Here is a 1,153,433-nt window from a genome sequence, read left to right as displayed (position 1 = left end):
ATATGGAGTTGGTCACTTTATACAAGCTGATATACAAGCATTTGAGCAACAGTGATGTTAACTGAACACTGCTAGTGTGATTGAAGTCATGTTTGGCTACCATCTTTGAAAGTTGAATGATCTGCTGCTTTATTTACTTATATCTGGACATAATAATGTAGAGGCAAAGCTTGAGGCATTAACCTCATGCAAACTGCATCCTGGCAGCTGTTACTTATGAGTAGGGCATGTGAAAATAGGGAAAAATTGCATTTGCAGATGTGAAATACAGTAATGCTTTACTGGGGGACACCTAAAATCTTGTTAGGGCCTGTAGCATATATTTATTGCTTTTTCATCTGGATGCATTGAACTACTACATTTTTTAATTTATTCTTATGTGCAAAGCCTTAGACTACCACCAACTGTAAGTACTACCTGTGAAAGGATAAAAAAGAAAAATCTCCAGAATTGTCAGCCTTTAAAATTTAAAGGAGTAAAATGAAATTTAACAGAGTGCAGTCTTATTCTTGCATCTAAATTTTCTAAGTGCCTCCTATGTGTATCCCTTCCTGAACCAAGATTTTGGTATCTCTCGTGTTAATGATATTCAGAATTTATAGCAATTTTTCTTCTGCTTGAACTCTACCATTTGTTGTGAGTTTACTTTTTCTCTCAAGGAGCTACTATCTCGCTGTTCTATGGTGTCATAACACTGCACCGTGCTGTTCTGCAGGAAACAAGCCAGGAGAGTGTCATGCACATAGAGGTATCCTACCTACAAACTTTCATATTTGCATTGCTTCTGTTCACAACAGTCAAATTAGTTCTGATACTTCCTGTAAAATAATAGCTTGTATCTAATCAGAAACTTCAGAGGATATTTCAAAGTCAACTTCCCTACCTGCGTACCTGTCTTTATAATGCATGAAAACAGAGACAGAGGAGCACTGCTGCACAGTCACATTTTATTATAATGGCGGTTTGCAGGGTACCATGCTGATGAAGTTGGAATTAGCAACTACTTATCATGTTGCATAGTAGCTACAGGAGGATTTGCTTTTGGAGATGTTTGTAAAGAAAAATGCTTTGCTGAGACAGCAGGTTTGCTGTCGTCTTGGTTTTCTTATATGGGATCACGTACAGGCCTCGAAGCCTTTATGATAATTTATCATTAGACATATTACAAATCCATTCATCCACATATTTTGTTAGTTCAAAAAGAAAAAAATGTAAGTGAAGACAAATATCTGTCTGTGGATACTGGGTTATTGGTTATTAGAACTCAGTTTTAATATTTTTTTCATCCATTATGAACAACTGAACTAGTAGTTGCTCTAATAGTCCTGATCTTATACTCATAAGCATGAATACAGATGCATGGAATTAGAAGCAACACTCTTTTTAAAGGATTTTAAATAATTTTTAAATTGTGGCTTCAGCCTTTGTCCCAAAAACTCCTTGGAGTAACAGTGGTTTTGGTTGATACTGGAGCAAATGTGTTGGGTATTGTGGGTTTTTTTTAAATAACTATTTCAGCCCTTTAGCCATTTTGAAACTTATTTCAAAATATATTTTCAAAAATGTACTTTTGAGAACTGTAGTTTCATATTATTTAATCCTTGTAACCATAATTTTCATGATACAGCTTGAGTTACTTCAATATAGTTGTGTATAGAACCAATTGTTAAAATAGCAGCCAGTTTTATAACCAAATGTTATAATCTCAGCTGTGCTTTTCTCCCTTTCATCACTTTCCTGTCTCCTTGGATCTGTTCTGCCCAGGCTGTGCCCCACTGGCTGTACCTCTTCTACCAGTTTGTCTACCTTTTTTTCTTGTCAACAATTCCACGTATTTTTCCTACCTAGTTTTAGTTCCTACTTTTTGGCAGATCACTTTGGTAGTAATTATCTCTAACTGTGTCTTCATTAGTGTTTTAGTTCAGAATGATAGCAGGTTTGGAGTGTGTGCCCTGATTGCTCTCACTCGTGCCATGTTGTCCCCGCTTACCATTCTACATCCATAAAGCATTTAGAAGTGTAAAGTTCATTCCTTTCAAAAGAAAGAAGTTTTGAAACTTCTTTCCATGGGTGCATAAAATGCACTCCAGCCCATAAAAGAAATGTCCAAACAAATAACTGCCGCCTTCACAGTAGTTTATTTAGGGCTGGGAGCAGGGTACAAGGCTGAATGTATTCCAGAATAGGGCATGTGAAGCCCATACAGTGCACATGTAGGAACCTCAGCTACTAGCTGGTACAATACATTGATTGCACCAAATGACTTGCTATTATACATTAAAGCCTTAGTTGCTCACAACCGTAGATATTTAAAAATCCATCATGCCAAATCACATTGATGGCTAAGTAATTGCAGCAGTAGAGAAGGTAGAGTCTGGCTATTCTATAATGGATTTTCACTGTTATGTTGTAGAACAAGTCATGGCTTCCTTGGACAAAAGATATCCTCTTCTGCTCTTTTATATTGAATAATTACAATAATTCTAAACTGGAAGCAGAAATTATTAGTTTTCTTACTTATATTATTTTATAATATCAGAGAATCACAGAAGGGTAGGGGTTGGAAGGGACCTCTGGAGATCATCTTGTCCAACCATCCTGCTCGAGCAGACAGACCTAGAGCAGGGGGCACAGGAACACATCCAGGTGGGTTTTTGAATATCTCCCAGGAAGGAGACTCCACAACCTCCCAGTGCTCTGTCACCCTCACAGGAAAGAAGTTTTTTTCTCATATTGAGGTGGAACTTCCTATGTTCCAACTTGTGCCCTTCTCCTGTCATTGGACACTATTGAAAAGAGCCTAGTCCCATCATCCTGACACGTACCCTTTAGATATTTATAGGTATTTATGAAATCCCCCCTCAGTCTTCTCCAGGCTAAACAAACCCAGGTTTCTCAGCCTTTCCTCATCAGGGAGATGCTCCAGTCCCCTGATCATCTTGGTAGCTCTCCACTGGACTTGCTCAAGGAGTTCCACATCCTTCTTAAAGTAGGAGGCCCAAAACTGGACACAGTACTCCAAATGCGGTCTCACTAGGGCTGAGCAGAGGGGGAGGATAACACCTCTCCACCTGCTGGCCTTTTAATGCAGTCCAGGATACTGTTAGCCTTGGCCACAAGGGCACATTGCTGGCTCATGGTCAGCTTGCTGCCCACCAGCACTCCCAGGTCCTCCTCAACAGAGCCGCATTCCAGTAGTTCAGCCCCCAGCCTGTACTGGTGCATGGGGGTGTTCATCCCCAGGTGCAGGACCTTGTACTTGCAAGGCATAGAGGACTTCCCTCGTCCTCATTCAAAATCTGTTGTGCTAATATGTAAGAAGATGACAGTTCTTCTCCCCCAGAGATTAAAGACTCTGTCCCCATTTTCTGATTCCTCAGTCCATCCTTGTAACCTTGTGACAACTGGACAGAGTAAGTAGTTTAACCTTAGTAGCATGAATCTGGAGACTTGCTGGACAGCAGCGAAGGTTTGCCAGCATCTACAGACCATTAGCATCAGTTCCAGAAAATAGCTCAGTTCGAAGTCTGAGTCTCAGAAATTTCATGTACATGAATCCAAATAGTATTTTCACCCGTAAATAAAAATTCTGAATATGCATGATAGAGAGGGAGAGAGAGAAAGACTGTACTCATTTCAGAAATCTGGCTAAGACATTATTCCACCAGGACATATGAACATTGAAAGAAAATGGAAAAGCATGGAAGAAACAGCTGTTTGTGAATGAATCAGATTTGGCCTGGTTAACATCAGAGATGAATCAAATATGGTTTAGTTAGGGTGATAAAGACTGATGAATTGAAGAATGTTTAGAAACCCTCTCAGGATTCCTCTGAAGACTGTCTGGCTAGTAAAAATACCTATGCTGTTAAATAAATATGAAATCATTATTGGGTTATTTACTCCGTCACCTTCAAGTTAAAGACTCCTTATCAGTTTCCTGCTGGCATCATCCTACAGTATCCTAACAAAATCAAATACCCTTAAGCTTCCCTATTTCAGAAAAGAAGGTGCAAGTCTGTGCGTCAACATGAGCCCATATGCAATGCCTGTAGATAGTGTAGACTGCATTTACTGAAGTAGCTTTTCTGCAGGTCTGTTCACCTTCGTTTTTAAGATAAATTTGCATATCTTAAGTATAAGATGTGTTATATAAACACAGAAATATTTTGTGTAGGAGAAGGGTTCTTCAGTGACATGAGAGCTGCTGTGTGGATTGTGTGGAAGTTAATTTGGCTGAATTTTCCAAGTAAATATTTATGACCTGTTTTAAAATGGAGGAGCAGAATGTCCAGGTGTAGGTTAATAAATCCAGTGCTACTGTACAATGCTGTTTGTAGCATTTTATACACAGCAGCACATGATAGCTGATGAGAAAACTCGGTGCAATATTCTGTGTTTGTGCGGTCACTTGCAGAACGTTAAAGTGAAGAAGAAAAGTCCTGCAATGAGTGACTCCTAAAGTTTACAAATACATGAAAAAAAATGTGTTTCATAAATCTGAAAAATTTTATCAAGTATAAAAAGAATGGTTTAGGGTATTCTTGACCCAGACACATTCTTAATTTATATGGATGCATACTAGAAATTTCAGACATGCATCTATGCACATATTTAAGAAAACAGTGGGGGTATGACATGCTTTGCGGTACCACCAACACTTAGCATTTGTCACGGATGATGTTTTTGGCAGGAGTACTTCTAGTGTTCCAAATATTTGGAAGAATTCTGGCAGTGGGTAAATGCTGTTGCTCTCAGTTATTTTAATATGTCATATATTCAAAAAAGAATAACCCAAAAACTCAAAAGCAGAAACTTACAGTTAACCAAAACCAGCCTAATATGAAACTTTTAAAGAGGCATTCTGAGGGCATCCACTCCACATTATACCTCTAGCTCAAAGTAAAATTACACTTGGTTTGACTTTGTGCAAATCAAAGATGCCTTCTATTTAATTTCATTCAAATGTTTAGCTATGCTTCATTGTTACCACATTAGATAGCAAGCACAAATCCAATAAAATGTAAACCTTGCTTTCATTTAGTTGAAAGCAACTTGCTTGTTCAAAGTCTTTGAGATCGTCTCTTTTAGAAAATAGTTTCTTCTCAAAGGTAAGCAACCTTGGTCAACTTGAAGCACTACTTAATCCCGTGAGAGTGATTGATTTTTTTTCGCTTACTCCACTGTCACGCAAATCCTGAATTTCCTTCATTCTGCTTTTATTTATTTAGATAAGAGTAAGAAAAAACAGGTTGTTCCTAACAATCCTTTGTTTTCAAGGAAAAAAAAAAACACTGTAGCATCTAATATTGCAATGTTATTCTTCTTATGTTAATTGATGCTTTTAGATAACAGTGATTGATAGATTGTGTTCTTCTAGGTATATACTCACTCTGAAAACTGCCAATGTCATTTGATAAGTAAGACAGTGTAGATGATTTAGCTCAAAATGTCTAACACCAGTACATTTAGGTAAATCTAGGGTAAAAGCTCTTTCAAAATATTAAGGACAAAGTTGAGAGTGACAGTAACTGTAATGCAGATCTGGAAGAGTTGATTGATTTTTGTTATCAGAATTCTTTCCAGACACAAAATACTGTGATTTTATTTAGTGAGAGAGGCTGTTAGAATAATGGGACTTTTGCATCTGTCTACAGTCATCTAAGTAGCAGTCCTCTGGTCCTAAGTCACTCCAAAAATCTGTTGGCTTTGATGAAATAAACCAGTCAAGGAATGCTTCTGGACTTGTCAGGTGTTAATAATTGCGCAGGTCTAAAACCTTACTTCTGCTGTGTAGCACTGAAGGGCCGAATGACCAAAGCATATTAGTTGTGGGTGTGGATATGCTGAGGATAGCCATTGCAGTCGAATATTTACAGGCCATCTTGGTTTTTGAATGTAACCTACTGCTTATATCTTATAATTTAGAGGTTCGGGCAGTCTAGGATTTTAAGGATCTTACCTGTTTAGTCTGCAGAGCTGTGCTTAACATTTAACTTTATTTTACCCTCACGTGGTCTCAGTGTAGAGTATACAGTGAAGTCCCCTCCTCAGTCTTATGGAATTTTCCATTTAAAGTCTGATCAGAATGGTAGATCTGGTACTGCCATGACTTAGACAGTCCAATGAATTTTAAAGTCTGTTTTACTGGTAACGATAAGAATTTAGTTTCCACAGTCCTTCATATACACGTTTAACTTTGCTTTTACAAAGAAAGTTCAATAGTTTTATTTGCATTTAGTAGACAAAATGAAGCAAGACATAAACTGCTGTGCTATATTGACCTAGGGGAGCCTTGTGACCTTCTCCTGGGAAATTTACAGAAAGTGATTGAGAAAGGCAAACCATTTACATCTGTAACCTCCCTTCCTCCACCACCCCGCACCTATGCTGAAAAATTCTAGTCTCCATAAAATGAAAAGACGGACTCATTCTGGCCAAAAATTTCATACCTCTTACAGATTGCACATGCATAAACCACACAAGAATTGGTCCTGAGTAAAAACTTTGTGGTATTTCCTCTACATCACTTTGGAGGAACAAGGAATGGGAAAAAGCTGAAACATATACGTATGTGGTGGGTGGGTGTGTGGGTGTGTGTGTGTGTGGGTGTGTGGGTGTGTGTGTGCATAAACCAAAATGAAATGGGCAAAATGTTTTAGTCAAGTGGGCTTTGTCTGATTTTTTTATAATGATGCTGTGAATATGGCCAGATTTTGCTTGTCCTGTGCAGAAGAAAGAGTTTACCTCCAAGATGTCCCCAAAGACCCCCTTCTTTTCGTAGGGTTCAGAAATAACAGAAAAATTAGGAACTAAAATAATTTATTATCAGGTTAAACATGCTTTTTGATTGTAGCATTAAAACCAAGGTCTTTGGTCTATCAGTCATTCATAATAACCTTTTATTAGATTCACTAGAAGTGTTCTACCATTTTCTTCTGAAAAATGGGTATCTGCTCCAGTATAAATCAAAATCTTTTTTGGTACTGTTTTCCAAATGCATTATTGCAAATGCTCTTTCTTGATTTAATACAAAGCATTTTAGAAAATATGAATCATGTTATTTAAAATGGTAAGCACGAGAAAATAAAAGGCTGATATCAACTGATAGGTTTTTATTGCCAATTTTTATTAGGTTTTTGAGTTTTTAATGGAAATTATGGTTACTGATTAGTGTTTTATAATAAATGTTTAATGGTTGATTCATTTTAATGAAAGAATGCATAGGTCTGTATAGCAATACGGAAAATGCACATAGTAATGTTTGAATTCGAACAATTGGGTTTTTTTTGTGAAAGCCCCAGAGGCGTATCATTTTTAGGTTGGCTGAAATATTTTGTTAACTGGTATGAACTGGCTTGAGCCTTCTCAAACAATAATAAATTACATTGCTAGAAGGCAACCATGGTAAATTGTTTACTGCACTGCTGTGCAGGTTACTGTTCTTTTTTTCCCCCATGATCTCAATACTAATGACAGTAAGGGAATAAATGAAACAATTTCTCCAGAGTATGCCTAATTATGTTGGATTTTGTGTCCAGGAAAATTAAGATATAATAGTACGTCAGCAGGACTGAACCTGATACCACAAAGACAGTTTTGTTAGTATTGATCTCAGACTTGTTTTCAGTGGATTGGGGTGATGGGAGAAATTGAATGAGTAAGTCCAGATTAGCACTGCTTAGCACTTTGTATTTATTAGAGTGGTAAACCACCGGAGTTGTAATTACTGGTCTGCATTACAAATTACATCATTTTTACTGCTTGGAACTTGCACATTCCAGTGAGAGGGCAGGGAAATTAGTTTTTTAATATGCTTGTTAGCATAGCTGTCTGAATCCTTAGCTTACGTTAATGGTGATATTCATGATGCTGTGGTCTTATACAGTAGTAGTATTTTGGTGGTGTATTTACAAGAGCTAAATTCCATTCTCTTGACAACTCAGTGGATATCTTTGAGAACACATCTGTATTTCACTTGCTTCTTCTTTCCTTGCCTCCTACAATTCTAGGACTGCTCCAAATTTATTTTTAACCAGTCTTGTACTTCCAAGTAACCAGAAGTCAGTGGCATTCAGTGTCTTTCATGCACTGGTAACTTCTATTTTAAAAGCATTTATGTAAAACCGGTAGAGATAAATTTGAGAACCCAGAACCCAACATGCTGCATCAAAAGCAGAATGATAACTGACAGCTTTAAAAGTTGTCTAGATTTAGACCTCTGAAAACTGTGACATACTGTTTTCTTCTTCCCCTATGGCAACCCAGTAATAAAGTGCTTAAACTTGCCAGCCCCACCTACCAGGCAGATCTCACCTCCAGCAGGCCTCCTGCAAACAGTCCTCTGGCATGCATATTTTTTAACTACTTTTTTTTTTTTTTTAGCAAATGATTAATCAGCTATTTTTAAAGGATGCAATGGATAGTTTCTTCATGCATTTCTATATTTTCTTGTTTTCTTCTTCCTTATGCTACTGCTCTATAATAAATTTTTCACAGAGGATTTGTTTGTAGTAAAAATACTAAATTTCTTCCACTGTATGTTTCACTTCAGTCTATGAATGAGTTTATATATGAGGTTATATTCTGTGGCTCTGAAGAACAGAAGATGTTTACTAAAATAGTACTCTTTTGATGAAGTAGCAGAATCTGTGACTCTAGCACCATATTACTTGTATTTCTTTAACTATTATTTAAAGAATAGTACACTCATGACTGCAGATTCACACACCTCACCAACATTCGTAGTTTTGATTCCTTTTATTTGAGTTAATGTGGCCTGGGATATCACAGAAGCCCCGCTCTCTTATCACTTTATAATGCAGGACGCCTGTTAGTTTCCTTCAGTGTAAGAGCAATTGACTTCCTTCGCATGTTTGGCTTGCAAGATCTTTGGGACCATATTTTATTATATGTGTGGGCATGACAATAAAGTGGGAAGTTTTTTCTTATAAATGAACAGGGCTTAAACAGGAAGAAAAGGGGAATGGTCTGTTTCTGTGTACTGTCCCCTTAATTAGGTCTTCAACCAAAAGTTGAAGTCAGCAGAGGTCATTCCATTAGTTTCACTTTCCTAAGTTATTTTTCATGCAATTAGATGTGTTTCTTAACAAAAAAAAGGAAATCCAAGGTGCTGAAAGACTACGGGGTAGCTTCTGATAACAGTCAGTTAGGCAAGCTACTCCATTCAAATCCAGTTTTAAGCCTTGCCTCCTTCAAAATTCACAATATTTCAAAATATCTGTAGAAACTTTTAAAAAGTCTGAGTAATGCCAACTATTTCTTATTCGGGACAAAGTGACTGTATTTTTGATAAATGAAGAAGCAAACCAAAAATTCTGCCTTAATTTTTTGTTTTTATGAGGTACTGAGAAGATAGATTGTTTCCTATTATGCCAGTACTCATAGAATCATGGATCTGTTCAGGCTGGAAAGACCTCTTGGAGCGTAGTCCAGTGTTCTTCTCAAAGCAATGTCAGCACTAAATTCAGACCAGGTTGCCCAGGACTCTGTCAAATTCACAATTCCTCCAGGGATGGTGATTCCACAACCTTGCCATTAACCCTGTTCCAGTGCTTAATTAGCCCCATAGTGAATTTTTTTATTATGTCCTGTTGGAACCTCCCCTGACTCAGGTCATGGCTGTTGTCCCTTATTTCACACCATGCAGCTCAGTAAAGAGCCAGGCTTGGTTTTCACTGTGCCCTCCCTGCGGCGGCTGGTGACTGCACTTTGGACTTCCTGAAGCCTTCTCTTCTCCCGGCTAAACCAGCCTCCTTCCCTCAGCCTCTCTCTCTTGGTCATGTGGTCCTACTCTCTCCAAAAAATTGAGTTGTTTTTTTTTTTAAGTCATAAAAGTTTCTAAACTAAAAACTCAATCAGCCCTATTTTCAGAAGGCTTACAATCAGTGAGTTCGAAAAGAAACTACACAAAATAAGATGATCTTTTGCTGGTAAGTTGCTTGAAATCTTCCAGCTGGGTCACCTTGCTGGAGTGTGATGATAAGTTGTGGTATTAGAACAGCAGAAATAGAACAGAAAGCTTAGGCTCTACAGCTGGCTTTTCCCTGTCATGCTTCTGTGGAAGTGCACTGCCAGCTATCTAGGGCTGACTGAGTACTATGATTTTTTAAAAATATTTTTCTTTTACCATTCAACAATGAGAATAAAAAAAGAAAACAGAGAATTCTGGAAAAAGAGAAAACCCATTTCCCATAAGGGAACAGTGCAGTTATTTGGTATGATTGCTTCCAAAAATAAAGAAAGGAAATGCTTCAAGTACCAGTAAGAGTAGTCCTCCAGAGTTTACCTAAGTAACTAGAACCATGACTGGGAAAAGACATTATAACTCCTGAAAAATTTTTAAAGAAGTAAGTTTCTCAGGAGAAAATGGAAATTTGTTAGAAGAGGTGCTTTGCTTGAGAGTATTTTCCTTTTCATTTTAGACTCTAAAGTTTTCATAAATATATGAGGCTTTCACAGAAAAAGAAAAAAGAAAAAAGGAAAGACAAGAAAAGTTTTCAAGAGGGGTTTTTGCTGACAGATAGAGTTCTCGGCAGTTCATGAGCAACAGCAGAAGTGTTTGAACCAGCAGAGCCAGGTGGATACTCTGCTCAGTCATTTGCTTGGAAGGTTTGAAGCAGGCCCTGGAGCTTGGAGCCTCTTACATATTCCGAGGGTACTGTTGCTGGTGCTCCTGAGTGTCAGTGTCTCTCCTCCTGGCTGCGTAGAAACTGTGAATCAAGATTTCAGTTTAATCTAAATATATGAACTAGGGAAGGGAGAAGTGTAGGACAGGAAAGGTGTTTCTTCTTGTCTTGTGGAAGACATGTTGTACTCCACTAAAGTTTTTAATAGAGGTTGCTTCACAGCAAATCATAGTAATCGTCTCTGAAGCACCAGCTGTGACTCCCATCTCTAGCATCTCTTCCTAACATACCCTCTTTTAGCCTCTCTCCATGGAGGCAAGTAAAAAATATACAGCCTATAGTGTTAAATATTTATCATTTCAGAAGTTATGGTTATATGTAATTTCAGAAGCAGTAATTGAGATAGTCATATCTATTAAGTGTTGATATAATACATTATTTTTATCTATTTTTTCAGAAACTCTACTGCACCTTGCTTTGGGGAATAGATACAGTAGTGTATTGTGGTAAGACGATATGATGTTAGGAAAATTTATCCCTACTCAGTGATGGTTGTGTAGAAAATTGTAAAATTAAGAGCTTTAGACAGGAAGACAACAAAATGTTCCAAGTAGTGTGTATATACTGAGCATTCTCATAAAATCTCAAATTTAATGTCAATAAAGAGTTAGACACTTATATTGTGTGCAGTCATTTAGGTTTCGTGCTGAAGCAATAAATTATTCCTACACTTTGTTGCAGTTCTAAAATTTTCATCTGCTCTGGTTTTAATTCTTTTTGAACGATTCTAGTTCAATCTTCCATATATTGTTTAAGCAATTATGCTTACATTTTTTTTTTTTTTTTTAAAGAAGAGTTGTAGGTAGACAAAAGTAAAAGCTAGGGTGCAGCTGTGCAGCTGTAAGTGGGACTCCAGACTTCTTGATCCATGGAAAATCCCCACACAGGATATCTTAACAGCAATATGGGACTGAAGTGAATTCTGGGTATTTTTACTGTGGACATGTCATTCATACACAGTTGTTTGACAACATCTGCAACAAAACATAATTAAGCTCTCTTCACTGTAGCTGGGTTTTTTTCTTCTTCTTTATTTTTTTAATATTGAGTAGTCCATTCTTCTCACTTTTACATATTTAGTACTGCCAAACACTTTGACCTCTGGTGAAAATATTTATTCCAATTATGTGAAAAAAACAATGTTTATAATTTTTTTAATGCTAATTTGAAAAAAGTCAAATATTTAAGAATATTTCAAATTTTTAAACCAATTTATTGGGGGGAGGTATTGTTCAGATTTAGGTCCTTTTTTCTGTAAAAAAGAATTCTGCCCTTCCTATCTAAATTTTACTTTATCTATAATGTATATATAGTATAAAATAATTGAATAATAGTTGCATTGGAAATTAAAAAAAACTTCAGTGTTGTTTAAGGCATGGAAAGATTATATACGTCATATATATATGGACATATATATGGACATACGTAAGACATGGAAATAGACTATTTCCATGTCAATTATGATGAAATGGAAATGATCGCACAATATGTCTTTATTTTGATGGAACCAGTTTTTTCAGTGAAAAATGTTGACATTTTCTGACAGGCTTTATTCAGGAGAACAATTAAAATACAAATCCATTGTTTTATTTGTTATTCATACAGAATTTCTAATAGTTCAACAGACCATTGCAAATATTTTCCTGTGTAATCTCTGAAGGAATCCGGCAAGTAATATTCCTCCAGGTACAGCACTTTATAGGCAGGTTGTCAACTGCTGAAAAATAACAAGTTGACAACAGTTTGAAAAAGCATGCCAAGCTAATGGAGCAGTGGCAAAAAACTTGTGTTGTTAAAAGCATGATATATGAGAGAAGGAAAAAATGGGCAGAACGGTGTAACATGAAAAATGAATGGGCATTTCATTATAAAGGACTTCCCTCTTGTTTTCAAACACATTGCTGCTTGCAAAATCCTGTGTGAATACTGGAAGCGGTTTGTTGGCAGCAGACAGCAATGTCAGATGCTTATACCATTTCTTAGCAAGAAATTTGTTTTGATGTGTCTTCAGTAAATTTTCAAATTTGCAGAGCTATGGTAAATAAAATGTCATTTTCTGAATAAATTAGGATTTTATGCTATCATCTGAATTACTAATGTCATCATGTGTAATATAATGTTCATGCTTCTCCTGAGGCAGCCTCTTCAATTTTGCTTACACCTGTGGCTTAATATAGGACAGAAGATCTTCTGAAGACTGATGTTCCCAATAGAACACTGCTGATTTTCAAGAAAAGGCTTGAAAATTATTTCAGTGTTTCTAGGTAAACCTCCAGGTCTTGTAGTTTTTAATTTGAGCAGGCTTTTTCATGTGCAGGTAACAGCTACCACTGGGAGCAGCTTTTGTTTTATAGCTCATACTCTTCACTTTGTAACCTTGTACAAGACAACTAAAATTGGTTTAATTTTGTTTGGTTGGTTTATGTAATTGCTCCAGTTTTCAGAACTGATTTGGTGTATAGTTATCTATTCCCTCTGTTGATAGAATGAAAAAGGTTCAATATCCCGTAGTGATCAATGGAATGTAGAAATATTATAATGGATTATTTGGTAAAATGGTTGCAAGAGAGCTTTTTAAGGGTTGAAGATGTATTTTTCATCATGTTTTGTCTCCCCCAAGTTAGTATGTTTATATGGAGTTTGTTCAGAATTATTCAGAATTTACTTTTTTTTCCTTTTTATTAAATCATCAGTCTCCACCTTTTTGTTCCCACATAACAGTAAATGAAGGGATAATGAATATATGGTGTAATGTCATAAATCAGGTCAATCTATAGTTGAAGCACCACTAAGGATATGCAGAGGGTAATCTTTCACTGTAGCAGTTTTTGAATTTGAGCACTTCTGCGCTCCTTTCAAGATAAACAAGAAGGGAGCAATCCCTTCTCCATGGGGCATTTATGACTAACAAATGGGCAAAGGTTACAAGGGGGAGCAGACTCTTTTGCTGAGCATTTTCTAACTTGCTGGCTCCACACTGACGGTGTACACAAGGTGCATTATACTTCATTAGCAAGAGCTATTGGCAATCCACCTATCCTAGGGCCATACGAATATTTTCTGTTCACCACCATTTCTTCACCTTTCTCTATAAATGGCAAACATATTTACCTTCAAACAGCAGCTGGTTATGTTCTAATGCTTTGGCTTCCAAAAGAGATTCTTGCAGTGTTGAAAATGGTAGTCTTCTCTTTTGCATGGACATCTTGAGTAAGGCTGACAGATGCAGCTTAAGTGCTGTCACCTTACAAGCATGTTGCGAGAAATGTTCATGCAGTTTCTGAGCACGGATTTGAGAAAACATCATCACACTTTTCATACAAAACTCTCAAGTTAGAAATCCTTCCCTTCCCCAGATGGAAGCTTTGTGAAATCTTTAATTCTTAATTGCAGATTAACATCATTAATAATTTGAAAGGATATTTATAAAGACAGGTACCTAACTGCTAAGAGAATGGATATTCCCTGGGGTCCTAGTTCTCTGTTTATGTCTAAAAATATATAAAATACACCAGTCAACTGGTGTGTAAAACAATTAGTTTAAGTAAATGGCTAATAATTATTCATTAGGCTTCAATGCTTAGAATTAAACTTCACTTAAACCCTCTGCAGTTCTATTTTAAACTGCGTAAAGTTGAACAGGGACGTAGAAGAATGGAAGACATTGACTTCACACTTCCTTTGAATGTGTGCTTAAAAATGCAGCTTTTCACAGAAACACCATTCATCTCTCATTAAGTTATGAAATATGCTTAATATTAATACAGAGTATTCATGCTGGACATAAGAGCCTCACATTTTATGGACTGAATTTAAAAGTAGAAGTTTCTCTGAGAAAAGTAGTGGAAATAACATCCTGAGTAATTCTTTGTATCTAAAAAGAATATTAATTAAATCTAGGTTAAATTCTTCACAGCATATTCTACTTGCCCAAAAGGTGAAGGTATTCAAGTATCCATGACTATAGAGTATGGGTTTTATATACTGTACTATATTGTTTTGTCTGAAAAAATGAAAGACAAAACTCTGGAAAAGTGAAAGACTGAATTTGAACATTTTCTAGGTTGAAATTTCTGGGGCTTTATTGCCAGTATTTTCTTGTTTTGGCCTTCACACACACACACCACCCTCAAAAAGAGGAAAACTTTGAAAATGAAAGCATTTCCTCTGGAATTAAATTAGCCACTTCTTTTCCAGGCAAAATACTTCCATGTTAATTTTGCTGAGCAGAAGTGTGGGGAAAATAATTTCAGTTTTATTCAGGACTTGATGAAAAAAACAAACCAAACCAAAAAGCCCCCTAATTCTTATGGAACCCTGAAAAAGTCCTATTTGCAGAGTTTTTGAGGTGATCAGAAATCTTGGCATTTTAGAGGCAGTCAGTGTAATGCAGTGGAGCTGGGCAGGCAATCACTCTGAGAGCAGGTTGGATTTCAAAGCACACAGAGTTAATGCCTACAGACCAGTGTAAATCCTGTTTATCCTCTCAGGTGACGAGCTGGATCAGAAAGATTGTACATAGAGATCTTTCCTGAGTCCTGTGTTTAACTAGTTGGCAAAAATTGCCTTCTTTGAAAGACTCATGGTAATTGTAGGAGTTATAAAACAAAGGAAAATGAAGTGATTAGAAAAACATTTAAGAATGAGATGATGATCGAAATTAAGTTCAGTCACAAAAATCTTCAGAGTGACTTAGTTGTGTATTTTGAATTGTCATTTACTCAAATATAATCCAGTTAATATTTTTATTGCAAAATTTGTACTCTATTGGTAAAGTGTCTGTAGTTATCAGCTGGTTTGTTTTTGGATTTTGTTTTCGGTTTGGTTTTGGTTTTTTGGTTTTTTTTAAATATACAAATATTGTCATGCTCACACACTTTTGAAGAAATGCTGTTGTTTGCAGTGGCCTTTTAAAAGTATGAGGATTTATAAACTCATGTATTCCAAGAAACCCACGTACTGCTTTAAGTACAGGGAGAGCACTTCTAGTTTTATTTGATATGTCGGTATTGCATGCAGTGTAAACTGTACCATTCTAGTCCTTGCATAGCTCCCCTTTGCTGAAAATACTGTTGAGTGAGTCAAATTGCAGTTCAAAGGTGTCTGTGGCGTGTATCATTAGGAAATGGGCTATACTGAATAAAATGCAGTTCAGCATTTAGATACTTTTGGTTTATTTCCTAGCTGTGTTATCTGGGCACATCTCTTCGCCTGAGTTTCCATATTCTACAATAGGAATGTTCATGCTGATATTTGTAAAGTGCTTTGAGATTTAGAGCTAGAACATGCTACCCAAGAGGCAGGTAATGTTCAAAGACTGACAGATTTGATATTTTTAGTTTCCGCTGCATGGTTGGACACCGATAGTGGTGTTAGAGAAATGAAGTCAGAGTACAAATAATATTTGTACCAATATTCTGCTTAGTGCAACGTTGCATTGATTTCTAAGTTTACAATGTGTGTATTTCTAAAAGATTTTCACAAAATGAAATGTTTATCTACTTGCATCTTTTTTAGCCACATCTCAGGCCAACTTGAATATCAGGCAAAAAAATGAGTTAAAATATTATGTGCTGGAGTTTCCATTCACATAATTTTAAGATCTTAAGAAATTAACTCCAAAGAGCAGCTTGAATTAGAAAAGTGGCGTGTGAGCAATCATTTCCCCACTTTTTTTGGAGTGAGTTCTGAAAATTTAGATACATGGATGAGTTGTTGTCTGTTGAAAAAAACAATTACATGTGAGAAAGGATCACTGCTTATGGTTGTCGTAAGCCACAGGGTGGCTATTTTGTTCATCAGAGTGCAGACTATGTATGAAAGCTGTAGAAAAAGTCCATATTGTCTTTATGAGTGTTTGCCCATTCTTTTTGCTCTCACCTGAAGACTCTCTTTTCTTTGATTTTTCCCATTTAGTTACTGCAAGCATTAAAAAAAGAAAAAAAAAAGGAAAAAGAAAGTCACCACAGAAATTACGGCTCTTAAGGACCTTTTTACAGAGTTTCATCTCTTGGAGATTTTTGAATGACCATCCTTCTCTAGACCTTTACTCTTGCAAATTAAACCTTGAAAACTTGCTAAGGACTTTGAGTCATTTGATAGGATTGCTCCACTGGGCTGAAAAGCTGAAAGTATCATTGTTGTTAGACTCATTATCCAAAAGAAGAAAACTTTCTCATGACCATCAAAATGAAGACTTCCTTTTAAACTGCAGGGGAGGGAATAGCTTTGTTACCTTTTTTGTCATTTGTTTTTTACCAGAATTAGACCCTATTAGACCCTAACTTCTTGGTCTCAGAAGCTAATGCTAATGGTATTTGCTTAAATATTATAAAAATCTAATCTCTTCACACTTGCAATGTAATTGACATCCTGTTTTTTCACTAAGAATTGCTAGAAGTCTTCATAAGATGCTTAATTAGTCAATCAGTAATTTCCAATTCTGTACATTTTGTTTTCTCTCACAGTTCTTTTATTTCTAGCAGTACAGCTCTAAGGACTTTTGATTATAAGATCTTCTGACTACAACTTATGAGCTTAATAGCCATCATGCTGTATTTATGATCCTATATCACACTTCAGGGAAAGCTTCTGTAGCTTGCTTGCTGCCTTTGTTTGCAGTAGTTAAAGCCCTGGAGACGTCAGCATTTAACTGTGCTTTAGAATTGCTGAAGTGTGTTGTTCCACCAGATTGGGTGGCCTACACAGCAACTCTAATAACAAATGGCTCAGGGTTTTTCTGTGGGGAAGTAACCGCACATGCATTGTGTTAAGGTTGCCTTCTGACTACTAGGCAGTAATTTCTGGAGAAAAGAGCCTGCTGTTCTCTCACTACTGAAATGAAACATGAGTATAACCTGGAATGAACCCATGTCTTATGTTTTTATTCATTGTTTGTTGACCCTGTGGTCAACCCTCTGTCACTATGATTAATCATTCAGACTCCAGTTGTCCAAAAAGACAATTTAAGCCTTTTCTGCAAGAGAAAATGGGGGGTAGAAGGAAATAAAACAAAGTATTAATGAAACAAAATGGGTTAATCTTTGACATGATAATTTATACCCGGGCTAGCAAACCAACAGGAGCGCTCTTTTATGTGAATGATTAATAGCTGCTATGGTTGCATCTGTGACAAGTGATTAATAAAGTTTGTGATTAAAAAAAAAACTTCCTTTTCTTTTCCTGAAGTGTGCAAATCTTGGAACTCCACTTCTGTCTGCACAGTGGTTCAATTACAACACAGACCTATTTGTAATTCAGATGTCACTCACCATTACTCATGCAAACGTCTTCGAAATGGAGTTCATTTGATCTGTTAAGTACTAACGAATGGGGAAATCTAGCATATCCCCAAAAGACTTTGTAGCCTATGGGGAAAAAAATGTCTGAGATGCAGCTGTTCCTTCAGAAACACGTAAGCTATCAACATGGAATTTGTTACACATAAAAATAGTATTCACAGACTGTACAAACTAGTTACCAGACACAAATTGAAGATGTAAAGTCCATCTGTACTGCATAGTTAAAGCAATGACTTGCATTAAATTTCAAGCCTATCTAGACAGAGTTGTGCTTTTATTTTCTTTTCCAGAAGTTAGACCATGCCATGTCAAGCTATGTAACCTGAATGGAAATCATTCACAGAGCTGTAACATGACAGCTTCAACCAAGTACTGCTTTTTAAATCTATACATTCCTTTCTGCAAAAGTTAACAGTATTAGATGAAAATTGGCAAAAATTTGTTTACAACACCCCCTGCAAAATCAAGTCTTTCAGAGTTCATTTGCAAACGCATCATTTACCAAGCCCTAGACTGTTCAAATTGTTATAGAATAATTAAATGGGTGCATTGAAATGGAATTATAAAGGAAGGTAGGAATGGCAGCAGTGATTCAGACTAAAGGTTCAGTTAACGCTGTATCCACTCTCCCAACAGTGAGAGTGAACACAGAGTTATAGCAGAGGGGTAGCATATGCCTATGGAAACAAAAGTGGGGAGGGAATGGTGTTTTCTTAGTTATACTTCACCAGTTGCTAGTAATCTGTAGCCTCCTGAGGTGGAAATTGAATTCAGACTGTCATGTTTAATAGCTGTCAATATATCATAACCACTTTTTTAACCCATTTGTATTTTGGGCCCCATGGCATTCTGTGGCCATTACCTTCAGTTTCAAATATTAATTGCATGTTTTACCATTTTAAACTTTCTGTGTGAGCATTTCTTTGCCTTTCCTTCTAGTTCCTATTTCATGCTTTATGTTCTGTTTCCTGTTCATGATTGTTAGACCTGTTTCATATCTCCTTTAAGTCACCTCTTTCAAGACAAAAGCTTCTAGTAAGCTCATCTTCTGTCCCATGAAACCTGTGGCACACATTCTAATTTTCTTTTTTAAGATGGGGGATTAATATCTGAGATAGAGCCATCGTGGATTTACACAGCACTGTAATGATGTATTTAGGGTTTGTTCCCTAGGGTTAATAATTCTAGACATTTTAACCCTAGGGTTCTAGGGTTAATAATTCTAGACATTCTTTTTTGGCTGCCTCCCAGCCCAGAAATGGAATTTTCAAAGCAGCATCTACAATGACTACAGATTACTTTCTTTAGCTAGTATACATAATCTGAGAGGATTGGCTTATTGCTTTTTGGTTGTTATTTTTAATGCTTTGTACTTTATTTAATAATTTTCAACATTAATTTTAATCTTCTGATATTTTACTCAAATATCAGTAAAATGGTGTTTAATAATTTTATGTTTCCCCATTTATGGGTAGCATACTTATCTTTTTCCTCTAAATATATACACTGCTTATCATGAAAAAGAAAATTTAATATAAAGCTCCTCACAGCACCCTCTTTGGCTTGTGTAATCTGCAATTTAAGGCTGTAGATCTACAGCCTTTACACTTTTCTGGAAGTCTAATAGGGTTGGACTGATGGATTGGCACAGAAAAAATATTAAAGACCCTTTTCTGGAAATACCACTTCAGCCGATCATAATTCGTTGCAATAACATGAAGTGAGATTTGTCTTTCATGCACTTAAAGATTAAAGTGCATAGAGAAAGCGACACTTACTCTAAAGTGACAAAGTAAGTGTCATCAAGAAATTATGAAAGCTAACAAATTATTTCTTACTTTGTAGGCATTAATCTAATATATAAGAAGAGAGCATTGTCTCCCTGATTTATGGTAATGTAATTGCTACCTTCAGGTAGAGGTTTTTTAACAATATTTGGTTTATTTGTTTGTAAATGTTCTGGTTGTCCTGAAACATTTTTTCAAATTATTTTTGACCAGCCAGCAAAAATTACCTTTGGTAAAACACGACACTTAAGTTGATATGAAACACAACATTTGTTTTAATTTTAATAATTTCAGAAGTAGGAATTTGGAAATTATTACACTGAGAAAGGGAGAGCTAAGAAACAGAAGTTTGGATCGTTCTCAGTGTATCTGGTGGTCCAGTTGTGAAGGCATCCATGTTGCCTTTGAGATCCAAGTTCTAATCCTCCTACTGAAACTATCACTTTTACAAATAATGATGTTTTCATGATCTCTCTAGAGAAGTGAATAACAGTCTCTAATTTGAAACACTCATCAGAAAATAAGGAAGGACCCAGGTTTGAGTCAGTATTCCAATATGTAACTTTCTAATTAAATATAAAAGCTCCATCAAAGGCATATGAGAGAAGCACATGTTAAAACAATTGAGTAGTGTGTGCTCACTTGGTATTTCATCAATAAATTAACCTTCTAATATTGGGCTGTGCTTTCCTTTTCTTGTCCAGACCAGTTCCCTTCCTAAAACAACATGACTTCCAAAACATAACCTCATTTACTTTGCAGAATGAAGTAGAAGTTTTTGATGCCTTCACCATTTAAATATTATTTGATCTTGCTTGTTCATTATTCTGCTAAGCTGGGGAGAAAAAGTTCTGTACTCAAGCCAAAGAAAATGCAGACTCAAACGAGCCTTTAGTTTGCATGTTGAAAATTCCACAAAAGTTTATAACACCACGTCTCATTCAGACTTTACTTCTGCCAGAAGCAGCCTGCCTCATTACTTTTTCAGTAAGGTGTCTTCAAACAAACTGTGAGGTGGTATGAAACCCTCTATGGGTCTGTAAGTCTCTGGGCTCTTTAAGGTTTGTAACCACTGTTTCTTTATTACTGGAGAAACAAAGAGAGAAGAAGGGTGCCTTCATTTCCCTCTGGTAGTTCCGTTATTTGATTTACAGCATTTCTTTAAAGCAGAAAACTGCCAGGAGTGTTTCTTTCTTTCTAAATAAACATGTGTCACTGTACTTGCAAAGACCATAGTATTTAAATTTAGCCGTTGATATTTTAATTAACAATTTAAGTGTGTTGTTTGCCCCATGAGTTCAATGGGAAAAACTCTACAAATAAACAGCAGTTCCCTCTTGGACAATCACTCTGTAAATTAGCTTACTTTGTCAATAAAGCGCATGCCTATCAGCCCCTTCAAGGCAGCAGGGGGCAAGGATGTTCATTTACTTAAGCAGTAGGTTATACTATTAGCGTGTGTGATTGCTGTTAATTAGGATATGTGTAGATGTCTCTGTGCTGTACAGTTTGTAATATAAAACCTTTAAGCATTTAGGCTATTAATGAAGTCAATAAATGGTTCTATTAGGATACTTTTTTTTAATTTTAGTGCTTCCTCTCTGTTTTGCTATTATTTATTATAATAGTGCAGTAGTCAAAATACAACCAAGGGCTATACAGAAAGAGTAATGCAGAATTTTTGCCTTGAAGAGTCACCAGGAGAAGGGACTGTAGGTACCAATGTTTGTCCTATAAGTCTGAAACACGACTGCGTGTATAGTCCAGCTATAAATGATAAGTGACTTCCATCAATTTGATATTCAGTTCAGTGCTTAAATATGCTTTTCATATCCTTTTGACTTGATATAATTTAAGCTTTTGATTCGTTTTCTAAATCCATCATAAATGGTCTCACTTGTGTTTTCTTGTAAACAAGGTATGTGAGTATATATTTGAAAGACCAGACTGTATGAATATGCATTTCTAATTTAAATTTTAAAGCCAAATGTCTATAACAAATCCTGAATTAATAATGTCTTCTGTGCTGTGCTATTAGCTACATATAACCTCTCTCTGACATCAGTAGCAGGGTCAATTCAAACTCTTGTCACAGTGAGCATGTCTTTCAAATATGTAATTTAAAGGCATGTTTCTGTTTACATGGAAAATATCATTTGAAGGGAAATATTATTTTACAAAGATAAATAATAGAGTATTATATGAAAATTCATCCATTACTTGAAAACAAAGTCACAGCATTAGAAGTCTTGAATCCTAATCATGATACCATAATATAAGCACCTCAATGTAAGTTAGTGTTTCATCTGTCTGAGCATCACAGAGAAGGAAAGGAAGATAGTGTGACTGGGATTTGGTCTAGCACAAAGGGAGGCACTTTTCTGAGCTTGTGGTGGTCAGAATGTCTAAAGGGGCTTGAAAATATTTGCTCACATGCTCTACCTTACTGCATCCCAAGGGAGAATATAACATGCTTACCTTTAAACTATACGAATGCAACCATAGAAAAGAATATGGAGAAGTGTTTATTACTATTACTTGGTAAAATTCAATTCTCCTTCTTTGGGCTGAGATCGAACCTTAAAGTTTTAATTCTGCTCTTACCAAATGCGCCCAGCAATACCATCCTCAGTTTCACTGGATATGGTGTGAAACAGTAAAGGCCAGAGCACATAGATGTTAACAGAAGTGGATCTTCATCACTTTAAGCCATGTTTTTATAGGAATTTTGAGCATGGAGTTGAACTTACATCAGGATTTCTATACTGCCACAAATGCACCATGAACAATGAAAATGCAGTAAGGACGGAGTCAGTTTCCTTAACGTAAGAAGTAACAATATTTTGGCAAATTCTGTCTTGTTCTGTGGAAAAACCATTTCTCAGATTAACAAATCATATTTTCTCAGATTGCCAGTAGTAAAAACACAAAACCAAGCAAAAAACCAAACACACAGAGAGATTTTTGGTTTTAATCATAATATTGCAAGAATCCAACACAGCCCCCTCACCCCCCAAACAAACAAACAAAAAAACCCGAAGTGCAACCTTTTGTGCTATAAATGTAAGTATAAATTAGGAAGTGCGGGAGTGATTCCATGTTTGAGACCCTGACTCAAAGAAATACCAGGGTTTCTGGGTTCGTATATGTAAGCTGGTATACAGGGAAGAAAACAGTGGGAAAATTTTGTTAATTGTAGCAACCACCTTCCAGTTGCTACATCAGGACACTGGCGCCCTTTATTGCTCAGTGCATCCTCTGTCAGGGTGGGTTTGAGATGTCACAGTAAACCAAATTTCTCCTAGAAGTTTCCAGGCATCAGTCCTACCAGAACTCTTTTGAAATTTTCAGCCAGTGCCAGGCGCGGCAGCAGATGTGTTTGTAGAGGAAGTTTTCCAGCCATCAACAGCTTTGCTAAGCTTGTATTTCAGCTCAGCTGCTGAAAAAATGCTGGGCAGAACTTCAAAGCCATATTGTGGAATTCAGAAGATAAACAGGGTCTTTTTGAGTTCAGCAAGGATGACTGCATTTCAGAAGACAACGAAGATCATTAAATATTCCTACTATGAGAGTTAAAACTCATTCCCTCAGACCCTGTGCCGAGACACAGTTCCCAGAAATTGAAGAACATGACCAGTGTGAGACAGAGAAAATAGATAGAAATACTGTAAACCATCAGTACACTTGAATGACTTTTTATTTAATCTATACTGATGGCCATTTCATTTCGACAAAAACAAAATGGTGTTTTTTCAGACCTGTATTCTGAAACAATAGTCACTCACCTTTTCATAGACTCTTTTAAGCCATAGAGTTAATTTACTTACAAATTTCACACCAAATTGAACTCAACTGCTAGTGAAATGCAGAGTGGCAAAATTCAGGTAGTTTCTGAAAATACTTTTCTGTATACATATTTTGCCTAATAACTCTGTCTGAGGTTCCATAAACAAATTCTGTAGTATTGAGTCAGTATGATTTACAAAGAAGTCTTGTGCATTGTAGCTAGACCAGCCATATCTGTACACATATTATTATGGTATTGATCATACTCTCTTAAGAAGAGATGGGTTTATACTTTCTAGGATGAGTGGAGAAATTATTTTTGCATGGATCAGTGAAGATCTCAATAACTGCCACAAGGCTTTCTCTACTTTATGCAGAAGATGCAGGGACTCTTCTGACAATATAAGAAGAGAACAGATTATTGGAAACTGTTCTAGCATACCTTCTAAGAACAAATTTCTGAGTACATTTTCTTTGTTAAGAAATCTGAACGCATGGAAAATAATATGGAGACTGCAGAAATTTTTCCCAAAAGCATACTGTAGTCTTATCTGTTAGAAGAAATACAGATTGCTTGATTACAACAGTAAGCTAAATAGTATTTTGTGTTTTTCAGGATATTATTGACGGTTAAAAATCATTAACTTGAAAGGAAAACCAGCTTGGTGTATTCACACAATATATTAACTGCTTTAAACTTGAGATGAGAACGACATCCTGTATGACAAGTAATTTCTTTTTTTTTGTGTAGTTTCACAATGACCATAATGTTTCAGTCAGCACTGTTTCAACAGAAACACTGATGCTCATTGAGAAACCACCCAAAAAAATGAGTGCCCAGGCTGTGCAATACTATTCCTGACACTTGTACAGCACTACTAAATGGATGAGAAATGGTCCGTTGTCTCCTTCACTATTTTCAGTACAGCAGTGTGACTCTATTAGAAATGTTTGGACTAAACATAAATTGTTTGAACTTTGACAGTGTTTTAGCAGCTTGTAATTTTATCTTTGAAAAACTGCCATCTGTAGGCAAATATAAGGAAAATGAGAACCCTTGCTCCTTCCAGTGTTGTAATTTAGTTCATGCATTTTCCAAGGAAGTATGCTATAGATGAGATAGCTTTCAAGAGCAAATTGTCTCTAGCCAAGTTTCCAGTCACTTTCCTGACAAAACAGTTTCAGAACTGCAGAAGGCCCTTCATTTTATCAACCCTGAATATGTAGGAACATTGAAGCAAGTCCTCACAAAATAGATACATGTATATTCTTCAGCAGAAATGATCTTAATATGTTTTCCTAATACAATAAAATAACTTTTTGACAACTGACCTATTGCATATCTATTGTATTTCCACATGGAGCTTTTTTATTTTCCTTTTTATTTATTTAGTCTTTTCTCCTTGCTGACTCCCCATCCTTTGGGTAATGTGTAATGCTTTCACTTCTTGGAATTCAGAAGAAATATAAAGATAGAACTGATATAAAAGACTGTGAGAGTAAGACAACTGAAAGTTGTTGGAGTTGACTCAGCTGATACAGACTAGTAGACAGATGAATATATAGGCAGGTGGATGCCGTTGAATAGTCTTGTAGAACTTCAAGGGCAAAATTTTTCTTTCATGAAACACTGGGAAGTTGAGCAATAGGTGACTGTGGTGTAGAAACTCCCTCAGAAAGGGCAAAAGGAGCTTTGGAAGAATTATACAGATGAAAACATAGAACGGTTCTGTTTTCTCATTATTCAGAAGCAGAAGCAACCTTACAGTTCTCAGGCACTCTATTTATAAGTTTTGAGCTCATAAACTTCTTGATTTCATATCCAAATTGTGCAGGTACACCTGAGATACAGAAGCAAACTCTGTTCTTGGAAATGATGATCAAACCCATACCAACCAATAAAACCCATACCATACCAATAAAACAAGAAAAACTTATTTTAGGATTCTGCTGTATCAGTTGGATCCTACTTCCTCCTATGTGGCTCCTGTGAACACTTGTAATATTTAAGCTTCTTCCAGATGCATCCATGACTTTGGTTTCCAGAGTAGTTTTTCCTTTACTACTGCATGATATCAAAGCAGAGAAAGTTAACATTACATTATCTGAAACAGATGATCTGCCAAGCCAGACCAAGCCATGAAATCCATTGACTTCTGTTTCATTTTTAACTGACCAGACCCTGATGGTTCAGAGGCGTATGAAATATCTGTGATGTTTGTTTAGGCCTTAGGTCAGCAACTTACCTTCAGTCAGCATCCGATTTTAAAAGTCTTTGAGCATCCTGTGCTTTATATGACCCTGGCTAGCTGTTCGTATTGATATTTTACTCTAAAACTGAGGCATACTTTAGAGCGGTTTTGATTTGCTGTTCCATAATTTGCACCATAGTAATGGTTAATCATAAAGTTAAGAATAAGAAATTAAAAAGCAAGAGAAAGAAGTCACCTAATGCTCTGTACATTGACAAAAACTTTTTACAGATCTGTTATTACTACAGAGGATTACCATTTACTAGCAGCAGATGTTTGAAATCAGTCAGTAAATGGAAATACTTTACAGCTAACTTCATATGAAAAGCACCTGCTAATTGTATATTACATCTTTAAATGAAAAATCACATTTTTCATGTCTTCTCTAATGTATGTGGTATTGAAATACTGACTTTATTTTCTGACCTTAAATATGACGTGCTGACACTTGGTCAGCTTGTGACAGTGATTAATTAGTATTAATGTACTTGTTCGGTGTTCTGTAAAGGGTGACTGGGTATGGGATTTTAAACTTGTGATCTCCCGCTTTCACACTTGTGATCTCCCGCTTTCACACAGACCAGCACTCAGAGGGCAAATAAAACACAGGGAGGAGGATTTGTAGGTTTGCTTTGTTATATCTCAACTGAGCAACTGCATAAGGGGTGTCACAATTTTTCTAGTTCCATTCAAGTCTTTTTAGTTCAGTTCCAGGTCTTCATAGACTATAAATCTTATTAGTTCTGCTTTGTCAGTACAGTTACCTCATTGTAGAATCACAGGATCACAGAATCCCAGGTTGGAGGGGACATCAGGGATCATCTAGTCCAACCTTTCTAGGAAGAGCACACTCTAGACAAGATGACCCAGCACCCTGTCCAGACGACTCTTGAAGGTGTCCAACATGGGCGAGCCAACCACTTCCCTGGGGAGATTATTCCAATAGTGACTGTCCTCACTGTGAAAAATTTCCCTCTCATGTCCATTGGGAATCTCCCCAAGAGCAACCTGTGTCCATTCCCCCTTGTCGTCTCCATGTGACTCCTTGTAAAAAGGGAGGCTCCATCTTCTTTGTAGCTACCCCTTAAGTACTGGTACATGGGGATGAGATCCCCTCTAAGCCTCCTTTTCTCAAGGATGAACAAACCCAGCTCTCCCAGCCTATCCTCATATGGCAGCTTCCCAGTCCTTTGATCGTCTTGGTGGCCCTTCTCTGGACCCCTTCCAGCCTGTCCACATCCTTTTTGTATAGCGGGGACCAGAACTGTACACAGTACCCCAGGTGTGGCCTGACAAGCGCCGAGTAGAGTGGGATAATGACTTCTTTATCTCTGCTGGCGATGCCCTTTTTGATGCAACCCAGCATCCTGTTGGCCTTCTTGGCTGCAGCAGCACACTGTTCGCTCATGTTGAGCTTAGAAGTTGAAGTCCAGTCCATAATCATCAGTAATTCTAAATTAGACATATTTGTTGCTTTTTTCTATCAACACTCTTCCAAAGTTAAATGTTCTGATTTCACTCCTCAGGGTTAGTTTCTGGTTTGTGGGGTTTTTTTGTTTGTTTTTGTTGGTGGATTTTTTTTTAAATAAGATCAGACGAATAGGACTTGGAGGATCTGTAGTTTATTTCTGGCTTCTTCATAAACATTTTGCAGGAATTTGCATCAATTATTTTTACCTTATAGTAAAGAAATGCTGATGAAAATGGGCTTACAGTCCCAGATATTATTATTATTATTATTTACTTTTACATTATATTTTTTCTAAATTAGTTCAGTGGGTCTATCCCTATTGTGACTGTACATTCCTGTATATAAGCCCTAAGGAGCCTGTTGTCATCCTGAGGCATGTAAGCATACAACATGGATTTAATTTCAACATATTTTGTTAACAAATGTAAGCAAAGTACATAAAAGTCCTTGGAAAATAATGTTTCACCGAATCAACAAAAGCATGTAATCTGTGTAGTATATGGCACTATCAATATAACACAATTTTGTGTAATATGAAAGTATGTTTTCCTTTTCCTTCACTTTGTCACCAAAACCCATGTTGGATGGTTATCAGCTTTCTATATGTTTACTATTCTGCAGTGTTAAGTAAACTGAAAATGGATAAAATCAGTTTTGAAAGACCCACTTTCAGATGAAACCATTAAGTTACGCTGATAGTGACCACCACACCCTTTTCTCTTCTAATGTAAAAGTCTCTTTGGTCTTGCAATGTTAAAAGTATCTTCAATTCCCTTTGCCTTAAAAGAGGGCAGTGGGGGGGAGGGAGGACAAAACCTTCCCATCAAATTCCACTACTATCTGCATCAAAAGTATAATCAAACTCCTGAAATAGCATTATCATGGCTAAATTACAGACTGGGTAAATAAAGTATACATCTCATAGCAAAGAGAACCTAGACATTTGGGGTTGACAATCAAAATAATGTAATGAAGCTCACATTCATGAAGTGCTGAGTAACTTTTCACTGTAAAACGTGAAAGTTCAAAATTGGTACCCAAATCCTAAAGCAATGTCACTACTGAAATTTCTGTCCATGACATACGAAAATAGCAGTGATGCTGTTCAACCCTGTTTCAGAAGGACACAACAACCCTGAGACAAGTTTTTTTGTGAGTCTTACTAGTACTAAGTTTTAGTGAGTGGGTTACTCACCAGATAAACTTCCATCTGTCTGTAGCCTTCAACTTAGTAGCTTAACGCTGTTCATTTGTGATAGTCACAGGAAAATTGTACGTAGAAAATTCTTGTTCGTTGTAAGCAGCTGCCTTTGGGTGTGATGGAATGAGTCATACTAATCACGACTGCTGCAGTGTAACACCAGGGCCCGTTGTCTGATCCTAATGCACCCAGCAGATCTAAACCCCTGTATTTCAGTCTATTAAAAGCACTTACTTTTGGCATCACCAAATCAGAAAATGATTAAAAAAGGTACAACATGCAATTCTTAGTTGGTTTTGATAGTTTTTTATGTAGAGAAGGTAACAGATACTTCAGAATTGTCAGTACTATCAGACTAGGGAGAAATTAATTCTGGAGAAAAGGTTTCTTAAAAGCGTGAAGCAACTTATACATGGAGATGGGTTTGTAGAGCTTGCAGGCCTGCTTTACTTCAGCTCCACTGAGCTATCTCCAGGTATGACACTTTACTGTTCTTTACAGAAATGAGTGCTGATGGAAATGTAAATGTCTTGAAAGAAATAGAAGTTGTAACAATTAGTTTGACAGAGTAGGCTGTGGAAGTGTCTTCTGTGTTTAGACAGGAAACCATGCTGCAGAGGGGGAGTGCTCCAGGATTTCTGTTTTCCTGGTGCCTTCCTCATGTCACTAAAACATGTAAATGAGAAAGAGTAGGTAAGACTTAGTGTCAGCATCTTAACGCTTAGTTATGAGCAGTTACCTCATCATGAAAAATGTCTGTTTAGATTTCAGAAATTGTCTTGATACTGTTTAACATTTTTTCACTGCACACTATGTCATCCAGCTTTTTATTGTTCTGATTTCAATCATGTGGAAATCCTAAAGTTAAAAACAGAGTACAGCCACAAATATTAGTTACTTTTCCATCCCCTATTAAGAATTATGCTTAAAGTGGTCTATTTCCAAGCATATATGTACAACTAAATGCTGACATGAATAAAATTTTAAGAGTAACTGAATTCTTCTTGTGGACTACTAATGAAAAATGATGTATAAATATGATTTGTCATTGGAAATGACAGTTGGAGAAATTGGGTCATTTGTTAAGCTAGATCTAGTAACCAGACCCAGACTTATTTTTCAGATGATATAGAGGATTATTGTGTATCAGAAGAAAAATCATGAAAAAGAGGCAGTGATGGCAGGGGTGACTGTTACAGAAGTTATCATCTTCTGACTTAGAAGGTTGATTTTATTTTTATCTTATTGTGCAGTCTCCTCTATCTGGTCTGTAACATCAGTAGAGAAGTTTTTCTCTTCTTCCTCATTGATCATCCCTGATACATGGTTGAACACCTTATTCGTGTAAATCCTTCTGAAGTGTTCCACATTGGCCTCACCCCATTGTTAGAAAGCTGGCGTGGTGCCTTTGAGTTGGGATCTGAAATTTATCAAGAATGTGCTCCCCTCGGATTCTTTAATGTACATTGTGAGGGGCCCTTTTTATAGTATCTAATGAGCTGTCCCACAAATGTACCGAACGTTGTCATCAATCACTTCAAGGTGCTCCTTATTCACTTTTCCTCCAAGAGACAGTTACATGAGAACATTTGAGTCCAGAGAGAAAAGTGCTTTCCTATGTCAGCTGCCTTTTTAAAAGCTAGAAGGATGCGTATGATTTCTCTAAGACACCAGTGAGCAGGTCCTGCTTATACAAAGTGTAGTGCTTCATGGTCACCTTCCCCTTACTGAGGAATTTTTATCTTTGAAATTATCAGGCACTCCAGCCCCAAGAACACAGAATTTCATTTCTTCTTGTGTCCCCAAACGTTGTACCTATGTTATAACCAGTCAAGATGATACTAGCATTTCATAGATGTCACAGGCTGTAGGAGGTCATAGATAAATAATTATTTTTACTCTTGCAGTTGTATAAAATGTTTGACGTGTTAAATATTAGCAGTAAGTAAAACATAAAAACTCAAATGTGCACTGCATCATTACTGCAACAATCCCATTGTCCTCCCAAATTTAAAGATGATTCAGCTAAGTATTTCTAGTTAATGCACAGAGAGTTAAAAAATTCAGTCCTAGTTCTGCCATCAAGATTTTGTTGTTTGGACCAAAAGATGCCATTTTTTTAGTTTTAGTTTCTTTCTTTAAAGGGAGGGTAATACTTGCCCTGTAGAGGATTAAAGGAATGTTTTCTTCTGTAAAGATTTAAGTAGTTGTAGCAAGAACAGTAGAAGGACTTGCAGGCAGCAGCTGCTGTTTGCATAGTTTCCTCTACCTCTTGATTAGGGTAGTCAAAAGAGTGATGCTCAATAACCAGACTAGGGGAAAGTTTGTAAATTGGTACAATTATTTCTTCAAATGAAACCTCGCTTTGCAAACTGGGTAGTGAACAACCATCTAACTAAGAGGCATGGGTAAACAAAATTGACCAATACAATTAGGGAACTAAAATGAAAAATGTCCTTTCTGTGCAAGAATTGTTGGTTTAACTGATAGTCTGCATAACAGTGACATATCTTAGACACTGAATGAAGAAACATTTGTCCTACAACAAAGCCCCAGAGCTCATAATTCATATGTTTTGTACTGTACCAAATAATTTCAAATTTGGGAATGGAAGAATGCAGTCTTGCTGTTCCTGCATGTTCCCTGGCTTGCCACTATTGGTAGCCTTCTCAAAGATAAAGGGTTGCAAGTCTTAGATTTAAAGGAGGTTATTTAAAGGAGGCTAGATTCTTTTAATTGCTAAATATCTATGCCCATATATGACCACGTAAATTACTTTTAAAATCTAATCCATTACCTTTTTCTAATCACTGCACACTACTAGTGATAAAAGTTGACATCTATATATTGCTTTATGTCAAGATCTCTTTTTTTAAAATAGTCGATCTTAAAAGACTGATGGAGTTCAATGGATTTCAGATTATAAAGGTAAAGATTTCATTTAGGTGGTAGGTGATCATTTCATTGAGGTTTTATATAAGCAATTAAAACAATTACCATTTTTCTTTGATCTTTTTAGATCAACACCCTCCATCCAGTTTTGTCTTCAGTGGATAGAATTTCACAATGCCGGCCTTCTATTGAACCATCAGTAATAGGTATTTTCAGAAGTAGCTGAATGACTGCTAATTTTTTTTTATATTTTAATTTGATCTTGTTAAGGTTTGGCATTTCATTTTAGACATTACCATTCTGCATGTCTCCAAAATGGTGAAATTCTGTGTGCTAGAAGGCGATTTGGAAAACTTCCAAGCATTGCATAAAGGGGCTGTGTTTTATGAATGTTATAGTCAGGCTTTGTGACATAAATATGTCCTGTATGTTCCTCAGTAGACCTTTAAGTGTTAGTTTTGTCTAATAAAGTCCTACAGGTTTGAATAGTTACTTGTTAGATTTGTTTTTGTCTCCTGGTGTAGCAGAAATCAAGCTGACATAGGAGGAGCACAGCTTCCTAGGGCCATTGCAGAGATAGTGGACCAGTGTTACCTGGAGATGAGGAGATACTTTGATATGTAACAGGTTGGTCCTTGCACTTGATTTTTTATCACTGTATCTTTTGCAGTTGAAATTAAAGCACCTGCAAGCAGCCTTCATGTAGCATAGGTAGGAAACAATCATACAGAAAGGAGTTACAGAATATGACAGTGGCAGCTGGAACACTGTGGCACTGCTAGCTGACCTACACTCCATTGGCAAGGCGCCTTGCAGGGTCAGTCATTGGTATTTTCCCTGATTACAAATGAGTTGTTGGTGGGTTTCACCTCTTTATCATTTAAATGCTTTTGAAGTTGCTAATGCAAATTATTTGGATAGGTGATACTACATTCTCATTCAAGCATGGATTAAGTTACGTTTAAATTGGTAAGGGCACAAAACTTCTAATAGCAAAAATAATCTACAGATGTTTACCTGTTTCATATTGCTGCAAGGGAGTATTTTATTTCACCTTAAAAGTGGTAACAGTTGAAGGCAGTGAGATTAGATGTGAGAAGAATATACCAGCATTATAAATGCTGTTCCTTTTTTCTTTTTAAGTGTTAGGTACATAAATGCATTAGCTAACAAAGGTGATTGGAGTGTGGTTTTGGATGTCAGCCTACATATTGTGATACAGAGCTTTGCCAACAACAGCAAAAAAAATAATAAAAAAGAGGCTTTAGCCCCTTAGGCAAAGCTAATGTTGATGCTAATTAATTCAATGGACCTTGGATTAGGCCCACTTTCCTCAGGGAGTTATTTGTCCTCACTCTTCGCTCGTGCAGTTTGTATTCAAACTACTGTATCTTTCTGTCACTATGAACAAAGTTACCTTTAAAAAGTCATCTATGAATATCATCATGGAGACTGACTTTTATCTTAACCCTGTAGGTCAACAGTATGAAAAATAAGAGCATTCAGAATCCGATCTCTCTGACCTTTTCAGACTACATGAATCTGCTTAATTTTTTTTACAGCTGAAAATCATTTTACAGGAGAAAAAAACAATTATTGCAGAATAGACCTAAGTAATAGAATGTAATTGTTGAAAATGGGAATATCACCCTTTAATTACCATTGTCAAAAGAAGATTATTTAACTACATTTCATTATCTACATGCACTTTTTCCACAACATTATTAACACTATCTGATCTGTTAACAAAATATTATGGGGCAACTAACCTGATAGGAGGTGTGCTGGGGGATTATGTGTGTTGCCTGCTGCGGTTGGTTTTTACTGCCTAGACACTACTGCAATAAATGATCAGCTCTAACTATCTTTTTCCCTGCCTTCCCCGGTGCACTTTGAATTGTGCTGTAGCTCAAAGCTATTTCCTGTTCATTTGTATTCCACCAGATTATACAATTAGCTGGTTGGTGCACCATTGTTAGCCAGATAGATTATTTCCATTTGGATCCCATCATTTTACTGAAAACTCATGAAAATGCAGGCTGAGAAGCTTAGCAGGTGAAATAAATAAATAGAAGTAAGGATGCATATCGTATCCATTGCTCACCTCAGACTAGCCATGCAGCTCCTTCAGAGAACACTGTCCCAGCCTGAGGAAACTCTCAGTCAGTTTTAGTTACATCTTGTCACAGGCACAATAAATCCGTGGGCAGTCCAGTTCCACGTAGTGCTTCATAGTCAGAAAAAAGCCCTAGTGTACCAAAGGAACTACATACACTGGTAGTGGTTGGTATTGTATCTCTAAATGCTAAAGCATTTACTGCCCAACAGTGTAATTAGCTAGCCAGGTATATTTGACAGTATAATCCAACGTTTTCTTAAGGCTCTCATAAAAGATTTTGTTGTTAGCTCATTTACTGTGCACATTCATACCACGATTTTCACAGAAGTAGCTAGTACACATCTCCCACATTTTAACAGATTGTGGAAGGCTCATTTATTTTACAATCAAAGCCCCAAAAGATAAGTGTCTAAAGCCATTTTACTAAGTAAATTTGTGTCTCTGAGTGTTGTGTCCATTCCTTTTTCTGTCCCTTGATTTCTCTACAGGGCATTAATACAGAGGATTAATGAAATAATATTCATTGGGAACTTAGAAGTAAGAAGCTTTGAAAAATATTATTTAGTAAATAGGAGTAAGCAAAGACTGCCAAATTTGGTGCTTCTGTTTGTTGTTGTTCCCTAACTTCAGCACATGGAAGAAAGAGCAGAGTAGGGAATGTAGCACTACAGGATCCATTTCTCACTGTAAATTTACTTGTACGTTGCTGGGTGATGCACAAGAGTGTCTCCAGTGAAAGCTACTGAGCTTGGCATCTTCACTGACCCTAATGATGCATGCTGTAGTTGCACACTGCTCTTTGGTCTCTCCTGTGGGCAGCCAGCTCATAACATGTACTGCTTATAATCAAAGAGAGGCAAAGAAAGGAAAGAGAAGTAACAGAATTAAGGTAAAACAGAGGCATTTCTGGATTGCTTTCTCAGTTCCTTCTCTGTGTTGTGGCATGTCCTGAGGCCGCTCTCAGGTGTGTCTGCCCTGCAGCAGGTACCTGCCCCACAGTCAGTTGTGGCTCAGCAGTGACTGTTGTAGCACAGAGATGCCCAAATTATCACAGTCTTTTTGGGAGCCAGGGGCCATCTAGGCATAAAAGCTATTAAAAATCCATATGTGTACAGATTTGTCCTTTGACTAATCCTGTCATTTAGGCTTGGTCTCTGGAGCTGTTCTAAAGATTGAAACTTAAGACATTAGTGCATAGTGATGATAATACTGTGACTAAATTAATTTGTGAATTTATGTTAATTAAATAAATAATAATCTTACCAAAGGAAAAAAACATAATAAAACAAATGCCTTCCAATGTATAGGGACTCCTGGTTTAGCCACTCTTCTTCATAATGTTTTTTTCAGGTATGAAGGGGAGGATGATCCAACTGACTGGATTAATAGTAATGTTCCTTGGTACATTTATGGAAGGGGAAGGTACACACTAGGAGCAGGCTGAGAAAAATTTCAATATGCTTATTAATTCTGCTAAAGATCAGTTCTAAGATAGAATACTAAATAATTGTTTTATACTTAAGAAAATGATCATATTTATGTATTTTAGTAGAATTCAGAATATACAATTCCATGTTTACTTTAAACATGTATGATTGATATTGGAGTAGGGAATGTCATTGCATTAGTCTGACTACTTTAGGAAAGGCAAATATTTTTAGCTAATGAAATACGTGTATTTTCTTTCAAGCACCTTAATCAGAAATTGCAATAAAAATAGTATTGCACTTATAAACCTTGTAGTCATGGTTTACCTTAAAACAAACAGAAGACCAAGAAAATTTGGCCTCTATCACTTTCTAAGCCTTTTTACATCTTTTTTTTTTTTTTAAAAAAAAAGCAAGCCATGTAATCACATAATCTGACTTAAAGGTACAGGAATGAAACCAGCAGTCTTTCACCTGCGGGTTGCTTAGTCAAATTCCGTCCAGGCTAGGAGATTCATAAAGTGATGCCAAGGTGCAGGGGTTTGTGGTAGGTGCACAAGGTGGCTCTGAGTCCCCGCTGGCTCCCATAGGTGCTCATGCGCCTTTGCAGGGCCCCCACTGCCATACCCTCCTCTTCAGTCTGGCCATTTTCAGAGACAAAACCCAAAAATTATTAGTTTTGGTGGCATGAATCATCGTTGCAGATTTAGAGAACAGCCTGTCACAGAGAGGAATTGCAAAGATACTTTCACTCTTATTACATGTTTTTACTGAACTTACAAAGCTGCCATTTCAACTACTTTGCTGAGCCCTGAAACTGTGTGTGAGCGCGTGTGCACATATGTGCGCATATAGCTTTTTTCCTTACAGATGCTGTTTTTCTCATGCTAGAAAGACTTGGTACAGCTGCTGTGTTGTCATTTCTTTATCACATCAGACTATACTTTGACTGCATCTTCTTCAAGTGTCTCCTCCTAAGCACAGGAAAAAAGACATTTCCAAATACATTCAGTTAAGGAATTATTTTTGAGTCAAATAGCTATTTATATCCCTTCCATAAAGATGCTATTGATGTAAGTCAAAATACCCAAAGTGATGAAGATGGATATTGATTATCAACCCCAAAAAGAGCTGGAAGAAAACAGCAGAAGCTGACAGGCTGAAATCATACCATATCAACTCCTGCAGGGTATTTTCATTTTCATCGCTGCTGTTGTTCTTTCCTTTGCCTTTTTCTTTTTTTTTAATTTGTGTCTTGCACAGGATAGAGTAATGATGTTTGGGAATTAATCTCTGATATGTTTTGCAAGCTGTAAATAGTAGCCTCTTCATAGTGACATTGTACCTGTTGTCTCAAAATGGAGGTGGAGCTGGAAGAATGGGGTTTGAGATCTTAATCATTCTCATTTTGCTCTTGTATTATAACACCTTTTAAAACCTTACTTTGGTTTAAGATAGTCTGCTATGCTGTCACAGGATAGAAAAAGGGGAGGAAGTTAACTTAGTCATTGTAAGATGGAATAAAAATACAGTAATGTTTAAATATACAATGACTTAATGGGCACCTTTTCATTAAAACTGTTCAGCAGGAACGAATGTCTTACCTAGAGTACAGTTTTTCAGTCCTTTCGTACTCACACAGTATCATATTTAGAAAAAGCAGAGGGAATTCTCTTCATCTCGGCATTAGAAGAACCACTGCCACAAAGGTTGCAGGGCTGGCCACAGGTTTCTTGCTGTAATAGGTACAGCAGTCCACCTTCCAATTGCTTTTTGTCTTCCCTTCTCTCTCTTTCCTTCAGTTCCTTGTGGTCCTTTGGAGGTTAGGTATGGCCCTTTTAGCCAAGTGTCCACACTTGTATCAGTGCACAAGGATGGACAAACATAATATGAGTGGGTTAAGAGCTATTAGTACAGATTAGGATTATTTTGGTGTGAGGAGTAGTAAAAGGCAATTAGGCATACGTTTTTGGCTGCAACAAAGACAATGCAATGCTCTCCTGGAATGTGAATGTCAGGGATTTCCAGAGGGTTATATGGGATGTATGTACATGTGGGTGGGTGGCTGGTAGCTAAAGTGGTAAAACAATAGATAGAGAAGGAAGCTGTAAGAGCCTGAGCATCTGAGAGAAGTTCCTGTGAGACCCAGAGCTACGGTTTTATGTGTCGGTTCTGCCGGGTAGTTCCTTGTTAGCTTCTGAGAAAAAAAAAAAAAAAAAAAAAACTAATCAAAAACAAAACCACCACCAAAGCATTTCTGCTAGTGCTCTCTTGCTAACTGGATTAGTCAAAAAACTGAGTTCTGTCTAGTTGCTACTCAAAATATGTAGCTGTAGCATTGACACCTGCTATTTTTGTTACAAGGTTTCCAAATGACAGATAAAGCAACAGTAAGGGAAAAAGCAGGTTGCCTGTATGCTATACTTCATCAGCTTTATAACCCTGTCATATCTAGAAACCTGGTATTTTACACTATTTGTCCTAATGGAGAGATGGGATCGACAATTGTTATCAACAAATGGCATGGGAAGTCATTGCCATTGCAATTACATAGATGTCCAAGAACCGCTCATCTCCAGCATTGCTTTAGAAATATCCAGTCCTGTCCAACAGTGATGTGGAGCTGCAGGCATATTGTGTTCCATCCTCTCAGATATCAGCATAGGATGCAGCTAAGGAGGGCCACAGTCCTCCTGACAACACTTGCCAATGTGCTCCCACTGCTATCACAGTTTCAGATATGGGGTTAAAATAACCTGTTGTATTCCAGCAACTTGGATGTGGAGCAGTAATTGAGTTATATTGATGCTATGGTAGTTGTGGTTCCTTTTTTATTCCTTTGTAATAATTGTTATGATTTTGTATTATGTTATACCTGGCACAGACTCCAAGAGTTGGTAATTCCACTTCCCTAGTTATAGTCTCATCAATTGAATGTGTTTTGATTGCTATCTTTGGAACAAAGGGATTAATTTCATAGTGTGATTGTTTTATTTCCACTTCATCTTGTTAGAGTCGCTGAACATAGAAGGTGTAGAACAAATCAACAGGAAAGGTTGAGCTTTAAAATTTATGGCTGTGTTGCTAGAAAAAATTGAATGGGAGGAAAAATTCTAGAGCCTGCTACAAGTGTAAACAGTCTCTTGCCTTTTCACAGAAAACCATGGCATTACTGTCTGTTTACATTTTTATAACAAATACCTAAAATTGGCTGAGGCTTTTGGGAGAGCCTGGTTTTCTCAATTCCAGTCTGTTTCCTGCTCTTCCCATTTGCGGGTTGTACCAATAGCAAGGCTGTGTATGTATTCAAAATAGATGCACACATGCATGTACACCACCACCCCACCCCATTCACATGCTTGGGTATGTAGATCCACACAGAGCATTGCCGTTATTGGCACCCTCAGCATTTACATGAACATGAACAACACAGCTCACTCCTGCTCCTCCTCTCCAAATCATTAGGAAGTTGAGTATTTAGTGTGTGTATGCATACAAATATATATTTATAAACTCTCTCTGTCTTGATTCACAGTCACTCTCATATTTGCAGAGCCCTCAGACCCTAGGCTATAAAACCATGCAGAATTTGATTACTTGATTCTTGGCCCCTCCATCTCCAGCCTGGGATTTTTCCAGTTTCTAGTGTCCTCCTGCTGGCCAGCTACTGCAGCTTGATTCAAATTCTCACTTCCTTGGGTGTCTTGAGCCCTACACTGGTCTGTAAGTCCACAAAGAATCCAAGCCCAGAACCTAAGCCCAGTTTATCCTGTCTCCATCTCCAGCCTCACAACTTTCCAGGACTTACTGGCTAGTTAAGCCTGAATTTTGCCAGCAAATCACACACACACAAACACACTGGATAGCAAAGTTATACAGAAAATAGGTGGATGGAGTTTCATAAGACTGCAATTATCAGGCACAGGGCTTGCCCAGACAAGTATACTGAACAGCAGCTTAGTTGCATGCAACCAGCTGTTTTTTGTGGGTTTTTTCTTTCTTTTTATATTAACCCTCCTCTCCATCTTCTCATGCTGGCTTCTTCCCAGTCCATCTTGATATTAAGCATTCCTTTGCATGTTCCCATAAGCTGCTTAAAACATCCCATAAATTTTGCACAGTCCCACAAGCCCCCTGCAATAAAATCAGTCATTCCTATAAGACTCAGTAATCTTGTTTCCACTCCTTCTCATCAGGTTTTGAATGTTACGTGAGCGGCAAGATGGAAGAAATGGTGCAAGTGGCCGAAGTGCAATAGGAAGCTTTTCAGTTCAAGGTCATAAATATGAAACTTTCCCAGGCTGGCAGCAACCAAAAGCCCTAAGCATCTGAAAGCAACATCACCCAGTAATGACAGAGATTGGAAGCAGGAATGTAGAAAGATGTGAAAAGCTTTCGAAAGTGCCCTTGCAGGCTAATACTGTTACTCCAGTGAATAAGTCTCTTGAAGGCTGTGAGTCTGTGGCCATTTATCTGGTAGGCTTGCTATTCATCTCCTTTGAGTGTAGTGTAAATGCACTGTATTAGGGTCATGATGAGAGCAAACCTAAAACGTTTAAATATTAGAAATGAGTTAGCCAGCTATCCAGCAGGAAAGTACAGACTATTGCAAGCACAAACACAAAGAAAACAGGGAAACAAAAGATAACATTTGGAAAGAGGTGGCTGCACTGGGACTTGTGATCTTACAAACAAGTCTGTTAAGGAGGAGGGATTGTTTGATGGTATATAAGACAGCTTTTCTCTTGCAAAAAGAGAGAAAATATTGAGTATTATTTTAAAATTACTTCTCCCTGCTTCCAAAATATTTTAAAGACACAAAAAGCAAGAAATGCAGAGAAACAAAATCACAACTATATTGCTCAAAAATTAAAAATGTTGTTAAATAAGAAATTGTGATAGAACAGACTGAGGAAAAGTCATGCTGCTTCTCTTTCTGAAGGCTTAAGACAGAAACACCGAGAGAACAGGCAGTAGAGAAGAAAGAGTTGGAATATAACACTTGGAGTATATTTTAGTACTGAGAGAGATAAAATTATCCAGATTATCTTGCCTTAATGTCTCTACATAAAAATGAGATAAGGCAGAAGATCTTGCAAACAGTATTAGCAAAACCCAGACATTTGTTCCTATTTCATGAAACAACACCTCTCATCTCTGCCTGTGACAGGGTCTAAAATCTGAGTCCAAATCCAGATATCAATTTGACATTTAGAGTTTCTTTCTTTAGCAGAAACCAGAACCTCAAATCTACACACAGCTTTTGGAAGTATGACATCCATATATAAAATAAGAGATAGGCTTCTTTTCCTGCCTTCTTTTTACCAGAAAGGGAGAGGCAGTAGTTGAAAAGCTTTCATTAAGAAACAGAGTTTTAATTAAAACCTGGAAAAAAAAAATCACATTAGTGAGACTTGTATGAAAGAGGAGATGGTGCTCCAGAATGTATTGGGTGAAGGTGTTACTGTCTTGTTCCTTTCTGCTATGTTAAGGAAAGGAATCCTAGTTTACTTCTGGAAAGATAGAATACTTCATGTTGGAAGGTGCCTCTGATGGTTGTCTGGTCCATCTTGCTCCTTGGAGTAGGGCTGAGGTAGCTAAGGTTTTCAGTGTCTTGCCCAGTCCAGTTCTGAATATCGCCAAGGAAGGAGATACCACAGTCACTCTAGGCAAATTATCCCAATGTTTGAATGATGATGCCAAAGAGGAGCTAGTTGTAATTTTAACTGCAAATCAAAACTAATCTGGATAAGGAGCTTAACAATCTTTGAGGTCAGAGCCTTCCTCCATTTGCAGATGATCTAGATTTGCAACAAAATATATTAAATATTCCTAGTCACTTCTTGGTTTGAAGGCACTAGTTTAACTGTGTCAGTGTAAAATTCTTCTTTACAGAGGATGCAAATTACTCTTGTTTCTAAGCTGGAGTAAGATGTAGTGGTGTGTATCATCTCTAATTTGAGGATTTTTATTGCTACGGCCACAGAGTACGTCTGGTTGTTACCTTTCACTTACAAAGTTTTCTCCTGGAACATGAGCGTAACTTAGAAAGAAACATCTTTCTTCAGAATCAGTAAGACTTTTCTATTCTTTTCCCCCACAAAGTATTTCAATATCCTTCATTTAAATTTTTGCTGAAAAAATTACAAAATTCTTGTTCAAAGAATATTGGAATTTTTCACTTCTGAAAAATAACCTGTAACTAAGCAGTTTAAGAGACTTGAATATTTGAAGACAGTTGTAAAGAACCTTATATTCAAAATTAACAGTTTTACATATAATTATTAAGAATCTTTCCTGAAATGTGTTATTTTTTATCACATTCAACAAATCGTATTAAAAAGTTTTGGTGATGTGACAGGACTTTTATTTTTTAACTATTAAAATGCTTATATATAGAAATCTTACTCCTTATTTTGTCAATTACATAGTGAAAGATATTTCTGTTTGAAAAACTGAGAATACTTTTATGTACCATCACCAACATCTGAATGAATAAGGCAAATGCCTGCCAATTTTCAGTGAACTGCCAATGCTTATGGCAAGTAAAGTTTTTCAGAGTCCTTGCTTGTGGGAGATATCAAGGGAATGTCAGATACCAGTATTCAAGCTGTGTGAATAAGGTAATTATATATTAAAGCTGTTCAAGTAAATTCATTTAAGTATCAGAAATAGTGCTGTAAAGTTATATCAGCTTCTCATTTAAATAGTCAAGGCAGATTGAGGCACTAACACAGTGATTTGCTTTTCAGTTACCTGGACACAGCACACCGTTGCACCACATAGATACCTTTGCAGTTGCAGAAAGAAGGATTGAAAGTGTGAACACCAGAGGCCTTAATCTCACAAAGCAAACAAGAAGATCCCTGAATATTCTATATTTTAAATGTTCCAACTTTAAAGCCATGGCTGCATTGTATATGACTTTCTATTTTTGTAGGTCCTCACAGGGTGGCACCTGTCTGTCTTCTATCTAGCAACAGATAGACCTGCTCTTAAGAAGAACATTTTATGGGGTATTTATGAATGTGAACAGAGGAACTGATCTCTGTAAGCTTCCAATGTAGAGAAAAGAGAAACACAGATTTTATTCAGAGCCAAAGCCAAAATCACTCTCTTGAGAACTCTTTGCCTTGATTCAATATAGAAAGGGGCAGGAGACACATGGGTTAAAGTTAATATTTATAGAAATCCTCTTGTTCCATTTTACAGTCATATATTAAACCATGTAAAATGAGAAGAGGAAAGCCATTCCCAAACTACTAGCATCATAATAATGCATGAGTTTTGCCAAGAAAAAAGGGATAGGGATCTGTAAAGATGTAGCTCAACTTGAAAGAAAATGCAAAGCATGCTGAAGAAGAGCACTACTGTTGGGTTTATTCCCCACACTTTAAAATGTTCCTGCCTTGGGTTCTGACTTTGCAATCCTTTGATTTTGCCAGAATGTTATTTAGCCAGGAGGCTTCATGGTCAACTAATAAACTGTCTTAATTAGTACAGCTTTTAATTTAATAAAAGCAGTTTTTTCACAAATGATTTTTTTCAGCGGGCCACATGCCCGCGTTTGGTAAAACATTATTAGGTGAAACAGCACTCTCAGGTTCAATGCTTTAAAACCTCAAAACAAAAAATACCACTTGTCTGGGGTGTAACCAAGCTGAAGATGTTCTGACTTACTCTGACATGATCCTTTTGCACGTTTTTCACATGTACAGTGATCACAAGTCTCTTGGCTCACCTGTGCTGGGCCTCTCATCACAGAGTTATTCCAATTAAATTAAACGGTCAATTGGTCAATGGTCAAATGACCAATTAAATTAAATGGTCATTGGGTCAGAAAGGGAACCCCTCCATAGCACAATCCTACCAGTTATGGGTGCAGAGTGGTAAGGAATGTCCTTAAAAGCCCACATGACAGCAGATAGCCCCATTCCTTCTTGTTTCCTGTCTGCTTCAGAGACAAAAACACACCTTAAATAGAAAGTTTAAAAAAAAATCTCATTTATAGACAGAGTTGAACAGGAATATTCTTGAAAGCTTGATAAGGATGGGAGAACTTCTCACTTATGAGGCTGTGATCATAACAAATTGGTAAATCTTAGCTGTAACCCAACAGCATATAGCTTGATTAAAACCCATTTAAATAAGCAGTGTAGATCACCACTGACTGGAAAAGGTATGAGACATTCCCCTCCTAGTTGCACATTTCAGTATCTTTCAACAACTTCAAAACAATCCTGAACATTTTGTTTTGTGGATTCCTTACGGTATTCCTTAGGGTATATCTTCTTTGGAGATGTGCACATCCTGTATTTGCTATTCTGTTTTCTGGACAGAAGCTTTGCTAAGCTTTGAAAAGAAGATGTTAGCATTTTTAAAGCCTTTTTTCCCCTTTTTATTATATGAATCAGTGTTCTTGAAGGAGTCAAAGTTCAATCCTCCTGCTGCATTACAATGCCTTTCAGTCTAATATTAGAGAGTGAGTCCCATTTTACTTTGTAATACGAGGCTTCACTTCGGCATTAATTTCATTCGGAAAGCAGCTGCACTTATAATAGATCCCTTTTAAGCAAAATGGAAAATACACATTTATCAAATGACTTTCTTCCAGTAATGCTGCAGCAGTCTTTATTGCATCAAAGTTGTCAGCAATCAGCCCATCTTTCTGAATAAAGATGTGCCAAATCATAGAAGCAGGCTTTATATTGAATAAGCAATAAGTGAATTCTATGGTAGGTGGACAGACAGACGCTATCTCAGCTTTAACAATATGATGTATTTATTTATGCCCACATCACATAGCTTTAGCAAATGACTAGTGGGGAATATTTCCTACATGGACATAGCAAGTGACGTTATCAAAACAAAAATCTTTTCAATGCTTATAAATGCTTTTCAAAGTGTTTTGCCTGGGAGACTAATAACATCTTATTACAAACAGAAGATTTTTAAAATCAGCCTCAACAGCTTTATCTTTCTCTGCTGAGACTTACTTTCTTTTTTCCTTCCAATGTGGTTATTTAATGACTTACATTCTCAGCAGCACATCAGTTTCATACTCTGGTTCAGCTCAGTTTTGTTCTGTTTGTCTTTGTAACTAAAGCAACATTTAGATTCCATTTTTATTCTGTGGGTTTGTTTTTACTACTTGGGAAAATAGTAGGCCCAAGTGAAATGTTAATTCACTTATAAATTTTTAAGTTTAATTCTGAATATTCTGTGATCAGAATGGGGTATTGGTTTGTTTACAGTTTTGCTATATAGTTTTACTAGTTCATTTACAATGGGGGACAGAAACGACCATGACAGAGCCTTCCATGTGAAAGGGTAAGAAAAGTCAGGACCCGGCTGAAGGGACTAAACAAGGAAATGTGCTGTGTCCCTGTTCTTTGTATCCACCCCTTCCCCATTCCATGGGAAGAAGAGATGAAGTAAAACAGCATGACTGTGCAGGGCTTTTATTTGGTGTTTCCACACACAAAATTATGGGTTTAAGACAGTACAACTTCATGAAGAGGATTTTAAATCCTCACTCTGCCAGTGATGAGTTGTGTAACCTTCAACTAGTTCCCTAAGACTTCCTTTAGACTACAATTTATGTGGGGGACTTTTTGACCAGTTTATAACTCTGCTATTTTTTTAAATTAACATGCTGAGCTTAACAGTTCCCATTGATGTAAGCTCAAATGTCAATCTGTTAGCAGATCTGAAATTTACAAGAATAGAAAATAAAATTCAACTGGCCTCCAGATTCACTGTAAGCATTGAAAATATTTGCCATCTCTTTGCCTCAGATTTTCTATTTTTCCAATAGGATATGCCTGTTTTGTAGGCAATGCTGGAGGCAAAGATGAAAATGAAGTATGAATGATGTTTGTCTGTAGGATGATGCAAACATTTCTGGAGTGTGAAAGATGAAAGATTTAAGTTTTAAAAATACTAAAAAATAAGTTACTGTTTATTTGCAGTACAATTAAAGAGATTTAACTCTTTTGCGCAAGAAGGTTAAGTAATAGGAAATAAGAAAGTCTTTTTTAAAATTCTGTAATTCTGCATGGTCAGGCAGATGAAAATTATTTTTCTTTCCAGTGTGTAAATTGCTGGTATTCTTCTTTCCTTCATTTGTCTGAGGTCTATCCATTAGATGGATTAATTTAGATTTTCTCTTTGTTGAAAAAAAACACAGAGGAATTAAGAGAGAGTGCATTTACTTGATAGGCCTGAACCAGCATGTCATCTACTTTTTTAAAACTACATATTTCACCTTCTCCACAGTAGAACAACTTTGGCAAAGTGCCAGATTCTTGGAATATAACTAAAAGGTGCTTTTTTTCATTTCCTTATTTATTCAGTTCTGACAAGAAAAGAGAAAGAGCTAGGAAGCTTTCCTGTATTTGCAATAGATCTGTTTTCAAGCAGAGGAATACAACTGTATACAAATCATTCCCAAGTGCAGTTGAAGTTTCAATCCAGGATGATACAGACACTGAATCAAGTTACTGAGGCTAGGCCCCTTCCAGGAAATATTTACATAAATTCTATGGGAAATATTTGCCTTCATGATGTGTGCACGTGTGCGTGTCTGGCAGGGGGACCTAACTGAGCATTTGTTTTCTGTCTTGTTGAAGTTACTATATGTTTCATAAGACAAATGTACTGCATTCTTACCTGATGTACTCGGTACTGAATTTCAGCTTCAGACTTCTAGAGTTTACCTCTAGGGTGTAGTCATGTGGTTTGGTATTCCAAAGTTGTTAAGAGATACAAATCCTGCTGACCTAACTGGGCATGATATATTTTTGTGTCTGAAAATAAACCTTTTCTGTAGATTCCTCTTGGCCTCAACTTACAGGTGTGTGTGTATGGACAAGGGTTTCTTCCTCCCACAATGCGCTACAGATTACATTGAGGGACTGTCTATGCATTTAATATGGTTTCTGTACAGTTATATAAGTACTTCTATGAATCTTTGTTCAAATTAAAGACTGAGTGTGAATTTAGATATTAAATCTTATATTCAGCATTTTTAAGTACTTCTAGAGATAGGTTATTCAAGGCTTTTTACAGTAGTTCCGAGCAAATAGCTCCATGAATTAATAATAATCACCCTCATATTTTCAACTTGGAAGTACTGATAATAGTTTGGTTTACTACTATATGTTAGAGAGCAAATACTTTTAAAATAATGTATTAAAAAATGGTGTGCATGATCCTACTGTGAACGAGTAAAGAAAACCAGCTAGCTTTTCACACACATTGAAGTAACAAATACACCTCAGTAAAAAGAATTATAGAATACACTGCTGCAGAGAAAAAGTGACTTTGGTATTTAAGGATATTTGACTTAGTGTGTATGTATTGATTTTTTTTCTTTTTTTTTAATGTCTCAAAGTTTTTCAGGTGAATTTTATGTATATACCAATGCATCTTTTAAAGATATTCTTCTGAAGAGTATATCGCTTTTCTATTTCCATGTTGTTAATACTGGTTTAGAAGGTATGAATAGGACCTAGCAATAGTATCTGCTTGAAAGGGATAGCTTCTAGACTATAGTATATCTATATGTAAGTGAAATCCTGGGCATTTGCTTTCACCATCAAATTAGTTAAAGAATTTTGTACGGCTCAGGGATACAAGACTGGTCTCTCAGTTTATTTCACAAAGAATAACTATAGGGTATTGAATCACCACTGGTGGTACACAGCACAGCGGAGCAGGCTTCAGTCAGGTACAATCAGACTGAAACGCAAATTATCTTGGCATCAAAGAGTGCGTTTGCATTTCCTATTGATGCACATTCACATCATTAAAGTAGCCAAACAACGTAGACATCTGCATCATTCGTCCCTGCATCATGTCTGTAAATAAATAGGGAGATTCAGTCACTGGTTGTTAGCTAGATGATTAAAGAGAGAGAAATGGAAATTAAATATCCAGTGAATTTGGGTGCCTTCGAAATACAGGTGAATTAAGATCACATTTGCCTCCTGTTTGAAAAGATGTAGATCTTCCACCCTTAAAGCTTCCTAGGGCATGATTATATTCATATAAACATATTTCTGATTCCTAAAGAGAACTTCTATCAGCAATGGCCAGGACAGCTGAAACTTTCACAATACAACCCTCGCTCCAACAAACAACGAATCCAAAAAAAGCAGGATAGTGTTAGACAAGGAATTAATGAGATTTGAGATATCTTTCAGGTTTTTATGTCTTCCTTCAGTGTTTCCCCAGTCCCACTCTTGCTGTGATCTCACTGGGGACCTAAGCACACAGGGATTACACTTTGTGATGAAGATTGCAGTGTCGCTTGGAGCTGGGACTCCCACCCTTTTTGGATAATGTGGGTGGATTCCCTTCATCCTTCATGGGGGAAGATTCCTTAGCAAAGTGTAACAATCTCCCTAACTCCATCTCTCCAGGGCCTCACAGACTCCCTTTGACTGCACACTGACAGCAAATCTATTCCAGTACTTTGGGGAGAATAAGAATTAACATTAGCCCAGGGAAAGAGATAATGTGACATCCTTTTAGTCCAATTCCTTCCGCACTTCTAGTGCTGCGATATTTTTATTAGTGCTGAGAAACTGAGAAGGTAGGGAATGGAGACAATAGAGACAAAAAGGCTGATCTGAGGGTGGTACTGAGCAGCGGGTTTAAGGCAAGTGTCTGAGCTGTTATGGTAGTACTGGCATTGCCTGGAGTTGTATATATTGAAAATCTTTACATTTTCCCCATGTAATACCTTTATAACATTCCAACATTTTTTTTTCCCCACAGTGGGTTTGAGGGAATAGATGTGTATCGATATGTAGCTGCTTGAAGTGGTTTTGGACTCTGTGTTTTGGCAGGGTCCAAGCTGACCTTCTGCTTTTTAGACGTTCCCAAAATTACCTACATTTTGTCCTGTTAGTATATTTTGTGCCATTCTTTACCATTGTGTCTGGGAACTTTGATAACATGGGGTTTTTCTATCGGTTACTTTCTTTACTGTAACCTAGATGACAAAAAAGCCATGTCACTATTTAGACATTAAGGATGACTCTTAAAGAAACCTTACCTGTACCACATAAACTTAAAAACACAGTTCTTAATGTTCAAGATTTGAGGACCTGTATTCAAATCCAAAGTTACATCATCAGTTTTAGGGGATTTAGCTGTTTTTGTTACATGTTATACTGTCATGCAATAATTATATAACAGAAGACATTTAGACAGACCAAACTCAATTTTTACCAGCAGGGCTCCAGCAGCTTTTACTTCACATGCTGTAAACAGCTGGTTCATGCTAACTGATCTTGTCAGTGTTGTTGAACCTCCACAGCCATTGCTGTATGGTGGCTTCAAAAGAATAGCACTACATATATTATAATGCTGTCTTTTAGTCTAGCAAAGGGATAAGGCAGGCCAGAGTTGATCTGACCTAGCAGACATTTATGAGAAATTTTACATCACCTCACTGAATTTCTCTGGATTGTTAGTCCTGTAGTCTCCTTACTGTGCACAAAACACTGCATGTTTGCATTGACTTAGTTTTGTAAATACTAACACTGGTTTTATACCTACCTCTAGATTACAGATGATTTAATAATAATTGTTTTACAACTGTACAACTGTACTGAATATTACTGCTTTCTGAAGGACATGGAATATGCTCTCACTGAGTGTGATCTGGTTTCATCCCAGCGACAGTACAACTCTTCACTTGTTTTTGTGGTACGTGTTTGTGGCATGTAGGCAGAGCTACTAGTTGTGGCATGGGAGACAGTCTCAGAGGCAGTTGTGTGCCTTTATACATAAGTCTTACTTTTATGAATAGCTTCGAAGACTTAAAAGATTTTCATGATAGTTAAAGGGTTATTGAATTAAGCCTTGTGACATCTTGGTGGGGGTTAACCCCAGTAGGCAGCTAAGTCAAGTCCCACACAGCTGCTCACTCACTCCCTGCAAGCAGGATGGGGGATTGTGGGTTCAGATAAAGACAGTTTAATACAAAGCAAAGCTGCATGTGCAGGCAAAGCAAAATAAGGAATTCATTCAATCCTTCCTATTGGCAGGCAGCTCTTTAGCCATTTCCTCTTCATCATGCATAATGGTTACTTGGGAAGACAAATGCCATAATATCCCCCTCTTCCTCCTCCTTCCCCCAGCTCTATATGCTGAGCATGACGCCATATGGTGTGGGACATCCCTTGGGTCAGTTGGGGTCAGCTGTCCGGGCTGTGTCCCCTCCCAGCCCCTTGTGCCCCCCCAGCCCCTCACTGGCCAGACAAGGTGGAGCAGTGCTATTGCGATGTTCAGCAAAAGCTAAAACCTTCTTGTGTTATCAACGTTGTTTAGGCCACAGATCTAAAACACAACACTGTATGAGCTGTTATGAAGAAAATTAACTCCATCTCAGCCAAAACCAGTACACATCTTTATCTGTTATTTTATTCCATATAAAGAATAACTTCAATCAAATAAATGTTTTAGCTGTGCTTTATTCTGGAACATAACTCAGACTTCCCACTTGCACTTAAATGTTAGACCAGCTTTCAGGTGCCCCCTTTCTCTTCCAGTGCTATTAGTAGAAAAGCATAATAGAATTCCAAGATACCTAGTGGCATCAGGTTTTATATTTTCTGTTTTAAGGGGAAGCTCTGAGGCTTGTTTTACATTCCTGAGAAGTAAAAGTAGCTTTTACATGAAGAAATAAAAATAATCAAATAAAGAAGTTATGGAAACTTTGAATTCACCCCTGCAGAATTTCAGAAAACTAATGTTTAGGTTTTATTTTTTGCGTACCCCATTGTCTTAGCAATTCTATGCAAGTTTTGAGCTCTGTGTGGAATTGGTAGCACTTTGCTGTCTTAAGTGCCAGATCTGTAGGTTGCTAGATGCAGCTGAGTGCTGTTAATTGTTCTAGAATTGGGCACAGCAAAATCATGCTTATTAAGTTAGAGACTAAAAGAAAAAAATCAAGCATTGATTGTGCCAGCTGATTATTGTGTGTTAGAAGAACAATCTATGTTCGTTAAGTGATTATTCCATAACATGATGATAACTGAAAGAAAATATGGATAATCTTATTTATCTTTTCATTTGACTGTCTCTCTCTGAAAAAAAAAAAATATAGAGGTCAAAGATTCTGAATCAAATTTCTAATAAGCCATGACTGCTACTCACAGTGGCATTTTTTTCCCCTACTGGAAATACTGTTATGCATCTTTCTTTTTTCAAAGAAAGGAGTGGAAGGGTACAACAACTCCTTATGATTTTCTGCAAGTTACTATGCATTTATTATGATTGTGACATTGAAGTCTATATTCTTCTTTGACACAAGAAAGGAAAAAGTGCAAGTAACGTGTTGGTTTAAAAAGTATTAAACCCAGAATTCTGACAGCATTGCACAATTAGTTCTTACATAAAGCATTTATGGCAGCTACAAATTCACAGCATGGTTTTTGAGGCAGTAACAAATGGGGGGAGAACCAAAACCAGAATGAGTGTAATTGACATTTTACAGTCAGAACAAAGGGTTGAAAGCGTATGGCGTGTATACAACTAATATGTATTACATATTAGCCCCTTAAACTAGAACTAAACTCAATATCACCCCTTAAAGAGGCTTCATGCAGTTTATTATTATTAAAATAAGTCCTTCAATCATTCTGAAGGTTGAAGAACATTAAATTATATAGTGCTTACCAAATGATAGCCAAAATCTGAATTAATTTATGCTCTGGAGTCAATGGTGTTGGAGAGGTTGTGAATCAGGGCAGAGTCTGGCCCTTTTAATTAAAGTAGAACAAAAACAAAGAGCTCATTCAGAATGTCACTGTGAATCTGCAAAGCCTTATGGTATAGAACCATACACCTCCAGGAACACAGTGCTATGTAACAGTATGACAGAAAGGAGAGGAAAACTAATTCCACTTCAGGAGCTTTCTTGAACAGAAATTATTTGTATGGATGTTCTGCAGTTTTGCTGTGAGCCTTGGGGAATGCCTTTGATGCACTTGATTAGGGAACAAGATCTCAACATTGTAGACTCAGTAAGATCTTCACATGTTTAAATACAGATAATTAGTCTTAGTTCTCTTTTTCTTTCTTTTTTTTTTTATTTAAACTTACACCCTCATGAGGTTTGGGTGGGGGGCGGGTTGCCTTTCTTGTACTATTCAATGATTCTAAAAGTTTGTTGAATTGCAGGTGCAACACCCTGTCCTCAATTTTTATCTAATTTCATCTAATTTTTATTTTGGAATATAAGATGAAATATATTTTAAAGCAAATTTTAAAAGGGAGTAGGAAATTCCTTCACATCTATCTATGTTGTGTAATGGAGTGAAGTACAGAGATTCCTAACCTAGCTCCAAGCATGCTGACGCGTGCAGTATCATGGCAAGATACTAGCTCAGGAGCGGCCTAGCCAAGTTGGGAAGCAGGTGTGTCCTCACATAACCTGTAAAAAGTATAAGCTTCTGCTGGGGTCCCCATTTGATACATCTTCTCTAATATGAGCTTTTCAGCATGATAAATTTATCTGCAGAAGGCTGTATTCAGTTCCAGTGGCAGAGTTCACATGTATGCACTGTATGCAGGGATGGGGAAAAGATTGGTGTGAGTAGTTACCCTGAGCATAGCCAACAAGATGGATGTCATTATATACAATGTCTGAAAACTGTATGGTGAGCCCTGGGATTCAGTATGTGGTCATCCATCATGAGAGTGCTCTGGCCTACAAGCTAATTTTAGTCCATGATTCTTTGCTGTCCTGAAAGATGGTGTATTCTGCCAAATACTCACATGATTTCAGCTCTGTAGCTGGGTAAATATATGTGGCTAAGCCAGTTTTTTCTACCGTTATGGATGAAAGCTTGATTTTTAGCCTTGCTAGGCACAGTTTTGCTCTGATTACTCAGGTCTAAAGAGTCTTTGGTCCAAGGTAATTTTCGGGCAAAGCATATTCCACCATATCTGGAAAATATTCCGATAGTTTTAATTCTCTCTCTGTTGGTAGACTTGGTACAGAGTGGTTCAAATTATTTAACGATGGAGTTACACATTTTCTATATTTGTAAATAAATCCCTTTTCTCAGAGAGATGTTGAAAAGACAATTCACTTGCTTATTGCATGGACTTCAGATCTAATGAGAAATATACAGAGTATACTAGTCTGATTCCTGTTTTTCATTATGTGCCCATCTTGTGTATGGAAGGAAGAGGACTGCAGAAAGGTTCAGAAGTCTGGCGTGCTACTACCTGAGGGATTTTTTTAATGAAGCCATTTCAAAGTGGTTTTGAAGACAATGTACAGTATGTTAGTTCTATGTCAGAGCATTATACAGAGAATATAATGGGAGGTTACTGTGCATATTTATGTGCCAGGTTGTATTCTAGTGTTGAGGCATCAAATCCACAGATGTGAGTCTTACCTTTAATCAGTCTACTCTGACACAGGTTAAAATAAAACAACAGACCCCTTCTCCCAAAACACTGCAATGAAAACTGCTGGTTGTGTTCCACTCTGATGTGCCAGTTCAAAATGGCTTTCCGTCTCACTCCACTGGTTTCTTGGAGATGGGATTGATCTGTGAATCTCTTGCATGATATGTTTGAAATATTTATCTGAGGTCGACCTGCCAGGTGTTGTCCAATTCACTCATTACTAGGCAGCAGAGGGAGGCCGGGCTGTCAGGAAGTTATCATTTTCATAAGATATGGCTCTGTGTTGATATTTATGGACAGCAGGTTCTATGCTTTGTTAAACTTTGCAGTTCGAAGAGCTAGTTGCAAGGTATTTGATTTAAATGCTGAAAATGGTAAACTGAATGTAATAGTAAATTATATCCAAATAATGTTAGCCTTGTAGTTATCTGTAACATTAATGGCCTGTTTTTTCTTATTCCTCTTTGCACCCTTACTCTTAGAAATTTTTTTTGTTTGTTTCCCTTTTCCTCATTTGCTTTTGCTGTAAGTTTTTCTTTTCTAAACATGTCAGTGACTGGCTTGCAACCCAGAGTAATTGGCACCTAGTAGATGACCTGTGTTTTGTTTCTTGATCTGAATACTCCTGATCTACCCAAACTGAGTGAAACATGCCTTCAGGGTGCTTCAAATTTTGCCATGATCAAAGAATCAAGGACTTTTCTCATGGTGCAACCAGGCACCAATAAACACTTGTCTTACCTCCTATGAATTGTAGCTGTCATGGTTCAGCCTCAGTTGGCAACTAAACACCACGCAGCCACTCGCTCACTCCCCCCACCCCTGCAGGATGGGGAAGAGAATTGGAAGAACAAAAGAACTTGTGGGTTGAGATAAGCACAGTTTAATAATTACAATAACATAATTATAATAATGATTATGATAATAATGACAATAAGGATAATATAATAAAATGGAAAAGGGAAAAAAAAAAAAACAGAAACACAAATGATACAGCTGCTCACCACCCGCCAACCAATGCTGCCCGTCCCCTAGCCACAATTGCTTCCCCCTCCCCTGGCCAGCTCCTCCCAGTTAACATACTGGGCATGACGTTACATGATATGGAATATCCCTTTGGTCAGTTTAAATCTGCTCTCCTAGCTGTGCCCCCTCCCCTCCCAGCTTCTTGTGCACCCGGCAGAGCATGGGAAGCTGGAAAAGTCCTTGACTAGCACAAGCACTACCCAGCAACAGCCAAAACATCTGTGTGTTATCTCAACATTGTTTTCCTGGTAAGTTCAAAACACAGCACTATGCCAGCTAGGGTGAAGAAAATTAACTCTGTCCCAGCTAAAACCATGACAGTAGTTCAGTTTTGCTGCAAAATATTAATAAGAAATAAACCATGAGATGAAACCAGACATGTCATTTTTCCTGTTGTGTGCTCTCTGTTGCACCAACTTAATGCCATGATACAATACTTATGTCTGTTCTGTGGGAACACACTGCTGCATACAGCCAAGACTGAAAGTTTTCATTACATTTTGGATTCCAGGAGTGTGACAGACATTTTTACATTATACAAACTACCTAAAATTGTAGTTCTTAAATGTTTTCATTGTCTGAAAGGCACATCTTATAACTGTGGGATAGGAATGTTATCTTTAGGTCAAATTACTGTGTGCTGAAACATGACCCAATTTAATGTGAATCCTATTTTTGGTTTTGCAAAAAAAAAAATGTAAGAAATGCCTATTGACTGTGAGGTGCTTGTTTCAGTTTTATTAAAGAGCTGCTGATTGCAAGTTATGGGATGCTATAAAATTGAAACTGCCTTATTTAAAAACATTCATGTGTGTGCGATGGTATAAAGGTTGATTTTGTAGCTGTGTAGATATTGTGTGAGGTTATTTAGCTAGCGGTTCTTCATCTGCAGATATTTTCAGTTCATCCTCTCAAAAAAAAAAAGGCTTGATACTTTTACATTTTGACAGTTAATCTTTAATTTTTCACCATACCAATTAACTGTGAACTATTAGAGAAACAATAAGCCATGAATCATCAGCTACAAGTAGGCAGAGAGTTTAGTAGTCAAGGAATTGAGCATTTCTTAATCTTGTATACACTCACCATCAAAGTGAATAAATCCAAGGTTAAAAAGAAAGGCTATCACATTCCCCACTGGTTTTGAAGACAACTTATTTCTTTCTCTCTTGTTCATCTGCTAATACGATACAAAAGGAAGGACCTGATTCTGCAATCCTTGATTTGTACAAGAATCTCTTATTTCTGTATCAGTCACACTAAGCAGAGTATATTATTAATAGACATTATTCACAGTATACAAATAAAATTCATGAGAACAAACAGCCTACTTCTTTAAGCTTTTCATTCTGTGGAGAGTCCTCATGAAAATGAATATTCCCATTTCAAGGGTACTGTGTGTGGCAGTACACCTATTCAATTAAAAGCTTTTGAAACCTTTAAAAGCTTGTACTCTGCCTAACTATGAACATATAGTCTTTGGTTTTCATAGAGTTACTCATCTATCAGCAATTAAGCTGGAGTTTGTGTTTATTGCTGGATCAGTGCCAGACTCTCCTGCATCTTGCAAAATGGTTACTAGATAAAAAAGGCTGAAGACATTTCTGTGGTCAGAACAGTACAGGAATTGGGCTGTCTTGCCTTAAAGATTTTGAAAATGAATGGCTAGTGCAGGACTTCCTAAATACAGTTAACAACTACAGAAGGTTATATAGAAAGAATAGTTCAGATTATATTTATAATTAAAATGGTTGCCACATGTTAAACAGAATTGGATGCTATGTATTTATAGAAAGCTAACTGTCTTTAGAGCAAGCAGCTACGTTTCAGACAGGGCAAATGCAATTGGAAGAGTTTCACAAATGCGGTGTCTGTAAGTCAGGTTTTTATACACAGCTGTAGAGCATTTCACTCTAATAGAGCTCCTGCAATAGACCTGACTTTCAGATCAGTGGGTGTGCTCTGCCTGGTTGGAACTTTTTTAAAATTCCAAGTGAAGCAGGCTCAGATTTGGATTTCTGCACCTTCTCAGGAGATTGGTAAGCAGAGGTAGGCTGGTATATTCTGGAGAATATTTTTCTGTAGGAAAATACTTACTCATCAAAAGTGACAGTCTGAAAGAGAAAGGAGTAAATGAAAAAGACTGTTTCAAACCTAAATTTGGAAATGTTTTCAGTTGCTAGAAGATACTGTACAAATGGTTCAAAGAAGCCCCGTATCTGTCAAAATGACCTGTTTTGGTGGTCTTCGAATATATGATGGAAGGTGGCTTAGTTCAGAGTAATTTCTTATTTCATAATCCGTATTTAATTTGCCAAAATAGCGTGTTTTACAGATGTCTGTGCAAACACTGACAAAATATTCAGTCCAATATTGAAATAGGAGGAAGATTGAATTTAGCAGTTGCCATATAGAATCATAGAATTAGTTAGGTTGGAAAACACCTTTAAGATCATTGAGTCCAACCGTTAACCAAGCATTGCCAAGTCCACCACTAATCCATGTCCCTAAGCACCACATCTACACATCTTTTAAATACCTCCAGGGATGGTGACCCAACCACTTCCGTAGGCAGCCTGTTTCAATTTTCGGCAATCCTTTCAGTGAATAAATTTTTCCTAATATCCAATCTAAAACCTCCCCTGGCACAACTTGAGGCAATTTCCTCTTGTCTTATCACTTGCTGCTTGTGAGAAGAGATGGACACCCACCTTGCTACAATCTCCTTTCAGGTAGTTGTAGAGAGTGATAAGGTCTCCCCTCAGCCTCCTCTTCTCCACACTAAACAGCCCCCATTCCCTCAGCCACTTCTCATAAGACTTGTGCTCCAGACCCTTCACCAGCTTTGTTGCCCTTCTTTCAGTATGCTCCAGGAATATCATTAAGTAGTATCCATCTAGATACTTTACAAAGAAATGGTAAGACTTTTAATTTTAGGTGATTTCGATATTTTTAGTTTTGATAGTAAATGTTTCTGACAAGTCTAGCGTTAATGCAGCCAAGGCCAGCGATGCTTCCTTACCATTATCTTTCCTCACTCAGCCATTTTTAGAATAATTGTAGGAAATTCTGGTAGTGTTTCCTTGCTCAGGTTTTCCAATAAAAAAAATTTAATCCAAAAAAACCACAGGAATCAATAACATTCTGCTATTGCTCTTTTTCCAAGGCAGTTTGTTGCCAACAAAATTTCCTCAATACCACTAAAGGTTCTAATGTGTTTAAAGAAATTGAACGGAGAATTAATCAAATTCTACTCTGTATCATTAGGTGTAATGAGTAGCTAAAAATCCTACTCTGTTGGAAATGTAGACTTCCTTAATTCAAATTTCAGTGCCAATAACACTGATATAGGGGAAACAAATAAAATGTGTTACGGGGCCTGTTAAGAATCATTATGTGATCTAGTTCCACAAAGATAAAAGCAAATGTTGAGATAGAATTTTATCTGCATTAAGTTAGTCATTTACTATGACATTAGTTATGAACCAGAAAGGAAACATCAGGATTACAGTAATCAGAGCACAGTTTTGGAAGGGACCTGAAAATTTTTTCTGGACTCTTCACAGTCTCAGGGCAGAATGTTCCAGCCTGGTATTTCTTTGCAGTAAACTTCCTTCCAATTGATACATGTTCAAGAAGTCTATCAATTTAAAAGAACAAAGGCTTTTTTCTTAAAAATCGCCGGCTGTTTCTCCAACAGTCTGTGAAAATATTTGTAATCACTCCTACTTAAAAACTAACCAATTCTCCAAAAGTATTTCATTTATACTGACCTTCCTTTAGCCTGCAGTCTATCAAGATTTATTCTGAATTACCAGTTTACTGTTAGGTATTGAGAGGGAGTTTCCATGTATTTAAAGTAATAGGAGCTTTGGAAGAAGAAGCTGAAAGGAGTGACAAGGTGGCGTGCAGTGTTTGAAGTAAACAGTGTATTTACATGAATTCTTCTCTTTGTGATCCAAATCCAGTGGGGAGAAAGCAGGTGTTATTTTCATGTTTAGGGCACACATTCTTCTAGGTTGGTGATTTCTATAGTAAAGTGCGATCCAAGAAACTTCTACTGTTTTCCATCTCTACTACAGTTTCTCAGGGGCAGTATGCTGAGAACCTTGTTGACACAGAAGCCTACAGTATTCCGTGACTATCAGTTTCAAACCCAGGGTGAGCATGACATAAAGTAGGGCACTATTTCTTTTCTTTTACTGTCTGAACAGAAATTAGTAGCCTATGTTTGGTATTATGAGATTAAGAGGTAAGAATAAATCATATAAAAGGATACAGAAATACTCAGGATGTCTATCAATGTGCTTCAATACTCTGCAAGGATGATTTTCATAAAACACTGGTGAAAAGAGAGGATGAGGTAGAGGACTGAAGCACTAAGTACCCTCTGGAAAACACACTGAGAACTGACCCAGAAACCTTCAGACCTAGATAAGATGGTGATAGTGGTAGCAGTCTTTTAACGGGAATTTTAAACAAATAGAAGTGCACATAAAAGAATGCTACAGACTAATTTGGAGCTACCAGCTATTTTTAAAAGGTTCATTCCTTTCCAAGCAATGGGCTTATTCTCTGTTGAGCTGTGAAACTGAAGTATTTATACAAAAGTCAGGTTAATATTTTATCTATCTGTGGTGTTACTTTTGTGTGGGGAAGTCATAGAACAAACTCAAGTGAAATATTTTTCCCCTCCTTAAAATATATCATTATAGTAACTTTGTATTTCATTTCTTTGAAAGTTGAATAGCAACAACACTCCTGTAAAAGAATTTGCATTTGAAAGAACAGTTTTGAAATTTTGATGCACATTTGATACACCTTTATCTCTCAAAGTATACTGAAGTTAAACTTAAAAGTGAATTTTAATTTTAATTTCTTCCTTGGTTATTGTTATTTTTATTTTTTTTATATTTTAGGGTAGCTATATATCTACATACTATTCTTATCTGCATATATAAAATAATTGAAACCTAGATATCTTCTTCAATGTTTTCTTTTTCCTGAATAACTCAGTTTTAAAAAGTCATACCAGATGTTTTCAACTCTCCAGTGCTGAAAACTGTCTGGACTATATCTTCAATCTTTTTAAGGGCCAGAAAAAGTATTCAGCCAGAGAATTATGCTGTGGCTTAGCAATGGAGGATCAATTATTATTTTATTGTCTGACTATCTCTTACTGTTTGCTACTTATTAAAAAGTTTTTTACAGTTGCATGGATTTTTTGGCTATTATTTTTTGCATGGAAAGTCCAGCAGTTTACATTCTCTAACTCATCTTGCAGTTTGGACCTTAAACTCATGCCCTTTGTGTGTGGTGAGCACCTTCATCTTACTCCCCAACTAATGTAATAATTCCATTCTTTTTTTAAACAGTTATTGCATTGTATTGACAGAAAAAGTTACTATAATGCTGAAGTACTGGATGTTTGTTTCAGGTGTTGCTTTTGTCACAGAAAGGTTTTCTGTTCTTATTCTGACAGATTTACTGTCTTGTGATGTTACAGTAAGAAACTGTATTTTTAAAATCAGATGCAATTACACTTCTCGTCAACATTCATATTATAGTTTTTAGCAGTTTCTGAAGACTGGTGATAGATAGTTGGACTGAGATGTAGAGCTACGTGCTGCTATTCAAGGATCAAAGATAAAAACCTTTTGCCCATGTATTTCCGAAATATACTTTCCTGTTTTAATAACAAGCTGATACAGTGATGCTCTGTCAGTTCTAAAAAAATCTTTGTCATTCTTCCTTCCCTTTTCTCCTGCGGTGATGTTACACAAAGTGTTTAAATTGTAATAGAATTTGTAATGGGATAGTGTGTGTCATTGTATAAGCACTGTACGTATTTTCTATCTTCCAGACTACCAGAAAAATTATAGTAATGTCATAGTAAATAGAGAAAGCTCATACAAAAATTTTCAAGTCCCTGAAGCCTCATGTTTTTCTGATCCAGATGACCAATCTAGACCTTCAACACCTGCAATGTCACATGTAGATGAAACATCAGATTTAAAAAAAAATAAATTAAAACATCAAAACACAAAAAACTGAACAACCAAATGTAATGAACATGGTTGTTGTAGTTTTTGTGGCAGCTGCTACAATGAGCAATTTAGTAAGGCCTATAAGATTAGAAATTAGAAGTATAGTTTGGCAAGTACAATATAATGCCAATTAAAACTCTGCCATGTCTCCCCAGAATTGTCATGTTATAAAACAACACCATGCATGGCATTACACACTAAATATCTCCACATTCCATCATCAGCTCACCAAGTCTATGCTCCAGCATATTAACATAGCTGAAAATAAAAAAAAAATTGCTGTCAGTTCTGTTTAAAAAAACAAACAAACAAACAAAGCCAAAAAAAACCCAGAAAAATATGTAAAAGGGCAGTCAGTAGGAATTCTGCTGTTATCATCAGTGGAACCAGCTGACTCCCACTGACTCCCAGCATATATAAAGTACTCTTCTTGTTGCCTTTTCATTAAGTTGGGTCTAGTACCTTTGTTTTTTCTTTTCTTCTGTCTTTTTTAATATTTTCTATACTAATTTCAGTGATGCAGTTTCTAGAACAGCCCCTCAGATAGCTGAAGACCAGCAAATTGGCCTAGGCATGAGAAAATGTTGTTGAAAAGCAGGAGGATGGAAATTTTTCTTGTTGGTTTTCCCAAAAGAAAACAAACGTATCATGTTAGTGCTCCCAGAGGGTATCATTACATTATTGTCATATGAATTAGCACCTATTCTTCTCAGTAGGGAATTCACATCTCCGGACTCCTTCTGTGCGTTCTTTACCAACATAAACAGGCATTGGTTACACAGGTAACTTTTGAGTATTTTGATTATCTTCTGTGCAACCATAATGTCTACAAATTACCTATACAGTTTTTAAAAGTAAAGCTGAGATTGAAAAGCAGTACAATATCCCAACCTGCTCTTGCTATTGGTAAAGGGGACATTTCTTACTCTTTGGGAAATGCTGCTGAGAGAGAAGAGGGCAGCACGCATTCTAGTGAATGCTGTTAGTATTTCCTAACCTTTGTTGCTGGCTAACACTTTGAATAGCAAAAGTAGTAAGGAAAAAGCACTTCTTTTCATTTTTATATATGCATAATTGTGAGTTTACAGAAGGGATTAAGAATTTAACCACATGCCTGAATATGAGAACTCAATGCCAAAGTCTACCCTTCAGCTTATACAGTTGCAGACTCCAAAATACCTTCCCTGCAACTGCTTTGTGCTCATATGCCAAAGCCTGAAAACACAATGAAGCACTTGAATTTTGTCCCTCAGGGAGCACTGCCCTGTCATCTTGGGTCCTGCAACTCTTTCCAGTGTTGCCTCATTAGCGTGGAACTGTTTACAAGTAGTGATTCACTGTGGAGAGGAAGGAGTGGCAGTGGGCTGTGAACACCGTAAGGGCTAGAATACATTGACATAGGAGTTGACATACTGGTGTTTCGTCTCAGGGCTCGAGCTCAGTCATTCAGTGAATACGGCTGTAAAGACATGGCTGTTAGAGTTTTATTTAGTCTATAAATGTCACTTCAGAGAAGACTGATTTTAGCTCAAGAGGTACAGCCTGGTCTAAACTCATCTGAAGATTTGACATAGATCTTACCACACCTTCTCCTTTCAAAGCAAGTGTCCCCAAAAGGACCTCAAACCACAGAGGCAAAGTTCTACTAAAACATCTGCTAGAATCATGAAATTGAAACCAGCTTGGTAAGACAACAATCAAAGGATTGTACCTTGCAGGGGCAGGTATTTCCTCCACTCTTTCAGTCCAGCAACTCATTGGCGACAAGTTCATTACCTCTGTTCAGGTTCTTTGGAAAAGTCCCTTTATCTTTATTACTTCTGATAGCTAGTTTTGTTCCTTGTTTTATTTAGCAATTTCCTCCTCTCTGCTTGAACTATAGATTCTACCAGGCTGAATGTCTCACTTGCCCCAGTGCAAAAATGGTCACCCATCCACCCCCAATCACAGCTGCACACAGAGGAAGACCCACCCAATCCCCTCTTCCTCTCAGTGAGCTACACCTGCCCCAGCAACAGCATAACATGGTCCCCTGCTTTACCACCCATTCATTCACACTTTAAGGGACAATAACATAGGATGCACAGCTGATTATAAATAAGCAATAAGCTCATGTCACCTACCAAGGGACGGAACATTTAAAGTATTGCTAGTTGAGAATAAATAATAATGTTTATATCCTCTCTCTATCAAAGGACTGATCTACAAAGAGGGTAATGGTGAATTTTTGTAACTGTTTGCTTTTTTGATTCAAATACAAAGCACACATTATGAATCTGAGCAATGACGACTATTCCTTTGGTGGGAAAAATATGACCATATAAAGTCAAGTCTACCACAGTTCTTGCAGGTAAAACCAGCTTCATTCACAAGCCTGTGTTCTTATCAGCATCAAAGATAAATAATGATTTCTAAAGCTGAATCATACAGTCAAATGGAAGTTAAGTAGCTTCCATGTTACTTTGCTCACAATACATCACAGTTATGAATCTTGATCCATATTGTTAGTGATATAAATCAGTATAGATCTGCCAAGGTCAGCAGAAGGTCTAGGTTCTCATCAGCTTACCAGCATATTGGAACTGGATATATAGTAGTGGACTCCCAGACTTTTGAGGGCAATAGAGTTTGCAGTAGGACAAGTGAACCCAAAATATACATCATATTAAGTTTTAACCTGTGCTCTTTCTTCTTTTTAAAGTAGCTCACTCAGTCTCCTAATCCCAGTGTATTATGCTGCTGCTTCACAATCACACTCCAAATGCAAATCACTTCATTGGTTTCTTAGTGACAGCAAGCCCTGTCAGCAGTAGGTACTTTGAATATGCCAATATGATTTTAACTGCTTTGAAAGGGTTGCAAGGGACAGTTTCTGGAGATTACAATCAGGGCATTCCGTCAGAGGGCTGCTAAAATAGCAGTGCTTTATTTCCACCAGCCTATATGCAGTGAGCTAATACGTGATTACTGTCTTTGTATCTTTATGTTTGAGGACTAGGCAGAGCGTTTCCTTCAGTGAGCAATGACTGTGTCTTCTCAAGGCATATGCAGTTTCATTAATATTAATGAAGCTTGCATGCATGCATCAGAAAGGGCTTATACCCTATATAACCACTATTTATCTAGGCAAGTTTAGCTTCATCATTGTCTATTTACTAAAAATAAGCTTTGTGCTGTTGATTTATAACTTCTACCTGCTTTGTGTTGTGAACAGTTGTCATTGTCTTGATCTCTGAGACTATGAAAACACCTTCTGCTCATTTAAGAGAAGGAGGCTAATGTCCATTTGGCAGCTGTCCATCTGTCATTTGGAGAATCTGTGGACAGAGAAGGTGAAAGCTTAGAAATTAAAACAGAAGTTCAGCACATTTTGTTATTGTTCTCCTGTGATTCTAGTTCTACATTTTAAGTGTCGTGTAACATGCCATGTGTGAAGTTGCAGTGGAGATCAGAAGAGCAAATGCTATTCAGAGCACTTTCCACACTGCTAGTGCTTCTGAAAAGCCCATTCCTTTCATTCAGTTTGAACTGTTGGCTCAACAGGCTGAGTTTTTATTTAAGCATTTAGAAATTGCAATTTTAAAGAAGAGATAAGAAAGGGGAATCTACCTTTAAAGTACTGAAAAGTGTTCATTGACAGCACAAATTCTTAATATGTGTCTTCACATGTAATTTTGATGGGTATATACACACAAAATCATTTTGTAACTTCTTTTCACCAGATTAATTACAAAAAATAATCTGTACACTTAATAAACTACCTTATTTTAAACGAGGTTGAACATCAGCCAAGATTCAGAGGTACCTGTAATATAAAATGAAGTGATGGAAATTTCTGAAATTTAGTCAGATGGCCATGTATGTAGCCATTAGCTCACCTACAGTAAGCCATCCCATCAAGACAGAGAATTATAATAAATAGAAACTGTATAATATTTGGGAATGAATAGCTGAATCTCAGCTGCCATTGCAATATCCTGGAAAAAAGGACATATGTAATTCTTGGGTATATAAATAAAGGAAAACTAGGTAGCAGAGGAATAATACATTGATTCTGCATATGTTGCTTATAGGCCTACTAATATTCTCCAGATTTTAAATAAATAGGAGAATAATTATGAGGACGATCTGGTACTGAAAATCATGCCTTATGGTGAAAGATTCCAGAAATTCAGTCTGGTGAACAGCACTTTTTAAAACAGCTCCATATTTTTGAAATCTCCAAGATCCACATTACTCTAATATTGCTACAAGGTATAAATCCAGTCACATTTTCTGATGAAGGCCTATTTTTCTAAAAAAAAAAAAAAAGGTAGGCACATTCAGTATTTTTATTCTGAAAAAGAGAGATGTAGGGTACCTGCTTTTGACTGTCTAAATAAATCCCATGCAAATATGCCTGCATGCAGTACATGGAAGAAGCTCAAGTTCAAGTCTGGCAAGGTATACGCATGGGGTTGCCTTTAACTCCATTTTAACAACAGAAAAGCTCTTTGGATTTGTCCTTTTCTGATTCTGAATAAATTTCTTCATTATTCTGTGCCTCAGTTGCCAATATTTAAAAGGGACATAATATATTGAAACTAATCTGTCCGGTTTCTTGAAGTTCTGGAGTTTCTGGGTGTCATGGTTTAACCCCAGCCAGCAACTCAGACCCACCCAGCTGCTCTCTCACTCACCCCTGGTGGGATGGGTGAGAGAATCAAAAGTGAGAAAACTCATGGGCTGAGATAAAGACAGTTTAGTAGGTAAAGCAAAAGCTGCACACAGCAGCAAAGAAAACAAAGAATTCATTCACTCCTTCTCATGGGCAGCAGGTGTTCAGCGTCTCCAGGAAAGCAGGGCTCCATCATGTGTAACAGTGACTTGGGAAGACAAGCACCATCACTCCCAATGTCCCCCCATTTCCTCCTCCTTCCCCCAGCTCTATATGCTGAGCGTGACGTTATATGGTGTGGGACATCCCTTGGGTCAGTTGGGGTCGGCTGTCCCGGCTGTGTCCCCTCCCAGCCCCTTGTGCCCCCCCAGCCCCTCGCTGGTGGGGTGAGGTGAGGGGCAGGAAAGGTCTTGGCGCTGTGTAAGCCCTGCCCAGCGGGAACAAAAACATCCCTGGGTTATCAACCCTGTTTCCAGCACAAATTCAAAACACAGCCCCGCACTAGCTACTGTGCAGAAAATTAACTCTTTCCCAGCCAAACCAGCACACTGGGAGTACAGCTCTGGGAGACTCTCCCTTTTCTTAATAAATCCTTTTTAAGCAGGTGGTAAAGGTAGTATAGCCCCTAAGCATGAGAGACTGAAGACAGAATTAATCCTTCAAATTTAAAGGAAGACCTCTGTGATCATCTGCTATTATTTTATTCTTCAAATAAATTTCTTTTATTCCTCACTTATGTAATCACTTATGTAATCCTTTGTTACACTATGAATAGAGTCTGACAAAATTGCGTGGTCTCTTGGATGAGTTGCTTTGCCTCTGGGTCAGTCAACTTCCAAGACTTCCAGGTTTCCGTATCATAGGCTAATTTATACCAATCCTAATTGTCCCAACCTGAAGCTATTATTTCAGGGACAAAGGCTTTCCCCAGCAGCATATTTAGCATAATTTTAAATGCCTTCTAGTCTCTTGGAGCACTCTGCTCTTCATAGGCCATTTGATTGAATTCCAGATATCTTTTAAGTAAGTCCAACTACTTGTTTTAGCTGTCTTTCACAGAGAGACATTTCTCAGTTCATACTGTTCTAACTTCAGCTTTTCATTTAGGTAACAGTCCTTTACTGTGCCAAATCTTCCCTATTCAGCAGTTTCCTTCAGCAAATTCTATCTCTTTAGACCAATGGCCCTTGTATTAGTGTTCTTGTGGATAAACCATTCTTTGTTACATGCATAACAGCGAAAAATGGTGTCTTGCCCCCAAATGCCCTTGGTGTTCAAATGTTCTCTGCAGTATCCTGCTATGAAGAAAGCTTTCCTGTGATACAGCTTGACAGCTGGAGACAATTCCCTCTTTCTTGATCTTTGTCTTAGCCTGCTCTTTAGGATGCTTCTGTAAATTTTATTGTCTAATCTCCATTAGGCATCTCAGAGAGCACTTTTTGATACTTGGGAAACCAGGCTAGGAACCCCAGCACCCGGCTGCTTGATGTTGGGTTGACCCACTGCTGCTCAGTCTGTACATCTACACACCGTAAGGGGAGGAACACCTCAATTCTTACCTAAAAGTCAAGTGCAAAGAAAACAAGGTTTTTACAGTATCCAAAAACCCCCAAATGTTTGTAAAGGATGTAAGTGAAAAATGAAAACAAGCAAAGCAATAATCCATTTTGCTTAAAAAGACACTTAAAATTACATCAGAAAGTTTTCTCTGTCTTCATCCAAGAGCTTTCTTTACAATACTCTGTCAGAGAGAAATTCTTTTTACATTCTTTCTGTCTTATATTGGGGTAAAGATTAATTGCACCTTAAGCTAACCTAAGTCCAGGCTGCTGTGATTTTGCTCTCACTTCCGGTCATGTTTGTGTTTTGTTCTGGTACTCGTGTTTGTGCATCCCAGCAGGTAGGCCCAGACAGGGAGCCAATGCAAATAAGAACAACCTTATTAAAAAAAGTATATCAGAGGGACCAGAGTCCTGTAATTAAAGGACTTCCTTTAGAGTTTTTACTGTGGAGACATAGTGAACAAAGATTAATAGTCATAATTAATATAGCATTTCAGATTTGCAAAAGCAAGACAAAAATAATATTGTTCTCATGAACCATGAGAGGGTAACACCTGCTATTGTATTTCGCAACGGTTACAATATTATTGTACCTAATGCTTACCTTTTTCCATGTTTTCCCCCCATCTTCTCCATTCAGTTATTTCTTTACTTTCAGTCAGAGAAACTGGAATTTTAGATTTAGATCCAGATTTTTGGTGAATCTACTTAAATTTCCTTTCATTTTACAATAATTGTGAATCCAGTAGACTGGTTAAAATTTAAATATCTCAGATATAATCAATACAGACAGAGCTGCATGTGTGAAGCTAACAATAATGTGAAAATATGTATTATATTCTTTACATGATCAAGAACAAACTAGGAGCTCCAAAGGTCTAGAAATTTTCCAAAAAATAGATGTAAGCAGATACTGCTTTGACTTACGGGCTTTGATTTAATTAATTTAACTAGAATGAGGTCACATTCCAAACCAAACTAGGTGGGTTCATTGTGGGTAAGCACTGCATGCTGTGCCTGCATCCACACAATCACTTTCCAGCTCTGAAAATAAATTCACCCATGCGGGTAAGCTTGGAGCCATTATTCATCATTATTATTACTTTTAATAGTACACAAAAAGAGAACTGAGGCTTTTCATGAATGAAGGGAAACACATTCTTCTCAGGATTATTTACGGTCTAACATACAGTATACATTTAGAAAGGAGTGGCAGAAAAATGAAATAAAATAAATCTCTGACCTTTTCTGTCTGCCTTACTTTTTAAAAATTCTTTGCCTGTTTTCTGTTACCACTTCTACTGGGTCCAGAGCTTCCAAAAAGATCTTTCCCCCATACAAAGGGCACCTACTGCTAATCACTGCACACAAAATCTTGCATGTCCCCTGTTTCTTCTGTCCTTTATTTTACTTTGAGTATTTGTACAGTGTCCTCTTGTCATTCCACTCTTTTGGAGACTGGAACTCTGACCCTTTCTTTTCCAGAGCTGGTGAGTGTTCACAGTTCTGTCTGGGTTTTGTATCCATCCCTTTCTCTTACAATAGATGAAGGAGAACTCTGCCCATATTGGCAAGTCCTCTGTGTAGGAAAGAGACTAAATTGCAGTGGTTCACTAAATGAATTTGAGACTAATAACACTTCTCGCATGTTACTTGAGGATATGCTTGGAAAAGAGAAAGTTTAGTAGTCCAACCTATTTTTTTTGTGGCAGTGAAGAAGACATGGTCCTGATAATTAAGCTGATGCCCTAAAACATACTAATTTAGGAGGAGTGCAGGGGTGTGCCTGTATTTAATGGGCCTACCCAAAGCTACTGTCTCTTAATATGCTAAAAGGCCTTGGTAGAGGGTTAATTCATCAGACCTAATATTGAAACTTTCTACATAGTACTGTCTTCTCGGTGTTTTTGGGAGGAGCTTACCCTTCTTCCCCCTTTCTAAGCTCTAGCTGTAAAGCACGCTGCAGTTTTTATCAAGACAGCACAAGTTCATTCTAAAATCGATACTGGATATGAAATGCCTTTCTAGCCACCTACCAGTGATTATAGATCTCACTACTTTTGACAATCTGCTTGACTATGGAGACTAATGGTGCTTGAAAGAATTTTAAAATTTAGGCAGGAAAACTCATTGTACCACTGATGATATAAAACAGGATCCTTAGATATTGACATAATCTTTTTGAATCTATAAATTCTCAGTACTGTAACAAATAAGTGGAGCATATTTTTACTATCAGCATGGGTTAGCTACTGATATTATTTCTGTAATCATATGGTAGAAATAAATCTCTACTATACTATGATATACAATTACAAGTGAAATTACTAGTGAAAATTTTCTAGGAACTGAAGTCCTAATTGGGTAAGGAAATAAGAGGATTCATCATCTGAAGTATTCAGAGCATTCCATTTCACATACGCTTGAGGGAGGCTAAGCAAAGTGCAAAGCAGTGAAGAAACAGACCTCACTCAGGCAGCTGGAGTAGTGCTTGAAGCTCTGAGAATGAAAGCAGTTGGTTTACATGTGCTGGTTTCAAAGTTCTTCCAAAATGGAAACTGTGGACCACCTTCTTTGAATCAGGGAAGCCAAACTTCAGCCACAAGCAAGGTCTTTCTGTTCAGTGCCACTGGTGCTGGGAAATGTGGTGAAAAGGAGGGGTCTAGAGAACCTTTTGGAGGAGAGTACCTCCTAGTGAGATGAGTCCTCTTGCCTTGGGCATTCATTTTGCAGTCGCGAAAAGAGAATTCAGTCTCTGCTGAGTTACTCGAGCCCCAGCACAGAAAATCTCATGTTTTCCTTCAATGGTTCAAACTTACTTATGGATTTCTTTCTATATTATTCCCAGCAGTCACAAGCGTTGTCTTACTGATATATTTATCCCATTGTATTTATTGCAGTGGTATGGACTATGACACTCAACTCTTGGCTAAACCTTCCTGTAGAATTTTTTTCTTAACTAAATGTTAAAAGAAATTGATCAAGGATGATTTTTAATTATAAAAGTGCTTTGAAAAGATTTTTTTTCACCTGTATAATTAGAAGACATTTTTAAAGAAAATTTTCCAGTCAATTAGTCCCTAATGAAGCTCAATTTGTTTTACAAATTAACCTTTTCTTAAAATAACAGGATGATTTAATGCAAGAGTTATTCTGCTTATTTCAGTCTGTACTACAAGTCCTCTCTTCCACAAATATACATCCCTCCTAAGTCAATAGGAGATAGGATTTAAGTTAATAGGTTTTTGTTCCCTAAAGCTTAACTTACAAGGTTATATGTTGACTATCTAACACTGGCTTACTAAGGCTGTTCCCAGAACTTTGGTTTGAGCTCTGGCTTCATTCTTGCTCCAAACTTTGTTGCACTGAGGTCCTGAAATCAGTGTATTCACTCTCCATGAAATTAAGGGTACCATATAATATCTGGTTACCAGTTTTTCAGGCTCTTCATGATGTTGCTTTCTGTTTATTGGAGTCAGCCCCGCTGCCTTGCTTAGTGGCCAAGCCACTGTGTTTACGCATCTCTGCTCCTGACTGTGTCTGATTCTGTCCTTTCTCTGGTGTAAAAAAGCTGAAATTTCCATGGAGTCAGTGGAGTTAGACAAGCGTAAGAGGATTTTGTGTTTAGGAAGGTAGGACTGTACGTGGATGTTGGTTATACAGATTTAAGCCCATAGACCCCATAGCCTTCTCTTGCATACACTGCAGTTGCAGAGTGAGTCTTCCCAGGGATGTCTGGTGTCCGTGCTGCCTGTGTGCTCTGCCTCATCACAGACGGTTCTTTGTTATTTCAACTGAGATCTTAGTACAGCTGTCTGTTCTAAAGAAGTGGGGAAGTGAAATGTTAATTGGTATAAATGGCTTTTTTATTGCATGGATTTTAATTTGAAATAATCATAGTTCATATTTTAGGGTACTATGTAAAAATATTTTGTTTATTATGACAGTGTTCAATAGTACATTGCACTAATCATTGACTGAATGAAGTACTACCATTAGAGTCTGCCTGTATTTAGAACTATACATTTTTACTGCATTTAGGTTAATGTATATGACTTGTGACTAATGAGATGGAAAATAATAAAAAATGATAATGGCAACTGAAATATTTGCCCTTCTCAGCCAAGTTTCATCACTGAGAAGGGGATTTTTAGAGACAGTAGGGTGGTTAAGCATCCAGTTCCTGTTGAAAGTGCGTAGAAGTTGAGTTCCTTAGCTTTCACTTACTGGTGCCTCTAAGATGTTTCTGTTTAATATTGTTGCTGAACACTGCCCATGCATATTAGCAGCCATAACAGCTTTGAGGCCAGGTTCCTTTCCTGTAGGTGAACGCAGGATGCTCATTCTGCCTCCCACTGTGGTTGTGTGTTGACATGGGAGAGGGTAATGGGGATGGGCAGTGGTACCCCACGTCTGCTCTGCCAAGCTGGCGTTCTGGTTTACTTCAGTTGCTTTTAATGCTGGAATACTGCCAGGAACTGTGTCTGGAAGAAAATCCTGGGGGAATACTGATTCTGTTCTGTATTTGAGAAAACCTGCCACGTATAAAAACGTCCTAGGACTCTGACTGATTTGTTCATCTCTCCTATCCTTAAGAAATGCAGTTTCATTTGAGTGTATTTGGACAAACAGGTCTTTCCTAAATGGGTATTAGGCTATCTGCTATGGAGAGATGATGGCTGTAGGCAACCTGAATTCTGCTGGAGTTCAGCTTCCTTCAGGGAAAATGCTGACTGAGATGGATATTGAAGGCACCTCAGGAAACTCAGGTAAGAGAGCAGGTCTGCATATTACTCCAAGTTATTCTGAAAAGAAAACCACAGCCAATATTTCTCTTTAAATTATTCTTCTGCAGCCAGTGACAATTTTGAAGTGGCTTAGAACAGGATGTGGCCTTTTATTCATTTACTTCTTTGATTTGTAATGGTAAGACAGATTTAGACATAACTATAAGCAAGTTGTATCAAAAATAAGAAGTCTAGGGCTGGCTGGTAGTTAAGTGGACTTATTCATATTTACAGATTCCTGGACAGAATTAATGGTTGGAGCATTTGTTTCTCTTCATCCTGTCTCCTACAGGCATTAGCTCATACTACAGAAAGAAACAAAATGCAAGTTAACAAGATTCTTGTTTAAGAGGTGGTTAAGACTGAAAACAGCAGCAGTGTTACAAAACTGACTGATTACAATTTAAAATATTTACTTGATGAGTATTGTAATGCCTGTTGTCTTAGAGATATACACTCTTCTACCTTGTTTTTCCCACCATATTCATTCAGGGTAAGATTTTGTCTGGCACCCATGCCTGTTTATTTACCAAAATATTCACATGATGTGCCTGTCTTTTTCCCCAACACTTTCACATTAGGAAAATTGCTGTATGTCTCTGCCTGTATACTGTTCTGTTCTCAGCTCTGTCTGCAGGAAGATCTGGATAGGCTGGAAGAGTGGGCTAACAAGAACCTTATGAAGTTCAACAAGGAGAAGTGTAAGGTCATGCACCTGGGAAAAAATAATCCGGGAGTGCAGCACAGACTGGGATCCACCTGGCTGGAGAGCAGCTCTGTGGAAAGGGACCTGGGGGTCCTGGTGGACAGAAAGCTCAACATGAGCGAACAGTGTGCTGCTGCAGCCAAGAAGACCAACAGGATGCTGGGTTGCATCGAAAAGGGCATCGCCAGCAGAGAGAAAGAAGTCATCATCCCACTCTACTCAGCGCTTGTCAGGCCACACCTGGGGTACTGCGTACAATTCTGGTCCCCGCTATACAAAAAGGATGTGGACAGGCTGGAAGGGTCCAGAGAAGGGCCACCAAGACGATCAAAGGACTGGGAAGCTGCCATATGAGGATAGGCTGGGAGAGCTGGGTTTGTTCATCCTTGAGAAAAGGAGGCTTAGAGGGGATCTCATCCCCATGTACCAGTACTTAAGGGGTAGCTGCAAAGCAGATGGAGCCTCCCTTTTTACACAGAGTCACATGGAGAGGATAAAGGGGCATGGATACACGTTGCTCTTGGGAAGATTCCCAATGGACATGAGAGGGAAATTTTTCACAGTGAGGACAGTCACCATTGGAATAATCTCCCCAGGGAAGTGGTTGGCTCGCCCATGTTGGACACCTTCAAGAGTCATCTGGACAGGGTGCTGGACGATCTTGTCTAGACTGCGCTCTTCCTAGAAAGGTTGGACTAGATGATCCCTGATGTCCCTTCCAACCTGGGATTCTGTGAATGCTCAGCAGCGTGTGGATTGCATTTGAGCAGAACCTGAACAGTGTGGCCCTTGCAGGCTTGGGTGGTTAGGCATTAGCATCATACCAAGTAAAAGATGGTGGCAACATATCACTGAAAAGAGTTTCAAATCTATGCAATATATCTGTTTAATGATCTTATCTTGCCTTTCAGGTCCTTTCCAATATCTTTTTAAGAGTTAAATCTTTCACAGTCAAGGAAGAAAAGAGAGGAACAAATACAGTGTGTCTCCCTGTTAAGGACCCAAGCTTCTGCAGCTTCTGGTTTCCATTAGAAACTCCAGTCTTTCAGTACTGTGTACATTTTATTTAGGAATAAGTGCACTTTTCAGATTTTCTGCTCAGGGCAAAATAAGCTCTTCTGTTAAAGAACTAGAGTAAGAGTGGTACTCTCTTGTTTCCACCCTTTTGGACTGAAGTGACTTTATACAGCACACACTGAGCTGTTATAGTTGGGTCAGGGCAAGGTTAGATATCTCACCGTGATTACCAACAGTGATTTTTCAAAAAGTGAATTTAACGTGGCAGTCAAGCATAAAACAACATGAAAGATTGTAATTTGTCTCACCAAAACATGCAGTTAAGTGAAAGAGAAATATATGTCATTAATTAAGTATAGTTGATTTAGCTGACAGAGGTAGAATTTTGAGAATACTTTTATTATGCTCTAATTCTTCTATGTTCGTTCTTCAATGCAAGTACTGTACTTGGAACTAATTTTCATCTATTACACATTTCATAATACTATTAGTCTGATTAATTAATGCATAATACATCCTGGAGACTAATTTGTTTACTCCTAGCGGGCTCATTAGGACTTGCTATATGAATGTGAGATTAGATTTTAAAGTGAGCCACCTTCTGAAGATTGAATCATATGTCTGCAGTAAACTGGCAAATGAAATCTGGTAATCTATATTCCTCGTTGATATGTAGAAGCGTGTTAAAAGTTTACTGAAGCTAGACGCATAACTAGACGCTTCTCACAACTAAAAAAAATGCATTTCCTTAAGATTTCCTTAAAATCGCTGTGGCTTTATATATCTCAAACTGAAACAGTGATTTTTTAGGACAATTTGCCGCTACTGTGAATCTGAATGGAGTAGTACATGCATTTTTATTTTGCGTTCAGATGCATGATGTATTCTCATAGGTTTTCATCTTTGTTATTTCACTTTCTAATAATATTGTCTAACCAGAATGAATGGATAACTCTGCACTGAAGCTAAACATTCACCAAATACAGTAAAATTTGGGAGAGTTCCCTTGAGTGCTGTGAGTCAGTCTAGATTTTGTTGCCTGCTGCTGTATAGTAGTGCCACAATGTTATAACTTTTTGCACAACACCTAAGCAGGACTTTAATTTTGTAAGTCCTGTTTTTTGTACTAGCATGAACTCTAAATGTTTGGTAATACTGGTGCAAGCAGTATTAAAGAATTGAGTATCATTACAGAAGGAGCCAGAGTAGTGGCTCCTCTAGGAGTACGTATACTTATGTAATTATATATAAGCTCCCATGTATATATATGTGTGTGTACCTAGATAGTGTATACGAATTTATAAAAACACCTTACTCATTACTACCATCCTAGTTCTGAACCAGTCATAAATCTGATTTGTATTCTTTCTGTTTTCTATGTTAACCTTTCCAGTAGAAGAGGTAGCAGGACAATGCTTTGCCACAAGGTGTGTTTTAGGCCAGTTTTCTCTGCAGACTGGTGACTTAGAAACATTCTTAAGTCAGTTATGGTCAGTTAACCACAAGTTCTGAAATAAATCATTATGAACATGTCTTTCATTTCCAAAACTTGGAGTGGAAAACTTCCCAGAACAGGCTGTGTAATAAGACTTCCTGCTTTCTGTCAACTATACCTCTCATACTGTGAAAATACTCTTCTTTTCATGGTATTGGAACCTCATGTTTGAGCTCTGCCTTGATTAGGAATGTGTGAATCCACAAAATGAAGAGAATGAGTTAACCGAGTTTTTCTTTCATCCCCCTTCACAAAGAGTTCAAGTTAAAATAACAGTAACTTAGAGGGCTTTGAGATGTGCCGTTGTGCAGCTGATTTAGCTGTCTCTATTTTTCTTTCAGGTGGAATATTTGCATTCCTCTTCATGCTACTGTGAAATCACAGATGACCTTAAAGATTTTAGGTGGTGTCCCATCCTTTCTTTTCATCTTTTTATCCTTCTCACACAACCTTTTATCTCACTGAAAAGAGATGATATACAAATTAGTCTTTAGACCAAAATCTTAGCCCTGCCAAAGGAATTAGGAGGTTTGTTATTTATTTTAGAGTCTGGGTTTTGAGTCTTAGCCTTTTGTTGATCATAAAATTTGTCATGTATTTGTGCCTTTCGTTAATATTGTGGGTGCTTACCAGAAAAATCTATTGTTTATGAACAATAAAGGAAGTCCCTCATCCTGGTAAGATCAGCATATTGCTTCACACATGTACATTATATATTTCAGTAAATATGTTAAGTTCAGATTTGAAAGAGCTTCGTCTTGTTATTGTGTAGCATATGCTTTGGCAGGCGCATGCACAAAACATAGTTTCTCCATCTTTTGCTAGTTACTTGATTTTGTATTAATTAGATACACTGTCTAAATCTTTGGCACGGGTGCTTTGTCGTTGTACTTGAAACAAAACTGGTCTTGGAGAAAACTGAAGTATTTCTTGAATTATGGAAAATGGAATTGCCCTCTAATAGCTCTCAGTCTTACTAAGATGGAGATTAATATAGAGACTCCTGTCTTTCAGGGATAATAGCATGAATGCTTTTGATTTGCAGAATTTCTAAGTTTTGGAACAGAGAAGGCTTGACAAACTATCTCTCTAAATTATCTCCATCCTTTGTGAGCTAGATGTTCTTCTCCAGCAGATATTCTGGAATAGGCAATAAACAAGCAGTTCTGAATGAGATTGTCATGATTATATGCATAACCTGTAAATATGATCTTGTCAACATTATTTTTAGTCAATTATTATATAATTCAACTAAAATAATTTGGTGTTTTATTTTAAAACCCTATTTTTTAAAATGAAAAGTATTTACTTTTTATAAACCCTGAGTTACACATTCCTTATAGAACTACATCACTGATAATCAGCTAGCCAATAACCGATGTTTCTGGAATGTCACTATACTCAAATTGATGGTCAGTTTGTTAAAAAAAAAAAAAAGTAGTTCTTGAGAATTGTCCTGTCTTTGTTCCTTTGGGCTATTATCCTTTTGGGTCATCCTAGAAGCATTCCAAGAGGTACCTGCACTGGCGATAGTACTGTTGTGCTAAGGAAATGTAAGGAAGAAGCCAACGGCCTAATTACTCAGTATGGGTCAGAATCCTGTGTTCACAAAACTCCCTTGTTTCTCACTACCTCCAAACTCTAGCTTCAGTGACAGAGAAATAAAAACCCACCTCTGCTCTAAAGTTTGAATTTCTACTTCTTAACTGCTGTAGTAGACAAACAATCTCGATTTATGTTAAGAATGAAGTTTGGGACCAAGTTTATGCACCTCTGATACATTGGCAGCTGCCCAGCAAACACATCAAGAGGTGTGTTGGCTCTTTGAGATGTTAGAGTAGGCGTTGTGGAGTGAAACACTTTCCTCAGATTCTTCTCCTTGACAACACTGTCGGAAACACTTAGAGTTAAATCTTGATCCCTGGCATGCAACAGAGTTTTGTTTTTGACTTCAGTGGGAAGAGACTGTGCCCCTGAAAGCAGTTAGTGGAGTCTGCAGGACAAGCTAATTTGTTTTGCTAACACAGTTCAGCTATGTTAGAAAACACTTTTCAAAAAGTATTAAACTTTCCTCTGGTATGGACAGGACTAATGAAACTTCCTTCAGAGCCCATCAGTACCATTCATTTATAATCAACCAGAGGGACTGCTGTCTAGTGACAGGAGACACCGTCCCATCCTAATGGAAACCAGTAGCATCCACTGTGTGAGTGGATAAGAAAAACAGACAAGTAAGATGTGTGGAGAACTCTTTTGCAGCAGCAGGTATTTTATGTGATTCAAAACAGGGTAGGCAAAGCTTCCCTTGATGAGTCTTTACTGTCTGTCCTTATCTGTAACTCCATGGGGCTGAGTAAAGTCCTTTACCTCAGCAATACTGCTGCCTGTAAGTTCAAGTAATAAGATTCTGGGAATATCTCTAGCGTGAAAGTTTTAAAGAAATGAATTGTTTAATATTAAGCACTTGTTTCCAAACTGCCTGATACGATGTAGAGGATAAGCAAAGCATATAACTGTCCTTCAGCACTGTTGATTAAAGGTTAGATTATTTCAGCTGGTTAAAACAATTTGTCTTGCCATTGATATTGCCATGGCAGAGACCAGAGCTCATGTGCAGAAAGCAAGTCTACATCATCCAGAAGGTTATGTGTTCAGTACTTAGTACTCTGACCTCCCCACAAACCATCAAGACAGTACAGGAAATTCGGTACTCTTCCTTCTATTTTACCAGTTTGCAATCTTTTATTAAATTACATTGTCTGTAATTAAATTACATTGTATATAATTATTGAGCAAGGAATGTTCTTGTTAAGTGTCTTTGGGAAGTAGATATTTATGTCACCTGCAAACATGTTTTAGCCAGCTGCAGGTTTCTGCAGAGATATATGCCTTAATTGCTAGCCTATGAATGGAATATTTAGCACCAGCTAGAGTGAATAGTGCAAAGAGGCTGTAGATGTGTAGTCACTTCAGAATATATAATACTTAGAATAAGTATAATTTACAGGGTCCTGGGAGTCTTTGACCTGCAGAATTGAAGGATCCATAAGCAAGTGAGTATACTGGGACATAAAACACTTCTGGAAGCTCCTAACCCATTGTGTTGCTCAGTGCCATATTGTTTCTTTTTCTCATTTTGTGTTGCATAGGTTTACCTCGGAGACATATAGTAAGAATAATTACTAATCATCTGGTTTTTCTTCTCACTTGTAATTGACATGAAAACACTCACCACAAACTTTTCAACTTTTTCCACCATTACAGCTAATATAATGGTGGAAATGTACATAAAGGCTAGCATTGCAGGTTTTTGGTTTTTTTTTTTCTCATCAATGTTGCTGATGGAAAAAGAAAGTTCACTCCCCAGCTAATTACTTAGAAGCTTGTCCAGTATTATTTCCAGGCTAGCAGACACTGGGAAGTTATATTCATCCTTTGAGAAGAAGTATGCAATAATTGAATGGGATGAGAAAGTGTTTGAATAATTTTTAAAGAAGCATATTTAACAAACCTTGGGTTTGGTTTTGGGTTTGCTATTATGGCAAGGCACGTGTATTATACTGATGGAGGTGAAAAGCTATCTGTCTCTCAGGGGACGGAGGTGCAGAGGTGTATATCAGAGAAAAGGGAGTGTGCGTTACAACAAATGTAGTCGTGACCCATGCGATTAATTGAAGGGCACTGATATATGTTCTTGGATTCTAAATTACACAACTGACTTAGAAAACCATAGTCAATAATCTGCGAAAATTTCCTTTATTCTGAAGATCACCTGTGCAGCTGATGAAAGCATGTGTTTCCAAAGGAAAATTATTCTTTTTGGATTTTAAACAGAGTGCAGTAAATTGTAATGAATGTGTGGACACTAAACAATTAATTTCATTAAGCTTCCATAAACATCATGCAGGATAAATTCAAGGATAGTCAGCATTACCTCTGGCTAATTTCAGATATGTTGCACAAGATTAAAAGGACTTGATATTTTCAATAGTAAGATGTCTTAGGCCACAGTTTCAGCACTGCTACTGAAAAAAGTAGCATCTGTCCTCTTCCCTCTGTTTTCTAATCTGGCCTTTCATTTCAGTCTTTTTCTCTCTGCTACTACAAGCATTTGTGCGGCTGTGTCATGAAAGGGATAAGGGAGTTAATCTAGATAAAAAATAATCTGGCATCATCTGATTTCATAAAGGTATCTGTTATACATTTATCTTTTTTAATGATAGCAAGATCTTAAAAAGGCATTGTCAAATGCAAGAAGGCTCTTCCCCTAAGTTTAGACATAAATGCTGCCTCTTACACCAAGGGCATTGGATTTTGGCTGCTCTGAAAGCAAAGCAGCTTCCTTTCAATATTCTAGGGCATTTACAGGATACTGTATTAGAAAACCTATTGTTTAAATAATCAGTTGTCTTCCCATCCTAGTTTACTTCATATTATGTTAATTTGTCAGCAGTTGACTTTTTCTCCTAGCACAGTTTCTAAAAGTTTCAACATATCAACACTGCAAACTGCTCCAAATTACATTTCATAGTACGCAGCTTGGTTTCCTTTGATACAGAACAACAGTGCACTGCCGTGCGCATCTGCGCTGGATTCCTTCCAGACGGAATTGTGCTGTGTTGGTGTGTGGTGGCCATGGTGCTCTGTATGATGTGCGCTTCACAGCAGTAGCACTGTAGTTTACCATTGGCCTGAGATCTGAGAATCTCATGAGATTTTTCTATAGAATGTCTGGTTTTAATTCATATAATATTCTAAATTCTCTCAACTGCCTTATACTAATTTCATCCCAAACCCAAGGTAACACAACATGAATCCACCCAATATTGTACCCACAGGGAGACGTTTATAGTTGAAAGCAGCATTACAAAAAGACTAAGTTCAGGCACATTTTGGACAACCTTCCTGATAATGCCAGTGCCTAGTATGGATATGGATCAGACCTGCTGCCATGCAGATCACTGCTCCCACTCCCCATTCATGCAGTGCTTCAAAAGTCACTGCATTTTTTGGCTGGTCGATAGTGTCATGGTTCATCTAATAGGTATTTCAGAAATGTTGAATACCATCACTGAGCTCTGGGGCAATCAAGTGGATGTTGGAGTAGTTGCCTTCTCTGAAACTGTAGAACCTGTAACAGGTGAATTGCTATGTCAATGAAGAAAAAATTTTCAGTCTGATGTTAAGTAAATCATTGGAGACAGGTATAACCCCGTCTGACTAAAGCCACAGCGAACATGGCTGGTTACAGCAATAAAGACAAGACTTTTCCTCTAATCTTGCAGTCTATGTACTAAATTAAGATGGACTTTAAATGGGGTAGCTAACAAGAAATATGACTTACGTGTTTCTTTTAATTTTAATAGAACAGTCGGTTGAATCTGCTTTATTGCTTGATTTGCATCCTTTAATGTGTACTGTAAATTAAAAACTATGGGTTTTTTTTTTAATCTATTGAAATCCTTTTTCACTCCCCGTACTTAGTACTCTCACCTCCCTCCCATGCCACCTTCTGTTTGTCATTGTGTGCATTGCACAAGGACAGCTTCAGACAAGCAATTTTCCCAGCTTTAAACAAGAATCTCCTTCAAAATTCTCTTTGAGGAAAAAATATACATAGAACATCATCTTTCCTAATCACATCAGTAGGAAACTGAAGTAATTTCTTATCGCCTTTGCAAATTAGGATTCCGTTAGCATGTTTTTTATTTCTTCCAAAGTTTGTCTTAATGAATACACCAGTCTTGATTAGTTAGAGAAAATGGTAAAAATGCTATTGGAAGAATTTAATTACACTCAGCAGTAAGTACGCCTGTTGACAATAATACTTTTTTTTTTTTAACAGATAAACACTAAATGTTGAGGTCACAAGGAAATTAAAAAATAAAAAAGTGATTCTGTTAAGAATTATTTTTCTAAAGATTTTTGCATTTAAGAAATGTGAAAGTAGGCTGTAATTTTGCTTACCAACTGGATCAATAATCAGTTCTGACATTATTTCCAATTTCCTTTACTGTGATGTTGATTTGGGGGGAAGATGGCAGGAGTAAGGAGAAGGAAAAGGAACAGAAAAAATTAATTTTTTCTGTCTGCTGATAGACTAGTGATCCCTACATCTTCAATAAAATTGGAAAGCTGGAAACATAACAGAGAATGTTCATGTTTATTCATTTTCTCAAGTACATGATTTATATAAAATTGTTACAATTTTTTTTTTCATTACAATACTAGGCTTATTTGTATTACTCAAAGAAAGAAAACAAAGTCATTTCAGAGGGAGAAAAACTGAGTCTGTATTTTTTTAAAAGGGGTTATCATTTTTAAAGAAAACTTCCACCCCTGAGCTATGGTCCCTGTGTGTGCCAGGAATGCCCCAGTAGGACATTTGAACTTAGCCAAGATTTTCAGAAGTAATTAATAACTTTGTATTCTTCATTCTTCAGGTGCTGGAAATTTGGTGCAAAAATATCTTGAGGCCTCAAAATGCATATTTTTAGGTTCTTTTTCCTTCTTCTCCCTCCAATATGAAAGTTTCTCAGATATGGTCTGTTAGTTTGCATAGCCAGATCTACTTTCTTTTACTAGGTAAGACAGTTTATGAGCTGATAGATTTGCACATTGGTATAATTCTCCAGAACAATAGCTTTCTTCACTTTGTGAGGATCAAAGTTGGCAAGACTAGATTGTAACACAACACAGGTGTTTTTCAACTACAATGTTCGCAGTGAAAGGAGTGAAAATGGAACGTGTGTCCAGCTTCCCCAGGCTTCTCATAAATTTGCTTTGGGTTAAGCCCTTTTCCTTCTAACTTCCTGCATCTGGGGTGCTTGCAGGTTTAACAGTGATTCTCAGACAGTACTTCTTCCCAAATCCCCTGTATTCCTACCTGCATTGTAACTCGTGGAGCTATGTGGAGAGAGCATCCTGTTACTCTCTAAATACTTTGGTAATGCTGAGTTTCCCCAAATACTCCTCTGAAGCGTTTGGGTATGCAGGTCTTAAGGATTGCTGCTTATGCAGGAATAGTATGTTTCATTTTCTGTTGTTTTCACTTCTACTGATAAATCATTCTTATAGACTGAGATAAATATATTTCTTTATAAAATTTGAAACTCTAAATCTTTGAAAAGGCTGTTGGGTAGGACTTGCAAGATATGCAGTTAAACTATGCTTATCCAAAGTTCCAGTTTGGAACTTGCAAACACTTAACCTGTATGGTCAGACTCCGTCATGGTACACGTATACTATATATCCACTAGTTGTGTTCAAAGGAGAAAATTACAGATTAGTCAAGCTATGTTAACCTTTTCATCCTCTTAATTTCTTAGTGACTTTGTTATGTTTCACTCTGCTGATAAATCTTTTCTCCTTCCTCCCATTTTTTAATCCTTCAAAGATTTTCTGAATTTTTATCTCAGCAAAAGAATTTGTTGCTTTTTCTTCTGTTTGTCCCCTGCTGGGAGTGTTAATACCCTGTGAGCATGTCCAGTTGCAATATTGCATATCTAGTCAGATGTGAAACAGGATCAGTGATTAATTGCTGATGAGCTAATGGCTTTGCAGGGGTTTAACCAGCTGTGCAGCATAGTGCCCTCTACACAGGGATGGGGAGTGATGAACTGAGTCAAGTCCTTTTGCATTCCATTTGTGCCAATAATTTCCTTATTGTCTTATACATTAATATCTGGAATTAATAGTAAATTCAGATCTACTCACACACATGCCGTGTAGATACAGACATACAGATATCTACACAATGTGATAATCCAGAAGGGTCGCTGGGAGGAACAGTAGTCTCATAAGAGCTTGTCTGGACACTACAGCTGGTAACGACGCTTAGTTTTCACAAAGGGAAAATAGAAATCAGAAGTAAATACTCCCTTAGTATGAGCATTTTATCTGGAGCTTACCTCAGAGAAATATGGAAAATCAAAATACAGACACTGCAAAAATAATGAAAAAAAAAAATTATAAATCAGGTTCTACAGCAGCGTTCTGTTGAACACAACCCTCCCTTTCCAAAATGGGAGCTTTGCTGAAAATCCCACATACAAGGTGAAGGACAGACCGAAGCATGCAGCCTGCTGATCCAATGCTTCAGTGAGAACAGATGGTATTCTGAAACAGTCCATTTGTGATCATTCCATGATAAAGATTAGAGTTGCATATTCCCCAACAGAGGTGCTTCAGGCAGACTGCCAATTCATGAGCAAGTTCTTGGCCTTCCTCTTCCAGCATTTGACTCCTTTTTGTTTTTTACAAATTATCTGAATCATATAATTTTTCCAATGAGGAATCCTTCTATAAAATCTCAAGATAAAGAAAAGGTTTTATATTGCCATTGTTTTCCCATTATAATAGGCTATTAACTACAGTAGGAAATCGTTTTATTGTTCCAGACCATAATCTTATGGTAACGTTTTTAGTCATACACATGTTGGAGCTGTACTCCATTTCCAAGATGTGTGAGGTTGATAATTACACAATGAATGCAGGGCATTCTCACATTGAATTTGTCCTTGTGAGCTAAGAAGTGTTGAGGTGTTATAACAAGGCAGCAGCTGTAACTGACATTCTAATCACAGTTGGGAGTCGGATATAATAAATTAATTTCTTTTTTCCTTTTTTTTTTTTTTTTTTTTTGTAAATTGGCTACAAACTGTTATTTTAATGGTTATAGTACAGCTCATACCCTGACAGGTTGGAGAGTAGCAGGCAACCATCTGATAACCTGGGACAGAAACACTGAAAAAATAATAAGACGCTTATAAATGCAATGTATACAGGTATTACATCACATTTTTAAGCTTAACGTGATCTGAATTTTGATGTATTTCCTGTAAAATTGATAACTCTATTTTCAGAGGTCCATTCTCTTCTGTTTTATTTTTATATGTCATGTCTGTTTTAGAACATTGTCCGTGTATCATCTTATTGGTATTACATGTGAAATAATGTCTGCCTATACATATGCTGAAAAAGAAGTCTTTAAAGCAACACTTGAACTATGAATGCACACATCAGTGTATTATAATAATGCAGGGTCAAATGTATTAGTTGTATTGTGTTACTGGAGACAATTTTGTAGCTTCTGCCTTCCACTATTATTTTAGAAACCATTAGAGGAACCTGTTTAACATTTAATACTTGGTAGCATTGCTGTGTCAGTTGCAGAGATTGCCTCACCTTTGAGGCTGGTGGCTTTGATGTCAAAAATAGGAAATGTGAATGGTAGGACTTTTGTAAATAACACTGAATACTTTTTGAGAACATGGCCCAGCACAGAAAAAAAATGCCAAATGAATATTCCTGAAGCTCTGAAATAATAAGTAATGAAGAATTCTGGGTACTGTCTTTACTGAAAGAGATAAAAGGAAAGTTAAAAGTGCTTGGCGGCTTCTATAAAGATTCTTGACTACTATAGCTAAAATAATGCAGTTTGCTTATAGCACAATGGTGTGAAGGGTCAAATGTATTAGTTGTAATGTGCTATTGGAGGCAATTTCGTAGCTTGAATATACCATGGTATGTTCATATCTTCTCTGGGCAGGCAAAGAAATAATTCCAAGTAGGCCACAGCCATAGAAAAGCAAGTTCCCTGTATAAAATTAAAAGATTTTTGAAGAGAGGGCTTGAGTGACAATTGTATTTCTTTGTGCTGTTGAAGTAAATTCTGTTCAGTGTAGAATTAGTAAATTCTAATCAGTGGGAATTGTGACCATGTTAATAAAAAGAGAATATGATATTATATTAAGTTTCTGTCTGGGTGCTGTCTTTTTCTTGCCTAGAAGAAATAACTATTACTTTAGATTAAATGTTTGAAACTGCTCACAACAGTCACATTTCTTTGTTCTTTGACTGTCACAGTCCAGAGGTCCTTCATAGAATTATTCCATATCCAGCTCACCATTTACCTTCAGACATCATGTGAAGAGGTGCAAAAGTGCACCCCTACAGGCCTGGGGAAGAGTGGCTGGAAACATACCCAGTGGAGAAGGACCTGGGGGTGCTGGCTGACAGCCGGCTGAACATGAGCCAGCAGCGTGCCCAGGTGGCCAAGAAGGCCAACAGCATCCTGGCTTGTATCAGGAATAGTGTGGCCAGCAGGAGCAGGGAAGTGATCATGCTCCTGTACGCAGCCCTGGTGAGGCCGCACCTTGAATATTGTGTTCAGTTTTGGGCCCCTCAGTACAAGAAGGACATCGAGGTGCTGGAGCATGTCCAGAGAAGGGCAACGAAGCTGGTGAAGGGTCTTATGATGAGAGGTGGAGGGACCTGGGGTTGTTTAGCCTGGAGAAGAGGAGGCTGAGGGGACACCTTATCGCTCTCTACAACTACCTGACAAGAGGTTGTAGTGAGGGGGGGTTGGTCTCTTCTCCCAAGTTATTAGTGATACAGTGAAAGGAAACAGCTTCAAGCTGCATCAGGGGAGGTTTAGATTGGATATTAGGAAAGATTTCTTTACTGAGAGAGTAGTCAGACATTGGAACAGGCTGCCCAGAGAGGTGATGGAGTCACCATCCCTGGAGGTATTTAGAAGACGTGTAGACGTGACACTTCAGGGCATGGGTTTAGGAGACATGGTGGTGTTGGGCTGATGGTTGGACTTAATGATCCTGGAGGTCTTTTCCAGCCTTAATGATTCTATGATTCTTTGATCATATTAGACCAGACTACACATAAACGATGCTGTTATCTGAAATTAGACTTTGATTTATGATGTCAAGAGTCTTGCTGTAAAGTGCAGCATCCATTACCAGTACTTCATTTCATTTTTTCAAAGAGCTGAGTCCCTAGTAAAATTGCAATGGTCCACATCATAAGAGGATTCCATATGATCTTTCTAACAGTAAAAGCATTTATAAATCTCTTTGTTTTTTCATAACACAGGTATTTCCACACTGTAGTTGGGAAAGACCTGAACTTTAGGCGCTTTGATGAGCTTGTGGCATCACCACAGAACTGGAATGTCCTTTATCTGATGTAGTTTGTAAAAGTTGCTGACTTTGACTGACTTTGCAGCGGCTCAAGTATCAGTAATGATCTTCATGCTACAGCTAACACAAGCAATACTCTCCCAAGTGGAGCACAGTAAAGGTAGGATGCTTATTTACTTTTTCCTCTTAACTATCTGGTGAAGTCAAAATCCCACAGACTAGCACAGGCTGACTGCTTTCTAAAGGCACACGGGCTACTCTGGCTGGTTGCTACAAGTAGGTAAGTACTGCACTTTTCCCACCTCTTTGACAATGGCAGAATCATTTTCTTGTAACCTTGCCCAGAGGGTGGTAACAGAAGAAAAGCTGGTGGTGTCTCTCCACCAGTGCAACCTCTTCTGTTCTCTTTTATAATGCTTCCTTGCAGAGCTCCTTCCTAAAAACATGTCCCTATCCCTCTCTCACTTTAAATGAGCACATGTGTTTTATTATGTGTCCCTAAAGCACATCATGATCATAAAAAGGAATGAGAATATAGGTGTCCTACCATGGCAACTGTATCCTGCCATAGCTTAATCTGTCTGTATGGCACAGAATAGTCTGGTCTACAGGTTGAAACACTTAAATTTCTCATACTTAAAGCCTAGGAGAAGCTCTGAAAGTACCTGGCACCTCTGTTTGGCTGTACTTCTGGAGCAGTTAGCAAAAGTGTCACATGAAGTTAGCACATGAGCTCTATTAGAGAAACAGGATGTACATACATATATGCAACGTGTACCTGTGTGCACATTCATTTTTATTCTTAGGTGTGAAACTTGACTTTTTCTATTCTAATGCAAACTTTGGCCCTTTTTATGTTTCCTTTCTGCTTTTCTTTTTTGTATTTTTAAACAACTGTTAAATTATAGAAATATATAAAGCAGTACTGCAGGATCTGTAGTATTACACCAGCAGTAGCATCGTTCCCAGTTTCTGGATTTGGCATTCTACTTTTTTTTTTCTATATTTCTTTAGCTGAAAACATTTACTTTTGGAGACAAATGTAGTCACATTGGTATCACACAAAATTTTAAGCATGGCAATATTGTTAGTGTAATTCCCAAAGGTGTGTGCTATGTCTAAAGCCAGCAGTGATCTAAACATCTGAAAACTGGGTAAAAGCTTGTCTTTGAAAATAAAGTGTAAAGATAAATAGTTTGACACAGGCTCTTTGGTGAATTTAAAATCAGGTAAAGAGCAGGAGCAGATGTCTAGCAGAAGCAAGTCTGTTGAAATGGTTTATATCTTCTGAGATTTTTAGTCATGTGTGTTGGTTTGGAGCTGGGGCAGGGAGGGAGTCTCTGAAGGCAGCAAAATAAACTGACTCTCCACATCTTCACCTGCTGTTACTCAGAGGGAAGGGGATTCTATTACATCTTCCATACCTCTGCTTTCAAATTCATCTAAGATTACTCAGAGGAGAGACTACTTGAGTATCTGCACCTAAATCTGGGGAATGAACGGTTGTCCTCTTTTGGGGGCAGGGCAGAAGGAAGATTCACTATTAGAAATAACTTTTTCACAGCCATGCAAAGCAATTGCATCTGTTCTCACACTCAGGCAGAATTAGGGGAAGGATATGAGACCATCAGGATAAAAAAAGTGTCAAGACTAAAGTGCCAAGAAAAGCGTTAGAGAAATACTTACTATATGTTTGGTTTATTTATTTAATCTTCTTTTACTCCCTTATTTAATACATAAGTTCTTTCTCTCTCCTTTTTTGACTAATTCATAATTGGTGTAGTTTATATCCCAGTTTACCTCACATTTTGAATTTTTCTTAATGTATACTTTTCTGTTGCTTAATAGAAGTAGATGTAAAATTGATACAAATAAGGGAAAGAGACACTTCTCACTATGTTTAGCAATCACTTAGGCAAATGTTTATATACAGAGTGTCTGTATTCCTTCTGAGGTTTGGATATCTACATAAAATCAAGACTGGAATTTCTCTGTACCTTGAAGTAGACACTGTTTAGCTACATTAAACAAAGTATTTGTAAGGAACACAAGGTGAAGCTTTCCCATGTGTGCCTCTGTTCTTCATACAACAGGTATGTAACTAATTTTAAAGCAAAGTGATCTCACTGGAAAGGGCAGACCTAAGCCGGTAGTGGCAGATGTCCTTTGGGCAGTCACCAAGAGCACTGAAGAGTAACTAAAAATAGACAGATTTTGTTGCCTTCATGTTTTACACTGTCTGAGTGTTAGTTATTGCAAGATGGACTGCAGTAGAGGCAAGACATTCCCCATTGTCTCTTTCTTGTGAAAGCTGTTAAACAGCTTTTGGATGTGCCTGCATCATTCTTGGTCTGTTTTCTTTTAACTTCGGCTCGTTTCTCTAATCTCTGTGAATTCATTAGTACTGTGAGATCACTCTGTGCAAAGACTGATTGAATACATGGAGGTAGATCTTCAGCTGGTGTAAATCAGCCTTCAATGTTCTTGGAGCTTGACTGATTTACATCACATTATGATTCAGTCTTTACTGCGAGGCTTAAAATTTATAAGCCAAACAATTTATATTGCAACCATTTCACACTCTTTTACATAACAGATATTTTTTATCCACTGTCTCCTTGGATCCTAATTTTTGGGTAAAGTTTTTAGTTATATAGGGGGCAAATGACTACAGTGTTATTGATTGTGTGGTTTTCCAGACAGATTTTACTTCATGAAGTTCCTTTAAACTAAAGAAGCATCATGTTTGCTGCTGCATGCCTGTGTCCACCGCAGGTAATTACCAAGATGTGTGCATAACAAAAAGCATTTCTGTTCTCATCATCCTTCTCTGGCTGTGATTCATTCCAGGTTGCCACAATCAAGTATCTGTAGCATCACAGTTCATTACTGCATAAGTAAGCTTGATGTCACAGAATCATTGATTTCCTCCCTGTGCCTCTAGCTGAGAAGAGGAACAGACTGTAATTACGAGGGAAGTCACTTCTGCGGTACATGTGCACATGCACGGTCTTGGAAATCAGCAGTAATAAAGATGAGAATACAAAAAAAATAAATAATTTTAAATAGAATTATTAAATTATATTATCTGAGGTGATGACTGAAAATATGATTTGAAGATGATGCTATATGAAAGATAAAAGGCAGTTCAAGAACCTAAGGTTAATTTTGTCCTGAAGGGACAAAAGTAGGATTAAGAGTATTTTTATCCAACTTGAATTAGCTGACAACTTGATTACAGAATATTTTGTTGACTGATAGATACCTTCAAAAAGACTGAATTCCAGTGCTGAGGAAGAGCAACTCCAAATCCAAGAGTAAGAAATAGTAGCATGAGTCTCAAAATCATGTGGTCATTTCAGGTACGGTTCTATTTCAGGGGTCACTGCTAATCTGTTCACCCTGCTCCCCACTGGGTTGGTGCAAGTGTTTATGGAGTTGCATCATAACCAGAATGACTGAAATTATTACAGTTAGAAACAAAATAACTGTCTTTGGTGGCAAAAAGGAGTGTCTGGATTTTTTAAATGCAGATTGTTTCCCAATATGGCCCCACAACAGCTGTGCAGGCACCAGTGAGCAGCCCTTCAAAGAGCTGCAACCTGCCTGTTGCCTGACCTGTGCTGGAATGGCTGTTTGTGTGGCCCTGCAGCGAACTGCTGTGAGACCTCGAACTGATTGCTACTGAGACGTTTCTGGTTTGGGTATTGGTTTGATGTGCAGATTTCACTTAGCAGTCCACAGAAAGAAGTCCACACAGAAGTGTGGCCCTGTGATGGGAGCTGCCCAAAGAGGGTGATTGTGCCGGCCCTGCCCTGCGGTGCAGGGGGCTGGCGCCCAGCAGGCTGCTTTCCCCTTCCCCCTCTTAACCTCTCTTTTGCCTCAGTTTTAAGGTTGTATTAAACAGTTGAGTGTAATCTGTGTTTTACATAAACTATACTTCTACTTATCAGAGTGGATGAAGGAACTGCAGGCCTGAAAATCAGTCAGCTTTTCCCATGTCTAATCAAAGTGTTAGATTACTAAATATACAGTATGAGGTTTTGAACATCAGTGCTCCTTACTCTTGTTTACTGCTGCTGTGCTATCGTGGAGTTCCCGTTACCAGTAATACAAGTAGATATGTTGCGTAATCAGTAGAGATATTTCAGATATTTTTTTAAAACACAAAATCAAGGAAATTAAACCCCAACATTACTGTAGCATCAAAGTTTTAATAGTCCAAAGTCATTACAAAGAATATTTCATGTACCTAACAGCATTTCACCAATTTTCTTAATGGTATTCCATGCTTAGTTACAACATGATTACTAATGCAAATACTATTTTTGCAAAACCCTGTGAGGATTATATTATTCTTATCAGTGTTAGATGTCCAAATATTAACATTCAAAATGTCAGAAGATACACACAGTGAATATGATTTCATGATACTGAGAAGCCATAATTTGTATAATGCCTGATTTTGAAGGTTTAATTTTGTCTTTGTTAATGCCAAATCTTATTTAATTGACACTGTTTTTTTAACAGCATTGCCAGCAATTTTGCCAGTATTTTTGGCAAATTACTGCGTCATTTAATTTTAGAAAGTTTTGTGCATGCGCTATTTTACTTTTCCTTTCAAGAGATATGTTTTCCTTGGAAAACAAAACAAAACAAAACAACAAAAAAATAACCCACAAAAAAAACCAACTAAATGGAATCATGCTAAGCCTTTTTTGACGTTCATAGGGTCACTGCTACCACTAATAAATAATATGAATAAATTCTCCAATATTTTGCACACTAGCTGAAGGTTCCTCAATCTGTTTTCTTTTGATTCTCCAACAGTAAGGAGACACGCACTGATTCTTGCAATCAGTTCATTGGGCTGGTGACATCACGTTGAGGCCTTATCAGCACATTGAGACCAGTCTCTCAAAATGGAGTTTAGGCTAGATTCTAGACTCAATAGTTTTTGTTAAGGTAATCAGATAATGTGGACTGAGACTCAAACATTTGATCTCACCAATAGAAAGGCCGTGGCTCAATGGGCCTTTCTGTAGCTTGTGTTACTGCTGTGACTCTGTGAGTCTTCATTTCTTGTTTTGATTTAAAGTTCTGGCTCTTGTGACAAAGTGATGATGAGCTGTACCATAGGTAGCTGGTTGTCTGTTCAGACTAACATCTGTTAGACCCAAAATTCTGTTGAAGCCCACAAGTAACAAATGAGAAAATCCCAGTGTCCAATTATGTGTATGGTACGAGTGTATTATAGTATACAAAATTTAAAAAATAAAAAACAGCAACAAAAATTATGATAATCAGTTTCCCCAGCTGTGCAGGAGAATTAGGCATTTGTTGAGGCATTAGAAAGCAGAGGAACATAGACCGGTCAGTCAAAATACGCTGTTGATCAGTGTCTTTAGGATGTGAATTTTTACTACTGGATTCAGTCCCAGAATTATTTGGCTCTGTTTTGTATAACATAGAGAACTTCAGCTCTCTTGTCCTTGATATAATAGAGCCTTACAGCATCACAGTTGTAGCTGGTTCACCAGTATACAAAAGGAAGGCACATGTTTCATGAGTATCCGATTGTAGACGACCTGGTGCAAATCAGTAAAATGCAGCCTGCAAATTAAGCCATCAGTACTCTTTCTTGTATACTACTGTTAATTTTTTAAGCATGCAAGAGGAGATGATGAAATGAGTCCTGTCTTTAGTTCCTAGCAGCTAACTGGAGTTTTTCCAGTAAGTTCTAACTTAGAGCGGGATGTAAGATGGGAGCCTGCAGCAGGGGAAAGGTAGGAAAAAGGAGGGTGCAGCAGGTATTGAACAGCAATACAGACTGACATGAATTCAAATTAGCTCAAAGTTAGATCTGGGTAGGATCTTAAAGGTGATGTGGGTGAACTCCATAAAAATTCACTATATGTTTCAGTAAGGTTCTTTGAAAATCATTCTGGCATAGATTATATATTTTTAACACTTCACAGTAAGAGCAAAAGCAGAAGTATACAGATTTTTAAATAATTCTTCTAAGGTCAGACTAAAAGATTTCTCAGTCTCTTCAACTAATCACACATTTATTAAAAATCTATTTAAAGCATTCCATTGTTCTCCATAAATATTCATGTTTATTTTAATAAGTGCTTTACAGATTTATTTTAATTCCACCTAAAACCCTCCAGTGCCTGGGAAACTTCATATTCAAGTCCAGGTGTACAGACAAATCTGGAATGTATTTCCAAGATGCTGTAGTATAGTTATTAAGAGTATTATTAATGACAGCTATTTTTGTTGTTGTTTTTGACTGCCACAAGAGAACACAGAAGCTTGCAGCTGGGATTCTTTGAAGCAACATTCTATTCTTTAGGGAGCTGTTATTTCAATAAAAACAATGAAATCAGTTAGCATAGGTAATAAAATAATTACAGTAATTTATTTTGGCTATTAAGTGTTGAATCCCCTTAGCTAATCATCCACTTAAAGCTGTTACTCAAAGTGCCCTGGTTGCTTTTGCCTTAAAGTTAAACATCATGAATTCTTATTCACTGAGAAATTCATTTTTAATGTATTCCTGCTGTGCTTTTCTACTAGTGTTAATCTGAGCACTATCAATAATGTAATGTATTGTTACCCAAAACTAGCAAATGGTATTTCCCTTTGTCCCATCAATAAGAACAGTCATTCCGTGACTTCTTCATACCTGGCTACAACTGTACTTGAATCTCGCTTGCAGTTAGAAAAAGCTCATTGCTTACAAACAAGAGCAATATGACAGGAGAATTTGTTCATGGGGTGTTCAGAAAACCATGTATGTGAGCTGGCTGGACATACTTCCTTCCAGCATATGCATCAACAGAAGTGGCCATCTTCCAGTACAGGGGAAGCACAACAATTACTGCTCAGAAAATAGCATTAGTCTCACTTAAGAGAACAACTCTGGTTCTCATAGAGCAAGAGACCAGGGAGTTGGTAAAAAGTCTGATTCTAACTCCTCTTTACAGAATGACCATGTTTATTTACAGAGATCAGAATTTTATCCTTCAAAGTGTTATTGCTAAAGTACTACTGAATAAATTAATCATAGAATAACTGACAATGGTCAAACTTTCTCATCTTTAGAGAAAACATAATACTTTGTATTTTAACATCATTTCCCTTGAACTCACTACTCCTTTGCTCAGATATAGGACAGTAGAAAGCTATTCAGTGTAAGCTTGTACGACACAGATGAACACACATTTATGGAGTATAGAATTAAGATACTATGAACTTGTCTATAAATGTATGGTCTAAAGTAAATGGAAATCAGCAAAAAATGTTCCAAAGACTTCAGGAGAATTACAGTCAGATTTCATGGGCCATGTCCAGCAAGAGGTATAAACACAAATAAATCCAAGTATGTGAAATGTTCCAGTGAGGTTTGCCCTTGCTTAAAGCAGTCTCATTCCTCTTCTCTAAGTCAGAACGTTACAAGCATATGACAAAAGGCAAAAACCCTAGGTGGAAAACTGTGTTACAATACTAACAATCTATATTGAAGTTGGTACTGCAGTGGCAATTTTAGCTACTTTAATACTGTATTTTATATCTCAAGCCACAAAAAGCAGGAGCTTCTAAAGTAGTACATCCAGTCGAGGAAGAAAGTTGAATTTTGAAATAGGTGGAAAAGAGATTCCAAGATTTGGGCAATACAGAATATGGTTTCTTAGATGTATGGGCTTCATGATGATCATAAGGCTTTGGAAAGGTTGACAACTTGTAGAGGATGTTTGAGATGGTAGCTATTGGGTTTTTCTGTTTGTATGTTTGTTTGTATTTTGCCTTATAATGCTTAATAGCTAAGTGCAGGGACAATCTTTTTTTCAACAGTCTGCTGAAACTGAGAACAAAACAATGGCTTAGCCTGAATGTTTTAAGGAAAAAAACCCAGTTGTCTTCTTATTACGTATATCGACTTTTGCACCCCAATTTTAAATAATGCTCAGAAGTTGAGCAAATTCTGTGTTAAGCTATGATAGAATTGATACATCATTGAAACTGATTCCTAGATCTCTGCTTTTAAATACTGACTGACTTAAAGCTCAGGATGTTGGGAGGACTACTATTAAGGGATTTTGATATCCACATTTCTCTCTTTTTTAAGGTGTGGGTTTTGTTTTCTTTTGGGAGGGATATAAATTAACATCTTTTGGGAGTTTCAGTCAAGGAGTGAATAGGAATGTAAACTCTGCACTGCAACGTTTTATTCCTTTAGGAATCACATATTGCTCACAGTGAAGAACCAGAGATTGCCGTCTTTCATGAAAAAGATTAAATTAAGCTATACTGCGTAAGATACTTTGAAAATTCCTATAGAATATAATGATGAGTGTTTTGATAAAAATGATCTTTTTAAGGAAAGCCTTTAAAATACATTTTTTCTGTTTCTGCAAGGTTTTAATGGATAAAATATACTTGATTTTTTTTTTTCATTTCTGACTGTTAATACCTCATGTGGAGGTTTCTTTTTCTGTATTGTGCCTCTAAATTCGCTTACATGTCTTGGTAGAGGTAATGTCAAGGTCTCCTTCAACCTGAAAGTGAGGCAGTGGTGAGATTAAATGGTTATTGCCCCCCATGAATGAATTCTGCAATGCACAGTTTGAGATCACCTATAACAGTAAAAGCAAAATAAATGCATTCTTCTGCTCAATTTTATAAAGAACCTGGAATGTTGTTCTTCCACTCAAAGTCACTGTAAATAGTCTACTAATTGTTTGTTTATAATGAATTTAATTTAAATAAGGAAGAGTTAAGATTTCTTGGAAATGTAAAAAACTCTTCCAATAATTATTCTGCTTCAAAATTGGAAATTTAAAGACTAATCTGATAAACACAGGTATGATTAAATTAAAGTAACATTAGTAACTTAATTGTCTTCATTGGTAATAATGAAAAATTAAATACATATACAATTGTTCATGACTTTAAACTATAATCTGGTTATTTTAATAGTTCACAGAATGCCTTTCATATTCTTTTATTTAATTTGAAATTCTGCTGGATAGAAAACTGCAAATTTTTATTTACTTTGCAGTAACAATACAACTGGCAAGAGAAAAGTTAATCACACATCATGCCATATTTTACTTAAAGCCTCTGCTCTAGAGATCATTTGATTACCGAGCATCACAGCTTTCATGTGTATAAAGAAAAAAGCTTGAAAATGTACCAAAAAATTTTATAGAGGGGAAGATTCAAAAAAAGTACTGGTTTAGAAGTTGGACTTTGTAAAGGCAGTATCATATTGTGAAACAGCTTGCTAATTGGTTTTGACTGCTTTTGTTCATCAGTGTTTAATTCAAGTTTTCCTTTAAATCTTAGATCTTCTTTATTTGCTCTTTTGATAAATGTTGGAAATATGAAAGGCGGTAGTACAAGAAATACAAATTTGCGGCCAGAGTGTGTTACTATGGTGGTCAGTTTAGGGATATCCCTGTATAAAAACTCACATTACCAAAAATTAAAAAAAAAAAGGAAAATAATGCACTCTAAGCTCATTGTCAAACAGTACAGTACCCACAGGCTTTTTCAGTCACCATGAAGCTTTTCCTCTCTTAAAACAGAGCAAAATCTGTTCACTTAGAAGCAAGAAAAAAAAAATCTGTAAGTGATGGATTTAACACACTGGATAACCTTTTCATTAGACAATTATGTGTTTCAGTCCAAGGGATATGAAGTGTATATTTTTTGTAGTACGTTTTCAGATATCAATGACCCTATTTCATGGAATATAAGTCACACTGTGAATTTAAAGATCTGAAGAAAATCAATAGATGAAACATTGAAGACTCTTATATCAACTGAAAATATTTTTTTTCTTTTTTTTTCTTCTCTCTTTTTTAATCTTCTTCCTGAAAGCTCAACCCAAACATCAAAAAATCATTGAAAGACTTGGATAATAATTACTAGAGTCTTGGATTTTGCTGTAAAGAGTTTCATATCCTAATAGTATTTGAAGTCCTAATCCACTAGGTACAATACCTCTGGGTAAGACACCAGTAACGTAGGAGAGATTTAATCCATTGAGCAATAAAAAGTACTGCTCTACATCAGTTTTGAAAATCTTCCCTTACCTTCACAATAAATAAAACTCAAATTGTACAGACACAATTCATGTTAAACTAATTAGAGCAATTAACATAATTACATTTATAATTACATATGCATTAATTTGGTGTTAATAGTAGGGGAGACATTTTCACAAACATTCCTTTCACTGGTGCCTTAATCAAAGTTAAAGAAGTTAGACTATCCTTTAATATGTTTCCCCCCTATAATTCCCATATATGTGTGCAAAACCTTGTTCCTGGCTATTTCTCACCTCACTGATCTGAAAGTTCAGTTTTGGACACTTGAAGTTTTAAGAGCAAACCCCATTCTCAGAAGTGCATGTTTAGAAATACAAAACATGCATTTCTCAGAAAAAAAGACTGGATCACAATATGCACTGATTATATGTAATCCAACAGGCTTTATCCTGAAAAAGATGCTGTTTATGAATACTTTAGTGATTTTAGGGGTACAATTTTATATTCTCTTATTAAAGCTGTTTAGGATTTGCAAACAGGGAGAGCTTTGGAGTTTTCTACTTAAATCTTTTGTATGCGTGGATACAAACTACAAAAATCACTTTAATAGTGAAGCATGAGAGGAAATGAAGAATACAACAAAGTGGAACAACAGCCCCAATCAAACTATCACAAATTTCAAGAACACTTATCCGGCCACTTAGTCAGAGTTAATAATCATTTAACCTTTTTGAGTGAATAAAATACTATCAAAAATGGCAATTCTTAATGCAATACAAATTTAAACAGAAAACACAAAAAAAAGAGTCAGTGCAGGTATGCAGAGTAAATATTTATCAAATATTATTAATTCAGTTGATTTCTACTCAGAAAACAGGGATTGCTGGAAGGACTCAAAGACAGGTGTGGATTTGTCTCAGGGAAATAATCATATTTATCTACGATGAAGCAAGCCCCCAGTTTATGTATGGTATTATTAATAACCATCACATTTATGTAATAACAACTCAGAAGTTGGTATTTTTCATAATTTTAATTTCTTATTTTATGCTTTTATGTTAATTTCTAGCTAAAAATATAAATAATAAACAGTCAGGAGAACATCTGCAGTTTGCAGAAAGTCTGTGTTACTGGAGATATGTTTGTGTTTCAATTAGCATATTTTTATTTTAGTTGGTTGATACTGTATTTCTCAAATAACATTGTGCACATACATTGATAAAAATTAATCTTAAGGCTATGTTCAGCTTAATGATACATAGGAGAATCATTATGCATCTGAAAAATTGCTAAGCAGGTAATTAAAAAGTTAAAGCATTCTTAAAAATCAACAGTAAGTCTCAGATTGAGTCAGCAAGCATTTTGGCTCAAAAAATTTGTCCATGTTTTACTTCTAACAATGGTGAGTTTTAAGAAACTATTCATATTTAATTTTCAGACTAATGTGGTATTGTAACAATTTCATTCATTTTATAATGTGTCATTCTGCTTTCAGGTACTTCAGACAATATCTTAGAGGCTGTGTTTTTCTAATGAAAGGCCATTAGAGATACAGGCTGCCTAACAGGTCATGGTGGGAAATTTGTGGATAATGTAGATTGCTATAAAACTGTTGCAAGATACACATAGCTTAGTGCTGCAGATTCTTCCAGCCGAGAATTTATAATGCAAAACTTCACTTGAGAGTCAAACTGTATAACATGTAATAGAATTGCCCTAGATTTGTAAATGCCATAAGAAACAGTGTAAGCACAGGACAAAAGTGGATAACATTAAGGGACACTATCTCAAACATCTATGTGGATGTGAAAACTGTGACCATGGAAAGTGAAGTAACTTTCTTAAGGTCAGAGTAGTACTTGGATCTCTTGTGAATCATCACTGCACTATAACTCTCATGCAACATTTCCTAAATCTTATATGCCCAAGTTACCCACTTTTGCTCAATCAGTTGATCTAATAAACTCTGGATACTTTCCAGCATTGATTGGTGTAAGTGTGGCTTAATGGCAGAATCATTACTTTTTTAATGTTGGAACTGCCAGCCCTTACTATTCTCAACTGAAATTCAGTTTCTTTGATTAAGGACTGCCATTACTGATTGTTTTTAAATGTTGCTTGGATGGTTCTAGTTCAAAAAGTTTAACTCTTCAGCAGTATCTTATAGTTCTACACTCTTAGTACTTTATTAAAACTTCATGTTCTGTGGCATGAACAAAGCCAGAAAAGAGAACCTGATAGAAAATCCTGGAACGAAAGCTAGAACTTAAATTAGAACTTTCAGAAAATAGTGGCTTAGTGGCTTTCTGCACTGTATATGAGCTGCATCTTTATGCCCATTCATTCTTTGCATTAAACTGCTGCATGTCTGATGGCAACCATAACTGAGTTTGCCTACCTATCTCACATCTATTCATGCAGTTCTGAAGGAAAGGTCAGATAAGGATAATATGTCAAAAGGGTATAATTAAGATTCAGAAAGATTAATACCTGTGGTATTTAGTGAAATTGCCTTCTAGTGGAATGCTCATCTATTACTTTGATATTTAACATTTCTGCTGTTAAAATGTTAGTGCTTGTAAAAGTACAAAATCAGTGGCAGACATTTGGTTTATATACTCTTTTTATACTAAAAAAGAACCCCATAGAAGAAGCAATCAGGTCAGGTTTTTAACCTTAAATTCTTACATTTAAGTCTCTCAGTATTTCCACTATAAACTTGTATTTGGTAAGGTTATTTAAGTTATGCCAATCAGTTTGAAAAGTGGTGTCAGTTTGAGAGTGTGGAGAAGAACATACCAGTAACAGTATTTCAAATATGTGTAACCGTCTGTAGTGAAATGAAAATGATGCATCTGTAAGATAAAGAGGAATAAATGTTATTTAATTCAACATGAAGAAAAAGATCTTTTTAACATGATTCAGCACATACTTAATATATAATTGAAAGCAGGTGCTTAGCCTCACTGGAGTTTGTGGTACATAGGAGCTACAGTTCCTCCAACTATTCCAGCTACTGTACAAACGCAGAAGAGATGGCACACTTCCCAAACCATTCAGTTAAGATGAGAAGACTAGTGCAAGCTGACACCCCAAAGTAGGTAAAGTTCAAATAGTAACTAGACAGCTATGAACATAATGAAGTCATAATGGTTTTTTTCTTACTCATCATGAATGTTGCAAATATTTTTTCTTATACACATTCCCTTCAAGTCCAAAAAAAAAATGCACAGTACACCACTGAAAATTATAGTGAAACAATCAAATTTGAATTAAAATCGACATAGTTTCCTTGAATTCTTGTCCATCTTTTTACCTTTAGTTTCTAAAGTAAATTAAAGATCCTGCAAGACTTTTACATGAATCATCCTTCTACAAATGGAGCTGATAATTAAGTGAGTCATAGGTAGAGAACTTCTAGATTTACTCAGTAAAACTTCTACATGGCTTTGCTACAGGTTTAACAAGTATCAAGTTTTTGAGTACTGCCAGTACTAAATATTCCATATCAAATGTTGTATTACACAACACGTGCTACCATTAAATTAAAAAAATCTTATTAGTGTAACTATAGGATCTTAAACTGCATTCAAAGGAAGGAAATTCAGAGCTGTCGCTGACATCGCCACTAGAATAAGTCACGTAAGAGTGTACAAGAAGACACCCCAAAATTTCTGTGGTTCTGAAAAGAGTATAATTACTGTGAGTGTCATATCACTACTTTATTGATTTAGTTGTGGGTGCAATTTATTTACAAAATTGCAAATACCTTTAGTTAATGTAATTAACAGTGTGCGTCTGTCTGTCTTGGCCTGGGCCTGACTGTACTTCCAGCTGAGCACAATTTGGAAGGTTCAGGATACTGCTGTTTTAAGACAGCTTTTACTGGCTGCCTTCCAAAGCTTTGGGAATGTCTTTGTACTCAGTTATCATATAGGAAAATAATTTCTTTATCTGTTGGTAGAGTTTTAATTATTTTCTTCTACTGAAATACAACTTTTTATTTCACTTCCAATTCTGAACATTTTGTAAAGGTACCTCACATAATGACATCATAAGCCACAACAATCCACTTAGTAAACAGCTAAGGTGGATATGGACTAGAAAAGGTGCTGTAGGGGTTTGGAAGAGAGTACCTCTAGGAATTTTTAAACAAGTATATGATGTAGCTGGTGTAAACCTGATGGTTGAATGTTATGTGATAGTAAGTTCTTTTTCTCATTCTAATCATAGAAAACAGATGTGAGATCAGGAGCGAAAACAATTACTCTGATGTTAAGACTCTGACAAAGCTAACAACTTTGTATTCACATAAAAGACAAGTTTATCCCTCAGGCTATTGTGAGAAGAATATGCTGGTTTTGTTTGCAGGTGTGCTATAAAGACTCAGGGTCCAGAAATATGGGGTGTCAGTTTTTCCATAGTTAAGTACAAATTCCTACTGAGTCTACTAAAATTATTTGCATAAGAGTTTGTGGGATCACCCCCAAAGATGTTCTGTGTAATTACTATGTATGTTACATTCTAGACTACATTTTATTTTTCTAGATACACAGATAGATCTTGCTGTGATCTGCAAGTCTCCTCTACACAGTAGGAACTGCAATTTAACCTAAAAAGTGCACTCACTGTTACTGAGTATGTGACTGCACTTCTAAAAGTAGAATATATTTAGGGTTGCCTTCAGACCCACAGCTGCCACTTCTGCAGGAGTCTTATTGAGCCCACAATTTAATTGACACATCTCATGTAAAATTTCCCATTAAGCAACAGTATGTTGTTTTGTAACTACTAGACATTGCTTTGTTTAAAATGCATGGTAATTACTTATTCATTTTTTATGGCTTACTGGAAGAAAGTAACAGGAAGGGAATGAGCATTAAGGACTAAGAGAAGACTGAAAGGAGAGTGTAAGCTGAGAAACGGGAGAGATGGAAATTTGTTTGGAAGGAATGCAGGTGTATTCAGTATTCTTGCAGCTGGGTGTAATGGAGTATTGTGACTACAGAGACTTAAATGGAGATCACAGCTGAGTGGGGAGGAAAAGTAGGAAAATATAGGTTTTATTTATTTTTTCAGGATTTGATAAGCAAGTAAAAATGTTCAGTGTCATAAACAGCTCATTTTTAAAAGTAAAATAGACTGGACAAAACAATTGAGAAAAAAAGTTTTAAAGTTCTTTCATTCAGTCTTTATTCATGCAGAATATCCAATGAAGTGGGCAATTCAATAAGGGCTGAGAGAAACGTATAAAATTTCTTTATTTTAGCAAATTTGGTCTCTCTGAAAAGTAGCTAAAATAGAAGTTCAAACAGAGTTTTTAGTTGACAGATATTTGCAGAATGACAATAACTTCTAGAAGTACACCTGCTCAGATAATAGATTTTTTTACCACTCCCTTTTAAGCAGAAACACGAAACAGAAATACTATCCCATGCATCTTATCCATTTAGAATCATATATGCTTTACCTGCATATACCTAGGTTTTCTGAGTACGCAGCAATTGCTCTTTGAATTACTTGAGTACTTGCTGATTTCCCTTTGCCTGTATTATCTACTTAATTAACTAGTTGTGACTCTTAACTTGTTATCAAATATTATTTTTGGTGGCAACAAAGGCAATTGCACTGAAGACTTACGAAGCATGTAGAGGATTTTTGTCACTCATGAAGGCATAATTTGCCTTTGTAAACTGCAGGTATCAAAGCAGCTTTTCTATGCTGTTTGGACACACCGCGTAGTAACAGGGGGATGAGAGGCAGCTGTGCTTCAGACCACATGAGGTAATTTGCAGACACATTTTAATTGCCTTTTAGAGAGCATGAAGGAGTTCCAAATAGTCTAATGAGTTCCAGCAAACACCTGTGAAATGCTTTTAGACCACCATGTAAAACCAAAATAAAGAAAGAAATAAAGCATAAATCTAGCATGTATGTTCTAATGGAGGTTAGAGAGGAAAAATATATTTTCTTAAGTACTCACTGCATTCTCTAAGACAAAAATAAAGACAACAACAAGCCATTCTATATTTTCATACCAACATAAAGAGACAAATTTCAGCAAATGGTCTTTGTGGAACAGTTAATGTAGGTTCCTTAGGAGCAGAGGCTTGTTTGAGGTGCATTATAAATAGTTTCAATATGTAAATGTATTTTTAATCATTACATTTTAACTCAGCAAAGTAATTATGGTCAGTCTTAACATCAAGTGTATGGAACTGTACCCATTTAAATCAGAGGTGTTCTCCCTTGGGGTTTAAAAATAACAGCAGAATCTCATTGCATAGATCCTGCAAATGCTTTAACATTAATTAAATTTATGCCTATGTCGTGTTTTGTATAAATGTATTTTTGTTGGAATTGTGGGATGAAATCCTCTGATGATAGAGGCTTTCTTGTTTATGTTTAATATTTAACAGTTTAATGGAAATAGTACATGGCATCCATAGTGAACCTGATTCTTGAGGTGGAGCCTTGGGTAACATGGGTTATTTACCCACATTATGTCTCAGGTCTATAAAATGCAACCTATCACCCCTATCAGGAATGTCTTGTGATTTTGAATCTGCAAAGACAAGAGCATTTTCAAAGTAGTTTGCTCAGAGAAAATGTTCAGAAATTTTTAAAATTACTCCCAAACCAATACAATTGTAAGCGCTTTAGAAGGTAGATGTTATGGACATTGTTGTGTGGTGGCTTGTTTTTCAAAATCTAAACTGGAAGGATTTGCAGAAGGAGCTATTTCTAAAATTTCTTTCTTTGGCCTTTAAAAAATGCCTAACAGTAACTGCCTTTTTGCCTTCAAGAAATCCAACAAGTTGATGGAAGTTATATAAGTTGGACATTAAATATACAGTAGAAGAATATCAACTTGACAAGAAAAAGTGTATGTTTGACATTTTGCATTTCATCATTTGAACTTGCAAGACTGATTTGTGGCATGCAATAATGTTGTCTTAGGCCTCTTTGGAAATGTTATAGTTCTCAAATGATGAGAACACCAAATGTTTGGCTTTATAGAGAAAGGAAGGAAAGTTTGCTGTTTGAATGACATGAATGAAATGACAGCTCATCTCTAGAATAAGACATTGTGCTGTGAGGCTGCTGTGTCATTGCTTCCATAGCAATGAAAAATTCCATTAAAAATAATTTCTATCGCACACTTTGTCATAATGGATATTCTCCCTCACTGGCAAGGACAAAACTGTTTAGAGTACATGAGTGGAAGGAAAGACTTTACATGTACGATGCATGCTGTTGCTTAGAAGAGATACTAAACCAAGGGAGAAAGAGTAGAATATCCATTCCTCTCCTCTGATTAACCCTTCAGGATTAAGAATGTCCTCTTTTTTTCAGATGAAGTTCAGACATGAGTAGAAGATAAATTAATCGATTTTTCATTTCTGACACAATAGAGGCAGACTTGAGAAAAAAAAAATAATCCCTATCATGTACAAATTGTACAATGTCCTAGATGTGGATTTTTTTTTCTGGAACGGTGTTAAGTTTTATCCTGTTGTGCAGGGACTAAAGGGAAGCAGTCAAGGAAGCAATAAGGTAGGGTTGAAGTGGCATTATGACAGTCAGCATGTTACAGAATTGCCAGAACAGTGAAAATAGCTGCCAAATAAAGTTGCAGGGTAATCCAAAAGTCTTGGGATGGCATGGCAGCATGTGGTGACATGAGGGCTGAATTAAGGACATAACATATTAACTACTGAGCAGTCATAGAATCATAGAATGTCCTGAGTTGGAAGGGACCAACAAGGATCATCAAGTCCAACTCCACATTCAAACCACATCTCTGAGGGCGTTGTCCAAGTACTTCTTGAATACCATCAGGCTTGGTGCCATGACTGCCTCCCTGGGGAGCCTGTTCCAGTGCTCCGCCACCATCTGGGTGAAAAACCTTTTCCTAATCTCTAACCTAAACATCCCCTGGCACATTTTTGGGTCCTATCATAGGTCACTAGAGGGAAGGGATCTGTGCCTGCCCCTCCTCCTCCCTTTTGAGGAAGCTGTGGACCGCAGTGAGGTCTCCCCTCAGTCTCCCCTTCTCCAGGCTGAACAAACCAAGTGACTTTAGCTGCTCCTTGCATGGTTTCTCCTCTAAACCCATCACCAGCTTTGTGTCCCTTCTCTGCACACTCTCTAATAGCTTTATATCCTTAATGTACTGTGGCGCCCAAACCTGCACACAGCACTCGAGGTGAGGCCGCACCAGCTCAGAGCAAAGCGGGACAATCCCCTCCCTCAACCGGCTACAATGCAGCACTTGATGCACACAGGACACAGTTGGCCCTCTTGGATGCCAGGGCACGCTGTTGGCTCCTGTTCAACTTGCCGTTGACCAGAACTGCCAGGTCCCTCTCTGCAGAGCTGCTCTCCAGACTCTCATTCCCCAGTCTGTCTGTACATCCAGGATTGCTGTGCCCCAGGTGTAAAATCTGGTACTTGCTCTTGTTAAACTTCATACAGTTGGTGATTGCCCAGCTCTCCAGCCTGTCCAGATCCCTCTGCAGGGCCTCTCTGCCCTCCAGAGTGTCAACAGCTCCTCCCAGTTTTGCGTCACCTGCAAAATTTATCAGTATTCCTTCAAGTCCTGCATCCAAGTCATTTACAAAGAAATTAAAGAGTACCAGCCCCAAGACGGGTCTGTGGGGAACCCCACTAGTGACTGGCTGCCAGCGTGATGTAACCCCATTTACTATGACCCTTTGAGCCAGACCCATCAGCCAGTTGCTCACCCACCACATTACATGTTTAACCAGCTGTATGCTGGACGTTTTGTCCAGGAGGGTACTGTGAGAGACAGTATCAAAAGCTTTACTGAAATCCAAAAAGATCACATCGGCTGGCTTTCCTTGGTAATTCTCATTAAAATCACTATTATACAGCAACAAACACTTCAATATTGGGAATAATCCCTTATGAAACCACAGAAACTAAAGGTGAGCCTCAACACAGCAGGTGTCAGTACTAATACTAAAACTCAGAAGAGACTAGCAAGAACATCTATTTCTTTCAGAAGTAAAATGCCACATCCTCTTTTGCATAAAAAAGGTCTGTAAATTTAAGAATGAGCAATTATTTTATTTTTGCGGAAATAGAAAAAGTTCTATATTTACCATTGGAGATGATAAGGGTGTAGAAGCTCTGTGTTTATACAGAGGTATTTAAGAACAATATATTTTTCAATTCTTTTAAAATGCTGTTTTACTGAAAACTCAATGTTTTATACTGAGGAATTATTTTGTGAAATTTTGAAAGGGAACAATTTTAATCTGAATCACTTAAATTCCATTTAATTTCAGTTTTAAAACATCTTATTTTACTTGTAGTATTTTAATATATTTTGTTTTATTTTTAATATAATTCTTTAATATTATGTATCCTGTTTTATATTACAATACTTCTAATTTATTTCTGCTCAGTATTTGAGTCCTTTGATAAAGTTGCTTTAAACCTGATTTTTTAAGGCATTTGCAAAAATACTGTCAATGATTTAATCATAAAATCCACACTGAGCGGTATAGAAGTTGCAAGTAATAAAGTAACATAGTAATAAAGACCTGCCTGAGAACATTGAGAGTCCTTTTAAGTTAAGGCTTTGTAAGGTATGTTCCAGGTACTTTAAAAACACTGATAGAAATAAATAACAGCCAGGGTTAACATTTTTATACTCGTTCTGTCCATGTCCCCCTCAGTTTCATTTTCCTTTCATTTTTATCTACTTATTTTGTCTGTTCTTTTTTCCTCTCCTTCCTTCCTTCTCTGTGCTTTGAAAAGATTCTAGCATATGAAGACTGTTCTCTCTGTTCTTGTTTAAGAATTGAGAACCTGTTATGAAAGATTCCTCTCTTTAATCCATACATTTCTTTTGTTTACCCTGTCCTTCTTCTCTGGCATGTCTGAACATCTTTTGCTGCCTGTCCTCTAGATTTTGTAAAGCATCAGAGCACACTTTGCTCCAGTCATTTCTCTTTATATCTTCAAGAATTTTCACCCTCTTGCTCTTTTATACTTTTAAAAGGTCTAAGCACTGTGCAAACATTATAGTTCAATAGAACCATTTTTCAAAATTTCATTAGAACATTATTCTAATTCCAAAGATAAAGAAACCCTAGTTATTCTTTATCTGGACCTAGGGGTCCAGAGAAGGGCCACCAAGATGATCAGAGGACTGGGAAGGACTGGGAGGACTGGGACTGGGAAGCCTGCCATATGAGGATAGGCTGGGAGGGCTGCATTTATTCATCCTTGAGAAAAGGAGGCTTAGAGGGGATCTCATCCCCATGTTCCAGTACTTAAGGGGCAGCTACAAAGAAGATGGAGCCTCCCTTTTTACAAGGAGTCACACGGAGAGGACAAGGGGGAATGGACACAAGTTGCTCTTGGGGAGATTCCCAATGGACATGAGAGGGAAATTTTTCACAGTGAGGACAGTCAACCACTGGAATAATCTCCCCAGGGAAGTGGTTGACTCGACCACGTTGGACACCTTCAAGAGTCATCTGGACAGGGTGCTGGGCCATCTTGTCTAGACTACGCTCTTCCTAGAAAGGTTGGACTAGATGATCCCTGATGTCCCTTCCAACCTCTGATTCTGTGATTCTGTGATTCTGTGATTCTGTGATTCTGTGATTCTGTGATTCTGTGAATGAGATTAAATTTGTTTTAAAATTGCTATCACTTGGACATAGCCCATGTAAGACATTTTTAGTATGACTTTTACAAGTATTTAAAACTTACTCACCCTGTTGATCTGTGTTAGAGGTGCGCCTAATCATCAACTCTGGGAACTATGCTTTCACTCGTCGTCTCCCACAATCAAAACATGTTTTTGAAGAATGGGTCTGAAATAGCATAACCCTTGTGAATAAAAACTATTCCATGTGTGCCAAGGTAAATGTCTTCTGATAGGTTTTATTTCCATTATGCACTTCTGGATGATACTTGAAGAGAAGAATGTGTCTTGCTTGCATAGGCTTGCTCACCATCACATGAAGATGAGGTGTCTAGGCTCCAGGGTAATCCTAAGATTCTGCAGACACTCAAGAACTACAGGATATTTTGGGGGCATGGGAAATCTGTAGGGATAAGGTGGTTAACTTAAACAATAGTGGTAAGTATTTTCAAGCGCAAAAAGGCTAAATTTTACAGTACATTAATTATAAACCCAGATTTTGCTTGCTCTGGCTTCACAAGGGACAGTTTGGGCTATGCTACTGAAAAAAAACCAAAACCAAACCAACGTGATTTAGGGTTTCCTTAATGACACTGAGGATATTGTGAGTGTCTTGGGTAAGTCGTTGTATAAATCATCTCTACATTAATTACTACTCTGTAATAATGGAAGGATATTCCTACTTTCCAAAGGAGGTGTGCATTGATGGCTCTCTAGAGTCTGGGGACTGTGAAATTCAGTCTGGAAAAAAATTCAAGCACACTAATAGGTGTTGTCCACATTCTTCACAGTTAAGCACTGAAGAATTGCTATCTTGTATTGGAAGTTTGGTTTAGCAGATCTCTCTCTGTACCTGTACTAATTCTTGGAACTCATGAAAAGTAGAGATGATCTGAGAGGAGGGAATAATTTTCTGTTAAAGGAGCTGAAAAAAGGAAAATCCACCATTCAGATAGCCTAGTAATGCCTTAAGTAAGGAAAATAATCAAAGACTAAGCAAAAAGCTCCAAGATATTATATACTACTTTACCAAAATATGTAGCAGTAAAGGATTTGTAGCATGAAGATCTTACGAGTATTCATCTCATAGTGGGATGTAGAAAGTAGGCAAATAGATGGAAAAACATAAGGAAAAGTAATAGCCTGTTTTTATTCTAGGTATTAACCTATATAGTTGCTAGTGAAGGGGTGGGTGGAGAGGGAGGAGGTGTTAAACCATGTAACAGTGAAGTTTAGGATGATCTAGACACAGAATACCCTATATATGCATCCTTAGATAGGGTAGAAATACTTTATATTTAACAGTCCGTAATTCTAAATCATTACAGCAGAGTACAGAGGTTTGTACATCTCCAAAGAGAATACAGCAAAAAGCATCTGTTAGAATCAACATTTTATCATTATTTACAAATTGTTTGGTAGGGATGAAATTTGTGATTGTGGTAAACTGGGAAGAATCTGCATTACTTATGAACACACCTTGCTTTTCTATTTGCTTCTTTATTGTGGTCTACCTACTATGGAGTTGCCCAAAAAGAAATCTTAAAGCAATGTAGTAGGGAAGAGAAAAAGATGATTTGTCCTGCTTTGTTAAGGCATGTTCTCTGTTTGGCTTCCCTCCAGCTAGAATGGATTATTCATTCCAAGGTTAAAGCCTGGCATCAAAGAAGATCCCATGTCCATAGTAAAGATAGGGGAACTGAGTAAATGACTGCCCAGGGTGCCACTGAAAAGCTGACAATTTGGCAAAGGCTTATAGAGGGAGAAAGGTAAAAAATGAAGCAGAAGCCATCTGCTTCTCTTTACCATGGATGAAACAAACTGCTATAAGTGATAACTGTGTTTGCTGGGCTTTGTCTGTTCATACATTTTGTCTCCCTACTTTATATTTTTGAGTAATGAGTAAATGATGCTTTTCCCTGAAGATCCACATCACTGCAAACTTGTCACAGATTCCTAGGAGGAAATCCTTGTGGATGCCAAACCCCAACCGGAACTTTTGTCACAGACACCATAGGGAAGTTCCTATGAATGCCAAAAACCCAACTGAGACACTGTCATTAGCATGACTGGGAACCAGACAGGTGTATTCCCGCTTTGGAGAGTACTTGGATTACACAGACCTCTGCTGAGTGCAGTACGTGAAGCAAAGTGTCAGTCTTGCACTAAAATGGAACCAGAGAGAGATGTGTGGTTTAGAGAGAAGCTGCTGTTATACAGTCAGTCTAAATTAGGGAAAAAGACAGAAATATGCATTAGTAATCATTCATCATCTTTAGGAAAGAGTTCAGTCACCTGACTTCTGAAAAGAAGTAACATATTTTTCTCTTAAAAGGCACTTCTATCACAAACATACATAATGTTTATAAAAATATTTTATGATATGAACCCACTTCCTCTACATGGGTTGTTTTTTGTTTGGTGGTTTTTTTTGGAAAACATACTGTCATTCAGAAGAACAAAGTAAATGTTACTAAATGCTTTTAGTGAGAGCAGAGTAAATGTGGAGCAAATGCTGAGATATGTTTCCCATTTTTCTTGCAAGGACTGCTTTCTACCTCTGTGTGAAATGTTAAAAGCTGTAGTACAAGTACAGCTGAACTACAAAGCAAGATAAATTTTATTTTAATCAAGGCAGAAAACCTGAGCTTTCTAAAGTCACAGGTAATATTGTAAAAAGTTTGTGAAAATAGGTCACTGTAGTGTTTGAATTGGACTCAGAACTCTGCCGCTGGCCTGCCACCCTCAGACTTTTGGAATGTGTAATCAAGGATTTACAAATAATTTTGCAAAATGAAAATAGAGTCTTACATTGTCCAGAACACAAGCCTCGTACCCGTGTAGTTTTTATTTGTATAAAATAAGCTGTCCACATATAGTCCTCTACTCACCATTGATTACCTAATTACACAATCACTCTATCAGTAAATCAGCACATCATCTGTGACCCTACATGTCACTGCAGTAGCCCCCTCTGATTCCCCAGGAGCTTTGCCGAGGCGGTTCTGCTGACATAATATATTCATTATCCATTAGATCTGGCACACGCTCTGCAGTGCTCAATTACAATACAATCGAGCGGAGGGCCTGGTGTCAGCCGATGTAATGACTTTCTGATTATCTGTCTTTAAATGATGAATGAAATTAAAATGTACTATTCAAACCAAATTAAGATTGCTAAAGATGCTAAATGAAAATTTTACGTATACACTTTATGGAAAGAGGGATGAGGTTAGAGGGTAAGGGTTTGCCTCACATTCAAAAATAAAAAGGTAGAAATCTTATCTTAAACCACTGTAAAACCACCTGGAGGAATTCTGCCTTCAAAGTTGTGGTCTTGTGCCCATGCATTTTCTGACCATCTCAGAGGTTTCAGTCTCCCAGTAATTCATTTGGAGGATTTAAATTTCAATGATTTTTTTTTCAATTAATTTCATCTTTTCCTTTTTTGTCAGACTTAGTTGCTTGAGTTAACTTTGTGTGTAATAACACTTCTTTAGACTAAAGTTGATTATAATAGAGAGCTGTAATAATGAGTCACTTCCAACTTCATGTATTTTTTTAATTTTATGAAGTAGGGAGGGGAAATGCTCTACATGGTTTCACTTTAAAATACATTTCTATGTGGAACTCTCTATTTTATAGCTTACTGTTAGAGAGTTGTTTGGGAACAACAGTCCTGGCCTCCATTTCATCTTCAGTTAAGAAGATAAAACATGTTAATGTTGTGCAATACCAACCTGTAAAACCTTAGATAACGAATGATGTAGATCACTGCCAGATGTGGTTTCTTAAATCATTTCTTAAGATCACAGTTTTAAACAGCTTGTAACCAAGTCTCAGAGAGTAAGGTGTTATCTCATAGAGTAAACACATCACTATGGGGAATAATATTTTAACTGAACAGTATCCTTCTAAGTAGACTAAAACAAAATGAGAGATTTCAGTATATGCCAGGATTATAAATAGATGGGAGATTCATAAGCGTTCTGCTGTTCAAATAATTATGAAGCAGATGTTTGATGGTACAGTCATTTCTGTCTCTGTTTACGTCTTCAGTTATTTTAGTTATAACTGAAAATCCCATAAAGCGGCATGTTGGAGCGCTCTTTGAATCTTACTTAAATAATATCTTCCCATTTTACACCCTTAAGTTGAATATTTCAAGCTTTTGAGTGGTGTGCAGCTTTTCTGGGAAATGTAGCTCAATCTTTTCAACCACGCTGTGACCAGTTGCAGGGGTAATTTTTTGCCAGAATACCATCATGGATCTTATTTAGACTTTTGCAGTGCTTCCAGGTATGTTTATCAGCATCCTGGTATTTCCATTCTAGTACTACTTCTTTTAATAGAAATTTATTTTGACCTGACACACACTGTGGATGAATGAATTTTGTTGCTTGTAAACCTTGTGTGCATATTCTAAGTATACATTACATGAGTTATAAATACAATTCCAATACAGAAGTCTATACTGAATGAAATGAAGAAAGGCAGCGGCAACCCTCTGGAAATTGCATGGATGTCCAGTTCAGTTATAAAACTTGATGCTGCACAACAGCTGAAATAAATTTGTTTTCACAAATATTCTCCTGTTTGGGGGGCTTGAGGGAAGGAATGAAAAGAAATGTGGGTACCTCACTGATGCTTCATGATTTATGACAAATTTAGCATTAAACTTTATACAGAAATTAATCTGAGTTAAAAGTCTCATCTCTAAATGAAAGACTACCCAGAGATTTTGTTGCACTCGGATGTGTATTTGGGGCTGAGTCAGCCCTTTCTAGAAGCAAGGCCATTGAAAAGATCTGTAGCCCCTTAAAGACTTTGGAAACTTTTCTATTCCCCAGGATCTCATTTTGAGTAGATATTTAATAATAAGCTTTCTGATCAAAAACAGAGAAATATGCCCAAAAAAACCAACCATGAGATAGAAAGCTGTCAACAGAAAGAGGGGCATTCTGCCCTTACAAATACATTAGTTTAATCTAAACCAAGGGGCAAAGTTGCTCTGGACTGGTCTCAGGAATCCAGCTGGATCATAAAACCTCATGAAAGGAAATTGTGGAATCTATCAAATAAGAGGAGACTTGCTGGTGAAATAATTTTAACAAATACATTACTATTGTTCATGCTGTTAACAATATTTTAATTATCATCATAGGACCATTCTATGCCCCTTTTATTTTAGCTTTTAAAAAATCAAGGACTGATTATTTTTTTTTAGGAGTCAGTAAACTCTTTCAGCTGAATTCTTTTGTCAGACTGCAAAAGAAACGTCTGTGTGCAAACATTTACTACCTTTGAATGATAAAGATATTTCCATCAAATTTAATTACAGTACAATTCCACTTTAAAAAATAAAATAAAATAAAAAATTCCCTTCATTGAATATTTTCGCTTGGCTGTAGAACCCAAAACATATAAAAAGTTGAAATGTCTCACAAGTAATTCTTTTCTTCGTTTCATTTTCTCCACTCTTTCCTCATTGAATATAATCCTCAGCAGCTCTGAAGATTTGTAGTATCAGGTAACAAAGCTGGGATAATGCAGCAGACTACAAACTCTAGGCTGTTCCTCAAATAGAGGAGAGAGATGACCTCTGGAAGAATAATGCAATTTAGTGCTGCTCCACTGGATTTACTCCCGTTTGTTCTTGTTAGTGTTAGAAAGCAAAAAGCCAGACAGCAAGGAGAAAAAAAAAGTGTGAGGAATTCAAATAGTGGTAAATACTTGGAAAGACTGTAGTAATTTTATAACTTACATATTACGTTAGAAAATTTGCAAGTTTACAGGTTATAGATATGCATACTAAAATAATTATAAATTTATATTGAAGCTGAATATAGTATTTTACTCTTTCTTCTGTAAATCAGGTGCTCATCTTCTGTCAAATAACTCTAGAGAATCTCCTGAACAACATATAGTTAGTATTTGTTAATATTTTAATGTTAGAGCATTAGAGAGAATACATGTGAGAATTTTGTCATTCCAAATAATTTATTTTCTCATGTTTCCTTTCTTTCTTCCTTTTCACACTAGAACTTTTCCTCACTGCGACAAGGTGCTCTCCCACGTTACCAGCCCCCCTGATGCACACCTTTTGTGCCAACATACAGCCAGTGATACATTTGACAGATAAATACCATGGAGTGAAATTTTGCAATTTAGTATATGTGCTAATTTCACTGTAAACTCCAAGGAGTTTGGCAGCTGCAGGGAATTAAGGGAGTACAGCCTGAAGCCATACTTTTCTGCCCTCCAGGTCCTGACACTATACCCACAAAAGAGCTCAAGATGTCGCTTTTGTTTTAAAGGGAGGCATCTAATGCCCGCATTTATCCTAGCCTGGGATACAACTCCCTTTGGGTTTTGAATTACGTCAAGTGATTTACAGCTTGTGCTGAAAGGCTCCATTATATCCCCAGGTTTTGTTAGTGGCATAGGCTGAATGATTTAAGATGGTGGTTATCAGAGGTTATTGTATTGTCTGGATAACACAAGGAGCTTCCTGCTTGTGTTTCCCACTCAGGTAGTTTTCTCAACCTTTTATATGCAGGGGATATACACTTAGCTTTCTGGGAAACAACAACAAAAAAAAGAAAACCATTGTGGCAACCATGTAGAAATTAGACTAATCTTTCAGAAGCCAGTTGTTATTTCCCTCCATTTTGTTTAACCATACACACATAGAAATGTACTGCATATATTTCACTTTTATAACCTCATGATCACCTTCCAACATCTGACATGCGATGCTGTGCAGACAGTTAGGCTGAGAAGAACAGTCTTCATGGACAGCCTGGAAAGCTTAAGACATCTGCTTTCCCTGATATCAGTTACAGCTGCTTAAAGATGCTGGGGTCCAAAAAGTGTTTTTAGTGTCCCACGAGTAGCTGGAACAGACACTTATGCATTTCAGTGATGTTAGACGTCATCTGCTAGCCCTATTATTCTTCTTGCTAGTGATACAAGAATATTTATGCAAGTAAAAGCAACAACTCTAAGGCCTTTCCCTGATCTTTGGTAGAATAGTGACACGCACATTACTGATCTACGTGTGTGGGCATATTTTAGATACCCAGAAAAATGCACAGGTGCTTACCAAAGGAGTTGTAAGTTTCTACTGAAATATATACCAATAATGTTGGGAAACAAACAGTCTTTTACTTAGAAAACTTATATTGCTACTAACTGGAAATACAGTTTCAAGTCTCCTAATAAAAATAACATTTTAATCTCAAGCCTGTTACAATACTGGTCAGTAATTTAAATGCACAGCAACTGGAAGGCCAATTTTTTTCAAGCTATGTGTGGGGGTTTTGTATGTGTGTGCATTGTTAATAGCTGTTCTCAGGAATCAGCACATTTCAAAGCCAGGTTTAAAACATCATGTTTGTGAGTCTAACCTTTCCTCTCATTTTCATGTTTGATCACTGGTTTGCCTCAGATAAATGACAGAGACAAGTGGGCCAAATGAAGTCTTCTGCTTTCAGTTATAACCTTTAATAACAATGCCTTATAATTTGATAAACACAGAAAGCACAGCATGTCTCAGTACCTTACCAAATAAAGTTGGCTCTCTGCTTTCAAAGTAGCAGAGATTCCAGCCTCTCTCACTTGGTTGTCAGGTTTTGATTGACAATGATTTTCCTAGTTTTCCCCTGCTTCAAAATATCATGGGAAGGATATTATGCATTCCCAACCTGTCAGCTTTGGCTGCCTTACAGAGTGTTCAGATACACTTTAATCGAATAGCTGCCCAATGTAGGCCACATAATGGCTTCCTGATTATCTGACTTCAAATGATAAATGAAATGAATCTGTAACATTCTTTTCAAATACAGGATAGTCGCTGAGCCAAATGAAAACTGATTTTGTGCCCTTTTGCCTGAAAAAATAAATACATTTTATTGTAATTCCATTCAACAGTTTTTCTGTTGCTTGATTTGCCTTCATTAAGATAAACACAGAATGAGTTATCTAGGAAAACATTAGTCTTCATTTTTGTTTTCAAACAGATGCTGAAGGTGTTAAACACTGTTTAGATTGTTCTCCTTCCTCTCTTTACATCGACTTGTTATAAAAAGCAAGTTCAGCTTTATATGATCAGCTTCTATTGGGAATATTTCAATACATGCTGGAACTGCAACAAGTCTATTCTGAGTAATACATTATGCAGAAAACATTAAGGTCTGAATAAATTATTTAGTGGCAATAGTGCTAGATGTTTTTCATTTTCATTCTGTGGCATTAGTATGAAGCAACCAACACAGCATTTGAAATCAAATAAACCTCTACCACCTCACTGGGGTAGCATACATTTATTACGCCAAAGTCAGAGCAGTGTCTCATAATGATCTTTCAAAGGCTTGTTGGGGAGATTCTCCAGCCTCTTTACCCAACAGCCTGTGATGGCAATTTTTCTGAAGCACTTCTACTTAATTTTAGATAGGACTTTTTGTGCCAAAGCGATTTGCAAAAAGTTGCAGTGATCTAAAGACTTAAAATAAAGCTGCTCCTGATTTTTTGATGCATTAGCCTGATAATTGTGGCTTCTAAACCGCTGGGAATATCACATGATGTCACAGATAAAAAGAGTACTTGTGGTGAAGTTCAGCGCATTTTGAACTTTGTTAATTGGCTAAAGCAGTGGCAGTGCAGGACCAGCTCCTAGATGAAAGATGTACTTTGGCCGCATTCTGAGCAATCCATCCCTGAACTCAGTTAGCTCCTGAACCACATTCTTTCCAATTTTCAGCCTAATGTGAAGATACAATAGCCATATAAAATTTTCCTTCTCAGCTGCAGCAGAACTGTCTTTCCATTATGTTCTTGTTGCCATTATCATTCTTATTAGGCAGATCATGGCTGGGAGTAGGATCTCAAGGCTCATTTAATTATTTCTTGAAAATGCTCTAGCGATTGAAATATTTGAGAAGAACATCTCCTCTTCACAGGGCAGAATTTTGAGAAAGACTCCCTCCCCTCAGGACTAAATCCCTTTCATGAAAGAAGTTGATGAAAATCATGAATGGGCAGTTTGCTGATGATCCAGTGTGTGGAGACACATCACATCCCCATATGTCAGATCAGGTGACAGAGGAAGGCTGCGCACACATACAGACACCCCACCCCCTGTTTCAATTCCAAGTGCCAATCATGAAAAATCAGGTTGACCTGATCAGCAGATCATTTCTGCAAAACAGGTCTACTTTGAAATCTCTCCTATATGTTTATGTTGTCATCCCAAGACTCATCACCCCAGGTTTGCATTTCAGTAATTAATGGATGCATTTTGCATGCTTTAAAATATTATCACATAGTTCTAGCACTACAGCATCTTTATATCAAGAAAGGATCTCTAACTTGAGGAGGAACGCATTCTGAGAGGGAAGAGGTTAGTGACCATTTCTATGATGCTTTTGAGAGGAGGTAAGAAGGGAGTGTGCCAGAAGAATCTGGTCAGCAGACAAAATAGCATTTTGCAACAGCAAAAGGAGACATTTCAGAAAGCAGGCAGAGAGTCTACAGATGTTGGCAACAACTTCATCCAGTCAACAACCTCCCGTCAGGAGATGACAGCTTAGCTCAGCTTACTTGAAGTAGCAGAAGTGCCTTCCTGTGTTGTACAGCCCTGTCAGTGTGCTTAAACTTGACCCAGCTTTAGACTCAGCTGTATTCCCATAATTTTTACCCATTTATTGTCCCTGTTCCACTTCTAGTGGCTGGTAATATGTTTTACCAAAATTGAATTACCTAAAGAAAACTATTTAAGGTTTGAAAACAAGGTTTAGTAGATTGTGATTCAGGAGATCAAAATTCTTTGTTGTAATTTTTTCTCCTGTGTCATAGAGCGCCTTGAAAGGAACTAAGGTGACTTTTTAGGTATTAAATAACAAAAATTTTGAAATAAAATATTCCCAGATTCTGGAAACACATGGGATTTCTAATTAAGCATCTTGGGGCTACATTGTAACAGTCTTTCTAACTACTATCTCACAGCTGGAACACACAGCAGAAGTAGAACTAAAGGTACCTGAGCTCTTGCACAGTTAAAATACTTTCAGTTGCCTAAGTTCTCCTGATTTCATACTGCTGTGCTTGTGATTATTTAAATTAGATACAGCTGAGCTGGCTGCAGCTAATGGATAGTTGCTGTGAGCTGGCTATTTCTGTAGTAGATCTGAAGTGAGATGGAGGATCTTTCTATTTTCTGATTAGGTAAGGTAGTATTTTTACATAGAACAAATTTAATTAATTAATTAAAAGTGTTTTCTTTTTTCCTATTTTCCTCTTCCCCTTTCTCTTCCCCCCCCCCCACACTAATTGTTGTTGTGCCAAACTGAGGTAATTATAGCATATGTCTATACTGCTGCAATGACAGTTCTCACAGTTATTATGCAGGCTGGCTAGGTCACTGTTCCTAACCCTCTGCACTTCAGTACAATCAACTACCTGAGTATTTGCCCTGGGGTTTTTTTGTGTTTCGTTTGTTGGTTTGTTTTTTGGATTGTTTGGGGTTTTTTTTAACAGATAAAGTGTATTTCTGTGTAGCTGCTGTGTTCATTTTAGCAATGTTTGAGCTGCCTACTTAGAAGTAATGTCTGTATGTCTCTTTGGAATTCAGTAAAGAAGAAAGAAATGTTTTCTCTTGGTTTAAAAGGTATTTTGAAAAACCTAAATAATGCAAAATCAAGAAGAGAGAAAGCTAGTTCAGTTGGTTCTTAGTTCACCTCTTGTAAACACCTCTTCACTGAGAGCATTTTCAAAGCAATAAAGACTATAAATAAAATTCTGAGAAATATGTTTTTTAAACAGATGAGGGGAAGAGGAAATCAATCCAAAATGCAGTATGAAAACCTGTAGATAGTCCAGGAGGGTATTACCCTGCCTAATTCTGTAATGTTTTATTGGGCCTTAGAAAGACTAAGTGAAGATGGTATACAAACTGTTCGTTAAGCCTGGTATGAACAAAAAAGCACAAGGAAATTTTTCTGAACCTGTACTGAGAATGACATGTGTGATTGGTATGTGCTCTAATGATGTTAATTGGCTGGGCAATTTGAGATATATTTTTCTTTTTTTTTTTTAACTTGTTTGTGCAAGAAGCATAGTTTGTGCAGACAGAACAGAATGGAAATATCTGTAAAGGGAAAGATGGCCTAGTATTGGTTCTATACTAATATTGGTTAATATGTAACAACATGAAACTAATGGTTAGTGTTTGTGTGGTTGGTACACGAAGTCCTGTGCATTTTGGGGAATGTCAATATTCTTGGCAGGTTTTGGATACTCAGCAGGAATCATGCGTTTGTAAGTGGGAGGCAATGCAGCACACAAAATAATGGTCTTGGATCCTCTTTTAGAAGTTTTTGAGGAATTTACTTTTGAGAAAGGAAAAAGAAGAATCATGGGTGCCACTGAGTCTTTTGATGCACATGGTAGTTCTGTGTGGTTTGGTGTTTTTTTTTTTTAAAAACAAGTGTTAATAAATAATAATGAAGATGTTTCTAACTTTGCAACTGAGCACTGCTTTTTGGGGAACAATACTGATGATGTTGCTATCATCGTAACCAATAACGGTATTAAGTAAAGTATTTATCCCTGCAAACATAGAAGCGTATGTGGAATTGTGAAGCTGAACTTGACTGAAAACCTCTAGGGTTTTAAAATAGAGGAGGCCTCAAAATTTGTTTATGTATTTATCAAATTAGCAACAACTACCTGAAAACTGTATGTGCGGTGTGAAAGACAAAAGGCACAATCCACAGAGAAATGATCCAGTGGTAACTGAATGCAAACTCAGTTTTCTCGCCCCAGCACGAGTCTGGGCTACAGGGAGATGTCGGCCCCTGGGGCGGCTCTGCCCCGCGGCGCCGGAGGGTCCCTGCTGCAGCCCCTGCAGCGCCTCCTGCCCTCCCTCTGCACCGGCCTCACCATTGGCAGGTCTATTTCTAATGCTTTTTTCCTTGCTGCCAGGTAGCCTTTTGCCCTTTCTCGAACACGTTTTTACAGAGGCCCTGCCAGCCCAGCTGGTAGGCTCAGCTGTGTCCTGTGGTGGGGCCAGCTGGAGGCGGCCTGTCCCCACAGAGGCCCTGGGCATGGATGTCCTGCATGTCTTGTGTGAGGCGCAGAGTAGGGTGTCACCAGGGATCAGGCTGAGGAGGTCAAATCCTGGCACAAGAAGTGTAAACTGAGGTAATAGTTGGCTAGAGGACAGAAAATGAAAATTATGCTGGAAGGAGTAGGATCAAGTTACTTGAGAATATGTTCTGCTTCAGTACTTCTGTAACTGGTGCAAAACATAGCAGAGTGGGTGACAGTTGCCGGTATAAAAAATAAGAAGACATTGTCATTCCAGCATACAGGAAAGCTGGATGACTTTGAGGGCAGCAGTAAAAGATACGGAATTTAAATGCAGTAGTATGGAATATGGGCTATGTAATCAAGGAATCAGAAGACTTCTGCTGTGCGTTCAAAGTTTATCAGCTGGACACACAAATGAGCCCTGGGTGTACAGGCTGGCCCAAGGATGACTGCTAGGCATGAGTGCCGCTTTCCTGTAGAGTGCAGTTGGTAAAATATTTGCTATAGAGAGAGAAGTGTTAAAATGACCTTGCATTGGAGTACAGTGTTTAAAATCTGGTTTTCCATGTTACATAAATGGGGGGGTGGGGGGTGCGGGGCGAGGAAGGATAGGTCAGATACTGTACAATGACAATTAGGATAATGGGTAACCTGTCATGCAAATAAGTCTAAAAGGCCTTTAATCATTGGGCCTGCATGAGAAAGGATCTGAATTTATAACTACTTGTTATAAATGCATTAAGAATAAATATTGGGAAAGGGATAAGAAGTATTTACCCTAAAGGAAAGTGTTGGTACAAGAACCAAAATGTACCATCTGGCCATGATTAAACTGGGTTCTGTCCTACCTCCTGGAGGATCTAGAGTCACCTTTGAATAGTTTAATGGAGTCAGCAGAATTGACTTATTTTAAGGCAGCATGGTGTCAGTTTACAAAGAATATAACAATGGGGGCAGTTGCAATAGCAAAGGATTGTCTCAGTTATCCAGAATTTCTTTTCCAGACCTGAAATTGTTTTTTCAAATCTTGAGGTGTCTTTTCCTTTATGAGAGGCTACACCTAAGTCAAGATGTTCCACCTCCTTTTACAAAACAGAAGCGTAGCCTTGCAGTATTAAATGTGTTCGAAGATTAGTGGCTAGCATCTCTGGGAAGAGAGAGGGGCCATAAATAATCATTACTCCCATGTGAAGCACAAAGAACTTAAGAAGAGCAAGCTTCAACCCTGTCAATGTTGATATTTGACATAAGATAGGAGAAGGGCTGTGGGCAAAATGTAATGATTATAAGCAACAGCAAAATATATTTCATTGTAGAATAATGTTGCATGTGGATTGTCTGATAGTGATTATCAGTAGTTAGATTACCATAAACACATTAAGACTGTCACTGGACATTACTCTCAAAGAGGAAAGTATAGCTTAACGAACTTTTGCAGTTCGATTGTTGCAGAAAACGTACATGTTGTTCTTTTCTGACAGTAAGTAGTGCCAGCCAGTATTGCACTTAGCTTCTAATAAAGCACAGGTACACATCTTACCACCTTTGCACTGTAATACATCAGTTATCTGTATTGATGTACTGAAGTCACGTTGTGCTCCATGTAGAGAGCCTCTTTCGGAATAAATATCTTTTTCTTTTTTTTTTTTTTCTTTTCTCCCATGGTTATTTGAAAAAAGTGTATCCAGCAATAAGTTGTTAATCAAAATGTTGCATGTAATTATGATACTTGGAAGTATTTGTCCATAAAAACACGCAAGCTATGAAGTAGTTGCATGTATACAGGTTGACATTCTTCCAATGTTTTGTGCTTCAAATCATTCATGACAAATACTTAAAATTGAAAGAGAAGGAATGGGTGTTCTGATCTGGGATATGAAAATATCTGAGTAAGGTTAAGTTAGTACAAACATTTTTTTAGCAAATTCTGAAAATTTTCGACCATTTATGCCTTTGTATCCTGTCTGACTTAGCAAAGTTAAAGTGGTCTCTATTTCATTAGAAACTTCCATTTTGATTATTGGGAATGAAAATTAATTATGGGAGGAAATGCAGCTGGGATATACATGTTGAAGACTTTCTAGCCAACCAAAAGTAAATCTGCCAAAGCTAAATATATATACTCTGCCTTGAGGACATTTCTTCAGAGAATGGCATGTTATCTTTTGCAATATATATTCCGAGAAAAACCCAAAGCATGCAGACCCATATAAAAGAATCCTGCAAATGACTGATTTCAGATTTTCAAATTAGGAAGAAGGGGTAAGTCAACAAAACCATTTGGTATTTGTTTCCTGAAGAAAGTGGTAGCAAAGCACAGGCGATTTGTACCAAGGAAGTTTGAGCTTTGCGCTGTTCAAATCTGTGCCTTGGCTTTGCTCCTGGGCTCTACCTGAGAGTCAGCTTCATCCGCTGACTCTCAGTATCTGCCTCTGAGTTTGCCCCTGGATAAAGTCAACATTCAAAACAGCATACCTTATGTGGTTATGAGGGCTCAGAAATGAATTCTTAAAACATCTCTACAGACTTTAGAACAGGAAGCATGATTTAACACTGAAACATTTACATACCTGCTCCTTTTTATTCCGCCCACCCCCCACCCCCCCTTCTGGATGTGATAAATGACAGATTCTCTCAGATAATATTAATGTGGTACTCCAAAATAATTCTGCAGACATGGTAAAAGCTTTTAGAGACGGTAAAACTGATTATCTCTTCTGTAGCTCTTTTCATCTTCAAAGCACTTGCCAGCATTAACTAATTAATCCTCACAGCGTCCCTCTGAGTTAGATATCATTGCCATTATACAGATGAAGGAATTGAAGCAAACACTTTGTGACTAGCTCATGATCACCAAGACAGTTGGTGACAGAGGTGGAATTAGAATGCACAAACCTGTACTTCCAGGTTCTCTGCTCGAATTACCACGCCATTCCTCTCTTGATGAACGTATGTACCCTCACTATAGCTGAGGGCTGAGTTTCTGTAAATGAATCCTGTTGGTTGCTTTAATGGGAAAAATGTTTATAACCAGGCAGAATATGACTTTTTTTAAAACACTCTCCTGCAACTTTTTCCTGAGTGGTCCAGAGTGCAAGCACGAATAGCTTGCCCAAGAAACAATTTACTTTGGATAAAATGCTTCAGATATTTACAAAAATGTTAAACCCTTCAGAAAATAAAACTTGCATTTCTTGCTGGTGCACTGAAAAATTTAAGTCAGAAATAATACTTATGATCTGCATCCATTCTGCTCTCTATGGGATAAATTCCTTAGTGGGCTAACGTGTCAGGTATCCTGGGCCTGCACTCTTGCTGACTTCAGATGTATTAGATGAGCTCCTGACTGCACTCTGTTAAAAAGAAGCCTGATGAGGAAAGACGAGAACAGGGGCACCCAAACTGTAGTGAAGTGCACAACAATATTTTCAAACCAGATTATATAAATTTTGCAGATCTGCATGTTCTGTGCAGCTTTTTTCCCAGTAAAATAGATGCTTCCATGAAAAAATTTGTTATGCTGAAAATTCTCTTCTCCAATCCCTAAAAGTTCTGTCAAAACTCCAATTTTATGGAGCCTTGAGGAAAGACCCACTAGATGTAACAGCTGGATTATACATCTAGGGAGCCACATCTTTTATAATAAGGCTTGGGTGTATAGGCAATAGGGGACAACAGGGGAGGTTTTCATCTGTGATTTTTTTCACAGGTTTTTATGAGTGATGATACCAGCCATACTTAAACTGAACTAGGAGGATCACAAGATGAACTTTAAAGCAAGTAGTGAATGCAATGCTGAGCAGAGGTCAATTGAAAACGAACACAAACATCAAACTACTACAGAAAGCATAATTAAAGCATACAGTAGTGATGACTGCCCAGATCTGCCTGGAAAATCCACACACTGCTGCTGCCCAGAGTAAAAATATATTCTCTTAAGCAGAAACTACCATTTGATGTAAAATTTACTCTGTTGAGTAGAGGATGTTCAATGAGACTGTGAGCCTATTTTCTTTAAGATCTGGATTTCCCGCTCGGCAAATCTCTGTTCCACAGTGTGAAGGAGCATTAAGGAGATTTAAACTAGTGCAGCAGCACAGGCTGTGTGACCTAAAGTATGTGGAAAGATCTGGAAAACTGAATGACAGACTGCCGTACAGGCCTTAGTATGACTGATTCTTTTTTTTTTTTTGCCTTTTTTTTTTGCCTCCTTTAAATGATCAATCAAAACACAAGTTCTTTAGACCTCCAGATCCATCTTTTAGAATATAAAATTATAAACTAAAATCCTCAAATTTTGAACAATGTTAGGTGTCAGAAAAGACTTTAAAATGTTTCTGCTCCTTCCTCACATGTCTGTACAGGATTAGTTTCCTCTACTAAATTGAAAATATAGTCTCTTGCTTGCATATTTTGTAACAATGGACAAAAGATAAAGCAAATATAAATATCACAGATTTTAACTCTATTAGAGCAGGAAAGCAATAAAAACTAGAAGACTTTTTTTTATTTTTGATTAGTGGTCTAAAAATTATTATGAAAGGGTAGATTTGGAAGTTAGGGCATAACTAAGTTTGGTAAAAGACAAATCTTTTTTTGTAGAATCACCGTTTACTGTCTGTGAACCTCATAATTAAAGAGCAAGCAATCATGATGTTTGGGCAAGAAGCAGAAATTGAAAAACGAGCCTCATTCCTCTAGTCTGAATGCAGTGGTCAATTTATCAAAATAATTAGTATCATAAAATTGAACTTAACCTGCAAATTTACCCTGTTGCTGTAATGAAACAAACTATGCACTAGAAGGCTTAAGTTTTAAAAGTCCAGAGGACAGAAGTTTCAAGTGTGGTTGAAGACTCTCCCGTCGTCTTTAGGGATGTGATTTTTAACCATCTCTGGGGCTGATGAGCACTTGCCTTGCATTTCTTTGGTGTGCATGGGATTATTTCCCAGCTGAGGAACTGTTTGCCATAAGAACAGCTACTTAGCTGTCTGTGAGGATCAAGTACAAGGACTGATGAGCAGATGCTGGAATTGTTGGTGCCACGAGTTTAGCTCCTCCTGGTTGCCAGCTTTTGAGGGCAATGGCTTGGGCCGTAGGTGGTCCCCACCAGTGTAAGTGGGATCGCTTTGCTTTCCTGTGAGTATAGAAAGCTGCTCTGAGAAGGAGGGTAGGGTGGGGGCTCTGGTGCTGTCACTAAATCGTGCTTAAAGTTCAGCAGACATGTTTTTAAAAAAATTAGGAAGTATAAAATTAATATTTAACCAGATTACTACATTTTGTCTGCTTCACTCATTTTTTATTAATTTATGAAAATGCTGTTGATGGAAATAATATTGACAGGGTGTGTTGTTTTGGTTTGGTTGTGGGTTATTTTTTTTTAATATCTTCTGGTAAATGGAAATTTATCTTCCTTATGAACGCAAACCATCTAACAAGCCAATTTGGGCAAATGTTCTAATAAGATAATAATTATTAGGGCATGATGCATCAATGTTTTATATTGTTCATAATTCAGCTTTAAGAGATTAATAATGGAGATGCGAGGGCAATGCTGTCTTAAGTGTTTATGATTATGTTAATATTAAGACATACTGTAGGAAAGGAAATTACTTTCAGGTTGTTACCCTTTTTGTTTATAGAGAGAATATTCTCCAGAAAATGTTGTTTCCATTTTTTTCCAATAATTCTGAAGCAGTTCTGCTAAAGTGAAGTGATAGAAGCAATGCCCCACTACTACAAATTCACAAGACCCTATTATCACTGTTCATAAAAAAATTTATGATTCCAAAGTTGCTTGAGCTGCAGCTTTTTGACCCCAAATTATTGGGGAGCAAGAATTCCAGAACCTTAATTAATTTTGGAAATTTCACGGTTGTTCCTTCTATGTCTGAGACAAATCTTAATGCTTCAGAACTCTGATATGATTTGGCCTGTGCATTTGGATTTGACCTGTACATCTGATTGGCAAAGGCACTTCTAAATAAGAAGTTGTCCTTTCACAAGGGAGAGAAGAATGCTTGGGAAATTTGGAGGTAGTATTTAATCACAATGACAGCCTGAACAAATGTAGTAAGGAGAAATAAAAGCAATAATTTACTGTGGAAATGAGAGGAACATACAGGATGGTGGAGTTTTGTAAATCTCTTTAACTAGTTGTAAACCTCTTGAACTATTTGTGGGCATAGAAAAACCATTATGGTTGCAGATACTGTTTCCTATCTCTTTTTTCAATCTTAAGCAATTGCTGAGTATTCTCTCTTCAAGAAGTCACTGAAACTAAAGCTCCTTTTTTAGGAGATGAGAATTATTTGCTGTGTAGTAGAAACAAGAACATCTCTTAAAAGTGGTGGTGTGTCATTCTGATGCTGTAGGTAGAATGAAAATGTATTCATAAATTTATAGAGTATTTCTGTCTGGTCCTCTTTTGTCACAGAGTATGTGTATCTATGTGGCCTTCACTTGGCTCCATGCTTCTGTGTTGAATTTTTGCTCTCTGCCCCTTCTTTTCATATCTTTATCATATTTTCTAATCAGAACCTGAACCCAGTAACAGTTGAGTTGAGCTTTTACGATCATAAAGAGAGATAAAAGCAATGCAAGTTCACCTATGCAGAATTGCTCCTGCTACCAGTATACCACAAGTTTGATCAAACTTGCGAATTTATTTGTTTTACTCCTGCTTTTAAGTGCCTGCACACATACTGTTAATACTCATACCTAATGTGTGAACCACACAACTGTTTATCGCAGCCTAGCAGGCAGGATACAGATATTTTCAAACAGCACTACTGTATCCTTATCTCAATAGTACTAATATTATCCCCTGCCAAAACAGACATGATAGATTTAAGTATCTGTAACCGTTACAGGATCTCTGCATATTCCTTGAATTTAGCCTGCAGCAAGTCTGTCATCCATGGTGATCCTGATGCTGCAGCTGATGTTGCAAGAAGCAGCTTTAAAATATTGTTGAAGCATTGGTGCTGACTTAAAACTAGTATAGCCTCTACTGACCTGTGAATTGAGACGTGTCCGTTAAGCAAGACTGCCTGCTTTTCCACCTTCCTTACTGCTTCTTTATATTCTGATAGTAATCCCCTTTCATGTTTGTAACCTTGTCAGATAGAGGTGGGGTTCAGAGCATAGCCAAAAGCTAGATAGAATCATAGTTAGGGGCCAAACTTATCTAATTTTAAAGCTTAACAGTAGTTAATGAAATAGGTTCCAATCCACCAAGGTCACAGAATCACAGAATGGTAGGGGTCTGGAAGGGACCTCTGGAGATCATCCTGTTCAACCCCCCTGCTTGAGCAGGCACACCTAGAGCAGGGGCCACAGGAACATGTCCAGGCGGGTTTTGAATGTCTCCAGGGAAGGGACCCCACAACCTCTCTGGGCACCCTGTGCCACTGCTCTGTCATCCTCACAGGAAAGAAGTATTTTCCTCATATTTAAGTGGAACTTGCAGTGTTCCAACATGTGCCCATTGCCTCTTGGCCTGTCATTGGGCACCACTGAAGAGAGTCCACTCCCATCCTCTTGACACCCACCCTTCAGATATTTATAGGTATTGATGAGATCCCCCCTCAGCCTTCTCTTCTCCAGGCTGAACAAACCCAAGTCTCTCAGCCTTTCCTCATAAGGGAGATGCTCCAGTCCCCTGATCATCTTCGTAGCTCTGTGCTGGATTTGCTCAAGCATTACTGCATCCTTCTTAAACTGGGGGGCTCAAAACTGGACACAGTACTCCAGGTGTGGTCTGTTTAGAGTTTTGGGAAAACTTTCTTTTCTTTATTTTTCCTGACTGGATTAAACATGACACCAGAATGCAGGAAAAGGACAAGACCAATGCTACAAACTGTATTTTGTTTTATTATCTACAATATTTGCATACTGCAGTGCTCAGTTACACCACAATTGTGCAGAGATTCAATCTTTGCAATGTAATGACTTCCTGATGATCTGCCTTTAAATGATAAATGAAAAGAATATGCCGCCTTCCAGCTGCATATACGACAAAGTTTATTGCCACCCGAATATACTTTGTATTCCTTGGATGGGTAGGGAAATATAGAAGAAAGGTCAAAAATGTCTGTGTTACACTCTTTTCTAACCTGTCCTTGTATGGTGAAGTTATTTGGGTATATTTCCAACATTGTTCAACCTCCCTGAAATAAATCTTCCTGAAATTCAAAGGGGAAAAGCGGCTGTATGGGGTTAATCTCAGGATTTTGCAACAGAGTTTAGATCAAATCAAAACCCTTGGCTATTGGTGAACCACAGGTTCTTCTTGATCGTGTAAGTCCTTCCATCACCCACTCCAGTGTGGCACTTTTGAAATGCAGATTTCTGTCACTTCTGAGATAAACCCACTAATCCACCTCTCTCCTTGGCACATTCTCTGTTCAGTGGGCAGATTTCTTATGTGGATATTTTCTATCACTTTTGCCAGTGTCATAAGCTGATGGCTTTAACTAGTGATTTTCTGTTTTTCAGATTTGACAGAGAAATCCAAACGCCTCTCTGTGAAGTGTTTTTGGAGTTTATCCCCTGCTGAAAGTCTCCTCTAAGGTAATGGTTACAAATGACAGCAGTCGTATTGTAAACAAAATTTCTGAAAAATGTTTCTTGTTCATCCAAATAGCTAGTGAATTTTATAGTCTGCATTATTCCTCTCAGCACCAGCAGCAACCTTTGTCAGTCTTGCTGGTTAAATATCTGTTCAAAACTTTGTTCTGGTTATTTTTAGTTAATTTTTTAATCATATTTCCACGCTGTTGTCCAACTTTTGCAGTTTCATATCTCTCTTTGTGCAATCTCTTCCTTTTTTGCAGTCATCTGATCTCACTATCCTGCTTGAATTTTTCTGTGTCCACTCTGAGAAGTCAACTTGATTAGTGCCTTGAGATGTTCTTACTTTTTCACCACATCTACTCAACTATTTAGTTTACTTCTCTATTAATATTTTTGGTGTTCATTCTGCATATGGTCATGCTAATGAGCTTGTGCACTTTATTTCTCAAATAACTCTCAATCTAGTTCCCGTGTGGTTTGTATATAAGCTCATTGTCTGTGTGAGTTTTAAAAGATTTTCCTGTGTAATGGTTACTTTGGGGATCTCTGGTGCAATGTTTGTATGTTCAAATCCTCAAGATAGTGTCTATGATGCATATAAATGCATCTGAATACACACTTATATATGTGCATATAAAATATATATGTATGGGTATGTATATACACCTGCAGCTTTTCTAACTACACTTAAAACTGCCCAGAGAGGTTGTGGTGTCTTCTTCCCTGGCGACATTCAAACCCTGCCTGGATGCGTCCCTGTGCCCCCTGCTCTGGGTGTGCCTGCTCAAGCAGGGGGGTTGGACAAGATGATCTCCAGAGGTCCCTTCTAACCCCTGCATTCTGTGATTCTGTGATTATATATATATATGTAAAGGACTAAACAAGATTCTTTTTTGAGAAGAGGGGACATTGTGATGACTATAAGGTCCTTATAATCTGCTTCCTGAGCTATGTTGATAGTTTTGTGCTTTGCAGAGTAAACATCTATTGTATTAGAGCACAGGCTGTAGCCATGGGGTTTTTTTAGATTCCTGCTTCCTTCTTCTTGGGCTTCTTTTATGAGGAAGTCTTATTATTTGGGAAAATAAAAATGGGTATGGTATTCACAGTGCTTTGGCTCCTTGCTGCAAATTAAAGATGTAGGACACAATCATTAGTTTATTCAAGTAGTTGTATTGATTACTATTCCTGTATTGTTTAGATTAGGATGCAGTAAAATGGTAAATTGCTAACCATGTATTACTGTTTTGTAATTCACTGTTGTAAGGAATTACTGAGGAGGGTTTTTCTCTGTTCCTGTGTGCTACCTTAGCACTTTTTTTTTTATTATTTCTCTAGGTGTTTAGTGGTGTGGTTTACAATCTGGTTCTTTTTCACAGAAAAAAAACCTCTCTTGTCAGAAGAAGATTATGGCACATATAAATTGGTGACGTGAGGGGTTGTATCTGTCTATAGCTTCCTTTTCCCTGTCCAGTCACATATGTACTGAAAGACCTGTTTCTGAGGTTTGAGTTTGAACACAGTAACGCTTATGACTGCCACTTCTGTGATTTCACCTTTTGTTTTGAGAAGAAAAGTTTGAAAGTTAGAGTTGATCACAAGATTGCTCACACATGCAGGTTACATAGAACAGCCAGATATAAAATCTGCAGCCTATATATGATAGAGCCAGCCAAAATGTTCTGTTAGAGGACTGAAAAATTTAGACAGTGACTATTCTGGAAAACTTACTGGTAATCATCTTAGAGGAAATTAACTCACTTGTCAGGGGGAAGATACAGTCAGAAACCTAGAGAAGCATAAGGTTACACTAATTAACAGCGGAAAATCACAACCCACTTCTATTATATTACTTTTTTCATTTTGCCATCCTATGTCCCCCTGTTGCCTTTCCCAATGACTGCTAGCCTCTGTGGTCCCAAAGACTCTAAAATTTGTTATGCTAATACATCAGAAACCATGAGCAAGTTGTGGATCTGATCTTTCACTTTCTTAGCAGCAACACCTAAAAGGTCATCAGTCTCTAAGCAGGTTTCAAATATTCAAGTGCAGTTTTCAGCTATGAACTCAGGTTTTGTATATATGTTAATTATCCAGCACTGATAACTAGGGGAGAAAAACAATTTGAAATTTCACATTTTGTGTCATAGGCCATCCCTTACATTTTATTAAGCATATTAATTCCTTCAAATCCTTAAATTAATTGGTCTGATTGCTCAAGAGGGCAACAATTGGGAATAAATAGTTCTACTAGTAGTTTTTAAACAATAAATGTGTTAAAAGGAAGAGAATGCAATCCAGAGGATATGTCCCAAACAACTGGATTATCTGCACAGGGGATATTTTTGCACACTGCATATTGACTAGGTGCATTAATACAGTTTCTCATGAGATGGCAATTACGCTTAAGGAAAATGTAAGGTAAATTTTGGCAATGCAAAGCCACATTCTCTATGTTTCTTTCCTGAGATTCAGGTAATTGAAGAGCTCACGGTTTATGCAAAACAAAAGTAACTTCATACCTACCTTCTGCATGAGGGTTCTTTGTTTGCATCTCTAATAACCCTAAATGTGATCAACTCATTTTCGAAGTGGTGCCTTAGTTTCAGTCCCAGAGTTATTTAGGTCCACAAGCAACCTTGGAGGGCAGCTGAGGAAGGGAGTGGGGTAGAGAGTTTCTTTTGTCTCTGAAAGTTTCCACTGCTTCTGTCTCACTTTTCTGCCTTGTATAAGGCGTAAAAGAACACTTCAAAAAGTTGCATATTTATGGAACTGCTTTAAAAAATTGAAGTATATTGTTTTGGAAACTACTGTACAAAAGAAAAAAATGATTTACATATGAATACAAATACTGACATCAGTACATGGAGGGATTATAAACCAGGACTTTTCCAGTCATGAAGGAAAATCAAAGCTGCTGTAATGGCTGGTCTCCTGTGAAAAGAATGGATGGAAAGAATTAAGAATTACTGAAGTAATTCTGACTTCTTAATGGCAATTTATATTTACTCATTCGTGGTGTTGGGCTTCTTGTTTTGGTTTTGTGGGTTTTTTTCCAGCTACGTCAAACAAGCCATTTTATAGTAATCTTCAGCTAACAGCACTTAGATTCTGTGGTAAAGCATTTCGGTTCCCCCCCCTTTCAAAGTTTTGGAGTTTGTTGGTTTTTTTTCTTTCTTTTAATTTTTTCCTGTATACAAGTCTCTGAGAAATTATCTTTTTTCTGTTTGGCTCCTGGATGTGTACTAACATCAGAGCAGAGCATCCACTTTCAAGAAAGTTTGATGAGAATACTTCACAGCCAGCTACAAATATTTATAACCTTGAGGTTGTCTTTGATGCTAAATCAGCTTTCAATTACCATTTTAGTTACACTGGAAAAAAAAAAAATCATTTCCAGAATACAGCAAGTATCCAGGATGCAGTTATTTTAAGGCTTCTGTTACTAATTATAGCTAACTTATTACCATATATTGTAGTTAGCCTTCCAGAATACTTGTTTATTTAGAATTCATTAGCTAAATGGATTAATTTCCTGAAGTTTTACATGGAGCATTGCATAAGTGTTCGGAAAATCATAGTATTATTTATGAGGAAACTTTGGACTACTTTTTAAATTCTATTCCTTTCTTATGCGAGAGAAAGAGTGAGAAAACACCATGAATCCTGAGCTATTTGTTTAATATTGTAATGAATGTTAGATCAAATTTTGGATTTGTTCTTTTCCTTTCAGGATTGTGATATGCCTTGAAATTCTCAATGTGCTGGATGTGATTTTAGCAGGAATGTTTGGAATATGTAGAGTTAGTGTCATATTTTACAACCTCTGTAACCTCACTTGCACTGTGATGCTAAATACATCAAACAACTCTGGTTGAATTAAGAAGGAAAGTTATAAAAGGGTATCAGAGTGAAACTGTCATATAAAAGACCTCCATCCAACTCACTTTCTAGACACATATTTTGCTATTGTAATCTTCCAGAAAATCTTTGATGCATTAAAAATAATGTATATCTTTTATTTGACAGAAATTTTTGTCAGTATGATTCAGTCTTTATCAAAATGTGCATATTTATTAAAAACTTAAGAAATATAAATTGAAATTGAAGAATCAAGTGATCAGTGCCATCTATTTCTTATGTAATTCTTTTTTTCTTTTTATTTTTTGCCTTTTTTCTTTTTTTTCTTCTTTTTTCTTTTGTTCCCCCCAAGTGTCTTCTGTGCTCTGATTTTTACAGTATGTTCGGATGAATATTTGAGATCAGAAGAAATTCAAGTGCAATTTACCCCCAAGCTTCTCTTATTTACATTTCTGTTAAAAATTAAAAAAAAAAAATAAGAAACTAGATAAATTTCTTTCTTCTACACAAACTGTTTGCCTCATTTCTGGGACTGTGATGTGAAAAATGTGAGGAATAGATAAGAAAGTTGGGATTATGCACACACTTGTACGTTAATAGCAGGTTTCTCATTGAGGATAGAAAGGCATAGAAGAAAAGACTGATATCTAGCATAGTGGCCAAGAGACCTGAGACGAGTATAAAACTGTACTATGTCATTTAGTTACAGCTCACCAGAAGGAAGCAAACTAGCAGCCAGAATAGAATGTTCTCCTTTTTGAGAAGTTTAAAATAATTTTTTAATCTCTATTTTTGGATTAGACGGCTAGTGCTTTACTTGTTTTGCCATTTAGCATGTTCTAGCATTGGTTATTTCTTTAGTAATGTGTGACTTGATTACGTATTTGTGTCACGCTTTTTAATAATTCCTAAAGTTTGGCTATTGAATACTGTCAGATTTTCCTTTTTGTAAATGTTAATTGGGCGGGAACATTGGGCGTTATTTTATTTAGCCACCTTATGTTCCTGTTGCTCTGTGAGTAAACAATAAAAAATCCAACTCGATATTTTAACTTCCCCATACAATTAACCTTTTCATCAGATGAGTGTAGTGAAAATCTAAATGAAATACTTGTTCTTCTCTCCAGGATAATGTCCTGTATTTAATGCCAAATCCATCCTTGTGCAAACATCTTAACAAAACAGAAAGGGGGGCTGCCAGCATAGTTATGCATTGGGTACTAATAATAGTTTTTGCCATTTTGCCAGTGGACTACTTCAAAAAGTTTCTTGAGAAACAGAATCTCTCTGTGACTCCTGTACCAAAGTCTGCAACAATTATTATAACAAGTTCTCTGTTAAGAGATGTTGCTATGGCATTAATGTGGAGGCTCCAAACTGTTTACTTTTCTCCCTACAATGTTTTCTCATGCAATAGTGACGTATATTTTCATGTCAGCAATATGGGAACTTTATGGATAGATCAAAGGTTGCATTCCCTTAATACTAGTCTCTGTTTTAAGTATGAAGAGATGAGGCCTGAAGTAGAATATGAAAGCACTATGATGGTACTGTAATCCAAGGTGTTAATCAGAAAATGCCACCAGAAATCTTGAAAGAGCAAACACAAATAAAGAAAATGGGGAGATAGAGTTGTGTAGAAGTGCCAGAGGATTGTGGGATATTTTATTTTTGTTTTTTAATTCCAAGGGAAGTGCAGAGGTGTGTTTCGGAAGATAACCTGCTCGTTTGTAATGAAATATCAAGTTAGAAGTAAAGATGGACAGGGAATATTTTGACGAAAGGTCTTGTAACAACATTGTTTTGTCTGTTATGTTGGATTAGTAGCTGTACATCATCTGCATTTTGACTGCAAATTACTGAAGGTACCCATTCTTCACCTACCATTTTAGCAAAAGTCTGTGATAGTGAGACTGAGTGATGAGCAAACCATGAATAAAAATGATGCTTAGTTGCACAGCATGCATGTGTATGGAAGGGCATGGACATACGCATTTTTAAATCCAGCTGTCAGCTTTCTGGTACTAGGAATGCACACATGCGTTAAATAAGAAGGAAAAGTGTTACATGTTTATGTATTATATAAGATTATTTGCATCTTAGTTCTTCCTTTTTACAAAGCTGAAAGTTTTCCCTAGTGACATTTAAGTATTTGGATATAATTCTCTTCATATGTAAAAACCTCATCACTTTCTATGAAGTGAAGAGTAAACTCCATGTTAATTTTTTGCTCCAAAATCTCCTACCTATAGCATGGCTGCAAGGTTGGTAATACCTCATGTTCTGTAGGGATTGTTTACACACATCATTTGCTCACTTACCTATTTATAAATATGATTTGTGCAAAAGATGAAATAAATATTTGTTCCTTTACAGTACTACTATTTCTGTTTGTATTAGTAAAAGAATAATTCATGTGTAAATATCCTTTAGATAATACAGAATAAACTTCATACCTGCAAAATTTCAGTTTCAGATTAATACTCTACAGTCAGTACAAGGTGATGTTTATTTTAGATGTCTAAAAACTGTAGATTATTGCTGCTAGGTAGTTATACCTTTGCCAAAAATGAATGAAACGGTAACCTATGACTGATGGTCCTGTGTGCAAGTTAGCTTATTGTCCATGAAAGAAGCTATTACAAACAAGGAAATACACTCCAGAGTTGTAGAAAAGTCATTTTTTTGGGGGAGCATCTTGTGATTTATCCAAGCAACATTGTACTGCAGTGCACTGGGGCTTTGAGAGACAGCTCATCATAATCTCTGGGGCCATGACCTCACAGATTAAATAGAATGATGAGTTTTTATTGTCGGAGCAATTCTGTCTAGAGGACAAAACATTTTATTTAGTGGTAGATTGATGGGATTAAAGCTTTGAACTGATTTACTTTACACACACAAATTCACTGTAAGTTGTTTTTTATTAGACCAGCCACTAGATTGTTAAAGGAATTATTTTAGGACAGATTAGTTCATTTAAATGAAGAGTGAAGGATCAAAACCCTCAGAATTTATTAGTAAACTCAGTCCCTGCATTCATTTACTCAAAAGCAACATAATCTTTTCTTATTTTATGTTTATTTTAACTTGCAGGCTATTTGGAAGAACTGGAGGCATATAATCGTGTCTCTTTATCCCTTTTCAGCACTAAATAAACTTGGAATGCCAGAAGGTATCCAAATCATCAGAAAACCAAATAATTCTTAAGGTGGAGAGGGATGCTGTCTGTTTTCTTTGAACACTTTTGAAAAATGGCACAAATAAATAGCATCTATTATTTGAGGTCCCTTGATTTGTTGTAGCTGGACAACTCTTCCTAATTAACAGAGAAATAAGCTATGAAAGCATATATCCTTTTCACAAATTAAATTCTTCACTCTGAGAAAATTAGCTACATGTTTAAGTAAACAGTTTACAGTGAAAGCCTTTTCATTGTCTTTCCCTTTCCCTGTAATGCTCAGCAGGTGTTTAAACATTTTATTTTTTCGCTTCCAACTATTGGTGTGAAGGAATACCAATAAATGTGTTAGTTTTAGATAATCCAAAATTCCCTTTGCTCAGAGTCTTATAGTTATCTGTGTGAGTTAGAAATCTATTACCATGTGTTCATCTTCCACCCAAATCTATTCACAAAGAATCAAAACTCATCAGTGAGATGGAATAATGCCATTTAATTAGTCTTTGATATACAGTTAAATTAGGTCTTAATAAGGGGTAGTGCATCCTAAAATCAATTATCTCGCTCTTCTTAATAAGAGCAACTAATTAGTAGGTAAATCGCCACAGTTCCCCTTTTATCCTACAATTTTTACAGCCTTGTGGAGATTAGGCTGAGGAAATTACTCCCCAATAGCTCAGAGAAATTTTCAGGCATACTTCAGAAAATGCTTTGCTAAGCAAGCTGCGGTACAGAAAAGAAACAAAAAAGAAAGGGGTGGGGGGTGGCAGGAAGTCTCATCAAAAATGCTTAATTTCTTTATAATTTTGCCTGAATTCCTTGTGTCAGCTCACCTACCTGACAAAAACAAAGCAAACAAAATCTAGGTGTTGCCCTGCCTGCAGCAATCTATCAATGTACAGTGAGTGTCTGTCCTGGGCTTCATTTCAGTGCAGTCATCAGTTAACCAAAATATCTATGTGTTCATGGAAAATTGTGCAGCTGCAAACAAAGGATACCTTATGGGCTTTCCAGTCCTTCCAAAATATGGCTTTATGTGGAGAACTGTTTGGGTTTGGTTTTGCTTTTTTAGAAGGAGAATCGGAATACCAAAAAGAAAACTAAATGCCATGCCACATGAAAGAAGAGCACAGTGGTCAAGGAGAAAGTCAATATTTATCCATAGCTACAAAATATTTTTACATATTTTAAGCACACAAATATTCCATTTGAGATCTTATTTTTTTAGGAAAGACTTCCAGCTTCTTCAAATGGAAGTTTCTTCCATTTTTTTAAATCTATATTCCCAATTACAACAAACTGTTGGAAAAAAAAAATCGTGGCTACATGGAGAGCATTGCAAAGAGTGCTCAGGATGTCTTCACAAGTTCCATCTGTCTCAAAATGTTACTGAACATCCAATGACTTTGCCAGACCCTGATTTCATCCAGTAGTGTAGGCTAGTATACAGTATATAGCCATGGACTTGTCAAATATGATAGTGCCTTGTTGAGGTTCTGCTTTCAAAGATGGTTTAATTTTTTTATTGGATAGTCGTCATCTTTTTTTTCTTTTTATCACAGTCAAACATTTGAAGGGAAATCAAGGACACGCTTGGGATTACTCTACCACCTCTCTGGGCAGCCTGTTCCAATGTCTGACTACTCTCTCAGTAAAGAAATTCTTCCTAATATCCAATGTAAACCTCCCCTGATACAGCTTGAAGATATTTTGTCTCATTCTATCGCTAGTGACCTTGGAGAAGAGACCAACACCCACCTCACTACAACCTCTTGTCAGGTAGTTGTAGAGAGCGATAAGGTCTCCACTCAGCCTTCTCTTCTCCAAACTAAACAAACCCAGTTGCCTCAACCTCTCATCATAAGATTTGCTCTCCAGACCCTTCACCAGCTTCATTGCCCTTCTCTGGACACGCTCCAGCACCTCGATGTCCCTCTTGTAGCGAGGGGCCCAAAACTTAACACAATATTCAAGGTGCGGCCTCACCAGTGCTGAGTACAGGGGCATGATCACTGCCCTGCTCCTGCTGCCCACACTATTCCTGACAAAAGTCAGGATGCTGTTGGCCACCTGGGCACGCTGCTGGCTCATGTTCAGCCAGCACCCGCAGGTCCTACTCTGCCAGGCAGCTCCCCAGCCACTCTTCCCCAAGCCTGTAGCGTTGTATGGGGTTGTTGTGACCAAAGTGCAGGACCTGGCACTTGGCCTTGTTAAACCTCATACAGTTCACCTCAACCCATCCCTGGAGGTATTTAAAAGATGTGTAGACGTGGCACTTCAGAGCATGATTAGCAGACATGGTAGTGTTGGGTTGACAGTTGGACTTGACCCTAGAGGTCTTTTCCAACCTCAATGATTCTACGATTCTATGATTAATCAACAAATGGAGAGGCTTTTTTTCATTCTTTTTTTTGCTGCTACTACATCCTGCATATACTAGTCCCTTTGCACTAAACTTCCTTGCCAAGCATGTCAGAGAGATTTTTATAACTGTGAAAGTGTGATGTTATTGCTTCGGTTTCCCTTATGCTTATTGTTGCAGTTTTTCTAGACACTTTCTGGTGTTAGTCATTAATGACAACACAGTGCCCGCGTTTAGAGAGTCTGAGGTTGCCGTCTGTTCTTTGTTTTTCCTCCCTGCTGCATTACTCATGCTTTTTGTGGAAGGAAATGTTCTGAAGGCAGCCATTCCTCCCTGTGAGCCTTGATTAAATGATACATTTTTTGTTACCTATTCCTGATTCGAATGCTTGTCCCAGTAATTCATTTTGTGATCTTAACAGTATCAGAAGCAGTCATCCTATCTGACTTTTAAGTGGCCGGGGACAGGCAGTTGTAATAGTGAATATCTGAATCTCCAGACAGTAACATTCACATTCTCATCTCTGATATTAAGTCAGTGATCTTTTTGTTGGTGGTCGGCTTAAGCAGCAGAGAAAACCAAACATGCCATCCATTTCCCTTGCATGTTCTCTGTCTGTATATAACCAATACAGAATCCGTGAACAAAAGGTTAACATGCCTTAATATAGTGCATGTACCAATGTCAGTGCTCTTGTATACACACTAATAAAATGAGTCACAAACTTGCTGAGCACTGACAGTGAATGCATGGGATGGGGGGAACACCCAACAAAAAAACCCTAGTTAACACTGTAATTTGGGCTTGCCTTTGGTGCCTCAGATGAATTCTCAAGCCTCTTTAGCTTTTCTGACCCTCCCCTCACTAGTAGAGAGTTAAGATGGGGTGGAGATCTTAGTAGTCCACAATCCAACCTAGGTGCAGTTTAAGCATCTATGTTAAGCCTGCTTCTGCTCATAGCCTCACATTTAACAGGACTGAAGGAAGTAAAATGAACTAATAGTATGACTTCATGACCGAGTTTTCTGTAGATGTGGGTAACAACTTTCTGGATAGAGAGTTGCAAGTTTTAAGCTACTTTTAAAGCATACACTTTAATTATTTTTTTCTTTTAATCCAAGTTGGAATGGTGAATTAGACTAACTTGTAATTGGTGATGAAACACCATGGGCAGTTGGGAAAAAGCCATTAAGTGTGTTCCTAACATTCTTTTTTGTATGTTCAATTTCACATGTATGTAATTTCATTTAAAAAATTAGAAAAAGTCAATAAGCTTAGAAACACAGCTGGAGAATATAAAACATCAGGAATCCTTCCGTTGACCTCTGCAGATTTTAGATCTGGTTCATAATGAGGACTAAAAGGTCATCATCTCCCACTGTTCCTTTTCCCCAGCTGTACATCTTATGTGAAGGCCAAGTTGGAACCCAAATGGGTCACAACAGCTTAGCTGGGTTTCAGAAACAGCTGTGGCCCCATGCCCCCAAAGCAACTTGTTATTGTAATTTTTTTACTTGCAACAATAGGTTTGGATCAAGCTGTTGCCATAATAAGTACTAACAAACTGTTTGAGGGGTATCAGAAGGTCATTTTACTGAGTGAAGATGAATGTTCATTGCTGTTTCCAATTTATTACATAATCCTGACAAAATTATCATGACAGTTTTACATTCTCTTCTGTGCGTCTCTCTACTTTTCCCATTTTGCAGGGGACCTGGTTCAGGTAGCAGTCTTCGTTCTTGCAAAATACTGAAGGGTTCATGGCATGCGAGTTTGAGAAAATACGTAAGTCAATATGGTTGCAGTTAAATGTTCATCTTTCCTTCATGAAGAATAGACTAAGAGAAATAAAAGATACCTTTGTCTTCTTGTCTACTCCCTATTGCAATAGTAATGTATCTTATCTCCTCCAAAGGGCATGGTGGACTCAGGTGAAATCACCAGATAGGACACAATTTCATCTCTAAGTGTCCTCTTACGTTACCCCGCCTTTGACAGTTTTTGTTGTGTGACCCACAACTCTGTGAAGTGAGATGGGTTCTCCTCAGCAATATCCATCAGTTACATTTATGGATCAATGATGTCTATTTTATTTAAAACTGCAAAAGTATTGGCTAAGATTGGCAACCTGTATTTGGTGTCAGAGAATTCACAATTGAGCAGGTCTGTTCTATTCCCTGTCATCTTGTCTCCTCAAAGGAGCTTGGACACTTAATTGCTGTCACCTTGCTATGGTTATGTCATGATTTACATCTGCAGTTTGTAAACAACAGTATGGCGAGCAGTTTGACAAGTGGCACTTTTGATAGTAAGCAAATCAGTGATGCACTTAAAGCGATTAACAGGGATTGCCAGCGTTTGAGATGGAATTGATGCCTGAAACAGTTTGCCCTAAGCAATGTTTTAGGATGTCCCATTGAGGTGAGGAAGATAAAATTACCTTCTGGCTTCAGATGTAATACCTGTGTAAGAGTCATGCTTTAATCAGTAGTTTGCATGAAACCTTTGGTGTTGTCTGCACTTCTTGCATTCTGTGGGTATTATTCCAAAGACTGATTCCAAAACTGAAGACCAAGGATCTCTATTGAACAAGATCTTTGTGAGGCAGTTAGTTGTTCATTTCAGTAAGTAAAAGAAATAAAATATCAGCACGGAATAAAGCCTTGACTCCAGTTCCAGCTATGACTTGGCGCAGAAGATAAAAGAACAGGCAACTTTCAAATCCTGTGACAAACTTGCCCACATGTACCTATTTTTATTCTGTATTCGATTATTTGTCAAATGGCTTTTTTTTCATACATTCAAAAGGTAATACTTCAGGCTTGTGTATGTGTTGTCTGCTGTTATCCTGAGGTAACCTTTCAGAGCTTCACCCCAGGTGTCAGAGGTATATTTAAGAGCAGTTTTTTGACTTAAAGAAATGCACAGATGCTAAAGCAAAATGAAATTTGAATTATTAGAACAAAATCTCCCTGACCTTAAGTTCAAATTATCATAGATGTAATGGCCTATGGAGTTGCTTATCATGAACTTCTCAGAATCCCACTCAACATTTAAATTTGAATAAAACACTACCAAAGAAGGAGGACTGTTCAAGTATTTAAAATGAACTTTCTGTTGTTATAAAGGCCTACACAGAGGAACTGGTGATAGAAATCAGCTGTAGGGTGGCCACATCCTGGTCTTTAATATCAACAGTGTTGTTCATCTTGAAGTCTAGTTTGATGAATTTGCTACTTCCCCATACATACCTGTGTGATTTGTCTCCCCATTCCACATCTTCTCCTCATTGACAATGAGCTGTGCTGATTTAAAGGCTAAGATCGAGATCAGAACCATGAGATACTACAGGTTGAACATTTGGGGTTTTTTTTACATATACATCTTTTCGGGAGGAATTTGATTCCTGTCCTCCCTCTCTTCTTTGAGATAAAGCCTTCTAGCCTCTCCAAGAGTCTGGGGAAAAACAAAAATGTCAGCAGCTGTACAACAACTTATAAATTTCACCTGCATTTAAAATTTAATTTTAAATAATCTAACCTTGTCTTATTTTAAATGCCAGCAAGTTTGATATTTCTTTTTACATGAACTTGAATTTACTTCCTGCGATGATAGATGGTTATAAATATTCCTTACTCCATCGGCTGTTAATCATTTTGTTTCATCTCTGTGCTTTGGGTAAACAGAATCCTATAAAACAGTAACTGAAGAGTAACTTTCTTAGCCTGTTGCTTCCTTGCTACTGCAAGTATTTAACTCCCTGGGGATTTTTCCTATCACTTCCCACGCGTCTCTGCATTTTGTCTTTTCCTTTCCCCCTTCGCTTCATTTTCTGCTTTTACCTCTCAGTTTCTCTTTGATTTTACAGCCTTCCCCTCAAAACATACCCCAATACTAGGAGCAAAAAGAAGCAATGTCCTTCCTTCTTCCTTTTCCCCTTTCCTGCCCCAAGCATGGGGATTTGCCCTTCTCCAAAGGCAAAGCTCATTGCAACCCTAGATGAGGGCAGCATGTTACAGTAAATTCCATACCCTTCTCAACCTTTGTGGCTCTAGCTCTGGGGAGATTAAGCTCAGCAGCACATTGTTTTATTCAGTGCAATTACAACAATCTGCCACACTTGATAAACCTCCTTTACACTCAGGAGGAGGCTGGGGGACCAGGAAGGAGAATGGCACAGAGCAAAGCTGGGAATGGAGGCAGCTGTGGCAAATCTCGGATTAGTTTTCCACTCTCAGCAACCTTCTTCCCTTATGCAAGTGTGTGCTTTACCTATGACTACTGCTGTCATACAGCTGGATAAATGTGTAAATAGTAATTGACTCATCTTGACCCCTTGTTCCATTTCAGAAACAGGGTATTTAACAAATGAATGTCAAATGCATTCCCCAAATTTATTAATTGTACTGCTACTGCATGGGAAGTGTTATGACTTTGGAGTTAGTTTACTAACAAAGGCATTGTGGTTTTGTTACCATCCTCCATTGCCATGATTAAACCTGGCATATACTATGCTGCCACACAGGAATCTTAGATTATGCAACTGGACTTTTTTTTCTTTTGGAAATAATATTAACAGCATGTTGTGCATTGTCCAGTCCTGCTGGACGTCATGAGGTCAGCGAGAATACTCTGTATAATTACCTTTCCTATTTTAGCTTGAAAGTTTCCCCTAGCATTGGGGTGCCTTTAGGCTTTTATTTGCACTGAAACACAGTATAAGCGATTTATTCAGCATTTATCACTTCACGTTACAATTATGTTATCTGAAGGCAGGATTACATAATGCACTACCAGATAAGAATATGGATTGCTTTGCCACAACAGGGCGGCTTGCATGTTCGCATATGCTTTCTTCCATCAGATACAGGAAATGCAAAAACAAATGTAGAAGGGCAAAAGTCTCAGACGTGTAGCTTTTATCTTGCTAAGGAGTTCAGGAAAAAAAATATTTTTATTACTGTGATTAGTGTCCTTAGTTTGATATATTTCCATTTCTGTCAGTAGCCAATTTTATCATCCGAGTGCTGAGACCCATATGTGTATACTTTTCTAAATAACATACTTTTAAAGATTGATGGTAATCTTTCCTTTCTTGAAGAACCCAACAATGTTCCAAAGGAACAAGGGGTTCAGGTCTGTTTTCATAGGATGAAGTCTTACATCAAAAGGCTCTTCTTTTTCTCAGCCTGTGGTTGCCTCTTACTGAGCTGGGCTCATGCGTCACTGGAAGCTCTAATATTTTGCTGCTATTGATTTCACATTAACTGCATGACAGTGCTGCTTTAAGCTTTCTAGGCCTCTATTTTATTTTTTTTAATATCTTTTGAGTACAGATGCAGATGACACATCTTTCCCTCCTCTGTGCAAGCCACCATTTGTGCTGGGCAGCATGCCGCAGAGAAGGGGGTACACACCTCAACTCATCACAGGCTAAAAGCTTCTGTCACAGCAAAGAACTTTTTAACTTGTCTGTACGTATCCAAACTCGGAAAAGAATTCCTTTAGTCTTCTGATTCTGATGACTTTGGATCCTTTTTTGTTGAAGCTATTTCTTTTCTGCCTTGCACTGGCTGTGTCATTTTGTGGGCATTCTGGTAATGAGGAATCTTTTATAACTGTGAGTTGTCTGCGGTGCAATTCCTCTGTGTGACCAAGTGATAATGTTTATTCTCTTCCAGTAATCTTTAGGCTATCATTGTGTTTACAGGAGGTTTTTACCCAAAGGGGAATTAGAGTCTCATATTATGAGGCTCGTTTAGGTCCTGATCCAAGGGAGATTATTATTCAGAGGCTCTGAAGAAATGACAGATGTGACAGTATTGCTGTCCTCACTCGTACAAAGTAATTTTCATATATTTGCCCCCTGACCTTTGTCTTTATCATTGATAGTGTCTGGAGTTTTCAGCTTCCTTTAAATTTTGCTAGATACTTTGTCCATTCTTTAACCAAGTCTGAAAGGTCAGGGACTACTAATACATTTAAAACAATATTCTCCATATATTTTAGGTCAGTATCTTTCCTTCTTTTCTCTGTTGTTAGTACAGGGTTTAGTGAGACAAAATCAGATATTGTCTTAGCACAGATAATCCTATTTAGTCAAATAGGAAACAAACCTGTCGGAGCTATAACAGTCTTGAAATTAAGATTCAAATATTATGGATTTATTTCCCTATTGTTGACTGAGACTTAGGTGTTCACAGTTCCAAATTTGTTTTCACAACCATGAAAACAAAAATTCTTTAAGTTTCTAGCTTGCACAGCTGATGTGTAGAAATAAGACTAAGAAATAAAAATATCTATTTTGTGAACTTGCAATATTGTTATGGGGGATGTGAAGTAGATTCTGTCCTGCTCTTTGTGTTGTGGTTTTTGTTTGTTTGTTTTAAAAAATTAACAACATAAATAGGGAGGTCTCTTTCTTTCCTGAGTACATTTTTACATCCTTTCTATACCTTTCTTACCTCTCCTTTAGGTCAACACCTCATGACAGTTTTCTGATTTTTGGGTGTTGGTTGGTTCGTTGTTTTTTTACTCACAAATTAAGAACAAGAATAATTCTTTTATTACCTATGGTTTTTATATCCAGTTCAGAGATACAAATATAATTATGAATGAAATTAAGATAAATTATCTTTGCAATAAAGTCTAAAAACACAGCAGTATTCTTATGATTTATGAAACACATTTATTCAAAACCTGAATATTTAAAATAATTTAGACCTATTTCTTCTGTTTGTTGGTCTAGAAAGAAATAAGCCATAACTAAGTAGGACATTTAACCTATCTCACCTATAAAAATCAATTTAAAATCAGTACTATTGTTTGGTATGGGTTTCTTTTTTTATTACTGATTGGTTGGATTTTAGCACACTTGGTAACTATTCAAAATAACCACACAAGAAGTCTGCCTGTTGTAAGCTCCTCAGTTTTATGCACAGGACTACATAGATACTGTTTTCTGTGTATTGCTTTGTGGAATATAGCAACAAACCACTGAAAGAGAAGTTGCTTTTGTCCAAAAATTTTAACTACATGTGTTGTGGTTTAGCCGGCAACTCAGCCCCACGCAGTCGCTCGCTCGCTCTCCCACTAGTGGGATGGGGGAGAGAATCAGAAGGGTAACACTCGTGGGTTGAGATAAAAACAGTTTAATAATTAAAATAGAACAATAACAACAACAATACAATGGAAAGGAAAACAATGAGAGGCACGAAACCTGGGGGGGGAAGGGGAATGAACCACGAAAACAAACTGCACGTGACACAGCCACACACCAACCCAACACCGCCCCTACCCAAGACGCAACTGCCCCCATTAATGTACCGGTCATGGCATCACATGGTATGGAATGAACCTGCCATTGGCCAGTCGGGGCCGCTGCCCTGGGCGTGGCCCCGCCCCTCCCAGCCTCCTGCCACGCGCGGCAGAGCGTGGGAAGCTAGAAAAGTCCCTGACCACCACAGGCACTATAGTAAAGACAATTAACCCCTTCTCAGCCAAAACCAGCACAACATGGTAGGTTTCCTCCACAGTTTTCCTGTAAATGGTCATAATAAGTAAAGTCTGTGAATGGTACTTCAGTAGATGGTGCCTTCTTTGAAGGCCTTCACTGGCATAAAATAGTCCCTTCATGTGCAAGGATTGCAGTTTGAGATTATAGACAATCAAATCAAGGATATGAGGGACTAAATGTTCTCAGTGTGATCATTGACCATGAGATAGGGGAAGATTTCATCATTCATTAGTCAGTAAACAATTTGTAGGAAATAGGTGAATTAATGTTCATTAGCAAGTAACTTATAAATAAATATCATATAGATATGACACTTGCTGAAGAGATTGAGCATACAGGTACATATGTGTCTCAATTTACAAGCTTTGTGTGTGTGTATACATATAAAATAACACATTAATTATGACTGAAAACCAGATACTCTTTATCTGAACCAAAGGACCAGCCCAAAAAACATCATGATTACTGGTGTTTTCCAAAGTAACTTTATATTTGAGTAACTTTGCCTTAGCGAGGTGTAATTAACTTAATTTCTCTGGTGATTTCTGAATCTTTAGATATATTCATCAGATATATCTAGCCTTTTCATCAGTATTATGAAGAACCAGGTACATAGTATCACAAATTCAATAGTAATCATACTGACAATTAGTTTAATTGATTCTTTCAAATTTTTCTTTTTTTCATAGATTAATTTGGCTTAAGGTTTTCTTATGAGGTAGGAAGATTCTACAGCATAAAGCTAAATATGGAGACAGAATGGTGTTGACCAATGAAGGAACAGTATCTCTCATGTCACTATAATAAAAACAAAAATAAATTCTACTTGCGCCTCCCAACAGACAGTAATTATAGAATTGGCTGCAATTCATTTGGAGAAATTTAATTTTCAAGTGATTTACCAATATAAATTATGACAAAAATATTTATGAAATTACTTAAGCAGCTTGGCAAACATGTGCCTCCTCTGACAAAGAGAAAGAAACATTATTACAGAGGAGTTTGTGTGATGATTTTTGCAGTGTTCTTTTTCAGCAGCATTGTTCAGGAATCTTTTTAAAAAAGAAAAGAATATTTGTTGCCTTGTCTATCTCGTTGATAGATTATCTTAGTAAAATTTCATAATGAACATGAGAAAGTTCATCGGGGAAAATGAAAACTCATACAACTTAGAGGAAATGACTGAAGAAATAGCACTGAGAGATCTTGGGGCGATAGTGAGAAAACAAATTAGATGTTAATCTGCACAGTGAGATAGCTGCAAAAGTGGCCAGTACTACCATAAGCAGCATATACAAAGTCATCTCAGTTTTGGACAGGGGAAGAACAGACCCTTTCAATAAAGCTTATGAAAATATAAACTCAAGATACCATGTTACCAATAAGTCTGATCAATTATAGTCTGCTTAGAGAAAAGCAAGATAGATAGGGGAGCTAGAGTCAGATTTAAAGAACCAGTAATGCATGAGAAATGCTTGGGAAGTAGTAGTTTGAGTTGACATTTTAAGGGATATGGTGTTCACCTACTCAACTACATTGCAAGAAAACTTCAAGTTTTGTTATTACAGGTTGAAGATGCTGAAGGCCACATTTTTAAAGCTTTACAGGGCTCAAATACTTTAGGCAGATAGTAAATTTCTCAGATATTGGTGACAAGGATAGGTTTCCAGTAGCACAAACAACACAGGAAGTGGACAGGACTTGATCAGTGGAGTGTACAGCTGCACCAAGGATATGCTGTCCTGTGTATGGGGGGGCAAGGAGCCCTCAGCCTTTGGAGTTTTGACTCCCCATGATAGAGGTGCCATGTTTGTGTGTCCTTTGTGTCAGCGTTATGATATTTTTGTTAGTGCTCAGTGTTTTTGGTGTGGCTGTAAGCTTATTCCAGCTGATTTATCTTTATGCTATAGTTTAGTGTTCTGGTGTGTGCGGTGTTGCAGGCCGACCCCATAAAGGGTGAGCCTTGCACCTTGGGACAACTGACGTTATCCACAGCCAACATTACGTTAGCCATATGGTTGCGACAAAACTGGTCTCATCACTGAACCACCCGTAACATCCGTGCATTTTCTCCCAGCTGTAAGGAGATGGTGGAAATCTGGGACCTGGCAAAAACCATTGCTGCATCTTTTTAGCCCCTGGTGTGGCCAGTGTGCAAGCCCTGACAACACTAAACCACCTTGGATGCTGGTTAGCAAAATTTAGTAATGCTACCAGTAGAGTTCTTTCTGATCTGTTACTTGATGTAGATAGCATATGCCATGCTACATTTCAAAATTGCACTGCTATTGACTCTTTACTCTTAGCTCATGGACATGGACGTGAGGACTTTGACGATTTATGTTGCATGAAGTTAAGTGAAGTCCATCCATGCACAATTGCAAGAGATACACCAATTGAACCAGCAATTAGTGGAAGCAACTGGATGGAACCCATTCCCTGGATGGACATGGGGGTGGGGTTGGTTAAAACAGTTATTATTGATCTTGTGTGTAGGTGGCATTTCTTTGCTATGCCTGGTTTGCTGTATACCATGTCTAGTCAGTATCATTTGGACTATCGTTGATACAGTTTACACAGCACAATGGTACGGGTTGTCGAATACCATCATGTCCCAACTATTGACCATGCAGTGGCATGTGTGAGGGATTTTTAGATGATGGTTTGTGTATGGCCACTACAGAAGAATTACAAGCAGAACACAGCTGTGAGAATGTGACCCTGAAGAAGGGAACTGGGAGGATTATTATTGATCGATATGTTGTTGTAATCCCAGAACCGCTGTTAGCCAGCAGAGCATGTACTTGACAGGCCTGTTGCATGCGCTGGCCATGCATGCAGCACTTCCTAGTCAGTACTTTTGCATTGAATCTGCTGAGGGTATAAAAAGGGGTGGCTCAAAGCAGAGAGAGGAGAGGGGACACAGAGCACACTCTACAAACCACAAGGGATGCCCTGAAGGTGCCGTGCCTACCTCTCTTCTGCACAATCACTCCACTAATGGTCACTGTCCTGCTCAGCAGTGTCTCGGGCATAGTCGGGTTGGTAAGGCTATCATATAGGAAAAACAATATGCTAGTATCTGCTTATGCAAGGCTATAACAGAGCAATAAATACTGTTGTGCTTTTTAAATATCATGTGTTGGGTGAATTTTGTGCATAGGAATCCCACAAACCTGCTACAGACATGTATAAGATGTGGTGCATGATGCATACTATTTTCATACGGTGCCCTCAGAGTGCAGTTACATACACAAGTACCTTCACAGTTTTCCTTTCATGTTTTAAAAGGGACAAAACATAGGTTTAATGTTGACTATCGGGGTCACTTTCTTCTGAACAAAACTAGGTAAGTTAAAACCACAACGAAGGCAACGTAGATTATACACACACACGTGCTTTACACACCTTTGTACAAATTAAACTTGTGATCCCTTTTCCTATATGCAATATGTATCTTGTGCCTTTGTTGGAAATCAAATTCTTTGGAGCACCAGGGAAAAATATTCCCCAAGGGAATGGAAACAAACAAGCTCTTAATCTTGAATCCATAAAAATCCAAAAATTTACAATAAGTATGTCACCAGGAGTATTTTGAATCTCTTAATAAAGAAGTTATAAGGACAACAGGGGCAGTTGTTACCTATAAGAGACAAAATATTTTTATAATCTTTTATCAGCAATCTCTTGAAAGTAACATTGATTTTTCTATGCTATTAATAAGACTTAATCTCTTGGCACCATCTTTGGTAACTTGCGAGGCATTTCATCAAGCCTTCAATAGAAATAAAACTGGATCTGTTTCACTCAATTTGTCATATTCCATGTTTGAGATGCCTAGTGTTGTGTTATTAATTATGTTCATTGTAATCTAGCAATAGTAAACAGAAAGTGTATTCACAGGGGATTCAGAGTATCATAAGCTGTTAGGTAAATGAAAACAACAGAGATGTTCTGGAAACATTAGATGTGTAGCCACCAGTTCAAGTTCTGTTCATCATCGAAAGATGCAGAGTAATAAAACTGAGAGAAGTGATGACGAATATGACCATATCCATTTTAGCAGCCATCCAAAAAAGCTCCACTCTGTAATTTCAGGACTGATTGAAAAAATTATGTATACTTCAGCAGAAATGAGGTAGTGTTAGCATTGCTTGGCTAATTGACTATGTCAGATATGAAGGGACCATATCTAAGATGTTGTAAACATGAACTAGACTTTAACATTTGAAAGAGCATTAATCTGAACAGGAGGTGTTTCTCCCATTGTGTTTGGCTGCAGCAAGAGAGAAAAAAAAAAATCTATATAAACTTAAAAATACCTACAGCGGCGAACAGGCTTGCTGTGTTTTTCCATTTGAAAATTGAAGAGATTGCAGCATTTTCTCAATCAATGCTTCTGAAAAATAAAAAGAAACAAAAATCTTAAGAAAAAGAAAGTATGAAAAGCCCAATTATGTGAAAACATATTCTTGTATAAAAAAGTGCCATACAAGAAGCAAATGGGCACAGGTTTCCCTTCTCTCTTTGTTGAAGTGATGTGTAAAGCTGTTAGATTAAACAGTAAGTAGAACATCATATAGAAATCATTTCAGTCATAGCTGTTGCTTACCAAAATACTTGTTCAAAACAAGCTTATGTTATATAAAACAGACCTGTAAAGAACAGGGCACTGTTTGTCAGGCTTTATCAGAAAGGGACCCAAGGGAGAAAATAAGGGTTGTGTTCATGCCGTACTTATATGAACATGCTTTGTCTAGACTTTTAATTTACATTTTTCTGAAAAGTGGGTTATGATACTATAGAAGAAAACATGGTAGCAAACACTGGAAATAAAGGTCCAAATGGTATCTTATAGTTTTATATTATATCTTTCAAATTTAAACGTGTTGAATAGGTTGCAAAATTTACACTCCCATTCTGACCTTTCTTCATTCACCTAGTGTTTTTCTATCTCTCTGGCAAGTTCCACTGACATTTTTTTTTGCAATATTAATCTTATCCAAAATGAATGAGTCATTTAATCTCTCAGCACTCCTCCACCTTCTTCCTCACCACTGTCAAAAAGACAATTCTTGTTCAGATTTGCAAGGTAGCAGCTATTTTGGACTTTTCCTTTTTGCCCATTATGTCAAAATCTCACAGTATCTCTCTCAATGAAATGTCTGCTATTAGATTTACTTTCTTCATCCTCATTGTCAACTTTCCTGATACCGCATTCTTTGCTCTGGCTCCTCTTCAATCCCTAATAAATACACCAAATTATTTCTCTGACCTGGTAGTTTGTTAACGTTATCTCAATTCTGCAGATCTTAAGCTGTACGATAGCAAACTCAGCCTTCTCAACTCTACGTTGCTCTTCAGCTCTTTTATTTTTCTTTGAATCTGCCCCACTTTCCCTCACGGCACTTTCTTTTTGTTAGGTTTTTTTGCTCCTGAAACTTTGCCTATTATGTTCACTTTTTGGACCTTCAGTACAAAGGACCACTTCTTTTCGACTCTTTGGAAAATGTCGGTCACACCACACAGATTTAACATAGACAAACAGCCTAGTCTCACCAACTCTTTCTGCTGCCTTTGCCAGTTTAAGATAGAAAAGCAAAGTAAGTTGTTGTCTGGCTATACAAAGCTACCATATATTGTAACTAGAAGTATTTAATGATAGCAAATCATATCCTGAGCATGAACTTTTCATGTCTCATTTCTATGCCAATGCAGTTGAATTATAATTTTTTCAGTATAGTTATTAAGCCCCTGAAAAAAGAAAATAGATCAACCCAAATTGATTATTTGCTCATTTATTAAAATGAAAGACTTAAATTGCTGCAGATTGAAATTAGATAAATCAGTTTCAGAATTTTTCAGTGAAAACAACGGAACGGAAACAGACGGCATTAAAGTATCATTCAGAAAAACTGCTTTTATCTAACAGTTTGAAGGATGGTGAAAGAAAAAACTTCAGAACCAACACCCTTCTATCCCATTGCAGGGATCCAGAGGTCCTCTAATAGTAATTTAAAAACAAAACAAAACAAAAACAAACCTCATGTTTCAGCAACTGAGTTAAACACCCTTTATTTCGTTCTAATTATCAGATACTATATCCATTTTTATTACTTTTTTGAGAGAGATAAGATGGGTTGGGCTGAAACAAGTAAGGTTTGGGTAATAGCTGTGAAGGAAGCAGAGACAATTTGAATGTGTGATCAACAATCCTATTTCACTCTAGTTTCTTTGAGTTTTTGGATCGCATATATACATACTCCCTGTCATATTCCACATCAAGCCCAAGGGGTCTTAAACAATATTTTAGGTAACGTACTAGGCATTTCATTTTCTTTAGAAGAACCCAATTATGCTAGAAATTAATAATTCAAATTATAAATAGAATAAAGAAGAAAACATGAATATTATATCCTACGGCTACATTTTTCAGCATGGTGTGCAGGGAATTAGGTGCAAAAATCCCATTTATGTTAATGGATCTTGTGTGTCTAATTCCTCATATGCTACAGTGCAAATTTACCCCCTGGTGTCTTTGACAGTACAGAGGACCAGCACAGAGGGGGAGAAGAGCAAGTGATTTATTTGATGACCTGTCAATCATAATGACAACCAGAGAAAATTGTAAAGCTGATTTTAACCTCTGTAGAAACAGCTAGTTAGATCATATGCTTTTTTTCTCTTGCCAGATGTCATCATTCATCAATTTCTCATTAAAGAAAATGGCACTCTTTAAAAAAACATAAGTGAAGTCTTTTTTTTAGAGTCCAGATAATCAAACTGTAAAAATCAAACTGTAAAAAAAAAGATAAAGTAGCCCTTTTCATAAAGACAGCTACTGTATGCTCTTTAAGTTTTGCAACTACAGGTTCAGACTGGAGAGCTTAAACTTCTCACTATCTAGTTTTCTAAAAGGATTTTACTTATTTACAATATTTTCAAACTTGGAGACCATAAAAAAAATTTATCCATTTATTCTGATGATCCTTAATCCTGCAGAGTAATCTAGATTTTCAGTGTACCATCTGAAGATTTATTTTCTTTTTGTGTCTTAGAGCTGGCGGTCACACATATGTGCTTAAGCTCATTCAACTTATAGGGATAATAAGGGTCTTCTGGATGCTGTCATGTGTTTGGTATTTAAAAACAAGCCAACCAACCAACAAAAATCACTGGCATGTAACACAAATGTTAACATCAGAATAAGGCATTATTTGTTCTTATTTTCTTGAAGGCTGTCAAGAGTCGGTGTACAAAGAAAGCTTTTTAGCTAAGCTGTCATTTTTGTTACTACACTGGTTAAATTTAAATAGCTTTTTTTATTTTTCTTTCTTTTCTAATATTAGCTTAAAGCGTCCTAGAGAACCACAGGACATCATTTTCCAAATGTGACATACCCCCTCTTCTTGTATAAACAACAGCAACACGTTTAAGTGTTTGGTAGGCTGCCATTAAACAGCTGTTTTGTTATTAATATTTTATTGCCCTACGTTTTCCAAGATATTTTGACACTTGCTATTATTTCAAATGCAGCTTTTCTTGGAGTTTTTAATGGTTTGTGTATACCTCTAGACAGTTTCAAGATCTTGAAGCTGTCACAACATGTTAAGTAGGCAAATCAGCTAACACAGTAGTTTCAAGAAAGATAATTTTCTTTGCATAACTTCAATCTGCATCATTTTGCATGACTTATTAACAGGAACTGACTCATTGACAAACAAGGCGTATAGTTTATAGAATAGAGAATGTTTCAGAGCAAATGTCATCAAAAAGCTAAGCACTGATCAAAATTCTGAACTTCCTGTTGCTGATAGTTCAAAATTTGCAGAGGCTACTAATGGTTACGTTAATTTTAAGGTTAAGCTTAAGTTAATTTTAAGGTTAATTTCATTGGAAAGATTTATACAGGTATATTACAGTTTTGATACATTAAAAATGTTTAACTTTACAGCTGTCAGACCTTTATGTATTCAGCCTCACTGAGTAGTTCAAATCTAAATTTCTAAAGGTCATATATGGGACTGTAATTGTTTTAACATTTTAATTTTCTTTTTTCATTTACTCCTCCTAATCCTGGAGTGAGTGGGACAGTGAAGGTCAGAGTAATGGTGAAAACTGAGAGTTCTGACTTTTAATTCATATAACCAAATACTGTGCATCTGGTAAAAAAATGCATGCTGTCATTACACTGCATTGCTATTGACCTCCGCCCTTTTCTCCCAATTACACCCTTCCTGGGATAAGAAATTATTCACAGCCTGTGATAGCTTAATGCTGAGTGTCTCTGCCAAAGACTGCTGATCACTCTGAATCATGTGTGGTGGTCAGTTTTCTGATATGAACTACTATTGCAAATCAGAACATCAAATGATGTTTGTTAAGGAAATTGCGTTAGACCAAACAGCTGTCCTAGAGGTGAAAGGATTAGTGTTTTATCTACTAAAGCAGGCCTCAGTTCTACCTTTTTCTAAAGTGAATTATAAAGCTAGTAAAGACTGAATAGCATTTTTACTTCTTATGTTTTACACCAAAACAAAAGTTTGAAAGAACTGTCGCTGTTCTTTTCTGTCTGGGTTGTTTGTCATGTGCTGTGAGAGTGACAGCAGAAGAGAAACTGGCTCTTTTCTCCACTTCTTAGCAGATGGTGGCTGTTTTGAACACTCATATGAAGCTTTAGTAGCAACTGTCCTAAGTCTGTGTTTGAGAGTTTTCATGAAAAGCAAAGAAAAATCTGCCTGCATGCTTTAAAAGCAATTAAGAAGCTAGAAGTCAATGCTAAACCTTTGTCCTTTTTCAGGTAAAACTCCGTATTAACTTCAAAAGCGGTGTGCCAGAGTAAAGTCTTTAGGATCGAACTTTTAGCAAATCAAGATTTTTATATTTAAGTCTCTTTCTGTAACTGTTATTTCGCTTAGTAGGAAGGAGGTAGCTCTTCTCACAAAATAAGATTTATCAGAAGGACTTTGAAGTTTAAAAAATACAAATGAATATATTTTACTTTCTAAATATTTGAATAGTTATCATGACATAAGCTGCCTACGTGATGACACTTTGACTAAAGAGAGGTTATCTTTTTCATGTGTATGCGTTATAAGAACACACATGGACTACAATTTTTTTTGCTGTCTGGGTACAGTGACCTGCCTCACTGACACAAAATAGCGCTTTGGATGTTGAGCAATTGAAGGTTTTTTTTGCTTTATAAAACTTCTCTGCAAGCCCCAGAGCAGAAAACATTCTTCAAAGAGTGATTAAGGTACTACACCATTTGATAATCCCCGATGCCAGAATGGTCCCTTGCAGCTGTCAGTAGTTGTATACCAGGTATAGCAGCGTGGGCTGGACTAGTCTTCAGTCCTCTTCAGGATCATACACAGCGCACCGTCCAGCGTTTCCTCTGTCATCCCTGATTTCTGCCCTGAAGCCCAGCAAAGCTGAGGACTCAGCTGTGTGCTCATGAAGATGTGTGGAAGAGAAGAGCACCAAGGAAGTTGGTTGCAAATGACTTACAGGGTTCCATCAGCTGAAAGTATGTAATCTCTTGTAGTTACTGAAAATGAGAATTATAAAACTCAGGAAACTGCGATGTAGAAGAGTAGCTCGCAAAAGTTTGTGGGACATTTCCTTCCATCAAGTACTTGCCTAGAGTTCATAGCAAATCTGAATACACAGTAGTATTGTCAGGCTTAGCAATCTACTTTCTTGGAAGATTTTTAAAAAGCATGAAGTATTGCTGAGCACCCAAATTCCTGTTAATTTAGGAGTGGAGCCCTGTCTTACCACATTTTATTCCCAGGAATGTGGCCTCTTGGGATTAACACTGTTGTTCAGTAATATTTGTGCTTACTCATCATGAACATTAGAGTTTTTCATCCTTTCTTTTATGGTTATGTGACAAGCAAGTAATTCAGTGTATTATTATGTGTAATAGTATTATTTTTCCTGCCTGATTTAAAGGGACCACTCAAGTACAGAGTCCTGTGTCTGTCATCATCCCTGTTATGTATGTTTGATATTTCTCACCAAATGGGTACAGTCCTGAAAAGGCTAATGTCTGGTCTAGCCCAGGTAGCTGAAATCTAGGCCAGGTCCCTGTTTATAAGTGCAGATTAGAATAGGTGGAAATCGTCATCCTTTAAAAAAGAGGTGTGTTTAGCACAGGATTTCACAGATTAAAAGATTAACGTGTTCACCAAGTAAAATTTTTTTCTATCACTGAAGATGCACACCAACTAAGCACTCTTTGCTAGACTTGTGTCTAGACACACCATTACAAGGAAAACCTTTTTAAATAAGCCAAGTAAATACTTAGCTGTATTCTTCTCCCAGGAGAGTAGAGAGCAGTGGTAGTTACTGCTATGAACCTTGCAGGAATTTTACTCCTCTTTGGATCACTCATCTCTTTATCTTCCTCCAGCTTCTGTTTCTTTGGAGGCCTATCTGTATCCAAAATGTTTGCAGCAAATAATGCTAGTCAGCTGCTCTCAAAACACATTACAAAGGAGGAATTACTGAAAATATCTTTGCCTGTACGTAGACAGAGCGCTTCATCTAGCCAAGAAAGCATGCTTTGAATTGGATGATGGAGGTAATCACAAAGTCCTGTGACTTCCACTGAGCACCTGCCTCCTCTTACCAGGGTGCATAGGTGAGGGCTTGGTAGACCCTGGTAGCAGGAGGTGTTCCCTCCTGCATTGCCTGAGAAAGCTCCACTACTGGGTAAGAGAAAAACAATGCTGGGTAGCCCGAGTGAGAAGTAGGCAAACAGCTTCTGTCTATGCTTCCTGTCTGTATAATTCTAGAGGGCTATAGGAAGAAAGGCTTTATCTGTAGCACGGTGAAGACCAGAATGGTGTGAGTAGAAGTATGTGCTGCAGAATAGCTAGACTGGACACTGGTCTTGTTGCTTTCAATAAGCTGAATCATCATTATCATCAAGCCCACAGTTCTTCTAGTCCAAACCCAGCAAGTTACGCTGAACATTGATTCCATTAAATTATGTTATGGGGTCTATGTGTAGAAAGTATTTCTGTTCATTATGAGTAAAGATCTTTTATCTTTTCTCAAAAGTACTTTTTGTGGTGAAAATGTTGCTGCAAGTAGTATGATCTCTTTTTTTAACATTTCTCTTACATTTTAGTAGAATTCCATGTTGTCTTGAATCTCTCCTGTAAAATATTTACCAAGAAATCCATTTTGTTGCTATAAAATCACTTCTGTTACTTTTAAACTATTTTGATAGTGGTCTAAACAGCAGTAAAAGACATTGTGAAAACCTTTTTCAGAACTAGAAACTGGTCCAGATACATCCTATGAACTAGAAGAAAATATTAATGTGTTTTACAAAACAATTTTTCTGTGTCCTAACCAGTTAAAATAATTTCTTATTGGGGTTCTGGTTTATCCTAGCTGTATTAAGGGGTCCTGTCCAGCAGGGTGCTGAGCTTTCTGTCTTTAACTGCAAAAAAAACATTTAAACAAGTTCTTAGCTGACTAAATAATCTTGTTGATATGAGCCTATGGATGTGCTTAAAGTTGAATACAGATATTTTGCTGGATGAACACTGACATAATTTGATCAAATGGAGTCTTAAGTATGTAAGAGGGAAAAAAATATGAAGGAAAATGTCATTCCACAAAATTTAAAAATGTAAATTGTTTTTAAGCATCTTAAATGCATTTCCCTAGAAACAGCTACCTTTGGTATTGCTAAAAGATGATGGCCCCCAAGGGCTCACTGTTTCTGTTTTTCCTTGGATCCTCTTGTGAACAGACCATGTAGCAAAACACTTAGGTATGTAAACTTCTGCTGTATTGCCCCACACAATGATGTCATCAATATATTGTAGGTGTTCGGGAGCTCCACCTTTTTCCAAAGCATTATGGATCAGTCCACAGCAAATGGTAGGCTGTGTTTCCACCCCTGGGGCAGTCGATTCCAGGTGTACTGGACCCCCCTCCAAGTAAAAGCAAACTGTGGCCTGCACTCTGCTGCCAGAGGGATTGAGAAGAATGCATTAGCAATATCAATTGTGGCATAACACTTGGCCGCCTTTGACTCCAGTTCATATTGAAGTTCTAGGATGTCTGATAGAGCAGCACTCAGTGGTGGTGTGACTTCGTTCATGCCACGATAGTCTACTGTTACCCTCCACTCTCCATTAGACTTCTGTACTGGCCATATGGGACTGTTAAAGGGTGAGTGGGTTTTACTGATGACTCCTTGGCTCTCTAGTCGATGAATGAGCTCATGGATGGGGATCAGAGAGTCTCTGTTGGTGCGATATTGCCGCTGGTGCACTGTTGTGGTGGCGATTGGCACCTGTTGTTCTTTGACCTTCAGCAATCCCACAACAGAAGGGTCCTTCGAGAGACCAGGCAAGGTAGACAGCTGTTTAATTTCCTTCGTCTCCAAGGCAGCTACACCAAAAGCCCACTTGTAACCTTTTGGGTCCTTGAAATACCGTCTCCTGAGGTAGTCTATGCCAAGGATGCACGGAGCCTCGGGGCCAGTCACAATGGGGTGCTTCTGACACTCATTCCTGGTTAGGCTCACTTCGGCCTCCAATACAGTTAGCTCTTGGGATCCCCCTGTCACTCCAGCAATGCTGATGGGTTCTGCCCCTATATAGTTTGATGGCATTAGGGTGCACTGTGCGCCGGTGTCCACTAAAGCTTTATACTCCTGTGGGTCGGACATGCCAGGCCATCGGATCCACACAGTCCAGTACACCCGGTTATCCCTTTCCTACACCTGGCTGGAGGCAGGGCCCCCCTAGTCCTGATCATAGTATTCATCACTCACTTCCTGTAAACATGAATCATGAGTGTCTCTATTAAGATCAGACAGAAAATCAGCATTTCTGCTCCTCTGTCTGGAGAATTGTTTACTGAAAACTGGAGCAGCAGCTTTCCTGGACAAACCCCCCTGAGTGATTGTTCTCCCTTGCAGCTCACATACCCGTGCCTCTAGGGCTGAGGTAGGTTTTCCATCCCACTTCTTCATATCCTCTCCGTGATCACGCAGGTAAAACCATAGGGTGCCCGTCATGTGTATCCCTTCTCTTGAGCAAAAGGACTCTTACTCCTAATGGCTGAGATACTGGTCCGTACTGGTGGGGAGTAGGACATATCTTCTTTGAGTTGCTGGAACTCTCGGGACAGTTTCTCAACAGCAGAGACGAGTGAGGAAGAAAGATTCGTTTCATATTCCCAGAGTTTATCAATCAACTCTACCACTGTTGGTGTCTCGTCATCTTTCCAGGACATCACTGCCAATGAGTTTGCATACGAGGATAGTGCGCTCCGTACAAACTTCCGCCACATGGGTCGTGGCACTCGGCTTCATCTGGATCTTTGGAGGACCGTTGATCGTCCAGGTCACCATAAATCACCTCAAGCACAGCTAATTCCCTTAGATGCTGAATGCCTTTCTCCATGGTCATCCATTTTCCTAGGAGAAATACAATATCTTCTTTGAAGGGATACCTCTCTCTCACTGCGGACAGGAGACGCCTCCAGAGGCTGAGGGCTTGTGTTCCTTTTCCAATTGCTTTATCAATGCCCTCTTCCCTAGAGAGGGATCCCAGTTGTTTGGCTTCCTTCCCCTCTAATTCCAGACTACTGGCCCCATTATCCCAGCATCGGAGCAGGCAAGTGATAACGTGTTCACCTGAATGACGCCCGAAATCTTTCCGTATATCCCGCAACTCGCTCATGGATAGGGATCAGGTAGTTTCCGTTTCTTGTACACATTCTTCCTCTTCCTCCTCCTCTTCTCATGATGGCCCTGTTTCCTCATAATCTCTTCCTAAACGAGTTGACCTTCTCTTCCATGATTTCTTCTTGTGTATAGGGGCGACTGATACTGGCACAGGTTGGTCCTCTTGTTTAGCTGCAATGCTTGGCACTGGGGTTTGAGTAGCTGCAGTGTCTGTCGTGGGGGTTTGAGTGGCCACAGCGCTCGTCACTGGGGTTGGAGTAGTTGCAGTGTCTGTTGTGGGGGTTTGAGTGGCTGCAGTACTCGTTGCTTTCCTTGTCTTTGTCTTTTTAGATCCAGCGACCTTCTCTTTCCCTTGGGGGTACTGAATAGTGTTAAATAGGGCTCGATAGGCATGAGCCAGGCCCCAGCACATTGCAGTGATTTGTATCTCTCTGGAATTGCCAGGGTGACAACATACTTCCTCCAAATGTTCTACTACTTTTTCAGGATTCTGCACTTGTTCAGGGGTGAAGTCCCACATCACGGGGGGTGTCCACCATCTTAGGCATTTGCCCATACTATCCCACATACCCTGCCACGCATAGCTATCAAGCCTTGGGACAGATCTCTGGATTATATTCTTAACTTGCTTATTAACCTTAGACAGAACTGACACTGTCTGCCAAAGCAATATCAACAGATGTATCTTGACTACCCAAGGATGTTCAAGATACTGAAAAGTTGTAATGAAGGAAGAGACATTATATAAGATAGTAGCTACGGTGCCATTCTGTATTTCCTCCATAAAAACTCCTCAGAGGAGGAGGTATAATTGCTAATTGCCTCCATGAGGTGGTAGCTGAAGCACAGTAACAGCTTCCATGCAAGACCTAAATAACAGATAACAGTCAAGGCCAGTGTTTTAATAACAGATCTCCTAGGCAAAACATCTCTAATCACTGCAGAGCACAGCAAACTGAAAAAAACAACAACAAGTTTTAACATGTACTTTACAATCGGCATGGTAAAGACTGGACAAACTAATACTGAGAGCATCAGTGCGGTGACCAGCAACTGTTATTATCTCAAACCCTTCGGGCCCCACGTTGGGCACCAAAAATGGACTGTCGTGGTTCAGCCTCAGCTGGCAAATGAACACCCCGCAGCCGCTCGCTCACCCCTCACCCCTGTGGGATGGGGAAGAGAATTGGATGAGCAAAAGAACTTTGGGTTGAGATAAGCACAGTTTAATGATTACAATAAAATAATAATAATAATAATTATGATAATAATGACAATAATGTTAATATAATAAAATGGAGAAGGAAGGGAAAGGGAAAAAAAAGGAAAAAAAACACAGAAACACGAACGATACAACTGCTCACCACCTGCCGACTGACGCTGCCCCTTCCTGAGCCACGATTGCTTCCTCCCTCCCCCGGCCAGCTCCTCCCAGTTAACATACTGGGCATGGCATTACATGATATGGAGTATCCCTTTGGTCAGTTTGAATACGCTCTCTTAGCTGTGCCCCCTCCCCTCCCGGCTTCTTGTGCACCCGGCAGAGCATGGGAAGCTAGAAATGTCCTTGACTAGCACAAGCACTACCCAGCAACAGCCCAAAACATCTGTGTGTTATCTCAACATTTTTTTTTCCATGCTAAGTTCAAAGCACAGCACTATACCAGCTAGAGTGAAGAAAATTAACTCTATCCCAGCTAAAACCATGACATCGTTACATAGCTTGCTGCTCTAATTCAAGAGCAGAGATTACTTCACTTAATCAAGTTTTTTCTCTGTTATATATTTATATGAATAGAAGATTCATATATCTGAATCTGAATTTGATTTTGTGACATTTATAAATAAATTTCCTCACTAAAAGAATTTCCAAAAATTGGAAGAAAAAAAAAAGAAAAACAACAAACAAACAAAGAGTAACAGCAGCAGTATTCTCTTTTCTTTTCCTGGGTTAGATGTGCAGAGCATATAACCATCTCATACATGTATATACACAACAGTCTATATAACAAAGAACAGTAGACTTTACTGTTATGTCATTTTGATGTCCCATTTACTCCACTTACTTGTCATGTTCCACACCTAGAAATATCCAGTCTTTACACAGAGATTAAAGCAGAATCAATACAAGGCAAATAGAATAGCCATTTTCATCTTTGATCCCAACTCTTTTTTTCTACATTATTTTCATTGGCTCATTTCTCAGATTATATTCTTGAAAGCAAGTGAGATTTTTCCTCTTATATTATTTTCTAAGTTAATTGTTCTTAGGAGGAGGAAGATTCAGAATGCTATCAAGGAAAATATCACACCATAAGTTGTAGATAGGGATAATAAACTTGATTTTTTTTCCCCTTTAATCCATTTTAGCTAGAGATACTGGGAGCTGGAGCATAATATTTACTTGATTTTCCATCATCAATGACTTTTGAGCAACTTTGAAGAAATGTGTATGTTCTTGCCATCTATTAAGACTAGTTTGTGATACAAATTATTTTTGACTGGAGTTTTGTGTTTTAAAAAGTCATTTGAGGTGAGAAACCCAGATACCAAGGATGATGAAGAATTCTGTCCCAATAAATAATAATTTTTTGTGGCTTGTACATGGGGTAGTAGATGCTCATTCACTCTGGACACTGTATCTCAAACTGAGGGTCGTGATCACCACAAGAGCTCAAAGGAGTTATGAAGTGTTAGCTGCAGTCAAGAGCAATTAATTTCCTCCTGTGTCACCAGTGGTTTAATTCCTTTAAGGAGAGACTAAAGACACTAGAAATGTTTACTGTTTTTAATTGCTCTCTGCAGTTGAATTTCTTCTAAATGGAAAAGTAAGTTTAAATACTAGCCAGCTGACCTTTTTCAGCCTTTAAGCTGACTTTTCCCCTTTTTTGTATAGTGACAATCTAGTGACTGGGTGCGGAGAGAATTTAGGGTATGGGTATAACCAAAACGTTACTGGGGGAAGAGGCTGGGTGATAGGGAGGATGAACTGAATCACTATGTGTTTGTAAAAGCACAGTATTAGCCCAAGGGAAGGATACAAAAAGTCAGGGCAGGGTTGTCCAGTGGAATTTTTGCTTAAATTGACCAAAACCGCTATGCAATCTCATGCTCAGCATGTCAGTCCTCATATGCATCAGCTCAGTTTTTTCTTGGAGACTCAAGGGTAATGCAAGGACAGAACTGAGGTTTGCCCCTTGAAGAGGTGAATATCATTCCACACTATACAATGTTTAATTGTCACCTACAGAATAACTCTTTTCAGTAAAGAACACAGAAATTAACTCCTACAGTCCCAGTCCTGTACATAGGCAGTGCATTGCTTAAAGAAGCAATGCTGTTACAAACAGAAAACAGGAATCCCCCAAGAAAATTAATCTCAGGCTAAATTGTAAGCTACAAGAATAAAACAGCAAAGCTGATTTGGATGACTGTTATAAATAAATCTTCATTTCTAATTTGCATGAGGGATTAATGAAAAACAAACAACTAACTTTAAAAAGATGAGGCATAGATGCAATTTTATATCTTGGGATTATAAAATAGAATACACAATGGAAATTCATCTACAATTTTGCTTACATAAGGTGATTCAGTACTGTGTAATCCTTTCCAACCCGTGTAATTGTAACTTTGGAAATATAATACTCACAAGGATAAGATATTCAAGTTAATATTCAGAGCTTTTATATATGTTCCAAAAATGCATTTGATTGAGAATACTGTTGAGGTTTGTTTTTTGTTTGGGTTTTTTTTTTTTTGAACAAAAGCAGGAGAACAGTCCTTGCAGCACTCTTGGGATATGTGATAAGAATGAAAAGTGGAGATTTAAATGGACCTACACTGAAACAGACATACTGTTCTTTTCAAGTCTCTGTTTGGACAATATGAAAACTCTTATTTTTAAATGTTTTATTTTCATTGTAAATCAACTTCTTTTTCTATAACTCATCTTGACTGTTGAGTGAACCCAAGGGTAAAATGCAGATTCTGTTTTAATGTTATTTTGCATAATACATTTGCACATTGTGAGTAATGGTACCCAGAAGGAAAGAAGTGTTTAATTATATAATTCTACAGTTCTTTGTTAGTTTTCCTATTTTGAGTCTATTAATTTCTAACATGTTAACAACCAAGCCATGTTTTGAAATGTATTTGGGCTAATAGACACTTCTACATTTCAGGCATACTGGTGTTAAGTGTTCGTAGTCTTTCAAAAATGCTATGCAATTTTTGTTTATTTTCATTGCAGCCAGACAACATGAATGACTACAAATATATCTGTGTATATCTTAAACTAGTGAATGCATGCATATACATATTTGTTATGCATGAGATTTCTGTGGCAGGTGTGATTTCTTGATACAGCTAGAGTAGCTGGTTCTTTCGATTGGTTAATCAGGTTTTGAACGAGCACAAGAAAGTGTGAATCTGTGTAAGTGCTCCTCTTTAAAGCTTTCCATATTTCAGAATAGCCAGTGCTGGTTATGTGCTTTTGCTGGAATATTTCACTGCACGAGGTACAGTTTGTTTTCTCAAACTGTGCTGGAAGCTGAGGATGTCTGGCACCTCATGTGCTCCTTCTTTGGTAGCATACATGCAAAGACTGATGTGACCGATGGGATATGAGGCTGTTGAGTCCAGTGGGGCTTCAGTACAATATACACTGCATGTTAAAAAGCTGACTCAGTAAAAAGGTAAGAATTTGCTTAGTATGATTAGGGTTATTCATACACGTATGCGCCTGAACTTAAACATGTTTCTTACAAAGATTGAGGCTGAAAATACCTAAATTTTGTTCTGTTTGTGAATTTGGTGAGTGCTTTATATATGATTTAAGGTTACATGTAATTTTGAATAAATTTAACTAATGCAAGCTCTGAAACACTTCGCTGAATGGAAGCCATTATGTCTAGGGTTCTCACACACACAGAGACATGTGCGTGTGTATAAAATTAAAAAGAAAGTTATTTAGCATAGTATGCCGTATTTCAATTTAGGAAGGATCTAGAGAGCTACTGCAGTCTGATTTATTGTAGAGCTCTGAAAAGCAAGGTTTATATTGTCTTGAGCTATTTCAATGGTGTTGCTGGCGTGACACTATAATCCAAAGGACAGAATATCAATAAAGCTAGGATGTACAGGAATGTAAACAAGCTTTAGAAAAAAAATCCAACAGTTTGTTAAATAGACCACAACAAAACAAGTCCATTATCATTGCAAAAATAGCTCTTAACTTAGTATGTCTAATTATCTGAATAGCTTAGAAAAACATAATTAATCTGTTAGTAATATCCAGTATTCTAATTCTGATACTGGATGGTGAGTTTTATGTTTATTCATATCTCTGTCAATATATTGGCATCTAAAGATGAATAAACATAAGGCTGGTTTGGTTTTATTTCCTCCTTATATGATTCTTAGTCTGGCTGAGTTTGGAAATGTAGTCAAAATCCCAATATCTTTTTTTCTTTTTAAATATAGGATGTTCTTTTTGTTTAATATTGAAGAAAGAGACTTTTGCATTAATCTCTAATATTGTTACCATTTCGGCAAGCCTTCTCAGCAAATGTTTTGCTGCCTCTCCAAACATGGTAATGTACCTTTGTGTGTTGGATGTCTCAAAGTAATTTACTTTATTCAAATTTCAAACATGTTAATGTAATGCAAGCCCATAGATGCTTGAGTGACTTGTACAGGGCTTCACAGAATGCTGTTGATTTCTGTGAAATTGGGATCGTGTCCTAAGGAGTTGATTCAGCTAGTGGCCGAGAACAGGAGTGCTCCTTTTCAAAATCAGGTGTGAATGTAAACAGCATTGAAACAGCATTGATTGCGTTCCAAGTCCTCTGTATATATGCAGGCAGAGTAGGAGTTTAAGTTCTTGAGTTACTGCGGTATCTGCAGCTGGAGCCCCCAGGGGTCAGTTTGCAGCTCTCCTCCAGGGCAGCACACGGTGGGATAGCCCTGCCACCGTCATGCAGCCTTCCTGAAGCCCAGCAGAGGAGCACCCGAGCGTAGAAACCCAGTTGTCTTCTCATCCAGAACTTTTACTTTGGTCTTTTAGATGGTGTTGGCATATGACAGGGTGAAGAAAGGGGAAGGTGAGGTATCTTTTCTGAGACTATATATGGTTTCCAGGACAATGAATTTTTCACTAGCATTATATATACCTATTGAGCCACTTTATAAGTCCTTTTAAATCTAGTTTGTATTCTAGGTGGTACATTTTTTACCATTTGCTCCTTCTGTTTGCTGTCTTTTCATACTGATAGTATTGAAATACACTGATCTCTTAAAACACAAACAATGTCTTTGGAGTTTGCGAATCAAATCATATTTGGGAAGAAATCAATATTTATGTTTCGGCAAGTTACAAAAGACGCCAATCACATCGATGCTCCTCAGACATGTTAAAAAATAGTTTTGGGTGCTTTCCTCTATTTTCATTTTATACCACATGCTTTGCCTCTACCGTACATGTTATTGAAACCCATTGTGCTAATGACAGTAAATAAGCACAAATAGAAGTATTACAGAAGTTTACTGTGTGACTAGATTATCATTCACTTCACATTCAGTATTGATTACTTCAGTTTGTCTTACCACCTATGTATACTTCCATCTTCTAATATGATTGGCTCTGTTCTGTTTTCCCTGAGATGTGCAGGTTTCATAGCCCCCAGCACTGTATGGCATATAATAGATAGACAGTTCAGAAGAGTAGCAGCTCAACAAGATTCAGCCTCTCCAAAATCAGCCAGCCATGGAGCTGTGTGTGGTGATGACACTTCGTCTTAGCAAAGTGTTTTCCTAGTGGTTTACAACTCTCGTATCTGTAGGAGCCTTATCTAATTGCTCTCCACAGAGTGTCTGCGTGTGTATCTATTTCTTTCACCCCAAATATCTTCACTAATGGCTGGTCCCTTTGTTTCTCAGTAGTAGAGACAACAGCATACTTGTGATCTTTGCTGATTGTATGATGATTTGTTTTCCTGTGAGCTTTCTGGCTCTTGCATATATGATATCTTTAAATCACAAACCTCTGAGAGGACTGTGAAATTGTTGAAGACATCCAACATTAAAACCAGCCTTTGTGATTTTATGATACCAGGGTCTCTCCCTCTTTTTTTTCTTTTCTTTTTTCCTTTTCCCTTTCCCTATTCCCTTTTCCCTTTTTACTTTCCCTTGGGTTTTTTTTCCCCTATTCTTTTTCCTTTTCCTATTCTGTTTTTGCCAGAAACCATATCTCTCTTTGATTTTCTGTCACATCTGTCCTTTTTGGCATTGTCAATATGACGAGTGTGATCATGGAACAGGAATCTCTACCATGAACTGATCGGAAAAAATAAGCAACTTTATAATGGAGAGAACCTTGCCATTTTTTTAACCTACAGTACTCTGTTAGTAACTGACTTGAAGTTAGCCTGAATTTCACTGAGGGTATTCCTGAAGGGTTTGAGTCTGTTCACCATTGCTGATACTCTCAATGCATTACCTGACTCTTGTTTCAACCTGTGGGTGACATACTGGCCCCAAAGCAATTAATTCAGGCACACAGCATTATGATTGCTGTTCTGCAAAATATATGTTTTCTGTTCATAACCTGCTCTATCGAACTCCTTCCAAATGCTAAAGTCTGTATTTTGTCCTGCATGGATATCCCAATAACAGAGATTTCTCTTGCTGCATTTCTGGTATTCGTTTCCTATAACCTTAAGGAACTTTCTACAGCTTTGGATGTTTCTTTTTAGACTTTGGATTTGCCAGGTGTAGCTGCATGGTTTTGAGAGTGCCTAGCATAGGGGTTTTTTTCATTTCTTACTTAGGTTTTGTTGAGACAGTGACATCCCATCTAAAAAGTACCGTAAGTACAAACTCCATGTGCCAAGTTGTTACAGCCTAAGACAAACAGGAGATTTGTACAGCAAAAATCACATGGCTCCATGACTTCTTTCATGGCAGAGTGGTTTTTTGCTCTTGTCTTAAATATAAGACAACCTTGAGTCAGCTAAATATGCTTTTTAGTTTGTGAACACACTGTCATATGTCAGATGCCCTGCTTTGCCAGCCCCCCCATTTACAGTCTGCATCTTGTCCACAGAAAAACTTGTGTAGTATGCACCACTCCCCACCCATTCATGATAATAAATATTGAATAGCTTAGCCATGAAGGCCTTTTTATGATCCTTGCATTTCTGTTACAAGTTTAAACAGTATCTCATTAATTTCACTCTCTTGATCATCTGTTCAGCCTCTGAATTAATTTTGTTGAATTGCCTCTTCCATCTCAGGAAGCACATGGACAGAGACAGTGTCAGGCCCCGTCCACATGTGATGGGGTCCTGCTCCGACTCTCTCACTAGAAATCAGTAGTACTAACTGTGTGTATAAAACTTGACAGGTATAAAATATTGACTTGTAGATGCTTTTGTTGAAAATGTTAAAAGCACAGAACTCTTTTCCTCTGAATGAATGTTGTACTATGTAACTTGTGCCCAAATAGGTGACAAAGCTTTTTGAAGAGGCAGATTTATCAATTATGGAAACTGTAGTGGTGTCTAAACGTGAGGAGGAGGATCTGAAGTATTGTGGGGCTACTGTAAAATGGAAAAAAAAAATTGGCAAACTTCTTAAAACTAACAGTGTGCACTGGAAAGAAAAACATCTGTGTGTTTCACAGTAATCTAGTCCCTGGCAGTAATTTAAGGTCGTGGAAGTGAATCTGTTAATCTAGATGGTATATGAATGATGAAAATATGATCCAGTTGAATTTTATTTAAAACAATAAGTCAGTGGGCCAACTTTAAAAGATCCTCAGGAGTTATTATGAAACATGATCTATATAATTTGTAAATACATAATTTTTATCTGGCAGTTTGACATGAGAAATAGATATGCTAAAATGTTACCATTGAGAGACCCACAGATAATGAGCAGAAAGTCTACGGGGGTGTGGTCTCAGCTGGTGTTTATATTCTTCACTTTCTATTCAGTGAAGTTCCTTTATCCTCTGTTTGGCTAGTAATGGAACATAAATTTTAAGTGAGAAGAAGGCAAAGCAAGTTGTGTTTTTAACTATTTGAAATAGAATTGGTGTTATTTTAAGTTATTCCTGCAATTTGTGTAGACATGGTTTGGCAGGTCTTTTTTGTATGTCAGATACTGTAGAACTGCTGGAAAATTATTATTCCAGGCTTTGGAGAGGTTTGTTCCTGGAATGACAGGGGCAGGATTTCAGCTTGTAGTGAAAAGAGAAAGTAATGGTTACAGGAATGTTTATACTTCCATGTATTTTAAGGGAAATCTGAAATTCTGCAAGATCTTTTTAAAACAAAAAAGTCTTAGAAGTATTTTTTTCTTTAACTGGTAACTTGGCAAATGTGTTGATGATACTAATTTTCAAATAAGTTTTCAGGTAGCTTTCTGTATTGTTTACATTACAAGAATTTTGTAAATTGAGTTTTCATACGATGACTGCTTTGTGGTCAGGCAAAAAATAGTATAAAAGCATTGAGAAAAGCTCTAGTCCTTTAGTAGGTCAAATCAGACTCCCATTAACACTGAGTTTAGAGTTAAACCTTGGGACATTATTAATATTTTAATTAATTTCCTGCTAAAATAATACTAATAATATTCATAAGACAGCATGTGCAGGAAACACAAGCTTTTTCTTAACTTTCAAAACCAAAATAACAATGAATAGGCAATATAGTAAGGGTTATTTTTGAATTTTGACAAAGGAATGAAACAATCTACTACCTTATGTGTATAATATATACTATTAATATTTACTGTTGCAGTTTTTGTTTTAACAGTGTTTGTATTGATGTCACATGCAAGGTGAAGTTATATTGTTGGACTGGACTCTTTTCAGTGGTGCCCAGTGACAGGCCAAGGGGCAATGGGCACAAGTTGGAACACTGCAAGTTCCAGCTAAACATGAGAAAAATACTTCTTTCCTGTGAGGGTGACAGAGCAGTGGCACAGGCTGCCCAGGGAGGCTGTGGAGTCTCCTTCCCTAGAGACATTCAGACCCCACCTGGACACATCCCTGTGTGCCTGCTCAAGCAGGGGGGCTGGACAAGGTGATCTCCAGAGGTCCCTCCAAACCCTACCATTCTGTGATTCTGTGATATTGTCCTCAAGGATAACAATAGACTCCTCTTATTTCAGTGTTTGTGTAAGCTTCCACAAGAGCAAGTTTTAGATTTTGCTTTTCTTTTTGCTGATAACAAACAAAATTAAATTCATGAAATGTCATTGAAAAAAGTATAATGCTAACGCACCCGAGCTGTGGATTGTAGAGTTCAGTGTTTGGTGAGTTTAAAGTGAATTGTTCAAACCTGTTGTCTCCAGGACTGGGAAGGAGTACTCATCGATAGGATTTTGCATCTCTAGAGAATATTGATAGCAGAGCTTTAGTTTTTTCTTCTCAGTTTAAATAAAACATATCAAAAAAAGCAAAGAAAGCCAAATTGAGTTGAAGGAAGAAAAATACAGTGAAAAGAGTGGACCATAGGTTCTGTTATGATTAATGATCTGGGGCATCTTTCCCAAATAACTGTCTGCAAGTTAATATTATACAATAATGGAAAGAACCAGTTATTTACAGTCTGTGCTGTCTATTAGGTTTTCGTGTAACCAGTTGCACAGATGAATTGAAGTGTGTTTGGAATTTTCTAGTTCTTTTTCTCCACAGTAGAGCTATGAAGTACAACTATAGATAGAAGAAGATCATAAATCAATATATTATTATTCCATGTATCAACTGGTTTCCTTTCTGCTGATCTGTGAATACAAACATTTTAGGATTATACCTATTTGGTAAGAATGCATTGAAATGATTAGCAGCATGATACTTGACTTTATATTTAATAGAGTTGCTTATAAGACTCTTCTTGCCATACTGTTGCGCAAAGAGAAATCACACGAGCATGGTGTTGGGATCTTTTTTTCACAAAAGCATATTTTGTTATTTGGTATGAGGATTTTTTATACCAAGTAATTACGTACAAACCATTCATTCAGTGTTATCCAGATTTTCAGAGCTGCTGAACACATTAGTTTTTCAGTGAAACTGAAGAGAATGCTCTGTTTTAGTTATTTTTGAACGTATAGCACAGTGGAATGATATTGCTGTACAATACTGCACTTTTTACTCAGCTTTTGCTTTTTGCAGTTCAGAAGTGGCTCTTGCTGGCTTATATCAGTTGTCCTGCAAGAGGATTTGAGCAGTCATCTGTTTCATAATTGCCATTCTTTCCTAAATCATTTGCATCTGGGCTGAAGAAATTCTTCTTTTTAAATGTTCTGCAAGACATGGGGTTTAAAATCAGATATTGTCATGTTAAAGTGTAAATACCCACAGGTGAATAAGAGCATCAATTCGCTCTCCAGTTTATGTCCAATCACATAGCATTTACTTTGCAAAAAGGAAAAAAGCCCAAAGGCCCAAAATAATAAAAAAATAAAGGTATCCACCAGAAAAACAAAACCACTGTCTGTATTACCCCTAATTACATACCACGTGCTTTGAAAACCACCCACAAAAATATTACACTGGAATTACAAAGAAACCTGTCCTCTTTATCTCTCTTACGGAATTAAAGGAATAGCAGTTTGCACAAAACCATACAAATTTAAGTAGCATTTTAAACACATCAAAAAGGGAAAAACTAACAAACTTCTTTCATATTGTGATATTCAGAAAATGACAAAAGTTGCAAAACACTTACTTCCTTCTGTGAACCTATGTTTCGTTTTCAAAAGTGACTTGTATAAAAAAAAATTTACGGTGTGTAAAGGATTGGTTAGTGGATTCTCAAAAGTGCTTATATACTAACTTCCTTTGAAACAAATGTAGTTTGGAACTGCTGAACATCACTGTCATTGCCTGTCTGCTTCTTCAGAACTATCTTTAAAAATATCTGGTCAGTGGATATTTAGAAGACTACTGCTTAAATCATTTGGGACGGTAGGAGGGGAAGACTTTTTCTTCTCAGTCAAGTGAATGCTTTTGATTTCTTTCTCTGTGCCAATAAGTACAGTCCTCAGATGTCTGTCTGCGATAGAGTTTTTTTCTGATTTTTTCCCTGTTATTTTGAGTCTTGTTCTTAAAAATTAGCAGACTGGGATGTGTCTGCTCCGAAACTGTGGTTAGATTGCACAGCAAACTTCACCATGTAAGCCTAGATGGGAGTTGGGGAAGTTTGATAGCTAGGAGTAGAGCTGCTAATTTTTATGTTCCCAGCTGTTAAAGAATTCATAGCCACAAGGTGTGTGGGAAAGTTCTCCAGTCAGCACCTGGAGGGTCAAGCAACTTGGGAAGGGGGTCAGTGGGAATTTCTGCAGCAGCAGAAAGATGAAGATGACAACAAGAGCATATCTTGAACTTTTCTTCATGTGGAATAGAATTCTTCAGTTGAAGGATGAATTTATAACAGCTTTGTCACATGAGAATGGACAAGGGCATGTGTGTGAGGATCAGCTCCCATGTCCTCTCAGAGGGGTGGTATTTGGAAAGGATAGTGCAGTAGCTGCCTGGTTTGGCATCGAGCCTGGGCCAATGAACTTCACACTTCTGATCCAACAAAATGCCGTCTTCCTCTTTTCCTGCTTATGTTTTACACTTAGAGATTTTATGTTTGCCTGATCTGGGGCTCACGTGTAGCAGGGAGAATTAATGAAATAAAACTACTTTACTGACTGCTATTTAAAGACAATTTAATGATTAAATTAATGACATTTTCTCTGAAGCCTTCCCCCATTACTTCTTCCAAGTATTTGTGATTTTCTTTACCACGACCTAATTCTCAAAAAAGAATCATTGTAAACTGTACTATATTTTTTTGGCACAAGAAATATGCTTACATTTGTTTCTTCAAAGATGTAGTTGCTGATTTTGGGCTCTTTATATTAAATACCATAAGGTTTTCAGATTTTAAAATAATAGGCACGTTCAAAATTCGAGCGACTACTCCTCCCATGTGTTGTTGTTTAGCCCCAGTCAGCAACTAAGCACAACCCAGCCACTTGCTCACTGCCCCCACCCCAGTGGGGTGAGGGAGACAATCAAAAGAGCAAAAGCAAGAAAACTTGTGGGTTGAGATAAGAACAATTAAATTAAATTAATTAAAACAAAATAGTAATAATGGTAATGATAATAATAATGATTATGATAATAATAATAATAATATAATGAAAAGGAAAATAATGAGAGAGAGAAATTAAACCTGGGGGAAGAGGAAAAAAAAAATGCAACAAGTGATGCAACTGCTCATCACCTGCCAGTCGACACCACCAGTCCCTGAGCCGTGATTGTTGCTTCCCGTGACCAGCTCCCCCCAGTCAATATACTGGGCATGATGTCATATGATATGGAACATCCCTTTGGCCAGTTTGGATCAGCTCTCTTGGCTGTGCCCCCTCCCTCCTGGTTTCTTGTGCACTTGGCAGAGCATGGGAAGCTGGAAAAGTCCCTGACAAGATAGGCACTACTTAGCAACAACTAAAACATCAGTGTGTTATCAATATTATTTTCATACTAAGTCCAAAGCACAGCACTGTACCAGCTACAGTGAAGAAAATTAACTCTATCCCAGCTAAAACCATGACACAATGTAATAAAGGATGTGCAAATAATTCAAAGGTAGTTCAATATATATTTGTCTCTCACAGTGATGCTGAAGACTTTCTCCAGTCAGCATGGCTTCAAGCATGTACATCTGAGATTCTTAAGTTTTCATCTTACTTTTTCCGTTCAATTTTTATCCACTTCTTTCTCTCCCTTCTTTCTTTCCATTAACAAATAAGATAATATAGAAAAGTCACCTTTCCTGTGGGTTCTCTGGGATTATTTGGTTCTAACAGCAAGATTGAAATTTCTGTTGAGGCTTTTTAGAACTAATGAAAATTATCAACATGTCACACAGCTGCATTTCAGTTTTGTTTGTCAGAGCCCAGAACATAACTGATTTTATAAATAGATTCTAAATGTGAGCATGGAATATGCATACTGATGAGTTCATTATAAGATTTTGTTTAGAAATACTTTTACAATTTACCCAGGAAGATGAAAAAGAATTATATGTCAAACAGAACAATGTAAAGCAGTTTTTTCCTAAGTCATTTATGCAACTCCATATCCTTCACAAAATATCCTACATAAGTGGTTTTTGCTTTATGCTCATTGATGAGATAGAAGAAGGTTTCACGTGTGTTAGAAAGAAATCAAATGCTCTGGAAAATGTAACATCTTGTTTTGCTGTAACACAGATTCAATGAGTCTGACAGGGCTTTTTTAGATAAAGTTAATTAAAATCAAATTGATCTGGGCTCCTTTTGCCTACTTGAAGTTTTTTATGATCATATTAATGATGGTGAATGAGAAAAGAGGGAAAAAAGAATAGCTGTAGCGGCAGGTCAGAGGTTTTCTACATCTTCTCTAAGAACAGCTCCTTTTCTGCCATTGACTTTCCTCAGCACAGAGGTGTGGTAGCGGCTCGTTCTGATGTCTGAGGAGCACTCGCTTTTTAGTGATTTGGGGGGCTCAGCTAGTCAGGTAGCTAATAAAATGTTACGGTGGTACCCTTATGTAAGCCTTTTTATCTCCATTTGCAAACTAGTTTGAGCGCTGATTGTTTTTCCCATTAAACTGAACTGTGCAGGTTCATAACTGACAAGCCTTTCATCCTGCCAAGCTCCAGCAGAGCTTGCATATGCAATACACAGTTCTGCAGAGTCTGAATAGGGGGTGGCAATACAGTTCTTAAGGTCATGTGAAGACCCTGCTCTTCGTATTAAAATATTCATCCCGCGACAGCATCACTATATGCAGGAGTCACATTAATCTACAGCTGTAAGGAATTTGCTACATTTATATACCCAGCCTGAAGGAGAAAGTAAGAAAAAACTAAAGATTCTTCAGCAAACAGATTTCGTTTAGACACCCACAGGAAGGTGAAGAGATTTGTCTGTCGTTGTGTCTGTTGCAACCCAACCAGGGTCCCAAGCTTGTTCTGGTGTATCTCCTTAGGAAATGAGCCTTTCCCTACAGGTGGACTGTAGCATTCCCGTGCATAGGATGGCCACCCTAGTTCACAAGTTTGTTCTGGTATTTAAACCATGTATACCTCATGGTTCCAGTCTTCACATACCCACACTTTTTTGTTTAGTTTTGGGTTGGTTTTTTGTTTGTTTGGTGGTTTTTTGTTTGTGGGGTTTTTTTATTGTTGCTTTTTAACATCTTGAGCAGTTCTCCTCTTGACAGTTTCATTGCATTTTTCAGAATTGGAATCCAGCTCTTTTTTTCTGATATTGTGGAGCCTGACACAGGCTGTGGAGCCATGTTGTAGTCCACAGAGAAAAGTTCAGAACTTCCAGGTTTGGGGGGTTATGCTGTGCTTTTACCAGAGGTGGGGGTACTTGTAAACTAGTTTGCCAGCTGGAGTTATGCCCTCTGCAGTACTTTATATTAGATTTTGGCCAGCTGGTCTACCTTCTTTAAGGAGCAGATCGCTCCATCCCGCTCAGCTTGGATCCAATTTTGAAGAGGTTAGACTAGATGACCTCCTTTGGTCTTTTCCAACTTAAATTATTACATGACTGGATGATTCCTACTGCTCATAGTATGATTTAATTTCTAATAAGCAACAGAGGAGGGTGAGTACTGTTCTTTCAAAGCCTGGATGATGCTGGTTTCCAGCATTCTCTTCATAATGTTAATACACAGATTGCTGTATCTGTTTGGTACAACTTTCAGGGGTGTCTTTAGGATTATCCAAATTCATGGTCTGCAGTGACCTGGAAATCGTTTCTTTCTAGTTTTCTTATAATAATCATATTATATAAGCCATTTGTATTGAAGGAAAAGAAGCAAAAATTAGATATATAGCACACTTTCCATCAAAGCTGAAATGTGCTTTGCTGTTTTGAATTATAGAGCAGGTGTACCCCCACTATGTGTCATCCAATTGCCAAGGTATGGCCTCACTGAATACGTAAAACATGACTTTAGAGAAACTGTGCACATGATCCACCTATGAAATAGCATGGTAGCACAGCTTAAATCAGTGGTATCACTCTGAAGAGCGTGTACAATCTACCTAATGCTGAGTGGCTTCTACAGCTTGGCTGACATGAAAGTATTATTCTCTAAATCAGTGATTGTAATAACCATTTTGGTTTGCAATGTTCAGAAAATAATATTTGTGCCATAGAACGGTTGTGGATATATTTGAAAAATCAGCATCTGATCACTGATGGGAAAGTAAAATTACCTGTTTAGATTCCTAGGTATTGATATTTGTATTGAACACAACCAGTATGGCTGACGTCGCTAGTAGTAACATAAGGAGCAAAAAACAGACACATAAAACATTGGATCAGAGCTGAAATGATGTTTGTAGCACGTGTACATGTTGTATTAAAGCTAAAATAATTTTCTTGGGGTTTTTTTGTTTGTTTTAAAAATTCATGCTGCCTTAATCTATTTTCCCATTAGTTTCCATATTATCCTAGCAAGAACAGTCAGTCATTCATTTTTCTTTAAGTTATAATTTGTCAACTACATTTCTCTACCAGATTATTTTGTCACTGTTGTGCTATGTAGTCCTCTTAAAGTGATTTACCTTTCTAGTAAGCACTCAAAAAGAAAATGCATTGCAGAAAATTTTGATTCAGCCACCCTGCAGAAGTGAGCATTGTCCATGGCTTTGATTTTGACAGATTAATACTTCTGCCTTCATCTCTCTAAATATAGTGTTGACACCATAGCTGAGAGATTAGTCCTCTTCTTAATTCTGTTCCGAAAACATCATTGCTAGCTATGAATTTATATGTTGTACAAAATTAATATATAGAACAAAGGTTATCAGATCGTCAAAGACTAATTTGGGTCCTTTTACTTCAGTTTCTTTGAGAGATAAAATGCATTTTGTGTTTTTGAAGGAAAATTATTTTTAAGTGCATTCTCTTATTTTAAAGATCTCATTCTTAGTAGTTTAGGCCTGGGTGGGTAAGGGTAAATAGATGCACTGATGCAAATCCATGGTTTGATTTCGAGTTGGATCAGTCCTTGTAATTCTGTGCCACAGATTTAACAGAAGGTGCCTTATACAAATTACAGCTTGTTCAAAATGTAGCTGCCAGAATATTAATTTGAACAAAATATTCACAACCCACATTTTTTCCAACTTCTGGATCTTTTGCTGAGTTTTCCAATCTGTTGATTTTGTGCTTCTGTGTATTTCTTGATTAACTGGCAAGTTCTTGAAAAAAGCCATTTTAGGGATTCCTTGTGTTCCTCTGAACCCAGGCTGATTCCTGGCTTTTTGGTCATGCTCTTTTGAACGTCTGCTTGTTCGTCCAGCACATAGAAATGAATGGCTTGTATGACTGTGTTTATTTGTGAGTTATTTTATTTTGATACAGACTGAATCGATTCATTCTGGCTAATCTACAAGAGATCATTCCAGTCTCACTTAACTAGACCTGCTGGCCTGACTTAAATTTTCCATGGGATTGAAGTGTTTTTAAGTGGCAGATCATGGAAGCAGATGTGACTTTCATATCTGAGCTGGACACATCCCCCCCTTCCACATTTTCAGAAATATGCTCTCCTGGAGAATGGCTCTGAGTACAGACCAGGAGCCTCATCCTGCCTTCCTGTCTGTCCAGGCTTTCAGGTGAGATTCCTAATTTGCAGAGGGCTCACAGAAAGGCTGTTTGAAAGTAAACAGAAAGAATAAAGAAGAGGTTAAAGCTGAAGAATAATGTCTAAGCACGTGTCATAGGCTGGCTGGCAGAGAGATACCTCTGCCTTCTGCAGCAAAGTAATACAAGGTATAACAAAGCTGTCATAGCAGTGCATGGTCCGTGCAGGGGGATGTGATGTATGGCTGCTGCCTCATGTCTGTGTCCAGTTTATTATAGTCTCTCACAAAATGGAGTTCTAAAACAGTTACAAAGTTGAAGATTACCTTAACGGATATTAATATACTGGTTTGATTGTATTTGGATTGCTTCCTAAGGAGAAAGTGTTATTTATATTATAACTGTCAGAGAATGGAAGAAGAATTGCATTAACAAATGCATTACATCCATGCGTTTATAGATCCAGACTCCTTTAGGGAATGCTGCCAAACATGATATTCCTCACACTTGGTTTGTAAGTTGCATCTTACAGTAGAAAAATATATGCTGTAAATGGATTTTTATCCTCACATCTGTGGCCTTGATTAAATAGAAAATTTAAATGCACCCTTAAATCTCACTGAGGCTGGGTGGGGCATAAAAATAAGCTGAATACTAAGTGTACGTTCAATGTTTTTAATGGCTTGGCTATTTTATATTGCTGGGCCCAGAATTTTAAGAAATGTATTTTGAAATTATTCTGATGTGGTGCAGTGTATTTATAAAGTAAACATCCTTTTTCTGCTTTTTTTTTTGTCTCAGATATACTCATTTCACAGGTCTGATTTACTCTTTCCTATTGCTAAGTCTTTTGATTGCAGTTTGTGTCCTGTATTTGAATAATAGGAAATAAATGTATAGGAGTGCTATCTTTAGGCCAGAATCTGACATGTCAACATTTCAAAAGGTGACCTACTCTTAAGAGTACCTTATTAAATTTATCTTATTCTCAGGATAAGAAATTTCTCAGTATGATCAAGAACAGCAAAATCCGATATATACATTTGTTGTACCTTAGAAACATAGGCTCGTCCAAGTGGTCATCTCAAGACAAGGCTTGTAGCTCTTAGTGTTGCAGAGGCCAGTGTCAAGGGTCCTGGTTTTAGTTTTGCTTTTCTTATAGTTGCCCTTTGAAAGTTAATTTCTGTGAAGGACATTTCTGTAAAGACATTTGGGGAATGGCAGTGGCTATTAAAGTTAAAGCTTCATGTTGTCAACATGAGACTTAGTCTCATGAAATTGTGATGCTATTTTCCAGGGTGCTCTAAAATCCAATATCCAACTGAAGCAACTTTTGACTGTGAGGTGAGTACTAAGTTAAGGAAATACACATAAAGCAATCTTTTTATAACATATAATTGAGAAACGTTCCTTACATAATTGATCTTTCCACATAGTTTAAATAAGATTTCCATATGCTTAATTAAAATAAAATCAACTGTGGAGAAAAAAAAATTAAAAACATGGAACATGTGAGTTCAACACTAGCTTGAGTGAGAGAAAATCACATTTAAACTGAAAATATAAACCCACTCTGACATAAACTTACATTGTACCAGAAATAATAGTCCATGCTTTACAGAAATTGTGGATGTCTGCTGATTTTCAGTCTTGCAAAACATGTGCAGTAATTTAAAAGAATTAGGTGTTAATCTGTGCTCTGCATATCTGGCGTACAAATAATTGTTTTAACCACTGTCAGGTGCTGCATCTCTGGAGGGTAAGATGTTTCTAAAAAAGAGTCCTGATCACTTGCAAACAGGTTGCCCCAAGAGCAATGACGCAGTGAAACAGGATTGCTGCTGTGTTTCTGCTCTGGGTCCCCACAGCCTCCATCACAGTAACTGTTGTCACCTCATTTGTCCCCATGTGAGCATACTACTCCCCACTAGACACATAGTGTATCCTTGGGATGTCTGTCCTGCTTGGCCACCAGTAACGGGCATGCCTACTGGAGTGCAAACATCTGCTCACAATGGCACTGATTTAAAATTTTCTTGGCTACTAGATGAAATATTATAAAACTTACAAATATATCATTATAAATGAAGCCTCACATTTAACCAAACTTGATTTTAGAAACAGAGATTTTTGAGGAGGAGCAAAGGTGGCTGACAGCTTTCTGCAGCTCAGTGCCTGTGCATTATTGCTTCAGCAACTGAGAGTAAAGCAGCATTTTCCCACCCTCTAATTAGGAAGTTATTATCTATAGGTGCTTAAAAAGGAAGCAGCTCTAAAACTTCAGGGGCATCTTCTGCATTCATCTTTTCAAGTGTTCTTTTCCCTGTTTCATCAAGGAGGGTATCATCGTAAATATCAATACAAGTTACATGAAAATGCCTCTTAGGACAGCAGTAATGTATTAATGGAGTCAACAGGTGAATTTTCATGCAGTGCTGGGTAGTTTAAGGTTGAAGGAAACTTATCATGAAGACCTGCAAGAAAAAAACAGAGGCTTAAGGCAACTCTTAACTTTAGGTGTGGAAGGTGTTGTTAGGAACTCTAGTCTTTAGCAATAAGGCAGATGTCTATTTTTGGTTTCTGGTATGAAGTGTGTTTCAAATCATTTGGAAAGCATTAACTGATGAATAAGCAGCTTTTACCGGAAGCTTTTAATGTGGATTTTTTGATCGTGTATTACAAGCAGTGAAAATCTCATAACACTGGAATGCAAAAAGCAATGTACCTTATCAGCTTTTGTGAAAAATAAACCATATTACATGTATTTACACTAATTGTATAATTAGACATTCAAATTACAGTATGTAAATACTTAGTAATCAGCTGAAATTTGCTTTGAAAAACAAGATAATTCCCTCAACACAGGTTACCTTAAAAGAATGTTAAGTTGGGAGAAACCCCATGAAAGTACAATGAGAAAATTAGCCTGCAGTAATGAAAGCCTCAATAACTGGGGAGCCATGTGTAATTCCATCATTTCCTTTTGTGCACAGCTATATTTAACGATTCAAAGCCTAATCAGGTGATGTGTTGAGCACAGTGAAATAAATAGTTCTCAAGAGCCTGTATTGTTAGAGCCTAGCTCACTTTAAGGGTTTGCCTTATTTCCCCCAAAAAAGGGGAAATCTCTCTTTTCTCTTTAGAAGACCTCTTGCTCTTTAGAAGATCTCTTGGAAGGTACATGGAGTGAAGAGCTGAATGTATCAGTGAGCCACATAGTGAAACTACTGCCAAACATACTTAAAAAGGCAGTACTAGGCCTGGGGAGTTTTGCTAAGTTAACAAAACCCTTAATATTTGTTATGGTTATTCCATCTCAGCCTGTACCTGTTCTAGCTACAGCGTGTAAATAAAAACATTTCTCCCCATGGAACCTTACTCTTCCAGTGTTAAATAATCGAGCATCATTTTTGTAAATTGCTGGTTGTTGTCCTTGACTGACATGTTTACTCAGATAATGTAACAGTTTTTCTCAAAGAAATCTACTTAGTGTCTAGATGACATAAACATGGAGGGTTTTGTGTAAGAAATAATTCCCAAGTGTTCTTTACAGTTCTGCCTAATTCTCTTTCAGGCTTACAGCCTCATTTAATATTTTCCTTTCCTTAATACTGGTTCAATTACAGTCTATATTTGCCTATATCTGTGAAATGGTTTTGGTGAGACTAGGGATGGTGTCTGCTTAAACACCTTCCTCATGGGTAGACTGAACCTCATGAATCAATTATAGCTTGTGCTGCTGCTGCCGCTACTGGTTTTGCTGGCTGGCACGAGGGCATGTGATAAGCCACACACTTTGCTTGACACTGATCTTACCTAACGCTAGCTTGCTTTACTTTTGTAAATGTGGACCTTGCGGCAGTGAAATGAGAGGCAAGGGACTACAGTCGAATGACACAAATCAGCATGGCTTTCATATGGGAAAGTGTTCTTCAGGTTTAGTGACTCAGAAAATGATGGTTAAATCCTGACCTGTGTGCTGACACTTCTTCACTTCTGGTATAACAGTAAATGCTAGGAGTGAGAGGCTGGGATAATTTGGAGATGTTGAGAATTTTGGGAAAAAGAGAAGTACAGGAGAGTGTCATGAGATGTACCCCCATGTCAGGTTTTCTTAGCAGATGGAAAGCTTTGAAATTTAGTGCTGTATTAGAATTAAATTTGGAGCAGCAGTAAAACTGAGCCAGTACAATAACAAAGAGCAGTAATACTTTACTAAAATGTTTAAGCCATCATATAACTACTATTATTAATTTATACTAACATAAAATAATATATAACCCGTTACTATTATAATTGTTGATACTTAAAACCTTTGTCTGGTTGGTCCCCAAGACCTAAGTGGAGAGGTTTTGCTTTTTGTGACAAAAATGGTTGATCTCAGACTATTTAACAAAGAGGGAACAACTGTATGTTCCTTCCTGGCTATCCACAGTAGGGAAAAAGAACAAGTAAATAGGGCCATCAGGTCTATCATCTCATTGCCTGAATTGCTGAGGAACTCCTGGCAGGTACTGCAGCAAAATTGGGTTTTCAGCCACTGAAGGGCAGTGTGCTGGATCATAGGTTTCTTTCCCAAACATAAAGTGTGCTGGTAAAGAAATTTAGCATGCGGTGAGAAACGCTGCTTTACACAGAATTAGGATGGTAAGTGGATCAGCATTGTCCCCAGCCCAGCTGAGTCTGGACTGCAGCAGGAGCCAGGAGCTGAGAGCAGCTGCTCGGCCCCAGCTCCAACCCCACCAGGAGCCTCGGCTATGCCTTTGCTCTGGCACCTGGGTTTCAGGGTGCTGAGCATCTGGTTATAATAGAGCATAAGATTATGTGCAGTAACAACTTGAAAATGTTGAATAATGGTCATCTTGACCAGCTACAGCCAGCCTGCTCTTGCAGCTTATGATTATATACTTACAGGTTATATGTTCAAAAGCTTGAATTAGGTAAATCTACTGGTAAATTGAAGTAATCCAAGCATGGCAAGGGCGCATCCTTTGTAATCCAAACACATGATTGGGATAACCATGAATATGTTTTGCACTGAATACATAATGAAAGAGCTTAGAACATAGACTTACTGCGAAGATAGCCATGATGAGCAAATTATTGACTACAGCTGATGGACACTTGGAATTCAATGGTTACTGAGGGGGTAGTGATAATACTGTATTGTATTGCAAAGTTATTTTGCTTTACTACTTCAGTGAAGACAACCTTATTGAAAACCAGCAAATTACCTCTGTAGCCATAAATTGACCCAAGTTTCCAAATTGATTCACAGGAAGACATTTTTGGAAAAGCGATTGCTGGTGTAGGAGACATGACAAGGATAGTGATGACAGAGATGGGAAAGACTATCAGTGCTGTGATCTCAAGACAACTCACAGAGGCTGACAAGACTGAGTCATTCCAATTAAAAACAGTGTAGTCATTACTACTGATAAAGATACTAAAAAGATTCCTTTGACGTTCCCAATATTTGAAATTTCCTAACCATCCACTTTTAAAGAAGGTCCCTAACTTTATAAAACCAATAGGCTTCTGTGTTCCATACATTCCCCAGTTCTACTAGGAAAAAACTGAATTGTCACTCACTAGAAGAAAGAACTACAGTAAAGTATTGTAATATCCAAATGAATCCCTAGGGATTTCCAGGAAACAAAAATTAAACCCAACAGTCAAGATGGCAGTGCCATTAAAAGAACTGTCTTTCGTTACAAGATGGGAAAAATTCCCAAGATGACAGTGACAGTTTCTCCAGTAACTCACTTGAAGGCAATTTAGATCATTTGATCTGAGACAAAAGAGCATATTTGAGCATACCATAGTCACAGATCCAGGTACAAAGCAAAAGATGTATCAGCTCTAAAATCCAGTGTAGTTTTTCAAGTCTATGCTCTTAGAGGGTCTCTTGCATACAATATTTTTCTTCTTATATCACCAGCCATCAAGTACCTAAACTGTAGTCTCCTTAGTTTGTCACATACTGGAAATACACACAGCAAAATACTCCAGTACTTATCAAAGATTTATTTAAAATTAATAGCAGTTCAACACTACAAAAGCCAAAATTTGCCATAGTATTTTATTTCTGTATATGAAACAGGACTTTCTGGAAGTGTTCATTTCTGACCAATATATATTGTCTTATCATGACCATCAGGGTAATGGTTCTGTGTTGCTTTCCCTCATCTGAGGGCATATATTTGATCAAAAAATCTCTTTAAGCATTCTTATGTTAATGCTTTCTGTCTAAAGGAAAACTGATAGCTTAGTTTTCAAGGAGAGCTTTTTATTAACCCCAATATATGGACATTTATTAATGGGTTTCCCTTGAGCTTTGCTTTTTTTTAACAGAACAAAATGCTTCAAATGATAGCAATTTGAAAAATCTGATTCTCCTTCTTGTAATTTAAGGTGCCTTTTTGTCATATATGTATTTGGACAAATACTGTTTAGAATTTGGATTCAGATCAGTTCTATGAAAAGCGGTGTCTTTAATATTTCTTCCAACAATGTTGCTCCATTACCTATTGTTGCTTTTTCATGTACATAGCTGTCAATGTTACTGCTGGCATGTTTCTTTAGGGAGACTTGATTAAAATCAATAAGTTATTGGGAAGTGCTCAATTAGCAGTCTTTCACTTCTGGTGGTGATGCCTGCTAAGCCTCCTGTGCTTTTAGCACAATATTTCTGCATGACTTTTCAGTCCAGATGTACACATTAATTGAATGAAGAGTAAAACAAGAAACCCTGAGTGTACTACTGTGTCTTTGATTAGGACACCCGACTGGACGATGGTAGGCACAGGTGTACACGGAAGTGGCAGGCTGAAATCTTGTTAGTATAAGATAACAATCACTCCAGTGGATCAGTAAGACAATAATTAGGTCCCCACAGTAAAATAAAAGAGAATGAAAGGGAATCAAGTTTTTTTTTTCCTTCACTTTCAGTTCAGTCTTTTGGATTTCCCCATCCCATTTGTCTTCTATGCTTGCCCTGATAATACTACAAAGACAAAAGACACACACAGAATACACACAGAATCGTTTAACTTGGAAAAGACCTTCAAGGTCACTGCATCCAACCATAAACCTAACACTGCCAGTTCACCACTAAACCGTGTCCCTAAGCACCGCATCTACACATCTTTTAAATGCCTCCAGGGATGGTGATTCAACCACTTCCTTGGGCAGCCTGTTCCAATGCCTGACAACCCTTTCAGTGAAGTAATATTTCTTAACATCCAGTCTAAACCTCCCCTGGCACAACTTGAGGCTGTTTCATCTTTTCCTATCAACTGGAACTTGGGAAAGGAGACTGACCCCCACCTCACTACAACCTCCATTCAGGTAGTTGCAGAGAGCGATAAGGTCTCCCCTCAGACTCCTCTTCTCCAGACTAAACAAACCCAGTTCTCAGCCACTCCTCATAAGACTTGCTCTCCAGACCCTTCACCAGTTTCATTGCCCTTCTCTGGACACGCTCCAGCATCTCAAGGCCCTCCTTGTAGAGGGGGGCCCAAAACTGAACACAATATTCAAGGTGTGGCCTCACCAGTGCTGAGTACAGGGGCACGATCACTGCCCTGCTCCTGCTGCCCACGCTATTCCTGATACAAGCCAGGATGCCATTGGCCTTCCTGGCCACCTGGGCACGCTGCTGGCTCATGTTCAGCCAGCTGCCAACAAGTCCTTTGCCACTGGGCAGTTCTCCAGCCGTTCATCCCCAAGATAGTGGTGTAGATTTAAATCTTTTTTTCTTCCACTAGGTTCAAGTCCACTGTGAAATCCAGGTTCTTCTTCTGTGAGATTAAATTTTAGGAATTCATTTTCATAGGCAGAACCATAAGGTGCTGCCACTAAGAATTCATGCCAGTTATTTGTACCAACTAATAATCCTCTTCTGTGTCACTGTGCTTCTGTGTTCCAATGCAAAATTTTTCTTCCAAATTTCCCTTTTTTAACCACACCCTAAACCTCATTCTAACTAAGCAAAAAGGACAAATTACTCAGAAATGCAGTCTCTGTCAAACTGTCAAGCGGTTATGGGAAGATAGCAATTAAGAAAAGCTAGAAGCAGTTTGAAGGCAGAGTTTCAGATCGATAGGCAAATGAGCAATCAGCTTTCACAGACCTTTGGCTGGCCATGAGATGTTAACACTGTGCAAGGCAAGTGCCTGCTTTATGTTTTTGAGCATGCGTATTCTTTCCATGCTTCTTGGAGGTGTCCATCACCTGGTATCAATTCCTCCATCTCAGGAGATGCTTGGTTGACACATTGTTATTTTTTCCAAATTCTAGATTATATAGTACATGTACATAGCTTGCCATACTTGGATGGGGAAACGAGAGTATTCAGAATGAGTAATTCACAGTTCCAGCTGTTTTTCACAGCACTGACTACATTTTTTTTTCTTGTAAATATCTATTACCCTGGACCTGGAAAGAGCCACTAACTACTTATTTGTGGGTGTGGTACAGACTCACTTCAGTAGCATTTGTTACTAGAAAGTACATGGACCTTGAATTAAAGTAACTTTTTTGTGCACTATTAAAAAATAAATTAATAAAGGCTTTCAAGCATCTACATGTACTTCTTTAGCTTGTCAAAATATTAGCATTGCCCTGTTTTTGGCAATTTCCAAATACATTACTGTGCAATGTGTGCCATCTGCTCACTGTTTTGTAGAGCATTGCAGTGAAACATTGAGATTGGTATGAAAGGTCTCAGCTGAGCTTCTTCACCAGTGCCATTGGCACCCCAGCACAGTCCTCTGAGCACTTCCCCAGGCCTCCTTCATGGCCTGGAGGCTTTCTGAGGCCATCAGCCCTCCTGCCCTGCTACTTCTTGAGTGCTGCCATGGAGCTGAATGACTGCATTTGTGGGTTTGGGTGAGTTGGGGATTGAGTGAAAAGAAGAGTCATGATGCCAGACTGAGGAAGAGCACGTGTCCATTATACCTCCTCTGACCCATTGTGGTGAAAGGCAGTAAAGGCAGGGACAATGCATGTATCTTCTTCCTGGGGTCCCACCCCAAGGGTCTGAAGAGCAGCTGTTTCAGGATGTGTTCCTGATGGCACAGTCTTGTCACAACCCAGCTCTGAAAGCCAAAGAGATCACACATTTCAGAGTTGTTGTTGCAGCATTAAAATCATGTAGATATGTCTTGGAAGGCTCAGGGATATCCCACAGGTTTTCTTATGGATGTGGTGAAGGGAGGGAAAGTCACAGTGTTTTCTATGATGAATTACATTTACACTTCTCCTCTAATTGAAAAAAGTAGCGATTACATGTAGAAAGAAATCTTCTAAGAATTTATGCTCAGTGGAAATGAAAAACGTTGTTTTAGTTCAGATTAGGTACCACTGTAATTTTTCTTGGCCACTCCATTTCCCTTTGTCTTTCTCACTCCTATGTTGAACTTCCCTGTTTAAAATTTTAGGCTTCATTCTCTGTTCTACAATAATCCCTCCTCCAATAATCGACCATTTTCCAAATTGGTTTTACTTTCTTCTTCTTTCAGTACAATGCAATGCTGTTTCTTTGTTGACCTTATTTTTTGGTTTCTCACCGTTCTTTTTTCCTTCACTTGCCATGTCTGCCAAATGTTCTGTAAGATACTCGTGGTCACAAACACTCCCTCTCTCCTCTTGTTTAACTGCTATTCCTTCTGAATTCTTCCAGTTCTCACCTCCCTATTCTGAGCCCCATATTTCATCTGTTCCAGGTTTTATTACTGCCAGTGTTTATTACTGCCACTTTTATCTGTGCCTCCTTCAAGCTTCCATCACCCTTTGTGTTACAGCAAACTAATGATAAAGTGGGAAATATATCTGCTTTTTTATTCTTTCAACACCGGTGTGAATAATCCTAGACTTTCTGATTGGCCCATGCAATGATGATTGAGCTGTCGCTCACACTTTCACCCTGTCTTACCATTGGTATGAAATTGAACTTCAAACCATGAAGAGCATTTAGCGCTGTCAGGAAAACGTGAGACATTAATTTACAAAGTGGTTCTGCATTTCATGCAATATCTCACCTTAGGGATGCAGAAAATACTCTGTAGGACTTCTTAATGAATCAGGATGCAGCAATGCCACTACATTACGTAATCTTGCATCCCTCAAGATGAATGAATTATGGATACAAAACCATTATCACTCCTTTTTGGCAATATTTTCACTTTCTTTCATACTCTATACCTGTGACTTGTTGGCAATGCTTCATTTCCTCCTTCCCCCAGTATATTGCAAAAGTCCTGGAAGCTTTGAATTTTTATTATTTTGTAGAAGTGCTTTCATTGTTTTTTCCACTGAATTTCCTTTCCTTTTACTATTATGTCATTAACCTCTTAAAGCTTACATTTATTGCTTTATTCATTTAATAAATTTAATTTGATGAATGAGAAACATCATATAATGCAAAGCATTCTCAAAATCACTGACAAATACAATTGATACCATTAAGGTTTTTCTGTGTTTATACTGGAACTTCTAATGCAGAAAATTCAGAAATCTGGGAAGACCACAAGGAAAACTGTCTTTGTCAAAAGTATGGGTACCTAAATATGAACATGCGGTCCAGGCTCCCTTTAAAATTCTGCTCACGATGCTGGAAGAAGAATCTTATGGAAATGAAACTTCTCGTATTAATAAGTGAACTAAATTTTTTTACATCTGCAACTCAGATTTGAGACATTTTTTCTTTTAATGCAAATGTCCTCTTTTTCTGATCAAAAAGCCCATACGTGAGGTTCCTTCAATGGCATCTTTTCAAATGTATCATCGTGCATATTCAGTATAATTTATAAATAATGTGGTGTGTTAGGTCAAATCATCTTATAATGTTACATCAAGAAATGGGGACGTGGCAACTTTCAAGGCAGAGCTTCTGTAGAGGCAAGGCAGTGTATTAATCTCTTCTCCTTTTTGATTCCACTCTTCCCTCTCAGGCTTTATAATCCACTTTCACAAATGGAGTCAGTAAAATGAACAGAAAATGGGAATATACCTTTAAAAAGCACAGTGAATCGGTTTCTATTAAACCTCACTGTGTAAGAATGGGCCAGTGAAACTGGCACAAAGTTGGATGAGCGAGAGAGATTAATTCATCTTCTGTCACTTCTGAAAGCAGAGTTCAAACCAATCTAAGGAGACAAAAAAGACTTTTTGCATGTGTGCTTAATGTGTATAGTTGTCAGCAGTGAGGTACTTCAAACAGCTCTGCCCTAGTTTCCAGTTTATAGAAGTATCACAACCCCAACTGCAAGGTCTTGGTTTTGGAAACAGCCCAGGAGCTCAACTCAACAATCTGTTACTTTGTTAGCAGCACATGGGTAAGTTAAGGTGCTGCTGGAAGGGCCTGATTAAGGGATGCTATGCCAGCAGACAAGCTTATTCTTTCAAAGACTCTAAAATTACTGTTTAAGAGAGGCATTTGGATGCTGTGTGCTAGGAGGATGTCTTTTTTAAAGAAAGTAAACTCAGAATAAGAAGTGAAAATAATGTCAGTCATTTGATAATTAATTGTCTACTTGTTGACCATTCTAACACAATCAATAACACATAATGCAAATCTGGCCATGGACCATTTATAGTTTCTGAACAACATGATCTCAGCTGTGACTCTGACCTGTGGCCCTGGGAGAGCTTAAGCAGAGACCAGAGAGGTCCCCTGTGGCACAGGGTGCCTGAGGCAGCTTCAGTGAGCCTCAAAGCGGAGCAGGAGGGAGCGTGACTCCTGCTACATCTTTTAAAAGTGTACATATTATGCTCCTTTACATGTGAGACCAGGCTGGGGAAGTCAGTGCTATTATCAGTGCAAGGCTAATCCAGGCTTGCACGCAGATATTATTTCCGTTCCCCGAAAAAAGTACTTGAATGTGTGTATACACAGAAAAGGTTACATGTGTCCTCCAGCTTCCCTCTCTGCCAGCCACAATCAGGTACTGTCAGTACATGCAGGAACTGCCTCATAAATTTGGTTTATGGCAATTTTGTGATACAATCCTACAGAATTTGATACTTCTAAATCAAATAGCTTTTGATAAAATGCATTTGATAGAGTTTTCAATAAATGTTTCTAACACTTATATAAAGCAATAAAAATATTATTTTAAACTTTTTAAACTACAAGAAACATTTCTGTAATAATTTCTATAGGTTTAATATTTTATTTTTGTCCATTGTCTTCCATAGAATACTGAAATGAAGGCCGTAATACGGCAGTTTCGAAGCAAAAATAATGTGGAGGATATGTCAGTAGAATTTAACTGGATGCCATGAGTAGCAGGCTAGCTTTCTGCAGCAAAACAAAGGACATGAGGCTGAATTTTTTTGTTATGGCAATGTTAACATTGCCACTTTTTACAACCCCTAAACAAGATGTAATCTCTAATGACAAATCTCTCTAATAGTGTGTTAGGACATTAGATCGGTGTTATTTCCAAGAGAAATATACTGTTCACTGAATTTCTGTAGCAACTTCTGATAACAGTTATTTTGGTTAAAGCAAAAACTGAGGCAAAAAAATTCAGATTTTTATTGCAAGCCAGCCAGTAACTCACTCTGTACAGCTCAGGAGCTGGACTGACACAAAGCACCGATGCAGCTTTCACTAGTGGTATGTGGGAAGATTGAATGATTAGTCTCCATATTTCAAGTCCAAAGATTCTAGTTCTTTAACAGCCTTGTAAGTGTAAACAGTTACCTTTTATTGTTGTTTTACATGTTGCAGACATGAAAGCACAAAAAAAAAGATATATCTTGCACTTCTATTCTTGCAAAAAATGTGCAGGTTTTAATCTGCTGACGGGATTATGTACAATGCATCTCGTGTGCCCAGCTGTACTTTACTTGAGCTTGGCTAAGGAGGCTGTGACTAGGCTATGGACCCCACAAAGCTCCAAGAATAAGGAAAAGGCACATGATTTAGTCATAAGGCATATCTTGGACCCATTCTTGCTTTGTTCTAAGAGCATCTACCTCCATTGTTTTTCTCTTCTTTTTGATATATTCTTGAATGAATTAACTTTGCCTGAATTCATAGAAGTAGCCTCACCAAGTCTGTCTGGATTTACTTTGTTCTTTTACCAAGAATTGTCAGATTGTGTCAAACAAGTTCAGCAGTGAGTCTGCATATGTATTTCTGCTCAGCATTTTGCCTGTAATTTTTCTTCTCTCCATCTGTTAATTATATGTAGTGGCTTATGAAGGATTACATTAAAACACTTTAAATAATTGATATGATAGGGGATAATATTAGTCACCATTATCACCAATAGGTGATAATTTTCTGCTCTGCCCCTTCTGTTTGGGGAAAATGTAGGGCAAGTCTGCTAACAGGGAAAAGAAATGCTGGGTAGATTAAAGAAATGTTGTACTGGATTCATTTCTCACACGCACTGTATCTCCACTGATTTCACAGAATTGCTCCTGATTTATATCTCTGTAATGTAGAGGAAAATCAGTCCCTTAAACTACACTACTGTATGTGATTCGTTTTGTGTTTTGTCATCCTATAACATATATTTTGTATTTTTGATATTACACTACAGTCTTTCGATCAAAATCAAGTTATATGTAAAGTCCTAACTACAGTACTATCTATCAAAATACAGTGGTGTTTCTTAATATTTTAGACTCCTGTATGATATGATTTTAAATATGGTGGTCTTCATCTTTTCTGTAAGATGTGAGATTTTACATATATATGTTTAATATTCCTTGAGCAAAGTATTTAATTCTCAGTATCCATTAGGCATTCTGACTGATGAGAGCAGAGTTTTGGACTTTAAAATATGTCCTCTAGTATACTTGAAAATATAGTATGTAATACAAATATTGTTAAATAAAAGTAGAACTGCACTGTTCAGAAACAGAAAGATTTCTAAACAAGAACAGATTATAAAGAGAGCTCTATGGAGTTTTATTAAGATTCTCTAATTGGTGGGAAAAGTGAAAATTGCAATTGTGGATGAATAAATAAACAACTATTGCACACTTTTCCTTAAAAGAACAAGACACCTCCCCCTTAGGTTTTTCTCTAAAAACTTTTCTCGTTAGAGGAGTGGGTGTGATCTTAAGCTATTGCAGAAAGCCTCAGAGATAGGCACATGGAAAGTGTGTTGGAAAATTCACCTTCTGAAGCCATGGTATATCGGTCTAGAAAAAAAACCCTAAAGCAATTGCATAGCCATTAATAGCTGTCCAATACATCAAAGAGCTTAAAGAGTGGAAATAGGTTCGTGATGTCTTAGACATCACCAGTTATTTCTTTATTCAGCTCACATTTTTCAATAGCATAGCAGGGTTTGCATAGATGTTTCATTCACATATAACCTTGAAGTCCTGAAGGATCAGGCTACCTTGTATTGTATTTAACCTTGAGGCTAGCCCTGCTTTCAGTGAGGGGCTGGATCGGATGATTTCCAGAGGTTCTTTCCAGTCTGAATTATTCTGTATGATAATATGATGCAGAGACTTGTTAATCAGCTTCTGTTGCCCAATTCTACAGGCAACATAATTATTAAGGTGCAACATCCCACTGAAGAGCTGAGTACATAATGAGAAACTAATGATTAATAAACAAGTTCTGTCTGAAATACAAATTGCAAAATATCACTGTGTGGATGTTAATGTACAGATGTTCCAGAACACTTTTCACATTTGATGAAAAAGTCTCCTGATCCTAAAAGAACCCTAACTTTTAGCATAGTTACTAAAGTGAAAGTGTACAGCAGCTTTGAACTTAGATTATTTATTATTCGATCACGTGATTATCAAAGAAATAATAATGTGGAGTGACTGGCTATTGAAATAGCAAGCATCCTATAGTTTGGAAAAGCATAAGCAGTTTATGAGAGAGTGACAGAAGAGGGATATATTTGTAGTTAATGCTGTTCACCACAAAGAGCTTTGACAGATCCAGTTAAAAAAAGGAAAGAAGCTATGTTTAGGATAAGGATTATGCAGAACCAGTATACTGCACTTAAATATTCCTAATCTCCCTTCCCTATTCTTCTCTCAATAAAAAAAAAAAAAAAAAACCAAACCACCAACAAATGCACAAAAAACCAAAAAGCCCCAATGAAATTCTGCAGCATCTGTGGAAACCGGCATCAGAAGAGAGTAAAATTACAGGAGGAGGTACTGGGTGGAGGGTATGAATCTGAACAAAGAGTCAGAAAGGTAAAGGCTCCAAATGAGGTACCATTAGCAAACTATGTAAAAGGCAGAAAGAGCATGCTTTTAACATGCATAAGAAGCCAGGGAATAACAAAAGGAATTATCGGGTCCTCTGCTTAAGAGGGTGGAAGAAAAAAAAAGGTATGTAGAAAGCTGAAAAGCTTAATAGCTACTTTGTGTTAGCCCTCCACTAAAAAGATAATAGTTACAGGCTTAATGTACTAATAGTAGTGAAGTAAAGGTGAGATGGAATCAGGAAGGAACAGGTTAAAAAGTGCCTACCGATTTAAGATGGAACACATTAAAATAATCTCTGGAGAGCCAGGCAAAATTCTCCCTGGAGTGATGCAGCATTAGTATCAGAGCCATTGGCAATTTAATTAGTGAATTCATGGAGAGGAGGGAATTTCACTGGGGCTGGAAATGAATGGCATAGGATGAAGTCAAGCAGGTGTAAGATTCTCATACTCAAATTCTGCTTTTTCAGTTCAGATCGTTAGACCCAAGGGAATATTCTGTTGCTCTGAAAATCTATTGTTCAATACGGGATATGGCCCTGACTGAACAGCCTGCGAACCTGTCTCGCTAATTAGTACTTATTTTGGCAGTGGTCATTACATGGCCAACAGCCGGTCTTACAGGATGCAGGGACACATTCTGCAAAGACATGGGCTTTGAGTGGCAAATATTACATGATATCACTTCCTACAATAGTAAGTCAACCTCTCAGTCTGCAATGGTACTAACTGATTGATAACTCTCATTATTTTTCAAAGCTGAGGGACTCAACAACATTGTGCTAAACACACATGAAGAGGCAGCATGAAATCACTGGTTGCTGTCCAATCTTTTCTTTATAATTGTTTCGTAAGCTGCCATATATAAAGTTTAAACTGCCAGTGGTTCCATAGCATAGTGGTGTCATTGATAATAATGTACACAATTAAATAATCCTTTCTATTGGTAAACATCAAAAAATCATGGCTGGGAATATATAATGCTTTTTTCAAACAAGAGTGCAGATAAAAAAGACATTTCAATGGAGTCTTATACACCCATATTCTTAACTGTTGTCATCCTTCCTTTTTTCTTTTTAATCTCTGCAAACAGGATATTTTTGGATCTAGAATATGTCTACATTTTGTTTGTTAAACAATCATCCTCAGTTAAGTTCAGGTTCCGATTTCAGAATGCAAAGCAAACAGCAGCAGAGTTCAGGTAGGATTCGCCTTTCAGAATATTGCATGTGTCATTTGCTCTTTGAAAATTCCTCCAGATAGTCAAGTCTCCTACTTACACCTTTTCCGGTTTTCCTATGTTGAGGAGGTATTAAAATCTGTCCCTCCTTTGGGGAAAGCTTATGCAACCAAGCATGCAATTCTTACGACCCCTTAGGCTGTCTCTATTAAAATGTTCCATCAAAACCTAAAGCAGCTGTGTACCAAGCAATGGTAGAAGCATAGATGGAGCTCAGAAATGTTGCTGAATAAGACAGCATGTTCAGTAACAGGAGAATGACTAATTTCTCCAGGCACCCCTTGCCCATGGGGTCCCTGGGGCAAGTCTGCCATGCAGGAGTGGTTCTTACTCTGTGGGTGAATCCTCCCATTGATCAGCAGAGCACAGGAGCAGTGAAGTGTAACTTGCTTCACCCAATGTCTATAAAAGATGATGTAAAAATCCTGGGTTTATAGTCTATACATAACAGGCACCATAATCATCTATTTATATATGGTGTATATATGGGTATATATTTACCCGTATATTTGTACACTATCGATGACTGCAGTCTCTTATAGTTTCTATTGAAACACCTATACCACACACATGATCCTTCCTCCTCCTTCCCACCCTCAAAATCTCTGGCTAAGACTATTTGTATTCATCTTATCCAACTTTAGAGGCCACATATTGTCATACCCCATAGTCGTGATTCTCCTTGTAGATGGGACAGTTTATGCTCCCTGTCCAAATAAGAGGAGAAAAAAAAGCCCTTCCAGGATGTCTCTAGTGACATCTCAGTCTTGTGCCCTCTTCTCAGCAATCATTTCTGTCTGCCTCTCATTCTGTTTGTGAACCCATCTGGGATTATGTGTTATGTTAACATAGCACACAGTTATATGTGTGCCAAATCCTTTCTAATATTTCTGTAAGTGATTCAACAGATCTTCAGCTGTACAGCAGCAGCTTGGGACCAGATGGGATGTAGTCAAAGGTGTGGAGGGAGTAGGCCCATGTCATTGTGAGGCTGTTGTTTACTGTCCTTGAAAGGTTGTGGTGAATGGGGAAGGTTCCTCGTTGTAGGAAGAAGCAAATGTTACACCCAGCTAGGTAGAAGAAAGGAGGAGGATCCCCCAAGAAGGATCTGGGGGTCCTAGTGGAAATGAAATTAATTATGAGACAACTTAGCTCTTCTTTTAAAAGGAGATTTTAGTGGATGGTGGCAAGGCAACCTTTTAACCTTAATTCTTCTATGACTTTTTGCATTTCTCTGACTTTGGTATATATAGGATTCCCAGCTCTGGCCTTGTATGACTTCATGGGTTCATCCATCCTTACACCCTTTTCCGATAGCTCCCACATTGGCCATTAGAAATCCCAGAGCTCTATGTGCTCCGCAGCAAGCACGGGGGAACCCTGTGGAGGGTCACTTTGTTTGTTCCTTGCTGCCCGGGGGGCTGCGGGGTCCCCAGAGATGGCATCAGGAAGACGCCTGCTATCTTGCTTCTTTGTATGGTTCTGATGAAGGTGCTGAAAAAGTCTATCAGCTGTGCACGGAGAAAGTGTCATCCCCTGCAAGCGGTCTCCAAAATATGGGGGCGGGGGAACGTTCAGTCATTTGTTCCAATTGGATTCATCTGTTATTCATGTTTGCCGATACCATAAATCCTGGCTGTAGACATTTGGCTCTTTTATTGCTACTTGGACGGGCACCTGTGTTGCATAATGGGAGTTGGATTGCAGAACAAGAAGTTTTTGAGTGTGGTCTGTTTAATGTTTGTCGATTTTTTTAAAATATTTTTTTTCTTCTGCCAGCAATGTACCATTTTCTGACTACTGTTACGGAATGTTTGGGGAGTGGCTGTAGTAACACTTTTTCTAAAGAGGTAAAAGCAAGGGGTCTCATATATCTGCAATATAAATGTGATAGTAGATATGTGAGTTATATGTTGCAGTGTAGATAGCAGTTTCCCTGGAGACAGCATGGGTGACTGTGAGGGCAGGGTGGCCTAAAGATAAGGGCTATCTGCTATCTTGGCATGAAATATTAGTAGTGAGCATTTAATGTGGTTTTGTTTTCCCACTTTTTTTCAAAGCAGAATTAAAAGGCTTTTGTTGCATTAAAACAAAACCTTTTGCAAATTAATATCCCTGTCAATGCTTGCATTTCATATAACTTTCCCAGTCTGACAGTGAACAACGACAGTGAGGGCAGATCATTTTTAGGAAGTTGCTTTAAAGAAAAAGCAGAGAGAGAGACCTTTGTAATTATAAACCCTGATTATGTAAAGTAGTCAGATATGTGCTTTTTCACTTGGGTTGTGTGTTTCTCTTTTAAGATGTCTTGTTTAGAAATCCAAGTGCTGAAATGGAGGATTTTCATTTAACATTTAAAATGAAAATAAATATCTGCTTCCTTATTGTGTAGCGCTCTGCTTATAACCTTTAGAGTTAGCTTATTTAGCTTTGTAGCAGCATTCCTGTATGCTGTTTGGGTCTTTGAACCTCGTTGCTCTCCGTCCTCATTTTATTATCATAAAATTCAAAATACTTGACAAGGGAAAGGACTTCACAGACTACAGCACAATCATACTTCCCCAAGATCAAAGTGAGAAAAGACTGTGAGACGAGCCATCTTGACCAACATGAAACAGGACTTTGACATTGTAATGCACTGACATCACTCTTGTTTAACCTTTTCTTTTTCCTTGTTTTTTAATTTTATTTTTTTATTTAGGACAGTAAAAAGGGGATATCCTAAGGACACTTATGACTTATGCAACCCATAAGCAAGCAGAGGTGTAAAAAGCTTCTGTAACCCCACTTTGCTTTGAAAAGAGAATCAAATCTGCCAAATAATATAGGGATTGCCTGGCTGAATGTCATATACAGTGCTTAATGCTCTGATATTTCCTTCCTGGCCACTAAAATATAAAATAAGAAATTGATTTATTATACCATCTTAGCAGCGAATAAATAGCACTTGATGCTGATAATACACTGGAACCTAAAAACACACAAGCCTTATGGTATGCCAGATAAATGTGACTCTTCTTTTTAATTATTTTTAATAATGGGAAAACATGAAAATCCTATTCTTTGGTATCCTAAATTCAACCCCAATAAGCTAATGCTATTATTACTGAAAAATAGTTCCTTAGATATAAGTTGGAAAAGAGTTACAAGAATCATATTGTCATTATAAGAAAATGTAGTTCTTTAGAACCTGGGAAATATATGTGCTTGAAATGCAGTTCATTGAAGGCATACAATTACACACTCAGGAAAACTCTGTTTGTAAATCAGTTAAGTGCTTTATACAGTACATCTTATAGTTTCACAGCTACTGGAAGATTATTGCACTTTTGTGTTACCTTGCCTGAGGACAAGGGCTCTTTGCTAAATTCTAAATTATTTGACTTATTGTGCTTAAATATATTTTGTTGGGATTATTCAATAGATGAATATGCAAAATTGTTTTTTATCCTCAGTGTGACACTGATAAGCAAAGTCTATGTGCTATATTTTGAAAGTGTCAAAGTATTAAGAGTAAAATCTTGAAATAACAAGAAAAAAATTAATTTAAAACATGAAAAAAGAAAACAAAAAGCCTATTGGGGTATTTTCTGATACTGTCTGCAGCACATCATGATGTTATGCTGTTACTCTAGGTAGAATGTGAGCAGAGCTGTAAGCAAAAATGAAATAAGTGCATTTGAGGAAAAAAAATAGAATTTTAGAATTATTGTAGTTTTAACACTTAAGAAATAAGTTTAATAAAAATATACGTCACTGACAGCATGCCTTTGAGCTACAGTATATATTTATGGACACAATTGTATTTACTAAACATTGGATAGAATATATTAATGGACATAGTATGACTGGTGCTATAATTACATTATTATATTTTATTTTTCTTAGGTTCCTGATGTTTCTTATTAAATAAACATTTCTTGATTAATTAAATAGAAATTTCTTTTAAATAGAATATGGTTTGCTGTATATTGAATATGAAGTCACAGTAACATATGAATCCTTTAAATAAGAGTGCAAATATCCAGCATAAGTCAGCTTTGAATGTGCAACCTTTATATCAATAAATTAGGTATTTTTTTTTCTCGACTGCTTTGCTTCTGATTGCATCTCTCTAGCACCATTATGATAAGTAATTATCTATTGAATCATTTGGAGCTAGTGCAGTGAAAGTAGCACATAGTGTACTTACCTGGCTAAACTGATAGGGAGTGCTTTATAAAAGTAAGGCATTGCAGAAAAGTAATGATATTTGTGCTCTGGTTTTTTATGAGAAGTAGCTGTCTTTATCTCATCATCTCATCAGAATGTTTATTTTATATTATCCTATGCCATAAATCAGACACAATGCTGTGCGTTATGACAGGCTGAAAAAAGATGTTAAAAGGGTAGGAAATTAAGACAAAAAAAATATTTGAATTGTCAGTGATTACTGAAAAGGATATTACACCTGTTCTCTCTGGTGTAGTCAGGAATAAGCAAGTTCTGCTGTATTTCTGAAATAGGCTGCTGGTGTGCATGGAGAGAAGACAAGGACACTGATGTATAGACAAGTGGTCGCTGATTTTTCTCTAAAAGGGACTTAGAGCAAGCACAGGAGGAAAGTCTTTTCCTGCAGTAATGCAGTGAAGTCTGTTGTTGCTATGGTCTCAATTGGGTGCCTGGAAGCACTGATGTATGTGTGAAATGTTTTCATATCACAAACATATTAGCAACTTACTTGATAACAAGCACAGAAAAAGAAACCCATACTGTTCATGCATACCCTTGTTTTCCTCTTTTTTGTATGATAGTAAAGTGAGGGTGGTTTTGGCAGCCAATTTGATGTCAGGTCTTTCTGTGATTCTTTCTTAGTGCTCATCAGGGTGCCGATAGACTAAAGCCATCCAGCATGAAGAGATTTTTCACATCACAGTAGCAGAAGCAAACTACTTCTTGCCAAGCACAGAAAATACCAATAAACATTACATATTCACATTTCCCTTTTGTTGTTTAATAAGGGAAAGGTGTCCTGGTGATTGCTCAGCCATCAAGCAGGAAAAATTACAACTTCTTTTCTTCTCTTTTTGCTCTTTTGTCAACAGAGTCTCCTTTCCTCAGCCTTCTGATGTAAACTATAGAGTGCATATAGAGAGTCTCAATAGGAAACATAATGGGAAAATATGAAATTGCACAGCTCGGTTGCCAATCGCAAATGAAGGAGCCTCTCTTCTTGGCTGTTCCTGGGTTTCTTTGTTAGCCAGAATTGTTTCCCTGATTTTCAGAGGCCTGTTTATATATTTGGGATATGTCTGCTTTCTCCGAACACTCTACTGTAAGATTTATTATTGAGAGTTGTAAGCGTGCAACCTAGATTTCCCCCTTTGTCTTTTTAGTAGGTGGGGGGTTTTTTTGGTGGGGTTTTATTTTTTTGGTTGTTATTTTCTTTCCCCTCTGTAACAGCTACCTCTTCTGTTGTGTCAGGTATTATACAGCACTGCTCTGCAAAGCACTGCCCAAATACAGAATAGTCTGAGGAGCTGCCAATTTATTGTATTAACCAATTAATAAAGTGTGTGTGTGTAAACAAAATTATTTGCTTTAAAGTCCCATTTGCTTAATTTTAGTGCCATCACTGACAACTGTCATCCTCTCCTCACTACTTACACTGTAAGTTTCTGCTCAGGGTGAGAAAGAAAATTTGCCCAAGATTTTTTGGTCCCACCCCTTTTTCTGTTTTCCCCCAAAGATGACAGAATCCAGATCCTTCTGCAAAATAGCTATGGAAATTCCTTCTTCCTTAGGCTTGAAATATCTTTACTAATCTTCAAGTCTGCTAATTTACTCTGTCTGCCAAAAAGAATTTGGCTCAGTTCCTTACATGACACTAAACCACTACTAAACTACTGTTACTATCTTAATCTATTTTGTATACCAGTAGTCATAATAAACCAGCAATAATAAATACCATCAGTAGACATAAATACTAATATTCCAGCATGATATTATCTTTTTTTGTTTTGGTTCACTCATAGTAACAAAGAAAGAAAATTGAAAAAAACATGAACCCTTCCCATTATTCAGAAAAGGTAAAGGTTTGCTATTAGCCTTTGTGGCCATTCAGTAACTTCTGTGGTAGGCAGTACTTCTGTTGTACATGAACTGAAGGGTGCAGCAAATGCATATACTTTTGTCTTTCATTTAAATGGTGACTCCGGCTTAAAATCATCTGGTCCTTTCAGGCACTTGTTTTTTTTCCTAGTATTTTGGGCTTAATTTATGTCTTACAGGTAACAAAATGTGTATATGTTGAAAATAAGACAGAGTTCCCACAGTGCTGTTCATGAACAGTAGTCCAGTGTTTTACTTAATGTCTGCTTCTATGTCTCCTTAAATATGCAAGTCAGGCCTGACCTCCATAGCTGGCAAACCCTTTAGAAAGTAATACATCTCAATGCTTGTAAAAGTACTGATGTAATTTTACTTCTGTAGCAAATGTAATACCTATTATATAGTACATATAAAATTTAACATTTGTTTTGTAACACCTGTACCAAAAGTATCTTGGAAATACATAAGAAACATACAGATCAACTCTCAGGCAGTCATCTAGTGTGCTGTATTTTTCTCAAATTCCAGTCATTTTCCCAATAATTTCTGATAGCAATTTTGGTTTAGTATGCTAATTTAGAAAGTAATCATACAAAAATTATATACTCTAGTATATAATATTTAGAATACTAGGAAGCATCCTTATGTAGCTTCATATTAGAATACAGACTGATTGCTCTTAATTCTGAGATTCTAATTTATATGACTGGCTGCTCCGGGAAGTTCTGGTAAGAGTTTTCTAATATATTGCTTGGTAAAATAATCATACTGTATTGAATGAATTCATACATTAGCATGACTCACATATAAGGCTGAGCAGTTGTACAGTTAAGCCAGCCACTTTCAATAAATAGAATCAAAAATCTCATGTTTATTTTAATTTACTGTATTGAATATGCATTATTTCCATGTTATTCCAAGAAAACGTGATTGCTCGCCCCACCCCACTCTCTAATTGGCAGGTAGGAGTGACACCTTCTCAGGTGGCTAAAAAAAAAACCAACCAACTTTCACATGTGGAGTCATATTTTTATGAAACTACATATCTTTTAGAAAACAGGCCCCTGGATGCAAATCAGTATGGAAAGACTAGTATGGACTTGATGAGCTTAGAGGCCTTTTCCAACCTTAATGATTCTATGATTCTATGACAATGCCGAAAACCTGCCTGGTAGAAAACAGTTAAAGCTGTTTGACCAGGAGGTCTCGTCAAACTACAATTGTTTGGTTGTAGGTTAGTACCTTAAAAAATAAAATTTAAAAAAAAAAAAAGGTAACAAAAAAAAAGGAAATATTAAGAGAGAGAAAACTGAGCAAATGACACCAACACAATTAGAGCCTCTGAAAGTGTCCTATTCTCTTTAGGAAATAATGTAAGTCTTGTTGAAAGAAGTGCTTTTCATATCACTGTATACAAAGAGGTTTCAGATTTCAGATACTGAAGTCAACTCTAAATGTTTTTCAAGATGCAGAGGTACCCTGAATCTCTTTAAACTAATCTTTAATATCTTAAAAATTCTGATTTAGAAAGTTATTTTAGAATGTGGCTTAAGCTTTTTACTTTGGACATTTATCTTTCCACTGAATTGGGCACAAAGAGTTCTCATGCATCTTCAATTATCTAGTTGTTTTCAGCCCATTATCTTGTACAGGGTGGGATATTTTGTTTTGTCATCATTCACTCTTACCATCCGCCCTGCCTGAAGGGGAGTTACAGGCCAGTATCTGGCAATTCACTGGATAAAGATTTGGATTGTAAAATTACATTCAGTATAGGTAAGCATAGCTAATGTGAGGGTGAGTTAGGGTGAGATGTAAGTATAGCACACCTGATTTACTTCTCTGCATTACAGCCATGCAGGTTTATGTTTAGCTTTTTGTTTTCAACAGTTAAAGCAAAGAGCAGTAAGGAGGTGACTTTTTACCTTCTGTGAAGTCTTTCATTATACTCCAGTGGAATTCCATTCATATTATTCTTCTAATGGACTTTTCCTGCTGTGCTGAAAAGCAAGCTTGTTAAATAAGATCATATAGAAATACAGGACAAGTGGAAATTATTCTGTAATTTTTTTAATTGATGTGTAGGGAGAATCTTTTACTGTAGTGCACATTGTGGAGTTTATGACACAACTCCTAACTGATGGGGAGGTGCAAAATAGCATTGGAGTAGGGGAAACTGTAGGTTTCAGGGAAGGGAAGGTTCTCCTGGTATAATTGTATCATTGCTGGGGATTAGAAACTTGCATTTTAGTCTCCAATCAGAACACTGTTTTCAGTTCATCTGCAGGTAAAGTTAATTTGGGGCAGTAAGTGCTATCAAAAACATGGATTTCTTAAATTTGCTTCTTCTTCATTTACCTTTTGCCATAATATCTTGCATCTCACAGAGTCTTTTTTGTGCCCATTTTCACATCATCAGATAATAGCATCACAGGATATTTTAGGCCAGAAGGGACCTCAGAAGGTTGCAAGTCCAAACCTCCTGGTTAGAGCAGGGACAGCTCTAAGGTCAGCCCAGGCTGCTCAGGGCTTTCTCCAGTTCAGTCTTGAAAACCTCCAAGGACAGGGACTGCACTACCTCTCTGGGCAACCTGTTCAATGCCTGAACATCCTGTGACCCTGAGGTTCTGCTGTCCCTATTGAATAAGTGGGAATAGAAAAATTCAAACTTTCTTTGCTGAAGGTAACTCAAGTTACAGTGTCGTCTCTGACAGCTTCTCTGCAAGTAAAAATCGCATTTAAGAAAGCTGTTGTATCAGGAAATAGAAGACACAGATCAAATTAACGGAGTCCAATAATAACATACCATACAGTAATCAAGTCAATTCGTGTACGGTATTAGTTTGCAGTGTGGTTGTTTCACTTGAACTTGACTCTACTGAAGTTATTCAGATTGACTCTGTAATGAAGTTGTAGCCCAAATTACTAGTCGTGGATGACCTAAAAAGCCTGGGATGGAAGGGAAGACATCCTCTGGTTAAGAGTCTGAATTTAGGAGCATCTTAACCAGTGAATTGGCATACTCCTTCATAGCAGGAACTGTGGTGAGACTTCTTGGTGGGTTTTGGCTGTCTGACAACTTTCCAGCCTTCTCTTATCAGGAAAATTAGGAAACAATTCAGTAGTCCCTAAAGGTATTTGTCCTGAGAACTGATAACTATCATAAAGCATTAGCACTATAGAAGAAGAGGAATAACAAGTAGCCTGAGAAGTATGCAAACAAAATGTATATGTGAGAAGTGGTTTCCATGCTAAATACATTAAAATGTTTTAGGATACGCTTATAACCTCATCCTTAGATTTGTGTGTGTGCGTGCGTGTTTTTTCATGCCAGAAACTCAAAATGGATGGACCACTTTCTTACAGCAGGGCGCACATCACAGCGTGCATTAGAAATGGTTTGAACTAATTGGAGGCATCAGTCCTTAACTCCAAGTCCCCAAAATTCACCCAAGGTGATTTATGAGCAGCCAGTTGATGCACACCCTTCCTTAGGTGCATTGCTGCTGTAGCACTGGTGCGTGGATTATCTGCCAAGGTAGTTGTCCGCACTTCACCTGTCGGTAGCCAATGCTTCTGTATTTCACTTTCATTTTCAGACATATTAAAAATTTATCACAAACATTTAAAGAAGAAAATGCATTGACTTTTCTGAAAGCAATTTGTTAATTAACATCAAAGGGATGAAATTTGCCTTACATTGCCTGGTGAGTGGCATTCTTCCATCGTCTTGGTTGCTATGGAGATGAAGGAAACTCGTTTGTTCCGGGTCACTCCTAAATTTGCACATGAAAGCATTAGAGATTACTGCTGTCTAATCAAGTTATATGGAAAAGTTTAAAGGGAGGTACAATGTTTTACAGCCAGCAACCCTCAACAGAATAAAACACAATAGCTGAGAAAAAGGATTATTTCGTGCTTTTAAAAACATACTAGGAAAGTTCAAAATGGTATGAAAGCTTTTTTAGCCAAACATCTCGATTTTTTTTTTAAATGCTATTTTCTAAATGAGGAATGCAGAATCAGATTTCTAATAGAGAATTAGTGTATGCATTGCCCAACTCCAGGGCTGGATTCAGCATAATGAATAAGGCATGTGCTATGCATACATTAAATGATTTTAATTTTGAACTCCAGAATCTTCTGTGTCACAGTCCTTGGTATCGTTGCATCACTACTGAAGTACAAAAAAAATATTGTTACTCTGAGTATGAATTGAAGTCAGGACTGACACTGAACTTCCAAGAGGAAGCCTCAGGAGAAGCCCACATCTTGCTGCAGACACTTATTGGCAGCAGAGCCTGCGTGCAGCACATGTGGACTGTATTGTGATGGCATGTTCGAAGATGTTCTGCAATGCTTTAGGAAATACCAGGTGCATACCATGGTAGGGATTGCATTTTTGAATGAGCTTGTATTTTCTTGTATGCATTAGGTTTTTTCTCCATTTTTTAGCCATTTTAAAATTTAGTTTTGTTGATTATTAGATCATGTGTCAGTCATATTAAATGCTGTTTAAACAGAAAAAAGTAGACCTTTAACAGCAGTTTGAAAACAGGTCCATTACAGAACAGAACATTAAGTTCCCTTAATTCTTAATATTTATGATTTAGCAGTACTGTTGAGAGTCCACAACTGAAAAAAACCATAATGGGTTCTTCAAGCTGTCTTTTAAATTCAATATAAACAGACATATAGCATCCTGTATCTTAATTATATATGAGGATATTTTTGCTATAAAATAGCATTGTTGTCATGGAAGCAATCAAGACTCAGCAACAAGGAAACTATGTTTGATTGACCAAGGCTGTTTTTAACAATACAAAGTAAAAAAAAAAAAAATCTGTTTTAAAGTAACTGCTGAAGAAATGTATCTGCTTAAATGTTGGCTTATTTTTCAGTACTAAACTGGGATTTTTTACTAGTGAGACAAAGTATAAGATATGTTTTATGATGGTACAAATTAGTAGCACAAAAATGTAGAAGGAGATTTTGTGTACACATATGTCCTTACTAAGGAGGCATTAACTATAGTAAAAGAACATTGAGGTATGCATCCATGTTTGCCTATATATGAGGAAAGATCAGTTAAGAATGATATATCAGTTACATACATCTATTAATCTGTAACTTTGTCACATCCCATACTGCTAGGAAACTCACATCTAGGACGCTCTTGATTCTACTTCTGATGTTTTGTTCTCAATTTGAGATTTTTCTGTGTGATTTCACCCCTAGCATTTTCCTATGGAGCAGAAACATGCTTATGTTGTGTATTAATCTGTCTGATCTATTTGTTTTATAACCTAGGTCCAGATACCTGTCAGTGTTTGAGGAGCACGCTCTATAAATATGATGGAGAGAGTTAGTATGTATGGGAGTCTGAGATTGATAAATTTTTCCATGGCTCAGGTGAAATCCAAAATTACAAAGACTTATTAACATACTTTGTAGCCAATTTATTATTTTTTGATCTGCTGTCTTCTGCTTTCTAGCAAAAGACTTATCACTTCCTAAGTTTCTAGGTTTTAAGGTATAAGAAGCGCATGTATCCCCTCTTATGCACGAGGTATATAAATTCATCCAGGATTGCATGTGCAACATAGAAGTCCATATAGATACCTAATTTCCTTATACTTGCCTACCGAAGAAACCTGCTGTGTGCCAATATTGACAACTGTTCTGCTCTGCGGCCTCTCACAAGGAAACACCTGGTAGCTCTTACCCTCTGCCCCACAGCAGAGGCCCACCACACAGCGGCGAGGTAGTTGAACATTGGAGCTCTCCATTACTTTCCAGTTTGTCTAACCATCACTTCAAGATTATTAGGTTCCAATATATGGCAAAAAGAGCATTTTACTGAAGCCAATAGTAATCTTTTCAGCAAAGTGATTAAGTGTGTGTTTAAGTGCCTCACTAGACCAGTATCTTCAATATCACTGCTGACTCTAGTGGAGCTGTGGTTAATTCTCATATGCTAATATTTATGTGGAAGGGCACTTCTGACTCATAGTTCTAAAAAATCAAACTCAAGTTAATAAAAAAGAACAAAATGAATGTAAAAAGGAAGGTTAGCTATATAAATTTTTCTCTCAAGGCTTAGTGGTGACATTATCCATCCGTCAAAAAACCTAACTGACACACATGATGTCACCCATTTTTTAGGACTCATTATTTGTAATTACATATAAAATTGTAAACATGGATTATCAAATAGTAAAAAAAAAAATCACAAACATTACTTGAATTTGAGAGGGCTTTTCTATTCTTATTGTATTGGCTATTTTTAAAGAGGGTTTGTTGGTGGAATGACTGTTCTTTGTATAAAAATGGCCCCAACCACTTACAAGCAAAGATATTCACACACGAGTAGGCATATTTTCTATTCTCCAGTTTAAAAGTGTTTCATCTACACCAGGAACAAAAGCGATACTGTGATTTTAGCTGACCAATTGCACATCATGAATAATGCAGAGTAAAATGAATAACTCATCAGCAACTCTGATGCTGAGATATGTTCTCACCCAGGGTCCACTAATTGTGATCAGATTCATATAAAATAGCCTGCTTATAAATGCATTGTGAACAGATAAAGGAATATATTCTCAACAAACAGTATTTTCAATAATTCTACCAGCTTCAGTCACAACTTTTCATTTCAATTCAAAATCTAGCTCCTTATGCAGTACCCTATTTTGATTTGAAACCATAGAATTAATTTATTTCCTTATTCAGCATTTTAAAAGCATCCATTTCCTAACTCAGCTTCACAGCAAATCTCTCTGTTGGTTACTTTTTAAGCATACAAGAAAAAGAGTACTTTATGAAAATGAAGAAAGTATCAGAAGGACCCCATATTTACTGTGATTGTGCTCCCTTTCTCTGACTGACTTAAGGGAGAAAAAGAGAAAAGTATGCTACGTTCTCTTTAGCCCTTTTCACATCCTTTAAATATACAGTCTTATATAATAAGCAATTGGCAATTTTAAGAAAATATTGCAGTTAGGAATTATAAGTATCCATTGCATCATCTTGCATTTTCATTTTTATTTTGGAATTGTGATTCTACACTCAAAACTGACTCAAAACTGGACGTATCAATAATTTAATAGGAGATGGAAATAGTATTGCTTTTCTCCTAAATCAGTGCAAGTAAGAAAGATTCATTACTTAATGAATGACTTTTAGAAGATGCATTGTGAAGGAATGGAGCCTGAGCAGCTGCCTAAACAAATAGAGAGCAAAAGAGATGAAAAAGTTATTGAGAAGAAAGGTGGGGGTTGAAATATAAGGAACAGAAAGCTGACAGCTGAGGGCCCAGGTTTTCCTTCGAGGAGCCTTCCAGATATGGCTTTTTGAATACTCGCATGGGAGAACGAGCCATCTCTCTTCTCTCTCCCTGTGCTATCTTCCATAGTAGCAGGGCATGGGGAGATTTTCAAGAGGTGGGTACCATTCACAGCATCCAATGGTAAGGGACTTAGCTGGTGAGTCTTCAGAGGCTGCTCAAGGACCAGTAGAATGACATAGTTTGCTCCAGAGGTCACGCGGCTCCTCTTGCACTGAAGTCGGGTGATCAAAATATATATCTCCGCAGAAATTACAAGATTTTAAGCATCTTTCATCCCCCTTTATCCATATTCAGGGCAGTTTTCACAATGTCAGTGTGGATATATCATCTGAAAAAAGAATGAGAGAATGTGGAGACCTTGTTTCTGTGCTGAATGACACCAGCCTCTGCTGTCCTGCCTTCACACCCCCCTTGTGGGTGCTCCAGCTGGAGCAGCTCAGAGTGTTTCATCTTTCCCATACAGATGGTAATGGTCCCACACTGATCCTATTCTGAAAATAAAATTAAGTAAGAGTAGTAATGTTTAGAGACCTTGGTGACAAGTGACAGGTAGAAATGTGAGGATTTCTACTTCTTCATCATTGTTTTAAAGCTGGTACAGGTTTGCAGCAGTGTGAAAGTTCATTCCTAATAGGCAAGTGCTCACATCCCAAGCCTCAGGCTACAGTCAGATATAATTAACACCCTTTGACAGTTGCAGAAGGGAGTACAAAGACCATCTGAGCTGGGGAGGCTGAAAAACCCTGTTTCCATTGCAGCTGAGATATTCAAGGCAGAGGCACTTTGCTGAGAGAAGTGTGGAGAAGTCAGCATTGCTGCTGTCTGAGCTTTAGCTCTTCTGCTGATAATCTGGGTATTGTGGACTGTGACTGTGGAATATTTCAGTAGCCTAAAAAGAAAACCTTTTCCCTAATGTTAAGTGAAGTATTAGAAGAATAAAAACGTGGCATATAAGTATCAAATGCATGAGAACATTTCACAGTTCTTATTTAAATTAGTTTTGATTCTCTTAAAAAAAAAAGGCAGAAAAAATAGAAGCAGCACTGTCTTACAGTATGAAATCTTTCTGGCGTTGGTGGAGCGGTCTGTTTTCTAGCTCTTCCAGTACTCATTGTTTGTTCCAGATTTGTTACAGTAATATTGCTTTTTCTAGTGCTATATTGTTGTGATAAATGCATGTGTATTTTCTTCAGCCCTGAACTCTGGCTTCAAGGAATCAATTCAGACTAGTATTTTTCACAAATAAGCTATTATAAGAACTTCAGAGAGAAAAAATAATTTTAGCTTTCAAAATGAATTGGTTGCTGATATCAGGAGCTGGAAATGTCAGGTGTGGCAGCTGTAGTTACCCTGGACTTTTGGGGTCATGTGGAGGTGTGGAAGTGAGGAGGGGCCTGACTTCCAAAGATGCTGGAGTTCCTGAGAGTTGTTAGCATTTCTGATAATTATGCATATTTTATTTCTAGTTATTTCTTTAGGACCGAATTTTTAGCTTTTTAAAATATTTTATATTAAATTTTATTATTGAAAATAAAGCATAACTTAGTTTTTCGATTTCATCTAAATGTTAATAAATTTTGAGAGGCATACTAATATTTCTGAAATGTTCAGAAAGCCAAAATAGTCTCTAGGAGCAGTTTACCTTCTGAAACGGTTATTTACCTGCTAAAAATCAGGTGGAATGTCCAGATTTCTAAAGGTTTAATGGAATATAATCACTAATGATTTGGTAAATTTTCTCTTAAGCATTTGGTTATACTTCAGGCCATGAGACAGAAATCAAATGGAAACAAAAATATAAGGGAGTGCAGTGAAATGACAACTGTTGCTATACTGTACTATGCATATGCATACTGCACATATTGAGTTTTCTGTCTATGAATTTCCTGACTTGGGTTACATATTTCAGTTATTTTGGTTTCCTCAGTTCATTGGTCTGAAAAGTCGAAATAAAGCATCCAGCTTTGCATAGTAGGAGCAAGAATCATAAGTTGCCAAATGCTGCACCAACTTTTGAGTTACTTCCAGCTATCACAGCTACATGTATCATTTCAGAGGCATCCTCCCCTTTTTTAGCTCTGAACTCCTCTCAACTCATTCCTAATGAAAATTACTAGAAGCACACTTGTGAATGTTAATAAAATACAATACAGTGTTAAGAGCTAATCCAGTTAAATCTCCATTAGACTCTGTAATTCTATCTGTCATTCATGCAAAAGCAGATTTTACCGGCGTATCTTTTACAATGCTTCAGGTTCATTTTGTGCCCTTCCTTAGCTCATGGCCTCAGAATAAAGAAGGAAAAGTGTTGGTAATATAGACTGAAATGAAATATGTTTGTTTCCCTCTGCTTTTTTTTTTTCTATACTGCGTGGCTCACAAACTGCTGTGTACTTGGCACTAAATCCACATGAGAAAGTAGAGTTATATTGTGAAATGGCAGCAGTTACTGCAGCATGGTTTCAGGACAAACTCACAGCTGTCAGCTTTTGGATCAGTCAAGTGTGGAGTTAGTGCAGGGAAAATGTTTAGCCTCAAGGGGGAGAAAGCCAGCTGCCATGTCCATTAGCACCCTTTGTTGACCATCCAAGAACACCGGCGGCATCCAAGGCAGCTTTGTCCCAGCTCTCTTTGCTGGAGGAAATTATTGGAAGATGCCCAGTATGGGGGCAGAAAATGGCATAGGTAAAAATAAGGGAGGGGTAGAAATGCATTTAGATTTTGAGGTATAGGTTGTTTGATCCTTTGGGTATCCTCAAGCAGTGACATAATTTGCACCTGTCCTTTCAAAAAGAAAGGGATTAATGAAACACAACAGAAGAAAAGACCATTAGCCCTTTTGCCTTGCATGGTGGGTACAGAAAAAACAGGGCCCTCAAAAGGATAATCAACAGAATGTGCTAATATTTGAGCCAGCACTTTCAAAATCCTCAATTAATTTTGGGGCTGAGGATATTGGGTGCTCAATCTGAGCACTCCAGCTGCACTTGAATTATCTGAGAGTGTAGATGCTTGGGATCTCCTGAAATGAGATCCCAGCTGTTTCTGGTTGATAAGTCTAAAATTAGTAATCACTTCTGACAATTTTATTTTAAATTAAAAATTAAGTCCTTTCATTCATTATTTGTATTACATCATAGCACTTGGGAGCCCAGTCACAAATCAGGACCCTACATTATTCAGTACATGCAAAGAACCAAAAGATTATCCTTGTCCCAGAGACCTTATAGGTTAAATATAAGACCATGTATAAGAAACAAAACAAAGAGTACAAGGATACTATGAGATATAATTCATCAGCATTGTCTCAACGTAATCAGGAGCCTAAACAGTGGCAACTGGTTGCTTTTTTTGTGAAAATAAATATTTAAAAAAACAAGGAGCAAAGATTTAAGTGAAGATTGAAAAGAAAGGAAAGCAGCAGCTCTTTTAAATTAACCATCAAGCTATACTTCACAGTCACTGTGTATATGGTGCTGCAGTTGGTATGGAAAGTTTTTCTTATACTTGCAATGGATGGATGTCTCTGTGTTAGTATTTCAATACGCTACCATTTGTTCTTGTTCTAAAATTATTGTTTCCTCTTTTTTTTTTTTTTTGTGGCTATTCTTCCTGGGACTATAATCAACAGATAAAGCATTATTTCTGTATAGATTATTTCTGAATAACTACGTAACATAAGGCAGGACAGAGAAATTACCATTGATGTCCAGATAAATATCACCCAATGAACTTTCTCAACTTTAAGAGTTAAGAGAAGTACCAATCAGAAAAAGGTACAGTTGACACTGATGAAAACTCACACAATAATGCAGTGTGTTTATACTTTATAGTAATTTCCTCATAAAAGCTTTAATATTTGTGTGTACGTTGAGTTGTGTGTTTTCCTGTATTGCATGGATGGATGAAAATAAAACATACAGGAAAATATTGGAGTACTTTGTTCTCCTTTTGTATGTGCACTGCTATTATTCCCTAACTAATTCTTATTATAAGACTGAAGCACTGCATTTCAATCTGTGAAAAATATGCCATTGTTTAAATAAACAATGTAGAGGCAAGAATTTGTTTGAGTCATTACAGAACGATGTATACGCAAAGAACAAAATCCTTAGCACGTAGCTTGAGAGTAGTTATGTCAAGTCTGCCTAGCACGGATGGTGAATCCACAGTAGATAAAGAGTATTTATATGTGTACTTACTGATGGCAGAAGGAGAAACCGTATTGACAATGCAGACAAAGAATTTTTGAAGAATTGTTTAGTTTGCTGGAAGAAAGGAATAGTACAAAGCCAAAGGATAGTAAACCTATACACTCATCATTTCTGTCCACATTTTTACTTTTTAATTCATTTTTATATATGAGACTGAGCCAAAATACTGAATCTGATCATCCTATTTGGAGAAGACTACAAAACAGATGTGGATTTTAGCATCCAGGTATATCCTAGCTATCTGACTGGCTGTCTGCTGGTTATTTTTTATCATTTTAATCACTTCCTCAACTACATCACATATGTTTGATCTGGGCCACCAACGTTCTTCCATCTTGGCGTTAAGTGATAAGGAAGTATTTCTCTGCATAGATGCAGGTGCAATGAAGAATTATCCTGACTGCTTATGGCTTTCTAATTCAAATGAGATAATCATAGAAGGTTGTGGAAATCTAGTAACAGCTGAGAATACGCCCAAAAATATCCATGCAAACATCTTACAGGAAATGTTCTCTCATGGACCCCAAAAGTGAATTTTTTAAAATCTGGAAGTTTCTTGCAAAGCTCCATTTAAACTATTATATTTACCTCAGACTTTCTTGTCTTCTGCAGGACCCTCTAGCCCTGAAAACCTTTCTTATCCTCCTACACTCCACATTCAGCTTGTTCTTGATTACAGTTATTTTACCACTGTAAGAATTCTACTTCCAAAAATACATAAAAAAGCTTTTTTTTTCCTGTGCTATTCAGCAGAAAATAACCACAGCATGAAGGCCACAGAAAACTGTGGATCTTTTTCCTGCCTACTTGCATTAAGCAGTAAAGAACTGAGGCCACCAAACCATTTCCATCCACCTGTGTGTGTATCTCCTCTGGAGACCTGATATTGAGCTTTCTGTCTCTAATAAGCCCTTCCACATGATATACTGGTCATCTCCACACTCCAAAACAGTATTTTGCTTGATTACTTAGGCAAAGATAGGCTGAATGTCTTCCAGTGAGGGCTTGTCCTGTTGCAGGGTGGGGTGGGGAGGGTGCAGCGGTGCCAAAAAGCAGGAAAAGCCATTTTGGCTTTAGATTCCCGGCTTTCACAATCAGGATGGTCACAATAATTTTAAAATAATTCTATTCCAGATTATCAAAGGTTTGTTTGCAGTCATGGGTAGTGAACCTTGAGCCAGTCTTAAAACATTTCTAGGAACATTTACCAATATCATTTGATTTGGTCATTTCCCCAGAATTTCCGGAGAAGATACTAATCCTGACTGTTTTCCATTAATGGACAAGGGGATGAAGATTAGGTACAATATTAAACTGCCAAAAGGGCAGGTTCATTGATTTGATTTTTTTTCCTTCATGAATTAGTATTTCTAGAATTATATTTAGCTGGTGAATCGAGGAGGGGTACTGTTACAGAGTCTCTCAGTAGGGATAAGGAGACATTCTGTATCCTTGATTTCCAGGGAGTGGTTGTTATTAGCTCAAAATAAAACCAGTGTTAACAACAGGACAATGTGTCTGTAGTTAGATATAACTTTAGTGAAAATTATTTTCAGTTAGGTGATCAGACTGTTTATATTTGGGTACACTTTAATGGAATTAGATTTAAATATTTATTGTGAAGGTGCTGTTAATAGAACAAATGAAAAGAGAATAAAACTGCATGAAAATCTTGCCATGCTTATAATAATTAATGTTTTTATAAATTAGAAATGTAGTAAGTGTTTTTGGGTTGGGGTTTTGGGCGGGTTTTTTTGGCCATTCAACCAACCCTAACAGCAAACCTCTCTCTTTTAAAAAACTACTTAAAATATCAACATTTTGCAGCAGTAAAATGAAATGGTGTTTTTCTCTATGGAGTTTAATATTCAGCAATTTCATAATAATGGATTAAAGTTTTCCCTCAGGATGGATCTTAAGCATCACTGAAGCCCAGTTTTAAGAGTACAAGCTTGATTTGTGACATTCACATCTCTTAATATACAAAGAAATTTTGTGAAAGATCATTTGTTTTTTTCTACTTGCATCATTTTGAAATGTTCACAATTAGTCACCTTGGGAGCATGTTAAAGACTTCCCCTTGTTCCACAGCTGTTTACCAGCATTTCTAGAAAGTTAATCTACTTGCCTGCCTTACTCCAGTTCAGCGACGCTTCCCCAGCCATCACAGACCTTTCACAACACACTCAGTGGTCTGTGTTTCACAAAGTAACATAGGTGCCACAACAATGCAGAGGGTATGATGAATGAGGCTCTCTGTGGACTTCGCGTTTCTGCATGCTTAGTTCATCATTTTGATAGAGTCGGATACATGAATTTATGTCAGAAAGGTCATGTAATCTGATTTCTAGGTCTGTGCACAGAGCTAGGTCTTTATCTAAATTACTCCTGTATAAGAGGAATTACTTATTTTTATGAATAGTATACTTTGGAAATCCATTCAGTCTGGGTTTAAAGATTTTAGGAAATGAGAATATACAAATTCACTTGGTAGTTCTTTCCAATGATTAATTGATGTTAATGTAACGTCTTTGGAATTAGAAAAGGAAAAAAGATTCTGACATGATTATAATAGGAAAATTCTCAGCTTCAGAAATGACAGATATTTCATTGTGTTTAATTTTCCTTTCATGTATGAGTTTCTGCAAATTTGCTGATAAACTGAATAGAAATTGGAATAGGTCCTAGTAGCTCAAGTATTTAACGAATAATAAAGTCTGTTAACTATTCTGTTTACTATAGAAATAACATTAGAACAAGGTGGCTGTGTGTTCTTTTTTTTGTTGTTATTTTATTTCTGGGTTTAGAGTTTGCGGGTTTTCACTTTTGTTTTCTGTAATAGGAGTGACAGAATTAAGTGATATCTGTGGGGGTTTTTTTTGTATTTTTTACTATCTTGTACGCATGTTTTCAATACAAGGATGCAAATATACACCAACACTAGGAAACTGCAGTTTCTGCAGAGCAGAGTCCTCTGAGATTTCAAAATCTAAGTGGAATGTTTAGGTTTTGAACTAAGTCTTTGCATGGAATAAATTTCTCTGCCAGAGATGTGGAGCTCCAGGTGGAATCCAGTGTACAACTAGGAGTGTTTAATAAATAAAATAAAAAATGTTTAGTGTGTCATTCTTAATTTGAAAAAAAACCCCACCACAGTGTCAGAAGAGTTTATTGCCTTAAATTTGATGATGCCTTCCTTCCAGACTTAATTTTTTCCATTTGAATGAAAAAATATCATGTATTCCCCCAATTCAAAACTTGTGAGACCAAACAATTTTGTGGATTTTCTTCATCTTCTCATCTTTTAATAATTTTCTTGCTGCTGTAGAGAAGATGGTAATATAATGGGCAAAACATTACGGGCAAAGCATATAAAATTTCAAATAGCGATAGAAAACCCCTGAGGAAAAATATTTCCATCACAAAGTGTTCTCTTTTCAAGGGATCTTTGAAGTCTGTCATACGACTCCACATTCAAAAATATTCCTGCTTTGTTTCTTTTTTAAATTAATCATTTGAACATTTTTGGGGGCTTCAAATGTTTACTGGGTGATTATTAAGACACTAAAGTACTGAAGAAGACTCATGAGGCTACATATTCACCCTCATAGCCTTTTTATATTTTATTTTGACAAACCATCAATTGGAATTTTTAATTCAAACTATTCTCAAATGTTACAGCATTTTTACACAGTATTTTATCAAAGTATCAAGTCCTTTGATAAGGGTAATTAAACACGCCAAGTTTGTTTCCATAGCCCTAAGTCTGCAGTTGCTTAATCTTTCATTATATTACACGACTTCAGCTCAGTCTATTTACAGCAAAGCCAATGGTAATGCTGCATCCAGTTCTAAATGGTGGTATATTTATCATCAGAGTTAATTATAAAGAATCATTTTGGAATGGAGAATAAAACAATAGATGTTAGAAAAGTTCATTCACAGAGAAATAAATGTCAGTTTTACACTGATTATTGATAAGAGTTGTCTGGCTAGAACAGGAGTTTTATCTTTGGGAAGACAGAAGAAGAAATAAAACAGACATCCTTATTTCTCAGTAAAAAAATGTAATGGGTTATATGAAGGAATAATATTTTTTTTGTTAAACATATTTTTAGATTTAATTAAATCCACAAAGTCTGTAGATTGTGTGGATCTTAATGTAGTTTAAACATAGGTCTTGTGAGGTTTTACAAACCCATACCTGCCACATAGTAAGTGTCATGAGCTTCATCTCCTAACCGGACCTGAAAATGCCAACCCAAGGAAATATTTGCTTTTGCATGGTCTCCACTGTTGAAGCTGGAAACCTACTGTAAGGTGTGGCCATTCTGCAGACAGCTTCTGCACTTAGTATGAACGTTTGGCTATGTGAGAAAAAGCACATTTCAAGTATTCTTCACCACTGGTAATAAGAGTATATCTGTGTTTTTTAAAAAAAAAAACAAAACACTTTGTATTAGAACCCAAATGTTATTATAGTGGGATTGTTTTCCCTGTCCTCAAGTTGGCACTGAGTGAGGCTGTTTTCTTCTTTTTTCTAGCCAGGTAATGAAGAAGAAATCTCTAATGGTCTCTGATTGCCTTGTTTTCACAACATAGTATCTGCTTTGTGACACATATGCTGGCTGATCCTTTTTATTTTCCTTCTCCTTGTCTGAGAGTGATGGAATTTCCCACTGTTGTGCCCCTGTTTTTGTCATTGGAATACATCCTAGCAGAAATTTCAATTCATGGAGCAAGGTCCTCTTTATTTTAGACTTGTGTAAAAGTTAACAAATTACAAGTGTTTTAATAAAGGCAGTGGTGATAGCTCAGGAATAAGGTTTAGACTTAATGTCTGTGCCAGGGAGTACATTAAGTCTAGTCAAAAATAAAGGCATGTGAAATGGCATACTACTGGCATGAGCTGATTATGATAATGCCTTAGTACAAATTTTTGAAAATCAGATACTATAAAAATATACCATTAACTTTATGTTAATAAAATATTTTGCTTAATGCCTTTTAAATTATTCATTTGGAGTAGTCTAAAAATATAAAAGAACTCTTATTATCATTCAATTTACATGATTACTTTAAGTTCACTTTTTTGGTTTAACATAAACAGAGTATAAAATTCCCATCAAGCTTTTGGATATTTAAAATGTATCATTTTTATGCAAAAATTGGAGCCTGCTAGGATGTTAAGGTTGTCATTAGTATAAATATAACTTCAATTTCTGATTTGAAACTATTTTACACATAGAAATTACTGCGTTTGCTGATTTGACTCATTATTTCTGCTTTGATTATTCATGTGCTCTTTTGAAAAACACAGTTTTAAAAAATGAAAGCTAAAAAGCTGTATCAATTGACTGAAAATATTATTATGAGAATTTCTTCTAAGTAACGCAGGAATCAAGGTAGCCATGGAAAGAGACATTTGGCTTATTAAATATGTGAGTTGTTATTTTTTAAGTAAGCTGAGCTTTGTATGAACAGCGGCATTAATCCAAGTATTAGTAAAGCGCTTTCGGACTCTCCAAAGCAATTAAAGTGAAGCAGGTGTCTTTTCTTGAGATGGAAGCCTCCATCAGCCCTTGCAGGGAGGCTGAGCAACCTCTCTGCTTTATTTGCCAGTGGCTGAAATCTGGAGGTGTTACCTGATTCTCCGCTGTCTCTGGTTATGTGAGATGAGGGAGTCGTACAACCTGCTGACTTTTATGATCACTGTTGTTTCCCAGACATAGTGGCAACTTCTAGAGCCTCAGCTAATTTTTTTGTTTTCCCTTATCTATTTCTATTTGACTCTAAAGTCTATTTCCTTTGACTGTAAATGCAATTTTAACAGTGCAGACTTGTCGTCAGACTTTTGAGTCTGGTTCAGCCATCTTCATGAACACTCAGTGACTTTAATACCATGACCCACCCGGAGTCTCCATCTCAGCACTGCATTTAAACGTATACCTGAAGCAAGCCACCCTGAGTGAGCTATTCCCCAGTGCCACAAGTACACTTTGTCATGTGAACACAAAACTGTGGAAAAGGGTTGATGGTTGCAAAAGTCAGCTCTCAGCACTTAGTTTTATGGTGATGAAGGGAATTTTATTTGGGACTTCCTATGGAGAGCTGTGTGCACAAAGGATTGCAAGACTGGGGAGATAAACCTTGACAACTGGAATAAGGCCACAAAATTAATAAGCCAGCTTTTCAGTCATTCACAAGGGATACGGCTTGAAATCAAGTCAGTCCTGGATTGCCATCAGCCAGCATATGCAGGGGATTCTCACAGCTGCTGTCAAGCCTTGTTTGTTGTAGGAGGTCACAGAAAATAGATGGTTTCATTTCTTATTTCTAAGAGTCACCTCCATTTTCTGTGCTATAGACCTAATCCACACCAAAGCCGCTCTGGCTGGGAAACACTAGACAATGTTATTTCCTTCTGATTCTTTTTCCCAAATGGTTGTTTAATCTCCATATCTAGGTTAATCTGAAATAGCAACTGAGAACACAGAGACATCCAAGAAGGAAGGAAATATATTGCAGTGCTTTGCTGAAAAATTATCTTGACAAAGTAAAGGCATTTGGATGTGGTGTTTGCTATTAAAAGGCACTTTCCATCATTGATACCGTTTGCATGAGTGAGGGACTGTCTGAGGCTTTCTTTCTAGAGTGCCTGTGGAAACTGAAGTTAATGTGATGGGAGTTTTGCAGGTAGCCATAGAGTCTAATTTGAGGAATTCAACTGATCTTCCCAAGACAGGCAGCTTGTGTCATTGGCTATCTGGATACTTAAGGGTGGGAGAGGAAGATAATCTTTGAAGCAATCCAGGGAAGTCTAAGTCAAGACTTCTCTAAGTCAAGGCTCTTTCACCCTTTTTTATTGCTATAGAGAGGACCCAATGGTTAATTTAGGGGTTTCTACTGGATATAAGACTAAGTAGTATAAATATTCCTCCCTCCCCTTGTTGTAGTTTAGCCATGAAGCATGATTAAAACAGCTGATTTTTGGGTTGTCTTTGACTGATGCCCCTAGAGGTTTGTTAGTGAAAGAGAACTTCCAAACAAAGTTTGACAGAAAATTCATTGCATGAAAACACTTAAATCCCAAAGATCTCATGAACGGGGGTTCCGTAATGTAATAATCCATGTCTTTAAATCTTTTGTTACCTTCAGGAGCTTGCAGAGCCAATAAGCACTGCATATTATCCCAGATATTTTCTTTGTAATTATATCATTGTGTTTCTCTGGTTTAAGCTGGTAAATGGCTGCTGGGTTTGATGACAGCCTGTACCTCAAAGGTGTCAGCTACTAAAACACAACTTAATTTAGAACTGCAAGGTTTAGAGAAAGGTTTTCCCCTAACTTGTAAATACAGAAACAGTAGTAAAGGTTTTGGGTTTTTTTCCTAGGTACCATTATGTAGGCATCCAAGTAAGGAACTGTCAGTCAAGTGCTTGGTAGATGCTTTTGTTTTTCTCATTCCCCCAAATTATGTAGCCCAAACTACAGAATATAAAAATTATCTTCATTGGCATTCTAACCAACAAATGTATTGCATTACATAGAAATACAACTAAAACTTGTTATCTGGTTGCATTTTTTAAGATTTAATATAACCAAAGCATCAGGGATTTGAAAAGATTTGATGGAGGCATAACAGTTAATAATTTTTCACTAGTATGCAGTTTGGCACGACTATGTTAATGACATTCCTGAGATCCATAGCTTCATATGAAGTGTGGACATTAATGTGTCACAGAAGCGAGAAGGCAAGGTATGTTTGGAACCTGGGGCAGTAATTACTCACAAGAAGTTACAGACAGAGAAAATGTAGCCTAAAACCTCTTCCAGGTAGTAATTCCTAACAGAAGGGTTAGAAGCAAGTTTGTGTAATATATGAGGCTCTGAAACTGAGAAAGCCTGTTGGGGATGTTTTCTTTCTTTAAGTTGGTAAGTCATCTTGTGATGCATAGTATTAGGTCATGTCAAACAGACAGGTGAAGTGACAAAATGACCATCAGTTCAGCAGTGTAAAACAAAGTGGTTTTCTTAAATTGTCTTTTGTTTAACCTTGTTAAAAGCAGTGATATAGAGAAAAAGTGCCTCCATTATTCAGTCTTTTCTATAGAATCAGACTAATTTTTTGTGTAATGAAATTCAGGATAGAGCTATTAGCTCCTTCCATAATTGTAAAAATTGCTTGAAATGTGACTGTGCTACTTGGAACCATAAAATCAACTTAGAGATGATTGATCAATAGATATGTAACGGATGTCTGTTGAACCAGCTGAAGAGAAGTGTTGTGACCTACCAAGCATACATCAGTATAGCTCTCCTTTCTCACAAAAAAGACCATACCCCTTTCAATACGTACACTTCAGGAAGAGATAGGGAGTACAACTCTTTTGTCTCCTAAATAAATCTGTACTCTTAATTTACAAATGTCAGGTTTTGGTGAAAGGTGTGCCACAAAACTCTCTTCCCTCTGAGTTCATCAGTGTCTGTTGTTGAGCCAGTGTGTGCCCCTGGGACCTCCTGGGTAGACTGTATCACTAAATTGACTGAGGTGAGAATTTGCCAAAATTACTTAACTTTTCTGAAGAACTAATTATGATGGGTCTTCAGGGGTTCCAGGGCAGGTGCAGTCTGTGGAGTCAGAAATGTGATGCGGAGGTCAATGATAAACCTGTCTTCTCCCAGCAGTGAAGTGAAGCGCTTCCCTGCTTGGAGTGAAGCGCTATCTGGACTCCCTCCTCACCAAAAGCCAGGGAAACTTGTGAGCCTTTCACAGTTCTGACTCTTACATGTTCATTATGAGGAGCAGCTTATGAGCACAAGTCATACGAGGAGCGGCTGAGAACTGGGGTTGTTTAGCCTGGAGAAAAGGAGGCTGAGGGGAGATCGTATTGCTTTCTACAGCTACGTGAAAGGAGGTTGTAGCAATGTGGGGGTCAGTCTCCTCTCCCAAGTAACAAGTAATAGGACGAGAGGAAATGGCCTCATGTTGTGCCAGGGGAGGTTTAGATTGGATGTTGAGAAAAAATTCTTCATCAAAAGGGCTGTCATGCTTTGGAACAGGCTGCCCAGGGAAGTGGTTGAGTCAGCATCCCTTGATGTATTCAGAAGACGTGTAGATGTGGTGCTTAAGGACATGGATTACTGGTAGACTTGGCAGTGCTGGACTTGATCTTAAAGGTCTTTTCCAACCTAAATGATTCTATGATTATTCCCTGTGATACAAGTTTGGACCCATCAGCAATTCTAAAAAACTTTGACATCACTAGAAAAGTTAAAAAAGCAAAGGGATTTCATACCAATTTCCACATTCCATTTTTATCTTGCATTGTCCAAATGTCTTAGCTGAAAGTACAAAATGTTAAATTTGGCACTCGTGTACTTACAGAACTGTCTTGTACAATATGTAGCCTTACTAGCTGGAGACAAAGCAGGACGTTATGCAATGAAAGTGTTTTTACTTTGTGCATTAGTTTCTAGCTTGAGGGGTTTTTTAAAGTTTAGTTTAGTTTCCATTTTCTTTGTTACTTTATCCTCCCCTTTTGGTCAGCTCTCACAAGACTCGTGCCAAGGTGTGAAACATTCTGCATTGTTTTGCAGCAGCATTTGTCTCTCTGGGAGGAATCAGAGTTTGTTTCACTGGCAACTATGAAATCACCACTGGGTCTGTCATATGGTTAAGCTGCAGATGGTTTGCATGAGTTGCTTGTTTCAACTGTACAAAATGTCCCTCTGGACTCTGCTGTGATTCTGAGGAATATATGCACTATCAGCCACATGAAAACAAAATAATGTTTTACTTTCCTGTGACGTTAATCCTCACTAGCTGTAGGTTTAGTTGTACAGTTCAGCTGCTTCTTCAGGTGAGGGAAGGAAGATGCACCAGTGGGATGCAATAGTAAGCTATAACGAACCTTTCACAGGCATCACACAGCCTGGTTTAACCTCAGGAGATACCATTGCTGATAGTCAGGGATGGATGGGAAGGAAAATCCTCACATAGAAGTTTATATCGAATATCATATCAGAAAGGAAAGGGTTTTTTTCCCTCAATGCATGGCGAATACAAAAAGGTTTCAAGTAAATCTAATAAACAGTTTTCTCCTTTACAGTAATTTCTAAAGGACACATTCTCTTTTTCAGAAGAGAATATAGAAAACAGAGGCAGTGGCGGACAAGCTACTTTCCTCAATAATGTAACATTTTTATATGCAGCCATGCTTCATGTGAAAGCCACAGGCAGTGCTGCAGCTTGTTGTTGATGGTTTGTCACTCATCTAGTTTCCCTGGCACAATTTATGTATATGCAAATACAAATTCTTGTCATGCTGCTAGATATTTTAAATGTCAAAAAACTCTGGTTACCCTGTACAAGAGCAGAGGCTTACAGTGCTTGCATGTGCGTCATGGTTCAGGAGATTACAGGTCAGCTGAAATTATAGTAATATTTCACATAGTAAATACTGAATATATTGAGGAGGAGATGTTATTGTCTTTATGAATTTAAGGCTCATGAAAGGTGTTCAGTTCTCACACCTGAAGTTTCATATCTAATTATTGTTAACCTAAGACACCAGCACATTGTGGTTAGAGACAGCAGGGCAATGTTTTCAAAAAGTTTGTTCATCATTTAGATACTGAAAGAAATGGCCACACTTTCAAATATTCTCCTGATGTGAGATACTGACTGGGTAGAAGTAGCAGGAGGGGAAATTTGAATGTTGAATCTTTCTGAAAATCTCCCATTTATTCTTATCAAACTTTACAGATCCCCAAATATATTATTTTGTTACTCATATGCATTATTTAGCTGGCTCATAAAATTTAAATGAATGTATTTCATACTATTTTTAAAATGCTGAATAATATTTTAGATTCCAGAGATGGACACTCTAACTGAATATTTGGATCTCATTAAAATGAGATGTTTAATTTGACAACATGCAGAGATGGTCTGAACAGAAAGGCAGAAGACTAGCCTGGTCAGCCTCTAGGTAAATAAGATGATAAAGAAACTACAAATGTATCTCAGGTGAACAGGATTTTGATATGTCAAAGCTGTAGATGGGATGCAGAAGTCTATTACTGAAGAGTTGTTTTCATTAAAAAGAAACAGCTTGTGGGTGAAAAACCTTAAAAAAATTTTACTTTCATCTTGTGGCACGACACTCAATTTGTAAGACAGAGAGTCACATTTGCTCCTCAGATTCTCATGCAAGACCCAACCTGATGCTTTGAGCATTAGGTATCAGTCGTCTGCGTCAGAGGCAAACTGTGGTCAGTTGTCAGACTTCTGTGATGTTTTGGTGAGAGGATATGAAACCATAGGCTGTAACAAAATACAAGATATGAATGTTGCATCTTACCTATTTCCTTTTTCTCTACTTGAAAGACAAAGTTACAAACTAAATAGGAAAAAGAGAACCTCTGCATTTTCTTGTTAAGTAGAAGTTCCTGCCTTGAACCCTTTAGTTTGTGAAAGGGGTACGGGGTGTGGAAGACACTTTGAAGTGTTAAGCTTTGTCTTCCTGGGGAGTAACTACATGTAAAGGCAGAGCTGCGATATTGGCTTGCCGAGTGTTGTGCCACCTGCTCTCTGTGTAAGTGACCTTGGGATTGTAACACAGTCACACAGCAGTAGTCTGACGCTTCATGTCTGAAACTGTTTGCTGATGGCAGCTTTATTTTATTTGTGTGGAAATTGCTCAGCTCTGACATTTATAGCATGATTGTTGCTCTGCTCAGAGCCTTCTCTGATCTATTGATCTGTGCTTTCTTTTCTAGTGACAAAGTATTCCATACTCATTTATAAATCCTTGAAATTAGCAAAAGTCATCACCAGAATGTGTTATATAAATTGAGCATTCACAAACTGCTGAAAGGTCATGCTGCAGGTAGGAAAAAATGTGACCCAACCCCCAACCTTAGCAGCAATTGTATAGAAGCTTACAGTATACACTCACATTCTCAATTTTTGTTTTCCCCTTCCATTAGTACGATTGGAAAAGTAGCCAGATTTGGGAAAAAGCTGTCTTGCACAGTGCTGGAGAGTGCAGCTTTTGATTCCATCCCACACCCTTCTGGGTGTGAAATATGAGAGGCTGAAACTATCCCACGTTAGCTGTGTTCAGCTGATGAGTGTCCTGTGCTGCACTACCACTAAGCTCAGCATGGGTAGGTCTGTCTTGAGGAAGAGTCCCTGTACATTCCTCTTCTGCACCAGAAAGAAATGTGGAAAAGCAGATAACGGAGGAATGATACCAGCAGTTTGTATGTCTAAAACAGTTATACTGTTAAATATAACAGTAAATAATTTTTAATTGCTAAAAGAATTGATCAATAATTGCTTGCAGATGTTGTGTCAAATGCAGACCAAGTTGGCAGTGGCTAAAATTTTCTAATTTGAGCACTTGAGATGTTTAGTGGCAACTTGAAATTGTTTTGAGAGCTATAGCCCATCTCCCTGTTGATACATGTCTACATTACTAATCATAATTACATGTATTTTTTCATATTAGCCAAAAATAGAACCGGAAAAGCGCTCAACAGTGAGATAATGATTTCCATTCCAGTTCACATACATTATCCTTTCACTTCATTTGGAGAAGTGAAATTTCTCACTCATAAGAGACCAGGCTGTTGGGACTTACAAAATCTGTGCTGATCATGATGATAACGTACTGTTCAATACACAGAAAAATATTTTGCCAAAAGCTTCACTAGCAAAAAGAGATTTGCTTTATTTATAAAGTTTCAGGCCTAGGACATGACTAACACTCTCTTAAGAAAAGAGAAGAGATCCTGTTTGAAATACAACATGGATTTCTTCAAACAACATAGAGAGTTAAGATGGTAGGAGCAAAGAGAAGTTTTACAGGAACTGTTTACTTATTAACCAAGGCACATAGCCTGACTCATGTACTTTGGAAATAGATCAGACACGCTGGCAAAAGATCAAGGATCATATAGAAGCTGAATGTGATTTGTCATTTTTACATAGGATTCTGTCTCATAACTATTGAGAAGTAGTCATTGATTGCTGCCATAAAGGAAAAGAACAGCCACTCCCCATGAAGCACAAATTAACAGTCATATGCAGAAAATATTGGAATTCATGTTGGATGCCAGCAAGTAAGAATAACAAAAAAGCATGACTGCATGAATAAGAACTTCTTATTGCTCTTTAAATAACACTTCTAGAGCAATTTGGAACTGCATTAGTGTACTGACAAATGCTTCCTGGAAAGAGTAAAAATTGTAAAGGTTTTTGTGGCATTGTTTAAACATGTCTGAGTTTTAAGGATAGAATGTATATATGAAGAGAAGAATAATTCAAGAATTCATGTACAGGAAAAAGAAAAAAACCCAAGAAACTGGTGCTAAAGAGAAAAACTCATGAGAATTAGATTGAAAATTATCTTTAGCATTTGCCATTTCTCCTATGAACTTACCATTCTTTCCAGCTGGTGTTTTTATTAAAGGCTTTGAACAATGCAAAACATTGGGAAAACTTGCGACATATTTTCCCACTGTTTGTTCCTCCTAATGTAGTTGTTCAGTCATAAACAGAAAAGGATGCATAACATTAGCTCAAACTTTAGATACAAGCAAAAATTGATGATTGGGAAAATTCTCATAGAATTTCTATACACCATCCTTATTTCCAGAGGATCAATAAAACTAAGGAAATAAAGGAATCCAGTGGCTACTATAATTGGTAATAAAAAGGCTTTTGTGACTCTCAGTGACTTATTCATTGCATCAGTGACTGTCAAGTGTCAGGTGCACAACAATTTCTCTCTTCCTCAGACTAATACATTCACAATCAATAGTTGGTGTTTGTGGAAGGATTATAGAGTTTGCAGATCAGGCAAAACATGAGAGTAGGCATTCCTAACCTGGCTTGACAAATGCCATTATATCTTAAAAAATCAAGTCCGGGATGAGCATTACCTGGTGCACCTTGGTCTGGGGCATGATCAGAGACCCCAGTTGTCTGCAGTCAGTAATAACATAAACTTTTCCTCTGTTACATTTTCATGTCATCTTTCTATACATAAGTTGTCATGAATGAGGTGGATGGATTTCACAGGAGTGATGGATGTTATCCATCCTTTTGGATAATCCAAGTTATCCTGCTACCTTTATTGTCTTGGATACTTTTGCCTGCAGTCCATTCTCCTGGCGTTGGAATAGATGTTTTGTCTGGATGTAGAATATTCTTAAAGGTATTTTCATCCCCCTGGTGTCAATGTGGTGGATCCATCCCTTGTTGGAGAAGGAAGGCCTTTTATAAGTAACAATAGAAGACATTAACTGTCATTTGAACAAATTCCTAAATAGAAACATTTGAAATTACACTTTGTGTTAGCTACAAAATACTTCCTCAGCTCTTAATGTTGAAGTTCAGCTATGTATGGCCTTGTCATTTTTTTCAGAGAAGATTCCCATTCTTCCAGAAAGACTAGGTATTAATTTTTAAAGTCATATTTACAAGTAACCTACATCAAACCTACTGATATCTTGAATTTTCATAAGGCATTCTGTTATGAATTACAGATTCATAAAATGACTCAGTAACTGTAGCTTGGGAATTTGAATGTGTCATGGCTACTCCTGGTGCAATGCATTTTCCATTATAAATAAGATTCTGCTTATAAGGCCTGTCCCCCAGTAAACTGCAGTAAACAAGATATTGTCTCCATTTGAAAGACATTCAGCTGCAAAACAAAATGGATGATAGAGGCCTGCTTGCTTTTCCTTTTTTTTTCCCTTTTTTTTTTTTAACTGTGACAAAATTTATTCTGGTTCATTCTTCATCCACTCCTAATGCACTTTAATATTTTAATATATTTAAGGCCCCTAAAAATACCGAACTGCACAATATTCAGAAATTTTAGCTGAATACAGTGAGCAGAAGTCTCAACTTGAATATATAACTGAATAGAAAGTATTAAAACAGTAGCACTCAGATGAGTGTTAGAGTCAGAAATGACTTATGCTGTTAGGGTTCATAAAGTCTTGGCCATCTGATGAGGAGCCCTTCACCATAAATGTAACACAAATAGGATCTAAGCTATTTAACGTTACCAGTCCCTTAAATGCACTTTAAAGAAGCATCTGCTTCTTAACTGTTTTATAACCTGTATCAGAATTGAATAGCCACACTCATGTATGTTCAGTTTCTGCTTAGTATTTTCACTCAGTATATTTGAATGTGGTTTATATACGTAGTAAAAAAACTGTTTATCATTTATACTCCTTTTGAAGATTTGGTTTTTTTACAATTTAGAACTCATTCTTAAGTATGTTGAGGAAGAAAACTTATGTAATATGAACACAATTACTTCAGTAGCATATGCCATTGTCATCTACTTGCATGCAAGTTAATTTGCAAGAGTAGTTTAACTGATAATTGAACTTTTTTAAACAGATGTACATATGCTGTGTGTATGTCACAAAAGAATGAAAGTCCTCATCCCAGTTCTTGGAGAACTGAATGTGTAAATCTTCTGTCTGATTCAGATGGCTCAATTTTTCACATGCAAGGATTCATCAGAAACCTCATGAAATCCTTAAGTTCCTCTGTAAAATGTCACAAATAAATTTTATTGCAAAAATGGCTGATCCAAATCAAAATCTCAGATGTTTATCCTTAATAAAAGGACCCTAAAAAATTCAGGTTGTTAAAATGTTGTGACTTTGAGGGGGAGAGGGTGATTATCTTTGTGAGAAAAAGCAGAAACACTCCGCTGCCTCCATATTTAGTTTATATACTTTCTTTCCTAAGATGAAGTATCCTTCTCTGTTAAGAAAAAATATTTGTCTAGAAAATTTAGAAAAGAAAGAAAACGATCAAACCCCCAGCAACTCTTATATGGGTAGCTACAGAGAAGGGATCAAATTCCTATGAGTTCCAGAATATTTATTAAATCTGCTAATGTCTTCTCTATTTAGAATCATATAAAATAAACAACACACCAAATTTAATATATATGTGCAATCGATGATCTGATAAAAACTGTAGCCCTTATGCCAAATTTGTATGCATTATCCCCCCTTTTGCAATTATACCGATATTCTCCGTTGTGAAACACAATAGAAACTCTCATATTATTAAAAGAAAAACAAACCTATCAAATTTGTAGAACAATTATTCACTGTAGTTGCCTGTAATCTTCCAGAATCTTTTCTTTGTGTGTAGATACTTTCTTATAAGTACATTAATAAAAAATAAATCTAAACAAGATAAGAAGAGAAAATTGGAAGCATTCTCAATACATTTTCTTCCCCACAGCAGGAATTACAAAATAATTTTGTTTCTTTTTTCCAGTTCTTTGTTGTTGCCCGGCCAACACCTGAGGGATCACGAACAAACCTGGGAGGAAGTAATTAAAATTCAAAGCTTCAGCATTCAGATGCTTTTTACACTTTTTTTTGCTTCCAACTAGCAAGGAATTTTCCAGACAAGCTTTTAATTAACAGGTGAGTTTAACTGATATGTGAGTTTTCTGTAAATGGAAAGGATATCAGTGAGAAGTATGGGAGGACTCTTTCATACTCACAGTTTAAGACCATTAGTTTATTTGCACATTGATGTTTTTGATGCATCAATTTTCTTTTGTGAATGAAGAAAACAGAAGATATGAATATTGGAAAGAGCTGAGGAATAGTTAACTGGAATGATGGCTAACTTTCATAGCACCTCCAAACATGAAACTCTACCTGAACTCTACCTGACAGAGATTAGACTGCTGTCTCTATTAAAAAATAAGTGATGGAAATTCATAGGCACCATCAGTAATCTTATGCTTAAATAAGCTTTATGTGATTTCATTAAGTTGGGACTAATTTCACCTAACTTTGCCATCTAAAATACAGGTGTCAACTGGACTTGTATTCCAGTGAGTGAAGAGTGGGAAGTATTGTTGAACCCACACTAAAATGAGGAGAGTCACCTTCTGTAGGTGACTAAAACCCTTGCTTCAAAATGCCTTGATTTAGACAACAGAAATTAATTCCTTAAAGTTAACATGAATCTTCAACGCTGCAATTTAAAACTGTTGGAAACTGTTGGGTTGTTTGGTAGTTTGATTTTTGGTTGGTGGTTTTTTGTTGTTGGTTGGTTGTGGGGTTTTTTTTGTTTTGGTTTGTTTGGTGGGTTTTGGTTTTTTGGGTGTGTTTTTTTTTTTTTGCTTACCAGGGGTATGGAATTGTAAGCCTGTGTTGGGCTTTTTGCCGCTTTTTAAATGGTTGCTTTCTGAAAGATCCATATGAGTCTGGTTGGGGAGAAAACAATGGTATAGGGTAGTTAACATGCTCTTGACGCTGAGTTCCATATTTTCATCCTACTGTCACACTTTTTGAGTATTTGTTGCCATATTTATTTGACTCAATATACTTACGTGTATAAGCGTTTTCTACCTTGAGCAAGAGTGACCTAATGGAGCATTTGATATAAAATTGTCTTGTAATTGGATTGTGCAAGCTCCTACAAGAATGTTTATAAATTCTTGTGTTCGTATGAAGACAGCCTAGCTTTTCTCTGAGAGTATTTGATCTGTCGTTGTGAAATATGATCTTTCAAGGAAGAAAAATGTGGAGATTATTGTTTTAAAAAAAGTTTTTCAGTGAGGTACATTTTTCATAATAAACATTAAAGTGACTCCAGCCTTTCAAATAATTTTTACAATTTCCCACCTTATGAGCATTTTATAACACCTTTCAGGTGAAACTGAGGGTATGGTTAAATACAACATTTATTGTATTTGTAAGGAGTGACCAAGCAGTTTTCTGCTGCAGAAAATACCAGGTGTATGTTATAGGAAAAAATGCCAAGTTGTCTTTCCAAAGGTATGGGTATCCCTTACAAACTCCTTTCTACACAGGCACTGAAAATGAATAGGCTTTCTGATGTGATGGAAAGAGGAGACAACTTTTCTCTGTGTGTGTTAATCAGTAAAGGACTACATCTCATATACAGTTCACTTAAGCTCTCCTGGTATCACCTTGCTCTCACTGTAGGGTAGACTGTGTTGGTTGCACTGGTTGCACTTGGCATACTGTAGCTTTGCTGGTTATGTTTGACAGTGAGGCACAGTTTTTGGTTCATTTAGTTGGCTTGGGTTTGGTTTTTTTTTTAGTGTACAATTGTGTCTATGGATTAATTGGAGTAAGCAAAGGTGAGAATTATGTTAATTTGCATTTATGACTTCTGAAATAGGTTTAGGATGTTGCCTTTCTGTCTTGATGGCTTTCTTTTGTTTGGCATCAATTACTTTTTTTTTCTCCTGTTCAACATGTATAACACGCTGCTCAGACAGATTATTTATTAAAAAAAAAAAAAGCCAAGTGGGAATAAAATGGTATGCAATATAATATGCTGATGCTACTTAACTCCATTTCTCAATATATGAAAATGTGCCTGCTTCATGAACAGAACAACTTGTTTAATTAGGCCCTCATTTCCATGAATACCATAGTCCAAATGTATCCTCCTGTCAAATGGGCTTGCCTTTATAACCTCGCAATGCATCATGGCCATGTTAGAGGAAGGGAAGTTCTAGCTAGAGAAGCATTTTGTTCTCCAATTCCTAATGTCTACTAAACCAACTTCCATCTTTTTAATTTGCTATGTGTACTTATTTCTTTAGAATTAAACGTGAGCAATGATCCCTACAACAAAGCTGTACATGTATAATTAATCTTCTATTTCAGTACATAAACTTAAAAATGTGAGGTTTCGATAGGAACTGGAGAGCTCAACTACCAGGCTAATTACCAAAATGCTTGTCTCCATGCACTGACCAGCTAGAGAACATGGTTCTTTTTTCTTCTAAAACAGATGGTGCTTTCAGCGTACTGTAAGGTCACCAAATTCAAGCTGTTACAAACCAAAAACCAATTCCAAAGTTTTGCAGCTCTCACAGAGATGGCTTTGCCAAGCAACCCACTCTGTTATAATGTGGGGGAACGAGTGTACTAGGCGCACTAGTGGCAGAATGTCACTGAGCATCTGGGAGGCTGATCTAAGTCACTCTTTGGGACTGATCCAAGGATCAGAGAGTAAAGGCTTAAAGCCACCTTTAACTTCCCAGGAGCTGAATTGGGCGTCATAACACTAACCCAAAGAACTGGCTCAAAGCTTTATGAAATTGTAGAATATGTGAAAGCAAGCTGTGAAGGCTTAATCCAGATAATATCACAGTGGTATAACGATGGGCTGGGGCAGCAACTGGGAGATTTGGCAGGGGCTGTGCCACAAAATGGCCAGCATTTTTTTCTTCACGGTTCTTACTTCTTTGTTAAAATAAAAGATAGGTTGTTAAAACGAATATTTTGAAAGTATTTCACCGTACAGTGAACAGTGAGCACTGCTGTACACTGAGAAACAAATTAATGAATCAAACATTGTGGCACTATCCACAGGGGCTCGTTTAAAACCAAATGCATGACAGAGCTGGAAACCAGCTTAAATGCAAATGAGCCAATATGACGAAATCTGTAATGTTTGATTCATTAATTTGCCTCTCATTGTACAGCAGTGATCATTGTTTAGTGTGTGCTACTAATGAAAGACCCTTAAAGACAAGGACTTCCAACTTTCTAGGTGAGTCGTACTTTAACAGAGAAGTTCTGTTACAAAACCTGTTATGATCATGTGAGATTCTTTCAGCATCTGTACTAACTGGTTTCATATAAAAGTAGTATTTAATATATATTTTAGTTTCTTATGATGCAGGCTAGCAGATGGAAAGAAGGAGAGCCAGCGTCACATGATCTGCTAGTTTTCCAAAGGCCACCAGCAGCTAATATGTTATAGTTTAAAGGAGGAAAATACTGGAAAAATAAAATCTTGGCTATGTGATAAAACAAAAGAGCCACCCTTCCCCACCAATCTTTAGATGCACTTACTTTTCAGAAGGTTTTAATCCACTGTAAAAACATGATTGAATAGCCAAAAAGGGAGGGTGGTGATGGTGGCAGTGGTCAACTTTATTGTTTACCTTTTATAGGATTTAAATGTCAGTTTTGATAGATATTCTGGTACTGGGTATTCAGTTTTGTATAACAGTGACATCAGCCTCTATTTGTTAGCTCTTTAACTCTCAGCCTATGGTCCTGTTTCTGTTCTCAGTTGTTCACGTGACTATAAGATTGGGGAAGGCAGAATAGAAAAGGATTATCAAATTCAGTGGCCGCTGTAAAGCATATCATAAAATGTAGCAATCTGGGCTCCAATGACAAAAAAAAATTCTACCTGGGTCAGTCTCAGCATTTACAGCCATAAATACAGGAATTTGTAGAGGTTTGCTTTTGTTAGGATTCATCAGTATGATGATGGCTTTGATTAGTAAGGATCTCCACATATAATTTTTGAGAGATGGGTGGCACTAGCTTCACAGTGTACCAGGAAAAAAAAAAGAAAGAGAGAAGCCTTTTGCAGCTTATCAGCAGCACATAATAAAAAATTGGCTGGGTTAGGATTCATATTTTTCAGATTCTTGTTCCAAATCCAAACAACATGCACTAGGCCAATCTGTCTATTTATTTCCATTCTGTATTTACAATGCGGTGACATTTAGGCAAGTGCAGCGTTAACTGCCTTGCAGGTACCTCTAGGTATTGAAATCTACAATTAATCATAAAGTGGGTACACTCATGATTCAAACATACCGATTTTTATCACATCACCATAGAAATGTGGTTTATTTACCAGATTCTGAAGCCAGTTTTTTTCTGATAGGACAGTTTCTGTTCTCTTGGCTTTTTTCTGAAATGGATGTCAGATATTGTCTGCTACAGAACAGCTAGGTCTTGAGGGCAACTAGAGAAGGTTGTCATGTCACAGATCTTTTCTGTGGAAATGACTGTCTGAAATCAAATCATAGAAAACCTGGCCCTGCTGTAAACAGAATTTGGTTTTCATGACATACTTTATGCTGACCGAAACAATACACCCTTTTTTAATGGCTACCAAAATCATGGGAAAAAGGGGATTGAAATAGTTGTTTAGGAGTGTATGAATCATGATCAAGATTTTATCAGTGAAAAGTTTCTGGAGTCTTCTGTCCTTAGATGTCCTTAGATGTAAAGTAAGCTGTCATGGTGAAGTTTTGGAAAACTAGCCAACCAACAAAAAGAAACCCATGTGCAAAGACAGTGGAAGTAAATTCCATGAAAATTTCATTTCTGTTTTCATGTAGCATTAAACATGTGTTCCACTTTGATATTTTGCTTAAATCTCTTTTTCTATGCATAGTTTTCTGTGTGGTAGCCACTTAGTTTTCAGCTTCCCCAGCACCATTTAAACTCCATTTCTGCCTACCATCCTATCTTACTGTAGATTAATTGTCTTATATATCTTCTCTGGATTAAAAATTATTTTGAAATTTCTGGGAAGCAGATAGCTAATTTTTTAGTCCACTAGTTCTGTCCTGCTAAAGCCAGTGGCAAAAATCCTCCTTGTGTCAATCACTCAGAACCAAGACCAAAGAATGCTGCAGTGCACTTTGCATAAACCATAGCTTTACTTGCCTGTTTCCTTTAATCCAGTTAAAAATAATTTTTGTGGGTGTTTTTGAATTTAGCAAATCATTATTTCCTGTAATAGCAGCAGCATCTACCCTAGAACTGGGGTGACATTTAATTATCTATGTCCCTCTTTTGCATGCATTGTCTTCTATTCTCTCTGATTAGAAATACAATATCTAGTGGGCTTTCCACCCAGGGCACAATGATTTGTGTGGCTTCTTTCTGAAAAGGCAATTGTGCATTCTGTGGGTAGGCATGGGAGCAGCGTGATAAAGAGCTGGGCAAGGTAGCTGTTGTGCCTTCCAGCCAAGAAGCAAACTGCAGGTGTGCTGCTAGAGATATATAGTGGGGTGAAACACAGGATGGAGGGTTGAAGAGGCAGGCTCAGGAGAACAACTGTGGAGCTGACTGAAGACAGCTGACTGCTGTGTTGTTGAAATATCTATTCTCTTTAATCACTAAACTGGTTCCACAGTGTCGGCACCAAAGGGTTAACAGACTAATACCAGGGACATAGATTAAGTCAGTCTTGTGCTTAGTATAACTTTTTTGGTCTCTCTTCTTTTGTAATTTTTGTATTACTAATTTGTGTCTGCTAGGACTTTTCCAGTCTTTGAAGTCCTACCTAGCATGCTGGGTTTTCTTCTTCAAAAAAATTTTTTGCTTGTCTTGAGATTCACAGCTTTGTTGTGACTCTTATGTTGATGAAACATTTTCTTATGGCTATGTTTATTTCGATTCACAAACTATTGTGGGTCTATTGCTTCACTTCTGAATATTGTTCCATTTCCTAACAGCCTCTTTCACCATCTCTTTTAGCATGTCCAATCCTTTACATCAGCCTTTCAGATAGTTTTAATGCCTCGATTCTTCAAGTGATGGTATCAGACCTGTTTATGTTACTAGGCACAGCCAATGAGTTATAACTTGTATGCACCGTTCCGCTTCATGTACGTGTTTATTAGTAAGCTAGTAATGTTATAAGAAGTTGCGCTAGCCATTGCCTGATGTAGTGTACAAAAGTTACAGTACAATAATTAAAAAATGTGTTACCTCAGAAAAAGTTTGCGCTTATGAACTTTTACTTTCTAGTCAAGCTACAGCAGGTGGTTTTAGTTAGTTAAAACTTTAAAAACTTTTTTTTAAGGTTACTTTAAGATATTGTAAAAGCTTCACAAATCTAAAGATGTTGTTGCTAAACAACTGAATACTTCACAAGCCACTAGAGATTTTATTTCAGCATTTTCCAAAGTGTTTCTATTGAACAACAAAATGTTGCGCCTTTCTCTTTACTCACATTCTATTTTAATGTTATGTAAAGCAGCTGTCAAAAGTGACAGTCACTGCTCCTAGTTCACAGTCTATATCCAAGAACATTTTTAGTTTTTCCCTTAAGTGTTTAGGAAATAACTTTGTAGTTTAAGTAAAGGCATGAGAAAACAAAGAAACTGGAGATAACAGAGGAGATTTAATAACAATTAAAAAGTTGCAGCTGCTTAAAACTATTTCCAAGGTCACTGACCCTTATGTTTAAGATCTTGAAATAACAAGCATTGGCATGGTGTGAAGGCTCAGATGTGGTCTGAGCAGTGCCCTGGTCACTACACCACACTGCAGACATGGTCAGTCAGAGGAGCGCAGTGCAGAGGGAGTTTCTGAGATAACTGAGTGGGTGCCGCTGAGCATATGAGACAGGGCGGGATTCCTGGCAAGGCTACAGCTGCCTCTGTACAGCGCTGTCTGAGTGCCACTGTGCCCTGAGTGATGTAAAAGAGATTCTGTAAGCTAATTCTGTTGCACTGAGTCCCAAATGGCAGAGCCATGTATTAGTTTTATTCTTGTCAGACTTTTTAAGGATTCTGCACTAAACAGACTGACAAGTATATGACAGAAAGGTTGACTGAGTAGTTTGCTTTGAGTGTAAATGAAAATAGAACAATCTTGAATTTAAGAAGATTTTTTTAATTGGAGCTGAGCTGTAAAAGAAGATGATGAGTAACATCTAAACCCTACTGAGAAATTCTGCTGTCATGGCCGCCTTCTCCACAGCCATAGCCATTCCTTTACACAGAGAAAAAATCCTCATGCTGAAGAACAGTCCAGCACCGGAGCAGGTTGCCCGGAGAGGTTGTGGAGTCTCTATCCTTAAGTTTTTCAAGTCTGGAACAACCCCTGTGTTGAGCTCAGGGTTGGGACAGACTTCCTGAGGTCCCATCCAACCTCAGTTGTTGTCCTCTTCTCTGATTGTAAACCCCGTACATTGACCATACTGCCTTTTCCAGTTAGTGGACTATTCAGAAATAATAATACTGGTTAACTCGCAGTTAGCACCTTTCCACGAACGAATCTCAAAGTACATCTAAAAAGGGATACAGGTGTTTTGGGGGATTACTGGGACAGAGTGAGCTGAAGCAACTTGTTAAAGGTTACCCAGCTGGCAGTTCTAGAGCTGCTGACAGCCAACAAATCTCCTGCTTTCCAGTGCTGTTCCCTTTGCACATTGCACACACTTGCACAATTGTAGGGATGCACCAACTGGCTGAAGGCATGTTCCTGAACTACATGGCATTGTAATGCAGAACTAAGAAGAGAGCAGCTGCCAAAGCATGGTCTTGCGTCCATGTTCACACATACCACTCACGATCAGGGCTGATTAGTCTGGAGGCAGCATCAGGCTGACACAGGCAGACTGGGTCTGGTTCTGGGGCTGGCTACCTTGGGCCGGGGTAACACGGGTCCACCACACCATACTCAGTTGTGAGTCCTGGACTTGCCCACTGCTTTTCCACGACAGGGGTAATGTTGGTTTGCAACCATATCATACAGATGTTATTAGAGGTTTTTTTATTATATTTTACAGAGTGTTTCTGAGAAAACATGGAAACCTGATCAGTATTAAAAAGAAAATCTCCTGTCTGTCAGAGAGAGCATGGGAGCCAGTCCTGGCCTCTGAACCAGTCAGCTGAGAAGCTTAAACTGCATAAAGGAAACACTTATAAAGTGAAGTCCCCCATGAAGTTTTTAAAATTAGATGAGCCGTAGCACCCTTTGACATTATTCTTAGTGCCTTCTAGATATTTCAGGAGAGCACACAGGAGCTATCCTGTCACTGTTATAAAACCAAGTGCTCACAGCATGCGAGGCTGTGTTAGGATGAGGTACATTTGGTGCATGGCACTTCTTAAAGGTTGGTTCGACCCTTTGTGTAAGTTATGTGTGTTATTAGCAATAGAAATTGATCCCATGAAAGCAGCATAACATAAATAGATCAGTTCTGAAGACTCATTACCAGGATAAGCGAATATCATTTATTATGTTTTGTAATGTATTCTTTTATTTCATTTTTAAGTACCACATAGCTGATTAATCAAAAAGCAGTAGTACTGTCCATTTTCCTCTTGTGTAAAATTTAATTTCATTCTTGTGGAGAATCTTTAAGAAATAACATCAGGAATTGCAGTACATGTCAAAAGACATTGTACAGAAAAACCTCACTGACTTCCTAGTTAGTTAACTGGTCTTTCTTTAGACCTGAGTTTCCCCTCTTTGTGTTGTACAACATATGACTAAACCAATTTGGTCTTTAATCCATAGAACATGCTGTCAACCTCGCCTGTCTGTTTTTGTGTCATTGCTTACTTGACTATGACTACAGATGTGAAAAATTGAATAGTAATAAGCCTCTTGCTTATATTTGATATGCAATTTTTTGATGTTTTATGCTATTTCCATATATACATTTGTTGCAAACTAGTCTTTAAAATTACTTTTTACTTATCTTCATGACTCTAGACTTTGAAGTAATACTTCAATGACAGCTGAACTAAGACATTTTAACAGTTTCTGAACAGGGTCTGAACAGACCTCTCGGTATTCTGTACCATGCTAAAGAACTCCTTCCCTCTTGAAAGTTTTATCATGTAGGAGGCTATTAAAGTTATGAGTTCAGGCTGAGGCATGAATAAATCCTGAGTCTTACTGATGATGTCATTATAGGGGTCAATAAAATACATAGAAGCAAACGCTTTTCATCCTACTAAGATCAGCTAACCAAATCAGGATACACGAGCAATTAACTCTTTAATTAAGATGAATGGATGACATTAGCCCTCCTTAAACCCTGCTCGTCAGCATTTACAAATAGAAAAAGATGGATGTCTCCTTCCCAAGAAATCTAGCTTTTATTTTTCATTCTTTGACAGCATCTCATTCTTTCCACTTTGTAAACAAATTCACTGATGAACACTGCCAACCGCAGAGATTTAAACAGCCCTGTTCAATCAGTGCTATTTTGCATTGCTCAGGGGTAATGTATATGAATTTAATTTATTTTCAAGGCAAGGTGCATTGAATCTGTGTTTCTAATTAAGAAAAATAAAGGGCTTTTGATGCCCAAATATATAAGATCATATTAATTCAATCAGCATGACGTGTTAGAGGCCACATAATTAAGTACTATGAAACTTCTTGCATTTGAACTGGGTTATTACTTCTCACAAAGGTGTGCATAAATTGTAGGAATAAAGTCTCCCAGTTCTCTGTCCTTGCAAATCAGAATAATCTGTCTGGAACCGGAGAGATTATCTCACCCTACATTTAATACGCATATTGCAGTGTATTTTCAGAAACATTCAAATTTCCCAGTGATTGAGGTATTTTCTTTTGTAATCCTACAAAATTGTAGGTTTCCTACTAATAAAGTCAACTTATTGCTACTTTCTGTTTTTAATGATATTCATATGCAAATTCTGGAAAGGAGTAGTCTGTTCTCCTACTACGTATATTCAAATACCATACCCCACATGTGTAGGACACAGATTGGAATCAACATAACTGTGGGAAATGGGAAGTTGGTATTGTTTTCACTAATAATTCTCCATGTGTGTAATGTTTTGGGTACAGCTTTTATCTGTATTGATGTTGCTGTTGGTAATTTCTGTGTAGCAGAATTTTGTGAGGCAATATTAGGATATTGCTTTCTACTCCTGTAACAAGTTCTTTTTTCAGAGTCAGAAATGCTGAACATTTATTTAAACCCAGCCTCTGAAGAATGGAAATGTATGATCTTTCCTCCCACAGTTGCACCATCAACTGGAAAAAAAGGGTTCACTGCATTTATTATGTTTCTGGTACAGCAGTATAGGGTTGCATCAAAGAAACAGAAAAGTTCTTCTTTGAACGCAGACAGGTTTTTGCATAGTCATTGGTTTAACGGCAGTTAAGAGTAATGCATTTTCAGATTTCATGTACACTTAGCCACACATTAAAAGTAGTAGTCCAAACATTTTCCTGAAATATGTTAGCCCTCTGGCCTGACCTAATGCATCTATATCCTGCTGCTGGTGTCAGGTGCATGAAATTATTCAGGTCATTTTCTCATCCCTATTGTCTGATGTTCTGTTAACCACAAGCCCCATCCACAAGATGATTCTTATGATATGCTCTGCCAAGATTATTTTGGTTTCTTTTTATTTAGGGAAAAAAAAAGTTCAAGAAGGTGTAGACATGTATATATAGGAACTAAGTGGGAAGTACAAGAATTAAAACCAAAGCTAAGATTAAATATATGATTACACAACATGTGTCTATACCAGGGTGTGGAGAAGTTGACAGGAGTCGATGTCCTCGTGACTTTGTACCAGAGGTGTGACAGAGGGCTTTTCCATTCAGGAAGTCCTTAATGGTTCGGACGCATCCACAGAACTGGCTTTAACTTTGCTTAGCTAGGTCCAGTGAAGGTGAATTGACATTTTGTCCCAATTTAAATAGCTGAAACAGAATGGCATGGTAGCAGAAGAGTATTTTTTATTTCCTTTTCTAGGTTCACAGGCTATGGAGCCTTTTATGAAATCATGTTGCTTTTTGATCTCTGCGCCATGGTTACATGGAGTGTGGCTAGGTGGGACTTAGGGTAAGGAAGGACAAGGAAAGGTGAGCAAGGGTGTCATTTGCCAAGTGCAAACAGAAGTTCCTGTGTCTTTCAGGGTTATGATTTCCCCAGCTGTCTGCAGGGGAAAGATCCCTCTTTTCTTGCACAGGCAAGCTCTGGCTCCAGTATTTTTCCTGCTCTGTGGCTGCCACCATGCAAGGCTGGAACATGAGGACATAATCCCTACAAGCTATTTTTGTCATGCTGTACTCATGGCAGAAGGCCTGGTGGTACCTGTGATATATATGACATTGTTACTTGCAATACCCGGAGCCTGAGGCAGTCACCTAGTGTGTTATCCAGCAGTGTGGTTTTCAGTAAGACATTCTCATATACAATCAAAACATCCTCACTTAGCAGTTTGTAGCTCTCTTCTCTTAAAGAGGAAGGTGCAAAAGCTTCCATACTCAGGGAAAACTGTTATGGAGAATGAGGTTGAAATGGTGAGGAGATGAGCTGAGGAGCTACATGATGACAGGGAAATAGCCATCTGCGTTTCAAGCAGATTTTTTGGCTTCCTGACAGAAAATTGAAATAATGCAGCTATTTGAACTGCCCCACGATTGCCTTACCCACAGGTCTGGTCAGGTAAGATATTCTTTCAAAAGCTTCAGATGATACAAATCTACATGTACAGAGAAAGATACAGGGATGTAATTGTAAAGGGCACAAGCCCAAACAACACAGATTTTATAAGTGAACTCTTGCAGTTATTAAAATGTTTTGGCTTCGTAACAGAATACAAATCTGCAGTTTTGCCAAAACCTAGACGTGAGGCCTCTGCGGAGGTGACACTGTCACTTTTTACAACTTCGGGAGCAGTTTGGCTTACAGGGTGCTGCCTGCCTGGCACCCAGCTGGCCAGGCCACAGCCACCCATGTGTGGCTTCCTTTGCAATGGCAGGGTATGGTGAGGAAGGGTACCTGGGGGCTCTGGTCACCGCACATGCTTCTGTGTTTCCTTTTTTCGTGCCATTGCACTAGACTACTGAAATTTCTAGCAAACTATTTAAAACGAGGAATGAAAACAATGCTTTATGAGTATTAGTCACACAGGTATCAAAGAAAGAACATAAGAAAGGAGTCAGACACGAGGCGGTTTGAAAGCATGCAGCTATGCTGCAGCAGCAAGGCTGCTACATGTAGTAAATCAGTACATGCTGCTCTTCCTGTTGCTCTGGCTGGTGCTGCTACTTGTACCCAAGCAAGCTAGTTTAAAGTTTAGCTTTGCATCTCTGTGTTACACTGCCGCCTACTCTTTGATGCACCCTGAGAGCTTGAGCCAAGTCCCACAGACTTCAGTGCAAGCTGGATTGCTGGCTGCACAGGGATGGGAAAACGTTACATGAAAACATCTCCAGCGGAGAGGTGAGGGGGCAAGGGCCCAGGGACTGTGGAGGCTGTATCACCACCAATGCACGCGAGGCCAGACGCTGGGTGGGCATCAGCCTGCATGACTGCACTGCTGCCAGCTGAGCTGCACTGTATCAAACCCGAGGTGGGAAGGGCTGGGAGCCTCACACCTGCTCCTCAGCCCAGCCATGCAAGCTGAGTTGGTGCAAGGTGAACTCCTGCACTCACCTCCACGCCAGCAGAGAGGGGCTGTTTCCGTTTCCATAGTAATGGGCCCCTCACATGGCCATTGGCTCCTGGGAAAACTTCCTACCCACTGCACAGGACAGTTCGTGGCAAGCCTTTCACTTCGATCATTGCTTCTGGTGTGGATGTAACTTTACAGCATGTCGGTATGATGGCTTTTGATACTTCTGGTGCTTATTTATCATTAAACTGACCATCATGTTCCCACATTTTGATTATAATTTTAGTCATTTCGGTTTTAGAACGCTTAAGGGGATTGCACTGGGATGTGAGGATGCTTTTATCCTCCACGTCAGCCTTCTAGGGCTGACACAAATTGCTTGTGTTATTGCTTGGTACGTGATCAGTTCTGCTGAAATGATAGGCTGACCACTTGCCACAGAGCTGTGGTTATCTGCATTGATATATTAGCTTTATTACTGATAGCTCAGATATAAATAACAGTGAAGACACAGCAGCATAGGTGGGTGTAGAGCACAGGCTGGCTCCCCCAGCATGCAGCAAGGAGCCCAGCTGTGCTGGCAGGGCCTGCACTGCCGCCTGGGCAGGAAGACTGCTGCCAGCTCTGGGTGCCTCCGGGTGCACCGCTTGTGCTGCCTGCTTCCAGCATGAACACGGGCAAAGGACCGATTTGGTAAAATAATTCTCTGTAGTTGTAACTTTGCTTTGAATATTAAGTGCCAATCACTGCTTCTAATAAGGACCATACCTTCAAGATTAGTTTGAAATGTTAGGCCTCTACATCCATGTAGGCATGTATGTAAAGTGATCAGATTGCTAACTTCTAGGCATCAGTCTCAATTTGAAGTTATTCTGCTTCTTGAAGTCTTAATAAGAAAACTGTTGGAAACTTTACACACAAGTCTTCTTTAACAGGGTCTTTAACATTGCTGACAATGAAAGGAGATAGGACTGTCAAAGCCCAAGCAACTTAGGTAAGAAAACCTGTTCAGAGACGAATGTAACTTATGCATCTGTATCTTAAACAATTTTTGACTATTCCATTACATTTTAAAGCAGGAATTAAAATGATTTTCATATATACCTAAGCATATGTTGAAATATAGAGATGTGCATACAAAATTATTTTCAAATACATATATATGTCTCTGTAGTTATGGGGGAAAGAAACTCAACTCTTCAAATTTTGCATCCAGTTGGTTGAGATATTAGTGCTTATGAAAAGGCAGCATTCAACGCTTATATGTTTGTAAAAAAAATAAAGTAGTGCTATGTAAAATGTTAGAGGACATTAAGAGGGAAGACATGAAATAAATAAAAAGTCCATAGTGGATATGGAGAATAATCAGAAATAAAGTTGATTACTTCATTTTGCAACTGACAGTTCAGTGAAGTTTCTGTTTTAATATTATGTGCAAGCCAAACTGCCAGGTTTTATTTATCATCTGATATAACTCTAGCTCTAGTCCAGGATACTGGAAAACCTCTCTTGTAGAGTTTTACCTCTTTAACCTCAAATGAAAACTGGCATTCCATCTGGATAGTGTCCAATGTGTCACATTTTGGTAGTCATCAACTAGCTCGCCTTATAAATCAAGAGCACTGATTAAATAATCAAGATTTTTGAAATGCCTTGAGGGAGCTGCACGTTTTTTGCATCAGTGATTAGTATGCAGTGGTAATACTGAAATCTATTTGAGCTGCAGATATAAAACTGCTTTTTGCATACTAGGCATAATCAGAGAGATTATATTCAGAATGTGTGCTTCCCATAAGACAGCAGAAGGTTATGACTTTTGCCATGGCTCCATTGTTAGTTTAAGTGAGCTTTGTCCTTGCTGTTGTACAGCCCTTCATTCACCAGAATAAAATCTTTTCTGCAGCTGTGTACTGGGAAAATGAAAACTCTAGGTAATAACTTTCATAGGGCAGCTGGTTAAATAAAACTCTAGCCCCTGAATGGGAAGCAATTTTAATTAAAGATCTTCTCAGTTATTAAAACTTAGCTTATATTGTATCATTTCTTTTGTTGTTACAAGTAAGCATTTTGCGATTTAAATAATTCCCCCAAAACACATATTACTGGCAATGAGGGGGACTGCAGTTTACAAAAGAGACAATAGTTATTCATTGCAAAAGAGACTGGTTAAGAAATAAATAGTTGTTCATAAAAAGACCTAGAACCTAAGCCCTAAATCCAATAATGAAATTAAAAGAAGTATAAGGAGTATAAATTGAAAAATGCTTTCCTGAAAACCCACATGCAGGTTGTGCAAATCTTTGCAGCTTGTGTCCATTGTTTTTACCCCCTTCCTCCTTTCTAATGTGTCAGCCCTGCATGTCTGGATACCCACTCAGATCTGAGTGATGAGAGCAAACTCTGCACAAAATGTAGTAGTGACTGAGAGCTAAGCTGCCCAGAGCCTGTGAGTTCAGGTGTATTCCCCACAGTCCTGCTGCCAGCTACAGGGTTTTCCTGGGCAACACTAAGCAGTGGGAGATTCTCCCACTTTGCAGACTCATCTTCCCAACTCCCAGACTAACCAGTTGTAGCTAAATGGAAGTGTATTGTGTTACCCTTTAGATAGGTTGGAGAAACTGTCTGGAGAGCGCTACATTTCCCCAGGTTTAAGACCACTTCTTTTGTTAGGATAGCATGCCCTGATGTTAAGCAATTATATTTAAATTACCTTTACCTCAAAAATTTAAACAGTAAAAAAAAATCCTTGCAACTGTCAAAAGAATGTTTGAGCCACGATACATTGATCCATAAACTTCCTATAACCTTGCAGTGTAATGTGTAATCATACTTAATACAGTCTGCATAAGTGGCCTTAATGCATGCTCATCACTGGCCTGGAGGTGATTAGAGATGATGATGTATAATCATTTGGAAGGGGGGAAGGAATGATGATTTGGGGCCAATCTGTCCTGCTTCCTAGCCCTGTCCTTGATGGCTCTGACAGCCTTCCGTATTCATTCATAGCCCACTGAAAGATAACGGTAGTAGTACCAGTGCTCGTCCTGCCTACCAGCAACCCTCTAGACCTGAAAAAAAGGTGGGTTTTTTTGTTTCACTGCATCAGTTAGCCTTAGAAACACAATAACTTTTCCTTCAAACTTTGCTTGCTTTATCTGCTATAAAAGAGGGCTCTCTCCCAGGAAATGGAGGGCCTGAGTTCACAGTCTTTTTTGATGGGGAATTTTCCCCTCTTACATTTTTTTCACACTCCAGTTGAAATTCTGCTATGATGCAGAAGGGAATTCAAGCCTTATCCCACTCATGAGTACGGGCACAAGAAGTAGCACGGACTCTGGCGCAGGAAGCCCTTCCATTCAGCTTTCATATCTCTGCGCTGGTTTTGTATTTTATGTTAAACAGTTATTGGGTAAAAATGCGTTACATGACAATAGGGTTCTGTCTAGTAAAGAAAATGGGGCAGAATCTGGCATGACATTGTGCTCGTGCATACAGCTAGATTTTTGTATATCCAAAACAGGCAGGGTGGGAGTCGTCTTTGGCCAATGCTATCACCTCAACTGCATGCAAGAGTCATCTGGGAGAGTGCTGGCTGACTTACGCCAAAAATACATTGAGGATCACACTCCTGCCTGTGCCTGGCCCAAGTGTAACCTCTAGCTTCCTGTCTAGTGAAATCCTTACAAATTAGGCATGTAACTACTTTACTGAATCTAGCCTTAAGTCAGAAAGCACTACTGTGCACACTTCTGTAGATGTGAGACTAAATTAAAGCATGGGAAATATTTTCAGATTCCTGGATGACAGAAACTGTGTAGCTGAAAGGTGTTATTGCTGCATTGTTTTGGTAGGTATAAATACATAAAAATATTGACAAAGACACACACAAAATACTGACTAAAACCAGAAAAAGGCTTAAGATAAAAGAGTGGCTGTTAATAGCCCTACCTTCTCTTGGTCTTGTGCTAGGAGTGGCATTGCTTAATAATCCCTGTTGTGGTAAAAATTTTATAGTCATTAAGATCCAGTATCTGCAGAACTTAAGCAAAGTTAGATGTTAGGTGGGAATGAAAAAAAGAAAGGATTTGGGTGTAAATGTAGACACTCTGTAATTTTAAGCACATACTATTTTTTTCTAGGTCAGGTTCATAGCTAATTCCACCGACATTTCATACGCTAGAGTATGTGGACTGTGATCTCTGCATGTTCCATCTGAATGCTTCTTTATTTCATACAGTAAATTGGAGATTAAAGATGTTTGACCCTACCATACCATACTAGTTTTGGTGTTTGATTAATATACTGTCCTTCAGTTGCTGTGTCAGTCAGTTATCTGTTATTGGTGAAGGCTTTGCTTGTCTTACTTTCAAAGACAGCTACATTTTAACCCCCATTTCTCACTGATTTTTAATAATAAATAGCATACCCTGTGAGAAGTTCAGCTGCTTATTTTTTAAGTATACTATTATCCAGCCCTGGTAACTTCTAAGCTACTGCAATTACCTATTTATTGTCAATCAGTTCAGTATCTTCTGGTATGGCTAAAACTTCATCATCTTTATTTTCATGAAAATAATATAAAAAAATAATTTGTTGTTGACCCTGGCTTCATAGTATTGCAGGTCCTTTTCCTTTAGTTGATTTCAACCTAATTCCTACTGTTGGCATTAAAAAAAAGTTTGGGACCATTAGCTCTTGAGGTATGTATTTTTTTTCAACTATTTTTGGGGCAGACCTCTATAGAATTGTCATTTCGCTACTCTGCGATGCCACTTTTCTACGTAGTAGGTTCCTTTCCGTTCCTGTTGGTCTCCCTTACAGGCTTGTTGCTTGGTAGCCTGGAAGCATTGTTTACTAGTAGTCTGATGGCTGTGACTCCAAATTTCAGTCTTCTATTTCACCTAAAATATAAGCACTTCTCTTTGGTTTTATTTAAGTCTCTTTTTTAAAGATGAAATTTTTGCTTTGCATTAAACTCTAATATTTTCATTCTTCAGGTTTAATAGCTGGAGTTACATCTTGGCATATACAGAGAGACACAGAACATGGGCAGAGAGGATTCTTAACAGAAGAAGGAGAGAAAGACAGTTTTGTGGTTTGGTAGACAAAAATCAACTTTAGAGATTTAAGGGCTCATTTGCAGGGTACAATGCATTATTAGCTGATCTTCTCAGGAAAATTCCCTGCTGAGGTTTGTGAATGTTTTGGTGGGAGTGAGTAGGGAATACTGAACAGAGCCCATTGATATGGGTATTTTAATCCATGTGCCTCTTAGCTTAATACAGAACATTAAATTACTCTGCTGAATAATTAGGCATTTATCAAAGAAAATAGATACTTATTAATGGATGATTTGCCATGTTTCATCCTCTCCACAGAAGACATGCTTACTATTCTATTCGTTAGAGAGTGCAAAAAGTTCTCTGTATTCATCTACTCAGTTATGAACCTGAAATCTCATTCCTTTCATTCAGTGATGTTTGTATTTAGAAACTTCTGACTCCACTTCTCTTAATTTTTTTCAAACTGTAAGTTCTCATAGTTCTTTTACATTATGCTTTAGTTTATGTATTTTTGTGAATAAATGTTTCTCAGACTTGATCTCTGCACTGTGCACTGGAGCACTGTGTCCAGTTCTGGCTCCCCAGTACAAAAGAGATCTGGAGCTACTAGACAGAATCCATCAAAGGGCTGCTAAGACAATGAAGGGTCTGGAACATCTCACGTATGAGGAAAGGCTGAGAGAGCTGGGACTGTTCAGCCTATTCAGCCTAGAGAAAAGAATGCTCAGGGAGGGATCTCATCAATGTGTACAAATCCCTGAAGGGAGGGTGTAAAGAAGATGGACCCAGGCTGTTTTCAGTGGTGTCCAGTGACAGGACCAGAGGCAATGGGCACACACTGAAACACAGCAGGCTCTGTCAAAACATCAGGAAATGAGTTACTGCGAGGGTGACCGAGCACTGGAGCAGGTTGCCCAGAGAGGCTGTGGAGTCTCTGCCTTTGGAGATATTCAAAAGCCATCTGGGCATGGTTCTGGGCAACCAGCTCTAGGTGGCCTTGCTTGAGCAGGGGAGTAGGACCAGATGACGTCCAGAGGTCCCTGCTTACCTCAGCCATTCTGTGATTCTGTGTGATTGTGTACGATGATCTTGAGTGAGCTCACCAGGCCAAGTGCAGGAGAACCAGGGGATCAGGCCCAGCCAGCACAGCTTCATGAAAGGCAGGTCATGCCTGACCAACCTGATCTCCTTCTCTGACCAGGTGACCCACCTAGTGGATGAGGGAAAGTCTGTGGATGTTGCCTACCTGGACTTCATTAAAGCCTTTGACAATGTCTCTGACAGCATCCTCCTAGAGAGCTGGCAGCTCATGGCTTGGATGGGTGTACTCTTCACTGGATAAAAAACTGGCTGGATGGCTGAGCCCAGAGAGTTGTGGTGAACGGAGCTAAACCAGCTGGCGGTTGGCGGCTGGTCACTAGCGGGGTTCCCCAGGGCTCAGCGTTGGGACCAGTCTTGTTTAATATCTTTATCAATGATCTGGATGAGGTGATTGAGTGCACCCTCAGTAAGTTTGCAGATGACACCAAGCTGGGTGGAAGTGTTGATCTTCTCAAGGGTAGGAAGGCTCTGCAGAGGGACATGGACAGGCTGGATTGATGGGCCGAGGTCAGTATGAGGTTTAACAAGGCCAAGTGCCAGGTCCTGCACTTGGGTCACAACAACCCCATGCAACACTACAGGCTTGGGGAGGAGTGGCTGGGGAGCTGCCTGTGGGGAGCAGGACCTGGGGATGCTGTCTGACAGCCAGCTGAACATGAGCCAGCAGTGAGCCCAGGTGGCCAAGAAGGCCAACAGTGTCCTGGTTTGTATCAGGAATAGTGTGGCCAGCAGGAGTAGGGCAGCGATCGTGCCTCTGTACTCGGCACTGGTGAGGCCTCACTTGGCCGAATACTGTGTTCAGTTTTGGGCCCCTCACTACAAGAGGGACATCGAGGTGCTGGAGCATGTCCAGAGAAGGGCAGTGAAGCTGGTGAAGGGTCTGGAGAGTAAGTCTTATGATGAGAGGTTGAGGGAACTGGGTTTGTTTAGTCTGGAGAAGAGGAGTCTGAGGGGAGACCTTATCACTCTCTACAACTACCTGAAAGGAGGTGTAGTGACATGGGTGTTGCTCTCTTCTCCCAGGTCACTAGTGACAATGACAGGAAATGGCACCAGGGGAGGTTTAGATTGGGTATTAGGAAAAAATTCTTTACTGAAAGAGTGTTCAGGCATTGGAACAGGCTGCCCAGAGAGGTGGTGGAGTCACCATCCCTGGAGGTATTTAAAAGACGTGTAGACGTGGCACTTCAGGGCATGGTTAAGGAGGCCTGGTGGTGTTGGGTTGATGGTTGGACTTGGTCATCCTCGAGGTCTTTTCCAACCTTAATGATTCTATGGTTCTGTGAAGGTCAAATTCACCATGCCTGGACAAATGTAGTTTAAAAAAGCTGATGCCACCTTCATGTGGACATGCATGAATATATTGTGTACCTGTATTTCAGAGTAAAATATGGCCATGCTGCAGCAGTTAATAAAATAGCAGTTGCTAAAATATCATTTTCTGAAATGAACAGATGTGGTATACTGTAACTAAAAGTGCGTGAAAGTCTTTCACAATGATATAAGTATTTCTTGTTATAGGAGAAGCACTATTTTCTGCTGATACTAGTGAGAGCAGAAGCAGGAGGCAGTAATAAATAGGATTTGAAAGAGTTTAAAAGCAAAACAACAAAAATAACTAGTCTGATATTTTTGGCTGCTCTACCTATTAGTGGCTACATGTAAAGAATTATCTAAGAAATAATATATTCAGAAAGTGACATAAGTAATTGAATTATAGAAGGGTAAAGTGCTCAGTTTCATCAGGGGTTGAATTCCATGCCCACTGAATGCAGTTGCCAAACTCTCATGGGCTTTAGATCAAAACTCAAATAAAACAGTTTGATTAGTGCTGTTTGACGAGTATAACAGCAAATCTGTGTGAACTTAGTCTCATGCTGTGTTTTTAGCATATTCAAACTGATTCTAACATAATGACCAACGTGCTGTATGCCTTCAGTCTAATAAACCCAGTGTATGCAATTTTCATTAATAAAAAGGCTCTCTTGCACTTATTTTAGTTATTGATGGATGTTTGGATCTCCTTTTTTAATTCATGCAATACTAGTTTTTATTGCCTCGCAAACTAATGTTCTCCAGGATAACCTGACAAGGTAAATTGTAAATGGGATGTGATGGGAAGTTTCTCATCACAAATGTAGCTGCTCAGGACACATAAAATTCCCAGCCATTCAATTCCCTATCAGAACTAGGAGAAAATTCTGCAGTTTATACCCAGACAGTACACTGACCACACAGCTGTAACGGGCACTCATAACGGGGATAAAAAAAACCCCAACAACTGATAATGTTTATAAAAAGCTTGCAGTGATAGAAGACTACACTTTATCAGCATGCTCCAGACTGGCCAGTCACTTCTCTGGCAACACTGCCATAAAGTGGTCTGACATGCTTCTGTCTCTGAGATTCATTCCAGTAATAAAATCCCATACCATTTTGTGCATTTATGCTCACTTAGCTGCGTTGTTTCTCCACGCAGAGAGGAGGGATATCTCACCTCCCTCTCAGAACAACTGCACTCCAGCTGGCAAACACTGTTCTAGCTGAACAATTCTGATAAGTATTTATAATAAGCTATTGCAGCTGCTCCAACTCATTCTTTGCTTTTCTATATCAGATTTTGCATTTCATATTTTCTTTTATGATTTCATATTATACTAGCTAGATTCCTCACAGATTCACTCCAAATAGTAACAACAAATTATACTACCATTAACAGAATTGTGTTACGTTTCTAGTAATAACGGAATATTTTCCACAATTTAGGCTACATAAAGTGGAATAAACAGATAATCTGCTATTCCTTAGTGGCCTTGTTTCTTCTCTATAGGAGGCAGCAAGTCTTTCATTTCAGCATGCTGTCCTCAAAGTTCATGCCATTTGGAGGCTAAGCTGCGGATGACAAACTGCAAAGCTGACAGGAAAACATGCAAAGTTGATATATAAAACAAGTTACGCTGCTCGTGCTTTGACTGTCATCAGTGCTTTCAGGAAAATAAATAATACTGCCTTGGCCTGTGCAACACTCTTCAACAGTTTCTTCAGCTTACGGGGGCAGTACTGCAAATTTCTGTGGTGTAAATTTGGAATCTAAGAGCTGTAGTTTTCTAAATCAAATTCAGAAGGAGAAATATTTTTCCCCCCAAACAAATTCAGAAAAGAAAAAAAGCTTGAATAACTTGTTCCCAAATTGAGCAAAGCTAACGGAAAAGTGATGGTCCCTTTCATGAACTGTGAGAAGTGCTGTAGATATTTCTCTGGCTTATCAACCAAACAAAACCACTCTCTATTCACCACTAGCTCTGCAAATTTTGCTGCAAGCACCAACAGCTTTACACCACAAAGACCCAAAGGAATTTTCCATCAAAGCAGAAGTGTGCACCACATGAGCAGGTGAAAATGTGATGGAGAAAGGCGTGATGTCTCTGTGTTTGCTGTGAGCTTAACCCATGCCAGCCTTCATCTAATATACAATATTTTGTTTTATTTCCAAATTCTTGTGGATTTAGGAGATGAATATTATTTTTGTGAGAAATTTATTATTTGGCATTGATGGACATAATGATATGTTAATATATCCTTAAAAACTCTGAATTCATCTTGTCTGTTAACATGCTGCAAACTGTACATGTAATAGAAAGGGATATTTAATACATCTTTATTTCATTATCTCATTTATTATGTTGTAGGTTGGCAACTAATTAATATAGATATTTGAAGTTACAGATTGAGAGAAACTAAATTACTGCGCTATAGTATAATTAATCACAGAAAACTTTTGTTCAGCAGCTAATCTTCTATTAGCTACTTCTTCGCTTCTTGTTGATACTCATAACTTTGATTAAGATTTTTGGTGCTTTATTTCACGTCATAGCTTATAAATATGAGATTCAGTGTAGTATCTACCACCTCTGGAATAACATTCCCAGAAATATTTGGAATGAAAATCCTCCTGGTGCTAGAATTCAACAGGAAATAGCACACACAAACCACCAAGGCTTAATGTACGCTAACAGTCCATTGGAGAAGAATGCCTCAGGGTATCAGACATTCTTTCTGTTCATGCCCCTCCCTCCAGTTACTCTCCTGTGCTTTCAGATGTTTGGCCTACTAAGTATACAGCCACAGCTAAAAGTGATGGAAGAAAGTAGTAACCCAAACCAAGACCAAGATTCTTGGTGTAGCCCCTTTAGCACCCTGTAGCAGAGATACTGCAAGGGCAGAACTCGGTGGCATTTTGTCAGTTATCATTGAACCGTTCACATGTACATGACAGAGTGGGACAGGGTCTGCGTCTTGTATCTGATTCGGCCTGATTTAAATACCTCATCTTACTTTAGTCCTTGAGATGGTATGCTGTTCAGCACTATTTCCTATCCTTTCATTTACCTAGACAAATTATCTCTGAGAAGCAGAAATATCTGGTAATATTTCAGAAGTGGAAATAAATTATCCCATAATAAAGTTCAGTAACATTGTATTGTTGTTATGATTTTCTTTTTGGCTGAAAAAGTGACAGGATACATTGGTCTACGTTATTTCACGACATAACCTATCCTTGAAAAAAATATAAAGCCACTTTCAAGAAGTACTTGCACATACTTCAGTCTGTGCCTGTATTCTGGCTCAGATCATTTCAACAGGAATGCAGGAAGCTCTAAGAAACTTCAGATTTACAGTCCCTGCTTCCTAAAACCTTCCTGATTGCAGCCCCTCTACTGCTAAGAGATCATGAAGGACTTTCCTCCTCATTACAGTTACAGGTTGTGTTGGCCAGTTTTTGCTTTACAGTCTCCAACACAACTGCAGGTTTTTCACACATCTGTATGCAGGTCTGTCTTTCTAAAATGATCTGCTCATAAATTCCTTTGGAAATATGTGGCAAGCATAGACTATAGACTCTCATGGTGTGGAAGAAGAGATAATATCATTTATTAGGCCAACTAGCAATGTTAGCTTTTTGTGGTTTGGAATCTGAAAAAAAACACACTTGTGTGTCCGCATGCTTGTCAAGTTTTTCAAATAATGTTTTCTGGTCTAATTGAAAATACTGTTTCCAAAACAGGCCTTGCCATTACTTTCATTGCCAGTGAAATTATAAAGAGGTATTAAATTATGAAAGTAAACATGTAAATGCTTAATCTGTAAGTTTCTTAACCTAAAGGAACTTATCTAGTCAAATGGTTACTAATGGCACTTGACATATGAATAAAATATATGAGCAATCCTTTAGAAATGCCAACTGAACCGGATGACAAGCCATTGACCAGTCATTTGGGAGACACACTTTAGTCATTTTACTAAATGTCAGACTATTTAAAAAAAAAATTGTTTTTACTGTAACAAGGCATTACGTAGAATACACCAACAGAAGATAACTGGTTTTAAAATAATACCTTTTGTTGGGGTAATGTATTGGTAAACATTTTAAAATTGCTAGTTTTTAATTGATTTCACTGTGCGTATGAGTCTTTTGGTGTAATTTGACACAAGTGTAACCTATATTCTTGCGCTAACCATGTATTAATATTCAGTAGTTACTTGCAGTTCATGCTTTAGTGGCCATTTATATAGTTTTACTTATCATGTCAGCCAGCTCTGACATTATCACATTATTCCTATTTGTTATATGCTTTAAATAATGAATAGCAAATAGACAACGACTAAGCAAAGCAAACACCATTTTAAGAAAAACCATAAACTGATACAGTAGTAATAATGTATGTATAGCAAACACTTTCTTTTAACCAAAATCCACTTCATGGCATGTTTGCAAATAGGAGGACAGAAAAGGTATTGGACAGATGGTCTGCTAAAATAATATTTATGGCTCAAATAATTATATTAATACCATTGAACGTGGAAGTTTGTTATAGGAGATAAAAATATACTTAGAAGGTAAACACAGTTTTCCTCATTTTATTGTAGTAAGTGGATAAGTTTTCTGGTATATACCCTAAGGGTTTTTTTCCCCAAATATCATTATACTGGGATTAATTATAGTAAAAAGTAGGAAATGTCATATGAATAACAATTGTGTATGGCTGAACAGCTTCCGGTACCTTTCAGGATTTTATTTTGAAAAATTTGATAATGAGAAAAAGCTGTTAGAGCTCAACTCCCCAAATATTTGTAAGAGCAGAAGGATATACATATATAAATGCAAGACACTCCCTTTTTTATATTCTGATGGATTTTTAATTGCATTTTGTTCTTATCCAAAATTAAGATTTTATATTACAAGTTTAAGTGACACATTTCTTTAGACACCAGTTTTATATATGTACATATAAAAAGAAACGCACAAATGTAGAGCACTGGGCTCTACTAGGCTATAATACTTTATGGTTAGTGCTCCATTGTATTTATGTAGTAATTTACTACTTTTCTTATTTTCTTAATGATGCTTGAAAACAAAAAGCCAGCTGCATCATTCTATGAAGTACAAAATAAATGCCCATTTTACAGAATCAGGAGTCAGAATCAGAGACGTGTGATTGTGGTCACACTGTATTACACCGCTTGATTGCTTTTTAAGAATTTGTTTGATTTGCATGGAGATAACCTGTAAATTGCTATGAGACAACACATTAATGGACTTTTTCTTATCAAAATCCCCAGTGATATCACCAGTCCATATCTAGTGAGAGTGATGATGTGAATGTTAACACTCAGAGAAGTGCCAGTATTTGGTGCAAGTCTCTGGAAAAAACATGTTTTGGATGTTACTGTGACAGCATCTGAGACTCTTTCTGTTCCAGCTCTCTTTGTTGCTACAGAGAAGCTGTGTTGGTACTAACAACAGTGGGAAACGGTGAACGCAAAAATTCACTTTGTGCTTTCCCTTTAGGAAATTAATATGCCTGTTCTCCTCCTTAGGCCTTGATCTCACCATGAAATTAAAACCATGCAAGTCATAATTCTACTTAAACACATTTTTGCTGGCATAATTCATGGACAAATACTATGAATAATCATACACAGGTATTATTACTGTGTATGGTCTCTTATAAATAAATCAATAGTAGTGCATGAATTACAGACTTCCAGCAGGAGTAGGGTTTCACACAACCACAGGCTTTAAGGCCAAAGGGGATCATTAGATTGTGTAACCTGACCTTCTCTATAGCATATCACATAATTTCATCCATTTACTCTGTACTGAGTCCAATAACTTATGTTTGACTAACACATCTCTTCTATATTTGCCTTTATATTGAGTTTCTTGACCAAAAATCCATTACCATTTTTGTCAGTTCTACCATCACCTGAAAGAACTTTTGAGGATTTCTTTTACAGTACTAGAAACCTGTTGTTGAGAACGTGGTGCTAAGCTCCTTTAAATGGCAGCGATTATCCCAGAGTCTACAGTTTTGCATGATGAGTAGTGTTTGAGTTGGGCTTCTGAGTGAAATATGCATCAAAAGTATACTACCACCTGCTCTATTTTCTTATTTATAGTTTTAACAATTTTTAAGAAGGTTGGTACATTAGTAAAAAGACAACGTTTCTGCCATTTTCAAAAGAAACATTGGATACTAAAAATGCATTCTACCACCATCCAGACCCTTCCCCTCAATCTTTTTTTATCCTATATAATTCCTAACAACATCTGATCTGTTCTTGCTAGCATTGTAGCACAGATGATTAGAGAAGGATTTTTAAACAGGAAAGGGAGATTTGGGAAAACATACATTTGAACTGTGTGGCTGTTGCTCCCAAGGTGGGCATTGCCAGCATTCTTCAGCCTCCCAGATGTAAACTGGCATGCAGAAATAACGGTATTGTATTTAAATCATCCATCTCCTCTAGGCTGTTAGAGATTTGCATTCCCAGAATTTGTCTGTTTGTACTCAGCTATATTTTGAAGAGATGTTTAAAGACATGGTTTTACTTTACGTCAGGGATTGTTCATCAAGTCTTTTTTTCAGGGGAATTTTTAGGCTAAACAAAAATTATTTTGGATCATCAACATATAAAACTACTCTAAAGTATTTCTATAAATTTGATTCCTGTAACATGTTCCTTAAGGTATTACTTATCCTCTTTGTAAAAAACAAATAAACAAAACCCCAAAGGAAAAAAAAAAAAACAAAAAAACCTCCCTCAAAACAAAAAATGAAGAGTGGGTATTCCTCCTGTAGATCTCCTTGGAACTGAATAGAGGAGGCTTTTTGCTTGCTGGCTATCTTAGAGCTTTAAGAGGACTCCCAGTAAAGCTAATGAAGACTCAAAAATTCAGTCGGATCTTTTGATTTAGGAGCCTTATTCTATTCCTCACAATATCACTTATGTTCCTACAGATACTTTAGTGTCAAGTCCGATGGTGTGAATACCTGTGTGTGGGCTGTGTTCCTGAATGCATTCTGATGGTACCCAGACCCAGTTGTACTAAATGCACTGAAAGCATGAAATGAAGTCCATGAACTTAAATTCTTTATAACTTGGTTCAACAACTGTATGATATTTTCAACAGCAATAAGGAAAACAACAGTAACTTCATGCACCGACTGGAAGGATTTATCTTCATAGATTAGCATATAAGGTTTAAGCATCTTGTAAAATTAATTGGAGGGGAGCTAGCGGTTCCTGAAGATGTCTCATGCCTGCCATTACTTCTAAGATTTTGTTTTGTTACTTATCTAAAGGTGATCATACGTTTTTGGCAAACCCAGTGCTTTCAGATTCTTTTAACTAATTCACAGTACAAAGTATCTGAAGTACAGAGATTTTATAATGAGCAGCAAAAATGAGAGATATTTTATTAGGCTGTGTAACTACTGCTTGCCGATTACTTTTAATTGGTGAAATAACAAATTGCCGCTTTATCTCTTTAAGCTTTTGACCTAATAACTGCACTGTTTTTCATTAAACATCTCCTTTGGATGTGGCTAGAGGCTTTCTCAGTGTTTTCATTCATAAACATATAAATTACTCTCTGGTAACAGTTATTAGCTAATATACTTTTCTAACACTGTACTTACGATTCTCTAGTAACATGCTACGGTTCTCTTACAGCTTTTTGTGTGACTTTTCAAATGAAAAGATCATTGTCAACCAACTCCTAGGCACCACGTCACACACAAAGACTTGCATTGGCTGTACTATGAATTGCATAGCAGCGTTGGTCCTGTATGTCCCCTCTCCTTCCCCCCCGTCCTTGCAACCCGGTCTTTGCCACGTCCAAACATACAATTCAGTTTAAAAAGAGAAAGAGAGAAAGAGAGAAAGAAAGAGAGAAAGAAAGAGAGAAAGAAAGAAAGAAAGAAAGACAGACAGACAGACAGACAGACAATCTCGGCACCATATCGCAATGTATTAATACTACTGATATTCTCTTATTAGAAGAGAAATATTAGTATAAAACTACAGGAATAGCCAAAAAAAATATGTAATCGTGTCATTAACTCTTTCACTTGTAAACAATAAAAGAACAAAAAGGAATAGATACCCAGATATTTTGTTACTATTTATTACGCAGCCGCGATACCTTTGCAATTTTTACTGAAGTAACCATTGAGTATGGATTTCTGGTTTAATAAATGTAAGTGATTTGATAATTTTTTTGGCTACCCCTTTTTTTGAGGATTTTTTTAAACAGGGATAGGTTTGCTGCTTTGTCAGTGTTCATCGCTTCTGATTGGTTATTCCCTGCATGGCCAAATGCAGCCCTTGGGTAAGCGATATGGATTCTTCCAAATGAAGTGATTGCTCACTGATTTGTAGCTGCTGTGAGCTACACTGACCTGTTTCCAGCTACATGTGATGTTAAAGCTGGAGGTTAAAACAACTTATTGGACAGGAAGACAGACAGAATGACTCACAAGAAAAATTCTATTATCAGATAAATATTTTTAGTAATGAGAGAGCAGGATATAGTCATGCTAGATGCTTAATCTGAATGCCAACAACTCTTCAGATCACAATACCTTTGTAACATTTTCTATTTCCAAACAATAAGCAATCAAATATTAGCTAATTAAAATGCCTCCATTGTCAAAGAAAATACAAAAACACATGAAATTATCCAATAAAAAAAAACAAACAAGAGACTGATTTGTCAGCCTCACCACCACTTTACAAGTAGCAGGAGCCAAGTTATCCCTACATTGCATATCAATCCATTTTACTTTTTACAGTGGATAAGATATTCTCTAATTAAATTATGCTTTAATTGCCTTTGACTTTTAATGCAAGGAAAATGGCAATATGCTTTCCATTAAAACACTCCTTACTCATTTCTGTATACTGTGATTGTCATTATGCAGTTAAACAGTTGTTCCACAATTATATCAAGACTCCACATTTTCTCCTTACACAAGGATCCTGAAATAAATGCAGGGTTATTTTCTATGTCCTAATATAATTCTTTTAAATTGTTGGCAATATTGAGTAATGCCCACTTATACTCCGTTGTCATTTTCAGAGTTACTCAAATAGCATCTTCAAAAGCATTTGATTCCATGTGTGACTGCATTTACAATTAGAGTGCCGGTCCTGGAAAACACATTCTCCCTATTTCTCGCACTGAGTTACTAATTACCTTTCAAAATATTTGGGTTTTATAAGACTGTCATGAAGCACATAGATAGAAGTCATATTCCTGCTTTATGCTCTGAGAATCAAAGTTAATTATAGTACAAAAATGTGTGTCAGTAAGAACATGCCAGAATTAAGACTGTAGATCCAGTTCAGCCTCTCAGCACCAGTGTGGCTGTACCGATGAATAGAACAGATCCAAGATGTAAAGTTTAAAGAGGACTCTTCTCCAAGTATCTCTTCTGCATCTGCAAAGCAAAGAGTGGGAAAGAAGCAGGCAATTTCTTGACAGTTCCTATTCTTCAATTCAGAAAATACAGGAGTGTTTGGGGGGCTGGTATTTTGGACGATTCAAACCATAACTTCATTTTAATTCAGCTCAGAAGTGAAGAAAGGTAAGCAAGCTATGAACAGGCACTGCTGCGAGATATGAAAGCAAACCCAGAAAAAACAACAAAAAAGAGACAACTTGTTTCTCTGAGCTTTGAGATAACCAGACTGGAAGAAGTGTGGCCATACTGCATCTAGTTTACTGTCTGACCTGAAAGTTAATTTCTACAGCAGTTGCAAAGAAAACATCACCTCACTTGTACGTGAAGGCTTCTGTCACACAATTACTTGACATTCAGCATTCACTCAGTGCCATGCGGACCTAATGCTATGCCCCTTGCACCTGGTTTACAAACAAAGTAAGAAGTACTGTGGTTATATTTTCCAGCCATTTGTTCGGTGAACAGGTGAAGTTATAGCCAATGCTGAGACATCTGATGCGAGTAGTGGACATTTTAGTCCCTGCACGAGTCCTTAATCTCCCTAGGATCCACAGGAAGAAAATAATTTGATATGAGAACCTTTGATATTACAAGTTGTATTTAACATTTCAAGGCTCATTTGAACCAGCTCAGCTCACTGAACTGCGAAAGCACACAGGACAACACATCCTGCAGAGAGGAGAAATCTATAGATCTGTGTTGTAGTCGAAAGGTATATTACAGAAAAATGAGTTGCTAAAGATAAGGCCCAAATTTTTATAGGTACCATTCATATGTGAAGTAATCTGACAGCCCAGGCCTTGTGCATTACAGAGCAGAAGGGTAGGTGGATCAGGAACAAAAAGTAGTACTGAGATTTCCATGACACACTGGGGAACTTCTTAAGACAGAAATTCTGTTATGACCCATGAATACCTGTAGAGCATGAGTTAATGAAATTTCGTTTTGATGCAAAAAGTACTATAGCATAAAACTGTCATGATTCCTTTCCCCTGTTGTAATCTATTAAGTTGCTAGAAAATTGGATTTTTCAGTAGAGATGGGCAGGCAGTAACATCTACCTACAGTGCCTTGACAATGTGCAAATGGCTACTGCCAAACACCGACTGCAAGCGTTCAACCAGGTTTGTACCCACAGCAGAAATAAAGGAATAAATATGCTTTTACCCATTTGTGCTACTCGTGTTAACACATTGTTTTATAACCTCAGTATAAAATAGAATAAAAAACAAATCATGTCAGGGGTTATGTATTTTGTGGTACATTGAAGATGGAATCCTAAACAGAAGGTTTTATGCCTTTAGAAAAGTGTGTCTTTGTACTACTCAAAGTGCTTGGCTTCTAAGTCTAGCACTATAAAAAGAGTGCTTTCTGCAGGTCTGTCTTTTTAACGAAATATGTATGCTGATAATGTTGAATTGATTCTGAGGCCTTTACTCAGGTGGCATTCTCAGTGATCCAGTGGGACAGATTTGGCGGGGGGGGGGCATTTCTGTTAACAGGCCTGAAGGATTAAACTTCCATTTAATTTCTAAGAGCAGCACAGTTTTTGACAAGACACTTATACTTCTAGGATGGCATAAAGTTATTGCAAAGAAAAGGCATGATATAATGTGCACATTTTCTTCTCGCTGTGTTTATTGGAGACAACGCGAGTCAGTGGTCAAAGAATGAAAAAGTCAGAAAAGTCAGTGAAAAAAGATGTAATTTAGAGGAAATCAAACTGCCTGCTATCTAAGCTTGGAGGTGTAGTAATAATAATCATATACCACTAAAGTGGTACCTCCTAGGAAGCACAAAAGGACGCAGCGATACATTGCCCAGCTACTGTAGGGGAAGGTCTGGTGTAGGCTCTCAAAAGTCAGTGCAATTCTCTGTGTTCATTCCAGTTGATTGTGGGTCATGTCCTAGTTTTATAGCAATTACATTAAAAGTATTGTGATTAAAAACAAACCCTAGATTTTTCAATATATATAAATACATCAGGAATTAACATATGCCTTACAAGATCTTTCACAAGTGCAGTTAATTTCCATGTTGTTTTTTTTTTTTTTTTAATATACTAAGCAATACTCAAAATCCAGAGGAAGAGGTTGCAATCTGCGGGAAGCTGGGAGGTCAAATTTTAAAATTATATAAACTTTAGTACAATCAGGCTGACAAAAAAGATATAAGCGGTAAGGTAATGAAACTTGCACTTAACGGGTATTCAAAGAATATGCAAAATCATTTAAATTCACATACTGAGGGGGAGACAATGTGGTTTAGCAGAGGCAATTAACATGAGAAAGTAAGACAGATGCTGTGCAAATAATTCATAATGAATAATTTCTTTGCTCCATTTTGTGTTTGCAAGTTTTCCAAACAAACTAGTTTTTCTGATGTATATGCTCAAACTGCTTGCTGAATAATATCTATGCATAATTTTTTGCCTGTAATTCATTCATAAGCACAGCTCTTTGAATATTCAAGCATTTTTTGAATGGGTATGTAGACTGTACAACGCATTTCTCTTTTCCAATTGAAGAAACATAACTTATAGGTTCTGCTATGAATAATCACAATATTTAACAATATTTGCTTCATTATTTTACCAAACATTCCTGCTAGTAAACTCATTTGTTAAAATAAGCACCGAAAAAGAGATGCAAACAAAAGCAAATAAATTAGCTTGGCATCCCCTCTTTTGTTACTCATTTGAGAAAAAATAATTGCACTGTCCATAATTCCATTTGTCTTTAATTAAAATATATGAGGAAGCTGAAAATACAAAATCATAGTCTTAAAGATACTCAGATGCTGTATCTCTGTGCTGTAGCACAGAGTTAGACTTAAACACATGGAGTTCCTTCCCCAAATGGGTGTGCTCTAATTTACTCCCTATGTTCCTGGTGGCTGCGTTTCTGCCAGTCGTGCAGATCCACTACATGACAAAGTGGTGTTTCAGAACTGCGGCCTCCTCTGCCAGCTCCCTCGCTGGGCAGCCGACGGGATGGGCAGCTTGCGCCTCCACTTACGTTACGGCTGCATTTTTGTCCGTTCTGTAGCCCAACACGGTATCAGCTTCTGCTGTACAGCATGAAGGAAAGATTCATGTGTAGGAAGATAATGAAGATAAATATACTATTTGTTGGCAGTCAAGGTGATTAATTGCGAGAGAGGCAAGCTTAATTATGCCAGTAGTAATCATTGGTGTCATGGACAGACAGCAAGTTTTTTATGGCCCATTTTTAGAAATGTGTTGAAGTTTGAATCTGAACGCATTGATGAATTAGTACAAATTGTGTCTTCTTACACAACAGGCATATATTCTTAATTACATTTAGAGTCATATTTATTTGGAATGCTGGGAAAGTCAGTTTTTACTCTTTCTGTAAGAGAAGCAGGTCATGAGACCTGAGAGACTGCAGCATTCTTATGATAGCTTGTGTAAGATGAACTCAATGATGAATGAATTTCATTTGCAGAATCTTATTTTACATTAAAAAATGTATTTGATTTTATATATTTATTTCATAGACGTCTTTATATTTAATACATTTATATTGCAGAGTTTCAATTTTAGTTTACTATTTCAATAGTGGTAATAAAAAAATCTGTAATCTTGGTATTAATAAGCTGTTTCACATTCCTAAGGAAACAGTAGGAGCATTTAAAGTTCTCTTTTTGAGGTACTTTTATACCCCATTTGTGCACTGGCACTGAGGATCTGACAGTCTCAGCTTACACCTTTTTTCCGTGAGATCAGAAGTTAGCCTGGGAATAGCTTATGACATGAGAGGCACAGAGGATCCCCCAAACCTTTCTAACACTAATAGGACAGGAGAATGCAGAGACCATATATATATGGTTTCACAAATGTCAATTCTGCAAACATGTAGCAGCGTGAAAGTTCTGCCATTCTCATATTTTACACTGAATAATGTGAGACCACCCAGACAATTATGATAAGTAGCTGACGTATACCTATATGTCTTGGGCAGAGAATGGAAGTGATAGAATAACCGCCTCACCGAGTCCTGGTGCAGCAGTGCATTAACCAGCAATTACAAGTTCCTTTGGGTACAAAGAAATGATGTCTTTATGAGCATAGCAAACTAAACAATTGTTTGAAAATGCAGAAAAATAACAGTGAAGTGACACTAAAACTAGAAGGAAATCATACTTCACTAATGTGGCAGTTTTTATATAACAAACGTGACTTCATTTTTTTAAATGAGGTACATAAATTAATGTAAGAAAACATCAGAAAAGAGAACATCCATTAAACTGATCCGGTTGAGTATATATTCTCATTGTTCCTTGGCTTTATTTGCCTTCTCTTCTCTTACCTTTTTCAACACTTGAAATTTCAACTTCATAAAACAGCTAGACATAGTAAACCTTACAATGATTATGTTTTATTGTCTTTTTTCCTATCTATCTACAGTTTAAAAGAACATGTTTTGGAACCTAGGTATTTTGTTAGCAATTGCTGTAATACTTTATTTTTGTAATCTTAAAACACAGTCTAGATTACACATCTCTGCAAATATAATTCCTGCTCTAACTTCCTGTTCTTCTAAGGCTGCTTTCATTTCTTTGTGCACTGCAGGAGTTCTTACTGGTAGGAGTGATAAATGAACATGTTTCTTTGCATTATACACATTTACAGCAAATAAACTGTGTATACCATATCACTTTATAAATCTATTGCCTGGTGCTGTTATAGCCAATGCATTAAATATCGGGCTTCTTGTGGACAGCTCGCTGCAGTTTAACACAACAGATAATGAAAGGAGATCAGGCATGAAAACTTCCTCTTTATCTTGCACCTTTTGTCACACAAAGTAACTGATAACAGCTAAGTTCATCATCCTTCTTTCATACAATATTCAGGAAATTAGGCACTTAAACCATGACCTTCACAGAGAAAGGACTGTGTCATCTTGTTTAGTCAGTAGCAAAAACAGGGCCCTGATCCCGAATGGGGTTGTTGGATTTTGTCAGAAGATAAATAAAGCAAGTGAGTACTTTTGTGTGATTGTGTGGAACTTCTGTTGAAGGAAAATATTTTGCATTAAAAGAGGGTAGAAGGCGGCACAGACTATAACAATTACTCATGAAAGATGGGGCTAAATTAAGGTTAAGGAAATAAAAGTAAAGTTGTTTAACAAATAGCTTACTAAATAATTTGTTACATAGTCTCTATTATTTCATTATTTTATTAAAAATGCTATGCAATAACACAGAATTTATTCTATCTGTTGGAAAAGTTATTCTAATCCTCAGAATTTTATGTGCTTTATTATTATGTAGTGTTTCTCATTGTCTTGGTAATTCTTGCATACTAAGAAAATGAAAAAATATTGTTGTTTTCTAATGAATTCGAATTCTTAGAATTCTAGGAATTTCTAACTCTTTTTTTTTTGTTCTCCTCCATCTTTCCCCAGTCATTCTTTGCATTTTTATGTGCACCTTTCAGAGATGATTTGTCTGCACCTTTTACCTGCTTACTGCTGAAGCAGGCTGCTAACTTCATACTGCTTTTGAGCCAGACTTTAAGTCTTGTACTGACTGAATTAATGTCAATATTATGCAAAATAGCTACTGTATCCTCTATAACTTGCTAGTTTCTTTTTCTCTGCTCTTTCTCTATGTGTTGTTCCAGATCCATTATTCTACCACTTTTTGTGCCTATAACAGTTTAACTGATCTTTCACCTAGACTAGATACTAGACCTGTCTGTGTGTGTTGCCATCTACCTAAACTTAGTTTCATTTACTGTCTTGTGCAGAGTATGTATGTGTGGTGTACCTCATCCACAGCAATACCACTTCACGCAGAGCTGAGAAAAAAATACTTCTGTTATCAGAAATGGTTGGTTTTATCCCCAGTTCACTTTGTCAATGAACTCATTGTTACTAACCAGAACGCTCCCTGACACTCGTGGTTTTCTTCCTAATCACCTCGTAGTATTTTCTCCCAGACCAAAAATGCAAAGGCATTTCCATATACAGACAACTACATAAAGCACATACTACTTCTTTAATGTAATGGTTACAACCTCTCAGCAATTACTGCAGGAAGGCAAGTGAAAGTGTTCATCCTCTGTGGTGTCAGAGACATTAAAATAGCAAAGAGAATTAACATTGTAATAGCTTGCAGTTACACTCAGTAGCAGCCAGTAGCTTGCAAAACCAAACTAAGGAGTAGTTAACAACTGGATCTTCCATTTATGTTACAACAGCAATACAAATAGAGGTTTCAGTATTCAGGAACTGGAATCTAAAATGTGTATCAGAAACCAGTATGACTCCAGTAACTGGATGCGCCAGAAGAAGGTAAGAGACCTGGGTCCTGATTCACATGAGTAAGAATTGCGCCGATACTCGAGTATTTAGTTTAACATCTGTATTAGAGGTTTAGGATTATCACATAAGCATTTTTAGCACAGTAGCTCCGTGGAAAGAGTGTGTTCCACCAACTCTTCAGCAGTGACACCCAATTGCAGCACCCGCAAGGTGATGTTCCCTGGGAGCTGGACAATCAGGACACAAAATTTCTTCTCAGAGCCCAGTGAATTCTCCTCTTGATCTGCCAGATGAGGAAAGGTTCATCGTTTGCTTAGAGATGGCACTAGTCCACTTCAGCAACATGTTGGCAGCCATATTCTTCAGCATGCATTTGAAATATTTGTTGTCAGCAAAGATAATATAGGGGAGAAGGGGTTTAGGCATGTGAGTCTGGAGTTTCGTGTATGTAGAACATGCTGTTGACATGCACTGGGACAGACAGGTGGTATTCTACTGAATTTTGGGTGGGGATGGGGGTTTCATTAGGGATGGCTGTGCATGCTGAATGTGCTCATTTGCAAACAGCAATTTCTCTAAAGAAAAATGATCCCTCTTTCAGTACAACGGTGTTCTGTGCCTATAAAAGTGCACATTTTCTTTACTTTCCACTAGGCAGGTATTACCTACAAAGACTTTCCATCTTTTTTTCCTCCTCTTCTTCTTCCAGAACTGCAAGCTTGTTGATGGCTTTGAATTGTTCAGAGCCGTTCAAGCATATAGCAAGTAGCTTTCTACCTGCTCGGTACTTCCATTTGAGCCATTTCAAAGACAGGCTATAATTCTTACAAGGTAGATGGGCTGGCTGTGGAAGAGAAAAAAAACCAAAAAGGCTAAAGGGACTGGAAACTACCTGAAAATACTAGTACAATTTCAACACCTTTCTCTTCTTTTGGTTTGACAAATTATGGACAGCTTCTGGCAATATTTAAAAGGTGACACAAGCTCCCTTATTTTAATGTCAAACATGTACCGCATCTGCTGTATTACCAAAAATGGTAATTCCAGTGAGTTAAAATTCTGTATCTTGCTGCTGCTCCTCCTCTGTTGGTAGCTCACTGCAAAATACTTGGATATTTCTCCCCTACGTCTGTGCGGTTACTTCCTCAGAACAGATACTCCCATGCCTATTTTTCTTATTATTTTAAAAAAAAATAATTAATAATTCAGACAGCTGTTTGGAGGATGTATTTCTTAGTATGCAACTGTAGGCATAGGATTAGGAATGAAAAGAGGCCATCTAAATCAGGTGCAAGTAATGATATTCCAGTATATATAATAAATGTGGGAAACTGTACCAATTAAAATAATCCTCTTTACAACGTGTTAAAGCATTTGAGAGGCATTGTTCACTAAGATAAGCTCTCTGGTCTGAAGAGTCGAGTTCTGTGTTGCTATGGTGGATCATTGCATATCATGATTTATAACTTACAGGTTGAAAAAACCTATGGTTATCAGCTGGTGTGACCTCCTGTGTAAGGCCAGAAAGTGAACTTCACCCAAGTAACCACTCCATCAATCCTATAACTAACATCTGAGATGCAACATGTCTTTCAGAGATATTTTTGGTTCTATTTAAAGACTCCAAACAACAGGGAATTCACTTTCCATAGGTAAAATGTTCCAGTCATTAATTAGATGCAGTATTAAAATTTCACCTTCATTGTACAATGCATTTACATAGCATCAGCTTCCAGAAACTGTCTTTAATTATGGCTGTTTTGATCAAGCTATAGCAATGTGTGTGGTGGAGCAGCTACAGAGTAACAGAGGAATAATGATATATAGGGGCACACTGGAAAAACAGCACTTCCAGTTTAGAAAATTCAAACACATGCTTAAAAGGCAAGGGGACAAGTATCCAGCATTTATCTCCAGTAAACTGCAAATCATTTTTGTTGTCTCCTTTTTCCTTTCCCTTCAAATCACACCAAAGGTCAATTTTCCAAAGAACTGTGAGAAAGAGAGGCATGGCCTTTCTGAAAGTGGACAAGGTGTTCCCATGTCAGCAGGTTCTGTAAGTGACCAGGTAATACCAAGAGAGACTCTAAAGGTATGAGGGACTGAAGCTAATAAGGTGCACAGGTTCTGGGCTGTGCATCACATGCCTGCATTTTCAGCATCTCAGGCATGGAGCAGTCACTAATAGAGCCAACGGGAAATGCTTGTAGCCCGACTCCTCAGGCACCTGCCTAAAGGCTGATGAAATATGCTTAAGTTCACCTGGGAGTCGTTGCTTGGAACTTGTTCTTGAAGGGAGGCACTAACATTCTTTCCTCTAAAGAGCTAAACAGAGCTAAAGGATTTAAAACATGCTACAGGAGGAGTAGCAGACTGTGGTCACCATGTATTTACTAATCCAGTAGTTAAAGAGTTCTAACCCAAGAAATGAGGTATTTGGTTTATTTTCCTCAGCCTCATGCATATTCAGTCCCATGTCTCCCATTCCCAAGAGAATACCCTTACCACCAGATTAAAGAGATGGGAGCAAACCTCCCTTCCGTCAAAGTAGAATCACCACATGTAAAAGAATCCAAGATCAATTTAAATAGAGATGAGGAGGAAGAGAGAGCATGGCTCCCTGCCTTCTATTTAGGACTCTCGCTTTAGGGAGAAGGCATGGTTACCCTTCTAAAACATACATTAATTGTCTCTTAGATGTTCTAATTTTTGAATGGTTATTGTTTATCCTAAGCATGGACACAAAGCAAGTATTCCCACATTGGTCTTACTAATAATGCCTAGGCACATAACTTTTGTTTATTTTTGCTTTGATACTCTCTCTGCTACCCAGCCACCCACGGCCGTCACCTTTATGAGCCTGTAACAGTGGGAGCATGCATTCATTTATTCACCTGGACTAACTAATGCTGTTCACTGTGAACTGCCTTCCAGAAAACAATCCCCCAACCTGAAATGTAGCCCGCCACCTTTTTCACTAGACATCTGACCTTGGCTTCAACACTTCTGTTGAACAAATGAGGCCACCTTGTCACGGCACCTGGATTGGTCTGTGCCACTAACCCATATCCATCATAATTGACCATCAACAAATCTTTGTTGTGTGGCATTTAATCAGCCATTTGTTTGTTCTCCCTCAAATCATCGGTATATTAAGTAGCTTTGGAATATTCTATACAGCACTACTAGGAATACTTCAATGAGATGATGATTTACAAATACGTTTAGATTGTATGGGCTAAATGTATTTTATTTTTTGCTAATTTCTGTTTAATCATCATAAGGATCAAGTCACGTGCTTTATGGACTATTACAGACATTCCATTACCTTTTCCACTGAAACTTGGCGTTGTATCAAAATGTAGGTTGATAGGATTTGTTTCCCATCTGGGTGCAATTCTCATGCTTTCTGCCTGATAGGGACAAGTCATTACTTAACTGCAACAATCTTTTTAATACATCTCTAACATTCGTTTTTGCAATCTAGTTTATTTTCAGGCAGAGAGATTATTGCCAGTAAAATGACTATCACGGTATCTCTGTACAGACGTCTCTCTGCAGGATCAAGACACCACCACGCACATTACATTAAAATTTAGACCACAGCATTTGAGACAAGGACACATCTTGAAATCTGTGAAACGCCACAAAGATGAGGCCAGGGAAAAGTTGTGGCTACATGGATCTTCTTCACCCCTGTGAATAGATGCAGTCCTCAAGCTACAGCATTGTATATAATTTACCAAGTGCTACTAGTATGCTTGGCTCTCCCCTCTTCTCAATTAACCTTGAAAAGCTGAGAGATACACCCCTGCTGATTTCTGGATTGCCCCTTAAAACTCCTGCTCTTTGTTGACAGTTACAATAGTTGCGGTTGGAAAATTAACTCTGCTGTAGCTTCTCTCTAATCAGACATTTACAGTACACTCTTCTCTGCTACCGGTATTCCAATGTGCTCTAGTTTACTTCATTTCTCCACACAGATCTTCTATTTTATGGAATATAAAGATTGTTGTGTTTTAGCAGCACTGTTAGCCCCGCTGCTGTGCGTTACCCGTGCCTAAGGCTCGCCGTTGCTGTTTCTGTACATCCCGGATAATTTAAGTTGCTGCTTTCCCCTAGCTTTGCCAAGAATCTGCGCAAACTTCTGTAGGTAGACATCAGCTTGTGTCTAGCAGTTCACCATCCTCTCGTTTCCTGATCTACTTTTGTTCAGCTCTCCTTTCTTTGGTGCCATTTTCACAGATGTGTAGCAAGGGGGAGGGGGAATTTAAAGTTAAATCACAATGAACACTTAATTACACTGTACAGAAAAGGTAAGTATTCCGTACGCGGTATTTGGAACACGGTGTCTGAGGCTCACCCGCTGCCACGTCATTGAGAAGGGGAAGGTTATAGCTAAAGTGATTTTTTTCTGAGAAGCGCAGAACTGTTTGTCGAAACGCTTCTAACTCGCGGCAAAAAGACGGAAGCAATTTTTTAACCCTTTGTTCCCGTGAGGAGGTTCCGTCGTTGCCGCCGTCGCCGCTCCCTGCCGGGCCCGGCCAGCCGGCAGGGTCACCCCGCCGCGGGGGCAGCCCGACCTCCTCTGGGCTGGCGGTGCGGGGGGCGGCAGCGGGGCCGCACCGGCCCTCGCCTCAGTGCCGCCGCATTCCCGCGGCTCCGGCGGGGAGGGGCCGGGCCGGGCCGGGCCGGCGGGGGCCGCGGCCCTCCGCAGGGGCGGCCTCCGTGCTTCCATCCCCGTCCGCGCCCTCTGGCCGGGGCGGCGGGACGGGCATCCCGACGCTGGCCTAGCCCCCCCGCGGCCGTCAGCCCGGCGGGAGGCGAGGGGGCCTTCGCCCGCTCCCACACCTGGGCGGCAGCGCTCGGGCCAGGGCAGCGCGGCCGCTCCGCCGAGGGACGGCCGCGGCGGGAAGCGCTGCCGCCCGCTTGGCGCAGTGACGCTGGGGACGCCCGGACACTGGCGGCGGGGGCCGAGGGCGGGCTGACGGCGGGGCGCTGCCCACCCGTCCCCGTCCCCGCGCGGCAGCCCTCAGCGCCGCCCGCCACCAGCAGCGCGCGGGGGGACCGGCGGCGCGAGCACGGGCGGGCGCGCGCGGACGAGCGCGGGGATTGGCTGCCGGCCCCGGCCGCGGCGCGTGCAGCCGGGTGCCGGCGGGGCTGCAGCCAGAGCGCGGCTGGCGCGCGCGCGGGCGGGCGGGCGCGGGGCCCGCGCTCCCTCCGCCCGGCCTGCCCGTCCTCCTGCCTGCCTGTCCGTTCGTCCGTCCATCCGTCCTTCTGCCCGCCCGCCCACCGCCTCGGCGGCTTCTCTGCGCCCCGCCGCTCCGCACCGCTCCCTTCCCCGGGGGCGGTGGGAGGCTGCTGCTCCCTCTGCTCCGCTCCTCCCGGGAGGGACGGGACGGGAAGGGAAGGGAGAGGAAAGGAGAGCAGAGCAAGGGAAGGGAAAGGGAAGGGAAGGGGTGCCCCTCGTCAGTGAAGGAATCCGCACCGGTGCTAAGTTATCTCCCAGAGACGGTGTGAGGCATTCGGGCTGCTCAACCTGCTGCTGCTGCTGCTGGTAAATGCTCTTCACTTCTTACTTGCCTACGTGCTCAGGGCTCTCCTTGCCGCTTTTCGTTCGGCAACAGCGCCTAAAGCTGCAGCGTTTCTGTCTCTGTCGCTCCTTTCCTTCCTACCTTCCCCCCCCCCCCCCCCCTTCCCTTAGCGGAGTTGACAACTTCTGATATCTGTCTTAAAACCAGGCAGTAAGTGTTTTGTTTCCTGGAGCCGTTTAATTCAGCAGTTGGAGAGGTCATTAGTTGCGTGAGTTCCAGGAAAAGAGGGTTCTCTGCGCCTCTGCAATAAGTGCTGCTGCTGCCTTTCTGCCCGTTAATTTTCATCCTTGATCGCTGGTATTTCTTTTATTTTCACGGTGTTTTAATGATGCCTTTGTTCTTTAAGCTGCTTCTTTTTATGTTTTTTCCTTTTCCCTTTCTTCTGGGATTGAAGTACAATATATTTTTTTCAGCTTTTGCCAACAGTCTGGAAAGGTATCGCCGATTCAGAAACTATTGTCCACAGCGTGTCTTGGTTAGGAACAGGCAGAAATAAGAGAAGGCAGGCATTGGTATTCCGAAAGGGAATTAAAAAAAAAAAAATGCTGCTTTGCATCATTGCTGCAGATTTGCAGGAAGCAGTAAGGGACAATAATACTATGTTGTTTGCAAAAATAATAAACACAGAAGCGCTTTGGTGTTTCACGTATAACCCTGCGTTTGAGCTGTTTCGACATTGCACTTAATAATAAATTCATTGCTGTGGAGGAAGAGATTGCTGGCATGTATTGCATACATTGCTGAGACAATGTACCGACGTATGCTAAACACCAGACCAAGTCCCTGTGCTAGACCTTACGTGGAGTGGCAGTTTGACAAGATGCTATTTTGTTTCTTGCATACTCCCAAACGGAAATTAAAATAAGGTGGCTTAATGGATGCAAATTGAGCTCTTAACTCTTTATCTCCGAACCAGACTCCTTTTTCAACAGTTCTTGCTAGGGTGCTTGTAAATGCTAGTTTGAACGTTTATCTGTAGCAATTTCAGGCGTTTTAGTACTGCTGATGTCTTAATGTGTGCCTTTTACGTTGTTTTTTTGTTGTTGTTTTTTTTCTTCCATATTTAAGTGTTCTGTCTTTTTAAAAGGCTCAAAATGTAATGGCAAGTATTGTCGCTGTGTGTAAATGTATGTATGTAAATATTTATGTATATAGATTTTGGCTCGTACTTGTTTAAATTTACCAAACCACGTATTACATGGAGAAAACAGGCATTATACCAGAATTGAGATGTAGGAACACAGAATTAAAGGAGACCGTGTTTATAATATTGAGTTCTATAGTTAAAACATAAGATCAAAGAAATTCAAAATGCATGCGTTCTAAAGAGGTAAAGCCTAGAAGTAGTGGTATTGTAGCAATTTAAGAAAATACACCTTGACTGAAACAATACGGAATGCAAGCTGTCCCTAAATATGTGTAGTTATCTGACATCCTCATAGAGTGCTTTATGGAATGCTGTTTAAAATCTGATATATTTAAGAGTGTAGTCTTTGTTAAGTGCAGGGTTAATGAAAAAAGTAATATCACCTGTTAATGTGGTTACTTTATGCAAGTTTAATAGTTAATCCTGCTTGTACAGTCTCAAAAGTTTTTCTTCAAACTTCAGAAGAACTGAGAGAGGGGTGATTCTTTCTTCAAGACATTTGTATTATCATTCACATTGTACTGGGATGAGAAACCTGTGAATCTCCACCGTGTAGAACGATGACAGGTATTTTTCTAAGGGGCTTGTGTAAGTGCTAGGTAAAGTGGATTTTTACAAGGGCCTGACAGCCTAAAGATTGGTGGCATTTCTTGCATTGTCAAGGTTTAAAAGATATACAAACAATGTATTTGGGCATCATTTTCCTGTTCATTGGCAAATCGGTAACTAGGTTGACGATTAATTTAGTTTGGCCCATGTGCTGAGGTTTCTAGTTGCTGAGTAATAAATAAAAACTGTTCGTATATTACGCTGATATAGATTGTGTCGTATTCAAAAAGCCAGCTGTGAGGTCTGAGCTTTAATTCATTTCAAGAGGAAAACTTTTTTAGCTGTGGTTTCTTAGTGTTCTGGCAATGTCGAAGAACTCACAGAATTAAATTCTTCCATTTGTTAACACACTTTCAGCATTAAAAAGTTTGATCCAGAAAATCTGTTTGAATTTTTATTTTACTTACTTTTAAACACTTCCTACTAAGACCGTGCTTATATGAAAACAATAATCTTTTAATACTCGTGCTTATTTTTCATGTGGATAATGGAAATAAAGTAATCGTGTTTCTGTGTCATTAGGTTTCACCTATTTCTGTAGCTTGGGGAAAATTAACACATGAGCATCACTAGTGATGTTTTCCTCTAATTAAATTGAACTGTATTTTCGTTTTTAATATTTTGTACGAAAAGTCAAAGAGCTGCATGAGAAAATAGAGGAGGCAGTTACTCTTGTTAGGTCATGGAGATTAACAGTCATAGGAGCATTGATTTGGGAGGGCTAATAGTTTAATTTCTTTGCCTTTCTAAAGAACATTTTTATTTCTGGGAGAAAGATAGAGAGATATCAACTTGTGATATATTACAGTCATGGCTTTGGCATCTTCCTGTCAAATACTGTCATTTTTGTTTCTGCAGTCAAAGAATATTTGTTGTGAAACAGTATTACTGTTAGAGGAAGTAATGGTGTAAGCTTTATTAGTGATCTTGTGCTTAAAATTATTTAGAACAACATAGAAAAGGCAAATTGTTTCTTCAGTTCAATCAAGGTCAATGTCTAGACTTTCTTGCCTGAGAGGTCAAACTAAACTGAAGGTCAAATTAGATGGAGACAAAGCTTAAGCCACTGCTAGACCACTCAAGTCAATATACTGATGTTTGAAAAGCTGTTTTGTGTTTGTTTGCAGTTTCCTGTGAATTTAATCCCTCAGTCTTTAACGTTTTTGGCAAAAGGCATGCATAGGAGCAGCACCTCTGAAGTCCGTGCTTATAGATAAGACCAAAAAAATTTTAGACTGATCCTTTAAATAATAGAAGTATCCATTTATACGAAAGAATAAGAAGTCTGCCCTCCCCTGCCCTGGATCTGTGAAAGGAAATACCACTTTAGAATATAAATTTAATTTATTTCTACTAAACTGTTGATAAGAGATGTCTTAGTCCTGACTTGTTTTTTTTTTCAGAAGATTAGTATTTAACGGAAATGGCAAGTTTTTTCCAGGCTTTTTTTCTTTTTAACTGTTCTTTACTTAAAACTACACAAGATCTTTATCAGGAAGAATAGTTTTGTATAATACTTACTGTGCTACAATAGAAAAGGTAGTTTTGCTGATACTAAACATGTGCAGAACTGGTCCTTACTTCCTGACCTGAGGTGTCCCATCCCAGAGCCTTCATACCAACTGATAGTGACTCATCTTTCTAATTTCTTACTGCACAAACCAGCTTCTGTACCATGTACTTTTAGTTTATGTAGGAGATAGAGTGTGAAATGACTCCACCTCAGACTGTTCCAACCACAGACCAGACCAAATTTGTGTCCCGGTTGTCCTGTCGCTTCAGAGAGCGCCTTGTTCTGATTCTTATTCAGTCACTTAGCTGAGCAGCTACAGCGATGTGTAAAATGTTTCCTGCAATATAGTTTCACCTAATCCACATACAGATTTAAAAGATACTTTGGGGCATTGTCTGTTAACTGGATTTTTGTTTCACAGTTATTGGTCTGCGTTTGGATCTCATAATGCTCTTGAAGTTCAAGTACATTGTTTTAAATCCACCTTGCCGATTAACTCAATATTATCAGGAAGACTTTTCAGATAAGCAGCAAGCATGCTAAGATTAGGTATTACTCATTTTTTATTATTTTTTAAAATAGATTCCTTTTGGTTGCATTGGTTGACATTCAGTGCCAAATAGTAATAAATTATCTACTTTTATGTTTATTGCTGAACATTAATAGCCTAGTAGTCATCCAAATAGGGATGTAATTATAAGATTTTTAGCAACAGGCTGCACAACACTGAATTCTAATCTTATGTTTAGCTGAGCAGATTGTGAATGGATACATGATGCATATACTGCCGTACCTATTCAGACACATTCAGGGGTAGTGGTTAAGGAAACAACTCACGCTTCTTTCACGCTTAACTCACACTTCTTTAAGTCAGGAACAGGTTTTGTAGAGGCTATGTTTTATTGTCTGATGGATAGAAAGCAAAGTTGCACTGAATAAGAGGTTTGGCTTTGGAGTTTGTGGATTTTTTTTGTTGTTTTGTGTTTGTTTTGGTGTTTGTGTTTTGGTGGTGTGTTTGTTTTGTTTTGTTTTTTAAACTGTACTGCCAGTCAAGCAGTATGGGGAAATGAACGACAAGGTATCACCCTTTTTGGTTTTGGATAATAGTGTCTTCATTCTAGTTTTGTTCTAAAGGGACTTTTTTGGTATGTAAATGTCTAAATTTAGCCAAAACACTAACTATAACCCTTCAGAATTACAAATTGTGTTAAAACTGTGTAAAATAGGTGAGTAGCTGCTCTTGAAGGATCTTCGCGATAGTTTGGGGTACATGGTAGCTGCCCTTGTGTCTTTAGTAGAAGCATTTAAAGCTTTCAGTCAGTCTCAATTCTCCAGATTTATCTGTTGTTTTTCAGCCCACATAGACACAGAAAGCACCAGGGATCAGTCAGAGGGGTATGCGAGCCTATCAAAATCATTAAGGAACATATCAGTGAAATGCTTTAAGAGTGTGGAAATGACTTCTCTATAAAGTCCTTGTGGAAGATACTGTGTGAAGTATGTGGAGAGGCAGCAACTGAAGCCCAGAGCTGTACCTGCACTGTAGCTGTGCATGCAGAGTAAGCACAGCAGGCAAGAGCAGCGTATAGTTTTATGCTGATGTGCTGTGTGGGGGAAGCAGTGTAAGTGGTAGGAACAACACTGTCTTCTCTTGCTTATCCTTGTTCATGTATGGCTTTTGTGGGCACAGGGATATCAGCTAGTGTAAATTTTTTAAACCACAGTCTGAGAGATCCAGAGAAGCTGTTAGTGCAGATGTGTGTGCAGGTCTGCCGAATTCTAGCATAGCACCTTAACATTGCGAGTCATCTTTTTATATTAGTGTGGATATGTACAAGAGCAAACAGAGCCCGTTTTCCCCATGTGTGTGCTTCTGTGGTTAGCTATGTAATAATCTAGATGCCTCCTGGGAAGTTTTATGCATGTTCCCTTAACTCTGAACACAAAAATCTGGTTTTTTGAATTATTTTTTTAGAGGAGGAAAATGAGAATGTTTAGGAAAGTCACTTTGCCTAAACTAATGAAGTTAGGAGTGTCGGTTCTGTTGTATTTTTGAATGGCTCGGTACACTGCTCCAAGTAAACTATACTGTGGAAAATAGAAGTTTAAAGAGGTGTGGATGAACAGATGTAAGTGGAAATGATACAATTCTGTTCTGAAGTAGTTCTTACATAGTAGCGTAGGGCTTACGTGTAAACACATGTAAAAACAGTGAAATATAGAAAGTTCTATTAAATGTAAACAACAGATTTTTCCAAAGCTTTTTGCGAGTGTAGATTTCCTAGTGACTTTTCTAATCTCTCTTTCATCTATGGTGAAATAAGTTGTCATGATAGTGTGCTCCAACATTGTACTGCATACTGAAAATAAATAATGCTAAGCACCCTTTTCAACCGAACAAATATAGTTGAGTATTTATAAAGGCAGAATACTTGATGTTGAAATGTAACAGTGACACTAGAGACAAGATTTTTGATCTTGAAAATAAAGTTCACTTTACTTCCTACACTTATCTTGCCAATGTTGTAGGAAGTACTGTGTTTGAATCAGATTCTGGGGGGAAAATTAGGTGTTGGCTTTAGAGCGATTGAAATAAAGTACAAAGGTAAATATTAATTGCATCATAGTATATAAAAATGTATTCTCTAGGAAGGAATGTTACACAGTTCAGACTTGCAACATTGAGTTTTCTGAACCAAATTACAAGTGATATGCAGCTTAATACACTTAAAGAAAATTTAAAAAATCAAATTTCATTAAAAATGCCTATCAGTGTTGCTGTGTAGATACCTACATTAAGCATTACTGAAGAATTAGGCATTTAAAGAAAATAACTTCTTATCTCAGTTCACATTTACATAGAGCACAGGTTTGGATGTGCACATGTGCAGGATCTTGGTGCATTTGGTTTTGGTTTTGTACCTAGGGATGTTCAGAAAGCCATGCTCCACTGGGAGTTGGCGAGAGTATGGTCTGGAACACAGAACTTTCTCCTAAGGCATGCTTTCTTGCCTAGGCATTTCTTCGAACTTTTTGCTACATAGCTGTGACACAGAGAAAATGTTTTTATTGTTGACTGGTTTTTAAGAGAGTGAGCTATAGCTGCTATACTAGTTTTGCGTAAGAACGTACAAACATGAACATCCATAAAAACATTAGCTCGTAAAAGGGTAGGGAAATAGTTTCCTCTTCCACTTTGGCACAGCTGACTGGGCACTAAAATCAAAAGGATTATTAATGAATCTCATAGAAAAAATAATTGTTTCAGCAGATCCCTTACAATCAAGGGGAAGTTTTAGAGAAATCTTAGATTAGAGAAGAATATTTGAATGAGTTGAAACTTTATACTTGTAACTGTAGCTGTAAGCAAACACAACAGTACCATGAAAGTGGATCTGTAATTTTAATAATCTTATAATAGTTTGATTTGTCTGAGTGTTTATATTACATGTATACAGTTACCTAAAACATGATAGAGTTTATGTAAACATTCATGTGACACATGAAGATCTGCTAGCAATGAAGATACAGAAGATTTCCACGGTGAATGGCTTCAGTGAGTTCCTTCTGTTTTGGGAACATGTGGCCTAAATATCAGCTAAAGAACACCGACAAACACTGTTGAGGGAAACTGTAAATGTGCAGATTGCTATTGGAAGTGAAGCAATAGAGAACAGATTTTTAAAGGTTGACTGTTTAGAGATGAGTGGGTGCCTATAAGATGATCAGAACTTCCTATTAGCTTTATTCGCTTTCAGATCAATTCTTAATGTCCCTCTGGACTTCATTCTGCATCTGTACCTGCAGAAAATCCTTGAGGAAAAAAACCTGCATCTCGGTATTTCAGTTGAGGCACCAGAAATAAATGCGTGGTTTTGGATGTTAAGACTTTTCAGGAAAGATATATGAGAAGTAGACTGCCAGGTAGATTACTAATAATCTAAAAAGCAAGGTATGGTAGTGAAGACTTGTATATAGAGTTGGTCACAAAAGGAACTAAACCTGATTTTTTTGCTGAGAAGTGAGCTAGCTTTAGTTGTCTCCCTGCATAGAGACTAACCTAAATCTTCTCCTTTTCCCTTTCTCTCCAGCTGCTTGTTGTGGGCACAGAGCAGTCTTAGGAAAAGTCTTTTAGTGCAATGCTAAATTTGGAGGTTGCAGCTTTATTAACCAATACTGAAGTACATGGTATTCCAGTGCAAATCTTAGCTGACACGAGTGGCCCCAGCTACAGAATAAAGAATGAGCTGCATGGCTGTCTTTCTTCCAGCTTTCCTGCCTGCCAAGGGATGCTGACTGAAATCCAGAACACTGTCACCTTCTTTCTTCTGTGGAACCTACTTGAGGTTGAGAGATGACACGAGAGTGAAGCAGTACAGGACATACCTTTTCAGAAAATCATGTCAGTGGTCAGGACCAATGCCTGACTGACTCACTGTGTAGCAGAACTTGCTGCAGCATTTTTCTAGGGAATCAAAGTCACAATTATTTCAGTAATCCTTCTAAAACAGGCCCTCTGGAAGGTGGAAATATCTTCGTGGTGCTTTGACTGTTTCATCCTTGCAGGGCAAAGGAGAGAAGTAGTCTCTTTCAGATCACAATGCTGATAACCGACATGCCTCCCCTTGGTAACTGATCTTACCGTCACAGAAAAAAGGCAGAAATAGTGAATCCTCAGTGGATCACTGTCATTGCTCTCTTCCTCCTGCTCATTTAGGATCATTCCCTTGCAAGGCGCTACCTCCTGCTTCAGGACCCTGGCTACAAACAGCAGCCTCTTTCCCTCTGGGGCATGAAGAGTGGAGAGCAGGAGAGTAATGCAGGAAAACAGTGACCTGAATATTGCCTTGCCTGCCCTGGGGTGTGTCTTTTCCCTTTCAAAAGTGTATTCATGGCCTTTAGCTCCACCACTGCTTCACTGTTGCTACAGTGAGTGCCTACAAGACCTCAAGCCCTGCATTCTGCCTCGGAGCAGTGGAGGGAAGGGCTGGCAGCTCCTCCTGGTATTGTGCTCCTTGTTTTATTACTAGTGAGGATTACTAACTAATGAGTTGAATGAGAGAGACCTTTACCTTTGCTTTCACAAGCAGCTGTCACTGCTGGAGAGAAGAAGTGGTGAGAGGTGAGAAGAACCTGTGGATTGCCTGTGGTGTATTTATTCTTTTATTGAAGCTCTAATTACCTAACTGAAACTCTTCTTCCATCTCTCCAGCAATCCCAGGGGCCTCCATAGGTTCCTCTAGTTTAGCCGGTGTTCTGTATCAGCTACCTCCTGGCTTAAATTGTCTTTCTTTTTCCTGCATTGTTCCTTTAAAGGAGCAGTAATCACTTCCCCCTGTGTTACTCAAACCATCCAAAATATAAGCCCTTAAGAGTGCTTTTTTACAGAGCAGCTTATGCATCTCCTCAATGCCTGTCACTCTTTGCCCATAACCTTAACTGACTGCAAGTATTGGAGTTTATACATTGTCAGTTCTGTAGGTCTTGAGTTTAGTGTGTGTTACAGGATTAAGATTTACAATTATACCCCAGTTAGTTTACCCTATGCACAAGGGTACTGGGATAGGGAGAGCTGTGTCATTCTGTTTGCCTCAGCAGTTGTCTTGGGGAAAGTCAGAATTCTGATTCTGTAGATACTCGCAACACAGATGGTCATTTCCTTCTTCCCTGGTGATGCCATGCAAAGGAGACAGCCGCAATACTTTTTAATTCCCTTGCTCCTATAGAAAAGAAGCAGTATGAGGTGTGGGGTTTTGATCTTTTGAAAAGCAGCTCTGATTGCTGCATTGTACTACCTCCATTTGCCAAAGGTTTTCCATGTAGCCCTGGATACCAAAGAGTCTGATTACTGAAAATTTCCTGGCCCCTAGAATGAAGAGTTAGAAGCCCTACGTATAGTCAGGTTGGGTTAGTCCTGGGAAGGCTGAAACCTGGTGGGTATTCCAAAAATCTCTAAGCAGTTTCCATGAAAACAAATAATTTGTCCCTAAGAATTGTAATGTAGGAGGGTCTTAAAATTTGCAACAATACAATGCTTAGCTACAATGACAGGTAAGCCTGACTTAGCTATGTTTGAATATTAGGGTCTGATCCTGTGAATAGTCATTATTGTCCTGCTGTTGAAATGACTGTGTGTGAGAAAGGATCACCTACTTAAGGCAAGCTCTGCTAGAACTTTTTTCCCACTGTCATCCATTTGCAGTTTAGTTTAATTGATGTATTTGAAAGACAGACACTTAAAAGATGTCACTTTTAAATTTTGTTAGTGAAATGCTGTTTAGTACTTAGTAGGCCATAATAATGGCACAGCAGAACCTATAATTTATAGCTTGCAATTTTTATTTATAAAATAAGCAGCAACAAACATATATATGAGCTTGAATTTGTGACAGTTGAAGTTAAAGGTGGGGTACCACACATTACATGAACAATTGCAGAGGTTAAATTAGAAATACCCAATCCTTGGTTTAAGATTCAGGCAGTGCAGACAGAAGAAAGACCAGGGAGTCTCCTGGTAGTTCAAGAGCAACTCCAGTAGTTCAAGACATTCCATCTGTGTCTTGCCTTGTTTGCAAAAAAGAATATTGGCAGGCATGGCAGGCTGGAAGGACTATGGCCGGTGTGCTGTTTCCTGGGTCCAGGTAGTGAGCTAGCAAAAACGTGGATGAAAATCTTTCTTGTTGCCTTCCTTCTCATTTCACTTATCTGCTCTAAACTTAACTCTGGTACAGCTGTATTTCAGGGTACAAGACATAAGCTCCATGACCAAGGGTTATTTGACTTGGTTTGGTCAGTTAATGAATATTTTAGAGTCTAGTTTCCCAGATTTATTATGAAAAGTCTGCCTGTGTCAGAAGTCAGGGTATGCATATCACTGTGTATTTTTAAAAAATGCTTTCTGTTTCAGGTGGTTGGGTGGTGAATTTGCCCACAACCCTAAAAGGGATCTCTTTGGTTGGATGGTGGTACTTTTTCTCCCTTCCACCTTCCTTCCTTCCCCTTCCCTACCTTGCTCCCTTCAGCCATGCCATTGATGGGTAAGGTTTTACAGGTATAGTTTAGTATTTGTAGTTGACTAATTATCTTACTGCCCGAAGTTGTATGAATACTTGGTGCCATCTCTTCTGTTGTGTACAAAATCTTATTTGTGTCCATTACCAGTAGATTATAGCTAAACGTTGAATGTTATAAATGAATGTTTATTTCCACTTTGATTACTTTGGAAGTCCATAGAGCTATTATTCATCTTCCCTACTTAGCAGTTATTCAACATATCAGTTTGCTCACATAGTGAATCTGTAATAGCTTTTTGTATTATGGAAAACAATCCTTCCTTTAGTAGGAAGCAGTGGTGCAGGATAAGCTAATGCACTGAAAAATAGGTTTATTCTTCACTTAGGAAAAGAGCTGTTGCAGTCCCACAGATAAGGGTCTGGATCCATTGCCTCTGAAGAGAAGACAGAATTCTGCTGCTCGCTGTACCCGCTCAGCTTACAGACTGCACCTTCCTGCCAGACCTGCTGTAGTAGATCCATTTGGGAACTGGATTTACTGCCTGAAATATATCAGCCTGGTGGAAAGATGCATGTCCTTAGGTCTGCTAATTGCACACCTTTTGCCCATGTTATTTCTTTTTTATCACAAATGTTTCAATTAAAGTGTTTTGGAAGATGACCAAAGTTGGATGAGGTTCCAGTAGTGTAGGAGGGAAAGAAAAACTAATCCTATTTTTAATTTCAGACAAACAGCTTTATTGTAGAGGCTACCTTCTCCCTTTGTGATTAGTCTGAACATGTACAAGAGTCTTTTGAAATAACTAAAATAGCTATATTTGAAATATATGGTAGCTAGCAGACCTCTTCACTGGTTGCTTTTAGCACATTATGGGACCATATTCTTCTTTCAGCTACTGAGGCTCAGGTTCAGTAGAATGAGTGCCCTGTTTAGCCCTTCTCTTTAAACTTCTGGAAGACTGAAGTCCTCTGAGCCGGGCAGAACTACCTCACTGGTGACCATGACTATGTGATATAGAGCAGAAGTACCTGTGCCTCTCCTGAACGAAAACTGCATGGCAGCACTAAAATCCTGCTGTCGTCTTGTTTCCCCTTTTCTTGGGATCTTTGAAGATTTATGTTGAAAGCTGAATTTCTGGAATGCAAGAGCTGAGCTCCTCTTACTCCAGGGACACACCTGGCAAGGACTATTTCAGTCTTCTCATGTGACTTGATCCATTATCCCTGTGAGTAATGGAATACAGAGGCTCACAGTGGAATACAGTGGCTCAACGGGAAGCATGTTTTTGGGAAAACTGAGTCGGTTATACCTTGGAGCTACCTGCTTTTCTTTGGTGGTTTATTTGTAGATGCCTCCAAGTCTGGTGTATATGAGTTATTCAAGACTTTGCAAGATGAATTTGCACAGTTTTATTAGCAGAGTAGCTTCTTTCACCATTAGATTTCCCCTCCCACCCCCCCATCGTGTGCGTGTGTTACAGTTTAAGCTTGTTTCCAGGGCACTGTTGTCTTCTGAGTGCCGTGACTTATAATGGCAAAGACTTTATACCTACATACAAAACTGAGCCACAAAGGAACTCTTAACCTGGCTCCCCAGTTCCTAGCTACCACTTCAACAACCTCTGAGTTATGTTCATCTTAGTTTTGAGGTCCACAGGACTTCTCCTCAGACCTTCTCATCTGTGTTCCCATGTCCTGGCAGAAAGGAGACTTCAGGCCCAGAAAGAGTATTTGTTCTTTCCCACAGTTGCCACAGTGCTTCACTTCACGTACCCTTTGCACAACCCTGCTTTCACTTAGGACTTCCTTAAAGCTTGAATTGTTTTCACCAAGAGAGATTAGTTAGAGAAAACAAACAAAACCAAACCCCCAAATCTTCTTTCAAATGATAAAAATAGTGAAGCGTTGGAATAGTATTCTGCAGAGGCCATGAAATCCTCACCATTACGGGTATTACAGTACAAACCAGATGAGCATCCATCTAGGGTGATAGCATTACCATTGATACTGTCTTGCATTTAGGGAACAGATTAGACAACTTTGCAGTGGCCTTCTCTGCCAGCTGTTTTTCTACAATATACTGGACTAGCACTTTGTAATAGAAATAGGTGGATCTAAACAGATGTTTACCAAAAACGCTCCAACTTATTTCCAAGTATGTATCTTAGAAATTTAATGTATTTTCCAAGGTACTGAACTGGAATTTTGATTTAGGACAACTGCAAATTTAGGTAATTTGAGAATGGTAAGAATGGATCATAGCAGTTAGTGCTATTTGAGATTAAATAGGTATATTATATGTATCTATGCATGCATGCACGTGTAAGGGTGATTACAAGGTGGGGATATTGTGTTGTTAGTGTTTTTCCCGTTTAAGGCTTCCTATCTAAGCAAGCCCTTAATGTATGGAAAGAGGCTAAGATCATGAATAAGGTAGCTGTTTTGCTGAGCTGTTCTGTAAGTGCTGTAGCAAACTTCTAATTCCATAGTTGAAATTTTGCACTGAAAAGTATTTGTATATTCCAGGCAATTCATTTGGCATCATGTATTCTAAGAATTGCACCCAAATAGCTAATGAGACTTCATCAAATAACATGTAAAGAAAATGAAAGTGTCCTTATTTGGGAAATGAACCTGACATGAGAAAAATAAAAGCAGAGGAAAATAGATCATGCTTTAGATCATACAGAAATGCTGTGAGGAGAGGATAACAGGAACAAAGTCTTCATGGTAGTCCCTAGAATGCACATGAAATAGAGTAAGATGAAAGATTTAAGCTATAATAGATTTGTGAGGGAATGCCCTGCCTCTCTCCTTGTTTCCCTGTATTGCATCAGTACTGATCTCTTTAAATGTGGAAATAGGTGCCCTCTGCGACTACCACTATCAGTACTACAGAACAGCCCCTTGAACTCTGAATTCCACTGAGGTATCCCAGATGCCCTAGATACTGTTGAAGCTTTCCCTAGGAAACAAAATGGTTCAGAAAAAATGACTGATCATTCAGGCTGGCATAACCCTCCTGCATGCTTTTATAATATAAATTGCAGTGGAATTAGAGAGTAAAATATTAAATATTGTCTCTTTTAATGCTATCCTTTGAAATTAATGGTAATGATTCCTGAATTTGGGGAACACGGTAGTGGCTTTCTAGTGACTAATAGCTTCAGTCAGTAATGTAATAGATTTTTGCAACAATAATGAAAAAAAATTCTAATGAAGGTCAGATAGCAAATGGCTACTAAATTGTCAGTTTTAAAAATCTGTCAAACTTTGCAATAATTTTTTCAGGTTTTGTTAAACAGGCTTTTTCACCCCTAATGACGGAGCTGTGATCATTACAGATACTTCAGTGAATTTGTTGGAAGAACAGACCTAGTCTACTAGGCTCTTGAAGATAATTGGTGCTGCTTAGCTTGATGCATGATGTCAAAGCCCAGTTCAGTTTGCAGACTTGTTAGGTGAGATGGCATTGTTGAGTCTGACAGTTAAAACAAGAGAGTGCAAAGTCTCATTTTGCCTATTTACTTGCTGGTTGGATAGCCGTCCTAGATAACCCGATGGCATGATGCGCCGTGAATATATTGCTGTGGAACTAGTAGATGCTTTCCGCTATATGTCTCTACTGTAGATGACTAAATCAGTTACTCAGTGATGCAAGAATATCTAACTTTTAGACAGAGGTTGTAGCTTTGTAAGTTCGCAGGTTTTTGTTTGTAGTGGTAGTGTTGTTGATTTGGGTTAGTGGGTGAGGCTTTTTGTGTTAGGTAGAGGACTGTTACAAGGGCATTGGAAGGGTTGTGTCTCGTCTTAGAGCATCTTGTAAACGCATTTCTATATTGTGGCTAAAATCAAGTGTGTTTTCTTTTTTCTATAATTTTTTTTCTCATTTGCATTTGTGAATCATTCATCTGTGTGTCATCAGCCAGTGATCTTTCTAAAGTAAGTGAATGTCTTTTAGCTACCTACAAAGTAATTTTTTTCTCCAGCATACTGATTCCTATTATGGCCTAGTTATGTTAGCTACATAACATTTATCCATGAAGCATTAGGTAATTGTGATTATTTCCTTCAGTGACAGAAAGCAAATGCAGAATATAAGTTTAAAGAAATAGTCTCAAATCTTTGAGTATGAACAAAAAATGATGGAACTGCCTTCTCCTGTAAATCAGTAGTTTAAAGTGAGGGTAATACTACAAAAGTATAGTTCAAGTTAAGACTTGGCAGACAATAAAATCTTTGCTGCTCAGAATCTATTTTGGAGAAAGCACAACACCATACAGGCTGTTATTTTGTTCCTGTGTTGAGATAAATTTGTTTAACTTTTGGAAGGATATGCATGTATACATACGATTTCCTTCAGAAAAGTAAGTGTGGGAAGCTAAATTTCTGATTACTGGTTATGTGAAGATGGAAGGGAAAGTCTGAAACGAGTTCTTCTTAAGGGGAGGTATTTGACTATAGAATTATTATTGAATTAAATTATTCTGATAATGTCTGACCTTTTTAATACCCAAATATTAATTGTTTCCCAGTTTAAGATCTGTATGTGAAAACTGGAAAGGAATACAGATACTGACATTTTAAAAAACCCTAAAGCTTCATAAGATATTAAAAGGCTTCTGATGACTGATCTGAAAAAAAATTTTTTCCATTCAGTATATTGGAGAAGGGGCTTATATATTATTTCAGAATTTAAAAGCAAAACACAGTATAGTACTTGATTGTACTAAACATGCATAATATTGTCCTAATATTAAATTTTTTAAAATTAAAAAGAAAACAAGTTAGAACTGCTGTGGAAAAAGAAAGCATCAGTGTGTCCCTCGTTAGGCTGCATTTAACTGCTATAACAAAACCAGACAAATACAAACAGTCTGCATCTCTTACTGTGTCAGAGAAATAAAAAAATACTCTTAAAGCTTTATTAAATTATTTTGTCATTTTCAAAAACATTTGTCTCTTCAATTTGCATCTCTGTTACCCTTTCACAATATGCATTTTTGGGGCAAAACCTATCCAAACAGGTTTCTCATACATCTTCAGTGTAGCGATTATTTTTGCGCGATGACTGTTAAATCCTTGATTATGTTGTGGGAGAAATGTAATGAAGTTATCTAGCACCTTGTCTGAGAAGGAATAGCTGTTGTGGTGTTAATATGTTCAGCTTGGTGCTTATGGAGCTTTCTGCAGTAAGATTTTTAAGAGGAAATTTGTACGTTGTTCAGCTGCTGCACTGAAGATTATAAATTCATAGCTGATGCTAGGTGCATTTGGTTCTTTGGCCGTGCAGGATGACAGAAATGCAGGCTAGAGGGCAGAGTTAGTGGTCTTGCTGGCTCTGAATTCATTATGGTCCTAATCTCTGTGATTTTTCTTCTGTGTAATGCAGAAAACTGCAGAACTTGTTTTGCCTGAGCAGTTCACACTGCTTCCTAATGACCAAGGCACATCAAAACCAATTGCATAACATGGTGTCATCACCTAATATTTACCTTTTGCTGGTACAGCATGAGCCAGGCATGGATATTGGCAGAACTGCTTGGGTCAGTCCTGTGTGACAGCAGGATTCACTTTATTTTGCCTTTGCAATATGTGCCCTTTGTAAGAGAAATGGCTGCCATGCTGCAGCTGGGGTCTAGCCCTCTAATGGATCTATGACGTGAAGTACTAAGTGAATGAATTATGCTGATTCAGAAGGGTAGGAATTCTTAGATTTGTTACCAGGGTGAGTTGTTTTCTCCTCTTGCTTGATGCAGTAGTGCTGTCCATCATCATTTTATCGGTGTGGTACCCTGCATGAGAAATTAAAGAGTGGATGCTTAATACCTACAAACAGATTTTTCATTTTGTAACCTGTGACAAACTGACAGAACATGAGAAAATGTGATGGCCTTTCTGCTTCAGACATATGTATCTGTCTAGGTTGCGAGTACCTTGTCTGTGACAGCAGCCAGTGCAGAGAAAGTACCTGTGATGGTTAGATATGCATGGATATGCCTGTGCATCTCCAAATTAGATGCAGAAGGTATTGTGGATGAACTTTTTAAACCAAAGTGTGTTGTAACAGGCCTTTCCTGAACAGTTTATGAACTTTCATACTTGATCTCAATCTACTGGCACTTTGAATTCTGGGCTTTTCCAAGCTGTATGGAATGGTGAAGCAAGGTTTATTCCGTTATTCTCATTGCCCTATCCTCTGGGAGTGGGCCATTTGTTTATTATGTGTTATTAGAAGTGAAATATTGAAGCCCAGGTAAGTGGTACTCTGATACCCTTCCACAATCGAAAATGCAAGCTTCCTGTTAGCCATGATTTCTCTCCCACAAAGGATGTGGTAAGTGGAGCAAATACCATGAATGGACTTAAAATTCTAATCTCACCTGCAGCCAACTCTTTTGGTAGGTCTGAAGAAAATGAGGTGTTTCTTTATCCTGGCCGCTTGCAAGTATCATCTCAATCTTGCATAGTAAGCACATCATTTCAGAGGAGCTTGGTGATAAAAGGTGGGTGGTTTATCACCTTGGTTAAAGGTGAGGAAATTCAGAAACAAGAAGTTACAAGAAATATGAATTCTGTGTGTGACTCAGACTGCGAGTGCTACGTATTTCTTTCATTCTTTCACAGTTCTCAGAAAATATATTCTAAAAGGGACTGTATTTCATAATACTTAAAAATCCAATATAGCTATCATAGCTTTTTCTTCTTTTTCTTCTTTTTTTTTTAAAGTCAGCTTTGATTCCTGCCCTGCTGAACAGAAATGAGCAGCCTAATGTGGAGTTTTCAGAGTGCTTACCAAGTGGTGTTCAAACACCTGGTGTTACATCTAAATAGATGGAAATAGCTCTGCCTCAGACTCAATGAAAATGGATTAAATCCAGTATTAAATAAACCACTACAGGATCAGACTTCCCTGTCTTTCATGTATGAACAGTAAAGACTGGGTCTACTCCCTTCTTGTAAGTTCTCTATTGTTTTCTTCTACGTCATTATTTTTTTTAACAACGTTACCAGTGTATTATACTTTTAACCAGTCTATTGGTGAAAATGAAGTCAGGCTATATCTGGACCAGTTTTGGCAACTTGCATCCCTTTGATAGCTAGGAGTTGTGAATACTGTGTTAAAGTGTTCTTTTCCACCCTGTGCTTTGTGAAGATCCATTAGTAACCCTCCATTTGGGATGTCCTGCTTCTGACTTTATCCACCGACTTCTCCATTAATTGGAAGATATCTTTGCTTATGTGACTTGAACTCATACAGTATAAATGCCTTAGTGTTTCAAGTCAATTCACTATGTATGATAGCATTTTATTTCTCTCTAATGGTAACACTTTATTCTCTTCAGCTCTTTAACAGCACACAGAGATGATGACGAGAACTTGCCATTCTGTAGTCCTGTACGCTCATGACTCTTCTCCAAACTTCTCCCATTTAGTTCTGTGGATGAGCTAATCTCCCGGTAGAACTTGGGAGGAACAGCTCAGATTTAGTGTGTTAAGTTACCACTTTGAAAATTAGTTAATATCACAGAATGGTAGGGGTTGGAAGGGACCTCTGGAGATCATCCTGTCCAACCCCCCTGCTTGAGCAGGCACACCTAGAGCAGGGGGCACAGGGATGTGTCCAGGCAGGTTTGAACGTCTCCAGGGAAGGAGACTCCACAGCCTCCCTGGGCAGCCTGTGCCACTGCTCTGTCACCCTCACAGGAAAGAAGTTTTTTCTCATGTTTAGCTGGAACTTGCAGTGTTCCAACTTGTGCCCATTGCCCCTTGGCCTGTCATTGGGCACCATTGAAGAGAGCCCACTCCCATCCTCTTGACACCCACCCTTCAGATATTTATAAGCACTGATGAGATCCCCCCTCAGGCTTCTCTTTTCCAGGCTGAACAAACCCAGGTCTCTCAGCCTTTCCTCATACGGGAAATGCTCCAGTCCCTGATTGTCCTGGTAGCTCTCCGCTGGACTTGCTTGAGCAGTTCCCTGACCTTAAACCGGGGGGCCCAAAACTGGACACAGTACTCCAGATGTGGTCTCACTAAGGCAGACTAGAGGGGGAGGATAACCTCTCTCAATCTGCTGGCCACACTCCTTTCTATGCAGCCCAGGATACTGTTGGCCTTCTTGGCCACAAGGGCACATTGCTGGGTCATGGCCAACCTGCTGTCCACCTGAACTCCCACGTCTTCCTCGGCAGAGCTGCTTTCCAGCAGGTCAGCCCCCAGCCTCTGCTGGTGTATGGGGTTGTTCTTCCCCAGGTGCCGGACCTTACACTTGCTTTTATTGAATTTCATGAGGTTCCCCTCGGCCCAGCTCTCCAGCCTGTCCAGGTCTCGCTGGATGGCAGCACAGCCTTCTGGTGTATCAGCCACTCCTCCCAGCTTGGTTTCATCAGCAAACTTGCTGAGGTTACACTCTGTCCCTTCATCCAGGTCACTGATGAATATGTTGAACAGGATTGGACCCGGTACAGACCCCTGGGGAACACCACTAGTGACAGGCCTCCATCCAGAGTCTGTACTGTTGATAACAACCCTCTGAGCTCTGTTGTTCAGGCAGTTAAATCGCATATCTTGACTATAGTTTTCATATTATATGGGTTAAACTGATTTTTAAAACCTCAAAATGTTTCTTGACCTGCAGATGTCAACAGACAATTGCATTGTCTTCAGCAAGACAAATGTGTATGCTCTCACCATACACAGGAAACTTTACAGTTTAATTTTAGCAAAGTAAATATAAAATTATTTGAGTCACCAAAGAGAAAACAAACAAGTACTCCTTATTTGACCAAAGAGGATATGTTTTGGTATGCATAATTTTTGAGAAACGTGAGAAAAAGTTTCTCTTTCAGATTCCTTTCCCAATATTTGAGACAGATGATAGAGAAGCTAACATTTCATGATCTCACTACAGTTATTGTTGTAAAAGATTTGAAAGGATTGCATGCACATCTGGTTATTTGATGGAAACTTTTTGACAGTCAGTTTAGGTTCTATAACGCATCAGCTTTGAGGGATCTTCCCCAGCATTATTGTGCTATCTGATTGAGTCTGCATTTACTAGAGATTACAGCTGTAATTATATAACCAAGAGATATGGGCAGATAGATAAGGATGAAAATCCTTTGTATTTGGCTTTGATTTTGTTTTGTTGTGGGTTATTTTGCTTTGGGTTTCCCTCCCAGATTTGAGTTGAACATAGAAACTTTAGAGAACGTAGAACACCACAGATTTGGGAAAAGAGGGCAGTGCATTGCAGTTAGAAACTCTATAAATCAGGGTTCTTGAGAAGATGTGTCACCTTTATTATACATATATTTTGTGTATGTGTCTATACATATGTATGTGGAAAGGCTTACAGTGCAGATGCCCTTGCTATGAACTCAATAACAACAGTATTTTTTTTCCGATGAAATGTAAGTGGTTCTTTGTTAGTTCTTAATTTTTATCTGACCATTTTTTATTTGGGTGAAGGTGATAGCGCTAAGTAGTTGTTTTGCAGTAGAAGAATTCAAACTTCATTAGCAAGATGCAGAGCTATCTTCTTTGCCATCTCACTCTTTATGGAAGTAGGATTTTACACACAGCAACGTTAACTACAATTAACTATAGCATTCTAATTTGTTGACTTTATTTATTCAGAACACTGTTAGCATTAAACAATTAATGTAAGTTGAACTTTAAAGTGGATAAGAATGTCATTCTAAGCTGTAATATCTTAGTGGATGAGCGTATTGTCCTAAATTGGCTTAGCTACATCATTAAATGGTTGCTGTATACAGTGCATGTAATTATACGATGACTGAATGCTGTTAAACGAATCGCTTTTTTAGGTACACGTCACAATATTGTAGCAAATATTTCTAAAAGTTCCAGTTACAAAAATTTGTTGTTTTAAGCACTGTCCTTAAGTGTTCACTGGATGAATTCTAGATCAATTTACAAAAATATACAGGTCAGAGGATTTGATTTATTACCTAAATGTGGTTTTGCAGGTATTTTTACTTTTTTGGCAACATTACTTTTCATTTGTGCTGGTAGAAAAACTGTTTTAGACTTTGCTCAATAGGTTAATTCTGTTTCCATACACTTTCATTTATAGAGGATTTGCATTCATAACACATTTTTCCATTTAACATGCTTTATATTATAGTAGGAAATGGAGACGAGAAGTTGCCAGGCTGTTTAAAAATTCAAATAAATACAGGTTTGTCCTGTGACTTACATCTGAATTCATACTTTTGGGCATTTTTTTGAATTGCTAAGTTCAGTAAGAATACAATCCAATGACAAAGTAACCAGTTTTCTAAAATAAAAATATGCTAGCACACATACTTTAAAATAAATATACGTAGGAAGGATATTTTCTCCTTACTTTTGCATTATAACCAGATGCACACAGACATATCGATTTATCTCTCTATATTTATAAATCTAGGCTATTCCTTTCAGGCTGTAGTAAGGCAGTGTATGAAGTGGGAGCAGTCCAAGGCAGAAATAGTGTGACTGAAAACAGCTGTTGCATCCTGGTTCTCCCACTTGCTCCCTGGAGAAGTAATATGTTGCTTATCTCCAGACAGTAGTTGATTATTTTCTCCTATGCATTCCTTGGCTGTTAGTGGGCTCATGGATGAGACGAGGCAGAATCACAGCACCACGTGACTCTACGTAACTCTGAGAGAAGAAATAGTGTCCTTTGTCCTCTGTTCTTCGCCATCAGAGAGCCAGCAGTGGCCTACACAGGAGAGTAACTGATTCATGCTCTCTGACCTTCTGCATGTAAAACAAGAAATGTTATCATCCTCGTTTGCCCTTCTGTATTATTTACTATAGTGATAAAAATCAGAGGACCACAGACAGGTTTGCAGTGCTGTTGTCATGGGTTCTGCATATGTAGAAACTGGTAGCAGTTACCAGGAGGATGAGGTTTCAGCACTGATAACGACAAAGTCCGAGGGACTTTGGGGCTCAGGTGTGCTCCTGCTACCTTGCTTGATGCCCCAGTGCTGTGGTGCTTCTCCCCTGCTCTCCAGAATGCACTGGCTGCTCTCCTGTTCCCTGGTATGCCAGTTCCCCTCCAGACCTGCAGGCCTCCTGCACAGGCATTCTTAGCCTCTAGTTTCATGGATTAGCGTGTGGAATATTGTGTTCTTGGGAGTTAAGAGGTGTCTTAGCTCCTGTCTCATTTCATCAACTGCCACAGCCTTGAGAGGGGATTATTTTGTGTTTAACCTGCTGTCTTGAAGCCACCCTTAGCTCCGGTCAGGCAAAAGACAAAAAGCCAACTGAAAGTAGTTACAGCATCCAAATGAAACAACATAAATATTGCTGCAAACAGTGTAAGTGAGGAATAAAATTCTTAATTCTTACAAAAAATAAGTCAGTAATTTCTTCCTCACCTTCCTACTGTCAACTGACCTGTAGGTTTTCCTGGCAGTCTCTCCTTTTGCATCCAGTATGTCTTAAACGCCTGTTGCAGAGAACAACTTCTTAGTGAAATGTAGCATTTACTGCCAATACTGTTGTGAAGTCCTTGGCCTTAAAGGAAAAAGCTGTTTTCTTTCTTTCCAAAATGACCTTATTTTCTTATACCAGAAAATAGTGCAGCTGTTCCTATAAATTATTGGGTGTTGTCACTTTCTTGAGGATCCCTGTCTGTGACTCCATGTTTTGTTCCCTGTACTTACCTGGCTGTTGGTCACTCCTCCCCTTCCCCTTTTGGTGATTCAGTTGTTTGTTTCCCAGCATGAACTCTGGTGGGTTTTCTTCTGTACTTAATACTTCTGTATCTATTCATCCTTAAACAAGCATAGTTGACACAAATGTCAAAAGTGGGCGAGGATAGGTGGCTCACTACTGACTCCTCCAGCTTGAGACTGAGCACCATGGTAATCACCATTTTGTGAACACTAGGGTCTTGGAGCAATTGACCTCCATCATCTGGCTTTCAGTGGTACAGAAACACAGGGTTCTAGAGGCAAGCCAGAAGCACAGACCAACGGGTCTGAATTAATTGGCATTTTAAATGATACCTTTCCAAATTTTATTTTGATTCTGACCCTCCCTGGACTTTGTTAAGCAGCTATCAAGAGCGCTCTATCAGTGTGACTAATGATGTTGAACATCATCTTTACTACTTTACTAAAGTGGTTGTAATGAACCTGTTTGAACAGATTACCCTAAACTATGAAGGCAGTTACACTCCATTTTCAGTGGTCTGTCAAGACCACCTTCAGTAAGCAAACATTTTTTTGTCAGGGTTTAAGTGTGGTTTTTTGTTTGTCTATTTAGAAGCGGCACAACAGCTCTGCTTTTTACTTTGGACACATATAGCATATTATAAAAAAAGTTACTCTTGAGGCTGAAGATTGAGCTGATTTTGCCCCACCACAAGTATTTTGTGGTCTAAAATCAGTCTGTGTTGATCCACAGCCAGTCTGCGGGTTCTCTCTGTGGATTCAGTTTTGGAGGAAAAGGCAGGCTAGATGTGGCATTATGACCCCGCACTCCTTTATTGCATAAGAGAGGGACTAAGCATGTGTGCTCTGAGGGAACAGATGTGGACAGTTAATTCTCTTGCCCTGACCAAGTGATTAAGGGAATTAAACCTGGCCCATTCCATTATGCTGAGTGTCCTTACACCCACTCCTGTTTAGAAGCAAAATACTGCTTAAAGTGAAGAGTTATTGAAAAGCAGAGCACAAAACAAACATTATCAATCACAGATGTGACATCTAACCTCTGTGCCTAAACACATGCCATCATGAATATGAGATTCCATTGCTGTGACCAATTGAATTAGACTACTCAAAAAAAGAATACTGTGAGACACCCATTTGAGTTGTGCATTGTGATTAGATTTCATGAAAATTGCACCTATTAAAAAGGGCTAGGGTAGTATATGCACACAGAAAAATTACAGTGTGTTTTCTCTATAGTGTTGGGATATATTTTGTTACTGGTTTTAAACAATATTGCTCTACACTTCTCTATCAAGCTTTGCCCTAGGGTGACAGTTTAGAATTTTTAATTTAACTTTGTCTGTTATGACAAATGTAGAGAACTAGGCAGCTGGGAAATCGTGAAAGTTGGTTTAAAAGGGAATTATCAAGTCCTTCCACTCCAGTGAATTTAGCAAACCAAATTTTACAAGAACACTATTGATTATGCTTGCAGAAGTAAGAGCACAATCTTATTCTTAAAATATGGCCATGCTAATCATTACTAATTTTTCCTAACTAAAGGACTGTAGTGTTCTAGAACTGGAAGATTAAACATGGGCTGCAACCTTGAACTTGAAGCTTCATCTTCAATGTTTTGAACTTTGTATAATGTGGTAAATAGAAAAGGAAAGGTTACCAAGAGCTTGACTGGGTTTTCAAGACCTGAAATAATATTAGTTAAACCCTGAATTCCAATAACTGCATAATTTATGAGGTACTCTTATTTATTGGTATAGAAAATTGACATACTTGGCCAAAAATAGATGAAAGGGAAGAAAAGGGTGAAAGTGGATGGCAAGTAAGTTCAGAAGCAGTACTGTATAAAGAATTTTACCTCTCACAGCATGCTCTCTTCTGATGGGGTGTTTCTACTGTACCACACCCTTGGACATGTCTTGTGCTGTCTGTGAAGACAAGAGTTCAACCTTTATAGCCACTTCAGGCAGGAAGGTATTCAAGAAATGTGATGATTCAAGAAAAGCACAATGGCCTCTCCTACTTCAACTCCAAATCTGTAAGGATGCAAAACTACTCCTATGTCTTTACCCTCTCCTTCAAAGCTTCCTGTCTATAGGTGAGGGGAAGAAAAGATAGATATGCTATTCTTTCTGTTCCTCATACTCTCTGCTTCTCTCAAGGAAAAGTTTGAGTCCAGCCCTATGACTTTCTGAAGCAGTAGCTGCAGCATAAAAAATAAACTGCAGAACTTCCTGCGTGTTTCCGAACAAGAGCTATGAAGCTAGTCTTTGCCAGTTGTTTGATTCTAATGTTCATCAGTATCCTGAGCTAGGGGAGAAGTGCTGAAATAGCCTATAGATTGAGGAAGGCAATGTTGTAGCTGTTAACTTCCTGAGCTGTTAGAACTAAGTCCTGTCATTGAAACTCTGTGCATAGAGGTGTCGGTGTTTGAATTTTACAGAAGCTGATAGCTTAGACCACTGCTCACTAGGGAAGTATGTTCAAGTGTATTTTTCAAGTGTTGATACATTAGGCTTCTTAATTTTATGGTCCTGTGACTGAATGTAATTAATATTTTTAAATTAATTTCAAGCAACCTACTTAGCATTCTGTAGTAGTAGGAATTAATGCTAGTACCTATTTTGTTTTCTTACGCAGTTATTTTGCAAATATTTGCTTTTGTCACTGCTGTTTGAAAACAAAATGAAAGCTTTTTATTTTAATTGAAAACAAAATGTGTCTTTTCAAAACTAAAATAAATTTTATGAAAGTTTTTGAACTGCATTTCAGCTTTAAGAAACTTAAGAAAATTACTCTTTTCCCCCTTGTTTATGATATGTTGCAGAGTATTTAATGTCAACTATATTTTCTTCAAGACCTTCAACCATTTTGGTTCTCTTTTAGTATGGCATGCCTACAGCCTCAGTCTTTTGGGCATATCTTAGACTTCTTGTTATCATCATGTTAGATGGAGCTGGGGTTTTTGCCTTTTGAGCACTTGAAGGTGCAATGTTATTTGTGAATCTTTGAATAAAAAACTTTTCTAAACAAAATTGTAACTATATATCAAGTGCAATTGTACTCTAACATAGTTGGGTTCTTGCTGATTTTGGGGCTCATCTGTTTTAGTTCTGGCTATCCTTTATTTCTGCAAGTTTTGCAGCAGCACATATGTTCTTGCATGACCTCTGAGCCTACTGCTTGCAGAAAAACTGGTAGAGGGAAGATTGCATTAAATAATGATGAATGGAAGTGCAATGGGCTGTTCCTCTCTGTTCTTAAATGGAGGATTTGTGAGACTGAATCAGCTCCTCCATACTCTTCCCCTTCTTTCCCTTGCTGTACCCATGGCTGGAACAAACTAGAGAACCCCTTGACTTTCTTCCAGTAGGCCTCGAAGAATGGGCCGTGACTACCCCTGGTTTCTGACACTGAAGAGGTCTAAAAGCTCTCCCTGTCCTTGCATTTGTTACTACTTCCAAGTCAGCAGAGTTTGCTGCAGCCAGTAGTCTGTGGCTGCAGTGTTAATGAAAAGACCTGGAATGGCACACAAATTCTGTCCATTCTGCCATTTATGTGAGGGCTGAAGAGCAAGCAGAAGAGTTGTACAGGGAATTGATCAGAATAGGAAAAAACTGAAGTGAGATTAGGAAGTATGATTTTTGGGGGGGTTTAACCTGTGAAACAGTATGGAGTTATTTGTCTTTCTTCTGGGGCAGACTTTTAGATGATATTCCTGGATGTTTTCTAACAGAGTAGAATGACCCAGTAAGCCTGACAGCGGCCCAGCAGGCACATGCCTTCCAGTTTCTGCGTTCCCTGGGAAGGCGGGAGTATTAGTGAAGCTGTACGTAATGATTAGTATAGAAAGATGGAAATATTAGGAGGGCACATTTGTGTGTACATGTATTTACTTTTGATAACGTGAGTTGTCATGTAAAAGGTTAAAATTCTTTAGTATAAATTCTAGGGGTTTTTGGTTTAATTACCAACTTTTTCCGATGTCGTACAATTTCACTTTGAATTAAGTGTCCAGCTGATTTTACACAAGGATGGTCTTTCCTAACTTTAGTTGCTGTCTTTTGCCATACGATTGTTGATGTGTTCTATTAATCTTGCAGTCATTGCCCTTCTGGTGGTATGCTGTTTGATTTGTATCCTGCAGTATCTTGGAAAGAATGATAGAAGGAAAGACAAAATGCAAAGTTATAAGAACAAGATGAAAGCAGAATTCGGGATCAAATGCTGCAATAGCAAGCAGCATTTCTTTTTATGTCATCCTGAGTCAAACACAAGATAGAAATACCTGGGATACTTCTTGTCTAATAAACTAAACCATGAAACTAGTGTGGATCCATTCATCAGCTGCAAAGAACCCTCTCTGCTGGTTATTGTTACTATACTGGGAAAAGGAAGGAAAAAGAAAAGAGAAAATGCTTCATTTTTTTCACTGCTGTCATCACTCATCCTAATGAGGACAAAAAAGGTTACCTCTATGAGGAGCATGATGCTTTCATGTACTCTGAAACCCACCTGCTCACTTCTTAATGAGAATGTAAGGTTTGGAGGTGCTGTGATCGTGTTAGGTTATTTCTGAAATACATTACACAAGAAATAACTGTCAGCTGTCTATTTGGTAACCATGACTTTTTAAATTCAGACATCTTATGAAATGCTCCTGAAATGAATTTTGGAATCCTTTATTCTGACTGTTTTAGACCTTGTCAAGTGTCAGACATCAGCAGTAACTGTGTCTTGGGGGTTTTTAGGTTGCATTTTACACAAACATATTTCAGCATCTGCACATATAATATGCAATATATATGTATGTATATCTAAATATCCAGATCAGCACTGTGGTTTGAATATAGAAAATATCTGACAACGCCTATGAGCTTTCAGAGACTGTTAGTAAGAGGAAATGATTTTTCATAAGGTATTTTTGACATATCTGACCCACAAATTTCATCTAGTGTTCTGCTTCAGAGTTTGTGTGTGTACCTTGAAGTGCCATCACCATCCTGTGCTTTACAGCTGGGGTGTAAAGGGGAGTCTAAAATTATGAAGATCAGAAGGAGATGGTTTTATTTTGAGATTGAAAGCTGCAGGTGAATTTAGAGCTGTGTGGGGTTTTTTTGTGTGGTGGTTCTCCCCCCCCCCTTTGGAAGTCAGGGCATAATGCATATCATATTTCATATACCACAAGGCATACAGCTTGAGTTTTTTCCTGTACCTATTTGTTAGGTATATAAAACAGAAGTAGTATATCTGTAAACTTCAGTGGTTAAAACCTACTTGAAACTGATAGGAACAAGGTGTTACCACCTTATTTGTGGTCACTTGAACAAAACAACCAAGAGAAAATACCAGCTTTGGAGCTTTGCGAGTGATCATAAAATTAACCAGCTTTCTCAAGTGCTGACTGAATATAGAATCATAGAATGTGCTGAGTTGGAAGGGACCCACAAGGATCAAGTCCAACTCCTGTCCCTGCACAGACAACCCCAAATTCACACCATATCTCTGAGGGCACTGTCCAAGTGCTTCTTGAATAGCGTCAGGCTTGGTGCCGTAATGCCTCCCTGGGGAGCCTGTTCCAGTGCTCCACCACCTGCTGGGTGAAGAACCTTTTCCTAATATTCAACCTAAACCTCCCCTGGCACATCTTCCTGCCATTCCAATATAGTCAAGCACAGAAAGTTTTGCTCCAGTCTCTCCATTTTGTTCATTTGAGTATTGCTATTGTTAAAAGCTGTGCACGGAGGGAGAAATAGATCCTCTATGGCCAGCTGCCAAATCATTTCAACACTGCTGGGGAAAAAGCAACACTTGGACTTACATATGCGTTTTTACTTACTGTACATTTGGATTGGGACTGGTTAGTATCTTTACTTCTCAGCGTAATTTAGATTAGGTAGTTCAGAGTTGCTTTTAGTATTTATATTTTTCCTTGATTTAATTAATCTGCTTTATAATCTAACCTTGTGACTTTCAGTAAAATATAATATTTTATTTTTTGCTTGCTTGATAACAGATAGATCTGGTTATCCAGAACCAGCATGTGGGGTTTTTGTTTGTTTGCTTTTTCATTACTTAAATTGTGCATGAAAAGAAATCAGCTTGCCTAGGAGGTGCAGGTTTACAGTAGCAATCAATTGCTTCCTCTAACACAATATGGTTAAACTTGATGGAAGGATTGCTTAAGTTGATTTGTGCTGAATAGTTGTCCGTTGTCAAAAATTCATTATGGTCATTGGTCTGCTAATAAAAGTAGCTCATAGAGCAAAGTAATTTTGAGTTAGAGGAACAGATGTAGGCTCATTAGTGTCAAGGAGTTCACCATCAGGAGTTCAAGCTGAGTAATGATTAGCCAGTGGAAAGTATGACTTAAAATTCTTTTAACCCTTGCAAATACATATCTTTTGAGGGCTAAATTGGCGTGATAATTTACAGTGCAGTCGGGGTATATCAGACTGTAAAAGCTACATGAGAGCTGACAGGTGGGGTGAACTGATCCTTGAAAAGGGCAGGTTGATGCTCAGTGAGGGGGAAAACAAGAGGGGCACATGGTCATGTCTGTTCTTCCCCCTCCCCCCCCCCCATTTTATCAAGAATTGGGAGGGGGATTTCTGTTCTTTATCCCTTTAATTCTCCAAATGTCCTTAAGCAGCAGCCATGGGCTTCACCCTAACTCTGAAAGTGGAGTAATCTGTCTTCATGCTTTGGGATTGTTTGTTTCATTTGAAGGGAGTAGAAGGAAGAAGTGCTTACATGGCAAGAATTATGTGTTACAGGGTTGAAAATCTGTCCTTGCTATGGTTGCTATTATTTAACAGATTTTTAGCCTGATTCCAGATCCTTGACCTGGTATTTCTAGTACAAGAGCTCTTCTCTTGCCTCTTGAGTCTTTTACTAGCTGCCCAGCATTTAGAAAGAAGCATGCCCTCAGTGCTGGAGCTCCTACTGACTTAACGCTCGATGATGCAACAACTTTGCTGTGACCTTAGGATGACAGGTGAATGGTTGCAATACTGTTATAGTTTCTTTCAGAGGGTATTAGTTTCCTCCAGTAAGTGAGTGGTGCTGTTGGTCTGTGTAGGGGAAGTTAAAAGGGCATGGCATAATGCCCATATAAGTATAATTTTTTAAGTCATTTAATTCTGTTTAAACCAGGACATCATCTTTGAATCACTGAATGAAGAAACAAATGAAGATTTCTAATATTATTACAGTATATTCCCTCAGGTCATAAAAGAAAGATTAGTGTTACATAAAGACTTTCATCATAAAAATTCATATTCGGATGAAAAAGAGATTGTGTTAGTGACATGAAACTACTGCAAGATAGTGCTACACAATCATATGTTACAGAAATCTAACATTTTGTCCTTCAACTTGTTTACCTTCCTGTTGCATATTGTTAATATTTCCTGTATCTGAAAAGTGAACTAAATAAGATGTTTGATAGCTATTCACTGGACAAAAATGGTTGAATTTTTGTAACATAAGCATAACTATATCTTCTCATCTGCCTTTTAACTGTGATTTAGCTGAGAGTTGAAGCATGGTTGGTCAATCAACATTGAATCAAGTCTGTAAGATTTATACTAAGATGTAAGTGTAAAAACCTTTATTTTAAAGCTTGCCAATCTCCACCCCGAATTTTGTTACTCTTGTAGGAGCTGATAACATCGCTAACACGTCAGTAGAATTGGAACAGTATTTCTTGTGGTGATTTAAGTGATAGTGATAATCTCTTCTCTTGCTAGAGAGACAATGCTCTAAGCTTAGGTCTGCACATGAAAACAAAAAATGAATGTTTCTAATACATTGTTTGGAAATATATAGGGTTTGTTTTAAATTTTCTTCTATAAGGTTTTAGTATAGTTTTTCTAGAAATAGAAAGTTATTTTGGGTTATACAAGCTATGAACCAATGATGAAGAGTGACACAGCAATGGGAGGTTTATTTGGTACTTGCTGAAAATGGAAATTATTACAATTCCCATTATTAGAAAACTGCAAAAGGAAACAATAAGTACATAGCAAAATACGTTTGCCAAAAAAAATGCTGTGGACTGCAAAGTAGATAAATATTCAGGATGGTTGTAGATAGAGTTGGAGTTCGTTTTTTTGAGGAAAAGGTTGTCTTAGAGCACAGAGATGTGACAAATGACATTATGATTTCCTCCCCTCCACTGAACTGGTAGGTCTGTATTTCTCTCTGTGAATGTATGTGCAAATATCTTCCTTTTTTAAAAATTATTTTTCTGGTAGAAAATACACAATGCTTTATCCACACTTGTGTCCATATGCGGTCATCTGCCTGTCTTTTTGTAAGTGCTTGATGTTTCACTTCTGTGACAACCGTCTATATTGATTTATTATACAAAAAGAATACTTACTGTAAGATGATGGTTTTGTAAGAAATGTCTGTTCTTCAGTCTACTTTGTAAACACAGTGCAAATTAATTTTACATTTCAAGAAAGGCCATTTGTTGGCCCAGAATAAAACTGTCATGAGTACAGGTGGTGAAATGCATCTTTGAAAAAATAAGGCAGATCTTGATCTTTTTCCACCTAGCTAGTAAAAACATCACTCCATTCCATTCTGCTGGTCTCCAAGTCTTCCCCTCTGGTCTCTGCTGTAAGGGTATAACAGGATGGAAGTTTTATAGGACAGAGAGACCCCGTTTTTTATTTTTTCCCATTTTAACTTCTAGAGGGGCAATGTGGGAAATGTTACGGAGGAGAAATTATGGGGGCACTGGAGAAATTCCTGTAACAAGATTTTCTGATGTAAGTATAAACCCATCATCTTCCAGGCATAACAAAAATCAAACAATAAAATTAATGAGTAAGAAATTGCTTTACTCTCTCCTGTCTTTTTAATAATTTCTCAATTTTCATCCCGGGCTCCTCTAGCTTATACATCGTTAACTGTTAAATAAAATGAAGAATAGCATTAATGTACAGTACTGTTATAATGTTAAATAATATTTCGCTCAATAAATGAACTGTCATCTATTACAGTATCTGTTGAAGGTAGGGTTGAATGTGTTTCACCTACTGGTTTGTGTGTGGTGCTCCAAAGAGTATTCCAAACGTGCATGTGCTCAAACTTATAATTCTCTTTTAGATGTCTGAATTTGTTCGGTTAGTTTTTTTAAACTAACAAAAAAGTGTGAGTACATTAGTATTTTAATGATATTTTTATAGACTAAGTTTTCAACATACAGTCAGGCTAAAATTCTGTATTCACTTTTCTATTTTTATTAAAGCAGAGAGAACTGTGTAAACCACAGGTAGATGCTCAGTTTACCCCTGTAAGATCAACGCATCACACTAAAGTGCACCTGAAATCCATATGCTCTACGTTTACTTGCTGAACCTGTACTGCTTTATGTAGTGTCTGTCTTGCCTGTGACAATTTATTTAGTTCTTATACCTGCTATGTTCACCTTGGGGCTGCTGGGCAGGTGGGAACAGACTCAGTTTGCAAGGGCACACAGATACAAGGTGCCAGTCCTGCTTCCAGTTCTGTTTTTTGTGTGGAGGCCCATCTTTTAAGGATCCTGCGCTTTACAGAACAGCCAGACTGCTCAGTGACTAAAAGGGCAGGCTGTGTTACCTTTGGAAAGTTGGAGTTTTCTTCTGTGAAAAAGGCTTTTTGTGATGATTGGCAGATCTGGTGAATAAGATGGTGTCAGGAATATGCTTCTGGTCGTCTAAAATCCAGCTGGTGTTTGCTGGAATATTAATAAGCTTTTTGGAAAAGTACACTGTGGAAGTACAAGCTTGATATGTAAAATTGTCAAGGATTTGACAATCATTCCCACTTGACTTTTTTAGTCTTGGTAGGCCTGTGCATGTGCCACCTTCCTTGGGCTTGGGGCAATGGCTACTCTCTGAGGTGGCTACTTCCAAATGCTCTAGGCTGGTATAGCCAGAGCAAAATTAGGCTTACTTGTGCCACTGTAGATGTCGGATTTATCTGTGACTGCTGGCTGCAGTCAGGGAAGCAGTGGTCTGGCAGTACAGAGCTCCTTAAGGTTTAGTTTCTATGAATTCTTTGCAGAGCATGCTGTGTTGCTGTGCTCCGAAGCAACTAATACTGGAATTAGATAATTTAAAGTTTGTACTAGCTACACTCAACTGTAGGTAGATGCTGATGAAATTATTTCCTGCATTCCTGGTCCCAGACAAACGTCCATTACAAATATCTAGCCATCCACCCTGAAAAAAGGACAGATTCTGAGATACGTTGGGGCTGGAAGCCATTTACAGACTGTATCGTTCTAAATGGTGGACTTGTTTAGGGTAATACATAGAGCTTTATTTTTCTCAGTCTTCCTTCTTGAGTCTCGGCAATACTTTTCTGCATAATTTCATGCTTGTTGATTGTACTGTGCTGCTGTTTCATTAATAAAGAAATGGATATTATTCGTGGTACAAAGAGAGCTGAAGTCTTCTATGGGTTATAAATCCTATTGCTGTTTCTAGAATTCAAACCTAGTTGTCAGATCAAAGCATTTAAATCCTGCCAAGGTACTCCTCACCTCCTTAACTTTGACTTCCTTGTTTCTGCAAAGGCTGCATATATAGTATCACAGAATCACAGAATGGCAGGGGTTGGAAGTCAATTCACTATGTATGATAGCATTTTATTTCTCTCTAATGGTAACACTTTATTCTCTTCAGCTCTTTAACAGCACACAGAGATGATGACGAGAACTTGCCATTCTGTAGTCCTGTACGCTCATGACTCTTCTCCAAACTTCTCCCATTTAGTTCTGTGGATGAGCTAATCTCCTGGTAGAACTTGGGAGGAACAGCTCAGATTTAGTGTGTTAAGTTACCACTTTGAAAATTAGTTAATATCACAGAATGGTAGGGGTTGGAAGGGACCTCTGGAGATCATCCTGTCCAACCCCCCTGCTTGAGCAGGCACACCTAGAGCAGGGGGCACAGGGATGTGTCCAGGCAGGTTTGAACGTCTCCAGGGAAGGAGACTCCACAGCCTCCCTGGGCAGCCTGTGCCACTGCTCTGTCACCCTCACAGGAAAGAAGTTTTTTCTCATGTTTAGCTGGAACTTGCAGTGTTCCAACTTGTGCCCATTGCCCCTTGGCCTGTCATTGGGCACCACTGAAGAGAGCCCACTCCCATCCTCTTGACACCCACCCTTCAGATATTTATAAGCACTGATGAGATCCCCCCTCAGGCTTCTCTTCTCCAGGCTGAACAAACCCAGGTCTCTCAGCCTTTCCTCATATGGGAGATGCTCCAGTCCCCTGATTGTCCTGGTAGCTCTCCGCTGGACTTGCTTGAGCAGTTCCCTGACCTTAAACCGGGGGGCCCAAAACTGGACACAGCACTCCAGATGTGGTCTCACTAGGGCATCATGCTAAACTATTTGGATATTTTTTCACTAAATGTTGATAGTGATCCATATTAGCTGATATTTACATATTTGTATTTAAATTTTGTTAATATCTTGCTCTGTTAATCTACCTACCAACTCAACTGAGAAGTTTCTGTATTCCTGCTGCTTTATTTTACACCTTATTCAGCTTTTAATTTTTATTTCAAACAAATCCTTTCTTTGTTTAAGCAGTACTGTAACAGTATGTAGAACACAATATAAATGTACAGCTAGTTAAGTTAGCCCAGTGCAGTAAGACCTGAAAATATAAGTTCCCATTTTGTTTTTCAACACACTTCTAGTTGTTAATAAACATAAATAGTATGTTGTGTTCAGTAGCATCACAGATTTGCTGGCAGTATTCAAAATCCTTCATGAGATGAATAAGAATACACACATAGGAAATACGAAACCTTGTTGATGGCTACCCATATAAAAAATGTGTAGCTGTAGTAGGAGTTTTTACCCATATTCTTAACTACTGTTTTTCGGAGAGGTCGTTTTTGTAGAAGAATAGACCTTTATCATACCAACTTGATGGTGTAATGTCCTGCTTCCTGTGTGTGCTTTTTAAAATGTTAGCTTAATCCTGCAAGCAGTGGTTTGCATCTGATGGTGTGTTACCATCTGAGGTGAGCTGCCCCTGCTGCTTTCTAGGACAGCTCATGATAGAAGGGTTTGGCTTGGTATGTGGGTGGGTTTCAAGTTCAGTACTTGTCGTGGTTTAGCAGCAGCTCAGCCCCGCACAGTCGCTCGCTCACTCCCCCACCGGTAGATGGGGGAGAGAATCAGAAGGGTAACGCTCGTGGGTTGGGATAAGAACAGTTTAATAATTAAAATTAAAAGAAACAACAGTAGAAATGCAATGTAAAGGAGAACAATGAGAGGCGCAAAGCCCCGGGGGAGGGGGGAAGGGAGGGGAGAGGGGGAACGAACCACTGAAACAAACCGCACGCGCCGCAGCCGCCCGCCAACCCGACGCCGCGCCGCCCCCGCGCTGCCACTGCCCCCCCTCAATATACTGGTCATGGTGTCACATGGCATGTAATGAACCTGCCATTGGCCAGTCGGGGTCAGCCGCCCCCGCCACGGCCCTGCCCCTCCCAGCCCCCCACCACGCGGCAGAGCGCGGGAAGCTGGGAAGGTAGCCGACCCCCACAGTGAGGAGAATTAACCCCTTCTCAGCCAAAACCAGCACAGTACTCCTGCCTCATTCCGTGGTCCTGATGTCTTTGTGTATAACCAAAACTGTAATTTGGCAGTCCAGCAACATTCACAGAGATCCTCGCTAATTGATTATTAACATTGTATGCCAAAGACTTGTGGAACTTAATTCTCACCACTGAAACGAAAGGTGCCTCTAGGACAGTTTTTAAGACAAGTATATTTGCACTTTTCCTTCCTCCATTCAGATATCTTTCTGAATTAGTTTGGATAGTGGTTTCTGAGGAAAAAAATGGGATTTTTAGTGTTATTTCTATGGTTAATAGAAAATAATTGTTTCATCATTAAAATTTTTTACTCCTTGATTTCAAATGCTTTTTTCCTGGTAATATTAAAAGTGATGAGGTGATGTTCAAATGAAGCAAAAAATGTAATTTGAAGTTGAGATTCGATTCACTTCACACTGCCATGAATCCTTACTTTTTCCTTTTGTGCAAAAAATACAGCTAGTATCAACATAAACCTCTCCCCCCATGAGTCAGACACTGACCCCCTTCATACCTCCCAGCCCCCCATGAAAGTGTTTTTCTTACAGACCTACTCAAGAGGCTTTAGCCACTGTATGGTGCTCAGAGAGCAGAGCAATGATATCAGTTTCTGAGCAAGAGCTCAGGTAGTTCTGGTTGTCAAGATACTGTTTGTTGTTTGCAGCTGCCAAGAAAGTTTGATTTTTAATTAAAAATAAAAAATTCTTTCTTGGTTGGACATTCTGCACTTCCATTACAGGCAGCAACTAATGGAGGGTATTTTTCTAAGACATTACATTTTAGAATATCTAGAAGAATAAGATCTTCGAGTAGCTCTGGCTTTAATGTAAACAGTTAGGATCTCAGCTACCTCATATCTTTGAGTGTTTCTCCAGCGGTGGAGGTGTTATTCTTAATAAAACTTCCAACTGGTGGCAACTGAATGCCTTTATCTCTCCTGTTTAAACTCGTTTTACTTCTTTGAAAGTCCTTTGATGAAGAGGGCATAAAGTGCTAGCTCTTTCTTTCCCCTTACTGAGGGGGCTGGCTGTCCTTTGGGGAGGAGAATGGAACTTGGTCACATTTTGGAGACCTGGTGTAAAATGTTTTCTGGCTCTGGGATGACTCTGAGCTACTCGTCTCTTAAACTTAATGTAACACTGTATTTGCACAAATATATTGAAGGTAGCAGAAAAAAAAGTTTTAAAAGGAAATGTAGATTATTTATGATTAATAATTCTGCACTTTAATAGTAGAAGACTATTGTCTATTAATGAGGTAGCAAAGCAGAAAATCATATAAATAAGCATAAAATGATTGATAGAGATGTTTATCTGAAAGCTGTGGTAACATATGCGTGCTTTTTTCAGAATGAAATTTTCTTCCTGATGAGTTGAGATGAATAACCAGATTTCTTTGGGATTGTAAATTAAGTATCTTACTACTTCTTTTAACACAATGTGCCAAACTCTGCTCTGGCAGTTTATCGTATGCTTCTGTGGTGCTGAATATTTTTCTCTAAGGTTCAGTATTGTAACATGGGTTATGCTGGTATAATTTTCATTAAATGATTGTGTAGCGATTTCAGATATTCAATAATGAAAAATCAAGTTCTTGAATCTCCTCAACAGTAGGTTTAATTTACACATGTATTTTATATATTTCTGTCAAATGAATACCTACGCATTAATGTGCTCATTAATGACATTATAAAGAAATTATATATTTGTATATTTTACATTCCTAGAGTTTTACTTTACATTGTTCTCTGCATTAACCATGTTAAAAGCGATGAAGTTGTGCATAATAGTTCTATTGTTGTAATGCATTATGTTAAGTAATAAGTATCTGTTTGTTTTAGAGGAATTGAACTACTAACTGTAGGTAGCTTTTCAGGCTGAAGTTTCTTGAGTACCTATGTATATGGCAGTGCACCAATGTGCAGTCCTCAGCCTTGTAATTTTAGAATTCATCGTAATTTTAGAAGGTGTCTTAATAGGATCAAATGGGTAATTATGTACAGCTCAGTCTGCTGCCTTCACTCACGTTGAGTTGCAGTCTACTCTAGGATTGATTGTAGGGGAGGAAGATGCAGTGCGGCATTAAGAGGGATGGCATGTTTTGGGGTCTTTGTTTAAAAATTCAGCGGCACTGGGTAAAGAGAACTTGATTGTAGCTGTTAAAATCAATCAAATTAATGAAATACGGATAGCTTCATGGTATTTTTTCTTTTCATACTTACTGATGTTTTCAAAGAAAACTCTTTGTGCTGTTCTTTTATTAAACTGGAAGCGTGTATAGCCCTCTGGGAGAGGTGGGAAGACAACAGCCGTAGCTCTGTCACAAAGATGTTTGGTTTGTAGATGGAGGGTGTGACTAGCCAAGTGCTATCATCAGGATCACTACTACTAACCTTGGCTATTACCTACAGTTAGATAGGGAGCAGGGCTAAATGGGCTGCCATGTCTGGGGTTTTTTTTAGGTAGAACGTTACTTGAGCTATGTTGCTGGCGTTTTGGCGTATGCATGACCCTTTGGGTGGTCAGTACCCATAGGCAGTGTGTTTAATCTACAGCCTTTCTCTGAACAATGTTTTTCTGCCTTATATCAGTCCTTGACTTCAGCACAATGTAAGGAGTTTACTCCAGCAGTTCTCTTCCCTGGGATCATCACAGCAGTACAGAATGGAATACAATGGTGAGAAATGAATGAATGGGAAGTGGTACTAAAAGGCAGTGTTTGGATATTATTTGGTATCTGAAGCTCAGAAAAGTGAGGAGCATTCAGATCTTACAGTATTTGTTGCTGAGTTACCACAGTCTCCTTTCTAAAGACAAACTAAAGATGTTAAAATCCTATAGTTTCCTCTGTATAGGGCTCAAAAAGTTTGGTCAGAAGGAGAAGGGGAACTTGCTTTGTCTACAGCAGACATAAATTTGAAAGGCATTTTTCTGTATCCTAAGACTTAACCAAAACAATCATGTCATTAACTGTGTTAATGCATCAGCACTTGCACCATGAACTGTTCTTACCATGTCTGTTTCTGGTCAGGAGATGACATGGTAAGAACAGTTAATGGGAAGAACATGGTTAAATCAGTTATTCAATCTGTACTTATTCCAAGTCTCTCTGTGTCTGTTTCTGCTCAGAAACCTTCTGTTCCGGAGTCAGATATGGAGAGACTTGGAATAACTACAGATAGAACATCCAGACATCAGTCCTGGGAAGGATATTGGGAATCTTTCTAAAGACTGATTTACAAAGAAATCAGCAATAGGGATGTAATTCTGGGTATGCGTAGCTTTACAGGAAATGAATCTTGAGTAAGCTCTATTTTAGTATTTAAAGATGTTCAGAAGTTTGGCTGATAAAGGTGAAGATGTAGCTGTAACAGCCCTTTTAGAAAGACAGTTCTTCACATTGCATGACATGGCAGTTTGAAAAATAGCACTGCCCTGTATCAGTGAAGCACAAGTTAAAGGGATTAAGGACTGGCTAACTGACAAACCTAAAAAATTAGTCATAATAATAGAGTGCAGCTCCATAGGGATCAGCACTGTGCTTGACACCATTTAACAGTTTCATCATTGATCTGAAGTACATGGAACTGTGATAAAATTTGCAGGTGACACAAAGATTACCAAAGCAGTAAATAATGAGGGCAGGGAATAATACAGAACTATCTATACTGATCTTGCCTGTATTCAAACATAATGTATTCTGATTCAGTCAGCTGCTAAGCTTTACAGCTAAGATGTAAAAGCTTATTAAGAGAAGCTAATAAGAAATGGAAGAAATGAGAAACCTCAGGACTCAGAAACTGACAAATAAGGACTACTTTTACAAATCCAAGGAAGAGCCCAATCCTCACCTACGTAGACAGAGAAATAGTGAGTAATAGACTGATCTGCAAGCATTAGGATAAAGTACCAAAGGAAGTAGTGAATTATCTGCCTCTCTGAACCTTTACATAAAGACTAGGAGTTCTGCCACAGTTTAACATGGTTTATTGGGCTCAAACCAAGAGTAATCAATCGTAGTGTCACAGCATTTTGATGTACAAGAGGTCGGGCTGTATGAACTAGGATTGCCCCTTGGCTGAAGTGTATCTATAAAAAGTACTAAGTTGACTTGCAAAACTGTTTGAAAAACGTTTCTGGAGAAGCTGTTGCACTTCTTATAGGAAATTACTTGTCCTTTTAATTAAGGGTTGAAGCTGTATTTTTAGGCTGCACTAAAATGTGCTGTTTCCCACATGCTAAATCTAGATAAATTAAATTGTCGATTTTTCTGGCACAATAACATGCTAGTCTGGAATGTTGGGGATTTTTTAATTTGTTTTTCCTTTTAAGTTTGAGGCAAAATGTCTATAGAAATTAAAGGCTTCCCAGAATGAGATACATTTTTCATACTGCTTTTGTGACTTGTGATAAGAAGCCATTCTGGCCTAAAAAGTTTATTTTTGACATAGGGAGGGAACTTCTTTCTAGATGTGGAAAGTAGGAATACTTATTTCAAAAGGTTTTAAGAGCGGATTTGGAGTTGAAACCTGGACACCTGTTGTCAAGCTTAAACTAATCACCTGTGAACTTGTAAGTAGGGTGACACAGTGCTGTGTTGTGATGTTCATGTTTCTTAAAGAACTGGTTAATGTTCATAGGGACTGAAATTCTGTTGTGGCAGCACTGGAAACGTGGAGGCTCTTTCCACTCTTCTCTAAGATATTTTGAAGCAGCAGATATGCTCCACAGTCCCTGCTGTTTCAGTATTTTATCTTTACCTTGCACTTCCTGTGTGTCAGTACCTATATGGAGCCGTCACAGTACTTGGGACGCAGGAGCGTTGCTGAAGGATTGACAAGTCCCAGACAAGTCTCAGCCTCAGCAGCACTCACTGTCTGTGCAAATGTAGAAGTACCTTCTGAGGAGCAGAGAGGGAGGATCTGCGTTCTTTCCCCTCTTTTCCCATTACTTTTCCCACTTCCCTTTGGGCTTGTGATCCCTCGTCTTGCTCAGTAATTCCTAGTATTGAGAGGCATTCATGTCCACTAACAAGAAGCTGCCAACTTCAGTGCCCTTGCTAAAAGGTTACATTTTCTTCTGTAGTCAGTCAAATATGTCAAGAATGATTCAGACTTGGATGTAGGTTAAGGAAATACTTGTTAGCAATTTTACAGGGAGTTTAAGTGCCTATGTCTTGTCTTTCTTTAAACTCCTAACACTTGCGTTACCATTACATCCAGTATAAAAAGTTTTCTGTTAAAGTAGGGGTTATATTTTTAGATACAAAGATAAAATGATTTCATCTCAGACTTGAAAATTTTTTGTACTCCTTGAAGAAAGCAAAAATAAAGACTGCTGTATTCACCTTTCTGCGTGTTTTGCTTTGTTGTGGGTTTTTTTGAAGTGTGGCCTGGATTTGTGTTTTCCAGCCCTGCCAAAATTTTAATTTCCTTTTTAAGTTAAATTGCAATGCTGTTTCAAATCACCTTCCAAAAAAAGGTGATAGCAGCTCTTCAGAGAGATTCTGTGTGTGACAGTGGTGTTGGTGGAAGAAGGGAGTGATGTGTTCTCTTTTTCTTGTGAGTTAATTTTAGTCCTTGGTATAAGTAAATTTCTATTAAAAGTGATGAATTGAGCTGCTATGCAAAACAAAATGGTGTCCAAGTATTGCAGGACTATTAGAACGATGGTGTCCTGCTGTTGAAACCCAGAGGTGGGATGTTGCGGAGGTCATTAACTTAGCATCCTTTAAGTGAAGTATATGGTAATGACGCATGGTTTGTCTTCTATAGAATGCATAGATGCACAAAGAAGTATTCGAAGCCATAAAAGTGAGATGACAAATACATGAGGAGATTAGTATTATGTTCAGAAATACAGAAAAAAAAAACAAACCAACTTCCTCAGGAAAATTGGGGTTGCGTAGTGTGAGATTGTAATACAGCCATGAAAAAGCAGAGCCAAGTAGGAATTTTCTGCTCTCATTGAATAAGGCTCTACACATCTTTTATCTGGATTCAGGCTCAGGCATATTATTATTATGCTGACTCACTTGGTGGTCATATCATGTGAGGCCTGTTAATATTAATCCAGACATGTAAATGCATTTGAGTTTTTCTTAAATGTAGGGGGAACTTGGGACATAAAAGTCGGTAACAACAAAGCACCGACTTTAGGATGAAGGTGTAGAATTGGGTGGGAGAGGCCAGGAGAATGTTCTTGGTTCTTTTGTATGAATTAAGGCAAAAAGAGAGAAAAATCTTGGAAATGGGACACTGAAAACTATGTCTTTGAGAAGAAGTTTTTCAAAGTATTCCAGTAAAGAGCATAAAATAAATCTTGCTTGGAGTGCTTGTGTCTAACATAGCAGCATGGAGGTGTCTGGAGTGTAGTCTGAGAAATTTGTGACATTCACGCCCAGACTAGGGGTTTGAAGGTCAACTACACCTGAACATTTGAAAATAAAGAGACAGCATGAGTAGTAAGAGGAAGTTATTTTACATGTGGAGACCCCGGATGAAGAAAGCATATGAGCTTGCGCAGAAGAGCCATACTGCTGCTGCACGTGTTCCAAGTTGCAGTCCTAACCAGTGAACTGTCTCTTACTGCGGAGTCCATATAATGCTTGAAAGGCAGAGCACAGTATTGCGCTCATGACTACCTGAAAATCAGAAATAAACCAGAAACAAACAAAGCAGTGATTCACACCCAATGCTCCAATGCTGTTATACTTACTGTTGCAAAAAATACGTGGTTGAATGCTGAATATAGCTCTCTGTGGGCGCGCAGCTGCCTTCATGTTCACATGAAGCAAATGTGGGACACCCAGGGGATCGGGCTCAGCCAGCATGGGTTTATGAAAGGGAGGTAGGTCCTGCCTCACTAATCTGGTCTCCTTCTATGATAAGGTGACCCACTTAGTGGATGAGGGGAAGGCTGTGGTTGTTGTCTACTTGGACTTTAGTAAGGCCTTTGACACTGTCTCCCACAGCATTCTCCTGGAGAAGCTGGCTGCTCACGGTTTGGACAAGTGCACTCTGCATTGGATTAAAAACTGGCTGGATGGCCGAGCCCAGAATGTGGTGGTGAATGGAGTCACATCTAGCTGGTGGCCAGTCACAAGTGGTGTTCCCCAGGGCTCAGTGTTGGGGCCGGTCCTGTTCAATATCTTCATCGATGATCTGGATGAGGGGATTGAGTGCACCCTCAGTAAGTTTGCAGATGACACCAAGCTGGGTGGAAGTATTGATATGATGGAGGGCAGGAAGGCCCTACAGAGGGACCTGGACAGGCTGGATCCATGGGCTGAGGTCAATTGTATGAGGTTTAACCAAGGCCAAGTGCTGGGTCCTGTACTTGGGCCACAACAACCCCATGCAACGCTACAGGCTTGGGGAGGAGTGGCTGGAAAGCTGCCTGAAGGGAAAGGACCTGGGGGTGTTGGTTGACAGCTGGCTGAACATGAGCCAGCAGTGAGCCCAGGTGGCCAAGAAGGCCAATGGCATCCTGGCTTGTATCAGGAATAGCGTGGCCAGCAGGAGCAGGGAGGTGATCGTGCCCCTGTACTGGGCACTGGTGAGGCCGCATCTTGAATATTGTGTTCAGTTTTGGGCCCCTCAGTACAAGAAGGACATTGAGGTGCTGGAGCGTGTCCAGAGAAGGGCAACAAAGTTGGTGAAGGGTCTGGAGAACAAGTCTTATGAGGAGCAGCTGAGAGAACTGGGTTTGTTTAGTCTGGTGAAGAGGAGGCTGAGAGGAGACCTTATCGCTCTCTACAACTATCTGAAAGGAGGTTGTGTTGAGGCAGGGGTTGGTCTCTTCTCCCAAGTAACAAGTGGTAGGATGAGAGGAAATGGCCTCAAGCTGCGCCAGGGGAAGTTTAGGAAGGATATTAGGAAAAACTTCTTCACCGAAAGGGCTGTCAGGCATTGGCACAGGCTGCCCAGGGACGTGGTGGAGTCTCCATCCCTGGAGGTATTTAAAAGAAGGGTAGATGTGGTGCTTGAGGATATGGTTTAGTGGTGGACTTGGCAGTGATAGGTTAGCGGCTATACTCAGTGATCTTAAGGGTCTCTTGCAACCTTAACAATACTATGATTCTATGTGCCTCGGTTCCCACATCCAGGGTGTGGGGAGGGTAACTCGAATCTTTGAATCACTGCCATTGAGTTAAAGTTATAATGGTTTTGAAAAGAAGTAATAAATCATACTTTTTTCCACTGATTAAAGCTAAATACTTAATTAGTGTCAGTGGGAAACAATATGTAAATTTTATTGATATCGTAACTTTTTTTAACCTAAGGACTTCATAATGGAATAATACGATTTCTGTGCAATACCAGACCGTACGTGAGGTGGTCTGATGCTTTGGAGCAGACCGAATCCTTTACCAGGTGTGCTTACAACTGAACTGGTTTGAGATTAATGTTGTCAGAACCAAAACCCCCACCATTTTAATGCAAATCGTTGCAGGAATTAAGGGGAAAAGGAGAATATTCTGATTTTCTTAAATATTTTTATAAAGACTATAAAAGATTCAGTCTCTGCATGATTCCCTTTATAACTGAGAGATAAGTGTGATAGACCTTCCAATCCCCTGCCACATGTACACCTGTACAACACTCTGAGATGGTATAAAATCCTCATGCTGAACTCGGGCATTTGGCTATTCTGCAGACCAGGGCTGATCCAAAAATGCACAATCGTGTGTTTTACCAGCCAGCACCATTCTCCGAGTTTTAGGATGTGGCTTCAGTGGGCTTTACGTTGGACATCACCTGTTAACCTCTCTCTACATGAGGACTGCTGCTGGTTTATTGGGATTCAGAGCATGCTTGAATGACATCGAAGGCAGGAAGACCCTCTGTTGGAGGTAAGGATTTTAAGGGCAGTGAGTTGCAAGCAAAACCAAATAATGTTTGTGGGTATGAGAGTCATACAATGTTAGATAACACTGCTCCAGCCAAGCAGAAATGATAGGATCATATAAAAATAGGGCTGGAGATGACTTTAAGAGGGACGCTGGTTCACTTCTTGCCTGAGGACAGGATACAGTCTCCTTAGTGTCATTCTTATCAGGTACTTGGTGAAGCCATTTTTAAAGGCTTCCAATGGTTAATCTGTGAAACCTCTATCCCACCTACCCAAGTCATTCTCTACCTCTATCATTAAAAAATATTTCTTGGTCTCAACCTTTGCTTCAGTTTGTGCTGTTAGATTTCTTACTGTTGATAACTTAGTAATTACATGAATATGAATAAAACTCTTCCTTTTCGTTTTACTTTTGCATTATATTCAGTTGAAAGTGTATTATCTTGTCCTATCCCCTTCCTCTATTGTGTCAACTCTTCTTTAGAGTAAACAATCGAGATTTCTTTCAGTCTGGTTTTATGTAGGCCATGTTTTCTCTGATTATCCTTGTAGCTGTCTTCCGGACCCTGTCTGTCCTTCCTCATTCTTGAAGTGCAATGCTGCAGACTATGTGCGGAACTGAGACTGAGCAGAGTTGGAAGGATTATTTGAGAGTCTGTTTTGTTTATACAGGCCTATATAAATATAAACATATATTTAGAGAGTGAGGAACATTATAATATTGTTGATGCATGTGCAGCTTGTGATCTGCCACAGCCAACAGCTTTTTTTTTTTAGCGCAGAATTGCTTGTTTCTCATCTGTTGGTGTGCAGTGGAGTATTTTTGCATAAAGGAAAAATCTTGCCCTTTTTCTCACTGTCATGGATTCTTTTTTTCAGAAATATTTTGCCCATATATCAAGCTGAATTTTCATTTGAACCCCGTCAGGTAGTGCACTACTTCCTCATCTTTATTTTGTTTCTAGATTTAGATATTCTAGATCTTAGTCTGTAAGATAGAATAATTTCATTTGGAAGGGACCTTGGGAGGTCATTTGGTCCAACCCCTTGCTGCAGCTTCTCAATCAAGGTGTTTGTTGCACTACAGCCAGCATATGTCCCTACAGATCTCGCCACAATGCATTCTTGTATTTTGACTGTGATCCCTTAGAGTATTCTGGGATAGAGTATTCTGGAAATAGCTTTCTCCCTTTACCCCTTACGTGTATAACTAGGCTGTGCTTCACTAACTTGGTCAGATTGTCCCTTCTGTTGTCAGATAGACGGTCAAATTGTGAGATTTTTAGAAGAAAATACTCTTTAATTTCTCACTACTACTTTACTTCAGGGTTAAACAAAAGCTTTAGGTGGTCTGTGTAAGCATTAACTGGTTCATAAGTGAGGTTACTAATTTGGCTTTTCCTTGAAGCAGTACCTGGTTGTTAGTTGCATATTCTCAGGGCATGGTCTTATTATTTTGAGAAATAAAGCAATTTTAGCTGCATCCTGCACTAAGATGGGAGAAGCCAGCCCCTTTCAGAATGCCAGGTTTTGACATTATGAGACGAAAGGCCATTTGGAAAAACGTGTATTATTGGTAGTAGTTGTTGCTATATATCCCTATCTGTGGTGAGCTGATTTTGGGAAAAGATGCAAATCCTTGTTTTGATCAAGTGCCTGTTAGAGATAAATTGAGAGCTGCCTGATGACTTTGGCATGAATTTACCTGTAAGAGGTTGGTGCTATGTTCTGCGGGAGCTATGTCAAAAAATGGTAGAGAGAAGCAGAGCTGTGATTAGATTTGTCGCAGCTTGGGCTTACGCTGCAAGGAGAGGTGAGGTTATGCAGCTTTAACTGCAGGAATAATTATCAAAAACCATTAATGACTTGAGAAAAGATTTGGCCACATGTGCTATGATTGACTGAGTTAGGGCCTGTAGGGTTAGGATTTGGTCCTGAGGCTGTAGGGGACAGTGGGACAGGTTTTGATGGTGGTATTGGGCTAGATAAGCAAATTAATTTAAAATCAAGATTTCAAATTTCTTTAACATAGACCAAGTGGTTTAGAGCTACTTAATGGATTAAACCAATGTCTACTGCTGTGTTTTTCTTTTTGTGCAAGATATTCTGTGTTCTAAGCATGCAAAAGGAGCTTAATGGCAAGGTTCAATTTAAAAAAAAACCTTTTTTTAATAAGGTGTGAATCATCTTTGCTATTCTGTAGTCCAATTAAAGCTAAAAATCTGCAACAGAATACAAAATTGTAACATCATCCTACAATTGCATAATTCCGTAGCAGCTTAAAAAGCATCGTTACCAGTTCTTACCCTGAAGGTAAGGTATTTGGATGAGTATGATCATCCTGTACTGCTCCACAGTATGGCCAGCGGTGCTCATGCTTTTCTCAGGTCAAGTTCCCTGGTAACATTGCTGCCTTAGTCTTATGTGTAAGTCCAGTGGACTTGTGGAAAGGCCTTTAAGTACCTTAGGAAGTTTTGGGTCAGGTTCAAAAAGCACAAGCCTTAATCATGTGTGTACCTGTGTGTACAGAACAAATGGCTGCTTTGAATTTCTAGAAACTTGGCAAATTCTTGCCAATGCAAGGTGGTAAATGCTGTCTCTGAATAACTGTGAGGTTACTAGGTGATCTCACAGCGAAACAGGGGTGTGACCTTTAAAAGTAATACCTGCAGATTTAGCAAACTCAGTATTGATGTGTTTTAGGGCTGGGGAGGAATGCTCAAAAGAGAAAAGCTAAGTGTTCTAGTGAAATGATTAGTCTTTGCAGCCTGTATCTTTCTTTGAAAGACTGTTCTGAGAAACTTAGTTGTGTTGTATATGCCGTGCTCTATTCTAGCACGGTCTTGTAAGGAGATCCTTTTTTGCTAAATCTGAAATACTAAATTTTGCAGAGGAGGTCATCAGTCCTTGTAAATGAAAAGTTTTTCTAATGGCTGAGTGGGCAAAAGAGCTGGAATATATATATTTTTTAAAAAACATTATAGATAGTAATGTGTATCATTCAGCCAGCCAGAGAGCCTTTCTACAGACATCATAACAAAAAGCCCCAATAATATTTTTAAAGCAGATTAGAAATAATCTTTCTGCATGACCTTGCCCAGGTGACCTCCAGGTTGGTTGCTTTTTACTTAGTTGGGCACTGCATCATCAAAGCAACATTTTGCTGTTTAAGGTGCTGTACATGAAGTGGCATTGTACCTTTACCTATACTTCATCACTGGAGAGAGGAGTAAGGCAGTACAGTACATTGTACAAAGTCTGCCTGCTTTGTGTAAAACACATTCAGAGAGCAATGTCACTCGGATAATGATATGCTCAATGACACTGCAGCAGACACGAGCAAAAGAGGAAAATACAATACAGAGAATCTTGAAAACTTCTTTTAGTTTAATTTAATATGAACTCTATGTATAATTATTTAGTATGATTCCCTTGTTTACCAAGTAATTATAGCTTTAAAATCTGTTTGGGTTAGCATTTAGCTTCTCTCCATCCAAGGGGATCATAATATTGATGGAATATGTATTAGCCTGTTCTTGTGAGCAAAAGTAATTAAAAATATATCTTTATTATTCTCGGTATGATAGTAACCTATAATAAATTTTGAAATGAGCTGTTCAAACAAAATATCCAAGTAATGTACTTCTCTTCCTTTGCATATAGAAAATGAAGTCAAACCTGCTTCATTTTACAAGGTTTTAATTAAATTAAGGGCTTCTAAAATGACACAAATTATGAAAGTGAAGCATGAGTGGTTTAGTATTGGGGAAAAAAAAAGACTTGACACCAAAATTTAAACAGTGTAACACAAACATTAAAGTGGCCTTCAACAATGACTTGAGGATTAGAACAGTGGATATCAAGAATTAAAGGATTTCAAAGGAATAATCTTTCTGTTTTGATTGTTACAAGCTACTACTAATATATTTGACCTAAAGGAAAAGCTTTTTCCTTTAGCGATGTACCATCTAATAGCTTTTATTGTTTATTGTTGTTCTCATTATAAAGAGCATATCTGTAAATGAGTGCTTGAATGTTAGCTTTTTTCTTACTTGGCTGTAGTAACATTGGGAGACAAATATAGAAAAGTATTTATTTTTCCAGCTTAATAGTACCATCTTGTTTTTAATGTACATACTTTCTAGATTCCAGTAGATGAAGACTTATATTCTAAAATACTGATTGAAGTAAATAGTCTTTTGAGGCTTCAAACACGGTATGAAATGTAGACAATCCAGAAAACCACCTGATTTTGTTCTAACTTACATTGTAAGTAGCTGAAGTGATAAGGTAGATTCATAGATATTCTTATCTTCTAAGCTCCTGTAATATATGGAATCTTAACGTTCTTAAACTGATAGTAATCGTTTTACAAGAGTGTGTATATTAGGCTTTCTGAAGTGTTTTAATACACCACATCTGCATATTCAGAAATAGAAGCATGCCGTAGGAGAAAATACTAAATATAAATCTTAATGAAATGTTTTTATAGATGGAAAAAATACATAAGGTCAGTTTCTGGCCATTAAAGCTGAACAAGAATTTGGGACTTGAGATACAATTCTGAACATTCTGAGGAAGGAGAGTGTACAGTGTCCCAGAAGTCATGATAAATTGCCAAATATTTTTACAAGTTCTATAGTACTCATAGGTTTTGTGTTTTAGATTTTTTCTTTAAAAAATCACTAATAATGTTACTACCTTTATGAAAGTGTCATCTATAAAATATACATATACACAGAAATATTTAAAGGGATGATGTTTTGTTGTCAGAAGAGCATACTGAGTTACATATATTCCAAAAGCACTTTGTTCAATCCTAATGTTTAAAAAACATGAAGTATCGACAAATCATTTTAGTATCTTGTATTTCAGCAGATAGGTTAATCTGTAAAGTGCTTAAAAGAAGAAAAAAATTAGGAAGTGACACTGTACAGGCACTCTCTCTCTCGTATTGTTGGTGCCTCCTTTCTATACTCGGCCTTCCAAGGAAACCTGACTTGAAGGTCAGATATTTTCTGCATTTTCCCTAATGGTCAGGAGGTATACATGCAAATGAAAGCATTTTTGAATGTTATTTAAGAGTAAGGATAATATCGGTATAAAGCTGACCCAGTGTCATCTTTATTAGTTTAAAGTATTGATCGAGATAAAACCAGCTTGATCTTTCTGAAGGTTATTTTTGACTGGTTGTTACCAAAAATGAATTAATCTTGTTTGGTCATTCCTCAGATACTATGTTTCAAGTTTCCTGTAGCTTTATGTGGTGTCAAACTCATGCATCTATAAACATTCAAGCAGGTCACAGCTGTGACCACAAGATACGCAGGTCAGGAAGTTTGTATTACATATAGAAAGTTGGCCATTTTGGTTCAGCACCCAGCATCTTGCTCTAGGGACAAATGGCCTGATGCAAAAGTACATTCAGTGATACCTTCAGACATGGGCACATGCTGGCCAGGGCAATCATCTGGTGTTAAATAAATACATGCATCAGCCCGATCTCTGCTCAAGGACATGGAGGGCTGCAGAGACGAGGCTCTCTGAATGCACCAAGAACAGATGAGGATCTTCATGGAGCAGCCAATGTCCTCCACAGTAGTTGGATTGAGGAGGTGATAGAAATTGCTCCCATTGGTGATGTGCAGCCAGTATTGTACTGCACTCTTAGTAGCCAGTCCATGCTCTTGCAAACCATGACCAAGTGCTGTAGACTTTGGGTACAAAATCAAGCCTTTGTGTTGCTTTGTTATTTTTGAAAGAGGTTTATTGTTTTGTTTTTGTTTCCCATGAAGAGGGCTGCTGTTAATGGAAAAAAATAACTTCCATGTGAATGTCATAAGAAAAAATAATCATTATTTCTAGTGAGGCAGTGGTTAGAAAGTATTAGCTTTTCTGTTGTTTTTTAATTTTCTTTTGTCTCTTGAGGGAGGTGGCAGAGACATGGTCATTTAAGTGTTATCTTTACTGATTATGCAGTAGCCAGAGGAGTGCTCAGCAACTCTGTTTTGCTTATTCTGTGGCTTCCCCCCACTCTGCCCCCCATAATGATATTCAGGCTGTGAAGGGGTTGAAATATCAACCTCATATCTGAAGACAAATTTACATTTCACTCCAAACACCATAATTTAATGAAGGTTTTGTGCTGTTGTGGGTACTTAATTATGCTAGAGGCAGAGCTGAAATTTAATATTGTTCCACACACAGGGAAGATTTCCTAGTAGCTTATTTTCAAAAGTTCTCTAAAAGGCTATTGTTTATGCAGTCTACTCTTGTTGTGTTTTAAAGCAGATTGGAATAACCCAAACTTTCGTCAATAAAATTTCATTTTAATTGCTCAATGAAGGTAATGTATGTCTTTTTAGTTTACAGGGTTTTGAGAAAGAGATATCTGGATTAGCTGGCTTTGCAGCAGTGATAAATGCAACGTTTACTGCCCTTAGCAGCTCAGCCTTGATCATCTACATGTAATCATTCAAGACATGTAATGCTGTACATGCTCACGTATAAATCAAGATGACAATTTAAAAGTTGTTAAACAGCATACCTGTTGGTATCTCCTGTAACAGTTCTTCTCTTGCACAACAGAAACCTGCCTTTTCAATCTTAACCTACTGTGTTCCTCATAATAAATGAGAGTATGCTTCTCTGAGACATTCCTTTCTCAGTTTTGAGTCACGACATCATCTAACTTTGTACAGCGCTATGAGTCAGTGGGGTAGAAGATGTGGTAGCTGTTGTTATTAGGGGACTCGGGGTCACTGTGATGGGAGCTTTCTGAGAGACCTAGACACCAGGGAAATTTCCAGGCCTCAGACAAGTGTGTGTTTATGTACAACTACTAGGAAATCTGTCTGACAGCAATAAAAAGCAATCAGTAATTACATATATTAGTTCAGCGAGTGTGAGCTGTATTATACCATGTTGGTGATTTGATACCATGTTGCTGAACTTGAAATGTCCAGGTTCAAGAGCTCTTGGAGGGAGCTGGAGCCAAAGTGGGTGTCATTGCTCTACCACAGGCTTTACTGGTTGGCACACACATCTTCTGCAGATCAAGACCAGCCTTTCTCTTTTCATGGATCTGTTCTGGCATTGGGATGGATGGTACCTCCTGACTGTTGGTCAGTTCCACCTGCTGCAGATGTGCATTACCGACTTGCAGCCTGAGTGCCAGTCATCTGAGTGCTTTAAGTAGTCGCAGACTGGATACTGTTGTCATAGGTTTCCTGTGTTTATACACCTATGCCAAGTTTACTCTACTTCTGGCACTAACTGAAGCTGTCTTGAAGTATGTCTGGGACCAGGGCAATCAGAATGTGTTAGATTATGGTACAAAGACACAGCTGAAACATATACAGGACTGTATTGTGACAATATAAATTGGAACTCTAGTGGTAAATGTATTAGTAGGATTTATTGCTGACATACGGGCAATGTAACTGAGAACTCAATGAAATGAAAATTGTTGTGATTAATGTCAGGTATTAGTAAATTTATCTTAATTAAAAATAACAGTTTCTGCCCAGTGCATGAAGATACTATATGGGGTTGTTGGGTTTTTTCCTGTACACGTTGGCTGCTGATACTCTGTTAGCCAGACAGCAAGATGTCTTGACTGTTTGTTTTCCTTTGTTCAACTGGTGTTGAAAGAACTGAGCATTTCTGCAGTTCAGACTTTTTCTAATGAAGCCTTTAAAACAAAATCTGCTGCCCTTTTTGGGGGAACATTTTTCATTCAAAGCTATCATCTCATTTAAATGTGTAACATTTTCATGCCTGATAATTTTTCTAGTAGTAATTCTGTGTCACTGAGAACCTAAATATGACGTTCTTGAGTCTTAGATGTCCTGTTTCTTGTCACTGAGTAAGAGAATTAGACTGAGTGACTTCAGCTGGGGAAACATCTGCTGTAGTTATGAGCTGATTGCTGGCTTTTGGCTAAGCTCAACTCTAAATCATTCTGTAGTTAAAATAATCCATTCTGGTTATTTAGAATTGAAATCATTAAATGAGTACCAAGTCATAAAGCAAGCTTGTTTTTTCTTAAAGGTGAGAAAACTCTCTAGCAATTTCGTGTATGTTTTATTATTATTGAAGCTGTTTATATTTGGAGGATTTCTTGGCAGAAGGCATCTTTCAGCACAGCAGAGCTTGGAGTCAGTGTTTCTTAGATCACAGTGAGAATCCCCAAGTTTTGTACAACAAGGGAGGTGCTATTATATTTGGGTTGCATCCCCTCTGCTTAAAACTTATTTACTTTTTGCCTTCTGCCAGTTGGGGAAGCAAAGAAGTTCTACTAAATGTTTGGCTGTTGCTCCAAAAGAGAAAGTATATGCTATGTGCTTCAATTAAAAGAAGCCCTGTAGCAAAATGTGTTAGTCACAGGCAGAGGCCAAGTGTATCATTATTCTGTAGGAACAGCAGTCAAGGTAATGAACGGCTAAGGACAGCGGACAATGGAAAGTGAAGCATGTTGTGTCAGTGCACTGTCAGCGGAGTCTGGGCATGCTTTGCATTAGAAAGTGCTGTGAAATTGCAGGGATGTGGCTGATCTTTGGAGAAGGAGTAGAAGGTTGCTTAACGGCATGTAGTAGTTTTAAGACTGATTTAATACTTTTGCCATAATAACGAGAAGACTTAAGAAAATAACTTTGGTGTTTAATTCTTTCCTTGCTTTGAGACAAACAGAAGCTGTTTCTTGCTTCCAGTGTGTTTTACTTTGAAACAGTAGACATTAAAATCCAAGAGAGTCTGGTATACTTTCCTGTCCTAGGAAGTATATCCCATACGTAAACAGCTTAGGTGAGAAGCATGTTATATTGTTGTCGGGACTTCAACAATTACACTGGAGAAGTGGCAAATCTCAAAACCAATGTTACGTACATGATCAGTCTAGTAAATACCGACCTCAGGATTCTGACTCTGTGTTGCAGCTGTTAAGCATCTTTCCAGAATCAGGACTGCATACCACTAGTGGAAGAGATAGCAGCATGTAGAGTGAATGTTACACAGAGAAGGAAACTGGTGAGTTTGGAAGAAAGAAGAAAGAGAAAGGTGGTCAACAAGTTGAAGGAGGAGAGTAGCAAAGTGCCTGTTTCGCAAGATAAGAGGATGTGTTGTTTGCCAACCCTGCATATTATATACAAATCTGGGGAAATATGGAAAATGAAGGAAAAAATAGTAATATTATGTATTTTAACAGGTCAGAAAAAGGTAGCTGCAAGTGCTGAAAGAATACCTATTTTAAAACTGTGTTTTGTTTTGGTGGTTTTTTTTTAGATGTTAATATTATCGTACAGGTTGCTGGAGCATGTAGCATGTTTATCTGCTTGCCACTTGTGGCAAATAACATACTCTTCAAAACAATAACAACATATTTCTCAGGAGTTTCTAACTGTTATAAAAATGCATTTGAGCATTATTATGGTTTAAAACAGAAAACAAAGCAACTGCAAGATGTGATTTATGTTCTGTTTAGGGGAAACAGAAAGGAAAATAATTTTAGCCACATTGCTCTGCAGATGTTCCACTTGAATATAGAACATGGTGCACGATAGCTATTTAAGTGGTATTTGATAGTGCCACCTATTGCTAGAAAAGCAGAACTGAAATTAGTGGGTTTTCTTACACGTATGTCAAAGTTGAGCAGAAAAATGAATGGTAACTGTTCATCGTCTAACTATTTCAGGGTCATTTTAGCTATGAGGATATAAGTTTGACCTTGTTTTTTTGGCTATGAAATGGACTATACTTTTAGAAAATGAATTTATCGTACAGTACGATAAGAGGAGGTGTGGTAAGTTTCTGTTCCAGAAAGCTTGCAACTGTTGGCACATGGTGCGGTGCCAGTGTCTGTATTTGGGCTAAACCTATTACTCCTGATTATTCCCCCCTTCCCGCTTTAATTGATGACATTAAAGTTCATGTAATGCACTAGAAGATTGAGCCTAATAATCCTAAAATGGCTTTAGATTTAGCAAAACACTGAAAGTTAGTTTTCTCTAGTGCTTAAGTTTTAGTTTTATGTTAAATCTGAAGAGAATAAAATGTTTTTTAACATGCATCCAAAAATTCTCTGAAAGGGACCTGGCTAATGATGAGAATTTTTTGAAGACAGAGACTCAATGATCTAGATGCACCTTAATACTTAGTACCCTTTATCAGGTCTTTCAATTAATAAGCATGAAAGCTGATTTCTCCACCTGCCCTTTGAAGGATGATATGTGTGTTGTTACAGAAGTCTAACTAATGCTAAGAATAATGAAAGATTTACAAGGGCAGCCTGAAATAAATTTTAAGTTTTAATTGTGGTTCTTAGCATTACTGATCCTTCTTACTGCCTCAGCCCTGTTGTTCGTCTCTACTAGTGAAACACTGTACCCTAAAAAAGCACATATTTCTGGCTTGTAATCTTTAAGGGAAAGAAAACATGTCTGCTCTGCATTGTTCTCCTCATGAAGGATCTAGATGGCAAGGTAAGAGCAGGAAAGGGTGGAGGAGCTTGGGAACAATTTGTTCTTTCTTAGGTCCAGGCAGCTATCTCTCAGGAGTTTATTGCTGCTTCATATAACTGATATTCTTTGGCTGAAGCTGTTCTCCTTCAAAGATAGGCAAGTCTGTTACCCTTCCTGAGCTTCTGAAGAACTAGGTTACTGCAAAGCTTGAGGGAATCAAAGGAAGCAGCTCTTGAGTATATAGACATCTGTAGATTTAGAGAAGTTTCAGAAGGAGAAATAAAGGATGACCTACCCATCTCCTGACCAGAGAAATCTGACTTCATCATCCTAGTTAAGTTCAGGGCTGAAATCTAATTTAGCCAAGTCTTTATTGATCTTTTTTTTTTTTTTTTAATTATTTTTTATAACTTCCTTTTCTCCTAGTTGCGTCTTGGACCTGAATTTGGGGTCACTTGTATACTTTGTCCCTTTCTCTACTGATACAGGATATACTTTCTCTTTCAAAACCTGTTATAATGTCTTTTTCCCTGTGTGTTTGTGTTTAGTGCCTCCCTCTTTCTCATTCTGAATGCTCTAACAGCCAAAAGAAGCATAAAGCCTTTAGCAACCACACTGTGCGGTATGGAGAAAGATGTAGCTGCCTAACAGTTTACTTCATGGATGGATGTTGTATGCTTTCTCTTCTTGAAACTCCATGCTGTATAAGTTCCTATACATTTAATCTTCTATGTTGTGTTTGTAGCTACCTGCTCTCTTGGTGTTCCTTAGCATTGGTCCACCTATTTAGTTCTTTTCCTGTCCATTCACCTGCCTGCCATCTATCCACAGAACTAGAGCATCTGGGCAAAGCCAACAAAGGTTAAATTGGTGGTGCAAAATTATAATTCTCCCTAATGCAGATCCTGTTGATGTAGAAAGGAAAATAATTTTCAACAGTTGAATTGTATGTCTCTGTAGTAGTCTGTATGCCCTCTTCTGATGAAGTTCCATATTTTAAAAAAGTTGCATACGAAATGTATGAGAAGGCATCTGGAATCGCATCTGTATGGGGGAGCCGTGGGGCACTTCAGCTTGAAAATGAGAATAGTGCTGAAAGCTGTACCTTTAAATTGGATGTCTTTGTTTAAAAATGGAATGTATTTAAAAACTCTTAATGAGAATCATTTAGGAAAGGGGCATTTACATTGTGATTGCTGCTTTGTTGGTGCTGTCTTCTACAAACTATGTATCTGTGGCCAAACACCATTGTACCATAGAAGAATTTGGGAACTGAAGGAGAAAAAATGCTCTCCATAGAGTTTAAGGTGTGACTTTACTGAAAGAAATTATATGCTTGTTGTGACCTTGTGTCATCTAAACTGGAATATAATAGTGTATGTTAAAGCCATCCTTTAAAAACTTTTTTCCCCAAAGTGGGTACTTCTGATTTCTTTTTAGTTGTGATTTGATTTATTCTTTTAATTAAAAAGCAACTGAAATAGGAGAATACTGCAAGTTATTAATTGATTTTTGTGAATGATGGTGTAAATTATTTAACAGCAAATAGTAATCTATTTCCCCTTTCAATCCAGTGCCGGTATTGTTATCTTGTAATACAATACTAACATATGATTATATCTGCCATTAATGCATTTAACAGTAGATGACAAATTTTATTAAGATAAGAGGGGCCTGATGCTCTCCCACTCACCCTGGTGTAAATTAGGAGTTACTGCCTGGAATTGAGAAGATTTATTCTTGTGTAAGCATTTACGGGTGTAAATTGGGAAAGTCAAGCCTGACATGCGGTGATGTACCAAATTATATTACAGGATATTTAAATTCTGTCTCCCACTGTGAACAGCAGGATACCGTTTTTATCCTTCCTGTTGAATGCAGAATCACTTTTCCATTTATAAATTGGGCCTGAACAGAGTGCTCTCAGTATTGGCTGTTCCTCAGTTACTCCACATACAGAATGTATTAAGACACCTGTTCATCCTTGTAAGGCAAGCAACAAACAAACCAAAATACTTTCCTGTAAACAAATTGTACTGTGATTAGTGGAACTAATGAATCTTCACTGCCTGCAGATTTCTGTCCTTCATCCCTGATCCCCTCAGCAACCCTCCCACCAGAAGGATTACCAGTTTCTCTCTGCTCATGTTCTCTATGATCTTCCCCTTGTCCTTTTTCCCCTACAGTAATGCCAGTTCCTGTTTTCCTCCATCCTTTAAACCTTCCTACAAAACCTTCTGCAGGTTCCTCCTGCCCCCTGTAACCATCAACAGCACTTTTGCCTGGCCCTGGGTGATGCGGGTGCTGAGTGGCAGCTGGTCCACTTGCAAACAGTTGTTAGCCTCAGATTTCTCTTCTCAGAGGTGATGCTAATTTGAGTCTCTTGTTTTACTCTCTGACAGATTTTGCTGGAGCTCAGGGGAATTTAATATCTTCAAGACAACTGCCCTCTGATAAATTTCATAGAAATGCATCAATAGATATTAAAAGCATGTCTTTATTCCCTCTTCCTTGTTCCAGTGATTGGTCTGTCTTAGACTAATTTTGATTTGTTTTTGCTAAACTGCTGCTCTTTCTCCTCTCTTGTTCTCTCTTGTTTCACAAATCAAGTGCAGTGGTTACCACCCTTGTAATGAAATTATTAACTGGATAGAAAGCAAGCACAGATCAGGAAAGGAATGCTGAGCCGTTTTTAAGGGCATGGATGCAACTTCTATTAGTAAACTTCTAGATCTTGCACTTGAGGACAGTATGAAATGACAGCCTTTAAGCATACCAAGAAGAAAAGAGGAAGATGAATACTGAAAAACTACCTTCAAAAAAGAAAAAATAGCAGATCACACATTTACATCATATAAGTGATATAAATGATGTAAATAATGATGGAATGTATCAGGCTGGAAGGAAATTCTGAAGTCCTACCAGTTCCTCTTGCTTCCAGAGTCCCTCTGAAGTTCTTGTCTGGCTCCCTGCTCAAACGGGGGCAACCAGAGCAGGTTGCTCAGGACTGTGTCCACTTGGGTTTTGAGTATCTCCACAGATGGAGACACCACCACCTCTCTGGGCAACCCGTTCCGGTGCTGGAAAGCAGCATTTAACCGCAATGTCCTGTGTCTCAGTTTGTGCTCATTGCTTCTTGTCCTGCCAGTGGGCTCTTTTCAGTTACACCCTCCCTTTGGGTACACGTGCACATGGGCGAGATCTCCCCTGAGCCCTCTCTTCTTCAAGCTGAACGGTCCCAGCTCTCTCAGCCTGTCATATGCTGTATTACACAGAAGTGTGTGCAATGTACAAATGAATATAATTTGACCACCATAGTATTAAGGGGTAAATATCACAGATTAAAGATTCTTACCTGAGAAGGAACAGTTCTGAATAATAGCCTAGAGGTGAACATTTACTTTTCTGGTGAAAGCAGAAAAAGATGTAAAAGTCTGAGAGCTGAGCATCACTATGTGAGAATAAAAGTTGGATGACAGATTCTCCTCAAGATGGTTTCTTGAGGATTCTTTGCAAGTAGCATGATAATGTAGAAATTATTTAAAAAAACTTAAACCCAGCAGACATTCAGACAGAATTTGTTAGCCATAGCTACAGAAGGTACAATTCTGGTATATATATATTTTTTTTTCCCATCGTGGGATGAATGGTTAGCCATTATGTTTATAAACACTTTGTATATAATACTTTTTTATATCAGCAATATTTGCTTTGGATTACTGAACACCTAGGTGCAACTTGAGTATTCTTTTATAAACCAAGTATTTTTTCAAAAGGTTGTTTGAAATTCTGTACTCTGAAACGTAGATACTGTTATGTTTTCCAGAGGTTTACTGCCTAAAAGTTGACCTGCCTGTGTAGGTATAGATATTTGAGGTTACCATTTTCATTGTAAAGGGGAAACTGTTCAAACTTCTTGCCTGTTATTGTTTCAAGTTAGCAAAGCCAGGAGCTATCATTGTCTTTTTAGGCTCTGCTTTTATCAGTGGCTATGTATAGATTCCTTGTCTTAGCTTTTAATGCTTGAAAATCCTATCTAAGTGTATTTATGCTCACTTAGGTGCTATCCAGTATTTGGTATCCGAATGTCAATATTCTCAATCGAGGCCTTTAAGCTCGTTTGTTGCGTTGAGTCTTTTCTGTGTTTTGTAAAAATGAAAGCTTGCATCGTATTTTTTATCAATATATATTTAATGAAACCATGTGTGAGTTTTAAAGTTGTCCTGTTTGCTCAGTGCAGAGCACTGGCAATAGAAATAGCTGGGAGCAGAAGAATTACACTGTGCTTGGCAAGATGACTTTTTGCTTACTCTCACAGCACCAAATCTCCTGGTGAATATAAAGTTGTTTTCTCCATGCATTACTTTCCCAAAGGTGTCTTTAAAAAAGAAAAAAATACTTTTTTTTTCCTCAGTAAATATATTTTTTAAAAAATCTGAGATTTTTAGACTGTAATGGTTACCATGTAAATGTACCGAGCAGAAATTTTTTGCGGACGAATAAACCAGAGACAGTGAATCCTGCACAGGCAAAAAATGTACACGTGGCTCTTTAGGGACTAATGAAAAAAATGAAATTTTTTCCATTAACGAGGGACTACTGATAAGCCATGAGCATTTACACATATGCATGTTTTATTGCTGTGTTGTATCAAGGTCCTGCCTTGAGCCGTAAGCTAAGAAGTTGACAGGTATTGTAAGAGGTAAGGACCAGAAAAAATAAACAGAACCTACACAAAAAAAGGCAAATCTGCCTTTTAAACTACGGTCTGTAAAAGTAAGTTGGCTTCAGTCTTATGATAAATATTACCCTTACCTAAAAGGCAACTGGCAACTCGATTCTATTTGGTACTGCTTACTTTGAAATTATTTTGGAAGCAACATCCAATATATATGCCAGATTTTTTTAATCATTGTTGTGTTGTTTGGTTTTTAAATGAACTGTGAAGGCTCTTGCCTTTTCCACTTTCATAGCCAAGAGATGATAGGACTTGAAAATATGTAATATTAAAATATTTTATGATTTAGAAGTGCTGTATTTTTGTTTATGTATTTATGTACAGCATTCTGCAAAGGTAACTAGGTAAAAAAACCCCACACAATAAAAAGATCTATGAATTTCTCTAAACTGCTTAATGAAGCCTAATATAAAATCTGAATTTCAAATCACATTAGGGTTGTTGTATGCCCTAATTTCAGATGACAGTTCTGGCTTGCCACTCAGTTGGCCTTTTATTTTGTGTCACAAATTAACCAACCATGTAGTTTTATGTCACTGTTTTATTAGAGCAGCGCTATACTTAGAGATGGGGAAATTTCATTACAGTAGTTTTGTTAGAACACAATTCACATTCTGTGAGGAGGGGGAAATACAGGCAGTTTCAGGCCATAGTTAGGTATTTTTAATGTGGATAAACATAGAGGAGTGAAAAATTTCTTCCAGTTTCCACGCTTCCTAAGAATATGGTTTAGTGCAAAGTGCAGTTTATGCTCATTAGCAGCAATGTATCAGCATCAAGGTGCTACATTGCTTTTCAGCAGCGTTGCTGTTAATGGATGACTAATACTGTAGACAGTAGAGAACATATTTACAGGTGAAACAGTTCTTGAAAATATATGGTGTTTGTTACACTTTGTGAAATGGTGTCTGGTGTCTGTAATTGAAGAAAGATGATCTACTAAAATTGTGAAAGGACAGAAAGCAACTGTGAACTGTGTGGGGTTTTTCTGAATCTGCTGTTTGCTGAAGGGGGTTAGCACTTCATAATGCTTTTTTTTTGTTGTTCTGTGGCTTAATTCTGTGCCTCTAAGTCATACTATCCTGTGGTGCTGGGTAAATAAGGTAATGCATAGAGTTTGATGCACTGAATTAATGTTCTGGGATTGGATTAATAATCTGGGGAAAATGTACCTTCTTGTCATTTGCCTGTGCAAAAGGCATTAGCAAGATGAACTGGTAGGTATCAAGCCAAATAATTCTTTTCTGTCTCTGTCTAGAGGTAGAGAGACACTAGAAGGAATAATAAATAGAGTGTAGGCCATACTGGTTCACATCAATGGCCGTAAGTGGATACCTGGGGACAGTAAACGAGGCAGTCATAATTGAAATGCCACTTACTCTTTCCCAGGCTTTCAGCCCTTTTGGTCCTGGGACTTCCTGAGCTGGATGTAGTCTTGGCTTCTTGGGAAACCTCAGTGGGGTTCTCTTCTGTGGATCTTTCTTGCTTTGCTTAAATCCTTGTAAACCTGTGGCCTCACCAGCATCCTCCAGCAAATGCGCATTTGCTGTGTAACAAACCACCCTTTTTTAAGGAGGGGGGAAGTAAGAGAAATAAAAAAGAAAAAACCAAAACAAACTGTTCTGAACCAGACTACTGCTAGTTCTATTTGATGTCCCCTGGTTCTTGTACGGAAAGAGTCAGGAAGGTCGGGATAACATACCTTGCAGCTTTCACTGTGGTGCCTTTTCCTCTGAGTGGTATGATTTTGTCAAAGGGGAATATGTTAAGTGCATTCCACGCTGTTTGCTGTATTGCTGTTTTCAGTGCTGTTCACAGCGTGGGATGAGGAGGCTCTGCCCTGTGGCTTTGGGAGGGGAAGCATTCCCCCTAGCTGCCTAGGCAGGGGAAGGGAAGGTGATCGCTGCTGTGTTGCTCGTTCTATTCACATCCGATGAAAGCACACTGGGATTTTGACCACTTCATGTAAAGAGCTGTGAATCATGGCGTTCTGTTGTTGTGGTCTAGATGGTTTATAGGAATGCATACCTGTGCAGGATCAGGTAAATGACAGAGGCAGTTTTCAGGCTTTCATATGCATGTGCCTCCAGAAACTCAGTTTAGCTGCTTTTCGTATATAGAGTGTGATGTGTGTGTAACCCTTTGAAAAAAAATTATATATATGTTTATACACACACGCACTTATGTCTCTGAATGAGAGACAGACTCTCCTGGAGTAACTTTATTCATCCCTTTTAAAGAGACAATCTACTGGTTGTCGCAGTGTGCATGTAAATGATAACTCTTAGCCGAAGGCAGTGTTTGGGATTGCAGTTACTACTGATTTTTCATAAAATACTGTTGGAATAGTTCTTCGTTTATTGCAATGTTAAATTTGCTTATATCCACACCAATTTCACTTGTAGTTCTAGTGGTGCCTGATGATGGTGCTGTGAATGGTTGCAGAGCTTCCTTCATCCCACCAAAAGAATGTTTCTCCATGCGTGAAGCTCCTTCGGGCATAATGTGAAGAAGAAAAGACAAGGACTTGATTTGCAGGGTGTGTTATGATTCAAGGCTGCAGATCCATTTAGGTGTTGACCAGCCATCACCGTGTGCCAGCTGCTAGTAGCAGCACTAAATGGCTGATAGAGACAGGGCTTCTGCCTCCCCTGCTGAGGTTCCCTTCACTTTCGGATAGCCTTAGTTCCTTTCATCCTCAGGTGAGTTGTGCTTGGACTATAGGATTATCCACCTCTTCTGTTCCCTCTCCCCCTACCCTGATGGTTGCAGTTTCACCTAAGTAATTGTTGCTGTTTGAATCCAGTTACTGTGATGACCATCTTTGATGCTTTGTTGCAGATTTGAGTGTTAATTATATTCTGGCGTTTCCACTGTATGTTTTATTCTTTTCTCCATTTTATTTTATCCTTTGTAATTGGAAACTCTCAGTGTAAAGTAATGGTAAATACAGTCTTATATTTATTTTTACGCTTATAAGTGAAACCCCTGATTCATTTGCTCTGGTCATTATCTACTTGGCTGTTTATATCTGAATTGATATAATCCATTGGACTCAGCTGAGTCAGACTGCTAGTTGTTGTGGTTCTGTGTGCACATATATACATTAACACTTTGCACCCTTTAGTAATTGCTTAGGTTTATTCTGTCATCTGTACTCTGCAGTGACATTGATTAATGCTTTGCTTAGTTGAGCTACTTAAAAAGCAGAACTAAACCAAAACTAAATATCAAGAGGATAGTGGTTTTCTCGTTGGTTGGACAGATACAGGCTTTACTGAGCCACAGGCTGTGGTGGGCACAGCCCGGAATCTGTTTCTTGCTGGTCTGCACAGCACCAGAGTGCCTTTCATGAATCTTACTCAGACACTTTGCTTTCTCCTTCCAACTCTTTTTTCTTCCTCTTGAGAAACTAGTGAATTCTTCACAAGTGGTCTTTTCTTCACTCTCCAAATTATTGATAGATGTTTTGTGTTTACCTGATGCTTTTTTCAGTCCTTTGCTTTGTTTTATTTGCTAGCAAGAAGTATTACTTGTAGGTGTTAAGTACACACTGTACCTGTTCTTGAAAAATTGAATAAGCTTTCCTTTCAGATTTATCTTTTTAAATTCCCAGGAAAATGTTTGGTTTAGTTCTTTCTCCCCTAGAGTTTTTTGGGTCTTTTTCTTTCAGGTTCTTCTCATTGCAGTTTTAGGAACTTGTGATACCCTGGAACAGGACAGAATCTTTGAAGTTTGTTATGCAGGGGTTTGTAGTCTATCTAAAGCACTGTTTGTAACTAGATATAGACCATGGATAAATCACCCAGCAGTGGTGGTGAATGATTTTTTTCACTGAGCATAATTTTGTTTTATTAGTGTCAGTTCTCCTGATTTGTATGCTAGAAGAGGCTTCTTCCTGCAGGGATGGTACTACAGCTGTTGCTTGTTAAGCACCAATTTTTAGTGTTACTCCATTGTAGCATTTTTAATTTATCTGTGGAATCATGGCCTCTTTCGTGTTTTGGATGACCAGATTGTTTCACTTCAGCTTCTGCATTCTTTCTCCCTGCTCCTCTTGATACATATTTCAGTAGATATGTCACAAAGGCTGGTATATTTTTCATTTTTACTGCTTTTCTTTTTATTTGGATTAAGGTTGCTGTGTCTCTGAAGATGTGAGCAAAGTTACTTCTCTGGTGTATTGTGTTTTGTATTCTGCTATGATTCAGCTGCGATTTTCATTCTCTGCCTCTTGCAAGCAGTGCTGTTAGATTTCTGCCATGATCTTTTCTCTTACCGTCAAGGACTGCATTCCTGTTCTTGTTGACTTTGGTCAGTATTTCTCTTGAAAATTTAAACTCTTATCTTCAACTATTACTAATATTAATTAGAAAAACAGATTTTTTTTTTTAAGCCAGAGGTTTGTAAAGATGTCAGTTATGAAGTGGTACAGAACTTACTTGAGAAATCTGTAATTTCTTCTTTTTTGTAATTTCTTTTTTCTTTTTTGTTCTACAGCTGTAATATATTGAAAAAAATTTGTGTTTATAAATTCGTGGCTGTGAAGCTGCTATTATGATTATTATAATTATTATAATTATTAGTAGTATTATTTACAAAAAATTCAGTTAATTTCTATTTACTAATCTACCACTGTCATATCTGTTGCTGGCTAATAGGATGAAAAAATCACGTTTTTTCTTTCCAGTTTTGCCTAAAGCTCATAAACATAATTTTCATTATAGGTAGTGATGTTGGGAGGAGGAAGAAGGTATCTTGAAAGTTTTACTATCATTTGTCAAAGGTGTTAGGTTTTGATCAATATCACTTTCAGTAATTGGCATCCATGTTAAATAAAAAATTTTAAGTATTCCTTGATTTGTTGGAATGTTTGGTATTTTATAAAGTGTTGATTTCTTGAGGATGATAGTGCTATACATTGAATATAAAGTTTGCACTGTACATTCAAAGTAAGCTGACATAAAAGTACTAGATTTCTTAATTTTTTAAATGCTGTGTACTGTTTTTACTTAAAAGTAGGCTTTCTGAAAGCATCTATTGTCTTTATTGAAACATGGGCTATATTAGAGTACAATTATTCAAGCTGCCAAGAAAAAAAGGGGAGGGGGCGGAAAGTAGAGGATTCAAAGAATAGCAAAACTAAAATCTTTAGCTTGAATTTGTCCTGGCCTTTGGGTGAAGTTGCCTGATGATCTTTTCCTCAGGACACTTCCTTTATGCAGTACTTTGATCAGATGCTATGAACATATTAGTCTTGTGAACACAAGTATAGTGTCATTTTTAAGGTCACTGGTTTGGGGATTTTTTGCTGCTAGGGTGAAGTCAATAGAACAAAGAGCTCAGGAGGAGGGTCATAATCTTGTAATGTAAATTGTGTGTGTTCTCTTACGCTACAATTCCACCATCAGTCATCAGCACCTGATCAGGACATCCCTGTGTGCTCATTCCTGCCCCATGCACTCCCTACAGCCCCATGTGCTGGCATTATGTACTTACATGGCAAGGCACTGATCCAGGTTAAAGAACTGATGGAAACTATTTTAGTAAAGTGCCCCATCAGGTTCATTGAGTAACAGCATCAGCTCCTGTCCTGGCTCCGAGGAGGGGAGATGTTCCAAAACTAGAAGCCACTTGCTGAGGGAAGGAAGTAATTGCCTCTGGTAGCAGTATGGCCTCTTTTAGCCTGCACACAAAGATGATGACTGCTACTAATGTATTCACGTGGCTGCAGTGTTGAGGAGAGATGCAAGCTGGAATCTGTGTCCCGTAGCCTTCTGTATGGCGATAGATACCTGTATTAAACAGACCATGGCATAGCCAGTAAATGCTTACTTGTTCCTTATTTACTGGATACCTTCATTTATAAAAATGGTTATCATTCTCATCTTACAGCTGAAGTCGTTCTGAGCTGTCCTATAGCACACAAAGTGCTGTATAATGCTAAGTGCTATGAAAATTGGACACATGGTGTTAGTGGATGCTTCAAGTCTTCCTGTGCCAAGATCCCAGCCAATTAAATGGGAATAGTGACCTCTCAGGTGTGGTGAATGTCGAGTGGTTGGTGCTGCGTGACGCTGGGCGCTGTGGTGATGAGTTAGGGAGGCTGCCTGGCCTGGGGCTGCAGTTTCAAAAAGGAGCAGGAAATCTTTTAGTGATGCTCCGTGGGTACGTACCTTGCATGAAATGATCTAGTGACTTAAAAAAAAAAATAAATTAATACTAGACTACAATATAAAGTAGGTACTGACCAGGATGAAATATAAATTGGCTGTGTTAGGTAGATTTTGCAGTTCCTGGTCTTCTATACGCTTGCACCTGTGATGCTCCATTCTTATCATTACTCTGTGTGTAATCTGTAAGGTTCATCTAAGAAACAAGACTAATTAATCTTTAACAAGGGTGAGACATGCAACAGCATGAAGTGCGCTAATTCCTCTCTCAAAGTTTAAGTGCCTGACTGCAAGTAGATACCATCTCAGTAGTACTGGCAGGTTACTCTATAAGGATCAGATCTTGCAGTATATAGTAAATTTATGGATTTTTTTGTATCAATTACTCCAGTGGCACTTGAAGTAATTTTCAACCTTTCTTTACATTGAATTAACCCTCTTTGTACTGTTATTAGGTGCACTGTTACTGTAGTTACTAGCACTGTTGGTATTAGCTGAAATCTAAATGGCAGCATAGACAGTGGCCTAAGCATGCTAAGTGTTTGTACACGTGGGCACCCACTGGAATTTTTACATCTTTACACATGCCTCATTCTCACTGACATAGAGAAGGATTATGGAAGTGTGCAAACCCCACTGCAGTGGCGTGTCCTCACAGAGGCCCCTGCAGCCCCACTGCCAGCGCCTGGGTGTGGGCACCCCCATATAATTAACAGAACATAACTGGCAAAATTACCCTTTTTTACTTTTTTCAGTACATACTTAATTCTCATTTCTCTTCCTCACTGATTAATTGACTGTTTGATGACATTTCTGTCATAAAGTTGCAGTATGGCTGTGAAGCAAATAGGTACTGGGAAGGTATTCCCCTGTTCCTCCTGCTGCTTAGAAAATAATCATCTCTCATCATTAGATGCTGATCAATTAGGAGATAGAGTCAGACTCCAGAAATGCTTGGTGTCAGTGACAGGCTGTTCCATGGGACATGCCTTCTCTTTTGAGAAATAGTGTACTCTATTTTTATGTTGGTTGTGTAGTATTTGCAAAAATTATTTTTAAAGAAACTGGTATTATTTGTTGTTGTAAGAGGAGCCTGAAAGGAGCAACTCTATCCTGTCTATTTTTGCTTCTTTTCTTGCTTGGTTTCTGTTATTTGTAAATGCTGGTAGATGTATACAAATATTTCTCGCCTGTCCTCTTAGAGAAAGGCACGTGAAGGTAAAAAATTATATGTTAGGATTTAGAGAGACATTTCAGCTTGTCAGAATTCATTTTTAACCAGTCTTGGTAACAAGTAGCTTACTAAAAAACCCTGTAATGAAACATGGAACTTGTTTTTATTTTTGTTAGTTAATTAATTTACTACATGGATTTAGGGTGTTTTTTTGTGTTTTTTTTTTTTTTTTTTTTCCAGTTATGGCTAGACTGTTTTGTTTTTTGTTTTTGTTTTTCTTTGGACCTCTCGCATGTAAAACAGGCCAAAGGAGAAGCTGAAAACAGTAATTGGGGCTCTACTGCAGTTTTTTACAGTGTGAGAGGACAAAGAAAATCAAATGCTTTTAAATCTCCTGTGAGTTTGAAAAACTCTGTACTTACTTTAGGCTTCTTTCAAAGTCATTTTTGCATAATTTCTTGTCTCTTCCCTACAAATTGCTGCATGAGAAGCCATGATGCCAGCAGCGCAGTGGGAGTCAAATCAGAGCCAGTGTGTGCAGCTGGGTTCCAGGGAGTCCCTCCCTTGGCGGAGCGGTGGGTGGGGGGCCGGTGGGCTGCAGGGCACCTCCTGGTGAAGGGCTCGGCCGCGGCTCAGGCCTGAGCAGGGGTGCTGGGGGCTCCCATTATATTGGCTTTCAAAGTCAAAATACTGCTCAACTTTAGCTAGGAGTGGCCACGCGTGTCTTTCTGTTAAGCGATGGCTCCCCATAGTCAGGTTTAAAAGCCAGTATAAGATGGTCGGTCTTGAGGATTAAAATGCGATCCCACATGTCCAGTTGCCAGTTTTTGTGTGAGTCTGACTTGAGGCGGATTTTAGGTCTCCCAAATTACTTGCTGTTCTTTTTCTTGGTAGATTGTCAGTGTTTGTATCTCGGTGTAATCTGATGCTGCCCTTCTGAATGTTTCTGTTCCAAATTCAGCAGTTCCTGAAATAGTGGTATACAAATAGGGAGGGTATGAAAGAATTAGTAATTTTAAGCAAATAGAATTACCAAAGCGGGAGGTATGTAATAGAAGTGTAATTTGCATTGAGACATAGGTTGGTAGGACTGCATAAAAGAAAGTAAGCATAATAGTGAAAATAAGGAGATTATGAAAGTAAAGACTGCATTCCAACCCCTAATTAGTGAGGTTATCTGTATTTCAGCTTTCATACTTGTGAATTAAAAGCACTGACGGTTTTTTTTCACATTGATTCATATTCTTAGAAGATCTTATGCCATGATTCTGGCCTTAAAGATTTTACATGATACTAATGTACAATGTCTATCGAATTCTTTGTCTTATTTAAATAATTGATGCTTTATGGAAAGCTCTTGGCCTGAAATACAATTATGCCTATTCATTTCCAGGGAGATAGACCTCAGCAGTTAAGTAGTGCTAGTACATCAAGCTTCTTTTTTAACCAAAAATAAGTACCATTAATTTAAATTCAGTGAAAGCAATAGATAAAGCTGGCAGTGTTAAATACTCTCAACGTTAACAGAAAATTGCTTAAAAGTTGCATGTGTAACAGTGGAAAGCATTAGCTTGTCTTTATAGGTTTTTGTAGGTATTTATGAAATATTTGGCTCTACTGTTGATGGTTTGCTTGCCTGTGGTGATTTTGTATTTTTTTGAGCGGGTGGGTGTCAGCTGTTCGAATGTCTTCTGCAGCATGATCAATCACTTCTTTGCTCTTGTTTCTTATTGTTCAGTTTCATAATGCAAGGTGAAACCTATGTTTCTTCCAGGTCCTATGTTTTCTCCAAATAGCTATGGCTCTACCTGGATCATTTCACTGACCAGGTGAAAAATAAATCAATTGCTGAGGCTGTGGACATGTTAGGCAATTTCTCTTGTCCAAAAATACTTTTAAGGATAATGAAAATTCTGAAGAAAATGTGGGAACCAACAGGTAGTATAAAGCATTGCATACTGAGGGGAAAAAAATTGACAGAGGAAGCAAGAAGTGATCTGTGAAGTGGTGACATCTAGGAATACTTTAATTTAAACTTTCTGCAGTGAAGATTCCTGGAGGAGAAAATGTCTTGAACCAAAAGCTTTGAGTACTCTCTGAGGTTAACATGTCTTCTTTCTGTGGGAATTTTGTAGGGAGAACATGGTCCATTCCTATCTGTTAGTTTAGCAGTGTAGAAATTAAATGACTAAGCAATTTCATTGCTTGGGTGTCTGCATTTGGGGCAGAAAGGAGGGAAAATGAGAGGCATGAGGAAAGATGCATCTAGAAGATTATTTTTTACATCCTGGAATAGGTAGATTATGTTGCCCTTTTGGTAGGTAAAAACAGTGAGATAAGTACCAAAGTACTTTTAAAGTCTCTGCTTATTACTAGTATTTTACAGTTCATTTTTGTTGAAGGTTATACTTTTTCTTTCTTCCTGACAGATCCTTCTTGCTTTTCATTGCCCAGCACATTAAGAATTCTCTCTCACCTGATGCGCTAAAGACTCGACCCATAACGACTGCAAAAGAGAGCATTGCCGACCTCCCCTTTCAGTGAGTAGTCACAACTTCAGTTTTGTATGTTGTTTTGCTCTGAGATGTGTTTATATTCGGCCAAAGTGCTTCCATCTATGCTTGAAAAATGCCTAGAAAGATCTCTGCGGGAAAGTGTTTTTGTAGAAGAAAGCAATTTGTCTCAGCACTTTCCTTTACAGAATCTACTTCAGTCTTTTCCAGCCCAACTGAATTACTTCAGAATGCTTCACTAAAAGAAATACGCCTTTTTCCTACCTACCTGCATTTTCATTTGCTGGAGTTGCCCATCCTGACAAATTCAGGATTAAATGAGGATCTTAGGAATTTATTGCTTCTGTCATCAAAAAAAATTTTTCTTCACTCAAGTGGGACTTTTATTCAGATTCTTAACACAAAAACTGTTTGGTCTTTCTGAATGGCTGCGCACCATAAAGTTGTAAATCTGCGTGTCCTAGAATATACGCTGTGCAAAGAAAAGATAAACACAGAAAAGAACCTTTCAAATTATCTGTTGTCTTGTTGTGTCTCTAACTGCTGGACAGAATGCTCATGAGATACCCTATAATTTAATGTTGTACATACGCCCTGGGAATTCACGTAATTACATACAGTAACACACTTACCCCAATGTGTCAAGCAGAGGAAGTAGGCTATCCTGCCTAGGAGTAGCTCAGGAGTACAGGAAGTATAACCTTCAGTTCATCAATCCTGGTAAAATTTTAAAGCTTTGATTATTTTTTTTTTAAATCTAGAGTGTTTTATTTTCATGTGGATTTTAATTTTACCAAATACAGTTTTTGTGATACACCTGAGAATTCTTACTCAAGCCATTTAATTCAGTGGCAGTATTTCTTAAAAACTACTTCTAGATTATGCCCCTTGTAAAAATAAATAGTTTAATTGCAGTTGTTTTAATATAACATTTTTAATTGTATCACATCTCTTCCAAAGCATGGCAAAATTGTGGGTTTTTTAGATATGGAAGGCACCAAATTCCAGGTGAATTCTTTCACTTGCACTGAAAAAATCAGCACATCCTTCTGCATTCTTTGCAGAAGGTTATTTTCTGACTCCATGACTCTGTATTTCTTCCGTTATTAGACCATTAAAATCTGTGCTCCCTACTTATAAAGTTATTCTAAGTGCCTGAATCTTTGAATTTTCAAAATTTATGTAGTATAGGAAAATTAAAATGAGAAAAACAGAAATGCTACAGTATAAGTAAGTCTTTATATTGGGAAGGAAAATCTGATGGGATCGTGGAGGGGTTTTTTAATTTCTTACACGTCTGAGTTTTCTGCCAGTTCTGTATAATTAGAAAAATGAAATAGGGATTCCTGAAAATTGTTTTTACCTATTACAAATGTATCCATATACTCTATGTAAAAGTTCATATATTGGTTTTAAGGGATCTTCGTAGCACATCTTCAAATAGTCAAAAAACAGATTGACAAGTACTTCTCATATCAAAATCTTGGGGAACAAACATTAAGTGATAAAAGATATTGGTCTAGAAGCTCTTGCTTTTGCTCTGTATCTCAGCTGCAGTTTGTCAGAAAAAGGTTGCAGAAGTAGGTCCTTAGTGCAAATTTCAAAACACCTGATAGCTCAATCTCAAAATCCCCTGCTGTAGTCTTGGTTTGTTTGGTTTTGCTGCCAGGTTTTTTGTTGGGTTTTTTTTGAGGGAACCTGAATAGCACCGAGTGATCTCCCCAGGTCAGACAGCAGGTCAGGAGCAAAGCTGAATGTGAAATCGCATTCATAATTTGCTTCAGTAATTGAGGTTGAGAATGTGTCCATTTAAACCTTTTTTACATTGCTCTGGAAAATACAGAGGCCAGGAAGGATTTACAGATACAGAGGGGAAAAAAAAACCTTCTTACTGACAATGAAATCGGGAATAAACCTTGTAACACCAATGTAGTGTTAAAAGGCAGGCATTCTTTATTTACAGTGCCAGATGCATGGAGGATCGCTCCACCTAACGTGCATACCTTACACACCTTTCCTATGTGATTTATATAGACCAAAAATATACATATTCATTTTAGGCATACATATTCAATATTATTCTCTTTGGTGATTGGTACAAACTTGCTCGCTTCACCTGTAAGTTATTGCGCAGACTCAGTTGTCCTTTCCCATTGTTCTCTTTTGAGTAGGTGGCATTACTTGGGTAGGTGGTCCGTGAGTCGGTGGTCGCGATCTCCCCCTGCCAGAATTACCTTCTACCTACTTAGTTCTTAATCTTGGCAGTCCTGGCCAGTTTTTTCATTCCACTACATGAAACCATATGTTGTCATCCTCTTCTGACAGAAACACATTCTCTATTGTTTGGTTCACATTAATGATTACCTAGAGACTAAAATACAGATCAAGGAATCCACTGATTTTTATACTCCATGTCCCCAGACTTAATGTCCAGTTGGATAGGGCTGTACAAGGAGTATAGCAACATCCATGGTTGGTTAAATCCATCACCCTGGTGACACTACTGCTTCTCATTGTATGGCTGCGGGAGTTTGCTAGACACATGCTAGGACAAGAGAGCTTAGTGCTGTTTGTGCAGAGCAGAGCCTTCGTTTGGTAGCAGAGAGGTCATTGCTTAAGAGGATTTCAACCAATTCCTTCAGCTTAGAGAGGAGTCCTCACAGACCCCCAGGACAGGGGGAGAATATAAGTACCACAGGAAGATCACACACAGTGTATTACTTCAGCTGATTTGGGGTTTTACTTTGTGGGCTTTGTGGTTTTGGGAGATGTTCTGTCTTTACACACCACAGTGAATTTTCCTTAGCTGCGGGTCTGGGGTTGGGAATTTGTCCTGGGTTTTGTCCTGGGTGCTGGTGATGTCTCTTGTTTTCAGCCTGTCGTAGGCTCTGCTGTTGACTTCGCGGTGTTGAACCAGTACCTTCACTTCTTTATTTCCCTCATTAAATTTGTGTTCTTGTGGAGTTGCTTGTGTGATGAAGTGCTGCTAACTTCTCAGTGACTTCCCTTTTGTGTTGTTTGCCCACCCTCTGAGCACTGCCTGTTTCTGTCTTTTCATTTGTTCCTCTTTATACAACTGACAAAGACTTGCCGTCAGTTCCCAAGAAAATAACGAGACTCATTTCCCTCCATTGTGTCCTTCTCCAACATCTTCTGTGGTGTTCAGCGGCAGTTGCTGTGACATCAGTGTTTCAGCATATTTGTTAGGTTTCCTTTTTGTTTTGGGTTTTATTTGTTTTCTTTTCAACAAAGGCTGCTATCATCCCTTCATCGTGGATCAAAGCCTTTAGAAAGTCACTACCTTAAAGAAAAAACAAGTTTAACTTCTTGAAAAAACCCTCCTGGCCTTATCCTCAGGGGAGGATTCAGTTTCTTAGCTTTATGCATCTTGACTGTAAATTCCCTTCTTCTGTGGGAGTGGGAAGAAAACAGCCTCTGGATCACTCCCATTTTCAGTTCTCTTCTTAGTCCTAGGTCTGGAGGATGCAGAATTTTTTGCATCTTTATGGGTGCCACTCTGTATAAAAGAGCATATTCCGTATGGTTGGAAACTTTCTGTAAACTCACATTGGTACGAATAATCAAAACTACAGAAAATTGCTGAAGTAGCCGTCTTTTTACTATCAGGCTTACATGCCTCTCTGCTGTGTTTGATTTGTTAGTTTTCAATGATTTTTAAGGGAACAGAAGTATACAAAATAATGTGAAAAATTCATGGATCTTCTAGAGTGACAGCGTCCATCACCAACAGTAATGCTCTGGTTTTGAGCATATAGATCAAAGATTTATTTGTGTGGTTTATACCAAATTCCAGGGCTACTTCTGCCCTTCACGCATACCTTTGTATCCTGTTATGTTTTGGCCAGCTCTTGAGGGGTACCTCCAGTGAGAGTTAACAGTGATTTCTAGTGTGCTTGTGCTTAATGCTTTTCATAATTGTTTGATTTTCTGTGTCCTTTCCCTTTTCTAGTGTAGTTCTGTGCTCACAGCTGCACTGTCCCCACCACTCCCCACTCCTGCAAAAAAAAAAAGCAAACCCCCAAACCCCAAATGAAAACACAACCACCAAAAAACAGCCCTCCTGCAAAAATCCAAATGCCACATCCATTGAACAGATTCACTTCCATGAGATTGCATAAATGCATTTCTTTGTACCTTTTAAAGATACAAGATATCGTTGTGCTGAAATAGTAGTCAATAGATGTGAGGAAGAAGTCTATATTTTCTAAATAAGTAGTCTTGTAAACAATTTTATTTTTAAGTATGCTCTTATCCATCCCTAAAGCAAATTATTTCCTTTCCATTGATTTTTTTTAAAATTCATTGTGTTTTTGAATAGTTGTGTCTTTTATTTCCTAAGCAGCAAACTCACAATCAGAACTTGATAAATAAAATATTTGCACTCAGAAATGGAACCACAAAACCAGTGTAACTTCTGCTATTGATTTTTCTCCTACTTAACTGTTTTGGCAGCAAAGGCAGAATACCATCCCGTGTAAGCATAAAACTTATTTAGAGTAAATTACTCTAAATTATAAACTAACCCATAAATCAGTCGTGCTACATTGTTCTCCCTTTCTCCACCCGTCACCTAAAAGCTGTATCCCAAATAAGAAACAATGCATTGCAAAATTTTTTAAAATTAATTCAGTAAAATGGACGCTTCCTAGATTATCAGCAGTAGTTCAGCATGATGACTGAGCAAGGATAGGGATTGTAGTAGTATCGTTGATGGTTACGGAAGTAGAATTAATGTTACCCATACTTTTGTATATTACACCATATCACCAATTACTTGTTTCATATGTTAAGTAAGAAGAAACACTATTTCTTTACATTTCTATCTTTGTTATGGAGTTTAGTAGAATATTAATGGGGCTTAACCTACTTAGTTTTATGAGCAGCTTTAAATTTATCAGGACATATGCCCACACATTGGCCTTAGCACTGCGAAAAATACTTGATGGGAGAGAAATTTATTTAGCCGCATTTCTTAAGACCCAATATTTGATTTGAGGAAATAAATGAGACACTGTCATTTCCCAAGTCCTGCATGAAAAGATGAGAAATTGAATCTTATTTTGGATAAATTCAGGGCTCTGTCAGATGTATGGAAGATGGGAATAATTCAAGCAGAACAGCAAGTCTAGGATTACTTCAAAAAAAGGATTGCTGTATCTCAAAATATTTTTAGTGGACTCTAGCTATGAGTATTCAGACTGAGAGGCAGTAATGAGAAAAACTAACTATATAAACCCCCAAAATTATCATTAAATGTCAAGTAAGAATGTACTGGCAAAGATAACTAGATGCTTGAAGTCCTGGATTTTTGAGTAATTACTATGTAGCATAAAAAGTTGAGTGTAGATAAATAAATGCTGCTAGTATTTGGTATTTTATAAGGATTCTCTTGGAGTTAGGTACAGATTTTACTAACAATAATCTGCATTCTGTGCCATGAAGTTGTATAATTCATATACTTTTTCATATACTTCAGTATAATTTTGTGAAAAAAAGGCTCTGTGGGGGAAAAAAACCAAAACAACACATTTGAGCTTGGACCTTTGATTTTTCTAACTAAGGGCAGGTTTTAATAATGTTGTAATTTTAAAAAGAAAACTAATCTTTTTGTTTCTATGGGAATATGGGACTGTGGGTGAAAGGGTGGGGGGAAAATGCTGTACACATTCAGGCTGACCTACAATGCAAGCTTGAGGGAAATGTTAGGATAACTACCTGACTAAAGCAAGGCTGGAATGGACAGATCTTGACTAGAAACTGAAATGGCATTCTGTGTCTGTTCTTGGAGAGCCCAAAGAAGAGTTACAGCTCATCACAGATGATACTCTCTGAAATACTTCCATGTAACCTGCTACAAGTGCTGAATAAGGTATCTGACATGAAGGAAAATGTAAAATCCAGTCTGTGGTGCTCTTGGTAACCTCTCTTTTATCTATGGTTTTATCCATTCTTTCCTGTACTGAAAACTCAGTGCTGGCAATTCTAGTTTTTTGTGGAACCAATTCTGAAGTCTTACTGGAAACTTGGTGTGATTTCGAAAGAAATTCTTTGTGCTTGAGAATGATGTAGCCCTTCATGTTTGATGATGAATGCTGAGCTGAACTGTTTCAGAGCTACCTCGTGAAAAAGAAAAGGTTTGGAGTCAGCATCCTTCATGGAAGCAACCCTCTGTAATTACTTTGTGACTGGGGTTTGAGGTAGTGTGACTAGGTAGGTGTCTGAATAAATGGCTTTGGTAGAATGGAGCACACATGTGAGGAACGAGTGGATAAAGCTGCATTTCAGTTCGGTTCATTCCGGTCCAGGCTGGTGCCTTTGCCCTCATGAACAGCTTATTTTTATGTGTTAAGGAAAATCTTTAAGATAAGGGAATCTTGTATAAATAGACAATTTCTTCCAGGTTTTTCCTTTGCTTTTCCTTGCACCCTGTGTGTTTATAGATGTAGGAGGTGTAAACTGGTTTGTTAGAGTTTGAATGCCTGTTATAAAATACAGTCCAGTTCTGAATCTGTCTGAAATCAAATCACAAGTTAACTTATAGTCGGCAAGCTATGTCTGCTTGGATAGTACCTTCAAAAATCAGGTTTTAGAGAAAGAAAAAAGAAGTAGATAGAGGTAAACTGCCATCACAGTGAGAAATCAAAATGTTCAGCGCTTACAGACATTTTGGTATCAGGAAGAACTACCACCATCAGTACTCCATCTGACAGCTATATATATTTGCCACTGAAGATGGGACATGAATCAGTTACAATAAGCCTGAAAACAGGCTCAGATGTCATCCTGGAGATGGCTGCTATTGACTCCAGGAAAGGAGATATTAGAGTGAGCAAGATACCTTGCAAGAATAAATCAGTTTTGAGTAATAGGGAAGTCCTCCAAGGGTGCTAATAGTGCAGTAGAAAAACATGTCAGTAGGGCATTGGAGAGTGACAAGATTACGCTGTGCCGTAGCAGTGTTGCAATTCCAGTAGGTATATGAGGCAAGATGATTCATAGCACAAATAATTTTTGTTCTACACTTTATTCTTCTTTTAAATTTGAAGTTGTATGCAGGGAAGGTTGTAGTTTGCTAGTTGTTGTCAAGCTATTATTTATTCTCAGTTTCACTGTGCCTTATACAAGTTTGTCTTTTACATAAACATTTCTCATAATGTTAGTATGTTTACAGTGTCTTGAAGTGGAAAACAGTAGGACTAGCATTGTCTTACATGATCTCCTATAGAAAACCAAAATATACCTCACTTTCAGCAGAAAAATTTAAAAATTATAATTTTGATAAAATAAACTGAATAAACTGGGTTTTTATTTTATTTTTTTTAACCTAGCACTGCTCACCTGTTTTACTGGCAGATGGGTATAATCTTGCCTTTTGAGCATGAACAGTAGAAGCAGCTTTGCTTCATACAGGTCTTTACTGACCTAGCTTTTTATAGCCCCTGGCAATCTGGTCTGTGCTTGTACAACATGAGGTTAATTACACTAATGTGAGCATGTACATTAAAACAGCCTACTTACTGGTAGAGACATTTTTTTGTTCTACAAGATTGCGTCTTTCTTCTTATTTTTTAATATTAGCTTTGTCATAACTGTAATGTGGCACATTTCACGGATAGTTGAAGTTTCCCTCACTTTAGTAGAATTCGAGCTTATTATGCAGATATCTGCTTTTGACAATGAGCATCTGCAGCTACTCAAGACATAGAGTTGCTGGTGTATGTGTCTAGGCATCTTCATTTGTTATGCTATGTTGTCCCAGAATAAATATGCAGAATATATTGCAGTAGAACAATCACAATGCAAAAAAAGAAACACACTGGTGTTTTGTTATGTGATAGCTGGCAGTGCTGCTGGTTATAAAGCAAGTAGTTTAATCCAAGTGGAAGGAATTTTCCTTTTCAAAAAAATATTCTAAATATTTGCTTTATCTCATTTTTTCTTATTCAATCTCCTTAGCAACAGAAACATCTGTTTCTTTTCTCTTAGTCATTACATTCAAAGAAAGTAGCTGTTTCAAAAATAATGAAAGCAATTTCTGTGAATTGGGTAGCTATTAATTGTTGCCAAGATGCTTTAGTATGATAATAAGACATGCAACAACTGGCGCTTTTCTGTAATTGAAATATAGCTACCTAGTTAACCTGTGCTGGTTATGTTAGCTATAACCTATCAGCTCTTACAGTGCATTTATTGTGTGATTTTTTTTCTGTGTGACAGAGACAAGAGTGAGCTTGACTATTTCAGGTTTATTTAGGATTAGGAGATACTTAATATCAATGTGTGTATCGTTGCTGCACCTAATGTTTTATTAATTTGTAACTTCAAAGCATGTTGGTGAAGAGTTTGCCTTGAAGTCAGAGATATAAATAAATATGCATGGCCTTACAAATATATGTTTTTGTACGTCAATCTACAATATGAAACAGTATAATTAATTCAAAATACAAGAATTGTTTTATAGCAATGCTCTTTTCAAATTACTGTATATTTTCCTGTAGATTTTATAACCTAATTTAAAGCAGTTATTTGGTTTCAAAAAGGCTTACTGATCCATAATCTGTGTCTGTACGGCCAAGAGTGCATTCCTAAATCACAAGAAATTGGCATGTGGAAGTGAGGTTTAGAAATAAATGAGTTAGGACTGCAGGATCAGGATATGAACTGGTCTCTCCAAGCCAAAAGAAACAGACTTACCTTTACAGTGTTGAGAGGGAAGGCCCTTTGCTACTACCATAGTCTTGAGTGACTGTTTTTTAGAGCTAACTGCACATGGACAGACCTGCACACATGCTTGAGAAGTAGTGCAAAAAAAGGAATTTATTTCTTGCTAGCGTGAACTTACTTAGCTTCTCACATGGAGATTAGTAACAGTGTTGGGTTGGGGGGGAATGTTTAGATGGGTGAAATTGGAAAGGCTTAAGTTCAACTGGAGCTAAACTAGCAAAAGCTAGCAAGAATAACAAGGAGGGGCCTTGCAGGAGAAGACTTAATGATGGACACTATGGAAAAAATGTAAATACCTGATGCCAGTTTTGCCTTGTTTGTCACAAACAAAGTCTAACTCCAGACCTGTGTGTGCCATCTTGGTTTGAGGAGAGAGGTGCAGCCAGGCTGATAAAAGGGTATTTTTATGCCTGTTATACACGATGACCAGTCTAACCTCAGTCCTGGGAAAGATCATGATTGAAGATTGGAAAGCCAGTTGCAAAGATGTCAAGAATCTATCTTCTGTGCAGTCGGTAATAGTATGGATTTACTAAAGGGCTACTAGCATTTTACCAATTTGTTTACCTTCTGCAATGAAGTTAATAGCAATGCCAGTCATTTTACACATTAGTACCAAGTTCTTCTTTCAGTGCACTTGCACACTGAAGCCACACAATAGATTTTCTCGGATACTTCTGCAGCATATGTATCTTGTGGTTTCTCTTCTGTGGTTTTTTTGTGTGTGGTTTTTTTTTTTGTTTATGTTTGGGTTTTGTTTGTTTGGGGTGGTTTTTTGTGTTTTGTTTTGTTTTTTTGGCAGGGTGGGGTCATATTCTCTTATTTCTTGTAGTGCTCGCTGACTATAGCATGTGTACAGTATGAGAAAGCCAATAAAGCCTTTGACCTGAATTTTCCTCAAAGGACTAGCCAAACTTCAAATTAGAGAGGGAAAAACTAAAGAAAATGACTGTTATGCTACAACCTTCTATCATGTTTGTACTCTCCCAGATGCTTTCTTTTTCTTTGTCTCTCTCCAACCCTGAAAATTCTGCATGAGACTACTTCTGGCACATGTAGGTGGCAAAAATGGTTTTGAGAAGCTTTACCGAAGAACCATCTGGTGCCTGTATGAGGGCCAAGAACACTGACAACTTCGTCTGTGGAAGAACTGATGAGCTGGGTGGAGTAGTGAGCAGTAAACTATGGCTGTAACCCTTTTAACTGGCCAGCACACCAGACAGATGGGCAGGCTGCCCAAATGCCATTTCCCTGGGAGTTTTAGATACCAGGCCATGCTCTGATTCACCCCTTAGGTTGTGCTAAAGCAATAATGGAAGCCATCTGCATTCACATTAGATGTGCAGAGTGGTCCAAAACACAAACACTAAAACATTCCTGATTCCTCAGTAAGTGCGTGGTCTTTGTATCCATTGTACGCTGAGAGTAGAGCTGGTTATCAGAGCTCCTCAGGGATGAGGTTGCTGTAGACAGGTAAAGAGAGATGGTTTTGGAAAGGCTGGGAGGGGAGAGGCTAAATTTTAGTGAAGATGGGCACCATTGTTTATTCATTCTACTGTAACTTCTGTGGATGGAAGAGGAGGAGGAAAGGTATGTGCAGGAGGACCTCAGAAGGGAAGACTTTAATCAGCTGTGGTCAGGGACAGCATTACAAAAATGACAGGTATTGTTGTTGCAGGGCAGAGCCTTACAAAAGTACCAAACCCTGGGGTCCTGCTATGTAGGCAGGGACACATGACAGGCTGCCACAATAGATATCTGCTTCTCTGTAGGCAGTGTCTTCTGCCTGATCCAGGCTGTTAAAGTGGGTGGTTATTCCTGCTGGGTGTGGATTTTATTCAAAGTGAAACAAATATTAATGCTATAAAATAAGAGTAGCTAAATAATTGAAATCTTACTGCCAGTATCAACTTCTATAAATATAAGTAGAACAGGTATATTAAATCGGTGGTCATGTATTTCCTGTGAACTTGCATGTGCAGTTCTTTAGGTTAGCTTCCGAATCTCTTCTAGTTGAATTGTTGGAATAGGAGGCCTTTTCTTGGAAGTAGATGGTGTGATCTCTTTTGTGATCTCTGTAAATCAGGCAGCGAGGAAACACGTTGTCACTTGGAGAAATAATACAGTCCTCAGTACGGTTCTTTGCAAGATGCCATAGTTCTGTAGGAGTGCCTGGAAGTTTATGACTGCGAGGTGGGAAAAGAAGAAGTTGGTCTGAGATAAGAAAGGCAGAAGCTTCAGTTACCTGATGTCTCCTCAGGTGACCATCCAGCCATTTCAAATATGAAAGTTTTTTTTGTCGTCGTTGTTGCTTCTTCCTGCTTTATCCTTCACTAAAAAGCAAAACTTCCCATGGCACCAGCTGTCTCGGTGTTTCCTGGATTTTGGAAAATCATTGCTTACATATTGATGCTCTTTGTAAATAAATGTAGATTATTCCTACAGAGTATTTTGGAGTAAACTCTGCATTTTCTTTCATGCTTTGTATGTTTAGGTTTCATGTGCACACTATCTGTTACTGCCATGGGTTTGCTTACTTGGTTACGATGGGATTTATTTAGGTGAAAATGACTAATTCTTTTTTTCATTCAAGTGAAGTAAAAAAGTAACACTGGGTGAAAAAGAAATAGCAAACAGGGTGCTTGACAAAGATAGCATTCTGGGTGGCAGTGCTTCCATGTATGTTTAATGGATATAACTTTTCAAATGCTTCTGATAGCAAAGAGGTGTCTTTTTAACCTTCTCAGTAAATTACTACTAAGGGTAATAGCTGATAATTCTGCAGCTCTTTGTGATGTCTGTCCAGAGTTATTTTTAAAGGCAGACTTCTCATGAAGAATAATTCTTTGATATTCAGAGAAAGAATCCCAGTCTGCTTAACGCTAATGTGAATAAGGCATGGTTTTTCATGTTTCAAGTTTAATTCTGATTTAACTTCAAATTACTACAGTTGGTAACAGAGAGGAGAAAATATACATATAAAGGTAATCTTTTTGAAGTAGGTGTTAGAATATAGGTATTAAAATGCGTACTTTAACTGGATTGAATATTCAGAATTGGTAGTTTGGGTTTTTTTCCCCCTGAACTGTTGTCACAACTGCATGCAAAATATGTGAACACAAATTATTTAATCAGTATTCTTGCAAGGACTGTTTCATCTGTGGTTTCTGTGTGGTTTGGGGAGGGCCAGGTGGGTTGGTTTGGATTTCTGTGGGGTTTTTTTGTTTGTTAAAACTAGCCTAAGAACAGTCTGAAGTAATCACCTTAAGTTGGATCTAGGTTCTGTCACAATGTTAGAACAGGTTCTTTGTCTGATAAAGTGACACTGTACTTCTGTAATAAAAGAAAATATTTCAGAAAGCAAGCAATGAAAAGTAATTGTTTTCAAATGTTTGGCAGTTACTGCTCTAAGACCTCATACTTATTTTGACTTGAGGGTAAATTTTCAGTAAAACTACCGCATAAGTTAGAATTACACAACCCAAAAGTACTTAGCTATTGATTTTTTTTTTTTACCTTACTGTAATGGTTATTCAGTACTGTGAGAGATCACAGTCACACACATATCAATACTGAAAGCCGTTTTTTATATTATATATTCCAGGTATTCTTTTAAAGAATCATACTATTTTTAACAAATTTATATTATAAGCACCTTCTCTGTAGAACCTACTGTTGTGTGGAATCCATTGTGCTCTCCAGAGAAGTTTAGAATCTGTGGAAAAATACTTTTCATCCACCAAAGGAAACAGGGTATTTGACAACATGCATTTGTCTACAAAATGTGAAGCAATATCTGATGAAATACACTTTGTCAATAAAATAAATCGCCAAACAAAATGTAATCCTTCCTCTAAATACGTTTAGCCTACACAGTGAAATAAGCTACTTCCACAAAGTGCATTTTGTTGCTTGAATTATTTTGATTTGCTGTCGCTCAGAATCTGTAGATAAAGTGGTTTTTTGTCAGACACTGTATATCAACCTTATTTTATTATATATAGATAAAACACATTTAATTTGAAGGTAGACATTTGATAGGACACCTTAAACTGGTATTGGTTTAGTTGAAATGATAAACCGCAGACATGCACTGTTTGTGGTGTGAGATGCTTGCTTCTCTTCCTAACTCTGCATATAAAATAATGCCTCTGTAGTTTGTAATTCAGCTACTGTTGCTGTGACTTAGGTGCATTTAGCTTTCCTGTGGTGAATAGTTTCCATGAATTGCTCACGTACTAAAGCAAAGTATGTAACTGTTTGGCTGATTGACGCAAATGTTGGTACTTGTTCACATTTTCATGCTCTGTCAGTCATATAGCTTGCATTACCTATGCCAACACGTGAGCCTCGGGTCCTCAGCTAAGCCTTTCCCTGACTTTTACAGAGATTCTTATCTAAGGATTTGCAGGATGGGAAGAGGGAATGTCTGAGCTGAGGAATAGCTCCTCAATTTTAAATTAATGAAAAGTTTTTGCATTATTATAATTCTGTTAGAAGATACAATAAATTTTTCTTTTTCAGTGAGAATTTCTTACTGATTTCAAAAATTTAAAAAGATCTTCATTGTGTATAGGCAAAGCTGCTTTAGCTCTTATGTAGCTGTGAAGAAAGACATAATTCTTCTTGGAAAAGGTTGCCAAAAAGTTAAATATCTCTAGAGAAATACAAGGCTCCTGTTGAGTTTTTGAACACTAATGTATGTTGAAGTTTGTACTATGGGGTCTAGAGTTCAGCTTTGTAACATAATGTTCGGAAAAAGGATTACAGGGCTTCCTATTCATAGTTTTTGTTAAAGTTAAAATCACATATGAGGACTCTGAATTTTCATATAAAGCAATAAAAGTTAAGTTACTTTGAGGCTATCTTTGTATCAGTCAAAGAAGCACTAGTTGTTGTCATAAGTAGATGTTCAAATTTTTAACTTTTAGTTTGGAGGTACAGAACTGAAGGTGAAAGCAAAGGAAAAGTCTCCAACCCAGCTGAAGTATCTCCTGAATAGAGCTACTGAACCTCTACTCAAGTTAGGAAAATCATTGCTTGCTTTGCTGATTGCAAGAGGAATAAAAGAAAACGTCTGGAGAGTGCAAAGGCTTTAGTTCAGCTAAATAAGTGTCTACTTAAAAGTTAAGTTTGCGCTACAATGTTTTGAATGAGAAAGGAATTACTTATAAATGTAAAGAAAAGTTGAGGTCTGTTTAAAAATAAATGTATTTGGCTAAATAGAAATTAACGCTAAGCTTTTGCATCTTGTGGAAACAAGAATACACAGTGCTACAAGTGAAAACACATCACAGGTCTGGTTCCTTCACCTTCCATACAGGTAATTTTCCAGTTGTTTCAGGAAGAGCTGCAGGGATAGAATCGTGTTTATTTTTGTGTGTAACACAGTAGAAATTACATTTTTTGAAAATGTTATTTCATGTACAAGAAAATAGAAGCTTTCTAACTATGAAAATACATGTGTATGTAGAAATGGGAAAACTGGACTATTAATATTATCTGAACATTGTTAGGAAGTGCATGCCTTCTTCCTTTCCCCTTCAAACAGTGTGCTTCTTTTGTTAACATTATTTGAGTGAAGTGTGCCTACCTGAATGAAATTATTAATGCGATATTTGTTCTGATATTTTCACCTTAATTTGGAGGATATTATTTCCTTTTCCCTTTCAATGCCATGTTTCTCAGCTAACACAATAATCAGACATTATAAAATACACATTAGCTTGGGACATGAGAAAGATTTGACAGAGGGCTCGCTTGGCAAGAAGCAGACTAATCTATAAATGGCATGTAGGAGCTGTTTTTCTCTGAACAACTTCATCGCTAAAATGAGAGATGAGCCCAAGTACCTGAGGATAACTCAGGTACTTGGGTAAATGTCAGAGCTGTTGCATTTCTATTTTAATGTAAATCAGGATTGCTCCCTCTTTCCTTGTGTGATTTAATGCAGTAAATCTTTATAGGAGCTGTCTGAAGATTAATAGCTGTTGTAGAAGAAACTCTGTAATAGATTTTTAAATTACGTGTTTGAATTATGTATCATTTCATATTTTATTACATAATTGTATATAGCACAACTAATGAAATACCAATTAAGAAAAATACAGTTGGTTTTTGAATATGTAGCGCTCAAACATCAATCCATTCTTTTTGCTTCAGCTCGTTAGTGCACCAGGTGTTGCAGAGCTGAAGTGTAAAAGTGGTCTATTATGGTTTCTTTTCATTGCTTAAATTCATGGTTGGTCTTGTCATGTTGCTGCTTTCATTGAAGATACTTCTTTAGACATAGGCCGAAGATCTGTCTCTGTTATTGCATGTGTCCGTGTGGACTTTGAAGACAAACTTCTTACAATTGCCCTCATGCAACCTTATGCTGCATTTTCACATATACATCTTGCCATAGGTCTGAATCCAAGTTATTCATTTAGAGTTTTATGTTCCTGGAAACGAAGGGTCCTTTGAGTCAGTCATACATATTATTTCTGGCTTGTTTCTGTTTAGGGCCATAGACAAAGGAAGATAGATGTTTAAGGACTGAAAATCAGGCATATGGGAAGGTAAAGAGCCACTTCATTGGCAGAACTCAGAGCCTATTATGCACGTAGGGGAATGCTACTGGAAGAATGAGGACCGTCTGTATGTACAAATGTGAGAAATAAGCAGGTACTGTAAAAATGAGTAACTAATGTTTAATATGGAGATAATACTTTTACTGCATAGAATGCTAGCCTGGTTGCAGATAGGAGTAAGTGAAATGCCCAGAAAATAGTTAAGTCTTTTTAAGTTGCTGGAAAAGATTCCTTCCGTGCTATAAAAAAAGGAAGTAAAACTGGGTGAAACAGTATAATAGTAGAAATAATCTGTTAGCTTTAATGCTAGACCTTCATACTGACATGAGAAGCCAACCATTAGACTTTTACTTTGGAAAGTTCTCATTAAAGAATGTGCAAAGTAGTCTCACTCTTGCTCATTAAGCTGCTAGAAGTATGTGTACAACTCATAGTTATGCTCCTTTTTATTCTGTTGAGTGTGCAATTTGCATTCAGTTTGGGGAAAAAAGGTAATTTCAGAAAGCTGCTTCTTGTGTGGTTAGATTACAATTATGCTTCCCACTTAATGTATTTTACAGTTTAAATAACCTGATCCACGTTATTCCATGTGAAATTGGAGGATGGGGTGCTATCAGAGATCAGGACTGCAAAGTTGTTCTTGAGGCATTTTTAGCTGCTGCATATGATAACAAGGCTTATGAGACCATGTTTTCTGCATCTCTTGTCAACTTGTTCAACCTGAATTTTGACCTTGTTCACCATGTCCACTGACTTTGATTAACAGCTAAGAGATCTCAGAGATAACTAATCTCCTGCAAAATGACACAGAACTTTTACATGCTTGTATTACAGGGAGCCCTCTGAAGAGAGAATTCATTTCAAAATGCCTCAGCTATAGAAAAGTGTCCATCAGTGAATGTACCTTGTAAGGCACCAAAGTTGATCAACACCCCCTCTCCCCCCCATCCCCAGTTATCTTATGTATCTTATCAGCAACAGAATTTCATTAGTTCCATTGCTCATGGAATTAATAGTTTTTATTGAGAAATCAACAATGCAAGGTTTCATCATCAGGGATTTAAAAATAGTTTGGGTTTGGGGTTTTTTTTGTAGTTTACACATCTTATTTTCTATTATTGTTTCTAGCAATATCTCTTTTCAAATGGGTATGTTGAGTTTTCATGCAAAATTAATTAAAATACTGGGAAAAAATACGTGAATATGTGTATGGACCCGATAAAATTTGGTGAGGTTGTAGTGTAAATGTAGATAATTCTATATCCAGTCTCTGAAGTGGCTTCTTGTCCTATATATTTGCACTTAGATGAAGATATATAGTATCAAATTCTTTCCCAATATACTGATATTGATTAGAGATAAACAATATTTGAGTTTAATTACTTTTGAAGAGGCCTCATAGTTGGAAGCCAAAAATGAGTATTTCAGTCCCAATGTTCAGAGTACATAGACAGTGCTGGAGTTTTCTTCAGGTTACATTGCATACTTATGATTTAAGCACTCTAATAGTTTTAAAAAGAGGAAAGGAAATGCGCATGTTCATTTGGATACATTTATAAGGTGGCATTACATACAGAAAAATGAAAACACTTCAGGAGAAAAATGCCCTGCATCAATTTTTAGAATAAGTTTCTAAAATCTTGAAATGGCAATTATTAAAACAGGCTTATACATGCTGCTTTAGTGGTTTTTAAAAGCTGGCTGAAGCGATATAAACCAATTTTGCGTGTGTGTGTGTCTCTTGTCATTCTGTGTTAGTGTGTGGTTTCGAGGCTTTCACTGTCAATTGATTCCCTCTAACAACAGTTCCTTACACTTGGGTTATTTTTTTTGAAGGAAATGAAGCAGTTTCTCACTGATAACTAGCTATATCTCTTGTTGATCATGAATATCAACTCCATGAATTATATTAACAATTGTTGGTCCTGAGTGTCATTGCTCAGGGTGAGCAAAAAGTGAGGGGCAGTCGGTGGTGTTAGTTTTGGCCTCCTGCATCACATCATGAGCTCTCATAGTCCATCCTCAGCCAGTCCAAAACCTTGAGCTAATGAGAGGACAAACTGACTTGTAAATCTTGGTTGCCAGGAGAACCAGGATCTTCCATTTGTTTGAGGGATAGAAACCACTTTAGTTATTCAATTTCGGTTCAAATGCACTGTTGCCGTTCCCTTTGCAGTTCAGGTTTTCCATGTCCTTTTGCATTTGTTGTTGACCTGTCATCTTAAAAGACTGTTTAGGATGTGGTAAGCCAGTAATGCAGCTGAGATTCAGATGAGCACTAGTGCGATGGAATTAGACATCCGTGTTTGGGTTACATTTCTCTTGTGTGCAAACACTGTGTTAAATTTGCACAAGTCAATTTTACGGGTAAAGATATTCCCGTGAGTTCCTCACCGCACCTCTCTATATAGGAATTGTTGGAAGTAAATATTATTTTGTTCATGTTCATAGATTTGTAATGTAAAATATTTGCTTCAGTATCTGTCTCTTGCCATTTCTTTCACTTTACATAGATTAACTGATGGGAACAGAATGAGATATGAACATTCCTAGTTACCAGCAAAGCGTGTAACAGTGTTGCGTGGATAAAACATAACTTGGATTTTTCTGGTATTTCATAGAAAAGCCAGTGTTGTTGAGCAAGCAGAGGTATTTCTTGGAGCTGCCACTTAAAGATTAGCAACAGTTTCTTATTTTCAATTAATAATTAGTCAGTTACTGAGTTTGTTTGTATTACTGTAAGAGTAATAACATTTCTAGATGGATTTGTATCAGACTTTGCAGTTGACATAAAGAAAGTCTGTCCTCGAACACTTGGATAGGATCCTGCAAGGATTTTGGCATTGAAAAATACTGTGGACATATTTCTGTCTGGGTTTTAGTGCATTTTTCATTACCTTAAGTGCTAGAGTCACTTCTGTCAGTTAAACAATTCTGTCAGGTATTTCTGAGTAGTGTTTCTCTGTGCTTTATTACACTGCATCTTCCTGAAGCCTTTAGTCAGCTCTTTTAATCAGAGCTTTTCACTATGATGGTCTTGCAGCTTCTTCGGACGTGAACTGTGTTGACATGGACAACTTGCTTTTGCAGTACAAGCCCATATTTGCTCCACAGTAGCGAGCAAATTATTGCATGATGTGGAAAGTGCCTTATACTGTAATTTTCGGTGTGAACTTAAGATTTTCTTCTTTCCTGTGACTGTGGCATTTTTTGTCACAAAAGTTGTCAGGGACCAGTGGTCCTCAAAGTGATGGAGCTTAGTGCTTTGGTTTGCTCCTCTGACTGAACAGGCTTCCAATATCCGTTGTGGATACAGGAATTATATGCCATCAAACTGGCACAATGATAATACATGCCTTTCGAAATTCTCTCTTTCCGTATTGTACATGTCATGCTTCAGTTGCTGCAGTTCTTAAAAAATTGTTCTGAAGTGTACTTTACGTGGCTGCTTTTTTTTTCAAATGGCTTTTTTTTTTTAAATTTCTCATTTCTGTGTGACTGTGTATATGTAGGAAGGAGGCCTAAAGAGCTGTGCCTCGTAACATAATGTATGTGATGTCCCCTGACTTTATTTCTCATTATTAGTTGACAGAGTTTGTTTGGAAAGAGCTACCAAAACCAGGAATTACAGATAGCACAACTGAGATTGAAAATGAAACTTTTTTTTGTCAGTCATGGGCCTCTGACTACACTGGAGTAAAATTTACATGATAGTTTTCTTAATATAAACCTTTGCATATGTTTTGGTAGACATTACGTTAGTGCTGAAATTCTGAGGCAATTGGATTTGTCCTTTATATAAACATCCTTAATGCAAAATAGTTGGTTAAAAGTTGAGAAAATGTAAAATATTTGTGGAATTCAAATGGTCCTTGATAGAGTTGGGAGGATTCAGTTCTTGGGAAGGGCAACTGCAGTCTCAATCTGTAACATAAAAAGAAGAATAATTTTCAAGAGAAGGTCATAATAAGCGTTCATTTAATTAGTTTTGCAGAGGAACAAAATATAAGAAAAAAAACCCACTGACATTAAGAAAAGTATGATTTTAACAGAATGATTTTAAATTAAGCTGTAAATGAGAATTGCAGTATTGGTAAGTTGAACAAAATCAAATGTCTAAGGAGGATTAAAAAAGCAACGTGTAAATTTTACCAGTAAAATAGCTTTATGCAAACATGTGTTTTGACAAATTGTTGTGAAGTATTATGAATGTTTTTTGAATTGAGTAATATGCAAGCCTTCATCCAGGGGTGAATATATCACCTGGAAAAAGGACCACATAATCTCCATGCAATTTTTGACTATATGAATATAATTGCAAAATGACTAAAACATAACCTTAAAATTAAGTCAGGGAACTTACAAGAAAAATTAAACAACCAGAAGATAAACGGATTAACAGAAGGGAAGAACTTAAATGCATAGGAATGGAAATGATTAATTCAGCTAACATGAGATTGCTCATTATATTAGTTTTATACTAATATGAGATTATTATATACTGATTAGTACATATGCTTATTTGTTTTTCTAAAAAAGAAATCTGATCTGAAGGAGTTCTATTGACCTTATGTCCTGAATTATAGCGTGTTGTATTCCTTTAACTGTGAGAATGTACGAGCAGTCTGATGCAAGCCTTCAGTTAAGTTCTCGAGAAAGCACTTTGTTAAACTAAGCAAGAATTTCTAGTGGTTTGTTTTTTAAAATACAGGGCCAAGATAGCACATGGTACCAGTTTATTCTTAAGCCAGTGAAACTTTGAATTTATCTTCCTAGCCTGAATGTTTCAATGCAGAGTGTACAGCAGAGTTCTGTTCTATGTGCAAGAGTTATTAAAAGTATACTCAGGATTTAGGATAAATTTAGAGCGAAGTCATGGCTAATTCATGCGCGTCAATGAGGTCAGATTTTATCCATGATATCAAAATCTGGATTCTCTGGATCACGAAGGGCAAAAGATTTCTTAATTTATGTGATGGCCTTAAAAGTTCTTGTGAGGTTTTTCCGCTTCAGAAGAGGGGAGCAGGAGGGTAAAAGCTGTCAACCGATGCAATATTGCAGTGTGATTATTCAAGAAGGAATTTCTTTTGTTAGGGAGTTGCAATATTTTTTTTTATTTCTATAAAGTAGATACAATTCGTATTTCTCAAATGTATTATAATCAGCGCATCAAAATATACCAAAGAACATAAATATTTACCAAGACTTGCTGTTCTGGTCCATATGGTTTTGGTCCATTTTTTAAAGAAATAAACCGTGTCAATATTTACATGTAAGGAGAACCCAGGTGTGTCTCCTGCACAGTCCAGTAAATGACATGTTCAGGTGAAGCATCTCAGTTTGCATCCCTAATTTAAAAAAAAATTTTGTCAACTCAAAGTCAAATTCCTTATAATATGGCTAATTAAGTTCATGGCTGCAGATGACAAATACTCAACTAAAACAAGACATTTGTGAACATAGGGTATCTGAAATTCTGCCAAAGTAAAAGGAAGCAATGAAATAACAGCTGCCCTGTGTAATAGAAGAGAAGGAAGCTTGAACTCTTAAAAGCAGGAGATATGTGAAATAGTTATTGATGTGAATGAATAATTGATTGATCAGGTAATAACTATCCTAATTTAAACCTGACAAGGAAATTGATAGTTGATATTGTTACATATCCTCTAATGAGGCAGAAAGGGGACAAAAGAAATCCTAGAGTTGTATGAGTATGGCATGAGCGTTGCTTTGATAAACAAATGCAATATGGAATGACTGGGAAACAATAAGAGATGATAAAAGGTACAATTTTCTAGTCGTTTTTCAGACTATAAGCATTATGTCTAGCATGTACAATGGAGGAAAATGAGGGAAATTACTGAAGCTAGGGAAACATGGCATTATCCTTTGTTTACAGTGAGTTTGCATGTGCCCTACGTTGTTATTACATCCTAATTATTTTAAATGAGCTCTATAGAAGCATTATGTCATTCCTAAATTTCCTGGGAAGCTTAAGCATCTGAGTTCTGTGAATTTTTTGTTGTGTTTTTGTCCTGTGTTTTTGTTTGTTTTTCTCACATCAGATATGTGGGATTTGCAAATAATTAATAGATTTAACACATTTAACAATGTCAGTATGTAATTTCCACTTCTAGGTAAATTCTCGCAGAGACCCCACTGTGCGTGTGAAAGAGGTCATAAAAAACCCCACAACAAACTAAATTCACAGGTGATTTACTTTCACTTACATTATTGTTCGTGTACTTTTAAAACACCTAATTGAAGGCAGAAAAAAAGAAGACACAAGTTATTGCTTTTCGCAATTGTCTAACATACGCGTGTAATTTGGTAATCTGCTCTCCTGGGCAGTTAAAAATATACTTTATCCCCAGAATTCTAAGGGAGAACATCAGAAAAATTTCAGTGAAGGACCAGACTATATGGATTAGCCCTTAAGTATGGGGAAATAAATTTATGGCTTGTGACATATTGTGACAATTGTGACAATTGTTGCACTCGAGTAGCTAAGGAACCCTTTATTGACCATGTCAATTATTAACAGCTATTGAAAATGCATTCTGAAAATGTGCACAAAGTTAGTCTCATATCAGGTTTCAGTCTTCTGGATTTTTTAAATGAAAATAATTTCAAGGAATGTTCAAGGTAAAACCAAATATCGTTTGAATTACCCTAAAACCAAAGTATTCTATTGCATAAATTAAGGACTAAAGAGCCTGTGCTACGTGAGAATTGGTGCATAGGTGGCAAAATGAAAGCGAACAGCAGTCCTAATTAAGATGATCCTTTCTCCCATGTGATTAGAAATTTTTCTTTTTTGTGCCTAATGTAAATTCTTCTTGCTTGAAATTGAAGGGGTTTTTTTTTGTTTCCAAAATGAACCAAAGCTAAACTGTGTTTTTCTAAGACAGAACACTTAGCGAGTTATCACACTATAATTTTTTGTAACTATTGCTTTGGAAAAATGAGAATTTTGAGGGGTTCTTTTGGAAGTATTCCACCGGGGCTTAATGTAATTAAGAAACATCACTGTGATGCACATGCCGCTCTGTTACAATAGTGACCAATATGGAGGTAGAGTATGCTAAAAATAAAGTAGTTAAGCTCCGTCCTTATGTTCATAGCAGAAAGAATAAATAGCATGGAGGTAGTATGTACACATACTATTTTGAAATATTATTTGATAATAATTGAAATATGCTCTGGCAAAGTTACTGAAGATTTTCATGTGTGTCACAGAACTTTATAATTTGGATTAAGAAAGTCTTAGTATTTTGGGGGTTTTATATAGAAATTTGTGTGCAACAAGTATGAGAGGTTACTGATATGTTTAGCAGGCCTCTTCCTTCAACGTTTCTAACTCTTATCCATAAAGCAGTGACTTTCTACTGTGCTAACTTGCAGATGTCTTGTGAATATTCAGAAGTAAATGGAGTAATCACAGTGTGTTGGAAATCTTTGTAGAATTTGAACCTGAAGTGTTTTCTTAGGTCAGTAAAAACACCTGGCAAATGAAGTACCATTAAGACACTGTTGAAGACTTATGAAGTGGGCTCTTTATACTTCACTTTAGATTCCTAGGATTTTTGTACGGATTAAGTGATACTGAGTACCTCTAGGGGCTGTCAGTGCTGAGCATAAAGCCAGCTGATGGCTCTCCCTCCAGCTGCCATTTTCAGAGCTTCTGGGCAGACGAATATCCTTCGACTCTTGCCCCATTTCAGGATACACATGGCTGAATAAAAGGTCCAGGGTGCCTCTGCCAACTTAAAAAACCAAGAGTATAGTCCTTTGATAAGGTTACCTATTACTGTGTGAAACATCAGTGTTACTGTCACTATTGTTTTCTCCTTCCCTCTGTCTTACTTTTTAAGGAGAATTAATGACAGGTACCTGGTTTGTGCTGTATTTGTTGCTGCACAGAGGTGCGGCACGTGTTCTGGGTGGAGGCAGCAGCGCTATTGCCCCATTCCTTAGTCGCCGTGAACCTGAGGTGTAAACAAACGCTGGGGCAGAAGGGCAGAATAGGAAAAGGCTAGTTAGTGAATTTTATTTTCTCCTACGTTGAGCACTATGGAGCATGGGGTTTGGTATCGCTTCTTTAACTGAGCTCTGTAAGTGCAAGAAAAGGGTATTACTGTAAAATGAATTGTGCTTACTTGAGCAGTATACCAGATATGTGAACTTTAATAGAAATACTCATGAAAGAGAAAAAGGATGTTCTTGTAAAAGTGAAGCCACTCAAGTGACGAAACACACGCTCAAATATGTGCATCATTGGGAATTAGATGAATGAGGAAAAATTTATGGTGATATATCAGTTACTTCCGTCAGCTCTTGGTCTGAAATGATTCTCTTTTGTCAATACATTTATTCAGAGATAATGACATCACTTGAACCAATCAGCTCCTATTGCCAGTAGCACTTAGCTCCTGTTAGCTCTCTGTGGAACCATCAGATCAAGTGAATTAATCTGACATGCACAGTAAAGAACAGCAGCATTTATCATCTCTAAGGTCATCCCTCACAGCAGCAGTCCCTTCTCATAGCAGGACTTTTCACTAAATAAGTGACCTTGATAGCCCATATGTTCCTGCTTTATTTGTTTCAGATGTATAGCTTTCAAAGCACATGATAATGAGGATTGTACAGAAGCGGCATGGAAAAATATTATGGTAGTGATGGTATAGCAGACCAGACTGCTATGAATAGATGGGGAGGCAGGTGGGGTTTGGTGGTTTTTGTTTTTTTTTTTCTGTTGTTCTGATTATGTTTGGTTTTTACTTTTGGAATGGAATGTCCGGTTGGAACATGAAATTTTGGAACTGGAAGTCAGAAAATTCAGGCGATAGATAAAATGACATATCTTCCAGAACTGCGGCAGTAGGAATGGAAAAAAAACCCCAAAACCAAATCAAACCCAAATGAACAAACAAAAAAAACCCAACAAAAATTTCTGAATATGGTAGAAAACACCATGGGTAGGTTAGCTGACTTTGAAAGAAGCTAGTATACTAGAATTCATGACAATAATAACTACTTAAATAGGCAGAATTGACATTGACTTGAAAAGACCATGAGTTTGCCATCTACTCGCTAGGAAAATCTTGTATTTCATTTGCTCAACCTTGTAGCTGGGGAGCTTTTGACAGCAGAGGGGAGGGATGTTTGTTTTATGAGGGATGTTTGTTTCATTAAGAATGTTTATCCTTTGGTCTTAATGTGATGATGCTGTCAGTCCATCCCTGTTTTCCCTGCTTCTGCCTCTTCCTTTCTGTCCTCACTCACTTTTAAACTTTAGACCGACTTCTTCCAAATTTGACAAAAAAGTGAATGTCTTAAAGATAGATAGATTCTGCCAGGCTATAGGATAGACAATCCTATAAGCTTGAGGGAGGACTGGAATTGTTTTGCCCATTGCTGGAAAACGGAAAATTTATCATAAGTTTCCTGGACATTCTCTCTTTCTCTTCACAAGGATTTTGTTTGGGTGGGTCTTTTAAGGCATCCTTTCTATGGCGGAGGTTTCAGACACCTGGCAGCACTGTGTCTGAGGTTGTGGTTGCCCAAGGTCAGCAGCTGCAGCCTGCAGGCATGCACAGCAGCTTTGGAACCTGCACCAAGGGACTTGCAGACCAAGATCAAGTCTAATGTGTTGGAAGTATGCATACCAACAGTTTAAAACAGAAAGAGTATTGAGACTGTGCTACATTTTATATGTGCAATGTGTATTTCCTTTGGAGATGCTGTGGTAGAAAGGCTCCCAGCTCCCTTATCCACAGGAACCCTGGACTGAAGCCTTTTTTCCTGGATTACTAGCTCTCTGGATTTTATTTTATTTATTTTTCCCCCCTTTTTCTTTTTTCCCGTGTGGTTGGAGCATTTATATGGCTTCCTTCTCAAAGGACGTGCCTGATTCTTCTTAACAGGACAAGAAGAATCAAGTCTAACGTGATTATCATCATGGGAAAATCTGTGATTAGAAAAGTGTTTGTACCATTTGTACTTAATGGTCTGCTTCTCCTAATTATTTCTTTTACAAAAAAAAGATAAGAACAACAAAAAAAGGCACCTGTATGGGTGTGCATAAGTTTCAAAGACAGAAATCAAACTACACTGTAATTTATTTGTGTCTCCTATATTACAGAGAGTTCAGTTGTAATGTAGCTGTCTTGTTAAAACTATGCTTTTTGGTAGAAATTTTAGCATTTGAAATATACTGTCAGAAGATAAAAGATGAGAAAAGCTGAGGTAAAGTTACTGTTTTCCTTGACATTCTTTTTATGGTTTTGTCTTGTTACAGCAGGACTTTGGGACAGTGAGAGAGAGCAATGGACTTCTTCAGCATCTGTTATACCTGTGCTTTTTCCTTACAGATCCCACGTACGGTGCCAGTATCTGTCTTTTGTTTTTATATGTTCCTTAACTTGTATACTTTATTTCAGTCTGGTGGCTAAAATAGGTGTTTGGTCTTTGTATTTATTTAGTCCTCCTTACACAGCAGAAGTTTTATTGTTAGTATAGTTGCTCTTTTTAGATGAAAGACGACTGCAGTCTGCAGCTGTTCCAGAGCACTCTTGTATCTCATTGAATAATGTACATCGGTGAATATAGGTGAGACTCACAGAGCTGACGACTATCTTCACCAGTAATGATATCTCATATGATTGTTTTTTACAGGAATACCTATCTATATAATGATTTAATTATATTTTTGTTCAAGGTCTGTCAGTCGAGTGATTTGCCACTCTAATGTCAAATATTTGAATACTAGTTCAGTATCTCCTAAGTAGATAATGTCAAAGTAGCAGACTTGTAATCAAGCTGAACTGAACAAATGACGAAAATCAAAATGCCTTTAACTCTGTCAAGGGACACTTACAAGTCAATATAAAAAAAATTAGGCTGGGTCAATTTTTATGGTATAGTCTTTAAAGGATACAGTCTATTTTTACGTGCTTCGTTTTCTTCCTGTGTTTGGGTGGGGTGTGGGTTTGGTTTTTGTTGTTTGTTTTTTTAAAAGACCGTCTCTTTGACATTTATAAGCTTATTAGCAGGGCTCTTAAGAGGTTGATGGTAGTTTGACTGTTACCTTTGCAGGCCTGTGTTTTCACCCTCAGCTGCCAAGTGCACAGAAATTAGAAAGAATATAAAATAAATGGTTCTTTTGTTTGTAATTATCTTTGGCTCTCATACTTCAATGACGTGTGAAACACTGTAGCCTTTGGTATAGCTGTAGCCTGAATTTAACATAGTATTCAAGTAGGTGATTTAAAGCTGGTGGAGATGCCTGTATTCTGCAAAACCCTGAAATATGGTGTTAAGTTTGTTTTCAGCAGGATGTTACTCTGTTCATGAGTTAAAACTGTTGTTCGTATTCTGAATAGAGTTTGGTGTAAAGACTGGCAGTAATTACAGTTGTAACAAATGGATATATGATTTTCAGTGGGCTTGTGTGGTAGGGCCAAATAATAATGAAAGCAGAGAAACAATAGTGCCTCAACTTCAATGGATGCAGTCACTGTCACAATAAAAGGAACTAAATGGAGCTCATTTATTTCGAGAGAACTTGAGAAGGGATATTGCTGGCAGAGTATTGCCTTTTCCTACACTGATAATGGCAGTTGAAAAACCTTGCATTGAGGTGCCTACATCTGAGTCCTTCGTTGGCTGAAATACAAACAGTACAGATATTTTAGTAAAACTGAAACTAACTTGATTTTTTTTTTGTTCATGAGCATCTTACACCTTTATTATATGTAATTGTGGACTTTCTTCAGTAGTGCAGATAGCTTGGATTAGGCTCTCTGCCATGATATTGAGGGGCATTCATTTTGTGTGTAACATTTTGCATGTTCATAGTGTCTTAAATGGTTTATCAGGTTTGAAATTAAATATTTGGTGTTTTTAAATATTTTTTTATTTGAGTCAAGACATTTAATACTCTCTTATTTTTCCTAATCCTTCTCGCTAGGGCTAAGCAGGCAGAGAATGAAGGCTGTAAATATCCATCTGTATTCACAGCAAGATTTGCTTGGCCATAGTGTAGGGTTCTAGGCCAAATGGCCAACAGCAGTTTAAAGGAAGCTATATACATCAAAGAATTTGCATGTATAAAGGCAGGTCACAATTTTTTTAAAAATGTATTTTGGGGTACAAATTACGTTCCATTTCTGAGTTTGACATTTCACCCATGTGATCCATGTCTTGGGCAGTGCCAAAATCACTCAGTGCAAGTTGAATAGAAGGAAGGAAGGAGGGAAATTGTGCCTAAAGTCTATGCTCTTCTGTTTACCAAACCCTGTGTTGATGGGTAGTTACTCCCATGGGTTGGTATTTTTCCCTGTATCAAGCTTGCCCAGTCTGCCTAACATCCCTTCTTACTGAGCCCTGGGCACAGAGGTAATTGATTGTGCTCAGCCTTTTGCAATTAAATGTCGGATGTCACGAAGTATGACATGTCCAAGAGGCAGTATGCAGTCAGTACCTGCTCTTGAATCCAGCCACATAATGAATCTTTTACTTCATTAATGGATACCAAAACAGCTGTGAATTAATGTATTGTTCAATAGTGGTGTTTAAATACCATACTGCGGACATACAGAACAACTCTTATGAATTTATAATTGTGTGATTTTGCTTTGATATGACCAGGTTAGTATAGAGCCATTTCATCAGGCAAAGAAAGGATATGTTTGGCCACGTGAACCTTAGCCTTTTATAGAAAAAAATTTTAAAACTAGGTAAGAGTTGACCTGTAAGTAGTCCTTAGGTTGTCTTCTCCCACTTAAGGAGTAACAATAGCAAGTGATTCCTAGCTCCTTGTTTCTTTATAGAGATAAAATCCGCAGTATGCACTGTTTCCAAACACCTCTGCCTTTGCTGAGCTGCTACAGTATACCTTAACACCATTGATAAAGCTAGGTATAATTGGCTCTGTCTTCTTTCTGCTATTTTGTGAGTTTGATTTAGCAAGTGTTCATATATCCTCACTATTGATTTCTCATAGGTGAAGGTCTGCAACAAAGAAGGCACGAGTGCATGGTCAAATGGAAAGGATAGTTAAATAAAGGGAACAGCATCTAGGTAGCAGGTGTGAATCAAGTGGTAGTTGCTCATTTTTTTGAAGGGTCTGATCAACAGAATCTGATTTTTGACCCATCTCTGCTGAGGAAGGCAAACAGAAACCCTCATGATGCAAGAGTCAAGTAGTGATGACACTGAAACTAACAACTATCTGAAAAACTTACTCTCTTGCTGTCGACTAGAAACCGGTTAGTGAGTTAAGTGAACAAAATTTTAATTTCTGTTAAATTTCACAAACTGGCCAATCTATGTATCTTGCTGAACTTATTTTAAAAACATGTTGAGACAAATGCACTTGCCTGGAAAGGTTTGAGAAGGAAGTCAGGAAGACTGCATGAAATAAAATAGTTTGTTATCTATATCTAATCTAATCTAATATCTATTATGTATAAAGAGCAACATATAAAAGAATTCACCCTCACCCTTCTCATCAGGCATTTGTGTCATTTACACATGCAAATCAACTATGTGAATTACTAAGCAATATGACATGAAAGCCTGCATTTGGAGTAATATTTCTTTTTTTGATGGAAACCTTCTACCTTACAGAAAGACATTCGTTTCCCAGTTTCCAATGCTGGGCATGAATGGTCATGGACTCCCAGGAACCATTGAGTGCCAGATTTCTAACTCTGTTCTCTGAAAGAAGGACAGATAATCTGCTCAGCTGTTTTTCAGGAGCAGCATATGCACAGCACAAAAACCAGAATGTTATATCATGGCCAGGGAAGCAGAGTCTTCACTGACCATATGGCCCTCTGGGGACTTGACTGTTTGCCTTTTGATTATGTATACTACTACACTGCTTGCCACACCATAAATTAACCTACCTTTTCTGAAAGTCTTCCAACTATATTTGTTCGTAGATTGGAGAAGAATTCTGATAAGGATATGTATTTTTTAATGCCTGCTTCCTTCCACGATTCTGAGCTTGTTGGCATTTCTTTAAAAGAAAGATCAAGTAGAAGCCCTCGGGCACATCCTGCCAAGCCTTTAGTGCTCCTGTCTGTCACAATCTGAAGAGCATACTGACATCCCTTTAAAGTGGTCCTTTCTTCCGGTGCTAGTGGTTCTCATAGAGTGACATGCTTCCTCCCTGGCAATGGTGGCTCCTGTTAGCAAAAATTTACCTGGGGCAGTTGCTCTGAATATCTGTGCTTGTTCGAATGTGATTTTGAAGCTTCTTTTACCTCGTGACTCAAGGACCAAAGAACATCTCTGTTATCCTGAGAGAAAGCAAAAGGTACTTAGTCTGGTGTTTAGCTTGAGTCTGAAGTCAGTCAATGTATAGGCTCTTCTGGGTATTTTTATTAATGAACCTTTTGTTGCATCTCTTCCAATCTTGAAGGCAGATGAGAGACTGTCACGTTGCCAGTTCGCTTGCCTGCAAACAGAATATTGCTGGGTAATGAGCTACCTGCTGTAATCTCACTCTCTGAGTGCCACTACTGTTGTTTTGTGTAATAAAACACAGTATAGACGTGTGTAACCCAGAGCTACAGCCTGGGAATGTCTGGGTGGCAAGAGGGGCCAAAGTCATTGAAGTTTACTCAGCACTGTGTTATCTTGTAGTCTGGGTTGGGTGATACCTTGTGCCTCAGTTTCTGTGTTGATTTAGATGAAAAAATAACTCTAACATATGACTGTGGATTTCAGAATGGCCTGAAAGAATCTGTACTTTTTAAATATGAAGGTCTACCAAAAAAATCAAAGTGTTTTTTGAGATTTAGTCTCTGAATTGCCAGTCTTCATTTATGTCTCTCTCTCTCTTATTTGCTTTCCCTGGAGGCACTCCTGAAACCCACTTGCCATTCTCACTTCTCTCTCTGGGCCGTTGGTGCCCCAAGCTCCGACACCCTGCGACAGGAATGCCTCACCGCTTCTCCTCTGGGTCCTGGGGTGTGGCGGAGCGAATGAAGCTCTCTGGCTCAGCCAGCTGTTCCTGCTCTCCCTGCCATTCCCCCACTTGCCAAACTTGCACTAGGCAACGAATGGCCTTTTGAGATCTGCAGCCATTCGCTGCATAGGCGGCTATGTTTATCAGTGCTTATAGACAATGCTGCATCTTCAAAGAAAAATGGGAATTGTTTCTAAAGCACTATTAACTAGGCGATACCCGTTCTCTAAAACACCACTCACTCAGGGACATCCTTAGCCTTTTTCCTTGCCATTCCTGTGTGAATTTGCAGAGGACATAAGGTAAGGCAGTGTTGATTGCTCGTGCTCTGGGAAACATGTTAGATATTAAAACTGAGGATAGTATTCTTGCCTAAACTTCCATTTGGATAGACCAACTTATCCTCTCCAAGTACTTCAATGAAATATGCATTGGGTTTGTTTGGGTGGCTCTTTTTGGTGTTTTTCTTTTGTTGTTGCTGTTAAATGTTAGAAAAGTGAAGGAATAACCTCTGTGGCATAATTAGAAATAGTTATACTTCTTATTGCGACGTTGGAAGGAGAAGTGTAAGTATTGCTTGTCTAATAAAAATTGGCAGCCCCTCTGGTGCTGTATTTTAAGTCTGTTTTACTTTAAGTCAGACTGAGAATAAAACTAAGGGATATTCCAACAAATATCCACAAATACCAAAATTTCCTACAAATATGAAGAAAAAACTTCAACAGAATTTCAGTGCCCTCACATTTTAAATTTTTTTTCTTTGAAAGGGAGAGGGGTCCATTCTGTATAATTAAATGTATTTTAATTAAAATTACTTTTAAAAAAAGAAAAAGTGAAAAAAAGAGCCTGCTTTAAAAGATTAGGTTTCTGGGAAGAACATAGGCTAACATCTTATATTCAGGTAAACTGATTTTATGAGGGCAATGAGCTTTCTCATTAAGAATTAAATTAATTTATCACTTATGTTTCATCAGTCGCTATTCTGTTGTGTCTAAAATTCTCATTTTGTTAAAGAAATACCTGTGTGTATATGAAGGTTTGCATGCATAGCCACCTAATTCTGTTAGTAATAACTTTACATAGAAATGTTCAAGAGAAATTTCTTTGTTCTTTCTGGAGTGTTACAATCAAATGTGCTCAGGTAATATTTGTGTATCATGGAATTTCTCATACTTGCAAAGATTATTTCTACTTCTTTTTTTTTTTTTTTTTCCCCAAAAAAAACTTATTTCAGGGAACCTGGGTTCTCTTGGTAGACAGAATTACCTTATTTTGGAGCCTTCCAAATATACAAATAAAAAAAGAAAATAGCAGGTATTGTAGACACAACATAAAGTCATTTTGAGTCCTAAAAAAAACTTACTCTGTATGCTGAATGAAGATTGACTAGTATGGTAGTGTCTCTTTAAGATTATTGTTAAGAGTAAGAATGTATGAAAATGATTCACCAGGGCTGCCGCTTGTCTCCAGGTTCCTGTAACAGGGAGATGATCTCAATCTGCCTTCATGCTGTTAAAATGATGCATAAGCCCTCCAGCATCCTCAAATGATGGAGTATTATTGCAGCCTCTTAAAAGTTGGGCACTGAGATAATTTGGCTGATGTTGGAGAAAGAATGTACCATAACCCCTGTGGCTCAACTTTCATTGAATAAATATGGCATGCTGCTGCTTTTGTTCTCCTTGTGTATGGAAGAACAATTAACATGTCAAAAAAGAAGAATCACGGATTTTTCTGGCTCCTTCCTGTAAAAGCGCAATTCCACACTGAGCTGTGTTTTTGAAGTTATTGCACAAAATTCAAGATTTTATCTCCAAAATATCAGAGGTAGTCAGTCTTATGCTTCTTATGGAAAGATATGTTACTGAAGTTGGAAGAACTAATGAATACCATATTACATTAGTACATCTCATATGTTTTAAGAATAGGGTGTATTTTTATTGTGAGATGTAAACAGGATCTGCAATATGACTACAGCACTAGAGTTGTAAAAAGATGGGTTTTATGTAGAGGTAGAAGATGCCTATGATCATAGTTGCCTTTTGTTTTAATTAAATAAAAATAAGCTTCATCGGTTGTCCACAATACCTTGTTGTGGGAATTTGTTGAGCTGAGGGTTTCCATTCTTCTCTTTGGCTGTAGGAGAGATACTGTAAGAGATACTAAAACCTTTTTAAGCCTTCATTACAGATTTACATATTTTTCAGGCTTTTGGCAGTTATGACCTTAACTTACTTTTAAAAGTAGAAAATTATGCCTTCTTTCTGTGTTTTCTTTTTTTTGGCCTTTTTTTTTTGTTATTGTTTTGTTAGCCCCTTACCCCTTATTATTGATGAAACTTTGCTTATTTGTCCAGCAGTTTAAAAAAGCTTTGGTGAAATATAACTATTTAGAGTTTCTAGAGAAATTTGATCTTTCTAGTTTATAGTCTGAAATTTGCATGAGAAAAGCTGTGAAGAGCAGATTCATTAGCTGTTTTTATTGAAAAATTTGTTAATTTTTGGGTACATATTTCTGAATGTGGAAAACTGCATTTCTGAGAACAATATGGAAACTTAAATTCAGTAGAACACAAAATAAATGGAAAGCAACTTTTATAATTTCTAATTCTCTATGTGAGAATAAACACCGATTAGTTCTTCTTAGGGTTGTTTGGATTTTATTCTGTCTAAACCAGATACAGCTTGCCAATACCAAAATAATGATTGGAAGATAAGTGGTAACAGTTGAGAAGCAAGCATAGTTTCCTATTAGTATATGTTTTGCAGAAGGCAAGTGCAATAGCCTGCTTTTCGTGATTAGAGCTTCTTTAAAGCAATTTGCAAATCAAACGGTTGCATAATGCCCTATTTTGTAAAATATAGGAAACTAAAAATCTTAGAATTTGCAAACAGGCAACAGTACTACTAAATATTTGTTACATCTTTAAATAATCTGTGCAGAATGATAAGTATCTAATATAGCAGAACAGCAATCTTTTCAGACAGTATTTCAGGGCAGGTTTGTGTAACTTTGCAGCATACTCTTCTTTGGTAACACCTCTGTATTGAAGCATACTTTCTAAATCATTTAGGAGTTCACATTTTTCTTCTGAAATACATTATAAGATACTTTTTAACCGTTATTTATACTTGTGTTTAACGGGGAACCCTGAGAATCATAATTTCAATAAACCAGGACATAAATTTTAACACTAACATGATTGCACCTACCTTGAGAACGATTTGTTACCTCTTAAGGGTTTTCTTAGTGCGAGTGCAGCATATAGGTGACTGCAAATTGCCTTTGCGGCTGTATGTTGTATCTTTCTACTGGTGAAGCTGAAGTGCTCAGTGCCATGAAAAGAGAGAGAGATAGGCATGACCTTAGTTTATATTGTTCTGTCACTGAAAAAAACGCAAGATAAATATGTGCCTCTGTACTGATAAGAACACATCTATAACAGATACTCAGTCTTTAACTTGACTGCTGTGACGTATCCTGCTTATTAGGTCTTACCCTTTCTCTGGCCTCAGTGCAATTCTGAAATCCAATAGTTTTGCCTAAGATGAATTGGGTGATTCTGAATTCCTGTGGCGATGCCATAACTTCTGGTTTGTGAGGAAGTATTTCCCATTGTACCATGTTTCAGTCTGAGGAAGAACATGAGATGATATAATCATGCTGGATAAAAATATCCTTCATCTTCTTTTAGTAACATCCCTTTCTGCATCCTATGCATGGTAAAACTTAGGTTCTAGAGTCTTGAAAATACAAAGTGTTTGGAGATACTGTGATCAAACGCTGTAGATCCAGTGCTGCCGCATCAACCACCTTGTATCCAGATGGGTATACTTTAAGACTGCAATACACTGCTTCAGAAGAGCTTCATGTCTCCCCTGTGTCCTGCTGTACTGATTGTTTCTGCACTTCGTAGTGATCATGTACTTTTTTATCTGCTTAGTAGTTTTTGGCAGTCCTCATAGGTTCATGCCACTCACACAAACTGTTGTTCTGAAATGTAGCCTGAAAACTCCCAACCTCAGAACTGTGCCGCAGAGTGTTGTGCTTTACAAGAGTCAAGGATTTGCCTCTTCATTTCTAGAGGAATGTAGATTCCTAAGAGTTTCCTCTACAGCCTGATCACAAATTTCTCCCTCACTGGATTTCTTGACTTATGTATTTCCGACCCTTGCTTGCTTGGAGGGCAAATGTTGCAGCCGCTGGCACTGATTGGTTTTTAAATATAGGGAAATCTTGCTACAGGATCTTTTGAGACAGATCTGATAGAAGAAAAGGTGAAAAACTCCTCTCTGTTATCAGAAAGTGGTAGTTCGAGATAAATTTTATGTGGGCCTCTGTAATTTATCTCGCTGCTACAACCTAGATGAAAGATGAAATTTACCGTTTTCTGTGTAGGTCTCAAGTACTCAGTCTTTGGGTGAGGAATTAGACTAGATTTGTAGCGTTAGTGTTTATCTTTTCACCTTTCATTAAGGTGGACTGCTAAGTAGCATTGTAATTCCTCTGTGATTCAAACCGTGAGTAACACTAGTGATGATGCTTTTCCATTTTCCCCATGAGATCTCACAGGGTTGTAGGTCACCTAGTGTTGACTTTTAGGGTGGACCCTGCATCATCTGTTCTTGTTCTCCACAAAGCTTTAACTCTGCACGAGTTAAATTTGCAATGATTTATAACTTTTTCCTCAGTGTGCTTTTTTCCCCTCAGCTGAAGTCACTGCCCTTGCAGCAAATGTCTGTGGGGCTAACATTGCAGAAATGTCTAGTTAAGTGTGAAATCATTACCCCAATGTGATAATTTGACAATCTGTTGTGGCAGGAGAAAATCTTATGCGCTAGCCCCAGTGGCTATGTTACATCATGTGAAACATGCCCTTCATACTGAGGCTGCTCCTCCATGTTTCAGAGGTCTTGTTTTGCAGGTGAGAGAGGTGCCATTTATTCACAAAGAATAGATGAGAATTAAATTCACATGGTTTATATACAGAAAACCACAACAATGATGTGTTACTTTAGCCATGTCACAGCTTGGAAGCTTGATTGCAATTATTCTGTACTTAACTATGAAATGTCATCCCATTATTTATCTTGTATGATGGAAACATAAAAATAAATATATGAGCACCTAAATATGCAAGGAGAGAAAAATATTCAAAAATAAGCCTATTGCATGAGGACTAGAACCCTCTCATTCCTTCTCATTTTGGCTTTTCATGGCTTCACTGGGCACAGGAACTGTGAAAGCAGTCTTTTCTTCTGTTCTGTAATTTAAGGGACACTTGGAACAGTTCACATCCAGACTTTCAAACACAGAGACTTTTGAATTAGGAGCTTTGAAGGAGCTCACCATAGTGGATCAGTGCAAATTAACCGCTTTCTGGGAAATACATCATAAAGCTTCCTTTAAGGGTTTAGAATGTAATGTAGTCTGGTGCTCAGGACAGTTTTGATGTGTGTGGCCTTATGAAAGGTAGCCTTAATCAGAAAGAGGTGTCAACTCTGGAAGATGACTAGGATGAGAACTAGAAGATAAGGATTATTTTAAGTGCTGAGGAGTTGCTATTGTTATAAAAGTAGAAAACCCAGGCACAGGGTTGGTTTTTATCTTGAATGTTAAAGCTTGAAATTTGCTATAATTTGATTAGAAGTGAGCTTTAAAAACTCTAAATGAGGTGGACACAACAGATACCTGTGATCTATGTGTTGCTACTGAGGAAGAGTAAAGCCAAGTTTAAAAAAAACATTGGAATGTTTTCTGAAACTGTTGGAGAATATTTAAATATGGTCCTTCGCTAAATTGTTTGTTTCCTGGCTTTTAAATGTGATTTTCTTTTTGAAAGATAGAGCAAGCTATTTCATGTTGTAACTTAAATGTTAATTCTTGATTATATTTTTTTTCTTTATTGTTCAGTTATGTGCCTTTTTAAGGTATATTATGCTTTCAGTCCCTAGTGCTGTTTCGTTTGTTGGGGACTAAGGTACATTCTGTCAAAAAAGACGTATAACACCCTCATAATTGAAGTAATAACACAGACTAGAGGAGCAAGATTGATGGAAATGGTGTTATCCAGGGTGTTTTCTGCCACAAATTTCTGTATTTGTCAATTCATATTTTTATTTAGAGAAATAAAAGGCTTCACACATTTGCAGGGAAAAAGAGGAAAAAGATGGGTCTGTATGACCATAAATACATATGAATTAAAGACTGAGATAAACAAGTGACAAGCATTGTGAATAAACTTCTAAGTAAAGCTTAAAAACACAGAGTCATGAGTGCCACCGTTATTCCCTTCACATTGCTTTTTATCTTCCTTTTTTTGTCCTCTGCCAGAAATGTTTGGTACCTAACACCAGATCTTAATGATTTATTTTAGATAAGACTCTTTAATGTCAATAATGTTTGACAGTTTGTCATGGCTGCAAAAGGAATGTAAACATCTTTGATTTAGTCACAGTTTTGATCTGCTTCCTTTTTTGTAAATTTTCCCTAAAACACCATGCAGTCCTTTCTGTGTATTTTTTCACCCCCAGGAGCAAATGTTTCAGTGTTCCTTTTTCTGTTATAAAGATCAATGCCAGAAGCCTGATGCTCATGAGCAATCCTATTATAGTAAACCAGTATTCACATACACTGCAAGAGAACAGTTTAGTAAAGAAAAAGATTTAAGTTTAAAGCTTGCAAAGGATTACAACAAACAGCATAGAAAAAGAATTTTTTGGAAAATAATTACAAGTATCATAAAATTATCCCTTTAATGTGATTTAAACATGCCTTTGTGTAATAAGTATACATTTACTTTTGATGAGCTACTTGCAAATAAATTTACGAATGCTAGAAATGAGGATGCTTTTTTCAGTCACTTGTGTCAATTGCAGGGTAATTGGCTGGTTTTTCAGAGGACTTGTGGGAAAAGCATTGGAGTACTGTCAGCATTTGACTACGCTTTTTTATTTCCTTACTATAAAGTACCCATAATTCAGCATAAGTTGCAGGCTCTAACCACAAAGATTACTGTATGCTAAAGAGCCTCTAAAAGGAAGATCAAAATGCTGCTATGTGGACTAGGTGGAAATGTCAGCTACAACCTGTGTAAAAGCTGAAGAGGAGAGTGAAATTAAATGTATGCTAAATAGATCCTCTTATTGTATGTAGCGTGCTCACATTGATAGAATGAATGCATTAATCAGTGTCATGGTCTAACCCTAGCCAGCAACTCAGCCGCTCACTCGCTCCCCGGTGGGGTTGGGGAGAAAATCAGAAGAGTAAAAGTGAGAAAAATCATGGGCTGAGATAAAGACAGTTTAGTGAGTAAAGCAAAAGCCACACACGCCAGCAAAGAAAACAAGGAATTCGTTCACTCCTTCCCATGGGCAGCAGGTGTTCAGCCGTCTCCAGGAAAGCAGGGCTCCATCATGTGTAATGGTGACTTGGGAAGACAAACGCCATCAATCCCAACGTCCCTCCATTTCCTCCTCCTTTCCCCAGCCCTATATGCTGAGCGTGACGTTATATGGTGTGGGACATCCCTTGGGTCAGTTGGGGTCGGCTGTCCCGGCTGTGTCCCCTCCCAGCCCCTTGTGCCCCCCCAGCCCCTCGCTGGTGGGGTGGGGTGAGGGGCAGGAAAGGTCTTGGCGCTGTGTAAGCCCTGCTCAGCAGGAACAAAAACATTCCTGGGTTATCAACACTGTTTCCAGCACAAATCCAAAACACAGCCCCGCACTAGCTACTGTGGAGAAAATAAACTCTACCCCAGCCCAAACCAGCACAATGAGACTATATGTATCTCTCTCTCTCTGAACTAACATGTGGTGGGGTTTTTGTGTGTGTTTGTTTTAAACTAGCTGTTGTGCTTCTATGTGAAAGTGATGGTTAATACAGCTAAAAAGTGAAAATTATGCATCTCATCTTTAAATCCAGACCTGCTCCTTGAAGACAGACAGGCATCTACAGAAAATGTTAAGGTGAAGGTGTTAGGTGCTTGTGTACATGTGGTACAGCAAGAGCATTTTGGGTAAAGGTTACAAGTTCAGACAGATACTCTTGTTTTAATCTAAGCTATTGTGTCTGGTAGAGGCAGGGGTGTGTATGTTGCATGGCAGAAGATGACCATAATAAAGTGTCAGCATGTGGTTTTTTTTTGTCTCTACTTTTATCTGGCTTAGAGTTAAAGGCAGACCATTAATGTTATTCTAATATAGTGTTCTGTGTTTGCATGTTCTGTTACAAATGCAAGTTGAAATACACTGTGATATAGTGTACTCTGTAAGAATTTGAAATGGATGGATAAGCTTGGCTACTCAGAAATAATTTTTCTTCCATTCTGAATTTGAGAAGAATACTGCTAAATAAGGCCTTCATTAGCTGTTAGTTAATTTGTGACAAAATACTGCACTTAATATTTAGTAAATGGAAATGAAGGTGTCTCATGCTGATTGATTTTTATTTCCCTCATACATTTTGCCCATTGCTCAAGCCGTGGCATTTTTGATACCAGCTAATTAGGTTCATTTGGTGTAGATGGACAGCCAAAGTGACTCAGCAGGGCAGAGTTAAATTACTTCTGTCCATCCTGCTATGCTTGTTAGCAAGTCATGAATATCCTGAAACTGGTTTTTTATTATTGGTTGGTAAGTTTCAGTATTTTCTTCAGAGAAATTGTGAATCATGGGTTAAGAATTACTGTACAAGAAGATTTTAGATATGTTGAAGGTGATTATCTTTTTCCTCATAAATATCCTATAACCTAGTTTTGCCTAAAAAGTTTTGATGTTCTAATAACTGTACTGACTCTTTGAAGTACGGCAGCTTTGCACAAAAACTCTTTGCAAACATTTGCCCTATGAAGACCAGTAACATAATTGATTTGCCTTAGTATAAATTCTATATTTCCGAACTGTGTAATGAGATGAACTGTTGCAGAGTTGTTAATACTGGAAAAATCTTTGAGACCTAGAATCCTTCGGAACGAAGAAAAGGTACAAAGGCAGAGGATTACACGTCATTCTTGTCTACATTAGTGACTCCAGGAAAAGAACAGGTTTTATTAGGAACGTAACTAAATAGATGCATCTCAGGGACAAAACTGGTATAATGTTTTTATATTTAGCATAAACATAGTTGACATAGACAGACTGGTCTGACAAAGCATGCCATGATGTTAATTTTTTTTTCATGAGAGGCTTTTATCTTTTTACATTGTGTTTGGTTTTAGCATTCATCTAAGACACTTCCAGCATCTTGGACACTAATTGTTCAATAAGCAGCAGCTGTTCCAAATGAATACTGATCCAAAAACATTAATTTATATTTACCATTTCTTCCTGGATCTTGATAGCTAACTGGTTATGCTGTTTGCTGAGCAGTCTTCTTGATTCCTCCATGTATTACCTTAAACATCATTTGGGTAAGGAAAGCTGTAATGGTGCCTCAGATGTTCCTCTCTACTGAGATATAAGATTGTTTGTGGACCGTGGAATCAACTGTAGATGTGTCTCTGACTGAATTTCCTGTTCGCTTTAATTAGGCAGAGACGTGAGGTTAGCTGGTGCTAAATGAGTAAGCACTGGTCTTCAGCATACAGCTCCCTGTGAAAAATCCCATTCTGCTGATGGGAACTTAGTAAACTAAAGGATTTTTCTTCTGAGTGGAAATTTTTCTGCTTTTTCAAGTGTGACTCAGTAAACTTCCAAAGCAGCTGCGTGTAAGGCTCACCCATATATGCACACAGGCCTATCTGTTAAACAGCATTTGCATAATGTCTGTATGTTCAAAGCCTACTTCATGATCTTTTAAGATGATGAGGGGTTTTATTTTAAACTAAATATAAAGCCACCTTAAACTACAAACATAAAATATTTAATCAAACTGTAATGCCTGGTATGATAGATTCTGCAGGCATAAAGCACGTTTGCCTGGATGCTAGTTTATGTTCACGGGTAGAAATTTCTTTTAAAACAGTGTTGTTTTCTTGAAAATATGGTTGGTTTTTTTTCAGCAACCTTTCCCAAATACATAATCTTTGAGAGTTTCAGTGAAATGTTAACTATTTCCAGAATCCTAACTTAAAGAAATCCTAGCTTAAAGAATCTTCAGTGAAAGTACTTTTTTTAAACATCTCTAGCACACTGGTAGGTGCTGCGGGTGCACATCTGTTTTGGAAACCTCTGATTACATGAAACAGACTGGCTTGCTACAAACTGCTCAACTAATGGGTCTTAATATTATTAATCCCAGGGTGTTAAACATCTTGCTTACTCCGGGGTAGATCTTTCTCCTGCTTTTAAGATGAGACTGGCAAGAGCGAGAGATGTGCACACAGTCAGAATGCATGTAAAGCTTTGGATAACATAATTGAACTGCAAATACAGACATAGAAATGGCTACACTGCTATGTATGTTTCAGTGGTTTGAAGATATTATCTCTAGTATACATTGAGCAATGTATTTAGGAATTACAAAGAAAGATAACTGAGATAATTTCATGTTTTCTTCAGTTTATCTTTATTTATCTCAGCTACATAACCAACACTGAGTGGGTTTTTTCCCCCACAATTTTCTTTGTTGCAGTAGGATTGAAGAAATCCGATGAAATATTACTCAGCCCAATTTCAATAATGAGCCTCTGATAATTGCTTTGGTTACTAAATAAGTGACATGAACTTTTTGTTTCCCAAATGGATTCCCTCTGGGCATTGAATTTTTCAGCTGATTTCCATCTTGATTTTAATGCTTTTGTAACAATGAATAAAGTTGGTTGAGCTTAAAACGATTGATATGACCAGAAGAACGTCTGAACGTTGGAGGTGGGTTGGTTGGTTTGTTTGTTCTGGGGTTTTGGTGGGGGTTTTTTTGTGTGTGTGGTTGTTGTTTTTTTTTTAAGCTTCTTACTTGGCTATATCAGAAATATCTGCTAGAGTTAATGAAGGAAAAGTGAAGCTCTAAAGCTTATCATATTAATACTGCTTTGGGTTTCCCAAGAGAGAATTTCTCATTTGTCTCAAGGTGATTTTTTTTCTGTTGTACTTAAGTTGTCTGAATGATAAATAGTGCCCTAGGTAAGTTGCAGGCTGTATATGTAACGAAAAATAATATTGCATTTAAAAGTTTTCTGATAAAGTGGAATCCAATTTTTCATTGAAAAGCTACGATGAATTTTAACCACTAGTAGGCTGAAATTTCATCAGTCAGTCTGGGCTTATTAGGAAATGAGCAATTATTCATTTACATTTTTAGTAATGAAGGACTAGCAAGATAATTTTATTAAAATCATGTTTTTCAAGTAAAGTTATAAATTATTCTAATTTATTTACCTTGCTTTAGAGGCATCTATATTTACATAAATATCTATTACATATAGTTATATTTTATATACATAAAATATAAATGCATACACAGCAATATATATAGCTTTATATATATTTCTGCGTTGTTTAGCGTAAGAAAAACTGCAGAATAACTCTGAAGTTTAATTGTGTGGGTGTTAACATTAATATGAAGTTATTTCAGTCATCAACACATTTACAGATAACTTCCTTATTTTAATGGGTTCCACTTTGTATCAAGATGCAGTGAATAGAGCTTTACTAGTACTTCTGGCTTAGTTTTGTAGTTCATTTTCAGCAAGACCATGGCACTCAATTCCATACATAAACTGTATCATACATACAATTTTGCAATAGCTCCAAAGAAAGCTGCTTATCCCACCTGCACTTAGCTGGGTGGGAAGTTTAACAGTTGGCTGATAAACTGAGAGTTCTGCATCTCAGTAAATGACAAATTATTCTCTAGCAATCTGACAGCACAAGTAAGAAGTCATAGGGCAGGTTAAAAAGGACAAAACTGTTTCATGTGTGCAGTATCTAAATATAATTCCCACAGCTAAAGCCAGCAAGAGGAGGAGTATAGTAGCTGTTGTACAACACTTAGCAAAACACCTGGGTTCATAAATAACTTCCACTTTCCGTTGTTTCAAAGGGGTGTGTGTACTGAACATGAGTAAATGTGATGTATATATTAAAAATACTTACTTTGAGCATGAACAAAATTCGTCATCTTACCCTATTTTTATTACCCCTGTGTAATAAAAGCACTTACATATATCATTAGATAGGCAATATTTTTACATGTAATTACACTTATTTTTCCAGATTACTTTATTCGCCAATTGCTTTGGGTAACTAGCTCAAATTTGTATTCGTAAGTCTGTTCTGAATATGTTTAGAGCAGAAACACCTGTTAATGAAGATGTCTTACAGGATTGTTGAGTATAAAACAAGGTGGTTTGGTTTTTTTTATTATATTTGTGGAAGGTTTTGCTTATGGGGTGACAAAGTTGTTGGCAGGAGCACTGGGTACTGTGGGAGAACTGAGGTTTGGAAAGTCTTCAGTTCACTGGGAGCCATTCGGTATTGTACCCTGGCTGGCTGACTTACCCCTGGGACTGGATGAATTTCTTCTCCTACCGCTAAACCCTGGGGGCTGATTCACAGCCTGTTGGTGCCAATGGAAAGACTCCTGTCGAGTTTTGGATCAAGCCTGAGATCTTACCGGGTGGTTAGTCAAAGGGGCAGGGTTGTGCTCAAATATCACCCACCCTCGGGAGCAGTGGGGCCTCTTGGCCTCCTGAGTATTTAAACATCTCACCATCTGTTTTGTTGTCTGGAGATAAAAGGTTGTCTGTTTTGTGGCCTGAGGGGAAGAAGTTGTTACAGGGTGAGCACTCCAGTTGTTGGTTCCATGCGGTACCTGCACGGACCTCTGGTAAACGACACTGCCCGTTTCACTAACGATGGAAACAAATGAAATGCGTTTCCTTAATAAACACTTATTTGGATTTATTTGAAATACTAAAAGCAATACATTCAAACTAATATTTCAGAAAATTTCAAAAGTCATGTACATTATCTCTGTATCATGAACAAATATGTCGTGTCTGCATCATATGAGGTTCTTTCAGAAGGGTTTCTATCCACTTAATAATTTATAAGGCTTTTCCCTGCCAAGAAAGAACATGCTTGGTTTGTCTTCCGTGTTACTCAGACTCATAGCTAATTGCTGTTTAAAAGGAAAAAAAGCAACCAACAAACAATTCAAAACAAAAGTCTGCTCCCAAACAAAGTAAAACAGCACACAGAAAGGTTACAATTCTGAAGTCCAGACAGGCAGTGTACTTATATCAGGTAGGCTTTCACATCCTGTAGCTTGACTGGAAGTTTATCTTATGAAGTTGTTAACGTGTACATACTTTAAAATTGTGCAGTTCGGGAAACATCCTTCTAACACAATTAGTTGTTCTTGAGAGTTTATTTGAAAAAAATTTTTTAAAATCCCTTTTTTTATTTCATTATAATGACTAGTTTAGACTTTGTGGGAGAGGTGTGGCAGTTTATGTTCCTCCGTTGGGCTGTTCATATTGCACCAGTTGCACACTGTCACGCTGACATTTTATAAATTCCCTTTAGGAGGCAGAGTATTGTCATTCTGCTGTTAGGAAATGTAGAGGCATCAAAATAGACCACTGGAAAAAAAAATCAGACCTGTATAGTCTTTCTCCACACATGCTTCCCTTTCTCCCCCCAATGCTCATGTTTGACTGCTGTAGTTGTCCACAGATCACTGCTTTGAGGTACATACCCATTGTGCCCAGACACACCTTCAGGTATAACCTCTTGGGATTTAGTTGGTTGCAAGTAAAGGTGGAAGAGGGAAGGGTGAAGAGATGCAAGTAGTTGATTTGCTGATGTGGGAGGAAAAAAGAAGAGGGGAAACAACAATTTCCTACAATTGGTGAAAGCAGAGAGGCATACTTACATGATAGCTTTCCGATCAAATTCAGTAGCTTTAGGGCCTCTTCAGTTAATCAGTGTTATTTCCATGCCTCCTTTGACTCAAACAGCTTTGGGATTTGTCTGTCTGTGTCTCCAAATGGGTCATTTACTTTTTCCACGTGCTGCTATCACCTGTTTTTTAACTCTTCTGCTTGTGATTTCATGCCTACCTCGCTGCTACATTTCATTCTTTATTAGTTTTCACTGTTTGAGAAACGCAAAGGAAGTTTCTTATCTCAAGCTCCAAATAGTCTGAGCAAGAATAGCAGACATATATTATGCGCCCCTTTTCAAGGACTCGCTGTACGAGTGGCTCACTGTAATCGGTTCTAGAATGCTTTAATGTTTTAAAGGACGCAGAGATTTTGATAGTTGATTTTGTTTCTATATGTGTGTATTTATATTTCTAGCACATTTGATAAAATACTGTTACACAACTGCCTCTTGGCTCCAGTGTTAGTCTTTGTACCAATGTTTTTTTTTTAATGCTTTGCAATGTGATTCTGTAGCAATCTGTGTGCGTATTAAAAGAAGGTTCTCTTTCTGGTATACTATCTATGTCATCTCCACTTTTGTATCCTCTACCTGTCAGACCCTTCATGTCTGACTCAAGTTTAAAACACTTGTCCTAATTTCTGAAACTTTTATTCTAAACTCTATTTAAAACTTCATATGTTTTAGCATCCCCCTCTTTTCTTCTCTGCTGGTTTTGTGCCAGTCTTCATCTTATGGCTGACCCACTTAAGTACCTGTGAATTTTTCCATGCTAGTACTTACAACTGAAGCTGTTTACTTTGCTTTGTGCTCAAAATACATGTCTCTCCAGATCTTTTTTCAGAGATCAAGAACCCTCTTTACTTATAAGTCAGATTCTCCTATAGAGAACTTGTCATCAATATAGCCTACTGGCCTCACTAAAATGACCCGCACATGATTTCTCAAAGTCCAATTTGTACTGAAGCAGAAGCTCTCTCATGTTATATGCTTCTATAATACCAAAGCAAGTTGCCATTTGGTAAAATTCACAGTGATAATATATAGCTCTCTGGCACCATTTTTTTCTCTTTAATTGTACTGCTAAGAGTATATTTTTGTCTTAATAAACAAACCCTGTAAATTAACAGAATATTTTTTATTTTATGGCTCTTACAGAAAGGTAGCAACCGTAGGGCAGGAACAAGAGGGGAATTTTTACACACCTCCTCTTGTCTTGTTACTCCATTACTATGTTTTAGCCCATTCTCCCAGTGGGAAAGTGTGAAGCGTAAGTGCAGGCAACAGAGTTAAGCTGGAATGTCCTGCAGAGATTCACTATCACAAAGGGTAATACTGCTTTATCGATCCTTTCCATACTGTCTCCCACAGTTGTGTTAAGCCTGTAGCAAGTACAACCTTTACAAAACAAGATCAAGAGATATGCTTTACCATTTAAGTTGAATACTGGCTTTAAAATAGGATAAAAGGATGTTTCCTAGGCATGACATATTGTTGGCATTTTAGTATACACATGATAAAAAATCCACAGAGTGGAAGTTCACATTTATTGGAATAATTATTTATTTTTGAGCCCTATATCTGTGGATGCAAGTGATAGGGCCAACTTCACTTTATATAAAGCATAACAAAAAACCAAACCAAAACCAAAAACCAATGGATTTTCAACTTCGACCAGACAGCTTTTCTAGAGAACTCAATTCCCCATTCCTCCCCATATTCTGGGATATATTACTTAGTCATTATTTTGTTATTTGTACTGTAGGAGAGAAAAAGATTGTCTAAGTTTTAACAAAAAGCATCAGACATCTTTTCATAAATATTTGTGTTATTCCCACTTCTCTATTACACACGGTTCCATTGCTGCAGCACTTGCAAAAGACGCTTATAAAATTTTTCACTAATATTTGCTTACTAAAGCACTAGTACCCCAGGCTTTCAAAAGAAAGCTGAAGGTCTTCCAGTTCAGTAGTGCAGATCCTTGCTTCAAATGGTGGCCTGTACTTATCGAGAAATATATTAATATGATAGATCTTAATTTCTATTTTGAAAATCACCAGAAAAGCGTTGAGTGCTGTAGATCTGACTGGATGCTGAGATCTGTTATTCTGTGCCCTACTGGATGGCACATTATCTTCAGATGATTGAGGCAGAGCTGGGATCAGAAAAAAACCAAATGAAATTGGAAGGCTGTTCTGTTCAGGCAGGCACTAGTAGTGGTGTTTTGTCATGTCCTCTGCCCCATAGCCGAAGTGCCTCATCTCTAGAACCCAAGGTCATTTGTCCTTGAATGCGATGCACAGGCTTTGCTTTGCAGCTTTTGCTTGTATGCAGCTTTGCAGGCCTTTATGGAAGGAGTTCTTCCACAGCTTTGCCTTGATGGTTCAGCCAAGCCTAAGTGCCTTGTGCTAAACTTCAATTTATCTTCAAGTTATTTCTGTGACCCACTTGAAGAGAATACTCTTTAAAAAAAGAAACAAATCCAAACCCATACCAAAACTAACAGCAGCAACATAAAAAATGACAAAAACACAACCTGAAACAAAAAGCCACCTCAAAACCATGAAAAATCCCACCAAATCCCATGTCCTCCATTTTCTTTACTAGAATAATGTTACCACTTGTACTCTCAGTGTGGTAACAACTATTACGTGACCTGTATTTTGAGGAAGTTACGGATTTTCTGTTTTGGTGATGTGGAAGCAAGAATACAAAGACTTCCGGAAAATAGCAGAGTTGCAAATAAAACCCTGCTCATCTCAGTCAGTCCTGTGTCTTGTGATAAAGACTGCTTGCCCCATAGATGATTTGTCCAGATGAGAAGCTCAGCAATTAATTGGGAAGAAGCCAGTAGCTGCCAGTAGCTACCTTTAGACAGGAGTAATAGAAAATAACTCCAAGGAAACAGTGCCTCAGATAACCCCCTACTGCTCTGCTTTTCAGGATGGTTCAGCCTTAGACTCTTCTGCTTGTACGTTGTTATAATGAATAACATAAATAAACTTTTAAATCCCTTATATTCAATTTTAGATGTAATAAAAATAGTTAAGTACATTGACTATATTGCAGTGATCCACTGAATGTATTGTTTACATAGATTACTATTCACCAGCAAAGCAATAGGACTGCAAGCGTGTAGTTGATTGTCACTGAAGCCAGACCTAACGCTGTACTCTGTTCTTTTTGTTTCATGTAGTATAGGTATATTTTTAGAAAAAAAAGTATTCAAGACAAAATGAGTTGTTATAAAAATCAATTTTGAGGGCAAAAACCAGGTAATTGTAATTTTTTCCATTATTTTGATAGCGAATAGATTAAAAAATATCTCTGGTATGCACAGGCCACATGAATGGAATTCACAGAGCTTAGAAAGTACAATATATGCCATGAAGTATCTGATAAATAAAAGCAGAATTCTTTATTTCCTTAAGTAATTTTAACACTGTAGAGAAGTGCTTCATTGTTTTGAAGATCCTGATTCTCTGGTGCTAATGACATACTTCAGTACTGATTTAATGATTATCTAGCTAACTTTTATTATTGTTGTATAGTATGAAACTAATAATGTTAAAATACTTCATTTCTATGTTTAAGTAAAGAAAATATGCACCTTGATAAAGCACTGTTTTTTCATGATCTAGATTGCAGGTCTGATAAATTCCAGTATAATTAATTAAAGTCTGAGGATGAACCCAGGCCCGGAAGGGTGGACTGGAGAGGTATTGGCTTAAAATACAACATGTAGTTGGAAGATAAATTCCTTGCTAATTTAGATAGTTGAAACACTTTAGGGGGTGGTTGATAGCAAAAATGAAAATCTGCTTATAAACAGACTACTAGCAAGCATGGGTACTTACGTAAAAAATATTTCTGAGGATGTACTCATTTTTACCACCGTTTATAAATGATGAATGTCTGTTATCTCTTTCGAAGTTCATTTATCTACCTGTGAGATGTAATCAAGAATATTTATAGAGGGAAAAAAAGGTGGTAGGATGTTTGGGTTGGTAAACTGCAACTGGAACAGTTGTTGCTTTTGCTACTGATATATCAAAAAGTTATGGGTAAGCCAGTTAATAGGACTGTGCCTGAAAAGTAAAAATAAATATATGAAAAGCCCATATACTTTTCACTCTAAACTATATTGACACTCTGGATAAAAAATCTTTATGTGGTAATTTTAACAAAAGTCATTACACTGGTGTCACTGCATTAAACACAGTCATACAGTCCAGCATAGTCACAATAGAGTAGTTGCTCAAATACAGGAATTCAGGTTTTAGGGGAAAAAAAATTTACTGTGTTGTTATGTATGCATTTGGTAATGCACAGTAATGTGCTGTACTTTCTTCATCACCTTGAGCACCACCCTGTGCCCCCAGAGTATAGAGCTACCAAGATGATCAGGGGACTGGAGCATCTCCCATATGAGGAAAGGCTGAGACCTGGGTTTGTTCAGCTTGGAGAAGAGAATCCTGAGGGGGGATCTTATCAATACCTATAAATATCTGAAGGGTGGGTGTCAAGAGGATGGGACTGGACTCTTTTCAGTGGTGCCCAATGACAGGAGAAGGGGCAATGGGCACAAGTTGGAACACTGCAAGAGAGAATGCTTCTTTCCTGTGAGGGTGACAGAGCAGTGGCACAGGCTGCCCAGGGAGGCTGTGGAGTCTTTTTCCCTGGAGACATTCAAAACCCGCCTGGATGCGTTCCTGTGCCCCCTGCTCTAGGTGTGCCTGCTCAAGCAGGGGGGTTGGACAAGACACTCTCCAGAGGTCCCTTCCAACCCCTACCATTCTGTGATGTCTTAGAAGCTTTGTATTGAGCCATTGTTTTTTTATTGCATTATAGGAGAGCCACACACACGAGTTGTTTTGCTAATCCATAGCTGGAAAATATTGTACCTTAAAGTACTTGGTGTATTGCCCATGTGCACATAGAATATACTGCACATTTTGTGTACTTCAGTTGCTTTGTGAAAGACAGTAGCTGGGAGTAAGTAGGTGACACCAGGAACTTTATCCATCCTATTTCCCGGCATGTTGTTTCCCAGAGGCTCATTGCCATCCCCTCCCAGATTTGTAAGGGAGACGCTGCAGTGAAAGATGTCCTTTGTGAATGGGCAGATACTGGTGCTGGTCCATTAATCTGTACTTCTGACCTTCCCTGTCCTGAAAAAAATAAGCTTCCCAAGTGAAGATCACAGGCTGAGATTAATAATTCTAGCAGACTGAAGGCAGCACATGTTCTACAAGTTAAGCACTTCTCTACAAGGGTTGTTCCATAGCCACTGGCAGTGCTTCAGGTGTGTATTTAGGAAGTGATGTGGTTTATGTGGGGCTACGTTGAGGGTTTGGGCCTTTATTTTTGATTGATAGCCATAACATTAAAAAGTATTAATGATTCTTTGGTAAACTGAGAGGTGGTAATCATTGGGTAAATGGTATACTTGTGTGCCAGAGATGCATTCTGAATAATTATTCAGTTCTGATACTCTGGTTAATTCCAGTTTGGGTTTTTTCCATCTGAATTATTTATAGCTAGCACGAGGCACATCCTTTTAGACATTTCAGTCTATTGTGTATGTATTACGCTTTTATGTATGAAAGGCATAGATATAGTAATAATCCTCTAAATTTGTGTAAATTTGTCTATAGTCATGATGTTGAAAGCATGTTTGGGGTTTTGTGATGGTGGTGGCTTTCAGAGAGCTATGTGTACATGTTTGTATGTCAAGGATTGCAAAAAAATATATAAGGCAGAAGAACTGATGCATGCGTACCCTTAAAGCTCATCCTGACCTATGAGTCAACTGCTTTTGAGATTTGGAGGGGAAAAGAAAGTTCTGTATTGCCATTTTTGCACAGCTTTGCTATTTGGTTCCATTAGGGATAGGGAACGTGGAAATATTATGGAATAGTGTCTGTCAATCTGAGCAAAACCTAGTAGTAGTGGAAATCTCATTAGCCTGTCTGTCAGGTGAGATCTGAAACTGAGGTCTTGACCACTTGTGGTCATTAAAGAATTCGCTCACTGTTCACAGGAGTAAAGGTGTTAAATGCAGTGTCTTGGATAAATTCCAACTTGTGAAATTAGATTTGTTCTGAATTTCCTACCAGTTTAATTCTTTGCAGCTTGTTCTTAACTACAGTATAATAATGCATTGAGTTATTAAACAGCTGCTCACTTGTATCCTAAGCATGTCTGCTTTGCATTGAGAGAAGTTTTATAACTGTGTATGTTATACCTTAATGAAGTAACGTAGAAAAAAGTTACAAGCAATCTCAAGTGGAAACTACAGTGTTACAACTTTAACATGTAACAGCTTGCTCATATATTGCCAAAAATATATATGCTGTGCTTATTACTGGCTCTTAATTTTGAAGCCAGACCCCACGGGTTAGTAGCAAGCCATCTGAACACTGTGGTAGGATTGATGCAGAACCAATCTGTGGCATATAGTGCAATCTTACTCTCAAAACACACCCTTCTGACACATAGCATGTAAAAATGTATAATGGAAAGATCCATGTAACTGTAGAATACATCCATTTTCTGATCAGGTTCACTTCCATGTTCTGCATTGCTTTCTAGGTCTGCCTGTAGAGCTGAACTGTTGGCTGCTAAAGCCATGTCCAGCTTGTAGGCATCTATAATTCCTGCTTAGGGGTGTGTATTTAAACACTGCATCTGTAGTGATTAAAGATATATTTGTTCATATACATATTTGTCCCTACATACTAACATTAATTTGTTCTCTCAGTCAATTTTCCTTCTCTGTGTTTGTTCTCATTTAGCACACTGTGGGGCTCAGATACCCAGCAATACCTACAGAAGACACAGGCATTCTCCCTGTGGCGGAGAATGGGGACAGCACAGCAGGCCTCGGTGTCTTCCAGTAACCTCACAGATTACAGTAGCACTGAAGAATCTTTCCAGTCTGCAGAATAAGGCAGTCATAAATTATCTTTTCCCCTCCTTTCAACTCCTTGGCCGATGGCAGTTAGCCGTATATGCAAAGTCCTAGTTCTCAGAGTGCAGTCTGCACTCATTCATTCAGATTTCATCAAATATCTAAGGACTTCATCAGGTTTCGTTTTGTAAATGTTCTCTCCACAGATTGATAACACTGTCTTATTTAAGACATAGACACTTTCCCTCTCATCTGCCAGGGACTAGGGGAATAAAAGTACCTTGATTTCAGTTTATTCTTTTTTTCTGAACTTCAGTTAAGTTAGACCTATAGGAAGTGCCAGAAGCAACATATAGTGAAGTGATAGTTTACAAGTGGATGAGCAGAATTATTGCATTCGGGATCGAGGGAGTGGCATGACTGCATCCCCTTATGTATGCAGTGAAAGGAAAGAGCTATCTCATTTCAAGTATTTAGAAATGTATGAAACCTGTGTGTTTAAGCATCTCCTTATATTTCCTCTCCACAGGTCGCATTTCAGACATGGGCACGTTTTCAGGTTATTGCAGAGTAAGTCAGGCTGTTTTCACAAGTCATCTGCTCTGCGGTGACTGACTAATCGTGTTCTTAGACTACATCAGATGGTTCTGTCACTTACACGCAAACTACCTTATATTCATGGAGTACAAGGAGTCACACAGTCATATTGGCATGTTGATGCAGCATGTTTACAACAGACTTTACTTTCCTTAGTTTGAGTGTCCCTTTCCATTAGTTGTATAAGACGTGTTTTTTTCCTGTTATTTTGTTAAAAAAAGTGCATATCCTCATTTTTCATATGCTGCCTATTTCCTATATTCATCCAAGTACTCTTTAGTTTAGACTAGTACTAGCCTCTGAATTATGCATACTCAGCTTGTCATTCAGTGCAGCACCTACAACATTTCTGTGGAAATTACATTTCGAAGTCCTTTCCTCAAAGACATATTTCTGGAACATTAGTGTGCTTTGAAATCCAGTGAGAATACACTCTAGAACCAGGAGGGAAACACATAGATAAGTAAAAAAATTATGTATGAGTATTTGTTGTTAATAGTAGTCATTCTGCAATGCTCATAGGAATCCAAACTGTTGTTTCTCACACATGTGCAAAATGTCACGTATTTCCTTTTTAATCTTTATTCTTTAATCTTAAAAAGTGTGCTTACAAACATATATAATACGGACATTTAGTTTATTCAATATGTTACTGTTCTCCTCATCTCTTTGTACTTTAATAACAAGGTAAAGCAGGTGAAAAATAAATAGATATTATTAGGAGGGCTATAAAGTATTATTTATTTAATGAAGTTTTCAGGTTTGTTTGCAATTAATCAAATACTACAGTAATCAAGGGGAACAAATCTTCACATTTGTTGTGGTTCAGCCTCAGTTGGCATCTAAACACCACGCAGCCGCTCACTCCCTCCCTCCCTCCCCCCGTGGGATGGGGAAGAGAATCAGAAGAGCAAAAGGAAAAAAACTTGTGGGTTAAGATAAGAACAGTTTAAAATAATTAAAATAAGATAATAATGGTGGTTATTATAGTAATAACAATAATGATAATATAATAAAAAGGAAAAGGGAAAGAGGGGAAAAAAACAGAAACACAAACGATAAAACCGCTCACCACCTGCCGACTGATGCTGTCGGTCCCTGAGCCGTGATTGCTGCCTCCCTCCCCCAGCCAGCTCCTCCCAGTTACATACTGGGCATGACGTTACACGATATGGAATATCCCTTTGGTCAGTTTGAATCTTCTGTCTTAGCTGTGCCCCCTCCCCTCTCGGCTTCTTGTGCACCCGGCAGAGCATGGGAGGCTGGAAAAGTCCTTGACTAGCACAAGCCCTACCCAGCAACAACCAAAACATCTGTGTGTTATCTCAACATTGTTTTCCTGCTAAGTTCAAAGCACAGCACTATGGCAGCTGCAGTGAAGAAAATTACCTCTACCCCAGCTAAAACCATGACAACACTGATGATGTATAGTTTATAAAACTACACATATTTTATGTCCTCCACTGATCAAGGTACAAGGGCTTTGCATTGTGAATTATGAGGAATACCATTTAAGACAGGAACTATGTGTCAGTAGAGTTTTGTCTGTGTTTAAGTGTTTGCAGGGTCAGCACTTACATATGCTTCTCTGTTACTCGGGTAGATAACAGTATGAAAGCAACTTCTTCAACTCTTAAAGGATTTTGTAATCCAACCAGGGAATACAAAAAACATGTCTTTATTTCAGTACTTTGCTTTTTTGTGGCAACTCAAATATTAGCCTATTTTGCATATGTATCTTGGCATGTGAGTAACTTTATTAATATTTTGTCTTGTTAATGCATTGTCCAGTAATACCTACCTCATGTTGACATATCTCAGTAGAATGGTAACCAGTTCCTTTTAAAAGAAAGCCACGTGGAATAAGAGCCTGTTTCCTTTTATTGAGTTTGTGGATGTGTCACCAGTTTAGTTCAAGCCTGTACAGGTGATGGGAATCAAACAGAAAGGAATCTAGCAAATGTCTTTTTATTAAAATTATTGCAAGTGGAGTGAATTCTGTAAAGGATCTACATGCTTTTATATGGATGCCAGCTTGCTTTCTTCTTTCTGCTTTCTTGCAGTTTGAGTTATCTTTTAATTTTACTCTTAACTTAATGTTTCAAACAAACGGGAGAATGAAGTGGTTGCGGGGTTTGGGGATGGGAAGGAAAAATTTCAGTGGCTCCTTTTTTCCCTGGCATGGGTGAACACTGAATGTCATGGTAGGTCCTGGGCTGGTTCACTTGCAAAAGTGAGAATTACTGTACTTTTATTGTACAGCCACCCAGCTACTTAGTAAGCATCTCAAAGATACAGAGTAAAAACTAGGGAAACCATCAGTCAGGTCTCCCTAAATGCAGTGAGAATTTTACTATTCTGAGGGATGGAAAATATGCCCCTGAACCTCTGCCCAGGTAGGAATTAATGATGATAGATCTCCAAGGAGAATTGCAACCTCCCCTCATAGGATCAACTCAGACATTATGCCCATATTTTGTTGGATTTAAAGCTGGTCTGTTGCTAGAAGAAAACATTTTCTTAGTACTTCCTTTTCCTGTTCGATAAGCAGAATAGCAAATATAGTGTAGGATTTAGGAAGCTTTGGATATTTAAATTGATGAAAATTTGTCTTGCTCAGGCATCTGTTAATTCACAACAACTACGTCTGACTGTGCTGGGTTTCAGTCTGCAACTCAAAAAGCTTCAACTTTACCAAGGGAGGTTTAGTTCTGTGCTTCCAGGAACTGTTGTGTTACTGCCGATATAAATCATGTTGTCTACAGCCAGGCAAATGAAAATGCTTGCGCATAATTTTCCAGGTACTCTGTTGGAAACTAGACTCTTTTTTTTCCCCCAATATATTATTGATTGATTTTTTTAAAATAGCTCTCTCCTGATATATTTTTGTCTGATTATCTGTTGCAAGAAGATTCTTTTTTTTTTTTTCCCATTTAAAATTCTAAACTATATCCAGGGCTTTTTTGTTTAGGAAAACAATCTTATTTAAGCTACAGTCTATATAATTGACCCACTACAAGTTGAAGTCATACTGCCTTCCCTAAATTTATGAATAAAATCCTGCTATAGACAGATTTTCACTTATGAATTGCCAGCACCTGTAAAAGCAGGGAGATATGTTGGATGTTCAAGGTAAGCTGGGTTTAAATTGAAAATATCTTCCAAAACATAATCATAAAGTCTTTGCTATTTTTTATCCTGTAAATGGATGAAGATGGTAAATGGCAGTGTTACATCGTAGGAATTGTATTTCTGGTATTTCTTATCAAAAATGATGGAAAGACATTTTTGTTAATTTAAATAAATTTAATTTAATGTTGAATTCAGGAAATAATTGATCACATGCTTAAGACGGTGAGTAGTCCTGCTAGCTTACCTGGGCCTATTAATTGATTTAAATTTCAAGAAATATGTAAATGTTTATGTGATCGCATCCCTAGGCAGAAATAAAATAATTTGGCAATAAATTTTCCCGTTAAAATAATGTAGGCATTGAATAGCTAAACAAATTTGTGTTGATCTTGGAACTAACTCATTAAGACCAGGGATAGGTCTTCCTAAGGCTATTCATATGAGTGTATAGCTGGCAGAATTGGTGGGCTAGAAAACAAAATAGACAAGAAGTTTTCTACACACCAGCAACAGAGAGTACTGTGAAACACATCAGTGAAATTACGTTCTCCTGCCTTTAATTCTGGTTTGAGTGACCAGGTACCATGTGTTGATGCTTCCTCATTTATTCCTCACACATCTTATGTGACATGTTATGATACCTTCTGTTTAAGTACATCAAATATTAAAGGAAAAATATTAGGATGTAATTTTTGAGACTGCATTCTTTTTGGGTGAGGAATATATTGGGTATAAACAGCTTGGAAGAACTCTTATGTAAATCTTCAAGGCAGGAATTGGTTACTCAGTAAGCTTGTACTCTAAACCTGCTCATGGTTCTGCTGTATAACAAATTAAACATAATTGGTGTTCAGTGCTTAGGCAGGCCTTTGGTTAAATGTGTGAGAAAATGGAAGTGTTTATTATCTATAAACAGGTAATCTCATTAGATTAATTATATTCTTTGCTGATGATGTTAGTATTTCTGTAAAGCGTGCGTTACTTCAAGATACATGCTTTGCTGTGAATGTGTGTTCTGTGGTAACAATTTCTGCTCTTAATGTTCTTTTTGTAAAAAGCATCAGACAGGTAGTACAGGCCAAATAAGTCTAAACTCAGACCTTCTTATCTGTTCGTAAATGAAACTAGTTCAGTCCCTAAACCTGTGGTCTTGTTTGTCCTGTGTAGGAGGTCGTACTGACTATATTGCTGAAGTTTTGTGTTAAAGATTTTGACTGTAGAACTGTGCAGTCTCGAATCTTCTGACATAAAAGCACAGAATCATAGAATAGAATCATTGTATAATTTAGTTTGGAAAAGACCTTTAAGATGATTGAGTCCCACTGTTAACATAGCACTGCCAGGCCCAGCACTAAACTGTGTCCCTAAGCTCCACGTCTACATGTCTTTTGAATACCTCCAGGGGTGGTGTCTCAATCACTTCCCTGGGCAGCCTGTTCCAGTGCTTGACAGCTCTTTTGGTGAAGAATTTTTTCCTTACATCCAATCTAAATCTCCCCTAGTGTAACTTGAGGCCGTTTCCTCTTGTCTTACCGCGTTTTACTTGGAAGAAGAGACCAATACCCACCCATGTCATAGTTTTTCCATGCAGAAAAATTCTCATCGAGGCAGAGATCCCTAAGTTAAGTAACTAAAGTAACTAGAAAGTTTGGCTAGATTGCTCCCCTTGCCTCCCCCCTCCCCCCCCCAAGTTTTTATGTGTATACAGTGAATTATGAAGGTGTTACTTTATTTCACCTTTGGAAATAGTGGAAGCTGAAGGACAAAGGTTATGTCTTCGGTTTGATATAATATCTGCTGACTAGGATACCTGATGTTATTTGGTTAGTCACTGAGATTCCTTGACTGATTTGGGAAACATGGCTCAAAAATTAGATTATGTGGAATAACTTGTCAGCATCAGAGTACTGAATCCCAAGTCTCTTCATTTCTTGACTGCACAGATTAGACATGGATACAGCAGGCCGATAGAATGATTTTAGCACAGAAGTGGCAATAATGATAGGTTAATTTAAAATGTATTAAATAATCATTAAAATCTGGGAATTTCATTATGCTTGCAATCAATATTTTCTCATCAAAACCTGAAATGGAAATTACATGGGATAGCGTGTTGTCATCCTTGATTGCCAGCCTGCAGGACAGTAGCTAAGTTTGTGGACTGTGAATGGATGGACCAAGATGGGTTTGAATATGGTTGAGTTACAAAACCCTACTTCAAGGACCATGTGTGGCTTTAAAGGTTACTGTAGTGCAGTAGCATGGAGCTGCACACCATCCCTGTCTTTCTGCTTCTCCTCCTGGTTACTAAAGCTTTCCTGCTTCCATATTTCATACTTCCTTTCTACCCTCTTTAGGATTCTGCCTCTGTTCTCTAGTGATAGTGACTGATAGCAAAGAGGATACGTGGCTGCTCTCCACAGCAAACCGGCCACAAGTTTTTTTTCCCCAAGTCTGTGATGCTTTTTGACCATGTCCTAAAATGGTGGCATTATTCCATTTGATGAGTAATTACTCTTATGTTGTGTTTGGTTAAAAAAGTATGGGTGGACAGCAGGAGGCTGTATCTTTACATTTTTCTGGGTGCTGGGTACTAAGAGGGAGGAGAAGATATGGCTCCAGAGGAGGGAATGCCTTTTTCCTTTGGTGAAACCGAGCATGCTTGGTAACAGGAGCTTATAGATCAGAGTGTGCACCTGGTGTATATTTTCTGTATTCAGAAACCCAAAAAACCATACCCTGTTCCTTGTCATAATACACAGTCTTTCTAGTGTGCTCACATAAGCTGGCGAAGGTACATTTCACAATGCAAACCAGCTTCTATCAGGCTTTTAGAGTCTAAGCTGGGGATACGTCTCTTCTGGCTGAAAACAACCAGTCAGCACATACACTTTCTGCTCATCTGTTGATCGTAGAGATGCCTGATTTTTTTTTTTTTTTTAATTATTGCTTAAATGCTCAAAGGGTAGTTCATAAGCCCCAGGACAAACTAAGCATACACAATCTGCCTTCTTTGCTGGCAAGATGATCAAATAGCTGTTGTGGTTGGTTAGTTAGGTTGCAATCACTGAAGGTCTCTACTGCACACTACTAACAGGTCATGTGTTCATTCAAGCTTGATGCAGGGGCCTGATTTATCTTCAACTTTATGTAGTCACACTTGGAATTAATAAGAGCTTAAATTCAATAATGACTGATAGCTACCCACAAAGGAGTGTCTGATTTTGCAGTCTGGAAGGTGATAGCTGAGCCTTTGCTGTTTGTCAGGCTGGGTTGTATCTGCCTACCTTTAAAATCCTTTTCTGTCTATAAAATACTTAATGCTTATTATAAAGCTTGTGAAGGGAGGCAAGCAGAAAGAAGGATTTACTTGGTGATTTTTCTCTTTTACTACAGTTTTTTTAATGCTCTTCTGTGAAACATACAGGAAACAATTAGCAACACCCTCAAACAAGTAATTGTTAGTTTTTAAGTTCCATTCCACCCCATCTTCTTTCCTCCTCCCATTTAGTATTTGGCTTAATGTAAAATCTAAGAGGATGTACATACAACTAGCGAGTCTCTTGTCATTCTACCTGCATGCTTTGGTTTTTGTACATTTGACTGGCAGCATCTTTCTGACTTGTTCTGGGGCCTATTCAACATCAGGCTAAACGCCAAATATTCAGGATCTGCTTGTACTCCCCAAAAGAAGGGAAAGTAAATTTCTTACCTTTACTATTTATATTGAATACCCACCTTGTTTATATAAAGATGAAAATCACAGAATAACAGAATGGTAGGGGTTGGAAAGGACCTCTGGAAAGCATCTTGTCCAACCCCCCTGCTTGAGCAGGCACACCTAGAGCAGGGGGCACAGGAACGCATCCAGGCGGGTTTGAATGTCTCCAGTGAAAAAGACCGCACAGCCTCCCTGGGCAGCCTGTGCCACTGCTCTGTCACCCTCACAGGAAAGAAGTCTTTTCTCATGTTTAGCTGGAACTTGCAGTGTTCCAACTTGTGCCCATTGCCCCTTCTCCTGTCATTGGGCACCACTGAAAAGAGTCCAGTCCCATCCTCTTGACACCCACCCTTCAGATATTTATAGGTATTGATAAGATCCCCCCTCAGGATTCTCTTCTCCAGGCTGAACAAACCCAGGTCTCTCAGCCTTTCCTCATATGGGAGATGCTCCAGTCCCCTGATCATCTTGGTAGCTCTCTGCTGGACTTACTTGAGCACTCCGCTGTCCTTCTTAAACCGGGGGCCACAAAACTGGACACAGCACTCCAAATATGGTCTCACTAGGGCAGAGTAGATGGGTGCCTGGTTTGTGCAGCAGAAATAAAATCCTAGTTCAGAATGTGTAGTCAGCAACAGTGTGCTGCTGTGGCCGAGAAGGCCAACAGGATGCTGGGTTGCATCAAAAAGGGCATCGCCAGCAGAGAGAAAGAAGTCATCATCCCACTCTACTCAGCACTTGTCAGGCCACACCTGGGGTACTGTGTACAGTTCTGGTCCCCGCTATACAAAAAGGATGCAGACAGGCTGGAAGGGTCCAGAGAAGGGCCACCAGGATGATCAGAGGACTGGGAAGCTGCCATACAAGGATAGGCTGGGAGGGCTGCATTTATTCATCCTTGAGAAAAGGAGGCTCAGAGGGGATCTCATCCCCATGTACCAGTACTTAAGGGGTAGCTGCAAAGAAGATGGAGACTCCCTTTTTACAAGGAGTCACATGGAGAGGACAAGGGGGTATGGACACAAGTTGCTCTTGGGGAGATTCACAATGGACATGAGAGGGAAATTTTTCACAGTGAGGACAGTCAACGATTGGAATAATCTCCCCAGGGAAGTGGTTGACTCGGCCACGTTGGACACCTTCAAGAGTTGTCTGGACAGGGTGCTGGGCATATTGTCTAGAGTGTGCTTTTCCCAGGAAGCTTGGCCTAGCTGATCCCTGAGGTCCCTTCCAACCTGTGATTCTGTGATTCTGTAATAGAAAGTTGGTTTTATTTTAACTGGAGTTTTGATGCCTGCGGAATAAAAATAAGTCTGTAGTGTTTCTGTGATTTTGGGGGAGTACTGGGGGGAGATTTTTAGACAGTAGTAGTTTTTCAGTAATTATGCAAGGAGTGGGATAATTTATGGAAAATAATCATTTGGTGTTTTGAAGAATAATAGAATCTGCTGTTAAACTGCTGCTCTACAATGGATTACTTTTTAAAATAAGACAGTTTACCACATTTAAAAATTGTAGGAGAAGCATCTTGAAAGCAAACATATAAGTTGGTATTTAAAAAGTAATAGCTTTGTATTTTCCCAAATGTAATAATTTTTTTGATTTTTCCTTTTGCTCCCCAAAATATAGCATACATTCTGATGGATTTCTAGGGACTGTATTTGACTTCAGAAATGTAATATTACAGAATAAAAACCAACAAGCATGTTTGAATAAGGATACGTCAATATGCATAAATTGGACAGTGGCTTGGGGACTAAATTAGCCTAATAATTTTCAGGAAGTCTTAAATACTAAATAATTCTGTTCATTTGTGGTCTTTACAACATGTGTAGCATCTTTGGCAAAGTTTTACAACAAAGAACTTGCTTTGGCTACAGTGGCAATTCAGAAGGAAACGGGAATGATCTGAAGCTCCTGAAAGGTTTGCAAGGGGTATTGTAGCTTTACAATTTCTACCAGATGCAGCGTTGTCGTCAGCTTATTTGTATGAGAGGTTTGGTTGGTTTGTTCTTCTAGTGTGTCCTTTTTTTTTTTTTTTTTTTTTTTTTTTTGTGAGTGTGTAAATGTTAGTGCATCATTTATATATATATGCCTGTAACACCTAAGTGGTCCCTGTTTTATCCTCTTTTCCTGTTAAGTTCCACTGACTCATTTTTAAATATTGACTAAATTTCAAATATTGCTGGATCATAGTTTTTGAGACACATAATTTATTTTGTGATTAGAAGGTCAATTATAGCTGATGCTTTACTGCCAGGCCTTATTGGGCTTTGTGTCTTTTCATTGTTATCATGCTTATGAAATAAAACTAAATGTTCAGAAACTTGTAATTAGTCTTTCTCCCCTGTATCAAACAAGTGTTGCTGTTGCATTCTAAGGGAGGGTGGCATAATGCTGCCTTGGAGACACAGTGGAACAATGGATGGAGTTAGTGGTCAGGAAAAGGATGATCATCAATTGATATCAGATATCATAGGGAAGATACCTTTGAAAGACTGGGACTGGTGAACTGCTTCAGAAAGGCTTAAAAGTACCAGCAACTGGAAACTGTAAGCTCTCGATATGCATGCAATGAGGTGCATAAAACATAAAGCAGTATTACTTTGTATCGTCACTCTTCTACAAACTACTTTGTCATACCCACCCCGAGCTCCAAGGGAAAGCTTGTGGTCCCAGCTGTCTCATTGATCATATGCCACTAGTCGTTGCAGCACACACAATTGAATTGCTTTTCCCTCAGGGAAACAATGTCTCCAGGTGTGCTAATAATAAAATTAATAGCTTAGAGAAACTGCTTGCCACAGCAGCCGTGGCTCTACAATGAGAGGATCGATTCTAGTGTTTAACTGTCCTAATTCCATAGTGGATACCCGACTCAGCCACCGCTGAGATACGTTCAGCCTCACAGTTAATCAATACATCCCTGATTTAAAACAAAGAACCAAGATTCGGGATTAGAAGTCTTTCTGAATAAAAGGATGTAGGTTAAAACTGTCAACACCCTTCAACTATCATCCTAACATAAAAGTTAGGAGTGCTTTAGCTAGTGCCTCCACAGGCAGTAAGTGTGATGCTACTGAATATATCCTTCTCATTTTGTGAAACATTAGCTTGTAAATATTAGAATATAAAATGGCACTTAAATCATACTGAGCTGGCATTTTGTAGAGCTTCATGAATTTTGATTGTAATTGATAACATTACTTTAGTGTGGATAGTGTATGTAGTCGTACACTGTAGTTATTACTCTGTCACATAGTGCTGCTCTCAGTAGCCACAGATTTGATTGCCAGGAATGTGTCTTGAGGGGCACACGTACTTTTCATATTGGATTTTGAGAAGATCTCAATTCTGAATGCTTATAAATGTCAAGGTTTGACCTGTATATGAAAGAAAATATGCATTTTTATAAGTTGATAGTGGGAAGTGAAAGAGCATTACACAGTACTGTGTGGGACAGGGGTCTGAAATTTCAGTGACAGCTTTTCAGTTGTAAGAGGAATGAGAAATTTCTGAAAAATTGCAACTTGTTTGCCAGACTTTTTTTTTTACCTATAATTTGGTCTAATGACAGCCATTATTGTTACTTGTCTTGCTTATATCCTTAGATGATTACAGCTCCACCGTAGCTACCTACCACAACTTAGTAGTTAGGGAGGGAGGCAGCTGAAGAGGTCTGAGACATTTCTGTTAGCCATTAAGCATGGCAGTTCCCTGCAGAGGGAAAATAAATTCTCCTTTCCTCTCCATCAGATTTCAGTGAAAGGAATCGAAATCAGCTCTCCCTATTGCATTCAATACCACCAGAGGAGTGTGGTTTCATTTTATTCTTTAGAGTTTAAGAAATCTAACGCTAACCATTAGCAGAAGTTTGAGAGTGCTGCCCTAATCTGGTGGAGGCTTTGTAGGTAATGGGCAATTAGAGATGGTACCAGACCTGAAAAAAAGAAATGAGTTATGGACAGAAAGGCTGCTAAACAAACCTAAGTATTAAAATGCTTTTCATAACCTAGAAAAGATTGATGTATGTGATATGAAACGTGCAGAGGTATTGCTGTTACTTGCTTTATGTCACATGGCAGAGAGGATAGGGAAAAAACTCTCCTGTAACAGAAGTATAACTGAGCTCTGAGCTATACCATGACATCATCTCCTAGAAGATCTCACCACCACACTCATACCTCAGCCACTGTACTTGGCAGTAATGTGGCTTGGCAGGGAAAGATGAGAGAAATGAGAAAATCCCTTAGAAAAGCATGTTTAAAAGAGGACTTCAGCCACCTCCTATTTACACTGGCAGGTAAAATATCGCTTGTATAGCTGGGAAGCATCAGCACTGAAGAAGTGCTGGCGGGATTTGCAGGCCTGAGGCGCACGCTGCGCTTTGTTTCAGACCTGTTGCTTTTTGTCTCAACTGTCCTTCTTTTGCATTAGTTATTATGACAGATGTGGGAGAGGCCTGTGCTTCTGTTTTGATCAAGTGTGTTTCAGTGATTTTGCTTCATAATAAATTGCTGTAGTTTTTTAGTCTCTTAATGAATGAAACAATGTCCAGAGATAAAATGTCTCAAGATAAATAGTTTCAAGAGAGTATCTAGGGCCACGACTGGATCGCTAATTAGTTGTTTCTTCTTTTCTCCTCTGTGTCCCAGTGTCATACACTTTGTACACAAAGGTTAAGGGCAAGAGATAAAGATAAATTTGTTAAGTAGCAACAAACTTTTTCCTAACTGGGGAGCATGGCCTAGTTATGAGGGCAGGGAGAGTCTGAGAATGAGGCTATATGGCATATTTCAGAGGCAGTTAACTTTAAATGATTGTGGGGAGCAATTGGTAGGAATGAAAGCAATCCTTTGTGGTTTTGATTGTTTGAATAAATAAATTTGTTAGGAAAACTGTGCTTTGAGTTATTCAGATACGCTGCTGGACACAGGCTTCCAATGGGGAAGCTCTTAAAGGTGTAAATTAGAGTTTGGTCTGTTGTTTCAATGCATTTGCAAATAGTGGGGCTGAGACTCTGAGTAACATTAGGAGATCTGTAGGATTATGTTCTGGAAGAAGTCCAATGAATTGGTTTTATCTGAAGAACAGAGTTCAGATGGGAGATTAAAGAAATCATGCTTCTCCTACCATATGAGGGTGTTGGTCTAAATAAGCCTGCATTAGGTGAGAAACTTAGAGGTCCTACTCACAGAGACAATTCTTGTTTTTTAGTGGGTGTCATTACAGGTGAAGTTTTTCATGGATCTATGAAAAATCTGGATTGTACTTTCAGTCTTTCCCTAACAGCTGCAAGCATTCAGCTCTTTATTAAAAACTGTCATTTTCAAGAACTGAGTGTATGCTGCAGTAGCATACCTAAATTGTCTATTGTTCTGTCTTCTGAACTCGTGCGCTAGGCAGGAGTCCTACTGACCAAAGGGGTACATGATTGGACATTTAGCAGTGTAATGTAAGAAAAAAAATTCCTCATGCAGTATCACAACAGCTATTTTGTCCTTGGTTATTTCCATTTTCATTAGTTCTTTTCAGAACATGCATATTAAGTGAAATGTTCTCTAAAACTGTCAGGTAAAGCATATCCTTCCAATGTATGACTACAAGTTGATTGCTCGCTCCAAGATATGTTGATTTTTATTAAGATTAATATACCTGTTAAGCATCCTAGTTATGTGAGTATAGTTTTTGCATCTGAATTTTTTGTATAAGATAAGGCGGATGTTCCAGAAGCGGTGTGTAAGTCACAGAGCAGTAGAGCCTGTGGATGGTATTGGCCTAACCATTTTGTGTTGTATTAGAAAATGAGAGGGTTTTGTTGTTTTAAAGTATATTCAGCTTTAAGAGAACTAGTTCCATAAGCTGCAGTGGAGCATCAGCAACTGAATAATAAAGCGACGCCATTTAGTTTTCATGAATATTAGACTTACTGGATTAAAACAATGAATTTTTATTAAATAGGCTTGTATAAGAAGTCATTTCGATTAAGATGCCATCTTTTCATATAACGGATGTTGGTTCCATACAGAGTAACAGATGAAAATTGCCTCTAGAAAAAAATAAAAAGTATGGAGAGAGAGAGGGAAGCAAACGTTTTTCTTCATGGCTTGCCAATATTCACAAACATGATTTAACAATTATTTTGTCTGCTTTTAATTTTACAGACTTAATAGTTGGGTTAGGGTCATGATATATATTTATCTTGTTAAAGCACTTCTTTTGATGTTCTGCTTTATACTTAATCATTTTTCTTACATTTTTGAAAATAAATTTCAACTAACTAGAGAGTTTTAATATTGTGGTGTAGACTTGAAAGATGCTACCAGTATGTTTAAAAGCACAACAAAGAAACTAATGAGTTGCATTGGTACATCGGGATTGAATATGTCTAGCTGTAAATAAGAATCAGTGTGTGGATGTGCTTTTAAGTTGGTTTCAAAGAAATTCCAAAAAGCATAGCATGTTGTATCATACATATCTGTAGTAAACCCTATCAAGATTCTCATCATAAATTGAAACTTGAATTTTCTTTGCAGTTGAGCTGGAGTTAGGCTAGCTGGCATGGAAGGAAGGTGTGTGAGCTGGGCAGCAAGCGGAGTGCAGATGCCAAGTTCACGGGGTATCTGCAGTCCAGAAAGTGCACTGCTTTGTATGTTGGATGGAGCGGGAAGAGGAAGAACAGGTGGTGCAGCTGCTGGTGCAGAGCTGTGAGTTCAGTTCTTACATTTTCAATATAGAGAAGGCTGCAGCTCTGTGGGAAGCTTTTCCCTACTATCTTCCTCTATCTCTTTGTACCCCTTCTGCATTCACAGGGCCTCAGTTAGGGCAGCAAAGAGGGGACCTGTCTCGAGAAAGTTCATCCTAAGTTGTCACTATTGCTACTGTACTGACATCTGTGCACAGCCAAGAGAAGGGGGTGGCGAGGGGGAAACAAAATTCTGTGCTAAAGCTCTGCTCAAACTAAATAAACTCTCATAACGGGAAAAGGCATGTTTTCTTTAACCCTTAGGCTATCTCCTTCATAAATTTCAAAGGTTTACTGTGAGCAACAGAGGTTTTAGTACTTCCTAAGTAGCTTGTAAAATGTGAAGCTAAGCCTTGAATTAAGATGTTAAGCTTTGTACAAGTTGTCTTATCAGTCCCTCCTGTAACTTCCCAGTATAACTTCCCAAAATGGGAAGTTTTGATTTGTGATGGCATTAAGAAGATAGTGCCACACAAGTGCAGATCCGTGTCTTCATTTTTTTTTTTTTAATAATTTATTTAACAATAATGTAAGTGCATTTTCTGGTGTGAGAGAACAAGTGTGTTGTATAAAAAAGAACATTTCCTTTCATTCCTAGGCTTGGGCTCTAGTAAGGAAAAGGTGTTGTCAGGGATTAATTGAAATCATATTCAGATTCTCATCTCTTAAGAATTAATTCAACAAATTAATCCGGGACAGGCAATATATTCAGTCATTCCTATAAAATGTAGCTTTGTGTTACCATTCGAAGTATAAATATCTACAAGCTACAGTTCTAGAACACAGGCATGGAAAAGAAATATAAATGCATAATAATTCAAAGGCCATGGTATTTATTATCCTTTTAATGAATAGCTGAATTACACTGCAAGGTTATAAGCCTTCTGTGAATATTTTGCTTTCTTGCACAATGACTGTTTAGTCTCACTTGACCTCAATGAAATTATATGAGAGGTGAATCTGATTATTAGTTACAATCTGAAATACTCTTTGATTAATTTTGTCAGCTTTACTTTTTCCTGTGGGACAGAACCGTGTTCCTGAAAATGGCTATAATACTTTTATAGGTTTTCCTTTTCCTTTTTTTTTTCCTCTCCCAGATTCAGAATTTAGGAGAAGGAGGATCTTCTCTCCATCCCTAATTTCTTTGCCAATGTTTTATTTTTATTCTGTGATAGCCAAATGCTATTGTTTGAGAGCATATTTGAGCTTTTGTCCATCAAAATTAAAGGATGTGTAATACATACTGTGCCGGAATACTTACAGGAAAAACAACATTACAAACATGGGTGCCCAAAAGGCAGAGATCCGAGCTGCTAAGCGTTGCTGCATTCAGTTACTAGGACGAGTCTTTTTTAGACAGTTACAGAAAGAGAAGACTGTAAAAGTAATTTTGAAAGAATAGTAATATTTATTCCATACTGAATGTACACAAGATAAGGCTGGCATTTCATTTTGTAGATGCTTTCCTAAGACTGTAGAACATCAACATCTTAGGAAGGGAAAATCATTTATGTAAGTTTTAGGTCATGAATGTGAAAAAAACCCCTCTATCATTAATACCAGGTGATGTCAATCACTTCTCTCATGCAAATAATCACTATAAATAGAGCAATTACTACATAAGCAGTCAATTATAAACTGTTGCATTGTAGAAAAAAACACAGTACATTGGTTTGCTGTCATTTCCAGAAAGGGTTTAACCTTTTACTAAAAAATAAGTGATTATGATTCAGTGGGAAAGATCTAGAAAAGCTGCTAAAAAGGAAGAAGAAAGTGGTGTTGCTTTCACTTGCACAGGAGTTAGAAATTTCAGTGTTCCTTAGCTGAGTTCCTTTTCTTTCTGAGATTATTTAGTTTGAGATGCTAGATTGAAATGAAGATCCTTTGTCTTTGCAGGGCACAGGGGCCACAGTTACTATTTGACTAGTGAGAAGGAAAGAGTTTTTTGAGAAGAATGTTCACAGCTGCAGTTTAGTTCTTCAAGCATTCCTTCAGCAGGGTGGCACAACACCAGGCATTACAGGACTGACTCAGCTCTTCAGCAGATGTGGATTGTTTACAAACCTCTTTTCTTTTGTTCCTGAGTAACTTTCCCTGTGTGCCTTAGAAGAATTCAGGCAGGCATTAGAATTACTGAGTGATGGGCCACAGTTACAGAAATTAGCATTCTTAAATGTAAATGGTAATATGATACACCAAAATAGAACCGCCCTCTCTATTATTTAACATTTCTGCAGATTATAATTTTGTTACGGATAGGTAGTGTCATGGTAAGTCTTACTCTGTTCCAGTGACACAATTAGTTTCTTCATTCTGTTGGAGTTAGAAAAAACCCGACGTGTATTTGAAACATTCAGACTCTGTGATTGTAGAGGATTTGTTAGATATGTTTGGACACCAAAGTGTCCACATTCTGCACCAGAAAACCCCAAAGTAAACAGAATTTTTGATTAATGTAATGTGGAGTGATGGTCAAAACTGGAAAGAAAGAGAAATGTGATATGAGTACTGGAACATTAAGTTCCTAGAAATAAGTGGTAAGGTCAATTGGACAAGAAGAGAGTTTACATGGGCGGGCAATGGAAGCAATGACATCAGATGTGTTTGCAACTAGACCAAGAACTTTTGGGCAAGTTTACCTCTGATAGCGAGGGAGCAACCGTGTGTCCTCTACTTTCATCTCTAAGCCTCAGTGCTGTAATTTTGAGGGCTGTTAATTGACTACTCTGCTTTTTTTATTGAGTTGGGACTCTGTACATCTCAGTTAATACTCTGTAATGAATACAGTAAATGTATGTGCATCATTAGTAAAATCTGGGAAGAGAGATTTGATACCTCTTCATACATAATCAGTGATTCTCAGGTCCTTAGCAGTCTGTTTCACAGTAAAAACAAATATGTTGTTCTTGTATTAATATTATAGTAAGAGCTCCTATGTATCCCCATTTGGTTATGTGTTTAAATGAAGAAGAAATCCTCACTGTATTATTTACATACACTGCATAATATATAAGCAGTACTCGCTGTTGAATAAGCTGAATTTAACTGACATTGTATGTTATTGTAATTACTGTAGTCATAACAATACTGAAACTTTTCCTCACAGCTTTCTGTCACTGATGGTTTTTGAATAGGCTGACTTACCTTGGGAAAGCTTTTCTGAATTGTCATTGAAGTGACTGTGTGAACTGCACAAGTTTTTCTCTGGAAATAAACATTGAACAAAGTGAGACACATTCCCAAAATTCTGTGTAGGAAACTATGTGTAACCCTTGATCATCTGTGGTAGCTACAAATAATTACAGCTACTCTGTGGTGAACATGAAACTTGTTAAAAGCAGTAGCATTTAAAGGGATCAAATGATTAGAAGTGAGCTCTTCAATCAAATACATCTTGAGACTAAAACAGGCTTTAAAAGTACATACCTCAAACACTAGCTAATTCTGTTTCTGCGATGAAGAGAAAAGCGAGGTCAGAACCTACATGGAAGTTAGAAATTGTGTGATATCAAAGAATAGGGGTGTAATACTGCAGGATGGAAACAAAGTCTGGCTTGTATTTTGTGAGCTGTTTCATATAATGCTGCTGTGCTAGAACACAGGTTTATGGATAAGAAATTTAATTTTGAGACCTTTTATATATAAAGAATATAATTCTCAGGAGGTGAAACTAAAGGAAAAAAGAGATCTGTTTGTCATTTAAATTATTATTCAAAATGTTCAAGTTGGTTGTTTTGAAAAATGCCTGAAGTGAATCAGATACAGTGAAGAAATCTTCGGTGTTTAATTACACAGTACTGCCACCTAGCATCAACTCACAGATTTGTGTGTGTGTTTGTGGATTTACAACTGTATCACTGTCAGGCTTTTACTTAAATTTATTTTTCTGTTGAACCTTGTTATGACCTTTAAGAGTATAAGCATCTGTGCTGAAAAAGACATTTCTTCAAGCCTCGAATATTAATGTGAAAAGCTTTTTAATTCAGACAAATGGACATGGGGTAGTAAAAGCTTTTTTTATTAAATAGATAAAATAATATTGTAGCTAATATTAATGGTTTCCAAGTTTTTCTTGGTAAATGCCATGTTAACAAATGTTACTGTTTTAGCAGCTCTCAAAATAAAATGTTGCATTTTCAGTTAGTGATGTCCTTCTAAGATCAAGTAGAAAATGGAAAAATGAAGAAATCTCCTCATGTTTTTAGTGTATGTAGATTTACATGTTCCTAAAAGGAAAAATGTCTGTGGGGTGGTAATAAACAGGGTCACAGTAATCAAGACAAGACTGATTCTGTATGTGGCAGCAACTAGATACTTTGTTTCTGGAAGATTGTGAGATTTGTTGAGATATTTCATGCTGACTTAGAAAGGAAGTACCAGCTTTCTTAGTCATATATCCTTTTAGTATAGCACAGTGTGAAGTCTTCCATCGTATTACTCTCAAGTGTAGTGAGAAGTTAACACATCCAAACAAAAAACTGCTTTACCTTAATAGTCTTTTAGTGCTTTGTTCTATTTTATTTCACTTTATAATAAATTAAAAAAAAATCAAATACCAAAATATTACATTTAAATTGATGCTGTATTTAATGAGTCCTTTATAGGTTGTAATACCAAGTATTAATCAACAGACATGCTAGAATAACTTCCAATACAACCTTGTAGAGTTTTTAAAATTAATTCTTGGTAAAATTATTGACTTGTTGTGACTTACTGGGGTTGCAACTGGAGCAGTTTTTCATCCTAATTAGGAGGTTAGGTTCCACTGCTCAAACTGCAGATAATAGTGTAATGATTGTCATCCTGAAACATAAAAATCAATGTGCGATACTATCAAAATCTGCTGACTGTCACAGATTGTGGGTATTATTCAGGGTTTTAAAAATACTGCTAAATAGTGTTCCCTTTAATTCTTTATAACATATTCAAGCACAACTACTCAAGACAAGGTCTATTAATATAAAGCAAATATCAAGTGGTGCTCAGATAGTTAGGTCCACCTCTTAATCTGTGATGTAATTGACAAATATTTTAGGAGAGGAATGGAATAGTCGTGTTTTTAGTACTATTAAAAAATAAAATATCTTACTACAAATTATCTAGCAGGAGATTATATTGTAATTAACACTGTGCTCTGTTTTCTGGTCAATTTTATTTGTTTATGCAAAAAAGAAACTGGAATGTGAAGGTAATGACCGCATACATGCCTGTACATTTCCTTCTCTGCTAACATAATGAGAATTAGAAAATTTTAGGTCATTCAATAGATATATATTCCATCTTTTACTGTTTTCACACTGCTATGTCGAGGGGCAAAAATGAGAGAAAAAGGAAAAAAAAAAGGTTAGTTGTCACTGGAGCTGTGCTTCAGTTACAGGTTATTTATAGTGAGTTTGTTTTTAATATTTGATGTACACAGACCTTTCCATCTCAGTCAGGTGTAAATCTGAAAAACTCCTTTGCTATAATTGCCTTTGGAGGTCTATGGGAGGTTTTAAAGCCTCCCATAGATTCTGAAAATAATCTGAAGATAATATTTTCTACCTATTCAGATTAAAAAACCATCAAGTAATAACAAACTGGAAGGTTTTTTACTAAAACTACCCAGAATATTTGCTTGTAGAAATAAACATCCAAACACATGAAATGCACAGAATTTATTCTCATATCTTCTAATGTTCCATAATGCAAAAGTGTTCTACACGTTTTAAATGTTTGTGTATGTTATGTGTAAGGGGAAATGAGGAGCAAAACCTTTGGTTCCAGAAGAAAACTACGGTAAAGCTTGCATGTGAAATTCACCAAGTTGCCTTCGTGTTGGTCCTTGCCTTCTTGGGAAGTACCTTAAAGCAACTAATTTCAAGTTTTGTAATGACAGAATCACGGGTTGGAAGGGACCTCAGGGATCATTTAGTTCAACTTTATGAAGCATTTACAAGTTCTGGGTCCAAATCTTACATCTTATTTTGTGGTTTTTTCTCCATCATCTATATATACAGGGAATTGCTGACAATTCTTCATAATGGTCCTTTAAAAAAAGTTATTATTTTAGAGATAAAAAAGCACAGAATCACAGAGTAGTTGAGGTTGGAAGGGATCTCTGGAGGTCACCTTGCCCACCCCCTAGATTATGTAAGATATCTCAGTTTTCTTCTTTTCTTTTTGAAGACTTTTTATTAAAAAAATAAAGCCCATGCCATTTTCAAGCATGTTCAGTCCCCACACGGCCAAGTATGGGTTCCAGCTGGAGTTAAAATGAACAAATGAAAACGGTTCTTCATACAGCAGATGTGGAGGCTCACAAGCCCAGGCTGCCAACGCATACTGTGGCTGCAAAAAATTGATGTAGGCTCCAGAGGAGACTTTCAACTTGAGTTACCTCACATCAGTTTGAGTAAATCCTGACTCTGAGTTTGGACGCATGAGACCTACATCATCTCTACTTCCTTTTCGCTGGAGTTCTACTTACTGTTACTGCTGTAAACAGGGTACTGGGTGGGATGGACCCATTGTCAGAAACCCTTCGTCCTCCTGGGAAGCAGTAAGTGTGGGGCAGAAGGGGAGGAGGCCCCAGGCGTGACAACTGCAGCTTTGAGAATTTTTTTGAGAATTTGAGAATTACCAGCTGCCTTAATTTTACATTTCAATTGTCTATGATCTAACAGTGTCCTGTAGAGAGAGAATTTGGGAAACTTTCTGTTGCTAATGGTAGGATATCAGCATTGTTTTGCTGTGGTTTAAGTATGTTTGAAGTTTAAGAAACAGAAGGGCCTTTTACAGAATTGTAGACTGGGATGTGATACAGATCTCTTTCCTGAGAAGTATACCTCTTCTTAGATGATCATACACCCGAGATGTGCATACACCCGAGACTGGAGATACAGTGTGAACGTGGCATACATGTCCAACACCATTTTATTGTTCACTCTTGCTCAGACATTTAGAATCAGCTGGTATGTAACTCTGTTCTGTGTTGAACTGACTGAAAGTCTAAATGGTGTATTTAAATTTTAATGCAAACATATTTTTGACAAAACCAAAACTTTTACTGGTATGCAACTTTGCATTTTCACTGAAAAAGAGCTTTCAAAATGGTGATGCTAACCCTGCTTGGGAGCAGAGACTGGCAGAATTCTCAGCTGATGCAAATCAACATATCTCCATCAACTCAGTGGAGGTGAAGTGATTTATAGGAGCTACAGAGCTGATAATCATAGTGATCTTTGTGTGAAGATGATAAAATAGGCACTGAAGATGTACCCAGTAGATAATGACATTATTTGAAAAGTGTTTATTAACCTTGCGCTGTTAACTAGAAAGTATCTTCTGGTGTGTCTTACAAGAAAATGCAAGATTTATAAGACTTGAAAATGAAACAATAACTTTGGCCTTCTCATTAACATTACTTATAGCTCAAAACAGCTATGCCTATGGTTTTGTAGGCTTTTGAAAACATGCAGTTGTGTCCATATCTGGATTTAAACCTGCACACTGCTCGCACTAACTCACCTCTCAATAATTCTTTGAATTACTTGGATGATGAAACAGAATTTGTTGGAAGAAAGCCTGTTCTATCAGCATTAATGCCCTATTCCAAAATTTAGGTCTTATTAAATTCTTTCTAACACAAAACAAGGAGAATTGTGACTACAGTAATTAAAATCATATTAACTAGCACAGGCTGCTTTTCTCTATTATAGTGTCAAATTCAATCCTCAGTGTGAAAACAAAGCAAAACATAATTTTAGTTAAATGTTTGTTGAATAAGAAAAGAAATATTTTCCTTTGTAGACTCTTTAGAAACAATTAAGCATTAGCTCTGTCAAATACTGAATTATAAGTGAATTCAGTTTAAAGTATGTGAACCATACATTCTTTGAAATTTGCCTGAAAAGACTCATTATAAAAGTAATGCGTGAAAAAGCACTCGTTTTCAAACTGGGTAAAGTACCTGAATAGTTTTTATGAGTGGCTGCACATGTTTTGAAAGCATTCTTGTAATGCCTAAAGACCTTCCAAAGTACCTTTCAACCAGTAAATTTCATATTCAGCTATTCAGCACATCTGTGTTCCTACAAGACTTGTAGTAGTAATCAGATTGGTTAACTATGCTTTTTTTTTTTAAGATTGATTTTAATGCTTTTATCGATTTGAGGCAGATAAACTCAATTGTGCATGAAATCTTATTTATTTTAGGACAAAATGGAATTGTGTCTTGGTAGAAAAGAACCTTACTTTCCAGGGAGGAAAAGTCTTCAGACTTGACTTTTTAACCCATGTTCAGCATACTTAAAAATTCATAATTTTGTCAGTATTACTTGTTGGATATAGAGTTTAGTCTGTCGGTGCATTTTGGAACAAGGGCAAGTTACAAGTATTAATGAATTGTACTGCAGATACTGGGATAGCGGATTAGCTATTTTTCTTTTATCAACCCATTCCTCCAAGTGACTTTTACTGGCGAGTAATGATTACTTCAAAGAGTTGCATATAAATATACACAGTAGAAACTGATTAATTTTCAGTAATTTTGGAAATGCACATGAGGAATAGCTGCATTTTGCAAATCTGTGCTGTTGCCCCGTGCTGGATTCATTTATAAAGAGAACTGTAGATTGTTTCAAGTGCAACTCCACCTAGAATTTGTGAAATGAAGAGAAATGAAGGAGTAGGATTTCCAGAAATGCAGATGGGTTTAGGGAACAGTCAAAATTAAGAAGCTTATAAAAGCTGAGAGGCAAAAATGGGTCAAAATCAAGTAGCTGAAACCCAAGGAATGTTAATGAAGTTCTGATTATAAATGGAAAAGAGAAAAGTCTTACAGTATTGGCAGTATAGTCTCTGAAATGTGTGCACTGTACTCTGACCTTTATTGGTTTCCTTTTATTTCTTTTTATCTTTTAGTATTGCTTACTGCTCTACAAATTTCATACTTAGTTGTCCATTAAATCTGTTTTGGGCACTTTCAGTGTGACTTGTTTTGCTTTTTGTCGCGCTGTGATCTAGAGCAAAGTTCTCTGCTGCCCTGAATTCTTTTCCATTGTTGTTACTCTGGCTTTTATTACTGTACAGGGCTCTAACATGAGTCGGAGAGGTTTGGTTTAGCTGTGGAGCTTGAACACAGCGCTTATGATTTAATGCCTGTACAGTTTAGTAGAAATTGTGGGTGGTTTTCATGATATGACACCTTGCTTTTCCATAGTTAAGTTGTTCCTGGGAATGATAAGGAAACATGCTTTTGGTCCTTCTGGTAAATTACGTTACTTAGTAAAATGAGGATTAGCCTGGTGCTGCATAGATAAGTAGAGTTATCCTTAGACTTATCTGATTTCTGGAATTCTTATGAAGTATGGATAAGTCTCTACATATGAAGAAATTACTTTTAAAAGCATTTTTATTCTTCATTTAATAAATCTAATTAACTCATGTCATAATTTCATGTTGAATTACAATTTTTAAATCATACCAATTTGAAGCACTGATCTGACCGTCTATCCGGTGATGCGCTTGCACTGCATCAGAACTAATATTATTGCAGTCTAAATGGAGTCGTGGAACTACAGACCAATTTGTATTTCATTCTTATCACCTAAAACTCAATTTCTAAATGGGACATTTCCTAATTCAGTAGTTTTGATTATTGGAAAATATTCCAGTAGCCTCATGGAAGTTGGTGGGGTTTTTGTTTTGTTTTGTTTTTTTAAATACTGACTATAAAAACATTTCAGATGGCTAAATGACTTCAAGAAAGGCAGATATCTATCAGTTTTCACCTCTGCAAAACAGAGAGGAAAGATTGCTTGTTCAGGCTACAATTTCTGAGAACTAATATTAGTTCTGAAAACTTAAGCCAATCCAACAAGAAAACTGAGGGTTCCATCAATATATTCTGTGAGTACCTAGATTTCCTTTGAAGATATTTACAGGAAATGAGATAATTAGTTTTATTTTATGCTTAAGAATCACTATTTTCAAATAAAGGTTATTCTACCTACATAAATTGTGTTGCAATTTAGGTTACTACAGGTGTGTCTTCTGGGGAGTTGCCCGAGTCTTAGGCATTGAGATTTGTGTGTTATAGAACCTCTCCTCTGCAGATCTTGTAATATATAAATGTAACCCGCAAATATAAATTGCATAGAGATAAACCCGATCTGAAAGCTACACTTGAGGAATCATATTTATTTCTTGTGCTCTTTTTATACATGTTATTATTTTAGTGTGTGACCATGTTATTACACTATTTAAAATAAAAAGTTGAAAGTTGACTTAAAAATAACATTAAATGATTCTTTTAAAAAAATTAAAGGAATAAGGGTTCATGCAAACTGTTTTGTCCTTGAGAATATATCAATGAGAATGAGGAATGGGACTTACAACCAAAGTAAATAAATAACTTGTTTGTTTATTTGGAGGAATACCCTATGCAAAAATTGAAGCAGGGAATTTGTAAGTTGCATATGTATATCAGATCTTGACTAAATCTTAATTTTCAATCACAGTTGTGGAGCTGGACTGTCCTGTTAAATTGCTGAAGCTTGATTTCTGTTGCTTCTGTTCTCAGTTGTTGACTCGTAGTGTGCTCACTCAGGCTGGAGGTTGTCATTCTTTTAGCTTGCCTCTCAGGAAATGGGAAATAAACAGGGGATGCTCGGTGATCTACATGGAAAATCCTTTGTTCTTATGGTAGCCGAAATTTTAAAAAAATTGATCATGGAACCTTTAATGGTGTTAGAATTGAAAGTGGCTTAGTGGTTTATTCACAAATTCTCGGTTTGTTTTTTAGTCTAATTGCATATGATTGAACAAACACTTGTTTCCTTTTTCTGGTTTACATTCTAGCTGCTTGCATAAGCACAAAACTCTTGTCTGTAGAAAGTTGGCTGTATGGTTCAGGTAGCACCTTTTTCTAGAATAAAGCCAGGGTCAATTACTAATAAAGGAGGTATTCTTGCTGCCTAACGCACTGCATTTGGATACAGTCTTAATGTCACCTGTTATTCTGTGTTACTGGAAAGACAGAAATAAAGTTGTCCAGAGTCCTTCAATAATTTCTGTCTTGCAGTAAATCTTTACAGTAGTGCTATAAGAGAAGTTGCTTTAAGTGGCTTTGGCTATGCCACTTATGGAATACTCAAATGTACACTTTTCAGTCCTGCTCTTTTTTTGGGTAGGAGGCTCTGTTTTGGGGGAATATGAGAGGTCTAAGGTTTGTAAGAAGCTCTTTAATTCTACGGTACCTGGAGTTCTCTTGTCAGTACCTGAGGACCACCGCCTTACCTGGTCACAGGCTGAGCTCGCGGATCTGGCACCTCTGGGAGTTGGTAGTCACAGTCGCAACACCTGCTTGTGCAGAATTTACTTTCAAAGAGCAACATAAACATACCACCAAAATCAGCATCAAGATAGATAATTCTTTTATCTCCTTTACTTTTTGCTTTTTATTTTTGATTTTAATACTTCGTAGAAGATTTCATGCAAGTCAGAAATTACTGAGGTCATTTGGACACCTGAGTGAAGTGGTAATGGTGTGTGGATCATTGTACCTGTAGGTCATTGTGTGTCCAGGTATTGACCTAAATGTACAATCTGATGGCTCTTAATGCATATGCTTTGTCAGTTACCTTTCCTATCCTGTTTCCTAGCAAATTAGGTTAAAATTGTTCATAGCTTATTGATTTCTATTTAGGATAATAAAGCACTTATAGTGTTTATTTCCAGTTTGCTTCCTGCTCTCAGAGGTACAGAGATAGGAGACTCTTTTTCCCACTGCATGTAAGGCAGAACAACCTACTGAAGCTTAAGGGAGGCTTTAAATAGCAGGGTTGCCCTGCAACTTCGCTCTTCTCTTTGCCGCAGTAACTTTATGTATTAAGATAAGGGATTGCAGTGCTTTTCTTTGTGAAGAGGAGAAAAGCTTTAAAGGTGGAGCATTAGTAAAATCATTTGTGAAAGATGTAGTAGGATGTTACTTAGTATTTGTCTGGGGGATTGAGGTGTTCCATGAACATAGGAAAATATAGCTTGAAATCCTAGACCTACCCACATCGATGGCAACTTGTGTCAGACTTAAGTGCAAAAAAGGCAAGTTACAAAGGAGATGGTTAATTAGGACACTTTATTGACTCTGCATATCTCAAGAACTACCAACAGCAGTTCATGTAACGTGCAGAAGTATTCCTTCCTTCACAATTTCTACTGGTAGAAATTGTCCCTCATCCTGCAGATGGTCTGCAGCTCTTTGAAGAACTTGTAGGAAAGTGAAGATGCTGGGATAAAAGTTGAGTATTTAGTTAGTTTGTTTGCTTTTTACAGTAAAGCAATCTCAACTTTTTGATGCAGTTACTGTAGGTGATGCTCTCTCTAGAGATCAGCTCCAATTCTGTTGTGTTTCCTCCAGAACAAGACTGTGTGGTGTGTAAAAACTGGAAAATAGAATAAAAAAGCCCAGATAATTTTAATGGGTTTTCTGACCTACTCAGAAGACAACAACTCTTCCTCTGACAATAACTAAAAACTACCACTGTTAGCAATGGACAAACTTCCTCCTGGTTCACCAGGACACCTGGGTGGTCCTGGGAGACCAAACCTTTCCTATGCTAATTCCAGGAATGCAGTTATGTGACTGTGCCATCTGTATATGCAGGCCTAGTAGCTTGTGTTGTCCACATACAGAGAATAACTTACGCTTTGAATTAAATACAGCAGAGAGGAAATGTTAGGCTCCCATTAGGGGGGCTAAAATTATATATTGGCTAAAATTAACAAGCCTTTTGCAGTTGGGCAGACAGGGTTCCACAGGAAGAGGAACCACCACTGACTTTTGTGGGGTCATGGGTTCATACCTGCTATCTGTGCTATATTCTGCAGTGGAAATAGAAATGGAAGAATTTGGTAGGTAAATCTCTATAACAACTTCAGCTTTTGATATTTTTTTTTGTTTGTTTTATGACAATATATAGCTTTCCAGACAGAATAATATACCATATATCAGGGTATCATGCACACACATCTAAAGTCGGTCATTGGCCACATATCTGTAGCATAGGCACAGATGAGTACCATGCTTGCTGGGCTGCCAAACAAAAGACAAAATCCTCAGTGGAAAAAGAACATGTCTGCATTGATTTACATGACATGGGAACGTGGCTGTGACTGGTGGAGAGGTGGACTCTCGGGTGTTAGAGGTTACAGTTCCTTTTCATGCTTTTTTTCTCATTAGATTTATGGGATGGTAGTGTCATAACATATGGCAGAGTTGTTTTCTTTTGGATTTATCTTCATTTTTTTAAGTGACTGTTTCAAAGTCAGCACTGTCAAATGAAATGTTTGGAAACGTATGAGCTTGCAGAAATGTATTGGGAGTTTCGATAAAGCTTCTGCTTGTTACTTTTGTTAAACTCTGCTTGTAGTCCCTGTAGATTTTCTTCACTCTAGAACTGCATTTCGGGCATTTTCTGTTCCCTCGCGTGGTCTGTATTGTGAAACTGGAGAAACAACAAAGCCCATTCTGCTTTCTGTGCCATACCATTTCCGTGTGGCTTCCTTTTCTGTCATCAGCATGACTGTGTAGCAAGGACCCTGCTGCAGTGATGTTACTGGTCCTCTGCAATCTGCCCGTGTGTGCAGACATAATGTAGCCTCTGCCTTATTGTGCTGTTGAAGCTTTGAACTCAGCTTTAAACCTGCCAGCTGAGATGAATTTTCAAAGTTAAAAAGCTCTGACTTTTTAACCTGCGTGCTCAGCTTACAAACTTCCATCATGTGTTCGCTTTATGGTCTTGTTGCCTAAATAAATAAGTTTTTTTGATTTTTCTTTGTTTTATAATTATGGAACTTTTCCTAAATTAAGCCTATCACAAAGTCGCAGTCCATCGAGGCTGGAAGGGGCCTCTGGAGCTCACCTAATCCAAGCTTCAAAGCTGAACTGAGGCCAGGTTGCTAAGGGCTTTGTGCATTTGTCTTGAAAAGCGTGCAAAATCCCCCAGCCTCTGCAGCAGACCTCTTCGAGTGCATATTTGTCCTCACAGTGTTTTTTACACACCTCATTTCTGATTGGAACTAACTTCCTGTACTTCAGTTTGCACCTGTTTTCTCCCTTGCCTGTGGTTCCCTTCACTAAAGACCCTGGCACCCTTTTCTCCATAGCCGCCTAGGTACAGGAAGGCCACTGCTAGGTCCCACTTAGCCATCTGTTCAGCAGGTTAAACAAGCCCCCTTCCTTCATTTCTCCGTGCAGATCATGTGCATCAGTCCCTTGAGACACTGGCATCCTTCCCTGGACTTGTTCTAGTTCATGGACAACACTTTTGTTTTGTGGAGGAGCAGAACTCAATGCAATATTGTTACCATCTGTAAAGTACTGCTAAGAATACTATTAAGAAATCATTGAACTAGGTAGATAATACAGCATTGGAACAAAGACAGCATTTTAAGACTTGTGTTTAACTTTTAACGAGTTGGTTATGACTGTAGAAAATTCTAGTTTCATGATGTAGTTTTTGTTAAAGTGTATTGTTTATTTTTGTTCTCTGTACATATCATCTAATCCTTAGTAGAATCAGCTAAATTTTGGACCTCTAGTTATTTTTCTGTTTTGAAAAACAAAGCTATAAACTTTATCAATTCCAAAACCTTTAGAGAATAAGTAATTTTAATAGCAATTTAAAAATATTTAATATTTCATATGCTGTAGATGTAGAACAGGTGTCTGTATAGCTGTACAGATACAATAGATAGCTAAAACCAAGTGTCTTCATTGACATTATAAATTTTATAGTGCAGGAGTCAGTGATACAGCTGAATAGTAGGTGAACTAACATTGGTTTGAAATTAGTTTTCAATCTTTTTTGCCAGGTTCCCTTAGGTTTTATCTCTATGCTTGTCATAAAATGCTGATACTTTTGCCTGGAAGGTTTGTCCATGGCAGTCGAAGAATGTAGGCATGTCTGTTCTGGATACATGGCAGTCTAGGTACCAGATGGCAAAATTGTGGGGGCTGGCTTTAACGCAGTGAGCTTAGTCTTGAGAAGAAATTAGACATTGCAGCTTTGTTATTGTTCTTTCTGTGAAATAGCAGTGAAGAAAAGGGCAAAATGGATTTTGTAAAGATTCCTTGCAATTTTGAGAGTGTTTTTTAACTGGTTAATTCCTTGTGGCTGTTCTTACTTTCTTAAATTCAGCCATCCATGGTGAATAGGAGATGGTTGTTTGCATTTCTCATGCGATAACTTATCTGAGAATATCCCCATGTGAGCTCCCGTGTTCTGTGCTGGTACAGCTTAAGACCTTGCTGTCTCCAGGTGCCCTCAGGCACCTCCTGCTTAGGTGTTGGATGAAGATCACATACAGGGTTGAGAATTGTGGCAGCTGAGGAGCCAGGATGGGCTTGCTTCTGACAACTCAGTCACGTGAGCAGTGACTGCTGACAAAGCGACACAGAGGAAACCTCTTCTCTAGCAGCAAATGCCAGGCTTTCTTTGGAGATACCCACAGATAGAGGATACTAAGCAAAATGATGGTCCTATCCAAAAAGTCTGCAGAAGGAAGTTGCAGTATGAGACTGCGTGTTAGGTTACACATACTGTCCTAAAAAACCTGTTGCTAACATGTCTTGAGGCATGTGGTTTTTCTTCTAGAGTGATTTTCCTCCAGTGTGATATGGCCTTTTTCTTGGTGATTCGGAGATGGAACAGAGTATGTAGTAATGTCTGCACAGTGACTATGCAGTATTGTGAGGTATTTGCTGCTTCTTGTGTCTTGGACTGGTTGATCTTCTAGACGTGTTTTTTTCTTAAGTTATTAAAAAGATTTCCATTAAGCAAGATAACCCTTTCTGTCCTCTTCTGCTATGATAATATGCAAGCAAACCTTGCACTGCAGGTTTGGGTGGACCAGCTTTCAGGGTGACATGACCTCAATTCTGTTCCTGCCAACCCCTTGCTGTGTGGATACTGGAAATTTACATCAGAGATTTTGAGTTACAGTTGGCCATTTTATACAGTAGTTGTATTCGTCTTATCCTTTGCTGTGAGGTTTAATTAATTTTTATAAAGCAATTACTTTTCCTTCATTGAAAGATGCAACAACACTTGAGGTGTAGTTGTAGCTGAGAAACTCGGTGCAGCCTTCTTACTTTGTTATGCCAAGTTTCATGGCTGGCTGAGGCAATCTAGAATTTAAAATGCCTCGGAAAATTCTTTTATGGAAGCCATTGAGATAGTGTGTCATCTATTTCCTGTGCGTTAACATGATGTTCCATTGTCTTCCATTCGTATTTCTTTGTTCCCTTTAACTTTCTCTTAGCTCACTTTGAACATTTAAAACAAAGGATTGCTTTGAGAAGTTATTTCTGATAATACCTATGTGTTTACAAAGACAGAGAGGTCCCAAGGAGTAAGGCTAATAGTTTACACACCAAAAAAGGACTCTTTTTTTTTCCTTTTTTTTTTCTTTTTTTTTTTTCCCCCCTCTTTCCTTTTTTCTGCCCAATACAGAGGAGTATCAGAGCTTATCTGAGTGGGTTATTTACTTGTGTAGCTGGGAGTAGTTGTCTTTACTGAAATTCTACAAAATACTATTATGCATTTAAAAATATTGTTGCATTTTATTACCATGATAAGCTTATACAGCCTTAATAATGGTCTCTAGTAAAGCCTTCCTCAAAGAATACTTTCCTACTTTGACACTGCTAGCAGGGAGAAAGCACATTAAAGCATCTTGTTAATGAACATATGAAAATTGTTAGTATCGAATTGAGGCAGGAAAGATCCTATGGAAGTTTTAAAGAAAGAAGGGGAGTATTTCTTACACAGAATGAGGGAGAATGAGGTAAGTTTCGAGTCAAAAGCAGGTGGTCTCAACTGAAATGACCAGTAAAGTACATAAACTCATAACTGCTGGCATGTTTACTACATTTGATGAGTTCTGAGAATACTCTTGTAAAGGCTTGAAAATAGCTGAGAAACCTCTTCAGCAACATCATCTTATAATAACATCCTCTGAAGAGATGTACATGGGAACTTTGCTTGATCTCACGTTCTGGAAAAGTTCCCCTTTAACAGTGTGTTCATCTGTTAATAGTAAGCAAGAAATGAAAGGTGCGTTCTTAATGGTTTTATTTTGGCTGATCTTTTACCCAGAGATACAGCTTCTGCTATTGCCAGCAGCAATGAAGGTGCTCAACAGGTGTAGAATTAAAGAATGGTCTTTTATATGGAAGTGGAGAAGAATTAGGAGGGAACTGTCTTTAAATTCTTGGCATTGGACCTGCTTGGTGCAGGAAAAGTCCTTTCCTGTCAGTTACATTTCTCCAACTGTATAGCACAGTCATATGTTTAAAATCAAAACCAGTGAGTCTAATGTGGAAGCACAGTGACCAGGAGTTCTCAGAGACCGCAGATGGATTAGCCTGGGTGGAAAGGAAGAGCATTCAAATCAGTAACTGAAACTATGGGAATAAATAAGATTTTTGAGAAAATTGAAAGGCAGAGGAGCCTGACAAGAGGACAGAGTAGTGGAAAACGTGTGTAAAAAATTAAACAAACTAATGACTAAGCGTTGGTGAGAGCAAAAGAGAGAGGGAATGGCTGGAGCGCAGCTTGTGCTCCAACCAGCTTGGTGTCTTGGCTCTATTGCTAGTAAGGTGAAAAATCGCATTAACTTAATTAAAGATAGCATTCTACCCTATGATTAGAGGGGGAAAAAGAACATCACCAATGGACAATTAGATAAAGTAAGTTGTCATTCATTGCATTTAGATCTATCTCACTTATATAAATGTTGATCAGTTTGATCAAAGACTTAATAAAAAATTATTTAGACAATTATTTCCTGATTCAAAAGTATTCTCTAGTGATAGGAAACTATTATACAGAATCGTTAAATCATGCTTAACTGCATTGTGTTAATTATGCAATGATAAATTATTCTACCTTTCTTTATTCACAGCATTTTAGCAGTAGATTATAGTACTATTTGTCCTTTCTAGGCAATAGAAGAGTAATGATATTCTTTAGGTAGTTATTTTTAGCAAACAGTCTTTTGAAGTGGACAGTTGATATTTGATCTTCAAATCTATTTTGTGAACTTGCTTAGCTATACTAATTTTAAGTAATTATATTAAGAAGTTGACTTTTATTTTTTATCTGACTGTGTAGAGTGATGCAACTATGTAGATAAGAATTATACTGTGAGCAGGAAACCAGAAACTGGGTCTCGTGACTCCCAGTGTGCAGCAAACTCGTTGTATGACCTCAGCTTGGACACTTATCTTTCCAGTGTTTAACTTCTGTAGAGTAAGAATAATACAGATTTATCTCTCATGGCTGTCCTAAAGCCTAATCACAGAATCACAGGTTGGAAGGGACCTCAGGGATCAGCTAGTCCAAGCTTCCTGGGAAAAGCACACTCTAGACAATATGCCCAGCACCCTGTCCAGACAACTCTTGAAGGTGTCCAACGTGGCCGAGTCAACCACTTCCCTGGGGAGATTATTCCAATCGTTGACTGTCCTCACTGTGAAAAATTTCCCTCTCATGTCCATTGGGAATCTCCCCAAGAGCAACTTGTGTCCATTCCCCCTTGTCCTCTCCATGTGACTCCTTGTAAAAAGGGAGTCTCCATCTTCTTTGTAGGTGCCCCTTAAGTACTGGTACATGGGGATGAGATCCCCTCTGAGCCTCCTTTTCTCAAGGATGAATAAATGCAGCCCTCCCAGCCTATCCTTGTATGGCAGCTTCCCAGTCCTCTGATCATCCTGGTGGCCCTTCTCTGGACCCTTCCAGCCTGTCCGCATCCTTTTTGTATAGCGGGGACCAGAACTGTACACAGTACCCCAGGTGTGGCCTGACAAGCGCCGAGTAGAGTGGGATGATGACTTCTTTCTCTCTGCTGGCGATGCCCTTTTTGATGCAACCCAGCGTCCTGGTGGCCTTCTTGGCTGCAGCAGCACACTGTTCGCTCATGTTGAGCTTTCTGTCCACAAGGACCCCCAGGTCCCTTTCCACAGAGCTGCTCTCCAGCCAGGTGGATCCCAGTCTGTGCTGCACTCCCGGATTATGTTTTCCCAGGTGCATGACCTTACACTTCTCCTTGTTGAACTAATTAATATTTGTAAATAGAATCACAGAATTCCAGGCTGGAAGGGACCTCAAGGATTATCTGTTCCAACCTTTCTTAGCAAAAGTACCATCTAGACAGCCCAGCACCCTGTCCAGCCAAGTCTTAAAAGTGTCCAATGTTGGGGAATCCACCAGTTCCCTGGGGAGATTATTCCAATGGCTGACTGTTCTCACTGTGAAAAATTTTCCTCTTCTGTCCAGTCGGAATCTCTCCAGGAGTAACTCATAGCCGTTACCCCTCATCATTTCCCTGTGAATCCTTGTAAAAAGGGAGTCTCCGTCATCTTTGTAGCCACCTTTTAAATAGGTTTGAGTTAGGAGTGGACCTATGTTATCCCAGGGTAAAACATCTACTTTTTTTATTTGGATGGTGTTTGGAATAGGGGGGGATATTAATGCCTCATTCAGAAGAGAAGGAAACGCTCTCTGAAAGGAAAAACTTGAAAAAATCACACGGCTGAGAAACTCCAGGACACAAAAAAGTTTTTACTGTCACTTTCTGTTCTTTATTTCTCCTTCAACTCTTTCTACTGTTTTACCCCTGTGCATCTAGGACGTAGCTGTCATTTCATCCTCATTTATATGACTAATAATGTTCTAATAAGTACTAATTTGAGTGAGTTTATAAGCCCTTATAAGGCAAAATGAGTTAAACTTTTTGCTATTTGTAGATGTCTGTACTTTTTTGATTGTTTGTGTCACATGTTTTTAAAAAACATGGCCACCTTTCTGAATCAGTATGATGCAATCTACTTCTAAGGCTGGTGTAACATCTAGGACAGGAATCAACATGATAGTTGCCATACTCTTTTGATGACCAGCTACTGAAATATATAGAATGCAAATAATATTTTAGTGAGTATAAAATAACTTTTCAGGAAAAATCATGTAAATACACTGTGTGGGCTAATAGAGGCACTAAATTAGTTTTGTGTGATGGAGGCTTAAAGGCTGATGTTTTTCTTCCTTCTCTGGAACCTATCACATGTGTTTGTGAAGCTTGCTATTTCTCGTGTCGTTCTCAGGCGGGGAAGCTCACAGTTCATAGCAGATAAAATGAAAATGAAGAATTGGTTAATTCGTTTGTGCCACATTCTACCTCAGACCTTGAACACTGGCAGATGCTTAGCTAATAGTGAGATTTTACAGGTACAGTTTCTGAATCTCTGGTGATCCCCAACTTATGAGGTTCATAAATCAGAAGCCACATTTAATAATATTTAGGAATTTGTATCCAAGTGTGTTGAGCTGCTTTTTCAACTGACAAAGTATTGTTAAGAAAGAAACTCCCCATTTTTCTTCACTGTCAAGTGGTTAACTGTGATTCTGAAGCCACTCGGTGTGGAGAAGAGGATGTGCTCACAAGTATCAACCATGACTGCCCAACACTCAGTGGAAAATAAGGGGTTAATCCTTCACAGTCAGTGATTGATGTGAGACTAAGATTGTTAGCTGTCTCATAGCTCTTGGGCTTTTCATCAGTTCTTGATGGCATGTTATTTTCTTAATGGGATGTTATTTTCATTATAGTTTTAAACAGTTCTGGGATTTATAAGAAGTTCCTGGAGTACAGAAATACCAGAAGATAGTCTGGAAATAAAAATATGTATATTTAAGTAGATAAAAATACATATATAATCTAAATATTTGGCACAGTGTTTGATTTGGTTGTTGTGTTTACAATTTTGACTGCCCTTAGTCTGAAAATACTTTCTATAGCTTTTATTTACTAAGGAAAAAAAAAAAGGGAAAAAAGCTGGTTTTCTCTGCAGTAAAACAACACAGAATGCCTATAAGCACTGTATGTATTCTATTGCTTAAACTTGAATCATTCATCAAAACTGTTCTGAAATAGCTATTTCACATGTCATACTAAATACATCTAATTTGCAACACAGTACATAGCGTAGTTACACTAAAAGGAAAATTCAGTATTTGGAGAGGGGGAAAGAATGCAAAAACTCAGAAGAAAGACTTATCAGTTGAAAATGAGATTACATTATTACACTAGATGGACTGTCCAAGTATACTTCGACTTTTGGCCTGAATCAAAACCACCATACTTGTTCACCAACATTATTTCATCTAACAAAGTATACATACTATACCAGTATTTCATTTTAAAATTAATTTTTATTTATTGCCTTTTTTAAAAAAGTAGAAGTGATCCAGATGTAGAGATGTACTTTTTCACTAATACTAAAATCAGCAAAAAATACAGCTGTTAAATAACCCTTTTATTTATTCCCTGAAAACTTGTACTGTGCCAAAGCTGAATTATTGAATTTTCTCATTTCAAAAATAGTCTTTGCATAAAATAATGAGAACAGCATTTGAATCTCTAAATCACAAGCCTATTTCCAATTGTTGATGATGAAAAGAAGTACAGGCTTTGAGAGACCTGTTTTTTAATGAACAGATTGGTACATGGTGTACTACTTCTTTTAAAAGAAAAAAAAAGAAAAAAAGACTGTTTCTAATATCGTATGCACTATTGTAATGTTTTGATCTAGTTGTGCTAGGTTATTTAGGGGCACAAAGTAAATGTGAAGTGCTTTGTTTTCTCTTGAACTTCCAAGTGATTACTGCATTCTGTCTATTGTGAGTGGCAGTTCTAATGGCCATGTATGCTTTAATAGTATAAAGGATCATTAGAAAATGCAAGAAACACACATAACTTAACTAAGATCAGTGTACAAATCAACTTCAGATTTAAAAGGAGTTTTAGCGTAGGCTTTGCTAAGCCATTAAAATTCTTTTTGAGTCCTCCCTCCATGCCTCCTATTGATTTGACTTTGCTAACACAAAAAGAAGTGGTCAATTTTTTAAAAAAACCCTAAACAAAAAATTGTTTTTCCTGCCTCTCCCTCTTTTCCCTCTCGCCTCTCCCTCTTTTCTCCTCTCCTCATACAACTTTTTAATGACCTTGGAGTACCCCGTGGTTACCCCTTATGCTGTTGTTATCACTGCTGTAGTTGTGTCCAGGTAAAGAGTTACTGCACATGAACACAAGAAAACTTGTATTTGGTGAATAGTGAGCCCAAAGTTTATTAGACACATGTAACTTGCACCACATGCGACATATGTCTGTGCACCAGCAGCAAATATGGCATGTCCCATTTATTGCTTTAGGTTTACTATCCTTGGAAGGTCTAGATCAACTGAGACTGCACACCTTGGAAACTTGTCCAACCCTTTTGCAATCCATAAATACCTTATTCAGAAAGTTAGATGGGGGTCCTGTTAGTGCTTCATACATAACTAAAACAATGACAGATGAGAAAAACAGTTGTCAGTTGTTAGTGGTTGTACTACTCTGTAGTGTAAGTGGGTGAATTTAAACAGCTGTACTGGAATCCTTTGAAACAAAAGAAATTATTAAATCAGTTACTCTTTAGGTCAATTACTCAAAATAAGCCATTCACAGAGTGCCCTTGAGACAGGCAAGTCAAAGAGTACTAGGAATTTTAAACTCAAATTGAATATCACCATTATTTTCGCTTAACCAAAGCTATCGCGTTTTACCTTTCCAGGAATACATTACATAAAGGTTTGACTGTCTAACAGGGAAGGTGTTTAACGTTGAATTGAAACAGTATTTCATCTAGTTAAGATAAGTATGAGCAAAATGTGAAACAAATTTTCTAGGAGTGTTACAACTTCATTTCATCATATTTTAAGCCACAGATGGTGACATTCTTGTCTGATTTTTAAGAGTGGTTTGTTGACAATGTTATGGAACTGTTTTTTGCTGGACTGTTTTGTTCATACAAATCCCCAAATCAAAGATGAGGAGGAGAGAAGAATCTATGAGAATACTTTGTTACGTTTAGGTAAATGTATTAACTCTCGGGTGCTTGGGATTTGTCCTGAAGTAATAGAAAAATCAGAAAAAAACATAGAGGTACTGTAATAAATATGAACATGTCATTGGATAAAAACCCCAATAAAAATGTTTTTCAAATTATCTATATTATTTTTAAGCATCTTTTAAAATTTAGTAAAGTTCAAGATATTTTTAATAGTATAGCATTATAAAGATCAAGTTATTCACCAAATTATTACTATGACTGATTCTTGTAACAAGATTTTCCTTAAGAAAGGTCAAAGTAAAGCTGTATTTTTCATATTTCTAGATTGGTTTTCTTGTGTTAACCTGTTGGACTTGTCACGGTAATGACAGTGCAGACATTGTGCCTTGCATTCTGCATGAGGGTGGCTGAGGGATAGTTCTTGGCATTATCAACAGTTAGAGCATTGTCTTACTATTTCCTTTTATTTTTATATTTGTAGGGTAATTGCACAAAACTCTACGAAAGAATGTTTATTGAGGGAACAATTTTGAAGAAATCTTGTCTGCCTGAGAAGATGCTTTAATAAGCTAATATCATGGAAATACTCAGAAGTTCTGTCTTGGTCACAGTAAATCCTTCTTTTAACTATAGTAACAAGTAATTAAATGTTCTTTCAAAAAACATAGAAATCAGGCCAGACAGCTTGAATTTAGCGATCATAAAAACAAAAAGCTGTTTGTTTTTCTGAACTGATAGACAATACCTTCATATGGAATAATAGGCTTTTGTATTGAACAGTAGAGTGAAGACATCCAGACAGTAATTGGCAGGTTTTGCTCAATACTGTACTGTATATTATCTGTTTATGTGTTTTATGATTGTGATGTATTGATATCTGAATTTGATGAGATAATATTGAACAGGGATCAAAGAGCCAGGTGTTGTTAATCTAAACCATCATACATCTCCTCAAATGTCAGTCAAGTGTTTGTGCCACCACTGTTAACATGCTTGACAGTTAACATACTTTACAGTTTAATAAATATTACAGGACCAAAGAATTGAACTGAATAATTCAGATATAGAGAAGTCAGCTTAGCCACTAGACGTTCAGAGAGGTGAGAAATGGGAGTGTATACGGAGGCTGCCTTTCCCTTTAATCTAAAATTCAAAACTAACCCTCCCAGTTTTAAGTGCTGAACGTTTTCGGGTTTTGTTTTGGCTTTTCTGTGTGTGGTGTTTTTGGGGTGTTTTTTTCTCCCCCTCTGAAATGTACCATCGTAGTTAAAAATAAGAGAAAAAGGAGGGAAAAGTAAGCATGTTTACACTTTTTATTGCTCACAGATTGCAGAATACCAGTGGGTGTCTTAAAGCAGCTGTTTCTCCTGGTTACCTAACTTTCTTCTTTAAAATAAAGAAAATAAATTAAAAAAAAAACCAACAAACCACAACAAGTCTAAATGTCAGAGTCTAAATGAAGCCAAGAAGCCTCTTCTCAAGTTCACTAGCTCCTCTGGCTAAGTACATTTATTCTAACTCAGGGGCATAATCTGTTCCACCCAAAAAGCAATGATTTAGCCAATACTTACACCAGTGTTATGACCTCCTCTCCTATGGGTGCAAACAACTACAGCAGCGAAAGACATGACTGCCTTCTGGGTTTTTTATCATCTTTTGCTGGAGTTTGTTACCTTGGTTGCAGAAGTGGCAGAAGAAATTGTGAAATTGTACTGTTGCAGTGCTTTGGGTAGTGTAAGACTGGCCTGGGACTGGGTATAGCTGGCTTGCAGGACCTGCTCCTGTTCTGCTGGGTGGGCTTTCGTGTAGGCACGTGAACTGAGAGGGGACAATGAGAAAGAAAATGTCTTCAACTGTCACAGCTACATTTGCCAAAACCATTTTTTCACCTGTTTAGCCATGCATGTATAGAAAAGCAGAGGTTTTGTTCCAAGTTGTGCTTGTTAGCAAATCTGGGTGGTTTTTGCATGGGAAGATTTCATTTCCAGCAAAAAGTTTTGTCACAAGGATTCCTCAGGACTCATAAAGACCTGGGCATAGGATGCCATGAGAGAAAGATATACATACAAATACCAACTCAAAATAATTAGTACCCCAGTGGTTAGGGTGCTCATGCTTAGTGTATTTCTTGCTTTCCACACTTTCTTTCATTTTGCAGTTTATGCATGCTAACTGTGCATATATTAAAGCATATATGCCACAGTAAGGGCATCCTAATTAAGCAGACTGTTAAGAATCTATCTCTTTCTGGTCCAGTGAGCAAGAAGATATTTGCACAATTTTGAAGAACTCCAACTGCTGAGATGGATAAACTGGTCATCTTAAGGGACTGTGAAGAAGGGCATCTAGTCGTGTTCTGTGGTGCCCAAGAGCAGCCCATTCCCAAAGCATGTTCAGATAATCATAAAAATGCAGGAGTGTCAAGGCTGGAAAGGACCTCTGGAGATACCTTGTTCAACCTTTTGTTCAGAACAGGGCCTTGGATTATGTTATCCATATTTTATGAATAAAATCAGTTGCTGCTTCTTGTGAACGCATTTTTAAAGGATAATGTACGCCTTTGTAGTGCATTAATGCTGAATAGGTATAATGTCCTCTATGCAACAATCCTGCATGCTTCATTCTTAATTGCAAGTCTGCCTGCAGGAAGAACGGAAATAATTAAAGCTGGTTTTCTTTGTACTATTGCAAAGCAGGAACAAATGTTATTCTGTCAGTTCCATGTTGTTATCACTTCTCATTCAAAAATCAAAAGATAACAGTGTTTTTGTTTTAACATTATTTTTTAAACTCTTCAATGAGATGATAATTTAGATAGAATGCAATTCTTTTATAGCATTTGATTTTCTTCCCCCTTCCCACTGAGGTCAATTATGTCAATTTCTAAGGATGCATCATGTGGGTCTTCTCTTTCTTCTTGATCTGTGCTGCATTTTTCTTCAAGGATAAGTCAGGGAAAGTAGATTTAAAAAAATATATAGTAGCAACACTGCTCACTCTTTTGTTATCCTTTCCTGGTTTTAGGTGGCAGTGACTTACCCCAAATACAAGAGTGGCTTTTTTGAAAACGTCCTACCTGACTCAGAATAATGGATATAAAAGATAGAAGACACCGTTCTCTGACGAGGGGCCGATGCGGAAAGGAATGTCGCTATACAAGTTCTTCACTGGACAGTGAAGACTGCAGAGTACCAACTCAGAAGTCTTACAGCTCAAGTGAGACACTGAAGGCGTATGATCACGACACCAGGATGCACTACGGAAATCGAGTTTCTGACCTGGTTCACAGGGAGTCAGATGAGTTTCCAAGGCAAGGTATGTTTGAAGTCAGAACTGGTTTCTTTTACAGTAATTCTGTTATAAGGAGCTTGAATGAAAGAACTGTAGGAGAATGGATGCCATTTGACCATTATTTCAACTGTTTTGTGTTAAATTAGGAAGCTATTTCTCTTCTCAGATTTCTGATGCTGTCGGAATTCACTGTTTGTAAATGGGTCAAACCAGGATACACCGTTCAGAATATCTGAGAAACACAAATGCTGGTGACCCTTAACCAGATGTTATATTTGTCATGGATCTTAGGGTTGGCCAACATGCTACCTCCGTATTCTGTTTCCTAGGTTCATTTTAGAAGTAATAACGGCATTTTCACCTCAACTTGCCTGTCTTAAACAGAGTACCTGTACTGAAAAGATAACTAAAACACTGTTATGGTAAAACCCCATATGGCTAACACATATTCATTTTTAATCAGGTGCCTCAGAATTCCTTTGCTGTTCTTATTTGCTCTGTACTCGAAATGGGGGGATGGGAATTGTGTTTGCTCTGACTTCATTTTGTCACCGCTTACCCTTACTGCTTACCCTTCACCTCATAAAAACCGGAAGGAGGAAACCCATCTAATTACTTTTATAATTGGCTATAATACGTTATTGCAGCATCGAGATCTTAGAAATAATATTGGAAGTAAACTGCCTGTGTGAACTTGTAAGAGAGGTGAAGTAATCTCTTAGTTTATAAGATGTTCCTCTCTTTAAATACCTGTTATATCCAATAAATTAATGAATTAACAACCTAAATGGTTTTAGTTGAAAAAAACTGTGATTATGCCTTTGCACTGTAACACACATTCTTACTCTCATTTCGGTATTTACTTGTTTGAATAAATCATAAGTCTGTGCCTTGAAACCATTAGTGAACATTGCTTCATAGGAACCATGTTTAATCATCTGGTTAACTTGACCAAATAGCCTGGTTAAATTGTCACTCAGTCGACAACTAGATATGTTTTTTAAAATAAATTACTTGGTTTAGTTTCAGTTGAAGAGTCAGATGTGGTTTGTATCAAGCAAGATATAGGCAGTTTTGAGGCATAAACGTATAGCCCTTTGTGCCCCTTTCAATGGAAGGTAAATTATCTAGTACATCTTTAATTGCTGAAACTACATTTTTATGTATGTGCTTGTTAATGGCGTATATTAGTTCTCTACTACACATTTCTAATATTGTGACTCAGGCTATTCTAAGTTATCAGCTCTTTGGAGATCATTCAATGAAAGGTCATTTTTTATACTTCATACCATGTCATGCAACTTGTTCAAAGCATTCTGCCAGCAGTCAGTGTCTGTCTTCACCTTTAAAGCAAAATATCTATTAATTAGCATCACTAATTAAACCCTTTTCTAATCCCTTGTTTCTCTAACATTTGTGTACTGACATTTGGAAGTGTTTGCGTTGTGCTTGGTCCCTCAAACACCCAGCTCTATTTTCTGAGATAATCTCTGTTCTTGTTAGGGTCTGTCTTTGGTCATAGGGATTTATCTACAGATAATGCATCAAACTGCAACTAGATCATATGAGCTACTGGAGCCATTTGCACTGTGGTTTGTTCAGCCTTTGTGTACAGGAGTCATCTAAATATTACTTTTCCATATCTGGATGATTGATGCTTCAGCTCAAGTGCCTCATTTTATTTTCCAGGTCATTATTCGGCATTTCATGAGGGTGTTCTTTTTCTCTTGATTACTGATTTGACAACTGTTCATCCTCCTCCTGCTCTTAATGTGTTCTTATCTGCCCTCTTTATGAAGGGGAGTGCAGATTGTTGGTGACTGAATTGAAATGCTCTGAAGATTTTATTTTCCCCCACCCCCGCCTTCTAGTCTGTGTTGTTATGTCTAGATGAATAAAGTTTATTTTAGAGAGCTAAAGTAGGTTTTGTGTTAAATAATATGAGCAGTAACTCCTTATTTTCCTGCTTTTAGTTAAGTTCGGAAAGCAAATTTCTTTAGAAAATAAGTCTGTATGATGATTCTTCACATTTGAAAACTTGGTATCTTTCTGATTGTAAAGTTCCTCTACTGACATGAAATTTGAGGTAATGGGGAAAGTAGATCTAGATTAAGACTTGGTACACGTTCTCACTTTCTACATTAATATTATATGGATAAAAATGTGGTTAATATAGTAGGAAATACTGTTCATTACATCTTATGCATGCAGTTTCCATCTGCAGACATCTAGGAATTTATGCATGCAAATTTATTCTAAATTTGAGTGGGTGTTTTGATGGGATTAAATTCTGTAGGAAATAAACATGCTTAAAATAAATAGTCTTTAGAGAATTTTGTATTCTTCTATTATAAAAAAAACCTTGACATATTTTTTTAAGCAATCATAGATATTTTCTTATATTTTCTTCAATATTTTGTCTCTTCTGTTAGTAAAACTATATGCAGTTGACTTATTGAAAAGGATCTGGTTTAACCATGGCACTGGAACTGCCCAAAGCAGTTGGTTTTAGCTGCTGCCTGCTCATATGTTACTTGGTTTTGAAAATCTGTTAAGTGCAAGACCGAGTTGTACTACTTCCATTTTTTGTTTATGATGGTTCAACAGTGAAATGCTAATAACAAAAACTGTATTCAGAGCTCAGAAGTCTGAAACAGATCTTCTTGGTTCACTTTAGTATTTTATTGTCCTTCTGTTCTGACTTGTTTGTCTCATTCTTCACGAAAAAGCAGATCTACAAAGCATAAATAACTCTTTGAGCTAGTGTGAATAAAGCATTGGATAGGAAAATTGAATAGTGGTAGAAGTTTAGCTCTGAATATACAATTTAAAAATGTTGTCATTGTTTGCATGTTTTGAAATAAGATTTTCGTGCTAATCATTGACAAATGTGCCCACCCAAGAAAGTTCCTCTTGGATGTAGATGCCACTTCCTGGTGTGGCATTTGGAAGTTTTGGTATAAAGGCATGAAGGATGACATGAATATATATTACATGAAGCAGTTTAGTCTGGCATTACATCTGCTGTGCTTTTCCTAAGATGTTTACCTGTAATTTTTCTAAGTAATAAAATTCCCCTTTTAAAGTCTGTTTCTAATGAACCCATAATAGTATTTGTACAAAGTCATTCAGAATAGGTGCAGTATTTTTGTGTCAAGCTTATTTTCTGATCGTCTTTAAAACAGGTTTTCAGATTCTTGGCTAAAATGACAGGTCCAGTGCATGCTCGACCTACTAATTTGTCTTACATTCTACCTAATATAGATGGAAATGTATTTGTAATTCAATACCTGCACTGGATATTCATTAGTCACTTGATCTGAAAAATAGTCCTTTGGTGGATCTGAGAGAGCATTCAAACATTACAAGTTTTATTGAAAGCTGAGGAGTCCTTTTTGAATATTGTATTTTAAGATTAATAGAAGCTTTCTTACTTTTGGCTAGGCTATGTCAAAAGCTTGACAATAGTTCTGACACCTCTGAATATTTGCAATATTTTACAGTCATCTGGTAATATGTGAATTTCTCTGTAGGCCATGTATTTTTCCACCAAAGAGAATCAATTATCAGACTTTATAATTTTTTTTATTTTTTAAAGAAAATACCTTCTTTCTGACTTTGTCTGCTGATGCAGCATGATAAAGGTAGATGTCCTTTAAGGCAAAAAAAGGATTTTGGAAAACCATTTTTTAAAGAGGTTGCTTTGAAAGGTGACGTTTCTTCAAATATACTTTGTAACCAAATTGTGCTTAAAAGAACACTCTACTGAGTTACCAAGAGTTTTAAAGCCGGTTTCAAAGGGGCGATTCCAGAGTTCCTCACTTGGCGTTCATAGCTCATGGATTTTGTATTTCTGCCTGAGCCAAATGCCAGGCTTCAGCTAATGCAAAATTTATTTGCCAATAGTTATACTGAATTGACTGCTTTCTCATTCTCAGGTCAGATCTAGTTTAGCAGTAAATCTCTTCTGTGATATGGTATAAAAACTAGAGTATATGATTGAAGTTATTAATAATAAGTCAAAAAAATGCAATCATATTTAACTGGACCCAACAGTATTCTGAAATATTTTGAATTTTTTTTACCACAGTTGAATTGCTTTGTGTATGTCACAGCATCTCTTTTGTATGGCAAGATAATTTCAGTAAAGAACAACAGCCAAAACCTCTCTGTATATCAGCTCAAATTCAATTTTCTTATTGTTTTATACCTAAAAATGAGTGCTTTTTATATCCTGTTTAACACTATAGGTATGCTAACAGGAGTTAGAATTGGTGAGAATTATGATTATAATAAATCCCTTATAACGTCCCTTAAGGTTGTCCAGTATTTTTATTAACATCAAATAGAAAATTAAGCTATCACAGTACAATCCTCAGAGAGGGGCCCTTGGGAAGGCAGTGCACTCAGTTTTCTTCCACATGAAGTTGTGTTACTATGCCTTACTACTCATCACCTCTTAGGAATTTCATACTGCATCTTTTCTATGTATATATATGTTGAAGAGGTTTCTTGGAAAAAGAAGAAAAATAGCAACACCCCTGGCCATGCTCCAAACCCAAAGCAACCTAAACCAGTTTGATGAATCTAGGGCAGCTCTGATAGCTGAGACGAACAAATACTGTTTTCTCTTCTTGTTCTTCACATCATAAATCTGTCACCAAAGAATTTACTGGGACTCATTCGAAGAACCACACTGCAGTAAGAACATTTCATGAGTGTGATTAAGCTTGTTCAAATTTAAAGTTATTGTGGTCAGGTATGCTGTGTTCAGCAACGACTAATGGGCTGCTGTATAGAGGAGATAGTTGCTGTTAAAAGTTCTTAGGCTAACTAGACTTTGTCTCGCTGCTTGTATTCTCAATAACACCAAGATGAAGTTTTCGTCACCTTGTCATCAAACATGAGTCATATTCAACTTTTAAGCTCAAATTAGTGTATCCCTTCCAACTCCAACTGAGTTTTACTACCTTTAGTTTTAATGTTTCTTTCCAGAACCTGTGACCTTTTGAAAATTAAATAGTGTATATATAGATTTGGATTAAAGTCGTCAGAGAAAAGTTTTCCATGTACTCTGGTTAGAGTGGGAGCACATTCTTAGTTTTCCTTTGTCACATTAGGTTTTGAGTGGCATTCTGCAATATGTTTCTTTTCAGTACATCCGTGCACTTACATAATCAAACAAAATCCAAGGTTAGAGGCAGGTGGCAGAATCTTAAGGAGGAAGCCCTTGATGTGGAATCAGATGTAGGGTAGCTTGTGTGGGGAAAAAGACCTCAAGGCAAATTTCCTGTTATAATCGGTACACATATGTAACTTGCACTGCTGTTGAATCAAGATTTACTTTGGTTTTAATGGTTACCTAAGAGATCCGCAATCCAGTGTAAAGTATTTATTAAGGTGAGACAACTGCATTCAGTTTCTCTTCTCTAGAAAGCACGGTATTAATGAGAAATAAAAATTTATCTTTTAATACATATACTTTATTTGCTAAAGCAAAGATGTTGAATAAAAACTCCCTCCCCTACCTTCTCCCTCCCCAGTTCATAAAAGATTATATGGTTCTTATTGTTACATGGTTTAAAAACATGAAAGCACTTTTCATCTGTGATTTAATCTGTGTTGATTTTGTTAATAAGGGAGCTATGTGGCAGCATTACTAGACTGGCAAATAAATAAAAGTACAAACCTTTATTGCATGCTTCCCCCAGTGTGCTTTTAGGAAGGGAAAACATAAGAAAGTCTAACCCAAAAATCTAACGTGCCTCCTTTCATTTATACTCTAGATTCAGTCAAGTGGCCTTTTAAGCTGTAGTATTAAAATCTGCTGATAAATAGGAATTAAGCTAAAACTGTGTATATTAGAGTCACAGGAAATCTCTTTAGAAGTGGCTTTTTAGGGAAACATCATGGAATAGACTCTAAGTCTTTGGGGTACTTCCAAGTACATATGCATAAATAATTTCCTCTTGCTCTTTGGTGGGTTTTGTGGTGGTTTCGTTAGGGTTTTTTTTGTTTGGTTGGTTAGTTTTGGGTTTTTTTATTGTTGTTGTTGGTTTTGGTTTTTTGTTTCGCCCCTCCCCTTGAGCAGCAAGCTCCCTGATTTGTAAATGGTAGTTTAAATCGGTTGTTCTGATAATCTCTTGCTTTCCATTTACCTTTCAATCCCCTCTAATCCTCCTTTCTTGGTGTTTCACCATTTTATATCTTCATACATTGGGACTTAATTTGCCTCCTGTGGTTGGTTGCTCAGATCTGCTGGAACTAACCATTGGGAAGTCAGACTGCCTGACCCGGCCTTGTTGAATGAAGATGTAACTCTTGCTCTGTTAGCTGTTTGCCTAGTTGAGCCAGCTTCTAGATCAGCATCTTGGCCATCGGTCCAAGGTATTCCAACCTAGCAATTCAGAGGTGGCCATTGCAATGCAACATGTTGAAGTATTTCAGATGTCATTGCTATGGAAAGAATGTAATCAACTAGGAAGCTAAATACACAATGTAATAAATTAAAGTATTACTGGCAATCTGGTTCTAGGTGACCATAATAAAGATGCGCTTGGAATTTAATAAAACACTGTCTTCTGAAACTTTATATAGAGAAGCTATGATGCTGACAGAGGACTCTAGTAATAATTAATATGGCCAGTGCTGAAAAGCGCAGTGCTACTCTAATATTAATATGTATTTGTAGAATAAACAACAAACAGCTAGACATAATATGCGAATTCTGTGTACACACACAGTTTCAGGAAATAATTTTTATTCTTGGCAGTTTCTCTCTAGTGATCATTATTAAAAATCAGTATTTGCTTACAGTTTAAATTAGAGAATCAGAATGCAGGGATTTCTGATGCAAATATATAGGTATGTATAGATTTATGCTCCTTTTCTTCTAAACAGTTAACTTCCAAAAAGAGCTTTGGTTTGTTTTTTTTTTACTGCTGCTCTACTGGACTCCTCATTAGTTGATGATTAAGTTAAACTAGATTCTATTTTTTTTAACCATTTACAAAGTTAAATGAACATTATATGAACTAGATATAAAAGGGCAACTTCTAAAAAGTAGATGTTACCAACTCAGGTAGTTAGTGCACACTAAATTTTTTTTAAAACTGCAGTTCTACTCTAGAATAGGCTTAGTAACCATTTTAATGGAAATACCTTTTCAAAAGCACTTCAAAATTAAGAAGAATTGTACTTTCTATACTTTTTAATTACAAATTTGTATCAAGCAAGATCTTGAGCTTCAAAATAGTGTTTGCTCTCCTTATAATGCTAGGGCCTATGTGAATGTTGAAGAAATCCTGTTCTTCATATACTTTTTTCCTCCTCATCCCTTGGCTCTGCTATATAATAGAAGTCTAAGACTTTGGATATTGAAAATAGTAATTTCTGATCCTATAAAACCTTCCCCATTTTCTCAGACACACATGTGCACACTCTTCTAAGAAGTTTGTAATATTTAGGCACATCCATGTGGATGCTCTTTCTCATATTAAAATCCATCATAAAGCGAAATAAGGTACTCCAAGAAGCTGAAATAATATTTTTCTTTTTAAAATAACATCCTCTAAATGAAAATACTTGATTAATCCTACTAACAAAAATGGCTAACTTGCACAAATTCTGCAAATATTCCACCTTCTCTGGATTCCTGTCTTCATAAGGATCTGCAGTTTAACATAGATATTTTTAGGGTATATTTTTCAGCAAGAAGAGTTTGGAAGGGAGGCTGATTACTTGTAAGTGTTCTCAAACTGATGAAAGGAAGAGACTCAGATGCTTTTCTAGTACACCTGTTACTCTGGAAATCTCAGATTTAAAAAGATTTAACACTTAATCTGGGCTTGAATTGGGCGTCTTTGCCCTTGCATTCTAGGCATGTACCAGAAAATTAGTCTTCAGAAGTCATGAGGTCCAGAATTTGCATTAGTGAGTATCACTTTGTTACTGCTGTGAACATGGGAACCCCTCCAAAGCTTGTTTTCTGGTAAAAAGAAATTAGGCCATTTGCTTCTCCTCTTCCTTTCTCATAACAGAGGAAAAAAAAATATTTAAAATTGAAATCTGAAAATTTTTTTTTGTCAATTTAAAATGTAAAATTATTTTTTGGATACATTGTTGAACTCTTCAATACCAGATGTTTTTGAGGTCCACATCTTCAGGAAAATAAGGAAAGGATTAGACATTTGTATATTTTTGGAGTGTGTGGAAGATGGCTTAAGCACCAGAGTGCTCTGCACTGCTTCAGTGTGCAAGTCAGTTTTCAGCTCAAATGCACTGGGAACAGGTTTTTAGGTGTTTGTTGTGTTTATTCTGTAATTGTCTTTTACACCTTATTTTTTTCCCCAGGTTCTTTTGAAATATCTTACTATTGTTGGGAACTAAAGTCTAGGCTCAGTTGGATAACTGTTTGGTCTGTGGTGATGATTACTATGTTTATATTTGTTTTCTTGTCCCTGTTTGTTCTCCTAATACCTCAATGGATTATGTGATTTTCAGAAGCTTTTCAAATACTGTGACTGGACCCAAATACACACAGTTTACTTAGTAAGAAAAACATAAGGAAATGTTCAAACAAACCAACAAACCACACCCAAAACTCATTTTCTTCCTTAGAGAACCATGGGTGTTTTGGAATTGCGTCAAAGTGCTGATGACCAATTAATTAAAAACCTATAAATAGGGATCAAAATTAGTAGAAAAGAAAATGAGCCACAAGTATAATTGGGTAAGCAGGACGCAGCATTTTTTATTTGTTCTTTTTGTTTTATATTGTCTCTGGATTCAGAGTTTAAGGTCAAAAGCTTTACCAGTTATCTTGTTTGGCCTCCTATTCAGTGGCTCATTAACTTTAATCAGATTATTTCCACATTAATCCCAGTAATCTCTCCTTGAATGAAGCACATTCTGGAGTCTTAAAAACATCAACAGGCAGAAAGTCCGTGATTTCCACTGGTGAGCAGTGTCTGTGGGGAGTTCACCTCCACATTAAAAGTAGATACCAGCTTCTTTTTGGATTTTGGAAACTCGCTTTAATTGCAAGCCATTTGCTCTGGTGATGTCCTTTTCTGTTTTATTGGAACACCCATAAACCCACTGTTTTTTCTTCACAGATTTGATTAGATGCTGCAGTTAAGACAGTCATCTTTCCTATGAGCTCTACCTGTCTATCGAGGTAGAGCTCTTCAAGCCTCTGCCTGTATAGTGTCATCGTCTGTCCTGAATTCAGATTTGTTGCTCATTTCTAAGCACTTTCCTAACTTGTTTTTCTCGGAAGGAAGCAAAATGTACCATAGCAATGCCATATATTTCTCAGTGACATGGATAAAGACATGTTGAAGAGACAGTGACATGTATAAAGATAGCCCTTTCATGCTACTTTCATGTTAGCTTTTTCTGGTAGCAGTCAGGTCCTGTTGAGCAAGGTTCCTAACTTTTTTCAGTCTAGATAGCTGACTAGACAAAACAGCATGCAGATATATTTTATATATAGCTATTTTTTTTATATGAGCGCTTAGCTGGAAGTGTCTTACAGTCAATGCCAAAGTACATGTCTGTGAATGTAGACCATATTGGAAACAGAGATTTACTGTCCCAAAGTGTAATGCTTACTCAGCCATCTGATTAGATTTGAGCACTAAACAGTTTGAGAAGGATGCATAAAGCTGTTTTATTACAAGATGCTGTTATGAATTGTAGCAGCTTTCCTTATGGTATACTGCTGTTGCCAAACAAGTTGCATGCATGTAAGCAGTTTTATTTGTAATTACTTGCTTACACTTCCTTAGAATATTTGGGTTATAGCTGTTTGTGACTCCTACTTCTCTGCTGGTGGCAATCCCTACATCCGGTTTAATTCAGAATCCAAAGATATCTTTTAAAACTGTTTGGAGAAAAGCCTCTCTGAGGAATGCCATTTCTTTTACATGATATAGAATGGGTCTCAGATGTTTGTATGTGTGTGTGAATAGAACCTTGTTAAAATGGATGCAGAAAGCTTATGCATTAAAACTCAAAAAGAGAGTTCTCTGTTTCCTCTTAAAGCACTGAAAAGGAAAGTAAGAGATTTAATTTTAGCTGAATTTGAGCAAGTCCAGGAAATTGAGAGAGGAATTATCCACCTAAGGAAATGTTATGGAAAACACAGTAAAGAACTAGGCTATTTTCTGAACTTTAGTCAAAAACTGGTTGTTACAAACTGAATTTGACACTTGAAAATGTTCTTGACATAATACTAAAAACAGTGCCTGTTGTCTTGCTTACGATTTTCTAATCTGAGCTCTGTGTAACTACCGTCAGGTTCAATGGTGCTAGTTAGCTCTGTTTTCCTTACAACAGTCAAATGTTTTCACAGTCGTTACTTTCAAAGTAAGATACTTGCTTGAAGTAGATCACAAGAGCAGAACAGTTTGATCATCAGTGCTGAAATGTCTCTTCACTGCAGTTTGCCCGGTGTAATTTTGAAAGTCAAACTTTGGTCTTCTGTTGATTACCATGCAAGATGCTTCTTCAGCTTAATAAACATTTTGCTTGGAAGATCTTGCCAATATCCATCCTGTTCTACTCCTTGCATCCTTCATTTATCCACGTTATCAGCCCAGGTATGCCTTGCCACTCCTAGTGTTGTAAACATCTTTTAGCTGCATGCCTGTCACTGTCCTATTCCTTCTTTCCTTATCAGCTCATTTATCCACTCTTAAATTCTGAATCTTTATACTTACTGTCACTGTGTTTCCTCTCTTAGCACCTTTTGAATGTATTCATGTGTGACCTAAACTTCATTGGAAGTTTCACGTATGATGGGATTACACAAAGAGCTATAGCTAAGGTTTTTTTAGTTTGGCAGTTCTACCAGGTGTTGTAAAATGTAAAGAAATATCTGATGTTAAGAAAATTTAAACAACTATCCAACATCAGTAGTATTTTTTCCAGTATTGCATGTGAAAAGGTAGAATAGCAATTGATCAGTTTTAGCTAGAAATTAGCAAGTTGTTTGCTGACTGCTGGCTAGAAAGAAGTTTAAATTTTCATTATATGAAATAGTAATTGCTCAGTTGTAGGATGATTCAGTTTGGTACAACTTTGTCTTCTGAAATACACTAATCACTCCAGTTTGTATAAATAGTGAAGTCAAAAATACCAATATTTTAGGTTTTGCTACTTAAGCCAGAGACAATGTCTCTGATAACTAAGTCTCTGATTATCAAGTGTGATAATCTTAAAAAAACAAAACAAAACAAAAAAAACAACACAAAGAGAAACAGACAAAAAAAAAAAAACAACACAAAAAAAACCCCCAAACAACCATCAGGTTGCAAATGTGGTAACTGGTCTAGCACAGTATTCTAGCTTTTTTTGACTGACTTCTAGTAGAATACGGTTTTAAAGATGGCAGTTTAAGATGATGTATTAAATATTATAAACATATTAATATTTCAAATTATGTAGTTACAGGAACAAAAAGCTTTTTTATAAGTAATATTCCATTTGATTTCTTAGCAATATCCAATTGTATCTTGGATTTTTTTTGATGCCTAAGGCATTTGAACAGTATTGAAGCAAAGCTAAAATGGTGCTTAATCTTTGTGGGAAACTATTACCTTTGAAAATTATTCACAATATGCTAAAAGTTGATGACACAAACAGTGATAATCTGGACATCATTCTCGCTTAAGTGATCCTACCAAAGAGTTGGAGAGGTGGGGAGGGTTGTAATAGTCAGATAGTTTCTTGGTTTGGGTTTTAGTTTCTAACGAGTCTGCTAAATTTGGTGCAATTATATTTTGGCACTAATTTTAAAATCATGACAGTGAACAAAAATTTGTGTATGGATAGCCAACTAAGTGTGTGTGCTCCTATTAATTTCTTTTCTGAATTCTTACAAACACAAAGAGAAAGCTTGTAAGACGTTATTACCCACATCTGCTTCAAACACTGAGTTTATAAAGTAGGTTGTTAATAATGTGAGGAATGATACATCATAGCTGTAATGCTGTGTCTTCCAAAGTTAATGAACATTATAATTTTCATAATGAAAAGTTAAAATAAGGTTAAGGTGGTTTATAAGACTGGCTACAGATCTAGAAGCAGCCTAATTAGAAAAAATAACCTTGGACTTGGAAATATATGTTATCTTGGAAATATACATCAAAAATCTTGTACTTGTGTTTAGGATTGTTGGAATGTGGACGATTCAACCAGAACACAGCACAGAAAAATGAAATGTTATTTGCTCTCTGAAATCACTGTGTACACAACAGATTGTGGCTTTAGATGTCTTCAGTACTTCAGTTACGTGATTCTCTCTTGTTGACTGAGTGCAACAATCTCTCATCTGTGTTTGCCCATTTCTCTACCGTTTCTTAAGTGAAATGAACCTTTGTGCTTGCTTTTACTATTAAAAAACTGTAATGAGGCTTTTGTTACTGTGCATTGGCTATTCTGGGGTAATTGCAACAAAGCAACACAGATGAGGTGCTGGATTAATATATTAAGGTCTTCTCAAAAAAGTCCACTACCCACAAGTATTTGCCTTTGAGAGACAGTATTGCACAGGTAAGACTTAGCTTGATTTTTAGAATTGACCCTTTAAGAAGACATCTAACTTCCATGATGACATTCAGCTTCAAACCACAAGAAGCTGTTGTGACATGTTTTCTGTGTTCTTGCATTGCCCCAGGTATCAGTGCAGGGGTGGGATATGTGCTGCGTGATTGGAAGCTGTGAAACTGCCTCTCTTACCACAAGTGTTTGCCCAGGCGAGAGACTGGGGAGAGTCCACTGCATGTAGGGATGCTCTGAGACGTTGACAGGATAGAAACGGAGACAAGCGTTGTAATACTGCGCTTTCCTAAACTTGTTTTTTTCATTTTGTGTAATCCAGAATGACTGTAATTGAGAGTATATTTGGAATAAGCAGGCTTTGTGGTAATCAAGTATGTCAGCTTTGCTTTTTATGTTTATATGTCGGTTTTCTAATTCGTATAAGCTGTTATTGCATGACAGACTCCTCCATCTTAAATTCAGTCTCTTGAATTCATCTTCATCCTTCTTTTTTTTTTGACGGCATAACAATGTTATACCTGATCCAAGTGTATCTGTCCCACACGGGGTTTTCTGTTTGGTGGGGTTTTTTTTGTGGGCATCACTATACTAGGCAGAGCAGTCATTGTTAATAAAATTCCTCTGAAGTATTGTTTGAGTGAATTTTCTCTTGATCTGTGTGTTTTCTCATTATTTCTACAGCTTGCAAAAACATAATGGGATAGGATTTATCCAATTTTTGTCCCCTATCTCTTTTACTGCTGAGGATCTTAGTTTCCAGTTTAAGAAAAAGTATACAAAAAAACCCCCACAAAACCAAAAAACCCAAATCAGAAGTGTGGCAACGTATCCTCTAACCATACAGATGTGATATTTCTATAACAGAAACTGTGGCATTCTGAAATGTGATGATTACCTGTCGAACAAGATGAGGTATATGTGCACAGGAACAACTTAGAATAAATAGAATGACTTGGCAGATTAAAGAACCCCAAAATTAAGAGGTGATTTTCACAGTTGTAATATTCTGTTGTTAAATATACAAATATTGTTTAATAGTACTGATTCAGTTACTGAATCTAAAGTATCAATTTGTTCAGCTGTGGAGTAATGGATTGGGAGAATACAAATTTAATTTAGGTTCAAATTTGTCTTCCTGAAAATTATGCTTTTCCTAACATATAGCGGTTTTGAAGGCTGTTCTAAGAATATTTTCATTATTTAAGCTATACTTGGAGAGGGAGAAGTTGATGCTCTTTCTCTGTTGCTTTCAGTTTCTTCCAGATAACAGAGGCATTATAGTAGTTAGTGTATTTGTCAGGCTTGGGAAAGACAAATATACTTGCATTCGCACCATGAATGTGCAAACATTAAACAAATGGCTCAAATTGATAGAGATTTACTTTAGATCCTCTTCATGTGACTTAAATAATGTTCTACAAGAGAAAAGATATGGTAGCATATTGAAAAATGCTGTTACCAAAATGCACAGTAAATTTCCACAAAATGATTGAATAAATTAAGGCCCTGGACATGTTTACGGTACTGTTGTTTCTGAATAGGAATTAAAATCTATGTCTCTGGAGGTCATATGACTATTTAGTAAGGAAACAGACTCGTGGCTATTGGTAGCATCAGTGAATATCAAGTAAGCTTTTCAAAATAAGAAGTATTGTACCTAAAGTGTTTAAAGCCTACATTAAGTCCAGCAGTATAATTTACTTAGAGCTATGCTTATACAATATGCCTGAAAAAAAATTGTGAAATTGTTGTTTACATTAATCTCATTCATGTCTAAAGAGATGTTTAAAAGAAGAACATACATTGTTTGCTCGTGTAAGAGAAATTCTGCCCTACAGAGATGACATATCTAAACGGCCTTTATCACTATAGCTTTCAAGAGAGAAGGTGAAGTTGAGCTAAATCTCTGTACAAACTTTACCTTCCTACAGCCTTTTTATTAAAATATAATTTTCTGTTGTCAGCAGCTCTGAGAAGAGAGTATTGTGGTTTAATTCTGCGTATGATCTTTGACAGCCACAAACCTCCCCCCCCAAAAAAAACCCAAAGGAAATCTGTTAGCAGTTTGAGCAGCTGAAGTAGTAAGTAGACCCCGTTGTGTTGGAGGGCAAACTGTGTATCCTTATCATTTAACTCCCTCCCGTTCCACTTAAAAACATCTTTGTATGGACTATCTTAAATTTCTGATGACTCGAGGTTGTAAATTAACATACAGCATAATCTGAAATGCAGATGAGGGGAGAGAGGGCACTTGTGGAAAGTGGCTTCTTGTCTTACTGTCAAGGAGACTGTTTTGCTTGAAGTTTTATATTTCTGCTGAAATCTGTAGATATTTTTGGACATGCAGGTGGTAGAGTGAGTGTGTCAGATTTTCTAGTTCTTTTTCCTGTCAAGGAATTCTTTGCAAGAATATTTAGATTCTTGGCAAATGCATTTGTGGTTTCTTTTTTTTCTCTGCACTTACCAACCAATTACATGATTTTCTTATGTTGGTTGTCCTTTCGTAAGGACTCCTAACCTCTGCAGACTGATACTGGTAAACAAAGGCTTTTAAAATCCCAGAAAAAAGTTTTCTAGTGAAGCTAAATGAAGTGGCAGTATCTTCAGTGTTGAAAAGGCAAGGTAAATTTTGAGGTATGAGGATTGATAAAGAGAGTTGCCAAGTTAAAGAGAAAGTGAATAAGGCTAGTCAGGAGCAATGTTGAAAGAGGGATGAAGAAAGAAAGGTATCAGTACGGGCTTTAGGGTCCTAACTCTGGACAGAAGCACCAAGAAGAGAAGGCATTAGCAGAATTTTTGGAACTAGCTCTTATCTGGAAAGTCTTATCAATACAATGGCCATCCCAACCATGGAGAGAACTGGAAGAATGGCTTTGCAAAACAGCCTAGAAGGAGATAAAAGGAACAGCATGTGCCAAATCTATCAGTTGGCATTGCTCTGTACACCTTGGGAATATCAGCTGGTGGTGGTGATACAAGATTGGGTTTTGCTTCTTGCCTACATAGTAGAATTACTATGGACAGCATTGACTTCTTGTGGGGGACTTCAACCACCCTGATGTTTGCTGGAAAAGCCACACGGCGAGCCATCCATGATCCAGGAGGTTCCTGCAGACCATCAAGGATAACTTCTTGATGCAGGTCGTAGAGGAGCCAACAAAGCACGATGTGCTGCTTGACCTTACACTAACGAACAAGGAAGGGCTGGTTGAAGATGTGAGAGTTGGGGGTAGCCTTGGCTGCAGTGATCACGAGATTGTAGAGTTCAGGATCCTGCATGGTTGCAGGGCAGGGCAACAAGTACGATTACAGCCTTGGACTTCAGGAGAGCCAACTGTAGCCTCTTCAAACACCTGCTTGAAGGAATCCCATGGGTGAGGGCTCTAGAAGGCAGGAGAGTCCAAGAGAGCTGGGCAGTGTTCAAGAACCACTTCCTCCGAGCTCAAGATCAGTGCATCCCCAGGAGGAAGAAGTCGGGCAGAAGAGCCAGGAGACCCGCATGGATGAGCAAAGAGCTTCTAGAGAAACTCAAATCGAAGAGGGAGGCCCACAGTATGTGGAAAAAGGGACTGACTACTTGGGAGGAATACAGGAATGTCAGGGTATGCAGAGATGCGACGAGGAAGGCCAAGACCCACTTGGAACTAAATCTGGCAAGGGATTTCAAAGATAACAAGAATGGCTTCTTTAAATATATCAGCAGTAAAAGGAAGGCTGGGGACGCAGTGGGCCCACTGCTGAACAAGGAAGGGGCCCTTGGTGACACAGGATGCAGAGAAGGCAGAGTTACTGAATGCGTTCTTTTCTTCAGTCTTTACTGGTAAGGCTGGCCCTCAGGCATGCCAGCTGCCAGAGGAGAGAGAAAATCTGGAGAAAGGAGGAATTCCTCTTCATTGAGAAGGATTGAGTCAGAGATCACCTAGGCAAACTGGATCCTCACAAATCCATGGGCCCCGGTGGGATGCACTCACAAGTGCTGAAGGAGCTGGTGGATGTTCTTGCTGAGCCACCCTCCAACATCTTTGAAAGGTCAGGGAGGACAGGAGAGGTGCCCAAGGACTGGAGGAAAGCAAATGTCACTCCAGTCCTCAAAAAGGGCAAGAAGGAGGACCTGGGAAACTATACGCCAGTCAGCCTTACCTCCATCTCCTGGAAAGGTGATGGAGCAGATCACCCCGGAGGTCATCTCCAGGCGTGTGGAGGAAAAGGAGGTTATCAGAAATAGTCAGCATGGATTCACCAAGGGAAGATCGTGCTTGACCAACGTGATAGCCTTCTATGATGGCGTGACTGGCTGGGTTGACGAAGGGAGAGCAGTGGATGTTGTCTATCTTGACTTCAGTAAGGCATTTGACATTGTCTCCCATAACATCCTAATAGAAAAGCTAAGGAAGTGTGGGTTAGATGAGAGGACAGTGAGGAGGACAGAGAACTGGCTGAACAACAGAACTCAGAGGGTCGTGATGTCCCTGTCTCTGAACACAGAGTCTGGATGGAGGCCTGTCACTAGTGGTGTTCCCAAGGGGTCTGTACTGGGTCCATTCCTGTTCAATATATTCATCAATGACCTGGATGAAGGCATAGAGTGTAACCTCAGCACGTTTGCTGATGATACCAAGCTGGGAAGAATGGCTCGTACGCCAGAAGGCTGTGCTGCCATCCAACGAGACCTGGACAGGCTGGAGAGCTGGGCCGAGGGGAACCTCATGAAATTCAACAAAGGCAAGTATAAGGTCCAGCACCTGGGGAAGAACAACCCCATGCACCAGTACATGTTGTGGGTGACCTGCTGGAAAGCAGCTCGGCTGAGGAGGACCTGGGAGCACCGGTGGGCAGCAAGTTGAGCATGAGCCAGTACTGTGCCCTTGTGGCCAAGAAGGCCAATGGTATCCTGGGGTGCATTAAAAGGAGTGTGGCCAGCAGGTGGAGGGAGGTTATCCTCCCCCTCTAGTCTGCCCTAGTAAGACCACATTTGGAGCGCTGTGTCCAGTTTTGGGCTCCCCGGTTTAAGAAGGACGTGGAACTGCTGGAGCAAGTCCAGCGGAGAGCTGCCAAGATGATCAGGGGACTGGAGCACCTCCCTTATGAGGAAAGGCTGAGAGACCTGGGTTTGTTCAGCCTGGAGAAGAGAAGCCTGAGGGGGGATCTCATCAGTGCTTATAAATATCTAAAGGGCGGGCGTCAAGAGGATGGGAGTGGGCTCTCTTCAGTGGTGCCCAATGACAGGCCAAGGGGCAATGGGCACAAGTTGGAACACTGCAAGTTCCACTTAAATATGAGGAAAAACCTTCTTTCCTGTGAGGGTGACAGAGCAGTGGCACAGGCTGCCCAGGGAGGTTGTGCGGTCTTTTTCCCTGGAGACATTCAAAACCTGCCTGGATGTGTTCCTGTGCCCCCTGCTCTAGGTGTCCTCGCTCAAGCAGGGGGGTTGGACAAGGTGATCTCCAGAGGTCCCTTCCAACCCCTACCATTTTGTGGTTCTGTGGATCTGCAGCCCACGTGGTGGTGTGTTGAGACCCTTTTTGCTCATGTGAAAGGTAGGGTACCTTGGTAGGGTATCAGTACAGGGGAGTCGTTGCTGGCATCTTGGGAAACAGTTCCACCTAACTAAGTAGAGTTAAAAAAAAAATGCTTTCCTTGTTAACTGTGATCTTTAAGTATTACACTGGGTCATTAAAGAAGAATTTAGTAGGAATGTTGAACTGTTGAATGGAATCCAATGTTTTCCTAGCAGTATAGGTTCTTCCAATTTTTTTGTCAAGCAACAATGCATTAATATTATAGAAAACCAAGGAATTAAAATAACAAAATATTATGAAGTAGGTATGATGATTCCACCTTCCAGGTAATTTTGTGTTCATTTTGTAGGATAGATACAGCTAAGAGTGCTACGCTTGTAAGTGGCATGTTAAAATGTTGATATATTAAAATGCTCTGTACGTACAAGTTGATCTGCTAAAGTTGCTCATTGGGTGAACGCGAAGTTGAAGGTAAATGGGGTTTTTTTTGTAGCTAGATGAAGTTTCAGTACATCTTGCTGACAGGTGAAAAGACAATGATGTTTATATTATATGGAGATTATTTTTTTGTTTGTTTGTTTTCCAGAACAAATCATAGTAAGACTTTCAAAAGCAATTCAGACAAAAAAGTAAATTGGAGACTGGAAAAGGAAAAATTGTGGAAATAAAGCAAAAGATCAGAAAGCAATGATGTTCTATGTGTGAACACAACAATTGAAATGCTGTATATATTTTTACATCAGTGTTTTATCATTGTGTTTTATCAACCGCAAAGGTTCGGTCTGTTTTTAAAAGACTTTATGATCTGAGAACACATTGTTCTTTAAGCAGGATAAGGATTTCTGTGGTCACCTGACACCCTTTACAGAGTTTAGGGATTTTTATTTGATGTTTAAATTTTCAAGTGCATTTAAAAATACAGTATGAAATCACATACAGTGATAAGCAACATAAAAATTATTTTTGAGAGTGCTGTTGTAGTAGATGGTGGACAAATATATTTCTTTTACACACACACCACTGCCCACCCCCACCCCCACCCCCCAAAAAAAAGAAAAGTAAATTGAAGAATATGTTTAAAGATGTTTCTTAAAGAACTTCAGTGGAGATCTAAATTAATAGTACTGAGAAAAAAAATTTTAAAAATCCCGAGGTACCTGAGTTTGGGGGCAGAGTTAGTGTGTGGTGCATTATTAGGTGCTCTTCTGAAGCTCAGGCAATGCTGAACTCAACAGGCAGCATTTGCATAGACTTCCATGGATTTTGAATTACTCTTGTCGTATCATCTTGCCTCACCTCAGTTTTTTTTTCTCCACAATCCATACTTGTCATGTCTGTGACTGAGCTCAGTGAGACTACTTCAGAGCTTGAAGTACCGTGCTGCTGCAGGGCCTATAGGAAGAATGCTGCCTGTTTCCCACCTCCCTTTTTGTCCCCCCACCGCTTTTCGTCCCCCCACCCTTTTTTGTCCCCCCCCTCGTCCCCCTTTTCATTTCCCCCCTGCTTTTCATTTTTCCCCGCTTTTCATTTTTCCTCCTTTTGCTCCCCCTGCTCCCCCCTTCTCCCCCCTTGTACCCCCCTTTTTTCTTCCCTTCTCCCCCTTTTTCTCCCCTTCCCCCCTTTTTTATTTCCCCCATTTTTCTTCATTTCCTCCCCTTTTTTTCTTCATTCCCCCCTTTTTTTCTTCATTTCCCCCCCTTTTTCTTCCCTTCCCCCCTTTTTTCTTTTCCCTCCTTTTTTCTTTCCCTCCCCCTTTTTTTTTTTTCTCTTTTTTTTTTTTTTTCTCAAACACTTAATAATTAGCAGACATGGTATATCTGAGTTCACTGTAAAAAAGCAGCTTTACAGTTTTCATTATGACATTATTAATGCTTGCTTGCAATGGTTTTGTGACCGTTTTGCCACCACTACTTTTCATGTACTTGAACGCTCTTTCACTTTATGGTTCTGCATTGGGGCTGTGTATAAAGCAACTGTCACTTTGCTAATGTGAAATGGAATTTCATGTCAGCAGGACAATCATATGCTAAGCTTGGTTTTATTTGTTCCAGAAGAATGTCATGTATTATTCTCCTAGGTAGCGTACAAATATTTTAAATGTATTAATAATGGAACTTTTATATAAATCCATAAGATGCAGGTAACATTTTCATCTGAATTAAGATTTTTACATGGTAACAGTAATTTTTCAACTACAGAGACCAAAGTATTGTATTTTTTTCCTTTTGCAAAATGCATTAATGTAATAGATCTATTTATAGAATTGTGTTTGTTTATTTATTTTATATAGACATCATTCCTACCTTCAGAAAACAAATATACTTTCCAACAATGAACATTTATTTACTTAGAATGTAGGTTTTACTTTCAGAGCTTTTTGATTAGAAAGGAAGAAAAGCAAACTAATTATTATGAACTAAAAAATTACTCAGAACTGATTTTATTAAGCAGTAGGTAAGCCAGGACACTTTAAGTTGCAATTCTTTTTTCATCTTTTTAACAAGCCTCAAAATGATAATGAACTTGCCTTGATGTGCATGCTAATTTGTGGTGAAAGGTGGTAAATGTGAAGAGTTGCCCAAGATTTAAAGTCTAAGGAAAACAACTTGAAATGCATCTACTTCATCTTTTGTGTAGCTGAAAATGATATAAAATGGAAAAAGGCAAGGACTTAGTTGAATGCTTAAGAGTGAAAAATGTATGCATTTTAAGTAATTCATAGGTGTTGGGTTTTTTTTTCCCGGAGAGAACAAAAGCTAAGATTCTGTATGTCATACTGCTGTACTAAATCCTATTTAAATAATTATGAGATGTTTGGATTTTGTTATTTTTTTGTCTTATTCTAACTCACGTATTATACCATTGGGATAAATTATGTTGGTTCATTCCCATTTTACAGAGAAAGTGTGAGAGAAAAAAAGATGAAGTGAGTTGCTTAGGGGCATGAATAACATTGTGAGCAGAAAAAGGGAAAAAAAAATCTTGCACTTAGATTAGTAATCCATTTTTATTTATATTAGCTAATACTTTCACTGTTTTTTCTTCCTTATCTATTTTCTAGCTAGCATGTATTCTTAACAGATCAAAAATTATTTTGATTCTAAGCAAAATTCTCTGATTAGTGAAACTTCAAGCCATTCATCACAAGGGAGAATTTCAGTTCAGTAAATTCCATGTTTTTGCCTTTGTCTAATTTTCTGGTGTTTCTGGCAAATACATACTGCCTTTATCCATCACAGAAATTAAATAAACATTTAGGAAAATAAAGCTTAGAGTGCTTTATTTGTTGATGCAAAACAGAATTTAAAAATATGAAAGTGAAGTCAAAGACACACTTTTACTCAGTTTTATTAACATAGGAATTACTCATGTTCAAGCAGTTTGACAGCTTTATTAATATAATTTATTTAATAAAGAAGTCTGACACTGCTGGGTAGGGGAAAACAAAAGATAGTCAAAGAAATGGGAAATGTAGGCTTCAAGAGAAACAACAGTAGAGGCTGAATGACAACTCTAACATCTTAGAGTTGAATGCTAAAATTAAAGGAAAAGAAAATTAAAGGAAGGAGGGAAGAAAAAAATTAGCTGAATTTGCCAAAATTTTTAGAAGACATCTAGCTCTGACTTATAAGTGGGAATAGGATCTCCGAAGTCAGTGATAACCATGCCTTTCATTGTGAATCAAAGTTCATTTTCTCACTGTGGTGACTCCACAAAAAATATAAATACTACTTGGCTGCGCATGTTATAAGACGACTTTTGCCTTGCTGGCTAAACCTGGTATTCACTATGCAGGATCTTTCCAGAGATAAGATGTTTTTATTGATGCTTTGAGTGATACTGTAAATGAAAATTTACCCCAGCCTCCATTACATTAATACTCTCTTATTTATTAGAGTCTTGTGGTGTCAGGAGATCTAATCATAAATCAGCTTACCACTGGGAAAAGGCAGCAGGCAAAACACAGCCCCTGATCTGAGCATGGGTGGGTGTCCCTGCATCACAAGGGAGGAAAAAAAACAACGTTTAACATGGCACAGATATGGCCCCTTTCACATTTGGAAGCCCTAGCACAAATATTTCAGCCACCCTTTTAGTCTAAATCTGAGGGATTTTTGTTATTCTAGCAGAGAAGTGCTTTTGTGGTTGAAGTGCAGAAGGAAAATTATGCTTCAAGTATGCTGTTGTGGTCACTTGATTCTTTGCAATACTAGTGTTGATAACAACTTGTATTGCTTGTGCCAGTATAATTTGTAGTCCCAGCTGCAATATTTTCAGTGTTTAGCAAAAAATGAAATCGCTTAGACTTCCAGACTGGCTTATGCAGACTATCTCTTCCTTCTAAGCAATATAAATAATGCACTGCATTCATTAAAAACCTGAAACAAGATAATTTGCTGTTTTTCTGAAATTTAGGATGTATCTCATTGTCAAAAATAAATACTCATTTTAGAGAATTATCTAGCCAACCTTGATTTAAAACATGAAGTTAAAATGCAGGGTTTGAGGAGTTGTACTTTGGCCAATAATCCTTCTAAGCTTCAGGCAAGCACTCGTTTAAGAGCTCTGTTTTGCTCTCTGTAACACAGAGGGCAATGGTATGAGTCACTTCTCTGTGTGATACTTCGGTAAATTTGCAAAGTATGAGGTACCTTAAACATGGGCAGTGCTGAATGTACACGTAGAGATTATATGTGTGGTGACCAGCCTCATCTGTCCCTGGAAAACAGGAGTTTCTTTACCCACCCATTTATATTGAGAAAGCAAGAAAATATGAGTTACCCTCAGGTAACTGTAAAGTGCAGGATAAAATCTTTAGAATTCATGGAACTTTAGAAAAAATGCATGCAATAAGTATTTTAAATTCCAGGTAATTTTAAATGTACATGGTGAAACAAAACAAACCCATCCATACATAATCTTGAGTAACTTAAAAATCCATTCACAAAAGTAAAAAAAAATTATATGGAGACAAGGCTTGTAATTATCATTGCCTCCAAGAACATCAGCAGTATCCAAGTGAAGACACTGAGAAAAAAAAATCATTGGAGTTTAAAACTGCATTAACTCACTCTGTGGGCACTCTTATTCAGAATTTTAGTGACCTTACTTCAGTTTTGTTAGTTGCTTTTTTTGGAAGCCATTACATCAAAGTAAAGCTATTACATTTCTATAAAATTGGGGTTTGTATAGGTATATTTGTTAGTTTAATCATCTAATTTTCTTCTTAACATTTCTGGGTTTGTGCAGTTAAATTCATACCCAGACATATTTATATAGATAATTCAGTTGTTATGAAGATTTTGGCTCTCAAGCATTTTAAGGTAGTGATCCAATGCAGAAGTCCCAGCAGAAGTCAAGCTTCTGTTCCCATGTCACAGTTGTGGCTGCAAATGGTGTTCAGCTACAGCACTGATATCACAGAATGAGGGGGGTGAATATTTTGTTCAGGAGCTTCCAAATAATAATGAGAAATGTTCTGAGTAAAACTAAGTGTTCTATATAAATAAGCACTTTAATGGCACTGTTCTATGAAGAATGTATGTTCTGACCTATTTTATGAGACATTTGATGATGATTCTTTTTTCTGTTCAGAACAGGTGTAGCAAAACCAAGAAACCTAAACCAGAGTCTTCTGTCATGCCCTTTCCATTGTAATTTACCATTAGTTTCTGTTCTAGTCTGAAAAAAAAAACCTTGTTACTATTCCAGTTTGGAGGTGCCATTAACAAATTTAGGTCCAAGGGTCACTGTCTCTTTTCAATTCATGTACATGAAGCAGAAAGAATCAAGGCACATCTGATACTGTCTAGACCCAGTCTTACATTAGTTTTGCCTTGCATGTAATGCAGTTTTCAATTCACAGCAGTCATTAGCCTGTTCTTTCCCGGCCGTGAAACTGCGTCACGGTGAAGGTGAGGCTGTGGTAGTAGGGTACAGAAGTTAAGTTTCTGGTTTAATGCTGACCTACTTTTCGGTCTTGAACCATACCCTTCATGTTACATATAAGTGGTATGTTGTGAATCATTATTGTGTTTTCTGATAACTGAACCAATAGACTGGAATTATGCAGCTGTTTTTTCCAGTCTTTCTCATGCTGGAATTATATTTTCCTTGGGCTTATGGTTTTCTGATGGTCAGGGCTATGACTATTTCAGTCCTAATGATGAACGTGATATAGCTGGTCACAACAAGACTATTTCTACACCATATTGCTTTTAACATGTATGCATAATATGTTGCCAGTTAGGAATTTTGTCTAAATGTGGCCATTCAGTAAACAGTTTATCGGGTAAAAACTGATCTAATCGGTTCCTTACATTTTTATACCAGGGTTTATTTTAATTCTAAAGCAGGAGAGAAGCTTTACACAGTGCTTGGTAATGTTCCTTCCTCTTGAGAGGATAGCAGGTAAGTGGGAAGAGAGCCAGCTGCAGCTTTACATGCTTGCAATTTCAGCTGGACTGTTCCTCTCTGGATCTCTTAACATAGCAGATATTGTCATACATAAATGGGATTCAAATCAAATAGAAATTACTTCAGGTTTTTTTTTTTATGAGTATAATTCACAACACTGAGTCCCTATAAACTCCTATTAAATTTTGAAGTCTTTTTTTATATATATACTGATACATAGGGCATTACTAGCCTTCATTTTTTATAATAGGAAAATGTTTGGGGAGATAAAACCATAAGCTGTAACTGATCAAGCAATGGCAGATGAGGATTTTGTTTCCTAGTTGATTCACCTCCCTTTCCCTTTTTCAGGCTGGGAAATCACTTAGAGGTGGCTTGAGTAGAATATGGCTCATTGATAGGGAGGATTTTGTGGAATTTATGGAGGGAAACTGAAAATATGCTTCAACAAGTGAGGAAAACTAAGGGGAGTAAGGAGAGTAGACTGAGGTGTAGGAGTAGACTTGTCTTTACTTGGCTTTGTCCAGGCATTAATAAATGCAGACTTTAGCCCCACTTGACTTTAATTAATAGCTCTTTGCTGTGAAAAGTAGACTCGCTAAACAAGTGGATAACAACTCCAAAGGAAAAAGAGCTAATCTGACAAATATTATCTCTATAGGCATACAGAAAAATAAATCTTTTGTTTTAAGAAATATACCATAACTAATTTGCGATCTTCCTTAATCAAGTGACAGTCTAGGGAGGTAATTTCTGACTCTCAGAATGAATGTAGTACTGTTGTAATTACTGCTTATTGTGCTGCAGTTCACAAGGCTTGTTTCTTAACATGATTTTACTTATAAAAGAAATGGAGTAAGGTGTTCTTGAAGTTAGCTTAATGGAATAAAACAGATAGCATGCCCTTGAATTTTGTAGTATTACCAGGGTTTGCCTATAGTTATACTAGGAAAGACAATTAGAATCCTTAATCATTTCATCTTGATGAAATCTCTACCACTGAAGTTTAAGTAATAAACACATAACACTTTATTCTTTGTAACTGAAGATGGTGTTCTGGTTTTCCAGCTTTATAGTTAAAGTAAGGCAAGACTTAAGCTATATTGACTATAACTGTATCACGCAAATGAAATGAGGGATATTTACCCCTATATGCCTGTTCTTTTACAATATGTTTAAAGTTCTTTTAAGAGGAGGAAAGATTGAATTTATTCTATTAAGAAATTGCACGGTGTATTTTCTCTTTGTGCTTTATTTTTTGCAGAATATTTTCGCTGTGCTTTTTCATATTTAGAACATGTTTGAGTTTGAAATGGAAGCCTAAAGGTTTTTCTGATGAATTGCTGGGGTCTATTAATTTATATGGTTCATTTCTGCTCTCCATAGCAAAGCTGAATTTGCTGGTGCATACTTTGGTTTTGTCAGAAATGCAGTTATATTTTAAAGCGATATTTAGTCCCTGTAATATTTTTTTCTATCACTGTCAAGGTATTTGGAAGACTGAGTCTTTGTAAGGTTGAATAGAATCACTTCAGGAAATAAAAATAAACTGTATGTAAGAATTTTGCGAAGGGAAGCTTCAGTGGCTGGTGAAGGCTGTTACAGGAGTACTGAGGGGACGAGAGGAGCTGTTTAATACCGACTCTTCCTGTAGCCTGTCAATTTATTCATGCAGTGGACCTTGCAAGCCCAATCCACAGATGCTATTTTCTGCTCCTTACTGAATAAAACTCAGTGCTAGGTCCTGAGTGTAAAGATTAATTAGTCAGTGAGTGTTAAAGGTCTGTTAAAGCCATTATGGTGTATGTCCACAGAGACAAATAGGGGCTATAAAACATTGTGTTTGAAACCTAATTTTACATGTGTATTTTTCATTAATAATAATGATGGTAGTAGACGGTAGTCTTTTCATCCTGAAAGCTCTCAAAGGACTAAATGCGTAGTACAGTGCATACTGTGTAGGAAGGATCATGCCTTCCATCACTGAAACGCAGTCTTTCTGAAGGCATCCTTCAAGTTAAGTTGAGCTCAGCCATTGCTGAGCAAGTTGGCTGTTGCACAGACAGCTGTGCAGTGCAGGTCATCCAAGTAAGTGCTTTTTATCCAAAAATAATTGTTTCCTGAGTTGAGGGTACTAGAATATATATGTCACTGTTGAAAATGGCAAGCAAAGTGCATATAGTTTTCTATATTTTACTTTTTTTAGTTTGACTTCAAAAACATTTTCTTCCAATTGGTTGCCTGCTTTCAAATAAGCTCTGAGTTACAACATCCTTGAATGTTTGACTATTCATCAGAAATTTTTATCTAATTTAATAATTTTTAGCTACTGGCATAAATGTGAAGATTTTTTTGTAAATATAAACATATGCATGAGTTGAAAATACTCTTGCTCATTACTCTAGACTAAGCTGCAACTGTTCTGTGTGTAATGAAAATGAATGCCTGCATTACCAGCAGCTTGACAAGTGAAGCACTCCTCTTTGCATGTTTTCCAGACTTCTGTGGGCTTTTGTGGCATTTTTGTGTATGCTCTTTGGTTTGGTTCGCTTTTTGAAAACTGCGGAAGCTTAAGCCCATTGAGATGAGTGAAGTAGCAGGTATGGCCTCTCTCTTACAGTTATAGCTGTTCCAGTATGTAAAACTAGAATTGACTATAACACATGTAAAAACATTCCTTCTTTCCTCTCTACAGAATGACATTTAAGCAGGGATGGAAGTCCCTAAAGATGCTTCCAAAATATGTTGTGGATTTGTTTACCCCAATAAGTCCAGCTACGTGGAACTTGTTTGATTAACATAAGCCACATTTGCGAACTTAAGAAGGAATCCAAACAGGCTATGTATATTCCCTGTCTGGTTAGAAATGAAAAAAGATTGTCACCATGATTGGCAGAGAACATCCTCTTCTAGGTTGGACACTTGTGTTGATTAGTATTTTCATCACAGTGCAATATTTGGATCAGAAGATGCCAAGGTATATTATATGTTACATATAGAATACAAAAGATGGCATTTTTCGTGTCACAGCAATGGAATGTTAAGTCAGATTCCCAGATTTTTATGTCAGAATGCTTTCCGGACTCCTTGTTATACATTGATATAATAGGTAATTTTAAATATTTGTTGGTTCTCTCCAGTAATGGAGGGAAAGGCTTGCATTAACCAGCACATGCATAAGAGTTCTGGGTTTTTTTCCTCGCTTTTTAAATTCTCAATCTCCTGCAGTATTTAATGGAAATCTTGTTCCTTTAGGACCAACAGTAAGCTATTGTTTAAGCAGTTGTATTGATGTCAAACCTGGAAAGTGTGGACAAGAAATGAAAACATGATGATTAGTTGTACAATAACTGCATAAAAACAGAGATCACAGAATCGAAGACTGGTAGGGGTTGGAAGGGACCTCTGGAGATCACCTTGTCCAACCCCCCTGCTTGAGCGAGGACACCTAGAGCAGGGGGCACAGGAACACATCCAGGCAGGTTTTGAATGTCTCCAGGGAAAAAGACCGCACAACCTCCCTGGGCAGCCTGTGCCACTGCTCTGTCACCCTCACAGGAAAGAAGGTTTTTCCTCATATTTAAGTGGAACTTGCAGTGTTCCAACTTGTGCCCATTGCCCCTTGGCCTGTCATTGGGCACCACTGAAGAGAGCCCACTCCCATCCTCTTGACGCCCGCCCTTCAGATATTTATAAGCACTAATGAGATCCCCCCTCAGGCTTCTCTTCTCCAGGCTGAACAAACCCAGGTCTCTCAGCCTTTCCTCATAAGGGAGGTGCTCCAGTCCCCTGATCATCTTGGCAGCTCTCCGCTGGACTTGCTCCAGCAGTTCCACGTCCTTCTTAAACCGGGGAGCCCAAAACTGGACACAGCGCTCCAAATGTGGTCTTACTAGGGCAGACTAGAGGGGGAGGATAACCTCCCTCCACCTGCTGGCCACACTCCTTTTAATGCACCCCAGGATACCATTGGCCTTCTTGGCCACCTTGGCCACAAGGGCACAGTACTGGCTCATGCTCAACTTGCTGCCCACCGGTGCTCCCAGGTCCTCCTCAGCAGAGCTGCTTTCCAGCAGGTCACCCACAACCTGCATTGGTGCATGGGGTTGTTCTTCCCCAGGCACTGGACCTTACACTTGCCTTTGTTGAATTTTGTTGTATGATGCTTAGTTTAGTGTCTGTATTAAATGAAACTATGGTGCAGTAAGGAAAGGGTGTTTCTAGAGGGAGGATGAAAAGAAAAAAATTTAAAACTTAGTGGCTCTTACTAGACTTCTAACTGCAATTCCATAATTAATAATTAATTATATAAATATTTTGGAGCCTCTGTGGATAGTCATACCAGAGGCTTCAAGAATTTAGCACTCTCTCTAAAGAAATTGAATTAATCACTCACTTCAATGATGTGTTTATATTAGCTAGTGAATGAATGAAGTCAAAGGGCTAACAGATCTAGTGAGTGAAGAACTTGCTGTTGAGCTGTAGGTCAAGCAGCAACTGCAGATCTCTGAGGAGCACTTATCCTGGAGACAACTTGGTTTCAGTGTGCTGAAGTGACTGACAGAGCCAAGGGTATGACTGACAGTTGTGCTTTTTGGACCTCACCAGAATACCTAATGCTGCTTGAAGCCCTTTCTAAATATTTCAAATCTTGTAATGAAAGCTAGTATCAGAGGTATAATCTGTTAAAATAACATTAGTTTTTAGAAACACATGTTATTTCTAACATAGTTATCATCAGTAAGACTTGTTTATTTTAGGGGCTAGCTCTTTTTTGAAGTATCTAATTTTACTAATATGTCTAATATTAATTAAATTGCATATGAATTTTGAGTGCTGCAGAAGATCTTGTGAAGACTTTCAGTAATTCAGAACATTTCAGATTCCTCATTTACCTTTCAGCGTGGCAAGCTATCAACAGTACCCTGGAATAATACATGTGTCAAAATTAATACTTGTGCACAGCATTTTTTTCACAGAAATGCCAAGATGCATGCCTGTAATTCCTTAGTTGTATGTATGATAATGATTCCTCACAAATAGTCAAAACAATTACAAACAGTTGCAATTTGGGCCAAAGATTTTTAATAGATAAAAAGGGCAATCTATAATCAAAAATTTCAAAATTGGAGAACGGCTGTTTATAGTCATAAGCTTTGATTTAGTTTTTGGCTTTTTCAGTACTTCCCCATTTTGCTCAGTAGTTGCAATTCACGTATTTGTATTTTGATGTAAATATATATTGCTTCCTAGTGATTAGAAAAGCCAGTGCAGACTATTGACTTTTAAGATGGGAATGATCATGTACAGCAGAGAAGGAAGAGTGCTCGCAATATATAGGGCAGGGTCAAAATGTGTTTGCAGTTTGCAAACAATAAGCAACAACAGTAAAAGTTTTTAACAATAAATGTTTGAGAGGGAAAAATAATGTCTTAGTAATCTCAGTGACTGAGGACTGACAAGAAGCAGCAGCGTTCTTTGTAGATGGATGGCGATACCACATTGTGCGTTTTTCATCTTCTTAAGCTTCTAAATCTCCCTTTCAGCCTTTTGCTGCAAAACTAGGCTTGAATGTTTCATTATTTACATGTAATATGAATTCAGTTCTTTTAATATTTTGTCTTCTCATCATTTCATTGTTCCACTGTATGCTTTTTTATAGATGCTAGCCTTTTAAATTTTGTTGGCAAAATAAAAATATTTTAAAGTGCATTTGAACATCACAAATTAAGCTAATTTCTTACTGTTGGTTTTTAAATCTTAATGATGCCTGTATTATTGTATAAATTATGTGAATCGCTTATGTCTAGTAGCACTACCAGTAAGAAAAGAAAGTGAAGTTGTGAGTGGTGGGTGTTGTATGCTTTATGCACGGTTATTTCATAGGGAGTAGCTACTAACAAAAGCCAGTAACGATGTATAATTTAATGCATACAGTATGGCTAGCAAATAAAGTGCCAGAAGCTGCATCTCAGTTTAGGCAGATATTTGTTGGATTCATTGTAAAAACCTCCACAAATACTACAAATGAGGTTATGAATATAACATTGTAGGGCAGCAATTTATTACACCATAATTTTTTTTTATAACTTTACTGCTTAGCAGTTTCACTGTGGTGGCTTAAAGCTCGACTTTTTGTGGAATAGCAATGGCTAGCAATTGCACATGCCATAGTTTTTGTCATTTTCGTATGGATATCATTTATTAACAGCAATATCTACATTAGCATTTCAGAGGTTTTTCAGGCTACATGATTTTGACTGCTCCTTCTCTCATGAAAGTCTTCATCTCCTTCAGAGCATAGACCTGTTAGGTATGGGAAATGACTATAGGGGGGTTGTACCTGATAAATATGCCTTCTAATGAGGGTCACAGCAATATGGGCTTCCTCACGGTGATAGCATTCCCTGGCCATCACTCTCCCTCTGTTCTCACTCAGAGGAGAGACACGTCTAGCAGGTAAAGCAAAGCAGTAAAGGGCTTTTGTGTTGTAAATGTGTGTGATGAGGTTTTGAAGTCAGGAGCTGCTTGTGCAAACATCAAAGGGGACATGCGAGGCGTGGTACTGGACTAGCCCAAGCCAAAAGAGCTCACCTGTTTCTTCACGAAGCTCTATTAGCTGTTCCTGAATGGGTGGGAATGGAGCTGTTACTCCCCAAACTCACAAAGAGGCCCTGGAGGAGTGCAGATCCCTGCAGTGGCAGGGCGCAGTACCCACCTCCGTGAGGGCCCTCTCTGGCTTGAAGAGTCTTCCTTTGTTTGCAGAACCAAGGCTTGTGTTGCCGTGTCAGTGATAACTAGATAAAATATATATCTTGTCTTTGTCCTCCTTAAAAAGGCTTAGATGCTGGGGCCTGTTCATGGCTTTGGAATCAATCTTTGACATATGTCATAGTTGTTAAAGTAGGTATTAATACAAAATAATAAATTTTTGTAGTGTTCAACTTTTCGTAGCTGTCTATCAGGAAGTTCTGAAGTGGATTTCTTTAAAGACTCCCTGTCTCCTGAGGAAAAGGGGATAAGGCAGTGTGTCCCTGGACAGGATCTATGACTCATTATGTCAATCAAACTCCACTTCAGAGGGGAATAAAGAGATTTGTATCTCAAAGCTGTGCATAACGACTTCTCGGCTTTTCATTTCATATTTATGAGCGGTTTACTTTGAAGTGTTTATCAGGCAATACGCAGAAACATGAGAGAGCATTGCCTGAAACCATGTTCAAGTGTCTAATCTGTTAAATGCTTGCTGAGCAGGCTAGTTCGTCAGCGCATGCAATGCAAAAAGGAGAGAAAAAAATAAACTTTCTGGGTTTTTGAGGTTTTGAAGTACAATCTTTATATTAACAATATAAAAAGGATTAATAATGCCAAGCATTTTGAAATAAATGTAATATATAAAACTTACAAAAGTTGCCTGTGTCCTGTGTTAAGTAGATACATAGTTCTTTGCTTGAAAGGAAGCTTGACAGTACTTAATACCAAAACTATACAGTGACACATCTGCTCTTAAGACAGGAGCATATAGTGACCACAGGATTCTCACTGTTTATTTTAAAGGCTTGAGGTATCCATAAAAGCAGCCTTCTGTAGGTACTTTTCCCCCTCCAAAAAGGGCAGTTTGCTGATAACAGAATTGTAAAAGCTGATAAAAGAATAGCAGTGACATTAGCCTGCAATGGAAACAAATTTTCAGCAGTATTACCATTTGCCATGTGCTGCGCCTGCAGTAGAACTCTGAGGAGGCAGGTATTGTGAAATAGGTCAAAGATCAAAAGCCAAATTTTTAGGTAAAGTGGAAGCTAAATGACAATGTTTTTGTCATTTTAATATAGCTCTGGTGGGTTAGCTAGAAGACAGCTTATGCCTGATAATCATTGTTTCAGGATTGCAAATTTTTGGCTACCAGTCCTCTGAAGTCAGGTTTTACTAATTCTGGATAGATGTGACTGGTCAAGCCGGTCTTATGAGATGGCAGACATACAGACGCAGTGCTAGCAAGGGCACTCCAACCCTCAAAACCACATTGGAAAATTCTGGTATGTACATGGTAAGTGCACAGTATTTACTTGGGTGAGTAGTTCCTGAGGGTGTCTCCATGCACATTATCCTGCATTTAATTTTAAAAGCAACTTTACTTTAAAGCTCATTTTCAAACATATTCTTAGATATTAGTAGTTTTAAAAAGAATCAACAGGAATATGATTAGTTCAGGGCTTGATTTTAACCAGGCCATATTTCATAACATTTTATGATTTTGTACAGATCATTTTTGCTTTAAAAAGAAAAAAAATCTTTCCCTGCTATAGAGAACATAGTTGATTTTGAATGTCTTGATTTGTGGATCCCCAGTTTTGGACTTCTTGAAGTTATTCCTAAAATGACTTATGGGACCGCAGTTGACCAGTACTGTACACTTCTGATTATCTAGCTATAGATTTCTCTTTTGACTTTCCAGATCAGAAATCCCTGGAAACTTTTGGGTTGTTACTTCTGGCTTTCCCCTTGAAGACTGAATGAAATGGCTTTCTCCTTGATTATATATCCACTCACATTGTTTACCAAATTACCAGTTTAAAAAAACCCATAAACCAGAAAAACCCAAACCAAAACAAAACAAGAAACCCAACCAACCAACCAAACAAACAAACAAAAACCCAAAACAAACAGCCCAAAAAAGTTATAAAATATAGGCTGTGTTCTGTTTCCATGACGGAAGTTGTAGCATAACTTAAATCAAGGGTAGTTTTCCAACACGTATGCCTCTTCCCTGTTCTAAAGTAATTAAAAAGATGACAAAGAAGAAAATAGAACAACCAAATGCCTTTGAGAACCACAAATCTGAAATTTAAATAGATGTGCTAATGAGTTTTAATATGCTTAACTGAATCAGAAGTTCATCAGGCTGAAAGTGATGGATAAATCTGTGAAGTATCCAGAGTCTGTCATGGTATTTAAGCCATCTGAAGCTACAGGCCAGCTTAGCTCATGTGCTCTATCACACCTATAATTAAGAAAAATTTTTTCAGACAGGACAGTGAGTGAAAGGCCACAGGCATGAGTTGTACAACAGTATCACACAGCCGCAGTATTTCTGACAGTATTCACATAATGGAAAAAGAGACAGAATGGGTGAGCTCTCTCATGTAAGGTATCCTGTGAGCAGGAGGGAGATGTTTTTACTTTCCCTAGTCTTCAGTGCTCTTCTTACTCACTCCATACTCCTTTCAAAACAAACCTGATTTTAGGTTGAAAACAGCTCTGACTTCCATATAGCCAAAAAAGAAATATGTGAACTAGCCTAAAATGCTTCTTTGCAAATGATTGGCAACTGGAAAAAGTGTGAACTAGCGTGAGGATTAATGAATAACCCAATCTAATCTCGCTCTTGTTAAAACCAAGGAATTATATAATTCGGGTCAGCAATGTAAAAAAAAAAAAAAAAAGGCATCATATAATACGTAGTTATACTTGACCTTTATCAGTGAGATGTGAATTTATCATTTCACCTGATCTGCAAGGCACCTACGAAGCAAGTAAAAGCACTTACAAAGTGAGATGACGTGTGTGTTAAAAATAGTCAGATACACAGCCTGCACAGTAACGCTCTTTCAAATGAACCAGATTTTGGTCTGGCTTTCTCTGTAGCATTTACTGTGTTATCTTCTAATAATGTCTCACTAAGATTTTCATTTTAGATGAAGATTTTTAATGCAGAACTAAGCAATAAAGAAGGGCTAGGCAGTAAAATGTTTTTTTATTACAGTTGGTTCTTGTGTAGAATAGTTGACCTAGAGGGAGGAAATTAGTTTTTAAAAAGTTTTTAAAAATGAGGTCAACATTTTCCCACACATAAAAGATGATTTGACAAAACCATAGTTTTAGTTGAGGTACCTTGATATTGCCTTGTCAGAGAATCAATGCTGAAGTGGTGGTTGGAGCTTAACTTACTGCTTGCCACATTTGCATCTCCATTCTGTTATTAACCAGATTAAAGTCAGTGCCAGCAGTCCTTCAAATCTGAGACAAAAATAGAAGGGAAAGGACAATGGAAGGGCAACAACTGGCCTTATTGTTAAAATGCAGTTTTATAAAAACAAAGACACAGTTTCAAACAGCAGAAAGTTAGAATAGGCATAATCTATAATCTGTTTATTGGCACATACCACAAATCTTCACTCCTGTTCATTGAAGAAGAAAAAAGAGAAAGTAATCTAAATTAACATTAAAACACTGGAACTGAAATTCTATATCACTGGAACAGATAGAAATTGTGATAAAATAGAGAAACAGATTGCATTAACAAAACAGAGCTGTGCTTCTAAGGTACAAAGAGAATGTTGGGAACAGCAGGTGCCTGCCAACACAGCAGCCCAAGTGCAACAGGCTAAAATGAAGATGTTGCAGTTGCCTATACAGCGACTAGCAAAAAGGGAATCAGAATAGCAGCTTGTTTTGCGTGTGTGGAGAATGCCACTGTAGGGAAGGAAAAGAACTGCATGGAAGGAGGTCATATTTTTTCCAGTTGCATGAGGTTTAACAAGGCCAAGTGCCAGGTCCTGCACTTGGGTCACAACAACCCCATGCAACGCTACAGGCTTGGGGAGGAGCAGCTGGGGAGCTGCCTGGCAGAGAAGGCCCTGGGGGTGTTGGCTGACAGCCGGCTGAACATGAGCCAGCAGCGTGCCCAGGTGGCCGAGAAGGCCAACAGCATCCTGGCTTGGATCAGGAATAGTGTGGGCAGCAGGAGCATGGAGGTGATTGTGCCCCTGCACTGGGCACTGGTGAGGCTGCACCTTCAATGTTGTGTTCAGTTTTGGGCATCTCAGTACAGGAAGGACATTGAGGTGCTTGAGTGTGTCCAGAGAAGGGCAATGAAGCTGGTGAAGGGTCTGGAGAGCAAGTCTTATGATGAGAGGTGGAGGCAACTGGGTTTGTTTAGTCTGGAGAAGAGGAGGCTGAGGGGAGACCTTATCGCTCTCTACAACTACCTGAATGGAGGTTGTAGTGAAGTGGGGGTCGGTCTCTTCTCCCAAGTGACAAGTGGAAACAAGAGTAAATGGCCTCAAGTTGTGCCAGGGAAGGTTTATCTTGGATGTTAGGAAGAAATTCTTTGCTGAAAGAGTGTTCAGGTATTGGAACAGGCTGCCCAGAGAGGTGGTGGAGTCGCCATCCATGGAGGTGTTCAAAAAACATGTAGACGTGGCACTTCAGGGCATGGTCTAGAAGGCCTGGTAGTATTGGGTTGACGATTGGACTTGATAATCCTAGAGGTCTTTTTCAACCTTAATGATTCTATGATTCCTTCCATAGTTCTGCAGAAACCTAGTATGACCAGTCACTTCCAGTGATGGAACTGGTGGATCTGCTGCACTGTTGCCTATAGCATTGCAGCTATGGCACATGCCAGAAAAGCCAGGATGCACTCAGTTTCTGTGTTCGTGATTGTATATGCAGTCTACAAATTATAGTCATTGGTAGATAGAAGAAATCCTGTATTAAGGGTGTATATTTCATCTGGAGCAAAGTTCAGGACCCATAATAGTCTGAGTTGGTGCCAACTGTTGCATTTATAATACCACAACTGACTGGCCATGAAAGTAACTGATTATTTTACTGGGATTAAAAATTAAAAGCTTTAAGCAATTTATAATTCAATCAAATAAATAGTTTCCTGATCTCTTCATAAAATGAACGCAAATGATGAATAAAAGAAAATGTGGTTGTTAGTAGGTACACTGTCTCAAAGAGCTTAATCTGTTATCCTTGATACCTGATCATAATATATATATATATATCTCTTTGTTTTCAAAATTACATTGCTCAAATGATTTTAGTTTCATCATTCTTTAAGTTTGGCATAAAGTTTATCTGGATTTGTTCAATATAATTTTTTAGTTCATATGGTGGTGCATTTAAATTGTTTTAATTTTTTGAGAAGCTCTTTCCATTTTAGATTAATTCCTTTATCAGTCCTCAAAGTCATTCATGTTACTCTGCTGATTGTCCTCGTAGCCGGATTAGAAATGCAGAGTTAAAGGCTGGCATCTCTGGCATTTCTAAAACCTGTTATGAGCAACATCATTCAGAACGTAAACATAGAAGTTCTGAGTCAAATAATGGTTTAAACTTCCTTTATTCTACTGTACAGGATACAATTTACATTACCATTATTTTTAGGTGACATGATGTTTGCAGTGAAGAAGCACCTTGTGACTAAACAGCTGACAGCTGCTAGTGCTAAGGAATCTTTATATGTGCCTGGGGACCTTCATAAAATATCGAGTATCCATGTTCCTAACTTGTGAAGCAAGGTATAAACGAAAACAATTAACATTTTGTCTGTGATGACAGCCAATTCAGGTTTTTCGAGAGCTCCCAATTAAAAAGTTATGAAAGTATGAAAGCTTTTTCCTTGTGACTTCTATTGTTTCTTGGGAGCACAATTTATTTATCAAGTCATGAGCAGTGGTTTTTTTTTTTTACTGTTTTTAAATCTTGATTTAACAGTATAAAAATAGGAAAAAGCTTTTCATGAATTCAGCAAATTATCAGCAGCTAATTTATCCCCTGGTAGTTTCCTACAGATTTTCCTAGAAATCTTCTTTATAATTGAACTCAAAGTCATGTATCAATGAAGATTAGTAGCTGTACAGTGATTTTATCCAAAAGTACTCATATCTTTATATTTATGGTCAACTGAGGGTTTTTTTTCTGGAGACCAAGGACAACTCACTGTCCTTTTCTGTGATAACTAAAATGCTTTTTCAACAGAAGACCAGCATCTTCGTGAGCTAGACTAGAATGCAGATGGCTCATACTGTTATTTAGTGGTGAAAACTGAGATCTTAGATTATGTGGATATAGTAGTCTAATTTTTGTACCTCTTTGTGCCAAATGCATCTAACTGTGCATTTCAGACATGGAGAGTCAATACAGATACTAAATGCTCACTCTTCTCTGGTGGGATGGCACTCCATTCTCTCCTTATACCATCTTTAAAACTGACTCCTCTTCAAAGTTTGCATTTTCCATGGAGCCGTAGTTGTCATTCCTTCAAAGGAAAATACTATTTTAGTGAGACAGGAGATATTATCAGGTGTGCAGCAGGTGGTTTAATATGAAAAAGCAATTTGAAAATAATCCTTTTCATTTTCCTTTATGGTAGCTATTACTTTATGTATACAAATCCAGTATATTCTTAATCTTTTTGGTGCTTCTGTGGTGAATTTTATTTAGCAATTCATGATCTCTAAAAAGGAAACTGGCATATAACAAAACTATGCCACAGTTTGAGTCATTTTGGACTGGGAATAGAAAATATACACCCTAATTCCTATTCATAAGATTCCATCCAAAAATCCTCAACCGACAGCCCCTCCAAAAACCACTGTTACTTTGATGGAGTTTGGACTGGAGCTGGGAAGTTTACAGCAAGAACATCATGACTTGCTATGAAGCTTCATGTTCTGTTCTTTCTCTGCTGCTTGTAAAATAAAAAGTAATAGGAACTGGATTTTAGTCATTGATAACCACATTCTTGTTGGAGTGTATCACAGTACATAGCTGTGAATTGGTACAGATTTTATCGCCAAAATGCGCTATTTGTTACTACAGAGGTATGTTAGATCATTTGGACAGTTGTGTTAGCACTAGGTTGTCGTCTACAGTTTACAGATGAAAAGAACAGAATTTGTGCTCTTTTTCCCCAGTCACAGTTTTTGTGGGTTGCCTTCAGCCTTTTTTTTTTTCATTATGTGGAAGTTAGTTTCTGCTAGCCCCCAACGCTGCACAACAACCCAGTTGTTAACTCTGTGCTTTAGTATTTTGGCATGAGTAATGTGGCACAACTAATTTCAGAATGCTAAAATGTCTACTATCACATCTGCAGAAGAATTTCCAGTCTTGTTCACATAGGAAAAAAAGTGTTCTCTTGTATTTTTAAATACAAAACATTTATCATGTTTTCTTGTCATTTTAGCAAAAAGTGCAGAAAATTGGACTAGAGTTGTTTTAGATTACTGGTCATATTCATGGTCTCAGTAGATTCTAAGTAGCCCTAAAAAGAGCAGATTTTTTTGCCATTATGCTGGAGGTTGCCCAGAAAGCCATCACTGATATGGGACATACTTACGCAAATACAGGTGCGCATTGTGCATGTTTAGCACACAAAACCCTGTGGATTTTTAATTTGATTTTGATCACAAAGCAGTCATTCCCTTCTAAATGATAGCTAGCGAGGCGGGGGTCGGTCTCTTCTCACTAGTAACAAGCGATAGGACGAGAGGAAATGGCCTCAAGCTGCGCCAGGGGAAGTTTAGGTTGGATATTAGGAAAAAAATCTTCACCGAAAAGGTTGTCAGGCATTGGCACAGGCTGCCCAGGGAGGTGGTGGAGTCTCCATCCCTGGAGGTATTTAAAAGAAGGGTAGATGTGGTGCTTGAGGATATGGTTTAGTGGTGGACTTGGCAGTGACAGGTTAGCAGTTGGACTCGATGACCTTAAGGGTCTTTTCCAACCTTAATGATACTATGATTCTATGATAATGCATTTTATTAGAGATAAGTAGATACACAGAGAAGCGTAAAGTTGCTTTGAGAAAGGAAGATCTTATTTGCATGTTGATGTGTCATGTATATTTGTATTTGCATACAATTCTTATAGTAACGCCTCAAAACTTCGATAGATTGAACTATTCAGGTTGAAACTTGCCATTAATACTTTGGGTTGATCTGTTTGGAGATGGACGGGGACTATCTGACTGGTTCTAAGAATGACGCTAGAGAAAATATGTGATTTTGCCTGCAGTAAAAACATCATGTGACCATTGTGTTGATCAAATTAAAGTATCTCCATCCTTTGAATCAGAATTTCCCAGTTTGGAAAAAACTTTTCTTGCTCTCTGTCTATAATCTCTGCTGAAATATGGTAAAGTTACTGGCGTTTGACTGGAGAACAGATGAAAGCTTGCATGCATGCCGAGCAGCTGCTGCCAGCCTGTGGGGTCAGGTCTGAGCAGGACTTTCCCATAGCTGTTCTTCCTGCACTGCTGCTGAGCACCGGCACAGGGAATAATAGGGGAGGCTCAGCCCTGAATTTGCCTTCTGCTGGCACTTAATCAGCGAGGAGGAGAAGTGTGCCTAGCCAGAATGCATGAGGGTGAAGCAGCAGAGGAGAGCAGAGTAATTGCTTCTAAAATTCCATACTTCTTTTTCCTGTCTCCTTCAGGTTTCAGAATAGACAGATCTGTAGGAATAACAGATCCCTTTGTAATAAATGAAGCTGTTCTCCTTTTACCATTCCTCAGAGCTTGGAAAAGTTGGAAAGCTTACAATAAATGAAAGACTGCCTAAGAAAGTAAAATGTTAGCCTGAAGAATTACATTTTAACCTGGGCTGTGTTGGGTAAATAAATATAGTAAATAAATAATAATCATGCTTGCCACCTTGCTCCATCCTCTTGACCTCCCAAATCTGATTTTGTCCTTAATTAACATCATCATTTGAGGAGAAAATGATAGATGCATACTTTGCACTAAACCAGCATATCATTAAAAAGAAGTTCATCACCATAAAGTGATGCCAGAAATACAATTTTTAGATGGCACTTGTTCTGCCAAAATTAGCGTGTGCTCCGGAAAGAGGCTGTTCTGTTCTCCCTTTCCTTAGTTTAAAAGCTATAAAATGGGGATGATAAAAGCTCACCTCACAAGGAGGTGAAGATAAATAAAGTAGTGCTTGTGATGTTCTCAGAGACTACATTCAGCATAACTGTAGAAAATGCATATGAAGTAGTTAAAAATATCGTATTCTCTATTTCCTACATAAAGACTGAATGAAGAAGGTTAAAAAAAATGAGAGCAGCTCCACAGTCACTGAAGGAGGAAATTTTACTGAAAAAATAGAATACAATCACATAACTGAAGATTATATAATATTGTGAGCTAGAATAAAGTCTTTTTAGATGCTAGATTTTATAAACCTTATAATTTTTTTAAATGGATATGAATCTACTGTATTAATACTGTCAACAGACTTAATGTCAAAAAGAGAAACATCTGTATCCTGGTATTACGCTGGGGGATCTCCGAATCATTTCCGCTGCTAGAAAGAAGCAAAGCAGAAGAGGATTATGAAAAAGACAATTAAAGGATTTTGCTGTCATTGATGAGAGAAGCTAGAAAATTTATTTCAAATTCAAACCACGTGTTGTAATTTGTGTATGGATTTCTGTTTGCTGCTTCTAACCTTCTTTGCTGCAGAAGGGACCAAGGCTACCAGAGTGTAACTTTTAAGAAAACCATTGTGTTTCAGTTCAATTTGAGAATTTGTTGTCCGCATACCGCTGTGTTTGTATTTGTCACAAAATTTCACAATGTACATGTATATTCTAAATGGTAGTAAGTGTTACTGGAGCGGGGTGTGTATGTATATACACACGTGTGGGTTGGGTGACAGCACATCGGAGATAGGCATCAAGACCTCCATGGTATTCTCATATTTCTCAGTAACATCTATAATGCATTTCCTGATGTCTTTGTCACAAATGTGATCTACAAAAGTAAGGTTTTTCATCATTAAATGTTAACATTTGCTTAGTTATAAAATGTTTAAATTTCCTGACTAGCAATTCCTGGAATTTAATAATCTTAAATGAAAATGTCATCTGCAAATCTTCTTAGTAGGCAGTAACAGAAACTTGTAGTTAATCCCCAGCTATAGATTTTAAAACTTAAAAGAAGGTATAACTTGTTCATTACTGTGATTTGTCTAATTTCTAAGGAATCCATGCTCTGGTATTTTTACTGTTTGATCAGTGGTGAGTTTGTTCCACAGGAGCTTACACTGCCCCTTCCCCATGGTACCAAGGGACTATTATTAGGGAAAATGAATAGAGAATTAGGAGTAAGCATGTTAGCAGAATTCAGGTAAACGGTTCAGTTTATGTAGTAACGTTTGTGGCTATTATAAAGGGGAGGAAAAGCTACCCCAGTAACATGCTGTACGTTGGTGAGTCTCATGGCTAGAGCGGCTGGTTTCTGCTCTCTCTTACCTGGCCTCCCGAGCTATGCGGTGTTTCCTCTACTTGGAGGGATCACAGCTAAAGAGGAACTTAGCTTTTCCTTGTGCTTTCCTTGTTGAGTTTGTTCTTTCTTCAGAGATGGAATATTGCAGTCATTGTAATATCAATGATATTAAGAGAAATAATTTTCCACTAATGTTTTATGCTAATATTAAACTTGCCACAGAGGCTAGTCATTGTAGTTAAAATTCCTGTATGTGGCACAGAAAATATACTTCTGATTTAAGTATATTTAAACCACCAGAAAGAGGCAGTATATTTTAGAATCATGTGTAATCATGCTTGGAGGAATCCCATGGGCTGGGACTCTAGAAGGCAAGAGAGTCTAAGAGAGCTGGACAGTGTTCGAGAACCACTTCCTCAGAGCTCAAGATCGGTGCATCCCCAGGAGGAAGAAATCTGGCAGAAGAGCCTGGAGACCCGCATGGATGTGGGTGACCTGCTGGAAAGCAGCTCGGCTGAGGAGGACCTGGGAGCACCGGTGGGCAGCAAGTTGAGCATGAGCCAGCACTGTGCCCTTGTGGCCAAGAAGGCCAATGGTATCCTGGGGTGCATTAAAAGGAGTGTGGCCAGCAGGTGGAGGGAGGTTATCCTCCCCCTCTAGTCTGCCCTAGTAAGACCACATTTGGAGCGCTGTGTCCAGTTTTGGGCTCCCCGGTTTAAGAAGGACGTGGAACTGCTGGAGCAAGTCCAGCGGAGAGCTGCCAAGATGATCAGGGGACTGGAGCACCTCCCTTATGAGGAAAGGCTGAGAGACCTGGGTTTGTTCAGCCTGGAGAAGAGAAGCCTGAGGGGGGATCTCATCAGTGCTTATAAATATCTGAAGGGCGGGCGTCAAGAGGATGGGAGTGGGCTCTCTTCAGTGGTGCCCAATGACAGGCCAAGGGGCAATGGGCACAAGTTGGAACACTGCAAGTTCCACTTAAATATGAGGAAAAACCTTCTTTCCTGTGAGGGTGACAGAGCAGTGGCACAGGCTGCCCAGGGAGGTTGTGCGGTCTTTTTCCCTGGAGACATTCAAAACCTGCCTGAATGCGTTCCTGTGCCCCCTGCTCTGGGTGTCCTCGCTCAAGCAGGGGGGTTGGACAAGGTGATCTCCAGAGGTCCCTTCCAACCCCTACCAGTCTTCGATTCTGTATCAAGGAGGGGTGAGGTAGGGGAGGAGGACATTTACAAAGAAAGGGCTTACATTAATATATTTTTTTTCAAAAGTTGTAAATAAAATATTTGAGAAGCTTAAAAAATTCAGGAAGACAGTAGTGTATCCCTCACCTTAGGTTTGGAGTCTCAGTTTGAGTATCTGGTAGGGCAGAATTAGAAACAAAATTAAGTGAAACATTTTGTTGTTCAGGATTTTTATCCATGGGAAAACGGTATTGAAACAGGTGAAATACAAAGAACTCTTGTTTATTGGATGGGGAGAAGAGTAAAAGGGACAAATGATAAAAATGTGTACAATGAGTGGTTAAAAAATGAGGTTGTAATCATCTGTTCTTCCTGTCATTATAGTAAATGAGAATATTATATAATAAATTCATAAAGAATTGAGAAAAATTGAGTGTCCATCAGAGTTTGTTAAAAAGGATGGCCTCTTCATATACCACAGATTGGAGCTAAATTGTCGTAGTCATGCCAGCAAAAATCATTATAGCTATGAACATAACAAAAATTTGAGAAGCGATAGAATGTGTTAAATAAATGTATTCTTATTAGTCTTACTTCTTGTAATTGATTATAGTAGCAAAGAACGTATGTGTTATTTATCCTTTTGATTTTAGAGTTAGCCCAGTTTTGAACTGCTGATCTAGTGTTGAAGGCCAATTTATCATATCTCTGCATTACTGGTTTCAGATATCTTCCTCTGAGGCATCTTGTAGTGTTCACAGCTGGATTAGATTAATCTTCAGAAGGGCAATTCTTGCAGTTTGTAATTACCCAAATGAGACCTCTTCCTAGAGGTTGGGTGAAAATAACCTTTGCTTATACGGTTAGTGCTTTTTAGTCTTAGCTGAGATAATGAGTAGAATTGTGCATCATTCAATTAAACACTTTTAGTAAGCATTTATATACCAAATAACTTAAGTAGTAAATTTCTGTAAAATGAAATGTGCTCAAGAGATAATACAGTAATGTATTCATTAAAAGGAAAACATCTTTTCTAGTCTATTGAGAGACTATTCACAGCATGTAGATTATGGGCAATCATGATCAAGTGCATAACATTATATTACACCTCTAAACTAGTATGCTACTGGTCTATTTTTGTGTGAGAGATTACATACACCTTAAGGGAACAGCTGGTATTAACTGCTTTTCTTTAATGAAAATGGTCTAGTGATTTCTGCAGGTGGGGAAGAAGGGACTGGGAATCATAGAATCTTAGAATCATTAAGGTTGGAAGAGACCTCTAGGATCATCAAGTTCAACCATCAACCCAACACTATCATGTCTCCTAAACCATGTCCTGAAGTGCTGTGTCTGCACGTCTTTTAAATACCTCCAGGGATGGTGACTCTACCACCTCACTGGGCAGCCTGTGCCAGTGCCTGAGCGCTCTTTCAGTGAATTGGAGGGTAGTAAGCTCTGCTGCATACGAAAAAGCAAAAAACCTTGTGACTTCTTTTTTTGTGGTGTGTTCTACAAGAGAAAGATGTTTCTTTCTTTTCCCCCAATAAGGATCTGATGTTATTTATCTCTTTTCACTTAGTATCACCAGCAGTGTAGCAGGTGCTACAAGAACCTGAAAGAAAACACCCTTAAGTTTTGAATGTGCAAGAATGGATTCTGCCTGCACATTTTCATCCTACTCTGCAAGTGAAGTTTCAGTTTAATGCAGTTACTCTCACCCCCATGCAAGCCCTAGATATAGAGTGTGCTGTATAAACTGTAAGAAGCCATCCATCTGCCCTGATGGCTAGAGCTAGTAGCACATTTTAGCTCATGGACCAGATTTCTCTCTCTGAATACACAGCAGTACAATTTTAATTCCCAGGGTGTTGCAAGCAACAGGTACTGCTGCCCTCCTTCCTTTGCTTTCCTTCTAGGAGGCCTTGAGTTGCTTGATTTCCAAATCACCTGAAGAGCTGTAAGGACGATGCTTCTTGAAGGAGATGCTTAACCCCAGGCCAGGCTGTATCTGTGTTTGCTTCCTCCAGTTTATAGTTTCTACTGACAGTGGGGCCAAGGAAGGCTGCATTGTTCTTGGTGACCTTTCTGTCATCAGGATCCCATACGGAGTATTCTGCCAGTATGAATGGATATGAAATGGTTTATACATTTTCTTATTTTTTGTGAGACTGTACTTTATTTGAAAAGTAATAGTAGGGTTCTTTCTGCTGTGAATTATTGGATAAATTATTTCTGTGCATCCAGAACTATATCTCTTCTCTATCTGAATTTACAAGAGTGGTCTACTAATGCCATTAATACCTGAATGCGCAATAATGGCTAGGCAAATAAAACAATATTACATTAGTGAAAGCAGTTCATATGTTATCCAAGAGATGTGGACAGTTTCATTTTAGGGAAACAAGGCATGTAGGAGAATATGATCCAGATCAAGAAAAAGTTTAGAAAAAACACCTCCAAAATACGTTCTTATGTGGTTATCCAAGGACAAGTTATTCTGACATTGTATGCTGTCTTACAGAACACTCTCAAATAATATTTTGCAGAAGCAAACACTGAAAATCAATAAATAAAACTAATTTAGAGTCTACCAGAGAAGAACATGTTTTTGCTAGAGAGGGAAATCTCTAGAATATTTCATATTGATCATCAGAATGCTTGAGATTTTCAGTTGTAAGGCTGTAAGGAGATTTCCAAGAAGCAGAATATAAAATCCTCTCCCAGAGGCTTATCGGCTGATTCCATCTTTTTTTCTTGAGTTGATCTGATCCACTTCTAAAATTTTTAAAATGTGGTCAGTTTTCAAGTATTTTTCTATACGTTTCTGGAAGATGCCAAGTTACCAGATAATACAACTTGAATGGATGAATGAATTCTGTGCATACTATATTTTCCTTCCACTTTCAGGGCCTTTACTATTTTCCTCAGACAAGTGAAGTAAGAATTTCTCTGAAGATTGCTTTTTGCATCAGATGTTATAGTCAGATTTTGACATCAATACAGGATGCTAATCAGAGTGAAATCATCTGGGCTTTTAATGGCTGTTAAAATCCACAGAATATCATTAAAATGTTTTACTGTGTATGTAAAACAGCTTAATTAAGCTAATATATTCATAATTGGTGTGTATTTATAGACATTGGTGCCACCAGCAAACAAAAAAACTTGAAAAACTTCACTTTCATGATGAGTTTTGTGATTTTCATGTGTATCTAATGTCAACATGCACTCTATCTGTGTAGGTCAGAAACTGTGGGGCCAGTAGGCTTCAGTTGACTCATTTTTTTATAGATACTTTATATTTTGGGCTGATTTTGACCTATTTTTTAATGAGTCTAAGGTTAGTTTGTTAATATGGCTAAAACAAAACTCTAGTCAATCGATCTGTTTTTGTTTAATGTCTTCTACTGAAATTGCACTTGATTAAAATCTATGTTTTCTTTAAAAGTAACTTTGTTTCATCTAAGTGTCATGCTAGAGCTCTTTAGTTATTTTAAAAAAGAAAAAGGGCAAAAAATCTCTAGACTGAAGTGCACTTGAGAAGCTCATTTTTAGGACTGTTCAGATCATTGCTTTTGACTAAACCACAAAATTTCTGATTACTAGAATAAATATTATAAGGCAGGATAAAATATCCTCCTAACTAGGAGGGTTTGGGTTAATTTAGTGTTGATGAAAGAGAGCTTGACATTTTTATTTTCAGCTGTTTTATATTTTTTTTTAACATTGCCACTAAATGCTTCATTCTTCTCATCGTGCTCTATGTTGCTCTCTAGCTGTAACTGGATTAAGATGGAGCTCAGTCTTCCAGAAGAAATCAACCATCTTCCTTTAACTGATGAGCTCTAGGAATAAATGCTAAGTAGGATGTGTGCATACAGCCCATATCAAAAAAATAGTTTAACAGCTAGGTGCGAGACTGGAGAGGGCTGATACAGATAGATGACCCAGATAGGTTTCATACTGTATAATCTTCCCTGGCTAGTCTGTGAAAGAAGTTGTAATACTTAACTGGATTTTTTTTAGCATCTTTACTAATGAAAGACACTTAAGTATGATTTTTCTTTAGTATTTGAACTTCCACTGTATAGCTTCATTCTGGTAAATATATAGAGGAAGAGGAGAAAATATAAACTGCTTGTGGACAAAATAAAACTACCATTTTAGAAAACAGACCAGAAATCTAGGTTCCCTGTGAGTTAAGAAATTAATTAAATAATTGGCAGATTCAGTGTTTGTTCTTCATTTTTAGCCCAATGTAACAAAGCTTTTAAAGTAAACTAAAAAAAAATTAGCTAGGTAAAATCACTTTGCTTTTCAAAACCTTTGAAAGTCCTAGAGACCAATGTATATTTCCCTATCCTTTTTTTTTTTTTTTTGCCATCCTGTTCATTACTGTAGGACACACAGACATAAGCAGAAATCAGCCAGCAAGTCCATACTTTCTGAGAACCCCAGGGGTCTCCATGTTCTTTAAAAATGTATGAGACTTTGTCCACTGAGTCATTATTAACTACTAAAGGTCACATGTTTTGACAATGTTCCTGAAAGTTTTGCCTTTAAACCCAGTGACCTCTTGATTTTGGTGTCGATGCATGCCTTCTTGAATATGGTAAAAAAGGTAGAAAACAATTACAGTGATTATGAGGTCTCTCTTGATTTCTATAGTAGATATTAAACTACCAATCTTACCAAAGGTAAAAGTGCAGAACTGCTGACAAGGTTTCAAGTTACATCACTGATAGGTTTGCATTCTTTCAAGTTCCATATCTGGAAACTGTTCCCAAATAAGTGTTTATTTTCTGTGGAATAGGAAACTATAAGAAAACTAGAATAAAAAATCCTATCTCTGTGGAAGATTCGTGTGTGAGAAAATTAGCTTCCTAAGAAAAAAACCTCCTCTTTTCAAGTAAGCAAACGTTCAACTTCAAAGCTCATGCTCTGGTCCTGCAAATACAGGGTTAGACACATAATAAAGAAGGTCATGTCATTAGGACTTGTCATGAGCTTTATGTTAATCCCATACCTAAGTGATTGATTATTTGGGTCCAAAAGAGTAACCTAAAATTTAGAGACCTTTCTTAACTTTGTGTTTCAACCATGTTAACTACATTCAATATGTTTTAGTTGAGTCTTGCTACGTATGTGCACCAGAGATTTCTGTATGTAGTTCATTACAAAGGTTTAGCATACAGCATAGTTAAGACAAATTAAAAAGGTCTGTTATTTTTCAAACTTAAAATAAATCCCCTAATTTTTAAACTTTTTTTTATTTGATTTTAAATGCCCTTCTAGGAACAAACTTCACCCTTGCAGAACTAGGAATTTGTGAGCCCTCTCCCCATCGAAGTGGCTACTGCTCAGACATAGGAATACTCCATCAAGGCTATTCCTTGAGCACTGGCTCTGATGCTGACTCAGACACGGAGGGAGGAATGTCTCCGGAGCACGCCATCAGGCTGTGGGGAAGAGGGATCAAGTCCAGGAGAAGTTCCGGTCTGTCAAGTCGTGAAAACTCAGCGCTCACGCTTACCGACTCCGACAATGAAAATAAGTCAGATGAGGAAAATGGTAGGCCTTTTTCTTCAATATATTCTTAAAGCACATGTATGAGAATGTGATCATCCTTAAAAATACATGAGTATTCCTTTAAAGATGAATTTTTCAGTTTTCTTTCTCAGTCTGACTAAAGCTGCATTTTAATGTTGGTGTGGAGTTTATTTTTTTTTATCATCAATATCAGGAAACTCTATTACATGTATATCATATAATACAATATATATTGTGTTGTAGCATAAAATTTACTTTCCATGCAATAATCTTCCACAGGAGTTTGTGCTCAGAGTACATTAAATTAAACTTAATGATGATAAGCAGAAAGAAATTTAAGAGAAATAGTTTCTTGTATGTGATTTTTGTACACAGCTTGAAGTAATAGCTAATAGCTTTAACAGTGGTGCTAATTCGTAACAATCACATTTAATTTTGTGTGGTTTTTCACGTTTTTGAAGTTGTAAAAAAACAAAAACAAAAAACCCACCCCATTAATTTGCCTTTTGCTTATTGGTAAGTATTGGGGGGTTTTTAGAAAGCAAACCTATGCATCAGACTGAGGCAAACCACTTCTGTTTAGTATAGTTTAAGCTCATAGAGATGAGACTTTAGACAGTGCAATAATAATTTGTGACAAAACTCCTGTACAGTGGTTGATTCTCAAAGTAAGCTGCGTTAAGCTAGCTGTCCTTTCAAATGCATGTAACCCAGATTCGTGTTCCTCCACTAAAAATTTTTACCTGGGGAATTTTCTGTGCTCACATATTTTTAAATTAAACCAAAGAGGAAAAATAATAAAAATGGATTTGCAGGAATTTGTCCTCCATCCTGTAGGGTGATGAAAGTGTGAACTCAGCTTAGTTAAAATATGAACTAAAGGTTTTGCTGCTTGCCATTCTGAGAAGGTGAAGAGGAATCTCCCAAGCATTATACCCTCAGAGCAACTATCCAGGCAGCTGATACCAACTAGTGAAGCCAGGTCTCTGCTGCATATATTACTTGTGATAAAATTTAATTTTTTACATGTTGGGTGCCTCTCTGAAGAGGATTTTTTTAGATGTTTATTTTAGGCTCCTCCCCACGCTTACTGACAGTTGTCTCAGTTCAGCAAAGCCAGTTTGCCAGGCACTAGAAACACAGTCAACTGCTTGTCAAAGCAAAGAAGGCAAAACTGAATTACAGTTTTTATATTGATAGAAAAAACTCCAGAAAAGTGCAATTGATTTTGTTTGTAATCCTGTCTTTTTTTGTTTTAAATTGAATCTTCAAGTAATATGCCCTCTCCCTAGGCATAGCAGGATACATTTCCTCATCAAACCAAAGAGGAAATGTATGTTTACTAATAGTGATGCATACAAGGAAGCCAGTACTTGAAAAAGAATCAGTGACTGATTAATTGATTTTTTTTGGTCCTTTTTTTTTAATGATACCATTTACAGAAAATATGACAACTTCCCTTGACTTTCATATAGTTTTGATAAGGCTACTGTGCATAATTTGAAATAAAAAGCCTGACTACTGAAATTCTGGCACTGTGGAATGATTTGGATTTATTTCTGTAGCATGAATTCACTTCTCTGAACGTGATTATCTCCCATTTCAGTGGAAGCACTGTGCCACACCTTTTGTCTGAGAAAATTTAATCTCAGGACCTACTTTCATTCGTACTGTTGCAGACATTGATAAAAGAATGAGTCCGTTTGCTTGCATTTCATTTTCTTCCTTATATGAAGTGAATTATTAAGTAATTGGAAACACAGTGCAGTGAATCCATTTTGAATAGGTAATGTTTCTAACAACGATGTTCATAGGAGAAAGGAGGGCATGATGAAATGTCACACAAGAAACAAACAAGTATGTGGAATTCATTTTTACTTGGACAGGTTTTGTGATAAGGGTTTCTGTACGCTTGGTTGTTTTAAAAAAACACGCAAGTATGAAGCAACTATTATAAACACAGAGGTGTTAACTTCAGTAAACTTTTTAGTCTTACTCTCTCACAAATCCTGGTTAGCTCAAAAATCAATGCTTCTTCACATCACTGATTTTATGAAGTTTTGGGATGCATTATCATATAGATTGACAGTTGCCCCACTGGTTCAGCACCACAGTGTGGACACTTACAAAGCCATGATTAATTTCTCACGCTTGTGCCCAGCAGTGGTTTCCTACATAATAAACACTGTGTCCTTCAGCAGCAGATCAATAGCCTGCTAGGTATTTGTCTTGAAGAGGAAGTAACAAGAATCTGTACCTCAAGAGGAATTCACTCTCTGATATGGTTTCTGATTTGCAGGATGCTAGCACAAAACAAGACATTTCTTGGTATGAGATTTTATCCATTTATACGTAGCAATATTAGAAGGAACTCATGATGCATAGACCACTGCATTTATTTAAGGTACTGCTGAGGCTTTTTTCCTGTTGCAGTTAAACTGTTGTGTTACAAAACACTAGTTCAACTCCAAAAGGTGATTTTTTTTTTCTTTAATATTGAGGTTCTATCACAATTTATATCATTGTACTTAAATTAAAAAAACCAAGACCAACAAAACATACCTCTCACTTTTCTTGTAATATTAAATCTATTTTGTCACAACTAGTACATCTCTAGGTAGCACAGAGGAGGCTTCATTTCTAGAAATTGCTCTAACAGTATTATTTTGTTCCTATTCAAATCCATTCATAAAGCATATGACCATTTTCTGCACCTCTAGATTTAGAATGATTTAATTTTATCATAAATTAGAATTCTGTGAACCTTGGAATATTAGCAGGTAGAAAGTTTGGACTAGATGATCCCTGAGGTCCTTTCCAACCTGTGATTCTGTGAAATGCTTATAGATAAATTGAAATACTGGAAACTCATTTAAATTCAATGTTTTACTTTGTATATTAAAATTCTTCTTGACAAACCACCTTATTGACAATCCAGTTTGAAAATCAACACTCTTGTTTTCACAAGTCTGATTAGGCTCTAAATTTTTATCATATCTCGCAGCTTTTAATGCTGTCTTGATCTGGCCATCTCTTCTTTAGGCATGGCAATGTGAATATATAACAGCACATCTGTCACCAAATTGTAATTCAACGTGATGTATTGAGTTGTGAGACTTAAGATAATTAATCTTTTTGTGATACATATGAATGTAAGAAGTCAATTAGAAATATAGCTCACCTCTGATGTCGTGTGCTAGCTTTTAGAGGGAATTATCTGTGGGACCCACAGGTACAGAGTATAGGGAATAAACCAGAGGGTTCCTGAATGCTTACTTTTAATTTCCTTTTATTCAATCCTGTAAATGCTTATTCCAAAACATCACAAAAAACTTTTCAAAAGTGGTGTTTGCCATCAGTTGTCATGTGTTTTTTCCTAAGCCTACAGTATTCTTTTTTCCGGAGTAAAGCTTACGTGCTGATTATATTTAGGTAGTGAGCTTGAAGCAAATACTCTTCCAGGGCATTTTTTTTTTTTTTTTTTAAGTAGAGCAGTTGTTCTTTTTTTATAAGTTGAGTTGAAAACTATGTTATTCTCAAAAATATAAGACCTGTTGTAAAATAAAGTAACTTTCAATTTAAAAATCTGTGAAAACAGAACTGATGTTCAGAATGCTTTTGCAACAGATCTGCAATCTTCTCTTTTCCTGGTTTCACTGTTATTGAATGACCAGTTACGGGCTGTTGAGGAGGCAGTTAAACTCAACCGACATTAGACAGATGAGAGTGAAAAGCTGAACAAACCAGTAATACAGAAGAGGAAACATAATCCTAGGTAGAAGAAAGGAGAACAGAAAAGTAGCATGTAAACTCAGAGCAGATCTTGGTAATATTTTAGAGTGCTGAAATGAACCAGTAGACCAAATGGAAATCCACAAGGAGGGCTTTCTATTTGATATGAATTTAGATCAGGTTAATTCTCCTATTGTAAAAGAGAAAGCATCTGGAATGGTGTTGGTGACTGTTTTTTGTCTTTAGTAGAAGGTTGTTACCTTGGCACTTTTTGTATTAGTATCATTGTTGTATATAATGAGTAATATCACTGGTAGAATGGGACGTAACAAAATGCTCATGATGAGATTTCTACTCTGATATTATAATATTAAACAGTCGAGATGTTTCTGGTTTACATTTGTGTGTCAGGAAAGAAAAAAAAATCATGTCTTGGGGGAGGAGGAGAACTTCCAGGACTGAAACCATGTTATTAAAATGGTGTCAGACCAAAAAATGATCAAGGGATGCTTTTATCTTCCTAGTAGTGATTCTGAATTGAGCAGCAAGACAAGAATGAATGGGAAGAAATAAAGCAATCTCAAGTTTCAGCAAAACAAGAGAAATAGTTCAAGGTCATACTGTGTCAGTCTGTGTGTGTTTAAAGAAATCAGCAATAAAACACTGTGATTTTGGTAGCTCTGTGTAGATAATGCCTATGAAAAGCAAATAATTGTGAATATACAGAACCACTTCTATGTTGATGGCCCAGCTATACCTGGTGAGGTCTGGAAAAGTGATGCATTATTGGAATGAACCTAGAGAGTCCTGACGTTGAATCCGGTAGTGCCATGCACTTTCCCTTTCCTCCCTTCATCTCCCTTTCTTCCTGGAGAGCTTCCCTACTCCACTGCAGCCAGCCTGTCTCCAGCATCAGGTGTGAGGATTCAAGTCACAGAGAAAGGTCTTGTAAGATGCTTCGCAGATATTTTCAGGTTCAGTATCCACCAATATTTGCTGTGCTAGACATATTGGTGACAATGAATTCTATTATTTTTTCCACATTACGTTGGTGGTGTTTATATTGTAGTAATTAAAAGTTTGGATACCAGACAATACCATGTGTGCATATCACTTATAAAAAATATAGAGTACCATGAATAAAGTAAATTGAAGCTGGGAAAGTTATAAGATAAAATATGAGCAACTGTATTCATGTGTTGTACTTCTGATTGAATCTTATGAAAAAATAGGGAAATTAATTTTCAGGGTTTTTTTCCCTCTTGCTATGAAGTTTTCAGTAGCTATTTCATATAGTAATTTCTCAAGTGCATATGTAAAGTAAATCTTAAAGAATAAAAACAACAAACACAACAAACCATACCACATAATTCAAACTGACCTCATATTTTATTGTTGCTTCAATTTTATGAGCAGTAGAATCTGGGCTTTTCCTGGGATGTTGTTGAATAACAGACTTAGATGTACAATGGCAAAGAAAAGATATTACTGCGTCAGAGGAGTGTACAGAGAGGCACTGGACTTTCACATGACAGCCGAGGAGTTTATTTTCTTATTTTTACTGTTTCAATTTTGACATGTTGTTCTCAATATTTTATTTCTTGAATTTTTATTCAGCTCCCTATTTCATACTTCATAATTTGCAGAAAAGGTTATGGTGAAACTGATTCTGCTCTTGAGAAGATTTTGGTTTTGTTGTATGCACGCTAATGTCTGGGAGTGGCAAAACCAGTTTGAAAGTAGAAGGTTTTAACCTTCCTGGTGACAGAATTCTGTTTGGGTTAAAAAAGTGGGTGATTAAGCTTGCTTCCTAAATATTCCTACTAACAGATATTCACTTTCGCCTATGGGAAGTACATTCCTTGCTAAAATGGGGTGTGTAAACGGTGGTGATACAGTTAAAGCAGATCTGTGAAGTCTTTAATTTGGGGGAAAAGGAGAATATGACCTTACCATTTTGAGACAGAATATCTATGTTTTGTGTACAAGAAGGAGCAGGGAAGCTGTGGACATACTGCACGTTGCATAGCAGAGTGCTCATTTCAGCTGTTAGTACTGTCTGGGAATGTAAGTTCCCATTTCCTTCCCAGATCAACCCAGGTAGCTTGGAAACAGCAGGAGAGACAGATATGAAAGAGAAGAGAGGAAGAACCACCACAGTTGTACGATCTGTTCATAACTGAGAAAGTGTCCAGATGGTCCTAAGGAAATGATGAGATTTAAATGAAATGTCATATACTCAGAAAATGGAATCGCATACGTCATACATCAACTAGACTTCTTAAGAAGGAGTGCTAGGGAGGTTAGCTCATGCATGGGCATACTTTATCTCTTCTTTAGGAAAGCTTGTTAAGTACTTTGTAAATGACAAATTTAGAAAGTCATTAAGCACAGTATCAAAGCTCGGTTGCTTAAGTGGATCCAATTTTGATGTGCTCTCAAAACCTGAGGGCACTTCTGATAGGAAGTGGTTTCCTAATGAGGGAATTGACTACCAGGGATGACTTTTAAAGACTTAACTACACATCAACTACAATCTTGTCCAGGTAAATGGCTTATGCATTCAGTGCAGGGGGAGGCTATATGATGGGGTTAAGGACAAAAAATGGATACGTAGTACTGGTAACTTTAAAGCCTTGTGGAAGACAAGAATATGAAATGACAATATACAAATTCTTAAACATTTGTTACAATTTTAATATAACCCAATAACACTGTAGTGTGGGTCGGCAGGATGATGCGATGGAAGTAGTGCTAAACACACAGGTATATTGAAAGAGCTAAGTAAATACTACCTGGAACACAGGGTTTGGTTATATTCTGGAGATTAACATGCAGATGTGGTAAGAGTGACAGTTCTGCTTAAGCAGCCTAAAAGGGTTTAAAAAAAAGAAAAAAGCCATTTGACATTCAGTTGCTTATAGCTGGCGTTCAGCAATTTGGCAGCCATTAGATCTTCCATTCAGTCCAGTATTGACCAGAGAGATGTACACCAGGATCCCAGGTTTAATTCTCCCAGAGATATACATATTTCTAGCCCTCATTAATATAGAAGAAATGGATGGAGTGTAAATAATAAAAAAAAAAAAAAAAAAAAGAAAAAACCCTCTTATGCATAGTGTGGTGAGGTCATATACCATGGGTGTCTGTAATCTTCTCGCCCATTCATTTGAATCTGGGCTTCAGTGTCTGTAGAACTTGTAAATTGTCGTTTCTCTGAGGTGTCAGTTATTTCAGTACCTCTGCCACTGTCCATGCCATGCTGGGGTAGCGTGCTAGCAGCATGCTCTGGCTGCTGGGTCTTGGCCATTGTGCTTTTTATCTATCTCCTATACCAGGATCTGGCTGAAACTGTGTCCTGTTCTGCAGTCTCTCTGTTCAGAATGACTTTTTTGGATTATATGAAATCCCCCTACATAACTGCATGAACCAAGGCAACCAGGAATTGAGACCTTGGAGATGAAATCCAGCATTTAGCCAGGAAACTGAGGAAAACAGAAATATAGGGTGGTGAATTAAGACTACCTGGAAAATACTGCAGTAGCTGGGTTCATAAACTGCTAAGGCTAGCTGTGATCTTCCTTCTTCCTGAATTCATAGGGAAAGAGCTTTTGCATGTAACTGTATCTACATCGTTGTGTGAAGGTCACAACATGGAGAGATTTAAAAAAAAACTCTCAAAATAACCATGAGATTTTTCAGTTAATATTTTAATGATGAGTCTTTCCATCTACTATGGAAACTATGAAACTATGTTTAACAAGAACTCCATTACAGCATATCATTCAGTTTGTCAATAATTAGTTTTAGTAAAGCAAACTTAGATGATATAGGTCACCCAGGTAAGCAAGCGGCAGTGCCTTTGTTCAAAGTATAACTGAGTTAGAATAATGCCTTTTTATGCTTCTCTATAACAGAGATGTGTAGCTGATAAAGTTAATCCTGCTTGGTAATAAGTGCATTGTGAGTGGCTGATGAGCGATAAAACCTTCACAGGAAGGTTTGCCTGTATGTGGTGTTTAACAAAATTTAACAAAAAAACATGTATAACAAAAAAACATGAAACAAAAAAAAAATGTATTTCACATTTCTGTTGTAAACTGAAGCACACATCACAGGAAACCATACGCTGAATTTGTTTTCTGTTTTCCTTTTCAAAAGACTGAAATTTTACCAAAAGCCTTCTCTAAATTTCTCAAGCCACGTATTGGCACCTTTGCTTACGTAGCATATCCCCTATTAATAATCTTCCTAATTACAAAGACTTGCCTATTTCACTGATTAGTGCATAATTAGGTCAAGTTACATACTGGTTTTCCTAGTCAACCCTTCATTTATGAAGCTTGGCCTGAGTGACCAATTAACTCTGATAGTACAGTGAATGCCTGTTTGCCATACACATATATGGCTGCTTAGGTATTACAACTCTTTCTAAATATTTCATTTGATATGCTTTGTGTTTAAACTCTGCACACTGTTCTTTTCAAGTAACCTGGAAGCTCGTTGAAGACAATGTATTTGAATTGATTGTTAATCTGATTCTGAAATGTAACATTCTATTTAGGTAGAATAGAATTCATCTTCAGTTAGAAAATGGATAGGAAACTATACTTTAGCTCTTCTATTGCCAAAATTTTAATATGTATGTATTAGGATAAGCAGAACTTGTTAAAAACTAAATAATCCCATAATTACTGAGTTTCAAGAGAGGTAATTAATTTACTCTCTTTTATTAAAAAACTTTTTTTTTATTTACTTCTTAAGTAGTAAATGTTAAAGATGTGCCATAAGTTCTGTTCCTTAGATCAGAAGAGAGGAAATCTAATTCATGAGGCCAAGTTTTATGTTTTCACCCATGAAGTTTTTTTGCAACTCATCTTTTTGCAGAAGCTCCTGGCAGAATTGGACGACTTCTGTCAGATATTATAGGAGCAATCTGGAAATCAACTGCTTTCTTTACTTTTAATTTCACTATATTTCACATGGATTAAAGACAACTTTCTGCTTAATTTAAGCTTTTCCTCATTCTATGACAGTCTCCTTCCTTGACATTGATAAGGGAAAAACTTTTATATATTTGTTCAGTCTTTCTGAGCATCTGAAACTGCTGACTCTCTGACATTCTTGCTTTAAGAAGCTATGAGGATGATTGGCAGTGCTTCAGAAAGGCTGAAGTTCTGCCTCTTGAATCAAGTGAAAGATTTTCTATGAGCAGCTGTTTGTCCACTTCCAAAACACTCGCCTGTTAAGTCTTTGGCTCACAGACCTCCCACCAGTGTTCTTCAACATCTCAAAAGCTGTTGGTAGCACTACAGTGACCATGCTGAAATCTTAAACGAATGTGAACATGAAATACTATCTATGCTAAAAATAAAGGACCGGTTTTCCAATTTATAGTTTGTCTGTCTGCTGGTTAAAGAACATCAGGTTAGACTAGAAACCATAAAAGGAAGATATGATGATACCAGAGAGACGAAGGTATTTTGAAGAACTTGCCTTTTCAGTAAAGTTACCTGCTACTGAAGGCTAGTTATCATTGTTCTTAAAGATAACCATCTACATTTTGCAACGCTGTACAAATGCTTTCCATGTGAATAGGTTTACATGAAGCAGTAGCTTTAAAAGTTTTTCCAGGCTGAATAATTTATCTCATTATTATGTGTTACTCTCTGTCACCAGAGGGTGCCATTGCTGTGATCTTCCACATTCTTGTGCTAAAACCGACTGAATTTTGGAGGAGGTACTGCTTCTAAACGGTACCTCTTCCTTCAGTTGTGTAAAGGAAGGGCAAGAAAAAGTGGCCTTATGGAGAATACTTTGCACAACTGGCATCAGAACTGTGTGTAGATTCAATTCTACGGATGCTGTTGCTTTCAGGAAATCAATCAGTCCTTGGAACAACCAAGTCCTAAAAAGGGGCTGTTTCTTGGTTATCCACTTGGGTTTGTTATGTAAATACCTTTAACTAGCACCACTTACACTGCACTTGTGTAGAAACTCTACCTCGCTCATTCCTTACGGAGAAAATCACCTCAAGTTTCTAGTTACTTAGTACTGAGCAGCAGAACATCACTGGTGTCAGAAGAGGAGGCAGTTTGATTTGTGAATTAAGTCACAGAAAATGGTACGGTTACTGCAAAATAAGTTGCTGATACACTTTGTGCTGGCTGCTCAAGGCGTCCAGGTCAAGGTCCCTTTCCTAATATTAAAAATGTGTAAGAGTCTTAGGCTCTATGTCCTATCTGTCCACCTAAGTCTGTGGTTGCGCAGTGATTTTCCATCTGTGGTCAGGTGATGGGCTCTGAAAGGGAGGTTTACACAAGCTGGATTTTAAGAAGCTTAGTTGATTCATGGAATATATCAGAGGTACAGTCTATTCACAGAGTATGTCAGACTGTATTTTAGGTGCAATATGAACTCGTATTTATACCTTCCATCCTTTGGTATTTTCTCTGCGATCCCACATACACAATGCAGCTATCCAGGTAAATGAAATAAAAATATGAATTATCAAACTTCTTTTCCTATAGGCTAAGGTGGAAGAGGAAGTTTTGGTAGGTTTTTTAATTTTTCAAAACCATGCTGGTGTTATTGAGGGCCTTCAAATAACATCTCTCTGGGACCAATTTTAGAGCTGAGCAACAATTCAGTGGAAAGGATGGGGTTTGTGATTTCTGAAACTATTATAAATATCTCAGAATTTGCTGACTGTTCAAGTCATTCTAAAAGCTTTCCAGTAGCATGTTGCTGATACAGAGAGGAAGACCATTCAGTTGATAAAATTGTATTTGCCAGGAAGTTCAAGACGCCTGTGGAAGCTGATACTTCCTTGCCTATTGAAAATGAGATACCATCTTGTAAGAAGGCATAATATCATTCAATTATATCAACATGCCTGTAGGCAAGACACAATATGTGAGCATCATTTGTTTGCTTAGAGCCATGACTGTCATTCAGGAATACTGAATGGTAGCAGTTGGATTTTTTCACACAAATGGTTAAGGAACTTTTCTCAACATCAAATTAGTGTTCAAGAGTGAAAATATCGCTTCTGTTTCCTCAGACGCTGAGCTGTAAGAATGAATAACCATGATTCCGGTGGGGAAAAAACTGGGGGGGTGGGTGTTTTGTTTTGGTTTTTTTTTTTCTTTTTAAATTGGGTGGTACTAGATAAGAACTGGGTTTATCAGTTTTCCATAGAACACTTCTGTTTCGTGAACTTCAAATAAGATGAATTACAGTGAAGTTACCCCTCTCTCTAGTTTTCTTTCAAAAGAGGGGAATTATATTTAAGGAGTCGTATGCTATTTTTGTATCTCCCACATAATGCTGTAGCTTTAAGCTGTATTACACAGTCTGAATAAGGACAAAACAAGGGAATGGATATAACTGCTGAAAAGAGTAGAGTTTGTCTTTTGTAGCTCTTTTTTCTCCTTTTTAAACTTCTTTTTTCTAAGTGAAACAACATCACTAACACTTGTGCTAAAAAGTTGTTTATGAACAGGTTTGTACAATGCACAGAAAGAAGGTGTGGGGTAGGAAGGATTAGCTGAAGGCTAAGACCGTGACCTGCAGTGTGAAAAGATGAGTGGGTGAGAACAGGCAGTGGGACATGAGGTGCAGAGGAAGGAGAGGAGTCCAAGGAGGCTGCAGAGAGCTCATCGAATGTTAGGTTTAGGACAGCCAATGAAACGACGCACCTGTGCAAGGAAGTAGGAATGTGCCATCAAAAATTATTTTACTAATCATGTGTGTATGCGGTTTTTCAAAAGCATGCTGTAGCAATACAGAGAGTAAGTTTTGATGGTTTTCATCTGTATATAAGTGCTGATGTTTACTTTAATAACCTATTTTACTATAGTAAAGCTTCTAAGCTGCTGGCCTTCAAGGGTTAATGTGTCAGTGAATGCCACAAGTTTGTGTTATCTGATTGTGAATAAGATACAAATATTTGGAGTTTCATCTTCTTTCTCATTTTTATGCATTTCATAGTTATTTCTAAAGCTAACAATATATGTAAATAATTCAGTTTGTTTCCTTCCTTTGTGGACTTCTCTACCTTTTCAGTATTAAACAGTGAAATAATAAACCTTATCTGCCCAGTCCTGTCAATATATCCCTGGGGACCTTCTCAAAGACTCCTTGAGTCTTGGTTGTCTAGATTGATTTGCCAGCTCTAATTTTCAGGATAATTACTGCATACTTCAAGACTGCTTCTATTGTTGTACTTAGCCAGTTTTTATTCTTTGAGATACTTTATTTCTTGACCTATAATTTGACTTCCCTAAGAGTACCTGAAGATGGGTATCCATACTTAGTTTAATCCTGAATTTTTGGGGATTGGATCACACTCCAAGCCTGTCCTCTGTCTGACTCAATCAGGACTCATTGTCCTCTCCACTGCGGACACTCTATTTGTGGACTTAATGTCCTTACCCAGAAGTAAGGACATTCTATACTTAACAGAGCTCTGTATTGACTCTCTTAGGTGACAGAATGCCATCTAATATTTTCAAATGAATGTTTCTGTTAATTTAAAAGCAGAATTTCTCCTATGTGTTCGGGTTTTTGAGTGGTTTTAATTAATTCATTACATTCTACTTCCACAGATATCAAGAAGACGAAGGCAGCCGGGTGTGATTACAATTATGATATTTTGTGTGGCACTTCTTTTTTTTTTAAGAGAGGAAGATAAATAAGAGACATATGAAAAATGTTAGAAGACAGACCTAAAATGACAAAAGGGACATTAATAATCACTGTGTTCTGTCTTATCCTCAGTCTAGTTGTTTTGCTAAAGATCCTGAGGAAACATTCTGGGAGCAATCAGTACTGCAGCCTTTTAAATTGAAAGCTGGAGTTGGGGGAGGATGATGTGAACATAATTCTGAGGCCTTCACAGTCAGCATCGTTAAGAAAAATAATTGTACATGGTGCAGTGTAAAGGAGGTAGACTGGGTAGCTAGCTGTACACTTTCTATGGCTTTGGTCAAACCCTTGATAATTTATATTAACTTTTTTTCATGTATTTCAATTTTTTTACTGGTATTTTTCACCATATTTTTCTCCTATCATTTTCAGTCTTCATAAAAATACTATGGCATTTGCTAGTCTTTGCCTGAAAGACCATTTATTCTCCCTTTCTGCATTTTTTTTCTTTTAATATATCATAGTGCCTTGAGCTTAAGACTTTAATGTGGTTCCAGATAATCTCCTAGTTTTGTTTGACACGTGGTGGCTTAAAAGCACTCTTTATAAAGCAGCATATTACAGTAGGAATGTGCAAAGTGAGGGTTATTTTTTTTCCTACATATGATGAATTCTTTGCTTGGCTTAAAAAAAATGGAGGAATAGATCATCTTACAGAAATAATGATCATCTTAGAAAAACAATCTGAGGAAATCAATATTTTTTTTCTCCACATTTGTCCCCCCTTATTTGAGTCTACTTCACGAAATAACTGCATGTTAGAAATGCTTCAAATCACTACTGTGGTGATAAATTTTGACATTCTTTCAAACACTGGTTTTATGTATTTCCTTTTTGTTAGTCTTCTTGTGCCACATGTACTGCAATAGTACTCTCATTTTTCTTAGCATGAAAGAAATGGGATTCTTTTAACAAACAAAAACTTTTCAAACAATTTTAAATGTGATTTGAAGCTTCTAAAGTCTTACGTGAGCTCTACTGTTATGTCTCAGAGGAGTAGAACATACGTGGCAACTTCTCCAGAAAGATCCTCTCAAAAGAACATATTAAAGATGAAATACAAGGATTTTTAGATCAAAAGGCTAATGATTTTTTAAAATCTTTACCATGTGATAAATTAATCAGAAGGTATTATAAAGATGTACAAACTTGCACAAGAAGAGAGAAGAGAAAGTAGACAGTGGCTTTGAAATGACTGTAGACATAGACCTAAAGACATACTTTCAGAAGTTTGTTATAAACCAGCAGACAAGTCTGTAGCATATGCCCTTGTGAGGAGTCTGATTTGCGTCAGGGTGAGTTGATGAGAAAAATTATTGATATGATCACATTTTGTCAGATACTGGTATGATCTTATTTTATCAGATATTTATTTGTATTTATAGAGGTGTTAGAATGCTCTGACATAAAATAATCAGGAGTAATGCAATGACTGTTCAGAAGCCCAGCATTAGCCTTTGGTGTCACTCAAGTCTTCCTGTGCAGTGTAAGCTGTATACCAAGCAGCATGAATAAAATTATACCTTCTTGTAATGTCTTTTTTTTTTTTTTTTTTTTTAAAAAAAAGATTCTTAAAATGGAAAGTAATTAGCTAACATACATCAGTATGGACAGAAGTTGCATATTTCTGACAGGAATTATAACCAACAGACTTGACTCTGTAATTATGAAAAAGTTCTGCTATTTGATAAAATCCCAACAGACTTTCATAGCAATGAGACATATGTATCCAATGGCAGATGCTGGACCAAGACACATAATAAGATGATAATTTCTGTTTCACATTTCCTATGTGAGCACATATATGATTCATTCATGCTTAAAATGCATTTGTGAATGGATTTATCATTTGGTTAATATTTTTTACATCAGAATACAAGTATAGTGAAACCTGTTCTAACAGATCAGCTGCGACAAAAGGTAGCAGCAGGAAATGAGAGTTTGTATTGTAGCTTTCCATATGAGACTCATAAATAAGCCTTACCTGCCTGTTCCCCCCAAAAGAAAGATGCACTGTAATTAAATTTAGTGTCTTCATTGCAGTTTATCTAATTTTACGTATTCGTGGAAGGCAAGGTAAATTCCACAACTCTGTGAGCTGTTATGATGCTTATGTAAGCAGAATATGTTGTCATCAAGTTTACTACATCTTAACATTCAAAGGAGTTTTTCAGGAATTAGAAACAAAAAGCTTGCTTCTGCAAGTCCATTTAAGTTTTAATTAAATAATACTAATGGTATTTTAAAATGGATTTTGAGAAATAACCAAAGAGTAACTTCATTGTTATGATTTATCAATAATAATGAAGGGAAGTTCCAGGTAGCCTGCATACAAATTGTGAATTTATGGCAACGCTATAAAAATGTGATGATTGTAGATATGGAACCTAGAATAACCATGCACCGTTCTAGCAGTGCTGAGTGTACTAATGTGTAGTCCGTGTTCCATTTATCTGTGAACAAAAACGTATTCATCAGTCTAGGAGATGGTTGCAAACCTGATTAAATTAGTCCTGTAAACTGGAGGTCTCAAAATACTTACCTCCTGAAGAGTTTCTGAAGTCTGAGGAATGAAAATGAGGGAGGCAACATTTTTACAGTCTCTTTCTTATGCTATTGAAACATAAAGTTCAGTAAGTGAATTCTGATCATTTTGTACAAGAATTTCTATGGCAGATCCATCCCGTTAGGTAAATTCATTTCAGCTGCTATTATTAAAGAGGTAATTTAAAGCCCTTGCCAAGCAGCCTTTATTTAGCAATAGCAAGATCATCAGGCAGGTGGAACAGGTGCTTGAGTACTGGTTCATACTCTAAATCAAATATTGGGAAGAAAAATTATCTCATGGTAATTTCATTATGTAAAAATTATTACTTGTCACCCAGGCATACTCTCACATGGGACCATAACAGGCAGCACATGAAATGCATTCTCACCATGTGCTTGATTCAAACCTAAAGCCGTGTCTAGTGAGCCTCTGAGCATCCGTGCTTTTTATGTCCCAATTAAGGATGCCCTTTGATGGCGTGATGGTGTTGCACAGCCCCTCAGCTGAGGCTCTCCCAGCGTTGTGCTGCACCTTGTCTCTTTTTATCTTGTTCTGCATTAGAAGAGAGGTACCTGCACAGTCTGTACCATGCACCGAGCTGAGCTTCCTCGTGTTAGTGTGTGGTGACCATCACTTCCCAGCTGCGACTGCCGAACTCCCGGTGCGAACAGCCTTCTGTACTGAAACTGAATGTCAGCTGAAGTGTGTTTATTTACCAGTTAGGGTAGTGTTGGAAAGAGCAGCCAGTTTGAAAGTTCAAAATGAGACTCTACCAGATTGATATTCATTAGCAATAAACATCTAGCTGTTGATCACAGTTCACTCCACACACGGGGAGCTGGTGCTCCCCAGCCTCACGCCGAGCCAGCGGTGCATGTGCAGCACCCAGGGCTGAGCTGGTGGCCGAGCCCCCCCGCGCTCTCTGCTGCCGAGGGCGGGCCGCCGGCTGCAGGGATCGTGGGAGTGAGGAGCTTGAACCAAAGCGAGTAACTTGATCTTCCCCGTTTTACCGCTCTTTGTTTTTATGCTTCTTGTCCCCCTCCCCCTAAAGCAAGGATCTCATTTGCTCCCAACGTAGTGTATCTTATTTGAAGTACCACGCTCCTCTGGACACCCTTCCTGCTTTTTCGACAGGACTTGTTCTTATCTTGCAGATTTCACTTCTGGCATGTTTTCCTGTGCCCCATTTGTCCAACTGTATCACAAATCTCCTTTTGCCCCTTTGTGGTTATACATTATTTATGTACTTAATTTTGCAGTGTTACCAAACGCTTCGGCGCTCTGGCCGGGTGTGCTTCTTGCAGTGCTACAATGTTAAAAAACGTGCATACGCTGTTGCAAGTTGTGCAGGCTTTATCCAGAGCCCTTCTGTCCGGGCGGAGGGCAGGCGTCCAGCCGCAGGGCTACAGCAGCCTCTGCTTCGGCTGTGTTGCCTCAGGACAAAATAAAATAAGAATAATAAAAAAGATTAGCTTAAAATGCAACCTTTAAAACTTTTGTCTTTACATCATTACAACCTTCATATAACCCATTTCTGTCCACAGTGTACCGGAAAGGGAGCCGTTAGAGCTGCCTGCGGCTGCCGCGCGCTGCCCTGCCGCCTGGCGATAAGCGGGGGCACGCGGGCAGCGCCACGCCGACCTTCCACTGTTTGAAGAGCCGTCGGTTAGGAGTCAAGCTCTGGTTTAAAAGTTGCTTTGATTAATGCTTTGATTAATACAGTTATTAAAACAGCAGAAAAGTGTTGTAGCAACAAATCAGTTCTGTAGCATACACAGGACTTGGGTGATGAAACCGGTTTTTTTTTTGTTTATGTTGGGGGTTTTTGCCACTTGTGATTATCCACCACAGCTTTGACTATATCTAGGATTTATTTTTGCTCAGCTTCTGTTGTAATGTCCTGAACATAATATACCCCAGAGTCCCAAGTGAAGCTTCATGTGATTAAAATGGACAGTGATACTCGCCTTGTGAGCCAGGACCAAACAGTACAGTATTGCCGCGGTAGCGACGGCTGTGTTGTCTTCTTGGCCCCTATGACCAATTAGGGGCCAAGAGTCCATTGATCGCTGCTCCTGGGCTTCTCTCCCACTTCACGCTGGATGTGAAGAGAGACACTTGGTGGCTTAAGAAGTAGATGCATAATCTATACATTTATAAGTGGGAATGAAATAATCATTTTAGTTCAGACACAGGTGAGTTACTGCTTGTGTTGGCTTGAAGGCTACTAGAAAAAAGATTTCCCTAGAAAATAACTAGACAGGAAAATGAGTTGGACTTCTGAGGAGTTGATGTATAAAATATGTAAATTACAATAATTTGGCATACTGTCGGGCTTACATTTTTTCCCTTGATATACAGAATTTGTGTGATCTGCCTAATCCAGCATCTTATTTGTGATATATATTTTTACAATGAAATTTGTGAGTGGCTTCCTTTTTTATTTTCTTTTTAAACGTGAGCATTTTATGACAGAAATTCTAAGTCCGGTTTGGAGTGTTACGCTTTAGACATCTGTCTCCTTAAAACTTGAGTGAAAATACAAGATGCCTATTTGAATAACATGGTGTCACCAGCAGTGCTTGAAAGTGATGCAAGAGGTGATGGTGCTTCCTTATGGTTCTCTCATCGTATATCTGCATGTGTGCAGGGAGTTCTTTGAAAACGAATAATAAGCAGGTCCAAGATGTGATGTCAGATCTAGTTAATCAGTGTACTAGAAATACATTACCCTAAATCTTGGTTAGAAAAATAGTAATCAAACTCTTGAGTTTCATTTCGTTTGGGGAGACAGATGGCATATCTGCTTAACGGCAAATATCCAAAAGAAATTTTTTTAAAATCCTATCTTTCAAAACATGGCAATCAGAATCATCTTGGAAAGGAACTATTAAATTTAATAAGCCATATGTTCAGTGAATTTACTTATTTTGTTCTGAGATGTAGACATAAAATTCACCTCTGTGTCCTTTTCTGTAAATTAACTGCCTTATTTTCTGCTACACAATTAAGGTATTTAACAAAGTTCCAAACGTGCAATGTATTATTAGCCAAATAGAGCAACTGGTTTTCATGTTGCTAAAATAAATGCATCTAGGTGAACAGTCTGCAGTTTACCAGAGTTCCCTCTGTGGAGTTCAGAGTGTTTGAAGATCAGATTGACTGGCAGCTTCCTTGGTATACATAAAACAGATCTAAAATTATTTCAAATAGAAATTCTCTGAGGATTGTATCATCTTTGCTGTTCTGTTGTACTGAAGATGCAGATGTGCCAGACTGTTCTGCTGGATTATAAATGCATTAGTGAAACCCTAATACACTCCCTAACAAATATATGCAGTGCAAGAGGTTTTCTTAGCCATCTTGTACCCACTCATTTTATTTATTTCATGTAATTGGCATGTCGTTCTGCTTTTATAGCTTGTTAAAATGAGATGTGAAAATGGCTGTAGCTAATGGCTGCTGGAAAATCTTTTCCCATGGTAGGCAGGAAGAACATTTCAGAAAAAATACATTGCAGATTTTAAAGCACAGTGCTCTCCCTGTGAGAAGGAGAGATTAAAAAGATGGATGTAATGCGTTGGTATTTATAGCAGAAGCAAGTTTTAATGACCTTGGATATATAAACGAACATCATATACAAATGCTCAAGTGCTGAAGCAGCATCCTACTGTAGGTGCAAGGATACTGGCATAAGCCAGGGCTCCTCTGCACTGTGGTGCTAATACTGAGTGAGGCATAGGTGCAGTGTGAAGAGTCTGGTAGTAGTGGAGGGGATTTTTTTCCTTTCCTCCTTCAGAGAAAATGGTAAGAGAATACCTGGAACGAGGTTTTTCTGAGCATCTTCCTGCTCTCCCTTTCTAGCCAACAGAGCGTGTTCCCACCTCTCCTTCTCAGGTGCAAAGTCTGTGTCACCTGATGATTCTTTAAAAGCTGGTCCTTGCTGCCAGCCACTGGGCAGGTGTGATCCAGAGCGGGAGTGTGGAGGAATCATTTCTCTTGACTTTTCTGACCTATATTCCCTTGCTCCGTGTAAGTCACTGTGTTGATCTGTTCTAGCCCTATCCTTTCCTAGAGAGTTTGGTTTCTTGGTTTGCCAAGGGCTAGCTTGTTCAGCAAAGTTTGTGGTTTAGAAAGGGGTTGGTTTTGTTGCTGCTGTTTGTTCAGGTTTCTTTTTTCCCTGCCAGTATAAAAAAAAAATTGGAAATATGCTGCACAGATCATCTTTTTATCCTCCAAGAGTCTGCTGCCTTTGTTTCTCCCCTTGGGCTGTTAAAATATGGGCTATTGGTGCACCGGTGAAACCTGCCCAAAACCTTTTTTTCTGAAGAAATAAGGCAGAAATGGACCCTGTAGGTTAATGTTTTCAATAAAGTCATATTTCCATATTATCATCTCTCTTCCACCCCTTGCCCTCTCTCACTTCTGTGTCTCCACGAGATGACTTTTAGCTGGACGTTGACCTTAGCTGTTAACATAAAATGAAGTTTTTCATCAAAGGAAAATTGCCACAGTCCTCATGATGCTGTTCTGTAGGCTTTAGTCAACCAACAAGTTGCTTCAGTTCTAGGGAATCCTTTCCATAAATTACCGTGGCAGCGAACTCCTTCAACTTACCAGATACAATGAATAAAAACATTTCTCATTTAGAGAGAGATAATTATATAACATACTTTGTAGTGCGCTCTCCTTTTTTCCTTCTCTTTAACTATAAATATTTTCCACTTCCCACTGTCAAAATATAAATCTGTATGTGGTTTGTGCAGAGAAAATCAGGACTCAGGATTGTAGTGAAAATTGGAAGATAAGAGCATCTAATTTTGCTTGCCAGCATGTTGTTGTGTTTTAGAAAAAAATACCACAAAAGAATACAAGTACCACAGTATATATAGTAAACTCTACAACAGCTAATTTGAGTATGATTATCTTTCTTATCAGTCATTTGGAATTTCTTAGCAATTGTTGCTGTTGTGGTTGTTTTTTCTCTCTGTGTACAGTGCACTTGATAGTGTTTGATCACTGTTCCAAAAGGAAAGGAACATCCTGTGGACCTCCAAAACTACAGAGCCCTCTGCACTGATGCATCTTCTAGAATAGATAGATCCTACCCCCAGGAGAATTTATTCTTAATTCCTAGCACCAGATGATGAGAGTTTGCTAGCAGAAACAAGACAAATCGAATGCCACCATATATTTTAATAATGCATAGCATAAACTGTATTTTAGCTTCACAATAAATTCCAAACAGCCTTAATAATAAATCTCCTACCACAAGATGTTTGCAGACCTAGTCAATAGAAGTTGTACTGAAAGAATTCATGGCATCAGGACTTGTATATAGTAGTTATCCTAGTGCATAGGCAAAGGCTGTGTAGGCAGTAACAGAATACGTTGTTGTCGCCTTCCTCTAACAAGGCCAAGTGGCTTTATCTGTGATTCTTAACTCACCCAAACTCGACCTGTGGAGTCATTCTGTATTTATTAAAAAAAGCAACTAACGAAAATAAGTTCAAAAATGAAACCAAGTCGGTATAAAATATGAGGTGTGATAAACCAAGCTTACTTGCCTATTCTAAGTCATGCAAACCCAAATCAGTTGTTTGACAGTGCCTCATTTAATACATTTCATGGTTCGTTTATGTTTAGCTTTTATTACTGTAGTGGCAGGGCTAATTCTGAACTGTAAAGTGCAGCACATAATGGAATATAGATCTAACATGTAATTCAGAAAATGTAGGGGTTAACTCCAAGAAACTTTGACAGAGTAAACGGTGGGCAAATGAGTACAGTGCCGCCTCCCCCAGAGTCAGGACACTCCAGCCCACTGGGATGACGTAAATTAACACCTTTTTGTTCTGCTATAGCAGTTGCTGAGGTATCTTTAGATAGGAATGCATGCAAAGGCCCAGTATATATATTACTAGTTTTAAAGAAAAGCTTTCTTGTTTTTCTCCTGGATTACACTGTAGATACTGTTAGATTATCTTCCATGATTCGAATTGCTGTCAGGAGAAACACAGAGTCTTTCCTGTGATTCTTATCCATTTAGTTTTTAAGCTATAGTGGCATTAAAAAAAATTACAGTGCGGCACACCATGATTTTAAATTGCCTTTTTCCAATCTTGGAACATGAAAAAGGTTTTGGGTTTCAGGATGTCACCTGAGAAGGTGGGCAACCATAGAGGAGGTCTGGTGTAACTGTAGTGTCCTCTGTCACTAAGGGCTCTACACTGTGTCGCTGCTGGCTCATCGTTTGATCTGGAAATTTGCCAGACTGGGAAAATCTGGTAGTGCTGGTCAGTTCAGTGGTATGTGAAGCTGTTTTGTACCTGTTTCAGGAACGAGTCATTCACCCGCTGCCCCCAAGCACGATGGGGAAAAGAATCAGAAGAGTAAAACTGAGAAAAACTGTGGGGTGAGATAAAGACAGTTCAGTGAGTAAAGCAAAAGCCGCACACGCCAGCAAAACAAACCAAGGAATTAATTCACTCCTTCCCATGGGCAGCAGGTGTTCAGCCGTCTCCTGGAAAGCAGGGCTCCATCATGTGTAATGGTGACTTGGGAAGACAAACGCCATTACTCCCAACGTCCCCCCCTTTCTCCTCCTTCCCCCAGCTCTATATGCTGAGCATGACGCCATATGGTGTGGGACATCCCTTGGGTCAGTTGGGGTCGGCTGTCCCGGCTGTGTCCCCTCCCAGCCCCTTGTGCCCCCCAGCCTGCTTGCTGGTGAGTCACTGTGAGAAACAGAGGAGGGCTTGACACTGTGTGAGCACTGTTCAGCAAAAGCTAAAACACTGTTTAGGCCACAGATCCAAAACACAGCACCGTACAAGCTGTTATGAAGAAAATCAACTCTACCCCAACCCAAAGCAGTACGATGATGAAGGGAAGAACAATTCTCAAATTAACAGATTTGGCACTATTCAGGTAAATTTCCTGTGTGACAGGAACAGTCGTTATGGATGACAATTATTTTGAAATATATTGAATAAGCAGTGACAGTACCATTGCATGAAAAAAATATGGTATAAAATGCTGAAAGGAAGCCATATTTAATGAAACGAGCAAAAAAATCTTTATATTGCCATGTGGTCTAGGAGCCTGTGATTTGTTTCATGGTAAGAAATTAAATTGCAAATTGGAAGAAAAATAAAATTTCCACTTACCAAAAAACAATACCTTGCAGTGTACTGGTTTTCTGGCTTCTAGTGCAAAAGAAAGTTTATTTAGGTACTTCAAAAAAATAATAACATAAGAAAACTTTTTCTGTTATTAAAACAACATAGAAGTTGCTGGGAAAGGGCTTGGTTTTCATTCTGTATACCAATACCAATTTTTAGAAAAAACATTTACAATATAGCATTTGATTTCTAGACAATAGCATAGCACCTGCTAGATGTGTTACAAAGAACGATCAACCGTTGTGTGCCTGTTCCAGTGTAAAATGTTGGTAAGATGAAGTATATCAAACACATTTATCTGCTGCAAATCAGTTTGTCTCAGAAGAGACTCAGTTAAATTTTATGGAGCCTAATTTTGTTACTGATACACCTTCTGAAATTTGTCTGATATACTGTATTTTTCTTCCCTGATAGGTCAAATGAATCATCCTTTTCTTTCTCTTCCAGAATGGACAGTAAAAATAAAGCCACCATGTGCCATTTGTGTATAACTGGCGTGATTTACTGCATGTCTGAATATAAAATCATAAAACTTACAGGACATGGTTAATACATAACCATCAAAATAACAGAGTGCAATTCTAAATTTATGAGGCTGAACTTAACACTGAATATCAAATAAGAACCACATTGATTTCTGTAGCGCATGGCTTAAAAACACATTAGGTGGCATAACTGCAAGACAGTACATTGATTTAAACGTAAAATGCATAGCACTCAATACTTCACCACCTAACGTTTCCCAGTAATGAACAAAGCTGTTGTATATTGATGAAAGGAAAATTATTTGTTTTGTTAGATTATGGTACTCAAGCAGATGCCTTGCTTTTAGACTAGGTAGGAATAATTTGAATCATGCTTAGTAACAAGTGACGTTGGACACCTTAAAGAAAGAGTCCACAGTGATCTCTGCATAATGTGTTTTAAGAAATATATATTTAGTCTGGCCTTAATGTAAGTCTGAATTCAGGCACCCTCATTTCAGGGAGAGTGCTTTGGCAGGTACAGAAGATTCATTGCATTTTGGAGGCCTCTAATCGCTTTTAGAATGTTAAAGATCTGCCTTCCTGAATCATGGCCAGAGAGTAAGTCTATAAATCTCTATCACCCTTGCTCTCTGAGTTTTGCCAAAATTAACTCTGTTTACATCAGGAAACATGCTTTTGCCCTGTTTTAGGCCCCAATACACAAAATGCCTTAGCAAGTGGAGAGATTCATTGACTTTAGTCTAAGCTCCCCAAAGATTAATTGGATTGACTTTGGCAATTCATCTAGATTTAATCTTAAGTAGAAAATTCTACATCGGGGTTGAAATCAGGTCTGTTGAACATGGTTTCCTCACAACACACCATATCCAGAGTGGCATCCTTGTCCTATTTAAATCCTTTTGAAGCTCCAATAGCGCAAACATGACCTGAAGCAGCTCAGTCAGCAGCTTCAGGTCAGTGCAGTCCCTGGTCCCTGCCAGGACTGGGGAACAGCCACCCACGCAGTTAGTGCTCGACCGCTCCATGCGGCCATGCACGAGAGCTCTGCTCCTCCTCTTGTGAGGACAGCAAAGCAAAACTCTGTTGATGATGAAGGGTACAGCTACTTTGAACATACACTTATGTATTTTAGGTACACTTGTGCGCCCACACATGCACACTTTTATATATATATATATCAGACTATTTTTGAGAGCTGGTAGCACCTTTTGAAGTATGACAAATTTTTACAGGCCTATAAAGTATGTCTGTCCCCATGTTAGGCCTGTGGCATCTTGCTGGATGTGCCCTTTGGACTGTGTAGAACTCTTAGCTAAAGTGAGCAGATACTAGATCAGAGACTGTGTTGCATACTTGAAAATTTCACAGAGTACTACTTCGGTCATCAGTGTTTTAGAAGCAAAAATTGGATGCAGTCTGCATTTCAGTTCTGCCTGCATTTTGGGGTCCTTCTTTTTTTTTAGCATACAATGTTTAAGTATTAGTCTTCATGACGTGCAAAATGGACTGAGATGTTAGAGAATAATGTTTTTAATCATCATTGGCATTTTCAGAGAAGATTAAAATTTAATAAAATTAATTGTCCGTGTTTGAATGGCTTGCTTTGCAGTTAATCATACACCTTTAGCTTCCACTACAGATATATGTTTCTTTCCTGCAGTGTTTTTTTACCTTGAAACTTACCTACACTAATTGATACTTTATTAAATAGCTGTTTGTAATTTTTTCTTCAAATTAATGCAATATAAATTATGCTTAGTGTGAAATAAACTGCTTTGTTAATCTTGTTGAAAAAGAACTTTTCTGAACTTCCACAAATATTTTTTCTTTTCCCTTTAAATGAAAAACTCCAACTTACTAGAACAAATATAACTTATTGGGGTTATATTTAATGCCAAGTACAGAATACGTTGCTTTCACTGCTGTGCGTCTCTAGTAATATAATTTGAAGTGCTAGGCCCCTTTGCATCCATTTCTGAATCTATTATTAGTTGATTAAATTAACTGGCTGGATCAGTACAGTGAGAAGAGACACAGTAATGATATTACGGAATTAGTATGCTATGATGAATTGTCAAGAAAAGTAACTGTGACAGCCCTGTGGCCATATGCACTTAGCCGTGCAATTTATAGTCATTTGAAAAGCCAAGGACTTTTCAGTTTTGGTTAGGAAATTTGTTCTTGCTTTTGACAGAAGTTGAGGGATATGTGTGTATCGAACAAGAGGGGGTTTACAGTGCCAACATGAAAAGAAATCAAAGGCTCTCTTCAGCTGCTAGCATTTGGGTGATTTGCAAAGAACAAGCTACGGAAAAGGATGACTTTTATTGTAGCTGGGCCAGTTCTTTTAAATAGATTTTGATAGGGTAGTGCATAGTATATGATGGTGCAGTTCCTTTACAGTTGTAGAAAATAGTATTACTTAGGCTAAGATAAAAGTGAATGTGATCTTGTATCACAGTTTCAGTAGTTATAGAGCACCACAAATTTTGATACAGCAGCAGGGCCCTTTTAGGAGGACAGTAAATACAGCTGGTTTTTATTCATACAACTGATTTAAGGCTATTTAAAATGCCTTATTTTGCCTTTGTGCAAATATTTGTAAGTAAAATAAAGATTGCCAAGCACCATCAAAATTCCTAGTAGTTACAGTAGGTAATCAGCATGTAAAAATTGATTCAGGGCCAACGTTGTAGTGATTCCCACTCTTTTCAGCTTGCCCTGCTTAGTTGCTGGACACTTGGAATTTAAATTTAAAATTTTGCCACTGTAACATTTACCATATTGTGAGTTGGCGCGCTCTGTAATATTCTTAAACATTAAAGCCAATTCTACAAATATATTTTCAAAGTAGTAACAGGCAGAGCCTGAATATAAAAGCAAGCAGACTACACCAAAAGACAACAGATTGTACAGTTAACTCATTCTTTTTGTGAGCCTAATAAATGACATGTCAGTAGTACTATGGATATATAATACTTGCTGAACAGCAGCCTAAGATTCTTGTTGACCTTTATTAAGTGCAGTATTAAGTAATTTTTCTTAATAATGGTTATGTCAGTTAAAACCCTTGTGAAGAAAGGTAAAGCATGAAATACTCTGTTATAGTTTTACTAGGTATATGATGAGCGGTAAAAGGAATTCTTAATTTTATAGGTAACCATTACATAATTTTCAGCCCCACCTGGGATCACTTCCTGGTGCATACGTGTTGGAGATGATTCTCCTCACTTCTGTATTTGCTACCTCGCGCCCAGATAGCAGAACTGCTTTTGTCTTTGTGTCTGCTCAGGCAGATTTTTCTCTATGCCTGTTGTCAGACAGCTGTAAGAACAAATACAATTTTTCATTTTCATAAAACAATTTCACATTCTAATTTGACATTAGAGAAACATTTTCATAGCTGTAGTCTGAAGTTGACCTCTAAAGATTACTTAGTCCATAGGCAAGGCATATCAGTTTATGCGCATGATGAAGACCTGACCGCTTCTAGTCCTTCTAGTTCCTCTGTTTTGTTATCTTTGTCATTAGAAAAATTTTCTTAATGTTTAATTTAAGCCTTTTTTACCACAGCTGAAGCCCGCTCTTGGTTGGTTGTCTTTTAATGAAGAATGGATTATACCTTCTGCTTAATATTTTCTGTCTTCATTTAATTATTAGGTTAATTTCAAATCTTGTGTTTGAGTCATATATATTGATGTTTTAGAGTTAATATCTTAAGCAAAACATGTAGTATAATGTAGTCATAAACATAATGTCCCCACCACAGTTTTCAGTAACATGAACTGGCATCGGTTTTGTTATTTTACTGGTAGAAATCTTAGTAGTAGTAAAGTGCTGAATACTAATGTTAATACTGGTCTTATTTAAGAAAACTATTTATACAGTTCTTTAGTTTAAGCAAATAGACCCTTGACTTCAATGTAAAATAGCTCGAATACTCATACATTTAAAAGTTAGTACCATACATAGATATTTTTGTAGACTAAGATAAAATACTTGTCACCTAACAAAACGGGTTCTTAGGGCTATGTGATTTTTTGGACTGATCTGGACAGAATCTTCCCTGAAGTTTTGACCTAATAATAATAATAATGTTGCTTGCTGGTGGTTTGTTTCTGTGTTTTGCCTTTACCTTTGTCATAGAGATACTAAAAAATATGATCTGGTAAGCTGGTATTTTCATAATTGTTTCATCTATTTAGCTCTTCAGGTGTCAGTTAGTCTGTGTTTCAGTGAGATTTTGGCTTGGTCTCATGCATTATTCCTGCAGCATTGCGAACTGTGTATTGCTATCTGCATGCAGTCTAGGAAATGAACACTACAGTCACACAGTAATTTCCAAATCTTCCTGATCTAGGTACTGATAACAATTAGTATGAAGTTACTCTCATGGTAATATGCAACAGAAAACTGTGAATATGTTAAAAAGAACCTAAGCAACAAAAAAACCCCACCCAAAACCTCCTACACATAAATTAAAACAGACAACATAATATTTCCAGTTGTTCTTTTTGCCATATTTACAGCATCATTGTTTAAAAATACTTTTTTTGCTATTTCAATAGAAGAAGCAGCTTCTGAGAATGGATGAATAAAAGCTGCCATTGTGAAACAAAGCACACTTCTGTTGTTTTTAGTATCAGTGAGTGTAGGACTAGGTGAAACATTTAAGTTAAGTAAAATTGAAGAGATACATGAGATGAAAATAATTTCTTTTATTTGCCTTGCTGTATGTGGCGGGGAGTTTTTATGGTTTGGCTGTTGGATCTGGGGACGTGTTACACTTGGGTGAACTGGAGTGATTAAACTTTGGCTCTGATCTCTGAGTCACCCAATACATAAGAAGATAAGCATTTAAGATCTTGCTTCTAAGTACGTATGCAAAAGTGCTTGGTCCCTCTCGTAGTGTGTAGTCAGACTTTTGAATATTTGTGTTTGACAGTAACTTTTCAGAGACACAGATCATCAGCTGGACTAAGCAAAAGCTTATTTTATTTAAAAGGAGAACAAAAAAAAGCTTTGCTAGTAGAAGCTGTTGGGAACATGGACAGTGAAAGATAGGAAGCTGTCGTTCTGTAACATGCATCTTTTCCATATTGAGGGATATCACGTGGATATCTTGACCCAGTGAAGGGCCTCTCGACTCTCCAGTGCCTGGACCACTATGCTAAATACTCCTCAGAAATAACAGCAAGTGAGAATGATCTGAAAAATGTTGCCCAGAATATTTTGTCTCCATATTCCGTATTTGGAATCTAAAGATCACTTAAACCTGAGCGGGATAACGATAGTTGCACTGAAGAGTCCGCTCTTGCTACCCGTGGAAATGAATGCCTTTGATGTCCGTTCACTGCAGAGAAACGCAGTAAGCAGCTAAATGCCTTAATGCATCCTGCCACTGAGCGATCTAAAAGCTTCCATGTGCATCGTGGAGCTTGTGCAGTAAGGTTTTCACTGTCAGCAAAGGAAAATGAATGCCTTTAGCTTTAAAGTTTAAATGCCTTGCTCAGCAGGGAGCCCAGAGAGATTTGTTCAACTGAAATGAGCTTATAATAAGGCTTTCATCCTAAGATAAGTAAGGACAACATTCAGTAGCTTTGTGCTCCCTCACCAGAAAATACAAATAGCTTTCTCTATGTGTTATGATGCTGTTATTGTCTTTCATGTGATATGTTGCAATTCATGCTAATAGACATTTTCCATCGTACACTGTGGTAAGGCCACGTTGTAACTACTTTCTATTTAGAAATGCAGAAAAACAAGAGTTGCAGCTTACCTATTAATTTGTTTGTTTGTTTATTTTAACCCCCCAAAATGAGCATTAGGATATCTACAGAAAGATTGGCAAGAGCAAGATATTTTAAACCATTTAATTATGCTCAAACTTTACAGAGGTTCAAACTGCATTTAGAGAGGTTCATAGCAGAAGAAAATCCATCAGTGGCTATTAAACATGAAACACCACTCCTGGCTTAGGCAGTCCCAGAGCTGCAGATTGCTTGCGGCTGAGAGAGTGTGCTGGAGCTATCCCTGTGCTTGCTGCTGTTGGAGACAAGAAACGAGGCTGGACAGACCATTAGTCAGACCCGGTGTGGCTGTTCTTATATTCTTGCTCCTGTATCTGCTGATTTACTAGCTCCACCCCGATCATCATTATTTCTCATGCAATCAAGATACAGTTTTTGACCTGCGGGTTTCGGTTGGGATTGTTACATAGAATTTATAACTAGAGTCTCTGTCCACTGTTGTTTTGTGTGTGGTGTTTGTTACAAGGTTTCAGAGTCCCTAATAAGCTGTTAACAAGCTGTCAATTATAGTGCTCATGCAAATTAGTGAAACAGACAGTGAGGGACTGATGTGTACAGTATGCGATCTCAGAGGATGTAAACTAAACCCTTCCAATTTTCATCACTGTCCTTGCCGACACCGTCTTCTTAATGTCTGTAAAGCATTCATCTTGTCTTTTCCTTTATATCGTGTTTACAAATTGAATACAGTAGTTGAATATCAATTAGTACAGGTCATATTTTGTGTTAAATGCCAGACACCTAAAATTAGAACAATGGCATTTAGATACCAAGGACTTCAATGAATCTATCTTCATGATGGTTTAAATGTGTTATTTACAATTTGCTAGTTTTCTGTAGATTCACTGGAATCATCTTGTTTTCATTTTCAACATCCCCCCTTTGGATTTTTGAATCGCTTCTTTTCTGTAGACCTTATTTTTGCTTGGAAATCCATTATTTCTTGGGCTCTCTTTTTTAACTCTTCCCCAAGGGTTGCAAGTCAGGTATAAGTCTCCATACACCAGTCATCAAAACTTCTGCGGCTGCTTATTTATTTATTTTCTAAGTAATTCTCAGAAATGAAGTCTCATAGCTCATACTTCTTATCTTAGTCATGGTTCCCTCAGGAGCATGCCACGAACCTAATCTCTTTCAAATTCTCCATCAAAATATCAACATAAATTTATTTGTGTCCCCCTTGGTATTCATTAACTCTTGGAATATTCACCCAATGTCATTTCATACCCCATGTTACTAGACTTGGCTGCGTAAGCACAGATCATTTTGACCTTACCAGTTCCAGTTAAAATTCAAATGCTTCTTTTTTGTGCTTACCACTGCAATATTTTTTTCATCTGTTTTGAGCAAGTGGAACAAAGTAGCAATTGGTTGACTTTGCTGTTAGACCATTGAAAGTGAAATTACTGATAGACTGCAAGTATCTTAACATCTGACTGTGATGTTTAGCAAGATTTTAATTTAGTAAAAATGTCTGGAAGATTTTTAAGGGAGTCGTGCAGAGGAAAAGCTACTTTTGTGGTGAATTTTAAAGCTAAAATGACCATCAAAAGCCTTTTAACGTGTGAGTTTCTCTTAAGTATGCAACAATTTTAGTGTGAGCAGAATTAAGTCCATTCCTGATTGTTTGCATCTCAATTGGAAGTGGGACTTCTCTGGGACTTCACCGAGGATTATGTTTTATGAGGGACTGCATAAATAAAACAAATCAGATTTCAAAATGCACAGTTGTATTCTGGATTTGTAAAGTTCCCTTGAACAACCAGCTCTCTTTTGTGGGCTTGTACTAGGAGCTACCGAGCTATTTTTATTTATTTATGTTTTAAAAAGACAGTTGCTGTCCTGGCCTTAAGTCTGTGTTAGGGAACCATAGAACATTTTATATTGGAAGGAGATCATATAGAGGTCACTATCTTGCTTATAAAGTGCTTTATTCATCTTGCCTTGTGTTTCCCTAGCATTGTACAGTCTGTCTACTGTCTTCCACGTGGTGATTGCAGAGGAAGGTCCTAGACACCTCAGGAAGTAGAATGATCCAATTTCCTTGACTCAAGCCTGTCAACAGTTGCATGACAGCTGGATCAGAAGGAAGTGAGCTTTCACCATGTAATATTTGGCTCTTGAATTTCAAATATTTAAACCCAATTTTAGGAGTGCAGAGGCATCTACTTAACTGGAGTTAAATACTCTTAACTGAGCATTCTGCGGAAATTGAGTGGGTTACGTGCCTACCAACTTGATTCTGCTGCATTAATATCAAGGACTGTTTTCCTTCTGTGAGCTGAATGGAATCAGGATCAAGTGCTAAGTAAAGTTAAATAGGCATTCATATTCATTCAGGAGCAGTACAAAGTATGTATTCAACGTGGTGCCATAATTTTCGTGTGATATCTGTTAAGCTTATTACTTAGCAAGAGCTATTAGATGAAGTTAGGCTCACAATTACAAGGAGACCCAATCAGGCTTTTGCTTCGCAGAGCATGTATGACTGTAGGAAGCTGATTAGGATATTTGTAGGATATTAGTGGGAGGCTGAGGGGTTTGTCATTCCCTTTTGTGAAAAGATGGATTTATTCAAAAAGCTATCTAATTGGATAGATAATTGATTATCTGAGAAATTATATTTTCAACAAAAAGCTCTCACCCGCCTGATAAAAAGCTTGTCCTTTATGGATTTTTGGAATATAAGATATAAGGACAGATGTCTTCCAGTTATAATTTCCCAGCTGGAACTCTGTAAGAAACATAAGAGTTGTAAGCAAGCGTTGTACTGTCAGGATGTGTGCAAATTTACATTTTCTTTTGAATAGTCAACAACAACTGGCTGCAGCATCTGGCATTACTGTACATTTTTAGTATTGTTAATTCTACCAACGTTGGGAATGTTCGATTACACCTACAGGCAAAGGTTTAGAGGAATTTGTTTTCTTTTTAAAAATCTCTTTAATCTAAGCATTACCATTAAGACAATGCTTTTGGATTTCTTTTACTGTAAAATGAAGTGAAGAACAGGCTGCTTCAAAGAAAAAAAAAATGCTAAGGCTATTTTATTACCATGTAGGTTAACCACACAAAATTAAAGAAACAGCATTACAGCCTAAAACCAATACAGCTTCTCATTGCTTTTCTTTTGTCTCGAAGACTTTATTTTTATTGGTTCAAATGTGCATTTGGTAGTTAAAACAGGACCTTAGAGATACTGATTATATGTTTTGGGGCAACTGAAGAGAACTAGGTATGGTGATAGTCTTGCTCATGTGTAGAATAAAGCAGCAGGAATTATGTGTCTCCTCTCCTCCCTCACGGATGGAGCCCCCAGAGAACTGCTGCAAGAAATGAGTGGCAACACTTTACCCTTTTAACTGGTTTAATGTTCACTCAGCATCTCAAAAGGCTTTCTTTAATTATGATTGCCCTGGGGGTTTTTTTTGGGGGGTGGTGTTTGTCTAGATTTTAGGGTGCTGGTTGCAAAGATTTCTGACCCTACTAATGATTTTAGAACTGTACAGAATGCATGACATACTAGAATTAAATTTATGACTGGGTAGGTCTTATAGTACTCTGCAAAAAAAAAAAAAAGATCCAATGATACTTTTGGGGGGGATTCCACTTCCCTTTTGAGTAATCCAATCTACCGATCTTGTTTATGATGAGGCTGTAGGATATAGTGCTGCATATTCCTATGTTCTATATACTGTGATACCTGGCTGCTTTTCATGCATATGCTACTACCCATTTTCAGACCCAGCCATCAAATATGTATATAGTTAAAGGCACAAATTGAAAGGCCAGATTTGAATGTTTTGGGTGTTTTTTGGGGTTGTTTTTTGTTTTCCTGTTAATCCATCAGAGTTGGTTTAAAATTTCACATGTGGAGTCTGATTACCTTGCTGTAAATCAAAAGTAGCTGCATTGAATTGAAAGAAGTTGTGAATGGAGGTTAAAGTAAGTAGTAGCAAGCATTAAAAGCATTCTAAAAAATAATTGTTATAAAGTCTTCCTCTAATTTTGTGCAGAAGAGTACTTATTTCTTAAGCCATTTACAAAAAAAATATATAAAGGTAACTTGACTACATTGGGGTTTTTGCATGTTTTACCGTTCATGGACATGGTCTAAATCAGCTGTGCTAAACATAGTTGCTAATATTAAATTTATTTTTCAGTGTCTTTGAAAGAACCATGCAAATGTTTGGGCTTCTTATTTTGTTTTGATTTCTTAGTGGAAAATTGTATCCACATAAGTAAGCATGCACTGAACAGCAATAAATCATTATTTCTCAGATGACCAATATCAGCAGGAATCTCATATGCTTCACTGCTGGTGCTGATTTCTAAATTCATTGAATAATTATTGGTGCCGCTTTTCATATGTGACAAACATTCTTCTCTCTCTGATTTGGTTAAGTCTTACAATGATGTTCACACACACACAAGCACACACCGCAACATGCAAGGGTTCTTGGTTTTAGGCATGGGAAAAGGAAAGATAGGGAACCAATGTACATGTTAAAAGAACAATTTATATCGGGAACTTTTTACTATGTGGATTAAGAAAATAACCTGATCCACGTTATTTTAATAACTTTTTACATTTTTTGTTTTATCTTGTCAAAGTGAAGATATTTTATTGCAGTGTTAATATTCATGTAACATCATGAATTGTTTCTGTCACAAAAAATGTCGTCCAGATAAATTACCGAAACAAAAAAGCAGTGGTACGGGATAAAGTGCCTCTGCTGAATACAAAATTTGGTGAAGCTCCCGAGGATTTAGCAACAATTATGCAGACGGGTTCTGATCAGTGGTTGCATGAAATTTTATCTTTTGCTGTAGATCTAACACAGCTGGAGAACAGCTATTGTTTTTATAATTTCTGGATCAGGAAACCAACATGAATTCCTGCAGATCTGCTCTACCCACAGAAGTTGTGCTGTGTGTCAATGGGATTATTTACACAAAGCGAGCAGATCGAGAAGTGAGGGTCTCTGGAGTTGGTGCTGAAAAGGCTGATCTCACAAGGATCTGAGGGATATTCATTCACTTTAGCTGAAGTTAATGTCACCTCATCAGCACCACTGATGCAATATCAGGCAATATAGGGGAAAAAAAGTGATTGATTCTCAAAATAAAATTAAAAGGAAAGTTCTTTATAATTTAAAAATAGATCTGTTATATCTGTTAGTTAAGTCTATAACACCTTTGCTTGTCAGAACAGTACGACAAATTACTGTTTCATTCATCAAAGGGTTAATTGAATTTTTAAGTAAAACACCGCAGAAATTCTCTACAGCAGTGAGACATCAATTCGTTAGAGGAGAGAAAGCCTTTAATAGCCTGTAACTTATATAGTTTGCCACCAAAATGAATTTATTGGGTATTGATTGGCTCCCAACTCAGTTTTACTACCGATTAAATATTGCAGCTTCATTTCAATGCCCCTGCTAGCTTTTACCTTTTTTTTCTTCCTTTTTTTTTTTTCTCGTATAGAAACCTGGGTAATTGGGTTCAATTAACTGTAGAAGTTAAGTTCAGGATAAGATAGGTTCAGTGAAAAAAAGCCAGTGTGTTTGCAATGACTTTTCTTTCTTGCTTGTGAAATATTGTTCCCTTCTTAGCCCATGGCGGATGCCTTCCAACCAGAGACAGCAGTTCTAAGATTTCCTCTTCCAGAAGCTGCTGCCCTTAAAATAACTCCAGATTTTTTCCATTTATTTACCATATTACCTTTTGCTGGTATCAAAGCCAAATCTTTTGTAAACAAATCAATGTTTAATTTTCTCAAAGATCCAAAATGTTGTACATTTCAGGATTAAACTGACTTGCATAAACTGAAATGTTCTGGAGTTGGTTTATCATCAGTTAATGTGACACCCTCCTGAGTGGCAGAGCTGAAATGCTGGCCCCTATGTTTTATTATCCCTTACTCAGCCGTATATCCTGTGTTGCTAGCATCATTAGTCGATATGCAACTAACTCATAAAGTATAAAAAATAAATCTTATTTCCTTTCTCAGATTATTTATTGAATTTCCAAATGCAGCTTTCTAGTCAGTCTTTGGGAACAAGGAGAGAAAAGAGAAGGAATATATATACATACATATGTAATACATCCACACAGATGCGTGCCTGCCAACTTCAGGCAAATTTTATCAATTAACAAAGTTGAAACTAACTTTGCCTCCATACCTCCCGCAGCAGTAAAGCCTACAATGCCAAAAAGGTGAGAAGTAGTCTCCACACTGCATAACCAGACAGCACGGTTGGTAATCCAGAAACTGGAGACCTTGTATTGAGCTGTTAAGTAATAAAAGCATACTGCATCTCAGTGTTGATGGGAATTGATCTTAATAAGAAACTAGTTTGAACTGAAATTCTACCAAGTTTGGTAAGGCTGGTCAATGATGCTGGGTACATAAAATATGTGTCTTTGCCTCCTCAAGCTTCCTTTGTGCAAATACATCCTCATTTGAAACACTGCTTTGGTTACATTATACTTTATTAAAAGCCAGTAAGTAATGTCAGTGGAACTGAGGGTTGGTTGGCTGGTTGGTTGGTTTTTTGTTTGGTTGTTTTTTTTTTTTGTAATGATCTGTAGCAGGCATGGATGTGTTTGTTACGAAAAGCTGTAATTGTTAAAACGTTAACTGAATCATACTGGAGAGTATTTGCATTTGATGGTCTGTTAGGTTAATAATGACTCAAAATGAATGTCGTTGTTTGTTCCTTGAGAATTCAGCATAATGTGAATATATTTTTTCATCAGCTGGTCAGCCTCCAAGACACACTTTTAGTATTGGATGGTGGTTAAGGCTTCTGGTAAAGGTAAAATAACTTACCGACTTCCTTACTGTTCATTTTAGAAGAGGGAAAGGAGAGCAATGTGACGTAAAATCTGTTCACTTTGCCCACAAATGATTGAACCTGTCACCGTGGCTCAGTGTTACCATCACCTCAGTAGCTGACTATGCACAAATAGATAAGTTAGTGTTACCAACATCAGCTCGTTGAACCAGCTAAGAAGCTATATGAGGCAGCCAACAAAGTCGACAGCTAAATAGTCATGATTGAAAGGTTCACATTTAATGTTGTGCTGTGATGAACAGCGGTGTTTTACGTCTCTAAGTGCTGTCATTCTGGGTGACTGTATTCAAGAAAATATTCTTGCACCTCGATAATGTGAAAGGTTAGCCCTTCTGGTGGTGATCACAAAGAATTTTTTAGAGTTATACTTTGTAATACAGTTATACAGGAAATTTAAAAAAAATCTTCAGATACATTGTAATGTGCATCTGCTTCTGCCCACAGTACATTTAATTTTTATTAGGTATAATTAAAACGTTAGCTATTCAGATAGCACTAGCTTATGCAATTTATATATATGCATTTTTGTTGCTTTTTGCCTACGTTTATGACTCTGCATTTCCATTACACATTTAATAAGTTGCACCTAAATAATGCTTAGAAAGAGCTCTGAAATAAAAGGTTTAGCATAAATTCCAGCACCCTACAAGATTCCCCAAAGAGAGTCTATGGCTTCTTCTTCCTTTGGCCTCACAGTAGTTGCTAAAAAGTTGTGGGATTTTTGTTTGTTTGGTTTTTGTGAAAGAGAGATTTAATATTTACACTTTCCTTTATTTCATGCAGGCAGATAAACATATATAATGGCATTTCTTATCTCCTTTACATACAGCCGTATTGCAGACTCTCAATGTTCCTGGGGTGTTCAGGTTTGTGATACTTTTGGAAATAAATTTGGCAGCATTTCTTCATACATCTTTTCCAGTAACAGCTGCAGCTTCTTTGCCTGTTGTGTTTTCCTTCTGTGATGGGTTGCAGTCAAGTGTGGTTATGGGAGATGGCTGCTTCCTCTTGTAAGTGTCTAAGCCAAGCAAGTTTGGCTAAGATTTTACTCTTCTTTCTGCTTTCTCTTTCCTCTCATTCTCTCCTCTCTTGTCCTGTTGGCAGTGTGCCATGGGAGCAATAGCTATAGCAAAGCTGATACAGGGAAAAGACAGAAGCTGCTATTACTGAGTACTTTTTTTGACAGTAAGTGAGCATTTCACATGTTAAATCTGTCCTGCGGTTCTAGAAATATTTGTGGGTTTGAATGGATGCTCAGGGCCTTTTTCATATGCTCAAGTTTCTGTTGGTAGGACTAGATGCTCAATAGTGGATGCAAAACAACGGACCTGTCAGATTAGTGTGTTTGGCAGGCTCCTTTCTTCACAGGGTGCCCCATTCCGTGGAAGGAGAGGGAGTCAGGGGTGAGTGTGGCTGTGCTGAAGGGCTGCTAGTGTAGCCCAGCTTACTGCAGGATGCTGGTGGGGACGGGGGTTTGCTCATGCCAGAAATCTTTGCATCCTGTCTGAGCTCAGACTGGATGATGTGAAAGCAGTGACCTTCAGAAGGGTGCATGGGTTTGAAGGCTGGGTGCTGGTGCCTGATATTTAGGGCGGCGTCAAGGTTGAAGGAAGGCATTGCTGCAGATGGTGATTTGCAGTCCCTGCTAGGAAGGATACTCAACTCAATTTAATATCTGATGCTTTTAGCTTTGGAGATGTGTAATTCAGCCATGTGTGTAAACCAGGATGGTGACCTTCACAAAACCCTAAGCCATTAGTTAATTTAAACAAACATAAATGTTTGACCAGTCATAAATACCACAAAGGTTGAATGGTGAAAAGAAAGGAAAGGAGATTAGAAGCTTTATGTGTATATAGAAACCACCAAGTTTAGAATCTTAATGGTATTTAAATGATTCATTTACATCCAGATGGAAAGATACTTCTTTTTTATGCATGATTATAAAGTTATTGCAACATACCAATTTTTACCTGCAGGCACAGTTCTGACAGGCAGCACCAGGTTCATGGTGTTTTCATTGCTATAGAGGTCTGTTTATTTTGGGTTTGCATTTTTTTCACTTAAAATACAAATAATATGTACAGAAGTCTTTATCAGTGACTAGGGTGTCTTAACAATGCTACAGGTTTTAATCCAAGAATTAAGAAATCCATTAGTGTTCTTTTTGTTACATACATAGCAAGCTAAATAGATATATATTTATTTTTTAAATATACTGTACCAGAAGATATGAAATCAAGCTCACCTTCTGGTTCAGATTTAATGGTTTACAAGAAGATAAAATTTTCACAGGACTTAAGTGAGATTTTTACATACCATCAGATGCAGACAGGAATTTCAGACTCCCACTAAAACTGGTCTGTTTCCAAAATGAAGATTGCCAATTCATGTAGGTGCTTCAGAGTATTTTACCCTGTTCTTTCCCATATTTTAATTGTTCATGTGCAGTGACTTGCCTGAATAAATCTATTTGTGTGAATTCTCCTTTTTTCCAGAAATATCTCTGTCAAAGGGCTGTCTCTTGTCCAGTGCCATTATTCCAGAGCAGCTTCCCTCTTTCGTGCACAGCATAAACAGTTTGGATCTATACGAGCAGCCCTTCTCCCTTGTGTAAGCTCTGCCCTTTTTCACCCAGCTCTCCGACAGGGCAAAACCAGTGGTCCCCTTTTATTTCTCTGCTGCACGCATGCACTCAGCTCCCACTCTCACCAGTGGAGGCTGAACTGGACCAGTGGTTCTGCTGCTCACCTGTTGGCAGTGGTCAGTGGATCGCAGTTAGCTCTCACTCCCAGGGAGCCCCTGAACCATCACAACCCCTGACTTGCCTCCCGGGGTAGCATCTCCCCTGACCTAGTGGATCAAACAGGCTGCATTCATCTCGCAGTGGAAGAGGAGTCAGTGCATGTAGATCTTCACAGCCAGCCTCAAAGGATGGGAACCCGTAAGGCAGAGTTTTGTAATAACTGGTATTTACTCGTTGCCATTTTAAGGTGGGCAGATATTACAGTGATCAGTGACTGGGAAGAGGCTGCACAGTTACAATGACGGTGATGAAGACCTCTGGCAATTTAAAACAGCCGCCTTTTACCTGCATTACACTGAAGATTTTGGCAATGTAGATTATGCCATTAGATAATGGCTTGTAGAATTTTTTTTTTCTGGTGTTTAGCTTAATGTTACAATTTGTCCCTAATGTCCTATAACACCTGCCATTTTTATGCTAGCAATTAAATTAATTAAAGAAATTGTACTCTTAAAATAAAATTTTACATGTTAACATTCCTCTGCAACTAAATTTTAATAAATGTTAAATATTTTCTGACCACAAAACTAGCAGCCTAATGATATGGAAATATCTTGAAAAGCCTCACGGTATTCAGGAGTCCTTACATTTTCAGCAAGCTCTTGTCACTATAATCAGTAACCTACAGTCTGCCTTTGATTTACTTTCTCTAACTACATTGATTTCTGTAGGCTAATATATATTTAATTAGTAGGGATGTGATTGCAACTAATATTATAGAGCTTTTAAAGGACAATAAATTCCAGAGTGTGTTTTATAGATTTTTAGTATTTCTTTCTACTTCAAGTATTTTAACCACTGAGGAAGGTATAATTTATCTTATTGTTAGACTTCCATGCATTTTTTATGATTGTACCTCAGGTTGCAATGGGATTGAGTCGTGTGTTCAAATCTTCCAGAATGCATTCCAGCATAGTTCCCTATCTGTAAACTGTTATCTAATTTATAAACTAATGTAAGGGAAAGGGTTGTCTTCCCTTTAAATTTAGCTGATACACAATTCCTAAAGCTCCGCATAGGTCAGCTGACTTCCAAAAATTTGGGATGTACAGCTAACACGGGCCATTCCCTGTGGGGAACGAGAGGAAAACTGCAGAGATACTAAAAAAATAATTTGTCTTTTAAGTTAATGTTTGCAATGTCACCTACAAGGAGGGGTTTATTCCCAAATCTAAACAATGATCAGAGAAAAGTGGAGGGAACTACACCATCCAGGACAACTGTAACCTGTGTGGCTATCCAAAGTCATGTCATAAGGGCAGTAGGGAAAGTTACTGCTTTATGGATGGGACTGCACAAGCAGGCATGTAATGTGAGACCACAGCAATGCAGACTGTGTTATTTCTTCAGGGATAGTGGTGGATAAGTGATTAACCTTTTTCTACCTACCTCTTCTCTCAGATGACAAAACACCAGGGAAGTACACACAGGGCTGGCATAGGTACCTTTCCCATGCCTCTCCGACATATGTTGCTGTCCATAGCTGTCAAGTGGGAGAGTGTAGAGATGATGAGACAGCCTGTTCTTCAAGATGCACAGCTATGGGACAAGGTGCAATAGATGCAGGTTGAAATGCAAGCCGTTTCAATTGATATCGGATAAATTTTGTTCAATGTGGCCAAATGCTGGAATAACAGTACAGAGAAGATATGGAGTCTCCATGCTCAGAGATATTGAGAACTTAACTGGGCAGCCAGGTCTTACTAGATCTGCTTTGAGCTGGGGGGTTGGACTAGATGACCTCTAGAGGTCTCATCCAATATAAACTATTCTATAAATGTAGGGTAGCTTTTGTAGCAACCTACCTGTTTTGCTCATTTTCAGAATGAGGTTTCAATTACCTTAGTTCTGGCTTGTAATGCTAGTCTTTAGTTTTGACTATTCATGCTGTGGTGGATTTAACAAATACTGTGAATATGGCAGGGTGTAATTACAATTTTATAGAATTGTACTGACATTTGCATTTTGTAATTCAGATGTCTTAGCAATAAGATAATGTATGCCTTAGATTGTAGATTCCCATTGTATGTGAATTTTTATACCTGTGTTGATAAATAGTGTTGACATAGGCAGAGTCTTTCCCTCTTAAATCCCTAAGAAAGGATAACCAAAAGAAAGTTAAATACCCCTATCTGATAGCAAGAGAGAGTTCCCAATTGGAGGAGTAGGAAGGAGCTTTGAAAGGAGGAGGTTTGTGGTTTAGCATGACTAATGCTAATTTGGATTTATGGAAAGCAATGAGGAAGTCTACAGCAAGCAGAGTGGCTGCACATGGCAAATGTACTAGATCAGTTATTGCCAAGTATGGTAGAGAAAATGAAGGAAAAAGAAAAAGTGGCTTAGAAATTTCTTTTCCACTCTCTGCTTATCAACATGAAACATCTGCTTCAGCTGCACTGGCTCCCACTGACAGTCAACATTACTGATACGGTGAAATTCCTACCTGCATGCCACACAACACCACTACGCTTCCCTGAGCCGCTTTGTAATAATTTATTATTGTATGCATGTGATGTAGGGTATGTTGCAGGTTAAAATGTAATGGTTCCAATGCACTTGGATGAGCATCACATATGGAAATTAGCATTGGCACAATTAATTTTTGTTTGTTATAGTCTTAATGTTGCTAAGCTACAGAAGGAAATGGATCATGCTGAGGAAATCTACAAGTTGCTGACTGTTTGCACAGAATCTTTTAAATGTTATACTAATCGTGTGCTGTAGCTTAGCTTTTATTTAGTGTAAAGAAAATGGGTACTTTTTTTAAAGCCACCATCTTAGATTTAAAATATTCCTGTCTTTACTTGTTATGAGAATACTTGTACCTATAAATAGCAAAACAGCTATGCTTAGATCAGCTTCTTTGTCAAAGCAGCTTATCGGTCAGACATGTACAGACGTGAATATGACCAACTCCTGTATAGTACAAAAGAACAATACATTTTTATTTAAGAATTGCAGTTACTTCCATTTGTGTCTAAATAAAGTAGTTTCACAGACAATACAGCCCAGGTTCGTACCCACAAATAAATACAAGCTGAAATACTTCATGTTAATGATATTGCTTCCTAAATTGAAGTGCTTAACTTATTCCCCCCATGAATTCCCAGGGCAACCATGGATTATTAGAGCTTGAAATATAAAAGTTAAGTGCTTATAGTGTCATGGGCTGATGAAACGGCTAACACTGTTCAACAGAAGAAAGGTGAAATCGGGATGGAATAGAAGCAATCTATGAATTCTTCTTTCCCTATATATCTCCGCCCCCCTCCTCAGAATATCTTGTGCTACTTTTGTAAAACTAAAAAGTGGGGCTTGATTTTCTTTGGATTTTTTCTTCTTGCTTTCACCATAGATTTAGTTTATTTGTGTGATAACACAAGCCCATTTGATGTTAAAGATGAAAAACATTTTAGGGGAGGAATAAGGACAGACCTTTGACTCTATGTTTTTACTTAATCCTCTTGTTTTGAACTGTTTATGAAAAAATTACAAAATCTTATTCTAGATAGCAGAATCTGTCATGTGAGAATAAAAGAAGCTTAAATGTCAGATGTTTAGTAGTAAATGCTTCAATTGCGTGAAATATTTTTATTGTTTATGAACAATTACAAAAAAAAGCAAGATTTGAGCCTGAAAGTGTAGTACTTGTTCTGAAAACCTCTCGCTGTTCTCAGGTCAAAATTTACAGCTTTTTTGCACTGCAGAGACCTGTATCTTTGTATTTTTCTGCTGCTTCAGCTTACTTGGGAGTGCCTTACTTTAGAGGACAAGGGGTATTTTGAACAGTTACAGACTTTTCACCTATATTTCCTGAATGAAAGTTGAATTCTGTAACACACTGAAGCTAATGAGTAAAGTCTAACAAAATAGATCCAATTGTGTTGAATTCTACAAAAGTCATGTTATCAGATGTTAATTTTATACGTTGTGTAAAATATATGGGTTTCATTTCAGGGCATATCAGAGGAGATGCTTAGATGGTATCTCCTCCAGACATAATTAAAATTATACTTAATAATAAAATCACATATTAATTATTTCTAGGCAAGGTACTTCATTCCAAAATGGATGCATTCTTTTTAGCAGTGAAAAGCTATTACTCAGCAAATAAGGATTTGCAGTAAACTTATTTATCATATAGCAAAGTATTACAAATCAATTATTTAAACCGTTGTTATATTTTAAGTCTATGAATATAATATCTTCACAGATTATTTATGTTATGGATGCTTAGACATGCCACTCAGTATCACATGGGAGTTGGACTCAGAAATCAATTTGTGGCTCTTAAATATTAGATAGTTTTAATTTCCTAGAAGGAATAAGAACCCATATTGCTAACAAATACATAGCTGAAGAGTTCTTGACCCTAAGGATGCAAAAAATCAGTACATGGTTAGCACATGAGACAACTCAGTTGGAGCCAGTAATGAACCCACTACACACACCGCATGGTTTCAATTACAGCTTTATATGACTAGACGGCATGGTGCCAGAAACAAAAGATTGAAACAATTTAAATGATTCTCTTCTCCATGGTTCAGATGCTTGAGCCTCTGGTTTCTGTTCTCTTATTAACGTTCACTTTTATCTGTGCGGAACTCGGACTTGGAAAATAGGAATTCACTGCTTGAATATGTAGAATGTCATCTTGTTAAAGGACGCTATAGTATGATCTGGTAATATATCAGTTAATTATTTGCTGTGTGATAGCTGCCTTCAAGGTTTATGCGCTGAAGGTCAAGAACTATTTCTGGAAATTGTCTAATTTGTCCCAGTCAAAATCAGAGAAGTTCTTCTAATAGACAGTTAGCAAAATAAAGGTTGTAGTCCCCTCTTCATATAATTGCTTAGCAGTTAAATCATTTACACCTCCAGTGGTGTCATCTCTTCACCTCCTCCACAACCTGAGGGAGAGAGGCAAACACTTGTGTCGCTTTGTAGGATACTGTAGTCTCTGTTCCTCTTGTTGAACATGTCTCACTGTCCGGTGCTCCTCTGAGAAATAAAAATAATCGTTGTTTTAGCATGTGGAGATCCACTGGCCAACCACTTGTCATAGGATTCCTTGCTGCTCGCTTGTGAGACTGCCAGCTGACCCACCGGGTGTAGGTTCACCTCAGGTCAGGTCAGCAGGCAGTGGTAGCAAGTTGCCGTAATGCTCCATTTCAGCTACTACAGATTATTTTGGTAATGACTTATGAGAAAGCCTGGAATTGTAATATCTTTGCAAGCTCTTTGCCCTAAACAACTAGCTTTTTCAAGCTTATACATCATCTACTTCTGTTGGTGTGAAGGATACTGAGGTTGCATAGCAACTGATTTTTTGGCATTGCCATACGATTTATGAAAGAGACTGTGTGCAGAGCCATCTGTCCTAGGATGCCCAACAAAGAGGGACATCATGGCATTCAGGGTATGCAGACCCATCCTACGGACCTCTTCTGTAGGGATTCATCTCTATTACAGATCCATTGGCTGAGAAGAGGAAAGAGAATGAATCACTTTATCAAGTATTATTAAATGTTTTCTAAAGCCTTTGAGCACACTTTTAAAGGAAGCAGTGCTTTCTAATATCCTCAGATTTTTTTCATTTATGTTTTTATACAGGCTGTTTAGGCATAATAGATTTTCATTTGTAAAGCTTATTAAAATGGAAGAATAATATAGTCAGCTCCACTGAATTATTGTTCTAATGATTAAGCAAAATAGGGTATTTGGTACTTTTCTTAAAATGACACCATCTAATGTAAGGGAAGGTATGCAGACGTGAGCGGAAGGTATGCTATGATGTGTAGGTTGCTAGATTTTGCTTTACATAAAGCTTATTTTGTTTGTACAGTTGGAGCAAAGAAATAACAAATATTGAAAAGGTAATTCCCTACTTATCTACCTGTATTAACATTTTACAACATTTTGCTTTATAAAATAACATATGTTGATGTTTATTAAATCCAGTGATACATATTTGCTTTTAAAAAGTTATATTAGATGGTATTTCATCAAACTCATTTTGCCAGTCACTTAAGAGTTGTGTCTGTTTAATTGCCACGATATAAGGGACGGCATCTTAAGGATTTTATAGGACTCAGTCATGGTTTTACAATGTTTTGCAATGAGCCATTCTCAACATGCATTCTATTACCACTATTGCATTTGTTTGTCTTCTCATCCTGGAAGATTTGTCTGCCATAAATAACCTATCTAACATAAGCATTTGACATTTTTGAGCTAGCCTTTTTTGGCCAATATGCATCTTAACTGCATATAAAATGGTTCATCTCTTGCTTCCAGAAAGTCATTGTTCCTTAAAATACTTATTCCTCCCTGCCCCAAACAGGAGTAAAATATCATAAATGCCTGGATAAATATGGGTTTGGGGATGCAGTCTACAGTAAATGTTAATGCTGCCAAAAATAATCTAATCTTTTCTATATCTAATTTCCATTTTATTAACCTTGCAACAGTATGCCTTCTCTTTAATATTGCCTTCCTTTTTCTTTTTTTTTTTTGTAAGACCAGACCATAACCTGACACCTAAATTTTTCCAGTCTTGATGTCTTCTATTTTTCAGTTATCACAATTATTTTTTATTTTCTTGAATTCAAATCACAACAGTCAGTTTCTTGAGCTTATTCAGCCTATTTCTTAAATTGACAGCTATCATTTTTAAGTAACATAACTTCAATTTTATATTAACTTTCATATCTTGAAATGTGGGATCAGGATGAGAACTGTTGTTTCATCTTTGCTAATTTAAACTAGATCTAACTGCTTTTTTTCTGGTTCTCCTATGTTAAACAAAAAATAAGTCATTTAACTATGTGGTTCCTTCCTTTCTGTAAAATAGTTTTGACTTCTGGAAAAGGTCGAGAATGAAATTATGTAAGGTGAAGGCAGGTCCTTGTGGAACATGAAGTGCTTTTGGACCTTCATATCAAACTTATGTCTACACTTCCTACAATAACTTTCTTTCACAGTGTTTATCGCAGTCAGGCAAAAAAGTTCTACATATAATATGTAATTCTCAGCTTATGTATAACTTTGGGAAAAAATGGCACTTTAAAAAACTTTTTATAAAGTAAATAATCAGTTTAATTTTTACTACAAATACCAAATTAAGATAAAATCGATTCATCTGTATTTCCTAAAACAAAAGAGAAGACAATAACAGAGAAACAAGTCTCTTTGTTCTGTGTGAAAGAGAATACTTAATCACACATCAGCAGAGAATTAAAACACATAGCAATACATGAAAGTGTTCTTTTTTTCTTCACTGAACAAATTAATTGCCTGCAACAGAAAAAACTACAAAGTGCTGTTTAAAAATAAAACATACATATCTTAAATTTAATAAACAGGAGCTAACACAGCTAAAATGAAGCTCCAAAAATCAACTAGCAACTGGCAATTGGTTTTGGGTCTCATCAGCTTGAAATACATATCAAACAACTTCCTTGCAAAAGCAAATTTGCAAGAGTATTTCTACATGCATGATTTTCGGAGACAGACTCATCACAAAAGCTTCTGTATAAATGTCAAATGGACACTCTCTCCAGTTTAATTCATTTTATAGCTGAAATCGGGCCAGACATGGAGGTCTTAAACCACCTTGTAATGTTCCTCATAATATTGTTGTTATGCTTTTGTGAAATAGGTAGGAATAATATTCAGTATTCGCTAGGAAGTAGCATTTGTCTATCACGAGATATGCTGACAAGTATAGAAAGGGGATGAAGAGAAGAAATTATTAGCAGCTGGGTGAGAAGGATGCAGGATAATTACCTCCTTATCCCCTTATACTGACCTACAAGAGAGCAATGTGTTGCAGAAGTATAAGGGATATAAGCTTATCTTGCAACTGGAGGTCTCTGAGAAATTGCAATATTTACGCTCTGCCCTTTTTGGGCGTAGGATGACCTTAAACATGATAGTCAAGGAATAATCACGGAAATTAATTCTACACTGTAGATACGTTAATTCAAGTCCACTTTTAAAAAATACAGTGCTGGTTTTGTTTTCCAAGATTGTCTAAATACCCAAGCCCAAAATATAGCAAAAAATGTTTCACAAAATGCAGGAGAATGGACAGGGCTGAAAGGCCCTCCAGGGGAAAAAAACCTCCTTCAAAATTTCTGATGAGCATGTTGCTGGTACTTACTGAATACCTCCCACTTCCCGAAAGGGGACGATAATGAGAGAGGAGGTATAGCGAGGGCACGTCTGGCCTCAGAAGCATTGAGTGTATAATAACCCGAGGGAGAACCATTACCAGCCCACACAAGCAGGGAGTTAGTCTGCAATTTATGGAGATGAAAATTAGAGTTGAGTATTGAAAAATTCTGGAATTTGTCCTTCTTTCTATATCTTATTGATTATTTTGGGAGTAAGTTCTCAGCCACATTTGTCTGCAGGTTTTATTAAAATGAAGAGAACACCTGTCAATACGTCGCCCTGTAATGTCTGACATGTACGTAAAAAGAATTTGGGCTGCTGCAGGTTTTCCCCAGAATACAAGAAACAGAGAAATGCACATTTTAATAACTTTCTCATTTTTTTTGTTGCTTTGTGTGGCTTAAATGCTTATCTCTAACACGGTCCTGGTATTTTTAGCAGCATAGTAAGGGGATTTTCATTCACTGTCATAGTACACACAGTTCATCAGACTGTAATAGATTGGAATAGATCAGATCTAGTCACATAACTAAAATTTTGTGCTAAGTTAGCCTATCTGAGATGGCAATTTAATTGTCCTGAACCACCTTAATACTTGAAGGTAGTAGTTTATTTTAAAAGTATGGTAAAATGGAGCTTTATGTGTTGCTCACAGGCTGGATGACTAATGGGGATTCACCTTTCTGACTATTTTAATCTGTTTCTCTTCACTGAGCAAGACCCATCAGCTTCCAAGGCAGGTTTTTGTGGTCTTCTGTCAATATCGTTTATAGCAAATCAAAATTTTACTGTATGCTTTAGTTTCAGGTATTTATTTTAACCCAGCAAGTGGGTGGTTTTGGCTTCTACTAGTCAGGGCTGGTAGCAATTGATGAAAATAAGTATTAGATTACTGCTTAATGATTATGTCTTCAAAAGCCCTGGAGTGACTGAGGAAGATAAGTCCCATGGAAAATCAATGAAGCTTAGGCTCCGAAGACAGTTAGGTGAGTAGAAAACGTTGCTCTAATGACCTGAATGGTCATTCTCATTCACATTCTCTCAGTTGTAATATACAAGACAGAATGGGTCTGTGTGAAAATATCCGGCATCTCTGAACATTTTTAGGCTGTTAAAAAACTGAGTGCTAGATCTTTATCCAATTACTATCTCTAGTTCTTACCTAACTTAAGCAGCAATGGGCTAAAGCATTTCTAAAGTAGACAATGGGAGAAGGGAAAAAAAAACTAAAACAAAAAGAAAAAAACCAAACAAAACAAAAAATACCCCTTTGAAAGAAGTAGTGGGTATTCAGATAGCCAAGAAAATATGTATTTTAAACCATACACATTATTAGCTAGTTGTATTCTTTAAGTTCTTGGTTTTATCATCCATAAATGGTTGCTCTTTAGTACTGAGGCTCATTTCATATATGTATTTTATGTTTGTTCACATCATACAAAGAGGACATGATTTTCTCTTACAGCTTGCAATCACAGATTTCCAATTTCTAGGTGGTGCTTTTCAGTTCAATCCCCTTAATCATTTATATGGTTATTAGGTTGCTATTCTGTGAACCCTTTTGGGAATCTGTTGTTCTCCTTTCTGGCCTCTTATGTATCAAGAATATGTTTGCTGCTACTGGTCCGTTGGCACAGCGTCACATAACAAGGAGGAGGAGGAAGGGGAAGGAGCTAGATTTCAGTCCTGGTAATGTTTTTCAAGACAGAAATGATCAGTCACAATACGATGCTGGCCAGCAATTCAACAGTTACATTATCTTGTTATTTATCTCTGTCTCATGAGGTGTTCCTTGAGCCATACTCCAGTGTTACGGAAGTTGAAGAAATAACAGCTTAGAGCCTTTTCTGCCCTATTATAAGGCGGTGTACACAGAAACTGTTCCTAGTCTTACGTGTTCTGACAATTTCTGCCTTTTTCTTCTTTTATAACTATAATATATTTTTGTCCCATGTTGATTTCCTATTATAACTCATGGGTGTTTAAGAGTACATCAACCAGTGACTTACCCGACATGTGGCTGTGACAAATCTGATGCATGAAGAAGAAAATTAGTATCAGAGATACAGGAGCAAGAGCCACACCTTTTAAAAATATGTAATCCTTTTTGTTAGCAGGCCTTGTAGCAATTAATGTGACTCAATGACAGAGTGACATATCATTCAGCTGAAGCTCTAATTTCAGTCAGACTCTGTTTAAGGCAAAAGACAAAGGCCACACCAGAGAAGTCTCACAGATCTGATCACTATTCTTGCAACTGAGATGCTGTCTATAACCAAGGCAAGATATGCACACAGTAGCTCCATCTAGTGCATGTCTGGAGCATGTGACATTAGAAAAGAGACTGAGAATTGGATTTGTTCTCCCTAATAGAAGACCTTATTTCTACTGGCAGCTACCTAATGGAAGAGTGAGGGGAACAAACCTCTTCTCAGAGTTGTACAGCCGTAGGACAAGAGGCAATAGATGCAAACTGCAACATGGGAAATTCCAATTCAATAGAAAGAAAAAGTTTTTACCATAAGGGTGGTCAAGGACTGGAACATGTTGCCCGGAGAGGTACCTCATTTTCCATCCTGAGCATCCTGGTGTATATGGACCTGATTATGAGCAGCAAGTTGGACTAGATGACCTCTGGAGTTCTCCAGTATACAGGATTCTGTGAATCTTTGGCATATCCATTTATTTGAGGAAGGTTAAAGTCTAGACTTACTTATACTAGGCAGTGTGACCTTTTACTGCTTTGGGTTAGGTTTTTTTAAGCCTATATTTGAACTCATGCTGTGTGATTTTTCTTCCATTACAATGACACAGGAAAGCTCAGTAGGCAGATTTAATACAAATTCATTGGTTTCTCAGTAGGGTTAGAAACAAGGAGATGGGGCCTTTGCTGAGTAACTACCTCTACTGGAATACTGGGGTTTGCATATATAAGAAATGCCCATACATTGGGTGATAGTTGTCCCCATTCAGTGGAGGTTAATTAGCATTAAAATTAATTAATACATTTTCTTCCTTTATTACCACTTTGATGCCATTATTGTGAACACACTTGCATTATAGACTGGAGAGTCGACACATACAGGAAGGTATTTGTCTAAGGCTGCGTGAGGCTGTCATTGAGTTGGGAAGTAAAGCTGGGAGTCTTGAATTGTAGCTCCGTGTACTGATGCTCAGACCATCCTCTCTGTCCTTGATTCAGACCAGCTCTGTGACAGAATGAAACAACTGTATTTTCTGATAGTGTTTAATGTATTTTTGTGCTGAACGTTCTGAAATGATGCTTCAAACAATAGGGGGAAAGTGTGTGCAGCTACACAGATCAAACTAAAGGACTTGATGCATAAAAGTAAATCTTATCTTAATTGCAGTTTGCTTGTCAAGGATGGATGCTTGAAATAGAATATTCCATGTCTGTTCAGGCGTCTTCTTTTTTGTTTAGCTTGGTACGTTGACCTTTTTATTCCTTTTGTTATGAATTCAAATTCAACTGGGATATGAATTGTAGTGAAGATTACAATGAATTTCATGATCTTGACCGTAGAAGTCATCCTGTGTCATTACCAAGGGATGAAGGCATCATAATTCATAATTTTAATCTATGTATCAAGTCATTTTGCTACCTGAGTATTAGCTTGCTGTTATTGCATTGTTGCTCTTCTATAATTTTTTGTATGCAGTTGTATTAAAGATACATGCGGTTACAAAAGTGGGCACAAAGTGGAAGAGAATTTTTAATTATTTTATTTTTTTAGAAGAAATGCTTGAAACTTTTCTTTCTGGGTTAAAAGTTATCTTTGTTATTTAAGTTTGTGGGGACAAATTTATTTTGGGGGTAACTGCAGTCTGTTTTAGAAAAAAGGTGGCTCTGGACAAATACTTCTGGTAAAAGTAGGGATTCCTCTTAAATGAAGAATACAAAAGCTAACATTTGTTGAAATGTAATGATTCATTCGAATGACCAATTTTTTTAATAGTTTTTTTTTTTTACTACGATCACAAAATGATTAATAGGTTGATCCAGCCTGCATTTATATTACATTCTAATTCTGCATTATATATTCTCCAATGTCAAAGAGCTAAAAGTTCAAATTGGACTCATTTTCATTATCAAGTTAGGGGTGGGGAACTGTAAATTACTCATCTTCACTGAGGAGACAAGATTTAGAAATCTGTTCTAAGGAAAGTGAAGAAAAGTGTCTAACATGTTTTGAAGATACTAATTCATATCATAATTTCAGTATGTGGAGTTTACAGCCAATAGCTGTTTTCAGACTAAGGCTAGATATCCCTTCACCGTTCCTATTCCTTTCACTGGTGTTAGCAAGAGACTAGTTTCTTTCAAAGTAAGTTCTCCTCAAATGCCTATAACTCTGCTTTTGCTGGAAATATGAAAAACTAGTTAAATTCAATAAGAGAATCAGTACGGATACTCTGTGTATGTGAGCAAGGTCCTGTGATCCATAACATGATCCTCTGTAATGGAATGCGTTATGGCTTTCATATGGAATGGTGATCATGTACCTTCCTGGGTTTTTATGTAGATATAAAAATATGTGCTGTGAAAGTAGTAAGAACATGAGCCTTATTTTGACAGTTTGTAAGTCCTTTTAAGAATACCTGATGTGTATGTGGAAGAGGAGAAAGGAATTAAAACTGGAGTTTGTATATGTTGTCCTTCATTTCCCTTGAAACATTTATCCTATTTTGTCATAATTAAAACATGAGTTAAATGCTCTGCATCCTTGCAAATCAGGCAAGCGAAGCATGCAGATTTGTTTTTTACCATGTACATTTTTCTGACCAACTGTCATCAACATATTTAAACTGCGCTTCATGTTGGATTGGAGATTATATTAATATATAACAGTGAGATCAGTTAGGCTGAATTCTGAGCTCAGATTTTCATAAGACTTTGAATAATTCTGTTGATTCAGTCCAGAAAATTTGGAGAAAAATTGGTCAGTTTATCTTAGACCACAGATGGGCATTGTAGAATCATCCGAAGCCATATAGAGAAGACATCTAACAGAATGATAAGCTCTGAAATAAAAACAAAACAAAAAAGACCTAATTTTCCCAAGATAAGGTGAGCTATGAATTTATTCTTACGCGCGTGATGTTTTAAATACCTGACTATTCAGCTTTAAGTGACTCACTTAACTGTTCTGTTCCAGCTTTGAATATCAATAATGACATGTTTCCTGACATCTGGGTTAAGGTGAAGCTATTGTATCTGTCAGTTAACCTCTTTTTTGTCAGCCTGCCATGCTGATAATTTTGTGTATATGGTAGAGTTGTTAAGGTATTCTCTGTCCTCTGGCAGAATGTAAATTTAGGTTTCCCATGCAGTATGAAGACTTTTTTTATTTTCTACACAAATATCTATGCTGGAATGCTTCTAATGTATAAACCCTATCGCAAGATGTCCAACGGAGGCATTGCCAATGTAGAGAGCTCCCTTTCTTACAAGTGATTTAATTTTTGCAAACTTTATTACTAAGTACAGCAATAACTATTTATTTAGCAGATATTATCATGCAAAATTCATTACAGTGACAATGTTCATGAGAAAGGAATGCTGTAAGTACATTGTAAGGTATTTCATAAAGATATAAAATACTTGTGTCACTATATGCTTGTTTTCAACGTGCTTCACTTCTGTACAGCTTGAATATTAAATTAGTGACATTTAAAGTGTGTTCTGCCATAGCTTGTGGCATCTTTTAGGTTATTTGGTTTAAAGTAATTACGCTTCATCACAGATTTATGTTCCAGTCAGAGATTCAAACGCTATTGAGCTCTACGGTATGTGAATGATTGCACATTTTCAAAAGAGGAGAGTTTTTGAAGGTATCTGTGTGTTAAGTTAAATTTTTGAATTAATAGGAACATCAGAGATATAGCATCTGGGTTAGAGAAGGACCTCAGCAGAACTGCTGTTTGTAGCCTTTCATTCTTGACCTCCAGGACTGTAATAAACTTTTAAATAATTTTCAAGGGCACTTCACATACCCTGTCAATTAAACTGCCATGCAAGCCCTTTTCCTGTTGGCCTGTAGCCATTATTTAATACAGTCATTAAAATTTAGTTTTAGGAGATATTTTATTGCACATGAAGTTTTTTCATCACTTGGCTTTCCCTACAAAAAAGCCAAAATAAAGGGAGGTAGAATATTTTTAACCAAAAATTACTGTGATTTTTTTAAAGGAGCATTGTGAGAGAATATACACTGTACTTTTTTATTCAAGTGTTTAGCCTGTGTAGGGCAGATGTGATGAAAGCATGCAATGAGCTTAGGAGGACATGTAATACTAAAAAAACCCCCAAAATTAAAAATTTAAAAACTAATAGTGAATTCTTTTGGCATTCTGGAAATCCTCGTGTAGAGCATGCAGCGCTGTAGACACAATCTAGGATAGGCCTGCTGAAGACTCAGTTGTTTTGAGATGTATTTCCAGTATTATAAAACAGAATTTTGTGATGAAAACAGAATTATCTCTTCTGAAAGAAAAATTTGTGAAGTGATGTATGCAGTAGCGAAGGGTGGAAGGAAGCGTTTTCTCACAGGGTGTTTTTGCAAGAAATGATAACAACCAAAGAAGAAGAGGAGGACTTGAGTGCTGTTGCTTGTTTTGTGACTGCTGTGACATTGGGGATAATTTTTAGTCTTTTTATTTATTTTTTTCCTTGCCTGAATTGTAGGATGGCAGTAATAGCAGTGATACCTGCTAATCACAAGAACACTTTGAGCTATAAGACATTTGTGTGTAAATCTGTTCAGTGTCCTTCAATGAAGCGTACTGCGTATCTACACGATATCGTTGTTGGACATAGCTAAAGGGCTTCAAATGCCATTTACAAATGGGGGCTGATGTGCTGGTTCCACTCATAAGCCTGTAGTTGTTCTCTGTGATATTGCGACTAAATCTGCAGTTCACTTTTGTCAGTAGTTAGGATTTCTTCAGCTCAAACATTGATGACGCTATGCAAATAAAGAGGTGGGGACATTTGATAACATACCAGGAATGCTACCTGCACTCCACTTCCAGCAGAAATTGAGTTTTAATCAGGCTTCATGTTGCTTGGCCAGATAGCTCCATCTAAACGGTGGTAGAGGTAATATCATCATGAAGAGAATGAGTAGTATCGTGTGACACATAGTTGAGATACTTATTTCAGCAGCTGTTCCTTTTGTCCTCTTGGGGAAAAAAACCAAACCAACCAAACAAACTCACAAAAAACAAACAAACAAAGAACCCCACAACACTGGCATTGCCTTGCTGTCACAATTTAGCCATAATTTTTGGCCACAGTTCACAGCATGTATGAAGACAAGTCTTACAAGCTTGCACTGTCTTAGGATCTTGATACAGTTCTTCAGTTGAGCTTAATATTTATGTGTTTATGAAGGCCACAGTTTCTAAACTTTAAAATTAAAATCAATAAAGCTATTTCCATAGTTCTGAAATAGCAACAGCTGATATCCCGTTTATTTAGGAATGGAAATTTTACTTCCTTTCTGGCTCTAGCAGAGCTTTAGGGAACTCTTGAACCCTGAACTGTGTTGCAGTGATCTCCTTAGGTAGACTTCCAAGTTTAGGCCCTGTGTTTTATTCCCTGTACCTTACACTTAAATTTGTTGTGCAGGATAGCAAAGGATATACACTCAAGATACCAAGATTTATGTCATATTGTTATGCATTGCCTTCCTGTCTCTCTCTTCTATACACAGAGACTCAGATACTTAGATCCTACCTTCTAGAATAAGTTTAACCTTTAGTCATTTGCTATAGAGCAGAAAATCTGCTTAACAGCAGATACTCTACAATGAATTTTTTGTTTGTTTGCTGCTCAGTCAGTTGATTTTTCAAAGAAGCAAGAGTATGAAGTGTCACTTTGTCCGTATTTATATATTTATGACTGCAGGCATTAATATATTGCTTTGTTTAGTCTAGTTCACAATAGTCTGTCTCTCCATGAAGTTATCTTTCCTTAAGCGATTAGGTTCTGCAATCTGTTGCTTATTGCATCTTGAAAAGCATGATATAAATTCAAGTCAGGGACAATGTAGTATAGTTAAAGGACTGAGAGGATCGTAAAGAAAAATGAGAAGTATAGCAAATGTGTTTCCAATCTCTGTAGTACATATAATAGAAGGTTTTATTCTGCAGTTGTCAGAGAGGATCTCATTAGAGTTCAGACTTTCCTGTTCCTGAAAAAGTTCTCATGTTGGGTACTTTAAAGGAAAGAGTTCACAGAGTTAAGATTTAAGGGCATAGGCTCCCTTCTAATACAGGGAACTGTGATCACGATGGACTGAAAAGTTCATAAGCTATTTTGAAGACAGTAGTAATATGTACAATTTGCTTTATTCAGAAGCTCCTTCATGATGCAAGTGCACCTGCAGAGCTGCAGAAGGAAAGGAATTTTCCATTCTGTTGGCATCCACTGGCCTCCAAAGGTAGCTGCCTAAAAATAATGGACTGGATCAGCTTTAACTGATTTTTTTTTTTTTTTTTGAAAATAAGAAACCTATCCAGGACAGGCTGAGAAACTTAGGAGCACAAAACCCTCAATTTGAGTAACCCAGTTGTGGGAAATTTTAGACACTGCTGAGTGAGGCATCCAGAGCTGTCTGTTAACAACTGTTGAAACTCATGTGCTCTACGTTAAACTCCCCTCTCCAGCTGCTTGTGGGAAATTACCCTCATCTCTATACCTGCAGCCTTGGAGAAGGCTTCCACAGCCTTCCTGTGGTTTTGCTAACTTGCACCCGTTTTATGTGCCAAAAGTATTAATAAAGACATTGTTATACATTTTAGAAAAACAGGAAAGACTAATAGAGAAATCTGAAAAATCTGTATTTGGAACTTTAGTTCTAAGCCTGACAACTGAAATAAATAAATTGTCCCTTAGAATCTATCTCCCAACATTGTTTCTAGCAGAGGTCCCCAAACGGTACAGGTTTGAGTCCTTAAAAAAAAATCTTGAAATGTAAGTTAACAAATAGATACATAAAGCAAAAGGAAAATGATGGTGGAAGTTTCTGGTTTAGGTTGAACTAGGCTCCTAACTTTGGAAATTTTGTTCTTCCATTTTTATCATCGTAGGCTACTATTTTTTTTGCTTTCCTTTTATGTTCTCTGTCTCTTCTGTTGACGGGCTGAAATGAAATGGTTTATTGACAATATTTTTCCTTTTTTTTTGAAAAGCACAGAGTTACATTTTTAAAAACCTTGTATTTTTAGTACTAGAATTATTAAAGCTCTCTGTCCCAAAACACACTCTCCTTTCGCAGGTGGGTGCATGCATGTTTTAGAGGGAAGATGCTTTTTGCTGGTGCCGCTGTCTGAGAGGGACGCTGTTCCTGGGAGCCGACAAGGAGCTTGGGCAGCGGCACGGCCCACAGCCTCCTGTGCGGTGCAGGCAGCGCTGCCAGCACATTGTGCACTCAAGGATGTCTTTATCTGAGCTTCTTAGCCCCCGCTAGAGAGAGAAAGGAGAAGGAAGAAAGAGGCTGCTTGCATTCAGGCAAAGGAAGTGCATGCTTGCTCGCTCGCGCGCTCTCTCTCTCTCCCCCCGTCTCTCCCCTAATACATTAGATTTGTGGGGGGGATATTTCCCACTAGGCTTTTTATTTCCTCCACGTGGATATCAGAGGTATTGGTCTCAGGGTCTATGGAGCGATTCACAGAAGGATTGAGACCCTGCTTTTCTATTTCCTGCTAACTGTGTTCTAAGTGTATCATTTGGAATTGGTTCAGATCATAACACAGCAAAATATTACTGAGTAAGCTGAGTAGCTGAGCCTTTTCCTTTAGTTTGGCTGTTCTTCAAAAAAAACCTTTAAAACATCCCTTTTTTCCTAATAATAAGCAGCCTTTTATCAGTATGGTGTTTTATTTTTCTAAATTGAAAATAAAACTAAACCCACACTTTTCTGATCTGCATTTAAAATGAAACGTTCTTAAATTATTCTTTCAGATCTTACACATATTCCTGTTGAACTCGTTAAACCTTTGCAACAGATTAAAAAAAAGAAAAAAAACACTTGAAATTGGTCAGATGTGGAGAGGCCCAGCTACTGGAGAAATTACCTCAAGCCTGACATAGTGAACACTTACCATATGTTTGATTTTAAGGAACATTTTGATAGTTGCCTTTATTTTAATTCACAGATGGGTATCATATATAGCCAGTGTGAGAATAATCTTTGAAAAATCTGTTGCTTTTAAAATAAAATTTCTGAATTTGAAATCTACTGACAACACAGTAGACAGAATCCTGAAAGCTGTTCCTGGTGGATTAGGTTGTCTTGTTTTAATATGGGGAGTATTTAAAAAATTCCTAATCCAGTGTAATTTGGGGTAATTACTAAACGCTTTTTAGGCTTACAGTGATATAGCTAATTATTTACTTAGAGATCTTTCAGATTGTTCTCCTAAATACAGAATGGTTATGTATGAAGCCATTATTTCATTGATTTCTGGAATGCTAAAAGACAATTTTCACTTTTTTAACTTATTTGTTTTAATTACAATTTCATGCCATAATACCTTTAAAACAACAACAAAATACTGCTGTTTGGAGGAATGAGCTAATCTTAGTTGCTTTATGGTCATAGCTACTGAGGTGAGTTTTGAAATATGACAAGCTTAACTTGTGGTAGAAAGCACATAATTGCTTCTACCTTCTAGATGTTGTGAAAGCTGGAGATGTGAGCTGGAGCAGATTCTACTGTCCATTTTGAATAAACATGTGACAGCCTACTAGGATATGTGGCTTGTTTTTGTAACGGGTGAGACAGATGCATGTGTAAACTGGGTGGCTCTGCTGAGAGGTTTCCCCATGTAAAATATATGCATATATATATAATTTCCATATAAAGACAGATGATATAAAGATCTTCCTTGCTCCACATTTCCCAATATTGTAAATTAATCTTGAGTAAATATATCCTTTTAGCTAAAGAAATGAAGTCTCAGAATGTTACTGTAAACATTGTATTGGTTAGCAAGTGTCAAACTCATCGCTATTAGAAATTACTTCTGTTAGTAATTACTGAATGCAGATAGAAGAGCCTGGACTCAAACCAAGATTGACATTTGGACTTAATAATATAATGAGGCTTTAATAAGCCAGTAATAGGCAGCCTCACGAAATGAAATGAGCAAAGATTACAAACACACAGATCAGTTCCTTGGATCTTAAATACATAAATTGTATTAATCTGTATCGATAAAAATTAATTGCTTATTTTATATGGTCCAGATGTAATTATAGATCAAGATAACATTTCTTAATAAGGCAACATAGCCTTTCAAATTTCAAACTTTGTGAACTATGCAACCATGACTTTAGGAGACCTGGAGCATAAGTTCTATTTGCTTCTTTATTCTGGCTTTTTTTCCTGCCTCTCTCCCTTCTTGTGTGGTGCCTTTGCCCTTTCTGCCTTAACTCCGTTTGTTCTGAACTGTTGTGCTGTCTCTGGTGTTGTTATATTTAGGCCTGAGTTTGAAAGTCTCTCTGTATTGGAGGTTTATGTTATAGTGATGTGGCGGACATTAATAGGCCTCCAGGAACTTTTATTTTCCAATTCAAGTTTAGTAAACTGAGCATAGGAACAATCCAGTTAACTTTATTGCAACATGTGTATAAATATGTGCAGGTTTATGGTTGGAAATTTGCTCTGCAGTCTCAAGTTTACTGCAGTCCCATCGAAGACAGCAATACTGGAATCCTCCCACACAACGAATCCATGTGACAGGGTCTTAAATAAGCAGAAATAAGGAAAATAAGGAGGTGAAACTTTTTGTTATGATGTACTGATTCTTACCTATTAATTTCTGATGGTTCTCTGTCATTTTTTTTAAATGTTATTTTATCATACCATTTTTAGCGTGGAATATATAGGAAGACTACAGTGTGAGCTTTCAATTATTTTTTTTTTTTAATAATACTTGAATTTTTTTTCTGGCCAAGAATCAAGTCTTCCAATTCAGGTCTTGTCTGCTCTGTAGATTTGGTTTATCTAGATGACCACTCATGGGGTTGCAGATAGGCTTATTGTGTAAGCATAGCTCATGAAAAACCAAAGAGGTCTTTTTAAAAAAAAAAATAAATCCAAAATTTAGGTATTAATTTATACCAAACAGGCCTAAGCAAAACAACAAACAGATGCCCTATATTCAGGATTACTGAAGGTCCTTTTTCCTCTCTGTTGCTCAGCTTCAATTTTCTATGAAGTCACTGTTACACTTCTTTTCCAATTGCCATAGTATTTTAAGCTTTTGCCAAAACAGATGCTAAGGATCTTTTGTAAAACAGAACCTGAAAGAAAAACAACACTTAGACATATACTAAAGAAGAAAAAAGATCAGAGCCAATACTTTTCCTTTACTGATCTTGAAAAAAGCCTTTTTTGTGCACATTACCCTCAATACACACCGTATGCCAATGTAAGTGAGCTCTTATGGTGAGGTAGTATTTTTTCAAAAGGCTCTGTCTGGGATTTTTTGCAATATGTATTTTACATGTAATGGTCTTGAGTTAGTGTGCTTCCTACATGTATAAAAGCTGTATCTGAAAAACCAGGAAGGATATATTCTGTATGAAAAAAAAAAAAATCCCTGTTAATTTAATTTGGATTCCATGTTATTTTGAAATTTATGTAAAAATTGCATCTTCGCAGTCACACATTTATTTGACAGTCCTGTTAAGACATCTTCACTCTGAAACTGTAAACATGTGTAACAAGGAAAAAAATAGGGATTTTGTACATGACCAAAATATTTTTGAATTTATAGAATTAATGGATACTTGTTTTTTTCTAAAATCTTGTCAGACCTCTCTGACTTTGTCAAATAAATTGAGAGACATGTCCTGGGGAAAAGAAAAGCTTATGAAAAAAGAAGTGATGTGACACATGACTTTTACTAGTGAGAGAAGAACAATTATAAATCACTGTTTTCAGAGAGGCTTTTTACTGTTTTTTACTTGCCTACATATACAGCTATTTTTTGTCAGTGTTGTAACTAGCAACCTCTAGCATGCTAAAGCTAACTTGGTGGATTGGAGGTAAAAGCAATGATCAACTAATGGTAAGATGGGCATATTTTAATGATGTTGGGAATATATAAAACTGAATATATTGTTGGCTCTGGTCACTAATGCATCTCATGTTGCTGTTTTCCTTGCTTTGTTTTGTGGAAAACTCTGCATTGTTTCTTCTCATTAACATAAGATAACTAGAGTAAGTTTCATATCACCATTCACCATTCCCACTTGACTTGACATTTTCGTAGTTCAGATGAGGCTCTAATAACCTTTCTGAGCTCTGCTTGCTCTAATGATGTCCATTCAATAAATGAGATTTGAGCACTGCTGCCATGGTAAATAGTACACTTGTAACTAATTACAAAAAAAAAAAAAAAGGATGCCATGAGAATGAATATTTTAGGCAAAAATACAATCAAAATACAGTCAAATGTATAATTTTTGAGAACAAGTACAGTTGCTTTGGTGGAATTTTTGTTTTTTCCTTTGGAACTTGATTGTTTTTCTGTACAGCCTTATTTGGCCCTTTGTCTTAAAGTGATAGCAATCCAGAAAATTTGCTCATGTGATAACTCAGTTTCCTGTTGAAATTACCTTCATCTGTGGCAAATGGTGTCAGGAGTTATTCTGAGTTTTAGTATGGCATAGTTTATGAATATAACTGCAGAGCATTGCAGAAAGGATGGTGAGACAGGCTTACATCCTGCAAGATTTACTTGTGGGGGCCATAGCTAATGGCGTGTGTCAACTCTAAGGGTGTAAGTAGTAAAAAAGGAAAGGGGAGAGAGACGGCAAAAAGGACAACTTCCCAGTGGTGAGCTGGGCAGAGGAAAGGCAGAGAGGAGTGCCTTCTCCAGTGCTGCAGGTGGTCCCCCTCCATGTACATGTCCCACAGGGGCTATATAATTCTCATCAGGACCTGCTAATCCCTGTGCTCATTCCTGCTTAAAATGCCCTTATTAGTTGCAGTGTGTGATGTGACCAGGGCGGGTGTTGCACACTCTCTGGCTGTTAAGCTTTCTGCAGGCATATTATTGGGTCATGTTTATCGCCTACTTAAATGACTATTATCTACCTCGTTATTCATTAAGTCTTGTTTTCCTTTCTACAGAAAGGAGAAGCTACAAAACAAGGGGTAGAAAAAGTGGGAGGAAAGAAGTAGTGATTTTCATGCCATGAGGAACCCAACATAACAACAATATCAGGAAGTTGCAGCTGCAAAGCGGTGAGAATAACAGGATAGGAACATCAGCATGGGAGCAGGGGGCAAAACTCTGCCCTGCCGTTGCGAGGTGAAGTCAGGGGGCAGCTACAGAACTGCAGAAGGAAGACCCTTAGCATTGCAAAGGTTAAGGCCCATTGGGCCCTGTGGAAAAAGAGACTAAAAGTTAGCATAGCCATGACAAGCAAAATATTCTAAAGGAAAATATAGTAGTCCTGCACAGTTATTTTTATTCTTTTTTAGTAATTTTTAGATTTTTGTTTCAATCCTTTTCCATGCTTTACTGCACGACGGCTTGAGGAAAGATAGCAAAAGATATTTTTACTGTACAATGTGTAAATGTGGGAAGAATCTAAATGGCAAAGAATACTCCTGGAGAGAAAATGAGAGTAGATGCTCCATCTGTGAGGAATTTCTTGTTTGCCACAGCACTCTCTTGGGCCTTTTTATTTCTGATGTTCTGTGTTTGTAAACTGGTAACTTTCTGCAAATCATTCAATTGAAGCAAAGAACCCTTTAGCCAATATTTGTTGCCAAACACCAAGAGCTGATGGTGAGCATGTTGGTAACCTTTAATGGATCCTGAAAAAGCATAAGCTGAGTGTACGCTGAATGGCAGAGACACTGTGGAATACACTCACGGTATGGAGAGAAAGTGTGAAAGCATGTGCTCCAAGCATCTGAGCTACAGGATACCTACAGTGATGGCATTTTCTAGTCCCTATGTTATTGTTGTAATGAGAGTTAAATGCAGGAAAACTGTTACTTGGAGGGAGTGGAAGAAACCTGGCTCTCATACAAGCAATGTCCCCTTGCCCCCATTGCACTATTTGCCAGACTGATGAAAGAGACTTGTACGTTTCATGAGCACTGCTGTAGCAGTACCTGGAGCCATGCTCAATCCAGCATACTAGTCACGCTATTCTCTGGCTTAAGCTTTTCTCCAGTGTAAGATGGTACATATATATTCTTGGACCCCCTGCAGTCTTGGGAAGATGTTCTCATTGTGCTCTCCAAACAAACAAAATGTGCATTTACATGGTGACTTTTATAGCTCTATTTTCTCTTCAATCTCTCAGAACACTGAATTAATTACATGTTGAGGAGGCAGAAGTCCTCCTATCCCTGCAGTTGTAGAAAATTTCTGTAAACACTGATTTTCCCCTGATCACAAGATAAGAGAAAACAGAGTTCTGTTCATAATTAGGGAAAAGCCAACGACGTAAAAGACCTGTCATGGTTTAACCCCAGCTGGCAATCAAGCACCACAAAGCCACTCGCTCACCCCCCCACCCCCACAGTGGGATGGGGGAGAGAATCAGAAGGGCAGAAGTAAGTAAACCTGTGGATTGAGATAAGAACAGTTTAATAATTGAAATATAATAATAATAATAATTAATGATGATGAAATGAAAAGGAAAACAGCAAGGAGGGGAGAGACAGAAACAAAACCCAGGAAAAAGCAGTGATGCAACAGCTCACCACCAGATGACTGATGCCCAGCAGTCCCTGCCCCACCACCAACTCCCCCCAGTTCATATACTGAGCATGACCTCACATGGTACGGAATATCCCTTTGGCCAGTTTGGATCAGCTCTCTTGGCTGGGCCCCCTCCCCTCCTGGCTTCTTGTGCACCTGACAGAGCATGGGAAGCTGAAGTCCTTGACTACTGTAAGCATGACTTAGCAACAACTAAAGCATCAGTGTGTTATCACATTATTGTCGTCTTAAATCCAGAACACAAGCACTGTACCAGCTACTGGGAAGAAAATTAACTCTATCCCAGCCAAAACCAGGACAAGGCCACATTCCCTTTCTGACACTAGGTCTTATCTCAGCAGAATCAATGCCAAAAATAGGCCATTTTAAATGGGAACTCCCAACCAGAGCAAAAGCAGCAGCATGCAGAGAACCCAGCGTGGAAGCAGGCTGGAAATTTCACATTCCGCTTGACATGGAAACTTTGTCAGTTCTGGGGACTGAGAGGCAGGGGGAGGACCTTCAAATCACAGAGTCTGTGTATGGAAATAACCAGTGTAGGCATTATGTGAGGTGACCCCAACCATGTTATCCTTTCTATCTAAAATAGCACCTTGTGCATTTTAGTGTAATTAATTAATTTGGGCTTGAATGGCTGTGTTTGAATAGAACGGGCATACCAGTTGGCACCTAGCTATTTGAGAATCTCTAAAGGTATGGCAATATTAAGGCAGACCTAAGCTTCAAATCATAAGTAGTATCTCTTTGCAAAGAGAAAGACAAACTCGGAGACAATTCATGTGTTTGTTTAATAGAAAGAACAAACAATTTTTAACAGTCAGTGGATTAGCATCTTGCTTAGAACACAACTGTTTTTTACATCCTCTGGCTGGCTACGGTAGCAGCTTCTCCCACCAATATTTATATGTTAATAAAATGGTGAAATAATAAAACAAATCCAAGAGTGCATTTTTAACTTCTATTGCTCATATTAGATCCTGCTTAAACACAGTTAATGGTTTTTTTCCCCCCTCTCCAGCTTTATACACTGAAAAAATAGTTATAACAATAATAAGAAAGCTTCCTTAAATTTGTTTTCAGTAAGTTATGTTCACCATTTTAAAAAATGTTGTATAATTTGTTAATCTGTTTTCCCTGCCAAACTGGTTGTCTTATTCAACAATAAATTGAATACAAAGCTTCCCCCAGGCAGAGAGACAGAATACCAACCCCTGAAAGTCTGGCAGCTTAATTGACATTTGGTAGTAGCCTTAGGCAGAAGTTAATTTCTACCCTGTTTGTATATACACATATACTTTTCATAAAGTGTGCAGGCAGTACTGCAGATAAATTAAGACTAATTCATATCGTAGTTCCCAGGTATACATTTGCTGAAATGACATGAAGCCATTTCGTTTTATGAGTGAGGGAGTTCCTCACAGTTAACCAAATCTGTCAGCCTTGTAGGAGCAGTATGTTTCCAGGCAGTTGTATGAGGTTTTCGGAGAGTTATTTTTATTCAATTGCTGTCCAGTGAATACAGCAATCTCAAGAAGTAAAGCTAAGGGTTTCAGACCTTATTCCTGTAAGATGTCCCACCTGCTGGAATGCTGCTATTCATGACTAATAGTTACCAGACAGGCTGTTAGGGCACAGGTAAACTTTATTCATAAAAGCAGTGCTACGTGTGTCTAACTCACTGTTTCAATAAGTGCCAGGCAAGCCTCCTTAATGATGCGAATCCACAATCGGGGAAGAATAGAAATATCAGGCCATTAAAAGGGAAACATACCATTAAAAGGTATGTTACCATTAAACATAAACATACCATTAAAAGGTACGTACCACTGAATATCACATTCCTAACTGACAAGCAAGCAACTGCTTTGAATTGCCCTTGTTCTTAAAGTGAACTTAGTTTTTTTCTTTGATTTCACAATACATATTCTCTTATTTTGAAAATATTCTATGTGAGAAAACTGTTTGGATGATACAAATCATCAGCTACAATAAAAATCTTTAATAAAGTCATCATGGAGTTTGGGCTTTTTTGAACTATTCAGGAATTACAGAAGGCAGGTATTACAGACACTCAATAGGAGCATTACTTTTACCCAGACGCAAGGCATGGAGCTGAAAAACTGCTTGATGATCAGAGACTCAATAGTAGCAGCTAATTTCAAGCAACTTGCTCGTAAGTAAGGTCACAGGAAATCGGATGTGCTTTAAGCATGTGTGGCAACTCTTGGGGTTTGAGAGTCTCCCGCTGAAGACAGTGGGACCAGGTGTCCTCCCACATGCAGAGTTATGGTCCCAGGTACAGAGCGTTAACTGCATCATTACAATATATCACCAAAAGTTCTCCTTTCGTTCTTGCTTTTTATAACACACATACTCTGATTATCATAGTAAGATCAGCACACCTTTGACCAGTCTTGCTCAAAGATGAAAAAAAACCTGTTCTCTAAACATGGCATACAATAAAAAGAGAAGTTGGACAGTTACCTGCAACTGATGTGGTGCCAGCTGCTTTATGAGCTCTCACTGTATTTAGCCCTTTTCTACATCTGAATATATAGAACAGGGTGGCACAAATAGGCTACTCCCCTGAGTTCATGTTGTCCATGAATTTTAGTTGCTCGTCGGTGATGCTGTTCCTCAAGGAAATGTGTCAGCAGTATGTGTGATTGTTAGATACCCAGAGAGCTACCCGTAGCAAACCACCTGCAGGTGATATGCAAAACCCTTCTATGCTTAGTTGCTAAAATTAAGTTTATGGATAATTTATTGCCTACTTGTCTCTTGAATAAATAACACATACAAATGAAGACAGGAAAACTCTAACAAGTGTTGCTTTTAGCTCTGGTAAATAGGCATGTGAGACTCATCTCACGCTGTTCTATTTAGCAGTTCATGATTGTGAGCAAATGATTCATTCTTGTAGCTATTGTTTTTGCAGTACAAACATTAACTATTCTTTCACTTCCATGATAACTTAAAAATTATCTATTATATTTGACATGTCAAAACAAACTCTGATTTATTAAAAAAAAAAAACACAAACAAACCAGAATTTGGTTTCAGTGAAACTGTAGCTGTGTTAAAAATTTCACAGTTGTTTTGCTTTCAGATACTGTCAATTGCAACTCTCCAATGTGTCTTTAATATAAAGAAGTTACATTATGTTGTAAATATAATACTTGTTTCCTAAGGTGGGTTTTTTTCAGTTTCCCCAGTTTCTTCTCAAAGAGGATTTTCTGATATTTTGGTGGTCTTTTTCTTGTTTACAAATACTATTGTAGGTTTCTTAAATGTAAAGAATGGCAAAGGAACCAAATGGAATGAACTTTGGAAACTGCCATGAGAATAAATGCCCCATTGATTTTGTATTAAACTACACATGTACATTCTGTAGTACTGCATGCATTAATCAATAGATCTTTTTTTTTAATTTCACTTTTATAAAATCTACCTTCTCGTAGATATTCATGTGCTACCCCCGAGAATTTGCTTTAACTCCCTGGTCCTGCACTAGGTCTGTCATCTATGTTAAAAGGCTGTTCAGAGGCCCTGAGGCATGTTGAAATCTGCATGTATTTTATTCTTCTACAGTGGAAGGATGAGAAACACAAAAGGAATGCCCGATATTCCAGAGGTAGGTAGAAGATTGGATCCCTTTCTTTGCTGAAAACTTGAGATAATTTTCTTCATTTTGAGGATTTTAAGGATTCTTTAAATTTAAAGATTTTTTTTCTTTAATTTTGATTGCATCTGGCCAGTTCAGGTGTTTGAGCTCATTGTTCAAATCTGCTGGACTGATGCTGTTGCCCCCTGCAGTGCAGCTCTGCAGTCTTGTTCCTTGCCAGCCACATATGCAGTGATAGGAACTATTATTTTAAGCTCTCAGGAAAGTTAGTACAGCTGTTCACCTGCACATTACCCTCCCACTCACTCATTTCATTCCAAAATGTCAAAAATCATGGGGAGCTTTCAAAAAAACCTTCAAAATAATGGACTCAGATTCTTGCTGTGACAAATACACAAAGTTAATGATTAGTTTCTACAAATAATTATACTGTTAATGGAGCAGAGGGGGGGAAAAAAACCCCACCTTATACAACTGGAGCAAATTACCTTAGTTTTAAAGAACGTTGATGTTCCTGAAGTACCCCATGCTGTTGTGGTTTTTTGGGGGGAGAAAAAAACCACAACACACAAACCCATCAACTATTAACCAAATTTAGTTATTTGTGATTAATACTTAGATTTTTAAGTGATTATTATTCATTTTCCTCTACATTATTTTTGTTTGCATTTTGCATTTCACTCTCTTTGTGTTTTAAGAGAAGCCCAATTTTTATGTCTTATTTTTAATTTACTTTAGTTACCAGAATGATACTACATTTGAGTTTGCAGTATAGCAAAGGAGTTTCACCTGAGACGATTTTGTGTATCGTGCAAGTCAATCTCTTTTAGAAACCCCAAAGAATTCAAAGAGAGATACTACTAACACTCTTCACTTCATTAAAACAAGTTGCCTTAAAGATAGAGTATGTCTTTCCTTTTCCAAAAACGGTCTTTTACACAAGTTTTCTGCTTGGATGATTCTGTCTGCCCAACACCTAATGTAAAAGTATCCTGCTGATGGTCATGAGCAGCCATAAGAGACGGCTTCCCTTCCCATGATCATATCTAGAAAATCATTCCTGCTTTTTACAACTAATCTTTTTATAGCCCTTTAAGGAGACTCCTGAAGCTGGTAAAATTAGAACTGTTTACATCAGGTTTGATGACTTCAGTTTTCTGTTAAATAGACAGAAATAGAAATATCAGGATAGGAATACTTTTGACAAGCTATTTCATGGAATTCATTCAGAAGAAAAAAGTGCATTTTCTTTTGAGTTTCTCATTTTGATACAGATTTTATAATAAAGCTTAATCCATAAGTGGATGAATAGAAAGTACATCATAAATAATCACGATTATTCAAAGTAAATATTCTTATGAAAAATGGCATTACAGTATCTTTGAGAAAATATCTTTGTACTATTTTAATCTATGCAGAAAACCTGAAATTTTAGCTTTTTATCATAAATCATACTTAAGAGGAATCTTAAGATGCTACATTTTTCCATTACTTAAAGTCATGTACTAATTATCTATAGTAAAAAACTTTTATTAGTACCATCTGTATGTTCAAAGTGAAATAATGTGATTATATATTCAGTACCTTGTTCTTGTAAAAGACGGTCTCAAATATAGTGAAAGTTGTAAGATAGACTGAATGAAAATGTATACCATTTCAGTATTGGTAGAAGTTTTGTAGAGAATCACTCAGTTGCTATGTAGTAATAGTACCTTGTGTCTATTGGAATTTTAGAAATGGAATTTAAAAAATGTTTAAAAATGAAAGTTTTTAATGACAAAAAGGTTTCTATGCGCTCTGCTAGTGGCAAGGGGGGAGACTAGCAGTTTAAAAAAAATCCAATTATGTGTCATTTGTGTTATTGCCAATATAACTGTTATGAGTAGGATTTGAAGCTGAGGCCATGCAGTATGCTACAGTCAAATATAGCTAATATATTTATGTGAGAGAAGTATTCAGAGAGTTTAAACTGTACTGAGGTTGATAATCATAAAATTCCTAATAAAAGAGGGTTCAGTGTTATAAGATTTCCTGAGCAGGAGTTTGTATAATATTTAGAAGTAGGGATTTGTCTGCTGATGAGTTCATGAAGCTTTTTCTACAGTGTAGTGGTACTTCTCAAAATCGTAGTAATCCACAAGTGTAGAACGATCTGGGATTTTAATAAAAATCGTAATACCAGGATTAACTTTTGCTTGACTCTTCAAGCAATGCATTTTCAAAAACAAATCAAAGGTAACCACCTGGTAAAAATACTGGTCAACATACTAGACCATGACTGTGATCTTCAAAGCTGAATCTTGGTGTGGTGTTTTCTTTCTGTTTTTTTTTCCTTGGTGATTTGAAGATTAGGGTAAAGACTTGTGTAACTAATGATCTCCCTTCTTCATGTAAGGAGGAAGATTTCTATTGTAATGCATGTGGGGTTATCAGTCCTGTCCCTAAAAAATATCCTGCCTCAAACCTGGATAGAGATGTTCTCTATCTCTAAAGTGCTGTAAGTGCTTTGGCTTCCCTTGGGATACAAAGCTTTACAAGATCAAAATGTCTTATAGTAAGTGCAAAAGCTACCATAAGATTAATGCAGTTTTAGGGTTGAGAAATTAAGCAGGTCAGTGTGGGAGAATTCTAAATTTATAATCTCTTCAACCTTTAACAGAGGCACCATATGCATAACTATACCCTGCGCGCCTATACAATGTGTTTCTCAAGTGTCAACATTTGAGATACATGGAATATTTATGTTGCTTCCTTCTTAATTTTTCAGTAAGTATGAAAACTTTGTAAAGTTTGTCTTAACTGCAGAGTCTGGTCAAAGAAGGCACAAGCAAGGTAAGTAATTTGTTTTCAGTGTTACTTTTTTTATTTGTGACTGTATTATTTAGAGCAAGGATTATGCACAATTTTCAGAGAAATATACTGAGGCAGTCATCTTGAATCAGTTTAAGGAATGGTATCAGTTTCATGTATGTACCATTTCTATCAGTCATCATAATTGGGGACTGGAAAGTCTAGGCAAGGAAAAACTATACATTTTTCTCTTGTTTGGTTTTTTGTTTTGTTTTGTTTTTTCTCCCCTAAAATTCAGTTTGCTCAGTTTTTCTTCCTCGATGAAGTAAAAACTCCCACTGAGAAATCCTGACTGCAGAATGCTTGTGCTCAGGTAGCTCTTTAGGTAGGAGGCACTAGGCTCCTTTGTTGAAAAGATCCAGGAAAAGGTTGCCCAAAAAAGACTGGGGAAATCTCTACCCTGCAGGTCCTTAGAAGCAACTGCAGGAAGCCCTGGGCAGCCTGGTCTCCAGTCTGTGTTGAACCTGATCTGAGCAGCAGCTCCGAGTAGGTAATCTCTGGAGGTCCCTTGTAACCCAAGTGGTTCTGCAATTCTCTTATCTCAGTTTTGTCAATGGGAGAGCAAGAAAAAGGAGGATTAAATAATCAACAACAAAATAAATCAGAACCCAAATCAACTGGAAATAAATATTTAAGTTCTTTTACCATTATAATATGCTAATTGGCGTGTACCTAGTGAGGTTGCCCTATTCTATCAATTTTAGTTTAAAGTCATTACTTTTCTAGGTGCTTCTCTGTCACCTTGCTGAGCAAAACTTTTTATCTGAAATTGGCCACCTCTGCATTTCTAGTAATTTTTTAATGGGTGCTAGTTCTGTGTTTCTGTAGTTCCGATTTTTTTGTTATATTTGTAGATAGCGGCATTGGTTTGTATGGTTTTTTCATTTTTTTTCACACTGTCAGGCTTTTTGTAGCATGAATAATATTCCTTTTCAATTCCTAGTTTTGTGTCTTCATTTTACCTTTTAAAAGACTCTTCCATCATATAAAAATAACAATGCTGGGCATTCCAGTCATCTGTAAAGACTGAGCTGGGGAATCGTATCACTAGAGATCCTGAAGTGTCTTCTGTTTTTTTGGACTTTACAAAATTTCAGAGGCAAAGAAAATAGATTTGCATGCGACTTAACCCTGTACGCTCTCTTCCCAGTTTGAGAGACAACTTAATTTCCTTTATGAAGAGAAATCAAAGAAACAAATTTCAAAATGAAGTAGAGAAAGATCTCCTTTTCCAAACAGCTAGTTGGTTTTTGGGGTGGTATTTTTAGTTTCAAGTACACTGAGTATATTAGAGCTGCTGCAACTGTCCCACAAGCTTTCCCAGTCCCTCTGGCCTATCTGAGACCCTGCTCTCAAAGATGAATTCTTTAATCTTCAGGAGGAATCAGGATAGTTTAACCGCTTCACAGCCATGCCTTTGTAACTAAACATCCTTGGGTTTTTGCCGCTCTGGGCCATTACGGAAGCTGATCAGTGTGGCCTGTCACTGAGGGGCACTGGGAGAGCTCAGTCAGCTTTCCTGGACGTCTTACCTGCATTTTGTACAGTTATGGTTCACAGTTAATCACAAAGTCTGTGATACTGACTTTGCATGCTGGCTGGTGTTACTTATCACGTCTTGGTGTGAAATGAATCCATTACAAATCACTTAAGTGTATAGACCATATAATTTGTTTTCTATTCTTGTTATCAGTTCAGGGAAAAAGGACTCAGGCAAAAATGTCACAGAAAATGTGCTATTGTTAATGACATTGCTGTCTAGTTATGGGAAGTGTGGAACCTGGAAAATCACTGATGTTGGTGAATTCACTTTAATGTCTCGTGCCCAATGTTTGAAATTATGTGTGTATGACAGGTATGTTAGAAATGGAGCATCAGGTATGGAGTACTGATTCCTAGTATTTGTTCATAACAGTTAGCCTTTTCTTACATGTTGTAACACACTCTCCTACCTCAGAAATAAAGCTAAAATACAGACAAGCAGGAGTTGTCATTGGGGGTAGAGTAAAAGTGCAGAACATGAGTTGAGAAAGGCCAAGGATTTAGAAGACTGTCAGAGAAAATAGTGGTCTGAATAGACACAGAATACAGCTATGGCAGAAAAGGAATGTGGTCATGAGGCTGTTCAAGGGAGGATGTATCTCACCAAAAGCAATGCTGTTTGTCAGACTCTGTTTTTGCTGGAGCTCATTCAGTGTTCATGATGATATATGGAAATAATAGTAGAGGGAAGAGGAACACTTAACCTGTTTTTATATAAATGAATGGGAAACCCTGCCATGTGGTAGACTTCTCAGATGAGCTTCACACGAATTACTTAGTACTCCATAACTTAGTACTGGTGAAATAAGAATTTCTTTAAAAGCAATTATTTGTATGCTTAAAAGTGTCAGCAGCTGGTGATGTGCTATAGGCAAAATTAGTGTACTGCTAACAGGAGTTAGCGTACCGAATTAGCTAGACAGAGCGGTGTGCAAGCTGGTGTGACCTATTTCTGCATTTCTTGTGGGAATTAAAACAGGAGAATAGTTGTAAGAAAATCTTTGACCCCAGCATTGCTTCCATAATCATCTCCCAAGTAGTGGGATACTTAAAATACCAGCTTACCAAGGAAAAAGGACAATAAACAAGATTTGTGCGTGTCACTTGTAATAGTAGCTGTCAGGCGTACTTTTTTCTGATTTCATTCTGCTTCTCGTTTTCAAGAGATTAAGTTGTTGTTAATATGTTAACATCTACTGCTTTATTTATTTTGCTCCAGTACTTAAGCTACAAATTTCATGTCTCCTTCATTGTCTGTGTTGTCTGGAGTGAAAACAGTATTTTATAAGAGACCTTTTTGTTGTGTGATGCATTTCTGCATGGATTTCAGGACAGATGGTTAAAAAAGTATCAGCTTACCCGCTGTAATGTAATCTTCCATAGGTAAGAACCAAGGTAATAATGAGTTGCAAGTAGAAGTAAAAATAGTGCTACTGTTGTAGTTTCTAGGTGTTAAGTTGCAAAATCTTGATTAGTATAATACTATGAGAGATTTACAGATTTTTTTTTAAAAGAGAAAAACCAAAAAAGTTATTATAAGACAAAGTGGAATTGCGCAGCAGGATTGTATCTTGCAGGGTTTTTTTCTGTAATTTTGTAAGGACTGTTATTTTTTCCATTTTCCTGTTGCAGGATTCAGAGTAGTGAATGCTATCGGTGGAGGTCTGTTGGCACGTCTCTGACGACGTTTGCATGTTTCCTGTGCTTGACTGTAGTAGAAAAATGCATTGGGATAGAGCAAATTCTTTGGGATTATTACAGGGTGAAAATACATTTGAAAAACATTTTATGCATCTCTTAAATTAATCAAGAACTCAAAAACAGCTGATGAAAATGTCTTCCAATCTACACATGTGATTAAATAATCCTTAATGAGAAGTAGGTCCTCCGTTAGACACTATGTCTAGCTAATTGAAGAAATCATTTTTTTAATACACTCCAAAGCACATGAATGAGCAAGCATGGCCTATACATGAAGATGTTTATTACTTATTGATATTTGAAAGTTGCTAAATTAGTCTTATTTAACTGACTGTGTACAGCCAAAACAGTGTTATAGTAACTGTATTGTATAACTTCAATGTAAAATATGAAAGTTTGATGTATTTCTTGATCCCCCCCAGTTCATTGTTGCTATGATTGATTCATCATTGCTACTTAGATAAGCAGAATCTAAATACTATACAACGCTGATTTTTCTTTTTTTTTTGTTTTGTTTTTTGTTTCCTGAATATGAAGCTTGTCTTAAAACCATAGTATGAATATTCATGTGCATCCTGCAGGAGAAAAATATTTCTTTAACCTGCCAGTGAGAGACAGTGACTAAGGGCTCCAATACGGCACTGGGGTGTAGAAATACTGAAGTGAGACAAATCTGGGACACCCTCCTTCCCTCCCCCTTGCAATCTCTGGTTAAAATCAAGATTTAATTTGTCTTCCATGTCCATGCTTTTGAACAGAAAAAATTGCCTTTGGGTTTCCTTTCCCCTTTGGTTGTTTCATATAATTGAATTCCACTTCTTTATTTCTTCCCACAACTGTGTGGATTGGAAAATTCAGTATGTCCTGAAGTATGGTTTTGGATGTGGTATGGTTGTTTCTATGGTCGTATAACTGTGATTCCACCAATAACCAAAATCGTGTGGCTGTGCAGGAGACAATGACTGGGCCAGCAAATCCTAAGCAAGTCACAAAATGGAGAAAAGTTTTTAAGCACAAGCATGCGCTCTCTTTGCTGCCCTGTTTTGTCACTTGACCAATAGCTTCCACTGATAAGAGCCCCTGAACACCTGATATGAAAATGTAAGTTTGATGGCACACCAGGAAAAAGCAATCAAGTGTTTCTCATCTCCTGCTTGACAAGTAGGTGGGGAAGGTGTACAGGTAGGCACAGGTTAATACCCACCTCTGAGTTTGGTGGCTGCCTTGAGTATACCGCTGAACCATCTGAGGAGGCATCAGCTACTTGTCAGAAAAAACTGCCTGGCCTGGTCTGCTAAAAGTAGCTGAAATTGCGTTTTAGATAAATCTGTAAACTTCTCAACCCATACTTACAATTGATTTATTTTCTGCATTTCTGTTGAACATGGCACTTTGTTTTTGCAAAATCAAAGAGGGGTGAAGAACCCCTGGGCCAAGAGGCATATCTGTCCCTCTGGGCTGAATCTCCCCTCCCTGACACTCTCACCCCCAAAGGGGGGACCTCTCTGAGGTGGGTGAGGAGGGGCTTGGAGGGGCTGTCACTGCTCGTTTACCCAAAGATCCACATTGTGGCAGAAGTGCATCAGTGCTGTAACCTGAGCATGGGCACCTTCATCACGTGCTTCAGCATCACGAAGGAGGAGTGGAGCTGGGTGACTTTTCTCCAAGCTCTTCCGTAAGAAACGATGGGATGTCGACACACCTCACTGTCATCTGCTGGTTACTTTGGTGTGCTTTGTACAGAGCCAGTGGTTTCTGACTAGCAGTCTGCGCAAGGGGAATTCCTCGCACCAAACTTTCGACGGCTGGGATAATCACCAAGACCATTGCAGATACTCCATACGGAACACTTGCACTAATACTTAATAACTATCACAGTGGTTAAGCAAAATTCGTGACTACCACTGACAGACTGGTATTTCCCTGATGAAAGATGCAGGGGTGAGGTTGAGAGTTTAATCTCATACAAGCGGAGTTTAAACCAAGATCCTTATTAAAATAGAATATAATTAACTTGTTGCAACAATGCTAGTACCTAGCTTTATTGAAAAGCAAAACACTGTAAGAAAAGACAATGCAAGAGTGAGAAAAATAAACCCTTGCTTATCCAGGGAAATGCAGTGACCATACTTGCTCACGCAGGAACATTGGGTGTCGTAAGTATTAGACTTTTCCTCATGAGTGATTGTTACCAGAGGTCATGTTCAAGAGTTGTGTGTGCACAGGGGAAAGGAGAAGAGCAACGAGCAGTCTCATCTCGAAGGTGCTCCTTTCTCTTGCCTGGAGGGGAATAAGCAGGTGGTGTTAATTATCTATTAATATGCAAAGATTCTTCCTCGGAGGAAGAATTGCCAGGCCAAAGTGACACCTTCTTGCTTCCATTTCTCATGCAGCATGACGAAACCCCGTTGTTTGGAGCAGCTGAAAAGGTAGCCAAAACAGGGAGCTTTTGCCATTGAAGCACTGTTTCTGAAGTTTTGATGGGACTCTCTCTGCCCTGCAGCTAATTCAGTCAGTTCTAGCTGGATCCTTTCCTGCTCTCATTATCTTGGCTTCCTTCTAGCCTTGCCTTGGCCTCTTAATACTGCCACTCTTCTGGGTTTCTTTCCTTTGACTTTTCATGGCTATTCCATTCTTAAATAAACGTTTGCCCCTTCTCAGAAAAGGCAGTCAGAGAGGAGCACGGAGGCCAGTGCTGTGTCACACTTTTCTTCCTCTCATGTGCTGTGCTTCTTCCCCCAGTAGCAACATGACTGCAGAAGTGCTGTGATGGATATTTCGGTGTCCTGGTACAGGGAGGTACCAGCAGTTTCTTGATATGCTGCTTTTAAATTTCATTTTCTGCATGTATAAATGTTGGATGCTCTTCTGAAGTGAGTATCACTTAGCAAAGAAGGGGCAACAGATGGTTATTTTCTTTTAAAGACATCTGTCCTTTGTACAGTGAGCAGGTTCTAATGTTACTTGGTCCTAGAGAAAATACCCTGATGAATATGAATAGAGATTGAAGCAACTGATGATGTGAGAATTATTTGGTATTTTTATTGACATGTCAAGCAGAATAGTGCCTGTAATTCCTCTCATCCTCACACACTACCTACAGATTCAAGTTATACTTTTTCCAGCTCTCATACACACAATGATATGAAGTACGTGCAAAGCTTTGTGAGAGTGTGGGAAAATGTTTTCCTTCTGGGATCCCAGAAGAATATGGGCAGTTGGTGTCTCCCAGTCCTTTTCTGAATACAATTTTTGCAAGTGTTTTATTTCGGAAAGTCCTTACTGACCCCCCAGAAATAAATGGGGATCCTGTGTCCAGGTTCTTCTGCTACTGGTTGCTCAGATTAGTTCTAAGTATGTAAACCTGACGTTTTACATGAACTGGGGATTGTAAGAAGTCTGAATCAACTAGCTGCAATTTCCTGAGAAAGCTGCTTTCTAATCTGAAGTGTTTTGGCAAATACTAATTTAGTTTGGAAAATAAATAAACAAAAATAATCAAGCGACTGATTACCTGATATCAGAATTGCTTCATATAACAAAAGTCAAGGATTCTCTTGAATACAAGGGATTTTAACAGTGCCTAGCTTGGTATTAAGATAAGTGTTTATATTTCAGTGCAAAAAGAATAGTTGCTCTTAAAGCTGCCATTTTAATGGTTTTGTCTAATTGAATTCTTGTTTAATTTTTAGGAGGAAGAAGTGATTGGCTTAGGTTAATTGTGCAAAATGTTACTCTTTGAAACCATTTTAAGATTTTATTTTCCCATTTCTAATTAGCATTTTGAAAGTTATAAATGCTCTTGATTCGAAATTAAGTAAAATAATGAATGCTAAGTTAAATTTGTTTAAGTTTGGTCCTGCACCTGTTTAATTATTCAGTCAGAAGATGTATATGGTTTTTATTTCTTTTATAATCTCTACTTAATTATTAATACTACTAAAATGCTATTAAAACATAGCACATTGCTAGAAGCCCTTTCAAAAGGTATTATGAGATCTTTAAAAAAAATGGGATAAGTAAAAGAAGTTTGGATTGTGCTCTGCTCATCTGATTTCAGTGTAGTGAAGCCTGATACTGCTTTCAAGCAGGAAAATTGCTACTCATCTCTGAAGAAGTTTCTAATACTATGAAAGGATCACTGGTGATAATGTTCCACTATCTACAATTTCTAGTACAGTACCAAGAACAAGGAAAGGACAGTAGGATGGTGATTTTGATTATCTGTAGAAATTAATCTCTTTGCTAGAGTCCTGTGATTGAAACTCATTACTCTAACTTTATTGTTTGGGTTATGAGTGTAAACTACAACCCAGTTAAATTAGAAAGGAAGGCTTGATAGATGTTCACAATCTCAGGCTGTTAGAAGGGGAAAAACCCTGTCAAATACTTTAAGATGATCTTGTTGGCTGTGCTTTTTTGTCTCTAAACCGAAACATGCTATTGGATTTAATATTTGCAGCAGGAAAAATACTTCTGTGTTGTATAGGATGCGATGTACTGGAACCTTCAAGGAAGTAGACTGTATCATTTTTTCTGTCTGTATGGAATTGTGCTGTATGTTTTCTTATGAGGCTGGATATGACCTTCTCAAATTGACACAAATAATGACTGGTTTGGGATGTCAAACTTCACGTTGGTCAGCATCAGGTCTTTCTGTGGTATAGGAGCATGAAGCTCTGACATGTATCCCAGTAGGACTGGCCAGGCCGTTCTTAGATTATTTTTTTTTTTTCCATATGTGATTTTTTCTGGATGTAAGTGCTACAGAGCAGTGCTGGCTTTCCCATCAATGTATTCCACAAACCATTACTGAACGAATTCCCCTGAGTGGCTCCAGAGGCATATTGCACATCTGTAAGGATGTACAAGTTTGTAAGTACTCGGGGCACATGACTATTAGAAAACCTACAGAGCTCCTTCTGCAAAACAAAGTGATAAAATAGACCCTTAGTCCTAACAATCCGTGGAAGTGTAGTGTCTTGTTCAGTTGGAAGGTCTTTCACCGATTTCAGTTGGCTAAAGAAATCATCTGTCACTATTGCCCAGACTCCTCTATGCGTAGGGTAGTTTCACTACAAGGATGATGAGGTCAGTTTTTTGCAGTACGTGCTTGGGGACCTATTGTGAGGTCCTTGTTTGTGTGCAATTTTCTGTGGATAGGTGTTGCTTGCTATGTATGGACAATGTGCTGGCTTTGTAGATATGATATGCGATTTCACACATTAGTAATTTCTTTGACAAGAAGCAAGATGTTGCTAAAGCCTTGTACTACTACTGTTATGGGGTGACTGGCACGGGCAGAGTGAGCTCCTCCCCGCCTTTCTCTCTTTCTCAGACCTATGCCTTTGGTGACGCCAAACTTCTGGTCATTAAGGTTGGTGGAGAATTACTTTTAAAAAATTAGCTGATTCCTTCACTGAATCTGTTTCTAGTCTCCTTCTGCTGGAGACTAGTACCAGTTCTTGTTATGGTTGTAAAGGTATTTGAACTCCAGATTTCTTCCTTTTTAGACAAAAATGTTGATAATATGCGGCTACACTCAGGGATCAGTTCATATGGGGTTCCTCTGCAAGCAATGTCCTCATTAAGATGTGACAACCACATTGATCTTTGTGTCAACTCAGAATATTGCTCAAAGGAAGTTGCACAAGGCTTCTCTAGTTTTAGCCCACCAACAATAATTAAAAAATGTAATTTCTCACTCTCCTGAATGACTCTGATATGCCAGGCATATGTTCTGCACATGATTTTTATTTGTAGTGCCTTGAAGGATGTATCAATTTACTTGTGAAATAAGTAATTCAGAAATAATGAACTCCAAATACTTCTATAAATAAAAAGTACTTGGTTGTTTATGAAGAGTATTGGGTTTAATGCTTTTTTCCAGTCTGCAAACTTTCAAACCATTTTTTTTAATCATAACCATCTCTGCTTCCTCAATGGATTCATTCCTCAATCCCATCGTCTAAAGTACTTCCATTTCAGTAGTCTTTTAAAACATGCATTTATCTCAAGCTTACGGATGGGTTTACAAATATGATCTCCCTCATATTCTAAACAGTCTCTGCTACCTACTGCATATTTTAAGGAATTAAATTCTCCTATGTGGATCTGTTCCTTTTAAGGTAGAAGTGAATATGTAGTTAAAAGAAATCATTCCTAGAAATGACAGAGGAATTTGTAGCATCTAGTAACCATAAACAGCTCAATATTGCAATTGTACATCCAAGAAGCCTGAGGAAGAAAATATTTTAAGTGCAAGGCCTATTCATGGCATTGCAGGAATGATGACAATAATTGCAGCAAAGGAAAATAATAGAGCCTATCACAGATATAAGCCAGTTGCAGCATGAGTAATGGTAATATGTGTATGATGATACTTTTGGAAACAAAGCACCATGTTTCTGTTGGATTTTTAAGATTTTCTGAGTGATGCTAATATAAGCAAGTAGCAGGGAGAAGACTGTGACAACAAATGAAGCCCTTACGCTGAAAACGATTACATCTTTCAGCAGACTTGCTTAGCTCCATTGAATATAGTCACATACAAATCTTGTTTGCAGTAGGTTTGCCAGATGCTTTAATAATCAGGCCTGAAGTCTGGCAAAGCAATTAAGCATGTATTTTGTTCAAGCATTTCTACAGTCCCTTTGTAGTCCATTGTACGCTTTGGAGGTCAAGCACATGCTTTTACACCTTGCAGGATCAGAGCACTCAGTATCTCTGTCCTGCTGTCCCAAAGAATTTTCTAGCTATGTGTCTCTGTGCGAACTGTCTAGCATTTATCCTGAAGGGTGTTTCAGCTGTAGTCGCCACTGCACAGCAATCCTGACTGCCTAATGTTAGGCTGAAGGACATCAGCTTTCATGATATAGTTTATAGGTATTTGGATATAGTTACCTTGGCGACCGTTTCATTTCCTGTTTTGCTCTGGCATAAGAAAAGCTTGTTGTATGATTTTTTAAATTTGAAAATGGCATATTGTTTCTAAATAAGCTCCAGAAAAGCATATACTGTTTTCAGTTTGTCTGTGTGTATTAGCCATGCAGGATTATCTGAGGAGCTGGTTTACATTTGTCTTGCGTATTTAGGTGAAAATAAGAAGTATGAAACATCTGACACTTAGGAGAAGAAAAGAAAATATGAACTTCTTAAATGCTAGCATCCACTGAGAGAAGGCAGAGCTGATCTTTCTATAAATAATTTGAAAACATTTTAGTATTTAATATGTATCTCTCTATTCTTCTGTGCTGCTTTTCTGAGTTTTCTAGGGCTGAAAAATTGTACATTCAATGGAAATAGATTAGAGCACATGTTGGTATATGCTTTGCAGACCTTGTGGATTTTTTTGTAACCCAAGTGAGAACTTGATGTTGTCGCTAGATACACAACATGCACTAATTAATGTACTGTAAAGTCAGTTACTTTCTCAATTGACGGTTTTCCAGGAGAGATGATAGAAGGTAGAGAGAGGCCTATTTTTACTAGATATTAGTAGTACACACCAGTCTGTGCTACTGCACAATAGAATTCACAGCCAAATCTGTCTTTACTTATTGCAGTCTTGATTCTCCTCTTTCTTCTACATTATTGCTGTGTAATTTTTATTAGTCTTTTGTGCATACTTCTTTTTAGAGTACTGGAAAATAATGAAGTTGTTCCTAATTTCATTGCTGTGACTGCTCTGTCTAATCGTGAAGCTGGGCCAACTTAATCTCAATTCTAAAGGGGCTTTTCTTTTTAACAGCTACCCAAGGAAGACCTACATACAATCTCTATTGGAAGCTTTCACATCATTCCGTTGCTTCATGAAGAATTTATTAATTTTCTAAAGTATGTCTAAGCAATGCATCAGTAATTTATGAAGCCTCCATCATCATTTTTGTAGACTGAGGGCATGTGGGAAATATCATTTGTGCCACTGGAATGATGCTCAGAAAACAAAAATGAATACATCTAACGGGCTGTGTTACAGCTGTTTCTTACTGTACCATTTTTGGCTGTACTTCAAATATGGAAATCCTCTGAAAGTTTTTTGTGCTCGCAGATGAAATCTCTGCAAAAAAAAAAAAGAGGGGTAGGTTTTTTTACATCTTACTTTATGTTTTCCTTCATTTAAGGACAAAGTTTGGTGGACCATTTAGTGCATTAATGACTAGAATAGGGAGCTTTGTATGCTTACTAGTCTGTAGACATTATTACAGCAACGTCAGTGACTGTTGCCTCTATCTCTTTTCTAAGTCATTGAAATCCAGACAAAATGCCCTACATGGCCAGGTGATGCTGTGCTGTGCCTATCTGTGGTCCAAGGGGAGGTCTGGGGGTTCCTGTTTCCCACCTGAGCTGTACAGCTCCCACCTGGAGCTCTGGCTGGCAGGAAATTATTTTATGCGGATGAGGGAAAGATGATACAGTTCTGATGTTAATTGTAAATTGATCTCTATGGCTATACTGTTTTTTACAAGACCAGCAACTGATAAATTTGTTATTGGAAATTAGGTGCATATTTGTGCAATTTTCAGTTTTATCATTGTGGGGAAGGGAAGAAAAGCTAAAGATTCCTTTGAGGCAATTAAACATTTCTCTTTAGTTAGTTCCCTGGAATAAGTCTTTGAAGCAATTGATTTAAAGACCTGCTCATGCACTGGTTATTGCCAAGGAATCAGCTTTAAAAAAAAAGAAAAAAAATCAAATGTATATGGTCCTTTTGCTTTGACTGTTCTTCTAGGTGCTATGGAAGACATTATGGAATGAAATGGAAATGCTTTAACAAGATTATTTCCTTGAAGATCTGAGCATTCTGAACTGAATTAGGGAATTGGCAGAGTGTAAACTATTAAACCTCAGCCTTTTGATTTTAAAGGGCCGTTGCACTAGTATTGTCATTTAAATATTTTAAATGCTTTGTTCTCAAACCTAAAGAGTTAACTTTCAGTTACTGATTATTAGATGTTTACCACACAAAAGCTCTAACTTATGGGTAATAATTAGAAGGGTTATTGTTCTCCAACCGTAAATTTAGGCACCTAGTTTTCATTTACTGGCATTTTTTTGGCAACACTGTTGAACTCCTACCTACTCTCCATAGGCAAGAGATTAATATGCAACATTTACAACAGAGTTATTTTAAAATGTAACTTAAACGGTATCCATAGCACACTAATGCTAAAACTTTAGAACGTTTACGTGCTCTGAAACTGGGCTTTACTACCAGTAACTTTTGTTGCTGAAACCAGTAAGAATACAATCTAAGTATGCATTTTCCATCAGGCTGGTGTAGGGCTTTCTTTCCTTTCATTCACCTTGACGCTAAAAAACAGAAACCTGGAAGAAGTTGTTAGAGCAGGTTTGCATTTGAATGTGAGACTGGAAAAAAGTATTCATGGAAGCCGTTTGTTGGTAATTGAAACAATAATATCTATTCCTAATGGCAATGGCTACACACTTTAGCTGGATTATACTAATAGAGATTTTGAATGATTTTGAGAGAACAGGGAGTTAAGTGAAACAGGTTTGGAAGCAGAGGTATTTATTCTTCTAAAGAAAGCTTGTCAAATCTCAATTTGTATAATTCATTCTACAAATTGAAATAAGAAAATCCTAGTGAAAATAAAGTCCATGGTACAAAGACATCCATGAAGCTTCTTTTATTTTCATCAAAAAAAGATACAATTCTAATGCTCCTGTTTTATGGCTGGGCGAGTGTCAATAGGCGCCTTGAAAATGTCCAGTATCTACAGGAATATCCAGATAGGAACTGTTGCTGAGGTGACCAAAATACCCATTCAAGCTATTCTTTAATATCTTTTTAGAACATATGTTTTGTGCTAGATTGTGAAGTGCTAACAAGTATCCTCTCAGTGCAGAAATCCCTAACTATACATTAAAAAGCTTCTTAAGAGAAAAATCCTGCAAAGTGCTCAGAGATGATCTTGCGTTCATGGCTGAATGAATATCCTTGGCACCACCGATCTTCAGCTGACTGAAGGGGGAAATCAGGAGCGCTAAAGAATTAGCTAAAGGTGCTTGGCAGTTTATAGATGGAATACTTGTGATACAGATGTACCCACTGCCTGTGTTGTATTGTTCATGAGCATTGCAAATAAGTTGTATAAATTGTATTTTTAGTGCAGAAAGTGTGTTCGGGTCACAGGTTTTCTGCATCATGAATTGTTTTGAATATGATTGGGAGAGGTGGGTGTGTGGAATAATTTAGAGGCATTCATCCCGATGTACTCTTGTTTTTCCAGTTTCTTGTTGTTGTGTTTTTTTTCTTTTTAAGAAAGACCAGAGTATATGGCCAAGGAAAATGAAACTCACAGTCACCTTTGCCACCACCTACATGTATGCTTTAAGCTATAATAGAGACATTTTATGTGTGGGCTGGCACTTCAGTGTAAGCCAGTGTAGTTTCATTGTATTCATACTTGCTAAGGCGTCAGTGCATAGATTTTAGTTATAGGTCCTTCCTCTGTTTACTAGGATATAAACTGGAATTTCAACATACTTTCTCTTTCAATCACTTGTTTTCTCTCTTTAATGCACTTTTTTGACTTTAGGATTTTCTCAATAGGCTTTACCAAGTTTATTTCCATCTATTTTTTTCAGAGCTGTAATAGCAGGGAGAAGAATGAAAGTTAAAAGGAAACATCCTTAAAGTTTTTATAAGCTTATCTAAATATGGAGAAATTTAATTTGACATAGTTCTAAAAAATATGTAAATCAATCCAGAAGAACAACAAAAGTAAAACAACTCTGACAGAAAATAACACAAAGTTAAAGGCTTAATGAAAGGATTACCCCTAGGAGTATTCTGTATGCACCTGCCCTATGTTTTATGAGTTCTGCTGTTGAGACCTCCACTCCAGGTTTACCCCTGCTAGAGGACACTTTGTGTGGAAGCTGAAGCTGTCATTTTTATATCCATAGGATATATATTCTCACATGCATAGGGTACATACTCTCACACATGCATAAATATATAAACACGCACACTCTTTTGTACATCTGTATGTCCACAAGGACACCAGAAGAGCACAGTCCCCCCCTCAAACAACATGTGACCCCATTTTCCAAGCACCTTTTGACATTTTGGGTTTCAAACCTTGTCCTGGCATTTTGGATTTTTACACTTTCTAGGTCTTGAAGGCGACAGCTAGCCCAGCCAGTAAAGCTGCCAGCAGGCTGGGAGCAGGCTGGCAGCCTGGTTTTCCCAAGGGTGTCTGTTATTCAGGCTTCCTGAAAGTTCTCCCCTGGATTTTCCATACCTTTTCTGGGATATCCCCATCATTTGGCCATTTTACCTTCTGTGCTTCAGGAAAATAGTAAAATCCTTGTGCCTTCTCTTGCAAACCAGTACAGCCCAGTTGATCACACTGTTCTGCATTTGTATCTGAGACTGTGGATCCTCACTCCATGTTACAAATCACGTATCCAGTGTCGTCAAAAGAGATTGTCCATTGGTGTTATAATGAACTTTATGAAGGGAGACTGCTGCTCTTTTTCTTGGTCTGACTTATATACCGGGTTTTTTTCAATGTAGGTCTTGCAGTAATGAGTAGCTCCTTCCCTCTACTGTTAATGCTTTGCCATTTCTCATTAGCTTCCAACATCAGAAACCCAAGTGGATGTTGCTTCTAAGGCTGAGCTAAAGAAGTCCTCTCTGTGTAGAAGTAATTTTCTATGCTCACTTTTTGGAGTTTGAAAAGTAAACAGCATATGTCCAAGAGTGTGTGGGAGGCAAAAAATGCATACACTTAACAACTTGTGTGCTTGACAAAGCATGGACTAGATAGCTGCAGAAACATGGTACTGATACTGATAGTATGTGCTTGGCAGAAATTTGTAGGAAGATAATAACCTTAATAAAGTGCGTGGTTAATTAACAGTCTTATGGAATTTTACTAAAATAGTTAATTCATATAAGAAAAAAGTCATATTTTTGCTTAAAATATTTTTTCTCTATATTTTGCACATGGATTTATATCTGACACAGTCCTCTTACTATTACTAAAAGATCCACTTCTGTATTTACATTCATGCTTAACTTGAATCTCACAGATATGGAAACAAATGCTTTCACAAAACTGAGTATTTGTGCAAGTGCTCATTTAAACTGTGCACAGGTGTGCCTTTTTTTTTTTCTTCTATTCTTTCCTGTGGTTTAATTGCGTGAGTAAAACTTACCTAAAGGGCAATGGGTGTGGTGTCAGTTTGAAAGACCACTTTGTCCTTTTCATTCACGCCCACCCAGATTTGCTCCTTTTAGTAATGCCTGTGTTTGGTTTCTCAGCCAGCAGTTTTGTTATCAGTCAGAAAAAACTTTCCTGAGATACCAGGCTTGCAAGACTGATTTAATTTTTTTTTCCCAAATTACTTTATTCCTAAATGTCAATCACAGAATGTCTTTGTTTATAATCTTTTAAAACTGTTGGAGTGGCTCTGTGTGAATGTAACGATAGGAGTGATTTGAATGGTTATCTGATGTGATAAGGACGCTTTTAGCTCCTGTTTTGGGAAGGTCTCAGAGCTAGCGTCAGCAAGCCCACACGGAGGCTCTGTGCCATCTGCTGCTAGTACAGGAGAGAATGGAGACTGGAGGCTGGGTTAGGTGCTCAGTGAAGATTTTTTCTGGTATTGTTACTATAACATCATACTGGACCTTCACTTAGCCGAGCAAATCATTAAGAAATTTGCATGTTTTAGCAGCAGGAGTCGGATGGACCAAAGGCGAAAATGATGAATCCCGCTTTGAACCAGCCAACCCCACCTCTGAGGGACTTGTCCGGCGCGTCTGACTCCTCTACCGCAGACCTTGCAGTAATCAGCTCCACTGACACCTTACAAAACCTGACTTAATGACTTTCTATATCACATTCGCTTGGTGTACATTAATGAGGATTTTTTTTTAGTTGTGTTCCTGCTATTTGTCTCTTTTAAGACTACTTTCAGTGTTTTAGCATCGTGTTCAAAAGGCTAGTCAGACTTCTGCGCTCGCAGCCTCATTAAAATTCTGTTCTGCACATCCTCTGACTCACACTTTATAATCTATCAGAACACCTGTTTTCTTTACAATGGCCACAAGGCAGCTCAAAACACTGTGGTATTTAGCATTTAATAATGAGCACAAGATAGGTATTTTTTGACACTTAAAATTTCCTTTAGTAAAGCGTATGGAAAAAATCCAGGTTTGAATGAATTATCTGAATTCTCTAGTCTTCCCTCCCCTCCTCCCCTTGTTTTATTATTTGAATTTTGACAAAACTCAGTAATTCTGTAGCAAATGGAGAATTCCCGCATGACATTAGGCAATGGTCATGGCTTGACCTGTGGTGGAATCCACCTAGGAATCCCTCACCCGGCAGTATTAGCAATTTTTAAATTTGTTAGGGCAGGAAGTGATTGAGATTTTTATCTACATTTAAATAAGAGCCCTTCACAAGCAGTTCATTGTAACTCTGCCACTATGAGGATGCGTAGAAGCTTAAGTATATCGTTAACATCTGTCTCTTTATCGTTCCATTACTTAAATCAATAGTGGGCATTGCAAACAATTTTTCTTTTAGTTGCAGGCTTTTAGAATGGTAGGATTTAGCTTAATATTAGTCACTTGATACTGAAGCAGTTTGAGGGCTCAGCATGGGGTGAAAAACGTGATCTCAAAGGGCGAAAGCCTGCCACTGTTATGTAAGCGAAGAATCATTTCCCAGTGGATAGGAAATGCCGTATCTTTAGTGCCCTAATAGAGGACATACTGCAAGTTGATTATTGTAATCCTACAGTGTTATCTCATCAGTGAGTGGATTAAGGGAATTCTTGCTGCTGAGGGGTCAGAATAAACATTTTCATTTACTCCCTGCTGTGTCACAGACAAATAGGGGTGTTATCTAAGAACGTTTGGTAAACAAAACTGTAGTAACGTACCAGTGATCCTTCCAGTTTTCCACTGTCATATCAGATAGAAGGGATGCTGTAACTGAAGTCAAGAAATTGTCACTAAAAAGGAAAAAGGAATTATTATACTTAATGAAGAAGCCTGCATTCCTCTCTAAATAAATTAGATCACCTTGTTTCAGGTTAGTAAAGTTTCAGGTGCAGAATAATGCATGTCATTTTTAATGGGGAAGTGAGTTCACTTTCTGAGCTGGTCCAAGAATCAGGGATGTTGTAAAGTGTTTTAAAGAAGTAAGTTGAAAAGATGAGACAAGGAAATAAATGTGCAAGCAGAGGAGACATATAACATAGGCAGATTTAACATTCTGTGTGTTGGAGAAGAAAATTTCCAAGGAATCCTATGCTTAAAGAGACATTGTGCTTTAGTTGCTTACCCATATACTCTGCAAGGGACTTTTCATAAAATAGCATAAAGGAATAGCGATTTTTCTTTTCCTGCTAAATGTTGCTCTTTTTGAAAACTACTATTCCCAGAATGAAACCTCCTTCTCTGAATGAAATTATTGTAGGGCACATTTTATGATAAGAACTGTTCTTGGTAAGCCAGCAGCCTAATTGCATGTGGTGTCAGAGAACTGGGAAGATCAAGGGTGGCAGCAGATGCAAAGGAAGAACCAGTATCACGTTAAAGTAAAAGACCTGGAGGTGCCTAATGCAGAGGGTTCCTGAGTCCTGTAAAGCAGGTGTCAGCTTAGCTCTGTGGTCTGAATCACTCAGTGGCTATTGCAGGGATTTTGTAAATGGAAGAACACTTCTCTCGGATGACGGTGTTAGCTTCCAGTAATTCTTAGAATGGATTTCTTCCCTTTATGGCATGTATTTCTAAAAATTATTAAAAAAAAAAAATAGATGGGTAATAGTAATGGACAACATGTAGAGGAAAAACATGATAAAAATGCAAAATTGCCATGGAATATTTCAAAGATTCCGTAACTGCAGAGTGTACCCATATTTCTTTGAACACAGTGTAAAATAATGGATGGATGACATGATACATACTGAACAAAATATACAAAGGAAACTGAGCTCAAATTTGAAATTGCCTTTCTGTAGAGGAAGAAATCTTCAGCATAATTATCTTCTTTGGGGAATGTATAGGATCATGACCTCTCCCTTCTAATATGCATGTTGTCCCCCATCACCTTCTTGTCCTCCAGGCAGAGGTCTATGCTAAGGATCTCTTCCAGCAAGGCTGATTTAAGGGCCACCTGCCCAGTTTCCTCTCAGCTTCTCACTCCTGCCCCCTATGACAGTTCCTGTACTTGTGCAGGCAAAATTGCACAGGTTAAATTTCCAGATCAGTTTATAAATGACACTCAGCATGTTTTGTTTTGTTTTGGGGGGGGGTTGATTTGGGTTTTTGTTTGTTTGTTTAGGGTTTTTTTTTTGTTTTGTTTTATTTTGTTTTTGAGGATAGAGCAGTTATTCTGTTTAAGTCAGATCCTCAGCTAATATGTTTGCCATTGTCTCCCCTTCTCCTGCCACTTTCATCAGCATAAATAGCTGAGTGTGCTGAGCGGGGGAGAGCTGGCAGGACAGGCAGGGATGAGTGGGTGCGAGAGGAGGCGGGCAGGATCTGTTTACATTGGGTTTACCACCAGCAAAAATTACAGCATGGCACTGCACTCTCAGCAGACAATTTGATTACTGAGGCAGTGCTCCAAGCACGATTTATCCATGTAGCTGAAAACAGATATAATAGAGCCAGTGTGCTAATGCAAAGTAAGAGTTTCAAATAGAGGTTAATCAGATGTGACAAAATAGAGTAAAATATAAACAGAATTAAAAACATGTGAGTGTCATATAAAAGAGTGAACTTAAAACACAAAATATAAGATAAAATAAGTTACTTGGCATACTAAAAGCTGTTTGAGTGTGGTTTGCTATATAATGGTAATATGTCATATAATTTCCGTAGCATTATAGACAGGTTTTATTGTATCATTTGACAAAAACCAAGAAGTTTTCTCCAGAGCCTAAAAGCAGAAGTATTACCAAGGTCAACATGTATTAGATTTGCTAGTACATGATGCAGAAACAGTGCTTCACTTCACTGGCAAGAGAAGCAACAATGTATTATATTGATATAAGGCAGTGAGTTAACAAAGTTCAGTGGTAAACGTGACAGTGGTTTAGAAATATTCGAAGGCAAGGTACACTTGATTATCTACTGCACAGAGGACAGGGTTAGACAAAACTCTTAGGGAGACCCTCCTGCTGAGTCATGAGGTTCAGAGAGGACCCTCTTGCATTCTAAACCCCTTCTCAGAGAGGAGTCTAGGTGTGGCTGGATCCAGACTTAGTCTCAGACTTAGTCAATGGTTTATGTCTAAAGGATTATCTATGTGTAACAGTCCTTTATATCACTTATCTAAGATTACACAGTTTCAGCACGCTTATTCCCAAATTACTTACCGAGTATCTGACATGATAAGGATTCTCTCAACCTCGAGTCATCCCTATTCGAGGGGAGATCCTGGTGTGCAGCCTGCTGCCATGCAGGAGGGCTCAATGCACCCTGGGCTGTCCACTATTTATGGAGTCAGATGATTGACTCATAATCATACTTGCACACCAGCAAGACATCTGGGTCACTGTGCCAGACAGCCTTTGGCTACTGGGTTGCTGTCCCTCTCCCCGAAGTCCAGTTTAAGGCAGATGCAGCCATCACGACCCCACTGATGGTTATTGCTTGGGGGGGGGGACACTGCCACAGTGCAGCAGAACATAGCCATGACCACTGGGGTTGCTGAAGCTCTCAGGACATGACACGCTTGTTACTGGGTAAGCACTGAGGCTCCAGCAACGACTGGTGCAATAGTTTCCTGGGTAACTTCTGTATGTGATGTAGGAATCAAAACTGTACCTAAGCTGATCTAGCTGCCAGCTCTTGGTCTTCCCAGTTCCCATCAGAGCAATGCTTATGGAGTGCTTGTGTTGGCATAAAACAAACCTTGACAAGATATCTCTGTGTGAGATTTATGCAGAGTGAAATAAAAGTGTGACATGGACACCTGATGCGTGAGTCTTCTGTATGAAGCATGACACTTGGCAACAGAGGTAGTGCTGAGCTCTGCAGACCTGCCAATTCACACTCACTTGGAGTGACTCAGTCATTTTTTCCTGTTGGTTGTACGCAAATATCTAGCTAAATATCTTCTGAAGTTAGAGATTTTTTTTAAGGAATGAAACATTTTTCTAAAGTATTTTTTTTAACAGTGCTTCTTTAGACATATGTTTTCCTTCTGTTCCTTAATCACACTGTTAGCCTTTCAAAACAAAATCTATATGGATTTTGAACATGAATAATTAAAAGAATACATCTGCTTTTGTCTCCTCCTCTTATAGAAGCATAAGATGATTTGGATCTTGTTTTTGTTAAAGCTCATAGTTCCACTGCAGAACTGGGGACCTAGCCTTAACTGCAGGTTAGCTCCTTATTTTTATCACCCAAGTCTTTGTTATGGACAAAAAAGAAACACAACCATATGTAAAGTCAAGAATTTATTGTAAATGTGACTGAGATAGTAACAGGCTAATCAAAAAAAGTACTCTTAGACCAGATGTATCTATTACAGAAAAAGAAGGAAAGGGGAGGGGGAGAAAGCTATTGCAGGGAAAGTCTCAACAAAAGCATTAAATAATACAAGTCTCGATAATAATGCAATTAAATTTTTTGCACACACTATGTAGCATCTGCCTCTTCCTTTTTTGCTTTATGCTGTACTTCCACTGCCCCTGGAAGCTGCGGACCTCAGTCTGGGAAGGAGATTTTGGTGAGTCGGTTGTGCTGGAGGAGAGGTATGGCACTGCTGCCGAGGAGTTCAGCTTTCTCTTCTGCTGGGAGGAGCATGACGTTGCTGTCAGTGGTTTTTCATCCTCCTCACTCTAGGGAATGCTTGGGGCTTCTGTTAATTTTCTGATATGCTTTTTGCACCTTGCTCCTTCTTCACTGATCTGCAGCGCTGTGTAACTTCCGAATTCATTGTATATGCAGTGTCTCTCATATGTGGTATAGACTCGTTCATTTTCTTCGTTACCCTTAAAAACAGTTTTGCCCGCCTCCCGGGGCTGTTTGTCTTTAAGTGACCCCTGGAGCGTTTATAGTGCTGGGGTTTCCCTTGTCACCTTGTGCCCCTCTTTTTGCAGTCATGCCTGCGCTGCAGCATGCTGTGTCATAACGCTAGGGTCAGGAATACTAAATGCTGCCGAGTCTAACCACTTGTTACTACAGTTCTTTAAAAATTACAGTTATTTCACAAGAGTACACAAAGCTAAGGAAAAGTAAATCGAATTAGTCAATAGCCACTTGGTTATTAAGAAAATCATTGTTAGAGTTAAAAGCAAAGCTCCAGCAAGGCCAGGACAAGTGCAGACAAAGGCTGGCATGGCCAGAGGCCCGTGCTGTTGGGTTAGCATGAAGCCTGGTGCCTTCACGGGCACTGGCGTCGTCTTTTTTACTGGCATCCACGTCTGCACTAATAAACAAGACAGCAAGAGCTCTGCTGCCTGATTTTGATAGCATTGTGCATTGCTTGTCTTCCCTACCTGCATTTATTTATACTGATGATGGCATTGATGGTAGTATGAATACTTACAATGTGATAAGAATATTTTTCACAGATGTTTTGCAGAGATGGAAAGTGACTGTATATGTTTTCTTAAATTCAAATAATTTGTGAATGGAGGCTGAGGTTAATCCTTTGGGTGTAGTGAATGTAAAAACAGTAAAGGAAAAATAAATTAGAAATAGCAAAAAAGCCATGAGAAATATCTATTGATCATCTGAGTGGCTCTTTCAAATCTATCACACTGAAGTTACAAAAGGAAAATCAGTCACGTTATGAGAAACATTATGTCAATATGCTTGTATTTTATAATCCTAGCGCTGCCGTAACTCCTTTGTGCAGTTTGTAGCTACTATCTTTAAGCCATGTCTCCACAGCTGGTTTAGGGGCCAATTTTGGTCTTGCCATTTATTACCATTCTACTGTTAGGTTAGGTAGGAGTTCGGTGCAACTAGTCAAGCTTCTCATTCTACCACTGAGGACAGCAATTATGTCATAGGAAGCTTTAAAAAGTTTTTTTATATATATATCTAAAGCCCTAAAATTATGTAAATTATTAAATAGAAAAATCTAAGCCTTAGAGAGTTACTAGTGGTAGCATGAAGGTGTATGCAATATACCATTTTTTATTCTTTGTAATATTACTGTGATTGTGGTTGTTTCTGTTTGGTGTTCCCATATCAAGTGGATTTCAGCATTCAGGCATTTTATCCCAGTGACAGTGTGGCAAAAAGTTCCACAGGGTAACAGTACATTAACATTAGTTGTTCAACAGCTGCCTTACAGTTTATTCAAATGTCCCAGTTTCTTTCTTGAGCTGGGCAAATGTATAAGCAGGAGTATGCAACTGAACTCCCCACCTCCTTTGCTGTCGTATTTCCTATTACTCGGTAAGTACTGAACAGCACAATTGCCTGGGCGCTCTGCAGCACATCTGTGCAATGGGTTGTATGTGCCTTTTTTGTACTGCTGCCCCTCTCCTCTTCCCCAGGACTTCAGTCTCCCACAACAGATCAATATTATTTAGCAAATATTACTGTATATAAAGGGATAAATAAAGAACAGAAAAACAAGATGAAAATAAATACTAAAAGCATGAATTTATGTGTACTTAAAGAGTCTATTTAATAAAACTTCTGAACTCCTTACAGCAATACATATTATCTCATGAATGAGATTGCAGAGGGACCTGGACAGGCTGGATCGATGGGCTGAGGCCAATTGTATGAGGTTTAACAAGGCCGAGTGCTGGGTCCTGCACTTGGGTCACAACAACCCAATGCAACGCTACAGGCTTGGGGAGGAGTGGCTGGGGAGCTGCCTGGCAGAGAAGGACCTGGGGGTGCTGGCTGACAGCCGGCTGAACATGAGCCAGCAGCGTGCCCAGGTGGCCAAGAAGGCCAACAGCATCCTGGCTTGGATCAGGAATAGTGTGGGCAGCAGGAGCAGGGCAGTGATCGTGCCCCTGTACTGGGCGCTGGTGAGGCCGCACCTTGAATATTGTGTTCAGTTTTGGGCCCTTCAGTACAAGGACATTGAGGTGCTTGAGTGTGTCCAGAGAAGGGCAACGAAGCTGGTGAAGGGTCTGGAGAGCAAATCTTATGATGAGAGGTGGAGGGAACTGGGGTTGTTTAGCCTGGAGAAGAGGAGTCTGAGAGGAGACCTTATCGCTCTCTACAACTACCTGAAAGGAGGTTGTAGTGAGGTGGGTGTTGGTCTCTCCTCCCAAGCTACTAGTGATAGAGTGAGAGGAGGTGGCCTCAAGCTGCGTCAGGGGAGGTTTAGATTGGATACTAGGGAAAATTTCTTTACTGAAAGGGTGTTCAGACATTGGAACAGGCTGCCCAGAGAGGTGGTGGAGTCACCATCCCTGGAGGTATTTAGAAGATGTGTAGATGTGGCACTTCAGGGCATGGTTTAGGAGATGTGGTAGTGTTGGGTTGATGGTTGGACTTGATGATCTCAGAGGTCTTTTCCAACTGTAATGATTCTATGATTCTATGAAATATTTTATCATTGTTATGCTCTGTACACTCATGCATATAAATATAATTTGAATGTATGTGATTTTTATTCAGTTTCTCTTTTTCTCCGGAACATTTCCTACTACCGACCCTTCATTAAAAATCCATGTGAATATGATAGAACAGTCTCACAGATCCATGGGGTTAAACTACATGAGATCAGTCTTAGAAACAGTTGTGGTTATAAGGGACAGAGAAATTTGTTTAATTTCCTGAGTGCAGGACCTTTCTGCAACAAACTTTCTAAGGACTGGTGGAGGAGAGCATGCGGATATTGGCTCTGTGGGGTTTGGTGATGGTACTACTGTACAGCTTATCAACTAGCTCTTACCTGTCATTTGCGATGTCTTCTGGGGTTTAGGTTTGGCTGGGTTTTGTTGAAGGTTGAGGGGGATATTTTTTTTGTGGGTTTTTTGTTTGTTTTTTTTTTTTTAACACATTCTCTATTTGATCCATTAGGAGGAACACTAAAGCAGAATGTTTGGCTCATTAAATTTCAGTCATACAAGACTTTCATTCTTGGAATAAAAGCTCATGCACTTGGAAATATTTGAAAAAAAAAAAAAACCCAGAATGTAGAAAGTTGAACAGCTCAAAAGTACAATGGAATTGTGTGAAAGACCAAAATCCATTTGATAAAAAATAGCAGGTTCCATGTGCCAGGAAACATTAGGAGAGCATGCAAATGCAATTGGGTTTTCAGGCTTTCTACCATGGTGTAGAAAGATCTGCAGCTACATGAATCCAAGGCTATTAAATACTTTTAATACCTACTAAGAATGTGTTCCCGTTATTCTTTGACAGCTGTATAAAATCAATCTTCTGACTGATAAAAATCAGTCTGTATAAAGCCAGTCTTCTGACAAATTCTTTTCTATTTTTTATTTAGATAAAAAGTTCAATAATTAAACTTTTCCAACGGAAGTCAAATTTCAGTTAGTGAAAAAGAGAGAAAATGCAGAAACAATCATTTATTACACAGTATAATGCCATTTCATTTTCATAGAAAGTGAGTTTCACTATATTAAAATTTAAGCTATTACTCTTTCTCCAGACATTGAAATGAATAAATGTTTGGTCATAACAGAAGAACTTTGAAAAATTTGTTTTGATTTTAAGTAAAGGCTGGAATTTTTTTCTGCTGTGATTTTCTTTATGTTCTTTAGGAAAAAATTCTCTGCTAGATAAGTGAAGCACAAGAAGATTCAGTTAATTCAGTATATTGCAAAGAAATGGTAGAAATAGCACAGAAAGCTCTGAGCTGCTATGTGTTACTAGACAAGCTTTTTCCTAATCATAAGGATGATGGCTCACAAAATACGTCTTATCAAAGATTAATTTTAATTAGTGGATTTTTTTAAAGCCATACAGTGAGGTTGATTAGCCCTACACTAGGATCCCATACGTTTGCGCTGTAAGAGTGTCAAGAAAGCAGTTGAAATTAGAAGAATTAGATACTGAATATTAAATACTTTTAATATATTATGAAATATCTTTAATAGGTTGAAACCAATGAAAAACAGAAGAACACAAAGGTGCAGATTATTAGTATTCTACACATTGATGATGTAGGTTTTCTTTGAAGTTACCTATTAAAAAAAATAGAGCTTGTTGCTTGAACTACATGTTCTCTGAACATAGATACATTCCTGCCCTTCCAAGACTTCTGCTATTTTTACATAAGTAAAAGTAGCTTGAAGGAAAATCTGATTTGTCCCTTGATCATCCCTGGTAAAAAGGTTTCTTACAGACTGCTTCAGGACAGCAGTTGCTACTACTCTATTGATGACAGAGTAGGTAAATTTTAGCACTAAGCATGGAATCAATCTTTTTAGGACCATAATGATTTCTACAAGAAATAGCAACTTGTGCTTACCTCAGATAGCACACTTTCTTGACTTCAGTTCTCACTGAGGCAGCTGTATAACCTAACTGAACTCTAAATGTATTGGCAAAACTTTCATCAAAAATATCCTAGCACAGATGTTTTATATTATTTTATTATACTGGAACATGCCCAGTGATGCCTTTCAGTTTTGGAAGTGATGTGTTTGAACCAGAATCCATTTCTGTATTTTGTTGGAAAGATGTCCTCATTGTACCCTGAGCAGTGCAAAACTGGATTACAGGCATGCTTGGTATCAGTTTGAACTTCCCCAAACACAGCAACTTGTTAAAGCTGAGTGGCTCTACACTCTTTTTTTACTAACAATTTAAACATTGTTAGTGTCTAAATTTTCTTGTCTTTTTTCTTCCTAGTAGATGCACCATAAATCCTGTATTCGTGAGACATTTGGCTCTAACCAGTCATTTATTTTGCAGATCTAAGAAACAAAAAAGCAGTAGCTTTTTCACTCCTTTACAATATCAGCAGAGCACAACTAGATTAATATGTGTAGAACTCACAAATGTAAAGTTTAATTATTTGCAAGCCTTTTAGCCCACATTTTTAATTGGCAGCTGAGAGTGCAACACCTGCCTTCCCCAGCCAAACAAGTCTTGAATCTAAAAGTAAAGTAACTAATGGTTTAGTTGCCTTCGGTGACTCTGTCACTTTTGTCATGGACTTGGAAAGAGCATGATTCCTAAGGCAAAGCTGAGGAAGGTTTGCTACACATAAGGGAGCATGTAATAGGAACCCTGGAACTCTTGAGTTTGGTATACCAAAATGCAGGGGGGAAAAAAAGTATATGGATGTACCATATCATGTCAAAATCATCTGTCTCGACTGGTTCTTGCTTATCTGTGTAATCACAGAAAATGTGGTCATCTTCTGTCTCAGACTTCTTTCTGTCTGCCTCCGTGGACCACTTGTATGTAGATTTAATCAGAACTGTGTTGATTTCCTTTGATCCCTATCACTGTCTGTTACAGAAGTGATCTTTAGGGTTGTAAATGACAAAATATTTCAGTATGTTTTAGAAGATAACCCATAATGTTTGTTAAAGAAGGAAATGTAATTAAAGGTAGACGGCATAGCTATTGTAGTTGACGTTAATATGTTTACATCAGTAAGCAAACAAATTTCAGTGAAATCAGAATTTTCCCTGAATATCAGTGCAAATAATATTGTGATGCTTTAATTATGGAAGTTAGATAAACGTATCAAACCAATGTGAAGTATAAATTACTGTCTCAGGATAAATAAGACATTGAGGAACCTATTTTTTTGTTGAATATGTGAAACGTGAAAAGCATATTGTATTGGTAGAAAAGGTGGTATCTATTTCAGAAACACCTTTGGGACTAATGAACTGCCTAACTTCAAGCTGAAACAAATAAATTTCATTGAAAAAGGTGTAATGCAGAATTGTAGCGTCACTTGCCATATATTATCTTGCCTGTGTCTGTTTTATTCGGGTTCTTAAACTTGCCTTTTATTATCGTTTTAATCATCTTGATCGGTATTATTCTAATCACAAAATGTCAGCCAGAGGAAAGTGGTAACCCAGTCGTTATTATGTTTCAATGTCACCTTTGTCAATTCATGCTTAGCTACCATTTAAAATTTCGGTATCAATCCTGTGATTAGATATCATTGGTGATATGGCCGGTATTTACAAGTGAACAGTTACAATGAATGAAGCAGCACTTCAGTATTCCTGTTCAGAATTAACTTCCTCATCTGAAGTTATTCAGCTGTGTGACCTTAATGACTTTTTTTCCCCTTTGAAACTCATTCATGGATCTAAATATTTATAATCTGATAGACAAATAGTTTTTTATCATTTAGTGACACTGGCAACTCCCTGGCAGTTTAGAACAATTTTCTATGCATGATCAAAGACAGATATTGTTCAAACATCTGTAGTGTAAATGTATAAGTTACTTCTGAAGAAACTGTTACATTTTAATTATCCTAACATTCCAAAGTATTTCCTAGAAATGACCAGCAGAGACACTAATTTGATGTTCTCGGTATCTGCTTAAGGAAAAAACCTATTTCATCATTTATATTTTATTTTAGATACATTTGAAATGAGATAAATTTAGCAAGATTTTTCAGAAATGTAAAGGATTATTCACTATGGTTTTGCATTCTTCATCTCAGTGCAATAAAGATAAACTATTAAAAAGAGAGACCAGTTAATGCAGCATAGAAATGATGCATGAAATGTGACATCTCTTTAACATTGAGAGAAAACACTTCCCTCAATTGAATGCTTTACACTAAATGCAAAATATTGACACAGGCCCATTATACCAAACAATAGACTTCTTTCAGAAAGATAATTTTATAGAAGGGGTAGTATCATGTGATCTTATTAATATTTATGAAATATGATAACAGAAAAAAGGGAATTGGGATAGCGCCGCTATCTTTATAGACCCTATCCATTTCAGCTTCAAAATGTTTTTCATTTCACACATCAGACACTAATTAGCAAATATCTAATTAGTGTTAGAAGAGTAATCGCTCATGGGAGTTGTTGAGGCGTTGAGCTTTCATGCATGCAAAAATAGTGCCACTTTAGGTACATTTGTACTGTAACTTTAACTTTTATTTTTCCCTGAACTGCGTGAATTAAAATAAAAAGCAAAATTAAGCTCCAGTAATTGGGGTGGGAAAATGACTGTATTGAAAGACACTGAGGCAAGATCCAGAAAACTTAAAATATAGGTATTTTGAAACTTCTGCAGTTGCTGGTAAATTCACTAGACAGAACAGAATATAATATTAATTTGATTTGTTTTTGCTTTCCAGGTGAAAAACTATTTGTAATGTTCCTACTTACAAAACAGATAACTACACATACCCTAAATCAGTTGAACACACAATACAACTAAGGATGGAATAATCAAAATGCTGTAGGAGTTCTACCATTTTGAAGTGTTATAGTTCAAGTATGTCTTGTTGATAAGTTTCTTGTTATGATAGTTAATTAAGTTATGTGGAGTTTATTTTGCATTTTTCTTTTATGAGAGACATGAATTCTATATAAACAAAATTTACCTTCCTAGTAATTTTGTCACAGAGCAGATAAATGCGTTTTAGCTAGAAACAGATAGTGCTCAGTATATAGCATTGTGCTTCTGTCAGCATCAAAATTACAAACATGAAGGATGAAATAAACCCAGCTATTTTTCATTCCTTGTTATCATCCAGGTTTTGGCAACACTTCTAAGTTCACCCTAAAATAGTATAAGGAAGAGCCTAATTTTGAAAATAACCCTACTGTAGGAAATGTGTGAAAATAATGTTAACAATAAAATACTTGTACACTGTTTAAATATGCAACAAAATATGTAAAAGTGCTGGAGGACTGAAGAATTAGGCTTTTTTGATTCTATTGAATTTGATAATGCAACCCTTTTTGCTCAACTTTCTGAAAACGAAATGTCTGTCTATCGAATCTGGGTGCCTTCTAATTCATATTCACAAACGTTTTTCAATAACTGTTTACCATCAGTTGAATTTTAAAGATAATGTGGGTTCAAAATATTGCTTTTAGATGGATGGAGAAAAAAACAATTCATCTGTGATCTTTACTAAGTTGATTTCCATTTCATTGGAAATGGCTTGTACTGAAGTTTCAACTGTCCTCAGCAGAATGTTTCCTCCAAATGATACAATATTTGTACAATAGCAACTTGTCATACTATCCATAATCTGGTTCCTAAATATTAGAGAAATTGGGTAGTCTATTTTGTTGAAGGAGCTGAATGGAAAACAGATGTAAATAAATAGCATAAAGGCTGGATGTCGGCTTTTTTTTTTTTTTTTTAAATTTTTTCTCTGTTCAGGCAGCCAGATCTGCATGGGGTTTACACCTACACCCCAGTTTTATTAATAAAGCCATCAATAGGGCAACAACACCTACTGTACAACAGGAGCAAGTGACTAACAACTGTGTGATCAAGTGTCAGCTTTTTAAAACTCTTATCCATTATACTGCTGAGCAAAGCATTTATTCCCCATTTTCAATCCCAGTGAACTCTTAATTTCAAGTTTTTATTTTACATTGCTTTCTGTCTTAGCTTCTTTTCAAAACCACTGTGTATTCCTAAATTATGGGTCACTGAGTACAGCTGAAATTTTGAAACATGTGAATGAAAATGTAATGTGAAAAATGGTGTTTAGATTATAAAGGCTGTGTGAGGACTTAATAAAAATATTGGGAAAAATTGAAAGTTTAGAAAGAGACCTCTGGACAATGAAGCATGTTTAGGAGATGGTTTTTCTCTGCACTGAATCCATGAAAATGGCAAAATGAGTGTGTTTAGGGACGCGTCCATGCATGGCTTAACAGCATTATTGGAAATGGACTGATTTACACTGGTAAGGTCTGCTGATGTTCCTTAGAACTTAAGGGGGCATATCAGCACATCTTTTTCTTCATCAAAATGCTGCACAAATCGTTTGCGTAATGGTAGTTTTCCATATCTTGTGACTTTTCTAATTTCAGCTACTGTTTACAATAATGATACTTAGCTATTGCATACAGCTTGTAGTCAGTTGTTGCAAAGTGTTTCTATGGGAAAGGTTAGTGTCGTTATCTCTGTTTACAGATGAGAACGTTGAGGAAGAGGGAGGCAAATGACTTGAAGCAAGTTTGAGAATACAACCTCCTTTTCCAAACTCCAGTTCATTTCTCTAGTCACTTGTCCTCACTACTGTATTTTCTGAACTAGAAATAAGAGTTTCTGAACCTTACTAAAATGTTAAAGTGTACACTGGTGGTTTTAGTTAAACAGTCTTGCTTTACAGGTTTTTTCCATGTTTTTTGGTCAGGAAATGCTACGCAATAGATAGCATACACAATGCATTTTAAACTTTTTTTTTTTTAAAATATAAGTGTGTTTAGCTTAAATTTAGTAGATGTATAGAAAATTTCAACCCAGGAGGGTTTTCTTTTATTGAATAATAATTTTTTGGTTGGGTTGTGGGTTTGACTTTTGTGTTTGTTTAAACGTGGGGGAGTCTTTTATTTCTCTTGAATGCCTCATGACCGTCAGAGCAGAGTATGTTTGTCAGGACAAGAATTTTGTCATACTTTTGGAGAATATCTGTCTTAAAACACCCCTTAAAGGTGAAAGAAGAATCAGTTGATAGCGGGTATTCTATAGGACTCTATGTCTTTCTTCTTTCCTCAAAGACTGAGCTAATCTCTCTGTCAACTCGAGTGTCCTAATTTCTAACTCAACACCCTTAGGCTTTATTCCTTCTCCCCTTCCAAGTAATTGACATGTCAATGAAAATGCAAAAGCAACCCACCCCCCCAGCCCCCCATGGGTGATAGGGTTACTGAGACACTGCTGTTATCTTCTCTTCAAAGGATCTCTAGAAATGCCTTCAATTGATCCGTTCCTGTATGCCATCTTTTAGTTTGTGTCAATCCAGGAGCAAGGCGGGGTTGTTTTAATTTAAGCCCAGTTTCTCTTTGTGATCAGCTTAAGAAGTGCTACATATACAAAGATTTATTTTTCTGTATTGATTTTTTTGTAGCAGAAAAATAAGCAAAATGAAAATAGTCGGTATTGTATCATTAAACTAGAATGTTTTCTAGTATTTGTAAAAAGACTTCTGTTAAGTTAAGCAGATGGAATCAAGCTTGTAAAGATCAATTTATCGTAGATTTTGCAGGTGTTTGACATCTGTCTCAAACATTTGATGGTATTTCCACATAGCCTAATTAGCAAGGTCAAAAATCAAAGATGTGTGTATATAAAGCAACAATGACCAGATCATAAGTGTGAATCATAAGCAGATTCTTTATATCCCGTGATGATTTACTACTTGAGGGAAAACTTCATATCCATGTTTTATTTCATTTTTCTCCTTCCTACTCTAAAGATACACTAAACAAACAAAAAAGGATATTTTGTGCTTGATATAGTGACATATGTAAGAGGGAGAGCAGCTCTGCAGAGAGAGACCTGGCGCTTCTGGTCGATGGCAAGTTGAACGTGAGCCACCAGTGTGCCCTGGCAGCCAAGAGGGCCAGCTGTGTCCTGGGGTACATCAAGCCCTGCATTGCAGCTGGTCGAGGGAGGGGATTGTCCCGCTCTGCTCCATGCTGGTGCGGCCTCACCTCGAGTGCTCTGTGCAGGTTTGGGTGCCACAGTACATTAAGGATATAAAAATACTAGTGTCCAGAGGAGGGCCACAAAGTTGGTGAAGGGTTTAGAGGAGGAACCATACGAGGAGTTGCTAAGGTCACTTGGTTTGTTCAGCCTGGAGAAGAGGAGGCTGAGGGGAGACTGCATTGCGGTCTACAGCTTCCTCGCAAAGGAGGAGGAGGGGCAGGCGCTGATCTCTTCTCTCTGGTGACCAATGATAGGACCTGAGGGAATGGCGGGAAGATGTGCCAGGTGAGGTTTAGGTTGGATATTAGGAAAAGATTCTTCACCCAGCAGGTGGTGGAGCCCTGGAACAGGCTCCCCAGGGAGGCATCATGGTGCCGAGCCTGGCGCTATTGAAGAAGCACTTGGACAGTGCCCTCAGAGACATGGTGTGAATTTGGGGTTATCTTGTGCAGGGACAGGAGTTGGACTTGATGATCATTGTGGGTCCCCTCCAACTCAGGACATCCTATGATTCTTCTGCGAAGATACGTATGCAAACCCATTCTTTTGGGTTCTTCATTGACTGTATTTCCTACTTTTTAGCTTATAGTGTCCCTGTGTTTTTAACCTTTCTCTGTTGTAAAGAGTGATTCAGTAAAAGCATTTCCATAAATTCCAACACCTTTTTCAAGTCACTTCGGAGTGTGGCTTCACCAGCAAAAGAAACGTCATTCCTTTAACCTGACATTTAAATTTTGATTCTTGAGAAAATTGGTTGTGCACAATCTGAGTTATACTTAGAATTTTTCCATTCTGTTTATGTTAAAGAAAACAAAAATCTTAGAAATAAGCTATTTTATCTTCCAGAATTTTTTGAGTTATCATTAATATTATTCAGCTTGTATAAATCATGTGCTGCCATATTTTTTCTTAACCAAAAAATGGGACATATTCCCAAATAACAGAAAACTGTAAAGATTCAACCCAAATGCTTCTTTAAAAAAGAGTTAAAACTGAGTCAGGTTCATGAAATAACATGTATTTACTTAGTAAAAGGTGACAAACTTGATAAAGAATCTAGAACAGCAAAAAGTTGTTTGTGGAGAAGCGTATTTTCCATTTTCAAAACCGCAGATTTTAAGGCTGGATTCCATTTCACAAATATACTGGCTTGCCACAAGATTCAGATCACAACTAGAACAGGTAAATGCAATTTATATCAGCATATAAATCAGAGAATGTAATTTTAAGTACCCTTTCATGAATTAGATTTGCCTCATAATATTCCTATTAAGTAGGTCAATATCGTTGATCCTCATTATTTAGAGATCAGGCAGCATTAGCAAACACACATTACATTTCAGCAACAGATTTTCAAGGTTGTCAGTTGAATGTTAGGATCTTTTCTCAATCAGTAGTAAGTAGTTCCTGGTTGCCCACATAATTTAATCTCTTTATTTTCTGTTTCCTCTTCTGTAAAATGGGAACAATAACACTATATGCAAATTCAATATAAAAATGCGCAGAACAATTTTTGCCACTTGTGAGATCCAAAATGGATACAGCCAACTGTGCTGTACTGTTTCTAGGAAAATTTCTCACTGTGTGAAACTTATTTTATGCAGTATAACCCACTGAAGTCATGAAACCATCAAAATGGTTTTTATGATGATGATTGAATCCCAAAGCTTCCTAAAACTGTAGGTAATGGTGCTAGCATCAACAGCTTTAGTTAAGCTATAGTTATTTCACTTTCTTCTACAACCAATATAAAACCAGAATTAAACTCTTTTACAGATATATATGGAGTATGACAGTATACTCAACATACAAAACATTTATTTAAGATACACAAAGCAAAATAAAAAAAAAGAATCCTAGTTTCATATTTAGCCATATGATAATTAGATTTGCAAAAATCTATATGGGTTTTAGGAGACCATCTAATTTATTTCTCTCATGTAAATTAATGTTTTTAACATGTTGTCTCAAATAATATTCTTTTATTTCAGACTGTAATGTAAATGATAGTGTATAAGTTTTATTATCCCTGGATGTGTTTACTTGCTTGATCAGAGTTACAACCAGGTGGTACCTTCTTCTCACAACAATTTTACTTTCCTTTGAATGAGAATGGCTCATTTGAAGTTTGTGAAAGGCATGTCCGTATGGAATTCATAGAATTTCATGTTGTGATACAGCAAGGAGACTTGCTAGAAATTGCCTGTTTCAGGCTGATGATGCAAAACTAGACATCTGTTAAATTAACATCTATCTAACATTTTTGCCTTTCAGTCAAATGCATTCAAAAAATTTAAATCTTTTTAGCTGTCAAAACAATCTGTCACAAGATATTTATTTTTTTGTATAATGGGTTACTTAAGGAAAGCAGCATATGGTTGAGTGAGCTGCACCTATGCTGCAGCTTTCCCAGATCTGTATTACCTATGAACTACTGGAAAATGTACATTCTTAAATGCTTACTTTTGAAAACTTAAATAAATAAAGTAGAACTCTATGTGCTTTTTAACCTATTGGATCCCTTTCCAATTTGTGTTTCAAAAAAAAACAAAACCCAAACTTTGAATGTTTGGTAAAAAAAGTCAGAAAATGTCACACTGCCTTTTTGTCTTAAAACTGTCCATAAGATGATAAATACTTCCCTGCAATAAATCACAATGTGAACAACCCTGCATTCACCTACAAGTTTGTTTCTTTGCTTAATTTCCGACATTAATTACTTCTCACATAGAGGAGGGTATAATAACACATTATCAATTACAATTATGTGTGATTTTAATAAAAAAACAGTCATAATAGATCCTAATAATGACCAAAGCTAAAAAGCCTTCAAGGCAATATATAGCACTGCATTGTGCTGGATTCTCATTCTATCAAAATATGACTTGTGTATCTTGATGACATACTTTGTATGCTTTTATGTACCCCTTTCAATCATGTAGCAGTCTGCCCTGCCCTATCCTGCAAGAATCCTACTGCAGTATTTCCTGATTAAATTCATAGTGAAATCCTGGCCTCATTAAAGTCAATGGGCCTGCTGCCTCTAAGTCAGTGAAACCTAAACTGACTGCTTGCTTTACTCTATTTTCTAACAGACACACTAGAAGTCCAGTGTTAGAGCTGTTTAAATTATTTCTTCTAGATGAATTTATTTTTATACATTTCTTCTACTTTTAGGTTTTGATTTATGTATGCTTGAAAAATGGGGTTTTGTTTTGCTTTGCTTTTGTTAGTCCCACAGCACATAAGAAGTGTGTGTGAATATGAGATATTTTGCTCTGGGAACAGACAGTAGCTTTGTAGATGGGTGAGATGGGAAGTACTGAGGATGTGACATACTTCACCTCTGGGGAGACAAGAAATGTGTCACCCACACCACTACAGCCCTTCAGGGAGCATCTTATGTTTCTCATTCATGGTGTAGTTTTGGATTTAGTTTCAAAGCAGGAAGTGCATTGTATAAAAATATTGCAGTAAGTCGCTGTATTTCATTAGTTATTAATAGAAAACTTTTAAGTGCCCTGAAAGGAATCTCTGTGGGCTTCCATGTCAGTATGATACCTTCAGAAAGACAGCACTTGAACACTGAGAACATATGAGCACGTAGCCTATGGAAATCATTCACTTAAATGTCACTTTTATCTTAGATTTGTCATCTAATTTTAATATGTTGAAGGCCATGAATATGTTTAATTGTATTTTCCCTTACAGTAAGATGTATTTCTTACTACTGACTGCAGCCAAAATACATACGTGTTAATTACAATTTGTTTTTTTTTAAAAAAGCTAGTTATTTTATTTTTGCTTTGAGAAATATGCTATGTGTATAACAGGCTGCAGAAACTATTTTAGGGTTTTGGGAAGAGTTTAGAAACAAGTTTACTCTAGTAAAGACTTAATTAGATTGACTTAAGTAAAGACTTAATTACTTAATTGCTACAGCCCTGCTGACTTCAGTGGAGCGTATACCATTTTCAGATTTTGGCACATAGGAATAAAAAGGAAAACCAAGCCATGCCTGGGTATCACCAGCCAGCAGCGCCCTCTGTTTCCCGGTACCCGCTCACAGTAGTCCTCCCTTCCACCTCCCTCTTCTTACCCCCAGTCTGTTGGTGGGATGCCAGCTGTCGGGTTTTGGCACAGGTCGTATGCGGATCGGTACGTGCACGCCAGCGTGCCAGGTCTAATAGAACGGACAGTTCTTGGATTGCGTCAAAAGCCTTCTGTCAGAGGGACAACTTTGGTACTTGTTCTGTACTCACAGTTTTTGTGAAACTTTGGGGAATTTCAGAACTTTGAGATTCACACAAATTTGTGTGTACCTAGCTGGCTAAATATTTCAAGGAAGGACTGACAGAAAAGAGGATTTTCTCAGAGAGACAGAGTAAAAATGTGCCAGTGTTAATGTTTGATTTCTAAAGCTGTTGGTCTTCATCATAGAAACTAGGATTTTCTTAATTTTAAAGTGTTGGTATTTTTAGGTGCAACAGACCGTGACATGCTGAAGTATGAGCCTTGCCTTTTCTGGGCAGAGTTAGCTTGGCTATGATCTTTAGTAAAGGTGACCATCACCCTTACAGCCTCAGGGCTATACTGAAAGTCCAGTAGAGGAGCAACAAGTGTAGATATTAAGATTTTTTTTTCTGCACTGCTTAATGAAATGAAACCTGTGCTTTGGTTTGATATGCTAGTAGCAGTCCCTTTTTGTTAGGGAAATCCTTATTATGTTGAAGCTTCATTCTGATCTGACATGGCCATAAGCTAATCAATGGAAAGTTGATCCTAATACCCCGTGATGCAAGCACTGCCAGTCAGTCCCTGTAAGAGTGAAGGGTCACTGAACGTCTCCAGCTTACCAGTGCTGAGCCACACGTGCTCCCGTTCTGGGCTGCGGCTGTCACCCTGCCTTGTCTCTTACTCTCCCCTCGTAAGCCTTAGTCTCTAGCTTCCTCTTTACGTTCCTCCCACCACTGCAGAAGGTCCTACGGGCCAAAGGCAGATAGATAGCTGGCTTTTCTGACTGCTCCTCTGGGAAATGGATGGTGTGGTTTTTTGCCCAACTTGAAACGGCAAACATGTCATTCCTAACTGCAGCTGAACACTCACTGTTACCTACAGCTGGGAACACGTGTTCTGAGCAGCAAGCTGCACCTAAGAGGTATATATATTTTCACCGGTTGGCTGCCCCCATAAGCACCAGGACAGACTGTATAGGATGTGTTGTCCTTTAGCCACTGGCAGGCTAATCAATGGAATTCTTTTTTGCTGAATACAAAATTGTGCTGGCCCTGTTAGGAAATACTGTTTTAGCTAGCGTGAAAACCATGTAAGCAGCAAAGCTGTAGAACCCCTGGTGTTTAGGAGTGTGTGCCTCCAGGCATAGGTGCAAAAAGAGTAAGAAAATTATTTTAAAGTGGTTTTTTTTCCTTAAAATGGATTCTTGGCTTTCCCTTTATCAATCTCTTCCTTTTTTAATTTTTTGTTTGGTTTGGTTTGGGGTTTTTTTGTTGTTGTTAGATGAATACTGTTCTGAAGAAGCAGATTTTGGGAGCATTGTGCTGGGAACAAAAGGACTCTTTCAAAGACTTGTTGCTCAATCTTGTGTACAGGATTTTTTCTGTTCCCTGGGCCGTCTGAAGTCTTCTCAATTATTTGCTTCCCTAATGTATTCATATTTGCTAGAATAAAACCTTGCTCTGTTTTGAGGAGGACTGTGCCAAGTGTAGTGGTTCCCAGTCTTTTCTGGTTGAAACATTACCTGAGAAAACCGGCAGTGACATTTCTTTCCCCAGATTTCTCCCAGTGTCCTTCCATTTTCACCAGGACTCCTGCTACATCCTCACTTCTTCCTCTGTCTCAGGATTGCAGCAGCTGCTTCCTTGGTTGCCTGTGCTAGGACTCCTGCCGCTTTCTCCTTGACCTCACAGGTCTGCTGCTGCCCGACAACAGAGTTAGCAAGTCACAATGCAAAGTCTAAATGATTCAGGTTGACTCTAGTTGGGCTTTTTCAGGCATTTCAGAACTCTGCTTGCTAGCATAGTTTCCTTCCAGCATATCCTTTTCTAGCATAGTTTCCACGCATTATGGCTTTTAAGTTGGCCAAAGCAATTTGCATAGGTGCACCACACCATGCCTTTCCTGTCAGGTACCCATAATGTCATACAAACATCATGCCTTGGCAGGTGAGGAATGATTGCACTTGTGCATGTGGCATTAATAATAATTATTATCATAATCATCTTTGGGAATACATTAATATTGTTTTCTTACATATGTATTAGGTTAGCACTTAGCTAAATAATCATAATTAGCAACTTGAAAATTTTGTGTAAACATTAGTTATTAAACCCTTAAATGGGTCCTATGAGGTATCATTACCACTATTATATAAACACAAAACATTGACCACATCAAAGATAATTGTCTTTCCTAAGTTCCAGCAGTGAATCACAAACTGAGTTGCAATTTGATCTCCAAAGCTCTATTTCAGCTATAGATTTTGCATGCTTTAACACACTGACTCCCAGGAGTTCAATGTAACTTGTCTGAACAATAAAAAATTATTGTTTACATTTTATTTTCTAGTCATCACACCAGAAATAAGGTGTCAGTACTAGCCCTGTGTTTTCTGGGGGGTGCCTATTGCAAATCAAAAAATACGTTTTTTGTATTTGCGACGACTTCTATAACTGTATTTGTAGTTGTGACCTTCGGTGTTGTTTTCTACTTTGAAATAAAGTTACTAAAGCAAGATAATACCTGAAAAATGAAAAGCTATGTTAAGAGTGCTGTTGGAAGTTAACCCAAATGGCACAGAAATGTCACACATAGTTGATTCTAATCATGCTTCTGTGTAGAATGTTATTTTTGTATATTGCTCTGGTCTGTTTATAACCATTAAGAAGGGAATTATGCACAGTAGCATGTCTAGATTCCAAGGAAGTTATTTGGCCTGTACATTACAATTTTTATTTGTTGTTTGGCTGCAGGACAGCATATGGAGTCATTATCCACTTAATAAACGAAATAGATGCAACCTCCCTTTCTACTCGGTGACTGTTGGTATGGGAGTGGGTAGCATCTGTCACCTGTGCAGACAGACTGAGAGGTGGAAGGTCAGCCAGCGCTCTCATTTCTGCCTTTTCCAGGAAGTGTTGATTGGTTTGGTGGGTTTTTTTTGTTTGCTTGTTTTAATTTCTTTTACGGCCTAGAATAACGATCCTTGCCTAGGAACATGTAGGTGATGCAATGGCAACGTGCGTTTGCGCTGGTAAAGACAGCACACTCCTGTCCCTCATGGCCCATATACATAAGGCCGTATGGTGTACAGTGGGGATGGTATGTTGCATGTCTAGAATCTGGGATATCCGTATGCAGGAGAGATACAACTGAGGAATTAACTTCACTGTACTTTGTGGGCATACGGGAACTGGCTGAGGTAAGATTCCAAGTGCTTTTCTTAACGACTGAAACACCCAGATATTGAGTGAGGTCTTCATGGCCGCAGCAAAAACATTTCCATGTTTGCATATTGTTCTTTGGAACATGTACCGATTCTGCGTGTCCCTGTCTCCCTCTGTTGTTCAGTTTCCTACTCCTTTTTTTTGTGTGCTTTTTAATGTTTTGTTTTGGTTTTGATTTGTAACTGAGTGGCTAACAGGGCGACTGAATTTTAATATGGCTTTATTTGATTATAACTTAACGTTTTCAGTTCTGCTTGGACTCCATGTACAGAGTAGGGTTTTTTTCATTCAGCAGCGGTGGAGTTAAAAATTCACAGGAATCCTGTGTTTAAAATTGTTAATCTAAGGTGAAAACTATACACCTTAATTGTTCACGTTACGAGGAGCTATCAGTCATGCAAATTTTGGGTTTTATGCGTGAGCAAAGCCCGCAGTCTGTGCCTGGCTCTCTAAGAAAACAGAAGATCTGTTTCTGCAGGCACCTGCAGCATCAGCCTTGTCACGCTGATGACTGTGGCTAACCAGGACTGCCATTAGCGTTAGCCCTTTGGCATCTCTTTCCGATCCGCCAGCCCTGCCGAGCTGTTCTGGTATTCCTCCCGCGTCACGGCCCCAACGGGTATGCAAAGGCTCTCTGCCTTCTTCCCGGAGCCTCTTCTCCGTTCAGTCGTTGTCGGCTCCGGTTTGTATCCGGTGCTGCTCCTCGCCCTCCCTCAGAAGGGCCGTCCTGGCCGGCGCGCGCCGTCCCGCTCTCGGTCGGGCCCGGCACCCCGCGGCCGCCTCAGGCTCGGAGCACCCCCTGTGCCGGGCCGCCACCCGGCACGCTCCTGCCGGCTTCGCTCGCGCCACTTCTCCTGGCGCAGGATTCTTTTTCTCTTGTTCCACAGAAAACCTCGCTGCTGGAAACCCCCCCTCAGGTAGGCGTTGAGCTCGGGGCACCCGCCCGCTGTTCGCCTTCCCTCCCTCGGCGGTGCCAGGGCGCCGTCCCGAACAGGAGCCGAGGCGGGCGGCGGGGACCGAGCTGAGGGGAGCCCCCGCCCCGACTTAGTGCCTCGTCTTACCGGGGGCCGTGCCGGGGCCCCCGCGGGGCTTTTCCCCGGTGTCGTGGGGGCGCCTGCGGCAGGGGGCCGGGCGGCCGCGCTCTTGCCGGCCGGGGAGCGGCGGGTCCCGCCTCGCTGAGGGCGGGGGCGTTTCTCGGGAGGGAGGCCGCGCTCGCAGCTCCGGTGGCCGAGTCCGAGATAAAAACAACTATACCGCCCAACAACTAAAAAAAAACCGCAAAAAACCCTCCACAACCAAAGCAAGACTCAGGATTTTTTTTCTTTCTTCCTTTTTCATCCTTTCTTTTCTCCCTGTTTAAAGAGCTACAGAGCTCGGACGGACGCCAAGGCGCCGGGGAGGGGAGGCGGCGGCGGCGCGGGGCCGCCGGGCGCGGCTGGGGAAGAGCTTTGGTTTCTTGCGGCCAGAGCACCTTTACCCGGAGAGGCTCCCTCTTCAAGGAGTTTCAGTGTCTCAGTGAGCGCTGTGGTAGAGATGAAAGCGTCTGGAGTGAATCCTCCAGCCTCCCAGCCCTCTGCATGGATGCCACCAGTACAGCTGTGTTAAACGTAAATTCAGTTCTAACGGTTTGGGGGGCAGAACACTGTGGTTGTAGCGGAATAGCTTGAGCCCTAGCATCCTCCTTACCTGCTGATTTAGTAAATATCAGGTGTCATAACAAAACTTGTAAATGCCTTCTGGACCTAGTGATTAATACAACTCTAGTTTGGCAGGCTTGCTCATTCTGTAGAGGTAAGTCACTCTATTACATCTCGGTATACTTCATCTTCGTAAGAAGAGGTTACTCACAGTGTGACATAGCAAAGCCCTTCGGTGCTTGCCTAACTTTGTGAGCTGCTTTGAGACCTTCAGGCAAGGCAGTGTAGTTCTACACCTGCCCTCCTCATGGGTGGCACCTGTGGAGCAGGGATGGGCAGTGGTTTCCCTGTCCAGGTGTCCCTGTGACCAAGGGTTGTGATTGCTCTTGCTCGGGACAACACCCTCACACCACCGAGGGAAGGAAAGCTGATGTGGGGTAGGTATCACTTTCCCGATTTCCACTCCTGTGGTCTAGGCATCACCAGAGGTGCTCTCTGCAGTCCAAATGCAGGTGGGTCATTTAATCACATTTAGAGCTACCTGAGGATAACAGCTAGCTCCGGAAATGCTGGGCTGCAGATTGATTTTGCGTGGCCGTTATTTCAATGGCATATGTTAGAGAAATGCATCTATGTCTTTAGTGTCAGGTGGCTTATCCTGGACTAACATTTTCTTCCTGCTACCTTTATGGTAAACACTTATTTTGTTGTGTGAGGTTTACATATCAGTAGGAGTTGAAAGTATTTCGATAACACCCTTTCATTGCTCTTAAAGGACTTCTTGACAAGCATAAAGATACGTTTCTTTTTTAGTGAATACCAGAAAATGTGTTGGAACTACTTAGGCCTTGATTCAGACATTACTTATGACGATAGAATGGGTTTGGCTGATTCTTATCAAACTGAGAAGCATTTTTAAAGTGAAATCCACGGTGTTATATGTTCTTTCACACTTTTTTTTTTTTTCTTTGTCATGAACATGTATCAGTTGATATCAATTAATGCCCTGTGAATTTGGTTAGCAGAAAATCTGTTAGAATTGAGACAAAGACTAGGTGATACAATAGAGGTAAGCACGGCGACAGAATGTTTAAAACATCCTTTAGATTTAGGCATTGCATGCCTGCAGTCATATCCTTTATACTGGAAAAAAAAAAAGATAGCATAGTATTGCTTTACATTATTATAGTTGCTGTGAAACCTTAATCAGCAGAAAATCTACCATGAATAAGGAGTAAGATTATTTAAAAGTCCATCAGGGATCCAAACGTTTTCCCATTGAGGTCAACAAGCACAGTTTTAATGGAGAAAAATGGAGTATTGGGGGGGGCGCTAAAAAAGTTGTGGTGGTGTTTATGTCTCTGATGTCTTCAACAGTAGTTTTTTATGTACCCCTACAAACCAGCTGTTATCTCTATATTCTCTTCATAGATAGGGGTACTGAGTCACAGAGAGAGGAAGTGTATTTTAAAAAGCCCTGAAAAAAAGGAACCAGGAGATTCAGAGAAAGAGGAGATGGAGGTTACTGAACAATTTGAGCATTTGTAATGTAGTCACTCTGTTTTCTTCCCTAGATTGGACCCCTTGACTGTCATGCTTTTGGTGTCATGCATTAACAAAAGCACTTTCCAGGAAACATGTGTGGTGACTCTGTCGTGTTGTATAGTGTAGTTCATGTCTATTCCTGGTGGCTTCCAGAGGTTTTTTTAGGTATTCAGCATCTGAAATTGTACCATTTTATTCCAGATTTCACAAGAATCAGATTATTGTAAAAGACAGTTGGCTGATAAGTAAAGTTTTGAGTTGCTTCTGTGATTGTTGCAGGAGAGAGTATGTCAAACAATTACGACGACTGTAATGAACTGGTCGGCTGAAAAATATTACAAGTAAAACTAGTTAACGCTTTTTTTTTTTTAACTACTTTTTTCACTTTGGCAGAAAGTGTTTGCTGGAAAGCTTTTGCTCTGATGTCTGTGACTTCATAAGGTTGAAAAACATTTCAAATAACAACCAGAGAGTTCACTAGTGCTTTTAGTCAGCTGAGTGGAAGAAATGACACAGTCTCAGTTGAGTTTCCATGGAATCAAAATCTGTATCTTCTAAAGTAAAAAAGATATGGAAAAAAACCCATTGAATGTTACTATTAAATTTTGTTTATTTTTAAATACAGCAAATTACTTATGGATATTTTTAAGGGAATGAACACACCTAAAGAGCCACACCTGGCTATTTATAATGTGATCTGGTTGCGTTTCAGAACTGTGAAATGGTTGTCTTAAAACCAAAACTAAAATGTGTATTTAGATTTTTTTTTTTAGTTTTAACCATTTCTAATGTAATATCATCTTCGCTTTTTATAGAACTTCTAATATATGTCTGCTTTTTTTGAACATTTCTGTCACTTTTTAACAATTTGCTTAAAATACTGTGTCTTAAAGTTCTCAGGAGTCAATCATGTCAAGTTCTTGCTGTTCTCAACATTATAATCAGTACTTTACATTTACCAAATTTTTTTTAGTCTTTTGCTTCACTGTGCGTTCTCTGTTAGTGGTGTGACAGGGATAAAGACAGGAGCAGCTGTTCTGGTTCATACCAAAGGTTCATCAAAACCAAAATCCTGTGTCTGATGAGAGCTGATGGCATGCCAAGAAAAGAGTTTTAATGATGCTTTTATATGCCACGTCAAGCCGCCTTGGTGGAATTTTAGTCTATATGCGAACCACAACAGACGGATAGTAAACCAGACTTTCTTGAAACTACCCACCCTTTTTCTTATCTACTCATTTGCTTGAGTCATAATATAGATACAGCATGAAACTGTTTAATAAAAGAACCCTCATGACTCGTGTTATAAGTAGGACTCCGCACATACGCAGGCAGCAAGTGGAGACTGTGCAGTTGTTTTTATATAGTGTTTTATGGGGTTGTTTGTTTAGCAGTCTCTCCAGCGTTTCTTACATCATCACTACTGTAGTAACTGTTGGTCTAAAGTTAACTGTTCATCATGGGTCTGTTATAAACATGCAGCAATGGAAGTCTTTGGAATTCTCTAGGGGTCTTTCAGTTGACCTAATAGACTTAAAGGGCTTTACAGTTCCCCACCTACAACCCACCTTCATTTTTTGCTCATCTCTTCCAGGCTTATTTCCCCTTTTTAGGGAAGCCTTCCCCATTTGAAAGAGTTTAAGGCAACTGTGGCACATGGCACAGAGCAAGCACAGCTCCAGGCAAGGCAGCAGGTCTTTGTACCCTGGCATGACAAAAAGTAATTTAGGCAGGTTTCTGGATTTGGTTCTGTCCTTCCACATCATCAAGGAAATACGCTTGTGCCAAGATCAGCTCACAAAAAAGCATGTGTTTTGACGAGCCCCAGTATTAGGTTATGATAGCAGTGGACTTTTACTTTGTTGACATCCTTCTGCTTTTTGGCATCTATCATAGGTGTAGTAAAGCAACATATATAGCATCTGGAATTTAATTCATGGCAGAAATAATCTCAGAATAGAAGTCAGCCTGAATATAGGTCAAGTTAGTGCATAGGAAACCAACACATCTTCAAAGCTGTGGCTCAGAGAAGTACTGAATGCTCGAGGGTATACTTAAGGCATGAATGTTGCATATTAATTCAGAGGACTGGGCAGTAAAACTAGGCTTTGTTCAGTTTTTAAGTGTGTTGCCCAGTACTCTAAAATAAATTGCATGCTCTGGGAAGCTATCTACTCTATTGACTCAGTGTAGATTTGTACTTCATGTAGAGAACATAAATTACCTAGTAGTGAAGAAAATCCTTTATGAGCCATACAGCGCTCTCCTGGAAGCTGGCCTTCATCTTTGCAAGCAGAATGTATCTATTCAGTGTGAAAGAGCTCTCAGCCCATGTTAGAGGAAGAAATCATGGCAGGCAAACTTATACCTTGTAGGTAAGTTATTCTTTCCATCCCTAATGTTAATTGAGGCACAGGAGGTTCACATGGACTAGCTGCTATTTAGGCACAGATAAAGGTAATCAGTTTCCTGCCCTTTAAAAAAATGTAAATCTTCGGTGGGAGATAGTTCAGGAATTGTTTGACGTACTGATGACAGTCTTAAAAGGCCTTAGCTTGTGTGACTATTCAGAGCTGTAGTTGCAGCAAAAATTCTAAATGGAAAAGTACAAAGCAGACAGTAGTACAAGTGGGTGCCACAGAAGTCTGAATTCTGAAATGTCATTTTAATGCATATCCCTCTATGGTTTTACATGTAAATTCAATAAGGGGAGGCAGGGAATTACATGTCCTTTAGATTAGTATTCCCAAATAACTAGGAACATACAGATTATCTCCTATTTTAGTTCTTCTGTCAGACAAAATTTACAAAAGTACTGATTTCCTGTCATTCACGAAATGACTGATTTAATAATAATTAACACTTATTTTATGAAATAGAGAAAACTAAAAATAACTATAAACAAGTAATAACCTAGGTATTAGTTATTATCACTTACTGAGTTGACAGTGATAAGAACCAAAGACTATTTTCAGTGGCCATTAAGAAATCCATATGACTCAGAGCCAAATTACAAGCCGCTTCTGCTGGTATTTTCTCTTTGTTTCCTTTGCATGACACTTGGCTATTTCTTCCATCGTATCATACCAGCAGCCATAGATAAATTTGTTCAAATGTGCATATAGTGAGTAAGGTTGTAGTGTTTGGACCAAATGGAGGTCATGAACTATCTTAATTCATAATGGTGCTACCGCATGTATTCAGTTATGCTCAAAAGGCAGTATTTGGGTGGTTTTATAATTCATAACAGCAATAGTATCACGTTTTCCTTCATCCTGCCAGGATGTTACATGTAGCTTATCCTTGTGCAAGTTCTTTAACTTGTGCCTCTCACCAGTAACGTCATGTCTGATCATGACACTTCTTTTACCACGCCAATTTCATTTCTTGTCGTAAATTGGATGCTGGGAAGTTAATCCCTTGTGTCTTATATTGTCTATACTTTTCTTATATGCTCTGCCTCTGTTCTAGCCCTTGTGCTGCTCTGTTGTATTTCCTCTGAGCACTGAACAAATCGCAGTCTAGGGAATGGTGGTTGGGGAGGGATAAAGGGCCACACAGTGCTGTTCTACTTTTACAGTGGTTGTGAGAAAGATCCAAAGGTATTGCTGAAACAAGTTTTGGGGGGGGGGGAAAGGTGGTATGTTTTATTAAACCAACTGATAAAACTGAAAAAAATAGATGCTTTCAGACACAGTCTTTCTTCAGGTCTGAAACAGAAGAAACAAAAGGTTGGAAAAATTAGTTCTGTGTTCACGCCACCTAGCTAGATAATTGGCAAAGAAGTCATCTTTGCTAGGTGTAAAATACAGAAGGATATTGGTAAGAAGTGATCATTAGGTTTTGTGCATAGCCAGAGGCTTTCCTTTAGCTCCAAAGGATTTGTAGTGCATGAGTATTTCTGGCCAGTAGTCACTTTAATAGGCACAAGTACTTTTGTAGTCTTTTGCCACTTTATTTCCCCATAATTTGCTGTCATGATGGTCCATGTTCTATATGGCACACTGTTGATGTGGGGAGGGGGATTCAGCATCACTTGAAACAATGCAATGTGGTGAATGTTCTTCACTGTTCTATTACTACACAAGTTTTAAGTCAGAGGCATAGGGCATGCATTTGCATGAAGGCTAATGAAATCCTAGACCCTACAACAAACAGAAGAATGATCCAGATTTCTAGTAGAGTAGAGAAGTAAGGGGTCAAGAGGTTTTCTGTGATTAAACTTGGCTTGGCTTCCTGAGGTAAGATTGAGGGGAAGCTCTGATGACTTGTTTTCTCTGTAATGGTGACAGTATAAAAAATGGGCTGGAAACCAGTTATTTATATCTCTGCACAAAATGACATTGCTAGTACATTTCGTTGTGTTGTTATTTTTGAATGTTCTGTGGTGTGGTGCCTGTATGCTACTGGAGTACTGCTTGAGGAAGCTTAAGTGGAAGCATGTTTAACAGCAGCAAAATACAGTTTTCATGTTCATGTTAGTCAAAGACCTAGTGTGTCTTGTGGAAATGTGGCCGATTTATAGAATAACTTAGTTCCATAGGAGAATAACTTGCTTTGCTCACTGGAGCTGTCAGGACTCAAGCAGTTCAGTGTCCAAACATTTTTAGTTCAAACACAAGGTCAGCTTCCTGTAGAAGAGAAATAATTTAGTATAGCATGTAAGCTTATGCTTAGTTTTAGCCGCACAATCTTGTATCTTTCATGAAAACAAACCAACCAACTGCACGTCTGTTTTCAAGTGTTTTGTTGACCTTGGATGTAAATACAGGGTTTTGACTGCATTGTGAATTTGCAGATAAGCCTGTGAGAATGAATAAATTCTAGACTTCTAGAAGTATGTATGTGTGTGTTTGCTTTTTTTGAAAATTGTTGTCATGAATATAATCTAGTACATTGTAAGATATATGGAAACTGCTTGTCAGGGCTTCCATGAGAAAAGCAATTTACCAATAAGGGTGAGAAAATAGAAAATGAAGTGGGAAACAGACAGGAAAGAACTCTTCCCTAATTGTTAGTTACTCATTTTGAGTTAAGTGTGCACAGGCACGTGCCTACACACACAGTGCATAAGCAGAGTGAGCTTCTTACGGGGACTTGGGACTTCTTTATTTTTCTTTTTTTTTTGTCTTTTTAAAAGGTAGCTAGGCAATTCCATTAGAGTATTTACTAATAATACTCTGGAACAATTTGCAATAACTGAACACATAGATGTCTTTCTCCTTCCCCCTTCTGTCCCCCAGAATCTTCAGGTGGTGTTTATTTCCTTCATGTCTGGAAAGACAAAACAGGAAGCCTTTAAAGCAGCTATACTGCTTCAGTTAGATTCCTTACATCAGCAAGGAGAAATACTTGGTGTAAATCATCACACAAAATGCTTTTTCGTTAGGTCAGGCTAAAGCTGTATCAGAACCCCTATGGAGAAAGGTTTAAAAGCCCAATGTTCATATGAATATTTTTCTCCCTATGGTAAATCTTACTCTAAGCTCATGAGCTGCAGGTTGCTCAAGAAGATTAGTGAGAATCTGATTTTAATGGATCTGTATTTAATAAGTGCATTGTCAACCCCCAGGGGACAAAAAATAATAGGTGAAACACTGTAACAATCACAAATTTAGCAAAAAGTGTGGAGTTCGGGACAGTTTTCAGGCTTCAAGGGTTGTTTTTCAAGCTTTACTTTACAACTATGAAAACTGGATTCTGTCTGCCCAATGCTTGACCTGGCAGTTTGTGGTGAGCTTCTGGAGGTTAACATTCATTGAAAAACATCAATTCTTGTAAAACTTGTGGTGCGATAATGATACATAAGTATTCAGTGTTGAAATTGGCCACCGATTCCTTGATAATCATTCATTAATTCATCTTCATAACCTCCTGTCTGGAATTGGGAAATCCTTCCAAAAGAGGATAGCGAGTTGTGTAGAGCTGTTAAAACTTTTTTTTTTTTTAAAGCTAGCTAGGTACCTTAAGATGCAGCTGCCTGGATGTAGCTCTGTGTGGCTTGCATAAGCTAACACAGAAGTACGCAATACCATTGAGATCTAGATCCAGATCTCCAGAATCTTATGTCACTGACATAATCCTTCCTTTTCCCTAATAGAGTCGAGATGTTAGGATCCAAGGGGAGACCCAAACAGGGTACTGCAGCAAAGAGAAAATATGTTCTTTTTCAGGTTTATTTACATTGCTGCTGCCCCCTTAACCTTACATCTCCATGTAATGATCAATCTCATTGTGAACTTGCGCTGGTTCTGCAGGCAAGTACTATTCCTTTTGGCCAGCTGAAGAATTGCCTAAAAACCTATTTGTCTTTACCTTAGAAAGATAAAAGGTATAAACAAAGCAAAGTACAAAAATCTAATGTTAAAAAAAGCCAACCCCCATAAAACCCCACAGCAACCCAAAACAAACAAAAAGCCAATCAACAAAAAAACTCAAAAAAAAAAAACCCAAACAAAAAACCAACCAAAACCCAAAAAACCCAAAAAACCCAACAAACAAACAAAAAGACACCCTCCATCATTGCCTGGAAATGAACCCTACTTGCTCAAGGACTTAGTGTATGGACCTTTTTGAAATGACTAGAAATTCATCATTAAATCTGAAATTTAAAATTTAGTCCTTAGCTTCCATTGCTTCTTAAAAAATTTCATATCTGATTTTATCTCTGATCCCTTTAAAAATGTGAGTTCTAGGTTGGTTTTTTTTTGCCTCCTACTGCTTCGTGCAACTTCGTATAGAAAATAACAAGATAAATAGAATAAAGTGTCTATAATACCTCTTTTTTAAACACATTTATCAATGCTAATATGTTTTGTTGCTATGAAAACTCAGTTATCAACATTAAACATTTGTTCAGTCATTTGTTTATCAGTGGCAGTTTGTTAGTAGTTATAAGTAGAATTCCATCTGCCAGTTAAACTATATTGTAAATTGATGTAGAAATTAGCAGCTCCTGTTTTTTGGGGGCTGGGGGGAGGTGCCTTTCCTAATGAATATATGAACTTAATTGCACATAAATGCATCTCTAGGAGATGGTTGAGGGGAATCGCAGGTATACCACACGCAAGTATGCCAATCAGGCAAAAACAGGCATACACTGTGATTATCTCAGTTTTCAAACCTGGAAGAGACAAGAATGTGTTGCTAAATGAGAGAGGCAGTATGTCATGCTCACTGAGATAAAAACAGAAGCTGCCAGACACTTTGGCTTTATTCTGTGAATTCCTTGCTTCAAAACTCTCCTATCTTTTCTTCATGCTTATTCTCCCTCACATTCTTATTCTTTCTCTTTCTATCATTGCTGTCTCGATCCCTCTCTTATTGTTCTCTCCCTCTTTTCCCGTCTTTGATGCACATACGTTGTCACATTTCATTGACTCTCCCCTCTTCTCTGTTCTTACACTTACGCCTAGTGGTGCTTTAGCCAGAGCTTGCAGCCTCTCAGGCGAGTTTTAGTCATGTGTGAAGCTCAGTTTGATCGAGCGCTCCTTTTCTGCCTTTTCACTCTTGCAAAAGATTAAAAGGTGGCATCACATCGCTCCCCTGCTCTTTCCCGCAGGAGGGACTTAAAAGGGACAACAAAAACTAATCACTTTCAATAAGCGTTTTCTTGCAAAAAGGGGACTTAGCTGTGCAATTTGAGGCTGGTGGTGAGAATTGGGAAGGCTAGAGGATGCTTCATACTGCTAACAAGGGAAGGAAGCCTTCAACTGAGGCAGGTAAGAAGTGCCTGAATCCGAATGTTTTATGGAGTGTCTTGGTCAGAGCAGTAGATTTTCAGCATTTTGTAACTGAGGCAAGCAACTGCAGCAAGAGGCAGCATCGGTGTTGTATCAGATTCCTTTTGTTTAAGATGTAAAGTATGTGCTATAAATTGAATTAGAAATGGGTTTGTGAAGATGCTGTATTCACACTGAATGATTGTTTTCCCCCTTTTCTCTCTGTATCAAAATCAGAGAACCAGCTTTTGTGAAAGCTGGACTTTGCTTAAGGTTAAATTCAGTGCTTAAATCTCCATATAAGAAAAGCTTTTGAGTCTTATAACCCTCGAGGAGCTTGGCTTTCTGCAGTTTGGTTGCAAGAGCTGAACTGGAATTAATTGTACTTATTTGCTATTTATTTAGTGAGGTGAAACCTAGCACTGGGTTTAGGTCTAGGTGAATATGGTTTGTTTGCCTAGCATTTCATCGGATTAATAGCTATACCCTTTTAGATATACTGTAAAACCTATTTCGTGTTTATGTTTTGTAAATTGAGATTAAGTAGCATCCTGAATGAAATACGTGACTAAAACTCATAAACTGCATCTGTGTTTAGTAAAGCAATCACCAAATTAGAATAATGGATTTATGTCAGTTGTCAAATGGAGTTAACTCTGAAAGTGCTGTCCACAAGTGCACTTGGATTACAATAAAGGGCTTTCTGTTTAGCAGTTATTGAGAGGGGCTAATTTATCAGGCAAAGCCTATGAACTTCAGTCTTGTGATAATATAAAATTATATAGCTTAAAGCGTTTGTGGTTTTGGGAAACATGCCCTTTTATTCTCTATAAAAATACATTGAGGCTCTGTGGGGATTCTAAAGGGAAAAATAATTTTAATTACTTTTAAAACGTTGCATGCCACTAAGTGCTTTTTATTCACAACTGGAGTATTTAGCTATTGGGACTTCTGATTCTGGTCTTTGCTGGCTTTGGTGCCTTTATTTCTCTCCCTATGTTTCTGCGCTTATATTTTACAGTTGCTCTCTGTATGAGCAAACTAAGACTCTAAATAGAAGGAAGGGATTCTGTGAGCAGCAGTGATGTTCTGAATTTCATTGCCATACTGAAAAGTGAACAAGCACTCTAGGATAGTAGGACTATTATTAGAGATTTAAAGGACAGCAAATAATATTGCAGTGATCAGAGTTATTTGTAAAAGCAGAGTACTAATTAACAGGTTCTGAAAGCAGAGCTATGAAAAGCTAACTTTATAATATGTCCTAGAGTAAACATTGTTTGATAGGCAGATTTTAGTGTTGCAGACCTACAAATGAGCATACTGCATATAGAGATTATTATGTTTACCTGATAACTTTTGTCTTTATGCAAGTTTATCCTAATGACTCAATCCTGCATGCAGGTGTATGAATGTGCAGTGCTATGTACCTCAGTGGCAGTGATTTCTGTGTACATTGGCAGTAACTGATTTTACAAGATAGGGAGTGACAAGCCACCACACAGCTGAATGGGATCAAGCCCCCAGGGAAGCCTATCCCAGTCTCCCATCAGCGTAGAGGGACCTCACACATTACTACTTTTACCTTCAGGGGTAGTTAATTGTACAAATTCATCCTCATATAAAGGGACAGATTTTTCTTCTGAGGACTTAGACAAAAGAACTTGTAAATGTTTCACTGATTTGCAGTGGACATTTTTGCTTTTTAACTGTAGTTTCGATGAACTTATTGTTTATTACTCGGCGTTGGAATTGCCATTACACCCCTCTTCCACCTTTCGGAATGTTTCTATACGTTCTTCCCAGCTCTTTTTCTGCTTCGGATCTGCTTAAGTGTGTGTTGGATCAAACTGAAATGGAGAGAAACTTGCCTGACAAAAATGGAAGTCCTGAATGTAATGTGGTATTTTAAATGATATTTTCTGACTTAAATAAAGTACATGTAAGTGTAAATGGTAGATGACTTTCGATACGAATTAGTCATAAAGAATTTTTCTCATGAAATGGCAGAAAACTAGAAGGTTGAAGACGAGCTAACTTGATCTGTTTGAGCCCAGAATGCAGGATCTGAATTGCAGATCATTTATCTCTTATTTTGGCATTTGCTAGCTCTGCCCTACTAGATGTTAAATGGGTGACTAATATAAATAGCAGCATTTTACTGATGTTCCAGTAGATGTTGCTGGAGAGCAAAGTAAAGATTATTTCATAGACAAAAAGAAATGCAGTGAGATTACAAAAGCCAAAGAAAAATCTCAAGGCAAATGGTTATACTGGCCGTTGGTAGTTTAATAATAGGAGATTAATATTTTTTACGTCATCATCCGAGGTTCTATTCAATCTGAAAATCTGAAGAGGTACATGTGCTGAAATGAGGCACGTGTAGAGGCAACTGTCCATCGCCTTCTAAGGTTTTTAGTTTTGACTTGCCACTTTTAATATTTTATCACTGGTATTAACACTGTTTCATATGCATGTTTTCTCAGAGGAAGGGCTGAAAGAGTAACTGTTGAAGTTTGGGGTTTTCTTAAAATACACTCACAAAATACAAATATTTAATTATAAGTTTAGAAATTAAATGCATGCAACCTCAAAATTATAACTCCAATGCAGTGAAGCTGCTTTCCTTTGAGAACAGTAAGAGCTTACCAGATCAATGCATAACATGACTAAAAGCAAAAAACCCACCCTCTTTTTTAATTTGCACATTATTTTATTTGTACATTTTTTTTAGCTATGAACAATTGTGAGTTACCATCTTCTTCTGTGCTTAATTTCTGAGAGAAATCCTACAATCCTATAATTGTAGAGTAACTAATGGCAAATGTGTGGATAGAAAACTTGATGTCCTATGCTAAAACTACTGTTTTACTAATTAATCTGATACAGCAGTCCCAAAGGAGTGGAGGATTCTAGTATACAGGCGCTAACTGATGCAATTTCAGGAAACCACTGACCTCTATCTGTGGGAATATTTACTTTTGGAGATGATCATCAACCAGAAATGATGTCAAATTCAAAACAGTAACGTATGTTCTGTTGTTTTTATCATTCTAGCTTTCCATGTAAAGTAGGATAAACATGCGAAACTTGAGCTAGTCATAATAAAAATGTGATTTATCTGCATTCAGCTGGTTTGTACCTACCTGTACCTTAAATAAAAAAGGAAAACCAAGAATTAGTAGAACACCTCTTAGAGAAGAGATTTCAGGTTTTAGAATTAAAATTACTATGTTTCACTGAATTTTGTAATGCATAGCAGCATGGCTTTATTTAGTTTGCTACTTACTATGTAAGAAAATTTCAGCTATGCTTATAATTGGAAAAAACGCAGATAGAAAAATATGTGGCAGATCTCTATGGTCATCTCCCATGTCATTTGCATTGTAAATTATTTACTGTAGTTTGGTTTTAGTAGTTTTATGGGGTTTTGCGGATGTGTGCGCCAAAATTTCTTTAACCCAACAAGCTTTAGGTTGATGTTTTTTCCTATACAGATTTGCTGTTGCCAGTAGGGGTTTTCCTTTAACATTCTGCTTCTTTAATTTATTGTTGAATTTGTGCATGCGTACAACTGTGTACATACTAAGGTAATTCCTTAACCTTCAGAAGACTACATACTTTAAACGTGGTAGAAGCAAAATCTTCCTGTTTCATGAGTATGGTTTAGGAAACCTCAGTGCTATATGTATTTATTGAATAGTGTTGTTGAATAGTGTTGTTTTCTGCAGGTTTTTTTTGCTCAAACTTAGAAGTTCCTAGGACTTTAGAGACGAATAGCAATTGATATTGACCATTGTGCATCTCAGCTGGGCATTACCAAAAGTTCATGAGCACTTTTACATTTTCACAGTTCTATGTCATTCCGAAAAATAAGCCTGACTGTTATCAGTGAGAGAATATTACCAGGATTACATTCTTGTACCTTTCCTACTTCGGTTTACTTTCAGACTTGTCAGTTCAATGAAATGGTACGTAATTTAGTTTAAAAGATCGTAATATGTCATCAGTTTCTAAAGAGAATTCCCTGTTGAAAACATTGGCAAATTCAGTTTAAAGGCTTATGACACAATATAGCCCTAAGGAATAAACTTTTATCTTTGTATTTCTCTGTTCTCAAAGTCATGAAGAGAAAAGCAAGCACACTTGTACAGTGGAATTCTATTTATGAGTACACTACAAAAAGCTCAGAATAGCTGAATGGGGTAAATAATTCTGGCCACAATTGAGCCTAGTTGCCACATTTCTCTGTAGCAGCAATGTTGTGTTTCTAGGTTCGTCTGTGGATGCTTACATATGTATAAACAAACACACAAATTTGAAGCCATGTATTTTAATTTAAGCCCATTTCAAATTTAAAAATACATACCTAGTCTCACATTATTGGAACGAAGGAGGAATGGATGTTTAGCAGTTTGCAGTTATTTACTGAGATGTAAAGCTGTGATGTGTACATAGGAAAATATACTGCAGATAATAGTGATTTAATGACTTATTTGGGAAGCTTTTTTCAAATGTGTCTATATAATTTGTTTCATTACTTTGATGGTTTAATTGAAATTTTATATAGGTGAATAAAAATAATTTTAAAAAATAGAAATATGATTTGGCAATGAAGTTGTTTTAAGGATATTAGCTCTAAAGGGAAAGACATGGATGTATATATTTTCCTCACTTATGCTAAAGTAACTCCTGAATAACTTGAACTAGTGGATGTAGGTTCTCTTTTAGCTGTATTGTGTAAAATATATTTAGCCAATGCAGTTCTTACTCTATCTTTATGCAATTTTTGAAAGATACAGAGTTCAGTCAGTTGCTATCTATAGTTTATATTGATTTAATAAAATTCAACCTGTAGTTCATCGCTGATTCTAAATCAAATAAATTTTATGTTCTGTTACTATGTGCAATATAACAGTGTAAAACATTGTATTAAAAAGCTTTATCCACCCCACCCCCAAAGTAAAAAAATAAAAAAGCTAAAAGCTTTTCAGCTAAAGCTTTTTGAAGTAGGACATTTTTTCAGATCATTTTCCTAAACTTATCTTTGTGAGATTCCAGAGGATAAAGTCATATGAAAATATCTTCTGAGTCGTCCTTCTCTATAAAACATTAGCAGAATTAGAAGCCCCTTTGTATGTTTTTCTGGGCGTTTTGATATGAAACATAATTAAAAGTATTTTCAGTTGGAAAATGCACCTTTAAATTTCACATGGTAATTTTGCATATATTTATGGTAATGTTTTTTGTTATACTTGGGCACATATTATTACCAAGCAATGGCTCATAACAATGTCAGTTACGCTAACATTGTTATGGAGGAACATAGTCTTTTCTGTTGTCCTTGTTTCTCTTTATTATTGGATTAATGTCTATTTTGAATAGGTTTTAGATGACAAATTCGAGTCCTTCAGCTCTTTCTGTTTGGTCTAAATGTCAAACTCAACAGAGGCTTTTGTACAGGTTTTTTTTGTGGCAGCAAATTGAGACAGTGCTGCAAGATGTTAGTTGGTGGGGGGAAGAAGTGTCAACACTGAGTTAAGGGAGGCTTTCTTCTCTCCCTACATACAATAATGACTATTTTCAAATAACTGAGCTTCTGGTTTTGTGACGCTCCTCCCTGGCAGGTGTTCATGCTTAACTGAAACCTGGATTATCTCAATATTTGCACTGATAGTCATACTTGTAGCTTAATAGATAACGAAGGCTATGGTGTTGGAACAACACAGAGAGGAAAGGGAAAAAACCAGCAAGAATTTTGTTATGTCTAGAAAACACAGGGAAGAAGAAAATGTTTCTAAGAACAATTTGTGATCAGTGTAAAAGCTGTAACATCAAATACTGCATACAGATTTCTCTAAAGTCAACCTATTTTGACATTGCTTTAGTATGTGTACATGCACATAAATAATGTATATGTGCTATATATATACATACAGTCTCTAGAGGTCAGTAGAATGTAAGGAATGGGCAGATGTTCAGTTTTCTAATATGAGACTTTGATATGCAGCATATCAGTTGTTGCTACCTAGAAAAGATGAATATGTTTCTAATGAAATTTGGAAGTGAAGTAATTAATCAGAGTTAACAAAGAGCTGAATGAAAGAGAATCATGTCTGTCTTGTTGCGGAAATGAGTGTAAATTATTTGTTTGGGGAAAATTCCTGATAAATGCTCATTTACATTCTAAGAAACTTGACAGAAGTCCAACCATGATTATTGTATTATAGTTCATTATATCGCATCTCCTTACTACCTTTTTTGAGAGGATATTTAAAATGACTGAAATAAAAATTAAAATGGTCTTTTGAGACAGCATAGGTCAAATGCTAAGCAAATTGGGACTACAGTGCAGGCAACACATTTTCTTTTCATGTTTACCCAGTTACCCTTGGCCAGCCTTAACAAATTAATCATTTTACCCTTGTTCACCACATTCCAAAATGAAATCTTCCAAATTAAATGGTCGCTTATGGTTTAAGGTTCTATTTTCTTTTGTAAAAATTGTGGGATTTTTACAAGCTGCAAGTTCTGGGTTTTTTTAATATTCTGTGACTTGATTTTGTTTTGTTGTGTTTTCTGGGAAACTAAGCAGATGTAGAGCTTTTATCTCTGAAGGAGTTGATTCGAATTCTAATTTATGCTACAAATGAAAAGGAGTTTTGTATTTCTAGTGGTGTTTTATAGATCTAACATCAAAATTTAAAACAACTATAATTCTGTGCTGAAGAGTAGTTGAGAAAGGTAGGAAAGGGTATTATAGATGAAGTGTGAATTAACACTGATATGGTGCTTTCAAGGAGATCTGCAATGGAGCAGGCAAGCAGGGTGTGCAGGGTTTTTAATTTGTTGTTCATTTGCTTGATTCATGCTTCATGTGGTTTGGGTGCAGAATTTTGAATGATACATTGAAAAAAGTCAACTTAGACTGTTCTGAACAATAAAAGTATGCGAGCTAGCTGCATGAAAAAGTAGACGTTATAATAGATTTATTGATTCTGGAAAGTACACGAGAACATTGTTTTATGTTTCCATCCTTTCTGGAGGAGAATGATAAGTACATTACATTATGGAAGTTGGTTGTTTTTTTAGTCAGTTTTAGACCAAAAAGGTACTGGAATCTGAGTCCACTGTAGTGAACATAGATGTAATAAGTTTTATTAATCTGATAGCATTCTGCTAGCAACAATTCCGCTCTGTGTCCATTCATAGAGCTGATCCTGTGGTGGCACCTGCTGGGCGTGTTTGGTTTCAGTACTGTCTACACTGTGGGGTTTTATTTCATTGGTTTTACTAACTTCATATTTTTCCTCATCTTTTTAAGAAACCTCTGAAAAGAAAACAAAATGCTTCTAAAACACACTTATACTCACCAAGCATTAATTCACCAACCACTGATGAAATGTTTTTCATCTTTAGTACAAAAAGAAAACACAATAATTCTGAAAAGGTGGAACTGGCTAGTATGTATCCATAACACACAAATTATTTTTCAGTTTGATAAATGATTCTGATGCAACACAGGTCCTTTGGAGGCATACTTGCATGAGAAAGTGTACTAAGGTAGCTTTAGTGCTCTCTTTACACCACTGTGATTACATGTCGTTTTTATTATCTTTGAAGATGCTTGCAGTTGCTACCTAACCACCTAAACTACCTAAACTCAAAAATAAATCTGGTTCTAGAGCCAGTCTATGTTACAGTGACACATATATATTGTTGTGTAAGCAAATCCTTATAAATTATTGGTTCGTGTGCTCTGTTTTTCTCTTCAGAAAGGCTGCTCCTCTGGCATTTGATCTCTTTCTTCTCTTCAGGTTGTATTTTTGTTTTGTATTGTAAAATACAGATAGGACAATTCCTTTCCTAGAATTAGTTAGGTCATCAATTCTCTTTTTACTTGGCTTCTAGTTATTTCTGTTAGTTTGCCTGGAAGGTATGCTTTAGAACTCTCTGGGATGTCCTTATTGAAGACTGGTGGCTTTCCACATAAACAGTACAGAAAAGTTTGAAGATCAGCTTGCTCCTGGTACGTGAAGTTGCAATATCTGAATATGTGAAAACATCACCTCAGAAAAGAAGACTGGGTGACACGTCTGCATGAAGGAGGTCTAGGTGCAGTGCCTTTGCACGGCTAAACATAACCGTTTCTTATTGTCCATTGCTTGGGTTCCTAGTGACAGACATACTGAGAAGGCAAGGGACTTGTGGAAAAGCCTGTGTTTTCAGTCTGTTGCAAAGGAATGTGCAGTCAGTTTGGCATTAAACCCCGGCATTCCTATTCGTGCCTCTACTATTTTTCAGGGAGCTGGCTAGGGTGTTTTTTTTAAGTAATCTGGTGAGGTGACACTCCAAAGAAGTACCTTACTGAAGTGTGGGACAAGATGACATTTTTAGAAAGAAAGCTGGGCTGAATTCAGTTTCCCTTGGATGCTCTGCTGGATTCTAAGAGGGGGACTTACTAGGTGACTAATATCTGGAGAACCACTAATTTGGGGATTACCTGCTTGTTTTCTATTTTAGGCAAAAAGAAACTAGTATGGCCCCTCAGAATTTTATATTGTGGCCTTTAGTACAGAGTTCTTTCATGTGCTTGAATGAATGCTGAAGAGCCTGATCTCCCAGTTTATCTATATAACACTGAAGACCAACTGAAGTTGATATAAGGAAAAGAGAAATATTACCTCTGTAAATGAATATTTATTAAAGTTCAGAAATGTGACAAAGTTGTCAGAGCTATTGAAAATAAATGGTGAAGAATCAGTTTCAGCAGTTTGAAATTATGACAGGCATTTGTTTTTGTGTCTTATGTCTGTATATTTCATTTTGCTTACCTGTTATTGTGTTTATATGATTATGAGCTTTCAGACACAAAATTATTTTACTATACCAGAAGTGGTCCAGATTTTTAGATACACTGGCTCTTGTCTATCTCATTGAGAATTGTATGAGTGTTTGTGGGGACAAAACTGAGTCTCAGAATTATCACTTCTAGAAAGAGCATCCATTTTCATTGGGTTTTTTGGTTTTTTTTTCCCCCAATCAGAAAAGTAAACAAAAGAATGGTGGAAAGGGGGGTTTTAGATCCAGCAGCACTTATGGTGGGTATCCAAATGAGCCATATTTCTGCTTTCAGGAATGTAAGGAGTGGATTGGATCTTCTGAGGACTGCCCTTTATGTCCTCAGTCAGTTACATGAGAGAATGGGGAATAACTGGATACAGCAAAAATACAGATAATAAGATTCCATCTTAAAAGGACCTAAGAAGATATTCAGCACATTCACCTTTCAAAAATATATAAAAAGGTGTTTTGAAAGAATAGTTAGGGTGCCAGCAGACAGAGTAAGTATGTATTTTACACCTTACACTTCAAGACATGGTATCGGAGAATGATAGGTTCTTTTGAGTCTACAGCCTAGCAGACCATCCTTTTATCGGTAATTATAATATTAATAAATTGTGTGATTATCTATGATTGTGGAGAACTTAATTTCCTGACTCAGTTTATCTCTTCTAGTTCTGTGTTCACTGTTTTATTTCTTTGTGACAACGGTATATGCTTAGAAAACAGGACAGAAGTGCTTGCCTTGTAAAACAAACATCACAGAACTCAGACAATTATGTGCAAACTTGAGTAACCATGACATTTGGATGTAAAGACATCTGAAATGACAGTAATAACCAGTATCACTGTAAAATTACAAATTATTTCAATTTAAGTGGTTTCATTTTTTCTACACACATTTTAAAATCTGTCACCATAAGCTGCTGACTTCATCTCGAATGCATTCTGCAGTCTTGACAGTTGTTGTGGATTTGTTAATACTAAATCAGTAATTGTTGGCTTTGAAAAGGGATCCAGTGTCTTCAGCAAGAGCTTATTAAACTGTAAAATATGGATTGCCTTTACCCTAATGGCCTCTGAATCCTATTACCATCCCATTAGAGAGTGTGGGATTTTAGTAATTCTGTTGTTGTTTCCAGTGGGCAGCAAGTACAATGGGGAAGGGCAGGGGTTAATGCAATTCATCTCCTGTAATAGTGTAACAGTGAGTCCTTTATCATTCAATGGGAGTCTTTTCCTTAATGCTGGGAGAGTGGCTTCAACAGACCCACCCTCCAGCCTCCCCAAAACCCACCAAAACCCCTTGATATTTCCTTCATTACCTCCACTTTGTAAACAGAATAGAAATTAATAAGTTGATAAATAAGGAAGTACCAAGGAGGCTGCAGTCTAGAAGGGTTTTCAATTGCTGTCGTGCCATGAGGTATATTGAAATATGTCTTCAGTCAAGATCATTATATTTTTCAATTGCATTGGTACTGTAGTATTCTGATTGGTTTCCAAAAACATGAAAGTACTTTATTCCTTTCCTCATAAATGTACAGTGTGAAAAGTGTAAACGAAAATATAAAGCAAATGAGGAAAATAAGTGGTGTAAGTGGTAAGAGTGAAACTTTTGTACATGGAATGGTAGCTGATTTTGATCTGTATAAACTACCTCCAGTGACAGTATGTCTTACTAGAGGAATGATTTTGTAAAACTTCATAGTAGAAAGGAACATGAAGTGTTAATAGTTATTGGGTGGGGGTAGAAAAAGTAATGTATAGAGGTTCTGTCAGCCTTCAGTAGTGAATGAGGCCACTATGTAACTTTTTCAGCACCTGATATGATTTTTTTTTTAAAGTGGAGGTTTATTTCACAGCTTAATTCCAAATGCTACAGGCAACTTGCTTCTGATTTCAGAACAGGATCAAAAAGGGGAAGATTTCAAAAAGATACTGAAAGATACGTTGAGAGAGACTTGTCAGTGTAACTTTTCAGATAAACAATATCTGATACACCGAAGTGCATACCATATTGAGTTGAGATTAGTTTATTTCATGAAATGTTTCTAACTAATACTTTTCTTTTTAACTAAAGACAAAAGGGATAATTATTTAAGGCAGTTACTTTACCATTATTTATTTATTTATTTTAGGAATCATAAGAGACTTGCAGGGGTTGGATTCCTCGTAATGGGTTTTTCTTTTTCTTCAATGTTCTTCAATGTTTGTGCTTTGTTCTACCATAGTGTTGCCTATAAATACAGCAGTTCACTTTATTATGAATAGCTAGGGTCTTGGGTGCGAGTAGTAAGAAGGGCTAGTGGAGGATCTGATAGGAGAGAAATGGACTATGTTTTCTTAAAGCACAATCAGTATAGTCATATGAGTAGCTTTTTATGTCCTACCTGTATTTATGGATGCCTCCTGCATGTTTGATAACAGAACCCAAGAAAGGAAAAGACAGAGAGATCTTTAAAGAAGCACTTGAGATTGAGTGCTCTATAAATACTAATTAATTTATCTTTGCAGTATTCCCGCCGTTAAGTTTGTGGGGCCTTGCAGGTGTTATGTACTCATGCTTGCTCACACGTGACAGGCCTTAGATATGTTTTATGTCACTGGTAGTACTGGGTCTTCGAGAAAAGAGACTGGGTACCTTCTTGTCTTTCTGGATTCATTACTTCCTAGACTGGAATATCACAATTGCTCATCCTTCCTATGAATGTTGGAAAGAGAAAGCCTGAATTCATATGCTGTAAGAATTACAGCTAAGTCATCTGCTCATTTAAAATATAAAATCAGGAAACAGTAACCCAGTTTCTTCATTGTGGAGTAGATAGGTTGTCTTCTCTTTTACAAGTAGTAGTGAAATTTTAATGTTATATAAGTAGATCAATGTTATAGCTGGAACCAAATCAACTGATTTCAGCAACCTATTTTCCCTGCTGAAACCACCTTCCTGATTTACATTGGGTAGGGTCCGATGTCTCAGTAGGTCAAATTCTAGTTGTGTTAAGTGCTGAACAAATGTGTGGGAAGGTGTGATCCATGCATTGTTGTGTTAATAATCTAATTATAACCTACTTACATAAATATGTATTATCTGGGTATTTTAAGGGTTTTCTTCTTGCTTATGAGAAATTTGAAATAAGAAATCCCAACATGATGATATTCATGGTGTTACTGGGATAAAGACGTCCCAAAACCAGGACATAGGCTACTAACAGAAATGTGCTTACTTTAGAAAATTACTTTGTTCTAGTAAATCTCAGAATTAGTCTTTGTTCTAATGAGTGGGATCTAGATGATAATGATAGAATGAGGAAGCATATGTTACATTTCTTTTTTCGAATTTTGTATTAGTTTCAGAATTTTGCTACATCCTTTCAGAACATACTTAGTAAAACAAAACTTCAGTAAGTAGCAGTTCTGATACAGTTCCGCATAGAATTGTGGAACAGTTTGGTTTGGAAGGGACCTTTAAAGGTCATCTAGTCCAACCTCACCCTGCAATGAGGAGGGACACCTTCAACAAGATCAGGTTGCTCAGAGCCCTGTCCAACCTGACCTCGAATGTTTCCAGGGATGGAGCAAGTGTACAATCAACTGAGGTCAATTAACAACATTTGTCAGTACAGGTATTGCAAAAAAAATAAAAACCATTTTAATGGCAAAATTGTAACAAAGGGCAATGTTACAGGACTTTTGCTCACACTTTTGTGTGAACAATGGAGATGTGCATGATGACCGTTGCCAGAGTAAGGAGGGTTTGAGTCTGCATTGTGCAGGTGCAAAGCTTAGTGTATCCACAAAAGAATGAGTGGAGTGAAATATGACCATTTGAAGATTAAATTTTTTTCAAGGGATGTAATGACCATATATAGATGAATTATCTAACTGCTGTTATCTTTGGACCCTTTAGCCTTACTGCATTTGGTTAAAGCTATTTCGTGGATCTAACAGTGTGGTTCAGCCACTAGTCTACTGATATGTCACAAGTGAGCACACTACAGTTTGATTGCTTCCTATGATATAACCAACTTTTAATTGAAACCTTTATTTCATACTGGATTGTGTTTTGTAGTGCTACAGCTTTTTTACAGAAGGTGTGTCATTACAACTTTTTGGTTTGAAACCTACACTACTATATTTTTTTATATGCTTCTATGTATATTTTTGTATGCTTCTAAACTGCTGTTTTAGAATGTACTGTAAACTGGAAAGAGCTGGTATGGATTTATGGGGTTTGGGTTTTGTTGTTTTTTGTTTTTTTTTTCAAATGTGAGTTTTATTTTCATTTAAATATATTGTGCTTAAAGTAATTTGTTTTAAAAAAAGGTTTAAAACAGTTACATTTTCTCAGCTTGCTTTTTGCATTGGAAAGCTGACCTTGTACATTAAGTACTAACATTAATCTGCCATCAAGATCATATTGTTTAAATGTTTGACATATGCCAGAGAGGTGGAGGGGGAAACAACAAGCAAATAAAACGTTTGTGCCAAGGAGCTGCATTTTACATTGACAAACAACATTGGTCTCTTAGCCCAAATGTAATTACAAGAGAGCTGAACCTAATAAAGCATGCAGTATTTTCATTTTAATCTGTAAAACAAAAATGCAGTGCTTAGGGGAAACACTCAGGGAAGGTGAAGTAGCTAAACATAGAGGTAAAGAATTGCAGAGTCATGAATGAAACAACTTTCATGCAGGTTTAGTGGTCACTTCTTAAATCCTGGGTGAATAATTTAGGAGAAAAGTCACAGTCTAGTTTCTATGATGTAGTAAAGTAAAATAGTGTATCTGACTATTGAAGATCATTGATTCTACTTAGTAACTGTTTGGGGGGTTTTTTTAATTGAAATTCGATCATCTCTGGACTCAGTAACACTTTTGTTTTACTTCAATTTGGCTCAAAAGGAAGATTGAAGTCTAAAAAGTAGTCTAGTCCCTTTAAACCAAAATAAATTTTGAATGCCAGAAAAAGTTTTCTACGGCTAGCGTTATTCTCTATATTTCTGTTATGAAACAGTTCTGTATTTCAAATGGCAAAAAATGTATTTCCAAATATGGTTTCAGTTGAGTGGGTTTGAATGAAGAATTGAGAATGAAATGCATGAATGCTGTACACAGAGGACTATAATCTGCAGCATCCATTTATATTTAAAGAGCTAGATTATGCCCTTTTGTGTGTACTTGGTTGAGTAATTTTGTCTGCATAGGACATTTAAGCTAAGCAAGATGATTTGTTCTTGTTTGGATCACACGTTGTGTCTTGGTCACATCTGAAATAACTTCCTTAGAAGAACTAATCTGGGAAGGGTAGAGCCTTGTTATGGGAAGGCAAATAACCTGAAAGGTTGAGCTTAATATCTAAAAATAACTGTAAATTCATTAATTCTTTCTTGCAGTTTTGTGATACTGGCATACCACATGGCGGGAAAGCCAAGAAGCTAATTGAGTCAGGATTAGCTTTGTTCTAACTGTAATCCAGCAGATATTTCTGTTATTTTTCAAAAAACGCTAACTAAGCAACTATCAGGAGCCCAGCAGTTTGAAAGGTGTCATTCTCCTCCTACCTCTCACCCCCAGTGTTTTAAACAGCAGGAACTGCAGTTTCAAATTGATCCGTTGGAGAATCCATCCTCGAAAGTTTGAGAGAAATCTACTTCCAGGAACGTTTATTTGAAATGCATAAATTTTGAGAGCAGGAAATAACCCATCCACCTATAATTCCATTATTAAATAAAAAGTGGTGATTAGTTCTTGAGATTTTCTTGTGTGTTGGTGACCAGCTAAGCATCCTTTCACAGTGATGTGCAAAAGGTAGTTCTGCTGATTTCAAGTTAGCTGAACAGTGTGATTGGAATTTTTAGATAGTTAAGGCTGGCATGGCAGAGGACAGCAGTCTCTGTTCATGTTTTTCCGTGTCAAACTCCAATAATTTTCTACCCGATACCACATTTTCCGTTATGGGAACTTTGGGATTGCTGCCTTTACCAGCCATACTTATCCCAAGTGCAAGTCATTTCATTTCTTGCTAAGATGAGCTTGCATAAGCAGTGAGCCTTTTTTGACCTCACTAGTGGGATTGGTATTATTCATGATGATCTGAATTCATTTAATATTGTGAAATGCAATATCTTTTTTGCAAAGGAGGAGTGCTTTCTGTGCAATCTTGGCACTGTATTTCAAACCCACACTAAAATGCAGGTTTGTACAGTGTGTTTGCAATAGCTGTATATTAAGCTAGAGCTATTCAGGTATCAATAATTTGTGGTGGCATGTGTAGAGTTTTTTAGTATTTATTCCTTCCCTGCCTTCTGATGAAAAAAGAACCTTTCATCTACATTAACAAAAAGCCTATCTGCATCAGAATACCTGCTTTTTGAATTAAAACATTCAGTTTAGTTTGTGAATGAATTTGTACCCTGGTAGCTCTGGTGTTTGTGAGAGACACAAGTGACGCTGACTGAAGCAAGCATCTGATTCAGATTGAAGATTTGAATGTCCCAGAGACTTCTGACTCTGTAAAAGCAGGCATTGCATATGGCTTTTATGCACTTGATACCAATGTTCTGACCATCGGAATGCTGGAAGTGGCACAGTCACTGTTGGTTCCCCTACCCCTTGCTATAATCTTTCTCCTTGCCCCCCCCTCCCCCCCCCCCCCCCCCAAAATATATCTTAAGCAGAAGTACTGCTGCAACTAATACATCATTGTAAAACTATATTCTAATAAATTCCATTTACTTTCTTAAGAAAAATGTCAGCACAAGTTTACATTGACCACTGACAAAATTATTCTGTGTGTACATGGAGAGAGTGGAACACACAAATTGGAAATGAAATTTGTAAAATGAGAATTGAGGGAATTGGCATTTTCACATTGAAGTCTGCTAATTCAGGATCACTCAGTACTAGACGGAGTTAAATCCCTTTTTTGGCTTTTGCAATATAACATTTTCATTCTTTGAGATTTCGAATGTGTCTTTCAACTAGTACAGAATTAGCTTGTCTTTTTGTGTGTATGGGCATTGGAATGATACGTAATCTGTTTTCCCCCTCTGTCCTGCTTGCTGACTACAAAAGAACCTAATGTATCTGTGGCTGGTTTGAATCCAGTAAAAAGAAAACCTGCAGTTGTACTGGCACTACCGTAAATTTGAAGGGAGGGTGCTCTTTGTTTATATATTGACCTGTATGGCTTAGTAGTATTCTCTTCTGGGATATGTTGTCACTGTTGTCTGTATGGTACTTGGCCTTCGGGAGATACTCCAGTGCTGTGTTGGCTTTTTACAGAAAGGCTAGTTTAAAAGTTTGGAGCAGTACTGCATTCACTGCAGGACATTTCATTTGTATTGCTATGAGGTTTTGCGTGATTGTGTTGTCTATTAGATTACTGATATAATCCTGATAAAAGGTATCCCTTGTCTCCCTGACACAGTTTAGGGAAGGGAAAAAAAAGGAAGAAGCAAACAACCAACCCCAAACGTAGGCATTGTCGGGCTGGGCAGCAGCAATACAGGTTTCTGCATGTGTTGTGGTTGTAGAGAAAGCTTTGTTGCATGCCTGAATCTAAAATCTAAAGGGATCTGAAGAACTCCAGATTTTTTTTTTTTTCTCAAACTTTGTTTTCATGTGGGTTGTTTTTCTTTCCTCCAATGCTTTAGTAGCACTTTCATACATATCCAACTACTAACTGTAGGACCTTGCTTTTTTGTGTAAGTAAAGTGGATTTCACCTTGAAATACTAAACTCATTAGCTATTTTGTTTGTTCAGGAAAGTGTATGCTTCTAAGGTTTTTTTTCCCCAACTTCTTTAACATCAAATTAGCAAAACTAAAAGGTATATTAAAATCATTAGAGTGAGTGAGTTCCTGCTTTTACGTGAGCTCAATTTTCTCCTGTGCTAAGTCTCCTGAGATCTGTAGACAGTTAGTGCCAAGATAACATTGGCACCATTTTCTTATTGCCATGGTGATCTTCAGCTCTGCTGAATACTCAAGGGAGACTATGGTATTTTAAAGCAAGTGGAATTTTGGTAATTAAAAAGGCTGGAAGGAATAATCTTTCTAAATTTTGCCAGCTTGGGTAAATAAGGATAATGAATTATGTCTGAATAGGAAAGTTATTAGTCTGCTTTACTTGATTAGTACAGAATAACAGTCAACTAAAAAGACACCGAGGGTCAGAGGCGGGGCAGGTAGTACCTCCAGTGTACCATCAGTTTTCAGAGTCTCTGAACTGAGATCGTCAGAAATTTTCCCCACAAGTGCACTGGGAAGCAGCTGTGGCTGCCTGCAGGGAAACAACGCTCCCCTTTGTTGGAGGGTGACTAGTAAGAGGGCTGCCGCCCTGCTCCTCCTGTCTGTAGTCTGCACAAGGAATTAAGGACAGGAATGCATCCCACATCATTTTCCAATTATGGCTATTGCTTGAAAGTTGGACTCCTCCTTTTATGCTGTTTTATCAAATATGAATTTTAAACATTACTGAAGGCAGTGAATTTTTCAGACTTACCCACATTTTCTCTGCAGTGGCCTATTTTTCAGCTTTGTATTGTTACAGCATGAGTCAGCACTTCGGGTTGTTTTCTGATATTCTCAGATATTCCCTCCACTTTTTTCTTTTTGTCCTTTTTCTTCTATGACCTTTCCAAGCATACCAGTCAGTGCACAAAGGCAGTGTAAAGCATGCTGACAGGAAGGACAGTGACACACCTGCTATGCTAATATGTTTGGGTTTGTTGTTTTTTTAATAAAAAGTTATGAAGTCTTTGTACTCACATGGTTTTAACCCATTGTTTCAGGTCAAATTTAGCCCATCAGCCATAGTAGCTATTTTTGCAAAGCTGTGTATTGTCTTCAATGTTTGTGTAAAATATGCTTTTGGCAAGAAAATAAACATTTAAAATGAAAATTAAATTGGTTTGTGTTAAACTTCTTGGATATTGTGTCAAAAAACAGAAATGATTGCGTCAATTCTTTTTAACTGCCTCTATCCATATGCTTTTGCTCATTGTTATCTGTCAAGAGTTATCTGTTAATACTGCTTGTAGTTTGGGGGCAGGGTAGAATTTTTAAATACTTCATAATATATGAAATTTAAGTTTCTTAAGTTGCAAAGTAGAAAAAGAAAGCGGGATTCTCCTTCAGCATACAGCTTAATCATGTCACATCTGAAAGACCCCCATTATGCTTATTAAGTGTTAAAAGAGATTTCAGCCTATTTTGTGTGTTAAAAACCAATTTCCTTATCAGGCCAGATTTTAAGGCTTGCTGAAGCAGAGCTCCCACTGCCCTGGTGGCTTTAGAAATGTGGTTACTTCAAAATAGGATCAGGGTGCATCCCACTGTTCATCGTAGTTAGTTTAAAAACTTTAGGCGATCCTAACTGGAGCAGTGCACGCTGACTCTCCAGAAGGAAATTCCTTTTTGAGCGTGTGAAGTAGCGAACATAGAGCCATGTTTGAGCAAGTCATTGCTGGGACCAGTCTTTGAGATAACTCTTGTATCTCTTCTCCCTACTGTTACATTCCGATACTGAGGTAAATTGTGAAGAAATCAGATTTGGAAGGTTTGGGATTAAACAGGAAATTTGTGGTTGGTGTCAGATGAGTACATGGATATTCACTGGTTTCCTTTTCTGTATGTGTCAAGAAAAATAGCTTTATTCAGGGGATAGACTATTATTTCCTTCAGCCATCTTCATATGGAGCTATGGAACAGCATTGCTACTGTGGAAGCAAAGGTTTGGCAGCTTTGCACGCTCTCCAGCACAGTCAGCTAATGAAGAAAAATATTGCCTTTCTGGGGGGAATACAAAGCAGGTGTTGTGCATGTGTACATACACCCACCCTTTATCCCCCAGTTCATCTGTAATCCTCCTGATTCGTATTGGACGCTATTGCCTGATCCTACTCTGTGCCAATATGTATAACAACACAATTTCACTTTTGGAGAGGTAGGTGGATTTGGACAGCTCTGTATCAATTCCTGAGGACACAGAGTAACTTTCCCCAAATGGTTCAGTCTCTAATTAGTGGGCACAGAGCCTTGCCAAGAAATGTATTTCTGGCAGAACTCCACTTTCACTGGGTGGGTCAGGATTTTCCTGATTATTATTACTGTACTTCTTATGTGATTGATTTTGTTCAGCTGAATGAACCCTCTAATTTGCTTGTTTTCTCGTATTAGTGTAAGTGAAATTAGTCTTTGGTGGGCTGATCTTTTCAATTTTTTTGTTTGTTTTGTGGGGGTTTTGGGCTTGTTTTCTCTTTCGCTTTTCTGTATTTCAAAATGTTTTAATGAAAGCACCGTTTCGGTAGATTAGAAGCACGCCAGCTTCTCTAGTTATTTCCATGACTTTTTTGGTCTTTAAAGACCATAATCCTAGCCATGCTCTAAATTTACCTTCCTTGAAATAGGACAAACCTGTTCCTTACCTCTCTGAGGTACTCAGAAGTACCTTGCTTACTTACTCTGAGCAAGGAGTACCGTAAATAAATAAGCAAAAGTCCCTGTCTAGTTATTTTTAGCTTAACTGTACTTCTTTTCTTCTTATTTCAGTTCAAGATGAGATGAGAACTGCAAATAGCCTAAATTAGTCCTAGCATTTATATCTTCTTAAGTTTCCTGCTTTGGAAAATATGCAGGAAAATGATTATACATGGTATTCATCTAGAGCCTGATGAGTTTGTTATAATTATGAAGGTAGGTGTAATGAGATGAAAACATCTCTTTAGGCTCTCTAAGGAATTCCTTCTCTCCATATTGCTGTTGGGTTAACTGTTTTCTAACCAAAGAGTTCTTCAGCATTCACTTTTGATATTTTGGGGAGTTTCCTCAATTACTATATAGGAGATTGGCAGCTCTGGTATTAGCATTTATAGGTGATAACTAATTAAATTCTACATGCACATGGCTGGATAATAAAGACCCTTTCGCATCTCATTTATTAAGACAAATCTCCAGTGTAATTATCATTTTACCATTATTTAGCATGCTTAATAACTCTTCTTTGTCTGTTGAATAATTATCTAGTTCCTCCTAAAATATAGAGTGAACTGATATATAAGTATATCTCAACTCGTCATCTTGTACAAAGTTACAGTTTAGTATTTTTAGTTTTGGTTTATGCTTACTTTTATCTTTCAGTAAGTAAATATTTTGTTGTTTCAGCCTGAAGTTTTTCAAATAATGTGGGAATTCCTAGACTATCTTCAAATATTTAATAGTCGCTATGAAGCATTTAGCTAAGGAACTGGAAGACATACATGGGTTCAATTTATCACTTTCTTTTCAGGGAGTACTGTTAGCAAGGAATCTGGGAGAATGAGACTATGAATATTTACTATTTGATGAGGAATGCTGAAAGTTTCCTTGATACCAGAATAAAAGTAGATTAGGAATTCCTCTCTTTTTTGTTTTGATGGTGATAATTTTTGTGTGGTCTTTTTGTTTTGGTTTTTTTTTTGTGTTGGTCTTTTTTTATTGAAGCCTTTGCATTCTTTATTACTTTGTAGTGTGATGAGGTATTAATTTTGCTGATGGATACTGTATGCAACGATGAAACTTAAATTATTTTAGGGTTGTTCTCAAGTAAAATTTCAAACACTTTAACTTCCAGATCTTAAATTGCTGCTGCTCTGTCTCCAGAGTCCTCCGTCCCCAAAGGATTGTCTGTATTTTTTTCCGTGTGCATTTATTTATGTGTTAATATTGCATATATGTATGTTTATATATGATTGTCCAACTGTAATCTGTGCAAGTGCTTGTGTCTTGGAATTGGTTATGATACCCATATTTTCACCTGAGGAGAGATCTGGAGAGATTAAACTGAGACTGGCAAAAGCTTTCCATCGTGGTTGATCAACTTGAAACATTTTTATTATAGGGTTTGCATATGTATTTCTATAAATTAGGGAGATGTATATACATAGTCATACCTACATCCTGAATGCACAGTTTCATTAATCTTTGCTGCAGTTAGATTTTTGCATTTTCCACCTGTCAATGTTTTTATTTTCCCTTTATCATATTTTTTTTCCCCATGCTGCTTCTCAAGTCATTTCATTCAAGCTCAGCTGCTTTCTTATTTTTTATCTTCTGGGCATCCACAACTTAAAGTACAGCAGCACAGATATTTTTCTTTTCTGCCCCATGCCTATTGTTACTGTGGTTTCACAAAGGTTTGGTTGACTTTCGTGTGGCAATACTGTTTTCTAAAGGAACACAGCGTTTGGGGATATCTTTCTGCTATTCTTTTGTACATCTCTACTGTACCTGTACAAGTGATAATTTCTGGAGTCTCATACATTGACTATTTTGGTATGAACTTTTATAACAGCAGAAGTTTCACCCAGAATTGTAGGATGACTCTCTCTTTGTCTAACGTAAAGGTATTCCAGATTTCAACAGAAGAAACAGAACAGTTTAGGCCTTTGCAAGAAATCGTATTTTCTGTTACTATATTCCTAGATGCTGCTGTTACATTATTCTGAAGCTTCCCAGAAATTTGACTTCGAATAAAATGTTCTTGACAACATTAACTAGGTAGATGTTTACTTGTTACTTACCTTCTATGTTCATAGTAATGCCAAGCCACAGTTTGCAGCCAAAGGTCTCCTGGCACAGAAGGCATGTTTACCTTTGTCACAACAAGTTGAAATCGCTACCTGATCCAAACTTTTATTACAGAAATGGTCAGAAGAAAAGCAGGAGACCTTTACAGAGAGACTAGTCAAATGTCCTGGTAGGCTTTTAACATGTTTTATATGAGACAGCCATTCTAGGGATAGATCAATTTCTAAATAAAACGTAAATGATATCTATCTTTTTTGGCTTCTTGACTTTCCAGCATCCCTTTTCCTTAATCCTTAAGTCTCTCTTGATTTGAAGTGATGATATGCTATAGAAAAAGGGAGAGAGAAGTTTTACTATGGTCACTAAAACAGTAAATGTATATTTGCTTTACAGTCATACAATGAATGTTCACTCAAGTTCAAGATAATGCATTCACAGTATATGAAGGTTTTGTAAAACAACTCAGTGGTGCTTGCAGTTTAGAATGCAAGTAGGAGCATTGTGAGTTACTTTGCAGTAGTAGAGGTTTTCTAAGCTGTTGTCAGTTCATTTGGGACTTTGGAGGAATGCAGAGCTAAAAAGGATGTAGCATCAGTGTTTGTGGGCTAAAGTCTCTTTATTTCATCTTTCCAATCCTTGAAAACAAAAATAATTGCCAATAGGATTGAAGTGGATGTAGCTGTGAGAGTAACTGCGCAGGGCTGCCCACACCATTTGGGTTTTTGCAGTAGGCAAAAGCTTCATGTGGTTTGATTTATCTCATTTTCTGTTATTTCAGCTACTTTCTGCCTGTGTATCTTATAGCTTTTTACCTTGAATGATATTTTCTTACAGGCTTTGCTTTTTGTCAGTAAATACTCAAGATTTAGGATGGAGTTGTAGGCAAGTGTGTGTGCGCTGATTTGTATTCTGCCTCATGGATAAACTTATATTATGTTTAAGTGATAGGAATGGTATGACTTACCTATTGCATTCTGGGTTGGCCAGCTGTTTGGTGCTGATTTTTTGGGGGGTTTGTTTCCCCCCCGCCCGTTACTTCAAAAATGCCTTTGGTATAACTTTTCTCTCAATTTTGCATTAAGGTCTCCAACTAAGTCCTTTAAATTCCTTAGTCGCTGAAGACCAGGTTTTTATATAAGTGACTGAAGATATAGATAGAAGTTCTGTAAAATGCGGAACCATCTAAATCCCATTGGTGTGCTCATATTTTTGAGTGTTGGCACAAACAAATAGAAAAATATGTTAAAAAAAAAATGCTTAAGAATTGGAGGCTGCTACATTTTATGTGGTGGAGAGTAAAGTTTGTACTTTTCTCTGGATTTCTGTATCTTTTGTTTTTGGAGACACCAGTTTAGCCAAATTTCATGATGATACACAGACATATTTTGTAGACTTTTTGCTTTGGTCTTTTAATCCTTGTTCCATGCTGTGTTGTCTCTGTATTTTCAGGTGTTCCGTTGGCAAAAGTCCTTGGATTCTTAAATAATTCTTAAATTAAGTCTGTCTTTTGAGAACTTGACAAGCAGGAAGTTACAATAAGTCTGCATTTCTGAAACTCCAAATTTGTGTTGTTAGCTAGCTGTGCAACTTTTTCTTCAATGTGCTTTTATTTTTATATTTTAATTTAGTATTTAGTAACAAGGACATTTTGCGAGAACTTTTAAGGACTGCCTAAAATAAACTAAATGCTGTGAAGACCAGGCCATTCACATAGGCAGTAAAGATGAAAATTTCATTGGAGAGTTCTCCTGTCCCTGCCAAAGTGACCTTGGTTGGTGGAAAGATGACAGAGTGCTTTCCTGGCTGTGCCTGACAGCAGTGCGATAGCAGCACATTTGACAAATCGCTCACATTAAAATGGGGGGCACTTTCGGCAGCACTGGCGTCCCTATCCATCAGTCCTGATTACTACACAAACGTCAGCCATGGCACAGAGCACATTTGTCAGAGGGAGTAAAAAGCAGTTGTTAGTAAGAGCACTACCTGTCATACTAATGGACTAAAGCTTGCTACGTTGTGACTTGCAGGAGCCAGCAGATTTGCAAAATGGCTTGACCAGTACTTTGAGAAAACACTTGCTATTGCACAGTGCAACGGGATAATTAAAAAGGGAGAATTACAAACTTTGGATATGGATGATTGAAAAGTTTCTTGAGTGCTTTGGCTACCTGAAGCATATTTGACAGACTGTATTCTATAGAATGCATAATGTGGCAGGGAAGCAAAATGCATGTTGTAAAAATTCTTCGAAATGCCTAATTCAGGTGGTTTGTGGGGTTTCTTTATGCTAATGGAGAAACTATAGACTAGAAATTCACTCAAATATATAACTAATTGAGGAACTGGATATGGACTGATATTTTCTACTTATTCTTGGATCTTTCACCAATCTTTCTTGAGGGTTGTGTATGCGTGTCCAACCATTGGAAAGTTAGAAACCTTATAATAAAAGGACGATTTCTTTCTCATAAAAGGTGAAGTAAATACGGAACTGATTTATTTCATTGGAAAACAGATCTGCCTTAACTTACTGTTGTTTACAAAATTTACAGTTTGTTTAAACAACTTAGTTGTTTAATTTTGTCAAGAAAGCTGTTCTGAATACTTATTTACATAATTCATCTTCAGATATGACCTGCACTGCTCCATTTTTCACCTTTAGTCATTTTCAAAAACATTTTCCTTCTTCAACACAGGTGGAATAAACCTTAGCAAAAACAAATGCATGTAAATCTGAACACCCCATCCAGTATAGCAGGTACATCAACCTTCAGAGGTAGATTGAGAGAGTTAGTACATCCATTTCTGCCTGTAAGACAGTAGAAGCACCAATGAACATGATTGACTTTTCAGAAGGATCCTGTGTCTTGAATGTTCATAATCCATAAGCAAGTTTACGAATACCCTTAAACCAGATAAGCAATATAGTGATTTCTTCATATCTTGGTTGTACACATAGCTTCTAATCTAAGAAGTAGAAGACTAGGAGAGCATTTACTGAAAATTTCTTCTATCACATGATGTAGAACAATTTTTGGTGATTGCTGATGTACCTGTGGTTTGCTTTTATTTGGTTCTACTATTCTGTATCATTCATAAAGGATAAAGCCCCTGAAGATTTCTGTATCCATAATTAAGGAATTCAACAGAAAGATCATCATTTTATGGTAAAACAAATCACTGGAAATAGTGGTTTCCATACAGACCATCTGATTTTATCCTTAGGCCTCTCCAATAATGAAACAGCAGAACTCTGGTATGACTTCTATATTGTAAAACTGCCACGCCTAAGGGCTTATTAGAACCAGATTTATTCTGCTTTTCACTCATTCATTAGTCAGTACTCAATGGATAATAGATTTAATAAATCTCCAAATAATTATTCCAGAAAGAGTGACTCATTTAAGTTCAAACGTGTTGACATTTGAACTGTTTGGGCATTTTTCTGGAATCAGTACTTTATTTTTTTGGTGATGCCAACACTGTTTCCAACACAGCTTTTTCTGTAGAAGAATTTCCATTTCATGTTTCAAACCTCTCATTTGACTTGAAAAAGAATGCAAAATATGTGATAGAGAACACCTCACAGTGAATGAATAAAATAATATTGCAGCTAAGAAATCTCAAAAACCATCAGCTGCTGATTTATTTGCCCATGTGGAGTTTTTGTGATCTGGTTTTTTTTCAAGGCTTCACCTCTCAGTTGTCCTACCCTGAGTATTACCAATCTAAACAACAAAGCCTTTCTCCAAACACTATAGATTGAAAAGGAAGGTTAGCCTGGGGGAAAGCTGCATTTGATTTTTCAGTTGCACATAGGTTCTTGTGTGGGAATTTTTCTTAGATATTAGTTTTCTTTTTGTGAATGGTTAAACTTGCATTCATCAGGAAAGAGAAAAGGAAATTGTTCTGAAGTGGGAAATACATTAGTGTTTCTGTGGGTCTCCTTGATACACTTTTGACTTTGTAGTATGGATGAGAAGCTCAGTATACAGAAGTCACTCTACACATTGGTCCAGCTGACTGACATCTTTGATTATTCACATGTAATTGTTGGATATGCTCTCTGTTTTGAGTTTAAACATCTTTTCTGCAAAACAGAAATTATCGATTTCGTACATTGAGAGATCTCCCAGTTTATCATGCACCCTTCCTCCAGTAATTTAAACTACATTTAGAGAGTTTGATGCAGTGCAGCATTTGCTACCAAGTTGAAACAATGGGGAGATAAGTTTGAAATGTGGACGTTCATGTGTTAACCTGGGCACACCATTGCTTTATTTCTTTATAATCTTCCTGCTTTCAGAAGTATTTGCGTATGTATGTTCCCTGTCTTAATTAAATTAAGAATGGATTACTAGAATCACATCTTTTCTTAAAAAGGTAGTTGCAGTGTGTTTCAAAATGTGACACTAACTCTTCTTTTAGTTACTGAGGTTCCATTGGATCATAGTGTTCTAAGCCTTTCTCACATCTGCAGATGTGTGGTAGTAATTCTGTACCAAAACATTCAAACAGCTTTTTTTCGTGTGGCTTCTTTTTTCTTTCTAGAAACATCCCATTAAAATTAGATCTTAGTGGTAAAAAATGATTACTTAAGTTTATTTTGAACCTATGAAACAAAGTGAAAGATTGTCTAGATATTATGTATTTCTCACTATAATATCCTGGTATGCATGAAAATGTGGATTTCTGTGCTTTTTTATTGATAAAACAGTGTCTTGAGAAGATAAACGTTCCTTCCATTATCATGGCTTTGTTGCTGTGCCCTTCTCTGTTTTTGTTCTGAGTAGATGTCACCCGTTGTATTTACAGTACCAAATGTAGCCCATGTTTAGCTCACCAAGCTTGATAAAGAATGTCTCTAAATGTTATTTAGGATTGGGATTTGCACACAACCAAGAGCATAAGACATATAATGTTCAATAAGCTAATCAAAATCTGCAGTTAGCTCTTTGAATTTGATCTTCTTCCAAAACAGTGTAAAAGTCAGGTCATTTTTAATTTTTCTGGAAAATGGAAATTTCCATAACATTTCTCTGCCCAAAACACACCAGTGCAGGTAAGAAATGCAATTCCCAGCAGTTTAATGACTACTCGGCAGGAACCCTGAGCAGTCTTGTCAGGTTCTCAGATCAGCTGGTGTCTTAAGAAGGTATGGTGGAGTTCGAAACCTGTAGGCATTTTCTGGAGTTTTTCTCTCTTAAGGCAGTGTGGAACAATTTGTAAGGCAAGTTCTGGCAGGCTGTCATGGAATCTGTTGAAAATAATTAACTGTGACAGCTGGGTTTTCCAGCTAACTCTAATCTTCTCTAGTGAGCTCCTCTAACAATATTTTTACTGCATTCCACTGCATATTGGAATACAATTACAGGGATATATGAGGAAAGGCTAACTTAATGATTGTTCTGTGGACTGTTAAAGAAGCCCTGAGGTTTATAGATTACAGCATCAGTATGTCTCAGAAGTTAATAAGGGAGGGGTGTGGTCAATAGACCATTTCAAAGGCTTTTAAAGTAAGTTCACTAGGGCAGGAAGGAAACACGATGATAGGCTACGCTTCCAATTTTGTTACCGACAAGTATTCATATGGCAGAATAGGAGTAGAGCTGTATGAAACCGGTGAAGGGGAATGCTATGTAAAATAGTGGGATACTTAGAACTGTTCTGCTACAGTAATGGGAGGAGTCTTTACAGATACAAAACTTTGTGTTAAAGAAGCTGTACTTCATCTGAGTCTATGATTATTTATTTCAGAGTATTTTCTTTACATGTAGTTTATGGATACTGTCGCTTGCATATTTCATCCCAGTTTTGCATGTGCCTTATGTATTTGCCTACTCTCCATAGAGTGCAGATATGTTCTCCATTTGCACATGGTTCAGATGGATGAATGTGTTCTTTCATTACAATTCTATCTCTGGCAGAACCAGCAATGGTGTGCTAAAATGTGAGAGACTATGTTCATTCAGCTGTCAAAACTGGAGAATTAGGCCTTAGCTGATCTTCCTTACACTAAATCTGTACGTGTGTCTGCCTTTTCAGACTTTTCCTGTCTCCTTGAAATTTTAATATAAATAGAAGATACTGAAGGTATCAGAGTTGACTGTTAAAAATCGATACTTTGTAGAGGACAAGCCCTTTTTTCAATATACTATGTTTTGAACAAACATTAGTAGAGTCACAAAAATTTGCACACTTCTGTTTGTACATAACTTTGATGTTTCCTTAAAAGGAAGGCCCCTTTCTTGGAGGCCTTTCATTATTTAGTTTGGAAAATTCACTTATCCTTTACCTTGCTAGTGTACTTCTCTTTTTGTCATAGGCCACCTGAAAATAGTGAAACAATAGTGTCTGTAACTGTGTGTATTCAACTTCTCTAGGTTTTGATGAAAAATGCTGCTTGCTTATGTAAAGAATATCATGCTGTGTTCAGAATACTCCATACAGGACTATTAAAGCTGATAAAGAAAAGTGAGATGAAATTGAAACTTCAGAAAGTTGAAATGAGACAATCCAACCAACAAGTATGTTCTCTAAACTATTTACATACTTGTTCTTAGTCACATTATATTACTTTGCTATGTCTTACAACAGTATAAGTTTATACTTTATTAACATGGTGAATTAAGGCAGTTGATAATGCTGTCTTTTTCTTGTATAAGTTGACCTATCTGATTAGATAATAGTAAGATACTACTTCAAGATAAATGCTTTATTTATCTGTATTTTAAAATGTAGTGTATGAAGGAATTTTGTTAATACATTTAAGATTCAGTGACAATTTTGCTGTATTTTCTACTGTTCTAGTTCAAGCTTTTTAGCACATTTTGTTAAAAAGAGGGTAGGGGAGAGACAGATCTTCAGACATGACAATTGCTTAAAGTGGTGTTTGCAGTGATGGAAAAGACAGCAGTTCCCCAAGGAAGGAAAAACAGCCTTACAGTTATTTTCTGTATGTACACAACTGAACAGCTGGAGAGAGCTTGAGTTGGGAATCATCACTTTTTTTGGTGATTGTTTTGTCTTTTATTTATCTCTGTCTGTATTCTGAAACTGGTGCTAATTTGCCAGTATCTTTGTTATAGTTCTTGTAATGAGATAGGATGGAATGTTTATTTTTGTCCCCACAAGATAGAATATACTGCAAAAGAAGAAATTAAATTGCATTTGAATACTGATTTCTTGAATATTCAGAATTATTTTGCTCATCATTTGATAAGATGTACATTGCTGTGATGAGATATTGCCAGCTATTGCATCCTTAACATTTGTCCTTACTGAATTTCGACTGAAAAAAATCAGAGATTCTGTGCAGAATATTCTAAAACAAGTATCAAGCAATAATTCCAAAAAAAGAGAATTGTAATCTTATAGTTAATATAGGAATATTAGTTTCATAGGCTGTTATTAAAATTATGAGAACTCTTTGGTGCAAAGAATACCTTCCTGCACAATGAAAAACCCCCTCTTTCTCCTCCTCTCTGGTCAGATAGGTTTTTTGCTGTTGTGGTGGGACGTTTTGTTCCAATTACTTTTATTCTAGTGAAGTTACATGCATTTGCCCATCACAAAAGAGCCTGTATTTGTCTTTAGTCTGTCTAGTTTTTGTTTATCCTGCAATGGGGTCTAAGATTGCTAAATTCAAGTTTATTTTTCTCAAAACAATAAGGAAATAAAATATGATTTTCAGCTCAATAGAGTAATATTCTGTTAAGGATGCAGAATTACCTCTATGCTCATTTCTCTTCCCATCTGTTCCTTACTCTCCGTTAGTTCTTGTCCTGATTGTGTTGTAAGTATATGTGGAAGAAAAAAGATACCTCTGTTTCTTTCTGCTAGAGATACACAGCAGTGGTAGTCCTTAGTTACAGAGCTTTCTGAGTCTGTACAATGACAGCAGGGATCTGGTGGGTGAAGTCATCTTCCCACTGAATTAAATTACAAACTTTTACATCAGCAGATAAGAATTTTGCATTCAATGAAGTTAGATGTCATTGCAGAAGTTTATGCTCTTTGACCATGTTTCAAAATATTTCCTGGTGGGCAAACTCTTAGCTGCTTCTTGGATTTGGCAGAATGTGGTTATAGTGGAAAGTACTGGTGTGCGATATGGGGTAATAGAAGAGCCTGGAAATGGGGCAAACAAATTGAGGTTACTCTCCACAAGCCATGCAAAACAGAAGGCTGTTCAAAATCGAGCGAGCTGGTGCCTGAGCTTTTTGGTAGAAATTTAATGCACATATAAAGGGACAGGCACCATAAGAGTTACTTCATCTGTGAAAGTAGTGATGCAACTACAAGGTGGCTTTGCTATTAATATAGAATCATGACTGGGATTTTTCACTCTGCCTATGATATTGCCTTTGAAATCTCGCTAAATGAAACCGTTTCTTTATTAAAGATCAATACTCCATTTTTGCAGAGCTCACTGCAGCGCTTTCTGGCTGCACACACCTGCTCTGGCGATTGCTGTGTATGGAGCTGACCAACAGAAGGCATTGCTCCTGCTTTACCTGTCATTCGAACTGAGGTATCCCAGTTGAGTTAGAGGAGTCATTTATATCTGGATGAGCAAACTATGATCAAAGATGACTGACAATAAAGGCCTCTTTTTTTTTTTCTTATTTCACAGATTTGCATCTCAAGAAATGACAGATGTTTAAAATGTGAAAACAATGTTTTCGTTTGATGCTTGATAAACTAATGAGAAGCAAGGAATAATGAATGAAATAGCTCAGCACAAGTGTGTCTCTAAATGAGCATTAACAAAACAGGGTGATAGAAGTTTTTGCAGGTGCAGTCTATTTCATTGGGTTAGCAAACATCTATCTGTAACAGTATCAAAATTCAGATTTTCTGAACTCTTGTTGAAAACTACAACATCTAATTTAAAATTTAATTAAATAATAGTTTGGTTATGAATGAGGAGGTTTGGTACTAAAATATTTTGGTGCCCATTTGACATAATATAAGCATTCATCGTTTAACTTTGGCAACAGTACAGTGTAAGGTGACTAGCTGCCAGCAGGGGTGACTTGACTGAGGTATCAGAGTGGGGCAAGAGGACTTCAGATTGACTCATCTGAGACTACGTATTCTGCAGTGACACACTTAATCCCTCTGTATAGGGTACTTGGCAGTGCAGTTTACATATTCCCTCCTAGTAATCTGAAAAATAGCCATGACATTGGCTCCAGAGGGAGTTGCTTGGCAGCTTTCCCTGTGTGCGTGCATGTGTGTGTGTGTGTGAGAGAGAGAGAAAGGTGCTATAATTGGTGACAATAGAATGTGGAGAGGGAATACAGAGGAAAAGGCTGAATTTTATTAAATTAAATGTTTTCATCAATAGCTAAGCAACAAACCACATGTAACACTGAATTAATTATGGAAAATATTTGTTCTTCTGCAGTACGCTTGCTGTGTAAATACTACTAACAACGGTAAAGGCAGTTTTATGTTATGTATAATATTGCTATGAAATAAAGGTATATGAAAACAGGATAGTATAATTTCTGTTAATTTTATTTCTTTCCTCCATACTTTTTCTTTCTCTTCCAAAAGGAGAGGATAATCTTGAGGCTCTTTGCCTTTCAAAGATGTACATCACAGATAGTTGATATATGTATTAGTATCATGGTTTTAGCTGGGTAGTGCTTGTACTATATGTAAGAGTTAAAGGATCTCTTTCGTTTCGTTGGGGTTTTTTTTATTTTGGGGTTTTTTTTGTTTTACTTTAGGCATGCTAAATAGCATGTAGGTGTTTGTAAATAACTTTTCCCCTGACAGAAGTCCTAAAAATACAGTGTAATTCATGAGAAAAGCTGGCAATGATTTTCACAGTAGGAAAATAGAAATGGCTTATAAGCTAATTTAGCATTAAAATATACTTGAGATTTGAGGGCTGTTAAAGCTGTGGTAGTGATGTCATTGCATGTATACTCAAATATTGTTCATCTCTATTTTCCTCATTTTTAAATACAGAGTGCATTTTGTTAAAGTAACATCTGCACGGCAGGCCATGTATTTTTATGATGATTATTTCACTTCCCAGGCTATATAATGCTACCCAAAGGCATGCTGTGCTAACCTAGAAATGAACTTTTTATATCTTGTTGGTTCTGAATAACAAGATGAACTAATAACAGCCTGAAAGTATATCAAAAGTGTGCTTAGGTTGGGCAAGATAATGGTGTATTTATATTTTATTTGAAAATTTTCATTTGTGAATTAAGCAAGTAAATAGTAGCTAGGATGTTTTTTAGCAGGAGATCCGTGAGCATCTAATGTGGTGACTGGATGTACAGCACAGTAGGAGAGGGGTGCTTTACACCTGCTAGAAGTCTCAGTGCAATGAAGAAATGGGATTCTCATTCTTCAGAGAAAGTGTCAGGTCTGCCTTGTAATAACTGCATAATATCACTTATTTGTATGTTAAGAATTGGCTTACTTTTCAGGCAATCCCTTCATCACCACCTGAGAAAACAGAGAAGGTAATGCATGTGAAAGGTCAGAACGTCTCAGTTCCGTTCCACACCCGACGGTTCTGTTTCTGGGATTTCCCATCCAGGCCAAAGTTGTTATTTTACCATTGCAACAAGGACTCCCCCTATTTATGACAAATAGTAAAATACGAAATAAAAAATCCTTAATGCTGTTCTCCACAGATGTGGAGGGAAGCTTTTTTAGCATGTTCCTGAAATGGTTGCTGTCTGTGGCTTTTTGAAGGATGCATTCCTCTTCACCTGGTCTGTTCGGTAACAATTTAAAAATGGCACATCATCTGTTTCCCTGTCACTTCAAAATAAGTTTGAGAAATGCAGGGGAGTGGGGATTGCTTTCCTGCTAAGGCTTCTCTAGCAAGTCTTATTTTTCTTCATGTTTTTCTGAAACACTTTTTTCTTCTTTTCACTTGAAAATCTCAACTGTAGGAACTGTCATAAATAATACTTATAATACTCATAGAGTTCAAATGTATTGTATGTTCATGGTATGCATGATTGAAATGTACACCTGGGTTTTATTCCCTTTCTTTGAGTTGGGTCAGATGTTTACTTGATGATTTCTGGATGACTTACTGTCAATTTTTAAAAAAGTATAAAATAAAATCTACATACCAAAGGCTTTAAGGATAACCAGCTCTGAAGTTTGTAGTCCTTAAGGGTAGAAACACTTTACAGTATCGTTTATGAATGACTTGTTAGTTCTGCCTTGGGCCAGGCATCTTTTCATGGTGAAGATGAAATTGCTATAAAACATATCATCTGGTACATCATATTGAAATCCTTTCCAAGAGTACCACATCCCTTTTAGCTAGAGATACAAAGTTGAATTGGTTCTTAATTCACTTGTAACAAATCTGTGTTGACTGTTCCTTATCTTCAGTTCTTATTTTCATAAAATTCATGTTTAGCAATTGATTCCATGTCATTTGATATCAGTCAAGCCAACAGGTCTGTTAATTTCCTTTTCTTCTCCCTACCCATCACTTTGAAAAGGTAGATACTGCTTTCTGTTCATCTGGGACACTTCCTCCTCTCTGAGTGTTCTGAGATAACCACTAACTGGTTAGAGATTTTGGGGGTTTTTTTTGGTGTGTGGTGGGATTTCTTTGTTGTGGGTTTTTTTGTTTGTTTGTTTTTCTCAAGTATGTCATTGAAAGCTGTAAGCTCAACTTTTTTTATTCTTGACGTGAATATGTGTGATACCGAAATGTCCTTTAAGTCATTGATTTTTACGAAAAATATTACTGTACACAATTTTTATTTTACATTATAAGTTTTAATCATAATGTATTTCCTTTTTGAAGATAAAAGCAAAATCAGCATTTAATAATTCATCCAGTTTTAGCACAGCTTTGCTCCTTTTTCCCCCCCCCTTATATTTAAGGAGGGTTTTCCCTCCCTTAGAGTTTCTGGTTCATGTTGTGCTTTACTTTTGTAATGATCAGGAATAAAAGTAGAGTGTATAACCTGACTCTGTTATTAACAGAACTAGCATTAAAAACCCTGAAAAAATCCAGAACAAATTAATATATAAGTTGTCAGGATTGAAAAGGTGTTCCAATAATTATAGTACCTAACAAACAGCATGAATGTATCAGTTGTTCTGTTATGGCAGCTGACTTGACTTGATGTACATACAATTAAAACCCTCAAAACTTAATTTTTAAACATTCTTCATGTGCATGAAATAGTGTGCCACCCCTAGTGCTTTTGTTTGTACGTGCTAAAAATTATTGTATATAGTAAGAATATCTTTAATGGTAAAAAATAAAACCCAGAAAATTATATTTTTAATTTTTTAATCCAAGTACCAAACATGCACATTTAAACCCCTTGTGATTAAAACACTTAAACATGCACTTACCTTTGTGTGTGAGTATTCTGATTCACTGAAATGAGGCTGCTTATGCTTAAAATCTTTAGCAAGGCCATATGAAAGAGGTTGTGTGCATTGGTAACTAAATAGTACTGAAGACTCTGTTAAAATAAACATGCATACAATATCTTTGAGTTTACGTCCTTATTGCTCCCATTTTTCAAATTTAGCTTTGCCTTTGTTTTAACATTCTATCTGCAGCCTTTGGAGTAAAGCAAAAGAAGCCTCTCATCATAAATCTGATTACTTCAATTGTGTCCTTCCATCCAACTAGATAATTCCAAAGACAAGTAATACAACTTGTACAAAGGATCAGAAGTAAAAAACAAAGGTTTTGGTTTGTTGTTCCCAGCTGAATGACAGTAGTTTTTAAGGTCATATTTTACAATATATAAGTCTGCTGACTGGTATTTAAAGCTTACGTAGTGTAATAAGCTTTGCATGCAGCTTCAGTGAGGTGTTGCACGGCTCAGTTCTCTCATACTGCACCTACTACAAGTTGAAAGTTTTAATTTTTCTTTACCTTTTTTTAAGGGTATTGGCACCATATTCTTTAAAAATACTCGCAACGGTGCTCAAGTACTTGCTGAGTGCCGCTTAGGCATTGAGATAGTATTTTTGTTATTTACTGAATAAGCATAAAGTGTTCTCAGGTCTTATCAGAAGAATACGTAGTATTTATTCTGTAACTAAACTGTCAGAATATATACAAGGAAAATGTAAATCACCTGTACTTGTTTTTGGAAGCATGGTTAGGCTTTTTTAAAAATCCATTCACTGTGAAGGTTTTTGCATTAAGTTCTTAATATAATTTTTAGTCTGTCAGTTGGTAGTAATTATAGTATAACTGTAGCAATCCATGTGCAGGCTTATAAATCCAGTCCCTATACTATCACCCTTCTGCAATAACTTAACATTCTGAATACGTGATTTCCATGTGATTTTCCCCCTTAATTATTTTTTGGAGTCGTGTTTATAACAACTAGTGAGGGTCTTGAAGTATCAGTGGCAAGAGCAGACTGAGTACTCTAAAACAATATTTTACCATATGCATTCATGCAACTTCTTAAGCCACACTGGAATTTTCTGTTCTTGGCCTATTGTTCTTTCTTACAGACTCTGAAGTTTTGCCTCAGCCATGCCAACAGTGTGGCCACACTGTAAGCTGAAGGGCTGAACTGTTGAGGTCTTTAGGTGATTGCTAAATTGGCTAATATTCTCTAGTGAATTATGGCTTCATATTAACCATCCAGTTATACAAGGTAGGTCAGAGATCTTAGCACTGGTTTGAGAAGGTTAATCTCATGCTGAAAAGTTAAATCTCATAACTTTTCTTTTTAAGGATTTGCCTTATGTTTAAATATACAACAAATATGCCTGGAGAGTAAGATTTCTGTTATAATTTTAATGGTGCTTACTTTCCTTGTGCTGCTGTATGTGCCTGTAGGTAGCAGCAGTTCAGCATCGTGATGGATTTTTCAGTATACTGAGAGGCCTAAGCAGCAGAAGAGGTAGTGGACTCATTTCATACCACTCCATTTCCTACATAACATTGAGTAACACTGATGGTGCAGCGAAGAGAGCGCTATCTGGCCTATATGTCATTCATGCACCAGATTGCTCTTGGAAAAATACTCCAAAAGATCATGATATATTGACAGCAATATCACTGTTAGAAACCTTTTGGGTCATTGGTGTTTTCTTGTTTTGCACTCTGAATTGTGGAAGCACGCTCTTACTTAGGCATTCCAGTTTCCAGCAGCTTGTGGTTATTAGTTTTATCCCAAGTTCTTATCTCAAAGCCTTAAATATTTTTGCTAATAGTTTTTATTAGGGCATGGAAGCAGACAATTTTTAAAGGTCCCTTCCAACTCAAACCATTCTATGGCTATTTGTCTGAAAAGAGGTTCTTAAAGTTGTCAATCCTCATCTCATTTCTGTTAGCAAAACCTGAAAGACACCGTCAGGAAACCGCAGGGCAGAGAAAAGGGCTTCGCCCTTTTGAAACTGGCTTGCTTCCTTATTTTTTGGTGTCAACAATCAGAAATTCTTAAACTCCTAGCAATCACCTGGGTGAAAGAAAAGCACCGCTTTTGCCATAAGATTTTAGTCCCAGATGATAACATCGTTAATGGGATGCAATTCACAGACGTACAGAAATGACCACAAAATTGAACAGACTTCTGTAAATCTTTTTACTTTTTCATGACTAGGGCAGTTGTTCAGTGGGGAAGTAACCTGTCATGCCTGCTGAATTTTAGAATCACTGTGTCATTTGGAAGAGCTCAAATGTCATTGTAAGGAAATAAACAGGAAGATGTGCTATAGGGGAGCAATATCGAATTAAAATTGGCTAAGATGATATAAATGTAATTAGTGAAACACATTTTCATGACTAGTAAAATTAGCACCCATTTATACATTTTATACACTTGAACCCTTGTTGACACCTGAGGCTGGGAAAATATATCTGCTAATCAAAACATGTAATTATATCCTATGAAGCTGAAGTAACGTGCTGAATCCTTGCTCTTCATGGTGTTAATGATTTGGGAAACTCATTTACCCGATCATTTCAGTTTGTCCTTTCCTGCTGTATTTCTGTTCCCCAAAATAGTAAGGTCAGGGACATGCTAAAGCGACTAAACATTAAATCTGTGGAAGAGTGAACATCACGTAGATTGTTAGGTAGTATTGATATCATTAGAGAAGGAGGTGCTCTCAACAGTAGGGAAAAAACCCTCTGGTTGTAAAATAAGCAAAGCAAGATAAATTAAGTACTAACTTGCTGGAAAATTAAAATTCCTACAGACCTTTTAGTATAGCTGGGGAGTTGGTAACTTGTAATTTCCCACTGGCATGGCCTTAGGTAGCTGCCTTCAGAGTCCATATCTACATTTAATTGAAGGAGATGATGGTCTGACACAAAAAGCGTAAAGGGAAAAAAGTATTAATCATTAGTTTTTTAGGGGTTTGGGCCTAAATAGGAGAGTTACTGAGGAAAATGAGATATTAAAAAAGCTTACTAAGTTTAATGGTAGAATTGTGGAGATGTGAGACACAAATAATCCTAATGTAGAAAAACAATTTAGTTACTCTGCAAATAGTGAAGTATGTCACTGTCAATGAAAGGTATGCAGCCATAGCTATAGATACAGTTCTCTCTCATCTTTTGTCTTTTGTATGCAGTTAGCACAAATTAGAATTGGGGCGTGGGGTGTGTGTGCGTGTTGTAGATATAATTGTTTGATGATGAAAAGGAGAACCAAAAATTAATTGATTCACAGTACCATCAAAATCATCTTTAAATTCTGTTCTTGCAGTTCAACAGAATATTCAGGCTAGTTAAATTATAAAGGGGATTGTAAAAAGCAGAAATGCTTCTGCTGTAGGACAGATTTTATCCATCTTGATTATGCAGCTCTGGCAGGTACGTCTGAATAACTGGTCCTAAATATTCTTTTTATTCACTGTTTTTTGTATATCTAGCTGTCTTAGATGAACCAAACAAAAAGAAAACAAGGAGAGTTTATAACAATGGTACTTTACCATCCCTCACTTGCATAGTTTTTAGACTAAGTGACATTCAATGAGAACACTTTCTTTATTTTTCTGAAAACCAAGATTATTAACATTTAAAACTGAATAAACGTAATATACATAATGTTTATTAACCACAAGGTCTTGCAAAGAACATTGTAGTAGAAAAATGCATTAACAAGTACAGATACATTAATATATTTAGTATTAAAGTGATTCTTAGAAAGATGGAAATGAGCAGAAAGTTTACTACTTCTAATATTTGAAGGTAAATTAATTCAGTATCTCATAGTTCTGTTGATATAATCGTCCCTTGTACCCTAATTTCATGTAAGGGAGACTGCAGCAATATTTGCGTATTGTATTTGCTATATGCAATGTAGTTACTGTCCTAAATTTCCCACTTAGACCATTAGTCTCATATTTCTAGGTGAAGACATAGTTGTTCAGGAAAAAAACACAACTCATGTCCTCAGAAGTTATATTAAGAAACTTCGCGTGTGTAACTTGAAACAAAACTGGGCAGTGTAAATAAATTGTCTAAATAAATAGAACTCGTCCAATAATACATAATACTGCATTGCATCTGTACATACACGAGTAGTCTAGCATGTGAATGTTCTGTTAGTTACTGTTAGTTACTATTACTTATCTACTAGAATTGTAATGAATTTTCTCTCAGTATAATCTCTGATGGGATATATGGCAAATCCTGTGAATAAGTTGTCACAATTACTCAGAGAGTTGATGCGTTACTTCACTATCAAGAACATTCTACTTCTCCATTTAAAAAGCCATATGATATGATTTTCAAGCATGAATTTTCAAAATTATGTGGCCATTTGTACGCATCTTACTGCAAACTGGTGATGTGTTGTGGAACCCAGATACCTGTGCAATGAGTGGACTTCCTTGGATGTTCAGAATCCAGGAACAAAGCAACAGGAATTTGGTGAAAAGTAGTCAAAGTGGGTCTCTGTAGAATTTTCTGACGTAGTGGAGATATAGGGTCAGTCACAGGCCTTGAGTTCTCTTTGTAGTGTATTGTTGCCTGGGTGGAACAACTCATACCTTAATACAACCAAGGGTTGTTCATGCTTAGTGACATTTAAATTTAACATTTTTCCCTGTCTGCTATATCAATTTATATTACCCAGTCATGCAAGAACTTTTTTTTAGCAAGGTTGTTTTTACACTCTGTTGTGGAGATTAAAAGAACAAAGTGTCCAAAGCACAAGTTTAGACTGCATAATTCTGTGCCTAGCTTGTGCTTAATGAAGCAATTTTGCAACTCTAGCACTTGATTTTATCATTGAGTCAGTAGAGGGTGGTAGATGCTTTTGGATACTTGCCAGAGGAAGACCATTCCGTCTGGAGTTTACTTATTTAAGTTAGGTAGAGAAGATCTACCCCCTGAACATGACTCTGGAGTGTTTATTTCTTTCCACTGACTGTAGAGAATAGGAGGTTTGGCATCACTGTCAAGAATTTTGGTATGGTCTACCTTAAGTAAACAAGATCCTACCCATAATTTTTTCTAATGCATGGTGGAAATGTTGACCAGTAAGTAACAGCTTTAAAAGGTTTTGTCAGCGTCAGCTTGTAAAAGGAAAGGTCAAAGATAAATCTGACATACTTGTTTTTGAAAAGGCTGCTTCGGCTGTGACACTGCTTAGTTGCACCTTTCAGAAGTAATATGTTCTGCCTTGTAGTTGTACCTTTTGTGGAGTACTGTTGTTGTAGGTGTGATTTTCCTCATGGACTCTCTGTACCAGATGATTATCTAGGGTCTGTCTTTATTGAAAAATATAATTTGATATGTGGAAACTTAAATAGTTGCAAATACTTTTGATGAAGTAATAAGGCTGAGTAATTCCAGAAAAAGCTAAGAGAAAAAAGGCCTTTCAGTTGTAAAAGACTAGTTAAAATGTCCGAGTGCCATTGTTTGCTTTGGCAATGAATGTATGAATTGTATCATGCCATGTAACTTTGTTAAATTCTTGTGTCCAGAGGTGAATTAGTGCATTTGAAACTTCATTTATAAAGCGGAGGTTCTCCTTTGTCATAATTGCCAAACTCTGTTTGCTCCCTAGTTCAGAAGAGTGCTGGTTTTACAAGTTTTTCAGCGTTGGAACGTGGTCAGCAGCTGTATAGACTTTATGAACTATAAACAGAATTGCATACAGTAAAGATTGGTTTTATCTCATATTTTCTAATATATGCCTTTACTCCCAGATGATTTAATAACTTTAATGCTCCAAACAGCAGCCCAACTCCTTGTACAGCTCATGGGCCATGGGTGACTGGTGAAATATTTAACATCCCAGTTTAATAACCACTCAGTCCCTAGCTAGCCACATTAGAGGTATTGTGGTAAAAAGAATGAAGAAATGACAATTAGGGGATTACTGCTGGGCTGAGGCACAGTCTGTCCACTGTTGAGAAAATGGGTTTCTGATGACCCATTCACTCAGTTGAATTGTCTTTCCCTGCCTGTGTTCTTGTATCTCCGTATATCCTTCTAAGAAGTCTGGAATACATTACTATTACCTTTTCTCTAATCTTTCATGCAAAACTAAACAAGGACCAGTGGTCATCTTGCTGGCAGTGCTTAAGTAACATCTGTTTTTGGAAGAGTCCTGTTACTGCATCTCTTCATTCTGCTTTCTTGACAATTATATAAAAATTTCTGTCATACTGTCCACATTAATCCTGTGTTCATTTTTATGCACCGTCTAGAAAATACATTTTAGTATGCCTGTTTCCAAGGGGAGATATTGTGTCATCTTCTCTTATGTGGGAGATAGTGCATACATTGAAAGTGGAAAGTTATTTTTCAAAGCAACTATTCCTTTTTTCAGACTGATGTATATTGGTCTGATGGCTAGTATTAAATAGAAAATGTAAAAAAAAAAATTACTGACATGTGAAAGATTCTTTTATTATGTTATTAAATTTATCTCTTGGCATATTTATTTTTACATTAGCTGGCAAACTAGAAGTTCCATGTACTATTTTATACATGAAGTGTGCTTTCCATCCTAATGCATTCTTGGGATCCACTGAAAAATGGTAATGTGTTCAGTATTTGTGCCCAACACCAAAAGAAGGTAGAAGCTTGTACCGAAAGTGCTATCCCTTGGATATTTCCCTGACCTGTTCTTGGAAGCATTCAGCGACACTGGCTCTACAAATTTCTTGGTAATCTGTTTCATCTGTTAACCTCCTGGTTAGAAGATATTTTGGAGCACTCAATATCAATCTGTCTTGCTAAATTTTAAATCATTATTTCTCCTACTGTTAATGAGCATGCTGAGTGATTGATCACTAATATAGCTTTTTTTTTCTAACCTACAGTTGACTTTTGCAGACTAAGCAACCCTTTTGCAAGTCTTGTTTTATAAATACTTTAATGTTCAAGTTATTTCCTTCCATATCTTCTTAAATTATCTACATCATTAAACTTCAAATCTAATATAGATTCTTCAGCTGGCGTCTTTTTACTTTTGGTGTGTTATGTACAAACTTTTGCTAATACTACTAGCAGTACCTTCCTTGTGATGTTACTTTATATTCAATTTGTGGCTTTACCGTTACACCTTCATCTGTTCCTGCAGTATGCCTCAGACTAATTCCCTTATATTGCTGACCATTAGATCTCTTCTGCCTCACCCTCTAATCTAGAATTTGTTTTAACTGATTTTTTTCTTGCTTATCACAGACCATTTTTTCCATTTGAAATGTAATAGAGCAAAGATGTAAATCCTGGTTTTCTTTTATGGAGTATTATACATGTTATAATGGAAGATTGTTGAAAGGCGGAAGGGCAATAGCTAGGAGGTATCATAAAATGCTTCTCTTGCTCTTTCACTCTTTTGTAGGTGTCCAAAATGGCAACGGTAGGACACACAACACTGAGTTAGATATAGAACTTATAGGTATGGTTACTAGGATAAGTCTCTCACTGATACAATGAGTGATAAAAGGTGAAAAATTTTCATTTTACGTGAATAGCCAAGTTCACTTGAAAGAGGCAGAGTCATGCCATCACTGGGATGACTTATTGACAGTCAAACTTCTTGTTCCTGTTTGCATAGCTTTACTCCTGCATTAGTTTTAAATACTGGGATTTTGTCTGTCTGTTAAGTGCATACCTGAGCTACTGGAGAGGCAGAAGTTCTTTCTGTGGAATACTGGACCTTACTACTTTCTCCATGCTCTACCTTGTGTAGTTCAAGATATAACTGGCTTTCTCCTTCCTTCCTTATTCTTCTAGGCAGACTAGCTAACTTGGGGGCACCCATTCTACCACTAGTTTTAGACAGATTTACTTGTCGTCTGTTGTGGGGATGAACAAGGTTGTCAAGCCAGAGTAACATTGTGTGCCCTCAGTTTCCCACTTGTAAAAGTAAGTGTGATGGTACTTACCCCAAGGAAATGGTTTGAATCTTAAATAAATAGATTCATAAGAATGTTTAGTTTTATAGAAATAGGTTCTGTTTTGACTGAGCTATTCCTGAAGCAAAACATCAGAGACAAAACAAAACAACAAAAAAAAAACCAAACCAAAAAAAAACCCCACAAACCTCACCAAAAGCACACAGTCGCCCCACCCCCCCCCCGCCCTACCCCCCAAAGTCCTCATGGCTTATTCAACTTAGCTTTTTTTCACACCCTACTGGCCTGAACCCCCAAAGCTGTTGCAACAGATTGCAGAATTGGAATAACGTTCTGGTCACTTTTTTCCCTTAACTATTTCCTCTGCCACTCAAGCTACAGCTGATATAGGTGTCCTGAATATAAGAATTTGAGGCACAGAGATGGATTTTTTTCCTACCCTCTCAGAAAGCTTTTTGACTGTAGTTACATTTTTGTGCTCTTTGAGCTACTGTAAGAAATCCAGCAGAGCTGTTTATCCAACATCAAAGTTAACTTTTGAAGTATTGTTATCAGAAGTAGTAACTACATATTTATTTAATCTAGTTTAGGTCTCCATTTGTAAACTTTCCAGTCTTGCCCCTTGCCAGTAGCTACCTGGGAATAGATATTTCTTCTGGGTTAACAAATTCTAATTGTGTCACCTGATAGGGACATTGGTAAGCTAATGAATTTGGACATTATCTTGTCCATTGTGCACATCCAGAGTCATATTGTCTAAATAAGTATGTCAGACAAAGACTGTTAGAACAATAAAAAGAAGAAAGAGGTAACTTTGGCTTAGTATTGAAAATAAGACAAGTTGAGAATAGACTTGTGAATCTGTAAAAATTAATCAATATCAAAAAATGAACTAAGGGGTTTTATCTATAATATGTCAGAGATGATAAAGGCAATGCTGAGTTTCTGCAAAAACGAATGAACGAGAACCATTTAGAGTATATAATACCCACAGTGATAGAGGAAGAGACAGTTCCATGAAATAACCAGTACATGAATATATGTCCTTCTGCCTTTAGTAGACATTTAGCAGCTTATTCTAGTGGGAAAACACTTACCTTTGTATAGACACACAACAATGTTAATAAGCTAACAAAAGAGAGAAAACTACTTAGAAACATCTGATTCTTCTCTGTAAAGCTGAAAACCACAAAACTTGTCATTTACATGTTCTTGATTTTTTGTTAGTGCTTTTATTTCAATGTCCTGTACGTTATACACATCCTGCTAGTCAGTATAACTGAAATATTAACAGTTTCTGTGAGTTGGTCAGATGTACTGACAAGGGTTGGTCCTGTTTGATTGTAATGATCATCTTAGTCTTTCAGTAAGTACAGCCACCATCATTTTGCCCTCAGACTTTCACAGTTCTGGGAATAACTTGTTACATTATGAACTCTGAACATTGTCTGCATTATGTTCACAGACATCCAAAATCTTAATGCAGTTGTGTGATGCAATGAAATGCACCATTAAATAGGTGGAAGAGATTCATTTTAAAATGGCAAAATGCCCCTGCTCACCTGTTCCAAATTTTTCTCCAAGATAGTTGAGGATATACGGTATAAATGAAACTTAAATACTCTCATTTGCTTTATGGTTTCCTTTCTCTGGGACCTTAAGAATCATAATACAAAAATAGCAGCCATAAGAGGGAGTTAGGGAATGTTGCTAAGATGCAGCAGTCTTTGTGTACTTCTGATTTTGGTTTGGTCTGTCACAAAAACGATATACAGTGCTACGAAACAGCATCTGGCCAGCTATTCCCAAGCTGCTTATTGACGTATTTGCATGCTGTGATCCTATCTCTGAGTTCTTCCTGCACCCTTGTTCTTGCCTCTAGCTCAGTTTCTAACCTTCACTCATGCTAGGGTTGGCAGTGAGACATTGTTTTAAGTGTTTTGGTGTCTCCTGGTCATATCCTAATTATGTTTCTCTTAGTTTTGAGACTACTCTGGCCCATTTATGGCTTTTTTCCTTTTTATATGGCATAAATGGACAATGATGCACACTTAAAAGATGGACAATAATTGAAAATTTTGTCCTAAGTCCATATTAGGTCTATTTTCAAATGCCAGACTGTTTCGAGTGCTATTTTCTGTTAACCTCAACTGGTGCAGGAAATATTCAGCACTTCTAAAATCCATGTCACTAATCCACCTTTTTCTTGCTTCCTCTTTAGTGAAGACTGAAACTTTCTCCATTCTGTTCCCCTTAAAGCAGAAGGACTTGATATAGATTAACACTGGAACTACTTTTCAAACGCCTCCCTTCATCCCACAACAGACCACGTACAGGATCAAATGGCACTCATTTTGATTAACTAAAATATTTGGAGATAAGCTGTCTGTGTAGAGTCTTATGCTTATGGTATTTCCATGATAGTAACTGGGGGGGAATCAGATCTATACATTTTTTCCCAGTCATGATTTGTCATTACAAGCGAACATTCTTTTAGGTAATATAGTCAATAACACAATTAAAGCTAAAAGGCAAGTTTGGCATAATCCCAGTTTTAGCCTTTATGAAATATCTCTTACAACATTTATACAGAGTAAGATGCTGTAAAATTCTTAATTGCCAGGATTTATAAGAAAATACCTCAGTATGTACTGATTTTTTACTATATGTACAACTAGTGGTATATGCTGTCATCTTTTTTTTGTGTGTGTGTAACAGAGGGCAAAATTTTGTCTGGAATGCTTTGTGGGGAATTTGGCAATTCTGTGTAATAGCTCTGTCTTCTGCTATGGTTTAGATGGCTTTTATCTATCCACTAGAGGCTATTTCGGGATAAATTGACAACCTGCACTGTATCTTCTTACTCAATCACTTCTATGTGCAGAGTGCCAGTAGTATTTTCAGAATAGCACTTATGATAAGAAAAAAGCAGGCATAAATGGGCTGCTGAGAATTTATTGGTACTCCTAGTTCTGTTGATCAGGAGCCTTGCCAACATAGTGACTCAACTGCCTGTTTAGTGAACAGGTAGAGCCTTCCTTAGCCAGAGTATTTCTCCTCCTCAGAGATAAAAATAAGAGTTGGTGACTTAAGGATAGAATGAACAGGAGCCAAGACAGCTTGTCATTGCTGAATCTTGTCCTGACAGCTGCCTTAGCAGAATGCATTTGTAAACTGTGATTGACAAAATACTTGAAAACTGCAGCTTAAAACTGAATTTGTAGAGCATGTTAAAGTAGGCAGGATAAGGTAAGAGTAGGCTTATGAGGACACATTGCTGTCATCATGCACATAATTCTCTTTACATTAGAAAAATAGAGAGCTGTAGGGAAGCCTAGACTGTCCTAATATAATTATCAAGATCATTACTGTAATTGAGCCTTCATTTGAAGCTAGGTCATTACGCAATATTTTGTCCTTGTTTATTACACAAAATCTAATATTGTAACTTAATTCACTGTTAAAGAAAGGCAAAACAAAAAATTTGGATACTAATTGCTCTGAACTTTGCAAGTCCATACATAAATTCTAAAGCTTTATGGTCCTTTTTGATACAAAAAAAAAAAATATTACAACAGTGGGCTTCATTTCACTGACATTACATTTCTGGTTTGAGAAAAATTAGAAGTTTCCACTATTTAACATTAAGTTCAGAATTTACGAAAAATGAAATCCTTTAATGCATCTTCTGCGTGATTGGAGGCACTCAGAGGGCTTTTTTCTTAGGTGGGTTGTCTTTTCTATTTCAGATCAATATAACCTCCTTAGCTGTCGACATAAAACGTTATATGCCATTCCACAAGGTTATGGAAATTAATTACACCACTTCTGTATAAATTCTGGGATGATTTTCAAAGTATTTCTATATAAATTCAGTTGCAAAAATAAGTTATGCAGAACACTGCTAGTACTGCCAGCTGCAGAATGCTGTGGCGCTAAGCAGAGACCACAGTATTCTCCTTTCCTTTGTTGACTGTAGTCATTAGACTGCACTAGCAGTTGATGCATTTGTTGGTGTTCCTTCTGTTTCACATTTGCATTTAAATTCCTGTGAAGGAAAGATAAGATAAAGTGGTAAACAAATGATGCTTATTTGCTCTTCAACTGAGCTTCTATTAGAAGTATGACTTTAAAACAGAGAGACCATTGGCAAAAAATGCCTAGGTATTCTTTACAGAGCATCATATGTCCATTCAGTCTCCAGCAGACTTCAAAAGGACATATCCCTGAGGTTTTAATGAAAACATAAATCAACAGGGAATAACTAAAAATACACTGAAAAATGAAAAGGAAACTAGGTCATTCACCACATGACTCAATATTTGTAGCTTAGAATATATTGCAGTGTGTTTCACATCCTAAATAACATTCTGGTATATGTAGAAAGTAGTGTGTATGTTTATTTACTCTGAAATGTTATCCCTTTTGAGTCATTGTGACTAACGCTTTTTCTCTTAATAGTGCACGGCATGAACTGGTGCTACGTTTATGTATGTCTGTCTTGTCCAGTCAATTCTTGCTCTTGTATAAACTGCTTGGTTTGTGGAAACCAGGCAGAGTCCTTACGGTTAGATTCTATCTATCAGAAAACACATGAGTATATCTGTTACTAGCCTGTCTTGTATGCAGAGGGAATCAGCTACCATGATGTGGAAGGTAAACATACATTGTTACATAAAAGAGCTGAATTTGTCTGGTTTTTTGAGTGTAGTACAGCTGCCTCCTGTGATTTTGCTGTCCCATTCATGGGGCAAATTCAATTTTGGTGCCTTTTTAAGTGAGCTGGGAAAACAGATGTGTACTGAGGTGATTGCTTTCTGTATGCCAAATGTTATCCAGGTGCCGTAGTTTAACCCCAGCTGGCAACCAGGCACCGCACAGCCGCTTGCTCACCCTCCTCCTCCCTGGTGGGATGGGTGAGAGAATCAGAAGAGCAGAAGTATGAAAGCTTCATGGGTTAAGATAAGAACAATTTAATGATTGAAGTGAAATATAACAACAGTGATGACAATGATGAAAAGGAAAACATCAAAAAGAGAGAGAGAAACTAAACCCACGAAAACCAAGTGATGCAACCACTCACCACCTACTGACCAATGCCTAGCATGTCCCTGAGCAGCGATTGTTGCCCCCTGGCCAGCTCCCCCCCAGTTAATATACTGAGCATGACCTCATATGGTGTGGGATATCCCTTTGGCCAGTTGGGGTCAGCTGTCCTGGCTGTGCCCCCCTCCCAGCTCCCTGTGCACCTCCTTGGTGTCCAAACATGGGAAGCTGAAAAGTCCTTTCATTAGTTGTCATTAAGCAGTGCTTACACTAAAACATCAGTGTGTTATCACATTATGCTCATGCTAAATCCAAAACACAGCACTGTACCAGCTACTAGGAGGAAAATTAACTCTATCCCAGTCCAAACCAGGACACCAGGGTAGTGAAGACAGACAGTGACAAATTTCCTGAAGAACCTCATGATGCAGAGTGGGTGGGAGAGAAATCAGCAGGTGAAATTGATAATTGATGAGGAAATATGGTGGGCTCTGAATTGTCTATTATTATTCAGGAAAGTGATGTTAGTGTGACAGTGGACAATCCTAAGAAAGGTTATCCATACGATATTACAATAATGTAAACAACCCCCTTCTTACAACAGGTGAGAGAAACCAGCGGAAAGCTGATGTAAAGAACAAACCGGAAAATATCATTAGTGCCATTCTGTAAAGGTGTGGGATGTCCATACCTTGAACGATACACTGAATTCTCATTCTTCCATTTAAAGAATGATGTTGTAGAACTGCAAGAGGTAAGAGCCAGTGAGATGGGTCACCCAAAGTATGGCATAGTTTCCTTGTGAAGAATGACTGTAATAGCTTCATATTTTTTAGTGTAAAAAAAAAAAACTCGTCCTTACAATTTTTTTCCCAACAAACAACACAGTAAGACCATAAGTTTGTCTACTTGTCTCTTGTTAATTGTGTGCCAGTTCTTAGTTCTTCAAAATTGTTACAGGCACAGATGACAAATTAGATTTTACCAATTAAATAACTTCAAAACTGTAATTTGATTTCTCCCCCCCTGCCCCCCCCACTAATAGAACTTGCTACAGAAAGAGGAGATCAGTAGGTAAAAGTAGGTCTAAATGTGATCGAGGCTTATCAATTAATTAACTTGCCTTTATTAAAAAACAATAAATCTCTAAAAGTGAAGAACATAACTGTAATGAGAAAGTCGGATGCTGAAGTTACTACTTTAAGAGCTTTTTTGTTTTGTTTTGTAAGGCATTATCATCACTAGTACATTGATCCCAATTCCCACCTCTCTAGGAACACAACTGTATGTATTTGTTTTAAGTTTTCTTTGTATTTTTAGGGTTGCCTAAATTTTAAATGCGCAATTGTTTACAGTGTTAGAAACATACAGTATGTTGTAGGGCCTGTGGAATATTCAGGTCATTGAAAAAAATACCCAATATGTCAGTAGAACTAATGTTGTAGCACTTTGGTCCTTCTTACCTTTTTTGTCCATGTCTTAGCTTTACAGTGTTCTTTTGATGGAAGAAATCAAGTTTTGGTGGTTTGCTTTTTAGTTTGTTTTGGAGGAGGGGTGGGGTGACACAAGACCCAACATGCAGTTATAATAATTCACCACTATTAGAATTGCATGCTTGTACCAGAAAACCTTCTTTCCATTGCTTTATGAATCCCTTAATGTTTATTTCACAGCTGTCACAGTGCTCCATTCTGCTGATATTAGTTGCTAAATAAAAACAAGTGCAATCTTATCAAGAGCAGCTAACTTTGGTTTATTCCCTTACTCACAGAAGAAGCAGCAAAGTAGTATGTGGCAGATAATTTTTAGTGCATGGCAGATAATTTTTACTGTAGCATTATGGTTGATTTTTTTCCTTTCTTTACACTTTCAAGCTGAAAAAATACAGGGTATCAATATGTATTCCCCAAAAAGGAGAAAAAATCTTTCTAAGGAATTCTTTAGAATTCTTTAAATTCTTTTTAGCTTTCTCTCTACAGTTTTTATTTACACAGTTTTGTGTGCTGCCAAAAATAACAAAGAACAGCAGTGGGTGCTTTAACTGAAGTGTTGATGGGTTGCAGTACGATGCATATAGTCCCCTCTAAATTTAAGCTTTGTACCTAACCACTTTTGTTGTAAAACATGGTTAATGTGATTTTTTTTTGTCACCGTATTTATGTAGTGATACTGGTTTTAATTAGTGGGTTGTTTGTTTGTTTGTTTTTCAAATAGCTTTTACCAGTAGCTGTTTAGTTTGTTAGCTAGCCTAATAACTCAACTATTGGTCTTTCCAGGCATAAGTTTTTGATTTAAAAACATAGTCATTGGATCAGAGGCTGAACTAATAATTAAGTATTATTTTGGAGAAAGACTTGCATGAAAGAGGTATTAAAGAAAGAGAAAACAACCTTAGAGTATCTGTAGTTGCTGCTTAAGGCTGAAGCTTCTCTTAGTTTTTAATAAATTATTCCCATGAGAGTTGTGGCTTATGTTTTGATAAATTACGGAGATATTGACCTGTAGCTGTCATTGACCCATGTGGGGATAACTAACCCATTTCTAACAGCATGAAGTAATGGTTGTTAAATTGACCCTTACTTTACAGAGCAGAGCAGAACAAAACCAGAAGGAAACAGCATGAAAAGGAGAGAAAAATGTTATGAAGTCTCACTTAGAGTTTTTCTTTTGATGTGAGTCAATGACCATGTTGAATTGAGAGGCAGTTATGGGTATTTTAGATGTTAGGGCTTGACTGTTCAGGGGCATTTGAGAAGATTCGTCCAAATTTGGAAATAAGACAAGTTGAGACCATTTAATTTGACTGAAATAAATCCACTTGAAATTTAGTTCCAGTTCACTTTAAGTTCATAGGTGTAGACAGACTTCTGCACAAAGAAATAGACAGGTCTGTGCTCTCAACTAAGTGCTGATCCGAATTACTCATCTCCCTGTGATTCTTAGGGTAGTAGCACATCCTAATTCTTTTATTAGTCCATAGGAAATTAAAATACAGAATGAAGGTATTTGCCATTTTATGTCTTGTACCGTTGTCTCTAATGTAGCGAGTTGCTTAGTTGATTCTGTGTAAGAGACATGGGCAATGCACTTGGAAAACCCAGGTCTTGGTGCAGTAGATTTGTTGCTGGTCACGTTTGGTAATATTTAGGACATCATGAATAGCAACGTGAACCAAAAATTCTTCTGACTCCCATCAGTACTTACCTTTGGTAGACAGAGGACAGTGAAAATGGTTTATTTGATGTTAAGTTCACTTAATTATAATAGGCTTCAAATGTACTTGAACTAATAATAGAGCATTTTCCTTTGTAGCGTTTGTCATTCTTGCATGAATATTTGGTGATGTGTTAACATTTAAATGTATGCTCTCAAAAAAAAAAATATATGTTGCTGACGCTTTGATTGGAGAATAATTCTGCTTGAGAGCTGCTAGTATACTATGCAGCTGCAGCATTTTTAAGTTTAATTGGCTTGCTGAATGTGCTTCAAAGGAGAGAAAAATTAATACAACTTTCGTAAAAGATCAAACGAAACATTGAGTATAAAATGTGCAATAGAACATAATAGAGTAAAACAGCAGACAATATAGGAAAAGAAAAATGATGTGACTCTTTTATTACAGATTGGTTCATATTCCCATACTTTTCTGCATGATATTTAGTAATACTGACTTTTTTCTAATTTCATCATAATCATTTTTTGCTTCCAGAAATTATATACATAGAGGTTAAGAGTATCACATTTGTTATGTCTGTCCAGTGTGCTTGATCCAAAATGTTAGCGGAGAATGTGGACAAAACCAGAAAAGATTATTTGCGGAAAACGTAGAGGTTTGACTTGCCCAGTAGTGAGAGTGTGTTCTGTCAGTTGTTACAGTTTTTGTCCTATTCCTCAAAACCCACAATGATCAGTACTAAACAGTAAGAAAATACCAATGAAAACATGCTTAAGGTATTAACAGGGGCAGAACATGTGCTCATTGAAAATGTTCAGTAGAGAAGAGGTCGGAGACACCTGGGACAAGCCTCAGATGCGGAGGTGTGACCAGAAATGGAGCAAGTGTTTGTTACTGGATCTTTTTGTGTGAATATTGAGAGGGAGTGGAAGCAGCATGAGAAATTAAGGGTATTGTTTTTGTAAGACCATTTTTGAAATGCAACCATCTTTGTATTGTATATCACCAGTAAAAATTGGTTTATGTCCTTGGATAAATAGAAGAGGGGAAAATGAGAATAGAGCTTAGGGAGGATATTTAGGCTCTGGTGATGTTTGAAGTTCCAGTTATTTTCTAGATGAATGTTGGCAGAGAGGCATAAGAATTATGAGTGGAGAAAGCAAGCCTTATAAAATGCAAAAAGACTTCATGCTGTAAACAAAAAATCATAAACATTGTGTTATCATATTAAAGGGTGGAGCATGTACTATATGACTGGTAGCAACCTTTTAGTGATGCTTGCTAGGAAATGTTAAAAAGTGAAATTCCCGAATACCTGACTAAACTAAAGGGTGAAAATTTGTAGTGCATAGTTGGAAGCTTCCATTCAGACAGGACTATGAAGGGGAAAATACTAAAGGAAGAAAACAGCTGGGGATGGGGTGGGAGAGAGAAAGAAGAGATAGGAGTGGTACTTGTTCCTGGATAGGTAACAGTTGCGAGTCATTGTTAAGCCAGCTCAAAAGAGGAACCATGAATTAAGAACAACATGGTATTTGGTGATCAGCCTCTTTGCTGTGAGAAAGACATGTCCTGTGGGGCCCAGGAATGCTCTGCAGTGGGATCCTGACGAGCAGGACCTCTGACTGCATGGTGTTCCAAGGTGCCTCCTGGTTTCTGATTACACGGCACAGCAATAGAGAGGGAATGAAAATGGTGAGAGTGATTACAACCTTTCCCTGTTAGCCTTTCTGTTGGACAGCAAGAAGATGTCATGTAGGTCTTGTCAGAGTGCCAGGCCTCGTGGGAGACTGTTGGGGTGTGAGGGAAATTAGATAAATGTTAAAAAATAATAAAACGATGGAAGCAGAGTGTCAGTTTCTGAAAAGGCTGCTGTGAGGAAAGGAGAAGGAAATTAGTTTGCTGAATACCATGCAGAAGACACACAGCTAGTCTGAACATTGTATACCTCACGGGAGACCGGGTTAGGAATTGTAGTATTTGTTTTCTCGAATTTCAAAAAGTGTTGCTAATATTTATACTATTATTTAAAATTAGCAGTATCAGGATTGATTTTTAACCTAAACTGGGACTTGAGACAGAAAGCTGAAAACTGCTACTCATTTTAGTTCAAAAGTAATGTGCGGAAAGCAGATTTATTTCTCTCTGTCAATTACTGTAGGAGCAAACGGACCTGTGGACATTGTAGCATTTGTGTTTTAGAGGAGTGTGTAAGAGGAAAGCTTAGCAAATTCACACAGGCTTTTCTTTTTCTGGATGTGAAGTGTGGTGTCTGATAGGGACTGAAATTCACTTAATGATCTAAAGATTTACTTACAAAAGATTTTTTTTCTGAATTTTTGACAAGGCCAAAGATTGTAGGTTGTAGTCTGTTCTTTCCTGGCTGATAATTGCAAAATCCATTACTATCCCTTTGAGATGTTGTTTTTTTTTTTTTATAAAAGACTGTACTAAATCTGAATAAAAGCCTAATAAGTAGATTAGTTAGAACAATAGTCCTCATGAGGATGTTTGATTCTGAGTGTAGCTGCTAGAGATAACCCTAAATGCAATTAGGTTTAACTCCCTGTGAGGGTCAAAGGAAGGTAATACCCATGGAGGCTTCCCTTCGGATGACGCTATTTTTAAAGTGTCTCGACACTTAAATTATCCTTTCCTTTGGGCAATGGTAGCAAACTTTTTTTTAAAAAATTGTTGGAAAAACAGAACTTGAAAACCTAGTTTTAGATGTTTTGCATCAAAAAGAGGGATGGCTCAGCTTCTTTGGGGAAACAGTTTGTGGTCCTCGTCCTTTGTAATTGTAAGGATCAAATATCCCAAGGTGGCCACAGACAGGTAAAAATAGAGAACAGCAGATTCAGTGACATACACAAGCTTAAAGGGTAATGTGGTAAAATGTCAACAGATAAACTGTTGATGGATTAATTCTGTCTTTTCCTCTTGAAAAAGAAATAAAAACTTTTAAAACAAAAACAGAGACAGTAAAGATTTCAAAAATTTGCATATTACAGGGTGTGATAGAAACTGTAAAATTGCAAGCTACTAAAATTGTTTCGTTTGATTTTAAGTACCACAGAAGAATTACACTGTATTTAAGAATTTGGTCCATTTTATCTATTTGGTCCATTTTGTCCATATTAAGATGAAAAGGGAAAAGGAAGAAGAAAAAAAAAAGCTTATTGAAACAATTACATGACTTCCTATTTGATATATTCCTGTGTATGTATGTGTTTACTTATATTTAATTTATCCTATTTTTAAGATATGAAAAATATGGAAATAATATAATCAAATTTAGTATTATATTTTGGGGAAAATTGCTGGTAACACCAAAATGAATAAATTTGCAGTGATTTTTTCTTTTTTTAATTATTCATTTACCAAAGTTTTTATATTGACAGTCATGTTTGCACTTCATGTATCTTTGCTTCACTTGCATGTGGTTCTTCGAATTATCTTTCAGTGGAGCATTCCTGAAAATCTCTTGTTTTTAAATCAAAAGACTGTATCATCAAAAGTAAAGCTGAACTAATTAGGCATGACCCAAAAGACCTGAAAAAAGACTTATAGTCACAGCACATCAAACTTGAATTTCATCAGTGGCAAGGAGACATTTAGGCAGGGCAAACTTAATCTGGTTTTTGTTTGTAAAAGTATAACTTGTCTCCTTAAAATTACTTTTTTCCCCCAAACCAGCAATGAAAGACTCAGGAGCTGTTATTCTTTCAAATTCTTTCTGTTGCAGGCATTTTAGGTCCAAAATATTTGTGCTCCTAACAAATAGCTATGTTGCTGTCTTACATCTTTACCCTGCATCTTTACCTTACATCTTTACCAGTTTATTTTCTATATTTTTGGGCAGCTGTTTTTATAACTTAAGTGTCAATGTGTTGCCTTTTTCTTCTTTGCATATAACAAATTACTGTGGTATACAGATCACATTTTCATTGTTGATTCTAGTGAGTCTTGGGTGGGTGCAAGATTGAATAATTATCTTATAAAAATGATTAAGGATTTGAGACTGAGATGTACCAAGTAAAATAATTTCCCAGTGAAGCCTGAAAGGCAGTGAAGAACAAGAATTGAAGTGACCATGCATCAATTACTAGGCGGCTTCTCTTATTGGTTTGTGCAAGGAAGTTCACATAAATAAATAAAAATAGGTTTTATGTTTCCTGTTTATTACATCTGAAAACTCTCCTGTTGCTATTATGAAATTCAATAACAATTTTCAATTGATTTTCTGCTTTTCATATATAAGAGGACTCCCTAATTACTTTGTTTTCAAAATCCAGGTATATTTAAATTAGTTGTACGACCAAGAGAAACCAGTTTTCTTTTTAGTCAAAGAGAGAGACTATTCAAAGCTACACAATTATTTTTTGATATATATATATATCATATATAAATATGTCTTCCTAAAGCTGGAGAGTTTTTACGAGACAGAAGAAAATTGTCATCCTTGCAAGAGTGCAGTTTCACTGGTTCATGTCTAGTTGAGATGAAGCAGAATGAGCCTGATTATGTTGATAGTCAATGTAAAAGTCATCATCCTGCTGCAATAAACATGTGAGAAGTGATTCATTACAACTGAAAGTGTCCATTTCCAAATGTATCTTAAAAGTCTGGTTTGAGATAAAAATTATCTTTTAGAAGGATGTAATGATAAATACTTGGCTATAGGAATAATAGGTAATACTTGGAAAAGAAGTTAATATGATCTTAAATAGCTACTGTACAGCATGCATGGAAACTCTCATGGACTTCAACTTAAATTCTAACACATGTATTATAGCCAGATTTTTTCTGCACTCTGTCCTTTTTCATGGTCAATGATACCGACAGTGGTATGTGTACCTCCTGCAAAGCAAGATTTCACCGGTACTACTGCTACTCAATATGCTTTTTTATACGTCATTGATAACAAGATAAAAGAAGTCTCAATCTCTATAAAATAATGAGTAATGTATCTTTTTTTTATTTAGAAATGCGTTGGGTGGGAGGAGGTGAAACATTCTATAGGCAATATTACACCAAAGGTGAATGGAATGGAAGAAAAGGAGGAAAAGAACCATCTCTAAAATGTATTTGTTTTATTTCATTTAGATTTTCACACACACCTTTCTGAGAAATTGAAAGACAGACAGACAAGCTGGCAGCAGCTGGCTGAGACAAAGAACTCTCTCATACGTAAGGTTTTTTCCTTGCTTAAACTGTATTCCTTGTAAACTTAGAACCTAGTTTAGAATTTGTGGGTTTTCCAGTGATTAATCTCATTCTGTTTATGTTCTGCGTGTTATATATTGTGGGATTTTTTTGTTTGGTTGGTTTTTTTTTCCTCCTGGGTATTTATATTCTGTTAAATAAACCTAATCTCTCTTTACTACTTATTTTTATGTCATTGATGAGTATTACCTTCCTGATTTGTTTGAACTAAGTAAGGGTGGGTTTTTTTATTGGGAGTCTTCACTGGGTAGTGAAGGAGCTGCGCTTTCCCTGAGCTGATGTTGCTTCACAGGATGGGGCTCATTATTTGGAGAGAAAGAGAGCTAAGACACATAAGAGATGCCAAATCTGGATACACACAGGCATAATTTAAAAATAATATGATACCTGTATCTAGCAATATTTTCGCAAAGGCAATTATATATGTTTTATCCCATTGGTAAAAGTTTGCATATGATACATGTTGCTTCAGTGATTCTTAAATCTGACTTTCTAATGAAAGAGTCAGTGATCGATCTGTTCATCTTTAGTCTTGATTTTGAATTTTTTTGATCTGAGAGGTCCAGATTCAGACAGTCACACTTGGTGTGACAGTAAAGTTTTGTATCTTAGGGGCTGCAGAAAACAATCAGGGGTCTGTTGGGTTTTTTTAGTTTTGTAGGGAATCACCTCATTTATAGACTGTTTGTGTTTTTTTTTTAAGTACCACTACTCCCTCTCCCCTGACACACGTATACCTTTTGTTTCCCCGAGAGCAAAACTCCTTCGGGAGGAGGAGGATGTTTGGGGAAAAAAGCTTGCAATGTACTTTTTACCAAAAGAAAAAATTGACAAGGCGTATTAATATAAATCCAAAGACATCTCAAGGAATTTTAGTACAAAGATAATGATTCAGTGACACCTTCCTCTTGATGTTTCTTGAATTCAAAAAATTATTTCATTCATTGGGTACGTACACATATACTAAACAGAATGTCACTATGTGCCCTTACTAATTTATCATAGGCCATTTTTTATGAAGTCTTTTGTCCTCAACACTGCGGTTTTTGCCTTGTATTTGACTGCCTAATGAGATAAAAGACTTATTTTGATATTTCATTCTTTTTTTCCATTGCAACTGTTACCTAGTACAGACATGAAAGATACCTTTTCAGATGGGATTTTCATTTAAGCACTTAAGTAAATGCTTTGCTGAATTAGGGCCCTAACCAGGAATAATTCTGCTTGCTCAATATTTAAATGAGATATAAAACAGGGTTTTCTGATCACCCCAAGTTTGATTTTCTGATATACTTCTTTCCATAATTGCTTGATTGTTGGTAAAAACTAGTGAATGGCATTATGCCTGGAACCTCAGTGTCTGAGCAAATACTGGGACTGTTTCTTACATCAAATTCTGGAGAGTAGTGAGCATCTGTGACCATTTTGTAGTTAATGCAGCCCAAGAATGCTCAGTGTGTTTTCAAAGTGGAGATAAGGACCATTTTTTTGTATTTCCATGCTTCTTAGAAGAGTGGGAGCCAGAGTGTTTGGTAGAGCATTTTCCATAATGCTGGCATATAATACTAAAAATTGCCCAAGGTGGCATGTGTATGGCTGGTAATAAAGATGAAATTAAAAAAGAATGGAAATGATCTTGTAAATATCTCTGCATTTCTGAAGCTTTCGTGATTATTAGTGTTGCAGAAGGGATTTTGGCACAGGTCAAATGAATGGGTTATGCTATTTAGGCCTTACTAAATCTCAAAGCATAATACTTGAGTGCATTTCCCAGGATCACAGAAAGGTTTTGCCCTGCAGATTGCATCCATCTGAGCAATGTCTTTCTCATTTGAAGCGTTGAGGCTTTTCATTAAATATTGTCTCTCTTTGGTTTAGTTCTTTTCCCTGAAAACCTCATACCCTTCCCAATTCCAACAAATTTAATTTATATATAGCTTTTAATTTTTGGGATTGTGATTGTTCAGGGCTCTAGAAATTATGAAGAGCATGAGAATGTATTAATAACTATATAGCAACTCAAAAATATTTGATGGTACTATTAATTCTCACCTCTGGCTTACAGTAACATGCACTTAAGAAAATTAGAACTGAGACAAGCAATAGAAAAACTCTGTACTTTTTTACTTTTATGAGGCTAATCACTTGGGCATACTAAATCTGATATAGCTAGTAAGATAGTTCGTTGAATGCTCTAAAATTGGTAAGAAACATGCCGTGAACTTACAGATCCAGATGTGCTGACTGGCATTGATGTCAGCCAAATCTGTTACCTTCATAATTGAAGGGAATTGACCAAAACCAAGTTTTATGTCTTGTTCCTTTTTAAAAGTGTCATAGGATTTTTTTTACATCAATCTGGATGCTGCCAGAACCAGACAGATTGCACTAACCTTGGTTTAAAGCTTCGGCTGGCTGAGAACGCATCCAAATAGTGTTGCAAAGCTTTCAGTGTGCATGTTGTGTCAACAGAAGAGGACTCTTTGTGTCACCATAAGTAGAGCCCTCAGACTTCATTTTAAAGGTAGCCAGTTATTGAGTGTGCTCATTTAGTGGGTGGATTCCTTTGTTGTGTTATAATAAAATGTTAGGCTTCTTGATCTATTCAGCCTTTGGTTTGCTAAGGATAAGGATGCCACTGGTGCAGACCACGAGATAATGGGTAAAAGAAGGTTAAGTGCTGAACAAGGGTATTATAATGGTCAGTGCTTCAGCAATACAGACAGAAGGATTGTTGTCAGATCCACGTTCAGACTCTGGAACAAAAAAGGATAAAAGCCTCCTATAGGAAAACATCTGCCCTACACAGTATTTGGAGTAGACCTAAATCTCACCTTTTCTGACTATTTCTTCCTATTGTCATAGAAGAATTCTTAATGGATTAGAATTGGGGAAAAAAAACAACCAACCAAAACAAAAACAAAAACCCACCCCAAAAATCTCAAATCTATCTCATACTAAATGTCCAGATTTAAAACAAACAAAAAAGCCCAAACAAACAAAACCAGCGTGGGTGTCTTTTTATAGCTGAAAAATAATGTAGCAAAATCTCAGAGATTTATCAAACCATTAATTAATGCTTTTAAAGTATTCAGATAGTGTAATGTTCTGCAATATATAAAAGTAAAAGAAGACATTTAATAGTGCTCAGCTTAGAGTATGATTTGAATAGGATACAAACAGAAGCCTGTGCTTCTCATTAAATAGTGCAGATAAAAGCACTGTTTCCTTGTATAGTGTGTGCAAGCCCACCTGAACTTCAAGTGCAACAGAAGACTTGACAGGGAGGGAGAAAGAATTGAGTGAAGCAATTAAAAACCATATTGCAGCGCAGTAACAGTAGTTGTCCCAGCAGCCTTTTTCCTATCATTTTCTGTCTTTTTGTTCACTTTGCAGCTGTTGTAGTGCAGTTAAAGCATCTTTTCTGTTTGTTTCAACATGGTGATCCTTGAGTAAGCTGTGAACATACAAATGTGGACATTGTGGTGGAGTCCATAGTCTCTGAATTCACGTGTAATCCTGTCAATACCAAAAGGAGTTTTGAATGACTACAGTTAATAAGCTATATATTTGATATGTTGTTCCAGCAAGCATACAACTCTCTCAAAGATCTACAGTAATCTCTGATGTGCAAGCAAGGTCTTAAAGTAATTTTGGGATGTTATCAATTGAACTGTAATTTAATTAAGATTGGGATTATGCCTTTTCTGGGGGAAGAAAATGGATTTATGTGCTTATGACGTTTAGATACAAAATGCAAGTGGTTGTATGTGGATTTTATTTAGGAGGATGATCTTTCTATGGCTTGACACTTAAAATCATCAGTGAAAATGGTAGACAGCTGTCCAGAAGCCTTCAGATATAAATAAGTTATTTTCCTTTGTTGAAAACTGTATTTAAATACTACGTATGGATACTGCGGATAGTGTTTGTAGTAATTCTTTTAAAGTTACAGTAGTGAGGAATTCAGTTCACTCTGCTGCTTTCATTGTAGGTTTGCCTTACTGAGGATTATATGTGTTTATGGGGTTTCCATTTTAATGGAAATTCTCTCAAAAATACATGAACAAAAACTGGTTCTATCGTGGGATTTTAGTAATGATTTCCTTAAGTAGCCAAGTCCAGGTTGTACAATTGCTCTCCGTGCAACAAACTGTTTTGTTAAGAAACAATCAACTAGAGAGTGTAAACCACATAACCAAAAGTATGTGATAATATAAAATAATGAGAATGTGGGAAATTCTGAAGGGGAAATAAAGCTTTTTCATATTGGGTCCTAGAAGAAAACAAGCTGACAGTTCTATCAGGTGCCTCTCCTAGGAGCAGATTTAACACTTGTTACAGAATTTGTCTTGAAAACACTGGTATTCAAACTAAAGAATTTGCAAATTTGCTTGAGAAACAAAACAGATTGTGTGTTGAAAGACCGAGCTGCTAGCGAAATACTCGATCTTGTCAGATTTATACAAACTGATCTCCTGTGTATTGCACCATGTCCTAGAAAACTGGGAGCCATGAAAACAAGAGCTTATATTTTAAGTTCTATGACAGCTTTTAAAAAATAGCTTTTCCACTTTTTGCGTGAAGCTTCTACCTTAAAGAAACTGATTAAATAAGTGGTAATTTTTAACACAAGCAGTAACAAAATATACACCATCTGCTGGTGTTGACTTATTCCATAGTATTCTCATGCTGGGTCATTTTATTTCACTTTTTTTCAGAAATAGTTAATGACACATTTGCTGGGTGGTGGAGGTGCATTTTGGGTGATGCAATGTGGACATAAGTTTAGGGAAAGCAATAACTAGACTTTCTCAGGAAACTGAAGGAAATATTAAACAACTAAAAGGAACTTAGAAAATATATTGCTATGTTGATGCCTTTTATTTATGTTTTTATTTTCATCCAATTTATTGTAGGATCAAAAGTGTTAAATATATATTTATTCTTTCAAAATACCAGGTTATCATGGAAAACTTCTCATTTAGTCTTTCTTTTACCAAAGCAAAAATTTTTCCACTATGGCATTCTTGGACCTCTAAGCAAGCCTTGTTTTCTGTCATGTCCATGAATCTGGGGCTGTGAAGACAGAGCAGCTTCAGGTATTGTGTGGGATCAGTATCAGATTTGTTTACATGGGAGAAAGTATTTAAGGGAGCATCATGTGTAGCGCCATCATTTCAACCGCAGAACAAAATAATGAAGTTTATCTCAAGATCCGGTTGAATACCGTACAATAAGAAATTCTACGTATATGCACCATGGTTTAGTTTTATAGAGTATGTCTTCATCCTGTAAAGTTCTGTGAAGCTGTCCTTCCTCCCAAGCAAGGTTGTAAGACAAGATGTAGTCGTCTAGTGTCCCTGGGTTTTTCAGACAAAGACATAATTCGTGATGTTTTGTGTTGTGACACGTTTTCTTCCCTTTGGTTGAGCTTGGTAGTCCTGCTGGTTTGAAGATTCCTCTCCTGTGTCCCTGAAGGGCAGTCTCTTCCCAAATTACCCCAGTATGTCCTACCTTTTCTGTCTTAGTCAGCAATGAGAAGTCTTTGTTGTGGAAATTCCCATTTAGTGCTTTACTGCAGAGACTTTAACATAATGATCCACTATACAAAATCCAAGCAATTAGGCTGTTAAACCCATGTTTACCATGCAAATCATACGTCCCTATGCTGTTATCAGTATAAGTAGACTTCAATAAATCCAAAAAACTAAATGTCTGGATCTCCATGTGGATGGGTGGATATTACTGTCAAGATTTTGAGATTGAGATTAAAGCCGTGAATTGGAAACCTTAGGAGAAAAAAAAAAAAAAAAAACAACCAAAAAACAAAAACCACTTTTGCTACTTTATTCTCCATCAGGTGAAAAACCAGGATGGACTCCACAGTGATATGAATTCAGACGCTTCATCTACAACTTTAAAAATCTCAAGTAAAACCAAATTCAATGTCTTCCCTTACTGCCTGTTTAATGGTATGAAATCCTTGTCCTCCTTTTATCGTTTCACAAACTGTTTTGACAAGTTATGTAAGTAAAAGAGTATGCAGAAAATTATGTCTGGAAAAAACATAATATAAAAAATTTTAAAAGGATTTGCTATCTCTTTTTTGGTTGTTTGTTTGGAGTCCTGAAACATATAGTGAGTATAAATGAAGCTTTGCATTACCTCCTTATGAACACTGGCTAGGGAAATATTGGTAGAAATATGTTTAAAAGTAACCATTTGTGCTTGCCATGGTTTTAATGCTTTACTCAAGCTTCATTCAATTTTTTATTTAAACTTCATTCAACTTTTTATTTTAGTAATGAATGTGTAGAAAAGCAGTGCCTGTGAAGTAATACACGATTAATGTTAATTGTTCTGATAAAAGAAAAAAAGAGCAATCTGACTTAGTGCATTTTTGTCTCTGCAGACTGCATAGTAATTAAAAATTGGAATGAGAATTCATGCGAGTTGCACTAAATGTGTACTGCATGTATTAGATAGTGAGCATTTGAAGTCATCCCATGTTCCCTAGCAGTGATAAACTGATTTATGTAAGTTAAAGACTTATATTACAAATCTTTTGACTTGACCTGATCTGTGTAAACATTACAGTTATGAATTATCAAACCCCTTTGAAAGACAGCCTTGTGTATGTGTATTATCATTTATGTTAATCTGAAACATTTCTCAAGCTGCTGTGGATGAAGTTAGGGTGAAGAATCCCTTACTTATTCATACCCATATGTATGCTGTGAAACTTACGTAAGGAGGAATACACAAAAACTGATTTAAAAACAATAAATTATATACGTATTAGTTATGCTAGTGACCTAATTCCTTAGGTTAGGTTTACTTAACTCCACTGCTAGGCTAAAAGTGCAAGATGCCTGACTATAGTGCTTTCTTTGTGAATTTTCATAGCTTGCTTTTATAAGCACTTTCTTTTGTTTGGATTATGAACTGGAAATACAATGTGCTTTATTCCAAACTGGATCTGCACATGGGGCAAAATTTTTGTAGTCTCTGATGCCATAATAGTAAGTAAAGCAAAATTGATTACATTGTTTTTTAATATGGAGAAGCAATGAGGAAATTATGACAGTAAATTATTTAAAGCTGTTATTTGCAAACTCTTCCCCATATTAAATACTTTTCTGTTGATGTTGCATAACTACATTCCGTTGTCAGTGGAAGGCCAAGCATTTTGATAGACATATAGATAGTGGATGGGATTATTGTATCTGAAGAATTAAATATGCTTGGGATAAAAAGCAGAGGTGAAAAGCTGAGACTTACACAGCATACTTCTTGCTATCCATTTCCTTACTGGGACAAGTGAGTTCACTATCTTCAACCAACTTCAGGGTATTTCTCCTGCCAGTAAGACTTATAGACATACCTGATAGTACGTTTTCATGCTTCTTCCAAATTTATTTCCTTAAACAGCATCATTAGGAGTTCTTATCTGATCCCAATGTGATTGTTTAGATTATGAGTGAAGGTTCAGTAGGGTGCACATGCTTTAGAAGCAGGTTTTTCTGTAGTGTGTATGCTCAGAATCTGGCCATACTTGATTGCACCTCACTCGTTTTTTATTTAGAATGAAAGCTTTGTTTTCTCAGTCGAAGTCTGGGGTAGGAAAATACTGTGCCTCAAATCCCTCATGGCTTGAACTCCCTGATCCTGATTAATGAAAATATTGAATGTGGTGGTAATGCTGGGAGGGCTGAAAGGACTTACTGAACCTTACTGATGTAATCTTTTTTTTTAAATAAAGCATTATATTTATTTGATTAAATAGCATGTGGAAGTGGGAAATTGACTGCATTTTGGAAAACTAAGTTATCTGCAACTAGAAAGAAAAATCAGGTGGCCTCTTTCTCTTTGGATACCAGAAATCTTCATCTGTTACCTAAATAACTTGCAAAATCTTCAGCATTCTTTGAGCACTGTAGTATATTCATTCCTAGGGCAAAACTCTACTGCTGCCCTTCTCTTTCCACTCAAAGGACACTTGGTGATTCTTGGGATTTGTTGTAGATGTTGCCCCTGGGTTTTGACTCTGAAATTTGACTTTGTGTATCATAAGATCATCATTTTGAGGAACATATGTTGGTGCTTCTCTTCAATAGCAAAAACAGCTTGTGCAACCTGCCTGACAGCTTATTACACAATGCAGCCTGAACAGCCACATGTTCTAATTTACAAGTGCCTGGTTTAGTCCCTAGAATTGACATATTCAGAGTAATAAAAGGCATCTCTTCTTTCAACCACTGTCAGGCCTCACTCTCTTTTATAGAAAGCATTGTCAAAAGTAACAGCACTGCACTTGCAGTCAAACTTTGCATTTTAGTTATGAAGTTCAACAGTTCACTGGGACTTCACAGTGGATTAGCTCTCCAGAATGAGAAGTTGAGGTGGGAAGATGTATTTGGATTGGTAAAGCTTTAGAATAGTTCTGTAATTGATCTGTTGGAGTAGATAGTTGGGGTACAGACATTACTATAGCCTCAAACCTTCCTCATGTGATCATTCCTCCATGATTTAGCTCTGTTGTAACAACATAAAAGGACTGAATTTATTCAGTATTGAGGCTTTGAATTAAATTTTAAACTGTTTTCTTAGAAAATTGAGCGAATTTATGTTAACAACATGGAGGCAGCACAATTATAGAATGCTTCTACCTCTGTTTTCCTTTTCAAATTAATACAGAAAAAAATAGTTTTAAACTTTGCATGCTGAATATGCGTACTTAGCTGAATTCCTTAGTCTGCTTTAATTAATTTAAATGCAGTTCTAAATTTGGTTCCTTGACCAGGTCAAGCTTCTGAGCAGTATTTTACATGAGAATCAAATCAGCATTTAGAAATTCTCTTCCCTTCACCTTCATTGTTCTCATTGTAGAAATATCTACTTCAGTATTCATATGTTTTTCTAACCTCAACCTGAGGTAGGAATTCCAGGTGAGAGTTCCTGAAATTCCTGTTAAATACAAGTTTTCCAGAGGAATGGGATGATATTAGGTATTAAGACTTTTTCAGTAATCCCTTTCAAGTGTTGTCTCTTATCATTCACTTTCTGTTACATTGTGGATCTTGAGAAATTGCAATTTCTCAAATGTGCCTTTTTCTCTTTCACCCTAAAGTGTGTTGCAAAGACTTGACTTCTCATTTGCAATGAGTTAGCCAGCTAAGATTAGTGGTAGTTGTAGTCATAGTTTCATTAATAAATACTTACCTAACTTCAAGATTGTATCCTTTGGCTAGACAGACCACTGGAATGTAGAATGCATTCAACCTCTGGAAAACTGTGCAGTGTTTTTAATAACATGGTTTTAATAACATATTTTTAATGTGTTTCCACTAAAACTGCCAGAAAAAAACCCAATAAAAAAAAAAAGACTGAGGTTGCTTATTCTTCCTTCCAAGCCCTGTTGACTCAAGGATTTATTAAGCCTTCTTGTCAAGGTGGCATCTAAGCACAGGATTCTATGGGAAGATTATTATTTATACATACTCTGTAGCTTTAAAAGATACAGTAAGTCGTCTTTTCCCTACATGTAAGTCCTTTATGGTTACCTGTTTTCTGAAATTATAAGGGCTTCTACAAAAGTGTCATCATTAAGGTGCTGTTACTTTCAGAAGTGCCCTACCCAATATACCAGGGATCCCCCAAGAGTGTAATACAGGGCAGACCACTATGCTTATTCTCTAAAAAGTGACCTACTCTTCTTCTATTTTTCCCATATCTGCCATAAATTTATACTGCCCAAGTTGAAGTCTCTTGACAATAACATAAGCCATCTAGAAATATGTTTAAAACTGACTCCCAAACTAAGATGAATAGCGCAGCATGTGTGGTTTTGCCTGTATCATCAGAACTATGGATATGTGTTAAAAAACTGTTCATTCCTACAAGCACCCTTTCTGGTGTTGATGTCCACTGCTATTTGCAATTATATACTTCTATCAGTCACAGGCATTTTTGTCTTTTTCAGTTACATCAAAACATTTTTGAAAATTATGATAGAGTAGAACCGGTATTTTCATAAACCCCTAGATTTCCTTTTAGTATTTCGTTGCGATGTATTTCGTTTGGGCTGCGTAGAAAGCCATTTCATATATAGAGAGGAGGAAGTCCTCTTAATTTCACTGTTTGATCCTTTGGAGCTCAACTGAGGCAAACCTAGAATATGATCAATTTCAGAAGATCAAAAAGCTACATTTACCTGATCTCTTTAAAGATCTGGAAATCCTAGAATTTATTAAAATATCTACTTAGCTGTCTTCAACTGTTTACATACAGGTGTTTCCTAAAAACTGTTCTTGCACTAGATTTTAATTAGCTATTGAGGTTGTCTTTAAAAGAAATAAAACAAAAAACCCCAGACAAACTTATTTTCTACAAGGTTCCTACTACATGAATTTAGAAAACTTCGAGTAACCACATATGTATCTTTTCAACTTGTAACAGCAAAATATGAGAGAAGTTGAGTCTGGATAACTTTTCCTACCCAACTTCAGTTTTGTATACTTTCACTGCAGTTTCCCATTTGCTTAGTTAGACGTCCCAGTCAAATATCTTTAATTTATAGATGAAAAATATTCTGTATGTGCAAATTACAGAAGAGTGTGTGTATATTTGTAGCATGTCAAGAAGGTGATGTGCGTAGCCATGGTTTTGTGTAATACATATTATTACATATACAGAAATATATCCTTGAATTATATTTATCCCAGACTTGGAAACACAGTGGAATAATACATACACCCCTGTGTCTCTGAACTCTGTGGCATAGTTCCTGTCGACTTCAGCAGGGCCAGCCCTTCAGCTATTATTATCTGAGGAAGGTGGGAGATGACTGCAGAGCAGTATTTCATAGCTGGCTGCAGGACAATACTTAGAGGTACTTGTCTGAGAAGATTCCAGGCACAGTCAAGAGGCCTCTAACAAATGATACACAGTTTCTTATTGTGTAGAAGACAAAATGATTTCTTTAAACCCTTCTGTTCTTAGGCTACTTAAATTTACAGCCATTATTAAGCTAAAGGAACATAGCCAATGAATATTCTGTGCAGTTGAAAGATTATAGGTCATAAAATGATAGGAGAAAAAGCTTATTGAAATGCAAAATTTAGTAGTAATCATAATATGTATTTAATAAAATGAATCTTTTCAGAATAACATCTTAACCCTTTCATTTCTGAAGTGTCATGTATACGAGACCTTTTTGTCTCGCTTATTGTAATGTACAGGACTTGGGTAGCCTTATGTCCTTGTCTTAATATCCATCTATCATCTGTGGTGCAACTCCCTCTGAGCCTTCTTTACATTCAGATTGTACAAACAGCATAACATAAGTCTTGTGTTTTGGGTTGGTTTTTTTTTCACACTAGTCCTATTGGTATTCTGTGTACTGTGTGAATCTGTGGCTAGAACAACTCTCCTTGCCTTACCTGCCTAAAGTAGAAAATGCAGATACTACTTTTGAAGTGGTATCAGTTAATAAAAGAGTGACAGGTGACTGCTGATTTTAGTTGAAGGGGCACGTATACCTTAGTTTCAGTTTTGTTTTATAGACGCATATGCAATGGATTCCATTCTTCTGTTATTTCTGATAGAAAAACACCCAGAATTTAACTTTCTGAATTCCCAGAACGATGTCAACTTTTGAACTTAATCTCTGTCAGCTTTTTCACTTTACTCCAAAGTAACAGTATGTCTCCTTTTCCTCTGTATCTTGTATGTGGCAACTATTACTGTCTGTGTCATGATAAGTTACATTTATTTTTGAGGGTTATTAGCTAAAAATTAAAACCAATTTGATTTCATAATCCACATCTTGGTAAGCTCCAGTTGTCAAAAGTCAGGGTTATTTTTTTTCTATTTCACCTTGCATTTTTAGATTCCCATGTGTCATCCCGTAGCTGGGTGTTCTTTTGCAAAGCTCAGCTATCTACTCCTCTCCAGGCAGTGCATCTTGCAAGCAAACGCTTGCTAGTGTCAGCAGACGTGTGGCTGTGGTTCACTGCACAGTTAATTCTTATTAGTTTGCTGAAGTAATGTTTGAATCTATCAGCTTAAAGGTAAATCAATTCTGAAGTGTGTTACATCAGAAGGTGTGACTAAAGAGGTAGTAAAATATTAGTTTTAAACTGTTGTTCCTTTATAACTTAGATACAAACCCAAAGTTTTTCTTCTCTTATGGGAAAAGGTTACATGTCCAGAAACTGGGGGAAAAATACACTAAAGAGCATCATACTGTAGCAGTGGGATAGATAGACACACTTTACATATATCTATACATCTTCTATATAGTAATGGGTACTGATGGAGAGATTGGCTGCTAGGAACCTAGAGAAACAATGACACAAGCCGAGAATGCTTCCTAAAGAAGGCAGAGTAGTTGAGAAAGGTAGTTTTTCAAGATCTTAACGTTCCTGATGTGTTCTTCGAGTTTTTTCATGAATACTATAAAAATGCAGTTTTAAAGTAAATTAGGCTGTCGAACAGGTACTTGGCTGGAGGAGAATAAAACCTGTGCTAAGCTCACACCACCCTGTCTTTACTAGAATGCCTGTCATATGTGGGCATTTTTTTCTTAGTTGAAAACCTATATCAGCTTAGAATCCAAAAGACTGTAAGCACCCTGACATGAAAAATAAATTCCATTATTGGGAAACTAAGTTGTGTTTCTAGTGAATTTGTGTTTTAAAATAATAATGATAAGCATGTACTTTATGAAGTGTTTATGTATATCTCACAGAATCCACTGCTTTCACAGTGTTTTGTCACTGTTGTTGCTAAGTATGGTTTGTACTATGCAAAAGTTCACGAGTGGTAGCATGAACAGATGTTTATTGTTCCGAAATGCACATGCAAGTGAAGACAAAGGACTGTAAATCTGGACTGCAACACACGTTGTGCCTTCCTGAGTGACCATGCTAATAGGCATAGTGTATAATTATGCTAAACATGCACAAGATGTAGATGAGCAAACTAAGTACTAAAAATACTTTAGCAGCTGTTTCAACATAATTTCTTTTTCAATAAACTGAAGAATTTCTTGAAAAGGAGTCCAGCATACACTTTGTATTGGATTCTAATCAGCCGGTTCAGGGACTCAACAATTAGTACCCTAGAGGTGAAAATTAATCAAAAGCTAACAGAACTGTGTTGAAAGAAGGCACTTTATACATTGATTGAAACAGTACTTAGGGTTTTTTTTAGCTGGGAATATAATATGCATGGTTCTTTCAGTTCAGTGTAAAAGCAGAGCACATAAATCAGTAGGGTTCTCCTGGATGCATTTTAGGATTGCACCTGTCCTTCCTGTATAATACTGCCTAATATAGTTTTATCTGCACTGCTTTTCTGGTGTTGCAGAAGCCTCTGAAACATGAGATATTTGATTTCCATGAGTCTTAACTATCTGCCAGATCTTAAGTTATCCCAAGGTGTCTTGTTTCTGCAGCTGGGTCAGGATATGGTTTTCCTTGGCAGATTTTTTTAAAAATTATTATTAATTTTTAAATTTTATTTTATAAGCCAGTTAAGCTATGATAGCTAGAGACCTCTTTGAAATAATTCTAAGTGTATATTTGTAAGGCATGGAAACTCTTTAATCAATGGTTAAGGGCTAAAAGATAATTAAAATACAAATATCCTATTATTGTTTATAGCGCAAAATGAGAGGATGTCATATTTGCTTGCTCAAAAGCAAGACTCTGAATTTAAGACCTGCATTTCCTGATGGTAAGAACGATTTATTCTGTAGATGTACATTTTGGGCTGGGTTATTTTATTTTTCTGTCTGGGTTTTTTTGTGTGTTTGTCGTCTCTTTTTTTTTTTTTTTTTTTTTTTCCCACAAGAAGCTTAGCCCCAGTCAGCATCATGGTAACCTCTAATAGCTTGATTGTTGTTTTTTTTGAGAGAGAGACCCCAGTTGTTCTTAAAGTGGAAGAAGACATTAGCCATGCGGAGGTTTGTGTCATAGCAAGTACACACAGAAGAAGATGTAGTGGTGATTTTGAGCTTCTCTTATTTGTGTAGATACAAATTCTGTAACTTAGTCCTTGGATTAAAGTATTATTTTACATGCAGCATGACCTTCACTTTTCTTACACATGAGAAATAAATGCTACTGAAGTTTCAGTAAAGGAGATTTTGTGTATATGTATAGTGTGATGCTAATTATATTTGAGTTTAGAGTTTTAATCTAAAATCTTCTTCTTAAATTCAGCTCAGGCATTAGTTTATACTTCTCCAGATTGATTTGCTCCCAGCTGAGATTTTCTATGTAGCACTGAGATATTCATACACTCAGTTATGCTGGAGATGTAGTATACCATACTTTGAGCTTTCACATATCTTAGGCAGTGTTTTGAATAATTTTTTCTAGGATGTTGCTATTTAAAATATTCCTATGATGTTGCATCAGTTGGCTTTTGACAGATTAATATGTTTTATATAAATGCGATTTTAATCATCTTTCTTCTAAATTTGTCTGTACTTAAACATCTGCAACCCTGGGGTTCCATAGCTTGGTAACGTCGTTCAATCCCACTTTTAATTTTCATCTTGATATATTATAAATTTTACCTTGCAAGTAGTAGCAGAAGGGAGTACTTCATGCAGCAGTGCACCTGCTGATCTGTGTTGGTGCAAGTGGCACATATTTCAGTCAAGTGATGTGACAAAGTACTTTATTATTGTTTCGTCATTTCTTTTTAAAGAAAAAAAAATCTGACCTCAAGAAAATGTCAGTATTTCTTGTAAATGTAAGTTGCTATTCATAATTAATATTGAAAAAATGCATGATTTGCATTTAGATACCAATAAAAAATTGAAAAGAGAATATTAGTTAATGTACAAGAGTTGTTAAAAACATCAGAAGAAATGGAGAAGGCAGGTCCTTATTTTTAAATCACAATTTTTGAAGTTATTTTATTTTACAAAAATGCCAACTAGTTCTTTAATATATGCTCATATTCATATATGTTCACTTTTTTTTTTTCTCCCATACCCCCCTCCCATCCATATCACACATGGATTGGGAGAGTCAGGATTACTCACAGATTTTTTTCTTAATGAAAAGTCCTGACACTGGCTTTATTCTTCACTGAAGGCTTTTTTCTGACGGAGATAAATGAGATGCTTGGGGTTACCGGGAAAATGTGATTTCATCATTGAATGGGGGAGCTTTGAAACAGTCTTCCCAATTTACAAATAAGTTATGAATGTGCCTGATCTGACAAAGAGAAACATTTATTCTAGTGCCTGAAACTCTGACGGTGGAGTTGCTTGAACATTGTGCCTTGCTGTCATATGTTTCTTATAGGTTTCAGTAAATAATAAATATTTAAGTGCTAGAAATAATCTCCATTATTCATGTAAAAGCACATTGCATAATTTGTCTAAACATAGAAACATAGTGTACGTAAAGTAGAAAACTGCTCATTGTTTAAGTCTGCATGTGTGAGAGGTTCCAATATGCTTGTGCCAACAAAATTTAGACCCCCTTATGTAGTCAGTAGCAAAGGTAAGGGCTCTAAGCTTCTCTCTTCCTCTTTCTGCCCCTATTTGAGCACCAAAAATAGGTTTCTGAAGTTACAAAATGTGGGTATTGCTATCAAGAGTGAAAATGAGCAAGAAGTTAACCTTATCTAACTTGGAGATTTGCTCTTGAGGTTGGTGTATTGGACCAAATGACCTCAAGAGGTCCCTTTTAACCTGAATTGTTCTACAAGTATGTATTAATATCTCCCTATGCATCTCTGTGGCATAGAAAGATAATTAATTTGTGTCAGCCCTGTAATTTGTTTCCTGAAATCATAATAATCTTGATGTAAGTATAGGCACTTACTCTACTAAGCATTTTGAAATCATTTTTGGAACTTCCCCTCTCTTCAGAACCCAGATCACTGCTTGGTCCACTGTATCGCTGCAGGTTTGTTCCAGTGGCATGAATAGCAAAGGAATAGAGACCCACCAGTCTGAAATAAATGACACATGTGCCCCAAATTTCAGGTGTTTCCCAGAATTGATCTTATAAAATACCATTAAAAAAAATCTTATCTGACCACAAAGTGCTCTGTTGCACATGAGACAGCAGTACTTCAGCTTCTGCATTAGTTAAACATTAAAAGGTATGAGGATGCCAGATGATAAACAATTGCTTTTTCCTATACTCACAAACGTTAAGGGCAGGTCTGTTACAGCCCTGTTGCTATTTATAACAAAAGGTTCATTGCCTCATAACATGGTGTCGGTTCCAAACATAAAAAAGAAGTAAAATACTAGAAATTACCATGTAAGTAAGTAATGACAAGATCTAAATCCTCCTGTACCTCCCATCTTGTATTTGAGAGAATTGGCTGATCTTTTTCTGCATGGCATATATTCAGCAAATCTACGAGGTGCAAGGAAAGGTCAGCAGTAACAATTGCGTTAAGAACTGGCAGTCTGCCAGCACCGATCAAAATTTTAGTCTTAGACTGTCTTGTGCAAACGTGCAATGGAGAATCTGGTGCTGTGCTAGGTTTCACAAGACTGCAACTAACAGTTTTCATCATTCACTTCACATTAAGTTCTCTATTGGAGATGTTACTTTACGTACCAGAATGTACCAGGATTATGAAAAGAATTTCACATTTCTTGTTGTTTATCTGACAACAATACACAGCTTGTAAATTCTCCTGCTTGTGTTCTGTCCAAAAGCATTGAAATGGATGCCTGTGTGTACTTTTGGAATATGTTACTGAAGAGATAAATTTGTCCACGGGAAGTTAAACCAAAAAGCTGGCTGTTTTGCACATGTTCTTCACCCTTACATTAAGATGATTTTCTTAGCTTTCAGGATTTGGTGTGGCTCTTCATAATGTGTTTTATGGTTTCATTGTTATTCATTGCTATTTCTTTTCATTTTCATTGAAATGAGTAGCTATGGTTACTGTATGGCTACTGCAGTCCCATGCAGTGAGGTTGTGAGGGTTTTTAATTGCTGTATGATGTATGTTTTCAGACTGTAGTAGGAATCCTTCAGCTTCCAGCCCTAACTCTTATTTCTTGGGAAAATAAAATTTGATCACAAAAGTTCCATAAGCCTGCCTGAAACAAGGAAATTTTGTAAAAGGTGATGTTTAAATAATGATGTTAAGCCTTTAGAGAAGCAGCATGTATTCATTTTGTCAAGGGAATGGAATATGGAGAGAGAAACTGTTTTAGTGAATCCTGTCATAGTTGCAGGTTACTCTGAAAAATTGAAAACTTGTTCAAGATAAATGCTGTAGTGGTTAGGCTACAGTGGGCCACGGTGTTTGGGAGAACTCAAACAATATCTGATGGCGAAGGGACATACGAGAAAAGTGAAGCAACAATACCCGTGAGAGATTTCTCAGTGCTGGATAAGTTTACTAGGTATTCACCAAGATAAAATTGGACATTAATAGCTGGACTTCTGTTCACTGTAATCAAGTGTAAAACAATGGTTATGCATACTATAGGCAAAGGGTTGGAATCAACTGTGTGAGCTCCTGTGTCCTGTCTTGCATTTTGTTTACAGGGCCATGAGCTCTATTTAAAAAGAAAACTGGGAATACTACTTAAACCGCTAGGGCTCCGCTGCATTTCTTTGTGAGCAAAGCAGCAGCAAACATCTAGCATCCATATGGGGGTGCCTGATAACATTGGATATTTTCCAGGATTACTCGTGTGTTCTCATGGTGAGCGCAAGACTACCATTCTGTGCCAGCCTGTTCTATGCCACTGCTGCTTCTGGCATAAGGTGGCATGGCATGGAAACAGGGTTTGTCTGAGACTTAACAATATCATGTTAATGTCTGGCTGCTGGAGCAACTTGTTTGAGCCACAGGAGTCTACATTTAAATCAAGAAAGTCATTAAGCTATTTCACATTAGAAGAGAAGCTAGTGATTTCAGTGAATTTTGTAATATTTTCATGCTGTGCATGTACACTCATACAAAAGTCTCACTAATCTAGTTACTTTTATATTATTTTTATACATATTCCTGATTTGTATGAAAAAAACCCCATGAATAGTTAGTATAAATAATTTTATTCTTGTTCTTTGATTAGTAGCTAAAAAAAGCAAAGTAAACAAGAAGATTAGCTTGCTTCTTTTTGATAACAGCTATTTGTTGATTTATTGGTAATCAGCAAAGCAAATGTTTAAAAGTATATTTGTTGACAAATAACCTAAATTGTAGTTTTGATGCATCAGTTCATATGTAGTGCTTTGCTGCAGTCTTCCCTGTACATTCTGGTTTGGTTTTTTAAACACATACAATACAATGAGAAAGGAAGAAATTAAGGAAAGGAGATACATGTATGCTGAAGAGACACAGATAATCTTGAGTTCATGGGAGGGATGACTATTCAGAAGTAGAGTGTGTTAGATGTGGGACCTATTATCAAAGGTAACGGTTACAACAGCTATTGAGAAGAACACAAAGCTGACTGGAACAAATAGTAGAAGGGTTTTTATAGTGTTAGAAAATCTTCCCATTAACTGAACACAATATGCAGGAGCAAACATATGGATCAGTCTCATTAAGAACAAAGGCAGTTGTTTGAGATGAACCTCAAAGGGAAGAAGAGAAGTGGCATTTCACTTTGGGAAAGACAAGAGAATAATGGGGTTAAATTAGAGCAACATCACATCTCACTGGTGGAGCTTAGACAAAGAGAGTACAATAGCCGGCCTTGCTCTTTGTGGAAAAACAGGAAAAAGTAAGGACTGAGTCTGTTACAGGCATAATACGGTTTTGTTTGTTTGTGTTTCAGTATTAGCTCTCTCCAATTTGGTGTTATGATTCTGTGCGGTTTGGGCAGTGTTGGTTCCGTAGACGGTGCTGTCACACAGAATATCCAGAAGAAACCCTCAGCATTGAGTATAATGTTCCTTTTACTCCTCTCATGAATTTGCTTTTCTTTTCCTTTTCTAAATACCTTGGTTGCGAAAATCTTTTGGTCCTCATTCCTCAGGCCGAATGCCTGGATTTTAATTGATGAACTGCAGGCATTCAGCTGTCTTACTTGCTCTGCTTTTTAGGTGCAGTAGCTTGGAGATGTTGGTAACCTGTATGTCAAAATATATCGGCTGTTCTTGTTGAAACTCATATTTCTGTGCCTGACTGGATGGCACCTGACTATACAGTGTGTGTGTGTGTGTGTATATATATCTACAGTATGCAGGGAGTATGAGTGCCTGAGCATTCTTTAAGTGGCACCTTTAACACAAAGTACAGCAAAGCCCAGTTACAGGTTAGCATCTGAATTTCTGCTGATGCTCCTTCTGTACTAATTGGTTGTCTGGATGTTAGTAAATAAAACAGGTGAAATAAATAATAAAATGAAAATATAGAAGAAGTTTCTGTGTCTTCTTTTTGTCTCCTTCCCTTCAACAGGTCTGTGAATGCTGTTAGATATTTGTAGGGGCACAGCAAGACAGGTTTGCGGCGTCTGATGTAAGACAATTTCTCAGACAGGTAGGCTTGTATTTTTCACACTGATCACTAAATCAAGCAGACAAGTAATCTTTATCATCCTTTGGTTAAAATAAATAAGTTAGTCACAGCTTTTTCTTCATTGTGCTTCTGAGCTCCCTTGTCAACAAGTCTGGTTATTTTACGCACCGTGTTCCTTTCTTTTGTTAAACCCGCTACTTCACTTCTCTTCTTTCTCTCCTGCTCCCCTGCAATTGTTTCCCCCCTGCATCTTAAGTAGTTCATTTAAGAAGTAGCAGACTTCCAGAGGAATTTTGATATGATCTCCCATTATGGAGATTTCAATCTGTTATACAATCATGACTCAATCTGTTAGCTAGATAAGAGTTTAAGAAATTTTTTAGGCTTTAGGAAATTTTTAACAAAATGAAGTGATTTAATATGAAGTTAACAATACAGTATAATATTTACAGTAATGTTTTAGTAAAAATGTGATTATATGCCAAGGAAAGATATTACTCAAACCGAGATGATAATTTAAAGGACCCAAAAATAAAAATTAAAAATTGCAAAAAATCAGGGTTACATCTAAGCCTTACAAGAAATATGTGCCTTAATATTAAGAAGAAAAGAGGGGAATGGGGGAAGAGAAATCCATTCTTTTAGGTCCTGAGAATCCTGTCATGTGCAAAATCACTCTTCTGTAGCTGTAGTACCTGTTGTACCATTATACTGCCAGGTGCTGCATTATCATGCTGCATTCAGTAGTACTGGACTGTGCAGAACAAGGGAAAATGACACCTGTGCACAAGTATTTATAGTGCTAGCATAGGATCTACTGCCTGGCCTGAGATTACATTGTGCCTGTCAGGAATGATAAAATTTATTTTCTTTTTTTAAATGACAAAAGCCAGTAAGTTGGTTTGGAAGTATTAAGCACAGTAGGAAACTAATGAAGTCAAACTTCAGAAAAAGTCTCTAAAATAACTTCACTTTTCATTTTCACATAATGATAGCATATAAATGTCTTAAGTATATGTTAAGAGATCAATGTTTGATCATTTTGATATCTTAAGAATTAGTTGGCTACATGGTTACTTTGTCCCTAGCACATGAACAGATTGACAAGACAGAACCAAGTATTTAGATAAATAAACTTTATTAACCTTGTCTCAGAGTCAGGGGCATTCACAGTCTGTGATGAGACAGAGAGCCTGGAATCAGTCAATTAACAAATCTTTGTTTAAAATCACAACTTCTGGAAAACTTCTAAAACAGGTTAATCCAGAATGTATTTCTGACGAAAGAAAGCAGGAACTGAATATATATGCATTATGAAGGCCAAGTCCTCCTGTCTGTAGCCAAGAGCGATTGATGAAGTTAAACCTGTGAACTGGAGTGGTAGTCTGGAAGGTGTACATTTCAGAACGGGGTAGCAAGTGTTTGATCCTGAAGGGGGGAAAAAAAAAGGAGTTCAAGTGCATGTCTTCAATGTAGTGCTATCTTGGTCATGAATGTGAGGCCAGTCTGAAGTTACTCTAGCCTCTCTCATGTTGCCCTCACCGCTATATATGCCTAGTATGTCTGGCATAATAAAATGAGCTGGGATTCCTTTTGGGGAATTGTGTTGGAGAATTTTGTCTTTCCAAAGAATATACAGAGAATTGCAGGAAGGTACAGGGAAGCACGGGATGCCAGATTTAGGGAATAAATATAATTTTTTTTGTCATTTTGGTTGGAGCAGTTTAAGAAGGTATGGCTTCAGTTATACTTTATCCCTTGTCAGGAGGCCACTGCTGCATTGTGCGTGGGGCACTAAGGAAGCGTACGAGTGCTCCAAGTTTATTTCTATAAATGTTTGATGAGGTTAACTCAGATGCAATCAGATTTTAAAAATATCATCTATAGTTCGTATGTTATAACACTCCATTGTTTTAATGTATTTCAGCAAATTATGTGACACGGCTGTCTTGCATCTAAATGATTCATGGTTCTTTTTCCCAAGTTTACTCTGTACCTGCAGCCATTCTCATGCACCAGAGGCAGAGCTTTTCTGCATAAGGGCATTGAGCTTGATTTTTCTTCTGTTAAGTACAATGATAAGCTTCATTTCCTTTGTTGATTCATGAGAAATATTTTGAAATATCGTGATCTCAGTTCAAGTGAAAAATATTTTTATGACACTGTTTGCCATCTTCCTTATAGCTCTGACAGTATGTATTGTGAGCTAGGAGGAAAAATGAGTAGTTATGGCTGGGTCAGATAGAAGGAATTTACAGAGAACTCAGTGTTCCGTGTTGCATTCAATGAGGTCTGTCTTCTTTTGAATCAGGAGTGAACTCTCTGACTGAATACCAAGGAAATTCAAAAACCTCTAATTTTCCTTGAAATCTATTTTTAGCATGATCAGGGGTGGGCAAAGTTAAAAAGTACAAGACTGACAGTGCAGAAGGAAAAAATGCCTTTACTGAATGGTGCAGATACTCAGTAGAGGCGTTTAAAATGCCTCTGTTTTTTGGGGGCTTCGTCATATTTATGGTGTGCAGCATGTTACTGAGGAATGCTTAATTATTCAATTCCATTTCTAAAAGGAATTATAGTAATTTATGAATCCCACTGCAAAATCTTGAAGTTTAATTAGCATCAGTGACTGTTACTGTCATTGGCAATACCATTAGTGTTGAGAGAAGAACATATACTTAACAAAGAGAAAATATTTCAAATATGAATTCAAAAGCATATGTAAAACATATAGGTAAATGCGTGTAGCTGTGTATAATGATGTGTAAAAAATATAATTATTTTATATGAACCCAGATGTACAACCAAGGGTCTCTTTGGGTGCGTTAGATAAAATCACTTTCTGTGATTCACATTTTAAAGTTGAGGACTGACCTACTGTCCAGAAGCATTTTAGAAGTTCTGAGGAAAATTAATACAATGTCCATTTTGTGTAATGCCATAAGACCTTTTGGAAGGCGTGCACAAAGTCTGTTAGGTACAGTTTTAGTACTGCACTTCTGCAAATACTGTATGCTGCACCCTGAGAAAAATTGCTGTACTGACTCAGCTATATCAATAGTTGATGCACTGATCCTGTGTCTATGCCAGATCCCTCTTAGGTTTGTAAACAGTCCCAACTGGGAATTTGCACTTGCATAGGAAAAAATAGAAGTAAGGAAGAAATTGCTTTAACACTTGACAATTTTGCAGATTTTCCCAAGGTCTCCTACTGCAAAGAATAACAACATTAAAGAAGGTAGGGTGTTAAAATATTTTCAGTGCTGCCCCTGTTAAATCTGTCAATCATGTTGATTCTTTCCAGTTTTTAGCAGTTCTGTTGTATATGAAGAAGATACTATTTGCACATTTTATACCATCCATCAACTGAAATGTGCCCGTTGATTCCAAAAAGGTATTTGACCCTCAAAAGGCAATTACTGCTACTTAAATTGAAAGACAAATGTGGAGGTGGTTTCATGAGTAAAATAACATTTTAAAACATTATAAAGAGGAGATAAGAAGGCAGCAATAAACACACATTTTAAAAGACATATATTTTTAAGCACTTGTCAGAAACGTTAACCTGGTGAGATGTGGAAATGTCAGACACATTACATGTGCAGGACGTGCATCTGGCATTTTGCTGTCAGCAGGGGAGTTCTTCTACAACTAATTCCTCAGGAACCACATGCTGTGAGTGTCTGCAGGGAGGAAGAAGGGCTAGAGGTAGAAGCATATATTGTTTATTTTGTGGAGGTGTATTACAGGATTTTTTCTGTTTAAGGGAAGACCATGAGTTGTGCCAGTCATGCTGTATGATAATTTTTTGGACCTGGAATAAAATCCATGTTTTATGCAAAACATGAATCAAACTCTGCAGCTCACTAGTCTTACAGGTACAAATAGGCAAATAGTAGTATTCATACATTTAAAATTGGTTTAAAATCTCTTCTCTTGCGAATCAGATGTGTTTAATAAGTATCGACTGCTGAATTATGACTGTTGTAGGGGGACCTGTATAGCATTGTTTTATTGGGTTCTCTTTTCAGACAAAGAAAAGGGGGATGGAATTGATTCCCTGGTTTAGCCATTTTAGTTACTTTCCCTCCTCTCCCCTCAGTTCCGCCAGAGAGTACAGCAAACAGGTTTTTTTATTATCAAATTTAAATGGAAATCTTGGCCCCCATAACATGCACTATCCCAGCAGTACTATTGATAATGTTACAGTTGTTTATTTCAGCTACGGTCGTTTAATTTAACACTATTGGTATAGTATGTAAGCTTAAGAGCATGGAAGAGAAATGGAATTTAAGTACCACTATAAACTCAGAACCAAATCTCCTGCAGGATAGTATCATATAAAATCAATATATTAATGAATACACAGAATATAGTAGGTAGTTATAATTTAAGTTTATACACCAGTGTTTCCCACAGAGGGCTTCATAGGTACACCATAAATGCAAAGGGTTATGATTTTTAATGTGGTTTAGACTATAAACTCTAAAGATTGGAATCAATATTATCCAAATTTAACAGTAATATTAAAAGAGGAGCAATGTTGAATGGAATGTCAGATTCATAGCAAATGGTTTCCTGTCTTTATTGCAGTTTGTTCAAATTTTTAATGTTTCTTATGGTTATTTGATATAGTCTTGGTTATCGCTGATAGATGAGCCTTTTAAAAATATGGTCAGAATGCAGCGGAAAAAATAACGGACCTAGTTTATGAATCCAGAGAAGAAAGAAACAAAACAAAACAAAAAAGATTACTTTTTTGTTTCATCTAAATAAAAGAATTCTGCCTCATTCCTCCAGGAAGAAGAAAGACACGAAGTTTCTTCACAAACTTTTGTGGAATCATGTTTTATTTTTCTAAATAGGAAAAATTATTTCTGGAACTTAAGATCCTTAAATTTCTCTTAAAAATGTATAGTTTTTCCTCACGGACAAATGTTCCATTAATTTTTTTCAGGATTAGGCTAAAATTCTGATTACTGTGCATTGCAGCTTCACTGACAGCAAATAGTCACAAATACTGCACCACATTTAATCTCCAGTAGTAATCATTATGTGATTTTAAATGTTATGCAGCAAAACTGTATTTCTTTTTCTGTGTCCTTAGCTGTAGCTAACAAGAAGGAGATAGTGGAGCTCTTTTTTAATCTTGAGAAATAGTTTATCAGTAGATGAAGGATAAAAGCCTGTTTTCAGAGGTTTTCAAAGCAGATATTCAAAGATCTCTGACTTAGTGGCCTACATATTACTGTCAAAAAAGATATAAAAGCTGGATTATTACTGTCTTTCAACTGAGACGGCACAGTTGGTCCATATTAGTAAAATAGCTAGTTGTTCTTTATGAAGTCACCAGTTTGTCATCAAACACTGAAGTTTATTACATTTTCTTCAGCTGAGATCTCTTTCAGTATCTGCTTCTAGTCCCCATACATCCATATTCCTGATCCCGTCTCTGCTACACCAGCATATGTGGAAAATAACAGATTGTGATGGTTTATTGCGCTGCTATATCAGCTTCTCCCTGTGAAACCTACTCTGTCATTCCACTGTTTGAATATCTCTTACGACTGGTGAACATCAGCAGTAATGCCTCCTTAAATTATAAGCTTATTACATTATAATAAGCTTAAAAGCCTCCTTCTGAGGATGTAACTGTATTTGTACTGTATGCAGCCCTTCTTCCCCGATTTGTAGCTCCATGTTCTTTCCACCATCTTACATACAAAAGTGGCTGCATAGTGAGTGTGCCTTCTAAGGCAAAGGTGACTCAAATAACGATACACTTGATTTTTATAGTATGTTGCAGCCATAGATTTCTGAGCAACTGGGAGTTTTGTGTCATTATGGATTGCATGAAACTAGCAAAGAAAAGTGCAGGACAGTGAAATAGCTGATGATAAACCCCCATGTTAAAATGATGGTGAAATGTGGCTGTCCATTTCCTATCAGGGAGACTTATGAGATTTTTGTTTTGTAAGGACTAACTGCTGCCACTCAACGTGGAGGAAAAATAACCTTTTGTTTGTTTGTTTAAAGAGGAAAAACAGTTTTAACATCTCTGTGTTCTTAACTGAAAACAAACCACACTTTCTATAGAACACAGTAATTATTTGTAGCCTTACTGAAGAATAGAATTAAGTTAATTAGGAAAATAGCTTGAAAAGTATCACAAATATCCTTGGGCTTATTCTTAAGTTTTCTTAAATGGAAAGCAGTAATAATTATTAATACCTCTCATTCTTTTGTCACATGAAGTTGTCGCATGATTCAAGCTCAGTTGTGTAAACGCTTGATTAAATGTAAAGCTGAAGATTCTGACTGTAAACTTTTTAACTGTGTCTGAGCAGAGAAGGAGGTACAATGACATGTAAGAGAATGTGGGGAAAAGTTCTGGTGATCGCATTTGATTTATAAGATAGTAGTTTAATGGAAACACATTTTTATTAAAAAAAAAAAAAAGAAACTGCAGAACTTTGGTTTATAATCTTTCTCAAATGAAACCTAAGCACAACTGTAACTAGTGCACCTATCAAGGAAAAAAAATTCAACAGCTGTAGTTCTTCAGTGTGCTTGGGGCTAGCCTGAGGACCTTACTGTTCCTCTGAACCATACTTTGATTCCCACTCTGTCTGTTGGGTTGGGAAATGAAAGTGATTTTGACCATTTAAACTTCTGGATAGAGAAAAGTCTTTCTTCTTTAGTGTCGTAAAAAAAGGAAGACGATTTGATAGTTTTGGGATGCTTGCAGAGAATTTCAGTTACACCTCTAGATCCTTTCAGGTTTTTTATCTTGGTGTTGAAATTTTTCGTTGGAATCTTAATGTTTGTTACAATGTGGAAATATGCTCCGACTTATATTAAGAAAAAATGGTCATGTATAGAACTAGGCTTTACTTTTTTAGTAATTGGTTCTAGTCATTTTGGTTTCTTGTTTTTGAGAAAAATAGCTAGCACTCCATCTGAATGCAAAAGGCTGTATCAGCTTGTAGGTGTATTTCTCCCATAATCTCATGTAGTAGATGATTTAAAAGAAAAAAAAGTATCTGCTTCTTTTATTCTTTTTGTATTTTCCTCATCAGAAATATTTCAACATTCCTGATGGAACTTTATGCCTCGGTGGTTCCAGAGGTATCTGCATTAAGTTTTCATTTTGACTGAAGTTTGAAGCATCCAGTAATGATGGTTAATAAAGCATCAGTGATACTGTGTGGCTGTCCATATTATTCATATTCATTACCAAGTGTTTTATTAAACCACTGTAAAGCCCTTGTCGTTCTCTTTGACTAACCATTAGCATATATGGGCAAAGTCACAACTTCTGATCAAAACTCAGTATGACAAAAGCTCAAGTTGTTATATGGTTCTATTTGTCTTCCTTTTACAAGAAATTAAAATATCTTGGCCTAAGAGGAAATCTACTTTCACTTCAGGTTTTTTCCTCGTCTGTAGTTTGATTAATAAAATGGTACTCCCAAAGCTGAGCTATTTAAACATGGAATCAGGCATAGCTTAGAAAGCCATGCAGACCCATTTTTTGTCTCCCATACTGATGTATCAGCACTGAAATGCACCTGTGGCTACGTACCGGTAATGGAAACTGAGCAGCAATGAAGAGAAGGAACAAATGGAAAAGTATTTTGAATCCTTTAATGTTTAAAAATAATGTCATTTTCCTGAAGCTTTCTGTAACGCTTTCTGAATGATGGTCTGAGTCAGCGTTAATGGGATTTGAAGATGTGATTCCATGGTGCTCTAATTATTTTAATCCTGATTTTCAGACAATGTTTTATTAATGGCATTGTGTTAAAAGCCTGGTAAGTTACTCTTAAGTGTGGCAGGAAGAAGGGCCTAATTAAAAAAAAGAGAATTATTGTTTACACTGAAGGTTTCATGGAGGTTTTTTAATGGGAAACATTAGCATTTAAGACATTCAGTGCTGGAGTAAAGAACTTCAGTGAGTACAACTTATCCCTAGTGCTTGATCCTTCACTTTCTCATGCTATGCGTACAGTTGTCTCAAGTTATTTAACCGAGTGATAGCCTGGCTTCTCTGTTTCTCCAGCCTCACGGGGCTAGTATTTGGTTTTTCCTTCCTTAGCTTTGTCTTTCTGCAACTTAGAATTTGCAGCATTCAGCTTACTAGGTGATCAGTAAATGTCAAACAAATCAAAGTGTTGCTGCCAGCAGAGCTATTGAAGTGCTGCTTTCTGAATGTGACTTTTTAAAATTGATTTCTGAGAGGTCAAAACAGAAAGTGCCAATGCATGAGCATCAGGGATTCACAGAAACAGGGCCTCGGCATTCCAGCCTTTGTTCTCCATGTACTTAACAGTGCCCTCCTTATCTTGGGCAGGTGTGAGCACCTCCTTGAGCTCTTACATATTATCACCCTAGGAACTGTTAAACATGTAAAATAATTTTAGTTTTGCTGGGAACTAGCTTATCTTATACATGGGAAGATATTTCAGGAAAACATATCCTAAAACTGAGACGGGAAGACATTTAGCTGACTAGCGTCTATCCTTCAGAAGCAGCACTGGCATATTGCAAGCTCTAAGCTACCAACCTAAGGTGTCACTAGTGGTCACCCACTTTCCCTCTTTCCCTCTTCCCCTGCTTTTTTTTACCCTTTCATCTTACTGATGGCTGCTTTCTCTTTGCTTGTGTGTTGAGCTGAGAAGTATTGCATGTGCTACTTGGGCCGAATTTTCTCCCTCGCACCAATCTGTATGTTTTTTTGATAGGTCAGCTCTCAAGGAGCACCCTATTGAATGTAGTGGCACTTGTGTGTTCCAGCCAGTAGGAGTCCAGCAGAGTCCCATCAGCTTTGCCCAGCCAAGAGATGTGTCTTGTGGGTCAACCCACTTTCCAGTTCTGTGAAATGTGACATAATTATGACTCAGCAGAGAAACAGGGACAAGGAAGGGATGGCATTTACTCTTCTTTACATTGAATTAATGGCAAATGGCTTCTGGTTGTTTTTTTTTTCCAGACTCATTTCAAGATTTAACCCCTTTTGCTCTCCCCTGGCTCTCTCAATTCTTCTTTCTCTTTTAAATTACATATAAAACTTTGCTTTCCCCAAGGTCACAAACATACTAGTCCTAGCAAGTTTTAGTATAAAGGGAAGGGGTTTTGACCCACTCTGCAAAGCATGGTTTGCATGTTTTACATCTCCATTTTGCAACCTGTCTGCAGAGCAGCAGATAAATACAGTTAATCACAGCTTCCTTGCTAAAAACTTGGTCAAATCAATTTAGGCTTAAATACAACTTTTGGTGTTATACTGTGCTGCTTCCTACTCTAATTTATCAGAATAGTTACATTTACATGTCAGATGCAGAATGAAGATGATCCCCAAAATCAGGCTTGCTCATCTGTATAATCATTTTTGAGCCTTTTCTAATCAAAGATGCCTTCTACATTAGCACTGATGATTTTCAGTTGCACCGATATGTTTGTTCTGTATTTGTGATTAATAAGTTGCTTGGAATATTTTTCCACTTGACTGAGTGAATATGTTTTCACCTGCACAAAAAGCCAGCATTGTTACAGAGGCTTCAGTGAATGTCCTGTGTTTGCCTGTTCTTAGTGATTTCATGTTCCTGGAAAATACTTGGAAACCGTGGGTTTCTGAGGGTGTATTTCACTGCTGTTTGCTATTCTGGTCTCCACTTGCATACTGGGATGGAAGAACATTTTCAGAATACATATTAATGATCGCTGGATAAATGTTCATGCTCAGTATGTCAACCAATCCTATTCTCTTCTGTTATTTTTTCTCCAACTGACTGATATGCACATGCAAATAGATATGTAGATGAGGCTTTCACAGTAAACATCCACAGTGAGGTTTATCTAGTACAGACATAGAATGATAAAGCTTTGAGAGGTAAATTCTACCCACAGCCTGAGATTAACATCTTGGCACTTGTGCAATGTCATGTGTATGCCCAATCTCTCAAGGTGATGATGAAAGGAGCTAGTTTTGTATCTGCTGTTTTAGCAGACCAGTCTTTTCGTACAGCCAATATGCCTTCAGTACTGCAGTAAAGTTAGGCAAGCGGGTAGAACTCTGCCGGTTAGAAGCTTCCCCTCTCAGGAAAGCAACTGAATTAAAGAATGACCTAAAGAAATACAGAGGTGTCACTGGTATGGTATCATACCAGCTGGGAAGTTACTGGGGAGTAGTCCTCATCTTTCAATGTGTAATGCTAGTAAACATGCAAATTAGATGTTGGTGTTTTGTCTGGATGATTCTGTGGCTGTCATTTTCCTTTCCATCAACAAGGTTAAAATATATGTATAGTTAAATAACAGGTCTAAAAATAAGGAGAATTTTGAAGCACAGGTTATGGGCTAAGTCTGACAATATCATGAGCTTATTTTCTATAAATGGATTATTTTTAGAAGCCTTTTTATTTTAAATCCTTAGACTGCACCCACATCCTTTTTTGAAAAGTCTTTTCCTGAAGCTAGGAGGATTGTAACGCCGAGGCTTTTAAATAATCAGCTCCTTCTAGGAGTGGGAGCTTGAAGCAAAATACCAAATAAGGAGGTTAGTCACATTAACAGAATAGAACATACATGACTCAGTAGACATAAATAGTGCCAAATTCAACAGGGTAATAGAGAGTAGCATATGCTAATATGTTAGAGATTAAAGGGAGGTGGCACAAGTGACACGCTAAGGCAAATTACGTTGTTTTACCATTCTATAGGCTCCAAATAACCTCTGGCCTGAGGGCTTATCTTATCACTTGAAAATAAGAAAATAAAGATAGGATTCATCTTGTCTAATTTGAACTAATATAAAAGATATGCTATTAATCAAAGTTAATCATCAGTAAAACTGACAGGCACAGAGTGATCCCTCCTGCATGCTTCATCTGAGGGTGGCATGGGAAAAATATCCCTGTTGTGGTGCGTATCCCTGTTCATTAACCTCAGAGGTAACTACTTGACTAGTTACAGTTAAATATCTCTTTTTAAATTGTTAGAATTAGTTGAAGCCCATCCTAAATGTCTGACTTAAGACAGAAGAGTGTGTTTCCTTTGAAATTCCCTCACTAGTTAATTGCTCTGCTCTGTCCTTTGGCATCAGTTGTCTTGTTGCCACCTGTCCCTTCATGGAGGGCACTGGGAGACACTTTGGACACACAGCCCAAATATGGGCATTCTCAAGATTTGCACATATTCTTAAGAAACTGGATAAGAAACAGTAACCCTATTTGTAACCTTCCCTTGACGTAGCTTTTATTTAGGTAAGTTTAACAATGGCTAATAAACAATTTTCAAAGCAACAGCATTCCTAACCTAGAAGCAGAGCTATAAAAGGGAGGCATTAGAATGTTATTAAACTACTTCTGGACAACAGCATTTGTCACAGTTGTCATTTAAAGATTTCTTTGAAACAAATCTTGACCACAGAAGTGAATATCTTGATAGTACTTCAAAAAGTACTGTGCTGGGGCACATTCTTCACAGTTATGCTTCTCGAAAGAGCACTGAAGCTGATGCAGGTAAGTTCTTTTGAAGGAATTTTTTTGCAGCTTGAAGACAACGTAGAGACAAAGAAACATTCTTGAGTTTATCTGAAAGTGACTCTCCTTAAGTTTAGCTGGGAATTCTTCGAAAAGGTATTTTCAGTGTTTTGGTTTTGCTTTGTTTTTCAGATGTTTACCTTTTGGATCTGGAAGTCAAATTGTAGTTATGAACTCAAATTACGTGTTGTATGAGTCTGTGGATTTTCTGTATCACTACAGAAAGCTTTGTGACAGAGTCTGTACCTGACATCTCAGTAAAAGAGACGGCAGTTTTGGGAATACAGTTCTTGAAGTAAATATATTGTGGTAGGCAGTATATTGCTTGGTGTATACCACCACTGGTTTCTGTATTAGTGGCACTTATGCTACTTTGTAATTTACAAATGTGATTAATTTGAATTGCTGGCATCCATGGAATTTAACTGTATTTTGTCATTATGTGTAGTTAATTTTAGATTCATATATACTTATATTTTGATGAAAACGTGAAGATTATTCTTTGGAGCCAGGGTTACTTGTTTTTATAAAACACATGCAGTTTTACATCTCATACGACTAGTATTCATCTCAGTCTCCATTATTAGTACTTTTTGTTTATGATTATGCTCTAACTGCCTATTTACACTTTTTATTTTGGGGTTGTTTGTTTTTTTTTTAAATCCCATTTTTTGTAGGTTGCGTTTTGGATTAAGTGTTCCCAGCTTGTAAATGTAAACATTCAGAAGTCTAGATCCTAGACGTGCATCCTGCAACACTGACTAGCGTGCCTGTGCTTTGCAGGGAAGGAGAGGTAGGATGGGATTTGGATACTTTAGGCTGCTCCGTGCTTCCTGTTGACTAACTCAAGGCAGTTCTATGAGAAGCCTCTGGAGTTTTGTTGCTGCTTCTACTCACACTTCTGAGTTATCTAGTTCTTGCTATATTATCTATGGAGAATCGCAGGTACCTAGCTGGATGCTAGAGCTGCGGTGCTTAGCTGCAAGTCCTTTTTCGTTTTATTGCATCTAGTTGTAAATAGCTACCAAGGCAATCGTCCAGTCTTTGGAGTCAATTTAAAAATGAAGACTGCCGGATATTGCTGAAACTGATATTTGCTAATTGATTGGTATAAAGGGCAAGAATTACATGAAGGTAATGATTTTTTTTTTTTTTTTTTTAAAACCAACCTGCATACCACTGTATTCCTAATATGTTATGATATTTGAAAATGGAAGTTCATTTAATTTTTCCTTGCTTACTGAGAGCAACAGAGAGGATTCTCCCTTGCCTGCAAAGGCTCAGGTCACAGAGTAGATTTTAGTGAATTTTACAGAACTAGACAGTAGACATTAGCAAGGCTGCCACTCAGCTGTTCACTTCCCAGCTTGTATTGGTTCTTGGGATTATTCCACCACCTTTGGGGACCTATGTGTTTTCCTGCAAAACATCATGATGCCTCTGTGGGCTATTCCCTGAGTTTAAAGGTTCCTCTGGATTGATATTCTGCAATTTGTTGTGTCAGCCAGTCCTCCAATTTAACACCAACCAAAAATATACTGACAGTGTACTCTCTTCCGGGCCTCTGATGAAGATGTTGAATGACACAGGCTCTAGTACCCCTGCAGTATTTTGCTTGTTATTGGGTGCCAGCTGGACACTGAGTCATTAATTCCTGCCCTTTGAGCCCAGCAATTCAGCCAGTTTTTGGCTCATCAAAAAGTCCATTTGTCCAAACAGTATTTCTTCAGCTTGCAGTTGAGAATGCTGTGGGAGAGGGTGTAAAAAGGTTCATTAAAATTAAGTGCAACATCAGTTGCTTTCTTCTCACTTCCATAGCCAGTCATTTCATTGCAGAATGTAATTATTTTGGTCAAGCATGGTGTGTCCTCTGGTATACCTGGGTTAACTGTTCCTGATAATCTTCTTGTCATTGATGTTCTTGGAAAAGGTCTTCAAAGACACACAGTTCAAATTCTTTCCAGGCATGATTCTAGGTGAAGCTGATCAGCCTATAGTTGCCCAGGTTCTCCTTGTTGCCTTTCTTAGATGAACATAATGCTAGCAAAGGCTTGCCCGCATGACAATGATTTTTCACAAGTGAGCGTCACCTTATGACATTATCCATCAGTTTTTTCAGCACCCTTGCAAACCCTATCCAGTCCTCTGCATCCATCCCTGACTCACTGCTCCCTCACTGTGTGCCACACTTCCTAGGCATGTCCTCCATGGCTGTGCCCCAGGAGGTTCTGTCTCGCAATTCCTTGACTACATCAAAGCCTACTGTCAAGTTCAGAGTCCAAATTTTTTCTAGTTGCCTTCCCAGGCTTTCTCAGGATTGCAAATTTAGTCATTTCTTAATCTCTTCAAACTGGTACTCTCTGCAGCCGAGCGATAATCCCTCTCCTTCTCACCCTTGCTTGTCCTCTGTAAATCAGTGGTCCTTTTTCCAGTCATACATGCTTTTCTACTATGTCTCTGTGATCCTGATCATGTCACAAATTTCTGACTGAACTTGAATTTTTTCCTGATCGTAACCCAACTCTGCACAGTAGAGGGCAGACACCTGAGGGAAGTGTCTGAATGTCCTCACTTCTGAGCGGGAATGTGGAAAGTGCCTCTTGTGGTTTTCCCTCTTACCACTCCTCCTTTACTTCTGAGTTTCACTCTGTGTTGCGTGCTTGTACTCCTACAGCTATGTTAATATATTCTCTCACAGCTTTGGTAAAAATCTAGTTTTACAGGTGTGCAGAGCATATATGCATGTAGAACATTATACTGTATTACTTCTTCAGTTATTAATTTTCAGCCTTGTTTTATAGATATACAAACATATAGCTCATACTTGGTTGTCTGACAAATTTTGGTTGCAATTAAAAAGCATAAAAGTAATTGTAGTATAATCTTGGCTATGAATTTTTAAGGCAGGTGTCAGCCACCGCTAGTGCCTTCCCTCTGCCCTAACCAGCCAGAGCTCTTGAGTTTGAGTTGTATATCAGAAACAGTGACAGCATTTCCATCTGCTGCTCTGGAGCCTTTCAGAACTTACAGAAGTTATATCACTGGGAATTAAGTTTTGAAAATCCAAAGGAGAAATTGTATTTTATTTCAAAGTCATTCAGTGCATTTAAAAGTCTGAAATAATTATTTGCCGTTCAATAAAAAAAGAAATATTCCTGCTTTGTGAACCTACTTCAGGCGTTTTTTGTTTGGGTCTTTTCCCCGCTCTCAACATTCCCTTTGAAGCTTACCACTTGACAGATTAGCCCAGTGCTAAATAAAATGCTCTTTTTTACGTGTGGAAGCTTGGTAATTGCTGCAAAAAGATTCTTAGTGCCTCATAATACACATATAATCAGATTAGTTTTGAATTCTATCTTAGCTGAGAATGTAGGAGTAATCCAATTCGTGGTTGTTTACCTCTGCTTTTTCTGATGCCTCACATCAGCATCTGAGTAAGGAGGGCAGCTAGTTTTGTGGTGCAGAGAAGCAGTAGATTTAAGCCTCTAAGGAAGACATGTTTGCAACTCTTGAGACAAATCACAATGGTTTTGGTATATACTACTTAAAACTTAAAAGCCTGGCTGTGCAGTTAAACTCTCAAGTCTAATACGATTGCATAGAGAGAAATCTTTTCCGAAGCTGTAAGTGCATGGCTACCTCTGGTACTTCAATTGATGCCATCTTGTAGGACTTCTAAATACTGCTCTTCGATAGAACAACTGTCATGCAGCTGAGGTGTGCAGGTTTCAAATACACCTAAGCGGAGATTAAACTGCTGAAGTTTCTGGACACTCTGTATGTAACATAGAAGCTTGGGTAAAGACCAAACCCATGGGGTGTCCGGGTCTTTCAATAACACTTTTTTCTCCTACTTTCACCTTTCATGGCATTTATTCCTCTATGATAATTGCTAATTATGAGATTGGAGGGAACTCAAATGTCAGTTACAGCTTTTAAAGTATTTTATTTCATTCTCTGATGCCTTCAAATGAGTCCCATACTTCATTGTCTTTGAAACAATTTAACAATTCTTTCTTTTAGTCATTCTCTCACGTCTTGCCCAAGCAGCCTTTTACCATGTTTTGTTATAGTTTCAGCTTCATCTGTTGTAGCACAATGGGAGACCTGATTGGTTCAGGTGCTGATCTTATAATAAAATTAAATTATGTTCAGAGCAGGGGAGAGAAAGGCAGGAACTAGCCATTTTCATATGATAGTGTGTATATATATAATTGATCTATATGAATTTCAAATTCTAAGTCTTAATCATTAAAGAGTAATTCTGCCTTCAGTGATAATCAAATATACATATATGTATAAAATGTAATATGCGTGAATTAGTATGTGTCAGTACATGTATAACATGATATTTAATGCCTTTTGAAAGTTACATATTGGGAATCTGTTCCCACTATCCCAGGGTTATGTCACAAGGAGTATTTTTATGTACTTGGTATATTTTTATATACTTCAATTCTTTGTCTTTGTAATTTTTTATAAAACATTTACTAAAAGAACAGCTCTCTGGTTCCAGTGTGTAACTGTGAGGTGTTCCTGTCCTCCTTGATACAGATTGTACCTGTACTGGCCACCTGGCCACAAGGCCCGTACAGGTATATATACTAGCAAAGCTTGCAGCACAGGGTCTATTAAGAATTTTAAAAATAAAATATTTTCTTGTTCTTTGTATTACACATATTTTTTAGAGTGCCAACGGGTCTTTTATTTATAAGCTTTATTTAACTGTAGACTTGAGGGGTAAGTTTTAAAGCATTTAAAATTTTAGCTGCTACCAAGTTAGAAACTAAAATCACAAAATACAAAAATAAAATGTCATGGTAACGATTTGCTTCCTTGTACTTACTATTCATTAAGAGATAAAAGAATTGTTGTTTGTAAGGATAAAAGGATGCATTGTTTCAGTTTCCTTGTTTTGTCAACAAAAAAATTAGATACTTATTATAAAGAATGTTTTCTGTTTCAAGGGGTGTTTTCTGTAGCAGAATTCTGTTTTTGAAACTTGGTTAGACTGCTTGGATAATTTGAAGTTATTTAAATTGGGTTTTAAAAGTACAGAAGTTGATATTCTGCCTACTTGAACTATATTTTAAAGATCCCAACACTTCAAAGGAAACTACTGAAAGGAAATCAGATGCAACCAATTCTGTATCCAGCCTAGCAAAATTAGTTCAAGGTATCCTGGGGTAATGCTAAATTAAAATGGCGTTTGTGGTGTCAGAGCACACAGAAATGGTATTAATGTGTTCTTTTTTTTTTTTTTTTTTTTGTCAGAATAGAAGGAAAGATGTAAAGGTATTTTCTCATATATAGGAAGATAACTGTAAACAGTGTAACTTGATAGATATTTGGTTAGGATACTTGATGTAAAATCTCTCCTTCTCACTGACTAAAGACATACTGATTTTCAGTCTGCTGGAATTGCCATGTCTGACAGAAGGGTCCAATACCTCTTTTCTTACTGCAAGATAAATTAGATCCTAGAAAGAGTGATGTTTGCACAAGGTCTAGATGTGGGAAGCATTTTTGGGGTAGAGTGAGGTGTAAGGTTTTGTGTGTTGTTTTTTTTTTAAATGAAGCCAGAGAGATGGAGTGATCTGCTTGATAATAAAGCTTAACTTCGATGCCAGCTCCATGCTGTTAGAGCATATTACTAAACAGCAAGAAATGTGGCACAGATGTTGTGGCAGCCATATTTTACACCCTCCAAAAGGTCATGTCGCTTGTTATTACATTCAGAATCAATATTAAGTGAGCGTTCCAAATTTCAGATGTCAGTTGAATTTATTGCTGCAAACCAAGGCTGAAAGGTTTTCAACTGTGATTTGAGCAAGCTAACAAATTAATAATACAGAAGTATGCATGGTGGAGCAGGTGATCCATGTTCCAACAGAAAAGGAAGTTTAATTGAAAATCATAGAAAACAGAGCTGGGATATTTAGTCTGTTCCCTCCACTGCAGTGGACTTGTAGTGTCTGTGCAAGTGCATTGTAATGGTCACTGCTAGGGAAGATCTGCAAATAGATAAAATTGTATGCGGTACAGTGAGATACTACGTATATGTGTGTGGTACCTTTAAGTACCTGTCTTGTAAAATATTTTGATCTCTGACATGTGAAAAACATTTGCAAATGCCTGTGTTCTGTATGTGTATGACAATTGTGCTTTTCTTTCATTGTCTCCGGTAACAAGAAAGCTGAATATGTGTGAGTGCGGAAAGTGGCCGCAGTGGTCAGGAGAGCTGCAGCGGAGGGCCTGAAGGCTGAGTTTGCACCTGTGTTTTCACTTTCTCCGGGGTAAAGATAAGTTGCAATATCAAAACGGGTTTTGGAACAGGAAAGTAAATGTCGTTCAATGGGGATGGCTTTGCGGGAAACGGTCTCGTGCTTTTCAGTAGCCACAGTGCTCACAATTCAAACCTTTCTAGTTTTGGAAGATGTTGTTTTTTCTTAAAGTTTCTAGATGTTTGGTGTTGTTAATGCTGCTTACAGAGCAGCTCAAAGAACAAAATGAAGAAACAGTCTTGCAGTTTAGAATTTCTCTTTTGTTTTCAATAGGTATTAGAATTACTTTAGTTAGATGAAAAGTATGATTTCAAATCTGATCTGTGTATCTCATGTTTCGTTTGTTCTTCCCTATATTCAGATAGTTTGATTCCACCAGATTTGCATTTGCTTAAAGGCTTTTCCACAATAACTACAGCATCTCTGACTGCCATGCTTTGCTGCTTTTCCTCCTTCTGTTCCAGAAATGGTAGATTTTGCTTCTCACATATCTGTGAAGGAATTTCCTCCATTTTGGAGTATAACTGGTCAAAATTTCAGCTAATCTGCAGAATTTCTTTAAACATTCTTCATCCTAGATAATGTAAATTCTTCAGATAGATATTTATGGCTCTTGAAGTTAAACGTGAAAACAAGGAAAAATTACAAAAGAGCAGTCAAACTGAAATGAGAGCAATAAGATAGACAACTTGTCTCCACATCTGCCTTTTGTGTACTTTTTCACTCAAATTTGGGGGTGCGTGTGGTGTGTGTTCGGCTTTCAGTTTTGAAATACCTTCTCATTTGTGCTAGTGCCAAGAGAAAAGGAACAATGCAAAAGTGTAAACCCTTCTGGCTTCAGTAGACATCTGATGGACAAGAAAAAAAAAATTCCTTAAAAATCATTGACGGAATAGGGAAAATATAGTGTCCTTTTATTCGGTACAGATTTTGGAGAAATAAGGGGTTAACACGAATGGGATTAAAGACTACAGGGGGGAGCAGTGGGGCAAATGTATTAATATGCCAAAGGTATTTTGCTGCACCACTGTATACTATTTCTGAACAAAGCATAAATCATGGCCACTTAAAATAGACTGTGAGGTTTATAGAGCTGATTGAAGTTATCCTCAGTCTACCACATGACTTCTTATTGCAAAATAGAACTAGATTCCAGCTTCCCTGCTGCAAGGAAGACCGCATATCTTGTTTCTTGTCCTCACCGCTACTGCCATTCTTATTCTCCTCATTGTTTCTGTTTCCTCAGTAACAACTATAGGAATTTGCATTTGCAGTGGTCTTTTGAGACTACAAGCCCTGAAAGGATCAGACATTTGTATGTATCTTCAGTTTTAGTGAGATGGCATTTTCAAGGCCATTGTAAAAATCCACATACTTGTTTTCTTCTAAAATGCAGAAAATAAGCCAAGGAGACATCAAAAGACAATCAGTGCTTTTTTTCATCAGAACATCTCTATATGGTTGCGAAATTTGCTTCAGTGCTTAAGTTTTAAACAGTTAAACTGTAGCATAAACTGATTTTATCAAGTGCTGCCAGCTTAAATCTAGATAAAAACTTCTTGTGTCCTTTTTGCTGTCTGTGTACCTCAGTGAAGTAAATGCTTTAGGTTGCATGGCAGCCAAAATCTGGCGCATTAAAATTTACAGATGGTAAAAGGCATGTCTTTTCATCTGCCAATGTGTGATTCAGATAGTGCAAGCAGACTTCAATCCACTTGACCCCAATAGAGTTGGCACAGCCTTCTTCCCCACTGTATTCCCAGGCTCATTTGATAAAGCAAAGTCAGTGATGCTTCTGTGTGAAGAGAGAGTGTAGCTTTTAGATCTAAGGTAATTTAAAAATACTTAAGAAGTATTTATAGAAAAGTTTCATTTTTGTGTATATGCGGTTGAATTCTGTGGATACCGGGAGTGTATGTTGACTAGTGACGTCTGTCTTAGAAGATAATACTAGCTTCTAAATAATTTACATGTCAGCATCTGAGGGCAGGTACACATTAAAATGGATAGAACATCTTAATTCCACCAAATTAAGGCAACATTTTAGAGCTGAAACTGTAAAAATATTAAATTATTTCATTTGTGTCAGCAGATCATAGAATGTATATATTTAATGCTATATGAGTAAGCAGACTGATGCATCATCCTATTATGAAGCTACAAAAAGAAAAGTTTGTGGCGGGGTTTTATTTCTCTGTTTTTTTAAGAAATTATTTTGATAGAAATCTTGTGGGAACCCTTTACTCGACTGGGTATGGGTGGTTTTTTTGCTTGTATATTTAGAATAAAAATTTGCTTAAGCACTGGAGGGTAAGCACATGGATTATTGTAGTTTCAAATGACTCTGCATGCCATAATACTTTCTTAAAGCCCTTTGGTTCTTAACACAAAGGTCAATTTTTCGTTCAGCACTCCACATCAGTCTCTATAGTCTGACAACCAGATTTGTTTCAAGGAACTGAGATTTTTAAGATATAGACTTTTATTTGATGGAGCCCAATATGGTGCTTGTATCGTGTAGAGCAGTACTTCTCAAAATTTAAGATTCAGCATGCCACATGAAAAATTCAGAAGTACTTATTATACTGCCTGTAAGATTTTGATTAGTTTAATTATAAATCTTTCTTGTTCTGATTTTTACTAACCTGCACGCAGCCTGATTGCAGCTCACCAATAGTATATGTAATACAGTATTACGTTGTACTCTAAACTTTGATAACCCCTTATGCAAAAAGATCTGTCTGCCTGCTTTGGACAGTTCTGTATGTTGGTAATCTCCTCTTTCTGTGTTTCTTATTGTTACTTAAATACCTCTGTAATAACAGTGATATTTTAGTAGATCATAGGTGTAACTAAGTGGCAGTAGGATCAGGAGCAGGAAAGCTTGCAAAAATTAGACTAAGCTGACTTTTAAAAGTCAAAAAGTTAAGAGGACTGACATGTGTACAGTCCTGGTCATGTTGAATCTAGGGGCAGGACCCCGAGTTCACGCTGCTTCCTCCATTTGTAGAGCTCTTCAGGGAAAAAGTGTTCTCCTTCCTCATGCCAACCAGCATCGGCCTTCCTGCATCTCCTTTTATGTTGAAAAGCTGTGTTGGTTAATCATTCCCCCTACAAAGCACTCGTTTCTACCTGTTTTTACACAGTCCTAGGGCTAGTAATTCTCTTCATGACAGAGTTCGATAGAGGTTGGTCTGTGCTTCAGTCAAACCATTTTGGCACAGGATGGAATAAACACTGGTAAGACTGAAGTTTTGTCATTCCAGTAAGTACTGGACTTCAGTCAGAAACTGTGCATCAACACTTCCCCCCTCCATCCCCCTCTCTTCTACACGTTCTCTGAAGACAATCCAGGTATCAGTTTCAACTGGGCTCTTTAGGTATATTCTGGAAGCAGATTCTGGTTTTATAGGTTTTTCTAAGAGCTAAGTGACAACCCAGAAGCCGGTTGTTCACAGTAGCAGACTGCTTCTTGATAGTTTTTCTTCCCTTCAAGAGTTCTGTGATTAAAGATAATTCTTTAGGAAGACTTGATAAGCATGGCACTTAATATGGTGAGATTTGCATAGGGCTTTCAAAGAGGGAATTTTGGGATTCTATACATGAATAACGAGAATGCACAGGTGTCAGAAAAGTTGTGGAATTTACCGCATGCCTCCATGTTACATGCCCAAAAGCATAACAAAACAGAGAAGGAAAACCCTTTTACAGTTAATGTCAAGACTTGTGATTTCTTTTTGTTAATGAGTAGCTTGCTTCTGTTTTATGCTGATGAGTTACCGTATTTAGGACAATCTGCTCTGAAACTTCTGTCTCTTGTAGCCCACTCTCCTGCCATTGACTAGCATCATTGTTACAGTAGGTGGTTAAGGAGGATCATAAATTTATGGGAACTTGTGAACTTTCTGGAGTATCCTGTAGCTGACATATGTAAACGATTGAGAGAAAAATTTTGAGGAGAAAATATTTTCTGTTTACCTGGGGGGCCAAAGTGGAAAGCATCACAGAAAGGTTACTTTCTTATAGCAGCATATATTCATATATGCATTTCCGTGGTTTACTCTTTTCCCATGTGATTTATTTATTTGTTCAAATTCTTTCTCTTCCTACATTTGTGTTACACACCCACACCCACACCCACCCACCCTCCTCCACCCACCCTCCTGACTACAAAATACTGTAAGCTGGTGGAGACTGGAAACATGTTTTTGAGAAAGGTAGCTATATACTTGTCTTACTCATATACCTTTTTTTCTAGGCATACTTGGTGCTGTTGATGTAGTGTTCTGGAGTTACCTGTGTTTGTACACTCCCATGCTAATTTTGACTATTCTGGAGGTTTTTAATTTTTGTGGGTTTTTTATTTTCTATTTTCTCAAATTCAATCAATGTTTTCTCAACTAAATCACACAAACATTGCACTTTTGACCATTCAGATCTAGGCATTCACTTCATTTCTTGAGGTGCTTACAGGCAACATTCTAAGTCAAGCCTCTAGCAGTCTGAGTTGTGGCAGTAGTAGCTTTCTTGCCAAAAGGTTCACCACTGTCAGCCTGTCAAGAGCAACATGAGATTGCTCATGATTCCCTCTCTGTAGGAAAGTCAAAGATCACAGGGAGGATTTGGAAGGAGAAGGGAAAGCAAGTGTCCACTTTTCAATTACAATTTAATAAGAAAGGATGCTAAACAAGACAGAAGGAACAAAGTTTTTTACTAGAAACAACCTATGGAAAATGCAGATGTATCTTCACAGGGGGCAGAAATCTAGTAGTAGCTAGGACACTACATTGAAAATGGTCAATGACCATTGGTTGCAATTAAATAGAAAATCTAACAGTGTGGTGGTAAAAGTATATATAATGTATGGGGAGGAGGGAAAGAAATCTGTCAAAACCTGTAAGAAATGTCTGGGGAAGAAAGGGAAAGAAATTAAGCTTGCTGCCAGTAATGTTGTTATTCAGAGACAGTCCAAAATTCTTTCTGTCCCCAGATTACATTAAAGGACTCATAAAAGCAATTAACATGTAGACTATTTTTCTAAGTCACTAGAAGATTCAACATCTAATTACCCATTATGTAGTAGCTGGAAGCCAGCAGATAAACTACAAATTGTTGATGCTCTAGGATAATTTAAAATACTTTGGTAGTAGTTGTGTCTAAAAAAAAATCATAAAATATGTGAACATGCCATTAGCATGAATGTGTTCATATGAAATTATTCAGTCTCAGATTGAACATAAATTATTCTGATTATCTTGGTGTCACTGTTTTTTGATCTTGTTCTGGTAAATTAGGACTGATGCCATGTCAAAATGTACTGCTTATGTATGAAAGAGACAAGAAAGATGAGTTTGATAAAATTATATCAGAAATTGATAACATGCAGGTATTGATCAGTTGGGGAAAAATTATTCTGTCCAGTCTATTTATGACCTGGAAAAAGGTAAGAGATTTTGTGCTGTTATTCTTGCTTTAAGTTTTAGATTAGTGGTGCCACCATTATATGGTAGACCTTAACTCTCTACAGACTGAAAAGAGAGACACAGAAATGATCTAGTGGAAAACACTGTAAATCAATAAGGGAACTGAAATGATAAAATTATTTTTGTGATTTTTTTTGTGATATTTGTAGTCCAATTTTCTAGCCTTCCTTAGCGTATTTTTGTTATGAAACTATTAGTCTCCATAATAGGTGAAATACTGTTTTGTTGGTTTCATTCTAAAGAACAGTTTGTCATCTCAGTGCTTGTAAACATTATTTTTGAAATTGCCTATAGTTTGTGTGATATTTTCATTAGTGCCACTGTTGACCTTTTTCACTGAAACATTTAAACATAATTTAAATATATTCCAAAATTTTAACAAATGCTTATATTCTTGCTGAATATGCCTGAAAGCTATACTTGTTAATTAATTTAATATTTAAGAAGGAAAAAATTAATCCTGAACTCCCAAGAACTGAAGTCCTTCTTTGTCTTTATGGGGTTTTTACCTCTAGCATTTTTGTGAGGTATCAAATTAAGTTCCCCCTTTTTTTTTTATCTAAACATAAAGCTTTTAAAACATTGACGGCAAATGAGCTTGATAGTGGCCATTTATGTTCTATTTAAAACCTTTTTTTTTTTTAAATTAGATTTCTAATACAGTACAATGAAGAGCATAGAGCATATGATGTCCAAAGATTAAGGTACTTGTCTGGGAGACTTAAACCAAAATATTCTACCCAACTCTGCGTACCGGTATTAGTCATGGTCACTAGTGGCATGATAAGTGTGGGGGCTTGACAGTCACAGTGCTCAGCAGCAGCATACAAAACACTTCTTATCAGGATCTACGAGGTTCTCAACGGCATTTTATAAGTGTTTGAAGAAGGTAGTTTTTCAGGTAAGCTCTTTGTAGGGTCAGCCAAGGATTGCTGGTGTTACAAATGTCTCTGTGAATGTCCTGGAGACAGCTGAAGAGCAAGTGCCTGTGTTGGCACGTGGGTTGGCCACTCTGTATCTGCACGTTTTTGTAAAAAGGGGACGTGAACACTTCAGTACTTAACTGAGATGTCTGAAGAACAGTAGGAGAACAAGCACATCTTGCAGGTTTTGTGTGTTCATTGGAGAAGTCAGTGATAAGTTTCTAAAGTCAGAATATCAGGTATTTAATTTCAATTGGATTCCAGTTCAGTTTGGGTTTGGCACAGGTAGAATACCAGCACAGTATACCTTTGGTGAAGGCTAATATTCTTACAGGAACATAAGCATATTCTTCTGTCAAATTGCTGTCTTTCTACTCACCATATTAGCTTCCATATAAATATCTGTATACTAAATTGGTATTACTCTCTAATGAAGTCCGTCATTAGATTATGTGTTATGGGTACCCATCAGAAAAGTTTATCTAGTGGTTACCAAAGAAAGTTCCTTCTAAACAAGAGACCTCTTATCATTAGTTTTCTCTGGGGATGTGAAAGGCAGGTATTGATGGATTTAGGCCAGCCCATTAGGTTGCATGGAGTTAGTGTTGTAAAAGATTATATGATGCAAAAGCTGAAGATACATTAAGAGTAAAGGCTGGATTATTTAAGAACTTAAATAATTCTAAACAAGTGTGGAAAAGATTGTGAAGACACCAATCAGCCAATAAATGTAGCACTAGAGGAATATAGCTTAAAACCAGAAAGGAGCACCATTTTCCAATCATACTTGCAAAATGTGAAGTGTGTTATAATTTTTCAAGGAAGCATGTAATAATATGGTAATTCCATATGCAACCATTGACTAGTGCAAGTATAGCGTGAGAAATGTATTACTGTTAGACCTATTTCTACTCTTTGGTAGAGTTAAAAAAGATCATGGTAAGCATGGGTGGAGAAATTTGCAATTCCAGAGTTTAAACAGAAAAAAGTAATGCTGTATTAGCACCTACAAAAACAAATGTATGGGTATGTAGAGATAGAGGTAAAAAAAATTAGCAACAAGTTTCTGAGAAGAAAACAGATTCTACCATCCAGCCAAAGGTGGATCTCACAACTGGAACAGGTATATGTACAACTTGAGATTTTTTTTTTCCCACACATACATCATCAAATGAGAAAAGTGGTTTATATTTTGCTTTTGATCATCCAGGATTAGTCTTTTTTATATTTACTGGCCATTGAGGTGGGTTTTGGTTTGGTTTTTTTTTCCCCTGATCACTTTTTCACCTCAGGTAAACTCTAGCATGTACAATATCTTTTGGGAAGGAATTCTACCACTTAGCTATAGGTACTGCAAGGAATCCCTTATTTTATTTGTTTTTAATTTCTCACCTGCTATTTTCATTTTGAGATGCCTTAAGTTCTGCTATACCTGTGCAACCTCTAGCAGAAGACATAAAAGGCTATGAAGAAATGCAGATTTTGTCCAAAATTATTAATGGTTATTTTACAATTAAACATCTAGTTAGTGATTTGTATTTAAGATGTATATAGTATGTATTTATCTATACAATAGATATGTGATATTACTATACACAATAATATGCTTCACTGTTGTGGTTTAGCCAGCAACTCAGCCCCACACAGCCGCTCGCTCGCTCCCCCACTGGTGGATGGGGAAGAGAATCAGAAGGGTAACGCTCGTGGGTTCGGATAAAAAGAGTTTAATAATTAAAATAAAACAACAACAAAAATGCAATGGAAAGCAAAACAATGAGAGGTGCAAAACCCAGGGTGGAGGGGAAGGGGAATGAACCACCAAAACAAACAGCATGTGACGCAGCTGCCCACTGACCGGACACCACCACCAGTCCCCAAGCCACAACTTCCCCCTCCCCACACCCCGACTGCCCCGTTAATGTACCGGTCATGGCGTCACATGGTATGGAATGAGCATCCCATTGGCCAGTCAGGGCCGCTGCCCTGGGCGTGGCCCCGCCCCTCCCAGCCCCCGCCCACATGGCAAAGCGCAGGAAGCTGGAAGGGTCCCTGACCACCACAGGCACTACAGTGAAGAGAATTAGCCCCTTCTCAGCCAAAACAGCACATTCACATACCTATAGCAATGCTTTTCATATATAAAACATAATATGCTTATATAATATACATATGTACATTTAATATGCTTATATGTATGCTTGTGTATATATGTAGTGTTGTCTATGAAAAGCATGTTTTACATATACATTAGGGCACATACCTGAACACCATTAGTTTGCATTATGGGAATCCCAAATCAGTTTGGCATGCACATTTGCATCCCAAATGCTGTGTTTTTTCTGAGCTGGTTCCTAAATAATGGAACAGTGTGTGGTTAAATACAGTTTTCACTGAGATAAGCATACAGAAGCCTGAGAAAAAAGAACAGGTCCTCAATGAAAGAATCTAGGCCAAACATAGTCTAAAAAGCTCAAGGCCTTTTAATTCATCTTTATACGGTCAGTCTGCAGCAAGTTGCTCCAGCTCATGGGGATTAGTGGTCGTGGACGAGAATGTTTCATTTGTAAGAGATTTACTCTGCAGTGTTTTGCTCGTTGCAAAGCCTGCTATTCATGAGGCACAGCAGAAGTTTGTTGTGTCCTAGGTACACATTGTAGAATTACATTTAGTACTTGAGACTTTCCTCTTCCTTCTGAAACACAGAAGAAAGATTGTGTTCGCATTCTTAATATACCACTTCATTAGGAGAAAAGCAGTAATCTTCTCTACGTTACACACAAACCAGTCAGCTCTAGCTGTCAGAACTGATGGAGAGTATTAAGAATACTCTGAATTCTCTTAGGAAGACTCTGCAGTAGTTTTCTGGTCTCTGCACTTGCATCTGAAACGTGTTCAACTTGATTACCTTATTTATTGATTAATTCACATCAAATGAGGGCTTTTTAAATATTTTGCTTATCAGTTACATTTAAAGATATTTTAAGAAATGGTTGATTTCTCCACTGCATTGCTTAGTCTTTGTAATATAGAGAATGTACTCAAAAGATGGCTAGTAACTTTGACCTCACAGCAGCTTTTGCAGCAATTTTAACTCCTAACATATGGTTGTGTGATAGCAATTCATTACTTGCCAAATTCATTAAGTTTTATTGAATACTTGAACTGATACTGCAGCGTGCGCATTTAATCTAGGTCACCAGTGAGAAGGTCAGCCACCAACAGACTGATTTGCTTTGAGTTTTCCTAAAACCCTGCGCAGGTTTCTCTGACCAGCTGGGGAAGTGACGGTTACCTTCTTTTGTTGCTTTCAGGTCTTACTTGCATTTTAAGGCCCATTTTAGCTTCAGGTTCAATTCTTCCATTTTCCTCATGCTTTCTGGTTTGCTTCTGGTTTTTATTCATTGTCTTCATAAATGTTTAGCAAAAGAGAGTATCTCCGCTGTATGCTTTCAACTTTGTGTTACAGAAGTCTTATAAATTTCATCCAATATTAATTGGTCTATGAAACAGACTCTTGTCACAACAAAGGGGTCTTTTCTTTTTGCTTTGGTCAGTTTAAGTTTACCTCTGCGTTGGAACATAATGGTGTTAATACTTAAATATGACCTACTGATTTTGAGTGGGCAGCATTTGACTTAATGGAATTCAGTAAAGAAATGTTTTTGTGCTCCATGCGCTGATCAGCCAGAGAATCTCTTCTGCATTGCCTATGAGCTTGGGTCTCTGAATAGGTATTGGTGTGTTCTAGTGCAACTAGAGGTATGCGAACAAGGTGCTTGCCTGTCACCTGTATTCTCAGACATGAGAAGAATGGGTGTACATATTAGCTTTCAAATACATTATATATTTAAATATATATTTTTCATCAGCTCAAGTGAAAAGTAGGAGACTTTTGAAGTAATGCATAATGATTAACATTTATTGTAACGCTTAAAGTCATTCTGTGACTTAACATTTGGGCTTGGATTGTATACTCTAGGTCAGTTCATTAAATCAGTTCATTCCTTTCTGCTTCTTCTTATTTCTTGGGCATCTTCGCACAACTGAACTTCCGAAAGGCAGAATGCTAATGGAAAATTCCCACTTACCTTTCTAAAGTATGTATCGTCTTACATGTTTGATAGCACATACAAAAGAGGTCCAGAACTCTTACTTCCTCAGGTTCTGAAGAGCATCTTCAACCTTCCTAAACTAAATATTTGTGAACAAGTGTATGGGTTTACTTGTTGATCCAGTGAAGTGCTGATGGCTGTTGCTGAAAACAGTATCAGCATACAGTTTACGCTGAGAAATACATTATGAGGATAGACACTTACTTGAAGGAAAAAGCAGTCAGGGGAATAAGGTATATTTGTGAAGTAGCTCAGAAAGGCCTAAGTGAATCATAGTACCATTACAATTCCTCATTCAAGAGCTAAGGGATAGGAATTAGTGTAAATATTTTTTTTTTTTTTTAAACCATTCTCCTGAAAGGTGTCCATACTCACACAGTTTTCATCTTGACATGCTATTTTTTCATCACCTCTACTTCATAAAGGCTATGTCTTGTTTTCACCTTTTGACCTTGAGAATTGTTGCACTATTTATTCATCATGTATACAGTATTAAGTGCTTTTCAGTGGCTGATCCTAGCCCTGATGGGCTTGTGGCCTATGTTGGACATAGGGACAGCAAGGAAGAGGACAGGTTCCCAAACTACCTAGGAGAATAAATAATTGATTTTCAGTTTCGTAACAGAAGGTTTGAAGGAGTTGTTTTATTTGTTTCTCTGTTTCTTTGGCTTTGATGGGTGCTTTTTGGAAACAGTTGTGTTAGTTTCTGGCAGCAGAAGTCAGGCACAAAGGTTTAAGAGAAAATATTTTCCTCTTGAATAGATATGACCTCACTGTGTGCAGCTTTTTGATTTCATAAAGCCGCAGGTTGTTTTTCTTTTAACTCAGTGCTGTTCAGCAGCATACAACCCAAGTTATGCATGCTAAAGCCTATGCCAAGTAGACAGTCTCACTTTCTGCCTAACAAACAGAGAAATGTCTGAACAGCGTTAAACTTCATTTAATTAACGGTCAAATCAGAAATTAAATTAATCCCCATATTTAAAATACCGGAGTATTGCCAACTGCAAACATAACAATGGAGTTGTTTTGTGTCTTCCTGGGGCTGCAAGACACTAGTATAGGTTAGTATATCTTAGTCACAGATTATGATGTTATGCTCAAAAGTGTACACATGTAGAAGCAAGCTGTGACCTGTTCAGAGCAGGTGATGTTAGTCCTACGCAAAAATTAAAATTTATGTCTAGAGCAAGAAACTTGTAGTTGAGCTGGAAATTTATAGTTCATATGAAACCAAACATGCAAGGAAAATTTTGAGACTAGATTTTGAGTTGGTAGAGAGGGATTGCAATATGGAGGCAGTAAACATTCTTGGATATAAGCTGTGAAAGATGCAAAAGAAGAAAATAAGTCCCTAGAAGCAAAATAAAATGCATATTTGAGAACGTTGGTAATTATTACATTAATTATGCTGAGCGCCACATTACAAGTTCCTCTCCCATATGGGAGTAGTGGAGGTAGACATGCAGGTCTGATCTCTAGCAGACAGCAACTCTCAGGAACCAGTAATCCTCTCTGTCACCCTTCTCTAGATGCTATTGTTCATGTAAATGGTACTAAACTACATGCTGCTGGCATATAAAATATAAAGATGATCAAAAGATCTTAAACTAAAGAATGGAAAAGATTGACAAGTGCAAAAGCACACGTCATTCAGGGTTCGTTCCTCCAGGCGTTCAGTCATAAACTATTTTCTATTTAAAAAATGAAACATAAATTGACAACATGAAGACAGGAAAAGGCATGGATAAGAAAAACAAATGAAGCCCAAATGACAAAGGTACATATGCATTAATAGGGAGATCAAGAGGAAGTATATAAGTATTTCTGTATGAATCTTAGAGGCCTACATTGAGAACACTGAGAACATTTTTTGAAATTACAGTATCAGCCTCTTTGTAAACAGATACAGATACTGCCTTGATGGAAGGGAATAGGGGGCTTTCCAGATAAGTCATAAAAGGCCAGACTTGAGAAGGACCACCTGTGCACAGTGTGACTGGGACAAAGTATCGACAAGGCTCAAGAGTTAGAAGGCCAGTTCCTCCCGGATCCCAGCAAACAGTAAACTTGCCTCTCAAAGGCAAGTGAGGCGTGTGCTGCATGTTACTGAAGATGCAATTTTCTGATATACAGTTTCAAGTCATGATGGGGTTGTGACAACCAGGAGGTTCTTTTGGTCTTTATTATGGTTTAACCTTAGGGGAGATGGAGAAACTAGTATATTTATCTATGCAAGTCTTCTGCAACATCAACGTACAGAACAGACAATTATATTCAAGATCTAGTTTTGAGCAGAAAAAGAGTAGCATGATAGTAGACAGAGAGTAAGGCCTGACTGGAATAAGGCACGTTGGTTAGTGTTTTGTTTTGGGTTTGGTTTGGTTTTTTTAAGGGGGGACAGGTAGCTAAGATGTTAACAAACCTGAATCTCCTACCTAATCTAGTCTGTGACTGGTTTAAAGTATTTCGGTATGTCCAATATTAGAATCAGTTTATGCTTGAAAAACAAGAGTTGCATGGAGGTCACATCCTGTAATCCAAATCAAAAGCAGGGGCCTTATCATCCTTTTGCTTGTCGTTGTCAATAGGCATCTTGGAAACTGAGAGAGAAAGTAATCAGCAGTACAATACAATGTCAGGGGATAAATAGAGTAACAAGAAAGTATCGTATGAAAGGGAGAGCAGCTCTGTAAAGCACTATAAAGCAAATGCAGCATGTAACCAGGTAAAGAAGTCCAGTTTGTGTCATCAGATCTTTGTGGCTCGAAATTCCTTGCTTAAGTTGGAAGAACACAGTCTGAAGGCTGTACTTTTGACCGTCTGACTAGGATGGGGATTGACTGTTAAATGTCAAGGAAGATCAGAGACTTTTGTGCAGGTGGAAAGTACTCTAGTGGCAGCTTATAACACACTCTGTAGATTAAGTCTCGAATGATACAACGACTCCATTTTTAGATACCTCAGGTTACTGCTTCTTGGAATTTACTAAAGCTTTTGCTTTAGCTTGGAGTTGCATTTGAACTGCCCCAAGATACAGGTATGATCGGGAAGCTTTCTGTAATGGTGACCATAACTTGCTGAAGCTGTCTTAATTTCAGGATGGTGTTACATGTTCCCAAAATAATTTTACAGAGTCACAGACGTTTAAGTGTCTTAGTTTGGAGAATCATTCGCTGCTTGATGGGGAAAGGGAAGGCACGGCATGGGGTTACTAGCAGTGGTTGCTTAGGGAGGGGATAGACTAGATGGCTTCTGATGGCCAACTCTAGTCCACTTTTCTGTCACCAATTACTCCCTGAGCTAAAGGAATTGTAACCTAAGAAGTAAAGGTGATACACCTGAAGTACAGCAGATCTTTTGTACTTCCTCATAGCTGTATTGGCAGCGCCACTGAATAAATCGGCTATGATTGTAAACACTTTTGTGGAGGTGAGCAGGATAAAATATGCGCGTATTTCTGACAATCACATTTCAGTACAAAGCCCTTTAGAGAAAAGTATGCTCTGTGTTTTTATGAGGACTTTATGACAGGTTTTTTGAAGAAATGGGCAACTCAGCTTTCTGTTACCTTCCTGTCTTTCTACTAGGTATGTCTCTAAATAGTATTGGCTTCAAGTGGCTGCAGTGCGAAGTAGGGCTTCTCAGCTCGTTGTCAAAAGGTTGAACTTTGATGGTTACAATCATTTAATCCAAATCCAAACACGTTGCTGTGCTTCTCCTAGAATACAGAGGGTGAAATACAATAAATAAGATTTCATGCGATTTTTTTATAGCGGTGACACTAATAGCACTTTATCATTAATACATCTCCTAATGAAGATATTAGATTTAGTACTTTAAAAGGGACTTTATTCCTGCGGGATACTTTGCAGTATAAATTCACTTGCCTTTTATTATGTTTCTAACAAATCCTTGATGTATATGCTAATTATGTAATGGGGCTGATATTCAAATCAAGTAGTCTCACCTCTTGTGCTACTCCTTAACATGGGAAAAATAAGAAGGGGCCACAGCGAGGCTGTAACACTTCAGAGTACATCCAGTGCAATAGTTGCTCTCCGTGTCTTTTCAGTATAAACTTTGTGTGGCTGTGACCATATCTTTCCCTGGTGTACAGCTTTGAGCATGCGTGTTTTTAACACACCTCTTATCAGCTAAGTGTCACTTTTTGAGTGTAAGACATTTCAAATGCAAGATTTTGCTCAGCTGTATGATGAAATCAAATAACATGCCTTAGAAATAATGATGTTAAATGCATTCTTTGAAAAATTGAGGTAATAGGGTGACAGTTATTTGCTGTCAATTGCTATTACTGTAGGAAAACACATTTCTTCCTGAATATTTTTCACTTATTTTTTCCAGTGTGTGTATACATTTATGAAGCAAAAGTTGTCATTATGAAATATAGTGTGAAAATAATACCAAAATATTATCAGAAAAAATTAAGATATTAATATGCAACACAGCTTTAGAAAGACAGGACTGGTCAGGTCTTCTGTTCATTATGGCACAGGGTTGTTTTGCGTTCTTGACCTAGTCTTGTTCCTTTTCACACAAAGCTAAGGCAGCAAAATGTACTTACCAGAGGGCTACAGAAATAGCTGCACTTGAAAGACTTTAAAGCAGAAGAATGGAAACAGCCTCAGTACTTTTTAAACTAAAGTACCGTTCTACTGCAATACTTTGGCTGAAGAGAGGAAAAACATTTTTCTTTAAAAGGACTAGGAAGTGTAACTCTCCTTTCTGAGTAGAGTTGGTTGGAAAATTATGAAACCTTGTCAGTTAGATGCACTTTATGCTTTTGAATAATACAATACCATACAATTTCTTTGTCCCCCTGTATTTCCAAGAGCTGCTACTAAAAAGCAAAATCGGTACTTCTATCTAGTATTAACTAATTTGTTAGTAATTGTGTGGAAGTACTAATTAAATACAGTCTAAAGAGTTTAATATTTATTTTACACACACACACAGAATCACAGAATCCCAGGTTGGAAGGGACCTCAGGGATCATCTAGCCTAACCTTTCTGGGAAGAGCGCACTCTAGACAAGATGGCCCGGCACCCTGTCCAGATGACTCTTGAAGGTGTCCAACATGGCGGAGTCAACCACTTCCCTGGGGAGATTATTGCAATGGTTGACTGTCCTCACTGTGAAAAATTTCCCTCTGGTGTCCAATCGGAATCTTCCCAAGAGCAACTTGTGTCTGAGCCTCCTTTTCTCAAGGCTGAACAAACCCAGCTCTCCCAGTCTATCCTCGTATGGCAGCTTCCCAGTCCTCTGATCATCCTGGTGGCCCTTCTCTGGACCCCTTCCAGCCTGTCCACATCCTTTTTCTATAGTGGGGACCAGAACTGTACACAGTACCCCAGGTGTGGCCTGACAAGCGCTGAGTAGAGTGGGATGATGACTTCTTTCTCTTTGCTGGCGATGCCCTTTTTGATGCAACCCAGCATCCTGTTGGCCATCTTGGCCGCAGCAGCACACTGTTCGTTCATGTTGAGCTTTCTGTCCACCAGGACCCCCAGGTCCCTTTCCACAGAGCTGCTCTCCAGCCAGGTGGATCCCAGTCTGTGCTGCACTCCCAGATTATGTTTTCCCAGGTGCATGACCTTACACTTCTCCTTGTTGAACTTCATAAGGTTCTTGCTGGCCCACTCTTCCAGCCTATCCAGATCTTCCTGCAGAGCAGCTCTCCCTTCTGGAGTGTCTACTTCCCCACTCAACTTGGTGTCATCAGCAAACTTCATCAGGCTACATATCCCTTAGTAACTTTTTTAAAAATTTCTGATGCACAGCATGAGAAAGCACTGCTTATGTCAGCAGAGCAGTGACCTCATCGGTGGTGTGAAACTGAATAATTGTGTGTTTTATTTGCAAAACCCATTTCTGTTTGCAGGTTTTCTGGCAGATATATATTTGCCTTGTTACATTTTGACCATAAAAATCTAGACAATTGATAAGTAATGAGAAAAGTACAAATAACATGGAAAAAAATACAAAAAAACCCTGTTGTAATATAGTTGTATTAGTGCTGTTGTATTGCTATGTCCTTGAACCACAGAAAACAGAGCTTACGTATTTGACTGTGAATTGCTATGTAGCTTTTATTATCCAACAAATACTTGCCTTTCAAATATTCATGTTTTAGTTTTGCATTTCTTTGTGCTTTCTGACTCACGGAAAAGAAGGTGGTATGTATATGTGCAATATGGGAAGGTATCCATGTGGCTCTCATTTCTTTTCAATGAAGAGTGGGGGGCAGGCAGAAAAAAGAAGAGAAGGAATAAATGAATAAAGCTTTATTCTCCTGTTAGAGTCACAGTGAAATACCTATGAAACTAGCTCATCATTATTCTTTCAACTGAAGTAACATGTTTATAGGATATTAGAACTACTCTAGGTTGGACTTGGGGTGATGAGGGAACCCCCACTGTCCCATGTTATGTAAGGAGATCAGCTCCATTTTGGGTAGGAACCATAGCGAAAGTTCTGTCTCAGATATATATTTGTCACTAAAAGATAAAGTCTAATGTACATGTTTCTTGAAAAGGCATATCAAGCTCTGTTGGTTTCAGGAAGAAAAACCATTGCTTTTGAATCTGGCATACCTTACTTTTCAAATCATGGCAGTGTATACTGGAGAGAGGTTTTTTTGCCTGATAATTGTAATTGAAAAATACCCTTGACATGGAGAATTCTGAAAATTGATATTGCTGAGATTTGGAGCACGTGGCTCCTGCACCTTCTGCTCAATGTAGAATGTGTTGACATTCGGGGTGTATTTTCTATCTGATGTGCTCCTTATCACATGCCCTCCTCTCTGTAATGGTCCGGCATTAGCAAGATCCTAGATTATGCAAACAGAGTAGCAATTAGTTAAAAAAAAAAAAAAAATCACAATTTTCCAGTTTCGAGGCATTCCTTATAAAAATAGAGGTTCTTATGTTTATGCTGTAGTGGTTTGCAGAGCCATCTGGAGTAACACTGCATTCCTCCTTTGAAGTTTCAGGAGGAATTTTGAGTGAGCAAAGGGTGATCATTGTGGTATAACTTTAATTTACTTCAGTCGGTCTCACAGATACAGAATGAGATATCTAAGTCTCAGGGGTTATAAACAGCTGCAGAAATGTTGCAAAGATATTGTTGTATCTTAATTAAAACTGTAATTAATAAATAAACATTTTGCTAATAACATGCTAACAGATTTCTGAAAGATAATATAATCAGAGACTTGATTCTTACTTTTCATACCCTTTACAGTGGTTTGTTTCCATTGACAGATTAAAAGACTTGTAGGGTTGGTTTTGCTCTTTTTGTTTGGGTGTGGGTTGGGTTTTGTTTGTGGGGTGGGTTTGGGGTTTTTTTTATGTGTGTTTTTTTTTTTAAATGTTATTATAGTTAGAATCAGGACCCAAATTTGTAATTAGAGATATACAAGTTAGTTTCTTGGACCTGGAACAACTGTTGGCTTTATTTCTCTTCAATGATTTTTTTCTATTAGTAGTAAATATTCTGTCTGCACTGGCTATCTGCAGACTAAAGTTAGAATACAACCTTTTTACATACTTTTGACAGAAATAGAAAGACTAAGTATCTGTCCTGCACTACAATAATAGTAAAGTATTCCAAGATGGCTTATAGTCAAATAACAGCTAGAAAATAATAGCCCTAATTAAAAAGAAAGGTGTTCTCTTCCAAAATATTTTTACATTTATTGTATTTTGAAACAGTAGAAGACTTCGATAATATGATGCATGTGTACAGCTACTGCAAACACAAATCGGTAAAATAGATTTTTTTCATAATACAATATTATCTAATTTTCACAGATTATTTACTTTTAAAAATATGATTGTTCAGTGAAGCCACTTATAACTGTTTATTTTTAAAATCCTTTATATTTGTAAATTGCTTTGTGATTCTAAGTAAATTGGAGCTCTGGGAGTGTAAAGCATGTTTAATAAATGTTTTGGCCTGTAGAAAACATTTTTCAAAGGCTTTGTTCACCCACAGCATTCTGAAAGTGCACACCAAGAGCATCATCCTTTGACTGCATGGAGCTAAGTTCTCTAATGAAATAAGTCCCCTGGAGGAATTAGAAGAGGTGATAGAAGGACATATTTTGGCTGGCAAAGTCAGGGCTTCATGTTTAATTTAAAAAAACATTAAACTTTTCATGTTTAATTTAAGGAAACAGTAGAACGTTGGGATTTATAAGCCTAATGATGCTATGTCAGTGCTACATGATGTTAGTGGCATGCCTGCTGTACAGACTGCAGATGTATAGAAACATTTTACTAAAAATGCCTTTTTTGTTACTGAGAAAAAAAGGAGAAAACAGCTAAGGCAGCAACAACAAAAACAACACATTAGGCATGCACTACTAGTCTAGCTAATTCTAGGGGTGCTATTAGCAGACATTTAGGCAAATCTATTAACATTTAGCATCAGCACAAACGCAATTGCATTCCTACTTCTCATGTTTCTGGCAAAATATGCATGGCTATTCAAGGGAGGAAAAGGACATTGAAGCCATTTGTTAGGTAGTACAGCCTAAATGGGGAAAGAAGTTTTAGGGAAATTGTTAAACTGAAAAAGAAGAGTGACTCAAAAAATGTTACTTAAAAAAAGAGCCAGATTTTTTAAAAAATTAATGCTGATCAAGTGTTTGGTTGGCATTTTCTGTGCATCACCACTGATTTTAATTTTTAAACAAATCTAAAGCTTTTAACACACTTTTATATTTAACTCTTCATTTTTTAATTCATGGAATCTGGGAATACTTTCTGAAACAGGTAGACAAAGTAGTCCTTTGGAGGTGTATCCATTGAGCAGTTCAAGTTAAAAATATCTAAAAATATAGTTTTCATCTTTAAGGTATACCAGACAACTCTTCAGCAGAACAGGCTGAAGGGGTAGCTACAGTAATTTACTTATTTTTGACAGTGACAAAGGACAAATGCTTTATTATAAGTCACAAAATATTGATAGTGTACACATATTGTAATGTGATGCTGTAAATGGGAAAATCCTTCTTAACTCTAGCTTAGGTTTTGTGTAGGTTGACTAATATCAAAAATTATACAATAGAAAATTTCTCTTCAACTTTACAATTAAAGTAAAATATTTTTTAAAAAAGCTGGCATGGATTCTATTATATATTGTTTCTTTTTTTTGAGCACTGAAGTTTATTGTGTACCTTTTACTCAAGGGCTCAACATTTTTTGGATGTCTGGCTGTAGAGTCCTTATAAATTTGCCATCACTGATATTACAGGGGTTCCCTGTTTAAAAAAGAGCGCAAACAATTCATCATTACTCAACTGTTTATGTTTTTTAAAAAAATCAGTTTGTACTTTACTGGTTATCTTGTTCTTTGAGCTGTCCAAGTTGCAACAACTTGGTATCAGGAAGGAGAATTTCTGAATAGAAGAGGCCCTATGTGTACTTAATTATTATAAATACTTCTGTTACCTGCTCTGCCTCATCCACTCCTCAGTTCCTCTAAATGGTACTAATTTGTTATGGCCTCTTGGTCCTTTGGAGACCCCAGAGCTCCCAGAGGCATTCATAATGCTTGTTGCCTGTTCAGGCCCTTTTGTTTCTTCCAACTATGCAAAGCAGTAATGAATGGAGAAAAGATTTCTGACAAAGTGTAGCATTAGTCCTTTTTCTGTTTTGAGAGTTGTCTATATTAACTTTTACTATTTTTCTCTGTCTCCCACTCCTGTACATGGGTAGGCCTGATTTTCATCTTAATTTCAGTGTTGTATATTGAGTTAATTGTATCGAATCAGTGGAGTTATAGCAAGTGAAATACTAAGTCTTGTCCAGGGTTTTGATTATATTGGTTTATAAATACTTTCTGTTGTAGGGTTGTGCTGTTAGAATGTCTAAGATGTATTATGGTAGAAAGTCATGGGGTTTTGACTGATTTTACAACTCTAGGCTTTTGTTCTGTCCTTTTCAACTTTACCATTATGTTTTGAAAGTCTTTCCGACACGCCCCCACCCAGTGCCCCTTGCATCCTTCCATCCCCAAGGAAAGTTTTATAATTCAGGATAAACCAGGTCTCAAAGAGCTGTGACCTGGAATGGCCTGTGGCCAGGAAAGTCGAAACCTGTTTGACACTGTCACTGCTTCCCCTCCGCGTGTTGGCTGCTTGGTCCTTTCTCACACCTATGGGTTGTCAGCCTGGGGATCCAGCTGTGGGGAGGAAGAGGTGGTACCTAACATGGTGGGAACGGGCAGAAACTCATAGGTGTGTTTGTGAGCCCTTGTTGGTCTCAAGTTTCCTGGATCCACTGAAGAATACAGTGGCGTTGACAGTTAGAGGAAGAGATGAGGAATTGGAATGAGGAATCAGGCCCTTCGAGCTGAAGTGAGGGGCCGTGCATCCCCTCCATTGTCCTTCACTTGAGGCTTCTCCAGGTGAGCCCCCTGCTTAGGTATTTATTCACCTTTTTAAACTTTCTTCTTTGCTACTAAAATTCTGTTAGGGCTTCTAGGTATGAAATTCCTTTAGCCATTCTAATATTTTTTCAGTAAATACACTGCACTTGTTTGTTTAGTTATTTTATTCCTTAAGCAGTTGCTTTGTTGTATACTACTACTTTTTTTTTCTTTTAATAACTTCTCTTTCAATGAGGAAGGCAAAAATCACATTTGTATTAACCAGGTACTTTGTTATGCTGACACCTGTTTTGAACTTAACATGTACAGACTTAAGTGATTATTTATATAAAATGTGTGAGAATAAAATCTTCCTCTGCTTGTCTGTTGAGACTTAAATTCAAGATTCTGAATTTTTCTACACACAGCAGCTAATGATTTAATTTGTATTGGTGGCAGCTTAAATCCTGTCACTGCTCAAATGGCATTGACTGCTGCTACAGAAATACACAACCATGAAATAAATCCCAGATTGTGGGTTAAGAAAAAAAAGTAAATCAGCTTTAAATACTTCATTTCTCAATTATATAATAATCTTGTAAACTAAACTGCTTAAATGTAAAAGAAGAGTAAACTATTCTTCTTACAGAATCATTCAATGTATCACTCAAAATTCAAATTTCAGCTGGAATACTAATGTTGTAGTTGTGGGTTTCAGAGGATTTGGGACCTTTTAAGCTGTCTTTTAAACTTCTACCTTTTGACACATTTTGGGAAGGCATAATGAGCTTCTGTTGAAGGCAGCAGAATCACAAAGTGATCAGCAGTATCAAACATGATGCCAGAGAGAGTGCAGTGTCCTTTAAGTGATCATAATAAAAGTTGATCTAGAAGCCCCCCAGTTCTTTTCTTATTTTTTTTTTTCTGAGGCATACTTCACTTAGGAGCTGATTTTCTTCCAGCTTATCGTAATGTATTTCAAGAATTGTGCTGACAGCATCATAAAGACCCCAGAAATTGAAACCCACCATAAAGCATGCCACTGAAGTGGTTGCTAGTTTTAAAATCATCGAAAAAGTAAGAAAAGGGTTTGGAGAAAAATACTCGTTATAATGAGAACACAGTAAATGCAGTCTTCCTCATGCTGCTGAATCACAGCACCCAGTTAAACCTCTGCATGTAGGTTAATTGTTGACAGAGGGAGCAACAACTTGAATTATCACAATGTCGTAACGGCTTTCAGCTCCTTGCTGAACCTGCTTGTTGTCTACAGGCAAAAAAAATGTTGAAACAGTAAGTTTCCTGGATGAGAACTCAATGTATAAAATTTTAACCACATAGAAAGTTTGAAATGTCAACTTGATTCTGTTGTTTAGATCACTTGGGACCTGGGCAGACACAAAGATGGTGATGTTACCCTGCGTTGTAACTGCGTTCTCTACTGAGAGGGTGGTGAAGCACTGGAACAGGCTTCCTGGGGAGGTGGTCAATGCCCCAAGCCAGTCAGTGTTTAAGAGGCATTTGGACAATGCCCTTAACCAACATGGTTTAACTTGGTCAGCCTTGAATTGCTGGGGCAATTGGACTGGATGATTGTTGTAGGTCCCTTCCAACTGAAATAGTCTATTCTATTCTAGTCTAACTCCTAAACCAAAAAAACCAAACTTTGTGGTAAACTCTACAAAAGTTTGTTCTTTGAACACAGCCCTCAAGAAATTAGTCCTCTAGGTTTGGGAAGATGGAACTACAGTCATAATATGCAATAACGTGGCTGAAACCATCCATTGATAAGTGAAAATGTTGAATTTGTGGAACACAGCAATAATTTCTGCTAAGGCTGTTTCTTCTTTGGGTATTGAAGGCAGATCTGGGGTCTAACAGAGTCAGTACTATGCATATGGGCATAACAGTGAAACGATAACCAGTGTCCCATGTGTCCGGAAAGCAAACTGTAGCAAAGCTGAAAACTTTTGTCAACCTGTGTAATGGGTCACTTGGCAACTTCTTTGAAACAGATGGGAGTATTTCTTCATTTTGAGTCACCTTTCTAATAGTGACAAAGCAATGTACCCCATGTTTTAAATAACTGTCGAGAAGAAACAACAAAGAATAGGCTAATGTGGAAAAGGCATCCCCAAATTACTTTTAGGTTGCAGAAACGCTGTAAATGGGCTTGTTCCAGAAAAATATTGCCAATATTCTTTGTGTAGATATTTAAATTTGAATGTTGCTCTGTTAGAGGTTGTTGAAATTGATGGAATAAACTGAGCTCTGACTCAAATCATAGAGACAAACTCCTGCCTTATTTTATCAATCTAAATATTCTAATATCAGAATAGTTATGCAATCAATTATGTCAGCTTTTCCTCAGTGATGCACCTGTAATATTGAACATAATACTCTTTTAAGAATTAAGACTCTTTTCTGCCTGCTGTCTTTGAGCTAGCTGCTGTACCAAGTCTATGGTAGTGGCAGAAGATAAATATGCATGGATAACTTCTGTTATTACTGGGCGAAGAATGGAATGGATACTATAAACGTTTTCAGTCTTAGTAATTTCTATAGGAAGGATATAGCAATTCATGTAGTTGTTGATTAGTTTGGTTTTTTAAACCATTCTCAGGGGTGTCGTTACTCTAACAAAATTTTAATCAAGTCTTTTAGTGGCAATACTGAATTTTAAGAGTAGTTACTGGTTACAGCATGACTTCATTAGTATATAGGAAAATCATTCTGTGGTGATTAACATCTATTCGCATCTTGGAATGCATTATGGGCTCCAAATTATCATAGAAATTAATGCAATCTTCTTAAAAGGGCTTAAAATATGGTAATAGATACAGCATACTAGCACCTGCAGCTCAAGGTACCAAAGTTATTAAAGTTGGATATAATTATATTTATTTTGCAAGCATCTAAATGAGGGGGAGAATGAGAAACAAAGTTTAATAAAAATTAAAAAGGTAGGCAGTCAATGTGAAGTCAATTTAGAGTTTTAAAATTTTCTTTTATTTAAGAAGTATATTGCTATTTCTGATGCATGTGAAATACTTTGTAAAGTCCATTTTAAAGTTCAAAACCTGTGGCAGAATTGTGACATTCTTTGTACCGACTTGATATGAATGAATTCAGTCACCTGGGTTGCTTGTGGTTTACACCAGTAAATCAAGAAGGAGAGAAATTTGTTACACAAGTTTAATTTTTCAAGGCTGCTGCTTCTTACCTGTGTGCTGTGCTTGTATATTTTTTTTTAAGGGTCACTTGCAGATTAATTTTCTAGTAGTCTAACAGAACAGGAGGTATGAAAAAACAAAATACGGCAGCTGTTTGTAACTGAGTTTCTGGTTTACACCTACGCATGTATCCTGTGAGAATAGGCTAGCAGAGAGCATTGGTGGTGCCTGGAAATGAGCAGGTACAATTAACTCGGGGCTCATATAGTGTAGTAGTTTGCTGATTTAGAGACACGATACACGGATAAATAAGTAACTGATCTAAACTTGACTTCGGGTCCCATTCTGTAATTAAATCAATGGAGCTGGCCACGAAATAAGTGTGGTTTTTTTTCAAATGGTTATGATTATTTTCCCAATGTAAAAGATTATAAATACAGGTATGTTTCTACTGAATACTTGTGACATAATAAGTATGTCCTTATTCCTTATCTCCTTATTCTTTAGATGTTTTATTGAATGAATCCCAGCCTATCTTTAAGATAACAAGAAGACACATTGACATTTGATGGGAGTGTTCATTATGCATAAAGTGAAGCGTGTGCAGCACATTAAGTGCAGAGTTGGAGCGCCAAGAGAGATTTAGAGATAACAGAAATTAGCACAAAATGCTTCTTATTATTAGTACAGAAAAGCTGTATTTTAAATGACAGCCAGATGCTTGTTTACTATGATTATAATGTTAATGGTAATATTCTGTTTGCAGTTCTGTGTGCATAGCAGCTACTGAGGTCATTGGGAATTCTGGGAGACTTTAACCCCTACTTTTTTTTTTCCTACCTTTTAATTTTTGAAGTAAAATGATGGCTGCTGCTCATAGCGCCTAACAGTATGAAGTAACATAAAAATGGTAGCTATCTAATAAAGTCTTTAGTTTGTTTCTGGGGGGAGGTTTTTGGGGGGTATGTGTGTTTTGCTAGACATAGCACAGGAAAGCAAAATCTTGCAGACAGAAAAATTATCATTCATCAGCACTTTTGTTTCAATTCTCTCAACAGTTCTTTCAGCACTAGATGCCTTTAAGCATCTGTCGGTATTGTATGATGATCATAATGAGATAGAAAACTAAGGTTTTACCACATAGGAATGAATTCAGCATCTTTTTCCCCCATTTGGAATGAAGTTAAAATTACAATCTAGTCCTTATGGAGATATCCTTGTCCAGCTGTAACACTTGAGATTTACTTTAGCTTTTAAATTTGAGACTAGTGAAAAAGAAAACGGAATAAAAAAGAAGGGATTGAAAAAAACCCCACAAGTGCCCCCAACAAAACAAAAAAACCCCAAGGGAAGTCAATAAACAGTGTAATTACTAATTCATCTAGAAATGGGAGTAATGGTTTGCTAAAGTGAAACGACCAAATGCAATAACTAACAGTTTGTTGGGGCAATAATAATGGTATTTGTATCTCTTCTAATTGGCTTTAACCTTTCTCTTTGTGTGGAACTATTAAAAAATTAACGGGTAAAGTATTTAGAGAGACAGATTTATGTTAGCTCACGGTTAGCACCATTTTAATGAGGTCAAAGCGATAGAGAGTCTCAACAGATCCTAAGGTCTGGATGATGAATGTCTGCCACCGCTGATTCACAGTGTTGTGCTCAAGTCTTTGAGTTGCTGTTTAAATAGGAAAATATAAATTTCTTTTGTTAGGAACTATTCTTGAATGATTTACTCCTCCTCAGGATTATGTATGCAAATGTCTTTGAATAAAAATGAAGGGAGTTTTGCTTCTTGGCAGGAGGAAGATTAAATTGGTTGGGTTAGAGAAAAATGTTTTTAAGGTGTGGTTGATTTTGAAATAAATAAATAAAACATATGTGCGCATGTGAGTTTAAACATATGTACTTAGGGTATTCAGGCATGTCTCCAGTAAATTGATCATTAATCATATGTAGTAAAGTTATGATGAGAATTTAGAAATTGCTAAATGTGCCATTTTCCTAATGCAAGGTTACACATGTGGTGGGTAAGAAAGTGGTAGTTTTAGTGGAAGTGTGGATAGTAATTATCGCCTATTGATCTTCCCTTAGTGGCTTCATTTATTAAAGCTGTTTGTTTTATTTGGTTTGGTGGAAATCTGCGGTGCATCAAGCTTATAGCAATGATCCTTAGGACTTCTTGGTCTTCTTTTAGGCCTTAATTTTTCTATTTTTTTCTTTTGGTCAATTTTATTCCCTTGAAAAAATATCTGAAGCAAAATCTGAAAGTGGACAAGCAGCGAGTCCCCCGGTTCATGTCCATATATGCATTAAATTCTGTATAGTGAGCTGCAATACCTAAAAATAGGATTGATAGAGAGATGCATGATTGCTGACTCTATTCCTAAGTGAAACTAAAGTTGCTTGAGAAAAGAATATAGCTTCTCTTGCACTTAGGAGCACTATGAGATATAAATCCCGTGTAGTTCCCTTCCTTTCACTAACAATATCTTCACATATCATTCACAAGAGAAAAAAACACTATAGAAGTAAAATAAGTATTACTTTCTGTGACAAACTACTACATTGTTGGTCTGAAAGTTTGATTAACAGCTTACATTTATATATTTTTATGATACTTTTAAAGTAGTGAATTATGAATGGTTGAAAATACCCTCCAGCTTAATTGAGAACTATTATGTCTAGTAATTGCCAGTGATTTCAGAAACAGCCGTTGTTGTCTGGCCTATTAACATAATTTGAATTTTTTATTGCACTTCATAATTATCTGTTGGAGTTAACAAACAGACCCATTTACTGAAGTGTTTAAGAACAAAAGCCCCAAATGGACTGGATTGTGATGTATTATTTCTATTAACCGACCTTGCCAGAACAGTTTTGTGCATCAGTTTTTGATGGGGTCATAGCTTCTGATAGGAGTGTGGATTTTCTAGTTTTCATTTCATTAAGTGTAGGTAAAACAGCATCTTTTAAAATTGTCTTTCCCTCTTTCTTACATACCTACTCCATTTACTCGTCAGTACCACTTTAATATGATCTCCATGATAGCTGGAGAGAAGCACTATTTCAGCCTCATCTATTTAACAAATTTCATCTGTTTACCATGGCAAGTTAGCAAAGACAGAAGAAACTTGACCCCTGCTTAGATTATAATATTTTTAGATCAAGACTCCTTTTTAGTTCTGTGATTTGTAGTGAAAACAAGCTCTTTATATATCAATTATATTTCGATGTACTGCAATAAATCACCAAAACTCACTGTATTATTACCAGTTTTCCCAGCACATGATCACATACAGCATACCATCATTTGTAATATAAAAACCTCCAGTGACAGAAAGATCTCCTAGTTGTTCCTATTTCTGCTTAAAATTATTTCTACAAAGAAGAATGACAGGTTTTTCTTTCCTTGAGAGTTTAGACCTCGAGCCTTCAGGTAATCTTCTCAATTAGTCCCTGGGGCTGTAGAGAGACAGGAAAGTACAATTCTTTTAGCAGCTAAAATTGCAGGTTCAGGTTAAAATTAAGGTACAGGCTTTAAACTATCTGGTTTCGGGGGAAAAGATAGGAGGAGAGAAATCCTGGACTTTTGGCTAACAGTAAGGTTAGTGAAATGACTTCTCGGAGAGAATCGTAACTAACTCTTCCTTTGTAACCCTCTGGCAGGTGATATGTCAGGCTGTGTATGCTGCTTCTCTCTGTATCAGTCTTCTCTGCCCTACTAACTTCATCGGCATTCCCTTAAAATCCATCAAATATTGTGATCAGTCTTTCTAGGGTCCTAATGGAAAGTCTGAAAAGATCTGGGGGGCAGAGGGCCTGGGGTCGGGAGCAGGCAGAAAGGAGACAGCCTTCAAACCGTTTTGACCTAAGCCAATTGCTTATTTAGGGTGTTCAGCTGTCAAATAATTTCAGCCATCATTATTGCTTATTTCTATGGCAGAAATATTTTATATTCCCTTTCACATTCATAACCAGAAAGCATATACCAAGAAATTGGTATAATTGTTTGGAAAAATATATTAGTGATGAAAAGACAATCTCTGCTATGAGCAAAGAGAACCAGTTTATAAGCAGGTGTAAGGTACTTTATTTGTTGTATTTGTTTTTATTTTGGAGGAAACACCTTTCCAATAAATTGACGGAGCCCAGTGTAAACCTAGATTCCAGACTCCAGCTTTCTGCTAGCTCTGAATGACTTCCACAGAGCTGAGAGGACTGTAAAAATACTATGCGTGCCTTGGCCAGCGGCAAAGTTTAGATTTGAATAAGACCAGAGCTTTCTGAGGATTGAAGTGACATTTTTTTTCTTCAGGGATGTTTTAGATGTGTGAGGTGGAATGAATGGAAAATTTCTTAATGCGTAAGTGTTCTCCTATCATTGAAAATGATAAAATAAATGTTATGTAAGTGTGTTTCTTTGTGCTTTAGTGTGGGAGGCATCCTTCTGAAGACCAGGCAAGAAAATCACCCATTATCTTTTGTCATGAGTTCAGCCGAAACAAGGAATCTGGAATTGTTATAGTACCTGTATGATAATTTTTATTGTGGGCTACCAGAATAGCTGGTACTGAAGCATATACTTACATCATATTTGCATGAATCAGGCTAACTGCTTTTGCCTTGCAGGAAGTAACTTTTTCTTATCTCTGTCTTTCTGGCTGCTTGGTTGGTTTTCCTTAGTGGCATCAATATAAAGTAAAACATACATTTTCCTTCTGAAGAGTAATGAGTAATTTCTTGAGAAGGTAACTTAAAGGTCAACTCTTGGTAAGGTTAGAGTTAGGATACCACATATCCTAGTATGCAGACATATATACTTTTGTGTGCACATATATATTTATATGTGTTTATATAATATCACCATCTGTGGTATATGCCTAACTCTCGTATATTATATGGGTTTTATTTCTATCACTTGCAGCAGCCTAAGGGGGAGGATCCTTAAATTGGGGAAAGCCTCACCCCTAGTGAGGATAAACAGCAAGAGGTTTTTGCTTCTTGTGAGACTAATGTCCTAAAATGTTTAACATTCTTCTTTTATAATTAAAGCAATACATTCTTTATCAAAAGATAGTGAGATACATCCCATCTTAGTTGAATTATGCGTTATGTTCACCAAAAAGATCGCTGTAAGGATTTTTAAATACTGCCCATGATAGGACTGCTGATTGTATACACCTTACAATATGCTTGCTTTATTTTTCAGTCAGTCTTTGACTCCATTGTAGGTTGTTATGGATTTTAACATGTGTGCTACGGACTGAGAAGATATTAGGTCTATATTAAAGTACTGGCAAATGAGCAGGGACATTGCTGTCATGAAATTTTACAAGGTGTTAACTACAGGCAAATTTGAGACCTTTACATCAGGCATAATTTTTAATAGTCTAAGCTCTTTTTATGGTTTTATGATAGCTGTAAACTGTTGATCAGAAAAGGAACTGATAATTTTTGTCTATTTCAAAAGCCATTCATTTTCTAGCACGTATGTATAGCGATTTATTTTCTAGCATATATATATAAACATATAAAAATAGTATATATATGTTATTGAGCTGGGGGGAAGTCTTGACACCCTTGCATCATTTAAAATTAAAGAGGGGAGGAATGGATAATCTTATTAAGAACAGTAACAACCGAAGACATAGCTGCTCTCTTTACCTCTCTGTTATTAAAGGAACATGGCCTCTGTTTCTCTTATGAGATTATGACTTGTGGGATCTGAAGGGTTGACCTGATTTGCATTTTCTTTTGTTGCTGTTGTACATCATTGGATGCAGTGTATGTGGGTCTAATAAATAACAAGATTAAACTGAATAAACTGTTGTTGTCAGTCTATATAGCTGTAGCACTAAGTGCATACTTCAGGTATTTAATTGGCATTCTAACTCAGAAGACAGTAGTTTTATGCTCCACTGTTGTGAATGATCATGTGTTTAATTTTGCAGTCCATGGTGAACCTAAAAATTGAAATAGCATTGTGCACAGAAGAGAAGCTACATAGCTATTGTTTGTGAAATCAGGTTTTACCATGCAGAAAGAAGTCAAAGTTTTTAAAATGTGCTAAGCATTATGTATAATAATTGCATATTGTTTCAGTTGTACACCCAGTAATATTATGTATTGCAAAGGAAGTTGTTTCTGCAGTATTTGTCTACCTCACTGCTTACAGGTTGTGCTAAAGGTAAATGTGATGTGAGCTGGGGTTGCTGTGGGATTGTTTTGTCTGGATGTGAGAGGGAAGATGTCAGTGTATTTAACATAGTGCCAAGTTTTTAGTTGGGAGACTTGATTTTCTTCATACTTTTATTTGTGACATACAGTTATAAATATAGTAATTGATCTCCTTCTTACCTTAAAATTGCAGCGTAAATGAATATTTGAAATAATTATCCTGAGTTAAGAAGTTCAGACAAGTTAGAACTTGCTTTTATGGCGTGGAGACCAGACTTCAGACAAGAATGAAAAAAAACACAATCCCATATTACCTAAGTACTTTCTAATGTTCTCTGTCTCCTTTGATAGACTGAATTTTTGACAGTGAAAGCATATATAGTCATATTCAGTTCATATTCCCTGACTGTTTTCTCCATAAGCCTTTGGCTGAGTTTAGTTATGACTTATAGCTTGAGCATGGCATTTGGGAAAAACAGAGAAAGTAGTATAAATGTAAATGTGAAAAGCTACAGCTCATTCTGGTTTTGAAATTGTTGGTGTGAGAAGAACTCAACAGTGTTTTATTTAAACAAGGTCTGCTTCAACCTTGATTGACTTGCAGTAAATTGCCTGGTACGAGAGGCAAAAGGAAGTGGATAGAAAAATGGCAATCAGCACCAAATGTTCACATATTGATTGACAAGCACCAGAGATGTGCTAGAGTAAGATAAATTGGCTAACAGAGCCCATCTTGACAGCTCCTGAGATGGGAAAATTGTTCCTGTTAATTTGCTGCTGGGACCTTGTCATTTATGGGGATATATATTTGAGTGCCTTCTAATGGTGTAAACAAACTTTGGATTCCTAAGTAGCATATTTCAGCTTCAGTTGCTTTAATTCTTCTCTGTCCATGTGTTTCTAAGCTGTAGTTACAAAGTGCTTTAAGATTGAAAAGATGAGAGAAACTGTCATTATTTTAAAGATAAAGTTCATGGTGAAATATAGAATAGCACATTCAAGCGATTCCGGAGCCTGTTTGATTTTCAGTGGGGTTCTTGCTTTACTCAAAGCCGTGGAACAGAGCCCGTTTGCTTTTAGGGGAACAACATGTATCTTTCTTCCTTTGTTCTGGCAAATTTAACTCTAACTATAATGAAAAGACTTCTTACCTTTTTAACATATATAATTTTGTGCTTGCAAATGCCTTTTAATCAGGTTACAGGTGTTCGTAGTACTGCAAAGTGATGCTCCCTTTTCCATAAAGTAGTCTTTCATGTCTGTGATTTCTTTTCATTAAAAGGAAATTTATCTTTTTAACTTCCTGTACTGTTCTCCCAGAGTGCCGTTATGGCGATGAACCACAGTAGTAAAATAGTTACCGGTCTGATAGCTGTTGTGTTGCAATCTGCCACTCAGATGTTATTTTGGCTAAATCTTTTCAAATAAAGTTAAATTTGACGTAAACCTCACTTAAGAAATCAACAGGTTTTTAGCTTTTATGTAAGTACAGTGAGCAGATTCCAGTGTTCATTTAAGGTGTGGCCCACAAACAGTAAATGATGTTGTCCTTGCTTCCATAATTTATATTTCCATATTTTTTCCATATTTATATTCTGTTTCTTTATTGGAATCTACTTCCCAAACTCTGAGCTGGAAATCAGCTTTACAAAGACAAAAGTATTTCAAACCTTTTCCAATACTGGGAGTAAACAAAAGTTTTTCTGCACTTAAATTGCCCATTTGCAAGTAGTTTAGTAGTTTTGTCAATAATCCTGTATTTGGATACTTTCTGTATTCCGTGCCTTCTTCAGGGAATAGTCAGCTTTACCAGAAGACATCAGAGAGATTTTTAAGGGGCTAAATAGGCCTAGCTCCACATTAGTGATGGTATTTCATTTCCCCCTCTGATTTTGAACTGCAGTTTAGCTCCAAGCTGTATTTCTAGATCTGAGCGCAGTGGACCATCCTAAATTGAAAGAACAGCAGCAGCCTGGCATTCCAGTCAGGAGAAGAGTGCTATTAGGGGAGCTTCTCTCTGTGCAAAAGCTTTTTAGGACTCTAGGGTGAAATCCTGGCTGTGCTGAAGGCAAAAATACAATTTGTATTGACTTATATATAGCTGAGATTTTGCTGTGGTTTGCTATGAAATGGTGGAATGTTCGTTCTTGAAGCAGGATCTGTTAGGGGGCCAATAACTTCTTGTCAGGGCATGCAAATGTTCAGTGTAAAATATCACAACAGTCTTAAACATTTGTAACACTTGTTAAATGTTTAGGAAAAAAAGATGTTTAGCTGCCTGAAGATGCAGTAAGATGCAGGGAAGTTAAATGCTTACATGCTTTTGTGCTTTGGAAAATCCCGCCAGTGACATACAAGCCTTTTGTTTCCTTGTACACCCAATACTTCTGATAATATCAATATGGGTTTTGTAAGAAATGCAAGATTGGATCTTGAGAGAAGAAACCAGATGAAGCAAGAGAAATGTAAATATCAGGATAATATTATGTAAATGTAAGTATGAGTATCAAGAGTAATGGAAGATTAATTCCCATCATGCTGATACTTTTCTTACTGCACCTTGGTGTCTCCCAGTGCTAAAATACAAACTTCTCTAGAGTGTATCACAGCAGATGTTTAGCACTAGTTCAGAAGTGCATTCTACACACATTTAGAAAGCAAATAGGAACACCATTTTCAAACTGTAGGTGTGAGAAAAGCAGGCTCTAATAACCTGAAGCAGAATTAGCCAGAATATAGCACTGGCCCTGCACTATATGATAGATCAGATTTTAAGCATATTGGTTATTTATCCATTTACATAATAATACATAATACATACATAATAATACATAATAATGATCATGTGAAACCTTGTGTTCATTTCACATTTGTTCACCATAGATCAGAGCTGCTTTTTTAGAGCTAACACAGACTCTCTAATTGTTATCCAACTCCCACCAGTTAGTGTTATCTATGTATGACTTTCACAGGCACTTGAATCACTATGTGTTTCAACATTCCTGGAATAAATTTCTATAATAGAAATAAAGCCAACATCATTCAGGGGGATATGTAGTGGAGATGGCATGAGTGGTTGTTGAAGAGTATTTAGACTTTCAGTAAACTAAGGTGAAGGTAAACAGGAGGTGTTTGGATGGTGGAAACAAGTTTGTAGCACAGCATAGTCTGAACTCTCTGTGTCACTAGAATAAATATCAAATAATGTACTTGTAGATTTATCTAAAGAGGTGGATTTCATAGGATGCCTGGTAATTACCTGCTTAGGGCCTAATAACAACCTTTGCACTAGTTGAATTCCCTGGCATGAAACCTTAGCTGGTAAAATTGATAAATAGGAAATTTTCTTTCTTCCCAATATTTAAAAGCTGCACATATTATTAAGTTACTGCAAAGGTGGATATTCAGTCACATATGATGATGGCTGTGAATCTTCCAATAAGTTTCTACTAAATACATTCCTAACCTTAGAATGTTATTTTTGTCCCACAAGGAACAGGCAATTGAGGAGCTGTTATAATTTAATGTAAGTTATAGTTAGTTCCATAGAACCTTTTTTAGGGAAGATAAGTTAATGCAGGTTCATGTGAGTTATGTGTATTTGTCTGTTTCTTCTCATTCTGATTTTACTGGCTAAATCAGAGGTATGGTAAGATTAGAGAAACCATTTTGACTTTATGAGTGATGGGAAAAAAATTGTTGAAACAAATTACTGTTTTCCAGCTACAAAGGTATCAAACATATGCCAAGTAATCAGCTTGCTAGTGTAATAGGTTCACGAAGGAAAAGAGTTTTCTAATCTTATTCACCGATGTTTTTCCCAAGACAGCAACAGCTTTTATAAAATGAGGCTTATAACTTCTCATTACAGAATCTAATCTGCCCAAAAGACATTTAACAGCTGCAAAACCCTAACATCATCTAGCTGTAAATTGTTTTTATTATTTATCTTTGTTTAACTAAAAAAGAAAGGGGCATCAGATGATTTAACAAGACAGGAATTAAGTGACATAAGCTTTTGACAGCAGCAAATTATTCCTTTACATACTGAATTGGTTTAGATAATTTTTAAGCCATGACTGTCTACTTATTTTTAATATCCAAATTCCATAAAACTGATACATTTTGTAGATGGATTGCTTAGGAAAGTTAATTTAACACTGAAAGTCAGAAGTGATTGATTTCCAAGATAGTCTTATTCTGCTGCATAGACTGTAGTAATGATAGTATCTTGCATTAGTACAGTGATTTTCATATTCAAGAATTACACATGTGCGCTGCTTCAGGAAATACTAACCTCCTACAGAAGTCAGATGGTTTACCAAAGATAACAAAACTGGAACAAGCTTGTGGAATGCATCTGTAATAAAAAATGGAGACCAGGACTTGCTTGTTCTTCTTCATTTGTCCCTTTTCTATTATCTACCCTTCTCAAACTGTATTCCTTGGTGAGCATTAAATGGTTCTACTTCAGAGGAGTGGCAAGAGGAACGTATTAAATATGAATATATTTTAATGCTTTCTTTTTTCTTTTTTTTGGTAACAGAAACTGGCTGCCATTTTAAAGTTTTTCTTTTTTCCTATCATATAGAATACCTTATAAACAATATCTTGCCCTGCTGACAAAATTTAACTAGAACTACAACAGTGCTAAACCAATGAGACTTTATGCATTACTGTCATGAAGAATCTAGGATTATTTTGTTTTGTTTGGGATTTTCTTGATTTATCTCTACACACACACACACACACATATCCACCCCCACCCCCCTCCACAGGATTGCTTGGAAATGTAAACATAAATTATAACATGTACCTAAGAAGAAATAGCCTTGAATTTTAGGATAATTTTATTTAAACAACATTTTAACTTCTAGACTATTAAAATGCTCTACCTACACAGGTAAAATCATTATTTCTAGGATTATGTTTTCTAGAGAAATGCACTATTTTGCTTTCACAAAATTTAAGAACCTTTCAAAACTAGAATTTATGCTGCAGCAGATCATCCTATGTTACTGTGTTTCATATTTTTTTATAAAGGAGGTAGAGATTTAGGCAGGTATGTGTTAATTTCTTCAGTGTCCTTTTCCTGAGGGCTTTGGTCCCCTTAGAGTTGATTTTGCTTTTTGATGTTTCACAGAAAGGCCCTAGGAAAACCTGGGTGTGGTTGAGACAAGAGTTTGTTCCATTGCCTGCTTGAGAGAGGAGGGAATGCCTGTTGCTTGCACTAAGTTTGGTGTCAGTATTCTTTGGAGATCTTGCCAGCATAAATGCTTTCACTCACCCTGAATGGAGCAGGAGTTCATGTGTTGATGATGGGATGGAGCTGTGCCTCAGCAGCACTGACGCTCGGCTCCTGGTGCTCTGGGGAACTGCAACACGAGTCTTTCAACATTTCAGCCACCTTGAAATGAAAAACCCACCAGAGAAGAAGAAGAAAAAACTAAAAAAAAAGGAAGAAAGGTCTTGGGGCTTAAGGGGCCTGAGTGAAGTCCTTCTGAAGGAACATAGCTCCAGGCAGCCCCGGGGAGCAGAGTGGACAGTAGCCAATCTGTGATACCTGCAGTCCGCAAAGATGTAGTTGACTTCTAGGCATAGACATCTCACTCCACAAACGGCTCCACTGTTTCTTACTGGGCAGAGCAGAACATACAAAGTGTAACCAGGCTCTCTGTGTGCCATGCAGGGCTCTGCCATTCTACACTCAGAGGAGCTACTGATCAAAGATACAAACCTTTCTTACGCATTGTTAGAAATTACCTTTTTGGGCATAATCTTGCCTATACCACCTTTACATAGTTATCACTTTTTTATTATCTTCACTCTGTTCATGCTATTGCTTGGATTTTATGCTTTTTTTGCATAACAAGTTTTGAAAAAATTAAACACAGCACATAGGGGGTTATTAATTTTGCTAAATGGGAAAGCTACAAACCCATAGTACTGATTTGTCACTGTTACATAAATCACAGTTGATGACTTATTGTGTCTAGATTGCTTTTTTGGTATTCTCTTTTAATTGTTTCAAAGCCAGATTCTGTCTTTGCCTGGTATGATACAATGGTATCAACTTCATCCTTATTTGTTCTGACTATCATTTTTGATGCAGAGAAATATCTAAAAAAACATCAATAAACAAGTCTGTGCAGGAATATCAGCCCTGTGCTTTTTTCTCCTTGGACTCTTGTGAAAACACTTTTCTTAGCTTGGCTGGTTTTGTTCATTTGTACTTTCAGAGAGATAGGAGCTTCAGAAGCACTAGAAGTACCTTTCTTCAGTGATAACTCTCTATCATCCAAATCCTGATTAATAACTTTCTTTTTTGCTGTTTCGAAGCTTGTTTGACTCAGAGAAAAAAAATGTGACAGGAGTTTAGGCAACAGAAAGCAACTTGGTGCTGAAGGAAATGATCACAAATTGTCAGATTTCTTTCCCTTTTTTTCTTGCATGCTTCATTTTGGGCTTGCGTTTTGTCTTGTCGACTTGAAATGCACTCTGATGAATGAAGGGTTAACTGAGTCCTCTTTACAGATAAATTAGCATTCATCCTTGCCAGATGAGGAAACTCTTAGGTGGTGTGTCTTGTCTTTCTCCTGAAAGCTCGCGTTACAGGCTGCTTAGCTCTGGGGGAAAATGACTTTCTCCCCTGAGAAAAGTTTTGCCTGCTGGGGCTCTGCACTGGCCTCCAGTGCACTGAAGTACAAATGCCATTTTAGCTACAAAAAATGATAGATGCTGTTATTATACAGGAAACAGGTGGTTTTTCCTGTTGTCAGTTAACTAGTAATTTCATCAATACAAAATATTTATATTTCTTATGCCAGTTGTGGCAATATATACTTAATTTATTAAATATGAGACTGCTTGAGAGTACCCAGCCCATTGGCAAGATGTGCTTTTCACAAATATTTGAAGGACAGTGGTTTTTCTTGTAGAAAGCAATTATTCTGAGGAGGAATAGGAGTCTGCTGAATGTGCCATACCTCAGAGAAGTTTCACCTTCATCAGCCACCTGCTTAATTTATAGTGCTTTGTACTGCGGAAACATGCATCTTATGTTATCTAGTTGTTTTCTGACACATTTAGCAACATTTCTCAATCTTTAAGGTGAACTTAACATTGCTGACAGCATAGGTGCTTCGGTTAGGCTGACTTGGAAACGTAGGGAGAATGTGTGTGTGCTTTAGGAGGAGGTGAGGCATCGTGTTACCCCTGACAGCAGGGTCACAGAACCATGGAGCCATAGGACAGCCAGGGTCCTGGCTGTGTTCCTTGTATTGATTCCGTTTGGCTTTTCAGCTCTGTTTCCTGAGGTAAAGGAGAAAAGGAGGGGGATATCTGATCCTTCGCTTTTGTCATCTGTAGGTAATGTCCAGCCAATGCCAGTACTAGACAGCCTTCCTTTTATAATTTCAGTAAATATGAGCAACAGAGCAACTGCTGCTAATGATACTGTCTGTCATTTAAGTCACTAACATAGTTTTATGGGATTACATTATATAGGGTTCTATACTTCGTATTGGTGTAACATGAATATCAGCTTCAATCAGTGAATGTCAAAATCTTAATTGCCAATTAAGTGTTATACAGTTTCTGTTATGATGCCATCAGTTGTGTAGAAACAAGTCATCTCCTTTCACTTTTTACTTCTCTCACTTCCTGCATTAGTACTTGAATGCTACTACATCTTCCAAACAGTTGTTTTAAAAAGAACAGTTTATAAAGTTTCCCGTCTTTCTGCAGCCTAATATGTTATGGATTGCACAGTGAGTTTTTGGCTTGTGTGTATCTTTTCTCTTTAAGTCCTGGTCCTTTTGACCAGAGCTGTAGAACAAAGACATAAGTGACTTTATTGATAGCATTATATGTGACTGTAGTTATTACAGACCATTTGGATACATGAAATTCTCAGTGAGACGTGCTGAAAATGCATGGGGTTGAAAATCTACCCAGATTTTTGCTACATATGTGCTAACCTTCAAAGTGAGATTCTCCTGATGGGAAGAACTTGAGAATTCCACTGCAGGGACAATTAGCTTTGAGATCTGTATTTACCACCTCTGGGATTCAGAGCTTTTCTAACAAAATAAGTTTTTATATTGAAATGGATAGCGTAGGAGTGTGCAAACACAACAAACAAGTTTGGTCTCCCCTGTGCCTAAGTTAATGGCAGAATGGCTATTTAAGAAGTCTGGATTGATCCTTTACACCTCTTAAAATAATCTTTTTGGGGTATTAAGTGTATCTATCTAAATGTGTGTGGGTAAATTTATTTAAATATAAAAATATTTATATAAATATATAATTATGTTTCTTATATGTTGTTAGGCAGCAATACTATGCTATAGTACAGTTGGCCGAAAGGTTACTGAACAGCTCTTCAAGATGTATTTTTGTGACGCATAGTCCCACAGTGACTGGTTATAGGTCAAAATTCTTAAATTTTGGTTATTTTTGTCATGTTTGTTCCCTGCTTCCTGTCATGCACCATGGTGCAATGTAGAGGCCAGGGTTTCACACATGGGCTTTATTCACTCACAAAACTCCATGGCCCTTTGCAAGAGGAGGAAGAAGGGGGAGTATGGAAAATGCATTGCAAAATTCCTTCAATAACTGATAAGCAGCCTGCTTTTCTTTTTTGATTGTGTCTTTTATTTATGTATATTAATGCTAGGAGTGATTGCAGGCAGTGCTCTCTTTTTTTTTTTTTTTTTTTTTTTACACTCACCCAGTGATGGTTTTTGGTCTTTCAGACTAAAAGCAACCAGAATATCCCTTTCCCAAATGCATTACTGTGATTAAGATGAACAGAACTCTCCTTAGCTGTCTTGTAAGTGTCTGGGCTTGAGACAGCCTGCTCTGTCACCCCCTTGCTGTGTTACACCATGACCACACATGACAGGTACATACTGGTAAGCTTGTGCCTTTTTCAGCCTCTGTCTGGCTGTGAAGCTGTCCTTAACACGGAGAATAAAGGAATTCCTCACACCTATGTCTGACCTGCGTACTCAGCTTTTGTGGATGTCTTCCTGAAGCTGGTTGTGGAGCTGTGGCATCATTACCAGCTACAAGCGTGGCACGATTTTTGAATGTTGATTCTATGGCAGATTTTAAGCCTTAGGGACTTAAAGTGTAGCAGTAATTGAGGAATGGTTTCATAAAAGTTTCTGGGTGATGAAGAAAGATGTGACTATTTAAAAGAAAAAAATGGAAGTAATAAGTCTCTGCTGTCTGCTATATAATCTTAAGGGAGAAAAGGGAATATAAGTGATAAGAGGGTAAAAACGGCCCTTGCAGAATGAGGTGCCTTGTGACATGGAAGCCTAAAGCTATCCCAAACCAGAATGCCCTCCAGAAGGAGAGTTATCAAGTTTTTCCCTTCACTCCAAGTAGTAAGATAAGATAAATGGCAGGAGAAAGCAATGAGGGGGAAAAAAAAGGCAAAGGTTTTTTTGTTTTTCTCTGCTTGCTTTGTTTGAAAAGTGCCTTAGAAATACTGTATTCAGTATCTGTATGAGTACTTGCCATGCATGAGTATATGCATTATGAACACGCATACGAACAGATATTTGAAGAAAAACTAATATTAACTTGCTGTTGAAATTGTAATATATCAGCTTTTAGACTTCGGGTTCCCTTTCTAGCAGTTGTCTGGTTTATGTTTCTTTGTGTATGTTACACAGTTACATTATTGCTGTCAATAGACGTAAGTATCCATTACATAGGGTTTCTGTCAAAGCACAACTAGATAAAAATCTTATTCGTAGAAGCTTTATCGTATTAACATATGAAGAGTAGATAGAGTAGATGCAAATTGTACAAACTCCTGTTTACATTATGGATTTAACTTTTCAAAACAGCAGTGTAATAGAATACTGAAGTTACCATATATCGCAGTATGTTCTATAATTCTGTAGGGTATTGCAAGTCCCAGTTTGAAGTAATGGAAATCTAGAATAATTTCAAGAGATGGGAGGTTTCAAAATACGACTGTTAAGGTATCTGCAGACACATGAATGGGTCTGGCAAAAAGCTCAGGTTTATAAAATCTGTAAAGCTTAATCTGTTATTTTAAATGGTACAATAATACATTGAACTTACTTGACCAAGATAATAGTATTCAACAGTATGAATTGAACCCATTATTTCTAACTTAAGAGTATGTAATAACAAATAAATTGAGTTTATCATGCTCTTTATAGCCTAACTCCGTACGTTCAATTCTCTTTGGTAGTTTCACAACCATTCTGTCAACTGTGTTACTGCAGATAGTTAACCTCTAGATTCATTTCCTAAGGCAACAAAGCTTAATAGTATCTTCCTGTTCCTCTTCAGTAATTTTTCAACTCACTTCCCACCAAATTTTACAAAAGGGTGGGTGTCTTAAGGTATTCCTGTGTGTTTTGGGGAGCACGGGTGGAAAGCCATACAGAGAGAAGCTCTATTAAAGCCCCACTACTGTAGAGGGAAAGGTTGTAGTGGGAGCTTAATGTTTAGTTGATGCCAAAACCCGACCTCACAAAAAGATCAAGAATGCCCAACCGCAAGAAAAGTTTTAAACAAATTTGGCAGCTGATTAGGAAATCTAACCACAGGACAGATTGGCAATAGGTTCTGTGTCTCACAGACATCTATGTTTTTCAATTAACACGTGCTTATGGAAAAATCTTCCTCAAGAGCCAACTTCCCACCAAAATAATGCAACGTTTAAACAACTCGATACCTTCTGTTTCCTCTAAGCTACAGACAGAGTTGTAGTAATTGGACATTTTACCTTGTCTTCGGGGATCTGGGCTGTATTGTTTCATGATGGTAACAATGTGATTAGCTTTCCTGGCAAAAGAATTCTTGGTTTCTTCATTTCTCTCAATGATTTTGCAAAAACATACCTAAATTTCTCTGATATGTAGTTTAGACAGAAGGCAAAATCTTTTTCGCTTCATCTCATCACCTGACACATCCAACATTTTTGTAACACACTAGTATTTCCATATGATACAGTAAATGCAGATTTTTAATTTATAAGCTGCTGCTTTTAACTTCTTATTGTTGAAGCAGAGCCAGAATATGTGAAAATTAAATACACGCAATGGGCACAATGTCACATTCCTGTCTGAGGTATGTCAAACCCCAGCCTCTCTGCTTGTTTCCAACACATTGCAAAGAAACAATTAGAAACTGGTTTTGCTCAATCACTTCCCTTGAATGTTTAGGATAGTCACTGTAGTATTTAATAAGAATAACATAATCAGCATTATTCCTGTCATCAATAGTAGAACTATTTCATCGTAAGTGCTAGTCCACAATGAAAATATTCAATGCATATTGAATTTTCCCTAGCATAAAAGACAGTAGATGGGGATTACTATGGAGTAGCTGAAACCCATTTCTGTCATATGATAACCTGGTCATTTAGGCGTATCATCAATTTATCCAGAGCTAAAAATATAATTTAAAATAAACAGAATAGTCACTTGCCTGTCTCCAGGTATTTATTTTATTTTTAACTTTTTGAAGGTACGAAAGTAGTTCATGCTATGTGCTGGTACCATGAAGTAGAAGAGGTTTTTTTTTCACTTTCTGTGGGTACCTTTGGTTGATTTCTGCTCCCCAGATATAATTTATATGTGATGGCCAGAATTTTTTAATTTTTTTTTTTTTCTCCTTTGGAATTTGATGACTCTAGAAGATTACCTAATGGTATAGACCTTAGTGTAACTCCTATAAAGTGAGGGGTTCTTTATTCCAAAAATGAAGATGTAACTAATGAGAAAGCCAGTGTATATTTGCTCTGCTACTGTTTCTTTACAATGATGGAAATAAGGATGCACCACTTTATGTAGTTGTGCTGCGTTTTAACATTTGTAGCGGCATGTAGCAGATCTCTCTTTGCCTCACAGACTTTGGCAGTATCGCAGAGGTCATATTTTCCTATGTATAAATTATTCATGAACAAGTTCTTCAATGCACTAGATAAACTTGCAGAGATTAGAATGTGTGTTTCTCTCCTTCCTCTCATCCCTACAACCGGTCATATTCTAATAGGCAATGCAAAAAAAAAAAAACAACACAAAAACAAAAAAACAACAAAACACCCAAAAAAACCCAACCCCAAACCTGTCTTCATCTGTGTGCATTTGCTGAAGTGGATTGACACAACATTATGAGGGGAAAGTTCACAAAGGTAAAGAATAAATAAGTATGAACGGGTTTTCCTGTTGACTCAATACCACTAGTTTAGTTGACCAAAAATATGTTGTTACAAGGGGCTGAGGTGTGTCATACACATTAAGGATGGGGTTTCAAAGTTGAAATTAATCTGTCTGGTGAGCTAGGCAGGAAATTCTGTCCCTACAGCACCAGTGCAGAAAGCAATGAGGGGGGAAGACAGGAAAACTCAGAGTTTCTAACTCATATTCCTGCTTAGCCCATCCGTACAAATGGAAAAATTCCCTTTCAGCGATGCTGTCCCCTGTGTTTCCTGTCACATCTGTCTGTGGGTTTTGGAAAGATCTACAACAATACAGGAGGGACCTCAGCTTGGAGGTAGCCTTCATATGGTTCTTTTTACATGCCTCTAATAGATTCCTGTATGGGACCAATTTCCCTGGTAGAAAAAGAAAATAAAAATTGGACCACCACTATCTTTTTAATAGATGGTTACAGACAGGTGTTCTAATTCCAGGAATCAACTCATTATAGTCCCCTTCCACATTGGTCTTATTTAGCCCAAAAAACCTATCTCTGTCAAAATTCATCTAGTAAAATACGTAGCCAATGCACTTGCATTTTTAAGGATCTGAGAATGCAGCTTGGGGCCTTTCAGCGTTGGCTGCTCTGTGTGTCAGTGCCCAGGCAGACGGACTGCTTCCAATCCAGTGGTGTGCCCTTGCTCTCATTCACCCAGCGTCTGGTCACCTGATGGGCTACAAGCTGATGCTGTGGAGAGATTTTTGGAATGAGTTCACAACATAGCTGCTCACAATGCCTTGAATGTGATATAAAGGGACAAGTTTGTACCAGTGGAGAGATTTTGTGGCTCTGCGCAGCAGTAATCATATGTAACGATGGACAGTTACTGTGCAATTACTTGGCTGTTTGGTTTTTTTCATTACATTCATTGCTGATCTTTGATCCCTGTGTCCTCTTTCCCAGGTCGTCCCATTCCACCTACATCCTCGTCTAGCCTTCTCCCATCTGCTCAGCTGCCCAGTTCTCATAATCCTCCACCCGTTAGCTGCCAGATGCCATTGCTAGACAGCAATACGTCCCATCAAATCATGGACACCAACCCTGATGAGGAGTTCTCTCCTAATTCTTATCTGCTAAGAGCGTGTTCAGGGCCACAGCAGGCTTCCAGCAGTGGTAAGAAAATTGCAAACATATGGAGTTTGTTTGTGACATGTTTGTGCTGGTTTTATGCTTTTTTTTTTTCAAATGTGTTCTTACATCACCAAAAAATTGAGAGCGTATATGGAAACGAGGCGAACAAAAATCTCACTGTTTTATTTCAAGGAAACTTTTTTTGAAACACCATAAATCATACATGTTTTTCCTTCATTTTACTGTAGAGAGCTTTTTCTTTTTAGAAGTGTTATTTATAAGTAGTATAAAAATATTATTAAATTCTTATAATCAGAAGGATTTTTTTGAAATGGGTTTCCTGCTCCTTGATGCATCTTCTAAAAGAGAGGTGGATGCACAAAGGTTCTTTGTTCTGCATAGGCTAGTCCAATATTTCATGTAGGTGATGAGGTTCTCTATGTAAAAATGTGTGTTGCTTCTGCCATTCTATCTCCATTCTTGTTTCAGAATCTGTCTGATTCTATACTCCCAATGTCACATGTAACTAAGATACTGCTATTATTCAGCAAATGAATTCTTGTCTTTCAGGCTACTGTTTTAAAACATTTGCAACTCAGCTATCAGTCATATAATCAGTAGCGGCTAGGGTTTTTCTTTCTTTGCTTTTCTTAATTGTTATTAACAGATACTGACTTTTCATTTTGACAGCCAAAAATTGAGAAATGAAGATGCAATCGTTTTTTAGAAATACAGGCAAAACAAAAGAAGGCTATTACAGCTCCGTATTTTTTGCCTTTTTTTTTTTTTAACATAGTTATCTATTGTGCAACTTATAACTTTATAACTTCTAGTTATAAACTAGTTTGTGGTCTGCTCAAGGTCACTCTTTCCTCTAACAATACATGTCTGAACAGTATTGGAGGTAGTATGAGGTGTGGGACTGTTAGTCTCTGTGGGGGCATAGAGTACACTTGAATGGTGCCCTTTAAACAGTGGCCAGTGGTGCCTGGTGGGAGGATGAGGCAATGATTTGAAGTTGAAACATAACATTCAGAGTCGATATACGGCAAAACTTTTTCCCTAAGCATTGGATTGGAATAGGTTGCCCAGCGAGCCAGTGCAGTCTCTACCCTTGGATGTTTTCAAGAACAGGTTGGTAAAAATCCTGAGCTACTTGGCCTGACCTCAGAGCTACCCTTGCTTGTCAGGAGACTGGTCTAGGGACCTCCTGGGGTTGCCTCCATCCTGAGTTATCCTTTAACTTTATGATCCATTCAGATACGTTAAAATATAATTACACAACGAAATAATAATTCAGAGATGGAGCATGCTTCTTTGGTACTTGAGGTTTGAGGGTGAAAAATATACTAGTTTTGAGGGGTTTTTTTTAAGAGGTTCAGGGGCCTCTGGGGAGCTGCACACCTCAAAATCTATAATGGACAACTCCACAGAAACAATAAAAATGGGGGAAAAAAGTGGGTATGATCTGTCTTTGATGAGTCATTAAACTTCTGTAAAGGGTAGTCCTGCCTTAGAAACATTCAACTGTTTTTTGAAGGGGTCAGCCGTTTCCAGATGAGGGTGATCTAGTTGATGAAGGGTCTTTGTATTTTCGAAAGGGTCTCAGCAAAATCTGTCACTAAGTGCTTTTAAGGAAACTAAACAACCAGGGTAAGAGGGAAGATTCCTGCATGGTAAGTAATTATTTGAAAGATGGTAAGCAGAAGCTGAAGCTCCCCAATGAATCTTCATGGGACATGAGGATACTTGAAGATTTCTTTTTTTCCTTTTTTTTGGTGTAGTCTCACAATGTTTCCTTTAGAGAGTTTATAAGAAAATACCACAAAGTGACATATAGCTTAAATTGGAAAAGCTCGCCTTTTTTAGTGTAGCTCATCCATATTCCTGAAAGATTTTCAGAGTAGCTTTTACCACCTACATTAGATGGAAAGGTAGACAATGCTTTGATTATTTTTTTTTTAATATTTTAAAAAATCTATTCTAGTTTCTGTGGAAACTTAGCAACATAGATCCAGACATTTGGGAGAGAGTAAATAAATTTAAATATTTTTTTAAAATTTGTGGTTGGGTTAAAAAGGAAGATTTGAAGCTATTTAGATTTAAGGCTTAGATTCCAGATAATCTTTGATCATTAATAAATATTTCCTAGCGCTTTCTAGGTTCTTCTTTAAACGTGTCTATCACAGTCTTCAAAGTACATGCTGAAGATGAAATGTTTGCAGAAGTCTCATACTGATTACATTATATAATAAGTGTCCTCTTGTTTTTCTGATTGTACACTTATGCTTGCTTCAACCTCTACAATTACAAGATAGCTCCTCAACAAGTTTAAGATGAGTCTTCTTGGATATGAGGTGATAGTCATCCACATGGACTGCCCTCTGCCCTTCACAATAGCCATTCTTGATATATCTGGAAAACTCATTTGCCTAAAAAAATTACCTAATCAAATCTTCCATCAAATGAGCAATCTATTGTTGATATTATGAAGGCCTTTAATCTACAATAAATCTTTGTTAGAACTCATCAGAGCTTCCAGTCTGAGAGAAATGTGATTATAGCACTCTTAAAATGGCATTACATCACCGGGGTGATTGGTTTATCATTTAGAGAAGCGACATCAATCATAACTAGCATAACCACACAGTAAATGAATTCAACCTTTCTCCTGCAGAACAATGACACAATAATTGCTCAAAATCAGACTTAAAATGAAATCAGAAAATGCACTTTCTTAAATATGATGTTAACCTAATGGAATATATTATTAAAAATCATGTTTGAGGAAATTCTATGTAATTAAAAATATGTGAAAATGTATTCATTTTTTCTCTCATTAGAACTTGATTTCAGTTGCAGAATCATTTTCTATGCCACGGATATTATGCTGTGTTTAGCTGAACTCCCATCACTTACATTCCTCTGCTTGCATTTCTTAATATAATATGCAGCACAATTATATGTGATGAAGGACAAGAGGTTTTTGAAATCTGGTGCACCTGCCGTGATAGTGTTTTGAAAAACACAAATATTTTAGAAAGAAACAAGACCCTTTACCAATGAAAAGCTAGTGGACTTTTTATTTTTCCCCTTTAAAAGTAGTTCAGTTCATGTTACACCATTTTCTAGGATGGTTTCTTACAGCTAGCTGTAAGAATATGTTTATTTCTTGTTCTTCTAAACATTGTATGTATTTTCTTTCTTGTAACAATAAGGTGACTCATCTTGTTGGAATGCCATTTTAATGGCTTCAATCATAATACAATATAACAGGGTGGTTTTCAGTCTTACATTAAAAAAAAAAAAGGTAAGGGCTTTTGTTGCCAGCACCTTTGTCTTGACTTTTTATATAGGAATTACTCCTATTAAACCAAATTTTGGAATGCCAACAGCAAAACTCTTTGTTTTGTTTTTCAACATGAGTAAAACATATAGGATATACCTACTTGCTCAATAGTTTTTCATATAATGATCCATAATTGGATACATTCATCATCTTCATCCATTCTAACAATGAGAAAGTAGATGCAGAATGACTTGGAATATTTTGATTTTGGGAAAATTCTAAACTGTGCATTAGATATTGTCATGATTCCCAAGAAGTTACTGGCATTTAACTGGAAGGGGGATCACTCCCAGTTTTTCAGTGTTAACCTGTCTTTTTGGCTTAGAGACAATAATACAAAGCAGTTGGCTCAGTGTAACAATATTTGCCCACAGAGTAGTTTGGACACTGCTTAGAAGACAGGGTTTGCTTTGATTTTTTTCATAGGCAGTTATTGGCAGCAAGGAGAGGGGAATGGAGATATTCAAGGGTTGGCTTAAATGAAATTATTGTTGTTTAGTGTTGTTTGTGAGTTAGAGTTGAAATAAAAAATAAGACTAAGAATTCTTATGCTTATCACCCTAATTTGTGGCAATTTATTGTGTAAAATATCGACATTCTTTATATTCAGTGTAAATATCTAGAAGAATCTCCTGTGTTCAACAGATATTACCTGTTGCATTTTAATCTAGTATGTAAAAATCTTTTTTTCTGAAGGAAGCTAGAACTTTCGCCAATGCATTGTAGCTGGAAGTCGTCTTTTGAGATCCTCTGCTGAGAATGCTTGGAAGTCTATGTTTTATAATCCTCTACAAGCTGGCATCAAATAAACAGATATTTCCAGTTTCTGGTGTATAATGCAAACCCATAGAGAAGATAGTAATCTTTAAGGAATAAAAGAATCCTATAGAAAAATAATTACATCTCTTTCATATGATCAAGTATCACCCCGTACTGAACGGAGAAAGTAGTTTCTGTATCTGCCAACTTACATGATAGAACATGAAGTAGCAACAACAAAAATCTAGAATCCATAGCTCATTTTTTTTCCCTCATAAAGGATTGACTTTGCTTTCTGAAGAGACTAAATAAAAGTGTTTGGATATCTCAGTAGGTAGCACCTTCATCTTATTGCCAGAATGACATGGATTTAAACTGTAGATAAGAAACCCAGGCATGCATAGCTGTCCCAGCATGATATCCAGTTACTGGGTTGCTGGAGGAACGATTCCACAATTAACCAGGCTCAATACTGAGCATTAAGTATTCTGACAGGAATCTCATGGAGTTCAGCAAAGGGAAATGCAAAGTCCTGCTCATAGGGAGGAGTAACCCCCTGTACCAGTACATGCTGGGGCTGACTGGCTGGGAAGCAGCTACTCAGAAGTGCACCTTGGGATCCTGGGGGACAAGAGATTGACCATGAGCCAGCAACATGCCCTGGGGCAATGAAGGCCAGGAGCACCCTAGGGTGTATTAGGCAAGCACTGCCAGCAGGGCTGAGGGAGGTGATGCTTCCCCTCTGCTAAGCACTGGTGAGACAGGTTTGGAGTGCTGGGTCCAGTGCTGGGCTCCACAGTACAAGAGACATGGACTTACTGGAGCACGTCCAGTGAAGGACCAATAAGGTAATCAGTGGACTGGAGCACCTAACAGACCAGGAGAGGCTGAGAGAGCTGGGACTATTCAGTCTGGAAAATAAAAGGCTCAGGGGGATCTTATCCCAATGGGGAAAAATAATGACAAGGGAGACAGGCTCTTCTCAGTGGTGTCCACCGACAGAGTGAGAGGCAACAGGCTTAAACTGAAATACAGAAAATTCCGTTTAAACCTAAGAAGAAACTTTTCATATCATGAAGAGAGGTCAGGCATTGGAACAGTTTGCCCAGAGAGGCTGTAAAGTCTGCATCCTTGGAAATGCTCAAAAACACCCACCGTAACAATTTCAGCAGCCAGTACCTTTTAGAGGTGTGAAAGACCTACAGGTTCTTTGCATGGCTCAAGGCTGGCCAGAACTTAGTGAGTAGGTTTGTGGTAGCTCCTTGTGCAGCCCCAACAAAAGGTACAGATTGCTCCATTCCACACTCCATGCTCCCAGAGGTTTTGTAGTTTCCCAGTGTTGACTATTAAAATGGTGAAATTTGATTCTGCACAGATTCAAAGGAATTGTCTCATGGTGACTCCAAGTCCATGGACATTCTTTTTTGATCCACACAGTATGGCATCGTCAAACATGTGCAAACATATACTGTTATTGCGGGTGGAAGAGGTCTTGCCCACACACTTGCACAGAAATTAAGCATAGGATGTTTGATATTTTTTTTAAATTTGCAGAAAGTTTTTTGTTTTGTTTGTTTTTTGCCTTTGAAATACCATAAGCAATGTTTTTCTGATGACATTTTACAGCAATGCAGGAAAACAAGAGTTGCAGTTTAACATTTTAATTTCTATTTCCAAATTGAGAGGAATTTATATATGTTTGTGTCTGGGTCCGTCATTGTTGTTGTTGTTATAATTGAGAATTTCAGTGCTATCGGCTTTTTTTCTATCTTGGCACACATAGCTGTTATGTGCTGCCCAAGAAGTAGAAGAAAGCAATGCCAATTTGAAGAATTCTGCCCTTATTGCTTAATGTAGCTGAAAAACATAAACCACTCTGTATTTTTCAAAGGCTTCTTTTCAGCAGATGACAATGTCCAAAAAAGATGCCTCTGTTACAGTAGATAAGATTGAATAGAAACACTAAAACCTGTTGGTTTCTAGTGTTTTTGCTATGAAGACTAGCTCCTAGGTTAGAAGTTTTAAGCTTTGAAGTTTTAATAGTCTCTTTCAGTGCATATTGTTTTAAACAGTGTAGAGATTTAGCAGCAAGGTCTTTAAATAGGTTGGTTTTTTCCTATATGTTTTTAATACTTAAATTCTCTAAATCCCTAATGGCCAGTCACATCCTAATTCTGTTGCATCTCTTGAGCACTAGGTCTAATTTCAGAGCTTTGGACCGGAATTAGAAACAGAGGGAACAGCATGAACTATGTTTTCCCATTGAAACTGAAGGGTGTACTTTTTCTTAAGTATTTGCTCCATGTTGCTGCAACTATTACTGATATTATTGCTGCTGCTAATCTGTGTAGCTTATGTTGACAATGCCAGCAGATGTCTGAATTTAAGCAGAAGACGTGATTCTAGATATTAAGATATTGCAGAAATATTAGATTTATTAACTTATAAATTCATAATCGTAACAGACAAATCAGAAACAGAAGGTTCTATGGTAATAAAAATTATAATGCGTTACAAAAAGATATAGAATTGAGAACAGATTCTAATTCTGTTGTTTCTCTATTTTTCTTAAGCTCACCATGGTTTTGAGAGCTTCGGAGATTTTTCTTAGCTGCTTTTACATAATTTTTGTTTAGGGTTTTAAATGTGTTAAGCTGGCAGCCTCTGTAGTGATAAAAGCAGCAGAACAAAGCAGCTGCAGTACTAACTTCCCACGGTTCCTTTTCTCCAGCATGTTATGCTGCTGTTTTCTGAGATCTACCATAACGGTTGGGAAACAACTTAAGTTACTATGGCCAGTTAGGCCTTGTTTTTTCTCGTTACCAATCCTTATTTTGTTTCCTAGCAGCTGGTTTGAGATCACCAATTAATGTCATGCGTTTGAAACCTAAAGACTGGATAATGGTGCTCCATGCCATTGTGCCAAGAAAATGGGTGCCTAGACTCGGTACCTTGCTTGAAAACCAAAAGATGCTGGGGATATTACAATTGTAAGCAGGAAAACTCTCTCTTTTTTTTTTTTTTTTCTTCCATATGCTGAGCCCAGATGCTGTTCGTGTGTTTTTCCTTTGTGTGTAGAAAAAACAAAAATTGTTCTTGCTAATGCTCGCTGCTGTTAGTTGTACTGCATGGGAAAGAATTTCTCAGGCTTTCTAATGCTTTTGTCTTTTGATACAGAGTTTTGAATCTTCTGAACTACACCTCCCTTTTCATTGGCAATGACATAGCCCTATCAACTTCCAAAGTGGATTTTGCACCTGTTTATGTGGAAAGGCAACATTTAGAAAACCGTTCATGTTTTTAACCATCAACAACACAATTCAGTAGCTGATTCAAAATGAAGAGCCAAGTCCATGCAAGCCTGTGCACTTCACAGATGATAAAATTGAGAACCTAAAATTTAGGATGTAATTTGATCAGAACTCTTTGCAATATTTGTGCACAGGATTTTCTGTGTGGTGAGTGTTTGTTTGATTTTGTAATAACAAAAACTTTAATCACTTCATTCTTTCTCCCTGCAAATCCAAATAAGTGCTGTTATAAACACTTAAAGGCAAGGAGACACTCTTCATATGAGTCAATATCTTGTCTTATGGATTTCCTGATTTTGATAAGTCAAAGCCATACACTTCTGCTTTGTTTAAATAAAAAATTATCAATTTATTTAGTGCTTAATTGTTATTCCTGGTTATAGAGTTGGTCCAATAGATTTTATAGTTATATAATACCTACTTCTAATATGCTTATAAATATTAGCATCTTATCAGGCAAATCTGTAAATATGTCATCTCCCAATCATGTTAACATCTTCAGAAAATGAGTTTATCTTCATAAAATGCATGATTAAATCAATACAAATTAGTATTTCTTTTCCATTGGAAGATGTTCAATCTTACTCTAAAAACTGCAAGAGATGGAGAGCTCTTACTACATTGCTCGAGAAACTGCTTAGTGGTTATTAGTTATTCTCACTGTTGTTTGGGTTCCCCCCCACCCCAATTCACATCTGACTCTGCCTGACAGTTCTCCCATGCATCTTTTATATCCCTTCAGCATAAACAGGAAGAAACCTGAACTCCGTCATTTTGCTCTGAATATTTTCCCCTTTCTATTCCCCTGTTACAGCCCAGTTGCCTCCTGGGAGTATGTACACTAAAATGGTTTGCACATACAGCTTTATTGATGAAACCCTCCACTGAAAATACAGCTCAGCCAAGCAAAATATACTTTCCTGTTACTTCCTAATCCAATTCCTCAAGTGGATTAGGCCATGTTTTAAAGAGGACTCCTTGGCTTGCATCACTGCATCTTCTGCTGGATTTTGCTGATGCATGCTTTTGTAGACCAGAATTTTGTCTTACAATTTCAACTTCAGCAGCAACCTTGTGCAGCCACTGTTACAGTGGAAATGTAATAAAAGTATGTGGTTCCTCCGTTAAACAGCTGCTTTATTTTGATGCAGATTTACAAATGTTTCCTGTAGAGGGAGCATGATGAAGGTGCACAACATGGGGTTTATGTTGGGAAGCTGAGTAAATGTTCAGAGGCTTTGATGTGGTGACATGCCTTCGGAGCTGAGCATAGCATTTCAGCTTGGTTCTGTTTGTGGTGATGCTCTTTACTTGCATCATGTTTGTCCTGATACTGCCTGTGGGTAGCTGGCTTATGCCACTCTAAAGATTCAGGAACTGAAGGAGTTTGAGTGCAAACCTTGATCTGACCAGTTCCTTTCTAGTCTGTAATTCCTATGTTGTTTATAATAATTACATACTGAAACTACAGGTGAGGGCTATTTCTGTCATGTAAGATAACCATCCAAACAATATGCCCTTCTTTATTACATTACAAATGTACATATTTTATTTTTTCTGCCAGATTCATACACAGTAAAGCTGAGGACTCTGAATGTTTGTAAAAGTTAACTAAATTACTGGCCTGAGTAAATGCCTACTCTTTCCAATATCTTGACGTCAAGGCATAGAGGGAATCCTGTTCCATTTTGTCAGGTCCCCAAATGTTTCCACAACTCAATCTGTGGCATTCACACATGAATGAAATTGTATCGCTCTGTTCCATTTGTTTGGATTCTGTGTTTTATTCCAGACTGTAGCAATGCTGAACTTGCTCCTGGTTGCCTAGGTTGCTTTTATTGCAGTGACCTTTTCCATCTATGTAGGGTGCTATTTGTCATTCAGCTCTCCTTCAGTCCCTACCTCACTCCACCAAGGCATTGCCTTACATGCTGCTCTTTTACAATAGTTCCTTTCCATTTAATGCATTTGTGTTGGATATCATAGGGCTGTAACAGTGTGATTTTCAGTAATTGAGCTTTTCATCTGTTTAATCAGGTCAGGTCTAACAATTTGTGAAAGAAATAAATAAATGCATACATACAAGCAGAAACATGATGGCATCTTTGTGACTATAGTGATAACTGGTACTTCTCTTGCATATCTGGGATCTGATAAAAAAAACCTAGTAAATCCGAAGGAAAAAGAATTGGCAACTTAATGTGGAAGTTGTATTGTTTTGAGAAGACTCCTTGTGCTTGATGCTCTGTTAATTGAGGAGCAATAACTAGAACACTGTAGAAATTGAGAATGACCTTTTATAAAAGGTAAAAAGCAATGTGTGGCTGTAGAAGCCTGTATATATCAAAACCCTAAAAGCTAGGGACTCTTGCTCTGCTGCTAGATCTTTCAAAATCTGCCAAAGGACTGGCTTACTGTGAACTACCATGCCCCAAAACTTCCATTCATAACTATAGCAGAAAAATTCAGCATTATCTCAGTACACCCTAAGAAATTACTTATGACGTTGTTATTTTGAAACATCCTTCTTGGTCTTGAATCTTCAAAACTGGGGACAGTTGTTAGTATATTATAAAATGGGAAGTCCGAGCTGCTAATTCACATGATTTGGGGAGAACTCGGAGATCTGAACTTCAACATTGCACACTGGATTACTTAAATCTGTAATCTATAGGCCATGGTAATTATTTTGGGTTTTACAAATCACTTTTTCTACCAGAGTCACTGGGAGTTTTGCACACCAAACACCAGGCTAACTCCTTAGTTAAAACACACTGTAAGGAAGTGTGAAATATTCTGCCTAACAAAACACAGGGTTTGAGGATGTTTGTTAATATTTATTCCCACACGCAGGTGGATAATTATTTCACTTGACACAAATTATAGGGACTACCAAACATGAAAAGGTGTAAAATCTTTGTAAGTTTGTGAGCTCCAGGATTACAAAGTCAAGAGAAGGGAGTCTGGGGACAAAGCTCAGGTGGTTAATGGTGGCTTGGTATTTATACTATCAAGCGCTGAGAATGAGGATAGGGATTGGGATGGTGTGGGAGTGCATATAAATCCTAGTGACCCTGCGATACAAGTTTTATCAACTCCTGGCACCTTCATTTCCATTGTAGCCGAAAACTTGCTACAAAAGCAAAAGGGAGTAACGTGGGGGGGGAATGCAACTGATAAGGCTTATGTGGAATGAAAGAAGAAATTTGGACTGTTTCAGTTTTCAAATTTGGTCAGAAAGAGCAATATGAATTACTTCAACCTAAAGCAAAATGTAGGTTGGGTGTGTTTTTTCCATTTTAAGTTTCAACCTTTTTGTTTAACTTTATTTTCATGTGGGTTAAAAAAAAAAAATGCCAAGGCAGGCATAATCCTCAAAATGAAAGGTGAAAATATTTGCTTAAAAATCTTCCAAATGAAATGGTTCAACATTCCAACAATGAAATTATTGTTTTAATTAGATGTTTCTGCATTTTGCAAATCTCTTCTCCCTTCCACCCCTATCTTTTTCAGCTAAAAACATAGAAAAATTTAATTACGTATTAATGAATAGTTTGTCTCCTTGTGGTGCGAAGCAGGCACGAAGCAGAAACCTGTTAAAGAATAACTATTTATTCTAAAATCCATTAACTTAGTAGACGTGGTAAGGCCAGTCAATCATACTTGTGAGTGCTCTATGCAGCTGGAGAAGAGGATGCAGAGAAAAACAGACCACCTTTAGAAAAGGAGGAATTTCCAAGACTCTGAGTTTCCGATTTGAGACTGACTTGAAAGGATGATGAGACTGTGGAGATGGATGTGTATGAACAGACTGAGAATTGGTGGTTCTGGTAATGCAGAAAGGCTGGTGAGGGACTGTACTTACAAAACTAATCTGAGGAAAAGACTCAAGAGACTCACTAGAAAGCAAACTTTTAAAACTGTACTGTCAGCAACTAAAGCCCAGTCCATCTACACAGCTAGCAGAGCCGTTTCTTCCAAATCATTTACAGAAAAAAGTTAGGTAATACAAATCACTGGAAATCACCATCTAGAAGTATATAGATGGCCACAAAACATATTTCTTCACCTGTATGTCCAAGCACACACCAGTTCTTCTAAATATCTTTCCTTTTCTTTCTTTTCTTTTTTATTTTTGACGGCTGGAAAGATTCCACATTCTTCAGTTCCTCTGAGATCATGTCTGAAACACAAATTATTTAGTCTTGCTTCATTTTCTTTTTTTTTTGAACCATTTCTATTAATCCTGCTGTCACAAAGCAACTGGTACTGTTTCACACCTCTTTATCATGGCAGTTTTATTCTGGGGAGCTACAGCGGTTGCTCATTGAGACCCAGAACCCCAACAGCATAGCTGACTCTTCTGGATAACATGGAAGTTAAACTGTTCACTCAAGTTTAGTTTAAATGATAGCAACTTCTTATTATTTAACTTTTAAATTTCTTTGGGGAAATCAGTACAGGTGGGTCCTGCTGGATCAGCAGCCTTTGCATTCAATGGTTTCTTCATAGGATAGTATAGGCTAGTTTATAGAATAATATCTTCTCCATAGAATAGGCAGATTCAGTTCAAATTCCCAAAATCCTAAGTGGTCTGCAGGCCCAAATCCAGTTTCTGCATAGCTGCTTTGATGTTTGTCCTCTCTAGGTGTTTGGGTTTTGTTTGGTTTGGGGGAAGGATGCATGTGGTTATGGGTTGGTTTTTTGGTGGGTGGTGGCTTTTTTTGTGTGCCTTTTTTTTTTTTTTTTTTTAGCTAGATGTTTAAATATATACATTGAATACTTTGTCGTCTTTCTGGGAATCTTAATTTTGAACTGTTTTTTAATAACCAATATGTTAGGATCCTTTGACTAACAAAAAAGTACATTACAGTTGGTTCTTTTAAGGAATTAATGCTTTAGCATGCTGACTTGTATTAATAGGATCTACCGAAATAAATCACCATTAGGTTTCAGTCTGTGCAAAAATTTTGCAGTTTAATTATTTCTGGTTCCCAGAAAATCTTCTCAGGTGGTTTTATGAGAAAACATCTAAACAGTTTGCGAAAACTGTGGTGAAATTATGTAATTTCAGATTTTGGTTTAAGCATAGTGTTATCAAAGAACAGAGAAATAAACTAAAAAATAAATTAATAAATAAACAGAAAAGAACAAAGAGAGCGTTCCTCTTTGTAGTTGTTCTAACTCACCCGCCATGTGTTTTCCAACACCAAAATTCTCCATATCTCCCCCCCATTAATCTTCAGTCTGAGCTACTGTTAGACTTCTGTTCCTTTTTTCAGATAATAGTTTATATCACTGCAAAGCAAACAAACACAGAGCAGATGTCATAGAGGCAGTTAGTACTTCCCAAAGCAACCCAAGCATGAAAGCAGGATTCACCAGCCCACCATGTTCTTATAAAAATTGCCAAGTTCTGTATGAAATGTACATATTTTTGTAAGACTTTATGCTTTTTCCACCTTCAGTTTGCATTTTTGAAATCTGTTGAAGGTAGGAAACATTGTTAATTTAATAGTATAATAACAATATGTGAATGTTGCTAGATATCTCCATGAGTAAAATCCACAACAATGGAGAACGTTTAGAGCAGACATACAGCAAATTGCGCAAACATGGTACAACTTGTGGCACAAATCCGCCTGCTCTAACAGGCTTCACAAAATCAAAGGTAACGTATTTTCTTACTGCTCTCCCAGCTGCTTTTTATTAATCTTTGTTATTAGATGATGGTAAAAGGCTCTCAAATGATTCCGTGTTTGTACCCTATTCATCAAAATTCCCGTAATGAAACTTTTCCTGCTTTTATTTGTTCTTAAATCTTGTTTGAGCCACTAACTCAATGCCTAGTGCTACTTTCGGCACTTTTCCATGTGCCGATCTCTGTTTCACAACTACAAAATATAAACCAACAATAGAATGTGCTTTACAGCTGTATTTTCATTTACAAGTGATCCATATCTGAATATTGATAGTTTTTATGCTGTCTTGATGTAAACCTTAGGATTTTTGGAGAAATTTTTAGGCCATGTTTCTTTAGGAGGAAGTGTTAAAAGCTTGCTTAAAGGATTCAAAAAAGAGTGGATAATCAAGCTTAAAATAGTATTTTAGTGTATACTAATACACTCTAACAATATAGTGATTTATTGGCTGGTCCACTGCAGATGTTATATATTTAGTCAAGACATCAAGGCAGTGCTGTGAAGAAGTTTTTGAATTTAGAATCAAACATGAGGGTCCTGCACTTCCATTTATCTTTGTTGAATCCTTTTCATGAGACATTTGGGATTCAATATTGATGAAAATTTAATTACCAGGAAAAAAAAAAGTTGAATCTTCACAAAGATTAGACAAGTAAAAGAAATATAATGCTGTTGCTTTCAATTATAGTAAAGTTAGGTTGCTTTTTTGAGTACTGGAAGAGCTCCAAAAAACCAATTGGTACTTACTTTGGGAGTACTTAAATATCAGTGGCTCAGAGCAATATATAGCTTTGCTATATCATTACAGAGAATTGTTATGCCTCACATAGGCATTATTGGACTAATCAATTCATCAAGAATTTGCATAGAATTAAAACAGCATAGTAAAGATTTCAGGAAATAACATTGCCTATCAACTCACAACACACTTCTGATTTAAAAAAAAAAAATTTGAAAGTTGTTTAATGAAGCAAATTAAAATAGCGGTGGATTACTAATTGAACTTGGAATATTCAAGTTTCTTCTGCGAAAGTAATGGAATACACAAGTGAAATTCACTCACATAATTTGGATGGCCATCACTATGCTCAAATATTAATTTACCCAGTGTGTCACATGATGAACTGTACATTTTGTGTCCTCTGGAGATCTTAATGGAATATTCTGACAGCTGTCAGTAAAGCCAATGTTATTGTCCGATGGAAAAAATGATCATTACGAAGAACAGGGAAATTAACACCTATGCATACCTGCTTCACTGCTCCAGATTGTTCCAATAGACATGATACATATGCAGGGGCTGAACTAGCAATTAAATAAGTACACATAAGTATTGTCTTTATTTCATAAATCTTCAAAATCTTCCAGCCCTTACCTTTTATGGTCATCATTACCTTAAAACTTTTATCTGTAATGTGACAGACATTTTGAAAGAATTTGACAGAATTATTCCACAGAAAACAAAAAATGTTGTGTCCCGTAGAACAGTTATTGTGTTAAAATGTTCTCACTGTTGTATTTGCCTGTTAAGAATATGTTTGAGGAGTCTCTGAAGATGAGTTTACTCTCAAATATGATGGACTTCATAGCACTGATCTTACATGTGGCCATTATTTTAGGAAAAAAAACCCTATTTTGAATAATTACTATTTTTTTAATGGGGAAAATAATTCAATCTCTCTTTTTAAACCACTAACCACTAGTTAGAACCCCATTGTGAAACTATTGCAAGGCTGTTATAATATTTTGCCACTGGTAATATTTCAGCAGATATTATTTAAGATAATTACATTGCTATTTGTGTTTGGTTATTGCCCATATCCAGCCTGGAGACCTAAGTAGTTTATAGGTGATTTTCAGACCGAGCATGCATCTATACATGCATATAATCGCTGTGAGTCACCCTCTCCTTCCCATATATACATATATATGTACTTAGGTGATGTTACCTGGAGTGGGAGAAACAAGATCTACTGATCAGTTTACTTGTCCTGTATTTTGTCAATGCTCAGCAGATGGTAGGCACCGTATGTCTAAGTTTTAAATTTCATGAAAAATACTATGTCTAGAGAAATAGAGTCATGTAAACTTAAAAAAAAAAAAATTAATACAAGCCAAGAAATGATGTAAAGGTGCGTAATGACTGAGACATTAGTGATGGCAGGACTTTGAGGCATTTTTAAAAATTATATTCTGTGCCAGATTTCTCAGGATGTCCAGCTGTCATTTAATCACTCAAATCAGCTTTTAGAGTTTCAGACGGTCAGAGGAGACAGAATTATAGTTCATTTTGAAAATGTGCTCATTGTCCAGGTTACCAAAAGAGGATTTACTCTTAAAAAGCCTTACTCCACAATATTGAATAAGCTGATATTTGCAGTTTTCAGATTTCTGTCTGAAATACTCTTTTGAGGAGTTATATTGTTCTTTATTGAGGGGATTAAGGAGTCATGTAAACTTGTTCCCAGATCTTTTTCATGCCAGAAATAGTGTGACATCTTATACATGTCTTATTTCTGTTGTCTGACGTTGGCTAGAAATTATATCTTACACTTGGTAATATAACCTTGAAATTCATTAGGCTGGTAGCTGGGACATGTACAGATGGCGGGATTTGGCAAGCCAGTGTTTTTGGTAAATGTCTTCTCTGTTTGAAGTCAGTGATTTGATCGTTGATTTATTTATCACTGGTTTATTGTAATTTAAATGAAAACTTAATTAAGCGAGCTTTGATTAAAATTCCACGTGAAGAATGTAAACGTTGGTAAATGATAATTACTCTCAGAATTGCTGAAGTATTGAAAATGCTTGGAACGTCTCCTGTTACCTGTCTGGCTGTTTTGTTTCAGCAGTTCCTTTCCAACAACTCCGCTGTGTTTCTGAGTGTACTTTTGTGCAATAGTGTTCTGTCTTACGAGATTATAGAATGGTTTCATTACAAACAGCCTCTTCAAAAACCGGGAGTGAACATCAGATTTTAACAATTATATACATTAGTTCTTAGAAATTTCTGCTGTTGCCATTTATCAAGTACTTGAGCTTATTCAGCATCAGTAAATCAGGGCTGTAAATTTGGGGGTTTTGATATTTAGGTCTAATGATGGAAAGAACTAAAGGCTTAAGGAAAGAGAGCCAAAGACCTTGAGTTTATTAAAGAGGAAGGTTGACCAGAAATAAGGAAATGTTGTTTGGGGCAATGTGGGACAGAATTAGAACAGGTGTAGAGTGCATTTGTAATACATTTGAAGTTACCTCCAAGGATCGATCAGTGAGTAAAATCCTTACATAGAGTGAGTACAGCATAGTGGTGTTTACATTTATAGCTAAGCTAGCATTGACTGAACCTGTATCAATTGTAAATTATCTCGGTATATATTGATGTACCTATACACACATGTCCACGCTCACATGTGATACAAATATATAATGTGCAGTATATATAAACATACTAGATACATAATAGTATATGTATGAAAAAAATGAACGTGGAGAAATTGGTTACTTTTTTAATTAGGAAGAGTCTGGGTATTTGAGAAATTCTTCTGGACAAAAGCAAGGAAAAGGGCATTATCTGTAATTAGAAATAATAATGTATAATTGGTTCATTTGCCATATTTCTACAGTTCTGATTTAGTTGAACAACGTGATCATTATGCCACCAGTTTTCAATGGAGGTGTCACAATGAAAAATAATTGCAATATTCCACAATATTAACTGTACCCTAATTGCAAAAGTTTTGAAATATAATTACCATGAAAGCTAATGCGACAGGGAACATTAAGCATAATTAGTGTATTTTAAAAAAGGGAAAAACTGTTAGAAGCTTGTTATTGTCTCGTAAGGTAGCTTCAAATTAGCTGGATGCAGAGCACTTTCATCTAGGTTTTCTATAATTTTTGTTATTAGCACAGACTGCAATAAATTTATTTGACATAGCCTGCACCTGCTAACCCTGCAGGAAGGAATTTCTAATGTGCACGAGTCCCAGGTTTCTTGCAGAATCTGTCACAATTTGTAGAGACAGCAGTGGGTAAGATTGAGGTGTGGGTTGGTTGGGGTGGTGTTGGTTTTGGGTTTGTTTTTTTCAGTTTGTTTCTTTTGGGTTTTCCTTTTTGTTGTTTTTTAAACGGTCAGTCATGCTGCACTGCTCAAACTGCACCATGTTTTAAGAACTTTTTGCAAAAAGATATGCAAAAATGCTATTATGAAGCATTTCAAACAGAGCATTCATTACACACCATAACCATGTTCTGAAAACATATATAGTATATTATCGGTTTTCTTTACAAAACAACTACATGCTTTCACATAGAGCATGGAAGTTCACCCGTATGATTAGAATTTATTTTTTGAAGTAAAAAACCCCAATATATCACACCAATTGCATACTAGAAATGTTTCTGTGCCCATATAGCAGGGGATAGGATCCAGGCTGTAAGAAGCAGTGCTGATTTTCTGTAAGATCAAATTTGCAGTAAGAAACTTCTAAGAGATTTTCCTGTGGTTTTTTGGGAACATTTTGCAGGTAGAAACTAATGTTTTTCTGGTTTTGCTGTGTTTCAAAATTTTTGAAATGTTTTGGAATAAGCTAGATCCAAACAAAAGTATACAAGGGAACACAATTAGTTTCAGTGTTGTCAGTGGACACAGTTTTTTAAAACACCTCTATTGCTTGGTCTTAAATTATTATTAACCACTGAGGCTACTTTTTATCATCAATATATGCTGTTATTGCAGATGTGTAACAGATTTACTTTTGGAAAGAAATAAGGTCATATATTAGATAAAATCTCAGATTGGCTAGTACAACTCATTTTTTCCCTAGAATCATCTCAGGGGAAAAAAGGCATCTGAAGCTAAATTTTGGAAGTGTAATTTATGAAAACATTTTGTTTTCAGTTCAACTTCTGTGATTTTTAATCTATCTGATGTCTGTCCATTGACAGCAAATGCTCTGACATTGTTGCTAGGACAATTTAAGGTCTTATGGAAACTTGTAAGAAAGGTTCTTGTTTTTCTCCCTCAAAAGTAATTCTAATTTAATTCAAGTGCAGGGCAGAGGTTGTTTCTGCAGACGTAATGGAAAGTTGAAAACTGAGGGAAGACATTAAGGTATGGAAATCCAAACAACATTTACATTGTGCATTGTGGAAGTCAGCCATTAGAAAGGAAGTAGGAAGAAGGGGAAGCTATTCTTTTCTTTCAAAAGGTAAACTGATGCATTTATTCAACCTAATGCCATTTTCAATAAACTTCTGTTCTGCAAGGTGTGAGGTGGGTTTCTTAAGACCTATTAAACTGTGGACATGGAAATCCCTTTATATAATCTTTCATAATCACTTATGTTTTGAAGAGCTACACTAATTTGAAACGTGTGCAGATATTTCTGACCAGCCACTTAGTATATATGATCCGTAGGTTATCAAGTCTTACTAGAATACTTCCAGTTAGGAAACAACATTGCAGAGCTGTCGAATCAGGGGCCAGAACAAGATGTGGGATTGTGTGGTGTAACACGCCAAACCAATGGCCAGCCCACAGAAGAATTAAGTTAGATAATACTAGGAATCATACTGTGTTCTCACTTATGTCCATTATGCTTACATAAAAAGAAGAGATTACAGTCTGTTCAGTATTTTGTTCAGAGAAATTTAGCCACCCTAATTTTTAATTTATTGTAAAAGACAGAAAAAACATTAGACCTGAGCTACAGGAGAGTATGTGTACATTATCTAAAACGAAGAACATGAGCTTTTATGTGGAGAGCTGGAACACCTTTATTCCTTTGTTTTATTGGATATATCCCCAGTTTATTTATTAGTGCAACCCTTACACTATTTCCCTCAGCATGGAGAAATACAAACCCAATTCAAAGGGTAGGTCTGCATAGTTCCTTGCCATCCTGCTCCACCCATGCTCCTACCTGACCAGGAGCTGTAGTACCGCAGCACAAAGGTGTGTTCAGGTTAATCAGTGTGGTTGAGAAGCCTCTCTAGGTGCTGCCTTGCAGCACACCTCAGCTCCAGCCGTTTCTAAAAAGCCTCCTTTTCCGAGTGTCTCGGTAATGATGATGCCTTCATATATATATATAAAATCAAAAGCCTTTTCTGTTGATTATTCACTGGTGCTGAGACTTATGGGCAAAATAATGCCTTCGTTTGGCAGCACAAGTCAGTTCTGTTCTCTGCTCAAACTGAGCTGATTGCTATGAGCAGCCAGAGCTGAACGTGCAGAGCTGAGCTTCCCTGCCCAACTAGGAAAGAGCTGACTGATGTCACTTCTACGGGAGACTGACACCTTTTCTTGAAATGCATTAATGTTTTTAACGTCCCTCATTTTCATAAACTTGATATACAGCTTCATGGCGTTATACCTGTAAATGCAGCCTGCGTGTGTCTCCTGTTAAAGTGCAGCACAATATTGGCCAAAGATCGTTTTTGGTAAAGTTCAGAAAGTCTTTACGATGACTTAAAGAGAGTGCTGTAGCCAGCTGTGAAAGGGCTCATGTATAAAGGTTATTTCAGTCTTAGTTTAGTGTCTTACAAAAGCACACATTATTATCCAACCCTTTTACTACTAAAATAGGTACTTTACAGATGCCATAAATTTTAATTATCAATATCCTATTATTAAATAGGGCCTCATCTACACAGTGAAGTAATCTCTAATATTAGTTCGGAATTAAAATATGACCCTTTTTAGCAAACTAAACTACTCAGGAATTAGTAAAACTATAGAACGCACTGAGTGTGCACACACATGCAAGTGTCTGAATACACCATCATGCCAGAAGATTTTTGTCTGCTTGTACAAACGCCTTAAGTCAATGGAGTTAATGAATATATGTACTTCAGTCATAAGACCACTGGCAAAATGTTAATCCTTCAAAATGTGTTAAATGTATTTACTATAATGTTTATTAGAATATTATTTTCTTCGTTCCCCTCCCTAAAACTGTGATTAAGATAACTTAGAAATATTTTTGGAGGGCTGGAGAAAACTCTTTTCTTGTTAATGTTTTACTGAAAAGCCTAGGTCTTCCGTAAATAGAACTTAATAGAGCAAGTGAAATAACAGTACATGTAATTAGTTATACATGATCTCCTATGCTATGTATTTTTTCCAAGCTCCTGCATGTGGCTTGAGAATTTCTGACTCTCTTCTGGCTTTGGCAGGGCATCAGGATGTGGTTTGACAGCAGCTCAGGGAGCTGCATCTCTGCTGCTGAGGTCAGTGCCTGCGCTTGCCCGTGGGCTGTGTGTTCCTGTCGCCATCGCCACCTTGTATCATCACCAGTACTCCCAAGAAAGGGCTGAGCCATGTAGATGATAGGAAAATCAATCTCACCCCCAGGGAAAAAAAATCAGTGCTTCATTCACAAGCTGGTAGCTCCTGGCACCAATTTCCCACACAGTTGCACAAATATTAAGCATGGTGCAGGAGCGGGTGGAGTTTGGTAGCAATCCAATGTTAATCAGCTGTTGGCCAGGGAATCCCGTTGCTGATCCATACCTTGGGGTACATTTTCATCATCGGTTACCACCAGCCGAAGGCTGTGCTTCTTGCAAAAGCCTCAACCCTGTTTCCTCTGGCCTCTGGCTTCACGCTGCTGCCGCTCTCCTCTCCTTTGTGCCAGCTCTAGAAAGCGTCCAGTTAGTTGGTTCATCAAAATGGTCTGACTGACAACTATGCCAGTCCAGATAGCAAGATTTAGTTTCAGTTTCAGGCTGCTTTGACTCAAAGCATGCTGGCGGTATCACTTGCCAACAGAAAGGAAAGAGGGTGTGGGGGAGGGGCTGGGACCAAACTGCCTCTTTTGGCAGCAGTCTGATAAAGTTTGGACTTTATCAAAACAAGCTGGAAAGCTGCACTCTTATAGATATTTGTGCAAAGATGAGCTTGCAATTACCTCTGCTTTGGGTCTACTGTCAGTGTCACCTTTGGAGTATGTTTTAGTGTGCTGAGAGGTGCTGCTCTTTATTTGCCTTTTCATGTGTAAGTCTAAACTGATTTTCACTGCTGAGCTCTCTGGGCCGCATGTCAGAAACATGCCGTGCCTGTTGCTAGTCCTTTTTCTGATAAAGGACTTCACACTTTACTCCATCTCTTCTAATTTTTGCCTTTCTGCACTGTTTTTGATTTTTCTTTATTCTTGCCTCCTCTTTTCTTCCTTTTCCTAGCTATCTTGAACCTTAGTAAACAGTTCAGTTCTTCCTTACAGCAGCCATGGCAGAATCACAGGGCCTTCAACCAGCAGGTACAAAATGGGAGTGACCACCTTTCCCAAACACCTTAGGGTTCTGCTTCATTTTTAAAGATCAAATATAATGTATCTATTCTTTTGCAACCACCTCTAAGCTATGTGTTTTGCAAGAATTGTAATGTTCATTGTTTAATGCTTACTGTTAACTCCTTGGCTTAATTTCCCTGTTATTTATTATATAAAACATTATTTCATTAACTAGATTGAAACAGATGAGAGTGGAGAACAGAGCTCCGACAGACACATTTAAATATATATTCAATATCCAAAATGAAGCTTTAGATTTTCAGGAATTAATCTCCATTTTGGATCCTATATGAAAAAGAGAGATTCATTTCCTTTTTTCCTTCTCTGTCAAACACGTACACAACTACTCATGCATACAAAGAAGCATGTAAATACTGAAAAGTGTAGATTTTTAAAAATAGACTGTATATAGCATAGAAATTGTGCCTTTCATTACCACCATGACAAACATTTGCTCTTACTACTGTTCAGCATATCTATAAATGAGACATGCACATTCTTGCCTTTTGAAATTGTCTTTGAAAGTGAACATTATCAATCGTGGTGCTAAGAGCTTAAATTGTCAAAAAGATTGCTTTGGTGGGGAGCAGCAGCCCTGATAGATGCAGTGCCTGCAGAAATGCTCGCAGCACTGTCGCCGCCTTCTTGCATTCTCTGTTGGTAGCATTTTGGACAAAGTAAAAAAATGCTCAGATGTATATTTTGTTCTTGATATATATGGGGGTGTGGATTTTTAAATCACTCTATCTCAGCTTGCTCAATGATTTGGAACAAAAGAACAGGGCGGGGGGAGGAATCACGTTAAATCTGTGAGTCAGTCACCTATACCTGCTGTTCCCCACAAAATCTTTGCCAGTGGGTCACTGAGATTATCAGTCCTGGTGGGCATGTATAGGGATGTTCGTGACTTCAGTTCCTTGATGAACTAACTGTGCGTCCCTCCTATTTGCAGCAAACCAAAAATTAGATATCCAAATCTTCTTTGATCTCCCCTTTCTTTTGTCCCTTTGCTGCATAGTTTACATCGAGAGGGTATTAAATTAAGACACCAAGCCCAGCTTGCTTCATTCTTTTTGTTGAGCAGGGAGGGTACCTTCATTAGTTAACATGAGAATTAGTTTAGTCATAGTAACAGTTGTGTTTCAGAGATTACTCTTAGCCCCTAAAACATGCAAATATAAGGAAATATCAGTAACTAATTTGTGTTCTGTGCTTCACAATGTAAAGGGATGCATGTTCCTCTCCTCATTAGGCCTTTCTATTTATTTTTCATGTATGTTTAAAGTCAGACATTTCCTGTTGGAATTTACTGCCATAAATAGCTGTCCATTTTTTATTCCCACCAGCTGTGCATTTGAGTAGCACTCAGCAAAGTTTATGAATCACTTCTCCTTGACAGATCGTAACAATCACAATATTCTACCACATAGCCAACAGCAGGAAGTGAATGATATTAGCACTTAACCCTGCAGAAAACTCTGTTCAGTAATTAAACATTAAGCCTCTGATGCCTATCATCATTCAGTGCCCAGACCCTTTACGATACAGGTTTGCTATATTCAGGTAATGATGTTAAAGATGATAATTTATTCTGGAGATGTAGCTATCTGAGAAGAATGAAGTTTACTGAAATCAGAATTTCATTTATAAGCTGGCTTTTCATGACTTTTCTCCTAATTCTGACATTCACCATGCAGGAATATTTGTTTAGTTTAAAAACCCTCTGAATGTAGGATAATTGACAAAGAGTGATGAAAAGAACAATATTTAAAACTGTGGCACCAGCAGCAGTGTGTAATATAATGCAGAAATCTGCCTTCATTCAATAAGGACAAATGATCCAGCAGCACTTCAAGCTTTGGGCATTGTTTCCAAGTTAATCTGCTCTGCTTTGGTGTCAAGGTAAAATTGAGATCAACCCACTAGCTAACAAAGAAGCCCAGGAAGCTTCAAATAAAGATTAAAACTTATAACAAATACAGCACTGCTGACAGAAACTGTGAAGTCTGTTTTCCATCAGTGTATGTTCATAGCTTATTTAATATTATTGTGATGAGAAATAATAAGGATAACCCTCAAATTAATTGATAGCTGTCTGTTGTTTGGTAGCAGCTGCAGCTCCTGCTCACCAGCTGAAGCTGTAATGCTCTGTTCACTGTGAGTAATTTTCTGTTTTACAACTAAATGGCCAAAGTAAATAAACCACACAGAACTTAAAAAGATCTTAAGGTTAAAGTTGCAAAATCAAGCATGTATAAGCTCGCTAATTGTCAGTAGTAAGGCTGTCTATGAAATCTAAATGTGCCCAGTCTTTTACATTATATCGCAGTGTACAGAAAGCTGGAGCACTATTCTGGTCCCCACAGCCCCAGCAGCTTTGTGGCCAGCCCCAGCTTGTGTCCAAGGGAAGCAGGGCTCTCTTCCCACCATTCTTAATGCAGTCTTTTTCCAGTTTCCTAGTTATTTAGTACACAGTCTGCTTGTCTATCCAGTCCTAATTCTCATTTTCCTTGCTAATCTTCTAGTGTTTCTTATGAACTGATTTCCACTCTTTTCTTTGTTGGGCTCCATGTGGGGATTTTTGTTGTTGTTGTTTTGTTTTTTTCCTCCTCTCTCAAGTTTTCAGTCCCTCTTTCCTTTACTGGGACCTTCAAACGTGTCTGTCTTTCTCCACTTTCTTTGTTAGGTCTGTCTTTCTGTCTTGTTTCTTCCAGCACCTCGATGTGTGGTTCTCTCATTGCCTCCATCACCCTGACCGACAGCTTTCCATTTCCCAACTCCTCATTCCACCTCAACCTCTTCTAGCCCTTGGTCCAGGCCTCCTGTATTCTAACCAGTCCAAGACCAGTCCCAGCTTCTGTCCAGGCTATTTCAGTGTCCTGTCCCCACATCCTGGCATCCCTTGATGGCTTCCTCTGCAGGTCTGGTTCTCACCTCTGTGTTGCATTGCACAGTAGGATGTTTTATCTCTGCCCAGCATGAAATGCTTTGGAGAGTGCACAGTGTGCAGCAGTGTCGTCTGCAGCACTGACAGCAGCAAAAGTTTTGCGTGGCTATCGAGTCTCATGATACCATTAGAACACTTGGACAAGGGCTCATTGCAAGTGGAGACCCTCTTCTCTAACTCTTACTCTCCCGTCCATAACCCCCAGTCCTCCTGATCTCTTCTGTGGGTGGAGGTGTAGCAGGACTTGAATACAGAGGACTTCACTCCATGCAGTGACTGCAGTGTAAGATAGAAATGGGAAGCACTAACGACACCACTCTGGGAGATGGCCATATCTCTACCCCTGCATCACCCCGTCCAAGACCCTCAGACCCTGCGGATTGCACATTCAGGTGCCCCTGCCTGCTACAGTTGATGGCTGAAGAAAAAGGAGTGCTGCTTTTGGAGCAGGTAGTAACGAAAGGTTAGCCACTTCTGGTCTTTCCTCTTTGTGCCATCACTGCTGCAGAGATGCGCTGACGGTAATTTCATCACCAGTCCATGTGAGCAGAGACACTGGAAGTCAAGACAGTGCAGAGGAGGGTATGGTGCTAGTATTGCCAGTTCCTAATGATTTTGATAGCATTTGTTGTCACATTGAAAAATGTGATACTAGTGTGGTGTTTGTGTATTGTCTGTCATAAACACGTGGTTTACAGTAGCTTGGAGCCCCACTTGCAGGGGAGAGAGGAAAGCCCTTCTTTGATCCACGCAGGCAACTGACTGCAGACAGAGTCTTTGAAAATGTGAAATTTTCAAAGCAAAATAAAGCTATTGTGTACATGGACACAGGGGTGGCAAGAAACATTTCCCTGATACAGAGTCACCGCACTTCCACATGCCTTATCTCTGCCGCAGAGCACAGGGTATTGTAGCTGTTCAAACAGAAAGTTCCCCTGTTTTCTTTAATACAGGCTAAACTAAAATATTCCTGCTGCCTGTCTTCCAGAAAAAGTGTAAGCCTTTTGCCTGACATTTTCCAAAACAAGACTAGGCCAATATGTTTTTTGTAGAATGATGACTATGCAGTTCTAAGGAAGAAAAATAGAATATTCGAATAGGCAATACAGGGCAAGATTAATAATTGGTGCAGTTAGTAGTGCATGGGATGTATGTACAGATGGAAGATTGTCAAAAATGTTGAGGACATGTAAACTTATGTATTTCTTCATTCAAATTCTTTTATCGATTTGATTAATCTTTAGGAAAATGGCATAGGAACAGCTACATTGAAATTAATCTTTATTTACATCTTTAAGAATAAGACAAATATTAAAAAATCACTGTGCAGAAAATAATAGAATGTTTACAAAATAAATATACAGTTGCTTGGAAAAACAACGAATAGATGCAGTATTTGAAACAGCTGTATTGCATATTGAGATTTCCTTTTAATGTATCTCTATTATACAAGTAAAAATTAAAATACTGAAAATACAAAATATCAGTGCTGTTTGGTTATAAACAAAAAGGAATTTTATGTTACTAGAATAAAGAGTAGTTGTGAATGGAAACCTTACGCTACAAGGCAGATTCAGACAGAAGCAGCTCACATTTCTGAAAAGAACACTGGAAAGAACAGTATTACGTCTGTCATAGTATGAGATTAATACAGCTAATTCTTAATAATCAAAAGTGTGTTTGGCTCGCAAGATGTTAGATGTTAGGCACTATAATTGCCTAATCCCAGAGTTTTGAAACAGTAACTTCCACTAGTTTTAGAGAGCCTTCTGAAGGACTCAAATGCAACAGCAGTGATGCCATATTATATTATTCCAATTTTTTTCACCTAATATTTAGAGACTATATTTCAAATAGGAGTTGCATTTCAGACTTGGAGAAATAAAATGTCTGCCTGTAAGTTTTCTTTCCCACCTCCTCTCATCTCTCATGTTTGAAGGTAAGACTTTGAAATGTTAAACTTAGAAGAGAGTTGAGTCATCAAGGAACTGTATCGTTTGGTGCTGCGGTCTGTAGCAGGGTACCACCTCCAAGCATCCTGAATATAGGAGTATTAAAATGCACAACTCGATAGAGCGGCAATTCTGTTATAGCTATCGCGTAATTACACTGAGGGAATGCGTTTGCATGGAGCTATGTATGTCTGTATGTGCGCATTTTTTAGTTAATTTGGTTCTGTGTTGATTTTTGTTCACATCAAAAAATTGATCTTGACAGGTTGATGTGTGTCTGCAGACAGCCCCAAATATAGGTCAAAATCATAAATGAGCTGTCTCCCACTTTGGTGGTACCATGGAAATTTTTGTTGCAGTACTGTGCAGAAACTGGTAATTAACACATAGCTTTTGATAATTTTGTGTGTTTGAACTTTTTTTATTGAGTTAAATTTCACCTCCTTAGATGTCTTATGTTCTCATAACAAAATAAAGTTTTGCATCATCCAACGGTATCAGGTAGAATGTAGCAATATTACTACCAAGGAGGACTGTGACAAGTGAATTTTGGATAGGTCTTTTGATATATCTGTGGGACTAGTTGTTAGGTCATAGTCTGGAGGAAATTATTCTGTTTTTTTCACCAAGGCTAGAATAAGCAGAAGATTATTTAAATGAGCTTTGAAACCTTAATTCATCTGACAAACTGCTGTAGGGTAGTAGAAAATGTTAAGGGGAAGAGGAGAGGAAATTCTGAAAGCAATTAGAGAAACCTTTTGACAGCTCTTTTCAGCAGATAAAAACCCAGCTTCTTGTGAGAGAGAATCTCCTGGTATTGGTTTCAGTGTCTTATGGACAGTTGTGCCTTCAATATGCAAATGCAGGGTGTAGGGGAAGGCGTGCTGAGATATTTGTGGATTATTCAAAATTAAAACAAAATTACCAAGAGTATAAACAAGATTTTTTTTTTCCCTTCAAACCTAGCAGTCAAACTTTTTTGAAATTGTTCAGTATTTTAATTTGAAAGCTAGTTTCTTGAGCAATCAACCCTGTGATCTGAATTTTTCCATATGCATATTCATGTGTGTTTACATATTTCTTTGTTTATTGCATCTGGTACTTCAGTAACATGTAATCTCTGTTTCTTCCTTTTGTCTGGAGGCCTCTCATATTACATTTAGATTGTATCCTTTATCATCCCAAATTGACATTTATGCTTTTACTGCTATTGTTTGCCTAGCTCTTCCCTGGTATGGATCAACAATTTGTTTTAATCTATGTCACTTCTCTTATCTCCCTCTACACAGAGATGCAGTCATTTTGCACTAGCGTACGCCTACGGAGATTGTGTTAGCAACAGAGTGGTGGCTGCCCCCTCCCCTCTCCAAAATGCCGAGGAATCTTAATTGCTTTTCCAGTTCGTTTATAAGAACGCAGAGAGAACAGTATGTCCAAGACCAGTTTTGACAAAAATAATGGTATGCCAGTGCCTATGAATAAATAAATACAATTTACATAGAGGAATACTGTGGCAATAGAAGGGAAGTCACAGAATGGAAGGAAATGATGGTTTAAAGACATTATTCCTTATTCTTAGCAGGGAGCTGAGTAAAGTCCACGGTGCTGTTGAGCTTTCTGTGGTATTTTGCTTTGCACATATGGTAGTAAACAATAGTTTTTTATGTTTTAATTTTCTAAAGTGGCTAGCTTGAAAACTTCGAGGTATAAATGCAAATTAAACAAGAAATGTTTGCATTTCCAGAGGCCTCAGGAAACTTAATGTTTCCTGTGGATTTTTTGCTTTCTAATAATCATTTTAGCAGTTTGTGTTCAATTCCTTCCCTAAAGCTGTGATGTGAAATAGTTTAGTAGGTAAGAAATACTAGCATAGTGTGTGTTTAGTGACAGATTTGGAGCTATAAACAAAGGGTTTAAATGAGTCAGATTATGGACGGAGTAATGAATATCTCTCTGTTGGACATAAGGAATAACAAGGGCAATCAGAACAGCCTAGCAGAGATCCGGCATGGAAAAATGGGTTCTGCAATAGTTGATAGATCAATTTCAGTATGAAGACTGATAATGGGAACCTAACAAAGCAAACAGAGGTGGGCAGCGGTATGGAAGCGGGATAGCTAGGGCACCCGCCTGCTCCTTTTTTCCTGTCTATGGACTAATGACTGTGACCTGCTATGCAGCCTTCGAGGGCTTTGGTGGCCCTTCTGTCTTGCTTGGGGTAAATTTCATGCTCCATGAGTTCGCCATTTGTTACAAACTATGATGGTGGTGCACGGTGCCTTCCCAGGAGGAAAACATGCTGCACCGTATGGAGGAACATGGTCTGGAAGGAAAAGGTTGTTTGCATTCATGTACATCCAGGGATAAATACTGTCTGATTTGTAGATGGCAATCTTCAGCTTTGTAGGAAACAGTACTGATGGATAAGTTTAGGAAAGGTAATCTCTGTGTCAAAAGTTGATAGAGGAACAGGAGAAATGTCATAAGGAAGCACATTGTGCTTTTAAACTGTTTATTGTTATATATTTACTTCATAATAGCAGAAATATATATCTCTACATAAAGACAAAGATAATATTCACCTGCCTCATTTAACTCCAGAAGCTCTAACTTCGTTAAACATCAAAACAAGTGAAGTTTGTGTTTCCTTCAGCAGTGTCCTTGTCAGTGATAGCATTTCCCACTTCTATTTCTCCTTCCCCTTTTTTTTTTAATTCTCTCATGCAATGGTTATTGTTGGTTTTACTTCAAGAAAATAACCACAGTTTTGGAGAGTACATGGTGTTTAGAAAGAAAAATACAAGGGAAATAGATTTTCCTTTTTCAGAGGTCTCCTGTTCTGCGGGATGGGAGTGAAAGCAGCCAAGCAGTATGCCTGCACAAGCCTGACAGTGACAGTGCCAGATAGATAATTCAGGGACCACAAATAAACGATGAGCTATTTCTAGCTTTTATGAATCATGTGATTCTTTTTTTTTCCACATCCCCCATAAAACTGGAGGCAGACAGCATGCCTGTCTCTTACAGTCTTATCAAATGTGAATAAACAACGCCTGTAGCACTGTAGCTCTTTAATTTATGATGAAGAGAACCCTTATTCTGTTTTTAATCTGCAACATCTCCTAGACCAGCAGCTTTGTTTGCAGTTGCACTGGGCTTCTAATTGCTTGGAGTTAGAAAATCATATGTGTAAACTAATAATATCTGAAGAACAAATGTGTTATACTTGCATCTGGACTGGCTAGTATGAATCTTGTGAATTACCAAAAAAAGAGAGCAGAAGAGTACTGCCTCTTTCACTGAAGAATTATGAAGTGTTAGAAAACTGAAGACAGTGTATTATTGTGTGTCATTTATGACAGTAATGCAAGTACTTAAGCTGTGCCTAAGCAATGCTTTTGTTTTTATTTTGCTCTGTTGATGCTGCAGTTCGTTTGGGCAACATACACCAATAACTGGCTTGACTCAGAAGTGAAAAGAATAATATCTAATGCAAAGTAGTTGGATTGAACAGGAAGCTCCAACTGCATTTATGCAGTTTATCCAGTCATAAACTGTGCTTATAACATGGGCACAGGACTCCTCCATTTGGAGCTGGGGATGCCTCAGTCCCTTTGACAGGTTAGGGATCTTTTGGGATGAACCAGAGGGACACTGAACTACCCGATGTCTGGCACTTGTTGTAGAACTCAAAGTGTCCCAGCCTGGCCTCTGGCCTCCCCACTGGACACTGGTTCTTGGCTGTACTGCCCACACTTGAAAAGCCACAGGAGTGGTGGGTGCTGCACAGCCACACCTTCCAGGATATGTTGCAGCTGAACCATCTGCAGAGACACTCAGGTACCATCCGGCCAGGAATCTGATCTCTGCGCACTAGATGTGTATGCAATCTTTCTTAAGCAGCTCTGAACACTTACAAAATATATTGGGCTGGATCAACGGATATGTTATTGTAACTTAGTAGTTTGCTTTCCCACATAATTGGTTAATATATGTCAGTAGAGGTATTTCTGCATCTGTTTCGGCAGCATAGGTGATCTCACAACAGAATTGCTGGGCCATGACTGCTAAAAGTATGCCTGTCCTTCTAAGCAATAGCAGTGTACCTGATTGTCAGGTCTGAAACCAAATGATTGTATTCATGGCTTCCTGCTGTGTCCAGGGAGTCAATCAGAAGCCATCTCTTGGCTACCTGAGCCTTTGGGTACGTTTTGTTCCTTTATTAGTCCAAGACATATCACTTCACCAAGCCAAATTCTGTGCTTGTCACCTGGCAGCGATGCTACAGTAAGTGCCTGTTTTGAACCACCATAGTCAGATATTCACACACATCTCACTAAAACACTAGTATAAGAATTCACTGGAAGAGATGACTGACTGACTTTTAAATACTGGCTTCACTCAGCTGAGACTTGAGCATCAAAAATGTGTGTCTACGCACCTTGTGGTTTTTCTAATTCTTAGTTCTCTAACAGAATCTGGAAGATTTCTTACCTAAGTCCACATATAGATAGAGAGAACAAACTTTTCAAGGGCATAGTCAATAAAGAAGTGGTGGGTTTGTGTTCAGTAATGCACAGATGGAAATGCAGAGAGCTCTGGGAGATTTTGGGAAGGCATTTGGCACTGTGACCAACAGCCTGTGTGCCAGCCAGCGGCATGCGGTAAGGTTCTTGTTAGTTCTGAGTTTACATCGCTCCCAGCGAGTGTGGATCAGCTCTGCAGCAGAGGGTGCCGTGAGGTTCACATTCTATACACTAAGTTTACAGAGAACAGTTGTGTTAAGTAGACATTTTAAATCTTTTTACTATTTTTTTTGCAACACTAAGCATGAGTGAGGCAGGACGGATGTAGGAGAACACATAACACCTTCCACGCAATGTGAGCGAATGATGTGGCACCTCCTAACTTGGCATATTCGTGCATGTTAACACAAGGTGTGTCATAAGTCAGGTGATGATTGCTTTCACTTTGATAATAAGGATGCAGCATACAATCAGTTGATGTCAGAGCTTAGCAGATATGCTGCATTTTTATTTTCATCCATTCTTATGCATTTAGAATGTTATTCTGGAATATCTACTGTATTACAGTTACTTTTATCGGTCTGTTTACTAAAATTCATCCCTCCATACCTTTTTCTTCTTGGAGTTCATTTAAGTAGTTTATAACCCATAGTTAACAAAAGACTTTCAGGTTGCTCTTGCATTTGTCAACACTGAATTGCATCTCCTATCCCACCACCTGTTACATAGCTTTACTTCCTTTTGAAGCACCACATAGTATATTATATTTTAATTATTTTTAACTTCTAGACTTAGCAATATTTGTTTCCTATGTATCTTTTCAATTTTCAAGACCTCCTTCATTAAGCACTCTCTATTAGACTTTTTTCATTCTATAACATTTTCCAAATAATGAAAGTATGTAATTCATTGTCCCATTATTACCTTTTTCTTTAACAACCATCTATTCCTATCGAAATTAGTTGGCATTACAACTCCTGTATTGATACAGAAGAAGAGCTCCTCAGTCTCCAAAATTCCCACTTTTTTATTTTTTTATATGCTAATGCATGTAATATATCTCTGCTCTATGATGTAATAGCTGATTTTAATTATGCAGTCCTTAATTCTTATTCTTGGAGCAGCTTAGCCCTCTTGTTCTCAAACTTGCTCAATAGTCTTGGTTTTAAGAATGTATAGGCCCTTTGATATGCTTCTCAAATTGTCAGTGGTACGCCAGCTATATTGTGTAATCTAGCTTAGTTTTTAATGTATCTTGAATTTCTGTTTCCTGTTGAGTGCTACTTAAAAAAAATAAAAATTGTGGAATTCTGAATGTTGGTGTTTAGGAATTAAATTAATGTAATACCTAATAATTTCTGAAAGCGTTAGCATTCAGAATGCATAAATAACGACATCTAATGGCTTTCCTGTTTCTATACCTGTATGCTAAGGGACAAATAACATTTGCACTAGTCATTGAAGTTTGTGAATGCAGTTGTCACATTACTCGATCATGGTATGGTTTCCTTATGATTATATCTATTCGCTTGCTCATGTCTGTCAAGTATATGAATTTACAAACCCTGTATTTCTTGGCCTTCTAATACAAAACCTGATTTGGAACCTGGAGTTCCTGCAAGATTTATTTTTCATAATATTTAACCTGATTTATTTGTGATGTGGAGCAATCTTGTGGTGTTCCTTGCATGTTTGACCTGTCATTTAGAACTGCAGTATCACCAGTACAAACAAAATCTGCTATTAACTCTTAGACCATGAAATATTTCTATTGTTCCAGTCTACAATTTCTTCTCATAATGAAACAATGGCAGTGACAAACAAGAGAAGAGATTGCATTCTCAGTTTGACACCAGAAGCTGTATTAGACTCTTTGCTTAAGTTTGCATTTTGTTTAACCATACAAGCCGTACCTTGAAATATAGTTTGGTGAACTTAATTGGTTTTGTTTGCTTCCTGTAATATTTTGAGTTACGTGAAAATGAATCACAATGGGGGTGATCATATGGTTTCCTAAAATCTATAAAGTTTAAAACAGGGAGATATTGCTTTGTTGTGTTATACCATTTATTATCCTCTGTTCGTGCCGTAAGTCCTTTTATTTCTTTCATTGTGACTTTAGGGGTTCTGCCTAGCTTGAATTATTTTATTTAAACCTTACTTTATTTCCTTCATCAGAGTTATAATTAATTTTCATTCTATTGTTGAGAGGTTTGGGTTGTAAACAGCTTGATACCACCTATTTTGGGTGATACAGGAATACAGAGCATACTGAAATACAATCCCATTTACTGAATCCCACTTGTTATTGAATACAGCTCAGAAAACTCAAATGGCGGTAAAACTATATGCTAACAGCCAAGCTTTCAACAGTACAGAACTTCACGGTAAATCTTGCTTTCAAACCAGGGCTACTTCCTCCCCAACCTGCCTGCCACTCACTCCACGTCCCCTTCACGGAGCAGCAAATGTCCCAGACCACCCTGTGAGATTGAGGAGGCTCCTTTCAGGTGGGAGATGGGGCAGTTCCTGGCTGCTGCCTGGATTTCCCAGCGACAAAGACTGCCCCCACCCCTGCCTGCCCCAGGGCCGTGGAAGAGCTGGAGACCCCAGGCAAAAAGCAAGAATGGGGCAGGGAATGCTGGAAGGGAAAAAAGTCAGGGGTTAGTGAGGGGGCATGAAACACTGGGTTTGCAGGATACTGCAGTGAGTTAGGATATAGCTACCATGAACTTCGTGTGAAATAATGTTCAAATGTCTTTAAGGAAAAATAGACAATTCATACATACAACATATATAAATAGGTATGTAACTTCTGGAGGGAAGGAGAAATACATTTACCGTAGGAAACTTTTTAAATATCATTTCATATGAACAAAGACCTGGAAGGAATCTTCTAGCCTACGGAATGGAGTTCCCCGTGATTTGAACACATGCCTTTGCATGGGGGAACACAGATTGCACACTGGGAAAGGAGGAAACCAAGTAGATGTTTTTAGTCCTCATCAGAACCATACAGTCACGATCAAGTAATATACTGTAGGCATATATGTTGTTAGTAGTTAGCCCCACAGATGCAGTTTTTGCATTCAACCCTCAAGAAAATTTCTTTTACTATCCAATTATTTTATTTCTAGCAAAGATTCATAATATTAATTACCAACATAAAACCAAAGATGCAGTGCACTGAAACAAAAGGATGCATTTTTATGCCTAGATTAAAATATTACTTGTAATTGTTTACAGTGAAATGTCCTTGCTGTCATAGTGGTTTTGTGTAGTGTTAACAGGGTTATAAACTTTTAAGTTCTTAAAAGGAAACAAAAAAGTATATTATCTTCTATCTATGGTGTAATCTACCATTAGCTACCCAAATATTGCTGCATTCATACTGTATCATGTACTTATCAAACATCTACATGACTCCTTAACTATTTCCAAAACAAAAGAGTCATTATTTACCCACTGTGAAAATAGCCTTCTGTTAGTGGTATTAGAAATCATTAGCTCTATTAAGTCCGTTATCAGCTATGCTAGCAGCTGGAAATATCCTGCCGCTCAGGAGGGCTCCAAAATGTTCCCCAGTCATTATATTCTGGATCACTTTGTTTTCTTGTATGGTGAAAACAGATTATAATCACATTCAGCCACAGGCAAAAATAGAAGCTGACAACACTGGTAGAAAAAGATTTATGAAACTTTTCATTGCTTGGGGCAGTATTTTGTAACAAGAAAACAGTGTTGTCCCTTAGATAGGAGCATGAGTGAACAGTTCAGCTATGTCTTTCTATCATCTTGGTGCACTGTGTCTCAAAATGACACAGTTATCACACTATAAATACAGCCCAAAGCATTACAGATGTCTATAAGCAGGGCTCATATTAATTGTTGATGCGTAAAGAAGAGATGGATCTGTTTATGTTACCTTAGGAAATAAAAATCTATTTTTTTGAAGAGTATAGAAGTATCAATTTTGTCTGGTCATTGCTTGCTTTGAACAGGATTGACTCAGAAGTTGGTATCTGGAAGTGTTGGGGTTAAAATAATACCTTTATCAGTCTTTGTTTTGGGTGAGGCTGACCCTTCAAACAGCATGTCTATGCGGCAGGATTAAAACAATTTCTTCAACATGGTTTAGGATCATGGGTTTGTTTTTTTTTTCCCCTTAGCAGAAGCACACTTTGCAAAAACTCCTCCTTGAGAAAGAAAAATAATTTAGTTTTCAAAAGCTACAGTGCTGAAAAAACAATGTGTCCATGAAAGTGTCTTCTAAATTTACTATACTACAGGTGTATAGTATAGCTATTGGATCCCTATTTTTAAAACCCTCTGGCATAGTACTGAGGTTTAAGAAATATACGTCATAGGACTTCCCAGTAACATCTCGGAATTTGGAAACAAGATAGTATTACTAGGGCTAAGGGAAAAAGTGTATGTTAACACAAGCTGCTGCACGTTTGTAGCACTAATCAATGAAAGACGGGTATGTATTTATGAGTAATTACAGGTATAGCTATGTCTACAGTATGTGATATAGCTGTATGTGATACAGCTATATAGATACATCTAAAGTGTGTACTTAGAGTTTACCGTGTCAATACTGCATTATTCCTGCCTACGCAATTCCCTTGTCCCATCTTTGACAGCTCTCTTGGTTGTTTCCCTTTTAATTTACCCTGAATCTTGCCTGAAGAGAAACGCAAACTGTCTTGGAGGAGCTCTGCACCTTTTTATTTTCCTCCTTTTTGAACTTGCTCTCATGGTTCCCCATCTCCTTGTAGCTGCCTCTCACCTGAGAAAGGTGCAGGAGGCGGCTCCTGGGCTGCCTTTGCCACCCTGCTCCTCCCCTCCTCCTCCCAGCAGTGTTCCTGCTAACTCCTCTGTCCTCCCCTGATGCCTCTGTGGCTCTGGGCCATCGGGGCCTGATGCTGTCCAAAGCCGGGGGGATGCCTGTCCCCTGCCCGGGCAGCCCAGTTTCTGCGGCTGGGCACAGCGGCTCTGCTGGGAGCCCAGCTCAGGGCCAGCAGGATTATTTCGCTTCACCTGCTCAGCGTTTTTTCCTGAGCAGGTCAGGATCGTTGTGTGTCAGGGATCATCACTGTGTGTCAGGGTATTGTCCTATGTACTCCTGAATGCCCAGTACAGGTATGTGCCCAGGTAACTGTGTGTACCTAATAAATTGTTAACACGAGATGGATAACCTCCACCACTTTAGAAATTCAACTTTCTCTATGCTTCCTTTTTCTTTGACAATCTAGGGTAAATTAGTATAGGACCGATTCAAACTGAATCAGTAACTCTCCCTGCTGTTCATGTGAAGAGCTGAAATCTTCGTCACTTGAGTTCCTGTCTAGAGCATCATCGGAAGTGTTTATAACTAAGGCCCTAAAAATGTTACAAAGATAGTACCATGCTATTTCTTTTTATGCAAAACCCACGTCATTATGACATATCTGGAACCATAGGAAAGGCAAAAATGTATATTTTGCCATCTGACCCAAGTGAACAAGTAGGTGCAGAAAAATCGGTGTGGAAATTGTTACATTTTATATGATGAATCAGGTTTTGAAACAGGCTGAGACTAACTTGGTGCTACGCAGGGATGTCAGAATTCTTGCCAGGTAAGCAAGATGTTTGAGTCTTATGCAAGAACTGTCATAGCACTCCACACACATGGGGAAATATAGGAAAGAAGAGGATGGCATTTAGGGAGTAAAATTCTTAGCAGTGTTTTATCTAACTAGGAAGTAAAATCGTACAAAATTAAGATGAAGTATCTAATTTTGCATTTCAGTCACCAAAAAATTAAAGACCTTTATGTCATTTGAAAAAGTTTCTCAAATGTATAGAACAAGGTGTGCCAGTGAGTGGAAATTTCATGCTTCAGCAGATGCTACAGAAAGCTTTTATTGCTGTAGACATGTTTAAGGATACTCTCTTTAAAGAACACAAATCATACTTGTCACCAATTGTGTATTTCAGCAATGGAGTTATACAAATTAGTAAGTCCTTTGTGATGCTCTGGTGAGAGATGGGCTTTTTTTTTTTTTTTACTAGGAGTTTAAGGTTGATGTCTTTGAGGACAGACTGTAAAAGATGATGAGCCAGGGAGTAAATCTGAACTATGCAGACTCAGTATTACTGAAATGGCAGGACAGGAAAAGAAATAAAAACTACAGAAGCAAAGTATGATAAACCCCACAACCTAAAGATAGTAGGTAGCAGAAAGAGAGGGATGAGAAAGAATGGGGAGCAATGGTATTTAATGATGAGTTTTTCAGACACCTTCGGAGCTCTGGCACTATGAACCAGTCTGTTAGGGCAGGATGGTGCTGTATTTGCTTGTGCTGCTTCGCTCTGTAGAAGGCACTGGGCCACAGTGCTGTCTTTCTCTTCCCTTTCTTATTCCTTTTCCTTTTTCCATGTTACTAACTTTGTACAGTTCTTTTTGTATTTACCCACCCAGTGCTGCTTTGGGGCCTGCGGAGTGCTTTTCTATTTGATAAACAAGGAATATGAAGCAGGAGTGCAGAGTGACTCAGTGACTCAGACACCATCCTCGCCACTAGATTATGGAATGCTCAGCTAAGGGTTTATTCAGTGCAAATAGTATCTTTCCTAGAATTTTGTGCTTACTTCAGTGTGTTTTCACACGGCAGCACAAAGCTGCCCAGTGGCTGAGGTGGCTACCGTCTAACGTTGTGGCTCCAAAGTGCAATACAATCACAGCACCCTTTTGCCAAAAGCAGGGGGTGTCCAGCTTGCACCAGCCACACAGTGATACCCAGAGAATACCCACCTTACTCTTCACAAGAGTCTGTCTTTGTCACTTGCCCCTAAATTTGACTCTGAGGCTGCTTTAGCAGCAGGTTCCCTCTGTTCAGAAGATATTTTCCTGCCAAAACATACTTTTAATGACAGGGCCAGCTGTTCTCCCTCAGGACCAAGCTTCCACTTGGTCCTTAGTTTGCTTCTTAATTGTCTTATTGCTGATGAATAATTTAATAATTTTTCTTGAGTATTTAATAAATTTAGATTTTTGTGAAGTTTCAGTTAATAAAAAGACAACGTACAACAGCAGAGAGTTAGTTCTCTTCCCCTCCATTCATGGCACAGATTGCCATATTTCCCTGAGCTTGTATCAAATGATATGCAAGTAAATTGAAATAGTGAAACTGTAGCAATATGTCTGTCAGCATCCTACACAGATGTAGAGTTTGGGTTTTATTCCAGACTACTTTTTTATGATGCAGAAAATATGCATCGAATGGTCTTTAAGCTTTAACAATAACTGACTTGCATGCCCTGTGGAGGGTAGCTTTTGCTCTTACATTTCTGTTAAAAAGTACTAATTAGATATTAGCTTAAAAATGTAAACCTCTCCACTGTGTAGGACTTGTGGTGTGTATAATTTGGAAAATCTGAGGTCAGCTGTGGGGTTTTTGTTTGTGTTTTTTTTGTTGTTTTCTAACAGGTAGCTAAAAGGTCAAGTGGAAGGATATCGCATTTCTAGATCTTTATCCAATGTAGAAGTTGTCCTATTTGTTTCTGCTTACTGAAATACAATATTCAGATATCTGCGAGGCAGGGGTGTGTGTGGGGAGAATAAAACAAACCTGTTTGGAATAATAGTTTAACTTAAACATGGGTTACCTCCTGTTAGCACCCACAGGAATTAGTTTTCATGTTTTTTAATTTGTTATGACTGAAGAAACATATGTGGCAGGTGAGGAAGGCCTGTTGTAAGAAGAAAAAGACCAGGGTGAAACCAGGGGTCTAGGGTTCGGTCATGCAATTCAATATTAATTTACTGCTCTCCGTGTTTCAGTTTATGTGCCTGTAAAATTCTGACAACATTCTTACCTTATGAGGCTTCATTTATGAAGCACCTTAAAACGAACACAGGGCAGATATTTTAGAGAACACTAAGTATTATTATTATTACATTGGTGTTGTTGGTATTGATCAATTCAGTGTATGTAACATGGACTACAATCAGTTTTCACACATACAAAATTCCTTAGTCTATGTTGCCGGAGTACAACGTTACTGCTTTTTATGATCCCTTTCTATACCATGTTTTACTATTCAGTTTCACATCTCTTCTGCCTTCCCATGTTAGTGAGTATTTCTTTTAGAAACACGAATTTAAAATATTTGCTCTCTGGGCACCCATCTCCCTTTGTGACTATGTCAAAAATAAACATAATTTCCGAAAGTTGTATTTGATAAAAGATCATACTTATTCCTGATGCAGGTGCCGTATGCATGTACCCACCAGTGATACCCTTCTCGAGGTGCAGTTTGATTCTTTGTTATCAGAATAAATTTCCCCATTAGTGAAGTTGTCTGAGTTGATAAATGAGTGTAAAGGAAAATCTTTCACACATACCAGTAGCAAGAGAATTACTAAAAATGAACGGATATATTAATTTAAAAAAAAAATAAAAATTAAGATAACTGTTATTGGCATGGAGCATCACAGCTACCTAACAGCAACAATTCAGCTAGCTAAGGTTTATTTTTTAAAGTAATTTGATTTTGGTTAATTTCATGTTAAGTAGGAACACCTAATAAGTATCCCACTACCTAAAAGTGTAGATAGCTGTAATTTACTGGTGGTAATATAATGAAAATAACTGTCACTTCAAATACTAGAGATGTTTAGGAAAAAAAAAATCCCCTTGACTTTGGAATTTCTTAAGCTTGACTTTTCTGTTTCTGAATGATCCTTAGAAATTGTGGCTGATAAAAGGTCCTTGCAGAAAAGCCTTGACGTGCTGAACATGTCTCTATAGATAGCTGTGAAGACTTAACCCGGATTTTTCTTACATATTAATTTAGAAATAGGAAGCTTGTGTGCTGTAATTCTGTATCATAGCTTTGATATCATAGAATCATAGAATAATTACGGTTGGAAAAGACCTCTAGGATCATCAAGTCCAACCATCAACCCCACACTACCACATCTCCTAAACCATGCCCTGAAGTGCCACATCTACACATCTTCTAAATACCTCCAGGGATGGTGACTCCACCACCTCTCTGGGCAGCCTGTTCCAATGTCTGAACACCCTTTCAGTAAAGAAATTTTCCCTAGTATCCAACCTAAACCTCCCCTGATGCAGCTTGAGGCCACCTCCTCTCACTCTATCACTAGTAGCTTGGGAGGAGAGACCAACACCCACCTCACTACAACCTCCTTTCAGGTAGTTGTAGAGAGCGATAAGGTCTCTTCTCAGACTCCTCCAGGCTAAACAACCCCAGTTCCCTCCACCTCTCATCATAAGATTTGCTCTCCAGACCCTTCACCAGCTTCGTTGCCTTTCTCTGGACACGCTCCAGCAACTCGATGTCCTTGTACTGAAGGGCCCAAAACTGAACACAATATTCAAGGTGCGGCCTCACCAGTGCCCAGTACAGGGGCACGATCACTGCCCTGCTCCTGCTGCCCACACTATTGCTGATACAAGCCAGGATGCTGTTGGCCTTCTTGGCCACCTGGGCACGCTGCTGGCTCATGTTCAGCCGGCTGTCAGCCAGCACCCCCAGGTCCTTCTCTGCCAGGCAGCTCCCCAGCCACTCCTCCCCAGGCCTGTAGCGTTGCATTGGGTTGTTGTGACCCAAGTGCAGGACCCAGCACTCGGCCTTGTTAAACCTCATACAATTGGCCTCAGCCCATCGATCCAGCCTGTCCAGGTCCCTCTGTAGAGCCTTCCTACTGTCAAGCAGATCCCCGCCCAACTTGGTGTCATCTGCAAACAAAACTAATCTTATTGGATTTTTCAATTACAGAATTGCAATTTAACATCTACTAAACTATTAGTATCCTGCCAAATTGATGCAAATGGGCTCCCTATTCTAGTGGGGACATAAAAGGTGAAAACAATGACTAGTCCTCGAGACTGCTTCAAAGTACATGGATAGTGAGGACTCTTATCCAGGTGTATCAAGCTAAATCTAGTCCAAATTCACCACCCTACTATCCAAACATCATATTGTGTAGAAGATGGGGCCTAGGACCTTCTGCTTTCCTCTGCTGATCTCTTTGTATTGTGCCAAATTACTTGCTAATCTGCACATAACCTATACATGTAACGCACACAATCATCAAGAAGCTTCCTTTCTATGTAGAAGACTACTATCACACTGCTTTAAGAGATCATAGGACATATTTATTTATTGTCTTTTTCCTTCATTTCTGCTGACTCTTTCCTTGCCCCCGTGTCTCAGAGGAGTGGAATTCTTTGACTGCCTTCAGAATCCTCCTTATGTCCTTTTCTTCTCTGTCACAATTTCACAAGTCAACTTTTGTATCAAAAAGTTTTCTGAAATTCATCTATCGCATTATGGCTTTAACTGCTGTGAACCTTTTCTGTCTAAGGGATTTCAGCAATCCACACACATTTTAAAGCAGAGATTTCAAAGAGAGCTTTTGATTACTTCTTATCATTAGAAGGAAACTGTTATCAATGTTTGCAAGGTGGCAGATATTTATCCAGAGGTTTTAGCCAAACTGCAGTCCTGGTATTTATCTACTTTCTAGTCTCCTATGAGCACAAAATATTGGGGTCATCCTCTTTTCTTATTTTTATATTCTTATTTAATATTGCCACTATCATTATTGTGAATACAGCATTGCACCTGAGAGCTGTTATCTTTCTTTTCACAGTACTAAGCTCCACTTAGTACTGTGGTGATCTCAGACATTCTGAAGGAAGAAACACTATATAATTGCATTATCATAGCTGCTTTTATACCTTAAATAAAAAATGGAATCTGTTCCCTTATTGCTCAGTTACTACCATATTTCTATGGCTCTTTACTTCAGCCTCTTTGCATTGCTGGTCTCAGAAAAATAAAATCATGGCCTTGAGACAAAGAAGGACAGGTAAAGATGATGTTGAACTGAGCACCCAGGATGAAGCTGTGTTTTCAAAAATGTATGCCATATAAATAATGGGTAGGACTGTGCTATTTGCTCTCCCCTTGACACTGGGAACAAGAAGCATTGCCAGAAGACATTACACTTCCCCTGCCTTCTGTTTGTTCTGGTAAAATTGGACCACTTCATTTTTTGGTGTCTGCCACTATGATTACAGAGTCTCTTCAGGTTGTAAATTCGATTGCCTTCTCCATGCTGGGCATTAAGAACAGCACATATTTAAAGTGGCAGCCCAAAGCTTATAGTTGCATTGTAATTATGGTATCAGAGGTAGCTGGGTAAACTGGGCAGAGGATGTCAGATAAGTCAGCAGCAAAGTCCCGGCAGGGGGATGAGTAGTGACGGTGTTTTCTTTTTCACTGATTAGAAGTGATTTGACAGCTGTATTTTATAAAAGAAAAAAAAAGAAAAAGGACCCACAGCCTTGTTCTGAGAGCCTCTTCAAGCTCACATAACAGAGAGTTGCACTGAGGTTTAAAGTCTTGATGGGAATTAAGTTTCTGCAAGATGTTGGTAATGCTTTTTAAATAAGACAGCACTTGGTCTTCTCCAGCTGGTCAAAGTTTTCAGTGGGCTGCTTCATTTCTTCTTTGCTAGAGAGCATTTTTCTAGCTGGCAGTAAATTTGTTCATGGAAAATGCAGCAGTAGTGAAGTATTTGATGGGGTATTATCGGGAGGATTGCTAGACAGCCTAAACTCAGTGGGTGCCTCATCACAGTGGTGTTAGGCAGTTAATTTTCCTGGCCTCCAAGCTGACCGTAAGCCAGCTGCAGCCTGAAAGCTATTTTGCCGTTAGCATGGAACAGTGCCAGAAGCAGCACACCTTGCCCCTCGGGCACTAGTGGGAACGCAGCGTGGAGTCAGTGCAGGGAAGTAGTTCCCAGACCAGCGCTGAGGTTCCCTCACGCTGGCCTGGCCTCAGCTCAGCTGCATTGGCAGGTCCATTCTGCCCTGCACTCGGAGTCCTTTGGTCCCTGGGCAATGCCTGCTGGCATCCGCTGGGGCTTGGCTTTCCCTTAGCTCTGCCATGTTGAGGGTCAAGGTCTGTAGGCACCTGCCAGGCACCTGCACGACACCAAGGCTGTAGGTGATGGGGATTGGAATCAGCCCCTGGAAGCTGGTCTCATCAGACATCATATTTTGAGAAGTTGTAGCCTGGCTGCAGCACCCAGTGACACAGACCGATCATTTACATAGCTGATATTCTCCTGTATTGATTTTTCTGTTTCATCATGTGTGACTGTGGGGGTATTGTTGTTTTTTAGTTTAGGGTTTTTTTTCCCTTCACACATGAAAAACTCCAATTAAAAACTTATGTAAGAACTGCTAGCTTAATGTTGGCTCATATGCTGCCGAGTGATAACCTGTGTGAGGGCTGTCGTAGACCACCTTACGATACCCTGTATTTTTACTCATTAACCCATGGATTCTTATTCTGAATAACAGAACCTGTTAGCTGAAGTTAACCTCTCTGGTACCTTGAAAAGCCAGGCAACTTTGACAGGACTTCTTATTTGAATCAGTTGTGACTTTCTTTTCTGTTTAATACCAACCAGTAAAGAATTCAACCCAAATTCCACTGCATATGGAAGAAATGCCAGTCATATAGTATTGCACCTTGTGGTACCCTGGAGGCAGAGAAATGCTCATTTTTTTCTTGTACTTATTTGTATCTTGCCTGCTTTTAAAAAGAGAAATAACCTGTTGGAAAGTTTGATTCAATGCAACAGATACATTACATTACATTTGCTTTTCTTTACTCCAGCATTATGCAACTTTCGTCTTACTTTTTCCATATAGTCTACACAAAGTATTTTTACCTGTTCTGCATGTTGGGAAACAGGTGGTCCAGGCAGTAAATAACTGGCTTCCCAGGAGCTGTGAAATTGCATTATGCCAGGAAGCTCCTCCAGGAACCTTGTATTTACTGGTATATATAAGTCTTCATGTTAACGATTCTTATGTATCAGAGTTTAATTCCACCATTTGATTATCAGGTGGTTCAGCCTAAAGGAAAAACTGTACTTGATTATTATTTTCATGCTTTCTTTGGGCTGAAGGGGTAATATGGTAAATATTTCTGAAAAAATGCTCTAACCCTGAAAACCTGTGGAAGGACATTGTAGTAAGAAAAAACTTTTTTTTTTCTTTTAAGCAAGAAAACTAGTGTATTTTCATTGATACTGCTGTTGAACTGAAGAAATTTTAGGTTGGTGTTCAGTATGCATTATGTTGAATCATCCCAAGGCAGTGGTATAAGATGGAATAAGAAAAAAATTCAGCAGTTGACAAAAGTTAGTGCTGCTGGGAAGTGATAACATTGCCTGAGAAACAGAGAAATTACTTGATGCTGAAAGCCATGTTCAATATATTTAGTTTCATTAATAGTTCAGCTGCCAAACTTCTCAGTGGTGAGACTAGACATTACAGACTCTTGGAACAACAGAAGAATTCAAAATCGTTACTCTGCTGATAGACCTTTCCTTCTTAAAGGATCTGCGATACCTGGAAGGCTGATTTATTAAAAAGCTCACCTAGGCATTGCTGAGATCTCAGTCTCCGATTCGATCTTCTCTCTGACGCAATTACTTTCAGTAATTTATTTTAGAGACTCTTTTTTGTATAAAGTTTTTATGAGGTTAGGTTTAACAACAACAAAAAGTATTATTTTGGACAATGTGTAATACCTTCTGTGATGTTTTTGAAATAATCAAGATAATGTATTGCATTAAAACACCTGTGCCTAGCATTTCTTTTGCCCCCTTGGAAGGCAGATTTGTGTGCTAGCTGAGTGGTTTATGTAACATCCAAAGTACTCCTGTAATAGCTTCGGGGATGACTTTCTATTGCACCTGACTCCAGACTCACAATGAATTGGAAATTACAGTGCAATTATTCTTATGTCACTATGAAAATTTTCTGGCTCCCCCTTGGACTGTCCAGGGAAACAGCAGTTTTCAAGCTGTTGTCTGATCCAGAAAATGGCACCAGGCTTATAATGCTGGCCTAAATATTTCTGTTCAAAAGCTTCTGTACATTGTTCAGAAAAATGTGTGTCTTCAGTTTCTCTTTGCTGTGATTCTCGGTGTATCAGATTGTGTAAGCTCTGGAGGGGGTTTGTGTAAGTCTCTAGATAGGGTTCAACTCTTCCCCATTCTGCAGAACCAAGTCCATAGAGCAACATTTAGCATTCTGCACTGAACTGTTCCATGGTAATGATGATGGTAATGATGAACTGTACTGCTTCGAAATATATATGTATGCTTTTCTTTTTAGTTCTTCTTACATCAGTGCCTTCTTGAGACAAAAGTCATATATCTAAGCTAAAGAAGATAAATACACCCATAGTCTCTCTGAAATGTGTTTTATATCTATGTCATTACTGGAAAACTAAATTAAAAGATTCATTAGAAAAGATGTGAAATGCATGGATTGTTTTTAAATTGGAAAGAAGACTTTTCTTTAACTTCTGACTCATTTTGGTAATATGTAAAAATGGAAATAGTGTACCTATATATATATGTACACACACACACATATATACATATATAAAAGTATCACAGGACACTGACTCCACATAAAGCATTGTTATTGAAGTGATCTGTTTTGCCATTGACTAGCCATTATTTTATGCAGCCAGTGCACCTCATGCAGTGTGATAATGAATACTTAAGTGATGTATTTCAGCAAATATAATTAGTACATGGTATCTCAGATAATGCTGTTTTGTAGGGCAGTGGATTTTTACCTCTTTTTATGTGACCCTCACTTGAGAAAGTTGGTTACATGACTGTAAACCCCCAGGTAAGACTCCTGGTGAAAGGTGCTAATTCTTTGCCTTTGCTTGCATGAGTATGCACACCATTTTTTCACAGCCAACCAACCCATCGGGTACAGAAACCAAATCTGCCATTTCTTTGGCTCCAGCAAAGCTGAGAAGAAGCTAATATTTCTGCTCCAAGCAGACTGATGCATGTGGACGTCTGCACAGAGCGTCTCAGCACCTCTGGTTTCAGGAGCGTGACAGAGGAGCAGTCATGCTCTGTGTACACAGCAACAACTCAGGTCTGGCAGAGTTAATTTGGTTGCTGCTGCTTCTGCCTCCCATGAGATGAACTCCTGCCCTGCAGGCTGGGAGCCGCAGACACAAAGCATTTGCCTGGCTCATGCTGCGGTGGTATCTGATTGCCTTGTAAGTGGTAAGGTAATTTACCTTCAGCACTCCTGCGAAGGATATGGATAAAGACGCTTATAGATAACAAGTGATTCGGCCGCAATCGCTCAAGGGTTGCCTCAGTCGGAGTAGGATATAAAAACTACGACAAAGTCCTAGACTTTATCCATTAAACCACCTTTCCCCTTTTCTGTGATTATCTGGATATTGTGGGTAAGCAGTGGGGTATTTTTGTTTGGTTTTTGTTGTTTCCTTTTTGCCACAGAGACATTTAATTTTCTATTCTAATATTGTGCTGAGGAGATGGCTGCAGTGCACTGGCAGAGACTGATAAGTGACTTACAATTTTATACCACACGTTTACTGAATTTTCAGTTTGAAGTGTACCGTCTGGGATGACAGCCAGTCATTCAACCTATTCTTGCCTCAAACATTTTAAAAACATGTGGACAAAAGAAGAAACACCTGGCAAATGTTTTGAGTTTACCATAACAAGAGAGAGGGTTAATGATATCCGTGGTTACGAGCAAGATAACTTGCTTCTTTACAGCATATGTTGGAAACATTTTCAGAATATTTAGATTCTGGTTAACTATGGCCTTGCATAAAATAATTTAGATAATTAAAGCAAATGAACAGAGCTGAAGCAGACATAGCATAAAACAGAGTCTGTGTTGCTTGGGAAGGAGCCCTGGTCCCACCCCACCAAACTCAAATGAAAGGTGAAAGCTGGCCATGGAGAAGGCAGCTCCTGGTGATACTGTATTATATTCTTGGGTGTTTCAATGCTTTCTCTTCTTCCTGACTCTGAGTAATGTGATCTGCCTTTGAAGATGAATTTAGCTTGGAAGGTGGTCCTGTGGTTCTGTGAAAAACCTGTTACTCATTGTGACAGCAGATGATGCGGTTTCCTTGAGAAAAGAGTGTGGTAGAGTTATTTGAATAAAGAGCTAAGAAAACTGAAGATTGGGTTTCTAATGCTGGCTAACAAGGACTTTCTGTGGATTTACTTAATTAATTTTTTCTTACAATGCATCAGCTTCATTATCTTTTTGCTTTCAATATTTGTATTGTTTAGGTGTATAAGGAAATAGTTGCATCATTGTTCATTTCAGAAAAATAATATGTTTGGTTTTTTCTTTTAGTTCTTTTGTGAAAAGGATTGAAGAGGAGGTGTTCATGTGTCTATTTAGCATTTAATCATGGCACAGAGGCTAATTCAGCACAACTAAGATACAATCTACATTACTTTTTTGAGGTAGTAAAGACAAAGAACTGGGATGCAGGGAATGATTGCTTTGCTTAGAATAGGGATGCTGCTGATTCTGCTTTGAGTTTAATCTCTGAGGTGGCAGATTAAGTTGTTCTCCTCAGATCACTGTGTTGCGTGGGTTTAGTGCATGTGTTGAGTGTACCAAAGCCTTGGAAGAACTTTGGAAAATAATGTGACCATGTTAAAGCAGATCTGAAGTTTCACTTCATATTCTAGGCAATATTTGAATGGCAAAAACAGCTGAGAAGTGGCGTTTGGAAGCATGTGCTCAGGAGCACGCAGCTGTCGCTGTTGTACCTGTGATGCTGTGGCATCCCGTGGCTTTTCCTGATCCCTGAGGTTGCCAGGCTCGTGCCAGGATAAGACTCTTACGATGCAGCAGCACAGGCTCATGAAGGATCTGCAGCCACTGCCTGTTACACAGCGCTTCCCATGGCACCCCTGCTTCCAACCTGCGCCGTGCACAGCGGGGCCGCGGCCACGGGGCTGTACTTTGGGCTGCAGATCCTTTACTCTCTCCTGTGTATGCAAAAGACAGGAAGGCCATAGTGACAGGATTATGCTCAGGGCTAGTTTTTTGGTGGTTTTTTGTTTGTTTGTTTTTAAGGAGAGAAGTGCTACTTTACATCTTCTTTAGCTGTTTTTACCTCTGTGCTAGCCTGATTTGTTTAATTGTTTTACTGGATAAAAGAATGAACAGAGCAAAACATTTTTTTTCTGTTTTTAGCATTTTGGTTCTGATTAAACTCAAATAAGTCAATTGGATAGTTTACGATTACTTTAAGGATATGTAGATCAGACTTTATATTCTCAGATTACTTAATTAGAACACAATTTATCCTCACTCAGCTTCTAATTTGCACATTTGAAATGAGCATTGCTGATATTTTTGACTGCTATAAGATCTCTTGAAGAATTGCGTGTTGATTATATGGTCATCAGGCCCTGATTTTTCAGAAGTGCTCAGCACAATCAATGTGTGCTAAAATTCTTTAGAATTAGGTATGTTTGTCTATTTGTGAATTTAAATAAAAAATAAAAAATTAAAAAAAGCCAAAACATGGAAGGTACCAATATTTCAGATTTCCAATTCTCTGATTTTCATTGTGGTCTTAAGAGACTTCTCCTTAAATCCTGAATGTTTGAGATTATATAGTGTATTCTGGCGAAACCCTTATTTCAAGTAATAATTGAGAAAATGCATAACTTCCTCAGTGTTTTTCCCCAAACCAGTTTTGGCAACTGCTCTATCAAAAATAAAATCTCTTCCCTGATGTAAAATGACAGATGTACTCCATCAAGACACGTATTGTGTTTGAGCTTCCAAATAATAAAACAATCGGCAAGAGGCCGCAGAGCATGTCGTATTGTAAGATACGTTATGCAAGTCCTTAAGGCAGCTGATCTTTTATTACGGGACAAATTATTTACTTCTCTGAACTTGCGAGCTCAGCAGATTTGCAGGTACTGATGTTGAAGTTTTTAGGCAAAGATGCTCATAAAGAAGTGCTCAGACATTCAGATGTGAATCCAGTTTTATACCCCTGGCAAGTTCAATGGTGTTCAGCTTCTGCTTTTCATTCATGTAAACAGGTTTATAAAGAAGCAGCATATTAAGCTTTTATCTTTCTCATATATACATGAGTGTGTGTGCATGCTCCCTAGTTAGTACTTCTTTTTTATATATATAAGCTTTTATATGCTTTACTATACACTATATAAAATCTATGTAACGGTGATATTGGTATTTGTTTTATTATTCTATATTAAATGCTACATTCATCTTACACCAGATTTCTGAGGCTTTGCAGCTGCAGTATATGTTCAGTTACTTCTGCACAGCTTATTTTGTGCAGTACATTTTATTTACTGTGTGAAAACTGAGTCTTGAGGAAGATTAAATTTATTCGTGGTAACTTGAATTCAGTTCTTGCTTTCTTAATCTTACAGAAATTCTCTTCATTCTTACTGATGTGCAGTTGGCTCATGTTTAAGAACAGCCTCTATGATTTTGTGGTTGCAAGATTCAGAGTCTTTATATTGCTGGCACTACTGTGTCTCTCAGAGCAAAACTTTTTTGTTTATGTGGGTATAACTTTTCCATATTTATCCTCAAAAAGGAAAAGCTGCATCCAAAGTAAGCTGAGAAAATATGAAGCACATTAAACTTCTGAAGTAATTTTTAACACAAGGGCACAAGCTTGTATTTTATCCTTCATAAATATCCACTTATTGAAATCCAAACATGCTTTGTTTAAAGCCAGAACACAGACTAGGAGAGTAATTCCACTTAAGCTTCTATGCGTGTGGATATTGTCCAAACACATTTCCTTCCTGCTGGGTCTTACTCCACATGCTGTTCAGGAATGGCACAGGACTGAGTGTAGATTAGACATTTATGTTCTAGGAGGTCCAAATGGGGGTTTTAAACACGAAGTTTGCTGGGTTGAACAGTCTCTTTCAAGCCTAGGTATAAGGCATAGCCAAGTCAAGAATAGTAAGGAAAACAGCACATATGATGACCCTACAATTTAGGATGTGTTCATGGAAGGTGTCTTTGTATTTAAAGCAGTTGACAGTATCATAGGGTAAGCATTCAGACAACAGACATTCAAAAAAGAAACTTCTGTGCAGATTCAAAGCATCATGGAAAGGATGCAGAATTTATCATCATTCCCTCCTTAAAGTTTCTTGTCATGGGACAACTTCTACTTGCCTTCACAAGTCCCGCTAAGCCTCTGTCTCTTCTTCATCAGCCTCTGCTTCCCCAGATCCACAAAAATGCTTAAGAAAATGAATGCTCAGTCTCCAAAACACTCTGTTCTCTTTCTGTTCCCTGGTTGTATTGACACTTTCATTCCTTTTCCCTGGGGCGGGCAGGCAGCAGAGCAGTGCCAGGGAGGAGCTGGTCCCAGGGATGCTGGGGATCAGGCAGGACACAGTCACCGCTGCAGCTCGGGGTGCCCTGCCAGCTCGCCCCTCTGATCACCAGCATTTGAGCTGCAACACTGGGTGGTTTTCCCTTTACAAAAGAAAAGAGGTGGTTATTTCTCCTCTCTTGGATGGCTTAACGTGAGAGTCTAAAATATCCCCCTGATTATGAAAGGTGTTTTGATAAGAACTTTAGCATTCAGAAGCCTGAAGTGATGCACCGATTTCAGTCCCTGAGTGCATGGCCTGATTCTCAGTTGCGATGAGCCCCCCTGGAATGGTTTGTTGGTTTTTTGGGTGGGTTTGGTTTGCTTTGGTTTGGTTTTTAAATATTGACCTTAATTAACTTACATTAATCGATCAGCAGTTTTTCTATACTTCATTGTTTTGTATAAAAATAGACCAGTCTAGCTGCAAATGGTTTCCCCTTGTGATGTTTTATTTTGCTGTTTGATTCATTAAGTACAGAATGTGCTTTAGTTTCTAAAAACAAACATACATCATTATAATTATAATGTCACTAATATTACTTTTTCTGATTGTTGTTCACTAGAAAACTACAACTTGATATAATGACTAAAGCGTGCGGTTCATAATCCACTTACAGTGTTTGTTTTCTTTAATCTCTTTTGCTATTTTTATTAGAAGTAAATTATTGCAACATATGGAATTGCACTTAAACTTATCTACCATTCTGCATTTATGTTTAGAAAAGTGACTATGCTAGAATGACACCTGCTTATTCTATTTTCTTCTCATGTACTTTTTATTTTAATCCATTTGCCTTATAGATTAGAAAAATATATTTTCATTATCAGTGCTGACATGTCAGTACTCAAAGAATGAGAAAAGTATATATCCTTTGTCTTTAAAAAACATCACCTATCATTTTTTAATGAAAGAGGCTGAAAGAGTAGCATAATTTTCAGATTCTGGTGTGCATTTGAAGAATTGCTAAATAGAAAAATACAGGCCAAATCCTGATCACATGGAAGAACGTGAAAGATATAATCATTGCATTGTTGCTCTGTTTTCATATTTGGAGTTCAGTCTTCTTTCACTGGCACAAATACTGTTTGTTTGAAGCTGATCGGTAAAATTTCTGTTGGAGTTTTATAGAAGCCTAAAGACTGTATTCTCAAAAGCTGGTTTTAATCTATTAAGGTTCATGTCCTTAAAGTCCCTGATAGAAACAGGATGGAAAAAGTTCCTCTGGGTGGCTGTACAGAAAGGTCAAGCTAGACTGCTGTCCTGGCTCCTCCACAGAGGAGCCTTTCTCCAGGGAGAATCCATGAAGGAGTATTTTTAAATCTAAATATAGTCTTTGAGAACATCCCAACTTTGCAATCTCAAAATGCTGGTTTAGATCTCTAATATAATCACTGATGTGATTTAACCATGTTTTAATGCCTACAGGTCCAAAAGGCATGCAGGCTTGCGTGGTTTGGCTTTTTTTCCAGGCAGCGGTCCACTGAAAATGGCAAAGAGAATAATACCATCAACACGCATTTGTGATTTATTTTTCTTTTCTATTTTAGGCCCTTCAAATCATCACAGCCAGTCAACGCTGAGGCCGCCTCTCCCGCCTCCTCACAACCATTCACTGTCCCATCATCATTCCTCTGCCAACTCCCTCAACAGGAACTCGCTCACAAATCGCCGGAACCAGATCCATGCGCCTGCTCCGGCACCCAACGACCTGGCCACCACCCCTGAGTCTGTGCAGCTCCAGGACAGCTGGGTGCTCAACAGCAACGTCCCACTTGAGACCAGGTGGGTCACGTGGACGGACACCCCGGGGAATGCCATTGCACTGAAATGCACAGAGAAAACCGTTCAGCTCGTTAGGAGATGGGGTTTAGTTCACTTTGTGTCAATGAAGGTTTTGGCTGACACAGCATTGGGAATTATTGGCATTAGAATACCTACAGCCCTCTGATGTGCTTTGCATTGCGTGGTAGACAGGTGGGAATCTCTCTGCTCACATGTCCCATTTTTAAAGACTTCTATTCATTTGGACCATCCCTGCATACACAACTCATGGTATTAGTACAGCATATTTTATTCACAGGCTCAGGGACAACTTATAATTCATATTGACTCTGTTGCTGAAAAATTATACATTTTGCCTTTCCTGAAGTAACAAACAGAGGCTCATTTGAAATTATGCATTTTGGGAGACCTTGAGAAACAATCTCAGATTCAAGACTGACAGCACTATAATTTTAATTTATATTTCATCCGACATGCAAGCTCATTTTAATCTCTTCTGTACGTGTTAACAGCTTGATGCCCGTGGGGCAAACAGTTGCATATAAATGACAAGGTGCAGCACTTAGGCCTGCCAGATTAAAAAAAATAAATAAATGCCTGACATGCTGCTGTTCTAAATATTCCAGTTTGTTGTCATTTGGGGTATGGAATGTCAAACATATTTAACTTCTGTTTTAAATATCGGAGCTGGCAGAGCTGATCTCCCAGCATTTAAAATTAGCCATTGCAGTGCTGAAAAAAGTGGTTGGAACAGTAGAATATTCTTGCTTGCCCAGATAGCTGTAAAGACAGTGTACAGGTAGAAGAGCTGGGCTGCTTGTAACACGGACTCATACTGTGGTTTCAGCTGCTTGGTTGCCACAGCTTCTGAGATGTTACATTTGAATTGCAGCCTTCCAGGAATTTCATGCCGCTCTGCTGGATTACACCCAGAGCAGCTAGGTATGGTATAGTTGCACTGCCGTGCAGCCTCAGTCCAGTCCCTCCCTGAGTTTGATTAAAGACTGCCTTCTGGTTTGGAGCTTTGGGAGCTGTTGGTATAGCTGGATTGAAGCTTACAACATCCAGGCTGCTGTTATCCAGCAGTTAATCAGCGGTTGTAGCACCATGGGGAACAAATGAGACTGAGAGACTGAAAGGAGCGGGGAGTCTGTGCCCAGCCTGTGCTCCTGTGCCCAGTTTCGGAACTCTCACAAGGGGCTTCATTCACATCGCCCTACTTTGCTAAAGTGGCAACATGGGTGCCATGAATAAGTGGCGGGGCTGAAAAGCAAATACATGTATCTGAAGCCTGAAATGTCCAAAAAGAGAAAAGAAGGGGATTCTCACTTACTGAAGGTTTGGAGCTATCTTTGGACCAAAAAAAAAAAAAAAAAATTAAAGTGAAGCTCTGCTCTTAACTGCTGCTTCTGTGAGAGCATCTGCTACTATTTAGAATTAATTTTGGTATCCTGGATTTGGTATTTATTCCTAAGAACAAGATAAAAATGTCGGTCCTATTCAGCCTGGGCCAGTTGTTTGCTGTATGGTTCATTGCCCACAGGATTATACCATACTTTTAATTCCAGTGTAGAGTAATCCCCCTACTGTGCCTTGTCAATCTGTTTTTATATGAAGTTGGTTTTGGGTACAACAGTAGCTGGAATATGTCATTTCTGATGGGTTAAGATTGTCCTATTTTACCAACCACTTTATAGGGAGGGTATTCCTTGGGATATTCACAAATGATACTGCATCCCTGAGAAACAGGACTGGGTGTTTGCCTGGCTGTTTGTCTTTTACTGTCTGATTTTGTGCCTATTCCCTCTATATGGAGTCTTTCAATTCCATTATTAACTTTGGTTCTTCCCCTTCTCTACGTTTTATCATAAAATCTCTGGGAATATGTATGTATTCATGCTGATGACAAAAGGTTACTTTGTGAATACTGTTATTTTTGGAAATTGAAAGGTACCCGGCAGTTAATCAGAGCTTTTCCATAGATAGGTTTGTCATAGGCAAGCATTAAGATATTAGTAAACATCCTGACAGGATTGCTGTGTTCTAAAACTATTCCAGAGTTGCTTCAGGATCGATTTTTCTTCTTTTCTGAAATTACACACCTGACAGGACTTGATGACAAGTTTCATCACAAGAATATTAACTCAGAAGATGATGATTTTTTTTTTTCTGGTTTACAGTGAGTTTTGCTGAAATTGATGCCTGCAGAATCATTGAGACTTTCAGAATTGGCTTGTAATTCTTTCACTTTAAAACTGGTATTTCATCTAAATTCATACCAGTAGTCACAAAAAAGAATGACACCTTTTTGCTCACTTTTTAGTTCAGCGTTTACTTTATAGCTTTGCATTGTTGTGAAACATTGATCCCTCTAATAATGCCTCTTCGCAGTACACTACCCTTTACTTTTTTTTTATTGTTGTCAGTTTATTAATCTCAGTAGTGAAATGCTCAGGAGGCAAAGCCAGCACTGACAGCACCTTGCTTTATCAGGAAGGAGTTTCACAACTTTCAGTTTTCACCTTTCTGTTAACTTTAGTAGATTCTGCTTTCAAATGAAATTAATGCACAAGTGGTCACATTACTGATTATGAAACAAAAAGTGGTATCTGACCTGTCTGGAGGGAATGCTTTATGTCAGCACTACAAAACTCAGATCACAATTTAGATTCCAGACGTCTTTTTATCTAACACTACCGAGCACTGAAATAATTGAATAATGCAACGTGTGTCTGCATGTTGTTATTTTTTTCTCTGGTAAGGATGTGTTTCCTTTCCCTTCTTTCCTTTGCTGTCTTAGGCAGTTTGGGTGAAGTTCAGGCGGTTTGGAGACAGCTCATTTTCCAAATATATCCTTTCTCCACCTCTTGTTTCAATATTGATGGGGGGCTTAATCACATTTATTATATTTTCTTTGTGATGTAGAGTAAGCTTTTACTGCTTACACATGTTTTCATGTACCCTCCTCAGGCAACTATACCCCAGCTCTCCATGTACCCTGTGTTGTTCTATACTTTTTACAGAATTATGCTTAGTTGTATTGCAGTAGCTTGTCGATTTTGGTGGAGTTACAAGATTGCAAAATGCTTATATGGAGATGCTAATTACATTTCTTTAGAATCATAGCATCATAGAATGGTTTAGGTTGGAAGGTACCTTTCAAAATCACCTGGTCCAACCCCCCAGCCGTGGGGAAGGACATCTTTGACTAGATCAAGTTGCTCAGAGCCCCGACCAAACTGACCTCGAACATGTCCAATGATGTGTGCTTGATTTTAGTACACTTGTTTCTGGTTCAAGGCAAACAAATATGGACTATATCTTCTGTACTCTGCTGCTTCTTTATGGCTGCAGCAGACCCCCAGGCTGGCTATGTAATTGTTCTGTTTTCTTTGAAATAAGGGTCCTAATGGAGGGGTTGAAATATCCTTAACTAAGGATGCACTAATGCATTGCCCAGCATTTTTATGGTGGGATCTTTATGGTTCATTTCTGCAGTACTTAGATGCTTTACCTTTAGGCTCAGAGCTGCTGTTTAATACTCTTTAACTTTTGTTGTCCTCTTGCAGTCTGTTTCAAACCATCTCCTCCCCCTCCTTTCCAAAGTGCTGGTTTCTACATTTTCCAGTTAAGAGGTGTTCCTTTATTGCTTCTTTAATCATTGCTTTCGAAGGGGATGAATGATGAAAATACTACCTTTGAACATCCTGGTGTGGGTCTCATTACTTCCAGACAGCTAGAGAGGCAGCGCTCTGCTTTAAAGCTTGAAATGCTTTGAGTGCTCAGGGAGAAAAGTGTGGCTTTGCAAGGAAGGTTTGCATCGCTCTTTGCACTGCAAGAGTCCTCTCTAGTACAGGAACCTCACACAGGGCCATCTGCAGGCACCGGTCAGAAACAGAATGACTCATAAGCGAGGATAACAGAAGAGCTTTCATGGATGGATATTTGACTGAGATTGCCTAATGTACTAATGCCTTTTCCGGTACTTTATATTGATATTAATTTAGTTGATACCATTATAATTAATAATACTTAATCTAGGAGGAAAAAAAGACAAAATTAAATAGAAATTAGTCTTATTCTTTAGTCTCATAATTAGTCTCACACTTTGAAATATTTTCAGTCCAAATCTTTTAGTTGTAAAGATAATTTTGTATGTATAATTTCTTTGAGCTTGCTCACAGGGACCTGTTACTAGATTCAATCAAGAATGTAACATACTAATGTTTCTTCCTGTATTTCAGGAGATAGGATAATGGTCATTCTTGTAGTGATTATAAAATCTGTTTCCTTAGAAGATCTTGTGGGCTGTAGTATAAGACCAGTGGTCCAAATATGGGATCGTTTGAGCAAAGTTCATTTTAAAGATTGAGCAATTTGAAAATTAGCCTTAAAAAAAAAAAAAGTTGCTCTTCAAAATATTTGCCTGCTCCTGGGGGTCAAGCTATATTTCTTCCTTTGCCAGTCTGACGGGCAGAGAGAGTCAGGACAGAAATGGGAGATTAATGGATGGAGTAGCCATGTGAGCGGTATCCCAGTCTGTACCAATGCAGTGCATGAACTAAAAATCATGGGGCATCATAGCAGGGGAACACCTGAGCTCAGCATTTCTGTAGCTGCAGCCTTCCACGCACTGAAGAAGCGAATGTGGTACACAGTGGCGATGAATGAGCTAGAGCAGTCATGCCAAAAAAGCCAAGAATAGAGTACATGAAGAGCAGGATTTAATGCTCAGGTGTTTGGGGTTTGTTTGGGTTTTTTGTTTGTTTTGCTTTTTTTTTTTAAAGAAAGAAATTAAATATCTGAAATGTTGTTAATACTGAACTCAGATGCTGTACTGTGTTAGGGTGTCAAGATGAGCTACTGAACTTCTGAACTGAATATATAAACTTGACGTTTCTGGATGTGTAGAAGTTCCCAGTTACAGCTGCTCTCCACAATTGTTTGCCTATTTTGAATAATGTCTCAATATTTTGATATCTTTATACATGATGCAAAATGTTCTGGAACAGAATAGTGAAACAAAATTTCTTTTCCTTTTGTTGCTGCAAATTGCTAGGATATATTCAGCATAACAAACAGCTACTTGGAACAGTGAAAGAACTCCTCACTCTAATTCTGTTTTGTCTTATGTGGCTTTCACTTACCACTTAAACTAGGCGGCTACAGGCAGATAAGCTACAGCAGTTTAGTCCTCTAAGTTTGAGGGCTAGGGCAGGAACTGACTCCTTCATTCTCTTTTTCCTGCATGTGAAAGTTGCAGGAAGGGTGTGTAGACTTTCCAAATAAATGGGAACTGTATAGGTGGATTCTGCACCTATCTAAAAATCAAAATTAAAGAGTCGAGTAAAGCACAGTCAAAATCATCCCCAAGGACTTCACACACATTTGGCCTGTGTACTTGGAGGAATTCCAAAAACAGTGTAGAAAGGTCATTTTTAGCAGGCTACTGCAGTATCATTTTCCTAACAAATGTAGATGCTGATAGGAGAGAAAAAAGGGTGAGGGAAAACACTACAAAAGCTGGATATGTAATGATGGTTCAGAAAATCAATCTAGATATACTCCCACTCACATACACATAAGCTCAAAGAAGTTTTTCAAGATTGCAGATAATTGTATGTTTTGACAATCTTGTTGGTTTGCATTTTTAAGTTTCGGGTTGTGCAGAATGAACAGGCAGTGTGAATGACTGTACAAGGAGAGGCAGGTACGTTTAGGGTGTTACTTTTTATTTTAAAAAAAATAATCTCAAATGATGTGATATAGGTTTCTATTTTTAAAGTTTACATGTAGACTGATAACAAAATTATTTTAAAGATTTTATTTTATTATTCTATTCTATTATTTCTAGTTATTATATATAGACTTGAAAAAGCACTGTTGCTAGTACTTTTTCTTTTTGTCTTGTTAAATGAGTAGCTGAACTAAGAGATAGTGAAAAGCTTACATGTATGCCTTTTAAAATAGAAGTGTTTTGAAATTACATTCATTAATTGATGTGGAAAGCTAAAAATGAACTGACCTATTGTAATGCACAATACTGTTGTCATTATCATCAATACCTTAATAACAAATGAAGGCATTATTGGATTTCATCACTTTGACTGCACTGTGCAACATACCACTCGGAACTTTACAGCAGAAAAGAGTTTTTCCCCTTAAGAAGGGAAAGGTCCTATAGTCTGAGCTGATTTAGACCTGCCTAAATCTTCCTATATCTGCATTATTGATCCTGCTCCCATTTAATGAAAGTACATATGCAGAGTAACTGATTTTTTGTGTTTATGCCTGTAGCTATTCCTGTTAGTTTTTACTAGCTGCTACCTAGCAGTTTCATTGCTACACTCCTGGAGAATAAACAGTAGCGTAAGAAAGAGATGCATAAATGTAAAGGGTAAAGCAATTATTTACTGGCTGACTCATACAAAAGGTAACGAGGATTTAAGCTGACAGGCTGTGTGTGGGCACCCAGAATCTTTTTTGGCCACACAGGCACCAGTCAGGAAGGTAGTAGATGGCTCCTGTAGCTCCCTGGGGTGGGTGAGCTGCCATGTGCCACCAACTCCATCAACACCAGCCATTCAACCCACTGCATCCTTGCCAGGCTTTCCAGGTTTTCCTCTTTCAGATTTTATGCCTTTCCATGTTGGTGTTCTCCCTCTCAAATTCTTGAGCTACTAATGATCCCCATCTCAGCAACTCACCCTTTCTCCATATTTTTCACCGTATCTTTCTATAGACTCTCTCACAGCTCTTTGTCACAACTCAGCAGCTTTCGGAGCAGCCTAGGCCAAGGCTGTGCCATTGGGATGTACCAGGCCCAGACCTGGAACACAGGCAGCGAGAGCCCCAGGACGGTGCTGGAGGGGGGCAGCTTACAGCGGGGCTTAGAGAGAGAGAGAAGGTTGTAAAAGCTTATCCAACAGTGTCTCAATTGACATCTTCCAGATCAAATGCAAGTTGTCCCGGGAAAAGGTATCTAGTACACAGCTAATGCTGCAGCTGTGGTACTATGCAGATGCTTTGCCTTTTTTTTTGCTACTCTGTTTTCAACTGCGGCTTTGTGAACGTTGCCTATTTGTTTTTGTTTAGTAATATGACAGATCAGGGTGCCCAAACGCTGCCACCTGCGTCTGTACAACATCCTACCTTCCTGTCAGGCAGCTTTCAATTACTGTGCTTTCGTGTGTCCAATTGTCTTTGTTGAGAGTGTGGAGATGGCAGTGACAAGCTAGTCTGGTACTTAAGGCAACATCCGTGACACTCTGCTTAACACTGCATTTTTTAGAGGTCTCTGCCTGGGGGTGTGAAGAACCCAGCCTTTAAGGAATCATGAACCTTTTGAGAGCTGGGAAGCTGGTGTTAGAGCTGTGCTGGACGCTGGGTGGCTGCTGCAAGGTTCAGAGTTACATTACAGTGGATACAAGTGTCCCATTGGTATTGATGTGTTGATTCTGAATTATTGTTTCCCTGCCTAATAGAGTGTCCTCAGTTCCTGCACCAGGCGCAGTTACTTACAAATTGATTGTCTGCAGCAGGCTGAAAAACACTGAAATAGTGTGTTGTCATGAGAGCTGTCCTCTGTTTGCAACAGGCATTTGCGTATGAGGGTGCCCATAGATACGCTAGTGTAAAATGGCCGGTTCATTTATGTAAGTGTGTATTTTAAATAGCTTCCCACTGAAAAATCTGTCTTACTGAGTTTAGTCTGTCGATTTTAAGTGATTGAGACAATTTCTTGTAACATTTCAATAATAACAATTTCAACATGCATAGAGAACATTTTAAACCTTTATTGCTAACTTTAGTGCATTTGGGGAATACCTAAGTCCCTGTGTTCTAGACACTAAAAAGGGTGCAAAGTTCTGTGTAATTTTGCCATAGCAGAGAGCCCTCAGCTGTGTAAACCTGGCTGATAATCCTGTGTTTCTCTGCAAGAAACTGAGAGGAAAAACATTCAATCAAAGCTTATTTGGGGAAAGACTGAGACACCCTTACACAGGTAACCAGAGCTTGCACCAGTCTAACACTCAAGAGTTCATTTTAGCATAAAAGGCATAAGAACAGCTTGTAGTTTTCCTCAGTGATGGGTTTGGTTTTTTGTTTTTGGTTTGGGTTTTTCAATGGAAGTAAGAAAACTGCCATAAAACTTCACTGTCTGAATTTGGCAGCCACTTTGAAGCTTCCACTGGCAGAAAATGACTCATGGCTACTTTTTTGGAGGACTTGGGAGACCACAGAAGATTCCTGCCCCCCCCCCCCACCAGGGAAAGCCAGCATGTTATGTTCTATATTTCATTGGTTTTTTTTCTGCTAAGAATAAATGTCCAATAAAATTACAGACAGATGTGATTTTACCACAGCTTGAAGATACTTTTTAAGTCCTAGAACCACTAAATTGAGCTGTTACTATTCTCTTGGTATGTATCTTTTCTATTTATTAATTACTATGAAAAAACTATGAAAAAGACAATTTAAGCATTACATCACATCTCTATTTCTTTCTCACACAGAATAAGCTTAGGGGACAGTATGAGGAGGTAAAGAAGCAATTTATGTTAGCAAGTAGCTTGTTCTTCCTTTCTATTACAGTTTTTCATCACAAAAACCAATTTTTTTCCCAACTGATTCTTGCAGTGTGCTGCCATGACAATCTGGCCAGAAAGGAGGGAGAAAAAAAAGATTGTTCTCTCAAAGAATATGGAAGTTAATACAGTCGCTGTCAGATCACTATTCCCTGAACACCACAGGTCCTTTTGACCTGTGGGAAAATAAATGCTATAGAGAGCTCTGAATTAATGAAGAAAGCAAAATATAGCTTTTTCCATTTACCATTAGTCCACAGAATTGTGGGCAAATGTCCCCTTGCAAGTTTGGCTTTCACAGATGTCACCTTTCTCCTGGTGTCAGTGATGAGGTCCCTGTCTGTGATCCAGCACATCAGCAGCACATGCTGCTTAAAACAAAGGGGGGTTCATTTTACAGATCAGAAAGCTGCAGAGCAGTGAAGGAGAGACCTGAGCAAGCTACAAGGCTAATTTATTTTGTCTGAGCAGCATGCAAGCTCCTTCCATAGGTTTTGTGGACACTTAAATTACTGAATCGTTGTATACTGGCAATCATATTTTGTAGTTTTCCAGTTTAGGAATGTCTTCATGATGCATGGAAATTAGGGAGACTGGGCTGAGACTTAGCAAATTTACTCCCATGCTTTCAAATAGAAATTTAGTCCCAATCTAAATCAAATTATTAGTATTAACTCTGAGGTAGAGAATGTGTTTTTCTTAATAGCATTTGACAGGTGAACAGGTAAGACGGAGAATATACGAGTTTTTAATTTAAATTTGTTTGAAATTAAGTGAATGGGTACAAATAAGATAATTTCTTTTCATAAGCAGTGATTGTACAATACCTCCCAGTCTTACAGCTGTGAGACTGTAATTAATGTTGATAAATGCTCATGGTCTCTCTGTACAACTTGGGCCCACAGACAATTGGTTGTACCAGAGCGTGTCAAATCCCAGATAAAAATATAGCTGTAGATCATTGGCTTTAGGAATAGAGTTGAGACAAGTAAATTTATTTCCATTAGTAGTTGAATCTAGACTTAAAACTCAGGGGGTCCCAGTATTTTGTCTGTTATGTTCTCAGTCTTTTTCATGGTCTTTACTATAACTTAAGGTATTTCTGCTAATCCGGTCTCCAACTTCTGAATGCAGTGCCAATTTTCCAAAATGGCTTGGTGGATATTTAACATATATTTAGTTAAATGTCTTTTTAAAACTTTTGAAGGCAGAATTTCTGTACTTCAAGATGGGGTGCTATCTTCTAATGGCTGCCACTTTGCCAGAAATCCTCATATGGAGACAGTGAACTTTCAGCTTTCAAAATGCTGTCCCACATGGGTGGGACTTGCAGATGTGACAAAATTCAGAGTTTATCCAAGGATATTTTTTCTTTTTTGCTTTGAGAATAACACCATTCCATGTAGCCATTTCAATTGGCCTTTTATGCTTCTATCAAGTTCTGATCAGTTTTAACAATATGTTAGAGATTGTGTTTGCATGGATAAGTATTTTGGTTTTCTTTATATACTTCATGTATCACAAAGTGGATAACAGTGGAACTTTTTTCTTCTTTTTTTTTTTGTTCTCACTTGAAACAGTATATGATTGACATGTTCTATTAACACATATCTAGTTATTCATTAATTCAATTTTAATAGGAGCAGAGTTTCATTATATATCTGAGTTTACTTTAACAATGCTTATATTAAAATTTCTGTTGGTACTGTAGCTGCCTTCTCAGCTAAAGAGGACATAAAATTCCTGGATTTAAAAACCTTGACAATTCAGATAAAGACAGTGCCAAGGACTGCAATTTCCAGTTTGGTTCCGTGAGATCTGCTGTTGGGCAGGAAAAAGGAAAGACCTGTAAAAACTCTCTGTTGCAGACCCTTAAGTCCAAACCTGAAAGAGCCGCTCATGCCATGAGGATTTAGGAAGAGGGTCCTGGGCTGAGGCAGATGCAGTTCGCTTGAAGGAAAGAAGAGCCTCCCTACGTGTCTTTGTCTCACCAGCTCTCTCTGCCTTCTGTCCTTCCTCCCTTCCTCATACTCCACGCCACTTCAATCTCTAGTTCCTATCATGGAAGTGGTATTCTGTTCCCAACACCAGAGAGCAAGCAGAAAAGACTAAAACGGCTTCTGCTAACCAGTGTTAATCAGGTTTTAATGAGACAAAAGGAAAAGAGTGTCAATAGATCTAGTGTAACACAACCAGTCTGATAACATCATTTTCCCAACAGTTATTTTAATTGAATTGTTGCAAAGTAAAGAAACATTTGAAATGAAGTGTTCATGAAATCAGACTTTCATTGTTTCCTGCTTTCTTGTAACTGGAAGGTGTGTTTTTTTAATTTAAAAGGCTAGGTAATTTTGAGGGAAGAACCCTTTTAGCATTCTCCTTTACTGTGTTTTCTCATAGATCATGTACATTGTGCAGAAAAGAAGCAATTCTAATGTCTAATGAGCTTCGCTAATAAGGAAAAAAGGAGGGTAACTTTATTTGAAAAAAATGGCAGCATGTTTCTGTTAAGTAACTGGTTAGATTATTCCCTTTTTATTTGACTTCTCTCTTTGTTTTACAAATACTGCATCTTAAAAAAAACAAAATCCCCAAACACACAATTAATCTGGTTGAGTTAGGCTTTGAAAGCCATTTATAATTGTGTCCTTGAGTGTATGAATTATTTTCTGCGGTGTCTCCAAAGCACAAAGAAAAAGTTATGACAGTGAATACTACCACTACCTTAGGTGACTGAAATATTTTCTGAAACAAACTCAATTTTGATCAGTTGCAAGGGATGTCCAAGGTCATTTGGGGTTTAAAAAAATAATAACAAAGGCAGTGGCAAACTAAGTGATTTTTCATGTTCATTAATAGAGTTTATTAATGATTGCATTTTAAAAAAACCCTTATTTTCGGAGACTGTCTTCAAATGTGAATGTTTAATCATAAAACTGAGAAACCTAGCCAGGCTCCCTTTTATGGTCTTTTACCTGTATGCAAATTCTATTCAATTTATTATGCTCTGGGTTTCATTTCAAAACAAATGCTTTAATACTCTTTAAAATCACTTCGGCTATTCTGTATAATAAGTATATAGTAAACTCTACGTTTGGAAGTATGCATATGCATGATGACGGGTTGGAAAACGTACTTAGGAAACATTTCCATTTCAAACTTCTGAATCGTTGTAATTAACGGTGACTGAAATTGATTTTCAAGATCTGACAGTTGATTTGAGAGTGACATACTGGATTCTGACTGGAATAGAAATGTTAAATATTTTTACATTTTAAGCAAGACTTGGGTTGCTTTAGGCTATGGTTTTTGTTTTGGAGATTACTGAGTATCTCCGTCCTCATTGAAGAATTCACTGTATTCATTTCTCATACAAGAAGTACTTTTTTTCAGAGCTGTCAAGGGATAGGGTGTGGAACGCATCTTCAAAGCTCTTTTGTCTCAAAACAAGTGGCCTTCTGGAAGATGACCGCCTTTATTCTGTGCTTCTCTTTTTATCATTGACTGGGAACATGCTTGAAGTCAGTTCTTCCTGACTGTGAGAAGTTGATCTAGAGAAGCCCGTCTTCTAGTTTGCTTTCTCCATTTCCTCTGTCTGGAATGTGTTGGCAGCATTATCTGAGATTTTTTTTTAGGTAGCCTATTTTGTCTCTTATTTTCTTCCAAACAAATGTATGGGCAGTTGAAGTCCTCTTTCATTCTGCTGAGTCGTGTGCTTTTGGTGAGTGTCTTAGTTGTTCAAACCAAACCTGTGTGCCATTAAAGAAAATAGAATGGTTAATTCTAATTCTGGCAAGATCTTTTCTTACAGGACTATGGTTTTTGCTCAATATGTTCTTAACGTTTTTTGCTGGCAGCTTTTGCCAGGAGCATTGATGAGACTCATAATTTTTTTGCCTTAGGTTATTTGTTGGGTAGTGTATTCCACAGGCAAATAATGTAAACCTGTGAACTCAAAGCATGTTTTCTTGTAAAGTTACGTGTTCTGTTATATTAATAAACGTTACATGTATTTTGTAGTGCAATTAGTTGCTTTGTCCTAATCAAACACAGGCAAAAAGGAATGATAGTGACATCACTTCTGAATATGAGCTCTGTCACTAGACTGCTCGCGCTTCTTAGAGGGGCAGACTCAACTGGTACACAAAGACTCTTCATCGGTCATGATGGTGTTTTAGCTAGTATCTGGTCAAGTTGCACCTAATTACAGAAAGGATGAAGCAGATATCCTGAGGCTGTGTTTTAGTGACAGTTGTTAAGCTTTGGTAGCAAAAAGACTGAGAATTTTCATCTCCATATTTCTTCACACAAAATTCTTTTTCTTTTTAGTTGAATTTAACACATTGTGGCAGCTGGAATGGAATAGGAGTAGGCGATATTCTTTCTTAACTACAGGACTTGCCATTTTCAACTATGTTCCATTTTATTTTTTTTTCAGGCACTTCTTGTTTAAGACGTCTTCTGGAACTACTCCACTGTTCAGTAGTTCTTCCCCTGGTTACCCGTTGACCTCAGGAACAGTTTATACTCCACCTCCCAGACTGTTACCTAGAAATACATTCTCCAGGAATGCGTTCAAGCTGAAAAAACCCTCAAAGTATTGTAGCTGGAAATGTGCTGCTTTATCTGCAATTGCTGCTGCAGTCCTGCTTGCCATCCTACTAGCATATTTCATAGGTAAGGCTGTGGTTTTTATGTCAAATCACATGGCTATGTCAGCAAATGAAAATTCAGCAGATAAAAGGATGGTCAATCTGTTTCACAAATTTGTATTCTTAATGAGCAAAGAAAATAATCGTTCCTTACACCGATTGATCAGGGAAAATAAAATGTTGAAGTCCTGTTCACTGTCCTAAGAGCAGTGGAAGCAAGGAGTCGACTGAGGATTCTCAATGTGCAGTGTTAACGCTAGGTGTCGGATATGCATGTCTCATAGATGGTCCAAACAGAGGGCGGTAAAATGATTTTTTGATGTACTACCATATGCTTAAAAATATTTAGGAAAAAAAATGTGGTAAGTGATGAATCTATATAATTACAGAAGCTACTGGCATTTGAATTCATTTATTCTCATCACATGCTGCCTTTAGATAAAAAACGCAAATTCATTTTGATTAATAAGTCTCAGTCAGTATGTGTCTGTGTCCCTAAATTCCTGGTGGTGTTAGATCTAAATAGTTAGATAGTTCCATTTTGTGTTCTGTTATGTTTTATATTCCACACATCCTTAGTATTTTGTAAGCAAAGATATAGAAAGGAAACTCTAAATGTTGTGCTTATTTCCCATGATTAATATATTAATACTGACCATACCATGTCCTAGTTCTTTCTGTGGTCTTTTGAGATTTTTTTTAACATGCTTCTGTTGTTTTGTCTGTCTTAATTTAACTCATTTCTAATATCTCCCCCCCCTCCAGTGTCCCCCTCATTGTCCATTGTTTTGGAGGTTTTTCTAAGTGTCTACACAAACCAGCTGTGTATTTTGTACTTTTTACAGTGCTTTTGGCAACACGTTGATGACAATGGCGTGCTGCACAAACTCTCTAGCTTCTCTGAGTATATTGAAAAATTATGGTAGCTCATCGATATTTTCTGTTAATATTTTCCAGACCTGCTCTGTGTGAGTTTTAGTTCATCTCTGAAACTATTCTCATCTACAGTGCTCAAAAGACCTATAAAGATGTACTGAATTTTCTCCCTATTCTCTCCATTTGAAGATAATATTTTGTGGTTTTTGGGGGGATTCAATATAATCTGATTCAACAAGATAAGACACTGTTTTCTAAGAAAAGCCCGTTTTTCATACTAATGAACTTCCATATGTAATATATATACACAGTAGTAAGAGAGAACCGACTGGCTACTTTACTGCTGCTGTCTCTTTAGGCCAGGCCTACATCCCAGCTTACTCAGTGCTACAGAGCTAACCATCTTTCTATATTTCTTCTGTAGAAAACCTCAGAAGAATAACAGGCTTAGTCTGATATATAAATAAAAAGATTGGAAAGCGCATGATTTATTGAACTTGACAGTTATCATACAACAGCTCTCTGTTTGAGTGATTATGCACATGGGAAATGATATACTGCAAGTTGAATATTTTGATCGTGTGCATAACTTTGAAGTGATGGATTATGAAATGTATTTTTCCTTGGTATTTAGGTTACTGTAATCTAAGGCAAAGCTTTGCAATGTGGTTATTGCTTTGTACACTTTCATATACTTAGACAAGAGAGAATGTAAGGCAATGCGTTGACTCAATAATTGATGAGTGATCTATCATTTCAAGTAATGACATAAGTGATCCATTTTGACAAAAGTTTTTGAAATCTTCTTTCCTGAGTAAAGAGTGATGAGCACAATAAAGTTGGCTAATGAACACGAGAAAGCAGGTTTTAGGAAGACAGTGTTGGATCAAGGATTAAATAATGAGAAGTTACCTGACAAGCTTTATGCCATACACAGGGAAGAATAAGTATATTGAAAAGTAGCTGTCAAAACCAGAAAATAGATGCAATTAATCCTGTGAATAAATTTGATGGGTCCACTGTGATCATCATTTAAAGTGTTTGGAAAGAAAGAAAAGAAAACAAAAAAGAAGTTGCATCGCCTTAGGTGCATGAGAACAACAGAAAGGTAAAAGGGATGTGCTTTAGTTATTTAGTCATTAATTTAATTCCTTCACTCTCAGCAAAACCTCATAAAATTCATTCAACATGACAAAGAGCAGGCATGAGACCATCAGCTATAACTAATACACCCATTAATTTGCTGGGACTTGCTGTGCTCCAATAGTATGACTTAAGGTGCTTGGTACTTAAGGTGCCAAATCATCTTACTTAAAACAAACAAAAAAACCTACTCAATTTAAGAACCTTTCCTTGTTCTGCAGTTCTCTAGAGCGTTGCCTTGTCCTGGGTTTGCACAGAACTTGACTCCTGAGAAAACTAAATATCCTCTCTCCTGTGGAAAGAGCAGCAATGCAAAATACCAGCTGTCCCACTCTACTGCAGCTCTTTTGGAGCTCCTGACATGCTAATCCCTGAACTGCTGTGAAGACAAAACAACTCTCTCTTGCTCTGTCAGGAGGAAAAATGTTTTTCTGTTTTCAAAATGAGTGACCAGAATAATGATCAGATCAGACCAAAATCCCAAGTCTGTCCTAATCATTGAGGCAGTGGTAAAGTGAGAGGTGTTAATCTACCAGGAGAGCTGGCAGTCTCGGGATGAAGAAAGATGTTATGTTCCCCCAAGATGCGCAGGAGGAAGGGCAATACTCCATATTGCAGTAACTCCTCTTGGTGTACTTTGCTGTCAGAGCTTCAAGCACAGGAGAGGCTTGAAAGGTGTTAATAATGTTTTTCTGCTATGTCCACACAGAAATGTAACCCCAGTGATATAACTGTAGCAGAGGTTATATCACTGGGGTTACATTAGCTAAAAGTAATAGTTCTGAAAAAACTCATCAAAATTTGCAGTAAATGGTTCTGCTACTTAGGTCTGTCAATATATCTAGGCTGGGTGAAGATGATCAAATCAGTGCTAATCAAGACTATTGCAGGACTAAATGAAAAAGACGATGGCAAATATGAGGTAAATTATATCAAAAGAATACTTTGAAGTTCTTATAGTCTTCAGGATTTCTCAATGGATTGTCCTATAATAAGAGAGATGGGGAAATTGATACAGATAGGTATATCATTGAAAACATGCTGTTTGCATGTTGAAGCATGGGACTTTCAGAGGACTGTCAAAGATTACAGGTCGCATGAAAGAATTTCTAATGAGGGGTGATTTAAAGAGACAAGCAAAAAAAGTATCATAACAGGTAGAAAAGGATAAATATTTAAGTTATTTAGTGTTCCTATTGCCTTTCCATCAACACACAAGTAAAAACACAATGAATGGAATGAAATGAAAAGGCAGTTTGTTTAAAGCTTTAAAAATAAATTCATAGTGTATAATAACCTTTGGAACTTTTTGCCACACTACAAAACTAATGTTAAATAAAGATACTACTGAGATTTTAAGAAGTTAAACATTTGTCAAAATAATAACAGTATGTCTTGTTAGAAGGAAACTTTGGGGTTTATTTTCTGAGATCCATGTATATTGATGGTTTAGATCATAAAATGCCATGGAATTTTGGCTATTTAGATAGACTCTTCCTTTACAGGCCAGTCAGTATAATTGTTATCTGAGTTTTCCTAAATCTTCCTCTGAAACTTATCCTGACTGATGTCTGGGAAAACGTTCCTGCAGGTCTTCATGGCACTGATCCACTGTAGTATGGCATGTGTATGTGCAAAATATGCTTCGTTTTGTATGTGTATAGTTTGCCATCTTAGACTTACTGTCCTATACCTGAATTAATTTACCCTGAAGGAGTTTCTGCAGAAACTTTGACACACATCAGATTTACCAGGTTGAAAATAAATAACTTTGGGGTTTTTTGTTAAAGGAATAGACAGAGGCAAAAAAAAAAATCAGATCATTTCCATAAAAGAGAGCACTATAAGATGTTTCTATGGCTGATTGTTACACTATTTTTAATAGTAGAGAATAGGAAAAATTGACTTCAGTTACCTTTTTCCTTACATGGTATACAAAATGTTGTCTGCTTATTTAAAGCCAGCTTTATCACTTCTCCCTGTTTCTTCAGTAGTCAGATGTAAATGAAATGCAGAGTATAAGTTTGTAGTATTTCACAATGTTTTGGTAAATTCCAGAATGCAGTATGTAAATAAAATTGTCCTACAATCCTCCCTGAGGCATATATCATTTCACAAAGCCCAGGCGTTATTCCTAATATCCTGGGGTGACATATGAAGAATGTAGAACCAGCCAAACAAATGAGGACATCCTGAAGATATTGGACTGGTGGTAAAACCCACTTACAAGAAAGTAATTTATAAAGTGTCAAAAGGAAAGCATATACCACACATATTGTTTTTGTCAGAGTGTTCACTTCAGAGGTTAAGGGAGTGATGAAAGCATTTGTCATGTTAAAATAGTTTTTAGCTCTTTAGATTCATGCCAAACTTGGAATGGAAAAAAAATATAAAGAAGAAGAAAGGAGGAGAGGAAAAAGAGTCACCTTGTGTTTTTCACAAAGTAATTGCTGCCAAATATAAACACCACATTTGTGTAAGCCCCTACACTGCTCTGATTTCTGCCAATCTAACTTTGAGCATCAAAGAACATCTGACCATCAACATGTCAGTACATTAAAAATGTGGTAAATTAAAGTATGTAGACTTTCCTTTGAAAAATGAAATCCAGAGTTGTTACTTCCTGTGGAAATTAAAAGCTGCAATGGGTTTAAAGACACTCCACTTGAAAATAGTATCTTGAGGCTCATGCTGATAACTTTTGGAGTATTGACGCTATTTTCTCTAATTCTAACATATGCAAGAAGATACAGGAAAAATAAAAGCAAAATGACAGAAAGAAATTCAGAGTATAGCATGTACACACTACATCTTTAGTGCATATATTGCACATGAAAATGTTATTACTCATTTATTCTTCAACATTATTTGGCCTTAAAAATACATGAGGTTTAAGATAAATTCCAATTTTGTGCATAAACTTAAAAAAATATATGCACTTCTGTGCTAAATGAAAATGTCTTTTTTTTTTTTAATTCCCTATATATAATTAAAATTAGAGCCTGAAAAATAGCTCCACCCAGAACAAATATTTTGGTAGATTTCCTGCTGTTAGAAAGCATCATAGTAGGTGTTTTAAGGACAAAAGACTTATAGGCAAATAAATGGTTAATTTATTTGGTTATCCCTCCTGTATCCACAAAAGTATTCATTTGTTTCTGACACAGACAACAACATTTGTGGGGTTTCTAAAAAAATTAGACTTGGAACTACAAGTCTCATCTTTACTCTGCATCGAATATGTGTGGAAACCACAATTTGCACAAAATTATATTCCTAAGGTGTTGATATGAACTCGAATTATTTTCTTCCCACAAATGAGTCAGATATTTGCTAATATAAGTGCTTGTGTGAAGTTTCTTTTTCATTCATATTTGTAATTTTTTCCACTCATAAGTCCAATTGTTTTTTTGACCCTGATTCCACATATTGGGATTAATCAAAACAGTTTGCTCGAGTGGCTATCTTATGTATCAATTGATTTTTTCTCTCTCTGAGTTGTTTTTGACAAATGGCAACCTACATTTCATTTGATTTCTTGTGTTGCATTTGTCGTTTTTTACTTGTACAGTCAGAAAACCACTGACTTTGTCTTGTCTAGACTTCACTGAAATCAAATACACTAGACATTTTGGAAACCAAGACTGAAAAAAGGGAAAATCATGCAAAGATGGGACCTCTGAGAGGCAGAGGTCATCTGACTGCCAATCACTGCTTTCAGATTCATTTGAAATCAATGTAAACTGAGGGAGCTCTGCATCTTGCAAGATTAGCTGATGACAGAACATTCTGTTCTTAAATTTGCATTGAAAATAGGTGTCAGTTAAGGGGCAATAATTAATTTTTAGAATATGCTGTCATATTCTAAATGTCACACATTCAGTGTTTCTTGTTGACTGATATCTGTCAATCTGAGAGAAGAGGAGTAGTAGCTCAGTAAGTTTGTCTGATGCTACCTCTGAGAAGAGAGGCTTTGAGCCTCTCAGGGAGAAGCATCTGGCCCCATTCTATAAGAAAACTATCCCTGGCTCCAGGAACTTTAGATGTGGCTTTCTAGCCTAGCAAGTGTCCTATTTCACCATCCAAAGGTGTGAGAGATCCATTAGGTGAAGAAGACAATTTTCATAGAGACAGAATGCTCCAGCTGCTGTATATGTATAATGCCACAAAGAACGGGAGGATTTTTATGTGAAGCTATTTGGGTATAGTTTGCCTGTGCTTTTGCTGAGTCAAAAATAAAAGTTTGATCTACAGATTTGTTCCAAGAAAAGCCAAGGTACTTATTGTTTTGCCTAACAGAGATCTCAGAGATAATGGAAGTAGCTACCTTTCAGTGTGAAGGGGCAGTCTTATCAGCCTGTTCAATTCTCTTTGTCTTTGTAGAGGATTTTCATACAGTAAACCTCAGCACTTGAAACTAGAGTGAGTCTAATGTTTCCATAACTCAAAAAGTGCTATCAGGTGCTTAGCACCTGAAATTGAAAACCCTTTCTGTTTAGCTACCAAGTGGAACAAACATACTCTGAAACCTTGGCAAGAAACAGGATAGCAAGATGGATGTTTTCATTTGTGTGTTCTTGGGGTTATGCTTTGTGGGGTGCATTTTTGTTTGGGGTTTGTTGGGGTTTTTTTACTGCATATTGCACACCACAGTCTAGGATTTGTCTGAGAAAACATTTTTCACAGATGCTGCTAGTGCTCCCCAGAAGCTGGTAAAATATATTGCTGTGAACTTGAGTAAAGTAATGTAACTGCCTAGCCAATGCTGGCTGTACTAGCTGATGCTGCACTACTCAAAACATGCGGTGTGATAGAGAGTAGTATCACAAAAACTAGCAATGTGATGTTATAGCATAGCAATGGCTAACTGGAAATTAGTAGTTTAGTAGTACAGTTGTTATTTAAACAGTACAGGTTTTGTCCGTTTCTACTCAAAGCTGCAAGACTGGCTTCCTCAGAAATGCTTGCTTTCCCCCAGCCCCCACCCCTCAATTGCAATGCCCATGCTGTGCTTCACATGCACTGTTGTTGTCCTACCGTGCACAAACTAGAAAATATCCTGGGTTTCATAATGTCTGGGAACAGAGTCTATTCTCACTTTCATCAGTGCAAATACTCTATATTATGATTTTTTTTCATAGTCTAGAATTTAATCCCAGAATCACAGGTATGAAGTCTTGTCAGGGCAAAGAGGTAGCAGAGATAAGTAGATGCAAAACACATCTTGCAGGAAGTCAGGGGGGAAAATGATGAAAAAGCTTTGAGATACGTTAGTAAGACATGCTTCATAACCTAGCCCAACATACCAAGATGACACCATTTTTCAGAGGAAGGGTGAGCGTAAGGGATATTGAAGATTAAATTTTGCAAATATAATGCCAAATCAGAGATAACTATCAAATAAACCTGTGGTCATTCTCTCTGAAAAGTCAATGTTCAATATCAGTGTTAAATGCCTCATTTCTCCCTAGGGAAACATTGGTCTGTTAGCAGCTATTTATATTGAGATCACCCATTGATCATTTAAGGATGCATTTACAGTGATTATTTGTTGCTGTGCTTCTTTGTTAACTCATTGTGTTGTTTTGCACTTAGCGTGCTTATGGCTTTTATTCATTTAAGTGTAGAAGTACATGTTTGCCTTTAGGAATATAACTATTGCCCAATGGGGTAATAGCAGATTGAAAGGTGTGACATGGATTTTGTAAGTGTGGCTGATGTAGCTCTTACAACAGTATTGTGAAAGCCATGAGAAAACCACAAATAAAAAATACTTAAGTGTACTAAAGAGACAAGAGAATATTCAAGGAATATTCAAGGAACTTGGAGGAAGACAAAATATAAAAATAGGAATTAAATTCAAGTTGTGAAAGTAATAAGACAGAACAACAGACTACAGAAATTATGGAGCAAAAGAAGCTGAACAGTGGGGAAAGAAATGGCACATCCCTATGAAGTGACAGAAAACTTTACTCACCATATAACATGGTGAAATTACCTCCTTCCAGTAATTTAGAAAACTGTTTAAGAAACATTTTTCAGATTCATTTCAGCTTTTGCTTATTCAGGCTTTAATTCTATGTGGTCTTACTGCCTCATACTTTGAGCTACCTTCTCACTTCACTATTCAGATACAAAAAAATCCCAGCTATCTTATATTTTCCATATGCCCAGTAATAAAGCCATTGACTTGCCAAGGTCAGTGAGTTTGAATACCTAGCACACCATATGCATGTTACGTTGTGCCTTGTTATTAATTCTTTATATGATAGCCTTGTAATATTATCAGGAAAAAATAGCATCTTCCATGTTGACCTGTCTGACCCCTGGGGCAAATTTTGCACTCTAGATTTAGGTTTGAATTCAGGTTGGAAGGGACCTCTGGAGGTCTCTAGTCCAATCTTCTGCTCAAACCTGGGTAATCTATGAAGTCCAGTCTGGTCTTGAAGACCTCAAAGGACAGAGATTGAGCAATGTGTTCCACTGCTTGACTGTCCTCGTGGGGAAAAGTATTTCCTTCTGTCCAGGTTGAGCCTTGTTTCAATATATAGCTTTTGTCTCTCATTCTCTTACCATATACCAGTGTAAAGAGCCTGGCTCTATCTTCTTGATCAGCAGGCTGCTTTTAAGCCCCCATAGCCATCTCTTCCCCAGGGTAGATAAACCCAGGTCCCTCAGCCCCTTGTCCTAGGACAAATGCTCTAGACCCCATCAGGATGGCTTCCCCTGGACTTGCTCCAGTTTATTGATGTCTTTGTTGTATTGGGAGGCCCAAAACTGGATGCAATTATTCTAGAAGCAGACTGATTAGAGTGCTGAGCAGATGGGCGTAATCGTGTCCCCCAGTCTTCTGGCCGTACTTCTGTTCCTACAGCCCAGGATACTGCTGGAGTTCTTTGCTGCCAGGGCATATTGCTGGCTCGTGTTTGACACACTGTCCACTGGGACCGCAGGGCCTTTCCCACAGAGCTGCTCCCCAGCCGGTCAGTCCCCAGTTTGTACCTCTGCATGGAGTTATTGCCACTTCTAGCGATTTGAGGCATTGTTGCCGGAATGATGAGTGCTAAACTCTAAGACATGTAGTCCTTTCACTGAGTGTGGATGAATGTTTGTTTTCCACAACAGAATTTGACCATGACGGGTATAGATGAGCCAAAGCCTATCTTATTTAATAGAGTAAGGGGTGTAGGAAGAAGAGGCTTCTTTTTTGACTGATGCATGTATACTTTCTTAATATTCAGGGAATTCTGTCCTACTCCATTTCTCTTTTTTTTTTCCTGACATAAGAAGCTTGAACTACAATGCCAAAATGAAGAATGTAGTTGCTTAGAAAAATCATGTTTTGACTTGTGTGTTGAGCAGATTTGATAATGAGAGAATCACTACTGAGCCCCACTGTGTGATTATTAGACACTATTAATGTCTTCATCTTGGCTATTGCTAAATAATTACTAGAAAAGACAAGCTTTTGTATCAATATAGTTCCTGAATGGAAAAGGAATTTCATTCTCTTACATTGATCTTACAGGATCTTACCTAGAACTTTAAATATGCTCTGGGTTTAGTTTGTTTTATTCTCTGGGATGTCCAGATTTATTCCCATGACATGTTTAATTTTTAAAAGTCAATATACATAATACATAACAGTGCTGCAGTTAATTTTAACCTTTTTTTAATCTGCTGGTTGGTTGATCAGCTGATTTCTTCCAACATTTTTCTTACTAAATACTTTCTGAGGAAAGCCACAGAACAGAAGATGTTTTCACATACTAATGCCAGTGTGGCAGAATAGGTTCCCCATTTGTTGGGTGAGAAGGGGTACCCTGTTTCTGCAGCACTTTATTTGCCTTGCAGGAGTTGACCTCCATTAGACAAGACTCTTTGAAAGGTCAGAGTCTACTGTATATATGCTGCCTGTACCTGTATGTTAACAGTTGTTTTGTTTAAATCTGAGTGTACTGCACTATTTTTGTAGTTATGTTTTATACTTTGTATATTTACATCTTCTCCTTTCAGTTTGTTCATTCCTCCTGCAAGAGACTTCCTACTTTCCGTGAGGTGCAGATGACTGCATGTAACTAATGTAGTAATGAGAGGCTGAAGAATTATATGAGGAAGGCAGGAGATTATCAGAAGGCCCTATCCATGTCTACTTCAGCAGGAGGCAAGGCATGAACTGCTGGTTCTCATTATCCTAATTTGGGCACATAAAACAACTTCAGTGCAACCGTACCAACAGCAAGTACAAAGCCAACCTGCTACTATCAAAAGGTTTGGCTATATAGCTGAAATAATTCTGTGTAGTCAGAAGAATAAAATTACAAATTTTCAATTTCAAATCAGGAATTTTGTGCTACAGCTATGCCTCCTAAATACAGAAACCATGAAACCCCTGTGTAACTCTAGGGGAGCTAGTTTGATCCCAGGAATGTGGTTTATCACCAGACTCAGTTTCTGCTCCTGATGGTTGCAACTGGCCTCAACTAAATTGGAGTTGTGATGATAATATTTTCTTTTGCAGAAGAAAGGAGATTATTCTTCTGTAAGAACGTACTGTTACTAGATGATTTATCTGTTCAGTTATTAAAATGGTCTTTAAAAGAGAGGAAAACAGTACTTGATATGCTGAGAAAATTAATAGATGCTGGATGAATGTCAGGAGTACATAGCAAGTATCCCAAGGTAATATAAGGGCAGGTGTGAACTTGTGACATCTCTGCTGGTCTGCAGTAAATGCAAAATACTTTAAAGTGAAATAGAAATTAAACAATTTCACAGCAGGCATGCTAACAGTTACCAGAGAAAGGCAATGGAACATGGTAGTCGCATTTACCTTGCAATAATGGGTTAGTATGCCTACAGCATATAAGGTTTCTTCCGAGGACGGAACCGTGCATGTTTATAAGAATGAGATGCAGAGCTGGGACCTAAAAATAGAGAATCATGGTAAAACTGGCCACAAGGCAGCAGGGAGCACAAAGAGAAAGGAGATACAATTTAGACCCATAGGATTTATTGAGTCAAACGTTTATTTCACCTGTTGTTTCTTTCTTCAAATATATTGCCTTCTACATCTTGAGACTTCATTAATCGCTGAAATGCAAAACCCCAGCCACATGATAAAAGAGAAGGGAAGAGCCCATAATGGAGCCTGCTCATTAAGAAAAGCTGTGGGATCTGATTGGTCTTACTCTTACATGGGGAGTTGTTAACCTTTTTTTGACATTTTAATGTCATTTTAACTCTTAAAATAATGTTATTTTCTTTGTAGCCAGAATTCATTTTGAACCTTAAAAATATCAATGTTCTTTAACATGGGTCAGGGATTTGGGCTTGGTTCATTAAGAGTATTAGGGTCTTCTTCACAAGAAGAATTTTTCTGCACCTCTGGAGACTTCCTGAAAATCCTAAAATAAATAATAGAAAAATAGTGATTTAAAACCTAATTTCTAATACAAACCAGACCTGGCTGTCTAGATGAAGAATAAGCTTCAATAAATGGGAGACAGACGCAAGCCTCTTCAGTATGAAGAGTAGCGAGGATGCAGAAATAGAAATAGGTTTTTCATTACATGAGGGATTATGCTTGGGCCAGAAATGCCAAATATTCTGTGGACCGCAGCTGCACTTTCTGCCTGCTGTTGTATTAGCTGGTAATAGTAAAACAATGATGTGATGGTAGAGGCAGCTATTTGTTCTCAGAAATACAGAAAAGTTGTTTTCCTTTCCTTTGCTTGGATTGCCATATTGTACTCCATGGCATATCTTAAACTTTTCTCCTTTTGCAGCAAATGGGCTACAAATTATAATATACATTCTCCTTGAGCACCACCTGAGGATACACATACAGCTGCTGATGTGCTCCCTTAGCCAATTTTTCCTTCTGTAGTTCTGACACTCCTTAGTCAATTCAGGGACTCTTATTTGCTTGCACAACCTGGGTCATTGCAATTGCCTAAGCAGCCATGGGCAAGTGCCACCAATTAGGCCTGCGGCTAAGAAAGTGTGTTACTGCTACTGAAAGCAGGGAATTTATAGACATTCAAGAAAACAGCAAGATGCATCTTGCTACTTGATTGGTTTTCTGTCATTTGATCAGCACTACCCACTCTCATGTTAACAGAGACTGGAAATAGTATCGTTTTTCAGGATGTAGTTTGGTGAAGGGTTTCACTCAATCTTAGAATATTTATAAAGGGAAATTACTGAGGTTGAAAAGCTGTGATTTTTATCTCTTCTTTTAGATTTTATATAGATCTCTGACAGAACCAGTTTTATCTTTTGTTTTAGGACAAATAAAGGTTTAACAACATATAGGACATGCAGTTCTCTTCATCTTCAGCTATTTTTTTTCCTGTCAAAAATCTATGCATGACTTTCTATAAAAATCACTGTGAAAACAGTCTGCTTTACTCTATTTCTCCATGCTATGAAGTATTGTTTTAATGTCATTTGACTTTTTAAAGTGAGCATTCATAAATCACTCATCTTTTCTCACATATTTGCCAGTAGAAAACTGTAAACAGCTAGAACAGAACAAGGCTTTTAAACACAGTGCAATTTGCTTAACATCGTTTTGAAGTTCCTGGACTACTAGATAAAATACTAATATAGGTAAATTGAAAAAGTGGGAATTTTCTTTGCTTCACCTGTGTGTACATTTGAAAATGTGCGGTTTTGACTATGGTTTCCATGATTTGAGGAACAGATATTTATTATGGAATTCACGGTTTTGGAATTCCTGGATACCAGTTTCAAAGCTGTCCACATCCCAACCTGCATTTCAACCTGAGTCTGAAATAGGAGACCTTTTAGTAGCTACTTTTAGTAGAGTAGCGTTTTGCTGATGAGTAGTCCTTAGCATAGCACAGCTGAGTGGTTTTGGTCATTGGACAGGTGTAGCCTGTTACAACAATCCATGAAGTCCCTGGGCTTATTCTGGGACTGTCTTTATCAAGGCCCCCAGAGACATAGGAAAAGAGTGAACTGCAGCTTGTGGATTGTGCTACCAACCCAGCCATGCACTGACAGCTCTGTGGCCTGGACCGTGTCCTGTCAGTTCACATGGTGGATGCCTTGGCCCTGTACCTGTGACCAGCGCTCACTCAGTCATCTCCCAGGGAAGGGGCAGCACATGGCCTTGGGCTAACTTCATAAAATCCATTCTATTTTTGACCTTTTGATTATGGAGCCTTATCCTGAGCAGAGATCTTAGCTTTCCCTAATAGAAAGGTCCTAACCAAATCTCAGGGCCCAAAGCTTAGGAATTCTAGCTCTCTTAACAAGTAGATTAATTTTTTTTCAGCTGTCAGCTATCCTTTGCATACTTTCAGCAAATTTTGTTTTAAATGCCCTCCATTAACAGCTTCTGCTGCGTGCTACAACTTGTATACTCTGACAATCCCAGAGCAGTTTGCAAAAGAGGTAATGGTTGCATATATTGCATACCTTGCTTTTTCTTTAGTGTAGTCATCACTCTGGAATCATACATATATTTTATAGTTGTACAAAGCAGTTTCCTAAGTTCAGTACCCAGGGGTTTGACACACGGGTAATTTACTGAGCACAGCAGATCACCAGTAAGTTTCTGTGTGGATGCTTTTAGCCAAAACTTGCAAGTTTTCTTACTCAGTTTTACTGCGTGACCCCAAATCTTTCTGTTTTCAGAGGCAAAGGACTTTTGTATTCTTGTGAGGCAAAACAGGCTTCAAATACCAAGGGTAAGATACAGGGGGTGGGGGGTTTGGAGGTGGCAGTAACTCAGTCTTTTACTTTGCTCAGTTAGGTTGCTCATTTCTTCAGATGAAAGATTTACTGATTTGATCAGAGGCCTGGTGACAGGCTCTGAATGTAAGTTGATTCTTTTAAGCAGGCACTGTTGAGCTGGTTCCATCGTAATGGTTAGGCATGCAGGTACTTGTAGATAAAGGTGAAGGCATGCTATTGTCTTGAAGATAACAGTGAATCTTTGTTTCCCTTGGCTGGAAATGTAAACACAGTCTTGTCCTTTCTTGGCTGAAGGAAAATACAAAATCCTAGATGCTTTCTCCTCACTTGAAGTATCTGTAGGGCTGTGGGGCATCTTCCCACTCTCTTGTCCTGCAATATCTTTTGTTAAACACAATTTACGTCAACATGTATGTGTAATACGCAACGGGCATTCAGTCTTTAGTAAGTCGTGCTACTTATCAGTGCCAGCTGTGGACTAGGGGAGGCCTTTGAAACCCATGTGTGTCACCTTTGTGAAAATATTCCCTTTGTCAACTCGGAAACTGGAAATCCTGCAGTCATTATCCCTGGTTTTTAGTAATATAGATGCCCTGCGTGCCATTTACAAATTGAGACATACTGCTCTAGTAAAAAATGCCATTTCAGTTTGAACTTTCTGACTTGCCTGGTATGATAAAGATAGTATTATTCTGTGATAGTTTTACATTTTAAAGCTTTATCTAAATATAAACAGAGTTTTTCCCTAAAGCCTTTTCTTGGAAGTCAAAGGTCCAGACTGAAATGGCAAGCTTATTATAGAGTTTGGCCTGCAGATTATGAAAAGGCCAAATTTGTACTAGGCAGAATTATATTATACATGTCTCTGGTTTGCTTATTGTTTGTGTGTTTATGTATAGATAACTACAAATTCAACTGATTTCTATGTATATTTTTTACTTTCTATATATATGTTTTACTGATTTCTTTCACCTGCTTTTTGTTGTGTGTTACTAGATGCACTTAAGTCATATGTAGGTAATCTTTTGTGCTCTGCTAAAAATAACTAATGTTACTATAAATTGATGGAAACAATGAAAATATTTCCCCTATTTTTGAGCTTGCTTATTTTATTTATTTGTTAGAATTCTACCCATGGCCCATTCTTGAAAATATTGCACGTGTACCTTTCTGAAGTTTGTTGAAAATGCACATGTAAGTAAAGTCAGGAATGGGAAAATTACTTTGTAAAAAGTAATCACACTTCGTGTAGGTTTTTCTGCGGCAGGGGAGCAGTGTACAAATATAGCTGAGGCAGTAACTGGAGATAATTTTATTTTCTTTGGTGAAATTCACAGCGTCACAGTTTAAAATTTTGGAGTAATCTAGTACATATTGGCCACCAATACTTACTAAAAATTAATTGTAAAATTATACTCTTTTATAACAAGAAATGTGACTTAGACCCATCGTTGCTACAGGGTTGGCTGTATTTTCAGTGCAATGTTTTGTATAAGTTTTACTATAGCATACGTAAAGTTCAATGAATACTAAATCTAGATTCTCCCAACAGATTTACAGATCAGCTGGGTCTGCAGAAAACTGCCCTTCTCTGTGTACATTTTAGTGAATGAGGGCACTAGACAAAGTCTTTAGGTAAAACCCATTTAGGACAAAGCAGTTTGTCCTGGATATGAAGTTGGGGAAGATCTCTCTAACCCTCATTTTGACAGTACAGATTTAAAACCAGCTCATGGTTGGGCAAAACTCAAGCTGAAAGTATTCTTAGGCACCTCTAAAGCTTTAAAGCAAAGTTTTCTCTCTGTTTTGCTGGCTGAAGGTTAGTTGCAATCTCTGGTGAGCAGGGGAGGGGGGGTGGGGGACAGTGCAGATTTTTCACTTCCTCCTCTCTTAATGTAATATCATCTGGATTTGACCATCCGTTTCTTCCCTGCCCTTGGCAGTGGTGCAGGCACCACTTCATACTGTCTCTCAGGCACCATCAATCTATTGTATGAGGTTGCAAGTCAGAAATGGGCTGGGATGCCATGCTAGGAGAACAAGGAGCACTAGTGTCCTTGCCAAGGACTAACAGATGGGGCTAAATTCTGCTGTCCTCTTAGTAAAAATTAATAACCAGCTTTTTCAACTTAAACTGAAATAAACTAAGTCCCAGGTCTACAAAAGGAATTCCGTGTACCACCTCATAGCACTTGCCTCTGTGGTTGAAGTTGAGTTGCTAGATTTCTTTTAATCATAATTTTTTTTCCTCCTTCCCCCCCCCAATTTTATTTCCTTATGGGCGTTTTAATTCTTAACACTCTGAATAACCCAGGTATTATCGATCTTTCAAGAAAATGCAGTTTTAATTATGTACTTGGATTTTATTAAGGGAAAATGCATATTCTGTAGCACTCTCATAATTAAACAAAAGTTCATGTAGAAGCCATTATTCTAAATCTTATTTTCTTTAAGAAAAAGTGAGGATCTTATTTAGGAGCAGTAAAACTTTGTAGGTTTTAGCAATAGCTGTTTTGATTGAAGTTAAACATGGAATCATGCTGCTTCTGATTAATTCTAGCACAGAAAAGCCAAAAGAAGGACTTGATTTTTCTGTAAATAGGCTAAATTAGCTTCAGTAAATAATGATAGTTGGAGGAATTGAAAAGAAAGACAAAAGTTTTATTTCCTGCATAGTGAAATTGCTTATTAATTTTTTAAAAATAATGCTTGAAGTTAAGGCTATGATTCACTGTTTTCTAGAATTGAGATGAATAATAGTTAATGCTAATTTAGCTTATAAGCACTTTACTGTGGACAAAGTAAATGTTATTATTCCTACATTCCAGATGATTAAATTGAGTTTCAGTGATGTACATGTTTTACATTACTGTAAAAAATGAATCTTGCGTCTTCTGGCTTTGCATGTCTCTTTTGAGTCATACCAGGCTCTATATTATGGTATTAAAAGTCATGTAATAACTAAATCTAATGAAGAGCACTGGATTTCAGAAAGAAATCATAGCACAAGGTGGTAATGTATGATAGACAATTCATGCCTGGTTTCGGGTAGTTCAGGAGGAGAGATCTGTGTGTGCGAAAGTTTGTGTCTGTTGGTAATGAAGTGAATTCTTCACCAAGTGCTGGAATGGTAACGTGAGATTCACTGCACTCACTTCCCAAAGATGGTAACATCACATTTGGAACAACGTTTTAACATTGTTTTCCCTTACAGCAGGCAAAATAATTTGTTCTAGCGAACACCTCAACACGGTTACTTGTGAATAACTAATATTTTGTTACTTCTTTTAATGAAGAATATTAGTATCTATTTAAGATGAGTTCTGATGTTCTATTAAAACTTCATATGAGGGTCAGCTGAGCTTTGGGGATCTGTGTGTCAGAGTGTTTTTCTCACTGTCTTGCTCCACGTAACGACTTGTACCCCAGCTAGTTTGATTTTCCAGATAACTTTATGCAAGGACAGGGCTCTAGCCTTGGGTGCTACCAAAGCAATTAAAATCTTCCTCTGGGCTTTTAGGATGCATGACTTGTTCTCCCAGCAACAAGTCCCTTATCTATCCATTTTTATTTCAGGACCCCAAATTATTGTCCCTGTGGGGCAAAGTGGTGCTTTTCAGGCCGTTTGCTGGGGAGGCACTGCTCCTTGGGGAAGTGCAGCTATTTCTGCACTCAAAAGAAAAATCCTCCTGTAAGCTGAGCAGAGGGGAAATAGAAATTGGCGCTGCCCAGCTCTGAGAAGGCTCTGTTGAGGGGAACCAAGCCCATGATGTTAAGTGAATCCATTGGTTGTTGCCAGGATATCAGGTATTACATCTTTTGCCCACATTCAGTGCTAAGTCACTTTTTACCATTATTTTAGCTGAGATATATTATTTTTCTAGAATAGACAATGATGGAGGAACAATTTCTTCAGAGTGGGGGTAAAGTTGGACCGCTTGGGAATCTTTCAGTGCTGCTCCTATTCTGAGAATAAATGGCAAATATCAGGTTCTGGGGATATCAGTCCAGTGTCTTTTATTAGCAGGATATTCACCTTAACAAATAAAATAGGTTAAAGTACAATCTAATGTGGTGGAGGTTGTAACAATAATAATTAAATATTTTACATTAATGCTCTGGTCTGAAGGGAAGAAGACAAGTTTTATTCTATTTCCCATACTACTTGGTGAAAAGAACTTTACTGAACAAGGAAAAAGCTCAGTATGTTATTTCTGCTTTCTGGTTGATTTTCTTTTGGAGGGAGCGGGTCGCAATCCCCCAGTGAAGTTTTCAAAATTACTCTGTTTGCACTGTGATCTGCCCTTTCCCACCTCTCCTTTACTCATACATCTTCTAATGCTGATACTACACATTCCTTCTTTCAATGCTATGACATGTAGGAGTAGTTCTGATTTGTCTGTGTTGCTGTTAGTGGCAATAATGTGTTGTCTCATTTAAGAATCTGCAGGAATCTTGAGTCTGATTCCAAGGAAAGTAATTTGTATGTTGCTACTGAAAAAAAATTAAAAGGCCTTGCAAAAGAAAGATAAAATATAAGGAGATGTGAATGTTAGTGGTACCTATTTGTTTGTAATGTCGACAACTCTGCCAACATTTCCAAATCGCTTTTAAAAATTTTAATAGTTGTTTTGTGCAGAAGACAGTGAATATTTTGATCTTGACAGTAAGATCGTGATTTCATCCAAATAACCTGATACAGGCTAATTAGGAGAGATGTTGCAAAGCTGCTTTAAATCACTTGTGTTTCCTTGATACAGCTTAATAGCTGTTAAAGTTTGACTCTAGAATGTTGTTCATTTTTTTGTTAGCTTTTTATTCTTTGATTTCTCTGTGGAATTAGTATAGAAAAGTACAAGTTTTCTTGTTGATGTAAATGAATTGAAACACAGCTGGCTACATCTTATTTTACTGCTTTGAAGGTTGTTCTTTAAGTGCTTGTATTCTGGTGCAACAGCAATGGTATGCAGTGTATTGTGCTACTAAAAAATTCAATAGCTTCAATCTACAGAATTCGTATGCCACTGCATGAGAGTTACTGCCAATGTCGCATGTGCAAAGATAGTCAGAGTCCTCCTCCTTCCTGTCTTTTCCTCATCCTCTCCCCAGGTTCCATATATTTTGTCAGTTATCACCACAGCAGGTGTCTTATGTCAGATAGAGGCCCGAAATAATGGGAATGAAGTAGCACATAATTTAGCAATTGATTTACAAAGCGGACACTGAAGGGAAAAATGCTTCTCTCTCTGATACCAGCGGGCAACCACTAAATCATCAGCCTACACGAATACATAGTACAGCCATCTGCAGGGAAATTTTAAGGTAAACTAAACTAAGCAGCATGCCATGGCTAGCAGCTGGAAGATGTCAAAGGAGGGTAACCAAGCGGAGCCTGTTTCTGTGTCGGGGTTAGTCCCAGGGATTGGGTCCAGGACCGCGCACCTCCCGCCCGGCTGCCCTCCCAGCAGCTCCCAGGCAGGTGTCCCATCCCTGTCACAGCTAGTTGTCCTCTCCAATGCTTGTGTTCAGAAAACTTTTTAGTAATGATAAATTAATATTTATTTTTTAGAAAAAAAAGGAAGAAACACAGCAGTATTATGCTTTGTCTTCTAACTTTTTGCCAACTCAGTCTCCAGGATGCCAGTGCCTCAGGTACACCAGAGTAAGGTTGCTGTGGCCATGTGAGAACTGTTCAGATTTTTAGTTGCAGCATTTGACAGTAATTCTGACAAATCCAATGTGAGGATATTGAACAGGGGATGTTGCTAAAATCGCTCTTCCATGTCTACCGCATCAATATTTACATTTACTGAATCACTTGCGCTCCTTCCCACATTTGTTGTACGTGGTTTTGGTTACAGCGTTTCTCAGGTGTCTGGGGCCTTGTTTCTCCCGTTTCTCTTGGGGAACCCAGAGCCTTTGGCACTGCTTGAGGCAGTGCAGAGAAAGCCGGGGCGTGGGGTTGCAGGCAGCAGGGCAGCCAAGGGAGAGCCAGCGGGGGCCAGGCAGCTGAGCGGGATGCCCTGAGGTCTGTGAGGAACGAGGTGGTGACCAGGAACATCTGTGATGTCAACCTAGTGCTAATACAGAAAGAAATTAAGTTTCCCAGCTCACAAAACATTTGTTTTGCCCACAACAGATAAGGAGCCCCAAAGGCTCAAGCAGAGACGATCTGGCCCTTTTTGTAGTTGAGTGAAGACCCAGGCTTTCTGAACTGTTTTTCTTTTCACAATACTGAGCTCAGGGTTAGAAGCTTTAATTTAAACTCTAAATCATGCAGAAGCTGATGAAAAGGTATGGAGGAAACAATCCTGAGTTAAGACTACAGGGTTTAACCCCAGATTTCTTACTTTGATCTAATTATCAATTAGACACAGGTCTATTGACACTGCATTCTCCCTCATTTCACAAAGCTGACAGTGGTTACAACCTTCATGTGCAGAGTTATGTTGCTTCTTGGCTCTTACAAGGGAAAACTGCAGGTTGCTTTAGTGTAAAACAAATTTTCCTTGCAAATACTGAGGATTTATTAGCATCTCTCTAGAGATATGACTAAAACTGGTGCAGACCAGCTCCTGCAGTTTTCATACAGTTCCACTGCATTTTTCCATGAGGAATTAAGTTTCATTTCCCTACTCTGCATGGAGCTGTTGAACTTCAGTTAGACAGTACTGTTCTTGGCTCTCTAGCAATGTGTTCATATTAAGGTATAGCATGTACGTCAGACTTTGTTGGCCATAGCTGGTCACAGAGCATAAAACTGGTGCTGTGAAGGATGCTGGAACCCAAGATGCAGTGCTGTAGGGCATGTTCTTTCCTCCAACTCACTTTGGGGTCTGTTACTGAAATCAGTGGAAACCATAAAGCATGTGACAAGAGGACATGGAACACTTAAGCTATTTGGGATACTTTTATTTTTATATCTCCTGTAATGAAACCTTAATATCCTCGCCATTGAATTTACATGACAGATCTAATGAATAGCCTAGAAAATAATATAACTAATTAAGAGATACCTTAAGGACTGGGTGCAGATACAGGTAAAATGTGTGTGTTGTGGCCTCATTCTTCAAAATGTATTCTCGCTATTATGGCCATCAGTTCTGGCGCAGCTATTCTCAAAAGTAAAGTCTGCATTTGTAGGTAAGATTTTGGAGGTTTGTTCCCAGTGTTCTGATATTTTAAGGGTTGGCAAGTTGCTAAGATACAGGCAGAAAGGTAAGTTTATTTAATTCACTTTGTTGAATAAATTTTATAAAATATTACTGTGATCTGTGGTTCACTAGGTTATATCTGAGGCTTTGCTGAAGTAGAATTGTCATGAAAAATAGTATGGACTTGATTGACGATTGCATTATTCCTTTTTCACACTGATATAACTACATTGAAAATAATAGGCTTACACCAATGGGGCATGAAAAAGATGCAGGGATGATTTTGGCCCCGTATCTTGAAATGAAATATGTGCAGTTCTCTGTTCAGCATTTGCTGTACCTTAAGAAAAATGGTAAGGCAAATTACATCAAATCACACTATTAAAAGAAACATTTTCTTGTTCTGTGCAGAACTGATCTGAAACATTTATGTGTTCAGAATTTTCTCAAAAGCACACTTTTTTTCTTGCCCTGTATTTAAAAATTGATAACCAAGGGGAAAAGACGGCTGAGTTATAAAAACAGATTTTTTCTTGTAATTGTGTCATCCACTGGTAGAACATAATTGAACTCAAGGTTTGCATTTGCAAATGACCTTGACTAAAGTTTTACAATTCAAAGAATCCATTTAATGACTTAGACTATCTAGAACACCAGAATCACTTTACGGGGCAAAACCTGTGTAGCTCCCACTGAGGACCCTCTATTTGGCAAAGTCAGAAAGTGACTCTGCATCTTATGGGATGATTTTAGGCTCTGTTTACAAAGAAAAGCAGTATGAGACAGCAGTTCAGAGTGAGGCTGAATGATGTTAGGAGTCTTGTTCTCACCTTTGCCTCAAAGAACCAGCTTGTAAACTCTCTGGGGGTACCTGGCTGGCCAGTCTCCTGGAACTGGTAGCCCTTTATTAGCCCAGCTTTGGGAATAATCTTTGCTCCACTGTTTTCTGCTTATGGGGGCTGGTTTATGTCACGAGGATGACATTGCTGGGTTGTGCATGCTGTATGTTCTGGGTACTGAAACAGTTCCTACAAGGGCAAAGATGGCGGTAGCCTGTGTGCTTAGTGGATGTAATTCCCTGGCTCACTCCGCTGTACTATATTGGTTATGGAAAGAATATGTAACATTTTTTTGTCTGTCAGCCCCCTATGGTCCCTCCTCTCTTCTCCCTCCCCAAAGGGAGGCTGCAGGCTCAAGTTTTTTCCTTGATTCAAGTTTTTAAACTTTATTGGATATTTCTGAGTGCAAGAGGAGGGAAAAGAGCAAGAGGATGATTACATACCTTTGAGTGCCTGAACATTAAAATCCTCAGTCTTAATTTCTCACCTTTAAGCCACTATTCATTTTCTTCTTGAGTAAATACTTTCCCAGAAGCATTAGTGACAAAAGCGGTTGTCTGCATGCGTGTCCCCCTTATAAACATGTCTTAGGTTTTATCCCAGTGGTGCTTACCCAGATTTGCATGATGTGCTGAATATAGCATAAAGCACTTTGGAGAGTGAATGTTCATCGCAGATTTGAAGTACAATCACAAGTTGATTGGAATATATGTTGTTCTTTCTAGCAAGTTCTTAACAGTTTGTTCTTCAGGGATCTTTTAAAAGGCATAAGTCATTGGCTTATGGTTGCTATTCAAAGCTGCCTGATTGTACGTGGCAGTACCCTTCCCCAGACTCCCCTTTTCTGTCTCTAGCTCCCTCACCAAGCTGTATCTTCCTGTGAGTATACTCAGGTAGGACAACAGAAGAGGGAGAAGAAAAAGATAAAAATAATTTCTCTCTCTAAGACTACTGATCCCCAAATAGGGTACTTGCTCTACAAATAATACAGGTGCTGTTAAAACCTACAGACAAGAGAAGCAGGTACTAGTAATCTGCTATATCATTACTCTGGAATGGGCTGTGTAGACAGACACAGTCAGGGCAATGGAACAACAGAAACCAATATGCAGCTCCCTGACTTTCTGTTCAGTGTGAAGTGAGGAAGCACAAGGTGCCAGGCTGGGACCCCAACCACCTCAACAGAGTTCTTGCAAAGGACTTTGGCTGACACGCTCTGCTTCCTCTGGCTCAGGCCTGGTTCCTGGTTTGATAGCTGGTTAGGTATATGTCCTAGTAGTTTTCGAGCTTGTGCCTGTCGATCAGGCATATTCTAAATGGACTGTGGGTGTGGATAGCTACTAGATAAGGAGTTTAATCTTTTGCCTCTGCTTGCTGGAAGAAGAATTGGTTGGCATTATGAGTGGGAAGCATAAGTGGTTTCCTAGCTGGCAGATCTGGGTTACGTCAGCAGTGCAGAATCTGTAGGAGACTCAGCTCAGTGTAACTACATACGTCCCTGGACGCCAAGGTATCTTTTTTTTTCCCCCCCCTTTTTTTTAAATTAATTATTATTCTGCCCTTTCTGGATGTTTAGAATTCTGCTGTTTTGTAAAAACAAAGTTCTAAACAAAGGACCTTGGTCAAAAAGTAGTAACAGTTTACTGTAGTCTTGCTGTTAGACTCTGTGTCCCTGCAGGACTTAAACAATGCTGTGTATACGTATACTTCAACATCTTCTGGGATATTTAAGGGTATTGAATATGATCAAGCAATGGGCATTATTAAAAATATTACTTGAAGAGTGTGTGTATATATATGTATATAGTACTTGAAGTTATAATCATGCCTTTGGATTTCCTCCTTTAGGGCAACCCATGTTTTAATGACCTCATTGGAGTTTCATAAACTGGAAAGAGACCTCAACCACCTACATGTTGGTTTCTGGATTTCTTAATAGACCCTTTTGTTAAGAGTTCATGTTCTTCATAGTCTGCTCTTTATTTCCACTCATATAGATGCTTTAAAACAGATGAAAGTCAGTGATCAAATAAATGCTTCCTTTTTAACTTGGAAAAATATACAGGATTTGAAAAATAATTTGAAGTAGAACTTCCCATTATTACCAGTGCTATTGTGAGAATTGGGCTGAAAGCCACACAGTTCCTTCCTTGCCAAAACGGGGCATAACCAAGTTTGTTTAGCAGGCTTTTCATGAGTGTCAGTCCTTACATTGAAAGCTCCTATCCTGTCACCTGTTTTTAAATGCTTCAAATTTAGGAAGCCTGCTGCAGATGGTATCAGTAGTTTTACTGATCTGAGGCCTTGGGCAAATTCATTTGAATAGCTTTGAAACTGCATATTCAAAATTCAATAAAATAAGAGGGTCTGATGGTGCAGCTGCCGCATATCCCCTCCAGCTGGGTAAGCTGAGATGTTTCAAGGCCCTGGCCTAGCAAAGCCTGGGTGTGATATACAGATTATACAGATAGCTGCCAGGGAAGAGGGTTTGGCAGGCTGGGTGCAGCAATAACCCCTGCCAGCAGACTTGGGAGTAACAGTGGCGTTCGTGCTATGTGGCATCTTTTGCTGGCTTTCCTAGACAGAAATTTGTTGGTGCAATAGTGGCAGCAGGCCAGTGGGAGGGGATTGCCTCAAGGGTAAAGGGATGGAATGTAGGAAAAACAATAAAATCAAAATGCTCCAGTTGTTTTGAAAGTGATTGGCTATCCTGAAAGCCTTGGTATGGATCCAAAATGATCTGCTCCATAGGCCGGTTTCGTTAAATTGCATTCAGAAATCATATTTGCCCTTGGGCAAATACCCTTGCTTTTATGCATACTAGGCAAGTCACGTGCACCAAAATAGAATTCACATGGTGCTTTAGTCAAAAAGCTAATGTCAGTCATCATACCTTTTATGCATATCCAGTTCCTTGGTTCTTTATGCCCATTTAAATATGCAGAAGTGCTTTTTATTATTACCTTGCCTGTAAAGCACCGATATATATATGTAGATAGGCCATGTAATTTATTGCAGTATAAAGTCTTCTCTGCTTATGTATTCCGCACTTACGAATATAAATTAAAATCACGAGGCATAAAATATTTTGGTTGTTGGGTTCCGATTTTCTGAGATTTCTGCTGTTAATATGTGGAAGTAATTCCTTTGCTCGCTGTGCGTCCATGCTTTCAAAATAACTACTTCAGTAGCAGTAGATGGCTCATCTTTGCAGCAGTGTAGTGCCGGTATCCTTGTGAGCTTCGCAGTTCTGGCACAATCAGCACAGTGCCGAAAGGTGAGATAATCAGAGAATACATGCAGGGACGTTACTTGAGCACCATATCGTTGGACTGCACAGTGTGTCAGTGTGTCCCTAGTTACTGAAAGGGCTACCATGAAATTTAATTTAGAATTTTACAGACACATTTTGAATTTGAAATCTCCGTAATAACTTTCCCTTTGCTCAGCCTTTTAACTGTGAAATCCAGTTGGGGAGTTTTGAAGCAGCAGGTAGTGTCGCAGCACTCTAGAGGGATTTTGCCAGAATTCAGCTAAAGTGCTTGCAAGTGTCATTTCCATATTTAACTAATTTCAGTTTTTAATTAGCTCCGTGTGAAAAATGAGAGTTCATGCTGAGCTAAGCTGTCAGCATAGAGTCTTGTTTCCTTTCTAGCCTCTCAGGACAATTATTGCAGCATCCTCTGGTTTTTTCAATGAGAGTGCTTAGCCACTGCATGCTCAGTCCCTCCCATTGTTCCCTGGCAGGAGTCAGTGAGTGTGTTGTGTCTAGCTTGCTAAAATGGAGAAGATAAGTTCTGAAAATATTTCAAATACAAAATTGGTTTAGTAAAGGTTCAAAGGACTTCATAGCCCTGACTCAGAAATGTACAGCAGAATATAATGCATTCCTTCCTCAGACCTCACTGGTACTGTGCAGTCGGGTACATCGTTCAGAACAATATCCGATCATTTCAGCTTCATTACTTATTGCATCAGGTAATATTACATTTTAAAAAGCACAGTGTGAAAGCAGGTTTTTGACATGGTGCTTTCTGCAACCTGAGTGCTAACAATGCAATGCTCCAGAGACCTTTTTGTCCCAAAGTCCTGTGGTCCCCTATAAAAATTGAAATGATTTTGCATAAAATCCCATACTGTAGTCTAAGGATGTTAATTTGCTTATCCTGCATCTGTACTGAAAATTTACCTCTGAGGACTTGAATGCAAATATTAAAATTCTTTTCAAGAATGAAGTGAGAGCTGCAGTTTATGTAAACTCTGCAAAAACATGGGATGCGAATAGATTTCTGAAATAATTTTATGTACTGATAGCGATCCTGAGTTACATTTATGTGACAGTCACATAATACCATTGTTATTTTTGAAAGAATGCAGTCATTAAATTGTCAAAATCACATTTAAGTGGAAAAATTGGTGAAATAACTCTGTAGGTATTATCACAGGGTTGGTCTTGGTTTTGGTGGTGTTTTTTTTTCTAAACCTGCCCTAGAAGGTGAGAGTTGTAGACTTATGAATAGGTTTGGTAGTGTCTTTGCTTTAATTTCTCTTCATATCCTAGCAAAGTAAAGGTTGTATATATTTTATTTCTCACTAATTAGTATGGACAGCCACTTCCAGTAGACAGAAGCAGATTTTCTCTATTAGACTATAAAATCAAATGCATCTTTTTCAAATTTAAGTTGGTGGAAAAAATCTCAGCTGTAGAACTTTCTGGGTACTTAAATGTTAGCAATTTTGTAAAAGAAGGTGGTAAATACATTGCAGAAATTTGTCAGATACAGTGACACTGAGGACTTTCTAGTAATTTTAAGTTGTCAAGGAGCACCTTTGATACCTGCTTCCAAGATGAAGCAAATTCTTGAACGGAAAAAAAAAAAGGTAAATAAATTTCATAGTGAAGAGTGAGGCTGAAATGCTAGATGGATTTTCAATATAGTTTGGGGTTTGTTGTTTGGTTTTTTTTAATATAGTATTTACTGTTTCATCTGTCAAAGAAAAAAGATATATAATCCTGATTTGTTGCTGGCAACTAGGTGTTACAGACATGAAGAAGTAGAACTTGAGCGTTAGCTATGAAGTACTAATGTGTAGTTGTATCTGCCATGTGTTGCTTTTTGCCCCTTGTAGTGTAAGTTGTCTTCTCTTTGAAAGACCATTCCCGGTTGTTCTATTGGTATTATTAAGTAATATTGTTACATATGTTAAAATTTATTGTATTAATCATTTAACACAATTCAGTTATGTTTTACAAAGTGTATGTAATTGAAGCCAAAGGTTTTTGAGGGTATGTAATCTAGCTCATATTTTATTCTATGATTCATTAATTAATTGTATTCAGTGATGCATATGCTAATGCATTATCACTAATGTACAATTCACCCTCCAATTTAAACTGGTGACTTTGGAGGGTAAAGTTTTTTATGGGTTACATTGCTGTTGCCTGTACAAACCACTATTTTTTCAGGCATTGTTATGATATTCGCAGTCTCAAATACTTAAAATAAATAGACGAGTTCTGAAGTGAAGCTGTCTCCACTGAAGTCAGTGACAATTTTGACCTTGATTACAATGAGCCTTGATTTTTAACAGCTCTAAACTCACTGATAATAAGCATTCTGCATTGCTGACCTCAGACAGTGGAATTGGCTTCTGCACCATTTTGTATGCAAGGCGGAAAGCTTAATTAAAATTATCAGGTATCAGATGCTCTGTACAATAAGCTGGCTTCATTTTTCTGTTGTGGACAGCAGCTCCATCTGTAACAGCGTTTTTTACTGTATCTGCTGTGAATTTTGTTATATCAAGAAGATCAAAATGAGCTAGTCTTAAAAAACCATATTATAAAGGCAATTTAAGACGTAATAGATAAAGAACAGTAATACAAATATTAATATTTCATTAAATGTATATTGTGGTGGTGTTCCTTAGATGAATAGGGATGTAGGTATCCAAATTAAATATAATTTTCTTCCATTATGCGTGGTGCACAGTGCTTGAAATGGCCTTCTGTAGACTGGTGTGCTATCATGATGTTTCTCGGGACCTAAAATGCATATGCAAGCTTTTTTTCATTCCTGTATTGGCTGACGAAATTGTATAACCGCATGTTTTGCTGATGCAACTGATAGTCATATATGAACACACACACACACACACGAAGAAATTCTTTGTAAAATATATATTGCTGCAGTCTGAAAACTTGCAACTCTGCCACTTCAAAATAAAGCAGTGATCCGAAACTAAAATCCTGACACCATATAAACCCTTCATTGATTTCTCTCTTTTCTAATGTACTTCCATATTGGCGTGGTCACACTGAAATCATGTCCTCAATTGCAGCTTGCACTTCCTTACCTGCTCCAGAATTCTAGATGGGAAGATGAGAAGGCATAGATACAGGAGAGCTAGCTTTGTTAGAAAAATTATTTTTTCTGTGAAGGCAAAATAAGCAAACTTCAGACTTGGAAACCTGCCAAGAATAAGACAGGTATAAGATTAAAAATAAAGTATATTCCAGTTATATCAAACTCTTTACGGGAAATGCTTAACAGAAATCACGCAAGAACAATGGGAAAAAAATTTCTCAAAAACATAACTGAAGTCCAATTTGATAATTGTTTAGTTTTAAAAAGCTACCTTTAAAAGAAAACACAAAGGAATACGAGTTGCAAGGCTGTAACTGACTGTTGTAGAAGATATTTATATTTGTATATTTGATTTTCATATATGTTTCTATTCTGGATCAGTAGGACGTCTAATCCACAATACATTAATAATGTCAGCTTTGCAAGGCATACAGGAGGTCTAAATCTGCCTAGATGCTAAATACAATCTGTACCTTTATCTCAATATCAAGATATGATCTAGGCTATGTTTATATATACCTTTTGAAGCATATTGGGAAAGAAGTATAAACAGTTTTTAGTGTTGAAAATGAATGAGAAGCTTTGGGGGAAGAAATCGTATTTACTTTTCATCTTCAGACATTTCCTCTTTGTAATGAACTTTTAACTCAATGATTACTTTGTGTAGAGAGTAAAACTAAAATGTATCACTCATACAAGGTTTTACAGTCAGGTGATTAAATTAAACTATTCTGTATAATTTCTATTAAGGGAAGAATATACTCTGAGATTAACAATTATACTTTTTTGCACTGTGGGCAGAAATTTGGCCATTCATAATCATGCAGTTGCACTTCATTTAGTGTATGCTAAGGGGTAACAAGGGTAAGAAGAATTTTCTTATCAATGTGGCTAACAATCAGAGGTTGAGTCAAGGTCTGAATGCTTTGGAACAGTTAGATTATGAAAATCTTGTTCAACATGTTTGTAGAGATTAGGGAAGTTGCAGTTTTGGAAGATGAATGTAGTTGAATAAATGTTTGACATGGTATCCCTTAGGGTTACAATCAGTATTAAAAGTAAAGCAGTTATTCTAATTCTTGTAAGTTCAGGCATCAGTAATTTAAGAGAGTATATTTATGTCTATATTCCTTGAAACACCAGTTTCAAGTCTCAGCTAGGTTATTCCTCCTCTTGGAAACAGAATAAAGACGAGCTGGGTACTATGTTCATGATAATGGTGTCTTTTAGGTGTGAAATTAAAATTGGATTCAATTTGCTCTGTATTAACATTAAATGCTCACAATTGCTACAGAAAAAAAGAGGATTTCTGTTGTGCTTTAGTCAAGAGCATCCCTTTCTGCTATTCTAAGTGTATTTTAAATGTGACCGTGTTTTGGCAAGGCTGGCAGAGTGGATATTGTATAATGTGATTTGGGACCTTACAGGCTGAAAGATGCTGTGTTAGGTAAATAAAAACATAAACACTTTTCTTGTTAGTGACGTCCATCTAGTTCAGATGCAAGACCAAAAAGATTGCAGACATGACTCTTAAAATTGCCAGAAGAAGTTATTTCATTTCATACAGTCTCAGGAACTGATTAATCTTGTGCCAGTTTTCTACGCTCTGTACAATCTAAGGCCTGTCACGAGAATAAATGAATAGTGCACTGTATTCGCTTCTCTTTTAAGGTCTTTGTCGTGAGATTCCAGATTTTGAAGGTAACATGCAGTGCTGTTACCCTTCCTATGACAAAAAGATTGCTCAAAGTGGCACAAAATCAAAACATTTCAGTAAAGAGGACTGAAACAAGAAAAGTCGAAAAGTCTAAACCAAGGATTCTTTCTCAGTCCCAGTCTGAATGGTGACGGGGGAACTAACAACCACTCAAGGTACAATTCTTGTTCCTGCAGTCCGAAGCTCTGCTTGCCTGTTGTTATCCCTGTAATTAGGAGCCAGGTCTTCGCATCCTCCAGTTTTCCCACCCCAAAAGTAACTGAAAGTTTGTGTAAGCTTTTCAAGTATTTTTGGAAGCAGAAAGACTGAAGCTGGACATAGAGGAATGAACTTTGAAAGCACCACATTACAGATAAGCACAAAAATCACACTACTACTGGGATTTGTGGGTGTATCTTTCACGCTGTGCTTGGAAAATTCATTCCATTCAGTTTACTGATGTGCATGGGGAAGGAAATCGGTCAGCTTGGAGGGGGTGTGTGACCAATTTAAAAAACAAAAAATAGCTTTTTTGGGGTCCCCTGAATTCTTCCATATGAGCACAGTGACAATGAACTATTTTTTAGCTCTCCTTCCGTCTCCTTTTTCATCTTTAATGACATTTAGTCAAAAGAAAGCAATTAATAAATATCAGCAGAAGTTTTGCTGCTGATTATAACAATACACTAATTCATAGATCCTTTATGGTATTTCTATAAAATGCTGCTTGGGCTGGATGCTTCATAAAGCAAAAGCCCTGTTCTAAACAGTTTATTGTCTAAAGGAGTTTACATGCTGAGGGTGAAATTATGCCTAAGGATAGCTTATGTTTAAGATTGTGTGAAGTCAGCTTTCCTTTCCACTGTGTTTTCAAAAAGGCACAATATCTCCTGTGTCTCCCTGGTGAGCAGAAAGAGCATGCCTGACGTCTCTGCCATAGCAGGGAGGCACCGTGTGTTCCACTCTTGCACAGCAAGCACTAGCCTTTCAAACAACGCAGCAAGAAAGGGGTCTGCCTCTGTTTCCCTCTCCTAATGTCCCAGAAAGTGAGGTGCTGAAGTTCAAGTTTTACTGTGACTGCGTTTATAGGATCACTCTTGGATTAGTGAAGCACAGAGCTGTATGCTGTCCGCAGCTGAGAGGACTAGCAGAACGGGTAGCCTAGTATCTATTACATTCATTGTTTCATAAACTTACAGGGTAATCAGTCCTCGTGGCTTTCCTCATGTAGTCAGAAAATACACTCTGCCTTTCTCTTTGGAAAGTTACAAGAAGTTGTTTTTGTCATTATTTTAAGTAAAGCTATTGAAGAGCTCAGGCACAGTTAACAAGAGTAGAAACTTGTCGATGGGTAATGTATAGAAGTTTGTATGTGGATAACAGTATCAGCTTAATTCGGTTGATGGAGAAGTGGAAAAAACACATTACAGCATATAAAACCATGCATCAGTGCCATTGTAGTTAATGGAATTCTCCATTTTTAACATTGTAAACAAAAAAAGTGACTCTGAGAAGTGACAGGCCTTGCTCAATGTTATGTGTAGGATAAATAAGACAGAAAAATGGTTCTTTATTGTGCTCTCCAGCCATAATACAGGCAAACATATTGTCTTAATGAAGAAAGTTCTGTTAATTCTTAAAGTTGTGTATTTTGGTAATGCTTTAAACGGAGTTCCCAAATGTACTTTTAATTTAAATTTATTAGGAGAAAGTAGTGCATACCAGATAGAACACGGATGATTAAGATGATTTACTGAGAATGAATGACCTTGATAGTAAGCCATCTATTTGTTGTTGAGCTTCAGTGGTCACAGTCAATAAGCTGTACTTTTTGCATACATTCTACAACAGTAATATTAAATTTAGATCAAGCGAGCTATTTTTGAAGCACTACTTTTTCTGCAAACAATTGAATCTTAGTCGTTAATATTACAACAAGAGTTCATAAATTCCCTAAGTACTGGTAGTCCAAATAATTTTTTTTTAACCTGACCTTTAACATCTGGTATCAAATGTAAAAGTTACATTCTTATCTCCTGTGTCCCTGAGACCTCCAACAAGATATTTTGAAGATTCATCTCTCATAATCATAAGGGACTCAGCTTTGCTATTAGAGTATTTACTGGTGTGCTGGTGAATAACTACACTAGGTTGAGAAACCTGCACAAACTTTGTGGCTTGTCAGCAGCTGCCATTTTATATACTACATCCTCAGCCTATTTAGATGTACTGAAGCGTATGCCCTAGGGTACCTAAAAATCATACTGCTTCTAGGAATTGCTTTGTGACATAAAAATTCAAGGGTTTGCCTGTGATGCATTGATCTAAACATTCCTTAAATTGTCTGGGCTGGTGGATAGGTAGGGACATGCTATGGCACAGTGTAGAACATAAAAATGCATCAAATGCTTCGAGAAACGTTGGGACTACACCAAGGAGTCTTGTATATGTGTAGCAGCAGCTGTGTTGGGTCGAATAAAAGTCAAATAATTCATTAACTTATTTCCAGCATCCAAAAGTGGTTGTCTTGTACAAAAGGATGAATCATATATGTACTTTTCTCTACTGGTCTTCCAGCCTCTGGTTCTTCTAGTTCCTTTCTGAGATGAGGGGAGGTGGCATAACAATGTTCCTTGCTTTGTTCACTCTTCTCATAATGATTCAATATTGGCTTTACTTGAAATTTTCAGGGAACATTATCATCTAGCCCAAAATTTCCCTTCAGTTTGATAATACTCAGCTCAGAGCTCATTATCTGATATGTGGAGTTAAGATTACTCCTCTCCAGCATATGTTATTTTATCTTAACCAGGTTTATTTCATCTGCCATTTTCTGGCCCCATCCACTCAGTTGTGCTTTGTCCTTATGCAGTTCTCAGTCAGCCCTCTTCTTGAATCATGCAGTATCAGCAGCAGACTCTGTCACCATCCTTCATGGTCTGTTTTCCTTATGAAATTCTATTACATCATATATGATGGGCTTGGGGTTTTTTTAAATCCTATTTTAAACTTTCCTGTAGATAATATATCAAAAATGGCAGATGCCCACACAGCAAGCCATACGGCTTTTGTTTTGCTTTTAGAAAAAGGCCTGGGAATTTGATGAATTTTTCTGAGTTCTCTTGGATACCCTCAGGAGGACTCTGGCATCCTTGCCACAGTGACGCTAGATATTCAAGGAAGAACAGAAAGTTCTGGCAGTTAGTCATGAATTTTAGGAGAAATATCATTGTTTCTCTAGCAAGGAAAGGTGATACTTGTTCACATTGTTTGTTTTAAGACTGCTTCTTTTAAGTAACAAAGACTCGTATTCTTTGGTAATGATTTTCCAAACACTTTAATATATGTTAAAATGGAGGAATCACAGATTAGAGCTTCCCGGAGAAACTGTCCCTTTCTGCTGGTAACAGAATATGAAAGGGCATTAGTATAACTGTGAGTCCAGGTCCTGGGATTCAGCAGTTTTCTTTGAGACAACTGCCTCAGCCATCATTTAATACAAGGAGTCATATATTCCATTCTAGCTGCATACTTACAGCGCTTGTATTCCTCCTGCTGCAAATGCAGCTGAAGGCTGGCCAACAATATTACCGAGCAGCGGACGGTGTCAGCCTCTGTAAAACATATACCACTTAGTGAAATCTGACTTTGCCAGGCATATTTGTTGCCAAGTCCAAATTTTGTGGAAGAGGACTTTTACTGATGTCCACAATGATGAGATACCTTGTACATAAATAATGCTTGCAGAATTGCCCGTCTGACAAAGCCTATCTGTCCTCTCTGTTCAGTTTGCTTTAATCCTAAAACATGTTCACAAAATACTGATCTCAATGGAGATTTAGTTCAGCAAATTCTGATTGTGTGTGTATTTGTGAACTGCCTTGTAACCTCTTCAGACTGAGAGGAGCTTGGGAAGGCTTCTTACTGTTCTTGTTACAGCTACCCAATAATCCGTGCTCCTCAGATAGAGTCATGAAAGCACTAGTAAGAATCAAGTGTAGTGTTTTCAGGCGCCATGCAAGTTTTATCCATGCAGCTCCTCCATTGCTCTTTTCTGACCTTCAGATCCATGCTATTCCTGTCTTGGTCATCTCTTGAGGAGAGGTTGTCAGTTGTGATGAATTGTGTGTTCATTTTGTAATGGGGGCAAGTAATCACTAGGGATTAGGCCTAACACACTCATTTCACTTGTGACTTGGATTGAACTGAACCTGTTTCTCCAGAGGAATAGTAGTAGAACATTAAACTACTACATTCCTCATCTTTTAAGTAACTGTTATTTTATGAATACTAATTGATATCAGTAGGATCAATTTCTGATATCCCTGAGGTTCTGTTGGATGATCAAGAAGTAGTAACTAGTAAAGAACCATGAGTCTCAGCTGAATAACATTTAATACAAAGTAAGCATGCAATAATGTTTAATTATTTTTTTAACTTTTTGGCATACATTTATTAAATTTATCCAGGTTACCCATATATATGTACCCAGAAGTGTAAAACACTGAACTTCTTTTGCTTCATACAAATATGGTAGTGCATTAAAACAATATACAGACCATATTAAATAAAAAACAGAGATGCAGATAGTTATTTGAATATATATTCTATAAAATTACATGCTCCTAAGATTTATTAGATACCTTTTGTTTCATCATGTCTGCGATCGTTAGGCCTGATTTGGAAATCACACTGATGTTGCTCAAGACTAAGTATACTGGAATAACAAGAGTTAGATCATTGTTCATCTCATGAGTGGGTGGAAAGGAAACTTCAGGTGTTTCCACTCCCCTATAATACAATAGCCTACGTATAGCAAATGTGCTTTTAGTGTTTATTTGCTAATGTTGTTCATGATATAATGGACCAATTTCTTTTTACCTGAAAAGAGGCTGGCCTGGTACCGTTAATATGACTACATATATCCTGACAAAGTGAGATCATAGTTTGATGGGTTCGTTTTGGATGACAATAATTTAGGGTTTAGTAAGCATGACAAGTTGGAAAATGAATATGTGGAAACATTCTGAATTCTGTTCACTTTTGTAATCTTCCCATCTTTTTGAGTCAATTGGATCGATTGAGTCAATAGGGAATACTGAATTTTCTAACAAGCAAGCGGTGCATATCTCCCAGACCTCAGCTGGGAAGATGCAGTAGGAATGGGGAAAATGGTGGACTGTTAATCTGTATATTTCTCCCTCTAAGAAGGAATGCCATAGTGTAAAGGGAAAAGTGCAAAACCTGATTGTGCCCTGCCTGCTGGCAGGCACCGAGTTGTACTACAGGGAGATCTCTAGCACATGAAGATATCAGAGGTGTCTCATTTTAAAAATACATGGTCAAGAGTGACAGGAGAGCACAAAGGGAAGACAGAGAGGTTTTTGAGCTTGGAAAACATTGTTCATTTGACTAAACTCTGGATGGAGTGAGCATTGGGTTTATGGGCAAATGAGAGAAGACTCAACGAAAGAGAAATGTAGGGACACTACTGAGTCTTAGACAGCATTCAAGAAAATTTTGTGTGTAAGTTTTGTCATTTTTCTGTGGATTTGTATACCTTTTGGGATTTCTTAAAATAATGTGTGATTCACTCTAGCAACCTCTATCTTATGTAAGTCTTAGATTGATCCATGACAGCTCTACCACCTGGAGTGACAAACTAGTTCTCTGCTTTTGTTCCTGATGGGCATGCAGGTTTAGCTTCCCGAATGAGGCGCCTTCACTCTGTGTGTATGTGTGTGTTGCTGGGTTGGGAGTGAAAGGCTGATTATTACTTTTTACATAAACCCCGAAGGGTTTACTTCAGAATGTATTGTTTTTACATTCTCATTTTTTAGAGAATATAAATACACAATTCACTATCCTAGATGTTAGTGTTGAATGAACCAGATAAATTCTGACAAGCTCAATGTTTAAAACTCAGGTATTAGAAACAAGAACTGAGAAAATATGCTTAAATGTTGAGGGGAAAAAAGCAAACAAACCCAAATAATACCTACAAAACATACGTAACTGCTTTGTAAATATAATTTATTAATATACTGTACATGTAACAGATAAAATGACACTTTTTTGTGTTTTAAATCTTCAGAAATCTGTTTGTCCCTGAAGGTTAGTCTATAAAAAACAGGGAGCTCTGGAAATGTATTTGAGTAAGTGGGCTGTTTTGGAAAATCAGCGCTCATCTTGACGATCAGCTTTGGATCTAACTGAGTATCCCAACTCAGCTGGCTGGTGAATACCCTTTGGGGAAAATGTGGCCAGTACTGTACTATCTGATGAAAGTGTGTCATTGGGGAAGAAGACAAAGCCATAGCATCAGAGATTATTTAGTTGTAGTTTCAAATCTAAAAAATAATAAAAAACAGTAAACCAATAGAAAAAATAGGAAACAGGCACAAATTCACTAGCCCAAATTTCTCTTCTGACACACATGCACTCAACTTCTGAGTGGATCCCCATATTTCTAATTAAACAGGCTTCTACTTATTCCTTTGCCGGAGGCATTTTTGTTTGATTAACAGAACAAAAGGTTAATCATACAAATTTGCCATCTCATAGTGTTCTGAAGCAGGAGAGAATAGGTAGCTCCTTGTTCTCCCTGCTCAGCTGCCAGTCAGGTTTGCTGTATGCAATGCAAACACGGAGCTTTCCCCTCAGGTCCCTGTGACATACTTTTCTCGAGGTATTCTTGGTAAAAGGTGAACGTTCCTCATGTTTCAGTTGTCTTAGTGGAAGTTTGTAGATCACGTAATGGATACGTGAGCTGTGCAGGGTATTGTCATCTTTTCTCTGTCTCTGTAAGGGACTATAGCAGATGTACAAATCCCTGCCCCGTTAGGAAGGAGCTCTAATTGCTCCTACCTAATGTGCATCTATGATTAAAACACAGAGCAGTGGAGTTATTAATGAAATTATGCCATATACTTGGAAGCAGATGGATCAAAGTTTTTCTTAATACCATGTTAATAAGATCTTTTTTAATTCCTTCTCTGAATTTACCTGGTAATTATAAGTTAGCAACTCTAATTCTCGTGGACAGACTATTAGTTATGATTTCCTTACCTCTTTGTTGTAAGGAATGGTTCACACTTGAAGCAGCAGACTTTCATCTCTGCAAACGACCTACATTTATGGTTACACTTGGAATAAAATTTAAAATAAAAAAATGGCAACTTCAAATAGACAAACTGAGAGTGTAAAACACAAAAGTCTAATTCTCCTCTATGACTTGTTTTCATTTTGGGGTCTGAAATTCACGTAATCTTTATGCACTCTTTGCTTACGGGGGTGGGCTAGCTGAACTCTGCCTTTGGAGCCCTGGTGTGCGCGCATCGCGTGGGAATTGCTGACAGCACACACACGCCTCAAGCTGCTCTGCTACCTGGCGTCCCCCGGCCCTCTCATGTCTACAGCACAGATGATGTCTCTCACTCGATGGGGAGAGTCTGTATGAGCTAGCGACTTGTTTGTTGTTTGAGCTTTATGAATAATTTTTCAGTTTCATTGCACTACTGAAAAGAAAATTAGTTACTTAAGATTAGACTGAAAAGCTGTTTAAAATGTTTGTTTTGGCAAAACAAAAAAAGTTGTAATTTAATAAAACATTTGATCCTACATAAATTTTTTTTATATTTTCCAGGAATTCTTCAACATTCCCTAGAAATAGATTTGAGTAGTTTCTTGGCAAAGCATCCTTTTTCAGGTTCATACTTCGTATTTTTTAAAATACCAGATGCATTAATGTATTTTCAAATCTTTTTTTCCTAATAGGAAAAAATTTCGCAAATTCAGCATGAATGCAAAATCCAGCAACTGCTCTCTTCACACAAAATACCTCCTGATTTTTGTTGTTATTCTTAGACATCTGCTTGGTCTGTAGGTATGTCTAGGGGAAGGTGATGTTATGGAAGCTGTCTTGCTTCTCAGCTGCTTTTGTCAAAAATATGGAGGTTAAACTCTGCACAGATTGTGTGCTGAGGGATTTCCAGGAGTTGGGATAGATGGATTCTGAGGTGGGAGGTGCTTTGTTTTGTTTTCTTGGGTTTTATGAATATGTATATGAATCGATCACATCTAAACAGATTCCCTGTATTCAGAGTTTTCTGAGTGATTGTCTCAAGCACTGTAAATTGCAGTTCCTGTGAAAAGTCTTCTGCCTTTACCTATCCCTAATATTTAATCTCTGAACACTTAGCTGTGTGGCCGCTGACAGTCCATTTATGACCACACCAGCTCTTCTACAATTGCTTGTAATTTAATACAAAATATCTGCAAATCTTACGTGGATCTGACACTGCAGAAACAAACAATTATAAGGGTGCTCACAATCTTACAAATTTTCTGTCCCTAAACCAACAGTGGATCGCCTCAAATGCCATTTTAGTATATAACTGAAAATGCTGTTCTCTGTGGTGTGTAGGTTTATATACATCCTGCATAAACAGGAAGAGTGCTGCTAGTGGACACAGAGAAGGTGAATAAAAACAGCTTTGAGGGCTTTTTTTGTCCCTCACCATTCCTCTGTATTGGGAGGATGCCATAGGGCTAATATGATGAAAGTATGGAGATGTATTCAGGTATCTTCTGTTTATACAAGGTGAAGATGCACATAAATCCACCAGCTGAATGATTCAGACCTGTCAAGTCTCATGCATTATGCACAGGACTTACTCAATTAACCCCTACCACAGTGCCTATAACTCATGCACTTGCGAAGGTGGTGCCACAGCCTTTCTCCAGCTCCATATCTTACGTGTCAGGCGCAGCTGCATGGCCTCGGCCGTACCTGCGGGCTTAGGGATGGCCAGAGAGGCCACGACGCTGTGCTGCTGCCAGAAAGCTCTGCTGGCAGGCAAACCGACCCTCCCTGGCCGGGACTGCACGTGGCTCTTCGCTGTGTGTGTGGCCCAGGCGGCCGAGTTCCGTGCACTGGATTAGAAAAACCTGTGGGGTCAAGGGATTGGCAAAGGCCTGGATTTGTCGGGAAAGTTTAATCTACAAAATGAAGACAGAGGCTGATAAATCTGTCGATTTAAATAAGTTGTAATAACACAAAATAATTGCATTACAATGTGATTAGTATACATAGGCCTAAGCTAATTTTATAATCAACGTATAAATTATCACGTATTATTCGAAGCCGGAGCTAGCAGTGGCGGCGGCGCTTTGTTTCCGCAAACGTATCCCCTTGTAATGCGTGAATCGGCAAGGCAGTACGCGATGCCAGAGCCCGAACAGAGCGCTCGCCCCTCTGCTTCGATACCCTGGATTGTCAGCGGTTTTCCTTTTGTGTTTCAGTAGTTTAGAAGATCTGATAACTGAAAATAAGACAGATTTATGTGAGTCATCGGGGCTTTCTTCTGTTTTTTGTTGCTGTCATTGTTGTTGCTTTTTTTCCTCAGCACGTTAACATTCCTCTAAGCAAGTCGCTTTCCCGTGTTTTCCACGAGACGCTTAACTGACATTAGCTGTGTTCTCTCCCCCACCATTCTCACCTGTGCGGCTTGTGTCTCGGCAGCGATGCACCTCCTGGGGCTGAACTGGCAGCTGCAGCCGGCGGACGGACACGCCTTCGCCAACGGGCTGCGGCCGGGCCTGCCGGGCGCCGAGGACGGCGCGACGCTGCCACCTGGCGGCAGAGGTGAGCCTGCGCGCGCGCCCCTCCGCGCGCCCCGCCTTGCCGTGCCGGCGCGCGCGCGCGCGCGTGCGTGCAGCGTCTCCGGCGGCTGGGTTTCAGCGTTGCTGGTTTTCCCGCGTTCTGCCGCGCGCGGTTGCTGGTCGCCGCCCGGGTTCGGCTCTGCTTTGCCCCTCTACTTGTTAGTGCGCAAAGTCATGTAACTCCTAGAACCTCACCGACTAATGAAGAGGTGTTCCCTCAGACGCTAACGGAGAAGTGCTCAGTCAAAAACCGTACGTTTTGCTGGCTCTGTGTCCTGTCTCAGGGATGGCTTGGAGATCTCAGAGAAAGAGAAAAAGCTTGACTTAGCAGAAGTACGTTGTAATGCCTGGGAGAAGTCAAGAAATTTGGCCTGCAGCCGGGACCAAATCCCTGTTTTTTCTTCTTTCTCAGATATAATTCTAACAGAAAACATGAAGGACAGCAGAATTTGACTCACAGTAAATAATCTGACCTGGGATATTAGTATGATCAATGTAGGCAACAACTGGATTCTTTTAATGAAAAACCGTGTGGCAGTGGAGGATGACAGACAGAGCAATGAGGAGAATAAGGAAAAATCTGGAAAATGAAACACTTTCTTAAACTAAGAAAGTTACAGGGAAATTACATGTCATGGAATGGATTTTAATCATTTAAATTGAATGCTTTTTACTGGTGAGGTTCAGGTCTATTCTTTGCTACAATGCAATAATGTTTTCCCTGATTATTAGAAAAATTACAATAAGAAGGCAGAACAGAGCATTTCAATTAGTCAAAGCACCTCACAGGCCTTAGTGTGCTGTGAAGGTGGGATGGGGTGACTGAGATGGGAATGAAGGAAGAGCTTCTGCTGTTGGTCAACACAAGAGGTTTTTTCGGAGCTGAGCATCGCCTTGCTCTCAAGAAATATGGCTTGTGTTAAACTTGCCAATTGCTGAAGCAAGCGTTAGAACCAAATGCTAGGATACTTGCATTGGATGTATTGGGGAAAGAAAAAAAATGAAAAAAAAAAACCCAACCAGTGAAAACAGAGCTGGGAAAGGAAGCCGAGTTGTTCTTTGGTGTGCCCGATCATTTCATGGATTTGCTTCTTTTTCAATAAATTATGCTCCTGCACCTCAGCTTCTTCATATTTTCTGTGGAGGGACTAATTTTGGCTTCTTCCTTTTCATGAAATCCCACATACTAGTGGTGGCAAAAAACTGTAGATTTTCAGACAGTGGTTTGTTGGCTTGGCTTTCATCGCTGACTGTAGGTCAAACTGGATGAACAGCACATCCCTAAGTACAAGGCAGAATGTTTATATTACTGCTGAACTTCTTCCAGATTGTGCACAGGTGAGGGACCCTATGGTTTTAGGCAGGAACCTGAACAGCTCAAGTCTGCAATTATGGTCACTTAGCAGACAACTGCAGTGTTTAACACATTTCCAAATTCCCTCCCCTGCAGCTTTTTGTTGCCATCTCTGTGGAAATATAGGGCAGCAGGATTGTTGAATCAGAATGTGCTCATCTGCCTGGGGCACTTCAGTGCAAATCCTGGCAGTTTATCCCAGCCCCACTCTAATTAGCTTTGCACGCTTAAAGAGGCTGAGATGCCGGCAAGGAGACAAGGAGACAGAACTGCTAGTTATGTCTTAGATTGCTGCAGTTAGCTTTCCTCAGAGCATGTTGGAAAAGTTTACTTGTTCTTCTGACATTTTGTAGAAGGTTTCTGAAATGTTGGTAATCTGGGCTGAAGGGGCAAGAACAATATTTAGGCAAATAATCTTCCACAGTGGAATAATATGAATGACAGCTTTGGATGAACACAAGGAATATCTAAAAGACAAATCCTCATAGCAGGGAAGGGTGAAAAGTTTTTCAACCTCACCTTTCCTTTTATTACGTCCAAGTTAATATTGCTATCCCAGCAGTTTTTAGGAAAGCCTCTGACAGCTTTTAACACAACATCCATTTCAGGGCTCAGGGCTCTGGCTGTGGAGAGTGACCTTTCTATAATTGACACAACTCAGGATGAAGCCATTCTTTTCAAAACATGGGTCTCCCAAAGAAACCTTTAACCCCCAGACTGAGAACGGCCACTTAAACACAAGCTGTGCCTACTCAGCAAGCAAGGCATTTTAAAGTAGAGCAATTTGTAAGGAAAAAAGAAAAAAAAGCAGATGTTTCAATTTGCTCTACTTGTTCCTTATTAAGAGACTAAATTCTGGTATGAAATAATAAAACTGCAATTTAAGAGGAATGTAAATTACTTTATTACTGCATTTTCTATCTGAATGAAAACAAAATTCACTATTAAGATAACTCAGTTGCAGGTTTTTTTGTAATTACACCCTACATCTCACTAATACCGGGGATGGCTGAAAGGAGTAGGTAAGTGCAATGGGTAGAAAAAATCCTCAGTGATGCTGTGAAACTGGAAGTGAAGTCCACCGTGTTCTGACTGTAAACAAAGCACGAGATAGCTGGTTTGGGTTTTTGGGTTTTTTTCTGTTTTTTTTTTTTTTTTTTAATTTTTTTTTTTAGGATCTGGAAGTTGTGCTGAACTAGGAGTTTAGATTAAGAGACAAAAGTAAAGAACAATTCCTTTCCTAATGCAAATTATAAGGTAGTATCCCTTCACAGTACATAAAAACCAGAAAGTTGGCACCACTGTGGAATTGTGGAATTGCCACAGGGATGAGATAGATAATAGTGGCATTGGAAAAAATTTTCTGAGAGTGCAGCCCATTTGTCTGTTACAGTTGCGTATGGGTAATGTTAGAATTTTGGTGTAATAAATCTAAATTAGGAGGAAAAGTGCGGGGGGGAAAATGCATGTTTGGGAATAATTGCTTCTTCACAAAGAAGTGTATTAGATGACCTTATGGGATTTTTCTGTGCCTAGATTCCATTAATCTGTGCCAAAAATATATTCTACATTTAAAATTATGTAGTAAGCTAGACACACATTTCCATAAAATATGTGACTATCTGTGTGCTGTTTCCTTTCTAATTGACAGAATATACTATAAAAGTCAACTTTAATCATTTCAGAGGACATCTAAGATAAAGTACCATTTATGTGGAAATATCCAAAGTAACTCCAGCTGCAAATCCATGTAAAGAATGCTTCAGTGTAGGCGTTTTTGTTTATGACACATTGTCTTTGGTGTGCTCACAAAGTTAGCAGATTTTCTACTAATTCAGAATTTACTTAGTATTTTTTATCTTGATTATTTGCTATAGTAAGGGCCTATCAAGCTGAAAAACACAGTAAGAGATGGTGACCTCTGGTCCTAGAAACCCACATTTTAAAAGACACCAAAGTTAATTATGGGCAAGGATTGTGGACCTGAAAGATCACCTCAGTTACCATAAATATACTGACTAATTGGAAAAGGTAGATTTGAATGTGTGTTCTGATACTCACATAATCCAGGGTTTATGTCTCTTTGGACCAACCAGCTTGATCCAGCTTCATGCTCAGTTTATGAGATATTTCACTAAGTCTACTATAGTGTGTGGATTTTGAAAAGACAATTACATTTAATTAAATGGTAAAGTATTGAAGTGTAATGAAAAACACTTGTTTCCAGTTGTCAAGCTAAGCATTTTAAATATAATGGCAATAAGGAAGTGAAGAAAGTTAAATTTGCTGGTAAATTTGACACCATCTTGCTTGAGATGAGAGAGGGGAAAAACATATTTTTACTAATCTAGTAGAAATTTGCCTTGAATAGATATGGAAAGCTAAACTCAGTGGTCATTGCAAAGCTGTATAGACTGTCTTCAGCTCTCTCCATGTGATGTTGAGACCTCTACCAGATGCCACAGCTCCGAGTCACATTTTGGTTTGCAGAGAGGAATTACTACTTTCTAATAGTTAGATATTTTATTAGCAATGCAGCAGACAGGAAACGTTAAAGGAATAACAGAATTATTAAATGGGAAGACTCGCCACCTTTACATATTGATGAGCTGGCCTTCAGGTGCCAATCGAATAGGCCCTGACTTGACTGCCTGAGACACTGTTGCTACCCACAACTGTGTTCCTGCTGAAACCTGCTCCTACTCATCAGGCAGTGTAAGGACTCTGGAACAACTGGAGGGATGTCTTTGTCATGTTGCAAAAGATAAAAAGATGAAACCCTCATACCTCATTAATAATGTAAACAACGTGAATCTTTTGGTTTCTACTATTTCCTTTCAGACGCTTTGAAACAGATGATCAAAATGTAATAACAATCAATGTATTTTAAATGTCACTTCCATTACCTTCATTCAATTTAATCAAGACATGCCATCATTTTCCAGGTGGATTAATCTTATTAAGTAGTTATGTGGCTAATGTAATGTAGATCTTAATTAACACATTAGCAAGCAGAAGTATTAATATGGACGCTATGAAGGCTTGCAGATGTGGTCTTCTGAAAATACACCAGGCTCTAGGGCTGTCTTAGCAGAAGCAAAGTATTTGACTAAGTTCAACACAACAGAAGAGGAGTTTTATTTTTGTGGTTGTGTTGATGATGATAGTACAAGTTGCTGTGTTTAAAGTTAGGTGATGAGGTGTATTATATACCATCAAGGTGATTGTTATGTTGATGTCGAAATTCATGCTAGTATGTGTTTGTTCCTTGTGAAACACAGTGAACTAACCGATCTTTATTTCATTTCTGATATAATTTGCTTTTGCTTCTGAAAACAATGAACCTTGTGAAGGCATGCCCACACAAACGTGAAGATGTGCCTAAATTTTCAGATGTATCAGGGTATTAAGGCATGTCTTTTAATTGTACCTGCGGGGCCAGATTGTTTGACTGCAGCTGAGCCAGATCAGTGGTCTTAAGCAGACACTCTCTTTGCAGAATTTCTTTCCTTTCACCACAATAGAACTATGGAATACTGACCAGCAAATGTAAGATTTTGATTTTGTTTCAGAAGCTGTTTTACTGGACTCCTGAAAGCTCATACAAATTCAGAAAGCTTCCTTCTTCCTCACTTCACAAAATAGAGCTCATTAGTACCCCAGCATCTTCAGCATAACTGAAGCACAAGATGTGTCATAGCAGCTTCTCCAGACAAACTCTCATTTTCTGGTTTTTACTTTATTATAGCTGTGGGAATTTGTTTTGCATAAGCAGTCAATCTATTGTACACATTTCAGAAAGAATCTGTTTTCACTTGGGACCGAGGGCACTTAGGTATTAGTAGATATTTTGAAGCCTAAGTTCACATAGGAAGTGATCGATGTGGTAATAGTGCATAGCACTGGTTTTTCAAATGAAGAAATTTGTACAGAAAAGGCATTTTCTACATTTTTTTGTTTGCTTTTCTGAAACAGTAAGGAAACTGGTCATATAAGTGGCAAATTTACTTGAGGAAAAAATCAAGCTAGCATTGAAAACCATAGTCATTCCCACGTATTCTTTTTTGGCAGAAAGTCAGTGGAGTGTATTTTTATGTTGGATGGTTTCCTTTACACAGCTGTACCATAAATTTCTTTGCAATTCTAAGTCATCTGTGAAAATCCCTAACTATACAAACAACAACAGGAAAAAGAGTTCAATGAAAAGGAAAGCTATGTCTGCAGCAGAGATGCAGAGGTACAGGAAAAGAAGTGAAAGAGAATTCTCTTTAACCAACATTGGTGATATTTATTCCTTGTATTTAATTTGAAATTGTCCAGATTATCTTGGTAGTTCATTGGATCCGTTGGAATGGTTATTCTGCTAGATATTTTTCAAGAGTGTTTTCAAGACGCAATTCACAGTCATCACCATTATTAAGGGCACACAGTCAAAGCGCTGGACTTAATTGCTATTTAAATGTGATGTCTGTAGCATGACACCACTGGTAGCCAGATTTCATTTTTATTTTTTAATTTTAACTACAGTATGGGAGAGGAGCCTATAATGTATACTCAATAATATCTGGTTTCAGTGTAGATACAGTTCTGCCTCCATAGCTGACACTGCTTGACATCAGTTAAATTAAAGGCTGACTGGGCAAGTCCTATCAGCTACCACCTTGAAACTGACCTCCAGCTCAAAGATGAGGCCTGCTGACAAGTTAGCAGGGAGAGTTTGCATTGCTGTTGTCATGTATTGCCTGTTTCATAGCTTCAAAAGCAAATATACTTGAGCGCTAAAACAGTCTTTTCAAATGTATATGCCAAAATAGTAATTCAACTGGGTAAATAACACAGCAGTTTAAATGAATAAGTGTTATTTAGTTGATAAATATACGTTTGACTGAGCGATTGAAATGGCTCCCCTGGGTATGATGAAGAAGCATGGTTTTAAAACTCTCTTTTGTAGATGTTTATAGAGAGAAAATCACAGAAAAGAAATCAAGTATCCATGGCATTATCAGACAAACAGATGAAACTCTGAAAGAGTCACCCACAGCAGAGATAATGATGTTGGGATTTATTTGTTCACAATAGTATGAGTTGTTTGGGCTAGTCTTTCTTCCCAGATTTGTCAGTTTGTCACATCTGTAACTTCACTTAAATGCAGTTGATGTTCTTTGAATGTGATCTGCCGTGGTCCGTCAAAATGGAAAAGCTTCTAAAGATAGCTGGAGGGAGCGGCTCAGGTGGCAAGATACATTCCCTACATTAGGAGGTGAAGACTGAAGGGAACTGTAAAAAAAGTTTACTTTAGGAGTCTCTAGAGACAGAGCTTATAAGTGAAGCTGTTAGTGCAGAAAAAGCCATTGCAAATATAAAACTAGGATGATGTTCTGCTTTTCACGTTTAAAAAAATAAACAAGCCTGTTGACTAATAAAAGAGGTTCAGTGGTCATATCTACTTTGCATTTCATTTCTCTATTTCTAACTTGGGGAGGAAGGAACATGAAAAGGCCAATGTTGACACACCTCCTGTAATATTTTTATGTGGCTGCTCTGCATCACTCATTTTCAAGGTGAGAATTTTTAATAGGTCATTGTTAATATTTCTACTTTATCTGAGAACATCAAGATCATGACCAACTCAGGTGCACTGGCTGTGTAATAGCAAAGACTAGAACCAAGAGGGTCTCACTAGTTTTGTGTCTCATACCAACAAGGGTAACTCAGCAAGAATTTATGAGAGTGTGATTCAATAATGCATAATCTTCAGAGCTCTGAAAGCTTGCTAGACTTAAAACTTCATAAGTTGTTAGTTAAATTTGCAAATATAAAACTTGTATTTTAGTACAACTTCAAGCATTTCTAAATTGTATTATTCCAGCATTGTAATGTAGAGCCATTAAAAACAGAATCTCATGTATTAAATTCTTAGAAGCAAAAATAAGGATCCTTTTCAGCATGCTGGAGGTGAGGCAGCAGCTGTTTCTCACAGACATGGCACAGGCTGGATATAAAGCTAAGGCATGCCGTACTACAAAAATATAGACTTGAAAATAAGGGGTCATCCATCTGTTCCATTCTTTGCGGTAGGTTAAGTACATCTTGATCACTTGTGATGGTTGCTTTCCTAACCCGCTTTTAAAACCCTCTGCTGTGTTGAACCCCTACAGCTGTCACAGTTCTCTTCCTAGATAGATTTTCCTGAGACACTGAAATGTTCCAGAAGGATTGGTTTGGACAACTACAGACCAGATCGTTTATGTGGTAGAGCAAAAAAGAGGGATCTATGAGGAGATTCTTCCGAAGACAATGTCAAACTGAACTGAATCATTTCAGTATTAGGAACCTGAATCATGCCTCTAGGATGATTGATCATTACAAATTCAGTTGTCTCATCTGCAGTTTTAACCTATTTTTGAGTTAATAACTTCAAAATTTCATGAGAAATATAAAGGAAAGATCTTTTTCTAACAACTTCTTGTTGGAGAAGTTTGATATCCAATGTATTTGTTTACCTGTGAAGTGCATGCTGAAGTAGTGTGAATGTAACTCTGGTTCTCTTAATGACTGGAATATTATCTTTTTAGCTTAATTGATGTATTTGAGGATTCTTGACTCCATAAAAATACCCTTTCCCAAACAGAAATAGAAAACAGATTTCTGGAAAACCAAAGGAAGCTAACGTTAAATTCAACCAGAAATACTAAAACTTGAGCCTGTATAAGATTTAATTTACAAAGTTTTAATTCCAGGGAATATATACCTAGCAGACTTGGAAGTAATGTAATTAGCAAAAGTCATTAATTGATGGTGGTGTTTTGGAGCTGCTTTAATAGCCAATGAAACCATAATCTCCAACAGAGGCTATGGTGCCCTTGCCATTTGCATGCTCAGTAAGCTTGCAGCACTGGATAAAAGTGAGGCACAATGGCTGAAGCACTATTCAGTATAATTTCCATTTGTTGTAAGTGAAAAACATGTGACTCAGTAATCTGTAAAGCAGATGTATGCGTGAGGACATTCTAACACCACATCACTTCTTAAAGTGTTCTGACAAGGATTTGTTTTTCTAAAACTTATTCTGTGGCATAGTGTGTCAGTATGTGTGTCAGTAGCCATTTCAGTACTTAATACCCTTGATATATATATATGTGTCTATTTATATATGTTATATGGATGTTCATGACATGAGGTAAGTGACTATAAGCTGTTTATTTTTTAACTAATTGGAATATTAAATTTGTGCTGCTAATACAAGCCATATGTCTGAATGTACATGACCACTGCTCCACTGAATTCTAGAACTGTATTAAAAAGTATAAACTATTCTATATATACCGTATTAAAAAGTATGATGATAAAGTATTGCTTAAAAAGAAACTAAATGAGAATCAGATTCCAACTTCGGGGGGAGGCTTCTGATTTCAAACAGATCTAAACTCCAGATTCCCACCAATTTTACATGTGAATTTCAATTATAGATTGCACTGACTTCAGTAATCTTTATGTCAACGATTTCCACCAGCTTCCATGGACTGGAGCCACTTTATTGTAGTTGTGAAATTAACCAAATTGAAAAAAATATATAATGCAGATAATTCATTGAGTATAAGGAGTCTGTGGACAGAGTCATAATACTGGAAGAGCCACTGGTCTATTAATCATAGAATTATTAAGGTTGGAAAAGACCTCTAGGGTCATCAAGTCCAACCATCATCCCAACACCACCATGTCTCCTAAGCCATGCCCTGAAGTGCCACATCTACATGTTTTTTGAACACCTCCAGGGATGGTGACTCCACCACCTCTCTGGGCAGCCTGTTCCAAAGCCTGAACACTCTTTCAGTGAATAGATTTTTCCTAATATCCAATCTGAACCTCCCCGATGTGATTTGAGGCCGTTTCCTCTCATCCTAAAGGTGGCTCTAAAAGCCTAAAGGCCTAAAGGTGGCTCTAAACACACACTGCTTGACATTCTCAGCCACTTTTCCTTTCTTTGCAGCCTGTCCTTGACCTTCTTCTGCTTGCTTTTTTTCCTTAGTGCTGTGATGTTGTTGTAGACCCATTAACACAGAAAATGAAGAAACAAACAAGTTGCCAAAAACTGCATAGCAGTTGGTATTCAGAGCATTCTTTTACAATTTCAAAACACTGCTAACATAATATCTGTTTCATTATGTACAAGCGTAAGTGCCGCCAACATAGATAATTTGGAATCTATAATTGAAACCATGCTATTGCAGCTCTCAATTAAAGATAGTCAAGACAGAAAGGCTGTTATGTACTTACCTGCTGGAATTATATGTCATTCTGTACCATCCTGTTACGTTCATACAGTGCTGGAATATATTTCAAAAGTAACTTGCCATTTATTGAAAATTGCATTGCACCATGAAAAAAAAAAAGTAAACATTGAGTATTTAACAAATACTGTCAGGTTGTATCAGAGTTACTGCTACCATCCGGTGTGTATTAATGGTTATATTAATGATACCTTTAATTTTCTGTGATTGTTAACAGATATTTCCTGTGGTTTTCTGGTCTTTGTAGTGTCTGTTGTAATAATTTTAAAATGGATTTATCACCATGTTGGTTGGGAGTACGGAACACAAAACCAAACATCGCTACATACTGTAGCTTGAAAGCACTGCTAACTCTTCACGTATCACACTCCATGTTTAAAACCTGTGTAGCCTCAGAACTGTCCTGTTCAGCTTAGAACAGAAGGGATTTTCACTATGTTTTAAAGGTTGACTGTTTCATGGGCTGGAAGCCAGAGCACTCAACCAGAAAGGTCTTGTATCTTATCTTCAATAATGCATGGTGAAGAACCATCAAATGATGGATTTTAACTAACCACAGCACGAGGGAGAGAGACTTGTAGATAGTCCCTGCTTCAGGCAGAGAGAACTTAAAAGGCAGCACATTGAGTTGCACTGACTTTCTTTCAAGAGGGAGAAGGCGCATGTTAGAGTACTGACACTGTCCTCTCAATCCTTTTCTGAGCATTTCATTTCTTCTGTCAACTCTCTTGTCTATGACCTGGAGTTTATTTGACGACTTTACTGTATAAAAGAATGGTAATAAAAGTTTGCAATGAGTTCATTTAGATCGAAGCTACCTCTTCAGTTCACTATCTGATAACTTTTTATACCCTGGTTGCGTACAAGATGCGGCTAGAAAGAGCACAGAGAGATTCATATGTGCTTAATTGACTCTCTACTGTTACTATATTTGATCAGTAACGAGCAATTGCAGAACTAAAGGGTTGGAGGGATTAGAAGATTGCAGATGCTCCACAGAAAAATGTTCACAGCATTCTTATTTCAAATATAGGGGCCAAATTCTTATATACTGATTGAAACAGCAGGCAAATTGCATGAGAAAAAGAAAAAAAATCACTTACAGTGGGATTTAAAAGCTGGCATTGCCACAGATGATCAGCTTGAATGAATAAAAATACCTGTATTAAAAACAGTTATCTCATTAAATTTCTATTTGCTTTTATTTTATAGGACCATGGGTCACTAGGAATAGCAGCATAGATAGCGGAGAAACAGAAGTTGGCCGCAGGGTCACCCAGGAAGTGCCCCCTGGAGTTTTTTGGCGGTCTCAGATCCATATCAGCCAGCCACAGTTCCTGAAGTTCAACATATCCTTAGGGAAGGATGCTCTTTTTGGTGTTTATATAAGAAGAGGACTCCCACCATCACATGCCCAGGTACTTTATCAGTGAATTTGTTGACTTTAAATATCAAATGCAAAAGTTTGGAGCATCTGTGTTAGATTTGTGTTGGAGCTTACGGAGCTCAGGTTTAGGGATTCTGTGCACTATCGTGGGAATTGCTTAATTTGTGATATTTGACTGAACACTCTGATACCAAGATTTCTAGGTTATTACATACCTTAAGAGTACATTGATAAAAAAGTAATCAGTGATGCTGTTTTTGCCATTCAGGTTTTTTAAATAAGTTGCGGTTGGGCACTCAAGGTTTTGAGACAAAAAAACCTCTGACAAAATGTTGGCACCAACTGGGATAAACCTATTCAGTTGTACAGCAGTCAAAAACCATGAGTAATGATGGTCAAACTCACAGTATCAAAGCACTGCATACAGTTGGAATGCATGCACAGCTAGATGTGTTAACATATAATTTGCTATATTCATAGAAGTTTTAATCGCTACAGGGTGTTGGAATGGTATTGCTGGGGTATGCAACAGACTTCGGCATCACTGCTACCCGTCCATATTAGAGAAGATAATGCAGTGGCCATGTATTTGAGAGCTTTAACTCTGTTTCCCTCAATCACGGTACTTAGGTACAATATCTGACTCAGACATGGGGAAAGTCTTGCAGTTGGGAAACCCAATTCTTTGTGATTTCTAACCAGCCTCCGAGATGAAAACTCAATAACACCACATTTTTATAGTGACCCTGTAGTACAGAGCTAAGGGCTGTAGGTAAAGATAGTCTTAAAGTTAGTGAGACCAAACTTAAGTATCTTTTCTTCTAGGCTGTGCAGTGGTTGTTTTAATTTCTTTGCTGTGAGAAGATATAGCTATATTTTCTATTATGGAGATATTTTTTTGATTATATTAAAAAGTCATTAATGTGAATCAAAGGGTTCCCATTTACTTAGGTTAGAACTGTAATGAGAAATAATATATTTGCAGTTACATATACTAAAAGGAAAGAGCCTCCATTGTTTAGAGAGCAAGGGAAGCAGAAATAACAATCAGCTTTTGGAAAGCACCCCTTCGTGCGTATCCTTTCTGCTAAAAATTGGTTCTTCATTCAGAAATGGTCGTCTAAACTTAAAATGCTTCATTTAGTACATGATTTCCAAAAAGCAAATGTAGAACTCCATGATCCCTTTTGGGAAAGCCCCATTTAACATTTCTAGATGCCTTGCCCTGATTTGCAAAGAAGTGCTACTACATCTTTTTTTCATTTGGCCAAGCAGACTGCAGTTACATAAATGGTTAAAATGTAGTATCTAAGCTAAAAGCCCAGAGACTTTAACATAATTGCATTGCTACATATTGCCTGCAAGGAGATTTCAACCTAAGTGAACTGTGTCCATGTGCATGCACAAACTCATGGTACAAACAGTGAACAATTAATTTTCTGGGGAAAACTAATATTAACTGAATTTTGGATCTGCTGCCCAGTGCGAGGCACATTTATAGAACTATTCTGCATTGCCTCTTGTTCCTTGGTGTTTATTACTGCCTGTAGCCTGAATTGAGAATGAAAATCTTTAAACAGAGTTGCAGGAAAGGAGAAAAGAGGTTTACATGGGTTTATGACCTCTGCTTCTCAGAATTTGTGAACAAGGAGCTTTACTATCCAACTCCATCAAATTCCTGTAGTACACTGTTTTAAAATGTTCTGTGAGTTATCGAATAGATATAACCAACTGGTAAGAAATAAGGACCCCCCAAGGAGGGGAGAGCAAGTGGTCAGTTTTCCATAGAGATAGAGGTAGCATCAGCATCCTGAAGTTCCGTACAAAGACTAGATAAATGGGGGAAATTGTAGAGGGCTGTTGACTAATTTTCAGCCATTGCCAGACATCCATGCAACACAGAAGAGCCCTAAAGAGACTATGTTCCAGGGTGGGAGCCTTTCTTAAGAACGTTTTGATTTTTGTTGTAATACTTCAATATGCTGTCTTGAGGGCGAAATTATGTCTATGGATCTTTAACTGTTGCAATGAGGTAATGGTATACTTCGTTGAGCACGTCTCATTTGATTCAGAATTTTGACACTCACTTCCCCTATCATTCCACCATGAAAAACCCAGCAATTTAGTTGAGGAAAACAAACAGAAGTGTAAATCATGAAGTGAAAATGTCTTCGGGCAACCAAAGCTCCTAAGCAATCATCAAGGTTTGCTATAAATACAGGTTAATTATAATTGTCTGACGAAGACATGATGGAGGTATGCCTGTATCTTTTACAAGAAATCCAGTTGGATGTAACTGGTAGTACAAAATATATTTTTAATTCAAGCTGAACTTTAATTTCTATTGCACTGTGATCAAATGTATTTGTTCTAGGTTTCATTATGATGTTCTCATCTGAGAAGGCAAAGTTTATCTTCTTTCAATCTGCCTTACGTGGATAGGATATAAATTTAGTGACCTTTCTGTTAAATTAAATAATGAGAAATATCAACTGTGTTTCCTACTGATCTATATTCCTCCTCAGAGAACCTGTTTTCCAGTCTTTGGAGGAAGCAATTCCAACCTTCTTCCATAACTGGAGTTAATGAAATCCACCAGTATAATTTGCAGAATTACTTTCCCATATTCATACAGCATCCTGATGCTTGCAGTTTTGCCCAGCAATCAAAATTCAGCCAAGCTGCTACCAATAGAAATAATTTTAGAAAAAGAAAGGAAAGCTGTTATAGACCTGAGTTAGTGAAAAGAAGCCTTGTTCTGACAGAAAGGAGCAGAATGGTTTTGTATTAATGAAAATAGTCTTGATAGTTGACACCAGATGCTACTTTAAAATTGAAATTTAAAATCCTTGTTTCTGCAGGTTAGGGACAAGAGCTGTAAAGCAATGAACAGCTACGCTTGACAGTTCATCACTGATCAGTGCTGGTATGTCAAGCCAAGTAAAATCCTTTGTGGGAGCAAGTCAATAATCAGCAAATTAGGTACATGATTAACCTAAGACAACAAGATGCAGTTCCTGTCTGAGAGCCCTGCTGAGATTTAACCTTCTCAGTATTACTGTTTAGCAAATATTCCAAATGCCTGGTTTAGTCAGTCAAACTGATGTAGCTGTAAACTTGTCTAGAAGGAGCCGTGTGTGCCATGTGCATAGGGAATGGAGCTCTAGAGGAGAGGTAAAAATGCAGTTTTGAGTGGCAAGCAGACTAGAAACAGGAATGCATTGCTTTCAAGTAAAATGCTTCCAACCTGTGTAGTACTACATAGAAATAACCAAATGCACATCGCAGGCTTGAATGACCAACAGGAAATTAGTAAAGGATAGTCATATTAATTAAATCGATAATGTATAGAAAATGAACTGTAAATGTCAAATAATGCATGAAGTGACTCTACAGAGATTATAGCAATTATGATGTTACTACACGTTGGTAGAACATTCCAAATGATGCATGAAATAAGGTAACCTTATAGAAGCATCACAGTAATGTCTGGAGAAGGCAGTGCATGGAGTTGTATTGTTTTCATCTCCAGCAGAGTGTTTCATACTTACAAATTTTTTATTTCAAAATGCAAACGGTTTTCATTTAGAATAGGAAATGGCTTTATTTGAAACAACTTGAATAGCTGAGGAGCTGCAGTGTTACCTTGTTTTTTAGCCAGTGCTCAAACACGTGTAGGTGCTCTGACCACCTTAAAGTTATCTGATGGCAACTGTGCTGTTATTACTGAATGCCGTGCTGCGTTGTGCGGGTTAATGTTGCGTCACATTCAAATGTTGAAACAAATTGGTTGGCTGTCACTTGTGGGTATCAGATGTTTCACGGGTGTATTTTAATGAATAATTACCAACTGGATTTTATGAAGAACTAATTTTAAAGCACTTTGCAAATAAGTTTCCCTGACATATGTTTTCTTGGCTGCTTAGGATTTACAGGGCTTTGGCATAAAGACTAATGCTAGCCACAATGCCAAATGTGTTTTTCCTTCCCCCACCACCCCCATTTGAACATGCATCCATTATTAAGACAAGAGCTCTAAGAAATCTTTCTTTTCAATTCCTAATTTCAAGCAAGCTCTCTTTGCTTCACTGTGCTTTCCCAGCTAGCTCACTTCCTGTATGCAACTGGGCTCAGCCAATCCATGCTATATGGGGATGGCACTGTGCAGTGTCATCACTACCGTATACATAAAGTTTCAAAACTGTTTTGCTGACTCCCCATGGTTACTGGAAAAAGAAAGTTCTTATTAGCCTATGAATAAAGTGCATCACAGGAGGGTAGAAAGCACTGAATGGAGAAATTAAAGAAAACAAATTGCCCAGAAAGAACCTAGTATGAGATTTGGGTTTGTAAATAAAAGCATGCAGTAGAGTTTTGGAATGCTGTGTACTAAAAATAAACAAACTCACTGAGAATGTGATTTTGGAATTTGTTTAGAGAAATAGGCCGGCAACTCACTTGCTTATATGGAGCTTTAATCACAGTAAGTACTCCCCCCTGCAAAATTGAACTCTGAAGATGTAGTCATTTGGGATTTCTGGTGCATTTGTTTCTGAGCAGTTTTTGCCATCTTTTGTGTGACTTTCAGGATGAAGCCATGAAATACAAAGGATCATAAAACCCAAAAAAGTCAGTGAAATTTCCAAATTACTTCAGATATTTAGTTTGGTTTGACAGATTCATTCCCTAATTCATGTGATTTAGTTGTCTCTCTCTTTAGCAGTTGTGTGTGTTAGAATAAAAATTCCACAGTTGCTTCTTAATGGCCATGAAAGTACTTCCATACTTTTCCTAGATGAGTCTTTTAATCTAGGCATGCTTGTCAATAAGTAGCTTTAAAGCAAGAGTGATATCTTCAGCACAACATTGTATAAAAGTAGTTAATCATGCAAGTGTGGTAAATCAGAAAATTAACTGGGTCAAAAGAAGCAAAATTATGATTCTGCCAACCATGTGGAGAAATCTTATCCGGTTATGAATTCACTGTATGATCTTGGTGACACTTCGGTCATGAATTTTAGATTTTGGGGTATATATACCTAATACTTGCTGACAGATTGAGATTTGTACACCCGGGGGAATCACCAGCAGATACATTGCCTTCCTTCTTTTTTCCTCAGTCCTGAGGAATCCAAAGAGGGATAAAAATCTGTTGTTATATTCTATATTAGTTTGCACCAGTACTTCACCATTCCTAAAGTTATTCAGTTTTGCTTTTGCCTGAGCATGCAATATTTCTTCATAGTTTGATTAAAGGGGGGCAATACCAGCCTCAACTTTACTAAAGTTAAAATTGTAGCCTTACGGGGAGTCATGCCAAGGGACCTGCTCTCACTGGGTCACACCCCATCATTGTGAAAAGAGATTCTGCAGCTAAAACTACTTCAAGTGGTTTCAGCCTGAATACTCTTCCCCTTCGATCTTGCCAACTGCTGAGCCTTCTCTGCTATATGAGGGAGAATCAGCATCAAACAGAGGGGAGGCAGAGGAACCTGCCAGCACAAGCAGAGACAAACAGCATGTTGCCAGTGAGAAATGTCAGCTTTTATTGCTACTTCCTTGGTTGACCCTTTATGAACGATTGTTCAAGATTTCTTTTTCCCAAGATGTTGCTCAAGTAATAACGTTTCCCAAGGAGGTGATGAGTCTGTCCTTAACCTCTGACTGTTAGACGATAGGTTTTAGCAATATTTCCAAATGTCATTGGTTTGAGAGAGAGATATATGTGTTTGGCACCTCCGATTGTCTGAAAGTTACTGACATGCCAGAATTCTCTAAATCTCTGGTGTGAGTTGGCTTAAATGTTACTAATTTACCTGATTTACCTTCTCCTGCAAAAATCCTGTGTGAAAAGAACTCAAGTGGATGGCAATCTGATATTAACAGTTTGGTGACACTTTTTATTCCACTTCTCCTACTCTGTCCCATGATTAAAGGCATAGGAAAGAGTGGACAATGCACTTTACTGTGACAATAGCTTTCAACATTAGTAGACCTGTGTTCAAATTCCTACCCTGCTATGGATTTCCTTTCTGGCTGCATATTGGTGTCATAGTTCCATATGTTTAACAGGAAGGTAATAGTCTTTCCATACCTTGTCCTTTGTTGTAAGGCTAAGTGTATCAAAGACTCTATATTGCTCATATATAACTGTTACAAAATTTCAAACAGAAAGGTCAGCTTTTATACCCTGGTTTTAGGGGTATGTACCCATATGTAGCATGACACTAAAGTGTTAAATCAGCCCATCTGTCTGTCTCTTCTACTAGAAGGGAGAATCATAATTATTTTATTCCATGTTGTGTATTATTTGCTAGAACTCACTGTTAGTGGAATACAGTGTACAAGACAACCCTCTCTCGATGTTTGGTCTGTTTAGGATGCAAGATAGCAGTTTTCTATTTAAACTGAAAGCAAGTGAAGGAGTGTGTTTCCTCAGAGCTGTCACAAGCACAGACTGTATGTGCTAGAGATAATGGAGGGAAATGCAATGAAACTACTGACAAGCAAGCACATACTATTACTGTATTTTATTGAACATACACATCTTTCTTTAGACATGTCTATCTCGATCTACTCCTACATAGATAAATGTGTCTAAAACAAGATGTGTTTTCATAGGGGACTTGTTATACAACTATCAAAAGATTAGATATATTGTTTTTTCTTGTTTCTTAAGGGCTTCCCTTAGATAGGGACTATGAAAGCTAGTAAGTTGAGTATAGCATCAGCTTGAGAGCTTCAGAATCACAGACAGAAAAGACAGGGAAAAAAGCCTATTAGGACAGCTAGTCCAGCTGCTTTGTTATGCAGAGTTACTCCCTGTTGTAGATTAACCAATATTTCTTCCAGTCCTGTTTAATTGTGTGATGCAGTGGCATCTCCACTGGGAGGCTATTGCTGAGCGTAATAGATGGGAAGCTTATCTGACATTCATCTTAAATTTCTTTCTTTCTTTTTTTAGTTTCATGCCATTAATGGTGCCATCCCTCTTATACTCTAAATAATCACTTGCTCTGTTTGATCCCTTTTCCAAAGATTAATGTAATGTTCTGCCTTACTTGGAAGCCATCCAACCAGAAATTCTCAGTTTTCCTTAATATAAGTTCAATTCCTTCAGCCACTTGATCTGTGTTATTCCTTTCCATGCCTCCTCTGGTTTTTGTGTCCTACTTGCCCCTGATTGTTCCACATACAAACTCAGGTAAGCAACTCCTCCTCTGTGATGTAAAACTTGTACAGTGTATTTGTATCGGGTGCTGAGTTACCTAGCATTAGGCAAACACATTTCCTGTTTGTGCTGTTCCTGTTTGTTTTCACATTCTGGGGGCTTCCGTGCAATTTTGTGTCTGGAGCAACATCTGAGACTTCTGTTCCTCTTGCAGCAAGAATTTACCATAGAAAATTGCTTAGAAAAGGGTGTGTGTCTCATAGGTTGAAGGCTTCCAGCTTTGAAGGCTGTGTAGGAACCTAAAATTCGATGGGTCAGATCACTGATTTCAACTTCTTTCTCAAAACCCAGCCTGTCAAGAAATACAATTTGTACATTTTTTAATCATCTATGCTGAGCAAAGATGCATCATTCTATGTCACTGTTTAAGAAAGGGTAAGAGCCACAGAATCTCTGTGTGTTCCATGCTCAACTAGTAAATATTAGTTTAACATTGACATATCTTCCAGCAATACCATTTTATGACAAGGTAGAAGAGAAAATATAGAGTCAGATTTTGAGCTGAAGTACCATTCTGTATTCAGGTCTGTTTGTTTGGGGTTTTGTTTGTTTGTCTTTTTTTTTTTTCCCCCCTTTTTTTTTTTTTCCTGTTTTTTTTTTTTACCCTGCAGTATGATTTCATGGAACGCTTGGATGGGAAAGAGAAATGGAGTGTGGTGGAGTCCCCACGGGAACGTCGAAGTATTCAAACCCTTGTTCAGAATGAGGCGGTGTTTGTTCAATACTTGGATGTGGGTTTGTGGCACCTGGCGTTTTACAATGATGGCAAGGACAAAGAAGTGGTCTCTTTCAGTACAGTTATTTTGGGTAGGTACCTCCACAAGCTGAGTACTTTTCCCCTCTGTTTATGCCTTCCCTTACTTAAAGCCATAATACTTTCATGTAGTCTTCAGCATCTGGCCTGTTTATCTTTATGTTATGTTGTGTGTGGTTTTTTTCTCAACACTACTCTGTCAAAAGGTCTGTAATGGGGTGCTGATTTTAATTTGCTGATTTCTCTGTTAAGATTCTAGCACTCAGTTCCAATGCATTAGCATTTAGATCTTGAAATGTAGAGAAAAGTATAATGTTTTATCCAGTTCAGAGGTTCTTCTACACACACCTAGTATCAGATGTTTCATAATCAAAGGATCTGAGACAGCTGAAAGTTTCTCTGATGTGGAAGAGGAGAAAGAGTAACAGAAATTATGTTAGCTCCCAGACAATACTAAATTTACCATGATTTTGAATACACAGAAAATGCTTTTGTGTGCCGTGAAGCAAAATAATGACTAAATCTATAGACAAGCTTCTTCATGAGACAAATTGGTATCTTTGAGCATTATGTTTCAGTTTTTTCTTTTCATTGTTTACATGAATAATTTCAAGAGGCCAAGCTAATGACATCTCTTTGTAAAATTTCTGTAGGTTTTTTTTATTTAGTGTCCTGCAACTGTGAAATTAGATTTAAAGTTATGCTTGAATCTTTTTCCTCTTTTCAGCTTAATTTGACAGGAAAACACTCTGTATGGTTCTGCGAGTTCCAAATCCAAAATTCATTGGCTGTGTTGTACAGCTGCTATTTGTTTGGTGTCTGGGACTGACAAAGCCATTTGGTTTCAGAGCACAGGTCCCACAACAGGGAGTAATAGCAAAGAGTAACAACATTCCAATTAGATTTTTCTTCAAATAAGTCAGTGTTGAAAATATGTTCTACTGAAATCCAACAGTTTTCAAAATAAAGTGATTTTAACAATTAGTTTCAAAATTGGAATTTTATTTCTAGGTTGTTATTATGCAAAGTAGAATATGTGTTATCCAACTAATAGCAAAAATTGTGGAAAACTAATATTTTGGTACAACTAAAATTTTATCATCAGGCTGGTGTGCTTACTCTTCTCAGATTATTGAAGTCATCAACACTTCAGTCAGTCACTTAAACTGTAGTGTTAAACCTTATCCTCTGTTTTTATGGACCTCTTCTTCATCCTCTTGCGTAGCTACTTGCACCTTTTTTATTAGTTTTTTTACTATAAAGAATATTTGCCAGAGCAAAAGAGCTCCTCTTTGTCATGTTCAGCAGATATTTCTGTCATCTTAATTAATGAGGCTTTAAATGTCTGTAAAAGGAAAAGAAGATACACTCCTTGAGATAATCGGTTTCACATGCAAAAGTGGTTGTGCAAGATCAAAGTCTCATTGCAAAGGGAGATTGTCGATTTTCCTGATGAAGCGTTATGTTTGCTACATAATATGAATTCACACATAGCTGTAGAGGTCTTAAGAGGTGGTCCTGTCTATCTGTTTGTACAGAGGACCTGAGCACTACCAGAAGACTTTGAGTTCTAATGGTGCTTGGAGCCTTCATATGTGACTTCAGTATCTCACTAGATCTCTACACTTACTCATGCTGCCATAAAACTTGCTACCTTTCTGCTTCACCTGAACTTGGTGGTGTTGATGTTATTAGGGATCGTTCTACTAAGCACTGAAGAGAAAATGAACTGAAGAAAAATTAAGCAAAGAATTTGTAGCCTAAATAGGAATGAACTAATGTGCCTGTGATGCTTGTATTTCAGATTCAGTGCAAGACTGCCCACGTAATTGTCATGGGAATGGCGAGTGTGTGTCCGGTGTCTGCCACTGTTTTCCAGGATTTCATGGAGCAGATTGTGCTAAAGGTATCATTTTCCCTGTGTTTACAAATAACCACAGTATGTGTTTGTGATGTGTGGATCTACAGTGCCTGCTAGTTAGCATGGCTCCAAGCTAGATTCAAATAGATCAATAAGCATTTTCTTTCTTAGATCTTTTAGAGAAATATGATCAGATGGAAGTATTGCTATATTGCTGATGAGCTTGCATAACTACAGCTTTTTTGTGTCAAAGGTAGTAGGCAGAAATGGCACAAAAGATGTATTTTCTGTGAAAGTGGATGAATTATCATCAGTGCTTTCTGATAATCATTAATTGGTCTGCAGTAGAATACTGATTATCATCATCTATAGGCTGTAATGTATATTCTGGCTTGGCTGAGCCTTACTTCTAGTTCATAGCATCTTTCTTGCTTATACAATTACTCTTTGACCAAAGACAGTTCATCTTTTTTAGGAAAATAAGTAGGACTTGATAAAGTCTTAGAATAAACCTTTTCTTAAGTGTTGATTGTAAATTTTAACAACTAAAAGTAGAAGATGCATGATTATCAAGGAATAAACAGAAATCTAAGAGACAGCTATGGATTGACAGTATGTGTTCACTAAGTTTTTCTGAGAGTTGAGGTAGCTGTCATGGAGAAGAGATTCATAAAGGAGGGCCTTTTCAGTTTATACAGCTACTAACACATATGTTGTCTAATCAATGACTTGATTGTATTCCCTGCTGTTCCTGAGCGCAGTCATAACATTTTACAGTTCGCTTACTACTTAGTTTGTGTGAGTTTTATGGCATACTATCAATATCAATATGCCTACCATTGTTTTCTACAGGGATAGGGTTGTTCGTGTTCAAAGGGCAAAGCCTGGTGTTTGAAATGCCTTGAAGGACTTTAGGAATGTGCTCATTTCTTCTTAGACTCCCGATCCAGTCCTGAGGACAGTTTTTTGTGCCCCACCTCTTTCACCGGTATAGCAGGGTGGCATCCAGCATACCCATTCTGTCTATGAAATACTCCTTGAACAGCTATTATAGCCATACTGGAGTAATTTCCATTTTGTGTCTCTGTATTTGGCTCTGTATTTGGCTCTTGAAGGTGCCCCAGTTAAAAAAAAAAAAAAAAAAAAGTTATTTCAGTGCTCATTCAGTACTCATTTTAAAGAATGCTTCAAATACAGCCAGCATGTTGATTACCTGAGAAACTAAGACACTTGGCAAATATATAGAAGAGATATTTTCATATTACAAAGTAAATGGTGTGATAATGTGTGCTATAAATACACATTGACAGCTATATGCATTTCTGTGGTGTTAACCTGTGAAACTATGCATGCAGTGACTGTGTGCTTCACTGCCACTCTTCACACATACATGGCCATTAAATCACCTTATTTGCATTTTGAGTTGTGGAGCAATGCTGCATTGTGTACTGAATCTCTGTGTAACACTGTATTCTCTGTTAATGCTAGAAAATACTTCATTCAGGCTATGTCACATAAATACCTTTCTATTGGTACTTGTCAGAGTGTATCTGTCAGGCTTCTCCTACCCCTCTAGTACATTCCCTCTGCTTCCTGCTTTGTCCTTTCTGTGTTGCCTTTCCCCTCAGAAATAGATATGATTTCTAGGAAGCTTCTTTCTTCTACTGTTTTTTGTCAGACATCATGGTATTTCAAAAGAACAAAAAAGATTTTAAAACTACATAAAATGACAAAATGGGTGTGTTGACAGAATTCTCATGTTTCTGTACATAGCTGCACATCTTTATACTCTAAGGCATACCCAGAAGTGTGCAGCTGAGTTAGAGTGTAAGGGCTGTATGCCTCACCCATTTCACAGGCACTGTCATGCCTGTCCTCATGACCACAGATTTTTCTGCTTACCTGAATGCTGATTATATGTGGGAGCAGTTTTGGAAGACAGAAAACAAAATTGGGATTATATGCATGGTAAAACACAGTAAAATGAGACGAGAATTAAATCTTTTCCAGCATATTATATGTGTGGACACATGTTTAATATACGTTTACTGTAATGTTGAATTTATATTTAAGCTGTCACAAGTATGAGAGGATAATGATTTTCTTTCCATCTGATATTTTTTTATTATTTCCCTAGCAACACATCTTTCAATGTCTCAGTTCTCCACTGTAAAATAATTTGAGGCAAGGCTTAAATACAGAAATGGGGGGAAAATGTGAATAAGCTCCTCAGATGGCTTTTAGAACTTGATTCATGCAACAACACAGCAGTCTAAGAGCTTCACACTAGGTGAAACCCAAGTTTGATAGATACGAAGCATGACCCTTTGTACCAGTGTACAGTGTACCAGGGCTGATCTTGAGGACATCAGAGGCAGGGAATCTTGAGAGGAGCCATCTGCAGACCGTGTGCAGACAGTGCACAGGTACTCTCTCTGTTACTTTACTCCATCCATGTAGTTCTGTAAGATAAACATGAAGGAAATCTATGAGCAACAGCACAGATTTGACTTCAGACCCATTAGCTCCAGGAAAATACCATGACAATTCTTAGAACGATTAACTTTTTGCCCAACCCATGGGCTGAAATACACTTTCATACCCTGACTGAAGTGGAGGAAATTTCACCCCGTCAAACACTCTTGTCAGATACTGGGGGGTTTTATTTCTCACCCTTATTTGTGGAAATAACTTATTCTCAGGTAGCTAGCGTCAACAGATTTACCCCATCCTTGCTCAGGCAAGATTCCTTTTGAAATCATTTGGAGTTTAACCTAATCAAGAACTCTATCTAACACACAAAAAAAGGTAACGATGCATTTTAATCTCACGTGGATAAAATATAGCATATAAAGAAGAAGAAAGCATGATAATCAAAAGATAATTCAGTGGGTCGAGGTGTATCCTGATAAAGGAAATGTGTAGAGTTAAAGCCAGTGGAAGATTTGCTGTAAATTGAACTGCACTGTGAGTAACCTTCTGTCCGCAATTATCTGTAGGAGTTATTGATAAGAAGCAATGCTAAGGCCAAGGATCGATTAAAGGATCAGACTTGCAGCTATGATTGTTATTTTGGTGTGCTGTCACTTTTTCATATTCATCTCTATATTTTTCTGTAACCTTTATGACATAACCACCCAAGTATATAAAGATGTCATTCTTATTTAGTGTTCCCACTGTTAATGTCTGATATTAGTTTGGTCTTTCAGCTGCCAAGTTCTGTGGTAAATCTGTAAGCAGGAATCCTTTGTCATGTCCTGCTTTTCACCGTTTGTAGAGTTCAGTGTTACAATGAGTTGGGTTCCCAGAAGTAACTCAGAGTTGGCTATAATTTTGTTTCATCTCATAATATTTATGAAGGGCATGCAACTCTTCCACTCCTTTAACAAAAAATTTCCAAAGACAAGGTCATATACTGTTTGGCAAATGTGCTCAGAGCCTCCTTTAATTTTGCATTTTAGAGTATTAGGATTTGCATCATAAGCATATTTAGCTAATCTGAAAATGTGAAACAATGTACCATCACATGGGATTTCTACATTGACATGATGAGCATAGCCTGTCAAGAGATGGTGTCCGATTTGTAAAAGAAGGAAAAAAATTGAGTTGAGTAGCTCATGTCAGCTGCCATGAAGTTGCCTTTTAGCAGATACTTTTAGCTGATTATGTAATGTAATAAGAAACATGTTTAATATTTTAATCTAAATGGGGCTTTTGGATTTTTTAAACCAGAAATTTGTACCATGTTTGATCAGTTGACTTTTTAATCTGATTTTAAGAACTCTAATGATTCAGATTTATGTTATTAGCAGGGTTTTTTTCCTGTTCTCCTTGTGTGGGTTTTTCATTATTTTATTTTCATTCTGTTTGTTTTTGGCTTACTGGCAAAGGACGGCGCCACTTTAATAAGTATAAAAAGAAGGGTAGGTTTTTTAAAATTTCTTTTTATTTCTTTTGCGACATCTATTTAGTTTTAAATAGTTACTAAGCTGTAAAGTGTAGTCTGTGTCTTTTAAAATTTATTCTAATGGATTTGCTGTTTCTGATGATTGCCCGCACCACAATAAGAGTTCCTACCGCTGCCATTTCCTTTGTTATGTGTGTACTGTTAATCTCTGTATAAAAATGTAAAAAGCTGCCAATTATTAGGTAAGTAAGGTGTAATCGCTAGAAGTAGCAACTCTTGCTTTTTCTCAGTTATTATTCAAATTTCAGTTGTTTGGGACTCTTACTCTGAGGTTATTCAGAGGCTTGTTGCTTGGACAATAGTGCATTAAGTAATGTTTTTCATCCACTCAACACTCTGCTTGAAACTATTTTCTTAGTACCATGTCCAGAATGCTCCCAGTGGCATAAGAGGTTCTGGGAGTGATTGCAGTGGGGAAAACATGAATTTTGGAGTGCATCTTGCTGAATGGTTCAGTACTCGGTTCATTGCTGTAGAGCACATGGCCCACATGAATGAAAAGTGTCCAGCATATGCTGGTAATGTATAGGAGTTCATATTTCCTCTCTGTGTAAGGAAAACAATTTTTGCCTTCATAAGTTGGCTACAAATTTTAGGAACTGAAAGTAGTGCAAGCAGACAGAAGCTCACTGGACTTTGAAGGGAAAGGTGAGAGCTGATACTGAATAGCCTTTCTCCTTTGCCTGTCCTGCGCGTGTTGGTAGCCTGACAGAAGAGAGGGGACGCGTGGTGAGGCAGCACTTCAGGTCTTCTGTGGCACAAACTGGTGAATGTGTGTCTTGTACTATTCAAGTGACTCACCGCAAATTTATGCAATAACAGATTATAGTGAAGTATGGATGAAGTGAAGTAGGCTGGATCAAACATGATGGTACCAAAAGCAGTTTGGTTTGGCAGAAAAAAGAGCAGGAGAGGAACAATAGTATAGGAAAAATGCCATTTTTATGGCATTATAAAGAGGTAGTCATGAGCAATAGTACTTATTAAAGCTAATCTATTGTGGTTAGTACTTTTCAACCAAAAGAAAGACATAAAATGAGCACCTACCTCCAGGAATCTATCATGTCAATACAAGTTGAAAGGGAATGAATGGGAACCAGCTGACAGATGTGGAGATATAAGGAAAAAATGTGATACACAGTGTTACAAACACACTAGCAGTGTGACTGTTGTCAGTTTAGGGTAACACTGTGGTAAAAAGCAGTTTTAAAGAAGGATAATGGGGCAGATAGATAATATCCTGTGGATAATGGAGGGCAAATGGAGCCTCCAAAGAAGACAGGGCATAGGAAAGAGCTCAGAAAAGTTCTTTTTAAATTTGACTTTCAAAAGAATTTTAAGTCACAGAGAGGTTGAAGTCAGAATTCTGGCAGTGAACAGTCCAGGGTGAAATGGGTCTGTAAATGAAGTCAGACCATGAAGTTCATGTTCCACAATATAAGAGGAAAGACCTGAAACAGGACTAGGAAAGAAAAGCCACATAGCTGAAGGTTAGATTAACAGATTAATAGCAGGATTTTTGCAGTACTGTTGCACACAGACATGACTGAATTTATCAACGCTGGTGAAAAAGGTGTTGATTTAATGTAGATTCTATTTTCTGAAAGGTAGGGCAAGAATTATGACAAAGAGATGCAATGCAGAATAAATCTGTAAAACTTTGTCAAGGCCTGAATGTGAGGCAAGGAAATGGATGAGTCAAAAATAACATCCAGATTATGAACCTTAATGACAGGTAGAACGATGGTATTGTCCACTGTGGCAGAGCAAGAATGCTGGGGAGGGCTGAGAAGTAGTGGGCTAGAGAGAAAAGAGAAATTAGAGAAAAAACAACTTTATTGGCAAGCATTTTATGTGTTCATCATCATAGCATGTCTCATGACTTACACCATACTCATAAAAAAACAAAAGTGTGCTTTTCTTTGGAAATACTGCGTTCATAACTCGTCACCCACACATATCTCACATCCTTTATTGCAGTTGACAAAATTCAGCATGTTCAGCTTCTTTCTTACTACCTCGTGCTGGCTGGGTTTGTTTTTGGGTTTTGTGTGTTTATGTGTGTATGTGTGCCAACTTATGTGCAGCAGCAGCAGAGCCCTGGCTTGTCACTCAAATCTTCCACAGTGGGTGGAAGCACCGTTTTGATACTTGAACACGCTAGGCTGTCTTTGGCAATGTTGCTCTCCAGCAGTTCCCACCTCTCTGACTCAGTACCTTAAAATGCCTTTGTTACAAATTTTCTTCTCATTTTCCCAGTCTCATATTTTATTAGCAGATGTTTTTCATTTCTGGCAAACTGATCATGTCCTTCATTCCTTCCAATGAGTTCTATGTACAGGGCAGTGCTTGCGTGTCTGCTCTCAGTTTTCTTAGTTTTACAAAACCACAGTATGCTCTGAAAAGGGTGTTGTGCCATCAACTGTGTCTAAAATAATTACAGAATAAATAAATGGACATGTAACCTATTTTGACAATGATTGACAGTCATTGCTGTCTATCAGCTGCTAGCTTGCCTGAATGAAATGATATAGAAGCTTTAATCCAGTGTCAGGTAGACAAGTAGAGCCAACATAAAATCCACCACTAACTCTTTCTAATTGGCAAGTGAAACAGGAGCCAAGAACAGAAGGGGTCATAGGCTGAATTCTTTCTGATTGTTAGTGGTCATGGCTCCAAAAGGGGCTGAAGGCTCACAGTCAGTAGTGCGACAAGGAACAGAATACAGGAACCATCGTTTCTCCTCTGCAGCTTTCCTCATCCATCCTCATGAACTCTGTTGGAGATCAGAGTTAAAAACAGGAACTGGAGAGTATGGACTCCTGAATTCTGCAACCGATACCTTGTTAAATTTCTGTTACAGCACAAGTCATTTAGCTTCCTAACATTTCATTACTCTTTAAAAACATGTACCTCTCCCTGTAGTACATTGTAGATTAAATGTGAGGATTAGCAGACGTTTGCAAGGCATGTGCTATTAGTAACACGATGGTGACAGAAGAGTACTCAGATTACTGCCTAGGCGGCACCAGGCTAAAAACTGGTGCTTTGTATCCATTGCATTCTTTGTAAGGAAATATTTACAGAGTTGAAATAGGACCCAGGAGCTACTTTTAGCACTGTTAGTATTTCAGAAAACAGACTTTAAAAATATGGATTTCAATAAGCAAAATATTAACTTCTCATTGTTCTTAAAGTTTTTATGGCTTCTGCTGATTCCAGCATTGAATTCAGGGTTATAAAGAATTTCTCTACAAAGAGCTTGTCCTGAATAATTTCAAGTGGGGATGCTTCTGTTGTTTAGAAGCACGACCTTCCTTCTGTTTGCTGCCTTTAAGGGCAGCAAAAATGCTTTAAAATTTTTTAAGGTACTTACTTAATGTTGTTAAATATACCCAATACTTACATCTAGTATAGCAACTTAATTAGCATCTGGTTTTTATATTAAACCACCAGTAAACATACAGTCAAATCTGTGCCTGTGTATTGCATTGCCCTTTCACATGTTTCTAGACTTCTTTTCCCAAAGAGCTTGCAAGAGAGTGACGCAGCTAAGGAGGTAGACTTATTTCTGTAAGAGAAAATTTTGAAGACAAGGCTAAAAGGATTAAGAAAAAAAGGGGAATGTTGGGGAATTCAGTAATGAGGGAGGAAGGAAGTAACTGAGAGAAGTTACTAATGCTACTGCTGGGCAAAACATGATTGGTAAAAAGAAGTGGGCATGTAAGTAATTATAAGCCTCTGATTTCAGGGAGCACTCGTGCAGCTTTATCTGATCACTCATTACTCAACCTGTAGAAATTCAGAGACCAAAGGCAGAGCCACAGGCAGTACTGTAGCTGAGGCCTGCAAACTGGAACCAAGTTTTGTTGGCTTAGTATGATAAAGAAATTTGCTTTGCTTATGTCCAAGATGGAAGGCATATGGAAACACAGTAAAATCTTAATGGATTTTTCTTCAACAACATAATAGTAATTTTTTCATACTTATTAGAACTGGGGTACATTCATTTGATCTCTCACAGCTGCTTTTGAAGACCGCTCTATTATCAGTTACTTCGCTTTATCTTTCTTCCCTTATGCTTGGGCAGCAACAGCACATCTATTTGCACAAATATTTTCTGTTTCAATGGAATGCCAATGAATAGAATATTTCAAAAAGTTCTCAGTGCAGCAAGGAGGTGGACGTGCATACAAATACATGCAGGATGCAAACCATTGTGCAGCTTACTTTCTGGCAAGCCAAAATCTTTCTTCCAATCTTATAACATTTCAGTTGGTGGCTGTCTGCAATAACTATGCTCTGCTGAGCTGAATTGTGCTCGCTCTGATGTATGCTTTGTAATTTGTTTTTGCGTTTAATTGGTTAGCTTATTTAATTGTGTTGCAATCTACATTTTGTTTTTAGATTGCATTGTCTCCATGGGCTTGTACTCGTATTTGTTTATCTCATTAAGTTCTAAGAGTTCGTCTTTGCAGTTGTGTTGGGATCATCTTGGAGTCCTTGCGATGATGGTAAATGTCATTGAAGCTACTATGATTAAGTAGTATTGTAAATCTATATTTAGACCCTATTTACGTGAGATTAAATTCAGTTAGCTCCCATCCCCCTTCACTTTCTCAAACAAACAAATTTCTAATTCAAAAGTAGAAAAATGTTTAAATATCTGCAGCTAACATGAAACTGTGTAATTAATCATGTTATGATTTAAATATTTTCTGGTACATTTAATAAGGCAAATAGTAGTAACTAAAATGAAAATAAAGCAGTCTGGGTTTTAAATACTCTGAATGCTGCAGCCTATGGGTGCAGTCCTACATCTACTGCACCGCTATTTAGCCAGAGCTAAACCAGTTACAGAGAAGTAATACATCTTACACCATTACTGGGAATAGCGTAAAATCTTACCAAAAATATTTGAAGAAATGTTTCACTTTTTCATTTATTTTTCTAGATGCATAAATGACTTCATGCTGTTAGTGCCACTCAGTTATGAATCACAACACGTATGTTTGGAAGGATAATTCTGGTGTTTGGTGTTTATCCTTATCACTGCTTTTTGTGAGCTTGAAGCATCACCTCTTTGATTTCTCACTGGCTCTTTCCATTGAGATAGCTACTGAAACCACTGGAATAGTTTAGTTTTCCTTTTCTCCTCATTTTTTTAGTGATGAAGTTATCAAGACATACAAATGAAGATCTACATTCTTGTCTATGACAGTAGTTGATTTCAACATCTGTTTATTTCCATCTGTTGGTATAAACAAAAATTTATTTCTCTGCATGTTCTTGTAGTTTTATCAGCTTCACTGCTTGTATGTAAACCAGGAATTTCACAGCTCTGGTTCTGTGTTACTAGGTCCCACAGCAAAAGAGTTTTAGATTGCAAGGCAAGGTTTTCAGGACATTTGTATCCACCATCTACATATTCCTCCAATCCCATGTATCATGCAGAGACTTGAAAAGAATTCTTCCCTCTTTTTTTTTTTTTTTAATTTTTATTTTATTTTATTTTTGCCTTTATTTTTGAAGGCACAAAGTAGATGGCAAACTGATCAGTCACATTCTCCTGTGGTAAAACAGAACCAGTAAAAGGTAACTTCCATTTCCTTGAATGCATTGATGCATATGAAAAAGAAAATGAACTGTGCTGCTCTTTAATAATGTAATAGAGAGGGAGAACCCTAACTGGATTGGGTGCAAATCAGTCTACCATTTTGCACATCATCTTTGTGTACTGCATGGAGAACTACAATCTTTTCTTTAATATAGGTAGTGATAGTTGCACAGTTTCTGCAATAGTGGAGGGGGAACAAACAAGCTGATGAAGTGTTGAATCCAGAATGTACTGGCAAGAGAAAGTCCCCAAGACACTTGAACCCTGGCACAGCTAGATGATTTTTCAAGTGTCTAGCTGAACTCCAATGTCCTCTTTTTGCTCTGTTTCCAATTTGTAGTTTGTTTTATACCACTTGAAAAATCTTTTTTTATGTTCAGCTGTGGCTTTTCCAGTGAGACAGTACAGTGGCCTTTTTCTCTCCTCCCTCAGGACTCCAATATCTTTAGAGAACTAAGACTTAGGTCTTTGTTGACGGCTAGATAAGTTGTCTAAGCTCATCTTCACGTAGGCAGTAATGGGGCTTCAGCCCTTTCAATCTACCACTAAATTAATTCCAATGTATCTGATGTATGCTTAATTTTTATTTTCCCTATTCTTACAGACTGCATTGTTATTGTTATTAAAAATTTTATAAGGGTCTATTCATGAAGCAACATTTTTTTGTAGCAAGTGACCAACCCCAAAGAAATGATTTTTAAAATTTGCTGTGGTTCTGGAAATTGCTGCTAGATAGTGTGGGAAGACATCATCATCTTTCTTACATAGACTTTTTTTGTAATAGTTGTAAGCAGAATGGTTATCTAATGGAAATATATAATTTGTAGAAAGGCAGAGGAGAGAACAGCAAGTGTTGTCTTTTTAAGAGATAAGGTCACACTGAAGGCAATGAGGAAATTTATGACCTTTTTGATAAATTTTGGCCAAAGCAAAAGTTTGCTGAGTGTTCAGAAGAATGTAAATATTCATTGTGCAAATAATGCTGTTCATGTTCAGTCACTTCTATAAAAATCCAGCCATTTTTTTTGTAGAACAGCTTAAGTACTTATCGATTGAGAACTTCTATAACTCCCAAAATGGAGGCATCCCCATATCTCTACAGGTATTTTAAATGAATTGAATTAATCATAGGCTTAAAAGTCTCTAGTGATCTTCGTTAACTTTCCTGGGTTTAATTAAAACATCTGTGCGCTTTTAATTTATCGATTCATCCAACTCATATGTCATGTTTTTAACACACCCCAGCATGCTCTGCATCATTTTTAACCCGATTTCCACTTAACTAAAGCAATTAAATTCACCCCGGATTAATTAAAGCATCCATACTTTAATGCTTAAGTCAGCATGTGCTGCTTTCCCCAAATGGTTTCTGAATGTCAGAGATTTGACACACCTGATGGGTTTTTTGTCCTTCTGGAAATTCTTCTGTGAATTTCCTTCTTGCTTACTAATGTGCAGTTTGACAGAGCTAGACAAGGGAGCTTGGTAAGGCTCGGGTTTGGGCAACTGAAGTAAGGATTGTAGAGTATGACTACTATGAAGGGCTGTACATTTCCTCTTAATACTGACATGATGCCTGCAAGCATAGAGTAACGCTACTATTAAATCATTTAAATTATTTGTGTGTTCTGTAGTCAAAGTAAAGAGTTTCATGAAGTAACTAATAAAGCATATAAAGTCAGTAACAGTTATTTGTAGTTGTTCATTCTTCTGCTTCTGTGTGAATTTCTACAAGACGACTTCCGCTTGGAAGAGTACAAGGTCTTAGAGCAACTGAAAAGGTGTTCTTTTAGATCTTCCTAATTGTCACTGTTCTTAAGAACATTTCAGTCTGACAGAAGTTAGTGATCTCTGAAGAGCAGGCAGTCTAGTCAAACACCATTCTTCCTGACCATGCAAATATCATGTTTGTGGGGCGTAAAGAACAGATGAGAGAAAATGGGCCTGGATTCATTCAATCTCCCATTCCAGAATTATTTTCTTGGGGCTAAGTTTGCTAGGGGTGGGCAGCTTGTTACCAGGAAAGTAGCATAAAAATAGCATCAACTAGTAAAAGTGAAACAGCGTAAACTATGGAGTGGTCTTAGAAGTTATTTCAGGTTTTCATATCCATAAGTGAACTCCATTTAAAACTAATGGACATACAGACAAGTAGTTAAATGTGCACCCAACTGATTAAGTAAGTTTAAACTTAAAATATGAGGGAAAGTGTTGTCAAACAAAACAATTCTATTTTTAAACTATAAATAAGAATACTCATGTATTTAATGTTTCCTAATTTTTAGAAATGACTTATGGGCAAACACTTGGCATAACAAGGGATATGATAATTTGTTGTGTTTCAGTACTGTTTTGTTTGAAATAATAAAAATGTAAAGACTAGAGCCAACATTTTGAATCAGGTTGTCAGAAATTTACTTCTTAAATAACTGGTCTGATTTTTCTAAAATGCAAATGTTTGCAATTCCTTTGTTGTTAGTGGTTTTGTGGATTTTAAACCATTTAGAAATTAAGATTTTTTTTATATCTAAACAGACAGAGCTTCAGTTCAGGAAGTTGTCTATAGGCAAGTACTTGGTTGTAGCTTTTGGAGTGAATCTAAAATTATTCTGGGCTTTGGTATACATTTGCAGTAGGGTTCAGCTCTAGCATCAGTAAAATACATCTTCACCTGCTTACATCTTAATCTAATTTGTCTATTGAAGAGAAATTAGCATTTGTAGACTAAATGCTACAGATAAATCACCAAGATAAAGACCAAAAAGAGAAAAACATCAGTACAATGTAACTCCATTTATATTTTTTAGGTATTTGGAACCAGGCAGTGTAGATGACATTGGTTTTGGATCTTTCCTGTATTTCTACTCCATTTTGGAGCTGACCTGGAATGCATTTATTGGTTTCAGATTAGACTGTCATAAACAGTAATCCATCTTCTTTATATACTGGCAAAATCATGCATAATCTCTCAGCAGTAGCAGCTTAATCTCTGCTAAAAGGAAGTCCAGATGTGAGCTGTTATAGAGTCTGAATTAATTATCTCCTAGAGGAACTGCACCCAGAAGGTCCGCTGGTAAGGTTCATTGGTAAGAAGTTTGACCTCCATCTGTCTTCAGTACAATTCCTGGTGGTCAGTGTAACAAAGAAAAACTTGATTTCTGTTATGTTAGTGTGTATTTCATTTTTTTATGTAACTAGAAATTTGTGCAACTCTGTTCAAAGAGCGTATCAAAACTGCTCAATCTATACATTCAGACAATTTTTGAGACACAACTATAAAGTAGTAATATGGTTGTATTAAAGACCTGAAAAACATGTACTCTGTTTTATGAATCATAATTACTTCCCCCAATCTTAGGGATGTGGCTGACTTGCACTAATGAGTATGGAGAAGAATTGCTTGGACAAAACCGGACTCAAAAAATTTATAAATTCTTCTTGATGAGAAGACTCAAAATGTGTTCATATGTTTGGAAGTCGAATCAAGTTTTTGCCTGACCACAAGCAAACTTTTTGTAAACCTCAACAAGGGCTATGGATGCTGATATTAGTGTGTAGCGTCCACTGTTGGATCATACCAGTTACAGCAGACCAATTAGACATACAAGTATGTGACCATGTGTACGAAACAGGTGATCTGTATGCGGTTTTGTAAGTGCGTATGCTGTCAGGGACATTTCTTCTAATCCGTGTTCTTTAGCAAAAGTTTCAAGACTGAAACTCATTTCCTCCTCCTAAACAGGAACATCCACAGATAAAAATAAACTTTATTTCTCTTAGGTCTGACATAGTTCTGTATAAGCCAACAAGGGCTGAACATATCTTACACAGGAGTATAAATAATGTCTCTTCAGCATGTTTTTTTCTGAATGTGTTCGTTTGTATAGAGGTTATATTATGGAAGTAAAGCTGTAATGGCTCAGGCCAAAATTCCATTTTACCTAGGATTTCAGGTCTGATGGTGGCATATAGCAGGCAGTTGAGGAAGAGTAAAAATTGTACCTCTCTGATGCTTCTCCAGTAAATTCTTTTGGTTCTAGAGATAACTTATGTTAGGACTTCCTTCAGTAGATGATATCTTTTTTTGTGTAGTAGCATCTGTAGATTCTCATTCCACGTATTTGTCTAATTATGTGTTTAATCAGGGAATGTTCTTCCACGAGTTTGAAGTTTTCAGATAACCTTGTTAAAACTGGTTGATGGAACAGTTAGCAGTACTTAGGATGTAAGGGTACTTTAGGTGGTGTCTAAGTGCTCTGTTAGTGCAGCCTTAAACTTGCACTTCAACACTCAGTCCTAATTTTCCTTACTGCTTACATTGTGAATAGGCAGTGAAGCTCATCTTTTATGCACACCAATCTGTGGTGAGAAGAATCTGTTTTATGTGCAAGGTTAGGGCTTACAGGCATTATGGATACAACCATTCTGGTCCTTACTCAAACAGCACCCCAACAGCCTTGATGCAGTTTTGTCCATCCAGACCAGCGACTTCCCTCACCAACCTGCCATGAGCATCTCACCACAAAATTCTGTGGTACATATGTTGAAAATTTTTTACTTGTTATGGGGTGACTCCTAACAGCTTGTCTGGGCTCTGAATAAGCCTGCAGATGGCACAAAGGAAGCTAACCTTCTTATGCCCCATTTGAAAATTTATGTTTGGATATAAAATTGAGCTGCTTGCAAAATAAGGACAATTTAAGGACATTGTTTGTGAGCTGGTCCAGGACAGGGAAGCATTGCAGATGCAAGTTCAAAAACCTTTCAAGTCTGCATATTTTTGTGCCCAGAAACTCAAATAACTTTCAAGAGAAGTATACCAATTGGCCTATTTTATGAGGAGGAACTGAAAAATGTCTGTAGTAGAGAACTGACAGGCTAGGTCCCAGTGGTACAGGACTCTCTCTGCACCAGGGTAATGTTTGCTCTACAGCAAGAGGAATCAAGCCAGAACTCTGCCTTCAAATCCTGTTTGGAACTTCAAGTAGCAGGGGAAGGCCTCTCAACCAAGCAGCTGTGTAACTAAACCAAGTTCTGCAAGAGCCTCCAAGAGTTTGACTCCTCAGATATCCTTTACTGGTTTCTTGCCGTGCTCTAGAAGAACACCTCTGGTGAGTATGTACGTGTGAATAACATAAGGGCGGGTGAAAGCAGTGTGTACACAGACTGCAGCTGGGATACCTATGTGTTAAATGTCACTGGACAAAATGGTGGCTTTTGATGCCAGACTGTTCGGGCATTATCCCTTACCATCTCCCCTCCTAGTCCATGTGTAACAGGCTGTTATCAAATCACCTTTCTTCATGCATCAGGAAACAGTAACATTACTCCAAAATACTTATCCAAAGATAGCCTTTAGAGAGAGAATTTTTAGAGGGATGTTTGCCTGATCTCTCCTGCTCAATTCATGCTCTTAAATGTGTGCAGCCTGCAGGACTCAAAGGTCTACTATCCATTGATCGACTGAGACCTATGTTAAGAATTTAGTTTGATTTTGTTCAAATACTGGTAAAGGGCAGAATCACATCATCAAAACCACAAATAGGGTTAATACCTGTTGTGCTCATTCAAACTTCACTCAGGAGATGTACCCTTGTGCTTAACTTACTTGAGTCTTGCCACAACTACTCCTGAAGACTTCTATCCACTTTTTGACAGTGCTGGTGTGTGATACGCAGTTGTCTTTATGCAACCTATCTGTCCACAGAAATTAGATGAAACTTAATCGTTCTGTGACATAAACCAACCTTCCTTCACACTCCTTCAGCAGACTTTGAGCAATCAATTCTGTCCTGAGATAGAGGCCATCCACTTCACGTTGGGAAAATAAGCAGTCCTAGATAACAAGAACTCCAGATGACTCTTGAGTTGTTTGCACATTAATTGAAGCCACCTGGATATAAAATTAGAGTGGACTGTTTTGGGTCTCACCCTGCAGCAACATGGTCCAGCAAAGCAGCATAGCAGACTCCTTTTTAGACTGCCTGGTTCTGTTTTCTGTGGAAAAGCAGCTTGATTCTCTCTCTATTCCTCACTTAGGACAGCCTATAAATCCATAAATCCATAGAAGTAACATAAATGAAGAGGTATTATTACAGCAGTTAGAAGCCAGCTTCTTATACTCTATGTTTGCTTGCATTCTTACGTGTTTCTCCTGTAATCTGAGTGATGTGGCAGTCTTGGAAATGCCAAAATCTGATCAAGAACCTCTTCTCATTTTTCTTATACGCAAAGTGATATTCCTGTTATATAGTTTGTAGAATAACCCCAGCAGAGGGTTGTAGATTAAACTTCGTGGCTTTGGGTTGCAAGTGTCTTAATCTTAACTGTATTCATTTCATCCCTGAGATTAAATGACAGATTCTCTCATTTGTCCAAAGCCAGTTCTGGTGTCACTAATGTCTTGGCAACACATAATGCAGTGACAGACCACTGGAGGCAGATTACTGTTCAACTTATATACAAGCTTCACAAGGACTGAATAGATTTATGAACCATAGCAAGACCTCTGACCTGGTAGAAGCACGAAGAGAAGAATGAACAGCTGTGACATGGCTTTCAGCTTTTCTTAAATTCCTGAAGCACCACAGCAGAGTAAGGGAAAGACTAAAAAACTACTATAGGAACTCTTTAGCCCAAGACCCAGCACCATTTAGTAATCTTTCTTCTGCTGTGTCAGTCTCTGGTGTCCCAGAAGTTGAACTCTGCAAATTCAGATCAAAAGTGGAGCTAAGAATGGCCTTCCCATAGACACGTTCCAAAAAGCAGATATACATCTCTTTTAGCTGAAACACAATCGCCCATTGCTCAATGAGACTTAGGGGCAAGGTGAGGAGAGAAGCAATCTTACAGCAGGTGGCTGGCACAGTATTATCTAGCTAGGTCTGGAGTCATCACATCTAAGTTTCTTGTTGGTTTTTCGTGTTGATTTTTTATTTATTTTAATAGTGGATTTATCTCTGCTCAGTCCCTCTTGCAGGGGACTGTGCTGTTCAAATAGAGTTATTGCCTTTATTTGAGTTTTGACTCCAGAGGAAAGGTTTGCAGAACAGAATTCCTTTCAGGTGTTGAGTATTGTGTTGACCTGAAAAACAACAAAACAAAACAAAACAAGCTATTCCTTGCTTGTATCCAGCTTGTAAGTCAACTCTACCATTTTGTCTCTATACCTACTTGAACAAATGTGATTTGTCTGAAGAAACTGTCTGCTGCCTACTGATTCATTTAGCTTTTCTGGGACCTTTTCTTTCTATGCAGCTTTATCACAACATGGTGAGGAGGTTGATGGGCAAAAGCAAGCCATATGCTGGTGTGTCCCCGTGCAGTTAGAGAATCCACATTGAGCAACAATTAATAATGGTAACAATGAGTCTCTGCAATGGCTCAGAAGCATGTAGAGAATTTGCATCTAATCATATTACTTCCTTCTGTGGTGGACTTGAACAAAAGGACTGCCAGCGTAACCACCACATATAAGAGCTGAGAGGTGCCTTATTGTAGAGAGAAATTTTTGTCTTAAGATGTGGCCCAGATAAAGGGATAATGTCGCTACAATATATCAGGGTGTGGAAGGTGGCACCAAGAAGCTTGCCAGTCATGTTTACTCCAGGACTTCAGGACAAGCTGCCTTCTGATCACTCACCTGCAGATCCTCTAGACCATGGCAAGTAAAGAGGTCAGGACAGAAGTGATTACCTTTCTTACAGTGATTTGGGAAAATGTATCAATGTCAGCCCAAACAAGACTTTTAATTGCAGTGAAAGGGAGAGTAATGGAAAAAGGAATTGTTTGTGTCCCCAGGTTTTCAGACCTAAAGAGGGGAATTGGTCCTAGTTTGATCGCTTTCTTTATGGCTCACCTACATGACTTGCAGTAGCAGCAATTAGCATACCTAGGCAGTGAAAAGCAGTGCATGCTGAGGAACTGAGATAGTCTCCATGATGTAATGCATGGAGAGAAAAGGAATAGTTAGTCATACAGCATTCAAGTTCCTACTAGTTCAGTGTGGTGTGTATCATGGAAGGGTGTTTCATGATTACATGGAAAAAGATGTAAAATAGGCTGTCCTAGAGTGCAGCGTACACATAATGGATATTTGTCTGTATTGTAATTCAATCCAGCTGGTTCAGTAAACTTAATTCTAAAACCAGCTGCAAAAAGCAAGACAGGCAGAACTTTTAGCATAAACTTTTTCGCTGAACTCAGTAAAGCACTTATGAACATATGTCATGTCTGAAATCAGAAAGTTGCTGCTGGAAGTTATATTTTATTCAGACTTGTGTTAATTTTTGGAGTGAGGAAGAAAAAGAGTGAACAGGACTCATAGTAAGAGAGAACACCAGGAATAAAGTAGAATGAAGTTCTATTGCTACCAAAGGATGGACAATATGGCCCCAAGACAGACGAGGGGTAGCTAAAAAAACCCCAAACTTCTGCATACTGATTTTATTGTTACTCTGCTGTAGAAAAAATAGGCTAAAAAAAGGTTATACATGTGGCCCATCAACCTGTAGTTTTAACTGAAATAATTCTCAGCACTCTGAATTTTAGCTAACATCTCGGGTTACAAATCTGAATATATTTTTTTCTGACCAATTTTTTCCCATTTCAAATCAGAAAATTACTGAAAAAATCTACCCTGAAATGTGTTTTTTGCAGCAGATCAATGGGACAGCTAAGATTAAGGACTCAACAGTGGAGAAGCTGTATAACTGGACAATTACACATTTCTTTGTAGGAAGTCAATTAGTTGCGTTCTTCTTGATCATTCAGGTTAAAGAGATAATAGAAGCAAGAAGACATTAGGACCTTTTAATGATTAATTGTAGCTTTTGAGTATATTTTTGGCACTGTAACACTAGCTGTAAGTTTCTAATTACTTTGAAGGGTAAAAAGACAGGGAAATACTTTTCTGTCTTTATCAAACTGCATCAGAGAGAAGAGCACAAAAGTGTTCCTTTTCTCAAAGATTCACTTCATTACTCCCATTTTCTGTTACTCCTCTGTTATTTTTTCCATTTCTCTGGCTAGTGACCACACATTCAGTCTTTGGCAGGCATGTAAGTTCACAGATTGCCAGGTTCACATGGGAGACGTGGGCATATAGGAGTGTGAATATGCCCTAGTGTAGCATTTATGTGCAACTGGCTTTGAATAAACCACTTGTTTCTTTCCATTGTTCTGCATATGTACCACATCTGATTCCTGGCATCCAAGACCTGCAGACTACCTTTATTATTCATAGGCTTCACTTCATTTGCCTACATGAATATTTGTTCAGAATCTGCCTTATGCCCTTAATAATACAAGAGGGAGGGATAAGGGTTAATGGTGCTTTCTTCCCAGTACACATAGGCAGTCTCTCTGGGATTTGGGAAAACAGGGTTCAGCAGGGATATTGGTGGCAAGGTGCAGTAGATGAAAGCTTGTGTTATTCATGTGTTCAAGATTCTTCCACTGAAAAAAACAAGTCGAAGGATCTTAAAAAATTTTGGGACATTACATTAAAGAAGTGTTACAGGAGAAGAAAGATGCTATATAACAAAATGTTCTGGGGACTGAATATTTTGTGTTCTGCTATCTGTGAAAATTGGGTGTTACTTAGTGGAACAAAGCAGAGTAATGTCAGACTCAAATCTATTCACATTACCTCATTAGTTATCCCAAACATCATCAATAGTCTATAAAGAATAGTAGTTGTATTCTCAGATTGCCCAATACACGCGTGCTTTATTAAATAGTAATCAAATGATTTCTTTGGGAAATGAAGAACTGGACTACTGCAAATTTTTTTCCCCAGTAAATTAACATATTGGAACATATATATAAGTATTTGGTAGCAGATTTTTAGTGCACTTCTACATGAATATATACATGACCCTGTATGCTGTTTTTTCTTCCGTTCGATTTTCCAGCTGCCTGCCCGGTTCTATGCAGTGGCAATGGTCAATACTCTAAAGGCACCTGCTTGTGCTACAGTGGCTGGAAAGGTCCAGAATGTGATGTACCCATCAGCCAGTGTATTGATCCCTCATGTGGAGGTCATGGTTCCTGCATCGAAGGGAACTGTGTCTGTTCTGTTGGCTATAAAGGAGAAAACTGTGAAGAAGGTAGGACATTTTCTTTCTATGTTGTGAGCTTGTTTTCTGGGTTTTGGAGTTATTTAACAGGTAGAAAAAAAGGAAAGAACAGAATAAAAATCTAAATGTAAAACTATTGTAGCAGATTATTGTAAAAGAGGGGTAAAAATGTAATCTATCAAAATTTTACTGATCTATCAAAGTTCAGACAAAACTTCTGGCCTTCTGTGTACATTGTTTTGCAGTTTTAAGAATGTCTGCCACAAGTAAACCTGAATAAGTTCTTTGTTGATAAGTGAAGATAAATCTTTTCTTACAGATTATATTTATGGAACAATTTAGATGTGAAACAGAGAGGAAAAAGGAGCAACAGTAGACAAAATTGTATAGCTGCAGCTCCACACAAAGCAAACATATCAGTCACTATTAAGACAGAAGTTGACGAAACAAATTGGAAAGACTTAGGTATCCATGTTACTTACATACTTCATGTAGGGCAAATTACTCCTGTTAGCTGCAATCATGGGATTAAAGAAAGGTAAATGGCACACAAAACGATAACCGTCCTTTAAATGCAGAAAAAGTCTTCATGTTGAAAGTGTCCAATTCCTTGCATACATAGAATGGGCAAATTCAACAAAATAACCCATGCAAAATGTGGTCATAGATTAAACTCGGTATTGGTTTTATCACAGTGCTTTCTGTTAGAATGCACAACATAAATTGGACTGCTTTTCTTTTTAAAATACATTAGTATGGTTTTAAAAGAGAATTTAACTCCCCGGATGATTGCTAAATAGACAGTTCAGTATACCTTGGCACATTCTCAGAGCAGTAATGGTTCAAGCTGCTTTATGATGACATTCCAGAGCTTTTTAACCCTTCAAAAGGAGGAGCAGTTTGAGGACTAAAGAGACAGGACTGCAGCTGCATGGTTTTAGGACTAAAGAGTCTCTATGGAGTATCCTGAGTGGGTTGCAGACTGTCCACCATGTGTATCAATTTTTGTCTTACCCTATAGTAATCAGCTGTCTCTCCCACCAGAAAGCAAAGGGAAGAAAACTACAGGGACCTAAACCACTAAGGGTTTTATTCTTTGGGCGTGGACTGCAGTCCCATCGCCTTTAGGACAAGATCTTGCATTAGTCTGAGTGAATTTATTTTGCTAAAAGCAAAAGAAAAGCAAGGATCCTCACTAGTGGGACTGCCAACATTTGCAACTGTTTGTTCAGTTCATTTCCGTCATCTCCTTCCAAGAAAGCCTCACAACACTGGTATTAAAGCTCTAATCCAGAACTAAATTGAAGTCAGTAGAGTTTTTCCATTGTTTCTAATGGCTTACATTTTAAGCTATATCTGGAAAATTCTGTAATGTCCTTTTTGTGTGCTAGAATTGATAGTTCCCAGTTCACCATGAGTGTATGATTATAGGAAATTTTCAAAAATTGAATGAAATGCCTTGCTGTAGCTAGCATTCTCATTGAAATCAAAGACGACAAAGACTGTCTTTAGCATGCTCTACAACATCCAGTCTATTCCCTAGGGATGCAGAAGCTCTCTTTCTGGTACTAACTGCAATTGTTTCCTTAGTCTAATTAAGTTATAAAAATTCTGTTATGTTTTGTGTTGTGGTATAAATGCTGGTATTATTAGCAGGGCTATGGTAGAGGGCCTAAAATGATCTTTCTTCTATTTGATTCTGTAAATTTTACCTTGTAAGCAGTTCCTCCCTCATCTTGATTGTAATTTCCCGCTACTTGCATGGAATTCTCTCTCTACTTTCAGTTGTCAAGAATGGCTGTGGTGTATCTGAGCTAGACATCTTGAATCCCCCATCACTCCTGTAAGAGGAATAGGCTCTTGTAGTGCTTAATTCAGCTTACCCTAAAGTGAATGTTTGAACTGGGTGAAACAAACACATCACCAGCTCCAGAGTTTATGGAACAAGCTAGTGCATATCTTTTTGTGAAGGTATTGTTAACACCATTCAAAGTTGGAAACACTACAAAACACTGTCAGTCAACAAAGTTTTTGGGGAGGTGAATTACTAAGTGAGGTGAAAGGATATACATTATTTAATCAACAGTGTGCTTGAAAGGATAAGTTTTTTCTTAGCAAGATAAATGGATTGCAAAGGCAAGAGGTATTGACTGCAAACTTGTAAGGGGCCAATAAGATGATAAGAAAGGTTACAATAACCTTTTGCATACATCATTGGGCAAGAGGTAAGTCAAATTAATTTACAAATAAATAAAGAACAACTGTCACATTTCTATTCTAAAATTCCATTTCTTCTGTACATACTTCTCACTTTAATTCAAGAGCTACAGGAAAAAGGGTATAATATGAAGTGGTGTCTCTCTAGTTGCAGGTACTAATCTGATCTTATTTAAAGATAAAGTGTCTTTCTTCAGCACAAGAAAGACATGGACCTTTTGGAGCAGGTCCAGAGGAGGGCCACAAAAATGATCCGAGGGCTGGAGCACCTCTCCATTGAAGACAGGCTGAGAGAGTTGGGGTTGTTCAGCCTGGAGGAGAGAAGGCTGAGGGGAGACCTTATTGCGGCCTTTCAGTACATAAAGGGGACCTATAGGAAGGATGGGGGCAACCTCTTTAGCAAGGCCTGTTGTGACAGGACAAGGGGTAACGGTTTTAAACTAAAAGAGGGTTGATTTAGACTGGATATAAGGAAAAAATTTTTTACAATTAGGGTGTTGAAACACTGGGACAGGTTGCCCAGAGAGGTAGTGGAGGCCCCATGCCTAGAGGCAGTCAAGGTCAGGTTGGACGGGGCTCTGAGAAATCTGATCTAGTTGAAGATGTCCCTGCTCACTGCAGGTGGGGTTGGACTGGATGACCTCTAAAGATCCCTTCCAACCCATACCATTCTATCATTCTAAGATTCTATAAAGTTTTTGCACAAATTAAAATTTTACCATCCTAATGGTAGAATGATACAAATAAATACATCTGTATTTACATATAATATATGAAATTTCCTCTGCTGATTTGAGCTTCCAAAAGGAATGGCGAAGGTTGATTCATTTGCAATTTTCCAACTACGATATTGAATTAGAACAAGTGGGTCAGCATGGTTTTTTTTCCCCATTGAATTTTTATTTCTGATATTCATCATGGTCATATTGTTCAAAAAATTTACCTGAAATGAAAGTGGCACCAAAATCAATATTTGTGATGCACAATTTTTGCAGCATAAACACTGTTGTTCTATTAACAAATTTGCACACAAGATGAAGTGGCATGTTTGTCAGGTTTCATTCAATCTGGTTTAGGTGGAGACAAGTGAAATTGCCAAACTGGGTTAAGTTAAGGGTGGTTTTCTTCTCAGTTTCACGGTCGAGTCATTTTTCAGTGACATTTAACTTTGTAAGTGTAATTCATGGCTCTTTGGGGGTTTTATGGTACATATTGTTCAGAAAACTCCTTGACCTCCTTTTTTGTCCTTTGGGATATAAATTGTTTTCAGTACCTTTTTTGTCAAATCTACAGAGGGCCCAATACTAAATGAGCTCTAATCATCTGAGCTGCCAGGGGACTATGAGTTCTGAGCCTAACGTACTTCCTTGCTAAGGCACATTCTCCTTTGTTTGAACACCAGAGAAGCTCCATTTATAAATCCTTATTAAATACCATTGCAAACCCTTCTAAAGACTCAGGGCCAGAACCCTTGCAGCATAAGTCATTGTAGTTCTATTGCAGGTAATCACGTTATGCTAATTTTAGCAACGGAGGATCTGGCCCAAGATGATAACTCTAAGAGCATGTATTAAAATAGAACAAGATTTGAGTTCAAAGTGAAAACTCTTTTCAATTTAAACTTTGAAAGCTATTACTTACCCATACTATAGAACAAGACAGCTATAAAGTATATTTGTCTAGAACAAAGGACAAAGGTGGTTAGTGTGTTATTCTATAAATCAAGGGAGATTGGGGGCTTAGGGTTATTGATAGGCTTATTCTGTGGAAATAAGTCTCGGCTGCATGAATACTGTAATTCAGGGTAAAGGAAAGACAATTTATGTAGCAGAAGGTGGTGGTTTTCATATGCTCCACATGGCTTTCATTAGTACTTTCATTTGAGAAGGAAGATGATACATTTCAGACATGGAGGGTACATTAGGATGCATCAATATCTCCTAAAGTTAGCTGTCCTGCCACATATAATGTTATACATGTATTGCCCTTTTAAATTTTCCACTAAAATATCATCATCTAAAAAACTAGAGTAGGCTAAATTTGGGTGGGGAAGTAACCTTCATTCTAAAAGTAAATTGACCATTAAATCTTTGTGTTCTTTATTTCTTTATTCAATCAGATTGGTTTTTTCACAGCTCTGTGTCTATTAGATTCAACAGAAATAGCATGAAAGACACATTCTAGACTTTGGACTGTTTCTAATTTTGTTAAGCACCAAGAAGGAATAACTATACAGGACAAGCATTCGGATGATTTTAAAACAATTTATGAATTTATCAAATCTTGTCTGAGCTGAATCACAAAACAATCATAGTTTATCTATAAATAAAAAATTGCATTCTAATATTTTCATGTCCAATTAACTAAGCATTAAATCTTAAAAAAGAAAATAAAACCTATAGCCAGTGTCATCATTAACATGAAAATCTTATAAGAAATTTTACAGTAATTTATTCCTGTGCCACTGTAATCTGAACTGAAATCAAAACTGTTCTGAAAACTCATGCTATTGTTATCTGTAAATGTGCCTGCCTCAATCCTCTGTGTCCTATCTAATCTATATACTTACTTTAAATGTTCTGCAACTACATAAAATAATTTGACAAGACTCTGTTTACAGAAAAGTTGAGATTTGAAAGATCAAGTATTGTTCACATAAGGTAGAGTGAAAATGTCTCTGCCTTAATTTAGAAGGATCAATTTGAAAAAGATGAGAGATAAATCACTCTCATTACAAACTCAGATCTTCCTCAAGCTGCAAGAGAGAATGCCAATCATTCGTGGTCCTTCTGTTGTGAGCTAATACATACCAGTCACGAGGTGAATTCGTTTTATCTAGGACATGAATTTGACCTTGGCCCTCAATTCCACAGCACAAGGCAGTTATTAATGCCTCTATGTTGGTATTTGCAGTAGAGAATAGTATACTTATACAAATCTGTGATATAAGATAAAAATTTGGAAAACCATAGTGTTACTGATAGATATTTTTTTTTTTTAAAGACACATCATAACATTCCTTCATTTATCAGGACTGAAATAGCAACTGAAATGTCATTGGATGATTTTCGATCATCATTATTTTCACTTTCTTATTCTGTTGTTTCTGGATCAGGAAAATATGAAATCCATATCTATATCTGGTTTTCTTTATTTCATTAAGAGGAATTATCTACTGGCTAGAATATGGGTTGAAGTAACTAGGACTCTCAGTTTCACAGCTCAGCTACTAATGGACCACGAATCAAACGTTCAGAATGACTGAATAATTTAGGAGTCTAAATGAAGCTGAACGCCGCTGTTTTTTTGACTTCTGTGTACTTAAAGTGAATATCATAATGTTATTCTCACAATGCTTTAGCATTTCAAAAGTAATGGTAGTATTGATGAAGATACTCCAAAGAAAAATATCCTTTTAAAAGTGCAATTTATTCAGTTATTTTTCTATTTTGGTATTTAAATATAGTACATGAGTCATTGGAACTTCAGTGTATTTCAGAAGAAATGTCCCCAGGTGAAGGCTTATGTGTGGAACTTCTATTATATATATTTAAGTGTTATTTTTAAGTCTTTGTGCTTCTTCACTACAGCATTTCCGCAGAAAGCTTTCATTGTTCAGTCACACCCTGTTTTATTTGGAGCTAATGTAAAACATACGACTTCACACTTCCCCATTCTCAGACCAGACTTGAAGAACTACATCAATTTTGCTTTATCACAGTGATATAAACTTTTCAAAGCACAGATCTATAGGTTTTCCAAACCTCATATTGTGTGAATTGACCTTTCTCTACACATTCTTTTTGTTTCTTCTGTAGTTGATTGCTTAGATCCAACATGCTCCAACCACGGAGTCTGTGTGAATGGAGAATGCCTCTGTAGCCCAGGTTGGGGTGGAATAAATTGTGAGCTTCCCAGAGCCCAGTGTCCAGACCAGTGTAGTGGGCACGGTACCTACCTGTCTGACACAGGCCTTTGTAGCTGTGATCCCAACTGGATGGGTCCTGACTGCTCCGTTGGTAAGAAATACATTTTTTCGTGATTTTGCAATAATGTTCTTATTTTGTTAAAATGTTAGTATCTATGGCAAGTTTGAAATGCAAATAATTTAGAAAACTGTCTTTGGAACATGTTTGGTCCTGTTTAGTTATGTTGGGAAGAAGTGTGTGTATACCATAGCTAATACATTTTGTGACATTCTCAGTTTGGGACTGTCAGCTGGGGGGTGAGGGGGATGCAACTTAGGAGTTTGTATTTCATCCTAATACTGACCCTCGTTTGGACTGAAAAAGTTACTTAAGTGCTTCACATCTGTTTCCCAACTGTAAATTAAAACTTCCATAATTTCTAAATATGTTTATAGCATTTGGGGAATGGAAAACACTACAATTAAGTAAGTTTTTGGGGTTTGCTTTACTGTCCATCAAAATGCTACTCATTTATGAAAAATGTCACAAAGCAGAAAAATCTCTTTTCAAATAAAGGATATTTCTCCCTTTTCAGTCATACATGGAATATTTTAAAAAATAGTTTTATAGCAAGACACGCTAAAAAGCAGTCACAAAAGTGTATGCTAAAAACTTTCATCATCTCCAAAGCTACAGTTGTAAAACTTGATTATTCTAACAGAAGGAGCTAAAGAGAAAAAAAGAGTTTTGATGGGAAAGCAGATGTCCTATTCATGGGGAAAAAATACTGGGAATTTTGCATTTATATTGTAAGCTGAGCCTTGAGACGGAGCTGTAGGCCATAAGCAAGTCTCTCAAAATAATATTTACAGTTTTCACACTTGCTCAGTTATTGCTTAAGATTAATGACTTAGAATACCCCACCAGTGAAATTAATATCCAGATGTGTTTTTTCTGCTTCATGCATCAGCAGCCACAAAAATTCATGAATGAGAGTTTCACTGTCACTTTCTTTGGTGCTGCATGGGGCAAAAGACCCCTCTGCTTCTGCTGGCAGAGAGCAGTAGAAGAATTTTTGGAGGAAGACACCAGATAACTGACCGTGTTAGTGATAGGATTCAGAAATCTCTCCCTTTTACCTGTCACTCCTAGAGCCAAAGTGACCCTGAATTGTCACTATTCTCTGCTGAATGAGTTTTAGGTGAGTTTCAGTCTCATTCTTAGGAAATCAATGTCTGTATCAATATCACCAGAGATCCAGGTTTGAGTAAAACAGAGCTACAGGCTCCCCTTCTGCACTGCCGACAGGCATTGAGGAAGCTACCTCTGAAACCTGTTTGTATCTGTATAGAGGACACAGCTCTACAGCAGTTGGTCCAGCATACATTAGTAGATTTTTTTTTCAGTGACTTTTTAATATAATGCCGTTTGGTTTTAAGCAAAAGTTAAATGCTGGTTTTGATTGGTGATATGAACAGGCCAGCTTTTGACAGCATACAGTTTTCAGCAAAAGCGTACCTGTTCTACTCGCTTTCCCCTTCATGGCTAGGCTTCTTCCGCCCCATTGCCACTGACATAAGCTAGCTATAATCTTTATTCTTTTCTTCTCCTAGAAGTGTGCTCTGTAGACTGTGGCACTCATGGGGTGTGCATTGGTGGAGCATGTCGCTGTGAAGAAGGGTGGACAGGAGTGGCGTGTGACCAGCGTGTGTGTCATCCCCGTTGTACGGAGCACGGAACTTGTAAAGATGGGAAATGTGAATGCAGAGAGGGCTGGAATGGGGAGCACTGCACCATTGGTAGGCAAACGACAGGCACCGAAACAGGCACATATTGCTTTCTTTTCATAAATCGTAGAAACATAGTTACTGTTGTGTACTGTAATAGGCTGTTCCTTTAAGGACCCTAGTGCTTTCAAATATTATCTCTGACTCAAAATGTGTAGGGCGAAAAGCAGATGAGCTCTTGGAATCATTTAAAATCAGTAACAAACTGATTTGTGGAGGAAAACAACCAACAACAAATTCCACAGCAAATGAACATTAGTACGTAAAGATGTAACAAATGGTCCATCACGGTATCGTCTGAGCCAAGATTTTCAAACTTAACTAAACATTCCTTTGCGCGAATGGCATCTTTTTTAATTTCCTGGTCTGATGCATCAGTGCTCTCCTGCTATTATACATCACATCTGAAACACATCAGCACCATCACCACACAGAGCAGGGGTCAAGTTGTGGAGGAATAAGTGTTCCTGGTGTTACAGAAATAGCTCCCTAGCATTCTCCTGTGTTGTGCTGTGACAGTGGGCATGGTGTTTGCATATAGACAATCCCAGCATGGGAGGGCCCTCTTGGTAGTGCAGCATGCTGCTGTACCCTTTCCTAATAGCGTGCTGCTCAGTACAGCACTGGCATCACGCAGAGTGCCGTGACTAACACGATTGCATCTCAGCTGTGATGTGTCAGCCTGGGAAGTTCAAAAAGGTTATACTTACACAAAGCAATGATGTTCTATCCTCTCAATTACCATGCTTGAAATTTTATTCTGAAGGGGAATTAGTTGTTCCTAAATGAAGTTCTTTATTTTGTCTCTACAAGCAATCAGGTAGTACATTTGGATTATTTTGTAAAGCTACTGAAAACAAAGGGGGAAAAAAAGTTATTTTACCTATGCTGTAATAACAAATGTGAAATTCTAAGTGATAACATCTCTTCTGAGAAGTCTGAGCAAAATTATCTGGAGCGCGAGTATCCAGCTGCTGAGACAATGTGAGAATCAGGCAAGTGTATTTTTTCTCCAAAGAATTTCTGGAGGACTGAGGTATATCTTAAAAGAAACCTAGTGAGTCCAAGTCCAAGGTCATATTGTTTTAATTATCTTAAAGCTGTATCTTTAACAAAGAAAATGAATAGGTCAATTGAGATTTTCATGGTAATCAGGGACCCTAATGGGACAGTCCTATTACAAGTGAATTGTTATTTCTTTACTTAAAAGTATGGTGAGATTCTTGCATCCCTCACACTGTTTTTCATTCCCCTCTGATTTCACCCTGGGTATACAAACCATTTCTGATACACACAAGTTGAAAACTAAAAGTATACTCTCACTGGAGAGAGGAAAAAATAAGATACATATTTTTGGGGCATATCCTTTGATGTTGTGGTGCTGCATGCTTCCACCATGCTATGCTAATATGATTTAAATCAAAGCTTTTATGACTGAACACTTTGTCACCAGCATAGATGCAGAGTGTTTTTTCACAACTGCTTTCTGACTTCCATCATATCAACATACCCCTGCTAGATTAATTCAGGCATTTTGTTTTCATATTAAGTACTTCCAAGACATTTACAAAATGCCTAGTTTATAAGTTTTTTGCAGTAAATTGTGTAATAATTGCTTATTTTAAAAGTTGCTGCTTTGCACAAAATTTGTTTTGCTTTATAATCTTTTAGTAATATGCCTATGTTTAGAGGTAATTAGTGTACTTAAAGTCTTCATTACTGTGCACACAGAAAGATGCCTTGTACTGAGATCTTAAAAGAAATCTGAAAATTCCAAGCTGAACTAGTGAACTCTGAAGTGAGATTTTTTTGTCTAATTTTCATAGCTGTGAAATAAATATTTTCCCTATTATTGATGTATATAATCAATTCTTATTTTCAGAGAAAGGGTGATACTGCTGAAGTGATTAAAATATACAGAAGTTTTTTTGTTTTGTTTGGTATGTATTAGAAAGATTTCCTTGAAACATAATGTGAGCCTGCCTGCAGCAAAGATGAGACAAGGACAAAAAATTTTTTTGCCCTTCTAGTTACTGTACATTTAAATTTATGCAGTTATAAATTGCCTGTTGCATGTAGACAGATACATAATCTTCTGACAGGCCCGTATTAGTAAGACTTTTCATAAGCTCATATCACGAGGTCTGATTGTGAGGCCATTTACATAAGCAGAAAGCATTATGCCAGCAATGGAATTCAGTTCAGAGGGACAGCTCAGCTTGATTCTCTTGGTTCATGTTATATGGGGCTGAAACAGAGAGAGAATTTTGAAGATAAGGGTGGTAAAACTAATTTTTCTCTGTATTTGTACAAAAAATGCTGGAAATTACCACTGGAAAAATTGACCTTAGAGTGAAATGATACTTTGGAACAAGGATGAGTTGCTCAAGATGTTTTAAACATTAGAGTGAAGAACTAAAGCGTACTTAAATTTTATGGAAACTCATTTTAATCTAGAGTACTCCCTTTATGGTTTAGCTTTCAACTGAAAGGTTGACAGACCATTTAATGTCAGAATTACTCACTGGGGAGTGTCCATCTAAAGAGTGTGTTCAGGAATTTTATTTTATTTTTTTAATCCAAAGCCATTGTTTCAGTCCGGTTTGGAAGGTACCTGGCAAAGTGCACAGTCTGTTTGTCCTAAGGCAAAGCCAGGCCAGACCAGAGTAAAACAGCATATGAGCAGAGGTTGACTCTCTCCCTTCCCGGTACATAGTTTGAATTTTCAAATACCCGTATTAGGTCTCCAGGAGCAATGAAAGGCCAGGCTTACCTCCCAAGACATTTGAGAATTTCTCCTTATGGACTTCAAGTAGAAAAATGTGAATCCCATAGGAGAGTTTATTTACTCTAAATTTCTATTTATTGCTCCATGTAGTCTGAAATCTCTTGAAGTCAGTAGAAAAACGTGCTTTGAGTCCACTGACTTTAGGCCAAGCCCACTGAGAACAAATCAGTCTAGTTTGTGAGAAAAAAAATGCAGGTTCCTATACACAAACCAAGATACATTTTCTTTTGTTTGTGTTTCTCTACCAGTTTCATGTGCTATATTCACATGGCAGTGGAAAAGAAATCATTATAGCAACCTGCAGGTATCCAAGTTCATTCAGGATATTTTATTCTATTTAATATCAAATTAGGCCTTTATAGAAAGTTGACAAATGCACACTCTTTGGCATTTCCATGTTGAGTATCTACGCTCAAAAAATTTAGGAAAAAAATGCAGTTTCTGTCTGCATTTTAAGAAAAACACTCTGAAAAGTCTCCCAGAATGCTGCTATTAGCTCAGTGTTAACAAGTTGTTTGTGCAAAGCAGCTTTTACCTACGTGCAGCAATAGAACTACGTTTAAAAATCGGAGAATGCAAATTCCAAGTCACACATTTTGATAAATACAAATAATATAAAATCCAAATAATACAAAAATGAAAGGAGTGGTGTCTGGTCTTGCTCAAATGCTGTACATAGCACAGCAGAACTCTACACCAGGCACTATGTTTCACTTTGCTACTTCAGGTAAGAAGAAAAATTGCTTACTGGAGTGGTGATAAAGAAAATTAATCTTTTCCCAGTGCAAAATTAGACCTGTCAGGATATGTTTATTAAGTGATTACTATTCATTGATTGCAATTATGGAGGAAGTTATAACTAAATAATAGAGAGTAATCTAGATGAGGAAGAAATATTGGAAAACTAATAAACAAAGCAAAAGGCTAAGAAACAGCAGTTGCTAAATCTTGAACCAATTTCATGCCAGAATTGAAAGACTGAGGATTTGGCTTTTTCTTGAATCATCTCAGTGTTGTTAAAGCATGCTGTTATAAAACAGATCTGTTACTTTCACTGAAACTATTATTCAGATGTTTAAAACTGTTGGTTTTAAATAGTTGTGAATGGTGTTCTCATATAAACTACCAGGACTGGGTACTAAGGACAGTGTGATATATATGGAGATCTCAAGAAGCATTCAAAAATACCAACTTAAAAGCATAATTCCATCTGTAATTTATACCCCTGCAGCATGGAATACAGCTGTTATTAAGTCTTTGGTAAAAATCTCACTGAGACACTAGTGAAACTAGGATTTAATCCTAAATATTTATGAGTAAATTTTAAAAGTCTGGAAACTTATTGTATCTTGTAAGGTAAGCTCTCACCAGAAGGCAACATATGAGGTTTTCTTTGTGGCAGCCTGTCATATTCCCAAAGCCTTGCTCTTATCTGCTCATGTCCTATATTAGATGTAGGTTAAGCGCTCCTGCTTTCAGACAGAAAGTGGCAAAAGATTGTAATAAAGGATATTTGATAATACAGATATTCTGCTGCAGATCACGATCAAGACAATTCTTATCTTCTCTGTTCCTTTTTTTTTTATTATTTTCAATGCAAATGAGCTGTACCCCCTTTGACAGCCATAGAAGCTGAACTTCCAACTATCTACGTGCTAGGCAGAACACAAACAGGTGATGTGTGCAGCTCTGCCGACTCTGTTTCCTGGCCTTTGTACTGCTTTGCAGAATCTTAACGCCAGCAGTGGGGATCTGCTGCTCTCTTTCCTCCACTGAGTCCTCGACCTCTGCACTGAAAAAGTCAAATGGCAGGTCATGTTCCTTAGTAAATAACGAATTTGGAAAACTGTATTAGCCCCATACCTTATCTTCTATGTTTTCAGGGCCTTGAATAAAGAAAAAAAGATTTGAAAGAACCACGATCCTGTCATCTACATGGTGGGAAATAACCTAGCATTTTCACATACATAATAATGTGCAGGAAAAAGAGAGGACTGTCTGTGTCCGGGGTGATTAAGATAAGAAGTTTAAGTTACAGTATGGGAGACTTGGGTTAGGTGTTAGGAAAAATCTTGTAACAGTAAATGAAAAACTGAAGTACGTTGTCTGAGGAAGTTCTTGAATCCTCATCAGTGGAGCTTTTAACAACAATTCAGACAAACGTCTGTCAGGAAGAACAGAGAGGCAATTCATTCCACCATGGGGCAGAGGGCCGACTGGAAAATCATTGAACTATAGGACCCCTCTTCCAGTCTGATTTTAAATGAGATTGAAGGGAAGCATTCCTCCTGAGTACCTTATTTTATAATAGCCTCTGTTAAGATTTGAACTGTCATCCTCTTTAAGAATCTATTGCTGCTCTCAGAAGTAGAATGGATCATTTATCCAACCAAGGAGACTAATCTATGTGTTCTGTATTTGCAGAACAATGGGTTGTCAATGTACATATTGAGCCGCTTTGAAACATCCAAACAAAGAGCAAATATTACATCCAATAGGTAAATATTTCAAATCCCCTTCCTTTGAAGTACCAAGACTCACCCAACTGAACATTAGATGGATAGTATTCTACCTCTGTTTTTACTAAAAAAAATGTTTACTAAAATTTTTTTCCCCCAAGTGTTTTGGGATGACTATTCCCTTTTAAACATGTTTAGAATTTTTGTAGACTGGAAGAATACCACATATAAAGTGTAAAGATTTAGATTTTTACCTTATCATGAAGTCAATAATCGATAGAAATATTAATAATGCAGCATTGTGTTATCTTTGGCTAGAACAGGATATTTTTGTCCCATGGTAATATTCTTTGTGTCAAAGCTTTTTTTCTTCTACTACTGATTTTTCTTGTTGTAATTACAAGAGTAATGATTCAAAGATGAGGCAATTTTCAGGAGAGATGGAAAGTGTGTGGGAGGATACAGTAGAAAGACATCGTATCTGACAAAGAGCAATTTAGAAGGAGCTAGATATATTAGACTTCTCCAATGCACTTCTAACTTAAAATTCATTTGTAACAGTCTATAACCTATCAAGGCATAAAAAAACCTCTAACGACGATGATAGAAATTTAGATTGCGTGTTCTGTAGAGGGAGGAACACATCCTTTCATTTCATTTGAAAAATGCATAGAATATTTGGGTCATGACCACTTCTCACTACTGATGATATAGAAATATGTTAGTAATATATATGATGACATGATCAAAAATGTTAGAGACATTGGCTGTTTCTGTATCTGCAGATTCAGGTTCATCACCTGTATAATACAATGATCCTATTGTCTCTACACCTGGTAGCAGGTTTCTTGATAAGCACCTCTGTGTTGCAGTCTTTTAGGTATGTGGAATCAAGCTTTCATTTGGAGTGTGATAAGGTGGTTTCCCCCCATGGATTTCTTCAGCAATACAGAAGAGTAGCAGATGCCTCTTGAATTAATCTGAGAGATTCTCAATGCTTTCTGCCATTCTCTGCAGATAATTTACATTTTCATTTCTGTCATGCAAGTATAGAGAGACTCATAAGGTAGAAGTTTTCCTTATAAAGTGATGTTTTGGTCACGTATGTTATAACATGTTATGTTTTACAAACAAAAGCAAGGAAATGTACTATTCAATTAGAACAGTGATCATCTAGTCCAATATCACTGGGCTTCAGTGTAGATACAAGTACCTGGTAAATAAGCAATCAGACATTTCTTCCTGGAAGGATAATGCTTTTCATATTAGAATCGTAGAATCATTTAGGTTGGAAAAGACCGTTAAGACCATCGAGTCCAACCATTAACCAAGCACTGCAAAGTCCACCACTAAACCATGTCCCTAAGCACCACATCTATGCATCTTTTAAATACTTCCAGGGATGCTGACTCAACCACTTCCCTGGGAAGCCTGTTCCAATGCTTGACAGCCCTTTTGGTGAAGGAGTTTTTCCTAACATCCAATGTAGATGTCCCCTGGCACAACCTGAGGCCGTTTCCTTTTGTCCTATTGCTTGTAACTTGGGAAAAGAGACCAACACCGACCTCACTACAACCTCCTTTCAGGTAGTTGTAGAGAGCGATAAGGTCACCCCTCGGCCTCCTCTTCTCCAGACTAAACCACCCCAGGTCCCTCAGCAGTTCCTCATCAGACTTGTTCTCCAGACCCTTCACCAGCTTCATTGCCCTTCTCTGGACACTCTCCAGCACCTCAATGTCTTTCTTGTGCTGAGGGGCCCAAAATCAAACACAGTATTCAAGGTGCGGCCTCACCAGTGATGAGTACAGGGGCACAATCACCTCCCTGCTCCTGCTGGCCACACTATTCCTGATACTAGCCAGGATGCTGCTGGCCTTCTTGGCCACCTCGGCACACTGCTGGCTCATGTCCAGCCAGCTGTCAACCAGCATCCCCAGTTCATTTTCCACTGAGCAGCTTTCCACCCACTCGTCCCCATGCCAATCTTTTCCAACTACATTTGCTGTTGGGGTGCTTTGTTGGTTTTGCAAATATGTCGTCTTTTATTTCACCTCCAAAACTTCCAAATAAAATCTCTTGGCTCTAAAGTCCCCAGATTACACACTGTGTAAATAGCTCTTGTTTTGAATATCATGCTAAGTTTTGTTTCTGATTTGTAACTCTGTAAAGACCTATCCTCATAACTAAAATATACTTTGCTACTTTCCTGTATCAGGGATGAGTAAACTTTCTAAACATTTTTTTTAGCGCTAAGGGATCCAGAACTACCATATGCATCCTCTTACTTTATCATACCCGAGCAAGATAGCTGATTATATATTTGGAAGAAAATATTCTGTGTAGAGATTTGTATAAAGTGAGAGCAGTTTGACTTTCAGGGAATTTAGAAACAGAATTTGTTTTCATCTGCAGAATTTACATAGGGCAGCTGGGGATCTTTTTTGGCTAAAAGGCAAGCTTATTCATGAGGAAGAACTTTCCTGTTTGCATTCTTTGCTGAGGGCTTCCTGAAAATGATTGAAATATGTCACAGTGCAGTGTCAGAACACTTGAGCAGCTTTTTTCTTTCACTGTATATAGGATATTTGCAGAACATGACCTTACTTCTCCCTTTCTAGCGCAAAAAAAAATTAATGAGAGTGTTTTCAGCAAAGCTTCCTGCATTTTGTCTGGTACTTCAAAGATGCACCCAGCAGATACTGGTGAATAGTTTCCCAAACTAAAATCACGTTTCTTTTTTCTCCTTTTGGAGGGTCTTTAACACAAGTTATATTGATTTTCTGGCCAATTCTTGAACTCTTTAAAGACCACAAAAAGAGGGGGAGGGCAATCAATCAGGCAGCTGATCTAACTTTTGAAAGGGCAAAGCTGACTTTGCTGTTCATAGGAGTATTCACAGCATCAGGCAATGTCCTCCTCTTCCACACATAATGTTTTCTGTGTTATTTTGTACCCTGTGGTGTCAAGCACAGCTTCAGCAAGTGAGTGAATTACATGGTGTTGCTGGATACAAAGCAACAAAGACACGCGAATGCTTGTGAGAGGTCAGTGACATAGATTGTATAGAGATAGAAAGGTAGTACCAGATCTTGAGATATATACACGTATATACATATATATAGTAATTATACTGGCTAAGAAACAAATACAAAAAAGAAAAATATCTGCCCATACTTTCGAGGCCTGCTTGTTAAAGGTATCTTTTCCTTAATCACTTGCGTTCTTGCTTATACATTCTCAAGGTATAATTCTTGTATCTTTAAATCTATTTCACATAATCTTTCATGCTTGAAGATGCAAACGAAGCCAAGTGCGTTTTGCCTGACTGCTGCAAACTCTATGGAATAACAATTCAGAAACAAGGTTTTACCTTTCCAGCTTCTTGTCAATTTTGTCTCCAATTCCTACATAATACCAAATTAACAGTAGGATGCATCAGAAGTTAGAGGCTTGTCTTCTTCCTAAAATATTTGATGCTTTGGGAATTCTCTGCTTAAGTTTTTCTTAGTTTAATGTTGTATTAAAAATACTAGTGTCAAAAAGAAAAAGACAAAAATGGTCTCTGTAGCATCTCTGAAGTGTCAGTTCAGGATTTTGCCTTGTGATCCCTTTAGAGCTTTGGGGAAGAAATGAAACTATTGAAAGCTTTCACTTTAAACCGGCAGTTCTCTTGTGCAGTAACTACTCGCTGAGGATGAAATACACGCTGAATATTGATAGATCCTTCTTTCACTAAGGAAAGTGAAAGCCCTTTCACCCTTACTAAGACAATTTTTTTAAGATCTTAAGGACCGAATATGGGGACTTGTTCAGGGCACCAGCTATAAGGTGTCTTGAGCCATTCTTACTGAACCAAGTTTTTACAAAATTTATGTTGATCAGCTCTTTTCTCTTGTTCTTTCTTTCCATTCCTATTCTGATCTGCTTATGAAATGCTTATTAGGATAACCTTGCTTCTGAAGATTATTCCTGTAGGTAGCCTCAGACTATTTCATTTTAGATACACTTTTTCTATACATACAAAAAGAAGCAAAGTTTTCTGTTCAACAGAAATTATCATATAATGTAGTATATCTCATTGCCCCAAAAAATTACAGACATCATTAAGGTAACTGAACTGTAAGAACTAAATACAACCTGGAGTGTTCTTGAAGGTGTTCAGATCTGAGGTTATGGTCCATGTTCATCTCTGTAGGTTAAAAGTGCAGATAATTGAGTAATATTGGGGTCATTATTACCTGATTTATACCCGCCATGAAAATTGTAACTAAGTGTTTATATTTCTGCAGTTTCCAGGATGTACTTCTGTAGTGTTTTCGGTGACATAGTATTGATTGACATATAACTGTCCATCTCATTCTGTCATTTGTATTCAAAACACATCCATGCTGGGATAGAGAAAGACAAAGCAAAGCAATACTGGTGTCTCATTAGTCTAGCAGCAGTTCACAGTCATAGTCCTAAAAGGTGAAGGAAAAGTGGGACATGAGAAATTAAGGTTACTGAATTTATCCTCATTCTCTCTTCATTCAACAACAGGATTAGAGCAGAGAGGATTCATGGTCCAGCTGTCTGCCTGAAGATTTTCAAATCTGAGCGCTGACCCTTAACACTGGGTGCCACACATTTGACTTAAATATTTCACTCTAAATAAGTACCGCTCTTAAACAGTTCAGCAGTTTTCATGGAGAAGTGGTAACTTCTGCCTTCACAAAGACTTCAGTGTGATGTGGACCATAACATTATACCTAATGAAAATTTAGGCAGAGGAGATATGTTTGTCTGCTTATCCATGTAAAGCTTTTGTCCCTCTCATTCTACTAAACTTAAAAGATACTTTTACTCCCGTCTTACTGTATTCTGCCAGTTCTATGGCCCATGACCGATGTCTAACATCTGGGATGCATTGCCTTTTCTTGTGCTGTCTCACTGGTTATTGGGAGCCGTGCAGTAAGTCCCAGATGTTCAAGTGTAAAACAATTTCTGTGTTCTCTCCAACACAGCTTACATAATGGCACCAATGTCTACCCAACTCATTTGTATTTTCTCTGCTGTACAATGTCTTTTAAAGGGCTGTGGGTTTCCTGCATCCTGCAAATAGGGAGCCATAATTGTGCCAAACTGCCAATCAACATCAGGGTTTATTGCTTTTTCCTAATCCCATCGTATTTTTAGTTTCTATTCACAGTTTTTAACAGTCCAGCATGGAGGAGGTTGATCAACTTGGCATCAATAGATTGTGGCTTGCTTTTAAAATGCTGTAAAATAAGATACCATACAAAATAGCTGCAAGGAGAGGCTTAAGTAAATGCTCTGGAGTGATTAGGGTAGACAGAACTACATGAGCTGATAGTTAATTTTTCATATAATTAAAAGGTATATATACTTTTTACGGTTTAGTATATTTTTACGGAAACCCATATAAAGTAAAGATGAATCTCTTCTGTATTCATTCCAGTTAATTATAAAACTGCAGATGAGATTTTTTTAGGTAGATGTTAAAAGAGTAAAGTTATTCATGGGTGTGACAAATGAGTAAGATTCATAATGCATCTAGACCACATATGTTTTAATTTGCCTTCAAATAGGCAGTTTTTCAGAGAATTGAACAACTGAGCTAAAGAACCACAGTGCATCAAGATGCAGTCCCTGTTCTGAAGCAAAATAGTAGTGATAATAGCTTTGTTATCTAGGAAATAACTATAATGGTGTAGTTATGATTAAAACCCATTCTTTTTAAGTAAAACCTAAATCTGTTTGTAGTGAAATATATTACTAGGTTGTGATCTTAGGCTAGAAACGAAACTAAGAGGGCAATTATCCAAAAGAACAAATCAGCAGCAACAACAACAACAAAAAAGATCCGTTTAGGAATGACATGTTTACTTAGAACTGCTTCAAATACTGTGATTTTCTAATTGTTAGGAATAAAAAGGGATTGCTGAGCTTCTTGTGGAATTAGTTCCTCAAGAATAGCACTGAAGCTATTTTTGAAAATTCAGCATGCACAAACACAAGCCCTAAACGTTCCAGAAGATGTTGATTCTTTTAAAACAAGAGGCACATTAGTACAGATGAGCGAATTGACTTTTTGTTTTAACTCCTGGGAACACCAATGAGTAGAACTTAGTTCCTAATGTAGCATGGTGCCATCAACTTTTCAGCACATTGTAAACATAAACCAGTCTGACTTCTTTGCTTTCCCTTCAATAAAGCAAGGCAGTTTTACAATGCAAGATAGTGTGCCCTGAATTAAGCTATTATAGGAAAGGAGGTTGGGTGTTTCTCTCCCTCTTCCCTGTTTTCTTTTATTTTTAAATTGCAGAGCCACTTGCATTTGTAAGTGAATGCAGGAAGCCATGAATCATTATTTAGTGCTGAAAAGTGAAAGCACAATATGAATTTGTTAAAATGTTAACAGATTCTGATTAATTCTACTCCTTTTTTTTCAAAGTAATTTGATAACAGTACAGGAAAAATAATGGCAATATGCCTTTTCTTGTTTCAAAAAAAATTGAAAAGATATTTTAGACTTAAGACAGAAAATCACTGCATAGAAGTTTGTTAGGAATATGAAACGAAGGTTGACATTGCTCACCATGCAGCATTGTTAATCAATAGTTGAATTTGGGGGGGGGGGGAAAGTATAGCGACATAGATTTTTATATCCAATCTATCTTTTCGTTGGCTTCTTTGGAAACTAGGGGTAAAATTGCTTTTTGTTACTGCCTCCCTTGGATCATTATTAATTGATCCTTTATCATGAAGCCAATCCATATATATCTTCATTGTGTCCCCTGAATGTTTGAACCTTTTTTTCTTCCAAAATAAGTCAGAAATATTGATTTAGAATGGAAAAAGCCTTCCATATTTAAAGAATGGGTTATTACAGTCAAGGTCACTTTGTTTTTGAGGGTTAAGAGGGCAACAGTTGCTTGAAGGAAATACTAGGTTAGTGTTACCTATAGAAAATTTTAAGCTTGCATAAACAGGTCTGCACTCATTGTTTCTGCATCATTCCTCTAGAGATAGTTATGAAACAGAAGCCAAACCGGTGTATATACTGTGTTACTCTTGCATATGTAGCTAGAAGGCTGAAGGGGAAACTAAAGTCGTCTATATTGATGCCCAAGCATTAGCTTGCAGTTGCAGCTTTCCTTAATTCAAATCCAAGGGGTCTGTAGAGATTATCAGTTTTATGATGTTTCATTTGAATCTTTTGTTATATATTCTATAACAATTTTGATTGCTTATACACAGAAGAAAAAAGCGAATCAAAATTGGCCAGGCCCCCCCTTATTTTCAAACAGTTCATATCCTTTATCAAAAGACTTAATTACATATAAGATATCGCTCAGAATATCTGTGGAGGTACTGAAATGCCTCCTGAAATTGTTTATATTTTCATTCTACATGAAATTTTGTTAAAATAAAAGGAAGGCAGTGCTTATTAGAACCCGATGATTTCTCCATTCCTTTTAATCTTTCCATCTTCTGTGCAGAGAATTTGGTAAGTCACATCTGTCTTCGTTCACCCGTATTGTACTTCTAGTTACTGTGAAATTCCAAAAATCCTTATTACCTAATTTAAAAGTGTTACTGCATGGAAAGTTTTAAGTATGAGATGCTTTGTAAAGGGAAATGTTTATTCAGCAGAACTGAGGTAATTTAACACATTTGCCTCCCATTTAAAACTGCATCTGTTTATTCAACCTTTGTAGTTATGGTTTCCCCTGCTATAGTAAGGATTTTTGTCAGCATATTTAAAAATTTCTAGTGAGGTGTGTATAATGTATCTGTTTTCTTAAGATCAAGGTTCCTATCAATATTAAATGGGAGCTTTCTTGAAAGTTATTTGCAGAATATGCCTCTAGATCTTAATTATTTTATTTTCTCTGTTTTATTGCTTGAGATAAGGTGTTATAAAATGTGAGGAGAGATATCATTCAAATGTGAACAATGTGAAGCAAAAAGGAAGTTGTCTGGTCTTTTGAGCATTGCTTCTTTTTTTTTTTTTTTTTGTCCTATGACTAAAAATTACAGGTTTGCTAAAGATAAGGTTTCACAGGGCTGCTGCTGCTGATGATCCCTTACTTGATTTAGGTAACTTCATTCCAGCTTAGGAAATAATTAACATTAGTAAGTTGTTTCATTCAGAAAGAGAAGCAGGTATGCATGCTGAAAAATGCACTTAAGTGTCTTCAGTTTGCTGATTTGTACCTTGAGGAGAAAGTCATTAAACTGCAGGATAGTTTGTCCAGTAAATGATACCCAGTTAAGAAGTATCTGTGCAAAAACTTCCTAACCACTTACAGAAGTTATTACAGTAAATTAACTGGATATGCACTATGCCTGATTAAACTTATTCCCACACACGTATTTACTCTGAAACCTAAAGCCATTCCAAAGTTCACTTTGCTTGATTAACAGCCATGGAGATCTCATAAACTCAACAGAGTCAAACTGCATCAATCCTCAGGTGAGAGACCTTCAACTAACATTTTCATGTTGCAAGGTGTTTTTTCGTTAGCTAGTCATGGAATATAGAGGGGGGTATTATGGAAGTCCTCTGCAGTTCAAGTGCGGTAAGCAACGTTAAAATTTTATTTGAATACTGAGGGTAAATGCTAATTAATAAGCTGGATAGAAAACAGAAAAGTAAAATTTCTTTGATATCTATTTGATATTCTAAACATATAAATTACTATTGATACTATTAGCTACTCGTGCTGTATTTCAGTGTTGCAAAGAAAAAGCAAATTACATAAAACTTTAGCATATTGTCCTTTAGATGTCCCGTGCATAGATTTTTTGTTGTTGTTGTTTTGGGGGAGTTTTTTGTTATTGGAAATTCCTTTTGAATGGTCTTAGTTTTTAATAATATTAAATCTGTCTTTCCCTGTTGTTTTTTTTTTTCTTAAACTGAAGCAAATACCATGACAATACATAGCTGTGCGTCTCTTCACCTGACAAGAATCAGTGACTAAAGCAGATTAATCCAACGTATTGATCTTACAGTCATATTGCAGTCAAGGTGGAATGATCTCTAGATTTTTTGGCTGCATCTCTAACTTGCTTAGATATCGTGTTTCTCCTCCTGAGAGACGTGCTCCTAGCAAGCAGTCCCATTATAACTGATAACATCCTGCCTATACCAGCACGGATTAAAAACTCTGTCGAACATAGATGCAAGGCAACCAAGTTAAAAGCCTGGTTGGTGCTTTTGATAGCTTCAGTGGAGAAATGGAAAAGAAATACTCTGTCTATAAGCAGAAGGACCTAAGTATTTGTTCCAGGGAATTAAGGTCACTTGTCATGAGGCTAGGGGAGGAGCAGAGCTATCAGTTGCCAGGTAGTAAATATATTTAATATAAAGCAAGCAGAGCTTAAAGAGTCTTTTCTCTTCCAAATTTCTTCCAAGTGCAGATTAGATACTCTTGGCTTTCTCCCTAGTAATTCCAAATCGGTTTCCCAAATTTATTTTGTGTTTAAATATCAAGGCAACTGGCTATATTTGAATGATTATGAGGGGTTTTTTCCCTACCACTTAGGCAGATGAAGAAGGAACAAAAAGAGAGCTATCCTATGCTTTGTCTGTGCATGCAGGATTAAAAACAGTTTGTTTGTGAAAACAACATTTTTATTTCTGTAGCTTTTATTAGTTATTTGTGCAGCTGGTAGATATAAAAATTGGAAAATTGCATGATATTCATGAGACTTATATATACTGAAAAGGGATGCAGAATGGATGCCTAGCACTTTAGAATTAAAGGCATGTTTATAAAATATATTTTATGTAGTGAAATATTAATCTTCTATTCTTCATCTGCCAAACACCTCAGCATACACAAACACGTAACTCAGAATGCATTGTTTATGTATTTTAATTAGTTTTACATATGATATCTATGTGGCAGAATACTGCTCCTATGTTTTGAGCATTATTTCATCCTTTACATTTTTATAATATTTAAACTCCCTAAATTCTAGCTCTAACAGACATGTGAGATATATTTATTTTAATATTCAAATATCCAGTATTTTCTGTCACACCTTAATCATATTAAGATATGAAGATTTAGGATTCCTGGAAGCCAGAAGATGTATGAGAAGCATTTGGTGTATGTTGCCAAGGCTTTTTTCATTCCAAGCTATTCCACAGGACTTCCTCAAAACTTCTTTTTTCTCTTCAGTGTTTTCTTTTCATTTTCCTTTGTGACAGCTGAAATGTTTGGACTCCATAGCATGAAATCATACAGTGTATAGCCATTTATTGGAATCCATGTAATTAATACTTTAAGATCAGCTGCAAAACATATCTGTCTATATAGCACTTTTCATCCTGAAGGGGTTCCAAATTTCTGTATCAAATGAAGGGATATTTATCCACAGAGCATACTAATCTGTTGCACAGGAATGGAGGAAAATGCATACTTATGTTAAGGCTCATATTTATTCTTCTGATAGAGAAAACCTGCACACTTACACAGTATCTGCATTTGCATATCTGAAAGTTAATTGCTAAATTATAAATTCTATGCAGGCATCAATATCTGATGAATAGTAAGTAATCATTGTGTAATAATGCCTGAGAAAACTGGGATTTCCTGCCCTGAGAACTGTTAATTATAAAGATCTAAAACTGAAGGTTTCATAGGTAATTCAGGTTGAAAGGATTTTGGGAGGTCATCTAGTCCAGCCTCTTCCTCAAAGCAGCGTTAGTTATGAGGTCAACCATTAGACTCTGGCCCATGGTTTTTAAGGATGACTTCCTACTGCCCTCTTTTCTGTACATCGGATGGGCTGCTACGCGCCACTCAGTGCCCTAGCTAAGCATCTTCGATGGCATATTGAGCAACACACGTGTAAAATATCTGCTTGTTCTCACTACACTGCCCTACTTCTGTTGTCATGTGTGTGCACACATCACACTCCCTCACATCTCTGAATTCAAATAGAATTAGAAATACCAGTGTAAACTACTGTTAAGTAGTACTGGCATAAGGGAAACAGTTCTGTTTGGTCACTGTAAATGCTGGCTTAGCTTACTAGAGCATTTTGGTTGACTTAAACTCTCTGCTTTGTAAAGCTACTTGTGTATTAAAGGAGTTATGGTCACAGGAGTGCAATTTGTATTTGGAGCAAAAGTGGATAATATGTGATTTTTGTGTATATATATATATATATATATATGTAAGTTCTTATTTATGGAGTGAAGGAATTCATTCCACAGTCTTAAATTGGGTTCTTAAAATCTCTACCTCCTGCACAGATAAGATTAGCTTTTGTCAGCTTAGCAGAGCTCTTGACCCGTTTCCATTCCTCTACCTTAGACAGTCTCTTAAACATCCTGAGCCTACCAGATAAGGCGTAAGGCCTTAAATTTGATTTTGAATTTCTTTAGTAAGCCATTGATGAGAGAATTAAAATAATACTTTATGTACCTGTTCTTTTTAAGAAAAAATGCTTCAGTATTCACTTAGCTGAATTTGGCTTACGCCCATATATATTGCATTCTGAATGGACTGTAAAGGAGGTATGAAATGGAGTCTGACAGTTCCTCAGAAGTGGCTGAGAGCACAGCTCCTGTATGCCCTGTGTGTAGGATTTGTGAAGAAAAGTATTCTGAAGCTAATGACTGAACTGAGAACTGTGTCTTCCCAAAAAAATAAAAAATTGAATTAGGCTAGAATGTTAGTTTAGTTTTAGCAGGACTTTATACAAATGTTTGGAAATGGAAAATTTGATGCTAGTGATATTTGGCTAGAATGGATGCATCCAAGGGTTGCTTCTTTGTGGAATGGTCAGGCTCATGCTAGTCTGATGAAAGGAAATCCCCATTTCTAAGGGATTCATTGCCTTTCAGACAGGAGAAGCACCAGTTATCCAGGACCCTTTCACAGAGGAGGAAGGGCTGTAAAAACCACCAGCAGCGGTTTACAACCCAAGGGTTTTCACCATGATTGGTAGTCAGTTAACGCATAGAGAAAATGCATGCTTTTCTGAACAGCAACCAAAATGTTAATTATTATATGAAGGGCCCAGGTACAGCAAACTGCCAGGAACCTTGAGGCTGTACAGTAGCTGATTGAAATAATGTAATTCTGTTGAATGTGGCTGAATTTTGCCAATGTGGACCAGCTTGTGTCCTGGCCCTCAGCTGATACAACCAAGAAGATTGAAGAGTCAGTCTGGTCAGTGAAGAAGGATGTGATCCCAAGAAGCCTAGCCACTTCAGATTTAACAGTTAATTTTACATTACAGCGAGTCAGTTTTTCTCAGACAGATAAACTTTTCAACATTTGCCGTATACCTTGTGTTTGACAGGGCTAATGCCAAGGCCTTGTCTGTCGTGTCAGCTTCATGTTCCGCACAGCATCGCTGTTGGTGGTTTTGTTCTCCCTGTTTCTGTCCGTGCATTGCTTCTGAAGCGACTGGAGTTTGAAAGCTTGCCTTCTTACCATTTTGTGTTAGGCCATCATTGTTTGCAGAATGCTAGAAATAATTTTATTGTTGCCAAATCTGAGTTCGAGACCTAGGTTCAGATGTAAATGTGTGAACACAGCAGAGGACAATGTTTCACACTTAATTACAAATATCCTATTTGTATGATACTTTTAGGTCTACATAAGTATGAAAGAATTATTTTCATGTGGTTATATTTAATGTATCTACACATTTAGCACGCTAGAAAATGTCTGATTTAACTTGGTTTGGCATTTACATTCCCTGCCTCTGCACTGCAACTTTGTTGCAAAAAATAATGTTTCTTAAAAATATTTACTGAGCAATAAAGCTACTGACTGTGATTTTCCTTTAAAATTGAAAGTAGGAGAAATGCTGGGTGGCATTTGTGTCTTGAGAAAAGCCAGCTAGTGACAGTGTAGTCTCCTCTGCACTGACCCATCGGGGCATTCATAGAGAAAAAGTACATCTGCCTCACTGGAGGGTTTTCAATCAAATGGGAGGTCTGGGAGCACTCTCTACTACCAGACAAAGCCTTGGTAGCGACAAGCGATGCTGCCCTTTTCAAGCTTGATCTTCTACTTTTTATATCTGCAGGGTCTTAGATTGTAAATATTTGAAATTAAGTCCTACCTTTGTGGCATCTTGATGTGTGCAGGGATTTTAAAAGTTTGTATCTGAGCAGGTGAAGGATAGGGCTTATCTCTGGATTTATACAGGCTGCATTCAGAATATCATTAAATTGGGTTCAACTTTGGATAAGCATGGCACCATGCCACCTCCACCGGTAAGCTTAGTCTGGCTGGGAGCACGGGATGGATGGAGTAGCAGCATCCTTTGTTGTCTGGGCTCTGTATGAAAACTGCATAAAGGAACATGAAACCAGGAAAACCTTTAAACCAACCACATAACTTGCTTTCCCCCAAAGTTAGAATAGAATACCACAGGTACTTCAGTTATCGGGGAATGATTCTGAATTCATATATCATCTTAGCTGTTAACAATTGCAAAACTAGGGCTTTGCATTGTTTTCTCTCTGAAATAAAGAAAAAATAGGTAATTTACATTGAATTTTATAAATTTCAGTTAGCCAAATGAAACTGAGCTTTTGAAATCTAATGTCTGGGATTTGACAGCGCAATATCAAATATCCTTTTGCCAGGTACAGATATCACTTAACCTAAGAATTATGTTGCATTTTTTCCTCTTTGTCTCTTCCTAAGACATGAAGAGGATAGAATGGGTAAGGAGTATAGAAATGTGACACAACTTTGTTTGTCAGCATATATGAGACTCTTGAAGCTTTGTCATTAATAAGTATGTCTAAAAGTGGACTTTACCAAAACATTTATTCAAAAAAGTTCAAATGCATATTTTTGAAAAGCTATGGCTGCCACATATTCCAAATAATAAAAAAGCAAATTGCACTGTGTGCAAGGAGGTTGAGTAGCAATTACTGCGTGAATCCTAATTTTTATGAATGAATGACTGAAACTCCCTGCCATAACACTGTGATTAACGTAGGGATTTTAGTTATTACATTTTAATTAGGTTATATATTCTTTTAAATAAGAGGTCAATATTTTGCTTGTTACTCTTCAATTGACTGAATTTACACATCCTGTCTCGATAGGTCACTATCATTACACTGCCACTAAACTATTTATAGAGACGTTATTTTAGAGATTAATCCAACTTGAGAAGACTTCTTTTGCAGAAATGATATTACATATTACAAAGGATGATGCCAGTCCATGTATCCCATCCAGAAACGTTAATGCAATAAAAGATTATGGTTGTGCTACTGGTTTTATGAATGCAATTTCACCCAGAATAATATTCTAAATGGATTTTGTTACAGTCAAATTAATTTGAAAGAACCGGCTATCTTAAATACAAATTTTACTGCATCTTTTATGTATCTTTTTATTGGGTATACGAATATGAGTTGAATATGAGACTTGTTTGAAAGGAATACATTGTGTAACTTGAATGTGCTACTGGGGTAAAATTTTAGCTCTTGCTCAAAATCTCAGCAAATAATCTGCTTAGGCTGTAGAAGAAACTATATAGCTATGCTGTAGCTTTTGGGCTGCAGCAGTGTCTTTACTTATGTCCGTATGTTTTGTATAACTACTTTGCTTATGCTGGTACACATCTGAAATGATCATCACCTGATCATTGATAAGCACCGTGCACAGAGTTGGTTTCTGTGCAGGATGTGATGCATCTTCTGTGTTAAGGTCAGCAATGTCGGGGTGTGCAGACAGCACACTGCCTGCACACCACACTCACACCATCCCTTACCCCTGCCTGCAGTCTCTGGATGCTGTGGGGGCTGTGTGGAGACAGGATCCCATAAATATCCCACATTTGCAGGACTAGATCTGGCCTCCTGGCTACAGCAGAGCACTTGGTGTCTTAGCATTGCAGAAGCTTCTCAGTCTTATGACTGAAGTTCCCATCAATGCAATCTCCCTTCTTCTTGAAACCACCTTTTGTATAAAAATAGCCCAAATTTTTGGACTCAGCTTAATCTCTTTAGGTATAGTCAACCTTCTGAGCAGACATGGATTTTTTTATTATTCTTCTGTTTGGTTTCCTCAAGTCTCAGGACAGCGTAGAACAAACTGTCACCCTCTTTTCCCTGTCCAGCTGTTGGCAGCTTGAAGGGAGGTCACACCAAAAACTGGTGATAGTTAGAGAATGCTGTTGGTTGTGCACAAGAGGGAGACCTCAAGGGTGTCACCCTCCAAGAAAGTAATGGGAGCCCATCTGCTTGAGTAGCTTAAAATGAAGTTGGATAAAACAGAATGTACTGCTGGGAAAAATCCCTTGTTAACAAGGCATGATGCTCTGACGCCCGTGGGGTTTTATCAGTCTCAAATTTTTGTGGCCTATGTTGTAACATGAGTTTTCCTCTGTCTTTTTTTTGTGTGTGTCTGTCTGTCTGTATCTTTTTTATAGTATTTTCTTTTTCTTCAGAAAGATGCAAGTGACTTTTCTTGAGACTTCCTTTTTAATACCAGGAGTTCCCCTTTGTGTGAGGTTTGCTTCTCTTCTTCTAAACAGTCACATTGTTTTTTTCTTACATTTTCCTATTTTGTTTGGAAAGCTGGATGTTCTCTGAATTCTTACCTTTACAGGTGAAAGACAGAAATTGCATAGATATATAGTAAATAGAATTTAGAAGGACATTCTGTTATGTCTTACATATCCCAGGCAATTTAAGGAACCTTACTTAATATTCATAATTGTCTGCCTGCAAAGAAGGTATTAGTGTGGTAGAAATCAGGATTCTGGATTCTTGAAACTTGCGTCTTGGCCTTTCCATTCTTTTCAGCCTGTTCAATAAATAAAGTTGTAGCTGGACCATTCTTTAATTTTAACTCGGGCATGTATTCATCTGCAAATAATTATTTATTCCATACATTCCTTTGATATCTGGCTTAAAGAAATACTTAGTGTATTGGGTAATTTTAAAAAAAAGTTTTCTCTAAAAACTAAAAATAATTAAAAAAAAACAACCCAAGGAGTCCAGTCATATCATCTTGGTTAGAAATGCTTCAGTGCCGGGGAGAAGCTCCTGCTCTGTGTGAGCGCTCTCTGGAACCACAAGCAGCACTGCTGTGGTATTTGAGCAGTGAAATTTGGCTTTTTATTACACTGAAAGGCTGGGCTAATTCTTAACAATTTGTCAATCTGTGTGACTATCCTGCTTTGACGACCTGAGCTAGTGCTTCTGCATGGCTCTAGCCCGTTCTGGAACTGTACAAACTCACTCAAAGGGGTCTCACCTCTCACTCAACCAATATTATATTGCGTTGACCTATGTTTAGTTACGTGTTTTGGATTTGAGTTTATTTTAGTTGAAATATTACTCTGTAACTTGTGTGTGCCTACCATAATACTGTCTGTCATTTTCATTTGTATGCCCTTTCTTTGGCTTTAACTAAGCCCTGTAGGCTTTGGAATGGAAGGATTAAAAATAACAATAGCAAATAAAAAGCATATTTTTATTTTCAGTGTTGCTAGGTACCTCATTCTATGTACCTCATTTATTATTTGCTAGATAGCTATAGGCATACCAGCACCTTGTTGAAGGAATGAACAGAAAATATTAAAACAGTGATTATAATCTAAAATCCAAATTAAACAGGCCGTTATAATTACTGCTTTTATGTCATTTCTCTATATTTTGTAGGTGCCATCATATCCTTGACTACCTTTATTTGCTACAGTTCTATAGTTAACAGCTATAATGAAGAGGATTTAGCTGTAATTTAAATGTTCCCCTTGAAACTCATGTGTATCCTGTGAGTGAGAGAACTGTGCTGTACAACATACTCTACTGCAGGGCATCTTCACTCAGAGGACCACCTGGTCCAGTGTCAATTCAAGTCAATGAAAAGACTCAACTGACTGCCAGCAGGCTTTGGATAAGGATGTGTAAAATGGGGTTAGGCAGAAAGATAAACAGGAGATGCTACATTCCAGGCTATAGTTGCACTGTATGTGCATCAAATGGGGAGAGGTGCTGGGAACACATTCTATCTGCTTGAAGATATTGTTTGGAGGATAGATGGCTGATAGACAGCTATGGATCAGAAGGACTCAGAAGATGTAACCTCTTGATTTACATCTAATTTTCCATGTACAAACTGACTAGAGGCTAGAAACATTATCTGCTTCTCTAAGTGGTTACAAGATATCACCTAGAGACATTTTACTTTTTTCCCCTCCATCTCTCCTATTCCCCTTCTTCTTTAATTATGCTAGGAGGCTACCTATTCCTTCAAAGTTTGAAAACTTTAAAAAGAACAAGATTTCTGTAACTTCTTTCCCCCTGGTTGCCCTTTCCCTTCCTTCTTTATCAGAGTGATTGGCCCCACCGTAACTGGGAGTTCTGATGATTATTGTTTAGACTGAAACCACAAATTCATTGGACTGTGTGTCTTTATATTTTGATCTACTTAAAATGTTTTGTTTAGAATTTTAAAGTAGTTTATGCAAAGGAAAATCTATGTATGCCTGGGTGGCTGGGTACATTTGTATTTGTATACCTAGAGTTTGTGAGTATCAGTGAAATGGAAAGGAACTCTGTGCAGAATTTACCCAAAATCAGCTTAGAATTTTTGATGTAATGTCTAGATACTGGAAATTAATTTGCTGAGTTAAAAATTAATCACCTTATGATTTAGTCTCAGAATAATTTAATTTTAGGTAAAACCTGTGAGTATTCTCTCGTAAATATATCCAGCACTATCACTTTCTTAGAAACAAGCATTGTCCATGTTGATTTTGTTTACTATTCATAATGATTCTGCAGACTTTCTTGTTAAATTTAGTTTTTCATAAATCTCTCAGATAAAACTTACATAGGCCTGGAGGAATCAGTAGACATAATTTTGCTCACAAAGACCTCAGTGACAGCGATGTTTGTTGTTTTCTAGACTATTTTGCTATTGTTGATATGAAAATCACTTTGATTTGTATCGTTACAGCATCATGGACTGTGGCAATGTGGAGCTCTATGAACAAATATAAAAAAACCTAATATGTTAAGCTCGTTTTCTCTCCTGGATTATAAGGGCTTTCAGACAGGAACTTTCTTTTCCTATTGTGTCTAACCAAAGGTCTCAAACCTTTTGATCCCTTTTCTCCATGAATATTAATAATGAGAAATAAGATTAATGTAATAATTGTAGATAAGTAGTAGTAGTTGACTAAATACTCCCCCTTATATTGACGTGTTCTCATTTCTCCTAGTGTTTTGTTAAATAGTGTCCGGTTCTTCTGACACTACATTATTTACTTAGCGTTTGTGGTAGATCCTCTTCCTCTTAGTAACAGGCACAGTCAAGAGACAGAAATCTAGTTCATTCCTAGAAGGAGGACATCACCTACTTTATGGAAAAGATACCACGCTCTTTTTTCTTAGGCCACAGTCTCTCATGTTGTCACTGAGTATTCATTTGTACTATGCATCACCAAAGTTCCTTTCACTGTAATGTACTGTCATCAATGTGCATTGGAATGGATAAGCTGAAGAAATGTAAGTGAAGAGCTTTCAAGTAGTGAGAAACAATGTAGGTATATAGGGGGCAAGTGTCCCTGTGCACCGAAACAGATAAATTTGCTGAATCTCTGCGTACCAAATTTCAGAGTTGTCTTTAAGCCCTTGTTGTGATCTATGAGAGTCAGCGTTCTCATGCTACTTACTGCTGTAGATGTGGTATATTAACTTGCCAAGAAATGGGCTTTTTAAACTGTGAGCAAGTTAAGAATGTAACAGCCTGTTTGAAAAAAGAGAAGCAAGAAACACCATGAAATCCATTAATGTATTTGTTCTGTTACTCTAATTTAGTTGGGTAGTTGGAAAAAAATCTGAGAAAGGAAGTAAATTCAAGCATTAAACACTAGCCCTAGTGTTCCAGAACTGCAAGATTATAGAGATTGTTCTGTTCCGTGAGAATGCTAAAAAGTGTTCTGGGATCTCATGTACAAAACACCAGTTTACATCATTCTCTGTTAGATCCAGAGATATAATGCCTTTATTTTCTCATTTTCCTTTACCGCTGCCTTCCAGCATTCACTTTACTTGAATGCCGGGCATTTTATCTGTCTGTGGTATGGAGAGGGATGAATTTTAGTATTTTGATTTTGAAACCTTCTTACAATGGTGGTCCCTCACAATGCTGGTCACGGATTCCTGACACTACACTGCAAAAAGTACTGAAACCTTTCTTGCTGCTTTAATTGTAAATGCATATGTACCTGTATTTTATATATATATTTTATATGTACCAGTCCCACAGGCAAGTTGGAGACTGAAAGAGAAAGGAGGTTGCATTAGTGTTCACCTCTAGCAGCAGCAGCCTGTGCAGAGACATCGCTAGAAAAGCATGAGACACTTGAACTGCTGTTGCCCATACTCTGCCTGTTCTGTGAATAAATAGGTTGTCAACATAGCACTTTAAACAAGCATTTTCTTCTTTCTTAACCTAGCTTTTTGACATTTTCCATTAGGCATACTGTCATAGAAAAGATGAGTAGCATGAAGGGCCCTTTTCTGTGCTGTGGCTGAGAGCATCATACCATGGTGGATTACTTCTTAAGGTTAGATATTGATAGCCCTTCCCTCTGTGACTACCTTACTCTCTCTTTGACTACCTTACTCTGTGAGGGAATACATAAGACAGCCAGGAGGTAATACACTGTGCAGTGTGAGCTAGGACTGGAGAATGAAAGCAAGCTTTAACAATGCACTTTTAGTGTCAGGATATGCTTCGCACAGTGTGCGTTTCCAGCAAAGTCCATATGTCTAGCTGTGAGCACTGAGCATCTGCTGAGTCTCGGAAGGCTCCTCAGTTAGGCACTTTGTACTTTGTGCACTGTCAAACCTGCTGAAGTGCATCAAGGCGCATTAGCCACATGCAAATGTTGTGTGTGTGGAGGTTGCTCATCAGCACTAATCACTGCACACGTGCATGTGTACTGATATTTAAATGCACTGCCTAAATACAAACTTTTTTAGAATAAAACTTGTTAGTAATAGACCAAAATGGAGCTCCATTGTCTAGTTGGTCAACAGGCTGTTAGAACAAATTTTGGTCTAACAGACTATAATGCTATGTACATATTTGTCCAGCATAAAGCCAACTGTGTGTTTATAGTCACAATTAGTATTTTTTCTCATTTAAAACAAATAGTTTGTCCTACAGTATGATGCCTCCCCTCAAACATTATCATTTTGGTCATTCAAACAACCTGACAAGTGAAAGAGATAAAATAAATGCCTTGAAAATATATTATCTGTGCTGCAAAAGTAAATGCAATTTTTTGTAGCTAAGATATGCAATGCCAAAATAACCAAACAGTTAAGTGAAGGGACCCTGTATTTTTTTAATACACAACAGCATTGAAATAAAACTTCTAGGTCTTGTTTCTATCTGCTGATAGCTTTCTATGTAAAATTAACTGAATGGTCTTGGATCTGTTCACAGAGGTTTGGTATCTTACTCTACAGAGTATTGGTGGAGAACAAGCTGCTGTGCCAGTGCTAGAAACAATGCAAGTTCAGGCACCTTGGTAGGACAATGCACAGGAACTTTGGTTGCTGTTATCTATAAAGAAACTTTTCTGTGGAACAGCTGAGGTCTCAGAGGTCTCAGTCCAGCACCTTCCACAAGACCAGCATTCATTTAAAAAAAAAAAAAGTAAAGGAAACTTTCAGAATTACATCAAAAATTAATGTGGCTGTGAACTGCTTAGTCCTATTAACATTGAATTAATCACTATGAATGTATCAGGCAACAACCCAATGAGGAAAAGTAAAAGTGAATGCATACATTTTTGTCATACCAGTTGTATGAGTACCAGGAATAGAAAGCAGCTTGCTTTCCCAACTTGGACACTCCTGCAGCAGTGTGAAAACCAGTATGGGGTCAGAGGAACTTCTCTCTAACATCACCTGGCTACAGTAAAGGCAGCTGGGAGGCAGAGGAAGAGGCAAACTCATAGCTGTGGCTTTCTGAACAGCTTTGTTGAAACACACAGGCAGTCTAAATTAGTGATTTCTGGAAGGCTGTTCAACCTTTCAGCACTAGTGTGAAGGCTGTGCAGTTTGACAGTTGCCTCTATTGCTGGTCACCTGCAGAGGCCAAGGGACACAAAAGCAACATACTGTGCTCTTAGTCTTTCTCCAGTGCTGCACATCTGAAGTGGTGCTGCTCAGACAAAGAAAATATTTTTATTCACTTTCAGGATATTTCTCACTCCTGCCTTCCTCACTCACAGCTGGTGAAAAGTGTCCACACTCTTACCCATTAGTTCCTTGGTGCTCTTAAAGTGCCTGGGGAAGGGAATGGAATACTTAATTAGTCACAGCTTGGGGTCACAGTGGCAGATGCATAGGACTAACCCATCCAGTTGCAGATCTTGATGCTGACAGTGACCCATCACTGCTGGTGGAGGGGAAAATGAGAGACCATAAAGCTTGTGAGCTGTTTTGAGATTAAATTTTTTGCCCAATACCAACAGCAATGAGATTAATTATTCCACGTTCTCTGGTGGTTGTAGAGATGGCAGGATTAGACTGTATTGACAACCCGAACAAGAGAGTTTGTCAGTGATTGGGATCCAATATCTATTGTCAGTATGGTAACACAGCCTTCTCCTCCTGCTTAGACTAATGAAAAGGTGCTATGAGAGGTCTGGTGCAGGACTCTCAAAACGTCTGTCACTTACACAGGCAAATACACATGCTTGTGCGGATTAGGTGTTGATGGATTTGTTTGTATATACCAAGGCTGGAATTTGGGTTTCTTACCCATTTTCATAATGACTATTCGGTAAGATACAGTAGTGCCTCCTGAGACTCATTTAGTTTCAGGAAAAAACCGTCACGGTTTTCTATTACCTATGGACATTTTGTCAGAACATATAAGCACCTTAGCTAATTAATATTTTTGTTCCTAATTCAGCTCTTGCTGTACAATAAGCCACGTCATATCCATAGTCAATTCAAAACATACATATTTTGTGGGATATCTATTCTAAGGTGCCTTTCAGAAAGCATGAAATGTTATGTCATAATGTAAGTAAACAGTGTTAAATAAGTAGATCTTTTAAAATTACTGTTAAAGAAGGAAAATAGTTTCAAAACTACTTATTTAAAATTTGTGTTTAGAGAAGCTCTGGAGAACTAGGCAATACACAATACAAAAGGCACTCTGCATGCCTGTTGAAGAAGACATTCTCCCTCATATATGTGTATCACACACATACAGTGGGGGGAAATAACGGACTGTGATCTTCTGTCGGCAGACTGTAATTTCTGCTAACTCAAGAACCTTTACAGGGTTCTTAAAACGTGCTATGGCTGATGGTAGTACTTCTCCTGCCTTTTGGCTTGAGTTAAATCCCCATTTCTCTGAGGCATCCCCTTTCTTTACCCTCCTCCACCCAGGGCTGTGGCTCTGGGCCAGGAGAGTGTTCGTCCCACCAGCAGGAATGAGCCTTTTTGTCTGCACAGTAATATTGTCAGAAGTCTGAGTGGCAGTGTGAATGAGTGCGTCTTGTACTTATCTTCTCCGTTTCTTCAACCAGATGGCTGCCCTGATTTGTGCAATGGCAATGGGAGATGCACGCTGGGTCAGAACAGCTGGCAGTGTGTCTGCCAGACCGGCTGGAGGGGGCCTGGATGCAACGTTGCCATGGAAACTGCATGTGCCGATAACAAGGATAACGAGGGAGGTGAGCAAAAGTCTTTCAATTCCCAGTCCCTAAAGAACAGAGGGTTATACACACTTTCTTCGTGAGTCATTTTCCTTCAGAAAGACTTCAGCTGTCATTGTTGTCAAGTGTTGTTGTTACATTTCTTTTGAAACAAATGAGTCTCAGCGAGCTGTGGCCTTCTGGAGAGACGTGGTGACCCACAACGCCTGCGTCGGGAGCAAACAGGCAGTCTCAGTCCCACTCCACATCCCAATGAAGCCCATGGTGGAGAGCATGGCCCAGCAGACCAGAACTTTCTCCTGTGGGCTCTTGGTGCATGTGAATTGCGAAACAACTTACTGTGCCTGTGTGCACAAGCATAGAGGCCGATTGAGTAGGGTATTTAGCAATATTTTTTCTGCTCTGTGCTAGAGGCCAGGGTCATGCTCTCACGTACACAGCCTGTGTAAATGGTTGCAACTTGCAATCATATTGCACAGTTCATGTCCCAGACTTTAAAGGGCTGAGTGAGGTGTGCTGAACAGTCGTATATGGTAAGACCCTGAGATCCCAGTTCAATTTTCCCTCTCCTTTATCAGCCATATCCCTATTAAATATAGAATTTGTGTTCTGTGTTTACTTTCAAAGATGGCTTTAGTTCATCTTGTTTTGTAGAGCCTTCCATGGTGTATTAGGCTTTGCTGGGCTGGAAGCAGTTCTGAGAAGTTATGCCATCTAAATAGGATTGCTTGATCTATCTCATTCTTTTAAAGTAGCTTTCTAATACCCTCCATTACAATGTCTTTAGTAGGTCACGTAGAGTCTTTTTCATTTATTCTGCTCTTCATTAAAAGTCAAACATCAAGCACAGTTTTGAGAATCCTTCACTTTTCTTTGTCCAATAATTAACTTAAAGAGCACGTGTTGTTTGCTGATTAATAAAAGTCTTACTCATGGTATTTCCTAAAACCGCAAAGAAACATTTTGCTCGTTTAAATAGCTGCTTCTAGGGTAAAATTGTCATTAAGATGAATGCTTTAATTTTATATAAAATTTCAGGATTAGATTACATGATCTTAACCACATCCGAGTATCATCCACTAGTTTTAATCTGTAAAACCTCTCTTAGTTCCTTGTTTTCACACCTGATCAGTGCTTACAGAAATATTTTAAAAGAGCCACTGGAACTTGCTTTATAGCTCTTACTGAATTGTAAGGAGCAGAATCTAACTTCCAAATGACATTATTTGGCATTTCACTAAATAGCACGACCCACTAAACTTGTGTTAAATGCAGTGTAAGAAACTAAAAGGTAAACTGCTTAGTTTTGCAGTTTTTACAGGCTCTGAAGGAAAATTTGAAAATGTATATATAATCAGATTTTACTCTAAACAAGACCTTAGTTCCAAAAAAATTATTAGAAATACTGGAATAATTTGTTTACTTATCCAAGGCAATATTCTGCACTTGTAAAACAGGCAATGACTAGTGGGACCATTCAGCTGGTCACACTGATTTAAAAATGCAGAATTCTAAAACTTAGTTCATGAAAGGCAAATGGTAGTTCATTGAAGTCAAAGAATACATAGAATAAATATGCCGTACAACAGACATATAATATTCATCAGCATTACCATGCATGGTGCATGGTTGTTGGTTTACCATAGTGGCACCTGAAAGAAAACTGTTTGGCCTAGCCAAGAGAAAGGTAGAAAGATTAAGGGGAGAACTCTTCAGACCTTCTCAACATTTGCTTGAAGTTGTTTTTTCTAGAGGCTAGAGACATTACTGCATATTGCTTCTTGTGGGATTGTAGATAGTTTGAAAATCTCTACCTGTTCCAAGGTCCAAACAACCTGAAAAGTCCATTTAACCCACACATTTCTACATTGGGATTTTACGATAAAGGCAGAAATTAATCTCTTGTCTTCTGACACTTAGCTCAGTACTTCAATCCGACATTCATTACTACTCTCTAATAGTTTCATCCTTATTACATTTCTGTAGGGTTTCTTCTGTAAGGGAGCTTAGGTGATGTTCAGCACCTGTTCAGCTAGCTGTTTCTTGCAAGGTATATCTGAAAAACTGACAAACCCTTTGATTCAGCCACACTGTGTTTTGGACACAGTGCAGGTGCCGCAGGCTGAGAGTCACCCACAGGCTGTGTGGCACTGCAGTACTCTTCTCTTTCTTGTGCCTTTGTGATTTTTGCTGTTTCAGTTTGCTTGATTATATTTTGAGTTTCAGGTTTCTTTGAGATGGCATGAGGTCCTTTCCAATATGCGCTGTAAAGGCAGAGTCGTCGTCATTCCCATCAGTTTATCAAATTGTCAGTCACAAGAGCTGCAACAAAACTCAAAACTGAACGTTAATCACTTTAGTATACCAGAGAGCAGTTCTGCCTTTGCCTTAAGCTGTACTACTCTATATAAAGTGTCTGCTTCGCTACACATTTGGCCAGGAACATGTTCTGTAACCTATATATTTATTAATGCTATCGCAAGGGAGACCACAGGAGAGTGCAGGAATGGAGAGGAAGGAAGCAATGTGTGCTATGCGCTTCAAGATGCCCCTTTATGTAATTGTGACTGTGTATGTAAAGGAACAGATAAAATTAAGTTTTTTAATTAGACAAAGCTGAAAACTGTACTGTGGGAATCAATGTTAAAGATTCAGCTAGTTGCCAGAACCCCAAGTTTCACATAAATCACAAGATTATTGAAAGTTAAACAAATCACCTCTCCTCCCAGTCTCTCTTTTCATTTGAAACTCAACTGAGTTTATGTGCAGCAAAATGTTGAACTCATTTGCTGCTCCATTACCAACATTGCTCTATTAACATAAGCAAGTAGTTCTGGAGTAGTACCAAAGACGCAAGCTGTTCTTTCGAAAGGCAGTAGGGTAGCTAAAAATACAATTTTTTGCCTAAATTAGATCCTTTTCTGGACAGCCCAATCTCCTCCCTTTTCCATCCATCTATTCTTGTTGTTAAAATAGAGTTGCTTCAGTGTGTCACTGAAACGTATCTATAATTTTCTGTTTTCCATTCTTCCCCATGCGGCAACAGATTTAACATATTTTGGTGCTCTTCCGCTGTTCAGCCATTCTTATTGCAATTGCATCGCACAATCAGATTCAAAAGCCTTAGGCCAAGTCTTCATCTCATGAATGTCAAGAAGAGCATTGCCACTGACTCCAAAGGGATTCCCATTTTTCCTGTTTTGTCTTATTATCTGCCACAATGCGAGTTCCATGCCATAGTTCAAAAAGAGAAAAATGAAAGATTATACTTAATATTTTCTTTCAATTTTAGATTAATGCCCTTTAGCTGGTTTATTCCTAGAAGAGGCAGATGTGTCCCTGTCTTGTTGAGACTTACAAATCTTCATTTTAAATGTGATGTCAGCGTGTGTTACTCACATAAATAAAACAGGATTCCAGAGCAGGGACAGGAGAGAACATCCAGAGCTGTTTGCTCATCTTAGAGCTGTTCAAGTAGAGCTGTGCCTGATCCAAGGTAGCACTGGCAAAGTCACCTGTATTTGTCCTTACCATCACCTGTCAAATCTAGCTTTTGGCCTTAACAGGGTCTTCATAAACCCTTCTAGGGTCGCTATGGTGCATAGGCTACTTTGCCGAAAAAGCTTGGAAGTTTCTTATTTAATTATTTGTCTATTTATCTATTTATTTATTTATTTTTAAGGGGGAAGCCTAACTGAAAGGTAAGGGTTTTCTGGCATTGACTCACTTTTAAGGTCTCTTTTAATTGGAAAGTGCTCTGTTTTACAAAACATGTTTGGATTACATAATTTACTTACTGTGGCCACTTCTAAATCTAATCCCTTTCCTTAATCAGTCCCTCAGTAGTCTAATAGTTAATAAGCATCTTTTGGAGGGATTAGAAATAGCTTTATTTTAAGACCTATACTTGTGATTACAATGTATAATCCTCCCAACAGACATGTATAACCCATTTAATTCACTATGGATTTATTTTAGGAAAGTAAGGGATTAAAAATGCTATTTTGAGGAATGGGAGAAGGTACATTACTTTTTAAGTTCATATTCCTTTTGACATATTGCTTAAGGAATTCACCACAGGGACAACTTATAGCCATCTTTTTACAATAACTATTTTATAATAGTTTAGTTGTTCCTAAATTGCAAAATGCTTTTAGTATCTTGGAAGAATATTCATAAATGGTGTATGTTTAACTAGATTTCACCTTAGACCTTACAGTGCTTCCAAGCAAAGTGGACAACGTAATGCAGAACAAACATCATATTTCTTTCCTAAAGTACAGTTTCACTAGATGTTGGGTGCAGTTGATACCAGGAACTCATGTTTGAGGGGCCTTTGTCCTGAATTCTGTAGGATGATTTGAGAGAGGTATTTAAGAACTCTGACTTCTGCAGAAGCAGCCCTGGCAGAAGTCCTGTATCCCCCACTTGGATTACTCTTTCTAGGCTTTCTTTTCCTTCTTTGTCTCTTCTCCCGCCTTTCGCATCCTTTCAGACTTACTCTTCTCAGGTTTATAATTTTTATTGACAAGACAGTCATATGATGTAATCTCAGAGAAAGGAAGATAGCTAAAATTTTGCTAAATTGGTTTGTTTCAGATTTGTCCGGGATGGAGAGGGCAGGTGCAGGCTAGTTAAAGGGGGAAAAAAAAAACAAAAAACCAAAACCAAAAAGCTTAAACACAGTCACTGCTTATATCACTTCACAGATAACATTTCTCCTCAAAATGTAATTATCAGGACTAAAATTGGGTGGGGAAGGAAAGGAAGCAACACATAGCAGTATAGAATACTAAGCTAAATAGAATGAGGAATTCCTTGTTTGTTATACAAAGCGGGACAATCTTTTTAGAAAACATTTTAATTTATTTCCACTTGGCTTTCCAAAGAGAGTTGTGCATATCTCAGAAGGCAAATTATGCCCTTCCATTTGTTACTATATAGCTGAAACCCCACCAAGAAGTACAGTTGGCAGTAATTCTGTTTGGCACAATACATTAAAGATAATGAATGAGAGAAAGCCAACTATCTGCTCCAGTATGAATTCGCTTCACTTCACAAGAAAAAATACAGTTCTAGAGAAGTTCACTGTCAGGACAGTGCACTTGATTGATTGAAAGGCTGTTTATTTGAGTTGGCTTAGAAAACTCATCTCTGAAATTAGACAGAAAGAAAATGGAAAGAAAGAGAACTGTCTTCCTGCAATAAACATTTAGAAAAAAATTGCTTTTAGAAAATTACCAATCCTGTGGCTTGATACTGCATCAGTCTCGTGACATTTAAGATAATACAAGTATTTCACAGCACAAAAGCAAATCATGTAATTTAGCTTGCCTCAACAAGCATTGCCTCAGCAGGGGTCTCTAATTCAGCACAGACAAAAGATTTTATGAAGTTCTCAATATAAATACCCAGAATACTCTTGGTGCAGAAAATACCTTTCCAGAGCTGTACAATAGTCAGCTTTAGAACATAAAATGTAATGAGTAGTTGAAATCTATTGTGGATGGGGGCCAGTGTGAGTCATGTAGGCTCGAGTATAAAATCCATATCAAAACTAGACATTATGTAATTTTGACAAGAGCTAATGAGTGTGCTTGTATGCGATTTTGTTAAAACTTCATGTCAGCCTCTAATCGCCTTTACACACATTAGCCAGCTTATCCTTACACTGTCCCTCACGGGATATGTTACTACAGTAACATGGTCTTATAACCCATGGAGAAGCGAAAGCAAGAAATTCAGTGACGGTAAATTCTATGGTTTAAAAAGCCACTAGTTGCTGCATCGGTATCCATGTGTACACTGGAACTGAACAAACATTTTTTTCAAGATTGTTTTCATCTTCGAGCCCTCTAGGTCAACTCTGCTCTATGCAATGTGTAGTCTGAAGTTGGCACATCAATAATCCACCAGTATTCACAGGTTCTGAAGGCCCACCAGGCGCTCAGTGCGTAGCTGGAGCTACCCCTCCAGCAGTTCCTTCCAGCTGCGGCTCTTAGGGATGAGGGTTTTCCTGACTGCCGGAGCCCTGGGCAGCACAGGGATCCTGAGGGGGCAAGGGATGTGGGGCTGTTGCTCTACCAATGTCATATTCCAGGGTACTTTAAAACCTCATTGGGGAGCTTTTTGGACAGAGGCACACACAATTTACACAGAAGACAGGATTATTCTACTTTACCACAATTTGGGATTTACAATCCAGCTTTCCCTGAAAGGCATCTTTGATTTAGGTTTATTGTTCCGAAAATACTCTGTTGTGCTCACAGCTCGCTATAAAATCCAGTGGTATGATGGATATCCTGACAGTTTATGGAGAGGCTTTCCAGTTTGGCTAATTGAGGAGCAGGGCTGGAACAGGGTTAGAAGCCTTTCCTTTCTTGTTAGCACCAGGAACTTCTGAGGAATTATTTTGAATGATGCATGCCAATATAGCTAACAGTAATTAGGTCAAGCTACAGAAGTGAAAATTTGGGTTCAATATTAGATAAAGCTTCCTGGTAATAAGATATACTAGGCTGTGGAATAGCCTGTCTGTGGAAACAGTTCTGCATGCAGCTTTAGAGCTCAATTAAAATATTTCGGTGTTGGCAGAGAGAAGGCCTACTCTTCTGATAATCTGATAGAGCATCTCTAATTCCTTCACCTTGGGTATATTAATACTACACATAATTAAAATCAGATCATGATAAATTAACTAATTTGCCCTTAGAGTGATCAAAGGCCCTTTTGCCCTCAGGGTTTGTAGTAGCTGCTGTTCCCTCTCTCCCCGCCTCCATTTTAATCATCAGTCTGAAATGTTTATTGGAGAAAGAAAAATTTCCAGGAATTACACTCTGAAAGTCACCAGCTCCTGAAGCTAGTGAAGTGTAAGGATGCCCTCTACTGAGTGTGTGCTCGGTTTTGTTTTGGAAACAAAATTGTCCCCTGCTGGGTACAGAAAGCAGCTGGATGTCAGCTCAAAGTTGGCTCATTCTAATGTGTATCATGAATTGAACCTGAAACACAACCTGCAAGTATTTGATGAAGAGGGGAAACTAAAGATCATTTACTCATCGGAGTTTAAAAACCCCCAATAGCTCAAGCCTCAACTTTCCAAAGAAATGTTTAGCATAATTCTGGAATCCAGTCACCTGAACATGATGAGAAAAATATTCAGTGGTAAAGGAAAACTGATGATAAGAGGTTCTAAATACATTAGCAGTAAAATAAATTACTATTTCTACTGAGAGCTTTTTAGGCCTTGCAATGATGTTCAAGAGGAACACAATAATAGGCCCGTCTTAAAATATGGTGTACATGAGTAGATTATTCTACATACATGTAGTACTTTAAAATTTTCTTTTTGCTGTTAAGTCTGTCAAAATCTTGTGGAGCAGTTCATGGAAACTCAAGAAATGTATGTGTATTCATTAGCAGAAGTGAAGTCTTCAAGAGGAATACTATGTCACTTGATTTGTTTCTGAAAAGATTTGGGAATTCAGAAGAACTACAAACAGCAACGGAGAGCTAATCCTGTGGTGCTAGTTTAAATCAGATCAAAATTTCCTATTTCTTTCTTCTCAGTTAAGTCAGGACTTCTTTTGGTCTCAAATTGTTGGAGGACGTTCAGCACCATCTTAACTCCCGCTACAGTCTCTTCCCTTTAGCATACAGAGTTTCAGAGAGCTGCTAACTGGCTGGTTTAAACTCAGATGTGTATGCTATGAAAAGCAGCAATATCTTGGTGAGGGTAATGGTGAGGTTTTTGTCATTGAATTAACCATATAAATAATTCAGTGTGCTTGAGGAAATCTGGAAGACGACAAGCTCTGAAATATATATTAAAAACCAAAGTACTGAATTCTAATTAAAATTCATGCTTATGGCAGAGTTTTCTCTTACAGAAGGTACATTTTTTCAGCCCTTGTTTTAATCAACTGAGTCTAACGCAACTAAATGATTCTGTAACAATTTACTTCACTTCATATGTAATGGTACATATGGCTGGAGAAATGGGCTGATAAGAAACTCATGAAGTGCAAGGTCCTGTACCTGGGGAGGAACAACCCCAGGCACAGATGTATGCTGGGAAACACTTTTTAGTTGTGAGGATGACCGATCACTGGAGCAGGCTGCCCAGAGAGGCTGTGGAGTCTCCATCCTTGGAGATACCCAAAAGCCACCTGGGCATGGTCCTGGGCAATTGGCTTTGGTAGCCTTGCTTGAGCAGTGGCATTGGACTAGATGACCTCCAGAGGTCCCTGCAAACCTCAGCCATTCTGTGATAATATGTCTGGATAGCAAATTAGGCAAACATGAACTAGAAACAAATATATTCTGACAGTAATCAATACTCTTCGTACATAGAGATTTCAGAGCAGCAAAGTAAATAATAGCAGCAATGCAACTATGCATGCAAACAGTATAGCAGTGTATAAGCCTTTGACACCAAAGAGCAGTGCCCAGGTTCTCACTGCATAGGCTGAACAGATCCATATCTTAGTTCTGCTGCTATGACAAGCTGGATCAACTAGTTGACATAAGGTAAAAATATCCTAACTCCCAAGTCTTGTCATCTGGGAAAAAATTAGTACGGGCAAATATAGCCATATATTATAAGTCATAATGTTTCCAACAAATAAATCATGTGTAATTATGTTACAGTATATGCCTGTCTTGGCTAAATATTCTCGTAAGCACCTGAAAGTGTGCAACCCTGAATTCACATAATTGCATAAAAACCTTCCATTGTGAAAGGAATCATGCACAGGTTTCTCCCTGGTATTGAACGGAGATGTTTCTAGCCTCCCAGGTCCTGAACTGGCAATTCAGAGCCGTTTGATTGCCTGCTTGATTGTTTGTGAGATAACAGTGAGATTGGCAGTGACAGGGTAATTTACTGAAGATTGCAATGTCAGACTATATCCAAGGGGGCTTGCGAGCATAAAGATGTGATTCGCATGACTGACAGGACACTGAAAGATTGGTATGCCAATTGAAAGTTCATGGTGTCATCAGAAGTGTTCGGTCACAGCATCCCATAATCTGCTGCATGATGAGGTCATTAGAGACATAACATACGCTCCCCTCTGATAACAGGTATAGCAAAAATACCATGCAGCTTGAACAAGTAAATGTAAATTTGTCAAAGGGAGTAATTTATATCCTGTGTTTTGCTTCTGTTATTTCTAATGTGATGATAGGATTCTCTTGGCTGGTGATTGTCTGAATAAAAGAATCGAGCGGACTAAACAGTGGGCAGCTTTAAGTTCATAGTTAGAGAGGTGTCACAAACTGAGAAAGAACATAGGATGCTGAGAAAAAGTTCTCAGAGCTTAGTAAGTAAACTGCCTTGAGTTATAATCTGAAGCTAATGGTGTCCTTAAAATGATTATATAAAGTGGGTGGAAAATGGACTGAAGCAAAAAAGAAAATTCCTGCCACCACATTGGAAAGGATTTCAAGATGAATGGAACTCTTAATATGAATAGGTGACTGACCTTAAAGCATTGTATAGCTCTCGTAACAAGGTAGTTTGCCTAATACAAATGTTCTTAGAGGGCTGAATGGAACATTGTCAGCATACCCTGGCAATTTTCTTTTTAAATCAGGAGACATTTCAGGCACACATAATCCATTGGAAATGCATAACTAATTGCAAAATAAGAAAGCTTTTTATAGGTTTGGGTTGGTTTTTTGTTGTTGTTTTTCCAGCTATCGCTGTGTAGGGTAATGGTCTGTTGTGCATTTGAAAATCTTGAAAACACATAAGTCATGATCTTACTGTAAGGTACTTTTGTCAACTGACTTACTGGAATGTTCTCTCCTGTGTATGATATTCAGTATGTGCCCAGACCATAGTTGTATCCAAAAATCAGATTAATATGCCTTGGGGAGTCTCTGAAAGTTCACAGACCTAAGTAGATTGCAGGTTGAATGCCTGATTCTTGCCAGAGTAGATGAACAAATGTTTCTAAATTGTTAGAGATTATAATATTTTGAAGTAAATTGTTATTAGTTCCTAAATTACAGTAGAACTCCATTGAGAAAATATATTTCAGTTAAATGAGATACCAAAGGAAAGGATGATGGTAGAGGTTGTTACTGTATGTGCTAAAACCAGCTGTGATTTATCTAAATATACAGGTCAATCTGCCCATTGAGGATTCCATTTTAATTTATGGTGTTTAAATTTTAATTTTTCTTAAAAATACTTCTTAAGAAATATTCTTGATGGGCAACCTAATACGTAATATAATCGCTGAACCCACCAGCTTTGTGACTGATCCTTCCTTATCCAAGCATGCAAACAAGTTCTGATTCAGGTATCTATGGGAGGTGGGAGTTCCAGCAGTACTGCCATATGAATTGCCTCAACAGGTACAATGTAATTTTAATTTTACTTGGGTAATGATAACTTGCCCTGTCACCCCTCACTTATCTCCCAAAATAGAACAAATTAAATTCTCAAGACTCTTACAGCCCAGCAAGGAAATCTAAAAACGTTGTTGGAAAGATTTTTAAAAAATCACAAACCAACCAAACAAAAAACCTAAACGAAAAAACCCTGTACTCCTTCCACTATTCCTTCTTACTAATTTCAACCCTTAACATATTTCTTTGGGATTGATTCTCATCTAACATTGGATTAAATTAGTTGTAGCAGTAGTGGTGTTTAACCAGTGTATCTGAGAAAGTCTCATCCTCATTGCATTATTGCTTCAATTACCAGTTTTATGGTATAGAGATGTTATGAAGAGTAAGCGTTAACATTTTTTCCCAGTACCTTAAGATGTCCATTAGATATTGCTTGATAGCACTTTGCAGCCAGCTGAATCTTAATGATTCTTCCCTTTCAGATGGCTTGGTTGACTGCCTAGACCCAGACTGCTGCCTCCAGTCTACTTGTCAAAATAGCCTGCTGTGCCGGGGCTCACGTGATCCTCTTGACATCATACAACAGAGCCATTCTGGTTCACCAGCTGTGAAGTCATTCTATGATCGAATCAAGCTCTTAGTGGGGAAGGACAGCACTCATATCATCCCAGGAGAAAATCCCTTCAACAGCAGGTAGCAGCTATAAATATGACGCTGTATCTATGCAGTTGCACTAAATGGGAAAATTTCTTCCAGAGTTTTTACTCATGTTTTAACATGAGTTAAAACATTTGCAGGTGCCTCATGTGTTTGCATCTTGGGCATTATTCCCACTGAGGGCATGCTGTTGCCATTTGTGATGTGGCCTTTATTTTATAACACTGATTTTATTAGCATTTTAACATATAGACAACACCTAGAAGGTTCCTTCCACTGAGTAGGAGCTTCTGAGGTTTACATTTTATGAAGACTGCAATCTGGAACAAGGGAAAACGCAGACTAGTTTCAAGTTAGAAGGAGATTGCATTTTATTTAGTGCCATTAGCACAAGTTTCAATAATGGAATAACGTTTCAAATTATTTTAAAGATACATTAACTTAGGGGATTTTATTATTTATTCCTTACATAAAACTGATTTACTTGCTATTTTACTTGCTTTATCAATGTATCTGACTGGGTTTTCATTTTCTTCTTGTTTTTTTTTCTATGTCTGTTCTTCCTATGATTATTAATTATATATTTATAATTAATCTAAAAGCCAGCACATAATTATTTGATATTTGATGTCATTGTATGCTTACAAGAAGAGTGGTGTTCCTATTTATCAATATTACTTAAATATCTGTCTACGGAAAGATGCTAAGAAATTGAGGAGTATGTTAATTATGTTCATATTGCCAAAGTTAAGACTGAAGAAAGAACTTTATTTGAGATAACACCCAAAAGATTGGACCTCATTACAGGGAACTGTTTTCTCAGTCAGGATTTCATTATAGGCTTACTGGGTGATGTAGAGCAAGTCACTAAATATTTGTCTGCAAAATGAGGATCATAATGTTTCTGGATACACCAGGCGGGTCCCCATTGTAGTCATCCCTATGATGCTCAAATAGCACAATGATTTCCATATTCTATCAGAAAAGCCCTGTTGGATCCTATTCTGTATAGTAGAGACTTTATTCTATTTTATAAAATACTCTATGTGTACACACATGGAGTTGTTTGGAAAAATGGAAGAAAATTGTTTTGTTTTCATCTAAATTTGTTATTAATTGTTTTTCTCATCATGTCTGTAAAAACAAAATGGGGGAATTCTTGCAATTTTTTGCAATGTTGCATGAAAAAGAAAACTAGACAAGAGAGAGGCTTCCTAATTCATGAGGCTGAATAGTTTGTCCAAAAAGTAATATAGGCTACAGTATAAAAAGCTGTAGTCCACAGTCCACAGGCTGGTTGGTACATGCGGCTCTATATAGGCTACAGCAAAATTTCCTTGTGTGAAGAGGAGCAGGCACTTTCCTGTTACATATTATATGCTAACCGGTGCTTGAGCTGTTGCCTCATTAAGGCACCCAGAATGAAAATGAGCATATTCCCTGTATCTGTATTCCACTATCATCTGCTAATGTTTAGTTGTGTCGTTAACATGATCCAACACTCTATTCCTGGATCTTGAAGTATTTCACAACAGCAGGTGATTATCATTCCAAATTTCTGGATAAGTATAGTGATATGGAGACATTGCGCCAGCCAAGAAATATTAGAAATTATATTAGAAATAATCAAGCTGTTTATGTATGGATATGGGTTGGAGTCTTCAAGACAGCCTAAGAGTCAGACCTCTAGACTAAGTGGGAGCTGGGCCCTTCAATCCTGAGGCTCCTTTGAAAAAATCTTATTTGAAATTTTAGATTTTTTAAAAATATACATTTTCTAGGATTGCTGGTGGCAGGAGTCTTAGTTCTGTTTTATTAATCTAATGTACGTCACGTATTTTAACATATCTTTGCAAATGGCATATTAATGACACTTTAAAATTGGCCTTAGCCTCTAAGTTGTGGAGGTACTTTTGAGAATTCTACAGCTCAGCTGTTATTTTTGGTACCAATTTTAGGTAAATCTAATGTATAGTGTCAAAATGAAACTTTTAAGACTAAGGTTTTTGACTTTTAATAAGTGTGACAGGGTTAGACTCAAAGTTTCACATATACTGAAACTGCCATAGTCTCAAGAAGTAGCTACCATGAAAGATAACGGCCTCTCTCTTTTCTTAGCTTATTCCATTGAAAGAGATGAAACAGTGGGATATATAGTGGTTATGATTTTTTTTCCAGCATTAGTATAAGAAAAAGAAGTTATTTCCTACCCTGCTAAAGCAATAAATAACAAAATGTATTGATTGCAAAACTATTTTCATAAAATTATGATCATTTCTGTGCAGAAACGAAATGAAATGAGGATTTTAGGAAAAAGAATAGCTATGTGTTTTTACACATATAACTTCCGTGTTCAAAAAAAGGACTTAATGTATCAGCTTAATTTGTCAGTGACACTTTTAAAAAATCACAAAAAAACCCCTCTGTCCTATGTGTGGCTGTTAGTCAACATATTGCATCTTTTAAATCCAGATTTTAGCTACAAATTTTAATATCCATTGTGTTCCATGTTTTGGCATTTTAGAAGTGAAAAGGGAGATTACTGGCCAAAGTGTTCTTATTCAGATTATTTCCTGAAATAATAAAATGGAAGGTAGAAAACTGTACGTCATGAACATGATTAGTTCTCTTCTGCCATACGATGATTTCTTTCTAAATCTGCTTTCTGCACCGTTCCCCTATAGAAGTTTGAGTGACTATCTTCCTACAACTATTTCTGTATGTTTGTAACATTAAATAATTCAAGCAAAATGAATAATGCCAAGAGAATTATCTTGGTCCAATGTACTCCCAAGTAGAGTTTCTCAACAGGTGTCGATTTTTAGTAAATTCCATATTCTGTTTGGAATTGAATGGAATGGATCCAATAGAAGTAATGGAATCCAAATCTAAAATGTTGATTTTGGAAATTAATATTTGACCTGCGGTTCAAGAAATTATTGAAAGTTCTAAAAGAAAAATAACAGAAATGGCTCATTTTCATTAATTAGTTTCTTTTGTATGATATATTGAAGCAAATATTACACCTTGTTTGGAATACAAATATGAGGAAGTAGTTGTTAAATAGCCAATATAATACAGCCAGAAATTTACGTCACAGCATCCTGAACATTTCAGAGTTAGTAGAAAAGACCTGAAAACAACCCCTGCTATTATGAATGAAAACAGATGTTCTCAGATACGTACGTCGCTTTAGAAATGCAAGCACAGGAGATAATGCAAGTGTTATAGGCATCCCAGAATTCAACTGCATTTTGTCAGTTTTCAGCAAAACACAGCTCACTTTAATCCCCTTGTCCTACAGCTCAGGCTGGGCCCAGAAGCCGGCAGAGTCAGGATGCTGTGCCTGTTGGCATGCCTGAAGCCTGCTAAGGCTCAGGGGCAGCTCCAGTCCTGCCAGCACAGAGCCAATTTGGAAACGGGGCTTTTCATTTTCTGGCTCTCCATAGCTACAGATGAGAGTTGGTGGATCATGCTGGAAGCACAAAGCGCTGAAATAGAAATCTTTTCACCTGGAGCTACACCAAAATGCAATTTTGCAGTCCCTGAGGTTATGGGTTGCAGCAGGTTTTAACTTTCTCCCTGTTTCCCAAGATCACCTTCTCCTTTTTTTCACGCTTCAAATGTAGAAATGGAAACCATCTGCAAGGAGCTTCTCTTTTTCCATCTCCCTTTGGCCGTGCAGCTTCCCCCACTCACCAATCTGCTTCTCTCAGGGTACAGGGAAGGTGGAAGGGAAAGGAGCCAGGGGATGGAGACTCCTCTCCAGCTGTGAAAGGAGAGGGGCAGGATCAGACTGACCATGCCAGAGAGCAGCAGAGCAGGGAGAAGTGCGGCTTGCTACTTCCAGTGCTCTGGAGGCTGAGAATGCAGCCAGGCAGGCAGCAGCAATTTCTGCCCACTGTGCACTTAGCAGCAGCAAAGCACTTTCAAAAGAGAAAAAGACTGACTGTGCCTCTTACAGGAATAACCCGTCTTGATCTCTGTTAGCTAAGAAGATTCTTTATTTTGCTGGTGCATAAAGCTGGCCTTAAAGTCAAATCCTTTCTCCTGTTGACAAAGCGAAAAGCAAGGGTTGCAAATCAGGACCAAATGCAGTGTATAAACATCAGTCACTCCCTAAGATGAAGGAACATGAATCTTAATTTGGAAAATTGGTTTTATAAAAAAGAGGTACGCATTACACTCTATTTTTCAAGTGTATTAGGCATCCACAGACACGGTATTGTACCCAGGGAGGTTTTTGAGAAGTGCCCAATCATCGTTTCAGTGGGACTTCAGGGACACACTTCTGGCTTGGCTGAATGTGAGGTAGCTTTCTACTCTGCAAGGCCTTGTTAGACAATAACACAAAGCCTCATTAGGCAAGGATGGCACTAACTACCATTCTGTATACACAGACCTCACTGCATAGATAAGCAGTTTCTTGATTTAAGTGTATAGGGGGAGCTGGGCAATATTGTGGTATGTTCAGTATTCTAAAAATCTTTGGAGTCAATTGGATTTGGAGTAAATGGGGCACAAGAGTTCTACTACTCATTTTATAAACAATGTAACTTTGCTTTTGTAACTGACTTCAGTACCTTTAATTGTCTGTCTTTTTCAGTCTTGTGTCCCTTATAAGAGGTCAAGTAGTGACTACAGATGGAACTCCTCTAGTTGGGGTCAATGTGTCATTTGTCAAGTATCCAAAGTATGGCTATACCATCACTCGCCAGGATGGCACGTGAGTTTGCTTGCTTCATTGAGTACCTATGTTGTATGTAGTATCTTTGCTGATTAACAGATAGTGTGATCGAATGGAACCATGTGGTACCATGCATTGCATTCCTCCCAGGGCAAAGAGCTATTAAGTAAACACAAAAGTAATTTTTCACATGGCATTTTGAATACTAACTGCAAGTATATGTGAAAGGCTCACTTCTGATAATAATGTGCTAGCAGGCAGACTCCTTTCAAATAAATTGCTCTGTATCTATGAAGACATTTGTGGACTACAGTAATATCCAGCTGAGACCAGAAATATTTTACTTTAAAATGCAAGGCAGGCTAACAGTGCTAGAGAAAAAGAAAAAGTAGTGTCATTATAGAATAGTATACTTTGTTAAAAGTTCCCTTCTGCCTCTCTTTCCTTTTGAAGATCCACTATCGTTTGAGTTTCTTCAGGGCAGAATCTAATAAAAAGATTCTAATTGAATCTATTTAGACAATTTCCTGCTGTGCGAAAAGTGCTTTTTTCCCCCTTGTATCAGCTGATTTGAAATGCACACAAATTCAGATAAACAGAAATCAGTGTGTCATGGTTTATCATCTAGTTTACTGGCTGTGGTAACTAAAACAGTGTATCTGTGACACATGTATTGTAAACATTTGCCGTTTTATCTTGATCTTGCAGGCAAACAATTGAATTGAAATAATTAATATGAGTCAGCTGAACTTAGGGAGTATTTCATTTCCACATTTCCCAGAATATTATTCTGTTATAATGAAAGTACAATGTTGTTGATTTCGGTGGTTTACTACTACAGTAAATGGTGAGCTGAACTGTATTTAGATCTGAATAGATTATTGAAATAATTGAGTAATTTGTTACATTGCCAGCATTTACATGAAACAACTGATATCTACTTCTGTTGGCAGAATAACCCAGAAATATTTTACTCATTTAGGCCAGATTTCAAAATGCCTGCACAGTTCCACATTACTGCTATGATTATGTAGGGAGTTGGGAGTAAGTACCTAATCTGTCTGAAAAATGGTAGATCAGTTGTCCTGGGGACAGGACTTCTTATCTTATTTGTAGAACACAAAACAGCAAAACTTTTCATTACTATTCTCTTACTGCCCTGTGTCCCATTCTGTGGTTGATGGGCAGCATCTTTTAGGAAAGGGATAAGTCAGTGCCCAGCTCAGTATGAACTTGGCTTCTCTTCTGATTTTATATGTAAAGGTGATTTGTAATAATAAATGTGGTGGTTTGTTTGTTGGGTATTTTTTAATTATTTAGTGCAGATTGTAAAATATATAGGAACAAGGTTTGTCCGGGTGACTTCAATCATTGCTTCTCTTGGCTGGATTTCAGTTGTCTAGTTGCCAAGTTTCACATCCCCTTACTGATTGTTTGAAGCGTGACACTTAAAGTATACCTATCGCTAAAGGTATACCTATATACCTATTTCATTAGCCAGGAATGCTATTACTGGAATTATTCAGTCTTGTCACTTCTAAAGCCCACATTTTTCTAGATTTGACTTGGTTGCAAATGGTGGAGCTTCCCTAACCTTGCACTTTGAACGGGCCCCGTTTATGAGTCAGGAAAGGACAGTATGGTTGCCGTGGAATAGCTTCTATGCCATGGACACACTTGTGATGAAGACAGAGGAGAACTCCATTCCCAGCTGTGATCTAAGTGGTTTTGTCCGTCCTGATCCAGTCATCATTTCATCACCACTTTCAACTTTCTTCAGTGATGCTCCTGGCCGGAATCCCATTGTACCAGAAACTCAGGTAAGAACAGTGTGAGTGAAAAGCATACAGAAATATGTAGACAGATGCTGACACTGAGCTGGCAGCCATGAGGGGAGGAAGCAGGAAGGAGCCCAGGAATCCACAAAGCTCTTGCAGGGGACTCTTATATCTGCTATAAGCCGCCTCCAGCAGATTTCTGCAAGGCCCCAGGACTCACCCACCCCAATAAGCTTAACATCAGGGCTTGGCCCAGCACCGATGAAACTCCAGGCAGGAGGGTTTGGGCGTGAGTGCCGCCATGGCATTTGTCCCTTGGAATTGCTGGAGCAATGCATGAGGTCTGCGGGAGATATCCTAGGTTTATGTCACCCAGACACATTTATCTTTTGGCTACCTTGCACCTTCCCATTATCATGCAATATATCAAGTATATCTCTGTATTTCAGTTGACAGCTTGGGTGTTTCAAGAGAATTTTGCAAAGGCTTGGTGTGTGCTGCTATTAGCACAGGCTGTTTTCTTGTATGTTACTTAGGACAAAGGAAAACTCTACTGGTGTTATTGTTTCTCTACTTCATTCAGTTCATCTTTACTTTATACTAACTGTTAGTGGAAGTGGCGGGCTATATTATGTTCCCCTTGCATACAACTTGCAGTAAAAATACTTGTACTTATTTGCACTTTTGCCAGGAGTGAGTTCTTAAAAAGAAGTGTACACAGATGCCAAATAATTATTTGTTCAGAAATGCCAGCTGAACTGCGTGACTGCACTGAGTTGAGGATAACCATTCCCAGTCATAAATTCAGGAAGTCGTAAGTTCATAATGGTTCATGAGAATAGGCAAGGCGATATTACTCTAAAAAAAATAACAAAGCAGTAATGTAAAATGTTTTTCCTATTTAGGTTCTTTTTCCTTTTTCCTATTTAGGTTCTTCATGAAGAAATTGAGATCCCTGGCTCTAGTATAAAGCTCAGCTACCTGAGTTCCCGTACAGCTGGATACAAATCCTTACTTAAGATCACCATGACTCAGTCACTCGTGCCGCTGAATCTAATCAAAGTTCATTTGATGGTAGCAGTAGAAGGACATCTGTTTCAAAAATCATTTCAGGCATCTCCCAACTTGGCATATACATTTATCTGGGACAAAACAGATGCATATGGTCAGAAAGTTTATGGGTTGTCAGATGCTGTAGGTAAGTCAGCATTTATAAGCTCAAAACCTTTCCAAATAACAACTGTAATTCTTAATAAGAAAACTGCAATGATTTCTTACAGTGAAGCAAATATAGACTAAACAGTTCTTGTCTTCCTGACACATTTTATCTTTGTCTTATGTTTCTTTTACACATTAAAGATCCCATTCAGAGGGTCTGAACTCCATCAACATGCCTGTGTTTCCTGATCAGTAGCTGACTTAGAAGGTTTAGATCAGACAATGGGAAAAACTAGCCACAGGAACTTAGGTGAAACCTAGTCTAGTGCTATGTTTTTATTTTCTTTCAGTTAACAAATGAACCTCATGCTGGACTGGCTGGCATTCTTCAGTGCATTTGGATTTTCATGCATGCTGTTATTATAGCCTCTTGTGGTATAATACATTTGAAATGAAAATGGTGTTTTTCTAATGCTGTTCAGTCTTGTAGTTCTATAGCTGCTTTTAGTTCGCTTGGTTCTAGTGGGTGGGAAAAAGATGGATCATAATATTTTTAAGTTATCATTTTCCTTTGCAAATCAGAATAATTTTGATACAACAGTGCTAAAACTGGGCATCAGAGCTGTGCCATCATGGAAAGAAAAACTAACTTCTAAAGTCTTATTTCTTTTCTGTATTTTCTAAAATCTTCTTTGCTATAGTTTTTCTTTCTTACATTACTGCATAAGGTATTGCTTTCCTGAGTAATCCTTACAATGTGTGTGTGCTTCAAAGCGCACAAAGTTTTCACCACTCCTTGCCTTATGGTATGTAAAATGAACACACTAAATAACTGCTGTGAACATCTGGCAAATTAAGAGTTTGGTCTTGTCCTGTTATCTAACAGAATAATTTTATTGTATTTTAAAAATTATATTTCTCACTTTCTCTCACCAAACCAGTCACTTCCCAATGACAGCTATTCAAGGAGAAGTGATCAGATCCCTGAAGAGTACATGTGGATGAAGTTTCAAACTTGTGTATAGTCCAAGATCTGAATTTAATAATGTAGAATAAAAGGAACATAATCACTCCATCTTCTTGAGGGGGCTGGGGAACTGGAATGCTGAATGGTTTAAATGTGCTCTGGACATTTAAGTCAGTGTTTGTTCAGCAAGTATATTGGATTTTATTTTATTTTATTTCAGTTTCTGTGGGTTTTGAGTATGAGACTTGCCCCAGTCTCATTTTGTGGGAGAAGAGGACAGCACTGCTGCAAGGATTTGAACTAGACCCTTCAAATTTAGGAGGATGGTCTTTGGATAAACATCATGTACTTAATGTCAAGAGTGGTGAGTTAGTTAATTCCCTGTGTTTTCTGTGCTATATAGAGTTTTGTCTGTGAACACTTTGTATTTGCATTATATTTACACTTCAGAAAATACAATTTCTCCACTCTTTTGGTTTCATCTTTATCTCAGTAAGGTTTGGGACATGTTTCAGTTGCCAGAAAATTTCAACAAGATATTTTACTGTTCTGCACAGCATGACTTTCTTAAAGTCTGAATCTTTATTCTGTTGTTCCTTCATTCCCTTATAATGTCTTTCTGTCTTTCTTCCCTGTTTTTCTGATCTTAACTACACCTGTTCCTGATTCCTCTTTTTTGACCTTTTTCCCCTCTAATCTGAGATAGAGCTCAAAAGGAGTATGAGTCTGTGACGAGATACTGAGTCTCATTTGTCTTTTTCTTTTGTCAGCTGTTTTTTTTCCTCATTTCTCTGTCTTTGCATATCCTAGGCTGAACATTCCTAGTCTTCATATTTTACAAGAGACTGTTAGGGAGCTGAATGCTTAGCATATATTTCATTTGTTCCCTATAAAGTGTTTTCTACAGCCTCCCTGCTGATCTCTGCATTAACAAATTGCAAACGATATCGTTGCTCAAAAAATCTATAGTAGTGCTCAGAATAGGCAAGATTTGAACACAATTTAAGTACTGTGCAGTGGATCAAACACTATTGAGGTAGCCATTTGGATAGTGCATGATATTCACTGTCATCACCAGTGGGGAGCCAGATACTTTACATTAGGATCATACAACTGTATTTCTAAAAGAATATGGGGCTAAAAGTTTCCATCCAGTTATCTACAAACTTTGAAAACGGTCACTCTGTTGGAGAATCCGCTGCCTTCTTGGGGCAGGGATCTGCTCTTTGAACAAATGTTTTGAAAATAAATCCTATCTTAAGGGCATTTCTTGAAGCCTAATAAAGATCCTTACCACTAGCTTCCCTTTTGCCTTTCATCACTGGTCCTTTAGCGGCCTAGATTCTAGGAGTTTCATCTTTCTCTTATCTCTTAATTTTCTGTGCTACCCTTTTCTTTGGCATCTCCATTTCTCATTTTTCATTTACCATGAAAAAAGTCTGAAAGACTGAGAGGTGGAAAGAGAACCGTAAGGTCGGCACAAAATTCCAAACAAAATGTGACATAGCAAACTAGAGTGAGAGAATCCAGGGACACAAATAAGGAATGCCTCCTCTCCACTGTTTGCCTTCTCACTTCTCAGTTAATAAGACAGTCTAAACTATTGTGCCAGGCCAGAGGGATGTGTGGCAGTGTTTTCTTTCATAATGAATGCCAAAGGACTCTGGGTTTGTGTTTGGGTCTATGGTTGTGTATGTGTGTGGTTTTTAACAGAGAATCTTCATTACACCTTTCATTTTCCTACTGCAAAGCTCTTTCACTCTTTTTGTGCCATTGAAGGACCAAGTGCTGGAGTCATTTCAGTGTACTGTCCTTAACAGCAGCAGTTGAAAAGAGAACTACCTGAAGGCCCCTGCAATAAATTATTGTAATAACCACGTCTTCCTCTCTTCATTATTAGGTATATTGCACAAAGGCAATGGAGAAAATCAGTTTCTAACTCAGCAGCCAGCTGTGATAACCAGCATTATGGGGAATGGGCGCCGAAGAAGCATATCCTGTCCTAGCTGCAATGGTCTGGCAGAAGGAAATAAGCTTTTGGCCCCTGTAGCACTGGCAGTGGGTATTGATGGAAGTCTCTTTGTTGGAGATTTTAACTATATTCGGCGTATCTTCCCATCCAGGAATGTTACTAGTATATTGGAGCTGAGGTAAGCTGTTAATCTTAGCACGTCATTTCTGTAGCCTGTGCTCAAATCAGCCTTTACCATTACTTTTTATAATTTTGTAAAACATTGTCACTTTCAACCTATTTAAATTCCAGTGGAGAAATGGGGCACAGAAATGCATAGTTCAAAGTCTGTAGCTTATCAGAGCAATGACTATAGAGAAGGACTAAAGAGTACAAACCAACTTGTACAAAAAGTACAAACCACCTTCTTCTGTCCTGCTGGTGATCATTTGATATAATCTCCCCTCAGTACTATACATCATTTACTTTTATTTGAAAACTACAGAATTGACTGCCCTTAGGTATTGAGCCACAGTGATAACTGCAGGTATAGCAGTCTTACAAGGTTAGAAGGAAGGTTTTCCTACCAATGGTTTTGAAAGCCATTTTCCCACTTCTTTCCCATACTCATAAGTCTGTTTCTGTAGGTTGGCAAGCGCAGTTAAGAGTGACATATAGAGTCGCTTTGCATCATCAGAACTCTCTCGAAGATTGTATCTCTGTCCCCCTGCCCTGCACCCTGACCCCAACATTAAGATTTGGTAACTTAGTAGGGAAGGCATGAGTGTAGAGTGTACCACTTCACCCATTTCTGTTCCGTCTCCTTTTTTCATTCTAGGAGAGGCAAGAGCTATTGCTTCAAATCATAACTCATGTAACTGCATCTTATAGTTACAGCACTGTTGAGTATTTGCAGGAAAATGAGGAAAAATAGTTTGCATTGGCTGTCTACTGATATTTCTGCAGCCCACTCAGGCAATAGGATTAGTGCTCCTGTAAATGGGATATATACATCTGCAAAGTACCTTCAGTGAATTTAGGTCATTAGCATTTTTTTTAATGGTATGACCAATAACCAATTCCTCTGTTTCCACCATACTTTTAGTTAGTGGGGAAAAGTGCAAAATTATTGGACTGTTAGGGAATAGGAGGCCTAGCTCTATTTTACACCTCTCTTCCATTTGTGTCATTCTGTTGATGTCACTGTTGTGAACTCTGATTTATATAAAAGAGATCTGATTCAGTCCAATTCTACTCTGAAATCCTTCTCTTGACACCTACCTCACACACCATCAGGCTGCCTCATTATATTAAAAAAAAAAAAGCCATAGGTCATCTAGTGCTTTCTGCTAGCAGCTCCGTATAAACAACAGAAGGTAGCTGGTGTGGATGTGTGACCTGCTATAAATATTTATATCAATATACACTATAACTCTGCATTATATAGAATATGCTGATTTTTTTTCTAATTTGTACAGTTCTGTTTAGCTTTCTAGTAAATGGTGAAGAGAAATATTTTCAAATTAGGATAGTTATATAAGGCAGTTATACGCACCTCACTTCCTAATATCAGGCAGTGACAAAGTTTCCTAGCACACACCTGATATTTGAAAATGCTCTCTCCAAATTTATAACAGTATTAGTCTGAGTATTTTGCCTTCTCTCTATGTAAGAGAGAACTTGGGCTTTTTCAGCACATGTGAGGGAAAATGGGAAAAGGCATCATTAAAGAAACAGAAGATGGACTTTTTAATCTGGTTTTGTCCACTTTCTCTTTGCTTTGATGAAAGTCTGTTTTCCATAGTGTAGTTTCTTTAGCTTCTGTTATAACTATTAGCAATGAAGAATAAAGCTACTGTATTTTGAGTGCCGTTGGACAGCTGCAAATGACTTGATGCACAGAATTTTAGGATTTGCAGTGATGTCTTTTGCTCCTTGTTCCTCTAAAGGGAATTAAGGTCCATTCTAGGAAACATCATCTATAGCAGTAATTGTGATTCAGTGGTCATCTTAAAATCTGGATGAGTTACATGGGTAAGAGTTTGAAGAGCTGAGCCATTTAAGTATGAATGAGAGCAGTCTTCAGCTAGGATCAGGTAGCTTGAATTATGTTGCAAATAGTATGTCCATAGGTATTACAAACCAAATACATTGCTTTATTTAGATTTCATGACAGATACAATTTTGCTTTTACATAAGCCAATATAAATCTTGAGTAACTATATAAGTCAGAATATCCTAGTGTGCATATCTGCTTCACACTGTCAAAGATGCCTGATCTGAGTGGCTAATAAGAATTTTGACTCAAGAGTGTTACATGTCACACTTAACGTTGGTATTGCAAGTTTGGGTCTGTGCATTGAATGCTGGAGCTCAGGAGTCATGCAGCTCTTTGTTTCATTCAGTGAGTACTCCTAAATCCAAGTGACACAAACACAGTGAAACACTGTGGTTTGGAGAATGTATTAATTTACTTCTGGGAAGTAGAGAACACTTTTTCTTTGACTCTGTGTCTAGACAGTAAATAAGGATTCATTAATGCTAATGTATCACCCATTGTACAGTATCTTGCTGCTCACTTAGAAGGTGTTTTCTACCCTAAGATTTGCTTTGATGGGCTTAAGCATATACCAAGTAGCATCCAAACTTGCTTTAAGCAATTATTTGAGAAACCAGGGGAGAGGAACATAAACTGTGTAGTAGAAATTTGTTTAGAAATAGCCTGTCGGAAAACTATTTTTACTAAAGAGGGTGCCTCCAGCTGGTGGACAATATACTAAGCCCAGTGCTTCTCCCTTCCTAGTTCTGTGTTCAGAAAAATCCCAGTATGTCTTGCTCCTAGCCCACAAGCCACACATATTTCCATGTGAAAACTCTTTCAATGGTCCTTAAAGTTTCTTATAAAATATATGGGGGGTGGGGGCTGGGGGCGGGGGTATCCTACTAGGGAACTAGCTTGGAACTCTGTCGCTCCCCGTCACTTCATCCATAAACCAAGCTAAGGCTAGTGCTGAAAAGAGATATCTTCTCCTATGTCCTTTTGTAAAATAAAACAAATACTATGTTTGCTTTACCATCTATTCTTCAGCTAACTGTTTGTTCTTTTTTTCTTCTGTTCCCTTTCTATAAAGAAATAAAGAGTTTAAACATAGGTAAGACACGAGCTCTTTCCCATATAATTTGATATGGTTTGTTTGCCTCATTGTGTTTGCTTTTTGTGTTGTGCTTCTTGTGTAATGTTATGTTCTTCATGTACCATATATAGAAACATTTTTGTGTGCTAATTGTGTGTTATGAATATGATAAGCATTAGCAATTATGAAATGCAGTCAAAAAGCAACCAAATAAGTTCTGACAGTAATTAGAAATTTCTAGTAGAATGCAAGTATAATGAACCCCAAGCTAACTTCTATATAACCACTTCTCCCTGCTGTCTATTATTGGTCTGAATGGTTGAGGTAAACTACAACAGCAGTTTTACAAATGCCAGAAAGGTTCACAAAAGCACTAATGACTGCAAATAGGTCAAAAACTCATTTTCCGGTCATTAAGGATTTTCTGAACCCTCTGTCCTTTTTCATAATTTAGTTTCTATTTTCTTTCATCAAACACAATTAACAGTCAGTCAACCTGTGGGGCTGGTTGTACACACCCGCTTGATGCAGTCACTGTAAGATTCATGAAGGAGGCATAAGTTTTCCAGACATTAGGAGAAAAGATTTTTCATTGCCTCACCTGAACACTAAGCCTTCTGGATGGCAGCAGCATAGGAAACGCTCGTGCCTTCTTCCATGCCATACCTGGGACAGGGGGGATGTTTACCCTGGAGAATATCAAGGGCAAGAACAGGAAGAGCTGTTGTAAACTGTTCCATAGTGTCCTCTGGATCACCCTTTTAAAACCACATTTTCCATTTCTATAATACAAGTTAGATGCAAAAGATGTTTGGACTAAACCATATAATTTCCCCTTTACAATGTATTTTGGCATAGCAAGTGTAAGTTGGTGATGCTGGAGGCTCCTCACTTGCAGCAATAAGCTTATTTAATTTTTCAGGCACTTGGAGATTTGCTCTGGGCAGCTTCTCTTTTTGGTTAAATTTAAGGAAAAGCTGTTGTTGCACTGTTGTGAATTTGATGCACGTATGAGAAGAATAGGGAGGACAAGCAGATCCTGCCTGTACTTGCTATCAGGCACCAGGCACCCTCACAGACCAGAGTAAGGCTGCATGTGGTGGTAACTGCTGCATCCATCCGGCAGGGCCAGAGGAGGAGACAGCACTGGCAGAGGCTTCTGAGCCGAATGTTATGGAAAATCTTTCAAAACAAGGTACATTCCTTGGTTTCCTGTAACTTGAATAAAAGATTACATTGGCACTGAGAACTAAGAGAAGCAGAGAGCTTTAATTGCTCAGATGCCAGTTTGAGAAATATTTACTACTCATTTATAAAATACATTCCTGTTTGAGGTAATAATCTGGTAGTTTCTATGGGGACACGGTGAGCGCATGTCGCCTTCCACCAGCCATTTTCTGCCAAAGTCCCTCAAATATTTCATGTGGAGAGTCTTCCACTACCTGTTCTCTTACTGAGCTCAGGACAAACCTTTGCTTACTGAGCAAAGTTGCATACAGCAGGTCTGCAGCTCCAGTGAGTTGCTCCCTGATCTGGAACAAAAAAGCTCATGACTGACTCCCTGGTAAAACTGCCTTGAGAGAGATTCCAGACAGAAAGGCATGGTGAGCTCCATGGACACACCAAGGACTGCAGCAGAGGAGAGGGAAATAAGGCCATGTTCTGCTATTGCTCTTTACCCTGACTCATACCTTATCCCATCCTGGTAACAGTGGGACATACCCAAGGCTAGCTGCGGGCAGAAGGGAAGCAGGGGTGTGCTCGGTCAGGAAGGCAGGCACAGGCTGGCAAGATTGTGTCCAAAAAGAGACCCTTCCAGTCTTGCTGAGTGGCTGCTGCTCTGTGTCAGGCACTGTTGTGATCAGCTCCCATCACTGAGACTAAGCAAGGCCCCTGCCTCTGGCAGCAAGCAGCTATGTCTGTGCCCAGCTCCAGTTTGTACCTGCCTCAGGTCTCCCCATTCGGCCGAGGTGGGGGTGCCATATGTTTTAGAAGGGCCAGGTAAAAGGCACTATGGGCCAGAGCCCAGCAAGGAGGCAGCAGCAGCAAGGCTGCCGCAACAGCACTCAGTTGTCAGCTCATCTGCTACTGTTGCAAGCCTTGAGCTAGGTTTGGGTGTATTTGGGAAGTACGGCACAACACTAGTATCACAGCAAAGTTTGTTCTTCAGTGTGAAGGTGGAAGAAGAGAGCAGACTTTCAGAACAGTGACAAATGTGCAGATGATTGTATGGCTCAGATACGCAAGAGACTGGAGAAATCTTGTAAATGGAAAAAATAATTTTATATGTGGCAAAGAAGCTGGAGCTTTGTTTTGGAGGGATGAGAAGGAATGTGATAAGGGTCTAGTGAAGAGGTGCAGTTTGCTGCTGAAGATAAGGAGAAGAACTTGGGAAATAAAGAGAATGTGCTCTAATCTCAAGCATGTCACTAGTCTCCCTGCATAACTTTGTCTATACCACTTAACCTCTCTGTGCCTCAGTTTCCTCCTCTGTAAAATGGGTATAATACCCATCTTTTTAAAGTACTTTGAGATCCATGCATGAAATAAACCTGCCAAGTATTTTTTGTTTACTGTATTTTTTTCATCTCTAATTTCTACACTCCTAGACCTCAGCAGATGGTATTACCTCTGCCTACTGAATTTTCATCAAACCAATCTCCTTCCTACTTTCTACAGTTTTAGAACAAACTGTTATTGACCTAAAATAATGACATGTCAAAGACTGGCATAGAGGAAGATAACTGTAGAAAGCCATATTTTTGGGCCTTCTCGTTCCTCCAAATCTGGTCATGACCACGTGAACGCAGTTGTCTTTGTGCTGCTGATAATCCATCTGCCGAAAGTGGCTTTACTATAGTTTCAGCGAGTCTGATCAAGAAATGGCTTATGTCCTTCATAACTTACCTCTGTGTATCCTCACTCTTGGAGATGGGCACTTTTGCCACGTGAAACTAGGAGTGTGGATATTTGGAGGCAAATATCTCTGGTTACTGGTAAGTAACCATCATTTTTTTTCTTCCTGTCTTCATTTGTCTTCTATGCTTTGAAACCACCATTGACCTTATTTACGCTCACCCATGGGCTCCAAAGGCTGGAAAATTCACATCATGCTTAAAATCCAACTAAATTGAGTTAAACTAGCCAGGCAAGAGTTTGAAAATATTTCTGCACTGCAGTTCTCTGTGTGTGAATGTATATATATCGTGAAGATTGACATTTCTCAATTTGCAGATGATTTGCTAAAGTAGTTCCAAAATGTGACAATCTGTCAAAAAACATATATTGCAGAAAAGAAGCAGCTTTCCATATGAGCACCCGTTCTAATCGCAAACTAAGGACCAGTTTTTCAATAACAGAAGGTTTGGAGTTAAAGTCAGACACTTGGGGTATTTGGTTTTAGTTATATAACCAACTTCATCTGCCGTAAATGAGATTTTTTGTAAGAATGAATGAGAACAAATTTGCTTTAGAAATAATTTGTTATGCTTCTGCCTCCTATTTATACAAGACTTCACAAATCTTGTGGCATAATATAAGTAGCTCAGAAGCTGATTCTTTGATCTTACTCCTATGACTTTTGCTTTCAAGGGAAGTTAAACAAGGTGGCAGGGAGCGGGGGGCAACAGGTAGAGAGGTAAGCCAAAGAGAATTGACCTGGAGCAGATCTAAAGGTCTAAACAGATCAAGAGGAAAGTCTGCTGTGCAGCTTTGGCTTATTGGGCTCTGCTGTGCAGGGTTTGGTGTAGCAGGATGAATGAGATTTAAACTGACAATCCTTCTGAAACACTGACCAGGCCCTAATCAAGTTAGGTCCTTGGATGGTAGTCCTGCAGACCCCATCTCTGTTTGAAGGTGTCAGACTTTCTTTCCAGATCTCTCTGTGCCTGATAAGTATCTAAGCTCTGAAAGCCTGTGAAGTTTCTGGACTGCTCAGCTATTTCTGTTTTATGCTTTCTTTTTCTCTAAAGCAACAATCCCGCTCATAAATACTATCTGGCCGTGGACCCTGTTTCAGGCTCACTGTACGTATCAGATACCAATAGTCGACGGATATACAAAGTCAAGTCCCTCACTGGCATGAAAGACCTAGCTGGTAACTCTGAAGTGGTAGCAGGGACTGGAGAGCAATGCCTGCCCTTTGACGAAGCCAGATGTGGGGATGGAGGGAAGGCAGTGGACGCAACCCTAATGAGCCCTCGAGGTAAAGTAGTAAAGGAAGCTGGAGAAAATGACTGCATGAGGCTTGGCTGGATGTGGAAATAATTGTCTGGCAATTAAATCACTCCTTGCTTGGTAATTTTTATTCTGGGCTTTAATTACAGTGGATTGGCAAGTGTTCGTGCTTTGTTTAGTTAAAGCAAACTTTATTACCCCAACACTAAATGCTGCAGAAAGAGAACAGAACACAAATTAGCAGGGTACTGCTCACTCCAAGAACCAAGTGTGTAAACTGGGAAGCAAATTACTGTTTGAGATACAGTCTTTGGGGAGAAAAACTGCCTACTGTGGCTTTTTTCTGAGTTTTTATTCTAGGTATCCCCTTTTTCTTCAGAGGTGGAGGAAAACTAGAAAGATTTTTGCCCTTTCCAGTTTCTAATTTTTAACAAAAAGTTTTCAAGGTGATGTGGAGATCTGGGCATATGTTTCTTTCTAAGATTTTTTTTTTCCATTGTTTCATCTTAATTATAAGGATGAATTAATCAGGTGTATTGCCAGGTGTTTCAAACATCTTTGGGTCCTATTTCAATGGTTAAAAATAACTTGATGATTGTTAGAAGTGAATAAAAATGAAAGGTCCTGTTTCTTTGTATAGGTAATAGTTTCAGTTAATACATACAGAGTAAATGATTTTATTTTCAGCCCAAGAAACAGCCGAGGCAGTGCGCCAAATCAAAGCAGGAAAGGCAAGTGAGAAAAAGCCTGCCCTCCTTCACAACAGGCAGCAGCATCCTTCTGTTCCTCCAAGGGAGCACCCTTTCATTCTGTGTCTTTCCTCTCTAAGGACTCCCAATGTGACAGTCATTGAACCTTTCCTTTTTTTCTAGGCTGGAAACCCCTGTGTCTTCATCTGGAAACACCAGATGTTCTTCCCATATTCTTTACCCAAGAATTAAAGAAACATCCTGAATTAAAGAAACATCCTGAAAGAATATAACGTCCTTTCAATTTTTTCAAAGCTTTTACAGCCATTTTAAAAGATTTCTAAAAATTCTTCATCCTCATTAGATTCTTCAGTTGAAGAAAGCAATGCCTCAGATTTCTGAGATGAAAACTTAGGAGATTTTTTTAATTGAGTTTATGTAATATATCATACAGAGTTCGAATTTAGAAATAAGCTCATGCATTCTGCTGGGTCTTTGGCATGTTTTGGGGATTTCTGGGTTTTCTTTTCTTTAAAGCCCCAAAGGATAAACCTGCTTGATGCCATTTATTCAGCAGAACTACAGGTACTTGGAGTATTCCAGGACCTGTGCTCAGGTTGGAAGGAAGGAAAGAACGGGGGAAGTGAACAAACCTCACCATCTTCTAAACTTGTCAGTAAGATGAAGCCTGCTGTGAAGCTAGGAACCTCGCTGCTTCACTGATGCCTGGTTTTTATATTTGCAGGAGTTGCAGTGGATAAGTATGGACTCATGTATTTTGTTGATGCCACTATGATTAGAAAAGTGGATCAGAACGGAATTATATCAACCCTGCTGGGCTCCAATGACCTCACTGCTGTTCGGCCTCTCAGTTGTGATTCCAGCATGGATGTCACCCAGGTAGACTCTTACTGCATTTATTTTTTTCTCTGCCTTGGAAGAGATGGACATCTATTTTGGATGACTGCCTGGCCACTTAAGAAATGCATTATGCAGTACAAGATGATAGCATATTTGATTCATTACTGAAATGAGTGAACCATCCTTTTACTGTGGCTAACACAGGTTATTTATGCAACTATAGAGAAATAAGGTTGAGATAATGGGAGTTATTGTCTTAATTGCCTGTTTTTCTGTAATTATTGTAGAGCTTCCACAATGTAGCATTCATTCTTTGCACAGAAACACAATTAGTCAAAGTTACCACTGCACATAGCTTTAATATTTCCAAAAAACAAAATCATTGTTTGAAATAGTTGCCGTTCATGACTTGGTTTCATGATTTACGCTGATAAACCCCTCACTAATTTGCTGTTGTTACACATGGAATTTTAAACACTGGAAGTGTACTTTTCAGTTATGAGTTTTACAGTAATAATTTGTGCAACTCATAGGTACGGCTGGAGTGGCCTACTGATCTCGCTGTCAATCCCATGGACAACTCACTTTATGTCCTAGAGAACAATGTTATTTTACGGATCACAGAAAATCATCAAGTTAGCATTATTGCTGGACGCCCCATGCACTGCCAGGTTCCTGGTATAGACTACTCTCTTAGCAAACTGGCTATTCATTCTGCACTTGAATCAGCCAGTGCCATTGCCATCTCACACACAGGAGTTCTTTACATCAGTGAGACAGATGAAAAAAAAATTAATCGGCTACGTCAGGTAACTACCAATGGAGAAATATGCCTTCTTGCAGGGGCAGCTTCAGACTGTGATTGCAAAAATGATGTCAACTGTAATTGCTATTCTGGGGATGATGGGTATGCCACTGATGCCATCTTAAATTCACCATCTTCCTTAGCTGTGGCCCCAGATGGTACCATCTACATAGCTGATCTTGGAAATATCCGCATTAGGGCTGTCAGTAAAAACAGGCCCATTCTTAATTCTTTTAACCAATATGAAGCTGCATCTCCAGGAGAACAGGAGCTGTATGTCTTCAATGCTGATGGGATTCACCAGTACACTCTCAGCCTTGTTACCGGGGAGTACTTGTACAATTTCACCTATAGCAGCGATAACGATGTCACGGAGGTGATGGACAACAATGGCAACTCCTTGAAGGTCCGTCGGGATGCCAGTGGGATGCCCCGCCATTTACTGATGCCGGATAATCAGATTGTCACGCTGGCTGTTGGCACTAATGGTGGACTCAAGCTAGTCTCAACACAGACCCTGGAGCTCGGATTAATGACATATAACGGAAACAGTGGTCTCTTAGCAACGAAGAGTGATGAAACAGGATGGACAACATTTTATGAGTAAGAATGTTTTTGGATATATTAAGCGTACATTTATTTTTCAAATGGTAGCGAGTAGGCCCTAAACTGACCCTACTGAATTTTGTTGTAGGCTTTTCACTGATACTGAATAAGGCCATTACATCTCAGTCTAGTATGATACTGGAAATGATTAAGTAGCTTCTTGATTTCATCAGTTTTGCCAGGTCCTTTGGGTAGGTACCAAACCACCTAAGTTCCTGCCCACAGTTTGAGGCCAGTGGGGAAGCTCACCCACCTCCAGCATGAAGGACTGTGTACCACATTCAGAAACCTGTGTTTGATTTACCAGATTGGGCCCCTGCTCTTAGCCGTCAGCAAGGCTGCAGATAACTCACATCCAGACCAGCCCCCAGCAATATACGGCTCCTACTGAGCTGCCTTTCTCTAGGAATCCTAATGCTGCAGTTTCTTTTGGAACTTCAATTATGTATCTTTCTGTTCAGACTCATATATTACTCATGGTTGTTAAAATGTTGATTAACTTCACTGATTGTTCATTCTTGAGACAAGTGAGGAAATTAGATCCCCAGCTATCTGTCAGACCCCTGGTGTAACTTCCAGAATTTGTGGATAACCCAAAAGCACACTGGTGTTCATGAGCGTATAGATTAAAAAAGATAGAACGTCCTCTTTAAATTAAAATTGTCAGAGATTAAGTTCAAAAGTATATTAAAAAACTAGAAAAGCTAGTCAGATTTTTATTAATACTTATTCTATTCTTAGTAGTCTTATTGCCATTTATTGATCAAAGATTTTAAAAATAGAAGCTAAATGATACATTGAAAATAGATGTAACTTTTAAGTATGGCAATCCTGATGTCATATATTTTGTTTGAAATAGTTAATTAGTGATAACTAAATACCATTTCTCAAATGAGTGTGTAGAAGGTATGAATAGTGCTTTATATTAAATTTTAAATCATAGGCTTCTTTTTAAGGTTAAGGACTAGCAATGACACATACCTATTTTAGTTTACTAATGCGTTCATCTTGGCCACCACTTTCTTTCTTTTTAGAGAAAACATAACTAATGCAGGAGTAAAAAAAACTGCCCTCAATCTGCTCAGAATGTATCTGAATCCGCATGGCACATCAGTATTTTGTCCATTGTGTTTCATTTCTGTAAAAAGGAAAGCAGTGCCCTCTCGTGGTCCCCTTCTGATGTGCCACTGGAAATTGAACCACTGATTTTTCATCTAGACTGTGGGTAGAAATGTGGAGGTTTTTTCTCCATAATATTTTGCAAAGGTATATCTTTAAGACACATTAGTTACAAAAATAATCCAGTTATGTGAATGTATGACACTATTACCTGCTGATTACAAGATCATGTAAAAGCTCACTGTACTAGATGGTGGCAAAACCTCACATTATTGCTGATGAGGTGTAGATGCCCTTCTAGGTGGGTTTTTCTGTTGTTTTTTCCTCAATAGCTATCTTGAGATTCAGATCAGATGTAATATAAACTAGTTATTTCTTAAAGCACCAGTAATTAACTGTAGAAAATTAAATAGCAAAGTAATTTAAAACTCTACAGTAAAATCAATGAAACATTTAAAAAGTCATCGGGAAGTTGAAAGTTACAAAACTGGTATCACTAGTGGCTGAGAATCACTTGAAGAACTAAGTTAGCATCATTTATCAGAAAAGTTGTACTACGATTCCTAGGTAAATACAGAAGTTAAATGCTTTGATGTCTTACTGAGATGCATCGAAAATATACTTTAATGTGTATATATTGCTGACATGTTGACTAGATTTTTTTTTCCCACGATCAAATAAGAAAAGATGCGCAACCCTTGCCCCAGGTCACTGGAAGTTAAGTACCATATTTAGGTCTAAATAGTACAGCCTGAGGGGCTGTCTTAGATGATTAGTAACTTTGATGAGGTGGCAGAAATAACTTACTTTCTCCCAGGTTTGTACATAAAATCTCATAAGCATAGAGCCCATAGATGAGAGGACAGTGTAGGCATTTTTTGCATTAAAAATGCATTTACTTTGTAGCGTATGTATAAAATAAACTATACATGGTGACTGTAATCTAGGTTAGAAAAGAAGCCACAAAATGCCATTCACAAAGATGTTAAAAGAAGATACATATCTCTATACATGCACGGAAAACCCTATGTGAGGACTAGAAGTTAGCTATATGCACTGGAGATACTCATTACAAAATATGACAAAAACCAGAGGCATCTCTGTTAGGCTGATCCTAAGCACCTGACTTACAGTAACACCTTTGTCATCTCATGTACACCCACAGTTGAGGGGTTTATTAATAAGATTATGAGAATTATTTAAGTCAAATTTACAAACCTAAACAATCACAGTCCACAGTCACTCAAAACTGATTTCTGGTTTCTATTTGTTCTTCAAAGCAGCTCCAAGGGGGAAATTCTGTATTCATCATTATGCAATTTATTTTGGTAACAATAAGTTAATATCAACTGAAGATTAAAGAAACACTTAACCAATGAGAGTTTATAAGGACAACAAAATAGTTTTCTGTGCCATTACATTCATGCATTCATACAGAGACAATCAATACCCAAAACTGTTAATATGGCAGCAGAACTGGAAAACAACAAATGTCTTTTAAGTAGTAAAATACTACAGAAACTGAAGTTCGGACGAAAAATTTATTTCAGTGCATTTATATCAACCAGCCATTGAAGTGCCATGCTATCTTATTGGGTATATTACTTTCTTTTATCTGAAACTGTACCCTGAAAATGCTCACAGAATGAAATTTGTGCAGTGTATCTAGGTATGCATTTGTATATGCAGAGAAATGCATACACAAACTATTTTTATATGTGTGTTTGTGTGTATACACACTCCATGTGTATATTATACAGAGAGTGCTTGTGTATATACACACAGTTCGTTTGCAATAGGTACAGGCAAGGGTCTTAAATAATATAACAGCTACCGGGAGGCTCACCTGGGGTAATTTAAGCTTGGTTTTGGGCATGAAACACAGATCTTTGAAGTGGTCCTCAGTGATATTCCACTTGGTCGTGGGAGCACCCTAAGAGAATGCTGCAGTTTTTTCCTTCTTGAATTAGCTTGATTTTCATAAGGGAGAGAAAATGGGGATATATGTAGATGTATGTGGATCTGTACCTTGCCCTGCTCTATGTTAAGTCAAAAGCTGCTGCTACTCCTTCCTGCAGTACTGTATATGGCACTATCCTAGCTACTCCCACCTACAAGCTGTCGAGCAGTACAACGCCTCAAACCTCAAAGACCAGAAAGCTAGCAATAAAAATTGCATAAGATATAAGGGTGCCAGTATATTGGACGCAGCAGAACAGCCTTCTGTGCATTATCATAAGCCCGCTGCAGGGTGCACAGGTCAGATATTTGTAGTAGCTGAGAAGGTGCCAAACAAGTGCTCAGCTGTGTCTCACGGTTGAGCTATAGCTGTGCTGGGTGGCCCAGCACACGCCAGCTGGCGGTGGCCAGCTCGGAGCTGCCGGGCTGTCAGGCACCATCTCCAGGCTGCAGGCAGAATTGGCCAACAGCTTTCGTATCTGCTTGGGGCGCCGGTGGCTGGTGTTACCCAGAGCTGTCTGGGTGGAACTACAGTCTTGGAAACCTTTGCCTGCTCGGGCAGACTTGGTTGCAATTAGCAATATGTTAGCGAGTTAGTAGCGCACACAGGGAGATGCTGGTTTTTTAAGATACTTGGATTGAGAAAGGCTGTCTCCCCTTGTAATTTTATTAGCAGAAAAAGTTGGGATGAAACCTTACTCTAAGTGAAGCAACAAAAGCTCAGGAATTTCAATGTATTCAGAGCCCACCTCATTTGAAGAAACAAAGATTGCCTTATCAGATCCGATTCATCTAGCTTGATTGTGTGTCATAGACTGGGATATGTAGTGGCTGCTTCTGAAGAAGATACCAAGAAGTCCTAGGCTGATTAGTATATTGCAAAATTTTCTTTTTTTTTACTTCATTAGACCCGGGTTCATGTCATGAAGAAGGCAGGCATGTAACCATTTTATTCCTATATAGCTTTATTCTTAATATTTAGATAAATGTCTGGGTGTTGTATTCTACTAAGCACTTGCTCTCACATAATACATAATTTTTTTAAAACACCCTCAATAATACGTCACTTCTAAATTTTGTAATACATAAAAGGTTTCTGGTTTATTAATTTTATTTTTTTTTACCTTTAAGATATTTTTTTTAATAGAATTTTATTGATGCAATGGACAAAGTAGAAATGCCTGCTTTATACATTGGTGTTACAGTGTATATATATAATTTAGGCAGTGAATTCTTTTATACATCTAGCTAGTAAAACAAATGGTCTGCAGACCTTCAGAGAGAGTGATTCTGTACGTGTGACTTTAAGTGTGTCCATCTCTTGCATATAAACCCTTATAATCTCTGCCGTTGCTGATTTCAAAAATTGTGACCAGCACTTGGAAACGTGCCCCGTAGCAGGGGGCAAAACACTGATTTCTAGAAACAGCATTAGAATATTTTCATTTTTCTGTTTCAGTCTCTGTATATCCTCATCCATATTTACTTTGAGACTGCCGTGCACTTTGAATGGAGATTTTCAGTGAGTAGCCCACAGCAATCCCCAGGAATTTTTCCTGGCTTAATTAAAAACCCAGCAATGTGAATGAAGACTTTAAATTAATGTCTCATTTGCATTGCCTAAAATATATTTGCTGGTGGGGAATTTTGCTGACCATTTTTCTGGATGTTCACCAAGCTCTGCATAGTCACGCTGAAGCCACTCATAGACTTTTCTAGTTTGTCCTAAATAACATTGTATCTTCTGTAATATTTGACACCTCTGTATCCTCTTCATCACTCTGCTAATCACTGAACGTACTAACGTAGCATATTTCATTATTAACCTTTGAGATTTTTGAAACTGTTTTTAATACTTTTTGTTTTTCTCTGCTAGATGGATGTTTGACTGGATAAAGTTCTTCCCTCGTCCATACTTTATGAGTACTTTTCAATATTTTTTTGTGAAGACCTTTATATAGACTTAACCAAACCCCCTTTTATAGATTATCTCAATATATTTTCTTTTATCCAGCATCTTCAGGATATGGTAAAAAAAGTAAATAAATAAATGGGTAGAAACTTGTGACCTTAAATAAAAGAAATCATGCTGCTTAATCTTTATTTGATCCTGAACTGCTTAAATGAACACAATGTATTATTGGTCCCTTTTAGGTTGCATGATGCTTTCTTTTATTGATTTACTTTGCCTAATACTTCCATTGGTTCTGTTAAGGCTTGTCGCTCCACAGGTGATTTTTTTTTTCCTTCCCCCCCATATTCAGTTGAATGGGTGCAACCATTTGCAATGGATTTGAAAGGCATATTTTATAGTTGTATTCACTGAGGAGCCAATCTGTGTATTAATTTTGGAGATATGCTATACAGTTCAGGTCGCCCACTTTGAGGTGTCTAAATGATTTAACTGTAAAAAGTCATGTTGAAAGCACTGATTTTTTTTCATCTTTACAGCTAACCACGACGTTCAAAGAACTCAGCTAGCTCCATGATACTAAATGTGCTCCTCTTCTCTTCTGTTACTCTCAGGCAGTGCAATGGATTTACCAGTTCTCTTCCAGGCTTCCTGCTCCCTGGATTTCTACATTCGAAGGATGACCAGTTGGTTTCAATCTCTACCTAAACTTTTCCCTTTATCTACACAGGACATTTTTTCTTGCCTTTCTGCTGTTTAGAAGCATGTGCGCTTTGGTAGCGGCTGGGTGAGAGACTTTTGCGCAAGTAGAGAATTGCAGCAAGCAGACTGTCAGACTGGAATACTGATTTTGTTTCAGGTCCCCATTTCTTGCCCTTAAGATCCAAGGGATTGCTTCTTTAGCATATGTATGCACACAAATATAGCATAATAAAGGAAAGGGAGAAACAGTATGATTTGATTTCAGGCAGCATTCCTTCTTTCCCCCCTCCTCAGTCTTTATACCTCTAAATAAATTTAACTCAGTAAACTCATGGAGAGCCCTTTTTCTTTTTTTTTTTTTTTTTTTATCTTTATGCCTCGGGAGCACTTAATTCATCTTCTGAGGTATATTCTGAGTGCTGATTGCTGCACTTTGTGCTACTCCAAACTATTCTGTGCTTTAACTTTTCTTCCTTCATCTTTATAAGCCAAAATGCAGTACAATACCACAGATAGGATCTAAATGAAATTATTATGTTCTCAAGCTGATGTCTTCTCTTACGGCAAGTTTATTCCTTGATATGTCACTTAAGACCATACTTAGTACTGCCTGCACTAAGTATTCAATTGCAAATGTGCAGCATATGCAAGTGTATATTGTAGTATGCATCATAAGTCCACTTCCTTAGAGTGAAATGCAACTATTAAAATACAGATTAATTTACTAATTATAATTGTTTGAGCCAAATATCACTCTGTATATCCGTAACATTTTAATTAATTACTTAAATACTTAAAAAGATGCTAGCCTGGATTTACACTCATGTAGTTGAGAACAGCATCTCTAAAAATTATTATTTCATCATTATAGAATCTTTCAAGAACAGAGAAATAGGTATGGCCAGGATGTTCTTGAAAATCTGTTTCATTCTGGGGTTTTTGCACAAATGTGGTGAATTATTAATACATTGGGTATTGAAATGAACATATATCCTCATGCTTTTTTGCTCTCACTAACTTTTCTATTAGCTATGATCATGAAGGGCGTCTGACCAATGTAACACGTCCCACTGGAGTGGTAACTAGCCTTCATCGAGAAATGGAAAAGTCTATTACCATCGACATTGAGAATTCTAATCGGGATGACGATGTCACGGTCATCACAAATCTTTCCTCTGTGGAGGCTTCCTATACAGTTGTTCAAGGTACCAAAGCACACTTCTCAGCACATCTCCTAACCACACACACAACTTGAGAAAGCAATTCACAAAAGATTAATGTCATTAGTACACTCACGAGCAGGGGAAAACGTATAAGATTTGCAAGAAAAACTCCTATAAAGTTCCTAAAATGACAGGTCTTCAGGACAGGTAAGACACATTTTACAGTCAGTCATGTTTGTGTCAAATACGTATGGTCATTAGCTGCTGGCGTAAGTTAGTCCTGCCGTTGCCTCTTGGGTCAGGCTCACTTTACCCATTCGCATATTTCTCTGTAGCTCGGTGCAAAATTGGTTCTGACTTCAGTGCCACAGAGATGCAGCCTGATTGCTGAATGTTGGCTGCCTGGGTAGAGAACCTTTTGGAGAGAGACGCTCAGGTAGCCTCTTACTATTAGAAATGAAATTTTCCAAATTTATACACTACTATTAAACAAAATGTAGCACAATCGAGGGCAATGGATGGTCCTGTGCCACAGCTAGCACATCAGAGAACAATGTTACAGCCCAAGCATGGCAGGAGAGATAAGCAACAAAGTGGTTAAATGTTTGCATAGAGCTTTCCAGACATTGTATCTGGTAAAGCAAAAATAGTCAGTTATCAAAGATAGACTGAAAGGAGTTTGGTGAGTGATGGAGTTTTTTTAATTAAGATATAATATCACTGGAATAAGAATATCATCCGCAAACAATAGTCTCCTCCTGGCATAAATTTATAGACTATTATACTGTGACAGATCTGGTTACAATGGCTTCATTTCTCTTACACCAGATGATTAATTATGTAGATGCTGTCCTTCTGTCAGACAAATATTGATGCGTTGGTGACAGCTGCACACTGTTGCACTCCATTCTGGCTGAGAATGGACCTGGCTGTGTCAAACAGCTGGAGAACTGCACAGCCATGAAAGTACAGGATTATTTTAATAACTTTTCTCTGACAGCCAAAAGGCCAGGTGCACACATCAGGCTAGTGCACATGTGGTGGGGTGGCAGGAAGGCAGGCAAGTAAAGCACTGTGGCTGCCAGCTTGCATTGCTGGAGCCTCACACCTTGAGGGTTTAAAGCCAAACTGTAATTCTGTTCAAAGCCTCTGCTTGGAGACAGTTTTTAAACAGAGGGAAAGAAAAAGAAGAGGCGCTTTCTTCTTCCCACTCATAAAAAGTCCAGCAGTCATTGGTTTGTTTTTTTTTTTCTTTCTGTCCTAGAGTTTAATCGTTTGTTGTTTATCCAGCAGTTCAGTTTTTCAGGAGTTTTTTTTAATATTAGAAATAAATTACGTGGTCGAACACATATCACTGTGCATTTTGATTCACAATTAAGACTAAAGGGAAAACATAATGAAATAAACAAAGTATCTCTCTGCAGGCTCACTGCTACACTACTGTTCTTCACATGAATCGGTAACATCTGTGATTTCCACCATAGTACCACGCAAATGGTAATTGCAGGCTGACTTCATTTAACATCAACAGGAGTGCAATAAAAAGCCAATCAAATTAAGCTATATGTTTTCTTTATGACTGGAGTAGCTAAATTATTTTCTTTTCATTATTGCTGTAGATCAAGTGAGGAACAGCTACCAGCTCTGTAATAATGGTACCTTGAGAGTGATGTATGCCAATGGCATGAGCATTAGCTTTCACAGCGAACCTCATGTCCTGGCTGGGACTGTGACTCCCACCATAGGACGATGTAATATTTCTCTACCAATGGAAAATGGTTTAAACTCAATTGAATGGCGTCTGAGGAAGGAACAGATTAAAGGCAAAGTGACTGTGTTTGGAAGAAAGCTCAGGGTAAGTAGAAATTGTCATTACAATAATGATCTTTTCTTCTGTGGGCAGAAAACTAATTTTCCATTTAGAAGGACATGTCTTTCCTATTTTTACTTGTTAAAAATGTAGAACTCCCGGACAATCCTTTCTTTATTTGAGAGGTCAGTTAACTGCATGGGATCACCTGCTGCAATCACCTATAGAAGCTTCATTACTAAAAGTATTCCGAAAGAGGTTGGTAAAAATACCCAGAATATTGCTGCAAGTCACTCTGCTTCTGAAGGTGGGGGAAAAAAATCTGACCACTCACCATTTGTAAAAATGGCAGACTTACCACAGTTAGTCCTGGGGAGCAAGCACAATTACAGCCTGAGCAGTTATGTTCTGCGTCTGTAAAATCCCCCTACAGATTCATTGAGACAGGCATATTGTGCTTATTCCCTTTCCCAAATGGTGCGACTGGAAAATAATTGCCATAATTACAAAGCCGCAAGCATGGGATAAGAAAGACATTCAGCTCATGTAATCCATCCCTTGCCAAATTAAAGATCTGCTTCATCCCATTCTGTGCTTAGCTGACCTGTTTTTCACTGCTTAAGTATCAAAACTTTCACTGGCTGCTTCAGTATATACAGTTTTGGAAGGGCTTTGAGATACTGGGCAGAAAACAAATGTAGTGCTGATAAGATGCTGGTTCTTTTAATAATTCTTTCAACATCATTGGACATGAGATCCTGTTCTCTCTGTTCAAGGTGATACATTAAATGCAATATATATAAACAATTATGCAGTAATTTACAAAAAAATAAGACTCAGATGTTAAACTTCGGTATTTTCCTATTGCTTAACATCTAATTCACAGTGTTGAATTAACAAGTCTTTCCTTATTCTCACAAATGCTCAAAATGCACTTATTGGGGAGAGGGGGAAGGTTAGACAAAAAAATTGAATTAAATTAGCAACTAATCCTTAATGACCAAATTTCATGGCTGTGTAATTAATTTTTGATGTGTTGACCTGAAGAAGTTGATTGTAAGTAGAAAATAGATCAGCTCTACATTTTGACTAGGTGTTCAAAATAAAAATAAATAGGACCTTGAAATGCAATTGCTGTAATCCTAACTCTTGATACTACAAATTTAATAGAGGTACTTGTGGTAATTAGCTGAAGTTAAACACGTCTTAGAGCTGAAACCTTGCCTGAGATGTGTTTTCTTGCATCATGTTTATGCAAATCAAAACACTGCTTTATCTAGCAACACCTCAACATTTAATTGTTTGGTGTTAGTTCCTGTAACAATAATCACATATCCATTTAGCTCTTTTAAATGAAAATCACTATGAGATTATAACAGGTTGAGTGGACTGAAAATGAAATATGAAAATGAGGGAGAAAGCAAAGAATTCCTTTGCATCTCATTTATTCTAATTTATCTTTATAAATTGTTTAGTGAATGAAATAGAGGATGTGCATTGGAATGTTGGGGGGAGCAGGTGGCCGGCAGGGTGGGCTACAGCAGCTGGGACAGCTGTGGCACATAGCTGCATAGACCAGGGGGCACTGCTGCAGAACTAACGCAGCACTGGGATGACTGGTGAGAGAGTGTTTGGAGCCATCTCCTGAATCCCCAATTCAGAATCAAGTGTTACTGAAAGAGATTTTTATTATATGGGATTTGCCTCTTAAAAGTACTTACTGGGGCCCATACCCCTTTTCTTCAGTACTTAAAGGGGGCTTGTAAGAAAGATGAGGAGAGACTCTTTAGTAAGGCCTGTTGTGATACGACTAGAGTAATGGCTTTAAACTAAAGGAGGGTAGTTTTAGACTAGATATAAAGAAGAAATTTTTTACAATGAGAGCGGTGAAACACTGGAACAGATTGCCTGGAGAGGTGGCAGGTGCTCCATCCCTAGAAACATTCCAGGTCAGGTTGGACAGGGCTCTGAGCAACCTGATCTAGTTGAAGATGTCCCTGCTCACTGCAGCGGGGTTGGACTAGTTGACCTTTAAAGGTCTCTTCCAACCCAAACTATTCAATGATTATATGATTCTTCAGGTAGTGCTGCTACCTGTGCCTCCCAGCTCTGCTCATCAGTGCTGTATACACACCACAGCTGTACATGTCGGCCTCTGCAAACATGCCTGGGCAGATGTCATTAAGCTGAGAAAAGAAGACCTACATTCTACCTTTATTATCCCACTTACTGTCCGCTACAATTTTATGCACCACACATTGTGTCTTGCGGTAGCTTCAGATAAAGTCTTGATAAGATTCCCTTCTGAAGAGTTTTTGTTACAGTGCAGCATCCTGTAAAGTGATTTTTGTTGCAAGACCTTTACGCAAGGCACAAAAGGCTCGCCCCCACTACCACTTGGTCAGCAGCAGCCAAGGGGAAACCAGATGTGCATGTAGGGAGTGGAACAAAAGAGAAAGAGCTTGTTTGTTAGGTAATCTTCAGTCCTGGTACTTGAATAGTGTTGTTAGTGCTTCCAGGAAGAGTGGGAATTAGTCATTCTGTTTGGGTTTCTATATAATTAATATGACACTACAATTACACTCTGTGGTTTTTCTTATTTTACAAATGAAAATTAGCTTACTGAATTATCCAAGCAGGTGCTTCTTTATTCTCCAAGTGATGTTTGTGTGTGTGCATAGCTCTTGTCTGCGTAATCATTAAGAAAAACCTAAAACTTTAGTTTTCTATGGCACAAAAACCCCTAATAACCTTTATAACATTTTTGAGAAAAGGGAGGATACCTGGAGCCAGACTTGCCTATGTGCAGATTACAGTTGTAGTTACTGTAGTGGAGGGAAGAAACCCCAGAAATTCCAACTGCTTTATGAAGCTTCAGAAATTAAAAAACAAACAAACAAACAAAACCCCAAAAGCTAAAATTCAGTTTGTAATCTTTCTGAAAGACTTTTTTTTTCTTTTTAGAAAATCCACCTGTCCTTAAGAAATAGGGATCTTTCAGTCATACACCATCCCTTTAACGTTACAGCAAAAGCTCTCTTCTGCTTCCCCAAGGAAAGGGTTTTGATATGTCTCTGTCATCAGGATTGAGCCTACATTTATAAAACTAGAGTAACCAGTTGAGAAAGTACTGATGTTAAGTTTGGCTTCCCTGGCTTTGTTTGAATTACAATGGGAGCGCAGAATATGATTTATTTTGCCAAGGTGTTTTTTTGAAAAAAAAACCCTATCTTTTCTTTGAATCACAGTACTTGTTGCTGGGATAACCTTTGGGAAGCCCTACAGAAAATAGCTTTTTCTAGTAATTGCCCACTGAGGAAATGCGAACTGTTAAAGAGCTAAACTTTATTAATGGAAAAAATTAGGATAATGAGTGATAATTTGAAAGAACTATTTCTTTACAAACACAAAATTGTATTAATTTTAAATTTGCTTTCTGTATAACTGAATTCCTACAGAGTTGGTTGGGATGGGAATTGGGTTTACCCCTGCCAGTGAAAATATCTCAGAATAACTTTTATGTCCTTCAGAAAGGCTCAGGGTTAATTTACATATTGTTTGATGTGCAGTTTAATTTTGGATAAGAGAAAACGTTCCTTAATCAAAGCTACTGTAAAATGTAAGCTGAAGAACAAATTCCCAGAAACTGATGAATACCTTTTAAGTAGTCATTGCTCTCAAATTATATCTAATTTACAGACTTCTACTTTATTAATGATGCATCTACAATTAAATTACCTAAGGAGCTTTATCAGATTACAGCATTAGGCTGAATTTTGTGGCTTAGCCTCCAATGAATATATTTATATATCTCTCATTATAGCACTCTCACTAGAAGCCTCTCCATTTGACATTCTTACGCTCCTTTTTTCCTGTTTTGCTCTTTTATTTAAAAAAAAAATCTGGGACTGAAACACTTCATGCTGTACTTTGATTTGAAAATTGTAACTGAAAAAATTTTTTAAAAAAGAAAACTATTTAAACTAATTATTTAGCACTTTTGTTTCTCAAAACTAGAAGTCTATCTTTCCCAGCCTGCATGATCAGGATTTTTAATGTGAAGAAATGAAACTCATCCAAGTGACCGGGTTGTTGGGGGATCTATTGAATATTTGGAAAGTAAACAAAAAAAACCCTATTAAATGAATGAATTCATAAGCAGGGTGTTGCAGCTGCAGAACCTAAGTGGCTAAATCTCAATGAAGACACAAAACTATAATTTCTTCTCGTTCTTGGAGTCACTGTAGGGGAAAAGGCTAAGAATTTCTAATGGCAGCAGTAGAAAAATTACTTCCATGCAAAATAATTCATTTCTCTGCTAAGTGCTAACACTCTGCACTTTAAGGCCTGAATGTGCAGTACGTCTCTCTATTCTGACAATAAGGGACGCCTTTTTCTGTAAGATTACAGCTCCCATGTTGCAGGGAGATGGGAAGTATCCCAGTAAAACACTCAAAGCTACATATTGGAATAGACCAAGAAATAGAAAGCAAAAACCAGTTAATAAGAAGATATCCTACACTTTTCAAAATGTGGGGAAATGGAGTTCTCCATTGTGCATGCTATTTTCACGCTGAAGATCCGCAGAGGCGTAGTGTCCACTGCTTGCTGAATGCAGCCTTCTTTCATTCAATAGGTGCATGGAAGGAATTTACTGTCCATTGATTACGACCGGAACATACGCACAGAAAAAATCTATGATGATCACCGGAAATTTACACTGAGGATAATTTACGATCAGCTAGGACGGCCTTTCCTTTGGCTACCTAGCAGCGGCCTGGCTGCTGTCAACGTGTCTTACTTCTTCAACGGGCGCTTGGCTGGGCTTCAGCGCGGTGCCATGAGTGAAAGAACAGATATCGATAAGCAAGGCAGGATCATATCACGTGTGTTTGCAGATGGGAAGGTTTGGAGCTACACCTATCTAGAAAAAGTAGGTGATGTTGTTTTACCTTCTGACATTAGCTACAAAGAGACAAAGTACTGTTTGGCTTCATTTTGGGCTCAGTATATAACACACACACACAAATTATCCAAAATTTTATGTATTCCAGCTGTTAGGAATCCCTTTGTACCTGGTCTCAAAATTCCTTATTTTTCAATTAGTCAACTGAATTTGCCTAATTTTTAATGGAAAATACTCTTTTCATTGCTTGTGTCTTTTGATATTTTCCTGAAAGCAGTTAGACTGCCATATAATGGCATAAACTAACACAATGAATTGTGCTTAATTAGGACCAAAAATGCATGACTAAACCTAACAAAAGGTTCAGGTAGAAACAGGTAATTCATCTCTAGTCATTATTTATTAAATGAAAATGTGGTAATGCATTTTTACTTAGCTTGATTAAGACACTTCAATCATAACAGTCTCTTAAATACTTCAAAATTGCATATTATTTTCCCTTTCCCCTTCTTTCAATCTGTTGCTTTAAGCAATCCAGAGCTGATGTTCTCTGCTTGGTTTCTCACATGTTTCACGGTAATAGTTGTGAATTGCAACTGCTAGCAGAAAGTTAATTCAAGTTATTTATCTAACTCTTCTGCATCCCTCAGAAAAAAAAGAAGAAAATAAGTCCTACTAAAACAAGGGTAGCGAAGAGGTTGCTAACCTACACTTTCTCTGGAGTGTCAGCCTATTGATTTCCAAGTAGCAGATCCTCTCATCTGGCAATCTGACAATTTTCCTAAGCAGCTTTGTGCCCGTAACTAATGTACCTAATTCTCTTTTTATTCATTTAACATTAGTGCCTCTTCAGTAAACATTTCTTTAATGCCCTCTCAGAGGTCACGTGCTGAAAGCTAGTAACGGTGTATTAATTTTTTTCCCTATAGTCGATGGTACTATTGCTTCAGAGTCAACGACAGTACATCTTTGAGTATGATTCTTCAGACCGACTTCATGCTGTTACCATGCCGAGCGTTGCTCGGCACAGCATGTCAACTCATACCTCTGTTGGCTACATTAGAAATATTTATAATCCTCCTGAAAGCAATGCATCAGTGATTTTTGATTACAGTGATGATGGGAGGATTTTGAAAACATCATTTTTAGGTACTGGCCGACAAGTCTTCTACAAGTATGGAAAGCTATCCAAATTATCTGAAATTGTTTATGACAGCACTGCAGTTACTTTTGGATACGATGAAACTACAGGTGTCCTAAAAATGGTAAATTTGCAAAGTGGAGGATTTTCTTGTACAATCCGCTATCGTAAAATTGGTCCTCTCGTTGACAAACAAATCTACAGATTCTCTGAAGAAGGTATGGTCAATGCAAGGTTCGATTATACATATCATGACAATAGCTTTCGAATCGCAAGCATCAAACCCATAATAAGTGAGACACCTCTTCCGGTCGATCTTTACCGTTACGATGAGATCTCTGGCAAAGTAGAGCATTTTGGCAAATTTGGAGTTATTTATTATGATATAAATCAAATTATTACTACAGCAGTTATGACACTGAGTAAGCACTTTGATACTCACGGACGCATTAAAGAAGTTCAATATGAAATGTTCAGATCCCTGATGTACTGGATGACTGTACAATATGACAGCATGGGAAGGGTAACTAAAAGAGAACTGAAACTTGGTCCATATGCCAACACAACCAAGTATACCTATGATTATGATGGAGACGGGCAACTGCAAAGCGTAGCAGTAAATGATAGGCCAACCTGGCGTTACAGTTACGATCTGAATGGTAACCTTCATCTCTTGAATCCTGGAAACAGTGTCCGGTTGATGCCTCTGCGCTATGACCTAAGAGACAGGATTACGCGCTTAGGTGACATACCATACAAAATAGATGAGGATGGATTCCTGTGTCAGCGAGGCTCAGATGTATTTGAGTACAACTCCAAAGGACTCTTAACAAGAGCCTACAACAAAGCAAATGGGTGGAGTGTTCAGTACCGTTACGATGGACTCGGCCGAAGGGCTTCCTGTAAGACTAACCTGGGGCATCATTTACAGTACTTTTATGCTGATCTTCACAATCCAACAAGGGTTACTCATGTCTACAATCATTCCAATTCAGAAATTACCTCTTTGTACTACGATCTGCAAGGCCACCTCTTTGCAATGGAGAGTAGCAGCGGAGAAGAATATTACGTCGCCTCTGATAACACAGGCACTCCATTAGCCGTGTTCAGCATCAATGGCCTCATGATCAAACAGCTTCAGTACACAGCATATGGGGAAATTTATTATGACTCTAACCCTGATTTCCAGCTGGTTATTGGATTCCATGGAGGGCTGTATGATCCTTTAACCAAACTCGTCCATTTTACCCAAAGAGACTATGATGTCCTGGCTGGGCGCTGGACATCTCCTGATTATACCATGTGGAAAACCATTGGTAAAGAACCTGCTCCTTTCAATCTGTACATGTTCAAGAGTAACAACCCTCTCAGCAATGAACTGGATCTAAAGAATTATGTAACAGGTGAGACTTCATTACATTCCTTATAAATAACATTACAGTTTGGAAGTTGATTTGGGAAGGAAATCAGACTTCTCATTACTAGCCATTCACTGAATCTTCCCATCAAGGTTGGGCCATTTTCCTTTTTGTGCTATGAATAGGGCTGGCTAGTCCTGATTCTTTGATACTGCTCTTTCCTGAATGAAGAGCACTACATGAGAAGCCACAATGACTTATGGGGGGGAATAAAATTTGCCTAAATATTCAATTTCAGCACAGCCATAGCACTCTTCCTATTGAACTACTACTGTATGAAGATGTATTCATTCTAATTTTATATAAAGAAAAGTGAAGTCACCTACAAGAATCACTGGCAGGTTAGTTGCAGAATCAGGAACCAGAACTGCTCAGCATGTCTTCTCTTCAGGGCTGCTTTCAAAATTAACTGCTGACTGAGCCCATGGGCACGTTATGAATTAGCACCAAGAATACAATTAATTAAACCTTCTCCCATTTAACTTTTAATATGCAAACAGTCCTTAGTCTTTAAAACAAAAATCTTGATTTATTAAAAAAATTATTTGCTCCCAAAAGGCTAAGAAATTTTATGGAATATAGAATCATAGAATGGTTTAGGTTGGAAGAGACCTTTAGAGGTCATCTAGCCCAACCCCGCTGCAGTGAGCAGGGACATCTTCAACTAGACCAGGTCGCTCAGAGCCCCGTCCAACCTGACCTGGAATGTTTCTAGGGATGGGGCATCTACCACCTCTCTGGGCAACCTGTGCCTGTGTTTCACCCAACTCATTGTAAAAAATTTTTTCCTTGTATCCAGTCTAAATCTACCCTCCTTTAGTTTAAAACCATCACCCCTTGTCCTGTCACAACAGGCCTTGCTAAAGAGATTGCCCCCATCCTTCCTCTAGTCCCCATTTAAGTACTAAAAGGCTGCAATAAGGTCTCCCCTCAGCCTTTTTTTCTCCAGGCCGAACAACCCCAACTCTCTCAGCCTGTCCTCATGGGAGAGGTGCTCCAGCCCTCAGATCATTTTTGTAGAGCTGAGAAAGAAAAACAATAAAGTAGTTTTGATCCTGTATCTTAGAATTGGGTAAAACTTGTAACCTCGTCTTAAATAGTAATAATTTTTCACTTAGTAAGATCACACAGTACTTGAACTAGCTGCTGGCAATTTCTAAAAGGAAAGGTAATTAATATGTCTTCAGGAAAAGCTTTTTTCAGAATTGAATAAGCAGTATACAATAATTAGAGCAGTGGTATCATTTTTAAAAATGAGCTATCTTAATTTGAGCAGTAATTTGAATATCAAGAAAAATGTGCATTTACTTCAGAGAAAATCATAGCAAGTTTCATTAGTATGTTTGGACCTAATCCTATGTGTAACACACCATAGGTTCTACTGTAGCTGCTTTGCAATTTGAAGATAGTGCGATCTGTATCTGATAGCGTGAAAATATTGGTGACCTAAATTACCTTGGGACCAAATCTTCTTGTCCTAAATATAACAAAAGTCTTATTTTCATCCACCACTGTTCGACTTAGATTTTAGGTGTCATCTTATGAGATTTTGCTATGTTCTGAAATTGCATTCATTTACTTTTCCATCCACTGGATGAAATCTAGGAAGATATATTGCATTTTAGTGTAACATGCACCTTTTAGTCTGTAAAAATACTTCATTGGTCATTAATATATTTGTTGCTGTGTGGACTAGACAGATTATTTTGCACAAGAAGTGATTATGGTGGCACCTTGGCTGTCATCATTTAAAAAAAAAACAGAAAACAAACAAAAAAACCTCCAATCCATTCTTACTGTTAACCCCGACACTGATTTATTCACAGATTTCGCTGAAAAGGAATTCCTATAGCAAGTGCAAAGCACATTAGCTAAGCAAAACAGTAACTACTTTGTATATAGGTCTTCCTCTTTTTTGCAGAATTAGGGCAGCTGAAGTGAATTGTTTAGGAGATACCATTATGCCATAAAAAAAAATTGAAACCTTAAAAAGGAGCAATAACCCTGTGCTGTCCAAAGCTAGGGGAAAAATATGGTAGGCACTGTGTGGTGGGAAATAATACAAATATCTTTGTAGAAGCAGAGTATTTTACTACTTATTTTAGTGTCAGAATGGCTGAGAAAAGACGACTTTTGCTGTCAAATGTCCACAGCTAAGAATGATTACGCTTTTTATGATGTAACATTACCTCTGCTAAAAATTTTGGGAGAACAGGCATTGCAACAGCAAGCAGGTGCATGTTGTGACTGAGCATGTCCCAGAGGTCCGTATGTACAGGTGGGTGCTCTGCAGGCACTCTGCATGCCTGTGGGCAGCAAGCACAGCCCGCTGTGCACCCACCTGCTGCAGACACCGTGCTTGGAGCAGTCTAAATTCAGCCAGAGACCCTTGCATAGAGAAGGCCTTGCCACAGTCATGCCTCTTTTCAAAGATGGTGTTTGGCTCACACGAAGAGGTGGCCATAGCAGCACCAGGAGCCATTGTAGGCCAGTGAGGAGAGAAGGCCACTGGAAAAGGCAGGAGAGGTTTTTAAATAAAAATGGTCATGAACATAGGTCGAAATCAAAGAAGTGCCCATGGTCCCACACTGCTTCTTATCTCCAACACAGACAGAAAAGAGAAGCAGCAAACAGAAATGTGAAAGGGGGTCATGGGCATTTTTTTGATTAAAAATATCATTTTGATAACTAAAATACATCATTAGTTCTTCATACCTGCTGAGTGAGAATTACTGTTATTAATTTAGTTCCTGAGCTTTTACAACTAGATATGAAGACAGAGTTTTACTGGTCGAACCCAGAGCTGGAACTTCCCGAAGCTCACCCTAGAGCTAAGCTGTAACCATCCCATGCGGCTCCTGCTTTTCCGTACTGAGCCTGGAAGGATGGGAAGGTTATTCATGGTACCTAAATTTAGATATCTGAATTACAAGTCTGGCTTCTCACTGCATTTAATGGAGCCTCCTGAGACCTGATGACAGCTAATAGAAGTAGGACACAGAAGAGAAGCTGTGTATTTTCCCGAAGGACTTTGCAGATGTTTCTAGGGGTACTAACCTAGCAAAATATCATTTTACAATACAGTTTATATGTTACAGTAGCCACATCAGAAGGTGTCAGAGATGGAACAAGTACTGCATACAGTAAAATGTTTGTATAGTCCATGTGCTGTAATGAAAAAAGGATTAAAGAGGTAGTATACCCCTGATGAACTGCTTAGGGCAAATTTAAAGCAATATTTCCCATGCCTGTTTATGGTGGATTATTACACTTCTGTAAAGTGCCAGGCTGTAATATAAATTCTGAGTTCCACTGCTACTTGAAATTAAGGAGGTCAAGGATGGATTTCCTAATTTTTTTTCTTGTATTTATTACACACATTTATTTCTCACTTTCCTTCCTACTTTTGATTTTAGATGTCAAAAGCTGGTTGGTAATGTTTGGATTTCAGCTTAGCAACATTATTCCTGGTTTCCCCAGAGCAAAAATGTACTTTGTGTCACCGCCGTATGAGTTGTCTGAGAGTCAAGCATGTGAAAATGGACAGGTAGGTGGAAATATGAAGTTATTTTTCTTGATAAATTTGCCTCACTCTATGGACAGAACTGTTGGGCTCTTCTGTAGTTACAGCAGAAGGCCAAGTATTTATTTCAGTGTAAAATGAAGTGGGTATAGCTAGATTTTATACTAATGAACATATGCCTTTCTTGCCAGCCTTCATTGTTACCATAATTACAGTGTCATTAGTTTGTCTTTTATTGAGTACTTTCTTGATTAACAAGTTGTAACTCGATTAACTTGATTAGCAATGACAAAGGAAGACTTTGTCAGGGAAATTTATCATCTGTTGTACCTTTGGTAAAATCATCCTAACAACATATGTGGTACAATAAACTTAGGTTGGTACTTGCTGTACTGCTAAGAAATGGTTCTACTTCTCACCCTGTAATAGGATTTCTCATTATTTTTTGTCTGACACTTTTCATAGAGGCTTTGATTTGCTACTCTAATTGACTACAGTTAACTTCAGTTACAACGTTCATACTTAGTCGTCAGGTTAAGGTGGAAAATGGTATATGCTTTCAACGTTTATAATAAATTCTAACCCATTTATTAAACTTAAAAGGAGTGGTAGGCCAATTTCAAACTAAGTCTATGCTAGGCTTACTTCACATTTGTGGCAGCACAACTGAAATGGTCATATAAACCTGAACATACCGCTTTCACAGGCTTCTAAGTCAGTTGAGAATCTCAATCCCCCTTCAGGAATTGCTTTAGTATTTTGGATCCCAAATCTCATCTATTTTCAAAAAGGCTTAAATTCACACGTGTTTTAGTCATATATACTGGTTGAAAGCTCTGGGCAGAAGTGTCCAGACGTTAAGTGCTGTCTTTTTATAAATTGATTCTGTTTGGTTTAAGCTCTGATTAAAATTGTGCTAGACATGAGGCTTACTTATTCTTGTAACAGACATCATATAATTCACCAAAACTGAGATTTGTGGTACATGTATACTACAAAGGGTGATTAATGAGAAGTATTTTATTTGGTATTACTGATAGCAAAATAATTTGCCAAATGAGTATTCACCTGATTCTGAATATGTACATATTTGAGATACGTATAGGGATGGGTAACTGAGGGTGGTCTTCCCATAGCGTAGAATTTTTCACTGCGTGGCTTTCCTTTAAAAAAGCAAAGATTAGTATTGGTCTCTGAAATTATTATTTTCAAATCTATATCTTCTTTGGTGTTTTTTTGTTCTGTTTTGTTTTTCTCAGCTAATTACAGGAGTTCAGCAGACGACGGAAAGACACAACCAAGCTTTCATGGCTCTCGAGGGACAGGTCATATCTAAAAGATTACATGCCAATATTAGAGAAAAAGCAGGTCACTGGTTCGCAACAACCACTCCTATCATTGGGAAAGGAATCATGTTTGCTGTGAAGGAAGGCCGTGTAACCACTGGCATTTCCAGCATAGCTACAGATGACAGCAGAAAGATTGCCTCTGTCCTTAACAGTGCTCACTACCTGGAAAAAATGCACTACAGCATCGAGGGGAAGGATACCCATTACTTTGTCAAGATAGGCTCAGCTGACAGCGACCTTGTCACCCTCGCAATGACCAGCGGGCGGAAGGTCCTGGAGAGTGGAGTCAATGTCACCGTCTCCCAGCCCACTCTCCTCGTCAATGGGAGGACTCGAAGGTTTACGAATATTGAGTTTCAGTATTCCACCCTGCTGATCAACATCCGCTACGGACTGACCCCTGACACCCTGGACGAGGAAAAGGCGAGAGTGTTAGACCAGGCTCGGCAGCGAGCCCTGGGATCAGCCTGGACCAAAGAGCAGCAGAAGGCACGGGATGGCCGAGAGGGCAGCCGCGTATGGACAGACGGAGAGAAGCAGCAGCTTCTGAACACGGGAAGGGTTCAAGGTTACGAGGGATATTATGTCCTGCCTGTGGAGCAGTACCCAGAGCTAGCAGACAGTAGCAGCAACATCCAGTTTTTAAGACAGAATGAAATGGGAAAGAGGTAACAAATTAACCTGCTGTCATCCTTTGCTGGATGAATCAGTAGTCATAACTGTTATCTCCTCTCCTAAGGAGATGAAGACCTAAATGGGGGCACTAGGCTGAGCTACTTTGGGATAGTAAGTGGCAAAAAAGCTCATATTTTTTGAGTTAAATGCTACTGCTTAAGTGATTAAAACCTACATCCTGAAGTGGACTAAAGCCAGACTGAAAACTCTAACCATAAAAATTAAAAAGTACCCCTGAAATATTACCCACTTGTTCTGGGTCTAACGAAAAACAAAAAGAAGGCCTCGTATTGTATTACCTCACTCCATTCACACGTGAGCAAACTAAGAAATCCAAGTGGGCCACTTTCACTAACCAGCTGATGAAACACAGATGATTCAGACTGCTTGTTTGATAAATATCCAAGAGGTTTTCATTTAAAGCAAAATACAGGTGCATTTAAAACATGACTTTGGGGTGATTTGTGTGTAGCAACTGGAGGACAATGAGAATGCAAGTGAGAGCGCACTGGAAATAGTAAAGAAAAATATATTTAAAAGTAACAAAACCACACTTGCACTCTGACCCTCCACTTGTCTGGCCTGAAGCTTAACTTATTCAAAGAGGGCAGAGTGTAAAGTTACATTCAAAATGGTGGCTATAAATCACTACAAATAAATTTCATACTCTGTTTGTCTTTGAAGATTTCCATTGTGGACAGTATAACACAGTTACAGGGTGTAGTCTGTTTAGATTCAGTAGTTTGTTGGTATCAGTTCCAGTAGAGCTGTGGGCATTGTGTTACACTATTGCAAATGGGCACCACGTCAGATCACCCTGTACATACATCAGCCAGAAGGCACAATCACTGTTTCAGATTTAAAAATTATTAGTGTGTTTGTTTGGTCGAGAAACTGAGACAATCACATTACAGTCACCATAAAAAAAAAAAAAGAAAAAAAAAGAAAATGTCTAATAAGAACTTTGGTACAAGAACTTTTTTGTAATATACATGTATGAATTGTTCATTGAGTTTTTATATTAATTTTAATTTGCTGCTAAGCAAAGACTAGAGACAGGCAAAGATAATTTATGGCAAAGTGTTTAAATTGTTTATACATAAATAAAGTCTCTAAAACTCCTGTGAACTACTTGTCTTCCATTGTGAAATCTTTTGAAAATTAAAAAATATTAGTGTCTCACTGTTACCTAACACACACAGCACCTTATGTGGCAAAATGACCTGCTGTTGTACCGTGGATCCTACAGAGGGCTGGTCCTTTGATCTCTGGGTAAGCAAACTCCTACATACACATCACCCAAAACTCTGTTTAGGAGACAGTGGAAAACTGATAAATGCTATAGAAATTCCCTCCTCACACCTCATGACTCGCAACCCTCAAACTGCCATGTTTCAATCCTGGAATTGGTTTAATTGCACTAAGGCAACATCCAAACGGTTTGAAAATGCAGTAACATAATATTAAATGGAACATGGAAGGCCGTGCTGTGAGCGAGGATGTCTCCATGAAATCTGTCTTCTTTAGGAGATTGCTTATTTCTACCACATTTAAAAATTGGAGGTAAGATCAAAGACCCTCTCCTAAGCAGTCACTCCTGAGGATGTTAAAAGGGACTCATCCATCAACAAGAGCCCTGCTGCTTTTATCTCATTTAAGTATGTAACTAGGGAGCTCTACTTAATTTTGAGAACAGTTTTGCTTTTGGGGTTGTAAATGAGGTTTTTAGTGATTCATGATATCGACAGAGATGCTCACGTTGATTATGGGCATTAATTCACTCCAGGGCATTTTTAAAGCAGAACAGTTCAGTGGCTGTGTTGTGTAACACCGACAGCACTCCAAAAGTGCATCTGATTTTTGCTGTGCAAACAAAAGCCATCCCATTCTGACTGGAGCGTTACACCTACGTGTTTGCCCTAAGCAGCACATGCGCTGGAACCCCAAGCACTGTTACTCATTCTCTGAAGGATGCGTCTGGGTCCATTTTCAGATGAAGTCCTGTATGTCTGTCACCGCAGATGTTTTTCTCTGCTGATGGCTTTGAAGTGCTGTTATGTTATCAGACCGTTCATTACAGGTGAAACCTCTTTAAGAAGCATTGTTACTTTTTTGAATGGAGGCATAAAACATGAAATCACAAGGTGGAGACACTTTCCATTATCACGGTTTTTGTGGATTACCCTTGCCCTGTACTGGTAAGCTCCTTAGGTCATTTTTTGGAATGGAATTTTTCTTGCAGTTGAGAGGCTTGAAATGAGAACCTGTTGCACAGGCCCTGATGTCCTTTATTCTGTTACCATTCTCCTAAAGCTGAAGCTCTTCAGAATTAGGGATTCTGTTACTTCAAAAGGAAACATGGTTAAACTAAAAGTGAAGTACCCTTTTTAATATTAATTACTATGGGAAGAGATGTAACAGATTTGCAGGGGATGCACTCTCTACCCAGCTCCTTTGCAAATAACGTATACATTATCAGGATGTTCTTAAATACAACTTTTGAACGTGGTCCAGTCATGCTAGCTAAGCATTCACCAGAGACGATGTATCCAGGGCTATCTATGGTTTCCAAAGCCCGTGTGCAACTTAGGACAGGTCTTGTGGCAAGCCGTAGCCATGCACTTAGGCTCTTAGATCGAGCTAACTATTGTGCTGGACCTGACCAAGGTCATTCCCAACCTCACCTCTTGGCTCAGCCACTACATTTTCTTTGTGTTTCCATCCAGAGCCCCTGCAACATTGAACAGCATATCTACGTGGACAAACTCTCCCAGCCTGTCCTTTTGGCAAATAAACTGTAGTCTGTCCAGTTACTTAGAAAACCCTTGCATGGTGCATCAAAGAGATTAGAAGAATTACTGTATTTTGTAATTATGACAAAGAGATGCTTTCATGTCTTGAAAAATAGCTGACGCTTAGAGGCCATACTAAAGAGCTTTTCACTTTAAGGAATGGGGGAGATAACTGGGCTGATGTGGCCATGGCCAACCACTTATTGCCTCCTCTCCTGTGGGCCTGTTTTCCCTGTTTCTTGATGTATCTTTTTCTCCCTTTTCCTTTCTACAACCCTCCCTTTCCTCACTCCCCTCAAATTGGTTTCTCCTGTTCCTCTCACAGCTCTTGCTTTTCCTCTCTCCTCCTTGCTACACTTTTCCATATGGAATAGGTGATTAACTTAAAGCAACACTGAGGAGACATGACCTGGGATCTTTCTTATGGCAGAGTAGTTAACTGGTGGCTCTAACAGTGACACTGTGGCTGTGTCCCCAATAGTGTTGTGACCAGGACAGGCTGAGGGCAGCCATGTAAGAACCTAGCCTGAGAAGAACATCTCGTCGTGGGAAGGCACAGTGCGTGACCCCAGGCCAGCCTAAGAGCTACGAATCTAGGTTTGCTCTTCTAACTCACTCAAGCACAAGCTGAGGTGTCTGCAAAGGGAACACAAATTTAAGAACAGGCTTCTATTTAAAGCTAAAACCAGATGGAGAATCAGCATTAGAATATGTTTCCTTTTTTCCTATTGGATTACTGCAACTGAAGGAATTTGGTATTTATAACCTTTCACTTCAGCTTGAAAAAATTGTTTTTCTTCCTGACTTAACCCGAAGCCTGGGACTTGGCTTTCGGTGTAGGCATGTGTCTCAGCACACCCTGCTCCTCACCACCACTGGTGTTTTGCCTTTCGACGGCATTTTGGCCACATGATGGCAGTTCTGCCCATGAGACGCTCAGAGGTACTGGCCTTTGCCTCCTTGCACTGCCTTGCCCACACCAGCGCCCCAGCAGTGCCGTGTTAGCCTTCCTTAGTGGCTTCAGTATATGCCAAACAAAGGCACCAACAGAAACTCCTCTTAAAGCTGGGCCAGACCAATGGATCCACAATACAATCATGGGAACAATTGTAGGGACGGAAGCATTTAGAGCTTTTTTTTTTCTTTGCTAACTCTAGTGCATGGGCTGACACACACACGTTGGGCTGTGAGAATGCACAGAGCCACTCACACCTGCGTGGGAGCCCGGCTCTGGTATTGTTAGTTTTCACTTCCCATCCCTTGGGTAATGTAGACTCTCAGAGGTTTCCTGCCAGAAATGAATGTGCCGACAGCATTCTGCCTCTGTAGTATTACCCTGTAAGCCCCTGAGCTTCATGTAGCCCAGGCTCATCATTGCTGTAAGAGCAGAAGAGCTAGGTATCCCTCATCTGCACTGGACATGACCATAGCACCGCCTCACAAGGCTCTCTCATGCTTGTTGCTCAAGAGTTTTCTGTGCAAACAAGCGTCAGCCTTCCCCAGGAATCCAAGAAAACCACATCAGAGCTGAGTGCCATTGAACACTTTGCACTGCTTTGTGCTATAATTTCTGTCAGGTTGACCCTTTTGCCAAGAGTCTTGCAAATACTTCTAAAGCACTCAGTGATGATCGAACATAGGAATATGTTTGACATTCAGCTTGAGGCTACAGCCCTAGGAAACTCAAAAGGTAAAGTTTCTGTCACACTATTGTACTGTCCTGTGTTCATCTGGTGATCTTGCATGAAAACCACATTAAGGTCAGTCACATACTCAGGTGGCCTTTATTTTAACTGTGCATCTGTTCAAAAGTGAGATCTTAGCTTACAAGCTAAGGAAGGATGGCCTTACAATCCTACACCATCCAAATGTTAAGCACAAGGCCCTTAATCTCAGGAAATACAGATTTGTATCTGGAAGACAAGTCCTTCTATAGCTACAAATTTTTCTCCAAAGAGGAGCTAAGAGTAGGTGTCCCTGGGAAATTTTGAATGAGGGAATGGGGAATGGGGCTTTACTAGCCAGATGTAGAGTATAACACACTCCCTGGCTTTATCTAAGCCGGGTAATGAAGAGGTACTGGAACCCCTCTGACTCTGAACTTTTTTGCCAACAAGGAATGTTCCTTCTTCAGGCACATCCTTCAATATAGAGGATTCTTATTTACAAGGATTAGTTAGTTTAAACCTTACTCGTTGCATTTGAAAGCTGCTACTCCTCTGGAATCAAACTCACTTCTTCACCTCAGTGGCACCAAGTGCCAAGGGCTGCATGCCCACAGAAGAGTTTAAGACAGGGTTGTCATCCATCAAGGGACAATTGCTGAGGCATCTGCAAAAGGTATTTTACTCACCAGATCTCTGAATTAGCAGAGACAACTTACAGCCTTACAGTCGCTTTCAGCCCATGGAAAATAGCGAAGGAGTGCTGGCTTTAGCATTGGGCAGAGGCTGTCACAGGAGGCCCCTCGTGTTGGAAGGTACCATACATTATATGCAGTAACTGCTGGACCCACCACACTAATGGGCTAAATTGGTCCTGAGAAGAAACTTCTTTCCTGTGAGGTTGACAGAGCATTGGAAGAGGCTGTCCAGAGAGGTGGTGGAGTCTCCTTCCCTGGAGATATTCAAAACCTGCCTGGACGCATTCCTGAGCCCCCTGCTCTAGGTGTGCCTGCTCAAGCCAGGGGAGTTGGACAAGATGATCTCCAGAGGTCCCTTCCAACCCCCACCATTCTGTGATTCTGTGATTTTAATCTCAGCTGACCAAGAGTTCGCTATGTCAGCTCAGCCTTCCCACTACTGCCACCAAAAATAAAGAAAAACCCAGAGGTGGAAGGACTGGTGTGATGTGCTCAGGTACCCAAGTCAGGCATTCAACCAGATGACCCAGGCAAGGAAACAGCTTGGCAGAGAAGGCAGGGACTCAACCCTGCCAGCCTCTCCCACATCTTGTTTGGGTGGCTGCCTGCGAGCACCCTGCATGCTGCTGGCTGCTCAACCTCTACAACCACCGGCCCCAAGAGCCACTTCTTAATCTGGGGAATGTGGGGTTTACATCAAGGCAAGAGTCAGTGCCCCAGCAGATGCCTTGCACCCACTCTTGTGTTTCAGTTCACCTACAGCTCAGCAAGTGCCACCAGCACTGCCCAGCCTTCCCCACACCCCCTGCGTCAGGAGTAGGGTGTTCCTTTTTCCAGAAGTTCTGCAGTAGCTCTTCAAAATACCTATCTAATGTAACAGGTTAGGCATGCCCTTATTTCCTTGTTTGTTAAAATATTTGTGTACCATCTTAGCCTCTAGAAAGGATTTAATGGTTCTGGTGTTAGAGTCAGGCTACTTCTGTGTGCTTCTGAGCCAAGGAGGAAAAAAAAAAAAGCAAGTAATAAAGTCAAATGTGGTAAAAACACCATGGGAGAGAGCTGTGTGCCAACCTTCAGAGAGAAGCAAGTGAATGCAGCCAATTTATAAATCCTTAACAAATAGGATTTACAATGGAAGTGGCAGTTAAGCCATCACGAGTACAGAAGGTGGCAGGCAGTATACTGTAATGCTGTCCATGCTGTGTTACAGCAGCTCAACAGCATCATTACTGAAGAAATTATATTTACAGAAGTTTTACATCTGTAGATGACAGCTTCTGGCAGGCATTAGTCTAATTTTGTGGTTGCATGTAAAAAGAAAATCTGCCAGCAGAATTATGTTGGCTGTGCTACTGCCTATTCTGCTAAAACCCAGGCCTTGTGGCTGTTTCAAATACTTCTTCCACCCCAAACTTCATTAACTGAAGCAATCATGCAAATGAAAGTAAAATATTAAGAAATACTATGAGTTGCTATAAATTGGTAACCCAACTATCTCATTTCCAGTGGTCAGCAATAACCAATGACTCAAAAGGCTCTTCTTGATAAATCAGAGGTTTTCATTTGTCAAAAGCTCTTCCTAGAGATAAAAATCAAATTCCTGTTTGCCTCTGTGGGCTATAGTGATCTTTTTGAAAACATCCCCATCTTAATACTTTGGTCTCTGCCAAAGTGGGGAAGGCAGGCAGGGCATTAAAAAGCCCATGGCAAAGCACCTGAGAGGAGACTTTTCACACCTGACACAGCACAGGGCACTTAACAAAGAGAAGTGGGTGGGGTGGGTTGAGGCTGATGGAGGGCTTGGAGTCCAGCTCCTTTCTTTGTTACAGAGTTACAGGATGGGGGAGGCTAACCTGCTGTTAAAAGCAGGGGCTTCAGAGCCATGTCCAGCTGGGTTTTTAGTACCTTCAAGGACGGAGACCCCAACCTCTCTGGGCAACCTGTTCCAGTGCTCAGTCACCCTCACAGTAAAATTAGTATTTTTTATGTTTAACTCCAATTTTCTATATTTCTACCTGTGTTAGTTGCCCCTTGCCCTGTCACTAGGCACCACTGAGGTGACCTTAGTTCCCTCATCATTGATCCTCCTTTCAGATGTTCATAGACACTGATAAGATCCCCCCTGAGCCATCTTCTCTCCAGGCTGAACAGTCTCAGCTCCCTCAGCCTGTCCCCCTACCTCAGATGCTACAGTCCCTTCATCATCTTCATGGCCCTTCGCAGGATTCTCTCCAGTATGTCCACGTCTGTCTTGTACAGGGTCACCCCAAACCAGACCTAGCACTCCAGATGTGTCTCACTAGTGCTGAGCAGAGGGGAAGGATCACCTCCTCAACCTGCTGGTGACGCTCTGCCTAATGCAATCCAAGATGCTGCTGACCTCCTTTGCCACAAAAGCACTTTGCTGGCTCATGGTCAACTTGCTGTCCCCCGGGTCCTTTTCTGGAAAGCTGCTTCCCAGCTGGGTGACCCCCAGCTTGTACTGGTACTTGGGGTTGTTCCTTTCCAGGTGCAGGACTCTGCACTTCTCTTTGCTGAACTTCATGAGGTTCCCATCAACCCCTTCCTCCAGCCTGTACCCCTGGACAGCAGAAGACCCTCTGGTTTATCAGCCACTCTGCCCAGAACCTCCCCCAGTTGCTATGACTCTTCAAAGACAGCAGGGAATGGCCTGGAAGTGCCATCAGGCAGCTCCCTCAGCTCTCCTGGGTGCATCCCAGCAAGTCCCAGGGACTTGGCCATGTCCCATTTGTTGCTCCCTTTCCTGATCCTGCCCCACCGAGGGTAAGTCTTCCTTGCTCCAGATTTTCTCCCTGGCCAAGCTGAAGGCAGATCATTCAAGGAAAGACCAGAGGCCATGAAGGCATTGAGTATCTCAGCCTTTTCCATATCACCAAGTCCCTCACCACAGCTGTGTGGAGAGTTCGCGCTGCTGTGCTGATCTTTACATAAATATGAAGTGTCTGAGCTGCCATGTTGCCCTGTGCTGAGCCTCATAGCAAATCAGGCAAAGCACCTTCAGCTGTGGGGGGTGGCTGAAAGCCCCAGCTCGGCATCTGTGTGTTCAGCACAGCTGCAATCATGCCAGCCTTCGCTCCTCCTGGCTGGGTGCTGACCAGAGCAGCTGGGCACCGCCGGGCAGCGGGGCCGCTCTCACCCACCCCTGCACAGGGAGCACTGCCTAGTCAGCAGGACACGTGACTGCTGCACTGCTGTGGTTTCCAAAGCCCCATTACTCTCCGTAAAGGTCAAAGGAAAAATATTGTTCTCGGTTATATCTGACATCAGGTAATGTAACTGCAAAACTCACCATAGTTTAAAATTTATGCCTGTTTGCCTGAGGAAATGGGTCTAGTTTGTCAGGTTTGTAGTTTGTGCTTCCACCTGCCCCACTGACTGCCTCCATCTCCCCTGCCGCCTGCAGCTCCCCGCAACCCCCGACAGGAGCAGCCGGGTGGATTGCAGCCAGCTGTTGCATGCAGTTCAGCTGCCAGTACCTAGCTGGAGGTGTGGCAGGTACAGGAAGCTGCCCTCTTACCACTGGTAGGAGATAAACACTGGTGTCCCTGTGGTCACAGGCCTCACCTGGCTTCACAAGATGTCTCCTCTTCAGCGCTACAGGGGCCCTTGAGAGGAAAGGTGGCTCAATAGCCACACCACTGGTAAAGCTCAGTGCTGCAGTCCCGGTTGGATGGGGGTGAGCAGCAGCTCTAAAGCAGCATTTAGATTACTAAAGCGTGGAATAAGTGGTCCTTAGAGTCCTAGCCACTTGTTAAGTATTTTCTAAGTGAAACTAAGCTGCTTTAAATGGACGGTTCTTTAGGGTCTCTGATTTATGTAGTAAAGTAACTAGGTGGGGCTTGTTGGGGGTGGGTTTATTTTTTTCTTTCTTTGCTGCTGCAGCTGTGAGGATGCTGTGTGTTGGCCAGGAGCAGCACTATGACTCCACAGGGCTGTGGACATGCATTTATCCAGCAACACCATCACTGCTGCACTGCCACACAGCCATTCAGCCTCTCACAACCTGCCCCGTGCAGCACAGGGTATAAATCCCTGCTGCACCGCAGGTATCAGCACCACCTCACCAGCCTCTGGGTGTCAAATTCAAGTTCATGTCTGACCAAAACTGCATATTGCTGAGCAAGTGAGATGCACATAGGTGAGAAGGGAAAGGCTTGGAGAGCTTGCTTCTGTCTTCATGGTACTTTGCCCTTTGCTGGAACAAGTGCTTTTGACCCCTTTGGGACCTGCCATGCCACAGACAGCAATGGCACCCTGTGGTGGGCACATCCCTGTGCTGCTCCTGCACTTGGCAGCTGCAGACATGCCACTGGAGAGAATACTGAGGCAGCAGGACAAACTACTAAGGCATCTGGCTCCCGTCCCACTGCTGCCTTGCTGAGCAGCAACCAGCTCACAAGAGCAGCATTGGCATCCCTTGCCTGGCTGCTTCCCACTTTCAGACGCGATGGCACCTGTCCCTTCACCATTCATTGCTACCATCTGCTGCCCCCAACTCGACCGCTGAAACTGTTTGTTAACATTAACAGGGGGCAGAGGTTTTGCAGCAGCTCATGCTAGACCACAGAAATCCCACCTGCAGTGCCCTGTTGTTACCATAGTGTAAAAGGAGCCCCAACAGAAAAACCACATCCATCACATTAGAAACATAATGCGTGTTGGCAAAACTAAATATGTTTTGCTCCCCTTGCCTTGGGTCAGGCACGTGATGCCATCCCAGTGGCACCTGTGCAGCTCCAGTCCATGGTGGTGCTTGGCCAGCTCGTTTTGTCATGGCGTGAAGATGGCACTGTGGTGTTTTTACTGGTATCAGTCCACATGGATACATTTCCTTTTACAAACCTGCACACGTGCAGGCTATTCCCTCCTTGTGCGCAGTGAAAGGCACTTGCCGCACTTGATAAGGACGAGCTCTGGCCGTGCCGCATCCTGTGCACATCCCACCCCCCCACTCTACTGCCACAGGACACCTTCACAGGGTTGTCAATGCCTCTGGGTTTGGGAGTCACAAGCCATGCTGGCAGTAATGTGAAAGTTCATATTTTCAGGCCAGAAAGGTGGACTGCTGTGGCCGCTCCGTGGCTGGTTAGCTGACAAATGACCAAGAGAAACCTTCTTGTGGGAGGGGGTCTCCTTACCTTCTGAACAAATAATGGGCCAGTGAAAATAGCAATTGATACCAAATAGATTTTTCTCTCATATGTGTCCTAAACATTTTTTTTCTTTAATAACAGAGAGTGACTGAGTGTTTGGCGCCATTCCAAACTCCCACCTGCAGCCCCAGGGCTGGTTGCCAAGGGCAGACCTACCTCTGCCTTTGCTGAGGAGCTCAGCACTGGTGCTGTGGCCTCAGCTCCCACCGAGCTTGACAGAGCCATGCTGAGCAGCTGGGTGGGCAGCCGGGAGGCAGCTGCCAAGCTGCCAAGCAGATGCACTGCAGGGGACAACCACGTGCCTGGACATTGGCACAGGGGTTACGCTGGGACCGGAGACTGTCACGGCTATGAGAACAGCTCCAGCTTTGCTGGGGTGGTCTCCCATTTATGTTAAGCAGCTCCCAATTATTGCAAGGTAGAAAACACACATTTGAGTCCTAGTGTATGTTGTGAGGGATGTCCATGTGCTTGGGGAGGACAGAGGCCTGATCTTCCTGGCAATGTCAAGGAAAGATTGCAGTGCAGTGCTTCCACTGGGAACACACGGGTGTAATAAAACAACAGAGATAAGGGTTGTTTGGGGAGAAAAAAAAAAATCCTGTCTTGTTTGTGGATGTAAAAAATTTCAGAGCACCCAAAGGTCATAGTCAGGAATTTATTCCCTCACTGCAGGCTTGTTTGCTGACAGATAGAGATCTTTGGCACAGGTGTACATAGTGCCAAGGATTGTGAAGGCACCACACAGTAAACCTGTGCGTGAGAGACATGCCAGTGGCAGCACCAAGAGCCCCAGGAATCACCAGGACTGTCCCTATCACAGGTGTCCTGTGACGTATCACTTTCTTCTGAGGCAGAGCTCTGCTGATGGAGGGTTTTCCTGCCTTTGGGCGTTAATGATGCTGCCATGTTAGAGCCTGCGGCAGGGGATGGCCTGAAAATTTGCAATGGTGTAAATATTGACCCGTGGCTTGGGAGAACCCTGATTCAGCAGTGGCTGGGGACTGTCCTGCAGACTGCAGTATCTCACCCTGTTTCATAAACAGCCCTGTGTAATGGCCCCATCACACACTCGCTCACAGCTCCCAATTATGGCAAGCTACTCCTAAACAGAGTAACCAAAAAAACCACTCAGAGCAAAGGTCTGGAAAAAAACTTTATTTCAGACCTGACAAGCTGTTGTTCAAGTGTGCAGTGATGCGGCTGTAGCTCAAAGAGCATCTGGTCAGTGCAAGCCTGAGAACTCCTGTATCCTCCTGTGTCGCATGAGGCAGTCAAGGCTTGACAGTTGGGGAGGGTTCACTCTGGACAGAGCCCTACACACTTGGTGCTGCAAATGGACTTTGTATTTTCACAAAGCTTGCAGTGGCTGAGGCTTCTTAAGGCTTCCAGACTCACCCCTAGGTTTCCTGCCTTCACTTTTCCATCTTGTTTTAGCTGTCATGTGCCATATTCTTGACTTTTCCCTTAGATACGCAATTTTATCCTATGCACTCACAAAAGCAAGTACTATATTTACTACTTAATAAACAAATCGTGGGGGATTCTGTTCAATTTTTTTCAATGCTTAGGGTAGCATAAACAACTGCATTATGTTTATGTTTATCATGCTGTTCATGATAAACAGGATGACAAAGGTAGCTTGAAATTTAACATTAGAAATCCAGAATCCGCTGCCTGAGGCTTTGATAAAAGAAGGCTGAATTAAACTTTCCTCTTTGTCAGAAATCTTTATTTAGTTTTATTGGCTTATGACGAGCAGGTCTTAAACCTTCCCACACTTATTTTCCACCTGCCCTTTTTATTTTATTTAGTTTTTAAAAAATTCTTTATTGATCGTTCTTTCTCTTCCACTCCCTGCTAGTTTCGACACAGGCCCATTGAAGAAGCCTGTGTGTGGTTTAAGTCAGTTTGTTGGCTGCTTCACTGTGCAGGGGTCTGGTGGGTCATGCTGCAACCTGGGCTGATGGGATAAAGGAAAAAATAAGCAACTCCTGAAGGGGAGATCAGGGCCTGGGTGGTCAGTCTGGCAGAGCAGCACAGCTGTGCTAGGGCGGCCAGAGCTGTCAGTAAGGGTGAGAAGAGCAACAAAAGGTGGAGAGATAGGAGCTTCTTAACCCTGTGTTCAGGTGCTGCCACCAAAGCCAGACACCAATGGGACTGTGAGCGCCTCGCTCGGGAAGAACACAGCTTTCTGAGCCTGGTTTCCTGATGCCTGGGCTACCGGTGCCTCTGTACATTTTAGGCTTCTTCTTCTTCTATGGTGAGCTTGCGAGTCAGATACAAGAGCCTTTTTACACAAGAGTACCTCAGATATTATCAAGAATATTTGCTAACAACTACTGCTACATTTTATTTCCTGAAAAGACACCTAAGAATGTATGAAACCATAAACATAATAAAAGTGTTTTTAATGCAGCAGGATGGTTGTACACTCTCCCAAAACATTTTGGGGGACTAACAAATTCCCCTGGGGTTTGATCAGTGCCCCCAGCTCTGCTCCTCAGTAATATGAGGTGAGAAACAGGAGAAAAATAAAATTGTCAGAAAGTAAGACCTTAACTATAGCTTAAAGGGACAAAATATCCCAGAGCTTTGTCTTACATACAACAAAGTCAAAGAGTTAAGCAGCCTTGTTGGATCACGAAAGATGTGCCCATGCAGCAAACCTGTCCAGAGCAGCAGCACCTCCCTCCGTGGATGCACTTTGTGGGAGAGAGGTCAGCACATTTCCTAAAGAGCAAGTCCCAGGTGAAATGATTTGTTCCAGACAGTGCCCAGTTAGAACATAGTTAAATAGGGACACAGTGGTGGACTTAGCAGTGCTAAGTCAATGGCTGGACTAGATGATCTTAAAGGTTTTTTTCTAACCTAAACGGTTCTATGGCTTTATGATTCTATAGCATCTTGTTTCACAAACTAGTCAGGGACATCTTATGACCCTCTTGTGTGAGGACAAAAAACAGCAGAAATCCAGCCGGAAGACTTCCTGAGGTAGTGGGAAACCCAGCCTGCTGCACGGGTCCTGTTTAATAATCACCTTGCTAGACAAACCTGACACTCTCACCGTTCCTCACATGGAGGAACCCTAGGCTACATGCCACTGTGGGTGAGGAAGCATTATACCAAACGCTGCATGCATACAGAACAAAAGGGAACAAGGGGTTCCCTTGTCTGGAACAAGGGGTGCAGGGACCAGTGGGATGCCGGGCAAGATGCAGCCAATACCTACCAGAGCAACAGGACGGCTTTGAGGGTGTCAGCTGCTTTTTTTTTTTTCTTTAAAAGCCTCCAGCAATGGGTCTTTTAGGAAGTACTTTGAAAGAAGCAATGAAGCAGCTTTGCCAAGGTTTACAGAAAGTTCCTTTCTTGTTGGGACTGGAAAGTACAGCAGGTTGTGTGTGCTCTTCCCTGCCTTGTGGGCACCTCTGCTCTTCCTGCCGGGCTGGAAACAGCTTTGGGTTACTTCCAAAATAGAATGTTCCATCTTTCCAAACCTGGTTTTGACTTTTTAAAAAACTAAAATGCCATTTGGAAACTGAAAAAAATTGACATACATGTTGGGGGTGGGCAGGGAAGAGGCTTTCTAGAAGGATGAGGTAACATGTCACAGAAATTATATGATTGCTTCAAGTTGAACGATGCTGGAGGTTTTAACCAAAATGTGGTATTTCAGGTAAATGTAACTGTTCCCTGGCAATTAAATTCAAACCCAATTTTTTGTCCTATTTCAGTTCAGACACCTGAAGATATAAGCTAAGAGACCAGTATTGTGCTTTAGTAGCTTTTGATATTTGTGTTTGTGTTATTTGCGGTCAATCAAGAATAGAGCTTTAAGTGTCGAGTACAAAAATACAGACTTTCAAATGTATTAGGATAAAAAACCCCAAGCAGCAAGCAACCAGCTTCTCCAAAACAGGACTCACCAACAGAAAATGGCTGCTCTTGTTACTGAATAATTTGTTACCCAGCCCATTATGGACTCTGCAAAGCTGGATGGGACGGCAGCATGCAGCACATGAGGTCATGCTGGAGACATTGGCCCCAGGGTGAAAAAAAATTAGGTTTCTGCAGACTTTGTTCTCTGCTCTGTTCTTCCTTTTCACATAGGTAACAGCTTACCTACAAACCAAACCTTCCCTTTCTTTGCTCATGAGAAAACAATCACCTGTTTGTTTATTGCTTTACAGTTCAAACAGACTCTGATAACTCTGAATTCTTTTGTTGTGAGTGTAAGTGGTCAAAGTGAGTAAGTTGCCATATGCATATTCCTGATTACATTCATAAATTCATACGGTTCAGTTAGAGGTTTTTTTTTTTTATTAAATCAAGATAAAAAATAAAGAGGAGTGGAAAAATAAGATCTTTCGACTTGAGTCAGAACTACCTGCAAATATTTTCTGAGGTATTTATTTCACAAGCAATTATCTTTTTTAAAAAATACACAATTACTTTCTTCATAAACACAGTTGATGACATCTGGAAAAGAAAAGATTTGGTCGGCTTCTTTACATATAGCCTTTCTTTATATGATCTCCACTCATCCTGAAAATTTGAAAAAACATTTTAAAATGAAACATGCCTTTTGGAAGTATCTCTGCGCTTGAACATAAGACCACAAATACAGGAACATGAAAACACACATAAATATTATCCCTTTGTTATTTGCTTCTTCTCTTGTAACATTTAAAAACATCAGTTGTTGCTGATTTTTTCCCTATTGTTAGAGTTCCCCCTTTTAAATGTCTTAAGTACTTTCCTGAGTGTTTTACAAAGAGAGAAACACCATTATCCATGATTAAAAGCAGTAAAGAGAAAATGACGGCCGTGGTGACCAGCCCAGCGCCCTGCAGAAATCCATTGCACGCTGCTGGCGTCGGCCCAGGACTCCGGGCGGTCCTGGTGTCTGCTCGCTGGAGCGGCACTGCTCCCGGTGCTCTGAGCCTTTGCTTCTAAAAGAAACCACAAGCTTCGTTCAGAGTTGTGGACAGATACAGTGTTTATTCCCTTATGCTTGCTTTATTATTAATTTAAAAGCCTTGTTTATGGTCCTATTCATAAAAACAACACCTCTAGTGGCCCCCTCCAAGTTTGGCTTCAGATAAACCGGGGTTAAATCAGGCTATTTTCCAAATGCTTCACTTTCAGTTTTACTTGTCTTCATTTTCTTCCCTGCTCAACCACTTCATCAGCCAACTGCTACTGCATGCTTCTTCGGCCTCTGGAGAATTAGCAGTTCTAATTCCCAGCAGGTTGTCAGAAAGCCTGGAAGAAGTTATCTTACCCTCAAAATCTGGCACAAAAATGAGATGTTATTTCTAACTGTCTTTCTCACGTTTACTTTTCCTCTCCAGCCCTTCATGGCTCCCCCCTTCCCATCCTCCAGTTTTCTTTTCCACCCCTGCCCTTGGCAGGGATCCCTGCTCCATTCTGCTGTTTCAATGGCTGGAGCACTACAAAACTTCTTTCTTTCCCCCCACCCTTGACAGTAGGAAACCGGTGTTGGCTGGTGCTCCACCGGGAAAATGCTACCTCAGACAGAACTCCCCCCATCGCCACGCTGTGCAGGTCATCCGCGTTAGCTCATCCGATCGCATGCCATTGCATGAGCCTTTATTGTGACATTTTGTCATGGGCAGTCTGTTCAAGCCTAAATTACTGAAATCTGGGGACAGAAGGCTGGGGAGGGCGTGTCCTCACAGCTCCTTCCATAGTGCAGCTGTGTCAGAGCCATGTTTGCGTACTGGCGACAGCTGAACCACGGCCGTGGCTGCTCTTTCGGAAAGCGTAACGTGCCATGCAGCATGGACATGGTCACCCACCCTCCAGCTTATGGCTTGTACCTGGGACTTCCGTGTGCTACCTTAACTTGTTTTTATAATCCTGCCTTCTGGCGATGGACTGACTGAATCTACGCACCCAGCTGCAAAGAGGTTGCACTCTTAAAGCCACATAAATGGAAAAGTCACCAATGTCACCCTGGCGGAGACCTGTGCGGGCAGGTCCGCCGGCTGTTCGCTTACGGCCAACAAACGGCCTGGCAGAGGCAATGCCCGTGGGGAGCCCGGCCGGCCGCCGGGTCCCTGCGTGGCCGGGGTCCAGGGACATGTCGCAGCCAGAGGGGTGTCCCCCAGGTCCAGGAGGAGTGTCCGTGCTCATCCGAGTGGGGCCAGCACCCCTTACGCCCAACGGCCCGGGTCTCCCCGGAGGCACCGGGCAGACCCTGACCCCTGTTTTCAGCCATCCTCCACATTTTGTGGTTCTCCTCGGAGGGGCCGAGCTGAGTCCTCGTGTGCAAGGGAGGGGTTGTACCGGCAGCCCTCTGGTGTTGGCCCCGTAGTCCCCCACCCCGGGGACTCGCGGTGCCGCCGCCGCGCACCGCTCCCCCCCCGCAGGTGCCCCGCCCTCCTCGCCGGCAAGGGGCGCCCTCGTGCGGGGCGGGCTGAGCCTCTCCGAACCGGCGTCCCCCGCCCGGGGCGCCGGTGGTGGGCGGGGCTAAGGGGCGGGGCCGCCCCGGGAGTCGCCGGGCGGCCGCCGCCGGAGCAGGAAGTGGAGGCGCGAGGAGCCGGGCGGGCCGGGGCTTCCCGCGCTGCAGGGCTGACCGCGGGCTCGCTCGCCGCCCTCCCCGCACCGCCCCCGCCGCGGCTCCGCCTCAGCCCGGCCCGCCTCGGCCGGCCCCGCGCCCCGCCCCCGCCTCGGGGCCGGCATGTGAGGCTGCCCGGCGGCGGCGGTGCCTCCCTGCGCGGCTGGGCCGGCGCGGGCCCCGCACCGCTCTTCGCCGCCCGCCGGAGGGGAGGACCGGCCCGGCTCTGCCCTGCCCTGCCCTGCCCCGGGGCCGGCCCCCGCCGCCGCCGCGGAGCGGTGGATGGGGCAGGGCGGCGCGGCCGGTGGTGGGGACGATGCCGCGGAAGGAGCTGCCGCTACCCGAGGGATGGGAGGAGGCGCGGGACTACGACGGGAAGGTGTACTACATTGACCACGGCAGCCGCACCACCAGCTGGGTGGACCCCCGCGACAGGTGGGCAGCGGGGCCGGCGGGCGGGGCGGGGGGCGCCGCCGCTCCGGGGCCCTCTGCTCCCCGTCCGGGGGTCGGCGTGGCGGCGGCCGGAGGCGTGCCTGCCGCCCGGCCCGGTCCCGCAGCGCGGCCGCTCCTTGCTCCCGCGCTGCCCGGCCGGTCACTGCTGCGGTCCCCGGCTCCAGACGGCCGCGCGGGACGGGGCGGTCACTGCCCTCCGGGACGGTCACTGCCGTACCCGCTGCCCTGGCAGGGCGCTGGGCGCCCGCCCGCTGCTCGGGCGGCGAGGGATGGAGGGAGGTCAGTGAGGGTTTTTTTTCGTTGTTGTTTTGTCCTCTCATCTGCCTACCCACCTCCTTTCCCGTCTCCAGACCTCCTGCAGGTCTGCGTCGCACGCTGCCCGTCACGCGTGACTGTAATGCGGCTCGCATCGGCGCTGCCGCCTGACCGGGGCGCGGGCGGGAGCCCGGCAGGGTTGGGGCGCCCAGCCGGCTTTGCCTCAGGAGAGCAGCGGAGGCTCCCCGGAGTAGCGAGCCCAGGGGGACTGACGGAGTAGCGTCAGGGAGGCGTCTGTGGGTTGCGCCCTGCATCATGGCCCGCTGCTGCCAGCAGGTCTGCGGCCTTGGTGAGCGTGGCGATTACGGAGGTCGGGACTTCAGGGTGTGTTTCTGATCACCCCTGTCTGCCTCCTCCTTCCCAGCACCTACCTCTTGCTCCTACTTGCTCTGAGGAGCTCTTCCTCTGTTATTGCTCGCTTTAAAAAGTAAGAGAGAAACAGAAAATGGTCTACTGTTCAAGACCCAGGTCATTTTCCAAGCAATGCTCTGTCCTAGCACGTCCTAGTTCCATGCTTGAGGCAGTTATGGTAAGCCAGCATACAGTAGCTCAGGCATGCAGGAAGCTCAACAACTGGATGGCTGTTAAAATCAGAAGTGTCGAAATTTCCCGTTTAATGCCCTGTTAGCTAAAGTTCCTGGACACAGCAGCTCAGAGATCCATCCTGATAAGCTGGAAATTCCAGCAATCTAAATATGGGGTTTGTTGTTGATAAATTTTACACACTTCCCCCATCTGATGGTGAGTGTTCCCCTTTGTTATGGGGCAGCTAGTGTAATTTCTGAATTTGTTTTTGCTTCTTCCCTTGCCCCAGAAATTGGTTCTTTGATGGGGCTTCCATTGTTGGTGGGATGTCAGTACTTTGTCTTCTTTCCAGTTTTACTTTGATGCTTTTTTGTTAAGCATAGAAGTGAATGAGTGTCTGCTTTTACAGGATTTCAAGGAGTGTTTTGCATTCCAGGAATAATTCGTGTGTATACTGCTCACAAATGTAACCTGCTGCTGGCTGGGGATTTGGAACTTGGTTTGAGGCTTCTGTTTTGATGATGTGGTCAAGAAGAGCTAATAACACGGTGTTTCAATGTGTGTTTTTTAACCTTCATAAGTCGATACCAACTTAAATTAGGAGTGCTTTCCTGGCATCTTTATTTTGATACAGAGAATGAAGACAAGTGAGAAATCTAATAGGCCTAATAGTGGCTTCTAAAAATTCTCATCTGTCCTTATTCAGTGATTCAAAACCAACAGAAACAACTAACTGGGTGCCTCATTTATGCACGTGTACTGAGCTGTCCTGCTCACTGCTGTTGAAGGAGAATATTCAAACGCATACTGATAACTTGTATCACGTGAGATATTCGTTGTGTGCATAAATACACCTGAATACACATGGCCCTGACAAGCTTCGCATCTGAGTCATCTTCCAGTAGGGCTACCAAGAAAACAAGCTGAGTTAGACACTCCCGCTGAAAATGCTCAAGGTTTTGAAGAGTTCATTGGCCTGACACTAGAACAGTTATGTGACACAACACTTACTCGTCACCTGGGGGACCATGTGCTTGCATGGGTTGAAACCCTGCCCTGACACACAGGAAAGAAATTTCACTTCCAACTAATTCCCACTGTCTGTGGAAACCAGCTGATGGGGAATTTCTGATCAGCTCAAGTCATAAGATAACTGCTCCCTGAGGTAGGGAGCTTAGATTTATGCACTGATCATTGATCTTTGTCAGTCTATTTAAAGTTTAAACGTTTGTAAGCCTAGCCTTTTACAAGTCATCTTTAAAATTGCTGTAGCTGAGAGATTGGTTTGTGTATTTGCTACAGTGCTTTCTGTGCTGTGCTTGCACGTGCTGTCTTTTACCCAGCAAAAAGCAATAGACACTAGAAACGTGGCTGTAAAACTATGAGTTTGAGGGATGTGGAGGAAGATGTATGTGTTGGGGCTCGTTCTGAACCCAGTTGCTTCTTGGTGGGACTGTACCTTTGTGGTACCTGATGAATTTATTCGGGGAGCAACAGCTGGTAGCTAAAGATAGGACACACGGGCTTTTAAACCTTCCCTAAATCTTTCATTCTGGCTTAATTTAGTGGAAACAAATGTGAACAGGGATACCATCTAGCTTCAGGGCATGGGCTTGCCCATTGTTTTTGTGACAACAGTTGGTGTTAAGTTTGTTGTCATGCTAACTGAGGTTGGTTTAGTAGGCTGCTAGGGGAGCTGGCCTGGCTGGTGGCATATGGCAGGGGTGGAGGGGTGGGGTGGGGGAGGTGTTGGCAGCAGGGGGTGGCAGGGAGTGTAAGGTGGGACCTCAGCTGGCCTTGGACTGTAAGAAATCAAAAGCTGGGCTGGTGAAGCTGGTGGGGCTCGTGGTTTTCCAGCTTTCATGTAATGCATGACACCAGTCCTGCAGATGGGCTGTTGGTAAGAGGGGCCATTAGACTTTGCTGGTAGGCAGTCACTGGCACCTGGTAGCATCTCACTTTCCTGTGAAGCTGACTTGAGTGATGCTCAGATGCCTGAAATCTTGACTGAAGCAACTGCATGTCAAAGCACTTTTACCTCATACCTTTTAAGGGTATATTAGACTCCAGGGCAGTCCTGGCAAGCCTGTGGATGTTAGAGCATTTTGGGAAATCATCTAAAGTTAAATAATCTGAAGGATTTTGTGACTTAACTTTTACTGCACCTGTGATATGGTGTAACAGAAAAGAATCAAGGTACCCTGTAAGCAAGAATTTTGGGTTAAAAAGCTGTAAGGTGGTTCTAGTGACCAGGTGCGGGGTGTGTGAATAAAACCCTTACTGTGTTTTTCCCTGTGTGAAAGGATTTGTTTGAAATTAGATAAATCAGGACATGGATGCTATGTAATAAGAGATCAAACCTTACTGAGCTAGGGGAAGGAATTTGTCATTTGTCATCAGACATGAGGTTTAGAGGTGGGTGTCTGGGTTCCCAGAGGGTGTGCCATCCTACGGTGCTTTACATTGGGTTTAGGGGAACCTGTAATCTTGTACTCTTTCTACTGGCATAGTGGTATAAGCGTTTTTTTTCCTAGGTTATTTTAGGTAGAGCTGACTGAACTTCTCACTTTACCCCAATCACGGGACTCTTGTTGTGAGTGAAAGCTAGTGAAACAGGGGCACTTCTAGCTTAAGTTAAGAGCTACTAAACAGCAGGAGATGTTTTCAGTTTTGGGAGGCAGCAGTGCCTCAGTTGATGGCCCTTCTTTTCTTGACAGCTCTTGGTGACTTAAAGGGTTGGAGACATTTATTAACTGAAAGCCCATATTCTGTGAAATCCTTTCCTGCTCCATATGGAGGTATTCCTAGTCTGAACCTCCAAAGTAGAGCTTTAGTAAAGAGAATTGGTGAAGAGGTTTGGCAAGGTTCAGGGCCAATTAATGTGTTGTCACATGTGGAAGTCTTTGTGCATTTAAAACAGTTAGGGCCACCTATTTACTCAGGAATATTTGTTTGCTGAGCCTGAGGATCTTACTGACGAAAAGCTAGGCATGTCACATAGAGAGCACAGTCATCTAGCTGTGCCCCTCGAGGTCTGCCTTCTAGGCTTGGTGTGAAATACTGCAGAGTATTTTGTCTTATTCTGATCTTGAAGCTTTTTATCACCAGTCTGCTCTACACACTTGGTCTCCAAACATTCTATATTAAAGATACAGAAATGTGAGCATCATGCTAAAATTTCATATGTAACTGTCCACTACTTGGATTGTTTGCCTGTAGTGTAACTATAATCACTGGAATAAAACTAAATATAGAAAATTAAATGTGGGAATTCTCCAAAATAAAAAGGCTAGAAGAAGGGAGGGCAGTGAAAAAGGAGCAAGAGTGAAAGGAACTGTGCTTGTCTGTAAATGAAAACTAGTAAGCGTAAGGAGAGAAAAATTCTCAAAGATGGAGTGTTTCTCTTCCCTAGCGTTTTCTTTCATCACTGGCAGCAGTGTAGGTCATGCAGCTGAAGGCTGCTAGTTTGATGCCTGCTGTTGCCTTTCTTTACTGATAGATAGCTAGCCAAACACCCTGTCATGTATGTGAATCCATTGCTTTCTCATGTTTACATTCCCCAAAATAGCTGAATATTTTATAAAGAACAGGCAGTTCAGCATGTGCCCACAGAAGCAGTTGATAACCATTTTCCATGAGTACAGAAGTGAGTGACAGAAATGCAGTCTTCATAATCATCTAAGTGCCATCTCTGGGAACAGGTGTCTTAATGTGTAGGACTGATGCTGTTCTTAAATTTTTTTTTCCCCAGTAAATGAAAATTGCTTTATATATAGGGAGACAAGGACAGCAGCTAAGATTATTGTGACACTTGATGCTTTTTTTAAAAATTTATTAATATCAAGAGTCTTCCAAGATGTATTAACACAGGCCACATCTGCAACTGGAAAAAGTGGGTTGGAACTGAAATCAGTCAGACCTCTTCAGTTATTAAAAATCAAGCTTTATTTCATTTGTGGTTTTTTTCCCCCCTGCATTCTGTAAACTCACTTTGAACGGGGGAGGGTAGCTGGAAACAACAGCTATGATGCTTTTTAACAAGGGCATCACTGCTAAAAGTGTGGTACGCACATATTGTGTAGTGAGAGGATGTTGGCAATGATTTTAGAGCTACTAAAAGCGTTATATTCTCTATGGAACATGAAAAAAAAACTTGAAGATTTGTTGAGCTCTGGAGCTTTTTTCATGCATCTTGGGGAATTCTGAGTCTTAAAAGATCAGAGTTGCTTTTGAAGAAATCTCTGTAAATCACATTGTTTAGAAATATGTAGGTTGAGCTTCATCTTCTGCTCTGGCAAGGTGTCTTGCTTACAAGATCATCCCTTTAATTTTGCCTCAGACTGAGGGATTGTGAACTTAGTGACACTGCCAATGACTGTAAACTTATTTGGCAAGGGGATCAACAATTTCACCCCTATGTAGGTCACGTATTTTCATATTGAAGTAGTTTTCTTGATCTCCATCCGGTGGAATGGCAGAAAATTGGCTAGTAAATCCCAGAAGATGTGGGTATGGCAGGTGAGAGGTGGCTGCTGTGTTGGTCACCTGGGGAGGGTGCTCGGTGGTGGTGGTGCTGATGGGGCACCTTAAGCGCTGCTGCCAGAGTAAAATTCTGTATTACTGCAGGGAATGAAGTCCAGAAGCAGGTCTGGCCAAAAAATGTGATTTTACTGTCTGGGTTTATTTTACAGAAACAGTTGATCCAGGTTGTGTACGCTTGTGCAGAAACTTGTGCTGGCATAGCTGGGGCTGAGCAGGAGGTGTGGGAGTAGGGCTGGCTCTGGTGGCAACCTGGGAATGCTGCTGAGGGTGCACTTGTGAAGTTGTCCCCAGGCACTTAACCTGGTTGGGCGCTCTGCCAGCTGGAGGTGCTTAGCTTTGCCCTGTGATTTCTGATCGAGTTTTACAGGAAGAGTGGATTTTCTCTTGCTAGAGCCCAGATGAAACCAGCAGTGGGGTAGAGTGTCTACTAAAGTTGTAATTCACACTGTTGCCTTCATAGCTAGCACACTTATGGGAAGATGAGTTTGCAGTGAGCTTTTCTGATTTAATCTGATTTAAATTCCTCTAACTTGTGCCAAAAAATTTCTTCGAAGACATGGGAAGACTTGTCAAAAAAACTTTAATGAAATAAGTTGTACATAAAGAAGTGATGTGTGCTAGGTGGCTGAGGATGGTCCTATCACTGACCTGCCACACTGCCTTTTCAGACTGGGCTCTTACTTCAGTTACTGGTTGAATCTATTAGTAAATGATTGATTCATATTCTGTGCTCCTGAAGGTGACTGCACACTGCCAAGGGCTAGCCTTGCACTCTGCTCAGCATGCCGAGGAGTGTCACCGCCCCACAACACGTTCCTGCATGCCTTATGGAGTCTCTGCTGATCTTGCTCTCTGCCAGGATTGAAATGTTCTGGGCTTGACATTCGCTTGTGCCAAATATGGAACAACTTCAAGTCTTTCTGAAAGAGGGGGGAGAAATCATACAGCTGACTTGGGAAAGCCTTGCTGATGTTCTCCCTGGGCAGGGGCTGGCTGCCTGAACCTGGTGGCCTTGAGTGCCCCACCAGCAGGGCAAGGGCTAGCTGAAAAAATAAATTAATAAAGGGGGATCGTAGCAGCTAGGCAAAGTCAGGTGGAGGTATGTGGGCTAATGCTACTAGATACACATATGAGAGCTATGTTGATTGACCACTTCCTTGGAGAGAAGTAATTTTTATGCTGGCTGGTTGCCATTCATGAGACCTGTTTAGTAGGGTTACGTGCTTTGCTTGTGGTAATGAAGACTTAGCTTTAACTGCGCGAATAAAGCCCAGAGTTCTTGTTCACAGAGCCTAAGGTTACTGCTCCCCCCTCGCTTTTAAGGTACATGCATAGATAATTGGCTGAACAAACAACAGACAAAACTGCTCCCAATAGAATAATAACTGCTTTTCACTGCCACTCATCCAGTCAAGTGACATCTGGAAGACTCTCTGAATAGTCACAGGAGGTTTGGTGTGTAACAGGAAGATGCAAAGAAGCCAAATCCTACAGCTGTCAGTATTCTCTGGTTTTTTGTGCATTTGGATGGGTTCTGCTGGCTTGGTTTGTTCTCTGTTTATACTGGTTCTTACAGCTTCCACCCCAGCCACGATGTTTTGCAACATAAGTACCCAACACATTTAAAAAACAGATGAATTGCTTTCTCAATCTTATAGAGGTGCTGTGGGGATTAATTAGTTCTGACAAAGTGCTTTCTGGCTGGGATGTGAAGCTGATGTTTCAGGACTAATGGTATTGTTCAGTGAAACTATTTAGTTTTCCTCAAATGCCTAATCAGTGTTTTAGAAGAACTTACTCTGTGGAGGAAAGCTTTATTGATTTAAAGCACACAATAAACAGTATTGACTTGCGAGAGGCAGTCATTCATATCTGCTCCATGCAGAGTTGACATATAAGGTGGTCACATAACTATTTTGAACTAAAATATAAGTGTAACTATTGCTTAAATGACCCTGCACCAACTTGCAAATTTCTCGTATGTGATTTGCAACTGCCTTAACAGCCTTGTACTCAGAACACGGGCAGTCCCCGGCCAAGGAGGGGGCTCTCTGCTATTTCATCCTTCACAACCCTATGACAGGGAGGATGCCCTGCAGAACAGCAGTGAGCAAAATAATCTTCTGAACCCTTAGAGCAGCACAAGAAAACATAGGTAAGTCCAAGAACTGCTCTATAAAGCTGTGCTGTGGATAACTCTGTATGTAATTTTGCTTGTGCCAGGCACAACTTTTGATTTCACATGGCATCTGAGCCGCTGCAGCTGCTAGAAGACTGGTGGCCTAGCTGTGCAGGTTGTCCCCTTGCCCATGCAGCCTCCAAACCATCCAGTGCACGAAACCTGTGGGACATCCTTCAAGGTGCTCAGGCAGGTTGGCATCACAGGTTGGCAGCAGCAGTCTGTTGGACCGTGGCACCTAAACCTGACCAATCGAAGTTCTCATAGTTGGACTGTTTGAAAGATTGAATATGTTTGAGCTGCGTATCCAAATTATCTCAAAGGGAATTTGGGTGGGGTTGATAATGTAAAGTATTTGACTCTCACATGTGATGCAGCTCTGCAAATTATCCAGTCTGTTTCCTGTGAAGTGTCTCAGGTTGGTGGCCTGTCCTCGGTAGTGCTGGGTCAGTCAGCCTGACTCAGGCTACAGAGAAGCTCTTAGTAACCCCTTTGGGAGGTGGAGTTTATCATATTCAATTGGTAGAATCAGCTTGCTCTGCAGCTACTGAAATGCAAGGGAGGAGGTATGTGGATGGGAGTGGGTAGCAGGCAGCTCTTGTTCTGGGCTGGCAGGGAGGGGTGGTCAGGTGAGGGTGGGCTCCTCATTGCTTGCATTGCAGTAGTGCACCTGATGTTTCATTGTGTTCTAAAGGTGAAACCTCTGCTAACCCCTGTGCTCCTTTCCCTGAGGGCAGATCTTCAGCCATCTCCATAGGGCTCCTGTAGTTCACTGAGGGTCTATTAGGATTTCAGAGGCAGCATGTGTGTGCTGTGCTTCTGCGTCTTATGTCACTGATCACAAAATCAGAGAATGGTAGGGGTTGGAAGGGACCTCTGGAGATCATCCTGTCCAACCCCCCTGCTTGAGCAAGGACACCTAGAGCAGGGGGCACAGGAATGCATCCAGGTGGGTTTTGAATGTCTCCGGGGTAGGAGACCCCACAACCTCCCTGGGCAGCCTGTGTCACTGCTCTGTCACCCTTGCAGGAAAGAAGTTTTTTCTCATATTTAAGTGGAACTTGCAGTGTTCCAACTTGTGCCCATTGCCCCTTCTCCTGTCATTGGGCACTGTTGAAAAGAGTCCAGTTCCATCCTCTTGACACCCACCCTTTAGATATTTATAAGCACTGATGAGATCCCCCTTCAGTCTTCTCTTGTCCAGGCTAAACAAACCCAGGTCTCTCAGCCTTTCCTCATAAGGGAGATGCCCCAGTCCCCTGATCATCTTGGTAGCTCTCCGCTAGACTTGCTCCAGCAGTTCCACATACTTCTTAAACTGGAGGGCCCAGAACTGCACACAGTATTACAGGTGTGGCCTCACTAAGGCAGAGTAGAGGCCCTGCTGGCCATACTCCTTTTAATGCACCCAGGGACCCCGTTGGCCTTCTTCGCCACAAGGGCGCATTGCTGGCTCATGGTCATCTTGCTGTCCACCAGCACTTCCAGGTCCTCCTCAACAGAGCTGCTTTCCAGCAGGTCAGCCCCCAGCCTGCACTGGTGCATGGGGTTGTTCCCCAGGTGCAGGACCTTGCACTTGCCCTTATTGAATTTCATCAGGTTCCCCTCGGCCCAGCTGTCTCCAGCCTGTCTAGGTCTCGCTGGATGGCAGCACAGCCTTCTGGTGTACCAGCCACTCCTCCCAGCTTGGTATCATCAGCGAACTTGCTTGAGGTTACACTCTATGCCTTCATCCAGGTCACTGATGAATATATTGAACAGGACTGGACCCAGCACAGACCTCTGGGGAACACCATTAGTGATAGGCCTCCATCCAGACTCTGCCCCATTGATCACGACCCTCTGAGTTCTGTTGTTCAGCCAGTTCTCTGTCCTCCTCACTGTCCTCTCATCTAACCCACACTTCCTTAGCTTGCCTGTGAGGATGCTATGGGAGACAGTGTCGAATGCCTTACTGAAGTCAAGATAGACAACATCCACTGCTCTCCCTTCGTTGACCCAGCCAGTCACGCCATCATAGAAGGCTATCAGGTTGGTCAAGCATGATCTTCCCTTGGTGAATCCATGTTGACTGTTTCTGATAACCTTCTTGTCTTCTACATGCCTGGAGATGACCTCCGTGATGTACTGCTCCATCACCTTTCCAGCAATGGAGGTGAGGCTGACTGGCCTATGGTTTCCGGGGTCGTTCTCCTTGCCCTTTTTGAAGATTAGAGTGATGTAAGATATGTGACAGTACCACTGCAACAGTGCACACAGGGTAAGGTACATGCTCAATTAGTGATGCTGCTCTCATTTTTAACAGCTGTTAGACTGTTGCAATGCTCTGTAGACAGGCTTTTGCTGTTCAGACCTGACGTTTGTTCAGAATGGTGCCACTTCTGTTCCTCGGCATCTGTGTGACTTGGTTGAGTTTTCTGGTTGCTGCGTATGACTTTTGCTGTTTTGATGGGAAGAGAGTGGCTCAGCTAGCAAGAGATCTTCTTTAGAAGGTCTCTTCCTTCTTTGGAAGGTCTCTGCTGCCACGGCAACTTCTGTGTTCTTTTTAGGATTTTTCCAGATGCTCCCTGTGACTAGTGGAGTGATACTAATGATGCAGCTTCATTGACTGCTGTAGCCCTTAATGAATTCCTGTATAGCAGAGATGGAAACTTTTCTCAAGGAAGAACTTGGTATGAAAAGGAAGTATTTTTAAGACAAAAGGGTGAGGGCTTATCTAAATTAGCATGTATATATATTAGCATGTACCTGTAATAGTGTTAAGATGAGCTTTTCATATTGAATTGTGTTTTTAAAAAAATTCTTAACATTTTTGTATCACAGAACTTTGGCATGGTTAAACTTGAAATCAACACTTTGAACAGACTTTGGAGCATGTGTGTGGTGATGCTCAGGTGTATTTGGTTAGTGGTGTGTGTTAACCCTGTAGAGAATAAGGAGGTTAAACTCTTCAGTTCAGTATATTATTCAACATTTCTCAACATCTCAACATCCTGTCTCTCTCTCCAGTTCAGTTGTCATTTCACCCACTGGTTTATTTTTTTGAAATTCCTTTAACTTACCTCTACATCTAGCTAACCAAAATAGCTTGTCAGCCAGCAAGGCAGTAAGCTTTGCAATTTTTCTTTTCTGATGTCACTAGCAAGTCTCACACCGCAAGATCTAAGCATCAGAGTTAAACAACCTGTAGCCTTGATGGGACATTGACTCATTATTTCTTATGTGGACACACACATAGAAGGTTTTAGGCTGTTTAACAGCTACTTCTGAAAAAGTAAGTTTTCAAGTGTTCTAGAAATAGGCAGATTTGTCTGGTAAAGAGATCGCCTTAAGTCCTCAGTGACTGTCTTATTTTACCCTATTTATGCAGGAAAGTGAAATGTCATGGGTGCTACTATATCCCATGGCTTTCTGTGGTACCAAGGTTTTGCAAGATATCTTAGACTTCTGGACTTCTGTATTTTTTGCCTTTTAAATTTGAATGTAGAAGCTTCCAGATTTAATTAAATCCAGTTTGTCAAGTATCAATGTGGTATCTTCTCAGCTGAGGTGGTCTATAATTCTGAATAAAGGTAGATCTAATGTCATATATAATCTGTTAATTATTCAGACACTATCATATGGCATTGCAAGTTTCTCATGTAACTGGCACACTGGTAATTCAGTTTAGAAGGTATCTGCCACCATGGTCTTTGCTTGATGCTAAGGGAAGCATAACCTGAATGTAAATACTTTCTTAAAGCATATGTTGTTTGCTTGCCTGATCTCTTATTCTCCTTGGGCACTACTTCTCACTGTCTTTTAAAGACTTCTTTTTAGGAGAAGAATGTGTGGGTGGAAAGAGAGGAATGTGGCCAAGGAACCTGGCTCAGTCATTTGCAAAAGGGCTGCATGGAAAAAAATGTCAGTTTGCAAAGACAAACTTGCAGCTGAACTGGTGACAGTGTCATCCACTCAGGCTTTTCACACTTCCTTTGTAAATGCCACTCTTATCCCTAAAGCAAATGTTCTGTGTTGAATTTTCGCTTCTTTATTCTCTACTTGTCCAGCAGTCTGTAGCTAATATCCCATAGTGCTTCCTGGTTTATTTTGTTTCCCAGAGACAGGCTCCTGAAGTTTTGATGGTGGTCCTGACAAGTTGTGTTGCATCTTCAGTAGATTAGATGGGCTGGCGGCCTTTCCAGTGTGGTTACTGTGGGTTTTGATTGGTCCTGCTGTGGTGGTTCTTCCTTCCCATCAGGAAAAGATACCTCAGCTGTTGGATGAAGACATTGTTGCAGCTGAACATGCTGCAGTTCGCAGCCTGGTTTAGATATGTGAACAGGCAGTGACTATTTGGGGGTGGGAGGAATTGGTCTTGTGTCAGGCTACATCCCATCGTGTCTCTGTGGCTGCTGCTAGAGCCCTTGTGCTCTCTACTGCGAGGCAGTGAGATGGGGACTGGGACTTGAGGCCACTCTGGTTTTCTGGACAGAGCCATGTGACACCAAGTCCTTGAAAGAGAAAGGCAGCTGGTGTAGTTAACTCCTTGGTGTTTAGGGTTTTTTGTGTAGTAACAAAAATGAGAAGAGTCCCAGTGGTAATTCACACCCGTAATCATTCTACATTGAAATATGCCTGTGACACTTGCTTCTGATGGAGTGCTGCATGTTGGTAAGTGTTTCTTCACAATCAGATTTATTACAGAATAGATTTGCAGCAAAATAAATTAAATAATTTTAACAATGACCTTTAAAGGTATTATTGTTTGAATTACTTCCCTGGAGTAGTTGGGCAGATGTGTGGCAACACCTCTCTAAATGACAATAGTGCCTCTTACCAAATATGTTGTTGAAGACAGGCTGAAATGCTGCTTTGATCCAGCTGTTTCATGACCAGCCTAGATATCTGGTGAAAGGTGCAGGGAATAATAGACTTATGTCAGTAGGAATTAAGGATTTTACAATAAGAGCTTTATTTATGTTGCCTTCTGGATGCTTATGGAGGGTTTACTTTCCCTTAGCTAGTGTCTTTGCAGTTGAAGGAAGCTGTTGACCTGTCATTTTTCATGCCTTTGTGGCCCCAGCATTGATGCTCAGAGCATGCCTTTTGCCAGTGGTTGTTGCTTCTACTTTTTATCTCACAGCTGTATAATGTTGTTGCTTAGTTCTCTTATGGCTATGCTTAGAGGCTCTTTAAGGCCTTTTGTAAGGTAAGCATTTTGCCTGATGGGAGAAGCTGGTTTAGAGAATTAAAAAAAAAAAAAAGGGCAAGAAATACGCTGTAGATAATAGATTCCAAAAATGCAAATTTGTTTAAGCAACTCCTTGAAAAGAAGGGATGGAGGAAAGAATTGAAGATTAAAACCTGTGTTTATATAAATGTAGAAGCTAGAGGCAAAGCAATCCATTCATAAATATACAATAGGATTTATGTCATGGTGAGAAGTGCTACATGCATATTCATGTGTAATTTGCAAATCCTTTAGCGATTAAATACTTTACTCCAAACTCCAGAACTAAATAACCTTCTTGTTGAAATGAGATGTCCAAAGGCTCTAATGCATCTCCAGTGGAGGGGAAAGGCTGGGTGGTGTAATAGATCTGATACTCTAATTTTCACTCTGTTAAAAGATTTTTAGTGTGCTTTGGGCATTATTTTGTTAGGATAATCAGTAAGTCTTGAGAAAAACGTGAAGCAGAGACTTGCAAGAAATATTGTAAAGCTTATCATGATAATAGACTCGGAAACTTGTTAGGATGTTTTTTTCCAACTGATTTTAATGTCAAATACCTTTGTCTAAGTTTTTATGTTCTTTAGGTGAGGGAGGAGGCAGATGAGTAATATAGTTTGGAGTGCCGATGTCTGAAAGAAAATAGCCTTTGTACAAGTGAAGTGAATCGCCTTTAAAGGACGTAGCCTCAGTTCTTCATGTAACACTAAAAAAAAAAAGTGTACTGTTGCTGATGCTTTTGGTTTTCAAAAGTTTAAGTATTGTAGGAAAAGTATACATCTTCCAACATCATGAATGGCGAAAAATACTGCTATAGAATAACTGTTTCTTGCAGCTTGGGTTGTTATGGCTGGTGAGTGCTCTGTGACAATGCAGAGTTTCTGCATAGGGTGGGGTGATGCAACTGATTTACCTTGCTCTTCAGTCATCGAACTAAATGATACTCTGGAAATGGGACAGCGACTGACAGGCAGCTTGCTGAAAAATGGAGTTCAATGTATGCCTCTCACACTAGCATGATAAGATAAGGCTGGGACTTGTTATGCAATTGTTATGTGCTCTGTGCCTGCCCTTGCCTTCCTCGGGGTCCTTTCCCAGGAGGCCTGTGTCCTCTTTAGAATCACCAGCTGCTCTGCTTGTGCAGCAGACTGGTGGCCAGGTAGCACTGGACTTCTCTGATGGCAGGTTTTTCTGTATTGCTAGGGTCAGCTACTAAAGAACCATATTTTGGTTTTTTTGGATTAAAGTCCTGCTCAGTTCTTACAACTGGACCTAAGTGTGTTCAGTTAATCAACCTAAATTCTCTGTTTAGCCTTTGAGAAAGCTGTGGTTTGTTCTTGTATGTGGACCATCACAAAGTGTTTCTTACTGTGTTCTCCCTTGGTGTTCCTGATGGCTCATTTTGGAATCGCTCCTTTTTATGGCTTTATGAGCTCTTTCTCCTTTGTGCATCAGTTTTGCATTGGGACGAATATAAAGTACATCCATGCTGGATGGGAAAAGCTGGCAAAGTTCTCATGTTCTTTCCTCCCTGCTGGGCTTAGTCCCTCTTTGAAAGTTGTGTTGTCTGGTTTAGCTTTCCTGCTCCTGTTTTGTAACAGCCCACTTCTGGGATGCTTTGATTCAACTGAACAAGAAAACAGGGCAGTGCACTCAATTCACTAAGGACTGCACATGCATTTTTCTGTCTGGTACAGGTGTAACAAATTGCCCTTTTAGTCCTGTCTACTTGTTTTTTCTCATCTGGTCATAGGTAGGTTCTGCTTGTTGGTGATCAGAGGAGCCCTAGATTCCCTATTGCTGTCTTGATCAGGGAGGCACGTAGCAGAGGTGATGTCCCTTTGGTGCTTGGGGGCTCTGCTGCACAAAGCTGTACTTCAGTTGATTTGAAATAACGTTTCCAGGTAACTGTGAAAAGTTGTTGCTTTTGCAAAGAGCACTGAGAATTTGTTGTCGTCTGCCATGTTAGAGCATCAGTGCATCTAAGCTGGTGGCTAGTCGTGTAAGGAGATGAAAATGCAGCACTGGCTACTTGAAGAATATAAATTAGTTTAGTTCCATAGAAAGGACAAAACTGGGGTAAACAAATCCAGTCCTTCTTTGACTGAACCCTGCGTGGGTGACTTCTTGGCTTTATATGGTAGGTACTTGGCCCATCAAGCAGTTCAGGTGCAGACAGAGAAATAGCTGATGTGTGAGGCATAATGTTTCTGATTACTGTGAGGCTGTATCAGCTGGTTTTATGCCAGTATTTTGTATTACATGTTAATAAGGAAAAATAGAAGGGTTTAATTTATTAATAAACCTCACTTTTTAAATGAGTATTGCTCAGATAGAGGCTGGATGGGATGTGAATTTTATTCCTCCCCCACCCTCCTGTTTTAGTAGCCATAAGTGATTTGCCTCTGGATCCATCTCAAAAGAGAACAGTGAACCATTGCTTGCAGTATTGTAACCACTTGTACATTTACTGGTGGAAAAAGCTAAAAAGCTTTGCCCTAGAGCTTGGTTGTGGCTGTGGTGCATCATTTAATCTTGCCCTCTCATGCTGCTGGAGGTCTAGCTGTGGGGCTGAGCTCAAGCCCCACTGGCAGGGCTGGAGCAGGCTGGGGAATGTCTGAGCTTTCCCACCACAGCAGGTGGCCGTTCCTCCAGCCCTGGTCCACATCCGTCTCCTCACTAAGCTAGCTGGCACACAGAAAAATGCTCTCCCTTTTTCTGGACACAGTTTCTGCTGCTACAGTAATTTGAAATGGCCCAAGGACAATCTTTTGCAGCAGTGACCTGTTGGGTTGGAGTGACCTTCCTGCAAAACACTGTTCCCCTAGCTAGAAGTCATGGCTTGCTCCTGAGCTGCAGTCAGAGCATTTATGCTGTGCTTGCCTGGCACTGCAGGTGAGCATGGGTTCAGCAAGGCAGCCGTGTCACTTGCAGTTTCTTTCAAAGAAGACAGCTTAAATATCAGATTGATGCCTTCTTAGTGCTGCGGGCTGTAATTCCATCTGCTGTGACACTGCAAAGGTGACACCTAAAAAGATGTATGTTTCCTTCTGGATGTCCTCCCTGTATCTTCTGCATGCATAACTGAAGGCACCATTTTACCTGAGTGCTAGCCTTGCTCAGCATGTTGTTGCTTGGTAGCCTAGCAAAACACTCAACATTTTTCACTGAAATACTGTTACAGAATTTCAGTGTCTCATTTCCTTCATCCCAGGTGCTCCAGTTTCTGCAGTATCACTGTCCTTTTTTTCCTCTGGTCTGGAACAGTAGAAGCATCTGTTTATCCCATTGATTTGGCAATTATTAGAAGGACACTGAATAAAAGATATTAGTGATGCAAAAGAGGAGTGTTCACAGACCTCTACCAATAGTTTTGCAGTTTCATCACTGATTTTGTAACTTACCAGGTTGGTCCTCTGGATCAGTCTGTAGGTTAGCTTAAAGATACTAGACAAGGGCAACAGGAATATTTTGTTTGCCAGAGAATTTCAGCTTGTTCTTTGCAGACAAGCTGAACTATGGGTAATGATTTATTTAGCTGAGCTAGTATACATGTTGAGAACTCTGCATTGATGGTATAGATTCGTTTTTGGGTAGAAATGAATAAAAAGGATAATACAGTGAGACTCTGAAAAAATTACTGGTATGAGAGTTGCATCTTATTCAGGTGCTGATGGTGAAGTAGCACTTTGAAGCAGAAAATTTCAAACCTCTGAGCTCTTGCGATGGCTTGCTTAAGACCATCTGTATGGTGCTATAAGGCACAATGTCAGATCCATTAAACATAGTTTTGACTGAAAAAGAGGGGTGTAAATGAATAGCTGAGATTTTATGCAATTGCCTTGAGCAACAGTGATGACTGTGTTCTGACAGCTTCAGTAAGTTATAAACAAGGCTGAGGCGAGATCAGGCAACTGGTTGTTTGCACAGTGCCCAGCATAATTTGATAGGAGAGCAGTGCATACGGTGTGTGCAGGCTGTACTCCTTGGTGTCTGCCCCAAGCCCTCTTGCAGGGGGTATGTGTACCTGCAGAGGTCTGGTTCCGGTGACTATTCCCACCTCCACAGCTACGTTAGTTTTACCTGAAGTATCTTGCTACAAATACTGGGTTTTACTGAGAAAGACTTAATATGGGATTTTTACTCATTCAGTTGCTTCTTATCCTTTGGCAGCTACAAAGGCTATGAAAGCTGATAGTTATGGGGAAAAAATGTTATTGAGGGATCACAGAGGGGAAGAAAGTATTTTACACTGTCTGAAAACAAAAACGAAAACACATTTTTCCTTTTTTTTGGATGGGTGGAAGAAGGGAAAACATGACTGACGTAAGCTGGGCAAGGGTGTCTTTTCTAATAATGTCAGCTACACAGGATTTGGATTGTGCATAGAGAAGGCTGGCCCTGAAGTAATTGTTTTTCAGAACCTTGCTCTCTAAATTTCAAGACAAGGTCCTGTTTAAGGTAACTGGAGATGAGATCACACTAAATGTATAGAGAGAAATCCTGTTCTGGAATTTGACACCTCTTGACATGTCAGCATCTCCTTGTGGAGGTGTTAGCTTGGAAATCCAATGGTGGTGATTTAAATAGTCAAAGTTGTTATACTTCCTTGTGTGAGCAAGGTGGATGTATAAAAAAAAAAGTTGCACACAGCAACTGAGTTGCTAATTAACTTGGCTCTTAAGTGTGGCTTTTTGGAAAGTAATGTTGCCTCGTGTCCCATTCCTCCTGGCAAGTCAGGGTGTGCCCTGGCTGATGTCCCTGGTGACCCGGGGCATTTTGTCCCCTGCAAGAAAATCTCAGGAGTGAAATGTCTTGTGCCTTAAAGCGCCTGCAGATCCTGTGACTTCTTTGCTAGGTTGCTCTACAAGGAGGGCTTATTTTGTGAGATCATAGGGATATGTACACAATTTTCTTTTCCTAGTTACATACCCTGCATTGAAAACTGAAAGGAAGAAAATACCCTGTTACAGATGAGCAGATGCTGAGGCTCAATAAGGCATAAAGATATGATTTCCTACTGTACCTTGCTAGGTTTTTGTGGGCTTTACTAGATTTTAAGAGCTTATTTTGTCCAACTCATATTTTCCAAGAAAAACCTGAAACTCTTGGTGTGGTGCCTTCTGTTCCTTCCCCTCTCTTGAAGGGGAAAATGGAAATGTGTGAAAATGGAGGTGATTTGGCTTGACTTATTACAAAGCCCCTAAATATTTTGTGCCTTATGCACCAAATGCTTAAAATCCTTCTATTCTGGATTTCATGTTAAATAATGAGGTTAAATGGCAATGCATAGAAGATAAAAATGGAAAATCCAGTGCTGAGTACATCCCTTTGAAAGTGTAGCATAAGGTATGGAATTCCTTCAAATGGGTCTTCCCTTAGGATAGAGACATGCTATGGGGATGAAGCCAATTGAATTAGGGGGAGTAGATCTCACCTGCCAGTAATATTGGATATTTGGAGATCTGGGAAGCTAAAGTGAAATCCTCAGCAGAAGAATTATTTTAAAAATAAGAAATGCCAGAATCATATAATCCATGAAAAACATAGACGCTGCTCTCAGGTTTTACATGAAAAGTACCCAAATGCTTTGTTAATGAGTACAGGAATAAAAAGAGAAGCCAACTGAAGTGCTGAGTGCAGGTGGATCCATGCAGCCCCATGGTTATGTGCTGCGTGCCACTTGTTAGCCTTGCTAGCTGCTGCGGTGCGAGGCCCCAGGCCGTGGGGAAGGGAGCCCTGGGGCTGCTGGGTGCCTCGCCTGGGGGGCTCTGGAGAGAGCTGTTGCATCGCAGTCGATCTGCCTGGGATCGGTGGGAGTAAAATCGGGCACTAGTAATGAAGACAAAAGGACTGAAGGAAGAGACTGCATCGCTGATGTGCCATAGCACTATCTGTTCAGCAAACACCTAGGACAGGGATCTCCATCTGGCGTGGGCAGGGCCATCGAGGAGCGGCTGCTGCCATAGGAACAGAGGCCCCTGCCTGCCCGAGCACCAGGGCCTTTCTGCTGGGATTAAACCCGGGACAGCTGCATTATGGCAGGCAGAGCTGCTGGGGCTCTGATGTTGAGCTCTGTGTCTTTACAACCCATCACCTGCACTGCTGCTTTTTACTTGCTAACATCACTGTTACAGCTTCAGAATATGGCTTAAACATTATGCCGTACTCTGCTTACAGATGCTCAGAGTGGTTAAAAAGGGAATAGGGATTTTAAATATCGTTGGGGGAGCAATATGTGCAACTGGGGTCACACACAGCTAGTCACTCTCGCAGGGCTCAGCTTTGTATTCAGATGCGCTGGCTGGCGACTGCAGACATTCCAGATACTTGTGTTCATTTTGGCTGTATCCAGGCACGCACTCACAAAGAGCAAGATGCGTGCAGTGAAGTATAAATCCCGTCCTCTAATGACTCAAAGCACCGTTGTGTGAGCATACATGCTTAACAGATTGTATAATTAGCTGGCTTTGTAAGCAGGCAGCATGTATGCTTCTTTAGTAGTTATCTAGAAATCTTACGTGGTGTGAGGAGTGTCTGTGGGCCCTTAAACTTGTTGTACCCATGCACCGATGACTGGGTGGAGGAGAGGGGACTGCATCCCCTGTGCCTGGAGGAGAGGAGCTTCCCAGGGCCAGCACCATCACCTCTGCTCTTTCTCCGAGTCCTGGGCTGGCAGGCAGCTCTTCCTCCTTGGTTGCTGATGCTGGGCTGGTTTGGCTGTCAGCGGGTGTGGGGACAGGGTGACAGGGGCTGCCCCCAAAGGCAGCCTCCACCCTTGAAGACAGGCTCTCCAGATTGTATAGCCATGTGCTTTCGTGTGCACAGTATGAGTTACGACTAGAGCCCTTCTCTTGGCCCGTGAGTTTGATTAGGCTTTGGCCCAGTCTGCAACCTGGTTTTATTTGAGATATTTAATTTAGAAATGTTAATCCTGGAGGTCACAAGCCTCATTGCAGAGTTATTCTTCCCCTGCAGCATGGGAACTGCTGGGCCTGCTGGCGAAGCAGCTGCTGCTGCTGCGGTGCTATGCCTGCTTGCTCTTGTGAGAGAGGTGTTTGCTAACCCCAGGGAGCTGGCTGCGAGCAAGTAGGAAGGCTGGGGTTTGCTGCCGCAGAGGAATGCGACAGGTTGTGCCGGTGTCTGGGAGACGCGGAGGGTGGGAACATGTAGCAGGACCCAGAGCTGCGTGCTTGGGATTTCACTGGAGCCAGGGAGGAGCTGGGAGGGAAGTGAACATGACCTTGAAAATCATTATCGAGATGAAAAGGTGCAGTCAGCGAGCACATGCCTTCGCTGGCTGCGCTGGGCTGACAGCAAGTGCTGTGGCTGCACAGAGCTCCAACAAACAGCTCCTTGTAATGTCTTCAGGAGATTGCTTCCTGCAGTCAGCAGCAGGGCATCCATCGATCCTGCAGCAGGGCTGGTGTGGTCTAAGGGACTGGCTTCTAAAGTTGACCATTTCTATGCATTTCATAAGTAATGAGTCTGAAAGCAGTAGCAAGGCAAAGCCTGGCAGCTGGAGAAGATGGGCCACTTGAGAGGACCAGTTCTAATTATGATTCCATGGCAGATGAAGCTCATCTGCGAGTTTGGTGCCCAGAAATCTGGTGAGCAGTCAGACAGCTCATTACCACCAGCAGGGGAGGTTGTGGTTTTCCCCAGTACTGCTTCTGTTCCTGACACTCCTCTGTTCCTGGTGTGCTATTGACTGCTGAGTCCTGCTAACCCAACTGTAAATTCACTCGGCAGAAATGTCTGGGTACTCTTGTTTGTGTTACTGAAAGGAAGCAGTTTTGGGAAGGCTTGGAGGGTGTGACGGGAAAGCAGAGCTGCTGGACTGGGAAGAGGAGCAAGGAAAGGGTGTGCGGGGTGGAAGGTGGTAGAGATGCTTTTTTCATGGGAGTAGCAAACCATTAGCCTGGCTCAGCTGCTGATGTCTTTGTGCTGTGGATCTGATATAGTTCTCTTCCCTGTACTAATATGTGTCCTTGTACAGTCACATGCTGATTCAGGTTAAGAAACTGCATTGCCTAGGAATTGATCCTTTTGTAAAAAGCTTTTTTGGGTGCATTTAATCCTGAAGCACGTCCCAGGAAAGTATCACGGTACAGATAAAGAAACTCTTGTAGTGCAAAAAGAAACCAATGCTTACTCCTATGGCTATGAATGTGCTGCAAAATGATAAATGCTGCATTACTCAAGAAATCTAAGTATCATTACAGCTTGACTGTGACTGGTACTTTTATTGTTGAGGCTGTGCTGCAACTTTGGGAGCAGATACTTAAAATTTGTTGTGTGTGGGTTCGGTTTTTTTCTTGACAAGGATAGAATAAAACCCTCTCTCTTTCTCCATGGCTATATAAACTTACTTGCATGGTATGTGTTTTTTGTTAGAGGAATTCAGGTGTTTGCCACTGTGTCTTAGATAATTCCTTTCTAAATGCTTAGCTTAGAGCATTGGGGCAAAATCTTGTCCTGCTAATCAAATTCAGATCCTCTCCAGTTTTGGAGGATCTAGGTGTGTGCTAATGATCTTGGGAAGTCTCTTTTAAGCTAGTGTGGAACAGGGTGGCCTCTGCTCAGGGAGACAAAGCTTGGCTTGCTCCTGCTGCCTGGGGAAGTCCATTTGCTCTAGTATGTGTAGACTTGTCTCCCAGTTGAATGAGTTGAATTGACTTGCTGAGGAGTGCAATGAGTAGTCTTGCCATCACCTCTGATGCTCTTGTGGAAGTAGTATTTGATCCTGTTGAGTGGCAGAGCAGTCAGGATTGGTAGGCTGGCATGTGCTATGTCTAGTTGAGTTACAGAGAATATGCTGCATGTCCACAGCCTGCTCCTGGGCAAAGCACAGAATGGCGTGAATGTGCTGTTTCTCTCAAAACTGGTGGACTTGCTAGCCAGCTTCCTTGCTGGTCCAAGATTGATGCCGTAACCTCAGCTTTTGTTTGCCATAATATTTAAGATGACTCTAGTATCACTGAGTTTTTTCTTGGAAGTTATTCAGCTTCTAAGGGCAGGATGAAATGCAGCCTGTTCTGTTGTGATTCACCTCCTTCACTTCTTAATGTGGAGCAATTAGTATGGTGGTACTGAAGCTGGTGCCTCTGCTGTCATATGAGCCAGGAACTTGAATGAAGTACAGAATCTTTAGAGACTTGAAGCTAACTTTTTTGGCAGGCTATCATCATAAACCTTGAAACCACTAGTGATGAAACAAGAACCACCAGGCATTCAGTTACAATGAAAACTGAGGGGAGAGGATTGTTAAGTGCCAATCCACCTATATTTTTCCAGTGCAGAGTTTGTGACCTGGTTTTCTGAGGAGTTGAATTGCCTGCAGGACCACTGGCTTGCTCTCTGCTTGACTTAGCAGAATGCTGGTTGTCTTCTCACAAGGAGCTGTGTCTCAGTCACTTAATGTGGGTGTAGAAGACCTTGGCTGTTCTCATTAGCTCTGTGACTTCCAGCAGTGAATGGTCAGTACTGTTGAGGTGAAACTTTCCTGTACTATAGCATCAGTGCCAGTAACGTTGTAATGTCATCACCAAAACCAGAATTTAGTCTTCAGGGGCTACTCTGATTTGATTTTCTTTTATAAAAAGTTGCAATCTTTTGCTCTTCCCTGAGAGGGACTGCTGTAAATCTAGATTTTTTTTTTATAAAATGTGGAAGAAGGTTGCTACTTTCACCAAAGTTTGGAGGCATTGCTCTCTGGAAGAGCAAGAGACTATGGAGGGAAGCGAATTTGATAACAGTGAGCTTCAGCACATCAAAGCAAAGATAATATGCTAAGACCATTGACAATTGATTTCTTTTGTCTCTAATGAGAAATATTTCAAAGTATGTTTTATTGCTTCCAAAGGGATTTAGAGTAGTTGACTTAACTTTGCAGTCAGGAGTTGATAATCTTTCAAGGTCCAAACGAGTTTTGCACGACTGTTGTATGAGGAAGAAGTGGAGAGGGGAGAAGTAGGAATACAGAGATATCAAAAAGACACAATTGGTCAAGGGTGTTTTTAGTCACCTTCAGCAGAGTGTATTGGAAAGAGGAAGATTGTTCCTTTGAAGGAGGTTCCTGTGCTTGTTTCTTATATACTAAAGTAAAATAGTAGCTGAATATTAATAGTAAGACAATATAAGGTGTGTCTCTCGCGCCTCATAGTCTTGGTATGTGTCAGTAGCAGTGTTGAAATGGTACCTATGCTGAGTCATTGTTTAGTGGGAAGAAGCACTGTGCATTTTGAACTGAGGAATAAATAAAGTTTTTGATACCTGGTACCTCTGTAAAGGTCTGTTGGACACTTAAAAAATTAATGATACACTGCATTAGGTAGAAACTTGATTAACTGCCTCAGGCCAAAACATAAGCATCTCTTCTCCATAAGGTCTTTACAGAAAAATAACTCAGTCACCACATGGTAAAAGATGACACTTTAAACGTGTGCACACATGTGTGAAAGACGCCACCCTGCTTTTTTGGCAACTAGTTATAATTTGTGATCAGGATAAAGTTTATTGCTTGTACTTAACTGCTGAGCCCTTCTACTTACATCCTCTTTGAACAATTGATACCAATTGCATCCATGAGCTTGCGTTCAGAGATCCTCAGATAATATTCCCTGCATTAATATTTGAGTTGTAAACAGTCTTGGCAAATTAATTTTTCATAAGGAGTTTTCCCCTGAATTCTGAAAAGTTACATGTTGCTTCTGGGATTTGTCTCAAGTATTTTAAAATTTGAGTAAGACTAAAATGCTCCTCCTTGTCAGGAGACAAGGCAACTCAGTGTAATAAAACTTGTGCTGAATTCAAGAGTTACTGTTCCCTTTCTCAGTCTCATACACTGATCTAGAATGCTTTAGGAAAACTCATTTATTTTTCCTGTGGTTGAGAAGTTCCATGCAAAGGAGAAGGAAAGGGTCTTCCACGATCACAGTGTCCCTGGAGGAGGCTGTTGGGCTGGTGGTTCAGGAGGGAGTGGGCAGTGCTCCTGGTGTCACACATGTTCCAGCTGTGGAGACTCCCTGTGCATGGGCGTCTCCTTCACCACCCCCAGACCTGGCAGCTGGTAATTGCAAGGGGTTCTACAAGCAGTATCCCAGTTTCAAGATACCATGGTGCTGATATGTTTGGCTTTGTCTGTGAAGAAGGCTTTTGCCTTAATGGCACTGTACCAGAGCCTTGAAAGTAGACGATACCAAAACTGGTCCTTCTCCCAATTTCATCTGAACTGTGGTCCCTGAGTCTCTGGCCTGTGCCTCTGTGCAGATGGACTATTTTCTTTCTTCCTGAGCCAAGTGCTGGGCATGCTGCTTGTGCCACTTTGGAGCTGGCAGAAGGACTGCAAGTGGGGTTTAAGCTGTGTGAGATAGGTGGGGAAGTGGAATGCAAGGAGCAAGTGGCATTATAAGTTCTATGTTAACACAAATTTAATCTGTTGGCAAAATATATTGGTAGTGGATCGTTCAAAATAAATTGTAGATAAAAGTAAATCAGCTAAACTCATTTTTGCTGTCCTCAAATGAGCGAGCAAACTTGAATGGTTGTTGATTTGTATTGTGTTGGCTCCCTTGCAATGTGTATTGAGCTACATTTTGTGCTTGTACAGTTCTGTCTATAAATGCAGTTTGGAATAATTTTTGTGGCTTAAATATACAGTAAATCAAGGCTTTGTTACTTTGGCTGAAAAACGTACTAAACCCATTAGCTTTATACACTTGTCTTATGCTTCTAACTCTTTACATCTACTAAAGTTTTACTCTCCTGAGGTTGTTCTAGACATCTGTTCCTGTTTTGACATTTCTGTTTATTTTTATACAGAATGACTTTTCAGGAACTGGGAAGGCATTGCATCAACACAAATAGCAACAGTAGTAGATATTAAAGCTGATATTGTGAATTCCAGCTGCTCATGTGCTTCAGCAGTTGCTGTATCCCCGAGCTGAGTGCTGTGTAACCTGGGCTTTCTCCTCGTCAGAGAAGTGAGGTGCCATACCTTCATTTCCAAAGGCTGTCTCCAGTGCTAACCTGCAAGGCTGAGTCTGTTGAAATAGTTCTGGTTTGCCCCTCTTGAAAGATTGGCATGGATTACAGTTTGCAGGGCAATGCTTATGCTTAAGTAAGTGTTCTGTATCTTGAATTCACAATTGCTTTGCAAGAAGAAGGTTTTTTGTTCTTCTGTGTCCTCCACTGCTCCAAGATCATCTTGACCAGACACCTCCTCTGATTTTTACAGAGAGCCAGAAATATTTCTGTTCATAGCGAGTACTGCTGAGATTTTACTGTGGCATTGAAGGGGCCCATGTCCTCCTATGACTGCACTTAGGGCTCTTTGGGATGCACTTGACTTGGTAGCTTCTTGTGTGTAGCTGGATTCGTCTCTATCTGGCCAAGATTTCCAAGCTGAGAGGCTGCTGTCAGATCAGAGAGCAATGAAGTAATGTTTCCAGAACAGACCGAAGCATTGTATAAAAGCAGAGTGCCTGCAGCTAATCTGTCTCGGGGCAAAGAGCAGAAGAGGCTGTGGTGATGCCATGCTGCTTGCCTAGACTACGTTCTACAAGTGATTCAGAACAAAGAGCCTGCTAATGTTGCGGTTTGGGATCAGGAACATCAAATAGCTATATAACTCAATAAGAACATTTATAATGCAGAAATAGCAAGCAGGCAGTCCTACTAAAGCTACTGTACAGAGTTAGGAATTAGCCCAGTGCTAGTAGGTGGACCAGGGAGGAGCATACAGACTACGTGCATGTAAAGTGTCATCCGTGTTTCCCTTGCCCCTTTCTAAATACACTTCCATACTAGCAATGCTTGGTGTCTTCACTGGGTAGACTAGGGAGCCTAGATGAGCCCAGTCATGCCATACTAGAGTTGTCTATTTTCTCACTTCAAATGCCATAAAAATAAAGGACACAGGAGCTGGTAGTGTTGCAGGAGGTATTTGCTGTCATGCTGTTCTTTTTCACAGTAGAGATAGAACATGCTGGTAAGAAGTACAGCAACATGCATTGCTTCTCAAACAATTCAGGTTTTTAGTCACCATATACGAAGTGAAAATTCAGTGCCTGATGAAGTCATATTGTGGGGTGAACCACAAATCCATTCCTCTTCAGACATCCAAACAGTCAGCCCAGTGCTTGCTCTACTGCCACTGCCTGCCTCTGCATGCTGTCCGTGGGATAACATGTTCCTGAATGCTGAGGTACAGCAATTGTTCAATACTTGCCTCATTGCCAAAATCTCAAATATTTATGCTTTTCTGACAGTAGCTATCAGCTCCCTGCTATAGGAGCTATGTTGTAGTGGGGGGAGTCTGTCCTATACACATCTTTATCTTGAGGCATCTTGCCAATGTAAACTGCTGCCACCCACACTAGAGGCAGCCTTTCAGAGAAGTGTAGGCTGCCAGAACAGAGACAAGCCTTCCAGTTCATAATCTCCCAAATATGTCAAGAAACTAGTCTAACTACTCTGTCTGGATGTGTGGTAGATAGTTTACCCCTTACTGTGAAGTGACAAGTCCCCGTCTTTGAGAACAGTCAAACCTCCAAGTGAAGAGAGAGCTGACTTGGTTTTAGTTAATCTATTCAGGCTGGGCAGGTAGCAAGGCTGCTTCTCATCCTAGAAGAACTAAAGGCAAACTTAAACAACTTCAACTATTTAAACCAAAAGACATTCAAATTACTTGCATGGTTAAATTTAAACTCTTGCATGCATTTTGTTGACAGCCAGCTGAATATGAGCCTGGCAGTGTGCCCAGGTGGCCAAGAAGGCCATCCTGGCTTGTATCAGGAATAGTGTGGCCAGCAGGACTAGGGAAGTGATTGTGCCCCTGTACTCGTCACTGGTGAGGCCGCACCTTGAATACTGTGTTTGATTTTGGGCCCCTCAGCACAAGAAAGACATTGAGGTGCTGGAGAGTGTCCAGAGAAGGGCAATGAAGCTGGTGAAGGGTCTGGAGAACAAGTCTGATGAGGAACTGCTGAGGGACCTGGGGTGGTTTAGTCTGGAGAAGAGGAGGCTGAGGGGAGACCTTATCGCTCTCTACAACTACCTGAAAGGAGGTTGTAGTGAGGTCGGTGTTGGTCTCTTTTCCCAAGTTACAAGCAATAGGACAAAAGGAAACAGCCTCAGGTTGTGCCAGGGGACATCTACATTGGATGTTAGGAAAAACTCCTTCACCAATGCTTGACAGCCCTTTTGGAACAGGCTTCCCAGGGAAGTGGTTGAGTCAGCATCCCTGGAAGTATTTAAAAGATGCATAGATGTGGTGCTTAGGGACATGGTTTAGTAGTGGACTTCGCAGTGCTGGGTTAATGGTTGGACTCGATGGTCTTAGAGCTCTTTTCCAACCTAAATGATTCTATGATTTTAGTTTAGTAGTGTTGCACTGTTCTCATGAAGTTGTACCTTACTCTTTTACATCTTTTCTGCTTAATTGGTTCAGGAAAGCATGCAGGATATACAGGCTGGCAGGCAAGTTAATGTTGTGAGAAGCCTTAACTACCATTTCCTGACTTTTTAACCTTGAACTATCCTAGGAATTTTGCATTTGAGTGATTAAGAAGGTATGACTGACCTCTTGCCTCTCTCCTGCTAGCAGAACCAGTTTGTTAATCTCTGGGAATGATCTAAAACCTTTAAGTGGTTTTTGATAGTCTTCTCCTTGCAAATAACTTAGTAGTTCTTTCCTTCCAGGGGTAAATGATCTGTACTGAAAGAAATGCATTGGCAAACAGACTGTCACTGTGTGCAAAGTAGAGCTTGTAAACATGCAAGCCTTTTCAAAAGTGGATAGAACAAGCTAACTGTTACTGATATGTACTAGGCATGCTCATTGTGGCTGGTGGGGTGGCAAATTGTGTATTGTTATAGCTCGATGCTTCCATGAATCTGAGTAATAGAAATCTATTACTGTTAAAGGTATAAATGCATGTTTGGAATGCTCAAAATACAGGCTATTGCCTGACTTCAGGTGTCTTTGTTGTCTCCTGATCTGCTTTGTAGAATCTACTTGGGCAGCATATGATGAATTTCTGTAGAAAAATAATAATGTGGATGTTACATGCTCATGTGAAAGAAGCAGAGGGTCTAAATTGGCAAATTACATACAACTGAATATCATCTTAATGACGTGCAGGGGTTATTCTCATGTGCTGGCCAAAGAGCAGTAGAGGACATCATTGAGTGTCAATAACATGGTTTAAGGTAGGTTGGAAAACTACAGCTCTGAGGATAGATATTGGGCTTGCTTATCCCAGAGGTGGCCTAATGCCTGGAGCATCGGGGGCTAGGGGGAGATGCAAGCTGAGATCTTTGGGAGACTGAGAATATGCTCAATAACCATGGTAACAAAGGAAACCACTTCTGAAAAGAAAAGAGCTCTGCATTCTGAGTTGACATGTTTTGTTGGTTCTTTAGGGCATTGTTATTGGTGATATTTAGGTTGTAGTTTAAGTAAATATGTTGGTTTACAGCAACAACTTCAAATAAGCTGTTTTTCTCAGACTTGGCCCCATGTTTACTCTAAGGGGTGTAGTTCTGTTCCTAGTTACCCTTTATTGCAGCAAGACCAGGACCAGGCTGCAGTGCCGTACACACTAACAGTCATTGAAATGATATCTGTTTCGGGTAACCAGAAGTTCAGGGTGACTGTGCCTTTGTGTGGGTTGTGGAATGATGTCTGGATTCCAAAACTTTGAAATGTTGTATTTGATCTCTCATCAAATTCCTTGGAGCACAGTTAAGATGATTCCCAAATTTGTGGTCACTTCAGGGCTTCTCCCTGTTACCTGGGAAGCACGTTCCCATTCATAGTTCTTATCTGGTCATGGTGGTCCGTTCTTTTCACCTCAGTGTGGAGGTTTCCCTTTCTAAAACCAGGGTGGTTGCTGAGGTTTTGGTGCAGTTGAAGGTGTTTGGCCCAGAGCTTGCCTGTTGTGTCTCTGCTGAGGATACTGGCCTGTTAAGAATGAGCTGTTCTCATCACCTTTTCCCTAAATTGCTGTTGGAGTGGGAATCCAAGGGAGTGTTTCATCATGCCCAGGTGTGTGGCGGTGGGGTGAGGAAAGCTTTGCCAGCAAGATCATAAAACAGGGCCTCTTCACTACCACACTTCCAGCCTCCAAGGGCAATTCTCCCTGCAGTGAGAGAAGATGCTTCCAGGGAAAATAGTTACTATAGTGACGGATAGCCCTGGTGTGTTTGAGGGCTGGATCACCAAGTTGAGTAATAAATGTGTGGGAGCCTATTTTTAAAAGCTTTTGTGAGGAAGAGATTGCTGTGGTCCTAGAAAATTTGTCTCCAAAGTGATAGGTTTTTCTGTGCTGAGGTTTAAAAATAGTCTGTCTTGAGAATGAGATGACCTCATTAAGAACAAAGAAGCTTGTACGTCATCATGTCGAGACTCCTGGCAGTGATTCTTGCAGCAGCCTTCTGAGTTACAGTAGGAGCTCTACCCATTAACAGGTTCCTCAAAACCCAGACCCACGGGGATCTTGTGTACAGCTACCCCAGTGTCACAGCTGGAATCGAGGTGCTTTTAGCCTGTTCTCTGTCCTGGTCTGTGTAGCGCATCCTGGCACATAATAAGCAGTGAGTTTTATTCAAATGAGAAATGAAGAAATGCTGAGGGGTGGGGTAGGGAAGTAGAAGCCACTGAAAATCTGACTCCAAGTGTCTCCTACAATATGCTGGGTTTGAAAACTACTTGGTTTTGTAAGAGAAATGGTATGAGTGGAAATACCTGCCAGAACTCATAATTTTTTTTATCTTGCTTGACTTCTTGCCCGTGAAACCTGTATGCCTTGGACACTTGCTGTGTACCTGTGAGTGCAGGAGGTAAGGGGGAAAATGAATGGACCTGTTAAGCTCTTAGGTTTTTGTGGCTAATGCTGTAGCTGTAAGAGGAGCTGACATGGAGGTCCTGAGTGACCCAGGTGCTACCTTTGTTCCTTATGCTGCTGTCAGTACAGTAAACTAGGAAATCCCCTGGTCTATACTTTCACCCATATAAGAGTTGTGAAGGATTTTGTATAAGGCCCTGTGATCTGTACTGGACTGATTAAAATACAGCTCTGCTGTTTAAAAGTCTTTACTGCATTATGGGGGTTTGAGGAACCCTGCAAATGTAGGGATTGAGTGGGTTTATGTACAGCATAGAAACTTGGCCATCCACTGTTGCTTTTCAAATGCTTAATGTCTTGGTGACCCAAGCACGCTGTCTGCACATACATGTACAGGCACATATGCACTTACAGCCATGACCCTAACTAAAAAGCTTCATATGGGTTTGCTAGATTGCTGTGGGCCACCATTTGGCACTGAAATCCAATAATTACAGAAATAACATTTCCTGTTTTAAGAAGTTCAGAATTGATTTCTGTTACCTTTGTAGTATTAAATCCAGATTTGTAAGTGGCATAGTTCACCCATCTCCTGCTCATGTCAGGAATGTCTGTGATCTTAGAGCTGTGTTTAACAAACCATCTGTCAATCAAAAACTTGTTATACAAGGATTATTTGCCTTCAGTTTCCTGTGTAATGAGGTTTTTGATTGACAGCGGTGGAGTTAGACTATAGAAAGGCTTTCCAAATCTGAGATGTGCAAGTTTCCTTTTAATAGTGTTTGCACATGATAACATTGGCTTCCAGTTTTATCTGAAAGCTGAAGGTGATAGATCAAAAATTATAAGAAACATGGAAACCCTTCTCATTTAAAAATGCTGTGACTTATAAACTAGAGCTAGGGAACTAACTTTCTATTTCCTACTGTGGGAGTGGGATTTGAACATGATTTGCTGTATAAATACTTGAAGTATTGGGGGCAAACGTCCCGCAGAGATGGAAGTTTCTCAGTGCATTCAGGGGCTGGTGGGTAGGCAATGGCTTTCCCCCTCAGCCTGCCTCTGCCTGAAGACTGTAAGATAATCCTCAGGTTAGGAAGTTGGGTGATGCTGTTATCTTTACCTCTGTTATCAGGATTAGTTTCTGAAATGATGTCCTTGACTTGCTATGTGTGGTGGTTGCTGAGGGTACCTGGTTTCCAGGTGTCTTAATGAGCAATTGCACTTGATTAAGTAAATTTGATTTTCTTGAATGAAATAAAATGAAAAAATAACATACTAAAAACTAAGAAAATATGACAGAAACTGATAAATCTAGGTTGATGTATCTTTTTTCAGAACACTAGATATTACCCTGATTAAAACTTAGCTAATGGGGTAAGGGCAGTCACAGGTAAGATGAACATGAGATACAAGCGAGTTGATATGAGATGAACATGTGAGTTACTTTATGATGTGCTAGAAGGCTAGAGTTAGGCTATGATTACAAACATCATCTGTAGCTCAAGCTGGTTTCTCGCATAGGGGCTCCACACCAAGTTTAACCTCCAGCTTAGAAGCAGATGAAGCACTTCAGGGGTAGTTCTGGTCTAACTGACTCGCTAATGGGCATTACAGCAAAGCAAGCCTGGCTGGAAGATGCAAACTCATGTCTGAAAGTGTTGTCCCTTTTAACTAGACAACTTAGGTATAACATTTTTTATTAAACCCACAGACTTTACGTTTTCCAAGTTTTCCCTCTTGGTGACTGGAAATCAGATGTCAGTCAGGATTTTCTGAATTTTTGGGTGCATTGCTTTCTTTTGAAAGCTGGACTAATGTATCTGCAGGTTTCCCTAACAGAGGAGGGTAAGAAATGCATAAAACACTTGGTAGGTTTTCTTCCACAGTGGGTTAAAGGGGTCCATTTTTCTAGATTGCTGCTTTGAGTCTAGCTACAGAGAGGACCTATTATGTGATAACATGGTTTGACTGAACTGATGAGATTTTTCCAAGGCTGCTAGGAAGCTTTGTGAATTGCAAAGGAGATGTTTCAAAAGAAATAGTTCTTCAGATATGCCCTAGCTTTAACTTCCCAAATGCAGAAACAGTCTTGTTTTATGCAGAAATAATACACTGACTGAATCATATCTTGCTGTGAGAAAGGAACGTCGCCTTTTGTTCATTTAGTCCATTGTGAGTGTGCTCAGGGAGGTGCTTGATTTTGGACCCCTTCTGGAAAATTGTTTTATTTCAGTCTTCATAACAACCCCTAAAATCATATCTTAAAACAAGGAGACAATCTCCTTTTTCTTTTTATGCTTTATTCATAGTCTGGCTACACAAAATATTGCATGTCTTTCATCTGTAATTGTAGCATTGCTGCTTTGATTTGTGCCAGTTTTTCCCACAACAGCAAGGGAAAGGATTTTAGAAGAGTAAGTAATTTGGTTATGAAGCTGCAGTTTTTTGGGGTAATAGCTATATGACATATGTTGTCTGTAATAAATGCAATTACTTTCTTAATTCTAAAACTAATTACTCTTCTGTTAGCTGAATGACAGATTTCTCCTTTAATGGATACTTCTCTGTATAAATGGGATAGTTGCAAGCTTGTGGTCAGCCAGGAACGACAGCACTAGTCCATGCTTGGTGGTGGGTTCTCCTTGTGAGAGATGTTGAAAGTTGGAATCTCAGAGGTGAAATTATTGTCTGTTTCTGAGCCCTGGTAACTGGCAAGTTTTCAGTTGGCTTGTGTCATTGCTATACCAGACTGATCCTGCCTTGCTCTCTTTCTCCTTTTTCCAAAACTCCAACTGAAAGAACTGATTGGATGTAGTTCATGCATTAGACTTCCTATGGAAAATGGGAATAATGATCCTTCAGTTGCTTGGTTCTGGCTTCCTACTGAGTCTGACAGTTCCTGAGCACATCTAGAAGGAATTTGGCTGCTTCTAGCAAAATAGAAATGGACAAAAGCTGAGCAGAAGCTTTGAGTTAGGTATTAAACTTTGGAGCATCGAAGTTGGCCATTCCCTGATGAAAGCAGTCCCAAGTCCTGGGGTTGGTAGTGCAGGTCAACACTGTTTTTAGAAAAACATTTGGGTTTTTTTCATCTTAGATGTAGTTCTTGAGCAGAATTCTGCTGCAGAACATCCCGCTCAGTGTGTAATACAAGTTAAGCCACTGAGATGTCTTATACCTGCAGCACGCCCTCACCTAATATGCTTTAAGTATGGGTTTAGTTACTGCCCTATGTTGGGGGATGTTTGCTTGGATCACTTGCCAAAAACATCTAGCATGGTAGCTGGGAGGTGGGAAATGCATAGTTTCTGGTTTAATCGATCCATAGGGCTGAATGGAAGCTGGTGTACAAAGTTAGACCGTGCAAACCCAGGATGAAATGACACCTCTTCTGACAAAGCTCTGTGTAGAAATAGCAAAACAGCAATCATAAAACCAATTCATAGCAATATTTTGAGTGTTACTAATCAAATGATGCACCTGAAAAGACCACGTGGACTTTGCATGGCATAGATGGCACACTGTATTCCTGTTGATTTTAAATATATTTTTACGAATAAATACTAACTTTTCCTCCTTTCCCTTGTCCAAATAATATCTGATAAGCATTAATTCTAGGCTTTATCATGGGCTATAGGTGAGAATTTTTCAAAATAGTTGGCCATGGAAGAAAAATGTCATGCTTATCAGGACAATCAAATAATTACTAGAACACAAGTCCTCAACAGTTATGTTGGAAGCCGGGTTTCCTGATGTGTTGAGACCAGCCCTTAGACAGCTTTTAAAAATCAGCTTGATTCTTAAGTTGCAAGAAAATAAGCGAGAACAGTTTTTGTGGTTTTTTTTTTTCAAATGCATGACTATCCTGAAGACACTGAGGTCTTTCTGCATTTGTTTTGATGGGCTTTGAGAAGGTGGCACCCTCAGAGGCACCCCTATGTCTGCAGGCAGCACCCTGCTTTGCCCAGGGGAGCTCAGCTGTGGCTGTGCCCTCCTGTGTGGCACAGCAGAGGTGCTGGGGCAGCCAGGGCAGGGCAAGCGGTGTTCCCTGGTACCTGCTGTGTTGTCCCAGCATGTCTGTGCCCCTCTAAGGGATGAGAGCAAGTCCTCTGGCGTCCAGTGTTCAGCGCTGCACTGTCCCTCTTCTCTACCTGTCCGGCTTCCAATTGCTTTTGTTTAATGTTAGCAGCTCAGTTTTCAGAGAGGTGAAAGTGCTAAGCCTAGTGTTGAATTTAAAATTGCTAACACATTTACAACTGCACTTTCCTCTGTGTTATCTCTAGAGGGTTGCTTGTATCTGACCTTGCTCTGCATTTTTACCCTTATGCATCTTTGACTTAATCAATTCAGAGCAGCACATACTGGGTTCTCTTGGGCTGAGGAAGCAGCTTGATCCACAGGGAAAAACATGGAATAAGGGATAGCAATCAGAAGTATTGAGATTCTGTTTTGCTTTCAGGTAATCTGTTTTCTATACAAACATGCTTTAGGTACACAGTGGTCTAGATTAAGAACAGTAGAAATAAACCCATTGGTAAACATTTATTGAGAAAGTGTTACAGTTCTTTGTGAAGCTCTGAGTTCTCTTTTGCACTGCAGGGCTTTAAATGAATTTAAAATTTTCTGAGAAAATAGTGGTGTAAGCACTGCTTCAGATGCCAAAGGCAATGTGTTGAAAGTGAAATGCAGCAGCAGGTAAGTAGAGATCTTTAGTGGCTTATGTAGCTTTTATAAGAACACCTTGTTCTTATCGTGTACCAGACTTCCGGGTCGTGTTTTGCATGGGGAATTATGTTAGTCATTAAATGTTGATTTTTATGTTGACCCTCTAATAGTTGGAGGCTTTTTCCGAAAATTCCCCTTTACACTAATGAGTGACTATAAGATGTTAATGTGAGGCTACCAGTTTGTTGCTGAGTGTCTACAGATGAAGTATGCTCAAGTGTGCTCAAAACTTGATAAAACTCGATATCTAACTTCCAGCCCTGATGAATTACCTTTGGATATGAAAGACTTCCTGCAAATCTGTTCAGTCTCTTACACTGGGTTGGAAAACTGCTTTCTTAACCACCTTACCTTCCTCTGCCACTTGTAAGTGACAGTTCAGTACAGTTCCATGGCTGCTTTTTGACTGAGTTGCTCTTACTATGTGCAGTACAACTGCTGGAGAGGGGCTGTGGTGGCTTACGGTGTGTCCTGTGCTTTCTGCCCAAAGGGCTCTTCTGCTAAGATGACTCATGGGCCCCAACATGAAGTCATGGCCCTCCTTCCAGATAAGCCACAGGTGGTGCATTGGCTTGTGTGATGGATCTGCAGGCCTGTGGCATATTATGCTATTGGCAACTGGATATGTGAGGTACCTGCAGGCTTAATTCTTCCTGTCTTGTGCCTCCTTGCCATGGTATGCTTGGTTAGTAGTTTTGTTGGTGCCAGCTGAACCTCATTAGCTCAGAGTCACAGGGAAGAAAGGGACATGGTTTTGGTGACTAAAATCTGTGGAGTCACTCAAGGAGTGGGTACTCTAAGCTTTGTATTTAGCCATACGAGCCTTCAGACTGTTGCTGGATGTGGTCTGTAATAGAAAAAACTCATCAGAGCAATATTGCAGAAATAATTCCTCATTCGGACGGAGTGGGTTACACACTTTTGTGATACTGAGAAACTAATCTAGTTTGTCATTAATGAAACAGAACATATTGCAATGCAAATTAGTGGAGTTGCATGACAAGTGGTCCCACAGTCCTCAGCACTTGCTATTGATTGTGCAGTCTTAATTATTCATGCTATGCAAATTGCATTTCTCATCTTGCTCCTTCTTGTCTACATATTTTTGATACAGGGCTTGCCTGCAAACAGTTGTGTTCTTTCAGTTGAGAGACGAGGATTGTTTCTGGCAAAGTTCTTAATGTTCCTTTGTCAAGGGAGTACTGGCTGAGCTGGGCAAGGCTTGGGAGCTCTGTCAAAATGATTCCATCTTGCTGTAATTTCAGATGAAGAAAGGGAAGAATTTGGGGAGTATTATTTGATAAGAACAAAAGCTCTAAAATAGTTTTCAATTTTCTTTGTTTTCTATACTGAAGCCTTTGGGGTACGTACTTGTTTTCTGGTCAGTTGTTTGGAGCAGACATGTGGCAGTGTTCTTTTATTCATCCTAAATATTATTTTGCATTTCAGGTATACTAAACCACTAACCTTTGCAGACTGCATTAGTGATGAATTGCCATTAGGATGGGAAGAAGCTTATGACCCTCAGGTTGGAGTTTATTACATAGACCACAACACCAGTAAGTGACATGTTATTGTATTTTTACAGAGTGATTGTTCTGTACCTGTGTTAAAATACACTGAACACAAAACCACAAAATCATTAATAACTTCAGAGTAGATGAGATCTGCAGCTCATGAAATCAAATCCTGTCCTCCGTCATGCAAGTTACTTCCGTCTCTAAAACAGGAATTTGAGACCTTCTGGTTTTCAGTCTTTGAATCAGCAGTCATGTTCAAGCTGATAGACTATGGAGAACACCTCTGTAAGGTTTGGCTCTACTGAGGAGTCGGACCAGGTAGCAGTGATCTGGAGTTTGTTCTTAGCCTGGAATTTGTCCTTGTGGCAAGATCATTGGAAACAGTGCAAAGGTCTTGTGTTCATTCCCCTAGCAGGGATAAACTGAATGATTGCATGTAGCAGTTCCTGCTGCCTTTACCAAAGAGGAAACTCTTGAGTAGGCTTGGGATATCCTGAGAGGTGTGCACATTGGAAAAGAGTTAAGTTCAGGCTTGTGGCTTGTTTATTCCTCAAACTAAGCCACTGTTTATTGTCTTTGTTAGATTGCCTGATTACCCAGAAGTGTTGAGTTTATAAGCTCATTTGAATTATAAGAAAATACAGAACTTGGTGTAGGTTTACAGATGTTAGAAAACGTGTATTGGGTTGTGCTAGAACAAATCACCTGAAAAAAGTGATAAACAAAATAAGTCTGTGACTTCGGTTCTCTCTAAAGAACAGCTCCAACTGCAGTCCAGAAGTTCACAGCAGAACCATGCCCAGGCCCTTTTGGGGCTGTCTGTAACTCATGCAAAGAGAAAAACTTAGACAAAACTGCCTTGAAGTTTTTTGGGGGTTTTGTTGTTTGGGGGTGTGTGTGTGTTTGTTTTTAAATCTGCTTCTAGGACTTCAGCTGAGAACTTTTTTTTTTAGCAAGTTACAAGGTTTGTGGTGGGGTTTTGGTTCTTTTTTCTTAATAAAAATGTTGAAGTCTGACTCTTTTTTTTTTTTGGCTACCTTCATACCGTTCTGTTTTTCAGAAAAGCCACATTTTTCACCTGGCCTGAGACTGCACCTTCCAGGTTTTGGCAACTTCTTGGTTTTTAAAAACGTAGAATGAAAAAAGTCTGTTCTCAAAAAGCACTAACTGCCCTCTGCAATACAAAGACCAAATGTCTCCAGATGTGAAAGTCACACAAGTATTTTTATTTTGAGTTTATGTCACCCTAATATCACAGTATTTACATATCTTTAAATGGCTTTGTCCTAATTATTTCTCTGTGAGGCAGGGAATATTGGTTTTTCCTTTTACAAGGAAGGATAGTGGGGAAGAAAGACAAGCATAGAGGATCACACAAGGGAGATCTGCAGGGGAGACAACTGGACAAACATTGCTTGAGAAAGGGCTAAATTGCAAAACACAAACCGGGGTCTCCTATTGGTCCGAAACACCATGTCTTGTGTCCATTTCACTTCTACCAGAAAGCATGCTGGAGAGTTAATGATGAGGTTGCTTTTTAAAGAGTGAATCTTAATGCTTTTTCTAGTCTCACCTGGTGAGACTCATCGTTCCAGTTATTCCTGTGCTGACCACACTTAGAAAAGGAGTAAAAGCTGGATGTAGAATTCTTGTTAAGACTCCTTTTTACCTCCTTCTAAATGATTAATGTTTTCATGACTGTGTGAAGCCAGGCAGAGAGAAGTCTGGGCAGAAGAGTCTGGGCAAGCTCTCCAGAGGGGTCAAAAAATATGGTTGGACTTCCCTTCTCTGTTGGTTGGAATTTTGCTGTATTGGGTTCTGGGATGTGGGAGCTGCCTATCAGGGTGCTCCAGGCCTGGAGGCGGGGCATGCCACTTTCCAGTGACTCTGAAGGGCTTTACTCTGTCAGGGAGTGGTGTTGGCTTAAGAGGTTCCTGCTGATTCAGTTTTACCTGTACAATGCTTTCGGGGAAGCTGTTTGTTCCTGGTCCATTCGTAGGGAAACATCTGTGGAGCTTGGTGGTTTTTCCTTTGGATCAGTTCCCTCCTTTGGTTTATTAGGCAGTGACCTGGACTGTTGCAGTAGATATAAGCCACAGCACCTGCTGTGGGAGCTGGCATTGTCCCCAAAAGAAATAATTTTCAGCCCACCTTCTGAAGTGAACAATCAGGGTCATTTCTGACCACAGGAAAAATGTGGCTCAAGTAAAATGAGAGGGTGTTTATAAGACTCTTTTCTTTGTCCTGTCTGAACTTTCTCTACAGTCCGAGATGTATTTTTGTCTTCTCATTTGTCTTCCTCTGCTATCCACACTGAAGGAAGCTGAGTACTTGTCATTGTGGCCCATCCCAGCCAAAGTTGGGGCACTAACTTCTAGTCCTGGGGCACACAGTTCACATATAGGAAAAAAACCCTTGATCTGAAGGCTGCTGTGGGACATGGAAGCTGCTTGGACCTCCTGAGTGTTTCAGCTAGGAGAAACTGCAGCATGTAGGTGGGACAAGCCAAACATGATCTTATTTGTACATTTGAGTTGGCCCCAGGATGACGGCGCAAAGATACGTTGCAGATTGGAGCCCTGTGTGGTCCAGGGAAGTTACCCTCGGTCTCTGCTATCTGAAAGCACCACAGGCTTCGAGGGCACACAGAGAAGGCTTCAAACCATGCTCACACCAGCTTAATAGCAGTTGCTCTGAAAAGTTTCACTTCTCTGGGATGCCAGAGACTGTAAGACCTGACCTAGAATTTCAATTAAAAGGTTAAAAAGGAGAGAAACAAAATCATGACTGTTTCTTATGCCAGCTCTAATCCAAATTGTGATAAAGCAAACCACATCCACTTACCTTCAGCTAATCAAGAGGCTCATCTTCGTGGTTTATGTTGAAGTATCCTCTGGAGAGTGTCCAAAGCCGCCTTCCTCTCCAATGTCTCTTGCAGATTCACTGTGCAGGAAAGAACCATCATCAGAGGGTGTGAAGGGGATAGAGGCATGTTGGTTCTTGCTGCACACTTTAAGTATTTGAGACTAATTATCAGAAACAAGCCCAAGGACAGACCTAAATTAAATCTAAAGCCAGGAGCCATTAAAAAAGTGAGATGGAGAACACTTCTAACCTTCTCTCTGAGGCAAAATAAATACAATTAAATTTAATTGAGTACCCAGAATATTCCTAATACAGCATTAATGCATAGCCCTGAGTGTCTCTCTCTGGGAGAACTTCTTTGGAATTTGATTTGCACAAAGAAATGATGATTTTCTTACCAGATGCTGATGCAAGCATATTAAGACTACATTCTTCAAACATGAAATAATCAGATTTATTTATGACAAGCTCAACGTTGAATTAAAAATTCACAAGACAACAAATGATGTAACTGCCTGCATTTCTGTAGTCCTTTCATGTGACTTTTGAAGGTATTTTGCATTTCTCAGTAGCTGGGACAGATTGAGAGCCCTTGGCCAACATTTTCATAGATTGTTATTACGCATTTGAAAATCAAAGCTGCAATCAAGGGGATACAGTTAGTGCTGTGATTACTGAGAAGGTTGATGTGCATATTTAGAAAAATGGGAACAAAGCAGTTTCAGTACATGTGTTGCCCATCCTTGCTGTGAACTGGCTGCTGAGTGTTCACTTAGTCAGGTGGTGTGTGTGTTTGGGGCAGTGTCACTGTTTCACCACCTAATGGAGGTGTTCAGGATGATGTCGGTTTTTATAAGCTTCCTCCTGGTTGCTTATAACAGAGGGATTTCCCTGCAGCAGCTTCCACTGCCCTTCTTGTGATTATAGGAGGAATGGGCTGCTAGTTTAAGGGAAAACTGGAAATAACCAAGCTTGAAGAAGCCATAGGTACAGATGGGCCTATGACCCAGTGTCCTGAATTAGACTGAGTCATGGGTACTTTGCCAACAAACTTGTTAAGCTTGAAAATAAGAGTCTGGAGCCATGGTTGCTGGTGCTTGTTCTTGCCATCTGGTCCAGGGAAGCTGCACGTCTGGGAACCCGGGAGGCAGCTCTCTGAGTGACTCGCAGCAGACTTTCCCCTTCTGGTTCAACTATGGAGTAAAGGGAATTACTCCATCTGGGCGTGGGTAACGGTTATCTGGAAAATGGGATCTGGGGACAAGAACAGAGGCAGGAGCCTGGGGTTTTCAGACTCTTAAAGTTGATACGGTGCTGGGTCTTCCTGACTTCTCTTTTGCTCCCTCTAAGTGAGACCATAGTGCTGTCTGGGAGGGCACCAGCAGCTACAGTTGGCACAAGTAGCTGCTTTTTTCTCAAGTTATTTTGGAGCAGTTTTTAGGTCCAGGCTTAACTTAAATATTACATCTCCTGAAATGTCGCTTCTGCTAGTGGGGACGTATAGAGGACTTTTTGTTGAAATGCTTCTACAAACTATACTGTTAGGGTCTTAAAAGGTTTTTTTAATCATCTTTTGCAGCTTCTCTTAAGTTTTGCTTTGTGACTAGAAGTGCCATGTGTTCTTTTGGGTCTTGAGATACTGTTAAAACAGGTTATTGCTGGAGTATCCTGTTAACTTTGTCCCCAGCATGATCATGGACAGCTTGTGAAAATGGTTGAGTGTCCATCCCTTGAAAAATCCTTTATTTCAAATTCTGCTCCTAGGATTGTTGTCAAACTGTTCTTTTCCCTACATCCTGTGTGTTGCTGTGTTAGTCTTATGCCTGACTCGCTTAAGAGCTGCTTATACCTTTCACCATGGCAGCTTTTACTAAATATTTAAAGAAGCTCTTAAGATATGCATATTAGATTCCTACTGATAGTTTCAAGCAGCTCCTTTTTATTAATTATTCATTATGTGTTAACTAGGCATCCTTATTCAAGCATGGTAGTTTAGACAGTTCAGAGCACTTAGCTGAATAGTGGAACCTGTTCTAAGCAAGAACATATAATAGCCTTGAAAGAAAAATGAAAAATATTTTGGACACTTCTTCACAAAACCAAGACAAATACTGACAAGAAATTTGCCTAATTAGTATTAGGACTAGCTGTGTGTCTGTGACCTTATGCCTTTTTCATTATTAGAAATGTTAAAGCAATGTATTCGTTGTGTTGGGGTAATGGAGATGGAAATGGTGTAGCTGTTCATGACTGCGTTGCCTAAGTTACCAAAAAATATTTTTCCTAAACTCCGCCTCCTGTATACTGCAGTGATCTACTGCTGTGCCTGCTTTCAGTGAAGATGTTTACTCCCCTTCTGAGCTGCTGTTTATATAATGTCATTTGAGATGCCTTCATGAATACATTTTGTGATTTAATGAGTCTTTATTGTTACTTACCTATGGAATCTGAGTCAGAAGGTTTTCTTTCCCCTTTTTAATAAAAGCCACTTGGCAGGCAAAGAGGACGGGCAGAGTTGTAATTGCTTGCATGTTGTCAGATGCAATATAATGCAGTCATGTGGCAGTGATGTTTTCTGAAAGTTTTTATCAGTGAAATAGTAGAGGTATTTTATTAGTAATGTTCTAAAGCAGTTACAATAAAGATAAGTCTAACAGTCAGTGTCGGTATCTTAGAGCTTGTATGCACATATACTTGTGTGAATGTTTTTAGGAGGCAGAAGCCAGATGGCTTCAGCAGCAGAGAAGTTGGAGAATTGTGCAATGATTTTGTCATGAATTCTTCGGTGTGGTGATTCAGTGTGGCAGAGCTTGTTGGAGTTCATTGTGGATCAATGGTCACCTCCTAAGAAGAAGGAAAATGCCCTTGTTCTGCTTTCTTATTAGGGGATGGGGTAAGGGGCTATTTTAAAGTATTGCAATAAATGGTGGAGCTTCTCCAGGCAGCAGTGCAAACCTGCTTTCTATTGATCTTGCCTCCCTCTGTTTTCTCTCTAAGAAACTACACAGATAGAAGACCCTCGAGTGCAATGGCGGCGGGAGCAGGAGCATATGCTGAAAGACTATCTTGTCCTGGCCCAGGAGGCAATTGCTGCACAGAAGGAGATCTATCAAGTGAAACAGCAGAGGCTTGAATTGGCCCAGCAAGAATATCGGCAGCTGCATGATGTTTGGGAGCACAAACTGGGCTCTCAGACTAGCTGTGAGTAGTCAGTGAACTCTTACCCAGTGACTCTCTCACTGATGAACCCATTAGGACAGTAAAATGCTTGAAGCTGGTCCTCTGATAGAGCACTGGAATATGTTATGCCATGTCACTCTCCACATTTGCTAAGTTCGTCTCAAAAGCAATAGCTGCCTAGCACCTATTTGGTAAAGGATAATTGTTATGAAACACTATTGTGGTTGGCTCAGTCACTGGAGACAGTGTGCAGATTTTCAGCATGGGCTTCAACAAATGTGAAAAAATGAGGTTCTATGGTATTTTCCTGGATTCCCCTGTCCAAAGTATAGAAAGAAGGCTCATCTCAGATAGCACTTTCAGGCGCTTTTGGAGTTTAACATCCCAGGTAGTTGAGTGACTGTCTTGGGGAGCTAAGGGTCTGTATTTTATGCCACATGCAAGCTAACATTGGTGGATTATCTCTCTGTCTATGAAGAACGTTGTGCTCCATATTCTTTGTCATGCAGGAAATATCTATACCTGTTGCTTCAAGAGTTGGTGCAGAAATGTTTATAGAAGGCCAAATTTCCTCCTTATTGTTACCTAGTTAGGAGCTGGAAAATGTCCAGAGGAGGATTTATTTCCTGCAAGTCTTCTAGAATTATTTTTATAACCCTTATATTAGCAAGAACATAAAGAGTTTGCAGACGTGTCAATGGACTGACCTCCCCCTGCTGTAGTCTTGCTGAGTTATATCTTACGGTGGTGAATTCCACTAGCTAATCCTGTGTCTGATATTAAAAAGTATTTAAGTAGTTTTCTGTCAACTGAAGGGTTCTTACTTGATGAGAGGGTCCTGTCCGTCAACTCTGCAGTATGGTTTTTGGTCTTTTCTTAAGAGCACTCTAACTATTGGTGTACAAGAGCACTAAATTATGAACGCTGTGAATATGAACTACATTGTCATGATGCAATCTGTCTTTAAAAATACAACTAAGCAGAAAGAACTAGAAGAGCTTTCCCATGTTTTATAGGGCATAAACTGATGGCTGCAAGGAACAAAACTTCTCCCTTGCCTACAGCTACCTCTAACAACATTGTATATTGTACCTTCTGAAGCAGAAGGGTTTTAACCACTGCTGAGAAGAGAATTCTGCTCTTAGGGGGGCATTGATTTAATACAGGGTGACACATTGTGTGATTGGTTGTGTCCTCCAGGCAGTGAGAAGGCTTGCATCCCATTTTTCAGTTTCTTCTCATTCTTTGCTTTTTGTTGTTTGTAAACATTCAGTGGATTGTTTACTCAATGAGACAGTGAGAAAGTAAAAAAAGAAAAAAATATAAAAATAACCCTTTATGCAATGCATATCCCTTCAGTTCTGTTAAATGCCTTTGGAAATGCAGGAAGCCACACTATTGAATGGAGTGAATGTGTTTGGGAGTCTGAGTTAAGTGTGTTAACCTGGAACAAATCAAGACTTTGGAGATGCAGGACATGCTCTGGCCTCTTTAGTGTAGACTTTTTGTGGAGTACTTGACTGCGCTGTTGCCTTTCCCTGCCTTTGAGGGGTGAGAAGAGATGTGGAAATGAGTAAAAGGCCTATACCAGCAATGTGTCGATCTGGGCGTGCAGGAGTGATGGGAGGCCCTGATTTGTGATGGGGCTGGTAGAAAAGTAGGGAGGAAGGTAGCGCTGCTAAACTGGGTGTTGTATTTGTTCTAGTGCTCTCTGGCTCATCGTCAAGTTCCAAGTATGACCCAGAGATCCTCAAAGCAGAGATTGCTACTACAAAATCGAGGGTAAGTCTTATGAATTGACCTTTGCTTGCCGCAAGTAATCTTCAGGTATTTCCAAACCTCATGGCAAATACTAAAAGGAGATGCCAGAGCAGTTGAAAGAGCTAACATTGCCATTCTTAATCTAGGAGATAATTTATCAGAATTCTCAAACGTTGCTGTCTTAAGAGTTTGAAAGGCTTTTTTTAGCTTAGACTTTAGACTTCCTTGGAAGCCAGCAGTACGTACTGCTGTGCAGATACTCTATGGGATATTTAGCTGCATGCTGACTCCTTGGTGTGTCACAGTGCTGGGAGCTGTGAGTTCTCTCCAGAGACTGGCAGCTGTTTTGTCCTGGGCTTAGTGCAGTTGTTAGCAGCAGCAGTGTGCGCTCTCATGCGGAGCTCAGTTTGGGAAGAAGAAAGGACTACCGTAAAGTAGGTCAGTCTGGCCTCTGTAGAGGAATATAAAACAGCAAGCTGTAGGTCAGCGGATTTACAATATATATTATCATCCTGCTGTGTTACTCATGCAGTGGGCCTTTAGGTTTGGTATCTTGGAGGATGACTTCTATTGCTGCAGTGTAACTCCTCTCCTCATGCTTGCTTTTTTTTAATAACTGGGAAGGTTTTAAACATTACTGAGTAAAATTGACATGTGTTTCATTCCTGTCTTCCTTGAATTTTTCTCAGCTTTTCTGCTTATGAGGTTGGAACTTCCCTTAAGCCCCTTATTAAGTGGTGTAATATCTGGGTACTGGATAAATCCCTAGCCAGGGATAATGTCCTGAGGAGGATGCAGTCAGGGCTGTTAGCTGCTGTTGAGATGAACTGATTATCTGGAAGCTTTGTTCAGAGTGCTATCTATACTGAATGGGTACCTGTACCTAAATATTCATATAAAGTACTATTCTAAAAGTGTGACACCTTGTTACAGGTTAATAAACTCAAGAGAGAAGTAGCTCACTTAAAGCAAGAGCTCCAGTACAAAGAGCATGGATTTCAAACACTGAAGAAGTAAGTTTGTTCTCAAGACCTTATTTTCAGTGTAGAACATCTCTGGCTTGTAATGCCTCCCCCTCTACATTTATAAATAGCTGCCTAAATAACGTAAGCTGAAATATGTTGCTGATGATATCTTTAGGCATATGCAACTGAAAGCAGTACACAGCCATGGGGATAGTTCTCTCAAATCAATGACTGTATGTGATTGACCACATCAGAACTGACTTCTTGGCATAAAGATTTTGAACCAGGATCTCGCCAGTTAAATGGTATTCTGTTTTACTCAGTATTGCTCGATATGGATGACACAGTACAGCCTATTGTCTTAACCATAAGAGCTATTATTTTAGGGCACTGAGGAAAAATTTGGGGTGGAGTGAAAGGGGAGGAAAAGTTTCAGGTACTTACCCTTGTATGAATAGATATCTGGCATGTTTTAAGTAATGTCACTGGTTAATATCTTATTTATTATAAATGTCAGCTGTGGTAGAATTCCTTTGAGAAGAGGGACAGATGAGGCAGCTTGTAATTAGGTTGTGCAAGCAAATCTGTGCATGTGAGGTCTGTGCCTGGTTTCTGAAATCATGACTGAAAATAAGGTAACTCTGATAGATGGCGAAGTTGATGCTCTCTGGGTTAGAAGCAAGGTAACTAGTAACAATCTGCCCAAACATACTGTTTTCAGGGTTTTGTGTGCATCTTTGTTCTCCCTAAGGAGTCAAAGAGATGGTATGGCTAAAATCAGAGTTCTGAAGTCTAGTGTACTTGAGTGGAGTAACTTAGGCGATGATGAGTGGGATTCTGTGTTCCTTCTGTTGTCTGTTATACTTTAGAGTGTGTTTTTTCTCAAAAGTTAATGTTAAGACGCATGCATCTAGGATGATTAAATTAACTGGACTTTATAAAGTGCTAGCTTACTGTATATTTTTTTAAATTTCCATGCAGAATTGACATGAAAATGTCTGATACTCAAGGTGGCTACAAACTTGATGAGGCACAAGCCATTTTAAGTGAAATGAAAGCTCTCAAGAAGGCTATCACATCAGGGGAGAAGGAAAAACAAGACCTCATTCAGGTATTGAAACAGGATCACTTTGTAGTATTGTCACCATTGCTATCAGGTTGAATTTCTGAGAAATAATGTAAGCTTTTTGTATTTCAGATATTTGAGATTTTTATTAATGTAAATTAGTTCCGTATTGTGGTGGACTGCAGCCTTTTTTCTTCGGATCCTGGAAATAAGAAGTATAAAATATAGCAACTAAGCACTTGCTTAGACATGAGTGTTTAAGGGTTTATTGGCCAAGAATGAGCAAGTGCGACTGTACTGCTGTCAAAGAGCAGATCTGGAGAAGCCGTGAAAACACTGTGGCCCACTTGCACAGGCTCTCTGCTGGACATGGCAGACCGGGTTAGACAGTGTGCTAATGCCTGTGGGCTGCTTTATGCTGTGGGTGGTGCAGTTCAGCCATGCCTGACCTCATGTTTGCAGGGTCTGAGTGTGCATAGTAAACACAGTCAGATCTTAATCGTATAGTTTAGGCTAAAGTTATGTAGCTGCTGAAGTACTTTGAGCAGAAGTGAGCTCACCTCATGACTTCTTATGATTTTAGAGTTTAGCCAAGTTAAAAGACAGCTTTGTGAATGACAGAGGATCCCAGTCAGACCTGTGGGCCAGCAGCATGACCATGGAAAGCTCCAGCCCTTTGTTATCCCGGCAGTACCTGGATGTCAGCTCTCAGACAGAGGTTTCAGGAAATGTGAGTAATGCATGACAAACCAAGTGTACATGGAGACAGTCCTCTGACCTGTATGTAGTACTGCCTTAGTACGAGTTTCCAAACATGGGCTCTGTATCTGTGAAATGGTATCTTCTCCTGGTTTAAACTTCAGTGTGACCTTCGTTTTTGTGTGCAATATTAATGCATCTCTACAGGCAAGCCCTGTTTCCCCACACTGTCTACATAAGAACAACCCAGGTGGGAATAAAAGGGAAGTAAGTTTTATTTTGCCTGTAGGTGTAGCTTCTTGTGATACAAATATTCCTGTAGCTCTTCATAGCAGTGATATGCTACTATACAAGAAACATTCAGCAGCTATGTATGGACTAACCTCTAATGAGGACTTCCCTTCAGAGTGCATTTGGCTTTTAGTGTGTTATGATTGAGAGTGATAGCACATGTGCAGATATTTTGATGCCATCGACCATGCATAGTACTTGTAAACCTTCAGTCCCACATGTGCAACAAGATGGTAACTGTCAGGTAAGTGCCAGCCTCAGCAAGGACTCGATCGGTGCTGTGGGTACATCATGTGTCTCACAGGACATCACAAAAGCCTCTCCTGTGAACTTTTACTTAAATGTCTGCAGCCACTTTCAGTCAGGGCCATACCTCCAACTAAAGATCTGCAGATTTGGGCATGATGGGCGGCCCCTTGTCTTTAAGACTTGTCAACCAAAGCAAGATGTCATTGAAAACAAAATGCAGTGCAGCACTTAAAGACTGCAAACAGCATTTAAAAAGAAAGATTACAAAGCTATTTGTGTGTGCATGAAAACAGAAGCCTGAGATAGAACTGGTAGACTTTTTTTCCTGATAAACTAGGCCAAAAAGGGCCTCTGATTCTTGTGGGTTTTTAAGTATCTGAAGCAATCATGAAAAATTTAATCAAAGGCAATATTTTCTATTGAATGATTGGTTTAACTAGTAAATGAGTTTTACAAGTTACACTTGCTCTTGTCACATCATCAATTTCAATATGCAATATCAAAAGAGGAGTGGTTACTAAGTTGCTGATTTTGTTTTGTGTCTCAGTTTATTACCAGCAGCAATAACCAGTTGGCTGAGAAAGTGAGATTACGCCTTCAATATGAAGAAGCAAAGAGAAGGTAATTCTTTGGACTGTTGTACCTGTTGGCTGTCACTCAGCTTATCCTGAAGATATATTTCACTAGAAAATGTGCCACTCAGATTGAAACCCAGTGTTACTGTTAAGTAAACATGGTAATTTTTGAGCAGGTGAGGCAATAGGCTTTCTGGGCCAACGTTATCATTCAAGAAATAAATAACCATACTAGAAATTACTACGGAGTGACTAATACATGAAGAATTCAGTCTGGCCACACCTGTGGGGACATAAGTGGTTTTGCTGCATGTTGCCAATGCTTCCCCGTTCCTAATAAGGAGACTGTACTGCAAGGCATCTCCTTACCCTATTCATAAATGAAACGAATGTTTGCATGGCCTTAAGTCAGATAAGGAGAAACGTATATTGTGTTAACACCTAACATATCAAAATATGGTCGGTGGCTACAATTTCAGAGCTCATCTGCTTATCTGTAAGATTGTAAGTTTTCACCCTTGCCCTCTGATCTGAGATGAATGGAGAATAGATTTTTAAGATTCATATCTACTTAGCAGACTAATTCAGGCAAAAGTTTTCTGGGCTGTACTTTTTCAATAGATAATAGCTAACGCAAGTGTTTAGCAAGTACCTTTATTTTTATGGAGAAATAGTCTACCTAAAAACCGCTAAGCAATATTTAGACTTTGGCTGGGCTAGTCTTTGTTCAGCAATGTAATCCTCAGTGGTGGTGAGTGATTTCAATTTTAACTGCTCTGAAGGGACATCGCAATTCTAGAAAAACAAACTTCAGAAGCATGGTACAATATGTACTTGCAGTATATGCAGAGAAGGATTTTTTTTTTTTTCCCAGTCTCTGGTTAGGGGTAAGAGCTTTAAGGATGAGGTTGCTCATAAAGTTCTCATTTTAGTATATTGGCATGGTCAGTAGGCCATGTTTCTTGGCGGTATAAAATTTGATCTGTATCTGTGACAGTTGTCAAAGACTGTGTGTACCTAGCTGCTTTTTGACATGATCTTACACTTTTCTTCCTACGTGGAGCAGTTTTATTAGAACTGTCTATTTTGCCAATCCAAGATGAACATTTACCTTGACATTCAAACGTGTCTGTGTCTTTTTAAAACAACATTAATATTATCAGCCCCCCAGATGCAGCAGTTAATTTTTCAATGTTAAAACTGCTCTTTACTTTTAAGCATTGCTCAAGATAGCAGTTTAATTCACACTGACTTCACATCTTCAGATTGAAGTGGAGCACTCTCACTTAGGCCTGTATCTTTTCCAAGAAGGGACAAGTGAATAATGACAAACCTGAGAATACAATTAACATGCTCTTTAAAAAGAGACAGAATTTTATAAAGGCAATACAGCACTTCAGATGAAGTAATGATGAAGGGCATACAACACTCTTGCAGTTGAAGGCAGCTTGATATCTCATGCCCGTCTTAGATTATCCAGATATTTTCTCAGAGTTTAAACAAACATTTTCATGAGGAAAGATGGGTCTGAATAGGCATGAATAATTGATGTTAAAATGAAAAGATTTCTAGCTATCGGAGTACTGTGGTTTTGGCATAGCCTTTAGCAGGAGCTGCAGAAACAAATACCTTCACTGGTTTTAAGCTGGAACAATACTATGGATAGAGTGACTCACAAGGAACCTTATGCTCCTTTGAAAATTTCTCCTTGTGATTTTAGAAGTGTTTCCTGTCCCCTCAGCACAATATTAAAGTGTTCCAAAAACACAATAGAAGAGCAAGTACTTTGCCCATGCATGTATTACGAAGGGAGCCAAATGGTAGAAATAAATCTCTTATTAGCTCTGCATTACCTGAAAAGGTAAAACTTAATCCCTTGAAATCAAGTTGATCCCATATTAATTAGGTTAGAGCTACTAGATATATAAGGGCTGATGATTTTGAAAGTGAACTGTAGCAGAAACTGTTTATGGTATTGTGCACCAGACTAAAGCCACAGATGCTGGTGAATATTTTGCTGAACTTCATCACACCAGAACTGTCAGGGTACAATTCTGTGTGTTCCGTTACCCACCCCACCAATAAGTCCTTTTCTTTCACAACTGAGTGAGATGAGAACCCTACACTCTCAGCAGGTAATGCTAAACATGTGAAAAAGAACAAAGGGCAATCGCAGTGACAAACCTTTAGCATAATTGGGTATCATGTCAAACAAGATGTCAGTGCTACATCTCTACAAGGAGATAGCTACTGCAGCATAAACATAATCAGAGATGCAACTAAATTATGTTGTACAATTTCAGATGTAGTAGTAACTCAGTTGTGTAGCACTTGTGCTCTGTGCACTGTTTTAGTTCCTTCAACAGTTAAACTTCCAGCTTGGGTTTTGTGTGACTGGTGGTAACTCTGGGCTTTTAAAAGTATATTTTATAATTTCCTAAGATGGAATATTTCAATGTCACATTTAGCAGCATTGCAACAATGGTGGGTATTTGACTGGTCAGTTTTTAGACCACACCTCCCACTGTGATACTTTTTTTCTGAAGAACAGAGGCTGATCTGATACAGGATTGTTAATTACTGGTTGTGGATGCACATCTTAATGTACACTTCTGTGGAGATGCATGTGTCTGAACGATGTCCACAGAGACTAAAAATGTTGTTATGCCTAAATCACAGATCATTACCAGCTTTCCTCAGTTCAAAAAAAAAAAAAAAGATATGACAATGAATAAATCATCTAACTACCTTTCTGAGGTAAAAAGAAAACAGTTAAATAAACTTGAGCCTCCTGTTCTGTCTTTTGTTCAGTCTTGCATGCTAGCAGCCATTCAGGAAGACTGAGCCCTGTATTGCTGGTTTCTTTGCATTGCAAACCTAGCAGGGCTCAGCAATGATATAGTTCAGACTCGGTCAGTGAATGCTGAAGGCTGGAGTTTTCAGCCAAATGCCAGACAGTCTGTGAAGCATTTCTTTTGTAACAGTGCTGTTTTATTGGAAAAACAGGATACATAAACCTCCTTTTAATGGAGAAGGGGGAAAAAGAATGATCATTTACAAAGGGTAAAACTTGAGGTTAGTTTAACAAAGTTGTGAGACTCGGAAACGCATAGAGAACAAATTCCAGTGGAAAAGCCATATCCATGCAAATGTGTGCCAAAAGTGATCAGATTAATGCCAACCAATCCTCTTAAACTCATATCCCTTCAAAATGCGCAGAGGAATTCTTGGATTATGAATTAATGCACCGTTAATTCTTCATTGGAGCACAGTGTTGCACTTAAGCAGGCACTCAAAAAACAAAACAGCTCCTAAGACCTAAAAATAGTTGAGCTAATTATCTATCAGTTATGGAACTTCAATTAGAGTAAGCAACCTGCTGTGGGAAATGGGTTTACAGAAAGTGAGGCTTCTCTTCAGAAAGGTGATCTTTAGTCTGTCTCCTGTGATGGAGGAGGTAGGTCAGTCTGTGTGAGCCTAATCCTTCACAGGCTCTCTTGGGGCTCGAGTTCCTCTTGGCCTCCGGAGCTTGGAAGACAAAGCTTTATTCTTCAAGGCCATTCAGCAGCCATGTAGCTGCCACTGCCTGGATCTGCATCTTATTACTCCACACACTTTGATTTTGCTAGTTGGCATTCAGTTTGCTCTGTGCCTGCATGTGTGCTGGTTTGCTCGAAGAAGTGTGCACCATCCTGTGCGCTTCTGTAGCATAAACCAAATTTTACAGATTGATCCAGATTAGTACCCACAACTATTTGTCGTGCCCAATTTAAGTCCAGTAATTCTGTCACCAGATCATAAAGCCCTTTTCAAAAGGAGATGAATATTGGACTTCCATTTTACATGTACAGCACTTCACTTCCATTTCTTATGTAATTGCTAAACATGAGTGAGAGATTAACCTGAGTTAATCACATGAAGGGGCATGTATGCCTTGCCTCTCTGGTCTTCCGTCAGGTGACTTATTTTTGCAAACATCTTGCCTTATATCGCAAGATATTTTTTCTCCTTGTTTGCCTTCTAAGATTTTGTAATTTCTCCACCCCAGCCCATTCTGCCCTCGGCATTCCCACTCAATCATTTTTGGTTGTTCGAGTTCCAGAAATGCAAGTCCTGGGGTGACTCTTATTCTACTTTAGCTGTACTATTGTTTCACACCAAACTAGTGATCACCTGTCAGGTCATGAAGAGTTGTAGGTCGATGAGTCCAAAGGATGCAGCTTCGTTTGGGAAGACTGACATTACTGCCCTTGGTTCTGTACCCTGGCCTGCTCCTGGTGTTTTTGCTTCCCTCTGCATGTTGCACTGCAAAGTTAATGACTTGTGGAGCTAACTGCTGAGCAGTTCAGATACTTGGGAAATTAGGAATGGGCAGATAGTTGAAGTGAGCAGCCTTCTTACCTGCCATAAGCTGTGCTATCCTCTGCTGTCAGTCAAAGCTCTTGCTAAATTCTACATCTGGATTGTTGTTGCTTTTAGTAATCATCTTCCTGCCTGAGATAATGTGGTGCTGAAGGATTAGTGACAGACTTTGAACTGAAATCTGGAATGATACCTCTAATGAAAATAGACTTTAAATTTCATGTAAATAAGTGGCTCTGGATTTAGGTAGGATTGTATTGCCTCTTCCACTCTTCACATCCTCAGTTGCATGTTGCACCAGAAGTAGCCTAGCTCTTTAATGTGTCCAAAATGCTTAGTGTTGAGTCACTAGTTGGATTCTTCCAGTAGCAGCACGCATATGATTAACTTCTTTATTCTAAAGATAAGATTAGCTTCTAAACTTCTGAGTAACCACTGATCTTTATCAGCCAATCTGAATTGTATACGGAGTTCTTTTCTGTAAAACTGATTAAAGATCAGATATTTACCACATGATACTCTCCACACCAAGTACTGTGAGGTCGTTAGCTGCAAGGCATATGAAACATCCTATAGTATATCTGACAGCTTTTTTTGAGATCCAGAATTTCTGTTATGCCATTACCTGACTGGTGGACACTGCAGGTTAGCTAGAGACTTAACTTACCATTAGGAGCAAACCTGAGTTAAAATCTCATTCTGCATGTCAGCCTCCTGGCAGTGCCATCACTTGACAGCGCCCTGGTAAGGAGGGCATGAGGGTTGAGTGTAGTTGTACCTGAGCGGAGAGCCTTCAGGGCAGTGGAAGATGCGATTGGTCATGATTCACTTTAGTGCATCTGTGGAGCAATAGCTCAGAAACTCCTTATGGAATAACTGCTTTCTTTTTGCTGCAGAATAGCAAACCTGAAAATACAATTGGCCAAGCTTGACAGCGAGGCCTGGCCTGGCGTGCTGGACTCTGAGCGGGATCGTCTAATATTAATTAATGAGAAAGAGGAGCTCTTAAAAGAAATGCGATTCATTAGCCCCAGAAAATGGACTCGAGGAGAGGTGGAGAGACTGGAGACAGAGAGAAGGCATCTAGAGGAAGACCTTCAGGCTGCTAGAGACACTCAGAGCAAAGCGCTGACTGAGAGGTAGGTTACTGGGCATAGGACAGAGCTTGCCTTGTTGGACAAGAGGTAATCGTGAGCAAGCAGCAACATCCCCTGGCTGAATGCTGATAGCAGTGTGCCCTGAGATTTCCAAGGAGACAGTTTCTACTTACAAGGCTTCTGAAATCATCTCCCAAAAGAAACCACCTGCAAGTCTTCCTCCCCAAGTGGGTAAAGGTGGTTGTTCCTACAAACGGGGACTCTGTGAGAATATAACAAATGCTCAAAATAGCCCAGTTTAATGTTAGCATACTATAATGTTTCTGTATGCAGCCAGCTCCTCACGGCAGCTTCTACAGTTGCTGTGCAGTCTGGAGCTTGGTAAATGTCAACAGATGGAATTTTAAATTTTTAAAATTTGTTGTTTGTTCTCAGCATCCTTGTATGTGATTCCTGTAGGAACTGGCATTTGTCAGTGCTGTGGGAGTTGCATGGAATATCTTGTGAATCTGAACTACCTGAAAAAAATACCAGCTATCCTCCCTAATTTTACATGTGTTGCAGGGGGAGATCTCATGGGAATGTACAGTGAGGATGAATACTGCATTAGGCATTGCCTACAAGCACTTTATAGTCTGGATGTATTAATGTGGGTGGCTATGGCGATGTTACTTTTAGCTGCAGTCTCTTGAATATATATGGAATAGGCCTGTTGCATTTACTCTCTCTGCCCTATATTTTCATTCCTTCTACATGCTCAGTGTCCAGACCACACCCATTTTCTACAGTCTTTCCATGATTTATCATGCTGAAAAAAATGCAGGCTTCTCCGATGCTTCAGCTGAAGGATTTTTACCACCCTGAAATATCTGTGGTTTGACAAATGTTTCAGGTCTTGCCATAAGAGGAACACCTTTGTTTGTGATTTTTAGGAATATGGTCCTTTTCTAGTGTGCCAAAGAAACACCATGTTTCTGGAGAAGGATTTCTTGTCTGGAGACTTGCTAAATTAGAGAATGAACATCCAAGTGCACATGTTTGTGAAATAAAACTGAGATGATGCTACAGTCCATAATTCATGTAAAGCTGTAATGAGATGGTTAATAACTAAATCACGTAAACCTTAGTTCATCCATGGGCCTTACTGAAAGCACATGAAAGCATTTAAACCTTTATTAGCACAGTAAGTATAAGAATGCAACAGTGTATAGCAAAGTCTGCCAGACTCTTTTTGAAGCCTGATCCTAGAAACATTAACTTCTATAGTACCAGCTATTTTCACTGTTATGAATGTTTTCAGTATTGAGTTGCATATTTTAAGAGTATTGGAAGTTGGTAAACACCTATGCATGGTGACCAAATTCTGTCCCACATTATACTGTGTATTCTTATTAACTTTTGTAGGATTTCATAGAAAAAATAAATTTTCCTTTTACTCCTGACTTTAAATAGTAAACGCTCCTTTAGCTCATCTTTTTCTTCTGTCTTCTTAGATTGAAGTTGAATAGCAAAAGAAACCATCTAGTCCGAGAACTGGAAGAAACAACGCGATTAGTTGCAATGTTGCACACTCAGCTGAAAAGGTATATAACCATTTACAGAAGTTGTAGGTGCTTTAACTGCACATGGTGTAACTGCCTTCCTCTGGTAACAATTTCATCTCCCATCTGAGAGGTCTAAAAGGCCTTTCAGTTAGAGTAATAACTGAAGACCTCTGTGTAGTCAAGGGAAGGAGAAGCCTTGAGTATTATACGTCCCACTCAGTTTAGATGGGTGCTTTAGAATGGGATAAATAACCTTGTGGCAGTGTCTCCATCCACCGCCTCTGCAATCCCTTCTATTTTGGACATGTAACATTTAGGTGACTTAGGATAGCTGAGATTTTTTTTACTAATGTTTGAATTACTGAGGTATTATATTAATAAAATATGTTAAAGACAGCTTAACACGCAGCAAGTAAAGTGAACCTTAGCAATGCAACTGCATGTTAATGTATGAGTATTATGGTAATATTTCTCTAAGTTAATTCCAAGTGTGCTGTTGCTTGCAATGTAGACAATCAATTGAGATATCCTTGAATCTGGTTGTGGTTCATATGGGGTATAGAAATGTTTCTGCAGTCGTAATGTGGTCTGCCGGCTGTAGTTCTGGAAGAGCATAGGATCGCTGTTTCTAGGCGCATCCATGACTGCAAGCAATAAGGCCAAATCATCATTAGCTAAAACTGTTTGTCTTTTGATTAGGAAGAGAATTTGGTGGGGTTTTTGTTTGGTTGAGATTTTTCCTATCAGTGTGTACTGAATTTACTCTGTTTGTAGCTTCTACTCCACTTGGATTCTGTTTCATTTTGTGAAGATGACAACGAAAAGCCTGGAAAGAAATCATAGTGCAAGACTGACATGTAAATAAGCCACCTTGGAGAATAGCTATCTGATACTCTTATGCAGTGGAAATGCATCATGTTTTCATTTCATCTAGCTGATTAGGGATCTTTTGAGGTGACCAAGAAGCATGTGAAACTAATTTCTTCCTAACTATGTGCCCAGTGTTCTTGGCATGCTCCTTCCTTGTTATTAACCCCGTAATGCAAAAGGTTTGGCATTCAAAGGTATGCACAAAATGAAATTGAGTCCAGTTTGTTGATAGGGAAAAGATTAATTAAACCCCCTTCCTTTTTGATAGTGAAATACACTGAAAAGCTGAAAATTCATTAGTCTTCGCCAGATCTATATATACTGCCAAAATGCAAAAACATTTATCATGTTTCAGTTATGTTTCACTGAAAAGCTTTTTTGAACAAATGTGATGCAGTGCACATCTGTCATACAAATGCAGAAGCCGTTTTGTGCCAAAATTATACTAAATTCTGCATAGTTGCATTTTTCTGCATAAGGTCATGGGCATAATTATAAGAATCCAGCTTCTAGCTTTTACGCCATAAATAAGTAGTAAGGGATTATTAGGCTTACTAATATCATCACTGTTTTTCAGTGGGGCAACTTAAGCCACTTACGCATACGCAGAAATTTTTCAATAGCTAATCCATATCTGAAGTGAGGGTTAAGGGTCTTTGAACAGTCAGTAACAAGCAAGGTATTTAATATCTGGATCAGGAATGTTGGTTTAAATGGAATTTCTAGGGATCATATATGTTGTAGTTGGTACTAGAGGATTTATTGGGTCTTCTGAGCAGAAAAGTGTGCTGTGGTGTCTGGGCTTTCTCATCTGAACAGACTTCTATTCAGCACCTGCTTAACATTAATTTTGCTGTCAGTTATGTTCTGAAATTAGATCTCTAGGGGAAAATAACTTGTGTAAACTGATTTCACAGCCCAGGTCCAACTCTTCCCCTTGCTCTCTTGGCCCTGGATTCCATGTAGCAGTCTTTCACATAGGTAAATCCTGCCAGTTTTTTGGTAACCGCTGGCTGTTGTGATCTCTGAGGGCCAGCTCCAGGCGGCTGTGATACTGCCTTTTGGCTGGGGGTGCAAGATTGAGGCAAATAGAAGAAAATTTCCATACAGACAGTTGGCTGCAATAATTTCACATTCTTGCATGGGCCTTGTTGGTTTTTGTGGTCTGCTTTGGAGATTAACAGCAACTATAGATTTTTTTCTTCAGACAGATGTGGGAGGAGAATGTCACTAATTTTAATTGATTTGAAATTATTCATTAGAATTGTTTTGGCTAAACAGACTCTTATGAGGTTGATACAGTGAGTAGAAAAATGTGTATGAACTATATTTTCTTTATTGAAAAGTGACCTGACTTTTCCACTGAGTAGACTGTGGTTCTGGATTGTTGTGGGGACTAATGCATATGGCCTGAGCTAATGAAGAAAAATGTACCACATGGTTTAGAGATTTGGCGACATTGCAGTGTTTCTCTGAGAAATCAGGAGATGCAGTATAATGGTTTTCTGACTTGTTTCCTTCAGTCTCTCCACCAGCATGCTTTCCCTCTCCTCAAGCAGCAGCCCCGGTTCTCTTGCATCTAGCAGAGGGTCACTTGCCACCTCCAGCCAGGACTCATCCACGTCAGCCAGTTTCACTGATCTCTACTATGAGCACTTGGAGCAATTGGACACGGACTACCAAAACAAGCTTGACTTGCTCTTAGAAGGAGCCACTGGATTTAGACCATCGGGCTGTATCACCACTATTCATGAAAACGAAGTAGCGAAAACTCACAAAGCAGATACCACCAGTCGTGTACAGGCTCTGAGATCATTGTCTGGTACTCCAAAATCCATGACATCGCTATCTCCAAGGTCATCTCTTTCTTCTCCGTCTCCACCTTGCTCTCCACTGGTGATAGACCCACTTCTAACTGGTGATGCCTTTTCAAGCCATATTGATTTTGATGACACAGAGATAAGTAGAAATCTCTCAGAACTCACCCTAAACTCTGGGAGTGGCAGCTGTAGACTGGAAGAGCCTAGAGCAGGAGATAAACATCTAGGTCAAGGTATGGTAACAAATTATTTGCATGCACATGCATGCATTTATTTTTAATGTAGTTTATAAAGCATTGAGAAGCAAGTATTTCAAAACCTGTCAGTCAACTTGATATCTTCATGTTGAAAAGTGTATTCCACTGTGTTCTATCTTGCTTGGATGAAAAGCCTGGAATTTTAATTTGTACACAAAAAGTAGTGCTGATCTGATGAGTTTTACAGAAGACTGTATCTAGTTGTATTTTTAGTATATTTATAGGCATGTGTACACAAATTACAGGGATTTCATGTGCAAATAAAAATGGTTGTGGTGGAATGCCTGGTTTAATTTGGCACTTAACTATTCAGAATGTCATCTAGTGCTATGGGTCTGAAACTGGGAGGCATGTACTGACACATACTGAGAGGCATACTGACACAAACTTTTTGGCCAAGCTTTTGAGGAAGACTGGGAAAGGCATTTAGTTTAATAGTTAACAAATGACAATAAAAATCCTCCCTGCCACTTCAGCATACACCCTGTCTTGCCCTGGTTCCCAGTAAATCAGTGGCAATGAATTTATTAACTTCAGCTGAGCAGACATGTCAAGGCTGTGCTTGAATTTCTGCTAGTTTGAGGGGGATGGTCTCTTAGCAACAAAACATGTTTAGATTGTGAGCATGATAAAATTAGACATTTAAGATAGTAGATGTTCTCATACATGCATATGGCTTATTGGTAGGTGGAAAGGATTCATCCCTTTTTAGAATGATGACTGGGCTGAAGTGGATGGAAAGCAGTAGGCAGCAGTCAGGGCATTTGTGCTAGGGCCTGTCTGAAGCCCTTGCTGACTGTTAGTTGGGTTAAATCCGGTGGAGATGAGTGAAATGACTGGATTTGTAACTGCAGTGAAGAGGAGCTTTAAAGGCAATATAAACTTGTAAGCTGTAGTCGTATGAACCAGCAGTGCAGTTTGTTTCTGTTGTTCACAGGATTATAAAACGGCCTGTGTGAAGAAAGGGAACTAGCACCATGGTATCACTGCTTCTGCATTAGGAAGGCTGATACCATTTATTAAGACATGTGCGCAGTTCTTCCCCTTTGAGCTACCATATTCCTACAAACAAAAGGTATTATGCATTTTAGTAGGAAACAGTAATTACTCGTATTAGAACTGGGTACTGATTAGTTTTAACCTTTTTAGTGCTTCAAGATTTGTCAGGGCTGTTGAAGTGAAAGCTCAGGTGTTAAGCAGATTAAGTGATTACTGCTGTTAGCCAGTCAGCAGACAAAATAATCACCATAAGTAGTTTACTTCAGAGCAATAACGAGATGAGATTTTACTCCTCAGGTATTTTGCCGGGGGTTCAATGTAACACCCGAAATGTGGTGGCTGGATCTGGGGTGGTCGGTACTTGGCCTCATGGGCAAAGCACGCTCACGTGTTCTGTAAGAAGAGCTGAACAGTATATACCTGAGGGATTTGCTTTTTATTTCTGTTAGAATAGAACCTCTGATACTTTTGAAGCTAAAATAAGGTTTCCTTTCTCACTTGAGAGATACCCGAGCCATGTAGGTCAAACTAATAGCAAAACCTGGAATCTGGCAGAGTCTGGCATTCTCTGAGGAAATGGCATGGATGTGAGGACAGTGCATGACACAGATCTTCAAGGCCTTGTCATGGTGTGTCCAGGAGAGCCTATGGAAGGAGACATGGCAGGAGGTGAAGAGTAAACTTTAAATTCTTGATATGAGTGGAAAAAGAGGTAAAAAAGCACAGGAAGTGCTATCTGCCTGCTTGGAATATAGAAGAGAGTTGAGTAATTTCTGAATTCTTCCATAAACTTATTTTAGTGTGATACCTCTTTAGAGACTCAAAACAGAAAATCCAAATTTTGTTAGCCACATGCAAAAGTTACATGTTCAGCCTGTAAGAATTGCAGGGCTGAGCTTCCATGTTTTCAGGTTTACCCATTCAGGTTTACACTTTAGCATTCTGCTGTACAAGCAGATACCGATGTCGTTGCTGGGGTTTATGCACCCTCTGTATTTGCCCCCCCCCCCTTGGCTGCAAGGTGCTCAGGTGAAGTGGTCAAAAACTAATACATTCTGGGTTGAAATGACTAAATGGCATTGGCAACTGAAGGAGAAAGAGGTTGAGCCTGCTGGAGTTTTACCTGCGGTGTTCTTCCTGGTGAGGAAGCCCTGTGCTGAGGGATTCTCGGAGTGGTGTTTCTGGGAGCGGTGCATAAAACTCAAACAAGTTGATCTAGAAAGCCAGCCAGTGGGGAGGAAATTCTTTTAATATTAAAACCATAGGATGGAGGGTACAAAGCAGCACTAGGGGAAGAAGAGACATAGTTTTGACCCTGCCCACATACCTCCAGCATAGCCCAGAGTATGTGGAGTGCAGCAGGGGCCAGGCCCTTACACATGACAGGTGGGAGAATGGATTAAACTGTGAATGCCATTATTAAATGCACCCATTTGTTTCAGTTAATGACTGATATATTGTGTTACAGGTGCTAACTTTTATTCATGTGGTTTGGTCTATGGGGGAAAGGTCTGGACATTTCTGCTCAACAGTTCCATGGGAATACCAAGATGAAAGTACCATTCAGTGGTGTCAAAAAAATACATGGATTAATGGGCCTAAAGTCTACATGTGCACTCAATATATTGGTGTCACCTGTAGCACCCTCTACTGTTGGTTGTAGAACAAGTCCTTATGGTATTCCATAACCATATGTTGAGTTTGCACACTTTTTGCACCAATGGTTTTTTTAAAACTTAACTCTTTAAGTGGCTTTGAGACTGTGCAGAAAAAAAAACCCCAAACTCCTTAGTAATAAAGAAAATATGGGATGGAAACCATATATTGGTTTGGGGGCATATGCTTTCCTAAGGCTATGGGAGAGAGCGACCACTTCTGAAGGATGAAAGCCCCTTAGAGAGGAGTGCGTTGCCACACTTCTGCTGTGGGGTCACAGCTGCTGCCAGTGTGACAGCACAGCCCCTCCTCACCCTTGGAGCAGGTGCCCCAAAGCACTGCCAGAGAGGGAGAGCCAAGAGCTGGGTACATCCCAGCCCTTGTTAGACACCTTGGCAGACAGAGTTCTCCAGACTTACAGCTGAAGCATATCTCTGCAGAAATGTGATGGATCAAGTGAAAAGGTGCAGAATTTGCAGAAGTTTCCAGGACATATCAACCTGTTTTGTAGCACAAGAAATCTAAGTGAGGCAACACCTCCATGCTAAACTCCTTGCTTCAGCTTTATCAGTTTCTCTTCCCTATGTCCTTTTCTCTGCATTTCTGCATGTGGCTGCTACTTTGAATCCTATAATCTCTTTCTTTCCATGTTTAGCCAGTTAACATGGTCTTGACCCATCTTCTGTCCTGTGTACACTAATCTTTTGGATTCAGGGCTATGCAGGTGGTGGGTTTTTGCTGTTTCCCCTCCTTGAAGCTAAACTTTTGGTATAAGCTCTGCAGGTGGGATATAGCCCTCAGGATAATCTATGCTTGGTCAGTAGTGTTTGCCTTGCTGCTGCTCTCTGGGGTAGCTAGAACCAGAAGGCCTACTGCCTGCTTGAGGGTAACTTGCAGCAGAATCTGTTCTATTGGTTCAAATTTGTAACTCCGGGATTCACAAGTTCTGCTGCTTCTGCACGTTGCCCATCTTGTCATGGGTACCTCTCTGCCATTCAGGTGCTCTGAAAGCCTCTCCTCACATTGCCTGTGAGGACCTGCTCCCATGGAGGTGCTGGGGGTAGCCAGTTGCAACACACTCAGCACAACCGGGGTGTAACCTCAACCGTTGGTATGCTACCGCAGGACCCAAGTTTTAAATGGGCATTGACTATGCAACAAAACCCTGCTCTCACCCCTAGCACATAGGCTGTTCCTTAGTTGTCCAGGGGCTTTTTGCTCTCTAGGGCAGTCCAGCAGCACGTTCCTGAAGCACTGACTTGATGGTGGCTATTGAGCACAGCCCGCCCTACCTGTGTCCTCTCTCTCTTCAGAAATGTGCTGTTGCTTAACAATACTTGGGTGGGGAAAAAATGCAATTCAATGGGAGGATAAAAGCTGTGCCTGATCCAGACAGTTTTTCATTAACACCTGTTTTTGATTTTCCTCTGTGCTTTTCTGATAGGTATAAATACAGCTGGAGGGACAGCGCTGAAGGTGGCATGTGTGTCAGCTGCAGTGTCTGATGAATCTGTTGCTGGCGATAGCGGGGTATATGAGGCGTCTGTACAAAGGTAGACATCAGACCTATCTAGGAAGAAGCCAATGACTCAGCTTTGCACACAGGAGTCAGCTGGAATAATGCTGGTTATGATCTTTTTTCTAATGTGGTGGCTAAAGTTCTCAATCTCAGATTTCTTAATACTTCTGAAAAACTGTAAGCAGGTTAAATTTGATTATCAAAGTGACCCATGCTTCCTGTAATAGAAGTAGCTGAAAGCAAGCTCTCAGAACCGTTTGAACAGCTGGTCTGTTTGTGAAGGTGCTGGCAAGCTGTGACTGCTGCATTGATGGGGATAGCAGAGCCATCTGGCAGGTGTAAAGTTCCCCTCCTGTCAGTTGGCCATTCTGGTGTCCATGACAGTCCTCAGTCAGCATGAGGGGACTTTGGGATCTTTAAGGAAGATAGCAGAAGCACCTTGAACTGCCTCTTGGATGTGTTCGTGCTGCAATGCAGTTCCCAATCTCTTGGACCCAGGACATGATTTCTGCAGACTTTCCCCCTAAGTGCATAGCTTATAGCCGGAGCTGGGCATTGCTGCTCTTGACGGGTTTCTGGACCTCCCTTACTGCTTGCTAAAGCTATCTGGGATGGTTTGACAAAAAGTTCACTGGAAGGTACTGATCTTATTGATACCTGGTTTGGCTGCATCTAACATGGATTTTTCTTACCATTTTATTGTCCTTGAAATGAATTATTGGGTCTTTTCTTGCAGGACAGGATTGTAAAGGTGAAAAATTGCTCGTCTCGTATCCCCCCCCATTTATTCATTATCTTCATTAATTCTCTCAATAAATGAGTAATTTTTTATGTTTACAGCACAATTCACTTTGACAAGAACGTGTGATGCTTCTGTAAAGTGGACCTCATTGGCACAAGCCAGGCAGTCAGAGAGCTGGGTGTCTTAGGGCCCCTGCGTCCCCTCAATGGGATAGGGAGCTCTGCGGAGAGGGGAGGAGGGATAATGTGTGACAGTTACAGAAGACACCCCATGGACCACTCGCATATTTGATGTTACTTAATGTTTTCCGAGTTGTTGGCATACCATCCTTTGTAATGACTACAGTATCATTTTGATGCCTGTAATAAATGGTGAGGGTAGGATGAGCAATATGTTTGTCCTCTGTAGCTGAAATACAATGAAATACAAGAGAGTGCTAAGTAATATGGAAAATACTTAGAAGAAAGGAATGCTAATCCTGTTTTAATGTGCTACAGCAGAGCCTCTGAGACAATTAGACAATTAATGTAGTTTTGGGGACTTGCAGTGCATGAAACTTTGGCAGAGGGCACATTGGGAGGAAAATAATGTGGGTAGCTGTTTCAAGGAAGACCAGTCAGTGTAGTACATCACTTTTAATGTGCTTAGGGAAGTTTGATTTCTTAAAGAAACAAAGGAATTACTTAAATCTAATAAAACTTGAGAATTTTTGCTGTGTCAGTGCAGGGTAAGATTGCAGTTGTTAAGTCTTATTTCTATTGCTGGGCAGTCAGCTCTCTTTACTAAAAGCTAAGGGAACGCTTTAAAAATCCCCCACTGCCTTATTTTTGCAGTCTTTTGTGTGGCTTTTTTTTTTTTGGCAGTGAAGGGGAAAGGCATATGACTTTCTGCTGATAAGCACTGTAATACATACCTATAAGGATGATTGCACTTACTTCTTAAATGGGCTTTCTTTTAACTGCTAATTTTACAAAATCCATATACCCAACCCCTGAATGGAAGGGAAAAGATCTTGTATCACCTAAATGCTAGCACTTCAGTAAGAGGGAAATCAAGTCCTTAATTGCCTTTGATTTCTTTCAGACCATGTGTGTCGGAAGTGATGGTGTTTGACAGCGATGATACAGAAGCAGTGGGGACTGCTAAAGTGCAAATTGCAATGAGGTAAGCACTACACATTTTTACTGGATTTTTCTTTCCAGTGGAAAGAATGATATATAGGATATAAAAGACAGTGCTTTCTGTTTTCTTATCCTGTTTATCCTGCCCTATTATTAGTAGTATTATTATATCCTAGCGTTAACTAACTAATGCCCTCTTTGTTGTGTAATTGAGAATTAGGATTGACTCTGAGGTCCTTGGCCCAGTTATCCTCTTTCATGTCAGTGAAAATCAACTGGTGATAGTGTAGTATGAGGGTGCAAACTAGCAATGGGAGCACTACTAGTGCTGGGCTGGAGAAAGCCTTTTGCTGGCTTGTAGTCTCCTTTAGCGTGCAGCTTGGCAGGGAAAAACTGCTGAGAGTAAATGGCAATCATAATCATTGACCAAACCTGAATCCCACAAGTAGTAGAAGGTGGGAACAGAGGCATCTTCCTTAAATGACTTAGTGGAAGATTATTTACAATTTGAGGGAAAAATAAGTAGCACAAAACTCTCTTGTCACGGCCATCAACGGTAAAACAATGGTTACCTGCAATGTTTTCACTGCTGTACTTCAAGTATTCCTCCTTTTTAAGTTTTTTTATATTACAGTCATTACATAAAGCCTTTCAAAAGGTTTTAGTTATATTCAGCAATTTAGCTAGATCTCAAAAAAAAAAGTGTGTTAGGTCAAATATGTAGTTCATTGCATCTGAATTCCGATGTTCTGGACTGTTCTAGTAGCAAAACTCCATGTAATATGAATCTGGTTTTGTTTTAAACTATAGGCAAGCCATGGTCCCATTATAGTTTTGTCATGTTTGTAAATTAAGGTTGTTTTTTTGTGTTAATGAAACAAGTGGAACACTCATTCATAGAGTCCAAGGCAGACTTCTCTAATAATAATGCCTTTTTGTGTCTTTCCAATTCAGATATGACGACAAAAATAAACAATTTGCAATACTGGTCATCCAGCTGAGTAATGTTCCAGCACTGCTGTTACAACAAGATCAAAAAGTGTAAGTGGGTGAAATAAAAACAGTTGAAGTATTTGTATGAGATTCCAGTGGGAATTAAACAGATCTTGGGTTTTGTTTTTTCACTCTTAAAAACTTACCCTTTCTGAAATGCTTCTACACTTTGTGTTGCAACATTTATGAACTAATAAACTCACAAAATGAAATAAGATACAGATGTTTGAGGAAAAAATGTATTTGCTAGGAAAAGACTTGCCTAGAATTAGTACTAGCCAGCAAGTTTCTTAACTGTAGCAGTGCCCAGAGCAACTGCATCAAGTGGGGAGAGGGCATTTGTTCTGCTACAGAACTCATCCTTGGACACCTGCACAGGTGTATGTGTGGGGAAATGTACAGCTTCTACTAGACTCATTCTAGGCACAAGTTCTTTTACATTGAACTGTGTGCTGAATAAAGCAAGATTTGATTTATTTTTGCATGTTTGTTTCTACCTACAAAAGGGTATGTTAGCAGTGTGATAAGTTGCACAGGCAGACATAAACAACCATGTAAAACATAATCCCATGATGTTCAATTACAAGTTTAGAAGGATGAAATCTACAGCAATTCATGCCACTTCATGTCTCTGATGTTGAGGTGTTCGTTTTCTCAGTTGACTGATGTTCCAAAGGATAGGGTAGGGCAGTAGTGTCCGCAGTGCTTAGGATGAATTTCACTTACAGATTTATGGAGCTCTTGAAATGGAGGGAACTAGAAACCCGTACGCTAGTACTGATTGCAGCGCTTTTTTCAATAGGAACATTCGCGTGGCTATCCTGCCCTGCTCAGAAAGCACAAGCTGCTTGTTTCGCACAAGACCGGTGGAAGCTTCAGACAATCTTGTGTACAATGAAGTATTCTGGGTTTCTATCTCTTACCCGGCCTTACGCCAGAAGACTTTAAGAGTCGATGTTTGCACTGTAGATAAGTCTCACCTTGAAGAATGTTTGGTTAGTATTAATCTCTAATGTAATGTCTTTGTGTTTGTTTCCTCTTTCGAAATAGACAAAACTTTGAAATATGGCAATTTCTGTGAAAGCTTTCTTGATAACCCTTAGCTATATGAGCTCTCTGTTCTTTGTTTTTCCCCGATCAAAATCGTTATTGCAATCTGTTACGTGTTTTGTTACAGAACTACTGGTGACTGTCAGACTACTAGGTTTTCCTTCTCTCATGATTTAATGTGAAACCCTACCTCTTTTTCTTCCTTTTGGAAACATTAGCTGTAATGTAGTTGAGAATGGCCACCTTAGAGGAATTTGGAAGCCACTGTAGAATATGAAAGATCTCTAAAGGATTTTTTAAAAACTGCTATTAATCTACACTGATAAAATCTATATGAGTATAGTTTTTTGAGTGCTCATATTGCCATAGCCAGCCACCTCATGGTGTTAGAGCTTTTTCGTTGTTCAGTATTACCTGAGCAAGTTGACTTTAGTAGAACCATTTCTGGAGCATTGTACTCCAGACCATGAGTAGGGTGTGTTGAGCTGGGACATTAGCAACCATTAAGTTATAGAAAAGGTGATGTTTTGTCCTGCACATGTTCTGTAGTATCTCCACGGGCTGGAGGGGTACGTGTTGTATGGTCCTTCTGTGTTTCTTCCTCCACTTGCTTTGCAAAGCACACTTTGGTTCACGACAGCATATGTTTTCCAAATGGGGTTTTTCTCTTTTGGCAGCATGTACAGTCCTACAGTACCTGAGTTCCCAGTGGGCGCATGCTAACTTGCAGGAGGTGTGCTCAGGACGCAGTCTGCTGGACTGAGCTGGTGCAATGGAGTCCACCTGGGGATTAAATAAATTGCAAATCAGTTTTACTTCGGGTTTTAAATATGTCAGGATGTGTACTAAATATAACGCAGTAAAAAATGACAAGGCAGATGAAGAGGAATGGAATATACAAAACTAAAGCACCTCAGTGTGATGCAGTGATTTTTGTCAGCCTTGCAGATTTCTTGAAAGGGAGTCTTCATCTCCTGTTCCTTTCTCCTTTTCTTTGAAGCTCTGGCTATAGTTTATCCTGGCTGCAGTAGCCATGTTCATACTCCTGGATTCTTGTACACAGAAGCTGTAGTGAAGCACTTGCTACTTAGATTGGAAGTCCTAGACGATGTTAAAAATAATTAAACATAAAGCATTACTAGTGCTGTTGAAATGGGGATAAACTGGGTGATTTTTCTTTTTGTCAAACTTGCCAAAGTCGAGTAGTCCTGGATTTTCACTGTCACTACTTCTTACTGGTGTGGTACTGGTTCATTTTAGTATTACACTAAAATGTGTTTTTGTTCTCACTAGGGTGGGGCACAAATTAGCCTTGCTGAAATATGTAGGTCCGGAGAGAAATCAACCCGCTGGTATAACCTCCTTAGTCATAAGTATCTGCAGAAGCAAAACAGGAGAAGTAAACAAGGAGACGTTCATTCTGAAGTACCCCGCACTGAAAAAACAGTAAGAACAACTGCTTAAATCAAACAAATCTCTTCTAAACAGTACTAATGAGAGGGTTTATATGGCTGAAGGACTGTTACAACAGATGAGAAGTGAAGGCTGTTGTGTTTATATTTAGATCTTGAAAATGTCATTAAGTGCTGCAAAATAATTAACATGTTAATTACAGATATGCCCATGTCCTGGGCTAAATACTTAATGAAATCTCCTCATGAAGCTGAGGGATGTGGTATGTGGTCTGGTGTAAGTGATGTGAGAGCTCTTGCCTTTCTTCCCACTAGACAGTTCACTTTGTTGCAATGGTCTTGCCGAACAAGTCCAGATACAGACTTACCTTTGCATGTGCACGGCATGCAATATGCTCAGCTTATAGCTGCACAAGTGTGTATGCTAGTGTAACTGGGGGAGGTGGGCCGGGTATGCTCACACAGGCTTGACTGAGCACTGTGTGCACGATAGGCTGCTTGAACAACGCGGGTGTAGAAACTATGACTCTCTCCTGCCACCTGAGGAAAGCTGGTTGCAGCTCTTCTGACCAGAGGGGCTGGGTGCTTTGCAGTTTGTGAGAGTCATATCTTCACAAGAAGCCTCTTGCTCTCCTCAGGACTCTGTCTCAGCGCTTTTAGAGCAGACAGCTGTTGAACTGGAAGCTGTGGAGAAGAAACTGGAGGAAAGCAGAAGCACTTTAACTAGTGGAGAGAGCTGGTAGGTAGCATCCCACCATCTTAGCACTGATGGTGGGATCAAATGATCAGAGCATTTAGGGGTCCATGTGCAGAGAAAAAAGCAGAGTATAGAGTTGTGGGAAGCTGCTTCTGTCTTTCTGTTTTGGTGAAAAATCATGTTTCTTCTGTTCTGGAGGTTGTGCTTGGGAAATGAGAACAAAGCTGATAAATGTTGAAAATAGTCAACAGCACTATACTAATTTTCTTATTTGTACAATGTTCTATGGACATTCATGAAAGCTCCACTGTATGGTGCAAGGCTTTGCTTGAATATTAATTTTGGCTGTTGTTTAAATGGTCCAGATCTGGATTTTATTAATGAAGCCTAACATTTGAAATAAAAAGCAAGCCTGACCAATAGGTTTGATGGAGGAGAAGCCAGCTGTGAGTTCAAACAAGCTGAAAAGGATGTTAAAACAATGCTTCAATTTTGTCCAGTGTCGTTTTTTAAACTAAGATTAACGGCACCCTGAGAGCTCCCCTTAAGATGCACTCATCTTAAGCTCAGACTACATGGCTGAACCCTCAGCTTGCTTCTTTTGAGGCAAGATCAATAATGAAGTTTTTGGCTGTAATAGTTGCCTTCTGGTACAGCTTCACTCCAGTTTCATTTTTTCCCTATAAGCCTGTGTTTGTGTAATCTCGGTGGCCACAGGACCTGCCAGGTACAACTGGCTGCTTTGGGGATGTTTCTGTCCAGCAGCTTACAGGAGGTAACCCCTGTTGCAACACCATGGTATTGTGCACTATAGGTCAGTTCAGTAACAAAGCTGTACTTAACAGGCAAGACGAAGAGGTTCCTGATCAGGAAGAACAGGATGAGATCAGTGAAAATGAAGCAGAGGAGGAGGAAGAATTCTGTGCTGGAAAATTGCTGTGGGAAACAGAAGAAAGTCTGAATTCCCAGTTGCACATGGAAATAGCAGTGAAGGTAAAGTCAAGGGCCTTTTGAACAGAAAGATGAGTTAAGCTTCCCATTGCTTAGCTGGGTTGCTGTTGAGCTGAGCAAGGCTACAGCGGTTATTTGAAAATTCATCACTGATGTTTAAATGTTTACCTACCTAAAATATTTTTAAAGAACTCTGCATGACCGTTTGTGCCACAGTTAATATTGTTTCATGCCGTCTTTTTGCTGCTCACAAAAACTGTTTCCATTAATGTGACTGTGGCTTTGACCTTGTGTAATTCTGAATGTAGTTGCAGTCTAACAAACACGTGCTGTGTACGTGCTCTCTGTGCATGTACATACAGCAATTTGGATCTTTGCCGCAGATGCACAACAAGTAAGGGAACGGTCTTTAAAATCATACCTCTGTTCTGTGTGAGATTGCCAGGTCACATTGATGTACTGGATCAACAGGCAAAGCTCATTGTAATCAATTATGTTGTCCAGCAATCAATGGATGTGGAGCCCTTAGGGAGTGATACAGTTAATGTAGCAGCTGCTGAGTTCAAAGAGTGAAGTGTCAGGACACCCTTTATGGAAAGGGCTAAAGAATACCTGGTTTTGAATGTGGTGCCTCTGGGACTGAAAGCGGAGATGTATCACAGGTGGCTGTCAGACAGCCCTGTATATGTGTCATCAGTAAGATGGCAAGCTGGCATTTACACTGCAGTATCTGTCTTTCAGGTGGATAAAGAGACAAACACAGAAAGTCTTGCACAGTCTTCTACCGTAGTTCGTCCAAAAGACAAAAGAGCAGCCAATCCACCCCAAACTCAGTTTGTCAGAGGTAGCACTATCATCCGCTCAAAAACATTTTCACCAGGACCACAAAGTCAGTATGTGTGTCGGGTAAGGAAATGCAATCCTGAGGTTACGAATGCTGTTTTCCATTAATGAATGCATGATATCAATGTTCACTTAGTCTGAATTTTTCAGAAATGTGGCACTGCTTCCTTCTCTTCCCCTTTGACTTTAGAAGTTGCTCTGTCCTCACCTCCTAGACAGTATCGCTCCTTGGAACTAATAGTATTAAGCACAAATTTATAAAATATGTATGTGTTTGTGGTAAATGCACCATGTTGAGGTGCCCAAGCTAACCTGGAAGGGCTGCTGTAAGACAGTGATGAATAAGCTGCGTAGCACATGCTTTCCTGCTGCTTTGACTGTTCTGTACTAACTTGAATTATCTGTGTCCACCTGACTTTAGATGAGGTGAATGTGAATGCTTGACAGAAATAGAAAGCTGACCTGATAGTGTCAGCAAAAATACTGCAAAAGCTTGAAAATTTCCAGTGTGCTTTTTCTGAAGGTAACTGAACAGGCCACGGACTGGGTCAGGGTGCTGCTTTGAAATGTTTGCTCACAATTATTTCCTGGATTGAGGGTGAGCCTAAACTATAACTAACTCATCTTTTAAATTGAATTGGCAAACAAGCAATCACTGCTTTTTATCATGCACGACCTGTTCTGAGTATGCTCTTAATACAGCTGAGCCTGATTTGATGTGCACGTTTTCTCCAATTCAGAAGCAGGTGCCTCCCTCCATAGAAACAAACCTTATTTAACTTGCAGCAGTGGCTGTGCTTGGATGGTAGAGGTACTGTGTCCCAGCACATGCAGATTGCACATGCCTGTCCCCCTTCCCCACCCCCAACTTTGAGAAGGAATATGAGAAGGGAATTAAACCCTACTTGAGCTGAGCCCTTTTTAAGGGTCTACAGACAATCACCAAAGAAGGCAGGCTGTATGTGTGTAACGTGACAACTCTAAAGTTGAAAGCCCGGGGGATAGCTTACAGGTAAACCTACCTTGCACCACTAGCTTAAAATACAGATGATTTTAGGAAAGAGAAATCTCTAGTAAAATAGCCCCATGTTTTAGAGATGCTAGAAAAGAGTGAAAATTATTTAAATTACTTAGACCATATTTTTCTAGGCTGTTTTGTCCAGCCTAGTTACTTGCACAGGAGAAGGGCAGTGGTGGGGTAGAGTCCCATATTACACCCTAACTTAGTGTCTCTCTTTCCATGCAATCTGTTCCAAAAAAACCGACAGAGTTCAAGGCTTGTGGCAGGATCTGGCTATGCCAAATGGATTGCATGTTGTCCACTCAGATTGGGGTGGCAGCTGTCCGCTGTAGCTGTTCACAAAACTTCATAGGTCTGCTTACATCACTGCTTATAATCACTTACAGAACCCTCTGACCTTGCTAGTAATGTGTATATGCATTGCTTGTATTTCTTTCATGAAAAAAATACGTGGGTTTTGCTTTCGTTTTCAGCTGAATCGCAGTGATAGTGACAGTTCAACGTTATCCAAAAAGCCCCCCTTCATTCGAAATGCAATGGAGAGACGAAGTGTCAGAGTGAAACGGGTAAAAGCATCACCACTTTTTCTTCCTCTAGCAAAGACACTTGCAAAAAAACGAAAAGCTGTTTTAAAGGAAGGATTTGCAAACATAAATCAGTTGCCACGTGATTTCATTCACAACCTTTTCTTCATGCATGAGAAGTCTTTCAAGGCTACTTTGATAGATCAGAATATGACAGGAACATTTAAGTTGGAACTCATTTAGAACAATCAATTTAGGACGATGGTTCCTGGTGTTTTCCATCTTGTCAGAGCAGAAGTAGCACAAATAGTTCTGTGTTTATTGCTGCAAGATTCTTAAGTACTTATAATAAATGTGAGGAGCTGGGGAAGAGGGTGAGGAGAATGATACCTCTGATGCTCAGGTGACCCTATTGTAGTGACTCTGTGGCACACAATGAACCCTTGTGCCTATTGTGATGGTAATCACTGAAATTCCCCCAGGATACTAATGCTGAGCTTCTAAGGCATTGGTTTTCTTAGGCAGCTTGTGTTTGAAACCAGTAGGAGGCAACATAATATGTTACTGGAAAAAACACACAGGTTTTATTGCTGCATTATGGATTCATCTGAAGATGGGACATTAAACTTAGGAGCAAGGTGTGCAAGAAAGACCTGTTTGATTTCAAGAAGCTGCCAAGAAGGAAATTCAGTGGAAATGGCAAAATCAAAAGGCTTACCTATAAGACTTGCTTGAGTTTGTGCTTTCTGTCTTGAGACGTGTTGGAAAGCAGGATGAGTAGAGATGCTTTGTGCTAAGAGAAGTTCTGGAAAAATGGGTCTCATGATGTATTTGGCCCTTCAGGGGTAGTGGTGGGGACAGTTCTTGTCACTCTGTTCATACAGCCCTTCTGTTCTAGCCTTCAATCAAGTCTGTTGGTACAGAGCGCCTAATCCGCACTTCACTAGACCTGGAGCTGGACCTGCAAGCTTCAAAAACTTGGCATGATCGGCTGGTTCAGGAGATCTCGGTGCTGAGAGAACTGAAGGAACAGCTGGAACAAGCTCAAAGTCAGGGTGAAAAAGAGTTGCCGCAGTGGGTGAAGGATGATGAGAGATTTCGACTGCTGCTGAGGCTAGTGGAAAAACGAGTGAGTAATACCTGCCCTTGGATTTTATTCAAGATGCTTGAGAAGCATGATCTGAGAAACAGGGTGCTTTAGACAGTCAGGAAATGAAGCCCTAGCACTACAGTCCCTCGTGTCTTCCACTTAACAGCTCCATCAAGCAGGCGATTGGTAATGGAAGCTGCAGTCCTTGAGTGTCTGGCTATTCTAAGGTGTGGCACTTCTAATCTGCAGAGTCTGTGCCTGCCTTAGCACAGATACACAAGGGTTAGGAAGATAGCAGTTATGTCTCTTACTACTTCTAAGCGAAATAATGGCTACATAAAACTTGTGTATGAATGACACTTGGCTTTAGAATAGGATCTGTGTGCATATGAAGTGATAACGTAAGTCAGATGATAGCAGACTTTCTGGCTGTAAGAGCTTAATAGTATCTATCTTTCTGCTTTTGAAGGCTGGACTGCAGGGCAGGGATGGAAAGACAGAACTAATTATCAAGAATTTCAACAAACAGTTCATTAAACAATTTTGTTTTCTTTTATGACAGTTGTCTTTCAGCTTTGAAAGTGTTATCACTTCTGCTGGAGTTTGATCCCCTTTTAAACTTCCTGTAGAGTTCTGTTAGTCCCAAACCTATGCGTTTCCTAGCACAGATATTTCTTGCCTTAGTACAGGTGCAAACATGAGAAGTCACAAATGCCATCTGTTTTGTCAAGTGCAGCCTCCCGGTCTATAGTAGCTGTGGTGTGTCATGGTTAGCACTTACCTCACTCTGTCTACATTGTACTCGTCCCTTGTGTACAGGGCTCCTTATCAACTTCTGCAATTTATCAGTGTCAGCACCTCTTCTAACACCAGGCAGAAACTAAGTTGTTAGGGCACTGGCTATAGGAGTGAGCTGTTAGAAGGTGCTCTTTGGGGCACAGCTGGAACATGGGTTGCCACATTCTTGCGTGAGCTGGTCTGCTGGCTTAAATATGTCAAGAAGGTAGAAAGAATGTGATTCTTACCAAAGAGCTGGAAGGAGACCTTACAAAAAGCTGTCTCCATTACAATGGTTAGCTGACAAGCTTTCAGTTTAGCTTCTGTGGTTTGTGATTCCAGAGTCAACAGTTTCCAAGCCCCTCAGACCTGCAGCTGAAATACCGTTATGTCGGGAGATTAGTTGGGATAAAATGACTCCTCCTGGAAACACAAACAGCTTGCTTCCATTATTTGTTTAGGTGGAAAAAACAGAACACAAGTGTGAGCTGAAAGCTGATAAAATGATGAGAGCTGCTGCCAAGGATGTCCACAGGTTGCGAGGGCAGAGTCGGAAGGAGCCTCTGGAAGTACAGTCATTCAGGTAAGTACAGGTCACTGGTAAAGGAAAGGAAAAATTGACAGCTACCATGATTTTTCTATGGGTCATGAAGATGCTGATGAGGCAAGGTAATCTTTGTAGAAGTAGTTAACCATTCTGCTTTTAAAAAAAACAAATAATCCGTATTTTTATATCTAAGTATAAGGTCTGAGAGTCAGGGAAGCTAGCTGCAGCACCACACGTGACCTCAAAGCAACCAGCAGCACTCCAGATCGTTCCCCAGCTGCCAACACATTCACAAATCCTTTGTTTAGTACAGAAGCAACCCTTTGCTTCCCTAAGTAGCATGCCTAGAAAGCCAAAAACCCGAGCCTTTCTGAAATGGCTTTTTGATAAGGTCAGTGTTGCGAATTTAACTGTAAGGGTGCCTCATGATGTCTGATAGGTAAATAAGAGGTGTAGGTTGTGACAGGATGTGCCTCTGCTCCTTGTGACAGCTGGTGGGGTAAATTTTAATGCGGATGATGGAGATTTCTGGCAAGACTTCTGTTGCATTAACAATGGATCATCTCTTTTTAGAGAGAAAATGGCATTTTTCACACGGCCAAGGATAAACATTCCAACACTCTCTGCAGACGACGTGTGATCGCCATAAAGTATTTGCTTTGCGGACAATTCTACACATGCAGTTTGGGTTTTGAAGTTATTTATGTGATTTTATGAAGGTACCAAGGCATTTGTATATTAGAGCTTTTGTCAGTATGTGAATGTTTTGAAGATTTTTAGGTTAAAGTTATATCATCACAGAAACCAGCATTAAAGTGACAAGATTGTATAGTTTGTATATTTAGGAATGTATTTTTGGGAAATAGAATTTTAAATAAGAACAAATGCAGCGTAAGGTGCTGTTATTCTTAAATAATGCTGTTTAGACTTTTTGTACAGCTCTACCTTTTAGAGGTTTTACTGCAATAAAATAAATCTGAAGGAACCTCACCCCTACCTTCTATATAATGTTCTGCATCAGACTCTCCTCCGAGTGATGTATTTTGTATCCTGTGGGGAATGCAGGGAGCCAGTTGTGTTTCCCAAGTGCTGTGAACGAATTCTGTGAGCTGTGAAGCATTTTTGTTTCCTGCCAGGTCATAAAAGTGGGTGTGAAGTTCAGAATACTTGCACTTTTAACATTTGTACTGCAGCTCATGTCTGTAATGGGTCTGTTAAGGTAGCTTGGGGAGCCCATTGAAACCACTGCTGTGGGAGGAGGGCTGCAGGTTTTAAGTCCATTTTAGGTTTTTCCAATAAAGTGACCTTTCTGGACAAACCTGCCTTCTTGCTTTTTGTCATGTGTGAATCTTCTCATCACCTGGCACCTAAATTGTGGGGTTTTTTCTGTTGCTAGCTGTGAGTATATAACTCTTGTGTCTTGCTCTGGAAATCCTTCAGACCAGGCATTTTTGAGAAGTAGCTGGTGGATTTCTCTTGAGTAAGCGAAATCTTGATTTTTTTTTTTCCCTTTTCTTCTAAATATAGGTTTTTATTAGAGGTGTTTGAGATGTAGCTCACCTGCTCCCTGGTTTCTTATGGAAAAAAATGTTATTTTGCACATACTGGGGTAAGAACCAGCTGACTCATTGCTAACCGCAGCCCACCATCTCTGCCCCACGTATCTCCCTGCTGTGCCCCTGGGTATCTTGGAGGGAGCGTTACCCACCACCACCCCCTGAAGACATGGCATAGCAATAGCAAAACCGGCACAATTGGTTGGGTTTCCTCCTTTCCCCTGTGCATTTACTGCCTTTTCCCAGGAGTTCGCTGCACCTCAACGACAGGCCTTGGGCCCTGCCTGCTCGGCATGCAGGCCTTTGCTGCAGTGCCAAGGTGGGTCAGCCAAGGCTGGGGGCCATGTTCCACCCCATGCTGGGGTGCGCGTGTATCATCCACGGTACCTGCGGGGCGGGGGCCTTTCCCTAACGCAAAGCTGCGTGTTGCTCCGTCCCTTGGAACTGTAGCGGCAGCACCGGGGGCGCGAGAGCCGCTGACGGAATCGGGCGCGTGGGCTGTGACGTCAGAGCCCGGGCGGTGCCGGGGTCCTCCCCGCCGGCCGGGGGCGCCGTCTGCCCCGCGTCCGGCTTCCCGCCGCTTCCGCTGGCGCCGCTTCCGCTTTCCGGCCGCTGGAGGATGGAGGGGCGCGTGGCGCAGTCCGCAGCGCGGCTGGCGCGGCAGGTGTGGGGCGGGGAACGGCGGGGCACGGCACGGTGGGGCGGGGGACGCACCGGGGCCACCCCGCACCGCCCGCGGGCAGAGCGGCGCCCGGCGGCGCGGCGCGGCCCGGAGGCCCCCGCCGGGGAGCCCCTGAGGGGGGCTGGGCTCGGGGGGGCGGCTCCCGAGCGAGTGGCCCGGGCAGGCGGGAAACCTGAGCCGTGCGCGGAGCCCGGGGCGGGCTGCTGGGCAGCGCTGGGGGGCGGGGGGCTGGGCTCGGGCCGAAAGGCCGAAAGCAGGCGGGGGCTGCAGCCCGTTCCTCGCTTCTTTCATTTCTCTTGAGGCAAAAAGTAGCTTTACTGTAGATCCTCCTCGTCCCCGAGCCCCTGTGCCGTGGGGTGCAGCTCCCGGCACGCTCAGCGAGGGTGAGGGCTCAAGGTGAAGTTCTGCAAAAACTTCCCCCCAAAAAAGGGCAGCGGGAGGATGTCGGGCGCGGGTCCGTGTGTTACCGCCCTGGCTCTTTGTGCCGTTATCTAGCTGGCTGTGGTTGCCCTGCGGCCCGGCCGGGCGATGGGCAGCGGGGCAGCACCGGGCCCGCGGGCCGGGGAGCCCTGGGCGGCGGGAGGGCCTGCTGGAGGGCGGGCGCCACCACGGCTGCCCTGGCTCCTCCAGCAGGTTCGTTGCGCACCCATAAGGTGCCGGGGGGCGGGAAAAAGGTGGCAATACCCCTTTCCCTTTTCATTGCCTAAAAAGTTTAATCACAACCGTCAGGTTTGTCATAACTAATGGCTGATATTGACAGTAGAGTACAGAGGCAGCTTCAGGAAAACTTTGAGTCCTACAGGTTAACTTCTCATATAGTGCCCCAAGAGCACAGAACTGAGAGATTCTGGGCACTTGGCTTGTGTTTTTTTTGCCTACCACACATGTGCTCCTAAGCAACTTTTCAGTATGTTTTCTACCCACAATTCAAACATACAATAAGTACTCCATAAAATACTGAGACAATAAATCTGGCTGTTGAATCTCTGCAACTCTTTTTTTGCCTTTATTTTTCCATTTCTCCTTTGTAGCTGCCAGGAGAGGAAGGGCATCTAGGGCATTCTGGCAAGGTGGTTCGCCCTTTGTCATCACTGCTATCTGGTCTTTAGTCCATAAACAAATTCCACTCACCCTGAAGCAAAGGAAGAGGGATGGTGTTGAGCTCTCATTCCAGGAGGCTGAAAGAGGCCACGTGGAATTACTGAGCCTGAATCTGCCTGTCACTTTGCTCCCAGCCACGTGCTTCCTGGTGCCAGCTCCAGTATGCCCTGGAGACCCTTGTGAGCTGGCTGGCAGGAATCATTACCTCTTTGGGAAAGTAACCCAACGAAGAGTAGAGAGTGTGTGCTGAGTTATTACACGGAGCCAGCTCAGCAAAGGCTTGGCAGAGTAGTAGCAGAGATAAAACCGTGCAGGAGGCAAGAAGGAGGGGAAGGAAGAGAGGTGCTGTGACGCCTTTGCCATGCTTTCTAAGCCCATTTTCTCTCTTTTGGATTTTTTTTAATGTGATGGAGAAAAGCTCGGTCACATTAAAGCCCAGAGGCAGAAGCTTATGCCGGTTTCCTGTTAATTCAGCGGGGTCTTTGGAAGGCATTCTTATGTCCTAAGGGAAAATGTAAGGATGATTTTGGTCCTATTGAAAAAGCTATAGTTTTTTTGTATTCACAGGTGAGGGGAAGATTTCTAGTACTCAGCTGACCAAAGAGCCCTTGGAGATGTCAGCATGGCCTCATGTAATTCGTGCAGCTTCTCATGAGGTGGTCATCAGGTATGACCCTTTACTGACAAGTTGTGATATGTCCAGGGCTGTGCAGGTAGAATAATCCAGCGGGTGAAACTTTATGTCCTGAACAGCAGCTTTTTCCTTCCTTTTCTCAGTTAACACATTTTGTAGATCACAGGTGTATTGGATGGTACTGTGAGAGAGGAGTTACAAGAGGTATCTGTAGTTTAATGTAGTTTGTTTTTCAGAAAAAAATGTAGAATTTATAATATCCCTTTAATAACATCTAGCATTCATAGGTGATTTGCTAGAGAATTAGGTTTATCACAGGTTGCTGTGAAAAGGGGCGTTTATAACATGAACATCTAAAGACCTTTTTTCAGGCAAGCTTGGAACATGCTTATGGGTGCGGGGGCCATAGAATCATAGGGTATCTCAAGTTGGAAGGGACCCATAAGGATCATCGAGTCCAACTCCTTGCTACTCACAGGACTACCTAAAACTATACCATATGACGAGGAGGGTCGTCCAGACGCTCCTTGAACTCTTGACAGGCTTGGTGCCGTGACTACTTCTGTGGGGAGCCTGTTCCAATGACTGACCACCAGTCATTCAGTGAAGAACCTTTTCCTAATGTGCAATCTGAACTTTCCCTGATGTGGCTTCATTCCGTTTTCCCGTGTCCTGTTGCTGGTCACCAGAGAGGAGGGTTGTGAGTGGTGTTCCCCTCACTACTAGCCCATGAACCAGGGTGCCCTTGTTGCCAGTTTTGGAGCTGTTAGCTCTACTCAGCTGTGTGGCTGTCCCAACCTGGCTGTTGTGATCTTAACCCCATCAGTTCTGGAACTCAGTCTAATCATTGCTGAGTTCAGGCTTTTCTGCTGGGTGGTTTTGAATGAAAAGTTCATTTCATCATCTGTATTAACTGTTGATGAGCACAAAAAGGGAGACTTAAATGGCAGCAGCAATATTGGGATGGGCAGCTAGACCACCATGATGAAACCTTTCGCTTTCAGTTCACACTGAAGTAGCATAAAGACTGCTACTGAAACTTTCTGCAGAAGAGGAGCACAAAACATTGTAGGAAAATGTACCAGTCTGGGCTGTCACGTTGGGCTTGGCCGAATCTGAAATGGGGCCAGCCTGGATGCCTCCTATCTGCAGGTGTCTGTGCCACAAATTTACTATTTTGGTGCAGTCACGGGAAAGAAGCAGATGAGACCTACTGAACTGTGGCATTGTTTTAGAGTTCTTTACCTCCTGGCCAAATCCAAGTGATTAGGATACTAGTTGTCACCCTGTATTTGTGTTGGAAAAGCTGTTTGCCCCAGGGGTTGATGATTCCTGACAACCCTTGTTGTGGGTTCTGGCCATGCATGTGGATAAACCTCTTTCCTCATCCTCTCTTGTAGTCTAACAATATGGAAAGAAGCTCCAGTAAGATACTGGTCATCTTGCCTCCAGCAAGTCTTCACTTGGGTGGCCAGAGGCATCTGTGATGATGAAGGAAAATCCAAATCAAATTGCTGTTCTGAAAAGTTTGCCAATGGTGCTGAAATATCTCGGTGGCTGTAGTTTTGGGGGAATCTTTTAATGCAGGAGGAGTGAGTGTGAGCTTGGATATGTAGCGATTTTAATTTCAAAAGCAGAATCCAAATTTCTGCATCTGGACAATGTTTGTCCTCAGTGCAAAGCTCCCCTTAAGGACTGACTTGCTAACCTGCTTTGAAGCTGGTGACTTTGTTAGAGAGAAGATAATACTGGGTGGACACAGAATTTACAGATAATGTGATATTAAGAGTAGAACACATCTCTGCTTTTCTTAAAGCACATTCTAGGGTGGGGGTGGGTGAGTTATGCATGTTGCTGCTCTGATGTTCCTTTAAGTCAGATTGTAGCAATAATGCTTACTTTTAACTTACAGTAAAACAACTGTAAAACAATGTAATGAAATCTCTCTTGTGCTATTTTAAACTTGAAGTTCAGCCTGAAAATTTTTCAAATGGATTGTAAGTTACATGAAATGCCACCAGGTCAGGCCAGTCAGAAGAGTCAAAAATAAATATATTTTCGGTTGGTTTATGGGGGAAGGTATGTATATGTATGTGAAAGAAAAATAGTCTAATTTTCCGAGGGTCTGCCTTGGGTTAAAAGAATAGGCTGCAAAAGGAAAATCTGTGATGGACTATTTGAAGTGAGGTATTCTTGAGATACAGCTGTGCTGTTCAATGATTTTAGTTGGTTAAATGCCAAAGCAGAGGTTCAGATAAAGGTGGGTTTTTTTCCTCAGAGTCATATTCCTTCACATCTGAACCTGCAGGAAGCATCCTGTTCTCCTGTAGCAGAGGAGACCTTGAGGCTGTAAAATGTGCTGGAAGCTGAAGCAAAAATGAAGAATGATCTCAAAAGTACTCATTTTGAGCTTGTTCCACAAACAGCCCAATCTTAAGATTGTTTTGGTTCAGTTTAGGGTTTTTGAGCATCTACAGTTATTACAGTGGCATTTGTGGGAGCTGTTGTTCAGGCAGACATATAAGACCAGAAGGCTTGATGGCCCAATTTTTTTCCTTAATTAAATATTCTGTTTGTTTCAAGAGCAACAACGTAAATGAGCCCTTTCTAATAAAGTTTGGTGGCCTATGTGACTAAATAATAGCCTGAACTACCTTCTCCTGTGGGGGTTCTGGTAGAGGAGGGCCTGAATGAGTCTGGTGACAGGCTACTGAGCCAGGGTGTGGAGTGCTCGCTGCCTCTCCCTCATAGTGGCATTGAGTCACTTTACTTTTCAATAGCCTCTGGACTTCTGTTCGTGAGCCAGGTTTGTGGCTGATGGGCACAAAGCCTGTTATGGGGGAGGACAAGAGATGGAGAGCAGAGATGAAGTTTCAGATGTTTGGCTTCTGTAGGCAATGGAGTGAGGAAAATTACTGCTCCTTGCAGCAGTTTCCAACCATTGGACTAAGACTGCCTGTTGAAGCATTTGGCTGTGAAGTCTGGAGGGACACAGGGAAGTGAGGGGAAGTTTGCTTATTTGGAGCATAGAGGTCCACCTGAAATTCGTGATTGTTCCTGAATGCCTTATGTCAGTTTTAAGGGAGAAGCCATGCTGGAGGTGGGAGTGCACGCTGCAGGAAAGGCCCTATGAATTCCCTTCCACAGCACGCTGTGCTTCTTGGCATTCCTGTCTCCATTTGGTGTTTGAGCATGCGGGGGTTGTGTGAGTGATTGTGGTTTCACCCTCTGGAGGAGAAATGGTGGCATGGGAGATGGTGAAACTGACTGAAGGAGGCTTTAGGGAATTTTGAGTAAAAACATTTTACATCTTTATTAGATTAAAAAAGCTGGAAAAAGTACTTTTTCTGGGAATATGTTTTATTAGCATGACTTGTTTGCAAGTAGTACTAATATCAAGCACTTCTGTCTTGATATTAGTGAGGTTATGATCTCACTGACCATTTTTAAGAATGTTTCAGAATCCCAGTTTTTGACAGAAATAGAAACCACCTTTAAACATTAATTGTTTGGAACTATTCAACTTACATGTCATTGCTGTTACCTTTATGAGGCAAAACTAGAACTGTATCTGAGATCTTGCAGCTCCTCGCCTTCTGTCTCCCCACTCCCAAGAATTACTGTGTGACAATTTGATTTGTTTTTCAGGAAAACGAGATCAAGTTGTTAACTGCAGAAATTGAGCATCTGAAGAACTTTGGATGCTTGGGAGTCTCCCCGAGTTTGGAAGGGTTGCGAGACGAAAACGCAAAACTTAAGTATCGGTTAAATTTCCTTCGAAAGGTAAGGGAATAAAGAATTAATGCTGTAGCATGTGGTTTTGTTCTCATTAAGACAAGCTAAATGAATGATGTCAGTTTGTTACAGCTAGTGATGTGTGACAGCATGGTCACTCTGTTCTGACGCCTTAATTGATGGTGGCACATCAGATATTTCTTGGTTCCTTAAACAGAAACCTACTTTATGAAAAATGGCAGTAGGTTAATAAGCCCACACCGAATAGTCTTGGCTAGTCACATAAGGGGCAGCCCAGCTGAGATCTCTACCAAAGGTGTGAGAAGTAATGCAACCCTGTGTTCAGGGGAAGTGGGAGGGTCAAAGGGAGAAGCAGCTCTTGAATCACATGATTTTTATGTTGTATATGTTGAGCCTCTGCCTAGAGGTGTCAGCCAAATCTGTCAGCAATGCTTTGCTAGGAAGCCAAGGAAGAAATTGAGATGTAAAGGCTCCTCAGATGCTGTGAATTTAGCCTTCTGGATTTTGTGCGTTTTTTTTTCAGAGCCTTCAGGAGGAAAAAAGTAAAACAGCAAAAAGCATGATTAATATCAACAGCTGTCTTCAGGAGATCTTTGGAGCTGCTATTCAGGCTGCCTACCCAGATTTAGAAAACCCTCCACTAGTAGTGACACCAAGTCAGCAGCCCAAATTTGGGGATTACCAGTGTAACAGCGCCATGGGCATAACACAGGTAAATCTGAACAGTCTTGGAAAAAGAGGAAAAAATGGGGATGTTGTCTGTTGGAAGCTAAGTGATAAACAGCACAGTGAGAGCTGCAAGATTGCACCTCTTTCAGGCTTGTTGCGGGCCTCTGGGCTGAGAATTCCCTGAGTATCTAATGGCATTTTAGTGGAAGCCTTGGCCCTCACAGACTAGACCTTTAAACCTCTGATTAGATGACTTGTTACACGTGTATCATGCAGAAGAACTGCTCAGTTCGTGGGATCTAAATCAAATCAGGATTTAAGTGCTGCATTGATTTCCTAATGATGTGCAGTTAACTACCAGTTAATGAGCTATATGTTTGGAACTAGTATCAGCAAAAAAATTAACCACAGTTCTTGACAGTTACAAAATGACGATAAACACATACAAATCTCTGAATGCTCTTCTGTAACACCAGGAAAGTATGACATCCCCACACACGTTTGCAGTTATGTGCACACCCCCCATTCTTCCAGGGCAGGTGGGTTACAGACACACGCCCGGTCTCTGGGAACGTGGGTGGGTTCCCCTCATTGCACACACCTCCTGTGGGTGTGGGTGCTGCAGCTTCCTAGCGCCCACTAGCGCCCACGGCAGTGAGAAGGGGCCCAGGCGCTCCCCTGTGCGGCCAAGTGGGGCACAGGTGCCTGCGTGCTGCATCCTGAACTGCCCTCCACGAGCTCCGGTGTGGGCCACTCACAGCATCTGATGGCACGGGCCATCGTAGGGCCCGTGCAGAGGCTGTGGTGTGCATGAAGCACCTGCTCACAGTGTCCAACGAGGTGTAGAGTACTGCTCAGGCATTGTCCTGCATGCTGCTCTAGGTGACTCGCGTGTTTCAAAAGTCTCTCTGTAACTCCCTGGTTACAGCTGAATTTGGCTGATTGTTGTTGCATTCCTTTAAGCATTTTCAGTTTTGTGACAAATGCTCTTTCAGACAGATTTGAGTGCACTACTCTACACACTTTATGCTCATGTTCCTATCTTAATGGCTGGTTTTATCCAAGCTTTTGTTGAGGGGAGGCTGTGTGAACGACCCCACATCTATGGTTGGTGGCATCTATATTTTCTTTTAACTGAGCAAAAGGCAGGAAATGTGTGGTTTTTATTATGATGTTCTGATCTTGGAGGTTTTCAGGCAACTGTAAGAATGGTTCCACTTTACAGAACACCTGTTAAGTGTGTGCAAAGGAAGGAGTGGGGCTTTTTTTTAACCTGGCTAGTATCAACAGTTATTTTGGAAATTATGGCATTGCTGCTTTCTGGGAGATATTTGGCCAAAGAGGACCCAAACAGAATAAGAGAACCTTCAGGACTGCTGAGTGGGCTGGGACTATGCTGAAGTAAAACCAGGAGATGGGGAAGAAAGAAGGTAGTGCATACTAGCTCAGCTGCTGAAGTGCCCAAACTTTCAATACACTGATGCCTTTGAGTGAAGAGATAGACTGTTTCTAATTACAAATCTTTTATTTTTCAGTCTCAACAGAAGCAACATTTTTTATTTTTTAAGTGTTGCATTGTCAGTTCACCTTTATTTTAATCTATTAGACGGGTAATCTTGACATCAAACTTGCACCAGCACACGTGGAATTCTACTCTCCCCAGTTGCCATCAGCAGCCACTATGTCTGTTGTCCTGTCGCAATGAGTTTGACTCCCAGGCCACGTCAATACGTGCCAGCCAGCAGGCTCTTCGTCTAAAGTGCCAAGGCGGAAACAGCCCTCACAAATACTTGTCGTCTTCCCTTGGTCTTGTTAGCATATTGTGACTGGGCTTCAGCCAGAGGAGCACCCTGGGTGACTGCACTCACACAGGCTTTCAGAGCTTTGCCATTTTTTTTTGACCGCTGCTTTACCCCAATTAAGTCACAGTTGGGATTCTCGAGCAGTCCTGGCTTCTCAGTGTCAACGTTGTTCACATAACTCGGTGTCTGGGTTTCAGGTTCCAGATTGTCAGCTGTACTGGTGAATAAGGTTTCCTGGGACTGGGCTTGGCTATAGAGTTTGTTCCCTGGAAAGCCACACAGTGTAAACTGGCCCTGAGCTTGGCAGTCCTCACACATGCAGCACACTCAGAGCCTATCAGCACAGCAGAGCCAGGGATTGCAGTGCAGTCATCTCCCTCTGAGAGCAGCAGGTTATAGGGACTTGACTGCGGTGCATGTCTCCCGGTAGAGCCTTGTTCCCCGAGGCTGCCAGAGGAGCAGGAAGTGCCCTGAGTCCCGGCCAGCACTAGTACGTGCCAGGCAGCAACCTCTCCCTGCAATGCACTGATGCAGAAACAGCCCTCACAAATGCATATTGTTTTCCTGGGAGCTCGTTAGCATATTAATGCCTGGGGTTTGAGCCAGGAGCTCTGCTTGCTCCTTAGAGTAATAGGAATATGGCAGCTGTTTCTGGAATGATTTAGATACATGCCTGGAATCTGGTGTAACATGCTATAACATGCTTGTAATCTGGGTTTGCATTTATTTTTCATGTAGTCTGCACTCTGAGTACCGTTAAAGGCTACGGAGGTTTTCTTTTGTTGCTCATTCTAAGCCTTTACCATCTTGTAAAGATCCTGTTATGATCAACCATATATGTTAAACAGGAAGATGAAACTTAAGAAGAAGCCACATTTTACAGCAGACTGCAAGTTAGCAAATACAAGCAGTACTTGCAAGTGAGTATAAATTCTGAATTGACAAAGAGGTAGCTGCTCTTTGTTGTGGCCTTGGTGGGAACGAGGTAATAGATTATTTTCAAACATGTCACAGTAAGAAAGGAAAATCATGTGCTCAAAAACAAATAGTTGTGGTAATTTTACACAGTGTGAATGTAGTGTTTTGCAAGGGATGGGTTCAGCTAGCTCAGAGAATCCTCCTAAAGGGTGTTTTTCTGATTTGCAAAAAGCTATGTGAGAAGATGCTTTGGGAATGGGCAGAGAAATCATGGACTAGGTGATCTTTGAAGGTGCTTCCAGCCCAAACTGTTCTGATTTGTATGTGAACCTGCATCATGTTGCTGGAGTTCCTCACAGTGGGCCATTTATGTCTGGGGAGAAAAGGAGAGCTACTTTACCAGCAGTTTTTCTGATGCTCTTCAAGGAAAATTGGGCGGTATTGGGATTATTTATTTATTCATTTATTTATTTATTAAGTTTGAGTCTAAGGCAGAACTGAAGGCAGTTTGCTTTGGTTGCTTTTAATCATAAATCGGCAGACTTGTTCTGAAACCACACTCAGCACATACTGTAGACACAGTTCAAAACTTCAAATATGGATGCTGGCAGAGCTGAGGATACCCGTGAGGCTGATGAACAGGATTTTGAAGCAGTGTGAAGGACTGTGCCAGCTATGTTGATTTTTAAAAAGTTTGTCTCTTTTGCTAGCTTAGAGAAATACAAATTTGCCAAACCACTTAACAGGTTTTGAAAAATGGCCTGGAAGATTTTCTCCTGACATAGGGACTACCCTTGAGTTGCCCTTAGCAGAAGGGAGTGAACATGTTGGGTCTAATTACGTTTCTGCTGTGTAGAAAGAGTTGATCTAATCTGCAAAAATTTGTTAGAGATGTTTTGCTTTGTGTGTGTCTCTGCATTATGAAGCTAAAGGATCGCAAGGATCTTACAATGCCACAGTTTCTGTGCTTTCTGTTTCACTCTAGAATGTTTTGGAGGATTGAATTTTACTTGATCTTTTTGTTGTGTTTCAGATACTGCTCAAAACCAAGGAACAGAAGGTTAGCCCAAGAGAAATTGCTGAGAAAATATCAAAAAATATTCCTGCCAATGAATGTATCGAAAAGGTCGAAATTGCTGGTCCTGGTAAGATAGTTTCGTGTTACATGGTTTGTGTGTTTTAAAGCTGATAGGGCGATTTTATACTAGATGGCGATCAGGGAAGCAGAGTTGAGTTCAACTATTTTGTGATTTAAAACTGCTGTTATGGGGTGAAGTAACTTCTGTCTTGGTGAGCTTTGTAGCCCTCAGACTGGTGCAGTGGCAGAAAATCTACCTCTCTTAGTCAGGTAGCAATCCTGAGCCCTTTAATTAGCAATTTTTCCACTGATCCTTAAAGGACCAGCTTTTCCCCTTTGAATATTGGTGATGGGTATGAGGCCAAAATCATGAAATCACAGCAAAAGTCGGTATGTCCTTCTTGCTGTTGCTTGCATGGTGAGGAGCCTTGTCCTCTCAGCACTGAGATGCTGGAGTAGCAAGGTGGTTATTAAATGCTGCATCTGTTTTGTCCCTGGGATCCAGACAGAAATACATGGGCTCATATTCCTTGGGGCTGTAGCATAAACACAAAAATCACATGGCACAGCCCTTTGAGTGCTTGGGCAGAAGTTTGTTCATTAGCTCTGTGAAGGAGGGAGAAGTAAAACAGTGTTTTTCCACAAGCATTGATTATCCCAGGTGTAACAACCTTTTAGAATATTAGTTCTAAAAAAGGAGACAAAGTAGGATATTGCTCTGCATTCTGCAAATCTGGCAAGATCATTTATTTTCTCATTTAAAAATGCTTTTATAAATTCACCTTTGAGTGACAGTGTGCAAAAAGGAGTTATGTCAGTAGACTAGCTTGCAGAATCTAACTCCTGTGGTAAAGGCTACAATGGTGTGAAACAGACTTTTGTAATCTGGGAACAGAAACTGGCTTTGTTGTCCTGTTGCTGAAGGAATTTTTTGTTTGTCAAGCTAACTTCATATGCTCTTGTCCTTGGTGTGAGAAAACAGAAATCCAAGAGAGAAGGAAACAAAAAGTGCTTTGAGGCACTTCTGCATCCCCAGCACTCATTGCTAGTTTCTCCTCTAAAGGTTTTATCAATGTCCACTTGAGGAAGGATTTTGTATCGAAGCAGCTGAGCAGTTTATTGATGAATGGAGTTCAACCACCAGCTGTTGGCAAAAGGAAAAAGGTACAGCAGTAAGCACGTAGGCATCCTGCTTCCATATAGATGAAACGTGCTGGACTGCAGGTAGCTTTGAAATTCCCCCCCAAAGTGATTTCTGGAGGAGATGTCCATGTCAGCTGGTTGTTACAGCGGAGAAAATGGGATGTGACTTGGGGACTGGGGTCCATGGGGTAGGCCATGTGTAACCTGGTGTGGTCTCTGGTGAGGTGAGGGACAGGGCTGCCTGGGGATGACGTGTTGTGCCAAGGTCAGTCTGGGAGCGATCCCTGCCCCTCCGCTGGGTGGGTGCAGCTGGGCCCCAGGCTGGAAGCCTGCTCTGGTGTCCCTGCTGGGCCTTCCCTGTTACTGTGTGCTGTCAGCAGCAAAGAGGGGGTGAGGGTCAATGATAGCAAGCTTTGTTCCCCCCTGCCCCCAACAAAATCTGGATTAAACACATCAGATGTGCTAATGACTGCTGCCTTTTATTAATTTTTCCTTTGATACTGTGTCTAAGGTGGTGGTGGATTTTTCATCCCCTAACATTGCAAAGGAGATGCATGTTGGCCACCTGCGGTCTACCATCATTGGAGAAAGCATGTGTCGCCTGTTCGAATTTGCAGGTTATGATGTTCTGAGGTGAGAGTTGACTTTTGGGTGGGGTGGGCTTGTCTGACTAAATTTATGCAATGCCTATCTCTGTGATTTGGTATGTATTGGTCTTTTTTTATAAGCTCAGAACAAATAATACTTTATAGGTAGTAAGAAACTAAGCTGAGCAAGTGTAGCAGGGTTAGGAATCAAGACGGGCACAACTTTATTGCAGTGAAACTGGCAGGGGCTTGCCTGTGTTTGGTTTCTGATATGTGTGTTTCTTCTTTTAGAATATATATTTTTAAACTGTTGGAGAAATCATTGCTATTGTGCTCTTTGCTTCAAGGTTAAACCATTTAGGAGATTGGGGCACCCAGTTTGGAATGCTCATTGCTCACCTCCAAGACAAATTTCCGGATTACTTAACTGTTTCTCCTCCCATTGGGGATCTCCAAGCTTTTTACAAGGTATTTGCAGCAAATAAGTGTGATATTTATGTCAGCATCTGAAAAGCAGATTGAGGGTCTTTACAAATTGCAGCGTAATTTTGGAGAAACAAGAATTGAATCACTGTTAATAGGTTATTACAGTAACCTGCCACTGGGTAATGAATTGCAGTATCTGATATTGAGTTGTTGGTATGGGGCACGATTAAAGGACTTTGTAAGCATGCTGCCTCTCTGTCTTTTGAGGTGCATATGCTTGGAGAACCTGTTACGAATGTTAGCTTGTTTCAGGGGAGGAAGAGGTACATGTTCATGTAGTGTGTTTTACCATAGGAATCCAAGAGGAGGTTTGACACAGAGGAGGAATTTAAGAAACGTGCCTATCAATGTGTGGTGCTGCTGCAGAGCAAAAACCCAGACTTCATTAAAGCGTGGGAACTGATCTGTGATGTGTCGCGGAAAGGTGACTTTGCCGGATATGGAAACATGTCTCAGCAGTAGAACAGTGTTGCTTTCTTCACCTTTATGTCTGAGTCCATCCTCTAGTTTTCTTTTGAAAATCACTGCCACCCTGCTGCGAGAAGCTTAAAGAAAAAAGCTGATACAACCAAAGTACTGGGCTGTCTGTGGAGGCTTGCAGCTAAATCTTTTGTCTCCTGAGTCCTAGTCTGAAGGCTTCACCAAGAGATGGAGAATGCCTTTAGGGACTTTCTGTGCCTGTTGGTAAACATGCTGCTAATTCCCACTGTGTGCATTTAATGGAAGTATTTTATTCTTTTTTTCTCCTCAAGAGTTCCAGAAAATCTACAACTGCTTGGACATCACACTCATAGAGAGAGGGGAATCATTCTACCATGAGATGATGAAAGACATCGTGAAAGAATTTGAAGATAAAGGTGAGGCTTTTGGTCTCAGACTCAGAAATTATGCAGCTGTCAGGATGAGTGAGGTAACCTCACTCCTCTCGAGCAAGGCTTAAGACTGACGTTTTTGAAGTTGCGTGTTCCCCACCCTTGCTCTTTCTCCCAGCCACATTTCCTGAGTGGATCTTCTGTGGCATTTCCTCACAGAGGAGCATTAGCAGAATTGATTCTTGCATGTTTCATTCCAGAAAGCTTGAATCTTCTTTGTTGACACCAAAAGCAGTTTATCTGTGATATTTGTAGGCAATAGCGTGAGGTACTACTGGATTTTATTGTAACCTTAGTGAATAGTCAAGGAGTGATATATGACAAACTTCCTGGTCTTAGTGTTGTGCCTGTATGGGAACTTCCTCTGAGAAGTCTCTGTGAAGACAGAGGCATTTTTGGATCACGTTGACTTTGAGACTGGCAAGAAGCCAGATGGAGCATAAAAGGTCTCTGGTTTTAAGTGCTTCCTGTCTGGATTTGGCAGTTGTTTAATCACACCATCTGAGGTGTTCTGACTAGCCTTATCTCTGAAAGACTTTGTGTTAAGTCATCATTGCATCTCTATAGAGTTTCTGTTGCCTTCAATGCCATACTTTGTGATGCTGGTTTTGTGGCTGTAAAGGTGGTTCTGGATGCTGATGACATAAGTTTTTAAATCCAATTAGGTCTCTTCTGGTAAGGCCAGATCTGTAGAGATCTGCTTCCTTGTGCACAGTCTGAGTTCTGGAAGTGCAGTGACTTGGTTGGCAAGGGAGTTCTCATTTAGGTTTTTTTGTATTTTGAGCCATTAATTACTTGATAACGTGAGTGCATGGCCTTTTCTTTCTGGTAGCATCCCGGAAGGCAAGTGTTCCTGCCTGTGCTGGCCCACAAACCTCCCCATTCAGTACAACACAGAATGTTTTCCATTGCTTTTCTAGGATTTGTCCAGGTCGATGACGGCCGGAAGATTGTGTTTGTTCCAGGTTTCCCTGTCCCATTGACAATCATGAAGTCGGACGGAGGTTACACGTACGACACGTCTGACTTAGCTGCTCTTAAACACAGGGTGTGCGAAGAGAAGGCTGATATCCTTATTTATGTTGTTGATAGCGGCCAGGTGAGTATGCCAACCTCTGCTGTCACTGCTGGTACAGATCACCAGAAAGTGTGTTAAATGACAGATGCAACAGTAACATAGGTAGAACACCACAGGGTTCTTAGTATGGTATATTTGCTCTTGTCCTTATCAGTGTAGTGGTGAATCTAGCTTGGTGGCTGGTGGTCTCCATGAAGAGCCTCTAAAACTGATTAATTAGGAAGAGAGCCAGTTACCACTGGAGATGGGTGAAGCCTAAGTCTCAGTAGGTCTGGAATGAGATTTGTACTGCTTATACTTATGTCTCTCCTTAGCTGAGGAAATGCAAGGTTGTCAGCTCTGTATCTCAGCAGTGATGGGAATTTACTGGTTGCTGCTTCTGTGAGCCAGGAAAGCTCTTTGAAATGTTGAACTTTCTGAAGTGGAATTGTTCTGAGGAGCTAGAATGACGTTTTAAGTCTCATTGTGAGAGCAGCATTGTGAAGAAGATAAAGCTGGGAAGAAAGCTGTACCTGGAGGAGTGGGTTGAGAAACCCATTTGTTGCTATTTGTTCCTTGCAGTCAGTGCATCTACAAACAGTGTTTGCAGCTGGACAGATGATCGGTTGGTATGATCCCAAAGTAACCAGAGTGGCCCATGCTGCGTTCGGAGTGGTGCTGGGAGAAGACAAGTAAGTCTTTGGATATAGTTTTTCCTCTGTATGTGCTCTGCAGAGGATGATTGAGTGAATACAGAAGACTTGTTCTTGTTTGTTGATAAGTATGTGTATGTGGCATGCCAAAAAAAACCCCAAAGCACCGCGTCCATGCTGTTATTCCTAACTGTGTCATTTCATTGCGTGTCATGGTCCTTGATCCACATAGTCATTGATGCTGTGGTCAGGTTCTCTCTTGGGCCTGGCTTCTGCTGCCTGTATTTGGTTAGGGGCACTGGGAACGGCTGGTGGAAGTGCAGTGGAAGCTGATGTGAATACTGGGAGAGGGCAACAGTAAAGGCCATGATTTCCATTATTGTCTACCTGCCTCACAGTGGATGAAATGAACATTGGGAAAATAACCTCTGCGTCCTGGTCTGTAATCCAGGCCCTTATGCTCCAGAGTCATTCTTGTGTCTGTGAAGGTGCGGCTAAAACAGTGTGCTCTGATGGTGACGTGCCGTTGTGGACTGGCTGTTCTTGCTATAGCTTTGTTATAAAAGTTACTTGTTGGGCTGGGCAGGGGTCTGGCACTGGTATTGCATCCTGCCTAATATCTGGAACTGGGACAGTTTTGACTGTTGGAGCCTTCCTAGTCACCCCTCCCAGCCACCCTGTGGGTGTTCTCTGATATTCCCATGTTTTGTGGGAGTATTTTGCTTCTTACGCAGGTGGACATTTTGACTGTGTGTTTTCAGGAAGAAGTTCAAAACTCGTTCAGGGGATACAGTACGTCTTATGGATCTGCTGGAAGAAGGGCTGAAACGAGCCATGGAAAAGCTGAAAGACAAGGAACGGGACAAGGTAGCTGTGACAAATTGCTTATCTTTCCTGAGAACTTCCCAGGTTTGTGCATAGACCTGCTGTTTTCACATTCTGGATGTGAGCTGAGAATATGGACACTGTCAAACCGCTCCGGAGATGCTGTGGATTGTGTACAAAATCAGTGTGATTATTTGATAGCAGTTCAGGCAAGGGGCTGTTATGGGGAAAGAAAAGTATCCCTGAGGACACAACAGTGAGGAAACATGAGCTGTGGGCAGCATGCTGGCCTCTGGCTGGTACTGCAGAGCTTTTTCAGGACAGGAGAGGAGAGTTGGGCCTGGCAGGGTAGCTGGCCTTGCAGGCACCATCAGGTCTCACTGGTGTGATGGCATCAGTGGTGAATCCCATGGGATGCCACCGGAGGTGGTGGCAGAATATAGAGTTGCAGCCTTGGCCTGCTGGGCTAGTGGTGACTTCTGGTGCTGGATGGTTGAGGATCTGCAGGGGACTTTGGCATCAGTCTTCACCCTTTCCCTTGGAGGCTGTGGCAGAGTTTGCTGGAGGCCCTTTGCTTAATGAGATTTCTGTCTTGGATCCTGATGGCCTGGAGAGAACTGGACAGTGTGCGACTTGGAATGGAACAGAAGGACCAAACTTTGTCCAAGCACTGTGTGAGGCAGTGGAAATAGGAAATGCAGTTCCTTGGTGCTGTGCAGCGTACAGTGAAAATGAAATGTCACTTTTAAACAGGAAAATGAGAAAGCACAGAAAAAAAACACCTTGAAAATCTCCCAAGGGCTCATATGAGTCAGACACAATGTGCTTTGCCATGCTGACAGGGTGCTGATCCACCAGAGAGGGGTTTTGTGAGTGTTTGGACTGCGGTGTCAGCATTAACATGGGCAGAGCTGCAGTGCCATTTGATTGCAGAAGTGAGGGGGGGATGTGGGGGTTATCTGTGGTCTTGAGGTGGGAAAGTGGGTGTGAGCCTTTCACTGAGTACCACATGGGTAAAATCCCCTCAGCAGCCTGGGCTTTCCTCTTGACCCATGTTGAGTGGCCAAGGCTGTGTGTTGTGGTTTGTGATGCCAACATAGCACTCTTCCTCATGAGTGTTACCTGTTTTGAAATTGCAACAGGTCCTCACAGCAGAAGAGCTGAAAGCTGCCCAGACGTCAGTTGCTTTTGGATGTATTAAATATGCAGATCTCTCCCACAACAGACTAAACGATTACGTATTCTCCTTCGACAAGATGCTAGATGACCGAGGAAACACAGCTGCATATTTGCTGTATGCCTTTACACGGATCAGGTAGGTTGAGTGTGCTGGGAGTTGCTTGGAGTTGGTCTCTGGTGCTCTCTGCATCTTTATCGCAAAGGAACATGTGAGGAAAGGGGTGACTTAGTGCTGTTAAGGGGTAGATGGTAAGAGAAGCCAGCTACACCAGTATGTGCCATAGGCAAGATTTTATTTGTCATTGGAAATGGTGTCCTCTGCTATCTGAAACAGGGCTCTTCCATGCAACGTGCATCCTGGGCTTTTAGCTATCAGGGAGGGAACTCTAGGAGTGTCTGGTAATGCCATTAGAGGTTTTAGGTGGTTGGAGAGGGGTGATCCTTTGTTCCAGCAGCTTCTCACCTCAGGTGTTGCCATACCCCGCACAGATTTTGTGGCATCCTGAGCCCTGGTTTGCTTGGCAGCATCAGCTGTCCTTGCTGACACCTGTGCCCAGAGCACATCCCTCCCTCTTCCTCTGCAGTGCCTGGTTGGATCGCTCTGAGGGCAGCACCTCCCCAGGCGTTCCCAGGGCTGATTGCTCTCTTCTAGCCTGGTAACCCAGGATTGGTGAGCAAGGAGATCAGCGGGTGGCCTGTGGTGGTCCTGATAACAGCCAGACACGTGACCAGCTGCAGGCTGGCCCTGAGGCAGGTTAAGCTGTGGGACCCTCACAAGCAGACTGTGGTTTGGATCATTCCAGGGCTATTGCTCGCCTGGCCAATATTGATGAGCAGATGCTGCGGAAGGCAGCCAGGGAGGAGGTGCTCATCCTTGACCATGAGAAGGAGTGGAAACTGGGCAAGTGCATTCTGAGGTTCCCTGAGATCCTGCAGAAGATCCTGGAGGACTTGTTATTGCACACGCTCTGTGACTACCTTTATGAGCTGGCCACTACCTTCACCGAGTTCTACGACAACTGCTACTGCGTTGAGAAGGACAGGCAGAGTGGTGAGTGTTGGCCATGGGGTGCTGCATGTGCCTGTGTCACACACCACGGTACAGGCAATCTGTGGGGTGTTTCCCTGTGCTGGGAAGGCCATTGTCACACTACTTGATGCTGCAGAACAAATGCTGTCCATGTGGGAGTACTGAAGGTGGCTGGCACAGCCTGTGTCACCATCCTGTGAAGCAGGAGGGTTGAGAAGAGAGTTGTGAGCAACCAGGCACCTGGAAACAGGAGAGCTCATCAGTCTGCCTGGCTTGGGGAGAACTGGATGGGGCTCAGTGTGCCCAGCCCCGGGGCCAGTTTGTGGGCAGATGGGCTTCCCCTCGGGAAGACAGCATTAGCTGTTCTGAGCAGGTGCTCCAGCTCCTCCCTTGGTGTTTTGCAGGCCAGATCGTGAAGGTGAACATGTGGAGGCTGCTGCTGTGCGAAGCCACTGCCACCGTCATGGCCAAAGGATTTGACATCTTGGGGATTAAGCCTGTGCAGAGGATGTAGCTGTTCCCTGTGGGGTGACAATAAAGGGACTAAACGACTGGAGGTGTCTGTGTCTGTTAGGGTGGACTTGTGGTAAGGGAGGATGCTCCAGGGGAGCAGCACCCTCTTAGGAGAGAAAGGAAGGAAGAAATGAAAGGCAAGGAGGAAGTAAGGGAAGAAGGAAAGAAGGGAGTGGGGAGGGAGGAAGGAAAGTAAGAAAAGAGCAGAACAGGAGCATAGCTTTAGAAGCCACAGGTGCAGAGGCAGGCCATGGGCACGTGCAGCTCAAAGCAATTCTGTGTGCAGAACCAAACCCCACGGGCCCATGACAGGGCTGCTCTGCTTCAGTCTGCAGAGTTTAAGGACTGAATATTCGGAACACCCAAGAATACCTCCAGGAAACCCTCCAACCTTGCACAGTACAGTCACCCACACTCCCAGAGCCAGCCTTACTCTGATGACTCCCACCATCCTCTTTACCTACCTGAGCAGATCACACAGCTTTTGATGTCATCTTCTGGCATCTCTCAGCAAAGCCCAGAGCTCTCAAGGGAGCCAGGCAGTCTCATCCCAGCCCAGCAGTGCAAGGCCCTGGTGCTTAGGATGCTTGTCTCATGGAAGTCATTAGTGACCTGATCAAGGCAACAGTCAGGTAACTGCAAAAGAGATCACACATCACACTCGTGGACTGAACATTAATGTAACACACCAGGGAGTTGTGAAACAACTTGCAGTTACCAGGACAGTGGAGTACAAGCTGTGGGGTGTACCAGCTACGAGCAAACACACACATCCACATCACTGCCCTGTGCAGGTGGTCTGTACCAGCCCTCAAAAAAGGGCTGGCTTCCTGAGTGCCTCTCAGGACAGCAGTGTTTGGCTGCAAGCCGTGGGAGCAGCACCACCAGCTGCCAGCAGTGCTGGTGCAGGCAGGCAGCAGTTTTACCTGGAGGAGCAAGAAGCCCAGGGGAGGAGCAGATCAATTAACTACATTCCCTCAGAGGACGACACAAGGGAAATGCCTTTCCCTGCAGCAGCAATGTTTTGGATCCCTACAGAATTGGCAAACCCCTTTGCTGGGTGTGTGTCAGTCTCGAGCAACCACAAGGCAGCAGGCCATGGTTCCTGCCTTCGCTGTGGGATTTGTTGGAAGCTCTGCTGTGCAAGGTAAAGCAGCACAGAAATGAGGCTTTGCTACCATTAGAGAGTAGGTGTTGCACTTGATTTAGGTGCTTGCTGGCATATGCATGTGTGTGTATATATACATACACATATATATCTTTACGTGTATATATAGAGAAAAAAAAAGATACACATATCTATTAATCTGATGTCCCAAGTTCTTTCCCATATAGATGGGGGTAGGGCTCGGCTACGATAGCTAGGCAGTGCCTAGCACTTAGTGGGCATGAGTCTGGCACTTAAGCACACATATGTGTAAGCATGTGCTCCTGATGGCGGGCTGAACAATGCCCACAAACAAAACTAGACTTAGCTCTAGTGCCGTGCTGGCAACAGCATGACAGCCATATGTGCTGGGGGCTTCTCCAGCTGCCCAAATCACGTGCTGTGCTGCCAGACCATCTCCTGTGCACCCACTCGTGCTGTGGCCATTCCCTCCCTCCCCCCGGTGCTGGGCTGGATGCAGGCAGAAGGCCAGGCCCCCCTGGAGCATCCACCATGGGGTCAGGGAGCAGCAGGGGCTGGCTGCTCCAGGGGCTGGGGTGCTGAGTGCAGTACCATGGGACAGGTCTAGCAGCGCCTCCCCAGCCAGGACCCCCTCCCACCATACCTGAGGGAGGTGCAGGGCAGGCCTGGGAACGCCAGTGGTGACCAACCAAGAGTCCCAGTCACAGGAGCAACTGGGTGCTGCGTCAGGGCCAAGGCCAGGCCAGGCAGGGACAGGTTCAGTGACGGTAACAGCGTCAGCCACAGTCCAACGATGGCCACAGTGACCAGGCAGAGCCAAGCATCAGGGTCCAGGTCCAGAGCAGCGGGTGCATGTCCAGGAACTGTCATGGCTGAGGCCACCCTGTGGAGCTGCCTGCAGGCTCTCCTTGAGCAGAAGTGGGACAGCCCTCTCCAGGTGGTCCCTGGGTGCTGGCACCAAACCCTACCCTGGCAGGGGAGGCAGGCACAGCAGCAGGGTCCTGGCACCCCTCGGTGAGGGGCAGCCACTCAGGCCTGGCATCAGTAGTGCTTGTGAAGCACCTTCGTTGTAGCAGGAGTGTGCAGGATGTCCGGGGGCAGCTCAGAGTCCCTGTGGGGCTATTTTGGGGGACGTGCAGCCAGGGATGGGGCCAGCTCCCATGTTGCCAGGGCTGACTGTAGGGTGTGGGGCAGGCAGCAGGTGCCAGGGCACCCCGAGGGGCCTCAGGGCAGGGCAGAGGGATTCAGGCCACTAATGAGGAAATGGGGACCCACAGCTGGGCTGGGGGTGAAGCAGGTCACTGAGGAGCCCTGGCCAGGTTGGGGACTGATGCCATGGGGAGGTCGGAGCCCAGGCTGGGCTGGGGGTGGGTATCACTCAGAAGTAAGGGGCTGGTTGGGGGAGCCCTGGGACGGGGCTGCATGTCAGTTCAGGGGAGACATGGGGAATCAGCTCCTGCCCAGCCATGGTGCTGGAGTGGAGTGTGAGATGGCCCGAGCTGACTGTCGGGATGCTCAAGTGCAAGTGGTGCCCCGAGGGAAAGGGGCCGGGAGTTGAGTGGGATAACAGGGCTGGCAGGGCAGCTGCTCGGCCCCACAGTACCTGAGCTGGGCCAGGGGTGGGAGCCAGGGTCAGCCAAGAGTCCAGATCATCAGACACATCCACAGGGATGCGGTCCGAGGTTGAGCCGGGAAGGTGAGTCATCAAGGGAAGTCAGGATCAGGTCCAGTGACAGCAACCAGGGTCAGCCACAGTCTAGCGATCGCCAGGCAAGTTCATAATGACGAAAGGCTGAGGTCAAGCCGGGAAGTCAGTCTGTGGGTCAAGGTCCAGGTCTGGATTACTGCGGTCCATGGCTGGGCACAGGCACGGCTGTTGCTCCAGCCAGGCCCCAGCAGCAAAACCTCAACTTGAACCGGCTCCCACAAGAAGGGATGGTCGGCCTTGGCCAGGGCCTCCCTGCAAGACTTTATGGCAACCTCTCTACGGTTGCTTTCTAAGTTGGCCTCAAGCCCAGGGAGTCAAACCCCCATAGCAGCTGGAGGGAGAAATGGAGGAATGCTCTCACAGCCCTTACAAATAGTTGCGGTAAAATCTTCAGTTACGTTCATTTTCTCTGTACTGGGGTCAGTGGGACTCAGGCCTATCAGAGGCTGAGAGAAACAGCTGGGCTGGCAGCGACCTCTGCAGGGCTCTGTCCCAAACTGATGCTCAAAGCGCACCACCTACATCAGGCTGCTCAGGGCTTTTGCTTCGCTACAGCAAGTGACATACCTGGAAGAGTCTGTTGCACTCCATTATCATGTGGGCCAAGCCCTGCGTTGCTGCCAGATTCTCACTCAGCTCCCTCTGATCTGGCTTCCCCAAGCTGCACTTCCTCTGACTAGCTCTGCGGAGAGGGGAAGGTGAAAGGAAGGCTGTGTAAGTGAGATGCTGTAAACCACAAGTACAATGTGCCTACTTGGCTGGCCTGCCCGTGGGGCTGGAAACCAGCAGCTTCAGCAAAAACACATCTCACTGAAGGCCCCTTACAGGCCATGTAAAGGCTCATGTTATGTTACTGCAGCAAGGTCTGTAGTGAACACTCCCTCTCAGCACACTCTGAAAGTGCCCGGGGCAGTACTGACCAGTAGTAACATATGTCCAAGAAAGGCAAGTCAAGGCTTTTTATTCCCCAAACACATCATCACACATTGACCAAAGACAGCCATGACTCCAAACTGATTTGTGCGTAGCCTTCAAATAGCAAGCTCTTTTGCAGAACCTTTTAAATCCTTTGGCCCAAACCACACCAAACATGTTTCAAAAACAGTCCCCTCTTTTAATTCATAATCATTCTATGACATCATTAATCCTGGCTTCTAATACTTTTATCTATGTGCATTCCTGCCAAATGGCTTGAAAATAGGGTGGAAGATAAGCATCCTGAGCTCTGCTCTTCAAAGTCAGACCTGTCAGCTTCTACCCTTTGAAGTCAGAACCCTGCACTATGGTATTAATGCCCAGTTACAAAAAAGCTAAAGCTTCAAAGCACCCTGGCTTCTAAACAGTGACAACAAAGAGAAAACTCGGTTTCTATTTTTGGTCCTAGTATTTCAGCCTAATGTTTATGTAAAATAAAGTACATGCATTGTAATGTATTTTACATTATGTATTTTACATTTATGTAAAATAATGTACATGTTGAGGTACAACTCTCAAAGTATGATTCCCAGGTACTCAAACAGAACCACAACCCAAGAAGGACCTGCTGCCACTACAGCTATGTCACATCCCCAGCTGCCCTCGCAGTGACCACACAGCTCCCGGCCATGTGCCGGCTCAGCCCAAGGAGAGCTGGGCAGACCTAGGCTCCAGGCATTTCCAGATGTTTTGTGCCAGTCAAAAGAAAAGTCCTTAGTGTGTCCTTTCCCCTCTTTGTGCTAGCCAGAGCCTGTGTTATTATCCTGAAAGATGCCAACAGCACCTCTGACGGCTTCTGCTTTGGAACTAGACCTCATCTGTAGCTCCCCATGTGAGGTGATGAACTTGCTACTCTGATGGGTGCACAATGTTTCCATCAAAGTCAGCTGTCCTTTTCTACCCTGATATGTGTCTGTCCATACACAGAAGCATGGAGTAAAGCAAACAGCCATGCCTCAGGAGACCAGATAAGGCATGAATGCTCTCAGAGATTATTTGTCTACTTTGGCCCAAGGGCACCTTTCTCCCTGCACGTACAAACAGGGGATGTTATGCAACCCAGATACTTTTACTCATTAAGATAAATTTACAGAATCCCTGTGGCTCAGTTTGGCAGGAACAAGCCCTTTATCACCCAGCAGAACTAGTGCCAGCAACTGCTACAATCTGCCAGATATCTGCAGGGCCTTAAAGCTGCACCTGGGCTTAGGTTGCCCGTGCAGGAGCTACATTTTCAATGATCAGCACCACCTTAATGCAAACAGCGGGCTGCATGCTGGGTTCCTGGGCAGCTGGACCTGTGGCAACCGCAAAGAGTACAGGAGTTGTGAGGGAGGCAGGCTGGCTTGCATGCAGACTAGCCAGCAGCATAACAACGGGGCCTTACCATTGTTACCACTGGGCAATGAGCTGCTGGATCGCTGCATGCACTGTGGTCAGCTCTTGCTGGACCTGAACAGCTGTATTTGATACAAATGCCAAGACACATGCAGTATTTCCCCCTTAAAAGCAGACACCTATCCTATGCCAGCAACAGAAGACATTGTTCCAGCAAAGAACACTATGGACAGCAGCAATGCCAGCATTAAGATGCTAATACCTAGTGGAGGAGGAGGAACTATCCCGTCTCAGGGTGTTCAGGTGAAACAAAGAAGGTGCAAGACAGACAGCAATGTTGGTTGGGGTCATCTGGTTTTCCTCAACAAATGCAACCACATCTCGTAGAAAGAACAGGAGGATTTTCAAAGCTTCTCGGTTTTCCTTTGGGAGAAGGAGAATAGCAGCCTGGACAGCCTGAAACTGCTGATCCTTTGGCACATCTGAAAAGAGAAAAAAAATTATGAAAATCACATGCAACTTGCAGAGGAAGCATCCATCAACAGTGTCTCAAGCAGGGCATTGAAACTGTAGGTTCATCCATTTTCCTGACACGCTAGCTCACAACAGAGACCACGAAGGCCATTATCTCAGTCACATCACCCAAGTACAGTTTTCTCTTATTGCCTGTCAAGATGCACATTCGCACCCAGTGATGCTGGTGCTTGACTTGCAATTTATCTTGAACAACGTGCTAATGAACTTATCCTGAACCGGCTCTGGTTACAACCCAAATAAGGGCTTGTCTCCCCATAAAATATTACTATGGAATGTTACTTTGGAACAGATAGTGACTCTACTGTCTTCCTGTCAGCTTGAGGCATGAGGAGAACAGATGCTCAATTGAGAGCACAATGTTTTGCCAACAGATTTTCATACACACCAAAACCCAGTGTGGGACTGTGTGCCCAAACAGGTCCTGTGGGAGTGTAGGTATGATTCAACCTGCCATGCATCCCCCTATCGTGAGGATTTCTCCAGTTTACACCACTACAAAGGGTAGAAGATCACTTCAAGTAGAAGCAGAACATGCAGAACACGCAAAACTTGCTTCTTGGTGAAAGCAGTATATTTCATATTTCCAAAAGATAGTAATTTAATCTGGGCACTGGCTCAAGCCACGTGTGGCACAAAATGGGTGAGTAGAATTCCATCATTTGCTGTTTCTATCCCAAAACAGGACACAGGAGGTAGACGTGTCCAGGTTATAATAAATGGAAGAAAATGGGTCCACATCCATTGGCCATAGGAATTGTGGACCTCCTCACAGAAAGGATTTGCGGATGCAAGAAGACAACTTGCTTCAAAAAAATAAACAAACCATTTTAAGACAAATTTCTAAAAGCCTAACAGGTTAAAAAATAAAACCCAACCAAACTTTCACAAACCTGCACCACACATAGGACAGCAGCAGCTCATGTACTCATGTCAATAAAAGTCATATAAAACAGGCTGAAAACCAGTCCACTCAGAAATCCTATACTTTGACTTTCAAAACCTTTTCCCAAAAGAAGAAGAAACTCGCCTGTAGCAACATCATCATAAGTCCCTACAGCAAGGTTCTTCCCCAACCTAGCTGTGTCTTGAAAGTGAATTTCTTGAGGGCAAAGTACTGGAGACAGACCTGTTTAAAACTATATTCAATGCCTGATTTCAGCTTTGTTTCCAGGTTGAGCATCAAGGATAATTAACAGTGAGAGCACAGGCAAAAAGTTGCTGGCGTTACCAGGCAATGATGTTGTTTCACAGCAATTGTGCTTAGGCACCTTAATAAAGACATTTCATCAATATAATGTGGCTTCTTGCACAAGGAGCTGCTTCATACCATGAACAAGGGGACTGGATTCTTTCTTAATTTTGCATAAGGAAATGACCATCTGAAAACACAGTTTAGGAAAGCTGCTACAATATATGTTATTGCACTCGTCCTTCAAAGAACAGAAAAGATACAATGTTAGAAAATAGCTGGCCGATAGGATGCAGATGTGAAACTCTTAAGTCTGGAGTCACAATGAACTCATCTTTTCAGAAGCGTCCTGCCTGACTTATCTCCTCTGACTACAAGAGGACACAACACTAGTCCTAGTCTGGCCAATGCCTTGTACAGCTGAATATTAAGATATTCAAGGAACTGGAAAACTACAGCTTTTGTGACGTACATTGGTAGATGTGGAGGAAGGATTCACAGAGCCTGCTAGTAAATATAGGCTCAGGAAGGTCTCGGAAATACTGCTTCACCATATCAGCCACATCAAACGCTGACTGCCCTTCATAACATACGTTGTTTGGGTTGGTTTCATTCATTTCTCTTAAAGACAGAATCCTGGATTTGACACCGGATTTTCGGAACAGGCCAACCTACAGATAGAAGAAAATATTAAAGGCAGAGAGGACTTATCAGGATTCAAAACTCTGACAAATTGATTCTTCACTTTCCTTTTGACAGCTAAGACCCTGGTCTGGGTCTAGTCTGTGGTAGGAGGATCTAACACCAAAATATTTTTGTATCTTTAAAAGCGGCACAGCTATTCCTCCCAGGCAAACCATGACTGACACCCACAGAACCAGCTGTGAAAGGCTTACCAATTTTCATGTTTGTTTGCTTGCTTTTTATTTAATGCTAAATTACTCTTTTTTACTTTTAAAATCATTGCTATTGACATCTGTCAGTTTGCTTGAGGAGGCTATATTCACACATTAGAACTGTAAGTTTCTAGTACACCAGTGCATGTTCTTCCTGAAGCAAATGTACATTGATGCCCATATCGGAGCAAACAAACTCAGACTGTAAGATCCACACGGTTTGGGTTTAGCATCTGATATGCCTGATACATCTAATGTATCTGCAGGCTAGCAAAGGGCAATGCCATTCTGATGGAAATTATGATTTTATTTTTAATATGAATGTCAATCCAGTTTCAGACAAAACCTAGATTTAGAAGTTTCCCATAAACCTGACCTCAGGAAAGTGCCTGCTGAAAGTTTCACTGTGTGGCACTGAGACAGCATTTACATTCATCAGTTTATTTATATTAACTGAATGTATACCATGATCTCAAAAATGAAATGCACTGCCTTCATAAGAAACTGACTGCTCACTCTTCAGTATGTGCCACCAAACTGCACTGTAACTTCACAGGATGCACACATTTTTGTACTTTGGCACAATATTACACATATATACAATTGAAAAGCACAGAAAAAAGAAAGCCCTTTACTTAAGTAAAGTGTCATGTCACAGGGACTCTCATTTCTGTACCTATGCTATGGAAATAGTATGTGCAACACACGCTTTCACTGCCATGCACACATCTCCCCTTATTGGATAAAAACAGATTTGAGATCCAGAAAAAGACGTTACAGGCATTGTAACATATTTTAGTGGTGCGTTTCAGCTAAAACAAGATTAATTACCACACTACCAGCAGCCACAGAACAGAGTACTTCCCAAGGTAGCAGAGACATGCTAGCTCACCAGGAGAAGACAGCTTGACTGCCTGCACCGAGGGAACTGACTGCAGATGATTTCAGTGAGGTAAAGCACAGAAATACAATATAGAACTAAAGGCATTTCCAGAAGTAAACAGCCTTAGTATTTCTTTGCAGGCCACCTGCTCAGACCTACTCCTTTCTGCCTATTCAGAGCCTTAGGAGGCGAGAAAGTCCCTCACAAAGGCTGGAAGCAGAGATTGGTTCCCTGAAGACGATCCGTAATGGAACAGAGCTGCTCTGGGCTGCCTCAAGTTCACACCTGGTCAAGAAAGTGGCTTCTTAGATAGTCCAGTGCTTGCAGTATGCCGTTAGGCAGTGGATGGCTTGTTCGCTGAACATTCAGAAGCAAAGGAACCCCAAAGACATTTTTGTCCTTGTAGTCAGAGGCTTTTGTTTTTTTAATGAACTTTGGTATAGTCCTGAAAAAAAAAAAAAAGTGCATCCAACTTACTAGCTCTCCAGCACAGTTCCGCCTGCTACTCCAGTTACATGTATGGGAAAGGATTTAGCAATACTTTTCACATCCCCAAATTCTGCCACATGCCTGTACACATACCACCAAAAGATAGAGAGAAAATCATCAAGGGCAATTACAGGAATGACTTCCTCATTTCACAACTGAAATTAGCTTTACTAAAACATCCTTGTGGGAAATATGTTCTATCCCTTTAGGACACTGCAGCCTTTATTTCACTTCTTTTTCTATATTCAAGTACCAGATCCCTACCACAAGATGCTAACTGGTATTTCTAAGTGCTATGAGTGAGCGACTTTGTCATTTTTTCAGTTCAAACCAGGACTTGACACTGAAGAGATGAATTCTCAGCCCAGCCAGTTCTCACCTCAGGTCCTGCAATTTCTGTGAAGAACCTCTGATAAAGCCCTAAAAACAGGCAAATTTAAAGAGGAAACTATAAAGTGCTTTAAAATCAGTAACAATATGACCACCAGCAAGGAGCAAAGGTGCAGTCCGTAGCAGATGAAGTCCTGGAGCCATTGAAATAACCACAAATTGCCAGCTATTTAACGGGATGAAATTCCTCATCTTGAATATGTGTAATCTAGGCAGACCTGCTTACATCAATCCTCTCTTTTCAGCACAGGTTGCTTTAATATTAGACAACTTACCAGTTCCAGCCCTGCTTACTGGAAGGGGAGTATCTGTCCATCAAAGCAGTGAGTTTCAACAAAGCCAGCTTTTGTGTCCGGGCTAGCTGGGCAGCTGACTGGCTATCAGTCTGGATGGAAAGGCTTTCCAAGTTCACGTTCTCTTCCACAGATCCATGTTGCTTCCCCTGCCTATGGGATAAATATTATTTAAGCTTAGGACTATTTCCATTGTCCCTGTTAGTTTTCTGCCTGCATCTGTGAAGCACTTAAGAATCTAAATGACCTGCAGTTCCCAACCACCATATGGTTAGTTGCATTTAAACAAGGTACTTCTCATCCAGGAGGTACCCTGGCAATACAAAATGTTTCAATAAGAAACACAGCAAGCTAGCCGTAAAGTCTGATTCTGAATGTCTAAGTGCTCATGCAGATGGTGAGCAGCCTACTTCCAACAGAGGTCAGAGCAGATGTAGATACCAGAGTGCCTACAGACCAATAGTACCTGCCACCAGCAGTGCAGACCCTGCTACCCAGAACAGACTTACTTAAGAACACCCTGTTCTGGAAAAGCAATTACATTTTGAGGGAGGAGAATCAATAGGGAAAGGTTCCCAAGTGGCAGTCTACTAGGGAGACCCAAGGATGGCTGACCTGTTGGTCTTTTTAGAGTCTGTCGTGTATGCCAGGTCTGCAGAAGTGAACTCCTTGCCTAGTTCACAGCTGCTCTCTCCCTTAGGGGTTGGGAGGTTTGCTGTTGAGCCCTCTGTTTCAAGACAGATTTCTTTAGGTGGGGATGGATACAAAGAGGTCAAGTCACTGGCAAAGTCTGAATCCCCATCATCTGAGAACTTCTCTGTCCACTGCTCAACCAACTTTTTGAGACCATTGACATCTTCTATAACATTGTTCATTTCTGTAAAAACATCATCATCACCAACTTCTATTGCCTCCAGCTGATCAAGTTCAACATTGGGCATGTTGTCATATACACTTAGCCTGTTATCTGTGCATGAAAGGGGGTTCCTGGGGCCTTTGGAGTCCTTGGAATTGCTTCTGCTCTGGCTCCTTCTGCACCCATGAAAACTCCCAGTCCGCCAGTTGATGGAAGAGTTGTCTATTGGAGACAGGGAACAGTTTGTAAGTGCTTTAGGGAAAGTGCCAGGTTTATGGCCTTGTGGTATTTCAAACATCTGGTTCACTCGTAACTTCATGTCATTTTTTAGATTTGGCTGAGAGAGGTCATTCCACAGCAAGAGCTTGTTAGAATCCAAGTCCTCTGCATACACCCCCCTTCCTTCACAGTGGCTTTGTGGTTTTATAACTGGACTTGGAGCGCTCACTGTGCTGCTATTTTCAGACTGATTGCTGCTATTGCAACTCTGGGGAGAAAAGGAAGAAATGTTCTTTGTTTGGACACCAGAGAGGTCAGAAATATTTATACAGTTCAGCATCTTCATCTTTTCTTCATTAAGTCCTTCCAGAAGAACAGGTTCACTTATTATGGGTTTGGCCTTTGGCTGACCACTCCTTAAGTTGCAGCTCCTTAAGTGCAACTTCTCCATTTTCTTTAGAAGGCTCTTCCTCTTTTTATATGGTGATTTATCAAAAAGCTTCTCCTCAGTGGTGGTATTTAAAAAATCACTGGGGGGAGGAGAGCAACTAAAAGTAGAGTCTGGTGAAGGCACCTTAATTGAGGAACACCTTGGGGAACTCGTGCTGTTTTCCACATCTTCAAAAGGTTTTGGGAAGCTAACAACATCACTGTCACCACTGCTAGTACTGTGAATTGAGGATACATCATGTTTCTCGCCATGATCCAGAAAGACAGTAGCCTCATTGCTGCTGCTCTTCAGTATTGGGCTGCCTGGGACTGATGCACTAGCACCTTCCTCTCCTGGGAAACCTTCTAGGCTCTCGATACGAGACCATCTCTGACTGCACCTCTCATAAGCCCATTTGTTACTTATTGCACAGGGTTCATCTTCTTCGGAATCATCACTCTTAGAAGGAAAAAAAAAAGTACAGTTCAAGGGCAAAGTTTGGCAAACTTTACATTATCAAAAAATGTAACAAAAAGGAGACTTAATTTTTCTGCCTACCTCCAAAATCCCCAAGACCAACATATGGAAATGTAAACATTCAGTTACAGGGCAGGTCTGCCCTGAGCTTTGTTCTGTTAGTTGAAGACTATGTTGACAAATTACATGCTGCTGGCAAATCTGGTTTACCACAGGAAAAGACAACAGATTTGATCTGAGGATGAAAAATTCTGTTTTGTGGCAAATCCAGAAGTTTTGAAAGATAATTGTATTGGGTTTACATGGCCTTTCCTAAAACCAAACAAATCAAACACTCTTTCACACTTCTGTGACCAAAACTCATCCATTTTCAGGTAAAGAAGCATTTGGCTGTGGGACTGTGGCAGCATCAATATCTGACACACCCTCTTGGAGACCTCAGCCTCACCGGCCGTTTGCCCCAGGTGGTCCATTTGCTGTATTGTCCACACTCCAAGTGAGTGCCTGGCCAGCAAACTGTTAGAGAGATGGGAATGACCTGCCTCTTTCCTGTGGACCCTCTCTTGCCCCATTCTTTTCTGATGGCAGAGTGGAACTTTCCAGAAAACTAGACATTTTTCCAAAAGATGACATTATTTTCTTGCTAGTCCTGCAGTTAATCCACGGTACCTAAAAGCTTTTACTATCCTGGTGTTAATCAGCCAAGATGTGGTTCTAACTCTGTTTTATCTACGATACTTTTTTTTGCAGGAGAGGCTAAAGCCAGCACCTACCCAGCTTCTATTGGCTGGACATTTGGCACTGACACTAGTTACATTGTCCATCTTAATTTCTTGTCCTTTGTTTAGTCAATAAGAGTGAAATTTCACTTTCGGGCCTTAAATAAGATGTGAAACTACTTAGGAAAGCAATAAAAGACATGCTGAGGTGGAGCCTTGGTGCAATTATTGGGCAGTAATATGTGTCAAATTATTTTTTAAAACTGTTTCAAAACCTGCCCCTAACCTACCTTACAAAGTTACAAAATGAACATTACAGAATTTCAACCTCCATTACTATGTTTTTCAGCAGAAAATGCAAATGGAAGAACTTTGCAGGGTGGAAAAGAATAGAAACTAAAGTTCAGAAATTGCTAATCCTTTGTAGACCTTTTAAATACAGGGTTTTTTTATATAATAGCTAAACAGATTTTTAATAAGAAAATTAACCATGTTTTATGAAAATACCTGTTTCCTCTGACAGCTTATTTCCACTTTCATTGATGCATACTTGTTCAATGTGTTCAATCTTCTAGGGTATAAGAAAAAAGACAGACGTTTTAAATTTAAACTATTTTATTTCTTGACAACAAACATGCACCAAACTAGTTGTGAACTTCTACCATGGAGTCTTCATTATTGGTGTCAAAGACTGACCTTCTCTTAGAGGTTCTCCATATATTTTGCCAAAAACAGCGCCAACTAACAACCCCGTCTTAAAATTAGAGAAGAGGGACATAATTAATCAGTTAATTAAAATAATATTATGAGATTTAATGATTGTGAAAATGAAAGAAACTGTTAGTGGGCTTCTTAAAAAAATTTAGAAAAAAAAATGAAGACATTAGCCTGTATCCTCGGAAGGAATTTATTATGTTTCATTTTAATTAAACTTGTGGAATCAATAAGGCCCCAAACTAGTCAGTCACTTAACTGTTAAACAAATATGTGGCATCAACAGGGAGGCACACTGACAGCCTTCAAGGAACACACAAGACAGAAGTCAAATCAAGAAACAAAATATATACAAAGTTTTCTAATATCTGCTGTACATTTCAGAGGCAAACAGCTCCTGCTGGTGCTCCCACTACAAGCAGAATTTGAATTCAGGTGACCTAATATCACAGAAAAGGATGAAACCACTTTGCCAGAACTTAAGAGTTAGAAATTCTTATTGCATCCCTTGGATCAGCCAAGCGGTGTGGCATGGATAGTCGGGAGTACACTTCACTGGCTAAACAATCTCACCATAAAAAGGCTTCAATAACTGCAGTACATAGTAAAGTAGAATGCCTCTATCCTGGCACTCCTACATGGGGAAAGTCCAAAGAGCAATGAGTTTGACTTTGCAGTGATGATGCAATTTCAGTTCTGTGCTGTGAACAGCTGTGGCAAAACAATAATTTCAAATCAATACCTTTGCTTCTCAAAAAAAATATTCAGGAAAACAAAACAGAAACTGTATCTCTTGTGCAGATCACTTGCTGTTTACCTCTTGGAACAGCTCTGGGGAAGCTCACTAGTCAGAGGAAATCCCTGCACTCTGTAATATGCAATTCTAAAGATCAAACTGTCATGCTACCACATGCTTGCAGGGAGCCAATTATTCTTTCTCAGCCTGCAGACATTTCACATTACAGACAATACAGATTTGATACTTAGTATGTCACTGAGAGCTTGGCTGAAGAAGACGTGCAGACACACGCTTACTTTACCTTTAAATTCTTAAAACAGCCAACCTTGTTGGTACTGAAAGTATGTGCTTAAGTGTTTTCCTTCAGTGTTAGCATTAGTGACTTTGCTAGTCTCTGACAAAAACTAAGCATGAAAAGATGAATGACAAATAACTGTGGAGCCTGGAGGTATTAAAGATGATTCATAATTAATGTTTACCTGAATAGTGATTCAATCGCATCTCCATCTAAAAATTCATGATCTTTCCTCACAGTTTTTACATCAATAGGAAACTGCATATCTGTAAACAAAGAAGTTGAATCTGAAATCTGAGTTACAGTCGCAAAGACTTTGAATCTTGCAACATATTTAGCAGATGTGAAATAAACCTAAATCTATTTCTGTAGCTGTATATTCACACAAATGCCCTCCAAGTAAGAAAGGATCAGTTCCTTAGAGCAAGTGGGAGAATAAACATAGCTATTAGCTACAGGTAGACAAGCATTTGCTGCATTTCCAGGAGCTTGCAGTGACTAAGTACTATAGCCAAGAAATAAAAAATTAAAGTTTTGCTTTGGTTAGATTCTCTGCACCTTCTGCCTTCAAGTACAGTATAAAACTAGGAGTATTTTACATGAGCTTTTGCTGATGGTAAGGTACCATGCAGCACATGACGTGCCCTTTGAGCACAGCAGTTGAAGAGTTCAGTGACCCCCTTTCTGAGATTTAGCCTTGCAGATGAGGGAACCAGTGAGATCCATCAGTATTTTCTTGGCTTACTTTTTAAACTTAATTTACCTAGTCAAGGCAGGACACTGCATGGCCAGCAAGGTAATACAGGGGATTCATTCTCCAGAAGCATGGCAATGTAAATTTCTACCAAACAGTAAGACTGACACCTTATGTAATAAAATCTGCTGTAGTCAAATGGGAAGCATTTCTGTACATTTTTCGCAGTATACAGCTTTCTAATTTGGCTCTATGGCTTGACTTCCAATTTTTAATTTTGCAAATGAACAAGAGAGGTGGGAATGAGTGCAGGCAGAAGTTACTGTTTGTTCTTTTAACTGTAGCTCTTTGATAAAATCTCTCTTAAAAATACATTTTCTTTGGTTACCTTCAATATTTGTAACAATAAAGCTATTTTAAAGAACATCTTAAGGTATAAGCACAAATGTCTGAAAATTATATAAGTTCTCAACAAATCCCTATCTCCCCCACAAGTAATAAGCACTCTTTGTAGCTTTAACAACATGAAAACCTGCTGAAATTGCATTGTTTGGCTGTGGCTGGCTGCTTCTGAGTATCTATCTGTTGTAAAAACTTGTGATTGCAAGATGATTTCTCCAACATTCTTTTTCAACAGAAACCAATCTTGCCCAAGACCACAGGCTGAGGAGCCTTAGAAGAGTTTTGGTTGCAGTCATCGAGTTGGGAAAAAAAACCCAACACTCCAAGGGAAAGAGCCCGAGAAAATCATAAGCAGCTAAAAATCACAGAGGCAGAAATTTGACTGAATTACAGTCTAACAATAACCAGGAAAGATTTGGTCCTTTACAGAGTTCTACTGAGTCCATGCAAACTAATTAAGATGTCACTTCTGCAAGAACACACACCAGGTTATTATTTTTCTACAGGTCTGCAGGATGATATTACAGAATTCAGAAGTTCTTCCATCAAAAGTGTCAGGTTCTGAAAGTGTATTTATGTAAACCACTGTACTTGAATTCAGTGTCAGCTGCTTGACAAGTCTTTGGGATCATACCTTCAAATAGCTGGGCATACTGGGGAAAACCAGCAGCTCTCAGCCAGTCGCAGGCTTCTCTGGCTTCAATTTCTGCAATGAGAACATAACATGTTCACTTACAGTCCTCACAAGAGTTACGCTTTCACAATATAAGCAAGCTAGTTTACTGGTGGCTTCTCAGAGGATCTTGTATATGAATGTTTTGTTGGTATATTACTAAAAAGAAACAAATTCTTGTATCTGATGCACTTAAATGTACATAGCTCTGGAGTAGTCATTCCAGCATAGGACAGAGAGCAAACGTACAGGAGTCTGGATATGAGCAGATACTTAATGCTGTCATACATAGGTGTACATCAACCACCCCTGAGATTTGGACAGGGAATCATCTGTTATATGTCGAAATGAGTCACCAGAGGAGGGTGTATGATACACATGTCTATGCTCTCGCACAGCAAAGCCCATTCATGCATTCCAGTTCTGAGAGATGGTGATAAGACACAAACAAATCCTATAAATAAACTTAAAATGCTATCACAACATTAATAACACTGGACACAGCCTAAGCATTCCCAGAACAAGAGTTCTCAGGAGTACCTGTTGCTAGGGTCTATCAATATTTATTTCCTTGCCAACTACCAACACAACTTGGCAGTCACTTCAGCACAGCAGATGTCAAGAATTAACTGCTCATTTTGGGACAATTCATAAAGCCCTATGGCCAATACTGTAATATTCCTACAGGAGCAGGAGCAGAATATAACTTTGCAGAATTACAGAACAATCACCAGATGCCTCAAAAACATAAGCATGTTTAGTATGGGTACATGCCAGCAGGGGCTAAACTCTGCAAATCCTGGAAACTAATGCATCTATTGAAGAGGAGAGGGTTCCCATACTACAGGTTTTGTACGTCTGCATGTACTCCAGCACATCTTACCAAAAGACAAAGACTTCTTTGAAATAAATGTTTTAAAAGTACCTTATAATCAAACATGCTCAGTAGAGAGAAATGTTTTTAAAGCACCTTAAAATGTAGCTACTAGGAGAGAGGAACAGACCTGTTTCTTAAAACTATTTTCTTTACATGTACACTCAAAGATTAGGATTCCGAGGTACTTCAAATACATACCTTTTCAAATTCACTGCTTGCTTTGCTCTAACTTCTCTGTTGTAAGTCATCAGTGCTACAGACTCAAGAAACTTGTCAAAAAACTTACAGAACTTCCATGATGTTATTATTCTACTTCTAAACTTTAAATTATTTCCATTATCACTTGATTCATTTGGACAATGCCATCATAACAAAAGCTTTCCTGCACAAAACTCTATGGCTTTTTAATCTGAGAATAAAGCGATACCACAGGATGATAAGACTATTTCTACATAAAACAGATGCATGACACTTTTTTTTTTCAAACTGCAGAACAGAAACTAATTTCTTCCACAATAGCCTATATAGACTATGCCTACATTTATTACTGTACTTAGTGCCATAATTTATCATAAACTTTATCATAACACAGCATTTGCTGAATACCAAGCCAGGGGACTGATAAAATGCAAGCATTGTACTCACAGAGCAAAAAAGGAGAGGAAAAAAAATCTCTAGAAGAGAGCCAGGAGGATGATCAGTCTAACACAAAGTCTTCACAAAGACAAAGTGATTTTCAGTTTAGAAAAACCCAGTAGACTCACACAACCAGCTCAGCTGTGGAGAAGCTATAGCTGTCCTCATTCCAGACCTCACTTTAAACTAGTCAACTTGAGCCTGTGCACAGCTTTCCTGAGCTCACAGAGGAGAGTGACCATGTAAGAGGCGAAGCTTACCCAGTTCCCAACATGTTAAAAGTACAATCCTGTTTTTAGAGCAAACCAAGCCATGAACAGTGCTGCAAATCAGAACAGGCTAGAAAATATTTTGCAGCTATTGATGACATTTTCAATGAATGTGACTGAAAATACAATGGCATTCTCACACTTAGAGGTGGCCTTTTCCATAGGACAAGGACACAGGAGCTGGGGGAATTTTCTGTGCTAACATAAATCTTCAGGCTTTTTAACATACCATTGCACAGCCACATGTTACAATGCCACTGCTGTGTTAGGAGACAACACATGAAGCACTAATAAGTTCTTGAACTGCATGTCTACAATTATTTGCCATTAGATTTGCTGCCATTATTTCACTCTTAGAATAACAATCAAAAGTGTCCTATGGCTACCACTATAGCTGAGGCACATCCATGCTGCCTCCTCCCAGTCCTACTGGAAATTGAAATCATAAAGGGAAAATGGATGCCGAGGAATTTTACTCTAATGAAAGGAAATTCCCAGATCAGCTTGTATTACTATGATAATGATCAATATGAGAGGAGGAAATAAAAAGGAAATAAATAATTCCTGAAAAGGAAGTAACTGCTCTCTATAGGGCTGTACTCAGGACAGACATGCAAGACTGCTTTGCTTTTACGGCATGTGCAGCCTGAAAGACAAGTGAAAACTCATTAGATAGCAGTGGCAGGATACAGAGGAAGCACCCCAGCAGTGCCTTCTGTCAGGGACCCCAGAGAGGTCTCAAGATCTGGGAATAAAAGTCAGAGATATGTAAAGAAGAGCAATAATCATGAGTAGCATTAATGGCTAATGCTAACATACCCACCTTGCGCAGCAACTATTATAAATGTGTAACAGATACTTATAAACCCTGCCCTAATGGAGTTGCTAAAGTAAAGATCACAGTTCTGGCAACTTGCGTGATGCTTTAAGGGATGCATTTAAAAGCGGCCAAGGTTCAGTTTCCTGTGTAAGGTTCCCTCATGAAAAGCAGAGACAATCTTCTTGAAGACTCCTTGGGGCTATTCCCTCACACTATTTTTTTGGCAAGACAAATAGTACAGATGAGTTATTTATGCAGAAGATCCTTTCCTAGCTTCTGATCCTAGCTCGGCTTCACAGCCTGTCTACTCTGCCTTGCCATGCAATGATGACATGTACCTTCCCAGCCAGCCTCACTGGCTGGTTACAATTTGCTTTCCCTTTTCTGTAGTCACACAGGCACTACAAAAGAATCTTTCAGGTTTACTGACTGACTTTTAAAATAGAGGTACTAATAAACACAAGCTGATAGCAATTGCTTTGTTCTTCTTGATGTTAGAATAGCTGCTCAGGTGCTTGTATGAGAGAAGTTAGCTCTTCCTGAACAGAAACTGAAAATGGGGAAGCCTTCAAAAAGCTGAAGCATCCCCAAACACTATTGCAATTGTAGCGTATCTGCCTGTGAGCTAGATGTCATACAAGACCATGACAACTTTTAACAGATCTTTTGGGCACTATCACCACAACCGAAAGAACGGAGCAACCTAAACATGCCACCGCCTTCTCATGAACTGGTTTCATAATAAAGCAGATGAAAAAAATTAATTTGCTCCAAAGCTTAATATTCTGTTGTAGATTAGAGGCTGCCAACAAAATTTTCATGCCAAGCCAGCTGTCTCCCGATGGCCTATGGGTGATAAGTTACTACCAGATGTCTATGAGGAACAATGCACAAGTACAGGACATGTGCAATCCTGTGGCTGTACTATGTTACACAGGTCTGTTCTGGGCTGAAGACTCAGTCCAACCCCACTGAAAGCAGCATTCAGAGTGATGGCTGTCCCAAAGACCACCAGCAAACCTTGCCTTCCCCGGCTGCTCCTCCTTTTTCTCCACTGTGGTGCCATTCTGTGCTCCACTACCTCCTTCTCTCAGGGGCCCCAGCATCTAGATCAGCTTGGCTGACACCTCCTTTCCTTCACCCACTTGGGTTTAAGGCCTGAAAAACTGTGTTCCCCCATCTGAGCACTGTCCTGTTTGCAGACTGGAGAGCAAACCCAGGCTCATCAGGTACTTAGAAACCAGATGCTAAAACGTGTATTAAAACCCTATCAGAATGAACAGCAATGTTAACAGGAATGTTTGCAATAACGAAAAGACATCTGTGCTTGAGATTTAGGCATTCTTTCTGAGATTTTTTCCTCACAAGTATCACCTTCCTAACAACAAGGAAGAGGCAGCAACTGAAACCAGCAAGAAGCTGTATATGAAAAAGGCCAGTCAGTCTTACTACAAGATGATCACAAATTTCAACTAAAGAAGAGCATCAAATTGAACTTCAAATTTTTAAAAATACCTCCTTTAAATGAAATGGGAGGATACAAATCTCTGTTTGAAAGCATAAGTACAATGAACCTTACTCTCAGGATGCAGCATGACTTTTCGGTTGCACAGATCTGCTGCCAAAGCAGGATTCCCCCGACTGTATGTTCCTACCCTTTCTCACCGACATGGCCGAGCTTGTGGGAGCAGGCCCGGCCAGCCAATCTGGCAGGAAACTACTCACTTTTTTTGGCATGATAAGGATTGTGATGCTTTAGCTTTCTGAGTTGGCTACCTCACGTTCAGATGAGCACCAGTGGCAAGACAAGGGCAGTGGTGGGCACATGCAGGGAGATGCACGGGAATATGCAACTGCCCACCGATGGCCAGCAGCCCTTACGGCAGCTCAGCGCAGTACGGAACCTTGGCCTAATTGTATCATTTTTAACAGACCTGTCATTGTAGCTCCCCTATTTTCAAAGTATGTTTTTAGGATATTTTTAAAAATCGTGGTAGATGCATTACTTTTACTTCTATCTTCACACAAAATAGTTTTCTAGTTTTGAAAGATAGGAATCACATGATGATCTGGTCTTAATTCATCAGAGGGATTTGTTTTTAAGTCTGAATCATCCAAAACCATGCCAGTGAGCAAACAGTTTGAGAGGTTTTCTTGCTGTTTGCAGCACCCCTACATTAGTTACTCCAGGATCCTACCTGTCCACTTTTCTGTAGTATGCATGTGCAGTGCTTGCAAAAAGGAACAGATTTTCTCAACATGCCCAGTTAGGAGGCACTCACATAGCCTCTCCTCCCCATGCCATATGAGCACAGACAGGAGAACAGAAAGGAGGGAAGGACTGACACTGACTTTATTTGACTTCGTATTACAGCAATCTGAAAGGAAATAAAAAAAAATCCAAAGAATTTTGTTCTTTCCCAGTCTCTGTCATTATATAGGAAGATTTTTCTTTCCACATGGCACTAGTCCTCATACAAGGGCAACAGACAAGCAGACACCCAGAGCCCCCGCCTCAAAACCTGCTTGATTTGGCACAGCGCAGCCAACTGTTCCAGCACAGCAAGATGCTGCTGCCTCCTCTCATCACCAGCAACCTTGAACTACCGTCCCCTCAGCCTCCTCCAGAACTGGAGCCAACAAGCACTGGGCATGCTTGGCAAACTCTGCCATGCATTTTTCCTATAGCTCACAAGCCATCGTCTGTGAGCTGGCAAGTCCTTTATGCAGTGACTTGGATCCTGTCATTATTGGTTGTGCTGGCAGTGGTGGAAGCAACAAGGCTATTTCAGGGTCCATTTGAAGATAAAATTAAGAGTTTCCCATTGCATCTTTCTGGTCTGTGTATCTTCCTGGGGCTATACAAGTCTGTATTACTTCCCTGTGACTTACAGCTGCTAATAAGGTAATCCATTTTATACACACTCTGTGAAAAATGTATTTGCTGCTCTAGAACGATGATCTCCTGAGGATGTTCAGAACTGCATTATACCTGCAACAGGATTTTCAAGAACTTTTTTTTCTTAAGACGTCTCCTCTTACGTAAAGAGAGAGTCTGAATGTGTTCTGTACTCAATGTTGAAGGCTCAAATGTGATGCTTTCCAAGCAGGGTGTTTACACTGACCAGGGTAAGCAATGAGGGACTTGTAAAAGTGTCAAACTCTCCAAAAGCTAAGATGGATCATAAGTGGAAATGTTTATTCTGTTGTCCCTTGTGCAATGCAAAACAGAAAAGCATAACTGTAGTTTATTAACCTACTGGAGAAAGAGAAAACAAAAGGATCATTGCTTGGAATTTTTCCAGGATAATTTAGGCTGCGTGCAGATAGTGAGTATAAATGTCTGGAAAATGAAAAGGCCAAAATATTTGTCCTTTCGTTCCTACTTTACTATCATGCTGGTCTTTTGGAACCGCAGCCAACTCTTCAGTTATCACAGCTGGGAACTGCAATGTGTCTCAGTACTTTGTGGCAACCTTAATTGCATCTTTATCCAGCTCCTTGGCATTAGCTTCCCAAGCTGATTACTAGGACTCCCAGGCTGACATTAGGATCTTTACTCAGGTCCTTGTCATTAGCCTCTCATGTCAGTTACTGGGTCCTACACAAGTTTAAAGGCGTTTTCTTTGCAGACCATATTAACTAAATTGACAGTGTTGGCTGATCTTTTAATTGCTTTTACATAAGTTAGAAAGGGTAGTGTTTGCTCTACAAGAATTTCAAAGGGCACAAGGGCCTTAGGTATCTAACTCCCATTGACTTTAGGTGAAATGGGAGCATAACTCTAATTTTCAAATCCACACTTGAAAATTCTTATCCAAGTAAATGGAGCAAGAGACAGGGGATTTAGCTCCCTGCAGTGTAATCCCAGATATGTTGCTTCTCTATGCTTCGGTCCTGCTGGCTGTAAAACAGGAACAGATACAACATTCCTCTGACGCAGCAGCTCCTTATGGCTGATTTTTTTTATAGGACCCTTGTACGTGATTGAGAAATATTCAGTGTAAAATTCCTAGAAGGAACTGTAACAGGAAGGGTAACTGCTTGCTTCCAATAAAGGCAATATCAATAAACCTATAGCACAGAAATAAGAAAACCCAAAACAAAAGTATTGTCCATGCTCTTTTATCATGTAGCACTAAGTTTTCCTTAATTCTGCAAAATGCCAATAATACCTCTGCGTGTGACATGGGTTCAATCTACATATTAGGAGCTATTTAACCTAACAGAGGCTGGCCAGTAAGTGATTATATTTAAAAGAAATCTGCCTTATCAGCCCTGCTGTGGGTATGCTGTGCTGAGCCTGCTTACAGCTGTTGAGTCCAGGTCACTGGAAAATCTTTTTCTTGGTCAATATACCCTGACTAAGCTTGTTGATGTTCAAAGATATGCAGCAAAGTCAGAAAACCTACTAAGTGTTTCCTAAATGCATCCAGCTATGAAGCAAAAGCAGCAGCTACTAGAAGTGCATGATGTGAAGTGTAGACAGCCCAGGAACTATCGGCATACTAACGAAGTCGCAATATTGAAGAGGAACAGAAGGTCTCTGCAGCACCCACTTCAATTCTCACCCAAGGACATCACCTACCACAGCACAGCCGGCTGAGCCCATCACTGCAGGCCTCTCCTCTTAGGTAAGTGAGCTGGCCTTTAGCAGTTGGACCCTTTCGCCTCCTCCTCACAGCCCTGCCCTGCCCCATCCCACCCTGCTCCATGGGAGAGCGCTGCCACAGTGCCCCGCCATCCCGTGCCTCTCTGGCCCTCACCCATGGACTAGGGTAGCTGTGCGCTGTAGGATTGTAATGGCAGGGGCTTTCGGGCAGCCTTTGCAGAGTCAGGCGCCAACATCGGTACTGTTCTCCCACACGGCACAGCTAGCTAGGCTGGCCTGCAGCTGCCTCCTGGGCTCCAGATCACACCTTTCCTCGCAGTGTGAACACACTGTATGGCACCCTGTTGCACTGTCTGTACCGCAGGATGGATGGCTCATAGATATCCACCTACATAGGATAGTTATCTCATTCCAATTACCTGCGTTCATTCAGAGTGAAGGAGTAACTGAAGGCAAATCAACACTTCATGGTTAAGTTGCTGGCTTACCTCAATGTTTTAATGTTTTGCCAATGTCATTTTGATGGATTACTCAAATTTTTACAAAATTGGCTACTGTTCCATTTTTTCCTTCCTAACAAATACCTGGAACAATGATGCCTCTAGCCTGCACATGAAAAATTAAGAGATACTGTGCCTAGTAGGAGACTTTAGGTGGAACAGAACAGGAGCTGGGATCCATGATTAAAACCAATGTCTGATCCCAGCTACTGAGTGTGACACAGCCACACAATGTGGTTATTGTGTTGCAATTAGGTCCCTTGCCACAATAGTTTTCATGGAACAGACAGAACCTTTACTTTTATTTTGCTTATATAGACTTAGTCTAGACAAAAAGTAGTTTGTGGTCTGAAAAAATCATATGCAGTTGAGCAATGAATCTGTGTGCTAAAAACTCTAGCATGCTTTGTGACCTTTACGACTAACTAGATTTCTTTGCATTTGCTGCAGGTCATTGCTGCTATGATTTTATTTTCTGCTTTTAATGATGCTGTTTTACTGACCTAAACTAATATAGCCCCATCTCCCCACAACCTCTAAATGTAGATGGTCTATTCTGTCACTTTAAATTTAGGGCAGGGGGGGAAACCACCAACTTTTGAGCTGATTTTCAAGCCAAGATGAGCAATATAAAATTGTAAGTTTCTAATAAAAATACATGATGAGCCTTTACAACCTGAAAAACCATTGTGCGGGAATATTCAACAAGGTACAGAGTGTCATGAAGGCTGGTCTCAGAAGAACATACCAAAAGTATTAATACATTTGAAATTATTTCCCTGGAAGTAAAATTTAAATCAATAAGTTTATATCGGCCGGACAGTTACACATTACAGTTCTATAGGGCAGAGAAAAGGGTGGGATGCTGTGTTAATTTACAGAGGTAAAAAGATAATTCAAACTCTCTGAAGCAATCCAGATAACCAGATCAGGCTTTAAATTTCTGTAGGACAACTTCTTGTAATGTTTATGCTTTTACAATTTGGAGCTTAAACCATGATGGGAAAAAAAGAGATCGAAGGCAGTAGATAAGCAAAAATTTTCTATTTAAAACAATGGTTCTTCTGGATGTGGTGGTTCTTTTTGTTGTTGTTGTTTTTCTAAATGAAGATTTAAAAAGTAATGCATTTTTCTGTTCATTTCATTTACCCCAATCTCATTTAGGATCATTATACCCTAATGAAGTTGCAATTTAGAGATGTGTTTCATTATCATTAGATTTGTTTTCTGTATAACAACCAAATGCAAAATTTGCACAGACTTATGATTTATTTTTCATGCAATTGGTTCCTAAACTGGCAATTTCTATGGCACAATAAAAATGGTGTTTGATATCGGCACTGGGCTATGCAATAGAAAAGCAATTAAGGTAGTCTGATATATGATGTCTAGCAATGGTTAGCTAAGAAAATGCTTTTTGCCAGACCCACCCAAAGCAATATAAAAAGTACACACCCTGCACTGATTAAATTCTCAGCCATGTGTTTGGGTTAGGGAGACAGAATATATAATTTAAATCTGGGGATAACATCAGTAGACTACTTCCATATGATAGAAATGCTCCAACTAGACCATGCAGTTTCGCTTTCCCACTCATTTTCCTTTGGGCCTTTCCCATGAAATGACAATGCATAGACCTAAAATGCTCATTTTCTCTCTCTTTTAGGTACTTAAGTTACTTTAACACTAAATTTACGGCAAGCTTCCTAGTGTTGTATGGGTAACTGATCAAGAAAAGGCCTACAGAAAACTTTATGGGGAGACTACTTCAGTATGACATAGCATTAAGTAAAGAATTGCTGAAGGCATTTCAGGAAGGAATCACATTCCCCTCTCTTGATCATTTTATCCATCCTATAGTACAAAGAACCTGGGGGATCCTTGCATCAGCCTCTGATTAGAGGAGGTTCAGCCCACGCAGCAAGTTTACGCTACAGAAGCTGGTCCTTAGAACCTATATCTGAAGTAGGACTTACTGTTTTCACAAGGATGTCTAGAATAATGATGGTTCAGAAGAGGCATTTGGGTAGTTTCAGTGTGTCAAACCCACCACAGCCAGGCACCTGACCCCAGACTTCTGGGGCTGCTGGTGGAGGTTCCCATGATGAGGGAAAGATGACAAGAAAATCTATTTCCTATTCACCTGGGCTTTTCTGTTCCCAGCTCTGCAGCTCACCAAGGACCATCCAATAACATCACTAAAGTCCCAAAGCTTACACCATTGTTTGGGACTGAAGCCTGGAAAATGGGATCTTTTCCCCAAAATGGTCATTGACGCTTGACTTCCTCTTTTCTGAAACCACTTACTTTTGCTGAGGACTCCCCAGAACCTTTCTGACATGTTGCATTGCAAGCTGACTTGACCAAAAACCCTAGCCATCAGCCTACTCTAAGTCGGCACATGTAGGGATTCTGTACACAGCGTCTCCAAACCAGTTACATTCCACCTTCCTCAAATATGGTGAAAGAAAATCCCAGAGCGGGTCATCTTAAACAACTTAAAAAAATACTGCACGAACACAATTAATCATTTTTATAAATGAGCCCGATGCTTCTAAATCCCTTACTCATTCTTAACCAAAACTGTACAAAAGCCCCAAGTTACTGAGGTTATTTCAGACAGGCACTGTGCCGAGAAATGGAGACACATCTCATTAAAGCCAAAATTCTTACATATTTTAATTCTGATGTCACTGTAATATTTCCCATGCAAATACATTTACCAGAGATCACCTCGCTCCTTTCTTCCCATCACTCCCTTTTACTGTTTCCCACAAAAAACGCCTTTCAGGAATCAAAGCTGAATGGAAGTTCATTTCTGACTTTCTCTTAGTAAGATCCCAAAGTAATTGCTTGCCATTTTCCTTGCTGATGGTCTTGAGTTAACATAGGAGATCAAGAAATCTAACTTCAGCCATGACTATACTGGTAGGCATCAAGAAAGATATTTTTATCAAAACAAGTTGTTCAGAGAAAAGCTGCATGATTAATTAAGGAGTTAGAACAATTGGGAGGAAAATGCAGAACAAAACACAGAAAATACATTAAGACAGAGTTAAAAGAGATTAATATTAAAGGTAGTGGGGAAGAATTGTCAGTTATAAAGAAGAAAATAAGCTCAATAGAAAAGGATTTAAAATAGGCAATAATCAGATAAAATTAAGAAAAAAACAGGTTAATGAAAACAAAAACCTCTTGACAAGGAAATCCACTGATTGAAAAGTATTTTCCCAAGGACAAAGACTGAAACTTTATCATCTAAGACACAAGGCAGGTTAGACAAACTGCTAGTATATGCATTTCAGGGAGCAAGATGTACGAGTGGAAACCTGGACTGGGTGACTATTTTTCTTCTCTTGTGACAAGAGTAAGCTGAATAAAGCCTTTAACCTTGCTTAAACAGAGGAAAATAATATTGTCAAAAACAGATTCTTGGATACACTAAAATGATGTTGAGGTAAAGACAAAACATTAACCCACCATATTATAAAAGTAGCATCTAGTTATCATGCTGGTCTTTCTGTCAGAAAGCATCTGTACAAGAACAGAAGTATGAGAAAATAAGCTCATTCAGTGGCCCCCCGAAATTAGCAGCTGATTTTCCCTGCAAATCAAAATAAAATGCTGCGGCTCCAAGTCAGTCAAAAAGCTGTTGGATTACAGCAAACATATCCTCATGGTTTGTCCAGGCTGTAGTCATTCAAAACTATGCAGATGTTATTTTTACAGTCTTCACCATCAAAATCTTAAAACATGATTAAAATATTTTAAATAGTTTTCATAGTATTCCATAATATTTTCTCCATCTCCCAGTGAAGTTTGCTTGGCTGGGACCTGCCAAGTGAAACCTGCAGCAGATAAAGCTCTCACATTTCCAAGCTTACCTCAGAAATATGGACCTGAAATCTGGAGACACTCCTGCTATGGATTTTGGTCCATAACAAGATCAGGTAATCATTAATTCTTATTTTTATATCTTCCTTTCAAAACTCAGCCTTCAACAATTAGGTGACAACAACCCACAGTGGTATGAAATGTACCCCTTACCTCTTCAGAAATCCCTGCAAAATAAAAACCAAGGACAATTCACCTTCTAATACCAGATATCAGAATCGAGAATAAAACATAAACCCCTTTTTTAAAGGAAAAAAGTAAAGCAACCTTGTTATTCCTGGAACCCTTAGAAGAGACTGGTCCTTTCATGTGGCTGTTTACCTGCTGCTGCAATAATCACAACCTCTCTATGGAAATATTGTGGAATTGCTGAGCCTGGAAAACAGCATGGAGTGTTGACTTGTCCAGCAGATGACAATTACTTGGTTTGATCTTCACTCCTTTAAATCTGTATGCCCCTATTTCCATTAAAATGGTGCAATCTGCTTCTCATTAGAGCAGGTCAAATCTCAGGCTGGAACTTAGCTTTTGTCTTCTGCTGTTAAAAGTAAATCATTTTTAAAGAGGAAAACGCTATGCTATCACAGTGAATTCCAGGGATTTTCTTCAGGAAGTTTTATAGTTGGACTAAACAAATTGAAGAGTTCGTCCAGAACTAGTGAAGTTCCTAAAATGTGGGTGAGAGAATGTAGTAACAAAGTACATAACATCTTGTTTTATAAATTCACCGAGAACATTTCACTTGAAAAACCCCAGGAGAAATATGCTTGTAGTGGGCACATGGAGTTCCCTGAGGAGTCACCCCTCCAGGGATGTATATCCACATCAAACCTTCCTGCCTGGGAACAGTGCACAGAAGAGTTTAACTCTGGTGCAGAGAACAGAGTACCCAGAGCAAAATCACAACCCTGACCTGCTGACAACCAAGAAAAATGAGCGGAGTAAACACTTTGATTTTCTTGATCACTTATCTTTTTCTCCTATCTCAAGAGCCAATGACAAAGGCAAAGATAACACTAAAAGCAAAGCCACCAGTACTGATGAAGGCTCTACATAAAAGCATTAACACCATAGAGTATTGGCCCAGATGCCTGAGGAACACAGCTCCACAGTATCTGTCTTCACAGACAGAAGCCTCTGAGGAAGGAAAGCACTCAATTACCTGATAATGCAACTTTGTAGGCTTAATTTCAGTTCTTTCTACCAAAATGTAGTCAATGTTTTGCTAAAATAGAATTAGTTTCAAAGCATACTGAATCCAAATTAACACCTCTAACTGTTCTAACTGTTAAACCTTAAAAAATTTTGCATAACTTGCAGAAAATAAAATGGTTGTTGCTTGTATTTCTTACTTTTTCCACTCCCAGTAAATTATCCTCTCCAAAAAGTTTTGCCATCTGTTATTGAAGTGCTTTTCTAAAATCATAAGAATACTTGTGCTTGGATTATTTACACTCCAGCTGGAGGAGGCTCTGCATAGTGGAACGAATAAGCAGTTGAAACGGTCCTGAGGAAGCTTTTGGATCACACCTATTTATATTTGGACCTCAGATATTTGGGAATAGATAACTCCACTCTTTTCACATATACCACACACAGGCCCTTACAGATTCCCTGTCATTAATGTTTGGGTTTTTTTCAAAGTAGTATTATTTCACAAATGACAAAATGCTTTTCCCAGGCTGGGATCTGCTACTCTCCATAGTAAACTTTTGAAGCAATAACATATTCCCTAGAAGGAAACTGTAGAAGGGTTTCATGTGAGAAACAAATCCAAAAGAGCAAGCCACAGCATAGCCTTGGAGATGTGTGCCAGGTCCTGGTCAGGCATTAGCAAACACAGTGTCCTGCCTTGGACAGTGGTGATCATTGCCAAAGACATTATGTAAAAATGCATGGGAGGAGGCAAAATGTCAAGAAATATATGAGGCTCCGCTACTTAAGATATGTGGAATTGTATGGAAAAGTATCTTCTTTCAACTCTTCCCACATAAGAAGCCAACAGATTGTAATCAGCTTTGATTCACAAAGCCTTCTTTCACAATCCCTCTGCCCACTGCTAACTACCTCCTTGGATACAGAATCTGCTTCTGTCAGTCCGGTGGGACTCTGACATGGAAGTGGTGATGAGTGATTTGCCAGATACCTGGGCATGCCAGTTCTGAACAGAGATGGGGATTGTTGCATTTCCTTGGCACAACTGCTCAGGTTTTCAGTATAGTGCCCCACTGCTTGTGAAAGTTGCTCATGCTGGTTATGAATTTAAGTCCACCAGACACAGTTCAAAAAAAAAAAAAAAGGAAGAAAATCCACCAGCAAGTGGTAATTCCTTGCCCAGATCACCAAAATCACTTTGATTACCTAAAATACACACACTCGCTTAAATGGTACTGAACTGGGACTGGGGGTGGGAATTAATAATAATAATTTTAAAAATCACAGCTTCTGGTGAACTAAATGGAGTTCAACATAGCACTCAGATGCCACTGTTCAACATTTAAATTTTTATAGAGGAAGAAGTTAGGGAAAGAAACAGGTTGTCTTTGTCTCAAATCTGAGATGCAGTCTATAGTCAGCAATGTCCCATGTCTTCTGAAGTGAATCTGAAATCTATCCACCCACTGGCTTTTCCCAGGAGCACCCAGCCAACAGCACTTTTTTTCAACTTGGAGTGATTGTCATTTTAGCAGCACATAGAACAAACTCACCAGGACATTTTGGGCTATTTAAGTAAATAAACCAGACAGCCCACTCTGTGTCTTACCAACATGCCTCCAAAATGGCAGAGACTTAAGCATGAATGGATAATCCGTTCTAGAAATGACACTTTGACACTTGGGCTATATAACTTTTGGTATAAAATAACTAACAAGAAACAATTCTATGCCGCTGAGTCCCTTTGCCACATAGACCAGGCCTGAAGGTGTAAGGTTTTTCAAAAGGCCATTCTAAACTGTTCCTTTCCCAATGCAGAGGTCGCACAAACTGTGTGCCTCCAGCACTGATGCTGCAGGTGATGCATGCAGACACTAACCCTTTGGACAGCAGCACTGCCACTGCACAGGAGTTTGGGCTTGGTACGTAGGGAAATGATGCAACAGATGAAAATTTCTCAAGAAATTGCAGCCTGCCACCACTCCTTGTTAAGCATGTAACATACAGACTGACAGACAGCCAAGCCTTTCCCTCTGGAGTTCAGACATTGCTGTGATATTGCTGTGAACCAAGACCGAGTTAAATAGGATCGGTATCCAAACTCTGGATCCTCTGTCAGTCACCATTCTTGAAAAACAGCTGTTTCTTGCCTGATCAGAAAAGCAGAATAGTACCTTGTGCTTATTTTTCTTCCTACCCTCATTATACCTAAGCAGTTGAACAAAGCAGCTGGACAGAGGATTCCTCAAAGATCCAGTGGATGCTCATTCCAGCAACAAATCAAAGCAGCTGGACAGGTCAATTTTTTGCCAATCAGCCAAAGTTAGTACCTCCTAATTTTAGCGGATTCATTTTACACATGACAGTTACACAAGACAGTTGCTGGTTTCTAACATTATGGCTTAACAGCTGAGGAAGCAGCAATAGGCAAGAGCCATAGTAGACCAAAGATTATCCCAAGTTCACCTGTACATGCATTCAGAACTGCTTGGTTGGAAATCTCCTGAGAACAGGTTTTCTTCTGAGTTTTTCCAAGAACTCCTTGCTTTTGAGCTAAATAAATGATACAGAATTAAAAAGACATCTGAATTTCAGTATTTTGGAACTGGTAGTCCAGTGGTATTACCATCAACGTGTTGCCACCAACGTGAGCAATGTGACACAAAGGAACTTGTAGTATTTTATTACAAGAGAGCTAGGTACAACAGCACACATGAATAAGAAGCACTAGAACATATAAACTTTGGAAATCTTGGTAATTTATTGGTGAAATTGCTTATTAGAATAGTAAAATCTGAAAGGTAATTAAGGTTTTGATAGAATACTGACTGAACTGTTTTAACAAATACTTGCTTGACTTCTCCACAGTAGTTTGGCTTGGCCAAATTCACATCCTGTTTCATTATTTCCAAGCATTTGTGAAATCATAATTTCGATCAGATGAATAACTGGGGACCAATAGATCTTACCTACAGCTAGCATATTTGCTGTTTGGTATGAACAACTAATACCACAGCAACTTTGAGCGGTTTGCATTGCCCCCATATGTTGAAACTATTTTCAAAGATATTTGGTGAGTGTTTGCTGATCTATTTCCAGGTATGTGTCAACAAGAGAGAAGGAAAAAGGTGTGGTGTTTAGCTTGAGCCAAATCTATCATTATACATTATGGACAGATTTTATGCTCTAATTTATGTCATTTGCTATTCTCCTGGCTCAAGTTTATCATCAACAGATAGTTCTTTAAAATCTTTGAGACCTTTCCAGAAAACTCTACAGTTCTTTTTCTGTGTTTTTTTTTTTCTATGCACTCTTTTCTACAATATATGCTTAAAATTTTCATTTGAATCACTAATGTTAGGCCTATAGTAAACTTCTGACAATGCAATTGTTGTTTGGGAGAAATAATAGCCAAAATATTTCAATAAATAGCCTCAATAAATTCCACAAGTAGATGTAGCATTTTCTTCCAAGAAGCAGAACAGCTTGTATCTGGACCTTAGAGAAGCTGAGACTCATTTTGGCTTTTCACTTTGGCACTTTAAATGAGAAGATGTCAAAGAGAACAAGTATAAAGCAACCAAGGCAGGAGGAGGGTCGGGGGGGGGGAAGAGACTACAGATCAGAATCTGTAAGGCAAAGTGTAAAATTGCAGTAGTCACTTGTAAATCTGTTTTGAAAATGTACAAAATGTGCTGTCTAGACAGGTAACTACAGAGATTCTCCCATTGCGGTCATTATAGGAATTGTGACAAGAGCCAAGAAACAGGCCCATATTCTGGATGCTTTAAAAATAATTTCCTTTGCAGTAATTCCAAAAAGTGGAAAAACCTTGGAAAGATGACAGTGGTGCTCTAATCATGTATCTCATTTTTACAACAGGTCTGGAATTGGCATCAAATCAATTTAAAGGGAACATAAAACTAGATTCAAATGTTATAGTAGACTCAGCCTCTTTAACAGACTACAATGTATCTCAGCAATGCCTAGTACTTTATTTTCATCTCTACAGGATAGTTGTTTATTGAAAGAAGACACTTCATATAAAAACAGCTTTCAAAACATCTTATGAATATTTTAAAGCTCATAAAAATATTTAATATAGTTAATAGATAAGGTGCAGCTCTCACATCTAACACAGGAATCCCATTTCCCCTCTGCCCAGCACCCACCTGTCCTGACCTAAAATGCTCCACCTAATAATATTGAGAAGAAATTGCCAAAAGTCCTTAATCAGGTTGGATTGCAAATGCATTCCCTTGAGCTTCCTAAAATTTAGTTCCCTAAAAATGCAGATGGGCACCAAGCAGGGGGAAGTATTAAGAGAACCTAAATATCTCAAAACTAGGGCAGAGATGCCTGGCAGCCCCAGCACAGTTTGCTTGTCCTCCAGGTCCCAGAGAGCATTTCTGCTTGCACAACCGTACTCCCCTAAATACCAAGCACCAGGATGTGCTGAAACACCAGGCAGCTGTCCCCTGCCAGCTGTGGACCCGCCAAAGGATGGCTGAGCATCCCTCCAGCCGGGCTTGAGCCCAGCTGCAGCTGCTCAGCACCACTGAACTCCCTCACCTCGGGCCCCACGTGCACTGGGGCTTTCCGACGAGAACTAGTTTTGCTCTGTGTTTTATAGATCCAGCATGTCTCTCGTCAGAGTTTAAGTTGTGTACATAACTCGTGCTGACCTCTTCCTTCTTCACCGAAGCACTCGTCTGAGCCAGATATCTGTCGGGCGTCACAAGGCTGCTTAGTTGACTCACTATTTTTAAATAACTCACAAATATTTAAACAAAATTTCTATCAGCACTACATATCTAGAAGACATCCAGAAATGTGAAGAGTACCCAAGCTGGTTGTCCCAAAGTGAGCACACCATTGCAGCAGCTTACGGAGTGGCCTGCGGCTCCCACCAGCTAATGCAAAGGCCCTGGCAAGCGCCTTGGAGGCTCTTAGCACCTGGCAAAAAGTCCTTTGTGAGTCAAGCTAGGTACTCACAGTGCAATGGCCTGAGACACCAAGCCTTAAGCAGGGTTTAGTAGTGATTTGTGTTTTAGGGGACAACAAAGAACCCAAAGTCACTACCAAAGACATCAACACCCAATTTTGGTTCTGTGATCTCTGTCAGGCCCTTCAGCCTCTCCCAGCTCCTCTCCTGGAGATGCTGAAAGGACTTATTCTGGCTAACAAACCTTTGCCAGTTCTAAGAAAGGCTATAAGCCTAGGTCTGAAGACTAACTGAGCCAATGGTCCTATCCCACACAGCAGCGTGAAGTCAAGACAAAAGCCCAGTTGGATTTTAGTTCTAATTTAATATACATTTAAGATACATGGCTGTATCTTCCATAACATCTCTAGCTGGCCACAAGGTGCCCACTACCAGATGATAGGTGTAAAAGGCATCCGCTATCCAGGCACTACAATAAACCAACTTTATAATCAGTTTCTGCTCTGAAAACAGCAAGGCCAGTAAAATTGGGTTTAAGGCCTCTGGGTTGTTACTGCTATTTCAGGCTTTCAAAACTCAAAAGAAAAGTATTTCACACATTTTGGATTTTAAAAAGATGGTTGTTAAAATGTTCAAAATAGAAATACTGATGCTAAAATATCCAAAGCACTAAAACCCATTAATAAAAGCACTTCAGATCAAAATATCTTGATCTGCCTTAGCTCACTTCAGATTTCAGTAGTACTCAGTCCTTGCTTAAGACTGAAGTAAAGCTTGGTGCCAGCCTACTTATGATGGGAGGGTGTGTACGTTCTTATTTGTGTCCAGGGATAACACAACTCCTAGCTTATTGAGCCAAACAGTTTTTCCTTAGATGGCTTGGCTGTGTAGGCTATTATAGGATGTGGAGCTGGCAGGTCACAACAGCATGTGTTGTCCTGGGAGAGGGCTGGCAAGAAGTATGAAGCAGACTTCAATTCTTCACCTTCTTTTTTAAGCAATGAGGCAGATAAAGGTGGCTAAATCAGCATAGCAGAAAATACACATGCCATTTCCTCTGCTGGCCAAACATCTAGAAAATTACTTGAGCCAAATGTCATAGGTTGGTGTGGAGTAAGATTTGGAAGGTATAAGGTACATGTTAGCTACCTAGTCAAGGTTAACAAGTCTTTTATGCATTCCATACATAAAAGACTTTAGTAGGATCATGAAAAAAGATGCATTACCCTTTCAATACTAGGATGTCAGCACATGCAATCAGCTTGTAAGTTGTGCCAGGCAGAAGAGTTCAGTTTCTCACTTTCCGCAAAACATCTTGACCTAATATTTTGGATAATACAAGCCTTTTACATATTTCTCAGTAAGATCTAAATCTGTTTTGCAAAGAAGGTACCATCTCTATATCTACCATTGGCAGTGAAGTAAAAGGATTCAGGTCCCCTGAATCCAAATGCCCTTTCCAACACATTGCCCCTGCGTACAAAGTAGGAACTCAGATTTCAGCGCAGGTCAGTTGTTAGATGTGCCATTTTCTGTAGGTGTAAACCTGCCAAGAATGAAAGGGAATACAAGTGTGTACTGCAGCTCATGTTGCTAAAAGTTTAGGGACATTTACCTATGACCAAAAAGCACTGCCACGTATTTCAGTGACAGGAGGATTTATCTTCCGACATTTAAGAATAACTGTTGCTGTCAGTTTCCAGCTGGACCCAGGGAATGCTGTGCAGTTTCTAGCTGTGTCATTCAGATAGTCCTTACCTCTCTGATAACACAGTGAGGGAGTGTCTGGGCTTATAGGAGCTGATGGTTTGGTTTACATCAATATCACTTACTCAACTTCACTATAATTTTTTGCAGTTCTTGTAAAGGAGACAGTATAGAAATACAAAGTACTCACACACTCCCTCTTTTCTTCTCTCCAGAAATGCCCCACTTCATCTTTAAGAAGTAAAAACAGCAAAGGAAAAAAAAATGGGCATCGGTCCCTTGCAACTTCAAGCCAGCATAAGCAATGACAGCACCCACATGAAATATTTTACCATTAATGGCTCCAATGGAAAGCTTTCCAGATGATCTATGGAAGCCCTGCAATCAGAAATATTATAAGCTTTGCTCAGCCCCATTTCAAATAGATGGTTCTCAGATGAGAGGGGAGTTGCCCTCACTTGTACCGTCACATTTAGAAATCCATTTAAGTCCTTTTGATGTTATTTGAATGATCACTTCTGAAAGGTTATAAAAATGCAGCTAAGCCATATTTGTTTTTTATGTGATATTTGGAAAGTGTAAACACTTAAATCATCAACCAAGTGCATAGCATTCATATTCACCATACCTTTTAAAAGCATACTTAGCATACCACTGAGAAAGCTTACTCTGCTGACAGAAATCAAGCGTCTGGATTAATTTAAAGGAGTACATTTCACAATCCATCATTCCAGAATAGGAGAACAAGGAACTGCTCAGTTAAATTAAATGGTGAGTTACTCTGGAACAAATTAAAGGAAATTAATCTCTGCACTGTGTCTAGTCCAGACGTGTAATTCAGGGCTGATGTTAGTAAAAGCCAAGCAGTCTAGCTGGATTTCATAGACTGCATCATTTTACAACCAATATTTATTTATTTGCACACTTGCACAACATGAGAAGTAGCAGGATTTGTGGTTTATAATATGAGTTGGCAGTTTAAGTGAGCACTCTTCAAGGACTTCTTGAAGGAGAACAGGTGTGGGAAACCAGCCTGGGAATGGTGGACCAGAAGCAAAACCCTCGCAAACCAAGTGGAAGGCAAATACAGAGGATGCATGCTGCTCCCACTGCGGTGTGTTTGAACTGGCAGCAGGGCCTTCTTACAGCACGTTCTTTTCCTGGGACACTTTGGTGGCCATCACTGGCTGGATTTGGTCCATGTCTGTGAGCTAAAGGGCTCTCCATTAGACCCTGCCCAGCCCATGTCCAGCTGGTTCAACGGGGGCATTATGGACTGAAGGCTTGTTTTCTTCTTAGAAAAGGATTTACTTGAAAACCCTAGAGCCCACATGCAGAGACAATCAGGCTCAGCAGAACATATGATCTACTAAGAAAATTTTACAAATGGTAGAAGGAATGAAGAAACTTAATAGAAGAGTGTAATAAGGAAATAAGGAATATACATCTGTGTAAAATTCCTTGTGGTGCCAGTTGGTTCTGGCTTTGCGGATATTACCCAAAGACTAAATTTCTCAAAGTGTATTTTTAACCTTTTTTTTTTTTTTTTGTATCTTTAAATAAGCAATGCCTGTTCTATTTTCTATCAATTCTTCTCCTTAATTTTCATTTTAATTTTTCAACTTTTTGTCCCTGGACCTGTATAGATATATTTAACCCAACATAGAGATAGTAGTGTGAAAAAGAATGCTCCAATGAGATGCAAACTCCTATATAACCATTTAGTCTTCAAAAGTAAATCAGATTATCCTCATAGTGCTACGCTCAACAACATTCCAGGCAAAAAAGTAGCATATTTCATTTACATTGATTTCCCCAACTAGGTCTCATTTAGGCAGTGAACAGCAGAGTCTTGGCAGTACAACTGATCATACAGAAAGGCAAACTGGCTCTCCACACTTAAAGATATTGAAAACTTGGTAAAAAAGGTGCTTCAAAATAGAAAGGAGCTTAGCACCTTCCAGAAACCACAGACACTGGTGACTGGGATGTGGCTGGTACAAGGAGATGAGTGGTTTCTACACAACTTTGGCGTGCTTGCAAGCCAGCATCTCTCTGTCCACTAGGTAAGAGTGCTGCCACTCTGCTGGGCAGTGCCATATTGCCCTAGCTCCCAAATCTGCAACCCCCTCTTGGCACCCATAGCCCTTCAGGGCTGCGGGCTCCTACCAGGAACTGTGGCTGTGCTCTTTAGGGAGCAGTCTTCCTACTTTCCCACCTGCTTTGCTCTCTGGCTTCCTTTTTCTCACCACATAATGCCAAGAAGCAATAGGGAGAGCAAGCAAGAAAACAAACTCTCTCACACACACATATACATCCTGGTGTAGAGGAAATTTCTCGCACCCCCACACTTTCCATGTCAGCTTGCAGGCAGTAGCTTCTGCTGGTGGAGGAGCGAGAAGATGTATGTCTACCCATTAGTGACCTTAAAGGTATATAATGGGAGAGCAAGATTTCAGCCAGCTTGAAGTGTTAGAGAAATCCTCAGAGCATAAAGCTACATTTTTCCAGGTGGGGCAGACACTGGAAGGCCAGTGGAACCACCCTTTAGACTGGCAAATGGACAAGTCTGAGGAAACAGCCAGAGATGAAGTGACTTGTTCAGAGGAAACCTGCAAGAGTCAGCAGCACTGCTCTGGCTTCTCTCCCTGTAGACTGTGTAACTTTTCACTAAAGCAATGTATGCCTACAGGCTAGCGTGCTTTTGAGAGGCTGTCTCTCCAAGCCGAGAAGTCAGGCTGTGAGTCGGTCCTCCTATAACCTTACAAACATGAAGTAACAGCCACAAGCCATTACCTGAAGCTTGTCCAGATGCTGCAATTAGCAAACATGCCAAGTGGGTTTTGTATTTAGTAGCAGTAGCTTATTCCTCTACTTGCTTCCAACCTAATGCATTTAGGCATATCTCGTAAATACACTAATCAGCTTGAGAGTTAATATTTCCATAAATTCTGATCTCCAAAGTTCTGTGCTTTACCATAGTAAAAGAGGCATCTCAGTTCCCCAGGTCCTGCCTGCACATTCTAGAAAGTACCAAAATATGGAAGGAAGGTGTTGCTCTGAAAAGCTATGCTGAATCGGAGAAGGCAGAGCAAGAGAGGAGATATGCTGCCATTGCTCAAGGTCACTCAGCAGGTGTGTGGGCAATGCCAAATGCAAAACCTCCTTAAAAACCTCACCCTTTAGGGCCAGCTTGCTGCCACCCACTGTTTTTTTCTGAAATCATCTTGGAATATAATTTCCACCATCTTAGTGTGGTTAATCCTACTGTCTTGTAAATGGGAACTTCTGCTGAAATACCAACCATTTGTTTTTATACATTTGGCAAAACACCTTTTCCTTGTATTGCCTTGGCCAAAATCAGCCCAATTTTTCAGGTTGATTGGGCATTTGGCAGTAATGCACCTAAATGGCTCTGTACCGCTGTATGATAACCGAGCATTGGCACAGGAAGATTTATAGCAGCAAGCCCCAGGTAAGGATGCTCCATTTTCCTGCAGACTGATTAGTACTGTCTATTCCAGTGATTTAAGTGTTTTTTCAAAGAACACATCTGAAGAGCTGAAATGGATACATATTGTCAGCTTCTGGCAGTTTAAGTGCAAACAGCTGCCCTGAAAGCTCTGTGCAGTACCACGAAGAGATGAGCCTCTATGAAAGCTAGTCAATCAAAGAAGATAAATCTTTGTGTCAGTTCCAATTACTGAGATACTCCAGTTAACTCGGGGAATCATAGACATTAGACTGGCTTTAAATGCCCATGTGGTTGGGACTATACCATTGCTCTTGGGAGGCAATTTCACTGTCTGACAGATCAAGAGGCTTTTCTCAGCTAGTTAATTCCAATTAAGTTTTTCCTCTCAACTTCATCCTACTATCCATTATCCTCAGTCAGCTACCCTTAGCAATTCCTCTCATGTCATGCTAAGGGTCCTGGAAATGGTGACATTATTACAAGTACCTGGTGATGACACCCATGAGACCTCCTAGTGCTACAGCCTCAGAGCAAGGATGGTTTCTGTATTAAAGAGCTTATTCCAGATGCTAAGGCCCTTAAATAAAGCTATACACTTTAATTCAGGTACACCAGTAATCTCCCCTCCTTGTGTTTTGCCTCTTTTGTCCTCTGATAAGTTTTGTTTCTTCTGGCTACCCTGCCTTCAAATACACAAGTGTGAAGGTAAGTTTAGATGGTGTAACACTAGAAGAGAGCTGCTGCAGAAATATCTCCCAATATTTTGCTAGAATGCTACAAGCACCAGTGACCTGGAAGACACTGCAAGTATAAATAACATAATACAAAGAATATATTTTTTTCTGGCATATTGCTGTCTCATGAACCTTATATAAAGGAAAAATTACAGGGGATTCCATTAAATAATTCCTTTCCTTACACCTTCAAAAATTAATGGGGATTACAAAGTGGATGGGAACCATTGGTATCTTATCTCTGATCTTGAAGGGGGCTGGTCATACAGCTCCCCGGCTCCCATTCCCTTAACCACACTGGCATCTCTCTCACACACTTAGGAAGACAAAATAAATTAAACACTCCATAAAAATATTCCTGCAGCTCAAGAAGATCAAGAGTTTTAAAAGTTTATTTCAAAAAACAAGAGGGATTCAGCCCTTTTTTCAACACAGCAGTGAGCATCAAAGGGTGGCCTACTCCTCTGTGGAAGCAGCTCCCCTTACCAGAGGGCAGGTGGAGAAAGCCCAGGGAACTGGGCCTGAGGAGTATTGAGGGTACGAACACACCTTCAGCTGGGGCCATGAACAATGGGGGACCTAAGCATCTCAGCTTCCTGGCCGGAGGGTTGTGCTCTTTGTTTAGTCAGGAGAACACAGGATACCAGCCTGGCATGTAGAAATAACTAGTGTTCACCCTGGCTCTCAGGAGTTGAGAGTAGGAGCCACTGCTGTCATGATAATTTTCAGACCATGGTTGGTGATTCCTGGGCCACGAACTGCATGCTCCCCAGGGGTCCTTGCTGCTGCTCAAAGCTCAGCTAAGCAGCAGCAGAGTCTAAAAGGATCAATACAGTAAGCACCAACTGTAGGAAATGTAAAGAAAGATGTCTCCACGTGAGAACCGGTGTTAGGGCATGACACAAGTCGTGAAGATCGCCATATGCTCACGTGAGTACTGCCTCCCCCTAATTCACTGCAAACTTGAGTAGTCACTGCTTATAACAGATTTTTCTAGGCACGAGGTGAAGCCAGCGTATGTGAATGAGTGGGCTGTACTGCAGGGCCTGGTCACTTCATGGTTTTCTATGTAGAGTTTTTATTATTCTGCTTACTTTTTTGCATCAAAACAAATTGAAGAGATGACTTTTAAAAAGCAGAGTCAGGCTTCCCCAAACTCTAAAAAATGTTTAGAAAAGGGTGTGTTGGATCAGAAAATATCTCTGAAACTGATGTTTCCTCTGACTGCACCTAGAGGAAAGCCTGGTGGGCTGCGAGAACACCAGCCCCACAAGGCCAGCATCATGTCATGGTTAGCACGGTGCATCCTGGCCTTGGCATGCCAGGCAGCTCTCAAGGTGGCAGGGAGACAGCCTGGCCTCCTCAGCCTGGCCACATTTTGATCTAGCATGTGGACCTCAGAGAGCCCCCAACTACCCAGAAACTCTTCCCTGCTGCCAGTCTTCAAAACCAGACATTACTCTTTAGTTGCGTTTTCAGCATCTTCACTTAACCATCAGTACAATTTTAAATTGGCCACCTTATGATAATACCCCATCTCCAGCATGCTCGCACCACATCTTAAATGTTCACTAGTCTTGCTTGAACCATGAGGACATGGGCTTGGAGAATGGAGATAATGTAAGGAGAAGATAAGTGTTCTACTCATCATCTGCAAAAATAACATCTAATTTAGCCATTCAAAATGCATAATTAATTCAGCAGGCCAATAAGCTGATTATGAAACCTGCATGTATTTTCTCTGGCAGGACAGACAGACATATTACTAAGAAAAAGAAAACTGGATTAATTTCAAAATTATTAGTTTATTACCAAATAACTGCTCTTGGCTAGAACTTCCATGGTGGGTACAACAGAATCTACTAAAGCAAATTCAGCCTGTGCCGTGCCAGCTAAAGACCAGAGGAGCTGCTCTGAGGTCATCTGAAGTCAAATTCACAGAATTGGGCAGAAGTCCTGCATGGCTTTACACCAGTGATTAATTTTATACCCCATGCTGTCCTGCTGAGATCCCAGGGATAAAGCATGTGCGTGGTCAAGTCAAGATTTGAGCTCCAACCTAGATTTACATAAGTGTAAAGGAAAGCACTACCCAGCCCAGTATTTATGTTATTCAGGCCAAGGAAAAAATGTAGTGGCAGCTGTGAACAGCCTGAAAAACAGAACCCTGATGGGACGACCTTCATGCAGAGGTTTGGTTTGTTGTTGCAGCTGACTCTCTGCATCTCCTTTATCTTCTTTTTTTTTTTTTTCTCCTTTCAGAGATGCTTGACTTTAAATGCAAAAGGATAACATGGGTCAGGGGGAGTGCTTATTATGTATGAGCTATTTTTCTTTCATGTTAGCAAAATCCTTTTGTAAAAGTTGGCAGAAGTCCTTGCTACAGCTAAATTTCAGACCCATGGGTGATCTGGAATTTAACATTATTTATGTCTTGGTATAAAAAAAGCAATGAAAAGGAAGTAAATTCAAAGAAAATAATCAGAACACAGCTGAGGTCTCATAGCTTTACTTTTTTAAACCAATTAAGTCTATCACTGCCCTTGTCTTCACTGATGTCGTATAACTATTTCAGTGGTTTGAGGGCTTGCTATGTAGAAGCTGCAATATTTGTAGGAATTACACATCACACATTTCTATGTTGTTTCACAGGCAAAGAGCATGAAGCAATTTACAGATTCAAAGAAGTAACTTGTACAGCGGAGCTCCTATTCACGGGTGTGCCAACACTAGCTGCTGACAACACTAACACATTAATAGCAGTGCAGATATTTTACAGTTTAAATCCTTTGCGATACAGGTACGGAGAGGAACACTGAGTGGGGATGAAATCCTGCTGCTGCCATCACTGAGGTCCCCCTCCAACCTCTCATCCCCCAGCCAATGGCTTTTCATTGGGTTGGGGTGACAAGCAGCCAGACTCTGCAATCCTCACTCACACTACGTGGTACGTGGTTCCTCAGCCATTCACCTCCTGGCTCCAGGGAGCTATGTGTACTGTAAGAGTAACTGCTGAGTATGAATGAGAGCTGAAGTTCAGCCCTGGACTGCCAATGTTGTCCAGACTTGCAACATTGCAGAGAAGCGCACTCCTGAAGGGTGAGGATGCAAAGGACATTTTTAGGAAAGGGTTATTTGTGTTTGCTTATTCCCAGAATGGTCCCAGGGTCAAATCATACTGAGTGCTTTTCCAAACCTCATTTACTTTCAATTAACATTCACAAAAAACTAAGGCACGTGTTCTTAAATTATTCAGAAAACAGGTTTGCTTCTTGTCTACGTTATTTCACAGTGATCTTCCGACGAAGTTAAAGAAAACCACAGTTGCTCCTAATACAAACATGAACGAGAGAAAACACACTCAAAAGCTTTGAATCATCACAGGCAGGGGCCAATCCTAGTGATGGGGCAAGGTCTACCCATACTTCTCCCTTGGCCTTTCATTCTTCCAGAAGACCTCTCTTCAAACAGACACCACTCCTTGATTCAATAGCTTATTTTCCCAATGCACAGAACATATAGGTGACTAAAATAAGAAAGCAAGCAGCACCAGACAGTCCCTCCAAAATGGCTCCCCAGGAGCTGGAGGAAGCTGTTATTACTCAGCTTGGGGTTGAGATGAGCTTTGAAGAAGAACACATTTAAATGCACAATAGTTTTCTCTTTGAGGCGTCCTCCCCCTCCAGCAGACATTAAGTATGTGCATACTTAATGCTTTGCAAGCTCCGCAGCAATAGATTGGATCAGCAAAAGGAACTTGCCTTAGTAATTCAGGTGTCTGTGTAATGTCAGACCCTGGAGGTACATCTAGGGTGACATTTTCAGAAGTATCTAAATTTCTTAGTCTCTTCAAGCTCCATTGAAACTTGCTTGAGGTGAATTTGAATGGAACTTAGGCTCCCAAATCTCTTTTAGAAGAGGTTAGCTTCTGTCTTTAAACTTTGCAATAAATAACAAGCAGAGTCTGCTTGAAAAGTTGGGTATAGAGCAGGTGTTTGGATAGTGTGATCATGAGCATAAATGAGCACAATTCCTTTGAATATTAAAAGTATATTTGATGCAGTGCTCAAGGTCACACAGCAAATCAATGGGAAAAACTGAATCATAGCCCTAAGGGCATATTACTTGCAATCAGATGCAGGAGTAATTGAGTAATTGCACAGACTTAAAAGCAGCATTACTTCAGCCTAACATATAGCTAGAAAGGGGCTTGGGGAGGTTCAGTGATTTGCCGAAGGGGAGAAAGAGTCAAGAGCAGGGCTGACATTAGATGTGAACAGCTAATTTCATCACACAAGTAACACAGCACTGGGAAGTCTGCTACTAACTTACACTCCGTAAAACTTCTGATTTTAGTGTCACAGTTTTCAGTATCCACTGCTGGAAATAGTAAGAGTTCCCCACTTGAAAGACACATCTTACTGACTATTGGCACTATGTTGGGAGAACCCAAGATGAAAGACACTCAGTGACTTGGCTCTGACAGCCAAGCTGGCACAACACTAGCAATGACTGCTGAGCAGGTGTGTCCCTGTGTGTGGCAGTGAGAATATGTCCTTTGGCTGCTGAGATTCAGCATGAGCTGCTGGCCCAGCAGCATGCTTATCATCCCTACCTGACAACGACTTGTCTCTCATTTCAGCTGTCAAAATTATATTTATGCTAGTGCAGTATTTCCTGTTTCCCAGTTTAGATGGTTCCCTCAGTCATTTTTCCACTAAAATGCTCAAGCATTTTTTAAAACATCTAAACAGGAAGAGACCTGACCTCTTCTCCCTGAACATCGTGTGCTCTTTTCTCCTGGCAACAGGAGATCACTCCTGTGCCAACTGCTGTGGTGACTCCAGGACAAACTGAGGGGTGGATCCCATACCTTGGGACTGCATGTGGGCTCTGCTTGTGTGCACTAAAGAGCATGGCACAGCTTGTCTTGAAACATTCAGCAGTCTTGGGATTTCAGTCAAAGTTTTTCCTATTCACACCCAGCTTGCCCCCCTCATTCCACCTCACTGCTGTGCCTGACCGTGCAGACAGATCCTGGGGTCTGCTCGGCAGGTTGTGGAGGAACCACCCTACAGCTCTGAAATCAAAGGAAAAATGCCCATTGATCAGTTGGTCTGATGTTGAGCCACATACTTAATTCAGGTGGATATTGGGCAGCTCCTCTCTGGTACAATTTCACTGGGCACAGAATGGTTTTGGGGGTTGTTTCCACTTGGAGACCTACTGGCTCTGGGGCATCATCGCTGCCTCCTGCTCTGGAAAGGTACAGACCCTGAAGCAGAGCTGTTGTGTTCCCTCCCATCCAACCACTTCCAGTAAAGGCCCCGGGGAGGAATTTCTTTCCCTGAGATGGACAAGGGGTACACCTCAGGAGCCTGAGCTGTGCTAGAAGACCCTTGCAGTTGAGACAACAGACGCAGCAGCCCTGTTTGCTGTGCATGCACCAAGCCCAGCTCCAGCCCGGCTGCAGGACCCATGGGGGTGCGTGGGGTGCCGGGCGGGGGGCCAGGGGCACTGCCCACTACCAGGATCCAAAACCTTTCCTCAGAAAGGCAGTGTTTGCCTCAACAGACACCATGCACAAGGGTGTTTATATTAGGCAAACTCCCTGGCACATTGCATTAAAATATTAAAAAGTTGGGCAGCTCTGAAGGTAGAGCCTAGAAGCAAACCAAAAAGGCAGCTTCATTACAACTAGCAAGTGCAGACTCTCCTGGCACCAACAGACCACAGCTTCAGGGCACCATGCTCAGCCACAGGGAAACCAGCATGAATCTGTATGAATCCAGCCAACATGGGAGCAGGATAAATGGAAAAAAGTCAGGTCTGACTTCAAGAGAAGTGCACTTCACCTCCAGGAGTATGCACATAGCCTTAGGAAAGGAGCAAAGCAATGTTAAAGCCTCTGTCAAACCATCTGGCTGTGAGGATGGCTGCTCAGGGCAAGCCACTGGGACAGTGAGTTTCTCACCTTGCAGCCCACAGTGCCAGGTCTTGCCCTCACCACCCTCCTTCTGGCAGCTGCTCTGGGAGCTGCTCTTTAACGTACCCGAGGCTTCCCTTGGTGAGTTTTAATTGCCAGGCTCCAGATTCAGCTCTTTTGCTGGCGTAAATCAAATGCTGACACATCTGAGGGTGACAGAACAGCACAAGAGTGGAAGGAAAACCCACAAGTGAAGGGAAACTTCAGGCCCTGTGTGCTTCTGTGCCCACACATGCTTCCCACAGAGCACTTGTGACAGCTGCCTTCCAGCCACTCCTAATCTACACTCCCCTTGAGAAGCCCTAACGTGTCTGGAAATAACATTTAATATATACACTAGTATATATGAAACATAGGAGTGTGAGGGTCTTGCAGCAGTTTGGTCATGCTGCAGAATTAATCTGAGATTGGTGATAACTACAGAAAATTAGTTTTATATTAAAGTGTTGGGTTTTTTCTCCCCAAAAGTTGCTGTCCTAAGTCGCAGCATCCTACAGAATAAAACATGTTAGACAGTGCCACCCTCCCACACCACCTGCATCTCCACGCAGAAGACTTCCTTCCTCACACTCCAGCAGTAATTGAGGCTTGGGCAGGTGGTCTCACCTGATGTAGGCTGCTTGGAGCAGGAGCCAGGCTGTAGCTGCCAGCTGTTGCCCCATGGGCTGATGCTGATTCCCTGGCCACTAGCTCCCATCTCTGCCCACGCCTCAGACATGGGTGAGCACGTGGAGCTGACACTGGGCTGCTCCCACCCACTGCAGGGATGCTGTGTTCACCAGATTGGGATGTTTCCTCCCAGGCAGGGGAACACATCCCAGGCCAGCCCCTGAGAACTGCCAATGGGCCACAGAAGTTGCACCACTGCCTCCTCCACAAGGACCTTGTTCAGCCGTAAGACACTCAGGCAGAAAGTTTTCTTGGTGTTTTTATTGCATCTCACCTTTTCTCCTCTCTGCATGTATTCTGAGCATCCATCCTTCCACACCCACCAAAACAGGGAAGCATTGCTCTTCTGAAACGCGCTGAGGCTATGGCATTTCCCCAGAGACAGAGCTGGACTCTGACATCCCAGCCCTGAAGGGTGGCCCCTAACCAAAAAAAACTCCTTCTTCTCCAGAGGAGCAACCTGCTCTGCTCAATGCACCTTTTGCTGTTATAGTTATTGCAGGTGGATGGGAATGATAGCATGGCTCCAGTCTCATTTTCTAAGAAGGCAGAACAGTAAGTATTTTGGGAGACTCCTAATATTAAGGCACAGTCATTAATTGTGACTAAATAAGATTGGTGTGTATTCTGGACTGGTGCCATGGTGGAGAGAGAAGGAAGGCAATCCCAGACAAATGATAATGTGTTATTGGTCAGAAAGATTCATGTGGTGAAAATGAATAGTAGTGAGTAGTTTGCAGTTATATCCCATCCATCTTGTCTGTTGTAGAGAGAACACGCTCCTCGGTGTGTATGCAGCTTGCTCTCTGACATTCAGGTCACAAGCTGTAATTTAAATTTCTCCAAGTTCTTCTTTGTTTAATGTCCTATCAGTCTGGAAGCAGCTCAAGGAAAACCCCTGTGATTTCTCCTTCCAGCTGCTTTAAACAACTCTCTAGCTTCTGTAATTAGTAGCCTAATCAGTTAAAGCATTGAACATATAGAGCCTTCCGCTACGCTGGTTTGATGAGACTCACTGGGTCTGCAGCCTTAGTGCTGACTGCAAGGATGAATCTGCTATGGATTGAAGGGCATTGAGGTTCAAGATAAGTTTTCTTTCTAGATAAATTCTAAAAACCACAGCCTTTTTAGGAATGTTTTTATTAAATTATGGACCCTTTTCAAAAACCCTTACACCCTATGAGAGCATCTTCACATGCTGACATAGCAGGTAGAGACAGCATGGGAACAGCCATGTTTTCTGGACATGCAGAGAAGAAAATAATTGGATACATACATACACTTGAAAAAAAACCAAAAAGTGTGATTTATGAAGTAAAACATTGCTTTGCCCTTTTCCTTTTTGACAGTTGTGTCTGATGGGGAACTGCTCACCATGGCCAGCCTGGGAGTAGACACTCGGTCTTTCAAGGTCACTTGTATCACTTGTAGAGCACCTTCTGTGGCACAGAAGTGTGCAAGCTGGGGTTGGTGTGCAGCTGCTGTTTGGACATATAAATCTACTACTCATATGCACATACTCCCTTAGGTAGCTCCTCACAGACTCTGGGGTACCTAGAATCATAGAATCATTAAGGTTGGAAAAGACCTCTAAGAACATCAAGTCCAACCATCAAGACTAGTAAGAGCACTACTAGACTAGTAGGTCTAAAGCACTACTAGACTACTAAGCGCTCTGCTATGTGTGAAGGTCCCCACACCTGTTCTGGCGGGAGGAGACCAAGGGCACACACACTGTGATCCAGGGGAATGCGGGCAGCAACTCATTTCCCCACGGTGTGCAAATCCTGCCTGCCCCCGGAGTGAGCCTGCATCTGTCCAACTTCCCTGTATGCAAGGAGGGAGCAGGGAGGGAGCAGTGTCCTGTCCAGGGAGCTGCTCTCCAGGTTAAAGCACAAGAACCCCACTCAGACTGGGCAGATCCTAGTCTCAAGATCAGCGATGCTACTGAACACGAGGAAAGAATACCACTGTCTATCCCAGCTAACACCTGGGTGTGTCATTTGTTCAGTTTGAGACTGTCAAAAACATGCTCATTTCTGATGGTGAATGAATGTAGCAGAGTGATGCCATCATTACTTCAATAGCTACACTTCACTGAAGAACAGCCTGGGTATGAGTGGTGGTATGGCCTCACCAGTCTGGGTCTGTACACAAATCACTTCCACCAGAAGGCCTTAAATGCCACCATTCCTTTATTTATTCAGCAAACATATCATACCCTAATCTACTTCTAGCCTTTTAACAATATACTATTTTTTTTAATAAAACTGTAACACGGTTAGAAGATATGTTTCCTGTCTTGTCCCCAGCCTGCCCAAACCCAACCATGTACACGTTCTATCACTGCTCAGCGCAATGTTCAATGAAAAAGCATATAAAATTAATGTTCCCTGGGCTGCCAAGCTGATTAAAGATCCATCAGATTCCTCTCAGATGAGAGAGGAAGCACAGGGCTCAGCGCAGTTTCCTGTGTGCCTAAAAATAGCTGTTTGATATGGTTTAGGCAGAGGTCAGTACCAGACAGCTGCATGAGCTCTGGCCTCCATTTGCCTCGTGCTGGCGGGAACAGGACTGATGGCAAAACATGTCCCCCTTAGTGCAAGAGCTTTTGAAACACATACAGTGTGCTCCTGCAAAAATAACAGAAGCTAATGAGAGTTTGCTGTCTGCTGCCGTGGGAGAAGGGCCACTAGATACCTGCCAGGGGAGGGGTCCCACCGGGGTCATCCCTGTGGGCTGGCAGCAGGTGAACCTCTTTATTCACCTGGTGCTCTCTCTGACTTTGCTGAATGACATATGAAATCTAAGAACGTTTCCAAAATGCTCTAGAAGAAAAGAATCGTCATAAAGATGTTATTTATTTGCTTCAGTCCAACTGAGGGACTTTAGGGAATAGCTTCGCCCCCACTCTGCGTGGGTTGGCTGGGGTCCTGAGCACTGGTGGCACACCTGGGCCCCAGCAGCAAACCCAAGCATGCTGTGACATCTAGTGGCAAGCTACCCTGAGAGCCTAGAGAAAGCTGGGTTGAACAGGTCTTTCCCACAGTCCCTGGACAACCAGCCACAGACATGTCTGCATTTATTATACACTCTTCAGACCCATCTTTATGTGTAATGTCAAGTATGATGACTATTTGTACTTAGTCCAAGATGTGCTGGTGAAAGGGACAGTATAGCCACCTTGGCAGACAGCTCTCATCTTCCTTGCACTAGGTGGGAAAGGTCCCCTCTTTCTCTCGTCCCAGGTAGTCATCAAGTGAACCACTCTGCCAGCATCAGCTCCAGACCCACATCTGCAGCTGCAGTGGCACAGGAACTAGCTGAGGTTGGATACAAGTTTGGCCATTCACTATTTGACATGGCTTCCAATCCATGTCCCTCAGCAGCACCAGTGCTGGTGTTTGACCAGCTCAGGTGGCCCTGCCAATGTTTCCCAGAAGCCGAAGGCACTAACAGCCTGCGTGCAGCTGGAGGGGTGGAGCAGCAGCCACAGCACCGTGTAACTTTATTGCACATTCAACTCCACCTCCTTGTCCTTCAGCAAGGATTTATTTAATATTTCACCCTTTTTTTTAGACTCTGTTTGATTTCACGCACCATCATCAGTGATATACTCAATATTAACTTGAATAATGATACAGAAATTAAATCAATAGGCTTTGCCTAACAAATAGAAAGGCCCCATCATGCAAGGCCAGGTAGCAGAGTCAGGGACATCATCTGATTACTGTGCTGCTTCGTGAAAGAAAGGAGAAACAATTACCAAACACAATGAGTAAAACTGAGGAAAAAAGTCAAAGCTGGGAGTTGGGAAGGAGAGGAGGAAGCTGCCATGCAGCACATGAGCACTGGCCTCTTCATAAAACCACCCTCTGTGCACCCACCACAAATATCTGCCCCTTCAAATGCCCTGCTCCTGCTCTGTTTCTGGAAGATGATGGAATCAGCAGCGAGGTCTGAAGTACCATAGCCCTGGAAAGCTGAAACCAGGGTGGCCAGCACCAATCCTACTTCACATGCTTAAGGTCACCGAACCAAGCTGAGACTCACAAGTGGTCCCCAGGCTCCAGCAGCGAGAAGACGTCCGGCACCACAGTAAAACCTACTGAGCTGTCAGCTAGGCCTTTCCTTTGTATTTTGCCTTTCAGAATGCTTCATTTTAATGGATAAAACAGCTACTTATTTGATATTATTTATTCACCAGAGAAGCCAAGTTCCCTTCCCACACAAGCATGCCTTCCAACAGCTCCAGGTCCTGCCTTTTCCCAGGAGCATCAAGGGAAACAGGAAGAGGCAGAGGAGGGACGGGTACAGTGGACAGTGTGTGCACTCAGCCCCTGTTACACAGGTCTTGCCAGACCACGAGGGCCAGGTTTTTGGTATGTGTCAGATAATGCTAACCCTGGCAGTGCTCCTAAATGATGGACTTCAGAAGCTGTAATGGCAAATTTATACCAAAGAGAACAGCAATCCACATGAATACACTTCCAGAACCAGCTCCCCATCTCTTAATAGCTCTCTGACCACAGGACGAGCACTGTGGACAGGGGGATAGCCCCACTCATGGCTGGGAGCGCTGACCCCAGTGGTCCCATGATTGTTTGGGGGGCTTTTGCAGCACCCCAGCAGGTTTCCACACCACCACACACCCCAAACAGGCACTGCCAGGACCTGGGTCACCCTACTGCCCGCCTCAGGCTTGTGCTTCATGCCGGGCACTTCTACTGGCTTTACAAGCAGCTTTCATCAGTGAATGCAATGCATAGGAGAGCAGATAGATGGTGGCTCCTCCCTCCTCAGCACCCCTGAGGCACAGCAGCCATGGGGCACAGTGTGTCCTTCCTTGCCGCTGCGCATGGCATGGCCAGCAGCTTTGCCCTTCCTGCCCTCCAGCCAGTATCCCCCTGGGTCACTTCCCACCGCATTTGTTGTATCAGCACTCAAGTGCATACTGTTCTTATGGTGAATATCTGGCAACGCAACCCATTCTCCTCTTATGACTTTTAGCTTATGTCAACAATTTATTCATTTCCAAAAGACAAGTAATTTTCTACCTTAAAAAATACACATTTTCCACTGCCTGGAAGACCTGTGTGTACCAATGGAGGGATGCTAAGCCCTGGCCTCAAATGCAGCAAACTAATTGTGTTTCTTCCCAGCTCTTGTGCTCGGCACATTGCCAGGGTGACGAAAAGCAATGAGAAATAAATTGACTCAAAACTTGGCCAGAGAGCATCAGCAAACAGAGGGTTGAAAACTCAGCTTGATTTATTTTATAGAGAGGCAAAGGACAAGAAATGCAGTGTTATTCCCAGTTGTGGTTCTGACAAACAATCCTCAAAGCCCATGTGAAAGCAGAGCTGCCGGCAAGGCCAGGCAGCTGCAGCCCCAGTGGCCGTCTGTCAGGGGAGTGTCACTGGGAAGGGACGACATGACACTAATTCATTTTCTGAAAACATTCACTGTAACACTTCCATCCCCTGCCCAGAGAATACAAAATATTTTACATGGAGTGATAAAATGAAAGCCACCATCTGACATGTAGACACTTAATATGCACCTACAGATCTGTCAGAGTTACTGTAGGATTGTTTCAGCATTACAAAGCAAGCCTTTGGCAAAGGCGGGAGCTGAAGCTGGCCCAGCTGATGGCGAGAGTAATGCCAGGATTGCCCCAGCATGGGGGCACAAGCTCCCGCAGGCTGGGGCTGCTGCTGAGGGGCTCCAGCCCTGCCGAGGGCACCCAGACACAGCAGGAGGGAGGTGGGTGAGCAAGTGCTCCCCCAAGCAACCGAGGGGTTGAACCACCTGAAACAGCAAACATGCTCAGCCTGTATCCAAGAACCTCCTCCTGCTCTGGGGAGGGTGGGAAGGACTCAGGAGCATGGCTGAGCACTGAAGCCCAGAGCAGCACCAGCTGCCCCTCTCCAGCCCCTGCTCCTCACCCAGCCCCAGGTGCTGGGACAGCCACTCCACTGCTGCAGGCTTAGGGCACCCATTGCAAAGGTCCTCCTTTCAGCTTTTTACCTCGTGGTAAACAGATCACTTTTGCCATTACTTTTCAGGAAGAGGCATCAGTGTTTATGGTGACTTCTCCTCTGATGCTGATGTTTTCCCATCATGGGAAGTGGACATGCTTTCCCCACCATGACACCCTGCTTCCACTTTCGCATCTCCCATGCTGCCAGCCAACCCAACCGTCCCCTGCGGGAAAGCTTTCTCCTGCCCTGCTGGTGCACACACAGTCAGGGATGAGACTTCAGTGGCAAGCACTAAGGGTCCTGGTGATCCCTGTGAGGAGCATCCAGTGCCCTCTCCTGCTGCCCTGCCCACCCTGGGCTGACACTCACAGTGAGACACAGAAGTTTTATCTAACAAAAACCTCCATTTCTTGGCCAGCACGTGGAATTTCATGACTAATGATCCGTGAGACGTACAACAAAATAAACCACACGCATGTGCATATATATATTCATGCACACATGCGTGCCCCCCCCCCAAGGGCTCTGTAGTCCTCGCAGGGCACCTCCGTCGCTGCAGGGCAGCGGGCAGCTGAAGCCGTGCCCCTAAGGCGGTTGCAAAGGGCGCCGCGGGTCCGGCTGCAGCAGCGCAGGTAGCTGCTACCCTCTAGAGGAGAAACCTCTGCCGAGCACGAAACCCTCAGCTGTACTGCCTCCTTTCAGAGAGCAGGCTTTGCTGTAGCATTAAATGCCCTGCGTGTCACAAGGCTGCTTAAGCATTAGTTTGCAAAATTTCTAATAACTGCATTTTTCCCTAAATCCCAAACAAAATGTATCAATGTAAAACTTTCTGTTTTCTGTCTAAACGAGCACAGGCAGAAGCAGCACATCCCAGGACAGAACAGCGAGACCCACACCTTTGCTGTTCCAACCCCAAAACAGCTCACGCCCTCTTTTCTGGTAATAACATTAAAGAAATAGAATAGTCAAGGAAAGAAAATAAACCTCCTCCTACCTTCCATGGGGAGAATGAACTGCAATGTATCACTGTCGTGTGCAGCAGTTATTCCTGTGTCCCTGCAAGCAAGCAAGTCCTGCCCGGGGCAACTGAACTCCAACCCTGTCTGCTCGGCTTTAAGCAGGACTGCTGAGATCCCACCCAGGACGGGGTGGAGAATCCTCCCTGGGAAAGAGCAGCTTGGACACAGCCCCCTCCAGCTGTTCTTCGCATCCCTGCGGGGCTCTGACATGCTGTTTCCTTTCTCTTTCCCTCAGTATCCATCAGCAGTCACTTTGGCTGCCGTCTCACATCAGCATTGACAACTGAGTTTGCAACAGGGACTGAGTTTGACAGCGCCAAAGGTGTGGGTGGCACGGGCCCTAGCAAGAAATACTGTTAAGACATAAATGCAGGGTACATATAGTTTAAATCATCTGTGGGACAGAGACGAATGAAACACACAGGGGTACTAGAAGCACAAGAGTTACGACAGTGAGAAATCCTCGATAAACTGGAGCATGGCCCAGCTGAATGAGCTCAGTGCAAAGCACATTGCTGAGTGCCCTAGTGTGGACACCACACTGAACACTCTGCTCAGCTTTGCCAGAGGCAATGGGAAAAGTAAGCTGAATCTAGTGCTCTTACACTGGAACTCTTTCATACAACAAAGGTTATTTTCTTTAAAACAATCTCTATAGCAAATTCATTTGGGTTGGGGAAGAAGCAGCTGATCACGGTGTGAATTTATTTCACAGTGAACAGTCTGTACGGTCAGCGTGGCCACGCGCTGTTGCAGGTAGGCAACGGGCTCACGGTGAGACTGGCTGCAGGAAGGCAACCACGTGACAGAGAAGCACCCACCTCCACACCAACCCACCAGAGTGCTGGGCGGTTTGGGGTTTCACTGGGTTTTCGGGCAGGTAGAGACTAGAGGATGCTAGTAGCACATTTGGGCGTTAATGTGTTTAATTCCCACCATGTGCGTTTATTCAGTTGTGGACCTATTCCCTTTTTGTTTGAGATGGAACTGCCCAGCACCAGGCAGTTGCCACAGGCCCAGGGAGAGGAGCCGATCTCTGGCTTCCACTGCCACAGCTCATGTAGGGGAAATATTAAATTTACAAGGACGATGGAGAGACAGAGGGAGAAGCCAGGCAGTGTACAACAGCAGAGATCTCTGCTGGAAGACCAGAGCTGATCCCTGGTCTCCATTTTCAGCTGCTCACAGCACACAACAGATGCCTGATGGGGCACCAGAGCTCATTACTAATTAACTCTGCGTTGCACAATCTTGCACCAGGTAACAAGGTTAAGCGCTAATGAAGGAAAATCCAAAAGTGTTCCAGGTCCCTGTGGCTGCCAGACATACATAGCAAACTGAAACAACTCCTGGTGAGTTTCTAGTTGGAATATACTTCTGCATCTTTTGTGGAGGGAGACATCCAGACACGGGTCCTGGTTATCCTGACCGGGATGTGATTAGGATAGTCATGGACTTCAGCAAGGTACACTGGTGTGATGAGAACAGAAACTAGCTTTTAATTGCTTCTAAAATAGGATGTCTGAAAGAATAGTCTTTTCTGACTCCAGAAATCAGAGGAAATGGAGACACAAGCCTCTCACAGGGCACCCTTCAGAAATGGGGCCCCTGGTTGACTGGGGGTAGCACCACCTGGAGAAGGCAGTGTTTTGCAGGACGCTGGTACTTGCACCACTGAACCCGGTGAATGCAGTGATACAGAAAAGAGAACAAACACTCTTCAGAAGAGGAGCAGAACCAAAGCCAAGCTTTGTGAGCAGTCGCACCACCCAAGCTGCTCCCCGCTGCCACACTGGGCTTCTCATGCAGCTTTGGGGCTTTCCAAGTCACACCTCCTGCACTCTCGCACAATTAGCACTAACCCAAGGAGACCTGGCACCACTAACTCGCATGGGCTGGGGCAGCAGGACACCAGCACTGTGTCTGACACACTGGGTCTCTTCTAGCAGGTCCCTGTTTCTGCAGGGCCAGAGGGGACTGTCCCATGGCTCCGTGCCTAAGTGTGATGCCTGCGCCTAGTCCCTGGAGGCAGCCTGACCCCAGCTTCCTTCCCAGCCTCTCTGAACTCCCAGGCCCTCAGAGGAACAGCACCATGATATTTTTAGCCTGTTTACAAAGACAGAGCAGTATACTTCCGTGTGGCTTGCAGTGAGCAACCACGAGTTGTGTAGTCGGTGGGTCAACTGGCAGCCATCTAGGCAGCAGTGCAGTGGTGGTTTGCCTGGGTTGATGTTGGCACCAGAGAAGGAAAGAGAACCAGAAAGAACACCAGGAGAATGCAACCATTTTGCCTTTCCTTTAATAAACTTTTCTGTCTCAGGATCCTCTGCGTGCCAGAAGTTTCAGCCTCCTTCCTGCCAGACACCTGGCTCTGCAAGAGCAGCGGCACCACGGGAGCACCACAGGCTCCTGCTGCTCCCCTCTATCATTGCTGGAGGCCATGAAGCCAGAAGGGACTGCAGGGATCCAGTAGCTGGATCTCCTATGCAGCCTCCAGTGAGAGCATTATCCACCTTACCAATTCCTTTTTTTGAATCGTGAAGCTTGGGTTAAGCACAGCAGCCCAGGAGCAACAGCAACAGTTGTCAGAAAAGTAACCAGCCTTCTTCAGCTCCTCCTTAAAGTCAACTGGACTGTGTATGCACACATTAGCGTTTTTGGCCATCCTGTCATACATGGAGCAGTGTATCATCTTCCCCTTTCTTTGCAGACCTTTTCAGGGTCCCTGATGCCCATATCCTCACATCTTAAATACTTTTTAAATTGTAGTTGTACTGGCATATGTTACTTGCATGCAGGTGTGCTTCTGCAGGCTTGGAGTCCCCATGCCTCTGCATCTGGCCAGTGCTGGGGAGTAAACACCAGGCAGGCGCCACCTGGTCCGGTTCAGTATGAATGCACTAAAGCTTGCGCTGTAACAGCAGTGAGTGCCATTTGTCCTTCTCCCAGCACTTCCAAGTGGTGAGGTTTTGTTCCAGCTAGCAGGTTTTGGTACAGACAACATTATAGTTCCTTCACCAAATGCCACTTTAGTCCACTTGTAACACTTGCCTGTGTTGCAAGGGATGGGAGCTGTGCATGGAAGAACACTGGCTTATGTTCATCACGATGCCCTGCTGCCCCTACCCTCAGACCCTGAACTTCTCCTTAAAGCTAATGAAGGGTGTCTCCAGGCTTCCAGCCAGGTACACACCAAAACCTGCTCTGCAGCCAGGAGGAGACTCAGCCCAGGTAGCCATCGCTTGCTCTTCTTCAGAGTATGGGGCAAGCTGAGAACCAGCCATATTAGAGCTCTTGCATCTCCTGTGGAGTAGTAAATACTACCCACGGCTCTGTCCCTTATATTTAGGAAAAACTTGTCCGTGTTACTTTCTCACAGCCCAGCATCACTCACGTGCAACTGCCTGTTCTGGAAGGTCGTCTATGTCAAAAAGAGTCAACACAAGATGTTTCATCTCAAAGCAGGGCTCGGCAGAGCTGTGTGCTCAGACACAAGCCCACTGCTGATATGTACAGGAGAGGAAAGAATGCCTTGGAGTGAGACTTGAGCCAACACAAGTCTCTGGTGGTGACTGCAAGACCAGAAAGGTGGGGAAATCTGAACCCATACAGAGCCAAATCACCCTACAAGTCCCTAAAAAATATAGAGACCCTGGTCCTAATGCTCTTGGCAGGGAGAGCTGGGCAGGTCAGAAGTGCTTGGTGCTGTGCTGAGATGAGCAGGAGCAGCACAGGCTCACCTGGGGAGAGCATCTCTCCCCATTGCTCAGCCAGCCATGGCAGAGTTCTGCCCTGCTCAGCAAGAGCCCCAGGAGTGGCTTCAGCAAGACAGTTCCTGCTGGGAGAGGAGGCAGTGACCTGGTTCAGTGGGGTGACAGCCTCATCCCGCCCCTGGGTATGGACTGGCTGCCTCCTGCAGCACTCTGAGCATCTCCAGCCCAGGCCAGGTCCGACCTCCCTGCCACTCCCACCAGACACGTTTAGGGCTCCACATTAGTTAGGGCTCTGCAATGTGCCCTGCTGCCCACAGAGCTGCCAGCACAGCAAAAAATGCTGCTCCTACCCACTCTGTTTTGTACAGGCGAGGCAGGAGAACAGAGCACCAGGTCACGATGCATATATAAAGCCTGTGGTGACCTCCCTTGAAGACAAGCAACTTCTGGCAATGCCCATGGGGGAGCTCCCCCAATCCAGGGTCTGTCAAACCCTGGGAGAGGATCTTGTGCATTCGGGGCTGCAGAGCACTATGCAGAGGCAGCGTGGGCAAGGGGACAAGCATCTACGCCTGGCCTGGGTGGTTGCATTAGCCCAGGCACAAGCCTGGGCCAGGTCCTGCTGGGGGAAAGGGAGGCAGCTCCACACAAACTGGAGGGAACCCTGCCTCCAGCCAGCGTTGCCTCTCAGCCACCAGCCAACATCAGGGTGGTGGGCAGGGAGGCAGCATGGGCAGGGATGTAGCACGGGCTATGGCATGCTTCATTTTTTTAAGATTACGTACAGCTTCACCAGGCTTTGGGCAGAAGGGGAGGCACTGCTTTCTCCCTGGGTGCTTGTGACAACACTGCAAAATATTTGTCAAGGTAATCAGCGTTCCGGAAAAAGCCCCTGACAGACCACGGGAGGAGAGCCAACGTGTGCACCTGTCCCCCCCACCCCTTCCTGGAATGGCAGACGAGTGTCTCGGTCCCTCTGCTCCTGTAAGCCCAGGGGAGACACCTGGGAGACTCCCAGCACAGAGCACAACCAGCCATCCAGGTAAAAGGATTGGAGCCATCCCCAGACGCACTGCGAAATCTTTATTTCCCAGCCCTTTGTAATACACACTGGCTGGACTGGCACAATGTGGTTTGTTTCAAAAAGCTCTGGCTTGTCTCCCCCTTGAAAGCTCTCGGTGTGGTTTATATTATATCCCAAAATAGAAACAAACGGTTGAAAGTGCAGCTCTCTGCAGGAGTTTCTTCCCTTTCCAAACACAGCCCAGACCTCAAGGTGCAACAGAGGGACGCCAGGACCAAACACAGCTCTGAATGAGGGGTCACTCAATGCACCAAGTGACTGCAGCGTTTGGTGTCCTGCTGGGCTCTTACTCTTGCTGAAGGATCCCCATGGCCATGCTCGCTGTAATGCCCTGTGCCCCCTGAGCCTGGGGGTGCTGGGGAATGCAGCTGCTGGGAAGCGCTTGCACAGCTCCCCTTCCAGGGACCCAGCTAAGAGCAGGTTTGATACCATTCTTGGGGCTTTATTTTCTTCTCATCTGCATTGACTGATAAATACAAGTGTACTGAAGAATTTCCTGATTCCTTCATTGGAAAACCTTATCACAACACCATTTTTAGAAGAGAACAGATGCAGTAATATTAGGCGGAAGAAAATGTATCTTTTGCTCTACTCAATAGAGTTGCTTTCTTGGTGTTAGCTTTGGTTTTAACCTCATTAAGTATAAGAACTAACAGTATCTCAGGCGTGATGGAACTCAGTCACAATAACTTATAATGTCTCTATTGTTGTACAGAAAACAATAGAGTATGAAGAATTACTTTGACAAAGCAAGGAGTTTGTCATGCCTAATTTTCCCCCATCGTTCTCTAATGTAAATCTATCACATTAGGTTAAAAGTAATTTTCTCCTCTGACAAATAAGAGATCATGTTTAATATCTACAGAAACCAGAAAAAAATGAAGCTCTAACCCATACCACCACCAACGCACGTGTACCAGCACAGCCTTCGGGACAAAGGCCCATGCTTCTGGGGCGCATACTACGGTAGTAGGGAACAGCTTTGGCCAAATGAAACACCAGAACAGCTGTTGTGAACGGCTTAGTAGAATTAAAATACCTTAAAGAGCTGAGGTCCAGATTGCCAAAAGCCCATTATCTTGTATTTGAAATAAGAGATGATCTCTATGGATTTTTAAAAGAACTATAGCTTTGGTTTTTAAGAATTACCTAAATTGTGTCACCTTGGGAAGGGATAGTCTGAGTTCAGTCAGAGGTATGCACTTTTTCATAAGAAAATATTGAAAAAATTTCTATTTTTTGATGTGTTATTTTCAAACAGATTTTGATATAGGATTTCTTTCAACATGTGTATGTGTGTATATTTTGCAATTAATATCAGGAATACTATTCTACAACTTCTTTATGAGAAACCCAGAATTGCAATAAACTGTAGTCCTGAAGGCTGATCTTTGCTCCAGGACCAGTAGTGTGAGTTCATTCCTTTACACCACCTGAGGACAGAGGGATAATGCAAACCTTCTTGAGAAACAGCAAATGCCTGAACTCTGAGCTCCTCGAAAGGCTTCCTGATTGTGTTGAGTCTTATTCATACCACCTGGAAGACTTGCAATTTAAGTTCTGGCTATTGTTTTACAGAAGAAAGAGGCCATCCTCCTTGCAGAGTTTGTGTTACTTCTGCTCCTCACTAACATTCATGCTTGAAACTACTACTGACAAACGCATATTGTGTGTACACGTGATAAACCCTCGCCAGTTCCAATGGACTGTGATGCTACTCTGGCGTGATGGGCTCCACAAATGCAAGCAATGACTATGGGTTTGGTGCTACAATTCAGTCCAGCTCAGGCTCCTTTGTGCTTCAATGCCAGAGTCATGATCAGCCCATACAAATTAAAGCTAGAATTTTCAAAGTGGTCTGAGGACCTTGGAGACCCCCAAGTCATAGATCTTACACACAAATACAGTTCCCAATGTCCTATTCCTCCACTGAAAGTCCCAAACTAATCTGACAGCCTCTTTGCTCCATCCCTGAAGAGGAGCGTATTGTGCCTCACTCACAGCATCAATAAACTTCCAAACTGAAACCCAACTTCAGCCCACAGAATAACTTGCTGCTTCTTTTGAAAGAGGAACAGGATTGTTTGCAATAACAGTTAAGCCCCTTGGCACCCTGAAAGGTCTTCTTATAAAGAGCAAAGTGCCTGTAGGCTCAGGGGAAAAAAGAAATACCTCAGTTTGGTGGTCACAGCTTTGTCTTACTTTGAACACAGTCTTGGGGCTGGAGAGAGGGATCCCCCATTAGCAAGAGAACGGTGGATTGCTGGGTGGAAATCTGCTTCTGCAAAGATAAATGCAAGCCACAGGTGGGAAGGGCTATGTGCAACCCTGAGCTTCTTAGAAAAAAAAATCTATAAAGCCATTTTCAGTAACTAGAACAATTATTACTCTTACCCTGCCTGAGATGCTGCCTGCTGAGGATGGGGACCACGATCCGGACCACAGGAACACCACAGGCACTTTGCTTAGCGAGCCCAGTGTTCGCCTCCGTGCTATGCAGCACAGTGTTCCCAAGCGCAGCCCCAGACCTCACCACCCCCAGGCTGTCCTTGGGCCCTGTGAGTGGGCTGGCTGCCCGAGGCTTTGCTCTGTGCACATCTGCACTTGCTAACACATGGCCTGAGAGCTTGGAATATGAGACTTGTGGACAAATAGCTGGACAGCTAGGTGGACAGATAGAGGTATTATTTTTGACATCCTAGAAAGGCTTCCTGAAAAACCATGCAGGTTCAAGTTCATATCTTTCTGTAAACACCAAAAATCAAGAGGAGCCCAGAACTGACCCTTAGCCTTGTCAGCTAAGGCTGATTCCCTGAGCAGCAGCCTGCCCGAAATCCCACACTGCACTGACCACACCAGTCCCAGATTTCCTGACATCAGGTAGAAGAAAAAGAAGGAAAGAAATCTTTAGAAAATGGGCTTTGTGGCAGTCCTTAAGAGCTTTCCAGTTATGCTTTGGCTTGTAGATACCAATTACACTTCAAGAAACACCAAGGAGATATTAGAGATGCTGATGTTAAGAAGTGAAATGGGAAAGTTGGAAGGTCACCACCCTGAAGGCAGGGTCAGGCTCCTGGATCCCAAGAGCCCTCTTGGGCCCAATTAGTGTGGCTATTTTATTTTTTTAACTTTTTAAAGACTAGGCAATGTTAAGGTTAATAAAAACAATCTGGTGGTGTTATTTATTTGTTTGTTTTTAAAAGACAAAACAAGATGAAGGTCAAAATCTGGACTTATCCAGGGAAGCAAACCATTTCTAAGGGTTTCTGTCATGCATTTGCATCTGTGAAGGACAACAACTTCTTGGTTCCAACCAAAGAAAACATTATATGTATGGTTTTTTGTCGAACAGTTGCATGTGGCTGCTTCCATATGCTTTCACTACACAGTATACCAGAAACCTTCCTGCAAAGTACAGGCACTAGACAAGCCTCTCCAGGGGATGTAACAACATGTGTTCCCAGGTACCAAACCCACCTGTCTGGTCCTCCTAGGACTTGCCCACTTTGCAGCAGCGCTGATCAAGCAGGGCTGCAGCACAGCTACCCCAACTAGCGTGGCTCTCGCTGGGTGTGCAGCAGACCAGTCTGCCTTCGTGAGGCAACAACCCAGCCCCAGTAGACATTAAATGGTGCAAAACCCAGTGACCCTGGTGCGACAAAAGTTAGCTCTTGATCTAAACTCTTCATGGTATGATCAGAGCAGCCTCAGATTTTGTGCAAATATACAGAACAGTTGGGAAGCTTAGATCTAAAGTTGAAAGCTGACCTTCCCCACATGCTAGGGGTTGGCTTGACCCAGGCTTTGGTCTAGCTTCATGGCTGTAACAGAGCCAGTAATATTTGTTGTGGAGAACCAGCAGAATGAGGCTGGTCAGAGCTTTGCTCTGCCTTCACACCAGTCTTCAGGATCACCTGCTCCTTTCTAACCCCCCTCCTGCAGGTGTCTGTCCTTAATCCCAGTACTACTCTGATGGGCACAGTTTTCCAGACTGAAAGGATTAAATTGGAGATTTCATGCTTCACTTCTTTTAGTCGAGCTACTCCTCACCACCTACTCTCTTATTTTTGCCCAAGGTGTTCATTAGAGTCCTTGTGAACACCAGCAACACCCAAAAGCATAATGGCAACAAACGGCAGAAGAAAGAAAATATGAACTGGAATAAAATATCCCTGTTCAGCCTTACATCACAGTAGCTCCTACTGCAGCCAGTGCAGGCAAAAGCTGAATAATGGATTATTTTTTTTTTTATCCTTCCATCCACTAAAAGTTTTGGAATTCAACTTAAAAATAACCTCAGCACTGCCTTCCAGTGCTGGGCTGCCCACAGTAGTTGTTAACGGGAAATGACAGTACTACATCCATTCAGAGATGCTCTGGAAAGGTTTACCTCCATCATATCTGGTTTTATCCAGAAATTCTCTATTGACTTCACTCTGAAAATCTGCCAGATCTGAAACCAAAGCTCTGGAGGAAACTCCTTGTATTCACCAACAAAGTATTCCTTACTGCTCCCAAGAGCATATGTATTTTTATGACAATATACTGGGCTTGAAGTCCCCAAAGCTCTTTCCAGAAACACTGCTGTTCTGGAAGGAGGTTTTATTTAGCATGCATTTCATAAGCACTGATTTCATTTTGCCATGCAGCGCTCACACTCCCCCTCTCCACGCAATAGGCCAGCAGCGTGTTAGACTATGCATTAACCAATTTCTCAGAACATGAATTTTTGCTATATTCTTCTGAGCTCTTTATACATCATTACCCAAAAGCTGGTATCTAAGGGGATATTTCTTTGTTTATTCCTTCAGGCTTATTTCCAGGCTTGTCCTCACAACTTCTTGCAATCATACAGCTTTAAGTGTTACTTGTGTGCCTTGAGAAGAGGCTGTTGTGCACTGCATAGCTGACTGACACCTTCATATTTTAAATGTCTACAAAACTCCAGCCAAAGAACAAAGATAAATACCGAAAGCTAGAAATCAAATTCTAGATAAATCTGAAAATTTGCAGTTCTATATACAAACCAGCTGTTCAAAAAACCCACTTTGTCCCACAGGTGGAAAAAGCAGCACAGGTGAAGGTAAGTACTCTGGTGCAAGACACCAGCAAGACACATAACGCACCAGCATCAAAAGGAGCACACTTACCAAAAAAGTAAAGGTACTTTGGTTCATTGATCAAGGCCATAGCCTTGTTTGATTCATGCCAGCATGGGATTAAATATGCCTTTGGACTGACCTGCGAGGTGTTTTTCCCTTGCGCTCTTCCAGAAGCCATCCCATGCCTTACTGGTGGAGCCCCTTGGGTGGTCACTGAGGCATCGCCTCAGGCGGAGCTTCCCCGGCACCTCCATCCTTGCCCATATAGATCCAGCGTCTTGGAGAGAAACTGCAGCACATTAGGACCACAGCAAATCCATTCTCCCAGCTTTTGCTCTTAAACTGGACTGGAAAAGTTTCTGCACAGGAGAAGTCTGCAGGTAGTTCATGAATGTCCCACTGGCAAAAGCAGGGAGCAGAGCCCAGGGCAGTGGCCCCCGCCGGGGTCCCCACCACAGAGCTCAGCCCAGCTCTGAGGCTCAGCTCCCACCTCATATAAACACAGCCATTCCCTACCGCACAGGGTAATAAATACAGAGCGAGGCTACGCACGTTTCTGGGAGCACTGGGAGCACAACATCTTTGCATTCCCAACTGCACTGCATTAACCATCTGCATAACAGCTTCCTCCTCCTTTCAGAGCTTGCTAATTTACAGTCTCTGTACAGTAGGTCATGTCCCTGCCATCTCCTTTATGAATATACAGTCATTTGGGATGTTTTTTGTTAGGTTTGGAGGTTTTTTTAATATTTATTTTGAACAGAGCAGCCTGGTCTAGAAGTAGAGTGGGACGTTCCTCCTGTGTTATAGGATTAACCTGAGTGAAGGTTTTGTGCGGAGACCATTCAAACAGAAGAGGTCTCCAGGACTCAGATTAATGAGTTACCTGAGGAACATCCTCAGAGAAACTCTGCTCCAAAGGCACTTCTCTCCTGTGCTATCCACTCTCTAAGCAGTGACAGGGACATGTGAAAATCCTCTACCACATACCTGTTCAGTTACACGTCTGGAAATAGCGCCCACATAAGTATATTATTATAAGAGAATGCTGGAAGAAGCAGAGGCACACCCAGTCATTAAATTTAGGTTCCTTCCCCATGTGACACGTGAGAATGAAATAGTTCTACAATGGAAGCCGCCACACACATAAAAAAAGCAAATACCTGACATGTAGCTCAGTACTGATGAATCTCCTTGGCAAAATCAGTCCTGGAAAAGAAAAGCAATTAATGGGGAGATAACTTGAATGGAATGGGATCATGAATGACTGCTGGGCAGGCTTCACACATCTATCATTTCTATTTCTAGTAGCAGGTTTGGGTCTGATATCTCACAGGAACGAGGTTCAATGGTATTTATTGAAGCGAGTTCGGCACACAGCAACGCTCGCCAGGCTGCTCCGCACACGTATCTCCAACACGTGCACTCGCCTGTACCTCAGCTGATAAATCACCAAACCCCCACAGCTGGATGCTCCTCACTGAGCACACAATTGCATCCAGGGGAGTTCTGAGAGCACCACGGGAGTCTTTAAAGCTCATTCCTTATGCTGTGGACTGATGCTGCAAACCCGCATCCTGATTAAGACAACTTAATGTCCCTCAGCAGAAGGAAATCCAAGGACTGGAGGCGCAGCTGATGACAGGCACAGTGACTGCTCTGAGGCTGTGAACTGTAGCATTAAGCATCCCCTTCTCAGAGCCACTGCATGATTCAGACCCGTAGAGCAGGCCAGGTAGTTCCTGGCCATACGTAATGCATTTGATACAACAAACTTATATGCATATATGCTTTTTTGGCCTGTATTTCTAACACACTTGAAGTTAGTATCACGATGAAGAGAAAGCACCAAGCATATGCTTCCATTTGAAAAAGTTTTTTGGTTTTGGGCAAATGCAGTTCCCAGATATAATCGCAGGTGTATCTGGGCCATGCAAGCAGCCATTCTCCACTCCTCCCTGCCAGGGAAATACTCAGAGCAGTGAGCTCATCCTGCACAGGATGGGTTGCAGACACCTCCCTGGCTGCTTTCAGGATGCATTACAGGGAATTACCTTTCCACAAAGATGAGACTTAATGTGATGTAGGCATTTAGGTTTAAAACCGACGTAAGCAGCCACCTGAAGAGTGATGGCAGACACACATATTGCAACTTGTGCAAGAGGCTGGTTTCCATCCCAGTGCCTGGTGAGCTGTGTGGGGGGACATGGAGACCTCTGAGGGCAAAGCGGAGCTCCTTGTCACTTGGCTCACAGCAGCTGGGGGCATCACACAGCCCTTAGACGTGGCTGCTGCTCAGAGGAAGGAAAAAGCATCATAGAAAGCTGGAACAAAGAGAGCAAAGTAACAAAATTATGTTCATTTCGGTCCATTTGATACATTTAATGTCACCTCCCACTGTAGGTATGCTAGCAATGCTTCTAACCAAAGCCAAAGCTTTTTAATATCAAAAAGCTGTTAAATGAATTTTGTGCCATCTGCAGAGCTCTGCTTCAAGCCTGATCCCGGGAAAGTGTAGTTTTCCTTCTGCTGATGAGAAAAGGTCATGTGAGTTTTAAAAGGGCAGGAACAAGTCAGCAGAGGAATACTGGTCATCGCTGACATGCCTCCTCCCCACAGCAGCTTTTCTTCCAGACCCATAAGGTGCCATGACCCTCTGGCAGCAGCGCTGTGCAGCCCCTCTGCTGCAGGCAGTGCCACGGGCATCACGGGGCAGTGGGCAGGTGCTGGCCATGGCTGCTGCCTGCACCGAGGGCTGCACGCTGCTCAGATGTCTCCCATGGACAGCTGACATCTCCCTGTGTGGAGACAGCAAGCAGTCCTTCCCAGAGCACAGAATGACCTTCGGTTTTGGTGCCTCTAGGCAATCCCAGACACAGCGGTGCTGGCACGCTCCTGGCATCCTGCGCAAACTTGTTTTGCTTTGTTTCATTAACTTGATCCCTGATGAGTCTGTGGCAGTCACCTACAATTTCATGAAGATACCGCAGCTGTAAAGAAGAAAATCTGTTTCATAAAGCCAACAAAAAAAATCAAGAATGAACAGTCAGGCTATTCACATAAAAGAACTAAAGTACCTCCTGTTGTCTCCCAGACATGGCCCTTAAACACGAGGCATGCTAAAAATAAAGCTGTGGCTAGGAAAAAGCAGCAAAGTTGCTCCACATTCCTAGAAGCTTCTCACATTCACATCTCCGCCTTGGGACTCCTGCAAGGGCTGAAACATTTCCTGAAACATCAGGCCATTTCGAGATGAAGCAAACATCCTCGCTCAGCAGATGTGTTTAGGTAACATTGGCATTTTTAAATTATCCAGAATGGTAAAACAACATATTTGAACATAAAAAAGCCAACAACTAGTCATTAGAGTCTCTGCAAAAATAATCTGAACCTGTTCATAGTATTAAAGACCAAGATACAACTGTTGTTATGTACCATTTAGCATCTCCCTTGCAGAGAACTTGAGCATTCGTGCATCTGGATTTCGTCTGCACCCAAATGAGACTGTGGGTGTGATATTTTAGCCTAAGCTGGCTGCAGCTGGTAACCATGTGTTTGGTTACTGCCACTCTCTCTCAGAAATATTTAAAGGGGTATGTGAGCACGTGCATACTGTTAAAAAAAGATAATTAATGACTTAACAGCTAACGTTAAACCTGAGTCATTCTTTTGCCCAGAGAGACAGCTTTATTAGCCAGCACAGAAGAGTATTTATTCACAGTGAAATAAAAAATATACAGTTTGAAGATAAGTGGCTTATCATTTAGCCAAAGGCCTCTTACAGCACTCAAGGCATGCTGTCAGAGCGAGCCAAGAAATGTCCTGCGTCTGTCTGCAGTGGGCAGGCAGTGAGCAGCAGGCTGGGTATTGGCATCAAACCATGCTGATAGTCTCGAGTAAAAGGGATGTCAGATTTTTCTTGACATGCAGAATCTGGCCATCTCAATTGCTAGATACCAACGTAATAGATTTCCTTCCCATCTCTAGTCTACCAGCTAAAGCTGTCATTTCCCAAAACAGACCACACCAACGGAGAGGTTTCATTAGCAGAGGGAGGCTTTAACTAGATCAGATATCCCCAGTTAATGTTCACACTCAGAGCAAAGAGCAAAGCTGCTATCCGTCATATGTAACATTATTTACAAACACCATGGTGGTAAAATCAGCCTATGTCTTCCTTACCCCCAGTCATATTCCTCCATTACAAATAGCATCACAGAGGTCACTTCCTTCCTCCAGAAGAGGAGTGTTCAACCAAGATTTTAGGATTAATTATATAAGGCAGGAACAAAGAGCACTGTTACAGAACAGAGACAGATATAATGGCAATTGTGTTTTCCTGGGCAAGTCAGCTGTCACTGCTGAGGACTGCCTTTACAAAGAAATTAAAGTAGCAATTACTTTTAGGTAAACCAGTCTGAAATGTCCATGGGAAGACTTTGGTCACCTGTTGTAAGCTTATTACACTGAAATGAATAAACATCCTCCTGTGCTGCGGATGTGACCCCAATCATCCAGCCGCCGGCTGTCCTACAGATGCTGGTACCTACCACCCTCCACACAGACCCCCCGGAACATGGGAGGGGGCTGGGGTGCCACACCCATCCAACTGCTCAAGTTGGTGTCTCCTATTTTGGATTTGTTGCTTCCATAAAACACAAGCCAGCACTTGCTGCCACGTGTATGCCAAACCAGGGGGGATGGCAGACATCAGCAGAGAGTCTGTGGAGAGCTGTAGGACCTAATGTCAGAAAGGACAGAAACAGGCAAACGGTCACACACAAGCTAACATTCCCACTTCTTCCCAAGCAAACACATGGTTCCCTGCTGGCAAAGGCGAGAGACCTTCAGGGAGCAATGAGCAAGAACCAAGTTACCGACTGCAGCAGTCACAGCCCTCCCAGTTCTGGTACCTCTGCAGGGGCGAGACGTTTCATGGCAGAGAAAGGGCAGACCTACATTAGCTTTACTCTAGGGAGCACACAGCCTGGAGCATCAATGGCTGGAAAAACAGGGTCCTGAAAAGACCCAGGGCCAGAGCTGCTAAAATGAGGAGCAGGCTCAGCCCATCTGCGTGAAGAGACCTACTGGCATGATGAACTTGCAGAGGTTTGTCTCCTTGTGCTAGGATGAACTGTTTCTCCCGGAGCTGAGCTGCTGTCAGGAGCAAATGCTCACCTGCTTCCCATAAGCCTTCTCCCTGCTTCCTTCTTCCTTCACTCAGAAAAATTTATGTTACATATTACATTCCCAACATACAGAACCTGGCAATAGTGTAATTATTTGTGGTTTACATGAGCAAAGTTTAATTTAATACCTCTGTGGAAAAATTGTGGAAATCAATGGCGCTCCTGTAATGGAGCCCACTGAAGTCAGGGTACTCACATGATGGACTACTTGTTGCTCATCAATTCTTATTTTTCAATCAACTTGTTATTCTGACATCCTTAAGTTATGGATTTCCTTTTGAATTATAGCTGTCATATAGGTTTGGTTATTTAAAATTTTGCTACAGCATAATTGTTCTGTGGAAGAGATGAAACTTTTACACCAGAAGAGCAGACAGCCTTCCAGTAAGGCTGGGTGTCTGTGCCAGCACAGGGATTTTCACGCTATTCTAAGCATTTACAAGTTGTCTCAAGCCTTAAATAATAAAAACATCAAGTAGTGAGAGTGCACTGAACTCAATACTTTGCTATTCAGCTAGCCTAGTGGGAACATGCTAGTGCAAACATTTAAATGTAAGCACCAGCTGGAGGCATTTCCTTCAGCTGCTGCCACGAGGCATTTACCGGGTGTTAACCAGAACCACTGGATGCGCGCGAAGCCGAGACCCAGGAGCTGCTGCCCTAGAAGGAAAGGTATTAGCTACAGCCAGGGTGCTGTTATGGTGAAGGAACACAGATCCACTTTAATAATAGCACCAGGGCTGGAGGTGACAACAGATGACTTAAAAGGCCAGCAGCAGGTTTTGCAGAAAAAATTTAGAGGCTTGAGGAAGATTTTATTAAGCCTAAATCATAAAAGAAAACCTGTTTGAGCTGTTTCACTTCATCACCCTGCCAAGGATGGGATCTGTGGGGAGGAGAGGTACCTATTGCCCAGGGTTACAGAAGAGACCATCGCAGGTCTGCTATACTTCCCTCTGCTCTTTCAGCCTATTTATGCTCATGAAGTCAGGCTCACAAGTGCTTTTACTGGCACCACTGGATAAATAATTTATTTGCATGTGATATAAACACAGCCATACCAAACACATGGGGTTTCAAAGGGCATTTACTCCTGGCTGGACCAGCTTGCCCACCTACAAACCATGCTCACCCCGGCTCAGCCCACCCGTGGGGCTCGGCTGCAGCCTGGCTCTGCAGGCACTGCTGCAGGTGCTGCAAGAAGCACTGAGCTCCAGCGGGACCACGCCTGAATTCAACAAAATGCTTACATGCCTGATGAGCACCGGGTTGCATGTGCTGCCAGGGCCAAGCTGAAAACTGCAGCACTGCAGGCACTCAGCCTTTGCAGGCTTTCAGGAGTGTCTCAGGTAGAGATAGGAAACTGGAACAGATGTAGTGCTCACCAGACCCACAGCAGCAATACTGCACACTGAGGAATGACTACTGATGTGCCAGAGAGAGACTGTGCCCTGCAGAGCTGCTCCATGGGGGTGCGAGGGAGTCACCTGATTAAAAACCCCAACACCTTTTTTAAAAAATAGGGATTGGAAAATAATATTTTAAAAATTAAGGCATTTTTAAAAGAAGCAATTTACCCAAAGATTACCCATAGTCAAGTAGCAGTGAAAGCAGAGTCCAGAGCTGAAGGAATGATTTCTTTAATTTATTTTTAAAATAAGATGTTCTCAGTTTCCCAGGAAATTCACTAAAAGGACAGTATTGTGCCAAAAACACCCTGCTTTATTTTTCATAGTCTCAGAATGATACATTTATAAGCCTATACCAGGCTAAAAATTGACAGCTCAAGAGGATTACCATATCTCTGAAGACAGAGAATGAAGACCTGAGAAGCAAGTTATTAGACCCTGAAAAAGATATTCCCTTCAAGTAAAATACTGTTGCTGTTATGCGTGGGAGTAGGAGAGGGTAGGACAGCAGTCACATATTTCTTCAGAGGACACAGGCATTTGAATGAAATAATGAATACTATAAACTAAAATCATATTTCAAATAAACATGTAAGTGAGAAATGTTATTTCAACACGTCTAGTTCTGCATCTGTTGAAAGAGCTGTTAAGAAGCCTCTCTAAAAGTGCTGGAATTCTTTTGCTCCAGCAACACTTTCCATCAGCGCGAGCTGCAGTGACTGGGCAGGAGGCTTTTAGGTGTGACATTTCTTTTAGTATTTTGTTGACACCCTCTGATTTGGAAAAATCCAATAACTAAAGTGACTAGAGACCAGCAATGTGTTAATCAAATATTGCCAAGAGTGACCAAAAGCCTTACTCTGCCATCAAATTGCATTCTAATACAAGTTTTTTGATGTTAAACTGTATGTCCCAAACATGAGAGCCGACAAAGTGTGAAACCCAACTTTACCTTCAATGTTGTGTCTGTTCATGAACTGTGATCTCTACGCCAGTGGTTCACCTTTCAAGAAGCAAAGGCTTAACCTTTCTTATAGAGCCACCCCATCGGTTTACACGCATGTCATACAGAGCTTGCTGACAGCAGGAACATGAACAGCACCACACACCACGCTTACTTACACATCCTGCAGTAGCTGCATAAGCCTTCTCTGAAAAGAAATTAAACACGTTTCTTTAAGTCACTTCAGGTTTTAGGTCATACGCTCACAGGCAGGATCATTAATGAGCATGTGCTACTGTTCCTGCTCTACCTGAGACGGTGGTAGAAGTTCCCCAGGGCCAGCTCAGGGGTGCAGCACCTGTGGGCTGCAGGGTGGGGTCACGTCCCAGGGATACCCCAAACCCCAGTGTCCATGGAAATGCTCCAGATCAAGCAAGTGTCCCAGAGTACTGTTTAAGTTGGATACGACATAGTTTAACAAAACTTTGCATAACCTTAGAATTAAGCTGAGATAAGTTCACTTTAGTGGTTTCAACCTCCCAGTGAAACCCACCTAGAACCAACAACCACTTCTATGAGAAAGTGTTGCAGAAGCTGGCACAAACTAACAGATGATCACTAACACGGTGATCGAAGCAGGTTTGGATTTCCTTGCTCCAGAAGAGCTAGATCGACCTCTGCAAGTATAGATGAGGGACATGCAAATTTTCAGGGAGAAAATTTGCTCTAGAACTGGGGTTTTAATTGTGACCCCTATTGCAAATACATTGCTTAGAGTAAAACAATCAATCAAACTCACTCTTGGTCACCAAGAAACTTAAATGTAAGTATTCTTTCTATACAAGATGTTTAATAATTCTCTGGAAGTTACCAAAAAATAGTTGACAAGAAGCCTGTGAGCTTTAGAGACCCCCCACACAAGTGGGACCTGCAGCTAACCCAGCCCAGATTTGCACTTTCAGTTCCAGAATCTCACATTTTCAGTCCCACATAGCAGTATTAGTCACTGCTAGCAAAGGTGATGAAAACTCTAGAAGAAAAAAACTCAAGAAAACTTTAAAAGAGGTGGTAGGATTAGCTCAGTCACATGGATGCTCGCAGCCACCAAACACACAACCTGACAATTGTCACCTTCCCCTGCAGTACCCACAGGGTCAGGCACCAGGACCTTGCCGAGAGCCATGCCCCGCTCCTTCAGCCTCACAGACTGGCACCAAAGGTTTTGTACACAGCACTGTCTGGGCTTCACGGCAGAGGTCATCGCTGTTTTACCAAGTTTATATTCCCAGGATCCAGCTCAGAACCAACGTCAGCTCTGGGACTGCAGTGGCAACTTCTGCAGCTGCCAGACGCCAGAGTAGCACAGACCGGGGTTTGCTCTGAAAGCAGAGGCGGCCATGCAGGTTTCACAATGGGCAGCTCACTTCTGGTAACAGCTAAGCTACTGAAGCAGGGTGGCTTCTTTATTTTTTAGAAGAACCTCTTCGAACTATCAGGACTTGTGTATGTTTACTGGGATGGTTAAAAAAAGCTACAGAGTTTCATGTGGAAGTTTGCTTTCAAGAATGTTTTCTGGTCAAAATTTAAATACTTCTGATGGTTAGCATATAAATTTAATAACATAGATGATGATAAGGGGGAGGGAGGTTATCCTCCCTCTACTCTGCCCTAATGAGGCCACACCTCATTAGGTGTGTACTGTGTCCAGTTGCGGGCTTCCCAGTTCAAGAAAGACAGGGAGTTACTGGAGAGAGCCCAGTGGAGAGCGATGAAGATGATGAGGGGACTGGAACATCTCTCTTATGAGGAAAGGCTGAGAGACCTGGGTTTGTTCAGCCTGGAGAAGCCTGAGGGGGGATCTTCTCAATGCTCATAAATATCTAAAGGGTGGGTGTGGGTGGGACTGGACTGTTTTCAGTGGTGCCCAATGACAGAAGGGGCAATGGGCACAAATTGGAACACGGGATGTTCCACCTGAATATGAGGAAAAAATTATTTCCTGTGAGGGTGACAGAGCAGTGGCACAGGCTGCCCAGGGAGGCTGTGGTGTCTCCTTCTCTGGAAATATTCAAACCCCACTTGGATGCATTCCTGTGCCCCCTGCTCTAGGTGTGCCTGCTCAAGCAGGGGGTTGGATAGGATGATCTCTAGAGGTCCTTCCAACTCCTGCCATTCTGTGATTCTGTGATAAGGAGGTGCAGACTTGAAATAAGGTACCAAATTGTAACATAAGGGCAATTTAGGTCTCAAAAACTATCAAGGGTTGTAATAGATCACTGGATACTTTTACAATTATTTTTTAATTAGTTTTATTAAAATTCAATTTAATTAAAAAAATTAGGGTATTTCTTCTAGAACAGGCACTAGCGGCAGCTAAATCAGAACCTCCTGCAGGGGAATGTTACCGCCTCTGTGGGGCGGCATTCGGACCGCAGCCCCCAACGCCTCCTGCTCGCGCGCGGCCGCGCCGCGGCCCGGCTCTCGCGGCTGGGCCTCACGGGGCGCCGCCCCTCGCCCCCCTCCGCCCCCCGCCGCCTGGCTCGCCTCCCTGCCAAGGGCCGCCGGCATTGCGATGGCAGCGCGGGGAGGGCTGCGCCCTGCCGCGGGCACGGCGCGCCGCCCCTCCCTGCTCCCGGTACGGAGATCTCTTCTGTCTCACGCACCGGATCCGTTACGGGAGGGACAGAAGGACAAATAAAAACCGACCGCAGAGCGCCGGTCCCCCCCGCCGCCGGGGAGGAAAAGGAGGCTCACAGTCTCCCCGTCGGGGAATCGAACCCCGGTCTCCCGCGTGACAGGCGGGGATACTCACCACTATACTAACGAGGAGCAGGAGCAACCGCCCCCAGCTCGCTGTTTGGCGGGCCCTCCCGCAGCGCCCCCCCGCGCCGCCAATTTTCCCCCGCCCTTCTGCTGGAGGTCACTGCCGTTGCTCTGGCTGGTCCGATCCAACCTTGGGAGCCCTCACCACAAAGCTTCCTCTGTAAGGGCCATACTTAAACACTTCTATACTTACATATAAATACATATTTAAACATGTATGTAGGACATACTTTAAAGAACATGTAAACTCGGCTCCAATACTTATTGCAACAGTCCCAGTCCAGTATCACTGCTTTGTTAGTATCAAAGCAAGTCAGGAGACTGCATTTATGTACCTAAGAACATGATGCTGCATTTCATCCACTTCCATGGAAGTGGCATGTCAAGAGTCTGAGTTATGACCCACCCTTAACAGCAAAAAGTTAGAAATTTTCTTTTTTGAAGATTCAGAAACTTTTCTCTCCCCATACAAACTGCTGCCAATTCTGGAAAACTAGGAAATACACACTGAGAATACTCTATAGAACACTTCATTTCCGGATTTCACTAGAGCTGAAAAAGTTAAAGGAAGACATGGTGATAGAGCTGGAGCTGTTGTGACTAAAACTTGTTGCTTTGGGGGAATCAGAAAGGCTTCAAGACAAGAAGCGCCTAAACAAATTTACGACAACATTTGACCTTAGAAGAAGCAGATGTACAAAACCATAAAGATAAGGAACTGCAGAGCAAAACACTAAACCAGAACAGACTATCCCTCAAGGACAGTATATATGTAATCTCAGAACTGAGTCTGCGCAAAAGCAAAAGTTAACTAGCGGATGCAGTGAGGAAGAGTATATCCTTCATCCAGAGAGCCCTGACGACCACCTGGAAACACCAACAGGCACATGCAAAGGACATTTGCATATGATAATGAGTTCTTGGAAAATAATGAATATGTATAACTTTTCTCAGAAAAATAATGAATATTTATGTAAGTTTGTATAAATTATGCAACTAATCCTGTGCGGGCATGCAAATTAGGAGTGAACCCCTGCGCGTCCAGCGCTGCAATAAAGAATACGTGCTTAATAGTCGTTCAGGCTATTGAGTCCTGATTTCGGCTTTTCATGGCATCAGTAGAATCAAGAATCATGTAGGTTGGAAAAGACTCTTAAGATCATCGAGTCCAACCATAAACCCGACACTGCCAAGTCCACCACTATAAACCATGTCCCTAAGCACCCATCTACTCGATACAAAACCACATGGGGTGAACATCTACTATCATGGGCTACAGGCAAGAGGGGAGTCCCACCCATCCTGATCAATCATATCCAGCTGCAGGTAGGGGAAATCACCACACTGAGGCATCTCCTATAGAGCCATGTGTGGGAAATGAGCCATTATTTTTGTGTCAAGATTAATTTTGGGTTTGTTAGTTGATACAGAGGAAACTGACACAGAGCTGAAGCACAACCACAGCTAGTGAACTGTCACCAAACAGCTTAAAATTAATACTACATTAATTTCCCAGGCTAGAACATGCTGAGGAGTGTTTTGTAACTGTATCTGTGTGCTGAGGGAGCCTCCAGCGTACTAGAATGTTTGCCTAAAGCTCCTCTATTGGTCTGACAGCAGAGCTGTTTGCATTGGCAACTCTTTGCCCCCCTTCCCCGCGAAAGGTCCCAGTATGAGGGAGAAGAGCAGCTGAAAATGGAGAACTCAAAATCACACCTTTTATGAGATCCCCAGAGGTCCTGTTCTCAGCCCATCAAAGCAAGGGGCAGCGGTATTTGGTGTGAAAGATGCTTATAACATCTACAATACATTCTTGGTGGAAGCTGGAACTTCTTTATAGAAGCGTCCGATAGCAGAACTTAATATCTGTTTGAGGGTTTTTTTACTCCATCCTTCTCCATGTTGCCCGTTTTCCTGTGGTAGCATAATCAAACTCTAATAACCCTCAAAGGATGTGAGAACTACAGAACTGAAGTGTTTTCCCATCTCTTGTAGGTCTCAGTTTGAGCGGACAAATAAATACCCATTAAATACCAGAGACAAATGATGTGTTAACTCAGGGATAGTAACAGATTAAGAAAAGCTGTAACAGCTACAGCCTCCAGCTGTCAGCTCTACACCTCATGCAAATGATGGCTAAAGAGGCTGGAAGGCTTCTGAACTGATCCTGTTTATAAGCAAAAGGTCTTGTACTGTTGAAATTCATTCACCTTTCCCAGTATATCAGAAACTGATGTTAAGCCTCAGCCTAGAGCAGGACCTCTGGCCAGAAGGCCCTACCTGCACACCACCCACACCAACACCTGAGAGAGAATGAATTTGGGAAGGGCAGGAGGGTAACAAAGCAGACTGCTTTCCAGAGGATGGGGAATGGTGGCTTTCTTAAACTGGCTGCCATTAAATACCCCAAACTGAAAGATGAATCAATTGCAATTTTAAAATAAATTTAATGGCCAGAAAAGGGAAGTCAAATGCAGTGATAAGCTATAATAAATTGGTCACAAGAGAAAAGCGATATGGGTCTATAAACTCAAAAACAAAGTCAAATAATGCAGATGATGTCAGTTCTGGAGTTAACACCTAGCATTGCTTCCAGGTCAATGATGCTGGCCTAGAGGACTTTCTAAAAGCAGCAAATAATTTGCTGCAGCCAGTTCCTCCAGTGTCACCTCTCTTCTACATCTCTAATGCCACTGATTTGGGTATTAGCTCTTTGCATCTATGCAAAGCACCTCTCCTTGCATTCCCTTGCTAGCAACACCTGCTCCCTTGCTGCTTCCAGGCTTGCATTCCTCTGCTGCCACCAGTCTGATAACCAGTCTCCAGCCAAACCTCAGGGCCATTCACCTTGATACCACTCACCCTGATACACCGCTCTCCTTCAACAATACCACCCCCTTTTGTTTATTAAGCCCCGAGATCCCCAGTAACAAGAGAAACAGAAAAGGCTATGGTAGTCAGTACCTTCTTTGCCTCAGGTTCTCACCTCTAAGATTTTCCCTCAGGAGCAGAAGCATTGGCAGCGAGCCATTCCCCACTGGAGAGGAAGAGAGTTAAGGAGCCCTGAAGCTGGCTGGCCACACATGATGCCATGGGACCAGACAGGCTCTGTCTGAGGGCAAGGATAGAGTGGACCACTGGCAGGTCACGGCCACCAAGGAAGGTTCCTGATGGTGGAAGAAAGGCAGATGTCACACCCATCCTCAGGAAGGTGTACGTGGGATGGCACAAGCTGCTCAGCCTCACCCCTACAGAGCAAGTCTTACTGGATGACACATCCAGGCATGCAAAGCACAAGGCAGTGATTAGGAACAGCATGGCTTTACCAAGGGCAAGTTGACTGAGAGCTGTCTGTGATGACTGGCTCTGGAGCTAACAGAGGAGAATTGGATGTAGTTTATCCTGGCGTTAGCAAGGCCCTTGACATCATCTGTCGTAGTTAACAGAGCCAAACTGGCAAAAGAGTGAGTAGGTGGGCAATAGGGTAGTTGGAAACTTGGGTGAACAACCAAACTCAAAGGGCTATGACAAGCAGTACAGAAACTACTCAAATTTTAATTTGCAAGTACTTTCTAAGGTGCTTACTCTGCTTTAATATCACACAGGCTGCAGGCCCTTTACCTTTCAGGACTTGCAGAGTCTGGAGTTTGGCTGCGAATCTTTACTCTTTGTATTTCTTCCCCCTCAGTTGATGGAATGTATTTCATCATCTGCTTGAAAAACACTGTCATTTCGGATTTCTCTTCTATTCAGGTTTCATCATGCAAAAATCTGCTAGAACACTCAGAACACTTCCCCTACTCATTGCTCAACGTGTAAGCTGCTTTAGGACAAAAAAAAAAAACCCAAACCAGCAAATCTCCTTTATAACTACATGAAGAAAAAACAATGCAGAATGCTGCAATAAACCATGGCCAAAAGCTTCTCTCAGTCAATGCTGCTCAGGCAGAATCTAAAGGGTGGAGAGGATAAAGTGTTCATCCTCAATGGAAGTATATGTCCCCATGTTAGAGAATTGCCAAGTTGCTCATCAGCAAGCATGTTTCTGAGACCTTAAGCACTCTCAGTGCACAGTTCCTTTCTACATGGCATAGCTTTACGCCCTTCCCAAGAAAGGAACCTTCAGATGCATAAAAATTATCTCCGCATCCTGCCTGCAGACAGAGCAACCCAACTGCTCTGTAACCCTAACGATGCGCGAGCACACACACCCACCCCCCGAGGCAGAGGGATGCTCATGGTGCAGATGTGGTGCTGACTCCCCAGGGAGCAGCGCTCTGCCTGCTCCCTCCAAACTGGAAACAGGAAAACGAGGTCAACCACACTGGTACCTCCCACACACTGCCTACAAGGGGGGTGCTACTACTTTTTCATGCTACAGCCTGAAATGGCAGAAAGTGAATATACTTAGTGGACCCCTACTGATGTACAGAAATGCCTTTAGAGCAGGAGGATTTCAGTCTGGGACAAAAGGCAAGCTTCATTTTAAATCTACAGTTCTAAAAAGAGGGAAGTTAGAAGGATTATTAAATTAGAGGTTTGCATTTGAGTCCAATAAAAATTAAAATACAGCTGCTGAATAATCTTACCATAAGAGGAAATCACTTCTTTCATACA

At 38.8% G+C, this 1,153,433-nt stretch overlaps 4 protein-coding genes and 1 non-coding gene across 17 annotated transcripts; 3 read left to right on the top strand and 2 right to left on the bottom strand.

The window, feature by feature from the left end:
* Positions 1-265,967: 265,967 nt before the first annotated feature.
* On the top strand, positions 265,968-965,035 carry TENM2 (teneurin transmembrane protein 2). Of its 2 annotated transcripts, XM_064458950.1 has the most exons (32): positions 265,968-266,260; positions 334,717-334,827; positions 425,992-426,282; positions 474,264-474,539; positions 648,340-648,423; positions 729,191-729,400; positions 781,058-781,292; positions 794,319-794,557; positions 833,859-833,981; positions 844,856-845,061; positions 852,873-853,068; positions 854,820-854,921; positions 874,375-874,569; positions 880,575-880,775; positions 882,278-882,463; positions 910,274-910,420; positions 921,244-921,454; positions 926,025-926,144; positions 927,664-927,925; positions 928,814-929,081; positions 930,229-930,372; positions 931,909-932,158; positions 935,091-935,111; positions 939,065-939,297; positions 940,704-940,858; positions 941,353-942,227; positions 948,952-949,127; positions 950,705-950,940; positions 955,532-955,828; positions 956,731-958,345; positions 961,777-961,907; positions 963,143-965,035. In XM_064458950.1, exons 3-32 carry the CDS (start codon positions 426,057-426,059, stop codon positions 963,902-963,904), a joined length of 8,382 nt encoding a protein of 2,793 aa, XP_064315020.1. In that variant the 5' UTR covers positions 265,968-266,260; positions 334,717-334,827; positions 425,992-426,056; the 3' UTR covers positions 963,905-965,035. The 2 variants fall into 2 exon arrangements, with proteins under 2 accessions (XP_064315020.1, XP_064315021.1); XM_064458951.1 differs by lacking the exon at positions 648,340-648,423.
* A 15,727-nt stretch (positions 965,036-980,762) lies between these two features.
* On the top strand, positions 980,763-1,056,003 carry WWC1 (WW and C2 domain containing 1). Of its 2 annotated transcripts, none has more exons than XM_064458949.1 (23): positions 980,763-981,253; positions 1,017,072-1,017,181; positions 1,023,005-1,023,208; positions 1,024,893-1,024,969; positions 1,025,882-1,025,961; positions 1,026,895-1,027,024; positions 1,027,563-1,027,709; positions 1,028,766-1,028,839; positions 1,034,052-1,034,294; positions 1,035,746-1,035,835; positions 1,038,226-1,038,719; positions 1,042,843-1,042,951; positions 1,044,743-1,044,823; positions 1,045,735-1,045,821; positions 1,046,576-1,046,768; positions 1,048,117-1,048,269; positions 1,048,874-1,048,974; positions 1,049,778-1,049,925; positions 1,050,625-1,050,789; positions 1,052,221-1,052,313; positions 1,053,170-1,053,400; positions 1,054,600-1,054,721; positions 1,055,259-1,056,003. In XM_064458949.1, exons 1-23 carry the CDS (start codon positions 981,135-981,137, stop codon positions 1,055,323-1,055,325), a joined length of 3,318 nt encoding a protein of 1,105 aa, XP_064315019.1. In that variant the 5' UTR covers positions 980,763-981,134; the 3' UTR covers positions 1,055,326-1,056,003. The 2 variants fall into 2 exon arrangements, with proteins under 2 accessions (XP_064315019.1, XP_064315017.1); XM_064458947.1 differs by having other exon boundaries at positions 1,038,190-1,038,719.
* A 792-nt stretch (positions 1,056,004-1,056,795) lies between these two features.
* RARS1 (arginyl-tRNA synthetase 1) lies at positions 1,056,796-1,075,265 on the top strand. 4 transcript variants are annotated; one of them, XM_064458943.1, is made up of 17 exons: positions 1,056,809-1,056,905; positions 1,058,592-1,058,691; positions 1,060,059-1,060,195; positions 1,062,307-1,062,441; positions 1,062,938-1,063,126; positions 1,066,837-1,066,948; positions 1,067,945-1,068,045; positions 1,068,536-1,068,657; positions 1,068,959-1,069,079; positions 1,069,392-1,069,521; positions 1,069,850-1,069,954; positions 1,070,890-1,071,068; positions 1,071,609-1,071,718; positions 1,072,441-1,072,546; positions 1,073,647-1,073,819; positions 1,074,487-1,074,734; positions 1,075,118-1,075,265. In XM_064458943.1, the coding sequence occupies exons 3-17, from the start codon at positions 1,060,145-1,060,147 to the stop codon at positions 1,075,225-1,075,227; spliced, it is 1,992 nt and encodes a 663-aa protein (XP_064315013.1). In that variant the 5' UTR covers positions 1,056,809-1,056,905; positions 1,058,592-1,058,691; positions 1,060,059-1,060,144; the 3' UTR covers positions 1,075,228-1,075,265. The 4 variants fall into 4 exon arrangements, with proteins under 4 accessions (XP_064315015.1, XP_064315013.1, XP_064315016.1 ...); XM_064458946.1 differs by lacking the exon at positions 1,060,059-1,060,195; XM_064458944.1 differs by lacking the exon at positions 1,058,592-1,058,691 and having other exon boundaries at positions 1,056,841-1,056,905.
* Positions 1,064,590-1,128,636, bottom strand: LOC104046370 (rho GTPase-activating protein 7-like). 8 transcript variants are annotated; one of them, XM_064458937.1, is made up of 12 exons: positions 1,128,529-1,128,636; positions 1,091,233-1,091,304; positions 1,089,687-1,089,768; positions 1,088,262-1,088,325; positions 1,085,669-1,087,017; positions 1,085,036-1,085,206; positions 1,084,167-1,084,326; positions 1,082,575-1,082,773; positions 1,080,639-1,080,858; positions 1,078,631-1,078,745; positions 1,075,691-1,075,862; positions 1,064,590-1,075,234 (listed from the first exon to the last, which is right to left on the bottom strand). In XM_064458937.1, exons 1-11 carry the CDS (start codon positions 1,128,533-1,128,535, stop codon positions 1,075,734-1,075,736), a joined length of 2,568 nt encoding a protein of 855 aa, XP_064315007.1. In that variant the 5' UTR covers positions 1,128,536-1,128,636; the 3' UTR covers positions 1,064,590-1,075,234; positions 1,075,691-1,075,733. The 8 variants fall into 8 exon arrangements, 5 of the variants coding, with proteins under 5 accessions (XP_064315007.1, XP_064315008.1, XP_064315010.1 ...); XM_064458938.1 differs by having other exon boundaries at positions 1,064,590-1,074,907; XM_064458940.1 differs by having other exon boundaries at positions 1,064,590-1,073,873.
* Positions 1,128,637-1,148,750: 20,114 nt separating this feature from the next.
* Positions 1,148,751-1,148,822, bottom strand: TRNAD-GUC (transfer RNA aspartic acid (anticodon GUC)). Its single transcript has one exon. It is a non-coding gene; the product is annotated as a tRNA-Asp (tRNA).
* Positions 1,148,823-1,153,433: the final 4,611 nt, after the last annotated feature.

The sequence above is a fragment of the Phalacrocorax carbo genome, chromosome 8 (assembly GCF_963921805.1).
Source record: "Phalacrocorax carbo chromosome 8, bPhaCar2.1, whole genome shotgun sequence".
Lineage (NCBI taxonomy): Eukaryota > Metazoa > Chordata > Aves > Suliformes > Phalacrocoracidae > Phalacrocorax > Phalacrocorax carbo.
The sequence above is the reverse complement of the archived record's forward strand: the minus strand, read 5'-3'. Positions and strand labels throughout refer to the sequence as shown.

Bases quoted from the DNA above. Each gene is read 5' to 3' on its own strand.
- WWC1 (XM_064458947.1), top strand. From the start codon at position 981,135: ATGCCGCGGAAGGAGCTGCCGCTACCCGAGGGATGGGAGGAGGCGCGG. The intron at 1,025,962-1,026,894 runs GTAAGTTTGTTC...ATTTCCATGCAG, and splicing joins GGATTTCAAACACTGAAGAA to AATTGACATGAAAATGTCTG. The intron at 1,028,840-1,034,051 runs GTAATTCTTTGG...TTTTTGCTGCAG, and splicing joins TATGAAGAAGCAAAGAGAAG to AATAGCAAACCTGAAAATAC.
- LOC104046370 (XM_064458937.1), bottom strand. The intron at 1,087,018-1,088,261 runs GTATTTTCATAA...TTTCCTTCTAAG, and splicing joins TAAGCTGTCAGAGGAAACAG to AGTGATGATTCCGAAGAAGA. The intron at 1,080,859-1,082,574 runs GTACGTCACAAA...TTCTCTTTTCAG, and splicing joins CTTCCTCCACATCTACCAAT to ATGTGCCAAAGGATCAGCAG.
- TENM2 (XM_064458950.1), top strand. From the start codon at position 426,057: ATGGATATAAAAGATAGAAGACACCGTTCTCTGACGAGGGGCCGATGC. The intron at 781,293-794,318 runs GTGGGTCACGTG...TTTTTTTTTCAG, and splicing joins AACGTCCCACTTGAGACCAG to GCACTTCTTGTTTAAGACGT. The intron at 794,558-833,858 runs GTAAGGCTGTGG...GTGTCTCGGCAG, and splicing joins CCTACTAGCATATTTCATAG to CGATGCACCTCCTGGGGCTG.
- RARS1 (XM_064458943.1), top strand. From the start codon at position 1,060,145: ATGATGAAGGAAAATCCAAATCAAATTGCTGTTCTGAAAAGTTTGCCA. The intron at 1,068,658-1,068,958 runs GTGAGAGTTGAC...CTTTGCTTCAAG, and splicing joins GCAGGTTATGATGTTCTGAG to GTTAAACCATTTAGGAGATT. The intron at 1,069,522-1,069,849 runs GTGACTTTGCCG...TTTCTCCTCAAG, and splicing joins CTGTGATGTGTCGCGGAAAG to AGTTCCAGAAAATCTACAAC.